Below are 1,069,538 nucleotides of genomic sequence, written 5' to 3'. Positions count from 1 at the left end.
AGGGTGAGGGTTAGGGTTAGGGTGATGTTTAGGCTGAGGGTGAGGGTTAGGGTGAGCGTGAGGGCTAGGATTAGGGTTAGGGTTAAGCTTAGTGTGAGGATCAGGGTGAGGGTGAACGTTAGGCTCAGTGTTAGGGTTAGGGTTAGAGTGAGGGTTACGGTTATTGTGAGTGTTATGGTTAGGGTTAGGGTGAGGCTAAGGGTTAGGGTGAGGGTAAGGGTTAGGGTGAGGGTTAGGGTGAGTGTGAGGGTTTGGATTAGGGTTTGTGTTAGGGTTAGGGTGAGGGTTAGTGTTTGGGTGATGTTTTGAGTGAGGGTGAGGGTTAGGGTGAGGATGAGGGTTTGGGTGAGCGTGAGGGTTCGGTTGACTGTGAGGGTTAGGGTGTGGGTGAGGAATAGGCTTAGGGTGAGGGTAAGCGTTAGGGGTAGGGTTAGGGTTAGGTTTAGGGTTAGGGTTAGGGTGAGGGTTAGTGTTTGGGTGATGTTTTGAGTGAGGGTGAGGGTTAGGGTGAGGATGAGGGTTTGGGTGAGCGTGAGGGTTCGGTTGACTGTGAGGGTTAGGGTGTGGGTGAGGAATAGGCTTAGGGTGAGGGTAAGCGTTAGGGGTAGGGTTAGGGTTAGGCTTAGGGTTAGGGTAAGAGTTAGGGTGAGGGTAAATGTAAGGGTGAGAGTCAGGGGAAGGGTGAGGTTTAGGGTTAGGGTGAGGGTGAGGGTAAGGGTATGGGTAAGTGTTAGGGTAAGGTTTAGGGTGAGGGTGAGTGTTAGCATCAAGGTTAGGTTTAGGGTTCGGGTTAGGGAGAGGGTTAGGTTTTGGGTAATTGTTAGGGTGAGGTTTAGGTTGAGGGTGAGGGTTATGGTTAGGGTGAGGGTAAGTGTTAGGGTGATGGTTAGGGTGAGTCTTAGGGTTAGGGTTAGCATTAGGGTGAGGGTGAGGGTTAGGGTTAGGGTTAGGATTAGAGTTAGTTTGAGGGTAAGGCTTAGGGTGAGGGTTAGGGTGAGGTTGAGGGTTAGGGTTAGGGTGAGGGTGAGGGTAAGTGTTAGGGTGAGGACTATGGTTAGGGTTAGGATTAGGGTGAGTGATAGGGTTAGGGTGAGGGTGTGGGAAAGTGTTAGGGTGAGGGTTAGGGCGAGGTTGAGGGTTAGGGTCAGGGTGAGGATAAGGGTTAGGGTGAGGGTAAGGGTTAGGTTGAGGGTTAGGTTCAGGGTGAGGGTTAGGGTTAGCATTAGGTTTAGGGTGAGGTTGAGGTTTAGGGTGAGGGTTAGGGTTAAGTTTAGGGATAGGGTGAGGATTAGGGTTAGGGTGTGGTTTAGTTTTAGTGTGAGGTTTAGGTTTAGGGTTAGGCTTAGGATGAGTGTTAGGGTTAGGTTGAGGGTGAGGGTGAGGTTGAGGGCTAGGGTTAGTGTTAGTTTGAGGCTTAGTGTTAGGGTGAGCGTTAGGTTTAATGTTAGAGTTAGGGTTAAAGTAAGGGTTAGGGTGAGGGTTAGCGTTTGGGTTAGTTTTAGGGTGAGGGTCAGGGTGAGGGTTAGGTTTAGGTTGAGGGTTAGGTTTAGGGTGAGGGTTAGGGTTAGGGTGAGCGTTAGGGTGGTGTTGAGGGTTAGGGTGAGTGTTAGGGTTAGGGTTAGGGTTAGGGTGAGAGTTAGGGTGAGGTGTCGGGATACGGTTAGGTTGAGGGTTAGGGTTAGTGTGAAGGTTAGGGTTAGGATTAGTGTGAGGATAATGTTTAGGGTGAGGTTTAGTTTTAGGGTGAGAGTTAGAGTGAACGTTCGGGTTAGGTTCAGTGTGAGGGTTAGGGTTAAGGTGATGTTTAGGGTGAGGTTGAGTGTTAGTGTGAGGGTGAGGGTCAGGTTGAGGTTTAGGGTTAGGATTAGGGTTAGGGTGAGTTTTAGGGTTAGGATTAGGTTTAGAGTTATTGTTAGGGTTAGGGTTTGGGTTAGGATGAGGGTGAGGGTTATTGTTAGGGTTAGGGTTAGGGTGAGGGTGGGGTTGAGGGTTAGTGTTAGGATTAGGGTTATTGTTAGGGTAAGGCTGAGGGGGAAGGGGAATTTGAATGTGAGTGTTAGGGTTAAGGTTAGGGTTAGGGTGAGGGCTTGGGTGAGGGTGAGGGTTAGGCTGAGGGTGAGGGTGAGGGTTTCGGTTAGTTAAAGGTTAGGGTTATGGTGAGGATTAGGGCGAGGGTGAGGATTAAGCTGAGGTTAGGTTCAGGGTGAGGTTTCGGGTCAGGGTTAGGGTGAGGGTTAGTGTTAGGATGATAATTAGGGTGAAGGTGAAGGTTAGAGTGAGGGTGAGGGTTAGGGTTAGGGTTAGGTTTAATGTGAGGCTGAGGGTTAGGAATAGGAATAGGATTAGGGTTAGGGTTCAGCTGAGGGTGAGGATCAGGGTGTGGGTGAAGGTCAGGGTCAGGGTTACATTTATGGCTAGAGTGAGGGTTACGGTTATTTTGAGGGTTATGGTTAGGGTTAGGGTGAGGTTAAGGGTTAGGGTGAGGGTAAGGGTTAGGGTGAGTGTTAGGGTGAGTGTGAGGGTTTGGAATAGGGTTTGGGTTAGGGTGAGGGTGAGGGTTAGCTTTTGGGTGATGTTTAGAGTGAGGGTGATGGTTAGGGTGAGGATGAGGGTTCGGTTGAGGGTGAGGGTTCGGTTGAGGGTGAGGGTTAGGGTGTGGGTGAAGATTAGGGTTAGGGTGATGGTTAGGTTGAGGGTGAGGGTGAGGGTTAGGGTTAGGGTTTGGGTTAGAGATAGGGTGAATTTGAGAGTGAGGGTTAGGTTTAGGATTAGGGTGAGGGTTAGGTTTAGGTTGAGGGTTAGGTATATTGTTAGGGTTAAGGTAAGGGTGAGGGCGGGTGTTAGGGTTAGGTTTAGGGTTAGAGTTAGGGTGAGTGTGAGGGTGAGGGTTATGATTAGTTTAGGATTAGGGTTAGGCTGAAGGTGAAGGAGAGGGTGAGGGTGAGGGTTAGGTTTAGGGTGAGGTTTAGGTTTACGGTTAGGGTTAGGGTGAGGGTTAGGATTAGGGTTAGGCTTAGGATGAGGGTTAGGCTGAGGGTTAGGGTTAGGATTAGGGTGAGGTTTAGGGCTAGGTTTAGGGTTAGGATAAGGGTTAGGCTGAAGGTTAGGGTTAGGGTTAGTTTGAGGGATAGGCTTAGGGTTAGGGTGAGGGTAAAGGTTAGGGTGAGAGTTAGAGTGAGGGTGAGGTTTAGGGTTAGGGTGAGGGTTAGGGTAAAATTTAGGTTTAGGGTTAGGGTTAGGGTGAGGGTAAGGGTGTGAGTAAGTGTTAGGGTGAGGTTTAGGGTGAGTATGAGTGTTAGCGTCAAGGTAAGGTTTAGGGTGATATTTAGGGTTTGGGTAAGTGTTAGGGTGAGGTTTAGGGTGAGGGTGAGGGTTAGGGTTAGGGTGAGGGTAAGTGTTAGGGTGAGGGTTAGTGTGAGTCTGAGGGTTAGGGTTAGCATTAGGGTGAGGGTGAGGGTTAGGGTTAGGATTAGAGTTAGTGTGAGGGTTAGGGTGAGGTTGAGGGTTAGTGTTAGGGTGAGTGGGAGGGTAAGTGTTAGGGTGAGGACTAATTTTAGGGTTAAGATTAGGGTGAGTGTTAGGGTTATTTTGAGGGTGAGGGTGAGGGTTACGTTCAGTATTAGGTTTAGGGTTAGTGTGAGGGTTTGTGATAGGGTTAGGGTTAGGGTGAGGTTCATAGTTAGGGTTAAGGTGAGGGTTAGTCTGAGAGGTAGGGTTAGGGTTAGGGTGAGGGTTAGGCTTAGTGTGAGGTTTAGGTTTAGGTTTAGGATTAGGGTGAGGGTGAGTTTGAGGGTGAGGGTTTGGGTTAGGGTGAGGGTTAGTGTTGGGGGAGGGCTAGGTTGAGGGTAAGGGTTTGGCTGATGGTGAGGATTTCGTTTAGGTAATGTTTAGGGTTAGGGTTAGGGTGAGGATTAGGGTGAGGTTGTGGGTTAGGTTTAGGGTGAGGGTGAGGGTCAGTGTTAGTGTTAGGATGAGGGTTACTGTTAGCCTTAGGGTGAGTGTGAGGGTTCGGGTGAGGGTGAGGGTGAGGGTTAGGGTGTGGGTTAAGGTTCGGTTTAGGGTGAGGGTTAGGATGACGGTGAGTGTTAGGGTGAGGTTGAGGTTGAGGATGAGGGTTAGGGTTTGGTTTGGGGATAGGATTAGGGTTAGGTTTAGGGTTAGGGTTAGGGTCATGTTGAGGGTTAGGTTTAGGGTTAGGGTGAGGGTTAGGGTTTGGTTTAGGTTTAGGGTGAGGGTTAGGGTTAGGATTAGGGTAACCGTGAGGGTTATGTTGAGGGGTAGGTTTAGGGATAGGGTAAGGGTTAGGGTTAGGGTGAGGGTTAGGTTTAGGGTTAGGGTTAAGATGAGGGTGAGGGTGAGGATTAGGGTTAGGGCTAGGGTTAGGTTTAGGTTTAGGGTAAGGGTTTGGTTTTTGGTGAGGGTTAGTTTCAGGTTTAGGGTTAGGGTGAGGTTGATGCTGAGGGATAGGGTTAGAGTTAGTGTGAGGATAAGGGTTAGGGTGAGGATTAGGGTGAGGGTGAGTGTTAGGTTTAGCATAAGGTTTAGGGTGAGTGTTAGGGTTAGGGTTAGGGTTAGGGTAAGGGTTAGGGTTAGGCTTATTGTTACGGTTAGTGTTAGTGTTAGGGTTAGGGTTAGGCTTATGGTTATGGTTAGTGTTAGGTTAGGGTGAGGGTTAGATTAGGGTTAGGTTTAGGGTGAGGGTTAGGCTGAGGAGTAGGGTTAGGGATCGAGTGACTGTTAGGTTTAGTGTGAGGATTAGGGTTAGGGTGAGGTTTAGGTTGAGGGTGAGGGTGAGGGTGAGGGCTATTTGTAGGGTTAGTTTGAGCGTTAGTGTTAGGGTGAGCGTTAGGTTTAAGGTGAGTGTTAGGGTTAAAGTAAGGGTTAGGGTGCGGGTTAGCGTTAGGGTTAGGGTTAGGGTGAGGGTCAGGGTGAGGGTTATGTTTAGGTTGAGGGTTAGGTTTAGGGTGAGGGTTAGGGTTATGGTGAGGGTTATGTTTAGGTTGAGGGTTAGGTTTAGGGTGAGGGTTAGGGTTAGGGTGAGGGTTAGGGTGAGCGTTAGGATGATGGTGAGGTTTAGGTTTAGGGTGAGAGTTAGTATTAGGGTTAGGGTTAGGATGAGGGTTAGGCTGAGGCTTAGGGTTAGTGTTTGGGTGAGGTTTAGGGTTAGGATAAGGGTTGAGCTGAGGGTTAGGGTTAGGGTTAGTGTGAGCGTTAGGTTTAGAGTTAGGGTAAGAGTTAGGGTGAGGGTAAATGTTAGGGTGAGAGTTAGGGTGAAGTTGAGGTTTAGGGTTAGGGTGAGGGTTAGGGTCAAGTTTAGGTTTAGGGTTAGGGTTAGCGTGAGTGTAAGGGTGTTGGTAAGTGTTAGGCTGAAGTTTAAAATGAGGGAGAGGGTTAGCGTCAAGGTTGGGTTTAGGGTTAGTGTTAGGGTGAGGGTTAGGGTTTGGGAAAGTGTTAGGGTGAGGTTTAGGTGAGGGTGAGGGTTAGGGTTAGGGTGAGGGTAAGTGTTAGTGTGAGGGTTAGGGTGAGTCTGAGGGATATGGTTAGCATTAGGGTGAGGGTGAGGGTGAGGGTTAGGGTTAGGATTAGAGTTAGGGTGAGGGTATAGCTTAGGGTGAGGGTTAGGGTGAGGTTGAGGGTGAGGGTAAGTGTTAGGGTGAGGACTACGCATAGGGTTTGGATTAGGGTAACTGTTAGGGTTATGGTGAGGGTGAGGGTTAGGTTCAGTATTAGGGTTAGGTTTAGTGTGAGGGTTAGTGATACGGTTAGGGTTAGGGTGAGGGTTAGTCTGAGAGGTAGGTTTAGGGTTAGCATTAGAGTTAGGGTTAGGTTTAGGGTTAGGGTGAGGGTGAGTGTGAGGGTGAGGGTTAGGGTTAGGGTGAGGGTTAGTGTTGGGGGGCTAGGTAGAGGGTTAGGGTTTGGGTGATGGTGAGGTTTTCGGTTAGGTAAGTTTTAGGGTTAGGGTTAGGGTGAGGCTTTGGGTTAGGGTTAGTGTGAGGGTGAGGGTGAGGGTTAGTGTTAGGATGAGGGTTAGGTTTAGGTTTAGAGTGAGGGTGAGGGTGAGGGTGAGGGTGAGGGTTAGGGTGTGGGTTAAAGTTTGGTTTAGGTTGAGGGTTAAGGTGACGGTGATGGTTAGGGTGAGGGTGAGGTTTAGGATAAGGGTTAGGGTGAGGGTTAGGGTTAGGGTGAGGGTTAGGGCGAGGAGTAGGGTTAAGGTTAGGGAGAGGGTTAGGGTTTGTGTGAGGGTTAGGGTTAGGGTTAGAGTTAGGTTTAGTATGAGGATAAAGGTTAGGGTGAGGGTTAGGGTGAGGGTTAGGCTTAGTGTGAGGGTTAGGGTTAGGGTTAGGGTTAGGGTTAGGTTTAGGGTAAGTGTTAGAGTTAGGGTGAAGGTTAGGTTTAGGGTTAGCGTTAGGGTTAAGGTTAGGGATGGGTTTAGGGTGAGTGTCAGTGTTAGGGTTTGGGTGAGTGTGAGGTTTAGGGTGAGGGGTAGGGTTAGGGTTAGGGTAAGGGACAGGGTTAGGGTGAGGGTTATGTTTAGGGTTTGGTTTAGGGTGAGGGTGAGGGTTAGGGTTATGGTTATGGTTAGGGTGAGTGTTAAGGTTAGGTTCAGTCTTAGAGTAAGGGTTACGGTTACAGTGAGGGTTATGTTTATGGTTAGGGTTAGAGTGAGGGTGAGGCCGAGGTTTAGGGTTAGGGTTAGTTTGAGAATAAGGATTAGGGTGAGGTTTAGGGTGAGTTTGGGTTAGCATTAGGGTTAGGGTGATTTTTAGGGTGATGGTGAGGGTTAGGGTGAGGGTGAGATTGAGCATGAGGGTTAGGGTGAGGGTGAGGGTGAGTGTGAGGGTGACGGTTAGGGTTAGGTTTAGGGTGAGGATAAGGTTTAGGGTTAGGATTAGGGTTAGTGTAAGGGTTAGGATGAGGGTGAGGGTGAGGGTTAGGGTGAGGGCTATGGTGAGAATGAGGGTTAGGGAGAGGGTGAGGGTGAGGTTGAGTGTTTCGGTTAGGCAAGATTTAGGGTTAGGGTTAGTGTGAGGATTAGGGTGAGGGTGAGGTTTAGGCTGAGGGTTAGGTTTAGGGTGAGGGTTAGGGTGAGGCTGAGGTTTAGGGTGAGGGTTAGGGTTACAGTGAGGGTTAGGGTTAGGGTTAGGTTGAGGATGAGGTTTAGGTATAGGTTAAGGGTTCGGGTTATGGTGAGGGTTAGTGTTAGGGCAAGTGTTAGGGTGAGGATGAGGGTTAAGTTTAGGGTTAGGGTGAGGTTTAGGGTTAGGCTTAGGGTTTGTGTAAGAGTTAGAGTTAGGGTAAAGGTTAGGGTTAGGGTTAGATTTAGTTTTAGGGTGAGGGTTCGGGTGAGGGTTAGTGTTAAGATTAAGGTTGGGGTTAGGTTGAGGATAAGTGTTAGGGTGAGGGTTAATGTTAGGGTGAGAGTTTGGTTTAGGGTTAGGGTTAGGGTAGGGGTTAGGTTAGCGTGAGGGTTAGGTTTAGAGTGATGTTTAGGGTGACGGTGAGGGTTAGGGTGAGGGTGAGTGTGAAGGTGAGGGTTAGGGTGAGGGTGAGGGTGAGTGGGAGGGTGACGGTGATGATTAGGGTTAGGGTCAGGTTTAGGGTGAGGGTAAGAGTTAGGGTTAGGATTAGGGTTAGGGTAAGGTTTAGGCTGAGGTTGAGGGAGAGGATGAGGTTGTGAGTGAGGGTTTCGGTTAGGTAAGGGTTAGGGTTAGGTTTAGGGTGAGGATTATGGTGGGGGCAGGGTTAGGTTGTGGGTGAGGTTGAGTTTTAGGTTGAGGGTAAGTGTTAGGGTGATGTTTAGGGTGAGGGTGAGTTTTAGGGTGTGAGTTAGGGTTCAGGGAAGGGGAAGGGTTAGGGTGTAGGTGAGGGTTCGGGTTCGGTGGCGAATTAGGGTTAGGGTTAGGGTTCAGGTTAGGGTTAAGGTTAGGGTTAGGGTGAGTGTTAGGGTGAGAGGTAGGGTTAGGGTTAGGATGAGGGTTAGTCTTAGTGTGAGGGTTACGCTTAGGGTTATTGTTAGGGTTAGTGTGAGGATAAGAGTTAGGGTGAGGGTTAGGGTGAGACTGAGGGTTTGGGTTAGCATTAGGGTTAGGGTGAAGGTTAGGGTAGGGGTTAGGGTGAGGGATAGTGTTAGGGTTAGGTTTGGGTGAGGGTTAGGGTGAGTGTAAGGGTTAGGGTGAGGGTTAGGTTGAGGTTGAGGGATAGGGTTATGGTGAGGGTAAGGTTTAGGGCGACGCTTAGGGTGAGGTTGATATTTAGGGTTAGCATTAATGTTAGGGAGAGGGTGAGGGTTAGGGTGAGGGTAAGTGTTAGGCTGAGTGGTAGGATTAGGTTTAGGATTAGAGTTAGGGTTAGGGTGAGTGTTAGTGTTATAGATAGGTTGAGGGTGAGGGTTAGGAGAAGGGTTAGGTTCAGGATTAGAGTTAGGGTGAGGGTTAGGGTTAACATTAGGGTTATGGTTAGGTTGAGTTTGAGTGTTAGGGTTAGGTTTAGGGTGAGGTTGAGGGTTAGGGTTAGCATTAGGGTTAGGGTTATGCTTAGGGTGCAGGTTAGGATTAGGTTTAGAGTGAGGGTGAGGGTCAGGTTTACCGATAGGATTAGGTTTAGCGTTAGGGTTTGGGTTTGGTTTAGGGTTAGGGTGAGGGTGAGGTATAGGGTGCGTGTTAGTGTTAGGGTGAGGGTTAGGTATATGGTTAGGGTGAAGTTGAGGGTTAGGTTTAGAGTTAGGGTGAGGGTGAGTGTTAGGATTAGGGTTAAGGTTAAGGTTAGGGATAGGTGTGAGGATTAGGGTTATGGTTAGGTTTAGGGTGAGTGTTAGGCTGAGGGGTAGGGTTAGGGATAGAGTGACAGTTAGGTTTAGTGTGAGGATTAGGGTTAGGGTGAAGTTTAAGTTTAGTGTGAGGTTTAGGTTTAGGGTTAGGGTTAGGATGAGTGTTAGGTTTAGGTTGAGGGTGAGGGTGAGGGTGAGGGCTAGGGTTAGGGTTAGTGTGAGGGTTATTGTTAGGGTGAGCATTAGGTTTAGGGTGAGGGTTAGGGTTAAAGTAAGGGTTAGGGTGAGGGTTAGCGTTAGGGTTAGGGTTAGGGCGAGGGTCAGGGTGAGGGTTATGTTTAGGTTGAGGGTTAGGTTTAGGGTGAGGGTTAGGGTTAGGGTAAGCGTTAGGGTGATGGTGAGGGTTAGGGTGAGGGTGAGGTTTAGGTTTAGAGTTAGGGTTAGGGTGAGTGTTAGGGTTAGGGTTAGGGTTAGGGTGAGAGTTAGGGTGAGGTGTCGGTATAAGGTTAGCTTGAGGGTTAGGGTTAGTGTGAAGGTTAAGGTTAGGGTTTGGTTTAGTGTGAGGATAATGTTTAGGCTGAGGGTTAGTTTGTGGGTGAGAGTTAGGGTGAACGTTAGGGTTAGGTTCATTGTGAAGGTTAGGGATAAGGTGATATTTAGGGTGAGGTTGAGGGTTAGTGTGAAGGTGAGGTTGAGGTTGAGATTTAGGGTTAGGATTAGGGTTAGGATGAGTTTTAGGGTTAGGGTTAGGGTTAGGGTTAGAGTTATTGTTAGGGTTAGGGTTAGGGTTAGGATGAGGGTGAGGGTTATAGTTAGGTTTAGGGTTAGGGTTAGGGTGAGGTTGGGGTTGAGCGTTAGTGTTACGATTAGGGTTATGTTTAGGGTAAGGCTGAGGGTGTAGGGGAGTTTGAGGGTGAGGGTTAGGGTTAAGGTTAGGGTTAGGGTGAGTTCTTCGGTGAGGGTGAGGGTTAGGCTAAGGGTGAGGTTGATGATTTCGGTTAGGTAAAGGTTAGGGTTAGGTTGAGGATTATGCTGAGTTTAGGTTCAGGGTGAAGCTTCGGGTTAGGGTTAGGGTGAGTGTTAGGATTAGGGTGATGTTTAGGGTGAGGGTTAGGGTTAGGTTGAGGGTGAGGGTGAGGTTTAGGGTTAGGGTTAGGTTTAGGGTTTAGGGTTAGGGTTAGGTTTAGGGTTAGGGTTAAGCTGAGTGTGAGGATCAGGGTGTGGATGAAGGTTAGGGTGAGGGTTAGGGTTAGGGTTAGAGTTAGGGTTACGGTTATTTTGAGGGTTATGGTTAGGGTTAGGGTGAGGGTAAGGGTTAGGGTGAGGGTAAGGGTGAGGATGAGGGTTAGGTTTAGAGTTAGGGTGAGGGTGAGTGTTAGGATTAGGGTTAGGGTTAAGGTTAGGGATAGGGTGAGGATTAGGGTTAGGGTTAGGTTTAGGGTGAGGGTTAGGCTGAGGGGTAGGGTTAGGGATAGAGTGACTGTTAGGTTTAGTGTGAGGATTAGGGTTAGGGTGAAGTTTAAGTTTAGTGTGAGGTTTAGGTTTAGGGTTAGGGTTAGGGTTAGGATGAGTGTTAGGGTTAGGTTGAGGTTGAGGGTGAGGTTGAGGGTGAGGTTGAGGGCTAGGGTTAAGGTTAGTGTGAGGGTTATTGTTAGGGTGAGCATTAGGTTTAGGGTGAGGGTTAGGGTTAAAGTAAGGGTTAGGGTGAGGGTTAGCGTTAGGGTTAGGGTTAGGGCGAGGGTCAGGGTGAGGGTTATGTTTAGGTTGAGGGTTAGGTTTAGGGTGAGGGTTAGGGTTAGGGTAAGCGTTAGGGTGATGGTGAGGGTTAGGGTGAGGGTGAGGGTTAGGTTTAGAGTTAGGGTTAGGGTGAGGGTGAGGGTTAGGTTTAGAGTTAGGGTTAGGGTGAGTGTTAGGGTTAGGGTTAGGGTTGGGGTGAGAGTTAGGGTGAGGTGTCGGGATACGGTTAGCTTGAGGGTTAGGGTTAGTGTGAAGGTTAGGGTTAGGGTTTGGTTTAGTGTGAGGATAATGTTTAGGCTGAGGGTTAGTTTGTGGGTGAGAGTTAGGGTGCCGTTAGGGTTAGGTTCATTGTGAAGGTTAGGGTTAAGGTGATGTTTAGGGTGAGGTTGAGGGTTAGTGTGAGGGTGAGGATGAGGTTGAGATTTAGGGTTAGGATTAGGGTTAGGATGAGTTTTAGGGTTAGGGTTAGGGTTACAGTTATTGTTAGGGTTAGGGTTAGGGTTAGAATGAGGGTGAGGGTTATAGTTAGGGTTAGGGTTAGGGTTAGGGTGAGGTTGGGGTTGAGCGTTAGTGTTACGATTAGGGTTATGTTTAGGGTAAGGCTGAGGGTGTAGGGGAGTTTGAGGGTGAGGGTTAGGGTTAAGGTTAGGGTTAGGGTGAGTTCTTTGGTGAGGGTGAGTGTTAGGCTATGGGTGAGGGTGAGGGTTTCGGTTAGGTAAAGGTTAGGGTTAGGTTGAAGATTATGCTGAGTTTAGGTTCAGGGTGAAGCTTCGGGTTAGGGTTAGGGTGAGTGTTAGGATTAGGGTGATGTTTAGGGTGAGGGTTAGGGTTAGGTTGAGGGTGAGGGTGAGGTTTAGGGTTAGGGTTAGGTTTAGGGTTTAGGGTGAGGGTTAGGTTTAGCGTTAGGGTTAAGCTGAGTGTGAGGATCAGGGTGTGGATGAAGGTTAGGGTGAGGGTTAGGGTTAGGGTTAGAGTGAGGGTTACGGTTATTGTGAGGGTTATGGTTAGGGTTAGGTTGAGGGTAAGGGTTAGGCTCAGGGTAAGGGTGAGGGTGAGGGTTTGGATTAGGGTTTGGGTTAGGTTTAGGTTGAGGATTAGTGTTTGGGTGACATTTAGAGTGAGTGTGAGGGATAGGGTGAGGATGAGTGTTTGGGTGAGGGTGAGGATTCGGTTGAGGGTGAGGGTTAACTTGTGGGTGAGGATTAGGTTAGGGTGAGGGTTAGCGTTAGGGGTAGGGTTAGGGTTAGGTTGTGGGTTAGGGTTAGCGTTAGGGTTAGGATGAGGGGTAGGGAGAGGGGAGGGCTTAGGGTAAGGGTGATGGTGAGTGTTAGGGTTAAGTTTAGGGTTAGAGTTGGGATTAGGGTTAGGCTGACGGTGATGGGAAGGGTGAGGGTGAGGGTTAGGGTTAGGGTGAGGTTTAGGTTTACGGTTAGGTTTAGGATGAGGGTTAGGATTAGGGTTAGGGTTAGGATGAGGGTTAGTCTCAGGGTTAGGGTTAGGGTTAAGGTGAGGTTTAGGGCTAGGTTTAGTGTTAGGATAAGTGTTAGGCTGAGGGTTAGGGTTAGGGTTAGTGTGAGGGTTAGGTTTAGGGTTACAGTAAGAGTTAGGGAGAGGGTAAACATTAGGGTGAGAGTTAGGGTGAGGTTTAGGGTCAAGTTTAGGTTTAGGGTTAGGTTTAGGGTGAGGGTAAGTGTTTGGGTAAGTGTTAGGGTGAGGTTTAGGGTGAGGGTGAGGGTTAGCGTCAAGATTAGGTTTAGGGTTAGGGTTTGGGTGAGTGTTAGGGTTTAGGTAAGTGTTAGGGTGAGGTTTAGGGTGAGAGTGAGAGTTAGGGTTAGGGTGAGGGTAAGTGTTAGGGTGAGGGTTAGGGTGAGTCTGCTGGTTAGGGTTAGCATTAGGGTGAGGGTGAGGGTTAGGGTTAGGATTAGAGTTAGGGTGAGGGTAAGGCTTAGGGTGAGTGTTAGGGTGAGGTTGACGGTTAGGGTTAGGGTGAGTTTGAGGGTAAGTGTTAGCGTGAGGACTACGGTTAGGGTTTGGATTAGGGTGAGTGTTAGTGTTATGGTGAGGGTGAGGGTGAGGGTTAGGTTCAGTATTAGGGTTAGTGTTAGTGTGAGGGTTAGTGATACGGTTAGGCTTAGGGTGAGGGTTAGAGTTAGGGTTAAGGTGAGGGTTAGTCTGAGAGGTAGGGTTAGGGTTAGGGTGAGGGTTAGGCTTAGTGTGAGGGTTAGGGTTAGAGTGAGGGTTAGGGTTAGGTTTAGGGTTAGGGTGAGGGTGAGTGTGAGGGTTAGGGTTAGGGTGAGCATTAGTGTTAGAGGGAGGGCTAGGTTGAGGGTTAGGGTTAGGGTGAGGGTTACTGTTAGGTTTAGGCTTTGTATATGGGTTAGGCTGAGGTTAAGGCTTAGGGTTAGTTTGAGTGTTAGGTTTAGGGTTAGGGTTTGGGTTATGTTGAGGGTAAAGGTTAGGATGAGGGTTAGGGAAAGGGTGAGGATTAGATTTATGGTGAGGGTTCGGGTTATGGTTAGGATTAGGGTTATTTTTAGGGTTAGCGTGAGGGTAAGGGGAAGGTTAGGTTTATTTTTAGGGTTAGCTTGACGGTTAGGGTGTCAGTAAGTGTTAGAGTGAGGGTTAGGGTGAGGTTAGTGTTAGGGGGAGGGGGAGGGTTAGTGTTAGCATTAGGGTTAGGGTGAGGGTGAGGGTTAGGTTGAGGATTAGGGTTGAGTTTAGGGATAGGGTGTGGATTAGGGTTAGGGTTATGTATAGGGTGAGGTCAGGGCTGAGGGTTAGGGTTAGGTTTACGGTGAGGGTTAGGTTTAGTGTGAGGGTTAGGGTTAGGGTTATGGTGAGGGTAAGGGTTATGTAGAGGTTTAGGGTGAGCCTGAGGTTTAGGGTTAGCATTAGGTTTAGGTTTAAGGTTACGATGAGGGTTAGGTTTAGGGTGAGGCTGGGTGTTAGAGTTACAGTGAGGGTGAGGGTGAGGATGAAGGTTAGGATTAGGGTTAGGGTTAGGGATAGGATCAGGTTGAGGATGAGGGATAGGGTGTTTTTGAGGGTTAGGGTTATGGTGAGAGTGAGGGTTAAGATGAGTGTTAGGGAAAGGGGTAGGGTTAGGGTTAGGCTGAATGTTAGGATTAGGGTGAGTGTTAGGGTCAAGGTAAGGGTTAGGTTTAGGGTGAGGTTAAGGATTAGTGTGAGGGTGAGGGTTCGGGTTAGTGTTAGGATTAGGGTGAGGGTTAGGTTGAGGGTGAGGTTGAGGGTGAGGGTGAGGGTGAGGGTGATGTTGAGGGTTAGGGTGTTCTTTAGGGTTCAGTTTAGGGTGAGGGTTAGGGTGAAGGTGAGCGTTAGGTTGAGGGTGAGGGTTAGGATAAGGGTTAGGTTGAGGGTTAGAGTGCGGGGTAGGGTTAAGTTTAGGGAGAGAGTTAGGGTTTGTGTGAGGGTTAGGGTTAGGGTTAGAGTTAGGGTGACTATGAGGATAAAGTTTAGGATGAGGGTTAGGGTGAGGGTTAGGGTTCGGATTAACGTTTGGGTTAGGGTTAGGGTTACGTTTAGGGTAAGTGTTAGGGTTACGGTGAGGGTTAGTTTTAGGGTTAGCATTAGGGTTAGGGTTAGCTTTAGGGTGAGGGTCAGGGTTAGGTTTTGGGTCAGGGTGATGTTTAGGTTGAGGGGTAGGGTTAGGGTTAGGGTAAGGGTTAGGATTAGGGTGAGGGTTATATTTAGGCTTAGGTTTATGGTGAGGGCGAGGGTTATGGTTGGTGTTAGGGTTACGGTTAGGGTGAGGGTTAGGGTTAGGTTTGGGTTAGGGTAAGGGTTAGGGTTAGAGTGAGGTTTAGGTTTAGGGTTAGGGTTAGGATGAGGGTGAGGTTGAGGGTTAGGTTTAGGGTTAGTGTGAGGATAAGGTTTACGGTGAGGTTTAGGTTGAGGTGGAGGGTTAGAGTTAGCATTAGGGTTAGGGTGAGAGTTAGGGTTAGGGTTATGGTAAGGGTTAGGGTTATGGTTAGGGTAAGGGTTAGGGTTAGGGTGAGGGTTAGGGGTATGGTGATTTTTAGGGTGACGGTGAGATTTAGGGTGAGGGTGAGTTTGAGCGTGAGTGTTAGTGTGAGGATGAGGTTGAGTGTGAGTTTGACGGTTAGGGTTAGGTTTAGGGTGAGTATAAGAATTAGGGTTAGGTTTAGGGTTAGTGTTAGGGTTAGGGTTAGGGTTAGGGTGAGGGTGATGGTTAGGGTTAGGCTTAGTTTTATTGTTAATGTTAGGTTTAGGGTGAGAGTGAGGTTGAGGGTTAACATGTGGGTTAGGGTTAGGGTTATGGTTAGAGTGAGGGTGAGGGTGAGGGTTAGGGTTAGGATTAGTGTTAGGGTTAGGTTTAGGATGAGGGTTAGGCTGAGGGTTAGAGTTAGGGTTAGTGTGAGGCTTAGGGTTATGTTTACATTTAGGTTGAGGACAAGGGTTAGGGTAAAGGTTAGGGTCGGTTTGAGGGTTAGGGTTAGGTTGAGGTTTATGGTGAGGGTTTGGGTGAGGGTTAGAGTTAGGGTGAGGGTTAGGGTTAGCGTTAGTGTTAAGATGACAGTTAGGTTGAGAGTTAGGGTTAGGGTGAGGGTGAGGGTTAGGGTTAGGTTTAGGGTTAGGGTGATGTTTAGGTTTAGGGTGTAGGTTAGGGATAGGTTTATGTTTAGGGTGATGGTTAGGTTTATGGTTAGGTTCAAATTAGGGTGAGTGTGAGGGTGAGTGTTAGGTTTACAATTAGGGTTAGGGTTAGTGTTAGGCTGAGATTGAGGGTGAGGGTGAGGGTGGGGGTTAGGGTTAGGGTAATGTTTAGGTTTAGATTTAAGTTGAGGGTTATGTTTAGGGTTAGGATGAGGGATACGGTGAGGAATATGGTTATGGTTCGGGTGAGGGTTAGATTTAGTGTGAGGGTTAGGGTTAGGGTGAGGGTAAGCGTTAGGGTGAGGGTTAGGGTGATGGTGAGCGATAGTGTGATTGTTATGGTTAGGTTGAGGGTATGGATGAGGGCTAGGGTGAGGGTGAGGATTAGGGTTTGGGTTAGGGTTATGGTAAGTGTTATTGTGAGGGGTAGAGTTAGGGTAATGTTTAGGGTGAAGGTTAGGATGAGAGTGAGTGTTAGGGTTAGTGTTAGTGTGCGGTGAGGGTTACGGTGAGGATTCGTGTTTGAGTTAGGATTAGGGTTGGTGTGAGGATGAGGGTTATGTTTAAGGTTAGGGTGCGGGTTAGGGTTAGGGTGATTTTTAGAGAGAGGTGAGTGTTAGGGTGCCTGTGAGGGTTCGGATTTGGGTTCAGATTAGGGTGTGGATGAGGGTTAGGGTGAGGGTGAGGGTTAGGGTTATGTTTAGGGTGTGAGTTAGGGTTAGGGTTAGGATTAGGGTGAGGTTTAGGGTGAGGGGTAGGGTCAGGGTTAGGGTGAGGTTTAGGGTTAGTGTGAGGTTTAGGGTTAGGTTTAGGGTAAGTGTGAGGATAATGGTTAGGGTGAGGGATAGGGTTATTGTTAGGGTTAGGGTGAGAATGAGGGTGAGGGTTATGGTTAGGGTAAGGGTTCGGGTGAGGGTTAAGGTTAGGGTAAGGCTTAGGGTTAAGTTTAGGGTAAGGGTGCGTGTGAGGGTGATGGTTACTGTTAGGTTATGGTGAAGGTGAGGGTTCGGTATAGGATTAGGGTTAGGGTTAGGTTTATGGTGAGGGTGAGGGTTGGATTAGGATTAGGTTTAGGGTTAGGCTTTAGGTGAGGTGAAGGTGAAGGTGAGGGATAGGAAGAGGATTAGGGTTAGGTTTATGGTTAGGGTGAGTGTGAAGATTAGGTTGAGGTGAGGGTTCAAGTTTGAGTGAGGGTTAGGGTGACGGTGACGGTTAGGGTGAGGGCGAGGTTTAGGTTTAGTGTTAGTTTTAGGGTGATGGTTAGGATCAGGTTTAGGATTAGGGGGAGGGTTAAGGTGAGGGTTAGGGTTAGGGTTAGGGTTAGGGTGAGGGTGAGGGTTAGGGTTAGGGTTAGATTTAGGGTGAGGTTGAGGGTGAGGGTTAGGTTTTTGGTTAGGGTTAGGGTAAGTGTTAGGTTTAGGGTAAGGGTGAGGGCTAGGTTTAGGGTGAGGTTTAGGGTTAGGCTGATGTTTAGGGTGAGGGGTAGGGTTAGGGTTTGTGTGAGTGTGAGGGTTAGGTTTAGTGTGAGGATCATGTTTAGTGTTAGGGTTATGGTAAGTTTAAGGGTTAGGGTGAGGTTTAAGGTAATAGTGAGGTTTAGGGTTAGCATGAGTTTGAGAGGGAGGGTTAGGGTTAGGGTTAGTGTTTGGGTGAGGGTGAGAGTTATTTTTAGGGTTAGGGTGAGAGTTATGGTTAGGGTGATGTTTAGGGTGAGGGTGAGGGTTAGGATGAGGGTGAGGTTTCGTGTGAGGGTGAAGGTTAGGGTGAGGGTGAGGTTTAGGGTAGGGTTAGGTTTAGGGTGTGGGTTAGGGTTAGGGTTAGGTTTAGGGTGAGGTTTAGGGTGAGGGTTAGGGTTATAATTAGGGTTAGGGTGAGGGGGAGTTTGAGGGTTAGGGTGAGGGTTAGGGTTAGGCTGAGGGTTAGGTTTGGGTTTAGGGTAAGGGTGAGGGTGAGGGTGAAGCTGAGGTTTAGCGTGTGGGTGAGGGTTAGGTTTAGGGTGAGGGTTAGGGTGACGGTGAGGGTTAGGTGTGGGTGAGGTTTAGGTTTAGTGTTAGAGTTAGGGTGACGGTTAGGGTCAGGGTTAATATTAATGTGAGGGTTAAGTTGACGGTTAGGGTTAGGGTTAGGTTTAGGGTTAGTTTGAGGATTAGGTTTAGTGTGAGGGTAAGCGTTAGTTTGAGGGTTAGACTGAGGGTGAGGGTTAGGTTTAGTGTTAGGGTTAGGGTGAGCATTTGGGGACTGTTAGGTGCATGGTTAGGGTTAGGGTGAGGGTTAGGGTGAGGGCAAGTGTTAGGGTCAGGTTTAGGTTGAGGGTGACGGATAGAGTTATGGTAAGGTGAGGGTGAGAATGAGGTTGAGGGTTAGGGTTAGGGTTAGGGTTAGTTTGAGGGTGAGGTATAGCATGAGGGTTAGGACGAGGATTAGGCTGAGTATGAGGGTGAGGTTTAGGGTGAGGTTTAGGGTTAGAGTGAGGGTTAGGATGAGTGGGAGTCAGAGGGTGAGGGTTAGGTTTAGGGTTAGAGTAAGGGTGAGGTTGAGGGTTAGGATTAGTTTAGGACTAGGTTTAGGCTGATGGTGAGGTTGAGGTTGAGGTTGAGGGTTAGGATTAGGGTGAGGTTTAGGGTTAGGGTTAGGGTTAGGGTTTGTATAGAGTGAAGGTTAGTTTTAGGTTTAGGGTTAGGATAAGGTTTAGGCTGACGGTTAGGGTTAGGGTTAGTGTGAGGGTTATGTTTAGCGTTAGGGTTAGGGTGTGGGCTAGTGTGAGGGTGAAGGTTAGGTTGATTGTTTAGTTTAGGTAAGGGTAAATGTTATGTTAGGGTGAGGATTAGCGTGAGGTTGAGGGTTAAGGTGAGGGTTAGGGTTAGGGTGAGTATTAGGGTTATGATTAGGTTTAGTGTTAGGGTGATGTTTAGGGTGAGGTTGAGTGTGAAGGTTCGGGTGAGAGGGAGGGTTAGGGTTAGGGTTAGAGGTAGGGTGAGCGTGAGGGTTAGGGTGAGGGGTAGGTTTATGGTTAGGGTGAGGGTGAGGGTTAGGTTTAGTGTTTGGGTTAGGGTTAGGGTGAGGGTGAGGGTTAGTGTGAGGATTAGGGTTAGTGTGAGCATGAGCGTGAGATTGAGGGTAATGGTTAGGGTTAGGTTTAGGGTGAGGGTGAGCATTAGGGTGAGAGTGAGGGTTCAGTTGAGGGTGAGGGGTAAGGGAAGGGTTATGGTTTGGGTTCGGGTTAGAGATAGGGTGAGGGTGTGGGTGAGGATTAGGTTTAGGATTAGTGTTAGGGTTAGGGTTAGGCTGAGTGTGAGTGTGAGGGTGAGGGTGAGGTTTAGGGTTAGGTTGAGGGTTATGGTTAATGTCAGGGTTAGGGTTAAGTTGAGGGTTAGGGTTAGGGTTAGGTTTAGGATGAGGGTTAGGCTGTGGGGTAGGGTTAGGGTTAGGGTGTGGGTTAGGTTCAGTGTGAGTTTTAGGGTTAAGGTTAGGGTCAGGGTTAGGATTAGGGTGAGGGTAAGGGTTAGCATGAGGGTTACATTGAGGGTGAGGTTTAGGGTTAGGGGTAGGATTAGGGTGAGGTTAAGGTGAGAGCTAGGTTGAGTGTGAGGGTTAGGGTTAGGGTTAGGGATAGGGTTAGGATTAGTTTTAAGGTTAGGGTTAGGGTTAGGGTGAGTCTTAGGCTGAGGTGTAGGGTTAGGTATAGCGTGAGGGTTAAGTTTAGTGTGATGGTTAGGGTTTGGTGTAGGGTTAGGGTGAGGGCTAGGGTGGGTGTGAGAGTGAGGGTTAGGTTTAGGGATAGGGTGAGGATTAGTGTTATGTTTAGGGTTAGGGTGAGGTTTAGGCTGATGGGTAGGGATACAGTTAGTGTGAGGGATAGATTGAGTGGGAGGGTTCGGTTTAGGTTTAGGGCTAGTATTAGGGTGAGGGTTCGGGTGAGGGTTCGGGTTAAGGTGTGGTTGAGGATTAGGGTTAGTGTGAGGACTAGTTTTAGGGTTAGGGTTACTGTTATGGTTAGGGTTAGGCTGAGGGTAAGGGTTAGGGTTAGCGCTATTTTGAGGGTAAGAGTTAGGGTTAGTGTTATGGTTAGGGTGTGTGTTTGGGTTAGTGTGAGGGTTAGGGTTAGGGTTAGGTGAAGGTGAGGGTAAGGGTTAGGGTGAGGGTTAGGGTGAGGGTGAGGGTTAGGATTAGAATTAGGGTTAGGTTTAGGGTTAGGGTGAACTTGAGGTTTAGTTTTAGGGTGAGGGTTAGGGGTATTGTTATGGTTAGGGTTCGGGTGAGGTTGCGGGTGAGGGTGAGGGTTAGGGTTAGCGTAGGGTTAGGTTTAGGCTGAGGGTGAGGTTGACGGATAGTGTTCGGGTAAGGGTGAGGGCTAGGGTGAGGGTGAGAGTTAGTGTGAGGGTGAGGGTGAGGGTTTCGTTTATGTCAGGTTTCGGGTTAAGGTGAGGATTAGGGTGAGGGTGAGGGTGAGGGTTTCGTTTACATCAGGTTAGGGTTAAGTGAGTTTAGGGTTACAGTGAGGGTTAGGGTTAGGGTTAAGGTGTGGGTTAAGGTTATTGTGATGTTTAGGGTGAGGGTGAGGGTTAGGGTGAGAGTTAGGGTGAGGATTAGGTTTAGTGTTAGGATTAGGGTTAGGGTGAGGGTTAGGTTTAGTGTTAGAGTTAGGGTTATGGGGAGGGTTAAATTGAGTGTCAGGGTTAGGGTTAGTGTTAGGGTTAGGGTTAGAATGAATGTTAGGTTGAGGTTTAGGGTTAGGGTTAGGTTTAGGGTTAGGATGAGCGTTAGGCTGAGGGTTAGGGTTAGGGTTAGTGTGAGGGTTAGGTTTAGGTTAGGGTTAGGGTTAGGGTTTGTTTAGGGTGAAGTTTAGTTTTAGGTTTAGGGTTAGCATAAGGTTTAGGCTGAGGGTTAGGGTACGGGTTAGTGTGAGGGATAGGTTTAGGGTTAGGTTTAGGGTGTGGACTATGGTGAGGGTGAGGGTAAGGGTTAGTGTTAGGGTTATGGTTAGGTTCAGGGGTAGGTTAAGGGTTAGGATTAGGTTAAGGACTAGGGGTTAGGCTGAGGGTGAGGGTGAGGTTGAGGGTGAGGGTTAGGGTTAGAGTGAGGGTTAGATTAAGGGTGAGAAAGAGGGGGAGATTTTGGTTTAGGGTTAGAGTTAGGTTGAGGGTAAGGTTTAGGATTAGGCTTAGCACTAGGTTTAGGCGGAGGGTGAGGGTGATGTTGAGGGTGAGGTTTAGGGTTAGGGTGAGGTTTAGGGTTAGGGTTAGTTTTAGGGTGAGGTTTAGGGTTAGGGTTAGAGTTAGGGTTTGGTTAGGGTGAAGGTTAATTTTAGGTTTAGGCTTAGATTAAGGTTTAGGCTGAGGTTTAGGGTTAGGGTTAGTGTGAGGGTTAGGTTTAGGGTTAGAGTTAGGGTGTGGGCTAGGCTGATGGTGAGGGTTAGGGTGAGGATGAGGGTGAAGGTTTAGTTTAGGTAAGTGTTAAGATTAGGTTAGCGTGAGGATTATGGTGAGGTTGAGGGTTAAGGTGAGGGTTAGGGTTAGGGTGCGGGGTAGGGTTAATATGAGGGTTAGGATTAGGGTTAGGGTGAGGGTGAGGGTAAGGTTTAGTGTGAGGGTTAGGGTGAGGGTGCTGTTTAGGATTAGAATTACGGTTAGGATTAGGGTGAGGTAGAGGATTAGGGTTAGTGTTAGGGTGAGGGTTAGGGTTGGGGTGAAGGTTAGGGTTAGGGTTAGGGTTAGGGTGAGGGTGAGGTTTAGGGTTAGGGTTAGTGTTAGGAATAGGCTGAAGGTGAGGGTGAGGGTGACGTTGAGCATTAGGGTTATGGTTAGTGTGATGGTGAGGGATAGGGTGAGGGTGATGGTTAGTGTGAGGATGAGGGTGAGGTTTTCGTTTATGTCAAGGATAGGGTTAATCTGAGGTTAGGTTTAGGGTGAGTGTTAGGTTTAGAGGTAAGGTGAGGTTTAGTGTTAGGTGATGTTTAGGGTGAGGGTGAGGGTTAGGGTGAGGGTGAGGATTACGGTATGGGTGAGGGTGAGGGTTAAGATTGGGAATACGGTTAGGGTTTTGGTTAGACTGAAGTTGAGAGTGAGGGTGAGGGTGAGGGTTTGGGATAGGTTAGGTTTAGGGTTAGGGTGAGGGTTACGGTTTCTGTGAGGGTTATGGTTAGGGTTAGGGTTAGGGTTAGGGTGAGGGGAAGGGTTCGAGTGAGGTTTAGGGTGAGGGTGAGGTTTAGGGTTAGGGTTAGATTTAGGGTGAGGGCTTGTGTGAGGGTGAGGGTTAGTGTAAAGTTAATGTTGAGGTGTTCTTTTAGCCAGAGTTTAGTGTTATGGTGAGGATTAGGGTGAGGGTGAGGGTTAGGTTGAGGGTTAGGTTTAGGGTGAGGATTAGGGCAAGGGTTAGAGTGAGGGTTATGGTTTGGGTGATGTTTAGCATAAGTGTGAGGGTTATGGTGAGGATGAGTTTTCGGTGAGGGTAAGGGTTCGAGTGAGGGTAAGAGTTAGGGTGTGGTTGAGGATTAGTGTTAGGTTGAGTATTAGCATTAGATTTAGGGTTAGTGTGAGGGTGAGGGTTAGGGCTAGGATTAGGTTTAGGTTGACGGTTAGGATTAGGGTTAGGTTTAGTAGGATTGTTAGGGTGAAGGGTAGGGTTAGGGTTAGTGTTAGGAAGAGTGTTAGGGTGTCGGTGAGTGTTAGAGTGAGGATCAGGGTAAGGGTATGGGTGAGGGTTAGGTTTAGGGTAAGGATTATGGTTAGAGTTAGGTTAATGGTGAGGGTAAGGGTTAGGGTGAGGTTTAGTGTGAGGCTTAGGGTTAGGGTTAGGGTGAGGGTGAGGGTGAGGTATAGGGTTTGGGTTAGGGTTAGGGTGAGGGTTAGCGATAGGTTTACGGTTAGGGTGAGAGTGAGGGTGAGGGTTAGGGTAAGGTTTAGGGTTAGAGTTAGGGTGAGGGTGAGGGTTAGTATTAGGGTTAATATTTGAGTTAGCCTGAGGGTTAGGTTGAGGGTTAGGTTTCGGGTAAGTGTTAGGGTTAGGGGTAAGTTTAGGGTGAGGGTTAGGTATAGGGTTAGGGTTAGGATGAGCGTTTATGTTTAGGGTTAGTTTGAGGGTTAAGAATTAGGGTTAGGGTTAGGGTTAGGGTGAGGGCTGGGGTTAGGTTTAGGATTAGGATAAGGTTTAGTTTGAGGGTTAGGTTTAGTGTTAGTGTGAGTGTTAGGTTTAGGGTTAGAGTTAGGTTTAGGGTCAGGGTAAATGTTTGGGTGAGATTTAGGGTGAGGGTGAGGGTTAGGGTTAGGGTGAGGGTTAGGGTGAGGGTGAGGGGGAGTGTGAGGGTTTGGTTTAGGGTTAGAGTTAGGGTGAGTTTGAGGGTTAGTAGTAGGGTTAGAACTAGGTTTAGGCTGAGGGTGAGGGTGAGGTTGAGTGTGAGGTTTAGGGTTAGGGTGAGGGTTAGGTTTAGGTTTAGGATTAGGGTTAGGGAGAGGTTTAGGATGAGGGTTAGGATGAGCGTTAGGCTGAGGGTTAGGGTTAGGGTTAGTGTGAGGGTTAGGATGAGGGTTAGGGTTAGGATTAGGGTTTAGTTAGGGTGAAGTTTTGTTTTAGGTTTAGGGTTAGGATAAGTTTTATCCTGAGTCTTATGGTTAGGATTATTGTGACGGTTAGGTTTAGGGTTAGCGTTAGGGTGTGGGCTAGTGTGAGGGTGAGGGTGAGGGTGAGGGTTTAGTTTATGTAAGGTTTAAAGTAAGGTTAGGTTGAGGATTAGGGTGAGTTTGAGGGTTAAGGTGAGGGTAAGGGTTAGGGTTAGGGTTAGGTTTACTGTGAGGTTTAGGGTTACCCTAAGCATGAGGGTAAGGGTAACGGTTAGGGTGAGGGTTACAGTGAGGGTGAGGGTTAGGATTAGAGTTAGGGTTAAGATTAGGGTGAGGTTGAGGGTGAGGGTTAGTGTTAGGGTGAAGGTTAGGGTTGGGGTGAGTCATAGGGTTAGGGTTAGGGTTGGGGTGAGGGTGAGGGTGAGGGTGAGGGTGAGGGTGAGGTTTTTGTTTACGTGAGGTTTAGGGTTAAGATGACGTTAGGGTTAGGGTAAGGGTTAGGGTAAGGGTTAACCTGAGGTTTACGGTTAGTGTGATGTTTAGGGTGAGGGTGAAGGTTAGGGTGAGGGTGAGGTTTAGGGTAAGTGTCAGGGTGAGGGTTTGGATTGGGAATAGCTTAGGGTTAGGGTTGGGCTGAAACTGAGGGTGAGGGTGAGGTTGAGGCTGAGGGTTAGGGTTAGGGTTAATGTTAGGTTTAGGGTTAGGGTGAGGGTAATGGTTACTGTGAAGGTTATGGTTATGGTTAGGGTTAGGGTTATTGTTAGGGTTAGGGTGAAGGCTAGGGTGAGGGTGAGTGTTAGTGTGAGTTTTAGGTTGAGGGTTTATTTTAGCCAAGGATTTGGGTTATGGTGAGGAATAGGGTGAGGTTGAGAATTATGTTTTGGGTTAGGGTTAGGATGAGGGTTAGGGCTAGGGTTAGGGTGAGGGTTAGGGTTTGGGTGATGTTTAGCATGGGGGTGAGGGTTAAGGTGAGGGTGAGGGTCAGGGGGTGGGTGAGGATTAGGGTTAGGTTGAGTGTTAGTGTTAGGTTTAGGTTTAGTGTGAGGGTGAGGGTTATGGGTAGCATTAGGGTTAGGTTGAGGGTTTGGATTAGGGTTAGGGTGAGTCTGAGGGTGAGGGTGAATGGTAGGTTTAGGGTTTGGGTGAGGTTTAGGGTGAGGGTCAGGGATAGGGTGAGGTTGTGGGTTAGGGATAATGTTAGGTGTAGGGTTAGGGTGAGTTTAAGAGTGAGGTTTAGCTTTAGGAATAGGGTTAGGGTTAGGGTGCGGGTGAATGTTAGGTTTAGGGTGAAGATTAGGGTTAGAGTTAGGTTTATGTTGAGGGTAAGTGTTAGGGTGAGGTTTAGTGTGAGGGTTAGGGTTAGGGTTAGGGTGAGGGTGAGGTATGGGTTTTGGGTTACAGTTAGGGTGAGGGTTAGGGATAGGTTTAGGGTTAGGTTGAGGGTGAGGGTGAGGGTGAGGGTTAGGGTTAGGTTTAGGGTTAGAGTTAGGTTGAGGGTGAGGGTTAGGGTTAGTATTAGAGTTAGCCTGAGGGTGAGGGTGAGGGTTAAGGTTAGTGTGAGGGTTAGGGTTAGGGTTAGGGCGAGGGTTAGGTTTAAGTTTAGGGTTAGGATCAGGGTTAGGTTGAGGGTTAGGTTTAGGGTTAGTGTGAGGTTTAAGTTAAGGATTAGGGTAGGGTTAGCGTCAGGGTAAAGTTAGGGTGAGGTTTAGGGTGAGGGCGAGGGTAAAGGTTAGTGTGAGGGTTAGGGCGAGGGTGAGGGTTAGGGTTAGGGTGAGGGTTAGGGTGAGGGTTAGGGTGAGGGTAAGGGTTAGGGTGATGGTAAGGTTGAGGGTGAGCGATAGGATTATGTTGTGGGTAAGGGTTAGGGTGTGGGTTAGCATGAGGTTTAGGGTTAGGGTGGGGGTTAGGGTTAGGGTTAGATTGAGGTTAGGGTTAGGGTGATGTTTATTGTGAGAGTATCGTTTAGGGTGAGGGTGTGTTTTTGGGTGAGCATGAGGGTTAGGATGAGGTTGAGGGTTAGGGTTACAGTTAGGATTAGGGAGAGGGGCAGGGTGAGCATTAGGGTTAGGATTAGGGTTAGAGTGAGGATGAGGGTGAGGGTTAGGTTGTGGTTAAGTGTTATGGTTAGGGTTAGGGATAGGGCTAGGTTGAGGGTGAGGGTTAGTGTGAGGGTTATTGTGAGGGTGAGGGTTTCCTTTACATTAGTGTTACGGTTAGGGTGAGGATTAGGTTGAGGGTGAGGGTTAAGCTGAGGTTAGGGTTAGGGTTAGAGTGATGTTGATTGTGAGGGTGAGTGTACGGTGAGGGTGAGGGTGAGGGTGAGGGTTAGTGTTAGGGTTAGGTTTAGGTTGAGTGTGATTGTGAGGGTTAGGATTAGGAATAGGATTAGGGTTAGGGTTAAGCTGATGCTGAGGGTCAGGGTGAGGGTGAAGGTTAGGGTCAGGGTTAGGATTAGGGTTAGAGTGAGGGTTACGGTTAGTGTGAGGGTAATGGTTAGGTTTAGGGTGAGGGTAAGGATTAGGGTGAGAGTAAAGATTAGGGTGAGGGTTAGGGTGAGTGTGAGGGTTTGGATTAGGGTTTGTGTTAGAGTTAGGGTGAGGGTTAGTATTTGGGTGATGTTTAGAATGAGTGTGAGGTTTAGGGTGAGGTTGATGGTTCGGGTGAGGGTGAGGGTTCGGTTGAGGGTGAGGATTAGGGTGTGGGTGAGGATTAGGTTTAGGGTGAGGGTTAGCATTAGGGGTAGTTTTAGGGTTAGGTTGAGGGTTAGGGTTAGGGTTAGGGTGAGGGGTAGTGACAGGGGTAGGGTCAGGTTTAGGGTGAGGTTTAGGGTGAGTGTGAGGGTTAGGTTGAGGGTGAGGGTGAGGGTTAGGGTTCGGGTTTGCGTTAGACTTAGGGTGAGTTTGAGGGTGAGGGTTAGGTTTAGGTTTAGGGTGAGTGTTAGGGTTAGGTTGAGGGTTAGAGATAGTGTTAGGGTTAGGGTAAGGGTGAGGGTGAGTGTTAGGTTTACGTTTAGAGATAGAGTTAGGGTGAGGGTGAGGGTGAGGGTGAGGGTGAGGGGTAAGGTTAGGTTAGATTTAGGGTTAGGCTGAGGTTGATCGAGAGGATGAGGGTGAGGGTTAGGGTTAGGGTGAGGTTTAGGTTTCCGGTTAGGGTTAGGGTGAGGGTTAGGATTAGGGTTATGGTTAGGATGAGGGTTAGGCTAAGGGTTAGGATTAGGTTTAGGGTGAGGTTTAGGGCTAGGTTTAGGGTTAGGATAAGGATTAGGCTGAGGATTAGGGTTCGGGTTAGTGTGAGGGTTAGGTTTAGTGTTAGGGTAAGAGGGTGAGGGTAAAGTTTAGGGTGAGGGTTAGGGTGAGGGTGAGGTTTAGGGTTAGGGTGAGGGTTAGGGTCAATTTTAGGTTTAGGGTTAGGGTTAGAGTGAGGGTAAGGGTGTGGGTAAGTGTTAGGGTGAGGTTTAGAGTGAGGGTGAGGGTTAGCATCAAGGTTAGGATTAGGGTTAAGGTGAGGGTTAGGTTTTGGGTGAGTGTTAGGGTGAGTTTTAGGGTGAGGGTGAGGGTTAGGGTGAGGGTAAAGTGTTAGGGAGAGAGTTACGTTGAGGCTGAGGGTTATGGTTAGCCTTAGGGTGAGGGTGAGGCTTAGGGTGTAGCTTTGGGTTAAGGTTAAGGATACTGTGAGGATTAGGGTTAGGGTTAGGTTGAGGGTGAGGGTTAGGGTTAGGGGTAACATTAGAATTTGGGTGAGGGTTAGGTTTACTGTGAGGGTTAGGGTTGATTTAAGGTGACCGTAAGGGTTAGGGTGACGGTTAGGTTGAGTGTGAGGTAGGATGAGGGTTAGGGTTAGGGTGAGGTTAGGGATAGGGTTAGGGTTAGGGTGAGGATTAGGGTTAGGGTTAGGATTAGAGTTAGGGTGACGGTAAGGCTTCGGGTGAGGGTTAGGGTGAGGATGAGAGTTAGGGTTAGGGTGAGCGTGAGGGTAAGTGTTAGCATGAGGACTAGTGTTTGGTTTAGTATTAGGGTGAGTGTTAGGGTTATGGTGAAGGTGAGGGTGAGGGTTAGGTTCAGTATTAAGGTTAGGGTTAGTGTGAGGGTTAGTGATAGGGTTAGGGTTAGGGTGAGGGTTAGAGTTAGGGTAAAGGTGAGGGTTAATCTGAGAGTTAGGGTTAGGTTTAGGGTGAGAGTTAGGCTCAGTGTAAGGGTTAGGGTTAGGGTGAGGGTTAGTTTTAGGGGGAGGGCTAGGTTGAGGGTAAGGTTGAGGGTGAGAGTGAGTGTGAGGTTTTCGGTTAGGTAAGTTTTAGGGTTAGCGTTAGGGTAAGGATTTGGGTGAGGTTGTGGGTTAGGGTTAGGGTGAGTGTGAGGGTGAGGGTCAGGGTTAGTGTTAGGATGAGGGTTAGGGATAGGGTTAGGGTGAGGTTGCGGTTGAGGGTGAGGGTTAGGCTTAGGGTTATTTTGAGGTTTAGGGTTACGGTGAGGGTTATGGTTAGGTTGAGGGTTAGGGTTAGGGTTAGGTTGAGGGTTAGTGTTAGGTTGATGTTTAGTGTGAGGGTGAGGATTAGGGTGTGGGTGAGTGTTCAGGTAGAGTTAGGGTTAGGGTTAGGGTTAGGGATAGGGTTAGGGTTTAGCTAAAGTTTAGGGTGAGGGTGATGATTAGGGTTAGCTTGAGTTTTAGGGTTAGGTTTAGGGTTAAGATGAGGTTTAGGCTGAGGGTTAGGGTTAGGTTTAGGGTTAGTGTGAGGGTTCAGGTTAGGGTGAGGGTTGGATTTAGGTTTTGGGTTAGTATAAGGGATAGGGTGAGGGTTAGGGTTACGGTTAATATGAGTGTTAGGTTTAGGTTAGTTTGAGGGTAATGGTTAGGGTGAGGGTTAGGGTGAGGCTGAGGGATAGGTTTATGGTGAGGGTTAGGTTGAGTGTTAGGATTATGGTTATGGTTAGGGTAAGGCTGAGGGGGAAGGAGAGGTTGAAGGTGAGCGTTAGGGTTAAGGTTACTGATAGGATGAGGATTCGGGTTAAGGTTAGATTTAGGGTGAGGGTTAGGCTCAGCGGTAGGGTTAGGGTTAGGTTGAGGGTTAGGTTTAGTGCGAGGTTCAGGGTTAGGGTTAGCGTGAGGGTTAGGTTTAGTGTGTTGGTTAGGGTTAGGGTTAGGTTGAGGGTAAGGGTTAGGGTGAGGGTGAGGATTAGGGTTAGCATTAGGTTTAAGGTTAGGGTTAGGATGAGGGTTAGGGTGAGGGAGAGGGTGAGGGTGGGGATAAGGGTTAGGATGAGTGTTAGGTTTAGTGTGAGGGTGAGGATTAGGTTTAGTGTGAGGATGAGGGTTAGGTTTAGGGTGAGTATTAGGGTTAGGGGAAGGGTGAGGGTTAGGGTTAGGGTTAGGATTAGGGTGAGGGTCAGGGTGAGGTATAGGTTTAGGTTGAGGATTAGATATAGGGTGAGGTTTAGGGTTTGGGTTAGGGCGAGATTTTGGGTTAGGGTGATGTTTATTGTGAGGGTGAGTGTTAGGGCGAGTGTGAGTGTTCGGGTGAGGGTGAGTGTTCAGGTGAGGGTGAGGATTAGGGTGTGGTTGAAGGTTAGGGTTAGTATGAGAGTCAGGGTGAAGTGTAGGTATAGGGTTAGAGTGAGGTTTAGGGTTAGTGTGAAGGTTAGAGTTAGGGTTAGGTTTAGCGTTAGTGTGAGGATAAGAGTTAGGGTGTGGGTTAGTGTGAGGGTGAGGGTTAGGGTTAGCGTTAGGGTTAGGGTGAGCATTATGGTGAGGTTTAGGGTTAGGGTGAGGGTTAGGATTAGGGTTAGTCTGAGGGTTAGTGTTAGGGTGATGTTTAGGGTGAGGGGTGAGGTTGAGGGTTAGTGTGAGGGTGCGGGTGCCGGTGAGGGTGAGGGTTAGTGTTAGGTTTAGGGTGAGGGTGAGGGTTAGGGTTAGGATTAGTGTTAGGGTTAGGCTGAGGGTGAGGATGAAATTGAGGGTGAGGGTTAGGGTTAGGGTTAGGGTGAGGATTCGAGTTAGTGGGAGGGTTAGTGTGATGGTGAGGGTCAGGCTGAGGGTGAGTGTTAGAATGAGGTTGAGGTTGAGGGTGAGGGTTAAGGTTAGGATTAGATTAAGGTGAGTTTAGGGTGAGGGTTAGGGTTAGGTTTATTGTTAGGTTTAGGGTTTGGGTTAGGTGTGGGTGAGGGTGAGGGTTAGCGTTAGGGTTAGGGTTAGGGTTAGGGTGAGGGTGTAGTTCAGGGTTAGGGTTAGGATTATGTAAAGGGTAAGGCTGAGGGGGAAGTGGAGGTTGAGTGTGAGGTTTTGGGTTAGGGTTACGGTTAGGGTGAGGGTTACTGTTAGGTTTAGGGTTAGTATAAGGGCTAGGCTGAGGGTAAGGGTTAGGGATAGTGTGAGTGTTAGGTTTAGGGAAAGGGTTTGGGTTAGGTTGAGGGTAAAGTTTAGAGTAATGTTTGTGGAGAGGATGAGGGTTAGGGTTACCTTGAGGGTTCGGGTGAGGGTTAGGGTTAGGGTTATGGTTAGGGGTAGCGTGAGGGTTTGGGCGAAGGTTAGGTTTAGGGTTAGGCTTCGGGTGTGGGTTAGGGTGTGGGTAAGTGTTAGAGTGAGGGTTAGGGTGAGGGTGAGGGTTAGGAGGAGGGTGAGGTTTAGTGTTAGCATTAGGGTTAGGGTGAGGGTGAGTGTTAGGTTTAGGGTTAGTGTTAAGGTGAGGGTTAGGGTTAAGGTTAGGGATAAGGTGAGGATTAGGGTTAGAGTTTGGAATAGGTTGAGGGTTAGGCTGAGGGGTAGTGTTAGGTTTAAGGTGAGGGTTAGGTTTAGTGTGAGGATTAGGGTTAGGTTTAGGGTGAGGTTTAGGTTTAGTGTGAGGGTTAGGGTTAGTGTTAGGGTGAGGGTAAGGGTTAGGGTGAGTTTTAGGGTGAGGGTGAGGTTTAGGGTTAGCGTTAGGTTTAGGTTTAAGGTTAGGATGAGTGTTAGGGTTAGGGTTAGGGTGAGGGTGAGGGTGAGGCTGATGTTTAGGATGAGGGTTAGGGTTAAGGTGAGGGTTCGGGTTAGGTTTAGGGTGATGGTTAGGGTCAGGGTAAGTGTTAGGGTGAGGGTTAGGGTTATGGTTAGGTTTAGTGTGAGGGTCATGGTGAGGTTTAGTGTTAGGTTTAGGGTTAGGGTTAGGGTGACGGTAATTGTTAGGGTGAAGGTTAGGGTGATTGTGTGTTTTATGGTTAGCATTAGGTTTAGAGTTAGGGTTAGGATGAATGTTAGGGTTATGTTTAGGGTTAGGCTTAAGGTGAGGGTGAGTGTTAGGGTTAGGTTTAGGGTTAGGGTTAGTTTTAGGGTGAGGGCAAGGGTGAGGGTGAGGTTAAGGGTGAGGGTGAGGGTTAGGGTGAGGTTTTCATTTAAGTAAGTGTTAGGGTTAGAGTTAGGGTGAGGTGTAGGGTGAGGGTGTGGGTTGGGGTTAGGGTTAGGGTTAGGGTGAGGCTGAGGGTCAAGGTTAGTGTTAGGATGAGGATTAGGGTTAGGGTTAGGGTGAGGGTGAGGGTAAGGTGTAGGGTTAGGGTTAGTGTGAGATTTAGGGTTACGGTGAGGGTTAGGGTTAGGGTGAGGAGTAGGGTTTGGGTTACGGTGAGGGTTAGGGTTGGGTGATGTTTAGTGTGAGGGTGACGGTTAGGGTGAGGGTGAGTGTTCTGTTGAGAATTAGGGTTAGGGTTAGGGATTGGGTTAGTGTGAGGGTAAGTGTTAGGGTGAGGGTTAGGGTGAGGGTAAGGTTTAGGGTTAGAGTGAGTGTTAGGTTTAGGGTTATGATGAGGGTGAGGGTTAGGGTGAGCCGTAGGTTTAGGGTTAGGGTTAGTTTGCGGGTTAGGATGAGGGTAAGGGTTAGGGTGAGGTTAAGGGTGAGGGTGAGTTTTAGGGTTAGGGAGAGATTAAGGTTTAGGGTGAGGGTTAGGGTGAGGGTTAGGGTTAGGGTTAGTGATAGAGTAAGGATTAGTGTTAGTGTGAGAGTTAGGGTGAGGGTTAGGATTAGTGTATGTGTGAGGATAAGTGTTAGGGTGAGGGTTACGGTGAGGGTGAGGGTTAAGGTTAGGATGATGGTTAGGGTTAGGGTTATGCTTAAGGTGAGGGTTAGGGTGAGCTGTAGGTTTACCGTTAGGCTTATTTTGCGAGTTAGGGCGAGGGTAAGGATGAGGGTGAATTTTAGGTTTAGGGTGAGGGTTATGGTTAGGGTGAGGGTAAGGGTTAGGGTGAGGGTTAGGGTGAGGTTTCGGGTCTGCGTTAGGGATAGGGTGAGGATTAGGGTTAGTGTGAGGGTTAGGATTAAGTTTATTGTGAGGATAAGGGTTAGGGTGAGGGTTAGAGTGAGGGTGTGGTGTTGGGTTAGTGTTAGGGATAGGGTGAGCTTAAGGGTGAGGGTTAGGTTTAGGGTGAGGGTTATGGTTAGGTTTAGGGTGAGGGTCAGGGTGAGGTTCAGCATTAGGGTTAGGTTTAGGGTTAGGGTGAGGGTCGGTTTAGGGTTAGGGTTAGGATTAGTGTTAGAGTTAGGGTGAGGGCTAGGGTGAGTGTGAGGTTTGGGTGAGGGTGAGGGTGAGTGTTTCAGTTATGTAAGTGTTAGGGTTAGTGTGAGGATTAGGGTGAGGGTGAGGGTTAACCTGAGGTTAGGTTTAGCCTGATGGTTAGGGTTAGGGTGAGGGTGAGGGTTAGGGTTAGGGTGATGGTTAGGGTGAGGGTGAGGCTGAGAGTCAGGATTAGGAATAGGGTTAGTGTTAGGGTCAGGCTGAGGTGAGGGTCAGGGTGAGGGTGAAGGTTCGAGTTAGGGTTATAGTTAGAGTTAGGGTTAAGCTTAGTGTGTGGGTTAGGGTTAGGTTTATGTTTCGGGTGAGGGTTAGGATTTTATTTAGGGTTAGCATAAGGGTTAGGCTGAGGGTTAAGGTTAGGTGTAGGGTAAGTCTAATGTTTAGGGTGAGGGTTAGGGTGAGTGTGAGGGTTAGGGTTAGGGTGAGGGTTAGGTTTACGGTTAGGGTTAGGGTGAAGGTTAGAGTGTGGGTTAGTGTAAGGGTGAGGGTTAGGGTGAGGGTTAGGATTAGGGTTAGCATTAAGTTTAGGGTGAGGGTGAGGGTTAGGGTGAGGGTTTGGGTTAAGTTTAAAGATAGGGTGAGGATTAGCTTTAGAGTTACGTTTAAGTTGAGGGTTAGGAGGAGGGGTAGGATTAGGGTTAGGGTGAAGGTTAGGTTTAGTGTGAGAGTTAGGGTTAGGGTTAGGGTGATGGTAAGGTTTATTGTGAGGGTTAGGGTGAGTGTGAGGTTTAGGGTTAGCATTAGCTTTAGCTTTAGGTTTAGGATGAGTGTTAGGGTTAGGTTTAGGGTTAGGATGAGGGTTAAGGGGAAGGTTAGATTTAGGATAAGGGTAGGGGTTAGGGGTAGGGTGAGGGTTAGGGTTAGGGTTACTGTGAGGGTTAGGATTATGGTGAGGGTTAGGGTGAGGGTGAGGGTGAAGTTTAGCATTAGGGTGAGGGTTAGCTTTAGGGTGATGTTTAGTGTTCGGGTGAGGGTTAGGATGAGGGTGAGTGTTCTGCTGAGAGTTAGGATTAGGGTTAGGGTCAGGGATAAGTTTAGTGTGAGGGTAAGGGTTAGGGTGAGTGTTAGGGTGAGGGTCAAGTTTAGGGTTAGGGTGATCGTTAGGGTTAGGGTTAGGGTTATGTTTAGGGTGAGGTTTAGGGTGAGCGGTAGGTTTAGGGTTAGGTTTACTTTGCGGGTTATGGTTTGGGTAAGGGTTAGGGTGAGGTTTAGGTTGAGGATGAGGGTTAGGGTTAGGGTAAGTGTAAGGGTTAGGTTGAGAGTGAGTGTGAAGGTGAGGGTTAGGGTTAGCATTGGAGTTAGGGTGAGGGTGAGGGTTAAGGTGAGGTTTAGTTTGAGGATGAGGATTAGGGTTAGTGTGAGGGTTAGGGTGAGTGTTAGGGTGAGGGTTAGGGTTAGGGTTTGGGTTAGGGTGAAGGTGAGGTATAGGGTGAGGGTTAGTGTTAGGGTGAGGGTTAGGGATAGGGTTAGAGTTAGGGTGAGGATGAGGGTGAGTGTTAGGGTTTGGTTTAGTGTGAGTTTGAGGGTGAGAGTTAGGATTAGGAATAGGGTTAGGGTTAGGGTTAGGCTGAGAGTGAGGGTCAGGGTTAGGGTGAGGGTTAGGGTTTGGGTGATGTTTAGAGTGAGGATGAGGGTTAGGGTGAGGATGAGGATTTGGGTGAGGGTGAGGGATCGGGTTAGGGTGTGGGTGGGATTAGGGTTATGGTGAGGGTTAGCATTAAGTTTAGGTTTAGTGCGACAGTGAGGGTGAGGTGTAGGGGTAGGGTTAGATTGAGTGTTAGGGTTAGGTTTAGGGTGATGGTTAGGGAGAGGGATAATGTTAGGTTTAGTGTGAGGTTTAGGATGAGTGTGAGGGTTAGAGTTAGGTTGAGTGTTAGGTTTAGGGTTAGGGTTATGGTGAGGTTTAGGATTAGATTTAGGGGTAAGGTGAGTTTGAGGGTGAGGGTCAGGTTTAGGTTTAGGCTTAGGGTTAAGGTTATGGTGAGGGTAAGTGTTAGGGTGAGGTTTAGTGTGTGGATGAGGGTTAGGGTTATTATTAGGGCTAGGGTGAGGGTTAGGGTGAGGGTTAGGTTTAGGGTTAGCGTTAGGGTGAGGGTGAGGTATAGGGTGAGGTTTAGGGTTAGGGTGAGGGTTAGGAATAGTGTTAGGTTAGGGTGAGGGTTTGGGTGAGTGTTAGGTTTAGGTTTAGGTTTAGAGTTAGGGTGAGGGTGAGGGTGAGGGATAGGATTAGTGTTAGGGTTAGGGTTAGGATGACGGTTAGGCTGAGGGTTAGGGTTAGGGTTAGGGTTAGCATAATGTTTAGGCTGAGGGTTAGGGTTAGGCTTAGGGATAGGGTTAGGGTGAGGGTTACGCTGACGGTAAGTGTTAGGGTGAGGTTTAGGGTGAGGTTGAGTATTAGGCTTAGCATCATTCTTAGGGTGAGGTTTAGGTTTAGGTATAGCATTAGGGTTAGGGTTAGGATTAGGGTGAGGGTAAGGATTAGGGCTAAGTTGAGGGTTAGGTTTAGGGTTAGCATTAGGTTTAGGGTTAGGGTGAAGGTTAGGTTTAGTGTGAGAGTTAGGGTTAGGGTTAGGGTGATGGTAAGGTTTAGTGTGAGGTTTAGGGTGAGTGTGAGGTTTAGGGTTAGCATTAGTTTTAGCGTTAGGTTTAGGATGGGTGTTAGGGTTAGGTTTAGGGTTAGGGTGAGGGTGAGGGTGAAGGTTAGAGTTAGGATGAGGGTAGGGTGAGCGTTAGGGTTAGGGTTACTGTGAGGGTTAGGATTATGGTGAGGTTTAGGGTGAGGTTGAGGTTTAGCATTAGGGTGAGGGTTAGCTTTAGGGTGATATTTAGTGTCCGGGTGAGGGTTAGGATGAGGGAGAGTGTTCTGCTGAGAGTTAGGATTAGGGTTAGGGTCAGGGATAAGTTTAGTGTGAGGGTAAGTGTTAGGATGAGTGTTAGGGTGAGGGTCAAATTTAGGGTTAGGGTGATCGTTAGGGTTAGGGTTAGGGTTATGTTTAGGGTGAGGGTTAGGGTGAGCGGTAGGTTTAGCGTTAGGGTTAGTTTGCGGGTTATGGTGAGAGTAAAGGTTAGGGTGAGGTTTAGGTTGAAGATGAGGGTTAGTGTTAGAGTAAGGGTAAGGGTTAGGTTGAGAGTGAGTGTGAAGGTGAGGGTTAGGGTTAGCATTAGAGTTAGGGTGAGGGTGAGTATTAAGGTGAAGTTTAGTTTGAGGATGAGGATTAGGGTTAGTTTGAGGGTTAGGGTGAGTGTTAGGGTGAGGGTTAGGGTTAGGGTTTGGGTTAGGGTGAGGGTGAGGTATAGGGTAAGGGTTAGTGTTAGGGTGAGGGTTAGAGTTATGGTGAGGATGAGGGTGAGTGTTACGGTTAGGTTTAGGGTGAGTGTGAGGGTGAGAGTTAGGATTAGGAATAGGGTTAGGGTTAGGGTTAGGCTGAGAGTGAGGGTCAGGGTTAGGGTGAGGGTTAGGGTTTGGGTGATGTTTAGGGTGAGGATGAGGGTTAGGGTGAGGATGAGGATTTGGGTGAGGGTGAGGGATCAGGTTAGGGTGTGGGTGGGATTAGGTTATGGTGAGGGTTAGCATTAGGTTTAGGGTTATTGTGACAGTGAGGGTGAGGGGTAGGGGTAGCGTTAGGTTGAATGTTAGGGTTAGGTTTAGGGTGATGGTTAGGGAGAGGGGTAATGTTAGGGTTAGGGTGAGGTTTAGGATGAGTGTGAGGGTTAGGGTTAGGTTGAGGGTTAGGTTTAGGGTTAGGGTTAGGGTGAGGTTTAGGGTTAGAGTTAGGGGTAAGGTGAGTTTGAGGGTGAGGGTTAGGTTTAGGTTTAGGCTTAGGGTTAAGGTTATGGTGAGGGTAAGTGTTAGGGTGAGGTTTAGTGTGTGGATGAGGGTTAGGGTTATTATTAGGGCTAGGGTGAGGGTTAGGGTGAGGGTTAGCATTAGGGTGAGGGTGAGGTTTAGGGTTAGGCTGAGGGTTAGGGATAGTGTTAGGTGAGGGTGAGTGTTAGGTTTAGGTTTAGGTTTAGAGTTAGGGTGAGGGTGAGTGTGAGGGTTAGGATTAGTGTTAGGGTTAGGGTTAGGCTGAGGGTTAGGGTTAGGGTTAGGGTTAGCATAATGTTTAGGCTGAGGGTTAGGTTTAGGCTTAGGGATAGTGTTAGGGTGAGGGTTAGGCTGACGGTAAGTGTTAGGGTGAGGTTTAGGGTGAGGTTGAGTATTAGGCTTAGCATCATTCTTAGGGTGAGGTTTAGGTTTAGTTATAGCATTAGGGTTAGGGTGAGGGTTAGGATTATGGCTAAGGTGAGGGTTAGGTTTAGGGTGAGCATTAGGTTTAGGGTTAGGGTGAGGGTTTGGGTTACGGTGAGGGTTACCTTTCATGTGAGGGTTAGGTTTAGGTTGAGGGTTAGGGTTGGTGAGAGGGTTAGGGTGAGGGTACAGGTTAGGGTTAGCGTCAGCGTTAGGGTGAGGGTGAGGGTTAGGGTTAGGTTAGGATGAGGGTCAGGGTGAGGGTGAGGGTTAGGGCTGGTGTTAGTGTTAGTGTTAAGGTTAGGGTTAGGGTTAGGTTTAGGGTTAGCATTAGGGTTAGGGTTAGGGTTAGGGTGAGCGATCGGGATAGGGTTAGGGTTAGGGTTAGGGTGAGGGTGAGTGTTATGTTTAGGCTGAGGGTGAGCTTGAGGGTTAGTGATAGGGTTAGGGTGAGGGTGATGGTGTGGGTGAGGGTTATGGTTAGGATTAATGTTAGGGTTAGAGTTCCCTGATGGTGAGCTTGAGGGTGAGGGATAGGGTTAGGTTTAGATTTAGGGTGAGGGTTAAGGTTAGTGTGAGTGTTAGGATTAGGGTGAGGGTTAGGTTTATGGTTAGGGTGCTTGTTAGTGTGAGGTTTAGGGTTAGGGTTAGGTTTAGGTGAGGGTTAGGGTGAGGGTTAGGTTTAATGTTAGGGTTAGGTTGAGGGTGAGGGTTAGGGTGATGGTCAGAGTTAAGGTTAGGTTTTAGGGTTAGGGTTAGTTATAGGGTGAGGCTTAGGGTGAGGGGTAGGGTTAGGAAGAGGGTTAGGGTTAGTGTGAGGGTTAGAGTTAGGGTTAGGGTTAGGGTGAGGGTATGGATTAGGGTGAGGTTTAGTGTGAGGGTGAGGGTTAGTGTGAAGGTTTTTGTTAGGTTTAGTGTAAGGTTTATGGTGAGGTCTAATATGAGGTTGCGGGTTAGGGAGAGAGAGAGGGTGAGGGAGAGCGTGTCAGTTAGGTAAGTGTTAGGATTCGGGTCAGGGTGAGGATTAGGGTGAGAGTTAGGGATAGGATGAAATTTAGGGTTAGGCTGATGGTTAGGGTTAGTGTGAGGTTTAGGGTTAGGGTTAGGGTTAGAGTGACGTTTAGGGTTCGGGTTTGCATTAGGGTTAGGGTGAGGGTTAGGCTGTTTTTGAGGGTTAGGGATAGGGTTAGGGTTAGTGTTAGGGTGAGGGTTAGGGTTAGGATTAGGTTTAGGATGAGGGTTAGGGTAAGGGGTAGGTTTAGGGGTAGGGTGAATGTTAGGATTAGGGAGAGGGTTAGGGAAAGGGTAAGGGTTAGGGTTAGGGTGAGGTTAAGGATTAGGGTGAGGGTGAGGGTTAGTGTTAGTTTTAGGGTGATGGTGAGCGTGAGGGTTAGGGTTAGGTTTAGGCTTAGTTTGAGGGATAGGATGAGGGTTTTGTTTAGTGTTAGTGTTAGGGTTAGGGTGAGGTTTAATATTAGTTGTGAGGGTTAGGGTGAGTGTGAGGGTGAGAGTAAGGGTTTGGGTGAGGGTTAGGGTGAGTTTTAACATTCTGGTTAGGGCTAGGGTGAGGCTAACGGTGAGGGTCAGGGTTAATGTTATGTTTAAGGTGAGGTTTAGGGTTAGAGTTAGGGTTAGGGTGAGGATTAGGGTGAGGGTGAGGGTTAGGATGAAGGTTAGGGTTAGAGTGACTATTAGGGTTTGGGTTAGGGTTAGATTAAGGTTTAGGGTGAGGGTTAGGGTAAGGGTTAGGGTTAGGGTAAGGGTGAGTATGAGGGTTAAAGTTAGGGTTAGGGTGAGGGTTAGGGTTGGGGTGAGGGTTAGCGTTAGGTTTAGGGTGAGGCTTAGGGTGAGGTTTCCGGTGAGTGTGAGTGTTAGGTTGTGGGTGACGGTTAGGGTTAGGGTGAGGGTTAAGGTGACGTTGAGTGTTAGGTTGAGGGTGAGGGTTAGGGTTAGGGTGAACGATATCATGAGGGTTAGGGTTAGGGTGAGTGTGAGGATTAGGGTTAGGGTTACCCTTAGGGTTAAGGTTAGGTTATGGGTTAGGGTGAGGTTTAGGGTGAGGGTGAGGTTTAGGGTTAGTGTTACCCTTAGGTTTATGGTGAGGGTATAGGTTAGTTTGAGGTTTAGGGTGAGGGTGAGGGTTAGGATTAGCGTTAGGGTTAAGGTGAGGGTTAGGGTTAGGGTTAGGCTGAGGGTTAGGTTTAGGTTGATGATTAGGGTGAGGGTAAGTGTGAGGGTGAGGGTGAGGGTTAGGGTAGAGGTGAGGGTTAGGTTTAGGGTGAGGGTTAGCGTGACGGTGAGGGTTAGGGTGAGGGTGTGGAAAAAGGTTGGGTTCGGTTCAGGGTGAGGGTTAGGTTTAGGTTTAGGGTGAGGGTTAGAGTTAGTGTACGGGTTAGGTTTAGGGTTAGTGTGAGGAAAAGGGTTAGGGTGAGGATTAGGATGAGAGTAAGATTTAGGGTTAGGTTTAGCTTTAGGGTTAGGGTGAGGTTTAGGTTTAGGTTTCAGGTTAGGGTTAAGTTGAGGGTGAGGGTTAGAGTTAGGGTTCGGATGAGGGTTAGGTTTGGGGTGAGTGTTAGGGCTACGGTTAGGTTGAGGGTGATGGTGAGGGTTGGGTTTCGGGTGAGGGTTAGGGTGTGGGTGACAGTTAGTGTTAGTGTGAGGTTCAAGGTGACAGTGAGGGTTAGGATGAGGGTGATGGTTAGAGTTAGTGTGAGTATTAGCTTTAGGGTTAGGGTTTAGGTTATGGAGAGGGTAAGGATCAGGGTGAGGTTTAGGGTGAGGGTGAGAGTTAGAGTTAGCGTTAGGGTTACGGTGAGGGATAGGGTTAGGGTTAGGGTTAGGGTGAAGTTGAGGTTTAGGATTAGGGTTAGGATGAGGTTTAGGGTTAGGGTGAGGGTTAGGGATAGTGTTAGGGTTATGGTGAGGGTTAGGGTTAGGGTTACGTTTTGAGTTGGGTGAGTATGAGGGTGAGCTTTAGGGTTAGGATTAGGGTTAGGGTTAGTGTTAGGCAGAGGGTGAGGGTGAGGGTGAGGGTGAGGTTTAGGGATAGGGTCAGGTTTAGGGTTAGGGTGAGGGTGAGGGGTAGGGTTAGGGTTAGGGAGAGGAATAGGGTTAGGGTGAGGGATAGGGTGAGGGTTAGGGTCACGGGTAGGTTTAGGATTAGGTTGAGGATTAGGGTTAGTGTAAGGGTTAGGGTTAGTGTTAGGGTGAGGGTAAGGGTTACTGTGAGGTTTAGGGTGAGATTGACAGTTAGGGTTAGCTTTAGGTTGAGGGTGAGGTGAGGTTTCGAGTTTGCATTAGGGTTAGGGTGAGGGTTATGGTGAGGGTTAGGGTTAGGGTTAGGGTGAAGGTGAGGGTGAGGGTTAGGATTAGGGTGAGGGTGAGGGTGAGGGTGAGGTTTAGCATGAGGGTGAGTGTGAGGTTTAGGTTTAGGTTTAGGTTTAGGGTTAGGGTTAGATTTAGGGTGAGCGTGAGGGTGAGAGTTAGGATTAGGGTGAGGGTGAGAGTGAGGATTAGTGTTAGGGTTAGTATCAGATTGAGGGTTAAGGTTAATGTGAGGTTTAGGGTGAGGGTGAGGGTAAGGGTTAGTGTGAAGGTTAGGGTGAGGGTTAAGTTTAGGGTGAGGGGTAGAGGTAGTGTTAGGGTTAGGTTTAGTGTTAGGATTAGGCTGAAGGTGAGAGTGAGTTTTAGGGTGAGGTTAAGGTTGAGGGTGAGAGTGAAGGTTAGGGCTAGGTTTAGGGTGAGGGTCAGGGTGAAAGTAAGGGTTAGGGTGAGGGTGAGGGTTAGGGTTAGGGTTAGTGTTAGTTTGAGGGTTAGGGTTAATGTGAGTTTAGGGTGAGGGTGTGGGTAAGGGTTAGTGTGAGGGTTAGGGTGAGGGTGAGGGTTAGGGTTAGCGTTATGGTTAGCGTTAGGATTAGTTTGAGGATTAGGGTGAGGTTTTGGGTTAGGGTGGCCGTTAGGTATAGGCTGAGTGTTAGGTTTAGGGTTAGGGTGAGGGTTAGGGTTAGTGTGATATTTAGGCTGAGGGTGAGAATTCGGGTTCTCATGAGGGTTAGCTTTTGTGTGACGGTTAGGGTTAGGGTTAGGGTTAGGGTGAGGTTGAAATGGTGAGGGTGAGGGGTAGGGTTAGGGTTAGGGTGATTTTTAGGTTTAGGGTTAGTGTTAAGTGAGGGTTATGGGGAGGGTTAGGGTGAGGGTTAGGGTTAGGTTTAGGGTTAAGTTTAGGGTGAGGGTTACGGTGAGGTTTAGGGTTAGGGTTATGGTGAGGGTAAGGTTTAGAATGAGGGTTAGATTGAGGGTGAGGGTTAGGTTAGGGTTTGGGTGAGGGAAAGGGTGAGGGTTAGGGTTAGGTTGATGGTGAGGTTAGGGTGAGAATTTTGGTTAGTGTTAGGGTTTAGGGTTAGTGTTAGTGTGAGGGTGATGGTTATGGTTAGGGTTAGTATTAGGGTGAGGTCTAGGGTGAAGGTGAGGTTTAGTGTTAGTGTTAGGGTTAGGTATAGGGTGAGTATTAGTGTTATGCTTTGTGTGAGGGTTAGGCTGAGCGGTAGGGTTAGGGTTAGGTTTAGTGTGAGGATTCAGATTAGGGTTAGGATTAGGGTTAAGGTGAGGGTTAGGGTTAGGTTGAGGGTTAGGGTGCGGGTGAAGTTTAGGGTTAGCATTAGGGATAGGGTGAGGGGTAGGGTGTGGGTAAGGGTCTGGGTAAGGGTTAGGGTGAGGGTGAGGTGTAGGGTTAGGGTTAGGTAGAAGGATAGTGTTAGGGTGAGGGTTTGGGTTAGTTTGAGGGTTAGGGTGAAGGTGAGTTTGAGGTTGAGAGTTAGGGTGAGGGTGAGGGTGACGATAAGGTTTAGGGATAGCATACGGATTAGGGTTAGGGTTAGGTTTAGGGTTAGGGTGAGGTTGAGGGTGAGGGTGAGGGTTAGGGTTAGGGTTAGGTTTTGGATTAAGGTGAGGTTTAGGGTAAGGGATAGAGTTAGGGTGAGGGTTAGGTTTAGGGTTACGGTTAGTGTTAGGGTTAGTTTAGGTTTAGGTGAGGGTTAGTGTTAGGATAAGGGTGAGGATGAGGGTTAGGTTGAGGGGCAGGGTTAGGGATAGGGTAAGGGTTAGTGTTAGGGTGAGGGTTAGGGTAAAGATTAGGGTTAGGGTGAGGGTGAGGGTGAGGGTTAGGGAGATTGGTAATGTTAGGGTTCGGGTGAGGTTTAGGGTGAGTGTGAGGGTTAGGGTTAGGTTGAGGGTTAGGGTTAGGGTTAGAGTTAGGGGTGGGTTGAGTTTGAGGGTGAGGGTTAGGTTTAGGTTTAGGCTTAGGGTTAAGGGTATGTTGAGGGTAAGTGTTAGGGTGAGGTTTAGTGTGTGGATGAGTGTTAGGGTTATTGTTAGGGTTAGGGTGAGGGTTAGGTTGAGGGTTAGAGTTAGGGTTAGCGTTAGGGTGAGTGTGAGGTAAAGGGTGAGTTTTAAGGTTAGGGTATGGGTTAGGGATAATTTTAGGATAGGGTGAGGTTGAGGGTGAGTGTTAGGTTTAGGTTTAGGTTTAGAGTTAGGGTGAGGGTGAGGGTGAGGGTTAGGGTTAGAATTAGGATTAGGGTTAGGGTTAGGATGAGGGTTAGGATTAGGGTTAGGATGAGGTTTAGGGTTAGGATGAGGTTTAGGGATAGGGTTAGGGTTATTGTGAGGTTTAGGGTTAGGGTTACGGTTTGAGTTAGGGTGAGTATTAGGGTGAGTTTTAGGGTTAGGATTAGGGTTATGGTTAGTGGTAGGCAGATGGTGAGTGTGAGGGTTAGGCTTAGGGTGAGGTTTAGGGTTAGGTTTAGGGTGAGGGTTAGGGTTAGGTTTAGGGAGAGGGATAGGGTTAGGGTGAGGGATAGGGTGAGGGTTAGGGTCACAGTTAGGTTTAGGGTTAGGTTGAACGTTAGGGTTAGTGTGAGGGTTAGGGTTAGAGTTAGGGTGAGGGTAAGGGTTACTGTGAGGTTTAGGGTGAGGGTGACAGTTTGGGTTAGCTTTTGTTTTAGGGTGAGGTGAGGTTTCGGGTTTGCATTTTGTTAGAGTGAGGGTTATGGTGAGGGTTATGGTTAGGGTTAGGGTGAGGGTGAGGGTGATGGTTAGGTTTAGGGTTATGTTGAGTGTTAGGTTTAGGGTGAGGGTTAGGGTTAGGGTTAGGATTAGGGTGAGGGTGAGGGTGAGGGTGAGGGTGAGGTTTAGGGTGAGGGTGAGGGTGAGGGTGAGGGTTAGGGTTAGGTTTAGGGTGAGGGTGAGAGTGAGGTTTAGGTTTAGGTTTAGGTTTAGGGTTAGGGTAAGGGTTAGGGTTAGGGTTAGGGTGAGGGTGTGGGTGATGGTTAGGGTTAGGGTGAGGGTGAGGGTGAGGGTTAGGGTTAGGGTTAGGGTTAGTTTTTGTGTTAGGATTAATGTGAGGTTTAGGGTGAGTGTGAGGGTAAGAGTTAGTTTGAGGGTTAGGTTCAGAGTTAGGGTTAGGGTGAGGGATAGAGGTAGGGTTAGGGTTAAGTTTAGGGTTAGGTTTAGGCTGAGGGTGAGGGTGAGGGTGAGGGTGAAGATGAGGTTTAGAGTTAGGGTTAGGGTGAGGGTGAGGGTGAGGGTTAGGTTTAGGGTTATGGTGAGTGTTAGGTTTAGGTTGAGGTTTAGGTTTAGGGGTAGGTTTAGGTTGAGTGTGAGGATGAGGGTGAGGGTCAGGGTTAGGGTTAGGGTGAGGGTGAGGTTGAAGTTTAGGGTTAGGGTGAGGGTGAAGGTTATGGTTATCGTTAGGGTTAGGGTTAGGGTTAGTTTGAGTATTAGGGTGAAGTTTTGGGTTAGGGTGACCGTTAGGTATAGGCTGAGTGTTAGGTTTAGGGTTAGGGTGAGGGTTAGGGTTAGTGTGATGTTTAGGGTGAGGGTGAGGCTAAGGGTCAGGGTTCGGTTTCTCATGAGAGTTAACGATTGTGTGACGGTTAGGGTTAGGGTGCGGGTTAGGGTGAGGTTGAAGGTTAGGGTGAGGGTGAGGGGTAGGGTTGGTTGAGGTTTAGGTTTAGGGTTAGTGTTAGGTGAGGGTTATGGGGAGGGTTAGGGTTAGGGTTAGGGTTAAGTTTAGGGTGAGGGTTATGGTGAGGGTTAGGGTTAGGGTTTGGGTGAGGGTAAGGTTTAGAGTGAGGGTTAGAGTGAGGGTGAGGGTTAGGATTAGGGTTTGGGTGAGGGAAAGGGTGACGGTTAGGGTTAGGGTGAGGGTAAGGGTTAGGGTGAGAGTTTAGGTTAGTGTTAGGTTTAGGGTTAGTGTGAGTGTTAGTGTGAGGGTGATGGTTAGGGTTAGGGTTAGTATTAGTGTGAGGTCTAGGGTGAGGGTGAGTGTTAGGGTTAGGGTTAGGGATAGGGTGAGGATTAGTGTTATGATTTGGGTGAGAGTTAGGCTGAGCAGTAGTGTTAGGGTTAGGTTTAGTGTGAGGATTAGGGTTAGGCTTAGGGTTAGGGTTAAGGTGAGGTTAAGGGTTGGGTGAGGGTTAAGGTTAGATTTAGCATTAGGGATAGGGTGAGGGTTAGGGTGTGGATAAGGGTCTGGGTAAGGTTTAGGGTGAGGGTGAGGGGTTGAGTTAGGGTTAGGAAGAAGGTTAGTGTTAGGGTGAGGTTTTGGGTTAGTTTGAGGGTTAGGGTGAAGGTGAGTTTGAGGTTGAGAGTTAAGGTGAGGGTGATGGTGACGGTAAGGTTTAGGGATAACATACGGGTTAGGGTTAGGGTGAGGGTTAGGTTTAGGTTTAGGGTTAGGGTGAGGGTGAGGGTGAGGGTGAGGGTTAGGGTTAGGGTTAGGTTTAGGATTAGAGTTAGGTTTAGGGTAAGGGTTAGGGTTAGGTTGAGGTTTAGGTTTAGGGTTAGGATGAGGGTTAGGGTTAGGGTTAGGTTTAAGGTGAGGGTTAGTGTTAGGATTAGGGTGAGGATGAGGGTTAGTTTGAGGGGCAGGGTTAGAGTTAGGGTAAGGGTTATGGTTAGGGTTAGGGTTAGGGTGAGTGTGAGGGATAATTTTAGGGTGAGGGTTAGTGTGAGGGTTAGTGTGAGGTTTAGGTTTAGGGTTAGGGTAAGGGTTAGGTTTATGGTGAGCGATAGTTTTACGTTTAGGAATAGGTTGAAGTTAATGCTGAAGCTTATGGTTAGGTTTTGTGTGAGGATAAGGGTTAGGGTGAGGATTAGGGTGAGGATGAGGGTTAGGGTTAGCATAAGGTTTAGTGTGAGACTTAGGGTTAGGGTTAAGTTTAGGGTAAGGGTTAGGGTTAAGGTAAGGATTAGGGTTCGGCTTAGGGTAAGGGTTAGGGTTAGGGTTAGTGTGATGTTTAGGCTTAGGGTTAGAGTTAGGTTGAGGTTTAGGGTTAATTTTAGGGTTAGGGTAAGGGTTAGGGTTAGTGTGAGGTTTAGGGTTAGGGTGATGTTTAGGGTGACGGTGAGGTTTAGGGTGAGTGTGAATTTGAGAGTGAGGGTTAGGGTAAGTTTGAGGGTGAGTGGGATGGTGACAGTGAGGGTTAGGGTTAGGTTTAGGTTTAGGGTAAGGGTAAGCGTTAGGGTTAGGATTAGGGTTAGGGTAAGGGTTAGGCTGAGGGTGAGGGAGAGGGTGCGGTTGAGGGTGAGGTTTTTGGATAGGTAAGCGTTAGGATTAGGTTTAGGGTGAGGATTAGGGTGACGTTAGGGTTAGGGTTAGGTTGAGTGTTAGGGTTAGGGTTAGGGTGAGGGTTAGGGTGTGAGGTAGGGTTAGGGTTACGATGAGGATTATGTTGAGGGTGAGGAATAGGGTTTTGGTGAGGGTAAGAATTAGGGTTATGGTGAGAGTGAGGGTGAGGGTAAGAGTAAGGGTTAGGGTCAGGGTTAGCGTGAGGGTGAGGGTTAGGGTTAGCATTAGAGTTAGGGTTAGGGTAAGGTTGAGTGTTAGGATTATGGTTAGGGTTAAGGTTAGGGTCCAGGTTAGGGTTAGGGTTACGCTGAGAGTGAGGTTCAGAGTTAGGGATAGGATTAGGTTTAGGGTTAGCTGGAGGCTGAGTGTGAGGGTGAGAATGAGGATTAAGTTTTGGGTTAGGTTTAGGGTGAGGGCTAGGATGAGGGTGATATTTTTGGTTAGGAAAGGTTTAGGGTTAGGTTTAGGGTGAGGATTAGGGTGAGGGTGAGGTTTAAGGTGAAGTTTAGGGTTAGGGTTAGGGATAGGGTGAGGGTTACGGTGAGGGTTGGGTTGTGGGTAAGTGTTAGCGTGAGGGTTAGAATGAGGGTGAGGGTTAGGGGTAGGGTGAGTTTAAGGGTTATTGTGAGGGTTAGGATGAGGGTGATGGTTAGGGTTAGCTTTCGGGTTAAGGTGAGGGTGAGGTTTAGGGTTTGCATTAGGGTTTAGTTGAGGGTTAGGGTGAGGTTTAGGGTGAGGGTGAGGGTGAGGGTGAGGGTGAGGGTTATGGTTAGGGTTATGGTGAGTGTTAGGGTTAGGGTTAGAGTGAGGGTTAGGGTTATGGTGAGTGTGAGGGTGAGGGTGATGGTGAGGTTGTGGGTTAGGTTTAGGTGTAGGGTGAGGGTGAGTGTTTGGTTTAGGGTGAGGGTGAGGATTGGAGTTAATGTGAGGTTTAGGGTGAGGGTGAGGTAAGGGTGAGGGTGAGGGTGAGGGTTAGGGTTAGGGGTAGGGGTAGATGTAGGTTTAATGTTAGGTTTAGGGTTAGTATTAGGGTTAGGGTTAGAATTAGGCTTAGGGTGAGGGTGAGGGTGAGGGTGAAGGTGAGGTTTAGATTTAGGGTTAGGTTAGAGTTATGGTTAGGTTGAGTGCTAGGATGAGGGTTATGGTTAGGGTGAGGGTGAGGTTGAGGGTATGATTGAGACTCACCCTAGCTTTCATGGCTATGGTTAGGGTGAGGGTTAGGGGGACGGTTAGATTTAGTGTTAGATTTAGGGTGAGGGTTAGGTTTAGTGTGAGAGTTAGGGTTAGGGATAGGGTTAGGGTGATGTTAAGTGTTAGAGTGAGGGTTAGGGTGAGAGTGAGGGTTAGGGTGATGTTTAAGGTGAAGGTGAAATTTCGAGAGAGTGAGAGGTTTCCGGTGACGGTGAGGGTTAGGGTGTGGGTGAGGGTGAGGGTTAGGGTGAGGGTAAGGGTTAGGGTGATGGTTAGAGTGAGGGTGAGGTTTAGGGTGAGAGTTAGGGTTCAGGGTAGAGGAATTGTTAGGGTGTAGGTGAGGGTTAGGGTAAGGGTGAGGCTTAGGGTGACCGTGAGTGTTAGGGTTCAGGTGAGGATTAGGGTTAGGGTTAGGGCTTGGGTTGGGGTTAGGGTTAGGGATAGGGTGAGTGTTAGGGTGAGAGGTAGGGTTAGGTTTAGTATGAGGGTTAGGCTTAGTGTGAGGGTTTCGGGTTAGGGTTAGTATTAGTGTGAGGATAAGTCTTAGGGTGAGGGTTAGGGTGAGACTGAGGGTTAGGGTTACCCTTAGGGTTAGGGTGAAGTTTAGGGTGGGGGTTAGTGTGAGGGTTAGGGTTAGGGTTACGGTTGGGTGAGGGTTAGGGTGAGCGAAAGGGTTAGGGTGAGGGTTAGGTTGAGGTTGAGGGATAGGGTTATGGTGAGGGTAAGGGTTAAGGAAACGGTTAGGGTGAGGTTGAGGATTAGGGTTAGCATTAGTGTTAGGGTGAGGGTGAAGTTTAGGGTGAAGGTGAGGGGTAGGCTGAGGTGTAGGTTTATTGTTAGGCTCAGGGTTAGGGTGAGGGTGAGGGTTAGGGTTAGCATTAGGGTTAGGGTTAGGTTTAGGTTGAGTGTTAGGGTTAGGGTTAGGGTAAGGTTGAGGGTAAGGTTTAGCATTAGGGTTAGGTTTAGGGTTAGGTTGCAGGTTAGGGTTAGGGTTAGAGTGAGGGTAAGGGTCCGGGTTAGGGTTAGGTTTAGGTTTAGGGTTATGGTGAGGCTGAGGGTGAGGGTGAGCGTGAAGGTGAGGGTTAAATTTAGCATTAGGTTAAGGGTGAGGTCTAGGGTTAGGGGGAGGGCTAGGGTGAAAGTTAGGGTGAAGGTGAGGTTTTCGGTTAGGAAAGGGTTAGGGTTAGTTTTAGGGTGAGGAATAGGGTGAGGGTGAGGTTTAAGGTGAGAGTTAGGGTTAGGGTGAGGGTTAGGGTTAGGGTGAGGGTGATGTTTAGGGTGAGGGTGAGGGTTCGTGTGAGCGTTTGGGTTAGGTTGTTGGTGAGGGTTAGGGTGAGGGTGAGGTTGAGAGTGAGGGTTAGGATGTTGGTGAGGTTTCAGGTTAGTGTGAGCTTTAACGTGAGTGTTATGGTTAGAGTTAGGGTGAGGGATAGGGTTAGTGTGAGGGTTACAGTTAGGCTTAGTGTAAGGATAAGTGTTAGGTTGAGGATTAGGGTGAGAGTGAGGGTTAGGGTTAGATTAAGGGTTAGAGTTAGGGTAAGGGTTAAGGATAGGGTTAGGGTTAGGGTGAGTGTGAGGCTTAAAGGTAAGGTTAGGGTGAGGGTTAGGGTTGGGGTGAGTGATAGGGTTAGGGTTAGGGTGAGGGTGAGGGTGAGGTTTCGGGTGAGTGTGAGTGTTAGGGTGTGGGTGAAGGTTAGGGTTAGGGTGACGGTGAGGGTTAGGGTGAGGGTGAGGGTTAGGGTTAAGGTGAGTGATAGGGTGATGGTTAGGGTTAGGGTGAGTGTGAATATTAGGTTTAGGGTTACCCTTAGGGTTATGGTGAGGTTATGGGTTAGGGTGAGTTTTAGCGTGAGGGTGAAGGTTAGGGTTATCGTTAGGGTTAAGGTAAGAGTTAGGGTGAGGGTTATGGTTAGGGTGAGAGTGAGGTTTAGGGTTAGGGTGATGTTTAGGGTTAGGGTGTGGGTTAGGGTTAGTTTTATGGTTAGGGTGTGGGTTAGGTTTACGATTAGAGTTCGAGTTAGGGTGAGTGTGAGGGTGAGTGTTAGGATTAATATTAGGGTTAGGGTTATTGTTAGGCTGAGGGTGAAGGTGAGGGTTAGGGTTAGTGTTAATGTAATGTTTATGGTTAGGGTTAGGTTGAGGGTTAGGGTTAGGCTTAGGATGAGGGTTAAGGTGAGGATTATGGTTAGGTTTACGGTGACGGTTAGGTATAGTGTCATGGTTAGGTTTATTGTGAGAGTAAGTGTTAGGGTGAGGGTTAGGGTGAGGGTGAGGGTCAGGGTTAGGGTTAGGATTAGGTTTAGTGTTATTGTGAGGCTGAGGGTGAGGGTGAGTGTGAGGGTTAAGGTTAGGGTTAGGTTTAGGGTGAAGGCTAGGGTGAGGGTGATATTTTTGGTTAGGGTTAGGTTTAGGGTGAGGATTAGGGTGAGCATGAGGTTTGAGGTGAGGGAAAGTTTTAGGGTGAGGGTTAGGGTTAGGTTTAGGGTGAGGGTTAGGGTTAGGGTGATGTTTAGGGTGAGGGTGCAGGTGAGAGTGAGGGTTCTGGTGAATGTTAGGGTTAGGGTGAGGGTTAGGGTTTGGGTTAGGGTTAGGGTGAGAGTAAGGGTTAGGATGACAGTTGGGGTGAGGGTGAGGGTTAGGGTTAGGTTTAGGCTGAGTATGAGGTTTAGGGTGAGGGTTAGGTTTAGGTTCAGGGTGTGGGTTAGGGTGAGGGTTAGGGTTAGGGTTAAGGTTCGGGTTAGGGTAAAAGTTAGGGTTAGGGTGAGTGTTACGGTGAGTGTTAAGCTTAGGGTTAGGATGAGGGTTTGGCCTATTGTGAAGTTTATGGTTACGGTTAGGGTTAGTGTGAGCATAAGGGTTAGGGTGATGGTTAGGGTGAGACTGAGGGTTAGGGTTAGCCATAGGGTTATGGTGAAGTTTAGGGTGGGGGTTAGGGTGAAGGTTAGGGTTAGGGTTAGGGTTGGATGAGGGTTAGAGTGAGTGTAAGGTTTACGGTGAGGGTTAGGTTGAGGAGGGATAGGGTTATGGTGAGGGTAAGGGTTAGAGCGACGGTTAGGGTGAGTTTGATGGTTAGGGTTAGCATTAATGTTAGTGATAGGGTGAGAATTAGTGTGAGTGTTAGGGTTAGGGATAGAGTGAGGGTGAGGGTAAGGGTAAGGGTTATGGTTAGGGTTATGGTGAGGGTGAGGGTTAGGGTTAGCATTAGGGTTAGGATTAGGTTTAGGTTGAGTGTTATGGTTAGGGTTAGGGTGAGGTTGAGGGTTAAGGTAAGCATTAGGGTTAGGTTTAGGCTTAGGGTGCAGGTTAGGGTTAGGTTTAGAGTGAGGGTGAGGGTCAGGGTTAGGGATAGGATTAGGTTTAGGTTTAGGGTGAGACTGAGAGTGAGGGTGAGTGTGAGGGTGAGCATGAGGGTGAGGGTTAAGTTTAGCATTAGGTTTAGGGTGAGGGCTAGGGTGAGGGTGAGGGATAGGGTGAGGGTTAGGGTGAAGGTGAGGTTTTCGGTTAGGAATGGTTTAGGATTAGGTTTAGGGTGTGGGTGAGGTTTAAGTTGAGGGTTAGGTTTAGGGTGCGGTTTAGGGTTAGGGTTAAGTTGAAGGTTTGGGTTAGGGTGATGTTTAGGGTGAGGGTGAGAGTGAGCATTCGGTTGAGTGTGTGGCTTAGGTTGTTGGTGAGGGTCAGGGTGAGAGTGAAGGTTAGGGTGAGGGTTAGAGTTAGGGTGCTGGTGAGGATTAGGTTTAGGGTGAGAGTTAGGTTGAAGGTGAGGGTTAGGGTGAGGGTGAGGGTTAGGTTTAGGGATAGGATTAGGGTGAGGGTTAGGGTTAGGTTAAGGGTGAGGGTTATGGTTATGGTTAGGGTGAGGATTTGGTTTAGTGTGAGTGTTAGGGTTAGGGTTAGTGTAAGGATAAGGGTTAGGTTGAGGATTAGGGTGAGAGTGAGGGTTAAGGTTAGATTAAGGGTTAGGGTGAGGGTTAGGGTAAGGGTTAGGCTTAGGGTTAGGGTGAGGCTGAGGGTGAGGGTTCGGGTGAGTGTGAGTGTTAGGGTGTGGGTCACGGTTAGGTTTAGGGTGAGGGATAAGGTGACGGTGAGGTTAAGAGTGAGGGTGAGTGTTATGGTTAGGGTGAGGGTGAGGGTTAGGGATAGGTTTAGGGTGATGTTTAGGGTTAGGGTGTAGGTTAGGGATAGGTTTATCGTTAAGTTGAGGGTTAGGTTTACGGTTAGGGTTCTAGTTAGGGTGAGTGTGAGGGTGAGTGTTAGGGTTAGGATTAGTTTTAGGGGTAGTGTTAGGCTTAGGGTGAGGGTAAAGGGTGAGGGTTAGGGTGAGGGTGAGGGATACGGTTAGTGTTGGGGTTAGGGTGAGCGTTTGGATGAGGGTTAGGTTTAGGGTTAGGGTGAGGGTTAGGGTTAGGGTTGAGTTTAGGGTAAGAATTAGGATGATGTGTAGGGTAAGGGTTAGGGTTAGTGTGAGGAAAAGGGATATGGTGAGGGTTAGGGTGAGGGTGAGGAATAGGGTTAGTGTAAGGGTTAGGGTGAGTGTTTGGGTGAGCGTTAGGTTTATGTTTAGGGTTAAGGTGAGGGTTAGGATGAGGGTAAGTGTTAGGGTGAGATTCAGGTTGTGGTTGCGTATTAAGGTCAGCATTAGTCTTAGGGTGAGGGTTAGGTTTAGGTATAGCATTAGGGATAGGATTAGGGTTCGGGTGTGGGTTAGGATTAGTGTTAAGGTGAGGGTGATTTTTAGGGTTAGCATTAGGTTTAGGCTTAGGATTAGTGTGAGGGTGAGGGTGAGGGTTAGGGTTAGGATTAGGTTTAGAGTTAGGGTGAGGCTGCGGTTGAGGATAAGTTTGAAGGTGAGGGTTAGGGTTTGGCTTAGGCTTAGGGTTAGGGTGAGGGCTAGGGTGAGGGCAAGGGTGCGGTTTTCTGTTAGAAAGGGTTAGGGTTAGGTTTAGGGTGAGGATTAGGCTGAGGGTGAGGTTGAAGGTGAGGTTTAGGGTTAAGGTGAGGGTTAGGGTTAGCGTTAGGCTGAGCGTTACGGTTTGGGTGATGTTTAGGGTGATGTTTACGGTGAGGGTGAGGGTGAAGGTGAAGGTTAGGATGTAGGTGAGGGTTAGGGTGAGGGTGAGGGGTTAGGGTGATGGTGAGGTTTAGGTTTAGGGTTAGTGTGAGGAAAAGGCTTAGGGTGAGGATTAGGATGAGATTAAGTGTTAGGGTTACGTTTAGAGTTAGGTTTAGGGTGAGGTATAGGGTTAGAGTTCGGGTTAGGGTTCAGTTGAGGGTGAGGTTTAGAGTTAGGGTTAGGGTGAGGGTTAGGGTTGGGGTGAGGGTTAGCGTAACGTTTAGGGTGAGGGTGAGGGTGAGGGTTCAGGTGAGGGTTAGGGTGTGGGTTAGGATTAAGGTTATGGTGAGAGTAAAGGTTAGGGTGAGGTTTAGGGTGAGGTTTAGGGTTAGGGTTAGGGTTAGGGTTAGGGTTAGGATGAGCAATAGGCTGAGGGTTCGGTTTAGGTTTAGTGTGAGGGTTAGGGTTAAGGTTAATGTTAGGGTTAGGATTTGGTTAGGGTAAAGGTTAGTTTTAGGTTTAGGATAAGGTTTCGGCTGATGGTTAGGTTTAGAGTTAGTGTGAGGGTTACGTTTAGCGTTAAGGTTAGGGTGTGGGCTAGGGTAAGGGTGAGGGTTAGGTTGAGGGTTTAGTTTAGGTAAGAGTTAAGGTTAGGTTAGGGTGAGGATTAGGGTGAGATTGAGGGTTAAGTTGATTGTTAGGGTTAGGGTGAGACTTAGGGTTACGATTAGGGTGAGGGTTAATGTTAGGGTGATGTTTAGGGTGAGGGTGAGGGTGAAGGTTCGGGTGAGGGGGAGGGTTAGGTTTAGGGTTAGTGTGAGGGTTAGGGTTAGGTTTAGGGTTATAGTTAGGGTGAGCATGAGGGTTAGGGTGAGGGGTAGGGTTAGGGTTACGGTGAGGGTGCGGGTTAGGTTTAGTGTGAGGGTTACGGTTAGGGTTAGGGTGAGGGTTAGGGTTAGGTTAAGGGTGAGGATGAGGATGAAGGTGATGGTTAGGGCTACGTTTAGGGTTAGGGTTAGGCTTAGGTTTAGGATGAGGGTTAGGATAAGGGTGAGTGTGAGGGTTACGGTTAGGATTAATTTTAGGGTGAGGGTGAGGGTTAGGGTCAAGGTGAGGGTGAGGGTTAGGGATAGGGTGAGGGTTAGGGTTATGGTTAGGGTTAGGGTGAGGGTTAGGGTTAGGGTTAGGTTTAGGAGGAACGTTAGGCTTAGGATTAGGTTTAGGGTTAGTATGAGGTTAGTTTTGGGGTTGGGTTATGGTGAGGGTGAGGGTTTACCTTAGGTAAGGGTTAGGGTAAGTTTAGGGTGAGGATTAGGATGAGGTTGAGGGCTGAGGTGAAGGTTAGGGTTAGGGTGAGTGTTAGGGTTAGGATTAAGGTGATGGTTATTGTTAGGGTGAGGGTGAGGCTGAAGTTTCAGGTTAGGAGAGGGGTTAGGTTTAGGGTTAGCGTAAGGTTTATAGTTAGGGTTAGGGTGATGGTGAGGGTTAGGGTGAGTGTGAGGTTGATGGTGAGTGTGAGGTTTAAGGTTAGGGTGAGGGTTAGGGATAGGGTTAGGGTTAGGGTGAGGGTGAGCATTAGGGTGAGAGTGAGAGTTCTGGTGAGGGGGAAGGGGAGGGGGAGGGTTATGGTTAGTGTTCGGGATAGAGTTAGGGTGAGTGTGTGGGTGAGGTTTAGGTTTAGGATTAGGGTTAGGGTTAAGTTTAGTCTGAGGGTGTGTGTGAGGGTGAGGGTGAGGGTTAGGGTTAGTGTGAGAGTTAGGCTTAATGTTAGGGTTAGGGTTAGGGTGAGGGATAGGTTTAGGATTAGTTTTAGGATGAGGGTTAGGCTGTGGGGTAGGGTTAGTGTTAGGGTGAGGGTTAGGGTTAGTGTGAGATTTAGGGTTAAGATTTGGGTCAGGGTTAGTATTAGGGTGAGGGTAATGGTTAGTGTGAGGGTTAGGATGAGGGTGAGGTTTATGGTTAGGGATATGTTTAGGCTGAGGTTAGGGTGAGGGCTAGGGTTAGTGTGAGGGTTAGGATTAGGGTTAGGGATAGGGTGAGGGTAAGTGTTTGGGTTACTATTAGAGTTATGGTAAGGGTTAGGTTGATTGTGAGGTTGAGGGTGAGGGTGAGGGTGAGGGTCTCGGTTACGTAAGTGTTAGGGTTACGTTTAGGTTGATACTGAGGTTTAGGGTTAGCGTTAGGGTTAGGGTGAAGGTTAGGATGGGGGTTAAAGTTCGGGTTAGGGTTCGGGTTAGGGTTGGGTGAGGGTAAGGGTGAGCATAAGGTTTAGGGTGAGTGTTAGGTTGAAGGTGAGGGATAGGTTTATCGTGAAGGTAAGGGTTAGGGTTAGGTTGAGAGTGAGAGTGAAGGTAAGGGTAAGTGTTAGGGTCAGAATTAGGGTGAGGGTGAGGGTTAGGGTTAACATTAGGATTAGGTTTAGGATTAGGTTGAGTGTTAGGTTTAGGGTTAGGGTTAGGGTTAGGACTAGGTTGCAGGTTAGGGTTACGGTTAGAGTGAGGGTGAGGTTCATGGTTAGGGTTAGGATTAGGTTTAGGGTTAGGGTGAGGGTGAGGCTGAGGCTGAGGGTGAAGGTGAGGGTGAGGGTGAGGATTAAGGTTAGGGTTAGGTTTAGGGTGAGGACTAATGTGAGGGTGATGTTGTTGTTTAGGAAAAGTTTAGGGTTAGGTTTAGGGTGAGGATTAGGGTGAGGGTGAGGTTTAAGGTGAGGGTTAGGGATAGGGTCAGTGTTAGGATTAGGGTTCGGGTGAGGGTTAGGGTTAAGTTGATGTTTAGGGTGACGGTGAAGGTGAGACTGAGGGTTCGGGTGAGGGTTAGGGTTAGGGTGAGGGTTAGGGTTAGGGTTAGGTTTAGGTTTAGGGTGAGGGTAAGTGTTATGATGATGACAGGTAGGGTGAGGGTGAGGGTTAGGGTTAGGGTTAGGGTTAGGGTGAGGGTTGGGGTGAGGTTTAGGGTTAGGTTTAGGGTGAGGGTTAGGGTGAGGGTTAGGGTGAAGGTTAGGGTTAGGGTTAGGGTTTGGGGTAGGGTAAGGGTTAGGGGGAGGGGAAGGGGTAGGGTGAGGGTTAAGGAGAGGGTGAGGGATAGGGTTATGCTGAGGGTAAGGGTTAATCTAAAGGTTAGGTTGAGAGTGAGCATTTGTGTTAGCATCAGAGTTGGGTTAGGGGTAGGGTTAGTGTTAGGCTGAGGGGTAGTTTTAGGGTTATGTTGAGGGTTAGGTTTAGGGTTAGGGTGAGGGTAAGTGTTAGGATGACAGCTAGGGTGAGGGTCAGGGTTAGGGTTAGGTTTAGGGTTAGGGTGAGGGTTAGGGTGAGGGTTAGTTTTAGGGTTAGGGTGAGGGTTAGGGTGAAGTTTAGGGTTAGGGTTAGGGTTTGGGGTAGGGTGAGGTTTAGGGGGAGCGGCGGGGTAGAGTGAGGGTTAAGGAGAGGGTGAGGGATAGGGTTATGTTGAGGGTAAAGGTTAATCTAAGGGTTAGGTTGAGAGTGAGCATTTGTGTTAGCATTATGATTGGGTTGAGGGTTAGTTTTAGTGTTAGTTTGAGAGGTAGTTTTAGGGTTAGGGTGAGGGTTAGGGTTAGGGTTAAGGTGAGGTTAAGGGTTTTGGTGAGGTTGAGGGTGAGGGTTAGTGTTGGCCTTAGGGTGAGGGTGAATGTTAGGGTTAGGGATAGGGTGAGTGTGAGTGTGAGGATTAGGTTTAGGATTAGGGTTAGGGTTAGTGTTAGGCTGAGGTTTAGGCTGATGGGTAGGGTTACAGTTAGGGTTAGTGTTAGGTTTAGTGGGAGTGTTAGGGTTAGGTTTAGGGTTAGGTTTAGGGTGAGGGTTCGGGTTATGGTGTGGATGAGGGTTAGGGTTAGTGTGAGGACTAGCTTTAGGGTTAGGGTTACTGTTAGGGTTAGGATTAGGGTGAGGGTAAGGGATAGGGTTAGTTTTATGTTTAGGGTGAGGGATCGGGTTAGTGTGCGGATTAGGGTTAGGGTTAGGTGAAGGATCGGGTAAGGGTTAGGGTGAGAGTTAGGGTGAGGGTGAGTATTATGATTAGGTTAAGGAATAGGGTTAGGCTGAGGGTTAGGGTGAGGTTGAGGTTTATGATTAGGGTGAGAGTGAGGGTTAGGTTTAGGGTGATGTTTACGGTGAGGGTTAGGGTGAGGATGAGGGTTCCGGTGAGGGTGAGGATTAGGGTGCGGATGAGGGTTAGCATGAGTGTGAGGGTTACAGTTAGGTTTAGGGTGTGGGTTAGGGTTAGGGTTTGGATTAGGGTGAGGTTTAGGGTTAGTGTAAGGTTTAGGGTTAGGTTTAGGGTAAGTGTGAGGATAAGGGTTAGTGTGAGGGATAGGGTTCTTGTTAGGGTTAGGGTGAGGGTGAGGGTGAGGGTTATGGTTAGGGTTATGGTGAGGGTTAGGGTTAGGCTAAGGCTTAGGGTTGGGGATAGGTTAAGGGTGAGTGTGAGGGTGATGTTTAGAGGTAGGTTTAGGGTGAAGGTGAGGGTTCGGTTTAGGATTAGGGTTAGGGTTAGGGTTAGGGTGAGGGTGAGGGTTAGTTTTAGGATTAGGGTTAGGGTTAGGCTTAAGGTGAGGGTGAGGTTGAGGGTTATGGAGAGGATTAGGGTTAGGTTTACGGTTAGGGTGAGAGTGAGGGTTAGGTTGAGGTGAGGGTTCATGTTTGGGTGAGGGTTAGGGTGATGGTGGGGGTTAGGGTGAGGGTGAGGTTTAGGTTTAGTGTTAGCTTTAGGGTGAGTGTTAGGATCAGGGTTAGGATTAGGGTAGGGGTGAGGGCTAGGTTGAGGGTGAGGGGTAGGGTGAGGGGTAGGGTTAAATTTAGGGTGAGGGTGAGTGTTAGGTTTAGTGTGAGGGTTAGGGTTAGTGTGAGTTTGAGGGTGAGAGTGAGGGTTAGGGTTAGGGTGAGGATTAGGGTTAGGGGTAGGGGTAGGTTGAGGGTTAGCATTACGTTTAGATTGAGGGTTAGGGTGAGGGTAAGGTTACGGTAAGGGTGAGGGTGAGGCTTAGGTTTAGTGTGAGGGTTAGGGTTAGTGTAAGGTTAAGGGTTAGGGTGAGGTTTATGGTAACAGTGAGGCTTAGTGTTAGCGTGAGTTTGAGTTTGAGGGTGAGGTTTAGGGTTAGGTTGAGGGTTAGGGTTAGGGTTAAGGTGAGGGTGAGCCGTAGGGTGAGAGTGAGGGTTCAGGTGAGGGTTTAGGTGAAGGGGGAGGTTTATGGTTAGGGTTGGGTTTAGAGTTAGGGTGAGGCTGTGGGTGAGGGTTAGGTTTAGGATTAGGGTTTGTGTTAGGATTAGGCTGAGGGTGAGTATGAGTGTGAGGGTAAGGGTTAGGTTTTGGGTGAGGGTTCGGGTTAATGTTAGGGTTAGGGTTAGGTTGAGGGATAGGATTAGGGTTAGTATTAGGATGAGTGATAGGCTGTGGGGTAGGGTTAGGGTTAGGGTGAGGGTTAGGGTTAGTGTGAGTTTTAGGGTTAAGGTTAGGGTCAGGGATAGGATTAGGTTAGGGGTAAGGGTTAGGGTGAGGGTTAGGATGAGGGTGAGGTTTAAGTTTAGGGATAGGGTTAGGATGAGGTTAGGGTGAGGGCTAGGGTGAGTGTGTGGGTTAGGTTTAGGGTTAGGGATAGGGTGAGGATTAGGTTTAGGGTTAGGGTTAGGGTTAGGGTCAGTCTTAGGCTGAGGTGAAGGGTTAGGGATAGGGTGAGGGTTAGGTTTAGTGTGAGGATTAGGGTTTGGGGTTGTGTTAGGGTGAGGGCTAAGGTGAGTGTGAGGGTTAGGGTTTTATTTAGGGATAGGGTAAGGATTAGCGTTAGGGTTAGTGTTAGGGTGAGGTTTAGGCTGATGTGTAGGGTTACAGTTAGGGAGAGGGTTAGGTTTAGTGAGAGTGTTAGGATTAGGTTTAGGGTTAGGGTTAGGGTGAGGGTTCGGGTGAGCGTTTGGGTTAATGTGTGGGTGAGGGTTAGGTTTAGTGTGAGGACTAGGTTTAGGTTTAGGGTTACTGTTAGGATTAGGGTTAGGGTGAGGGTAAGGGTTAGGGTTAGTGGTATGGTTAGGGTGAGGGTGAGGGTTAGTGTGAGGGTTAGGGTTTGGGTTAGGTAAAAGTGAGGTTAAGGGTTAGGGTGAGGGTTAGGGTGAGGGTGAGGGTTAGGATTAGAGTTAGGGTTAGGATTAGGGATAGGGTGAGGGTGAGGTTGAGGTTCAGTGTTAGGGTGAGGGTTAGGGTTATTGTTAGTGTTAGGTTGCGGGTGAGGGTGAGGGTGAGGGTGAGGGTTAGGGTTAGGTTAGGGTTAGGTTTGGCTGAGTGTGAGGGTGAGAGTGAGGGTGAGGGTTAAGTTTAGGGTTAGGTTTAGGGTGAGGGCTAGGGTGAGGGTTATATTTTTGGTTAGGAAAGGTTTATTGTTAGGTTTAGGGTGAGGATTTGGGTGAGGGTGAGGTTTAAGATGAGGGTTAGAGTTAGGGTGAGGGTTAGGGTTAGGGTTAGCGTGAGGTTTAGGGTTAGGGTGATGTTTAGGGTGAGGGTGAAGGTGAGAGTGAGGGTTCAGTTGAGGGTTAGGGTTAGGGTGAGGGTTTGGGTTAGGGTTAGGGTGAGGATAAGGGTTAGGATGACAGTTAGGGTGAGGGTGAGGGGTAGGGTTAGGTTTGGGTTAGGGTGATGTTTATGGTGAGGGTGAGGGTGAGAGTGAGGATTCGGTTGAGGGTGTGTCTTAGGGTGTTGGTGAGGGTTAGGTTGAGATTGAGGGTTCGGGTGAGGGTGAGAGTTAGTGTGTTGGTGAGGGTTAGGGTGATGGTGAATGTTAGGGTTAAGGGTAGGATTAGGATGAGGGTTAGGGTTAGGGTTAGGGTGAGGGTTAGGGTGAGGGTTATGGTTAGGGATAGTGTGAGGATTAGGGTTAGTGTGAGTGTTAGGTTAGGGTTGGTGTAAGGATAAGGGTTAGGTTGAGGTTTAGGGTGAGAGTGAGGGTTAGGGTTAGATTAAGGGTTAGGATGAGGGTTAGGGTAAGGGGTTAGGGTTAGGGTTAGGGTGAGTGTGAGGGTTAAAGTTAGGGTTAGGGTGAGGGTTAGGGTTGGGGTGAGGGTTAGGGTTAGGGGTTGGGTGAGGGTTCGGGTGAGTGTGAGTGTTAGGGTGTGTGTCTGTTAGGGTTAGGTTGAGGGATAAGGTGACTGTGAGGGTTAGGGTGAGGGTTAGGTTTAGGGTGAGGGTAGGGTTAGGGTTAGGCTGAGGGTTAGGGTTAGTTTGATATTTATGGTGAAGGTGAGTGTTAGGGTGAGGGTTAGGGTGAAGGTTAGGTTAAGGGTTAGGGTTAAGGTTAGGGTGAGCGTGAGGATGAGGGTTAGGTTTATGATTAGGGTTAGGGTTTTGCTTAGTGTGAATGTTAGGGTCAGGATGTGGGTTCGGGTGATGATGAGGGTTAAGGTGTGTGTGAGGGTTAGGGTTAGGCTGAGGATTAGTGTTAGGGTTAGGATTAAGGTGAAGGTTAGGGTGAGAGGTAGGCTTAGGGTTAGGATGAGGGTTAGGCTTACTGTGAGGGTTACGGTGAAGATGATGGTTAGGGTTAGCATTAGAGGTAGGATGATGGTTAGGGTGAGGGTTAGGTTTAGGGTTAGGGTTAGGGTGAATTTGAAGGTGAGGGTGAGATTTGGTGTTAGGATTAGTGTTAGGGTTATTGTTAGAGTGAGGTTGAGGGTTTTGGTTAGGGTGAGGGTTAGGTTTAGGGTGAGGGTTATGGTTAGGGTGAAGTTTAGCGTTAGGGTGATGTTTATTGTGAGGGTGAGTGTTAGGGTGAGGGTGAGTTTCAGGGTGAGGGTGAGGGTTTGGTTGATCGTGAGGGTTAAGCTGTGGTTGAGAGTTAGGGTTAGAGTGAGGGTAGGGTGACGGTGAGTGTTAGGGTGCGGGTTAGATTTAGTGTTAGGGTTAGTGTGATGCTGAGGGTGAGCGTGAGGGTGACGGTTAGGGTGAGTGTGATTGTGTGGGTTAGGTTTAGGATTAGGGTTAGGGTGAGTTTTATGGTTACGGTTAGGGTTAGGGTGTGGGTGAGGCATTACGGTTAGGGTTAGGGTTATTTTTAGGGTTAGAGTTAGGGTTAGGGTGAGGGTGAGGGTGAGGTTCAGCATTAGCGTTAGTGTTAGGGTTATGGTGAGGATGGGGGTGAGGGTTAGGGTTAGGATTAGGGTTAGGTTTAGGGTTAGGCTGAGTGGGAGGGGGAGATTTAGGGTGAGGGTTAGGGTTATGGTTAGGTTAAGGCCTAGGGTGAGGGTGAGGGTAAGAGTTTCGGTTAGGTAAGGTTTAGGGTTAATTTTAGGGTGAGGATTAGGTTGAGTTTGAGGGTTAGTGTGAGTGTTAGTGTTAGGTTGAGGGTTAGGGTTAGGATTTGGGTGAGTGTTGGTGTTAGGGTTATGTTTAGATTGATGTTTAGAGTTAGGGTGGGGTTAGGGGTCCGGTGACAGTGAGGGTTAGGGTGGGGGTGAGTGTTAGGTTTAAGTTGAGTGTTAAGGTGACGGTGAGGGTTAGGTTGAATGTGAGGGTTAGGGTTAGGTTGAGGGTGAGGTTTAGAGTTAGGGTGAGGGTTAGGGTGAGGGTTAGTGTGAGGGGGTAGGGTTAGGGTTAGGGTGAGCGTTAGGATTAGTGTGAGGGTTAGGGTTTTGGTGAGGGTAAGTGTTAAGGTTGAGGGGTACGGTTAGGGATAGGGTGAGGGCTAGGGTGAGGGTGAGGTTTAGGTTGAGTGTGAGGGTGAGTGTTTCGGTAGGCAAGGGATAGGGTTAGGGTTAGGGTGAGGATTAGGGGAGGGGGAGGGTTAGGTAGAGGGTTAGTGTCAGGGTGAGTGTCAGGGTTAGGGTTAGGGTGAGGGGTAGGGTTAGGGTTAGCGTGAGGTTTAGGTTTAGTGTGAGGGTTAGGGTTAGCGTTAGGGTTAGGGTTAGTGTGAGGATAAGGGTTAGGATGAGGGTTAGGTTGTGGGTGAGGTTTAGGCTTATCGTTTGTTTATGGTTGGGTTAGGGTGAGGTTTAGGGTCAGGGTTAGGGTAAGGGTTAGGGTTAGGGTTAGTGTGAGGGTTAGTTTTAGGGTTAGGGTTTGTGTGAGGATAAGGGTTAGGGTGAGGTTTAGGGTGAGAATGAGGGGTAGGGCTAGCGTTAGGTTTATGGTAATGGTCAGGGTAAGGGTTAGGGTTAGGGTTAGGGTTAGGGTGAGGGTGTGGGTTAGAGTTAGGGTTAGGGTTGGGTGAGGGTACGGGTTAGGCTTAGGGTGAGAGTGAGGGTTCGGGTGAGGGTTCGGGTTCGGGTGAGGGTGAGTGTGTGGGTGATGGTTAGGTTTAGGGTTTAAGTGATGGTAAGGTTTAGGATGAGGGTGAGGATTAGTGTTAGGGTGACGGTGAGGGTGCCGGTTAGTGTTAGGGTTAGTGTTAGATTTAAAGTTAGGGTTAGGGTTATTGTTATGGTGAGGGTAAGTGCTAGGGTAAGGTTTAGGGTGAGTGTGAGTGTTAGTGTTCGAGTTAGGGTGAGGGTTAGGGTTAGGGTTAGGGTTAGTGTTAGGGTGAGGGTGAGGGTAAGGTTTAGGTTTAGGGTTAGTGTGAGTGTTAGGATTAGGGTGAGGGTTAGGGCTAGGGTTAGGGTTAGGGTGAGATTTAGGGCTGGACTTAGGTTTAGAGTCAGGGTATAGGTAAGGCTTAGGGTGAGGGTTAGGTTCAGGTTGAGGGTTAAGGTTAGGTTGAGGGTGAGGGTAAGTTTTAGGGTGAGGGCTAGGGTTAGGTTTAGGGTTAGAGAGAGAATTAAGGTTATGGTGAGCGTGAGGGTGATGGTTAGGTTTAGGATTAGGGATAGGGTTAGGATGAGGTTTAGGGAAAGGCTTAGGGTTAGGGTTAGGGTTAGATTTAGAGTTAGGGTGAGGTTCAGTGTGTGGGTTAGTGTTTGGATTAGAGTTAGAGATAGGGTTAAGGTGAGGCTTGGACTGAGGGGTAGGATTAGTGTTAGAGTGAGGGAAAGGGGGATGGTAAAAGTTACGGTGAGGGTTAGGGTGAGGGTGAGGTTTAGGGATAGCATTAGGTTTAGTGTTAGGGTTAAGGTGAGGGTTAGTGTTAGAGTGAGGTTGAGGGTGACATTTAGAGTTAGCATTAGGGTTACGGTTAGGTTTAGTTAGAGGGTTAGGATTAGGGTAGGGTTAGGATTATGGTTAAGGTTAGGGTTAGGCTGATTATGGGGATGAGGGTGAGGTTTAGGGTTAGGGTTAGGTTTATGGTGTGGGCTAGGGTGAGGGTTAGGGTGAGGGTGAGGTTTTAGGTTAGGAAAGGCTTAGGGTTCGGTTTACGGTGAGGATTAGGGTGAGGGTGAGGTTTAAGGCGAGGATTAGGGTTAGGGTGAGGATTAGGGTTAGGTTTAGGGTGAGGTTTAGGTTTAGGGTGATGTTTAGGGTGAGGGTGAGGGTAGGGGTGAGGGTGAGGGTGAGGGTGAGGTTGTTGCTGAAGATTAGGGTTAGGGTTAGGGGACAGTGAGGTTTAAGGTGAAGGTGAGGATTACGGTTAGGTTTAGGGTGAGGGTTAGGGAAAGAATTAGGGTGAGAGGGAGAGTTAGGGTTAGGGTGAGGGTTAGGTTTAATGTGACGTTAGGGTTAGGGTTAGAGTTATTGTGATGATAAGGGTTCGGGTGAGGGTTAGGGTGAGACTGAAGGTTAGGGTTAGCGTTACGGTTAAGGTGAGATTTAGGGTGAGGGTTAGGGTGAGGGTTAGGGTGAGGGTGAGGGTGAGGGTGAGGGTGTGTTTTACAATGTGGGTGAAGTTTAGGGTTAGGGTGATCGTTAAGGTGATGTTGAGTGTTAGGTTGAGAGTGAGTGTTAGGTGTAGGGTTAGGGTTAGGCGAAATGTGAGGATTAGGGTTAGAGTTATGGTTATGGTGAGGGTACGGGTTAGGGTGAGGTTTATGGTGAGGGTGAGGATTAGGGTTAGCGTTAGGGTTAGGGTGAGGTTTAGGGTGGGGGTTAGGGTTAGGGTGAGGGTGCCTGTTAGGGTTAGGGTTAGGGTGAGGTTTAGGGTTAGGGTGAGGTCTAGGGATAAGGTTAGGGTTTGGGTGAGGGTCAGAGTTAGGGATAGGGTTAGAGTTAGGGAGAGAGTGAGGGTTTGAGTTAGGTTTAGGATTAGGTATATGGTTAGGCTGAGGGTGAGGGTTAGGTTTAGCGTGAGGGTTAGGGTTAGGTTTAGGGTTAGGGTTATGTTGATAGGGTTAGGTTTAGGATGAGGGTTTGGCTGAGGGTTAGGTTTAGGGTTAGGGTGAGGCTTAGTGTTAGTGTGATGGTTAGGGTTAGGGTTTTGTTTATGGTGAGAGTGAGGGTTAGGGTTAGGTTTAGGGTGAGGTGAGCGATTGGTTGAGGGTTTGGGTTAGGTTTAGTATTAGGATGATGTTTACGGTGAGGGTTAGTGTTAGGGTTAGGGTTTGAGTGAGGGTTAGGGTTAGGGTTAGAGTTAGGATGAGGGTGAGGTTGAGGGTTAGCGTTTGAATTAGGGTTAGGTTTATGGTTATGCTGAGGGTGAGGTTGAGGGTGAGGGTGAGTTTTAGGGTTTGGGTGAGGGTTAGGGTTATGGTTAGGGTTAAGGTGAGGGTGAGGGTTAGGGTTAGGGTTAGGGTTAGGATGAGGGGTAGGCTGAGTGTTAGTTTTAGGCTTAGGGTGAGGGTAAGGGTTAGCGTGATGGTGAGGGATAGGTTTAGGCTTCAGTTTAGGGTTAGTGTGATGGTTAGTGTTAGGTTTATGCTGAGGGTGAAGGTTAAGGTGAGGGGTAGGGTTAGGGTTAATGTTAGGGTGAGGATTAGGGTTAGAGTGAGGGTAAGGGTGAGGGGTAGGTTTAGGTTTAGGGTTAGTGGGAGGGTAAGGGTTAGGGAGAAGGTTAAGGTGAGGGTGAGGATGAGGGTGAGGGTTAGTGTGAGGGTGATGGTTAGGGTTAGGTATAGAGTTAAGATGAGAGTGAGGGTGAGTATTAGGTTTTGGATTAGGGTTATGTTTAGGTTTACTCTGAGGGTGAGGATAAGGGTGAGGGTGAGTTTGAGAGTTAGGGGTAGGGTTAGGGTTAATGTTAGGGTGAGGGATAGGGTTAGAGTTAGGGTTTGGTTCAGGATTAGGCTGAGGGTTAGGATTAGTGTTAGGGTGAGGATAAGGGTTAGGGTGAGGGTTATGGTGAGGGTGAGGGTTAGGGTTAGCTTAGGGATAGGGTGAGGGTTAGGTTAGGGATAGGGTTGGGTGAGGGAAAGTGTTAGGGTGAGGGTTAGTGTGGGGATGAAGGATATGGTTATGGTAAGGGTAAGGGATAGGGCTAGGGTTAGGGTGAGGGTTTTGGTTAGGGTTAGGTTTAGAGTGAGGGTGAGGGTGAGGGTAAGGGATAGGTTTTGTATTAGGGTTAGGTTTAGGGTTAGGCTGAGGGTGAGGTTGAGGGTGAGGGTGACGGTTAGGGTGACGGTTAGGTTTAGGGTTAGGATGAGGGTTAGGCTGAGGTTTAGGTTTTGGGTTCGGTAAGGGTAAGGGTTAGGGTGAGAGTGAGGGTTAGGCTTAGGCTTAGGGTTAGGGTGCTGGTTAGGGTGAGGTTTAGTGTTAGTGTTAGGGTTCTGGTTAGAGTGAGGGTTAGGGTTACGGTAAGGGTTAGGGTTAGGGTTAGGTTGATGGTGATGGTTAATATTAAAGTGAGGGTAAGGGTTAGGGCGAGGTTTAGGGTGAGGCTGAGGGTTAATGTTAGCATTAGGGGTATGGTGAGGGTGAGGGTTAGGGTGAGGGTTAGAGTTAGGGTTAGGGATAGGGTGAAGATTAAGGTTAGGAATAGGTTTAGAGTGAGAGATAGGCTGAGGGGTAGGGTTAGGGTTAGTGTTAGGGTGAGTGTTAGGGAGTGGGTTAATGTTAGGGTTAGGGTTAGGGTGAGGTTCAGGGTGAGGGTTAGGGTTAATGTGAGGGTTATTGAGAGGTTGAGGTTTAGGGTTAGCATTAGGGTTAGGCTTAGGATTAGGGTTAGGATGAGGGTGAGGGCTAGTGTTAGTATTAGGGTTAGGGTTTGGTTTAGGGTGAGGATGAGGTTTAGAGTGAATGTAAGGTTTAGGGCGAGGATTAGGGTGAGGTTGTGGAATAATGTTAGCATTAGGGTTACTGGGAGGGTGAGGGTTAGGGTGAGTGTTATGGTTATGCGTAGGGATACAGTTTGGATTAGGGTTAGGGTTAGGTTTAGGGTGAGGGTAAGGCTGAGGTCTAGGGTTAGGTTTAGCGTTACGGTGAGGGTTAGGGTTAGTGTGAGGGTTAGGTTCAGGTTGAGGTTGATAGTGAGGGTAACGGTTATGTTGAGGGTTAGAGTGAGGTTGAGGTTTAGCGTTAGCATCAGGGTTAGGGTGAGGGTTAGGGTTAGGCTTACGGTTAGGGTAAGGGTTAGGGTTAGGGTGAGGGTTAGGGTTAGGGTGATTTTTAGGGTGACGGTGAGGGTTAGGGTGAGGGTGAGGTTGAGCGTGAGGTTTAGGTTGAGGGTGAGGGTGAGTGTGAGGGTGACGGTGAGGGTTACCGCTAGGGTTAGGTTTAGGGTGAGGGTAAGGGTTAGGGTTAGCTTAGGGTTAGTGGAAGTGTTAGGCTGAGGGTGAGGGTGAGGGTGAGGGTTAGGGTTAGGTTTAGGGTGAGGGTTAGGGGTAGTGTGAGGGTTAGGGTGAGGTTGAGGGTCAGCGTGAGGTTGAGAATGACGTTGAGGGTGAGGGTTAGGGTTACGGTTATATTTAGGGTGAGGTGAGGGTGAGGGTTAGGGTTAGGGTGAGGGTTAGGGTGAAGTTTAGGGTTAATGTTTCAGTTAGGGTAAGGGTGAGGGTAAGGATTACAGTGAGAGTTATTTTGAGGGTGAGTGATAGGGTTAGGTTGAGGGTAAGGGTTAGGGTGAGGGTTATTGTGAGAGTTTGGGTTCGGGTTAGCATTAGGGTTAGTTTGAGGGTGAGGGTTTTGGTGAGGGTTAGGGTTACGGTTAGGGATAGGTTGAGGATTAGGATTAGTGTGAGGGTTAGGGTCTGGGTAAGGGTTAGGGTTAGATTTAGGGCGAGGGTGAGGGTGAGCATTAGAATTAAGATTAGGGTTAGGGTTAGAGTAAGGTGAGATTGAGGGTGAGGGTTAGGGTTTGGGATAGAATTAGGGTGAGGGTGAGCGTGAGGTTTAGGTTTAAGATTAGGGTTAGGGTTATGGTGAGGGTTACGGTGAGGGTGAGAGTGAGGCTTAGGCTTAGAGTTAGGATGAAGGTTAGGTTTATGGTGAGGGCTACGGTGCAGGTGAGTTTTAGGGTGAGTGTGCGGGTGAGGTTGAGGGTTTTGGTTAGGTAAGGGTTATGTTTAGGTTTAGGGTGAGGATTAGGGTGAGGGTGAGGGTTAGGGTGAGGCTCAGGGTTAGGGTGAGAGTTAGGGTTACGGTGAGGGTTACGGTTAGGGTTAGGTTGAGGCTGAGGGTTAGGTATAGGGTAAGGGTTAGGGTTAGTTTGAGGCTAAGGGTTAGGTATAGTGTAAGGGTTATGGTTAGTGGAGGCTGAGGGTTAGGTATAGGGTAAGGGTCAGGGTTATGGTGAGGGTTAGGTTTAGGGTAAGTGTTAGGGTGAGGGTGAGGTTTAGGGTTAGGGTTAAGGTTAATGTAAAGGTTAGTGTTACGGTGAAGGTTAGGGTTAGAGTTAGGATTAGGGTTAGGGTGAAGGTGAGGGTTAGGGTTAGGGTTAGGGTGAGGTTGAGGGTGAGGGTTAGGGTGAGTGTGAGTGTGAGGGTTTCGGTTATGTAAGGGTTAGGGTTAGGGTGAGGGTGAGGATTAGGGTGAGGGTGAGGGTTATGGTTAGGGTCAGGTTTAGGGTGAGGTTAAGTGTTAGGGTGAGGGTGAGTGTGAGTGTGAGTGTGAGGGTGAAGGTGAGGGTTTCGGTTAGGTAAGGTTTAGGGTTATGGATAGGGTGAGGATTAGGGTGAGAGTGAGGTTTAGGGTGAGGTTAGTTGAGACTGAGGGTTAGGGTGTGGGTGAGGATTCAGGTGAGGGTGAGGGTTCGGGTGAGGGTGAGAGTTAAAGATAGGTTTAGGGTGAGGGTTAGGGTTGAGGTGAGGGTTAGGGTTAGGGTTAGGGTGAGGATGAAGATTCGGGTTCGGGTGAGTGTGAATGTTAGGGTGTTGGTGACGTTTAGGGTTAGGGTGAGGGTGATGCTGAGGGTTAGGGTTAGGGTTAGTTTGAGGACAAGGGTTAGGGTGAGGATTAGGATGAGTGTGAGGGTTAGGGTTAGCATAAGGTTTAGGGTGAGGGTTAGGTTTAGGGTTAGGGTAAGGATTAGGGTTAGGTAAGGGTTAGGGTTAGGGTTAGGGTTAGTGTTAGGTTGAGTGTTAGTCTTAGGGTTAGGGTTAGGGTGAGGGTTAGGGTTAAGTTTAGGGTTAGGGTAAGGTTAGGGTTAGCATCAGGTTTAGGGTTAGGGTGATGTTTAGGGTGATGGTGAGGGTTAGGGTGATGTTGAGGTTGAGCTTGAGGGTTAGGGTGAGGGTGAGGGTTAGGTGTAGGTTGAGGGTAGGATTTAGGGTTAAGATTAGGGTTAGGGAAAGGGTTAGGCTGAGGGTGAGGGTGAGGTTAGGTAAGTGTTAGGGTTAGCTTTAGGGTGAGGATTAGGGTGAGGGTGAGGGTTAGTGTTAGGTTGAGGTTTAGGGTTAGGGTGAGGGTGAGGGTTAGGGTGAGAGTTAGGGTTAAGGTTAGGATGAGGGTTAGGCTTAGTGTGAGTGTTCTGGTTAGGTTTAGGGTTAGTGTGATGATAAGGGTTAGGGTGAGTGTTAGGTTGAGACTGATTGTTAGGGTTAGCGTTAGGGTTAGTTTGAAGGTTAGAATGGGTGTTAGGGTGAGGGTTAGGGTTTCGGGTTAAGGTTGGGTGAGGTTTAGGATGAGGGTAAGGGTTAGGGTTAGGGTGAGAGTGAGGGTGAGGATAAGGGTTAGGGTTAGGGTCAGGGTTAGGGTGAGGGTGAGGTTTAGGGTTTGCATTAGGGTTAGGGTTAGGGTTAGGTTGAGTGTTAAGTTTAGGGTTAGGGTGCAGGTTAAGGTTAGGGTTAGAGTGAGGGTGAGGGTCAGGGTTAGGGTTTGGATTAGGTTTAGTGTTAGGGTGAGGCTGAAGGTGAGGCTGAGGGTGAGGGTGATGGTGAGGGTTAAGTTTAGGGTTAGATTTAGGGTGAGGGCTAGGGTGAGGGTGATGTTTTTGTTTAGGATAGGTCTAGGGTTAGGTTTAGCGTGAGGATTAGTGTGGGGGTGAGGTTTAAGGTGAGGGTTAGGTTTAGGGTTAGGGTGAGGGTTAGGGTTTGGGTGAGGGTTAGGGTTAGGGTGATGTTTAGGTTGAGGGTGAAGGTGAGAGTGAGGGTTCGGGTGAGGGTTAGGGTTAGGGTGATGGTTAGTGTTAGGGTAACGGTTAGGTTTAGGGGGAGCGTAAGTGTTAGGTTGACAGGGTGAGGGTGAGGGTTAAGTTTAGGTTTAGGATTAGGGTGAGTGTTAGGGTGAGGGTTAGTTTTAAGTTTAGGGTGAGGGTTAGGGTGAAGGTTAGGGTGAAGGTTAGGTTTAGGGTTTGGGTTAGGGTGAGGGTTAGGTGAGAAGGAGTAGGGTGACGGTTAGGGAGAAGGTGAGGGATAGGGTTATGGTGAGGGTAAGATTTAGGCTGAGGCTTAGGTTGAGAATGAGCATTTGTGTTAGCATCAGGGTTGGGTTGAGGGTGAGGGTTAGTGTTAGGCTGAGGGGTAGTTTTAGGGTTAGGGTGAGGGTTAGGGTTAGGGTGAGGGTTAGGGTGAGGTTAAGGGTTAGGGTGTGGGTGAGGGTGAGGGTTAAGGCTAGACTTAGGGTGAGGATGAGGGTTAGGGTGAGTGTGAGTGTGAGGGTTAGGTTTAGGATTAGGGTTAGGGTTAGGGTTAGGCTGAGGTTGAGGTTATGAGTGAGGGTGAGGTCTAGGGTTAGGGGTAGAGGTAAAGTTAGGGTTAGATTTAGGGTTAGGGTTAGGATTAGGCTGAGGTTGAGGGTGAGAGTGAGGGTGAAGGTGATGTTTAGGGTTAGGGTTAGGGGTAGAGTTAGGGTTAGGTTGAGCGGTAGGATGAGGGTGAGGGTTAGGGTTAGCGTTAGTTTTAGGGTGAGGTTTAGGGTGAGAGTTGAGTGTTAGGGTTAGGGTTAGGGTGAGCGTGTGGGTTAGGGTTAGTGTGAGGTTGAGGATCTGTGTTAGGGTAAGGGTTATGCTTAGATTTAGGATGAGGGTGATGGTGAGGGTTAGAATTAGGATTAGGGTTAGGGTTAGTGTTAGGTGAGAGTGAGGATGAGGGTTAGGGTTTGGGTTAGAATTAGGGTGAGGGTGAGCATAAGGGTTAGGGTTAGGATTAGGGTTAGAATTATGGTTAGGGTTAGGGTGAGAGTGAGGGTGAGGCTTAGGGTTAGGATTAGGGTTAGGGTTAGTGTGAGGATCAGGGTTAGGGTGAGAATTAGGGTGAGGGTGAGAAGGAGGTTGAGGGTTAGGGTGAGCTTTAAGGTTAGGGTTAGGGTGAGGGTTAGGGTGAGTTTTAGGGTTACGGTGAGGGTTAGGGTTAGGGTTAGGTTGAGGCTAAGGTTTAGGCTGAGGGTTAGGGTAGGTTTAGGGTGAGGTTTAGGTTTAGGGTGAGGGCTTTGGTGAGGGTGAGTGCTAAGGTGAGTGTGAGGGTGAGGTTGAGGGTTTTGGTTAGGTAAGGGTTACGGTTAGGGTTAGGGTGAGGATTAGGGTGAGGATGAGGTTTAGGTTGAGTGTTAGGTTGAGGGTGAGGGTTAGGGTGAGGGTGAGGGTGAGGGAGAGCATGAGGGTTCGGGTGAGCGTGAGAGTGTGGGTGAGGTTGAGGGTTGGGGTGTGGGTCAGGTTTAGGTTTAGGGTGAGGGATAGGGTGACGGTGAGGGTTAGGGTGAGGGTGAGGTTTAGGATTGGGGTTAGGGTGAGGGATAGATTTAGGGTGAGTGTTAGGGTGAGGGGTAGGGTTAGGGTTAGGAAGAGGGTTAGGGTGAAGGTGAAGGTTAGGGTTAGTTTGAGGGTTAGGTTGAAGGTGAGTTTGAGGTTGAGGTTTAGGGTGAGTGTGATGGTGACGGTGAGGGTTAGGGTTAGGATTCGGGTTAGGGTTAGGTTGAGAGTTAGGGTTAGGGTTAGGTTTAGGATGAGGGTATGGGTGAGGGTGAGGGTTAAGGTTAGGGTTAGGTTTAGGTTTAGGTTTATGTTTAGGGTAAGGGTTAGGGTTAGGGTTAGGGTGAGGGTTAGGTTTAGGGTTAGGGTGAGGGTTAGGGTTAGGGTTATGTTTAGAGCGAGGGTTAGGCTTTGGATTAGGACGAGGGTGAGGGTTAGGTTGAGGGGTAGGGTTAGGGATAGGGTAAGGTTTAGGGTTAGGGTGAGGGTTAGGTTTAGGGTTAGGGTTAGTGTGAGGGTGAGGGTGAGGGTTAGGGTGAGGGTTAGGGTAAGGTTTAGGTTTAGGGTGAGGATTAGTTTTAGGTTTAGGTTTAGGGTGAGGGTGATGCTGAGGGTTAGGGTTAGGGTTAGTGTGAGGATAAGGGTTAGGGTGAGGATTAGGGTGAGGGTGAGGGTTAGATTAGCATAAGGTTTAGGGTGAGGGTTAGGGTTAGTGTTAGGGTTAGGGTTAGGGTAAGGGTTAGTGTTAGGCTTAGGGTTAGGGTTATGGTTAGGGTTAGGGTCAGGGTTAGGCTTAGGGTTAGAGTTAGGGTGAGGGTTAGGGTTAAGTTTAGCTTTAGGGTACGTTTAGGCTTAGCGTTAGGGTTAGTGTTAGGGTGATGTTTAGGATGATGTTTAGGGTTAGGGTGAGGGTGAGGTTGAGCGTGAGAGTTAGGGTGAGGGTGAGTTGGAGGGTGACAGTGAGGGTTAGGGTTAGGTTTAGGGTGAGAATAAGAGTTATTGTTAGGATTAGGTTTAGGGTAAGGGTTAGGCTGAGTGTAGGGTGAGGGTGAGGTTTTCGGTTAGGGAAGGGTTAGGGTTAGGTTTAGGGTGTGGATTAGGGTCAGGGTGAGGGTTAGGGTTAGAGTTAGGGTTAGGGTGAGGGTTAAGCTTAGGGTTAGGATGAGGGTTAGGCTTACTGTGAGAGTTACGGTTAGTGTTAGGGTTAGTGTGAGGGTAAGTGTTAGGATGAGTGTTAGGTTGAGACTGAGGGTTAGGGTTAGAGTTAGGGTTAGGGTGAAGGTTAAGTTGGGGGTTAGGGTTCTGGTTAGGTTTGGGTGAGGGTTAGGGTGAGCGTAAGGGTTAGTGTGAGGGTTAGGTTGAGGGTGAGGGATAGGGTTATGGTGAGGGTAAGGGTTAGGGTTAGGGTGAGAGTGAGGGTGGGGGTAAGGTAAGGGTTAGGGTCAGGGTTAGGGTTAGGCTGAGGCTTATGTTGCAAATGAGGATTTGTGTTAGCATCAGTGTTGGGGTGAGGGTGAGGGTTAGGGTTAGGCTGAGGGGTAGTTTTAGGGTTGGGTGAGGGTTAGGGTTAGGGTTAGGGTTAGGGTGAGATTAATGGTTAGGGTGTGGGTGAGTGTGAGGGTTAGGGTTAGCCTTAGGGTGAGTGTGAGGTTTAAGGTTAGGGTTAGAGTGAGTGTGAGTGTGAGGGTTAGGTTTAGGATTAGGGTTAGGGTTAGGATTAGGCTGAGGTTGAGGGTGAGGGTGAGGGTGAAGTTGAGGTTTAGGGTTAGGGTTAGGGTTAGAGTTAGATTTAGGTTGTGCGCTAGGATGAGGGTGAAGGTTAGGGCTAGTGTTAGGGTGAGGTTTTTGGTGAGGGTTGAGTGTTAGGGTTAGGGTTAGGGTGAGGGTGAGGGTTAGGGTTAGGGTGAGGGTGAGGATTAGGAATAGGGTGGGGGTTAGAGTTACAGTGAGGGTGAGGGTGAGGGTGAAGGTTAGGATTATGTTTAGGGTTAGGGATAGGGTGAGGGTGAGGGTTAGAGTGTTTTTGAGGGTTAGGGATAGGGTTAGGATTAGTTTTAGGGTGAGGGTTAGGGTTAGGATTAGGGTTAGGATGAGGGTTAGGGTAAGGGATAGGGTTAGTGTTAGGCTGAATGTTAGGATTAGGGTGAGGGTTAGGGTAAGGGTAAGGGATAGGGTTAGGGTGAGGTTAAGAATTAGGAAGAGGGTGAGGGTTAGCGTTGGGTTAGGTTGAGGGTTAGGGTGTGGCTTAGGGTTATGGTTAGGGTTAGGGTGAGGGTTAGGGTTAGTGTTAGTGTGAGGTTTAGGTTAAGGGTGAGGGTGAGGATGAGGGTAAAATTTAGGTTGTGGGTTAGGGTTTGGTTTAGGGTGAGGGTTAGTGTTAAGGTGAGGGTTAGTGTGAGGGTGAGATTTAGGTTATGGTTTAGGGTGAGGGTTAGGGTTAGGGTGAGGGTTATGGTAAGGGGTAGGTTTATGGTTAGGGAGAGGGTTAGGGTTTGTGTGAGGGTTAGGGTTTCGGTTAGAGTTAGGTTTAGTATGAGGATAAAATTTAGGGTGAGGTTTAGTGTTAGGGTTAGGGTTAGGGTTAAGGTTAGGGTTAGGGTTAGGGTTAGGGTAAGTGTTAGGGTTAGGGTGAATGTGAGGTTTAGGGTGAGGGATAGGGTTAGGGTTAGGGTAAGGGTTAAGTTTAGGGTGAGTATTAGGTTTAGGGTTAGGGTTAGGGTGAGGGTGAGGATTAGGGTTAGGGTGAGGGTGAGGGTGAGTTTTAGGGTTAGGGTTACAGTTAGGGTGAGGATTAGGTTTAGGTTTATAGTTGGGGTAAGAGTTAGGATTAGGTTGAGGTTTAGGTTTAGGGTTACAGGTAGGGTGAGGGTGAGTCTGGGGGTTAGGGTTAGTGTGAGGATAAGGGTTAGGGTGAGGATTAGTGTGAGGTTGAGGATTAGGGTTAGCATTAGGGTTAGGGTGAAGGTTAGGGTTAGTTTTAGGTTAAGGGTTAGGGTTAGGGTTAGGGTAAGTGTTAGGTTTAGGCTTAGGGTTAGGGTTAGCATTAGGGTGAGGGTGAGGCTTAGGGATAGTGTTAGGTGAGGGTTAGGGTTAGGCTTATGGTTAGGGTAAGGGTTAGGGTTAGGGTGAGGCTGATTTTTAGGGTGACGGTGAGGGTTAGGGTGAGGGTGAGCTTGAGCATGAGGGTTAGGTTGAGTGTGAGTGTGAGTGTGAGGGTGACGATGAGGGTTATGTTTAAGGTTAGGTTTAGGGTGAGGGTAAGGTTTAGGGTTAGGATTAAGGTTAGTGTAAGGGTTAGTCTGAGGGTGAGGGTTAGGGTTAGGGTGATTTTTAGGTTGACGGTGAGGGTTAGGGTGAGGGAGAGCTTGAGCATGAGGGTTAGATTGACTGTGAGTGTTAGGGTGAGGGTGATGATGAGGGTTAGGGTTAAGGTTAAGTTTAGGGTGAGTATAAGGGTTAGGGTTAGTATTAGGGTTAGTTTAAGGGTTAGGCTGAGGGTGAGGCTGAGGGTTAGGGTTAGGGTTAGGGTGAGGGTTAGGGGTAGTGTGAGGGTTAGGTTGAGGGTGAGGTTGAGGGTCAGTGTGAGGTTGAGGTTGACGTTGAGGGTGAGGGATAGGGTTAGGGTTATGGTTAGGGTGAGGGTGAGGGTGAGGTTAAGGGTTAGGGTTAGTGTTATTGTTATGGTTAGGGTTTTAGGGTTAGGATTAGTGTGAGAGCGAGGGTGAGGGTTAAGTTTAGAGTTACGGTTAAGGTGAGGGTTAGGGTTAGGGTTATGGTGAGGGGTAGGGTGAGGGGTAGGATTAGGTTTAGGGTGAGGGTTAGCATTAATGTGAGGATTAGGGTTAGGGTTATGGTTAGTGTGAGGATAAGTGTTAGGGTGAGGTTTAGGGTGGGAGTGAGAGTTAGGGTTAGCTTTAGGGTTAGGGTGAGGGTTAGGGTGAGGTTTAAGGTGAGGGTTTGGGTTAGTATGAGGGTGAGGTTTATAGTTCGGATTAGGGTGAAGGTTAGGGTTAGGGTGAGGTTTAGGGTATGGTTAAGGTGAGGGTTCGGGTTCAGGAGAGGTTGAGTTTTAGGGTGAGAGTGATGGTTCGGGTTCGGGTGAGGGTTAAGGTGACAGTGATGGTTAGGGTGATGTTCAGGCTTAGGGTTACTGTGAGGATTAGGGTGAGTGTTATTGTAGGGTTAGGGTGAATGTAAGTTTTAGGGTGAGGGTTAGGGTGAGGTTGTGGTTTAGGTTTAGGTTGAGGGTTAGGTTGAGCGTTAGCGTGAGGGTTAGGTTTAGGTTTAGGGATAGGGTGAGGGTTAGGTTGAGGTTTAGTGTTAGTGTTAGGGTTAGGGTTAGGGTGAGGGTTAGGGTTATGTTAAGGGTTACAGTGCGGTTTAGGGTGAGAATGAGGGTTACATATAGTATTAGGGTTAAGGTTAGGTTTAGGGTGAGGCTTAAGGTTAGGGTTATGTTGAGGGTGAGTGTTAGGGTTAGCATTAGAGATAGGGTTAATGTGAGGGTGAGGGTTAGGGTTAGGGTTAGGGTTAGGATTAGGTGAGGGCTAGGATTATGGTTTGGGTAAGCTTTAGGTTTAGGGTGAGGGTAAGGGTGAGGGTTAGGTGTAGGATTAGGCTTAGGTATAGGGCTAGGCTTAAGGTGATGGTGAGGGTGAATGTCAGAGGTAGGTTTAGGGTGAGGGTTAAGGTTATGGTTAGGGTTAGGGTGAGGGTGAGGGTGAAGGTTAGGGTGAGGTTGAGGGTGAGGTTGAGGGTGAGAGTTCGGGTTAGGGTTTGGGTGACAGTTAGGGTTAGGTTTAATGTTAGGGTGAGGTTTAGGGTTAGGGTTAGGTTTAGGAAGAGGGTTATCCTGAGGGTTAGGGTTAGGGTTAGAGTGAGCATAAGGTTTATGATGATGGTGAGGGTTAGGTTTAGGATTAGGTTTAGGGTTAGCATGAGGGTTAGGGATAGGGTTAGGATTAGGGTGAGGGTTTTGGTTAGGGTTAGGTTTAGAGCTAAGATGAGGTTGAGGGTGAGGGTTAGGGTTTAAATTAGGGTTAGGGATAAGGTTAGGCTGAGGGTGAGTTTGAGGGTGAGGGTGAGGGTTAGGGTTAATATGAGGGTTAGGTTTATACTTAGTGTTAAGGTTAGGGTGAGGGGTAGGGTTAGGGTTAGTGTCAGGATGAGGGTTAGGCTGAGAGTTAGGGTTCGTGTGAGGGTAAGAGTTAGGGTGAGGGTTAGGGTGAGGGTTAGGATTATTGTTATTGTTAGGTTTAGTGTTATGTTGAGTGTGAGGGTGCGGGTGAGGGTTAGGGTTAGGGTTAGGGTGAGGTTTAGGGTTAGGGTAAGAGTTAGGGTAAGGGTGAGGGTGAGGTTTAGGGTTAGAGTTAGGGTTAGTTTTAGGTTTAGGCTTAGCGTTAGGCTAAGGATGAAGGTGGGGGTGAGGATTAAGGTTAGGTTTAGGGTTAGGATTAGAGTTAGGGTTAGGGTTAGGGTTAGGGTTATTGTTAGTGTTATGGTTAGGGTTAAGTTTGCGGTGAGGGTGACGCTGAGGATGGTTTATGGTTAAGGTTAGGTTTAGGGTTAGGGTTAGGGTTAGTGTTATGTTTAGGGTTAGGTTTAGAGTTACAGTGAGGGTGAGGGTGAGTGTTAGGTTTAGGGTGGGGTTTACAGTGAGGTTTAGGTTTAGGGTTAGGTTGAGGTTGAGGTTGAGGTTTAGGGTTAGAGTAAGGGTTAGTGGGAGGGTTAGGGTGAGGGTTAGGTTTAGGGTTAGTGTTAGACTTAGGGTGAGTTTGAGGTTAGGTTGGGGTTTAGGGATAGGTTTAGGGTTAGGCATAGGCTTAGGGTTAGGCTGAGGGTGAGTGTGGGGGTGAGGGTTAGTGTTACAGTGAGGGTGAGGATTAGGATTAGGGTTAGGGTTAGGATGAGGCTTAGGTATAGGTTTAGGGTTAGGGTTTGGTTTAGGGTGAGTGTTAGTGTTAGGGTTAGGCTTAGGCTTAGGGTTAGGCTGATGGTGAGGGTGGTGATGAGATTAGGTTAGACTGATGGTTAGGGTTATGGTTACATTGAGGATTAGGATGAGGGTTAGGGTTAGGGTTAGGGTTACGGTGTGGGCTAAGGTGAGGATGAGGGTTAGGGTGAGTGTTAGGCTTAGGATTAGGGTTAGGCTGAGGCTGAGGGTGAGGATGAGGGTTAGGGTTAGCATGATGGTTAGGGTTAGGGTTAGGGTGAGGGTTAGGATGAGGGTTAGGGTTAGGGTGAGGGTTACAATAAGGGTGAGGGTTAGGATTAGTGTGAGGATTAGGGTTAGGTTTAGGGTGAGGGTGAGGCTTTGATTGAGGGTTAGGGTTATGTTGAGTGTTATGGTTAGGGTGAGGGTTAGGTTTAGGGTTAGGGTTAGTGTTAGGGTTAAGGTTAGGGTTACAGTTACGGTGAGGGTGAGGGTGAAGGTTAGGGTTAGGGTTAGGTTGAGTTTTAGGTTTAGGGTTAGGGTTAGAGTTAGGCTTAGGGTGAGGGTGAGGTTTAGGGTTAGAGTTAGGGTGATTGTTATGGTTAGGTTTAGGGTGCGGGTTAGGGTGAGGTTTAGACTTTGGGTTAGGTTTAGGGTTAGGAATAGGCTTAGGCCCAGCGTGAGGGTGAGGGTTAGGGTTAGGGTTAGGGTGAGGGTTAGGGGGATGTTTAGGGTGAGGTTTAGGGTTAGGGTTATGTTGAGGACGATGGTTAGAGTTAGAGTGAGTGTTAGTGAGAGGGTTAGGGAGAGGGTTAGGTTTAGGTTTAGTCTTAGTCTTAGGATGTGGGTGAGGTTTAGGTTGAGGTTTAAGGATAGAGTTAGGGTTAGCATTAGGCTTAGGGTGAGGGTTAGTGTGAGGGTTAGGGTTAGGTTTTAGGCTCAGACTAAGGGTTAGGCTGAGGGAAAGGGTGGGTGTGAGGGTTAGTGTTACGGTGAGTGGGAGAATTAGGGTTAGGTTGAGAGTTATGATGAGGGTTAAGGTTAGGGTTAGGGTTTGGTTTAGGGTGAGGGTGAGGGTGAGGATTAGGGTTAGTGTTAGGGTTAGTGTTAGGGTGAGGGCTAGGGTGTGGGTTAGGGTTAGGGTTAGGGTTAGTGTTAGGATGAGGGTAAGTATTAGGGTGAGGGTTAGGGTTAGGGTGAGGGTTATATTTAGGGTGAGGGTTAGGGTTTAGTGTTAGGGTTATTGTTATTGTTAGGTTTAGGTTTACTTTGAGGGTGAGGGTGAGCGTGAGGTTTAGGGTTAGGCTTAGGGTGAGGTTTAGGGTTTGGATTAGGGTAAGATTTAGGGTTAGGTTTAGGGTGAGTGTTAGGGTGAGGGTTTGGGTTAGGTTGAGGGTGAGGGTGAGGATTATGGTTAGGGTTAGTGTTAGGTTTAGGTTTAGTTTTAGGGTTAGTTTTAGAGTTATTGTTAATGTGAGGATTAGGTTTAGGGTTGGGCTTACTTTTAGGCTGAGGTTGAGGTTGAGGGTGAGGTTTAGGGTTAGGGTGAGTGTTAGGTTTAGGGTTAGTTTGAGGAGTAGGATGAGGGTTAGGGTTAGGATAGGGTTTAGGGTAAGAGCTGGGGTGCCAGTTAGTGTGAGTGTTAGGGTTAGGGATAGGGTTAGGTTTAGGATTAGTGTTAGGTTGAGAGTGAGTGTGAAGGTTAGGGTTAGGGTTAGGGTTATGTTTAGGGTTAGGTTTTGGTTTAGGGTGAGGGTGAGGATTAGGGTTAGGGTTAGGTTTAGGGTTACAGTGAGGGTTAGAGTTAGGGTTAGGAATAGGCTTAGGCTTAGGGTTAGGCTGATGGTGAGGGTGGGGATGAGGATTAGGTTTAGAGTGATGGTTAGGGTTATGGTTACATTGAGGGTTAGGATGAGGGTTAGGGTTAGCATTAGGGTTACGGTGAGGGCTAAGATGAGGGTGAATGTTAGGGTTAGGGTTAGGCTTAGGATTAGGTTTAGGTTGAGCCTGGGGCTGAGGGTGAGTGTTAGGGTTAGGCTGATGGTTAGGGTTACGGTTAGGGTGACGGTTAGGATGAGGGTTAGGGTTAGGGTGAGTGTTAGGGTGAGGGTGACGGTAAGTTTGAAGGTGAGGGTTAGGGTTAGGGTGAGAGTTACGGGAAAGGTGAGGGTTAGTGTTAGGGTGAGGTTTAGGGTGAGGGTTAGGGTTAGGGTTAGGGTGAGGGTGAGTGTTAGATTGAGGGATAGGGTTATGTTGAGGGTTATGGTTAGGGTGAGGGTTAGTGTTAGGGTTATTTTTAGTATAAGGGTTAGGGATACGGTTACGGTGAAGGTGAGGTGTAGGGTTAGGGGTAGGGTGAGGTTTAGGTTTAGGGTTAGAGTTAGGGTGAGGGTGTGGTTTAGGGTTAGAGTTAATGTTAGTGTTAGGTTTAGGTTTAGGCTTAGGCTTCGGGTTAGGCTGATGGTGAGGGTGGGGATGAGGTTTATGTTTAGAGTGATGGTTAGGGTTAAGGTTACGTTGAGGGTTAGGATGAGGGTTTGGGTTAGGATTAGGGTTACGGTGTGGGCGAAGGTGAGGGTGAGGGTTAGGGTTATGTTTAGGCTTAGGATTCGGGTTAGGTTGAGGCTGAGGGTGAGGGTGAGGATTAGGGTTAGGTTGATGGTTAGGGTTATCGTTAGGGTGAGGGTTAGGATGAGGGTTAGGGTTAGGGTGAGTGTTTGGTGAGGGTGAAGGTAAGTGTAAAGGTGAGGGTTAGGGTTAGGGTGAGGGTTAGCGTTAGATTGAGGGTCAGGGTTATGTTGAGGTTTATATTTAGGGTGAGGGTTAGGTTTAGGGTTAGAGTTATTGTTAGGGTTATGTTTACGGTGAGGGTGAGGGTTAGGGTTAGGGTTACGGTGAGGTTTAGGATTAGGGTTAGTGTTAGAGTTAGGCTTAGGGTGAGGGTTAGGTGTAGGGTTAGTTAGGTTTAGTGTTAGGGATAGGGTTAGGGTGAGGGTTATGGTGAGTGTTAGAGTTCGATTTAGGCTTAGGCTTAGGGTTAAGCTGAGCATGAGGGTGAGGGATAGGGTTAGGGTTAGGGTGAGGGTTAGGGTTAGGTTTAGGGTGAGGGTTAGGATGAGGTTTAGGGTTAGGGTTAGGGTTAGGGTTAGGTTTATGTTTAGCGTTAGGGTTAGGTTTAGGATTAGGTTAGAGTTAGGGTGAGGATTAAGTTTAGGGTTTGGGTTGGGGTGAGGGTGAGGGTGAGGATTATGGTTGGGGTTAATTTTAGGGTTAGGTTTAGGTTTAGGTTTAGGGTTAGGGTTACATTGAGGGCTAGGGTGAGGGTTATTGTTACTGTTTTGGTTAGGGTTAAGTTTGCGGTGAGGGTGAGGCTGAGGGTGAGGGTTATGGTTAATGTTAGGGTTAGGGTTAGGGTTAGTGTTATTGTTAGGGTTAGGGTTAGAGTTACGGATAGGGTGAGAGTGAGGGTGAGGGTGAGGGTTAGGGTGAGGTTTAGGGTTAGGGTTAGGGTAAGGGTTAGGGTGCTGTTTAGGTTTCAGTTTAGATTTAAGGTTAGGGGGAGGGTTAGGGGGAGGGCTAGGGTTAGGTTTAGTGTTAGCATTAGGGTGAGGGTGAGTGTTAGGTTGAGGTTTAGGGATAGGGTTAGGATTAGGGTTAGGGTGAGGGTGAGTGTTAGGGTTAGGGTTAGGGTTAGGCTTAGGCTTAGGGTTAGGCTGAGGGTGAAGGTGGGGGTGAGTATTAGGGTTAGGGTGATGGTTAGGGTTAAGGTTCGTGTTATTGTTAGGGTTAGGGTTAGATTTACAGTGAGGGTGAGGGTGCGGGTGAGGGTTAGGTTTAGGGTTAGGTTGAGGTTTAGGATTAGGGTTAGACAAAGGGTTAGGGTGAGGGTGAGGTTTAGGATTAGAGTTAGTGTTAGTGTTAGGGTTAGGCTGAGTGTGTGTGAGGGGATGAGGATTAGAGTTTGCGTTTGGTTTTGGGTTAGAGATAGGGTTAGGTTTAGGGTTATTATTAGTGTTATGGTTAGGGTTACGTTTGCAATGAGGGTGAGGCTGAGGGTAAGGTTTATGATTAGGGTTAGGTTTAGGGTCCGTGTTATTGTTAGGGTTAGGGTTAGAGTTACGGTGAGGGTGAGGGTGAGGGTGAGGGTGCAGGTTAGGGTTAGGGTGAGGAATAGGGTTAGGTTAAGTGTTAGGTTTAGGTTGAGGGTGAAGTTTAGGGGTAGAGTGACGGTTTGTGGGAGGGTTAGCTTGAGGGTTAGTTTTAGGGTTTGTGTTTGTCTTAGGGTAAGGCTGAGTGTTAGGTTAAGGTTTAGGAATAGGGTTAGGGTTAGGATTAGGGTTAGGGTGAGGGTGAGTGTGAGGGTTAGTCTTAGGTTTAGGCTTAGGCTTAGGTTTAGGCTGAGGGTGAGGGTGAGGGTTAATATTAGGGTGATGTTTAGGATTATGGTTAGGGTGAGGGTTAAGATGATGGTTAGTGTTAGGGTTATTAGGGTGAGGGTGACGGTAAGTATAAAGGTGAGTGGTAGGGTTAGGTTGAGGGTTACGCCAAGGGTGAGTGTTAGGGTTAGGGTGAGTGTTAGGGTGAGGGTGAGGGTGAGGGTTAGATTTAGGGTTAGGATTATGTTGAGGGTTATGGTTAGGGTGAGGGTTAGGTTTAGGGTTAGGCTCATTGTTAGGGTTAGGATTAGGGTTAGAGTTAGGGTGAGGGTTAGAGTTCGGCTTAGGTTTAGGCTTAGGCTTAGGCCAAGCGTGAGGGTGAGGGTTAGGGTTAGGGTTAGGGTGAGGGTTAGGGTTAGGTTTAGGGTGAGAGTTAGGATAAGTTTTAGGGTTAGGGTTAGGCTTAGGTTTAGGGTTACCGTGAGGGTTAGGGTTAGGATTAGGGATAGGGTTAGGGTTATTGTTATTGTTATTGTTATGGTTAGAGTTAAGTTTGGGGTGAGGTTGAGGATGAGGGTGAGGGTTATGGTTAGTGTTAGGGTTGTGGTGAGGGTTAGGGTTAGTGTTATTTTTAGGGTTAGGGTTAGAGTTATGTTGAGTGTGAGGGTGAGGGTTAGAGTGAGTTTTAGGGTGAGGTTTAGGGTTAGGGTTAGGTTTAGAGTGATGGTGAGGTTTAGGGTTAGATTTAGTGTTAGGAGAACGGTTAGGGTGAGGGTTAGGTTTAGGGTTAGTGTTAGTCTTAGGGTGAGGGTTAGGTTGCGGTTTAGGGATAGGGTTAGGGTGGGATTAGGGTTAGGGTGAGGGTGAGTGTGAGGGTTAGGGTGAGGGTTAGGGTTAGGGTTAGCGTAAGTTTTAGGGTGAGGCTGAGGGTGAGTGTCAGCGTTAGGTTTAGGGTGAGGTTTACGGTAATGGTTAGGGTTAGGTTGAGGGTGAGGGTGAAGGTTAGGGTGAGAGTGAGGGTGAGGTTTTGTGTGAGGGTGAGGGTTAGGTTTTGGGTTAGGTTTAGGGATAAGTTTAGGGTGAGGGTTATTGTAAGTGTTATGGTTAGGATGAGGGTTAGGGTGAGGGTTAGGGTAAGGTTAAGGGTTAGGGTGAGGGTGAGGGTTAGTTTTAGGATTAGGGTACGGTTTAGGATGAGGGTTAGGGATAGGGTTAGGATTAGGGTGAGGGTTTTGGTTAGGGATAGGCTTAGAGTTAGGGTGAGGGTGAGGGTGAGGGTTAGTGTTTAGGTTTAGGGTTAGGGTTAGGCTGAGGGTGAGGTTGAGGCTGAGAGTGAGGGTTAGGATTAATGTGAGTGTTAGCATGATGGTTAGGGTGAGGGTTAGGGTTAGGGTTAGGATGAGGGTTAGGTTGAGGGTTAGCGTTAGGGTTCGGGTGAAGGTAGTTTTAGGGTGAGGTTTAAGGTGAAGGTTAGGCTTATTGTTAGGCTTAGGTTTAGGGTGAGGGTTAAGGAGAGGGTTAGTGTTAGGGTTAGGGTTAGCGTTAGGGTGAGGGTTATGGTGTTGGTAAGGGTTAGAGTGATGGTTAGGGTTAGGGTGAGGGTTAGGAATAGCATTAGGGTTAGCGTTAGGGTGAGGGTTAGGGAGTTGGTAAGGGTTAGAGTGATGGTTAGGGTGAGGGTGTAGGTTAGGGATAGCATTAGGGTTAGGGTTAGGGTTAGGGTGAGGTTTAGGGTTAGGGTTAGGGATAGCATGAGGGTTAGGATTAGGGATAGGGTGAGGGTTAGGCTTAGGGTGAGGGTGAGGGTTAGGGTTAATGTGAGAATTAGGGTTAGACTTAGGGTTAGTGTGAGGATAAGGGTAAGGGTGAGGGTTAGGGTGAGAGTGAGGTTTAGGGTTAGCATTAGTGTTAGGGTTATGGTTAGGGTGAGGTTTAGGATCAGGGTTAAGGTTAGGTTGAGGGTTAGAGTCAGGTTTAGGGTGAGAGTTAGGGTTAGGATGAGGGTTAGGGTAGGGTTAGGGTGAGGGGTAGGTTTCGGGTGAGGGTGAGTTTTAGGGTGTGGTTGACGGTTAGGGTTAGGGTGAGGTTTTAGGTGAGGGTGAGGGTTAGGGTGAGGTTGAGGGTTAGGGTTACGGTGAGGATTAGTGTTAGGGTTAGGGTTAGGGTTATGGTGAGGGTAAGGGTTAGGATGAGGTTTAGGGTGAAGGTGAAGTTTAGGGATAGCGTGATATTTAGGGTTCGGGTTACTGTGAGGGTTAGGATCCAGGTTAGGTCAGGTGAGGGTGAAGATTAGTGTTAGGATTAGGGTTACGTTTAGGATGAAGGTATGTTTTAGGGTGAGCGTTAGGGTGATGGTGAGCGTTAGGGTTAGGTTATGGGTTAGGGTGAGCATTAGGGTGAGGGTTAGGTTTAGGTTTAATGTTAGGGTGAGGGTTAGGGTGAGGTTTAGTGTTAGTGTTAAGATTAGGGTTAGCGTGAGGTTTAGGGTAAGGGTTAGAGTGAGGTTTAGGCTGAGGGTGAGAATTAGGGATAGCATTATGGTTAATGGTAGGTTTAGAGTGAGGGTTAGGGTTAGGCTTAGTGTTACGGTTATGGTGAGGTTTAGGGTTATGGTTATGGTGAGGGTTAGGTTTAGAGTTAGGGTAAGGTTTAAGTTTAGAGTGAGGGTGAGAGTGAGAGTTAGGTTTAGGATTACGCTTTAGTGTAGGGTTAGGCATAGGGTGAGGGTGAGTGTCAGAGTTAGGTTTAGTTTGAGGGTTAGGTTTATGATTATGGTTAGGGTGAGGGTGAGGGTGAGGGTTAGGGTGAGGGTGAGGGTGAGGTTGAGGATGAGGTTGAGGGTTAGGGTATGGTTGAGGGTTAGGTTTAGGGTTAAAGATAGGGTGTGGGTTAGAGTTAGGATTAGTGTTAGGATGAAGATTAGGCTGAGGGTTAGTTTAGGGTTAGGATGAGGGTTAGGGTTAGGGTTAGGGTTAGGGTGAGTCTGAGGGTTAGGGTTAGCATTAGGGTGAGGGTGAGGGTGAGGGTTAAGTTTAGGTTTAGGGTTAGGGTTAGGATTAGGGTGAGGGTGAGGTTTAGGTTTAGAGTTAGGTTTACGGTTAGGTTTACTGGGAGTGTTAGGGTTAGGTTTAGTGTTACAGTTAGGGTTATGGTGAGGGCAAGTGTGAGGGTGAGGTTTAGGGTTAGGGTTAGGCTTAGGTTTCAGCTGAGGGTTAGGGTGAGGGTTAGGGTTAGGTTAAGGATTAGTGTTAAGATTAGAGTTAGTGTGAGGGTTATGTTTAGGGTTAGTTTAGTGTTAGGTTGAGGATTAGGGTTAGGATTAGGTTTAGGGTGAGGACAAGTGTTAGGGTGAGGGTGAGGGTGAGGATGAGGGTTAGGGTTATGGTGAGGGTGAGGGTTAGGGTTAGGGTGAGTATTAGGGGTAGGATGAGTGTTAGGGTGAGCGTGAGGATTAGGATGAGGGTTACGGTTACAATTATTTTTACTGTTATAGTTATGTTTACGTTTGCAGTGAGGGTGAGACTGAGCGTCAGGTTAGGGCTAGGATTAGTGTTAGGGTTAGGTTTAGGGTTAGGATTAGTGTTATTGTTAGGGTTAGGGTTAGAGTAACAGTGAGGGTGTGGGTGAGGGTACAGTTGAGGTTAGGCTTACGGTTAGGGTGAAGTGAGGGTTAGGGTTAGGATGAGTGTGAGGTTTAGGGTTAGAGTTAGTGTTAGTGGGAGCGTTAGGGTTAGGGTTAGTGTTAGGGTTAGGGATAGGGTGAGGGTTAGATTGAGGTTAAGGGTTATGGTTAGGGTTAGGGTTAGGATTAGCGTTAGGGTGACGGTGAGTGTGAGGTTTAGTTTTAGGCTTAGGTTAGGCTGAGGGTGAGGTTGGGTGTGAGGATTAGGGTTTGGGTGATGGTTAGGGTTAGGGTTAGGTTGAGGGTTAGGATGAGGGTTAGGGTTAGGATTAGGGTTAGGGTGAGGTCTAGGGTGATGTTGAGGGTTAGGTTTAGGTTTAGGCTTAGGCTTATTGTTAGTCTGAGGGTGAGGTTGAGGTTGAGGGTTAGGGTTAGTGTGATGGGTAGGGTTAAGTTTAGGGTGAGGTTTAGGATGAGGGTTAGGGTTAGGCTTAGTGTTACGGTGAAGGTGATGTTAAGCGTAAAGGTGAGGTTTAGGCTGTGGGTGAGGGTTAAGATAAGGGTAAGGGTTAGGGTTAAGTGTTTGGGTTAGGGTTAATGTTAGAATTAGGATTAGGGTGAGGGCTAGAGTGAGGGTGAGGGTTAGGGTTAGGGTGAGATTTAGGGTTTGGTTGAGGGTTAAGATTAATGTGAGGGTTAATGTTAGGGTTAGGGTTAGTGTAAGGGTGAGGGTAACTTTTAGGGAGAGCGTTAGGGTTAGGGTGAGTATTTTGATTAGGGTGAGTGTTAGAGTTAGGGTTAGGGTTATTGTTAGGGTTTGGGTTAGGGTTACTCTTACAGTGAATGTGAGGGTTAGTGTTAGAGTTAGGGTTAGTATTAGGGTTAGGGTGATGGTGAGTGTGTGGTTTAGGGTTATGTATATGGTTAGGGTTATGTATAGGGTTAGGCTTAGGGTTAGGCTAAGGGTGAGGTTGAGGGTGAAGGTTAGGGTTAGGGTGAGGGTTAGGTTGAGGGTTAGGTTGAAGGTGAGTGTATGGGTTAGGTTTAGGTTTAGGTTTAGGCTTAGGGTTAGGCTAAGGGTGAGGTTAAGGTTGAGAGTTAGGGTTAGGGTGAGGGTTAGGTTTAGGTTTAGATTGAGGGTTAGGATGTGGGTTAAGGTTAGGATTAGGGTTAGAGTGAGTGCTAGTGTGAGGGTGAGTGTTAGGGTTAGGGTTAGGGCGAGGTTTAGCGTTAGGGTTAGGTTTAGGGATAGGTTGAGGGATAGGGTTAGGGTTATGGTGAGGGTGAGGTTTAGGGTTAGGTTGAGGGTTTGGATTAGGGTTAGGTTGAGGGTGAGGGTTAGTGTTAGGGTTAGGGTGAGGGTTATCATGAGGGTTACAGTTAGGATTAGGGTTAGGATGAGGGCTAGGGTGAGGGTGAGGGTTAGGGTTAGGGTTACGCTGAGGGTTAGGGTTCACGTTAGGTTTAGGGTTAGGGTTAGGGTGAGGGTTAGGGTTCACGTTAGGTTTAGGGTTAGGATTAGGTTTAGGTTGAGGGTGAGTGTGTGGGTTAGGGTTATGTATAGGGTTAGGCTTAGGGTTAGGCTAAGGGTGAGTTTGATGGTGAGGGTTACGGTTAGGGTAAGGGTTAGATTTAGGGTTAGGTTGAGGGAGAGTGTGTGGCTTAGGATTAGTTTTAGGGTTAGGCGAAGGGTGAGGTTAAGGGTGAATGATAGGGTTAGGGTGGGGGTTAGGTTTAAGGTTATGGTGAGGGTTAGGATGAGGGTTAAGTTTAGGATTAGGTTTAGTGTGAGGGCTAAGGTGAGGGTGATGTTTAGGGTTAGGGTTAGGGGGAGGGGGAGGAGGTTTAGCGTTACAGTTATGGTTAGGGTGAGGGATAGGGTGAGGTTTAAGGTTAGGGTTAGTGTTAGGGTTAGGGTTAGGGTGAGGGTTAAGTTTAGGGTGAGGGTTAGGTTTAGGGTTAGGATTAGGATTAGGGTTAGGGTGAGGGTGAGTGTGAGTGTTAGGGTTAGGGTTAGGGTTAGGCTTAGGGATAGGCTGAGGGTGAGGGTGAGGGTGAGTGTTAGGGTGAGGGTGAGGGTGAGGTTTAGGGTTAGAGTTAATGTTAAGGTGAGGGTTAGGGTTAGGGTGAGCTTGAGGGTGAGTGTTAGATTGAGGATTAGTGTTAGGGTTAGTGTGAGGTTTATGGTGAGGATGAGGGTTACGGTTAGGTTGAGGGCTAGGTTGAAGTTGAGGATTAGTGTTAGGGTTAGGGTGAGGTATAGGTATAGGGGGATGGTTAGTGTTAGTGTTAGTGTTAGGGTTAGGATGTGGGTTAGGGTGAGGGTTAGTGTTAGGTATAGGGTTAGGTTTAAGATTAGGGTTTGTGTGAGGGTGAGTGTGAGGGTTATGGTTAGGGTTAGGCTTAGGGTTAGGCTGAGGGTGAAGGTGAGGGTTAGGGTTAGAATGAGGGTTAGGGTTAGGGTTAGGGTGAGGGTTAGGATGAGGGTTAGGTTTAGGATTAGGTTTAGCGTGAGGGCTAGCATGCTGGTGAGGGTTAGGGTTAGGGTTAGGGTGAGGTTTAGGTTTAGCGTTAGGTTGAGATTTAAGATTAGGGCTAGGTATAGAGTAAGGGTTAGGGTTAGGTTGAGGGTTAGCATGAGGGTTAGGGTTAGGATTAGGGTTAGGATGAGGGCAAGTGTGAGGGTGAGTGTTAGGGTTGGGGTTATGGTGAGATTTAGGTTTCGGGTTAGGTTTAGGGTTAGGGTGAGGGTTAGGTTTAGGGTTATAGTGAGGGTCAGGGTTAAGGTTTGGTTGAGGGTTAGAATTAGTTTTAGGGTTAGTGTGAGGGTTAGCGTTAGGATTATGATGAAGGTTAGGATGAGGGTTAGGGTTACAATTTGGATTAGGGTGAGAGCTAGGGTGAGGGGGAGTGTTAGTGTTAGGGTTAGGGTGAGGTTTAGGGTTAGGGGTAGGGGTAGGGTTAGGGTGAGATTTAGGGTTCGGGTTAGAGAGAGGGTGAGGGTTAAGTTGGGGGTGAGGTTTTGGGTGAGGACTAAGGTGAGGTTGAGGGTTAGTGTTAGTGTTAGGGTGAGGGTTAGGTTGAGGTTTAGGTTTAGGTTTAGGGTTAGAGTTAGGATTAGGATTAGGGTGAGGGTTAGTGTGAGGATTAGGGTTAGGGTTAGGCTTAGGCTTAGGTTAGGCTGAGGGTGAGGGTGGGGATGAGGATTAGGTTTAGAGTGATGATTCCGGTTATGGTTAGGTTGAGATTTAGCATGAAGCTTTGGGTTAGGATTAGGTTTAGGCTTGAGGGCTAGGATGAGTGTGAAGTTTAGGGTTAGGTTTAGGCTTAGGATTAGGCTGAGGCTGAAGTTGAGGGTGAGCATTAGGGTTAGGGTGATGGTTAGGATTATGGTTAGGGTGAGGGTTAGGATGTGGGTTAGGATTAGGGTGAGGTTTAGAATGGGTGTGACAATAAGAGTAAAGGTGAGGGTTAGGCTGAGGGTGAGGGTTATGTTAAGGGTGAGGGTTCGGATTAGGGTTAGGGTGAGGGTGAGGGTTAGATTGAGGGTTAGTGTTTGGTTTAGTGTGAGGTTTAGGATGAGGATGAGGGTTAGGGTTTGGGTGAGGGCTAGGGTGAAGTTGAGGGTTAGGGTTAGGGTTACTGTTAGGGTTAGGGTTAGTGTGAGGTTTAGTGTGGGGGTGAGGCTTAGTGTTAGGGTTAGGATTAGGCTTAGGGTTAAGGTGAGGGTTAGTGTGAGGTTTACAGTTAGGGTGAGTGTTGATGTTAGGGTTAGAGTGAAGGTTAGGCTTAGGCTTAGGTTTTGGGTATTGGCTTGGGTGAAGGTGAGGGTTAGGGTTAGGGTTATGGTGAGATTTTGGGTTAGTGTTAGGGTTAGGGTTGGTGTTAGGGTTAGGCTTAATGTTAGTCAGAGGGGGAGGGGGAGGGGGAGGGTTAGGGTTAGGGTGAGGATGAAGTTTAGGCTTAGAGTTAGCATTAGGGTGAGGGTTAGTGTGAGAGTTAGGGTTAGGGTTAGTATTACGGTTAGGGTTAGGGTGAGGGTGAGGGTGAGGGTCAGGATTAGTCTTAGGCTTAGGCTTAGGCTTAGGCCGAGCAAGAGGGTGAGGGTGAGGGTGAGGGTTAGGGTTATGCTTAGGATGAGGCAGATGTTTAGGGTTAGAGTTACGGTTATTGGGAGGGTTAGGGCGAGGGTTAGGGTTAGGGTTAGTGTTAGGGTTAGTGCTAGTATTATGGTGAGGGTGAGGGTTAAGTTGAGGTTTAGGGAAAGCTTAGGGTTAGGATTAGGGTTAGGATGAGGGTAAGTGTGAGGGTTAGGGTTAGGATTAGGTTTAGGGTTAGGGTGAGTATTAGGGTTAGTGTGAGGGTGAGGTTTAGGGTTAGAGTTAGGGTTAGAGGGAGGGTTAGGGGGAGGATTAGGGTTAGGGTGAGTGTTAGGTTGAGGTTTAGGGTTAGGGTTAATGTTAGGTTTAGGATTAGGGTTACGGTGAGGGTGAGTGTGAAGGTTAGGTTTAGGCTTAGGCTTAGGTTCAGGGTTAGGCTGAGGGTGATGGTGGGGGTGAGGATAAGGGTTCGGGTGATGGTTAGGGTTATTATTAGGGTGATGGTTAGGATGAGGGTGAGGTTGAGGGTGAGGGTTAGGGTTTGGGTGATGTTTAGGGTGACGGTTAGGTTGAAGGTTAGCCTGAGGTTTAGGGATAGGCTGAGGGTTAGGGTGAGGATGATGGTAAGGGTAAAGTTGAGGGTTAGGCTAAGTGTGAGGGTTAAGTTAAGGTTGAGGGTTAGGGTTAGGGTGAGGGTTAGGGTAAGGGTGAGGGTTAGGTGTTAGGGTGAGGGTGAGGGTTAGATTGTTTATAAGGGTTAGGGTTAGGGTGAGGGAAAGGGTTAGAATTAAGGTTTAGGGTGAGGGCTAGGATGAGAGTGAGTGTTAGGTTTAGGGTTAGGGTGAGGTTAAGTGTTCGGGTGAGGGTTAGGGTTAGTGTTAGGGTTATTGTTATTGTTAGCTTTAGGTTTACGTTTAGGATGAAGGTGAGGGTGAGGTTTAGGGTTACAGTTAGGCTTAGGTTGAGGGTTAGTGTGAGGGTTAGGTTTAGGGATAGGGTTAGGTTTAGGATTAGGTTTAGCTTGAGAGTGAGTGTGAGGGTTAAAGTTAGGGCTAGGCTTAGGTTTAGGGTTAGGGTTTGGTTTAGGGTGAGGGTGAGGTTTAGGTTTAGGGTTAGTGTTAGTGTTAGGGTTAGGGTTAAAGTGATGGTTAGGGTTAGGGTTAGGTTTAGGCTTAGGCTTAGGTTTAGGCTGATGATGAGGGTGGAGATGAAGATTAGGTTTAAAGAGATGGTTAGTGTTATAGTTAGCTTGAGGGTTAGGATGTGGTTTAGGGTTAGGATTAGGGTTAGGCTGAGGCGGAGGTTGAGGGTGAGGTTTAGGGTTAGGGTGATGGTTAGGGTTACGTTTAGGGTGAGGGTTAGCATGAAGGTTAGGTTTAGGGTGAGGGTGACGGTAAGCGTAAAGGTGAGGGTTAATGTTAGAGTGATGTTTATGGTAAGGGTGAGGATTAGGGTTAGGGTGAGGGTTAGGGTGAGGGTTAGGGTTAGGGTTAGGGTGAGTGTGAGGGTTAGATTGAGGGTTAGGTTTATGTTGAGGGTTATGGTTAGGGTGAGGTTTAGGTTTAGGGTTAGGGTTATTGTCACGGTTATGTTTAGTGTTACGGTTACGGTGAGGGTGAGGGTGAGGGTTAGGCTTAGGGTTAAGGTGAGGTTTAGGTTTAAAGTTAGGGTTAGAGTTAGGCTTAGTGTGAGGGTGAGGTTTAAGGTTAGAGTTAGAGTTAGTGTTATGGTTAGGGTTAGGGTGAGGGTTAGGGTGAGTGTTAGAGTTCTGTAAGGCTTAGGCTTAGGCTTCTGCCGAGATTGAGGGTGAGGGAAAGTGTTAGTTTGAGGTTTATGGATAGGGTTAGAGTTAGGATTAGGGTAGGGTGAGGGTGAGGGTTCGGGTAAGGGTTACGCTTAGGCTCTGGGTAACCTTTGGGTGAAGGTGAGTGTGAGGATTAGGGTTAGGGTGATGGTTAGGGTTAGGGTTAGTGTTATTGTTAGGGTTAGGGTTAGAGTTAAGGTGAGGGTGAGGGTGCGGGTGAGGGTTAGGGTTAGGGTGAGGTTTAGGGTTAGGGTTAGAGATAGGGTTAGGGTGAGGGTGAGATTTAGGGTTAGAGTTAGGGTTAGTGTTAGGGTTAGGCTTAGGTTGAGGCTGAGGGTTAGGCTGAGGGTGAGTGTGGGGATGAGGATTAGGGTTACGATTAGAGTTAGGGTGAGGTTTAGGTTTAGGGTGAGCGTTAGGTTTAGGGTTAGTTTTAGCCTTAGGGTGAGGGTGAGGGTTAGGTTGAGGTTTAGGGATAGAGTTAGGGTTAGGATTAGGGTTAGTGTGACTGTGAATGTGAGGTTTAGGGTTACGGTTTGGCTTAGGCTTAGGGTTAGATTTAGGGTGAGGGTTAGGGTGAGGGTGAGGGTGAGAGTTAGAGTTAGGGTTAAGATGAAGTTTAGGGTTAGAATAAGTGTGAGTGTTGGTGTTAGGGTTAGGGTTAGGGTTAGTGTTAGGGATAGGGGGAGGGTTAGGGTTCGGGTTAAGGTTAGGGTTAGTCTTAGGGTTAGGATTAGGGTGAGGGTTAGTTTGAGGTTCAGGTTTAGGGTTAGGATTAGGTTTATGAATAGTTTTAGTCTGATGGTGAGGTTGAGGGTGAGGGTTAGTTTTAGGGTGATGGTTAGGTTTAGGGTTAGAATGAGGTGTAGGATGATGGTTAGGGTTAGGATTAGGATTAGGGTGAGGGCTAGGGTGAGGGTGAGGGTGAGGGTTAGGTTTAGGGTGATGGTTAGGGTTACGGATAGCTTGAAAGTTAGGATGAGGTTTAGGGATAGGGTGAGGGTTAGGATGAGGGTGATGGTAAGTTTAAAGTTGAGGGTTAGGCTGAGGGTGAGGGTTAAGATAAGGGAGAGTGTTACAGTTTGGGTGAGGGTTAAGGCAAGGGTGTGGGTTAGGGATTAGGGTGAGGCTGAGGGTTAGATTTTGGATTAGGATTAGGGTTAGTGTGAGCTTTAGGTTAAGGATGAGTGTTAGGGTTATGTGAAGTTAAGGGTTAGAATTAGAGTTAGAGTGAGAGCTAGGGTGAGGGTGAGGGTTAGGGTTAGTGTTAGGGTTAGGGTGAGGTTTAGGCTTAGGGTGAGGTTTAGGGTTAGTGTGAGGGTTAGTGTTAGGGTTAGGGTTAGTGTTAGGGTGAGGATTAGGGTTAGGGTGAGATTTATAGTTACAGTGCGGGTTAGGGTTAGGTTTAGGGTGAGGTTCAGGGTTAAGATTAGGGTTAGAGTTAGGTTTAGGGTGAGGATGAGGTTTATGGTTAGATTTAGGCTTAGGGTGAGGGTTACAGTTAGGGTTCGGTTTAGAGCTAGTGTTAGGGTGAGGGTTAGTGTGAGTGTTAGGGTTAGAGTTAGGGTTAGGGTTAGGATTAGGGTAAGGTTGAGGGTGAGCGTGTGGGTTAGGGTTAGGTTTAGGGTTAGGCTTAGTGTTAGGATGAGGGTGAGGTTGAGGGTTAGGTTTAAGGTTAGGGGGAGAGTTAGGATTAGGTTTAGGTTGAGGGTTAGGATGAGGGTTAGGGTTAGTATTAGTGTTAGGGTGGGCCCTAACGTGAGGGTGAAGTATAGGGTTAGGGTTAGGGTGAGCTTTAGGGTTAGGATTAGGGTGAAGGTGAGCTTTAGTGTTAGAGTTAGTGTTAGGGTGAGGGTTAGGGTTAGGGTTAGGGTTAGGGTGAGTGTTAGGGTAAGGGTTAGGGTTATGGTTATGTTTAGGATTAGGATTAGGGTTAGGGTTAGGCTGAGGGTGATGTTTACGGTTAGAGTTAGTGTTACTGTGAGGGTTAGTGTTATGGTGAAGGTGTGTGTGAGGGTTAGAGTTAGGGTGATGCTTAAGGTTATGGTCAGGTTGAGGGTTAGGATGAGGGTTAGGGTTAGTGTGAGGGTTAGCGTGAGGGTGATAGTAAGTGTAAAGTTGAGGGTTAGGCTGAGAATGAGGATTACGGTAAATGTGAGGGTTAGGGTTAGAGTGAGGGTTAGAGTTAGGGTTATGGTGAGGGTGTGGTTTAGATTGAGGATTAGTTTTAGGGTTAGTGTGAGGTTTAGGGTGAGGATGATAGTTAAGGTTGGGTGAGGGCTAGGCTGAGGGTGAGGTTTAGGTTTAGGGTTAGGGTGAGTGTTAGGGTTAGGGTGAGTGTTAGGGTTAGTGTGAGGGTTAGTGTTAGGGTTAGCGTTAGTGTTAGGGTTTGGGTAAGTTTTAGGGTGAGGGTTAGGGTTACAGTTAGGGTTATGGTTAGAATGAGGGTTAGGTTTAGGTTTAGGGTTATTGTTAGGATTGAGTTTAGGGATATGATGAGGGTTAGGGTTAGGATTAGGGTTAGGGTGAGGGCTAGGGTGAGGGTGAGTGTTAGAGTTAGGCTTAGGCTTAGGTTTAGGATGAGGTTGAGGGTGAGATTGAGGGTTAGGGTTAGCGTGATGGTTAGGGTTACGGTTAGGCTGAGGGTTAGGATGAGGTTTTGGGTTAGGGTGAGGGTTAGGGTGAGGGTGACAGTAAGGGTAAATGTGAGGGTTAGGGTTCGGGTGAGGATTAGGGTTAGGGTTAAGGTGAGGGTGAGGGTTAGACTGAGTATTAGTATTAGGGTTAGTGTGAGGTTTAGGGTGAGGATGAGGGGTAGGGTTAGGATGAGGCCTAGGGTGAGGTTGAGGGTTAGGGATAGGGTTAGGTTGAGGTTTAGGGTTAAGGTGATGGTTAGGGTTAGTGTGAGGGTTAGCGTTAGGATTAGGGTAAGTTTTAGGGTGAGGGTAAGTGTTAGGGTGACGGTTAGGGTTAGGGTGAGAGTTATAGTTAGGATTAGGATTAGTATTTGGGTTAGTGTTATTTTTAGGTTTAGGGAGAGGGGGAGGGTTAAGGTTAGGGTTAGCGTGAAGTTTAGTTTTAGGGTTATGGTTAGAGTTAGGGTTAGGTTGAGGGTGAGGTTTAGGTTTAGATTTAGGGTTAGGGGAGGGTTAGGGTGAGGGTTAGTGTTAGAGTTAGGGTTAGTGTTAGGATTAGGGTTAGGGTGAGGGCGAGTGTGAGGGTTAGGGTTAGGGTTAGGCTTAGGCATAGGGTTAGGCAGAGGGTAAGGGTGAGGGTGAGGGTTAGAGTTAGGGTTAGGTTTTGGGTGAGGGTTAGGATGAGGTTTAGAGTTAGGATTAGGGTAAGGATGAGGGCAAGGGTGAGGGTGAGGTTTAGAGTTAGCATAATGGCGAAGTTAAGGATTAGGATTAGGTTTAGGGTTAGGGTGAGGGTCAGCGTTCTGGTTACTGTGAGGATTTGGGTTAGGGTTAGTGTGAGGGTAAGGGTTAGAATTAGGGTTAGGGTTATTTTTAGTGTTAAGGTTAAGGTTAAGTTCACAGTGAGGGTGAGGCTGAGGGTGAGGTATAGGTTTAGGGTTAGGGTGTGGTTTAGTGTTAGGTTTAGGTTTAGGGTAAGGGTGAGGGCTTGGGTTTAGGTTAGGGTTACGGTGAGGGTGAGCGTTAGGGTTAGGGTTAGGGTTAGTGTTATTGTTAGGGTTAGGGTTAGAGTTACGGTGAGTGTGAGGGTGAGGGTGAGGTTTAGGTTTAGGGTGAGGGTGAGGTTTAGGGTTAGAGTTAGGTTCAGGGGGAGGGTTAGGGTGAGGGTTAGGGTTAGTGTTAGTGTTAGGCTTATGGTTAGGGTGAGGGTTAGGTTGTGGTTTAGGGTTGGGGTTAGGTTTAGGATTAGGGTTTTGGTGAGTGTGAGGGTGAGGGTTAGGGTTAGGCTTAGGATTAGGCTTAGGGTTAGGCTGAGGGTGAGTGTGGGGATGAGGATTAGGTTTAGGTTGATGGTTAGGGTTATGGTTAGGTTTAGGGTTAAGATTAAGGTTAGAGTTAGGATTCGGTTTAGGGTGAGGGCTAGGGTGAGGGTGAGGATTAGGGTTAGGGTTAGGCTTAGGGTCAGGGTAAGCGTTAGTTTTAGGGTGAGGTTAAGTGTTAGGGTGAGGGTTAGATTTAGGCTTAGGGTTAGGGCTAGGGTTAGGGTGAGTGTTAGGGTTAGGGTGATGGTTAGGGTTAGTGTGAGGGTTAGTGTTAGGGTTAGCGTTAGGGTTATGGTGAGGGTAAATGTTAGGGTGAGGGTTAAGGTTAGGGTGAGGCTTATGGTTAGAATGAGGGTTAGGGTTAGGGTTAGGGTTATTGTTTGTGTTAGGGTTAGGTTTAGGATGAGGGTTAGGGTTAGGATTAGGATGAGGGTGAGGGCTAGGTTGAGGGTGAGGGTTAGGGTTAGGCCTAGGCTTAGGCTTAGGTTAGGGCTGATGCTGAGGGTGAGGTTGAGGGTTAGGGTTAGCGTGATGGTTCGGTTATGGTTAGGCTGAGGGTTAGGATGAGGGTTAGGGTTAGGGTTAGGGATACTTTGAGGGTGACAGTAAGGTTAAAATTGAGGGTTAGGTTTAGCACTAGGGTTAGGGTGAGGGCTAGGGTTAGGGTGAGGGTTTGGGTTAGGGTTAGAGTTATGGTGAGGGTTAAAGTTTAGGTTTAGGATTATTGTTCTTCTTAGGGTTAGGGTTAAGGTTAAGGTAAGGGTGAGGGTGAGGGTGAGGTTGAGGGTTAGGGTTAGGGTTAGGATGAGGTTTAGAGTTAGGGTTAGTGTTAGGGTGAGGGTGAGGTTTAGGGTTATTGTTAGGGTTAAGGTTAGGGTTAGTGTGAGTGTTAGGGTTAGGTTTAATATTATGGTTTGGTTTATGGTGAGGGCTAGTGTGAGGGTGAGGGTTAGGGTTAGGCTTAGGCTTATGCTTAGTGTTAAGCTGAGGGTGGGGGTGAGGGTTAGGGTTAGGCTTAGTCTTAGGGTTAGGCTGAGGTTGAGGGTGAAGGATAGGTTTAGGGTGAGGGTGAGGTTTAGGGGTAGGGTTAGCGTTAGGGTGCGGGTTAGTGTGAGGGTTAGGGTTAGGGTTAGTGTTACAGTTACAGTGAGGGTGAGGGTGACTGTGATGGTTAAGCGTAGCCTTAGGCTTAGGCTTATGCTTAGGCCGAGCGTGAGGGTGAAGGTGAGGGTAAGGGTTAGGGTGATTGTTAGAGTTTTAGGGTTAGGGTTCGGTTTAGGTTTAAGATTAGGTCTAGGGTCAGTGCTAGGGTGAGGGTGAGGGTTAGGGTTAGAGTTAGGGTGAGGTTTAGGGTTAGGGTTAGGGTGAGTGTTAGGGTGAGGATTACGGTGAGGGTGAGGGTTAGGCTTAGGGTGAGGGTTAGGGTTAGGGTGAGGGTGATGGTGAGGTTTAGATTAGGGTTAGGGTTAGTGTTATTGTTAGTGTTATGGTTAGTTTTAAGTTCACAGTGAGGGTGAGGCTGAGGTGAGGGTTAGGTTTAGGGTTAGGGTGAGGTTTAGATTAAGGTTAGGGTAAAGGTTAGGGTGAGGGTTTGGGTTAGGGTTAGGATTAAGGTGAGGGTGAGTGTTAGGGTTAAGGTGATGGTTAGTGTTATTGTTAATGTTAGGGTTAGAGTTATGGCGAGGGTGAGGGTGAGTGTGAGGGTTAGGGTTAGGGTGAGGTTTAGGGTTAGGTTTAGGTTTAGGTTGAGGGTGAGGGTGAGGTTTATGGTTAGATTTAGGGTGAGGGTGAGGTTTAGGGTGAGGTTTAGGGTTAGGGTTAGTGTTAGGGTTAGGGTTAGGGTGAGGGTTAGGATGAGGGTGAGAATTAGGGTGAGCTTTAGAGTTAGGGTTAGGATTAGGATTAGGGTTAGTGTTAGGGTGAGTGTTTGGGTTAGGCTTAGGGTTAGGGTTAGGCTTAGCGTTAAGCTGAGGGTGAGGGTGAGGGTGAGGTTTAGGGTTAGGGTTTGGGTTAGGGTTAGCGTTTGAGTGAGAGTTAGGGTTAGGGTGAGAGGATGAGGATTAGGGTTAGGATTAGTGTTAGGGTTAGGGATAGGGTGAGGGTTAGGATGAGGTGATGTTTCAGATTAGGGTTAGGTTGAGGGTGAGGGTGAGTTTGAGGGTTAGGGTAAGGGATAGGGAGAGGTTTAGGGTTAGGGTTAGTGTTAGGTTTAGGGTTAGGGTGAGGGTAAGTGTTAGGGTGAGGGTTAGGCTTATGGTGACGGTTATGGTTACAATGAGGGTTAGGGTTAGGTTTAGGGTTATTGTTAGGGTTAGGGTTACGGTTAATGTGAGGGTTAGTGTTAGGTTTAGGGTGAGGTTTATATTAAGGGTTAGGGTTAGAGTTAGTGTTAGGGTGAGGTGAGGTTTAGAATTAAAGTTAACGTTAGTTTTAATGTTAGGGTTAGGGTGAGGGTTAGTTTGTGGGTTAGGGTAAGGGTTAGGGTGAGTGTTAGGATGAGGTGTAGGGTTAGGATTAGGGTTAGGGTGAGCGCTAGAGTGATGGTTAATGTGAGGGTTAGTGTTAGGGATAGGGTTAGGTTTAAGATTAGGTTTAGATTGAGGGTGAGTGTGAGGTTTAGGGTTAGGCTTAGGGTTAGAGTGAGTGTTAGCGTTAAGATTTGGTTTAGGGTTAGGGTGAGGGTTAGGGTTAGGGTTAGGGTGAGGGTGAGGTTTAGGGTTAGGGTTAGGGTTAGTGTGAAAGTTAGGGTTATGGTGAGGGTTATGTTTAGGGTGAGGGTTAGGGTTAGGGTTAGGGTGAGGGCTAGGGGGAGGGCTAGGGTTAGAGTGAGGTTTAGGGTTAGGGTTAGGGTGAGTTTTATGGTGCGGGTGAGGTTTTGGGTTAGGGTTAGGATGAGTTTTAGGGTTATGGTTAGGGTTCCGGTTAATGCGAAGGTGAGGGTAAGGTTTAGATTTAGGGTTAATGTTAGGTTTAGGGTGAGGTTTATCGTTAGCCTTAGGGTCAGGGTTAGGGTTAGGGTGAGGGTTTGGTTTAGGGTTAGAGTTACGGTGAGGGTGAATTTTAACTTTAGGTTTTGGGTCATGGTTATTCTTAGGGTTAGAGTTAAGGTTAAGGTTAAGCTAAGTGTGAGGGTGAGGGTGATGTTGAGGGTTAGGTTTAGGGTTAGGATTAGGTTTAGAGTTAGGGTTAGTGTTAGGGTGAGGGTGAGGTTTAGGGTTATTGTTAGGGTTAGGGTTAGGGATAGTGTGCGTGTTAGGGTTAGGTTTAGTGTTATGGTTTTGGTTATTTTGAGGGCTAGTTTGAGGGTGAGGGTTAGGGTTAGGTTTAGGTTTAGGCTTAGTGTTAAGCTGAGGGTGAGGGTGAGGGTTAAGGTTAACCTTAGGCCTAGGCTTATGCTTAGGCTGAGCTTGAGGGTGAAGGTGAGGGTTAGGGTTAGGGTGATTGTTAGAGTTTTAGGGTTAGGGTGAGGGTTAGGGTTAGGGTTAGGGTGAGGCTTAGGGTGAGGTTTAGTTTTAAGATTAGGGCATGTCAAAACCAGCTTTACAATGTCGGTGTGGGGGGGTAGGGGGTATAATTGGGTGGGGGGAGGAGGGAGGCTGGGAAGGGAGGTGAAGGGTAAACAAAGGAGGAGGCTGCAATGCTTGGTAAGAAATATATGCATTATCCTGCCCATGTAATTGTAGCCCCTCTGTACAGTATGTTCTCAAATAAAATAAAATTAAATTAAAAAAAAAAGAAAAACCAAAAAAAAAAAAAAAGATTAGGGCTAGGGTGAGTGCTAGGGTGAGAGTGAGGGTTAGGGTTGTAGTTAGGGTGTGGTTTAGGGATAGGGTTAGGTTTAGTGTTAGGGTGAGTGTTAGGGTGAGTGTTACATTGAGGGTGAGGGTTAGGGTTAGGGTGAGGGTTAGGGTTAGTGTGAGGGTGAGGGTAAGATTAGGGTAGGGTTATTGTTATTGTTAGTGTTATGGTTAGGTTTAATTTTACAGTGAGGGTGAGGCTGAGGGTGAGGGTTAGATTTAGGGTTAGGGTTAGGTTTAGGTTAGGGTTAGGGTAAGGTTAGGGTGAGGGTTTGGGTCAGGTTTACGATTATGGTGAGGGTGAGTGTTAGGATTGGGGTGAGGGTAGTGTTATTGTTAGGGTTAGGGTTAGAGTTACGGTGAAGGTGAGGGTGAGTGTGAGGGTTAGTGTTAGGGTGAGGTTTAGGGTTAGGGTTAGTGTTAGGGTTAGGGTTAGGGTGAGGGTTAGGATGAGGGTGAGAGTTAGGGTGAGCTTTAGAGTTAGGGTTAGGATTAGGATTAGGGTTAGTGTTAGGGTGAGTGTTTGGGTTAGGCTCAGGTTTAGGGTTAGGCTTAGCGTTAAGCTGAGGGTGAGGGTGAGGGTGAGGATTAGGGTTAGTGTTTGGGTTAGGGTTAGTGTTTGGGTGAGAGTTAGTGTTAGGTTTAGGATGAGGATTAGGGTTTGGATTAGTGTTAGGGTTAGGGTTAGGGTGAGGTTTAGGGTTAGGGTTAGGGTGAGAGTGAGGGTGAGGTTTAGGGTTAGAGTTAGGGTTAGTGTAAGGGATAGGGTGAGGTTTAGGGTTAGGGTTAGTGTTAGGGTTAGGGTTAGGGTGAGGGTTAGTGTTAGGGTGAGGGTTAGGTTTACGGTTAGGATTAGGATTAAAGTTAATGTGAGGGTGAGTATGAGGGTTAGGGTTAGGGTTAGGTTTAGGCTTAGGGATAGGCTGAGGGTGAGGGTGAGGGTGAGGGTTAGCATTAGGGTGAGGATGAGGTTTAGGGTTAGAGTTAGTGTTATGTTGAGGTTTATTGTGAGGGTTAGTGTTAGGGTTAGTGTTAGGGTTAGGGTTAGGGTGAGGTTTAGGGTTAGGGTGAGGGTTAGGGTTAGGGATAGCGTTAGGTTTAGGATTAGGTTTTAGGTGAGGTTGAGTGTGAGGGTTATGATCAGGGTTATGAATATGCTTAGGGTTAGGCTGAGGGTGAGGTTGAGGGTTAGGGTTAGGGTGAGGGTTATTATGAGTGTTAGATTTAGGATTAGGATTAGGGTGAGGGCTAGAATGAGGGTGAGGTTTAGGGTTAGGGTTAGGGAGAGGTTTAGGGTTAGGATTAAGTTTAGGAATAGGGTGAGGGTTAGGGTTAAGGTTATGATGAAGGTGAGGGTTAGGGTAAGGTTGAGGGTTAGGATTAGGTCTAGGTTTAGGGTGAGTGTTAGGGTTAGGGTGAGGGCTAGGGTGAGGGTGAGGTTTAGGGTTAGGGTGAGGTTTAGGGTTAGAGTGATGGATAGGGTTAGTGTGAGGATTAGTGTTAGGGTTGGGGTTAGTGTTAGGGTGAGGTAAGTGTTATGGTGAGATTTAGGGTTATGTTGACATTTATGGTTACAATGAGGGTTAGGGCTAGATTTAGGGTTATTGTTCGGGTTAGGGTTAGGGTTTCGGTTATTTTTAGGGTAAGGGTTAGGTTGAGGTTTATATTAAGGGTTAGGGTTAGAGTTAGGGTTAGGGTGAGGGTGTGGTTTAAGGTTAGAGTTAGCGTTAGTGTTAGTGTTAGAGTTAAGGTGAGGGTTAGAGTGAGGTTTAGGGTTAGGCTTAATCTTAGGGTTAGGCTTAGGCTTAGGCCAAGACTGGGGGTGAGGGTTAGGGTTAGGGTTAGGTTGAGGGTTAGGGTTAGGGTTAGGGTGAGTGTTAGGATGTGGTGTAGTGTTAGGATTAGGGTTAGGGTGAGCGCTAGGGTGATGGTTAATGTGAGGGTTAGGGTTAGGGATAGGGTTAGGTGTAGGATTAGGTTTAGATTGAGGGTGAGTGTGAGGGTTAGGGTGAGGGTTAGGCTCAGGCTTAGGGTTAGAGTGAGTGTTAGGGTTAGGGTTTGGTTTAGGGTGAGGGTGAGGGTTAGGGTTAGGGTTAGGGTGAGGGTGAGGGTGAGGGTTACGTTTAGGTTTAGTGTGAAAGTTAGGGTTATGGTGAGGGTTAGGGTTAGGGTTAGGGTGAGGGTGAGGGTGAGGGTTAGGGTTAGGTTTAGTGTGAAATTTAGGGTTATGGTGAGGGTTAGGGTTAGGTTTAGGTTTAGGGTGAGGGCTAGGGTGAGAGTGAGGTTTAGGGTTAGGGTTAGGGTGAGGTTTAGGTTGAGGGTGAGGTTTAGGGTTAGGTTTAGGGTGAGGTTTAGGGTTATGGTTAGGGTTACGGTTAAGGCGAGGTTGAGGGTTAGGATTAGAATTAGGGTTAGCGTGAGAGTTAGGGTGAGGGTTAGTGTTAGTGTTAGTGTTAGGGGTAGGGTTAGGAAGAGGGTTAGGGTGAGGGTGAGGGTTAGGGTAAGGCTTTGGTTTAGGATTAGGGTTAAGGTGAGGGTGAGTGTGAGGGTTAGTGTTAGTGTTAGGGTTAGGGTTAGCATTAGGGTTAGGGTGAGGGTGAGGTTTAGCTTTAGGTTTAGGTTTAGAGTGAGGGTTAGGGTGAAGGTTATGGTGAGGGTTAGGGATAGGATTAGCGTTAGGGTATGTGCTAGAACCAGCAACACTGTTAGGGTTAGGGTTAGAGTGAGGGTTAGGGTGAGTGTTAGATTTAGGGTTAGTGTTAGTGTTAGGATTAGGATTAGGGTTACTGTGACTGTGAGTGTGACAGTTAAGTTTAGGGTTAGTGTTAGGCTTAGGGTTAGGCTGAGGCTGAGGGTGAGGGTGAGGGTTAGATTTAGGGTGAGGGTTTGGTTTAGGGTTAGAGTGAGGGTTAGGGTGAGGGTTAGGGTTGGATTAGGGTTAGGGTATGTCCTAGGGTGAGGATTAGGATTAGTTTTAGGTTTAGGGTGAGGTTAAGCATTAGGGTTAGGGTCAGGGTTAGGGTTAGGGTGACGGTTTGGATTAGGGTTAGAGTTAAGGTGCGGGTGAGTTTTAAGTTTAGGTTTCGGGTTATGGTTATTCTTAGGGTTAGGGTTAAGTTTAAGTTTAAGGTAAGCGTGAGGGTGAGGGTGATGTTGAGGGTCAGGGTTAGGGTTAGGATGAGGTTTAGAGTTAGTTTTAGTTTAAGGTGAGGGTGAGGTTTAGGTTTATTTTTAGGGTTAGGGTTAGGGATAGTGTGAGTGTTAGGGTTAGGTTTAGTGTTATGATTAGGGTTATGGTGTCGGCTAGTGTGAGTGTGAGGGTTAGGGTTAGGCTTAGGCTTAGGCTTAGTGTTAAGCTGAGGGTGAGGATGAGGGTTAGGTTAAGGCTGAGGGTGAGGTTTAGGGTTAGGGTTAGCGTTAGGGTGCGTGTTAATGTGAGGGTTAGGCATAGGGTTAGTGTTATGGTTACGGTGAGGGTGAGGGTGAGTGTCAGGGTTAGGCTTAGCCTTAGGCTTAGGCTTATGCTTAGGCCGAGCTTGAGGGTGAAGGTGAGGGTTAGGTTTAGGGTGATTTTTAGGGTTTTAGGGTTAGGGTGAGGGTTAGCTTTAGGGTTAGGGTGCGGTTTAGGGTGAGGTTTAGGTTTAAGACTAGGGCTAGGTTGAGTGCTAGGTTGAGGGTGAGGGTTAGGGTTAGAGTTAGGGTGAGGTTCAGGGATAGGGTTAGGTTTAGGGTTAGGGTGAGTGTTATGGTGAGGGTTACAGTGAGGGTGAGTGATAGGTTTAGGGTGAGGGTTAGGGTTAGTGTGAGGTTGAGGGTAAGTTTAGGGTTACGGTTATTGTTAGTGTTAGTGTTATGGTTAGGTTTAAGTTTACAGTGAGGGTGAGGCTGAGGGTGAGGGTTAGGTTTAGGGTTAGGGTTAGGTTTTGGTTAGGGTTAGGGTAAGGGTTAGGGTGAGGTTTTGGTTTAGTTTTATGATTACGGTGAGGGTGAGTGTTAGGTTTAGGGTGAGGGTTAGTGTTATTGTTAGGGTTAGGGTGAGTTACGGTGAAGGTGAGGGTGAGTGTGAGGGTTAGGGTTAGGGTGAGGTTTAGGGTTAGGTTTAGGTTTAGGGTGAGGGTGAGGGTGAGGTTTAGGGTTAGATTTAGGCTTAGGGTGAGTTTTAGATTGAGATTTAGAGTTAGGGTTAGTGTTAGGGTTAGTGTTAGGGTGAGGGTTAGGATGAGGGTGAGGGTTAGGTTGAGGTTTAGAGTTAGGGCTAGGATTAGGGTTAGCATTAGGGTGAGTGTTTGGGTTAGACTTAGGGTTAGGGTTTGGCTTAGCATTAAGCTGAGGGTGAGGGTGAGGGTGAGGATTAGGGTTTGGGTTTAGGTTAGGGTTAGCGTTTGGGTGAGAGTTAGGATTAGGGTTAGGGTGAGAGTTAGGATGAGGATTAGGGTTAGGATTAGTGTTAGGGTTAGGGTTAGGGTGAGGGTTGGGATGATGGTGATGTTTAGGATTAGGATTAGGGTGAGGTTGAGGGTGAGTTCTAGGGTTAGAGTTAGGGTTAGAGTAAGGGATAGGGTGAGGTTTAGGGTTAGGGTTAGTGTTAGGGTTAGGGTTAGGGTGAGGATTAGTGTTAGGGTGAGGGTTAGGTTTAGGGTTAGGATTAGGATTAGGGTTAGTGTGAGGGTGAGTATGAGGGTTAGGGTTAGGGTTAGGTTTAGGCTTAGCTATAGGCTGAGGTTGAGGGTGAGGGTGAGGTTTAGGATTAGGGTGACGGTGAGATTTAGGGTTAGAGTTAGTGTTAAGTTGAGGTTTAGTGTGAGGGTTAGTGTTAGGGTTAGTGTTAGGGATAGGGTTAGGTTTAGGATTAGATTTTGGGTGAGGTTGAGTGTGAGGGTTATGGTTAGGATTATGATTAGGCTTAGGGTTAGGCTGAGGGTGAGGGTGAGGTTTAGGGTTTGGGTGAGTGTTAGGTTTATTGTTAGGGTGAGGGTTAGGATGAGGATTAGGTTTTGGATTAGGATTAGGGTGAGGGCTAGCATGAGGTTGAGGGTTAGGGTTAGTGTTAGGGTGAGGTTTAGGGTTAGGATTAAGTTTAAGCATAGGGTGGGGGTTATGGTTACGGTTATGATGAGGGTGAGGTTTAGGGTAAGTTTGATGGTTAGGATTAGGTCTAGGTTTAGGGTGAGGGTTAGGGTTAGGTTGAGGGCTAGGGTGAGGGTCAGGTTTAGGGTTAGGGTGAGGTTTAGGGTTAGGATGATGGTTAGTGTTAGAGTGAAGATTAGTGTTAGGGTTAGGATTAGTGTTAATGTGAGGGTAAGTGTTAGGGTGAGGGTTAGGTTTATGGTGACGGTTATGGTTACAATGAGGGTTAGATTTAGTTTTAGTGTTATTGTTAGGGTTAGGGTTAGGGTTGCGGTTACTGTGAGTGTGAGGGTTAGGGTTCTGTTTAGGTTGAGGTTTATATTAAAGGTTAGGGTTAGAGTTTGGGTTAGGGTGAGGGTAAGGTTTAGGGTTAGAGTTAGCGTTAGTGTTAGTGTTAGGGTTAGGATGAGGCTTAGTGTGAGGGTTAGGGTTAGGCTTAAGCTTAGGGTTAGGTTTAGGCTTAGGCCGAGTTTCAGGGTTTCGTTTAGGGGTAGGGTGAGGGCTAGGGTGAGAGTGAGGTTTAGGGTTAGGGTTAGGGTGAGGTTTAGGGTGAGGGTGAGGTTTAGGGTTAGGGTTAGGGTGAGTTTTAGGGTTATGGTTAGGGTTACGGTTAAGGCGAGGGTGAGGGTTAGGGTTAGAGTTAGGGTTAGGGTGAGGGTTAGGGGGAGGGTTATTGTTAGTGTTAGTGTTGGGTGTAGGGTTAGGATGAGAGTTAGGGTGAGCGTGAGGGTTAGGGTAAGGGTTAGGATTAGGATTAGGGATAAGGTGAGGGTGAGTGTGAGGGTTAGTGTTAGTGTTAGGGTTAGTGTTAGCATTAGTTTTAGGGTGAGGTTGAGGGTTAACTTTAGGGTTAGGTTTAGAGTGAGGGTACGGGTGAGGGTTATGGTGAGGGTTAGGGATAGGATTAGCGTTAGGGTATGTGCTAGGATGAGCAATAGGGTTCAGGTTAGGGTTAGAGTGAGGGTTAGGTGCAGGTTTAGGTTTAGGTTTAGTGTTAGGTTTAGGGTTGGTGTTAGGTTTAGGAGTAGGGTTACGGTGACTGTGAGTGTGACAGATAGGGTTAGGGTTAGTGTTAGGCTTAGGGTTAAGCTGAGGCTGAGGGTGAGGGTGAGGGTTAGATTTAGGGTGAGGGTTTTGTTTAGGGTTAGATTGAGGGTTAGTGTGAGGGTTAGGGTTAGATTAGGGTTAGGGTATGTCCTAGGTTGAGGATTAGGGTTAGTGTTAGGTTTAGCGTGAGGGTGAGGGTGAGGTTTAGGGTTAGATGTAGGGTTAAGGTGAGGTTGAGGGTGAGGTTTAGGGTTAGGGTTAGTGTTAGGTTTAGGGTTAGGGTGAGGGTTAGGATGAGGGTGAGGATTAGGGTGAGGTTTAGTGTTAGGGCTAGGATTAGGATTAGGGTTAGCATTAGGGTGAGTGTTTGGATTAGGCTTAGGGTTAGGGTTAGGCTTAGCATTAAGCTGAGGGTGAGGGTGAGGGTGAGGGTGAGGATTGGGTTAGGGTTAGTGTTTGGGTGAGAGTTAGTGTTAGGGTTAGGGTGAGAGTTAGGATGAGGATTAGGGTTAGGATTAGTGTTAGGGTTAGGTTTAGTGTGAGGGTTAGGATGAGGGTGATGTTTAGGGTTAGGGTTAGGGTGAGAGTGAGGGTGAGGTTTAGGATTAGAGTTAGGGTTAGGGTGAGGGATAGGTTGAGGTTTAGGGTTAGGGTTAGTGATAGGGTTAGGGTTATGGTGAGGGTTAGTGTTAGGGTGAGGGTTATGTTTAGGGTTAGGATTAGGATTAGGGTTAGTGTGAGCGTGAGTATGAGGTTTAGGGTTAGGGTTAGGTTTAGGCTTAGGCATAGGCTGAGGGTGAGGGTGAGGGTGAGGGTTAGAGTTAGGGTGAGGTTGAGTTTTAGGGTTAGAGTTAGTGTTAAGTTGAGATTTACTGTGAGGGTTAGTGTTAGGTTTAGTGTTAGGGTTAGGGTTAGGGTGAGGTTTAGGCTGAGGGTTAGGGTTAGGGATAGGGTTAGGTTTAGGATGAGGTTTTGGGTGAGTTTGAGTGTGAGGGTTATGTTTAGGGTTATGATTATGCTTAAGGTTAGGCTGAGGGTGAGGGTGAGGTTTAGGTTTAGGGTGAGGTTTAGGTTTAGGGTTACGGTGAGGGTTAGGATGATGGTTAGGTTTAGCATTCGGATTAGGGTGAGGGCTAGCATGAGGGTGAGGTTTAGGGTTAGGGTTAGGGTGAAGTTTAGGGTTAGGATTATTTTTAGGCATAGGGTGGGTGTTAGGGTTAAAGTTATGATGAGGGTGAGGGTTAGGGTAAGTTTGAGGGTTAGGATTAGGTCTAGGTTTAGGGTGAGGGTTAGGTTGAGGGCTAGGGTGAGGGTGAGGTTTAGGGTTAGGTTGAGGTTTAGGGTTAGGGTGATGGTTAGGGTTAGTGTGAGGATTAGTGTTAGGGTTAGGGTTAGTGTTAGGGTGAGGGTAAGTGTTAGGGTGAGGGTTATGTTTATGGTGACGGTTATGGTTACAATGAGGGTTAGGTTTAGGTTTAGTGTTACTGTTAGGGTTAGGGTTAGGGTTACGGTTACTGTGAGAGTGAGGGTTAGTTTTCGGTTTAGGGTGAGGTTTATATTAAGTGTTAGGGTTAGAGTTAGGGTTAGGGTGAGGTTTAGGGCTAGAGTTAGCTTTAGTATTAGTGTTAGAGTTAGAGTGAGGGTTAGTGTGAGGGTTAGGGTTAGGCTTAAGCTTAGGGTTAGGCTTAGGCTTAGGCCAAGAGTGAGGGTGAGGGTTAGGGTTAGGGTTAGGGCAAGGGTTAGGGTTAACGTTAGGCTGAGTGTTAGGATGAGGTGTAGGGTTAGAATTAGGGTTAGGGTGAGCGCTAGGGTGATGGTTAATGTGAGGGTTAGGCTTAGGGATAGGGTTACATTTAGGATTAGGTTTAGATTGAGGGTAAGTGTGAGGGTTAGGGTTAGGGTTAGGCTTAGGGTTAGAGTCAGTGTTAGGGTTAGGGTTTGGTTTAGGGTGAGGGTGAGGGTTAGGGTTAGGGTTAGGTTGAGTTTGAGGGTTAGGGTTAGGGTTAGTGTGAAATTTAGGGTTATGGTGAGGGTTAGGGTTAGGGTTAGGGTGAGGGCTAGGGTGAGAGTGAGGTTTTGGGTTAGGGTTAGGGTGAGGTTTAGGGTGAGGGTGAGGTTTAGGGTTAGGGTTAGCGTTACGGTGAGGGTGAGTGTCAGGGTTAGGGTGAGGGTTAGTGTTATTGTTAGGTTTAGGGTTAGAGTTACTGCGAATGTGAGGGTGACTGTGAGGGTTATGGTTAGGGTGAGGTTTAGGGTTAGTGTTAGATTTCGTGTGAGGGTGAGGGTGAGGTTTAGTGTTCGTTTTAGGGTTAAGGTGACGGTTAGGGTAAGGTTTAGGATTAGGGTTAGAGTTAGGGTTTGGGTTAGTGTGAGGGTTAGGATGAGGGTGAGGGTTTTAGGTGAGGGTTTGGGTTAGGGTTAGGATTAGGATAAAGGTTAGTGTTAGGGTGAGTGTTTCGGTTAGGCTTAGGTTAAGTTTAGGCTTAGGGTTAAGCTGAGGGTGAGGGTGAGGTTGAGGGTTAGGGTTAGGGTTTGTGTTAGGGTTAGCGTTTGAGTGAGAGTTAGGGTTAGGGTTAGGGTGAGAGTTAGGATGAGGATTAGGTTTAGGATTAGTGTTAGGGTTAGTGTTAGGGTGAGGGTTAGGATGAGGGTGATGTTTAGGATTAGGGTTAGGATGAGGTTGAGGGTGAGGTTTAGGGTTAGAGTTAGGGTTAGAGTGAGGGATAGGGTGAGGTTTAGGGTTAGAGTTAGTGTTAAGTTGAGATTTACTGTGAGGGTTAGTGTTAGGTTTAGTGTCAGGGTTAGGTTTAGGGTGAGGGTTAGGGTTAGGGATAGGGTTAGGTTTAGGATTAGGTTTTGGGTGAGGTTGAGTGTGAGGGTTATGGTTAGGGTTATGTTTAGGCTTAGGGTTAGGCTGAGGGTGAGGGTGAGGTTTAGGTTTAGGGTGAGGTTTAGGTTTTGGGTTAGGGTGAGTGTTAGGATGAGGGTTAGGTTTAAGTTTATGGTTAGGGTGTGGGCTATCATGAGGGTGAGGGTTAGGGTTACAGTTCGGGTGAGGTTAATGGTTATGATTAGGTTTAGGCATAGGGTGGGGATTAGGGTTAGGGTTATGATGAGAGTGAGGTTTAGGGTAAGGTTGAGGGTTATGATTAGGTCTAGGTTTAGGGTGAGGTTTATGGTTAGGGTGATGTTTAGGGTTAGTGTGAGAATTAGTGTTAGGGTTAGGGTTAGTGTTAACGTGAGGGGAAGTGTTAGGGTGAGGGTTAGGTTTATGGTGATGCAAAGGGTTACAATGAAGGTTAGGGTTAGGTTTAGAGTTATTGTTAGAGTTATGGTTAGGGTTACGGTTACTGTGAGGGTAAGTGTTAGGGTTCGGTTTAGGGTTAGGTTTATATTAAGGGTTACGGTTAGAATTAGGGTTTGGGTGAGAGTGAAGTTTAGGGTTAGAGTTAGCGTTAGTGTTACTGTTAGTGTTAGGGTGAGGGTTATTGTGAGGGTTAGTTTGAGGGTTAGGGTTAGGATTAAGCTTAGGGTTAGGTTTAGGCTTAGGCTGAGATTGAGGGTTAGGGTTAGGGTTAGGGTGAGGGCTAGGGTGAGAGTGAAGTTTAGGGTTAGGGTTAGGGTGAGGTTTAGGGTGAGAGTGAGGTTGATGGTTAGGGTTAGGGTGAGGTTTAGGGTTAGGGTTAGGGTTACAGTTAAGGCGAGGGTGAGGGATAGGATTGGAGCTACGGTTAGGGTGAGGATTAGTGTTAGTGTTAGGGGTAGGGGTAGGGTTAGGCTGAGAGTTAGGGTGAGGGTGAGGGTTAGGGTAAGGTTTAGGATTAGGATTAGGGATAAGGTGAGGGTGAGTGTGAGGTTAGTGTTTGTGTTAGGGTTAGGGTTAGCATTAGGGTTAGGGTGAAGGTGAGGGTTAGCTTCAGGTTTAGGTTTAGAGCGAGGGTAAGGTTGAGGCTTATGGTGAGGGTTAGGGATAGGATTAGCGTTAGGTTATGTGCTAGGATGAGCAATAGGGTTAGGGTTAGCTTTAGAGTGAGGGTTAGGGTGAGGGTTAGGTTTAGTTTTAGTGTTAGGGTTAGGGTTGGTGCTGGGTTAGGATTAGGGTTACGGTAACTGTGAGTGTGACAGTTGTTGTTAGGGTTAGTGTTTTGCTTAGGGTTAGGCTGAGGCTAAGGGTGAGGGTGAGGGTTTGGTTTAGGGTTAGAGTGAGGGTTAGGATGAGGGTTAGGGTTGGATTAGGGATAGGGTATGTCCTAGGGTGAAGATTAGGGTTAGTGTTAGGTTTATGGTGAGGTTTGTCGTTAGGGCTAGCGTCAGTGTTAGGGTTAGGGTGAGGGTTTGGGTTAGGGTTAGAGTTACGGTGAGGGTGAAATTTAAGTTTAGGTTTAGGGTTATGGTTATTCTTAGGGTTAGGGTTAAGGTTATGATGAACGTGAGGGTTAGGTTAAGGTAGAGGTTTAGGATTAGGTCTAGGTTTAGGGTGAGTGTTAGGGTTAGGGTGAGGGCTAGGGTGACGGTGAGGTTTAGGGTTAGGGTGCGGTTTAGGTTAGGGTGATGGTTAGGGTTAGTGTGAGGATTAGTGTTAGGGTTGGGGTTAGTGTTAGGGTGAGGGTAAGTGTTAGGGTGAGGGTTAGGGTTATGGTGACGGTTATGGTTACAATGAGGGTTAGGTTTACTTTTAGTGTTATTGTTAGGGTTAGGGTTAGGCTTACGGTTACTATGAGGGTGAGGGTTAGGTTTCGGTTTAGGGTGAGGTTTATATTAAGGGTTAGGGTTAGAATTAGGGTTAGGGTGAGGGTGATGTTTAGGGTTAGAGTTAGCGTTAGTGTTACTGTTAGGGTTAGGGTGAGGGTTAGTGTGAGGGTTAGGTTAGGGTTAGGTTGAGTGTTAGGATGAGGTGAAGTGTTAGGATTAGGGTTAGGGTGAGCACTAGGGTGATCGTTCATGTGAGGCTTAGGGATAGGGATAGGTTTAGGATTAGGTTTAGATTGAGGGTGAGTGTGAGGGTTAGGGTTAGGGTTAGGCTTAGGTTTAGAGTCAGTGTTAGGGTTAGCGTTTGGTTTAGAGTGAGGGTGAGGTTTAGGTAAGGTTTAGGGTGATGGTGAGGGTGAGGGTTAGGGTTAGGTTTAGTGTGAAAGTCAGAGTTATGGTGAGTGTTATGGTTAGGGTGAGGGTTAGGGTTAAGGTTAGGGTTAGGGTGAGGGCTAGGGTGAGAGTGAGGTTTAGGGTTAGGGTTAGGGTAAGGTTTAGGGTTATGGTTAGGGTTACAGTTAAGGCGAGGGTGAGGGTTAGGATTAGAATTAGGGTTAGGTTGAGGGTTAGGGTGAGGGTTTGTGTTAGTGTTAGTGTTAGGGGTTGGATTAGGATGAGGGATAGGGTGAGGGTTAGGGTTAGGGATAGGGTTAGTTTTAGGATTAGGTTTAGGGTGAGGGTGAGTGTGAGCCTTAGGGTTAGGGTTAGGCTTAGGCTTAGGGTTAGGGTGTGGGTTAGGGTGAGGGTGCGTCTGATGATTAGTGTTAGGTTTAGGGTTAGGTTTAGGGTTAGGGTTAATGTTGTGTTTAGGGTCACAATCAGGATTAGTGTTACGCCTAGGGTTAGGCTTAGGGTTAGGCTGAGGGTGAGGGTGGGGGTTAGGATTAGGGTTAGGTTTCAGGTTAAAATTAGTGTTATTTTCAGTGTTATGGTTTTGGTTATTTTGCGGTGAGGGTGAGGCTGAGGGTGAGGGTTATGGTTAAGTTTAGGCTTAGGCTTAGGGTTAGGCTGAGGGTGAGATTGGGGGTGAGGAATAGGTTTTGGGTGATGGTTAGTGTGCGGGTTAGGGTGAGGGTTAGGATGAGGGATAGGGTTAGGATTAGGTTTAGGGTGAGGGCTAGGGTGAGGTTGAGTGTTAGGGTTAGGGTTAAGCTTAAACATAGGTTTAGGCTGAGGGTGAGGCTGAGGGTGAGTGTTAGGGTTAGGGTGATGGATAGGGTTAGGGTTAGGGTGAGTATTAGAATGAGGGTTAGGGTTAGGGTGACTGTTAGGGTGAGCGTGAAGGTCAGAGTAAAGATGAGGGTTAGGCTGAGGTTGAATGTTGCCCTAAGGGTAAGGGTTAGGATTAGGGTGATTGTTAGGGTAAGGATTAGGGTTAGGTTGAAGGATAGATTGAGGATTAGGGTTAGGGTTAGTGTGAGGTTTAGGGTGAGGATGAGGGTTAGTGTTAGGGTGAGGGTTAGGGTTAGAATTAAGATTAGGGTGGGGGCTAGGGTGACGCTGAGGGTTAGGGTTAGGGTTAAGGTGAGGTTTAGGGTTAGGGTGAGAGTTAGGGTTACTGTGAGGATTAGTGTGAGAGTTAGGGTTAGTGTTAGGGTGAGGGTAAGTGTTAGGGTGAGGGATAAGGTTAGGTTAAGACTTAGGTTTAGGGTGAGGGTTAGGGTTAGGGTTTGGGTTAGGGTGTGGTTGAGGCTGAGGATTAGGGTTAAGTTTAGGGTTAGGGTTAGGGTTAGGTTTAGGGTTAAGGTTAGTATTATGGTGAGGGTTAGGATTAGGCTAAGGGTTAGACTGAAGGTGAGGGTGAGGGTGGGGTTGCGGATTAGGTTTAGGGTTATGGTTAGGTTTAGGTTTATTGTTAGTGTTATGGTTCGGGTTAAGTTTGCGGTGAGGGTGAGGTTGAGGGTGAGGGTTATGGTTATTGTTAGGGTCAGGGTTAGGGTTAGGGTTAGGGTTAGTTTTATTGTTAGGGTTAGGGTTAGAGGTACGGTGAGGTTGAGGGTGAGAGTGAGGGTTTTGTTTAGGGTCAGGGTGAAGTTTAGGGTTAGAGTTAGGGTGAGGGGGAGGGTGAGGGTGAGGGTTAGGTTTAGGTTTAGTTTTAGGGTTAGGGGAGGGAGGAGGGTTAGGTTGAGGTTTAGGGATAGGGTTAGGTTTAGCTTTAGGGTTAGGGTGAGGGTGAGTATGAGGGTTAGTGTGAGGGTTAGGCTTAGGCTTAGGGTTAGGCTGGGGGTGAGGTTGGGGGTGAGGATTAGGGTTATGGTGATGGTTCAGGTTAGGGTTAGTGTTATTGTTAGGGTTAAGTTTAGAGTTACGGTGAGGGTGTGGGTGCGGGTGAGGGTTAGGGTTAGGGTTAGGGTGAGGGTTAGGATGGTGATTAGGGTTAGGATTAGAGTTAGGGTGAGTGCTAGGGTTTGGGTGAGGGTTAGGGTTAGTGTTAGGGTGAAGTTTAGGGTTAGGATTAGGGTTAGGGTGTGGGTGAGTGTTAGGATTAGAGTTGGGCTTAGGGTTAGGGTTAGGTTTAGGGTTAGGATTAGTGTTATTGTTAGGGTTAGGGTTAGAATTATGGTGATAGTGAGGGTCCGGGTGAGGAATTTGGTTAGGGTTATGGTGGGGTATAGGGTTAGGGTTAGGGTTAGGGTTAAGGTGAGAGTGAAGTTTAGGGTTAGATCCAGTTTTAGTGGGAGGGTTAGGGTGAGGGTTAAGTTTAGGGTTAGTGTTAGGTTTAGTGTGAGGGTGAGAGTTAGGTTGAGGTTTAGGGTTGTGATTAGGGTTAGTGTGAGGCTTAGTGTTAGGGCTAGGGTTAGTGTTAGGTTGAGGGTATTTGTTAGGGTGAGGGTTTGGTTTAGGGTGAGGGTTATGGTTAAGGTGAGGGTTAGGGTTAGGGTTAGGGTTATTGTTAGGGTTAGGGTTAGAGTTACAATTATGGTGAGGGTGAGAGTGAGGGTTATATTTTGGGTTAGGATGAGGTTTAGGTTTAGGGTTAGGGTTAGAGTTAAGGTTAATGTGAGAATGAGGTTTAGGCTTAGAGTTAGCCTTAGTGTTACAGTTAGGGTTATGGTGAGGGTTAGGGTTAGGATTAGGCTTAGGCTAAGGCTTAGGCCGAGCATGAAGTTGAGGGTTAAGGTTAGGGTTAGGGTTAGGATTAGGGTTAGGGTGAGGGTTAGGTGAGGGTTAGGGTTAGAGATAGGGTTAGGGTTAGGAATAGGTTTAAGGTGAGGGTGAGGGTGAGGGTTAGTGTTAGGTTAAGGATTAGGCTTAGGTTTAGGGTGAGGGTTAAGTTTAAGGTTTGGGTTAGGGTGAGGGTGTGGATGAGGATTAGGATAAGTTTTAGGATTAGGGTTAGGGTGAGGTTTAGGTTTAGGTTTAGGGTTAGGGTTAGGTTAGGCTTTCATTGAGAGGGTCAGCTTTAGGATTAGGCTTAGGCTTAGGTTAAGGTTGAGGGTGGGGGTGAAGATTAGTGTTAGGGTTAGATTTCGGGTTATTGTTAATGTTGTGGTTAGGGTCAAATTTGTGGTGAGGGTGAGGCTGAGGGTGAGGGTTATGGTTATGGTTATGGTTAGGGTTAGGGTTATTGTTAGGGTTATGGTTAGAGTTACGGTGAGTTTGAGGGTGAGGTTGAGGATTTTCGTTAGGGTGAGGTTTAGGGTGAAGTTTAGGGTTAGGGTTGGGGTTAACGTTAGGGTGAGTGTTAGGTTTAGGGTTAGAGTTAGGGTTAGGGGGCAGTTTATGTTGAGGGTTAGGGTTAGACTTAGGGTTAGGGTAAGGGCTAGGATGAGGGTGAGTTTTAGGGTTAGGGTTAGGTTGAGGTTTAGGGTTAGGGTTAGGGTGAGGGTGAGGGTGAGGTTTAGGGTTATAGTTAGGGTTAGCATGAGGCAGAGGGTGAGGATTAGGGTTAGGGTGAGTGTTAGGGTTAGGGTTAGGGTGAGGGTTTAGCTGAGGGTGAGGGTTAGGTTTAGGGTTAAGGTGAAGGTTAGGGTTAGATTGAGGATTAGTGTTAAGGTTAGTGTGAGGTTTAGGGTGAGGATGAGAGTTAGAGTTAGTGTGAGGGCTAGGGTGAGGGTGAGGTTTAGGGTTAGTGTTAGGGTGAGGTTTAGGGTTAGGGTGATGGTTAGGGTTAGTGTGAGGTTTAGGTTTAGGGTTAGGCTTAGTGTTAGGTTGAGGGTTAGGTTTAGGGTGAGGGTTATGGTTATGGTTATGGTTAGGGTGAGGGTTAGGGTTAGAGTTAGGGTTATTGTTAGTGTTAGTGTTAGGGTTATGTTTACCGTGAGGGTAAGGGTGGGGGTTAGGGTTGGGGTTAGGATGAGGTTTAGGTTTAGGATTAGGTTTAGAGTTTGGGTTAGGGTGAGGGTGAGGATTAGGGTTAGAGTTAGGGTTAGTGTTAGGGTCAGGGTTAGGGTGAGAGTTAGGGTTAGGATTAGGTTGACGGTTAGGTTTAGGGTTAGGTTTACGCTTAGGCTTAACTTAGGCTTAGGCTTAGCATGAGTGTGAGGGTTAGGGTTAGGGTTAGGATGAGGTTTAGGTTTAGGCTTAGGGTTAGGGTGAGGACTTCTGGTTAGGGTGAGGGTTAGTGTTAGGGATAGGGTTAGTTTTCGGATTAGGGTTAGGGTGAGGTTGAGTGTGAGCATTAGGCTTAGGGTTAGGGTTAGGCTGAGGGTGATCTTGGGAGTGAGGAATAGGTTTTCGGTGATGGTTATGATTAGGGTTAGGGTGAGGGTTAGGGTTAGGATTAGGTTTAGGGTGAGGGCTAGGGTGAGGGTGAGTGTTAGGGTTAGGGTTAGGCTTAGGCTTAGGTTTAGGCTGAGGGTGAGGGTGAGGGTGAGGTTAGGGTTAGGGTGATTGATAGGTTTAGGATTAGGGTGAGTGTTTAGATGAGGGTTAGGGTTAGGGTGAGTGTTAGGGTGAGGGTGAGGGATAGATTGTGGATTACGTTTAGGGTTAGTGTGAGGATTAGGGTGAGGATGAGGGTTAGGGTTTGGGTGAGTGTTAGGGTTAGAATTAAGTTTAGGGTGGGGGCTAGGGTGTAGCCGATGGTTAGGGTTAGGGTGAGGGTGAGGTTTAGGGTTATTGTGAGAGTTAGGGTTACTGTGAGCGTTAGTGTTAGAGTTAGGGTTAGTGTTAGGGTGAGGGTAAGTGTTAGCGTGAGGGTTGAGCGTTATGGTTAGGGTGAGGTTTAGGGTTAGTTTTAGGGTTATTGTGAAGTTTAGGGTTAGGGGTAGGGTGAGGGTGAGGATGAGGGTTAGAGTTAGGGGAGGTTTAGGCTTAGGGTTAGGGTTATAGTTAGGGTTAGGGTGAGTGTGAGGTTTAGGGTTAGAGTTAGGGTTCAGGTGAGGGTTAGGATGAGGATTAGGGTTAGGGTTAGTTTTAGGTTTAGGTTTAGGGTGAGGTTAAGTGTTACGGTTATGGTTAGGATTAGGGTTAGGGTGAGTGTGAGTGTGTGGGTTAGGGTTAGGTTTAGGTTTAGGCTTAGGGTTAGGCTGAGGGTTAGGTTGAGGGGGAGGGTTAGGTGTCGGGTGAGGGTTATGGTTAGGGTTAGTGTGAGGGTTAGGATGAAGTTTAGGTTTAGGATTAGGTTTAGGGTGAGGGCTAGGGTGAAGTTGAAGTTTAGGGTTAGGGTCAGGGTGAGGTTTAGGGTTAGGGTTAGGGTCAGTGTTAATTTGAGGTTTAGGGTTAGAGATTGGTTTAGGGTGAGTGTTAGGGTGAGGGTTTGGCTTAGTGTTAGTGTTATAGTTAGGATTAGGGTGAGGTTTAGGATGAGGGTGTGTGTTAGGGTTACGGTTAGGTTTAGGATTAGTGTTAGGGAGAGGGGGAGTGTGAGGGTTAGAGTTAGCCTTAGGTTTAGGCTGAGGGTGAGGTTGAGGGTGAGTGTTAGGGTTAGTTTGAGGGTTAGTGTTAGGGTTAGGGTGTGGTTTCGTGTTAGGGTTAGTGTTAGAGTTAGGATTAGGTTGAGGGTGAGGTTTAGGGGTAGAGTTAGGGTTAGGATGAGTGTTTTGTTGAGTGTTAGGGTTAGGGTGAGGTTTGGGGTGGGGGTGACGATAAGGGTAAACGTGAGGGTTAGCCTAAGGGTGAGGGTTAGGGTTAGGGTTAGGGTTATGGTTAGGGTGAGATTTAGGGTTCGGGTTAAGTTTACGGTTAGGTTGAGGGTTACGGTAAGGGTTAGGATGAGGGCTAGGGTGAGGGTGAGGTTTAGGTTTAGAGTTAGGGTGAGGTTTAGGGTTAGGGTTAAGGTTAGGGTTAGGATGAGTGTGACTTTTAAGGTTAGATTTAGGTTTAGGTTGAGACTGAGGTTGATTGTTAGTGTTTGGGTTAGTATTAGAGTTAGGGTTAGGGTGAGGGTTAGGTAGAGTGTGAGGGTTAGGCTTAGGGTTAGGATTAGGATTACGGTAAAGGTTATTGTGTGTGTGAGTGTTAAGGTTAGGGTTAGGGTTAGGCTTAGATTTAGGCTGATGGTAAGGGTGAGGCTGAGGGTTAGGGTAAGTGTGAGGGTTAATGTTAGGATTAGGGTGAGAGTTAGGGTTCGGTTACGTTTAGGGTTAGGGTTAGGATGAGGTTTAGGTTTAGATTTAGGGTTGGGGTGAGGGCTAGGGTGAGGCTGAGGGTGAGGGTTAGGGTTAGGGATAGGGTTAGGTTTAGGATTAGGTTTAGGGTGAGGGTGAGTTTGAGCGTTAGGTTTTGGGTTAGGGTTAGGCTTAGGGCTAGGGTGAGGGTTAGGGTTAGTATTTGGGTTAGGGTGAGGGTGCGACTGAGGATTAGGGTTAGGTTTAGGGTTAGGGTTAGGGTTACAGTGAGGATTAGGGTTAGGTTAAAAATGAGGGTTATGCTTAGGGTTTGGGTGAGGGTTAGGGTTAGGATTAGGGTTACAGTTACATTGAGGGTGAGGGTTAGGGTTAGGGTTAGAATGAGGTTTAGTTTTTGGGTTAGGTTTAGAGTTAGGTTTTGGATGAGGGTGAGATTTAGGGTTAGAGTTAGGGTTAGTGTTAGGGTTAGGTTTAGGTTGAGGGTTAATGTTAGGGTTAGGCTTAGGCTTAGGCTTAAGCCGAGCATGAGGGTGAGGGTTAGGCTTCGGGGTATGGTGAGGGTTGGAGTTAGGTTTAGGGTGAGGTTTAGGATGAGATTTAGGGTTTGGATTAGGGTAAGGGTGGGGGCTAGGGTGAGGGTTATGGTGAGACTAGGGATAGGGGTAGGGTTAGGTTTAGGAATAGGGTTAGGGTGAGTGTGAGTGTGAGAGTTAGGGTTAGGTTTAGGATTAGGCTTAGAGTTAGGGTGAGGGTTAGGGTTAGGTTTAGGGTTAGGGTGAGGGTGAGGCTGAGGATTAAGGTTAGGTTTAGGGTTACGTTTAGGGTTATGTTTAGGTTTTGGGTTAGTGTTAGGGTTAGGGTTAGGGTTACGGTGAGGTTTAGGGTTATGGGTAGGGTAAGGGTTAGAATTAGGCTTAGGTTTAGGCTGAGGGTGAGGGTGAGGGTAAGGGTTAGGGTTAGGTTTATTGTGAGGGTTAGGTTTAGTTTTAGGGTTAGGGTGAGGGTTAGGATTAGGGTTAGGGTTAGGGTGAGGTTTAGGGTTTGGGTTAGGGTTAGAGTTAGGTTTAGGGTGAGCGTGAGGTTTAGGGTTAGGGTTAGGGTTAGGGTTAGAGTCACGGTTAGGTTGAGGGTTAGGTTTAGTGCTAGGGTTAGGGTTACAGTGAGAGTTAGGTGGAGGGTTAGTGTTTGGGTTAGGTTTAGGTTTAGGATTAGTTTTAGGGTGAGGGTTCCTGTGTGTGTTAGGGTTAGGTTTACATTTAGGCTTATGGTTAGGCTGAGCGTGAGGTTGAGGTTGAGGGTTAGGTTTAGGGTGAGGGGTAGGGTTTGGGTTCAGTTTAGGGATAGGGTGATGGTTAGGGTAAGGGTTATGGTGAAGTTGAGGGTTAGGGTAAATTTGAGGGTTAGGGTTAAAATTAGGGTGATGGTGAGGGTGAGGTTTAGCGTTAGGTTAAGAGTGAGGGTTAGAATGATTGTTAGGGTTAGGATTAGGTTATGGTGAGGGCTATAGTGAGGGTGAGGTTTAGGGTTAAGGTTAGTGTGTGGTTTAGGTTTAGGGTTAGGGTTAGGGTGAGGGTGAGGTTTAGGGTTAGAATTAGGGTTAGGGTGAGGCTGAGGGTGAGGGTTAGGGTTAGGGTTAGGATTAGGGTAAGGGTTAGGGTGAGTGTGAAGGTTAGGTTTAGGATTAGGGTTAGGCTAGTTTTAGACTGAAGTTGAGGGTGAGGGTGAGGGTTAGGGTTAGCGAGAGGGTTAGGTTTAGTGTTAGGGTGAGACTTAGGGTTCGGGTTAAGTTGAGGGTTAGGGTGAGGATTAGGGTTAATAATAGGGTTAGGGTGAGGGTTAAGGTTTGGCTTAGTGTGAGGGTTAGGATGAGGATTAGGGTTAGGATTAGGGTTAGGGTGAGGGCTAGGGTGAGGGTGAGGGTGAGGGTTAGTGTTAGGATAGGGTTTAGGTTTAGGGTGAGGGTTAGGATGAGAGTTAGGGTTACGGTGATGTGAGTGTTAGGGTTAGGGTGAGGTTTAGGGTTAGTGTTAGGGTTAGGTTGATGGTGAGTGTTAGGATTAAGTTTAGGGTTAGGGTTAGGGTTAGGGTTAGGTTTAGGGTTAGGATTAGTGTTATTTTTAGGTTTATGGTTAGAGTAACAGTGAGGGTGAGGGTGAGGGTGAGGGTGTGGGTTAGGGTGAGGGTTAGGGTAAGGTTTATGGTTAGGGTTAGGATTAGGGTTAGGGTGAGGGTGAGGTTTAGGGTTAGATTTAGGGTTAGGGGCAGTGTTAGGTCGAGGGTTAGCGTTAGGGTTAGTGTTAGGGTTAAGGTTAGGGTGAGGGTTAAGTTGAGGTTTAGGGTTAGGGTTATGGTTAGTGTTAGTATTAGGGTGAGGGTTAGGGTTAGGTTACAACTTAGGCTTAGGGTTAGGCTGAGGGTGAGGGTGGGGGTGAGGATTAGGGTTAGGGTGATTGTTAGGATTAGGGTAAGGGTGAGGGCTCGGGTGAGGGTGAGGGTTAGGGTAAGGCTTAGGCTAAGGCTTAGGTTTAGGCTGAGGGTGAGGGTGAGGGTGAGGGTTAGGGTTAGGATGAAGGTTAGGTTTACCCTTAGGGTGAGGGTTGGGATGAGGTTTAGGGTTAGGTTAAGGTTAGGGTGACATTGATGGTAAGGGTAAAGGTGAGGTTTACGCTGAGGGTGAGTATTAAGATAAGGGTGAGTGTTAGGGTTAGGTTTAGGGTTAGTGTAAGGGTTAGGGTTAGCGATAGGATGAGGGTTAGATTGAGGATTAGTGTTAGGGTTAGTGTGAGGTTTAGTGTGAGGATGAGGGTCAGGTTTAGGGTGAGGGTGAAGGTTAGAATTAGGGTTAGGGTGAGGGCTAGGGTGAGGGTGAGGATTAGGGTTAGTGTGAGGGTTCGTGTTAGGGTTAGGGTTAGTGTTATGGTGATGTAAGTGGTAGGGTGAGGGTTAGGGTTAGGGTGAGGGTTATGGTTAGGGTGAGGGTGAGGGTTTGGTTGTGGGTGAGGGTGAGTGTGAGAGTTAGGGTTAAGGTTAGGCTTAGGGTTATGGTGAGGGTTAGGGTTAGGATTTGGTTTAGGGTAGGGTTCTGCTTAGGGTTCGCGTAAGGGTGAAGGTTAGATTGAGTTTTAGGGTTAGGGTTAGGGTGAGGGCTAGGGTTAGGGATAGGTTTAGGTTTAGGATTAGGGTTAGGGTGAGGGTGTCGGTAAGGTTAAAGGTGAGGGTTAGCCTGAGCGTGAGGGTTAAGGTAAGGGTGAGGGTTAGGCTTAGGGTGAGGGTTAGGTTTAGGGTTGGGGTGAGAGTTAGGGTTCGGGTTCAATTTAGGGTTAGGTTGAGGGTTAGGGTAAGGGTTACAGTGACGGTGAGGGTTAAGGTTAGGTTCAGGGTTAGTGTTAGGATTAGGGTTAGTGTGAGGTGAAGTTTAAGGTTAGTGTTAGGGTGAGGGCTAGGATGAGGGTTAGGGATAGGATTAGGGTTAGGGTGAGGGCTAGTTTGAGGTTGAGGTTTAGGGTTAGCGTTAGGGTGAGCTTTAGGGTTAGGGTTAGGGTTCGGGTTAGGATGAGGTTGAGGTTTACGGTTAGAGTTATGGTTAGGGTGAGGCTGAAATTGAGGGTTAGGGTTAGGGTTAGTGTTAGAGTTAGGGTTAAGTTGAGGGTTAGGTTGAGGCTAAGGGTTAGGCTAAAGGTTAGGATTAGGATTAGCATAAGGGTTAGGGTGAGTATGAGGGTTAGGGTTAGGTTTAGGCTTAGGGTTAGGCTGAGGGTGAGGTTGAGAGTGAGGGTTAGGGTTAGGTTTACGGTGAGAGTTAGGGTTCGGGTAAATTTAGGGTTAGGGTGAGGGTTAGGGTTAGGTTTATGGTGAGCTTGAGTTTTAGGGTAAGGTTGAGGCTTAGGGTTAGGATTATGGTTAGGGTAAGGGTTAAGGTTAGGGTTAGGGTAAAGTTAAGAATGAAGATTAGGGATAGGGTGAGGGCTAGGTTGAGGGTGAGGTTTAGTGTTAGTGTTAGATTAAGGTTTATGGTTAGAGTTAGGGTTAGGGTGAGGGTTAGGTTGAGGGTTAGGTTTATGGTGAGGGTGAGGGTTAGGGTTAGGGTGAGGGTTAGGGTGAGGATGATGGTAAGGGTAAAGGTGAGGTTTAGGCTGAGTTTGAGTGTTAGGTTGAGGGTTAGGGTTAGGTTTAGGGTTAGGGTAAGGGTTAGGGTTAGGTTCAGGGTGAGTGTTAGATTGAGGATTAGGGTTAGGGTTAGTGTGAGGTTTAGGGTGAGGATGAGGGTTAGGGTGAAGGTGAGGGTTAAAATTAGGGTTATGATGAGGGCTAGGGTGAGGGTGAGTGTTAGGGTTCGGGATAGGGTTATGGTGATTTTTCGGATTAGGTTGAGGGTTAGGGTTAGTGTGAGGGTTAGTGTTCGGCTTAGGGTCAGTGTTAGGGTGAGGGTAAGTGTTAGGGTGAGTGTTAGGTTTTGAGTGAGGGTTATGGTTGGGTGAGGTTAGGGTTAGGGTTATTGTTAGGGTTAGGTTTAGAGATACGTTTACAGTGAGTGTGAGGGTGAGAGTTAGGGTTAGGTTTAGGGTGAAGTTTAGTGTTAGTGTTAGGGTTAGGGTTAGGGTTAAAGTGAGGGTGAGGTTTAGGAGTAGAGTTAGGTTTAGGGTGAGGGTTAGGGTAAAGTTTAGGGTTAGGGTGCGGGTTAGGGTGGGGTTGTGGGTAAGGGTAAATTTGAGGGTTTGGCTGAGGGTGAGGTTTACAATAATTGTGAGGGTTAGGGTTAGGGTGAGGGTTAGTGTTAGGGTTAGGATGAGGATGAGGGTTAGATTGAGGATTAGTGTTAGGGTTAGTGTGAGTTTTAGGGTGAGCTTGAGGGTTAGGGTTAGTGTTAGGATGAGGTTTACTGTTAGGGTGATGCTTAGGGTTAGTGTGAGCGTTAGTGTTAGCGTTAGGGTTTATGTTAAGGTGAAGGTAAGTGTTTGGGTGAGGGTTAGTTTTAGGGTTAGAGTTATGGTTAGGGTGAGTGTGAAGGTTAGGGTTAGGGTTATTGTTAGGGTTAGGTTTAGGGTTATGGTTAGTGTTAGTGTTAGGGTTAGGGTTAGGGTTAGGATGAGGTTTAGTTTTAGTCTTAGGATTAGAGTTAAGCTTAGGGTGAAGGTGAGATTTAGGGATAGAGTTAGCTTTAGTGTTAGCGTTAGTGTTAGGGTGAGGGTTAAGGTTAGGTTTAGGCTTAGGCTTAGGCTTAGCCATGGGCTTAGGCCAAGCATGAGGGTGAGGGTTAGGGTTCGGGTTAGGGTTCGGGTTAGTGTGAAGTTTAGATTGAGGTATAGGGTTAGGATTAGGGTAAGGGTGAGGGCTAGGGTTAGGGTTAGGGTTTGGGCTAGGGTTAGGGATAGGGTTAGGTTTAGGATTAGGGTTAGGGTGAGGGTGAGTGTGAAGTTTATGGTTAGGGTTAGGCTTAGAATTAGGGTGAGGGTTACGGTTAGGGTTTGGGTTAGTGTGAGGGTGAGGTGAGGATTAGGGTTAGTTTTAGGGTTAGGTTTAGGGTTAGAGTTATGGTTTGGCTTAGGCTTAGGATGAGGGTGAGGGTGGGGTTGAGGATTAGAGTTAGGGTTTGGGTTAGGCTTAGCGTTAGGTTTATTGTTATTGTTATGATTAGGGTTAAGTTTGCGGTGAGCATGAGGCTGAAGGTGAGGGTTATGGGTAGGGTTAGGGTTAGGGGGAGGGATAGGGGGAGGTTTAGGGTTAGGGTTAGTGTTAGGGTAAGTGTGAGGGTGAGGGTTAGGTCGAGGTTTAGGGATAGGGTTAGGTTTAGGAATAGGGTTAGGGTGAGACTGAGTGTGAGGTTTAGGGTGAGGATTAGGCTTAGGCTTATGGTTAGGCTAAGAGTGAGGGTGGGGGTGAGGATTAGGGTTAGGGCTAGGCTTGGGCTTATGGTTAGGCTGAGTGTGAGGATGGAGGTGAGGATTAGAGTTAGTGTGATCGTTTGGATTAGGGTAAGGGTGAGGGCTCGGGTGAGGGTAAGGGTTAGGGTAAGGCTTAGGCTTAGGCTTCCAGTTAGGCTGAGGGTGAGTTTGAGGGTGAGGGTTAGGGTTAGCGTGATGGCTAGGTTTATTGTTAGGGTGAGGGTTAGGATGAGGTTTAGGGTTCGGGTGAGGTTAGGGTGAGGATGATGGTAAGGGTAAAGAGGTTTACACTGAGGGTAAGGGTTAAGATGAGGGTGAGGGTTAAGGTGAGGGTGAGGGTTAAGTTAAGGGTGAGGGTTAGGTTTAGGGTGAGGCTGAGTGTGAGGTTTAGACTGAGGATTAGGCTTAGGCTTACAGTTAGGCTAAGGGTGAGGGTGGGGTGAGGGTGGGGGTGAGGATTAGGGTTAGGGTGATGGTTAGGGTTAGTGTTATTGTTAGGGTTTGGGTTAGAGTTACGATGAGTGTGAGGGTGCGGGTGAGGGTTAGCATTAGGGTTAGGGTGGGGTTTAGGGTTGGGTTAGGATTATGGTTAGGGTGAGGGTGAGGTTTAGGGTTAGATATAGTGTTAGGGGGATGGTTCGTGTGAGGGTCATGGATAGGGTTATTGTTAGGGTTAGGGTGAGGGTGAGGGTTAGGTTGAGATTTAGGGTTAGGGTTAGGATTATAGGGTTAGTGTGAGGGTTAATGTTATGGTTAGGTTTAGTTTTATGGTGAGGGTTGTTAGGGTTTTGGTTATTGTGAGGGTTATCGTTGGGATGAGGGTTAGGATAAGGGTTAGGGTTATTGTTAGGGTTAGGTTTAGCGTTTCAGTTACGGTGAGAGTGAGGGTTAGGGTTAGGGTTAGGGCGAGGTTTAGGGTTTGGTTTAGGGTTAGAGTGAGGGTTAGGGTGAGTGTGAGGATTAGGGTTAGAGTTAGGGTTAGGGTGAAGGTTACTTTGACGTTTAGGGTTAGGGTTAGTGTTATGGTTAGGGTTAGGCTGAGAGTTAGGGGGAGGGTTAGGATTACAGTTAGGGTTAGGTTTATGGTTAGGGTTAGCCTAAGTGTTAGGGTGAGGGTGAGGTTTAGAGTTAGAATTAGGGTTAGGGTGAGGCTGAGGGTGAGAGTGAGGGTTAGGATTATTGTTAGCATTAGGATTAGGGTTTGGGTTAGGGTGAGATTGAGGGTTAGGGTTAGGGTTAGGGTTAGCCTTAGGTTTAGGCTGAGGGTGACGGTGAGGGTGAGGGTGAGGGTTAGGGTTAGTTTAAGGGTTAGGGTTAGGGTTAGGGTGAGGTTTAGTGCTAGGGTTAATGTTAGAGTTAGGGTTAGAGTGAGGGTGAGGTTTAGGGGTAGAGTTAGGGTTAGGGTAAGGGTTAGGTTGAGAGTTAGGGTTAGCGTTAGGGTTAGGGTTGTTGTGAAGGTAAGGGTAAACGTGACAGTTAGGCTGAGTGTGAGGATTATGGCAAGGGTGAGGATTAGGGTTAGGGTGAGAGTTAGGGTTAGGGTTAGTGTGAGAGTTAGGATTCGGGTTAAGTTTAGGGTTAGGGTTAGGGTTAGGCTAAGAGTTTCGGTGAGGGTGAGGGTTAGTGTGAGTTTGAGAGTTAGGGTTAGGATTAGGGATAGGGTGAGGGTTAGTGTTAAGGTTAGTGTTAGGGTGAAGGTTAGGATGAGGGTTAGGGTTAGGATTATGTTTAGGGTGTGGGCTAGTGGCAGGTGAGGTTTACGGTGAGGGTTAGGGTGAGTTTTACGGTTAGGTTAGGGTTAAGGTTAGGGGGAAGTTGAGTTTAGGGTTAGAGTTAGGGTTAGGGTGAGGCTGAGGTTGAGGGTTAGGGTTAGGGTGAGGTTTAGTGTTAGGATTAGTGTTAGAGTTAGGGTTAGAGCAAGGGTTAGGTTGTGGGTGAGGGTTAGGCTTAGCATTAGGATTAGGTTTAGGCTGAGGGTGAAGGTTAGTTTGAGGGTTAGGGTTAGGTTGAGGGTTAGGGTTAGGTTGAAGGTTAGGTTTAGGATTAGGGTTAGGGTGAGGGTTAAGTTTAGGGTTATGGTGAGGGTAAGGATGAGGATTAGGGTTAGGATTAGGGTTATGGGGAGGGCTAGTATGAGGGTGAGGGTTAGGGTTAGTGTTAGATTGAGGTTTAGGGTTAGGGATAGCTTTAGGTTGAGGGTTAGGTTGAGGTTAGGGTTACAGTGAGTGTGAGGGTTAATGTTAGGGTGAGGGTTAGGGTTAGGATTTTGGTTAGGGTGAGAGTGAGTGTTAGGATTAGGGTTAGGTTAAGGGTTAGGTTTAGGTTTAGGGTTAGGGTGAGGGTTAGGGTGAGGATGATGGTAAGGGTAAAGGTGAGGTTTAGGGTGAGGGTGAGGGTTAAGATAAGGGTGAGGGTTAGGTTTAGGCTTAGGTTTAGAGTAAGGGGTAGTATTAGGGTCAGGGGGATTGTTAGATTGAGGATTAGGATTAGCATTAGTGTGAGGTTTAGAGTGAGGATGAGGGTTAGGGTTAGGGTGAGGGTGAAGGTTAGAATTAGGGTTAGGGTGAGGGCTAGGGTGAAGGTGAGGGTGAGGGTAAGTGTTAGGCTTAGGCTTAGGATTAGGCTGAGCGTGAGATTGAGGGTGAGTGTTAAGGTTAGGGTGATGGTTAGGTTTACAGTTAGGGTGAGGGTTAGGATGAGGTTTAGGGTTAGGGTAAGGGTTAGGTTGAGGTTTAGAGTTAGGGTTAGGGTTAGACTTAGGGTTATGGTGAGGATGATGTTCAGGGGTACAGTTAGGGTTAGGATGAGTGTTAGGGTTAGGGTGCAGGTTAGCCTAGGGGTGACGGTAAGGGTAAAGGTGAGGGTTAGGCTGAGGGTGAGGGTTCCGGTAAGGGTGAAGGTTAAGGTTAGGGTGCGGGTTAGTGTTAACATTAGGGTGAGGGTGAGGGTTAGATTGAGGATTAGTGTTAGGTTTAGAGTGAGATTTAGGGTGAGGATGAGGGTTAGGGTTAGGGTGAAGGCTAGGGTGAGTGTGAGGGTTAGGGTTAGGTTTAGGGTGAGGGTAAGTGTTAGGGTGAGGGTTAAGGTTAGGGTGAGGTTTATGGTTAGGGTGAGGGTTAGGGTTAGGGTTAGGTTTATTGTTAGGTTTCGGGGTAGGGTTACAGTTGCTGTGAGGGTGAGGGTGTGGATTAGGGTTAGGGTTAAGATGAGGTTTAGGTTTAGGTTTAGGTTTAGAGTCAGGGTTAGGGTGAGGGTTAGGCTTAGACTTAGGCTTAGGCTTTGGCCGAGCATGAGGTTGAAGGTTCGGGTTCGGGTTCGGGTGAGGGTTAGGGTTAGGTTTAGGGTTAGGTTGAGAAGTAGGTTGAGGTTTAGGGTTAGGATAAGTTTAAGGGTGAGGGCTAGGCTGAGGTTTAGGGTGAGGGTTAGGGTTAGAGATAGGGTTAGGTTTAGGATTAGGGTTAGGGTGAGGGTGAATGTGAGGGTTAGGATTAGGGTTAGGGTTAGGTTTAGAGTTAGGATGAGTGTTAGGGTTAGGGTTTGGGTTAGGGTGATATTGAGGCTGAGGATTAGTGTTAGGTTTAGTGTTAGGTTTAGGGTGAGGGTGAGGTTTAGATGTAGTGTTAGGGGGTGGGTTAGGGTGAGGGTTAGGTTTAGGGGTAGTGTTAGGTTTAGGTTGAGGGTGAGGTTTAGGTTGAGGTTTAGGGTTAGGGTTAGGGTTAGGGTCATTGTGAGGGTTAGTGTTAGTGTTAGTGTTAGTGTTAGGGAGAGGGTAAGTTTTCGGGTGAGGTTATGAGTTAGGGTGACGGTAATGGATAGGGTTAGGGTTAGGGTTAGTGTTATTGTTAGGTTTAGGTTTAGGTTTACGGTTACGGTGAGGGTGAATGTGAGGGTTAGGGTTAGGGTTAGGTTGAGGTTTAGGGTTTGGGTTAGGGTTATAGTTAGGGTTAGGGTGAGGGTGAGGTTTAGGGTGAGAGTTAAGTTTATGGTGATGGTTATGGTTAGGTAGGGAGAGAGTTAAGTGGAGGGTAAGGCTTAGTGTTATGGTTAGGGATAAGATTACGGTTAAGGTTAGTGTGAGGGTCCGTGTGTTTGTTAGGGTTAGTTCTGGGGTTAGGCTTAGGTTTAGGCTGAAGGTGAGGGTGATGGTTAGGGTTAGGGTTAGGGTTAGTGTTAGGTTTAGGGGGAGTGTTAGGATGACAGTTAAGTGCTAGGGTGAGGTTGAGGTTTATGGTTAGAGTTAGGGTGAGGTTTATGATTAGGGTAAGGATTAAGGTGAGGGTGAGGTTTAGGGTTAGAGTTAGGGTTAGGGTGAGGCTGAGGGTGAGGGTTAGGGTTAGTGTTAGTGTTAGGTTTACGGTTAGGGTTAGGGTGAGGTTTAGGGTCAGGGTTAGGCTTAGGTTTAGGGTTAGGTTTAGGCTGAGGGTGAGGGTGAGGGTGAGGGTTAGGGTGAGGATGAGGGTAAGGGTTAGGGTGAGGGCTAGGGTTGGGTGAGGGTTAAGGATAGGGTTATCGTAAGGTTTAGGGTTAGGGTGATGTTTAGGGTTAGTGTGAGGGTTAGTGTTAGGTTTAGGGTTATTTTTAGGGTTGGGGTAAGTGTTAGGGTGAGGTTTAGGGTTAGGGTGAGGGTTATAGTTAGGGTGAGGGTTAGGGTTATGGTTAAGGTTATTGTTAGGGTTAAGCTTAGGGTTATGGTGAGGGTTACGGTTAGGGTTCGGATGAGGTTTAGGTTTATGGTTAAGGATAGGATTAGGGTTCGGGTGACAGTGAGGTTTAGGGTTAGAGTTAGTGTTTATGATAGGGTTAGGGTTAGAGTGAGGGTTAGGGTTAGTCTTATGCTTAGGCTTAGGCTGAGCATGAGGGTGAGGGTTAGGGTTGGGGTGATGGTTCTGGTTAGGATTAGTGTTATTGTTAGGGTTAGGGTTAGAGTTACAGTGAGGGTGAGGGTGCAGGTGAGGGTTAGGGTTAGGGTTAGGGTGGGGTTTACCGTTAGAGTTAGGGTTAGTGTTAGGTTGAGGGTGAGGTTTAGGGTTAGATTTAGGGTTAGTTTTAGGGTGAAGTTTAGTGTTAGAGTTAGGGTTAGCGTGCGGCTGAGGGTGAGGATTATGGTTCGGATTAGGGGTTGGGTGAGGGTGAAGGTGAGGGTTAAGTTTAGTGTTAGGGTGAGGATTAGGTTGAGGGTTAGGGTTAGGATTAGTGTTAGGGTGAGGGCTAGGGTGAGGGTGAGGTTTAGGGTTAGAGTTATGGTGAGGTTTAGGGTTAGGGTTAGTGTTAGGGTTAGGGTGAGTGTAAGGTTTAGGGTTAGTGTTAGGGTTAGGGGGAGGCTGAGTTTGAGGTTTAGGGTTAGTGTTAGTGTTAGATTTAGGGTTAGGGTGAGGGTTAAGTTGAGTGTGAGGGTTAGGCTTAGGGTTAGGATTAGGTTTAGGGTAAGGGTTAGGGTGAGTGTGAGCGATATGGTTAGGGTTAGGGTTAGGCTTAGGGTTAGACTGAGAGTGAGGGCTGGGGTGAGGGTTAGGTTAAGGGTGAGTGTGAGGGTTAGGGTTAGGGTTAGGGTGAGGGTTAGGGTTAGGGTTACAGTGAGCGTGAGGGTTAGGGTTAGGTTGAGAGTTAGTGTTAGTCTTAGGGTTAGGGTGAGGGTTAAGGTTAGCATTAGGGTGAGGGTAAGGATGAGGATTAGGGTTAGGATGAGGGTTAGGTTGAGGGCTACGGTGAGGTTGAGGGTTAGGGTTCGTGTAAGATTAAGGTTTAGGGTTAGGGTTAGGGTTAGGGTGAGGATTAGGTTGAGGATTAGGGTTACAGTGAGGGTGAGGATTAGGGTTAGGGTTAGGGTTATGATTAAGGTTAGCTTGAGGGTGAGTATTAGCATTAGTTTTAGGGTGAGGGTTAGGTTTAGGTTTAGGGTTAGGATTAGTGTTGTTAGGGTTAGGGTTAGAGTTATTGTGAGTGTGAGGGTGAGGGTGAGGGTTAGGGTTAGGGTTAGGTTTATTGTTAGGTTTAGGGGTAGGGTTACGGTTACTGTGAGGGTGAGGGTGAGAAATAGGGTTAGGGTTAGGATGAGGTTTAGGTTTAGGTTTAGGGTTAGAGTTAGGGTTAGAGTCAGGGTTAGGGTTAGGCTTAGGCTTAGGCTTAGGCTTCGGCCGAGCATGAGGGTGAGGGTTCGTGTTCGTGTTCGGGTGAGGTTAGGGTTAGGTTTAGGGGTAGGTTGGGAGTTAGGTTGAGGTTTACTGTTAGGATAAGTTTAAGGGTTAGGGCTAGGCTGATAGTTAGGGTGAGGGTTTGGGTTAGGGATAGGGTTAGGTTTAGGATTAGGGTTAGGGTGAGGGTGACTGTGAGGGTTAGGATTAGGGTTAGGGTTAGGCTTAGAGTTAGGATGAGGGTTAGGGTTAGGGTTTGGGTTAGGGTGATGTTGAGGCTGAGGATTAGTGTTAGGTTTAGGGTTAGGTTTAGGGTTAGTGTTAGTGTTAGGGTTAGGGTTAGGGTTAGGTTTAGGGTGAGGGAGAGGTTTAGATATAGGGTTAGGGTGAGGGTTAGGGTGAGGTTTAGGTTTAGGGTTAGTGTTAGGTTTAGGTTGAGTGTGAGGGTTAGGTTGAGGTTTAGGTTTAGGGTTAGGGTTAGGGTTAGTGTGAGGGTTATGTTACTGTTCGGGTTAGTGTTAGGGTGAGGGTAAGTGTTAGGGTGAGGTTATGGGTTAGGGTGATGTTTATGTTTAGGGTGAGGGTTAGGGTTAGCGTTAGGTTTATTGTTAGGTTTAAGTTTAGGGTTACGGTTATGGTGAAGGTGAGTGTGAGGGTTAGGGTTAGGGTTAGGTTGAGGTTTAGGGTTTAGGATAGGGTTAGAGTTAGGGTAAGGGTGAGGGTGAGGTTTAGGGTTAGAGTTAGCGTTAGGGTGACGGTTAGGGTTAGGGTTAGGGTGAGAGTTAGGGTGAGGGTAAGGGTTAGTGTTAGGTTTAGGGATAGGATTAGGGTTAGGGTTAGGGTGAGGGTCAGTGTGTTATTTAGGGTTAGGTCTAGGGTTCGGCTTAGATTTAGGCTGAGGGGGAGGATGATGGTTAGGTTAGGGTTTTGTTAGGGGGAGGTTTAGGATGAGGGATAGGGTTAGGATTAGGGTTAGGGCAAGGCCTAGGGTGAGGGTGAAGTTTAGCGTTAGCGTTAAGGTGAGTTTTATGGTTAGGGATAGGGTTAGGGTGAGGGTGAGGTTTAGGGTTAGAGTTAGGGTTAGGGTGAGGCTGAGGGTGAGAGTTAGTGTTAGGGTTAGTGTTAGGTTTAGTGTTAGGGTTAGGGTGAGGGTTAGGGTGAGGGTTATGTGTAGATTTAGGATTAGGTTTAGGCTGAAAGTTAGGGTGAGGCTGAGGGTTAGGATGAGGATGAGGGTTAGGTTTAGGGTGAGGGCTAGTGTTTGGTGAGGGTTAGGGATAGGGTTCGCGTGAGGTTTAGGGTTAGGGTAATGGTTAGGGCTAGTGTGAGGGTTACTGTTAGGGTTAGGATTATTGTTACGGTTAGGCTAAGTGTTAGGGTGAGGGTTAGGGTTAAGGTGACGTTTATGGTTAGGGTGAGGGTTAGGGTTATGGTTAAGTTTATTGTTAGGGTTAGCGTTAGGGTTATGGTTACGGTGAGGGTGAGGGTGGGGTTGACGTTTAGGGTTAGGGTTAGGGTTAGGTTGAAGGTGAGGTTTAGGGTTAGATTTAGGGTTAGTGTTAGGGTGAGGTTTAGTGTTAGAGTTAGGGTTAGGGTGAGGCTGAGGTTGAGGTTTAGCGTTAGTATAAATGTTAGGGTTATGCTTAAGGTGAGGGTTAGGTTGAGGGTGAGGGTTAGGGTTAGTTTTAGGAGTAGGATTAGTGTTAGGTTTATGGTGAGTGTGAGGGTTAGGGTTAGGGATAGGCTTAGGGTTAGGCTGAGGTTGAGGATTAGGGTTGGGGTTAGGGTGAGTTATAGGATTAGGATTAGGGTGAGTGTGAGGGTTTGGTTTAGGGTTAGGATTAGGATTAGGATGAGCATGAGGGTGTGGGTTAGGGTTAGGATGAGGGTTAGGGTTATGTTGAGGGTTAGGATGAGGGTTAGGGTTAGGATTAGGGTTAGGGTGAGGGTGAGTGTGTGTGTTAGTGTTAGGTTTAGGATTAGGGTTAGGGTTAGGCTGAGCGTGAGTTTGAGGGTTAGGGTTAGGGTTAGGGTGAACGTTAGGGTAAGAGTTAGGGGGAGGGTTAGGAAGAGGGTTATGGTTAGGTTTAGGGTTGGGTGAGGGCTAGGGTGAGGGTGAGGTTTAGGTTTAGGTTTGGGGTGAGGGTAGGGTAAGAGTGAGAGTTAGGGTTCAGCTTAAGTTTTGGGTTAGGTTGAGGGTTAGGGTAAGGGTTACGGTGAGGGTGAGGGTTAGCTTTAGGTTGAGGGTTAGGGTTCGGAATAGGTTTAGGGTGAGAGTGACGGTGAGGGTTAGGTTTAGTGTTAGGTTGAGGGTTAGGATGAGGGTTAGGGTTAGGATTAGGGTTAGGTTGAAGGCTAGGGTGAGGGTGAGGTTTAGGGTTAGGGTTAGGTTGAAGTTTAGGGTTAGGGTTAGTGTTAGGGTTAGGGAGAGGGAGAGGTTTAGGGTTAGAGTTAGGGCTAGGGTGAGCCTGAGTTTGAGGGTTAGGTTTAGTGTTAGTGTTAGATTTAGGGATAGGTTGAGGGTAAGTTTGAGTGTGAGGGTTAGGCTTAGGGTTAGGATTAAGTTTAGGGTAAGGGTTAGGGTGAGTGTGAGCGATATGGTTAGGGTTAGGTTTAGGGTTAGGGTTAGACTGAGGGTGAGGGTGGGGGTGAGAGTTAGGTATAGGGTGAGTGTGAGGGTTAGGGTTAGGGTCAGGGTTAGGGTTAGGGTTATGGTGAGCGTGAGGGTTAAGGTTAGGTTGAGAGTTAGGGTTAGTGTTAAGGTTAAGGTGAGGGTTAAGGTTAGGGCTAGGGTGAGGGTAAGTATGAGGATTAGGGTTAGGATTATGGTTAGGTTGAGGGCTAGGGTGAGAGTGAGGGTTAGGGTTAGTATTAGATTAAGGTTTAGGGTTAGGGTTAGGATTAGGGTGAGAATTAGGTTGAGGGTTAGGGTTATAGTGAGGGTGAGGATTAGGGTTAGGATGAGGGTTTGGGTTAGGATTAGGGTTAGTTTGAGGGTGAGTGTTAGCATTAGGGTTAGGAATAGGGTTAGGATTAGGGTTAGGATTAGTGTTATTGTTAGCGTTAGGGTTAGAGTTATGGTGAGGGTGAGGGTTAGGGTTAGGGTTATGGTGAGGTTTATAGTTAGGTTTAGGAGTAGGGTTAGGGGGAGGGTGCGGTTTAGGGTTAGATTTAGGGTTAGTTGGAGGGTTAGGCCTAGGTTGAGGTTTAGGGTTACTTTTAGGGTTAAGGTTAGGGTGAGGGTTAGGTTGAGGTTTAGGCTTTTGGTTAGGGTTAGTGTTAGGATAAAGGTGAGGGTGAGGTTGAGTGTGAGGGATAGGATTAGGGTTAGGCTTAGGCTTAGGGTTAGGCTGAGAGTGAGGGTGGGGTTGAGGATTAGGTTTAGGGTGATGGTTAAGGTTAGGGTTAGGGTGAGGTTTAGGATGATGGTTAGGATTAGGATTAATGTTAGGGTGAGGGCTAGGGTGAGGGTGAGGGTTAGGTAAGGGTTAGGATTAGGCTTAGGATTAGGCTGAGCATGAGGTTGAGAGTGAGGGTTGCGGTTGGGGTGATGGTTAGGTTTACAGTTAGGGTGAGGGTTAGGATGAGCTTTAGGTTTAGGGTGAGGGGTAGGGTGAGGTTTAGTTTTAGGGTTAGGGTTAGACTTAGGCTTATGGTGAGGGTGAGGTTCAGGGGTACATTTAGGGTTAGGATGAGAGTTAGGGTTAGGGGGCAGGTTAGCCTGGGGGTGACGGTAAGGGTAAAGGTGAGGGTTAGACTGAGGGTGAAGTTTCCGGTAAGGGTGAAGGTTAGGGTTCGGGTTAGGGTTAGTGTTAGCGTTAAGGTGAGGTTGAGGGTTAGATTGAGGATTCATGTTAGGGTTAGTATGAGGTTTAGGGTGAGGATGAGGGTTAGGGTTAGGGTGAAAGCTAGGGTGAGTGTGAGGGTTCCTAGGGTTAGGGTTAGGGTGAGGGTAAGTGTTAGGGTGAGAGTTAAGGTTAGGGTGAGGGTTATGGTTAGGGTGAGGGTTAGGGTTAGGGTTAGGTTTATTATTAGGTTTAGGGGTAGGGTTACGGTTACTGTGAGGGTGAGCGCGATGATTAGGGTTAGGGTTAGGATGAGGTTTAGGTTTAGGGTTAGGGTTAGAGTTAGGGTTAGTTTGAGGGTTAGGGTTAGGGTTAGGCTTAGCCTTAGGCCGAGCATGAGGGTGAGGGTGAGGGTGAGGGTTCCGGTGAGGGTTAGGGTTAGGTTTAGGGTGAGGTTGAGAGTTAGGTTGAGGTTTAGGGTTAGGATAAGTCTAAGGGTGAGGGATAGTCTGAGGGTTAGGGTGAGGGTTAGGATTAGGGATAGGGTTAGGTTTAGGATTAGGGTTAGAGTGAGGGTGAGTGTGAGGTTTAGGATTAGGGTTAGCGTTAGGTTTAGGGTGAGGTTTAGGGTTAGGGTTTCGGTTAGGGTGAGGATTAATGTTAAGTGAAGGTTATTTTTAGGGTTAGGCAAAGTGTTAGGGTGAGAGTTAGGGTTAGGTTGAGGGTTATGGTTAGGGTGAGGGTTAGGGTTATGGTATGGTTATTGTTAGGGTTATGGTTAGGCTTAGGGTTAAGGTGAGGGTGAGGGTGAGGGTTACGGTTATGGTTAGGTTGAGGTTAAGGTTTAGGGTTAGGCTTAGAATTAGGGTTAGGGGGACAGTGAGTTTTAGGATTAGAGTTAGGGTTTGTGATAGGGTTAGGGTTAGGGTGAGGTTTAGGGTTAGGTTTAGGCTTAGGCTTAGGCTTAGGCCGAGCATGAGGGTGAGGTTTAGACTTAGGGTGATGGTTCTGGTTAGGATTAGTGTTATTGTTAGGGTTAGGTTTAGAGTTACAGTGAGGTTGAGGGTGCAGGTGAGGGTTAGGGTTAGGGTTAGAGTGGGGTTTACGGTTAGGGTTAGGGTTAGTGTTAGGTTGAGGGTGAGGTTTAGGGTTAGATTTAGGGTTAGTGTTAGGTTGAGGGTTAGTGTTAGCGTTAGGTTTAGTTTTAGGGTGAGGCTAAGGGTTATGGTGAGGGTTTGGGTTAGGGTGAGGGTTATGGTTAAGCTGAGGTTTAGAAATTGGTTTAGAGTTATTGTTAGGGTTCGGTTTAATTTTACGGTTACAGTGAGGGTCAGGATGAGGGTTAGGTTTAGGCTTAGGGTGAGGTTTAGTGTGAGGGTGAGGTTTAGGGTTAGAATCAGTGTGAGGGTTAGGTTGAGGGTTTGGGTTAGGGTTAGTGTTAGTGTTAGGGTTAGGGTGAGAGTTAGGGGGAGGTTTAGGGTTAGGGTTAAGTTTAAGATTAGGTTTAGGATAAGGGTGAGTGTGTGTGTTAGGGTTTGGTTTAGTGTTAGGCTTAGGGTTAGGCTGAGGGTGAGGTTGAGGGTGACGGTTAGGGTTAGGGTTAGGGTTAGGATTAGGTTTAGGGGGAGGGTTAGGATGAGGGTTAAGGTTAGGATTAGGGTTAGGGTGAGGGTAAGGTTTAGGGTTAGGGTAAGGGTGAGGGTTAGGGTTTTGTTTAGGGTGAGCGTTAAGGTTTGGGTTAAGTATAGGGTTAGGGCGAGCGTTACGGTAAGGGTTACACTGAGGGTGAGGTTTAGGATTAGGTTGAGGGTTAGGGTTAGGATTAGGGTTAGTGTGAGGGTGTGGATGAGGGTTAGGGTTAGGTTTACGGTGATGGTTAGGATGAGGTTTAGGGTTAAGATTAGGGTTAGGGTTAGGGCTAGGTTGAGGGTGAGGGTTAGGGTAAGTGTAAGGCTTAGTCTTAGTGTTAGGCTGAGTGTGAGGTTGAGAGTGAGGGTTAGGGTTAGGGTGATGGTTAGGTTTACAGTTAGTGTTAGAGTTAGTATGAGGTTTAGTGTTTGGAGGATTTTAGGGTGAGGATGATGGTAAGGCTAATGGTGAGGTTTAGGCTGAGGGTGAGGGTTAAGATAAGGGTGAGCGTTAGTGTTAGGTTTAGGGTTAGATTAAGGGCTAGAGTTAGGGTTAGGGTGAGGGTTAGATTGAGGATTAGGGTTAGGGTTAGTGTGAGGTTTAGAGTGAGGATGAGGGTTAGGGTGAAGGTGAGGGTTAGGGTGAGAGTTATTGTTAGGTTGAGGGTTAGGCTTAGGGTTAGGGTGAGGTTCAGTGTTAGGGTTAGGGTTAGAGTTAGGGTTAAGGTGAGGTTGAGGTTTAGGGTGGAGTTAGGGTTAGGGTGAGGGTTAGGATGAGGGTTAGTGTTAGTGTTAGGGTAAGGTGAGAGTTAGGGGGAGGGTTAGGGTTAGGGTTAAGTTTAAGATTAGGGTTAGGATGAGGGTGAGTGTGTGTGTTAGGGTTTGGTTTAGGGTTAGGCTTAGGGTTAGGCTGAGGGTCAGGTTGAGGGTGAGGGTTAATGTTAGGATTAGGGTTAGGGGGAGGGTTAGGATGAGGGTTAATTTTAGGATTAGGTTTAGGGTGAGGGTTATGGTGAGGGTAAGATTTAGGGTTAGGGTTAGGGTGAGGGTTAGGGTTTTGTTTAGGGTGAGCGTTAGGGTTCGTGTTAAGTTTAGGGTTAGGGTGAGCGTTAGGGTAAGGGTTACAGTGAGGGTGAGGTTTAGGGTTAATTTGAGGGTTAGGGTTAGAATTAGGGTTAGTGTGAGGTTGTGGGTGAGGGTTAGTGTTAGGGTTAGGTTGAGGGTTTGGATGAGGGTTAGGGTTAAGATTAGGGTTTGGGGGAGGGCTAGGGTGAGGGTTAGGGTAAGTGTAAGGCTTAGTCTTAGTGTTAGGCTGAGTGTGAGGTTGAGGGTGAGTGTTAGGGTTAGGGTGATGGTTAGGTTTACAAGTAATGGTAGAGTTAGTATGAGGTTTAGGGTTAGGGGGATTTTTAGGGTGAGGATGATGGTAAGGGTAATGGTGAAGTTTAGGCTGAGGTGAGGGTTAAGATAAGGGTGAGCGTTAGGGTTAGGTTTAGGGTTAGATTAAGGGCTAGAGTTAGGGTTAGGGTGAGGGTTAGATTGAGGATTAGGGTTAGGGTTAGTGTGAGGTTTAGAGTGAGGATGAGGGTTAGGCTGAGGGTTAGGGTTAGGGTGAGAGTTATTGTTAGGTTGAGGCTTAGGGTTAGGGTTAGGGTGAGGTTCAGTATTAGGGTTAGGGTTAGAGTTAGGGTTAGGGTGAGGGTGAGGTTTAGGGTGGAGTTAGGGTTAGGGTGAGGGTTAGGATGAGGGTTAGTGTTAGAGTTAGGGTTACCGTGAGGTTTAGTGTTAGAGTTAGTGTTAGTGTTAGGTTGAGAGTTAGGGGGAGGTTAGAGTTAGGGTTAGGGTTAGGGTTAGGTTTAGGTTTTCGGTGAGGGTGAGGGTGAGGGTTAGGATTAGGGTTAGGGTGAAGATGAGGTTTAGGGTTAGAATTAGGGTTAGAGTGAGGCTGAGGGTGAGGGTGAGGGTTAGGGTTAGGATTAGGATTAGGATTATGGTTAGGGTTAGGGTGAGTGTGAGGATTAAGTTTAGGTTTAGGGTTAGCATTAGGTTTAGGCTGAGGGTTTGGTTGAGGGTGAAGGTTAGGGTTACTTTGAGGGTTAGAGTTAGGGTTAAGGTGAGGTTTAGTGTTAGGGTTAGGGTTAGAGTTATGGTTTGGGTGAGGGTGAGGTTTAGGCGTAGAGTTAGTTTTAGGGTGAGGGTTAGGGTGAGTGTTTGGGTTAGGGTGAGGGTTAGGGTAGGGGTGACGGTAAGGGTAAAAGTGAGGGTTTGGCTGAAGGTGAGGGTTACGGTAAGGTTGAAGGTTAGGGTTAGGGTGTGGTTTAATGTTAGGGTTAGGGTTAGAGTTAAGGTTCGGGTTAAGTTTAGGGTTAGGGTGAGGGTTAGAGTAAGGGTTACGGTGAGGGTGATGGTTAGGTTTAGGTTGATGGTTAGGGTTAGGATTATGGTTAGGGTGATGGTGAGGTTTAGGATTAGTGTTAGGGTGAGGGCTAGGAAGAGGTTTAGGGTTAGGATTAGGGTTAAGGTGAGGGCTAGGGTGAGGGTGAGGTTTAGGGTTAGGATTAGCGTGAGGTTTAGGGTTAGGGTTAGGGTTAGGGTTAGGGTGAGGGTGAGATTTAGGGTTAGATTTAGGGTTAGGGTTAGGCTGACGTTGAGGGTTAGAGTTAGGGTTAGTGTTAGAATTAGGGTTAGGGTGAAGGTTAGGATGAGTTTTAGGGTTAGGATTAGGGTAAGGGTGAGGGCTAGGGTGAGGGTTAGGGAGAGGGCTAGGGTTATGGATAGGGTTTGTTTTAGGATTAGGGTTATGGTGAGGGTGAGTGTGAGGGTTAGGGTTAGGCTTAGGTTTAGGCTTAGAGTTAGGGTGAGGGTTAGGGTTAGGGTTTGGTATATGGTGAGGCTGAGGCTGCGGATTATGGTTAGGTTTAGGGTTAGGGTTAGTGTTAGGGTTTGGGTTAGGGTTAGGGTGAGGGTTACGATTAGGGTGAGGGTTAGGGTTAGGACTAGGATTAGGGTTAGGGTTAGGCTGAGGGTGAGAGTGAGAGTGAGGGTTAGGGTGAGGATGAGGTTTAGGGTTAGAGTGAGGGCTAGGGTGAAGTTGAGGGTTAGGGATAGGGTTAGCTTGAGGTTTGGCGTTAGGGTGATGATTAGGGTTAGTGTGAGTGTTAGTGTTAGGGTTAGGGTTAGTGTTAGGGTTAGGGTAAGTTTTAGGGTGAGAGTTAGGTTTAGGGTGAGTGTTAGGGTTAGGATGAGGGTTAGGGTTAGGGTGAGGGTGAGGTTTAGATATAGGGTTAGGTGGAGAGTTAGAGTGACGGTTAGGTTTAGGGGTAGTGTTAGGGTTAGGTTGAGGGTGAGGGTTATGTTGAGGTATAGGGTTAGTGTTAGGGTTAGTGTGAGGGTTAGTGTTAGGGTTAGGGTTAGTGTTAGGGTGAGAGTAAGTGTTAGGGTGCGGGTATGGGTTAGGGTGCGAGTTATGTTTAGGGTGAGGGTTAGGGTTAGGAATAGGGTTATTGTTAGGTTTAGGTTTAGGGTTACGGTTACGGTAAAGGTGAGGTTGAGGGTTAGGCTTAGGGTTAGGGTTAGAGTTAGGGTTAGGCTGAGAGTGAGGTTTAGGGTTAGAGTTAGGGTTAGGGTAAGGGATAGGGTTAGTGTTAGTTTGAGAGTTAGGGGGAGGGTTATGGTTATGATTAGGTTTAGGGATAGGATTAGGGTTAGTGTGAAGATGAGTATGTGTGTTAGGGTTAGGTCTAGGGTTAGGCTTAGGGTTAGGCAGAGGGTGAAGTTGAGGGTGAGGTTTAGGGTTAGGGTGAGGGTTAGGGTTAGGATGAGGGATAGGGTTAGCATTAGGGTTAGGGCAAGGGCTAGGTTGAGGGTGAGTTTTAGGGTGAGGTTTAGGGTGAGGTTTATGGTTACGGTTAGGGTGAGAGTGAAGTTTAGGGTTAGATTTAGGGTTAGGGTGAGGCTGAGCTTGAGGGTTATTGTTAGGGTTAGTGTTAGGTTTAGGGTTAGGGTTAGGGTGTGGGTTAGGTTTAGGGTTAGTGTTATGTTAAGGGTTACGGTTAGGGTGAGGTTTAAGGTTATGGTGAGGATTATGCTTAGGATTAGGATTAGGGTTAAGGTTAGGCTGAGGGTGAGGGTGAGGGTGAGGACGAGGTTTAGGGTGAGGGTGATGGCTAGGGTGAGGGTGAGGTTTAGGGATACGGTTAGCGTGAGGTTTGGGTTTAGGGTGATGGTTAGGGTTAGTGTGAGGTTTAGTGTTAGGGTTAGGGTAAGTGTTAGGGTGAGGGTTAGGGTTTGGTTTATGGTTAGGATTAGGGTTAGGGTTTAGGTTTTAGTGAGGATGAGGGTGAAGTTTAGGGTTAGGTTTAGGATGAGGTTTAGGTTTAGGTTTATGGTTCGAATTAGGGTTAGGTTGATAGTGATGTTTAGGGTTAGAGTTAGGGTTTGTGATAGGGTTAGGGTTAGGGTGGGGTTTACAGTTAGGCTTAGGATTAGGGTTAGGTTGAGGGAGAGGTTTAGGGTTAGATTTAAGGTTTGTGTTAGATGAGGGTTAGTGTTAGGGTAAGGGTTAGTGTTAGGGTTAGGTTAAGAGTTAGGGTGAGGGTTTGGGTTAGGGTGAGGGTTATGGTTAGGGTGAGGGTTAGGATGAAGTTTAGGGTTATTGTTAGGGTTCGGGTTAAGGTTAAGTTTACTGTGAGGGTGAGGCTGAGTGTGAGGGTTAGGGTTAGGATTAATGTTGGGGTTAGGCTTAAGGTGAGGGTTAGGTTGAGGGTGAGGGTTAGGGTTAGGCTTAGGAGTAGGATTAGGGTTAATGTTAGGGTAAGCCTGAGTGTTAGGTTTAGGGACAGGCTTAGGGTTAAGCTGAGGTTGAGGGTCAGGGTTAGGGTTAGGGTGAGGTTTAGGCTTAGGGTTAGGGTGAGTGTGAGGGTTGGCATTAGGGTTGGGCTTAGGATTAGGCTGAGAGTTAGGGTGTGGATTAGGGTTAGGGTTAGTGTTAGGGTGAGGTTTAGGGTTTGGGTTAGGGTTAGAGTTAGGGTTAGGGTGAGGGTGAGTTTTAGGGTTAGAGTTAGGGTTAGGGTGAGGTTTAGGTTGAGGGTTATGGTAAGGGTTAATTTTAGGGTTAGGGTTAGGGTGAGAGTTAAGGGAAGAGTTAGGGTTAGGGTTAGGGTTAGGGATAGGATTAGGGTTAGAGTGAGGGGGAGTTGTGTGTTAGGTTTTGGTTTAGGGATAGGCTTAGTGTTAGGCTGAGGGTGAGGTTGAGTGTGAGGGTTAGGGTTAGGGGGAGGGTTAGGATGAGGGTTAGGGTTAGGATTAGGGTTAGGGTAAGGTCTAGGGTGAGTGTGAGGGTGAAGTTTAAGGTTATGGTTATGGTTAGGGTGAGGGTGAGGGTGAGGTTTAGGGTTAGATTTATGGTTAGGGTGAGGCTGAGGGTGAGAGTTAGAGTTAGGGTTAGGATTAGGTTTAGGGTAAGGGTTAGGGTGAGTTTGAGGGTTACGGTTATGCTTTGGGTCAGGCTGAGGGTGAGGGTGATGGTGAGGTTTAGGGTTAGGGTTAGAATGAGAGTTAGGGTTCGTTTATGTTTAGGGTTAGGGTGAGGGTTAGAGTTACGGGGAGCATGAGGTTTAGGGTTTGGTTGAGGGATATTGTTAGGGGTAGGGTGAGGGTTAGGGTTAGAATTAGGGTTAGCAAGAGGGTGAGTGTTAGGATTACAGTTAGAGTTAGTGTTAGGGTTAGGTTTAGGTTTAGGATTAGTGTTATTGTTAGGGTTAGGGTTAGAGTTATGGTGAGGGTGAGGTTGAGGGTGAGGGTGAGGGTTAGGGTTAGGGTTAGGGTGAGGTTTAGGGTTAGGGTTAGGATTAGGGTTAGGGTGAGATTGAGGTTTAGGGTTAGATTTAGTGTTAGTTGGAGGGTTAAGTCGAGGGTTATGGTTAGGGTTAGTTTTAGGCTTAAGGTTAGAATGAGGGTTAGGTTGAGGTTTAGGGTTAGGGTTAGGATTAGGTTTAGGATCAGGGTGAGGTTGAGGGTTAGGGTTAGGCTTAGGCTTAGGCTTAGGGTTAGGCTGAGCATGAGGTTGAGGGTGAGTGTTAGTGTTAGGGTGATGGTTAGGTTTACAGTTAGGGTGAGGGTTAGGATGAGGTTTAGGGTTAGGGTGAGGGTTAGGGTGATGATAATGGTAAGGGTAAAGATGAGGTTTAGGCTGAGGTTGAGGGTTAAGATAAGGGTGAGGGTTAGGGTTAGGTTTAGGGTTAGGGAAAGGAATAGGGTTAGGTTAGGGTTAGGATGAGGGTTAGATTGAGGATTAGGGTTAGGGTTAGTGTGAGGTTTAGGATGAGGATGAGGGTTAGGGTTAGGGTTAGGGTGAGGTTTAGGATTAGGGTGAGGGTTAGGGTTAGTGCGAGGGTTAGTGTTAGGGTTAGGGTTAGTGTTAGGGTGAGGGTAAGTGTTAGGGTGATGGTTAGGGTTAGGGTGAGGGTTATGGTTAGGGTGAGGGTAAGGGTTAGGATTAGGGTTAGAGTGAGGTTTAGTGTTAGGGTTAGGGTTAGAGTTAGGGTTAGGGAGAGGGTGAGGTTTAGGGGTACATTTAGGGTGAGGGTGAGGGTTAGGGTTAGGGTGCGAGTTAGTGTGGGGGTGATGATAAGGGTAAAGGTGAGGGTTAGGCTGAGGGTGAGGGTTAGGATTACGGTTAGTAGTAGGATTAGGGTTAGGGTGACCGTGATGTGAGGATGAGGATTAGGGCTAGATTTAGGATGAGTGTGAGGGTTCAGGTTAGGGTGTGGTTTAGGCTTAGGGTTCGGTTGAGGGTTAGTGTGAGGGTTAGGGTTAAGGTGAGGGTTAGGGTTACCGTTACCATGAGGCTTAGGTTTAGGTTTAGGGTGAGGCTTAGGTTGAGGATTAGGGTTAGAATTAGGGTTAGGGTGAGGGCTAGGGTGAGGGTGACGGTTAGGGTTAGTGTTTGGGTGAGTTTTAGGGTTAGGGTTAGGGTGAGGGTGAGAGTTAGGATGAAGGTTAGGGTTAGGGTGAGGGTGAGGATTAGGGTTAGGGTTAGGATTACGGTTAGGGTGAGGTTGAGTGTTAGCATTAGTGTAAGGGTTACGGTTAGGGTTAGGTTGAGGGTTAGGATTACTGTTATTGTTAGGTTTAGGGTTAGAGTTATGGTGAGGGTGAGTGTTACGGTTAGGGTGAGGTTTAGGGTCAGCGTTAGGATTAGGGTTAGTGTGAGGGTGAGGTTTATGGTCAGATTTAGGTTTAGATGGAGGGTTAAGTCGAGGGTTAGGGTTAGGGTAAGTGTTAGGATTAAGGTTAGGTTGAGGGTTAGGTTGAGGTTTAGGGTTAGGGTTAGCGTTAGGTTTAGGATTAGGGTGAGGGTGAGGGTGAATGTGAGTTTTAGGGGTAGGTTTAGGCTTATGCTTAGGGTTAAGCTGAGGGTGACGTTGGGGGTGAGGATTAGGGTTAGGGTGATGGTTAGGGTTAGGGTTATGGTGAGGGTTAGTGTTAGGGTTAGGGTTAGAGTTAGGGTTAGAGTGAGGGTGAGGTTTAGGGGGAGAGTTAGGGTTAGGGTGAGGTTTAGGGTTAGAGTGAGGGTTAGGGTGGGGGTGACGGTAAGGGTAAAGGTCAGGGTTAGGCTGAGTTTAAGTGTTACAGTAAGGGTGCGGGTTAGGGTTAGGGTTAGGGTGAGGGTGAGTGTTAGATTGAGGATTAGCGTTAGGGTTAGTGTGAAGTTTAAGGTGAGGATGAGGGTTAGGGTTAGGGTGAGGTCTAGCGAGAGATTGAGGTTTAGGGTTAGATTTAGGGTGAGGTTTATGGTTAGGGTGATGGTTAGGTTTAGTGTGAGGTTTAGTGTTAGGGTTAGGGTTAGTGTTAGGGTGAGTGTAAGGGTTAGGGTGAGGGTTAGGGTTAGGGTGAGGGTTATATTTAGGGTGAAGTTTAGGGTTAGTGTTAGGGTTATTGTTAGTGTTATGATTAGGGTTAAGGTTATGGTGAGGGTGAGGATGAGGTTTAGGTTTAGGTCTAGGATGAGGTTTAGGGATAGGGTTAGGGTTAGTGTGAGTTTTAGTGTTAGTGTTAGGTTTAGGTTGAGGCTGAGGGCGAGGGTTAGGGTTAGGATTAATGTTAGGGTTAGGCTTAAGGTGAGGGTTAGGTTGAGAGTGAGGGTTAGGGTTAGGATTACAGTAGGATTAGGATTAGTGTTAGGGTGCAGTTTAGGGTTAGGGTTAGGTTTAGGGTTAAGGACAGGCTTAGGGTCAAGCTGAGGTTGAGGGTGAGGGTTAGGGTTAGGGTGAGGTTTAGGGTTAGATTTAGGGTGAGTGTGAGAGTTAGGGTTAGGGTTAGGCTTAGGATTAGGCTTAGTGTTAGGGTGTGGATTAGGGTTAGGCTTAGTGTTAGGGTGAGGTTTAGCATTTGGATTAGGGTTAGAGTTAGGGTTAGGGTGAGGGTGAGGTTTAGGTTTAGAGTTAGGGTTAGGGTGAGGTTTAGGTTGAGGGTTATGGTAAGGGATAGTTTTAGGGTTAGGGTGAGAGTTAGGGGAAGGGTTAGGCTTAGGGTTAGGGTTAGGTATAGGATTAAGGTTAGAGTGAGGGGGAGTGTGTGTGTTATGTTTAGGTTTAGGGATAGGCTTAGGTTAGGCTGAGGGTGAGGTTGAGGGTGAGGGTTAGGGTTAGGGCGAGGGTTAGGATGAGGGTTAGGGTTAGGATTAGGATTAGGCTAAAGTCTAGGATGAGTGTGAGAGTGAGGTTTAAGGTTATGGTTATGGTTAGGGTTAGGGTGAGAGTGAGGTTTAGGTTAGAGTTAGGGTTTCGGTGAGCCTGAGGGTGAGGGTTAGAGTTAAGGTTAGGATTAGGTTTAGGGTAAGGGTTAGGGTGAGTGTGAGGGTTACAGTTACGCTTAGGGTCAGGCTGAGGGTGAGGGTGAGGGTGAGGGGGAGGGTTAGGTTTAGGGTTAGGGTGAGTGTTAGGGTTCGTTTATGTTTAGGGTTAGGGTGAGGCTTAGAGTTAAGGGGAGCGTGAGGTTTAGCGTTATGGTTAGGGTTAGGGTGAGGGTTAAGTTTAGGGTTAGGGTGAGGGTAAGGATGAGGATTAGGTTTAGCATTAGGGTTAGGATGAGGGCTAGGTTGAGGGTGAGGGTTAGGGTTAGTGTTAGGTTACGTTTTAGGGTTAGGGTTAGGGTTGGGGTGAGGGTTAGGTTGAGGGTTAGGGTTAGAGTGAGGGTGAGGATTAGGGTTAGGGTGAGGGTTACGGTTAGGATTAGGGTTAGCAAGAGGGTGAGTGTAAGGATTACAATTAGGGTTGGGGTTAGGTTGAGGGTTAGGATTTGAGTTATTGTTAGGGTTAGGGTTAGAGTTATGGTGAGGGTGAGGGTGAGGGTGAGGGTGAGGGCTAGGGTTAGGGTGAGGTTTAGGGTTAGGGTTAGGATTAGGGTTAGGGTGAGGGTGAGGGTGAGGTTTAGGGTTAGATTTAGGGTTAGTTATAGGGTTAGGTCGAAGGTTAGGGTTAGGGTTAGTTTTAGGGTTAAGGTTAGAGTGAGGTTTAGGTTGAGTTTTAGGGTTAAGGTTAGGGTTAGGGTTAGGATTAGGGTGAGGGTGAAGGTGAGGTTGAGGGTTAGGTTTAGGCTTAGGCTTAGTCTTAGGGTTAGGCTGAGCATGAGGTTGAGTGTGAGGGTTAGGGTTAGGGTGATGGTTAGGTTTATGGTTAGGGTGAGTGTTAGGATGAGGTATAGCGTTAGGGTGAGGGTTAGGGTAATTATGATGGTAAGGGTAAAGATGAGGTTTAAGCTGAGGTTGAGGGTTAAGATAAGGGTGAGTGTTAGGGTTAGGTTTAGGGTTAGGGTAAGGATTAGTGTTAGGTTAGGATTAGGGTGAGGGTTAGATTGAGGATTAGTGTTAGGGTTAGTGTGAGGTTTAGGGAGAAGATGAGGGTTAGGGATAGGGTTAGGGTGAGGTTTAGGATTAGGGTGAGGGTTAGGGTTAGTGTGAGGGTTAGTGTTAGGGTTAGGGTTAGTGTTAGGGTGAGGGTAAGTGTTAGGTTGATGGTTAGGGTTAGGGTGAGGATTATGGTTAGGGTGAGGGTAAGGGTTAGGATTAGGGTTAGAGTGAGGTTTAGTGTTAGGGTTAGGGTTAGAGTTAAGGTTAGGGAGAGGGTGAGGTTTAGGGGTACATTTAGGGTGAGGGTGAGGGTTAGGGTTATGGTGCGGGTTAACGTGGGTGTGACGGTAAGGGTAAAGATGTGGGTTAGGCTGAGGGTGAGGGTTAGGATTAGGGTTAGGAGTAGGATTAGGGTTAGGGTGAACGTGAGTGTGAGGATGAGGATTAGGGTTAGATTTAGGGTGAGTGTGAGGGTTCGGGTTAGGGTGTGGTTTAGGCTTAGGGTTAGGATGAGGGTGAGGGTGAGGGTTAGGGTTTAGGTGAGGGTTAGGGTTAGGATTACCATGAGGGTTAGATTTAGGGTTAGGGTGAGGGTTAGGTTGAGGATTAGGGTTAGAATTAGGGTTAGGGTGAGGGCTAGGGTGAGGGTGATGGTTAGGGTTAGTGTTTGGGTGAGCTTTAGGGTTAGGGTTAGGGTGAGGGTGAGGGTTAGGATGAAGGTTAGGTTTAAGTTGAGGGTAGGATTAGGGTTAGGGTGAGGATTAGGGTTAGGATTAGAGTTAGGGTGAGGTTGAGGGTTAGCATTAGTGTTAGGGTTATGGTTAGGATTAGGTTGAGGGTTAGGATTACTGTTATTGTTAGGTTTAGGATTAGAGTTATGGTGAGGGTGAAGGTGAGGGTGAGTGTTACGGTTAGGGTGAGGGTAATGTTTAGGTTGAAGTTTAGGGTTAGTGTTAGGGTTATTGTTAGTGTTAGTGTTAGGGTTAAGGTTATGGTGAGGGTGAGGATGAGGGTTAGGTTTAGGTCTAGGATGAGGTTTAAGGATAGGGTTTTGGTTAAGCTTAGGGTTAGGGTGAGGTTTAGTGTTAGTGTTAGGGTTAGGCTGAGGCTGCGGGTGAGGGTTAGGGTTAGGATTAATGTTAGGGTTAGGCTTAAGGTGAGGGTTAGGTTGAGAATGAGGGTTAAGGTTAGGATTAGGAGTAGAATTAGGTTTAGTGTTAGGGTGACGGTTACGGTTAGGGTTAGGTTTAGGCTTAGGGACAGGTCAAGCTGAGTTTGAGGGTGAGGGTTAGGGTTAGGGTGAGGTTTAGGGTTAGGGTTAGGTTGAGTGTGAGTATTAGGGTTAGGGTTAGGCTTAGGATTAGGCTTAGTGTTAGGGTGTGGATTAGGGTTAGGCTTAGTGTTATGGTGAGGTTTAGCATTTGGATTAGGGTTAGAGTTAGGGTTAGGGTGAGGGTGAGTTTTAGGGTTAGAGTTAGGGTTAGGGTGAGGTTTAGGTTGAGGGTTATGGTAAGGGTTAGTTTTAGGGTTAGGGTTAGGGTGAGAGTTAGGGGAAGTGTTAGGACTATTATTAGGGTTAGGTATAGGATTAAGATTAGAGTGACGGGGAGTGTGTGTGTTAGGTTTAGGTTTAGGGATAGGCTTAGTGTTAGGCTGAGGGTGAGGTTGAGGTTGAGGGTTAGGGTTAGGGGGAGGGTTAGGATGAGGGTTAGCGTTAGGAATAGGGTTAGGGTAAAGTCTAGGGTGAGGGTGAGGGTGAGGTTTAAGGTTATGGTTAGGGTTAGGGTTAGGGTGAGGGTGAGGTTTAGGTTAGAGTTAGGGTTACAGTGAGGCTGAGGGTGAGGGTTAGAGTTAGGGTTAGGATCAGGTTTAGGGTAAGGGTTAGGGTGTGAGGGTTACGGTTACACTTAGGGTCAGGCTGAGGGTGAGGGTGAGGGTGAGACTTAGGGTTAGGGGGAGGGTTAGGGTTAGGGTTATGGAGAGAGTTTGGGTTCGTTTATGTTTAGGGTTAGGGTGAGGGTTAGAGTTACGGTGTGGGTGAGGTTTAGGGTTTGGTTGAGGGTCAGGGTTAGGGTTAGGGTTAGGGTGAGGCTTAAGGTTAGGGTTAGGGTGAGCGTAAGGATGAGGAGAAGGTTTAGCATTATGGTTAGGGTGAGGGCTAGGTTGAGGGTGAGGGTTAGGGTTAGTGTTAGGTTAAGGTTTAGGGGTAGGGTTAGGGTTAGGGTGAGGGTTAGGTTGAGGGTTAGGGTTACAGTGAGGGTGAGGATTAGGGTTAGGGTGAGGGTTTGGGTTAGGATTAGGGTAAACATGAGGGTGAGTGTTAGGATTACAGTTATGGTTAGGGTTAGGGTTAGGTTGAGGGTTAGGAGTAGTGTTATTGTTAGGGTTATGGTTAAAGATATGGTGAGGGTGTGGGTGAGGGTGAGGGTTAGGTTTACAGTTAGGGTGAGGTTTATGGTTAGGGTTAGGTTTAGGGTGAGGGTGAAGGTGAGTTAGTTAGTGTGAGGTTGAGTGTTAGCATTAGGGTTACGGTTAGGGATAGGGTTAAGTTTAGGGTTAGGATTATTGTTATTGTTAGGGTTAGGGTTAGAGTTATGGTGAGGGTGAGGGTTGGGGTGAGGGTTAGGGTTAGGGTTAGGGTGAGGTTTAGGGTTAGGGTTAGCATTAGGTTTAGGGTTATGGTTAGGGTTAGGTTTAGGGTTAGGATTACTGTTATTGTTAGGGTTAGGGTTAGAGTTATGGTGAGGGTGAGGGTGAGTGTTAAGGTTAGGGTGAGGTTTAGGGTTAGGGTTAGGATTAGGGTTAGGGTGAGGGTGAGGTTTATGATTAGATTTAGCTTTAGTTGGAGGCTTAGGTGGAGAGTTAGTGTTATGGTAAGTGTTAGGGTTAAGTTTAGGTTGAGGGTTAGGTTGAGGTTTAGGTTTAGGTTTAGAATTAGGTTTAGAATTAGGTTTAGGGTTAGATTTAGGGTTAGTTGGAGGGTTAGATCGAGGGATAGGTTTAGGATTAGTTTTAGGGTTTAGGTTAGAGTGAGGTTGAGGTTGAGGTTTAGGGTTATGGTTAGGGTTAGTGTTAGGATTAGGGTGAGGGTGAGGGTGAGGTTGAGGGTTAGGCTTAGGCTTAGGCTTAGGCTTAGGGTTAGGCTGAGCGTGAGGTTGAGGGTGAGGGTTAGGGTTAGGGTGAGGTTAAATGTTAGGTTGAGTGTTAGGTTTAGGGTGAGGGTTATTGTTAAGGTGAGGGTGAGGGTTAGGATTAGGATTAGAGTGAGGTTTAGTGTTAGGATTAGGGTAAATGTTAGGGTTAGGGAGAGGGTGAGGTATAGGGGTACATTTAGGGTTAGGGTGAGGGTTAGGGTTTGGGTGCCGGTTAACGTGGGGGTGACGGTAAAGGTAAAGGTGAGGGTTAGGCTGATGCTGAGGGTTACGGTAACGGTGAGTGTTAGGGTTAGGGTGAGGGTCAGTGCTAGCGTTAGGGTGAGGTTGGGAGTTCGATTGAGGATTAGTGTTAGGGTTAGTGTGAGATTTATGGAGAGGATGAGGGTTGGGGTTACCCTGAAGTCTAGTGTGAGTGTGAGGGTTAGGTTTAGTGTTAGGGTGCGGTTTAGGTTTAGGGTGATATTTAGGGTTAGCTTGAGAGTTAGTGTTAGGATTAGGGTTAGTGTAAGGGTGAGGGTAAGTGTTAGGGTGAGGTTTAGGGTTAGGGTGAGTTTTATTGTTAGGGTGAGGGTTAGGGTTAGTATAAGGTTAAGGGTGAGGACTAGGCTAAGGGTTAGGCTGATGGTTAGGGTTAGGGATAGGGATAGGTTTAGGATTAGGGTTAGGGTGAGGGTTAGGACTAGGGTTATGGTTAGGCTTAGAGTTAGGGTGAGGTTTAGTGTTAGTGTTTGGGTTAGGGTGAGGGTGAGGCTGAGGATTAGGGTTAGGTTTAGGGTTAGGTTTGGGTTAGGTTTAGCGTCAGTGTTAGTGTTAGGGTTAGTGTTAGGGATCCAGTGAGGGTTGGGATTAGGGTTAGGATTAGGTTTAGGCTTAGAGTTAGGGTGAAGGTTAGAATGAAGATTAGGCTTACGATTAGGGTTAGGGTCAGGGCTAGGGTGAAGGTGAGGATTAGGGTTAGTGTTAGGGTAAGATTTAGGGTTAGTGTTAGAGTTAGGGTGAGGGTTAGGATGAGCGTTAGGGTTACAGTGAGGATGAGGGTTAGGGTGAGGGTGAGGATTAGGGTTAGGTTTAGGGTTAGGGTGAGGTTGAGTGTTAGCATTAGGTTTAGGGTTATGGTTAGGGTTAGGTTTAGGGTTAGGATTACTGTTATTGTTAGGGTTAGGGTTAGAGTTATGGTGAGGGTGAGGGTGAGTGTTAAGGTTAGGGTGAGGTTTAGGGTTAGGGTTAGGATTAGGGTTAGGGTGAGGGTGAGGTTTATGATTAGATTTAGCTTTAGTTGGAGGCTTAGGTGGAGAGTTAGTGTTATGGTAAGTGTTAGGGTTAAGTTTAGGTTGAGGGTTAGGTTGAGGTTTAGGTTTAGGTTTAGAATTAGGTTTAGAATTAGGGTAAGGGTGAGGGTGAGGGTGAGGTTTAGCGTTAGGCTTAGGCTTAGGCTTAGGTTTAGGCTGAGGGTGAGGGTGGGGGTGAGGATTAGGGTTAGGGTGATGGTTAGTGTTAGGGTTAAGTTTAGAGTTAGGGTTAGGGTGAGGGTTAGGGGTAGGATTAGGGTTAGTGTGAGGTTGAGTGTTAGCATTAGGGTTACGGTTAGGGATAGGGTTAAGTTTAGGGTTAGGATTATTGTTATTGTTAGGGTTAGGGTTAGAGTTATGGTGAGGGTGAGGGTTGGGGTGAGGGTTAGGGTTAGGGTTAGGGTGAGGTTTAGGGTTAGGGTTAGGATTAGGGTGAGGGTGAGGGTGAGGTTTAGGTTAGATTTAGGTTTAGTTGGAGGGTTAGGTCGAGGGTTAGGGTTAGGGTTAGTGTTAGGTTTAAAGTTAGGGTCACGGTTAGGTTGAGGTTTAGGGTTAGGGTTAGGTTTAGGGTTAGGATTAGGGTTAGGGTGAGGTTGAGTGTGAGGTTTAGGGTTAGGGTTAGGCTTAGGCTTATGGTTAGGCTGAGGGTGAGGGTTGGTGTGAGGATTATGGTTAGGGTGATTGTTAGGGTTAGGGTTATATTGAGGGTTAGTGTTAGGGTTAGGATTAGAGTTAGTTTTAGGGTGTGGGTGAGGTTTAGGGGTAGAGTTAGGGTTAGGGTGAGGGTTAGCGTTAGAGTGAGGGTTAGGGTGGGGGTGACGGTAAGGGTAAAGGTGAGTGTTAGGCTGAGGGTGAGGGGTACAGTAAGGGTGAGGATGAGGGTTAGGGTGAGCGTTAGGGTGAGGGTTAGGGTTAGCGTTAGGGTGAGGGTTAGGGTGAGGGTGAGGGTTAGATTGAGGATTACTGTTAGGGTTAGTGTGAAGTTTAGGGTGAGTATGAGGGTGAGGGCTAGGGAGAGGGTGACGTTTAGGGTTCAGGTTAGCGTGAGGTTTAGGGTTAGGTTGATGGTTAGGGTTAGTGTTAGGGTTAGGGTTAGTGTAAGGGTGAGGGTAAGTCTTAGGGTGAGGGTTAGCGTTAGGGTGAAGGTAAATGTTAGGGGGAGGGTTAGGGTTAGGGTGAGCGTTATGCTTAGGGTGAGGGTTAGGGTTAGGGTTAGGATTATTGATAGCATTAGGGTTAGGGTTAAGATTATGGTGAGTGTGAGGGTGAAGGTTAGGTTTAGGGCTAGGAAGAAGTTTAGGGATAGGGTTCTGGTTAGGGTTAGGGTCAGGGTGAGGATTAGTGTTAGATTTAGGGGTAGGGTGAGGCTGAGGGTGAGGGTTAGGGTTAGGATTAATGTTAGGGTTAGGCTTAAGGTGAGGGTTAGGTTGAGTGTGAGGGTTAGAGTTAGGGTGAGGAGTAGGATTAGGGTTAGGGTTAGGGTGAGTGTGACGGTTAGGGTTAGGGTTAGGTATAGGCTTAGGTTTAGGCTAAGGTTGAGGGTTAGGTTTAGGGTTAGGGTGAGTTTTAGGGTTAGGTTTAGGGTGAGTGAGAGGGTTAGGGTTAGGCTTAGGTTTAGGATTAGCCTGAGGGTGAGGGTGTGGGTTAGGGTTAGGGTGAGGGTGAGGGTTAGTTTGACAGTTAGGGTTAGGGTTAGGGTGAGGTTTTGGGTTAGGTTTAGGATTAAGTTTAGGGTGAGGGTGAGGTTTATGATTAGATTTAGGTTTAGATGGAGGCTTAGGTCGAGGGTTAGGGTTAGGGTTAATATTAGGGTGAGGTTTATGGTTTGGATTAGGGTTAGAGTTAGGGTTAGGGTGAGGGTGATGTTTAGGGTTAGAGTTAGTGTTAGGGTGAGGTTTAGGTAGAAGGTTATGATAAGGGTTAGTTTTAGGGTTAGTGTTACGGTAAGAGTTAGGGGGACCGTTAGGATTAGGGTTAGGTTTAGGGATAGGATTAGGGCTAGAGTGCTGGGGAGGGTGTGTGTTAGGTTTAGGTTTAGGGTTAGGCTTAGGATTAGTCAGAGGTTGAGGTTGAAGCTGAGCCTTAGGGTTATGGGGAGGGTTAGGATGAGGGTTAGGGTTAGGATTAGGGTTAGGGTAAGGGCTAGGGTGAATGTGAGGGTGAGGTTTAAGGTTATGGTTTTAGTTAGGGTTAGGGAGATTGTGAGGTTTAGGGTTAGAGTTAGGGTTAGGGTGAAGCTGAGGGTGAGGGTTAGGGTTAGGGTTAGGATTAGGATAAGCGTAAGGTTTAGGGTGAGTGTGAGGGTTACAGTTAGGCTTAGGGTTAGGCTGAGTGTGAGGGTGAGGGTGAGGGTTAGGGTTACGGTGAGCGTGAGGATTAGGGTTAGGTTGAGGGTTAGGTTCAGGGTTAGGGTTAGGGTGAGGGTTAAGGTTAGGGATAGGGTGTGGGTAAGCATAAGGATTAGGGTAAGGATTAGGGTTAAGTTGAGGGCAAGGTTGAGGGTGAGGGTTAGGGTTACTGTTAGATTAAGGTTTAGGGTTAGGGTTAGGGTTAGGGTGAGGGTTAGGTTGAGGGTTAGGGTTACGGTGAGGGTGAGGATTAGGGGTAGGGTGAGGGTTAGGGTTAGGATTAGGGTTAGCATGAGCGTGAGTGTTAGCATTACAGTTAGGGTTAGGGTTAGGGTTAGGTTTAGGGTTAGGATTAGTGTTATTGTTAGGGTTAGCGTTAGAGTTATGATGAGGGTGAGGGTGAGGGTGAGGGTTAGGCTTAGGGTTAGGGTGAGGTTTAGGTTAGGATTAGGATTAGGGTTAGGGTGAGGGTGAAGTTTAGGTTAGATTTAGGGTTAGTTGCAGGGTGAGGTTGAGGGTTAGGGTTAGGGTTAGTTTTAGGGTCAAGGTTAGAGTGAGAGTTAGGTTGAGGTTTAGGGTTATGGTTAGGGTTAGGGTTAAGAGTAGGGTGAGGTTGAAGGTGAAGTTGAGTGTGCGGGTTAGGCTTAAGCTTAGGCTTAGGGTTAGGCTGAGGGTGACAGTGGGGTTGAATATTAGGTTTAGGGTGATGGTTAGGGTTGGAGCTAGGGTGAGGGTTAGGATGAGGGTTAGGTTTAGGATTAGTGTGAGGGTGAGGGCTAGGTTGAGGGTCAGGTTTAGGGTAAGGATTAGGCTTAATTTTAGGGTTAGGCTGAGCATGAGGTTGAGGTGAGTGTTAGGGTTAGGGTGATGGTTAGGTTTACAGTTAGGGTGAGGATTAGGATGAGGTTTAGGGTTAGGGTGAGTGTTAGGGTGAGGATGTTGGTAAGGGTAAAGGTTAGGTTTAGGCTGAGGGTGAGGGTTAAGATAAGGGTGAGGGTTAGGGTTAGGGTTAGGGTTAGGGTACGTGTTATGGGTTAGGGTTAGGGTGAGCGTGAGGGTTAGATTGAGTATTAGGGTTAGGGTTAGTTTGAGGCTTAGGGTGAGGATGAGTGTTAGGGTTAGGGTGAGGGTTAGGGTTAGAATTAGGGTTAGGGTGAGGGCTAGTGTGAGGATGAGGATTAGGGTTAGGCTTAGAGTTAGGGTGAGGGTTAGGATGAGGGTTAGGGTTAGGATTAGGGTTAGGGTGAGGGATAGGGTGAGGGTGAGGTTTAGGGTTAGGGTTAGGATTAGGGTTAGGGTGAGGGTCAGGTTTATGGTTACATTTAGGTTTAGTTGGAAAGTTAAGTCGAGGGTTAGGGTTAGGATAAGTGTTATGGTTAAGGTTAGGTTGAGGGTTAGGTTGAGATTTAGGGTTAGGTTTAGGGTTAGGATTAGGGTTAGGGTGAGGGTGAGTGTAAGGTTTAGTGTTAGGGTTAGGCTTAGGCTTAGGCTTAGGCTGAGGGTGAGGGTGGGGGTGAGGATAAGGGTTAAGGTGATGGTTTGGGTTAGGGTTAGGGTGAAGGATAGTGTTAGGGTTAGGTTTAGAGTTAGGGTTAGTGTGAGGGTTAAGTTGAGGATTAGGGTTAGAGTGAGGGTTAGGGTGGGGGTGACAGTAAGGTTAAATGTGAGGGTTAGGCTGAGTGTGAGGGTTACGGTGAGAGTGAGGGTTAGGGTTAGGGTGAGGGTTAGGGTGAGGGTTATGTTTAGGGTGAGGGTTAGGGTTAGGGTTAGCGTTATTGTTAGCGTTAGTGTTAGGGTTAAGGTTATGGTGAGGGTGAGGGTGAGGGTTAGGTTTAGGGCTAGGATGAGGTTTAGGGATAGGGTTAGGGTTAGGGTTAGGGTCAGGGTGAGGTTTAGTGTTAGAGTTAGTGTTAGGGTGAGGCTGAAGGTGAGGGTTAGGGTTAGGATTAATGTTAGGGTTAGGCTTAAGGTGAGGGTTAGTTTGAGGGTGAGGGTTAGGGTAAGGGTTAGGAGTTGGATTAGGGTTAGTGTTAGGGTGAGTGTACGAGTTATTGTTAGGGTTAGGGTTAGGCTTAGTGTTAGGCTGAGGTTGATGGTGAGGGTTAGGGTTAGGGTGAGATTGAGGGTTAGGGTTAGGGTGAGTGTGAGGTTTAGGGTTAGGGTTATGCTTAGGATTAGGCTGAGGGTGAGGGTGTGGTTTAAGTTTAGGGTGACGGTTAGGGTTATGGGGAGGGTTAGGATGAAGGTTCGCGTTAGGATTAGGGTTAGGGTGAGGGTGAGTGTGTGTGTTATGGTTATGTTTAGGGTTAGGCTTAGGTTTAGGCTGAGGGAGAGGTTGAGGATGAAGGCTAGGGTGAGGGTGAGGTTTAGAGTTAGGGTTAGGGTGAGGGTTAGGGTTAGGTTAAGGGTGAGAGTTAGGGTTCGGTTTAAGTTTAGGGTTAGGTTGAGGGTTTGGGTTCAGATTAGGGTTAGGGTGCGGGTGAGGGTGTGGGTTAGGTTTAGTGTTAGGGTGAGCTTTAGGGTTAGGATTAGGGTTCGGGTTAGGGCTATTGTGAGGGTGAGGTTTAGAGTTAGGGTTAGGGTGAGGTTTAGGGTTAGGGTTAGGGTTAGTGTTAGATTTAGGGTTAAGTTGAGGGTGAGAGTTAGGCTTAGTGTAAGGATTAGTTTTAGGGTAAGGTTTAGGGTGGGTGTGAGCGTTAGGATTAGGGTTAGGCTTAGTGTTAGCCTGAGCTTGAGGTTTAGGGTTAGCTTGAGAATTAGAGTTAGGGTTAGGGTTTGGGTGAGGTTTAAGGTTAGGGTTAGGGTGAGGGTAAGGATGATGATTAGGGTTAGGATTACGGTTAGGGTGAGGGCTAGGGTGAGGCTGAGGGTTAGGGTTAGTGTTAGATTAAGGTTTAGGGTTAGGGTTAGTGTTAGGGTGAGGGTTAGGTTGAGGGTTAGGTTTACAGTGAGGGTGAGGATTAGGGTTAGTGTGAGGGTTAGGGTTAGGATTAGGGTTAGCATGAGGTTGTGTGCTAGGATTAGGGTTAGGGTTAGGGTTAGGTTTCCGGTTAGGGTTAGTGTTATTGTTAGGGGTATGGTTAGAGTTATGGTGAGGGTGAGGGTGAGGGTTAGGGTTAGGATTAGGGTGAGGTGTAGTTAGGGTTAAGATTAGGGTTAGGGTGTGGGTAGGATTAGAGTTAGATTCAGGTTAGTTGGATGGTTAGGTCGAGAGTTAGGGTTAGGGTTAGTTTTAGGGTTAAGGATAGGGTGAGGGTTAGGGTTAGGTTTAGGGTTATGGTTAGGATTAGTGTTAGGATTGGGGTGAGGGTGAGTTTGAGGGTTATGGTTAGGATTAGGTTTAGCATGAGGGTGTGTACTAGGATTAGGGGTAGGGTTAGGGTTAGGTTTCGGGTTAGAGTTAGTGTTATTGTTAGTGGTATGGTTAGAGTTATGGTGAGGGTGAGGGTTAGGGTTAGGATTAGGGTGAGGTTTAGGGTTAGGGTTAGGATTAGGGTTAGGGTGTGGGTGAGGATTAGGGTTAGATTTTGGTTAGTTGGATGATTAGGTCGAGGGTTAGGGTTAGTTTTAGGGTTAGGGATAGGGTGAGGGTTAGGGTGAGGTTTAGGGTTATGGTTAGGATTAGGGTTAGGATTGGGGTGAGGGTGAGTTTGAGGGTTATGGTTATGGTTAGGTTTAGGTTTAGGGTAAGGCTGAGGGTGAGGGTGGGAGTGAGGTTTACGTTTAAGGTGATGGTTAGGGTTAGGGTTAGTTTGAGTTTAGGATGAGGTTTAGGATTTGGATTAGGGTTAGGTGAAGGCTAGGGTGAGGGTGATGTTTAGGGTTAGGGTGATGGTTAGGTTTACGTTTGGGGTGAGGGTTAGGATGAGGTTTAGGGTTAGGGTGAGGGTTAGGGTGAGGATGATGGTAAGGGTAATGGTGAGGTTTCGGCTGAGGGTGAGGGTTAAGATAAGGGTGAGTGTTAGAGTTAGGTATAGGGTTAGGGTAAAGGTTAGGGTTAGGATTAGTGTGAGGGTTAGATTGAGGATTAGGGTTAGGGTTAGTCTGAGGTATATGGTGAGGATGAGGGTTAGGATTAGGGTAAGGGTGAGGGTTAGGATGAGGGTGAGGATTAGGGTTAGGGTTAGGTTTAGGGTGACTTTTAGGATTAGTGTGAGGATTAGGGTTAGTTTGAGGGTTAGTGTTAGGGTTAGGGTTAGTGTTAGGGTGAGGGTAAGTGTTAGGGTGAGGGTTAGGTTTAGGGTGAGTGTTATGTTTAGGGTGAGGGTTTGGGTTAGGTTTAGGGTTAGGGTTACGGTTACGGTGAGGGTGAGCGTTAGGTTTAGGGTTACAGTGAGGTTTAGTGTTAGTGTTAGGGTAAGAGTAAGGGTTAGGATGAGGGTGAGGTTTAGGGGTACAGTTTTAGTTAGGGTGAGGGTTAGGGTTAGGGTGCAGGTTATCGTCGGGGTGACTGTAAGGGTAAAGTTGACGGTTAGGCTGATTTTGAGGGTTACGGTAAGGGTGAGGGTTAGGGTTAGGGTGAGGGTTAGTGTTAGCGTTAGGCTGAGTTTGAGGGTTAGATTGAGGATTAGTGTTAGGGTTAGTGGGAGGTTTATGGTGGGGATGAGGGTTAGGGTTAGGCTGAAGGCTAGGGTGAGGTTGAGGTTTAGGGTTAGTGTTAGGGTGAGGTTTAGGGTTAGGGTGATGTTTAGGGTTAGTGTTAGGGTTAATGTTAGGATTAGGGTTAGTGTTAGGTTGAGGGTGTTAGGGTGAGTTTTAGGGTTAGGGTGAGGGTTATGGTTAGGGTGAGGATTAGGGTTAGGATAAGTGTAAGGGTGAGGGCTAGGCTAAGGGTTAGGGTGAGGGTTAGGGTTAGGGATAGGGTGAGGTTTAGGATTAGGTTTAGGGTGAGGGTGAGTGTGAGGGTTAGGATTCGGGTTAGCATTAGGCTTAGAGTTAGGATGAGGGTTAGGGTGAGGGTTTGGGTGAGGGTGAGGCTGAGGCTGAGGATTAGGGTTAGGTTAAGGTTTAGTGTTAGTGTTAGGGTTAGTGTTAGCGTTACAGTGAGGGTTGGGGTTAGGGTTAGGTTTAGGGTTAGGCTTAGAATTAGGGACAGGGTTAGAATGAGGATTAGGTTTATGATTAGGGTTAAGGTGAGGGCTAGGGTGAAGGTGAGGATTAGGGTTAGTGTTAGGGTAAGGTTTAGGGTTAGGGTTAGGGTTAGGGTAAGGGTTAGGATGAGGGATAGGGTTATGGTGAGGGTGATGGTTAGGGTTAGGGTGAGGGTTAGGGTTAGGATTAGGGTTAGGGTGAGGTTGAGTGTTAGCTTTATGGTTAGGGTTAGGGTTAGGTTTAGGGTTAGGATTACTGTTATTGTTAGGGTTAGGGTTATAGTTATGGTGAGGGTGAGGGTGAGGGTGAGTGTTAGGGTTAGGGTGAGGTTTAGGGTTAGGGTGAGGTTTAGGGTTAGGGTTAGGGTGAGGGTGAGGTTTATGGCTAGATTTAGGTTATTTGGAGGTTTAAGTCGAGAGTTAGGGTTAGGGTAAGTGTTATGGTTAAGGTTAGATTGAGGGTTAGGTTGTGGTTTAGGGTTAGGTTAGGCTTAGGGTGAGGGTAAGGTTTATGGTTTAGGGTTAGGATTAGGTTTAGGGTGAGGGTGAGTGTGAGGTTTAGGGTTAGGGTTAGGCTAAGGCTTAGGGTTAGGCTGAGGGTGAGTGTGGGGGTGAGGATTAGGGTTAGGGTGATTGTTAGGTTTAGGGTTAGGTTGAGGGTTAGTGTTAGAGTTAGGGTTAGAGTTAGGGTTAGGCTGAGGTTGAGGTTTCGGGGTAGAGTTAGGGTTAGGGTGAGGGTTAGGGTTAGAGTGAGGGTTATCGTGGAGGTGACGGTAAGGGTAAAGTTGAGGTTTAGGCTGAGGGTGAGGGTTACAGTAAGGGTGAGGGTAAGGGTTAGGGTGAGGGTTAGTGTTAGTGTTAGGGTGAGGTTGACGGTTAGATTGAGGATTAGTGTTAGGGTTAGTGTGAGGTTTATGGTGAGGATGAGAATCAGGGTTAGTGTGAAGGCTATGGTGAGGGTGAGGGTTAGGTTTAGTGTTAGGGTGAGGTTTAGGTTTAGGGTGATGTTTAGGGTTAGTGTGAGTGTTAGTGTTAAGGTTAGTGTTAGTGTTAGGTTGAGGGTAAGCGTTAATGTGAGGGTTAGAGTTAAGGTGAGGTTTATGGTTAGTGTGAGGGTTAGGGTTAGGATAAGTGTAAGGGTGAGGGCTAGGCTGAGGGTTAGGGTGAGTGTTAGGGTTAGGGATAGGCTTAAGTTTAGGATTAGGTTTAGGTTGAGGGTGAGTGTGAGGGTTAGGATTAGGGTTAGAGTTAGGCTTATAGTTAAGAGGAGGGTTAGGGTTAGGGTTTGAGTTAGGGTGAGGGTGAGGCTGAGGATTAGGGTTAGGTTTAGTTTTAGGTTTAGGGTTAGTGTTAGTGTTAGGGTTAGTGTTAGTGTTACAGTGAGGGTTGGGCTTAGGGTTAGGGTTAGGGTTAGGCTTAGAGTTAGGGTGATTGTTAGGATGAGAATTAGGTTACAATTAGGGTTAGGGTGAGGGCTAGGGTGAAGGTGAGGTTTAGGGTAAGTGTTAGGCTAAGGTTTAGGGTTAGGGTTAGGGTGAGGGTGATGGTTAGGGTTAGGATTAGGGTTAGGGTTAGGATTAGGGTTAGGGTGAGGTTGAGTGTTAGCATTAGGTTTAGGGTTAGGGTTACGGTTTGGTTTAGGGTTAGGATTACTGTTATTGTTAGGGTTAGGGTAAGAGTTATGGTGAGGGTGACGGTGAGGGTGAGTGTTTGGGTTAGGATGAGGTTGAGGTTTAGGGTTAGGTTTAGGAGTAGTATTAGGATTAGTGTAAGTGTGAGTGTGAGGGTTAGGGTTAGGTTTAGGAATAGGCATAGGTTTTTGCTGAGGTTGAGGGTGAGGGTTAGGGTTAGGGTGAGGTTTAGGGTTAGGGATTGGGTGAGTGTGAGGGTTAGGTTTAGGGTTAGGCTGAGGAAGAAGGTGTGTGTTAAGTTTAGGGTTAGTGTTAGGGTGAGGTTTAGGTTTTGGGTTAGGGTTAGAGTTAGGGTTAGGGTGAGGTTGAGGTTTAGGGTTAGAGTTAGGGTTAGCGTGAGGTTTAGGTTGAGGGTTAGGGTAAGGGTTAGTTTTAGGGTTGGGGTTGGGGTCAGAGTTAGGGGTAGTGTTAGGGTTAGACTTAGGTTTAGGGACAGGATTATGGTTAGAGTTAGCGTGAGTGTGTGTGTGGGAGGTTTAGGTTTAGGGTTAGGATGAGGGTTAGGCTAAGGGTGAGGTTGAGGGTGAGGGTTAGGGTTAGGGGGAGTGTTAGTGTGAGGGTTAGGTTTAGGGTAAGGGCTAGGTTGAGTGTGAGGGTGAAGTTTAATGTTAGGCTTAGGGTTAGAGTTAGGGTGAGGGTGAGGTTTAGGGTTAGTGTTAGGGTTAGGGGGAGGGTTAGCGTTAGGGTTATTGTTAGGTTTAGGGTTTGGTTTAGGGTGAGGGTTAGGGTGAGGGTGAGGGTTAGGATTAGGATTAGGGTTAGGGTTAGGCTGAGGTTGAGGATGAGGGTGAGGGTTAGGGTTAGGGTGAAGGCTAGGGTGAGGGTGAGGGTTATGGTGAGGGTTAGGGTGAGTGTTAAGGTTAGGGTGACGTTTAGGGTTAGTGTGAGAGTTAGTGTTAGGGTTAGGCTTAGTGATAGTGTGAGGGTAAGTGTTAGGGTGAGGGTTAGGGTTAGGGTGAGGTTTATGGTTATGGTGAGGGTAAGGGTTAGGATAAGTGTAAGGTTGAGGGCTAGCCTGAGGGTTAGGGTGAGGTTTGGGGTTACTTATAGGGTTAGGTTTAGGATTATCGTTAGGGTTCGAGTGAGTGTGAGGGTTAGGATTAGGGTTAGGGTTAATCTTACCATTAGGATGTGGGTTAGGGTTACGGTTTCTATTAGGGTGAGGGTGAGGCTGAGGATTAGGATTAGGTTTAGTGTTAAATTTAAGGTTAGGTTTAGGGTTAGGGTTAGTGTTAGGGTTAGTGTTAGGGTTACAGTGAGGGTTGGGGTTAGTATTAGGGTTAGGCTTAGAGTTAGGGTGAGGGTTAGGATAAGGATTAGGTTTACAACTAGGGTTTTGGGTGAGGGCTATGGTGAAGTTGAGGATTAGGGTTAGTGTTAGGGTAAGGTTTAGCTTTAGGGTTAGGTTTAGGGTGAGGGTTAGGATGTGGGTTAGTGTTACAGTGAGAGTTAGGGTAAGGGTTAGGGTTAGGGTGAGGTTGAGTGTTAGCATTAGGTTTAGGTTAGGTTTAGGTTTAGGATTACTGTTATTGTTAGGGTTAGGGTTAGAGTTATGGTGAGGGTGAGGGTGAGGGTGAGGGTGAGTGTTGGGATTAGGGTGAGGATTAGGGTTAGGGTTAGGATTAGCGTTAGGTTGAGCTTGAGGTTTAGGGTTAGATTTAGGTTTAGTTGGAGGGTTACGTCGAGGGTTAGGGTTAGGTTAAGTCTTAGGGTTAAAGTTAGGTGAGGGTTAGGTTGAGGTTTAGGGTTAGGTTTAGGGTTAGGATTAGGTTAGGATGAGGGTGAGTGTGAGGTTTAGGTTTAGGTTTAGGCTTAGGCTTAGGGTTAGGCTGAGGGTGACGGTGGGGGTGAGGATTAGGGTTAGGGTGATGGTTACAGTTAGGGTTAGGGTTAGGGTTAGTATTAGGCTCAGGGTTAGAGTTAGGGTTAGGGTGAGGGTGAGGTTTAGTGGTAGAGTTAGGGGGAGGGGGAGGGTTAGGGTTAGAGTGAGAGTTATGGTGTGGGTGACAGTATCGGTAAAGGTGAGGGTTAAGCTGAGGTTGAGGGTTACGGGAAAGGTGACGTTTAGGGTTAGGGTGAGGGTTAGGGTTAGGGATAGGGTGAGGGTGATGGTTAGATTGAGGATTAGTGTTAGGGTTAGTGTGAAGTTTAGGGTGAGGATGAGGATTAGGGTTAGGGCGAGGTCTAGCGAGACGGTGAGGTTTAGGGTTAGTGTTAGGATGAAGTTTATGGTTAGGGTAATGTTTAGGGTTAGTGTGAGGTTTAGTGTTAGGGTTAGGGTTAGTATTAGGGTGAGGGTAAGCGTTATGGTGATGGTTAGGGTTAGGGTGAGGGTTAGGGTTAGGGTTAGGGTTATTGTTAGTGTTAGGTTTAGGGTTAAAGTTATGGTGAGGGTGAGGGTTAGGGATAGGGATAGGATGAGGTTTAGGGATAGGGTTAGGTTTAGGGTTAGGGTCAGGGTGAGGTTTAGCGTTAGAGTTAGGGTTAGGTTGAGGCTGAGGGTGAGAGTTCGTGTTAGAATTATTGTTAGGGTCAGGCTTAAGGTGAGGTTTAGGGTTAGGGTTAGTGTTAGGGTGAGGGCTAGGGTGAGGATGAGGTTTAGGTTTAGGTTCAGGGTGAGGTTTAGTGGTATAGTTAGTGTTAGGGTGAGGCTGAAGGCGAGGGCTAGGGTTAGGATTAATGTTAGGCTTAGCCTTAAGTTGAGGTTTAGGTTCAGGGTGAGGTTTAGGATTAGGGTTAGTAGTAGGATTAGGGTTAGGGATAGGGTTAGGGTTAGGCTGAGGTTGAGGGTGAGGATTAGGGTTAGGGTAGGGTTTAGGGTTAGGTTTAGGGTGAGTGTGAGGGTTAGGGTTAGGGTTAGGCTTAGGTTTATGCTGGGGGTGAGGGTGTTGGTTAGTGTTAGGGTTAGGGTTAGGGTTATGGGGAGGGTTAGGATGAGGGTTAGGGTTAGGGTGAGGTTTAGGGTGAGGGTGAGTGTGTGTGTTAGGGTTAGGTTTAGGGTTAGGCTTAGGATTAGGCTGAGGGTGAGGTTAGTGTTAGGGTTAGGCTTAGGCTTAGGCTTAGGGTAATGCTGAGAGTGAGGGTGAGGCTGAGGGTTAGTGTTAAGCTGAGAGTTAGGGTAAGGGTTAGGGGGATGGTAAGGAAAATGGATAGGGTTAGGATTAGGGTTGGGTGGGGCTAGGGTGAGAATGAGTTTTAGGGGTAGGGTTAGCTTGAGGGTTAGGATTATTTTAAAGGTGAGAGTTAGTGTTCGGGTTAAGTTTAGGGTTAGGTTGAGGGTTAAGGTAAGGTTTACAGTGAGGGTGAGGGTTAGGGTTAGACTGAGGGTGAGGGTTCGGATTAGGGTTAGGGTGAGCGTGAGGGTTATGGTTAGTGTTAGGGTGAGGGTTAGGATGAGGGTTAGGGTTAGGATTAGTGTTAGGGTGAGGGCTAGGGTGAGGGTGAGGTTTAGGGTTAGGGTTAGATTTAGGGTGAGGTTTAGGTTTAGAGGTAGGGTTACTGTTAGGATGAGGGTGACGTTTAAGGTTAGAGTTAGGGGTAGGATGAGGCTGAGGTTGAGCGTTAGGGTTAGGGTTAGTGTTAGATTTAGGGATAATGTGAGGGTTAGGTTCAGGGTGAGGGTTAGGCTTAGGGTTAGGATTAGGTTTAGGGTAAGGGTTAGGGTGAGTGTGAGCATTACTGCTAGGGTTAGGGTTTGGCTTAGGGTTAGGCTGAGGGTGAGGGTGAGGGTTAGGGTTTGGTTATGTTTATGTTTAGGGTGAGGGTTAGGGTTAGGGTTAAGGTGAGCATGAGGTTTATGGTTACTTTGAGGATTACCTTTAGGGTTAGGGCTAGGTTGAGGGTTAATTTTAGGGTGATGATGAGGGTAAGGATGAGGATTAGGGTTAGGATTAGGGTTAGGGTGAGGGCTAGGGTGAGGGTGAGGGTGAGGGTTAGGGTTAGTGTTAGATTAAGGTTTAGGGTTAGGGTTCGGGTGAGGGTAAGTTTGAGGGTTAGGGTTCCGGTCAGGGTGATGATTAGGGTTAGGGTGAGGGTTAGGTTTAGGATTAGGTTTAGCCTGAGGATGAGTGTTAGGATTAGTGTTAGGGTTAGGGTTAGGGTTAGGTTTAGGGTTAGGATTAGTGTTATTGTTAGCGTTAGGGTTAGAGTTATGGTGATGGTGAGGGTGAGAGTAAGGGTTAGGTTTAGGGTGAGGTTTAGGGTTAGGGTTAGGATTAGGGTTAGAGTGAGGGTGAGGGTTAGGGTTAGGTTGAGTGTTAGGTTTAGGGTTAGGCTGAGAGTTTGGGTTCGGTTATGTTTAGGGTTAGGGTGAGGGTTAGAGTTAGGGTTATGGTGACCATGAGGTTTAGGGTTATGTTGAGGATTAGGCTTAGGGTTAGGGCTAGGGTGAGGGTTAAGGTTAGGGTGAGGGTAAGGATGAGGATTAGGGTTAGGATTACGGTTATGGTGAGGGCTAGGGTGAGGGTGAGGGTTAGGGTTAGTGTTAGAATAAGGTTTTGGTTTAGGGTTAGGTTTGGGGTGTGGGTTAGTTTGAGGTTTAGGGTTACGGTCAGGGTGATGATTAGGGTTAGGGTGAGGGTTTGGTTTAGGATTAAGGTTAGTGTAAGTGTGAGTATTAGGATTAGGGTTAGGGTTAGGGTTAGGGTTACTGTGAGCATGAGGTTTAGGGTTACATTGAGTATTAGGTTAGGTTTAGGGCTAGGGTGAGGGTTAAGGTTAGGGTTAGGGTGAGGGTAAGGTTGAGGATTAGGGTTAGGATTAGGGTTAGGGTGAGGGCTAGGGTGAGGTTCAGGTTTAGGGTTAGTGTTAGATTAAGGTTTAGGGTTAGGGTTAGAGTTAGGGTGAGGGTTAGTTGGAGGGTTATGGTTATGGTCTTGGTAATGATTAGGGTTAGGTTGAGGGTTTGGTTTAGGATTAGGGTTAGCTTGAGGGTGAGTGTTAGGATTAGGGTTAGGGTTAGTGTTAGGGTATGGATTGGGGTTAGGGTGAGGGTGAGGGTTAGGGTTAGGGTGAGTGTTAGTGTTAGGGTTAGGGTGAGAGTTAGGGTTCGGTTATGTTTAGGGTTAGGGTGAGGGTTAGGGTTAGGGTTACAGTGAGCATGAGGTTTAGGGTTATGTTGAGGATTAGACTTAGGGTTAGGGCTAGGGTGAGGGTTAAGGTTACTGTTAGGGTGAGGGTAAGGATGAGGATTAGGTTTAGGATTAGGGTTAGGGTGAGGGCTAGGCTGAGGGTGAGGGTTAGGGTTAGTGTTAGATTAAGGTTTAGGGTTATGGTTTGGGTTAGTGTGAGGATTAGGTTGAGGGTTAGGTTTATAGTGAGGGTGAGGATTAGGGTTAGGATGAGGGTTAGGGTTAGGATTAGGGTTAGTTTGAGGGTGAGTGTTAGCATTAGGGTTAGGGATAGGGTTAGGTTTAGGGTTAGGATTAGGGTTAGCATGAGAGGGAGTGTTAGGATTACAGTTAAGGTTAGGATTAGGATTAGGATTAGTGTTATTGTTAGGTTTAGGTTTTGAGTTATGGTGAGGGGAAGAGTGAGGGTGAGGTTTAGGGTTAGGTTTAGGGTGAGGTTTAGGGTTAGGGTTAGGATTAGAGTTAGGGTGAGGGTGAGGATGAGGGTTATTGTTAGGGTGAGGGTTAGGGTTAGGGTTAGGGGCAGGGTTAGGATGAGGGTTAGGGTAAGGATTAGGATTAGGGTGATGGCTAGTGTGAGGGTGAGGTTTAGGGTTAGGGTTAGGGTTAGGGTGAGGGTGAGGTTTAGGGTTAGAATTAGGGTTAAGCTGAGGCTGAGGATGAGGGTTAAGTTTAGGTTTAGGATTAGGATTAGGGTAAGGGTTAGGGTGAGTGTGAGGTTAGGTTTAGGATTAGGGTTAGGCTTAGGGTTACACTGAGGATGAGGGTGAGGGTGAGGTTTAGGGTTAGGATTAGGGTTATGGTGAGGTGAGTGTGTGTGTTAGAGTTAGGTTTAGGGTTAGGCTTAGGGTTAGGCTGATGTTGAGGTTGAGGGTAAGGGTTAGGGCTAGGGTGAGGGTTATGGTAAGGGTTGGGGGAGGGTTAGGATGAGGTTTAGTGTTAGGATTAAGGTTATGGTGAGGGCTAGAGTGAGGGTGAGGTTTAGGTTTAGGGTCAGGGTGAGGTTTAGTGTTAGAGTTAGTGTTAGGGTGAGGCTAACGGTGAGGGTTAGGGTTAGGATTAATGTTAGGGTTATGCTTAAGCTGAGGTTTAGGTTGAGGGTTAGGATTAGGGTTAGGAGTAGGGAAAGGCTTAGGGTTAGGCTGAGGTTGAGGGTGAGGGTTAGGGTTAGAGTGAGGTTTAGGGTTAGGGTTAGGGTAAGTGTGAGGGTTAGGGTTAGGCTTAAGCTTAGGATTATGCTGAGGGTGAGGGTGAGGTTTAGTGTTAGGATTAGTGTTAGTTTTATGGGGAGGGTTAGGATGAGGGTTAGGTTTAGGTTGAGGGTGAATGTGTGTGTTAGGCTTACATTTAAGATTATGCTTAGGGTTAGGCTGAAGGTGAGCTTGAGGCTGAGGTTTAGTTTTAGGGTGAGGGTTAGGATAAGGTTTAGGGGGAGGGTTAGGAAAAGGGATAGGGTTAGGATTAGGGTTGGGTGAGGCTAGGGTGAGAATGAGGTTTAGGGTTAGGGTTAGCTTGAGGTTTAGGATTATGGTATGTGTGAGAGTTAGTGTTCGGGTTAAGTTTAGGGTTAGGTTGAGGGTTAAGGTAAGGGTTACGGTGAGTGTGGGGGTTAAGGTTAGGTTGAGGGTGAGGGTTCGGATTAGGGTTAGGGTGATCGTGAGGGTTATGGTTAGAGTTAGGGTGAGGGTTAGGATGAGGGTTAGGGTTAGGATTAGTGTTAGGGTGAGGGCTAGGGTGAGGGTGCGTTTTAGGGTTAGGTTTAGGGTTAGGGTGAGGTTTAGGGTTAGTGTTAGATTTAGGGTTAGGCTGAGGGTTAAGTTGAGGGTAAGGGTTAGGGTAAGTTTAGGATTAAGGTTAGGGTAAGGGTTAGGGTGAGTGTGAGCATTAGCGCTAGGGTTAGGGTTTCGCTTAGGATTAGGCTGAGGGTGATGGTGAGGATGAGAGTTAGGGTTAGTGTTAGATTAAGGTTTAGGGTTAGGGTTAGGGTTAGGGTGAGAGTCAGTGTACTGTTATGTTTTGGGTTAGGGTGAGTGTTAGGGTTAGGGTTAAGGTGAGCATGAGGTTTAGGGTTACGTTGAGGATTAGGCTTAGGGTTAGGGCTAGGGTGAGGGTTAAGTTTAGGTTAGGGTGAGGGTAAGGATGAGGACTAGGGTTAGGATTAGGTTTAGGGTGTGGCCTAGGGTGAGGGTGAGGGTTAGGGTTAGTGTTAGATTAAGGTTTAGGGTTAGAGGTATTGGGTGAGTGTTAGGTTGAGGGTAGGTTTACAGTAAGGGTGAGGATTCGGGTTAGGGTGAGGGTTAGGGTTAGGATTAGGGTTAGCATGAGGGTGAGTGTTAGGATTACAGTTAGGGTTAGGGTTCGGGTTAGGTTTATGGTTAGGATTAGTGTTATTGTTAGGGTTAGGGTTAGAGTAATTGGAAGGGTGAGGGTGAGGTTGAGGGTTAGGTGAAGTTTACGGTTTGGGTTAGGATTAGGGTTAGTGTGAGGGTGAGGTTTAGGGTTAGATTTAGTGTTAGTTGGAGGGTTAGGTCGAGGTTTAGGGTTAGGGTTAGTTTTAGGGTTAAGGTTAGGGTGAGGGTTAGGTTGAGATTTAGGGTTATGGTTAGGGTTAGGGTTAGGATCAGGATGAGGGTGAGGGTGAGTGTGAGGATTAAGATTAGGGTTAGCCTTAGGCTTAGGGTTAGGCTGAGGGGGGGGTGAAGATTAAGTTTAGGGTGATGGTTAGGTTTGGGGATAGGGTGAGTGTTAGGATGAGGGTTAGGATTAGGATTAGGGTTAGGGTGAGGGCTAGGGGGAGGGTGAGGGTTAGGGTAAGGATTTAGCTTAGGCTTAGGGTTATGCTGAGCGAGTGGTTGAGGGTGAGAGTTAGGGTGAGGTTGATGTTTAGGTTTACGGTTATGGTGAAGGTTAGGATGAGGTTTAGGGTTAGGGTGAAGGTTAGGGTGAGGATGATGGTAAGGATAAGGTGAGGTTTAGTCTGAGGGTGAGGGTTAAGGTAAGGGTGAGGGTTAGGTTTTAGTTTAGGGTTATGGTAGGGGTTAGGGTTAGGGTTAGGTTGAGGGTTAGATTGAGGATTAGGGTTAGGGTTAGTGTGAGGCTAGGGTGAGGGTGAGGTTTACAGTTTGGTTTAGGGTGAGGTTTAGGGTTAGGATTAGGTTTAGGGTTGGGGTGAGGGTGAGGTTTAGGGTTAGAGTTAGGTTTAGGGGGATGGTTAGGGTGAGGTTTATGGTTATTGTTATTTTTAGGTTTATGGGATGGTGAGGGTTAGGTTGAGGTTTAGGGAGAGGGTTAGGTTTAGTATTAGGGTTAGGGTGAGGGTGAGGGTGACCGTTAGGGTGAGGGCTAGGCTTAGGCTTAGGCTTAGGCTGAGGGTGAGGGTGGGGGTGAGAATTAGGGTTAGGGTGATGGTTTGGGTTAGGGTTAGTGATATTTTAGGGTTAGGGTTAGAGTTTCGGTGAGGGTGAGGGTGCAGGTGAGGGTTAGGGTTCGGATTAGGGTGTGGTTTACGGTTAGGGTTAGTGTTAGTGTTAGGGTGAGGTTTAGGGTTAGATACAGGGTTAGGGTAAGGGTTAGGGTTAGGGTTAGGGATAGGGTTAGTGTTAGAATTATGGTGAGAGTGAGGGTTAGGTTGAGGTTTAGGGTTAGGTTTATGGTGAGGGTTAGTGTGAGGGTTAGTGTTAAGGTTAGGGTTATTGTTAGGGTGAGGGTAAGTTTTAGGGTGAGAGTTTGGTTTAGGGTGAGGGTTACGGTTATGGTGAGTGTTAGGATTAGCGTTAGGGTTATTTTTAGGGTTAGGTGTAGGGTTTTGGTTACAGTGAGGGTGAATTAGAGGGTTAGTGTTACGGTGAGGTTTAGGGTTTGGGTTAGGGTTAGAATGAGGGTTAGGATGAAGGTGAGGTTTGCTGTTAGAGTTAGGGTGATGGTGAGGGTTAAGGTTAGGATTTGGGTTAGGGTGAGGGTGAGTGTGTGTGTTAGGGTTAGGTTTAGTTTTCGGCTAAGAGTTAAGCAAAGGGTGAGGTTGAGGGTGAAGTTTAGGGTTAGGATTAGGGTTAGTGTGAGAGTGAGGGCGACGGTTTGGTTTAGTGTTAGGGTGAGGGTTAGGGTGTGTGTTAGGATTAGAGTTAGGGTTATGGTGAACGATAGGGTTAGGGTTAGGTTGAGGGTTTGGGTTAGGGTAAGATTTAGGGTTCGGTTAAGTTCAGGGTTAGGGTGAGGGTTTGGGTTAGGGTTATGGTGAGCATTAGGGTTAGGGTTAGGTTGAGGGTTTGAGTTAGGTTAAGGATGAGGGTTAGTTTTAGGGTTAGGGTGAGGGTTAGGATGAGGACTAGGGTTACGGTTAGTGTTAGGGTGAGGGATAGGGATAGGGTGAAAACTAGGGTTTGTGTTAGGTTAAGGTTGAGGTTAAGGGATAGGCTTAAGGTGAGGGTTATTATGAGGGTTAGGGTTACGGTGAGGGTGAGGGTTAGGGTTAAGGTGAGTGTTAGGGTTAGGATTAGGGTTAGGGTTAGGGTGAGGGTGAGGTTTACGGTTAGATTTAGGGTTAGGGTGGAGCTGAGGGTGAGTGTTAGGGTTCCAGTTAGTGTTAGGTTTAGGATTAGTGAAAGGGTCAGGGTTAGAGTGAAGGTAAGTGTAAGGGTTAGGGTTAGGGTGAGGATTAGGGTTAAGGTTAGGGGGAGGGTTAGGATGAGGGTTAGTATTAAGATTAGGGTTAGGGTGAGGCTAGGTTGAGGGTGAGGTTTAGGGTTAAGGTTAGGGTGAGCTTTAGGGTTAGGATTAGTGTTAGGGTTAGGGTAAGGGTTAGGGTGAGTGTGAGAGTTAGGGTTAGGGTTAGGGTTAGGATCAAGCTGAGCTTGAGCTTTAGGGTTACGTTAAGGATTAGGGTTAGGGTTAGGGCTAGGGTGAAGGTTAAGTTTAGGGTTAGGGTGAGGGTAAGGATGAGGATTAGGGTTAGGATTAGGGTTATGGTGAGGGCTAGCATGAGGTTGAGGGTTAGGGTTAGTGTTAGATTAAGGTTTAGGTTTAGGGTTAGGGTTAGGGTGAGGGTTAGGTTGAGGGTTAGGGTTATGGTGAGGGTGATGATTAGGGTTAGGGTGAGGGTTTGGTTTAGGATTAGGGTTAGCATGAGGGTGAGTGTTAGCATTAGCATTAGGGTTAGGGTTAGGGTTAGGTTTCGGGTTAGGATTAGTGTTATTGTTAGGGTTAGGGTTAGAGTTATGGTGAGGGTGAGTGTGAGGGTGAGGTTTACGGTTAGGGTGAGGTTTAGTTTGAGGGTTAAGATTAGGGTTAGTTTCAGGGTGAGGGTTAGGTTTATGGTGAGGGTTAGGGTAAGGGTTAGGGTGAGAGTTAGTGTTCGATTATGTTTAGGGATAGGGTGAGGTTTAGGGTTAAGGTTACGTTGAACATGAGTTTTAGGGTTACGTTGAGGATTAGGGTTAGAATTAGGGCTAGGGTGAGGGTTTAGTTTAGGGTTAGGGTGAGGGTAAGGATGAGGATTAGGGTTAGGGTTAGAGTTAGATTAAGGTTTAGGGTTAGGTTTGCGGTTAGGGTGAGGGTTAGGTTGAGTGTTAGGGTTTCGGTGAGAGTGAGGATTATGGATAGTGTGAGGGTTAGGGTTAGGATTAGGGTTAGCATGAGAGTGAGTGTTTGGATTAGGGTTAGGGTTTGGGTTAGGTTTAGGGTTAGGATTATTGTTATTGTTAGGGTTAGGGTTAGAGTTGTGGTGAGGGTGAGGGTGAGGGTTAGGCTTACGGATAGGGTTAGGGGGAGGTTTAGGATTAGGTTTAGGATTAGGGTTAGGGTGAGGGTGAGGTTTAGGGTTAGATTTAGGGTTATAGGAGGGTTAGGTCGAGGGTTAAGTTTAGGGTTAGTTTTAGGGTTAAGGTTAGGGAGAAGGTTAGGTTGAGGTTTAGGGTTATGGTTAAGGTTAGGGTTAGGATTAGGATGAGGGTGAAGGTGAGTGTGAGGGTTAGGGTTAGGGTTAGTCTTAGGCTTAAGGTTAGGCTGAGTGTGAGGGTGAAGGTGAAGATTAGGTTTAGGGTGATGTTTAGTATTAGGGCTAGGATGAGGTTTAAGATGAGGGTTTGGATTACTATTATGGTTAGGGCGAGGTCTAGGGTTAGGGTGAGGGTTAGGGTAAGGTTTAGGCTTAGGCTTAGGGTTAGGCTGAGCATGAGGTTGAGGGTGAGGTTTAGGGTTAGGGTGATGGTTAGGTTTAAGGTTAGGGTGAGGGTTGGGATGAAGTTTAGGGTTAGGGTGAGAGTTAGGGTGAGGATGATGGTTAGGGTAAGGGTGATGTTTACGTTGAGGTTGAGTGTTAATGTGAGGGTGAGGGTTAGGGTAAAGTTTAGGGTTAGGGGTAGGTTTAAGGTTAGGGTTAGGGTGAGGGTTAGGGTTAGGATTAGGGTTAGGGTGAGGTTGAGTGTTAGCATTAGGGTTAGGGTTAGGGTTAGGGTTAGGATTAGTGTTCTTGTTAGGGTTAGGGTTAGAGTTATGGTGACGGTGAGGGTTAGGGTTAGTGTTAGGGTTAAGGTTAGGGTGAGGATTAGGTTGAGGTTTAGGGTTAGGGTTAGGTTTAGCGTTAGGATTAGGGTTAGGGTGAGGGTGAGTGTGAGTTTTAGGGTTAGGGTTAGGCTGAGGGTGAGGGTGGGGGTGAGGATTAGGGTTAGGGTGATGTTTAGGGTTAGGGTTATAGTGAAGGATAATGTTAGGGTTAGGGTTACAGTTAGGATTAGGGTGACGATGAGGTTTAGGGGTAGAGTTAGGGTTAGGGTGAGCGTTAGCATTAGAGTGAGGGTTAGGGTGGCGTTGACGGTAAGGATAAAGATGAGGGTTAGGCTGAAGTTGAGGGTTAGAGTAAGGGTGAGGGTTAGGGTTAGGGTGAGGGTTAGGGTGAGGGTTCAGGTGATGGTGAGGGTTAGATTGAGGATTAGTGTTAAGGTTAGTGTGAAGTTTAGGGTGAGGATGAGGGTTAGGGTTAGGGTGAGGGCTTGGAGAGGGTCAGGTTTAGGGTTAGTGTTAGGGTGAAGTTTAGGGTTAGGATGATGGTTAGTGTTAGTGTGAGGGTTAGTGTTAGGGTTAGGGTTAGTGTTAGGGTGAGGGTAAGTGTTAGGGTGAGGGTTAGGGTTAGGGTGAGTTTTATGGTTAGGGTGAGGGTTACAGTTAGGGTTAGGATTATTGTTATCTTTAGGGTTAGGGTTTCGGTTATGGTGAGCATGAAGATTACATTTAGGGCAAGGATGAGTTTTAGGGATAGGGTTATGGTTAGGGTTAGGGTCAGGTTGAGGTTTAGTGTTAGAGTTACAGTTTGGGTGAGGCTGAGGGTGAGGGTTAGGGTTAGGATTAATGTTAGGGATAGGCTTAAGGTGAGGGTTAAGTTGAGGGTGAGGGTTAGAGTTAGGGTTAGGAGTAGGATTTGGGTTACGGTTAGGGTGAGTGTGAAGGTTAGGGTTAGGGTTAGGGATAGGCTTAGGGTTAGGCTGAGGTTGAGTGTAAGGTTTAGGGTTAGGGTTAGGGTTAGGATGAGTGTGAGGGTTATTGTTAGGATTAGGGTTAGGGTGAGGGTGAGTGTGTGTGTTACTTTTAGGGTTAGGGTTAGGGTTAGGTTTAGGCTGAGTGTGAGGTTTAGTGTTAAGGTGAGGTTTATGGTTAGGTTTAGGTTGAGGTTTGAGGTTTGGTTTAGGGTTACAGTTAGGTTTATGGTGAGGGTGAGGTTTAGGGTTAGGCTGAGGGTGAGGGTGGGTTTGAAGATTAGAGTTAGGTTTAGGATTAGGCTTAGGGTTAGGGATATTGTTAGTGTTATGTTTAGGGTTAAGTTTGTGGTGAGGGTGAGGCTGAGGGTGCAGGTGAGGGTGAGGGTTAGGGTTAGAGTTAGGGTGAGGTTTAGGGTGAGGGAGATGTTTAGGGTTAGAGTTAGGGTTAGGGTGATGGTTAGGTTGAGGTTTATGGTTAGTGTTAGTGTTAGAGGTAGGGTTAGCGTGAGAGTTAGGGGGAGGTTTAGGGTTAGGGTTAGGGTGAAGGATAGGATTAGGGTTAGGGTGCAGGTGAGTGTGTGTTTTAGGGTCAGGTTTAGGGTTAGGCTTAGGGTTAGGCTGATGGTGAGGTTGAGGGTGAGGGTTAGGGTTCGGTTTGGGGTGAGGGTTAGGGTTAGGGTTAGGGGTAGGTTGAGGGTTAGGATGAGGTTTATGGTTAGGATTTGGATAAGGCTGAGGGCTAGGCTGAGGGTTAGGTTGAGGGTTAGGGTTAGAGATAGGGTTAGGTTTAGGATTAAGGTTAAGGTGAGGTTGAGTGTGAGGGTTAGTGTTAAGGTTAGGGTTAGGCTTATAGTTAGTGTGAGGGTTAGGGTTAGGTTTTGGTTTAGCGTGAGGGTGAGGCTGAGGAATAGGTTTAGGGTTAGGATTAGGGTTAGGGTTAGGGTTAGGGTTAGGGTTAGGGTTAGGGTTAGTGTTAGGGTTATGTTGAGGGTTAGGAATAGGATTAGGGTTAGGGTTAGACTTAGGGTTAGGCTGAGGGTGAGGGTGGGTGTGATGATTAGAGTTAGGGTTAGGTTTAGGCTTAGGGTTACGGTTATTGTTAGTGTTATGGTTAGGGTTAAGTTTGTGGTGAGGGTGAGGCTGAGGGTGAGGGTTATGTTTATGGATAGGGGTAGGGTTACGGTTAGTGTTAGGGTTATTATTATTGTTAGGGTTAGAGTTAGATTTACGGTGAGGGTGAGGATTCGGGTGAGGGTTAGGTTTAGGGTTAGGGTGGGGTTTATGGTTAGGGTTAGGATTAGGGTTCAGGTGAGGTTGATGTTTAGGGTTAGATTTAGGGTTAGTGTTAGTGTGAGGGTTAGTGTTAGCGTTAGGGTTAGTGTTACAGTGAGGGTAAGACTTAGGGTGAGGGTTTGGGTTAAGGTGACGTTTATGTTTAGGGTGAGTTTTAGCATTAGGGTTAGGGTTGTTGTTAGGTTTCGGTTTAAGGTTACTGTTATGGTGCAGGTGAGGGTGAGGCTTAGGGTTAGGGTTAGGGTGAGGTTTAGGGTGAGGGTGAGGTTTAGGGTTAGAGTTAGGGTTAGGGTAAGGGTTAGGTTGAGGGTTAGGGTTAGGGTTAGGGTTAGGGTGAGATTAGGGCTAGGTTTAGGGTTAGGGTTAGGGTGAGGGTTAGGATTAGGGTTAGCATGCGGTTGAGTGTGTGTGTTAGGGTTAGGTTTAGGGTTAGGCTTAGGATTAGTCTGAAGGTGAGGTTGAGGGTGAGGGTTAGGATTAGGGTTAGGGTGAAGGTGAGGTTGAGTGTTAGGATTAGGGTTAGGGTGAGGGTTAGGATGAGGCTTAGTGTTAGGATTAGGGTTAGGGTGAGGGCTAGGTTGAGGTTTAGGATTAGGTTAAGGTTTAGGCTTAGGCTTAGGGTTAGGCTGAGCGTGAGGTAGAGGTTGAGGGTTAGGGTTATGGTGATGATTAGGTTTATGGTAAGGGTGAGGGTTAGGATGAGGTGTAGGTTAGGGGGAGGTTTAGGGTGAGGATGCTGGTAAGGGTAAAGGTGAGGTTTAGGCTGAGGGTGAGGGTTAAGATAATGGTGAGTGTTAGGGTTAGGTTTACGGTTAGGGTGAGGGTTAGGATTAGGCTTAGGGTGAGGTTTAAATTGAGGTTTAGGGTTAGGGTTAGTGTAAGGTTTAGGGTGAGGATGAGGTTTAGGGTTAGGGTTAGGATTATTTTTAGGTTTAGGGTGAGGGTGGGGTTTTCTGTTGGAAAGAGGTTTAGGGTGAGGTTTAGGGTGAAGGTTAAGGTTAGGGTAAGGGTTATCATGGGGGTGATGGTAAGGGTAAACTTGAGGGTTAGGCTGAGGGTGAGGGTTACAGTGGGATGAGGGTTAGGGTTAGGGTGAGGGTTAGGGTTAGGGGAAGGGTGTGGGTTAAGGTTAGATTGAGAATTAGAGTTAGGGTTAGTGTGAGGTTTAGGGTGAGGATGAGGGTTACTGTTAGGGTGATGGCTAGGGTGAGATGAGGGTTAGGTTTAGCTTTAGGGTGAGGTTTCGGTTAGGGTGATGATTAGGGTTAGTTTGAGGGTTAGTGTTAGGCTTAGGGTTAGTGTTACGGTGAGAGTAAGTGTTAGGGTGAGTGTTATGTTTAGGGTGAGTGTTATGGTTAGGTTGAGGGTTAGGGTTAGGGTTAGGGTTATTGTTAGGTTTAGGGTTACAGTTATAGTGAGGGTGAGGGTTAGGGTTAGGGTTAGGATGAGGTTTAGGTTTAGGGTTAGGGTTAGAGTTAGGGTTAGGGTGAGAGTGAGGTTTATGTTTAGAGTTAGGGTTAATGTTAGGGTTAGGGTTATGGTGATTGTTTGGGTTAGAGTTTGGCTTAGGCTTAGGTTTATGCCAAGCATGAGGGTGAGGGTTAGGCTTATGGTTAGGGTTCGGTTTAGGTTTCGGTTTAGGGTGAGTGTTTGGATGAGGTTTAGGGTTAGGATTTGTGTTAGGGTGAGGGTTAGGGTGAGGGTTAGGTTTAGGGAGACGGATAGGTTTAGGAGGGTTAGGGTTAGGCTTAGAATGAGTGTGAAGGTCAGGGTTAGGGTTAGGCTTAGGTTTAGGGTGAGGGTTAGGGTTAGGGGTTTGGTTAGGGTGAGGGTGAGGCTGAGGATTAGGGTTAGGTTTAGGGTTAGGTTTTGGGTTAGGTTTAGGGTTAGGGATTGGGTTACAATTAGGGTTTGCGCTAGGTTTAGGGTTAGGCTTAGGGTTAGGCTGAAGGTGAGGTTGGGGTTGAGGTTTAGAGTTAGGGTTAGGATTACGATTATTGTTAGTGTTATGGTTAGGGTTAAGTTTGCAGTGAGGGTGAGGCTGAGGCTGAGGGTTATGGTTATGGTTATGGTTAGGGTTAGTGTTATTTTTAGGGTTAGGGTTAGAGTTATGGTGAGATTGAGGGTGAGGGTGAGGGTTGGAGTTAGGGTGAGGTTTAGGGTGAGGTTTAGGGTTAGGGTTAGGTTGAGGGTGAGTTTTAGGGTTAGAGTTAGTGTTATGTGGAGCGTCAGGCTGAGGTTTATGGTTAGGGTTAGTGTTAAGGGCAGGGGAGGGGAGGTTTAGGGATAGGGTTAGGTTTAGTATTAGGTTTAGGGTGAGGGTGAGGGTGAGTGTGAGGATTAGGGTGAGGTTTAGGCTTAGGCTTAGGTTTAGGCTGAGGGTGAGGGTGGGGGTGAGGATTAGGGTTTGGGTGATGGTTCGGGTTAGGGTTAGTGTTATTGTTAGGGTTAGGGTTAGAGTTACGGTGAGGGTGAGGGTGCGGGTGAGGGTTAGGCTTAGGGTAAAGGTGGGGTTTAGGGTTAGGGTTAGGGTTAGTGTGAGGGTAAGGTTTAGGTTTAGATTTAGGGTTAGGGGAAGGTTAGGGTTAGGGTTAGGCATAGGGTTAGTATTCGGGTTAGGGTGAGGGTGAGGGTTAGGTTGAGGTTTAGGGTTATGTTTAGGATTAGTGTGAGGGTTAGGGTTAGGGTTAGTGTTAGTGTTAGGGTGAGGGTAAGTTTTAGGGTGAGAGTTTTGGTTAGGGTGAGCGTTATGTTTTGGGTGAGGGATAGGATTAGGTTAGGGTTATTGTTAGGGTTAGGTTTAGGGTTTTGGTTACGGTGAGGGTGAAGTTGAGGTTTAGGGTTTGGGTTAGGTTTAGAGTGAGGATTAGGATGAGGGTGAGGTTTACAGTTGGATTTAGGGTTAAGGTGAGGGTTAGGGTGAGGATTAGGGTTTGGCTTACTGTTATGGTTAAGGTTAGGGTGAAAGTTAGTTGGAGGATTAGGGTAAAGGTTAGCGTTAGGTTTAGGGTTTCAGTTTCGGTGAGTGTGAGGGTTAGGATTAGGGTTAGGGTGAGGGTGAGGTTTAGGGTTAGACTTAGGGATAGGGTGAGGCTGAGGGTGAGGGTGAGGTTTAGTGTTAGGGTTAGGATGAGGTTTAGGGTTAGGTTTAGGTTGAGTGTGAGGGTTATGGTTAGGGTTAGGGTTAGCCGTAAGTTTAGGCTGAGGGTTTGGCTGAGGGTGAGGGTAAGGGTTAGTTTGAGGGTTAGGGTTAGGGTTAGGGTGAGGTTTAGTGTTAGGATTAGGGTTAGAGTTATGCTTAGGGTGAGGGTGAGATTTAGACGTACAGTTAGTTTTAGGGTGAGGGTTAGGGTGAGTGTTAGGGTTAGGGTGAGGGTTAGGGTAGGGGTGATGGTACGGGTAAATGTGAGGGTTAGGCTTGAGGGTGATGGTTACGGTAAGGTTGAGGGTTAGGGTTAGGGTGAGGGTTAGGGTTAGTGTTAGGGTGAGAGTTAGGGTTCGGGTCAAGTTTAGGGTTAGAGTGAGGGTTAGAGTAAGGGTTATGGTGAGGGTGAGGGTTAGGGTTAGGTTGAGGGTTAAGGTTAGGATTAAGGTTAGGGTGAGGGTGAGGGTTAGTGTTAGTGTTAGGGTGAGGGTAAGTGTTAATTTGAGGGTTAGGGTTAGGTTGAGGGTTATGTTTAGGTTGAGCGGTAGAGTTAGGGTTAGGATTATTTTTAGTGTTAGGGTTAGTGTTACCATTACGGTGAGGGTGAGGTTGAGGGTTAGGTTTAGGATTAGGATGAGGTTTAGGTTTAGAGTAAGTGTTAGAGTTAGGGTTAGTGTGAGAGTGAGGTTTAGGGATAGAGTTAGGGTTAGTGTTATGCTTAGTGTTATGGTTAGGGTTAGGGTTAAGGTGAGGGTTTGGGTTAGAGTTAAGCTTAGGCTTAGGCTTAGGCCAAGCATGAGGGTGATGGTTGGGGTTAGGGTTAAGGTGAGGGTTAGTATGAGGTTTAGGTTTTGGATTAGTGTTAGGGTGAGGACTAGGGTGAGGGTTAGGTTTATGGATAGGTTTAGGTTTAGAATTAGGGTTGGGTTGAGCGTCATTGTGAGAGTCAGGGTTATGGTTAGGCTTAGGGTTAGGGTGAGAGTTAGGGTTAGGTTTTTGTTTAGGGTGAGGGTGAGGCTGAGGATTAGGGTTAGGTTTAGGATTAGGTTTTGTGTTAGGTTTAGGCTTAGGCTTAGAGTTAGGGTTAGGGTTAGGGTTAGGGTTAGTCTTAGGATTAGGCTGAGTGTGAGGTTGGGGTTGAGGATTAGGGTAAGGGTTAGGATTAGGGTTATTGTTATTGTTATGGTTAGGGTTAAGTTTGCACTGAGGGTGAGGCTGAAGTTGAGGATTATGGTTAGGGTTAGGGTTAGGGTTAGTGTTATTTTTAGGGTTAGGGTTAGATTTACGGTGAGATTGAGGGTTAGGGTGAGGGTTAGGGTTAGGGTGAGGTTTAGGGTGAGGTTTAGGCTTAGGGTTAGGGTGAGGTTTAGGGTTAGAGTTAGTGTTAAGGGGATGGTTAGGTTGAGGTTTAGGGTTAGGATTATTGTTAGGGTTAACGGGGAGGGTGAGGGTTAGGTTGAGGTTTAGGGATAGGGTAGATTTAGTATTAGGGGTAGGGTGAGGGTGAGTGTGACAGTTAGGGTGAGGATTAGGCATAGGCTTAGGGTTAGGCTGAAGGTGAGGGTGGGGGTGAGGATTAGGGTTATGGTGATGGTTTGGGTTAGGGTTAGTGTTATTGTTAGGGTTAGGGTTAGAGTTATGGTGAGGGTGAGGTTGCGGGTGAGGGTTAGGCTTAGGGTTAGGGTGGGGTTTCGGATTAGGGTTTGGGTTAGTGTGAGGGTGAGGTTTAGGGTTAGAATTAGGGTTATGATTAGGGTAAGGGAGAGGGTTAGGGATAGGGTTAGTGTTAGAGTTAAGGTGAGGGTGAGGGTTAGGTTGAGGTTTAGGGTTATGATTATGGTTAGGTTTAGTGTGAGGGTTAGTGTTAGGGTTAGGGTAAGTGTTAGGGTGAGGGTAAGCTTTAGGGTATGGTTTTGGGTTAGGGTGAGGGTTATGGTTAGGGTGAGGGTTAGGATTAGTGTTAGGGTTATTGTTAGGGTTAGGTTTAGGCTTTTGGTTTCAGTGAGGGTGAGGGTGAGGTTTAGCGTTAGGGTTAGGGTGAGGTTTAGGGTTAGGGTTACTGTTAGGGTTAGGGTTAGGGCGAGAGTTAGGAGTACAGTTAGGGTTAGGGTTAGGCTTAAGTTTAGAGTTAGGTTTAGGGTTTCAGTTACGGTGAGGGTGAGTTTCAGTATTAGGGTTAGGGTGAGTTTGAGGTTTAGGGTGAGAATTAGGGTTAGGGTGAGGCTGAACATGAGGGTGAGGGTTAGGGTTAGGGTTAGGATTAGGATTAGGTTTAGGATTAGGGTGAGTGTGAAGGTTATGGTGAGGGTTAGTGTTAGCCTTAGGTTTAGGCTGAGGGTTTGCGTGAGGGTGAGGGTTATGGTTAGTTTGAGGGGTAGGGTTAAGTTAAGGATGAGGTTTAGTGTTAGGGTTATGGTTAGAGTGATGGTTAGGGTGAGGGTGAGGTTTAGGGCTAGAGTTAGATTTAGGGTGAGGCTTATGGTGAGTGTGAGGGTTATGGTGAGGGTTAGGGTAGGGGTGAAATTAAGGGTAAACGTGAGGGTTAGGCTGAGGGTGACCATTACGGTAAGGTTGAGGGTTAGGGTTAGGGTGACATTTAGGGTTAGGTTTAGTGTGCGAGTTAGGGTACACTTTAAGTGTAGGGTTAGGGTGAGGGTTAGGGTAAGGGTTACAGTGAGGGTGAGTGTTAGGTTTAGGTTGAGGGCTAGGTTGAGTGTGAGTGTTAGGGTTAGAGTTAGGGTGAGCGCTAGGGTGAGGGTTAGGGTTAGGGATAGGGTTAGGTTTAGGATTAGTGTTACGTTGAGGGTGAGTGTGAGGGTTAGGGTTAGGGTTAGAGTTAGGCTTAGAGTTGGGGTGAAGATTAGGGGTAGAGTTTGGGTTAAGGTGAGGCTGAGGCTGAGGATTAGTGTTAGGTTTAGGGTTACGGTTACGCTCAGGGTTAAGCTGAGGGTGAGGGTGGTGGTTAGGATTAGAGTTAGGGTTAGGTTAGGCTTAATTTTAGGGTTATTGTTAGTGTTATGGTTCGGGTTAAGTTTGCAGCGAGGGTGAGGCTGAGGGTGAGGGTTATGATTAGAGTTAGGGTTAGGGTTAGGGTTAGTGTTATTGTTAGGTTTAGGTTTAGGGTTACGGTGAGGGTCAGGGTGAGGGTTAGGGTTAGGGTTAGGGTGAGGTTTAGGGTTAGGGTTAGGATTAGGGTTAGGGTGAGTGTGAAGTTTAGGGTTAGATTTAGACTTAGTTGGAGGGTTAGGTCGAGCGTTAATGTTAGGGTTAGTGTTAGGGTTAAGGTTAGGTTGAGGTTTAGGATGAGGATTAGGGTTAGGGTTAGGGTTAGGATTAGTTTTAGGGTGAGGTGAGTGTGAGAGTTAGGGTTAGGCTTAGGCTTAGGCTGAGGGTTAGGCTGAGGGTGAGGGAGTGGGTGAGGATTAGGGTTAGCGTGATGTTAGGGTTCAGGTTAAGGTGAGGGCTAGGATGAGGGTTAGGGGTAGGCTTAGGGTTAGGGTGAGAGCTAGGGTGATGGTGAGGGTTAGGGTAAGTGTTATGCTCAGGCTTAGGGTTAGGCTGAGCATGAGGTTGAGGGTGAGGGTTAGGGTTAAGGATAGGGTGAGATTTAGTGTTAGGTTTAGTGTTAGAGTTAGGGTTAGGACGAGAGTGAGGTTTAGGAGTAGGTTTAGGGTCAGCGTGAGCATTAGGGTTTGGGTGAGGGCTAGTGTGGGGGTGACGGTAAGGGTAAAGGTGAGAGTTAGGCTGAAGGTGAGGGTTATGGTAAGGGTGGGGGTTAGGTTTAGGATGAGGGTTAGGGTTAGGGTGAGGTTAGTGTTAGATTGAGGTTTAGTGTTAGGGTTAGTGTGAGGTTTAGGGTGACAATGAGGGTCAGGGTTAGGGTGAGGGTGAGGGTTAGGTTTAGGTTTAGGGTTTGGGTGAGGTTTAGGATTAGGGTGATGTTTAGGGTTAGTGTGAGGGTTATGGTTTGTGTTAGGATTAAGATTAGGGATAGGGTTAGGGTGAGTGTGAGGGTTAGTGTTAGGGTTAGGGTTAGGCTTAGTGTTAGGCTGAATGTGAGGGTGAAGTTGAGGGTTACGGTGAGGGTGAGGGTTAGGTTTAGGGTTAGGGTGAGAGTTAGGGTTAGGGTTAGGGTTAGGGTTAGGGTGAAGGTGAGAGTGAGGGTGAGGGTTAGTGTTAGGGTGAGGGTTAGGATGAGGGTTAGGGTTAGGATTAGGGTTAGGGTGAGGGCTAAGGTGAGGGTGAGGTTTAGGGTTAGGTTTAGGGTGAGGATTAGGGTTAGGTTTAGGGTTAGGGTTAGGGTGAAGGTCAGGTTTAGGGTTAGAGTTAAGTTTAGGGTGAGGCTGAGGGTGAGGGTTAGGGTTAGGGTTAGTGTTAGAGTTAGGGTTACAGTGAGGGTGAGGGTGAGTGTGAGGATTAGGCTTAGTGATAAGATTAGGTTTAGGGTACAGGTTAGGTTGAGTGTGAGGGTTAAGGTTAGGGTTAGGGTGAGAGTTAGGTTTAGGGTGAGGGTTAGTGTTAGGGTTATGGTTAGGGTGTGGGTTAGTGTTAGTGTTAGGGTGAGGGTTAGGATGAGGATTAGGGTTAGGATTAGGGTTAGGGTGATGGCTAGGGAGAGTGTGAGGGTTAGGGTTAGTGTTAGGGTGAGGTTTAGGTTTAGGGTTTAGTGTTAGGGTCAGGGATAGGATGAGAGTTAAGGTTACTGTAACTGTGAGGGTTTGCATTAGGGTGAGGGTTAGGGATCGGATTAGGCTTAGAGTGAGAGTGAGTATTAGGATTAGGTTAGGGTTAGGCTTAGGGTTATGTTTAGGCTTAGGATTAGTTTATTGTTTGGGTTAGGGTTAGAGTTACAGTGATGGTGAGCTTGAGGGTGAGGGATAGGCTTAGGCTTATGCTTAGGGATAGGCTGAGCTTGAGGTTGAGGTTGAGGGTTAGGGTTAGGGTGATGGTTAGTTTTATGGTTAGTGTGAGGGTTAGGTTGAGGGTTAAGGTTAGGGTTAGGTTTAGGGTTAGGGTTAAGGTTAGGTTTAGGTTTTGGGTTAGCATGAGGATGATGCTCAGTATTACTGTTAGTTTTAGGGTTAGGGTTAGTTTTAGGGTTAGGGTTAGTTGTAGGGTTACGGTGAGGGTTTGGGTTAAGTTTAGGGTTATGGTTAGGTTTAGGGTGAGGGCTAGGGTGAGGCTTAGGGTGAGGTTTAGGGTTATGGATAGGGTTAGGGTGAGGGTTAGTTTGAGGGTTATGGTTAGGGTTAGTGTTAGGGTTAGGGTTAGGGTGAGAGTTAGGCAGAGTGTTAGGGTTAGGGATAGGGTTAGGATTAGGGTTAGGGTGAAGATGAATATTTGTGTTTAGGTTAGCTTTACGGTTAGGCTTAGGTTTAGGCTGAGGGTGATTTTGAGGATGAGGGTTAGGGTTATGGTGAGGGTTAGGGTTAGGGTAAGTGGGAGGGTTAGGGTGAGGGGTAGTTTTAGTATTAGGGTTAGGGAGAGGGCTAGGTTTTGGGTGAGGTTTAGGGTTAGTGTTAGGGTGAGATTTAGTGTTTGGGTTAAGGTTAGGGTGAGGGTGAGGATTAGGCATAGAGTTAGTGTTATGGTGAGGCTGACCGTGAGGGTTAGGTTTAGGGTTAGTGTTAGATTTAGGGTGAGTGTGATGATTAGTATTAGTGTTAGGGTTAGGCTTAAGGTTAGGCTGAGGTTGAGGGTGAGGGTTAGGGTTAGGGTGAGGGTTAGGGTTAGGGTTAGGGTGAGGGTGAGGGTAAGGGTTAAGGTTAGGGTTAGGCTTAGGGTTAGGCTGAGGGTTAGGGTGAGGGTTAGGTTTAGGTTTAGGGTGAGGGTTAGGGTTAGTGTTAGTGTTATTGTTAGGGTTAGGGTTAAGGTGAGGTTAGGGTGCGGGTGAGGGTTAGGGTTAGGGTTAGGGTGGGGTTAAGGTTTAGGTTTAGGGTGAGCGTGTGGTTTAGATTTAGATATGGTGTTAGTAGGAGGCTTAGGATGAGGGTTATGTTTAGTGTTAGTGTTAATGTTACTGTTCCAGTTATGGTTAGGATGAAGGTTAGGGTTAGGGCTAGGCTTAGGTTTAAGCTTAAGCTTAAGCATGAGTGTGAGGGTTAGGGTTAGGGTTAGGGTGAGGGTTAGATTGAGGTTTAGGGTTAGGGTTAGGGTTAGGGTGAGGGCTAGGGTGAGGCTTAGGGTGAGGTTTAGGGTTAAGGATAGGGTTAGGTTTAGGATTAGGGTTAGGGTGAGAGTGAGTGTGAGGGTTAGGGTGAAGGTTAGGGTTAGGCTTAGGGTTAGGATGGGCGTTAGGATTAATGTTTGGGTTAAGGAGAGGGTAAGTCTGAGGATAAGGTTTAGGTTTAGGGTTAGATTTAAGGTTAGGTTTAAGGTTAGGGTTAGGGTTAGTTTTAGGGTTATGGTGAGGGTTAGGGTTAGGGTTAGGGTTAGGGTTTGCCTTAGGGTTAGGCTAATGGTGAGGGTGGGGGTGAGGATAAGGTTAGGGTTAGGGTTAGGTTGAGGGTTAGGTTTAGGGTGGAGTTTAGGATTAGGGTTAGGTTTATGGTTAAGGTGAGGGTTAGGGTTAGGGTTAGGTTTACGCTGAGAGTGAGGGTTAGGGTTAAGTTGAGGGTTAGGTTTAGGGTGAGCGTGAGGTTTAGGTTCATGTTTAGGGATAGGGTTAGGTTTAGGATTAGGGTTAGTTTTAGGGTGAGTGTGAGGGTTAGGGTGAAGGTTAGGGTTAGGCTGAAGGTGAGGTTGAGGTTTAGGGTTAGGTTTAGGGTGTGGGCTAATTTTAGGGTTATGAGGAGGGTTTGGATCAGTTTTAGAGTTAGGATTATGTTTAGGATTAGGGGTATTGTGAGGGTGAGGTTTAGGGTTAGGTTTAGGGTGAGGTTGAGGGTTAAGGTTAGGTTTAGGTTTAGGTTGAAAGTGAGGTTTATGGTTAGAGTTAGGGTTAGGGTGAGGCTGAATTTGAGGGTTAGGGTTTGGGGTAGTGTTAGAGTTAGGGTTAGGGTGAGGGTTAGAATGATGGTGAGGGTTAGGTTTAGGGTTAGGATTAGAATTAGGGTAAGGGTTAGGGTTAGGCTTAGGGTTAGGGTTAGGGTTATTGTTAGGGTTAGGGTTAGAGTTATGGTGAGGTTGAGGTTGCGGGTGAGGTTTAGGGTTAGGGTTAGGGTGGGGTTAAGTGTTAGGGTTAGTGTTAGTGTGAGGGTGAGGTTTAGGCTTAGATATAGGGTTAGGGGTATGGTTAGGGTGAGGGTTAGGTTGAGGGTTAAGGTTAGGGTTAGGGTTACGTTGAAGGTGAGTTTTAGGGTTAGAGTTAGGGTTAGGGTGAGGCTGAAGGTGAGGGTTAGGGTTAGGGGTAGTGTTAGAGTTAGGGTTAGGGTGAGGGTTAGGATGATGGTGAGGGTTAGGTTTAGGGTTAGGATTAGAATTAGGGTAAGGGTTAAGGTTAGGCTTAGGGTTTTGGTTAGGGTTAGGGTTATTGTTAGGGTTAGGTTTAGAGTTATGGTGAGGGTGAGGTTGCGAGTGAGGTTTAGGGTTAGGGTTAGGGTGGGGTTAAGTGTTAGGGTTAGGGTTAGTGTGAGGGTGAGGTTTATGGTTAGATATAGGGTTAGGGGTATTGTTAGGGTGAGGGTTAGGTTTAGTGTTAGTGTAAGGGTTAGGGTGAGGTTGACGGTTAGGTTGAGGTTTTGGGTTACGGTTAGGTTTAGGTTTAATGTGAGGGTTAGGGTTAGTGTTAAGGTGAGGGTAAGTGTTCGGGTGTGGGTTTTGGTTAGGGTGAGGTTTACGGTTAGGGTTGTTGTTAGTGTTATGGTTAGGGTTAAGTTTGCGGTGAGGGTGAGGCTGATTGTGAGGGTTATGGTTATACTTAGGGTTAGGGTTAGGGTTAGTGTTATTGTTTGGGTTAGGGTTAGAGTTACGATGAGGTTGAGGGTGAGGGTGAGGGTGAGGGGTAGGGTGAGGTTTAGGGTGAGATTCAGGGTTAGGTTTAGGGTTAGAGTGAGGGTGAGGCTTATGGTTAGAGTTAGGGTTAGGAGGTGGGTTAGGGGGTGAGGTTTAGGGTTAGTGTTAGTGTTAGAGTTAGGATGAGGGTGAGGATTAGGATGAGGTTTAGGGATAGGTTTAGGGTTAGGATTAGGGTTAGGGTGAGGATGAGTGTAAGGGTTAGGGTGAGGGTTAGGCTTAGGCTTATGTTTAGGCTGAGGGTGAGGGTGGGGGTGAGGATTAGGGTTAGGGTGATAGTTCGGGTTAGGGTTAGTGTTATTGTTAGGGTTAGGTTTAGAGTTACGGTGAGGGTGAGGGAGCGGTTGAGGGATAGGGTTATTGTGAGATTTAGGGTTTGGGTTAGGGGTAGAGTTAGGTTTATTGTGAGGGTGAGGTTTGGGGTTAGAATTAGTGTTCTGGTGAGGGTTAGTTTGAGGGTTAGGGTTAGTGTTAGTGTTCGGGTTAGGTTTACGGTGAGAGTTAGGGCACGGGTTAGGGTTAGGGTTAGTGTTAGGATTAGATTTAGGGCGAGGGTGAGTGTGATTGTTAGGGTCAGGTTTAGGGTTAGGCATAGGGTTAGGCTGAGGGGGAGGTTGAGGGGGAGAATTAGGGTTAGGGTGAGGGTTAGGGTTCAGGTTACGTTTAGGGTTAGGGTGAGGGTTAGGGTAAGGGTTATGCTGAGGGTGAGGGTTAGGGTTAGTTTGAGGGTTAGGTTTAAGGTTAGGGTGAGGTTGAGTGTGAGGGTTAGACTTATGATGAGGGTTAGGATGAGGGTTTGTTTTAGGATTAGGGTTAGGGTGAGGGCTATAGTGAGGGTAAGGTTTAGGGTTAGGGTCAGGGTGAGGTTTAGGGTTAGGGTTAGTGTTACGGTTAGGGTGAGTATGAGGTTTAGGGTTACAGTTAGGGTTACTGGGAGGCTGAGGGAGAGGGTTAGGGTTAGGGTAAGTGTTAGATTTAAGGTTAGGGTGAGGTTTAGGGTGAGGGTGAGGGTTAGGGTTAGGGTGAGGATTAGGGGGAGAGTTAGTGTTCGCAATAAGTTTAGGGTTAAGGTGAGGGTTACGGTTAGGCTTACAGCGAGCATGAGATTTAGGGTTAGGTTGAGGGTTAGGATTAGGGTTAGGATTAATGTGACAGTTAGTGTTAAGGTTAGTGTGAGGTTTAGGATGAGGATTAGGGTTAGGATTATGGTTAGTGTGAAGGCTAGTGTGAGGTTGCAGGTTAGGGTTAGTGTTAGGGTGAAGTTTAGGTTAGGGTTAGGGTTAGGGTGAGTGTTAGGATGAGGGTTAGGGTTATGGTGATATGAGTGTTAGGGTTAGGTTTGTGGTTAGGGTTAGAATTAGTGTTAGGGTGAGGGTGAGTATTAGGATTAGGGTTAGGGTTAGCGTTAGGGTTAGGTTTAGGATTAGGGTTAGTGTTATTGTTAGTGTTAGTGTTAGAGTTAAGGTGAGGGTGATGGTGAGGGTGAGGTTGAGGGTCAGGGTTAGGGTGAGGTTTAGGGCTAGGGTTAGGATTAGGGTTAGGGTGAGGGTGAGGTCTAGGATTAGATTTAGGGTTAGGGTGAGGGCTAGGGTGAAGCATAGGGTGAGGGTTAGGGCTAGGGATCGGATTAGGTTTAGGATTAGGGTTAGGGTATGGGAGAGTGTGAGGGTTAGGTTTAAGGTTAGGGTTAGGCTTAGGGTTAGGGTGAGGGTTAGGGTTAGGTATTGGGTTTTGGTTGAGTGTGAGGCTGAAGATTAGGTTTAGGCTTACGGTTAGGGTTAAGTTTAGGTTTAGTGTTAGGGTTATGGTGAGATTTAGGGTTAGATTAGGTTTAGGGTTATTGTTAGTTTTTTGGTTAGTGTTAAGTTTGGTGTGAGGTTGAGGCTGAGGGTGAGGGTTATGGTTATGGTTAGGGTTAGGGTTAGTGTTATTGTTAGCTTTAGAGTTAGAGTTACTTTGAGGTTGAGGCTGAGGGTGAGGGTTAGGTTTAGGGTGAAATTTTGGGTGAGGTTTAAGGTTAGTGTTAGGGTTATGGTTAGGATTAGTGTTAGGGTGAGGGTGAGTGTGAGGGTTACTGTTAGGGTTAGGCTTAGGTTTAGGGTTAGGGTGTGGGTGAGGGAGGGGGTGAGGATTAGGTTTAGGGTGATGGTGAGGATTAGGGATAGAGTTTTGGATAGGGTGGGGGTGAAGGTTAGGGTGAGGGATAGGCTTAGTTTTAGTCCCAGCATAAGGGTGAGGATTAGGGTTAGGGTTAGGGTGAGGGTTAGGCTTAGGGTTATGGTGAGGGATAGGATGAGGTTTAGGGTTAGGATTAGTGTTAGGGTTAGGGTTAGGGCTAGGGTGAGGGTTAGGGTGAGGGTTAGGGTTAGGGATAGGTTTAGGTTTACAATTAGGTTTAGGGTGAGGGTGAGTGGGAGGGTTAGGGTTAGGGTTAGGATTAGGTTTAGGGTTAGGGTGAGGGTTAGGATTAGGGTGAGGCTGAGCCTGAGGTTTAGGTTTAGCTTTAGGGTTAGGGTTAGGTTTAGGTTTAGCGTTAGGGTTAGGGTTATGTTTAAGGTTAGGGTTTCGGTGAGGGTTAGGGTTAGGTTTAGGCTTAGGGGTAAGCTGAGGCTGAGGGTGGGGGTGAGGTTTAGAGTGAGGGTTAGGGTTAGTGTTAGGGTTATTGTTAGTGTTATGGTTAGGGTTAAATTTGCGCTGAGGGTGAGGCTGAGTGTGAGGGTTATGTTTATGGTTAGGGTTAGGGATAAGGTTAGTGTTATTGTTAGGGTTAGGATTAGGGTTACAGTGAGTTTGAGGGTGAGGATGAGGGTTTTGTTCAGGTTAAGGTGGGGTTTATGGTTAAGGTTAGGGTTAGGGTTTGGGTTAGGGTGAGGTTTACCGTTAGATATAGGGTTATGGGGAGGGTTAGGAGGAGGGTTAAGGTTAGGGTTAGGATTTGCGTTAGTTTGAGAGTTAGTGTTAGGGTAGGGTTAGTGTTAGGATGAGGGTAAGTGTTAGGGTGAGGGTTTGGGTTAAGGTGAGGGTTAGGGTTAGGTTAGGGTTAGGGTAATGGTTAGGGTTACGGTCAGGTTGAGGGTTACATTGAGGATTAGGGTTAGGTTTAGTGTGAGGTTAGGGTGAGGATGAGGGTTGGGGTTACGGTGAAGGTGAGGGTTAGAATTAGGATTAGGGTGAGGGCTAGGGTGATTGTGAGGGTTAGTGTTAGGGTTAGCATTATGGTGAGGTTTAGGATTCGGGTAAGGGTTAGGGTTAGTGTGAGGATTAGTGTTAGGGTTAGGGTCAGTGTTAGGGTGAGGATAACTGTTAGTTTGAGATTTAGGGTTAGGGTGAGGGTTAAGGTTAGGTTTTTGGTTATTGTTAGGGTTAGGGTTATGGTTACGGTGAGGGTGAGGGTGAGGGTTAGGGTTATGGTTAGGGTGAGGGTTGGGTTAGGTTTAGGGTGATAGTTAGGGTTCGTGTTAAGTTTAGGGTTAGTTTAAGGGTTTGGGAAATGGTTACTGTGAGGTTGAGGGTTAGGGTTAGGTTTAGGGTTAGGGTTAGGATTTGGGTTAGGGTGAGGGTGAGGGTTAGAATGAGGGTTAGGGTTAGGATTAGTGTTAAGGTGAGGGCTAGGGTGAGGGTGAGGGTTAGGGTAAGTGTTAGGCTTAGGATTAGGTTTAGGCTGAGCATGAGGTTGAGGGTGAGGGTTAGGATTAAGGTGATGGTTAGGTTTAAGTGTTGGATGAGGGTTAGAATGAGGTTTATAGTTAGAGTGAGGTTTAGGGTGAGGATGATGGTAAGGTTAAAGTTGAGGTTTAGGCTGAGTGTGAAGGTTAAGATAAGGGTGAGGGATAGGGTCAGGTTTAGGGTTAGGGAAAGGGTTAGGGTTAGGGATAGGGTGAGGGTTAGATTAAGGACTAGGGTTAGGGTTAGTGTGATGTTTATGGTAAGGATGAGTGTTAGGGAGAGGTTTAGGGTTAGTGTGGGGGTTATGATTAGTGTGAGGATTAGGGTAAGGGTGAGGTTTAGTGTTAGGGTTAGGGTTAGTGTTAGGGTTAGGGTGAGGGTGAGGTTTAGAGGCAGAGTTAGGGTTAGGGTGAGGGTTAGGGTGAGGTTTAGGGTAAGGTTTAGGGAGGGGGTTGATGTTAATGTTAAACGTGAGGTTTAGGCTGAGGGTGAGGGTTACAGTGGAGTGAGGGATAGGGTTAGGGTTTGGGGAAGGGTGTGTGTGACTGTTAGGGTTAAGGTGATGGTTAGGGTTAGTGTGAGGGTTAGTGTTAAGGTTAGGGTTAGTGTTAGGGTGAGGGGAAGTGTTAGGGTGAGGGTTAGGGTGTGGGTGAGGGTTATGTTTAGGTTGAGGGTTAGGGTTAGGGTTCGGGTTATTGTTAGGTTTAGGATTAGGGTTAGGGTTACAGTGAGTTTGAGGGTGAGGGTTAGGTTTAGGGTTAGGATGAGGTTTAGATTTAGGGTTAGGGTTAGAGTTAGAGTTAGGGTGAGAGTGACATTTACGGTTAGAGTTAGGGTTAGTGTTAGGGTGAGGGTTAGGGTGAGGGTTGGGTTTAGGGTCAGGCTTAGGCTTAGGCTTAGGCCAAGCATGAATGTGACGGTTAGGGTTAGGGTTAGGGTGACGGTTAGGGTTAGGATTAGGGTGTGGGTTAGGATGAGGTTTAGAGTTAGGATTAGGGTTAGGGTGAAGGTTAGGGTGACGGTTAGGTTTAGGGATAGGGATAGTTTTAGGATTAGGGTTAGATTGAGGGTGAGTGTGAGGGTTAGGTTAAGGTTAGGCTTAGGTTTAGGCTGTGGTTTAAGGTTAGGGTTTGGGTTAGGGTTAAGGTGAGGGTTAGGGTTAGGGTTAGGATTAGGCTTAGGGTTAGGCTGAAGAGGAGGGTGGGAGTGAGGATTAGGGTTAGGGTTAGGGTTAGGTTTATTGTTAGTGTTAGTTTTGCGGTGAGGGTGTGGCTGAGGATGAGGGTTATGTTTAGGGTTAGGGTTAGGGTTAGTGTCATTGTTAGGGTTAGGATTAGATCTATGGTGAGGTTGAGGGTGAAGGTGAGGGTTAGGGCTAGGGTGAGGTTTAGCGTTAGGGTTCGTGTTAGGGTTAGGTTGAGGGTGAAGTTTAGGGTTAGAGTTAGGGTTAGGGGGAGGGTTAGGTTGAGGTTTAGGGTTAGGGTTAGTGTTATGGTTAGGGTAAGGGTGAGGGTTAGGTTGAGGTTTAGGGATAGGGTTAGGTTTAGGATTAGGGTTAGGGTGAGTGTGAGTGTGAGGGTTTGGGTGAGAGTTAGGCTTAGGCTTAGGGTTCGGTTGAGGATGAGGATGGGGTGAGGATGAGGGTTAGGGTGATGGTTCGGTTTAGGTTTAGTGTTATTGTTAGGGTTAGGGTTAGAGTTACCGTGAGGGTGAGTTTGGGGGTGCTTGTTATGTTTAGGGTTAGGGTGTGGATTAGGGTTAGTATTAGGGTTACGTTGAGGGTGAGTTTTAGGGTTAGATATAGGGTTAGGGGGATGGTTAGGGTGAGGGTTAGAGTTAGGGTAAGTGTTATGGTTAGGGTTAGAGTGAGGGTTAGATTGAGGATTAGGTTTAGGGTTAGTGTGATGTTTAAGTTGAGGATGAGGGTTAGGGTTATGATCAGGATGAGGGTTAGAATTAGGGTTAGGGTGAGGGCTAGGGTGAGGGTGAGGGTTAGGTTTAGGGTTAGGGTTAGGGTGAGGTTTAGGATTAGGGTGAGGGTTAGTGTTAGTGTGCGGGTTAGTGTTAGTGTTAGGTTGAGTGTTAGGGTGGGAGTGTTAGGGTGAAAGTTAGGGTTAGGGTGAGGGTTATGGTTAGGGTGAGGGTTAGGGTTAGGTTTAGGGTTAGGGTGAGGGTTTGGGTTATTGTTAGGCTTTGGCTTAGGCTTAGGCTTAGGCCGAGCATGAGGGTGAGGTTTAGGGTTAGTGTTAGGGTTAGGGTGAAGTTTAGGATGAGTTTTATGGTTGGGATTAGGGTTAGGGTGAGGGCTCTAATGAGTGTTAGAGTGAGGGTTAGAGTTAGGGCTAAGGTTAGGTTTAGGATTAGGGTAAGGGTGAGGGTGAGTGTGAGGGTTAGGTTAGGGTCAGGGTTAGGCTTAGATTTAGGGTTATGGTTAGGGCTAGGGTTTGGGTTAGGGTGACGGAGAGGCTGAGGATTAGGGTTAGGTTTTTTGTTATGTTTAGAGTTAGGGTTAGTTTTTGGGTTAGGGTTAGGGATAGGGTTAATTTGTGGGTTAGTGTTAGTGTTAGGGTTAGGCTTAGGCTTAGGCTGAGGGTGAGTTTGGGGGTGAGGTTTAGGGTTATGGTTAGGTTTAGGCTTGGGGTTAGGTTTTTTTTTAGTCTTATGGTTAGGGTTAAGTTTGAGGTGATGGTGAGGCTGAGGATGAGGGTTATGGTTATGGTAAGGGTGAGGGTTAGTGGTATTTTAGGGTTAGGGTGAGAGTTACAGTGAGGTTTAGGGTGAGGGTGAAGGTTAGGTTTAGGGTGGTGTTTAGAGTTAGGGTTAGGGTTAGGGTGAGGGTGAGGTTCAGTGTTAGAATTAGGGTTACGGGGTGGGTTAGGGTGAGGTTTAGGTTTAGGTTTAGGGTTAGGGTTAGTCTTAGAGTGAGGATAAGTGTTAGGGTGAGGGTTTGGGTTTGGGTGAGGGTTATGTTTAGGGTGAGGGTTAGGATTAGGTTTAGTTTTATTGTCAGGGTTAGGTTTAGGGTTATGGTTGCGGTGAGATTGAGGGTGAGATTGAAATTTAGGGTTAGATATAGGGTTAGGGTGAGGGTTAGGGTGAGGGTTAGGGTGAGGGTTAGGATTAGGCTTAGTTTGAGGGTGAGGGTTAGGTTGAGGTTTAGGGTTAGGGTTAGGGTTAGAGTTAGTGTGAGGGGTAGTGTTAGGGTTAGGGTTAGTCTTAGGGTGAGGGTAAGTGTTAGGGTGAGGATATGGGTTAGGGTGAGGGTTAATGTTAGTGTGAGGGTATGGGTTAGGGTGAGGGTCATGGTTAGGGTGAGGGTGAGGATTAGGGTTAGGGTTATTGTTAGGGTTAGATTTAAGGGTATGTTTGCAGTGAGGGTGAGGGTTACGGTTAGGGTGAGGTTTAGGTTTTGGGTTAGGGTTAGAGTTAGGGTTAGAGTGAAGGTGAGGTTTAGGGTTAGGGTTAGGGTTAGGGTGAGGGTTAGGTTGTGGGTTAGGGTTAGGGTTAGTGTTAGGGTTAGGGTTAGGTGAGAGTTAGGGAGAGGGTTAGAATTAGGGTTAGTTTTAGGGATAGGATTAGGGTTAGGGTGAGGGTGAGTGTGTGTGTTAGGGTTAGGTTTAGGTTTAGGCTTAGGGTTAGTCTGAGAGTTAGGTTGAGGTTGAGGGTTAGGGTTATGGGGAGTGTTAGGATGAGGGTTAGGGTTAGGATTAGGGTTAGGGTAAGGGCTAGGGTGAGGGTGAGGTTTAGTGTTAGGGTTAGGTTAGGTTTAGGGTTAGGGTTATGGTTAGGGTGAGGGTGAGGTTTAGGGTTAGAATTAGGGTTAGGGTGAGGCTGAAGGTGAGGGTTAGGGTTATCGTTAGGGTTAGTGTTAGTCTTAGGTTTAGGTTTAGGTTTAGGGTGAGGGTGAGGGTGAGTTTGAGTGTTAGGTTAGGGTTAGGGTTAGGGTTAGGGTGAGTGTGAGGGTTAGGGTTAGGGTTAGGGTGAGGGTTAGGGTTAGTGTTATGAGGAGGGTTAGGATGATGGTTTGGGATAGGATTAGGGTTGGGGTGAGGGCTAGGGTGAGTGTGAGGTTTAGGGTTAGGGTTAGGGTGAGGTTTAGGTTTAGGGTTAGAGTTAGGGTTAAGGTGAGGCTGAGGATGAGGGTTAGGGTTAGGATTAGGATTAGGGTAAGGTTTAGGGTGCTGATGAGGGTTAGGGTTAGTGTTAGGTTTAGTCTTAGGGTTACACTGATTGTGAGGGTGAGGGTGAGGCTTAGGGTTAGGATTAGGGTTAGGGTGAAGGTGAGCATGTGTGTTAGGGTTAGGTTTAGGAGTAGGCTTAGGGTTAGGCTGAGGGTGAGGTTGAGGGTGAAGGTTAGGTTTAGGGTGAGGGTTAGGGTAAGGGTTAGAGGGAGGGTTAGGATGAGTGTTAGGGTTAGGATTAGGGTTAGGGTGAGGGCTAGGGTGAGGGTGAGGTTTAAGATTAGGGTTAGGGTGAGTGTTGGGGTTAGGGTTAGGTTAAGAGTTTTGGTTCTGGATAAGTATAGGGTTAGGGTAAGGGTTACAGTGAGGTTGAGGCTTAGGCTTAGGGTTAGGGTTAGCCTAGGTTTAGGCTGAGGGTGAGGGTGAGGCTGAGGGTTAGGGTTAGGGTGAGTGTTAGATTTGGGTTATGATGAGAGTTAGGGTTCGCTTTAAGTTTAGGGTTAGGTTGAGTGTTAGGGTTAGGGTTATGGTGAGCGTGAGGGTTAGGTTTAGGTTGACCATTAGGGTTAGAGATAGGGTTAAGTTGAGGGTTAGTGTTAGGGTGAGGGTGAGGGTTAAGATGAGGATTAGGGTTCAGATTAGAGTTAGGGTGAGGGCTAGGTTGAGGGTGATGTTTAGTGTTAGATTTAGGTTGAGGTTGAGGTTTAGGGTTAGGGTTAGTGTGAGGGTTTGGATCAGAGTTAGGGTTAGGGTGATGTGAGGGTTAGGGTTAGGTTGAGGGTTAGGGTTAGAATTAGGGTTAGGGTGAGGGTGAGTATTAGGATTAGGGTTAGGGTGAGGGTGAGTATTAGGATTAGGGTTAGGCTTAGGGTTAGGGTTAGGTTTAGGTTTAAGATTAGTATTATTATTAGGGTTAGGGATAGAGTTACAGTGAGGGTGAGTTTGAGGGTTAGGGTTAGGTTTAGGGTGAGGTTTAGGGTTAGTGTTAAGATTAGGGTTAGTGTGAGATTGAGGTTTAGGGTTAGATTTAGGGTTAGGGGGAGGGTTAGGTCTAGGTTTAGGGTTAGGGTTAGTGTTAGGGTTAAGGTTAGGGTGAGGGTGAGGGTGAGGGTTAGGTTTACGGTTAGGCTTATGCTTAGGGTTAGGCTGAGGGTGAGGGTGGGTTTGAGGATTAGGGTTAGGGTGATGGTTAGGATTAGGGTTAGGGTGAGGGCTGGGGAGAGGGTGAGGTTTAGGGTAAGTCTTAGGCTTAGGCTAAGGGTTAGGCTGAGCATGAGGTTGAGTGTGAGGGTTCGTGTTAGCATGATGATTAATTTATGGTTAGGGTGAGGGTTAGGATGAGGTTAGGGTTAGGGTGTGTGTTAGGGTGAGGATGATGGTAAGGGTAAAGGTGACTTTTAGGCTGAGGGTGAGGGTTAAGATAAGGGTGAGGGTTAGGGTTAGGTTTAGGGTTAGGGTAGGTTTAGGTTTAGGTTTAGCGTGTGGGTTATATTGAGGATTAGGTTTAGCGTTAGGGTGAGGGTTATGGTTAGGGTGAGGGATAGGGTTCGGTTTAGGATTATTGTTAGGGTTAGGGTTACGGTTACGGTTATGTTCAGGGTGAGGGTGAAGGTTAGGGTTAGGGTGAGGTTTAGTGTTAGGGTTAGGGTGAGGTTGAGGTTGAGGGGTAGAGTTAGGGTTAGGGTGAGGGTTAGGGTGAGGGTTGGGGTTAGGGTGCGGGTTAGGGTGGGGGTGACTGTTAGAGTAAAGTTGAGGGTTAGGCTGATAGTGAGGGTTACGGTAAGGGTTAGGGTTAGGGTTAGGGTGAGGGTTGGGATTAGGGTTAGGTTTAGGCTTAGGCCCAGCATGAGGGTGAGGGTTAGGGTTCGGGATTGGGTGAGGGTTAGGGTTAGGGTTAGGGTGAGGGTTATGATGAGGTTTAGGGTTAGGATTAGCGTTAGGGTGAGTGCTAAGGTGAGGTTTAGAGTGAGGGTTACTGTTAGGGATAGGGTTAGGGTTACGATTAGGGTTAGGGTAAGGGTGAGTGTCAGGGTTAGGGTTATGGTTAGACTTAGAGTTAGGGTGTGGTTTAGGGTTAGGGTTTGGTTTAGGCTGACGTTGAGGGTGAGGATTAGGGTTAGGTTTAGGGTTAGGTGTAGGGTTGTGTTTAGGTTTAGGGTTAGTATTAGTGTTAGGGTTAGGGTTAGGGATACGGTGAGGGTTAGTGTTAGGGTTAGGCTTAGGACTAGGCTTTGGGTAAGGCTGAGGTTGAGGGTGGAGTTGAGGATTAGGGTTAGGGTGATGGTTAGGATTAGGGTTAGGGTGAGGGCTGGGGAGAGGGTGAGGTTTAGGGTAAGACAGGCTTAGGGTTAGGCTGAGCATGAGGTTGAGTGTGTGGGTTAGGGTTAGCATGATGCTTAGGATTACCGTTAGGTTGAGGGTTAGGATGAGGTTAGGGTTAGGGTTTGGGTTAGGGTTAGGATGATTGTAAGGGTAAAGGGGAGGTTTAGGCTGAGGGTGAGGATTAAGATAAGGGTGAAGTTAGGGTTAGGATTAGGGTTAGGCTAGGGTTAGGTTTAGGGTAAGGGTGAGGGTTACATTGAGGATTAGGTTTAGGGTTAGGGTGAGGGTTATGGTTAGGGTGAAGGTTAGGGTTCAGGTTAGGGTTATTGTTAGAGTTAGGGTTAGAGTTACAGTGAGGTTGAGGGTGAGGGTGAAGGTTAGGTTTAGGGTGGGGTTTAGAGTTAGAGTTAGGGTTGGGTGAGGGTGAGGTTTAGGGTTAGAATTAGGGTTACTGGGTGGATTAGGATGAGGTTCAGGTTTAGGGTTAGTGTTAGAGTTAGGTTGAGGGTGAGGATTAGGTTGAGGTTTTGGGATAGGGTTAGGTTTAGGATTAGGGTTAGTGTTAGGGTGAGTGTGAGGGTTAGGGTGAGGGTTAGGCTTAGGCTTAAGGTTAGGCTCAGGGTGAGGGTGGGATTGAGGATTAGGGTTAGGGTGATGTTTCGGGTTAGGGTTAGTGTTATTGTTAGGGTTAGCGTTATAGTTAAGGTGAGGGTGAGGGTGCGGTTGAGGGTTAGGGTTAGGGTGGGGTTTAGGGTTAGGTTTATGGTGAGGGTGAGGTTTAGGGTTAGATATAGGGTTAGGGTGAGGGTTAAGTTGAGGATTAGGGTGAGGGTTAGGGTTAAGGTTAGTGTTAGGGTTAGGTTGAGGGTGAGGGTTAGGTTGAGGTTTAGGGTTAGGATTAGGGTTAGGCTCAGTATGAGGGTTAGTGTTAGCGTTAGGGTTACTCTAATGGTGAGGGTAAGTGTTAGGGTGAGGGTATGGGTTAGGGTGAGGGTTATGGTTAGGGTGAGGTTTAGGATTAGGGTTAGAGTTATTGTTAGGGTTAAGGTGAGAGTGAGGGTGCAGTTGAGAGTTAGGTTTAGGCTGGGGTTTAGAGTTAGGGTTAGGGTTAGGGTTAGGGTGAGGGTGAGGTTTAGGGTTAGATATAGGGTTAGGATGAGGGTTAGGGTGAGGGTTAGGGTTAGGGTTTGTGTTAGTGTTAGGTGGAGTGTGAGGGTTAAGTTGAGGTTGAGGGTTAGGGTTAGGGTTAGGGTAAGTGTGACGGTTAGTGTTAGGGTTAGGGTTAGTCTTAGGGTGAGGGTTATGGTTAGGGTGAGGGTTAGGATTTGGGTTAGGGTTATTGTTAGGGTTAGGTTTAGGGTTATGGTTGCGGTGAGGGTGAGGGTGATTGTTAGGGTTAGGGTTAGGGTGAGGTTCACGGTTTGGGTTAGGGTTAGAGTTAGGGTTAGAGTGAGGGTGAGGTTTAGTGTTAGGGTTATGGTTAGGGTGCGGGTTAGGTTGAGGGTTAGGGTTAGCGTTATTGTTAGGGTTAGGGTTAGGTGTGAGATTGGGAGAGGATTAGGATTGGAGTTAGTCTTAGGGATAGGATTAGGGTTAGGGTGAGGGTGAGTGTGTGTGTTAGGGTTAGGTTTAGGTTTAGGCTTAGCGTTAGGCTGAGGGATAGGTTGAGGGTGAGGGTTAGGTTTAGGGGGAGGACTCGGATGAGGGTTAGGGTTGGGATTAGGGTTAGGGTAAGGGCTAGGGTGAGGGTGAGGTTTAGTGTTAGGGTTAGGGTGAGGTTTAGGTTTAGGGTTAGGGTTAGTTTGAGGGTGAGGTTTAGGTTTAGAGTTAGGGTTAGGGTGAGGCTGAAGTTGAGGATTAGGGTTATCGTTAGTGTCAGGGTTAGTGTTAGGCTTAGGTTTAGGGTTAGGGTTAGGGTGAGGGTTACGCTTAGGGTTAGGTTTAGGTTTAGGGTGACTGTGAGAGTTAGGGTTAGGTTTAGAGTTAGGCTTAGGGTTAGGCTGATTGTGACGGTGAGGATTAGGGTTAGGGTGAGGGTTAGGGTTAGGGTTATGAGGAGCGTTAGGATGATGGTTGGGTTAGGATTAGGGTTACGTTGAGTTCTAGTGTGAGGGTGAGGTTTACTTTTAGTTTTAGGGTGAGGTTTAGGGTTAAGATTAGAGTTGGGGTTAAGGTGAAGCTGAGGGTGAGCTTTAGGGTTAGGGTTAGGATTAGGGTAAGGGTTAGTGTGAGCATGAAGGTTAGGGTTAGGGTTAGGGTTAGACTTAGGGTTACACTGATGGTGAGGGTGAGGGTGAAGGTTAGGGTTAGGATTAGGGTTAGGGTAAAGGTGAGCATGTGTGTTAGGGTTAGGTTTAGGGGTAGGCTTAGGGTAGGGCTGAGGGTGAGGTTGAGGGTGACGGTTAGGGTTAGGATAATGGTTAGTGTAAGGGTTAGAGGGAGTGTTAGGATGAGGGTTAAGGTTAGGGTTAGGCTAGGTTTAGGCTGAGGGTGAGGGTGAGGGTGAAGTTTAGGGTTAATGTGAGGGTTAGATTTAGGGTTATGGTGAGCGTGAGGGTTAGGTTTAAGTTGACCATTAGGGTTAGGGTAAGGGTTAGGGTGAGGGTGAGTGTGAAGATGAGGATTAGGGTTCGGATTAGAGTTAGGGTGAGGGCTAGGTTGAGGCTGAGGGATAGGGTTTGTGTTAGGTTGAGGTTTAGGGTTAGGGTTAGGGTTAGGGTGAGGGTCTGGATGAGATTTTGGGTTACAGTGATGTGAGGGTTAGGGTTAAGTTGAGGGTTAGGGTTAGAATTAGGGTTAGGTGAGGGTGAGTGTTAGGATTAGGGTTAGGCTTGGGGTTAGGGTTAGGGTTAGGGTTACGATTAGTGTTATTGTTAGGGTTAGGGTTAGAGTTACAGTGAGGGTGAGGGTGAGGGTTAGGGTTAGTTTTAGGGTGAGGTTTAGGGTTAGGGTTAGGATTAGGGTTAGGGTGAGAGTGAGGTTTAGGTTTAGATTTAGGGTTGGGGGAGGGTTAGTTCGAGGGTTAGGGTTAGGGTTAGTGTTAGGTTTAAGTTTAGGGTGAGGGTTAGGTTGAGTTTTAAGGTTAGGGTTAGGGTTAGGGTTAGAATTAAGGTTAGGGTGAGGGTGAGTGTGAGGGTTCGGTTTACGGTTAGGCTTAGGGTTAGGGTTAGGCTGAGCGTGAGTGTGGGGTTGAGGATTAGGGTTAGGGTGATGGTTAGGATTAGGGTTAGGGTGAGGGCTGGGGAGAGGGTGAGGTTTAGGGTAAGTCTTAGGCTTAGGCTTAGGGTTAGGCTGAGCATGACGTTGAGTGTGAGGGTTAGTGTTAGCATGATGGTTAAGTTTAAGGTTAAGGTGAGGGTTAGGATGAGGTTAGGGATAGGGTGTCGGTTAGGGTGAGGATGATGGTAAGGGTAAAGTTGACTTTTAGGCTGAGGGTGAGGGTTAAGATAAGGGTGAGGTTTAGGGTTAGGTTTAGGGTTAGGGTTAATGATAGGGTGAAAGTGAGGGTGAGTTTTAGGATTAGAGTTAGGTTTAAGGAGAGGCTGAGGGTGAGGGATAGGGTTAGGGGTAGGATTAGGATTAGGGTAAGGGTTAGGGTGAGTGTGAGGGTTAGGGTTAGTGTTAGGGTCAGGCTTTTGGTTACACTGAGGGTGAGGGTGAGGGTGAGGGTTAGGGTTAGGATTTGGATTAGTGTGAGGGTGATTGTGTGTGTTAGGGTTAGGTTTAGCATTAGGCTTAGGGTTAGGCTGAGGGTGAGGTTGAGGTTGAGGGTTAGGTTTAGGGTGAGGGTTGGCTTAAGGGTTAGGGATAGGGTTACGATGAGGGTTAAGGTTAGGATTAAGGTTAGGGTGAGGGCTAGGTTGAGGGTGAGGTTTAGCGTTAGGTTTAGGGTGAGGTTTTAGGTTTGGGTTAGTTTTAGGTTGAGAGTTACGTTTCGGGTTATGTTTAGGGTTAGGGTAAGGATTAAGGTGAGGGTTCAGGTTAGGTTTCGGTTGAGGGTTAGGCTTACGATTAGGGTTAGGATGAGGTTTAGGGTGAGGGTGAGGTTTAAGGTTAGGTTTAGGATTAGGATTACGGTTAGGGTTAGGGTGAGTGTGAGGGTTATGGTTAGATTTAGGGTTAGGCTGAGGGTGAGGGTGAGGGTGAGGTTAGGGTTAGGTTGAGGTTTAGGTTTAGGGTTAGGTTTAGGGTTAGGGTGATCATGAGGTTTAGTGTTAGAGGTAGGGTTAAGGTGAAGCTGAGGGTGAGGGTTAGGGTTAGGGTTAGGTTTAGGATTAGGGTTAGGCTGAGGGTGAGGGTCGGGCTGAGGATTAGAGTTAACCTTAGGGTTAGGCTTAGTGTTAGGTTTATTTCTAGTGTTATGGTTAGGGTTAAGTTTGCGGTGAGGCTGAGGCTGAGTGAGAAATTTATGTTTAGGGTTATTGTTAGTGTTAGGGTTTGTGTTATTGTTAGGGTTAGGCTTAGAGTTACGGTTAGGTTGAGGGTTAGGGTGAAGTTTAGGGTTAGGGTGCGGTTTAGGGTTATTGTTAGGGTTAGACTGAAGGTGAGGGTGGGGGTCAGGATTAGGGTTAGGGTGAGGCTGATTGTGTGTGTTAGGGTTAGTTTTAGGGTTAGGCTTAGGGTTAGGCAGAGTGGGAGGTTGAGGGGGAGGGATAGAGTTAGAGGGAGGCTTAGTATGAGGGTTAGGTTTAGGATTAGGTTTATGGTAAGGGCTAGGGTGAGGGTGAGGTTTAGGGTTAGGGTTAGGGTGAGGGTTAGGGTTATGGTTAGGGTTAGGGTGAGGGTGAGGGTGAGGTTTAGGGTTAGAGTTAGTGTTCGGGTGAGGCTGAGGGTGAGGGTTAGGGTTACGGTTAGTGTTAGTGTTAGGGTTAGGATTAGGGTGAGGGTTAGGGTGAGGGTGAGGGTTAGGGTTAGGGTTAGGATTAGGATTACGGTTAGGGTTAGGGTGAGTGTGAGGGTTAGGGTTAGGTTTAAGCTGAGGGTGTGGGTGAGGGTGAGGTTAGGATTAGGGTGAGGTATAGGTTTAGGGTTAGGGTGAGCATGAGGTTTAGTGTTAGAGGTAGGGTTAAGGTTAGGCTGAGGGTGAGGGTTAGGGTTAGGGCTAGGATTAGGATTAGGGTAAGGGTTAGGGTGAGCTTGAGGGTTAGGGTTAGGGTTAGGGTTATGCTTAAGGTTACAGTGTGGATGAGGGTGAGTGCTAGTGTTAGGGTTAGGATTAGGATTAGGGTAAGGTTTAAGGTGAGGTTTAGGGTTAGGCATAGGTTAGAGAGAGGGTGAGGTTTAGGGTTTGAATTAGGGTAAGGTGAGGCTGAGGGTGAGGGTTAGGGTTATGGATAGGATTAGGATTACAGTAAGGGTTAGGGTGAGTGTGAGGGTTAGGGTTAGTGTCAGCTTTAGGGTTAGGTTGAGATTTATGGTTCAGGTTAATCTTAGGATTAGAGTGAGGTTTAGGTTTAGGGTTACCTTGAGCATGAGGTTTAGGGTTAGGTTGAGGTTTAGGGTTAGGTTTAGGGTTCTGGTGAGGTTAGGCTTAGGGTTATTGTTAGGGTTAGGGTTAGTGTTAGGGTGAGGCTAAGTGTTAGGGTGAGGGTTTGGGTTAGGGTGAGGGTTTTGCTTAGGGTGAGGGTTAGGATTAGGGTTAGGGTTATTGTTAGGGTTAGGGTTAGGATTAGGTTAAGTGTTAGGGGGAGGGTTAGGGTTAGGTTTAGGGTTAGGGTTAGGATTAGGGTGAGGGTGTGTGTTTGGTTTAGGTTTAGGGTTAGGGTTAGGGTTAGGTTGAGGGTGAGGTTGAGGGTGAGGGTTAGGGTTAGGGTGAGGGTAATGTTAAGGGTTAGGGGGAGGGTTAGGAGGAGGGTTAGTGTTAGGATTATGGTTAGGGTGAGAGCTCGGTTGAGCATGAGGTTTAGGGTGAGGGTTAGGGTGAGGGTTAGGGTTAGGTTTAGGGTAAGAGTTTTATGTCGGGTTAGTTGAGGGTTAGGGTAAGAGTTACGGTGAGGGTCAGGGTTAGGTTTAGGTTGAGGGTTAGGGTTCAGATTAGCGTTAGGATGAGGGTGAGGCTGAGGGTTAGGGTTAGTGTTTTGATGAAGGTTAGGATGAGGGGTAGGGTTAGGATTAGTGTTAGGGTGAGGGCTTGGGTGAGGGTGAGGTTTAAGGTTAGTGTCAGGTTGAGGTTTAGGGTTAGAGACAGTTTTAGGTTGAGGCTGAGCATGAGGGTTAGGGTTAGGATTAATGTTAGGGTTATGCTTAAGTTGAGGGTTAGGGTGAGGGTGAGGTTTAGGGTTAGGGGGAGGGTTAGGATGAGGGTTAGTGTTAGGATTAGGGTTAGGGTTTGGGCTAGGGAGAGGGTGAAGTTTAGGGTTAGGGTTAGGGTGAGGTTTAGGGTTAGGGTTAGGGTTGGGGTTAGGGTGAGGTTGAGGTTTAGGGTTAGAGTTAAGGTTAGGGTTCACCTGAGGGTGAGGTTTAGGGTTAGGGTTAGGGTTAGGTTGAGGGTGAGGTTTAGTTTGAGGTTTAGGGATAGGATTATGTTTTGGATTAGGGTTAGGGTGAGGCTGAGTGTGAGGTTTAGGGTGAGGGTTAGGCTTAGGCTTAGGGTTAGGCTGAGGGTGAGGGTGGGTGTGAGGATTAGGGTTAGGGTGATGGTTAGGGTTAGTGTTATTGTTAGTGTTAGGGTTTGATTTACCGTGTGAGTGGGGTTGCGGGTGAGGTTTAGGGTTAGGGTTAGTGTGGGGTTCATGGTTAAGGTTAGGTTTAGGGTTAGGTTGAGGATGAGGTTGAGGGTTAGATGTAGGATTAGAGGGAGAGTTATGGTGAGGGTTAGGATTAGGGTTACGGTGAGGCGGAGTGTTAGCATTAGGGTTATGGTTATTGTTTGGGTTAGGTTTAGGGTTAGTATTAGTGTTATTGTTAGGGTTAGTGTTAGAGTTATGGTGAGGGTGAGGGTGAGGGTGTGGGTTAGGGTTAGGGTTAGGCTTAGGCTTAGGCATAGTTTTAGCCTGAGTGTGAGGGTGGGGGTGAGGATTAGGGTTAGGGTGATGTTTAGTGTTAGGGTTAGGGTGAGGGTTAGTGTTAGGGTTAGGGTTAGAGTTAGGGTTAGAGTGAGGGTGTGGTTTAGGGGTACAGTTATGGATAGGGTGAGGGTTAGGTTTAGGGTTAGGGTTAGGGTGGTGTTGACCGTAAGGGTAAAGGTGAGGTTTAGGGTGAGGGTGAGGGTTAAGGTATGGTTGAGAGTTAGGGTTAGGGTGAGGTTTAGCATTAGGGTCAGGGTGAGGGTGAGGGTTAGATTGAGGATTAGTGTTAGAGTTAGTGTGAGGTTTAGGTTGAGGATGAGGGTAAGGGTTAGGGTGAGGGCTAGAGTGAGGGTGAGGTTTAGGGTTAGTGTTACGGTGGGGTTTAGGGCTAGGGTGATGGTTAGTGTTAATTTGAGGGTTAGTTTTAGAGTTAGCGTGAGTGTTAGGGTTAGGGTTAGTGTTAGGGTGAGGGTGAGAGTGAGGGTTAGAGTTAGGGTTAGGATGAGGTTTAGGGATAGGGTTAGGGTTAGGGTTAGGTTTAGGCTGAGCATGAGGGTGAGTTTAGGGTTATGGTGAGGTTTAGGGTTAGGGTTATGGGGAGGGTTAGGAGGAGAGTTAGGGTTAGGATTAGGGTTAGAGTTAGGGTTAAAGTGAGGCTGAGGGTGAGGCTTAGGGTTAGGGTTAGGATAAGGATTAGGGTAAGGGCTAGGTTGAGTGTGAGGGTTAGGGTTAGGGTTAGGTTTAGGCTTAGGGTTATGCTGATGGTGAGGGTGAGGGCGAGGGTTAGGGTTAGGATTAGGGTTAGGGTGAGAGTTAGGGTTCAAGTTAAGTTTAGGTTTATGGTGTGGGTTACGGTTAGGGTTACGTGGAGTGTGAGGTTTATGGTTTGGTTGAGGGTTAGGATTAGGGTTAGGGTTAGGGTGAGATTACGGTTAGGGTTAGTGTGAGGGTTAGTGTTAGGGTTAGGGTTAGTGTTAGGGTAAGGGTAAATGTTAGGGTGAGGGTTTGCGTTAGGGTGAGGGTCATGGTTAGGTTGAGGGTTAGGATTAGGGTTCGGGTTATTGTTTGGGATAGGTTTAGGTTTATGGTTATGTTGAGGGTGAGGTTGAAGGGTTAGGCTTAGGGTTAGGGTGAGGTTTAGGGTTTGGGTTAGGGTTAGAGTTAGGTTTCGGGTGAGGGTGAGGTTTAGGTTTATAGTTAGGGTGAGGGTTAGGTTGAAGTTTAGGTTTAGGGTTAGGGTTAGGATTAGGGTTAGGGTGATGGTGAGTGTGTGTGTTTGGGTTAGGTTTAGGGTTAGGCTTAGGGCTAGGCTGAGGGTGAGGTTTAGGGTTTGGGTTAGGGTTAGAGTTAGGTTTAGGGTGAGGGTGAGGTTTAGGTTTATAGTTAGGGTGAGGGTTAGGTTGAAGTTTAGGTTTAGGGTTAGGGTTAGGATTAGGGTTAGGGTGATGGTGAGTGTGTGTGTTTGGGTTAGGTTTAGGGTTAGGCTTAGGGCTAGGCTGAGGGTGAGGTTTAGGGTTAGAGTTAGGGTAAGGATGAGGCTGATCTTGAGGTTTAGGGTTAGGTTTAGTGTTAGATTTCGGGTTACGGTGAGGGTTAGACTGAGTGTGAGGGTTATGCTTAGTGTTAGGATTAGGTTTAGGGTAAGGGTTAGGGTGAGTGTGAGGGTTAGGGTTAGGTTTAGGCTGAGGCTTAGGATTAGGCTGAGGGTGAGTGTGAGGGTGAGTTTAGGTTTACGGTTAGGGTGAGAGTTAGTTTTCGGTTAAGTTTAGAGTTAGGGTGAGGGTTAGGTTTAGGGTAAGAGTTAAGGTTAAAGTTAGGGTTAGGGTGAGGGTTAGGATGAGGATTAGGGTTATGATTAGGGTAAGGGTGAGGGCGAGGGTGAGGTTGAGGGTTAGGGTTAGTGTTAGGGTAAGGTTTAGTGTTAGGGTAAATTTTAGGGTGAGGGTTAGCATGAGGGTTATGGTTACCTTTAGGGTGAGGATTAGGGTTAGGATGAGGGTAAGGGTTAGGATTTGTGTTAGTGTGAGGGTGAGTTTTACGGTTAGATTTAGCGTTAGGGGGACGCTTAGGTCGAGGCTTAGAGTAAGGGTTATGGTTAAGGTTAGGTGAGGGTTACTTTGAAGTTTAGGGTTATGGTTAGTGTTAGGTTTAGGTTTAGGTTTATTGTAAGTGGGAGTGTGAGGGTTAGGCTTAGGGTGAGGGTTTTGATGAGAGTAAGTGTTAGGATTAGGGTTAGGGTGAGAGTTAGTGTTAGGATTAGGCTTAGGGTGAGGGTGAGTGTTAGCATTAGGATTAGGGTTATGGTTAGGTATAGGGTTAGGACTAGTGTTATTTTTAGGGTTAGGGTTAGAGTTATGGTGAGGGTGAGGGTTTGGGTTAAGGTTTCGGTTTGTTTTAGGGTTATGATTAGGATTAGGGTTAGGGTGAGGGTGAGGTTTAGGGTTATATTTAGGTTTAGTTACAGGGTTAGGTCCAGGGTTAGGGTTATGGTTAGTGTTAGTGTTAAGGTTAGGGTGAGGTTTAGGTTGATGTTTAGGGTTAGGGTTAGAGTTAGGGTTAGGATTAGGATTAGGGTTATGGTGAGGGTGAGTGTGAGGGTTAGGTTTAGTGTTAGGCTTAGGATTAGGCTGAGGGTGACGGTGAGGGTGTGGGTGAGAATTAGGGTTAGGGTGATGGTTAGAGTTAGGGTTAGGGGCAGGTTTAGGGTTAGAGCTAGGGTTAGGATGAGGCTGAGGTTGAGGGTTAGGTTTAAGGTTAGTGTTAGAGTTAGGGTTAGAGTGAGCGTTAGGGTGAGGGTATGGTTTAGGCTTAGTGTTAGGATTAGGATTAGGGGAAAGGTTAGGGTGAGTGTGAGGGTTAGGGTTACGGTTAGGGTTAGGCTTAGGGTTAGGATGCGGGTGAGTGTGAGGATGAGGGTTAGGGTTAGGGTGAGGGTTAGTTGTAGGGTTAGGGTGAGAGTTAGGTTTCAGGTTAAGTTTACGGTTAGGGTTAGGGTTAGGTTTAAGTTTAGGGTTAGGGTTAGGGTTTGGTTTAGGGTTAGTGTTAGTGTTAGGGTTAGTTTTAGGGTTACAGTGGGGGTTAGGATTAGAGTTGGGGTTAGGGTTAGGGTTAGGCTGAGGGTGACGGTGGGGGTGAGGATTAGAGTTAGGGTTAGGGTTAGGGTTAATGTTAGTGTTATGGTTAGGGTCAAGTTTCCAGTGAGGGTGAGGCTGACGATGAGGGTTATGGATATGGTTAGGGTTAGGGTTAGTGTTATTGTTAGGGTTAGGGTTAGACTTATGTTGTGGTTGAGGGTGAGGGTGAGGGTTAGGGTGAGGGTGAGGTTTAGGGTTAGGGTTAAGGTTAGGTTTAGGTTGAGGGTGAGGTTTAGGGTTACAGATAGGTTTAGGGGGAGGTTTAGGTTGAGGTTTGGGTTAGCATTAGTGTTAGGGTTAGGGTGAGGTTCAGGGTTAGGTATAGGTTTAGCTTTAGGATTAGAGTTACAATGAGGGTGAGTGTAAGGGTTAGGGTGAGGGTTAGGCTTAGACTTAGGCTTAGGCAGAGGGTGAGGTTGGGGGTGAGGATTAGGGTTAGGGTGATGGTCCGGGTTAGGGTTAGTGGTATTGTTAGGGTTATTGTTAGAGTTATGGTGAAGCTGAGGGTGCGGTAGAGGTTTAGGTTTAGGTTTAGGGTGGGGTTTAGGGTTATGGTTAGGGTTACTGAGGGTGAGGGTGAGGTTTAGGGTTACATATAGGGTTATGGAGGTGGTTAGGGTAAGGGTTAGGTTTAGGGTTAGTGTTAGGGTTAGGGTAAGGGTGAGGTTTACGGTTAGATATAGGTTTAGGGGGAGGGTTACGGTTAGGATTAGGGTGAGTTTTAGGGTTAGGGTTAGGGTTAGAGTTACAGTGAGAGTGAGGGTGCGAGTGAGTGTGAGGTTTAGTATTAGGTTTAGGGTTAGGCTTAGGGTTAGGCTTAGGGTTAGGCTGAGGGTGAGGGTGAGGGTTAGTGTTAAGGTAAGGGTTATGATTAGGGTTATGAGGAAGGTTAGCATGAGGGTTAGGGATAGGATTAGGGTTAGGGTGAGGGTGAGGTTTAGGGTTAGGATGAGGATGAGTTTTAGTGTTAGGGTTAGCTTTAGGGTTAGGTTGAGGGTGAGGTTTAGGGCTAGAATTAGGGTTAAGGTGAGGCTGAGGGGGAGGGTTAGGGATAGGGTTAGGATTAGGATTAGGGTAAGGTTTAGGGTTTATGTTAGGGTGAGGTTTAGGGTTAGGGGGATGGTTAGGGTTAGTGTGAGCGTTAGTGTTATCCTTAGGGTTAGTGTTAGGGTGAGGGTAAATGTTAGGTGAGGATTAAGGTTAGGGTGAGGTTTATGAGTAGGGTGAGGGTTAGGGTTAGGTTTAGGGTTTTTGTTAGGTTTAGGGTTGCAGTTAGGGTTATGGTGAAGGTGAGGTTGAGGGTTAGGGTTAGTATGAGGGTTAGGTTTGGGTTATGATCAGAGTTAGGGTTAGGGTGAGGGTGAGGTTTAGGGTTAGAGTTAGGGGTAGTGTTAGGGTTAGGGATAGGGTGAGGGTTAGGGTTAGGGTTAGGGTTAGGCTTAGGTTTAGGCTTAGGCTTAGGCCGAGCATGAGGGGGAGGGTTAGGGTTAGAGTTAGGGTGAGGGTTAGGGTTAGGATTAGGTTTAGGGTGAAGGTAAGGATTAGGGTTAGGCTTAGGTTTAGGGTGATGGTTAGGTTTAGGGTTTGGGTTAGGACGAGGGTGAGGCTGATGATTAGGGTTAGGTTTAGTGTTAGGTTTAGAGTTTGGTTTAGGGTTAGGGTTAGTTTCAGTGTTGGGGTTTGTGTTAGGGTTACGGTGAGGGTTAGGTTTAGGGTTAGGGTTAGGTTTAGGCTGAGGGTGAGGGTGGGGGTAAAGATTAGAATTAGGTTTAGGGTTAGGGTTAGGGTTATTGTTAGTGTTATGGTCAGGGTTAAGTTTGTAGTGAGGGTGAGGCTGAGGTTGAGGGTTATGTTTAGGGTTAGGGTTATGGTTATTGTTATTGTTAGGGTTAGGGTTAGACTTATGGTGAGGTTGAGGGTGAAGTTTAGCGTTAGGTTTAGGGTAAGCTTTAGGGTGAGGGTTAGGGTTAGGGTGAGGCTGAGGTTTAGAGTTTGGGTTAAGCTTAAGCTTAGGGTTAGGCTGAGGATGAGGGTGAGGGTGAGGGTTAGGTTTAGGGTGAGGTTTAGGTTTAGAGTTAGGGAGAGAGTTAGGGTTAGGGTTAGGGTTAGGGATAGGGTGAGGTTAAGGCTTATGGTTAGGATCAGGATTAGGATATGGGTTAGTGTGAGTGTGACAGTTAGGGTTAGGGTTAGGCTTAGCCTTAGGTTAGGCTGAGGTTGAGGGTGAGGGTGAGGGTTAGGGTTAGGGTGAGGCTTAGGAATAGGGTTAGGGTGAGAGTTAGGGTTCGGTTAAGTTTAGGGTTAGGGTGAGCATTAGGGTTAGGATTAGGGTTAGAGTGAGGGCTAGGGTGAGGTTGAGGGTTAGGGTTAGTTTTAGGGTAAGGTTTAGGTTTAGGGTCAGGGTTAGGATGAGGGTTAGGATGAGGTTTAGGGTTACAGTGAGGTTGAGGGTTAGGGTTAGGTTTAGGTTTCAGGTTAGGATTAGTGTTAGCGTAAGGGTGATTGTTAGAATTAGGGTTAGGTTTAGCATTAGGGTTCTGTTTCTCGTTAGGATTAGTGATATTGTTCGGGTTAGGGTTAGTATTAGGTTTAGGGTGAGGATGAGGTTTAGGGTTAGATTTAGGGTTACTTGTTGGGTTAGGACGAGGGTTAGGGTTAGGTTTAGTGTTAGGCTTAAGGGTGAGTGTTAGGTTGAGGTTTAGGGTTAGGGTTAGGGTTATGGTTAGGCTTAGGCTTAGGGTGAGGGGGGGTGAGAATTAGGGTTATGGTGATGGTTAGGTTTAGGTTTAGTGTGAGGGTTAGGATGAGGATTAGGGTTAGGATTCAGTTTAGGGTGAGTCTATGGTGAGGGTGAGTGTTAGGTTAAGGGTTAGGCTTAGGCTTAGGTTTAGACTGAGGATGAGTTTGAGGGTGAGGGTTAGGTTTAGGGTTAGGGTGAGGTTTAGTGTTAGGGTTAGGATTAGAGTTAGGGTGAGGTTTAGTGTTAGGGTTAGGATTAGAGTTAGGGTTAGCCTGATGGTGAGGTTTAGGGGTAGAGTTAGGGTTAGGGTTACAGTTAGGGTTTGGGTGAGGGTTAGGGTGGGAGTGAAGGTAAGTTTAAACGTGAGGGTTAAGGCTAAGGATAAGGGTTACTGTAAGGGTGTGGGTTAGGGTTAGGGTGAGGTTAAGGGTTAGGTTTAGTGTGAGGTTGAGGTTTAGATTGAGGATTAGTGTTAGGGTTAGTGTGAGGTTTAGGGTGAGGATGAGGGTTAGTGTTAGGTTGAGGGCTAGGGTGAGGGGGATGGGTAGGGTTAGTGTTAGGGTGAGGTTTAGCGTAAGGGTTTTGGTTACGATTAATATTAGGGTTAGGCTTAAGGTGATGGTTAGGGTGAGGGTGAGGGTTAGGGTTAGGTTTACTATTAGGATTAGGGTTAAGGTTAGGGTGAGTGTGAGGGTTAGGGTTGGGGTTACGGTTAGGCTGAGGGTGAGGTTGAGGCTTAGGGTTAGGGTGAGGTTTAGGGTTAGAGTTAGGGTGAGAGTTAGGGTTCCGGTTAAGTTAAGGGTTAGGGTGAGAGTTAGGGTAAGGGTTACAGTGAGGGTGAGCGTTAGGGTTAGTTTGATGGTTAAGGTTAGGGTTAGGCTTAAGATGAGAGTGAGGTTTATGGTTAGAGTTAGGTTTAGGGTGAGGCTGATGGTGTGGGTTGGGTTTAAGGTTAGTGTTAGAGTTAAGGTTACGGTGAGGATTAAGGTGAGGGTGAGGGTTAGACTTAAGGTTAGGTTTAGGATTAGGGTAATTGTTATGGTGAGTGTGAGTTTAGGGTTAAGGGTTAGGTTAAGGTTTAGGGTTAAGGTGAGGGGGAGGGTTAGAATTAGGGTTAGGGTTAGGGCTAGGGTGAGGGTGAGGGTTAGAGTTAGGGTTAGGGTTAGGTTTTGGGTTAGGATTAGGGTTACTGTGAGGGTATGTTAGGGTTAGGGTTAGGGTTAGGCTTAGGCTTAGGGTTAGGGTGAGGTTGAAGGTGGGGTTGAGGATTAGGGTTAGAGTGATGGTTGGGGTTAGGGTTAGGGTACGAATTAGGATGAGGGTTAGTGTTAGAATTAGGGTTAGGGTGAGGGCTACGGTGAGGGTGAGGGTTAGGGTTAGGGTGAAGGTTAGATTGAGGATTATGGTTAGTGTTAGGTTTAGTGTGAGGTTGAGGGTTAGGATGAGGTTTAGGGTTAGGGTGAGGATGATGGTAAGGTTAAAGGTGAGGTTTAGGCTGAGGGTGAGAGTTTAGAAAAGGGTGAGGATTAGGGTTAGGTTTAGGATTAGGTTAAGGGTTAAGTTTAGGGTTAGGGTGAGAGTTAGATTGAGGATTAGGTTTAGGGTTAGTGTGAGGTTCAGGGTGAGGATGAGGGTTAGGGTGAGGGTGAGGGTTAGGGTGAAGGTTATGATTAGGGTGAGGGTTAGCGTTAGGGATAGGGTTATTGTTAGGTTTGGCGTTAGGATTACGGTTATGGTGAGGGTGAGGGTGAGATTTCTGGTTAGGGTGAGGTTTAGTGTTAGTGTTAGAGTTAGGGTTACAGTGAGGTTGAGGCTTAGGGGTAGAGGTAGGGGAAGGGTGAGGGTTAGGATGAGGGTTCGGTTAGGGTGAGTTTTATGGTGGGGGTAAAGGTAAGGGCAAAGCTGAGGGTTAGGCTGAGGGTGAGGGTTACGGTATGGTGAGGTTTAGGGTTAGGTTGAGGGTTAGGTTTAGTGTTAGGGTGAGGGTAAGGGTTAGATTGAGGATTATTGTTAGGGTTAGTGTGAGGTTTAGGGTGAGGATGAGGTTTAGGGTTAGGGTGAGGGCTAGGGTGAGGTCAGGGTTAGGGTTAGTGTTAGGATGAGGTTTAGGTTTAGAGTGATGGTTAGGGTTAGTGTAAGCGTTAGTGTTAGAGTTAGGGTTAGTGTTAGGGTGAGGGTAAATATTAGGGTGAGGGTTAGGGTTAGGGTGAGGGTTATGCTTACGGTGAGGGTTAGGGTTAGGCTTAGGGTTATTGTTAGGTTTAGGGTTAGGGTTAGGTTTAGGTTTAGGAATAGGGTGAGGGTAAGGGTTAAGGTTAGGCTTAGGCTTAGGCTTAGGCTTAGGCCAACCATGAGGGTTATGGTTAGGGTTAGGTTTAGGATGAGGGTTAGGTTTGGGGTGAGGTTTATAATGAGGTTTAGGGTTAGGATTAGGTTTAGGGTGAGGGCTAGTGTGAGGGTTAGGGTGAGGGTTCGGGTTAGGGATGGGGTTAGGTTTAGGATTTGCGTTAGGGTGAGGGTGAGTGTGAGTTTTAGGGTTATGGTTAGGGTTATTGTTAGTGTTATGTTTAGGGTTAGGTTTGCGGTGAGGGTGAGGCTGAGGGTGAGGTTTATGTTTAGGTTTAGGGTTAGGGTTAGGGTTAGTGTTATTGTTAGGGTTAGGGTTAGTGTTAGGATGAGGGTAAATGTTAGGATGAGGGTTAAGGTTAGGGTGAGGATTATGATTAAGGTGAGGGTTAGGGTTAGGTTTAGGGTTTTTGTTAGGTTTAGTGTTACAGTTAGGTTTACAGTGAAGGTGAGGGTGAGGGATAGGGTTAGGATGAGGCTTAGGTTTAGGGTTAGGGTCAGTTAGGGTTAGGGTGAGGGTGAGGTTTAGGGTTAGAGTTAGGGATAGTGTTAAGGTTAGGGATAGGGTTAGGGTTAGGGTTAGGGTTAGGGTTAGGCTTAGGCTTAGGCTTAGGGAGAGCATGAGGGTGAGGTTTAGGGTTAGGGTTAGGGTGAGGGTTAGGATGAGGTTTAGGGTTAGGATTAGGTTTAGGGTGAGGGCTAGCATTAGGGTTAGGCTTAGAGTTAGGGTGAGGGTTAGGGTTAGGATTTGGGTTAGGGTGAGAGTGAGGCTGAGGGCGAGGGTTAGGGTTAGGTTTAGGCTTAGGCTTAGGGTTAAGCTGAGGGTGAGGGTGGAGGTGAAGAATAGGTTTTGGATGATGGTTAGGGTTAGGGTTATGGTGAGGGTTAGGATGAAGGTTAGGGTTAGGATTAGGTTTAGGGTGAGGTTGAGGGTTAGGGTTAGAGTTATGCTTAGGCTTAGGGTTAGGCTGAGGGTGAGGGTTGGGGTTAGGGTGATGGATACGGATAGGGTTAGGTTGTGTGTTAGGATGATGGTTAGGGTTAGGGTTAGGGTGAGTGTTAGGGTTCGGTTTAAATTTAGGGTTAGGGTTATAGTTAGTGTTAGGGTGAGGGTGAGTGTGTGGGTTACGGTTATGTTTAGGGTTAGTCTTAGGGTTAGCCTGAGGGTTAGGTTGAGTGTGAGGTTTAGGGTTAGGGTGAGGGTTAGGTTTAGGGTTAGGTTGAGGGTTAGGATGTGGGTTAGGTTTAGGATTAGGGTTAGGGTGACGGCTAGGGTGAGGGTGAGGTTTAGGGTTAGGGTTAGGATGAGGTTTAGGGTTAGGGTTAGGGTTAGGGTCACTGTGAGTTTGTAGTTTAGTGTTAGATATAGGGTTAGGGTGAATTTTAGGGTGAGGGTTCGGGTTAGTGTTAGGGTTAGGTTTAGGGTAATGGTTAGGGTTAGGGTGTGTGTTAGGGTTAGGGTTAGGATTAGGATTGGGGTTAGGGAGAAGGTCAGTGTGAGGATTAGGGTTAGGTTTAGGGTTAGGCTTAGGGTTAGGCTGAGGGTGAGGGTGAGGGTTAGGTTTAGGGTTAAGGTGAGGGTTAGGTTTAAGGTTATGGTGAGAGTTAGGTTTCGGTTAAGTTTAAGCTTAGGGTGAGGGTTAGGTTGCGGGTGTCGTTAAGGTTAAAGGTGAGTGTTAGGCTGAGGGTGAGGGTTACTGTAAGGGTGAGGGTTATGATTAGGCTAAGGGTTAGGTTAAGGGTTAGGGTTAGGGTTATTGTGAGGGTGAGGGTTAGATTTAGGATTAGGGTTAGGGTTAGTGTGAGGTTTATGGTGAGGATGAGATTTATGGTTAGGGTGAGGGTTAGGGTTAGAATTAGGGTTAGGGTGAATGTTAGGGTTAGGCTTAGTGTTAGGGTGCGGTTTAGGGTTATGGTTAGGGTTAGGGTTAGTGTGAGGGTTAGTGTTAGTTTGAGGGTATGTTTTAGGGTGAGTTTTAGGGTTAGGGTGAGGGTTATGGTTAGGGTGAGGTTTAGGGTTAGGGTAAGGGTTATTGCTAGGGTTAGGGTTACGGTTACTGTGAGGGTGAAGGTGAAGGTGAGGTTTAGGGTTAGGGTTAGGGTGAGCAATAGGGTTAGCGTTATTGTTAGAGTTAGGGTTAGGGTGAAGGTGAGGATGAGGTTTAGGGTTAGGCTTAGGGTGAGGTTTCGGGTTTGGGTTAGGGTTAGGGTTGAGGGTGAGGTTTATGGTTAGAGCTAGGGTTAGGGTGAGGGTTTGGTTGAGGGTTAGGGTTAGTGATAGGGTTAGCGTTAGGGTGAGAGTTAGGCGGAGGTTTATGGTTACGTTTAGGTTTAGGATTAGGGTTAGGGTGAGGGTAAGTGTGTGAGAGTGTTAGGTTTAGCGTTAGGCTTAGGGTTAGGCTGAGGGTGAGGTTGATAGTGAGGGTTAGGTTTAGGGTTAGTGTTAGGGTTAGGGTTCGGGTGAGTGTTAGTGTGAGGGTGAGGGATAGGGATAGGGTTAGGATTAGGATTAGGGTTAGGGTTAGGGTGAGTGTGAGGGTTAGGGTTAGGATTAGGGTTAGGCTTAAGGTTAGGCTGAGTGTGAGGGTGAGGCTTATGGTGAGGGATAGGGTTAGGGTTAGGTTGAGGTTTAGTTTTAGGGTTAGAGTTAGCGTTAGTGTTAGTGTTAGGGTTAGGGTGAGAGTTAGGGGGAGGGTTTGGGTTAGGGTTTGGGTTAGGGTTAAGGTTTAGCATTAGGGGTAGGGTGAGGATGAGATTTAGGGATAGAATTAGGGTTAGGGTGAGGCTGAGGGAGAGAGTTAGGGTTAGTTTTAGGTATACACTTAGGGTTAGGCTGAGGGTGAGTGTGTGTGTTAGGGTCAGGTTTAGGGTTAGGCTTAGGGTTAGGCTGAGGGTGAGGTTGAGGGTGAGAAAGTTAGGGTTAGGGTGAGGGTTAGTCATAGGGTTAAGGGGAGGTTTAGAATGAGGTTTAGGGTTAGGATTAGGGTTTGGATGAGCGCTAGGGTGAGGGTGAGTGTTAGGGTGAGGGTGAGGGTGAGGTTTAGGTTTAGGGTTAGGGTTAGGGTGAGGCTGAGGGTGTGGTTTAGGGTTAGGGTTAATGTTAGGGTTAGGGTTAAGTTGAGGGTTAGGGTTAAGGTGAGGGTTAGGGTTAGGATGAGGGTTATGTTTAGGGTGATTTTAATGGTTAGGGTGAGGGTAAGAGTTAGGGTTACGGTTATTGTTAGGGTTAGGATTAGGGTTACCCTTACAGTGAGGGTGAGGGTAAGGGTTAGGTTTAGGGTGAGGTTTAGGGTTAGGGTTATGGTTAGAGTTTGAGTTAGGTTTAGGATTCTGTTTAGGGTGAAGGCTAGGGTGAGGGTGAGGGTTAGGGTTAGGGTTAGGATTAACATGAGGGTGAGGGTGAGTGTGTGTGTTAGGTTTAGGTTTAGGGTTAGGCTTAGGGTTAGGCTAAGGGTGAGGTTGAGGATGAGGTTTAGGGTTAGGATGAGGGTTAGGGTTAGGGTAAGGTTGAGGGTGAGTGTCTGGGTTAGGGTTAGGTTTAGGGTTAGGCTTAGGGTTAGACTAAGGGTGAGGTTAGGGGTGAGGTTTAGGGTTAGGTTGATGGTTAGGTTTAGGGTTAGGGTGAGGGTTAGAATGAGGGTTAAGTTTCGGATTAGGGTTAGGGTGAAGGCTAGGGTGAGGGTGAATTTTAGGGTTAGGGTGAGGGTTAGGGCGAGTGTCAGGTATAGGGTTAGAGTTAGGGTTAGGGTGAGGTATAGGGTGAGGTTTAAGGTTAGGATTAGTGTTAGGGTTAGGGTGAGGGTGAGAGTTCGGGTTAGGATGAGGTTTAGGTTTAGGGTGAGAGTTAATGTTAGGGTTACGTTGGGGTCAGTGTTAGGGTTAGGTTGAGGGTTAGAATTAGGTTTAGGGTTAGGTTGAGGGTTAGGGTTAGGGTGAGGTTTTGGATGAGGTTTAAGGTTACAATTAGGTTTAGGGTGAGTGCTAGGGTGACGGTTAGGGTTAGGGTTAGGATTAACATTAGGGTGAGGGTGAGTGTGTGTGTTAGATTTAGGTTTAGGGTTAGGCTTAGGGTTAGGCTAAGGGTGAGGTTGAGGATGAGGGTTAGGTTTAGGATGAGGGTTAGGGTTAGGGTAAGGTTGAGGGTTATTGTTAGGGTTATGGTGAGGTTTAGGGTTTGGGTTAGGGTTACGGTGAGTGTGAGGGTTAGGTTAAGGGTGAGGGTTAGGGTTATGATTAGGGTGAGGGTGAGGGTTAGGAGTAGGTTTAGGGTTAGAGTTACAGTGAGGGTGAGGGTGAGGGTGAGGTTAAGGATCAGGTTTAGGGTGAGGTTTAGGGTTAGGGTTATGGTTAGGGTGAGGGTGACGTTTAGGGTTAGAGTTAGGGTTAGTTTGAGGGTTAGGGTGAGCATGAGGGTTAGGGTTAGGGTTAGGGTGAGTGTTAGACTGAGGTTTAATATTAGGGTTAGGTTTAGGTTTAGGATTAGGTTTTTGGTGAGGGTGAGTGTGAGGGTTAAGGTTAGGGTTCGGCTTAGGGTTAGGGTTAGGCTGAGGGTATGGGTGGGGATGAGGATTAGGTTTAGAAAGATGGTTAGGTTTATGGTTAGGTTAAGGGTTAGGAAGAGGGTTAGAGTTAGGGTGAGGGTGAGGTTTAGGGTTAGGCCAAGGCTTAGGCTTAGGTTTAGGCTGAGGCTGAGGGTGAGGGTGAGGGTTAGGGTTAGGGTGATGGTTGGGGTTACCGTTAGGGTTAGGGTTAGGATGAGGATTAGTTTTATGTTGAGGGTTAGTGTGAGGGCATCACCCTCACACTAAGGGTAAAGGTGAGTGTTAGGCTGAGGGTGAGGTTAACGGTAAGGGTGAGTGTTAGGGTTAGGGTGAGGGTGAGGTTGAGATTGAGGATTACTGTTAGGGTTAGTGTGAGGTTTAGGGTGAGGATGAGGGTGAGGGTTAGGTTGAGGGCTAGGTTGAGGTTGAGGGTTAGGGTTAGGGTGAAGTTTAGGGTTAGGGTGATGGTTAGGGTTAGTGTGAGGTTTAGTGTTAGCGTGAGTGTTAGTGTTAGGGTGAGGGTAAGTGTTAGGGTGAGGGTTAGGGTTACGATGAAGGTTATGCTTAGGATGAGGGTTAGGGTTAGGGTTAGGGTTATTGTTAGAGTTAGGGTTAGGGTTACGGTTACGGTGAGGTTTAGGGTGAGCGTGAGGGGGAGGGTTAGGGTTAGGATGAGGTTTAGGTTTAGGGTTAGGGTTAGAATTAGGGTTAGGGTGAGGGTGAGGTTTAGGGTTAGAGTTAGGTTTAGTTTTATTGTTGGGGTTAGGGTGATGTTTAGGGTTAGTGTTAGGCTTAGTCTTAGGCTTAAGCTTAGGCCAAGCACAAGGGTGATTGTTAGGGTTAGGGTTAATGTGGGGTTTAGGGTTAGGTTTAGGGTGAGTGTGAGGTTGAGGGTTACATATAGCGTTAGGGAGAGGGTTAGGGGGAAGTTTAGGGTTAGTGGTAGGGTGTGGGTAAGTGTTAGGATGAGGGTTAGGAATACGGTTAAGGTTATTCTTATTGTGAGGTTTAGGGTTGCGGTTACGGTGAGGGTGAGGATGAGGGTTAGGTTTACCGTTAGACTGAGGTTTAGGGTTTGGGTTAATGTTAGAGTTGGGTTTAGGGTCAGGGTGAGGTTTAGGTTAGAGTTAGGATTAGGGTGAGGGTTAGTTTGAGGGTTAGGGTTAGTGTTACTGTTAAGGTTAGCGTTAGGGTGAGAGTTAAGGGGAGGGTTAGAGTTAGGGTTAGGGTTAGGTTTAGAGTTAGGGTGAGGGTGAGGGTTATGGTTAAGGTGAGTGTTGGGGTTAGGATTAGAGTGAGGGTTAGGGTGAGGGTTAGGCTTAGGCTTAGGGTTTGGTTATGGGCTATGGTGAGTGTGAGTGTTAGGGTTAGGTTTAGGGTGACGGTTAGGTTGAGGGTTACTCTTCTTGTTAGGGTTAGGGTTAGGGTTAGGTTTAGTTTGAATATTAGGCAGAGGGTGAGGGTGAATGTGAGGGTTAGGGTTAGGGTGAGGGTGAGGTTTAGGTTTAGAATTAGCGTTAGGGCGAGGGTTAGTGTGAGGGTTAGTGTTAGGGTTAGTGTTACGGTTAGGGTTAGGGTTAGGCTGAGGGTCAGGGTCAGGGTTAATCTTTGGCTTAGGTTTAGGTTTACGCCGAGCATGAGGGTGAGGGTGAGGTTTAGGGTTAGTATTAGTGTTAGGATGAGGGTTAGAGTGAGGGTGAGGGTTAGGGTTAGCATTAGGGTGAGGTTTAGGGTTAGGTTTAGGGTTAGCGTTATGGTGAGGGTGAGAGTTAGGGTTAGGGTTAGGGTTAGGGTGAGGGTGAGGGTTAGTATTAGGGATAGGGTTAGAGTTACAGTGAGGGTGAGGGTGACGGTGAGGGTTAGGATCAGGGTTAGGGTGAGGTTTAGTGTAAGGGTTATGGATTGGGTGAGGGTGTGGTTTAGGGTTAGAGTTACGGTTAGGGGGAGGTTTAGGGTTAGGGTTAGGGTTAGGGTGAGGGTTAGGTTGAGGTATAATGTTAGGATTAGGGTTAGTTTTAGGATAAGGTTTACAGTGAGGGTGATTGTGAGGGTTAGGGTTAGGGTTCGGCTTAGGCTTAGGTTAGGCTGAGGGTATGGGTGGGGATGAGGATTAGGTTTAGAAAGATGGTTAGGGTTATAGTTAGGTTAAGTGTTAGGATGAGGGTTAGGTTTAGGATTATTGTTAGGGTGAGGGGTAGGGTGAGGGTGAGGGTTAGGGTTAGGGTTAGGCTTAGGCTTAGGGTTAGGTTGAGGCTGAGGGTTAGGATTAGGGTGATGGTTTGTGTTATCATTAGGGTGAGTGATAGGATGAGGATTAGGGTTAGGGTCAGGGTGAGGTTCAGGGTCACGGTAAGGGTAAAGGTGAGGGTTAGGCTGAGCGTGCGGTTTAGGGCAAAGGTGAGGGTTACGGTTAGGGTGAGTTTGAGGGTTAGATTGAGGATTCGTGTTATGGTTAGTGTGAGTTTTAGGGTGAGGATGAGGGTTAGGGTTTGGTTGAGGGCTAGGTTCAGGGTGAGGTTTAGGGTTAGGGTGAGGTTTTGGGTTATTGTGAGGGTTAGGTTTAGTATGAGGGTTAGTGTTAGGGTTAGGGTTAGTGTTAGGATGAGGGTAAGTGTTAGGGTGAGTGTTAGGGTTAGGGTGAAGGTTATGGTTAGGATGAAGTTTAGGGTTAGTGTTAGGGTTATTGTTAGGTTTTGGGTTAGGGTTACACTTACGGTGAGGGTGAGGGTGAGGGTTAGGGTTAGGATGAGGCTTAGGTTTAAGGTTATGGTTAGTGTTAAGGTTAGGGTGAGGGTGAGGTTTAGGGTTAGAGTTACGGTTTGTGTTAGTGTTTGGGGTTTTGGTGAGGGTTAGGGTTAGGGTTAAGCTTAGGCTTAGGCTTTGGCTGAGCATGAGGGTGAGGGTTAGGGGTAGGGTTAGGGTGGTGTTTAGGTTTAGGGTTAGGGTGAGTGTGAGGGTGAGGTTGAGGATTAGATATAACTTTAAGGGGGGGGTTAGGGTGAGGGTTATTTTTAGGGTTAGGGAGATGGTCTGGGTTAGGTTGAGATTTAGGGTTAGGGTTAGGGCTTGGATTAGTGTGAGGGTTATTGTTCGGGTTAGGGTTAGTGTTTGGGTGAGGGTAAGTAATAGGGTGATGGTTTGTGTTAGGGTGAGAGTTATGGTTAGGGTGAGGGTTCGGAATAGGTTTAGGGTTATTGTTAGGGTTAGGTTTAGGGTTATGGTTACGGTGAGGGTGAGGATGAGGGTTAGGGTTAGGGTTAGGGTGAGGTTTAGGGTTTGGGTTAGGGTTAGAGTTAGGGTTAACATGATGGTGAGGTTTAGGTTTAGAGGTAGGGTTAGGGTGATGGTTAAGTTGAGCGTTAGGTTTACTGTTCGTGTTAAGGTTAGGTTTAGGGTGAGAGTTAGGGGGAGGGTTATGGTTAGGGTTAGCATTAGTGTTAGTGTGAGGGTGAGTGTGTGTTAGGGATAGGTTTAGGGTTAGGCTTAGGGTTAGGCTGAGGGTGATCGTGAGGTTTAGGGTTAGGGTAAGGTTTAGGGTTAGGTTTATTGTGAGGTTTAGTGTTAGGTTTAGAGTTTGGGTTAGGGTGAGGTTGAGGTTTAGGGGTAGATTTAGGGTTAGTTTGAGGTTTAGGGTTAGGATTAGGGTTAGGATGAGGGCTAGGGTGAGGGTTATGGTGAGGGTTAGGTTTAGGAGTAATGGTAGGTTTAGGATTAGATTTAGGGTAGAGTGAGTGTGAAGGTTAGGGTTAAGGTTAGGGTTGGGCTTAGGGTTAGGGTGAGTGTTCGGGTTAGAGTTTAGGGTAGGGTGGGGGTGAAACTTATAATGAGGGTTAGGTTTAGGGTTAGGATAAGGTTTAGGGTTAGGGTTAGTGTTAGGGTTAGGGTTAGTCTGAGAGTTATGGTTAGGCTTAGGGTTAGGCTGAGGCTGAGGTTAGGGGTGAGGATTAGGGTTAAAGTTATGGTTAGGGTTAGGCTTAGTGTTAGTTTTAGGGTTTGGGTTAGAGTTATGGTGAGGTTGAGGGTGCCGGTTAGGGATAGGTTGGGGTTTAGGGTTAGGGTCAGGGTTAGGGTTAGGCTGAGGGTGAGGTTTAGGGTTAGATATAGGCTTAGGGTTAGGGTGAGGTTTAGGGTTAGGGTTTGGGTTATGGTGAGGGTGAGGCTGAGGATTAGGGTTAGATTTAGGGTTAGGGTTAATTCTCTTTAGGGTTAGGGTTAGGGTTACGGTGAGGTTTAGGGTTAGGCTTAGGGTTAGGGTTAGTGTGAGGGTTAGTGTTAGGGTTAGGGTTAGTTTTAGGGTGAGGGTAAGTGTTAGGGTTAGGTTTTGGGTTAGGGTGATCGTTATGGTTAGGGTGAGGGTTAGGATTAGTGTTAGGGTTATTGTTAGGGCCAGGTTTAGTTTTAGGCTGAGGGTGAGGGTGAGGGTTAGTTTTATGGTGAAGTTTAGGGTTTGGGTTTGGGTTAGAGTTAGGTTTAGGGTGAGGGTCAGGTTTAGGGTTAGAGTTAGGGTTAGGGTGAGGGTTTGGTTGAGGGTTAGGGGTAGTGTTAGTGTTAGAGTTAGGGTTAGGGTGAGAATTAGGGGGAGGCTTAGGATTAGGGTAAAGGTGAGGGTGAATATTTGTGTTAGGGTTAGGTTTAGGGTTAGGCTTAGGGTTACGCTGAGGGTGAGGTTGAGTGTGAGCATTAGCATTAGGGTGAGTGTTAGGTTTAGGGTTAGGGTTAGTGCTATTTGAGGGTGAGGTTTAGGTTTAGGGTAGGGGGGAGGTTTAGGTTTAGGGTGAGGATTAGGATGAAGGTGGGGTTTAGGGTTACAGTTATGGTTAGGATGAGAGTGAGGGTGAGGGTTAGTGTTAGGGTGAGTGTTAGGGTGAGGGTGAGGGTTAGGTTTAGGGTTAGGATTAAGATTAAGGTTACGGTTAGAGTGAGGTTTAGTGTTAGGATTAGGATTAGGGTGAGGGCTAGGGTGAGGGTGAGGTTTAGGGTTAGGGTTTGGGTGATGTTTAGGGTTAGGGTTAGGCTTAGGGTGGGGGGAGGAGGAGGTTTAGGGTTAGAGTTAGGGTTAGAGTGTGGCTGAGGGTGAGGGTTAGGGTTAGGGTTAGTGTTAGAGTTAGGTTTAGGGTGAGGGTTAGGGTGAGGGTGAGGGTTAGGCTTAGGGTTAGGATTAGGATTAGGGTGAGTGTTAGGGTGAGTGTGAGGTTTAGGGTTAAGGTGAGGATAAGCTTTAGGGTGTGGGTTAGGGTTAGGGTGAAGGATATGGTTCGGATGAGGTATAGGGTTAGAGTTAGGGTTATTGTAAGGGTTAGGGTTAGGGTTATGGTTACTGTGAAGGTGAGGGTGAGGGTTAGGATTAGGGTTAGGGTCAGGTTTAGGTTTAGGGTTAGGGTTAGGGTTAGGTTTAGGTTTAGGTTTAGGGTTAGGTTGAGGGTGAGGGTTAGGGTTATTGTTAGTGTTATGGTTTGGGTTAAGTTTGCTGTGAATGTGAAGCTGAGGGTGAGGGTTACGTTTAGGCTTAGGGTGAGGTTTTGGGTGAGGGTGAGGGTTAGGGTTAAAGTTAGGATTAGGTCTAGGGTTAAGCTGACTGTGTGTGTGAGGGTTAAGGTTAGGGTTCAGGTTAGGATTAGAGTTAGGCTGAGGGTGAGGTTGAGGGTTAGGTTTCGGTTGAGGTTTGGGGTTAGGGTTAGAGTGAGAGTTAGGGTGAGGGTTAGGCTTAGGCTTAGGTTTAGGGTGTGGACTAGGGTGAGGTTTAGGGGTAGGGGTAGTATTAGGATTAGGGTGAGGGTTAGGGTTATTGTTAGTGTTATGGTTTGGGTTATGTTTGCTGTGAATGTGAGGCTGAGGTTGAGGGTTATGATTATGGTTATGGTTAGGGTTAGTGTTAGGGTAAGGGTGAGGGTTAGGTTATAGGGTGATGGTAAGGGTTAGATTGAGGATTAGTGTTAGGGTTAGTGTGAGGTTTAGGGTGAGGGTTAGTGCTATGGTTAGGATTAGGGTTAGGGTGAGGGTGTGTGGTAGGATTAGGTATAGGATTAGGGTTAGGGTTAGGTTTAGGTTTAGGATTAGTGTTATTGTTAGGGTTCTGTTAGAGTTAAAGTGAGGCTGAAGGTGAGGGTGAGGGTTATGGGTAGGGTTAGGGTGAGGGTTAGGATAAGGTTTAGGGTTAGGATTAGGGTTAGCGTGAGGGCTAGGCTGAGGGTTAATATGAAGCATAGGTTTAGGGTTAGGGTTAGGTATAGGATTATGGTTATGGTGAGGGTTAGTGTGAGGGTTAGGGTTAGGGTTAGATTTAGGGGTAGGGTGAGGGTAAGGGTTAGGGTTTGGGTTAGGGTGAGGGTGAGGCTGAAGATTAGGTTTTGGTTCAGGGTTAGGGTTTGGGTTAGGGTAAGGGTTAAGGTGATGGTTAGGGTTAGGGTTAGGTTTAGGCTTAGGTTTAGGCTGAGGATGAGGGTGTGGGTGAGGATTAGTGTTTGAGTTAGGGTGAGGGTGAGGGTGAGGATTAGGGTGAGGTTTAGTGTTAGGGTAAGGTTTAGAGTTATGGTGAGTGTGATAGTTAGGGTTAGGTTTAGGTTTAGGTTTATTGTTAGGTTAAGGGTTAGAGTTAAGTTGAGAGTAAGGGTGAAGGTGAGGATTCGGTTTAGTGTTAGGGTGAGGTTTAGGTTTAGGGTTAGGGCTAGTGTGAGGGTTAAGGTTAGGGTTAGTGTGAGGTTTAGGATTAGGTTTAGGGTTAGGATTAGGGTCAGTTTGAGGGCTAGGGTGAGGGTTAGGTTTAGGATTAGGGTTAGGGTGAGGGTGAGTGTGAGGGTTAGGGTTAGGGTTAGGCTTAGAATTAGGGTGAGGGTTAGGGTTATTGTTTGGGTTAGGGTGACATTGAGGTTGAGGATTAGGGTTAGGGTTAGGGTAAGCGTTAGGGTTAGGTTTGGGGTTAGTGTTAGTGTTTCGGTTAGGGTTAGGGTTAAGATTAGGGTTTGGGTTACGGTGAGCTTTAGGGTTAGTCTTATGGTTAGGCTTAGGGTTAGGCTGAGGGTGAGGTTGGGGTTAGGATTAGGTAAGGGTTAGGGTTAGGGTTAGGGTTAGTGTTAGGGTTAGGTTGAGTGTGCGGTTTAGGCTTAGGGTTAGAATTAGGATTAGGGTTAGGCTTAGGGTGAGTGTGAGGGTTAGGGTTAAGGTTAGGATTAGGCTTAGGCTTAGGCTGAGGCTGAGGGTGATGGTGAGGATTAGGGTTAGGGTGAGGGTTAGGGTTAGCTTTAGGGTGAGAGTTAGGGTTTGGGTTAAATTTAGGTTTAGCGTGAGGGTTAGGGTAAGGGTTATGGTGAGGGTGAGGGTTAGAGTTAGTTTGAGAGTTTGGGTTAGGCTTAGGGTGATGGTGAGGATGAGGGTTAGGGTTAGTGATAGGGTGAGGTTTAGGATGAGGGTTAGGGTTGGGATTATAGTTAGGGTGAGGGCTAGGGGGAGGGTGAGCTTTAGGGTTAGGGTTGTGGTGAGTTTTAGGGTTAGAGTTATGGTTAGGTTTAGGGTGAGGGTGAGGTTTAGGGTTTGAGTTAGTGTTAGGTTGAAGCTGATTTTGAGGGTTAGGGTTAGGGTTAGTGTTAGGTTTATGTTGAGGGTTAGGAGGAGAATTAGGGTTAAGATTAGGGTTAGGGTGAGGGTTTGGATGAGGGTTAAGGTTATGGTGAGGGTGACGGTTAGGGTAATGGTTAGGATTAGGGTTAGGGTGAGGGTGTGTTTTAGGATTAGGGTTAGGGTTAGGCTTAGGGTTAGATTTAGGTTTAGGATTAGTGTTATTGTTAGGGTTAGAGTTAGAGTTAAATTGAGGGTGAGGGTGAGGGTGAGGCTTAGGGTTAGTGTTAGGGTGAGGTTTAGGGTTAGGGTTAGGATTAGGGTTAGGGTGAGTGTCAGGTTTATGGTTATATTTAGAGTTGGGGGAGGGTTAGTTCGTGGGTTAGGGTTAGGGTTATTGTTAGCGTTAAGGTTAGGGTGAGGATTAGGTTGACGTTAAGGGTTAGGGGTAATTTTAGGTTAATGATTAGTGTTAGGGTGAGGGTGAGGGTTAGGGTTATTTTTAGGCTTAGGTTTTGGGTTACAGTTACGGTGACAGTGAGGGTGAGGGTTAAGGTTAGCTATAGAGTTAGGGTTACGTTGAGGCTTACGTTATGGGTTAGGTTTAGGGTCAGTTTTAGGGTTAGATTTAGGGTGAGAGTTAGGGGGAGGTTTAGGGTCATGGTTTGGGTTAGGGTTAGGATTAGCTTTATGGTGAGGGTGAGTGTGTGTGTTAGGGTTAGGTTTAGGGTTTGGCTTAGGTTTAGACTGAGGGTAAGGTTGAGTGTGAGGGTAAGGGATAGGTTGAGGGTTAGGTTTAAGGTTCGCGTGAGGGTTTGGGTGAGGGTTAGGGTTACAGTGAGGTTGAAGTTTAGGATTAGTGTGAGGGTTAGGGTTAGGATTAGGATTAGGGTGAGTGTAGGTGTTAGGATTAGGCTTAGGTTTAGGGTTAGGGTTAGGTTTAGGGTTAGGATTAGTTTTATTGTTACGGTTAGGATTAGAATTACTGTGAGGGTTAGGGTGAGGGTGAGGGTTAGGGTTAGGTTTAGGGTGAGGTTTAGGTTTAGGGTTAGGATTAGGGATAGGGTAAAGGTGAGGTATATGGTTAGACTTAGAGTTAGGGGGAGGATTAGGATGAGGGTTAGGGTTAGGGTTAGTGTTAGGGTTAGGGTTAAGGTGAAGGTTAGGTTGAGGTTTAGGTTTAGGGTTAGGGGGAGGTTTAAGGTTAGGGTTAGGGTGAGGGTGGGGTTTAACGTTAGAGTTAGGGTTAGGGTGAGTCTGAGGGTGAGGGTTAGGTTTAGGGTTAGTGTTAGGGATAGGGTGAGGATTAGGGTGAGGGTGAGGGTTAGGTTTAGGGATAGGTTTTGGTTTAGGATTAGGATTAGGCTGAGGGTGAGTGTGAGGGTTAGGGCTAGGGTTAGAGTTAGGATTACTGTTAGGATGAGGGTTAGGGTTCGGGTTAGGGTTAGGGTGAGGGTGAGGCTGAGGGTTATGTTTCGGTTTAGGGTTATGGTTATGGTTAGGGTTAGGGTTAGGTTTAGTGTTACAGTGAGGGTTAGGGTTAGGTTTAGGGTTAGGATTAGGCTTAGGTTTAGGCTGTGTGTGACAGTGGAGGTGAGGATTAGGGTTAGGTTTAGGGTTAGTGTTAGTGTTACGGTGAGGGTTAGGGTTAGGTTTAGGGTTAGGATTAGGCTTAAGTTTAGGGTTAGTGTGACAGTGGGGGTGACGATTAAGGTTAGGGTTAGGGTTAGGGTTAGTGATAGGGTTACTTTTAGTGTTATGGTTTGGGTTAAGTTTGCGGTGAGGGTGATGCTGAGGGTGAGGTTTATGGTTAGGGTTAAGGTTAGGGTTAGGATTAGGGTTAGGTTTAGGATTAGGCTGAGTGTGATTGTGGGGGTGAGGATTAGAGTTAGGGTTAGGGTTATTTTTAGTGTTGTGGTTAGGGTTAAGTTTGCAGTGAGGGTGAGGGTTATGGTGAGGGTTAGGGTAAGTTTAGGGTTAGTGTTATTGTTAGGGTAAGGGATAGAGTTATGGTGAGGTTGGGGTTGAGGGTGAGGGTTAGGATTAGGGTTAGGGTGATGGTTAGATTTAGGTTTAGGTTGAGGGTTAGGATGAGGGTTAGGGTTAGGATTAGGGTTTGGGTGACGGCTAGGTTGAGGGTGAGGGTTAGGGTAAGGCTTAGGCTTAGGCTTAGGTTTTGGCTGACTGTGAGTTTGAGGGTGAGGGTTAGGGTTAGGGTGATAGTTAGGTTTACGGTTGGGGTGAGTGTTAAGATGAGGTTTAGTGTTAGGTTGAGGGTTATGGTGAGGATGATGGTAAAGGCAAAGTGAGGTTTAGGCTGAAGGTGAGGGATTCGTTAAGGGTGAGGGTTAGGGTTTGTTTTAGGGTTAGGATAAGGGTTAAGGTTAGGGTTAAGATAAGGGTTAGATGGAGGATTAGGTTTAGGGTTAGTGTGAGGTTTAGGGTGAGGATGAGGGTTAGGGTTAGGGTGAGTGTGAGGGTTAGAATTAGGGTTTGGTTGAGGGCTAGGGTGAGGGTAAGGGTTAGGGAGGTTTAGGATTAGAGTTATGGTGAGGTTGAGGGTGAGGTTTAGGGTTAGATATAGGTTTAGGGGGAGGGTTAGGTTTAGGGTGAGGGTTAGGCTTAGAGTTAGGATTAGGATTAGGATAAGGGTTAAGCTGAGTGTGAAGGTTAGGGTTCGGGTTAAGCTTAGGGTTAGGCTGAGGGTGAGGGTGATGGTTAGGGTTAGGGTTAGGGTTCGGGTTAAGTTTTAGGGTTAGGATAAGGGATAGGGTTAGGTTGAGGATTAGTGTTAGGGTTTGGGTTAAGGTGAGCGTTAGGGTTAGGTTAGTGTTATTGTTAGGGTTATGGTTAGAGTTTCGGTGAGGGTGAGGTTGAGGGTGAGGGTTAGGGTCATGTTTAGGGTGAGGTGTAGGTTTAGGGGTAGGATTAGGGTTAGGATGAGGGTTAGGTTTAGGGTTAGATTTAGGGTTAGGGGGAGGGTTAGTTCATGGGTTACGGTTAGTGTTAGGGTTAAAGTTAGGGTGAGGGTTAGGTTTAGGTTAAGGTGTAGGTTTAGGTTTAGGGTTAGGACTAAGTTTAGGGTGAGGGTGCGGGTGAGGGTTACGGTAAGCTTAGACTTAGGCTTAGGGGTAGGTTGAGGGTGAGGGTGGGGTTGAGGATTAGGATTAGGATGATGGTAGGGTTAGGATTAGGGTAAGGGTAAAGATGAGGGTTAGGGTTAAGATTAGTGTTATGGTGAGGGCGAGGGTGAGGGTGAGGGTTAGGGTAAGGTTTAGGCTTCGCTTAGGGTTGGGCTGAGCATGAGGTTGAGGGTGAGTTTTAGGGTTAGGGTGAAGTTTTGTTTTACGGTTAGGGTGAGGGTTCGAATGAGGTTTAAGGTTAGGGGGAGGGTTAGGGTCGGGATGATGGTAAGGGTAATGATGAGCTTTAGGCTGAGGCTGAGGGTTAAAATAAGGGTGATTGTTAGGGTTATGCTTAGGGTTAGGTAAGGGTTAGGGTTAGGGTTAGGGTGAGGGTTAGATTGAGGATTAGGATTCGGCTTAGTGTGAGGTTTAGGGTGAGGATGAGGGTTAGGGTTAGGGTGAGCATGAGGGTTAGAATTAGGGTTAGGGTGAGGGCTAGGGTGAGGGTGAGGGTTAGGGTTAGTGTTAGGGTTAGGGTGAGGGTTAGGTTGAGGGTGAGGGTTAGGATTAGTGTGAGGCTGAGTGTTTGGTTTATGGTTAGTTTTAGGGTGTGGGGAAGTGTTATGGTGAGGGTTAGGTTTAGGGTGAGGTTTATGGTTAAGGTGAGGCTTAGGGTTAGGGTTATGTTGAGGGTGAGGGTGAGGTTTAGGGTTAGATTTAGGGTTAAGAGGAGGGTTAGGTTGAGGTTTAGTGTTAGTGTTAGTTTTAGGGTTAGTGTTAGGGTGAGGGTAAGTGTTAGGGTGAGGGTTTGGGTTAGGGTGAGGTTTATGGTTAGGGTGAGGGTTAGGATTAGGTTTAGAATTATTGTTTGGTTTAGAGTTTCGGTTATGCTGAGGGTTAGGGTGAGGGTTAGGGTTAGGGTTAGGGTGAGGTTTAGTGTTTGCGTTAGGGTTAGTGTTAGGTTTAGGCTGAGGGTGAGGTTTAGGGTTAGAGTTAGTGCTAGAGTGAGGGTTTGGTGGAGGGTTAGGTTTAGGGTTAGTGTTAGGGTTAGGGTTAGGGTGAGATTTAGGGGGAGTATAAGGGTTAGGGATAGGTTTAGGATTAGGGTTAGGGTGAGGGTGAGTGTGTGTGATAGGGTGAGGTTTAGGTTTAGGGTTAGGTTTAGGCTGAGAGTGAGTTTGAGCGTGAGGGTTAGCGTTAGGGTTTGGGTTAAGCTTAGTGTTAGGGGGAGGGTTATGATGAGTGTTAGGGTTAGGATTAGGGTTAGGGTGAGGGCTATGGTGAGGGTGAGGTTTAGGTTTAGGTTTAGGGTGAGTTTTAGGGTTAGGGTTAGGGTTAGGGTTAGGGTGAGTGTGAGATTTAGGGTTAGAGTTAGGGTTAGGATGAGGCTGAGGGTGAGGGTTAGAGTTAGGGTTAGTGTTAGGGTTAAAGTGAGGGTTAGGGTGCGGTGAGATTTAGGGTTAGAGTTAGGGTTAGGATTAGGGTTAATGTTAGGCAGAGTGTAATGGTTAAGGTTACAGTTAGGCTTAGGCTTAGGGTTAGGTTAGGCTTAGGCTTAGGCTGAGGGTGAGGGTGAGGTTGAAGTTTAGGGTTAGGGTGAGGTTTAGGGTTAGGGTTATGGTGAGAGTTAGGGTTCTGGTTAAGTTTAGGGTTAGGGTGAGGTTTAGGGTAAGGTATATGGTGATGGTGAAGGTTAGGATTAGGTTTAGTAATAGGGTTTGGATTAGGTTGAGGGTTAGGTTAGGATTAGGGTTAGGGTGAGGGCTAGAGTGAGGGTGAGGCTTAGGTTTGGGGTGAGGGTGAGGTTGAGGTTTAGGTTTAGAGTTAAGTTTATGGTGAGGCTGATTGTGATGTTTAGGGTTAGGGTTAGTGTTAGAGTTAGGGTTAGGGTGAGGGTGAGGATAAGGCTTAGGTTTAGGGTTAGGATTAGGGTAAGGTTTAGGGTGAGTGTGAGGGTTAAGGTTATGTTTAAGCTTAGGGTTATGCTGAGGGTGAGGATGAGGGTTAGTGTTAGGGTGAGTGTTAGGGTTAGGTTTAGTTTGAGAGTTAGGGTTCGGGTTAAGTTTAGGGTTAGCCTGAGGGTTACGGTTATAGTTAGGGTGAGCATGAGGGTTAGGGTTAGGTTGAGGTTTAGAGTTAGGTTTAGGGTTAGGGTGAGGGTTTGGGTTAGGGTTAGGTGAGGGTTAGGTTGAGGATTAGGGTTAGGTTTAGGGTTAGGGTGAGGCTAGTGAGAGGGTGAGGGTAAGGTTGAGGGTTTGGATGAGGGTTAGTGTTACAGTGAGGGTGAGGTTTAGGGTTCGGGTGAGGGATAGGGTAAGGTTTAGGCTTAGGTTTAGGCTGAGGGTGAGGATGGGAGTGAGAATTAGGGTTAGGGTTAGGGTGAGAGAGGGTTCGGGTTATGTTTTGGGTTTGGGTGAGGGTTAGGGTTAGGGTTACTGTGAGTGTGAGGGTTAGGTTTAGGTTGAGGGTTAGGGATAGGTTTAGGGTTAGGGTTTGTGTTAGTGTTAGGTTTAGGGTGAGGGTTAGGAGGAGAATTAGTGTTAGGATTAGGGTTAGGGTTAGAGTGAGGGCTAGGGTGAGGGTTAGGGTTAGTGTTAGGGAGAGGTTTAGGGTCAGGGTTAGCGTTAGAATGAGGGTTTGGATGAGGGTTAAAATTATGGTGAGGGTGAGCGTTAGGGTTATGGTTAGGATTAGGGTTAGGGTTAGGTTTAGGGTTAGGATTAGTGTTATTGTTAGGGTTAGAGTTAAAGTGAGGGTTCGGTGAGCGTTAGGGTTAGGATTAGTATTAGGGTGAAGGTGAGTGTTAGGATTAGGGTTAGGGTTAGTGTTAGGTTTAGGATTAGGGTTAGGATTAGTGTTATTGTTAGGGTTATGGTTAGAGTCATGCTGAGGGTAAGGGTGAGGGTGAGGGTTAGGGTTAGGGTTAGGGTGAGGTTAGGGTTAGGGTTAGGATTAGGGTTAGGGTGAGGGTGAGGTTTAGGGTTTGATTTGTGTTAGGGTGAGGGTTAGTTCGTGGGTTAGGGTTAGGGTTAGTGTTAGGGTTAGGGTTATTGTTAGGGTTAAGTTTAGGGTGAGGGTTAGGTTGAGGTTAAGGGTTAGGGTTAGGGTTAGTATTAGGGTAAGGGTGAGGGTGAGTGTGAAGGTTAGAGTTACGGTTAGGTTGAGGCTGACTGTGAGGGTTAGGGTTAGGGTTTGTGTTATAGTTAGGGTTAGGATGAGGGTTAGTTTGAGTGTGAGGGTTAGGATTAGGGTTAAGATTAGTATTAGGATAAGGGTTAGGGTGATTGTGAGGGTTAGGGATAGGGTTAGGTTTAGGCTTAGGCTTAGGCTAAGGGTGAGGATGGGAGTGAAGATTAGGGTTAGGTTTATGGTGAGAGTTAGGGTTCGGGTTATGTTTGGAGTTTGGGTGAGGGTTAGGGTTAGGGTTACTGTGAGTGTGAGGGTTAGGGTTAGGTTGAGGGTTAGGGATAGGTTTAGGGTGAGTGTTTGAGGAGAAATACGGTTAGGATTAGGGTTAGGGTGAGGTCTAGGGTGAGGTTGAGGGTTAGGGTTATGGTTAGGGTGAGGTTTAGGGTTAGGGTTAGGGTTAGAGTGAGGGTTTGGATGAGGGTTAAAATTATGGTGAGGCTGAGGTTTAGGGTTATGGTTAGGATTAGGGTTAGGGTGAGGGTGTATGTTAGGATTAGGGTTATGGTTAGGGTTAGGGTTAGGTTGAGGGTTAGATTGAGGGTTAGGATTAGTATTATTGTTAGGGTTAGAGTTAGAGTTAAAGTGAGGGTGAGGGTGAGGGTTAGGGTTAGGGTTAGGCTGAGGTTTAGGGATAGGGGTAGTATTAGGGTGAGGGTGAGTGCGAGGGTAAAGGTTAAATTTAGGGTCAGGGGGAGGGTCAGTTTGTGGGTTAGGGTTAGGGTTAGTGTTAGGGTTAAGTTTAGGTGAGGGTTAAGTTGAGGTTAAGGGTTAGGTGTAGGGTTAGTGTTAGGGTTAGGGTGAGGTTGAGTGTGAGGGTTAGCTCTAGGGTTAAGCTTAGGCTTAGGGTTAGACTGAGGGTGAGGATGGGGGTGAGGATAATGGTTAGGGTGAGGGAGAGTGTATGTGTTAGGTTTAGGTTTAGGGTTAGGTTTAGAGTAAGGCTGAGGTTGAGGTTGAGGTTGAGGTTTAGGGTTAGGGTGAAGGTAAGGGTTAGTTTTAGGAGGAGGGTGAGGTTGAGGGTTAGAGTTAGGGTTAGGGTGAGGCTGAGGGTGAGGGTTAGGGTTAGGGTTAGTGTTAGGGTTAGACTTAAGTTGAGTGTGAGGGTTAGGGTTAGATTTAGGATTAGGCTTAGGCTTAGGCTGAGAGAGAGGTTGAGTTTGAGGGTAAGGGTTAGGGTGAGGGTTAAGTTTAGGGTTTGGGTGAGAGTTAGGGTTCGGGTTAAATTTAGGGTTAGGGTGAGGGTTAGGGTAAGGGTTACTGTGTGGGTGAGGTTTAGGCTTAGGTTGAGTGTTAGGGTTAAGTTTAGGGTTAGTGTGATGGTGAGGGTGAGGGTTAGATTTAGTGGTAGGGTGAGGGTTAGGATGAGGTTTAGGGTTAGGATTAGGGTTAGTGTGAGGGCAAGGGTGAGGTTGAGGTTTAGGGTTAGGGTTTTGGTGAGGTATATGGTTAGCTTTATTGTTAGGTTTAGGGTAAGGGTGAGCTTTAGGGTTAGAGTTAGTGTTAGGTTAAGGCTGATTGTGAGGGTTAGGGTTAGGATTCATGTTAGATTTAGGTTTAGGATGAGGGTTAGGGTGAGGTTGTGGCTTAGGCTTAGGGTTAGGATTAGAATTAGGATAAGGGTTAGGGTGATTGTGAGGGTTAGTGTTAGGGTTAGGGTTAGACTTTGGGTTAGGCTGAGGGTGAGGGTGAGGGTTACGGTGAGCGTTTGGATTAGGGTTAGGTTGAGAGTTAGGGTTCCGGTTAAGTTTCGGGTTTGGGTGAGGGTTAGTGTTAGGGTTATGTTGAGCGTGCGGGTTAGGGTTAGGTTGAGGTTTAGGGATAGGTTTAGGGTTAGGGAGTGGGTTAGTGTTAGGTTGAGGGTAAGGGTAGGAGAATTAGGGTTAGGGTGAGGGCTAGGGTGAGGGTGAGGTTTAGGGTTAGGGTTAGGGTTACGGTGAGGGTTTTGGTGAGGGTTAAGATTTTGGTGAGGGTGAGGGTTAGGGTTATGGTTAGGATTAGGGTTAGGGTGAGGGTGTGTGTTAGGATTCGGGTTATGTTTAGGGTTAGGGTTAGATTTAGGGTTAGGATTAGTGTTATTGTTAGGGTTTGAGTTAGAGTTAAAGTGAGTGTGAGGGTTATGGTTAGGGTTAGGGTGAGGTTTAGGGATAGGGGTAGGATTAGGGTTAGGGTGAGGGTGAGGTTTATGGTTAGATTTAGGGTTAGGGGGAGGGTTAGTTCGTGGGTTAGGGTTAGGGTTAGTGTTAGGGTTAAGGTTAGGGTGAGGGTTAGGTTGAGGTTAAGGGTTAGGTGTAGGGTTAGTGTTAGGTTTAAGGTGAGGTTGAGTGTGAGGGTTAGGGCTAGGGTTAAGCTTAGGCTTAGGGTTAGACTGAGGGTGAGGATGGGGGTGAGGATTATGGTTAGTGTGAGGGAGAGTATATGTGTTAGGGTTAGGTTTAGGGTTAGGTTTAGAGTTAGGCTGAGGTTGAGGTTGAGGTTGAGGTTTAGGGTTAGGGTGAAGGTAAGGGTTAGGTTTAGGAGGAGGGTGAGGTTTAGGGTTAGAGTTAGGGTTAGGGTGAGGCTGAGGGTGAGGGTTAGGGTTAGGGTTAGTGTAAGGGTTAGTGTTAAGGTGAGGGTTAGTGTGAAGGTGAGGTTTAGGCTTAGGGTTAGGATTAGGATTAGGGTTAGGCTTAGGGTGAGTGTGAGGGTTAGTTTTAGGGTTAGGATTAGGCTTAGACTTAGGCTGAGAGTGAATGTGAATTTGAGGGTTATTGTTAGGGTGAGGGTTAAGTTTAGGGTTTGGGTGAGAGTTAGGGTTCGAGTTAAATTTAGGGTTAGGGTGAGGGTTAGGGTAAGGTTTGCTGTGAGGGTGAGGGTTAGGGTTAGGTTGAGTGTTAGGGTAAAGTTTAGGGTTAGTGTGATGGTGAGGGTGAGGGTTAGATTTAGTGTTAGGGTGAGTGTTAGGATGAGGGTTAGTGTTAGGATTAGGGTTAGTGTGAGGGCAAGGGTGAGGTTGAGGTTTAGGGTTAGGGTTTTGGTGAGGTATATGATTAGCCTTATGGTTAGGTTTAGGGTAAGGGTGAGCTTTAGGGTTAGAGTTAGTGTTAGGTTAAGGCTGATTGTGAGGGTTAGGGTTAGGGTTCATGCTAGATTTAGTTTTAGGATGAGGGTTAGGGTGAGGGTGTGGGTTAGGCTTAGGGTTAGGATTAGGATTAGGATAAGGGTTAGGGTGATTGTGAGGGTTAGTGTTAGGGTTAGGGTTAGACTTAGGGTTAGGCTGAGGGTGAGAGTGAGGGTTACGGTGTGGGTTTGGATTAGGGTTAGGGTGAGAGATAGGGTTCCGGTTAAGTTTAGGGTTTGGGTGAGGGTTAGGATTAGGGTTAGGTTGAGGGTTAGGGAGTGGGTTAGTGTTAGGTTGAGGGTGAGGGTTAGGATGAGAATTAGGGTTAGGATTAGGGTTAGGGTGAGGGCTAGGGTGAGGGTGAGGTTTAGGGTTAGGGTTAGGGTTACAGTGAGGGTTTGGGTGAGGGTTAAGATTATGGTGAGGGTTAGGGTTATGGTTAGGATTAGGATTAGGGTGAGGGTGTGTGTTAGGATTCGAGTTAGGGTTAGGGTTAGGGTTAGATTTAGGGTTAGGATTAGTGTTATTGTTAGAGTTTGAGTTAGAGTTAAAGTGAGGGTGAGGGTTATGGTTAAGGTTAGGGTGAGGTTTAGGGATAGGGGTATGATTAGTGTTAGGGTGAGGTGAGGTTCATGGTTAGATTTAGGGTTAGGGGGAGGGTTATTTCGTGGGTTAGGGTTAGGGTTAGTGTTAGGGTTAAGGTTAGGGTGAGGGTTAGGTTGAGGTTAATGTTTAGGTGTTGGGTTAGGATTAGGGTTAGGGTGAGGGTGAGTGTGAGTGTTAGGGATAGGGTTAGGTTTAGGCTTTGGTTTAGGCTGAGGGTGAGGATGGGGGTGAGGATTAGGGTTAGGGTGATGGTTAGGGTTGGGGTTAGGGTGAGGGTTAGGGTTTGTGTTTGGGTTAGAGTTAGGTTTAGGGTGAGGGTGAGGTTTAGGGTTAGAGTTAGGTTTAGGGTGAGGGTTAGGTTGAGGGTTAGGGTTAGGATTAGTGTTATGGTTAGGGTTAGGGTGAAAATTTGAGGGAGGGTTAGGGTTAGGGAAAGGTTTAGGATTAGTGTTAGTGTGAGGGTGAGTGTGTGTGTTAGCGTTAGGTTTAGGGTTAGGTTTAGGGTTAGGCTGAGGTTGAGGTTGAGGGTGAGGTTAGGCTTAGGTTGAGGGTAAGGGTTAGTGTTAGGGGGAGGGGGAGGTTTAGGGTTAGAGTTAAGGTTAGGGTGAGGATGAGGGTGAGGGTTAGGGTTAGGGTTAGTGTTAGGGTTAGGGTTAAGGTGAGGGTTAGTGTGAGGGTGAGGGTTAGGCTTAGGGTTAGGATTAGGATTAGGGTTAGGCTTAGGGTGAGTGTGAGGGTTAGAGTTAGGGTTAGGATTAGACTTAGGCTTAGGCTGAGGGTTAGGGTGAGTTTGAGGGTTAGGTTTAGGGTGAGGGTTAAGTTTAGGTTTTATGTGAGAGTTAGGGTTCGGGTTAAATTTAGGGTTAGATTGAGGGTTAAGGTAAGGGTTATGGTGAGGTTGAGGGTGAGGGTTAGGTTGAGCATTAGGTTTAGTTTTAGGGTTAGGGTGATGGTGAGGGTGAGGGTTAGGGTTAGTGTTAGGGTGAGGGTTAGGATGAGGGTTAGGGTTAGAATTAGGGTTAGGGTGAGGGCTAGGTTGAGGGTGCGGTTTAGGGTTAGGGTTGTGGTGAGGTTTAGGGTTAGCGTTATGGTTAGGTTTAGGGTGAGGGTGAGATTTAGGGTTAGAGTTAGGGTTAGGTTGAGGCTGATTGTGAGGGTTAGGGTTAGGGTTAGGGTTAGAGTTAGGTTTAGGATGAGGGTTAGGGTGAGGGTGAGGGTTAGGCTTAGGGTTAGAATTAGGATTAGGATAAGGGTTAGGGTGATTGTGAGGGTTAGGGTTAGGGTTAGGTTTAGGCTTAGGGTTAGGCTGAGGGTGAGGTTCAGGGTTAGGGTGAGGGTTAGGATTAGGGTTAGGGTAAGAGTTAGGGTTTGTGTTAAGTTTAGGGTTTGGATGAGCGTTTTAGTTAGGGTTACCTTGAGTTTGAGGGTTAGGGTTAGGTTCAGGGTTAGGGTTAGGTTCAGGGTTAGGGTGTGAATTAGTGTTAGGTTTAGGCTGAGGGTTAAGAGGAGAATTAGGGTTAGGATTAGGGTTAGGGTTAGGTCTAGGTTGAGGGTGAGGTTTAGGGTTAGTGTTAGGGTGAGGTTCAGGGTTAGGTTTAGGGTTAGGGTGACGGTTTGGATGAGGGTAAAGGTTATGGTTAGGGTGAGGGTTAGGGTCATGGTTAGGATTAGGGTTAGGGTGAGGGTGTGTGTTAGGGTTAGTGTTATGGTTAAGGTTAGGGTTAGGTTAAGGGTTAGGATTAGTGTTATTGTTAGGTTTAGAGTTAGGGTTAAAGTGAGGGTGAGTGTGAGGGTTATGGTTAGGGTTAGGGTGAGGTTTAGGGTTAGGGGTAGGACTGGGTTAGGGTGAGGGTGAGGTTATGTTTAGATTTATGGTTAGGGGGAGGGTTAGTTCGTGGGTTAGGGTTAGGTTTTGTGTTAGGGTTAAGGTGAGGTTGAGGGTTAGGTTGAGGTTAAGGGTTAGAGGTAGAGTTAGGTTTAGGATTTGGGTTAGGTTTAGCGTGAGTGTGAGTGTTAGGGTTAGGGTTAGACCTCGGCTTAGGGTTAGGCTGAGGGTGAGTGTGGGCTTGAGGATTATGGTTAGGGTGATGGTTATGTTTAGGGTTCGGGTGATGGTTAGGATGGGGGTTAGGGTTAGGATTAAGGTTTGGGTGAAGGCTAGGGAGAGGGTGAGGTTTAGGGTAAGGGTTAGGCTTAGGCTTAGGGTTAGGCTGAGCTTGAGGTTGAGGGTGAGGGTTAGGGATAGGGTGATGTTTAGGTTTACGGCTATGGTTAGGGTTAGGATGAGGTTTAGGGTTAGGGGGAGTGTAAGGGTGAGCATGATGGTAAGGGTAAATGTGAGGTTTAGGCTGAGGGTGAGGTTTAAGATAAGTGTGTGGGTTAAGGTTAAGTTTAGGGTTATGATAAGGCTTATGGTGAGGGTTGGATTGAGGTTTAGGGTTAGGGTTAGGGTGAGGCTTAGTGTGAGGATGACGGTTTGGGTTAGGGTGAGGGTGAAGATTAGAATTAGGGTTAGGGTGAGGGTGAGGTTTAGGGTTAGGGTGAGGTTTAGTGTTTGGGTTAGGGTTAGAGTGAGGGTTAGGTTGAGGGTGAGGTTTAGGGTTAGATTTAGGTTTAGTGTTAGTGTTAGGGTCAGGGTGAGGGTTAGCGTTAGGGTTATAGGGTGGGTGAGGTTTAGTGTTAGAATTAGGGTTAGGATGAGGCTGAGTGTGAGGGTTAGTTTCAGGGTTAGTTTTAGGGTTAGGGTGAAGTTTGGGGTGAGGGTAAGGTTTAGGGCTAGGGTTAGGATTAGGATTAGGTTTAGGGTTAGGGTGAGTGTGAGGGTTAGGTTTAGGGTTAGGGTTATCCTTAGGTTTAGGCTGAAGCTGAGGGTGAGGGTTAGGTTTAGGGAGAGCTTAAGGTTAGGGTTAGGGTGAGGTTTAGTGTTAGATTTAGGGTTAGGGTGATGGTGAGGTTTAGGGGTAGAGTTAGGTTTAGGGTGAGGGTGAGTGTGAGGGTTAGGATTAGGGTTAATGTTAAGCATAGGTTTAGGTTGAGGGTGAGGGTGAGTCTTAGGGTTAAGGTTAGGATGAGGTTTAGGTTTAGGGTTAGGGTTAGAATTAGTGTTAGGGTGAGAATGAGATTTAGGGTTAGAGTTAGGATTCGGGTTAGGAATAGGGTTAGGTTGAGAGTTAGGTTTAGGGTTAGGCTTAGGCTTAGGCTTAGTCCGAGCATGAGGGTGAGGGTTAGGGTTAGGTTTAGGGTGATGGTTCGGGTTAGGTTTAGTGTTATTGATAGGGTTAGGGTTAGAGTTACGGTGAGTGTGAGGGTGCGGGTGAGGGTTAGGTTTAGGGTTAGGGTGGGGTTTATGGGTAAGGTTAGGGTTAGGGTTAGGGTGAGGGTTAGGGTTAGGATTGTGGTTAGGATGAGGGCTAGGGTGAGGTTGAGGGTTAGGGTTAAGTTTAGGCTTAGGCGTAGGGTTAGTCTGAGGGTGAGGTTGAGGGTGAAGAATAGGGTTAGAGTGATGGTTAGGGTTATGGTTAGGGTGAGGGTAAGGATTAGGGTTAGTATTAGGGTGAGGGTTAGGGTGTGGGTGATGGTAAGCATAAAGGTCAGGTTAGGCTGAGGCTTAGGGTTAAGATAAGGTTGAGGGTAAGTGTTAGGATGAGGGTTAGGTTTAGGGTGATTGTTATGGTTAGGGTGAGGGTAAGAGTTAGGGTTACGGTTATTGTTAGTGTTAGGATTAGGGTTACCCTTACAGTGAGGGTGAGGGTAAGGGTTAGGTTTAGGGTGAGGTTTAGGTTTAGGGTTATGGTTAGAGTTTGAGTTAGGTTTAGGATTAGGGTTAGGGTGAAGGCTAGGGTGAGGGTGAGGGTTAGGGTTAGGGTTAGGATTAGCGTTAGGGTGAGGGTGAGTGTGTGTGTTAGGTTTAGGTTTAGGGTTAGGCTTAGGGTTAGCTAAGGGTGAGGTTGAGGATGAGGGTTAGGGTTAGGATGAGGGTTAGGGTTAGGGTTAGGTTGAGGGTGAGTGTGTGGGTTAGGGTTAGGTTTAGGGTTAGGCTTAGGGTTAGACTAAAGGTGAGGTTAGGGGTGAGGTTTAGGGTTAGGTTGAGGGTTAGGTTTAGGGATAGGGTGAGGGTTAGGATGAGGGTTAAGTTTCGGATTAGGGTTAGGGTGAAGGCTAGGGTGAGGGTGAGTTTTAGGGTTAGGGTGAGGGTTAGGGTGAGGGTCAGGTTTAGGGTTAGAGTTAGGGTTAGGGGGAGGTTTAAGGTTAGGATTAGTGTTAGGGTTAGGGTGAGGGTTAGGGTTAAGATGAGGTTTAGGTTTAGGGTGAGAGTTATTAGGTTTAGCGTTACATTGGGATCAGTGTTAGGGTTAGGTTGAGGGTTAGAATTAGGTTTAGGGTTAGGTTGAGGGTTAAGGTTAGGGTTAGGGCGAGGTTTTGGATGAGGTTTAAGGTTACAATTAGGTTTAGGGTGAGTGCTAGGATGAGGTTGAGGTTTATTGTTAGGGTTATGTTGAGGTTTAGGGTTAGGGTTAGGGTTAGTGTTACGGTGAGGGTGAATGTTAGGTAAGGGTGAGCGTTAGGGTTAAGGTTAGGATGAGGGTGAGGTTAGGATTAGGGTTAGGGTTAGAGTTACAGTGAGGGTGAGGTTGAGGGTAAGGATTAGGTTTAGGTTGAGGTTTAGAGTTAGTGTTAGGGTTAGGGTGAGGGTGACGTTTAGGTTTAGAGTTAGGGTTAGGGGGAGGTTCAGGGTGAGCGTTAGGATTAGGGTTAGGGTTAGGGTGAGTGTTAGACTGAGGTTTAATTTTAGGGTTAGGGTTAGGTTTAGGATTAGGGTTACAGTGAGGGTGAGTGTGAGGGTTAAGGTTAGGGTTCGGCTTAGGGTTAGGGATAGGCTGAGGATATGGGTGGGGATGAGGATTAGGTTAAGAAAGATGGTTAGGTTTATGGTTAGGTTCAGTGTTAGGATGAGGTTTAGGGTTAGGGTGAGGGTGAGGGTTGGGGTTAGGCCAAGGCTTAGGCTTAGGTTTAGGCTGAGGCTGAGGGTGAGTGTGAGGGTTAGGGTTAGGGTGATGGTTGGGGTTACCGTTAGGGTGAGGGTTAGGATGAGGAATAGTTTTATGCTGAGGGTTAGTTTGAGGGTGATGGTAAGGGTAAAGGTGAGTGTAAGGCTGAGGGTGAGGTTAACGGTAAGGGTGAGTGTTAGGGTTAGGGTGAGGGTGAGCGTTAGATTGAGGATTACTGTTAGGGTTAGTGTGAGTTTTAGGGTGAGGATGAGGGTTAGGGTTAGGTTGAGGGCTAGGTTGAGGTTGAGGGTTAGGGTTACTGTGAGGTTTAGGGTAAGGGTGATGGTTAGGGTTAGTGTGAGGGTTAGTGTTAGCGTGAGTGTTAGTGTTAGGGTGAGGGTAAATGTTAGGATGAGGGTTAGGGTTAGGGTGAGGGTTAGTGTTACGGTGAAGGTTATGCTTAGGATGAGGTTTAGGGTTAGGGTTAGGGTTATTGTTAGGGTTAGGGTTAGGGTTAGGGTTACAGTGAGGGTGAGGGTGAGGGTGAGGGTGAGGGTTAGGGTTAGGATGAGGTTTAGGTTTAGGGTTAGGGTTAGAATTAGGGTTAGGGTGAGGGTGAGGTTTAGGGTTAGAGTTAGGTTTAGTGTTATTGTTGGGGTTAGGGTGATGTTTAGGGTTAGTGTTAGGCTTAGGCTTAGGCTTAGGCTTAGGCCGAGCATAAGGATGATGGTTATAGTTAGGGTTAATGTGGGGTTTAAGGTTAGGTTTAGGGTGAGTGTGAGGTTGAGGGTTACATATAGGGTTAGGGAGAGGGTTAGGGTGAGGTTGAGGGCTAGTGGTAGGGTGAGGGTAAGTGTTAGGGTGAGGGTTAGGAATAGGGTTAAGGTTATTCTTATTGTTAGGTTTAGGGTTGCGGTTACGGTGAGGGTGAGGATGAGGGTTAGGGTTAGGGTTAGAGTGAGGTTTAGGGTTTGGGTTAATGTTAGAGTTGGGTTCAGGGTCAGGGTGAGGTTTAGGTTAGAGTTAGGATTAAGGTGAGGGTTAGGTTGAGGGTTAGGGTTAGTGTTCCTTTTAAGGTTAGGGTTAGGGTGAGAGTTAAGGGGAGGGTTAGAGTTAGGGTTAGGGTTAGGATTAGAGTTAGGGTGAGGGTGAGGGTTTGGGTTAAAGTGAGTGTTGGGTTTAGGATTAGAGTGAGGGTTAGGGTGAGGGTTAGGCTTAGGCTTAGGGTTTGGTTATGGGCTATGGTGAGGGTGAGTGTTAGGGTTAGGGTTATGGTGAGGGTTAGGGTGAGGGTTACTCTTATTTTTAGGGTTAGGGTTAGGGTTAGGATTAGGTTTAATATTAGGCAAGGGGTGAGGGTGAGGGTGAGGGTTAGGGTTAGGGTGAGGGTGAGGTTTAGGTTTAGAGTTAGTGTTAGGTTGAGGGTTAGTGTGAGGGTTAGGGTTAGGGTTAGTGTTACGGTTAGGGTTAGGGTGAGGGTCAGGGTCAGGGTTAATCTTTGGCTTAGGCTTAGGCTTAGGCCAAGCATGAGGGTGAGGGTGAGGTTTAGGGTTAGCATTAGTGTTAGGATGAGGGTTAGAGTGAGGGTGAGGGTTAGGGTTAGCATTAGGGTGAGGTTTAGGGTTAGGTTCAGGGTTAACATTATGGTGAGTGTTAGGGTTAGGGTTAGGGTTAGGGTTAGGGTGAGGGTGAGGGTTAATATTAGGGATAGGGTTATAGTTACAGTGAGGGTGAGGGTGATGGTGAGGTTTAGGACCAGGGTTAGGGTGAGGTTTAGGTTTAGGGTTATGGTTAGGGTGAGGGTGTGGTTTAGGGTTAGAGATACTGTTAGGGGGAGATTTAGGCTGAGGGTTAGGGTTAGCGTTAGTGTTAGGGTTAGGGTTATGGTGAGGGCTAGGTTGAGGTATAATGCTAGGATTAGTGTTTGTTTTAGGATAAGTTTTACAGTGAGGGTGAGTGTGAGGGTTAGGGTTAGGGATCGGCTTAGGCTTAGGGTTAGGCTGAGGGTATGGGTGTTGATGAGGATTAGGTTTAGAAAGATGGTTAGGGTTATGGTTACTGTGAGGGTGAGGGTGAGGGTTAGGATTAGGGTTAGGGTCAGGTTTAGGTTTAGGTTTAGGGTTAGGGTTAGGGTTAGGTTTAGGTTTAGGTTTAGGGTTAGGTTGAGGGTGAGGGTTAGGGTTATTGTTAGTGTTATGGTTTGGGTTAAGTTTGCTGTGAATGTGAGGCTGAGGTTGAGGGTTATGGTTAGGGTTAGGTTGAGGTTTAGGTTGAGGGTGAGGGTTAGTGTTAAGGTTAGGATTAGGTATAGGGTTAAGGTGACTGTGAGTGTGAGGGTTAAGTTTAGGATTCAGGTTAGGATTAGAGTTAGGCTAAGGGTGAGGTTGAAGGTTAGGGTTCGGTTGAGGTTTGGGGTTAGGGTTAGAGTGAGAGTTAGGGTGAGGGTTAGGCTTAGGCTTAGGTTTAGGGTGTGGGCTAGGGTGAGGTTTAGGGGTAGGTGTAGGATTAGGATTAGGGTGAGGGTTAGGGTTATTGTTAGTGTTATGGTTTGGGTTATGTTTGCTTTGAATGTGTGGCTGAGGTTGAGGGTTATGATTATGGTTATGGTTAGGGTTAGTGTTAGGGTAATGGTGAGGGTTAGGTTTAGGGTGAGGGTAAGGGTTAGATTGAGGATTAGTGTTAGGGTTAGTGTGAGGTTTAGGGTGAGGGTTAGTGCTATGGTTAGGATTAGGGTTAGGGTGAGGGTGTGTGGTAGGATTAGGTTTAGGGTTAGGGTTAGGGTTAGGTTTAGGTTTAGGATTAGTGTTATTGTTAGGGTTCGAGTTAGAGTTAAAATGAGGCTGAAGGTGATGGTGAGGTTTAGGGGTACGGTTAGGGTGAGGGTTAGGATAAGGTTTAGAGTTAGGATTAGGGTTAGCATTAGGGCTAGGCTGAGGGTTAATGTGAAGCATAGGTTTAGGGATAGGGATTGGTTTAGGATTATGATTATGGTGAGGGTGAGTGTGAGGGTTAGGTTTAGGGTTAGGCTTAGGGTTAGGGTGAGGGTTAGGGTTAGGGTTTCGGTTAGGGTGAGGTTGAAGCTGAGGATTAGGTTTTGGTTCAGGGTTAGGGTTTGGGTTAGGGTTAAGGTTAAGGTGATGGTTAGGGTTAGGGTTTTGTTTAGGCTTAGGGTTAGGCTGAGGGTGAGGGTTTGGGTGCGGATTAGGGTTTGAGTTAGGATGAAGGTGAGGGTAAGGATTAGGGTGAGTTTTAGTGTTAGGCTTAAGTTTAGAGTTACGGTGAGTGTGTTGGTTAGGGTTAGGTTTAGGTTTAGGGTTATTGTTAGGTTTAGGGTTAGAGTTAAGTTGAGAGTAAGGGTGAGGTTGAGGATTCGGTTTAGGGTTAGGGTGAGGTTTAGGTTTAGGGTTAGGTTTAGTGTGAGGGTTAAGGTTAGGGTTAGGGTGAGGTTTAGGATGAGGTTTTGGGTTAGGATTAGGGTCAGTTTGAGGGCTAGGGTGAGGGTTAGGGTGAGGGTTAGGTTTAAGGATAGGTTTAGGTTTAGGATTAGGGTTCGGGTGAGGGTGAGTGTGAGGGTTAGGGTTAGGGTTAGGCTTAGGGTTAGGGTGAGGGTTAGGGTTATTGTTTGTGTTACAGTGACATTGAGGTTGAAGATTATGGTTATGGTTAGGGTAAGGGTTAGGTTTAGGTTTGGGTTTAGGGTTAGTGTTTCGGTTAGGGTTAGGGTTAAGGTTAGGTTTTGGGTTACGATGAGGTTTAGGGTTAGTGTTAGGGTTAGGCTTAGGGTTAGGTTGAGGGTGAGGTTGGGGTTGAGGTTTAGGTAAGGGTTAGGGTTAGGGTTAGGGTTAGTGTTAGGATTAGGTTGAGTGTGTGTTTAGGCTTAGGGTTTGGATTAGGATTAGGGTTAGGCTTAGGGTGAGTGATTAGGCTTAAGGTGAGGGTTTGGATGAGGGTTAAGTTTATGGTGAGGGTGAGGGTTAGGGTTATGGTTAGGATTAGGGTTAGGGTGAGGGTGTGTTTTAGGATTAGGGTTAGGGTTAGGCTCAGGGTTAGATTTAGGTTTAGGATTAGTGTTATTGTTAGGGTTAGAGATAGAGTTAAATTGAGGGTGAGGGTGAGGCTTAGGGTTAGTTTTAGGGTGAGGATTTGGGTTAGGGTTAGGATTAGGGTTAGGGTGAGTGTCAGGTTTATGGTTATATTTAGAGTTGGGGGAGGGTTAGTTCGTGGGTTAGGGTTAGGGTTATTGTTAGCGTTAAGGTTAGGGTGAGGATTAGGTTGACGTTAAGGGTTAGGGGTAGTTTTAGGTTAATGATTAGTGTTAGGGTGAGGGTGAGGGTTAGGGTTATTTTTAGGCTTAGGTTTTGGGTTACAGTTACGGTGACAGTGAGGGTGAGGGTTAAGGTTAGATATAGAATTAGGGTTAGGTTGAGGCTTACGTTGAGGGTTAGGGTTAGGGTGAGGGTTAGGGTTAGGATTAGGCTGAGGGTTAGCATAAGTTTTAGCATTAGGATTAGGGTTAGGGTGAGGGCTAGGCTGAGGGTTAATGTGAGGGTTAGGTTTAGGGATAGGGTTAGGTTGAGGATTAGGTTTAGGTTGAGTGTGAGTGTGAGGGTTAGATTTAGTGTTTGGGTTAGGGTGAGGGGGAGGCTGAGGATTAGGCTTTGGCAAAGGTTTATGGTTAGGGTTAGTGTTAGGTTTAAGGTGATGGTTAGGGTTAGGTTTAGGGTTAGGCTTAGGGTTACGCTGAGGGTGAGGGTGTTGGTTAGGGTTAGGGTTTGGGTTAGGGTAAGGGTGAGGTTGAGTATTAGTGTTACTTTTAGGGTTAGGGTTAGGGTTAGGCTTAGTCTTGGGCTTAGGGTTAGCGTGAGGTTTAGGTTTAGATATAGGTTTGCAGGAGGGCTAGGGTAAGGGTTAGGAATGGGGTTAGTGTTAGGGTTAGGGTGAGGGTGAGGATTATGTTGAGGTTTAGGTTTAGGTTTAGGGTTAGGGTTAGTGTGAGGGTTAGTGTTAGTGTTAGGGTTAGTGTTAGGGTGAGGGTAAATTTAAGGGTGAGGGTTTGGTTTTAGCTGAGGGTTATGGTTAGGGTGAGGGTTAGGATTAGCTTTAGGGTTATTGTTAGGGTTAGGTTTAGGGTTATGATTACTGTGAGGGTGAGTGTGAGGCTTGGGGTTAGGGTTAGGTTGAGGTTTAGTGTTTGGGTTAGGGTTAGAGTGAGGGTTAGGGTGAGGGTGTGATTTAGGGATAGAGTTAGGGTTAGGGTGAGGTTAGGTTGAGGTTTAGGGTTAGGGTTAGTGTTAGGGTTAGGGTGAGAGTTGGGGGTGTTAGGGTTAGGGTTATGTTTAGGGTTAGCATTAGGGTTAGGGTGTGGGTGCGGTTCAGTGTTAGAATTAGGGTTAGGGTGAGGCTCAGTGTGAGGCTTAGTTTTAGGATTATGTTAGGGTTACGGTGAGTGTTAGGGTGAGGATGAGGGTTAGGGCTAGGGTTAGGATTAGGATTAGGGTTAGGGTTAGGATGAGTGTGAGTGTTAGGGTTAGGGTTAGGGTTAGCCTTAGGTTTAAGCTGAGCGTAAGGGTGAGGGTGAGGGTTAGGTTTAGTGTGAGGGTTAGCTTTAGGGTTAGGGTGAGGTTTAGTGTTAGGTTTAGGGTTAGGGTGAGGGTGAGGTTTAGGGGTAGAGTTAGGTTTAGGGTGAGGGTGAGTGTGAGGGTTAGGGTTAGGGTTAATGTTAGGCTTAGGTTTCGGCTGAGGCTGAGGGTGAGTGTTAGGTTAGGGTTAGGATGAGCTTTAGGTTTAGGGTTAGGTTTAGAATTAGTGTTAGGGTGAGAGTGAGGTTTAGGTTTAGAGTTAGGGTTAGTGTAAGGTTGAGGGTTAGGGTGAGGGTTAGGGTTAGGCTTAGGCTTAGGCTTAGGCTTAGTCCGAGCATCAGGGTGAGGGTTAGGGTTAATGTTAGGGTGATGGTTCGGGTTAGGGTTAGTGTTATTGATAGGGTTAGGGTTAGAGTTACGGTGAGGATGAGGGTGTGGGTGAGGGTTAGGTTTAGGGTTAGGGTGAGGGTTAGAGTTAGGACTATGGTTAGGGTGAGGGCTAGGGTGAGGTTGAGGATTAGGTTTAGGTTTAGGCTTATTCTTAGGGTTAGTCTGAGGGTGAGGTTGAGGGTCAGGTATAGGGTTAGGGTGATGGTTAGTGTTACGATTAGGGTGAGGGTTAGGATGAGGGTTAGAGTTAGGGTGAGGGTTAGCGTAAGGGTGATGGTAAGTGTAAAGGTGATGATTAGGCTGAGGCCGAGGTTTAAGTTAAGGGTAAGTGTTAGCTTTAGGGTGAGGGTTAGCGTAAGGGTTACAGTTATTATTACGGTTAGGGTTAGGGTTACCCTTACAGTGAGGGTGAGAGTTAAGGTTAGGTTTAGGGTGAGGTTTAGGGTTAGGGTTATGGTTAGAGTTTGGGTTAGGTTTAGGATTAGTGTTAGGGTGAAGGCTAGGGTGAGGGTGAGTTTTAGGGTTAGGATTAGGGTTAGGGTTAGGATTAGGGTTATGGTGAGGGTGAGTGTGTGGGTTAGGGTTAGGGTTAGGGTTAGGCTTTGGGTTAGGCTCAGGGTGAGGTTGAGGGTGAGGGGTATGGTTAGGGTGAGGGTTAGGGTTAGGGTTAGGTTGAGGGTGAGTGTGTGGGTTAGGGTGAGGTTTAGGATTAGGCTTAGGGTTAGGCTAATGGTGAAGTTAAGAGTGAGGGTTAGAGTTAGGGTGAGGGTTAGGTTTAAAGTTAGGCTGTGGGTTAGGATGAGGGTTAAGGTTAGGATTAGGTTTAGGGTGAAGACTAGGGTTAGGGTTAGGCTTAGGGTTAGGGTGAGGGTTAGGGTTATTGTTTGGTTTAGGGTGACAATGAGGGTGAGGATTAGCGTTAGGGTTAGGGCAATGGTTAGGCTTAAGTTTGGGGTTAGGTATAGTATTTCGATTAGGGTTAGGTTTATGGTTAGGGATTGGGTCAAGGTGAGTGTTAGGGTTATTGTTATGGTTAGGGTTAGGGTTAGGCTGAGGGTGAGGTTGGGGGTGAGTTTTAGGTAAGGGTAAGGGTTAGGGTTAGGGTTAGAGTTATGGTTAGGGTTATTGTTAGTGTTATGGTATGGTTAGGGTTAAGTTTGCGGGAAGTGTGAGGCTCAGGGTTTGGGTTATGGTTATCGTTAGGGTTAGGGTTAGGTTTAGGTTTATTGTGAGTCTTATTTTTAAGGTTTGGTTTAGAGTTACAATGAGGTTGAGGTTGAGGGTGAGGGTGACGTGAGGGTAGGGTGAGGTTTATGGTGAGGTTTATGGTTAGAGTTAGGGTAGGGTGAGGGTAAGTTTTAGGGTTAGAGTTAGGGGTAGGTGGAGGGTTAGGGTGAGGGTTATTGTTAGGTTTAGTATTAGGGTTTGGATGAGGGTGAGGGTTAGGTTGACGTTTAGGGATAGGGTTAGTGTTAGGGTGAGCGTTAGGGTTAGAGTTAGTGTTATTGTTAGTGTTAGGGTTAGAGTTACAGTGAGGGGGAGGGGGAGGGGGAGGGTTAGTGTTAGGTTTAGGGTGAGGTTTGGGGTTAGGGTTAGGATTAGGGTTAGGGTGAGGGTGAGGTTTAGGCTTAGATTTAGGGTTAGGTGGAGGGTTAGTTCATGTTCTAGGGTTAGGGTTAGTGTTAGGGTTAAGGTTAGGGTGAGGGTTAGGTTGAGGTTAAGGGTTAGGTTTAGGGTTAGGGTTAGGATTAGGGTTAGGGTGAGAGTGAGTGTGAGGGTTAGGCTTAGGCTTAGGCTTAGGTTTAGGCTGAGGGTGAGGTTGATGATGAAATTTAAGGTTAGGGTGATATTTTGGTTTACGGTTAGGGTGGGGGTTAGGATGAGGTTTAGGTTTAGGGGGAGGGTTAGGGTGAGGATGATGGTAAAAGTAAAAGTGAGGTTTAGGCTGAGGCTGAGGGTTAAAATAAGGGTGAGTGTTAGGGTTAGGTTTAGGGTTAGGGTAAGGTTTAGGGTTAGGGTTATGGTGAGGGTTAGATTGAGGATTAGGGTTAGGGTTAGTGTGAGGTTTAGGGTGAGGATGAGGGTTAGGGTTAGGGTGAGCATGAGGTTAGAATTAGGGTTAGGTTGAGGGCTAGGGTGAGGGTGAGGGTTAGGGTTAGTGTTAGGATTAGAGTGAGGGTTAGGATGAGGTTGAGGGTTAGGGTTAGTGTGCGGGTGAGTGTTAGGTTTAGGGTTAGTGTTAGGGTGAGCGGAAGTGTTATGTTGAGGGTTATGATTAGGGTGAGGGTTATGGTTAAGGTGAGGTTTAGGTTTAGGGTTATGGTGAAGGTGAGGGTGAGGTTTAGGTTTATATTTAGGGTTAGGGGGAGGGTTAGGGTGAGGTTTAGTGTTAGGGTTAGTGTCAGGGTGAGGGTGAGGTTTAGGTTGAGTTTTAGGGTTAGGGTTATGGTTAGGGTTAGAGTGAGGTTTAGTGTTAGGGTTAGCGTTAGGGTGAGGGTAAGTGTTAGGGTGAGGTTTTGGGTTAGGGTGAGGGTTATGGTGAGGGTGAGGTTTAGGATTACGGTTAGAATTATTGTTAGGGTTAGGTTTAGGTTTTCTGTTATGGTGAGGGTGAGTTTTAAGGTTAGGGTTAGGTTGAGGTTTAGTCTTCGTGTTAGGTTTATTGTTAGGTTTAGGCTGAGGGTGAGGTTTAGGGTAAGAGATAGGGTTAGAATGAGGGTTAGGTTGAAGGTTAGGGTTAAGGTTAGTGTTAGGGTTAGGGATAGGGTGAGATTTAGGGGGAGCGTTTGGGTTAGGGATAGGTTTAGGATTAGGGTTAGGGTGAGGGTTAGTGTGTGTTTTAGGGTTAGGTTTAGGGTTAGGCTTAGGGTTAGGCTGAGGGTGAGGTTGAGGGTGAGGTTTAGGGTTAGGGTGAGAGTTAAGGTTAGGGTTAGGGGGAGGGTTAGGATGAGGGTTAGGGTTAAGATTAGGGTTAGGGTGAGGGCTAGGGTTAGGGTGAGGTTTAGGATTAGGTTTAGGGTGAGGTTTAGGGTTAGGTTTAGGGTTAGGGTTAGGGTGAGGTTGAGATTTAGGGTTAGAGTTAGGGTTAGGATGAGGCTGAGGGTGAGGGTTACGGTTAGGGTTAGGGTTAAGGTGAGAGTTAGGGTGAGGGTGAGGCTTAGGGTTAGGTTTAGGATTAGGATTAGGCTTAACGTTATTCTGAGTGTAAGGGTTAGGGTTACAGTTACTCTTAGGCTTATTCATAGGCTGAGGGTGAGGTTGAAGTTGAGGGTTAGGGTTAAGGTGAGGGTTAGGGTTAGGGTTAGTGTGAGAGATAGGGTTCAGTTAAAGTTTAGGGTCAGGGTGAGCTTTAAGGTAAGGTTTACCCTGAGGGTGAGGGTTAGGCTTAGGTTTATTGTTAGGGTGAGGGTTAGGATGAGGGTTAGGGTTAGGATTAGGGTTAGGGTAAGTGCTAGGGTGAGGGTGAGGTTTAGGGTTAGGGTTACGGTGAGGTTTTGCTTAGGGTTAGGGTTAGTGTTAATGTGAGGTTGAGGTTTAGGGTTAGAGTTAGTGTTAGGGTGAGGCTGATTGTGAGGGTCAGGGTTAGGGTTAGTGTTAGATTTAGGGTGAGGGTGAGAGTGAGGGTTAAGCTTAGGGTTAGGATTAAGATTAGGGTAAGGTTTAGGTTGAGTGTGAGGCTTAGGGTTATGGTTAGGCTTAGGGTTATGCTGAGGGTGAGAGTGAGGGTTAGGGTTAGGATGTGTGTTAGGGTTCGGTTTAGGGTGAGTGTTAGGGTTTGGGTTAAGTTTAGGGTTAGCGTGAGCGTTATTTTAGGGTTACCGTGAACATGAGGGTTAGGGTTAGGTTGAGGGTTTGAGTTAGGTTTAGGTTTAGGGTGAGGGTTAGGGTTAGGGTTAGGGTGAGGGTTAGGATGAGGATTAAGGTTAAGGTGAGGGCTAGGGTGAGGGTGAGGTTTACGATTAGTGTTAGGGTGAGGTTAAGTGTTAGGGTTAGGGTAAGGGTGAGGGTTTGGATGAGGTTTAGTGTTACAGTGAGGGTGAGGGTTAGGGTTCCGGTGATGGTTAGGGTTAGGATTATTTTTAGGGTGAGGGTGAGTTTAGAAATAGGGTTAGGGTTAGGGTTAGCGTTAGGTTTAGGATTAGGTTTAGTGTTATTGTTAGGGTTATGGATAGAGTTACGCTGAGGGTAAGAATGAGGGTTAGGGTTAGGGTTAGGGTTAGGGAGAGGATTACGGTTAGGATTAGGATTAGGGTTAGGGTGAGGGTGAGGCTTAGGTTTAGATTTAGGGTTAGGGGGAGGGTTAGTTCCTGGAAGGGTTAGGGTTAGTGTTAGGGTTAAGTTTAGGGTGAGGGTTCAGTTGAGGTTAAGGGTTAGGGTTAGGTTTAGGATTAGGGTTAGGGTGAGAGTTTGGGGGGAGGGTTAGGTTTAGGGATAGGGATAGGATTAGGGTTAGGGTGAGGGTGAGTGTTTGTGTTAGGTTTAGGTTTAGGGTTAGTCTTAGGCTTAGGCTGAGGTTGAGGTTGAGTGTGAGGTTTAGGGTTAAGGTTAGGTTTAGGGTTAACGTTAGGGTGAGGGTGAGGTTTAGGGTTAGAGTTATGGTTAGGTTGAGGGTGATTGTGAGCGTTGGGCTTAGGGTTAGTCTTAGAGTTAGGGATAGGGTGTGGGTTTGTGTGTGGGTGAGGGTTAGGCTTAGGTTTAAGATTAGGTTTAGGGTTTAGCTTAGGGTGAGTGTGAGGGTTAGGTTTAGGATTAGGGTTAGGCTTATGCTGAAGGTGAGCGTTAGGGTGAGGGTTAGGGTTAGGGTGAGGGTTAGGTTTAGGGTTAGGGTGAGAGTTAGGGTTCGGGTTAAATTTAGGGTTAGAGTGAGGGTTAGGTTAAAGCTTACGGTGAGGGTGAGGGTTAGAGTTAGGTTGAGCGTTAGGGTTAGGGTTACGGTTAGGGTGATGGTGAGGGTGAGGGTTAGGGTTAGTGTTAGGGTGAGGGTTAGGATGAGAGTCAGGGTTAGGATTAGGGTTAGGGTGAGGGCTAGGTAGAGCGTGAGGTTTAGGGTTAGGGTTGTTGTGAGTTTTAGGATTAAGGTTATGGTTAGGTTTAGGGTGAGGGTGAGGTTTAGGGTTAGATTTAGGGTAAGGTTGAGGCTGATTGTGAGGGTTATGGTTAGGGTTAGTGTTAGAGTTAGGGTTAGGGTGAGGATTAGGGTGAGGGTGAGGGTTAGGCTTAGGGTTAGCATTAGGATTAGGGTAAGGGTTAGGACAAATGTGAGGGTTAGGGTTAGGTTTAGGCTTAGGGTTAGGCTGAGGATGAGGTTGAGGTTGAGGGTGAGGGTTAGGGTGAGGGTTAGGGTTAGGGTGAGGGTGAGAGTTAGGGTTCGGTTTAAGTTTAGGGTTTGGGTGAGGGTTAGGTTTAGGGTTATGGTGAGTGTGAGGGTTAGGTTTAGGTTGAGGGTTAGGATTAGGTTTAGGGTTATGGTGTGGGTTAGTGTTAGGTTTATGGATAGGAGGAGACTTAGGGTTAGGGTTAGTGTTCCGGTGAGGGCTAGGGTGAGGCTGAGGGTTAGGGTTAGTGCTAGGGTGAGGTTTAGGATTAGGGTGAGGGTTTTAATGAGGGTTAAGGTTATGTTGAGGGTGAGGGTTAGGGTTATGGTAAGGATTACAGTTTTGGTGAGGGTGTGTGTTAGGATTAGGCTTAGGGTTAGGTTGAGGTTTAGGATTAGTGTTATTGTTAGGCTTAGAGTTAGAGTTAAAGTGAGGGTGAGGGTGAGGGTGAGGGTTAGGGTTAGGGTGAGGTTTAGGGTTAGGGGTAGGATTAGGGTTAGGGTGAGGGTGAGGTTTATGGTTAGATTTAGGGTTAGGGAGAGGCTTAGTTTGTGGTTTAGGTTTAGGGTTAGTGTTAGGGTTAAGGTTAAGGTGAGGGTTAGGTTGAGGTTAAGCATTAGGGGTAGTTTTAGGTTTAGGATTAGGGTTAGGGTGAGGGTGAGTGTGAGTGTTAGGGTTAGGCTTCGGCTTAGGGTTAGGCTGAGGGTGAGTGTGGGCGTGAGGATTAGTGTTAGGGTAATGGTTAGGTTTAGTTTTTGGGTGAGGTTTAGGATGAGGGTTAGGGTTAGGATTAGGGTTAGGGTGAGGGCTAGGGAGAGGGTGAGGTTTAAGGTAAGGGTTAGGCTTAGGCTTAGGTTTAGGCTGAGCTTGAGGTTGAGGGTGAGGTTTAGGGATAGGGTGATGTTTAGGTTTCCAGTTAGGGTGAGGGTTAGGATGAGTTTTAGGGTTAGCGGGAGGGTTAGGTTGAGGATGATTGTAACGTTAAACGTGAGGTTTAGGCTGAGGATGAGGTTTAAGTTAAGGGTGTGGGTTAGGGTTAAGTGTAGGGTTATGGTAAGGGTTAGAGTCAGGGTTAGGGTGAGGGTTAGATTGAGGATTAGAGTTAGGGTTAGGGTGAGGCTGAGGGTGAGAGTGAGGTTTAGGGTTAGTGTTAGGGTTAGGGTTAGGGTGAGGGTTAGCGTTAGGGTTAGGCTTATGCATAGGGGTAGTGTTAGCGTGAGGTTTAGGGTTAGATATAGGGTTAGGGGGAGGGTTAGGTTAACGGTTAGGAATAGGGTTAGTGTTATGGTTAGATTGAGGATGAGGGTTAGACTGAGGGTCAGGATAAGGTTTAGGGTTAGGATTAGGGTTAGCGTGAAGGCTAGGCTGAGGGTTAATGTGAGGGTTAGGGTTAGGGTTAGGCTTAGGTTTAGGGTGAGGGTTAGGGTTTGGGTTAGGGTTAGAGGGAGGATGAGGATTAGGGTTTGGTTCATGGTTAAGGTTAGGGATATGGTTAAGATGATGGTGAGGGTTAGGTTTAAGGTTAGGTTTAGGGTTAGGCTGAGGGTGATGGTGTTGTTTAGGGTTAGGGTTTGGGATAGGGTGAGGGTGAGGCTGAGGATTAGGGTTAGGGCTAGGGTTAGGCTTAGGTTTAAGGTTAGGCTGAGGGTGAGGGTGAGGGTGAGGATTAGATTTAGGGTGTTGGTTAGTGTTAGGGTTAGGGTGAGGGTTAGGGTTTGGGTTAGTGTTAGCGTTAGGTTTAGGGTGAGGGTGAGGTTTCGGGTTACAGTTATGGTAAGGGTGAGTTTTAGGTTGAGGGTTTGGGTTAGGATTATTGTTATTTTTAGGGTTAGGGTGAGATTTTGGGGGAGGGTTAGGGTTAGGGATAGGGTTAGGATTAGGGTTAGGGTGAGGGTGAGTGTGTGTGTTAGGGTTTGTTTTAGGGTTAGGCTTAGGGTTAGGCTGAGGTTGAGGTTGAAGGTGAGGTTTAGGGTTAGCGTAAGGGTAAGGTTTAGGGTTAGGATGAGAGTTAGGGTTTGGGTTAAATTTAGGGTTAGGGTGAGGGTTAGGGTACGGGTTATGTGAGGGTGAGGGTTAAGGTTAGGTTAGGGTTAGGGTTAGGGTTAGAGTTAGGATTAGGTTTAGGTTGAGGGCTAGGGTGAGGGTGAGGCTTTGGGTTAGGGTTGTGTTGAGGTTTAGGGTTAGGTTTATGGTTAGGTTTAGGGTGAGGGTGAGGGTTAAGGTTCGTTTTAGGGTTAGGGTGAAGCTGATTGTGAGGGTTAGGGTTAGGGATAGTGTTAGATTTAGGGTTAGTGTAAGGGTTAGGGTTAGTGTGAGTGTTAGGATTAGGGTTAGGATTAGTATTAGAGTAATGTTTAGGGTGAGGGTTAGGGTTAAGCTTAGGCTTAGGTTTAATGTTAGTGTTAGGGTTAAGTTGATTGTTAGGGTTAGGCTTAGGGTTAGGCTTAGGGTTAGGTTGAGGGTGAGGGTTTGGTTTAGGGTTAGGGTTTGAGTTAGGGTGAGGGTAAGGCTGAGGATTAGGGTTACGTTTAGGGTTAGGGTTAGGGTTATGTTTAGGGTTAGGGTTAGGGTTAGGATTAGGCTTAGGGTTAGGGTTAGCCTGAGGTTTAGGCTTAGATGTAGAGATAGGTGGAGGGTTAAGGTAAGGATTAGGAATAGGGTTAGTGTTAGGGTTAGGGGGAGGGGGAGGGTTAGGTTGAGGTTTAGGATTAGGGTTAGAGTTAGGGTTAGTTTGAGGGTTAGTGTTATGGGTAGGGTAAGTGTTAGGGTGAGGGTAAGTGTTAGGTTTAGGGTTTGGGTTAGGGTGAGGTTTATGGTTAGGGTGAGGGTTAGTATTAGCTTTAGGGTTAATGTTAGGATTAGGTTTAGGGTTATGGTTGCTGTGAGGCTGAGTGTGAGGGTTAGGGTTAGGGTCAGGTTTAGTGTTTTGGTTAGGGTTAGAGTGAGGGTTAGGGTGCGGGTGAGGTTTTGGGATAGAGTTAGGGTTAGTGTGAGGTTATGTTGAGGTTTATGGTTTGGTTAGTGTTAGTGTCAGAGTTAGGGTGAGGGTTAGGGGGAGGGTTATGGTTAGGGTTGGTTTTAGGTTTAGTGTTATGGTGAGGCTTAGGTTACGGTGAAGGTTAGGGCTAGGGTTAAGATTAGGATTAGGGTTAGGCCTAGGGTGAGTGTGAGGTTTCATGTTAGGGTTAGTGTTAGTCTTAGGTTTAGGCTGAGGGTGAGGATGAGGGTGGGGTTTAGGTTTAGGGAGAGGTTTAGGGTTAGGGTTAGGGTGAGTTTTAGTGTTAGGTTTAGGGTTAGAGTTAGGGTTAGGTTGAGGGTGAAGTTTAGAGGTAGAGTTAGATTTAGGGTGAGGGTGAGTGTGAGGGTTAGGGTTAGGGTTAATGTTAGGCTTAGCTTTAGACTAAGGGTGAGGGTGAGTGTTAGGTTTAGGGTTAGGATGAGGTTTAGGTTTAGGGTTAGGTTAGGGTGAGAGTGAGGTTTAGGATTAGAGTTAGGGTTAATGTTAGTGTTAGGGTTGGGTGAGGGTGACGGTTAGGGTTAGTGTAAGTGTGATGGTTCAGGATAGGTTTAGTGTTATTGATAATGTTAGGGTTAGAGTTACAGTGAGGGTGAGGGTGCGCGTGCGGGTTAGGGTTAATTTTAGGTTGGGGTTTACGAGTAGGGTTAGGGTTAGGGTTAGGGTGAGAGTTAGGGTTAGGGTTCGGGTGAGGGTTAGGGTTAGGGTGAGGGTTAGGTTTAGGCTTAGGATTAGGATTAGTCTGAGGGTGAGGTTGAGAGTGAGGGATAGGGTTAGGTTGATGGTTATGGTTAAGCTTAGGGTGAGGATTAGGATGAGGGTTAGGGTTAGGGTGAGGTTTAGCTTGAGGGTGATGGTAAGTGGAAAGGTGAGGATTAGGCTGAGGCTGAGAGTTAAGAAAAGGGTAAGGGTGAAGGTTAGGGTGAGGGTTAGGGCAAGGGTTATGGTTTGGGTTAGGGTGAGGGTGAGGGTTAGATTGAGAATTAAGGTTAGGTTAGTGTGAGGGTTAGGGTGAGGGTTAGGGTTACAATTAGGGTTAGCTTGAGGGCTAGGGTGAGGGTGAGGGTTAGGATTAGGGTTAGTGTGAGGTTTAGGGTTAGGTTGAGTGTTAAGATTAGTGTGAGGGTTAGTGTTAGGGTTAGACTTACTGTAAGGGTGAGGGTAAGTGTTAGGGTGAGGGTTAGGGTTAGGGTGAGTGTTATGGTTAGGGTGAGGGTTAGAGTTAGTTTTAGGGTTAGGTTTACCCTTACAGTGAGGGTGAGGGTTAGGGTTAGGTTTAGGTGAGGTTTAGGGTTAGGGGTATGGTTAGAGTTTGGGTTAGAGTTAGGATAAGGGTTAAGGTGAAGGCTAGGGTGGGGGTGAGGGTTAGGGTTAGGTTTATGGTTAGGGTTAGGATTAGGTTTAGGCTGAGGGTGAGTTTGTGGGTTAGGGTTAGGTTTAGGGTTAGGCTTAGGGTTAGGCTAAGGGTGAGATTGAGGGTGAGGGTTACGGTTAGGTTGAGGGTTAGGGTAATGGTTAGGTTAGGGTGAGTGGGTGGGTTAGGATTAGGTTTAGGGTTAGCTTTAGGGTAGGCTAACGGTGAGGTTAAGGGTGAGGGTTAGGATTAGGGTGAGGGTTAGGCTTAGGGTTAGGGTGAGGGTTAGGATGAGGGTTAAATTTAGCATTAGGGTTAGAGTGAGGGCTAGGGTGAGGGTGAGGTTTAGGGTTAGGGTTAGGGTTAGAGTGAGGATGAGTTTTAGGTTTAGAGTTAGGTTTAGGGTGAGGGATACGGTTTAGTTTTAGGGTTAGGTTTAGTGTTAGGGTTAGGGTTAGGGTGAGGGTTAGGATTATGATGAGGTTAGGTTTAGGGTGAGGGTTAGGTTTAGGGTTAGTGTAGGGTCAGGGTTAGGGTTAAGGTTGAGGGTTAGAATTAGGTTAGGTTGATGGTTAGGGTTAGGGTTAGGGTTAGGGTTTGGATGAGGTTTAGGATTACAATTAGGTTTATGGTGAGGGCTAGGGTGAGAGTGAGGGTTATTGTTAGGGTTAGGGTGAGGTTTAGGGTTAGGGTTAGGGTTACGGTGAGGGTGAGGGTTAGGTTTAGGGTGAGGGTTAGGGTTAGGGTTAGGGTTAGGGTGAGGTTCAGTGTTAGGATTAGGGTTAGGGTTAGAGTTACAGTGAGGGTGAGGGTGAGGGTTAGGATGAGGTTTAGGGTGAGGTTTAGGGTTAGGGTTATGGTTAGGATGAGGGTGAGTTTTAGGGTTAGAGTTAGGGTTATGGGGAGGGTTAGGGTGAGCGTTAGTGTTAGGGTTTGGTTTAGGGTTGGGGTTAGGGTGAGGGTTAGTTTGAGGGTTAATGTTAGGGTTAGGGTTACATTTAGGATTAGGTTTATGATAAGGGTGAGTGTGAGGGTTAGGGATAGGGTTCGGCTTAGGCTTAGGGTTATGCTGAGGGTATGGGTGTATATGAGGATTAGGTTTAGCAAGATGGTTAGGTTTATGTTTAAGTTAAGGGTTAGGATTAGGCTTAGGCTTAGGATTAGAGTTAGGGTGAGGGCTAGGGTGAGGGTGAGGGTTAGGGTTAGTGTTAGGGTGAGGTTTAGGGTTAGGGTTAGGGTGAGGGTGAGGGTTAGGATGAGCGTTAATGTTAGAGTTAGGGTTACATTTATGATTAGGGTTACGTTTAGGATTAGTTTTACAGTAAGGTTGAGTGTGAGGGTTAGGGTTAGGGTTTGGCTTAGGCTTAGGATAATGCTGAGGGTATGGGTGTATATGAGGATTAGGTTTAGATAGATGGTTAGGTTTATGGTTAAGTTAAGGGTTAGGATGAGGCTTAGGGTTAGGATTAGGGTTAGGGTTAGGGTTAGGGTGAGGGTGAGGGTTAGGGTTAGGTTTAGGCTTAGGCTTAGTGTTAGGCTGAGGCTAAGGTTGAGGGTGAGGGTTGGGGTTAGGTTGATGGTTAGGGTTACTGTTAGGGTGAGGGTCAGGAAAAGGATTAGTGTTAGAGTGAGAGTTAGGGTGAGGGTGACAGTAAGGGTAAATTTGAGGGTTAGGCTGAGGGTGAGAGTTAGGGTAAGGGTGAGGGTTAGGTTTAGGCTGAAGGTGAGAGTTAGGTTGAGGATTAGTGTTATGGTTAGTGTGAGGTTTAGGGTGAGGACGAGGGTTAGGGTTAGGGTGAGATTTAGGATTAGGGTTATGGTTAGGTTTAGTGTGAGGGTTAGTGTTAGGGTTAGCATTAGTGTTAGGGTGAGGGTAAGTGTTAGGGTGAGGGTTAGGGTTAGGGTGAAGTTATGTTTAGGATGAGGGTTAGGGTTAGTGTTATTGTTAGTGTTAGTGTTAGGGTTACGGTTACAGTGAGGGTGAGGGTGAGGGTGAGGGTTAGTTTTAGGATGAGGTTTAGGTTTAGGGTTAGGGTTAGAGTTAGGGTTAGGGTGAGGGTGTGGTTTAGGGTTAAAGTTAGTTTTAGTGTTATTGTTGGGGTTTGGGTGAGGTTTAGGGTTAGTTTTTGGCTTAGGCTTAGGCTTAGGACAAGCATGAGTGTGAGGGTTAGGGTTAGAGTGATGGTTAGGTTTAGGGTGAAGGTTAGTGTTATTGTTAGGGTTAGTGTTAGGGTGAGGGTAAGTGTTAGGGTGAGTTTTAGGGTTAGGGTGAGGGTTATGTTTAGGGTGAGTGTTAGGGTTAGGGTTAGGGTTATTGTTAGGGTTAGGGTATCAGTTATGGGAACAGTGAGGCTCAGGTTGAAGGTTAGGGTTAGGGTTAGGGTGAGGTTTAGGTTTAGGGTTAGAGTTAGAGTTAGGATTAGGGTGAGAGTGAGGTTTAGGGTTAGAGTTAGGGTTAGTGTTTGTGTTAGGGTTAGGGTGAGGGTTACGGTTAGGGTTAGGCTTAGGCTTAGGCTTAGGCCTAGCATGAAGGTGAGGATTAGGGTTAGGGTGAGGGTTAGGATGAGGTTTAGGGTTAGGAATAGGGTTAAGGTGAGGGCTAGGGTGAGGGTTAGTGTTACATAGAGGGTGAGGGTTAGGATTCGGGTGAGGGTGAGGTTTAGTGTTAGGGGTAGGTTTAGGGTTAGGTTTTGGGTGAGGTTTATGGTTAGATTTAGGGTTAGTTAAAGGGTTAGTTCGTGGGTTAGGGTTAGGGTTAATATTAGGGTTAAGGGTAGGGTGAGGGTTAGGTTGAGGTTAAGTATTATTGGTAGGGTTAGGTTTCGGATTAGGGTTAGAGTGAGGGTGAGTGTGAGTGTTAGGGTTAGGGTTAGGCTTCCGCTTAGGGTTATGCTGAGGGTGAGTGTGGGCGTGAGTATTAGGGTTATGGTGATGGTTAGGTTTAGGCTTAGGGTGAGTGTTAGGATGAGGGTTAGGGTTTGGATTAGGGTTAGGGTGAGGACTAGGGAGAGGATGAGGGTTAGAGTAAGGGTTAGGATTAGGCTTAGGTTTACGCTGAGCTTGAGGTTGAGGGTGAGGGTTAGGGTTAGGGTTAGGGTGAGGGTTAGGATTAGGGTGAGGGTTATGGTTAGGTGAGGGTTAGGCTTAGGTTTATTGTTAGGGTTAGGGTTAGGGTTACGTTTTCGGTGAGCATGAAGGTTAGGGTTAGGTTGAGGGTTAGGTTTAGGGTGAGGGTGTGGGTTAGGGTTAGGGTGAGGGTTAGGATGAGGATTAGGGTTAGGTTTAGGTTTAGGGTGAGGGCCAGGGCGAGGGTGAGGGTTTGGTTAGTGTTAGGGTGAGGTTTATGGTTAGGGTTAGAGTTAGGGTAAGTGCTTGAATGAGCGTTAGGTTTACAGTGAGGGTGAAGTTTAGGGTTAGGGTGAGGGTTAGGGTTATTATTAGGTTTTGGGTGAGGGTGAGTTTTAGGATTAAGGTTGTTGTTGGGTTAGGTTTAGTGTTAGGATTAGTGATATTGTTAGGGTTATGGTTAGAGTTACGGTGAGGTTGAGGATGAGTGTTAAGGTTAGAGTGAGGTTTAGGGTTAGGGTTAGGATTAGGGTTAGGGTGAGGGTGAGGTTTAGGGTTAGATTCAGTGTTAAGGGGAGGGTTAGTTCCTGGGTTAGTGTTAGGGTTAGTGTTAGGGTTAAGGTTAGGGTAACAGTTAGGTTGAGGTTAAGGGTTAGGTTTATGGTTAGGTTTAGGATTAGGGTTAGGGTGAAGGTGAGTGTGAGGATTAGGGCTAGGGTTAGAATGAGGGTTAGGTTTAGGTTTAGGATTGTTGTTATTGTTAAGGTTATGGTTAGAGTTAAGTTGAGGGTGGGGGTGAGGGTCAGGGTGACTTTTAGAGTTAGGATGAGGTTTCGGGTTAGGGTTAGTGTGAGGGTGAGGTTTAGGGTTAGATTAGGGTTAGGGGGAGGGTTAGATCGTGCGTTAGTTTTAGGGTTAGTGTTAGGGTTATGTTTATGGGTGATAGTTATGTTGAGGTTAAGGGTTAGGTTTATGGTTAGGTTTAGGATTAGGGTTAGGGTGAGGGTGAATGTGAGGATTAGGGTTAGGTTTATGCTTAGGCTTCGGGTTAGGCTGAAGATGAGGGTGGGGTTGAGGTTTAGGGTTATTTTGATGGTTAGGTGTAGGGTTAGGGTGAGGGTTAGGGTTTGCGTTAGGGTTAGAGTTAGGTTTAGGGTGAGGGTGAGGTTTAGGGTTAGAGTTAGGGTTAGGGTGAGTGTTAGGTTGAAGTTTAGGTTTACGGTTAGTGTTAGGGTTAGGGTTCAGGTGAGAGTTAGGGGGAGGGTTAGGGTTAGGGATAGGGTGAGGATTAGAGTTAGCGTGAGGGTGTGTGTGTATGTTAGGGTTAGGTTTAGGGTTAGGGTTAGGCTTAGGGTTAGGCTGAGGTTGAGGGTGAGGGTGAGGTTTAGGGTTAGGTGAGGGTTAGTGTTAGGGTTAGGTGTAGGGGCAGGTTTAGGTTTAAAGTTAGGGTTAGGGTGAGGCTGAGGGTGAGGGTTATGGTTAGGTTTAGTGTTAGGGTTAGGGTTAGAGGGAGGGTTAGGATTAGTTGTAGGGTTACGATTAGGGTTAGGGTGAGAGCCAGGCTGAGGGTTAATATGAGGGTTAGCTTTAGGGGTAGGGTTAGGTTTAGGATTAGGGTTAGGGTGAGGGTGTGTGTGAGGGTTAGGTTTAGCGTTAGGTTTGGTTTACGGTGAGGGTTAGAGTTAGGGTTTGGTTTAGGGTGAGGGTGAGGCTGAGGATTAGGGTTAGGTTTAGTGTTAAGGTTAGGGATAGGGTTAGGGTTAAGGTGATGCTTAGGGTTAGGGTTAGGGTTAAGCTTAGGTTTAGGCTGAGCTTGAGTGTGTGTTTTGGGGATAGGCTTACGGTTAGGGTTAGGGTTAGGGTTAGGTTTAGTTTTAGGCTTAGGCTTAGGGTTAGGGTTAGCGTGAGGTTTAGGGTTAGATATAGGGTTAGGGGGAGTGTTAGGTTAAGGGATAGGAATATGGCTAGTTTTAGGTTTAGGGTGGGGGTGAGGGTTAGATGAGGTTTACAGTTAGAGTTAGGGTTAGGGTTAGTGGGAGGGTAAGTCTTAGGGTTAGAGTTAGTGTTAGGGTGAGGGTAAGTGTTGGGGTGAGGGTTTGGTTTAGGGTGACGGTTATGGTTAGGGTGAGGGTTAGGATTAGCTTTAGGGTGATTGCTTTGGTCAGGTTTAGGGTTACGGTTACTGTGAGGGTGAGTGTGAGGGTTAGGGTTAGTGTTAGGGTGAGGTTTAGTGTTCGGGTTAGTGTTAGAGTGAGGGTTAGGGTGAGGGTGAGGTTTCCGTTAGAGTTAGGGTTAGGGTGAGTGTTAGGTTGAGGGTTAGGTTTAGTGTTCGTGTTAAGGTTAGAGTTAGGGTAAGAGTTAAGGGGAGGGTTAGGGTTAGGGGTAGGGTTAGGATTAGTGTTAGTGTGAGGGTGAGTGTGTGTTAGGGATAAGTTTATGGTGAGGCTTAGGGTTAGGCTGAGGCTAAGGGTGAGGTTGAGGTTTAGGGTTAGAGTGAGGGTTAGGGTTAGGGTTAGGGTGAGGTTTAGTGTTAGGGTTAGGTTTAGAGTTAGGGTTAGGTTGAGGGTGAGGTTTAGGGGTAGAGTTAGGGTCAGGGTGAGAGTTAGGTTTAGCTTTAGGGTTAGGGTTAGGTTTAGGGTTGAGTTGAAGGTAAGGGTAAACATAAGGGTTAGGCTGAGGGTGAGAGTTACGGTAATGTTGAGGGTTAGGTTTAGAGTAAGTTTTAGGGTTAGGGGTAGGTTGAGGGTGAGTGTTAGATTAAGGAATAGTGTTAGGGTTAGGGTGAGGTTTAGAGTGAGGATGAGGGTTAGGGTTAGGTTGAGGGCTGGGGTGAAGGTGAGGGTTAGGGTTAGGGTTAGGCTTAGGGTTAGGCTGAGGATGAGGGTGGGGGTGAGGATTACGGTTAGGGTAAGGGTTAGGGTTATTTTTAGTGTTATGGTTAGGGTTAAGTTTGAGGTTAGGGTGAGGTTGAGGGTGGGGAGAAGATTACGGTTAGAGTGATGGTTAGGGTTAGGGTTAGTGTTATTGTTAGGGTTAGGGTTAGATTTAAGGTGAGGTTGAGGGTGCAGTTGAGGATTAGGGTTAGGGTTAGGGAGGGGTTTAGGGCTAGGGAGAGGGTTAGGGTGAGCGTGAGGTTTACAGTTAGATATAGGGTTAGGGGGAGAGTGACGGTGAGGTTTAGGGTTGGGGTTAGTGTTAGGGTTAGGGTGAAGTTGAGGGTTACGTTGAAGTTTAGGGTTAGAGTTAGGGTTAGGGTTAGTGTGAGGGTTAGTTTTAGGGATACGGTTAGTGTTAGTGTGAGGGTGTTAGGTGAGGGTTTGGGTTAGGGTTAGGATTATGGTTAGAGTGAGGGTTAGGATTATGGTTAGGGTAATTGTTAGGGTTAGGTTTAGGGTTAAGGTTAAGGTGAGGGTGAGGGTGAGGGTTAGGTTTAGGGTTAGGGTGAGGTTTAGGGTTTCTGTTATGGTTAGATTTAGGTTTAGGGTGAGGGTGAGGTTTAGGATTAGGGTTAGGGTTAGTGTGAGGGTTAGGTTGAGGGTTAGGGTTAGGGTTAGTGTTAGGGTTATGGTTAGGGTGATAGTTAGGGGGAGGCTTAGGTTTAGGGTTAGGTTTAGGGTTAGGATTAGGGTAAACTTGAAGGTGATTGTTTGTGTGTTAGGGTTAGGTTTAGGGTTAGGCTTACAGTTAGGCTGAGGGTGAGGTTTAGCGTGAGGAATAGGGTTAGGGTGAGGGTTAGGGTTAGGGTTAGGGGGAGGGTTAGAATGAGGGTTAGGATTAGGATTAGGGTTAGGGTGAGGGCTCGGTTGAGGGTGAGGTTTAGTGTTAGGTTTAGGATGAGGTTTAGGGTTAGGGTTAGGGTTAGGATGAGGGTGAGGTTTAGGGTTAGAGTTATGATTAGGATGAGACTGAGGGTGAGGGTTAGGGTTAGGGTTAGTGTTAGGTTTAGGGTTAAGGTGAGGGTTAGGGTGAGGTTGAGGTTTAGGGTTAGGGTTAGTATTATGTTTAAGTTTAGGGTTAGGGTGAGTTTTAGTGTTAGGTTTAGGGTGAGGGTGAGGGTAACGTTTAGGGTTAGTGTTAGGGTTAGGCTTACGGTTAAGCTGAGGGTGAGGGTGAGGGTGAGGGTTAGGGTGAGGGTTAGGGTTAGGGTTAGGGTGATAGTTCGGGTTCAGGATAAGTTTAGGGTTAGGGTGATGGTTAGGGTAAGGGTTATGGTGAGGATAACAGTTAGGGTGAGTGTTAGGGTTAGGGTCAGGGCTAGGGTGAAGTTTGGAGTTAAGCTCAGGGTTAGGGTGAGGTTTAGGTTTAGGGTCATGGTTAGCGTTGGTGTGCGGGTTATTTTTAGGTTTAATGTTTGTTTTATGGTGAGATTAAGTTTTAGGGTAAGGTTTAGGTTTAGGGTGAGGTTTACGATTAGGGTTAGGGTTAGGGTTAGGGTGAGGGTGATGTTAAGGGTTAGAGTTAGGGTTAGGGTGAGGGTTAGGGTTAGGGTTAGAGTTAGGGTTAGGGTGAGATTTAGGGTGGGGGTGAGGATTGGAGTTAGGGTTAAGATTAGGATTAGGGTTAAGTTGAGGTGAGTGTTATGGTTAGGGTTAGGGTTAGGATTAGTGTTAGAGTGAGGGTGAGGATGAGTGTTATGGTTAGGGTGAGTGTTGGGGTTAGGGTTAGAGTGAGGGTTATGGTGAGGGTTAGGCTTAGGCTTAGTGTTTGGTATGGGCTATGTTGTGGGTGTGGGTTAGGGTTAGGGTTAGGGTGAGCGTTAGGCTGGGGGTTAGGGTTAGTATTAGGGTTTGGGTTGGGGTTAGGTTTAGTCTTAATGTTAGGGAGAGGGTGAGCGTGAGGGTGAGGTTTAGGGTTAGGGTGAGGGTGAAGTTTAGGGTTAGAGTTAGCGTTCAGGTGAGGGTTAGTGTGAGAATTAGGGTTAGGGATAGGGTAAGGGTTAGGGTTAGTTTGAGGGTGATTGTGAGGGTCAGGGTTAGTCTTAGGCTTAGGCTTAGGCTTAGGCCGATCGTGAAGGTGAGGGTGAGGTTTAGGGTTAGAATTAGTGTTATGGTGAAGGCTAGAGTAAGTATGAGGGTTAGGATTAGCGTTTGGGTGAGGTTTAGGGTTAGGGTTACAGTGAGGGTTAGTGTTAGGGTTAGGGTTATGGTGAGAGTTTGGGTTAGGTTTAGGGTTAGGGTGAGGGTCAGGGTTAGGGTTAGGGTTAGTGTAATAGTTAGGGTTAGGGTTAGAGTTACAGTGAGGGTGAGAGTGAGGGTTATGATCAGGTTTGGGTTAAGTTTAGGGTAAGGGTTATGGTTAGGGTGAGGGTGAGGTTTAGGGTTAGAGTTAGGGTTTCGGGGAGGGTTAGGATTAGGGTTAGTGTTAGGCTTGGGGTTAGGGTGAGGGTTAGTTTGAGGATTAATATTAGGGTTAGGGTTAGGTTTAGGATTAGGTTTACGGTGAGGATATCTGTGAGGGTTAGTGTTAGGTTTCATTTAGGCTTAGGGTTAGGCTGAGTGTATGGGTGGGGATGAGGATTAGATTTAGAATGATGGTTAGGTTTCTGGTTAGGTTAAGCGTTAGGATGAGGGTTAGGGTTAGAATTAGGGTTAGGATGAGGGCTAGGGTGAGGGTGAGGGTTAGGGTTAGGGTTAGGCTTATGCTTAGGATTAGGCTGAGGCTGAGGGTGAGGGTGATGGTTAGGTTTAGGGTGATGGTTGGGGTTACCGTTAGGGTGAGGGTTAGAATGAGGATTAGGGTTATGGTGAGGGTTAGTGCGAGGGTGACGGTAAGGGTAAAGTTGAGGGTTAGGCTGAGGGTGAGGGTTACGGTCAGGGTGAGGCTTAGGGTTAGGGTGAGGGTGAAGGTTAGATTGAGGATTAGTGTTGATGTTTGTGTGATGTTTAGGGTGAGGGTGAGGGTTAGGGTTATGTTTAGGGTTAGGGCTAGTGTTAGGGTTAGGTTTAAGGTGAGGTTTAGGGTGAGGGTGAGGCTAGGGTTAAGGTTAGGATTGGTAATAGTGTTAAGGTGAGGGTGAGTGTGAGGTTTAGGGTTAGGGTTAGGGTTAGGATTAGAGTTAGGATGAGGTCTAGCATGAGGGTGAGGGTTAGTGTTAGGGTTAGGTGAGGTTTAGAGTTAGAATTAAGTTTAGGGATAGGGTGAGTGTTAGCGTTAGGGTTATGGTGAGGGTGAGGGTAAGGGTTATGTTGAGGGTTAGGATTAGGGCTAGGTTTAATGTGAGTGTTAGGGTTAGGGTGAGGGTTAGCATGAGTGTTAGGGTTAGGATTAGGTTTAGGATGAGGGATAGGGTGAGGGTGAGGGTTAGGTTTATACTTAGGGTGAGGTTTAGGGTTTGGGTTAGGTTTAGGGTTAGGGTGAGGGTTATGGTTAGGTTATGGTGAGGGTTAGGGTTAGGGTTAGGTTGAGGGTTAGAATTAGGTTTAGACTTAGGTTGAGGGTTAGGGTGACAGTTAGGGTGAGGGTTAGGATGAGGGTTAGGGTTACAATTAGGGTTAGGGTGAGGTCGAGGTTGAGGATGAGGGTTAGTATGAGGGTTAGGGTTAGGGGTAGGGTTAGGGTGAGGGTTAGGGTTCATGTTTCGGTGAGGGTGAGGGTTAGGTTTAGGTTAGTATTAGGTTAATATTAGGTTTAGGGTTAGGGGTAGGGTTAGGGTGAAGGTTAGGTTTCATGTTTCGGTGAGGGTGAGGCTTAGGTTTGGGGTGAGGGTTAGGGTGAGGACTCAGGTGAGGGTGAGGGTTAAGGTTAGGTTTAGCTTTAGGGTGAGGGTTATGTTTAGGTTTAGGGTTAGGTTTAAGGTTAGGATTAAGGTTAAGGTGAGGCTGAGTGTGAGGGTTAGGCTGAGGGTTAGGCATAGGCTTAGGGTTAGGCTGAGGGTGAGTGTAGGGATGAGTGATGGTTCTGGTTAAGGTTAGGTTGAGGGTTAGGATGAGGGTTAGGGTTAGGATTAGTGTTAGGGCGAGGGCTAGGGTGAGTGTTAGTTTCGGGGTTAGGTTTAGGCTTAGGGTTAGGCTGAGGCTGAGGCTGAATTTGAAAGTGAAGGTTAGGTTTAGGTTGATGTTTAGGGTTAAGGTTAGGGTGAGGGATAGGATGAGGGTTATGGTTTAGGGTGAGGTTTGGGATGAGGGTGACTGTAAGAGAAAAGGTGAGGTTAGGCTGAGGGTGAGGGTTATGGTAAGGGTGAGGTTTCGGGTTAGGGTGATGGTGAGGGTTAGATTGAGGATTAGTGTTAGGGTTAGTGTGAGGTTTAGGGTGAGGATGAGGGTTAGGTTTAGGGTGAGGGCAAGGGTGAAGTTGTGGGTTAGGGTTAGGGTTAGGGTGTGGTTTAGTTTTAGGGTGATGGTTAGCGTTAGTGTGAGGGTTAGGAATAGGGTTGGTGTTAGTTTTAAGCTGAGGGTAAGTGTTAAGGTAAGGTTTAGGTTTAGGGTTAGGTTTAGGATTAGGGTTAGGGTTAGGATTAGTTTGAGGGTGAGGGTTAGGGTGGAATTTAGTGTGGGGGTGAGGTTGCGAGTTAGGGTTAGGATTAGGATTAGGGTTAAGGTGAGGGTGAGTGTTAGGGTTAGGGTTAGGGATAGGATTAGATTTAGGGTGAGGGTGAGGGTGAGGTTATGGTTAGTGTGAGCGTTGGGGTTAGTGTTAGAGTGAGGGTTAGGGTGAGGGTTAGGCTTTGGCTTAGGGTTTTGGTATAGGCTATGGTGAGGGTGAGGGTTAGGGTTAGGGTTAGGGTGAGCGTTAGGGTACGGGTTAGGGTTAGTATTAGCGTTAGGGTTGGGGTTAGGGTTAGGCTTAATGTTAGGCAGAGGTTGAGGGTGAGGGTGAGGTTTAGGTTTAGGGTGAGGGTGAGGTTTAGGGTTAGAGTTAGTGTTCGTGTGAGGGTTAGGGTTAGGGTTAGGCTTCCGTTTAGGGTTAGGGTGAGGGTGAGTGTGAAGGTCAGGGTTAGTCTTAGGCTTAGGCTTATGCTTAGGCCGAGCGTGAAGGTGAGGGTGAGGTTTAGTGTTAGCATTAGGTTTAGGGTGAGGGCTAGAGTGAGGATGAGGGTTAAGACTAGCATTAGGATGAGGTTTAGGGTTAGGTTTACGGTGAGGGTGAGGGTTAGGGTTACGGTTAGGGTTAAGGTGAGGGTTTGGGCTAGGGTTAATGTTAGGGTGAGGGTCACGGATAGGGTTAGGGTTAGTGTAATAGTTAGGGTTAGGGTTAGAGGTACAGTGAGGGTGAGGGTGAAGGTGAGGATTAGGATAAGAGTTAGGGTGAGGTTTAGGGATAGGGTTATGGTTAGGGTGAAGGTGAGGTTTAGGGTAAGTTTTAGGCTTTGGGGGAGGGTTAGGGTGAGGGTTAGGATTCGGGTTAGTGTTAGGCTTGGGGTTAGGTTGAGGGTTAAGTTGAGGTTTAAAATTATGGATAGGGTTAGTTTTAGGATTAGGTTTACGGTGAGGGTGAGTGTGAGGGTTAGGGTTAGGGTTCGTTTAGGCTTAGGGTTAGGCTGAATGTATGGGTGGGGATGAGGATTAGGTTTAGAATGATGGTTAGGGTTCTGGTTAGGTTAAGGGTTAGTATGAGGGTTAGGGTTAGAATTAAGGTTAGGGTGAGGGCTAGGGTGAGGGCTAGGGTGAGGGTGAGGTTTAGGGTGAGGATGAGGGTTAGGGTTAAGTTGAGTGTTAGTTTGAGGGTGAGGGTTAGAGTTACGGTTAGGTTTAGGTTTAGGGTGAGGGTGAGGTTTAGGGTTAAAGTTAGGGTAAAGGTGAGGGATAGGGTTTAGGTTTACGGTTAGGACTAGTGTTAGGGTTAGGGTTAGGGTGAGGTTTAGGGTTGGAGTTAGGGTTAGTTTTAGGGTTAGGGTTAGGATGAGGGTTAGTGTTAGGCTTAGGCTTTGTCTTAGACTTAGGCTTACGCCCAGCATGAGGGTGAGGATTAGGGTTAGGATTAGGGTGAGGGTTAGGTTTAGGGTTACAGTGTGGTCAGGTTTAGGGTTAGGTTGAGGGTTAGAATTAGGTTTAGGGTTAGGTTGATGGTTAGGGTTAGGGTTAGGGTGAGAGTTGGGATGAGGGTTAGGGTTACAATTAGGTTTAGTGTGAGGGCTACGGTGAGGGTGAATGTTATTGTTAGGGTTAGGGTGAGGTTTAGGGTTAGGGTTAGGGTTAGGGTTACGGTGAGGGTGAAGGTTAGGGTTAGGGTGAGGGTTAGGTTTAGGTTTAGGGTGAGGGTGAGGGTTAGGATTAGGGTTAGGGTTAGAGTTACAGTGAGGGTGAGGGTGAGGCTGAGGGTTAGGATCAGGTTTAGGGTGAGGTTTAGGTTTAGGGTTATGGTTAGTGTGAGGGTGAGGTTTAGGGTTAGAGTTAGTGTTAGGTTGAGGGTTAGGGTGAAGGTTGGGTTGAGGTTTAATGTTAGGGTTAGGGTTACCTTTAGGATTAGGTTTACGATGAGGGTAAGTGTGAGGGTTAGGGTTCAGCTTAGGCTTAGGATTAGGCTGAGAGTATGGGTGGGGGATGAGGATTAGGTTTAGAATGTTGGTTAGATTTGTGGTTAGGTTAAGGTTAGGATGAGGTTTAGGGTTCGAATTAGGGTTCTGGTGAGGGCTAAGGTGAGGGTGAGGGTTAAGGTTAGGTTTAGGCTTAGGCTTACGGTTAGGCTGAGGCTGAGGGTGAGGGTGAGGGTTAGGGTTAGAGAGAGGTTTAGGGTGAGGGTGACGGTAAGTGTAAAGGTGAGGGTTAGGCTGAGGGTGAGGGTTAGGGTTAGGGTGAGGATGAGGGTTAAATTGAGGATTAGGGTTAGGGTTAGTTTGAGATTTAGAGTGAAGATTAGGGTTAGGGTTAGGGTGAGGTTTAGGGTTAGGGTGATGGTTGGGGTTAGTGTGAGGGTTAGTGTTAGGGTTAGGGTTAGTGTTAGGGTGAGGGTAAGTGTTAGGGTGAGGGTTAGTGTTAGGGTCAAGGTTATGGTTAGGATGAGGGTTAGGTTTAGGGATAGGGTTATTGTTAGGGTTAGGGTTAGGCTTACGGTTACAGTGAGGGTGAGGGTGAGGTGAAGGGTTAGGGTTAGGGTGAGGTTTACCTATAGGGTTAGGGTTAGAGTTAGGGTTAGGGTTGAGGTGAGGTTTAGGGTTAGAGTTAGGTTTAGTGTTAATGTTGGGGTTAGGGTGAGGTTTAGGGTTAATTTTAGGCTTAGGTTTAGGCTAAGCATGAGGGTGTGGGTTAGGGTTAGGGTTAGGGTGGGGTTTAGGGTTAGGGTTAGAGTGAAGGTGAGGTTGAGGGTTAGGGTTAGTGTTTGTGTTAAGGATAGGGTTAGAGTGAGAGTTAAAAAGAGGGTTAGGATTAGGGTTAGGGTTAGGATTAGTGTTAAGGTGAGGGTGAGTGTGTGTGTTAGGGATAGGTTTATGGTTAGGCTTAGGATTAGTGTTACGGTTAAGGTTTAGGGTTAGGGTGAGGGTTAGGGTTAGGGTAAGATTTAGTGTTAGGGTTAGGGTTAGAGTTAGGGTTAGGTTGAGGGTTAGGTTTAGGGGTAGAGTTAGGGTTAGGGTGAGGGTTAGGGTTATGGTTAGGGTGTGGGTTAGGGAGAAGGTTATGGTTACGGTGAGGGGTAGGGTGGGGGTGAAGGTAAGGGTAAACGTGAGGTTTAGGCTGAGGGTGAGAGTTATGGTAATGGTGAGGGTTAGGTTTAGGGTGAGTGTTAGGGGTAGGGGTAGGGTGAGGGTGAGGGTTAGATTGAGGATTAGTGTTAGGGTTAGGGTGAGATTTATGGTGAGGAGGAGGGTTAGGTTTAGGTTGAGGGCTAGGGTGAAGGTGAGGGTTAGAGTTAGGGTTAGGGTCAGGATGGTTAGGGTTATTTTGAGGGTTATCTAGTCTTAGGGTAGGTGTTAGGGTGAGGGTAAGTGTTAGGGTGAGGGTTAGGTTTAGGGTGAGTATTATGTTTATTGTGAGGGTTAGGGTTAAGGTTAGGGTTATTGTTAGGGTTAGGGTATCGGTTATGGTCACGGTGAGGGTCAGGGTGAGGTTTAGGTTTAGGGTTAGGGATAGAGTTAGGGTTAAGGTGAGAGTGAGATTTAGGATTAGAGTTAGGGTTAGTGTTTGGGTTAGAGTTAGGGTGAGGGTTACGGTTATAGTTAGGCTTAGGCTTAGGCTTAGGCTTAGGCCTAGCATGAGGGTGAGGGTTAGGGTTAGGGTTAGGGTGAGGGTTAGGATAAGGTTTAGGGTTAGGAATAGGGTTAGGGTGAGGGCTAGGGTGAGGGTTAGAGTTACAGTGAGGGTGAGGGTTAGGGTGAGGGTGAGGGTGAGGTTTGGTGTTAGGGGTAGGGTTAGGGTTAGGGTTAGGGTGAAGTTTATGGTTAGATTTAGGGTTAGGTAGAGGGTTAGTTCGTGGGTTAGAGTTAGGGTTAATATTAGGGTTCAGGTTAGGGTGAGGGTTAGGTTGAGGTTAAGTGTTAGGGGTAGTGTTAGGATTTGGATTAGGGTTAGGGTGAGGGTGAGTGAGAGTGTTAGGGTTAGGGTTAGGCTTCGGCTTAGGGTTAGGCTGAGGGTGAGTGTGGGCTTGAGGATTAGGGTTGGTGATTGTTAGGTTTAGGCTTAGGGTGAGGGTTAGGATGAGGCTTAGGGTTAGGATTTAGGGTTAGGGTGAGGGCTCGGGAGAGGGTGAGGGTTAGGGTAAGGGTTAGGCTTAGGCTTAGGGTTCGGCTGAGCTTGAGGTTGAGCGTGAGGGTTAGGGTTAGGCTGATGGTTAGGTTTACTGTTAGGGTGAGTTTTAGGATGAGGTTTAGGTTTAGGGGGAGGGTTAGGGTGAGGATGATGTTAAGGGTAAAGGTGAGGTTTCGTCTGAGTGTGAGGGTTAAGATAAGGGTGTGGTTTAGGGTTAAGTTTAGGGTTAGAGTAAGGGTTAGGTTTCAGATTAGGGTGAGGGTTAGATTAAGGATTATTGTTAGGGTTAGTGTGAGGTTTAGGGGGAAGATGAGGGTGAGGGTTAAGGTGTGGGTGAGGGTTAGAATTAGGGTTAGGGTGAGTGTGATGTTAAGACTAAATGTGAGGATTAGGCTAAGGCTGAGGGTTAAGATAAGGGTGAGGGTAAGTGTTAGGGTGAGGGTTAGGGTTAGGGTGAGTGTTAAGTTTAGGGTGAGGGTTAGAGTTAGGGTTACGGTTATTGGTAGAGTTAGGGTTAGGGTTACCCTTACAGTGAGGTTGAGGGCTAGTGTTAGGTTTAGTGTGAGGTTTAGGGTTAGGGTTATGGTTAGAGTTTGGGTTAGGATTAGGATTAGGGTTAGGGTGAAGGCTAAGGTGAGGGTGAGGGTTAGGGTTAGGGTTAGTTTTAGGTTTAGGTTTAGAGTGAGGTTAAGTGTGTGGGTTAGGGTTAGGTTTAGGGTTAGGCTTAGGGTTAGGCTAAGGGTGAGATTGAGGGTTAGGGTTAGGGTGAGGGTGAGGTTTATGGTTAGGGTGAGGGTTAGGATTAGGGTTAAGGTTAGCATTAGGGTTAGGTTGAGGGCTAGGGTGAGGGTGAGGTTTAGGGTTAGGGTTAGAGTGAGGGTGAGGTTTAGGGTTCGAGTTAGGGTTAGGGTGAGGAAGTTTAGGGTTAGGGTTAGATTTAGGGTTAGGGTTAGGGTGAGGGTTAGGGTTTGGATGAGGTTTAAGGTTACAATTAAGTTTTGGGTGAGCTCTAGGGTGAGGGTGAGTGTTATTGTTAGGGTTAGGGTGAGGTTTAGGGTAAGGGTTAGGGTTAGGTTTACGGTGAGGGAGAGGGTTAGGGTTAGGGTGAGTGTTAGTGTTAGGGTTAGGGTGAGGGTGAAGGTTAGGATTAGGGTTTTGGTTAGAGTTACTGTGAGAGTGAGGGTGAGGGTGACGGTGAGGATTAGGATCAGGTTTACGGTGAGGTTTAGGGATAGGGTTATTGTTAGGGTGAGGGTGAGGTTTAGGGTTAGAGTTCTTGTTAGGGGGAGGGTTAATGTGAGCGATAGGGTTAGGATCAGTGTTAGTATTAGGGTTAGGGTGAGGGTTAAGTTGAGGTTTAATGTTAGGGTTAGCGTTACGTTTAGGATTAGGTTTACGGTGAGGGTGAGTGTGATGGCTAGGGTTAGGGTTCGGCTTAGCCTTAGAGTTTTGCTGAAGGTATGGTATGGGGATGAGGACTAGGTATAGAAAGTTGGTTAGGTTTATGGTTAGGTTAAGGGTAAGGATGAGGGTTAGGGTTAAGATTAGTGTTCGGGTGAGGGTGAGTGTTAGGGTTAGGTTTAGGCTTAGGCTTGGTGTTAGGCTGAGGCTGAGGGTGAGGGTGAGGGTTAGGGTTAGGGTGATGTTTGGGGTTACCATTAGGGTGAGGGTTAGGATGAGGATTAGGGTTAGGGTGAGGGTTAGGTTGAGGGTGACGGTAAGTGTAAAGGTGAGGGTTAGGCTGAGGGTGAGGGGTAGGGTAAGGGTGAGGGTTAGGGTTAGAAAGTGGGTTAGGTTTAGGTTGAGGATTAGTGTTAGGGTTAGTGTGAGGTTTAGGGTGAGGATGAGGATTAGCGTTAGGTTGAGGGCTAGGTTGAGGGTGAGGGTTAGGATCAGGGTGAGGTTTAGGATTAGTGTGATGGTGAGGGTTAGTGTGAGGGTTAGTGTTAGGGTTAGGGTTAGTGTTAGGGTAAGGGTAAATGTTAGGGTGAGGGTTATTGTTATGATGAAAGTTATGGTTAGGATGAAGGTTATGGTTATGGTTAAGGTTATTGTTAGGGTTAGGGTTAGGGTTACGTTTACGGTGAGGGTGAGGGTGAGGGTGAGGGTTAGGGTTAGGGTGAGGTTTAGGTTTAGGGTTAGGGTTAGAGTTAGGGTTTAGGTGAGGTTGAAGTTTAGGATTAGAGTTAGGTTTAGTGTTATTGTTGGGGTTAGGGTGAGGTTTAGGTTTAGTTTTAGGCTTAGGCTTAGGGTTAGTCTTAGGCCGAGCAAAGGGTGAGGGTTAGCTTTAGGTTTAGGGTGGGGTTTGGGGTTAGGGTTAGGGTGAGGGTGAGGTTGAGGGTTCAATATAGGGTTAGGGTGAGGGTTAGAGGGAGGGTTAGGGTTAGTGTTAGGGTGACGGTAAGTGTTAATGTAAGGGTTAGGAATAGAGTTAGGGTTATTCTTAGGTTTAGGTTTAGGGTTATGGTTACGGTGAGGGTGAGGATGAGGGTTAGGGTTAGGGTTAGGGTGAGTTTTAGGTTTTGTGTTAGTGTTAGAGTTAGGTTTAGGGTCAGGGTGAGGTTTCGGTTAGAGTTAGGGGTAGGGTGAGGGTTAGGTTGAGGGTTAGGGTTAATGTTCATGTTAAGGTTTGGGTTAGGGTGAGAGTTAAGGGGAGGTTTAGGGTTTGGGTTAGGGTTAGGATTAGTGTTAGGGTGAGGGTGAGTGTGTGTGTTTGGGATATGTTTATGGTGAGGCTTAGGGTTAGGCTGAGGCTGAGGTTTAGGGTTAGGGTGAGGGTTAGGGTTAGGGTTAGGGTGAGTTTTAGTGTTAGGGTTAGGGTTAGGGTTAGGGTTAGGGTGAGGGTTAGGGTTAGAGTTAGGTTTAGGCTTAGGCTTGGTGTTAGGCAGAGGCTGAGGGTGAGGGTGAGGGTTAGGGTTAGGGTGATGTTTGGGGTTACCATTAGGGTGAGGGTTAGGATGAGGATTAGGGTTAGTGTGAGGGTTACGGTGAGGGTTAGGTTGAGGGTGACAGTAAGGGTAAAGGTGAGGGTTAGGCTGAGGGTGAGGGGTAGGGTAAGGGTGAGGGGTAGGGTAAGGGTGAGGGGTAGGGTTAGCGAGTGGGTTAGGTTTAGGTTGAGGATTAGTGTTAGGGTTAGTGTGAGGTTTAGGGTGAGGATGAGGGTTAGCGTTAGGTTGAGGGCTAGGTTGAGGGTGAGGGTTAGGATCAGGGTGAGGTTTAGGATTAGTGTGATGGTGAGGGTTAGTGTGAGGGTTAGTGTTAGTGTTAGGGTTAGTGTTAGGGTTAGGGTAAACGTTAGGGTGAGGGTTATTGTTATGGTGAAAGTTATGGTTAGGATGAAGGTTATGGTTATGGTTAAGGTTATTGTTAGGGTTAGGGTTAGGGTTACGTTTACGGTGAGGGTGAGGGTGAGGGTGAGGGTTAGGGTTAGGGTGAGGTTTAGGTTTAGGGTTGGGGTTAGAGTTAGGGTTTAGGTGAGGTTGAAGTTTAGGATTAGAGTTAGGTTTAGTGTTATTGTTGGGGTTAGGGTGAGGTTTAGGTTTAGTTTTAGGCTTAGGCTTAGGGTTAGTCTTAGGACGAGCAAAGGGTGAGGGTTAGCTTTAGGTTTAGGGTGGGGTTTGGGGTTAGGGTTAGGGTGAGGGTGAGGTTGAGGGTTCGATATAGGGTTAGGGTGAGGGTTAGAGGGAGGGTTAGGGTTAGTGTTAGGGTGACGGTAAGTGTTAATGTAAGGGTTAGGAATAGAGTTAGGGTTATTCTTAGGTTTAGGTTTAGGGTTATGGTTACGGTGAGGGTGAGGATGAGGGTTAGGGTTAGGGTTAGGGTGAGTTTTAGGTTTTGTGTTAGTGTTAGAGTTAGGTTTAGGGTCAGGGTGAGGTTTCGGTTAGAGTTAGGGGTAGGGTGAGGGTTAGGTTGAGGGTTAGGGTTAATGTTCTTGTTAAGGTTTGGGTTAGGGTGAGAGTTAAGGGGATGTTTAGGGTTTGGGTTAGGGTTAGGATTAGTGTTAGGGTGAGGGTGAGTGTGTGTGTTTGGGATATGTTTATGGTGAGGCTTAGGGTTAGGCTGAGGCTGAGGTTTAGGGTTAGGGTGAGGGTTAGGGTTAGGGTTAGGGTGAGTTTTAGTGTTAGGGTTAGGGTTAGAGTTAGGGTTAGGGTGAGGGTGAGGGTTAGGGTTAGGTTTAGGCTTAGGCTTGGTGTTAGGCTGAGGCTGAGGGTGAGGGTGAGGGTTAGGGTTAGGGTGATGTTTGGGGTTACCATTAGGGTGAGGGTTAGGATGAGGATTAGGGTTAGTGTGAGGGTTACGGTGAGGGTTAGGTTGAGGGTGACAGTAAGGGTAAAGGTGAGGGTTAGGCTGAGGGTGAGGGGTAGGGTAAGGGTGAGGGGTAGGGTAAGGGTGAGGGGTAGGGTTAGCGAGTGGGTTAGGTTTAGGTTGAGGATTAGTGTTAGGGTTAGTGTGAGGTTTAGGGTGAGGATGAGGGTTAGCGTTAGGTTGAGGGCTAGGTTGAGGGTGAGGGTTAGGATCAGGGTGAGGTTTAGGATTAGTGTGATGGTGAGGGTTAGTGTGAGGGTTAGTGTTAGTGTTAGGGTTAGTGTTAGGGTTAGGGTAAATGTTAGGGTGAGGGTTATTGTTATGGTGAAAGTTATGGTTAGGATGAAGGTTATGGTTATGGTTAAGGTTATTGATAGGGTTAGGGTTAGGGTTACGTTTACGGTGAGGGTGAGGGTGAGGGTGAGGGTTAGGGTTAGGGTGAGGTTTAGGTTTAGGGTTAGGGTTAGAGTTAGGGTTTAGGTGAGGTTGAAGTTTAGGATTAGAGTTAGGTTTAGTGTTATTGTTGGGGTTAGGGTGAGGTTTAGGTTTAGTTTTAGGCTTAGGCTTAGGGTTAGTCTTAGGCCGAGCAAAGGGTGAGGGTTAGCTTTAGGTTTAGGGTGGGGTTTGGGGTTAGGGTTAGGGTGAGGGTGAGGTTGAGGGTTCAATATAGGGTTAGGGTGAGGGTTAGAGGGAGGGTTAGGGTTAGTGTTAGGGTGACGGTAAGTGTTAGGGTGAAGGTTAGGAATAGAGTTAGGGTTATTCTTAGGTTTAGGTTTAGGGTTATGGTTACCGTGAGGGTGAGGATGAGGGTTAGGGTTAGGGTTAGGGTGAGTTTTAGGTTTTGTGTTAGTGTTAGAGTTAGGTTTAGGGTGAGGGTGAGATTTCGGTTAGAGTTAGGGGTAGGGTGAGGGTTAGGTTGAGGGTTAGGGTTAATGTTCTTGTTAAGGTTAGGGTTAGGGTGAGAGTTAAGGGGAGGTTTAGGGTTTGGGTTAGGGTTAGGATTAGTGTTAGGGTGAGGGTGAGTGTGTGTGTTTGGGATATGTTTATGGTGAGGCTTAGGGTTAGGCTGAGGCTGAGGGTGAGGGAGAGGTTTAGGGTTAGGGTGAGGGTTAGGGTTAGGGTTAGAATGAGTTTTAGTGTTAGGGTTAGGGTTAGAGTTAGGGTTAGGGTGAGGGTGAGGTTGAGGGGTAGAGTTAGGGTTAGGGTGAGGAATAGGGTGAGGGTGAGGCTTAGGGTGAGGGTTAGGGTGGGGGTGACGGTAAGGGTAAACATGAGGTTTAGGCTGAGTGCAAGAGTTACGGTAATGGTGAAGGTTAGGGTTAGGGTGAGTGTTAGGGTTAGGGGTAGGGTGAGGGTGAGGGTTAGATTGAGTATTAGTGTTAGGGTTAGGGTGAGGTTTAGAGTCAGGATGAGTGTTAGGGTTAGGTTGAGGGATGGGGTGAGGGTGAGGATTAGGGTTAGGGTTAGGGTTAGTCTTAGGTTTAGGCTGAGGATGAGTATGGGGGTGAGGATTACGGTTAGGGTTAGGGTTATTGTTAGTGTTATGAATAGGGTTAATTTTGAGGTGAGAGTGAGGCTGAGGGTGGGGGTGAGGATTAGGGTTAGAGTGATGGTTAGGGTTAGGGTTAGTGTTTTTGGTATGGTTAGGGTTAGAGTTAAGGTGAGGTTGAGGGTGCGGGTGAGGATTAGGGTTATGGTTAGGGTGGAGTTTTGGATTAGGGTGAGGGTTAGGTTTACAATTAGATATAGGGTTAAGGGGGGTGACAGTGAGCTTTAAGGTTAGGGATAGTGTTAAAGTTAGGGTAAGGGTGAAGGTTAGGTGGAAGTTTAGGGTTAGGTTTAGAGTTAGGGGTAGTGTCAGGGTTAGATTTAGGGTTAGGGTTAGTGTTAGTGTGAGGGTAAGTGTTAGGGTGAGAGTTTGGGTTAGGATGAGGGTTATGGTTAGAGTGAGGGTTAGCATTATGTTTAGGGTTATTGTTAGGGTTAGGTTTAGGGTTAAGGTTAAGGTGAGGGTGAGGGTGAGGGTTAGGTTTAGGGTTAGGGTGAGGTTTAGTGTTTGTTAGGGTTAGAGTTAGGTTTAGGGTGAGGGTGAGGTTTAGGATTAGAGTTCGGGTTAGGGGAGGGTTAGGTTGAGGATTAGGGTTAGGGTTAGGTTTAGGGTTAGGATAAGGGTAAAGCTGAAGGTGATTGTGTGTGTTAGGGTTAGGTTTAGGGTTAGGCTTGGGCTTAGGCTGATGGTGAGTTTGAGGGTGAGAGCTAGGGTTAGGGTGAGGGTTAGGGTTAGGGTTAGGGGGAGGTTTAGAATGAGGGTTAGGATTAGGATTAGGGTTAGGGTGAGGGCTAGGGTGAGGGTGAGGTTTAGGGTTAGGGTTAGGATGAGGTTTAGGTTTATGGTTAGGGTTAGGATGAGCGTGAGGTTTAGGGTTAGAGTTAGGGTTAGGATGTGGCTGAGGGTGAGGGTTAGGGATAGGGTTAGTGTTAGGGTTAGGGTTAAGGTGAGGGTTAGGGTGAGGTTGAGGCTTTGGGTTATGGTTACTATTAGGATTAAATTTAGGGTTAGGGTGAGGTTTAGGGTTAGGGTGAGTGTAACTTTTAGGGTTAGGGTTAGGGTTAGCTTGAGGGTGAGGGTGATGGTAAGAGTTAGGGTTAGTGTGAGGGTTAGGGTTAGGGTTAGGGTGAGGTTTAGGGTAAGGGTTTTGGTGAGGGTGACAGTTAGGATTAGGTTTAGGGTTAGGGTTAGGTTTAGGGTTGGGGTGAGGGTGAGAGTGAGGGTTAAGGTTAGTGTTAGGGTCAGGGTTAGGATGAGGGTTAGGGTGAGAATTCGGTTTAGGGTTATGGCTAGGGTGAGGGTGAGGATTATGGTTAGTGTTAGGGTGAGCTTTAGAGTTATGGGTAGGGTTACGGTTATGGTGAGGGTGAGGTGTAGGGTAGAGTTACGTTTAGGGTAATGCTGAAGCCTAGCATTAGGTTTCGGGTTAGTGTGAGAATTAGGGTTAGGTTCGGGGTTAGGGTGAGTGTGAGGTTTACGGTTCGGGTTAGGGTGAGGATAAGTGTTAGGATGAGGGTTAAGGTTAGGTTGAAATATATGGTTAGGATGAGGGTTAGGGTTAGGTTAGGGTTATTGTAAGTGTTAGTGTTTGGGTTATGGTTACAGTGAGGGAGAGTGTGAGGATTAGGATTAAGGTTAGGGTGAGTTTTAGATTTAGGGTTAGGGTTAGAGTTAGGGTTAGGTTTAGGGTGAGGGTTAGCATGAGGGTTAGGGTTAGGATTAGGGTTAGGATGAGGGCTAGGGTGAGGGTGAGGTTTAGGGTAAGGCTTAGGGTGAGGTTTAGTGTTCGGTTTAGGTTTAGGGTTAGGGAGAGGGTTAGGGTCAGGTTACGGTGAGGGTTAGGGTTAGGGTTAGGTTGAGGGTTAGAATTAGGTTTAGGGTTAGGTTGAAGATTAGGGTTAGATTTAGGGTGAGGGTTAGGATGAGGGTTAGGGTTAAAATTAGGTTTAGGGTGAGGGCTAGGTTGAGGGTGAGGGTTAGGGTTAGGGTTAAAGTGAGGTTTAGGTTTAGGGTTAGGGGTAGCGTTAGGGTGAGGGTTAGGGTTCGTGTTTTGGTGAGGGTGAGGGTTAGGTTTGGGGTGAGGGTTAGGGTGAGGACCAAGGTGAGGGTGAGTGTTAGAGTTAGGGTTAGCGTTAGGGTGAGGGTTAGGTTTAGGTTTAGGTTTAGGGTTATGTTTAGGGTTAGGATTAAGGTTAGGGTGAGGTTGAGTGTGAGGGTTAGGCTTGGGGTTCGGCTTAGGCTTAGGGTTAGGCTGAGGGTGCGTGTGGGGATGAGGATTAGGTTTGGAGTGATGGTTCTTGTTAAGGTTCGGTTGAGGGTTAGGATGAGGGTTACGGTTAGGATTAGGGTTAGGGTGAGGGCTAGGGTGAGTGTGAGGTTTGCGGTTAGATTTAGGCTGAGGCTGAAGTTGAGTGTGAGGGTTAGGGTTAGGGTGATGGTTAGGGTTACGGTTAGGGTGAGGGATAGGATGAGGATTGTGGTTTAGGGTGATGGTTAGGATGAGGGTGACTGTAAGAGAAAAGGTGAGGGTTAGGCTGAGGGTGAGGTTTATGGTAAGGGTGTGGTTTAGGGTTAGCGTGAGGGTGAGGGTTAGACTGAGGATTAGTGTTAGGGTTAGTGTGAGGTTTAGGGTGAGGATGAGGGTTAGGGTTAGCGTGAGGACTAGGGTGAAGTTGAGGGTTAGGGTTAGGGTTAGTGTTAGTTTTAAGATGAGGGTAAGTGTTAGGGTAAGGTTTAGGTTTAGAGTGAGGTTTAGGATTAGTGTTAGGGTTAGATTGAGGGTGAGGTTTAGGGTTACAGTTAGGGTTAGGGAGAGGGTTAGGGTTAGGGTTACGGTTAGCATTAGTGTTAGGAGTAGGATTAGGGTTAAGGTGAGGATGAGTGTTATGGTTAGGGTTAGGGTTAGGATTAGAGTTACGGTTTGGGTGAGGGTGAGGGTTATGGTTAGCGTGAGCTTTGGGCTTAGGTTTAGAGTGAGGGTTAGGTTGAGGGTTAGGCTTAGGCTTAGGTTTTGGGTATGGGCTATGGTGAGGGTGAGGGTTAGGGTTAGGGTTAGGTTGAGGGTGAGCGTTAGGGTGGGGGTTAGGGTTAGTATTAGGGTTAGTGTTGGGGTTAGGGTTAGGCTTAATGTTAGGCAGAGGGTGAGGGTGAGGGTGAGGTTTAGGGTTAGGGTGAGGGTGAGGTTTAGGGTTAGAGTTAGCATTCAGGTGAGGGTTAGTGTGAGGGTTAGGGTTAGGTTTAAAGTTACGGTTAGGGTTAGGGTGAGGGTGACTGTGAGGGTCAGGGTTAGTCTTAGGCTTAGGCTTAGGCTTAGGCCGAGCGTGAAGGTGGGGGTGAAGTTCAGGGTTAGCATTAGGTTTAGGGTGAGGGCTAGAGTGAGGATGACGGTTAGGGTTAGCGTTAGGCTGAGTTTAGGGTTAGGGTTACCGTGAGGTTGAGGGTTAGAGTTAGGGTTAGGGTTAGGGTTAAGGTGAGGGTTTGGTTTAGGGTTAGGGTGAGAGTCAGCGTTAGGGTTAGTGTTAGGGTTAATGTAATAGTTAGGTTTAGGGTTAGAGTTACAGTGAGGGTGAGGGTGAGGGTTAAGATCAGGTTTGGGTGAGGTTTAGGGTAAGGGTTATGGTTAGGGTGAGGATGAGGTATAGGGTTAGAGTTAGGGTTTCGGGGAGGGTTAGGGTGAGGGTTAGGATTAGGGTTAGGGTCAGGTTTAGGTTTAGGTTTAGGGTTAGGGTTAGAGTTAGGGTTAGGTTTACGGTTAGGGTTATTGTTAGGTTGAGGGTTAGGGTTATTTTTAGTGTTATGTTTAGGGTTAAGTTTGGGGTTCGGGTGAGGCTGAGGGTGAGGGTTATGTTTAGGGTTATGTTTAGGGTTAGGACTAGTGTTAGTGTTAGGGTTAGGGTGAGGTTTAGGGTGAGGGTGAGGGTTAGGGTTAAGGTTAGGATTAGGTTTAGGGTTATGGTGAGGGTGAAGGTGAGGTTTAGGGATAGCGTGAGGGTTGGGGTTAGGGTTAGAGTGAAGAATAGGGTGATGGTTAGGCTTAGGCTTAGGTTTAGGGTGTGGGCTAGGGTGAGGTTGAGGGTTAGGGTGTTAGGATGAGGGTTTGGGTTAGGGTTAGTGTTAAGGTTAGGGTTGGAGTTAGGGTTAGGCTTTGTGTTGGGGGAGTGAGAGGGGGAGGGTTAGGATTAAGTGAGGGTGAAGTTTAGGGTTAGATTTAGCGTTAGGTTGAGGGCTAGTGTTAGTGTTAGGGTTAGTGTTACAGTTAGGTTTAGGGTGAAGGTGAGTGTGAGGGATAGGGTTAGTCTTAGGCTTAGGCTTAGGCTTAGGCCGAGCATGAGGGTGAGGGTGAGGGTTAAGGTTAGTGTGAGGGTTAGGGTTTTAGGGTTAGGGTGAGGGTTAAGATGAGGTTTAGGGTTAGGATTAGGGTTTGGATGAGGGCTAGAGTGAGGGTGAGGCTTATGGTTAGCGTTAGGGTGTGGTTTAGAGTTAGGGTTAGGGTTAGAGTTACAGTGAGTTTGAGGGTTAGGCTTAGGTTTAGAGTTAGGGTTATTGTTATGGTTAGAGTTAAGTTGAGGGTAGGGGTGAGGGTGCAGATTAGGTTTAGGGTTAGGGTGAGGTTTAGATTTAGGGTTTGGGTTAGTTTGAGTGTTAAGATTAGGGTTAGGGTGAGCTTTAGGATGAGGTTTAGGATTAGGATTAGGGTTAGGTTGAGGAGTTGGGTGAGAGTTAGGGTGAGGTTTAGGGTTAGGGATAGGGTTAGGTTTATGATTAGGGTTAGAGTGAGGGTGAGTGTGAGGGTTAGGGTTAGGTTTAGGCTTAGGGTTAGGGTTTGGCTTAGGGTTAGGGTGAGGGTTAGGGTTAGGGTTAGGTTTGTGATTAGGGTTAGTGTTTCGTTTAGGGTTAGGTTTACGGTTAGGGTTAGGGTTACAGTGAAGGTTTGTGTTAGGGTTAGGTTTCGGATTAGGATTAGGCTGAGGGTGAGGTTGGTGGTGAAGAGTAGGTAAGGGTTAGGGTTAGGGTTAGGTTTAGAGTTACGGTTAGGGTTATTGTTAGTGTTATGGTAAGGGTTAAGTTTGCAGTCAGGGTGAAGCTGAGGGTGAGGGTTATGGTTAGTGTTAGGGTTAGGGTTAGGATTAGTATTAGTCTTATTTTTGGGTTTGGGTTATAGTTACAGTGAGATTGACAGTGAGGGTGAGGGTGAGGGTTAGGGTGAGGTTTATGGTGAGGATTAGGGTTAGAGTTAGGGTTAGGTTGAGGGTAAGTTTTAGGGTTAGAGTTAGGGTTAGGGGGAGGGTTAGGATGAGGGTTAAGGTTAGGTTTAGTGTTAGGGTTAGGGTGAGAGTGAGGGTTAGTTTGACGTTTAGGGATAGGGTTAGGCTTAGGGTTAGGTTTAGGGTGACGGTGAGTGTGAGGGTTAGGGTTAGGGTGAGGCTTAGGCTTAGGGTAAGGCTGAGGGTGAGTTTGGGGCTTAGGATTAGGGTTAGGGTGATGGTTAGTGTTAGGGTTAGGGTTAATGTTAAGGTTAGGGTTAGAGTTACAGTGAGCGTGAGGGTGCTGGTGAGGGTTAGGGCTTGGGTGAGGTTTAGGGTTAGGGTTAGGATGAGGGTGAGGTTTAGGTTTAGAGTTAGGTTTAGGGGAGGTTTAGGGTGAGGTTTACGGTTAACTTTAATGTTAGGGTTATGGTGAGGCTAAGGATTAGAGTTAGGGTCATTGTTAGGTTAAGGTTTATGTTTATGGTTACTGTGAGGGTGTGGGTTAAAGTTAGGGTTAGGGTGAGGTTTAGGGTTTGGGTTAGGGTTAGAGTTATGTTTAGGGTGAGCGTGAGATTTAAGGTGAGTGTCAGGGTTAGGTTGAGGGTTAGGGTTAGGGTTAGTGTTAGGTTTAGGGTTAGGGTGAGAGTTAGGGGGAGGGATAGTGTTAGGGTTAGAGTTAGGATTAGGGTTAGGGTGAGAGTGAGTGTGTGGGTTAGGGTTAGATTTAGGTTTAGGCTTAGGTTTAGGCTGAGGGTGAGTGTGTGTGTTAGGGTTATGTTTAGGGTTAGGCTTAGGGTTAGGCTGAGGGTGAGTTTGAGGGTGAGCAAGTTATGGTTAGGGTGAGGGTTAGACTTAGGGTTAGGATGAGGTTTAGAGTTAGGGTTAGGGTTAGTGTGAGGGCTAGGGTGAGGGTAAGGGTTAGTGTTAGGGTTAAGGTGTGGTTTAGGGTTATGGTTAGGGTTAGGGTTCGGGTCAGGGTGACCTTTAGTGTTAGAGTTAGGGTTAGGATGAAGCTGAGGGTGTGGGTTAGGGTTAGGGTTAATGTTAGGGTTAGGGTTAAGGTGAGGGTTAGGGTGTGGTTGAGGGTTATTGTTAGGCTTAGGATTAGGGTTAGTGTTAGGGTCAGTGTGAACGTTAGTGTTAGGGTTAGGCTTAGGCTTAGTCTTAGGCTGAGGGTGAAGTTGAGGGTGAGGGTTAGGGTTAGGGTAAGTGTTAGGGTTAGTTTTAGGGTGAGAGTTAGTGTTAATTAAGTTTAGGTTTAGGGTAAGGGTTAAGGTAAGGGTTACTGTGAGGGTGAGGGTTAGGGTATAGGTTGAGGATTACGGTCAGGCTTAGGGTTAGGGTGAGCATGAGGGTTAGGGTTAGGGTGAGGGTGAGGGTTAGAATTAGATTTAGGTTAAGGGTTACGGTTAGGTTGAGGATTATTGTTAGGGTTAGGGTTAGGGTGAGGATTAGGGTTAGGTTTAGGGTGAGGGTTATGATGAGGATTAGGGTTAGGTTTATGGTTAGGGTTATTGTTAATATTATGGTTAGTGTTAAGTTTGCTGTGAGGGTATGGCTGACAGTGAGGTTTATGTTTAGGTTTAAAGTTAGGGTTAGGGTTAGGCTTAGGCTTAGGGTTAGGCTGAGGGTGATTGTGGGGGTGAGGATTAGGGTTAGGTTTAGGTTTAGGTTTAGGGTTAGGGTTATTGTTAGTGTTATGGTTAGGGTTAAGTTTGCGGTGAGGGTGAGGCTGAGGGTGACGATTATGTTTAGGGTTTGGGTTAGAGTTAGGGTTATTGTTAGGTTTAGGGTTAGATTTACAGTGAGGTTGAAGGTGAGTGTGAGGGTTCGGGTTAGGGTTAGTGTAAGGGTGAGGGTGAGGTTTAGGGTTAGACTTAGTGTTAGGAAGGGGTTAGGGTGAGGTTTAGGGCTAGGGTTAGTGTTAGGGTAAGGGTGAGGGAGAGGGTTAGGTTGAGGTTTAAGGATAGTGTTAGGTTTAGGATTAGGGTTAGGGTGACGATGAGTGTGAGGTTTAGGGTGAGGGTTAGGCTTAGGCTTAGGGGTAGGCTGAGGGTGAGGGTGGGCATTGGGATTAGGGTTAGGGTGATGGTTAGTTTTAGGGTTAGGTTGAGGGTTAGGATGTGGGTTAGTGTTAGGATTAGGGTTAGGGTGAGGGCTAGGGTGAGGGTGAGGGTTAGGGTAAGGCTTAGGCTTAGGCTTATGGTTAGGCTGAGCGTGAGGGTGTGGTTGAGTGTTAGGGTTAGGGTGATGTTTAGGTTTATGGTTAGGGTGAGGGTTATGATGAGGTTTAGGGTTAGGTTGAGGGTTAGGGTGAGGATGATGGTAAGGGTAAAGGAGAGGTTTATGCTGAGGGTGAGGTTTTCGTTAAGGTTGAGGTTTAGGGTTAGTTTTAGGGTTAGGGTAAGTGTTAGGGTTAGGGTGAGTGTGAGGGTTAGATTGAGGATAAGGGTTAGGGTTAGTGTGAGGTTTAGGATGAGGATGAGGGTTAGGATTATGGTGAGGGTGAGGTTTAGAATTACGGTTAGGTTGAGGGCTAGGGTGAGTGTGAGGGTGAGGGTTAGGTTTAGGGTTAGGGTGAGGTTTAGGTTTTGGGTTAGTGTTAGAGTTAGATTTAGGGAGAGGGTGAGGTTTAGGGTTAGAGTTAGGGATAGGGTAAGGGTTAGGGTGAGGATGATGGTAAGGGTAATGGTGAGGTTTAGGCTGAGGGTTAAGATAAGCGTGAGTATTAAGGTTAGGTTTAGGGTTAGGGTAAGGGTTAGGGTTAGGTTAGGGTTAGGGTTAGTGTTAGGTGCTGGTTAGATTGAGGATTAGTGTTAGGGTTAGTGAGAGGCTTAGGGTGAGGATGAGGGTTAGGGTTAGGCTGAGGGTGAGGGTGAGATTTAGGGTTAGGGTGAGGGCTAGGGTGAGGGTGAGGGTTATGGTTAGTGTTAGGGTTAGGGTGAGGTTTAGGATTAGGGTGAGGGTTAGGGTTAGTGTGAGGGTGAGTGTTAGGTTTAGGGTTAGTGCTAGGGCGTTTGTAAGTGTTATGGTGAGGGTTAGGGTTAGGGTGAGGGTTATGTTTAGGGTGAGGGTTAGGGTTAGGTTTAGTGTGAGGGTGAGGTTTAGGGTTAGATATAGGGTTAGGGGGAGGGTTAGTGTTAGGGTTAGTGTTACGGTTAGGGTGAGGGTGAGGTTTAGGTTTAGGTTTAGGGTTAGGGTTGGGGTTATGGTTAGGTTTAAGTTTAGGGTGAGGGGTAAGATGACGTTTAGGCTTAGGGGGGAGGGTTACGGTTAGGGTTAGGTTTAGGTTGAGGGTAAGTGTTATGATGAGCGTTAGGGTGAGGGTGAGGTTTAGGGTTAGAGTTAGGGTTAGGTTGAGGTTTAGATTGAGGGTTACGGTTAGAGTTAGTGTTAGGGATAGTGTTAGGGTGATCGTTAGGGGGTGGGTTAGGGTTAGGGATAGGGTTAGGATTAGGTTTAGGGTGAGTGTGATTGTGTGTGTTAGGGTTAATTTTATGGTTAGGCTTAGGGTTAGGCTGAGGGTGATGTTGAGAGATAAGTGCTAGGGTTAAGGTGCGGGTTATGGTTAGGTTAAGTTGAGGGTTAGGATGAGGATTAGGGTTAGGATTAGGGTTAGGGAGAGGCCTAGGGTGATGGTGAAGTTTAGGGTTAGGGTTAGGTTGATGGTGAGATTTAGGTTTAGAATTAGGGTTATGGTGAGGCTGAGGGTGAGAGTAAAGGTTAGGTTTAGTGGTAGGGTTAGGGTTAAGGTGAGGTTTAGGGTGAGTGTGAGGGTTAGGATTAGGATTAGGCTTAGGTTTAGGATGAAGGTGAGGGATAGTGTAAGGGTTAGTGTTAGGGTTCGAGTTAGGGTTCGAGTTAAGTTTAGGGTTAGGGTGAGGGTTAGGGTAAGGATTACGGTGAGGGTGAGGGTTAGGGTTAGGCTTAGTGTTAGCGTGAGGTTTAGGATGAGGGTTAGGGTTAGGATTAGGGTTAGGGTGAGGGCTAGGGTGAGGGTGAGGTTTAGGTTTAGGGTTAGGGTTAGGGTTAGGGTAAGGGTGAGGTTTAGGGTTAGAGATAGGGTTAGTGTGAGGCTGATTGTGATTGTTAGAGTTAGGGTTAGTGTTTGGGTTAGGGTTAGGGTGAGGAATAGGGTGAGGGTGAGGGTTAGGTTTAGTGTTAGGATTAGGATTAGGGTAATAGTTAGGGTGAGTGTGAGGGTTAGGATGGTGAGGGTGAGGGTGAAAGTTAGGGCTACGTTGAGACTGAGGGTTCAGGTTAGGGTGAGAGTTAGGGTTCCGGGTAAGTTTAGGGTTAGGATGAGGGTTAGGGTTAGTGTTACAGTGAGCTTGAGGGTTAGGGTTAGTTTGAGGGTTAGGGTTAGGGTTAGGTTTAGGGTTAGGGTGAGGATTAGTGTTAGGGTTAGGTTAAGGATTAGGATTAGAATTAGGGTTAGAATTAGGGTGAGGGTGAGGGCTAAGGTGAGGGTGAGTTTACTGTTAGTGTTAGGGTGAGGTTTAGGTTTAGGGTTAGGGTTAGGGTGAGGATTTGGATGAGGTTTAGGGTTACGGTGAGGGTGAGAGTTAGGGTTTGGGTGACGGTAAGGGTAAAGATGAGGGTTAGGCTGAAGGTGAGTGTTAGGATTAGGGTTAGGGTTAGGGTTAGGTTAGGTTTAGGGTTAGGATTAGTGTTATTGTTAAGTTTATGGTTAGACTTACGGTGAGGGTGTGGGTGAGGGTCAGGTTGAAGTTTAGGGTGAGGTTTAGGGTTAGGGTTAGGGTTAGGTTGAAGTTTAGGGTGAGGTTTAGGGTTAGGGTTAGGTTGATGGTGAGGTTTAGGGTTAGATTTAGGGTTAGCGGTAGGGTTAGTTCGTGGGTTAGAGTTAGGGTTAGTGTTAGTGTTAGGGTTAAGGTTATAGTGAAGGTTAGGTTGAGGTTAAGGGTTAGGGTTTGGGATAGGGTATGCTTAGGGTTAGCGTGAGGGTTAGTGTAAGTTTTAGGTTTATTTTTAGGCTTAGGCTTAGGGTTAGGCTGGAGGTGAGCGTGGGGCTGAGGATTAGGTTTAGTGTGATGGTTAGCGTTAGGGTTAGGGTGAGGTTTAGGGTTTGGGTTAGGGTTAGAGTTAGGTTTAGTTTGAGAGTGAGGTTTAGTGTTAGAGTTACGGTTAGGGTGAGGGTTAGGTTGAGGTTTAGGGTTAGGGTTAGTGTTAGGGTTAAGGTTAGGGTGAGAGTTAGTGGGAGGGTTAGGGTTAGGGATAGGGTTAGTATTGGGGTTAGGATGATTGTCAGTGTGTGCGTTAGGGTTAGGTTTAGGTTTAGGCTTAGGGTTAGGCTGAGGTTGAGGTTCATGGTGAGAGTTAGGGTTAGAGTTAGGGTTAGGGGGAGGGGTAGGTTTAGGTTTAGAGTTAGGGTTAGGGTGAGGCTGAGGTTGAGGGTTAGGTTTAGTGTTAGTGTTAGTGTTAGGGTTAGGGTTAAGGTGATGGTTAGGGTAAGGGTGCAAATTAGGGTTAGGTTTAGGATTTGGATTAGGATTAGACTTAGGGTGAGTGGGAGGGTTAGGGTTAGGCTTAGGCTTGGCTTAGGCTGAGGGTGAGGGTGAGCGTGAGGGTTAGGGTTAGCTTGAGGGTTAGGGTTAGGGTTAGGGTGAGGTTTGGGTTAGGGTTAAGTTTAGGGTTAGGGTGAGGGTTAGGGTGAGGGTTTCGGTGAGGGTGAGGGTTAGGGTTAGGTTGAGCGTTAGCATTAGGGTTAGGGTTAGGGTGATGGTTATTTTTAGAGTTAGTGTTAGGGTGAGGGTTAGGACGAGGGTTAGGTTTAGGATTAGAGTTAGGGTGAGGGCTTGGGTGAGGGTGAGGTTTAGGGTTAGGGTTGGGGTGAGGTTTACCGTTAGGGTTAGGGTTAGGTTTAGGGTGAGGGTGAGGGTGAGGTTTAGGGTTAGAGTTAGGGTTAGAGTGAGGCTGATTGTGATTGTTAGGGTTAGGTTTAGTGTTAGACTTACGGTTAGGGTTAGGGTTAGGGATAGGGTGAGGGTGAGGGTTAGCATTAGGTTTAGGATTAGAATTAGGGAAAGGGTTAGGGTGTGTTTGAAGGTTAGGTATAGGTTTAGGGTTAGGGTTAGGGATAGGCTGAGGGTGAGGGTGACGGTGAGGGTTAGGGTTGGGGTGAGTTTTAGGCTTAGGGTTAGGGTGAGAGTTAGGGTTCGAGTTAAGTTTATGGTTAGGGTGAGGTTTAGGGTTAGGGTTACGGTGAGCGTGAGGGTTAGGGTTAGGTTCAGGGTTAGAGTTAGGGTTAGGGTTAGGGTTAGGGTGCTGGTTAGTGTTAGGTTTAGGGTAAGGGTTAGGAGGATAATTAGGTTTAGGATTAGAGTTAGGGTGAGGGTGTATGTTAGGATTAGGTTTAGGGTTAGGGTTAGGGTTAGAGTTAGAATTAAGTTGAGGGTGAGGGTTAGGGTTAGGGTTAGGTTGAGTTTTAGGTTTAGGGGTAGGATTAGGGTTAGGGAGAGGGTGAGGTTTATGGTTAGATTTAGGGTTAGGGGGAGGGTTAGTTCGGGCTTTACCGTTAGTGTTAGTGTTAGGGTTAAGGTTAGTGTGAGTGATAGGTTGAGGTTTAGGGGTAGGGGTAGGGGTAGGGTTAGGATTAGGGTTAGGGTGAGGGTGAGGGTGAGGGTTAGGGTTAGGGTGAGGCTTAGTCTTAGCGTTAGGCTGAGGGCGAGTGTGGGTGTTAGGATTAGGTTTAGGGAGAGGGCTAGGGAGAGAGTGAGGTTTCGTATAAGGGTTAGGCTTTGGCTTAGGGTTAGGCTGAGCGTGGGGTTGAGGGTGAGGTTTAGGGTTAGGGTGATGGTTAGGTTTACAGTTAGGGTGAGGGGAAGGTTGATGTTTAGGATTAGGGGGAAGGTTAGGGTGAGAATGATGGTAAGGGTAAAGGTGAGGTTTAGGCTGAAGGTGAGATTTAAGTTAAGGGTGACGATTAGGGTTAGGTTTAGTGTTAGGGTAAGGGTAAGGGTTAGGAGTAGGTTGAGGGTTAGATTGAGGATTAGGGTTAGGGTTAGGGTGAGGTTTAGGATTAGGGTGAGGGTTAGGGTTAGTGTGAGGGTTAGTGTCAGGTTTAAGGTTAGTGTTCGGGGTAGGGTAAATGTTAGGGTGAGGGTTGGGGTTAGGGTGAGTGTAATGGTTAAGTTGAGGGTTAGGGTTAGGGTTATTGTTAGGGTTAGGGTTAGGGTTATGGTTATGCTGAGGGTGAGGGTGAGGGTTAGGGTTAGGGTTAGGGTGAGGTTTAGTGTTAGGGTTAGGGTGAGAGTTAGATTTAGGGTGAGGATGAGGTTTAGGGATAGTGTTAGGGTTAGGGTGAGGGTTAGTGTGAGTGTTAGGGTTAGAGTAAGGGTTAGGGTGGGGTGACCATAAGGGTAAACGTGAGGGTTAGGCTGAGGATAAGGGTTATGGTCGGATGATTTTTAGGTTTAGGGGGAGGGTTTGGGTTATGGGAAGGATGTGAGTGAGGGTTAGATTGAGGATTAGTGTCATTGTTAGTGTGTGGTTTAGGGTGATGGTGAGGGTTAGGGTTAAGGTGAGGGCTAGGGTGAGGGTGAGGTTTAGGTTTAGGTTTAGGCTGAGGTTTAGGGTTAGGGTGATGGTTCTGGTTAGTGTGAGGTTTAGTGATAGGGTTAGGGTTAGGGTTAGTGTTAGGGTGAGGGTAAGTGTTAGGGTGAGGGTTAGGTTTAGGATGAGAGTTATGGATAGGTTGAGGGTTAGGGTTACGGTTAGGGTTATTTTTAGGCTTAGGGTTAGGTTTACGGTTACAGTAAGGGTGAGGGTAGTAGTTAGGTTTAGGGTTAGGGTGAGGTTTAGGTTTAGGGTTAGGATTAGAGCTAGGGTAAGGTTGAAGTTGAGGTTTACTTTTAGAGTTAGGGTTAGTGTTAGGGTTAAGGTTAGGATGAGGGTTAGGGTTAGGGTTAAGCTTAGGCTTAGGCTTAGGCGTAGGGCGAGTATGAGGGTGAGGGTTAGGGTTAGGGTTAGGGTGAGGGTTAGGATTAGGGTTAGGGTGAGGGTGAGGATAAGGTTTAGCATTAGGATTAGTGTTAGGGTGAGGGCTAGGCTGAGGGTTAGGGAGATGGTTAAGCTTATGGATAGGGTTAGGTTTAGGATTAGGGTTAGGGTGAGGGTGAGTGTGAGTGTTGGGGTTAGGCTTAGGGTTAGGCTTATGGTTCGGTTGAGGGTTAGGGTGTGGTTTAGGGTTAGGGTTTGGGTTAGAGTGAGGGTGAGGCTGAGGATTTATGTTATGTTTAGGGTTATGTTTAGGGTTAAGGTTAGGCTTAGGCTTAGGGTTAGGGTTAGGGTGAGGTTTAGGGTTAGATATAGGATTAGGGGGAGGGTTAGGGTAAGGGTTAGGCACAGGATTAGGGTGAGAGTGAGGGTTAGGTTGAGTTTTAGGGTTAGGGATAAGGTTAGGGTTAGTGTGAGGGTTAGTGTTCGGGTTAGTGTTAGAGTTACAGTGAGGGTGAGGTTGCGGGTCAGGTTTAGGGTTAGAGTTAGGGTGGGGTATACGGTTAGGGTTAGGGTTAAGTTGAGGGTGAAGGTGAGGTTTAGGGTTAGATTTAGGGTTAGTGATAGTTTGAGGGTTAGGTTTAGGGTTAGGGTGAGGTTTATGGTGAGGGTGAGGTTTAGGGTTAGAGTTAGGTTTATGTTGAGGGTTAGGGTTAGGGTTAGTGTTAGGGTTAGTGTTAGGGTGAGAGTTAGGGGGAGGGTTAGTTTTAGGCTTAGGATTAGGTTTAAGGGGAGGGTGAGTGTGTGTGTTAGATTTAGGATTAGGGTTAGGGTAAGGGCTAGGGTGAGGGTGAGAGTTAGGGTAAAGGTTAGGCTCAGGCTTTTAGGGTTAGGCTGAGCGTGAGGTTGAAGTGAGGGTTAGGGTTAGGGTGATGGTTAGGTTTACCGTTAGGTGAGGGTTAGGCTGAGTTTTAGGGTTAGGGGGAGGATTAGGGTGAGAATGATGGTAAGGGTAAATGTGAGGTTTAGGCTGAGGGTGAGGGTTAAGGTAAAGGTGAGGGTTAGGGTTAGGAGAAGTGTGTGGGTGAGGGTTAGATTGAAGATTTGTGTTAGGGTGCATGTGAGGTTTAGGGTGAGGATGAGGATTAGGGTTAGGGTGAGGACTAGCATGAGGGTGAGGTTTAAGTTTAGGTTTAGGTTGAGGTTTAGGGTTAGGATGATGGTAAGGGTTAGTTTGAGCGTTAGTGTTAGGGTTAGGGTTAGTGATAGGGTTAGGTTTAGTGTTAGGGTGAGGGTAAGTGTTAGGGTGAGGGTTAGGGTTAGGGTGAGGGTTATGTTTAGGTTGCGGGTTAGGGTTAGGGTTAGTGTTAGGGTTAGAGTTAGGGTAAGTGTGAGAGTGAGATTTACGGTTAGAGTTAGGGTTAGTGTTAGGGTTAGGGTTAGGGTGAGGGTTAGGGTTAGGATTAGGCTTAGGCTTAGGCTTAGGCCGAGCATGTGGGTGAGGGTTAGGGTTAGGGTTAGGGTGATTGTTAGGGTTAGGTTAAGAGTTACAGGTTGAAGATGAGGTTGAGGGTTAAGGTTAGTGTGACCTTTAGGTTGAGGTTTAGGGTTACGGTTAGGGTTAGGGGTAGGTTGAGAGTGAGGTTTAGGGTTGGGGTTAGTGTTATGGTGAGGGTGAGAGTTAGCTTGAGGTTTAGGGATAGGGATAGGTTTAGGATTAGGGTTAGGGTGAGGGTGAGTGTGAGGGTAAGGGTGAGGGTTAGGGTGAGGGTATGTGTTAGGGTGAGGGTTTGGGTTAGGGTGTGGGTTATGGTTAGGGTTAAGTTTAGGATTAGGTTTAGGGTGAGTTTGAGTATGAGGGTTAGGGTGAGGGTTAGGGTGAGGGTAAGTATTAGGGTTAGAGTGTGGGTTAGGGTGAGGGTGAGGTTTGGGGTTAGAATTAGGGTTAGGATGAGGTTGAGGTTGAGGGTAAGGTTGAGGGTTAGGTTTAGGTTTAGGGTTACGGTGAGAGTTAGGGTGAGGGTTAGGGTTAGAGTTAGGATTATGGTTAGGGTTAGGGTTAGTGTTAGGGTGATGGTGAGGTTTAGGTTTAGAATTAGAGTTGAGGTGAGGTTGAGGGTGAGTGTGAGGGTTAGGGTTAGGGGTAGGATATGGATTCGGGTTAGGGTTACGGTGAGTGTGAGGGTTAGGGTTAGGGTTAAGGTTAGCCTTAGGTTTAGGCTCAGGGAGATTGTGAGGGTGAAGCTTAGGGTTAGTTTGAGGGTTAGGATTAGGGTTAGGTTGAGGTTTATTGTTAGGTTTACTGTTAGATTTAGGGTTAGGTTGAGGGTGAGGTTTAGGGGTAGGGTTATGGTTCGGTTAAGTTTAGGGTTAGGGTGAGGGTTAGGGTAAGGGTTATGGTGAGAGTAAGGATTAGGGTTAGGTTGAGGGTTAGGGTTAGGGTTAGGGTGAGGGTGAGGGTTAGGGTTAGTTTTAGAGTTAGGGTTAGGTTGAGGGTTAGGTTGAGGTTGAGGGTTAGGCTTAGGGTTACGATTAGGATTAAGGTAAGGGTTAGGGTGAGTGACATTAGGGTTAGGGTTAGGGTTAAACTTAGCGTTAGGCTGAGGGTGAAGGTGAGGGTGAGGGTGAGGGTTCAGGCGAGGGTTACGGTTAGGGTTAGGGTGAGAGTTAGTGTTTGGTTAAGTTTAGGGTTAGGGTGAGGGTTAGGGTTAGGGTTATGGTGAGAGTGAGGGTTAGGATTAGTGTTAGGATTAGTGTTATTGTTACTGTTAAGGTTAGAGTTATGGTGAGGGGCAGGGTGAGGGTGAGTGTGAGGGTTAGGGTTAGGGTGAAGTTTACGTTTAGGGTTAGGATTAGGGTTAGGGTGTGGGTGAGGTTTACAGTTAGATTTAGGGTTCATTGGAGGGTTAGGTCGAGGGTTAGGGTTAGGGTGAGTGTTAGGGATATGGTTAGGGTGAGGTTTAGTTTGAGGTTTAGTGTTAGGGTTAGGGTTAGGTTTAGGATTAGGGTTAGGGTGAGGGTGAGTGTGAGGGTTAGGGCAAGGCTTAGGCTTAGGGATAGGCTGAGGGTGAGGGTGGGGGTGAGGATTTGGGTCAGGTGATGGTTAGGGTTAGTGTTCGGGTGCGTGTTAGGATGAGGGTTAGGGTTAGGATTAGGGTTAGGGTGAGGGCTAGGGTGAGGGTGAGGGTTAGGGTAAGTGTTAGGCTTAGGCTTTGGGGTAGGCTGAGCGTGAGGTTGAGGGTAAGGGTTAGGGTTAGGGTAAGGGTGAGGTTTAGTGTTAGGGTTAGTGTGGGGGTGACGGTAAGGGTAAAGGTGAGGGTTAGGCAGAGCGTGAGGGTTACGGTAAGGGTGAGGGTTAATGTTATGGTGAGGGTTAGGATTAGAGTTATGTTGAGGGTGAGGGTTACATTGAGGATTAGTGTTAGGGTTAGTGTGAGGTTTAGGGTGAGGATGAGAGTTAGGGTTAGGGTGAGGGCTAGGGTGAGGGTGAGGTTTAGGGTTAGTGTTAGGGTGAGGTTTAGGGTTAAGATGATGATTAGGGTTAGTGTGAGGGTTAGTGTTAGGGTTAGGTTTAGTGTAAGGGTGAGGGTAAGTGTTAGGGTGAGGGTTAGGGTTAGGGTGAGGTTTATGTATAGGGTGAGTGTTAGGGTTAGGGTTAGGGTTATTTTTAGCGTTAGGGTTAGGATTACGGTTACTGTGAGGGTGAGGGTGAGGGTTAGGGGTAGGGTTCGGATGAGGTTTAGGGATAGGGTTAGAGTTAAGGTTAGGGTCACGGTGAGGTTCAGCGTTAGAGTTAGGGTTAGGGTGAGGCTGAAGTTGAGGGTTAGGGTTAGGATTAATGTTAGGGTTAGGCTTAAGTTGAGGGTTAGTTTGAGGGTGAGGGTTAGGTTTAGGTTTAGGATTCGGATTAGGGTTAGGGTTAGGGTGAGTGTGAGTGTTAGGGTTGGGGTTAGTCTTAGGGTTAGGCTGAGGGTGAGGGTGAGGGGTAGGGTGAGGGTGAGGGTGAGGGTAAGGGTTAGAGTTATGGGGAGGGTTAGGATGAGGGTTAGGGTTAGGATTAGGGTTAGGGTGAGGGCTAGGGTGAGGGTGAGGCTTAGGGTTAGGGTTAGTGTGAGGTTTAGTGTTAGGTTAGGGTTAGGGTGAGGGTGAGGGTGAGGGTTAAGGATAGGGTTAGGATTAGGATTAGGGTAAGGGATAGAGTGAGTGTGAGGGCTAGGCTTAGGGTTAGGTTTAGGCTTAAGTTTATGCTGAGGGTTAGGGTGAGGGTGAGGGCTTGGTTGAGCGTGAGGTTTAGGGTTAGGGTTAAGCTTAGACTTAGGGTTAGGCTGAGGCTGAGGGTGAGTTTGAGGGTTATGGTTAGGGTTATGGTTGGGGTTACACTTAGGATGAGGGTTAGGATGAGGATTAGTTTAAGGGTGAGGGTTAGGTTGAGGGTGACGGTAAGGGTTAAGGTGAGGGTTAGGCTGAGGGTGAGGGTTACGGTCAGGGTGAGTCTTAGGGTTATGGTGAGTGTGAAGTTTAGTTTGAGTATTAGTGTTAGGGTTAACGTGAGGTTTAGGTTGAGGATGAGAGTTAAGGTTAGGTTGAGGGATAAGTTGAGGCTGAGGGTTAGGTTTAGGGTGAGGTTTAGGGTTAGGGTGAGACTTAGGGTTAGTGTGAGGGTTAATGTTAGGGTTAGGGTTAGGGTTAGGGTGAGGGTAATTGTTAGGGTGAGGTTTATGGTTAGGGTGAAGGTTATGTTTAGGATGAGGGTTAGGGTTAGGGTTAGGGTTATTGTTAGGGTTAGGCTTAAAGTTATGCTGAGGGTGAGGGTGAGGGTTAGGGTTAGGGTTTGGGTTAGGTTGAGAGTTAGGGTTCAGGTTAAGTTTAAGGTTAGGGTGAGGTAGGGTTAGGGTTACCTTGAGCGTGAGGGTTAGGGTTAGGTTGAGGGTTATTGTTAGGGTTAGGGTTAGAGTGAGGTTAGGGTTAGAGTTAGGGGTAGTGTTAGGATCAGGGTAGGTGTTAGGGTGAGGGTTTTGGTTAGGGTGAGGGTTATGGTTAGGTTGAGGGTTAGGATTAGGATTAGGGTTATTGTTAGGGTTAGGTTTAGTGTTACGTTTACAGTGAGGGTGTGGGTGAGGTTTAGGGTTAGGGTGATGTTTAATGTTTGGGTTCGGGTTAGAGTTAGGGTTAGGGTGAGGGTGAGGTTTAGAGTTAGATTTAGGGTTAGGGTGAGGGTTAGATTGAGGGTTAGGTTTAGGTTTAGGCTTAATGTTAGGCTGAGGGCGAGGTTGGGAGTGAAGGTTAGGGTTAGGGTGAGGGTTAGGTTAACGGTTAGGGGGAGGGTTAAGATGAGGGTTAGGGTTAGGATTGGGGTTAGGGTGAGAGCTAGGGTGAGGTTGAGGTGTAGGGTTAGGGTTAGGGTGAGGGTTAGGGTTAGGGTGAGAGTTAGGGTTCGGGTTAAGTTTAGGGTTTGGTTGAGGGTTAGGATAAGGGTTACGGTGAGGGTGAGGGTTAGGGTTAGGTTGAGGGTTAGGGTTAGCATTAGGGTTAGGGTGAGGGTGAGGGTGAGGGTTAGGGTTAGTGTTAGGATGAGGATTAGGTTTAGGATTAGGGTTAGGGTGAGGGCTAGTGTGAGAGTGAGGTTTAGGGTTACGGTTAGGGTGAGGTTTAGGGTTAGGGTTATGATTAGGGTTAGGCTGAGGGTGAGGGTTACGGTAAGGGTGAGGTTTAGGGTTAGGGTGAGGGTTAGGTTAAGGGTTAGGGTGAGGGTGAGGGTTAGATTGAGGATTAGTGTTAGGGTTAGCGTGAGGTTTAGGGTGAGGATGAGGGTTAGGCTTAGGTTGAGGGCTAGGGTGAGGGTGAGCTTTAGGGTTAGTGTTAGGGTGAGGTTTAGGGTTAGGGTGATGATTAGGGTTAGTGTGAACGTTAGTGTTAGCGTTAAGGTTAGTGTTAGCGTGAGGGTAAATAGTAGTGTGTGGGTTAGGTTTAGGGTTAGGGTTAGGTTGACCTTTATGTTTAGGGTTAGGGTTAGAGTTATGCTTAGGTTGAGGGTGAGATTTAGGGTTAGAGTTAGGGTTAGTGTTAGGGTTAGGGATACGGTGTGGGTTAGGATTAGGGTTAGGCTTAGGCTTAGGCTTTGGCTTAGGCCAAGCATGAGGGGGAGTGTTAGGGTTGGGGTTAGGGTGAGGGTTAGGGTTAGGTTTAGGGTGTTGGCTAGTGTGAGGATTAGGTTGAGGGTTTGTGTTAGGGATAGGGTTAGGTTTAGGATTTGGGTTAAGGTGAGATTGAGTGTGAGATTTGGGGTTAGGGTTAGGGTTAGGATTAGGGTTAGTGTGAAGATTAGATTTAGGATTTGGGTTAGGGTTATGTTTAGGGTTAGGGTTATTGTTAGGGTTAGGGTTAGGGTTAGGGTTACAGGGAGGTTTAGGGTTAGGGTTAGGGATAGGCTTAGGATTAGACTGAGGGTGAGGGTGGGGGTGAGGATTAGGGTTAGAGTTAGGGTTAGGGTTAGGGTTATTGTTAGTGTTATGGTTAGGGTTAAGTTTGCAGTGAGGGTGAGGCTGAGGATGAGGATTATGGTTATGGTTAGGGTTAGGGTTAGGGTTAGTGTTATTGTTAGGGATAGGGTTAGAGTTACGGTGAGGTTGAGTTTGAGGGTGAGGTTTAGGGTTAGATTGAGATTTAGGGTTAGGGTTAAGGTTAGGGTGAGGGTGACTTTATGATTAAAGTTAGGGTTTGGGGATGGGTTTGGGTGAAGTTTAGAGTTAGGGTTAGTGTTAGGGTTAGAGTGAGGTTGAGGGATAGGTTGAGGTTTAGAGAAAGGGTTAGGTTTAGGATTAGGGTTAGGGTGAGAGTAAGTGTGAGGGTTAGTGTGAGGGTTAGGTTTAGTCTTAGGGTTAGGCTAATGGTGAGGGTGGGGTGAGGATTAACATTAGGGTGATGGTTAGGGTTATGGTTAGTGTTATTTTTAGGGTTAGGGTTAGAGTTCCGGTGAGGGTGAGGTTGTGGTTGAGTGTTAGGATTAGGGTGGGGTTTATGGTGAGGGTTTGGGTTAGGTTGAGGGTGAGATTTAGCGTTACAGATAGGGTTATGGGGAGGGTTAGTGTTAGGTTTAGGGTTTGGGTGAGGGCTAGGGTGAGGGTGAGGTTTAGCTTAGGGTTAGGGTGAGGTTTAGGGTTAGGGTTAGGGTGAGGGTGAGATTTAGAGTTAGGGTTAGCGTGAGGCTGAGGTTGAGGGTTAGGGATAGGTTTAGTGTTAGAGTTAAGTTTAGGTTGAGGGTTATGTTGAGGTTGAGGGTTAGGTTTAGGGTTACAATTAGGATTATGGTAAGGGTTAGGGTGAGTATGACAGTTAGGGTTAGGGTTAGGCTTAGGCTTAGGGTTAGGCTGAGGGTGAGGGTGAGGGTTAGTGTGAGGGTTACGATTATGGTGAGGGTTAGGGTTAGGGTTAGGGTGAGAGTTAGGGTTCGGTTAAGTTCAGGGTTAGGGTCAGGGATAGGGTTAGGGTTACGGTGAGCGTGAGGATTAGGGTTAGTTTGAGGTTTAGGGTTAGGGTTAGGGTGATGGTTAATGTTAGGATTAGGGTGAGGGTTAGGATGAGGATTAGGTTTAGAATTAGTGTTAGAGTGAGGGCTAGGTTGAGGGTCAGTGTTATGGTTAGTGTTAGATTAAGTTTTAGGGTTAGGTTGAGAGTTAGGTTGAGAATTAGGCTTACAGTGAGTGTGAGGGTTAGGGTTAGGGTGAGGGTTAGTGTTAGTGTTAGGGTTAGGGTTAGAATTAAGTTTAGGGTGAGGGTGAGTGTTAGGATTAAGGTTAGTGTTAGGGTTAGGTTTAGGGTTAGGATTAGTGTTATTGTTAGGGTTAGAGTTAGAATTATGGTGATGGTGAAGCTGAGGGTGAGGGTGAGGATTAGGGTTAGGGTTAGGGTGAGGTTTAGGGTTAGATTTAGGATTAGAGTTAGGGTGAGGGTGAAGTTTAGCATTAGATTTAGGGTTAGTTAGAGGTTTAGGTTGAGGATTAGGGTTAGTGTTAGTGTTAGGGTTAAGTTTAGGGTGAGGGTTACGTTGAGGTTTAGGTTTATGTTTAGGGTTATGCTTAGGAATAGGTTTAGTGTGAGTGTGAGTGTTAATCTTAGGCTTAGGCTTAGGGTTAGGCTGAGTTTGAGGTTTTGGGTGAGGATTAGGGTTAGGGTTAATCTTAGGCTTAGGCTTAGGGTTAGGCTGAGCGTGAGGTTGAGGGTGAGGGTTAGGGTTAGTGTGATGGTTAGGTTTACTGTTAGGGTGAGGGTTAGGATGAGATTTAGAATTACGGTGAGGATGATCGTAAAGGTAAAGGTGAGTTTTAGGCTGAGGGTTATGGTAAAGATAAGTGTGAGTGTTAGTGTTAGGTTTAGGGTTAGGGTAAGAGTTAGGGTAAGTGTTAGGGTGAGCGTTAGATTGAGGATTAGGGTTAGGTTAGGTTTATTGTTAGGGTCAGGGTTAGGGTTATGGTTACAGTGAGGGTGAGGGTGAGGGTTAGGGTTAGGGTTAGGGTAAGGTTTAGTTTTAGGGTTAGGGTTAGAGTTACTGTTAGCGTGAATGTGAGTTTTAGGTGTAGAGTTAGAGTGAGGTTGCGGGTTAGGGTTAGGGTTAGGGTTAGGGTGCGGGTTCGTGTGTGGGTAACGGTAAGAGTAAAGGTGAGGGTTAGGCTGAGGATGAGGGTTACGGTAAGAGTGAGTGTTAGGGTTAAGTGGAGGGTTAGTGTTAGGGTTAGGGTGAGGGTGAGGGTTAGATTGAGGATTAGTATCAGGGTTAGTGTGAGGTTTAGGGTGAGGATGAGGGTTAGGGTTAGGGTGAGGTCTACAGTGAGGGTGAGGGTTAGGGTTAGTGTTAGGGTGAGGTTTAGGGTTAGGGTGATGGTTAGGGTTAGTGTGAGCCTTAGTGTTATTGTTAGGGTTAGTGTTAGGATGAGGGTAAGTGGTAGGTTGAGGGTGAGGGTAAGGGTGAGTGTAATGGTTAGGGTGAGGGTTAGGGTTAGGTTTAGGTTTATTGTTAGGGGTAGGGTTAGGGTTAGAGTTAGGGAATGGGTGAATTTGAGATTTAGGGTTAGACTTAGAGTTAGTGTTTGGGTTAGGGTTAGGGTGAGGTTTAGGGATACGGTTATGTTTAGGATTATTCTTAGGCTTAGGCTTAGTCCGAGCATGAGGTTGAAGGTTAGAGTTAGGGTTAGGGTGAGGGTTAGGGTTAGGGTTAGAGTGAGGTTTAGGATGAGGTTTAGTGTTAGGAGTAGGGTTAGGGTGAAGGCTAGGGTGAGGGTAAGAGTGAGGGTTAGGGTTAGGGAATAGGTTAGGTTTAGGATTAGGGTTAGTGTGAGGGTGTTTGTGAGGGTTAGGGTTAGGGTTAGGGTTAGGCTTAGAGGTAGGGTGAGGGTTAGGGTGTGGGTTAGGGTTAGGGTTTGGGTTAGGGTGAGGGTGAGGCTGAGGATTAGGGTTACTTTTAAGGTTAGTGTTAGGGTTAGGTTTAGTGTTATGTTTAGGGTTATGTTTAGGCTTAGGGTTAGGGTTAGGGTGAGGTTTAGGGTTAGTTATAGGGTTAGGGGGAGGGTTAGCGTAAGGCTTAGTCATAGGGTTAGTGTTAGGGTTAGGGTGATGGTGAGGGTTAGGTTGAGGTTTAGGGTTAGGGTTAAGGTTACGGTTAGTTTGAGGGTTAGTGTTAGGGTTACAGTTAGTGTTAGGGTGAGGGTAAGTGTTAAGGTGAGGGTTTGGCTTAGGGTGAGGGTTATGGTTAAGGTGAGGGTTAGGATTAGGGTTAGGGTTATTGTTAGGTTTAGGTTTAGGGTTAGGGTTACTGTGAGGGTGAGGTTGAGGGTTAGAGTTATGGTTAGGGTGAAGTTTAGGGTTTGGGTTAGGGTTAATGTGAGGGTTAGGGTGAGGTTGTGGTTTAGTGATAGATTTAGGTTTAAGGTGAGGGTTAGGTTGAGGTTTAGGGTTAGGGTGTTAATGTTAGGGTTAGGGTGAGCGTTAAGGGGAGGGTTAGGGTTAGGGTGATGTTTAGGGTTAGTGTTAGGGTTAGGGTGTGGGTGAGGTTTAGTGATAGAATTAGGGTTAGGGTGAGGCTGAGGGTGAGAGTTAGTGTTAGTGTTAGCATTAGGGTGAGGGTTAGGTTTAGGGATAGGGTTAGGATTAGGATTAGGGTTAGGGTTACGGTGAGTGTGAGGGTAAGGGTTAGGGTTAGTTTAGGACTTAGGTTTAGACTGAGGGTGAGGGTGAGGGTGAGGGTTAGGTTTAGGGTGAGGGTTAAGTTTAGGGTTAGGGTGAGTTTTAGTGTTAGGGTTAGGGTTAGAGTTAGGGTTAGGGTGAGCATGAGGTTCAGGGGTAGATTTAGGTTTGGGGTTAGGGTTATTTTTAGGGTTAGGGTTAGGGTTAGTATAGAGTTAGGGTTACAGTTAGGGTTAGGGTGAGCGTGAGGTTTACGGTTAGAGTTAGGTTTAGTGTTAGGTTTAGGGGTAGGGTGAGGGTTAGGGTTAGGATTAGGCTTAGGCTTAGGCTTAGGCTTAGGCCGAGCATGAGGGTGAGGGTTAGGTTTAGGATTAGGGTGAGTATTAGGATGAGGTTTAGTGTTAGGATTAGGATTAGGTTGAGGGCTAGGGTGAGGGTTATGGTGAGGGTTAGGTTTAGGCATAGGGTTCGGGTTAGGATTAGGGTTAGGGTTAGGGTTAAGGTGAGGTGTAAGGTTAGGGTTAGGGTTACATTTAGGCTTCGGGTTAGGCTGAGTGTGAGGGTGGAGGTGAGGTTAGAGTTAGTATTAGGATTAGGGTTAGAGTAATTTTTTGTGTTATGGTTAGGGTTAAATTTGCAGTGAGGGTGAGGCTGCGGGTGAGGGTTATGGTTAGAGTTATGGTTAGGTTTAGGGTTAGTGTTATTCTTAGGGTTAGGTTTAGAGTTAAGGTGAGGGTGAGGGTTAGGGTTGGGTTGAGGTTTAGGGTTAGGGTTAGTGTGAGAGATAGGGTTCGGTTAAGTTTAGGGTTAGTGAGAGGGTTAGGGTTAGGGTTAAGGTGAGCGTGAGGGTTAGGATTATGTTTAGCATTAGGGTTATTTTTAATGTTAGGGTTAGAGTTATGGTGAGGGTGAGCGTGAGGGTGAGGGTTAGGCTTAGAGTTGGGGTGAGGTTTCGGATTAGGGTTAGGATTAGGGTTAGGGTGAGAGTGAGGTTTAGGGTTAGATTTAGGGTTAGTTGGAGGATTAGGTCGAGGGTTAGGGTTAGGGTTAGTGTTCGGGATAAGGTTAGGGTGAGGGTTAGGTTGAGGTTTAGTGTTAGGGTTAGGGTTAGGTTTAGGATTAGGGTTAGGGTGAGGGTGAGGGTGAGGGTTAGGGTTAGGTTTAGGATTAGGGTTAGGTTTACTCTTAGGGTTAGGCTGAGGGTGAGGGTGGGGATGAGGAGTAGGGTTAGGGTGATCGTTAGTGTTAGGGTTAGGGTGAGGGTTAGGGTTAGGATTAGGGTTAGGGTGAGGGCTAGGGTGAGGGTGAGGGTTAGGGTAAAGGTTAGGGTTAGGCTTAGGCTTAGCGTTAGGCTGTGCATGAGGTTGAGGGTGAGGGTTATGGTTAGGGTTAGTGTGAGGTTTAGTGTTAGGGTTAGTGTGGAGGAGATGGTAAGGGTAAAGGTGATGTTTAGGTGGAGGGTAAGGGTTACGGAAAGGGTGAGGGTTAATGTTAGAGTGAGGGTTAGGGTTAGGGTTAGGGTTAGGGTTAGGATGAGGTTTAGGTTTAGATTTAGTGTTAGGGTGAGGCAGAAGTTGAGAGTTACGGTTAAGATGAATGTTAGGTTTAGGCTTAAGGTGAGGGTTAGGTTGAGGGTGAGGGTTAGGTTTATGGTTAGGATTAGCATTAGGGTTAGTGTTACGGTGAGTGTGAGGGTTAGGGTTAGGCTTAGGGTTAGGCTGAGGGTGAGGGTGAGGGTGAGGTTGAGAGTTAGTGTGCGGGTTAGGGTTAGGGTTATGGGGAGGATTAGGATTAGGTTTAGGGTTAGGATTAGGGTTATTGTGAGGGCTAGGGTGAGGGTGAGGTTTAGGGTTAGGGTTAGGGTGAGGTTTAGGTTTAGTGTTAGGGTTGGGGTGAGGTTGAGGTTTAGGGTTAGATTTAGGGTTAAGTTGAGGCTGAGGGTGCAGGGTAGGTTTAGGCTTAGTTTTAGGATTAGGGTAAGGGATAGGTTGAGTGTGAGGTTTAAGTTTAGGTTTAGGGTTAGGCTTAGCGTTATGCTGAGGTTGAGGGTTAGGGTGACGGTTAGCTTTAGGGTTAGGGTAAGTGCTAGGATGAGGTTTAGGGTTAAGATTAGGGTTAGGGTGAGGGCTAGTTTGAGAGTTATGGTTAGGGTTAGGTTTAGGCATAGGGTTAGGTTTAGGATTAGGGTTAGGTTGAGGGTGAGTGTGAGGGTTAGGGTTAGGGTTAGGCTTAGGGATAGGGTTAGGTTTAGGATTTGGGTTAGGGTTACAGTGACGGTGAGGGTTATGGTTAGGGTTAAGGCTAAGCTTATTGTTAGTGTTATGGTTAGGGTTAAGTTTGTGGTGAGGGTAAGGCTTAGGGTGAGGGTTATGGTTATGTTTAGGGTTAGGGTTAGGGTTAGAGTTACAGTGAGGTTAAGGGTGAGGGTGAGGTTTAGGGCTAGTGTGACCTTTAGGTTGAGGTTTAGGGTTAGGGTTAGGGGTAGGTTGAAGGTGAGGTTTAGGGTTAGAGTTAGGTTAGGGGGAATGTTAGGGTGAGGTTTAGGGTTAGGGTTAGTGTTAGGGTGAGGGTGAGGGTTAGGTTGAGGTTTAGGGATAGGGTTAGGTTTATGATTAGGTTTAGGGTGAGGGTGAGTGTGAGGTTTAGGGTGAGGGTTAGGGTGACGGTAAGTGTTAGGGTGAGGGTTTGGTTTAGGGTGCGGGTTATTATTAGGGTGAGGGTTTGGATTAGGGTTAGGGTGAGTTTTAGGATTTGAGTAAGTGTTAGAGTGAGGGTGAGGGTTAGGGTGTGGTTTAGGGTTAGAGTTAGGGTTCTGGTGAGGGTTAGGTTGAGGTTTATAGTTAGTGTTAGGGTTAGGGTTACGGTGAGAGTTAGGGGTGGGTTAGGGTTTATGGTTAGGCTTAGCGTTAGGGTTAGGGTGAGGGTGAAGTTTAGGTTTAGCATTAGGGTTAGGGTGAGGCTGAGGGTGAAGGTGAGGAATCAGGTTAGGGTTAGGATTTGGATTAGGGTTAGGGTTAGGGTGAGTGTGAGGGTTAGGGTTAGGGTTAGGTTTAGCCTTAGGTTTAGGCTGAGGGTGAGGGTGAGGTTTAGGGTTAGTTTGAGGGTTAGGGTTATGGTTAGGTGTGGTTTAGTGTTAGGGTTATTGTTAGGGTTAGGGTTATGTTGAGGATGAGGATTAGATTGAGGATTAGTGTTAGGGTTAGTGTGAGGTTTAGGGTGAGGATGAGAGTTAGGTTTAGGGTGAGGGCTAGGGTGAGGGTAAGGATTAGGGTTAGTGTTAGGGTGGGGTTTAGGGTTAAGGTGATGATTAGGGTTAGTGTGAGGGTTAGTGTTAGCATGAGGGTAAGTGTTAGGGTGAGGGTTAGGGTTAGCATTATTGTTAGCGTTAGGGTTAAGGTTACGTTTACTGTGAGGGTGAGGGTGACAGTTAGGGTTATGGTTCAGATGAGGTTTAAGGACAGGGTTAGGGTTAGGTTTAGGGTGAGGGTTAAGGTTAGGATTAGGGTGAGTTTTAGTGTTTGGGTTAGGGTTAGAGTTAGGGTTAGGGTGAGCATGAGGTTCAGGCGTAGATTTAGGGTTGGGGTTAGGGTTATTTTTAGGGTTAGAGTTAGGGTTAGTGTTAGGGTTAGGGGTAGGGTGAGGTTTAGGTTTAGCATTAGGCTTAGGCTTAGGCTTAGGCCAAGCATGAGGGTGAAGGTTAGGTATAGGGTTAGTGTGAGAGTTAGGATGAGGTTTAGGGTTAGGATTAGGGTTAGGTTGAGGGCTAGGGTGAGAGTTATGGTGAGGGTTAGGTTTAGGCATAGGGTTAGGTTTAGGATTAGGGTTAGGGTTAGGGTTGTGGTGAGGTTTAGGGTTAGGGTTAGGGTTAGGGTTACATTTAATCTTCGGGTTATGTTGAGGGTGAGGGTGGGGTTGAGGTTAGAGTTACTATTAGGGTTAGGGTTAGGGTTATTTTTAGTGTTATGGTTAGGGTTAAATTTGCAGTGAGGGGGAGGCTACGGGTGAGGGTTATGGTTAGAGTTATGGTCAGGTTTAGGGTTAGTGTTATTCTTAGGGGTATGTTTAGATTTAAGGTGAGGGTGAGGGTTAGGGTTGGCGTGAGGTTTAGGGTTAGGGTTAGGGTGAGATTTAGGGTTCGGTTAAGTTTAAGGTTAGCGTGAGGATTAGGGTTAGGGTTAAGGTGAGCATGAGGGTTAGGATTATGGTTAGGATTAGTGTTATTGTTACTGTTAGGGTTAGAGTTATGGTGAGGGTGAGGGTGAGGGTTAGGCTTAGAGTTTGGGTAAGGTTTAGGGTTAGGGTTAGGATTAGGGTTAGGCTGAGAGTGAGGTTTAGAGATAGATTTAGGGTTAGTTGGAGGATTAGGTCGAGGGTTAGGGTTAGGGTTAGTGTTTGGGATAAGGTTAGGTTGAGGGTTAGGTTGAGGTTTAGTGTTAGGGTTAGGTTTAGGATTAGGGTTAGCGTGAGGGTGAGTGTGAGTGTTAGGTTTAGGCTTACGCTTAGGGTTGAGGGTGAGGGTGGGGGTAAGAATTAGGGTAGGGTGATCATTAGGGTTAGGGTTAGGGTGAGGGTTAGGGTTAGGATTAGGATTAGGGTGATTGCTAGGGTGAGGGTGAGGGTTAGGGTAAGGGTTAGGCTTAGGGTTAGCGTTAGGCTGAGCATGAGGTTGAGTGTGAGGGTTATGGTTAGGGTTAGGGTGAGCTTTAGTGTTAGGGTTATTGTGGAGGAGATGGTAAGGGTAAAGGTGATGGTTAGGTGGAGGGTGAGGGTTACAGTAAGGGTGAGGGTTAATGTTAGGGTGAGGGTTAGGGTGAGGGTTATTGTGAGGGTGAGGGTTAGATTGAGATTTAGTGTTAGGGTTAGTGTGAGGTTTAGGGTGAGGATGAGAGTTAGGGTTAGGGTGAGGGCTAGGGTGAGGGTAAGGTTTAGGGTAAGTGTTAGGGTGAGGTTTAGGGTTAAGGTGATGATTAGTGTTAGTGTGAGTGTTAGTGTTAGGGTTAGGGTTACTGTTAGGCTGAGGGTAAATGTTAGGGTGAGGGTTAGGGTTAGGGTTAGGTTTATTGTTAGCATTAGGGTTAGGGTTAAGGTTACTGTGAGGGTGAGGGTGAGGGTTAGGGTTATGGTTCGGATGAGGTTTAGGGTTAGGGTAAAGGTTAGGGTTAGGGTGAGGGTGAGGTTTAGGGTTAGATTTAGGGTTAGGGTGAGGCAGAAGTTGAGGGTTATGGTTAGGATTAATGTTAGGGTTAGGCTTAAGTTGAGGGTTAGGTTGAGGGTGAGGGTTAAGTTTAGGGTTAGGATTAGGATTAGGGTTAGGGTTAGGGTTAGTGTGAGGGTTAGGGTTAGTGTTAGGCTTAGGGATAGGCTGAGGGTGAGGGTGAGGGTGAGCGTTAGGGTGAGTGTTATGGTTAGGGTTATGGGGAGGGTTAGAGTTAGGGTTATGTTGAGGCTGAGGGAGCGGGGTAGGGTTAGGGTTAGTTTTAGGATTAGGGTAAGGGATAGGGTGAGTGTGAGGGTTAAGTTTAGGGTTAGGGTTAGGCTTAGGGTTATGCTGAGGTTGAGGGTGAATGTGAGGGTTAGGGTTACGGTGAGGGTGAGGGTTAGGTTTAGGGTTAGGGTGAGTGCTAGGATGAGGTTTAATGTTAGGATTAGGTTTAGGGTGAGGGTTAGTCTGAGGGTTATGGTGAGTTTTAGGTTTATGCATAGGGTTAGGTTTAGGATTAGCGTTAGGTTGAGGGTGAGTGTGAGAGTTAGGGTTAGTGTTAGGCTTAGGGATAGGGTTAGGTTTAGGATTAGGGTTAGGATTAGGGTTACGGTGAGTGTTACAGTTAGGGTTAGGGCTAGGGTTATTGTTAGTGTGATGGTTAGGGTTAAGTTTGTGGTGAGGGTAAGTCTTAGGGTGAGGGTAAGAGTTATGTTTAGGGTTAGGGTTAGGGTTAGGTTTAGTGTTATTGTTAGGTTTTGGGTTAGAGTTACAGTGAGTTTGAGGGTGATGGTGAGGGTTAGGGTTAGTGTGACCTGTAGGTTGAGGTGTAGGGTTAGGGTTAGGGGTATGTTGAGGGTGAGGTTTAGGGTTAGAGTTAGGTTTAGGGGGAGTATTAGGGTGAGGTTTAGGGTTAGGGTTAGTGTTAGGGTGAGGGTGAGGGTTAGGTTGAGGTTTAGGGTTAAGGTTAGATTTAGGATTATGTTTAGGGTGAAGGTGAATGTGAGGTTTAGGGTGAGGGTTAGGGTGATGGTAAGTGTTAGGCTGAGGGTTTGGTTTAAGGTGAGGGTTATGGTTAGGGTGAGGGTTTGGATTAGGGTTAGGGTGAGTTTTAGGATTTGAGTGTTAGAGTGAGGGTGAGGGTGAGGGTGAGGTTTAGGGTTAGAGTTAGGGTTCTGGTGAGGGTTAGGTTGAGGTTTAGGGTTAGTGTTAGGGTTAGGGTCACGGTGAGAGTTAGGGGGAGGGTTAGGTTTATGGTTAGGGTTAGCATTAGTGTTAGGGTGAGGGTGAAGTTTAGGTTTAGAATTAGGGTTAAGGTGAGGCTGAGGGTGAAGGTGAGGATTAGGGTTAGGGTTAGGATTTGGATTATGGTTAGGGTTAGGGTGAGTATGAGGGTTAGTTTTATGGTTAGGTTTAGCCTTAGGTTTAGGCTGAGGGTAAGAGTGGGAGTTAGGGTTAGTTTGACGGTTAGGGTTAGGGTGAGGTTTAGTGTTAGGGTTAGGGTTAGGGTTATGGTGAGGTTGAGGTTTAGATTGAGGATTAGTGTTAGGGTTAGTGTGAGGCTTAGGGTGCGGATGAGATTTAGGCTTATAGTAAGGGCTAGGGTGAGGGTAAGTTTTAGGGTTAGTGTTAGGGTGAGGTTTAGGGTTAAGGTGATGATTAGGGTTAGTGTGAGTGTTAGTGTTAGGGTGAGGGTAAGTGTTTGGGTGAGGGTTAGGTTTAGGGTTATTGATAGCTTTAGGGTTAGGGTTACAGTTACTGTGAGGGTGAGGCTCACCCTCACGGTTAGGGTTATGGTTTGGATGAGGTTTAGGGATAGGTTAAGGGTTAGGGTTAGGGTGAGGTTTAGGTTTAGTGTTAATGTTAGGGTGAGGGTGAGGTTTAGGGTTAGAGTTAGGGTTAAGTTGCGGCTGAGAGTGCCGGGTAGGGTTAGTGTTAGTTTTAGGATTAGGGTAAGGGATAGGGTGAGTGTGAGGGTTAAGTTTAGGGTTAGGGTTAGGCTTAGGGTTATGCAGAGGTTGAGGGTGAATGTGAGGGTTAGGGTTAGGGTGAGGGTGAGGGTTAGGTTCAGGGTTAGCGTGAGTGCTAGGATGAGGTTTAGTGTTAGGATTAGGTTTAGGGTGAGGGTTAGTCTGAGGGTTATGGTGAGTTTTAGGTGTAGGTATAGGGTTAGGTTTAGGATTAGCGTTAGGTTGAGGGTGAGTGTGAGAGTTAGGGTTAGGATTAGGCTTAGGGATAGCGTTAGGTTTTGGATTAGGGTTAGGGTTAGGGTTACGGTGAGGGTTACAGTTAGGGTTAGGGCTAGGGTTATTGTTAGTGTGATGGTTAGGGTTAAGTTTGTGGTGAGGATGAGGCTTAGGGTGAGGTTAAGGTTATGTTTAGGGTTAGGGTTAGGCTTAGGTATAGTGTTATTGTTAGGTTTAGGGTTAGAGTTACAGTGAGTTTGAGGGTGATGGTGAGGGTTAGGGTTAGTGTGACCTTTAGGTTGAGGTGTAGGGTTAGGGGTAAGTTGAGGGTGAGGTTTAGGGTTAGATTTAGGGTTAGGGGGAGTGTTAGGGTGAGGTTTAGGGTTAGGGTTAGTGTTAGGGTGAGGGTGAGGGTTATGTTGAGGTTAGGGATAGGGTTAGATTTAGGATTAGGTTTAGGGTGAGGGTGAGTGTGAGGTTTAGGGTGAGGGTTAGGGTGATGGTAAGTGTTAGGGTGAGGGTTTGGTTTAGGGTGAGGGTTATGGTTAGGGTGATGTTTTGGATTAGGGTTAGGGTGAGTTTTAGGATTTGGGTAAGTGTTAGAGTGAGGGTGAGGGTGAGGGTGAGGTTTAGGGTTAGAGTTAGGGTTCTGGTGAGGGTTAGGTTGAGATTTAGGGTTAGTGTTAGGGTTAGGGTTACAGTGAGAGTTTGAGGGAGGGTAAGGGTTAGGGTTAGGGTTATGGTTAGTGTTAGCGTTAGGGTTAGGGTGAGGGTGAAGTTTAGGTTTAGAATTAGGGTTAGGGTGAGGCTGAGGGTGAAGGTGAGGATTAGGGTTAAGGTTAGGATTTGGATTATGGTTATGGTTAGGGTGAGTGTGAGGGTTAGGATTAGGGTTAGGGTTAGCCTTAGGTTTAGGTTGAGGGTGAGGGTGAGGGTGAGGGTTAGGGTAACTTTGAGGGTTAGGGTTAGGGTTAGGGTGAGGTTTAGTGTTAGGTTTAGGGTTATGGTGAGAGTGAGGATTAGATTGAGGATTATTGTTAGGGTTAGTGTGAGGTTTAGGGTGAGGATGAGAGTTAGGGTTATGGTGAGGGCTAGGGTGAAGGTAAGGTTTATGGATGGTGTTAGGGTGAGGTTTAGGGTTAAGGTGATGATTAGGGTTAGTGTGAGGGTTAGTGTTAGGGTGAGGTTAAGTGTTATAATGAGGGTAAGTGTTAGGGTAAGTTTAGGGTTAGGGTTTCGGTTACTGTGAGGGTGAGGGTTAGGGTTATGGTTCGGATGAGGTTTAGGGATAGTGTTAGTGTTAGGTTTAGGGTGAGGTTTAGGATTAGGGTTAGGGTTAGGGTTAGGGTGAGGGTGAAGTTTAGGTTTAGAATTAGGGTTAGGGTGAGGCTGAGGGTGAAGGTGAGGATTAGGGTTAGGGTTAGGATTTGGATTAGGGTTAGGTTTAGGGTGAGTGTGAGGGTTAGTTTTAGGGTTAGGTTTAGCCTTAGGTTTAGGCTGAGGGTGAGAGTGAGGGTTAGGGTTAGTTTGAGGGTTAGGGTTAGGGTGAGGTTTAGTGTTAGGGTTAGGGTTAGGGTTATGGTGAGGTTGAGGTTTAGATTGAGGATTAGTGTTAGGGTTAGTGTGAGGCTTAGGGTGAGGATGAGAGTTAGGTTTAGGGTGAGGGCTAGAGTGAGGATAAGTTTTAGGGTTAGTGTTAGGGTGAGGTTTAGGGTTAAGGTGATGATTAGGGTTAGTGTGAGGGTTAGTGTTAGGCTGAGGGTAAGTGTTAGGGTGAGGTTTTGGGTTAGGGTTATTGTTAGCGTTAGGGTTGGGGTTACAGTTACTGTAAGGGTGAGTGTGAGGGTTAGGGTTATGGTTTGGATGAGGTTTAGGGATAGGTTTAGGGTTAGGTTTAGGGTGAGGTTTAGGGTTAGGGTTAGGGTTAGGGTGAGGCAGAAGTTGAGGGTTAGGGTTAGGATTAATGTTAGGGTTAGGCTTAAGGTGAGGGTTAGGTTGAGGGTGAGGGTTAGGTTTAGGGTTAGGATTAAGATTAGGGTTAGGGTTAGGGTGAGTGTGAGGGTTAGGGTTAGGGATAGGCTTAGGCTTAGGCTGAGGGTGAGGGTGAGGGTTCGGGTTCGGGTTCGGGTGAGTGTTAGGGTTAGGGTTATGTGGAGACTTAGGATTAGGTTTAGCGTTTTGATTAGGGTTAGGGTGAGGGCTAGGGTGAGGGTGAGGTTTAGGGTTAGGGTTAGGGTGAGGTTTAGGTTTAGTGTTAATGTTAGGGTGAGGGTGAGGTTTAGGGTTAGAGTTAGAGTTAAGTTGAGGCTTAGGGTGCGGGGTAGGGTTAGTTTTAGTTTTAGGATTAGGGTAAGGATAGGGTGAGTGTGAGGGTTAAGTTTAGGGTTAGAGTTAGGCTTAGGTTTATGCTTAAGTTGAGGGTGAATGTGAGGGTTAGGGTTAGGGTCAGGGTGAGGGTTAGGTTTAGGGTTAGCGTGAGTGCTAGGATGAGGTTTAGGGTTAGGATTAGGGTTAGGGTGAGGGTTAGTCTGAGGGTTATGGGGAGTTTTAGGTTAAGGCCTAGGGTTAGGTTTAGGATTAGCGTAAGGTTGAGGGTGAGTGTGAGAGTTAGGGTTAGGATTAGGCTTAGGGATAGGGTTAGGTTTAGGATTAGGGTTAGGGTTAGAGTTATGGTGAGTGTTACAGTTAGGTTTAGGGCTAGGGTTATTGTTAGTGTTATGGTTATGGTTAAGTTTGTGGTGAGGATGAGCCTTAGGTTGAGGGTAAGGGTTATGTTTAAGGTTAGGGTTAGGGTTAGGTTTAGTGTTATTGTTAGGTTTAGGATTAGAGTTACAGTGAGTTTGAGGGTGACGGTGAGGGTTATGGTTAGTGTGACCTTTAGGTTGAGGTGTAGGGTTAGGGTTTGGGGTAGGTTGAGGGTGAGGTTTAGTTTTAGAGTTAGGGTTAGGGGGAGTGTTAGGGTGAGGTTTAGGGTTAGGGTTAGTGTTAGGGTGAGGGTGAGGGTTAGGTTGAGGTTTAGGGATAGGGTTAGATTTAGGATTAGGGTTAGGGTGAGGGTGAGTGTGAAGTTTAGGGTGAGGGTTAGGGTGATGGTAAGTGTTAGGATGAGCGTTTGGTTTAGGGTGAGGGTTATGTTTATGGTGAGGGTTTGGATTAGGGTTAGGGTGAGTTTTAGGATTTGGGTAAGTGTTAGAGTGAGGATGAGGGTGAGGTGAGGTTTAGGGTTAGAGTTAGGGTTCTGGTGAGGGTTAGGTTGAGGTTTAGGGTTAGAGTTAGGGTTAGGGTTACAGTGAGAGTTAGAGGGAGGTTAAGGTTTAGGGTTAGGGTTATGGTTAGTGTTAGCATTAGGGTTAGGGTGAGGGTGAATTTTAGGTTTAGAATTAGGGTTAGGGTGAGGCTGAGGGTGAAGGTGAGGATTAGGGTTAGGGTTAGGATTTGGATTAGGTTTAGGTTTAGGGTGAGTGTGAGGGTTAGGGTTAAGGTTCGGGTTAGCCTTAGGTTTAGGCTGAGGGTGAGGGTGAGGGTGAAGTTTAGGGTTAATTTGAGGGTTAGGGTTAGGGTTAGGGTGAGGTTTAGTGTTAGGGTTAGGGTTAGGTTTAGGGTTATGGTGAGGGTAAGGATTAGATTGAGGATTATTGTTAGGGTTAGTGTGAGGTTTAGGGTGAGGATGAGAGTTAGGGTTAGGGTGAGGCCTAAAGTGAAGGTAAGGTTTAGGGATAGTGTTAGGGTGAGGTTTAGGGTTAAGGTGATGATTAGGGTTAGTGTGAGGGTTAGTGTAAGGGGAGGGTAAGTGTTATGATGAGGGTACCTGTTAGGGTGAGGGTTTAGGTTAGGGTTACAGTTACTGTGAGGGTGAGGTGAGGGTTAGTGTTATGGGTCCGATGAGGTTTAGGGATAGGGTTAGGGTTAGGGTTAGGGTTAGGTTTCGGGTTAGAGTTAGGGTTAGAGTGAGGCAGAAGTTGAGGGTTAGGGTTAGGATTAAGGTGAGCATTAGGTTGAGGGTGAGGGTTAGGTTTAGGGTTAGGATTAGGATTAGCGTTAGGGTTAGGGTGAGTGTGAGGGTTAGGCTTAGGGTTAGGCTGAGGGTGAGGGTGAGGGTGAGGATGAGGGTGAGGATGAGGATTAGGTGAGGTTTAGGGTTAGGGTTATGGGGAGGGTTAGGTTTAGGTTTAGGGTTAGTATTAGGGTTAGGGTGAGGGCTAGTGTGTGGGTAAGGTTTACTGTTAGGGTTAGGGTGAGGTTTAGGTTTAGTGTTAGGGTTAGGGTGAGGGTGAGGTTTTGGGTTAGAGTTAGGGTTAAGTTGAGGCTGAGGGTGCAGGGTAGGGTTAGGGTTAGGTTTAGGATTAGGGTAAAGGATAGGGTGATTGTGAGGGTTAAGTTTAGGTTTAGGGATAGGCTTAGGGTTATGTTGAGGTTGAGGGTGAGGCTGAGGTTTAGGGTTAGGGTGAGGTTGAGGATTAGTTTTAGGGTTAGGGTAAGTGCTAGGATGAGTTTTAAGGTTAGGATTAGGGTTAGGGTGAGGGCCAGTGTAAGGGTTATGGTGAGGGTTAGGTTTAGGCTAGCGTTGGTTTAGAATTAGGGTTAGGTTGAGGGTGAGTGTGAGGGTTAGGGTTAGGGTTAGGCTTAGGGATAGGGTTAGGTTTAGGATTAGGTTTAGGGTTAGGGTTATGGTGAGGGTTATGGTTACAGTTAGGGCTATGGTTATTGTTAGTGTTATGGTTAGGGTTAAGTTTGTGGTGAGGGAAAGGCTTAGGGTGAGTTTTATGGTTATATTTACAGTTAGTTTTAGGGTTAGAGTTACAGTGAGTTTGAGGGTGAAGTTGAGGTTTAGAGTTAGTGTGACCTTTAGGTTGAGGTTTAGGTTTAGGGTTAGGGGTAGGTTGAGGGTGAGGTTTAGGGTTAGGGGGAGTATTAGGGTGAGGTTTAGGGTTAGGGTTAGTGTTAGGGTGAGGGTGAGGGTTAGGTTGAGGTTTAAGGTGAGGGTTAGTGTGATGGTAATTGTTAGGGTGAGGGTTTGGTTTAGGGTGAGGTTTATGGTTAGGGTGATGGTTTAGATTAGGGTTAGGCTGATTTTTACGATTTGGGTAAGTGTTAGAGTGAGGGTTAAGGTGAGGGTGAGGTTTAGGTTTAGAGTTAGGGTTCTGGTGAGGGTTAGGTTGAGGTTTAGGGTTAGTGTTAGTGTTAGTGTTACGGTGAGAGTTAGGGGGAGGGTTAGGGTTATGGTTATGGTTAGTGTTAGCGTTAGGGTTAGGGTGAGGGTGAGGTTTAGGTTTAGATTTAGGGTTAGGGTGAGGCTGAGGGTGAAGGTGAGGAATAGGTTTCGGGTTAGGATTTGGATTAGGGTTAGGGTTAGGGTGAGTGTGAGCGTTAGGGTTAGGTTTAGGGCTAGCCGTAGGTTTAGGCTGAGGGTGAGGGTGAGGGTGAGTGTTAGGGTTCGTTTGAGGGTTAGGGTTAGGTTTAGGGTGAGGTTTAGTGTTAGGGTTAGGGTTAGATTTAGCGTTAGGGTGAGGCTGAGGTTTAGGTGTAGAGTTAGGGTTAGGCTGAGGATTAGGGTGAGTGTTAGGGTTAAGGTGAGTGTGAGGGTTAGGTTTAGGGTGGGAGTTAGGGTTCGGTTAAGTTTAGGGTTAGAGTGAGGGTTAGGGTAAGTGTTACGGTGAGCGTGAGGGTTATTGTTAGGTTGAGGGTTAGGGTTAGGTTTAGGGTGAGGGTTAGTGTTAGGGTTAGTGTTAGAGTTAGGGTTAGGTTGAGTGTTAGGTTGATGTTGAGGGTTAGGCTTATGATTACGATTAGGATTAGGGTAAGGGTTAGGGTGAGTGTGACGTTTAGGGTTACGGTTAGGGTTAGTCTTAGGCTGTGGGTGAGGGTGAGGGTGAGGGTTAGGGTTAGTGTGAGGGTTATGGTTAGTGTTAGGGTTCGGTTAAGTTTAGGGTTAGAGTGAGGGTTAGGTTTAGGGTTAGGGTTAGGGTTAGGGTTAGGGTGATGTTTAGGATTAGGGTTAGAATTAGTGTTCTTATTGAGGTTAGGGTTAGGGTTATGGAGAGGGTGAGGGTGAGGGTGAAGTTGAGGGTTAGGGTTAGGGTTAGGGTGAGTTTAGGGTTAGGATTAGGGTTATGGTGAGGGTGAGGTTTAAAGTTAGATTTAGGGTTAGTTGGAGTGTTAGGTCGAGGGTTAGGGTTAGGGTTATTGTTAGGGATAAGTTTTGGGTGACGGTTAGGTTGAGGTTTAGTGTTAGGGTTAGGGTTAGGTTTAGGATTAGCTTTAGGCTGAGCGTGAGGGTGGGGGTGAGGATTAGGGTTAGGGTGATGGTTAGGGTTAGGGTTAAGGTGAGGGTTAGGATTAGGATTAGGGTTAGGGTGATTGCTAGGGTGAGGGTCAGAGTTAGGTTAAGTGTTAGGCTTAGGGATAGGTTTAGGCTGAGCGTGAGTTTGAGGGTGAGGGTTAGGGTTAGGTTGATGGTTAGGTTTACGGTTTGGGTGAGGGTTAGGATGAGGTTTAGGGTTAGGGTGAGGATGATGGTAAGAGTAAAGTTGAGGGTTAAGCTGAGCGTGACGGTTAAGATAAGGGTGAGGTTTAGGGTTAGGTATAGGGTTAGGGTGAGGGTTAGATTGGGGATTAGGGTTAGAGTTAGGGTTAGTGTGAGGTTTAGGGTGAGGATGAGTGTTAGGGTTAGGGTGAGGTTCTAGGGTTAGAATTAGGTTTAGGGTGAGGTCTAGGGTGAGGGTGAGGGTTAGAGTTAGGGTTTGGGTTAGGATGAGGTTTAGCATTAGGGTGATGGTTAGGTTTAGTGTTAGGGTTAGTGTTAGGGTTAGGGTTAGTGTTATGGTTAGGGTAAGTGTTAGGGTGATGGATAGGGTTAGGGTGAGGGTTATGGTTAGTGTGAGGGTTAGATTGGGGATTAGGCTTAGAGATAGGGTTAGTGTGAGTTTTATGATGAGGATGAGTGTTAGGTTTATGGTGAGGGTTAGGGTTAGGGTTAGGGTTAGGGTTAAGGTTAGGGTGAGGGTTAGGTTGAGGTTTAGGGTTAGGGTTATTGTTAGGGTTAGGATTAGGGTTAGGGTGAGGTGAGTGTGAGGGTTAGGGTTAGGGTTTGGCTTAGGCTTAGGGTTAGGCTGAGGGTGAAGTTGAGTGTGAGGGTTAGGGACAGGGTTAGGGTGAGGTTTAGTGTTAGGGTAAGGGTTAGAGTTAGGGTTAGGGTGATGATGAGGTTTAGGGGTAGATTTAGGGTTAGGGTGAGGGTGAGGGTTAGGGTAAGGGTTGCGGTGCGGGTGACAGTAAGGGTAAAGATGAGGGTTAAGCTGAGGGTGAGGGTTACGGTAAGGGTGAGGGTTAGGGTTAGGGTTAGGGTTTGGGTTAGGGTTAGGGTTAGGGTGAGGGTTAGATTGAGGGTTAGTGTGAGGTTTAGGGTGAGGATGAGGGTTAGGTTTAGGGTGAGGGCTAGGGTGAGGGTGAGGGTTAGGGTTAGTGTTAAGGTGAGTTTAAGGTTTAGGGTGATGGTTAGGGTTAGTGTGAGCGTTAGTGTTAGCGTTAGGGTTAGTGTTAGGGTGAGGGTATATGTTAGGGTGAGGGTTAATTTTAGGGTTAGGTTTAGGTTTAGGGTCAGAGTTAGAGTTGGGCTTAGTGTGAGGGTGACATTTAGGGTTAGAGTTAGTGTTAGTGTTAGGGTTAGGGATAGGGTGACGTTTAGGGTTAGGGTTAGGCTTAGGGTTAGGATTAAGCTTAGGTGGAGCATGAGGAAGAGGGTTAGGGTTTGGGTTAGGGTGAGGGTTAGGGTTAGGTTTAGGGTGAGGGCTAGTATGAGGGTTAGGTTTAGGGTTAGGGTTAGTGATACGGTTAGGTTTAGGATTTGGGTTAGGGTGAGAGTGAGTGTGAGGGTTAGGGTTAAGGATAGGTTTAGGCTTATGGTTGGGGTGAGGATTAGGGTTAGGGTTTGGGTTAGGCTTAGGTTTAGGGTCAGTGTTAGTGTTAGTTTTAGTGTTACTGTTAGGTTTACAGGGAGGGTTAGGGTTAGGGTTAGGCTTAGGGTTAGGCTGAGGGTTAGGGTGGGGGTGAGGATTAGGGATAGGGTTACTGTTAGGGTGAGGATTATTTTTAGTGTTATGGTTAGGGTTAAGTTTGCAGTGAAGGTGAGGCTGAGAGTGAGGGTTAGGGTTAGGATTAGAGTTAGTGTTATTGTTAAGGATAGGGTTAGAGTTATGGTGAAGTTGAGGATGAGCGTGAGGGTTAGGGTTAGGTAAGGTTTAGGGTAGATTTAGGGTTAGGTTTAGGGTGAGGGTGAGGTTTAGGGTTAGAGTTATGGTTTGCTGGAAAGTTAGGGTGAGGTTTAGGGTTTGGGTTATTGTTAGGGATAGGGTGAGGGTGAGGGTTTGGTTGAGGTTTAGGGATAGGGTTATGTTTAGGATTAGGATTAGGGTGAGCGTGAGTGTGAAGGTTAGCGTGAGGGTTAGGTTTAGGCTTAGCATTAGGCTGAGGGTGAGGGTGGGGGTGAGGATTAGTGTTATTGTTATTGTTAGGGTTAGGGTTAGAGTTACGGTGAGGGTAAGGGTGCGGGTGAGGGTTAGGGTAGGGTTAGGGTGGGGTTTAGTGTTAGGGTTAGGGTTAGGGTTAGGGTTAGGGTGAGGGCGAGGTTTAGGGTTAGATATAGGCTTAGGGTTAGTGTGAGGGTTATGGTTAGGGTTTGGTTTAGGGTGAGGTTGAGGCTGAGGATTAGGGTTAGGTTTAGGGTTAGCGTTAGGGTTAGGGTTAGGGTTAGGGTTAGGGTGAGGTTTAGGGTTAGGGTTAGGGTTACGTTTAGGCTTCGGGTTAGGCTGAATGTGAGGGTGTGGGTGAGGTTAGAGTTAGGATTAGGGTTAGGGTTAGGGTTATTGTTAGTGTTATGGTTAGGGTTAAATTTACAGTGAGGGTGATGCTGTGGGTGAGGGTTAATGTTACGGTTATGGTTTGGTTTAGGGTTAGTGTTATTCTTAGGGTTAGGGTTAGAGTTACAGTGAGGTTGAGGGTGAGGGTGAGGGTTAGGGTGAGGTTTAGGGTGAGGTTTAGGATTAGGTTTAGGGTTAGGGTTAGGGTGAGGATGAGGTTTAGGCTTAGAGTTAGGGTTTGGGTGAGGGTTAGGTTGAGTTTTAGGTTTAGTGTTAGGGTTAGGGTTATGGTGAGAATTAGGGGGAGGGCTGGTATAGGGTTAGGGTTATGGTTAGTGTTAGTGTTAGGGTTAGTGTGAGGGTGAAGTTCAGCGTTAGAATTAGGGTTAGGGTGAGGCTGAGGGTGAGGGTTAGAATTTGGATTAGGGTTAGGGTTAGGGTGAGTGTGAGGGTTAGGTTAGGGTTAGGGTTAGCCTTAGGTTTAGGCTGAGGGTGAGGGTGAGCGTGAGGGTTAGGGTTAGTTTGAGGGTTAGGGTTAAGGTTAGGATGAGGTTTAGTGTTATGGTTAGTGTTAGATTTAGGGTTAGGGTGAGGGTGAGGTTTAGGGGTAGAGTTAGGGTTAGGATGAGGGTTAGGGTGAGTGTTAGGTTTAGGGTTAGGTTTAGATTTAGCTTTAGAGTTAGAGTGAGGGTGAAGTTTAGGTTTAGAATTAGGTTTAGGTTGAGGCTGAGGGTGAAGGTGAGGATTAGGTTTAGGGTTATTATTGGGATTAGTTTTAGGGTTAGGGTGAGTGTGAGGGTTAGGTTTAGGGTTAGTGTTAGCCTTAGGTTTAGGCTGACGGTGAGGGTGAGAATGAGGGTTAGGGTTAGTTTGAGGGTTAGGGTATAGGGTTAGGGTGAGGGTTAGTGTTAGGGTTAGGTTGTGCGTTAGGTTGAGGTTGAAGGTTAGGCTTAGGTTTACTATTAGGATTAGGGTAAGTTTTAGTGTGAGTGTAATGGTTAGGGTTAGGGTTATGGTGAGGTTTAGGTTTAGGGTTATGGTTAGGGTGAGGGTGAAGTTTAGGGTTAGAGTTAGGGTTAAGTTGACGCTGAGGGTGCAGGGTAGGGTTAGGCTTAGCATTAGGATTAGGGTAAGGGATAGGGTGAGTGTGAGGTTTAGGGTGACGGTTAGGGTGATAGGGTTTTGCTGATGTTTAGGGTGAGGGTGAGGGTTAGTAATAGGGTGAGGGTGAGGGTTTGTATTAGGGTTAGGTTGAGTGCTAGGATGAGGTTACGGTTAGGATTAGTGTTAGGGTTAGGGTGAGGGCTAGTGTGAGGGTTATGATGAGGATTAGGTTTAGGCATAGGGTTAGGTTTAGGATTAGGGTTAGGTTGAGGGTGAGTGGGAGGGTTAGGGTTAGGCTTAGGCTTAGGGATAGGGTTAGGTTAAGGATCAGGGTTAGGGTTAGGGTTACTTTGAGGGTTACTGTTATGGTTAGGGCTAGGGTTATTGTTAGTGTTATGGTTAGGGTTAAGTTTGTGGTGAGGGTGAGGCTTAGGGTGAGGGTTATGGTTATGTTTAGGTTTATGGTTAGGGTTAGAGTTACAGTGAGGTTGAGGGTGAGGGTGAGGTTTAGGGTTAGTGTGACCTTTTGGTTGCGATTTATGGTTAGGTTTAGGGGCAGGTTGAGGCTGAGGTTTTGGATTAGAGTTAGGGTTAGTGGGAGTATTAGGGTGAGGTTTAGGGTTGGGATTAGTGTTAGGGTGAGGGTGAGGGTTAGGTTGAAGTTTAGGGATAGGGTTATTTTTAGGATTAGGGTTAGGGTGAGGGTGAGTGTGAGGTTTAGGGTGACGATTAAGTTGATGATTAGTGTTAGGGTGAGGGTTTGGTTTAGGGTGAGGGTTATGGTTAGGGTGAGGGTTTGGATTAGGGTTAGGGTGAGTTTTAGGTTTTGGGTAAGTAGGTTTTGGGTTAGGTTTAGGGTTAGGGTTAGGGTGAGGGTTAGATTGGGGATTAGGGTTAGAGTTAGGGTTAGTGTGAGGTTTAGGGTGAGGATGAGTGTTAGGGTTAGGGTGAGGGTTAGCGTTAGAATTATATTTAGGGTGAGGTCTAGGGTGATTGTGAGGGTTAGAGTTAGGGTTAGGGTTAGGATAAGTTTTAGGATTAGGGTGATGGTTAGGGTTAGTGTTAGGGTTAGGGTTAGTGTTAGGGTGAGGGTAAGTGTTAGGGTGATGGGTAGGGTTAGGGTGAGGGTTATGGTTAGTGTGAGGGGTAGATTGGTGATTAGGCTTAGAGTTAGGGTTAGTGTGAGTTTTATGGTGAGGATGAGGGTTAGGGTTATGGTGAGGGTTAGGGTTAGGGTTAGTGTTAGGGTTAAGTTTAGGGTGAGGTTTAGTGTTAGGGTGACGTTTAGGGTTAGGATTAAGGTTAGGATGAGTGTGAGTGTGAGGGTTAGGTTTAGGGTTAGGTTTAGGTTTAGGGTTAGGCTGACAATGAGGGTGAGGGTGAGGGTTAGAGTTCGGGTGAGGGTGAGGGTTAGGGTTTGGTTTAGGGTAAGGGCTAGTGTGAGGTTTAGGTTGAGGGTTAGTGTTAGGGATACGGTTAGGTTTAGGATTTGGGTTAGGGTGAGAGTGAGTGTGAGGTTTATGGTTAGGGGTTAGGGTTAGGCTTAGGTTTAGGGAGAGGATTAGGGTTAGGGTTTGGGTAACGGTTGGGTTTAGGGTCAGGGTGGGGGTGAGGATTAGGGTTAGGTTTAGGGTTAAGGTTAGGGTTATTTTTAGTGTTATGTTTAGGGATAAGTTTGCAGTGAGGGTGAGGATGAGGGTGAGGATTATGGTTAGGGATAGGGTTAGGTTAATATTAGGGTTAGTGTTAATGTTAGGGTTAGGGTTAGACTTATGGTATGGGTGAGGGTGAGGGTGAGGGTTAGGGTTAGGTTTAGGGTGAGGTTTAGAGTTAGGGTTAGGATTAGGGATAGGATGAGGGAGACTTTTAGGGTTAAAGTTAGGTTGAGGGGGAGGGTAAGGGTGAGGGTTAGAGTTAGGGCTAGTGTTAGGGTTAGTGTTAGGTTTAGGGTTAGTGTAAGATTGAGGTTTAGGGTTATGCTTAGGTTTAGGGTTATGATTAGGGTTAGGGTGAGTGTGAGGGTTAGGGTTAGGATTAGGCTAAGGCTAAGGGTTAGGCTGAGGGTGAGGGTGGGTGTGAGGATTAGGCTTAGGGTGATGGTTAGCCTTATGGTTAGGGTGAGAGTTAGGATGAAGGTTAGGGTTAGGATTAGGATTAGGGTGAGGGCTAGCGTGAGGGGAGGTTTAAAGTTAGGGTTAGGCTTAGGCATACTTTTAGGCTGATGGTGATGGTGAGGGTGAGGGTTAGGGTTATGGTGATGGATAGGGTTAGGGTTCCGGTTAGGGTGATCGTGTCAGTAAGAGTAAAGTTGAGGGTTGGGCTAAGGGTGAGGGTTACTTTAAGGGTGAGGGTTAGTGTTACGTTGAGGGTTATGATAAGGGTTAGGGTTAGGGTTAGGGTTAGATTGGGGATTAGGGTTAGGGTAATTGTGAGGCTTAGGGTGTGGATGAGGGTTAGGGTTAGAATTAGGGTTTGGGTGAGTTCTAGCGTGAGAGTAAGGGATAGGGTTAGGGTTAAGTTTATGGTGAGGTTTAGAGTGAGGGGTAAGTTTAGGTTTAGGGTGAGGGTTAGGTTTAGTATGAGGGTTATGGTTAGGGTGAGGGTGAGGGTGAGGGTAAGGGTTATGGTGAGGGTTACAGTGAGGGTTAGGGTTAGGGTTAGGATTTGGGATAGGGTTAGGTATAGGCTGAGGTTGAGGGTGAGGGAGACGGTGAGGTTTAGGGTTAGGGTTATGTTTAGGGTGAGGTCTAGGGTGAGGGTGAGGGTTAGGGTGAAGGTGAGGGTGATGGTGAGGGTATTGGTTAGGTAATGGTTAGGGTTAGGGTGAGGATTAGTTGAGGGTTAGGGTAAGGGTGAGGTTGAGATTTAGGGTGTCGGTGAGAGTTAGGGTTAGGGTGAGGGTTAGGGTGATGGTGATGTTTAGGGTTAGGTAGAAGGTTAGGGTTAGGGTTAGGTGAGGGTTAGTGTTAGGGTTAGGGTTAGGGTGAGGGTTAGGATTAGGTTTAGGGTTAGGGTGAGGTTTAGGGTGAGGGTGAGGGTTAAGTTTAGGGTTAGGTTTGTGGTGTGGGTAAGTGATAGCATGAGGGTTCGGCTGAGTGTTTGACTTAGCATTACGGTTAGGGTGAGGGTTAGGTTGAGGATTAGGATGAGTTTTAGGGTTAGGGTGAGGGTTAGCGTTAGGCTTAGCGTGAAGGCGACAGTGAGAGTGACAGGGTTAGAGTTACGGTGAGGGTTCGGTTAATGTGAGGTTTAGGGTGAGGATGAGGTTAAGTGTTAGGATGAGGGTTAGGATGAGGGTGAGGGTTAGGGTTAGGGTTTGGGTTAGGGTGTGGGTTAGGGTGATGGTTAGGGTTAGGGTTATTCTTAGGGTTAGGGTGAGGGTTAGGCTGAGGGTTAGGTTTAGGATTAGGGTGAGGTTTAGGGTCAGGATTAGGGTGAGGGTGAGGGTTAATGTTCGGGTGAGGGTTAGGGTTGTTATTAGGGTTACGGTCAGATTTAGGGTGATGGTCAGGTTTAGGGTGAGGGTTAGGGTAAGGGTTAGAGTTAGGGTTAAGTTCAGGGTTAGGGTAAGGGGTAGGGTTACGGTTAGGGTGAGTGTTAGGTTTAGTGTGAGTGTTAGGTTAGGGTTAGGGTTAGGATTAGTGTGAGGGTTAGAATTAGCTGACCGTCAGGGTGAGGGTGAGGTTTAGGGTTAGGAATAGTGATAGGATTAGTGTAAAGCTGAGGGTGAGGGTGAGGTTTAGGGTTAGGGTTAGGGTGAGGGCTTGGGTGAGGTTTAGGGTAAAGTTGAGGGTGAGAGTGATGGTAAGGGTAAAGGTGAGGGTTAGGCTGAGGGTGAGGGTTAAGATAAGGTGAGGGTTAGGGTTAGGGTGAGGGTTAGATTGAGGATTAGGTTTAGGGTTAGTGTGAGGTTTATTGTGAGGTTCAGGGTTAGGGTTTGGTTGAGGGTTAGGGTTAGAATTAGGGTTAGGTTGAGGGCCAGTGTGAGAGTGAGGTTTAGGTTAGGTTTAGGGTTAAGGTTAGGGTGAGGTTTAGGGGTACTGTGAGGTTTAGGATTAGTGTGATGGTTAGTGTTAGAGTTAGGGTTACTTTTAGGGTGAGGGTAAGTGTTAAGGTGAGGGTTTGGGTTAGGGTGAGGGTTATGTTTAGGGTGAGGGTTAGCGCTAGGGTTAGGGTTATTGTTAGGGTTAGGATTATGATTAGGGTTAGCATGAGGGTGAGTGTGTGGTTTAGGGTTAGGTTTAGGTTTAGGCTTAAAGTTAAGCTGAGGGTGAGGTTGAGGCTGAGGGTTAGGGTTAGGGTTAGTGTTAGGTTTAGGGTGAGGGTGAGGATTAGGTTTAGGGTGAGGTTTAGGGTTAGGGCTTGGATTAGGATTAGTGTTAGTGTGAGGGTGAGTGTGAGTGTTAGGGTTAGGGTTAGGCTGAGGCTTAGGCTTAGGTTTAGGCTGAGGGTGAGGGTGGGAGTTAAGGTGAGGGTGAGGGTGAGCTTTAAGGTTAGAGTTAGGGTTAGTGTGAGAGTTAGTGTTAGGATTGGTGTTAGGGTAAGAGTTAGGGTGAGGGTTAGGGTGAGGGTTATGGTTAGGGATAGGGTTAGATTTAGGATTAGGGTTAGGGTGAGTGTGAGTGTGAGGGTTAATGTTAGGGTGAGGGTTAGGGTTAGGCTGAGGGTGAGGTTGAGGGTTAGGATTAGGGTGAGGGTTAGAGTTAGGTTTAGGGTGAGGGTTAGGATGAGGTATAGGGTTAGGTTGAGAGCTAGGGTGAGGGTTAAGATTAGAGTTAGGTTTAGGGTGAGGTTTAAGTTTTGGGTTAGGTTTAGGGTTTGGGTCAGGGTTACGGTTAGGGTTACGGTGAGGGTGAGGGTTAGGGTTAGGTTGAGGGTTAGGGTTAGAGTTAGGTTAGGGTGAGGTTTGTGGTTAGGGTTAGGGTGACGGTTACCGATGATGGTTATGGTTAGCATTAGGGTTATGTTGCTTGCTAGGGTGAGGGTGAGGGTTAGGGTTAGTGTTAGGTTTGGGTTAGGGTAGGCTGAGGGTGAGAGTGGGGGTTAGGAATAGGTTTTGGGTGATGGTTAGGGTTAGGGTTAGGGTGAGAGTGAGGATGAGAGTAAGGGTTAGGATTAGGTTTAGGGTGAGGGCTAGGGTGAAGGTGAGGGTTATGGTTAGGCTTAGGCTTAGGCTTAGGTTTAGCTTGAGGGTGAGGGTGAGGGTGAGGGATAGGGTTAGGGTGATGGATAGGGTTAGGTTTAGGCTGAGTGTTAGGATGAGGGTTAGGGTTGGGGTGAGGCTTAGGGTGAGCATGACGGTAACAGTAAAGGTGAGGTTTAGGCTGAGGGTGAGTGTTCCCCTAAGGGTGAGTGTTAGGATTAGGGTGAGGGTTAGTGTAAGGGTTAGGGTGAGGGTTAGGGTGAGGGTGAGGGTTAGATTGAGGAGTAGGGTTATGGTTAGTGTGAGGTTTAGGGTGAGGATCATTGTTAGAGTTAGGGTGAGGGTTATGTTTAGAATTAGGGTTAGGGAGAGGGCTAGTGTGAGGGTTAGAATTAGGATTAGGGTTATTGTGAGGGTGTGGGTTAGGGTTAGGGTGTGGTTTAGGATTAGGGTGAGAGTTACTGTTACTGTGAGTGTTAGTGTTAGAGTTAGGGTTAGGGTAAGGGTGAGGGTAAGTGTTAGGGTGAGGGTTAGGGTTAGGGTGAATGTTATTGTTATGGTGAGGTTTAGGGTTAGGTTTAGGGTTATTGTTAGGTTTAGGGTTAAGTTTACAGTGAGGGTGAGTATGAGGGTTAGGGTTAGGGTGAGGATTAGGGTTAGGGTTAGGGTTTGAGTTAGGGTTAGGGTGAGTGTGAGGTTTAGGGTTAGAGAGGGTTAGGGTGAGGGTTAGGTTGAGGTTTAGGGTTAGGGTTAGTTTTAGGTTTAGGGTTAGGGTGAGGGTTAGTGTGAAGGGAAGGGTTAGGTTTATGTTTAGGACTAGGGTTAGGGTGAGGGTGAGTGTGTGGGTTAGGTTTAGGGTTAGGTTTAGGCTTAGGGTTAGGCTGAGGTAGAGGTTAAGTGTGAGGGTTAGGGTTAGGGTGCTGGTTAGGGTTAGGGTTAGGGTTAGAGTTAGCCTTAAGGTGAGGTTTAGTGTTAGGGTTAGAGTTTGGGTGAGGGATAGGGTTAGAGTTATGGTGAGGCTTACGGTTAGGCTTAGGATTAGGCTTAGGTTTAGGCTGAGTGGGAAGGTGGTGTTAAGGATTAGGGTAAGGGTTAGGTTTAGCGTTATTGTTAGTGTTATGTTTAGGGTAAAGTTTGTGGTGAGGGTGAGGCTGTGGGTGAGGGTTATGGTTATGGTTATGGTTAGGGTTAGGGTAAGTGTTATTGTTACGGTTAGAGTTAGAGTTACGGTGAAGTTGAGGTTGAGGGTGAGGGTAAGGTTTATGGTGAGGTTTAGGGTTAGGTTTAGTGTTAGGGTTAGGGTGAGGGTGTGGTTTAGGGTTAAAGTTAGGGTTAGCTGGAGGGTTAGGGTGAGGTTTAGGGTTAGGTTTAGCGTTGGGGTTAGGGTGAGGGTGAGGGTTAGTATGAGGTTTAGAGATATGTTTAGGGTTAGGATTAGGGTTAGGGTGAGGGTGAGTGTAAGGGTTAGGGTGAGGGTTAGGCTTAGGCTTAGTGTTATGCTGAGGGTGAGTGTGGGTGTGAGGATTAGGGTTAGGGTGATGGTTAGCATTAGGGTTACTGTTTTTGTTAGGGTCAGGGTTAGAATACCGGTGAGGGTGAGGGTGGGATTTAGGGTTAAGGTTAGGGTTAGGTTTAGGGTGAGGGTGAGGTTTAGGGTTAGATATAGGGTTAGGGGGAGGGTTAGGGTGAGTGTTAGTGTGAGGGTTAGTGTTAGGGTTAGGGTGAGAGTGAGGGTTAGTTTGAGTTTTTGGGTTAGGGTTAGGGTAAGTGTGAGGGTTAGTGTTAGGGTTAGGATTAGTGTTAGCGTCAGGGTAAGTGTTAGGGTGAGGGTTTGGGTCAGGGTGCGGGTTATGATTAGGGTAAGGGTTATGGTTAGGGTTAGGGTGAGGTTTAGGTTTTGGGTTAGGGTTAGAGTTAGGTTTAGGGTGAGGGTGAGGTTTTGGGATAGAATTAGGGTTAGGGTGAGGGTTAGGTTGAGGGTTGGTGTTAGGGTTAGGGTTAGGGTGAGGTTTAGGGTTTGGGTTAGGCTTAGAGTTAAGTTTAGGGTGAGGGTGAGGTTTTGGGTTAGAGTTAGTTTTAGGGTGAGGGTTATGTTGAGGGTTAGTGTTAGGGTTCGTGTTAGGGTTAGGTTTACAGTGAGAGTTAGGGGGAGAGTTAGCTTTAGCGTTAGGGTTAGGGTGAGGGTGAGTGTGGGTGTTAGGGTTAGGTTTAGGGTTAGGCTTAGGGTTAGGTTGAGGGTGAGGCTGAGGGTGTGGTTGAAGGATTACGATGAGGGTTATGTTTAGGGTTAAGTTTAGGGTTAGGGTGAGGGTTAGCATAAGGGCTTTGATGAGGCTGAGGGTTAGCATTAGGTTGAGGGTTAGGGTTAGGGTTAGGGTTAGGGAGAGGGTTCTAATGAGGATTAAGGTTGGGAATAGGGTTAGGGTGAGGGCTAGGGAGAGGGTGGGCATTAGGGTTATTGTTAGGTTGATGTTTAGGATTAGTTAGGGTTAGGGTGAGGGTTAGCATTACGGTGAGGGTGTGGGTTAGGGTTAAGGTGAGGGTTGGGGTTAGGACTAGGGTTAGGGTGAGGTTGAGGGCTAGGATTAGGGGTAGGGGTAGGGTTAGGGTTAGAGTTACAGTGAGGGTGAGGGTGAGATTCAGGTTTAGAGTTAGGGTTAGGGTGAGGATTAGTTTGAAGGCAGGTTCAGGGTTAGTGTTAGGGTTAGGGTTAGGGTGAGGGTTAAGTTGAGGTTTATTGTTAGGGTTAGGGTTAGAGTTAGTATTAAGGTTAGGGTCAGGGTGAGTGTGAGGTTTAGGGTTCGAGTTAGGCTTAGGCTGAGGGTGAGGATGGGGGTGAGGATTAGTGTTAGGGTGATGGTTAGGATTAGGGTTAGGTTGAGGGGTAGGATGAGGGTTAGGGTTAGGTTGAGGGTTAGGGTGAGGGTTATAGTAAGTGTAAAGGTGAGGGTTAGGCTGAAGGTGAGGGTTAAGATAAGTGTGAGGGTTAGGGTTAGGGTTAGGCTTAGGGTAAGGGTTCGGGTTAAGGTTAGGGTGAGGGTTAGATTGAGGATTAGGGTTAGGGTTAGTGTGAGGATTAGGGTGAGGATGAGGATTAGGGTGAGGGTGAGGGTGAGGGTTAGAATTAGGGTTAGGGTGAGGGCTAGGGTGAGGGTGAGGTTTAGGGTTAGGTTTAGGGTAAGGGTGAGGTTTAGGATTAGGGTAAGGGTTAGGGTTAGTGTGATGGTTAGCGATAGTGTGAGGGTTAGTGTTAGGGTGAGGGTTAGTGTTAGGGTGTGGGTTATGGTTAGGGTGAGGTTTAGGGTTAGGGTTAGAGTTATTGTTACAGTTAGGGTTAGGGTTATGTTTACGGTGAGGGTAAGGGTGAGGGTTAGGTTTGGGGTTAGGATGAGGTTTAGGTTTAGGGTTAGGGTTAGAGTTAGGGTTAGTGTGACGGTGAGGTTTAGGGTTGGAGTTAGGGTTAGTTTTAGGATTAGGTTTAGGGTGAGCATTAGTGTGAGGGTTAGGGTTAGGCTTAAGCTTAGGCTTAGGTTTAGGCTTAGGCCGAGCATGAGGGTGAGGGTTAGGGTTAGGGTTAGGGTGAGGGTTAGGGTGAGGGTAAGGCTGAGGTTTAGGTTTAGGATTAGAGTTAGGGTGAGTGCTAGTGTGAGCATACTGTGAGGGTTAGGGTTAGGTTTAGGATTAGGTGTAGGTTGAGGGTCAGTGTGAGGGTTAGTGTTAGGGTTAGGCTTAGGCTTAGGCTTAGGGTTAGTGTGAGGGTTAAGGTTAGGCTTTGGTTTTGGGGGAGGGGGAGGTTTAGTGTTAGGGTTAGGGTGAGGGTGAGGGTGAGGGTTAGGGTTAGTGTGAGTGATAGGGTTACGGTGAGGGTTATGGTTAGGGTGAGGTTTAGGGTTAGGATTAGGGTTATTGTTACCATTAGGTTTAGGGTTACGGTTACGGTGAGGGTAAGGGTGAGGGTTAGGGTTGAGGTTAGGATGAGGTTTAGGTTTAGGATTAGAGTTAGGGTGAGTGGTAGTGTGAGCGTTACTGTGAGGGTTAGGGTTAGGTTTAGGATTAGGTGTAGGTTGAGGGTCAGTGTGAGGGTTAGTGTTAGGGTTAGGCTTAGGCTTAGGCTTAGGCTTATGCCAAGCATGAGGGTGAGGATTAGGGTTAGGGTTAGGGTGAGGGTTAAGGTTAGGGTAAGGGTGAGTGTTAGGATGAGGTTTAGGGTAAGGATTAGTTTTAGGGGGAGAGCTAGGATGAGGGTAAGGGTGAAGGTTAGGTTTAGGGATAGGGTTAGGTTTAGGATTAGGGTTAGGTTGAGGGTGAGGCTGAGGATTAGGGTTAGGTTTATGATTAGGTTTAGAGTTAGGGTTAGGCTGAGGGTGAGGTTGGGGGTGAAGATTAGGTTTAGGGTTTGGGTTAAAATCAGGGTTATTTTTAATGTTGTGTTTTGGGTTTAGTTTGTGGTGAGGGTGAGCCTGAGGTTGAGGGTTATGGTTAGGGTTAAGCTTAGTCTTAGGGTTAGGTTGAGGGTGAGGGTGGAGGTGAGGAATAGGTTTTGGGTGATAGTTAGGGTGAGTGTTAGGATAAGGCTTAGCGTTAGGATTAGGTTTAGGGAGAGGGCTAGTGTGAGGGTGAGGGTTAGGGTTAGGCTTAGGCTTAGGCTTAGGGTTAGGCTTAGGGTGAGGGTGAGGGTGAGGTTTTGGGTTAGGGTGATGGATAGCGTTAGGGTTAGGCTGAGTGTTAGGATGAGGGTTAGGGTTAGGGTGAGGGTTAGGGTGAGTGTGACGGTAAGAATAAAGGTGAGGGTTAGGCTGAGGGTGAGTGTTCCCCTAAGGGTGAGAGTTAGGATTAGGGTAAGTGTTAGGGTGAGGGTTAGGGTAAGGGTTAGGGTTAGTGTTAGGGTTAGAGTTAGGGTGAGGGTTAGGAGGAGGGTGAGGGTTAGGGTTAGGTTTAGGATTAGGATTAGGGTTAGTGTTAGGGTGAATGCTTAGGTTGGGCTTAGGGATAGGGTTAGGCTTAGCGTTAACCTGAGGGTGAGGGTTACATTTAGGATTCGAGTTAGGGTTAGCGTTTGGGTGAGAGTTAGGGTTTGTGTTAATTTCAGGGTTAGGGTGAGGGTTAGTGTTAGGGTTACAGTGAGTGTTAGGGTTAGGGTTAGGGTGAGAGTCAGGTTTAGGATTAGGGTTAGGGTTAGGGTTATTGTTAGTGTTATGGTTAAGGTTAAGTTTACGGTTAGGGTGAGGCTCACGGTGAGGGTTAGGGTTAGGGTTAGGGTTAGGGTGAGGTTTAGGGTTAGGGTTAGAGTTACGGTTAGGGTGAGGGTTTAATTTATGGTTAGGTTTAGGGTGAGGGTTTGGGTTAGTGTTATTTTTAGGGTTAGGGTTAGAGTTACGGTGAGGGTGAGGGTTGGGTTTAGATTTACGGTGAGGGTTAGGGTGAGGGTGAGGTTTAGTGTTAGAGTTAGTGTTAGGGGGAGGGTTAGGGGGAGGGTTAGGTTTAGGGTTATTGTTAGGGTTAGGGTGAGGGTTAGGTTGAGGTTTAGGGTTAGTGTTAGGGTTGGATTTAGGATTAGGGTTATGGTGAGGATGAGTGTGAGGTTTAGGGTTAGGATTAGGCTTAGGCTTAGTGTTAGGCTGAGGGTGAGGGTGGGTTTGAGGATTAGGTTAAGGGTGATGGTTAGGCTTAGGTTTAGGTTTAGGGTTAGGGTTAGGGTTAGGGTTAGGATTAGGGTTAGGTTGATGTCTAGGGTGAGGGTGAAGGTTACGGTTAGGGAGAGGGTTAGGCTTATGTTTAGAGTTAGGGTTAGAGTTAGGGTTAGGGTGAGAGTGAGGTTTAGGGTTAGAGTTAACTTTTGTGTTAGGGTTAGGGTTAGTGTGAGCATTACTGTGAGGGTTAAAGTTAGGCTTAAGCTTAGGCTTAGGGTTAGGTTTAGGCCGAGCATGAGGGTGAGGGTTAGGGTTAGGGTTAGGATTAGAGTTAGGGTAAGGGTGAGTGTGTGTGTTAGGGTTAGGATTAGGGTTAGGCTTAGGTTTAGGCTGAGGGTGAGGTTGAAGGTGAGGGTTAGGGTTAGGGTTAGTGTTAGGGTTAGGTTTAGGGTTACGGTGAGGATTAGGGTTAGGGTTAGGATTAGGATTAGGGTTAGGTTTAGGGTTAGTGTGAGGGCTAGGGTTAGGTTTAGGGTTAGGCTTAAGGTTAGGCTGAGGGTGAGGATGAGGGTGAGGTTTAGGGTTAGGGTGAGGCTTAGGGTTAGGGTTAGGGTGAGGTTTAGTGTTAGGGTAAGGGTTAGAGTTAGGGTTCGTGTTAGTGTTTGGGTTAGGGTGATGGGGGAGGGCTAGGGTTAGGGTTAAGTTTAGGGTTAGGTTTAGCGGTAGGGTTAGGGTGAGGGTGAAGTTTAGGGTTAGAATTAGGGTTAAGGTGAGGCTGAGGGTTCGGGTTCGGGTTAGGGTGTGGGTTAGTGTTAGGCTTAGGGTTACTGTGAGGGTGAGAGTGAGGGTGAGGGTTAGGGTTAGGGTTAGGATTAGTATTAGGGTTAGGGTTTGGGTGAGTGTGAGGGTTAGTGTTAGTGTTAGGGTTAGGGTTAGGTTTAGGGTTAGTATTAGGGTTAGGTTTAGGGTTAGGGTGAGGGTTAGGTTGAGGGTTAGGATTAGGATTAGGCTTAGGTTTAGGGTTAGTGTGAGGGTTATGGTTAGGGTTAGGGTTAGGCTTAAGTTTAGGCTGAGGGTGAGGGTGAGGGTGAGGTTTAGGGTTAGGGTGAGGCTTAGGGTTAGGGTTAGGGTGAGGTTTAGTGTTAGGGTAAGAGTTAGAGTTAGGGTTAGTGTTAGTGTTAGGGTTAGGGTGATAGTTAAGGGGAGGGCTAGGGTTAGGGTTAAGGTTAGGGTTAGGTTTAGCGGTAGGATTAGGGTGAGTGTGAAGTTTAGGTTTAGAATTAGGGTTAAGGTGAGGCTGAGGGTGAGGGTTAGGGTTAGGTTTGGGGTTAGTGTTAGGTTTAGGGTTAGGGTGAGGTTTATGGTTAGTGTGAGGGTTAGGTTTAGGGTTAGGATTAGGATTAGGGTTAGGGTTAGTGTGAGTGTGAGGGTTAGTGTTAGGGTTAGGGTTAGCCTTAGGTTTATGCTGAGGGAGTGATTGAGTATGCGGTTTAGGTTTAGAGTTATGGTTAGTGTTAGGTTTAGGGTTAGGGTGAGGGTCAGGTTTACAGTTATGCTTGGGCTTAGGCTTAGGCATAGGCTGAGCATGAGTGTGAGGGTTAGGGTTAGGGTGAGGGTTAGGGTGGGGGTGACCGTAAGGGTCAACGTGAGGGTTAGGCTGAGGTTGAAGGTTACTGTAAGGGTCAGGGTTAGGGTTAGGGTGAGGTTTCGGTTTCGGGGTAGAGTGAGGGTGAGGGTTAGATTGAGGATTAGTGTTAGGGTTATGGTGAGGTTTAGGGGGAAGATGGGGGTTAGGGAGAGGGTGAGGGTGAAGGTTAGGTTTAGGTTTAGGTTTAGGGTTAGTTTGATGGTTAGCTTAGTGTGAGGGTCAGTGTTAGTGTTAGGGTTTGTGTTAGGGTGAGGGCAAGTGTTAGGGTGTGGGTTAGGGTTAGGGTGAGGGTTAAGGTGAGGGTGAGGGTGAAGGTTAGGTTTAGGGTTAGGATGAGGTTTAGGTTTAGGTTTAGGGTTAGAGTTAGGGTTATGGTGAGAGTGAGGTTTAGGTTTAGAGTTAGGGTTAGTGTTAAGGTTAGGTTTAGGGTGAGTGTCAGGTGTAAGGTTAGCCTTAGGCTAAGGCTTAGGCTTAGGCCGAGCATGAATGTGAGGGTTAGGGTTAGGGTTAGGGTGAGTTTTAGGATGAGGTTTAGGGTTCGGATTAGGGTTAGGGTGAGGGCTATTGTGAGGGTTACGGTGAGGGTTATGTTTAGGGATATGGTTAGGTTTAGGATTAGGGTTAGGGTAGATTGAGTGTGAAGGTTAGGGTTAGGGTTAGGGTTAGGCTTAGGGTTAGGGTGAGTGTTCGGGTTAGGGTTTGTGTTAGGGTGAGGGTGAAGCTTAGGATTAGTGTTAGGTTTAGTGTTAGGGTTAGGTTTAGGTTTAGGGTTAGGTATACGGTGAGAGTTAGGCTTAGGGTTAGGCTGAGGATGAGGGTGGGGGTGAGAATTAGGGTTAGGTTTAGGGTTAGGGTTATTGTTAGTGTTATGGTTAGGGTTAAGATTGCGGTGAGGGTGAGGTTGAGGTTGAGGGATATGGTTAGGGTTAGGGTTAGTGTTAGGGTTAGGGTTTGTGTTATAGTTAGGGGTAGGGTTACAGTTAAGGTGAGGTGGAGGTTGAAGGTGAGGGTGAGGATTAGGCTTAGGGTGCGGTTTCGGGTGAGGTTTAAGTTTAGGGTTGGGGTTAGGGTGAGGGTGAGGTTTAGGTTTAGAGTCAGGGTTTGGGGGAGGGTTAGGATGAGGTTTAGGGTTAGGGTTAGTTTTATTGTTAGGGTGAGGGTGAGTTTTAGGTTTAGGGTTAGGGTGAGGCTTAGGGTTAGTGTCAGGGTGATGTTTAGGGTTAGAGTTAGGATTAGGGTAAGGCTGTGGGTGTGGGTTAGGTTTAGGGTTAATGTTAGGGTTATTGTTAAGTTGAGGGTTAGGGTGAGGGTGAGGGTTAGGGTTAGTGTCAGCATTATGATTAGGGTTAGGGTTATGGTGAGTGTGAGGTTTAGGGTTAGGTTTAGGCTTAGGCTGAGGGTGAGGGTTAGTGTTAGGGTGAAAGTTAATGTTAGGGTTAGGGGGAGGGTTAGGATGAGGGTTAGGGTTAGGGGGAGGTCTAGGTTGAGGGTGAGGTTTATGCTTAGGTTTAGGGTGACGTTTAGGGATAGGGTTAGGGTGAGGATGAGATTTAGGGTTAGAGTTAGGTTTAGTGTTAGGGTTAGGGTTAAGGTGAGGGATAGGGTGAGGGTGAGGGTTAGGGTTAAGTTTAGGAATAGAATTAGGGTTAGAGTTAGGGAGAGTGTGAGGGTTAGTGTTAGGGTTAGGCTTAGGCTTAGGCTTCGACTGAGGCTGAGGGTGAGGGTGAGTGTTAGGCTTAGGGTGAGGGTTAGCGTTAGCGTTAGGGTGAGAGTTAGGGTTTGGGTTAAGTTTAGGGTTAGGATGAGGGGTAGGGTAAAGGTTTCAGTGAGGTTGAGTTTTAGGGTTAGGGTGAGGGTTAGGTTGAGGGTTAGGGTTAGGATTAGGGTGAGGGTGAGGGCTAGGTTGAGGATGAGGTTTAGGGTTAGGGTTAGGGTTAAGGTTAGGGTGAGGTTTAGGGTTAGGGTTAGGGTTAGGGTTATGGTGAAAGTGATTTTTATGGTTAGAGTTAGGGTAAGGGTGAGGCTGATTGTGAGGGTTTGGGTTAGGGTTATTGTTAGATTTATTATTAGGGTGAGGGTGAGGGTGAGGCTTAGGATTAGGCTGAGGGTTAGGGTTAGGGTTAGGGTGAGAGTTAGGGTTCCAGTTAAGTTTGGGTTTAGGGTGAGGGTTAGGGTTACGGTGAGAGTGACGGTTATGATTAGGTTGAGGGTTAGGGTTAGGGTTAGGGCTAGGGTTAGGGTGAGGGTTAGATTTAGGGTTAGGGTGAGGTTTAGGATGAGGATTAATGTTAGGATTAGGGTTAGGCTGAGGGCTAGGGTGAGGGTGAGGGTTAGCGTTAGGTTGAGTTTTAGAGTTAGTGTTAGGTTTAGGGTTAGGGTGCGTGTGAGGTTTAGGGTTAGAGTTAAGGTTAGTGTTCGTGTTAGGGTTAGGTGAGTGTTAGGGTTAGGCTTAAGCTTAGGCTTAGGCCTAGGCCTAGCATGAAAGTGAGGCTTAAAGTTAGGGTTAGGGTGAGGGTTTGGGTTAGGGTGAGGGTTAGGTTGAGGTTTAGGGTTAGGATTAGGGTTAGGGTGAGCACTAGGGTGAGGGTTAGTGTGAGGGTTAGGGTTAGGGATAGGGTTAGGTTTAGGATTAATTTAGGTTGAGGGTGAGTGTGAGGTTTAGGGTTTGGTTTAGAGTTAGGCTTAGGGATTGGGTCAGGTTAGGGTTAGGGTTTGATTTAGGGTGAGGGTGAGGGTTACGGTTAGGGTGAGGGTGTTGGTGAGGGTGAGGGTTAGGGTTAGAGTTAGAGTGAGTGTTAGGGTTAGGGTGAGGCTTATGGTTAAGGTGAGGGTTAGGGTTAGGTTTAGGCTTAAGCTTAGTCTTAGGGTAAGGCTGAGGTTTAGGGTGAGGGTGAGTGTGAGGGTTTGGGTTTGGGTTAGGTTTAGGCTTAGGGATAGGTTGAGGGAGAGGGTGAGGGTGAGGGTTAGGGTTAGGGTGGGGGTGAGGTTTAGGGTTAGAGTTTGACTTAAGGTTAGGGTTAGTGTGAGGGTTACTGTTGGATTAGTTTTAGGTTTAGGTTTAGTTTTAGTTTTAGGGTGAGGTTTAGGTTAGGGATAGGGTTCGTTTTAGGTTAGGGTTTGGGTGAGGGTGAGTGTGAGGGTTAGGGTTCGGGTTAGGGTTAGAGGTAGGCTTAGGGTTAGGCTGAGAGTGAGGGTGAGGGTTAGGGTTAGGGTGAGGGTTAGGGTTAGGTTTAGGGTGATGGTTATAATGGGGTTAGGTTTAGGATTAGGGTTAGTGTGAGGGCTATCATGAGGGTGAGGTTTAGGGTTAGGGTTAAGTTTAGGTATAGGTTGAGAGTTAGGAGTAGGGCTTGGTTTAGGGTGAGAGTTAGGGTTAGGGTTAGTGTGAGGGTTAGCACAAGGGTTACGGTTAGGATTAGGGTTAGGATGAGGGCTAGGGTGAGGGTGAGGGTTAGGTTTAGGGTTAGGGTGAGGTTTAGGGTTAGGGTTATGGTGAGGGTTAGGGTTAGGTTTAGTTTGAGGGTGAGAATTAGGTTTAGGTTCAGGGTGAGGGTTAAGGTTAGGTTTAGGGTGAGGGTTAGGATGAGGTTTAGGGTTACAAGTAGGGTTAGGATGAGGGCTAGGGTGATTGTGAGGGTTAGTGTTAGGGTTAGGGTGAGGTTTAGGGTTAATGTTAGGGTTAGGCTTAGGGTGAGGGTTAAGGTTCGGGTTTGGGTGAGGGTGAGGGTTAGGTTTGGGGTGAGGGTTAGGGTGAGGACTAAGGTCAGGGTGAGGGTTAGGTTTAGGGTTAGGTTTACGTTGAGGGTTAGGTTGAGTTTTAGGTTTAGGGTTAGGGTTAGGGTTAGGATTAGGGTTAGGGTGAGGGTGAGTGTGAGGGTTAGGGTTAGGCTTAGGCTTAGGTTTAGGCTGAGGTGTGAGGGTGGGGATGAGGATTAGGTTTAGAGTGCTGGTTTAGTTTATGGTTAGGTTTAGGGTTAGGATGAGGGTTAGGGTTAGGATAAGAGTTAGCGTGAGGGCTACAATGACTGTGAGGTTTAGGGATAGGTTTAGGCTTAGGCTTAGGGTTATGCTGAGGCTGAAGGTGAGCCAAGGGTTAGGGTTAGGGTGATGGTTAGGGTTACGGTTAGGGTGAGGGTTAGGATGAGGGTTAGGGTTAGGGTGAGGGTTAGGATGAGGGTGACTATAAGAGTAAAGGTGAGGGTTCGGCTGAGGTTGAGGGTTATGGTAAGGGTGAGGGTCGGGTAAGAATTTAGGGTGAGGGTGAGGGTTAAATTGAGGATTAGTGTTAGGGTTAGTGTGAGGTTTAGGGTGAGGATGAAGGTTAGGCTTAGGGTGAGGGCTAAGGTGAAGTTGAGGTTTAGGGTTAGGGATAGGGTGAGGTTTAGGTTTAGGGTGATGGTTAGCATTATTGTGAGGGTTAGTGATAGGGTTAGTGTTAGTGTTAGGGTGAGGGTAAGTGTTAGGATAAGGTTTAGGTTTAGGGTGAGGTTTAGGATTAGGGTTAGGTTCAGGGTTAAGGTAAGGGTGAAGTTTAGGTTTAGAGTTAGATTTATGGTGAGGGTTAGGTTAAGGTTAGGGTTACTGTTAGGGTAAGGGTTAGGGTGAGGTTTAGTGTGTGGCTGAGGGTTCGTGATAGGGTTAGGATTAGGATTAGTGTTAAGGTGAGGGTGAGTGTGAGGGTTAAGGTTAGGGTTAGGATTAGAGTTAGGGTGAGTGTTAGGGTTAGGGTGAGGGTTAGGGTTAATGTTAGGATTAGGCTGAGGTTTAGTTTGAGGGTGAGGGTTAGGATTAGTGTTAGGGTTAGGGTTAGGGTTAGGGGAGGGTTAGTATGAGGGTTAGGGTTAGGATTGAGGTTAGGGGGAGGGCTAGGGTGAGGGTGAAGTTTAGGTTTAGGGTTAGGGTGAAGTTCAGGTTTAAGGATAGGATTAGGGTCAGGGTAAGTGTGAAGGTGAGATTTAGGGTTAGAGTTAGGGTTAGGGTGAGGCTGAGGGTGAGGGTTATGGTTAGGGTTAGTGTTAGGGTTAAGGTTAAGGTGAGGGTTAGGGTGAGGGTGAGGGTTAGGGTTAGGTTTAGGATTAGGTTTAAAGTTAGGGTGAGTGTGAGGGTTAGGGTTAGGTTTAGGCTTAGGCTTAGGCTGAGGCTGAGGGTGAGGGTTAGGGTTAGAGTTTTTGTGAGGGGTAGGGTTAGGGTTAGGGTGAGAGTTAGGGGGAGGAATATGGTTAGGATTAGAATTAATGATAGGGTGAGTGTGAGTGTGTAGGTTAGGGTTAGGTTTAGGGTTAGGCTTAGGGTTAGGATGAGGGTGAGTGTGTGTGTTAGGGTTAGGGTTAGGCTGAGGGTCAGGTTGATGGTGAGATAGGGTTAGGGTGAGGGTTAGGCTTAGGATTATGGAGAGGTTTAGGATGAGGTTTATGGTTAGGATTAAGGTTAGGTTGAGGGCTAGGCTGAGAGTGAGTTTGAGTTTTAGGTTTACAGTGAGGTGTAGGGTTAAGGTTAGGGTTAGGGAGAGGGTCAGGATGACGTTTAGGGTTAGCGTTAGGTTTAGGGTGAATCTGAGGGTGTGGGTTAGGTTTGGGGTTAATATTAGGGTTAAGGTTAAGGTGAGGGTTAGGGTGAGGGTGAAGGTTAGGGTTAGGGTTAGGATTAGGTTTAGTGTTAGGGTGAGTGTGAGGGTTAGGGTTAGGGTTAGGCTTAGGCTTAGGCTGAGGCTGAGTGTGAGGGTGGGGGTGAGAGTTAGGGTTAGGTTGAGGGTGAGTGTTTGGATTAGGGTTAGTGTTAGGGTTAAGTTTAGGTTTAGGGTTAGGAATAGTGTTATTGTTAGGGTTAGGTTTAGAGTTAAAGTAAGGGTGAGAGTGAGGGTTCGGGTTAGTGTTCGGGTTAGGGTTAGGGTGAGGGTTATGGATAGGGTGAATGTTAGGGTTAGGGTTAAGGTTATTGGTAGGATTAGGATTAGGTTTAAAGTTACGGTGAGGGTGAGAGTCAGGGTTAGGGTTAGGGTTAGGGTGAGGGTTAGGGTGAGGGTTAGGTTTAGGGTTAGGGTTACGCTTAGGCCGAGCATGAGGGTGAGGGTTAGTGTGAGGGTTAGGGTTAGGGGTAGGGTGAGGGTTAGGATGAGGTTCAGGGTTAGGGTTAGGTTTAGGTTTATGGTTAGGGTTAGGGTAGGTTTAGGGTTAGGGTTAGGGTTAGGGTGAGTGTTAGGGTTAGGGTTTGGGTTAGGGTGAGGGTGAGGGTGATGATTAGGGTTAGGGTTAGGGTTAGGGTAAGGTTTAGGGTTATGGTTAGGGTTAGGGTTAGGTTACAGTGAGTGTTAGGGTTAGGGTTAGTTTTAGGGTTATTGGTATTTTTATGGTTAGGGTTAAGTTTGTGGTGAGGGTGAGGCTGAGGGTGAGGTTTATGGTTAGGGTTAGTGTTAGAGGTAGTGTTAGTGTGAGGTTTAGGGTGAGGGTTAGGGCTAGGGTTAGGATTAGGAATAGGGTTAAGGTGAGGGTGAGTTTGAGGATTAGGTTTAGGGTTAGGCTTAGGATTAGAGTTAGGGTGAGGGTCAGGGTGAGGGTTCGGTTTAGGTTGTGGGTTTGGGTTAGGGTTAGAGTGAGGTTTAGGTTTAGGGTTAGGCTTAGGCTTAGAGTTAGGGTATGGACTAGCGTGAGGGTGAGGGTTAGGGTTAGGATGAGGGTTAGGGTGAGATTTATGGTTAGGGTTAATGTTAGGGTTCGGCTTATTGTTAGGCGGAGGGCTAGGGTGAAGTTGAGTGTTAGGGTTAGGGTGTGGTAGAAGTTACAGTTAGCGTTAGGGTGAGAGTTAGTGTGAGGTTTAGGGTAAGGGTTAGTGTTATGGTTAGGGGTAGGGTGAAGGTGAATGTGAGGCTTAAGTTGTCTTAGGCTAAGGCTTAGGCTTAGGCCGAGCATAAGTGTGAGGGTCAGGGTTAGGGTGTTAGGATTAATGTGAGACTGAGGGTGAGGTTTAGGGTTAAGATTAGGGTTAGGTTGAGGGCTAGAGTGAGGGTGAGGGTTAGTGTTAGCATTAGGGTGAGGTTAGGGTTAGGGTTAGGGTTAGGATTAGGATGAAGGATAGGGTGAGGGTTAGGGTTAATTTTAGGATTAGGGTGATGTTAAGTGTTATTGTGAGTATTAGGGTTAGGTTGAGGTTTAGGGTGACGGTGAGGGTTAGGGTTAGGGTTAGGCTGAAGGTGAAGGTGAGGTTTAGGGTTAGTGTTTGGGTTAGAGTGAGGATGAGGGTTAGGGTGAGGAGTACGGTTAGGGTAAGAGTGAGGGTGAGGGTTAGGTTTAGCTTTAGGGTTGGGTTAGGGTCAGGCTGAGGATGAGTGTGAGGGTTAGTGTTAGTTTTAGGATGATGGTTAGGGTTAGTGTTAGGGTGAGGGTGAGGGTGAGGTTTAGGGTTAGGATATTTGTTAGGCTGAGGGTGAGGGTGAGAGTGAGTGCTAGGGTTGTGGTTAGGGTGAGGATTAGGGTTAGTGTGATTTTTAGGGTGAGGGTGACTGTAACGGTTAGGGTGATGATTAGGGTGAAGTAAGGGTTATGGTTAGTGTTAGTGTTAGGGTTAGGGTTAGGGTTAGGGAGAGGTTTAGGGTTATGATTAGGTTGTGGGTAAGTGTTAGAGTGAGGGTTAGGATGAAGGTTAGGGTTAGTTTTAGGGTTAGAGTCAGGGTTATGGTTATGTTGAGGGTAAGGATTAGGGTGCGGTTTAGGGTGAGGGTGATGGTTAGGGTTAGGATGAGGGTTAGGGTTAGTGTGAGGGTTAGAGTTAGGGTTAGGGTTAGGTTGAGGGTAAGGCTTAGGGTTAGGTTTAGGGTGACCTTGAGGGTTAGTGTGAGGGTTATTGTTTGGTTTAGCGTAAGGTTTATGGTGAGGTCTAATGTGAGGTTGAGGGTTTTGTTGAGGGTGACGGTGAGGGTGAGCGTTTCGGTTAGGTAAGGGTTAAGGTTAGGGTTAGGGGGAGGATTAGGGGGAGGATCAGGGATAGGATGAAGTTTAGGGTTAGAGTGATGGTTAGAGTTAGTGTGAGGTTTAGGGTGAGGGTTAGGATTAGGGTGAGGTTTAGGGTTCGGTTTGCATTAGGGTTAGGGTGAGGGATAGCGTGTTTTTGACGATTAGGTGTAGGTTTAGAGTTAGTGTTAGGGTGATGGTTAGGGTTAGGGTTAGGGTTAGGATGAGGGTTAGGGTAAGGGGTAGGGTTAGGGTTAGGGTGAATAGTAGGATTAGGGTGACGGTTAGAGTAAGGGTAAGGGTTAGGGTTAGGGTGAAGTTAAGAATTAGGGTGAGGGTGAGGGTTAGTGTTAGGTTTAGGATGATGGTGAGGGTGAGGGTTAGGGTTAGGGGAATGGTTAGCTTTTGGTTTAGTTTGAGGATTAGGGTGAGGTTTTGGGTTAGGGTGACCGTTCGGTTTAGGCTGAGTGTTAGGTTTAGGGTTAGGGTAAGGCTTAGGGTTAGTGTGATGTTTAAGGTGAGGGTGAGGCTGAGGGTGAGGGTTCGGGGTCTCGTGAGGGTTAGGGTTTGGGTGAGGGTTAGGGTTAGGGTGAGGGTGATGTTGAGGTTGAAGTTTAGGGTGAGCATGAGGGGTAGGGGTAGGGTTAGGTTGAGTTTTAGGTTTAGGGTTAGTGTTAGGTGAGTGTTACAGGGAGGGATAGGGTTAGGGTGAGAGTTAGGATTACTGTGTGGGTTAGGGTTATGGTTAGGGTGAGGGTAAGGATTAGGGTTAGGTTTAGTGTGAGGGTGAGGATTAGGGTTAGGGTTAGGGATATGGGGAGGGTGAGGGTGAGGGTTAGGGTTAGGTTTAGGGTTAAGTTTAGGGTGAGGGTTTCGGTGAGCGTTAGGTTTAGGGCAAGGGTGAGGGTAAGGTTTAAAGTGAGGGTTAGAGTGAGGGTGAGGGATAGGGTTAGGATTATTGTGAGTAATAGGGTGAGGGTTAGTGTTAGCGTGAGGGTGATTGTTAGGATGAGCGTTTTGGTTAGTGTTAGGGTTAGTGTGAGGGTTAGGGTGAGGGTGATGGTTAGGGTTAGGGTTAGTGGTGAGGGTGAGGGTTAGGGTTACGTTTAGGATTAGGGATAGGGAGAGGATTAGTGTTATGATTTGGGTGAGGGTTAGGCTGAGGGATAGGGTTAAGGTTAGATTTAGTGTGAGGATTCTTGTTAGGGTTAGGGTTAGGGTTAAGGTGAGGGTAAGGGTTAGGGTGAGGGTGAAGTTTAGGGTTAGCATTAGCGATAGGGTGAGGGTTAGGGTGTGGGTAAGGGTTTGGGTAATGGTTAGGGTGAGGGTGAGGGTGAGGTTTAGGGTTATGGTTTTTGTTAGGCTGAGGTTGAGGGTGAGGGTGAGTGTTAGGGTTGGGGTGAGGGTGAGGGTTAGGGTTAGTGTGATTGTTAGGGTGAGGGTGACTGTATCGGTTAGGGTGATGATTCGGGTGAAGTGAGGGTTAGGGTTAGGGATAGGGTTAGGGTGAGGGTTTGGGTTAGGGTGAGGGTTAGGTTTCACGTGAGGGTTAGTGTTAGCTTTAGGTTTAGGATGAGGGTTAGGTTTGGTGAGAGGGTTAGCGTGAGGGTGAGGGTTAGGATTAGCGTTAGGGTTAGGATGAGGGTGAGGGTTAGGGTTAGGTTAGGCTGAGGGTGAGGGTGAGGGTGAGGGTTAGAGTTGGTGTTTGTGTTAGTGCTAGTGTTAGGGTTAGGGTGAGGGTTACGCTGAGGGTTAGATTTTGGGTAAGTGTTAGAGTGAAGTTTAGAATGAGGGTGAGGTTAGGATTAGGGTGAGGGTAAGGGTTAGTGTGAGGGTTAGGGTGAGATTGAGGTTTAGTGTAAGCATAAGGGTTAGGGTGAGAGATAGGGATAGGGTTAGGTTTAGGGTTAGGGTGAGGGTGAGGTTTAGGGTGAGGCTGAGGATGAGGTTGAGGGTTAGGATTAGTGTTAGGGTGAGGGTGTGGGTGAGGGTTAGGGTTAGGATTAGTGTTAGCGTTAGGGTTAGGCTGAGGGTGAGTTTGAGGGTGAAGGTGAGGGTTAGGTTTAGGTTTAAGGTGAGAGTTAGGGTTAGTGTGAGGGTTAGGGTGAGCGGGAAGGTTAGGGTTACGGTTAGGGTGAGTGTTAGTGTGAGGGTTAGTGTTAGGGTTAGAGTTAGGTTAAGGTTAGGTTTAGGTTTAGGGTTAGGGTTAGGGTTATGTTGTGGGTAAGTGTTAGAGTGAGGGTTAAGATGAGGGTTAGGGTTATTTTGAGGGTTAGATTTAGGGTTAGGTTAGGGTGAGGGTAAGGTTTAGGGTGAGATTTAGTGTGAGGCTGAGGGCTAGGGTTAGGATGAGGTTTAGGGTTAGTGTTAGGGTTAGAGTTAGGGTTAGGGTTAGGGTAAGTTTAAGGCTTAGGGTTAGGTTTAGGGTGATGGTGAGGGTTAGTGTGAGGGTTATTGTTAGGTTTAGGGTAAGGTTTATCGTGAGGTCTAATGTGAGGTTGAGGGTTAGGGTGAGGGTGAGGTTGAGGGTGAGGGTTTCGGTTAGGTAAGGTTTAAGGTGAGAATTAGGGGGAGGGTCAGGGATAAGATGAAGTTTAGGTTTAGAGTGATGGTTAGGGTGAGAGTTAGGAGAGGTTTAGGGTTAGGGTTATGGTTAGGGTGAGGTTTAGGGTTGTGGTTTGCATTAGGGTTAGGGTGAGGTTTAGGTTTGAGGGTTGGGGTAGGGTTAGGGTTAGTGTTAGGGTGAGGGTTAGGGTTAGGGTTAGGATGAGGGTTAGGGTAAGGGGTAGCATTAGGATTAGGGTGAATGTTAGGATTAGGGTGATGGTTAGAGTAAGGGTAAGGGTTAGCGTTAGGGTGAGGTTAAGGATTAGGGTGAGGGTGAGGGTTAGTGTTAAGTTTAGGGTGATGGTGAGGGTGAGGGTTAGGGTTAGGGTAATGTTTAGCGTTAGGGTTAGTTTGAGGATTAGGGTGAGGTTTTGGGTTAGGGTGACCGTTCGGTTTAGGCTGAGTGTTAGGTTTAGGGTTAGGGTGAGGCTAAGGGTTCGTGTGATGTTTAGGGTGAGGGTGAGGCTGAGGGTGATGTTTCTGGTTCTCGTGAGGATTAGGGTTTTGGTGAGGGTTAGGGTTAGGGTGAGGGTGATGGTGAGGTTGAAGTTTTGGGTGAGCATGAGGGTTAGGTTTAGGGTTAGGGTGAGGTTTAGGTTTAGGGTTAGTGTTAGGTGAGGGTTACAGGGAGGGATAGGGTTAGGGTTAGGGTGAGAGTTAGGATTACTGTGTGGGTTAGGGTTATGGTTAGGGTGAGGGTAAGGATTAGGGTTAGGTTTAGTGTGAGGGTGAGGATTAGGGTTTGGGTTAGGGTTATGGGGAGGGTTAGGGTGAGTGTTAGGTTTAGGTTTAGGGTTAAGTTTAGGGTGAGGGTTACGGTGAGGTTTACGGTTAGGGCAAGGGTGAGGGTAAGGTTTAAAATGAGGGTTAGAGTGAGGGTGAGGGTTAGGGTTAGGGTTAGGGTGAGGGATAGGGTGAGGTTAGGGTTAGGTTTAGGGTGAGGGTTAGGGTGAGGGTAAGTGTTCGGGGGAGGTTTAGGGTGAGGATGAGTGTTAGGGTTAGGATGAGGGTTAGGGGTAGGGTGAGGGTTGGAGTTAGGGTGAGGGTTACTTTGAGGGTTTTTGTTAGTATTAGGGTTAGGTCTAGGGTGTGGTTTAGGGTGAGTGTGAGGGTTAGTGTTAGGGTAAGTGTTACGGTTTGGGTGAGGGTTAGTGTGAGGTTTAGGGTTAGGGTTAGAGTAAGTATTAGGGTGAGGGTTAGGATGAGAGTTAGGGTGAGGGTTAGGGTGAGGGTAAGAGTTCGGGTGAGGGTTAAGGTTAGGTTGAGGGTTAGTGTTAGGGTTAAGATGAGGTTTAGTGTGAGGGTGAGGATTAGGGTGAGGGTTAGGGTTAGGGTGAGGTTAGGGTGAGGGTTTTGGTTAGTGTTAGGGTTAGGGTTAGGGTGTGGGTTAGGGTGAGGGTGAGGCTTAGTGTTAGGGTAGGGGTTAGGGTTAAATGAGGGTTAGGGTTAGATTGAGGGTTAGAGTGAGGGCTAAGGTGAGGGTGAGGGTGAGGTTAGGGTTAGGGTGGGAATTGGGGTTAGGGATAGGGTTAGGGTTAGGGTAAAATTTACAGTGAAGGTTAGGGTTTGGGTTAGGGTGAATGTTAGGGTTAGGGGTAAAGTGAGGGATAGGTTTAGTGTGAGGCTTAGAGTTAGGTTTAGTGTTAGGGTTAACGTGAGGGTAAGGGTTATTGTGAGTGTTAGGGTGAGGGTGAGGTTTAAGGTAAGTGTGAGGTTTAGGGTGAGGTTTAGTGTTAGAAGTAGGTTTAGGGTTAGGTTGAGGTTTAGTGTGAGGGTTATGGTTAATGTCAGGGTTAGGGTTAGGTTGAGGGTTAGGGTTAGGATTAGGGTGAGGATTAGAATGAGGGTGAGGGTTAGGATAAGGGTGAGGCTTAGGGTGAGTGTGACGGTTAGGGTTAGGCTTAGGGATATTGTGAGGTTTAGGGTTAGGTTTAGGTTTAGGGTTAGGGAAAAGTTTACGGTGAGGGTTAGGGTTAGGTTTAGGGTTAGGGTTAGGGTGAATTTTAGGGTTAGGGGTAGGCTGAGAGATAGGTTTTTTGTGAGGTTTAGGGTCAGGATTAGAGTTAGGATTAAGGTCAGGGTAATTGTTAGGGTGAGGCTTAGGGTGAGGGTGAGGGTTAGGGTTAGCATTAGTGTTAGGGTGAGGGTTATGCTGAGGGTTAGGGTTAGGTTTAGGCTTAGGAGTTGGGTTAGGGTGATGGTGAGGGTTAGGGTTAATGTTAGGGTTAGGTTGAGAATTAGGGTGAAGTTTAGGGTTAATGTTAGGGATGGGGTTAGGGTGAGGGTTAGGGTTAGGGTTAGTGTGAGGGTTAGAGTAGGAGTTAGGGTTTGGTTTAGGGTGAGGTAAGTGTTAAGGTGAGGGTTAGGGTGAGGGTGATTGATAGGGTTAGTATAAGGTTTAGGGTGAGGATGAGCTTTACGATTAGCATTAGGGTTAGGGGAAGGTCTATGGTGAGGATTAGGGTTAGTGTTAAGGTGAGGGTGAGTTTGAGGGTTAGGGTGACAGTGAGAGATAGCGTTAGGGTTAGGGATAGAGTGAGGGTTAGGGTGAGGGTTAGGGTGAGGGTGAGGGTTAGGGTGTGGGTGAGGTTGAGGGTGAGGTTTTCGCTTACATAAATTTGAGGGTTAGGTTTAGGTTTAGGGTTAGGTTTAGGGTTAGGGTGAGGGTCAATATTAGGGTTGGGGATAGGATGAGTATTAGCGTGAGGGTTTGGTTAAGGTTTGGGTGAGGGTTAGGATTTGTGTGAGGGTTAGGTTAAGGGTTAGACTTAGGGTTGGGATGAAGGTAAGTGTGAGGGTGAGGTTTAGGGTGAGGGTGAGGTTTAGGGTTAGGGTTAGGGTTAAGGTGTGAGGGTGAGGGTTGGGGTTCGGGTTAGGGTGAATGTTAGGGTTAGGTTTAGGGTTAGGGTGTGGGTGAGTGTGAGTGTGAGGGTTAGGGTTAGAGTTACGGTGAGGGTTAGGGTTAGGATTATGGTTAGGGTTAGGGTTAGGTTGAGGATGAGGGTGAGGGTGAGAATGAGGATTTGGGTGAGGGTTAGGTTTAGAGTTAGGGATAGGATGAGGATTAGGGTAAGGGGTAGGGTTAGGTTTAGGGTGAGGGTTAGGGATAGTGTGAGGTTTAGGTTAAGGTTTAGGTTTAGAGTTAGGAGGAGGTTAAGGGTTAGGGTGAGAGTTAGGGTGAGGGTAAGGGTTAGGTTTAGGGTTAGGGTTGGAGTGAGGGTTAGGGTGAGGGTTATAGGGTTAAGGTTAGTGTGAGGGTTAGGGTGAGGGCTAGTGTTAGGGATAGGGTGAGGGTTAGGGTGAGTGTAAGAGTTCAGGTGAGGGTTAGGGTGAGGGTGAGAGTTAGGGTTAGGGTTAGGGTGAAGGGTAGGTTGAGGGGTAGGATTAGGGTTAGGGTTAGGGTGAGGTTTAGTCTGAGGGTTTTGTTTAGTGGTATGGTTAGTTTTAGGGTGAGGGTTAGGTTGAGGGTAAGGGTTTGGGTTAGGTTAAGTGTTAGGTTTAGGTTGAGGGTTGGGGTTAGGTTGAGGGTTATGGTGAGGGCTAGGGTGAGGGTGAGGGTTAGGGTTAGCGTTAGGGATAAGGTGATGTTTAGGGTTAGGGATAGGTTTAGGGTTAGGGTAAGGGTTAAGCTGAGGGTTAGGGTGAAGGTTAGTGTTAGGGTAGGGAGAATGTTTAGTGTTAGAGTGAGATGTAGGTTTCGTGTGAGGGGTAGAGTTAGGTTTAGCGTTTGAGATAAGGTAAGGGTAAATGTTAGGGTGAGTGTTAGGGTGAGGGTGAGGATTAGGGTGAGCATTAGGGTTAGGGTCAGAGTTAGGTTTAGCTTTAGGTTTAGGGTGAGTGTTAGGGTTAGTGTGAGAGTTAGGGTGAGGTTGAGGGTAAGGGTTAAGGTGAGGGTTAGGTTGAGGTTGAGAGTTAGTTTATGGGTGAGCTTTAGGTTGAGGGTTATGGTTAGGGTTAGGGTTAGTATTAGGTTGATGGATAGGGTGAGGGATAGGGTTAATACTAGGGTTAAGGTTAGGGTTAGGGTTAGTGTTAGGGTGAGGGTTAGGGTTAGGGTTAGGGTTAGGATGAGGGTTAGGGTAAGGGGTGGGTTTAGGGTTAGGGTGAATGTTAGGATTAGAGTGACGGTTAGGGTTAGGGTAAGGGTTAGGGTTAGCGTGAGGTTAAGGATTAGGGTGAGGGTGAACGTTATTGTTAGGTTTAGGGTGATGGTGAGGGTGAGGGTTAATGTTAGGGTGAGGGTGAGGCTGAGATTGAGGGTTAGGGTTAGTGTAATGGTTAGCGTTAGGGTTAGTTTGAGGTTTAGGATGAGTTTTTGTGTTAGGGTGACCTTTAGGTTTAGGCTGAGTGTTAGGTTTAGGGTGAGGGTGAGGGTTAAGGTTAGTGTGATGTTTAGGGTGAGGGTGAGGCTGAGGGTGAGGGTGAGGGTTCACGTGAGGGTTAGGGTTTAGGTGATGGTTAGGGTTAGGGTTAGGGTGATGTTGAGGTTGAGGGTTAGGTTGAGCATGAGGGGTAGGGTTAGGCTAAGGGTGAGGTTTTATTTTAGGGTTAGTGTTAGGTGAGGGTTACAGGGAGGGATAAGTTTAGGGTTAGGGTGAGAGTTAGGATTACTGTGTGGGTTAGGATTATGGTTAGGGTGAGATTAAGGATTAGGGTTAGGTTTAGGTTGAGGGTGAGGATTAGGGTTAGGGTTATGGGGAGGGTTAGGGTGAGGTTTAGGGTTAGGTTTAGGCTTAAGTTATGGGTGAGGGTTATGGTGACCGTTAGCATTATGGCTAGGGTGAGGGTAAGGTTTAAAATGAGGGTTAGAGTGAGGGTGAGGGTTAGGGTTAGGGTTAGGGTGAGTGATAGGGTAGGGTTAGGGTTATATTTAGGGTGAGGGTTAGGGTGAGGGTAAGTGTTCTGATGAGGTTTAGGGTGAGGATGAGTGTTAGGGTTAGGTTTAGGGGTAGGGGTAGGGTGAAGGTTAGAGTTAGTGTGAGAATTAATGTCAGGATTTTGGTTAGTGTTAGGGTTAGGTCTAGGGTGAGGTTTAGGGTGAGGGTGAGGGTTAGTGTTAGGGTAAGTGTTACGGTTTGGGTGAGGGTTAGGGTGAGGGTTAGGGTTAGGGTTAGGTTTAGGATAAGGATTACGGTGAGGGTTAGGATGAGAGATAGCGTGAGGGTTAGGGTGAGCGTAAGAATTCGGGTGAGGGTTAGTCTTAGGGTTAACGTGAGGTTAAGGATTAGGGTGAGGGTTAGAGTGAGGGTGAGGGTTAGGGTAAGTTTGAGGTTTAGGGTGAAGGTTAGGGACAGGGATATGGTTAGGGTTAGGTTGAGGTTTAGTGTGAGGGTTAGGGTTAATGTTAGGGTTAGGGTTAGGGTGAGGGTTAGATTTGGATTAGGGTGAGGATTAGAGTGAGGGTGAGAGTTAGGATGAGGGTTAGGCTTAGGGTGAGGGTGATGGTTAGGGTTAGGGTTAGGGATATTTTGAGGTTTAGGGTTAGGTTTAGGTTTAGGGTTAGGGAAAAGTTTACGGTGAGGGTTAGGGTGAGGGTTAGGGATAGGGTTAGGGTGAATGTTAGGGTTAGGGGTAGGCTGAGGGATATGTTTTTGAAGTTTAGGGTCAGGATTAGGGTTAGGGTTAAGGTTAGGGTAAGTGTTAGGGTGATGCTTAGGGTGAGGGTGAGGGTTAGGGTTAGCATTAGTGTTAGGGTGAGTGTTATGGTGAGTGCAAGGGTTAGGACTAGGGTGAGGGTAAAGTTTAGAATGAGGGTTAGAGTAAGAGTGAGTGTTAGGGTTAGGGTTAGGGTGAGGGATAGTGTGAAGGTTAGGGTTAAGGTGAGGGTGAGGGTTAGGTTGCGGGTTTTGGTTAGTGTTAGGACTAGTGTGAGGGTTAGGGTGAGGATGATGGTTAAGGTTAGGGTTAGTGTTAGGGTGAGGGTGAGGGTTAGGGTTAGGGTAAGGGTTAGGGATAAGGAGAGGATTAGTGTTATGATTTGGGTGAGGGTTAGGGTTAGGGTGAGGGTGAGGTTTAGGTTTAGGGTTTTTGTTAGGCTGAGGGTGAGGGTGAGGGTGAGTGTTAGGGTTGGGGTTAGGGTGAGGGTTATTGTTAGTGTGATTGTTAGGGTGAGGGTGACTGTAACGGTTAGGGTGATGATTAGGGTAAAGTGAGGATTAGGGTTAGGGATAGGGTTAGTTTGAGGGTTTGGGTTAGGGTGAGGGTTAGGTTTCATGTGAGGGTTAGGGTTAGGTTTAGGATGAGGCTTAGGGTTGGTGAGAGGGTGGGGGTGAGGGTGAGGGTTAGGGTGAGCGTTAGGTTTAGGATGAGGGTGAGGGATAGTGTTAGTTTAGGCTGAGGGTGAGGGTGAGGGTGAGGTTTAGGGTTGGTGTTAGTGTTAGTGTTAGGGTGAGGGTTAGCGTGAGCGTTAGGTTTTGGGTAAGTGTTAGAGTGAGGGTTAGAATGAGGGTGAGGTTAGGGTTAGGGTGAGGGTAAGGGTTAGTGTGAGGGTTAGGGTGAGGGTGAGGGTTAGGGTTAGCATTAGGATTAGGGTGAGCGATAGGGATAGGGTTAGGGTTAGGGTGAGGGTGAAGGTGAAGGTTAGGGTGAGGCTGAGGGTGAGGTTGAGGGTTAGGTTTAGGGTTAGGGTGAGGGTGAGGGTGTGGGTGAGGGTTAGGGTTAGGATTAGTGTTAGCTTTAGGGTTAGGCTGAGGGTGAGCTTGAGGGTGAAGGTGAGGGTTAGGTTTAGGTTTAAGGTGAGGGTTAGGGTTAGTGTGAGGGTTAGGGTGATGGGGAGGTTTAGGGTTAGAGTTAGACTGAGTGTTAGTGTGAGGGTTAGGGTTAGTGTTAGGGTTAGGTTTAGGGTTAGGGTTAGGGTTAGGGTTAAGTTTAGGGTTAGGGCTAGGTTGTGGGTAAGTGTTAGAGTTAGGGTTAGGATGAGGGTAGGGTTAGTTTGAGGGTTAGATTTAGGGTGAGGTTTAGGGTGAGGGTAAGGATTAGGGTGAGGTTTAATGTGAGGGTGAGGGTTATGGTTAGGATGAGGGTTAGGGTTAGTGTGAGGATTAGAGTTAGGGTTAGGGTTAGGGTAAGGTTAAGGCTTAGGGTTAGGTTTAGGGTGACGGTGAGTGTTATTGTTGGGTTTATGGTTAGGTTTATGGTGAGGTCTAATGTGATGTTGAGGGTTAGGGTGAGTTTGAGAGTTTCAGTTAGCTAAGGGTTAAGATTAGGGTTAGGGTGAGGATTAGGGTGATTGTCAGGGATAGGATGAAGTTTAGGGTTAGTGTGATGGTTAGGGTTCATGTGAGGTTTAGGGTTAGGGTTAGGGTGAGGTTTAGGGTTCGGGTTTGCATTAGGGTTAGGATGAGGGTTAGGGTGTTTTTCAGGGTTAGGGTAGGGGTAGGGTTAGTGTTAGGGTGAGGGTTAGGGTTAGGGTTAGGGTTAGGATGAGTGTTAGGGTAAGTGGTAGGGATAGGTTTAGGGTGAATGGTAGGATTAGGGTGACGGTTAGGTAAGGGTAAGTGTTAGGGTTAGGGTGAGGTTAAGGATTAGGGTGAGGGTGAGGGTTAGTGTTATGTTTAGTGTGATGGTGAGGGTGAGGGTTAGGCTTAGTTTGAGGGATAGGATGAGGGTTTTGTTTAGTGTTAGGGTTAGCGTGCGGTTTAGGGTTAGTGTGAGGGTTAGGGTGAGGGTGAGGATGAGGGTAAGGGTTAGGGTGAGGGTGATGGTGAGGGTTAAAGTTCGGGTTAGGGCTAGGGTGAGGGTTAGGGTGAGGGTTAGGGTTAATGTTATGATTAGTGTGAAGGTTAGGTTTATGGTGAGGGCGAGGATGAGGTTGAGGGATAGGGTGAGGATCAGGGAGAGTGTGAGGGTTTCGGTTATGTAAGGGTTAGGGTTAGGGTTAGAGTGAAGATTAGGGTGAGGTTTAGGGTTAGGATGAAGGTTAGGTTTAGGGTGAGCATTAGAGTTAGGGTTATGTATAGGGTGAGGCTTAGGGTGAGGGTGAGGTTTAGGGTTAGGTTGAGGTTTAAGTTTAGTGTGAGGGTTAGGATTAGAGTTAGGGTGAGGGTAAGGTTTAGGGTGAGGTTTAGGGTGAGGGTGATTGTTACGGGTAGCTTTAGCTTTAGGGTGAGGGTGAGGTTTCAGTTTTGCATTAGGTTTAGTTTGAGGGTTATGGTGAGGTTTAGGGTTAAGTTTAGGGTAAGGGTGAGTGTTAGGGTTAGGGTTATGATGAGTGTAACTGTTAGGGTGAGGTTTAGGGTTAGGTTTAGGTTTAGGGTTAGGGTTATGGTTAAGGTTATGGTGAGGGTTAAGGTGAGGGTTTGGGTTAGGGTGAGGGTGAGGGTGAGGGTTAGGGTTAGCCTTAGGTTGAGTGTGAGGGTTGGATTTAATGTGAGGTATAGGTGAGGGTGCAGTTAAGGGTTAATGTGAGGTTGAGGGTGAAGATTAGGTTTGGCGTTAGGGGTAGATGTAGGGTTAGTGTGAGGTTTAGGGTTAGTATTAGGGTTAGGGTTAGGATTAGGCTGAGGGTGAGGGTGAGGTTGAGGGTGCAGGTGAGATTTAGGGTTAGGGTTAGGGTTAGAGTTATGGTTAGGTTGAGCGCTAGGAGGGTTAGGTTTAGCGTTAAGTTTAGGGTGTGGGTTGAGTGTTAGGGTTAGGGTTAATGTGAGGGTGAGGGTTAAGGTTAGGTTGAGGTTTAGGGTTAGGGTGATGTTTAGGGTGAGGGTGAAGGTGAGAGTGAGGGTTCGGGTGAGGGTTAGGGTGAGGGTTATTGTTAGGTTTAAGGATAGGGTGAGCGTAAGGGTAACGATGACAGTTACGGTGAGGGTGAGGGTTAGGGTTACGTTTAGGGTTAGGGTGAGGGTTAGGGTGAGGGTTAGGGTTAGGTTAGGGTGAGAGTTAGGGTGAGGGTTAGGGTAAAGGTTAGGGTTAGGTTTAGGGTTTGGGTTAGGGTTAGGCTTAGGGTGAGGGGAAGGTGTAGGGTGCGGGTTAGAGAGAGGGTAATGGATAGGGTTATGGTGAGGGTAAGAGTTAGGCTGAGGCTTAGGTTGAGAGTGAGCATTTGTGTTAGAAACAGGGTTGAGTTGATGGTGAGGGTTAGCGTTAGGCTGAGGGGTAGTTTTAGGGTTAGGGTGAGGGTTAGGGTTAGGTTTAGGGTTAGGGTTAGTTTTAGGTTTATGGTTAGGATTAGGGTTATGCTGAGGTGAGGTTTAGGGTTAGGTTTAGGGTCAGTTTGAGGGTTAGGTAGAGGGTTAGGGTTAGGGTTAGTTTTAGGTTTAAGGTTAGGGTGAGTGTTAGGTTGAGGTTTAGGGTTAGTGTTAGAGTTAGGGTTAGGATTAGGGTTAGGGGGAGGGGGAGGGTGAGGGTTAGGGTGAGGGTTAGGCTTAGGCTCAGGCTTAGGGTTAGGCTGAGTGTGAGGGTGGGGTTAAGGATTAGAATTAAGGTGATGGTTAGTTTTAGGGTTACAGTGAGGGTTAGGATGAGGGTTATGGTTAGGATTAGGGTTAGGGTGAGGGCTAGGGTGAGGGTGTGGGTTAGGGTACGTTTTAGGCTTAGGCTTAGGTTTAGGCTGAGCCTTTGGTTGAGGATAAGGGTTAGGGTGAGGTTTAGTGTTAGAGTTAGGGTTAGAGTTAGGGTTAGGTTGAGGGTGAGGTTTAGGGGTAGAGTTAGGGTTAGGGTGAGGGTTAGGGTTAAGGTGAGGGTCAGGGTGGGTGTGATGGTAAGCGTAAAGTTGAGGGTTCGGCTGAGGGTGAGGGTTATGGTAAGTGTGAGAGTTAGGGTTAGGGTGAGGTTTAGGGTTAGGGTTAGAGTGAGAGTGAGGGTTAGATTGAGGATAAGTGTTAGGGTTAGTGTGAGGTTTAGGGTGAGGATGAGGGTTAGGGTTAGGCTGAGGGCTAAGGTGAGGTTGAGGTTTAGGGTTAGTGTTAGGGTGAAGTTTAGGGTTAGGGTGATGGTTAGAGTTAGTGTGAGGGTTACTGTTAGGGTTAGGGTTAGTGTTAGGGTGAAAGTGTTAGGGTGAGGGTTAGGTTTAGGGTGAGGGTTATGTTTAGGGTGAGGGTTAGGGTTAGGGTTAGGTTTATTGTTAGTGTTAGGGTTAGGGATAGGGTTACGGTGAGGGTGAGGGTGAGGTTTCGGGTTAGGGTTAGGATTAGGATTAGGTTTAGTGTTATGGTGAGTGTGTAAGGACGAGGGTTAGTGTTAGGGTGAGATTTAAGGTTAAGGTTAGGGTTCCGTTTAGCATGAGGGTTAGGGTTAGGGTGAGGGTTAGGGTTACGGTTAGGGTTAGGGTGAGGTTAAGTTTAGGGCTAGTGTGAGGGTTCGTGTTGGGGTTAGGGTTAGTGTTAGGGTGAGGATATGTGTTAGGGTCAGGTTTATGGTTTGGTTGAGGGTTAAGATTAGGGTTAAGGTAATTGATAGGGTTAGGTTTAGGGTTAAGGTTACGGTGAGGGTGAGGGTGAGGGTTACGGTTATGGTTAGGGTGAGGTTTAGGGTTTGCATTAGGGTTAGAGTTACGTTTTGGGTGGGGATGAGTTTTAGGGTTAGAGTTAGGGTTAGGGTGAGGGTTAGGTTGAGGGTTAGGGTTAGGGTTTGTGTTAGGGTTAGGGTTAGGGTGAGAGTTAGGTTTAGGGTTAGGGTGAGGGTTAGTGTTAGCATTAGGGTTAGGGTTAGGGTTAGGTTTAGGGTTAGGATTAGTGTTATTGTTAGGATTAGGATTAGAGTTATGGTGAGGGTGAGGTTGAGGGTGAGGGTTAGGTCCAGGGTTGGGGTAAGGGTGAGGTATAGGGTTAGGTTTAGGGTTAGTTGGAGGGTTAGGTCAGGGTTAGGGTTAGGGTTAGTTTTAGGGTTAAGGTTAGGGTGAGGGTTAGGTGGAGGTTTAGGGTTAGTGTTAGAGTTAGTGTTAGGATAAGGTTTAGGGTGAGGGTGAGTGTGAGTGTTAGGTTTAGTGTTAGGCTTAGGCTTAGGGTTAGGCTGAGGGTGAGGGTGGGTGTGAGGCTTAGAGTTAGGGTGATGTTTAGGTTTAGGGTTAGGGTGAGTGTTAGGATGAGGGTTATGGTTAGGATTAGTGTTAGGGTGAGGGCTAGGGTGAGGGTGTGGGTTAGGGTAAGTGTTAGGCTTAGGCTTAGGGTTAGGCTGAGCGTTTGGTTGAGGATAAGTGTTAGGGTTAGAGTTAGGGTGAGGTTTAGTGTTAGTGTTAGGGTTAGAGTTAGGAATAGAGTGAGGGTGTGGTTTAGGGTTTAGGGGTAGGGGTAGGGTGAGGGTTAGGGTTAGGGTCAGGTTTAGGGTGGGGGTAACGGTAAGGGTAAATTTGAGGGTTAGACTGAGGGTGAGGGTTATGGTAAGGGTGAAGGTTAGGGTTAGGGTGAGGGTTAGGGTTAGGTTTAGAGTGAGGGTGAGGGTTAGATTGAGGGTAAGTGTTAGGGTGAGTTTGAGGTTCAGTGTGAGGATGAGGGTTAGGATTAGGGTGAGGGCTAAGTTGAGGTTGAGGTTTAGGGTTAGTGATAGGGTGAGGTTTAGGGTTAGGGTGATGGTTAGGGTTAGTGTGAGGGTTAGTGTTAGGGTTAGGGTTAGTGTTAGGGTGAGGGTATTAGGGTGAACTTAGGGTTATGTTGTGGGTTATGGTTAGGGTGAGGGTTAGGGTTAGGATTAGGTTTATTGTTAGCGTAAGGGTTAGTGTTACGGTTATGGTGAGAGTGAGGGTGAGGGTTAGCGTTAGGGTTAGGATTAGGATTAGGATTAGTGTTAGGGTGAGTGTAAGTGTTAGGATGAGGGTTAGGGTTAGGGTGAGGATTATGGTTAGGGGTAGGGTTAAGTTGAGCATGAAGATTAGGCTTAGGTTGAGGGTTCGTGTTAGGGTTCTGGTTAGGGTGAGGTTAGGGTTAGGGCTATTTTAAGGGTTAGTGGTGGGGTTAGGGTAAGTGTTATGTTGAGGTTTAGGGTTAGGGTGAGGATTATGGTTAGGGTGAGGTTTAGGGTTATTGTTAGTGTTAGGGTTAGGGTTAGATTTAGTGTTAGGGTGAGGGTGAGGGTGAGATTTAGGGTTAGAGTTAGGGTTAGGGTTAGGGTTAGGGTCCGGGCTAGGCTTAGGCTTAGGCTTAGGCCGAGCATGAGGGTGAGGGTTATGGTTCAGCTTAAGGTGAGGGTTAGGGTTATGATTAGTGTCAGGTTTAGGATGAGGTTTAGGGTTAGGGTGAGATTTAGGATGAGGGTTAGTGTGAGGCTGAGGGTTAGGGTTAGGGTAAGGGTTAGGTTTAGGGTTATGGGGAGGGTTAGGATGAGGGTTAGGATTAGGATTACGGTTAGGGTGAGGGCTAGGGTGAAGGTCAGGTTTAGGGTTAGGGTGAGGTTTAGGGTTAAGATTAGGGTTAGGGTTAGGGTGAGTGTGAAGTTTAGACTTAGGGTTTGGCTGAGGGTGAGGGTGAGTCCCTGTGTCTCTTACTCCAATTAAGCAGCAAAAAGCCACCAGTGGATCTGTGGCTCAAGTCGTAGAGTACCAGACATGAACACAAAGACTAAAGGACAGTACCCAAGCTTGAAAACCCAGTACTTCCACCACACACAACCATTAAAAAAAAACAACATCCACAAATAGGAGAAGGGAGTTATTATATTCTCCGCTTATGACATGGCAGCTAAGATACAACAAGTCTATGTGATCTCTCCAAGTCACAAGTAGTGTAGTTGGAAATATGACCACCTGATTGGAAATCTGTATCTTTGCTGGTCTGTTCAGTTTGCACTGGACTTTGAGGATTAGGGTTAGGGTGAGGGTTAGGTTTAGGGTTATGGGGAGTGTTAGGATGATTGTTAGAGTTAGGATTAGGGTTAGGGTGAGAGCTAGGGTGAGGGTGAGGTTTAGGGTTAGGGTTAGGGTTAGGTTGAGGGTGAGTTTTAGGGTTAGAGTTAAGCTTAATGTGAGCCTGACGGTGAGGGTGAGGGTTAGGGTTAGGATTAGGATTAGGGTAAGGGTTAGTGTGACTGTTAGGGTTAGGGTTAGGGTTATGGTTTGGATTAGGCTTAGGGTTACACTGAGGGTGAGGGTGAGGTTGAGGGTGAGGGTAAGGGTTAGCGTGAGAGTTAGGGTAAGGGTTAGTGGGAGGGTTAGGATGAGGGTTAGGGTTAGGATTAGGTTTAGGGTGAGGGCTAGGGTGAGGGTGAGGTTTAGGGTTAGGGTTAGGGTGAGGGTGAGGATTAGGGTTAGAATTAGGGTGAGAGTTAGGATTCGGGTTAAGTTTATGTTTAGGGTGAGGGTTAGGGTAAGGGTTACGGTGAGGGTGAGGTTTAGGGTTAGGTTGAGGCTTAGGGTTAGGATTAGTGTTAGGGAGAGGGTGAGGGTGAGGGTTATGTTAGTGTTAGGGTGAGGGTTAGGATGAGGGTTAGGATTAGGATTAGAGTGAGGGCTAGGCTGAGGGTGAGGTTTAGGGTTAGGGTTAGGGTCAGGTTTTGGGTTAGGGTTAGGGTTAGGGTGAGGGTGAGGTTTAGGTTTCGATTTAGTGTAAGGGTGAGGCTGAGGTTGAGGTTTAGGATTAGAGTTAGGGTTAGGGTGAGGGTTAAGGTGAGGGTGAGGGTTAGGCTTAGGTTTAGGATTAGGATTAGGGTAATGGTTATGGTGAGTGTGAGGTTTAGCGTTAGGGTTAGGCTTAGGCTTAGGGTTAGGCTGAGGGAGAGTGTGAGGGTGAGGGTTAGCTTTAGGTTGAGGGTTAGGTTTAAGGTTAGCTTGAGAGTTAGGGCTCAGGTTAAGTTTAGGCTTAGGGTGATGGTTAAGGTTAGGTTGAGTGTTAGGGTTAGGGTTAGGGTTAGGATTAGGTTTAGGGTGAGGGTGAGGGTTAGGATGAGGTTTAGGTTTAGGTTTAGGGTGAGGGCTAGGGTGAGGGTTAGGGTTAGGATAGGGTTAGGTTTAGGATTTGGGTTAGGGTGAGGGTGAGTGTGAGGGTTAGGGTTGGGTTAGGCTTAGGGTTTGGGTGAGGGTTAGGGTTAGGGTTTTGGTTAGGGTGAGGGTGAGACTGAGGATTAGGGTTAGGTTTATGTTTTGGTTTAGGGTTATGGTTTGTGTTAGGGTTAAGGTTAGGTTTAGGGTTTCGGTGAGGGTTGGGGTTACGTTTAGGTTTAGGGTTAAGTTATGGTTAGGGTGAGGGAGATGGTGGGGGTGAGGATTAGGGTTAGGGTTAGGGTTAGGGTCATTGTTAGTGTTATGGTTAGAGTTAAGTTTTCAGTGAGCGTGAGGCTGAGGGTGAGGGTTTTGGTTAGGGTTAGGGTTAGGGTTACTGTTATTGTTAGGGTTTGGGTTAGATTTACAATGAGGTTGAGAGTGAGAGTGAATGTTAGTGTTAGGGTGAGGTTTAGGATTAGGGTTAGGGTTAGGGTTACGGTGAGGGTTAGGTTTAGGGTTAGAGTTAGGGTTTGGGGGAGGGTTAGGGTGATGTTAGGGTTAGGGTTAGGGTTAGGGTAGCGTGAGTGTGAGGATTAGTTTGAGGGGTAGGCTAAGACTTAGGGTTAGGCTGAGCATCTGCGTGGGTGTGAGGATTAGGGTTAGGGTGATGGTTAGGGTTAGGGTTAGTGTTATTGTTAGTGTTAGTGTTAGAGTTATGGTGAGGGTGAGGGTGAGAGTGAGGGTTAGGTTTACGGTTAGGGTAGGGTTTAGGGTTAGGGATAAGGTAAGGTTTAGGATGGGGTTTAGGGTTAGGGTTAAGGTTAGGGTGAGGGTGAGGTTTAGGGTTAGATATAAGGTTAGGTGGAGGGGTAGGGTGAGGGTTAGGTATAGGGTTATTGTTAGGGTGAGGGTGAGGCTGAGAGTTAGGTTTAGGGTTAGGGTTAGGGTTAGGTTTAGAGTTACTGTGTGGGTGAGGGAGCCAGTGAGTGTGAGGGTTAGGGTTAGGTTTAGGGTTAGGCTTAGCATTAGGCTTAGGGTTAGGCTGAAGTTGAGGGTGAGGATGAGTGTTAGGGTTAGGTTGAGGGTTAGGGTTAGGGTTATGAGGAGGGTTAGGATGAGGGTTAGGGTTAGGATTAGGGTTAGGGTGAGGGCTAGGGTGAGTGTGATGTTTAGGGTTAGGGTTAGCGTGACGTTTAGTGTTAGGGTTAGGGTTTGGGTTAGGGTTAGAGTTACTGTGAGTGTGAGGGTGCGGGTTAGTTTGAGGGTGAGGGTGAGGGTGAGGGTTATGGTTAGGGTGAGGTTTAGGGTTAGTGTTAGGGTGAGAGGTAGGGTTCAGTTTAAGTTTAGGATTAGGATGTGGTTTAGGGTTAGGGATAAGTTTAGGTTTAGGATTAGGGTTAGGGTGTGGGTGAGTGTGAGGTTTAGGGTTAGGGTTAGACTTAGAGTTAGGGTGCGGTTAGGGTTAAGGTTTGGATTAGGCTGAGGGTGAGGCTGAGAATTATGTTTAGGTTTAGGGTTAGATTTAGGGCTAGGTTTAGGGTTAGGGTTTGTGTTAAGTTTAGGGTTAGGTTTAGGCTTAGATTTAGGGTGAGGGTTAAGGTTAGAGTTAGGCTTAGGATTAGGCTGAGGGTGAAGGTGGGGGTTAGGATTAGTGTTAGGGTTAGGGTTATTGTTAGTGTTATGGTTAGGGTTAAGTTTGCGGTGCGGGTGAGGCTGTGGGTGAGGGTTAGATTTAGGGTTAGGGTTAGTGTTATTGTTAGGGTTAGGTTTAGAGTTACCGTGAGGTTGAGGGTGAGGGTGAAGTTTAGGGTTAGGGTGAGGTTTAGGTTGAGCTTTAGGGTTAGGCTTAGAGTTAGGCTGAGGTTGAGGGTGTGGGTTCAGGTTAGGGTTAGGGCGATGGTTCGGGTTAGGGTTAGTGTTAAGGTTAGAGTTCCAGTGAGGTTGAGGGTGCTGGTGAGGGTTAGGGTTAGGGTTAGGGTGGGGTTCAGGATTAAGTTTAGGGTTAGTGTTAGGGTGAGGTTTAAGTTTAGAATTAGTGTTAGGGTGAGGGCTAGTGTGAGAGTGAGGGTTGGGGTTAGGGTTAGGGTGAGTTTTAGGATTAGGGCGAGGGTTACGATTAGTGTGAGGGTTAGGGTTAGTGTTAGGGTGAGGGTAAGTGTTAGGGTGAGGGTATGGGTTAGGGTGAGGGCTATGGTTAGGATAAGGTTTAGGATTAGGGTTATTGTCAGGGTTAGGTTTAGGGTTAAGGTTACGGTGAGAGTGAGGGTGAGGGTTAGGGTTAGTGTTAGGGTGAGGTTTAGGGTTTGGGTTAGGGTGAGTGTTAGGGTTAGGATGAGGGTGAGGTTTAGGGTTAGAGTTAAGGTTAGGGTGATGGTTAGGTTGAGAGTTGGGATTAGTGTTAGGGTTGGGGTTAGGATGAGAGTTAATGGGTGTGTTAGGGTTAGGGTTAGGGTTAGGGATAGGATTAGGTTTAGGGTGAGGGTGATTGTGTGTATTAGGGTTAGGTTTAGGGTTAGGCTTAGGGTTAGGCTGAGGGTGAGGATGAGGGTGAGGGTTAGGTTTAGGGGAAGGGTTAGGATGAGGGTTATGGTTAGTTTTCGGGTTAGGGTAAGGGCTAGGGTGAGGGTGATGTTAAGGGTTAGCGTTAGGGTGAAGTTTAGGGTTAGGGTTAGGGTTAGGTTTAGGGTTAGTGTTAGGTTTAGGGTTAGGGTTAGGGTGAGGGTTAGGCTGAGGCTGAGTGTATGATTAGGGTTAGGATTAGGATTAGGGTTATGGTTTGAGTGAGTGTGAGTGTGAGGGTTAGGGTTATGGTTAGGGTTAGGCTGAGGGTTGGGGTGAGGGTGAGGGTTAGGGTTAGGGTGAGGGTTAGGGTGAGGGTTAGGCTTAGGCTTAGGTAGGCTGAGCATGAGGGTGAGGGTTAGGGTTCGGATTAGGATGAGGGTTAGGTTTATGCTTAGTTTCAGGTTTAGGATGAGGTTCAGGGTTAGGGTTAGGGTTAGGGTGAGGGTTAGGGTGAGGGTTAGGGTGAGGGTTAGGGTTAGGGATAGGGTTAGGTTTAGGATTAGGGTTAGGGTGAGGGTGAGTGTGAGGCTTATGGTTAGGTTTAGGTTTAGTCTGAGAGTTATGGTGAGGGATAGGGTTAGGGTTTGGTTTAGGGTGCAGGTGAGGTTGAGCATTAGGGTTAGGTTATGGGTTAAATTTAGGGTTAGGTTTAGGGATAGGGGTAGTGTTAAGGTTAGGGTTAGGTTAGGGTTAGGCTGAGGGTGACTGTGTGAGTGAGGATTAGAGTTAGGGTTAGGGTTAGGCTTAGGGTTAGGGTTAATGTTAGTGTTATGGTTATGGTTAAGTTTGCGGTGAGGGTGAGGCTGAGGGTGAGGGTTAGGGTTAGGGTTAGTGTGAGGGTGAGTTTTAGGGTTATGGGTAGGGTTAGGATGAGGGTTAGGGTTAGGATTAGGGTCAGGGTGAGGGCTAGGGTGAGGGCGAGGTTTAGGGTTAGGGTTAGGGTGAGGTTTAGTGTTAGGTTTAGGGTTAGGGTGAGGGTGAGGTTTAAGGTTAGAGTTAGGTTTAAGGTGCGGGTGAGGGTGAGGGTTAGGTTTAGGGTTAGGATTACGGTGAGGATTAGGCTTAGGGTTAGGGTTAGGGTTATGATTTGTGTTAGGGTGAAGGCTAGGGTGAGGGAGAGGTTTCGGGTAAGGGTTTGGCTTAGGCTTAGGTTTAAGCTGAGCGTGAGGTTGAGCGTGAGGTTTAGGGTTAGTGTTAGTGTGAGGTTTAGTGTTAGGGTTAGATTTAGAGTTAGGATTAGGGTGAGGGTGAGGTTTAGGGGTAGAGTTAGTGTTTTGGTGAGGTTTAGGCATAGGATAAGGGTTAGGGTGGGGGTGACAGTAAGGGTAAGTTGAGGGTTAGGCTGAGGGTGAGGGTTACAGTAAGGGTGAGGTTTAGGGTTAGGTTGAGGGTTAGGGTTAGGGTTAGGTTGAGGGTGAGGTTTAGATTGAGGATTAGTGTTAGGGTTAGTGTGAGGTTTACTGTGAGGATGAGTGTTAGGTTTAGGGTTATGGCTAGGGTTAGGTTGAGGTTTAGGGTTAGTGTTAGGGTGAGGTTTAGGGTTTTGGTGATGTTTATGGTTATTGTGAGGTTTAGTGTTCGGGTTACGGTTAGTGTTAATGTGAGAGTAAGTGTTAGGGTGAGGGTTAGGTTTAGGGTGAGTGTAATGGTTAGGGTGAGGGTTAGGGTTAAGGTTACTGTGAGGGTGAGGGTTAGGGTTAGGGTTAGGTTTAATATTAGGGTTAGTGTTAGGGTGAGGGTAAGTGTTAGGATGAGGGTTAGGGTTAGGGTGAAGATTATGGTTAGGGTTAGGTTAAGTTGAGCATGAGGATTAGGCTTAGGTTGAGGGTTCGGGTTCGGGTTCTGGTTAGGGTGAGGTTAGGGTTAGTGTTATTGTGAGGGTGAGTGTTAGGGTTAGGGTTAGTGGTAGGGTGAGGGAAAGTGTTAGGGTGAGGTTTAGGGTTCGGGTGATGATTATGGTTAGGGTTAGGGTTAGGGTTATTGTTAGGGTTAGGGTTAGGGTTAGATTTAGTGTTAGGGTGACGGTGAGGGTGAGATTTAGGGTTAGAATTAGGGTAGGGTTTAGGGTTAGGGTTAGTGTGAGGGTTAGGGTTAGGCTTAGGCTTAGGCTTAGGCCGAGCATGAGGGTGAGGGTTAGGGTTCGGGTTAGGTTTCGGGTTAGGGTTTTGATTAGTGACAGGTTTAGGATGAGGTTTAGGGTTAGGGTGAGGGTTATGGTGAGGGTTAGGGTAAGGGTTAGGGTGATGGTTAGTGTTAGGGATAGGGTTAGGTTTAGGATTAGTATTAGGGTGAGGGTGAGTGTGATGCTTATGATTAGGTTTAGGTTTAGGCTGAGAGTTAGGGTGAGGGTTAGGGTTAGGGTTTGGTTTAGGGTGCAGTTGAGGTTGAGGATTAGGGTTAGGTTAAGGGTTAAATTTAGGGTTAGGTTTAGGGATAGGGGTAGTGTTAAGGTTAGGGTTAGGGTTACGGTTAGGCTGAGGGTGACTGTGGGGGTGAGGATTAGAGTTAGGGTTAGGCTTAAGGTTAGGGTTATTGTTAGTGTTATGGTTAGGGTGAAGTTTGCAGTGAGGGTGAGGCTGAGGGTAAGGGTTAGGGTTAGGGTTAGAGTGAGGGTGAGGTTTAGGGTTAGAGTTAGGGTTAGAGTTAGGGTGAGGTTTCGGGTTAGGGTTAGAGTTGTGGTTATGGTGAGGGTGAGGTTTAGGGTTAGAGTTAGGATTACGGTGAGGCTGAGGGTGAGTGTTAGGGATAGGGTTAGTGTTAGGTTTAGGGTTAGGGTTAAGGTGAGGGTTAGGGTGAGGGTGAGGGTTAGGGTTAAATTTAGGATTAGGATTAGCGTTAGGGTTAGGGTGAGTGTGAGTGTTAGGTTTAGGGTTAGTATTAGGGTTAGGCTTAGGGTTTGGCTGAGGGTGAGGGTGAGTCCCTGTGTCTCTTACTCCAATTAAGCAGCAAAAAGCCACCAGTGTATCTGTGGCTCAAGTGGTAGAGTACCAGACATGAACACAAAGACTAAAGGACAGTACCCAAGCTTGAAAACCCAGTACTTCCACCACACACAACCATTAAAACAACAACAACGTCAACAAATAGGAGAAGGGAGTTATTATATTCTCCGCTTATGACATGGCAGCTAAGATACAACAAGTCTATATGATCTCTCCAAATCACAAGTAGTGTAGTTGGAAATATGACCACCTGATTGGAAATCTGTATCTTTGCTGGTCTGTTCAGTTTGCACTGGACTTTGAGGATTAGGGTTAGGGTGAGGGTTAGGGTTAGGGTTATGGGAAGGGTTAGGATGATTGTTAGAGTTAGGATTAGGGTTAGGGTGAGGGCTAGGGTGAGGGTGAGGTTTAGGGTTAGGGTTAGGGTTAGGGTGAGGGTCAGTTTTAGGGTTAGAGTTAGGCTTAATGTGAGGCTGAGGGTGAGGGTGAGGGTTAGGGTTAGGATTAAGTTTAAGATAAGGGTTAGGGTGAGTGTGAGTGTTAGGGTTATGGTTAGGATTAGGCTTAGGGTTACACTGAGGGTAAGGGTGAGGGTGAGGGTAAGGGTTAGGATTAGGGTTAGGGTGAGAGTGAGTGTGTGTGTTAGGGTTTGATTTAGAGTTAGGCTTAGGGTGAGGTTGAGGGTGATGGTTAGGGTTAGGGTGAGGGTTAGGGTAAGGGTTAGGGGGAGGGTTAGGATGAGGGTTAGTGTTAGGATTAGGGTTATGGTGAGGGCTAGGGTGAGGGTGAGGTTTAGGGTTAGGGTGAGTGTTAGGGTTAGGGTTATGGTTAGGGTGAGATTTAGAATTCGGGTTAAGTTTAGGTTTAGGGTGTGTGTTAGGTAAGGGTTACGGTGAGAGTGAGGGTGAGGGCTATGTATAGGTTGAGGCTTAAGGTTATTATTAGGGTTAGGGTGAGGGTGAGGATTAGGGTTAGTTTTAGGGTGAGGGTTAGGATGAGGGTTAGGATTAGGGTTAGGGTGAGGGCTACGATGAGCGTGAAGTTTAGGTTTAGGGTTAGGGTGAGGTTTACAGTTAGGGTTAGGGTTAGAATGAGGGTGAGGTTTAAGCTTAGAGTTAGGTAAGGGTGAGGCTGAGGTTGAGGGTTAGGGTTAGGGTTAGTGTTAATGTAAGGGTTAGGGTGAGGGTTAAGGTGAGGGTGAGGGGTCGGCTTAGGTTTAGGGTTAGGCTTAGGCTTATGATTAGGCTGAGGGAGAGGGTGAGTGTGAGGATTAGCTTTTGGTTGAGGGTTAGGGTTAGGGTTAGCTTGAGATTTAGGGTTCAGGTAAAGTTTAGGGTTAGGGTGAGGTTAGCGTTAGGGTTAGGGTGAGGATTAGGATTAGGGTTAGGGTGAGGGTTAGGATGAGGATTAGGGTTACAATTAGGGTTAGGTTGAGGGCTAGGGTGAGGGTGAGGATTAGGGTTAGTGTTAGGGTAAGGTTTAAGTTTAGGGTTAGGTTTAGGATGAGGGTTAGGATGAGGGTTAGGGTTATGGTGAGGTTGAGGATTAGTGTAAGGGTGAGGGTTAGGGTGAGGTTTAGGGTTAGAGTGAGGTTGAGTATTAGCGTTAGGATTAGGGTTAGGGTGAGGGTGAGTGTTAGCATTAGGGTTAGGGTTAGGGTTAGGTTTAGGGTTAGGATTAGTGTTATTGTTAGGGTTAGGGTTAGAGTTATGGTGAGCATGAGGGTGAGGGTGAGGGTGAGGGTTAGGCTTAGGGTTAGGGTGAGTTTTAGGTTTAGGGTTAGGATTAGGGTTACGGTGAGGGTGAGGTTTATGGTTAGGTTTAGTGTTAGTTGGAGGGTTCGGTCAAATGTTCGGGTGAGGGTCAGTTTTAGGGTTAAGGTTAGGGTGAGGTTTAGGTGGAGGTTTAGGTTTTGTGTTAGATTAATGGTTAGGATTAGGGTTAGGGTGAGGGTGAGTGTGAGGGTTAGGGTTAGGCTTAGGCTTAGGATTAGGGTTAGGCTGAGGGTGAGGGTGGGGGTGAGGATTAGGGCTAGGGTGATAGTTAGGGTTAGGGTTAGGGTGAGGGTTAGGATGAGGGTTATGATTAGGATTAGGGTTAGGGTGAGGGCTAGGATGAGGGTGTGGGTTAGGGTAAGTTTTAGGCATAGACTTAGGGTTAGGCTGAGCGTTTGGGTGAGGATAAGGGTTAGGATTAGGGTTAGGGTGAGGTTTTGTGTTAGGGGTAAGTTTAGAGTTAGGGTTAGGGTGTTGGTGAGGTTTAGGGTTAGAGTTAGGGTTAGGTTGAGTGTTATGGTGGGGGTGATGGTAAGGTTAAGGTGAGGGTTAGGCTGAAGTTGAGGTTTATGGTAAGGTTTAGTGTTAGGGTTAGGGTGAGGGTTAGGTTTAGGGTTAGAGTGAGGTTGAGGGTTAGAGTGAGGATAAGTGTTAGGGTTAGTGTGAGGTTTAGGGTGAGAATGACGGTCAGTGTTAGGGTGAGGGCTAAGGTGAGGGATACGTTTAGGGTTAGTTTTAGGTTGAAGTTTAGGGTTACGGTTAGTGTTAGGGTTAGGGTGAGGGTGAGGTTTAGCGTTAGAGTTAGTGTTATGGTGAGGCTGAGGGTGAGGGTTAGGGTTAGTGTTAGTGTTAGGTTTAGGGTTAGGGTTAAGGTGAGGGTTAGGCTGAGGGTGAGGTTTAGGGTTAGGATTAGGATTAGGATTAGGGTTAGGGTTATGGTGAGTGTGAGGGTTAGGGTTAAGGTTAGGGTTTGGCTTTAGGGTTAGGTTGAGGTTTAGGGTGAGAATGAGGGTTAGGGTTCGGTGATGGTAAGTGTTAGGGTTTTGGGGAGGGTTAGGATTTGTTTTAGGTTTAGGATTAGGTTTAGGGTGAGGGCTAGGGTGAGGGTCAGGTTTAGGGTTAGGGTTAGGGTGAGGTTTAGGGTTAGGGTTAGGTTTAGGGATAGGGTGAGGGTGCGGTTTAGGGTTAGAGTTAGGGTTAAGGTGAGGCTGATGGTGAGGGTTAGGGTTAAGGTTAGGATTAGGATTAGGGTAAGGTTTAGGGTGATTGTGAGTGTTAGGGTTAGGGTTCGGGTTTGGGTTAGGGTTACACTGAGGGTGAGGGTGAGGGTTAGGGTTAGGGTTAGTCTGAGGGTTAGTTTAAGGGATAGGGGCAGGGTTAGGATGAGGGATAGGGTTAGGATTAGGGTTAGGGTGAGGGCTAGAGTGAGGGTGAGCTTTAGGGTTAGGGTTAGGGTGAAAGTTTGCGTTATGGTTAGGGGAGATTAGGATTCGGGTTAAGTTTAGGGTTAGGGTGAGGGTTAGGGAAGGGTTACTGTGAGGTTGATGGTTAGGGTTAGGTTGAGGTTTAGGGTTAAAATTAGGGTTAGGGTGAGGTTGAGGGTTAGGGTTAGATTGAGGGTTACGGTTAGGATTTGTTTTAGGGTGAGGGCTAGGGTGAGGGTGAGGGTTAGGGTTAGGGTTTAGCTTAGGCTTAGGGTTAAGCTGAGCGTGATGGTGAGTGTGAGGTTTAGGTTTAGGGTTAGTGTGAGGTTTAGTGTTAGGGTTAGGGTTAGAATTAGGGTTAGGGTGAGGGTGAGGTTTAGGAGTAGAGTTAATGTTAGGCTGAGTGTTAGGCTTAGGGTGAGGGTTGGGGTGGGGGTGACACTAAGGTTAAGGTGAGGTTTAGACTGAGGGTGAGGGTTACGGTAAGGGTGAGGGTTAGGGTTAAGTTGAGGGTTAGGGTTAGGGTTAGAGTTAGGGTTAGCTTGAGGGTGAGGTGTAGATTGAGGATTAGTGTTAGGGTTAGTGTGAGGTTTACCATGAGGATGAGTGTTAAGGTTAGGGTTAGAGCTAAGGTTAGGTTGAGGTTTAGGGTTAGTGTTAGGGTGAGGTATAGGGTTAGGGTGATGGTTAGGGTTAGTGTGAGGCTTAGTGTTTGGGTTACGGTTAGTTTTAAGGTGAGGGTAAGTGTTAGGGTGAGGGTTAGGTTTAGCGTGAGGGTAATGGTTAGGGAGAGGGTTAGGGTTAAGGTTAGGGTTTTTGTTAGGGTTAGGGTTAGGGTTACGGTTACTGTGACGGTGAAGCTTAAGTTTAGGGTTAGGATTAGGATTAGGGTTCATGTTAAGGTGAGGGTAAGTGTTAGGGTGAGGCTTAGGGTTATGCTGAGGGTAATAGTTAGGGTGAGGGTCAGGGTTAGGGTGAGGGTTACGTTGAGCGTGAGGTTAGGGTTAGGTTGAGCGTGAGGGTAGGGTTAGGTTGAGGGTTAAGTTTAGGGTTAGGTTTATGGTGAGTTTAGGGTTAGGGTAAGTGTGAGGGTTAGTTTTACGGTTGGGGTTAGTGATAGGGTGAGGGTTAGTGTTAGGGTTAGGGTTAGGGTTAGAGTTAGTGTTAGGGTCAGGGTGAGCTTTAGGGTTAGAGTTAGGGTTAGTGTTAGGGTGAGGGTTAGGTTGAGGGTTAGGGTTAGGCTTAGGTTTAGGCTTAGGCCGAGCATGAGGGTGAGGGTTAGGTTCGGGTTAGGGTTCGGGTTACGGTTATGGTTACTGTCAGGTTTAGGATGAGGTTTAGGGTTAGGGTTAAGGTTAGGGTAAGGGCTAGGTTGAGGGTTAGGGTGAGGTTTAGGGTGAGGGATAGGGTTAGGTTTAGGATTAGGGTTAGGGTGAGTGTGAGTGTGAGGCTTAGGGTTAGGGTTAGGGTTAGGCTTAGAGTTAGGTTGAGGGTTAGGGTTACGGTTTGTATTAGGGTGCAGTTGAGGCTGATGTTTAGGGTTAGGTTTAGGGTTAGATTTAGGGTTAGGTTTAGGGTTACAGTTAGTGTGAGTGTTATGTTGAGGGTTAGGCTTAGGGTTAGGTTTAGGCTTAGGGTTAGGCTGAGGGTGACTGGGGGTGAGGATTAGAGTTAGGTTTAGGGTTAGGCTTAGGGTTAGGGTTATTGTTAGTGTTATGGTTAGGGTTTCGTTTGCAGTGAGGGTGAGGCTGAGGTTAAGTGTGAGGGTTAGGATTAAGTTTAGTGTTATTGTTAGGGTTAGGGCTAGAGTTACCATAACTTTGAGGGTGAGGTTCAAGATTAGGGTTAGGGTGAGTTTTAGGGTTAGGGATAGGGTTAGGATGAGGGTGAGGTTTAGGGTTAGGGTTAGGGTTAGGGTTAGGGTGAGGTTTCGGGTTAGGGTTAGGGTTGGGGTAATGGTGAGGGTGTGCTTTAGGGTTAGAGTTAGGGTTAGGATGAGGCTGAGGGTGAGGTTTAGGGTTAGGGTTAGTGTTAGGTTTAGTGTTAGGGTTAGGGTGAGGGTTAGGGTTAGGGTGAGGGTTAAGGATAAGTTTAGGATTAGGGTTAGGTTTAGGGTGCTTGTGAGGTTTAGGGTTAGGGTTAGGATTAGGTTTAGGCTTAGGGTTTGGCTGAGTGTGAGTGTGAGTGTTAGGGTTAAGGTTAGGGTGAGGGTTTGGGTTAGGGATATGGGGAGGTTTAGGATGAGGGTTAGGGTTAGGATTAGGGTTAGGGTGAGGGATAGGGTGAGGGTGAGGTTTAGGGTTAGGGTTAGAGTTGGGGTTATGTTGTGGGTGAGGTTTAGGGTTAGAGTTAGGGTTAGATTGAGGCTGAGGGTGAGGGTTAGGGTTAGGGTTAATGTTAGGTTTAGGGTTAGGGTTAGGGTGAGGGTTAGGGTGAGGTGAGGGTTCAGGTTAAGGTTAGGATTAGGGTTAGGGTTAGGGTGAGAGTGAGGTTTAGGGTTCGGGTTAGGATAAGGTTTAGGCTTAGGGTTAGGCTGAGTCATAGGTTGAGTGTGAGTGTTAGGGTTAGGGTGAGGGTTAGGGTAAGGATTAGGGGAAGGGTTAGGATGAGGGTTAGGTTTAGGATTAGGGTTACGGTGAGGGCTAGGATGAGGGTGAGGTTTAGGGTTAGGGTTAAGGTGATTGTTAGGGTTAGGGTTATGTTGAGAATTCTGATTCGGTTTAATTTCATGTTTAGGGTGATGGTTAAGGTAAGGGGTACGCTGAGGTTTAGGGTTAGGTTGAGGGTTAGGGTTAGGATTTGTTTTAGGTTGAGGGTTAGGGTTAGTTTTAGGGTGAGGTTTAGTATGAGGGTAAGGATTAGGGTTACGGTGAGGGCTAGGCTGAGGGTGAGGTTTAGGGTTAGTGTTAGGGTGAGGTTTACGGTTAGGGTTAGGGTTAGGTTTAGGGTGAGTGTGAGGTTCAGGGTTAGAGTTAGGGTAAGGGTGAGGCTGAGGTTGAGGGTTAGGGTTAGGTTTAGTTTTAGAGTTAGGGTTAGAGTGAGGTTAAGGTTGAGCGTGAGGGTTAGGGTTAGGATTAGGATTAGGATTAGGGTAATGGTTAGGGTGAGTGTGAGGTTTAGGGTTAGGGTTAGGCTTAGGCTTATGTTTAGGGTAAGGGAGAGGGTGAAGGTGAGGGTTAGCTTTAGGTTGAGCGTTAGGGTTAGGGTTAGCTTGAGTGTTAGGGTTCAGGTTAAATTTAGGTTTAGTGTGAGGGTTAGGTTTAGGGTTATGGTGAGCGTGAGGGTTAGGGTTAGGTTGAGGGTTAGGGTTAGAGTTAAGATGAGGGTTAGGATTACGGTTAGTGTGAGGGTTAGCATGAGGATTAGGGTTACAATTATGGTTAGGTTGATGGTTAGGTTGAGGGTGAGGATTAGGGTTAGTGTTAGGGTGAGTGTAAGTGTTAGGATGAGGGTTAGATTTAGGGTGATATTTAGGATCAGGGTTAGGGTTACGGTGAGGGTGAAGGTTAGGGTTAGGATGAGGGTTAGGGTTAGGATTAGGGTTAGGTTGAGGGTGAATGTTAGCATTAAGGTTAGGGTTAGGGTTAGGTTTAGGGTTAGGATTAGTATTATTTTTAGGGTTAGGGTTAGAGTTATGGTGAGGGTGAGGGTGAGGATTAGGTTTAGGGTTAGGGTGAGTTTTAGGTTTAGGGTTAGGATTAGAGTTAGGGTGTGGGTGAGGTTTAGGTTTAGGTTTAGGGCTAGTTGGAGGGTTAGGTTGAGGATTCGGTTTAGGGTTAGTTTTAGGGTTAAGGTTAGGGTGAGGGTTAGGTTGAGGTTTAGGGTTAATGTTAGAGTTAGGGTTAGGATTAGGGTTAGGGTGAGGGTGAGTGTGAGGGATAGGCTTAGGCTTAGGCTTAGTGTTAGGCTGAGGGTGAGGGCGGGGGTGATTGTTAGGGTTATGGTAATCGTTAGGGTTAGGGTTAGGATGAGGGTTAGGATAAGGGTTAGGTTTAGGATTAGGGTTAGGTGAGGGTTAGGGTGAGGTTTTGGGTTAGGGTAAGTGTTAGGCTTAGACTTAGGGTTAGGGGGAGTGTTTGGTTGAGGATAAGGGTTAGGGATAGGTTTAGGGTGAGGTTTAGTGTTAGGGTTAGGGTTAGAGTTAGGGTTAGGGTGAGGGTGAGGTTTAGGGGTAGAGTTAGGGGTAGGGTTAGGGTTAGGTTTAGGGTCAGGGTGGGGTGACAGTAAGGGTAAATTTGAGGGTTAGGCTGAGGGTGAGTTGTATAGTAAGGGTGAGGGTTAGGGTTAGGGTGAGGGTTAGGGTTAGGTTTACAGTGAGAGTGAGGGTTAGATTCAGGATAAGTTTTATGGTTAGTGTGAGGTTTAGGGTGAGGATGATGGTTAGGGTTAGGGTGAGGGCTAAGGTGAGGGTGAGGTTTAGGGTTAGTGTTAGGGTGAGGTTTAGTGTTAGGGTGATGGTTAGGGTTAGTGTGAGGGTTAGTGTTAGGGTTAGGCTTAGTGTTAGGGTGAAGGTGTTAGGGTGAGCTTAGGGTTATGGTGAGGGTTATGGTTAGGGTGAGGTTTAGGGTTAGGGTTAGGTTTATTGTTAGCGTTAGGGTTAGGGTTACTGTTACGGTGAGGTTGAGGGTGAGGGTTAGGGTTAGGGTTAGGATTAGGATAGGGTTAGTGTTAGGGTGAGTGTAAGTGTTAGGATGAGCGTTAGGGTTAAGTTCAGGGTTAGGGTCAAGGTTAGGGTGAGGGTTAGGATTACGGTTAGGTTGAGGATTAGGATGAGGTTTAGGTTTTATGAGTAGGGTTAGCTTGAGGGCTAGTTTGAGGGTGAGGATTAGGGTTAGTGTTAGGGTAACGTTTAAGGTTAGGGTTAGGTTTATGGTGAGGGCTAGGATGAGGGTAAGGGTTACGGTGAAGTTGATGGTTTGGGTTAGGTTGAGGGTTAGGATTAGGGTTAGGGTGAGGGTGAGTGTTAGCATTAAGGTTAGGGTTAGGGTTAGGTTTAGGGTTAGGATTAGTGTTATTGTTAGGGTTCGGGTCAGAGTTATTGTTAGGGTGAGGGTGAGGGTTAGGTTTAGGGTTAGGGTGAGGTTTAGTTTTTGGGTTAGGATTAGGGTTAGGGTGAGGGTGAGGTTTAGGGTTAGTTGGACGGTTAGGTCGAGGGTTAGGTTTAGGGTCAGTTTTAGGGTTAAGGTTGGGGTGAGGGTTAGGTTGAGGTTTAGGGTTAGTGTTAGAGTTAGGGTTAGGATTAGGGTTAGGGTGAGGGTGAATTTGAGGTTTAGGGTTAGGCTTAGGCTTAGCTTAGGGTTAGGCTGAGGGTGAGGATGGGGGTGAGGATTAGAGTTACGGTGATGGTTAGTGTTAGGGTTAGTGTGAGTGTTAGGATGAGGGTTAGGGTTTGGATTAGGGTTAGGATAAGGGCCAGGGTGAGGGTGTGGTTTAGGGTAAGTGTTAGGCTTACGCTTAGGGTTAGGCTGAGCCTTTGGTTGAGGATAAGGGTTTAGGGTTAGGGTTAGGGTGAGGTTTAGTTTTAGGGTTAGGGTTAGAGTTAGGGTTAGGGTGAGGGTGAGGTTTAGGGGTAGAGTTAGGGTTAGGGTGAGGGTTAGGGTTAGGGTGAGTGTTAGCGTGGGTGTGACGGTAAGGGTAAAGTTGAGGGTTAGGCTGAGGATGAGGGTTATGATAAGGGTGATGGTTAGGGTTATGTTTAGGGTGAGGGTTAGGGTGAGGTTTAGGTTTAGGGTGAGGGTTAGGGTGAGGTTTAGGTTTAGGGTGAGGGTTAGGGAGAAGGTGACAGTAAGGGTAAAGTTGAGGTTTAGGGTTAGGGTGAGGGTTAGTGTGAGCATTAGGGTTAGGGTTAGGGTGAGTGTGAGGCTTAGATTGAGGATTCATGTTAGGGTTAGTGTGAGGTTTAGGGTGAGGATGAGTGTTAGGTTTAGGTTGAGGGCTAAGCTCAGGGTGAGGGTGTTCCGGTGAGCTTAGAGTTATGGTGAGGGTTATGTTTAGGGTGAGGGTTAGGGTTAGGTTTAGGGTTATTGTTAGCGTTAGGGTTAGGGTTACGGTTATGGTGAGGGTCAGGGTGAGGGTTAGGGTTAGGGTTAGGATTAGGATTAGTGTTAGTGTTAGGGTGAGTGTAAGTGTTAGTATGAGGGTTAGGGTTAGGGTGAGGTTTATGGTTAGGGTTAGGGTTAGGTTGTGCGTGAGGTTTAGGTTTAGGTTGAGGGTTAGGGTTAGGGTTAGGGTTAGGGTGAGGTTAGGGTTAGGGTTAGTGTGAGGGTTAGGGTTGGAGTTAGGGTTAGTGTTAGGGTGAGGATAAGTGTTAAGTCAGGGTTTGGCTTAGGGTGAGGTTTATGGTTAGGTTGAGGGTTAAGATTAGGGTTAGGGTTAATGATAGTGTTAGGTTTAGGGTTAAGGTTATGGTGAGGGTGAGTGTGAGGGTTACGGTTAAGGTTAGCGTGAGGTTTAGGATTTGCATTAGAGTTAAAGTTAGGTTTTGGGTGGTGGTGCGGTTTAGGGTTAGAGTTAGGGTTAGGGTGAGGGTTAGGTTGAGGGTTAGGGTTATGGTTTGTGTTAGGGTTAGGGTTAGGTTGAGAGTTAATGGGCGTTTTAGGTTTAGGGTTAGGGTTAGTATTAGGGTTAGGGTGAGGGTGAGTGTTAGCATTAGGGTTATGGTTAGGGTTGGTTTTAGAGTTAGGATTACTGTTATTGTTAGGGTTAGGGTTAGAGTTATGGTGAGGGTGAGGGTGAGGGTGAGGGTTAGGTTTAGGGTTAGGGTGAGGGTGAGGTTTAGGGTTAGGTTTAGGTTTAGTTGGAGGGTTAGGTCGAGGGTTAGGGTTAGGGTTAGTTTTAGTGTTAAGATTAGGGTGAGGGTTAGGTTGAGGTTTAGGGTTAGTGTTAGAGTTAGGGTTAGGATTTGGGTTAGGGTGAGGGTGAGTGTGAGGGTTAGGGTTAGGCTTAGGCTTAGCCTTAGGGTTAGGCTGAGGGTGAGGGTGGGGGTGAGGATTAGAGTTAGGGTGATGGTTAGGGTTAGGGTTAGGGTGAGGGTTAGGATGAGGGTTAGTTTTAGGATTAGGGTTAGGTTGAGGGCTAGGGTGAGGGTGTGGTTTAGGGTAAGTGTTAGTCTTAGGCTTAGGGTTAGGCTGAGCGTTTGGTTGAGGATAAGGTTTAGGTTTAAGGTGAGGTTTAGTGTTAGGGTTAGGGTTAGATTTAGGTTTCGAGTGAGGGTGAGGTTTAGGGGTAGAGTTAGGGTTAGGGTGAGGGTTAGGGTGGGGGTTACGGTAAGGGTAAAGTTGAGGGTTAGACTGAGGGTGAGGTATGGAAAGGGTGAGGGTTAGGGTTAGGGTGAGGGTTAGGGTTAGGTTTAGAGTGAGAGTGAGGGTTATATTGAGGATAAGTGTTAGGGTTAGTGTGAGGTTTAGGGTGAGGATGAGGGTTAGGGTTAGGGTGAGGGCTAAGGTGAGGGTCAGGTTTAGGGTTAGTGTTAGGGTGAGGTTTAGTGTTAGGGTGATGGTTAGGGTTAGTGTGAGGGTTAGTGGCAGGGATAGGGTTAGTTTTAGGGTGAGGGTGTTAGGGTGAGCTTAGGGTTATGGTGAAGGTTATGGTTAGGGTGAGGGTTAGGGTCCTGCTTAGGGTTATTGTTAGCATTAGGGTTAGGGTTATAGTTACGGTGAGCATGAGGGTGAGGGTTAGGATTGGGGATAGGATTAGGATTAGGGTTAGTGTTAGGGTGAGGGTAAGTGTTAGTATGAGGGTTAGGGGTAGGGTGAGGATTATGGTTAGGGTTAGGGTTAAGTTGAGCGTGAGGATTAGGCTTAGGTTGAGATTTCGGTTTAGGTTTGTGGTTAGGGTGAGTTTAGGGTTAGGGTTTTTGTGAGGGTTAGTGTTCCGATTAGGGTTAGTGGTAGGGTGAGGGCAAGTTTTAGGGTGAGTTTTAGGGTTAGAGTTATGATTATGGTTAGGGTGAGGATTATGGTTAGGGTGAGGGTTAGGGTTATTGTTAGGGTTATGGTAGGTTTAGATTTAGGGTTAGGGTGAGTGTGAGGGTGAGATTTAGGGTTAGAGTTAGGGTTAGTGTTAGGGTTAGGGTTAGGGTGAGGGTTAGGGTTAGGCTTAGGCTGAGGTTAAGGCTTAGGCCGAGCATGAGGGTTCGGGTTAGGGTGAGGGTTAGGGTGATGTTTAGGGTTATGATTACTGTCAGGTTTACGATGAGGTTTTGGGTTAGCGTTAAGGTTAGGGTGAGTGTTAGGATGAGTGTTAGGTTGAGGGTTAGGGTTAGGAATAGGGTTAGGTTTAGGATTAGGGTTAGGGTGAGGTTGAGTGTGAGGCTTAGAGTTAGGTTTAGGTTTAGCCTGAGAGTTAGGGTGAGGGTTAGGGTTAGAGTTTGGTTTAGGGTGCAGTTGAGGTTGAGAATTAGGGTTAGGTTAAGGGTTAAATTTAGCGTTAGGTTTAGGGATAGGGTTAGTGTTAAGGTGAGAGATAGGGTTATGGTTAGGCTGAGGGTGACTGTGGGGGTGAGGATTAGAGTTAAGGTTAGGGTTAGGCTTAGGGTTAGGGTTAATGTTAGTGTTATGGTTAGGGTTAAGTTTGCGGTGAGGGTGAGGCTGAGGTTGAGGTTTAGTTTTAAGGTTAGGGTGAGGGTGAGGCTTAGGTTTAGAGTTAGGGTTAGGGTTAGGATTATTGTGAGGATTAGGGATTGATTTGCGGTGAGGTTGAGGGTGAGGGTGAAGGTTAGGGTTATGGTGAGTTTTAGGGTTATGTTTAGGGTTAGGGTGAGGGTGAGGTTTAGGGTTAGAGTTAGGGTTAGGGTGAGGAATCGGGTTAGTTTTAGGGTTGAGGTTATGGTGAGGTTGAGGTTTACGGTTAGAGTTATGCTTAAGGTGAGGCTGAGGGTGAGGGTGAGAGTTAGGGTTAGGATTAGGATTAGGGTAAGGGTTAAGGTGAGTGTGAGGGTTAGGGTTAGAGTTAGTATTAGGCTTAGGGTTACACTGAGGGCGAGGGTGAGTGTGAGGGTAAGGGTTAGGATTAGGATTATCGTGAGGGCTAGGGTTAGGTTGAGGTTTAATGTTAGGGTTAGGGTGAGAGTAAGGGCTAGGTTTAGAGTGAGAGTAGCGTTCGGGTTAAGTTTAGCGTTAGGTTGAGGGTTAGGGTTATGGTTACAGTGAGGTTGAGGGTTAGGGTTAGGTTGAGGTTTAGTGTTAAGATTAGGCTTAGGGTGAGGGTCAGGGTTAGGGTTAGGGTAAGGGTTAAGGTGAGGGTGAGGATTAGGGTTAGCTTGAGTGTTAGGGTTAGGATTTGTGTTAGGGTGAGGACTAGGGTGAGGGTGAGGGTTAGGTTAAGTTTTTGGCTTAGGCTTAGTGTTAAACTGAGCATGATGGTGAGGGTTAGAATTAGGGTGAGATTTAGGGTTAGGGTTATGGGGAAGGTCAGGATGAGGGTTAGGGTTAGGATTAGGTTTAGGGTGAGGGCTAGGGTGAGGGTGATGTTTAGGGTGAGATTTAAGGTTAGGGTTAGGTTTAGTTCGGGTGAGGGTGAGGTTTAGGGTTAGATTTAGGGTTAAGTTGAGGCTGAGGTTTAGCATTAGGGTTAGGGTTAGGATTAGGATTAGGGTAAGGGTTAGGGTGATTGTGAGGGTTAGGGTTTGGGTGTGTTTTTGGCTTATTGTTACACTGAGGGTGAGGGTGAGGGTGAGGGTTAGGTTTAGGATTAAGGTTAGAGTGAGGGTGAGTGTGTGTGTTAGGGTTAGGTTTAGGGTTAGGCTTAGGTTTAGGCTGACGGTCAGGTTTAGATTGAGGTTTAGGGTTAGTGTGAGTGTTAGGTTAAGGGTTAGGGGGAGGGTTAGGATGAGGGTTAGGGTTAGGATTAGGATTAGGGTGAGGGCTAGGGTGAGGGTGAGTTTTAATGTTAGGGTTAAAGTCAGAGTTAGGGTTAGGGTAAGAGTAAGATTCTGGTTAAGTTTACGGTTAGGGTGAGGGTTAGGGTAAGGGTTACGGTGAGGTTGAGGGTTAGGATTAGGTTCAGGTTTAGGGTTAAGATTAGGGTTAGGGTGAGGGTGAGTGTTCTGCTTAGGGTAAGGTTTACAGTGAGGGTGAGGGTGAGGGTTAGGGTTAGTGTTAGTGTTAGGTTTAGTGTTAGGGCTAGGGTTAGAGTTAGGATTAGGGTGAGGGTGAGGTTTATGTGTAGAGTTAGTGTTAAGGTGAGGGTTAGGCTTAGGGTGAGGGTTAGGTTGGGGGTGACAGTAAGGGTAAGGTGAGGATTAGGCTGAAGGTGAGGGTTACGATATGTGTAAGGTTTAGGGTTAGGGCGAGGGTTAGGTTTAGGGTTAGGGTGAGGGTGAGGGTTAGATTGAGGATTAGTGTTCGGGTTAGTGTGAGGTTTACTGTGAGGATGAGTATTAGGGTTAGGGCTAGGGTTGGGTTGAGGTTTAGAATTAGTGTTAGGGTGAGGTATAGGGTTAGGGTGAGAGTTAGGGTTAGTGTGAGGCTTAGTGTTCGGGTTATGGTTAGTGTTAATGTGAGGGTAAGTGTTAGGGTGAGGGTTAGGTTTAGGGTGAGGGTAATGGTTACGGTTAGGGTTAGGGTTAGGGTTAGGGTTTTTGTTAGGGTTAGGGTTAGGATTATGGTTACTGTGAGGGTGAGGGTTAGGGTTAGGATTAGGGTTAAGGTTAGTGTTAGGGTGAGGGCAAGTTTTAGGGTGAGGGTCAGGGTTAGGTTTAGGGTTACGTTGAGCGTGAGGTTTAGGGTTATGTTGAGGGTTAGTGTTAGGGTTAGGGTTAGGGTGAGGCTAGGGTTAGGGTTATTGTGAGGGTTAGTTTTAGGGTTCAGGTTTGTGTTAGGGTGAGGGTAAGTGTTAGGGTGAGGTTTAGGGTTAGGGTGAGGATTATGTCTAGGGTGAGGGTTAGGGTTATTGTTAGGGTTAGGGTTAGGATTAGAGTTAGGGTTAGGGTGAGGGTGGGGTTTAGGGTTAGAGTTAGGGTTAGTTTTAGGGTTATTGTTAGTGTGAGGGTTAGGATTATGGTTAGGCTTAGGCTTAGGCTTAGGCCGAGCATGAGGGTGAGGTTTAGGGTTCGGGTTAGTGTGAGGATTAGGGTTATGGTTAGTTTCAGGTATACGATGAGGTTTAGCGTTAGGTTGAGGGCTAGGGTGAGAGTTAAGTTGAGGGTAGGATTAGGGATAGAGTTAGGTTTAGGATTAGGGTTAGGGTGAGGTTGAGTGTGAGGCTTAGTTTTAGGGTTAGCCTTAGGCTTAGAGTTAAGGTGAGGGTTAGGGTTACGGTTTGGGTTAGGGTGCAGGTGAGGCTGAGGATTAGGGTTAGGTTTAGGGTTAGATTTAGGGTTAGGTATAGCGTTAGGATTAGTGTTAGGGTTATTGTTAGGGTTAAGGTGAGGTTTAGGGTTAGGGTTAGGCTTAGGGTTAGGGTTAGGCTGAGCAGGAGGTTGAGGGTGAGGGTTAGCGTTAGGGTGATGGTTAGGTTTTAGGTTAGGGTGATGGTTAGGATGAGGTTTAGGGTTAGGGTGAGGGTTAGGCTGAGGATGATGGTAAGGGTAAAGGTGAGGTTTAGGCTGAGGGTGAGGGTTAAGATAAGTTTGAGGATTAGAGTTACGTTTAGGGCTAGGTTAATGTTTAGGTTTAGGGTTAGGGTGAGGGTTAAATTGACGATTAGTTTTAGGTGAGTGTGAGGTTTAGGGTGAGGATGTGGGTTAGGGTTAGGATGAGGGTAAGGTTTAGAATTAGGGTTAGGGTGAGGGCTAGGGTGAGGGTGAGGGTTGGGGTTAGGGTTAGGGTGAGGTTTAGGATTAGGGTGAGGGTTATGGTTAGTGTGAGTGTTAGTGTTAGGGTTAGGGTTAGTGTTAGGGTGAGGGTAAGTGTTAGCGTGAGGTTTTGGGTTAGGGTGAGCGTAATGGTTAGGGTGAGGTTTAGGGTTATTGTTAGGGTTAGTGTTAGAGTTATGGTTAGGGTGATGGTGAGATTTAGGTTTAGATTTAGGGTTAGGGTTAGGGTTAGGGTTTGGGAGAGTTAGGGTTAGGGTTAGGCTTAGGCTTACGCTTAGGCTTAGGCGGAGCTTGAGGGTGAGGATTAGGTTTCGGGTTAAGCTTAGGGTTAAGGTTAGGGTTAGGGCTAGGGTTAGGGTGAGGGCTAGGGTGAGGGTTTGTGTTAGGGTTAGAGTTAGGGTTACTGTGAGGGTTAGGGTTAGGGTTAGGCTTAGGGTTAGGCTGAGGGTTAGGCTGAGGTTGAGGGTGCTGGTTAGGATTAGGGTTAGGTATAGGGTTAGGCTTATGGTTAGGGTTATTGTAAGTGTTATGGTTATGGTTATTGTTGCCCTGAGGGTGAGGCTGAGGGTGAGGGTTAGGGTAAGTGTTAGGGTTAGTGTTATTGTTAGGGTTAGGGTTAGAGTTACGGTGAGGTTGAGGGTGAGAGTGAAGGTTAGGGTAAGGGTAAGGTTTAGGGTTAGGGTCATTGTTAGGGAGAGGTTGAGGTTTAGTGTTAGAGATAGGGTTAGGGGGAGGGTTAGGGTGAGGTTTAGGGTTAGGCTTAGTGATAGGGTGAGGGTGAGGGTGTGGGTGAGAATTAAGTTTAGGGTGATGGTTCACGTTAGGGTTAGGGTGAGGGTTAGGCTGAGGTTGAGGGTGGGGCTTAGGATTAGGGTTAGGTATAGGGTTAGGTTTAGGGTTAAAGTTATTGTAAGTGTTATGATTATGGTTAAGATTGCCGGGAGGGTGAGGCTGAGGGTTAGGGTTAGGGTAAGTGTTAGGGCTAGTGTTATTGTTACGGTTAGGGTTAGAGTTACGGTGAGGTTGAGGTGAGAGTGAAGGTTAGGGTAAGGGTGAGGTTTAGGGTTAGGGTTATTGTTAGGGAGAGGTTGAGGTTTAGGGTTAGAGTTAGGGTTAGGAGGAGGGTTAGTGTGAAGTTTAGGGTTAGGCTTAGGGTTAGGCTGAGGGTGAGGGTGTGGGTGAGAATTAAGGTTAGGATGATAGTTCACGTTAGGGTTAAGGTGAGGGTGAGATTTAGGCTTAGAGTTAGGGTTTGTGTTAGCGTTAGGGTGAGGGTTAGGGTTAGGGTTAGGCTTAGGCTTAGGCTTAGGCTGAGAATGAGGGTTAGGTTTAGGGTTCGGGTTACGGTGAGGGTTAGGGTTGTGTTTAGTGTCAGGTTTTGGATGAGGTTTAGGGTTAGGGTTAGGGTGAGTTTGAGGGCTAGGATGAGGGTGAGGGTTAGGGTTAGGATTAGGATTAGGCTTAGAGTTAGGGTGATGATTAGGGTTAGAGTTTGGGTTAGGGTGCAGGTGAGGCTGAGGATTAGGGTTAGGTTTAGGATTAGATTTAGGGTTAGGTTTAGAGTTAGTGTTAGTGTTAGTGTTAGTATTAGGTTAGGGTTAGGCTGAGGGTGAGGTTTAGGGCTAGGGTTAGGGTGAGGGTTAGGGTTAGGGTTAGGGTGAGATTTAGGATTCGGGTTAATTTTATGTTTAGGGTGAGGGTTAGGGTAAGGGTTACAGTGAGGGTGAGGGTTAGCATTAAGGATAGGGTTAGTTTGAGGATTAGGGTTAGGGTGACGGTGAGTGTGAGGGTTAAGGTTAAAGATATTGTTAGGCTGAGAGTTATGGTGAGGGTTAGGGTTAGGGTAAAGGTGAGGCTGAGTATTAGGTTTAGATGTAGGGTTAGGTTGAGGGTTAGGGTTAGTGTTTGGGTTAGGGTTAGGGTTACAGTGAGGGTTATGGTTAGGGTTAGGCTTAGGCTTTGGGTTAGGCTGAGGGTGAGAGTGGGGTGAGGATTAGAGTTAGGGTTAGGGTTAGGCTTAGGGTTAGGTTTATTGTTAGTGTTATGGTTAGGGATTAGTTTGTGGTGAGGCTGAGGCTGAGGGTGAGGGTTAGGGTTATGGTTATGGTTATGGTTAGTGTTATTGTTAGGGTTAGGTTTAGAGTTATGGGGAGGTTGAGGGCGAGGGTGAGTGTTAGGGTTTGGGTGAGGTTTAGGGTTAGGGTTAAGGTTAGGGTGAGGGTGAGGTTGAGGTTTAGGGTTAGAGTTATGCTTAGGGGAGGGTTAGGGTGAAGTTTAGTGTTAGGGTTAGCGTTAAGGTTAGGATGTGGGTGAGGGTTAGGTTGAGGTTTATGGATAGGGTTAGGTTTAGGACTAGGGTTAGGGTGAGGGTGAGGGTGAGGGTTAGGGTGAGGCTTAGGCTTAGGCTTAGGGTTAGGCTGAGGGTGAGGATGGGGGTGAGGATTAGGGTTATGGTGACAGTTAGAGTTAGGATTAGGGTGAGGGTTCGGATGAGGTTTAGGGTTAGGATTATGGTTAGGCTGAGTGCTAGGGTGAGTGGGAGGGTTAGGGGAAGGTTTAGGCTTAGGCTTAGGGTTAGGCTGAACGTGAGGTTGAGGGTGAAAGTTAGGGATAGTGTGATGGTTAGGTTTACGGTTAAGGTGACGGTTAGGATGAGGTTTAGGATTAGGGTGAGGGTTAGTCTGAGGATGATGGTAAGGGTAAAGGTGAGGTTTAGGCTGAGGGTGAGGCTTAAGATAAGTGTGAGCGTTAGGGTTAGGTTTAGGGCTAGGGTAAGGGTTAGGGTTAGGGTTAGGATGAGGGTTAAATTGAGGATTAGGTTTAGGGTGAGTGTGAGGTTTAGGGTGAGGATGAGGGTTAGGCTTAGGGTGAGGGTAAGGTTTAGAATTAGGGTTAAGGAGAGGGCTAGGGTGAGGGTGAGGGTTGGGGTTAGTGTTAGGGTGAGGTTTAGGATTATGGTGAGGGTTAGGGTTAGTGTGAGGGTTAGTGTTAGGGTTAGGGTTAGTGTTAGGGGGAGGGTAAGTGTTAGGTTGAGTGTTAGGGTTAGGGTGAGCATTATGGTTAGTGTGAGGTTTAGGGTTATTTTTAGGGTTAGGGTTAGGGTTATACTTAGGGTTAGGGTGAGGGTGAGATTTAGGTTTAGAGTTAGGTTTAGGGTTATGTTTAGGGTTAGGGAGGGTTAGGGTTAGGGTTAGGCTTAGGCTTACACTTAGACTTAGGTGGAGCCTGAGGGTGAGGATTAGGTTTAGGGTTAGGCTTAGGGTTTGGGTTAGGGTTAGGGTCAGGGTTAGGATGAGGTTTAGGATTAGGATTAGGGTTAGGGTGATGGCTAGGGTGAGGGTTAGGGTGAGGGTTAGGGTTAGGGATAGGGTTAGGTTTAGGATTAGGGTTAGGGTGTGAGTGAGTGTGAGGATTAGGTTTAGGTTTAGGGTAAGACTGAGAGTTAGCCTGACTGTTAACATTAGGGTTTGGGTTAGGGTGAGTGTGAGTCTGAGGATTAGGTTTGGGTTTAGGGTTACATTTAGGGCTAGGTTTAGGGTTAGGGTTTGTTTTAGGGTTAGGGTTAGGGTTACGGAGAGGGTTAGGGTTAGGTTTAGGCTTAGGCTTAGGGTTAGGCTGAGGGTGAGCGTGGGGGTTAGGATTAGGGATAGGGATAGGGTTAGGCTTAGGGTTAGTGTTATTGTTAGTGTTTGGTTATGGTTTAGTTTGCCGTGAGGGTGAGGCTGAGGGTGACGGTTAGGGTTAGGGTTAGGGCTAGTGTTATTTTTAGGGTTAGGGTTAGAGTTACGGTGAGGTTGAGGGTGAGGGTGAAGTTTATGGTTAGGTTGAGGTTTAGGGTTAGGGTTATTGTTAGGCAGAGGGTGAGGTTTATTGTTAGAGTTAGGGTTAGGGGGAGGGTTAGGGTGAGGTTTAGGGTTAAGCTTAGGTTTAGGCTGAGGGTGAGGGTGTTGGTGAGGATTAGGGTTAGGGTGATGGTTCGGGTTAGGGTTATAGTGAGGGTTACATTGAGCGTGAGTGTTAGGTTTAGGTTGAGGGTTAGGTTTAGTATTAGACTGAGGTTATGGTTAGTGTTAGTATGAGGGTTAGTGTTAGGGTTAGGGTTAGTGGTAGCGTGAGGGTAAGTTTTAGGGTGAGGTTTAGCTTTAGGGTGAGGATTATGGTTAGGGTGAGGGTTAGGGTTATTGTTAGGGTTAGCGTTAGAGTTAGGGTTAGGTTGAGGGTGAGATTTAGGGTTAGGGTTAGGGTTAGTGTTAGGGTTAGGATGAGGGTTAGGGTTAGGCTTACGCTTAGGCTTAGGCTGAGCATGAGGGTGAGGGTTAGGTTTTGGGTTAAGATGAGGGTTACGGATATGGTTAGTGTCAGGTTTAGGATGAGGATTAGGGTTAGGGTTAGGGTGAGGGCTAGGGTGAGGGATAGGGTGAATGTTAGGGTTAGGGATAGGGTTAGGTTTAGGATTAGGGTTAGGGTGAGGGTAAGTGTGAGGCTTAGGGTTAGGGTTAGGATTACGCTTAGAGTTAGGGTGAGGGTTAGGGTTAGAGTTTGGGTTAGGGTGCAGGTGAGGCTGAGGATTAGGGTTAGGTTTAGGGTTAGATTTAGGGTTAGGTTTTGGTTTAGGGTTAGTGTTAGGGTTAGGGTTTGGTTTAGGTTAGGCTGAGGGTGACTGTGGAGGTGAGGATTAGAATTAGGGTTAGGGTTAGGCTTAGGATTAGGGTTATTGTTAGTGTTAGGGTTAGGGATAAGTGTGTTGTGAGGGTTAGGGTTAGGGTTAGGTTTAGGGTTAGTATTATTGTTAGGTTTAGGGCTAGATTTACGGTGAGGTTGAGGGTGAGGATGAAGGTTAGGGTTAGGGTGAGTTTTAGGGTTAGAGTTAGGGTTAGGGTGAGGGTGAGCATTAAGGTTAGAGTTAGGGTTAGGGTGAGGGTTAGTGTGAGGATTTGGGTTAGGGTTAGGGTGAGGGTGAGGCTTAGGTTGAGGTTAAGAATAGTGTTAAGTTTAGGATTAGAGTTAGGGTGAGTGTGAGTGTGAGGGTTCGGGTGAGGGTTAGGCTTAGGCTTAGTGTTAGGCTGAGGTTGAGGGTTAGGGTGAGGGTGAGGGTTAGGGTGAGGGTTAGGGTTAGGGTGAGGTTTAGGGTTAGGGTTAGGGTTAGGATGAGTTAGTTTTAGGGTTAGGGTTATGATGAGGGTGAGGTTTAGAGTGAGGGTGAGGGCTAGGTTTTGGGTTAGGGTGAGGTGTAGGTTTAGTGTGAGGGTTATGGTTAGGGTTAGATTTAGGGTGAAGTTTAGGGTAATGTTTAGGGTGAGGGTTATGGTGAGAGTGAGGGTTAGGGTTAGGGGTTGGGTTAGGCTTACAGTTAGGGTCAGGCTGAGGGTTAGGTTTAGGGTTAGGGTGAGGGTGAGTGTGAGCGTTAGGGTTAGGATTAGGGTGAGGGATAGGTTTAGGGTGAGGGTTAGGTGTAGGGTGAGGGTGAGGGTGTGGGTGAGGTTGAGGGTTAGGGTTAGTAATAGAGTTAGGGTTAGGGTTAGGCTGAATGTGAGGGTGAGAGTGAGGGTGAGGGTTACTGTTAGGTTGAGGGTTAGGGTTAGTCTGAGTGTTTGTTTGAGTGTGAAATTTTGGCTTAGGGTTAGGATAAGATTGAGAGCTAGGGTGATGTTGAGGGTTAGGGTTAGCATTAGGTTTAGGGTGAGTGTTAGGGTTAGGGTTAGGGTGAGGGTTAGTGTGAGTGGTATCGCTAGGTTTAGGGTGAGAGCTAGGTTTAGTGTGAGGGTTAGGGTTAGGGTTAGAGTTAGGGTGAGGGTAATTGTTAGGGTGAGGTTTAGGGTGAGAGTGAGGGTTAGGGTTATCGTGAGTGTTAAGGTGAGGGTGAGGGTAAGGGTGAGGGTGAGGGTGAGGTTAATGTGAGCGTGAGTGTTAGGGTTAGGGTTAGGGTTATTGTTAGGATGAGGGTGAGGGTGTGGTTTAGGGTTAGGATTAGGATTAGGGTTGGGGTTAGACAGGTTGAGCTTGAACCTGAGGGTTAGGGTTAGGGTGAGGGTTAGGGTTAGCGTTAGGGTTAGGGTGAGGATTTGGGTTAGCTTTAGTGTGAGGGGTAGGTTTAGGTTAAGGGTGACGGTTAGGGTTAGTGTGAGGATTAGGTTGAAGGTGAGGGTTAGGGTGAGGGTGAGGATTACTATGAGGGTTAAGATTAGGTGTAGGGTGAGGGTTAAGGTTAGGGTGATATTTAGGGTGAGGGTGAGGGTTGGGTGAGGGTTCGGGTTCGGGTGAGTGTTCGGGTTAATTTGTGGGTGAGGGTTAGGTTTAGGGTGAGGGTTGGGTGCCAGTGAGGATTAGGGTGAGGTTGAGGGTTAGGGTTTGGTTTAAGGTGAGGGTTAGAGTGAGGGTTAGGGTTAGGGTGAGGGTTAAGGTGAGTTGTAGGGTTAGGGTTATAGTGAGGGTTAGGGTTATTGTGAGGGTTAGGGTTAGATTTAGGGTTAGGGTTAGTGTGAGGATAACGGTTAGGGTGAGGGTGACGGTTAAGGTTAGCATTAGATTTAGGGTGAGGTTACGGTTAGGGTGAGTGTGAGGGTTAGGATTAGGGATATGGTGAGGGTTAGGTTTAGGCTAACGTTTAGAGTTTGGGTTAGGGTTAAGGTGAGGATGAGGCTGAGGGTTAGGATTAGGTTTAGGCTTAGGGTGAGGGTGATGGTGAGGCTTAGGTTTAGGATTAGAGTTAGGTTTAGGGTTATGCTTAGGTTGAGTTTGAGGGTAAGGTTGAGTTTTAGATTGAGGGTGAGGGTGAGGGTTAGGGTGAGGTTTAGTGTTAGTGTGAAGATTAGGGTGAGGTTGAGGTTTAGGGTGAGGGTGAGGGTTCGCGTGAGGGTGAAGGTAAGGGTGTGTGTGAGGGTTAGGGTTAGGGTGACGGTTAGGGTGACGGTGAGGGTTAGTGTAAGTGTTAGGTTTAGGGTTAGGTTTAGCATTCCAGTGAGGGTTAGGGTTAGGTTTATTGTTAGGGTGAGGGTGAGGGTTAGGGTTAGGATGAGGGTTACGTTTAGGGTTAGGGTGAGTGTTAGAGTGAGGGTTAGGGGTAGAGTTATGGTGAGAGTAAGGATTAGGGTGAGGGTGAGGGTGAGAGTGAGGGTTAGGGTTAGCGTTCGCCTGAGGGCTAGGGTTGGGTGAGGGTGAGGGTTAGGGTGAGGGTTAGGTTTAGGGTTAGGGTTAGGTTAAGTGTGAGGGTTAGGGTTAGGTTTAGCGTTAGATTTAGGTTGAGGGTAAGGGTTAGGGTGAGGTTTAGGTTGAGGGTGAGGTGTAGGGTTAGCGTTAGTGTTAGGGCGAGGGTTAAGGTGAAAGTTAGGGTTTGGGTTAGGGTGAGGGTTAGTGTTAGGGTTAGGGTGAGGTTTAGGGATAGGGTGAGGGTTAGGGTTAGGGTTATGGTGAGGGTTAGGTTTAGGATTAGGGTGAGGGTGAGGGTTAGGGTTAGGGTGAGGGTGAGGGTTAGGTTGAGGGTTAGGGTGAGAGTGAGTGTTAGGCTTAGCATAAGGTATATGGTGAGTGTGAGTGTAAGAGGTGAGGGTGATGGTAAGAGTTAGCTTTAAGGTTATTCCGAGGGTGAGGGTGAGGCTGAGGATTAGGGTTAGGGTGAGGGTTAGGTTTACTGTGAGGGTTATGGTTAGGGTTAGCGTTAGGGGGAGGGTGAGGGTAAGGTTTGGCATGAGTGTTAGGGTGGGTGTGAGGTTTAGGGTTAGGGTTAGGGTTAGGTTGAGGTTTATGGTTAGCGTTAGGGTTAGGGTGTGTGTTAGGTTTAGGGATAGGGTTAGGATGAGGGTTAGGTTTAGGGTTAGGTGAGGGTTAGGTTTACTGTGAGGGTTATGGTTAGGGTTAGCGTTAGGGGGAGGGTGAGGGTAAGGTTTGGCATGAGTGTTAGGGTGGGTGTGAGGTTTAGGGTTAGGGTTAGGGTTAGGCTTACGGTTAGGGTGAGGCTGAGGGTTAGGTTTAGGCTGAAGGATAGGGTGACAGTGAGTGTTAGCGTGAGGGTGGGGGTTAGGTTTAGGTTTAGGGTGAGGGTTAGGTTTAGGATGAGTGTTAGGTTGAGGGCTAGGTTTAGGGTTATGGTGAGGGTTAGGGTTAGTTTGAGGGTTAGGGTTAGAATTAGGCTTAGGTTGAGGTTGAGGGTAAGGGTCAGGTTAGGGTTAGGGTGAGGGTTAAGGTTAGGTTTACGGTGAGGGGTGATGGTTAGGATGAGGGTTACGGTTAATATTATGGTTAGGTGGAGGGCTTGCATGAGGGCGAGGGTTAGGGTGTGGGTGAGTGTGAGGGTGAGGGTTTAGGAAGTAAGGGTTAGGTAGTTTGGTTAGGGTTAAGGATAGGGTGAGGTTTAGGGTGAAGTTGAGGGTTAGGGTGAAGGTGAGGGATAGGGTGAAGGTTAGGATTAGGGTTAGGGTGAGGGTGAGGTTTAGGGTGAGGGTTAGGGTGAAAGTGAGGATTAGTGTGAGGTTGAGGGTTAGGGATAGGGTTAGGGTGAGGGTTAGGGTTAGGGTGAGTTGTGGGTTTAGGGTTAGGGTTAGGGTTAGGGTTATTGTGAGGGTTAGGGTTAGAATTAGGGTTAGGGTTAGTGTGAGGGTAATGGTTAGGGTGAGGGTTAGGATGAGGGTGAGGGTTAGGGTTAGTATTAGGTTTAGGGTGAGGGTTAGGGTTATAGTTAGGGTTAGGTTAGGGTGAGGTTGAGGGTTAGGGTGAGGGTGAGGATTAGGGTTAGGATGAGTGTTAGGGTGAGGCTGAGGGTTAGGGTTAGAATTAGGGTTAAGGTGAGGTCTAGGGTTAGGGTGAGGGTTAGGGTTACGGTGAGGGTGAGGTTTAGGGTTAGGGTTACTGTTAGTGTGAGGGTTAGGGTTAGGTCTAGGATGAGGGATAGGTTTAGGGTTAGGGTGAGGGTAAGGATTAGGGTGAGGGTTAGGGTGAGGTTGAGGGTCTGGGTCAGGGTTAGTGTTAGGGTTAGGTTTAGGGTGAGGGTTAAAGTGAGGGTTAGGATTAGGGTGAGGGTGAGGGTTAGGTTTGGGGTAAGGGCTTGTGTGAGAGCGACGGTTAAGGTGAGGGTGAGGGTGAGGTTGAGGGTTATGGTCAGGATTAGGGTTAGGGTGAGGGCTTTCATGAGGTCGAGGATTAGGGTGAGGGTGAGGCTGAGGGTTTTGGTAGGTAAGTGTTTGGGTTAGGGATAGGGTGAGGATTAGCGTGAAGTTGAGGATTAGGGTGAGGGTGAGGGTTAGGATGAGGGTGAAGGTTAGGGTGAGGGTGATGGTTAGGGTGAGGGTTATGGTGAGGGCTAGCTTGAGGGTTAGGGTTAGGGTTACGGTGAAGATTACGGTGAGGTTTAGGTTGAGGTTGATGGTTAGGGTTAGTGTGAGCATAAGGATTAGTGTGAGGGTTAGGGTTAGGATTAGGTTTAGGGTGAGTTCTAGGGTGAGGGTTAGGGTTAGGTTTAGGGTTAGTGTGAGGGTTAGAGTGAGGGCTAGGTGTAGGGTTAGGGTAAGTGTAAGGGTTAGGTTGTGGGTTAGGGTGAGCGTGAGGATTATGGTGAGTGTGAGTGTTGTGGTGAGTGTTAGTGTGAGGGTTAGGGTCAGGGTTAGGGTAATGTATTAGGTGAGGCTGACGGTTAGGGTTAGGGTTAGGGTGAGCGTTAATGTGAGGGTGAGGGTTATGGGTAGGATTAGGGTTAGGGTGAGGGCTTGCGTGTGGGCGAGGGTTAGGGTGAGGGTGAGGGTGAGGGTTTCGTTAGGTAAGTGTTAGGGTTAGGGATAGGGTGAGGATTAGGGTCATGTTGAGGGTTAGGGTGAGGGTGAGGGTTAGGGTGAGGGTTAGGAATAGGGTTAGGGTGATTGTTAAGTTTGGGGTGATGTTTAGGTTGAGGGTGAGGGTTGGGTGAGGGTGAGGGTGAAAGTTAGCTGGTGGGTGAGGGTTAGGTTTAGGGTGAGCGTTAGGGTGATAGTGAGTGTTAGGGCGAGGGTGGGGGTTAGGTTTAGGGTTAGGGTGAGGGTTAGTGTTAGGGTGAGTGTTAGGGTGAGCGGTAGGTTTAGGGTTATGGTGTGTGTTAGGGTTAGTGTGATGGTTAGGGTTAGAGTTAGGGTTAGGGTTAGTGTGAGGATAAGGGTTAGGGTGATGGTTAGGGTGAAGGTGAGGGTTAGGGTTAGCGTTAGGTTTAGGGTGAGGGTGAGGGTTAAGGTTAGGGTTAGGGTTAGGGTGAGCTTGAGGGTTACGATTAGGGTTAGGGTGAGGCTTAGGGTTAGGCTAAGTTTTAGGGTTAGGTTTAGGGTTTATGTGAGCATGAGGCTGAGTTTTAGGGTTAGGGTTAGGGTTAGGGTGAGGGTGATGGTGAGGCTTAGGTTTAGGATTAGGGTTAGTTTTAGGGTTAGGCTTAGTGTGAGGGTGAGGGTAAGGGTGAGTTATAGGGTGAGGTTCAGGGCGAGGGTTAGGGTTAGGGTGAGGTTTAGGTTTAGTGTGAAGTTTAGGGTGCGTTTGAAATTTAGGGTGAGGGTTCAGGTTCGGGTGAAGGTGAAGGTGAGGGTGTGGGTGAGGGTTAGGGTTAGTGTGAGGGCAATGGTTAGGGTGAGAGTTAGGATGAGGGTGAGCGTTAGGGTTAGTGTTAGATTTAGGGTGAGGGTTAGGGTTAAGGTTAGGGTTAGGGTTAGGGTGAGTATGAGGGTTAGGATTAGGGATAGGATGAGGGTTAGGTTTAGGCTAAGGTTTAACGTTCGGGTTAGGGTTAAGGTGAGGGTGAGGCTGAGGGTTAAGTTTAGGTTTAGGGTTAGGGTGAGGGTAATGGTGAGGCTTAGTTTTAGGATTAAGGTTAGGTTTAGGGTTAAGCTTGGGGTGAATTTGAGGGTAAGGGTGAGTTTTAGGGTGAAGGTGAGGGTGAGGTTTAAGGTGAGGTTTAGTGTTAGTGTGAAGTTTAGGGTGAGGTTGAGGTTTAGGGTGTGGGTGAGGGTTCGGGTGAGGGTGAAGTTAAGGGTGTGTGTGAGGGTTAGGGTTAGGGTGACGGATAGGATGAGGTGGGGGTTAGTTTAAGTGTTAGGTTTAGGGTTAGGTTTAGCGTTCCAGTGAGGGTTAGGGTTAGTGTTAGCGCTAGGGTGAGGGTTAGGGTTAGGGTTAGGGTGAGGATTAGGTTGAGGGTTAGGGTGAGGGTGAGTGTTAGGTTTAGCATTAGGGATATAGTGAGTGTGAGTGTAAGAGGTGAGGGTGAGGGTAAGTCTTAGCGTTAAGGTTAGTCTGAGGGTGAGGGTGAGGCTGAGGTTTAGGTTTAGGGTGACGGTTAGGGTGAGGGTTAGTGTGAGGTGTATGTTTAGGGTCACGGTGAGCATTAGGGTTAGGGTCAGGTTTAGGGTTAGGGTAAGGTTAGGGTGTGTGTTTGGTTTAGGGTTAGGGTTAGGATGAGGGTGAGTGTTAGGGTTAGGTGAGGGTTAGGTTTAGTGTGAGGGTTATGGTTAGGGTTAGCTTTAGGGTGAGGGTGAGGGTAAATTTTAGGGTGAGTGTTAGTGTGAGAGTGAGGGTTAGGGTTTGGGTTAGGGTTAGGCTTACGTTAAGGTGAGGCTGAGGGTTAGGTTTAGGCTGAAGGATAGGGTGACAGTGAGTGTTAGCGTGAGGGTGGGGGTTAGGTTTAGGGTTATTGTGAGAGTTAGGGTTAGGGTGAGTGTTAGGGTGAGGGGAAGCGTTAGGGTTATTTTGAGGGTTAGGGTTAGTGTGAGGGTTAGGATTAGAATTAGGCTTAGGTTGAGGTTGAGGTTAAGGGTCAGGTTAGGTTGAGGGTGAGGGTTAGGGTTAGGGTTAGGTTTAGAGTGAGGGGTGAGGGTGAGAATGAGGTTTACAGTTAGTATTACGGTTAGGAGGATGGCTTGCTTTAGGGCGAGGGTTATGGTGTGGGTGAGGGTGAGGATGAGGCTTTAGGTAGGTAAGGGTTAGGTAGTTTGCTTAGGGTTAGGGACAGGGTGAGGATTAGGAAGAAGGTGAGGGTTAGGGTGTGGGTGAGGGTTAGGGTGAGGGTTAGAATTAGGGTTAGTGTGAGGGTTAAGGTTATGGTGATGTTTAGGGTGAGGGGGAGGGTTGGGTGAGTGTGAAGGTGAGGGTGAGGGTATGGGTTAGGGTGTTGGTGAGGGTTAGGTTTAGGGTGAGGGTTAGGGTGACAGTGAGAATTAATGTGAGGTTGAGGGTTAGGGTTAGTGTTAGAGTGAGGGTTAGGTTTAGGGTGAGGGTTAGGGTGAGGTGTAGGGTTAGGGTTATGGTGAGGGTTAGGGTTATTGTGAGGGTTAGTGTTAGAGTTAGGGTTAGGGTTAGTGTGAGAGTAATGCTTAGGGTGAGGGTTAGGATGAGGGTGAGGGTTAGGGTTAGTGTTAGGTTTAGGGTGAGGGTGAGGGTTACATTTAGGTTTAGGGTTAGGGTGAGTGTGAGGGTTAGGATTAGGGTTAGGGTGAGTGTTAGGGTTAGGCTAAGGGTTAGGGTTAGGGTTAAGGTGAGGGTGAGGCTGAGGATTAGGATTAGGTTTAAGGTTAGGGTGAGGGTAATGGTGAGGCTTAGGTTTAGGATTAGGGTTAGGTTTAGGGTTAAGCTTAGGGTGAGGGTGAGGATAAGGGTGAGTTTTAGGGTGAGGGTGAGGGTTAGGGTGAGGTTTAGTGTTAGTGTGAAGTTTAGGGTGTCGTTGAGTTTTAGGGTGAGGGTGAGTGTTCAGTTGAGTGTGAAGGTAAGGGTGTGTGTGAGGGTTAGAGTTAGGGTGACGGTTAGGGTGACGGTGAAGTTTAGTGTAAGTGTTAGGTTTAGCATTACTTTTAGCATTCCCGTGAGGGTTAGGGTTAGGGTTAGCGTTAGGGTGAGGTTTAGGTTTAGCGTTAGGGTGAGGGTTACTTTTCGGGTTAGGGTGAGAATTAGAGAGAGGTTTAGGGTTAGGGTTAGGGTGAGAGTAAGGGTTAGGGTGAGGGTAAGGGTGAGATTGAGGGTTAGGGTTAGCGTTCGGGTGAGGGCTAGGGTTGGGTGAGGGTTAGGGTTAGGGTGAGGGTTAGGGTTAGTGTGAGGATTAGGTTGAAGGTGAGAGTTAGGGTGAGGGTGAGGGTTAGGATGAGGTTTAGGCTTAGTGTTAGGGTGAGGGTTAAGGTTAGGGTGATGTTTAGGGTGAGGGTTCGGTTTGGGTGAGGGTGAGGGTTCGGGTGAGGGTTCTAGTTAAGGTGTGGTTGAGGGTTAGGTTTAGGGTGAGGGTTGGGTGCCAGTGAGGATTAGTGTGAGGTTGATGGTTAGGGTGAGGGTTAGGGTTAGGGTGAGGGTTAGGGTGAGGGGTAGGGTTAGAGCTATGGTGAGGGGTAGGGTTATTTTGAGGATTAGGGTTAGAGTTAGGGCTAGGTTTAGTGTGAGGATAATGGTTACGGTGAGGGTGAGGGTTAAGGTTAGCATTAGGTTTAGGGTGAGGGTAAGGGTTACAGTGAAGGTTAGGGTTAGTTGAATGTGAGGGTTAGGATTAGGGATAGGATGAGAGTTAGGTTTAAGCTAAGGTTTAGAGTTTGGGTTAGGGTTAAGGTGATAGTTGTCTGATGGTTAGAATTAGGTTTAGGGTTAGGGTGAGGATGATGGGGAGGCTTAGGTTTAGGATTAGGGATAGGTTTAGAGTGAGTGTTAGGGTAAGGGTGAGTTTTAGGGTGAGGGCGAGGTTTAGTGTTAGTGTGAAGTTTAGGGTGAGGTTGAGGTTTAGGGTGAGGGTGAGGGTTCAAGTGAGAGTGAAGGTAAGTATGTGTGTGAGGTTTAGGGTTAGGGTGACGGTTAGGATGACGGTGAGGGTTAGTGTAAGTGTTAGGTTTAGGGTTAGGTTTAGCGTTCCAGTGAGGGTTAGGGTTAGGGTTAGCGCTAGTGTGAGGGTTAGGGTGAGGTTTAAGTTTAGGGTTAGGGTGAGAGTTAGAGTGAGGGTTAGGGTGAGGGTTAGGGTGAGAGTAAGGATTAGGGTGAGGGTGAGGGTGGGAGTGAGGGTTAGGGTTAGGTGAGGGTGAGGGTTAGGGTGAGGGTTAGGGTTAGGGTTAGGGTTAGGGTAAGTGTGAGAATTAGGGTTAGGTTTAGCGTTAGATTTAGGGTGAGGGTAAGTGTTAGGGTGAGGTTTAGGTTGAGGGTGAGGTTTAGGGTTAGCATTAGTGTTAGGGTGAGGGTTAAGGTGTTTGTGTTAGGGTGAGGTTGACGGTGAGGTTTAATGTTAGGGTTAGGGTGATTTTTAGGGATAGGGTGAGGGTTAGGGTTAGGGTTAGGTTGTGGGTTAGGTTTAGGGTTAGGGTGAGGGTGAGGGTTAGGGTTATGGTGAGGGTGAGGGTTAGGTTGAGGGTTAGGGTGAGGGTGAGTGTTCGGTTTAACATTAGGGATATGGTGAGTGTGAATATAAGAGGTGAGGTTGAGGGTAAGAGTTAGCGTTAAGGTTAGTCTGAGGGTGAGGGTGAGGCTGTGGTTTAGGGTTAGGATGAGGGTTAGGGTGAGGGTTAGTGTGAGGTGTATGTTAAGGGTCAGGGTGAGGGTTATGGTTAGGGTGAGGTTTAGGGTTAGGGTTAGGGTTAGGATGTGTGTTAGGTTTAGGTTTAGTGTTAGGATGAAGTTGAGGTTTAGGGTTAGGTGAGGGTTAGGTTTACTGTGAGGCTTATGGTTAGGGTTTGCTTTAGGGTGAGGGTGAGGGTAAGGTTTAGGTTGAGGGTTTGGGTGAGCATGAGGGTTAGGCTTAGGGTTAGGGTTAGGCTTACGGTTAGGGTGAGGCTGAGGGTTAGGTTTAGGGTGAAGGATAGGGTGACAGTGAGTGTTAGGTTGAGGGTGGGTGTTAGGTTTAGGGTTAGGGTGAGAGGGTTAGGGTGAGTGTTAGGGTGAGGGGTAGGGTTAGGGTTATGTTGAGGGTTAGGGTTAGTGTGAGGGTTAGGGTTAGAATTAGGCTTAGGTTGAGGTTGAGGTTAAGGGTCAGGTTAGGGTGAGGGTGAGGGTTAGGGTTAGGTTTAGAGTGAGGGGTGAGGGTGAGGGTGAGGGTTATGTTTTGTATTACGGCTAGGAGGAGGGCTTGCGTGAGGGCGAGGGTTAGGGTGTGGGTGAGGGTGAGGGTGAGGGTTTATGTAGGTAAGGGTTAGGTAGTTTGTTTAGGGTTAGGGATAGAGTGAGGGTAAGGGTGAGGGTGTCGGTTTGGTAAGGGTTAAGGTTAGGATGAGGGTTAGAGTTAGGGTGATGTTTAGGGTGAGGGTTAAGTTGTGGGTGAGGGTTAGGGTTAGGGAGACTGTTAGGGTGATAGTGAGGGTTACGCTGAGGGTGAGGGTTACGGTTAGTGTTATGTTGATGGTTAGGTTTAGGGTTAGGGTTAGGGTGAGGGTTAGAGTGAGAGGTAGGGTTAGGTTTAGTGTGAGGGTTAGGGTTTGGTTTACTGTGAGGGTTAGGGTCAGGGTTAGTGTTAGGGTTCGAAGTAAGTTTAAGGTTAGTGTTTGGGTTCGAGTTAGGGTTAGTGTGAGAGTTAGGGTCAGGGTTAGGGGTAGGGTTAGGTTGAGGATAATAATTAGTGTGAGGGTTATGGTGAGGGTGAGGGTTAGAGTTAGGGTGAGGGTAAGTGTTAGGATTAGGGGTTGGGTGAGGGCTAGCGTGAGGGTGAGGGTAAGCGTTAGCGTTAATGTTAGGGTTAGGGTGAGGCTTAGGGTCAGGGTTAGTGTTAGGGTTCGGGGTAAGTTTAAGGTTAGAGTTCGTGTTCGAGTTAGGGTTAGTGTGAGAGTTAGGGTCAGGGTTAGGGGTAGGGTTAGGTTGAGGATAATAGTTAGTGTGAGGGTTATGGTGAGGGTGAGGGTTAGAGTTAGGGTGAGGGTAAGTTTTAGGATTAGGGGTTGAGTAAGGGCTAGCGTGAGGGTGAGGGTAAGCGTTAGCGTTAATGTTAGGGTTAGGGTGAGGCTTAGGTTTAGGGTTAGGGTGAGGGATAGGTTTATTGTGAGGTTTATGGGTAGAGTTAGGGTTAGGGTTTGGGTGAGGGTAAGGGTTAGAGTGAGGGTGAGTGTTAGGATTAGGGGTAGTGTGAGGGCCAGGGTCAGGGTGAGGGTTAGGGTTAGGGTTAGGGTGAGGGGTAGGGTTAGGGTTAGGGTGAGGGGTAGGGTTAGGGTTAGGGTGAGGGTTAGGTTTAGGGTTAGGGTGAGGGTTAGGGTTAGGTTAGGATGAGGGTTAGAATGAGGGGTAGGGATAGTGTTAGGGTGTGGTTTAGGGTTAGTGTGAGGGTTAGGGTAAGATTTAGGGTTATGGTGATGATTAGGGTGAGTGTTAAGGTTAGGGTTACGGTTATGGTGAGCATTAGGTTGAGGATTAGGGTTAGGCTTAGGGTTTGGATGAGGGTTAGGGTGAGGCTAAGGCTTAGGCTGAGTGTTAGGGTGAGGCTAAGGGTTAGAGTGAGGTTTATGGTGAGGGTATGTTTAGGGTGAGGGTGAGGGCTAGGTTTAGTGTGATGGTTAGGGTTAGGGTTAGTGTTAGTGTTATGGTGAGGGTAAGGGTTAGGGTGAGGGATAGGGTGAGAGTGAGGATTAGAATTAGCCTTAGGGTGAGTGTGAGGATAAGGGTGAGTGTTAGGTTTAGGGTTGGGTTTAGGATGGGGGTGAGTGTTAGGTTGAGGGTTAGGGTTAGGGTGAGTGTTAGGGTGTGAGTGAGTGTTAGCGTTATCTTGAGTGTTAGGGTGAGGGTTAGCATGAGGGTTAGTATTAGGGTTAGGTTTCAGGTTATGTTTAGGGTGCAGGTAAGCTGGAGGGTAAGGGTTAGGGTGAGGTTTAGGGTTAGGATGAGGTTTAGGGTGAGGGTGAGGGTTAGGATTAGGGTTAGGGTGAGGGTTAGTGTTTGGGTAAGAGTTAGTGTTAGGGTGACAATGAAGGTGAGGTTGAGGGTTAGGGTTAGGATTAGGGTTAGGGTTAAGGTTAGCTTGGGGGATAGTGTTAGGTTTATGGTTAGGGTGAGTGTGAGGGTGAGGCTTAGGGTGAGCATGAGACTGAGGGTATGGTTTAAGTTTAGGGTTAGGGATAGGGTTAGGGTGAGTGTGTGGTTTAGGGTTAGGGTGAGGGTTAAGGTTAGGGTGAGCAAGAATGTTAGGATTAGGGGTAGGGTGAGGGCTAGGTTTAGGGTTACTGTTAGGGTTAGGGTGAGGTTTAGGGTGAGGTGTAGGATTAGGGTTAAGGTGAGTGTTAGTTTTAGCATGATGGTTAGGGTTAGGGTTAGGGCTAGGTTGAGGGTAAGGTTTAGTGTGAGGTTTAGGCTCAGAGTGACGGATAGGTTTTGGGTTAGGGTTAGGGTGAGGGTGAGGGTTAGGGTTAGGGTGAGGGTGAGTGTGAGGGTGAGGTTTAGTGTTAGGTTTAGGTTGAGGGTTAGGGTTCGGGTTAGTGTTAGGATTAGGTTTAGGGTTAGGCTGAGGGTGAGTGTGAGGTTGAGGGTGAGGGTTATAGTGAGGGTAAGTGTTAAGATGAGGGTTAGTTTAAGGGTTAGGGTTAGGCTGAGGGTGAGGGTTCGGGTTCGGATTAGTGTTAGGGTTAGGGTTAGGCTGAGGATGAAGGTGAGGGTGACAGTTAGCATTAGGTTTAGGGTTAGGGTGCGGGTTAGGGTGAGGGTGAGGGTTAGGGTGAGCGTGAGGGTGAGGGTGAGGGTTTCGGTTAGGTAAGGTTAGGGTTAGGCTGAGGGTTAGGGTAAGGGTTAGGGTTAGGGTGATGAGGGCTAGGGTTAGTGTGAGGGTTAAGGTGTGGGTGAGGGTTACGGGTAGGGTAACGGTGAATGTTACGGTGACGGTGAAGGTTAGGGTTAGGTTTAGGGAGAGGGTTAGGATTAGGGTTAGGGTTAGGGTGAGGGGTAGGATTAGGGTTAGGTTTAGATTGAAGTTTAGGGTTAGGGTTAGGGTGAGGGTAAGGTTTAGTGTGAGGGTTAGGGTGAGGGTGAGTGTTATGATTAGTGTTAGGGTGAGGGTGAGGTTTACGGTTAGTGTTAGTGTTAGGGGTTTGGTTAGGCTGAGGGTGAAGGTGAGGGTGAGGATTAGCATTAGGGTGAGGGTTAGGGTTATGGTTAGGGTGAGGGTGAGGGTTATGTTTAGTGTTAGGATTAGAGTTAGGTTTAGGTTTAGGTTGAGGGTGATGGTGAGGGTGAGGGTTAGGGTTAGGGTTAGGGTTAGGGTGAAGGTTAGGTTGAGGCCACGTTTGAGGGTGAAGTTTAGGGTGAGGGTGAGGGCTAGGGTTAGGGTTATTGTTAGCTTGAGGGTTAGCTTGAGGTTTAGGGTTAGGTTTAGGGGAAGGGTTATGGTGAGGGTTATTGTTAGGTTGAGGATTAGGGTGCGGTTGTGGATTAGGGTTAGGGTTAGGTTTAGGGTTAGGTTGAGGGTGAGTGTTAGGATTAGGGTTAGGGTGAAGGCTAGGGTGATGTTTAGGGTTACGGTTAGGATAAGTGTGAGGGGTAGTTTTAGGGTTAGGTTGAGGGTTAGGTTTAGTGTGAGCATTAGGGTTAGGTTTAGGGTGAGGGTGAAGGTTAGGGTTAGGGTTAGGTTTAGGTTTAGGATGAGGTGAGGGTTAGTGTTAGGGTTAGGGTGATGGTTAAGGTGAGGGTTAGGGTGAGGTTTAGGGTTAAGGTTAGGGTTACGGTGAGGGTTAGGCTGAAGCTAAGGTTTAGGGTGATTGTAAGGGTTATAATGAGGGTTAGGGTGAGAATGAGTTTTAGGGTTATCATGAGTGTTAGTGTGAGGGTTAGGGTGAGGGCTAGGGTTAGGGCTAGGGTGAGGTTGAGGTTAGGGTAGGGTGAGGGTGAGGGTGAGGTTGAGTGTGAGGGTTAGGTTTAGGGATAGCCTGAGAGTGAGGTTGAGGGTTAGGATTAGGGTTAGGTTGATATTTAGGGTGAGGGTGAGTGATAGGTTGAGGGTGAGTGTTAGGGTGACAGTGAGGGCTACGGTGTGGGTGAGCGTTAGGGTTAGGCTGAGGGTGATAGTTAGGGTTAGGGTTAGGGTTTCGGTTAGGGTGAGGGTAGGGTTAGAATTAGGGTGAGGGTTAGGGTTTGTGTGAGGGTTAGCGGTAGGCATAATGATAGGGTGAGGGTTAAGTTGAGTGTTAGTTTTAGGGTGAGGGTTAGGGTGAGGGTTAAGGTTAGGGTTACTGTGAGGGTTAGGGTCAGCGTTAGTGTTAGGGTTAGGGGTAGGTTTAAGGTTACATTGAGGGTTCTGGTTAGCGTTAGGTTTAGTGTGAGAGTTACGGTCAGGGTTAGGGTTAGGGTTAGGGTGAGGATAAGAGTTAGGGTGAGGGATAGGGTGAGGGTGAGTGTTAGGGTTAGGGTGAGGGTAAGTGTTAGGATTAGGGGTTGGGTGAGGGCTAGCGTGAGGATGAGGGTAAGGGTTAGGGTTAAGGTGAGGGTTACGGTGAGGGGTAGGTTTAGGGTTATGGTGAGGGTTAGGTTTAGTGTGAGGTTTAGGGTAAGGGTTAGGGGTAGGGTTAGGGTGAGGGTAAGGGTAGAGTGAGGTGATTGTTAGGATTAGGGGTAGTGTGAGGGCCAGGGTGAGGGTGAGGGTTAGGGTTAGGGTGAGGCATAGGGTTAAGGTTAGGGTGAGGGTTAGGGTTAGGGTTAGGGTGAGGGTTAGGGTTAGGTTTAGGATGAGGGTTAGAATGAGGCGTAGCGATAGGGTTAGGGTGAGGTTTAGGGTTAGTGTGAGTGTTAGGGTTAGATTTAGGGTTAGAGTGATGGTTAGTGTGAGGGTTAAAGTTAGGGTTACGGTTAGGGTGAGCATTAGGTTGAGGATGAGGTTTTGGTTTAGTGTTAGGATGAGGGTTAGGGTGTGGGTTAGGGTGAGGTAAGGGTTGGGGTGAGGTTTACAGTGAGGGTAGGTTTAGCGTGAGGGTGAGGTTTAGGTTTATTGTGATGGTTAGGGTTAGGGTTAATGTTAGTGTTATGGTGAGGGTTAGGGTGAGAGTGAGGATTAGGGTTAGCCTTAGGGTGAGTGTGAGGGTAAGGGTGAGGGTTAGGGTTAGGGTTAGGTTTAGGATTAGGATGAGTGTTAGGGTGAGGGTTAGGGTTAGGGTGAGGGTTAGGGTTAAGGTTAGGGTGAGTGTTAGGGTGAGAGTGAGTGTTAGCGTTATCGTAAGGGTTATGGTGAGGGTTAGCGTGAGGGTTAGGGTTAGGGTTAGGTTTCGGGTTAGGGTTAGGGTGAGGTTTAGGGTTAGGATGAGGTTTAGGGAGAGGGTTAGGGTTAGTGTTAGGGTGAGGATTAGGGTGAGGGGTAGGGTTAGGGTGAGGGTGAAGGTTAGGTATAGTGTGAGGGTTAGGGTTAGGGTTAGGGTGAGGGTAAGGTTTAGGGTGAGGGTTAGGGTGAGAGTGAGGGTTAGGGTTAGCCTCAGGGTTAGTGTGAGGGTTAGCATGAGGGTTAGGATTACGGTTAAGGTTAGGTTTAGGATGAGGTTGAGGGTTAGGGTTAGGGTTAGGGTTAGGGTGAGGGTTAGGGTTAGGGTTAGGGTGAGGATGAGGGTTAGGATTAGGGTTAGGGTTAGGGTGAGGGCTAGCGTGAGGGTAATTGTTAGGGTCAGGGTTAGGGTGAGGGTAAGGGTGAGGGTTAGGGTTAGGATTAGCGTGAGGGTGAGATTTAGGGTTAGGGTTAGGGTTAGAGTGAGGGTTAGGGTTGCGATTAGTTTAGGGTTAGGGCTAGGTTCAGGGTGAGGGTTAGTGTTAGGGTTAGGGTGAGGTTTAGGGTTAGGGTGAGGGTGAGGGGTAGTGTTAGGGTTCGGGTTCGGTTAGGATGAGGGTTAGGTTTAGGGTGAGGGTTTGGGTTAGGTTTAGGGTGAGGGTGAGGTATAGGATTAGGGTTAGGTTTAGGGTAATTTTTAGGGTTAGAGTTATGGTTACGGTTACTGCTATGATGATGGTGAGAGTGAGGGTGAGGTTTAGGGTTAGGGTTAGGGTGAGTTTTAGGGTTAGGGTTATTCTTAAGGTTATGTTTAGGGTTAGGATTAGGAAGAGGCATAGGGTGATGGGTAGGGGTAGAGTTAGGGTGAGGTTTACGGTTAGTGTGAGGGTTAGGGGTAGGTTTCGATTTACGTTAGTATTAGTGTTAGGGTGAGGGTTAAGTTTAGGCATAGGGTTAGGTTGTGTGTGAGGGTGATGGTTAGCATTAGGATTAGGGTTAGGGTTAGGTGGAGGGTGAGGGTGAGTGTGAGGGTTAGATTTAGGGTGAGTGTGAGGTTTAGGGATAGGGTGAGTGTTAGGGTGAGGGTGAGGGTTTGGGTTAGGGATAGGGTTACGATGAGGGAGAGGGTTAGGGTTAGGGTTAGGGTTAGGGTTATTGTTAGGGTTATGGTTTTGGTTATGGTGAGGGTGAGGGTGATGGTTAGGCTAAGGCATAGGGAGAGGTTTAGGGTTAGGGTTAGGGTTAGGGTGAGGGTGAGGTTTAAGGTTAGAGATAGTGTTAGGGTGAGGGTTAGGGTTAGGGTTAGTGTTAGTGTTAGAGTTAGGGTGAGGGTTACGGTGAGGTATAGGGTTAGGGTAAAGTTTAAGGTTAGGATTAGGACTAGGGTGACGGTGAGTTTGAGGGTTAGGGTTAGGGTTAGGCTTAGTGTTAGGCTGAGGTTGAGGGTGAGTGTGAGGGTTAGGTTTAGGGTGAGGGTGAGGTTTAGGTTTAGGTTTACAGTGAGAGTGAGGGTTAGGGTTAGGGTTAGGGTTGCGGTGAGGGTGAGCGTTAGGGTTTGGGTTAGGTTTCGGGTTAGGGTTAGGGTTATTGTTAGTGTTAGGTTTAGAGTTACGGTTACCGGGAAGTTGAGAGTGAGGTTTAGGGTTAGGGTTAGGGTGAGATTTAGGGTTAGGGTTAGGGTGAGATTTAGGTTTAGGGTTAGGGTGAGATTTAGGGTTAGGGTTAGGGTAAGGATTAGGGTTAGGGTTACAGTGAGGGTGAGGTTTAGGTTTAGGGTTAGGGTGAGGTTTAGGGTTAAGGTTATGGTTAGGATTAGGATGAGGCTTAGGGTGAGGGGTAGGGTTAGGGTTCTGTTGACGGTTAGGGTTATGGTTAGGGTTAGGGTTACAGTTAGTGTGAAGTTGAATGTTAGGATTAGGGTTAGGGTGAGGCCTAGGGTGAGGGTGAGGGTTAGGGTTAGGATTAGGGTTAGGGTGAGTGGTATGGTGAGGGGTATTGTTAGGGTTTGGGTGAGGGTAAATTTTAGTGTGAGGGTTAGGGTTAGGTTGATTGTAAGGTTAAGGTGTGGTTTAGGGTGACAGTGAGGGTGAGGCTTAGGTTTAGGGTTAGGTTTAGGGTTAGGGTGAGGATGAGGGTTAGGGTTATGATTAGGGTTAGGGTTAGGCTGAGGGTGAGGGTGAGGGTAAGAGTTAGGGTGAGGGTTAGTGTGAGGGTAAGGGTTAGGGTGAAGCTGAGGTTTAGCATTAGGTATAGGGTGAGGGTTAGAATTAGGGTTAGGGTGAGGGTGAGGGTGACGGTTAGTATTAAGGTTAGGGATACTGTTAGGCTGAGTGTGAGTGTGAGGGTTATGGTTATGGTGAGGGTTAGGGTTAGTGTGAGGGTGAGGGTGAGGGTTACGGTTAGGATTAGGGTTACGTTCAGTGTTTAGCTGAGGGTGAGGGTGAGGATGAGGGCTAGGGTTAGGGTGAGGATTAGGCTTAAGGTTACGGTGAGGGTTAGTGTTAGGGTGATGTTTATTGTGAGGGTGAGGGTTAGGGTGAGTGTTAGGGTGAGCGTGAGGTTTAGGGTTAATGTTAGGTTGAGGGTTAGGTTTAGGGTTAGGATGAGGGTTACGAAGAGGGCTAGGTTTAGGGCTAGGGTGAGGGTTAGGCTTTGTGTGAGTGTTAGGGTTAGGTTTAGAGTTAGGGTGATGGTTAAGTGGATGGTTAAGGTGAGGGTTAGGGTGAGGGTTAGCATGAGTGTTAGTGATAGGCTTAGGATTAGGGTGAGGGTGAGGGCAAGGCTAAGGCTTAGGGTGAGGGTTAGGGTGAGGCTAAGGTTTAGGGTGAGGGTTAGGCTGAGGGGTAGGGTTAGGGTTACGGTGAGGGTTAGGTTTAGTGTGATTGTTAGGGTTAGGGTTAGGGTGAGCGTAAGAAAAAGGGTGTGGGTTAGGGTGATAGTGAGGGTTAGGGTTAGCCTTAGTCTTAGAGTGAGGTTTATGGTGAGAGTTAGGGTTAGGGTTAGGGTTACGGTTAGGGTTAGGCTGAGGGTGAGAGTGAGGATGATGGTGAGTGTGAGGGTTAGGGTTTGGGTTAGGCTTAGGCTTAGGATTAGGCCTAGGGTGTGGGTGAGGGTGAGGCTTAGATTTAGGGTGAGTGTTAGGTTTAGGGTTAGGGTGATTGTTAGGGTAAGGATTAGGGTTAGGATTAGGGTTAGGGTGAAGCCTAGGGTGAGGGTGAGTGTTAGGGTTAGGGTTAGGGTGAGGGTTTGGGTTAGCGTTAGGATTACGGTTATTGTTTTGGTTAGGTTTAGGGTTAGTGTTAGGGTTAGGGATATGGTGAGAGTTAAGGTGAGGGTTAGGGTTAGGATTAGTTTTAGGCTGAGGTTGATGTTGAGGGTGAGGGTTAGGGTTAAGGTGAGGTTGAGGTTTAGGGTTAGGTATACAGTGATGGTGAGGGTTAGGGTTTGGATTAGGGTTAGTGTGAGGGTGTGGGTTAGGATTAGGTTTATTGTTAGGGTTATGGTTAGGGTTACCTTTACGGTGAGGGTGAGGCTCAGGGTGAGGTTTAGGGTTAGGGTTACAGTGAGGTTGAGGGTTAGAGTTAGGGTTAGGGTTTCGTTGCGAGTGAGGGTTAGGGTTTGTGTTAGAGTTAGGGTTAGAGTTAATGTTATTCTTAGGGTTAGGGTTAGAGTTAAGGTTACGGTTAGGTTGACGGTGAGGGTTAGGGTTAGGGTTAGGGTTAGGGTGAAGGCTAGGGTGAGGGTGAGGGTCAGGGTTAGGGTTAGTGTTAGGTTTAGGGTTATTGTTAGGGTTAGGGTTAAAGTTATGGTTACGGTGAAGGTGAGAGTGAGGGTTAGGGTTAGGTTTAGGGTTAGGGTTACGGTTAGGATTAGTTTTAGGGTGAGTGTGAGTGTGGGGGTTAGGGTTAGGGTTATGCTTAGGCTTAGGGTTAGGCTGAGGGTTTGGTGAAGGTGAGGGTTAGGGTTAGGGTGAGGGTTAGGGTTACGATTAGGGTTAGGGTGAGGGCTAGGGTGAGGGTGAGGTTTAGGGTTAAGTATAGTGTTAAGGTTATGGTGAGGGTTACGGTTAGGATGAGTGTTAGGGTTAGAGTTAGATTTAGGGTGAGGGTGAGGGTTAGGATTAGGTTAAGGGTTATGGTTATTGTTAGGGTTATTGATATGGTTACGGTCACGTTGAGGTCGTGGATGAGTGTGAGGGTTAGTGTTAGCTTTAGGGTGAGGTTTAGGGTTAGTGTTATTGTTAAGGTTATGGGTAGGTTTAGGATGAGGCTTAGGGTGAGGGGTAGGTTTAGGTTAGGGTGAGGGTTAGGGTTATTGTGAGGGTTAGGGTTACATTTAGGGTTAGGGTGAGGATTAGGTCCAGGGTTAATGTTAGGGTGAGGGTGAGGTATAAGTTGAGGTTTAGGGTTAGGGTTAGGGATAGGGTGATGTTTAGGGTGAGGTAAGAGTTAGGGCGAGGATTAGGGTTAGGGTGAGTTTTAGAGTGAGGTTGACGGTTAGGGTTAGGGTTAACATTAGGGTAAGGTTAAGCGTTAGGATGAGGGTGAGTGTGAGGGGTATTTTTAGGGTTAGGGTAAGTGTAAGTTTTATTGTGAGGGTTAGGGTTCGGGTTAGGTTATGGGTAAGGGTTAAGGTGAGGTTTAGGGTGACAGTGAGGGTGAGGCTTAGGGTTGGGGTTAGGTTTAGTGTGAGGGTGAGGATGAGGTTTAGGTTTAGGATTAGGTTTAGGGTTAAGCTGAGGGTGAGGGTGAGGTTTTGGGTGAGGGTAAGGGTTAGGGTGAGGAGTAGTGTGAGGGTGATGGTTAGGCTGAGGGTGAGGGGTGAGGGTGAGGGTTAGGATCAGGGTTAGGGTTAGGGTTAGGGTTAAGCTAAGGGTGAGGTTGAGGGTGAGTATGAGGTTTAGGGTTAGGGTTGGGGTTTGGGTTAAGGTTAGGCTGAGGGTTAGGATGACGGATAGGGTTAGGGTTAGGGTGAGGATAAGCAATTAGGGTGAGGTTTAGGGTGAGAGTGAGGGTTAGGGTTATCATGAGCGTTAGGGTGAGTTTTAGGGTGAGGGTTAGGTTTTGGGTTAGGGTGATTGTGAGTGTTAGGGTGATTGTGAGTGTTAGGGTGAGGGTTAGGATGAGGGTGAGGGTGAGGGTGAGGGTGAGGGTGAGGCTTAGGTTTAGGGTTTGGTTTAGGGTGACGGTGTGGTTAAGGGTTAGGGTTAGGATTAGGGTTAGGTTTATGGTGAGGGTGAGGGTAAGGGTTAGGGTGAGGGTTAGTGTTAGTGTGAGTATTAGGCTGAGGGTGAGGTGTGAGGGTGAGTGTTAGGGTTAGGATTAGGTTTAGGGATACTGTTAGACTGAAGGTGAGGGTGAGGTTTAGGGTGATAGTGAAGGTTAGGTTTAGCCTTAATCTTAGTGTGAGGTTTATCGGGAGAGTTAGGGTTAGGGTTAGGGTCACGATTAGGCTGAGGGTGAGGGTTAGGATTAGGTTTAGGGATACTGTTAGGCTGAAGGTGAGGGTGAGGGTTAGGGTTAGTGTGAGGGTTCGCATTAGGGTTAGGGTGAGGGTGAGAACGAGGATTACGGTGAGGGTTAAGTTTAGGGTTATTGTTAAGCTGTGGGTGAGTGTGAGGATGAGGACTAGGGTTAGGTTTAGGGTTAGGCTTAAAGTGAGGATGAGGGTTAGTTTTAGGGTGATGATTTGGATGAGGGTAAGGGTTAGGGTAAGGGTTATTGTGCGGGTGAGGTTATTGTTTAGGGTTAGGGTTAGGTTGAGGGTTAGGTTTCGGCTTTGTATGAGGGTTAGGATGAGGGCTAGGGTTAGGGTTAAGGTTAGGGTGAGGGTTAGGCTTAGTGTGAGGTTTAGGGTTAGGTTTATGGTTAGGATGATTGTTAGGGTGAGGGTGAGGGTGAGGGTTAGGGTGAGGGTTAGTGATAGTGTTAGAGTTAGGGTGAGGGTGAGGGCAAGGCTAAGGCTTAGGGTGAGGGTTAGGGTGAGGCTTAGGGTTACGGGGAAGGTTAGGGTGAGGGGTAGGGTGAGGGTTTGTGTCAGGGTTAGGGTTTCTGTGAGGGAGAGTGTTAGGGTTAGGGTTAGGGTTAGAGTTTGGGTTATTGTTAGGGTTAGGGTTAGGGTTACAGTGAGGGTGAGGGTGAGGTTGAGTTTTAGGCTAAGAGTTAGGAAGAGGTTTAAGGTTAGTGTTAGAGTTAGGATGAGGGTGTGATTTAGTTTTAGAGATAGGTTTAGGGTGAGGGTTAAGGTGAGGGTTACGGTTAAGGCTAGTGTTAGGGTTAGGGTTAAGGTGACGGTTAGGGTGACGGTTAGGGTTAGGGTTAGTGTTAGGATTAGGGCTAGCGTGAGGGTGAGTTTGAGGGTTAGGGTTAGGGTTAAGTTTAGGCTTAGTGGTAAGCTGAGGTTGATGTTGAAAGTGAGGGTTAAGGGTAGTGTGAGGGTGAGGTTTAGGCTTAGGGTTACAGTGACGGTGAGGGTTAGGTTTAGGGTGAGGGTGAGGGTTAGGATTAGGGTTATGTTTAAGGTTATTTTCGGGTTAGGGTTAGGGTTACCTTTAAGGCGAGGGCGAGGCTGAGGATGAGGTTGAGGGTTAGGGTTAAGGTTATGGTTAGGGTTAAGGTGAGTTTTAGGTTTAGGGTTACAGTGAGGGTTTCTGTTAGGGTTAGGGATAGGGTTATTGTTAGGGTTAAGGTTAGAGTTACGGTTACAGTGAGGTTGAAGTTGTGGATTAGGGATAGGGATAGGGTGAGGTTTAGGTTTAGGGTTAGGGTTAGGGTGAGGTTTAGGGTTATTGTTAGGGTTAGGGTGAGGTTTTGTGTTAGGGTTACAGTGAGGGTTAGGTTTAGGGTTAGGGTTAGGTTGAGGGTGAAGGTTAGGTTTAGGGTTAGGGTTATGGTTATTGTTAGGGGTAGGTTTAGAGTTACGGTAATGGTGAGGGTGAGGGTGAGGTTTAGGGTGAGGTTTTGGGTGAGGTTTAGGGTGAGGTAAGAGTTAGGGTGAGGGTTAGGGTTAGGGTGAGGTTTAGGGTGAGGTTGAGGGTTGTGGTTAGAGTTAACATAAGGGTGAGGGTAAGTGTTGGGGTGAGGGTTAAGGTAAGGGAGAGGTTTAAGTTTAGGGTTAGTGTTAGGGTGAGGGTTAGGGTTAGGGTTAGGTTGAGGATTGGGGGAAGGTTAGGGTTAAGTTCAGGGTTAGGGTTAGGGCTAGGGTTAGTGTTAAGGTTAGTGTGAGGGTGAGTGTTAGGATTAGGGTTAGGGTGAAGTGTAAGTTGAGGGTGAGGTTGAGAGTTAGGGTTAGGGTTAGGGTTATTGTTAGGATTATGGTTAGAGTTAGAGTTACAGTGAGGTTGAGGGTGAGGGTTAGGGTTAGGGTTAGGTTTATGATTAGGTTGAGGGGTAGTGTTAGGGTTAGGGTGAGGGTAAGTTTTAGTGTGAGGGTTATGGTTAGGGTTAGGGTTAGGTTGAGGGTAAGGATTAGGGTGAGGGTTCGGGTCAGAGTGAGGGTGAGGCTTAGGGTTAAGGTTAGGTTTAGGGTGAGGGTGAGGTTGATGGTTAGGGTTAGGATTAGGGTTAGGGTTACACTGAGGGTGAGGGTGAGGATTAGGGTGAGGGTAAGTGTTAGGTTGAGGGTAGGGTTAGGGTTATTGTTAGGGTTAGGGTTAGGGTTATTGTTAGAGTTAGACTTAGAGTTACAGTTATAGGGAGGTTGAGGGTGAGGTTTAGGGTTAGTTTAAGAGTGAGGTTTAGGGTTAGGCTTAGGGTTAGGGTGAGGTTTAGGATTAGGGTTACAGTGAGGGTTAGGTTTAGGGTTATGGTTAGGCTGATGGTGAGGGTGAGGGTTAGGATTAGGGTTAGGTTTAGGGTTATTATTAGGGTTAGGATTAGGGTTACCTTTATGGTAACGGTGAGGCTGAGGGTGAGGTTAGGATTAATGTTATGTTGAGGTTTAGGTTTTGGTTCAGGGCTAGGGTTAGAGTGAGGGTTTGGGTTAGGGTTAGGGTTAATGTGAGGCTGAGGGTTAGCGTTAGGGTTAGGGTTATTTTTAAGGTTAGGGTTAGAGTTACGGTTACTGTGATGGTGAGGGTGAGGGTTAGGGTTAGGGTTACGATGAGGTTTAGAGTGAGGTAAGAGTTAGGGTGAGGTTTAGGTTGAGGTTGAGGTTTAGGGTTAGGGTTAACGTTAGGGTGAGGTTAAAGGTTAGGGTGAGGGTTAGGGTAAGGGTGAGGTTTAAGTTTAGGGTTAGTGTTAGGGTGAGGGTTTGGGTTAAGGTTAGTGTGAGGGTGAGTGTTAGGATTAGGGTAAGGCTGAGGGTGAGGGTGAGGTTGAGGGTTAGGGTAACGGTGAGGGTTAGGCTTAGGGTGATGTTTAGGGTGAGGGTGAGGGTTAAGGTAAGGTTTAGGGTTAGGGTTAGTGGTAGGGTGAGGTTTATGGTGAGGTAAGAGTTAGGGTGAGGGTTAGGTTTAGGGTTAGGGTGAGGTTTAGGGTGAGGTTGAGGGTTAGGGTTAACATTAGGGTGAGGTTAAGGGTTAGGGTGAGGGTTAGGGTGAGGGTGAGGGTTTAGATTACTGTTAAAGTTAGGGTAAGGGTTAGCGTTAGGGTTAGGTTGAGGTTTAGGGGGAAGTTTAGGTTTAGGTTTAGGGTTGGAGTTAGGGTTAAGATTAGTGTGAGGGTGAGTGTTAGGATTAGGGTTAGGGTGAGTGGTAGGTTGAGGGTGAGGGTTAGGTTTAGGTTTAGGGTTAGGGTGAGGGGTTTGTTGAGGGGTAGGGTTAGGGTTAGGGTTAGGGTAAGTTTTAGTGTGAGGGTTAGGGTTAGGGTTAGGGTTATGTTGAGGATAAGGGTTAGGTTGAGGGTTAGGGTGAGAGTGAGGGTGAGGCTTAGGGTTAGGGTTAGGTTCCAGGAGAGGGTGAGGATGAGGGTTAGGGTTAGGATTAGGGTTTAGGTTACGCTGAGGGTGAGGGTGAGTGTTAGTTTGCGACTAAGGGTTAAGGTGAGCGTTAGTGTGAGGGAGAGGGTTAGGCTGAGGTTGATGGTTGAGTTTGAGGTTTAGGATTAGTGTTACGGTTAGCGTTAGGCTGAGGCTAGGGTGAGGGTGAGGTTGAGGTTTAGGCTTAGGGTGAGGGTTAGGGTTAAGGTTAGGATCAGTGTTAGTATGTGGGGTAGGGTAAGGTGTAGGGTGAGGGTAAGGGTGAGGATAAGCATTAGGGTTGGGTTTATGGTGAGAGTGAGGTTTAGGGTTATCATGAGTGTTAGGGTGAGTGTTAGGGTGAGGGTTAGGGTTAGGGTTAGAGTTAGGGTGAGTGTGAGTGTTAGGGTTAGGGTTAAGATTAGGTTGAGGGTTAGGGTTAGGGATAATGGTAGCGTGAGGTTTAGTGTGAGGGTGAGGGTTAGTCTGAGGGTGATGGTTGAGGGTGAGGTTTAGGATTAAGGTTAAGGTTAGGGTTAGGCTGAGGCTGAGGGTTAGGGAGAGGGTGAGGGTAAGGGTAAGTGTGAGGGTGAGGCTTACTGTTAGGGTTAATTTTAGGGTGAGGGTGAGTGTGAGGGTAAGGGTGAAGGTGAGGGTGAGGATTAGGATTAGGGTGAGTGTTAGGGTTAGGGTTAGGGTGAGAGTTTGGGTTACGTTTAGTTTTAGCATGAGGGTTAGGCTGAGGGTTAAGGCTAGGGTTAGGGTGAGGGATAGTGTTAGTGTGAGGGTTATGGATAAGGTTAAGGATAGTGTGAGTATAAGGTTTAGGGTGAGGGTTAGGGTGAGGGTGAGGTTTAGGTTTAGGATTAGGGTGAGGGCTATGGTGAGGCTGAGGGTTAGATTTAGGGTTAGGGTGAGGTTTAGGGTTAGGGTTAGGGTTAGGGTTAGGTTGATGGTTAGGTTTAGTTTGAGGGTTAGGGTTAGGGTGAGGTTAAGGCTAAGGGTGAGGGTTAGGGTGAGAGTGAGGGTTAGGGTTACTCTTAGGTTTAGTGTGAGTTTTCGGGTGAGGGTTAGGGTTAGGTAAACGGTGAGTGTTAGGATTAGGGGTAGGGTGAGCTCTAGGGTGAGGGTGAGGGTTAGGGTTAGGTTTAGGGTGAGGGTTAGGTTCAGGGGTATTTTAAGGGTTAGAGTGAGGGTTAGGTTTAGTGTGAATGTTAGGGTTAGAGTTGGGTTTATGGTGAGGGTAAGCGTTAGGGTGAGGTTTAGGGTGAGAGTGAGGGTTAGGTTAGACTCAGGGTAAGTGTGAGGGTTAGGGTGAGGGTTAGGGTTAGGTTTAGGGTTAAGTTTAGTGTGAAGGTGAGGGTTAGGTTTAGGGTTAGGGTGAGGTTTAGGGTTAGGGTGAGGTTTGGGGTTAGTGTGAGGGTTAGGTTTTTGGCTAGGGTTATGGTTAGGGTTAGGTTTAGGTTGAAGGTAAGCATTAGCGTGAGGTTTAAGGTGCGGTTTATGGTTAGGGTTAGGGTTACGGTGTGTGAGGATCTGGGTTAAGGTTAGGGTGAGGGTTAGGGACAGAGTGAGGTTTAGGAATAAGTTTAGGATTAGGGTGATGGTGAGGGTGACATTTAGGGTTACGGTTAGGTTTAGAGACAAGGTGAGGGTGAGGGTTAGCATTAGCATTAGTTTTAGGGTAAGGGTTAGGTTGAGGGTGAGGGTAAGGGTGAGGGTGAGGGTTAGGTTTAGGGTGAGTGTTCGTGTTAGGGTTCGGATGAGGGTTTGGGTTAGGTTTAGGGTTCGGATGAGGGTTAGGCTGTGGGGTAGGGTTAGGTTTCGTGTGAGGGTTATGGTTAGGGTGAGGGTTAGGGATAGGGTTAACGTTAGGGTGAGGTTAAGGTTTAGGGTGAGGGTTAGGGTGAGGGTGAGCGTTACGGTTATGGTTAGTGTGAGGCTAGAGTGAGGATGAGGGTTAGGTTTAGATTTAGGGTGAGGTTTAGGTTAGGGTTAGGGTTAAGGATAGGGTAAGGGTGAGGTGTAGCGCTAGGGTTAATGTGAGGGTTAGGTTTAGTTTGAGGGTTAGGGTTAGGGTGAGGGTTGGGGTGAGTTTACGGCTTAGGGTGAGGTTTAGGGTGAGAGTGAGGGTTAGGGTTAGGGTTAGGTTGAGGGTGAGGGTTAGGCTGAAGGTGAGGGGTGAGGGTGAGGGTTAGGATTAGGGTTACTGTTAGGGTAAGGCTGAGGGTGAGGGTGAGGGTTAGCATTAGTGTTAGGGTTAGGGTTAGGTTTGGGGTTAGGGTGAAGCTGAGGACTAGGGTTAGGGTGAGGGTTAGGCTAAAGGTTAGGGTGATGGTTAAGGTGAGGGTGATGTTTAGGGTGAGCAAGAGGGTTAGGGTGAGGGTTAGGAAGCGGGTGAGGTTTAGGGTTAGGGTTAGGTTGAGTATTAGGTTTAGGGATAGGATGAGGGTTAGGATGAGGGCTAGGCTTAGGGTTAGGGTGAGAGTTAGGCTTAGTGTGAGGGTTAGGGTTAGGTTTAGGGTTAGGGTGATGGTTAGGTTGAGGGTTAGGGTGAGGGTTAGTGATAGGGTTAGGGTGAGGGTGAGGGTTTGGGTAAGGCAAAGGCTTAGGGTGAGGGTTAGGGTAAGGCTAAGTGTTAGGGTGAGGTGTAGGGTTAGGGTTAGGGTGATGGTTAGGTTTAGTGTGAGGGTTAGGGTGAGGTTTAGGGATAGGGTTAGGATTAGGGTTAGGTTTAGGGTTGGAGTGAGAGTAAGGTTTAGGGTCAGGGTTAGGTTGAGGGTGAGGGTTAATGTTAAATTACGGTTAGGGTTAGGTTGAGGGTGATGGTGAGGCTGAGGGTGAGGGTGAGGGTTCAGTTGGGTTTGTGTTAGGGTTAGGGTGAGGGTGATGGTGAGGTTTAGGGTTAGGGTTAGGGTTAAGGTTACGGTGAGGATGAGGTGAGGGTGAGGGTTAGGGTTAGGGTTAGGGTTAGGTTTACGTTTAGGGTTAGGATTAGGGTTAGGGTGAGGGTGAGGGAGAGGGTTAGGATGAGGGGTAGGGTGAGGTTTATGGGTAGGGTTAGGGTGAGCATTATGGTTAGTGTGAGTGTTAGGGTTAGGGTTAGGGTTAGGTTGAGGGTTAGGGTTACTGTGGAGGTTAGGGCTAGGGTGAGGGTTAGGGTAAGGCATAGGAATAGGTTGAGGGTGAGAGTGAGGGTTAGCATTAGGATTAGGGTTAGGGTGAGGGTGAGGGTGAGGGTAAGGTTGACGGAGAGTGTGAGGGTTAGGGTTAGGGTTAGGCTTAGGTTTAGGGTGAGGGTGAGTGTTCGGGTTAGGGTTAGGGTTAGGGTTAGGCTTATGGTTAGACTGAGGGTGAGGGTGAAGGTGAGGGTTACATTTAGGGTGAGTGTTAGGTTTAGGGTTAGGGTGAGGGTTAGGGTTAGGATTAGGGTTAGGTTTACGGTTCGGGTTAGGGTTATGGTTAGGGTGAGTGTGAGGGTTTGGGTGAGGGTTAAGGTGAGGATTAGGGATAGGGTTAGGTTTAGTGATAGGTTTAGGATTAGGGTTATGGTGAAGGTGAGAATTAGGGTTATGGTTATATTAAGAGCCAGGGTGAGGGTGAGTGTTAGGGTTAGGTTTAGGTTTAGGGTAAGGGTTAGGTTGAAGGTGAGGGTGAGGATGAGTGTTAGGGTTAGGGTTAGGCTTAGGTTTAGGGTGAGTGTTAGTGTTAGGGTTAGGGCGAGAGTTTGGGTTAGGTTTAGGATTAGGATGAGGGTTAGGCTGAGCAGTAGGGTTAGGGTTATGGTGAGGGTTAGGGTTACTGTTGGGGTTAGTGTTAGTTTTAAGATTAGGGGGAGGGTAAGGTTCAGAGTGAGGGTTAGGGTGAGGGTGAGGGTTAGGGTTAGGGTTAGTGTGAGGGCTAGGGTGAGACTGAGGATTAGGTTTAGGGTTAGGTTGAGGTTTAGGGTTAGGGTCAGGGATAGGTTGAGAGTTAATTTTAGCCTTAGGGTGCGTGTGAGGGTAAAGGTTGGGGTTAGGGTTAGGGTTAGGTTTAGGATGAGGGTGAGCGTTAGGGTTAGGGTGAGGGTTAGTGTTAGTGTGAGGGTTAGGGTTAGGTTTAGGTTTAGGGTTAGGGTGAGGGTAAGGGTTAGGGTGAATGTTAGGGTTATCAGGAGTATTAGGGTGAGGGTTTGGGTGAGGGTTAGGATTAGGGTTAGGTTGAGGGTGAGGGTTAGGCTGAGTGTGAGGGGTGAGGGTGAGTTTTAGGATTAGGGTTACAGTTAGGGATAGGCTGAGGGTGTGGATGAGTGTGAGGGTGAGTGTTAGCATTAGGTTTAGGGTGAAGTTTAGGGTTAGGGTTATTGTGTGGGTGAGTGTGAAGGTTAGGATTAGGGTTAGGGATACTCTTAGGCTGAGGGTGAGGGTGAGGGTTTGGGTTAGGCTGAGGGTTAGGGTGAGGGTGAGGGTTTGGGTGAGGGTTAGCGTTTGGGTGATATTTAGGGTGAGGGTGAGGGTTAGGGTGATGGTTAGGGTGCAGGTGAGGGTTAAGATGAGAACTAGGGTTAGGGTTAGGCTGAGGGTTACGTTTAGTCTGAGGGTTAGGGTTAAGTTTAGGGTTAGGGTGATGGTTAGGGTGAGGGTTATGGTGAGGGTTAGTGATAGGGTTAGGCTGAGGGTGAGGGTTGGAGCAAGGCTAAGGCTTAGGGTGAGGGTTAGGGTAAGGCTAAGGGATAGTGTGAGGGTGAGGGTGAGTGTTAGGGTTAGGGTTAGGGTGAGGTTTGGGGTTAGGGTTAGGGTTAGGGTTAGGAAGAGTGTTAGCATGAGGGGTAGGGTTAGGTTTAGGGTGATGATTAGGTTTAGTATGAGGGTTAGTGTTAGGGTTAAATTTAGGGTTAGGACGAAATTTAGGTTGAGGATTAGGGTTTGGGTTAGGGTTAGGTTGAGGGTGAGGTTTAGGATTAGGGTAAGGGGTAGCATGGAGTTTAGGGTTAGGGTGAGTGTTATGTTTGGGGTAGGGTTAGGTAGAGGTTGAGGGTGAGGGTTAGGGTTAGGGTTAGTGTGAGATTTCGGGTAAGGGTTAGGGTTAGTGTTAGGTTTAGGTTTAAGGTTAGGTTGAGGGATAGGGTTAGGGTGATGGTTAAGGTTAGGGTTAGGGTGAGGGTGAGGGTTAGGATTAGGGTTAGGTTTAGGGTTATTGTTATGGTAACGGTTAAGTTTATGGTTATGATTAGGGTGAGAGTGAGGGTGAGGTTTAGGGTTAGGGTTAGAGTGAAGGTTAGGATTAAGGTTAGGGTCAGGGTTACAATGAGGGGTAGGGTGAGGCGTATGGTTAGGGTTAGGGTTCGGGTTACGTTTAGTGTGAGGGTTATGGTTAGTGTTAGGGTTACGCTTAGGTTGAGGGTTAGGGTTCGGGTGGATGTTAGGGTTAGGGTGAGGGTTAGGGTTAGGCATAGGGTTTGGTTGAGGGTGAGGGTGAGGGTTAGCTTTATCATTAGGGTTAGGGTTAGGCTGAGGGTAAGGGTGAGTTTGAGGGTGAGTATAAGGGTTAGGGTTTGAGTTAGGGTTAGGCTTCGGTTTAGGGTTAGGGTTAGGGTGAGGGGTAGTGTTAGAGTTAGGGTAAGGGTTTGGTTTAGTTTGAGGGTTAGATGTAGGGTGAGGGTTGGGGTGAGTTTAAGGCTTTAGGTGCGGTTTAGGGTGAGAGTGAGGGTTAGGGTTAGCCTTAGGGTGAGTGTGAGGGTAAGGGTGCGGCTTTGGGTTAGGGTTAGATTTAGGATAAGTTTGAGTGTTAGGGTGAGGTTTAGGGTTAGGGTGAGCGTTAGGGTTATTGTCAGGGTTTAGGTTAGGTTTAGGGTTAGGGTTAGGGTGAGGGTAAGGGTTAGGGTGAGTGTTAGTATGAGCGTGAGTCAGGGTTATCGTGAGTGTTAGGGTGAGTGTTAACATGAGGGTTAAGGTTGGGGTTAGGTTCAGGGTGAGGATTAGGTTCAGGGTGCGGCGTGAGTGTGACGGTGAGGGTGAGGCTTAGCATTAGGGTAAGGGTGAGGTTTATGTTTAGGGTTAGTGTGAGGGTGAGTGTGAGGGTTAGGATTAAGGTTAGGGATACTGTTAGGCTGAGGGTGAGGGTGAGGGTGAGTGTTAGGGTTAGGGTTAGGGTGAGGGTGAGGGTTAGGGTTAGGGTTAGGGTTAAGGTGAGGGTAAGGGTGAGAATTACAGTTAGGATTAGGGTTGCGTTTAGTGTAAAGCTGAGGGTCAGGGTTTGGGTGAGCGCTAGGGTTAGGGTGAGGGTTAGGCTTAAGGTTAGGGTGGGGGTTAGGGTTAGGGTTAGGTTTCGGTTTAGGATGAGGGTGTGGGTTAGGGTTAGTGTTCCGGTGAGGGATAAGCTTCGCATTAGGGTTAGGGTGAGGTTTAGGGTTAGTGTTAGGTTTGGCTTTAGGATGAGGGTGAGGATTAGGTTCAGGGTTAGGGTGAGGGTTAGGATTAGTGTGAGGGTTAGGGTTAGGGTTAGGGTTAGGGTGAGGGTAAGGTTTAGGTTGAAGGTTAGAGTGAGAATGAGGGTTGGGGTTATCGTGAGTGTTAGGGTGAGGGTTAGAGTGAGTGTTAGGGTAGGGTTACGGTGAGGTTTAGCGGGAGGGTAAGGATTAGGGTGTGGGTTAGGGTTAGTGTGATGTTCAGGGTGAGGGTTAGGTTGAGGGTTAGTGTAAGCATTAGGTTTAGGGTGACGGTAAGAATAAGAGTGAGGGATAGGTTGATATTGAGGGTTAGGTTTAGGCTTAGTCTTAGTGTGAGGTTTATATGGAGCCTTAGGTTTATCGTTAGCGTTAGGCTGAGGGTGAGTGTGAGGGTTAGGGTTAGGGTTAGACTTAGGATCAGGCGCAGGGTGAGGGTGAGGGTTAGGGTTAGGGTTTTCGTGAGGTTTAGGGTTAGGGTTAGGGGTAGGGTTCGGTGAGGGTTTGGGTAAGGGTTAGGTTTATGGTTATTGTTAGGGTTAGGGTTAGATTTACGGTAATGGTGAGGGTGAGCGTGAGGGTTAGGGTTAGGTTTAGGGTGAGGTTGAGGCTGAGGTAAGAGTTAGGGTGAGGGTTAGGATTAGGGTGAGGTTTAGGGTGAGGTTGAGATTTAGGGTTAGAGTTAAGGTTAGGGTGAGGTTTAGTGTTAGGGTGTGGGTTAGGGTAACGGAGAGGTTTAAATTTAGGGTTAGTGTTAGGATGAGGTTTAGGTTTAGGGTTAGGTTGAAGGTTAGGGGGAAGGTTAGGGTTAGGTTTAGGGTTAGGGTTAGGGCTAGGGTTAGGGTTAAGGTTAGTGTGAGGGTGAGTGTTAGGATTAGGGTTAGGATGACGGGTAGGGTGAGATTTAGGGTTAGGCTTAGGGTTAGGGTTATTGTTAAGGTTAGGGTCAGAGTTAGGGTTAAAGTGAGGTTGAGGGTGAGGGTTAGGGTTAGGGTTAGGGTGAGGTTTAGGGTTATGGTTAGGATTAGGGTTAGGTTGAGGGTAGGGTGAGGGGTAGGTTTAGGGTTAGGGTGAGGGTAAGTTTTAGTGTGAAGGTTAGGGTTAGGGTTAGGTTGAGGGTAAGGGTTAGGGTGAGGGTTAGTGTCAGAGTGAGGGTGAGGATTAGGGTTAAGGTTAGGTTTATTGTGAGGTTAAGGTTGAGGGTTAGGGTAGGATTAGGGTTCGGGTTACAATGAGAGTGAGGGTGAGGGTTAGGGTGAGCGTAAGGGTTATTGTGAGGGTTAGTGTGAGGATGAGGAGTGAGGGTGAGGTTTAGGATTAGGGTTAGGGTTAGAGTTAGGCTGAGGGTGAAGGTGAGGGTGAGGTTGAGGTTTAGGGTTAGCGTTAGGGTTAGGGTGAGGGTTAAGGTTAAGGTTAGGATGAGGGTTAGGATTATGGGTAGGGTTAGGGTTAGGGTGAGTGTTAGGGTGAGGATAAGCATTAGGGTGAGGTTTAGGGTGAGAATGAGGGTTAGGGTTATCATGAGCGTTAGGGTGAATTTTAGTGTGAATGTTAGGTTTTGGGTTAGGGTGATTGTGAGTGTTAGGGTTAGGGTGAGGGTTAGGGTGAGGGTGAGGATGAGGGTGAGTGTGAGGGCGAGGCTTTGGGTTAGGATTAGGTTTAGGGTGAGGTTGAGGTTGAAGGTTAGGGCTAGGACTAGGGTTAGGGTTACACTGAGGATGAGGGTGAGGGTTAGGGTGAGGGTAAGGGTTAGGGTGAGGGTTACAGTGATGGTGAGGGTTAGGCTGATTGTGAGGGGTGAGTTTGAGGGTGAGTGTGAGGGTTAGGATTAGGTTTAGGGATACTTTTAGGCTGAGGGTGAGGGTGAGGTTTAGGGTTAGGGTTAGGGTGAGTGTAAGAGTAATAGTGGGGGTTAGGGTGATAGTGAGAGTTAGGTTTAGCCTTAATCTTAGTGTGAGGTTTATGGTGAGAATGAGGGTTAAGGTTACGGCTAGGCTGAGGCTGAGAGTGAGTATGAGGTTTAGGGTTAGGTTTAGGGATAGGGTTAGGGTGAGGGTTAGGGTGAGGGTGAGGGTGAGGGTTAGCATTAAGCTTAGGGTGAGGTTTAGGGTTAGGGTTAGGGTTAGGGTGAGGGTGAGTGTGAGGGTTAGGATTAGGTTTAGGGATACTCTTAAGCTGAGGGTGAGGGTGAGGGTTAGGGTTAGGTTGAGGGTTAGCATTAGGGTTAGGTTGAGGGTGAGGGTGTGTATTATGGTTAGGATTAAGGTTAGGTTTAGTGTTAAGCTGAGGGTGAGGGTGAGGATGAGGGCTAATGTTAGGGTGAGGGTTAGGCTTAAGGTTAGGTTGAGGGTTAGTGTTAGGGTGATGTTTAGGGTGAGCGGGATTGTTAGGGTGGGGGTTAGGCTGCGGGTGTGGTTTAGGGTTAGGGTTAAGTTGAGGGTTAGGTTTAGGCTTCGGATGAAGGTTAGGATGAGGTGTAGGGTTAGGGTTAGGATGAGGGCTAGGGTTAGGGTTAGGGTGAGGGTTAGGCTTAGTGTGAGGGTTAGGGTTAGGCTTAGTGTGAGGGTTAGGGTTAGGGTGAGGGTTAGTGGTAGTGTTAGAGTTAGGGTGAGGGTGAGGTCAAGCCTAAGGCTTAGGGTGAGGGTTAGGGTGAGGCTAAGGGTTATGGGGAGGGTTTGGGTGAGGGGAAGTATTAGTGTCAGGGTGAGGTTTAGGTTTAGTGTGAGGGTTAGGGTAAGGGTTAGGGTGAGGGTAAGAGTAAGAGTGAGGGTTAGGGTGATAGTGACGGTTAGGTTTAGCCTTAGTCTTAGTGTGAGGTTTATGGTGAGCGTTAGGGTTAGGGTTAGGTTTAGGGTTAGGGTTAGGCTGAGGGTGAGTGTGAGGTTTAGGGTTAGGGTTAGGCTTAGGATTAGGCGGAGGGTGAGGGTGAGGGTGAGGATTAGATTTAGGGTTAGTGTTAGGTTTAGGGTTAGGGTGAGGGTTAGGGTGAGGATTAGGGTGAGTATTAGGTTTAGGGTGAAGGCTAGGGTGAGGGTGATGGAGAGGGTTAGGGTTAGGGTTAGGGTTAGAATTAGGGCTATTGTTAGGGTTAGGGTTAGGGTTACAGTGAGGGTGAGAGTGAGGTTGATTGTTAGGCTAAGGCTTAGGGAAAGGTTTATGGTTAGGTTTAGGGTTAGGGTGAGGGTGAGGTTTAGGTTTGGAGATAGGTTTAGGGTGAGGATTATGGTGAGGGTTACTGTTAAGGCTAGTGTTAGGGTGAGGGTTAGGGTGAAGGTTAGGGTTAGGGTTAGTGTTAGGATTAGGGCTAGCTTGAGTGTGAGTTTGAAGGTTAGGGTCAGGGTTAGCGTTAGGCTTAGTGCTAGGCTGAGGTTGATGTTGAAAGTGATGCTTAAGGTTAGGGTGAGGGTGATGTTTAGGCTTAGGGTACAGTGACAGTGAGGGTTAGGGTTAGGGTTAGGGTGAGGTTGAGTCCTAGGGTTAGGGTGAGGATTAGGTTAAAGGTTGGGGTGAGGGATTAGTTGAGGGTGATGTTTAGGGTGAGGGTTAGGGTGAGGTTTAGGGTGCGGGTGAGGTTTAGGGTTAGGGTTAGTTTGAGGGTTACGTTTAGGGATAGGATGAGGGCTAGGGTTAGGGTTAGGGTGAGGGTTAGGCTGAGTGTGAGGATTAGGGTTAGGTTTAGGGTTAGGGTGATGGTTAGGGTGAGGGTTAGTGATAGGGTTAGGGTTAGGGTGAGGGTTAGGGCAAGGCGAAGGCTTAGGGTGAAGGTTAGTGTAAGGCTAATGGTTAAGGTGAGGGGTAGGGTTAGGGTTAAGGTGAGGGCTAAGTTTAGTGTGAGGTTTAGGGTGAGGGTTAGGGTTATTGTTAGTATGAGGGTTAGGTTTAGGGTTGGAGTGAGAGTAAGGGTCAGGGTCAGGTTTAGGTTGAGGGAGAGGGTTAGGGTTAAATTAGGGTTAGGGTGAGGTTGAGGGTGATGGTGAGGATGAAGGTGAGGGTGAGGGTTCGGTTAAGGTTTCGGGTCAGGGTTAGGGTGAGGGTGATGGTGAGGTTTAGGGTTAGGCTTAGGGTTATGGTGAAGGTGAGGTGAGGGTGAGGGTTAGGGTTAGGGTGAGGTTTAGGGTTAGAGTTAGGGTTAGATTTAGGGTGAGGGTGAGGGTTAGGGTTAGAATGAGGGGTAGCGTGAGGGGTAGGTGTAGGGGTAGGGTGAGGGTTACGGTTAGTGTGAGGGTTAGGGTTAGGGTGAGGGTTACGGTTTAGAATTAGGGTTACAGTTAGGGTTAGGCTGAGGGTGAGGGTGAGGGTTCACATTAGTTTTAGGGTGAGGTTTAGGGTTAGGGTTAGGGTGAGGGTGATTGTTAGGGTTAGGATTAGGGTTAGTGATACTGTTAGGCTGAGGGTGAGGGTGAGGGTTAGGGTTAGGGTGAGGGTTAATGTGCAGGTGAGGTTTATGATGAGAACTAGGGTTAGAGTTAGGGTGAGGGTTAGGCTTAGTGTGAGGGTTAGGGTTAGGTTTAGGGTTAGGTTGATGGTTAGGGTGAGGGTTATGGTGAGGGTTTGTGATAGGGTTAGGGTGAGGGTGAGGCTTAGAACAAGGCTAAGGCTTAGTGTGAGGGTTAGGGTAAGGCTAAGGGTTAGGGTGAGGGTGAGGGATAGGGTGAGGGTTAGGTTTAGTGTGAGGGTTAGTGTGAGGGTTACGGTTAGGGTTAGGATGAGGTTTAGGTTTAGGGTTGGAGTGAGAGTAAGGGTTAGGGTCAGGTTTAGGTTGAGGGTGAGGGTTAGGGTTAAATTAGGGTTAAGGTGAGGTTGAGGGTGATGGTGAGGATGAGGGTGAGTGTTCCAGTTCGGTTGAGGGTTCGGGTCAGGGTTAGGGTGAGGGTGGTGGTGAGGTTTAGGTTTAGGGTAAGGGTTAAAGTGAAGGTGAGGTGAGGGTGAGGGTTATGGTTAGGGTTAGGGTGAGGTTTAGGGTTGGAGTTAGGGTTAGGGTTATGGTGAGGGTGAGAGTTAGGGGTAGAATGAGGGGTAGGGTGAGGGGTAGGTGTAGGGGTAGGGTGTGGGTTATGGTTAGTGTGAGGGTTTGGATTACTGTTACAGTTAGGGTTAGGCTGAGGGTGAGGGTGAGGGTTAGCATTAGGTTTAGGGTGAGGTTTAGGGTTTGGGTTAGGGTGAGGGTGATTGTGAGGTTTAGGATTAGGGTTAAGGATACTGTTAGGCTGAGGGTGAGGGTGAGGGTTAGGGTTAGGGTGAGGGTTAGAGTGAGGGTGAGGGTTAGCGTTTGGGTTATATTTAGGGTGAGGGTGAGGGTTAGGGTGAGGGTTAGTGTGCGGGTGAGGGTTAGGATGAGCACTAGGGTTACAGTTAGTGTGAGTGTTAGGCTTAGTGTGAGGGTTAGGGTTACGTTTAGGGTTAGGGTGATGGTTAGGGTGAGAGTTATGGTGAGGGTTATTGATAGGGTTAGAGTGAGGGTGAGGGTTAGAGCAAGGCTAAGGCTTAGGGTGAGGGTTAGGGTAAGGTTAAGGTTTAGGGTGAGGGTGAGCGTGAGTGTGAGGGTTAGGGTTAGGGTGAGGTTCGGGGTTAGGGTTAAAGTTAGGGTTAGGATGAGTGTTAGCGTGAGGGGTAGGGTTAGGTTTAGGGTGAGGGTTAGGTTTAGCATGAGGGTTAGTGTTAGGGTAAGGGTTAGGGTTAGGCGAAGTTTAGGTTCAGGGTTAGGGTTTGGGTTAGGGTGAGGTTGAGGGTGAGGTTAAGGGTGAGGTTTAGTTTTAGTGTGAGGGTTAGTATTGAGGTTACGGCTAGGGTGAGTGTTAGGGTTACGGGTACTGTTAGGTCGAGGTTGAGGGTGAGGGTGAGGGTTAGGGTTAGAGTCTGATTTCGGGTTAGGGTTAGGGTTAGTGTTAGTGTTAGGTTTAGGGTTACAGTTAGGTTGAGGGATAGGGTTAGGGGGATGGTTAAGGTTAGGGTTAAGGTGAGGGTGAGGGTTCTGATTAGGGTTAGGTTTAGGGTTATTGTTAGGGTTAGGTTTAAGTTTAAGGTTACGATTAGGGTGATAGTGAGCATGAGGTTTAGGTTTAGGGTTAGAGTGAGGGTTAGCCTTAGTGTTAGGATTAAGGTTAGGGTCAGGGTTAGGATGAGGGGTAGGGTGAGGTGTAGGTGTAGGGTTAGGGTGAGGGTTATGGTTAGTGTGAGGGTTATGGTTAGTGTTAGGGTTAGGGTTAGGTTGTGGGTTAGGGTTTGGGTGGATGTTACTGTTAGGGTGTAGGTTAGGGTTAGGCGTAGGGTTTGGTTGGGGGTGAGGGTGAGGTTTAGCTTTAGGATTAGGGTTAGGGTTAGGCTGAGGGTGAGGTTGAGTGTGAGGGTTAGGGTTAGGGTTAGTGTTAGGTTTGGTTTAGGGTGAGGGTGAATGTGAGGGTTAGGGTTAGGGTTAGGGTTAGGCTTATGTTTAGGCTGAGGGTGAGGGTGAGGGTGAGGGTGAGGTTGAGGGTTAGATTTAGGCTGAGCGTTAGGTTTAGGGTTAGGGATTGAGGTTAGGTTGAGGGTTAGGGTTAGGATTAGGGTTAGATTTAGGTTGCGGCTTAGGGTTTTGGTTAGGGTTAGGTTTAAGGTGAGGGTGAGGGTTTGGGTTAGGTTTAGGGTGAGGGTTAGGGATAGGGTGAGGTTTAGGGATAGGTTTAGGTTAGGATTTTGGTGAGAGTGAGAGTTAGGGTTAAGGTTATGTTTAGAGACAGGTTGAGGGTGAGGTTTAGGTTTAGGATTAGGGTTAGGGTACAGGTTAGGTTGAAGTTGAGGGTGAGGATGAGGGTTAGGGTTAGGGTTAGGCTTAGATTTAGGGTGAGTGTTAGTGTTAGGGTTAGGGTGAGAGTTTGGGTTAAGTTTAGGATTAGTATGAGGGTTAGGCTGAGGAGTAGGTTTAGGGTTATGGTGAGGGTTAGGGTTAGTGTTGGGGTTAGTGATACATTTAAGGTTAGGGTGAGGGCAAGGGTTAGGGGGAGGGTGAGGGTTAGGGTGAGGGTTAGCGTTTGTGTGATATTTAGGGTGAGGGTGAGGATTAGGGTGCGGGTGAGGTTTAGGAAGATAACTATGGTTAGGGTTAGGTTGAAGTTTAGGCTTAGTGTGAGGGTTAGGGTTAGGTTTAGGGTTAGGGTGAGGGTTAGTGATAGGGTTAGGGTGAGGGTGAGGGTTAGAGCAAGGCTAAGGCTTAGGGTGAGGTTTATGGTAAGGCTAAGTGTTAGGGTGAGAATGAGGGTGAGGGTTAGGGTTAGGGTGAGGTTCAGGGTTCGGGTTAAGGTTAGGGTTAGGATGAGGGTTAGAGTGAGGTATGGTTAGGTTTAGGTTTAGTATGAGGGTTAGTGTTAGGGTTAGGGTTAGGTTTAGGCGAAGTTTCAGTTGAGGGTTAGGGTTTGGGTTAGGTTTAGGTTGAGGGTGAGGTTTAGGGTGACGTTTAGTGTTAGGGTGAGGGTTAGGATGGAGGTTAGGGTTAGGGTGAGTGTTAGGGTTAAGGGTAGGGTTAGGTCGAGGTTGAGGGTGAGGGTTAGGGTTAGAGTTAGGGTGAGATTTCGGTTTAGGGATAGGGTTAGGATTAGTGTTAGGTTTAGGTTTAAGTTTAGGTTGAGGGCTAGGGTTAGGGTGATGGTTAAGGTTAGGGTGAGGGTGAGGGTGAGGGTTAGGATTAGGGTTAGGTTTAGGGTTATTGTTAGGGTTAGGGTTAAGGTTATGGTTACGATTAGGGTGAGAATGAGGGTGAGGTTTAGGGTTAGGGTTAGAGTGAGGGTTAGGGTTAGGGTTAGGATTAAGGTTAGGGTCAGGGTTACAATGAGGGGTAGGGTTAGGGGTAGGGGTAGGGTTCGGGTGATGGTTACGGTTAGTGTGAGGGTTATGGTTAGTGTTAGGGTTAGGGTTAGGTTGTGGGTTAGGGTTTGGGTGGATGTTACTGTTAGGGTGTGGGTTAGGGTTAGGCATAGGGTTTTTTTGTGGGTGAGGGTGAGGGTTAGCTTTAGGATTAGGGTTAGGGTTAGGCTGAGGGTAAGGGTGAGGTTGAGGGTGAGTATGAGGTTTAGGGTTAGAGTTAGGGCTAGGCTTCGGTTTAGGGTTAGTGTTAGGGTGAGGGGTAGGGTTAGAGTTAGGGAAAGGGTTTGGTTTAGTTTGAGGGTTAGATTTAGGGTGAGGGTTGGTGTGCGGTTAAGGCTTTGGGTGAGGTTTAAGGTGAGAGTGAGGGTTAGGGTTACCTTAGGGTGAGTGTGAGGGTAAGGGTGCGGATTTAGGTTAGGGTTAGCTTTAGGATGAGTGTGAGTGTTAGGGTGAGGGTTAGGGTTAGGGTGAGCATTAGAGTTATTTTCAGGGTTAGGGTTAGGTTCAGGGTTAGGGTTAGGATGAGGGTAAGGGTTAGGGTGAGTGTTAGTATGAGAGTGAGTCAGGGTTATCATGAGTGTTAAGGTGAGGATTAGCATGAGGGATAGTGTATGGGTGTGGTTCAGGGTGAGGATTAGGCTGAGGGTGAGGGGTCAGTGTGAGGGTGAGGGTGAGGTTTAGCATTAGGTTTAGGGTGAGGTTTAGGTTTAGGGTTAGGGTGAGGGTGATTGTGAGGGTTAGGATTAGGGTTAGGGATACTGTTAGGCTGAGGGTGAGGGGGAGGGTTAGGGTTAGGGTGAGGGTGAGGTTTAGTGTTTGGATGATATTTAGGGTGAGGGTGAGGGTTAGGGTGAGGGTTAGTGTGCGGGTGAGGGTTAGGGTGAGAACTAGGGTTAGGGTTAGGGTGAGGGTTAGGCTTAGTGTGAGGGTTAGGTTTAGGTTTAGGGTTAGGGTGATGGTTAGGGTGAGTGTTATGGTGAGGGTTAGTGATAGGGTTAGGGTGAGGGTGAGGGTTAGAGCAAGGCTAAGGCTTAGGGTGAGGGTTAGGTTGAGGTTGAGGGTTAGGGTTAGGGTTAGGATGAGGGTTAGCGTGAGGGGTAGGTTTAGGTTTAGGGTGAGGGTTAGGTTTAGTATGAGGGTTAATGATACGGTTAGGGTTAGGGTTATTGCGAAGTTTAGGTTCAGGGTTAGGGTTTGGGTTAGGGTTAGGTTGAGGTTGAGGTTTAGGGTGAGGTTTAGGGTTAGGGTGAGTGTTAGGATGGAGGTTAGGTTTAGGGTGAGTGTTAGCATTAGGGGTAGGGTTAAGTCGAGGTTGAGGGTGAGGGTTAGGTTTAGGGTTAGTGTGAGATTTCGGGTTAGGGTTAGGGTTAGTGTTAGTGTTAGGTTTAGGGTTATGGTTAGGTTGAGGGATAGGGTTAGGGTGATGGTTAAGGTTAGGGTGAGGGTGAGGGTGAGGGTTAGGATTAGGGTTAGGTTTAGGGTTATTGTTAGGGTTAGGATTAAGTTTAAGGTTACGATTAGGGTGAGAGTGAAGGAGAGGTTTAGGTTTAGGTTTAGAGTTAGGGTTAGGGTTAGGGTTAGGATTAAGGTTAGGGTCAGGGTTAGGATTAGGGGTAGGGTGAGGGGTAGGTGTAGGGTTATGGTGAGGGTTACGGTTAGTGTGAGGGTTATGGTTAATGTTAGGGTTAGGGTTAGGTTGAGGGTTAGGTTTCGGGTGGATGTTAGGGTTAGGGTGAGGGTTATGGTTAGGCATAGGGTTTGGTTGAGGTTGAAGGTGAGGGTTAGCTTTAGGATTAGGGTTAGGGTTAGGCTGAGGGTGAGTGTGAGTGTGAGAGTTAGGGTTAGGGTTAGGGTTAGGCTTTGGTTTAGGGTGAGGATGAGTGTGAGTGTTAGGGTTAGCGTTAGGGTTAGGCTTATGGTTAGTCTGAGGGTGACGGTGAGGGTGAGGATGAGGTTGAGGGTTAGATTTAGGCTGAGTGTTAGGTTTAGGGTTAGGGATTGGGTTAAGTTGAGGGTTAGGGTTAGGATTAGGGTTAGATTTAGGTTGTGGTTTAGGGTTATGGTTATGGTTAGGGGTAGGGTTATGGTGAGGATTAGGGATAGGGTGAGGTTTAGGGATAGGTTTAGGGTTAGGGTTATGGTGAGAGTGAGAATTAGGGTTAAGGTTATGTTTAGAGACAGGTTGAGGTTGAGGTTAGGTTTAGGATTAGGGTTTGGGTAAGGATTAGGTTGAAGTTGAGGGTGAGGGTGAGGGTTAGGTTTAGGGTTAGGCTTAGTTTTAGTGTGAGTGTTAGTGTTAGGGTTAGGGTGAGAGTTTGGTTTAGGTTTAGGATTAGTAGGAGTGTTAGGTTGAGCAGTAGGGTTAGAGTTATGGTGAGGTTTATGGTTAGTGTTGGGGTTAGTGATAGGTTTAAGGTTAGGGTGAGGGCAAGGTTTAGGGTGAGAGTTAGGGTGAGGGTGAGGTTTAGGGTTAGGGTTAGTGTGAGGGCTAGGGTGAATCTGAGGGTTAGGTTTAGGGTTAGGGTGAGGTTTAGGGTTAGAGTGAGGGTTAGGTTGAGTGTTAGTGTTAGCCTTAGGGTGCGTGTGAGGGTATAGGTTGTGCTTAGGGTTAGGGTAAGGTCTAGGATGAGGGTGAGTGTTAGGGTGAGTGTTAGGGTTAAGGTGAGGGTTAGTGTTAGTGTGAGGGTTAGGGTTAGGTTTAGGTTTAGGGTTAGGGTGAGGGTAAGGGTTAGGGTCTGTGTTAGGGTTATCATGAGTGTTAGGGTGAGGGTTTGGGTGAGGGTTAGGATTGGGGATAGGTTGAGGGTGAGGGTTAGGCTGAGGGTGAGGGGTGAGGGTGAGGGTTAGGATTAGGGTTCCGGTTAGGGTTAGGCTGAGGGTGAGGGTGAGGGTGAGGGTTAGCATTAGGTTTAGGGTGAGGTTTTGGGGTTAGGGTTAGGGTGAGGGTGAGTGTGAGGGTTAGGATTAGGGTTAGGGATACTGTTAGGCTGAGGGTGAGGGTGAGGATTAGGGTTAGGGTTATGGTTAGGGTGCGGGTTAGGGTTATTGTCAGGGTTCGGGTTAGGTTTAGGGTTAGGGTTATGGTGAAGGTAAGGGTTAGTGTTAGTATTACTATGAGAGTGAGTCAGGGTTATCGTGAGTGTCAGGGTGAGGGTTAGCGTGAGGGTTAGGGTTAGGGTTAGGTTCAGGGTGAGGAATAGGCTGAGGGTGAGGGGTGAGGGTGACGGTGACGGTTTGGATTAGGGTTAGGGATACTGTTAGGCTGAGGGTGAGGGTGAGTGTTAGGGTTAGGGTGAGGGTTAGGGTTAGGGTTAGGGTGAGGGTGAGGGCGAGAATTACGGTTAGGATTAGGGTTAGGTTTAGTGTTAAGCTGAGGGTTAGGGTTTGGGTGAGCGATAGTGTTAGGGTGAGGGTTAGGCTTAAGGTTAGGGTGAGGGTTAGGGTTAGGGTGATATTTAGGGTGAGGGTGAGGTTTAGGGTGAGGGTTAGGGTTCGGTTTAGGATGAGGGTGTGGGTTAGGGTTAGGGTTACGGTGAGGGTTAAGCTTAGCATTAGGGTTAGGGTGAGGGTTAGGGTTAGTGTTAGAGTTAGTTTTAGGGTGAGGGTGAGGTTGACATTTAGGATTAGGGTTATGTTTACAGTTAGGTTGAGGGTGTGGGTCAGGTTCAGGGTTAGGATTAGGATTAGGATTAGATTTAGGGTTCGGTTTAAGGTGAGGTGAGGGTGAGGGTTAGGGTAAGGGGGAGGGTTAGGCTTAGGGTGATGTTTACGGTGAGGTTGAGGGTTAGGGTGAGGGTATGGGTGAGGGTTAGGATAAGGGGGAGGGTTAGGTTTAGGGGGAGTGTTAGGGTGAGGGTGAGCATTAGGGTTAGGTTTAGGGTGACGGTGAGCTTTAGGGTTTGGGTCTGGGTGAGGTTTATGGTTGTGGTTAGAGTGAGGGTAAGGTTTAGAGTGAGGGTTAGGGTGAGATTGAGGGTTAGGGTTAACGTGAGGATTAGGGTGATGGTTAGGGTGAGGGTTAGGGTTGGGGTTAAGGTTTGGTTTAGTGTGAGGGTGAGTGTTACAGTTAGGGTGAGGGTGAGAGTGAGGGTTAGGGTTAGATTTAGGGTGAGGTTGAGGGTGAGGGTTAGATTTAGGATTAGGGTTACCGTTTGGTTTAGGTTGAGGTTGAGGTTTAGGTTTAGGGTTAGGATGAGGGTAAGGTTTAGGGAGAGGGTTAGGGTGAGGGTGAGGGTTCGGCTGAGGGTGAGGTTGAGGGTGAGGTTTAGGATTAGAGTTAGGCTTAGGGTTAGGATGAGGGTGAGGGTGAGGGTGAGGTTTAGGGTTAGGGTTAGGTTGAGGGCTAGGTTGGTGGTGAGGGTTAGGGTGAGAGTGAGGGTGAGGGTTTCGGTTAGGTAGGGGTGAGGGTTAATGTGAGGATTAGGGTGAGGGTGAGGGTAAGTGTGAGGGTTAGGTTTAGGGTGAGATTGAGGGTTAGGGTTAAGGTGACGTTAGGGTTTGGGTGATATTTAATTTGAGGGTGAGTGTTAGGGTGAGGGTGAGGGTTCGCGTGAGGTTGAGGGTTAAGGTGTGGGTGAGGGTTAGGCTTAGGGTGAGTGTTAGGGTGATGGTGAGGGTTACGGTGAGGGTGAGGGTGAGGGTTAGGTTTAGGGTGAGTGTTAGGTTTAGGGTTAGGGTTAGGGTGAGTTGTAGGTTTATGGTTAGAGTGAGGGTTAGGGTTATTTTGATTGTTAGGGTTAGGGTTATGGTTAGCGTTAGGGTGAGGATATGGGTTAGGGTGAGGGTTAGGGTGAGGGGTAGTGTTAGGTAGCGATTGAGGGTTAGGTTTAAGGTGAGGTTTAGGGTTAGGGTTAGTGTTAGGGTGAGTGTGAGAGTGAGGGTTAGTGTTAGGGGTAGGGATAGGTTTAGGGTGATGGTGATGGAGAGGGTTAGGTTACGGATTAGGGGTATGGTTAGGATTAAGCTTAGGGTGAGGGTTCCGGTGAGGTTGAGGGTTGTGTGGGTGAGGGTTAGGCTTAGTGTGAGTGTTAGGGTGTTGGTGAAGTTAACGGTGAGGAAGAGGGTTAGGGTTAGGCTTAGGTTGAGGTTTAGGTTTATGGTTAGGGTTAGGGTGAGTGTTAGGTTGAGGTGTAGGTTTATGGTTAGAGTGAGGGTTAGGGTTATTGTGATTGTTAAGGTTAGGGTTAGGGTTAGCGTTAGGGTGAGGATAAGGGTGAGGGTGAGTGTTAGGATTAGGTAGTGGTTGAGGGTTAGGTTTAAGGTGAGGATTAGGGTTAGGGTTAGTGTTAGTGTTAGGGTGAGGGTGAGGGTTAGTGTTAGGGGTAGGGAAAGGTTTAGGGTGAGGGTGATGGAGAGTGTTAGGTTAAGGATTAGGGGTAGGGTTAAGGTTAGGTTTCGGGTGAGGGTGAGGGTGAGGGTGAGGTTTAGAGTGAGTGTTAGGGTTAGGGTTAAGGTGAAGGTTAGGGTTAGGGTGATGTTTAGGGTGAGGGTGAGTTTTAGGCTGACGGTGAGGTTTAGGCTGAGGGTGAGGGTTAGGTTTAGTGTTAGTATTAGGGTAAGTTTTAGGGTTAGGGTTGGGTGAAGTTTAGGGTTAGGGTTAGGGTGAGGATTAGTGTGAGGATTAGGGTTAGGGTTAGGGTTAGGATTAGCTTGAGAGTAATCATTAGGGTGAGGTTTAGGGTGAGGGTTAGACTCAGGCTTAGTGTTCGTGTTAGGGTGAGGATGAGGGTTTAGGTGCGGTTTAGGGTGAATTTTAGGGATAGGGTGACGTTTAGGGATAAGTTTAGGGTTAGGGAGACGGTGAGGTTGAGGGTTAGAGTTAGCATTAGGCTTAGGCTTAGTGTTAGGGTGAGGGTTAGGGTTAGAATTAGGGTTGGGGGAAAGTGAGGGTGAGGGGGAGGGTTAGGGTTAGGGTGAGGGTTAGGGTTAAGGTGTGGGTTAGGGTTACTGTTAGGGTGAGGGTTAATGTGTGATTTAGGGTGAGGGTGAGGGTAAGAATGAGGGTTAGGGTTAGGATTAGGGTTGGTTTGAGGGCTAGAGTGAGGCTGAGGGTTAGCGTTAGGGTTATTGTGAGGGTTAGGGTTAAGGTGAGGGTGAGGGTGAGGGTTAGGGTTAGGTTTGTTGTGAGGTTTAGGGTTAGGGTTAGGGTTAAGATTAGTGTTAGGTTTATGGTTAGGTTGAGGGGTAGGGTGTGAGGTAGCATTAGGTTTAGTGTGATGGGTTATTGTGAGGGTTAGGGTTAACCTTAGGGTTTGGGTTAGGGTGAGGGTTAGGTTTAGGGTGGAGGTTAGGGTTGGGGTGAGAGTAAGGGTTAGGGGCAGTGTTAGATTGAGGGTGATGGTGAGGATGAGGGTGAGGGTGAGGTTTCAGTTGAGGGTTTGGATTATGATTAGGGTGAGTGTGAGCATGAAATTTAGGGTTAGGTTTAGGGTTACGGTGAGTGTGAGGTGAGGGTGAGGATTAGGTTTAGGGTTAGGATTTGGATGAGGTTTAGGTTTAGGGTTAGGGTAAGGGTGAGGGTGAGGGTTAGGGTTAGAGTTAAGGTTAGGGTGAGGGATAGGGTTAGGGTTAGTGTTAGTGTTAGGGTTAGGGTGAGGTTTATGATGAGGGTTAGGTTTAGGGTTAAGATTAGGGTTCGGGTGTGAGGGTTACGGTGAGGGTTAGGGTTAGTCTTATGGTTAGTCTGAGGGTTAGGTTTAGGGTGAGGTTTAGGTTTAAGTTTAGGGTGAGTGCTAGGTGATGGTGAGGGTTGAGGTTTAGGGTTAGGCTTAGGTTTAGGCTTAGGGTGAGGATTAGGTTTAGGGTGGAGGTTCGGGTTGGGGTGAGTGTAAGGGTAAGGGGCAGGGTTAGGTTGAGGGTGAGGGTAAGGGTTAGGGTTACATTAGGGTGAGGGTTAGGCTGAGCGTAAGGGTGAGGGTGAGGTCTAGGGCTAGGGTGAGGGTTAGGCTTAAGGTTAGGGTGAGGCTTAGGGTTAGAGTGATGTTTATGATGAGGGTGAGGGTTAGGGTGAGGGCTAGGGTGCGGGTGAGGTTGAGGGTTAGTGTTAGGGTGAGTGTTACGTTTAGGGTTAGGATGAGGGTTAGCATGAGGGCTAGGGTTAGGGTGAGGGTTAGGCTTAGTGTGAGGGTTAGTGTTAGGTTTAGGGTTAGGGTGATGGTTAGGGTGAGGGTTAGGGTTAGGGTTAAGGTGAGGGTTAGGTCAAGGCTAAGGCTTAGAGTGAAGGTTAGGGTAAGGCTAAGGGCTAGGATGAGGTTAGGTTTAGGGTTAGGGTGAGGTTCAGGTTTAGGGTTATAGTTATGGTTAGGGTTAGGATGAGGGTTAGCGTGAGGGGTAGGGTGAGTGGTAGGGTGAGGGTTAGGTTTGGTGTAAGTGTTAGTGTTAGGGGTAGGGTGAGGGTTAGGTTGAGAGTTAGGGTTTGGATTAGGGTTAGGTTGAGGGTGAGGTTTAGGGTGAGGTTTAGGATTAGGGTTAGGGTTAGGGTGAGGGTTAGGATGGAGGTTAGGGTTAGGGTGAGGGTTAGGGTTAGGGGTAGGTTTAGGTTGAGGGTCAGAGTGAGGGTTAGGATTACAATTAGGGTTAGGGTGAGGGCTAGGGTGAAGGTGAGGATTAGGGTTAGGTTTAGGGTGAGGATTAGGGTTATGGTGAGAGTAAGAGTGAGGGTTAGGGTTAGGGTCAGAGTGAGGGTTAAGGTTAGAATTAGTGTTAGGTGACAGCTAGGTTGAGGGTGAGGGTTAGGGTTAGGTTTAGGGTGAGATTTCGGGTTAGGGTTAGGGGGAGGGTTAGTCTTAGGTTTAGGGTTATGGTTAGGTTGAGGGTTAGAGTTAGGGTGAGGTTTAGGGTTAAGGTTAGGGTGAGGTTGAGGGTTAGGATTGGGGTTAGGTTTAGTGTTAAGCAGAGGGTGAGGGTGAGGGTGAGGGCTAGGGTTAGTGTGAGGGTTAGGCTTAAGGTTAGGGTGAGGGTTAGGGTTACGGTGATGTTTAGGGTGAAGGTGAGGTTTAGGGAGAGGGTTAGGTTTAGGGTTAGAATGAGGGTTACGATAAGAGCTAGGGTTAGGGTTAGGTTGAGGCTTAGGCTTAGTGTGAGGGTTAGGGTTAGGTTTAGGGTTAGGGTGATGTTTAGGGTGAGGGTGAGGGTGAGGGTTAGTGATAGGGTTAGGGTTAAGGTGAGGGTGAGGGCAAGGCTAAGGCTTAGGGTGAGGGTTACCTAAGGCTAAGGGTTAGGGTGAGGGGTAGGGTTAGGGTTAGGATGAACGTTAGGTTTAGTTTGAGGGTTAGGGTTAGGGTTAAGTTTAGGGTGAGGGTAAGAGTTAGGGTGAGTATTAGGGTGATAGTGCAGTTTAGGGTTAGCCTTACTCTTAGTGTGAGGGTGATGGTGAGGGATAGGGTTAGGGTTAGGTTTAGGTTTAGGATGAGGGTGAGGGTTAGGTTCAGGGTTAGGGTGAGGGTTAGGGTTAGTGTGGGTGTTAGGGTTAGGGTTAGGGTGAGGGTGAGGGTAAGTTTTAGGGTGAAGGTTAGGGTGAAATTGAGGGTTGGGGTTATCGTGAGTGTTAGGGTGAGGGTTAGGGTGAGGGTTAGGGTTAGGTTTAGGGTGAGGGTTAGCGGCAGGGTAAGGATTAGGGTGTGGGTTAGGGTTAGGGTGAGGTGTAGGGTGAGGCTGAGGGTTAGGTTTAGGGTTAGGTTGAAGTTAAGGGTTAGGGTGAGGGTTAGGGTGAAGGTTAGGCTTGGAATTATGGTTAGCGTGAGGGTTAGAGTGAGTGTTAGGGTTAGGGTTAGAGTTAGGTTTAGGGTGAGGTTGAGGGTGAGGGTTAGGATTAGGGTTACATTTAAGGTTAGGTTGAGGGTGTGGGTGAGGGTGAGGGTAAGGGTTAGGATTAGGGTTAGGTTTAGGTTTAGGCTGAGGGTGAGATTGAGGGTGAGGGTTAGGGTGAGGGTATGAGTGAGGGTGAGACTGAGTGTTAGGATTTGGGTGAGGGCGAGGTTTAAGGTTCGGGTTATGGTGAGGGTGAACATTAGGGTTAGGTTTAGGGTGACGGTGAGAGTTAGTGTTTGGGTCTGGATGAGGTTCAGGGTTATTGTTAGGGTGAGGGTAAAGGTTAGGGTGAGGGTTAGGGTGAGAGTGAGGGTTAGGGTTATCCTGAGGGTTAGGGTGATGGTTAGGTTGAGGGTTAGGGTTGGGTTTAAGGTTTGGTTGAGGGTGAGGGTTAGGTTTAGGGTTAGTGTTAGGGTGAGGGTGAGGTTTAGGGTTAGGTTTAGTGTGAAGGTTAGCTTAAGGGTTACGGATAGGGTGAGGGTGTGTGTGAGGGTTAGGGTTAGGTTTAGGTTTAGGGTGAGGGTGAGGGTGAGGGTTAGGTATAGGATTAGGGTTAGGGTTAGGTTTAGGCTGAGGGTGAGGTTTAGGTTTAGGGTTAATGTTAATGTTAAGATTAGACTGAGTGTGAGGTTGAGGGTAAGAATTAGGGTTAGGGTGAGGATTAGGGTTAGGGTTATGGTGAGCGTGAGGGTTAGGGTTAGGTGATGTTTAGCATGAGGGTGATGGTTAGGATGAGGGTGAGCGTTCCCTTGAGACTGAGGGTTAGATTTTGGGTGAGGGTGAGGGTGAGGTTGAGGGTTAGGGTTAGGGTGAGGGTTAGGGTGAGGGTGAGGGTGAGGGTCAAACTGAGGGTTAGGGTGTGGGTGAGGGTTATGTTTAGGGTGAGGGTTAGGGTGACGGTGAGGTTTAGGGTGCGGGTGAGTGTTAGGATTATGTTTAGGATTAGGGTTAGATTGAGGGTTAGGGTGAGGGTAAGGGTTGGGGTTAGGGTTAGGGTGAGTTTAGGGTCAGAGTGAGAGTGAGGGGTCGGATTAGTTTAAGGGTTAGGCTGAGGGTGAGTGTGAGGGTTAGGGTGAGGGTGAGGGTTAGGCTTAGTTTGAGGGTTATTGTGAGGGTGAGGGTTAGGGTGAGGGTTAATGTTAGGGTTAGGCTTAGCGTGAGGGTTAGGGTGAGAGTAAGGTTTTGGGTGAGGGTTAGGGTGAGGGTGGGTTTTAGAGTTAGGTTTAGAGTTAGGGTGAGGGTTAGGGTTAGGGTTAGGGTGAGGGTTAGTGTGCGGGTTAGGATTAGTCTTAGGATTAGGGATAGGATTAAGTAAAGGTTTAGAGTGAGGGTTAGAGTGAGAATGAGTGTTAGGGTTACCGTGAGTGTTAGGGTCACGGTTAGTGTGAGGGTTAGGGTTAGGGTAATGTTTGGGTTTAGTGTGAGGGTGAGGGTTAGGGTTGGGTTCAGGTGAGGGTTAAAGTTATGGTTAGGGTTAGCGTGTGGGTTAGAATTAGGGTTAGGTTTAAGTTTAGGTTTAGGGTTACGGTTAATATTAGTATTAGGGTGAGGGTGAGGGTGAGGTTTAGGATTAGGGTTAAGTTAGGTTTAGGTTCAGGGTTAGTCTTAGGGTTACGGTTAGGGTTATGGTTACGGTGAGGGTGACGGTTAGGGTTACGTTTGGGGTGAGGTTTAGGGTTAGGGTTAGGGTTAAGATTAGTGTTAGGTTTAGGGTTAGAATGAGGGGTAGGATGAGGGGTAGGGTTAGGTTTAGGGTGAAGGTTAGGTTTATTGTGAGGTTTAGGGATAGCGTTAGGGTTAGGGATAGGGTGAGGGTTAGGTTTAGGGTGGAGGTTAGGGTTGGGGTGAGAGTAAGGGTTAGGGGCAGTTTTAGGTTGAGGGTGATGGTGAGGATGAGGGTGAGTGTGAGATTTCGGATGAAGGTTTGGGTTAGGGTTAGGGTGAGTGTGAGGGTGATATTTAGGGTTAGGTTTAGGGTTATGGTGAGTGTGAGATGAGGGTGAGGGTTAGGGTTAGGGTTAGGGTTTAGGTGAGGTTTGGGTTTAGGGTTAGGGTAAGGGTGAGGGTGAGGGTTAGGGTTAGAGTTAAGGTTAGGGTGAGGGATTGGGTTAGGGTTAGTGTTAGTGTTAGGGTTAGGGTGAGGTTTATGATGAGGGTTAGGGTTAGGGTTACGATTAGGTTTAGGATGAGGGTGAGTGTGAGTGTGAGGGTGTGGGTTAGGGTTAGTCTTAATGTTAATCTGAAGGTTAAGTTTAGGGTGAGGGTTAGAGTTAGGGTGAGGGCGAGGTGATGGTGAGGGTTAGGGTTAGAGTTAGGGTGAAGTTTCGGGTTAGGCTTAGGGTTAGGCTTAGAGTGAGGATTAGGTTTAGGGTGGAGTTTAGGGTTGGGGTGAGTGTAAGGGTAAGGGGCAGGTTTAGGTTGAGGATGAGGGTGAGGGTGAGGGTTAAATTTGGGTAAGTGTTAGGCTGAGAGTAAGGTTGAGGGTGACGTCTAGTTTTAGGGTGAGGGTTAGGCTTAAGGTTAGGGTGAGGGTTAGGGTTAGGGTGATGTTTAGGGTGAGGGTGAGGGTTAGGGTGAGGTTTAGGGTGCAGGTGAGGTTGAGGGTTACTGTTAGGGTGAGGGTTAGGGTTAGGATGAGGATGAGGGTTAGGATGAGGGCTAGGGTTAGGGTGAGGGTTAGGCTTAGTGTGAGGGTTAGGGTTAGGTTTAGGGTTAGGGTGAGGTTTAGTGATAGGGTTAGGGTTAGGGTGAGTGTTAGGGCAAGGCTAAGGCTTAGAGTGAGGGTTAGGGTAAGGCTAAGGGTTAGGGTGAGGGTGAGGGTGACGGTTAGGTTTAGGGTTAGTGTGAGGTTCAGTGTTATGGTTATGGTTAGGGTTAGGGTTAGGATGAGGATTAGCGAGAGGGTTTAGTGTTAGGGTTAGGGTGAGGGTTAGGTTTAGTGTGAGTTTTAGACTTAGGTTCAGGGTTAGGTTGCGGCTTAGGTTGAGGGTTAGGGTTTGGGTTAGGGTTAGGTTGAGGGTGAGGTTTAGGGTGAGGTTTAGGATTAGGGTTAGGGTTAGGGTGAGGGTTAGGATGGAGGTTAGGGTTAGGGTGAGGGTTAGGGTTAGGGGTAGTGTTAGGTTGAGGGTGAGGGGTACGGTTATGTTTAGGGTTAGGGTGAGGGCTAGGGTGAAGGTGAGGATTAGGGTTAGGTTTAGTGTGAGGGTTAGTGTGAGGGTTAGGGATAGGATTAGGGTTATGATGAGAGTAAGGGTGAGGGTTAGGGTTAGGGACTGAGTGAGGGTTAGGGTTAGAATTAGTGTTAGGTGAGGGCTAGGTTGAGGGTGAGGTTTAGGGTTAGGGTTAGGTTGAGATTTCGGGTTAGGTTTAGGGTGAAGTTTAGTGTTAGGTTTAGGGTTACTGTTAGGTTGAGGGTTAGGGTTAGGGTGAGGGTTAGGGTTAGGGTTATGGTGAGGGTGAGTGTTAGGATTAGTGTTAGGTTTAGTGTTAATCGGAGGGTGAGGGTGAGGGTGAGGGCTAGTGTTAGGGTGAGGGTTAGGCTTAAGGTTAAGTTGAGGGTTAGGTTTAGGGTGATGTTTAGGGTGAAGTTGAGGGTTAGCGTGAGGTTTATGGTGCAGGTGAGGTTTAGGGTTAGTGTTAGGGTGAGGGTTAGGTTTAGGGTTAGGATGAGGCTTAGGATGAGTGCTAGGGTTAGGGTGAGGTATAGGCTTAGTGTGAGGGTTAGGGTTAGGTTTAGGGTTAGGGTGAGGCTTAGGGTTTGGGTTAAGGTTAGGGTGAGGGTTGGGCTTAGTGTGAGGATTAGGGTTAGGTTTAGGTTTAGGGTGAGGGTTAGGGTGAGGGTTAGGGTTAATCAGGGTTAATCTGAAGGTTAAGTTTAGTGTGAGGGATAGGGTTAGGTTTAGGGTGAGGTCTAGATGATGGTGAGGTTTATGGTTAGGTTTAGGGTGAAGTTTAAGGTTAGGCTTAGGGTTAGGCTTAGGGTGAGAATTAGGTTTAGGGTAGAGGTTAGGGTTGGGGTGATTGTAAGGGTAAGGGGCAGGGTTAGGTTGAGGATGAGGGTGAGGGTTAGGGTTAAATTAGGTTAAGGGTTAGGCTGAGGGTCAGGGTGAGGGTGAGGTCTAGGGCTAGTGTGAGGGTTAGGGTTAAGGTTAGGGCGAGGGTTAGGGTTAGGGTGATGTTTAGGGTGAGGGTGAGGGTTAGGGTGAGGGTTAGGGTGCGGGTGAGGTTGAGGGTTACTGTTAGGGTGAGGGTTAGGGTTAGGGTTAGAATGAGGGCTAGGGTTAGGGTGAGGTTTAGGCTTAGTGTGAGGGTTAGGGTTAGGTTTAGGGTTAGGGTGAGGGTTAGGGTGAGGGTTAGTAATAGGGTTATGGTTAGGATGAGGGTTAGGGCAAGGCTAAGGCTTAGGGTGAGGGTTAGGGTAAGGCTAAGTGTTAGGGTGAGGGTGAGGGTTAGGTTTAGGGTTAGGGTGAGGTTCAGTGTTATGGTTATGGTTATGGTTAGGGTTAGGGTGAGGGTTAGTGAGAGGGTTTTAGGGTTTTAGTTTTAGGGTGAGGGTTAGGTTTAGTGTGAGTGTTAGTGTTAGGGTTAGGGTTAGGGTGAGCGTTAGGTTGAGAGTTAGGATTTGGGTTAAGGTTAGGTTGAGGGTGAGGTTTCGGGTGAGGTTTAGGATTAGGGTTAGGTTTAGGGTGAGGGTTATGATGGAGGTTAGGGTTAGGGTGAGGGTTAGGGTTAGGGGTAGGGTTAGGTTGAGGGTGAGGGGTATGGTTACGTTTAGGGTTGTGTGAGGGCTAGGGAGAAGATGAGGATTAGGGTTAGGCTTAGGGTGAGGGTTAGTTTGAAGGTTAGGGATAGGATTAGTGTTATGGTGAGAGTAAGGGTGAGGGTTAGGGTTAGGGTCAGAGTGAGGGTTAGGGTTAGAATTAGTGTTAGGTGAGGGCTAGGTTGAGGGTGAGGTTTAGGGTTAGGGTTAGGTTGAGATTTCGGGTTAGGGTTAGGGTGAAGTTTAGTGTTAGGTTTAGGGTTACTGTTAGGTTGAGGTTTAGGGTTAGGGTGAGGTTTAGGGTTAGGGTTAGGGTGAGGTTGAGGGTGAGGGCTAGGGTTAGGGTGAGGGTTAGGCTAAAGGTTAAGTTGAGGGTTAGGGGTGAAGTTGAGGGATAGCGTGAGGGTTAGGGTGCAGGTGAGGTTTAGGGTTAGTGTTAGGGTTAGGGTTAGGTTCAGGGTTAGGATGAGGCTTAGGATGAGGACTAGGGTTAGGGTTAGGGTGAAGGTGGGGCTTAGTGTGAGGGTTAGGGTTAGGTTTAGTGTTAGGCTGAGGGTGAGGTTGAGGGTGAGGTTTAAGTTGAGTGTATGGGTGAGGGCGAGACTGAGGGTTAGGGTTTGGGTGAGGGTGAGGGTTAGGGTGAGGGTGAGTGTTAGGGTTAGGTTTAGGGTGACGGTGAGGGTTAGTTTTTGGGTCTGAGTGAGGTTTAGGGTTAGGGTTAGGGTGAGGGTAATGGTTAGGGTGAGGGTTAGGGTGAGAGTGAGGGTTAGGGTTATTGTGAGGGTTAGGGTGATGGTTAGGTTGAGGGTTAGGGTTGGCTTTAGTGTTTTGTTTAGGGTGAGGGTTAGGGTTAGGGTTAGGTTTAGGGTTATGGTGAGGCTTATGGTTAGGTTTAGGGTGAAGGTTAGCTTAAGTGTTACAGATAGGGTGAAGTTGAGGGTGAGGGTTAGGGTTAAGTTTAGGTTTAGGTTGAGGGTGAGTGTTAGAGTTAGGTTTACTATTAGGGTTATGTGTAGGTTTAGGCTGAGGGTGAGGTTTAGGGTTAGGGTTAGGGTGAGGGTAAGGTTTAGGGAGAGCATTAGGGTGAGGGTGAGTGTTAGGCTGAGGGTGAGTGTGAGGGTGAGGCTTAGGATTAGAGTTAGGCTTAGGGTTAGGATGAGCTTGACGGGTTAGGGTGAGGGTTAGGGTTAGGTTTAGGGTGAGGGCTAGGGTGAGGGTGAGGGTTAGGGTGAGGGTGAGGGTGAGGGTGAGAGTTAGGTTTAGTGTGAGCCTTAGTCTGAGGGTAAGGGTTAGGGTGAGGGTAAGTGTTATGGTGAGGGTTAGGGTGAGAGAGAGGGTTAGGTTTAGCATGCGTGTTAGGGTGATGGTTAGAGTTAGGATTAGGGTTAGGGTTAGGGTTAGCCTGAGGGTGAAGTTGAGGGAGAGGTTGATCTTGAGATTTAGGGTTTGGGTTAGGGTTAGGGATAGTGTAAGGGCTAGCGTGAGTGTGAGTGTTAATGTGAGTGTGAGGGTGAGGGTGAGGGTTAGGGTTAGGGTTAGGCTGAGTGTGAGTGTGAGAGTGAGGGTCAGTTTTAGTGTTAGGGTTAGGGTTAGTCTGTGGGCTAGGGTGAGGTTGAGGAATAGGGTGAGTGTGAGGGTGAGTGTGAGGGTTAGGGTTAGGGTAATCGCTAGAGTTAGGTTTAGGGTAGGGTGAGGTTAGGGTGACGGTGAGGGTTAGGGTGAGAATTAGGGTTAGGGTGAGCGTTAGGGTTAGGGTTAGGGTGAGGGTTAGTTTTCGGGTGATGTTTAGGATGAGGGTGAGTGTTAGGGTTAGGGTGAGGGTGAGGGTGAGGGTTAGGCTTAGGTTTAGGGTTATGGTGAGGGTGAGGGTTATGGTTAGGGTTAAGTTGAGGGAGAGGGTGAGGTTCAGTGGTAGGATTAGGGTTATGGTTAGCCTGAGGGTGAGGGTGAGGCTGAGGGTTAGGTTTAGGGTGAGGTTTAGTGTTCGGGTTATGATGAGGGTGAGGGTTAGGGTCAGGTGATGTTTAGGGTGAGGGTGAGGGTTAGGATGAGGGTGAGAGTGAGGGTGAGACTGAGGGTTAGATTGTGGGTGAGGGTGAGGGTGTGGTTGAGGGTTAGGGTTAGGGTGAGTGTTAGGGTGAGGGTGATGGTTCGGGTGAGACCGAGGGTTAGGGTGTGGATGAGGGTTAGATTTAGGGTGAAGGTTAGGGTGACAGTGAGGTTTAGGGTGCGTGAGAGGGGTAGGATTAGTTTTAGGTTTAGACTGAGTGTGTGGGTGAGGTTTAGGGTGAGGGTGAGGGTTAGGCTTAGGGTGAGGGTTATTGTGATGGTGAGGGTTAGGGTGAGGGTTAGGGTTAGGGTTAGGTTTAGCATGAAGGTTAGGGTGAGAGTAAGGTTTTGGATGAGGTTTAGGGTGAGGGTGGGTTTTAGAGTTAGAGTTAAAGTTAGGATGAGGTTAGGGTTAGGGTTAGGGTTAGGGTTCGGGTGACGGTTAAGGTCATGCTTAGGGTTAGGGTGAGGGTTAGAATTAGGGTTAGGGTTAGGTTTAGGTTTAGGGTTACTGTTATTGTTAGGGTTAGGGTGAGGGGGAGGTTTAGGCTAAGGGTTAGGGATAAGTTTAGGTTTAGGGTTAGTGTTAGGGTTAGGATTAAGGTTATGGTTACTGTGAGAATGAGGTTGAGGGTTAGGGTTAGGTTAGGGATGAGGTTTAGGGTTAGGGTTAGGGTTAAGATTAGGGTTAGGTTTAGGGTTAGGATGAAGTGTAGGGTGAGGGTTAGGGTTAGGTTTAGGATGAGGGTTAGGGTTATTGTGAGGGTTAGGGTTAGCGTTAGGGTTAGGGTTAGGGTGACGGTTAGGTTTAGGGTGGAAGTTAGGGTTGGGGTGAGAGTAAGGTTTAGGGGCAAGGTTTGGTTGAGGGTCAGGGTTAGGGTTAAATTAGGGTTAGGGTGAGGTTGAGGGTGAGGGTGAGTTTTAGGGTTAGGGTTAGGTTTAGGGTGGGGGCTAGTGTGGGGGTGAAGGTTATGGCGAGTGTGAGGGTTAGGATTAGGGTAAGGGCTAGGGTTAGGTTCAGGGTTCGGGTGAGGGTTATCGTTATGGTGAAGTTTAGGGTTAGGATTAGGGTCATGGTTAGCATTAGGTTTAGGATTAGTGTGAGAGTTAGGCTGAGGTTAAGGTTTAGGGTGAGGGTAAGTCTTAGGGTGAGGGTTAGGGTGAGAATGAGGGTTAGGGTTAGCGTGAGTGTTAGGGTGAGTGTTAGGTTTAGGGTGAGGGTGACGGTGAGGGTTAGGGTTAGGGTTAGGTTGAGGGTGAGGGTGAGGTTTAGGGGTAGGATTAGAGTTAGGGTTAGGGTTAGGCTGAGGGTGAGGTTGAGGGTGAGGGTTAGGGTTAGGGTGAGATTTAGGGCTAGTGTTATGATGACGGTGAGGGTTAGGTTTAGGTGATGTTTAGGGTGAGGGTTAGGATGAGGGTGAGGGTTCGGTTGAGACTGTGGTTTAGATTTTGGGTGAGGGTGAGGGTGAGGTTGAGAGTTAGGGTTAGGGTGAGGGTTAGGGTGAGGGTTCGGGTTCGGGTGAGACTGCGGTTTAGGGTGTGAGTGAGGGTTAGCTATAGGGTGAGGGTTAGGTTTAGGATGAGGGTGAGGGTTAGGTTTAGGATAAGGGCTAGGGTGGGGTTAGGGTGAGGTTGCGGGTGATTGGTAGGATTAGTTTCAGGGTTAGGCTGAGGGTGAGGCTGAGGGTTAGGGTGAGGTTGAGGGCTAGGTTTAGGGTGAGGGTTATTGTGACGGTGAGGGTTAGGGTGAGGGTTAGGTTTAGGGTTAGGTTTAGCGTGAGGGTTAGGGTTTGAGTAAGGTTTTGTTTGAAGGTTATGGTGAGGGTGGGTTTTAGAGTTAGGGTTAGCGATAGGGTGAGGGTTACGGCGAAGGTTAGGGTTAGGGTGAGGGTTAGTGTGAGGGTGAGGGTTCGGGTCAGACTGAGGGTTAGGGTGTGGGTGAGGGTTATGTTTAGGGTGAGGGTTAGGGTGACGGTGAGATATAGGTTGCTGGTGAGTATTAGGATTAGGTTTAGGGTTAGGTTGAGGTTTAGGGTGAGGGTGAGGGTGAGGGTTAGGTTGAGGTTAGGGTCAGTGTGCGGGTGAGGGGTAGGATTAGTTTTAGGGTTAGGCTGAGGGTGAGTGTGAGGGTTAGAGTGAGGGTTAGGGTTAGGCTTAGGGTGAGGGTTTTTGTGACGGTGAGGGTTAGGGTGAGGGTTAGGGTTAGGGTTAGGTTTAGCATGAGGGTTAGGTTTTGAGTCAGGTGTTGGGTGAGGGTTATGGTGAGGGTGCGTTTTAGATTTAGGGTTAGCATTAGGGTGAGAGTTACGGTGATGGTTAGGGTTAGGGATAGGGTTAGGGTGAGGGTTAATGTGCTGGTTAGGCTTAGGCTTAGGGTTAGGGTTAGGATTAAGTTAAGGTTTAGGGTGAACCTTAGGGTGAGTGTGAGGGTTAGGGTTACCGTGAGTGGTAGGGTGAGGGTTAGGGTTAGGGTTAGGTTTAGGGTTAGGGTGAGTGTGAGGGTTAGGGTTAGGGTTCAGGTGAGGGTTAAGGTTATGGTTAGGGTTACGGTTATTGTTATTGTTAAGGTGAGGGTGAGGGTGAGGTTTAGGATTAGGGTTAGGTTAGGTTTAGGTTTAGGGATAGTGTTAGGGTTAGGGTTAGCGTTACGGTTAAGGCGAGGATGAGGGTGAGGTTGAGGGTGAGGGTTAGGGTTAGGTTTGGGGTGAGGTTTAGGGTTAGGGTTATGGTTAAGATTAGGGTTAGGTTTAGGGTTAGTATGAGAGGTAGGGTGAGGGATAGGGTTAGGTTTAGGGTGAGGGTTAGGGTTATTGTGAGGGTTAGGGTTAGCGTTAGGGTTAGGGTTACGATGAGGGTTAAGTTTAGGGTGGAGGTTAGGGTTGGGGTTAGAGAAAGGGTTATGGGCAGGGTTAGGTTGAGTGTGATCGTGAGGATGAGCGTGAGGGTTAGGATTACTGTTTGGGTTTGGGCTAGGTTGAGGGTGAGGTTTAGGATTAAGTTTAGAGTTACCGTGAATGTGAGGTGAGTGTGAGGGTTAGGGTTAGGATTAGGGTGAGGTTTAGGGTTAGGGTTAGGGTAAGGGTGAGGGTGAGGGTTAGGGTTAGAGTTAAGTTTAGGGTGAGGGATAGGGTTAGGGTTAGTGTTAGGGTTAGGGTGAGGGTGAGGGTTATGATGAGGGTTAGGGTTAGGGTTAGGGTTAGGGTTAAGATTAGGGTTAGGGTGGGGGTGAGTGTGAGGGTTAGGGTGAGGGTTAGGGTTAGTCTTAGGGTTACGCTGAGGGTTAGGTTTAGGGTGAGGGTTAGGGTTAGGGTTAGGTTGAGGGTCAGGTGATGGTGAGGGTTAGGGTTAGGGTGAAGTTTAGGGTTAGGCTTAGGGTTAGTGTGGAGGTTAGAGTTGGGGGGAGGTTAAGGTTTAGGGGCAGGGTTAGATTGAGGGTGAGCGTGAGTGTTACAGTTAAATTAGGGTTAGGGTTAGGCTGAGGGTGAGGGTGAGGCTTAGTGTTAGGGTGAGGGATAGGGTTAGGGATAGGGTGAAGAAGAGGGTTAGCATTATGGTAAGGTTTAGGTTTATTGTTATGCTTAGGGTTAGGGTTAGGGTGAGGTATAGTGAGGGTGAAGGTTAGGGTAAAGGGTAGGGTGAGGTTTAGGATGAGGGTGAGTGTTAGGGTGAGAGTGAGTGTTAGGGTTAGGTTTAGGGCTAGGGTTAGGGTTAATGTGAGGGTTAGGGTTAGGGTTAGGTTTAGGGTTAGGGTTAGGCAAAGGTTTAGGGTGAGTGTTAGGATGAGAGTGAGTGTTAGAGTTATCGTGAGTGTTAGTGTGAGGGTTAGGGTTAGGGTTAGGTTGAGGGTGAGGGTTAGGCTGAGTGTGAGGGGTGAGGGTGAGGGTTAGGCTGAGGGTGAGGGGTGAGGATGAGGGTTAGGATTAGGGTTACTGTTAGGGTTAGGATGAGGGTGAGTATGAGAGTGATGGTTAGCATTAGGGTTAGGGTGAGGGTGAGGGCTAGGGTGTGGGTGAGCGTTAAGCTAAAGATTAGGGTGAGGGTGAAGTTGAGGGTGATGTTCAGGGTGAGGGTGAGGGTTAAGGTGAGGGTTAGGTTGCGGGTGAGGTTTAGGGTTAGGGTTAGGTTGAGGGTTAGGTTTAGGGATAGGATGAGTGTTAGGATGAGGGCTAGGGTTAGGGTTAGGGTGAGGGTTAGGCTGAGTGTGAGGGTTAGGGTGATGGTTAGGCTGAGGTTTAGGTTGAGCTTTAGTGATAGGTTTCGTGTTAGGGTGAGTGTTAGGGCAAGGCTAAGGCTTAGGGTGAAGGTTAGGGTAAGGGAAAGTGTTAGGGTGAGGGTTAGGGTTAGGAATAGGTTGAGTGTTAGGTTTAGTGTGAGGGTTAGTGTGAAGATTAGGGTTAGGTTTAGGATGAGGGTTTGGTTTAGGGGTGGAGTGAGAGTAAGGGTTAGGGTCAGGGTTAGGTTGAGGGTAAGGTTTACGGTTAAATTAGGGTTAGGTTTAGGTTGAGGGTGGTGGTGAGGATGAGGGTTCGGGTGAGGGTTCGGTTGAGGGTTCGGGTTCGGGTTAGGGTGAGGGTGATGGTGAGGTTTAGGGTTAGGGTTAGGGTTAGCATTACGGTGAGGGTGAGGTGAGGGTGAGGCTTAGGGTTAGGGTTAGGGTGAGGTTTAGGGTTAGGGTTAGGGTTAGAGTTAGGGTGAGGGTGAGGGTTAGGGTAAGGCATAGGTTTAGGTTGAGGCTGAGGGTTAGGGTTAACATTAGGATTAGGGTTAGGGTTACGGTGAGGGTGAGGTTGAGGATGAGGGTGAGTGTGAGGGTTAAGGTTAGTGTTAGGGTTAGACTTAGGTATAGAGTAAGGGTGAGTGTGAGGATTAGGGTTAGGGTTTTGGTTAGGCTTAATGTTAGGCTGAGGGTGAGGGTTAGATTTAGTGTAAGTGTTAGGTTTAGGGTTAGGTTTAGGATTAGGGTGAGGGTTAGGGTTAGGATTAGGGTTGGGTTTAGGGTGCGGGTTAGGGTTATGGTTAGGGTTAGCGTTAGGGTGAGGGTGAGGGTTTCGCTTAGGGTTAGGTTGAGGATTAGCGCTAAGGTGAGGTTTAAGGATAGGGTTAGGGTTAGGGTTACAGTGAGGGTGAGAGTTAGGGTTAAGGTTAAGTTTAGAGACAGGGTGAGGGTGAGGGTTAGGGTTAGGATTAGGTTTAGGGAAAGGGTTACGTTGAAGGTGAGGGTGAGGGTTAGGGTTAAGGTTAGGGTTAGGCTTAGGTTTAGGGTGAGTGTTTGTGTTAGGGTTAGGGTGAGAGTTTGGGTTAGGTTTAGGTTTAGGATGAGGGTTAGGCTGAGGAGTAGGGTTAGGGTTATGGTGAGGGTTAGGGTTAGTGTGAGGGTTAGCGTTAGCTTAGGGTGAGCTTTAGGTTAAGGTAAGGGTGAGGGTTGGGTTTAGGGTGATGGTGAGGCTGAGGCTTAGGTTTAGGGTTAGTGTGAGCTCTAGGGTGAGGATGAGGGTTAGGTTTAAGGTTAGGCTGAGGTTTAGGGTTAGTGTTAGGGTGAGGGGTAGGGTTAGGGTTAGTGTGAGGGTTAGGTTTAGTTTGAGGTTTAGGGTTAGGTTGAGGGTTGTGTGAGTTTAAGGCTTAGGGTGAGGTTTAGGGTGAGAGTGAGGGTTAGGGATAGCTTTAGGGTGAGTGTGAAGGAAAGGGTGCGGCTTAGTGTTAGATTTAGGTTTAGGATTAGGGTGAGTGTCATGGTGAGGTTTAGCGTTCAGTTGAGGGTTAGGTTTAATGTGAGGGTTAGGGTAACGTTTAGGTTTAGGGTTAGGGTGAGGGTAAGGGTTAGGGTGAGTGTTAGCGTTATCGTGAGTGTTAGGGTGAGGGTTTGGCTTTGGGTTAGGATTAGGTTTAGGTTGAGGGTGAGGGTTAGGCTGAGGGAGAGGGGTGAGTGTGAGTGTTAGGATTAGGGTTATGGTTATGGTTAGGCTGATGGTGAGGGAGAGGATTAGCATTAGGTTTAGGGTGAGTGTTAGGGTTAGGGTTAGTGTGAGGGTGAGTGTGAGGGTTAGGATTAGGGTTAGGGTTACTGTTAGGCTGAGGGTGAGTGTGACGGTAAGGTTTAGGGCGAGGGTTAGGGTTAGGTTTAGGGTTCGGGTGAGGGCTAGATTTACGGTTAGGATTAGGTTTAGGTTTAGTTTTAACTGGAGGGTGAGGGTGAGGGTGAGTGTGTAGGGTTAGGGTGAGGGTTAGCATTAACGTTATGGTGAGGTTAGGGTTAGGGTGATGTTTAGGGTGAGGGTGATGGTTAGGGAGAGGGTTAATGTGCGGATGACGCTTAGGGTTAGTGTTAGGGGGATGGTTAGTTTTAGGGATAGGATGATGGTTAGCATGAGAGCTAGGGTTAGGTTTAGGGTGAGGAGTAGCCTTAGTGTGAGGATTAGGGTTAGGTTTAGGGTTAGGGTGATGATTAGGGTGAGGGTTAGGGTGAGGGTTAGTGATAGGGTTATTATTAGCATGAGGGTTAGAACAAGGCTAAGGCTTAGAGTGAGAATTAGGGTAAGGCAAAGGGTTAGGTTGAGGGTGAGGGTTCGGTTTAGTGTTAGGGTGAGGTTCATGGTTAGGTTTAGGGTTAGGGTTAGGATCAGGGTTAGCGTGAGGGTTAGGGTTAGGTTTAGGGTGAGGGTTAGGTTTAGTATCAGGGTTAGAGTTATGATTATGGTTAGGGTGAGGGCTAGGGTGAACTTGAGGATTAGGTTTAGGGGTAGGGTGAGGGTTAAGGTTAGGATTATGGTTATGGTGAGAGATAGGTTTAGGGTTAGGGTTAGGGTCAGAGTGAGGTTTAGGGTTAGGATTAGTGTTAGGTGAGGGCTAGGTAGAGGGTTAGGGTTAGGCTTAGGGTTAGGTTGAGATTTCCAGTTAGGTTGAGGGTAAGGGTTAGTGTTAGGTTTAGGGTTACGGTTAGATTGAGGGTTAGGGTTAGGGTGAGGGTTAGGGTTAGGGTGAGGGTGAGGGTTAGCATTAGGGTTAGGTTTAGGGTTATTGTTAGGGTTAGGGTTAGGTTTAAGGTTATGGTTACCATTAGGTTGAGAGTGAGGGTAAGGTTTAGGTTTAGGGTTAGTGTGAGGTTATGGTTAGGGTTAGGATAAATGTTAGGGTCAGGGTTAGTATGAGGGATAGGGCGAGAGGTAGGGGTAGGGTTAGGGTGAAGGTTACGGTTAGTCTGAGGGTTATGGTTAGTGTTAGGGTTAGGTTTAGGATGAGGGTTAGCGTCAGGGTGCATGTTCGGGTTAGGGTGAGGGTTAGGGTTAGGCATAGGGTTTGGTTTTGTGTGAGAGTGAGGGTTAGCGTTAGGATTAGGGTTAGGGTTAGGCTGAGGGTGAGGGTGAAGATGAGGGTGAGTATGAGGGTTAGAGTTAGAGTTAGGGTTAGGTTTAGGGTTAGGGTAGGGGTTTGGTTTAGTTGGAGGGTTAGGGTTAGGGTGAGGGTTGGGGTGAGGTTAAGGCTTTAGATGAGGTTTATAGTGAGAGTGAGGGTTAGGTTTAGCCTTAGGGCGAGTGTGAGGGTAAGGGTACGGGTTAGGGTTAGGTTTAGGTTTAGGATGAGGGTGATTGTTAGGGTGAGGGTTAGGGTTAGGGTGAGGGTTAGGGTTAATTTGAACGTTAGGGTTAGGTTTAGGGTTAGGGTTAGGGTGAGGGTAAGGGTTAGGGTGATTGTTAGGGTGAGAGTGAGTGTAATGGTTATCATGAGTGTTAGGGTGAGAATTAGCATGAGGGTTAGGTTTAGGGTTAGGTTGAGGGTGAGGGTTAGGCTGAGGGTGAGGGGTGAGGGTGACAGTGAGGGTGAGGGTTAGCATTAGGGTTAGGGTGAGGGTTATGGTTAGGGTTACAGTGAGGGTGAGTGGGAGGGTTAGGATTAGGTTTAGGGATACTGTTTGGCTGAGGGTGATGGTGAGGGTTAGGGTTAGGGTGAGGGTTAGGGTTAGGGTGAGGGTGAGGGTGAGGGCCAGAATTACCGTGAGGATTAGGGTTAGGTTTAGTGTTAAGCTGAGGGTCATGAATTGGGTGAGCACTAGGATTAGGTTGAGGGGTAGGCTTAAGTTTAGTGTGAGGGTTAGGGTTAGGGTGATATTTAGCGTGAGGGTGAGTGTTAGGGTGCTGGTGAGGTTTACGGTTAGTGTGAGTGTGAGAATTAGGTTTAGTGTTATGTTGAGGGTTAAGCTTAGTGTGAGAGTTAGGATTAGGGTTAGGGTGATTGTTACGGAGAGGGTTAGGTTGAGAGTTAGTGATACGGTTAGTGTTACGGTGAGGGTTAGGGCAAGGCTAAGGCTTAGGGTGAGGGTTAGGGTAAGGATAAGAGTTAGGGTGAGGGTTAGGGTTAGGGTTAGGGTGAAGTTTAGGTTTAGTGTGAGGGTTATGGTTAGGGTTAGGGTTAGGTTGAGGGTAAGAGTTCGGGTGAGGTTTAGGGTGATAGTGATGGTTACGGTTAGCTTTATTCTTATTGTGAGGGTTATGGTGAGGGTTAGGGTTATGGTTATGGTTCGATTTAGGATGAGGGTGTGGGTTAGGGTTACTGTTAGGTTGAGGGTTAAGCTTAGCATTAGGGTTAGGGTGAGGTTTAGGGTGAGTGTTAGGGTTAGGGTCTGGGTCTGGGTGACGTTTAGGTTTAGGGTTAGGGTGAGGGTAAAGGTTAGGGTGAGGGTTAGGTTGAGAGTGAGGGTTAGGGTTATCGTGAGATTTAGGGTGATGGTTAGGGTGAGGGTTAAGGTTGGGGTTAGGGTTTGGTTTAGGGTGAGGGTGAGGTTTACAGTTAGGGTGAGGGTGAGGGTTAGGGTTAGGGTTAGGTTTGGGGTGAGGGTGAGGGTGAGGGTTAGGTTTAGGGTTAAGGTTAGGGTTAGGTTTAGGTTGAGGGTGAGGTTTAGGTTTAGGGTTAGGGTGAGGGTAAGATTTAGCGAGAGGGTTAGGGTGAGGGTGAGGGTTAGGCTGAGGATGAGGGTGAGTGTTACGTTGAGGGGTAGGTTTATGGTTAGAGTGAGGGTTAGGGTTATTGTGATTGTTAGGGTTATGGTGAGGGTTAGGATTAGGTTGTGGTTGAGGGTTAGGTTTAAGGTGAGGTTTAGGGTTAGGTTTAGGGTTTGTGTTAGGGTGAGGGTGAGGGTGAGGGTTACTGTTAAGTGTAGGGATAGGTTTAGGGTGAAGGTGATGGAGAAAGTTAGGTTAAGGATTAGGGGTAGTGTTAGGGTTATGCTTAGTGTGAGGGTGAGGGTGAGGGTGAGGTTTAGGGTGAGTGTTATGGTTAGGGTTAGGGTGAACTTTAGGGTTAGGGTGATGTTTAGGGTGAGGGTGAGTGTTAGTCTGAACATGATATTTAGGCTGAGGGTGAGGGTTAGGTTTATGGTTAGTATTAGGGTGAGTGTTAGGGTTAGGGTTAAGGATAGGGTGAGGATTAGGGTGAAGTTTAGGGTTAGGGTTAGGGTGAGGATTAGTGTGAGGGTTAGGGTTAGGTTTAGGTTTAGGGTTAGGGTGAGGGTGAGGGTTAGGGTTAGGGTTCAGGGGAGGGTTAAGGTTATGGTTATGGTTAGGGTGAGGGTTAGAATTAGGTTTAGGGTTAAGCTTAGGTTTAGTGTTACGGTTAATGTTAGTGTTAGGGTGAGGGTGAGGGTTAGGATTAGGGTTATATTTTGGGTGTGGTTTAGGGTTAGGGTTAGGGTTAAGTTTAGTGTTAGGTTTAGGGTTATTATGAGAGGTAGTGTGAGTATTAGGGTTAGGTTTAGGGTGAGCGTTAGGGTTATTGTGAGGGTTAGGGTTAGCGTTAGGGTTAGGGTTAGGGTGAGGGTTAGGTTTAGGGTGGAGGTTAGGGTTGGGGTAAGATTAAGGGTTAGGGGAAGGTTTTGGTTGAGGGTGATGGTGAGGATGAGGGTGAGCGTGAGGTTTCCGTTGAGGGTTTGGGTTAGAATTAGGGTGAGGTTGAGGGTGAAATTTAGTGTATAGGGTTAGGGTTTCGGTGAGTGAGGTCAGGGTAAGGGTTAGTGTTAGGGTTAGGGTTTGGTTGAGGTTTAGGTTTTGGGATAGGGTAAGGGTGAGGGTGAGGGTTAGGGTTAGAGTTAAGGTTAGGGTGAGGGATAGGTTTAGGGTTAGTGTTAGGATTAGGGTTAGGGTGAGGTTTATGATGAGGTTTAGGGTTAAGTTTAGGCTTAGGGTTAAGATTAGGGTTAGGGTGAGGGTGAGTTTGAGGGTTAGGGTGAGGGTTAGGGTTAGTCTTAGGGTTAATCTGAGGGTCAGGTTGAGGGTGAGGATTAGGGTTAGGGTTAGGGCGAGGGTTAGGTGATGGTGAGGGTTAGGGTTAGGGTTAGGGTGAGATTTAGGGTTAGGCTTAGGGTGAGCATGAAGTTTAGGGTGGAGGTTAGGGTTGGGGTGAGGGTAAGGGTTAGGCACAGGGTTAGGTTGAGGGTGAGGGTGAGGGTTACGGTTAAATTATGGTTAGGGTTAGGATGAGGGTAAGGTTGAGATGGAGGGCTAGGGTTAGGGTGAGGGTTAGGCATAAGGTTATTGTGAAGGTTATGGTTGGGTGATGTTTAGGGTGAGGTTTAGGGTTAGGGTGAGGGTTAGGGTGCGGGTGAGGTTTAGGGTTAGTGTTAGGGTGAGGGTTAGGTTTAGGGTTAGGATGAGGTTTAGGATGGAGGCTAAGGTTAGGGTGAGGGTTAGGCTTAGTGTGAGGGTTAGGGTTAGGTTAAGGTTTAGGGTGATGGTTAGGGTGAGGGTTACCGTGAGGGATAGGGTGAGGGTTAGTGATAGGCTTAGGGTTAGGGTGAGGGTTTGGGCAAGGCTAAAGCTTAGGGTGAGGGTTAGGGTAAGGCTAAGGTTTAGGGTGAGGGTGAGGGTGATTTTTAGGTTTAGGGTTAGGGTGAGGTTCAGGGTTAGGGTTATGGTTATGGTTAGGGTTAGGATGAGGCTTAGCGTGAGGGGTAGGGTTAGGGCTAGGTTGAGGTTTAGGTTTAGTGTGAGTGTTAGTGTTAGGGTTAGGGTTAGGGTTAGGGTGAGGGTTAGGTTGAGGGTTAGGGTTTGGGTTAGGGGTATGTTGAGGGTGAGGTTTAAGGTGAGGTTTAGTGTTAGTGTGAGGGTTAGGGTGAGGGCTAGGGTTGGGGGTAGGGTTAAGTTGAGGGTGAGGGTGAGGGTTAGTGTTATGATTAGGGTTAGGGTGAGGGCTAGGGTGAAGGTGAGGATTAGGGTTAGGTTTACAGTGAGTGTTAGGGTGAGGGTTAGGGTTAGGATTAGGGTTATGGTGAGAGTTAGGATTAGGTTTAGTGTTAGGTTCAGAGTGAAGGTTAGGGTTAGAATTAGTTTTAGGTGACGGCTAGGTTAAGGGTGAGGGTTAGGGTTAGGGTTAGGGTGAGATTTCGGGTTAGGGTTAGGGTGAGGGTTTTTGTTCTCTTTAGGGTTACGGTTAGGTAGAGGGATAGGATGAGGACTAGGTTTAGGGTTATTGTTAGGGTTAGGATTAGGTTTAAGTTTACCTTTACAATGTGGGTGAGAGTGAGGGTGAGGTTTAGGGTTAGGGTTAGGATGAGGTTTAGGGTTAGGGTTAGGGTTAAGGTTAGGGTTAGGGTTAGCTTTAGTATGAGGGTTAGGGTGAGGGGCAGCGGTAGGGTTAGGGTGATGGTTAGGGTTATTGTTAGGGTTAGGGTTAGGGTGGAGTTTAGGTTTATGATGAGTGTTAGGTTTAGGCATAGGTTTAGGTTGAGGGTGAGGTTGAGGGTTAGTGGTAGAATTAGGTTTAGGGTTAGGCTGAGGGTGAGGGTGAGAATGAGGGTGTGTGTGAGGGTTAGGGTTAGGTTTAGGCTTAGGCTTAGGGTTAGGCGGAGGGTGAGGGTGAGAGTGAGGGTTAGGTTTAGGGTTGGGGTTGGGGTTAGGTTTAGTATTAGGGTTAGGGTGAGGGTGAGGAAGAGGGTCAGGGTTAGGATTAGGGTTAGGGTGAGGGTGAGTGTGAGGGTTATGGTTAGGGTTAGTATTAGACTTATGTTTAGGCTGAGGGTGAGGGTGAGGGTGAGGGTTAGATTTAGCATGAATTTTAGGTTTAGTGTTAGGTTGAAGTTTAGGGTTAGCTTTAGGGTTAGGGCTAGGGTGAGGGGTAGGGTTAGGGTTAGCATGAGGGTTAGGTTTAGTTTGAGGTTTAGGATTAGGGTGAGGTTTGGGGTGAGGTTAAGGCTAAGGGTGAGGTTTAGTGTGAGAGTGAGGGTTAGGGATATCCTTAGGGTGAGTTTGAGTGTAAGGGTGCGGGTTTGGGTTAGGGTTAGGTTTAGGATGAGGGTGAGTGTTAGGGTGAGGGTGAGTGTTAGGGTGAGGGTTAGGGTTAGTGTGAGGGTTAGGGTTAGGTTTAGGTTTAGGTTACCGGTGAGGGTAAGTGTTAGGGTAAGTGTTAGGGTGAGAGTGAGTGTTTGGGTTTTCGTGAGTGTTAGGGCGAGGGTTTGGTGAGGGTTATGGTTATGGTTTGGTTGAGGGTGAGGGTTAATCTAAGGGTGAAGGGTGAGGGTGAGGGTTAGCATTAGGGTTACTGTTAGGGTTAGGCTGAGGGTGAGGATGAGGGTGATTGTGAGGGTTAGCATTAGGGTTAGGGTAAGGGTTAGGTTTAGGGTTAGGATGAGTTTTAGGATGAGGGCTAAGGTTAGGGTTATGGTGAGGGTTAGGCTTAGGGTGAGGGTTAGGGTTAGGTTAAGGGTTAGGGTGATGGTTAGGGTGAGGGTTACCGTGAGGGTTAGGGTGAGGGTTAGTGATAGTGTTAGGGTTAGGGTGAGAGTGAGGGCAAGGCTAAGGCTTAGGGTGAGGGTTAGGGTAAGGCTAAGGGTTAGGGTGAGCGGTAGGGTTAGGGTTAGGGTGAGGTTTAGATTTAGTGTGAGGGTTAGGGTTAGGGTTAGTTTTAGGGTGAGGGTAATATTTAGGGTCAGGGTTAGGGTGATAGTGAAGTTTAGGGTTAGCCTTAGTCTTAATGTGAGGGTTATGGTGAGGGTTAGGGTTAGGGTTAGGTTTAGGTTTAGGATGAGGTTGAGGGTTAGTTTAGGGTTAGGGTGAGGGTTAGGGTTAGTGTGAGGATTAGGGTTAGGGTTAGGGTAAGGGTGAGGGCAAGGTTTAGGGTGAAGGGTAGTGCAAGATTGAGGGTTGGGGTTATTGTGAGTGTTAGGGTGAGGGTTAGGCTGAGTGTTAGGGTTAGGGTTAGGGTGAGGGTTATCGGGAGGGTAAGGATTATGTTGTGGATTAGGGTTAGGGTGAGGTTCAGGGTGAGGGTGAGGGTTAGGGTTAGGTTGAAGTTAAGGGTTAGGGTGAGAGTTAGGTGAGGGTTAGTCTTAGCATTAGGGTTAGGGTGAGGGTTAGAGTGAGGGTTAGGGTTAGGGTTAGAGTTAGGTTTAGGGTGAGGGTGAGGGTTAGGATTAGGTTTATGTTTCAGGTTATGTTGAGGGTGAGGGTGAGGGTGAGGTTTAGGGTTATGATTAGGGTTAGGTTTAGGGTTAGGCTGAGGGTGAGGTTGAGGGTGAGGGTTAGGGTGAGGGTATGGGTGAGGGTGAGCCTGAGTGTTAGGATTTGGGTGAGGGTGAGGTTTAGGGTGAGGGTTAGGTTGAGGGTGAGTGTTAGGGTTTGGTTTAGGGTGACGGTGAGAGTTAGGGTTTTGGTCTGGTGAGGTTTAGGGTTAGGGTGAGGGTGAGGGTAAGGGTTAGGGTGAGGGTTACGGTGAGAGTGAGGCTTAGGGTTATCGTGAGGGTTCGGGTGATGGATTGGTTGAGGGTTAGGTTGGGTTTTAGGCTTTGGTTTAGGGTGAGGGTGAGGGTTAAGTTTAGGGTTAGGGTTAGGTTGAGGGTTAGGGTTAGCTTAAGGGTTACGGATAGTGTGATGGTGAGGGTGAGGGTTAGGGTTAGGTTTAGGTTCATGTTGAGGGTGACGGTGAGGGTTAGATTTAGGATTAGGGTTAGGGTTAGGTTTAGCCAGAGAGTGAGGGTTAGGGTGAGGGTTAGTGTGAGGGTGAGGGTTAGGGTTAGGGTTATCTTTAGGGTGAGCTTAGGTGAGGGTGCGGGTGAGGAGTAGGATTAGTTTTAGGGTTAGGCTGAGGGTGAGGGTGAGGGTTAGGGTGATTTTGAGGGTTAGGCTTAGGGTGAGGCTTGTTGTGAGTGTGAGGGTTAGGGTGAGAGTTAGGGTTATGGTTAGGTTTAGCGTGAGGGTTATGGGGAGAGTAAGGTTTTGGGTGAGGTTTAGGGTGAGGGTGGGTTTTAGAGTTAGGGTTAGATTTAGGGTGAGGGTTATAGTGAGGGTTAGGGTTAGGTTGGGGTGAGGGGCAGTTTGAGGGGTACGGTTAAGGTTAGGGTGAGCGTTAGGTTTAGAGTGAGGGTTAGGGTTAGGGTTAGGGTGAGGGTAAGGGTTAGGGTGAGGATTAGGGTAAGAGTGAGGGTTAGGGTTAGCCTTAGGTTTAGTGTGAAGGATAGGGTGATGGTTAGGGTTAGGTTTCGGGTGAGGGTGAGTGTGAGGGTTAGGGTTAGGGTTAGGTTTAAGGTACGGTTTAGCGTGAGAGTGAGGTTTAGGGTTAGGATTAGGGTTAGGTTTATGCTGAGGGTGAGTGTGAAGGTTAGGTTGAGGGTAAGGTTTAGGGTGAAGGATCGTGTGAGGGTGAGGGTTAGGCTGAGGGTGAGGATTAGGATTAGGGTTAGGGTTGGGGTTAAGCTGATGGTGAGGGTGAGGGTGAGGGTCAGGTTTAGAATTAGAGTTAGGGTTAGGTTGAAGGTTAGGATTAAAATTAGGATGAGGGTTAGGGTTAGGGTTAAGATTAGTGTGAGGGTGAGTTTTAGGATTAGTGTTAGGGTGAGTGCTAGGGTAAGGGTGAGGTTTAGGTTCATGGTTAGGGTTAGGGTGAGGGGTAGGGTGAGGGGTAGGGTTAGGGTTAGGGTGAGGGTAAGTTTTAGTGTGAGGGTTAGAGTTAGGGTTAGTTTAAGGGTAAGGGTTAGGGTGAGGGTTAGGGCGAGAGTGATGGTGAGGCTTACGGTTAGGGTTAGGTTTAGTGTGAGGTTGAGAATGTGGGTTAGGTTTAGGATTAGGGTTAGGGTTATGCTGAGGGTGAGGGTGAGGGTTAGGGTGAGGGTAAGGGTTAGGTTAAGGGTTAGTGTGAGGGTGAGGTTTACGCTGAGGGTGAGGGGTGAGGGTGAGTGTTAGGATTAGGGTTAGGGTTAGGGTTAAGCTGAGGGTGAGGGTGAGGGTGAGGTTTAGACTTAGAATCAGGGTTAGGGTGATGGTTAGGTTTAAAATTAGGATGAGGGATAGGATGAGGGTTAGGGTTAGGTTTAAGGTGAGGGTTAGGGTGAGGATAAGAATTAGGTTGAAGTTTAGGGTGAGAGTGAGGGTTAGGGTTATCATGAGTATTAGGGTGAGTTTTAGGGTGAGGGTTAGGGTTTTAAGGTTATTGTGAGTGTGAGTGTTAGGGTTAGGGTTAGGGTGAGGGTTAGGTTTAGGGATAGGATTAAGCTGAGGTTAGGGTGAGGGTAAAGGTGAGGGTGAGTGTTAGGTTTAGGGATAGGGTTAGGCTGAGGGTTAGAGTGAGGGTGAAGGTGAGGTTTAGGGTTAGGGTGAGGGTGAGGTTGAGGGTGAGGGTTAGCATTAGGGATAGGGTGAAGGTTAGGATTAGGTTAGGGTGACAGTGAGTTTGAGGGTTAGGATTAGGGTTAGGAATATTTTTAGGCTGAGGGAGAAGGTGAAGGTTATGGTTAGGGTGAGGGTTAGGGTTAGGGTTAGGTTTACTGTGAGGGTGAGGGTTAGGGTTAGGATTAGGGTTAGGTTTAGTGCTAAGCTAAGGGTGAGGGTGAGGGTGAGGTCTAAGGTTAGTGTGACTGTTAGGTTTAGGGTGATGTTTAGGGTGAGGGTGAGGATTAGGGTGAGGGTGAGGGTGAGTATTAGGGTTAGCGTGAGTGTTAGGGTTAGGGTTAGGGTGAGGTTTAGTGTGAGGGTTAGGATTAGGGGTAGGGATACTCTTAGGCTGAGGGTGAGGATGAGGGTTAGGGTTAGGGTGAGGGTGAGGGTGAGGGTTACAATTTAGATTAGGGTTAGGTTTAGTGTTAAGCTGAGGGTGAGGGTGAGGGTGAGGGCTAGGGTTAGGGTGAGGGTTAGGCTTAAGGTTAGGGTGAGGCTTAGGGTTAGGGTGAGGGATAGGGTGCAGGTGAGGCTTAGGGTTCAGGTTAGGATGAGGGTTAGGTTTAGGTTTAGGAAGACTGTTAGTATGAGGGCTAGGCTTAGGGTTAGCGTGAGGGTTAGGCTTAATGTGAGGGTTAGGGTTAGGTTTAGGGTTAGGGTGATGGTTAGGGTGAGGGTTACCGTGAGATTTAGGGTGAGGGTTAATGATAGTGTTAGGGTTAGGGTGAAGGTTGGACCAAGGCTAAGGCTTAGGGTGAGGTTAGGGTGAGGGTTAGGGTGAGGGGTAGCGTTAGTGATAGGGTTACTGTGAGGGGTAGGGTTAGGTTTAGGGTTAGGGTGAGGGTTAGGTTGAGGGTTATGTTTTGGGTTAGGGTTAGGTTGAGGGTGAGGGTTCAGGTGAGGTTTAGGTTTATGGTTAGGGTTAGAGTTACGGTTATGTTGTGGTTGAGGGTGAGGGTAAGGATTACGATAAGGTTGAGGTTTAGGTTAGGGTTAGGGTTAGGATGAGGTTTAGGGTTAGGTTTAGGGTTAGGCTGAGGTTTAGGGTTAGGGTTACATTGAGGATTAGGGTTAAGGTTAGGGATAGGTTTAGGTTTATATTGAGGGTGAGCTTCAGGGTTAGGATTAGGGATAGCTTTAGGGTTATTTTTACAATTAGGTTTAGGGTTACCTTTACGGTGAGGGTGAGTCTGAAGGTGAGGTTAGGCTTAGGGTTTGGGTGAGGTTTAGGGGTAGGGTTAGGGTGAGAGTTTGGGTTAGGGTTAGGGTTATGGTGAGGGTGATGGTTAGGGTTAGCATTAGTGTTAGGGTTAGGGTTAGGATTATTGTTAGGGTTAGGGTTAGACTTAAGGTTACGGTGAGGGTGAGGGTGAGGGTTAGGGTTAGGGTTAGGGTGAGGTTTAGAGTGAGGTAAGAGTTAGGGTGAGGGTTAGGGTTATGGTGAGGTTTAGGGTGACGTTGTGGTTTAGGGTTAGGGTTAACGTTAGGGTGAGATAAGAGTCAGGGTGAAGTTTAGGTTGAGGGTGAGGGTTAAGGTTAACGTTAGTGTTAGGGTGATGGTTAGGGTTAGGGTTAGGTTCAGGGTTAGGGTTAGGATTAGTGTTAGGATTATGCTGAGGGTGAGGGTGAGGGTTAGGGTGAGGGTAAGAGTTAGGTTGAGGGTTATTGTGAGGGTGAGGTTTAGGATTAGAGTTACGGATAGGGTTATGCTGAAGGTTAGGGTGAGGGGTGCGGGTCAGGGTTAGGATTAGCGTTAGGGTTAGGTTTAAGCTGAGGGTGAGGGTGAGGGTGAAGTTTAGAGTTAGAGTTAGGGTTAAGGTTAGGTTTAGGGTGAGGGTTAGGGTGAGGATAAGTATTAGGTTGAGGTTTAGGGTGAGAGTGAGGGTTAGGTTTATCATGAGTTTTAGGGTGAGGGTTAGGGTTTTAGGGTTTTTGTGAGTGTGAGTGTTAGGGTTAGGGTGAGGGTTAGGTTTAGGGATAGGGTTAGGGTGAGGGTTATGGTTAGGGTGAGTGTGAGGGTGAGGGTGAGGCCTTGGGTTAGGTTAGGTTTAGGGTGAGGTTGAGGTTGAGGGTTAGGGTTAGGCTGAGGTTTAGGGTGAGTGTGAAGGTGAGGTTTAGGGTTAGGGTGATGGTGATGGTTAGGGTGAGGTTGAGGGTGAGGGAGATGGTTAGCATTAGGGTTAGGGTGAAGCTTAGGGTTATGGTAGGGTGAGGGTGAGTGTGAGGGTTAGGTTTAGGGTTAGGTATACTGTTAGGCTGAGGGAGAATTTGAAGGTTATGGTTAGGGTGAGTTTTAGGGTTAGGTTTAATGTGAGGGTGAATGTTACGGTTAGGATTATGGTTAGGTTTAGTGATAAGCTGAGGGTGAGGGTGAGGGCTAAGGTTAGGGTGTGGGTTAGGCTTAAGGTTAGGGTGAGGTTTAGGGTTGGGGTGAGGGTGAGGGTTAGGGTGAGGGTGAGGGTTAGGGTGAGAGTGAGGGTTAGTATTAGGGTTAGCGTGAGTGTTAGGGTTAGGGTTAGGGTGAGGTTTAATGTGAGAGTTAGGATTAGGGGTAGGGATACTGTTAGGCTGAGGGTGAGGATGAGGGTTAGGGTTACGGTGAGGATTAGGGTTAGGGTTAGGGTGAGGGTGTGGGTGAGGGTGACAGTTTAGATTAGAGTTAGGTTTAGTGTTAAGCTGAGGGTGAGGGTGAGGGTGAAGGCTACGGTTTGGGTGCGGGTTAGGCTTAAGTTTAGGGTGAGGGTTAGGGTTAGGGTGATATTTAGGGTGAGGGTTAGGGTTAGGGTGAGGGATAGGGTGCAGGTGAGGCTTAGGGTTCGGGTTAGGAAGAGTGTTAGGATGAGTGCTAGGGTTAGGGTTAGGGTGAGGGTTAGGCTTAATGTGAGGGTTAGGGTGAGGCTAAGTGTTAGGGTGAGGCTAAGTGTTAGGGTGAGGGTTAGAGTGAGGGGTAGGGTTAGGTGAGGGGTAGGGTTAGGGTAAGTGTGAAGGTTAGGTTTTGTGTGAGGGTTAAGGTTAAAGTTAGGGTGAGGGTAAAAGTTAGGGTGAGGGTTGGGGAGATAGTGAGGGTTAGGGTTAGCCTTAGTCTTAGTGTGAGGGTTATGGTGAGGCTTAAGGTTAGGGTTCGGGTTAGGGTTAGGCTATGGGTGAGGGTGAAGATGAGGGTAAGTGTTAGGGTTAGGGTTAGGGTTAGGCTTATGGTTAGGCGTTCGGTGAGGATGAGGGTGAGGTTTAAATTTAGGGTGAGTGTTAGGTTTAAGGTTAAGATGAGGGTTACGGTTAGGGTTGGGTTTAGGATTAGGGATAGGATGAAGGCTAGGGTGAGCGTGAGGTTTAGTGTTAGGTTTAAGGTGAGGTTTATGGTTATGGTAAGGTTTAGGATTAGTGTGTGGTTTTGGGTTAGGGTTAGGGTTATGGGGAGGGAGAGGGTTAGGGTTAGGGTTAGGGTTATTGTTAGGGTTAGGGTTAGGGTTAAGGTGAGGGTGAGGGTGAAGGTAATTTTTAGGCTAAGGTTTAGGGAGAGGTTTAGGGTTAGGGTTAGGGTTAGAGTTATGGTGAGGGTTCGGTTTAGAGTGAGGGTTAGGTTTAGGGTTAGGGTTAGGATTAGCGCGACGGAGAGGATGAGTTTGTGGGTTAGGTTTAGGTTTAGGTTTAGGGTTAGGCTTAGTGTTAGGCTGAGGTTGAGGGTGAGGGGGAGGGTTAGGGTTAGGGTGAGGGTGATGTTTAGGGTTACTGTTACAGTGAGGGTGAGGGTTAGGTTTAGGGTTATGGTTAGGGTGAGTGTGAGGGTTAGGATTAGGGTTAGGTTTAGGGTTATTTTTACTGTTAGGGTTAGGGTTACCTTTAGGGTGAGGGTGAGACAGAGGGTTAGGTTTAGTGTTAGGGTTACAGTGAGGGTGAGGGTTATGGTTAGGATTAGTGTTACGGTGAGGTTGAGGGTTAGGGTTAGGTTTAGGGTTAGGGTTAGGGTTATTTTCAATGTTTGAGTTAGAGTTACAGTTACGGTTACGGTGAGGTTGAAGGTGAGTGTTTCAGTTAGGGTTAGGGTTAGGGTGAGTTTTAGGTTAAGGTTAGGGTTAGGGTGAGGTTTAGGTTTAGGGTTAGGGTTAGGGTGAGGTTTAGGGTTAGGGTTAGAGTGAGGGTTAGGGTTAGGGCTAGGGTTATGGTGAGGGTGAGGGTGAGGGTTAGGATTGGGGTTAGTTTTAGGGTTATTGTTAGGGTTAGTGTTAGGGTTACCTTTACGGTGAGGGTGAGGCAGAGGGTGAGGTTAGGGTTTGGGTGAGGTTTAGGGTTAGGGTTGTGGGTAGTGTTAGCGTGAGGGTTTGGGTTAGGGTTACGGTTACGGTGAGGGTGAGGGTTAGGGTTAGTTTTAGGGTTAGGATTAGGGTTATTTTTAGTATTAGGGTTAGAGGTACTGTTTCGGTGAGGGTGCGTGTGAGGGTTAGGGTTAGGGTTAGGGTGAGGTTTAGGATGGGCTTAGAGTTAGGCTGAGGGTTAGGGTTAGGGTGAGGTTGAGGGTTAGGGTTAGGGTTAACGTTAGGGTGAGGTTAAAAGGGTGAGGGTTAGGGTAAGGTTGAGGGTTAAATTTAGTGTTAGTGTTAGTGTGAGTGTTTGGGTTAGGGTTAGGTTGAGGTTTTGGGGGAAGGTTAAGGTTAGGTTTAGGGTTAGGTGAGGGTTACGTTTAAGGTTAATGTGAGGACGAGTGTTAGGTTTAGGGTTAGGGTGAGGGCTAGTGTGAGGGTGAGGGTTAGGGTGAGGGCTAGTGTGAGAGTGAGGGTTAGGGTTAGGGTTAGGGTTAGTGTGAGGGGTAGGGTGAGGGATAGGGTTAGGGTTAGGGTGAGGGTAAGTTTTAGTGTGAGGTTTATGGTTAGGGTTAGGGTTAGCTTGAAGGTAAGGTTTAAGGTGAGGGTTAGGGTGAGAGTGAGGGTGAAGCTTAGGGTTAGAGTTAGGTTTAGGGTGAGGGTGAGGTTGATGTTTAGGGTTAGGATTAGGGTTAGGGTTAAGCTCAGGGAGAGGGGGAGGGTTATGGTGAGGTTAAGGGTTAGGGTGAGGGTTAGTGTGAGGGTGAGGGTTTGGCTGAGGGTGAGGCGTGAGTGTGATGGATAGAATTAGTGTGAGGGTTAATGTTAGGCTGAGGGTGAGGGGGAGGGGGAGCTGGAGGGGGAGGTTTAGTTTTAGGGTTAGGGTTAGGGTGCAGGTTAGTGTTAAGGTTAGGATGAGCGTTAAGTTGAGATTTTGGGTGAGGATTCGGGTGAGGATAAGCATCAGGGTGAGGATTAGGGTGAGAGTGAAGGTTAAGGTTATTATGAGTGTTAGGGTGAGTGTTAGGGTTAGGATTAGGTTTAGGGTGAGTGTGAGTGTTAGGGTTAGGGTTAGGGTGAGTGTTAGGGTTAGGTATAGGGTTAGGATGAGGGTTAGGGTTAGGGTAAGGGTGAGGGTGAGGGTGAGGCTTAGGTTTAAGGTTAGGTTCAGGTTGAGGGTGAGTTTGAGGTTTAGGGTGAGGGTTATGCTGAGTGTGAGGGTGAGGGTTAGGGTGAGGGTTAGGGTTAGGGTGAGGTTTAGTGTGACGGTGAAGGTTAGGTTTAGGTTAGGTTGAGGGTTAGAGGGAAGGCTAGGGTGAGGGTTAGGGTTAGTGTTAGGGTTAACGTTCGTGTGAGTGTAAGTGTTAGGATTAGGATTAGGGTGAGGGCTAGGGTGAGTGTGAAGTTTAGTGTTAGGGTTAGTGTGAGAGGTAGTTAGGGTTAGTGTGAGGGTAAGTTTTAGTGTGAGAGTTAGGGTTAGGCTTAGGGTTAGGTTGAGGGTAATGGTTAGGGTGAGGATTAGGGTGAGTGTGAGGTTGAGGCTTAGGGTTAGGGTTAGGTTAAGGGTGAGGGTGAGGTTGAGGTTTAGGGTTAAGATTAGGGTTAGGGTTATGCTGAGGGTTAGGGTGAGGGATAGGGAGAGTGTAAGGGTTAGGGTGAGGTTTAGGCTGAGTTTCAGTGGTGAGTGTGAGGGTTAGGATTAGGGTTAGGGTTAGGGTTAGGCTGAGGGTGAGAATTAGGTTGAGGGTGAGGTTTAGGTTTAGGGTTAGGGTTATGGTCAAGGTTAGGATGAGGGTTAGGATGAGCGTTAGGGTGAGGGTTAGGGTGAGGATAAGCTTTAGGGTGTGGTTTAGGGTGAGAGTGAAGTTTAAGGTTATCATGAGTGTTAGGGTGAGTGTTAGGGTGAGGGTTAGGATTAGGGTGATGGTGAGTGTGAGAGTTAGGGTTAGAGTTAGGGTTAGGGTGTGGGTTAGGGTTAAGGATAGGGTTAGGGTGAGGGTTAGGATTAGGGTAAGGGTGAGGGGGAGGGGGAGGGGGAGGCTTAGAATTAGGGTTAGGTTTAGGATGAGGGTGAGGTTGAGGGTTAGGGTTAGGGTTATGCTTAGGCTGAGGGTAAGGGTCAGGGTGAGTGTAAGGGTTAGGGTGAGGGTTAGTGTGAGGGTGAGGGTGAGGTTGAGGGTGAGGTTTAGGGTTAGGTTTAGGGTTAGGGTGAGGGTGAGGGTTAGGGTGAGTGTGAGGGTGAGGGTTAGCATTAGGGTTAGGGTGAGGGTTATGGTTAGGTTAAGGAGAGGGTTAGGATTAGGGTTAGGGATACTTTTACACTGAGGGTGTGGGTGAGGTTTACGGTTAGGGTGAGGGTTAGGATTAGGGTTAGGATGAGTGTGAGGGTGAGGGTTAATGTTAGGATTAGGGTTTGGTTTAGTGCTATGCTGAGGCTGAGGGTGAGGGTGAGGGCTAGGGTTAGGGTGAGGGTTAGGCTTAAGGTTAGTGTGAGGGTTAGGGTTAGGGTGATGTTTAGGGTGAGGGTTAGGGTTAATGTGAGGGTTAGGGTGAGGGTGAGGTTTAGGGTTAGGTTTAGGTTGAGGGTTAGGTTTAGGGTTAGGATGAGTTTTAGGATGAGGGCTAGAGTTAGGGTTAGGGTGATGGTTAGGTTGAGGGTTAGCATGAGGGTTAGGGTGAGGGTTAGGGTGAGGGTTAGTGATAGATTTAGGGTTAGGGTGATGGTAAGGGCAAGGCTAAGTCTTACGGTGAGTGTCAGGGTGAGACTAAGGGTTAGGGTGAGGGTTATGGTGAGGGGTATGTTTAGGGTTAGGGTGAGGGTTAGGTTTAATATTAGGGTTAGGGTTAGAGTTAGGGTGAGGGTAAGAGATAGGGTGAGGGTTGGTGTGATAGTGAGGGTTAGGGTTAGCCTTTGTCTTAGTGTGAGGGTTATGGTGAGGATTAAGGTTAGTGTTAGGGTTAGGGTTAGGCTGAGGTTTAGGGTGAGGATGAGGGTGAGTGTGAGGATTAGGGTTAGGGTGAGGGTTAGGTTTAGGTTAGGCGTAGGGTGAGGGTGAGTGTGAGGGTTAGATTAAGGGTGAGTGTTAGGTTTAGATTTAGGGTGAGGTTTAGCGTTACTATTAGGGTTAGGTTGAAGGCTAGGGTGAGGGTGAGGCTGAGGGTTAGGGTTAGTGTTAAGGTTAGTGTTAGGTTTAGGGTTAGGGTGATGGTTAGGTTTAGGGTTAGGGATAGGTTTAGGGGTAGGTTGAGGTTGAGTTTGAGGGTTAGGGTTAGGGTTAGTCTTAGTGTTAGGCTGAGGTTGAGGATGAGGGTGAAGGTTAAGGTTAGGGTGAGGGTTAGGTTTAGGGTGAGGGTTACAATGAAGGTGAGGGTTTGGGTTAGGGTTGAGGTTAGGGTGAGTGTGACGGTTAGGATTAGGTTTAGGTTTAGGGTTATTTTTAGGGTTAGGGTTAGGGTTATGTTTACCTTTGTGGTTAGGTTGAGACTGAGGTTCAGGTTTAGGGTTAGGGTTAGGGTTACAGTGAGGGTTTGGTGTATGGTTAGGGTTAGGGTTACGGTGAGGGTGAGGGTTATGGTTAGGTTTAGGGTTAGGGTTAGGGTTAATTTTAGAATTAGGGTTAGAGTTACAGTTATGGTGAGGTTGAGTTTGAGTGTTAGTGTTAGGGTTAGGGTTAGGGTGAGGTTTAGGGTTAGGGTTAGGGTTAGGGTGAAGTTTAGGTTTAGGGTTAGGGTAAGGGTGAGGTTTAGGGTTAGGGTTACAGTGAGGGTTAGGGTTACGGTTATGGTTATGGTGAGGGTGAGGGTGAGGGTTAGGATTAGGTTTAGGTTTAGGGTTATTGTTAGGGCTAGTGTTATGGTTATCTTTACGGTGAGGGTGAGGCTGAGGGTGAGGTTACGGTTAGGGTTTTGGTGAGGTTTAGAGTTAGGGTTAGAGGTAGGGTTAGGGTGAGGTTTTGAGTTAGTGTTAGGGTGAGGTTTACGGTGAGGGTTAGGGTTAGGGTTACAGTTAAGGTGAGGGACAGATTGACGGTTAGGGAGAGGTTTGGGTTGAGGTTAGAGTTAGGGTTAGGGTTAACGTTAGGGTGAGGTGAAAAGTTAGGGTGAGGGTTAGAGTAAGGGTGAGGTTTAAGTTTAGTGTTAGTGTTAGCGTGAGGGTTAGGGTTAGGGTTAGGTTGAGGGTTTGGGGGAAGGTTAGGTTTAGTGTTAGGTTTAGGATTAGTGTTAGGTTTAAGGTTAGTGTGAGGGTGAGTGTTAGGATTAGGGTTAGGGTGAGGGCTAGTGTGAGGGTTAGGGTTAGGGTTAGGGTTAGCGTGAGGGGTAGGGTGAGGTGTAGGGTTAGGGTAAGGGTAAGTTTTAGTGTGAGTGTTAGGGTCAGTGTTTGGGTTAGGTTGAGGGTAAGGATTAAGGTGAGGGTTAGGGTGAGAATGAGGGTGAGGCTTGGGGTTAGGGTTAGGTTTAGGGTGAGGTTGAGTTTGAGGATTAGGGTTAGGATTAGGGTTATGGTTAAGCTGATGGGGCGGGGGAGGGCTAGTGTGAGGGTAAGGGTTAGTGTGAAGGTTAGTGTGAGGCTGAGGGTTAGGCTGAGTGTGAGGGGTGAGTGTGAGGGTTAGAATTAGGGTGAGGGTTAATGTTAGGCTGAGGGTGAGGGTGAGGGTGAGGGTTAGGTTTAGGGTTAGGGTTAGGGTTAGATTGAGGGTTAGGGTTAAGGTTAGGATGAGGGTTAGGTTGAGGGTTATGGTTAGGGTTAGGGTGAGGATAAGCTTTAGGGTGAGGTTTAGGGTGATAGTGAGGGTTAAGGTTGTCATGAGTGTTGAGGTGAGTTTTAGGGTGAGGGTTAGGTTAGGGTTAGGGTTAGGGTGAGTGTGAGTGTTAGGGTTAGGGTTAGGGTGAGGGTTAGGGTTAGGTATAGCGTTAGAGTGAGGGTTAGGGTGAGGGTGAGTGTGAGCTTGAAGGTGAGGTTGAGGCTTAGGGTAAGGGTTAGGTTTAGGGTGAGGTTGAGTTTGAGGGTTAGGGTTAGGGTTATGCTGAGTGTGAGGGTGAGCGTTAGGGTGAGGTTTAGGGTTTGGGTGAGGTTTAGTGTGAGGGTGAAGGTTAGGCTCAGGGTGAGGGGTGAGGGTTACGGTTAGTGTTAGGGTTAACGTTATGGTGATGTTAAGGGTTAGGGTGAGGGTGAGGGTTAAGGTTATGGTTAGTGTTAGGGTGAGGGTTAGGGTTAGGTTAGGCTGAGGGTTAGAGGGAAGGCTAGGGTTAGGGTTAAGGTTAGGGTTAAGGTTAGTGTGAGGGTGAGTGTTAGGATTAGGATTAGGTTGAAGCCTAGGATGAGGGTGAGGTTTAGGGTTAGAGTTAGGGTTAGGGTGAGGGGTAGGTGGAGCGGTAGTTTTAGTGTTAGGGTGAGTTTTAGTGTGAGAGTTAGGTTTAGGGTTAGTGATAGGTTGAGGGTAAGGATTAGGGTGAGGTTTAGGGTGAGAGCGAGGGTGAGGATTATGTTTAGGTTTAGGTTCAGTGTGAGGGTGAGGTTGAAGGTTAGGGTTAAGATTAGGGTTAGTGTTATGCTGAGGGTGAGTGTGAGGATTAGGATGAGGGTAAGGGTTGGGTCGAGGTTTAGGCTGAGGGTGAGAGGTGAGTGTGAGGGTTAGGATTAGGGTTAGGGTTACGTTTAGGCTGAGGGGGAGGGGGAGGGGGAGGGTGAGTTTTAGGGTAAGGGTTAGGGTTAGGGTGAGGGTTAGGGTTAAGGTTAGGATGACGGTTAGGATGAGGGTTAGGGTGAGGGTTAGGGTTAGGATTAGCATTAGGGTGAGGTTTAGGGTGAGAGTGAGGTTTAGGGTTATCATGAGTGTTAGGGTGAGTGTTAGGGTGAGGGTTAGGATTAGGGAGAGTGTGAGTGTTAGGGTTACGGGTAGGGTGAGGGTTAGGGTTAGGGATAGGGTTAGGGTGAGGTTTAGGGTTAGGGGGAGGGGGAGGGGGAGGGCGAGGGGGAGAGGGAGGGTGAGGCTTAAAATTAGGGTTAGTTTTAGGGTGAGGTTTAGGTTGAGGGTTAGGGTTAGTGATATGCTGAGGATGAAGGTGAGAGTTAGGGTTAGGGTAAGGGTTAGGGTGAGGGTTAGTGTGAGAGTGAGTGTTAGGCTGAGGATGAGGGGTGAGGGTGAGGGTGAAGATTAGGGTTAGGGATAGGGTGAGGTTTACGGTTAAGGTTAGGTTTAGGGTTAGGGTGTGGTTTTGGGTTAGGTTTAGGATTTCGGTGAGCGAGAGGGTTAGCTTTAGGGTTAGGGTTAGGGTTAGGGTTAGGGTTAGGGTTAGGATTAGTGTGAGTGTTAGGGTTAGGGTTAGGGTGAGGTTGAGGCTTAGTTTTAGGGTTAGGTTTAGGGTGAAAGTGAGTTTGAGGGTTAGTGTTAGGATTTAGGGTAACCCTGAGGGTGAGGGTGAGGGTTAGGGTGAGGGTAAGTGTTAGGGTGAGGGTTATTGTGAGGGTGAGGGTTAGGCTGAGGGTTAGGGTTGATGGTGAGGGTTAGGATTAAGGTTCTGGTTAGGGTTAGGCTGAGGGTGAGGGTGAGGGTTAGTGTGAGGGTGAGGGTTAGGCTGAGGGTGAGACTGAGGTTGAGGGTTAGCATTAGGGTTAGGGTGAGGGTTAGGGTTTGCGTTAGTGTGAGGGTGAGTGTGAGGGTTAGGATTAGGATTAGGGATACTTTTAGGCTGAGGATGAGTGTGGGTGTTAGGTTTAGGTTGAGGTTTAGGGTTAGGGTTAGGGTGACGTTGAGGCCGAGGGTTATAGTTAGGATTAGGGTCAGGTTTAGTGTTAAACTGAGGGTGAGGTTGAGGGTGAGGGCTAGGGTTAGGGTGAGGGTTAGTGTGAGGCTTATATTGAGGGTTAGTGTGAGGGTTAGTGATAGGTTTAGGGTTAGGGTGAGGGTTAGGGCAAGGCTAAGGCTTAAGGTGAGGGTTAGGGAGAGTCTAAGTGTTAGGGTGAGGGTGAGCGTGAGGGTGAGGGGTAGGGTTAGTGAGGGTGAGGATTACGTATAGTGTGAGGGTTAGGGTTAGGGTTAGGGTGAGTTTAAGATTAAGGGTAAGGGTTAGGGTGATAGGGAGGGTTAATGTTAGCCTTAGTCCAAGTGTGAGGGTTATGGTGAGGCTTAGGTTTAGGGTTAGGTTTAGGTTTAAGATGAGGGTGAGGGTAAGGTTTAGGTAAGAGTGAGGGTTAGTTTTAGTGTGAGGTTTAGGGTTCGGTTTGGGGTGAGGGTAAGGGTTAGGGTGAAGGTTATGGTGAGAATGAGGGTTAGAGTTATCGTATGTGTTAGGGTGAAGGTTATAGTGATCTTTAGGGTTAGGGTTAGGGTTAGCTTTAGGGTGAGGGTTAGCGGCAGGGTAAGTATTAGGGTGAGGGTTAGGGTGAGCATTAGGCTTAGCATTATGGTTAGGGTGAGGGTTAGTTTTAGGGTTAGAGTTAGGGTTAGTGTGAGGCTGAGGGTTAGGGTTAGGATTAGGGTTAGGGTTATGGTTAGGTTGAGGTTGAGGGTAAGGGTGAGTGTTAGGGTTAGGATTAGGCTTAGGTTTATGTTTAGGCTTAAGTTGAGGGTTAGGGTGAGGGTTAGTGTTAGTGTAAGGGTTAGGCTTAGGGTGAGGTTTAGGGATTGGGCGAGCGTTAGAGTGAGGGTATGCATGAGGGTGAGACTGAGGATTAGGGTGTGGGTGTGGGTTAGGTTTAGGGTGAGGGTTAGGGTGACAGTGAGCGATAGCGTGAAGGTTAGGGTGAGAGCGAGGGTTCAGGTTTTCTTGAGGGATAGGGTGAGGGTTAGGGTTGGGGTTAGGGTTTGGTTTAGGGTGAGGGTGAGGTTTAGGTTTAGGATTAGGGTGAAGTTTAGGATGAGGGTTAAGGTTAGGATTAGGGTTAGGTTGAGGGCTAGGGTGAGGGTGAGCGTTAGGGTTAAGGTGAGGGTTAGGTTTAGGGTTAGGGTGAGGGTTAGGTTGAGGGCTAGGGTTTGGGTTAGGGTTAGGTTGAAGGTGAGGTTTAGCGTGAGGTTTAGGGTTAGGGTTAGGGTGAGAGTTAGGATGGAGGTTAGGGTTAGGGTGAGGTTTAGGGTTAGGAGTAGGTTTAGGTTGAGGGTTAGGGTTAGGATTAGGTTTAGGGTGAGAGCTAAGGTGAGGGTGAGGTTATGGTTAGGGTAGGGTGAGGGTTAGGGTGAGAGTTAGCTTTAGGATTAGTGTTAAGGTGAGAGTTAGGGTTACTGTTAGGGTTAAGGTTAGAGTGAGGGTTAGGGTTAGGATTAGTTTTAGCGTTAGGGCTAGGTTGAGGGTATGGGTTAGTGTTAGGTTTAGGGTGAGGTTTAGGGTTAGGGTTAGGGTTAGTGTTAGGGTTAGGTTTACGGTTATGTTGAGGGTTAGGTTTAGGGTGAGATTTAGGGTTAGGGTTAGGTTTAGTGTTAGGGTTAGGGTTACGGTTATGTTGAGGGTTAGGGTTAGGGTGAGGGTTAGGGTGAGGGTTAGGGTTTGGGTGAGGTTTAGGTTTAGTGTTACAATGAAGGTGAGGGTTAGCGTTAGGGTTAGGGTTAGGGTGAGGGTGAGGGTTAGGGTTAGGGTTAGGGTGAGGGTTAGGTTGAGGGTTAGGGTTTGGGTTAGGGTTAGGTTGAGGGTGAGGTTTAGGTTGAGGTTTAGGGATAGGGTTAGGGTTAGGGTGAGAATTAGGATGGAGGTTAGGTTTAGGGTGAGGGTTAGGGTTAGGTGTAGGTTTAGGTTGAGTGTGAGGTTGAGGGTTAGGGTTAGGATTAGGGTTAGGGTGAGAGCTAGGGTGAGGGTGAGGATTATGTTTAGGGTAGGGTGAGGGTTAGGGTGAATGTTAGCTTTAGGATTAGGGTTAGGGAGAGAGTTAGGGTTAGTGTTAGGGTTAGGGTTAGAGTGAGGGTTTGGGTTAGGATTAGTTTTAGGATTAGGGCTAGGATAAGGGTATGGATTAGTGTTAGGGTTAGGGTGAGTTTTAGGGTTAGGGTTAATGTGATGGTTAGTGTTAGGTTTACGGTTATGTTGAGGGTTAGGGTTAGGGTGAGGGTTCGGGTTAGTGTTAGTCTTAGGGTAAGGGTGAGGGTTAGGAATAGGGTTAGGTTTAGGATTATTGTTAGGGTAAGGGTTATACTTACAGTTACGTTTATGAAGAGAGTGAGAACCTAAACGTCACGTTTAGGGTTAGGTTTAGTGTTTGGGTGAGATTTAGGGTTAGGGTTACAATGAGGTTGAGAGTTAGTATTAGGGTTAGGGTTAGGGTTAGGGTGAGGGTTAGGATTAGGGTTAGGTTTAGGGTTATTGTTAGGGTTAGGTTTAGGGTTAACTTTACGGTGAGTATGAGGCTAAGGCTGAGTTTAGGGTTTGGGTTTGGGTGAGGTTTAGGTTTAGGGTTAGGGGTAGTGTTAGGTTTAGGGTTAGTGTTATTGTTACGCTAGGGTTAGAGTTACGATTATGGTGAGGGTGAGGGTGAGGGTTCGGTTTAGGGTAAGTTTAGGGTGAGGTTTACGTTTAGGGTTAGAGTTAAGGTTAGGTTTAGGCTTAGGGTGACGGTGAGGTTTAGGGTTACAGTTAGGGTTAGTGTTAGGGTTAGGGTGAGGGTTACGGTTAGGATTAGTTTTAGGGTTAGGGTTAGATTGAGTTTGAGTGTGAGGGTTAGAGTTAGGATTAAGCTTAGGGTTAGGTTTAGGCTGAGGGTGAGGGTGAGCATTAGAGTTAGTTTAGGATGAGTGTTAGGGGTACGATTATGGTTAGTGTGAGGGCTAGGTTGATGGTGAGGGTTAGGGTAGGGTTAGGGTGCGGTTTAGGGTTAACTACTATAGGGTTAGGGTTACGGTGAGCGTTAGGGTTAAAGTAAGGTTTACGGTTAGGGTGAGGTGTACGGTTAGGGTTAGTGTTATGGTTATGGTTAGGGTTAGAGTGAGGGTGAGGGTTAGGATTAGGTTAAGGTTTATGGTTATTTTTAGTGTTAGGGTTAGGGTTACAGGTACAGTGAGGGTGAGGATGTGTGTGAGGGTTAGTGTTAGGGTTAGGGTGAGGTTTAGGGTTAGGGTTATTGTTAGGGTTATGGTTAGGGTTAGGATGAGGCTTAGGGTGAGGGGTACGGTTAGGATTAGGGTGAGTGTTAGGGTTACTGTGAGGGTTAGGGTTAGGTTTAGGGTTAGGGTGATGGTTAGGTTGAGGGTTAGGGTTTAGGTGAGTCTTAGGGTGAGAGTGAGGGTTAAGTTGAGGTTTCCCGTTAGGGTTAGCTTACGGTGAAGTTTAGGGTGACGTAAGAGTTAGGGTGAAGGTTAGGTTTCAGGTGAGGTTGAGGGTTAGGGTTAGGGTTAACGTTATGGTGAGATTAAGTGTTAGGTTGAGGGTTAAGGTGAGGGTGAGGGTTAAGGTTTGGGTTCGTGTTAGAGTGAGGGTTTGGGTTAGGGATAGGTTGAGGGTTAAATGGGAAAGTTAAGGTTAAGTTTAGGATTAGGTTGATGGTTAAGGTTAGGGTTAAGGTAAGTGTGAGGGTGAGTGTTACGTTTAGGGTTCGGGTGAGGGCTAGGATGAGGGTGAGGTTTAGGGTTAGGCTGAGGGTAATTTAGTGTGAGGGTTAGGGTTAGCGTTAGGTTTAGGTTGAGGGTAAGAGTTAGGGTGAGAGTTAGGTTGAGAGTGAGGGTGAAGCCTAGGGTTAGGGTTAGGTTTAGAGTGAGGTTGAGGATGAGGGTTAGGGTTAGGATTAGGGTTAGGTTTACGCTGAGGGTGAGGGTGAGGGTTAGGATGAGGGTAAGGTTTAGGGTGAGGTTTAGTATGCGGATGAGGATTAGGCTGAGGGTGAGGGTTGAGGGTGAGGGTTAGGATTAGAGTTAGGGTTAGGGTTAGGGTGAGAGTCAGGGTGAGCGTGAGGTTTAGGTTTAGGGTTAGGTTTAGGGTGAGGGTTAGGGTTAAGGTTAGGATTAGGGTTAGAATGAGGGTTAGGGTTAGGTTTAGGGTGAGGGTTAGGGTGAGGATAAGCATTAGGTTGAGATTTAGGGTGAGAGTGAGGGTTAGGGTTATCATGAGTGTTAGGGTGAGTTTTAGGGTGAGGGTTAGGGTTTTAGTGTTAGGGTGAGTGTGAGTGTTAGGGATAGGGTTAGGGTTAGGGTGAGGGTTAGGTTTAGGATAGTTTTAGGGTGAGGGTTAAGGTTAGGGTGAGTGTGAGAGTGAGTGTGAGTGTGAGGCTTAGTGCTAGGTTTAGGTTTAGGGTGAGTGTGATGTTGAGCGTTAGGGTTAGGATTAGGGTTAGGGTTATGCTGAGGGTGAACGTGACGGTTAGGGTGAGTGTAAGGGTTAGGGTGAGGGTTAATATGAGGGTGAGTTTTAGGCTGAGGGTGAAGGGTGAAGGTGAGGGTAAGGATTAGGGTTACGGTTAGGTTAAGCTGAGGGTGAGTGTGAGGGTGAGGGTGACATTTAGGCTTAGGTTTAGGGTTAGGGTGAGGGTGAGTGTGAAAGTGAGAGTGAGCATAAGGGATTGGGTGAGGGTTAGGGTTAGGGTTAGGTTGAGGGTGTGTTTGACGGTTAGGGTTAGCATTAGGTTTAGTGTTAAGCTGAGGGTGAGGTTGAGGGCAAGGTTTAGGGTAAGGGTTAGGCTTAAAGTTAGTGTGAGGGTTAGGGTTAGGTTGATGTTTAGGGTGAGGCTGAGGGTTAGGGTTAGGGGTAGGGTGAGGGGTAGGGTTAGTGTCTGGGTGAGGGTGAGGTTTAGTGTTAGGGTTAGGGTTAGGGTGAGGGGTATGGTGAGGGGTATGGTTAGGGTCACGTTGAGGGTAAGTTTTAGTGTGCGGGATGGGTTTAGGTTTAGTGTTAGGTTGAGGGTAAATGTTAGGGTGAGGGTTAGGATTAAGTTTAGGGTTAGTGTTAGGCAGAGGGTGACGGTGAGGGTGAGGGTGAGGTTTAGGGTTAGGGTTAGGATTAGGGTGAGGTTTAGGGTTGGGGAGAATGTTAGGGTGAGGGTTAGGTTTAAGGTGAGGGTGAGGGTGAGGGTGAGGCTTAGGGTTAGGGTTAGGTTTAGGGTGAGGGTCAGGTTGACAGTTAGGGTTAGGATTAGGGTAAGGTTTACGCTGAGCGGAAGGGTGAGGGTTGTGGTGAGGGTAAGGGTTAGGGTGAGGGTTAATGTGAGGGTCAAGTTTAGGCTGATGGTGAGAGGTGAGGGTGAGGGTTAGGATTAGGCTTACAGTTAGGGTTAGTCTGAGTGTGAGTGTGAGGGTGAGGGTGAGGTTTAGGGTTAGGTTTAGGGTTAGGGTGAGGGTTAGGGTGAGGGTGAGTTTGAGGGTAAGCATTAGTGTTAGGGTGAGGTTTCGTGTTAGGGTTAGGGTGAGCATGAGTGTGAGGGTTATGATTAGGGGTAGGGATATTGTTATGCTGAGGGTGAGGGTGAGGGTTAGGGTTAGGTGAGGGTTAGGTTTAGGGTTAGGTTGAGGGTGAAGGCGAGGGTTACGGTTAGGATTAGGGTTAGGTTTAGTGTTAAGCTGAGGGTGAGGCTGAGGGTGAGGTCTAGGGTTAGAGTGAGGGTTAGACTTAAGTTTAGGGTGAGGGTTAGGGATAGGGTTATGTTTAGGGTGAGGGTGAGGGTTAGGGTGAGGTTTAGGGTTATGGTTAAGGTTAGACTTAGGGTTAGGGGAAGGGTGAGGGTGAGGGTCAGATTTAGGGTGATTGTTAGGTTTAGGTTTAGGGTGAGGATTAGGGTTAGGATTAGGGTTAGGATGAAGGCTAGGATGAAGGTGAGGTTTAAGGTGAGGGTGAGGTTTAGGGTTAGAGTTAGTGTTAAGGTGAGGGTTAGGGTTAAGATTAGGATGAGGGTTAGGGTTAGGGTTAGGGTGAGGATATGCATTAGGGTGAGTTTTAGGGTGAGAGTGAGGTTTAGGGTTATCATGAGTGTTATGGTGAATTTTAGGGTGAGGGTTAGGGTTTTAGGGTTAGGGTGAGTGTGAGTGTTAAGGTTAGGTTTAGGGTTAGGGTTAGGGTAAGTGTTAGGGATAGGGTTAGGGTGAGAGTGAGGGTTAGGGTTATGGTGAGGGTGAGGGTGAGGGTGAGGCCTAGGGTTAGTTTTAGGTTTAGGGTGAGGGTGAGGTTGAGGGTTAGGGTTAGGGTTAGAATTGGAGTTAGGGTTATGCTGAGGGTAAGGTTGAAGCTAAGGGTTAGGGTGAGGGTGAGGGTGATGTGAGGGTTAGGCTTAGGGTGAGGTGTGAGGTTGAGGTTTAGGATTAGGATTACGGTTATGGTTAGGCTGAGGGTGAGGGTGAGTATGAGGGTGAGGCCTAGGGTTAGGATTAGTTTTAGGGTGCGGGTGAGGGTTAGATGTAGGGTGAGTGTTAGGTTTAGGTTAGGGTGAGGGTTAGGGTGAGGGTTAGGGTTAGGATTGGGGTTAGGGTGAGGGTGAGGGTGAGGGTTAGCATTAGGGTTAGGGTGAGGGTTAGGGTTAGGATGAGGGTGAGGGTGAGGGTTAGGGATAGGTTTAGGTTTAGGTTTAGGGTTATTGTTAGGGTTAGGGTTAGAGTTACGGTTACGGTGGGGGTGAGGGTGAGGTTTAGGGTGAGGGTAAGGTTTAGGGTGAGGTTTAGGGTTAGGGTTAGGGTTAGGGTTAACTTTAGGGATAGGGTGAGTGTGAGGTTTAGGGTTACGGTTAGGGTTCTTTTAGGGATAAGGTTAGGGTTAGGTTTAGGGTTAGTGTTAGTTTTAGGATTAGAAATAGAATTAGTGTGAGTGTGACTATTAGGGTTAGGGTTATGTTTAGGCTTAGGGTTAGGCTGAGGGTGAGGGTGAGGTTTAAGATTAAGGTGAGGGTTAGATTTAGGATGAGGTTTAAGGTTAGGATTAGGGTTAGGGTGAGGGCTAGGGGGATGGTGAGGGTTAGCGTTAGGGTTAGGGTGAGGTTTAGGTTTAAGTATAAGGCTAGGGTTAGGGCGAGGGTTTGGGTTAGGGTAAGGTTTACGGTTAGAGTGAGGGTTAGTTTTAGGATGAGGGTTAGGGTTAGGTTTAGGGTTAGGGTGAGGGTGAGGGTTAGGATTAGGTTAAGGGTTATGTTTATTATTAGGGTTAGGGTTACAGTTAAGATGAGGGTGAGGATGAGTGTGAGGATTAGTGTTAGGGTTAGGGTGAGGTTTAGGGTTAGGGTTATGGTTAGGGTTAGGATTAGGCTTAGGGTGAGGCGTAGGTTTAGGGTTAGGGTGAGGGTTAGGTTTACTGTGAGGGTTAGGGTTAGGTTTAGGGTTAGGGTGAGGGCTAGGTTTTGTGTTTTGTTAGATTATGTGTTAGGGTTAGGGTGAGGGTGAGGGTTAAGGTGAGGTTTAGTGTTAGGGTTAGCATTAGGGTTAGAATTAAGGTTAAGGTGAGGTTGAGGGTGAGGGATAGGGTGAGGTTTAGGATTAGGGTGAGGTTAAGGGTTAGGGTTAGGCTTCGGGTTAGGCTTCGGGTTATGGTGAGGGTGAGCGTGAGGGTTTGGATTAGGGTCAACTTTTGGGTTATTGTTAGGGTTAGGGTTACCTTTACGGTGAGGGTGAGGTTAGGGTTAGGGTTTAGGTGAGGTTTAGGGTTAGGGTTAGGGGTAGGGTTAGGGTGAGGGATTGGGTTAGGTTTAGGGTTTTGGTGAGGGTGACGGTTAGGTTTATGGTTAGGGTTATTGTTAGGGTTAGGGTTAGGCTTACGGTTACAGTGATGGTGAGGGTGAGGGTCAGGTTTAGGTTTAGGGTGAGGTTTGGTGTGAGGTAAGAGTTATTGTGAGGGTGAGGTTTAGGATGAGGTTGAGGGTTAGAGTTAGGGTTAACGTTACGGTGAGGTTAAGAGTTAGGGTGAGGTTTAGGGTGAGGATGAGGATTTAGGTTATGGTTAGTGTTAAGGTGAGGGTTAGGGTTAGGGTTATGTTGAGGATTAGGGGGAAGTTTAGAGTTAGGTTTAGGGTTAAGGTTAGTGTAAGGGTGAGTGTTAGGATTAGGGTTAGGGTGTGGGGTAGGGTTAAGATTAGGATGAGGGATAGGATGAGGGTTAGGGTTAGGGTTAGGGTGAGGGTTAGGGTGAGGATAAGCATTAGGGTGAGGTTTAGGGTGAGAGTGAGGGTTAGGGTTTTCATGAGTGTTACGGTGACTTTTAAGGTGAGGGTTAGGGTTTTAAGGTTAGGGTGAGTGTGAGTGTTAGGGTTAGGGTTAGGGTTACTGTGACGGTTAGGGTTAGGGATAGGGTTAGGGTGAGGGTTAGGGTTACGGTGAGGGTGATTGTGAGGGTGAGGCCTAGGGTTAGGGTTAGGTTTAGGGTGAGGGTGAGGTTGAGGGCTAGGGTTAGGATTAGGGTTATGGTTAAGCTCAGGGTTTGAGTGAGGGTTACAGTGAGGTTAAGGGTTAGGGTGAGGGTGAGTATGAGGGTGAGTGTTAGGCTGAGATTAAGGGGTGAGTGTGAGGGTTAGGATTAGGGTTAAGGTTAGGGTTATACTGAGGGATAGGGTGAGGGTGAGTGTGAGGATTAGTGTGAGGTTTGGGGTTAGGGTGAGGATGAGAGTTAGGGTGAGGGTGAGGGTGAGAGTTAGGGTTTTGGTGAGGGGTAGTATTAGGGTTAGGGTGAGGGTGAGGATGAGAGTTAGTGTTAGGGTTAGGGTGAGGATTAGGGTTAGGTTAGGGTGAGGGTGAGTGTGAGGGTTAGGATTAGGGTTACGGATACTGGTAAGCTGAGGGAGAAGTTGAGGGTTAGTGTTAAGGTGAGGGTTAGTGTTAGGGTTAGGGTGAGTCTGAGGGTTAGGATTAGGATTAGGGTTAGGGTTAAGGTTAGGTTGCAGTTGAGGGTGAGGGTGAGGGTTTGGGTTAGGATTAGGGTTAGGTTTAGGGTTAGGCTGAGGGTGAGGGTGAGGGTGAGAGTTAGGCTAAGGGTGAGGGTTAGGCTTAGGGTGATGTTTAGGGTGAGGGTGATGGTTAGGGTGAGGGAATGGGTGAGGGTGAGACTGAGGTTTAGGGTGCGGGTGTGGGTTAGGTTTTAGGTGAGGGTTAGGGTAATGGTGAGCGTTAGGGTTAGGTTTAGGGTGAAGGTGAGCGTTATGGTTAGGGTTAGGGTGAGGGATAGGGTGAGAATGAGGGTTAGGTTTTTCGTGAGGGTTAGGGTGTGTGATAGGGTGAGGGTTAGGTTAAGGGTTACGCTTAGGGTGACGGTGAGGGTGAGGGTGAGGTTGGGTGTTAGGTTTAGGATTAGAGTTAGGGTTAGGTTTAGGCTGAGGGTGAGGTTTAGGGTTAGGGTTAGGGTGATGTTAAGTTTTAGGGAGAGGTTTAGGGTGAGGGTGAAGTTTAGTTTTAGTGTTAGGTTTCGAGTTAGGGTTCGGGTGATGTTTAGGCTGAGGGTGAGTGTTAGGGTGAGGGTTCGGTTCGGGTGAGGGTTAAGATGTGGGTGAGGGTTAGGCTTAGGGTGAGTGTTAGGGTGACGGTGAGGGTTAAGTTGAGGGTGAGGCTTAAGGTTAGGGCTAAGGTGAGGGTTAGGTTTAGGGTTAGGGTTAGGGTGAGTGTTAGGTTGAGGGGTAGGTTTATGGTTAGAATGAGGGTTAGGGTTATTTTGATTGTTAGGGTTAGCTTTAGGGTGAGGATAAGGGTTAGGGTGAGGGTTAGGGTTAGGTTGCGGTTGAGGGTTAGGTTTAGGGTGAGGGTTAGGGTTAGGGTTAGAGGTAGGGTTAGGGTGAGGGTGAGGGTTAGTGTTAGGGTTAGGGATAGGTTTAGGGTGAGGGTTATCATGAGGGTTAGGGAAAGGTTTAGGGGTAGGGTTAGGGTTAGGTTTAGGGTGAGTGTGAGGGTGATGGTGAGGTTTAGGGTGTGTTAGGGTTAGGGTTAAGGTGAAGGTTAGGGTTAGGTTGATGTTTAGGGTGACTGAGTGTTAGGCTGATGTTGAGGGGTAGGCTGAGGGTGAGGTTTAGGTTGAGGTTTAGCATTAGGGTGAGTGTTAGGGTTAGGGTTAGGCATAGGGTTATTGTGAGGATTAGGGTTAGGGTTAGGTTTAGGGTTAGGTTGAGGGTAAGCATTAGGGTGAGGTTTAGCGTGAGGGTTAGGGTTAGGGTTAGGGTGAGGGTCAGGGTTTGGGTTAGGGTTAAGGTGAGGGTTAGTGATAGGGTGAGGTTTAGCGATAGGTTTAGGGTTAGGGTGACAGGATTAGAGACAGGGTGAAGGTGAGGGTTAGGGTTAGGATTAGGGTTAGGGTAAAAGTTAGGTTGAGGGTGAGGGTTAGGGTGAGTGTGAGGTTTAGGTTAGTTTTAGAGTTTCTTTGAGGGTTAGCGTGAGGGTTTGGGTTAGGTTTAGGGTTAGAATTAGTGTGAGTGTGAGGGTTAGGTTTAGGGTTAGGGTGAGGGTGAGGGTTAGGGTGAGGGTTGGGGTTAGTGGGAGGTTTATTCTTAGGGCTAGGGTTATGGTTAGGGTGAGAGTAAAGGTTAGGGTTAGGGTTAGTTTGAGGGTTAGAGTTACAGTTAGGGTTAGGGTTATTGTTAGCATTAATTTGAGGGTGAGGGTAAGGGTTACGGGTAGGTTAGGTTTTGAGTGATGGTGAGGGTCAGGTTGAGGGTTCGATTTAGGTTTAGGTTTTGGATGAGGGTGAGGTTGCAGGTTATGATTAGGGTTAGGGTGAGGGTTAGGGTGAGGGTGAGGGTTTGAGTGAGGGTGAGGCTTAGAGTTAGCATTAGGATTAGGCTTAGGGTTAGTGTGAGGGTTAGGGTTAAGTTTAGGGCTAGGGTGAGGTTGAGGGTGAGCGTGAGGGGTAGGGTTAGGGTTAGGGTGAGGGTTAGTGTTAGTGTTAGTGTGAGGGTGAGAGTGAGAGTTATGGTTAGGGTGAGGGTAAGGGTGAGGGTTATGGTTAGGATTAGGGTTGGTTTGAGGGCTAGGTTGATGGTGAGGATTAGGTTTAGGGTGAGGTTTAGGTTTAGGCTTAGGGTTAGGGTGATGTTTAGCGTTAGGGTTAGGGTGAGGGTTAGGATTAGTGTGAGTGTTAGGCTTAGGGTAAGGGTTAGGGTGAGGGTAAGTGTTAGGGTGAGGGTTAGATTGAGAGTGAGGGTTAGGGTTATCGTGAGTGTTAGGGTGAGGGTTAGGGTTAGGATTAGGGTTAGGGTTAGCCTGAGGGTGAGGTTGAGGGTGAGGGTGATGTTGAGGTGTAGGGTTTTGTTTGGGTTAGGGTTAGTGTGAGGGCTATGGTGAGGGTGAGGGTTAGGGTGAGTGTGAGGGTGAGCGTGAGGGTTAGGGTTGGGGTTAGTGGGATGGATAGGCTTAGGGCTAGTGTTATGGTTAGGGTGAGGGTAAAGGTTAGGGTGGGGGTTAGAGTGAATGTGAGGGTTACTATCATCGTGTTAGGGTGAGGGTTACGGTTAGGGTTAGGGTTAGGGTTAGGTTGAGGTTTAGAGTTACAGTTAGGTTTAGGGTTATCGTTAGGGTTAAAGTGAGGGTGAGGGTAAGGGTTACGGTTAGAGTTAGGTTTTGAGTGAGGGTGAGGGTGAGGGTGAGGGTTCGGTTTAGGTTTAGGTTTTGGGTTAGGGTGAGGTTGCGGGTTATGATTAGGGTTAGGGTGAGGGTTAGGGTGAGGGTGAGGGTTTGGGTGAGGGCGAGGCTTAGAGTTAGCATTAGGATTAGGCTTAGGCTTAGGGTGAGGGTTAGGGTTAAGTTTAGGGCTAAGGTGAGGATGAGGTTGAGGGTGAAGGTTAGGGTTAGGGTTAGGGTGAGCATTAGGGTTAGCTTGTGGGTTAGGGTTAGTGTTAGGGTGAGGGTGATAGTGAGATTTACGGTTAGGGTGAGGGTAAGTGTGAGGGTTAGGGTTAGGATTAGGGTTGGTTTGAGGGCTAGGGTGATGGTGATGATTAGGTTTAGGGTGAGGTTTAGGGTTAGGCTTAGGGTTTTGGTGATGGTTAGCGTTAGGGTTAGGGTGAGGGTTAGGTTTAGTGTGAGCGTTAGGCTTAGGGTAAGGGTTAGGTTGAGGGTAAGTGTTAGGGTGAGGTTTAGGGTGAGAGTGAGGGTTAGGGTTAGTGTGAGTGTTAGGGTTAGGGTTAGGATTAAGGTTAGGGTTAGGGTTAGCCTGAAGGAGAGGGGGAGGGGGAGGGTGATGTTGATGTTTAGGGTTTGGGTTAGGGTTAGGGTTAGAGTGAGGGCTATGGTGAGGATGAGGTTTAGGGTGAGTGTGAGTGTGAGGGTTAAGGTTAGGATTAGGTTTAGGGTTAGGTTTAGTCTGAGTGTGAGGGTGAGGGTGAGGTTTACGGTTAGTGTTAGGTTTAGTCTGAGGGCTAGTTTGAGGGTGAGGGTTAGGTTGAGTGTGAGGGTGAGTGTGATGGTTAGGGTTAGGGTAAGGGCTAGGTTTAGGGTTATGGTTAAGGTGAGGTTGGGGTGAGGGTGAGGGTTAGGGGGAGAGTTAGGGTTAGGCTGAGGGTTAGGGTTAGAGTTAGGGTGAGGGTTAGTTTAAGATGATGTGGAGAGTGAGGGTGAGGTTTAGGGGTAGGATTAGGGTTAGGGTGAGGCTGAGGGTTAGGTTGAGGGTGAGGGTTAAGGTTAGGGTGAGGTTTAGGTTTAGGGTTATGGTGAGGGTGAAGGTTAGGCTTAGGTGATGTTTAGGGTGAGGGTGAGGTTTAGGATGAGGGTGAGATTTCGGGTGAGACTGAGGATTAGGGTTTGGGTGTGGGTGAGGGTGAGGTTGAGGGTTAGGGTTAGGGTGAGTTTTAGGGTGAGGGTGAGGGTTTGGTTGAGTCTGAGGTTTAGGGTGTGGGTGAGGGTTAGGTTTATGTTTAGGGTTAGACTGACGGTGAGGTTTAGGGTGCGGCTGAGGGTTAGGATTAGTTTTAGGGTTAGGATTAGGGTTAGAGTGAGGGTTAGGGTGAGGGTGAAGTTTAGGTTTAGGGTTAGGGTTCGGTTGAGGTTAGGCTGAGAGTGCGGGTGAGGGATAGGATTCGGTTTAGGGTTAGGCTGAGGGTGAGTGTGAAGGTTAGAGTTAGGGTTAGGGTTAGGCTTAGGGTGAGGGTTATTGTGAGGGCTAGGGTTAGAGTGAGGGTTAGGGTTAGGGTTAGCGTGAGGGTTAGTGTGAGAATGAGGGTTAGGGTTAGCCTTAGAGTTAGTGTGAGGGTTAGGGTGACAGTTAGGGTTAGTTTTAGGTTGAGGCTGAGTGTGAGGATGAGGGTAAGTGTTAGGGTTAGGGTGAGGGTTAGGTTTAGTGTGCGGGTTAGGGTTAGGGTTAGAGTTAGGGTTAGGGTAAGGTTTAGGGTGAGGGTTAGGGTGAAATTGAGGGTTAGGGTTACCGTGAGTGTTAGAGTCAGTGTTAGGGTGAGGGGTAGGGTTAGGGTTAGATTAAGGGTTAGGGTGAGGGTGAGGGTTTTGGTTAGGGTTCGGGTGAGGTTTAAGGTTATGGTTTGGTTAGGCTGAGTGTTAGAATTAGGGTTAGGTTTAGGTTTAGGGTTAGGATTAGGGTCATTGTTAAGGTTAGGGTGAGTTTGAGGGTGAGTTTAAGGACTAGGATTAGGGTTAGGTTTAGGTTTAGGGTTAGTGTTAGGGTTAGGGTTAGGGTTATAGTTATGGTGAGCGTGAGGTTGAGGGTGAGGGTGAGGGTTAGGATTGGGGTGAGGTTTAGGGTTAGGGTTAGGGTTAAGATTAGGGTTAGGTTTAGGGTTAGGGTGAGGTGTAGGGTGATGGGTAGCGTGAGGGGTATGATTACGTTTATGGTGAGGGTTAGGGTTCGTGTGAGGGTTAGGGTTAGCGTTAGGGTTAGGGTTAGGGTGAGGGTTAAGTTTAGGGTGGAGGTTTGGGTTGGGGTGAGAGTAAGTGTTAGGGCTAGGGTTAGGTTGAGGGTGAAGGTTAGGGTTAAATTAGGGTTAGGGTTAGGCTGAGGGTGATGGTGAGGATGAGGGTTAGGTTGAGGGTTCGGTTGATGGTTTGGGTTTGGGTTAGGGTGAGGTTGAGGGTGAAGTTTAGGGTTAGGGTTTCGGTTAGGATTGCGGTGAGGGTGAGGTAAGGGTGAGCGTTAGGGTTAGGGTGAGGGTGGGGTTTAGAGTTAGAGTTAGAGTTTGGGTGAGGGTTTTGGTGAGGGTTAGGGTTAGGGTTACTGTTAGTGTTAGGGTTAGGGTGAAGGTTAGGATGAATGTTTGGGTTAGGGTTAGGAAAAGGTTCAGGTTTAGGGTTAGGGTGAGGGTGAGTGTAAGCATTAAGGTTAGGGTTAGTCTTAGCCTTAGGGTTAGGATGAGGTTGAGGGTGAGTGTGAGGCTTAGGGTTACGATGAGGATGAGGTTTAGGGTTAGAGTTAGTGTTAGGGTGAGGTTTAGGCTGAGGGTTAGTGTTAGGGTAAGTGTTAGGTTTAGGGTTAGGGTGAGGTTTAGGGTGAGGGTTAGGGTTTGGGTTAGGGTTAGGATTAGGGTTAGGGTGAGGGTTAGGGTTAGGGTTAGGGTGAGGCTGAAGTTTAGGGTTAGGATTGGGGTTAGGGTTAAGGTTAGGTTGAGGTTGAGGTTGAGGGTGAGGGTTAGGGTTAGGATTACGTTTAGGATTAGGGTTAGGCTGAGGGTGATGGTGAGGGTGAGAGTTAGGGTAAGGGTGAGGGTTAGGCTTAGGCTGATGTTTAGGGTGAGGGTGAGGATTAGCGTGAGGGTATGGGTGAGGGTGAGACTGAGGTTTAGGGTGTGGGTGTGGGTTAGGTTTTAAGTGAGGGTTAGGGTGATGGTGAGCGTTAGGGTTAGGTTTAGGGTGAAGGTGAGCGTTATGGTTAAGGTTAGGTTGAGGGTAAAGGTTAGGGTGAGGGTTAGGCTGAGAGTGATGGTTAGGGTTTTCGTGATGGTTAGGGTGAGGGATAGGGTGAGAGTGAGGGTTAGGGTTTTCGTGAGGGTTAGGATGAGGGATAGGGTGAGGGTTAGGTTAAGGGTTACGGTTAGGGTGACGGTGAGTGTGAGGGTTATGGTTAGGTTTAAGTTTAGGGTGAGGGTGAGGGTGAGGGTTAGGTTTAGGATTAGGGTTAGGGTTAGGTTTAGGCTGAGGGTGAGGTTGAGGGTGAGGGTTATTGTTACAGTGAGGGTGAGGTATAGGGTTAGATTTAGCGTTAGGGTGAGTCTTACTGTGAGTGTTAGTGTTAGTGTTACAGTTAGGGTTTGGCTGAGGGTGAGTGTGAGGGTTAGGCTTAAGCTTAGGCTTAGGCTTAGGCTTAGGCCAAGCGTGACGTTGAGGGTTAGGGTGAGGGTTACGGTTAGGGTTATGGTGAGGGTGAGGATGAGGTTTAGGGTTAGGATTAGGGTTAGGGTGAGCGCTAGGGTGAGGGTTATTGTGAGGTTTAGAGTTATAGTGAGTTTTAGGGTTAATGTGAGGGTTAGTGTTAGGGTTAGGGTTAGTGTAAGAGTGAGGGTAAGTTTTAGGGTGAGGGTTAGGGATAGGATTAGTGTTAGGGTGAGTGTTAAGGTTAGGGTTAGGGTGAGGGTTACGGTTAGGGTTATGGTGAGGGTGAGGATGAGGTTTAGGGTTAGGATTAGGGTTAGGGTGAGCGCTAGGGTGAGGGTTAGTGTGAGGTTTAGAGTTATGGTGAGTTTTAGGGTTAGTGTAAGGGTTAGTGTTAGGGTTAGGGTTAGTGTAAGAGTGAGGGTAAGTTTTAGGGTGAGGGTTAGGCATAGGATTAGTGTTAGGGTGAGTGTTAAGGTTAGGGTTAGGGTGAGGGTTAGAGTGAGGGTTAGGTTTAGGATTAGGGTTAGGTTGAGGGCTTCGGTGAGGGTGAGGGTTAGGGTTAGGGTTATGGTGAGGTTCAGGGTTAGGGTCAGGGTGAGGGTTAGGGTTAGGTTTAGGTTTAGGGTTAGGGTTAGGGTGAGAGTGAGGTTTAGGTTTAGAGTTAGTGTTAGGGTGAGGGTTAGGGTTAGGGTTATTTTTAGTGTTATTGTTAGGATTAGGGTGAGGGTTAGGGTGAGTGTTAGGTTTAGGGTTAGGGTTTGGATTAGGATTAGGGTATGGGTTAGGGTGAGGGTGAGTGTGAGGGTTTGGGTTAGGCTTAGGCTTAGGCTTAGGGTTAGGTTGAGGGTGAGGGTTAGGGTGAGGGTTAGGGTTAGGGTCAGCATGAGGTTTAGGGTTAGAGTTAGCATTAGGGTGAGGTTTAGTGTAAGGGTTAGTGTTAGGGTTAGTGTTAGGGTGAGGATGAGGTTTGGTGTTAGAGTTAGGCTTAGGGTTAGGGTGAGGGTTAGCTTTAAGGTGAGGGTTAAGTTTAGCGTGGAGGTTGGGTTAGGGTGAGGGTTAGGGTTCGGGGTAGGGTTAGGATGAGGGTGAGGGTGAGGGTTATGGTTAGGATAAGGTTTAGGGTTAGGCTGAGGCTGAGGGTTCGGGTGAGGGTTAGGTTAGGGTGAGGGTTAGGGTTAGGATTAGGGTGAGAGTTTGGGTGAGGGTTAGGGTTAGGATTAGGGTTAGGGTGAGGGCTAGGGTGAGGGTGAGGATTAGGGTTATGGTTAGGGTGAGGGTTATTTTCAGGTTGAGGGTTTGCATTAAGGTGAGGGTTAGGCTTAGGGTGGAGATTAGGGTTAGGATGAGGGTTAGGGTTAGGGGTAGGGTTAGGATGAGGGTGAGAGTGAGGGTTATGCTTAGGATTAGGTTTATGTTTAGTTTGAGGGTGAATGTGAGTGTGAGGGTTAAGGTTAGTGTCAGGATTAGGGTTAGGATTAGTGTGAGAGTTTGGGTGATTGTTAGGGTTAGTATTAGCGTTAGGGTGAGAGCTAGGGTGAGGGTGGGATTAGGGTTATGTTTAGGGTGAGGGTTAAGGTGAAGGTTAGGGATAGGATTAGTGTTAGGGATAGGTGTTATTGTTAGGGGTTAGGCTTCGGGTTAAGGGTATGGTGATGTTGAGGCTGAGGATGAGGTTTAGGGTTAGGGTTAGGGATAGGGTTAGGGTGAGGGTGAGCTTTAGGGTTAGAGTTAGGGTTAGGGTGAGGGTTAGGGTGAGGGTTAGGGTTAGGGTTAGTGTTAGGGTTAGGGTTTGGTGAAGGATAGGGTGAGAGTGAGGGTTAGGGTTAGTGTTAGGCTTAGGCTTAGTGTTAGGGTGAGGTTGAGTGTAAGGTTTAGGGTTAGGGTTAGGGTTAGGGTTAGGCTTAGTGTTAGGCTGAGGGTGAGGGTGAGGGTGAGGGTTAGGATGAGGGTGAGGTTTAGGGTTAGAGTTAGCATTAGCGTGAGGGATAGTATGAGGGTTAGTGTTAGGGTTAGTGTTCCAGTTAGGGTTAGGGTGAGGGTGAGTGTGAGGGTTAGGGTTAGGCTTAGGCTTAGGCTTAGGCTTAGGCTTAGTCCAAGCTTGGGGGTGAGGGTAAGGGTTAGAGTTAGGGTGAGGGTTATTTTAGGGTTAGGGTTACGGTTACGGTTACGGTGAGGGTGAGGCTGAGGGTTAGGATTAGGGTTAGGATGAGGTTTAGGTTTAGGGTTAGGGTTAGAGTTAGGGTAAGGGTGAGAGTGAGCTTTAGAGTTAGGGTTAGGTTTAGTGTTATGGTGAGGGTTAGGGTTAGGGTTAGGGTTAGGGTGAGTGTTTGGGTTGGGTTAGGGTGAGGTTTATATGAGGTTTAGGGTTAGGATTAGGGTTAGGGTGAGGGCAAGGGTGAGGGTGAGGGTTAGGGTTAGGGTTAGGGTTAGGTTTAGTGTTATGGTGAGGGTTAGGGTTAGGGCTCCAGTGAGGGTGAGGGTTAGGGTTAGGATTACTGTGACTGTGAGGTTCAGGGATAGGGGTAGGTTTAGGCGTAGTGTGAGGGTGAGTGTTATCGTGAGTTTGAGAGTTAGGGTTAGGGTGAGCGTTAGAGTTAGGAATAGGGTTAGGGTGATGGCAAGGTTGAGGGTGAGAGTTAGCGTTAGGTTTAGGGTGAGGTTTAGTGTGAGAGTGAGGGTTAGGGTGCCATTTAGATTTAGTGTGAGGGTTAGGGTGAGGGTTGGTTTTAGGGTTAATGTTAGGGTGAGGGTTAGGTTTAGTGTCAGGGTACAGGTTGAGGTTACGGTTAGGGTGAGGGTTAGGGTGAGGTTTAGGGTTAGGGTTAGGGTGAGAGTTAGGGTGAGGGTGACGGTTAGGGTTAGGGTTAGGTTGAGGGTTAGGCTGAGGGTTAGGCTGAGGGTAAGGGTTAGGTTGAAGTTTAGGGTGAGGGTGAGCGTTAGGGTTAGGTTTAGGTTTAGGGTGAAATTTAGGCTGAGTGTTAGGTTTAGGGTGAGGATTAGCGTTAGGATTAGGATAATGGTTAGGGTTAGGGTGACGATTAGGGTTTGGATTAGGGTTAAGGTTAGGGTTAGGCTGAGGTTGAGAGTGAAGGCGAGGGTTAGGTTTAGGGTTAGGTTTAGTTTAGGGTTACGATGAGGGTTAGGGTGAGGAGTAGGGTTATGGTTAGGGTGAGGGTTAGGGTTAGTGTGAGGGTTAGGCTTAGCATTAGGGTGAGTGTAAGGGTTAGTGTGACGGTTAGTTTGAGGTTGAGGGATAGGGTTAGGGTTAGGGTTAGGGTGAGGGTGACTGTTAGCGTGAGGGTTAGGGTTAGGGTGAGGGTAAGGGTTAGGATGGTGGTTAGGGAGAGGGTGAGGGTCAGCGTTACAGTTAGTTTTATGGTTTGGGTGAGGGTTAGGGTGAGACTCAGTGATAGGTATAGGTTGAGGGTTAAGGTTACGGTGAGGGTTAGGGTTAGGTTTGAGGTAGGGTGAGGGTGAGGGTGAGGATTAGGATTAGAGTGAGGTTTAGGGTGAGGATTAGGCTGAGGTTAATGGTTAGGGTGAAGGTAAGGATGAGGGTGAGGTTTAGGGTTAGGGTTAGGGTTAGGGTTAGGGGTAGCGTGAGTGTCAGGGTTAGGGTTGGGGTTAGGTTTCGGTTGAGGATTTCGTTTATGCCAAGGTTTGTGTTAGGTTGAGGATTAGGGTGAGGGTGAGGCTGAGGGTGAGGGTGAGTGTTTGGGTGAGGGTGAGGGTTAGGGTGTGGCTGAGGGTTAGGGGTAGGGTGAGGTTTAGGTAACAGTTAGCATTAGGGTGAGGGTGAGGTTAGGTTTAGGTTTAGGGTGACGGTAAGGGTTAGGGTTAGGGTGAGGGTTAGGGTGAGGGATAGGGTTTGGGTGAGTGTCAGGTTTAGTATGAGGGTTAGGGTGAGGGTGAGCATTAGGGTTAAGGTTAGGGTGAGGGTTAGGGTTAGGGTTAGGGTTAGGGTGAGGGTTAGGGTTAGGGATAGGGTTAGGTTTTGGATGAGGGTTAGGTTTATTGTGAGGGTTAGGTTTACGGTTAGGGTTAGAGTTAGGTTGAGGATAAGGGTTAGGGTGAGGGTTAGTTTGAGGCTTAGGTTCAGGGTTAGCGTTAAAGTTAGGGTGAGGGCTAGTGTTGGGTTCGGGTTAGCGTGAGGTTTACGGTGTGGGTGAGGGTTAGGTTGAGGGTGAGGGTTTGGGTGAGTGTGAAGGTTAGGGTGTGGTTGCGGGTTTGGGTTAGGGTGACGGTTAGGGTTAGGGTGAGGGTGAGTGTTAGGGTTAGGGTTAGGGTATGTGTTAGGATGAGGGATAGCGTAAGGTTAGGTTGAGGCTTAAGTTTAGTGTGAATTTTAGGGTTACAATTAGGGTTAGGGTGAGGTTAAGGTTTAGGGTGAGGGTTAGTTGGAGTGTGAGGGTCAGAGTTAGCTTTAGGGTTAGGGTGAGGGTTAGGGTTACGGTTAGGTTTAAGGTGAGGGTGAGAGTTAGGGTTAGTGTTATGGTGAGGGTTAGGGTGAAGGTTAGGGTTAGGTTTAGGGTTAGGTTGAGGGTGAGGGAAAGGGTTAGGTTTAAGACTAGGGGTAGGGTTAGGATTTGGCTGAGAGTGAGGGATAGGGTAAGGTTAGGGTGAGGGTTAGGTTTCGTGTGCAGGTTAGGGTTAGGTTAAGGGTTAGGGTGAGGGGTAGGGTTAGGGTTATGTTTAGGGTGAGGGTGAGGGTTACGGTGATGTTGAGGGTGAGGGTGAGTGTGAGCATTAGGTTGTGGGTGAGGGTTCTGCTTATGGTTAGCATTAGGGTGACAGTGAAGGTTAGGCATAGGTTTATGGTTTGAGTTATGGTGAGGGTTAGGGTTAGGGTGATGTTTGGGTGAGGGTGAGGGTTAGGGTGAGCGTGAAGGTTTGGGTTATAGTGAGGGTTAGGGTGTGGGTGAGGGTTAGGTTTAGGGTTAGGGTGAGGTTGAGGGAACGTGTTAGGTTTAGGACTAGGGTTAGGGTTAGGGTTTGGCTTAGGGTGAGGGAAGGAGTGAGGGTGAGGGTTAGGGTGAGGGTTAAGGTTAGGATGATGGTTAGGTTTAGTGTGAAGATTAGATTTAGGGTTAGGGTTAGATTTAGGGTGAGGATAAGGGTTAGGGTAAGGGTTAGTTTCAGAGTGAGTGTTAGTTTTAGGATTAGGGTGAGTGTGAGGGTTAATATTAGGGTTAGGATTAGGGTTAAGGTGCGTGTGAGGGTTAGGGATAGGCTAAATGTTAGGGTTAGGGTGAAGGTGAGAGAGAGGGTTAGGTTTTGGATTAGTTTTAGGGTTAGGGTTAGGCTTAGGATGAGGGTGAGGGTGAGGTTGAGGGTCAAGTTGAGGGTTAGGTTTAGGGTTAATGTGAGGGTTAGTGTTAAGGTTATGTTTAGGGTGAGGATGAGGGTTAACTGTTAGGGTTAGGATGAGGGTTCAGGTGAGGGTGAGGGTTAAGGTGTGGGTGAGCTTTAGGGTTTGGGTGAGGGTTAGGGTGACAGTGAGGAATAGTGTTATGGTGAGGCTTCGGTTGAGGTTGAGTGTTAAGGTGTGGGTGAGGGTTAGTGTTAGGGTGAGGGTTAGTGTTACGGTGAGGGTTAAGGTGAGGGTAAGGGTTAGGGTGAGGGTTAGGTTGAGGCTGAAGACTAGGGTTAGCATTAAGGGTAAGGTGAGGGTGAGGGTTATGGTTAGGTTTAAGGTGAGGACTTGGGTGGGGGTGAGCGTTAGGGTTAGGCTTAAAGATAGGGTGAGGATTAGATTTAGGGTAAAGGTTAGGGTGAGCGTTAGGCTGAGGGTAGGATTAGGGTTAGAGTGAAGGTTTGGTTTAGTGTGAGGGATAGGCTTAGGCTTGGGGTTAGTGTTAGGGTGACGGTAAGTGTTAGGGTGAGGGTTAGTGTGAGGGTGAGGGTTAGAGTTAGTACTAGGGTTAGGGTTAGGGTGAGGGTTAGGCTTAGGTTTAGGGTTAGGGTAAGGTTGAGGGTGAGAGTTAGGGTTAGGTTTAGGGTGTGGGTTAGGTTTATGGTTAGGCTGAGGGTGAGGGTGAGGGTTAGGGTTAGGGTTAGGGCTAGGAAGAGGATGATGGTCCGGATTAGGGTTAGGATCATTGTTAGGGTTCGGCTGAGGTTGAGCCTGTGTGTGAGGGTTAGGTTTAGGTTTAGGGTTAGGTTAGGATGAGGGATAGGGTGAGGGGTAGGGTTAGGGTTAGTGTGAGGGTTAGGGTTAGTGTGAGGGTTAGGGTTAGAGTTAGGGTTAGTGTGAGGGTGACGGTTAGGTTTAGGTTTAGGGTTAGGAAGAGGGGTACTGTGAGGATTAGGGTTAGGCTTAGGGTTAGAGTGAGGATCAGGGTTAGGTTAGGGTTCGGGTGAGGGTAAGGCTTAGAGTGAGCTTTAGGGTTAGGGTAAGCGTTAGAGTGATGGTTATGCTTACTGTTAGGTTTTGGGTTAGGGTTAGGGTTAGGGTGAGTGTGAGAGGGAGGGTTAGTGTTAGGATTAGGGTTAGGGTTAAGGTTATGATTAGGGTTAGGGTGAGGGCTAGGTTGAGGGTGAGGGTTAGGGTTAGGTTTAGGATTAGGGTGAGGTTTAGGTTTAGGGTGAGGTGTAAGGTTAGGGTTAGGGTGAGTGTTAGCTTGAGGGTTAGGATTAGGGTTAGGGTGAGGGTTAGGTTTACTGTGAGGGTTAGGGTTAGGGTTAGGTTTAGGAAGAGGGTGAGGTTTAGGTTTAGGGTGAGGTGTAAGGTTAGGGTTAGGGTGAGTGTTAGCTTGAGGTTTAGGATTAGAGTTAGGGTGAGGGTTAAGTTTAGTGTGAGGGTTAGGGTTAGGGTTAGGTTTAGGATGAGGGTAAGCGTTAAGGTGAGGTTTAGGGTGAGAGTGAGGGTTAGGTTTAGCGTGACTGTTAGTGTGAGGGTTAGGGTGAGGGTTAGTGTTAGGGTTAGGTTGAAGGTGAGGGTGATGCTGAGGTTCAGGATTAGGGTTAGGGTTATGATGAGGGTTAGTGTGAGGGTTAGGGTTAGGGTGAAAGTGAGGGTGAGGGTTAGGGTTAGTTTGAGGGTTAGGGTTAGGATTGGGGTTATGGTGACGGCTAGGTTGAGGTTGAGTGTTAGGGTTAGGCTTAGGATTAGGGTGAGGGATAGGTTTAGTTTGAGGGTTAGGGTAGGGTTAGGGTTAGGGTGAGGGTGAGTGTTAGTGTTACGGTTAGTTTTAGGGTGAGGTGTAGGGTGAGGGTTAGGGTTACGGTTAGGTTTAGAGTTCGATTGAGGTTTTCGGTTAGCTAAGGATTTGGGTTAGGGTGAGGATTAGGTTGATGGTGAAGGTTAGGGTTATGGTGAGTGGTAGGGTTGGGGTTAGGGTTAATTTGAGGGTGAGGGTTAGTTTTGGGGTTAGGGTTAGGGTTATTGTAGTGGTTAGGATTTGGGTTAGGTTGAGGGTTAGTGTGAGGTTTAGGGTTAGGTTTAGGGCTAGAGTTTGAGTGAGGTTGAGTATTAGTTTTAGGATTCGGGTTAGGGTTAGGTTTAGGCTGAGGGTGAGGGTGTGGGTGAGGGTTAGGTTTAGTTTTAGGGTTAGGTTAGTGTTAGGATGAGGGTTAGGGTGAGGGGTAGGGTTAGGGTTAGGTTGAGGGTTTTGGTTAGTATGAGGGTTAGGGTTATAGTTAATGTAAGCCTGAGGGTGAGGGTAAGGGTTAGGTTTAGGGTTAGTGTGAGAGTTAATGTGAGACTGCGGTTTAGGGTTTGGGTTAGGGTTAGGGTTAGGGTTAGGGTTAGGGTGAGGGTTTCAGTTAGATAAGTGTTAGTGTTAGGGAGAGGATTAGGGTGAGGGTGAGGGTTAGGGTGAGGGATAGGATTAGTGTGAGGTTTAGGCTTAGTATTAGGGTGAGGGTTTGGATTAGGGTGAGGTTTAGGTTGAGGGTGAGGGTTAGGGTTAGGATGAGCATTGCTGTTAGGTTTAGGGTGGGTGTTAGTGTGAGGGGCAGGGTTAGAGTTAGCGTGAGGGTTAGATTTAGTGTGAGGGTTAGGGTTACAGTGAGGGTTACAGGTTGGGGTGAGGGTTAGGGTTAGCTTTAGTGTGAGGGTAAGGGTTAGGGTGAGGGTGAGGGTTAGGGTGAGGAAGAGGGTTAGGGTTAGTGTGAGGGTTAGGGTTAGTGATAGGGTTATGCTTAGGGTGAGGGTAAGTGTTAGGGTTAGAGTGAGGGTGAAGTTTAGGGTTAGGGTTATGGTTAGGGTTAGGTTGAGGGTTAAGGTGAGGGCTAGGGTTAGGGTTAGGGTGAGGGCTAGGTTTAGTGTGAGGGTTAGGGTTGGGGTTAGGTTGAGGCATAGGGTTAGGGTGAGGGTGAGGGTAAGCGTTAGTGAGAGGGAGAGGATTAGGATGAGGGTGAGCTTTAGGGTTAGTGTGAGCGTTAGGTTCAGGGATAGTGTTTGGTTAGGTTGAGGGTAAGGTTAGGGTGAGGGATAGGGTGATGGTGAGAGTGAGGGTGATGGTTATGGTTAGGGTTAGGCTGAGGCTGAGGGTTCGGGTTCGGATTAGAGTTACGGTTAGATTTAGGCTGAGGCTGAGGGTGAGGGTGAGGGTGACAATTATGTTTAGGGTTAGGGTGAGGGGTAGGTTTAGTTTGAGGGTTAGGGTGAGGCTGAGTTTAAGGGTTAGGGTGAGCGTTAGGGTGAGGGTGAGGGTTATGTTTAGGATTAAGGTTAGGGTGAGGGTTAGGGTGAGGGTTAGGGTTATTGTTAGGGTGAGGGTTAGGGCGAAGATTAGGGTGAGGGTGAGGTTTAGGGTTAGGATTAGGGTTAGTGTGAGGGCTAGGGTGAGGTTGAGGGATAGTCTTAGAATTAAGGTTAGTTTAGGGTGAGAGTAAGGGTTAGAGTTAGGGTGAGGGTTAGGGTAAGATTTAGGGTTAGGGTGATGGTTAGGGTGAGGGTTAGTTTTAGATTTAGGGTTAGCATGCGGGTTAGGGTGAGGGGTAGGGTTAGGGTTAGGGTGAGGGTGAGCTTTAGGGTAAGTGTGACGGTTAGGGATAGGGTTAGGTTTAGGTTGAGTGTTAGGGTTAGTGTTAGGGTGAGGGTTAGGGTGAGGGTTAGAGTTAGGGTGAGGGTGAGGTTTAGGGTTAATGTGAGTATTAGGGTGAGGGTTAGGGTGAGTGTTAGTTTAGGGTTAGGGTGATGGTGAGGGTTAGGGTTAGGGTTAGTGTGAGGGTTAGGTTTAGGGTTAGGGTGAGGGTTAGAGTTAGGCTGAGGGTGAGGGTTAGGGTGAGGGTTACGTTCAGGGTTAGGGTTAGTGTGAGGTGTAGGGTGAGGGCTTTATTTAGGGTGATGATGAGGGTTAGGGTGAGGTTGAGGTTTCAGATGAGGGTGAGGGTTCGGGTGGGGTTGAGGGTTAGAGTTAGGGAGAGGGTTAGGTTTAGGGTTAGGGTAAGGGTTAGCTTGAGTGATAGGGTTAGGTTTAGGGTGAGAGTTAGGGTTAGGGTGAGGTTTAGGGTTAGTGTGAGGGTTAGGGTGAGTGTGCAGGTTAGGGTTAGGGTGAGGGTTAGGTTTAGGGTGAGGGTTAGTGTTAGGGTTAGTGTGAGTGTGAGGGAGAGTGTGAGGGTTAGGTTTAGGATTTGAGTTAGAGTTAGGATGAGGGTGAGGGTTACTGTTAGGATTAGGGTTAGGTTTAGGCTGAGGGTGAGGGTGAGTGTGAGGGTTAGGGTGAGAGTGAGGGTTAGGTTCAGGTTTAGTGTTACGTTTAGAGTGAGGGTTAGGGTTAGGCTTACAGTTAGGATGAGGGTTAGGGTGAGGGATCGTGTTAATGTGAGGGTGAGGTTTAGTGTTCGTGTGAGGGTTATGTTTAGGGATAGGGTTAGGGTTAGGGTGAGTGTACGGGTTCGGGTTAAGGTGAGGTTAAGGGTGAGGCTGAGGGTTAGAGTTAGTGTGAGGGTTAGGTTTTGGGATAGGGTTAGGGTTATGGAGGAAGTAAGGGTTACAGTTAGGTTGAGGGTGAGATTCAGGATTAGGGTTTGGGTTAGGCATAGGGTTAGTGTAAGATGGAGGGTTAGGTTAAGGGTTCGGGTTAAGGTTAGGGTTAGGTTTACTGTGAGGGTAAGGGTTAGGGTGAGGTTTAGGGTTAATGTGAGGATTAGGGCTAGCCTTAGGGTTAGGGTGAGGGTTACGTTTAGGGGTTTAGGGTTAGGTTTAGAGTAAGGCTTAGGGGTAGGGGTAGGGTGAGGGTTAGGTTTAGAGTGAGGGTGAGGGTTAGGGTGAGTGTTAGAGTACGGGTATTGGTTAGGGTTATTGTGAGGGTTATTGTGAGGCTGAGGGTTATGGTTAGGGTGAGGGTAAGGTTTAGAGTGAGGGTTACGGTGAGGATTAGGGTTAGGGTTAGGGTGAGGGTTATGATTAGTGTGAGGGTAAGGGTTTAGTTGAGGGTTAGGATTAGGGTTAGGATGAGGGCTAGATTGAGGATGAGGGTTAGGTTCAGGGTTAGGGTGAGTGATAGGGTTAGGGTTAAGGTTAGGGTGAGGGTGAGGGATAGGGTTCGGGTTAGGGTGAGGGTTAGAGTTAGGCTGAGGGTATGGGTTAGGGTGAGGGTGACGTTTAGCTTTAGGGTTAGGGTGCGGGTTTGGATTAGGTGATGGTTAGGGTGAGGGTGAGGTTAAGGGTTAGGGTGAGGGTTATGGTGAGGTTTAGTGTTAGGGTTGGGGTTAGGGTGAGGGTTAGGTTGAGGGTTTGGGTTAATGTGAGGGTGAGGGCGAAGTTGAGGGTTACGGTGAGGGTGAGTGTTAGGGTTAGGGTTAGGGTGAGGCTGACGGTGAGGCTTCGGATTAGCGTTAGGGTTAGAGTTAGTCTGAGGTTGAGGGTGAGTTTGAGGGTGATGTTTATGCTTAGGGTTAGGTTGAGGGTTAGGGTTAGTGTTAGGGTTTGGGTGATGCTGAGGTTAAGGGTTAGGGTGAGGGTGAGGGTTAGTTTAGTATTAGGGTTAGGGTGAGGTTAGGGTTAGGCTTAAAGTTAGGGTTAGGTTGAGTTTTAGGGTGAGGGAAAGGGTGTTGGTGAGGTTTAGTGTTCGGGTGAGGATTAGAGTTAGGATTAGGTTAGGGTCAAGGTTATGTGAGTGTGAGGGTAACATTTAAGGTGAGGGTTAGGTTTAGGGTGAGGGTTAGGGAGAGAATTAGGGTTAGGGTGAGGGCTAGCTTAAGGGTGAGAGTTACGTTTAGAGTTATGGTGAGTGTTAGGGTAAGGGTTAGGATGAGGGTAATGGTGAGGTGTAGGCTTAGGGTTAGGGTAAGGGTTAGGTTTAGTGTGAAGGTTAGGGTTAAGGTGAGGGTTAGTGTGAGAATGAGCGTTAGGGTTACCGTGAGTGTTAGGGTGAGGGTGAGGTTTAGGGTTAGGGTTAGTGTGATGGTTAGGTTTAGGGTTAGTGTGAGGGTTAGGGTTAGGGATAGTGTTAGGGTTAGGTTGAGGGTAAGGGTTAGGGTTAGGGCGAGGGTGAGCTTTAGGGTGAAGGAGCGGGTTAGGGATAGTGTTAGGGTTAGGGTGAGGGTTAGGGTTAGGGTGAGGGTTAGGGTGAGGGTTAGCGTTAGGGTTAGGGTGACGGATAGGTTGAGTGTGAGGTTTAGGGTTGGGGTTAGGTTTACCGTGATGGTAAGGGTTAGGGTGAGGGTTATGGTGAGGGTTCGGTTTAGGGTTAACTTTAGGGTGAGTTTGAGGGTGAGGGTTACGGTTAGGGTTAGGGTTAGGGTGAGTGTGACATCGAGGCTGAGGATTAGGGTGAGGGTGAGGATGAGGCTTTAGGATTATCGTTAGGCTTAGAGTTAGGCTGAGGGTGAGGGTGAGGGTGAGTTTGACGTTTATGTTTAGGTTTAGGTTGAGGGTTAGGGTGAGGGTGAGGGTTGTGTTTAGGATTAGGGTTAGGGTGAGGGTTAGGGATAGGCTTAGGGTTAGGTTTAGGGTTATGGTTAGGGTGAGGGTTAGGGTTAGGGTGAGGGTGAGTGTTAGGGTGAGGATTAGAGTGAGGGTAATTGTGACGGTGAGGGTTACGGTTAGGGTGAGTGTTAGGCTGAAGATGAGGGTGTGGGTTAGGTTTAGGGTTAGGGTGAGGGCTAGTTTGAGGGTGAGAGTTAGGTTTAGGGTAATGGTAAGTGTTAGGGTAAGGGTTAGGATGAGGGTAATGGTGATGGGTAGGGTTAGGGTTAGAGTAAGTGTTAGGTGTAGTGTGAGGGTTAGGGTTAAGGTGAGGGTTAGAGTGAGAATGAACGTTAGGGTTACCGTGAGTGTTAGGGTGAGGGTGAGGGTTAGGTTTAGGGTTAGTTTGATGGTTAGTTTTCGGGTTAGTGTGAGGGTTAGGGTTAGGGATAGTGTTAGGTTTAGGGTGAGGGTAAGGGTTAGGGTTAGGGTGAGGTTGAGGTTTAGGGTGAAGGAGAGGGTTAGGGATATTGTTAGGGTTAGATTGAGGGTAACGTTTAGTGTTAGGGTGAGGGTTAAGGTTAGGGTTAGGGTGAAAGTTAAGGTGAGGGTAGGGTTATGGTTAGGGTGAGGGCTAGGTTTAGTGTTAGGTTTAGGGCTATGGTTACGTTTAGGGACACGATTAGGGTTAGGGTTAGAGTAAGGGTTAGGGTGAGTGTGAGGGTTAGGGTGAGGGTGAGGGATAGGGTTAGTGTGAGGGTAAGGGTTAGGGATAGGGTTAGGGTTAAGGTTTTGGTAATGATTAGATTTAGGGTGAGGGTGAGGTTTAGGGTTAGGGTGAGGGTAAGGGATAGGGTTAGGGTTAGGTTGAGGGTTAGGTTGAGGGTTACTGTTAGGGTTAGGGTGAGGGTAAGGGATAGGGTTAGGGTTAGGTTGAGGGTTAGGTTGAGGGTTACGGTTAGGGTTATGGTGAGGGTTAGCGTTAGGGTTAGGGTGACAGATAGGGTGAGGGTGAGGTTTAGGGTTGGGGTTAGGTTTATGGTGAGGGTAAGTGTTAGGGTGAGGTTTAGGGTGAGTGTGAGGGTTAGGGTTAGCATTACAGTTAGGGTGAGGGTACGGTTTTGGGTTAGCTTTAGGGTGAGGTTGAGGGTGAGGGTTAGGGTTAGGGTTAGGGTTAGGGTGAGTGTGACTGTGAGGCTGAGTGTTAGGGTGAGGTTGAGGGTGAGGGCTCGGATTAGCGTTAGGCTTAGAGTCAGGCTAAGGGTGAAGGTGAGGGTGAGTGTGACGTTTATGTTTAGGTTTAGGGTGAGGGTTAGGGTGAGGGTGAGCATTGTGTTTAGTATTAGCGTTAGGGTGAGGGTTAGGGTTAGGCTTAGGATTAGGTTTAGGGTTATGGTTAGGGTGAAGGTTAGGGTTATGTTGAGGGTGAGAGTTAGGTTGAGGGTGAGAGTTAGGTTTAGGATTATGATAAGGGTTAGAGTTACGGTTAGGATGAGGGTAATGTTGAGGGGTAGGGATAGGGTTAGATTGAGGGTTAAGTTTAGTGTGAGGGCTATGTTTAGGGTGAGGGTTAGGGTGAGAATGAGTGTTAGGGATACCGTGAGTGTTAGGTTGAGGTTTAGGGAGTGGGTTAGGGTTAGGGTTAGGATAAGGATGAGGTTTAGGGATAGGGTTAGTTTGAGGGTTAGGGTTATGGATAGGGTGAGGGTTAGATTTAGGCTGAGGGTGAGGTTTAGGGTGAGGGTGACGTTTAGTTTTAGGGTTAGGGTTAGGGTTCGGGTTAGTGTGAGGGTTAGGGTGAGGGTGAGGTTAAGGGTTAGGTTAAGGGTTAGGTTGAGGGTTAGTGTTTAGGCTTAGGGTGATGGTTAGGGTGAGGGTTAGGTTGAGGGTTAGGGTTAGGGATAGTGTTTCTGTGAGGGTTAGGGTGAGGTTTAGGGATATGGTTAGGGTGAGGTTTAGGGTGAGGGTGAGGGTTAGGGTGAGTGTTAGTGTTAGGTGAGGGTTAACGTTAGGATTAGGTTTAGGGTGAGTGCTCTGGTGAGGGTGAGGGATAGGCTTAGGGTTAGGTTTATCTATAGGGTTAAGGTGAGGGTTAGGGTTAGGGTTAGGGTGAGGGTTAGGGTTAGGGTTAGGGTTAGGGTGAGGGCTAGGTTGAAGGTGATGGTTAAGTTTAGGATTAGGGTGAGGGTTAGGATTAGTGTAAGGTTTAGGGTGAGGGTGAGTTTAAGGGTTAGGGTGAGGGTTAGGGTGAGGTTTAGTGTTATGGTTAGGGTTAGGGTGAGCGTTAGGATAAGGGTTAGGTTGAGAGTTAGGGTTAGTGTCAGGGATAGGGATAGGGTGAGTGTTAGGGTGAGGTTTAGGGTTAGAGTGTGGGTGAGGGTTAGGGTGAAGTTTAGATTTAGGATTCGAGTTAGGGTTATTTTGAGGGTGATTGTGAGGTTTAGGGTGAGGGTTAGAGTTAGGGTTAGGTTGAGTATGAGAGTTAGGGTTAGTGTTATGGTGAGGGTTATGGATAGGGTTATGGTTAGGGTGAGGGTTAGAGTTAAGCCGAGGGTGTGGGTTAGGGTTAGGATGAAGTTTATATTTAGGGTTAAGGTGAGGGTTAGGATAAGTGTGTGGGTTAGGGTGAGGGTGAGGTTATGCGTTAGGGTGAGGGTTAGGGTGAGGTTTAGTCTTAGTGTTAGGGTGAGGGTGAGGGTTAGCGTGAGGGGTAGGTTGAGGGTTAGGGTTGGTGTCAGGGATAGGGATAGGGTGAGGGTTAGGGTGAGGGTTAGAGTTAGGGTTAGGGTGAGGTTTAGTTTGAGGTTGAGGGTTAGGATTGGGGTGAGGGTTAGGGTTAGTGTGAGGGTTAGTGTTAGGATTAGGGTTAGGGTGAGAGCTAGGGTGAGGATAAGGGTTAGGCTTAGGGTTAGGGTGAGGGTAAGGGTTAGGGTTAGTGTGAGGGTTAGGTTGAGGTTGAGGGTTAGGGTTAGAGTTAGGTTTACGGTGAGGGTAAGGGTTAGGGTGAGTTTTCGGGTGAGTGTGAGGGTTAGGGCTAGCATTAGTGTTAAGCTGAGGGTTAAGTTTAGAGTTAGGTTTAGGGTGAGGTTGAGGGTGAGGGTTAGGGTTAGGGTTAGGGTGAATTTTAGGGTTAGGGTGAGGGCTAGGGATAGGTTTAGGGTGAGGCTGAGGGCGAGGTTGAGGGTTATGGTGAGGGTAAGGGTGAGGGTGAGGTTTAGGATTAGGGTTAGTGTGAGGCTGAGGGTGAGGGTTCGGATTAGAGTTAGGTTTAGAGTTAGGATGAGTATGAGGTTTAGGGTGAGGGTTAGGGTTAGTGTAAGGGTTAGCTTGGGGCTGAGCTTAAGTTTTAGTGTGAGTGTTAGGGTGAGGTTGAGGGTTAGGTTTAGGAATAGGGTGAGCGTGAAGTTTAGGGTGAGGGTTAGAGTTAGGCTTAGGGTTAGGTTTAGGGAGAGGGTTAGGGTGAGGTTTACGGTTAGATTGAGTGTGAGGTTTAGGGTGAGGGTTAGAGTTAGGGTTTGGGTTAGGGTTCTTGTGAAGGTTATTGTGAGGGTGAGGGTTATGGTTTGGGTGAGGGTAAGGGTTAGGGTGAGGGTTAGGGTTAGGATTAGGGTTAGCATGAGGGCTAGGTTGAGGTTGAGGGTTATGTTTAGGGTTAGGGTGAGGTTTAGTGTTAGGTTTAGCATTAGTGTGAGGGTTAGGGTGATGATTAGGTTGAGTGTTAGGGCTTGTGTCAGGGATAGGGATAGGGTGAGGTTTAGAGTGAGGATTAGGTTGAGGTTTAGGGTTAGGGTGAGGGTTAGGGTTAGGATTAGTGTTACGGTGAGGGTTAGGGTGAAGGTCTGGGTTAGGTTTTTGGTTACGGTGAGCATTAGGGTTAGGGTTAGGGTGAGGGTTAATTTGAGGGATAGGGTTAGGTTTACTGTGAGGGTTAGGATTACTGTGAGGTTTACGGTTAGGGTTAGGGTTAGGGTTAGAGTGAGGGTAAGGGTTAGGGTGAGGGTGAGTGTTAGGGTGAGGATGAGGGTTAGGGTTAGTGTGAGTGTTAAGGTTAGGGATAGTGTTAGGGTTAGGGTGAGGGTAAGGGTTAGTGTTAGGGTGATGATGAGGCTTAGGGTGAGCTAGAGGTTTAGGGATAGGTTTAGGGTTAGGGTGAGGGTTAGGATTAAGGTGAGGGTGAGGGTTAGGATTAAGGTGAGGGTTAAGGTGAGTGTAGGTTTATGGTTTGGGTGAGGGCTAGTTTTAGTGTGAGCTTTAGATTTAGAGTTAGGTCTAGGGATAGGATTAGGTTTAGGGTGATGGTAAGGGTTAGGGTGAAGAAGAGGATTAGGGTGAGGGTGAGGGTTAGGGTTAGTGTGAGGATTAGTGTTAGGGAAAGGGTTAGGGTTAGTGGGAGCGTAAGGATTAGGGTTAGGGTGAGTGTGAGGTTTAGGGTTAGTGTGAGCATTAGGGTTAGGGACAGGTTTATGGTTAGGGTGTGGGTAAGATTTAGGGTCAGGGTGAGGGTGAGGTTTAGGGTGAGGTTGAGGGTTAGTGATAGGATTAGGGTTAGGTTGAGAGATAGGTTGAGGGTTATGGTTAGGTTTAGGGTGAGGGTTAGGGTGAGGGTTAGCGTTAGGTTTAGGGTGACCGATAGGGTTAGGGTGAGGGTTATGGTTGGGGTTAGGTTTACGGTTAGGGTAAGGGTTAAGGTGAGGTTTAGGGTGAGTGTGAAGTTTAAGGTTAGTTTTATAGTTACGGTGAGGGTTAGGGTGAGGGTTAGGTTTAGGGTTACCTTTAGGGTGAGGGTGAGGTTTAGGGTTAGGGTTAGGGTTAGGGAGAGGGTGAGGGCGAGGCTGAGGGTTAGGTTGAGGGTGAGGGTGAGGGTGAGGGTTCAGATTAGCTTAGGGTTAGAGTTAGGCTGAGGGTGAGGGTGAGGTTGAGGGTGACGATTATGTTTAGGTTTAGGGAGAGGGTTAGGGTGAGGCTGAGGTTAAGGGTTAGGGTGAGGGTTAGGGTGAGGGTGAGGGTTGTGTTTAGGATTAGGGTTAGGCGGAGTTTTAGGGTTTGGTTTAGGGGTAGGTTTACGGTGAGAGTTAGGGTGAGGGTTAGGGTTATGGTGAGGGTGAGTGTTAGGGTGAGGATTAGTGTTAGGGTTAGGGTTAGTGTTAGGGTGAGCGTTATTGTGATGGTGAGGGTTATGTTTAGGGTGAGGGTTAGGGTGAGGGTGAAGATTAGGGTTATGGTGAGGGCTAGGTTGAGGGTGAGAGTTAGGTTTAGGGTTATGGTGAGGGTTAGGGTTTCGGTTAGGATGAGGGTAATGGTGAGGGGTAGGGTTAGGGTTAGTGTGAGGGTTAGGTTTAGTGTGAGGGTTAGGGTGAGGGTGAGGTTAAGGGTTAGGGTTAGGTTCAGTGTTAGTGCTAGGCTGAGTGTGAAGGTGAGGGGGAGGGTGAGGGTTAGTTTGAGGGTTAGGTTGACATCTAGGTTAATGTGGAGTGTTAGGGTGAGTGTGAGGGTGAGGTTGAGGGTTTCGGTTAGATAAAGGTTAAGGATAGTGTGAGGATTAGGATGATCTTGAGGTTTAGGGTTAGGGTTAGTGTTAGGGTGAGGGATAGGGTTAGGTTTAGGGTGATTGTTAGGGTGAGAGTGCGGGTTAGGTTTAGGGTTAGGGTGAGGGCTAGGGTAAGGGTGAGGGTGAGGGTGAGGTTGTGGGTTTTAGTTAGGTAAGAGTTAAGGTTAGGTTTAGGGTTATTGTGAGGGTTCGGGTTTGGGTGAGGGTCAGGTTTAAGGTTAGGATTAGGGTGAGGTTTAGGATGAATTTTAGGGTTAGGATGAGGGTTAACTTGAGGGGTAGGGGTAAGGTTTTGGTGAGGGTTAGGGTTAGTGTGAGGGTTAGTGTTAGGGATAGGTTTAGGTTAGCGTGAGGGTAAGGATTAAGGTGAGGGTGAGGGTTAGGGTAAGGGTGAGGGTTAGGGATAGGGTTAGGGTTAGGGTGAGGGATAGGTTGAGGTTTAGGGTTAGGGTTAGCATTAAGGTGAGGGTTAGGTTGAGGGTTAGGATTAGGGTTATGGTTAGGGGTACGGTTACTTTTAGGGTGAGGGTGAGGCTTAGGATTAGGTTAACGGTGAGGTTAAGTGTTAGGGTGAGTTTTAGGGTGAGTGTGAGGGTTAGGGTTAGCATTAGGGAGGGGGTGAGGTTTAGGGTGAGGGTTAGGGTTAGGGTTAGTGTGAGGGTGAGGGTGAGAATTAGGGTTAGGTTTCGGGTGAGGTTTCGGGTCATTTTGAGGGTTAGGATTAGGGATAGGTTGAGGTTGAGGGCAAGCGTTAGGGTTAGGGTGAGGGTGAAGGTGAGGGTTAGGGTTAGGGTTAGTGTTAGGGTCAGGGTTAGGGTCAGGGTTAGGATTAACATTAGGTTTAGGGTTAGGCTGAGTGTGAGGCTGAGGGTGAGGGTGATGGTAATGCTTAGGGTTAGGGTGAGGGTTAGGGTTATTGTGAGGATTAGAGTGAGGCTCAGTTTAAGGGTTAGGGTGATGCTGAGGGTTTGGTTTAAGATTAGGGTTAGGGTGAGGGTTAGGATGAGGGTTAGGCTTAGGCTTAAAATTATGGTTAGGATGAGGTTTAGGGTGAGGGTAAGGGTGATGGTGAGGTTTAGGGTTGGGGTGAGGATTAGAGTTAGGGTTAGGGTTAGGGTTAGGGTGAGGGTTATTTTGAGGTTGAGGGTAACGTTTAGGGTTAAAGTAGAGTAATGATTATTGGTAGGGTGAGGGCTAGGTTGAGGGTGAGAGTTATTTTTAGTGTTTTGGTGAGGGTTAAGGTTAGGGTTAGGATGAGGTTTAGGTTTAAAATGAGGGTTAGTGTTAGGGTGAGGGTTGGTGTGAGAATGAGCGTTAAGTTTACCATGAGTGTTAGGGTGAGGGTGAGGGTGAGGGTTAGGGTTAGTGTGAGGGTTAGGTTTAGGGTTAGGGTGAGGGTTAGATTTAGGCTGAGTGTGAGGGTTAGGGTGAGAGTGACATTTAGGGTTAGGGTTAGGATGAGGGTGAGGTTAAGTGTTAAGGTGAGGTTGAGGGTTAGTGTTAGATTGAGGGTTAAGGTTAGTGTCAGGGTTAGGTATAGGGTTAGTTTTAGGGTAAGGGAAAGGGTTAGGGTTAGGGTGAGGGTTAGGGTTAGGGTTAGGGTGAGGGTTAAGTTGAGGGTAGGGTTATAGTTCGGGTGAGGGCAAGGTTTCCTGTGAGGTTTAGGGCTAGGGATAGGTTTAGGGATAGGATTAGGGTTAGGGAGCGGATAAGGGTTAGGGTGAGGGTGAGGGTTAGGGTGAGGGTGAGGGTTAGGGTTAGTGTGAGGGTTTGGGTTAGGGATAGGGTAAAGGTGAGGTTAAGGATCAGGGTTAGGGTGAGGGTGAGGTTTAGGGTGAGGGTGAGTGTTAGAGATAGGTTTAGGGTTAGGTTGAGGGTTACCATTAGGGTTAGGGTGAGGGTTAGCATTAGGGTTAGGCTGCTGGATACTGTGAGTGTGAGGGTTAGGGTTGGGGTTAGGTTTACGTTTAGCTTTAGGGTGAGGGAGAGGGTTAGGGTTAGATTAGGGATAGGGCTAGGGTGAGGGTTAGAGTTAGGCTGAGGGTGAGGGTTAGGGTGAGGGTGACGTTTAGGGTTAGGGTTAGGGTGAGGGTTAGGTTTAGTGTGAGAGTTAGGTTGAGGGTTAGGTTGAGGGTTAGGGTTACGGATAGTGTTTGGGTGAGGGTTAGGGTGAGGGTTAGGGTTATGGTTAGGGTAAGGTTTAGAGTGAGGGTGAGGGTGAGGATTAGGGTGAGTTTTAATGTTAGGGTGAGGGTTCAAGTTAGGATTAGGGTTAGGGTGAGGGCTCTGGTGAGGGTGAGGGTTAGGCTTAGGATTAGGTTTAGATTTAGGGTGAAGGTGAGGGGTAGGGTTAGGGTTAGGGTCAGGGCTAGGTTTAGTGTGAGGGTTAGGGTTAGGTTTAGGGTGAGGGTTAGGGTTAGGGTTACAGTTAAGTTTAGGGTTAGGTTTACAGTTAGGGTTAGGGTTAGGGTTAGGATTATTGTTAGAGTTAGTGTGAGGGTGACGTTGAGGGTGAGGGAGAGGGTGAGGGCTAGGATTAGTGTTAGGGTTAGAGTTAGGCTGAGGATGAGGTTGAGGGTGAGTTTGATGTGTAACGTTAGGGTGAGGGCCAGGATTAGGGTTAGGTTTAGATTAGGCTGTGGGTGAGGGTGAGGGTGACAGTGAGGTTTAGGTTCAGAATGAGGGTGAGGGTTAGGGTGAGGGTTAGGGTAAGTGTGAGGTTTAGGGTGAGGGTGAGTTTAAGAGATAGGTTGAGGGTTAGGATGAGGTTGAGGGTTAGGTGTAGGGTTAGAGTGAGGGTAAGGGTTAGGGTTAGGGTTAGGTTGAGGTTTAGGTTGAGGGTTAGGCTTAGGGTTAGGGATACGATTAGTGTGAGGGTTAGGGTGAGGGTTAGTGTTTGGGTGAGGTTTAGGGTGAGGGTGAGGGTTAGGGTTATTGTGAGGGTTAGGTTTATGTGATGGTTATGGTTAGGATTAGGGTTAGGGTGAGGGCTATGGTGTGGTTGATGGTTAAGGGTAGGGTTAGGGTTAGGGTGAGGTTTAGGTTTAGGTTTAGAGTTAGGGTGAAGGTTAGGGATAGGTTTAGGGTTAAGGTGAGCGTGAGAGTTAGGATGAGGGTGTGGGTTAGTGTGAGGGTGACGTTTAGGTTTAGGGTTAGGGTGAGGGTTAGGCTTAGTGTGAGGGTTAGGGTGAGGCTGAGGTTAAGGGTTAGGTTGAGGTTAGGGTGAGGGTGAGGGTTTTGTTTAGGATTAGGGTTACGGTGAGGGTTAGGGTTAGGCTTAGGGTTAGGTTTAGGGTGAGGGTTAAGGTGAGGGTTAGGGTTATGGTGAGGGTGAGTGTTAGGGTGAGGATTAGTTTTAGGTTTAGGGTTAGGGTTAGGGTGAGGGTTATTGTGACGGTGAGGGTTACGGTTAGGGTGAGGGTTAGAGTGAGGGTGAGGGTTAGGATTAGGGTTAGGGTGAGGGCTAGGTTGAGGGTGAGAGTTAGGTTTAGGGTCATGGTGAGGGTTAGGGCTACGGTTAGGATGAGGGTAATGGTGAGGTGTAGGGTTAGGGTTAAATTGAGGGTTAGGTTTAGTGTGAGGGTTAGGTTTAGGTTGAGGGTTAGGGTGAGAATGAGTGTTAGGGTTACCGTGAGTGTTAGGGTGAGGGTTAGGGTGTGGGTTAGTGTTAGAGTTAGGGTTCGGGTAAAGGTGAGGGATCGGGTTAGGCTTAGTGTGAGGGTTTGGGTTAGGTTTAGGGTTAGGATTAGGGTGAGGGTAAGTGTTAGGGTGAGGGTTAGGGTGAGGGTGAGGGTTAGGATTAGGGTTAGGCTTAAATTGAGGGCTAGGGTGAGGGTGACGTTTAGGGTTAGGGTTAGGGTTATGATTAGGTTTAGTGTTAATTTCAGGGCTAGGGTGAGGATGAGGCTTAGGGTGAGGGTTAAGGTGAGGGTGAGGGGTTCAGTTAATTTATTGTTAGGGTTAGGGTGAGGATTTGTTTGAGGTTGAGGGTTAGTGTGAGGTTTAGGGTTAAGGTGAGGGTTAGAGGTAGGGTTAGGGTGAGGGGTAGGGTGACGGTGAGGGTGGCGGTTAGGGTGAGGGTTAAGGTTAAAATGAGGGTAAGGGTTAGGGTTAGGGGGAGGGTTAGGGTTCGTGTGAGGGTTAGTGTTAGTTTTACTGTTAGGGTTAGGGTGAGAATAAGGGTTAGGGTGAGGGTTAGTGTGAGGGTGAGCGTTAGGGTTAGGGTGAGGGTTAAGTTTAGGATTAGTGTGGGGGTTAGGGTGAGGGTGAGGCTTAGGGTTATGGTGAGGGTTAGGTTTAGTGTGAGGGTTAGGGTTAGGGTTAGGGTTAGGTTGAGGGTAAGGTTTAGGGTGACGGTCAGGGTGAGGTTGAGGTTTAGGGTTAGGATTAGGTTTAGAGTTAAGGTTAGGCTGAGGGTGAGGGTGAGGGTAAGGGTGAGGGTTAGGGTTAGGTTTAGGGTGAGGGTTAGTGTTAGGGTTTTATTTAGGGTGAGGATGAGTGTTAGGATGTGGTTGAGGTTTCAGGTGAGGGTGAGGGTTAGGGTGGGGGTGAGTGTTAGTGTTAGGGTGAGGGTTATGTTTAGGGTTAGGGTAAGGGTTAGCTTGAAGGGTAGGGTTAGGGTTAGGGTGAGAGTTAGGATTAGGGTGAGGGTTAGGTATAGGGTGAGGGTTAGGGTTAGGGTAACAGTGAGGGTGAGGGAGAGTATGAGGGTTAGGATTAGGGTTAGAGTTAGAGTTAGGATGAGGGTGAGGGTTAGGGTTAGGTTTAGTGTTAGGGTTAGGCTGAGGGTGAGGGTGAGTGTGAGGGTTAGGGTTAGGTTTAGGTTTAGGGTTATTGTTAGAGTGAGGGTTAGGGTTAGGCTTAAGGTTAGGATGAGGGTTAGGGTGAGTGGTCGGGTTAATGTGAGGGTGAGGTTAAGTGGTAGTGTGAGGGTTAGATTTAGGGATATGGTTAGGGATAGTGTGAGGGTACGGGTTCGGGTTCTGGTCAGGGTTAGGCTGAGGGTTAGCGTTCTTGTAAGGGTTAGGGTTTGGGATAGGGTTAGGGTTTTAGAAAGGGTAACGGTTAGGGTTAGGGTGAATGTGAGGTTTAGGATGAGGGTGAAGGTTAGGCATAGGGTTAGGGTTAGGTTCAGGGTTAGGTTGAAGGTTAGGGTTAGGGTTAGGTTTACGGTGAGTTTAAGGGTTAGGGCGAGGTTTAGGGTGAGTATGAGGGTTAGGGCTAGCATTAGGGTTAGGGAGAGGGTTACGTTTAAGATTAGGGTTAGGGTGAGGGTGAGGGTGAGGTTTAGGGTAAGGGTTAGGGTGAGGTTTAGGGTTATGTTTAGGGTTACGGTGAGGTTGAGTGCGAGGGTGAAGATTAGGTTGAGGGTCAGTATGAGGGTGAGGTTTAGGGTTAGGGTTAGCGTGAGGCTGAAGGTGAGGGTTCGGATTAGGGTTAGCGTTAGATTTAGGCTGAGGGTGAGGGTTAGGGTGAGGGTTAGGGTTAGTGTAAGGGTTAGGTTGAGGCTGAGATTAAGGGTTAGGATGATGGTGAGGGTTAGGGTTAGGGTTAGGGTGAGCGTGAGGATTAGGGTGAGGGTTAGAGTTAGGCTTAGGTTTAGGTTTAGGGTGAGGGTTAGTGTTAGAGTGAGGGTGAGGGTTAGTGTGAGGGTTAGGGTTAGGGTTCCTGTGAGGGTTATTATGAGGGTTATTGTGAGGATGAGGGTTATGGTAAGGTTGAGGTTAAGGGTTAGTGTGAGGTTTAGGGTTAGGATTAGATATAGGTTGAGGGCTAGGTTGATTGTGAGGGTTAGGTTTAGGGTTAGGGTTAGGGTTAGGGTGAGGGTTAAGTTAAGGGTTAGGCTTAGGGTTAGGGTGAGGGTAAGGGTTAGGGTTAGTGTGAGGGTTAGGTTGAGGTTGAGGGTTAGGGTTAGAGTTAGGTTTACGGTGAGGGTAAGGGTTAGGGTGAGTTTTCGGGTGAGTGTGAGGGTTAGGGCTAGCATTAGTGTTAAGCTGAGGGTTAAGTTTAGAGTTAGGTTTAGGGTGAGGTTGAGGGTGAGGGTTAGGGTTAGGGTTAGGGTGAATTTTAGGGTTAGGGTGAGGGCTAGGGATAGGTTTAGGGTGAGGCTGAGGGCGAGGTTGAGGGTTATGGTGAGGGTAAGGGTGAGGGTGAGGTTTAGGATTAGGGTTAGTGTGAGGCTGAGGGTGAGGGTTCGGATTAGAGTTAGGTTTAGAGTTAGGATGAGTATGAGGTTTAGGGTGAGGGTTAGGGTTAGTGTAAGGGTTAGCTTGGGGCTGAGCTTAAGTTTTAGTGTGAGTGTTAGGGTGAGGTTGAGGGTTAGGTTTAGGAATAGGGTGAGCGTGAAGTTTAGGGTGAGGGTTAGAGTTAGGCTTAGGGTTAGGTTTAGGGAGAGGGTTAGGGTGAGGTTTACGGTTAGATTGAGTGTGAGGTTTAGGGTGAGGGTTAGAGTTAGGGTTTGGGTTAGGGTTCTTGTGAAGGTTATTGTGAGGGTGAGGGTTATGGTTTGGGTGAGGGTAAGGGTTAGGGTGAGGGTTAGGGTTAGGATTAGGGTTAGCATGAGGGCTAGGTTGAGGTTGAGGGTTATGTTTAGGGTTAGGGTGAGGTTTAGTGTTAGGTTTAGCATTAGTGTGAGGGTTAGGGTGATGATTAGGTTGAGTGTTAGGGCTTGTGTCAGGGATAGGGATAGGGTGAGGTTTAGAGTGAGGATTAGGTTGAGGTTTAGGGTTAGGGTGAGGGTTAGGGTTAGGATTAGTGTTACGGTGAGGGTTAGGGTGAAGGTCTGGGTTAGGTTTTTGGTTACGGTGAGCATTAGGGTTAGGGTTAGGGTGAGGGTTAATTTGAGGGATAGGGTTAGGTTTACTGTGAGGGTTAGGATTACTGTGAGGTTTACGGTTAGGGTTAGGGTTAGGGTTAGAGTGAGGGTAAGGGTTAGGGTGAGGGTGAGTGTTAGGGTGAGGATGAGGGTTAGGGTTAGTGTGAGTGTTAAGGTTAGGGATAGTGTTAGGGTTAGGGTGAGGGTAAGGGTTAGTGTTAGGGTGATGATGAGGCTTAGGGTGAGCTAGAGGTTTAGGGATAGGTTTAGGGTTAGGGTGAGGGTTAGGATTAAGGTGAGGGTGAGGGTTAGGATTAAGGTGAGGGTTAAGGTGAGTGTAGGTTTATGGTTTGGGTGAGGGCTAGTTTTAGTGTGAGCTTTAGATTTAGAGTTAGGTCTAGGGATAGGATTAGGTTTAGGGTGATGGTAAGGGTTAGGGTGAAGAAGAGGATTAGGGTGAGGGTGAGGGTTAGGGTTAGTGTGAGGATTAGTGTTAGGGAAAGGGTTAGGGTTAGTGGGAGCGTAAGGATTAGGGTTAGGGTGAGTGTGAGGTTTAGGGTTAGTGTGAGCATTAGGGTTAGGGACAGGTTTATGGTTAGGGTGTGGGTAAGATTTAGGGTCAGGGTGAGGGTGAGGTTTAGGGTGAGGTTGAGGGTTAGTGATAGGATTAGGGTTAGGTTGAGAGATAGGTTGAGGGTTATGGTTAGGTTTAGGGTGAGGGTTAGGGTGAGGGTTAGCGTTAGGTTTAGGGTGACCGATAGGGTTAGGGTGAGGGTTATGGTTGGGGTTAGGTTTACGGTTAGGGTAAGGGTTAAGGTGAGGTTTAGGGTGAGTGTGAAGTTTAGGGTTAGTTTTATAGTTACGGTGAGGGTTAGGGTGAGGGTTAGGTTTAGGGTTACCTTTAGGGTGAGGGTGAGGTTTAGGGTTAGGGTTAGGGTTAGGGAGAGGGTGAGGGCGAGGCTGAGGGTTAGGTTGAGGGTGAGGGTGAGGGTGAGGGTTCAGATTAGCTTAGGGTTAGAGTTAGGCTGAGGGTGAGGGTGAGGTTGAGGGTGACGATTATGTTTAGGTTTAGGGAGAGGGTTAGGGTGAGGCTGAGGTTAAGGGTTAGGGTGAGGGTTAGGGTGAGGGTGAGGGTTGTGTTTAGGATTAGGGTTAGGCGGAGTTTTAGGGTTTGGTTTAGGGGTAGGTTTACGGTGAGAGTTAGGGTGAGGGTTAGGGTTATGGTGAGGGTGAGTGTTAGGGTGAGGATTAGTGTTAGGGTTAGGGTTAGTGTTAGGGTGAGCGTTATTGTGATGGTGAGGGTTATGTTTAGGGTGAGGGTTAGGGTGAGGGTGAAGATTAGGGTTATGGTGAGGGCTAGGTTGAGGGTGAGAGTTAGGTTTAGGGTTATGGTGAGGGTTAGGGTTTCGGTTAGGATGAGGGTAATGGTGAGGGGTAGGGTTAGGGTTAGTGTGAGGGTTAGGTTTAGTGTGAGGGTTAGGGTGAGGGTGAGGTTAAGGGTTAGGGTTAGGTTCAGTGTTAGTGCTAGGCTGAGTGTGAAGGTGAGGGGGAGGGTGAGGGTTAGTTTGAGGGTTAGGTTGACATCTAGGTTAATGTGGAGTGTTAGGGTGAGTGTGAGGGTGAGGTTGAGGGTTTCGGTTAGATAAAGGTTAAGGATAGTGTGAGGATTAGGATGATCTTGAGGTTTAGGGTTAGGGTTAGTGTTAGGGTGAGGGATAGGGTTAGGTTTAGGGTGATTGTTAGGGTGAGAGTGCGGGTTAGGTTTAGGGTTAGGGTGAGGGCTAGGGTAAGGGTGAGGGTGAGGGTGAGGTTGTGGGTTTTAGTTAGGTAAGAGTTAAGGTTAGGTTTAGGGTTATTGTGAGGGTTCGGGTTTGGGTGAGGGTCAGGTTTAAGGTTAGGATTAGGGTGAGGTTTAGGATGAATTTTAGGGTTAGGATGAGGGTTAACTTGAGGGGTAGGGGTAAGGTTTTGGTGAGGGTTAGGGTTAGTGTGAGGGTTAGTGTTAGGGATAGGTTTAGGTTAGCGTGAGGGTAAGGATTAAGGTGAGGGTGAGGGTTAGGGTAAGGGTGAGGGTTAGGGATAGGGTTAGGGTTAGGGTGAGGGATAGGTTGAGGTTTAGGGTTAGGGTTAGCATTAAGGTGAGGGTTAGGTTGAGGGTTAGGATTAGGGTTATGGTTAGGGGTACGGTTACTTTTAGGGTGAGGGTGAGGCTTAGGATTAGGTTAACGGTGAGGTTAAGTGTTAGGGTGAGTTTTAGGGTGAGTGTGAGGGTTAGGGTTAGCATTAGGGAGGGGGTGAGGTTTAGGGTGAGGGTTAGGGTTAGGGTTAGTGTGAGGGTGAGGGTGAGAATTAGGGTTAGGTTTCGGGTGAGGTTTCGGGTCATTTTGAGGGTTAGGATTAGGGATAGGTTGAGGTTGAGGGCAAGCGTTAGGGTTAGGGTGAGGGTGAAGGTGAGGGTTAGGGTTAGGGTTAGTGTTAGGGTCAGGGTTAGGGTCAGGGTTAGGATTAACATTAGGTTTAGGGTTAGGCTGAGTGTGAGGCTGAGGGTGAGGGTGATGGTAATGCTTAGGGTTAGGGTGAGGGTTAGGGTTAGTGTGAGGATTAGAGTGAGGCTCAGTTTAAGGGTTAGGGTGATGCTGAGGGTTTGGTTTAAGATTAGGGTTAGGGTGAGGGTTAGGATGAGGGTTAGGCTTAGGCTTAAAATTATGGTTAGGATGAGGTTTAGGGTGAGGGTAAGGGTGATGGTGAGGTTTAGGGTTGGGGTGAGGATTAGAGTTAGGGTTAGGGTTAGGGTTAGGGTGAGGGTTATTTTGAGGTTGAGGGTAACGTTTAGGGTTAAAGTAGAGTAATGATTATTGGTAGGGTGAGGGCTAGGTTGAGGGTGAGAGTTATTTTTAGTGTTTTGGTGAGGGTTAAGGTTAGGGTTAGGATGAGGTTTAGGTTTAAAATGAGGGTTAGTGTTAGGGTGAGGGTTGGTGTGAGAATGAGCGTTAAGTTTACCATGAGTGTTAGGGTGAGGGTGAGGGTGAGGGTTAGGGTTAGTGTGAGGGTTAGGTTTAGGGTTAGGGTGAGGGTTAGATTTAGGCTGAGTGTGAGGGTTAGGGTGAGAGTGACATTTAGGGTTAGGGTTAGGATGAGGGTGAGGTTAAGTGTTAAGGTGAGGTTGAGGGTTAGTGTTAGATTGAGGGTTAAGGTTAGTGTCAGGGTTAGGTATAGGGTTAGTTTTAGGGTAAGGGAAAGGGTTAGGGTTAGGGTGAGGGTTAGGGTTAGGGTTAGGGTGAGGGTTAAGTTGAGGGTAGGGTTATAGTTCGGGTGAGGGCAAGGTTTCCTGTGAGGTTTAGGGCTAGGGATAGGTTTAGGGATAGGATTAGGGTTAGGGAGCGGATAAGGGTTAGGGTGAGGGTGAGGGTTAGGGTGAGGGTGAGGGTTAGGGTTAGTGTGAGGGTTTGGGTTAGGGATAGGGTAAAGGTGAGGTTAAGGATCAGGGTTAGGGTGAGGGTGAGGTTTAGGGTGAGGGTGAGTGTTAGAGATAGGTTTAGGGTTAGGTTGAGGGTTACCATTAGGGTTAGGGTGAGGGTTAGCATTAGGGTTAGGCTGCTGGATACTGTGAGTGTGAGGGTTAGGGTTGGGGTTAGGTTTACGTTTAGCTTTAGGGTGAGGGAGAGGGTTAGGGTTAGATTAGGGATAGGGCTAGGGTGAGGGTTAGAGTTAGGCTGAGGGTGAGGGTTAGGGTGAGGGTGACGTTTAGGGTTAGGGTTAGGGTGAGGGTTAGGTTTAGTGTGAGAGTTAGGTTGAGGGTTAGGTTGAGGGTTAGGGTTACGGATAGTGTTTGGGTGAGGGTTAGGGTGAGGGTTAGGGTTATGGTTAGGGTAAGGTTTAGAGTGAGGGTGAGGGTGAGGATTAGGGTGAGTTTTAATGTTAGGGTGAGGGTTCAAGTTAGGATTAGGGTTAGGGTGAGGGCTCTGGTGAGGGTGAGGGTTAGGCTTAGGATTAGGTTTAGATTTAGGGTGAAGGTGAGGGGTAGGGTTAGGGTTAGGGTCAGGGCTAGGTTTAGTGTGAGGGTTAGGGTTAGGTTTAGGGTGAGGGTTAGGGTTAGGGTTACAGTTAAGTTTAGGGTTAGGTTTACAGTTAGGGTTAGGGTTAGGGTTAGGATTATTGTTAGAGTTAGTGTGAGGGTGACGTTGAGGGTGAGGGAGAGGGTGAGGGCTAGGATTAGTGTTAGGGTTAGAGTTAGGCTGAGGATGAGGTTGAGGGTGAGTTTGATGTGTAACGTTAGGGTGAGGGCCAGGATTAGGGTTAGGTTTAGATTAGGCTGTGGGTGAGGGTGAGGGTGACAGTGAGGTTTAGGTTCAGAATGAGGGTGAGGGTTAGGGTGAGGGTTAGGGTAAGTGTGAGGTTTAGGGTGAGGGTGAGTTTAAGAGATAGGTTGAGGGTTAGGATGAGGTTGAGGGTTAGGTGTAGGGTTAGAGTGAGGGTAAGGGTTAGGGTTAGGGTTAGGTTGAGGTTTAGGTTGAGGGTTAGGCTTAGGGTTAGGGATACGATTAGTGTGAGGGTTAGGGTGAGGGTTAGTGTTTGGGTGAGGTTTAGGGTGAGGGTGAGGGTTAGGGTTATTGTGAGGGTTAGGTTTATGTGATGGTTATGGTTAGGATTAGGGTTAGGGTGAGGGCTATGGTGTGGTTGATGGTTAAGGGTAGGGTTAGGGTTAGGGTGAGGTTTAGGTTTAGGTTTAGAGTTAGGGTGAAGGTTAGGGATAGGTTTAGGGTTAAGGTGAGCGTGAGAGTTAGGATGAGGGTGTGGGTTAGTGTGAGGGTGACGTTTAGGTTTAGGGTTAGGGTGAGGGTTAGGCTTAGTGTGAGGGTTAGGGTGAGGCTGAGGTTAAGGGTTAGGTTGAGGTTAGGGTGAGGGTGAGGGTTTTGTTTAGGATTAGGGTTACGGTGAGGGTTAGGGTTAGGCTTAGGGTTAGGTTTAGGGTGAGGGTTAAGGTGAGGGTTAGGGTTATGGTGAGGGTGAGTGTTAGGGTGAGGATTAGTTTTAGGTTTAGGGTTAGGGTTAGGGTGAGGGTTATTGTGACGGTGAGGGTTACGGTTAGGGTGAGGGTTAGAGTGAGGGTGAGGGTTAGGATTAGGGTTAGGGTGAGGGCTAGGTTGAGGGTGAGAGTTAGGTTTAGGGTCATGGTGAGGGTTAGGGCTACGGTTAGGATGAGGGTAATGGTGAGGTGTAGGGTTAGGGTTAAATTGAGGGTTAGGTTTAGTGTGAGGGTTAGGTTTAGGTTGAGGGTTAGGGTGAGAATGAGTGTTAGGGTTACCGTGAGTGTTAGGGTGAGGGTTAGGGTGTGGGTTAGTGTTAGAGTTAGGGTTCGGGTAAAGGTGAGGGATCGGGTTAGGCTTAGTGTGAGGGTTTGGGTTAGGTTTAGGGTTAGGATTAGGGTGAGGGTAAGTGTTAGGGTGAGGGTTAGGGTGAGGGTGAGGGTTAGGATTAGGGTTAGGCTTAAATTGAGGGCTAGGGTGAGGGTGACGTTTAGGGTTAGGGTTAGGGTTATGATTAGGTTTAGTGTTAATTTCAGGGCTAGGGTGAGGATGAGGCTTAGGGTGAGGGTTAAGGTGAGGGTGAGGGGTTCAGTTAATTTATTGTTAGGGTTAGGGTGAGGATTTGTTTGAGGTTGAGGGTTAGTGTGAGGTTTAGGGTTAAGGTGAGGGTTAGAGGTAGGGTTAGGGTGAGGGGTAGGGTGACGGTGAGGGTGGCGGTTAGGGTGAGGGTTAAGGTTAAAATGAGGGTAAGGGTTAGGGTTAGGGGGAGGGTTAGGGTTCGTGTGAGGGTTAGTGTTAGTTTTACTGTTAGGGTTAGGGTGAGAATAAGGGTTAGGGTGAGGGTTAGTGTGAGGGTGAGCGTTAGGGTTAGGGTGAGGGTTAAGTTTAGGATTAGTGTGGGGGTTAGGGTGAGGGTGAGGCTTAGGGTTATGGTGAGGGTTAGGTTTAGTGTGAGGGTTAGGGTTAGGGTTAGGGTTAGGTTGAGGGTAAGGTTTAGGGTGACGGTCAGGGTGAGGTTGAGGTTTAGGGTTAGGATTAGGTTTAGAGTTAAGGTTAGGCTGAGGGTGAGGGTGAGGGTAAGGGTGAGGGTTAGGGTTAGGTTTAGGGTGAGGGTTAGTGTTAGGGTTTTATTTAGGGTGAGGATGAGTGTTAGGATGTGGTTGAGGTTTCAGGTGAGGGTGAGGGTTAGGGTGGGGGTGAGTGTTAGTGTTAGGGTGAGGGTTATGTTTAGGGTTAGGGTAAGGGTTAGCTTGAAGGGTAGGGTTAGGGTTAGGGTGAGAGTTAGGATTAGGGTGAGGGTTAGGTATAGGGTGAGGGTTAGGGTTAGGGTAACAGTGAGGGTGAGGGAGAGTATGAGGGTTAGGATTAGGGTTAGAGTTAGAGTTAGGATGAGGGTGAGGGTTAGGGTTAGGTTTAGTGTTAGGGTTAGGCTGAGGGTGAGGGTGAGTGTGAGGGTTAGGGTTAGGTTTAGGTTTAGGGTTATTGTTAGAGTGAGGGTTAGGGTTAGGCTTAAGGTTAGGATGAGGGTTAGGGTGAGTGGTCGGGTTAATGTGAGGGTGAGGTTAAGTGGTAGTGTGAGGGTTAGATTTAGGGATATGGTTAGGGATAGTGTGAGGGTACGGGTTCGGGTTCTGGTCAGGGTTAGGCTGAGGGTTAGCGTTCTTGTAAGGGTTAGGGTTTGGGATAGGGTTAGGGTTTTAGAAAGGGTAACGGTTAGGGTTAGGGTGAATGTGAGGTTTAGGATGAGGGTGAAGGTTAGGCATAGGGTTAGGGTTAGGTTCAGGGTTAGGTTGAAGGTTAGGGTTAGGGTTAGGTTTACGGTGAGTTTAAGGGTTAGGGCGAGGTTTAGGGTGAGTATGAGGGTTAGGGCTAGCATTAGGGTTAGGGAGAGGGTTACGTTTAAGATTAGGGTTAGGGTGAGGGTGAGGGTGAGGTTTAGGGTAAGGGTTAGGGTGAGGTTTAGGGTTATGTTTAGGGTTACGGTGAGGTTGAGTGCGAGGGTGAAGATTAGGTTGAGGGTCAGTATGAGGGTGAGGTTTAGGGTTAGGGTTAGCGTGAGGCTGAAGGTGAGGGTTCGGATTAGGGTTAGCGTTAGATTTAGGCTGAGGGTGAGGGTTAGGGTGAGGGTTAGGGTTAGTGTAAGGGTTAGGTTGAGGCTGAGATTAAGGGTTAGGATGATGGTGAGGGTTAGGGTTAGGGTTAGGGTGAGCGTGAGGATTAGGGTGAGGGTTAGAGTTAGGCTTAGGTTTAGGTTTAGGGTGAGGGTTAGTGTTAGAGTGAGGGTGAGGGTTAGTGTGAGGGTTAGGGTTAGGGTTCCTGTGAGGGTTATTATGAGGGTTATTGTGAGGATGAGGGTTATGGTAAGGTTGAGGTTAAGGGTTAGTGTGAGGTTTAGGGTTAGGATTAGATATAGGTTGAGGGCTAGGTTGATTGTGAGGGTTAGGTTTAGGGTTAGGGTTAGGGTTAGGGTGAGGGTTAAGTTAAGGGTTAGGGTTAGGTTTAGGGTGAGGGCTAAGATTACTCTGAGGGTTAGGGTAAGGGTAAAGTTTAGGGTGAGGGTTAGGGTTAAGTTGAGGGAGAGGGTTAGGGATAGGTTTAGGGTTAGTGTGAGGGTAAGGGTTAGGGTTAGGGTGCGGGTTACTGTTAGGGTTAGGGTGAGGGTTAATTTGAGGGTAGGGTTATGGTTAGGGTGAGGGCTAGGTTTAGTGTGAAGTTTAGGGCTAGGGTTATGTTTACGGAAAAGATTAGTGTTAGGGTGAGGGTAAAGGTTAGGGTAATGGTGAGGGTTAGAGTGAGGGTGAGGGTTAGGGTTAGTGTGAGGGTCAGGGTTAAGGATAGGATTAGGGTTAGGGTGAGGGTAAGGATTATGGTTAGGGTTAAGGTGAGGTTTATGGTGAGGATTAGCCTTAAGGTTAGGGTGACGGATAGAGTGAGGGTGAGGGTTAGGGTTGGGGTTAGGTTTACGGTGAGGGTAAGGGTTAGGGTGAGGTTTAGGCTGTGTGAGGGTTAGGGTTAGCATTACAGTTAGAGTGAGGGTTAGGGTGAGGGTTAGGTTTAGGGTTAGCTTTAGGGTGAGGGTGAGGGTGAAGGTTAGGGTCAAGATGAGGGCGAGGGTGAGGGTTAGGTTGAGGGTGAGGGTGAGGTTGAGGGTTCAGATTAGCATTAGGGTTAGAGTTAGGCTGAGGGTGAGGGTGAGGGTGATGTTTAGGTTTAGGTTTAGGGTGAGGTTTAGGGGTAGAGTGAGGGTGAGGGTGAAGTTGATGGTGACCTTTATGTTTAGGTTTAGGGTGAGGGTTAGGAGTAGTGTGAGGGTTAGTATGAGGCTGAGGTTAAGGGTAAGGGTGAGAGTTCGGGTTAGGGTTTTATTTAGGGTGAGGATGAGGGTTAGGGTGAGGTTGGGGTTTCATTTGAGGGTGAGGGTTAGGGTGGGGTGAGGGTTAGGGTTAGGGTGAGGGTTAGGATGACGGTGAGGGTAATGGTGAGGATGAGAATTAGGGTTAGTGTTCAGGTGAAGGTTAGGTTTAGGGTTACATCTAGAGTAAAGGTTAGGGTTAGGCTTAGGGTAGGATGAGGGTTAGGGTGAGGGGTCGGGTTAGGGTGAGATTGAGGTTTAATGTTAGTGTGAGGGTTAGGTTTAGGGATAGGGTTAAGGTTAGGGTGAGGGTACTGGTTCGGCTTCGGGTGAGGATTAGTGTGAGGATGACTGTTAGCGTTAGTGTGAGTGTTAGGGTTTGGGATAGGGTTAGGGTTATGGAGAGGGTAAGGTTTAGGGTTAGGGTGAGGTTAAGGTTTAGGATGAGGGTGATTGTTAGGCATAGGGTTAGGGTTAGGTTGAGGGTGAGGGTTAGCGTTAGGTTAGGTTTACGGTGAGGGTAAGGGATAGGGTGAGGTTTAGGGTGAGTGTGAGGATTAGGGCTAGCATTAGGGTGAATGTGAGGGTTAGGTTTAGGGTTAGGGTTAGGGTGAGGGTGAGGGTTAGGGTTAGGGTTAGGGTGAGGGTTTGGGTGAGTGTTAGGATTAGGTTTAGGATTAGGTTTAGGGTTAGGATGAGGGTTAGGATGAGGGTGAGGCTGAGGGAGAGGGTTAGGGTTAAGGTGAGGGATAGGGTTAGGGTTAGGGTGAGGTTGAGGGCGAGGGTGAGGTTTAGCGTGAGGGTCAGGGTGAGGGTGAGTTTTAGGGTTATGGTTAGGGTCATGGTTAACGTTAGAGTTAGGGTGAGGGTTAGGGTTAGGGTTAGGATGAGATTTAGGGTGAGGGTTAGGGTGAGGTTTAGGGTGAGAGTTAGGGTTAGGGTGAGGTTTAGGGTTAGGGTTAGGGTAAGGGTGAGGGTTAGAGTGAGGTTGAGGTTTAGGGTTAGGGTTAGTGTGACGGCTAAGTTTTCGGTTAGAGTTATGGTCAGGGTGAGGGTGAGGTTTTGGATTAGGGTTAGGGTTAGAGTGAGGGCTAGGGTGAGGGTTAGGGTGAGGGTGAGGGTGAGGGATAAGCTTAGGGTGAGGGTTAGAGTGAGAGCTAGGGTGAGGGTGAGCGTTAGGTTTAGGGTTAGGCTGAGGTTTAGGGTTAGGGTGATGTTTACGTTGAGGGTGAGTGTTAGGTGGAGGGTGAGGATGAGTGTTTGGTTAAGGGTTTGAGTTAGGTTTAGGGTGAGGGTGAGGGTGATGGTGAGCATTAGGGTTAGGGTTAGGGTTAGGCTTAGGGTTAGGGTGAGGGTGAGGGAGAGGCTTAGGTTTAGGATTAGGCATATGGTTAGGGTTAAGCTTAGGTTGAGGTTGAGGGTGAGGGTTAGGGTGAGGGTTAGGTTTAGGGTGATGGTTAGGGTTAGGGTTAGGGTTAGGGTTATTGTTAGGGTTAGGGTTAGGGTGAGGTTGAGGATGAGGGTGAGGATGAGGGTTAAGATTATGGTTAGCTTTAGCGGGAGGGTGAGGGTGAGGGTTAGGGTTAGGATTAGGGTTAGGTTTAGGCTGAGGGTGAGGATGAGGGTGAGAATGAGGGGTAAGTTTAGGTTTAGAGTTAGGGTTAGGATGAGGGTTAGCATTAGTGTGAGGGTTAGGGTGAGCATGAGGGTGACGGTGAGGCTTAGGGTGAGGGTGAAGGTGAGTGTGAAAGTTAGGCTTAGGGTTCGGTTTAGGGTTAGGTTTAGTGTGAGGATGAGGGTTAGGCTTAGGATTAGAGTTAGGTTTAGAGTTATGCTGAGGGTGAAGTTGAGGACGACGGTGAAGATTAGGGTTAGGGTTAGGGTAAGGGTTAGGATTAGTGTGAGGGTCTGGGTGGTTGAGGTTAAGGTTTAGGGTGAGGGTAAGGGTGAGGGTGAGGGTTTGGGTTAGGGTTATGGTGAGGGTTTGGGTGAGTGTTAGGATTAGGTTTAGGATTAGGTTTAGGTTTAGGACGAGGGTGAGGCTGAGGGTGAGGGTTAGGGTTAGGGTGAGGGTTAGGATTAGGATTAGGGTTAGGATTAGGGTTAGGGTGACGGTGAGGGTTAAAGTTAGGGTTAAGGTGAGGGTTCGGGTGAGGGGTAGGGTTAGGGTTGGAGTTTGGGTTAGGTTTAGTGTGAGCATTAGTGTTAAGGTTAGGGTTAGGATTAGGGTGAGGGTAAGGGTTAGGGTGAGGGTTAGGGTGATAGTGAGGGTTAGGCTTACCGTGAGTGTTAGGGTGAGGATGAGTGTGAGGGTTAGTGTTAGGGTTAGGGTTAGGATTAGGGTTAGGGTGGGGGTAAGGGTTAGGGTTAGGGTTAAGTTTACTGTTAGTGTGAGGGTTAGAGTTAGGTTTAGGGTGAGGGTTAGGTTTAGGTTTAGGGTTAGGCTTTTTGTTAGGGCTAGGGTTAGGGTGAGGGTGAAGGTGAGGGTAAGGGTTGGGGTTAGGATTATGTTTAGGGTGACGGTGAGGTTGAGGTTTAGGGTTAGGGTTAGGCTGAGGGTGAGGGTGAGGGTTAGGGTTAGGATTAGGGTTAGGTTGAGGGTTAGGGTTAGTGTGAGGGTTAGGCTTAGGGTTAGGATGAGGTAAATGTTAAGTTGAGGGTTAGGGTGAGGGTGAGGTCTAGGGTTAGGTCTAGTGTTAGGATTAGGGTGAGGGTGAGCGTGACGGTTAGGGTGAGGGTTAGGGTTAGGGTGATGTTTTGGTTTAGTGTTACAGTGAGGGTGAGGGTGAGTGTGAGGTTTAGGGTAAAGGTTAGAGTTAGGGTGAGGCCTTGGGTGAGGGTGACGGTTCGGGATAAGGTTAGGGAGAGGATTAGGTTTAGGTTTAGGGTGAGGGTTAGGGTGAGGGATAGGGTTAGGTTTAGGGTGAGTATTAGGTTTATTGTGCATATTATGGTTAGGTTTAGAGTTAGGGTTGGGGTAAGGGGAAGGGTTAGGTTGAGGGTTAGGGTGAGGGTGATGGTAATTGTTAGTATTAGGGTTAGGGTTAGGGTTATGGTGAGGATTAGGTTGATGTTTATTGTTGGGGTTAGGGTTAGGGTAAGTGTAAGGGTTAGGGTGAGGTTTAGGGTTAGGGTTAGGGTTAGGGTGAGGGTTAGAATGAGGGTTAGGGTTACGGTGATTATTAAGGTAACAGTCATGGTGAGGGTGATAGTTAGGGTTAGGGTTAGTGAGGGCTAAATTTTGGGTTAGGTTTATGGTCAGGGTGAGGGAGAAGGTTAGGATTAGGGTTAGGGTTAGGGTGAGGGCTAGGGTGCTGGTGAGGGTGAGGGGGAGTGTTAGGCTTAGGGTTAGGGTTATGGTGAGAGCTAGGGTGAGGGTGAGGGCGACGGTGAGGGTGAGTGTTTTGGTTAGATAAGGGTTATGTTTCAGGTGAGGATTAGTTGAGGATTATGGTTTGGGTGAGGGTTAGGGTTAGGTTGAAGTATAGGGATAGGGGTAGGGTGAGGGTTAGTGTTAGGGTGATGTGTTGGATTAGGTTGAGGGTTAGGGTGATGGTAAGGGTGAGGGTTAGGGTATGGGTGAGTGTTAAGGTTAGGGTGAGGCTTATGGTACCGGTGAGGGTTAGGGTGAGGGTGAGGTTAAGGGTTAGGATTAGGGTGAGGGTAAGTGTTAGGGTTAGGGTTAGAGTTAGGGTGAGGGTTAGGGTTAGGGTTAGGTTTAGGGTTAGTGTGAGGGTTAGGGTTAGGGGGAGGATAAGGTAAGAACAAGAACCCTAAACCTAAACCTTACCCTAAATTTAACCATCCCACTAACCCTAACCCTCACCCTAACTCTCACCCTCACCCTCACCCTAAGCCAAAGCCTAAGCCTAACCCTTATAGTAAACCTAACACTCTCACTCACACTCAGCCTAATCCTAAGCCTAACCCTAACCCTCACCCTCACCCTAACACTTACCGTACCTCTAACCCTAACCCTCAACCTAACCCTCACCCAAATCCTAAACCTAACCCTAGCCCTCAATCTAACCCTAACCCTAAACCCTAACACTATCTCTAACCCTCACCCTCACCCTAACCCTCACCCTCACCGAAACCTAAACCTATCCCTAACACTAACCCTCACACTAAACCTAACTCTCACCCTCATCCTAACCCTCACCCTCACCCTAACCCTCACCCTAACCCTTATACCACCCTAACACAATCATAACCCTCACATTAAACATAACCCTCCGCCTAACCCTAACCCTAACCATCACCTGAACAGTAACCCTCACCATAAACCTCACCCTCACCCTCACCCTAACCCTCATTCTAACACTAACCCTAACCCTCACTTTAACCATTACCCTCACCCTAATCTCCACATTAACTCTAATCCTTACCTAACCAAAACCCTCACCCTCAATCTCATCCTCACCCTAACCTTCACTATAACTCTAGCCCTCACTGTAACCCTAAACCTAAACTTAACCCTCACCCTCACCCTCAGCCTCATTCTCAGCCTAACCCTAACCCTAATCCTAATCCTAACCCTAACACTACCCCTCACCCTTACCCTCAACTTAAACCTAAACCTAACCCTCACCCTCACCCTAACCCTAACCCTCACCCTCAACCTGGCCATCAACCAAACCCTAAACCTTAACCTAAACCTCACCCTAACCTTCACCCTAACCCTAACCCTAACCCTATCCCTCACCCTAACCGTAAAGCTCACCCTTACCCTAACCCTCAACTGAGCTCTCACCCTAAGCCTAAGACTAACCCTAAAACACAAATTCATCCTCACCCAAATCCTCAGCCTAAAACTAAGCCTAACAGTAATCCTAACACTAAACCTCATGCTCAACCTAAACCTCAACCTAACCCTTACCCGCACCCTAACCCTATCCTTCACAATAAACCTAACACTCACCCTAACCCTAAACCTACACCTCACGCTAACCCTCACACTAAACCTAACCCCAACAATCACCGTAACCCTAACCGTAATCCTAACCCTCACACTAACCCTCACACTAACCCTAAAACTCACCCTAACCCTAACTCTAACCTTAATACTCACCCTCCCTCAACATCACCCTCAGGCTAACCCTAACCCTAATCCTAACCCTAACCCTCACCATAACTCTCACACTAAAACTAACCCTAACCCTCAACCTCACCCTCACAATCAGCCTAACTCTAACGCTAACTCTAATCTTAACCCAAACCATAACCATCACACTAAACCTAACAAAGAACCTAAACCTAACCCTACCCCTCACCTTAACCCTCACCCTAACCTAACCCTAACCCTCACCCTAACCCTATCCCTAACCCTCACAAACAACCTAGCCCTCACCCTAACCCTAATCCTAACCCTAACCCTCACATAAATCTAACCCTCACCATAACCCTTACCCTCACCCTCACCCTCAATATCACCCTAACCCTAACCCTCACCATAACCCTTACCCTCACCCTCACCCTCAACATCACCCTAACCCTAACCCTCACCCTAACGCTCACCCTAATCCTATCCCTAACCCTAACCCTAAACCTAAACCTAAAACTCAACCTAACCCTAACCCTAACCCTAACCCTCATCTTCACCCTAACCCTACACCTAACCCTCACCCTCACCTTAACCCTCAATCTAACTCTTAACCTCACACTCACCCTAAACCTCACACTAACCCTAACCCTCACCCGAACCCTAACCCTAAAACTCAACATGACCATCACCCTAAACCTCAGCCTAACTCTAACCCTAACCCTAATCCTAGCCCTCACCCTCAACCTCACCCTCAACCTCACCCTCTCACTCACGCTCACCCTAACTCTAACAATGAACCTAACCCTAACCCTAACCCTAACCCTAACTCTAACCCTAACCCTAACCCGAAGCATAACCCTAACCGTAACCCTCACCCTAACCCTAACCCTAACCCTAACCCTCACACTAAACCTATCCCTCAACCTAACCCTAACCGTACCCCTCACAAACCTAAGTGTAAACCTAACCCTAAGCCTAAACCTCACCCTTACCAGAGCCCTAACCCTAACCCTAATCCTAACTTTAACCCTCACCCTAATACTAGCACTCACCCTAACCCTCACCCTCACCCTAACCATAACCCTAACCCTCACCATAACCCTCACCCAAAACCTGTCCCTAACCCTAACCCTAAACCTCTACCTAACCCTCACCCTTATCCTTACCCTAAGCCTAAACCTAACACTAAAACTCAAACTAACCCTTACCCAAACCCTTAAACTCACCACCACCCTAACCCTCACACTAAACCTAACCCTCACCCTAACCCTATCCCTAAATGTCACCCTCACCCTAACCCCAACCCTCAGCCTAACTCTAACACTCACCCTATCCCTAACCCTAATCTTCACACTAACCATAACCCTCACACTTACCCTATCCCTAAACCTAACCCTCACCCTCAAACTCACCCTAAAGCTAACCCTAAACCTAAACCTCACCCTAACCTTCAACCTAACCGTAATGCTAACCCTAACCATCATACTCACCCTAAACCTCACACTAACCCTTAACCTCAACGAAAACCTAACCCCAACCCTAACCCTCACACTCAGCCTATCCGTCACCCTAACCCTAACGATAACCCTCACCCTAACCCTCACCCTAACCCTAACCCTAACCCTCAAACTAACCCTCAACCTAACCCTAAACCTAACCCTCACCCTCACAAAAACCTCACCCTCACCCTAACCCCAATCCTTACCCTCACCCTAACCCTAACCCTATCCTTAAACCTAAACCTCACACTAACCCTAACGCTCACCCTCACCCTAACCCTCACCCTCTCCCTAAAGCTAACCCTATCTATCCTATCCCTAAAGCTAACCCTAGCTCTGAACCTCACACTAAACTTAGCCCTCACCCTCACCATAACCCTACCCTCACCTTAACCCTCACCCTAACCCTAACCCTAAACCTCACCCTAACCCTAAACCTTACACTCACCCTAAGCCTAACCCTATCCCTAACCCTCACCCTCACCCTAAACCTCACCCTCAACCTAACCCTAACCCTTACCCACACCCTAACCCTAACACTATACCTAAACCTAATCCTCACACTAACCCTCACCCTCACCCTCACCATAAACCTCACCCTAACCCTCACCCTAACCCTCACTCTAACCCTAACCCTAACACTAAACCTGACCCTAAACCTCAACCTAACCCTTAACCTCACCCTCACCCTAACCCTCACACTAATCCTAACCCTGACCCTAATCCTAAACCTAAAAGTCTCCCTCACCCTAACCCACACCCTCATCCTAACTCTCACCCTCAACCTAACCCTAATCTTACCCCTAACCCTCACCCTAACCCTAACACTCACCCTCAGCCTAGCCCTCACCATAACCCTAATCCGAACCCTAACCCTAACCCTAACCCTCATCCTAACCCTAATCCTCACACTAACCCTAGCACTAATCTTCAATCTAACCCTCACCTTCAACCTAACCCTAACCCTAACCCTACCCTAACCCTCACCTTAACCCTAACCCTCACCCTTACAGTAACCCTCACCCTCAGCGTAACCCTCAACTTTACCCTTACTGTCACCCTCACCCTAACTCTCACCCTAACACTAATCCTCATCCTAACCCTCACCCTAAACATAACCCTAACTATTACCCTAACCGTAACCCTCACCTTCAGCCTCAGCCTCAGCCTAAACCTAAGCCTAACCCTAATCCTAACCCTAACCCTCATCCTAACCCTCAACTTAACCATAACCCTATCCATCACTCTAAAACTAATCCTCATCCCCACCCTAACCCTAACCCTATCCCTAAAACTTGCCCTAACCCTAACCCTAACCCTCACCCACACCGTAATTCTAACCCTAACCCTAACAATAACACTAACCCTAAATCTAACCCTAACCCTTACCCTCACCGTAACCCTAACCCTAACCCAAATCCTTACCCTAACCCTAACCCTAACCCAAAACCAAATCCTCACCCTAACCCTAAGCCTAACCCTCACCATCAGCCTCACCCTCAACTTAAACTTAACCCTAACCATAACAATCACAATAACCCTAACCCAACCCTAATCCTTACCCTCACCCTCACCCTAACCCTAAAACTAACGCTCACACTACACTTAACCCTCACCCTCAACGTAACCCTAACCATAATCCTAACCCTAAACCTCACCCTAAAGCTAACCCTAACCCTCACACTCACTCTAGCCCTCACCCTAACCCTAATCCTAACTATAAATCACATCCTAACCCTCACCCTAACCCTAAAACCCTACCCCTCACCCTAACCCTAACCCTCACCCTCACCCTCACTCTGGGCCTAAGCCTAAGACTAACCCTAACAATCACATTCACCCTCACCCTCACCCTAACTGTAATATTAACCCTAACCCTAACCCTCAAACTAACCCTCACCCTCACCCTAGCCCATACCCTAACCCTAAGCCTCAGCGTAACCTTCACCCTAACCCTCACTCTAACCCTAACCCCAACCATCACCTTAAACCTCACCCTAACCCTCACCCTAACTCTAATCCTAACCCTAACCCTCACTCTCACCCTCACCTTAACCCTAATCCTAATCCTAACCCTAACCCTAACCCTCACCCTTACCCTAAACATTACCCTAACCCTAACCCTAACACTAACCCTAACTGTAACCCTAACCTTAACCATAATGCTCACCCTCACCCTCACCCTCACCTCAAACTTAACCCTAACCATAACACTAATGATAACCCTAAATCTAACCCTATAAAACTAACCCTAAACCTAATCAAACACCCTCACTCTCTCCCTAACCCAAACCCTAACCCTAACACTCACCCTAACTCTAACCCTAACCCTAACCCTAATCCTAATCTTAACCGAACCCCAACCCTAACCCTCACCCTAAATCTCACTCTAACCCTCACCCTAACCCTACCCCTCAGCCTAACACTAACCCTAACCATCAACCTCATGCTTGGCCTAACCCTAAGCCTAAGCCTAAGCCTAAACTTAACCCTAACCCTAACCCTCACACTAACCCTCACCCTAACCATAACCCTAACACTAACCCTAAATCTAACCCTAAACCTCTCCCTCACCCTCACTGTAACAGTAACCCTAACCCTAACCCTAACAATAACCCTAACCCAAACCCTTACCCTAAACATAATCCTCAACCTAATCCTAACCCTCACCCTAACACTTACCCTCACCCTAACACTAACCCTCACACTAAGCCTAAACATCACCCTAACCCTAAACGTCACCCTCACCATAACCCTAACCCTAACCCTCACCCTAACCCTAACCCTCACCCTTACCATAACCCTCACCCTCAACCTAACACTCCCCTTTACCCTTACTGTCACCCTCACCCTAACCCTCACCCTAACCCTAATACTCAACCCTCACCCTAAACGTAACCCAAACCATCACCCTAGCCCTAACCCTCACCCTCACTCTCAGCCTCAGCGTAAACCTAAGCCTAAGCCTACCTCTAAGCTTAGCCCTCACCCTCACCCTAGCCCATACCCTACCCCTAACCCTAATCTTAACCCTCACCCTAACCCTCACTCTAACCCTAACCCCAACCGTCACCCTAAACCCAACCCTCACCCTCACCCTAACTCTAATCCTAACCCTAACCCTAACCCGAACTCTCACACTCACCCTCACCTTAACCCTAATCCTAATCCTAACCCTAACCCTAACCCTCACCCCCACCTTAAACCTCACCCTAACCCCAACCCTAACACTAACCCTAACCCTAAACCTCACCCTAAACTTAACTCTAACCCTAAATCTCACACTCACAATAACCCTAACCCCAACCCTAAACTTCAACCTAACCCTAAACCTCACCCTAACACTTATCTCAACCCTAACCCTAATCCTCCGCCTATCCCTAACCCTAACCCTCACCCTCACCCTAGCCCTCACACTAAGCCTAACGCTAAACCTACCTCTCACCCGAACCCTAAACCTAAACCTAACCCTAACCTGCACCCTAAGCCTAACCCTAACCCTCACCTAACACTAACCCTCACCCTAACCCTCATCCTAAACCTAACCCTAACCTTCACCCTAACCCTAACCCTAACTCTAACCCTCACACTCACCCTAGCCCTCACACTAACCCAACCCTAACCCTACCCCTCACCCTAACTCTCAACCTAAACCTAACCCTAAACCTCACCCTAAGCCTAAGCCTCACCATCACCCTTACTCTCACCTAACCCTCACCCTAACCCTACCCCTCACCCTAACCCTCAACCTAAACCTAACCCTAAACCTCACCCTAAGCCTAACCCTCACCATCACCCTCACCCTCACCATAACCCTAACCCTAACACTAAATCTCACCCTAAACTTAACCCTCACCCTAACCCTAACCCTCACCCTCACCCTAACCATAACACTCAACCTAAACATCACCCTAACCCTAATGCTAATTCTAACCCTTACACTCATGCTAACTCTCACCCAAACCCTTACCCTCACCCTAACTCTCACCCTCACCCTAACCCTAACCCTAAACCTCACTCTAAACCTAACCCACATCCTCAATCTAACCCTTAGCCTCACCCTAATCCACACCCTATCCCTAAACCTAACGCTACCCCTAACCCTCACCCTAAGCCTAAAACTATCCCTAAACCTACCCTCATGCTATCCCTCACTCTAACCCTTACTCTCACCCTAAACCTAACCCTCACCCTAACCCTAAACGAACCCCTCACCCTAACCATCATCCTAACCCTAACACTAACCCAAACCCTCACCCTCATCCTAACCCTAACCCTAAAGCTCACCCTAAACCTAACCCTCACCAGCATCCTGAGGCTCAACCTCAGTCTATTCCTAACCCTAACCCTAACCCTAACTGTAAACTTCACCATAACACTCACCCAAATCCTTACCCAACACTAACCCTCACATTAGCCCTAACCCTCACCCTAACCCTAACCATACCTCTCAAGCTAACACTCACCCTAACCCTAACCCTCACGCTAACATTATTCCTTACCTAACACAAACCCTCACCCTCACAGTAACCCTCACCCAAACACTCACCCTAAACATAGCTTTCATCCTAACCCTAACCCTAATCCTCACCCTAACCCTAAACCTCACCCGAAAATTTACCCTCACTCTAACCCTCACCCTAACCCTAACCCTCACCCTAAATGTAACCCTCACCCTAACCCGCACCCTCACCTAATCCTCACCCTAACCATAACCCTTACCTAACCGTAAACCTCATCCTCACCCTCACCCTCACCTTAACCCTCACCCTCACCCTAGCCCTCACAATATCCCTAACCCTAACCCTAACCTCACCTTCAACTTCACCCTCACCAATACTCTAAAACAAACCCTAGACCACACTGTAACCCTAACCTCCAACCTAACCCTAACCCTCAACCTCACCCTCACCCTCAGGCTAACCGTAATTCTAATCCTAACCCTAAACCTCACCCTCACTCTAAACCTAACCCTACCACTAACCCTAACCCTCACCCTAACCCTAACCTCCACCCTAACCCTAATCCTGACACTAACCGTAAACCTAACCCTAACCCTCACCCTAACCCTAACCCACACCCTAACCCTTACCCTCACCCTAACACTAACCCTCACACTATACCTAACCCTCACCCTAATCCTAACCCTCACCCTAACCCTAACCCTAACCCTAACTCTCACTTTCACCCTAGCCCTCACCATAACCCTAACCCTAACCCTAACCATCAACTAAACCTAACCCACACTCTAACTCTGTCCCTACCCCTCATTCTAGACCTCACCCTAACCCTAAACCTCACCCTCAGCCTAATCCTAACCCTAACCCTCACATAATACTCACCCTTACAGTAACCCTCACCCTCACTCTAATCCTCACTGTCAACCTTACCCTTACCCTCACCCTAACCCTCACCCTAACCCTAACCCTCAAACTCACCCTAAAACTCACCCTAACCCTAAAGCTCACCCTAAACCTTATTGTCACCCTAACCGCCACCCTCACCCTAACCCTAACCCAAACCCTAACCCACAACCTAACCCTCACCGTAACGCTAACACTAAACCTAAACTTCACCCTCACCATAACCCTAACCCTAACCCTAACCCTCACCCTAACCCTCAGCCTAACCCTTACCCTCACCGTAACCCTAAACCTAGCCCTCAAACTAACTCTAATACACATCCTAAGCCTAAACCTAAACCTAACCGTACCCCTCATCCTCACCTTCACCCTGACCCTCACCCTCAGCCTAACCCAAACCCTAATCGTAACCTTAACCCTCCCCCTCCCCCTTTCCCTAAACCTAACCCTAAACTTAAACCTCACCTTCACCCTCATCCTCAATCTCACCCTAACCCTAAACCTAACAATAACCCTAACCCTAACATTAACCCTAACCTCACCCTAACACTCACCCTCACTTAACCCTAAGCTTAAACCTAACCCTATCCCTAATCCTTTATCTAACCCTCTCCCTCAACCTCACCCTAACCCTAACCCTAACCTTAACCCTAACCCTCACCATAACCCTCACCCTTACCCTAAACCTAACACAAACACTCAACCGAACCATCATCCTCACCCTCCACCTAACCCTCACCCTCACCCTAAACATCAACCTAACCCTAATCAACACCCTAGCCCTAAACCTAACCCTCACCCTTAAACTAACCCTCACCCTCACCCTCACCCTCAGCCTAACCCTAAATCTAATCCTAACCCTAAACCTCACCCACACTCTAAACGTAACCCTACACCTCACCCTAACCCTCACCCTAACCCTAACTTCCACCCTAACCCTAATCCTGACACTAAACCTAAACCTAACCCTCACCCTAACCCTAACCCTCACAATAACCCTTACCCTCACCCAACCACTCACCCTAACCCTCACACTAAACTTAAACCTCACCCTAACCATAAACCTCATCCTATCCCTAACCCTAACCCTAACTCTCACTCGCAACCCAGCCCTCACCATAACCCTATCCCTAACCCTCAACCTCACCCTAAACCTCACCTTAACCCTAACCCTCACCCTAAACCTTACCGACACCCTAACCGTCACCCTAATCCTAACCGTAAACCTCACCCTAACCCTCACCCTCACCATCACTTCCAGCCTAACCCTAACCCGAACACTAATCCTAACCCTAACCCCCACCCTTATTCTCAACCTAACCCTAACCCTAACCCTAACACTCTCCCTAACCCTAACATCCACCCTAACCCTAATCCTGACTATAACCCTAACCCTAACCCTCTCCCTAACCCTAACCCTCACCCTAAACCTTACCCTCACCCTAACACTCATCCTAACCCTAACACTAAACCTAACCATACCCCTCATCCTCACCCTCACCCTCACCCTCAGTCTAACCCTAAACCTAATCCTAATCCTAACCCTCACCCTCACACTAAACCTAACCCTAATCTTAACCCTCACCCTCACCCTCAACCTCATCCTCAACCTCACCCTAACCCTAACAATAAACCTAACCCTAAACCTAACCATCACCCTAAACCTAACCCTAACCCTAATCCTAACCCTCACCCTAATCCTAACCCTTAAACTCACCTTCACCCTAACCCTCACCGGTACCTTAATCCTCACCCTAAACCTAAACCTAACCCTCACCTAAACCCTAACCCTCACCTGTGAAGGCTATGGTGAGGCTGAGTATAAGGGTTTGGGTTAGGGTGAGGGTTAGGTTTAGGTATAGCGTGAGGGTTAGTTTGAGGGGTTGGGTTAGGGTTAGGGAGAGGGTTAGGTTTAGTGTGAGGGTTAGGGTTACAGTTTGGGTTAGGGTGAAGGTGAGGGTAAGGGTTAGTGTGAGGGTTTGGGGGAGGGTGAGGATTAGGGTTAGGATTAGGGTTAAGGTTAGGGTTAGGCTGGGGGTGAAGGTGAGGGTGAAGGTGAGGGTTAGGTTGAGGGTTAGGTTGAGGGCTAGGTTAATGTGGAGGGTTAGGGTGAGTGTGAGGGTGAGGTTGTGGGTTTCGTTTAGGTAAGTGTTAGGTATAGGGTGAGGATTAGGGTGAGATTGAGGGTTAGGGTGAGGGTTAGGGTTTGGGTGAGGGTTAGGGTTAGAGTTTTCTTTAGGGTGAGGATGACGGTTAGGGAGAGGGTGAGTATTAGGGTGAGGGTGCGGGTTAGGTTTAGGGTTAGGGTGAGGGCTAGGGTAAGGTTGAGGATTAGGGTGATGGTTAGGGTGAGGATGATTGTTAGGGTTTGGTTTAGGGTTAGGGTGAGGGTTAGTGTGAGGGTGAGGGTGAGGGTGAGGTTTAGGGTTAGGGTGAGGGTTAGGTTTAGGTTTAGGTTTAGGCTGAGGCTTAGGATGAGTTTTAGGGTTAGGATGAGGGTTAGGGTGAGAGTTAGGGTTAGGGTTAGGGTGAGGGTTAGGGTTAGTGTGAGGTTTAATGTTAGGGATATTTTTAGGATAGGTTGAGCGTAAGGATTAGGTTGAGGGTGAGGGTTAGGGTAAGGGTGAAGGTTAGGTATAGGGTTAGGGTTAGGGTGAGGGTTAGGTTGAGGTGTAGGGTTAGGGTTATGATTAGAGTGAGGGTTAGGTTGAGGGTTAGGGTTATGGTTAGGGGTACATTAAGGGTTAGGGTGAGGGTGAGGGTAAGAGTTAGGGTTAGGTTTACGGTCTGGGTATGGGTTAAGGGTGAGTTTTAGGGTGAATGTGAGGGATAAGGTTAGCATTAGGGTGAGGGTGAGGGTTAGGGTGAGGGTTAGGGTAAGGGTTAGGGTGAGGGTAAGGGTAAGGATTAGGGTTAGGGTGGGGTGAGGTTTAGGGTTATGGTGAGGTTTAGGGTTAGGGATAGGGTGAGGGTGAGGGCGAGCGTTGGGGTTATGGTGAGGGTGAAGTTGAGGGTTATGGTTAGGGTTAGGGTTAGGGTGATGGTTAGGGTGAGGGTTAGGATTAGCATTAGGGTTAGAGTTAGGCTGAGTGGGAGACTGAGGGTGAGGGTGATGTTTATGTTTAGGGTTAGGGTGAGGGTTTTGGTTAGTGTGCGGGTTAGGGTGAGGCTGAGGTTAACGGTTAGGGTGAGGGTGGGGGTTTGGTTTAGGATTAGTGTTAGAGTGAGGTTTAGGGTTAGGCTTAAAGTTAGGGTTAGGGTGAGGTTTAGGGTGAGGGTAAGGGTGATGGTGAGATTTAGGGTTGGTGTGAGGATTAGAGTTAGGGTTAGGGTTAGGGTGAGGGTTATTGTGAGGGTGAGGGTAATGGTTAGGGTGAGGGTTAGGGTTAGGGTGAGGGTTAGGGTAACGATTAGCGTTAGGGTGAGGGCTAGGTTGAGGGTGAGAGTTAGGTTTAGTGTTATGGTGAGGATTAGGGTTAGGGTTAGGATGAGGGTAACGGTGAGGAGTAGGGTTAGGGTTAGGGTGAGGGTTAGGTTTAGTGTGAGGGTTAGGTTTAGGGTGAGGGTTAGTGTGAGAATGAGTATTAGGGTTAACGTGAGTGTTAGGGTGAGTGTGAGGGTTAGGGTTAGAATTAGTGTGAGGGTTAGGTTTAGGGTTAGGTTTGTGAGGTTTAGAGTTAGGCTGAGGGTGACGGTTAGGGTGAGGGTGATATTTAATGTTAGGGTTAGGGTGAGGGTTAGGGTTAATTTGAGGGTTAGGGTGAGGGTGAGATTAAGGGTGAGGGTGAGGGTGAGGGTTAGGGTTAGATTGAGGGTTAGGTTTAGGGTTAGGTTGAGGGTTAGGGTTTGTGTCAGGGATAGTGATAGGGTGAGGGTTAGTGTGAATTTTAGGGTTAGGTATAGTGTTAGGGTTAGGGTGAGGGTAAGGGTTAGGGTTACAGTGAGGGTGAGGGTTAGGGTGACGGAGAGGGTTAGGGATAGGGTTAGGGTTAGGGTGAGGGTAAGGATTAGTTTTAGGGTGAGGGTGAGGTATAGGGTGAGGGTGAGGGTGAGGTTTAGGGATAGGGTTAGGGTTAGGTTGAGGGTTAGGTTGAGGGTTACGGTTAGGGTTAGGGTGACGGATAGGGTGAGGGTGAGGGTGAGGGTTGGGTTAGGTTTATGGTGAGGGTAAGGGTTAGGGTGAGGTTTAGGGTGAGGGTTAGGTTTAGGGTTAGCTTTACGGTGAGGGTGAGAGTTAGGTTTAGTGTTAGGGTAAGGGTAAGGATGAGGGTTAGGGTTCAGGTTAGTGTGAGGATTAGGGTTAGGGATAGGATGAGGGTTAGATTTAGGCTGAGAGTGAGTGTTTGGGGGAGGGTGAAGTTTAGTATTAGGGTAAGGGTGAGGATTATGTTTAGTGTGAGGGTTTGGGTGAGGGTGAGGTTAAGGGTTAGGTAAAGGTTAGGGATAGGGTTTGGGTGAGGTTTAGGGTGAGGATTAAGTTTATGGTTAGTGTGAGGTTTATGGTGAGGGTGAGGGTTAGGGCTAGCTAAAGTGTTAGTGTTAGAGTGAGGGTTAAATTTAGGATTAGGGTTAGGGTGAGGGCTCTGGTGAGGGTGAGGGTAAGGCTAAGGGTTAGGTTTAGATTTAGGGTTAAGGTGAGGTGTAGGTTTAGGGTTAGGGTGAGGGCTAGGATTAGTGTGAGGGTTAGGATTAGGGTTAGGTTGAGTGTTAGGGTTATGGTTAGGGTTAGGTTTAGGGTTAGAGTTAGGGTTAGGTATAGGGTTATTGTTAGAATTAGGGTGAGGGTGAGGGTGATGCTGAGCTTGAGGATGATGGTGAGGGTGAGTGCTAGGATTAGGGTTAGGTTTAGCGTTAGGCTGAGGGTGAGGGTGAGGGTGAGGTTGATGTTAAACATCAAACTTAAAGGTTAGGGTGAGGGCCAGGATTAGGGTTAGGTTTATCTTTAGGCTGAGGGTGAGGGTTAGGGTTAGGATGAGGTTTAGCGTTGGGGTTAGGGTGAGGGTTAGGGTTAGTGTGAGGTTTAGGGTGAGGGTGAGATTAAGAGTTATGGTGAGGGTTAGGGTGAGGGTGATGGTTAGGTGTAGGGTTAGGGTGAGGGTGAGGGTTAGGGTTAGGGTTAGGTTGAGGTTCAGGTGAAGGGTTAGGGTTAGGGATAGGTTTAGGGTGAGGGTTGGGGTGAGGGTTAGGGTGAGGTTTAGGTTGAAGGTGAGGGTTAGGGTGAGGGTGAGGGTGAGGGTTATGGTGAGGGTTATGGTTCAGGTCAGGGTTAGGGTTTGGGTAACGGGGAGTGTTAGGGTTAGTGTGAGTGTTAGTGGTAGGTTTAGGGTGAGGATAAGGGTTAGGGTGAGGGTGAGGATAAGGGAGAGGTTTAGGCTTAGGGTTAGTGCTAAGGTGAGAGTTAGGGGTAGTTTGAGAGTTAGGGTTAAGGTTAGGGTCAGGGTCAGGGTAAGTGTGAGCGTGAGTGTTAGGGTTAGGTTTAGTATTAGAGTGAGGGTGAGGGTTTGGGTTAGATTTAGGGTGAGCATTACGGTTAGGGTGAGTGTTAGGATTAGGTTTACGGTGAACATGAGGTTGAGGGTGAAGTTGAGTGTGAGGGTTAGGTTTAGGGTTAGTGTGAGGGCTATGGTGAGGCTGAGGGTAAGGGTTTGGGTTAGGGTGAGGGTTAGGTTTAGGTATAGGGTGAGCGTTAGTTTGAGGGGTAGGGTTAGGGTTAGGTTGAGGGTTAGGTTTGGTGTGAGGATTAGGGTTACAGTTTGGGTTAGGGTTAGGGTGAGCGTAAGGGTTAGTTTGATGGTTAGGGTGAAGGTGAGGATTATGGTTAGGATTAGCGTTAGGGTTAGGGTTAGGCTGAATGTGAAGGTGAGGGGGAGGGTGAAAGTTAGGGTGAGGGTTTGGTTGAGGGCTAGGTTAATGTGGAGGGTTAGGGTGAGTGTGAGTGTGAGGTTGTGGGTTTCGTTTAGGTAAGTGTTAGGTATAGGGTGAGGATTAGGATGAGCTTGAGGGTTAGGGTTAGGGATAGGGTTAGGGTGAGGGTTAGGGTTACAGTTAGTCTGAGTGTTAGGGTGAGGGTGCGGGTTAGGTTTCGTTTTAGGGTGAGGGCTAGGGTAAGGGTGAGGTTTATGGTCAGGGTGAGGGTGAGGTTCTGGGTTTTGGTTAGGTAAGGGTTAATGTTAGGTTTAGGGTTCTGGTGAGGGTAAGGGTTTGGGTGAGGGTGAGGTTTAGGGTTAGGATTGGTTTGAGGGTTCTGCTGATGATGATTGTTAAGGTTAGTGTTAGGGTTAGGGTGAGGGTTAGGGTGAGGGTGAGGTTTAGGGTTAGGGTGAGGGTTAGGTTTAGGTTTAGGTTTAGGGTGAGTCTTAGGATGAGTTTTAGGGTTAGGATGAGTGTTAGGGTGAGAGGTAAGGTTAGGGTTAGGGTGAGGGTTAGGGTTAGTGTGAGGGTTAGTGTTAGGGATAGGTTTAGGAAAGGGTGAGGTTAAGGATTACGGTGAGGGTGAGGGTTAGGGTAAGGGTGAGGGTTAGGGATAGGGTTAGGGTTAGTGTGAAGGTTAGGTTGAGATTTAGGTTTAGGTTTAGGTTTAGGGTGAGGGTTAGGTTGAGTTTTAGGGTTAAGGATATGGTTAGGGGTAAGCTAAGGTTTAGGGTGAGGGTGAGGGTGAGGGTTAGGGTTAGGTTTATGTTGAGGGTCGGGGTGAAGATGAGTTTTAGGGTGAGTGTGAGGGTTAGGGTTAGCATTAGAGTGAGGGTGAGGCTTAGGGTGAGGGTTAGGTTTAGGGTTAGTTTGAGGGAGAGTGTGAGGATTAGGGTTAGGGTTAGGATGAGTTTTAGGGTTATGGTGAGGGTTAAGGTTAGGGATAGGTTGAGGGTGAGGGCTAGTGTTAGGGTTAGGGTGAGGGTGAAGGTGAGGGTTAGGCTTAGGGTTATGGTTAGGTTGAGGGTTAGGGTCAGGGTTAGGATTAGCATTAGAGTTAGTGTTAGGCTGTGTGTGTGTGAGGGTGAGGGTGATGTTTATGCTTAGGTTTAGGGTGAGGGTTAGGGTTAGTGTGAGGAATAGGGTAAGGCTGAGGTTAAGGGTTAGGGTGAGGCTGAGGGTTTGGTTTTGGATTAGGGTTAGGGTGGGGGTTAACATGTGGGTTAGGGTGAGCGTAAGGGTTAGGCTTAAAGTTAGGTTCTGGGTGAGGTTTAGGGTGAGGGTAAGGGTGATGGTGAGGTTTAGAGTTGGCGTGAGGATTAGAGTTATGGTTAGGGTTAGGGTGAGGGTTATTGTGAGAGTGAAGGTAAAGGTTAGGTTCAGGGTTAGTGTTAGGGTGAGGGTTATGGTAATGATTAGAATTAGGTTGAGGGCTAGGTTGAGGGTGAGAGTTAGGTTTAGTGTTATGGTGAGGGTTAGGGTTAGGGTTAGGATGAGGGTAACAGTGAGGGGTAGGGTTAGGTTAAGCTGAGGGTTAGATTTATTGTCAGTGTTAGGGTGAGGGTGAGGGTTTGAGTTAGGGTTAGTGTGAGGGCTAGGTTTAGGTTTAGGGTGAGTGTTTGAGTTAGGCTGACGGTGAGGGTTAGGGTGAGGGTGACATTTAGGGTTAGGGTTAGGGTGAGGGTTAGGGTTAGTGTGAGGGTTAGGGTAAGAGTGATGTTAAGGGTTAGAGTGAGGGTGAGGTTTAGAGTTAGATTGAGGGTTAGGGTTAGGGTGAGTGTTAGGTTGAGGGTTAGGCTAGTGTCAGGGATAGGGATAGGTTTACGGTTAGTGTGAGGGTTAGGGTTAGGTATCGTGTTCGGGTTAGGGTGAGGCTAAGGGTTAGGTTGAGGGTCAGGGTGAGGTTTAGGGTGAGGTAGAGGGTTAGGGATAGGGTTAGGGTTAGGGTGAGTGTAAGGGTGAGGGTTAGGTTGAAAGATAGGGTTAGGTTTAAGTGTGAGGGTTAAGGTGAGGGTAGGGTTATGGTTAGCGTGAGGGCTAGGTTTAGTGTGAGGTTTATGCCTAGGGTTAGGTTTAGGGACAGGATTAGGGTTATGGAGAAGGTAAGGCTTAGGGTGAGGGTGAGGGTTTGGGTGACGGTGAGGGTTAGGGTTAGTGTGAGGGTTAGGGATAGGGTTAGGGTTAGGGTGTGGGGAAGGATCAGGGTTAGCGTGAGGGTGAGGTTTACGGTGAGGGTGAGAGTTAGGGATAGGGTTAGGGTTAGGTTGAGGGTTAGGTTGAGGTTTACGGTTAGGGTTAGGGTGAGGGTTAGCGTTAGGGTTAAGGTGACGGATAGGGTTAGGGTGTGGGTTAGGATTGGGGTTAGGTTTATGTTGAGGGTAAGGGTTAGGGTGAGGTTTAGGGTGTGTGTGAGGGTTAGGGATAGCATTATGGTTAGGGTGAGGGTTAGGGTGAAGGTTAGGTTTAGGGTTAGCATTAGGGTGAGGGTGAGTGTTAGGGTTAGGGTTAGGGTAAGGGTGAGGGTTAGGGTAAGGTTTAGTGTGAGGATTAGGGTTAGGGATAGAGTGAGGGTTAGAGTTAGGCTGAGGGTGAGGGTTAGGGTGAGGGTGACGTTTAGGGTTAGGGTTAGGGTGAGGGTTAGGTTTAGTGTGAGGGTTAGGGTGAGGGTGAGGTTAAGGGCTAGGTTAAGGGTTAGGTTGAGGGTTAGTTTTAGGGTTAGGCTTAGGGTGAGGATTAGGATGAGTGTGAGGGATAGTGTTTGGGTGAAGGTTAGGGTGAGGCTTAGGGTTATGGTTAGGGTGAGGTTTAGGGTTAGGGTGAGGGTTACAGTTAGGATTAGGGTTAGGGTGAGGGCTCTGTTGAGGTTGAGGGTTAGGCTTATGGTTAGGTTTAGATTTAGGGTTAATGTGAGGGGTAGGGTTAGAGTTAGGGTGAGGGCTAGGTTTAGTGTGAGCGTTAAGGTTAGCGTGAGGGTTAGGGTTAGGGTTACCGTTAGGGTAAGGGTTAGAGTTAGGGTTAGGTTTAGGGTTAGTTTTATTGTTAGAGTTAGGGTGAGGGTGAGGGTGAGGGTGAGATTGAGGGTGAGGGTGAGGGTGAGGGTAAGTCTAAGATTAGGCTTAGTGTTAGAGTTAGGCTGAGGATGAGGGTGATGGTGAAATTGATGTTTAAGGTTAGGGTGAGGGCCACGATTAGGGTTAGGTTTAGATTTAGGCTGAGGGTGAGGGTGAGGGTGAGGTTTAGGGTTAGGGTTAGGGTGAGGGTTAGGGTTAGTGTGAGGTTTAGGGTGAGGGTGAGGTTAAGAGTTATAGTGAGGGTTAGGTTGAGGGTGATGTCTAGGTGTAGGGTTAGGGTGAGGGTGAGGGTTAGGTTTAGGGTTAGGTTGAGGTTTAGGTTGAGGGTTAGGCTTATAGTTATGGATAGGATTAGGGTGAGGTTTAGGGTGAGGGTTAGGGTTAGGGTGAGGTTTAGGGTGAGGGTGATGGTTAGGGTTATGGTGAGGATTAGGTTTATGTGATGGTTAGGGATAGGATTACATTTAGGGTGAGGGCTAGGGTGTGGGTGAGGTTTAGTGGTAGGATTAGGGTGAGTGTGAGGGTTAAGGTTAGGGTTAGGGTGAGGGTTAGGGATAGGGTTAGGGTTAGGGTGAGGGTGAGAGTTAGGATGAGGGTGTGGGTTAGGGTGAGGATGACGTTTAGTTTTAGGGTTAGGGTGAGGGTTAGGGTTAGTGTGAGGGTTAGGGTGAGGCTGAGGTTAAGGGTTAGGGTGAGGGTGAGGGTTGTGTTTAGGATTAGGGTTAGGGTGATGGTTAGGGTTAGGCTTAGGGTTACGTTTAGGGTGAGGGTTAGGGTAACGGTTAGGGTTATGGTTAGGGTGAGTGTTAGGGTGAGGATTAGAGTTAGGGTTAGGGTTAGGGTGAGGGTTATTGTGACAGTGAGGGTTACGGTTAGGGTGAGGGTTAGGGTTAGTGTGAGGGTTTGGGTGAGGCTGAGGTTAAGTGTTAGGTTGAGGGTGAGGGTTGTGTTTAGGATTAGGGTAAGGATGATGGTTAGGGTTAGGCTTAGGGTTAGGTTTAGGGATAGTGTTGGGTTAGGGTTAGGGTTAGGGATATGGTGAGGTTTATGGTTAGGGTTAGGGTTAGGGTTAGGGTTAGACTGAGGTTGAGGGTCTGGATGCTGGTGAGGGTTAGGTTTAGGAGGAGCATTAGGGTTAGGGTTAGGATTAGGGTGAGGGTTTGGGTTAGGGTTAGGGTTAGGATGAGGGTTAGGGTGAGGGGTACGGTTAGGGTTAGGTTGAGGGTTAGGTTTAGGGTGATAGTAAGGGTTAGGATGAGGGTTAGGTTTAGGGATAATTTTAGTGTTAGGGTGGGGGTTAGAGTAAGGTTGAGGTTTAGGGTTAGGGTGAGGTTTAGGGTTAGGGTTGGGGTAAGGGTGAGAGTTAGGGTGAGGGTAAGGTTTAGGGTCAGGGTTATGATGAGTGTAAGGGTTAGAATTAGCATTAGGGTTAGGGTTAGGGTTATTGTTAGAGTGAGGGTGAGGGTGAGGGTTAGGGTTAGGGTGAGGGTTAAGTTTAAGGGGAGGGTTAGGTTTAGGGTTAGGGTTAGGGTGAGTGTGAGGGTGATGGTGAGGGTTAGGCTTAGGGTGAGGTTTAGGGTTAGGTTTAAGTGGAGGGCTAGGGTGAGGGGTAGGGTTAGGGTTGGGTTAGTGTGAGGGCTAGGGTGAATGTGAGGGTTAGGGTAAGGGTTAGGATTAGGGTGAAGTTTACGGTTAGGTTTAGGGTGAGGGTTAGGGTGAGGGTTAGTGTTAGGGTGAGGGGTAGGGTTAGGCTTAGGGTACAGATTAGTGTTAGGTTTAGGTTTAGGGTTCGGGTGAGAGGTAGGGTTAGTGTTAGGCTTAGTGTGAGGGCTAGGGTGAGGGTGAGTGTTAGGGTTAGGGATAGGGTGAGGATTAGGGTTAGGGTAAGTGATAGCATGAGTTTTAGGGTTAGGGTGATGTTTAGGGTTAGGGTTAGGGTTAGTCTGATGGTGAGATTTAGGGTTAGAGTTAGGGTTAGGGTGAGGGTTAGGGTTAGGGTTAGGGTTAGACATTTAGGCTTAGGGTGAGGGTTAGGATGTGGTTTATGGTTAGGATTAGGGTTAGGGTGGGGGCTAGAGTGAGGGTGAGGGTTAGCGTCAGCGTTATGGTGAGGTTTAGTGTTAGGGTTAGGGTTAGGGTTATGTTGAGGGTGAGGGTTAGGTTTAAGGTAAGGGTTAGTGTTAGGGTTAGGGTGAGGGTGAGGGTAAGTATTAGGGTTAAGGTGAGGGTTATTGTTAGTGTTATGTTTAGGGTTCGGTTTAAGTTGAGGGTGAGGCTGAGGGTGAGGTTTAGGGTTTCGGTTAAGGTGAGGTTTAGGGTTAGGGTTAGGGTTAGGGTGAAGGTAAGTATTTGGCTTAGATTTAGGGTTAAGGTGAGTGTGAGGTTGAGGGTGAGGTTTAAGGTTAGGGTTATTGTTAGGGTTAAGGTTAGAATTACGGGGAGGGTGAAGGTGAGTGTGCAGGTTAGGGTTAGGGTTAGGGTTTTGTTTAGGGTGAGTTTGGGGGTGAGGTTTAGGGTTAGGGTTAGGGTTAGTTTTAGGATTAGGGTTATGGTGAGGGTGAGTGTGAGGGTTAGGGTTAGGGTTAGGTTTAGGCTTAGGTTTAGGCTGAGGGTGATGGTGGGGATGCAGATTAGGTTTAGAGTGATGGATAGAGTTATGGTTAGGTTGAGGGTTAGGATGAGGGTTAGGGTTAGGATTAGGGTTAGGCTTAGGTTTAGGCTGAGGCTGAGGGTGAGTGTGAGGGTTAGGGTTAGGGTGATAGTTAGGGTTATGATTAGGGTGAGGGTTAGGATGAGGATTAGGGTTAGGGTGACGGTTAGGCTGAGGGTGACAGTAAGTGTAAATTTTAGGGTTAGGCTGAGGGTGAGGGTTACGGTAAGGGTGAGGGTTAGGGTTATGGTGAGGGTTAGGATGAGGGTTAGGTTTAGGGTTAGGGTGAGGGTGAGGGTTAGATTGAGGAATATTGCTAGGGTTAGTGTGAGGATTAGGGTGAGGATGAGGGTTAGGGTTAGGGTTAGGCTTAGGATTAGGTTTAGGGTGAGGGCTAGGGTGAGGTTGAGTGTTAGGGTTAGGGTGAGGGTTAGGGTTAGTGATAGGGTGAGGAAGAGTGGTAGCATTAATTTATGGGTTAGGTTTATTGTTATTGTTAGGGTTAGGGTTACAATGAGGTTGAAGTTGAAGGTTAGGTTTCGGTTTAGTGTTAGGGTGAGGTTCAGGGTTAGAGTTAGTCTTAGGGTTAGGGTTAGGGTGAGGGTTAGGGTAAGCTTTTGGGTTAGATTGAGGGTGAGGGTTAATGTGAGTGTTAGAGTTAGGGTTCGGGTTATGGTTATTGTGAGGGTTATTTTGAGGGTGAGGGTTACGTTTAGGGTGAGGGTAAGGGTTAGGGTGAGGGTTAGGCTTAGGGTTAGGGTTAGAGCAAGCTTGAGGGGGAGGGCTAGGTTTAGGATTAGGGTGAGGGTTAGGTTTAGGGTTAGAATAAATGTTACGGTGAGGGTTAGAGTGAGGGTTACGGTTAGGGTGAGGGTGAGGGTTAAGGTTAGGATTAGGGTGAGGGTTAGGGATAGGGTTAGGGTTAGGGTGAGGGTGACAGTTAGGATGAGGGTGTTTATTAGGGTGATTGTTAGGGTGAGAGTTACGTTGAGGTTTAGGTTGAGGTTTAGTGTGGGGGTGAGGGTTAGTGTGAGGGTTAGTGTTAGGTCTAGTGTTAGGGTTAGGGTGAGGGTAAGGGTTAGGGTTAAGTTAAGGGTGAGGTTTAGGGTGAGGGAGAGGTTTAGGGATAGGGTTAGGGTTAGGTTGAGGGTAAGGGTTAGGGTTAGGGTGAGGGTTAGGGTTAAGTTGAGGGTTAAGGTGAAGGTTGGGTTATGGTGAGGGTGAGGGCTAGGTTTTGTGAGTTTTAGGGGTAGGGTTAGGTTTAGGGATAAGATTAGGGTTAGGAAGAGGGTAAGGGTTAGGGTGAGTGTGAGGGTTAGGGTGAGGGTGAGGGTTAGGGTTAGTGTGAGGATTAGGGATAGTCTTAGGGTTAGGGTGAGGGAAAGGATTAGGGTTAGGTAAGGGTGAGGTTTAGGGTCAGGCTGATGGTGAGGGTTAGGGTTAGGTTTAGGTTGAGGGTTAGGTTGAGGGTTACGGTTAGTTTTAGGGTGAGGGTTAGCGTTAGGGTTAGGGTGACGGATAGGTTGAGGGTGAGGGTTGTGGTTGGGGTTAGGTTTACGGTGAGGGTAAGGCTAAGGTTCAGGTTTAGGGTGTGTGTGAGGGTTAGGGTTAGCATTACGGTTAGGGTGAGGGTTAAGTTTAGGGTTAGGGTGAGGGTGAGGGTTAGGGTTAGTGTGAGGATTAGGGTAGGGATAGGGTGAGGGTTAGAGTTAGGCTGAGGGTGAGGTTTAGGGTGAAGGTGATATTTAGGGTTAGGTTTAGGATGAGGGTTAGGTTTTTTGTGAAGGTTAGGGTGATGGTGAGGTTAAGGGTTAGGGTAAGGTTTAGGTTGAGGGTTAGTGTTAGGGTTAGGCTTAGGGTGAGGTTTAGGGTGATGGTTAGGTTGAGGGTTAGGGGTAGGGTTAGGAGTAGTGTTTGGGTGAGGGTTATGGTGAGTGTTACGGTTATGGTTAGGGTGAGGTTTAGGGTGAGGTTGAGGGTGAGGGTTAGGTTGAGGGTTAGGGGTAGGGTTAGGAGTAGTGTTTGGGTGAGGGTTATGGTGAGTGTTACGGTTATGGTTAGGGTGAGGTTTAGGGTGAGGTTGAGGGTGAGGGTTAGGGTGAGTGTTAGTATTAGGGTGAGGGTTAAAATTAGGATTAGGGTCATGGTTACGGCTCTGGTAAAGGCTTAGGCTTAGGGTTAGGTTTAGATCTAGGGTTAAGGTGAGGGGTAGGGTTAGGGTTAGGTTGAGGGCTAGGTTTAGTGTGAGGGTTAGGGTTAGGGTTAGGGTTAGGGTTAGTGTTATGGTTACGGTTAGGGTTTAGGGTTAGGTTAGGGTTAGGGTTTGAGTTAGGGTTAGAGTTAGGGTTAGGGATAGGGTTATTGTTAGATTTAGCATGAGGGTGAGTGTGAGGGTTAGGTTAGGGTTAGGGTTAGTGTGAGGGTGAGTGTGAGGATTAGGCTTAGGGTTAGGGTGAGGTTTAGGGATATGGTGAGGTTTAGGGTTAGGGACATGGTGAGGGTGAGGGCGAACGTTGGGATTAGGGTGAGGGTGAGGGTGAGGGCTAGGATGAGGGTTAGGGTTAGAGTTAGTCTGAGGTTGACGGTGAGGGTGAGGTTGATGTTTAAGGTTAGGGTGAGGGCCAGGATTAGGGTTAAGTTTAGATTTAGGCTGTGGGTGAGGGTTAGGGTGACGTTGAGTTTTAGGGTTAGGGTTAGGCTGAGGTTTAGGGTTAGTGTGAGGTTTAGGGTGAGGGTGAGATTAAGAGTTAGGGTGAGGGTGAGGGTTAGGTGTAGGTTTAGGGTGAGGGTGAGTGTTAGGTTGATGTTTAGGTTTAGGTTTAGGGTTAGGGTTAGGGATAGGATTAGGGTATGCGTTAGGGTGAGGGTTAGGGTTAGTGTGATGTTGAGGTTGAGGGTGAGGGTAAGGGTTATGGTGCGGGTTAGTTTTATGTGAGGGTTAGGGTTAGATTTGGGTTATGGTGAGGGCTAGGGTGTGGGTGAGGGTTAGGGATAGGGTTAGGGTGAGGGTTAGGGTTAGGATAATGTGAGGGTTAAGGTGAGGGGTAGGTTTAGGGTTCGGTTCTGAGTTAGGTGAGGGTAATGGTTAAAGTGAGGGTTAAGGTTCAGGTGAGGGTTAGGGTTAGGAGGAGGGTTAGGGTTAGTGTGAGGGTTAAGGTTAGGGTGAGTATAAGGGTTAGGGTGAGGGTTATGGTGAGGGTGAACGTTAGGCTGAGGGTGAGGGTTAGGTTTAGTATGAGGGTTAGTGTTAGAGATAGGGTTAGGTTAGGATGAGGGTGAGGGTTAGGGTATTGGTTAGGTAAAGATTAGGGTTAGTGTGGGGATAATTGTGATGGTGAGGGTTAGGCTCATGGTAATGGTTAAAGTGAGGGTGAGGGTGAGGGTTAAGGTGAGGGATAGAGTTAGGGTTAGGGTTAGGGTGAGGCCTATTGTGACGGTGAGGGTTACGGTTATGGTGAGGGTTAGGGTGTGGGTGAGGGTTAGGATTAGTGTTAGAGTGAGGGCTATGTTGAGGGTGAGACTTAGGTTTAGGGTTATTGTGATAAGGGTTAGAGTTACGGTTAGGATGAGGGTAATGGTGAGGGGTAGGGGTAGGCTTAACTTGAGGGTTAGGTTTAGTGTGAGGAATAGGTTTGGGGTGAGGGCTAGGGTGAGAATGAGTGTTAGGGTAAGGGTGAGTGTTAAGGTTAGGGTTCGTGTGAGGATTAGGGTTAGGGATAGTGTGAGTGTTAGAGTTAGGGTGAGGGTGAGGGTTAGGGTGAGGGTGAGGTTTAGGGTTAGGTTAGGGTGAGGGTTAGGTTTAGTGTTAGGGTTAGGGTGATGGTGAGTTTAAGGGTTTAGGGTTAGGGTTAGGGTTAGGGTTAGGGTTAGTGTTAGAATTAGGGTGAGGGTTAGGGTTAGGGTTAGGGTTAGTGTTAGGCTTAGAGTTAGGGTTAGGGTGAGGGTGAGGTTTAGGGTTAGAGTCAGGATTAGGGTGAGGGTTAGGTTGAGGGTTAGGGTTAGGGTTAGTGTTAAGTTTAGGGTTAGGGTGAGAGTTAGGGGGAGGGATAGGGTAAGGGTTAGGTTTAGGATTAGTGTTAGGGTGAGGGTAAGTGTGTGGGTTAGGGTTAGGTTTAGGTTTAGGCTGAGAGTTAGGCTGAGGGAGAGTGTGTGTGTTAGTGTTAGGTTTAGGCTTAGGCTTAGGGTTAGGCTGAGGGTGAGGGAGGGGATTAGAAATAGGTTTTTTGTGATGGTTAGGGTTAATGTTAGGGTGAGGTTTAGGATGAGGGTTAGGGATAGGATTAGGTGTAGGGTTAGGGCTAGGGTGAGGGTGAGGGTTAGGGTTAGGGATAGGGTTAGATTGAGGATTAAGGCTAGGGTCAGGGTGAGTGTGAGGTTTAGGTTTCAGGTTAGGCTTAGGCTTAGGGTTAGGCTGAGGGTGAGTGTTAGGGTGAGGGTGAGGGTTAGGGTTAGGGTGAGGTTTAGGATGAGGTATAGGGTTAGGATTCGCGTTAGGGTTAGGGCTAGGGTGAGGGTTAAGGTTAGGGTTAGGTTTAGGTTTAGGGTGAGGATTAGGGTTAGGATTACCGTGAGGGTGAGGGTTAGGGTTAGGTTGAGGGTTAGGGTTAGGGATAGGGTGAGGTTTAGGGTTAGGTTTAGGGTGAGGGTTAGGATGAGGGTTATGGTTTGGATTAGGGTTAGGGTGGGGGCGAGGGTGAGCGTGAGGGTTAGGGTTAGGGTTAGTTTTAGGCTTAGGGTTAGGCTGATGGTAAGGGTGGGGGTGAGGAATAGGTCTTGGTTGATGGTTAGGGTTAGGGTGAGGGTGAGGGTTAGGATGAGGGTTAGGGTTAGGATTAGGTTTAGGGTTAGGGTTAGGGTTACTGTGAGAGGTAGGGTTAGGCTTAGGCTTAGGCTTAGTGTTAGGCTGAGGTTCAGGGTTAGGGTGAGGGTTAATGTTAGGGTGATGGATAGGTTTATGGTTAGGGTGAGTGTTAGGATGAGGGTTAGGGATAGGGTGAGGTTTAGGGTTAGGGTTAGGGTGAGGGTTAGGATGAGGGTTATGTTTTGGATTAGGGTTAGGGTGGGGGCGAGGGTGAGTGTGAGGGTTAGGGTTAGGGTTAGTTTTAGGCTTAGGGTTAGGCTGATGGTAAGGGTGGGGGTGAGGAATAGGTCTTGGTTGATGGTTAGGGTTAGGGTGAGGGTGAGGGTTAGGATGAGGGTTAGGGTTAGGATTAGGTTTAGGGTTAGGGTTAGGGTTACTGTGAGAGGTAGGGTTAGGCTTAGGCTTAGGCTTAGTTTTAGGCTGAGGTTCAGGGTTAGGGTGAGGGTTAATGTTAGGGTGATGGATAGGTTTATGGTTAGGGTGAGTGTTAGGATGAGGGTTAGGGTTAGGGTAAGGGTTAGGGTTAGGGTTAGATTGAGCATTAATTTTAGGGTTAGTGTGAGGTTTAGGGTGAGGATGAGGGTTAGGGTTAGTGTAAGGGCTAGGTTGAGGGTGAGGGTTAGGGTTAGTGTTAGGGTGAGGTTTAGGGTTAGGATGAGAGTTAGGGTTATTGTAAGGGCTATGTTGAGGGTGAGGGTTAGGGTTAGTGTTAGGGTGAGGTTTATGGTTCGGATGAGTGTTAGGGTTAGTGTGAGCGTTAGTGTTAGGGTTAGGGTTAGTTTTAGGGTGAGGGTTAGGGTTAGGGTGAGGGTTATGGTTAGGTTGAGTGTTAGGGTTAGGGTGGGGGTTATTGTTAGTGTGAGGGCTAGAGTCAGGGTGAGTGTTAGGGTGAAGTTGAGGGTTAGGCTGAGGGTCTTGGTTAGGCATTGGTTAGGGTTAAGATGAGGATCAGGTGAGGTTTAAGGTGAGGGTTAGCTTGAGCGTTAGGGTGTGTGTGAGCGTTAGGGTTAGGGTGAGGGTTCGGGTGATATGAGGTTTAGGGTGACGTTGAAGGTTAGGGTTAGGGTTAGGTGAGGGTTATGGTTATGGTGAGGGTGAGGGTGAGGGTTAGGATTAGGTTTAGGTTTAGGGTGAGGTTTAGGGTGAGGGTGACGTTTAAGGTTAGGGTTAGGTTTGTGGTGTGGGTAAGTGATAGCATGAGGGTTAGGGTGTGTGTTAGAGTTAGCATTAGGGTTAGGGTGAGGGTTACGGTGACGGTGAGGGTGAGGGTTAGGGTGAGGGTTAGGGTTAGAGTGAGGCTTAGGGTGAGGGGTAGGGTTAGGTTTAGGGTTAGGTTTAGGGTTAGGGTTAGATTGAGGATTAGGTTTAGGGTTCATGTGAGGTTTAGGGTGAGGATGAGGGTTAGGGTTAGGATGAGGATTAGGGTCAGAATTAGGGTTAGGGTGAGGGTTAGGGTAAGGATGAGGGTTAGGGTGAGGGTGATTGTAAGGGTAAAGTTGTGGGTTAGGCTGAGAGTGAGGGTTATGATAAAGGTGAGGGTTAGGGTTAGGGAGAGTGTTTGGTTAAGGGTTCGGGTTAGGGTTAGGGTGAGGGTTAGATTGAGGATTAGGGTTAGGGTTAGTGTGAGGTTTGGGGTGAGGATGAGGGTTATGGTTAGGTTGAGGGTTAGGGTTAGAATTAGTGTTAGAGTGAGGGCTAGGGTGAGGGTGAAGTTTAGGGTTAGGGTTAGGGTGAGGTTTCGGGTTAGTGTGAGTGTTAGTTTTAGAGTTAGGGTTAGTGTTAGGGTGAGGGTAAGTGTTAGGGTTAGGTTTGGGGTGAGGGTTAGTGTTAGGGTTATTGTTAGGGTTAGGATTAGGATTAGGGTTAGGATGAGGGTGAGTGTCTGGGTTAGGGTTAGGTTTAGGTTTAGGCTTAGGGTTTAGGCTGAGCGTGTGTTTGAGCTTGATGGTTAGGGTTAGGGTGATGGTTAGGGTTAGGGTTAGGGAGAGGGTTAGGATGAGGGTTAGGATGAAGGTGAGTTTTAGGGTTATGTTTAGGGTGAGGTTTAGGGTTAGGGTTAGGGTTAGGGTTAGGTTGAGGTTTCAGTATAGATTTAGGGTTAGGGTGAGGGTTAGGGTTAAGTTTAGTGTTAGGTTTAGGGTTAGGGTGAGGGTTATTTTTAGGGTGAGGGTTAGGGTTAGGGCTGGGATTAGGATTAGGGTTAAGGTGAGGGTGAGTGTGAGGGTTAGTGTTAGGGTTAGAGTTAGGCTTAGGTTTAGGCTGAAGGTTAGGGTGAGGGTGAGGGTGAGGTTTAGGGTTAGAGTTAGGGTTAGGGTGAGGGTTAGTGTGAGGGTTAGTGGAAGGATTGGTGTTAGGGTTAGGTTGAGGTTTAGGGTTAGGGATAAGGTTAGATTTAGGACTAGGGTTAGGGTGAAGGTGAGTGTGAGTGTTAGGGTTAGGCTTAGGCTTAGGCTTAGGGTTAGGCTGAGGGTGAGGGTGAGGGTTAGGGTTAGAGTTAGGATGAGGTTTAGGATGAGGTATATGGTTAGGATTCGGGTTAGGGTGAGGGTAGGGTGAGGGTGAGGTTTGCGGTAAGGTTTAGTTTAGGCTTAGGGATAGGATTTGAATGAGGTTGAGGGTGAGGGTTAGGGTTAGGGTTAGTGTGAGGTTTAGTGTTAGGGTTAGGGTTAGAGTTAGGGGTAGATTGAGGTTGAGGTTTAGGGGTAGAGTTAGGGTTAGGGTGAGGGTTTGGTTTAGGGTGAGGGTTCGGGTGGGGGTGACTGTAAATGGAAAGGTGAGTGTTAGGCTGAGGTTGAGGGTTATGGTAAGGGTGAAGGTTAGCGTTAGTGTGAGGGTTAGGGTTAGGGTTAGTGTTAGGGTGGGGGATGGATTGAGTATTAGTGTTAGGGTTAGATTGAGGTTTAGGTTGAGGATGAGGGTTAGGGTTAGGGTGAGGAATAGGGTGAGGGTGAGGTTTAGGGTTAGTGTAAGGGTTAGGTTTAGGGTTAGGGTGATGTTTAGGGTTAGTGTGATGGTTAGTGTTAGGTTTAGGGTTAGTGTTAGGGTGAGGGTAAGTTTTAAGGTGAGGGTTAGGGTTAGGGTTAGGGTGACGTTTATGTTTAGGGTGAGGGTTAGGGTTAGTGTTATTTTTAGAGTTAGGGTTAGGGTTTCGGTTACAGTGAGGGTGAGGGTGACCGTTAGGGTTAGGGTTAGGATGAGGTTTAGGGATAGGTTTAGGGTTAGGGGTAGTGTCAGTGTGAGGTTTACAATTAGATTACGTGTTAGGGTGAGGCTGAGGGTGAGTTTTAGGGTTAGGATTATTGTTAGGTTTAGGCTTAAGGTTATGGTTAGGTTGAGGGTGAGGTTTAGGGTTAGAGTTAGGCTTAAGGTGAGGCTGAGGGTGAGTGTTAGGATTAGGATTAGGATTAGGGTAAATGTTAGGGTGAGTGTGAGGGTTAGGGTTAGGGTTAGGATTATGCTTAGGGTTACACTGAGGGTGAGGGATAGGGTGAGGGTAAGGGTTAGGATTAGGGTTAGGGTTAGGGTGAGGGTGACTGTGTGTGTTAGTGTTAGGTTTAGGTTTAGGCTTAGGGCTAGGGTGAGGGTGAGGTTCAGGGTGTGGTTTAGGGTTAGGATAAGGGTTAGGGTAAGGGTTAGGGGGAGGGTTTGGATGAAGGTTAGTGTTAGGATTAGGGTTAAGGTGAGGGCTAGGGTGAGGGTGAGGTTTAGGTTTAGGTTTAGGCTGAGGTTTAGGGTTAGGGTTAAAGTTAGGGTGAGGTTGAGTTTTAGGGTTAGAGTTCGGGATAAGGTGAGGCTGTGGGTGAGGTTTAGGGTTACGGTTAGCGTTAGGGTTAGGGTTAGTGTGAGGGTTAGGGTGAGGGTGAGGGTTAGGGTAAGGGGTATGATTAGGATTAGGGTTAGGGTGAGGGTGAGGGTATGTGAGTGTTAGGGTTAAGGTTAGGCTTAGGCTTAGGGTTAGGCTGAGGGTGAGGGTGGGGGTGAGGATTAGGGTTAGGGTGATGGTTAGGGTTAGGGTGATGGTTAGGGTTAGGGTTAAGGTGAGGGTTAGGATGAGGGTTAGGATTCATATTAGGGATAGGGTGAGGTCTAGGGTGAGGGTGAGGGTTAGGGTAATGTTTTGGCTTAGGCTTATGGTTAGGCTAAGCATGAGGTTGTGGGTGAGTGTTAGGTTTAGGGTTACGGTGATGGTTAGGTTTATGGTTAGTGTGAGGGTTAGGATGAGGTTTAGTGTTAGGGTTAGGATGATGGTAATGGTAAATGTGAGGTTGAGGCTGAGGGTGAGGGTTAAGATAAGGGTGAAGGTTAGGGTTAGGTTTAGGGTTAGGGTTAGGGTTACGGTGAGGGTTAGATTGAGGATTAGGTTTAGGGTTTGGGTTAGTGTGAGGTTTAGGGTGAGCATGAGGTTTAGGGTTAGGATGAGGGTGAGGGTTAGAATTAGGGTTAGGGTGAGGGCTAAGGTGAGGGTGAGGGTTAGAGTTAGGGTTAGGGTTAGGGTTAGGTTTAGGATTAGGGTGAGGGTTAGGGTTAGTGTGAGGATTATAGTTAGGGTTACGGTTACTGTTAGGGTGAGGGTAAGTGTTAGTGTTAGGGTTAGGGTCACGGTTATTTTTAGGGTAAGGGTTAGGGTTAGGTTTTTGGTTATTGTTAAGGTTACAGGGAGCTTAAATCTTAGTGTGAGGGTGAGAGTTAGGGTTAGGGTGAGGTGAGGTTTAGGGGTAGAGTTAGCGTTAGCGTGAGGGTTAGGGTTAGGGTGAGGGTAAAGGTGAGGGTTAGGCTGAGGGTGAGAGTTTCGGTAAGGGTGAGGGTTATGATTAGTGTTCGGGTGAGGTTTAGGATTAGGGTGAGGGTTAGGATTAGTGTGAGGATTAGTGTTAGGATTAGGGTTAGTGTAAGGGTGAGGGTAAATATTAGGGTGAGGATTAGGTTTAGGTTGAGGGTTATGATTAGGGTGAGGGTTAGGTTTAGGGTTAAGGTTAGGGTTGTTGTTAGAGTTAGGGTTACGGTTATGGTGAGGGTGATGTTGAGGAGGTTTAGGTTTAGGGTTAGGGTTAGATTTAGGATTACGGTGAGGGTGAGGTTTAGGTTTAGTGTTATGGTTAGAGACAGGGCGAGGGTGAGGGTGAGGGTTAGGGTTAGGGTTAGGGTTAGGGTGAGGGTTAGAATGAAGTTTAGGGTTAGGATTAGGTTTAGGGTGATGGCTAGGGTGAGGGTTCAGGTGAGGGTTAGGGTTAAGGATAGGGTTAGGGTTAGGGTTAATGTGAGGGTGAGGCTGAGGAGAAGGGTTAGGGTGAGGTTTAGGTTTAGGGTTTGGTTTAGGGTTAGTGTTAGTGTTAGGGTTAGGGTTAGTGTTAAGGTGAGGGTTAGGGTTAGGATTAAGGTTAGTGTTAGGGTTAGGTTGAGGGTGAGTGTGGGGTGAGGATTAGGGTTAGGGTTATGTTTAGGATTATTGTTACTGTCATGGTTAGGGTTAAGTTTGTGATAAGGGTGAGGCTGACAGTGAGGGTTCTGGTTATGGTTAGGGTTAAGATTATTCTTATTGTTAGGGTTAGGGTTAGAATTATGGTGAGGTTGAGGTTGAGGTTGAGGGTGAGGGTTAGGGTTAGGGTGAGGTTTAGGATTAAGGTTAGGGTTAGGGTTAGGTGAGGGTGAGGTTTGGGGTTAGAGTTAGGGTTAGGGGGAGGGTTAGGGTGAGGTTTAGGGTTAGGGTTAGTGTTAGGGTTAGGTTGAGGGTGAGGGTGAGGGTTAGGCTGAGGGTTAGGATTAGGATGAGTGTAAGGGTTAGGTTGAGTGTGGGGGTTAGGTTTAGGGTAAGGCTTAGTCTTTGGGTTAGGCTGAGGGTGAAGGTGAGGGTGAGGTTAGGGTTAAGGTGAGGGTTAGGGTGTGGGTTAGGGTTAAGGATAGGGTTAGGTTTAGGGTTAATGTTAGTTTGAGGCTGAGGATTAGGGTTAGGTTTAGGTTTAGGTTTAGGGTTTGGTTTAGGGTTAGTGTTATTGTTAGTGTTAAGGTGAGGGTTAGGGCTAGGATTAAGATTAGTGTTAGGGTTAGGCTGAGGGTGATTGTGGGGGTGAGGATTATGGTTAGGGTTAGGGTTAGGATTATTGTTACTGTTATGGTTGGTGTTAAGTTTGTGATGAGGGTGAGGCTGACAGTGAGGGTTCTGGTCATGGTTCGGGTTAAGATTATTCTTATTGTTAGGGTTAGGGTTAGAGTTATGGTGAGGTTGAGGTTGAGGGTGAGGGTTAGGGTTAGGGAGAGGTTTAGTGTTAGGGTTATGGTTAGGGTTAGGGTTAGGTGAGGGTGAGGTTTGGGGTTAGAGTTAGGGTTAAGGGGAGGGTTAGGGTGAGGATTAGGATTAGGGTTAGTGTTAGGGTTAGGGTGAGGGTGAGGGTGAGGGTTAGGCTGAGGGTTAGGATTAGGATTAGTGTAAGGGTTAGGTTGAGTGTGAGGGTTAGGCTTAGGGTTAGGCTTAGTCTTAGGGTTAGGCTGAGGGTAAAGGTGAGGGTGATTTTAGGGTTAGGGTGAGTGGTAGGGTTAGGATTAGGGTTAGGGTGAGGGCTAGGGTGAGGGTGAGGGTTAGGGTTAGTGTTAGGGTAAGGTTTAGAATTAGGGTGAGGTTTAGGGTGAGGGTTAGGATGAGGGTTAGGGTTACAGTGAGGTTGAGGGTTAGGGTTAGGTTGAGGGTTAGGGTTAGGATTAGGATTAGAATGAGGGTGAGTGATAGGATTAGGGTTAGGGTTAGGGTTATGTTTAGGTTTAGGATTAGTATTATGGTTAGGGTTAGGGTTAGAGTTATGGGGAGGGTGAGGGTGAGGGTGAGGGTGAGGGATACGTTTAGGTTTAGGGTTACGGCTAGGATTAGGGTTAGGACGACGGTGAGGTTTAGGGTTAGATTTGGGGTTAGTTGGAGGGTTAATGTTAGGGTTAGAGTTAGGTTTAAGGTTAAGATGAGGGTTAGGTTGAGGTTTAGGGTTAGGGTTAGGGTTAGGGTTAGGATTAGTTTTAAGGTGAGGGTGAGTGTGAGGGTTAGGGTTAGGCTTAGGCTTAGGCTTAGGGTTAGGCTGAGGTTGAGGGTGGGTGTGATGATTAGGGTTAGGGTTATGGTTAGGGTTAGGGTTAGGGTGAGAGTTAGGATGAGGGTTAGGTTTAGGATTAGGGTTAGGGTGAGAGTGAGGGTTAGGTTTAGTGTTAGGGTAAGGTTTAGAATTAGGGTTAGGGTTAGGGTGAGGGTCAGGATGATGGTTAGGGTTACAGTGAGGTTGAGGGTTAGGGTAAGGTTGAGGGTTAGGTTTAGTATTAGGATTGGAAAAAGGGTGAGTGGTAGGATTAGGGTTAGGGTTAGGGTTAGGTTTAGGTTTAGGATTAGTATTATGGTTAGGGTTAGGTTTAGACTTAGGCTGAGGGTGAGGGTGAGGGTTTGGGTTAGTGTTAGGGTGAGGGTTAGGATGATGGTTAGGATTAGGATTAAGATTAGGGTGAGGGCTAGGGTGAGGGTGAGGTTTAGTTTTAGGGTTAGGGTGAGGTTTAGCGTTAGGGTTAGGGTTAGTGTTACGGTTCGAGGTAAGTTAAAGGTTAGGGTGAGGGGAAGGATTAGGGTTAAGGTCAGACTGAGGGTTAAGGTTAGGGTTAGGGTGAGGGTTAGGATGAGGATTAGGGTTAGGATTAGGATTAGGGTGAGGGCTATGGTGAGGGTGAGAGTTAGGGTTAGTGTTTGGGTGAGGTTTAGGCTTAGGGTTACGGTTAGTATTTGGGTTAAGTTGTGGGCTAGTTTTAGGGTTAGATTTAGGTTTAGGGGGAGGGTTAGGTTGAGGTTGAGGGTTAGGGTTAGTGTTAGGGTTAAGGTTAGGGTAAGGGTGAGTGTGAGGGTTAGGGTTAGGGTTAGGCTTAGGCTTAGGGTTAGACTGAGGGTGAGTGTAGGGGTGAGGATTAGGGTTAGGGTTATGTTTATGCTTAGGGTTAGGGTGAGGGTTAGGTTTCGGATTAGGGTTAGGGTGAGGGCTAGGGTGAGGGTGAAGATTAGGATAAGGTTTAAGCTTAAGCTTAGGGATAGGATGAGCATGAGGTTGAGGGTGAGTGTTAGGTTTAGGGTGATGGTTAGGTTTATTGTTAGGGTAAGTGTTAGGATGAGGTTTAGGTTTAGGGTGAGGGTTAGGGTGAGGATGATGGTAAGGGTAAAGGTGAGGTTTAGGCTGAGGGTGAGGGTTAAGATAAGGGTGAGGGTTAGGATTAGGTTTAGGGTGAGGGCTAGGGTGAGGGTTAGGGTGAGGGTTAGGGTTAAGGATAGGGTAAGGTTTAGGATTTGGGTTAGGGTGAGTGAGTGTGAGTGTTAGGGTTAGGGTTAGGGTTAGTCTTAGGGTTAGGTGAGGGTTAGGGTTAGGGATTGGGTTAGAGTGAGTGTGAGGGTGAGGATTAGGGTTATGTTTAGTGTTAGGTTTAGGGTTTGGTTTAGGGTTAGGTTTAGGGTTAGGTTTAGGGTTAGGGTTACAGTGAGGGTTAGGGTTAGGGATAGGGTTAGTGATAGGGTAAGGCTGAGGGTGATGGTGGGGGTGAGGATTAGGGTTAGGGTTAGGGTTAGGGTTATTGTTAGTGTTATGGTTAGTGTTAAGTTTGTGGTGAGGGTGTGGCTAACGGCGAGGGTTATGGTTATGGTTATGGTCATGGTAGAGTGTTAGTCTTATTGTTAGGGTTAGGGTTATAGTTACTGTGAGGTTGAGGGTGAGGGTGAGGGTTAGGGTTAGTGTTAGGGTTAGATTTAGGGTGAGATTTAGGGATAGGCTTAGGTTTGCGATTAGGTTTAGGATTAGGGTGAGTGTGAAGGTTAGGGTGAGGGTTAGGCTTAGACTTAGGGTTCGGCTGAGGATGAGGGTGGGGGTGAGGATTAGGGATAAGGTTAGTGTTATTGTTAGTTTTAGGGTTAGAATTCCCTTGAGGTTGAGGGTGAGGGTTAGGCTTACGTTTAGGGTGGGGATTAGGGTTAGTTTAGGGTTAGGGTGAGGGTGAGGTTTAGGGTTAGACATAGGTTTAGGGGGAGGGCTAGTGTGAGGGTTATGGTTGGTGTTAGGATTAGGGTTAGGTTTAAGGTTAGCATTAGGGTTAAATTTAGAGTTATGGTGAGGGTGAGTGTGCAGGTGAGTGTGAGGGTGAGGGTTAGGATTAGGATTACGGTTGGGGTGAGGGCTAGGGTGAGGGTGAGTGTTAGGGTTAGGTTTAGAATTAGGGTTAGGGTTAGGGTGAGGGTTAGTATGAGGGTTAGGGTTTCAGTGAGTTAGAGGGTTAGGGTTAGGTTGAGGGTTAGGGTTAGGATTAGGAATAGAGTGAGGGTGAATTGTAGGATTAGGGTTAAGGTTAGGTTTAAATTTAGGATTAGTATTATAGTTAGGGTTAGGATTAGCGTTATGGTGAGGGTGAGGGTGAGGGTGAGGGTGAGGGTGAGGGTGAGGGTGAGGGATACGGTTAGGTTTAGGGTGTGGTTTAGGGTTAGGGTAGGATTAGGTTTAGGATGACGGTGAGGTTTAGGGTTAGATTTAGGGTTACTTGGAGGGTTAATGTTAGGGTTGGTGTTAGGTTTAAGGTTAGGGTGAGGGTTAGGTTGAGGTTTAGGGTTAGGGTTAGGGTTAGGATTAGTTTTAAGGTGAGGGTGAGTGTTAGGGTTAGGGTTAGGGTTAGGCTTAGGCTTAGGGTTAGGCTGAGGGTGAGGGTGTGGGTGAGGATTAGGGTTAGGGTTAGGGTTAGGTTTAGGGTTAGAGTGAGAGTTAGGATGAGGGTTATTGTTAAGATAAGTGTTTGGGTGAAGGCTAGGGTGAGGGTGAGGGTTAGGGTAAGGGTTAAGCTTAGGCTTAGGGTTAGGCTGAGCATGAGGTTGAGGCGGAGGTTTAGGGTTAGGGTTAGGGTGAGGTTTAGTGTTAGGGTTAGTGTTAGAGTTAGGGTTAGGTTGAGGGTGAAGTTTAGGGGTAGAGTTAGGGTTAGGGTCAGGGTTAGGGTTAGGGTGAGTGTTAGGGTGGGCATGATGGTAAGGGTAAAGATGATGATTAGGCTGAGTGTGAGGTTTACGGTAAGGGTGAGGGTTAGGGTTAGGGTGATTGATAGGGTTAGGGTTAGGGTGAGGGTGAGGGTTAGATTGAGGATTAGTGTTAGGGTTAGTGTGAGGTCTTGGGTAAGGTTGAGGGTTAGGGTTAGGGTGAGGGCTAGGGTGAGGTTGAGGTTTAGGATTAGTATTAGGGTGAGGTTTAGGCTTAGGGGGATGGTTAGATTTAGTGTTATGGTGAGGTTTAGTGTTAGGGTTAGGGTTAGGATTAATTTTACAGTTAGGCTTAAGGTGAGTGTTAGGGTGAGGGTGAGGGTTAGGGTTAGGGTTAGGATTAGGTTTAGGATTAGTGTTAGGGTGAGTGTGAGGGTTAGGGTTAGGCTTAGGCTTAGGGTTATGGTGAGGGCTAAGGTGAGGGTGAGGGTTAGGGTTAGTGTTTGGGTGAGGTTTAGGGTTAGGGTTAGGGATTGGGTGAGGGTTTGAATTAGGGTTAGTGTTAGGGTGAGTGTGAGGGTTAGGGTTAGGCTTAGGCTTAGGGTTAGGCTGAGGGTGAGGATGAGGGCGAGGGTTAGGGTTAGGGTGAGGTTTAGGGTTAGGGTTAGGGTGAGAATTAGGTTTCCGGTTAAGTTTTGGGTTAGGGTGAGGTTTATGGTAAGGGGTACTGTGAGGGTGAGGGTTAGGGGTAGGTTGAGGGTTAGGGTTAGGTTTAGAGTTAGGGTGAGGGTGAGGGTTAGGGTTAGTGTTACGGTGGGGGTTAGGATGAGTGTTAGGGTTAGGATTCGGATTAGGGTGAGTGCTAGTGTGAGGGTGAGGGTTAGGGTTAGGGTTAGGTTGAGGTTTAGGGTTAGTCTTAGGGTTAGTGTTACTGTTCGGGTTACGTTTCGGGTTAGGGTGAGGGTTAGGGTTAGTGTTACGGTCAGCCTGTGGGTTAAGGTTAGGGTTAGGGTGAGGGTTAGGATGAGGATTAGGGTTAGGATTATGATTAGGGTGAGGGCTTGGGTGAGGGTGAGGGTTAGGGTTAGTATTTGGGTGAGGTTTAGGTTTAGGTTTAAGGTTTGAGTGAGGGTTAGGATGAGGGATAGAGTTACGGTGAGGGTGAGTCATAGGGTTAGGTTGAGGTTTAGGGTTAGTATTTGGGTTAGGGTGAGGGTTAGTTTTAGGGTTAGATTTAGGGTTAGGGGGAGGGTGAAGTTGAGGTTTAGGGTTAGGGTTAGGATTAGTGTTAGGGTTAAGATTAGGGTGAGGGTGAGTGTGAGGGTTAGGTTTAGGGTTAGGCTTAGGCTTACGGTTAGGCTGAGGGTGAGGATTAGGGTTAGGGTTATGGTTAGGGTTAGGGTTAGGGTGAGGGTTAGGGTTAGGATTAGGGTTAGGGTGAGGGCTAGGGTGAGGGTGAGGGTTAGGATAAGGTTTAAGCTTAGGCTTAGGGTTAGGCTGAACGTGAGGGTGAGGGTGAGTGTTAGGGTTAGGGTGATGGTTAAGTTTACGGTTAGGGTGAGTGTTAGGATGAGGTTTAGGTTTAGGGTGAAGGTTAGGGTGAGGATGATGGTAAGTGTAAAGGTGAGGTTTAGGCTGAGGTTGAGGGTTAAGATAATGATGAAGGTTAGGATTAGGTTTAGGGTGAGGGCTAGGGTGAGGTTTAGGGTTAGGGACCGAGTAAGGTTTAGGATTTGGGTTAGGGTGAGTGAGTGTGAGTGTTAGGCTGAAGGTTAGGGTTAGGCTTAGGTTTAGGTGAGGGTTAGGTTTAGGATTTGGGTTAGAGTGAGGGTGAGGGTGAGGATTAGAGTTAGGTTTAGGGTTAGGTTTAGGGTTAGGATGAGGTTTAGGTTTAGGGTGAAGGTTAGGGTGAGGATGATGGTAAGTGTAAAGGTGAGGTTTAGGCTGAGGTTGAGGGTTAAGATAATGATGAAGGTTAGGATTAGGTTTAGGGTGAGGGCTAGGGTGAGGTTTAGGGTTAGGGACAGAGTAAGGTTTAGGATTTGGGTTAGGGTGAGTGAGTGTGAGTGTTAGGCTGAAGGTTAGGGTTAGGCTTAGGTTTAGGTGAGAGTTAGGTTTAGGATTTGGGTTAGAGTGAGGGTGAGGGTGAGGATTAGAGTTAGGTTTAGGGTTAGGTTTAGGGTTAGGGTTAGTGTTAGTGTTAGGGTTAGGGTTAGGTTTACAGTGAGGGTTAGGGTTAGGGATAGGGTTAGTGTTAGGGTTAGGCTGAGGGTGATGGTTGGGGTGAGATTAGGGTTAGGGTTAGGGTTAGGGTTATTGTTAGTGTTATGGTTAGTGTTAAGTTTGTGGTGAGCGTGAGGCTAACGGTGAGGGTTATGGTTATGGTTATGGTTATGGTTAGTGTTAGTCTTATTGTAAGGGTTAGGGTTAGAGTTACTGTGAGGTTGAGGGTGAGGGTGAGGGTTAGTGTTAGTGTTAAGGATAGATTTAGGGTGAGGTTTAGGGATAGGTTTACGTTTAGGATTAGGGTTAGGAATAGGGTCAATGTGAGGGTTAGGGTGAGGGTTAGGCTTAGGCTTAGGGTTGGGCTGAGGATGAGGGTGGGGATGAGGATTAGGGTTAGGGATAGTGTTATTGTTAGGGTTAGGGTTAGAGTTACCTTGAGGTTGAGGGTGAGGGTTTGGTTTAGGGTTAGGGTGGGGATTAGGTTTAGGGTTAGGGTTAGGGAAAGGTTGAGGGTGAGGTTTAGGGTTAGATATAGGTTTAGGGGGAGGGTTAGGGGGAGGGTTAGGGTTAGGTTTAGTGTTAGGGGTTGGGTGAGGTTTAGGGTTAGGGTTAGGATTAAGTTTAGAGTTACGGTGAGGGTGAGTGTGCGGGTGAGTGTGAGGATTAGGGTTAGGTTTAGGGTTAGGCTTAGGGTTGGGCTTAGGGTTAGGCTGAGGGTGAGGTTTAGGGTTAGGGTGAGGGTTAGTGTGAGGGTTATGGTGAGGGTTAGATTGAGGGTAGGGTTAGGTTTAGGGTTAGGGTGAGGGCTAGGGTGAGGGTGAGGTTTAGGTTTAGGTTAAGGGTTATGTTTTGGGTTAGGGTTAGGGTTAGGGTTAGGGTGTGGATGAGGTTTAGGGTAAGAGTTAGGGTTAAGGTGAGGCTGAAGGTGAGGGTTAGGGTTAGGGTTAGGAATAGGATTATGATAAGGTTTGGGTGAGTGTGAGGTTTAGGGTTAAGCTTAGTGTTAGGCTTAGGGTTACACTGAGTGTTAGGGTGAGGGTGAGCGTTAGGGTTAGGGTGAGGTTTAGGGTTAGGGTTAGGTTGAGTGTTAGTGTTCAGGTTATGTTTAGGGTTAGGGTGAGGGTTAGGGTTACGGTTAAGTTTTGCGTGAGGCTTAGGGTTAGGTTGAGGGTTAGGGTTAGTGTTAGGGTTAGGGTGAGGTTTAGGGTTAGGGTTAGGGAGAGGTTTAGGATGAGGATTAGGATTAGGATTAGGGTTAGGGTGATGGCTATGGTGAGGGTGAGGGTTAGAGTTAGTGTTAGGGTGAATTTTAGGGTTAGGATGAGTGTTAGGATGAGGGTTAGTGTTACGATAAGGGTGAGGGTTAGGGTTAGGGTGAGGGTTACGGTTAGGATTAGGTTTAGGGTGAGGGTGAGGGTTAGGATTAGGGTTAGGGTTAGGGTTATTGTTACAGTTAGGGTTAGGTTTATGGTTACTGAGAGGGTGAAGGTGAGGGTTAGGGTTAGGGTTAGGCTGAGGTTTTTAGTGTTAGGGTTAGGGTTAGACTTAGGGTTAGGGTGAGGTTAGGGTTAGGGTTAGTGTGAGGTTTAGTGTTAGTGTTAGGGTTAGGGTGAGGCTGAGGATGAGGGTTAGGGTTAGGGTTGGTGTTAGAGTTAGGGTTACAATGAGGGTTAGAGTGAGGGTGAGGGTTAGGCTTAGTGTTAGGATTAGGATTAGGGTAAGGGTTAGTGTGAGTTTGAGGATTAGGGTTAGGTTTATGCTGAGTGTGAGGATGAGGGGGAGGGTTAGGGTTAGAGTGAGGGTTAGGGTTAGGGTTTGGGTGAGAGTTAGGGTTCGGGTTAAGTTTAGTGTTAGAGTGAGGGTTAGGGTTATGTTGAGGTTTAGGGTTAGGCGTAGGATTAGGGTGAGGTTTAGGGTTAGGGTTAGGGTTAGGGTGAGTGTTAGGATGAGGATTAGGGTTAGGATTAGGGTTAGGGTGAGGGCTAGGGTGAGGGTGAGGTTTAGGGTTAGTGTTTGGGTGAGGTTTAGGGTTAGGTTTAGGGTTTGGGTGAGGGTTATTATGAGGGTTAGAGTTACAGTGAGGGTGAGGGTTAGGGTTAGGTTGAGGGTTAGGGTTAGGATTTTGGTTAGAGTGAGGGTTAGTTTAAGGGTTAGATTTAGGGTTAGGGGGAGTGTTAAGTCCAGGGTTAGGGTTACTGTTAGGGTTAGTGTTAGGGTTAAGTTTAGGGTGAGGGTTAGGTTGAGGTTTAGGGTTAGGGTTAGGGTTAGAGTTAGGATTAGGGTTAGGGTGAGGGTGAGTCTGAGGGTTAGGGTTAGGGTTAGGGTTAGGCTTAGGGTTAGGCTGAGGGTGAGGGTGGGGTTGAGAATTAGGGTTAGGTTTATGGTTATGGTTAGGGTTAGGGTGAGGGTTAGGATGAGGGTTAGGGTTAGGATTAGAGTTAGGGTGAGAGCTAAGATGAGGGTGAGGGTTAGGATAAGGTTTAAGCTTAGGCTTAGGGTTAGGCTGAGCGTGAGTTTGAGGGTGTGGGTTAGGGTTAGGGTGATGTTTAGGTTTATAGTTAGGGTGAGTGTTAGCATGAGGTTTAGGTTTAGGGTGAGGGTAAGGGTGAGGATGATGTTAAGGGTAAAGGTGAAGTTTATACTGAGGGTGAGGGTTAAGATAAGGGTGAGTGTTAGAGTTAGGTTTAGGGGTAAGGTAAAATTTAGTGTTAGATTTAGGTTGAGGGTTAGATTGAGCATTAGGGTTAGGGTTAAGGTTTGTGTGAGGTTTAGGGTGAGGATGACAGTTAGGGTTACGGTGGGGTTGAGGGTTAGAATTAGGGTTAGGGTGAGGTTTATTGTGAGGGTTAGGGTTAGAGTTAGGGTTAGGGTTAGGGTTTGGTTTAGGATTAGGGTGTGGGTTAGGATTAGTGTGAGGGTTAGGGTTAGGGTTAGTGTTAGAGTGAGGATAAGGGTTAGGGTGAGGGTTAGGTTTATGGTGAGGGTTATGGTAAGGATGAGGGTTAGGTTTAGGGTTAGGGTGAGGTTTAGTGTTAGGTTTAGGGTTAGAGTTAGGGTTAGGGTGAGGGTGAAGTTTATTGGTAGAGTTAGGTTTAGGGTGAGGTTTAGGGTTAGGGTGAGGGTTAGGGTGAGGGTTAGAGTGGGGGTAACGTTAAGGGTAAAGTTGAGGGTTAGGCTGAGGGTGAGGGTTACGGTAAGGGTGAGGGTTAGGATTAGGGTTAGGCTGAGGTTGAGAGTTAGATTGAGTATTAGTATTAGGGTTAGTGTGAGGTTTATGGTGAGGTTGAGGGTTAGGGTTCGGGTGAGGGCTAGGGTTCAGGTGAGGGTTAGGGTTGGTTTTAGAGTCAGGTTTAGGGTTAGGGTGATGTTTGGGTTAGTGTGAGCGTTAGTGTTAGCTTTACCGTTAGTGTTAGGGTGAGGTAAATTGTTAGGGTGAGAGTTAGGGTTAGGGTGAGGTTTATGGTTAGGGTGACTTTGAGTGTTAGGGTTATCTTTAGGATGAGGTTAAGTTTATTGTTAGGGTTACAGTTAGGGTTATGGTGTGGGTGAGGTTTAATGTTAGAGTTACGGTAGTGTTAGGGTTTGGGTTAGGGTGAGAGATAGGGTTAGGCATAGGCTTAGGCTTAGGCTTAGGCTTAGGCCGAGCATGAGGGTAATGGTTAGGGTTCGGGTTAGGGTTTGGGTTCGGGTTCGGGTTAGGTTGAGAGTTAGGATGAGGTTTAGGGTTAGGATTAGGTTTAGGGTGAGGTCTAGGGTGAGGGTTAGGGTGAGGGTTAGTGTTAGGGATAGGGTTAGGTTTAGGATTTGAGTTAGGGTGAGGGTTAGTTGAGGGTTAGGGTTAGGTTTAGTGTTAGGGTGATGTTTAGGATTAGGGTTAGAGTTAGTGTTATGGTTACGGTTAAGTTTGTGGTGAGGTTGAGGCTTAGGGTGAGGGTTATGGTTCTGGTTAGGGTTAGGGTTAGTGTTAGGGCTAGTGTTATTGTTAGGGTTAGGGTTAGAGTTACGGTGAGGTTGAGGGTGAGGGTGAGAATTAGGGTTAGGGTGAGGTTTATGGTTAGGGTTAGGGTTAGGGTTAGAGTGAGGGTGAGGTTTAGTGTTAGAGTTAGGGTTAGAGTGGAGGGTTAGGGTGAGGTTGAAGGCTAGGTTTAGTGTTAGGTTTAGGGTGAGGGTGAGGTTTAGGTTGAGGTTTAGGGATAGGGTTAGGTTTAGGATTATGGTTAGGGTGAGGGTGAGTGTGAGGGTTAGGGTGAGGGTTAGGATTAGGCTTAGGTTTAGGCTGAGCGTGAGGGTGGGGGTAAAGATTAAGGTTAGGGTGATGATTAGGGATAGGGTTAGTGTTATTGTTAGGGTTAGGGTTAGAGTTACAGAGAGGGTGAGGGTGGAGGTGAGGGTTAGCGTTAGGGTTAGGGTGGGGTTTAAGGTTAGGGTTAGGGTTAGGGTGAGTGTGATGTTTAGGGTTAGATATAGGGTTAGGGGGAGGGTAAGGATGATGGTTAGGGTTTGGGTTAGTGTTAGTGTTAGGGTGAGGGTGAGGGTTAGGTTTAGGTTCAGGGTTATTCTTAGGGTTAGGCTGAGGGTGATGGTGAGGGTGATTGTTAGGGTTAGGGTGAGTTTTAGGGTTAGGTTTATGGGGAGGATTATGATGAGGGTTAGGCTTAGGTTTAGGGTTAGGGTGAGGATTAGGGTTACAGAAGGGTGAGAGTTAGCTTAGATTGAGGGTTAGGGTTAGGATTAGGGTTAGGGTGAGGGTGAGTTTTAGGATTAGGGTTGGGGTTAGGGTTATTATTAGGGTTATGGTTATGGTTATGGTTATGTTGAGGGTAAGGCTTAGGGTTAAGGTTAGGGTGCGGTTTTTAGTGCTAGGGTTAGGTTTAGAGTTAGGGTTAGGGTGAGGGTGAGGTTTAGGGGTAGAGTTAGGGTTAGGGTGAGGGTTAGGTTGAGGGTTAGGGTTAGGGTGAGGGTTAAGTTGGGGGTGACGATGAGGGTAAAGATGAGTGTTAGGCCTAGGGTGAGGGTTATGTTAAGAGTGTTGGTTAGGGTTAGGGTGAGGGTGAGGGTTAGATTGAGGATTAGTGTTAGGGGTAGTATGAGGTTTAGGGTGAGGATGAGGGTTAGTGTTAGGGTGAGGGCTAGGTTGAGGGTGAGGTTTAGGGTTAGTGTTAGGTCGAGGTTAGGGTTAGGGTGAGAGTTCTTGTTAGGTTTAGGGTTAGGGTTAGGATTAGGGTTAGGTTTAGTGTTAAGATTAGGGGTAGGGTTAGGGTAGGGTTAAGGTTAGGGTTAGGGTTATTGTTAGGGTTAGGGTTAGGATGAGGTTTAGATTTAGGGTTAGGATTAAAATTATGCTTAGGGTAAGGGTGAGGTTTAGGGTTAGAGTTAGGGTTAGTATTAGGGTAAGGGTTATGGTGAGGTTTTGGGTTAGGGTTAGGCTTAGGCTTTGGTTTAGGCTTAGGCCCAGTATATGGGTGAGTGTTCGGGTTAGTGTTAGGGTGAGGGTGAAGGTTAGGGTTAGGGTGAGGGTTAGTGTTAGAGTTAGGAATAAGGTGAGTGTTAGGGTGAGGGTGAGGGTAGGCTTAGGGTTAGGGTTAGAAATAGGGTAAGGGTTAGAGTTAATGTGAGGGTTAGGGTAAGGGTTCGGGTTAGGATTAGGGTTTCGCTGAGGGAGAGGGTGAGCATGAGGGTTAGGGTTAGGGTCAGGTTTAGTGTTAGATTTAGGGTTAGGCTTAGGGTTTCGCTGAGGGAGAGGGTGAACATGAGGGTTAGAGTTAGGGTGAGGTTTAGGAGTAGAGTTAGGGTAGGGTGAGGGTTAGGGTTAGGGTGAGGGTGAGGTTTAGGGGTAGAGTTAGGGTTAGGGTGAGGTTGAGGGTGAGGGTTAGCTTTATAGTGAGGGTTACGGTTAGGTTTAGGGTGAGTGTGATGGTTAGATTGAGGATTAGTGTTCAGTTAGTGTGATGTTTAGGGTGAGGATGAGGGTTAGGGTTAGGGTGAGGGTTAGGGTTAGGATTAGGGTGAGGTTTAGGGTTAGGGTGATGGTTAGGTTTAGTGTGAGTGTTTGTGTTAGGTTTAGGTTTAGTGTTAGGGTGAGGATTAGTGTTAGGGCGGGGGTTAGTGTTATGGTGAGGCTTATGGAAATGGTGAGAGTTAGGGTTAGGGTTATTGTTAGGGTTAGGTTTAGGGTTACAGTTACGGTGAGGGTGAAGGAGAGGGCTAGGGTAGGGTTAGGATGAGATTTTGGTTTAGACTTAGGGTTAAAGTTAGGGTTAGGGTAAGAGTGAGGTTTACAGTTAGTGTTAGGCTTAGTGTTAGGGTTAGGGTTAGGGTGAGGGTAAGGGTTCGGGTTAGGCTTAGGCTTAGGCTTAGGCTTAGGACGAGCATGAAGGTTAGGGTTAGGGTTAGGGTGAGGGTTAGGGTTACGGTTAGGGTGAGGGTTACCATGAGGTTTAGGGTTAGGATTAGGGTTAGGGTGAAGGCTAGGGTGAGGCTTAGGGTGAGGGTTAAGGTTAAGGATATTGTTAGGTTTAGGATTAGTGTTAGGGTGAGGGTGAGTGTGAGGGTTAGGGTTAGGGTTAGGTTAGGCTTAGGGTTAGGGGGACCGTTAAAGTTAGGGTTAGGGTTAGGGTGTAGGTAAGGCTGAGGATTAGGGTTAGGTTTAGGGTTTGGGTTAGGGTTATTGTTATTGTTAGGGTTAGGGTTAGAGTTAAGCTGAGGGTGAGGGTGAGGGTGAGGGTTAAGATTAGGGTTAGATTGGGGTTTAGGGTTAGGGTTAGGGTTAGGGTTAGTTTGAGGGTGAGTTTTAGGTTTAGATATAGGTTTAGAGGGAGGGTTAGGGGGAGGGTTAGGGTGAGGGTCAGTGTTAGGGTTAGAGTGAGGGTGAGGGTTAGGTTGAGGTTTAGGGTTATGGTTAGGGTTAGGATTAGTGTGATGGTTAGTTTTAGGGTTAGGGTTAGTGTTAGGGTGAGGGTAAGTGTTAGGGTGAGGGTTTGTGTTAGGGTGAGGTTTATGGTTAGGGTGAGGGTTAGGATTAGGGTTAGGTTTTCTGTTAGGGTTAGGTTTAGTGTTTGGGTTGCTGTGAGGGTGAGGGTGAGGGTTAGGTTTAGGTTTAGTGTAAGGTTTAGGGTTTGGGTTAGGGTTAGAGTTAGGTTTAGGTTGAGTGTGATGTTTGGGGTTAGACTTAGGGTTAGGGTGAGGTTTAGGTTGAGGTTTAGGGTTAGGGATATTTTTAGGGTTAGGTTTAGGTTGAGTGTTAGGTAGAGGGTTAGGGTTAGGGATAGGGTTAGGAATAGGGTTAGCGTGAGGGTGAGTGCAAGGGTTAGGATGAGGTTTAGGTTTAGGTTTAGGGTTAGGCTGAGGGTGAGGTTGAGGGAGAGGGTTAGGGTTAGGTTGAGCATGAGGGTTAGAGTTAGTGGGAGGGTTAGGATGAGGGTTATGGTTAGGATAAGGGTTAGGGTGAGGGCTAGGTTGTGGGTGAGGTTTAGAGTTAGATTTAGAGTTAGGATTAGGGTCAGGATTAGGGTGAGGGTGAGGGCGAGGTTTAGGGTTATTGTTAGGGTTAGGGTGAGGCTAAGGGTGAGGGTTAGGGTTAGGGTTAGTGTTAGGTTTAGGGTTAATGTGAGGGATAGGTTTAGGGTGGGGGTTACGATGAGGATTAGGGTTAGCATTAGGGTTAGGGTGAGAGTGAGTGTTAAGATTAGGGTTAGGCTTAGGGTTAGGGTTAGGTTTAGAGTTAGGATTAGTGTTATTGTTATGGTTAGGGTTAGATTTATGGTGAGGGTGAGGGTGAGGGTGAGGGTTAGGGTGGGTTTATGGTTAGGGTTAGGATTAGGGTTAGGTTGAGGGTGAGGTTTTGGTTTAGATTTAGAGTTAGGGGTAGGTTAGGTCAAGGTTTAGAGTTAGGGTTAGTGTTAGGGTTAATGTTCGGGTGAGGGTTAGGTTACGGTTTAGGGTTAGGATTAGTGTTAGATTTCGGATTAGGGTTTAGCTCATGGCTAGGGTGAGGGTGAGGGTTAGGGTAAGGCTTAGGCTTAGGGTTAGGCTGAGCATGAGGTTGAGGGTGAGGATTAGGGTTAGGGTCCTCGGTAGTTTTACGCTTTGGGTGAGGATTAGGATGAGATTTAGTGTTAGGTTGAGGGTTAGTTTGATTATGATGGTAAGGGTAAAGGTGAGGTTTAGGCTGAGGGTGAGGGTTAAGATAAGGGTGAGGTTTAGTGTTAAGTTTAGAGTTAGGGTAAGGTTTAGGGTTAGGGTTAGGGTGAGGGTTAGATTGAGGATTCGGTTTAGGGTTAGCGGGAGGTTTAGGGTGAGGATGAGGGTTAGTGATAGGGTGAGGGTGAGGGTTAGAATTAGGGTTATGGTGAGGGCTAGAGTGAGGTTGAGGGTTAGGGTTAGGTTTAGGGTGAGTGTAGGGTGAGGGTTAGGGTTAGGTTTAAGATTAGTGATAGGGACAGGTTTAGGATTAGGTTTAGGTTGAGGGTGAGTGTGAGGGTAAGGGTTAGCGTTAGGATTAGCCTTATGGTTAGGGTGAGGATTAGGGTTAGGGTTTGGGTTAGGGTGAGGTTGAGGCTTGGGATTAGGGTGAGGTTTAGGGTTAGAGTTAGGGTTAGGTTTAGGGTTAGGTTTAGGGTTAGGGTTAAGGTTAGGGTTAGGGTTAAAATGAGGGTTAGGTTTAGGGTTAGGGTTAGGCTTAGGGTTAGGCTGAGGGTGATGGTGGGGGTGAGGATTAGGGTTACGGTTAGTTTTAGGGTTATCGTTAGTGCTATGGTTAGGGTTAAGTTTGCCGAGAGGGTGAGGCTGAGGGTGAGGGTTATGGTTAGGGTTAGGTTTAGGGTTAGTGTTATTGTTAGGGTTAGGGTTAGAGTTACGGTTAGGTTGAGCGTGAGAGTGAGGGTTAGGGTTACGGTGAGGTTTAGAGTTAGGGATAGGGTTAGGGTTAGGGTATGGGGGAGGTTTAGGTTTAGAGTTAGGGTTACTTTTAGTGTGATTGTTAGTGTTAGGGTTAGGGTTAGTGTTAGGGTGAGGGTAAGTGTTAGGGTGAGGTTTTGGGTTACGGTGAGGGTTATCGTTAGGGTGAGGGTTAGGGTTATGGTTATTGTTAGCGTTAGGGATATGTTTACGGTGAGGGTGAGGGTGAGGTTTAGGGTTAGGGTTAGTGTTAAGGTCAGGGTGAGGGTGAGGGTTAGGTTGAGGTTTAGGGATAGTGTTAGGTTTAGGGTTAGGTTTTGGGTGAGGGTGAATGTGAGGGTTAGGGTGAGGGTTAGGCTTATATTTCGAGTTAGGCTGAGGGTGAGGGTTGTGGTGAGGATTGGGGTTAGGTTGATGATTAGGGTTAGGATTAGTGTTATTGTTAGGTGTAGGGTGAGGTTGAGCATTAGGTTGAGGTTTAGGTTTAGGGTTAGGGTTAGGATTAGTGTGAGGGTTAGTGTTAGTGTTAGGGTTAGTGTTGGGGTGAGGGTAAGTGTTAGGGTGAGATTTTGGTTTACAGTGAGGGTTATTATTAGGGTGAGGGTTAGGGTTATGGTTATTGTTAGGGATAGGGATACGGTTACAGTGAGGGTGAGGGTGAAGTTAGGGTTAGGTTTGGGACGAGGTTTAGGTTTAGGGTTAGGTTAGATTTAGGGTTAGGGTTTGGGTTACGGTTAGGGTGAGGTTTACGGTAAGGGTTCGGGTAATGGTTAGGGTGAGCGTTAGATTGAGGATTAGGGTTAGGGTTAGTGTGAGGTTTAGGGTGTGGATGAGGATTAGGGTTATGCTGAGGGTGAGGGTTAAGATAAGGGTGAGGGTTAGGGTTACGGTGAGGGTTAGGGTAAGGGTTCGGTTTATGGTTAGTGTGAGGGTTAGATTGAGGATTAGGGTTAGTGTTAGTGTGAGGTTTAGGGTGTGGATGAGGATTAGGGATAGGGTGATGGTGAGGGTTAGAATTAGGGTTAGTGTGAGGGCTAGGTTGAGGGTTAGGGTTAGGGTGAGGTTTAGAATTAGGGTGAGGTTTAGGGTTAGTGTGAGGGTTAGTGTTAGGGTTAGGATTAGTGTTAGGGTGAGGGTAAGTAGTAGGTTGAGAGTCAGGGTTAGGGTGAGGGTTATTTTTAGGGTTAGGGTTAGGGTTACGTTTACTGTGAGGGTGAGTGTGAGGGTTAGGGTTAGGGTGAGCTTTAGTGTTAGGGTTATGGTTAGAATTAGGGTTAATGTGAGGGTGAGGTTTAGGGGCAGAGTTATGTTTAGGGTCGGGGTTAGGGTGAGGATGAGGGTTAGGGTGAAGTTTAGGGTGGGGTTGACGGTAAGGGTAAAGGTGAAGGTTAGGCCATGTGTAAGGGTTACAGTAAGGGAGAGGGTTAGGTTTAGGGTGAGGATTAGGGTAAGGGTTACGGTGAGGGTGTGGGTTAGATTGAGGATTAGTGTTAGGGTTAGTGTGAGGTTTAGGGTGAGGATGAGGCTGAGAGTTAGGGTGAGGGCTAGGGTGAGGGTGAGGGTTAGGGTTAGTGTTAGGGTGAGGTTTAAGTTTAGGGTGATGGTTAGGGTTAATGTGAGGGTTAGGGTGAGTGTTAGGGTTAGGGTGAGTGTTAGGGTTAGGGTTAGGGTTATGGTTACAGTGAAGGTAAGGGTGAGGGTTAGGGTTGGGCCTAGGATGAGGTTTAGGTTTAAGGTTTGGGTTAGAGTTAGGGTTAGGGTTAGGATGAGGTTTAGGGTTAGGATTAGGGTACAGGTGAGGGCTAGGGTGAGGGTTAGGGTCAGGGCTAGGAATAGTGATAGGGTTAGGTTTAGGATGAGGGTTAGGGTGAGTGTGAGTGTGAGAGTTAGGGTTAGGGTTAAGCTTAGGCTTAGGCTTAGGGTGAGGGTGAGGGTTAGGGCTAGGGTTTGGGTTAGGGTGAGGATGTGGCTGTTTATTAGGATTAGTTTGAGGATTAGGGTTAGGGTTAGGTTTAGGGTTACGGTGAGGGTTAGGGTTAGGCCTAGGTTAGGCTTAGGGTTAGGCTGAGGGTGAGGGTGGGCGTGAGGATTAGGGTTAGGCCTAGGGTTAAAATTCTGGTTATTGTTAGTGTTTTGGTTTGGGTTAAGTTTGAGTTGAGGGTGAGGCTGAGGGTGAGGGTTATTGCTAAGGTTAGGATTAGGCTTAGGGTTAGGCTGAGGGTGAGGTTGGGAGTGAGGAATAGGTTTTGGGTGATGGTTAGTTTTAGGGTTAGGGTGAGGGTTAGGATGAGGGTTAGGGTTAGGATTAGGTTTAGGGTGAGGGCTACGGTGAGGGTGAGGGTTAGGGTTAGGCTTAGGCTTAGGCTTCGGGTTAGGCTGAGGGTGAGGTTGAGGGTGAGGTTTAGGGTTAGGGTGATGGACTGGGTTAGGGTTAGGGTGAGTTTTAGGATGAGGGTTACGGTTAGGATGAGGATTAGGGTGAGCGTGACGGTAAGAGTAAACGTGAGGGTTAGGCTGAGTGTGAGTGTTCCCCAAACGGTGAGAGTTAGGATTAGGGTGAGGGTTAGGGATAGGGTTAGGGTGAGAGTTAGGATGAGGGTGAGGTTTAAGGTTAGGTTTAGGGTGAGGGCTAGGGTTAGGGTGATGTTTAGGTTTAGTGTTAGGGTGAGGTTTAGGGTTAGGGTTAGGGTTAGGATCAGTGTGAGTTTGAGGTTTAGGGTTAGAGATAGGGTTAGGGTGAGGGTTAGGGTGAGGGTTAGGGTTAGGGTTAGGTTTAGGGTTGGGTTTTGGGTGAAGGTTAGGGTGAGGGTGTGTGTTAGGGTTAGGGTTGGGGTGAGGGTTTGGGTTAGGATTAGGGTTAGGGTGAGGGCTGGGGTGAGGGTGAGGTTTAGGATTCGGTTTAGGGAGAGGGTGAGTGTGAGGGTTAGGTTTAGGGTTAGGGTGAGGTTGAGGATGAGGATGAGGGTTAGGGTTTGGGTGAGTGTTAGGGTTAGGGTTAGGGTGAGAGTTAGGTTTTGGGTTAAGTTTAGGGTTAGGCTCTGTGTTAGGTTGAAGGTGTCGGTAAGGTTAACGGTGAGGGTAAGTCTGAGGGTGAGGGTTATGGTAAGGATGAGGGTTAGGGTGAGGGTGAGGGTTATGGTTAGGGTTAGAGTTAGGTTTCACCTGAGGGTGAGGGTGAGGATTAGGCTTAGGGTTAGGGTGAGGTTTAAGGTTAGAGTTATGGTTAGGGTGAGGTTTAGTGTGCAGGTTAGAGTTAGGATTGGTGTTAGGGTTGGGTTAGGGTTAAGGTTAGGGTGAAGGTTAGGGTTAGGGATAGGGTTTCATTTAGGATTATGGTTAGGGTGTGGGTGAGGGTGAGGTTTAGGGTTAGGGTTAGGCTTAGGCTTAGAGTTAGGCTGAGGGTGAGGGTGAGGGTTAGGTTTAGGGTGAGGGTTAGGGTTAGGCTTAGGGTGAGAGTTCGGATAAGGTATAGGGTTAGGATTCGGGTTAGGTTGAGGGCTAGGGTGAGGGTTAAATTTAGGGTTAGGTTTAGTGTGAGGTTTAGGGTTTGGGTTAGGTTTAGGGTTATGGTGAGGGTTCTGGTTAGGGTTACTGTAAGGGTGAGGGTTAGGGTTAGGTTGAGGTTTAGGGTTAGGGTTAGGCTGAGGGTTAGGTTGGGGGTGAGGAATAGGTTTTGGGTGATGGTTAGCGTTTGGGTTAGGGTGAGGGTTAGGATGAGAGTTAGGGTTAGGATTAGGTTTAGGGTGAGGGCTAGGGTGAGGGTGAGGATTAGGGTTAGGGTGAGGTATAGGCTTAGGGTTATGCTGAGGGTGAGGTTGAGGTTGAGGGTTAGTGTTAGGTTGATGGATAGGTTTAGGTTTAGGGCGAGTGTTAGGATGAGGGTTAGGGTTAGGGTGAGGGTTAGGGTGAGCGTGATGGTAAGAGTAAAGGTGAGGGTTAGGCTGAGGGTGAGTGTTCCTCTAACGTTGACGGTTAGGATTAGGATGAGGGTTAGGATAAGGGTTAGGGTGAGGGTTAGGGTGAGTGTGAGGGTTAGATTGAAGATTAGGTTTAGGGTAAGTGTGAGGTTTAGGGTGAGGATGAGGGTTAGGATTAGGGTGAGGGTTAGGGTTAAAATTAGGGTGAGGGCTACGGTGAGGTTGAGGTTAGGGTGAGGTTTAGGGTTAGGGTGAGTGTTAGGGTTACTGTTAGGGTTAGGTTTAGAGTTAGGGTTAGGGTAAGGGTGAGGGTAATTGTTAGGGTGAGGGTTAGGTTTAGGGTGAGGTTTATGGTTAGGGTTTTTGTTAGGTTTAGGGTTAGGGTTACAGTGAGGGTGAGGGTGAGGGTTAGGGTTAGTGTGAGGTTTAGGTTTAGAGTTAGGGTTTAAATTATGTTTAGGTTGAAGGTGAGGTTTAGGGTTAGAGTTAGGGTTAGGGTGAGGGTTAGGATGAGGGTTAGGGTTAAGGTTAATTTTAGTTTTGTGGTTAGGGTGAAGGTTAGGGTGAAGTGTAGGGTTAGGTTTATGATTATGATTTGGGTTAGGGTGAGGGTGAGTGTGTGGGTTAGGGTTAGGTTTAGGGTTAGGATTAGGGTTAGGCTGAGGGTTAGGTTGAGGGTGAGGGTTATTGTTAGAATGAGGATTAGAGTTAGGTTTAGTTTGAGGGTTAGGATGAGGGATAGGTTTAGGATTAGGGTTAGTGTGAGGGCTAGGGTGAGGTTGAGATTTAGGGTTCGGGTTAAGTTGAGGTTTAGGGTTAGGGTTAGGGTTAGGGTCAGGGTGAGTTTGAGGTTTAGGTTTAGAGATAGGGTTAGGGTGAGAGTTCGGATTAGTGTTAGTGTTAGGGTTAGGTTTAAGTTGAGGGTTAGTGTTAGGGTGTGTGTTAGGGTTAGAGTTAGGTTTAGGATTAGGGTTAGGGAGGAGGTGAGTTTGAGGTTTAGGGTTAGGGTTAGGTTTAGGGTTAGGCTTAGGGTTAGGCTGAGGTTTAGGATGAGGGTGAGTGTTAGGGTTAGGGTGAGGGTTAGGGTTAGGGTGAGGGATAGGATAAGGGTTAGGGTTAGATTAAGGGTGAGGGTGAGGGTTACGGTTAGTGTTATGGTTAGGGTTAGTGTGAGGTGTAGGGTGAGGATGAGGGTTAGGGTTAGGGTGAGGGTTAGGATTAGAATGAGGGTTATGGTGAGCATTAGGTTTAGGGCTAGGTTTCGGATGAGGTTTACGGTTATGGTGAGGGTTAGAGTTAGTGGGAGGTTTAGTGTTAGTGTGAGGGTAAGTGTTAGGTTTAGGGTTAGGGTTAGGGTGAGGGTTATGTTTAGGGTGAGGTTTAGGGTTATGGTAAGGGTGAGGGTGAGGGTTAGGGTTAGGGTGAGGTTTAGGGTTAGGTTTAGGGTTAGAGTTAGGGTTAGGGTGAGGGTGAGGTTTAGTGTTAAATTTAGGGTTCAGTTGAGGTTTAGGATGAGGGTTAGGGTTAGGGTTAGTTTTAGGTTTAGGGATAGGTTGAGGTTTAGGGTTAGGTTTATGATTAGTATTAGGGTTAGGGTGATGGTGAGTTTGTGGGTCAGGGTTAGGTTTAGGGTTAGGCTTAGGGTTAGGCTGAGGGTTATGTTGAGGTTGAGGATTAGTGTTAGGGTTAGGGTTAGGGTTAGGGTGAGGGTTAGGATGATGGTTAGGTTTAGGATTAGGGTTAGGGTGAGGGCTAGGGTGAGGGTGAGGTTTATAGTTAGTGTTTGGGTGAGGTTTAGGGTTAGGGTTAGGGTTAGGATCAGTGTGAGTTTGAGGTTTAGGTTTAGAGATAGGGTTAGGTTGAGGTTTACAGTGAGGGTTAGGGTTAGGGTTAGGGTTAGGGTGAAGGTTAGGATGAGGGTGTGTGTTAGGTTTAGGGTTAGGGTGAGGGTTAGGTTTTGGATTAGGGTTAGGGTGAGGGCTGTGGTGAGGGTGAAGTTTAGGAATAGGGTTAGCGAGAGGGTGTGTGTTAGGTTTAGGGGTAGGGTGAGGGTTAGGTTTTGGATTAGGTTTAGGGTGAGGGCTGGGGTGAGGGTGAGGTTTAGGAATAGGGTTAGGGAGAGGGTGAGTGTGAGGGTTAGGGTTTGGGTGAGTGTTAGTGTTAGGGTTAGTTTGAGAGTTAGGTTTCGGGTTAAGTTTAGGGTTAGGGTGAGTGTTAGGTTGAGGGTGTCGGTAAGGTTAAAGGTTAGACTTAGTCTGAGGGTCAGGGTTACCGTAAGGGTGAGTGTTATGGTTAGGGTGAGTGTTATGGTTAGGGTTAGAGTTAGGGTTCAGCTGAGAGTGAGGGTGAGGTTTAGGATTAGGGTGTGGATGAGGTTTAGGTTTAGAGTTAGGGTTGGGGTGAGGGTTACGGTGAGGGTTAGGGTTATGGATAGGGTTACATTTTGGATTATGGTTAGGGTGTGCGTGAGGGTGAGGGTTAGGGTTAGGCTTAGGCTTAGGCTTAGGGTTAGGCTGAGGATAAGGGTGAGCGTTAGGGTTAGGGTGAGGGTTGGGTTTAGGGTTAGGGTGAGGGTTAGGATGAGGTATAGGGTTAGGATTCGGGTTAGGTTGAGGGCTAGGTTGAGGGTTAAGGTTAAGATTAGGTTTAGTGTGAGGTTTAGGGTTTGGGTTAGGTTTAGGGTTAAGGTGCGGTTTAGGGTTAGGGTTACTGTATGGGTGAGGGTTAGGGTTAGGTTGAGGGTTAGGGTTAGGGTTAGGCTGAGGGTTAGGTTGGGGGTGAGGAATAGGTTTTGGGTGTTTAGCGTTTGGGTTAGGGTGAGGGTTAGGATGAGGGTTAGGGTTAGGATTAGGTTTAGGTTGATAGCTAGGGTGAGGGTGATGATTAGGGTTAGGTTTAGGCTTAGGCTTAGGGTTAGGCTGAGGGTGAGGGTAAGTGTGAGGGTTAGTGTTAGTTGGATGAATAGGGTTAGGGTTAGGGTGAGTGTTAGGATGACAGTTAGGGTTAGGGTGAGGGTTAGAGTGAGAGTGATGGTAAGAGTAAAGGTGAAGGTTAGGCTGAGGGTGAGTGTTCCCCTAAGGTTGAGGGTTAGGATTAGGGTGAGTGTTAGGTTAAGGGTTAAGGTGAGGGTTAGGGTGAGGGTGAGGGTTAGGGTTAGGGTTAGGGTGAGGGCTACGGTGAGGGTTAGGGTTAGTGTGAGGTTTAGGGTGAGGGTGAGGATGACGGTAAGTGTAAAGGTGAGGGTTAGGATAGGCTGAGGCTGAGGGTTAAGATAAGGGTGAGTGTTAGGCTTAGAGTGAGGGTTAGGGTAAGGGTTCGGGTTAGGGTTAGGGTGAGGGTTAGATTGAGGATTAGGGTTAGGGTTAATGTGAGGTTTAGGGTGAGGATGAGGGTTAGGGTTAGGTTGAGGGTTAGGGTTAGAATTATGGTTAGGGTGAGGGCTAGGGTGAGGTTTAGGTTTAGAGTTAGGGTTAAGGTGAGGTTTAGGGTTAGGGTGAGGGTGAGGTTAAGGTTCAGGTTGAGGGTTAGGCTGAGGGTAAGGGTTAGGGTTAGAGTTAGGTTTAGGGTGAGGGTTAGGGTGACGGTGAGGGTGACGGTAAGGGTGAGGTTTAGGTTTGGGATTAGGGTTAGGGTGAGTGTTAGGGTGAGGAGTAGTGTTAGGGTTAGGGTGAGGATTAGGGATAGTGTGAGGGTTAGGGTTAGAGTGACAGTAAGGCTTAGGGTGAGGGTTAGGGTTAGGGTGAGGGTTATCATTAGGGTTAGGTTGAGGGTTAGTGTTAGGTTGGAGGTTAGGGTTAGGGTGAGGGTTAGGGTGAGTGTTAGGGTTAGGGTGAGTGATAGGATTAGGGTTAGGGTGAGGGTTAGGCTTAGGGTGATGTGTAGAATGAGGGTAAGGCCTAGGGGGAGGGTGAGAGTAAGGGTTAGGTTATGAATGAGGGTTAAACTTAGGGTTAAGGTTAAGGTAATGCTGAGGGTTAGGGTGAAGGTGAAGTTAAGGGTTAGGATTAGGGTGAGGGTTAGGGGTAGTTTTAGGGTTCTAGTTAGGGTGAGAGGTAGGATGAGGGGTAGGTTTAGAGTTAAGGTTAGAGTTAGTGTGAGGGTTAGGGTTAGGGTGAGGATAAGGTAAGGGTGAGGTTTGGGGTGAGGGTGAGGGTTCGGGTTACTGAATGTGAGCGTTAGGGTTATGGTTATGGTGAGGGTTAGTGTTAGGGTTATGTTTTGGGTGAGGGTGAGTATTTGAGGATGAGGGTTCTGGAGAGTGTGAGGGTTAGGGTTTCAGTGAAGGTTAGGGTTAAGGTGAGTGTTAGGGTGACGGTTTGTGCGAGGTTTAGGGTTGGGGTTAGGGTTAGAGTTAGGGGTAAGGTGAGGGGTAGGGTTATGCTTAGGGTTAGGTTTAGGGTTACTGTGAGGGTTAGGGTTAGGGTGAGGTTTTGGGTTACTGTGAGGGTTCAAGTTAGGGTTAGGCTTAGTGTTAGGGTGAAGTAAGGGTTTGGTTGAGGGTTAGGGTTAGGGTGAGGGTTAGGGTTAATGTGAGGGTCAGGGTTAGGGTGAGAGTTAGGGTTAGGTTGAGGGTTAGGGTGAGGTTGAGGGTGACGGTAAGGCTTAGGGTTAGGGTTAGGGTGAGGGTGAGTGTGAGGGTTAAAGTTAGGCTTAGGGTTAGGCTGAGGTTGAGGGTGAGGGTGAGACTGTGGGTTAGGGTGTGGGTGAGGGTTAGGTTTAATGTAAGTTTAAGGGTGAAAGTGAGTGTTAGGGTGCAGGTGAGGGTTAGAGTTAGGGTTAGGGTTAGTATCAGGGTTAGGTTTAGGGTTAGGTTGTGAGTTAGGATGAGGGGTAGGGTTAGGGTTAGGGTTAGGGTTAGGGATAGGCTGAGGGTGAGGTTGAGGGTGAGGGTTGTGTTAGTTTGAGCGTTAGGGTTGGGAATAGGGTGAGGGTTAGGATGAAGGTTAGGGTGAGGGTAAGGTTTAGCTTGAGGGTTAGGGTGAGTGTGAGGGTTAGGGTTAGTGTTAGTGTTAGGGTGAGGGTAAGTGTTAGTGTTAGGTTTAGGTTTACGGTGAGGGTGAGGGTTAGGTTTAGGTTGAGGGTTAGGGTTAGGGTTAGGGTGAGGGTGAGGGTGAGGTTTAGGATAAAGGTTAGGGTTAGTGTTATTTTTAGGGTTATGGTTAGGTTTATGGTTACGTTGAGGATGAGGGTTAGGGTTAGGGTGAGGTTTAGGTTTAGGTTTAGGTTTAGGGTTAGGGTTAGGATGAGGATTAAGGTGAGTGTTAGGGTTAAAGTTTGAGTGAGGGTTAGGGTTATTGTGAAGGTTAGGGTTAGGGTTAGGGCTAAGGTGAGGGTTAGGGTGAGGGTAATGTAAAGGTAAGGGTGAGGTTTTTGATGAGGGTGAGGGTTACGGTAAGGGTGACGGTTAGTGTTAGGGTGAGGGTTAGGGTTAGCAATAGGGTTAGTGTGAGGGCTAAGGTGAGGGTGAGGGTTAGGGTTAGGGTTAGATTTAGGGTGAGGGTTAGGCTTAGGCTGAGGGTTAGGGTTAGTGGGAGGGTTGGTGTTAGGGTTAGGCTTAGTGTTAGGGTGAGCGTAAGGGTTAAGGTGAAGGTTAAGGTTAGGGTGAGGGTTAGGGTAAGGGTGAGGGTCAGGGTTAGGGTTAGGGTTAGGCTGAGGGTTAGGTGAGGGTTAGGGTTAGTGTTAGGGTAAGGGTTAGTGTTAGGGTGGGGGTTAGTGTTAGTGTTAGAGTTAGGGTTAGTTATGGTTAGGGTTAGGGTTAGGTTGAGGGTGACGGTGAGGGTGAGGGTTAGGGTTAGATTTAGGTTTATCGTGTGGGTAAGTGATAGCGTTAGGGTTAGGGTGAGTGTTAGAATTAGCATTAGGGTTGGAGTGAAGGTTAGAGTGAGGGTTAGGTTCAGGGTTAAGGTGAGCTTGAGGGTGAGGTTTAGGGTTAGGCTGAGTTTTAGGGTTAGGGTGAGGGTTAGGGTTAGTGTTAGCGTGACGGTAATGGTGAGGGTGATGGTTAGGGTTAGAGTTAGGGTGAGGGTTAGGTTTAGTGTGAGATTTAGGGTGAGGATGAGGTTAAGGCTTAGGGTGAGTTTTAGGTTAAGGGTGAGGGTTAGGGTTAGGGTTAGGGTTAGTGTGAGAGTTAGGCTTGGGGTTATGTTTAGGATTAATGTGAGGGTAAGAATTAGGGTGAAGGTTAGGGTGAGGGTGAATTTTAGGGTTAGGAATAGTGATAGGATTAGTGTCACGCTGAGCATGAGGGTGAGGGTGAGGGTTAGGGTTAGGGTTAGCGTGAGGATGATGGTAAGGGTAAAGGTCAGGGTTAGGCTGAGGGTGAGAGTTAAGATAAGGGTGAGTGTTAGGGTTAGAGTGATGGTTAGGGTAAGGATTCGGGTTAGGGTTAGGGTGAGGGTTAGATTGAGGATTAGGGTTAGGGTTAATGTGAGGTTTAGGGTGAGGATGAAGGTTAGGGTTAGGTTAAGTGTTAGGGTTAGAATTATGGTTAAGGTGAGGGCTAGGGTGAGGTTTAGGGTTAGGGTTAGGTTTAGGGTGAGGTTTAGGGTTAGCGTGAGGGTGAGGTGAAGGTTCAGGTTGAGGGTTAGGCTGAAGGTAAGGGTTAGGGTTAGAGTTAGGTTTAGGGTGAGGTTAAGGGTGAGGGTTAGGGTGACGGTAAGGGTGAGGGTTAGGTTTGGGGTTAGGGTTAGGGTGAGGGTTAGGGTGAGGGGTAGTGTTAGGGTTAGGGTGAGGATTAGGGATAGTGTGAGGGTTAGGGTTAGAGTGACAGTAAGGCTTAGGGTGAGGGTTAGGGTTAGGGTGAGGGTTAACGTTAGGTTTAATTTGAGGGTTAGTGTTAGGTTGGAGGTTAGGGTTAGGGTGAGTGTTAGGGTGAGTGTTAGGGTTAGGCTGAGTGATAGTACTAGGGTTAGTGTGAGGATTAGGGTTAGGGTGATGTGTAGAATGAGGGTGAGGTTTAGGGTGAGGGTGACAGTTAGGATTAGGGTATGGGTTAAGTTTAGGGTGAGGGTTAAGGTAATGCTGAGGGTTAGGGTGAGGGTGAGGTTAAGGGTTAAGATTAGGGTGATGGTGAGTGTTAGGGTTAGGGTTATAGTTAGGGTGAGGGGTAGGGTGAGGGGTAGGGTTAGAGTTAAGTTTAGAGTTAGTGTGAGGGTTAGGGTTAGGGTGAGGATAAGGTAAGGGTGAGGGTTGGGGTGAAGGTGAGGGTTAGGGTTACTCTTAGTGTGAGGGTTAGGTTTACGGTTATGGTGAGGGTTAGGGTTAGGCTTATGTTTAGGGTGAGGGTGGGCCTTAGAGTGAGGATGAGGGTTCTGGAGAGTGTGACGGTTAGGGTTTCGTTGAGGGTTAGGGTTAGGGTGAGGATGAGGTTGAGGTTTAGGGTTAGGGTTAGTGTCAGAGTTAGGGTTAGGGTGAGGGTTAGGGTGAGTGTGAGGGTTAGGCCGAGGTTTAGGTTTAGGGTAAGGGTTAGGGTGAGTGTGAGGGTTAGGGTTAGGGTTAGGCTTAGTCTTAGGGTTAGGCTGAGGGTGAAGCTGAGGGTGAGGGTTAGTGTCAGCGATAGGGTTAGGATTAGGGTTAGGATTAGGGTTAGCTTGACGGCTTGGGTGAGGGTGAGGGTTAGGGTTAGTGTTATGGTAAGGTTTAGGATTAGGGTTAGGGTTAGGGTGAGGGTTAGGATGAGGGTTAGGTTTACAGTGAGGGTGAGGTTAGGTTTAGGTTTAGGGTTAGTGTTATTGTTACGGTTAGCGTTAGAGTTATGGTGAGGGTGAGTGTGAGGGTGAGGTATAGGGTTAGGTTTAGGGTGAGGATTAGGGTTAGGGCTAGGATTAGGCTTAGGACGACGATGAGGTTTAGGGTTAGATTTAGGGTTAGGTGGAGGGTTAATGTTTGGGTTAGTGTTCATTTTAAGGTTAGGGTGAGGGTTAGGTTGAGGTTTAGGGTCAGGGTTAGGGTTAGGATTAAGTTTAAGGTGAGGGTGAGGGTGAGGGTCAGGGTTAGGCTTAGGCTTAAGGATAGGCTCAGGGTGAGGGTGGGGGTGAGGATTAGGGTTAGTGTTATGGTTATGGTTAGGTTTAGGGGGAGAGTTAGGATGAGGGTTAGAGTTAGGATTAGGGTTAGGTTAAGGGCTAGGGTGAGGTTTAGGGTTAGGGTTAGGGTTAGGATTAATTTTAGGTTTGGGCTTAAGGTGAGTGTTATGGTGAGGGTGAGGGTTAAGTTAGGGTTAGGGTTAGGATTAGGGTTAGTGTTAGGGTGAGTGTGAGGTTTAGGGTTAGGGTTAGGCTTAGGGTTAGGTTGAGGGCTAGGGTGAGGGGGAGGTTTAGGGTTAGTGTTTGGATGAGGTTTAGGGTTAGGGTTAGGGTTTGGGTGAGGGTTAGGATTATGGTTATTGTTAGGGTTAGTGTGAGGGTTAGGGTTAGGCTTAGGCTTAGGTTTAGGCTGAGCGTGAGGGTGATGGTGAGGGTTAGGTTTAGGTTGAGGGTTAGGGTTAGGGTTAGCTTTAGAGCTAGGGTTCGGTTTAAGTTTAGGGTTAGCGTGAGGGTTAGAGTAAGGTTTACAGTGAGGGTGTTGTTTAGGGTTAGGTTGAGGGTTAGGGTTAGGTTTAGAGTTAGGGTGAGGGTGATGGTGAGTGTTAGGGTTAGTGTTAGGGTGAGGGTTAGGATGAGGGTTAGGGTTAGGATTAGGATTAGTGTGAGGGCTAGGGTGAGGTTGAGGTTTAGGGTTAGGGTTAGGGTGAGGTTTAGGGTTAGGGTTAGGGTTAGTGTTAGGGTTTGTGTTACGTTTCGGTTTAGCGTGAGGTTTAGGGTTAGGGTTACGGTCAGCCTGAGGGTTAAGGTAAGGGTTAGAATGAGGTTTTGGATGATTATTAGGGTTAGGATTAGGGTTAGGTTGAGGGCTAGTGTGAGGGTGAGGGTTAGGGTTAGTGTTTGGATGAGGTTTAGGTTTAGGGTTAGGGTTTGGGTGAGGGTTAGGATGTGGGTTAGAGTTACGGTGAGGGTGAGGGTTTGGGTTAGGTTGAGGGTTAGGGTTAGGATTTGGGTTAGGGTGAGGCGTTAGTTTTAGGGTTAGATTTACGGTTAGGGGGAGGGTTAGGTTGAGGTTTAGGCTTAGGGTTATGGTTAGTGTTAGGGTTAAGGTTAGGGTGAGGGTGAGTGTGAGGGTTAGGGTTAGGGTTAGGATTAGGCTTACGGTTAGGCTCAGGGTGAGGGTGGGGGTGAGTATTAGGGTTAGGGTTATGGTTAGGGTTATGGTTAGTGTGAGGGTTAGGGTTAGGGGTAGGTTGAGGGTGAGGTTTAGGGGTAGAGTTAGGGTTAGAATCAGGGTTTGGGTCAGGCTGAGGGTTAGGGTGGGGGTGATGGTAATGGTAAAGTTGAGGTTAAGGATATAGGTGAGGATTAAGGTAAGGGTTAGTGTTAGGGTGATGGTTAGGGTTAGGGTTAGGGTGAGGGTGAGGTTTAGACTGAGGATTAGTGTTAGGGTTATTGTGAGGTTTAGGGTGAGTGTGAGTTTTAGGGTTAGGGATAGGGATAGGGTGAGGTTGAGGTTTGGGGTTAGTTTTAGGGTGAGGTTTAGGGTTAGGGTGATGGTTAGGGTTAATGTTAGGGTGAGGTTTAGGTTTAGGGTTAAGGTTAGGGTGATGGCTAGGGTGAGGGTGAGGGTTAGGATTAGGGTGATGGTTAGGTTTATGGTTAGGGTGAGTGTTAAGATGAGGCTTAGGTTTAGGGTGAGGGTTAGGTTGAGAATGATGGTAAGAGTAAATGTGAGGTTTAGGCGGAGGGTGAGGGTTAAGATAAGGGTGAGAGTTAGGATTAGGTTTAGTGTGAGGGCTAGGTTGAGGGTTATGCTGAGTTTTAAGCTTAGGGATAGGGTTAGGTTTAGGATTTGGGTTAGGGTGAGTGAGTGTGAGCATTAGGGTTAGTGTTAGGGTTAGGCTTAGGGATAGGGGAGGGTTAGGGTTAGGGTTTGGGTTAGAGTGAGGGTGAGGGTGAGGATTAGGGTTAGGTTTAGGGTTTGGTTTAGGGTTAGGGTTAGTGTTAGGGTTTGGGTTAGGGTTAGGGTTACGGTGAGGGTTAGGGTTAGTGTTAGGGTTAGGCTGAGGGTGATGGTGGGGGTGAGGATTAGGGTTAAGATTAGTGTTATTGTTTGGGTTAGGGTTAGAGTTACCTTGAGGTTGAGGGTGAGGGTTAGGGTTAGGGTTAGGGTGGGGTTTGGGTTAGGGTTAGGGTTAGGGTTAGGGTGAGGTTGAGGTTTAGGGGTAGATATAGGTTTAGGGGGAGGTTTAAGGTGAGGGTTAGGGTTAGGGTGAGAGTTACGGTTAGGGTGAAGTTTAGGGTTAGGGTTATGTTTAAGTTTAGACTTATGGTGAGGGTGAGTGTGCGGATGAGTGTGAGGGTTAGGGATAGGTTAGGGTTAGGCTTAGGGTTAGGCTTAGGTTTAGGTTGAGGGTGAGGTTTAGGGTTAGGGTGAGTGTTAGTGTTAGGATTACGGTGAGGGTTAGATTGAGGGTAGGGATAGGATTAGGGTTAGGGTGAGGTCTAGGGTGAGGGTGATGTTTAGGATTAGGGTTAGGGTGATGGCTATGGTGAGGGTGTGTTTTAGGGTTAGGGTTTGGCTGAGGTTTAGTGTTAGGATTAGGGTTAGGGTTGGGGTGTGGGTGAGGTTTCGGTTAAGGTTAGGGTTAAGTTGAGGCTGAGGGTGAGGGTTAGTGTTAGGGTTAGGCATATTATTAGTTTAAGGTTTAGGGTGAGTGTGAGTGTTAGGGTTAGGTTTAGTGTTAGTCTTAGGGTTACACTGAGGGTGAGGGTGAGAGTTAGGGTGAGAGTTAGTGTTCATGTTAAGTTTAGGGTGAGGGTGAGGGTGAGGGTTAGGGTTACATTGAGCGTGAGGTTTAGGGTTAGATTGAGGGTTAGGGTTTGGGTTAGGGTTAGTGTTAGGGTGAGGTTTAGCATGAGGATTAGCGTTAGGATTAGGGTTAGGGTGAGGGCTAGGGTGAGGGTGAGGGTTAGGGTTAGTGTTAGGGTGAGGTTTAGGTTTAGGGTGAGGATTAGGATGAGGGTTAGGGTTACGGTAAGGGTGAGGGTTAGGGTTAGGGTGAGGGTTAGGGTTAGGATTTGCCTTAGGGTGAGGGTTAGTTTTAGGGTTAAATTTAGGGTTAGGGTGAGGGTTAAGTTGAGGTTAAGGTTTAGGGTTAGGGTTAGTGTTAGGGCTAAGGTTAGGGTGAGACTTAGTGTTCTGGTTAAGTTTAGGGTGAGGGTGAGGGTTAGGTTGAGGGTTAGGGTTAGGGTGAGGGTTAGGGTGAGGTTTAGGGTGAGGATTAGGGTGAGGATTAGGGTTAGGGTGAGGGCTAGGTTGAGGGATAGTGTGAGGTTGTGTTTTAGGGTTAGTGTTAGGGTGAGTTTTAGGGTTAGGGTGAGGGTTAGGATGAGGGTTAGTGTTACGGTAAGGGTGAGGGTTAGGGTTAGGGTGAGGGTTAGGGTTAAGATTAGGTTAAGGGTCAGGGTGAGGGCTAGGATTAGGGTTAGGGTTAGGGTTATTGTTAGGTTTAGGGTTGGGGTTACGGTTACTGAGAGGGTGAGGGTGAGGGTGAGGGTTAGGGGTAAAGTGAGGTTTTTAATTTTAGGGTTAGGGTTAGACTTAGGGTTAGGTTGAGGTTAGGGTTAGGGTTAGTGTGAGGTTTAGTATTAGGGTTAGGGTTAGGGTGAGGCTGAGGAGGAGTGTTAGGGTTAGGGTTAGTGTTAGAGTTAGGGTTACATTGAGGGTTAGAGTGAGGTTGAGGTTTAGGCTTAGTGTTAGGATTAATATTAGGGTAAGGGTTAGGGTGAGTTTGAGGGTCAGGGTTAGGTTTAGGCTTAGGGTTAGGCTGATGGTGAGGATGAGGGTGAGGGTGAGGGTTAGGGTTAGGGTTTGGGTGATAGTTAGTGTTCGGGTTAAATTTATGGTTAGGGTGAATGTTAGGGTTAGGGTTATGGTGAGCGTGAGGGTTAGGGTTAGGTTGAGGATTAGGGTTAGGCTTAGGATTAGGGTGAGGGTTATGGTTAGGGTTAGGGTGAGGGTTAGGATGAGGATTAGGGTTAGGATTAGGGTTAGGGTGAGGACTAGGGTGAGGGTGAGGTTTAGGGTTAGATTTTGGGTGAGGTTTAGGGTTAGGGTTAGAGTTTGGCTGAGGGTTATGATGAGGGTTAGAGTTATGGTGAGGTTGATGATTAGGGTTAGGTTGAGGGTTAGGGTTAGGATTTGGGTTAGAGTGAGGGTTAGTTTCAGGGTTATATTTAGGGTTAGTGGGAGGGTTAGGTCCAGGGTTAGGGTTAGGGTTAGGGTTAGTGTTAGGGTATAGTTTAGGGTGAGGGTTAGGTTGAGGTTTAGGGTTAGGGTTAAGGTTAGAGTTAGGATTAGGGTTAGGGTGAGGGTTAGTTTGAGGGTTAGGGTTAGCGTTAGGGTTAGGGTGAGGGTTAGGGTTAGGGTTAGGGTTATTGTTAGTGTTATGGTTATGGTTAAATTTGAAGTGAGGGTGAGGCGGAGGGTGAGGGTTATGGTTCGGGTTTGGGTTAGGGTTAGTGTTAGGGTTAGTGTTATTGTTAGGGTTAGGGTTAGCGTTAGGGTGAGGTTGAGGGTGAAGGAGAGGATTAGGGTTAAGGTGAGGTTTAAGTTTAGGGTTAGGGATAGGGTTAGGGTGAGGGTGAGGGTTAGATTGTGGATTAGTGTTAGGGTTAGTGTGAGGTTTAGAGTGAGGATGAGGGTTAGGGTTAGGGTGAGGGCTAGGGTGAGGTTGAGGATTAGGGTTAGTGTTAGGGTAATGTTAGGGTTAAGGTGAGGGTTATGGTTATGGTTAGGGTTAGGGTTAGGTTTAGTGTTAGTGTTAGGGGTAGGGTTGGGGTATGTTTAAGGTTAGGGTTAGGGTTATTATTAGGGTTAGGTATAGGATGAGGTCTAGGTTTAGGGTTAGGGTTAGGCTTAGGGTTTCGCTGAGGGAGAGGATGAGCATGAGGGTTAGGGTTAGGGTTTTTTTTAGGGTTAGGGTTTGGTCGAGGGTTAGTGTTATTGTTATTTTTAGTGTTAGAGTTGCGGTGAGGTTGTGGGTGAGGGTGAGGGTTAGGGTTCGGGTGAGGTTTAGCGTTAGGGTTAGGGTGAGGGTGAGGTTTAGTGTTAGAGTTAGGGTTAGGGCGACGGTTAGGGTGAGGTTTTGGGTGAGGGTTAGTGTTAGAGTTAGGGATAGGGTGAGTGTTATGGTGAGGGTGAGGCTTAGGCTTAGGGTTTGGATTAGGAGTAGGGTAAGGTTTAGAGTTAGTGTGAGGGTTAGGGTTAGGGTTCTGGTTAGGCTTAGGGTTCCGCTGAGGGAGATGGTGAGAATGAGGGTTAGGGTTAGGGTCAGGTTTAGGTTTAGGGTTAGGGTTAGGCTTAGGGTTTCGCTGAGGGAGAGGGTGAGCATGAGGGTTAGGGTTAGGGTGAGGTTTAGGAGTAGAGTTAAGGTAGTGTGAGGATTAGGGTGAGGGTTAGGTTTAAGGTGAGTGTGAGGCTTTGGGTTAGAGTTAGGGTTGGGGTGAGTTTTAGGGTGAGGGTTAGGTTTAGAGTGAGGGTTAGGGTTAGGGTTAGGATGAGAGTGATGGTTAGATTGAGGATTAGTGTTCGGTTAGTGTGAGGTTTATGGTGAGGATGAGGGTTAGGGTTAGGATGAGGGTTAGTGTTAGGATTAGGGTGAGGTTAAGGGTTAGCGTGTTGGTTAGGGTTAGTGTGAGTGTTTGTGTTATGTGTAGGTTTAGTGTTAGGGTGAAGGTAAGTGTTAGGGTGAGGGTTAGTGTTATGGTGAGGGTTATGTTAAGGGTGAGGATTAGGGTTAGGCTTATTCTTAGGGTTAGGTTTAGGGTTACGGTTACGGTGAGGGTGAGTGTTAGGGTTAGGAAGAGGTTTTGGTTTAGAGTTAGGGTTAAAGTTAGGGTTAGGGTGAGAGTGAGGTTTACGGATAATGTTAGGGTTAGTGTTAGGGTTAGGGTTAAGGTGAGGGTTAGGGTTCGGGTTAGGCTTAGGATTAGGCTTAGGCTTAGGATGAGCATGAGGGTGAGGGTTAGGGTTAGGGTTAAGGTGACAGTTAGGGTTAGGGTTAGGGTGAGAGTTACCATGAGGTTTAGGGTTACGATTAGGGTTAGGCTAAAGGCTAGGGTGAGGCTTAGGGTGAGGGTTAGGGTTAGGGATAGTGTTAGGTTTAGGATTAGGGTTAGGGTGAGGGTGAGTGTGAGGGTTAGGGTTAGGTTAGGCTTAAGGTTAGGGTGAACATTAGAGTTAGGGTTAGTTTTCGGGTGAGGGTATGGCTGAGGATTAGGGTTAGGGTTAGGGTTATTGTTATTGTTAGGGTTAGTGTTAGAGTTAAGGTGAGGGTGAGGGTGAGGTTGAGTGTTAGGATTAGGGTTAGATTGGGGTTTAGGGTTAGGGTTAAGGTTAATGTTAGTGTGAGGGTGAGTTTTAGGATTAGATATAGGTTTAGGGGGAGGGCTAGGGGGAGGGTTAGTGTGAGGGTCAGTGTTAGGATTAGAGTGAGGGTGATGGTTAGGTTGAGGTTTAGGGTTAAGTTAGGGTTAGGATTAGTGTGATGGTTAGTGTTAGGGTTAGGGTTAGTTTTAGGGTGAGTGTAAGTGTTAGGGTGATGGTTTGGGTTAGGGTGAGGTTTATGGTTAGGGTGAGGGTTAGGATTAGTGTTAGGGTTACTGTTAGGTTTAGGTTTAGGGTTTGGGTTGCGGTGAGGGTGAGGGTGAAGGTCAGGTTTACGGTTAGTGTGAGGTTTAGGGTTTGGGTGTGGGTCAGAGTTAGGTTTTGGGTGAGGGTGTGGTTTAGTGTTAGACTTAGGGTTAGCGGGAGGTTTAGATTGAGGATTAGGGTTAGTGTTAGATTTAGGGTTAGGTTTAGGTTGAGAGTTAGGGAAAGTGTTAGGGTTATGGATAGGGTTAGGAATAGGGTTAGGGTGAGGTTTAGGTTTAGATTTAGGTTTAGGGGTAGGGTTATTTCAAGGGTTAGGATTAGGGTTAGTGTTAGGGTTAAGGTTAGGGTGAGGGTTAGGTTGAGGGTTAGGTTTAGGGTTAGTGTTAGGGTTGGGATAAGGCTTAGGGTGAGGGTGAGTGTGAGGGTTAGGGTTAGGGTTAGGCTTAGGCTTAGGGTTAGGCTGAGGGTGAGTTTGGGTGATGATTAGGGTGAGGGTGATGGTTAGGGTTTGGGTTACGGTGAGGAATAGAATATGGTTTATGGTTCGGATTAGGGTTAGGGTGAGGGCTAGGGTGAGGGTGAGGGTTAGGCTACGGCTTAGGCTTAGGTTTAGGCTGAGCGTGAGTTTGAGGGTGAGGGTTAGGGTTATGGTCCTGGGTAGGTTTACGGTTAGGGTGAGGGTTAACATGAGATTTAGTGTTAGGGTGAGGGTTAGGGTGATTATGATGGTAAGGGTAAAGGTGAGATTTAGGCTGAGGGTGAGGGTTAAGATAAGTGTGAGGGTTTGGTTAAGTTTAGGGTTAGGTTAAGGTTTAGGGTTAGGGTTAGGGTTTGGGTTAGATTGAGGATTCAGTTTAGGGTTAGTGTGAGGTTTAGGGTGAGGATGAGGGTTAGTGTTAGGGTGACTGTGAGGGTTAGAATTAGGGTTAGGGTGACGGCTAGGGTTAGGGTGAGGGTTAGGGTTAGGGTTAGGATGAGGGCTAGGGTGAGGGTTAGGTTGAGGTTTAGGGTTAGTGATAGGGATAGGTTAAGGATTAGGGTTAGGGTGAGGGTGAGGGTGAGGGTGAGGGTTAGGTTTAGGTTTAGGCTTACGGTAAGGGTGAGAATTAGGTTTATAGTTTGGGTTACGGTGAGGGTGAGGCTGAGGAATAGGGTTAGGTTTAGCGTTAGGGTTAGGGTTAGGGTTAGGGTTAGGGTTACCGTGAGGGTTAGGGTTAGGGTTAGGCTTAGGGTAAGGCTGAGGGTGAGGGTGGGGGTGAGGATTAGGGTTAGGTTTAGTTTTAGGTTTGTCGTTAGTGCTATGGTTAGGGTTAAGTTTGCCGAGAAGGTGAGGCTGAGGATGAGGGTTATGGTTAGGTTTAGGGTTAGGGTTTGTGTTATTGTTAGGGTTAGGGTTAGAATTACGGTTAGGTTGAGGGTGAGGGTGAGGGTTAGGGTAGGGTGAGGTTTAGGGTTAGGTTTAGGGTTAGGGTTAGGATTAGGGTTAGGGTATGGGTGAGGTTTAGGGTTAGAGTTAGGGTTAGGGGGAGGGTTAAGGTGAGGTTTAGAGTTAGGGTTAGTGTTACTGTCAGGGTGAGGGTGAGGGTTAGGTTGAGGTTTAGGGATAGAGTTAGGTTTAGGTTTAGGGTTTGGGTGAGGGTGAGGGTGAGGGATAGGGTCAGGGTTAGGTTTAGACTTAGGGTTACGCTGAGACTTAGGGTTAGGCTGAGGGTGAGGGTTAGGTTTAGGATTGGGGTTAGGTTGATGGTTAGGGTTATGGTTAGTGTTATTGTTAGGGTAAGGGTGAGAGTGAGGGTTAGGTTGAGGTTTAGGGTTAGGGTTAGGGTTAGGGTTAGTGTGAGGGTTAGTGTTAGGTTTAGGGTTAGTGTTAGTGTGAGGGTCAGCATTATGGTGAGGCTTTGGGTTACGGTGAGGGTTATGGTTAGGCTGAGGGTTAGGGATATGTTTATTGTTAGGGTTATGGTTACACTTTCGGTGAGGTTGAGGGTTAGGGTTAGGTTTAGGATGAGGTTTAGGGTTAGGGTTAGGGTTAGAGTTAGGGATAGTGTTAGGGTTAGGGTTAGGGTGAGGTTTAGGGTAAAGATTCGGTTTATGGTTAGGGTGAGGCTTATATTGAGGATTAATGTTAGGCTTAGTGTGAGGTTTAGGGTGAGGATTAGTATTAGGGTTAGGCTGAGGGTGAGTGTTAAGATAAGGGTGAGGGTTCGGGTTAGGGTGAGGGTTAGGGTAAGGTTTTGGGTTATGGTTAGGGTGAGGGTTAGATTGAGGATTAGGGTTATGGTTAGTGTGAGGTTTAGGGTGAGGATGAGGATTAGGGTTAAGGTTAGGGTGAGGGTTAGAATTAGCGTTAGGGTGAGGGTCAGGGTTAGGGTTAGGGTTAGGGTTAGAGTGAGGTTTAGGGTTAGTGTGAGGGCTAGGGTCAGTGTGAGGGTTAGTGTTAGGGTTAGGGTTAGTGTTAGGGTGAGGGTAAGTTTTAGGTTCAGGGTTAGGTTTAGGGTGAGGGTTATTGTTAGGGTTAGGGTTAGGGTTTCGGTTACTGTGAGGGTGAGGGGGATGGTTAGGGTTAGGGTGAGCTTAAGTGTTAGGGTTATGGTTAGAATTAGGATTAGTGTGAGGGTGAGGTTTAGCGGTAGAATTATGTTTAGCGTGAGGTTTAGGGTGAGGTTTAGGGTTAGGGTGAAGTTTAGGGTGGGGGTGATGGTAAGGGTAAAGGTGAGTGTTAGGCCAAGGGTGAGGGTTACGGTAAGGGTGAGGGTTAGTGTTAGGGTGAGGGTTAGGGTAAGTGTTATGGTGAGGGTCAGGGTTAGATTGAGGATTAGTGTTAGGGTTAGTGTGAGGTTTAGGGTGAGGATGAGGGTTAGGCTTAGGGTGAGGGCTAGGAAGAGGGTGAGGGTTAAGGTTAGTGTTAGGGTGAGGTTTAGGGTTAGGGTGATGGTTAGGGTTAGTGTGAGGGTTAGTGTTAGGGTTAGGGTGAGTGTTAGGGTTAGGGTTATTGTTAGGGTTAGGGTTAGGGTTACAGTTCGGTGAAGGTAAGTGTGAGCTTTAGGGTTGGGGTTAGGATGAGGTTTAGGTTTAGGTTTTGGGTTAGAGTTAGGGTTAGGGCTAGGGTGAGGGTGAGGTTTAGGGTTGGGGTTAGGATGAGGTTTAGTTTTAGGGTTTGGTTTAGAGTTACGGTTAGGGTTAGGGTGAGGGTGAGCTTTAGGGTTAGAGTTAGGATTAGTGTTAGGGTTAGGTTTAGGGTGAGGGTTAGGTTTAGGCTTAGAGTGAGGGTTAGGATGAGGTTTAGGGTTAGGATTAGTGTTAGGGTGAGGGCTATGGTGAGTGTTAGTGTGAGGGTTAGGGTTAAGGATAGGGTTATGTTTAGGATTAGGGTTAGGGTGAGTGTGAGTGTGAGCATTAGGTTTAGACTTTTGGTTAGGGTGACGGTTAGGGCTAGGGTTTGGGTTAGGGTGAGGGTGTGGCTGATTATTAGGGTTAGGTTTAGGATTAGGGTTAGGGTTAGGGTTAGGTTTACGGTGAGGGTTAGGGTTAAGCCTAGGTTAGGCTTAGTGTTAGGCTGAGGGTGAGGGTGGGGGTGAGGATTACTTTTAGGGATAGTGTTAAAATTCGGGTTATTGTTAGTGTTTTGGTTTGGGTTAAGTTTGTGGTGAGGGTGAGGCTGAGGTTGAGGGTCAAGTTTAGGGTTAGGTTTAGTGTGAGGTTTAGGGTTTGGTTTAGTTTTAGGGTTAGGGTGAGGGTTAGTGTTAGGGTTACTGTATGGGTGAGGGTTAGGGTTAGGTTGAGGGTTAGGGGTAGGGTTAGGCTGAGGGTTAGTTTGGGGGTGAGGAATAGGTTTTGGGTTATGGTTAGTGTTTGGGTTAGGATGAGGGTTAGGATGAGGATTAGGGTTAGGATTAGGTTTAGGGTGAGGGCTAGGGTGAGGGTGAGGTTTAGGGTTAGGCTCAGGCTTAGGCTTAGGGTTAGGCTGAGTGTGAGGGTGAGGGTGAGGGTTAGTGTTAGGTTGATGGATACGATTAGGGTTAGGGTGAGTGTTAGGATGAGGGTTAGGGTTAGGGTGAGGGTTAGGGTGAGCGAGATGGTAAGGGTTAAGTTGAGGGTTAGGCTGAGTGTGAGTGTTCCCCTCAGGGTGAGGGTTACTATTAGTGTGAGGGTTAGGATAAGGGTTATGCTGAGGGCTAGGGTGAGGGTGAGAGTTAGGGGTAGGGTGACGTTTAGGGTTAGGGTGAGAGTTAGGGTTACTGTTAGGGTTAGTGTTAGAGTTAGGTTTAGGGTAAGCTTGAGGGTAAGTGTTAGGGTGAGTGTTAGGTTTAGGTTGAGGGTCATGTTTAGGGTGAGGGTTAGGTTTAGTTTTAGGGTTATTGTTAGGTTTCGGGTTAGGGTTACAGTGAGGGTGAGGGTGAGGGTTATGGTTAGGGTGAGGTTTAGGGTTAGGGTTAGGGTTTGAATTAGGGTTAGGTTGAGTATGAGGTTTAGGTTTAGAGTAAGGGTTAGGGTGAGGCTGAGGGTGAGGGTGTGGGTTAGGGTAAGGATTATGTTTAGGATTAGGCTTAGTTTTATTGTAAGGGTTAGGGTTATGGTTACAGTTAAGGTAAGGGTTAGGGTTAAGGTGAAGGTTAGGGTGAGGGTTAGGTTTAGGTTTAGGGTGAGGGTTAGGTGAGGGTGAGGGTTAGGGTTAGGTTGAGGGTTAGGTTTCGGGTTAGGGTTAGGGTTAGGATTAGGGTTAGGCTGAGGGCTAGGGTGAGGTTTAGGTTTAGTGTGAGGTTTAGTGTTAGGGTTAGGCTTAGTGTTAGGTTGAGGGTAAAGATTAGGTTGAGGGTTAGGGATAGGTTTAGGTTTAGGGTGATGTTAAGGGTTAGAGTGAGGGTTAGGGTCAGGGTGAGTGTTATGGTTAGCATTATCATTAGTGGGAGGGTTATTGTGCGGGTTAGGGTAAGGTTAGGGTGAGAATTAGGGTTAGGGTGAGGGTTAGGTAGAGTGTGAGGGTAAGGGTAAGTGTGAGGGTTAGGGTGAGTGTAAGGATTATGGTAAGGGTGTGGGTTAGGGTGAGGGTTAGGTTTAGGTTTACATTAAGGGTGAGGGTTAGGGTGAGTGTTAGGTTTGGGGTTAGGGTTAGGGTGACGGTGAGATTGAGGTTTGGAATCAGGGTGAGGGTTAGGTTTAGGGTGAGGTTAAGGATTAGGATTAGGGTTAGGGTGAGGGCTAGGGTGAGGGTGAGGGTTAGGGTTAGGGATAGGGTTAGGGTGAGGGTTAGGGTTAGGCTGAGGATTAAGGTTAGTGTAACGCTTAGTTTTAGTGTTAGGGTTAGTGGTAAGGTGAGCATAAATTTTAGGGTTAGCATTAGGGTTAAGTTGAGGGTGAGGGTTAGGTTAAGGGTGAGGGCTAGGTTTAGGGTGTGGGTGAAGGTGAGGGTTAGGATAAGGGTTAGGATTAGGGTTATTTTTTGGTGTAGGGTTAGGTTTATGGTTACGTTGATGGTGAGGGTGAGGGTGAGGGTTAGGGTTAGGGTGATGTTTAGGGTTTGGGTTAGGTTTAGGTTTAGGGTTAGGATGAGATTTATGGTGAGGGGTAGGGTTAAGTTTAGGTTTAGGGTAAGGATTTGTGTGAAAGTTAGGGTTAGGGTGAGGGTTAGGTTGAGGATTAAGGTTTGGATTAGGGTTAGGGTGAGAGTGAGTGTTAGGGTGAGTTTAAGGGTTAGCTTAGGGTTAGGGTTATGGTGAGGGTTAGTGTGAGGGTAAGGGTTAGGTTGAGGGTTAGGCTTAGTGTGAGGTTTAGGGTGAGGTTGAGGGTTAGGGTTAGGATTAGGGTGAGGTTAAGGTTTAGGGTGAGGTTTAGGGTGAGGGTGAGTGTTAGGGTTAGCATTAGGGTTAGGGTGAGTTTTAGTGTGAGTGTTTTGGTTAGTTAGGGGAGGTTTTGGGTTAGTGTGAGGGTTAAGATCAGGGTAAGGTCAGGGTAAGGGTGAGGTTTTTGGTGAGGGTTACGGAAAGGGAGATGTTTAGGGTTAGGTTGAGGATTAGGGTTAGGGTTAGGAAAAGGGTTAGTGTGAGGGGTAAGGTGAGGGTGAGGATTAGGATTAGGGTTAGGTTTATTTTAAGGGTGACATTTAGACTGAGGGTTAGGGTTAGTGTGAGGGTTGGTATTAGGGTTAGGCTTAGTGTTAGGGTGAGGTTAAGGATTACAGTGAGGGTTAGGTTTAGGGTGTGCGTTAGGTTTAGGGTGAGGGTTAGGGTTAGGGTAAGTGTAAGGGTTAGGTTTAGGGCTAGTTTTAGGGTTATTCAGGGTTTTGGTGAGGTTTAGGGTTAGGGATAGTGTAAGGGTTAGGGTTAGGGTTAGTTTGAGGATTAGGTTGAGGGTTAGCGTGAGGGTTAGGGTTAGTGTGAGGGTTAGGGTTAGGCTGAGGGTGAGGGTAAGGGTGAGAGATAGGGTTAGGGTTAGTGTTAGCGTTACAGTTATGATGAGGGTGAGGGTTAGGGTTAGGATTAGGGTTAGGGAGAGGCTTTGGGTTAGGTTTACGGTTAGGATGAGTTTTAGGGTGAGGGGTAAGTTTAGGTTTAGGGTTAAGTTTAGGTTAAGGTGAGGGTGAGGATAAGGTTTAGGCTGAGGGTTAGGGTGAGGGTTAGGGTTAGGAATAGGGTTAGGGATAGGGTGACTGTTAGCTTGAGGGTTAGGTTTAGGGTTAGGGTTAAGGTTTCGTTTGAGGGTTAGGGTTCAGTTTAGGGGTAGGTTAAGGGTTTCGTGTTTAGGTTAGGGTTAGGGTTAGGGTGAGGATCAAGGTGAGGGTGAGGGTTAGGGTTAGGTTTAGGTTTATGGTGTGTTTAAGTGATATCATGAGGTTTAGGGTGAGTGTTAGAGTTATTACTAGGTTTTGGGTGAGGGTGAGGGCGAGGGTTAGGGTTAGGGTTAGGGTGAGTTTTAGGGTTAGGGTGAGGGTTAGGGTTAGGGTTAGCATGAGGGTGAGGGTGACGGTGAGGGTTAGGGTTAGTGTTAGGTTGAGGGTTAGGTTTAGTGTGAGGTTTAGGGTGAGGATGAGGTTAAGGGTTAGGGTGAGGGTTAAAGTAAAGGTGAGGGTTAGGTTTAGGGTTAGTATTCGGATGAGGGTTAGGCTGAGGGTTAGGTTTAGGTTTAGGGTTAGGGTGAGGGTGAGGGTTAGGGTTAGGGTTAGGGTGAGGGGGAGGGTTAGGGTAAGGGTTAGGGTGAGGGCTAGGGTGCGTATTAGGGTTAGGGTGAGGTTTAGGGTTAGGGTGAGGCTTAGGGTTAGGGTTACTTTGAGGTTGGTATGAAGGTGAAGTTTAGGATGAGGGATAGGATTAGGTTGAGGGTTAGGGTTAGCCTTAGGGTGAGGGTTAGGGTTAGGTTTAGGTTGAGGTTTGGGGTGAGGGGTAGGTTTAGGTTTAGGGTTAGGGTTAGGTTTAGTGAGAGGGTTACAGTTAGGGTTAGGGTGAGTGTGAGGTTAAGGGTAATGGTGAGGGTTATGATGAGGTTGATCGTTAGGGTTAGGATTAGGGGTAGGGTTAGGGTAAGTCTGAGCATGAGGGTGTGGGTGTGGTCAGGTTTACGGTTAGGGTTACGTTTAGGGTGAGGGCTAGGGTGAGGGTGAGGGTTAATGTGAAGGTGAGGGTGAGGGTGAGGGTCTTTGTTAGATAATCATTAGGGTTAGGGTGAGGATTAGGTGAGGGTGAGGGTGAGGGTGAGAGTGAGCTTTCTGGTTAGGGTGTGGGTGAGTGAGGGTTAGGGTGAGGGTTCAGGTGATGGTGAGAGTTAGGGTAGGGTTGAGAGTTAGGGTTAGGTTAAGCGTTAGAGTTAGGTTTAGGGTTAGAGTTAAGGTGAGGGTTCGGGTGAGGGGTACTGTTAAGGTTAGGGTGATCATTAGGGTTAATGTGATGGTTAGGGTTAGGGAGAGGATAAAGTAAGGGTGACGGTTAGGGTGAAGGTGAGGGTTAGGGTTACTGTTAGGATGAGGGTTAGGCTTAGCTTTAGTGTTAATGTGAGGGTGAGGGTGAGGGTTAGTGTTAGGCTTAGGGTTAAGGTGAGGGTGAGGGTGAGGATGAGGTTTAGCTTGAGGGTTAGGGTTAGGGTGAGGGTTAGTTTTAGGTTTAGGGTTATTGTTAGGGTTAGGTTTAGGGTCAGGGTGAGGATGAGGGTGAGGGTGAGGGTGTGGGTTAGTGTTAGGGTTAGGTTTAGGGTGAGGGTGAGGGTTAGAGTTAGGGTGAGGGGTAGGGATAAAGTTAGGGTGAGGGTTAGGGTTAGTGTGAAATTTAGGGTTAGGGTTAGGGTTAGGGTTAGGGTGAGGGATAGGTTGAGGGTTAGGGTTTGGATTAGGGTTAGGGTGATACTGTGGGTTAGGGTGAGGTTAAGGGTTAGCTTAGGTTTAGGGTTAGGGTGAGGGTTAGGGTGTGGGTAAGGGTTAGGTTGAGAGTTAGGCTTAGGGTGGGGTTTAGGGTGAGATTGAGGGTTAGGGTTAGGGTTAGGGTTAGGGTGAGGTTAAGGTTTAGGGTGAGTTTTAGTGTGAGGGTGAATGTTAGGGTTAGCTTTAGGGTTAGGGTGAGGTTTAGTGTGAGTGTTTTGGTTAGGTTAGGGTGAGGTTTTGGGTTAGTGTGAGGGTAAGGGTGAGGGAAAGGTAAGGGTAAGGGTGAGGTTTTTGGTGAAGGTGAGGGTTACAGAAAGGGAGAGGGTTAGGGTTAGGGTGAGGGTTAGGTTTAGGGTTAGGAAAAGAGTTAGTGTGAGGGATAAGTGAGGGTGAGGATTAGGGTTAGGGTTAGGTTTAGGTTGAGGGTTAGGTTTAGGCTGAGCGTTAGGGTTAGTGTGAGGGTTCGTGATAGGGTTAGGCTCAGTGATAGGGTCAGGGTAAGGTTTAGGGTGAGGGTTAGATTTAGGGTGAGGTTTAGGGTTAGGGTGAGGGTTAGGGTTAGCGTTAGGGTAAGGGTAAGGGTTAGGGTGAGGTCTAGGTTTAGGGTTATTGAGAGTTTTGGTGAGGTTTAGCGTTAGTTTTAGTTTAAGGGTTAGGGTTATGGTTAGTGTGAGGATTAGGTTGAGGGTTATCATGAGGGTTAGTTTTAGTGTGAGGGTTAGGGTAAGGCTGAGGGTGAGGGTGAGGTTGAGAGTTAGGGTTAGGGTTAGGGTTAGAGTTATGATGAGGGTGAGGGTTAGGTTTAGGATTAGGGTTAGTGAGAGGTTTTGGGTTAGGTTAAGGATTAGGATGAGGGTTAGGGTGAGGGCTAAGGTTAGGTTTAGGGTGAGGTTAGATTTATTGTGAGGTTTAGCATTAGGTTTAGGGTTAGGGTGACGGTGAGGATATTAAGGTTTAGGTTGAGGGTTAGGGTGAGGATTAGGGTTAGTGATAGGGTTAGGGTTAGGGTGACTGTTTGCTTGAGGGTTAGGTTTAGGGTTAGGGTTAAGGTTTCTGGTGAGGGTTAGGGTTCAGTTTAGGTTTAGGTTAAGGGTTTCGTGTTTGGGTTAGGGTTAGGGTTAGGGTGAGGTTTAGGGTGAGGGTGAGGGTTAGGTTTAGGTTTATGGTGTGGGTAAGTGATAGTGTGAAGGTTAGGGTGAGTGTTAGAGTTAGCAGTAGGGTTGGGGTGAGGATGAGGGTTAGGGTTAGGGTTAGCGTGTTTTAGGTTTAGGGTGAGGGTTAGGGTTAGGGTGAGCATTAAGGTTAATGTGAGGGTTATGTTTAGGGTGAGGATAAAGTAAGGGTGAGGGTTAGGGTGAGGGTGAGGGTTAGTGTTACTGTTAGGCTGAGGTTTAGTTTTCGGTTTAGTGTTAAGGTGAGGGTAAGTGTGAGGGTTAGGGTTAGGGTTAGGGTTAAGTTGAGGTTGAGGGTGAGGGGCAGGGCTAGCCGTGAGGGTTAGGGTTAGGGTGAGGGTTAGGTTTAAGTTTAAGGTTAGGGTTATTGTTAGGGTAAGGGTTAGGGAGAAGATGAGGATAAGGGTGAGTGTGAAGTTTAGGGTTAGGATTAGGGTTAGAGTGAGCCTCTGGGTGAGGGTGAGGGTGAGGGTTAGGGTCAGGGTTAGGCTAATGGTTGGGGTGAGGCTTAGGTTTAGGGTGATGTTTAAGGTGAGGGTGAGGGTAAGGGTGAGGGTGAGGGTTTGGTTGAGCGTTTGGATTAGGGTTAGGGTGAGTTTGAGTGTTAGGTTGAGTGTTAGGGTTAGGTTTAGGGTGAGGGTGAGTGTGAGGGTTAGGGTTAGGGTTAATGTTAGGCTTAGGTTAAACTGAGGGTGAGGGAGAGTGTGAGGGTTAGGGTTAAGGTGAGTGTGAGGTTTAGGTTTAGGGTTAGTGTGAGGTGTAAGGTGAGGGTTAGGGTTAGAATTAGGGTTAGGGTTAGAATTAGAATTCGGGTTAGGCTGAGTGTGAGTGTGAGGGTTAGGGTTAGGGTTAGGCTTATGCTTAGGTTTAGGCTGAAGTTGAGGGTGAGGGTAAGACTGAGAGTTAAGGTGTGTGCTAGGGTTAGGTTTAATGTAAGGGTTAGGGTGAAAGTGAGTGGTAGGGTGCGGTTGAGGGTTAATGTTATGGTTAGAGTTAGGGTCAAGTTTAGATTAAGGGTTAGGTTGAGACTTAGGATGATGGGTAGGGTTAGGGTTAGGGTGAGGTTTAGGGTTAGTTTGAGGGTTAGGGTTAGGGATAGGGTGAGGGTTAGGATGAGGGTTAGGGTGAGGGTAAGGTTTAGGGTGAGGGTTAGTGTGAGTGTCAGGGTTAGGGTTAAGGTTAGTGTTAGGGTGAGGGTGAGGTTTAGGTTTACTGTTAGGGTTTGGGATAGGGTTAGGTTTAGGGTTCGGGAGACGGTTATGAAGAGGGTTAGGATGAGGGTTAGGGTTAGGGTGAAGGTTAGGTTTAGGGTGAGGATAAGTGTGAGGTTGAGGTTTAGGGTTAGGGTTAGGGCTAGTGGTAGGATGAGGGTTATTGTTAGTGTTAGGATTAGGTTTAGAGAGAGGGTTAGGATGAGGGTTAGGGTAAAGGTTAGGGTTAGGGTTAAAGTTTAGGGTGAGGGTTAGGGTCAGGGTGAGGGTTAGGGAGAGTGTGAGGGTTAGAGTTAGCATTAGGTTTAGGGTTAGGTTTAGGGTGAGGTATAGGGTTAGGATTAGGTTTAGGGTGAATGCTAGGGTGTCGGTGAGGGTTAGGGTTAGGGTGAAGGTGAGGGTTAGGTTTAGGGTTAAGCTGAGGGTTTGGGTGAGGTATAGGGTTAGGAGTAGTGTTAGGTTTAGAGTTAGGTGACTGATAGGGTTAGATTTAGGGTGAGGGTTATTGTGAGGATGAGGGTGAGTGTTAGGGTGAGGGTGAGGATTTGGGAAAGTATGAGGTTTAGGGTTTGGGTGAGGGTTAGGGTTGGGTGAGTGTTAGGGTGACAGTGAGGGTTAGGGTTAGGGTTGGGTTTAGGGTTAGGGTGAGGGGTAGGGTGAGGGGTAGGGTTAGGGTTAGGGTGAGGGATAGGGTTAGTGTGAGGGTTAGGGTTAGGGTGAGGTTTAGGGTTACATTGAGGGTTCATGTTAGGTTTAGGCTCAGTGTTAGGGTGAGGGTAAGTTTTAGGTTGAGGATTAGGTTTAGGGTGAGGTTTAGGGTTAGTATGAGGGTTAGGGCTAGATTGAGGTTAAGGGTGGGGGTTAGGGTTAGGGTGATGTTTAGGGTGAGGGTGAGTGTTAGGGTGAGGGTGAGGGTTCACTTGAGGGTTTTGGTTAGGGTTAGGGTGAGGTTGAGGGTGAGGGTGAGACTTTGGGTTAGGTTTAGCGTGACAGTGAGTGTGAGGATTAGGGATAGTGTTAGGCTTAGGTTTAGGGTTAGGCTGAGGGTGACTGTGAGCATGATGGTTAGGGTTAGGGTAAGGCTTAGGGTTAGGGTGAGGGTTAGCGTTAAGGTTAGGGTTAGGTTTAGTTTGGAGGTTAGGTTTAGGGTGAGAGTTAGCATTAGGGGTAGGGTTAGGTTGAGGGGGAGGGTGAGGTTTAGATTTAGGATGAGCCTGTGGGTGAGGGTGAGGTTTAGGGTTAGGGTGAGGGTTAGGCTAAGGTTTAGGGTGAGGGTTAGTTTTAGGTGATGTTTAGGTTGAGGGTTGGGGTTAGGGTTAGGGTGAGTGAGAGGGTTAGGATTAGTGTTTGGGTTAAGTTTAAGGTGAGGGTGAGTGTGAGCGTTAGGTTTAGGGTTATTGGTAGGCTTAGGTTTAAGCTGAGGGTGAGGGTGAGTGTGAGGGTTAGGGTTATGTTGAGTGTGAGCATTAGGGTTAGGTTTTGTGTGAGGTTGAGAATGAGAGTTAGGGTGAGGGTTAGGGTTTGGGTTAGGGTGAGGGTTAGATGAGGTTGAGGGTTAGGGTTAGGGTGTGGGTTAGGGTTAGGGTGTGGGTGAGTGTTAGCGTTAGGGTGAGCGTTAGGGTTTGAATGCGGATTAGGGTGAGGGTTAGGGTTAGGGTGATGTTTAGGGTGAGGTTGAGGGTTGGTTTTAGGATTTGCGTTAGGTTTAGGGTGAGGTTGAGGGTGAGGATGAGGCTTAGGGTTAGAGTTAGGGTGAGGGTGACTGTGAGGGTTAGGGTTAGGGTTAGGCTTTAGGCTCAGTGTTAGGCTGAGGTTGAGGTTGAGGGTGATGGTTAGGGTTATGGTGAGAGTTAGGGTTAGAGTTAGGGTGAGGGATAGGGATAGTGTGAGGGTTAAGGTTAGGGTGGCCCTTAGGGTTACTGTGAGGGTTCATGTTAGGTTTAGGCTTAGTGTTAGGGTGAGGGTAAGTGTTAGGTTGAGTGTTAGGTTTAGGGTGAGGTTTAGGGTTAGTATGAGGGTTAGGGATAGTGTGAGGGTAAGGTTCAGGGTTAGGGTTAGGGTGATGTTTAGGGTGAGGGTGAGGGTTAGGGTGAGGGTGAGGGTGAGGATTCAGTTGAGGGTTTAGGTTAGGGTTAGGGTTTGGTTGAGACTTAGGGTTAGGTTTAGGGTCAGGGTGAGTGTGAGGTTTAGGGTTAGGGTTAGGCTTAGGTTTAGGGTTATGCTGAGTCTGACTGTGAGCTTCAGGGTAAGGGTTACAGTGAGCATTAGTGTTAGGCTTAGGGTGCGGGTAAGGGTTGGGGTGAGTGTTAGGGTTTGGGTGAGTTTTAGCATTAGGTTTAGGGTTTGGGTTAGGTTGGAGGTTAGTGTTAGAGTGAGGGTTAGCATTAGGGGTAGGGTTAGGTTGAGGGTAAGGGTGAGGGTTTGGGTTAGGATTAGGTTTAAAGTGAGCCTGAGGGTGAGGGTGAGGGTGAGGGTTAGGGTTAGGGTGAGGGTTAGGCTAAGGGTTCGGGTGAGTGTTAGGTTTAGGGTGATGTTTAGGTTGAGGGTGAGGGTTAGAGTTAGGGTGAGGGTGAGGCTTCGGTTGAGGGTTTGGGTTAGGGTTAGGTTGAGGTTGAGGGTGAGTGAGAGGGTTAAGTTAAGGGTTAGGATTAGGTTTAGGGTGAGGGTGAGTGTGGGAGTTAGGGTTAGTTTTATTGTTAGGCTTAGGTTTAAGCTGAGGGTAAGGGTGATTGTCAGGGTTAGGGTTATGTTGAGTGAGAGCATTAGGGTTAGTTTTAGGGTGAGGTTGTGGTTGAGGGTTAGGGCGAGGCTTAGGGTTTGAGTCAGGGTGAGGGTTAGATGAGGGTGAGGGTTAGAGTTAGGGTGAGGGTTAGGGTTAGGGTGAGGGTGAGGTTTAGCTTTAGGGTGAGGGTAGGGTTATCATGTGGATTAGGGTTAGTGTTAGGGTTATGGTGATGTTTATGGTGAGGGCAAGGGTTGATTTGAGGGTTTGCGTTAGGTTTAGAGTGAGGTTGAGTGTGAGGGTGAGGCTTAGGGTTAGGGTTAGGTTGAGGGTGACACTGAGGGTTTGGGTTAGGGTTAGGCTTTAGGCTGAGGGTTAGGCTGAGGGTGAGGGTGAGGGTTAGGGTTAGGGTGAGGGTTAGGGTTAGGGTTAATGATAGGGTGATATTTAGGGTGAGGGTTAGTGTGAGAGTTAGTGTTGGGTTTAGGCTTAGTGTTAGAGTGAGTGTAAGGGTTAGGTTGAGGGTTAGGGTTAGCGATAGGTTGAGGGTTGGGATGAGGGGTAGGGTGAGGGTAAGGTTTACTGTGAGGGTTATGGTGAGTGTGAGGGTTAGGGTTAGGGATAGGGTTAGAGTGAGGGTGAGGTTTAGGGTTACGGTAAGGGTTACGGTTAGGGTTAGGTTGAGGGTTAGGGAAAGGGTGAGGATGAGTGTTAGGGTGAGGGTTCGGGTTAGGGTTCGTGTTAGGGTTATGGTGAGGGTGGGGGTGAGGGTGAGAATGAAGGTTAGGGTTAGATTTAGGATGAGGGTGAGGATTAGGGTTAGGAGTAGGGTTAGGGTTATGTTTAGGCTGAGGATGAGTCTGAGGGTGTGGGTGAGGATTAGGGTTAGGTTGAGTGTTAGAGTTAGGGTTAGGGTGAGGGTTTGGGTAAGTGTTCAGTTTAGGATGAGAATTAGTTTGAGGGGTACAGTTAAGGTTAGGATGAGCGTTAGGTTTAGCGTTAGGGTTAGGGATAGGGTTGGTTTACGGTGAGGTTTAGGATGAACGTTAGGGTTAGGTTTAGGTTTTTAGTGAGGGTTAGGGTGCAGGTTATGGTTAGAGTTAGGGTTAGGGTGAGGGTTAGGGTCAGGGTGAGGGTTATTGTTAGGGTTAGATTTCCGGTGAGAGTAAGAGTTAGCGTGAGGTTAAGGGTGAGTGTGAGGGTTGGAGTTAGCATTAGGGTTAGGGTGAGGTTTAGGGTGAGGGTTAGGGTTAGGTTTAGGGTTAGGGTGAGGTGAGGGTGAGGGTGATTGTGAGGTTTATGGTTAGGGTGAGAGATAGGTTTAGCGTGAGGATTAGGGTTAGGGTTTGGGTGAGGGTTAGCATGAGGGTGACAGTGAGGCTTAGGTTTTGGGTGAGGGTGAGTGTGAGGGTTAGGCTAAGGGTTAGGGTTAGGGTTAGTGTGAGGGTGAAGTTGAGGGTTAGTGTTAGGAATCGCGTTAGGTTTAAAGTTAGGCTGAGGGTGAGCGTGACGGTGAGAGTGACGGTTAGAGTTAGGGTTAGCGTGAGGGTTAGGGTTAGTGTGAGGGTTAGGGTGAGGGTAAGGCTAAAGGTTAGGGAGAGGGTCAGGGTTAGGTTTAGGGTTTGGGTGAGGGTTAGGGTGAGGTTTAGGGTTAGGGTTATGGTTAGGGTTAAGGTGAGGGTGAGGGTGAGGGTTAGTGTGAGGGTTAGTGTTAGGGTGAGGGTTATTGTGAGTGTTATGGTTAAGGTGAGGTTGCGGGTTAGGTGAGGTTTAGCATTAGGGTCAGGGTTAGGATATGAGTTAGGCTGAGGGTAAGTGTTGGGGGGAGGGTTAGGGTTAGGGTGAGGTTTAGGATGAGGTTTAGGGGTAGTGTTAGGGTTAGAGTTAGGGAGAGTTTAAGGGTTAGGTTGAGGGTTAGTGTGAGGGTGAGTGTTAGTGTTAGCATTAGGGTTAGTGTGAGGGTTAGGGTGAGTGTTAGGGTTAGGTTAGGGTCAGGGATAGGTTTAGGGTGAGGGTTAGGGTTGGGTTAGCGTGAGGGTTAGATGAGGGTTAGGGTTAGGGTTAGGTTGAGGGTTAGGTTTAGGGTGAGGTTTATGGTTAGGATTAGGGTTAGGGTGAGGGCTAGGGTGAGGGTGAGGGTTAGGGTTAGGGTGAGGCTTAGGGTTAGGTTGAGGGTTAGGTTTAGTGTGAGGGTTAGGGTGAGGGTAAGGTTAGAGGTTAGGGTGAGGTTGAGTGTTAGAGTTACGGTTAGGGTGAGGGTTAGGGTGAGGTTTAGGTTTATGTTTATGGTTAGGGTTAGCATGAGGGTGAGCGTGAGGGTGACAGTGAGGCTTAGGGTGAGTGTGAGGGTGAGTGTGAGTGTTAGGCTTAGGGTTAATGTGAGGGTGAAGGTGAAGGTTAATGTTAGGAGTAGGGTTAGGTTTACATTTAGGCTGAGGGTGGTCGTCAGGGTGAGGGTGACTGTTAGGGTTAGGGTTAGGTTGAGGTTTAGGGTTACTGTGAGGGTTAGGGTGAGGGTAAGGTTAAAGGTTAGGGTGGGTTAGGCTTAGGGTTAGGGTGAGGGTTAGGTTGAGGATGAGGGTGAGTGTTAGGGTGAGTGGTAGGGTGAGGTGTAGGGTTAGGGTTAGGGTTAGGGTGAGGGTTAGGGTTAGTGTGAGGCTTAGGGTTAAGGTGAGGTTTAGGGTTATTGTGAGGGTTCATATTAGGTTTAGGCTTAGTGTTAGGGTGAGGGTACGGGTTAGGTTGAGGGTTAGGTTTAGGATGAGGTTTAGGGTTAGAATGAGGGTTAGGGCTAGGGTGAGGGTTAGGGTGAGCGTTCGGGTTGGGTGATGTTTAGGGTGTGGGTGAGGGTTAGGGTGAGTGTGAGAGTGAGGGTGAGTGTTCAGTTGAGGGTTTGAGTTAGGGTTAGGGCGAGGTTGATGATGAGGGTGAGACTTAGGGTTAGGTTTAGTGTGAGGGTGAGTGTGAGGGTTAGCGATAGGGTTAGGCTTAGGTTTAGAGTTATGCTGAGGGTGACTGTGAGCGTGAGGGTTATGGTTAGGATGAGGGTTAGTGTTAGGGTGAAGGTAAGGGTTGGGGTGAGTGTTAGGGGTAGGGTGAGGGTTATCGTTAGGTTTAGGGTGAGGGTTAGGGTTAGGTTGGAGGTTAGGGTTAGGGTGAGGGTTAGCGTTAGGGTTAGGGTTAGGGTTAGGTTGGAGGTTAGGGATAGGATGTGGGTTAGCATTAGGGGTAGGGGTAGGGGTTGGTTGAGGGTGAGGTTGAGGGTTAGGGTTAGGGTTTGGGTTAGGATTAGGATGAGGGTTAGCGTGAGGAGTATGGTTAGGGTTAGAGTGAGGGTGAGGGTTAGGTTTAGCTTTAGGGTTAGGGTTAGGGTTAGGCTGAGGGTGAGGGTGAGGGTTAGGGTTAGGGTTAGGATGAGGGTTAGGGTTAGGGTTAGGGTGAGGGTGAGGGTGAGGTTTAGGGTTATGGTTTTTTTTTTAGGCTGAGGGTGATGGTGAGGATAAGGGTTAAGGTGAGGGTTAGGTTGAGGTTGAGGGTGAGGGTAAGGGTGAGCTTTAGGGTGAGTGTTAGGGTTAGGGTTAGGGTTAGGATTAGGTTGTGGGATAGGGTGAGGGTTAGGGTTAATATTAGGGTTAGGGTTAGGTTTAGTGTTAGGGTTAGGTTTAGGGTTAGGGTTAGGGTTAGGGTTAGGTTGTGGGTAAGTGTTGGAGTGAGGGTTAGGATGAGGGTTAAGGTTAGTTTGAGGGTTAGAGTTAGGGTTAGGTTAGGGTGAGGGTAAGGATTAGGGTGAGCTTTAGGGTGAGGGTGAGGGTTAGTGTTAGGATGAGGGTTACGGATAGTGTGAGGGTTAGAGTTAGGGTTAGGGTTAGGGTGAGGCTAAAGCTTAGGGTTAGGTTTAGGTTGACGGTGAGGGTTAGTGTGAGGTTATTGTTAGGTTTAAGGTTTAAGGTGTAAGGTTTATGGTGAGGTCTAATGTGAGGTTGAGGGTTAGGGTGAGGGTGAGGGTGAGGTTGAGTGTTCCGGTTAGGTAAGGGTTAAGATTAGGGTTAGGGTGAGGATTAGGGTGAGATTCAGGGATAGGATGAAGTTTAGGGTTAGAGTGATGGTTAGGGTTAGTGTGAGGTTTAGGGATAGGGTTAGGGTTAGGGTGAGGTTTAGGGTTCAGGTTTCCATTAGGGTTAGGGTCAGGGTTAGGGTGTTTTTGAGGGTTAGCGGTAGGGTTAGGGTTAGTGTTAGGGTGAGGGTTAGGGTTAGGGTTAGGATGAGGGTTAGGGTAAGCGGTAGAGTTAGGGTTAATGTTAGGATTAGGGTGAGGGTTAGGGTGAGGTTAAGGATTAGGGTGAGGGTGATGGTTAGTGTTATGTTTAGGGTGATGGTGAGGGTGAGGGTTAGGGTTAGGGTGAGGGTGAGGCTGAGGGTGAGGGTTAGGGTTAGGGTAATGGTTAGTGTTAGGGTTAGTTTGAGGTTTTGGGTTAAGGTGACCATTAGGTTTAGACTGAGTGTTAAGTTTAGGGTTATGGTGAGGGTTAGGGTTAGTGGGATGTTTAGGGTGAGGGTGAGGCTGAGGGTGAGAGTTCGGGTTTTCGTGAGGGTTAGGGTTTGGGTGAGGGTTAGGGTTAGGCTGAGGGTTAGTGTGAGGTTGAAGGTTAGGGTGAGCATGAGGGGTAGTGATAGGGTTAGGGTGAGGTTTAGGTTTAGGGTTAGTGTTAGGTGAGGGTTACAGGAAGGGATAGGGTTAGGGTTAGGGTAAGAGTTAGGATTACTGTGTGGGTTAGGGTTATGGTTAGAGTGAGGGTAAGGTTTAGGGTTAGGTGTAGGGTGAGGGTGAGGATTAGGGTTAGGTTTAGGGTTATGGGGAGAGTTAGGGTGAATGTTAGGGTTAGGTTTAGGGTTAAGTTTAAGGTGAGGGTTTCGGTGAGGGTTAGGGTTAGGGCTAGGGTGAGGGTAAGGTTTAGAGTGAGGGTGAGGGTTAGGGTGAAGGTTAGGGTGTGGGATAGGGTGAAGGTTACGGTTATGTTTAGGGTGAGGGTAAGTGTTAAGGTGAGGGTTAGGGTGAGGTTGAGTGTTAGGGTTAGGGTTAGGGGAAGGGTGAGGGTTAGAGTTATGGTGAGGGTTAGTGTGAGGGTTTTGGTTAGTGTTAGAGTTAGGTCTAGGGTAAGTTTTAGGGTAAGGTTGAGGGTTAGTGTTAGGGTAAGTGTTACGGTAAGGGTAAGGGTTAGGGTTAGGGTAAGGTTTAGGGTGAGGGTTAGGGTGAGTGATAGGGTGAGGGTTAGTTTGAGGGTATGAGTTATGGTGAGGTTTAGGGTGAGGGTGCGGTTTAGTGTTAGGGTTAAGATGAGGTTTAGTGTGAGGGTGAGGATTAGTGTTAGGGTTAGGGTTAGGGTGAGGTTAGGGTGAGGGTTTTGGTTAGTGTTAGGGATAGGGTGTGGGTTAGGGTGAGGGTGAGGGTAAGTATTAGGGTAGGGTTTAGGGTTACGGTGAGGCTTAGGGTATGATTGAGGGTTAGAGCGAGCGCTAGGGTGAAGTTGAGGGTTAGCGTTAGGGTTAGGGTGAGAATTAGGGTTAGGGATAGGATTAGGGTTAGGGTAAAATTTACAGTGAGGGCTAGGGTGAGGGTTAGGCTTAGGGTTAGGGTGAATGTTAGGGTTAGGGGGAAGGTGAGGGATAGGTTTAGTGTGAGGTTTAGGTTTAGGTTTAGTTTTAGGGTTAACCTGAGGGTAAGGGTCAGGGTGAGGGTTAGGGTGACGGTTATAGTTAGGGTTAGGGATAGGATGAGGTTTAGGGTTAGGGAAAAGTTTACGGTGAGGGTTAGGGTGAGGGTTATGGTTAGGGTTAGGGTGAATGTTAGGGTTAGGGGTAGGCTGAGTGATAGGTTTTTTTGTGAGGTTTAGGGTCAGGATTAGGGTTAGGGTTAAGGTGAGTATAAGGGTTAGGGTGAGGCTTAGGGTGAGGGTGATGGTTAGGATTAGCATTAGTGTTAGGGTGAGGGTTAGGGTTAGGTTTAGTGTTAGGGATTGGGTTAGGGTGATGGTGAGGGTTAGGTTTAATATTAGGGTTAGGGAAAGGGTGAGGGTTAGGGTTAGGGTTAGTGTGAGGTTTAAAGTTAGAGTTAGGGTTAGATTTAGGGTGAGGGTAAGTGTTAAGGTGAGGGTTAGGGTGAGGGTGATAGATAGGGTTAGAATAAGGTTTAGGGTGAGGTTGAGGTTTATGATTAGCATTAGAGTTAGGGTGAGGGTTCGGGTGACTATTAGGGTTAGGGTTAGGGTGAGTGTGAGTGTGAGGGTTAGGGTGAGAGTGAGGGATAGGGTTGGGTTAGGGATAGAGTGAGGGTTAGGGTGAGGGCTAGGCTGAGGGTGAGGGTTAGGGTGTGGGTTAGGTTGAGGGTGAGGTTTTCTCTTACATAATTTTTAGGGTTAGGTTTAGGGTTAGGGTTAGGTTTAGGGTTAGGGTGAGGGTTAATATTAGGGTTAGGGATAGGATGAGTATTAGCGTGAGGGTTCAGTTAGGGGTTGGGTGAGTGTTAGGATTAGTGTGAGGGTTAGGGTAAGGGTTAGGCTTAGGGTTGGGGTGAGGGTAAGTGTTAGGGTGATGTTTAGGGTGAGGGTGAGGATTAGGGTTAGGGTTAGGGTTAAAGTGTGAGTTAGGGTGAGGGTTAGGGTTAGGGTTCGGGTGAATGTTAGCGTTAGGGTTAGTGTTAGGGTGTGGGTGAGTGTGAGGTTGAGGGTTAGGGTTAGGGTTAGGGTTAGGGTGATGGTTAGGGTTAGGATTATGGTTAGGGTTAGGGTTAGGTTGAGAATGAGGGTGAGGGTGAGGGTTAGTATTTGGGTGAGGGTTAGGTTTAGATTTAGGGATAGGATGAGGTTTAGGGTAAGGGGTGGGGTTAGGTTTACGGTGAGGGTTAGGTTTAGTGTGAGGTTTAGGTTAATGGTTAGGTTTAGAGTTAGAATTGGGTTAAGGGTTAGGGTGAGAGTTAGGGTGAGGGTAAGGGTTAGGTTTAGGGTTAGAGTTGGGGTGAGGGTTAAGGTGAGGCTTATAGGGTTTGGGTTTGGGTTAGGGTGAGGGTGAGTGTTAGGGTCAGGGATAGGGTGAGGGTTAGGTTGAGGGTTAGTGTAAGGGGTAGGGTTAGGGTTAGGGTGAATGTTAGGATTAGGGTGACGGTTAGGGCAAGGGTAAGGCTTAGGGTTATGGTGAGGGTTAGGTTTAGGTTTAAGGTTAGGGTGAGAGTGAGGGTTAGGGTTAGGGTTAGGGTTAGGGTGAGGTTTAGGGTTAGGGTTAGGGTTAGTGTAAGGGATAGATTTAGGGTGAAGGTTAGGGTTAGGGTTAGGATTAGGGTTAGGGTGAGGCTTAGGGTTAGGTTTAGGATGAAGGTTAGGGTTAGTTTTAGGGTGAGGTTTAGGTTTAGGGTGAGGTCTACGATGAGGATGGGGTTAGGATGAGTGTGAGGGTGAGGTTGAGGGTTTTGGTTAGGTAAGGGTTAGGGTTAGGGTTAGGGTGAGGATTAGGGTGAGGGTGAGGTTTAGCTTGAGGGTTATGGTTAGGGTGAGGGTTAGCATGAGGCTGAGGTTTAGGTTGAGGTTTAGGGTCAGGGTGAGCGTGAGGGTTCAGCTGAGGTTCAGGGTTCGGGTGTCGGCTAGGGTTAAGTTTAGGCTGAGGATTAGGGTGACGGTGAGAGTTAGGATTAAGGTTAGGGTGAGGGTTAGGTTTAGGGTGAGGCTTAGGATGAGGTGTAGGTTTAGGGTTAGGGTTAGGGTTAGGGTTAGGGTTAGGTTTAGGGTGAAGGTTAGTGTTAGTTTGAGGGTTAGGGTGAAGGTGAGTTTGAGGTTGATGGTTAGGGTGAGGGTGATGGTGATGGTGAGGGTTAGGGTTAGGATTCGGGTTAGGTTTAGGGTGAGAGTTAGGGTTAGGTTTTGGGTTAGGGTGAGGGTGAGGGTGAGGGTGAGGGTTAGTGTTAGGGTTAGGGTGAGGGTTAGTGTGAGTGTTAGTTTTAGGGTTAGGGTAAGGGTTAGGTTTAGGTTGAGCGTTAGTTTTAGGTTTAGGTTTAGGGTGAGGGTGATGCTGAGGATTAAGGTTAGGGTTAGTGTTAGGATAAGGGTTAGGGTGAGGATTAGGGTGAGGGTTTAGGTTAGAATAAGGTTTAGGGTGAGGGTTAGGATTAGGGTTAGGGTTATGGTAAGGGTTAGGGTTAGGGTAAGGGTTAGGGTGAGGCTTAGGGTTAGCGTTAGGGTTAGGGTGAGGGTTAAGCTTAGGGTTAGGGTTAGGGGAAGGGTTAGGGTTAAGTTTAAGGTTAGGTTATGTTTAGGGTTAGTGTGAGGGTTAGGGTTAGGTTGGTGTTTAGGGAGACGGTGAGGGTTAGGGTGAGGGTGAGATTGAGCGTGAGGTTTAGTGTGAGGGTGAGGGTGAGTGGCAGCATGACGGTGAGGGTTAGGGTTAGGGTTAGGTTTAGGGTGAGGATTATGGTGAGGGTGAGGGTTAGGGTTAGGTTTAGGGTTAGGGTGAAGGTTAGGGTGAGAGTTAGGTTTAGGGTTAGGATGAGGGTTAGGCTTACTGTGAGGGTTACGATTAGGGTTTGGGTTAGTGTGAGGATAACGTTTAGGGTGAGTGTTAGGTTGAGACTGAGGGTTAGGGTTAGCGTTAGGGTTAGGGTGAGGGTTAGGGTGGGGGTTAGGGTTCTTGTTAGGGTTGGGTGAGGGTTAGGTTGAGCGTAAGGATTAGGGTGAGGGTTAGTTTGATGGGGAGGGATAGGGTAATGGTGAGGGTAAGGGTTAGGGTTAGGGTGAGAGTGAGGCTTAGGTTAAGTGTAAGGGTTAGGGTCAGGGTTAGGTTAAGGGTGAGCGTTAGGGTTAGCATTGGGGTTAGCGTTAGGATGATTGTTAGGTTTGGGGTTAGGGTGCAGGTTAGTGTTAGGGTTAGAGTGAGGGTAAGGGTCAGGTTTAGGGTTAGGATTAGGTTTAGTGTTAGGGTGAGGCTGAGGGTGAGGGTGAGTGTGAGTGTGAAGTTTAAGGTTAGGGTTAGGTTTAGGGTGAGGGTGATGTTTTTGTTTAGGAAAGGTTAAGGTTAGGTTTAGGGTGAGGATTAGGGTGGGGTGAGGTTTAATTTGAGGGTTATGGTTAGGGTGAGGGTTAGGGTTAGGTTTAGGCTGAGGGTTAGGGTTACGGTGATGTTTAGTGTGACGGTGAAGGTGAGAGTGAGGGTTCGGGTGAGGGTTAGGGTTACGGTAAGGGTTAGGGTTAGGGTTACGGTTAGGATTAGGGTGAGGGTAAGGGTTTTATTGACATTTAGGTTGAGGGTGAGTGTTAGGGTTAGGTTTAGGCTTAGGGTGAGGGTTAGGTTGAGGGTTAGGGTTAGGGTTAGGGTGAGGGTTAGGGTGAGGATTAGGGTGAAGTTTAGGGTTAGGATTAGGGTTTGGCTTAGGGTGAGAAGGGGTTGGGTGAGGGTTAGGGAGAGGGTGAGGGATAGGTTATTGTGAGGGTAAGGTTTATGCTGAGGCTTAGGTTAAGAATGAGCATTTGTGTTAGCACAGGGTTGGGTTGAGCATGAGGGTTAGGGTTAGCCTGAGGGGTAATTTTAGGGTTAGGGTTAGGGTTAGGGTGAGGTTAAGGTTTAGGGTGTGGGTGAGGTGAGGGTTAGGGTTAGCCTTAGGGCGAGGGTGAGTGTTTGGGTTAGGGTTAGGGTGAATGTGAGTGTGAGGGTTAGGTTTAGGATTAGGGTTAGGGTTACAGTTAGCTGAGGTTGAGGGTATGAGTGAGAGTGAGGGCTAGGTTTAGGGTTAGAGAAAGGGTTAGGGTTAGGTTTAGGGTTAGTATTAGAGTTAGGGTTAGGATTAGGCTGAGGTTGAGTGTGAGGGTGAGGGTGAAGGTGAAGTTTTAGTTTTAGGGTTAGAGTTACGGTAAGGTTGAGCACTAGGATGAGGGTGAATGTTAGGATTAGCATTAGGGTGAGGGTGAGGCTTAGGGTGAGGGTTGAGTGTTAGGTTTAGTGTTAGGGTGAGGGAGAGGGTTAGGGTTAGTGTGAGGATGAGGGTCTGGGTTAGGTTTAGGGTTAGGGTTACATTTAGGGTTAGGGTGATGGTGAGGGTTAGAATTAAGTTTAGGGTTAGGGTTAGAGTTAGGTGAGAGTGAGGGTGAGGCTTAGGGTTTGGGTTAGAATTATAGTGAGGGTGAGCAGGAGGGTTAGAGTTAGGATTAGGAATATAATTATGGTTAAGGATAGGGTGAGGGTGAGGGTGAGGCTTAGGGTTAGGATTAGGGTTAGTTTTAGTGTGAAGATCAGGGTGAGGGTGAGGGTTAGGGTGAGGGTGAGAAGGAGGGTGAGGTTTAGGGTGAGCTTTAGGGTTAGGGTTAGGGTGAGGGTTAGGGTTAGGGTTAAGTTATGGCTGAGGTTTAGGTATAGGGCAAGTGTTAGTGTTACGGTGAGGGTGAGGGTTAGGGTTAGGGTGAGGTTTAGGGTTAGAGTTAGGGTTAGTGTAAGGTTTAGAGTTAGGGTGAAGGGTAGGATTAGGGTTAGGATTAGGGTTAGGATGAGGGTGAGGGTGAGGGTTATGGTTAGGGTTAGGTTTAGGGTGAGGGTTAGGGTTAGGGTAAGGCTTAGGGTTGGGGTTAGCATAAGGGTGAGTGTGAGGGTGATGATTAGGGTTAGGTTTAGGGTGAAGGTGAGGGTTAGGGTTAGGGTTAGGGTTAGGGTGAGGGTGAGGGTTAGGGTTAGGATTAGGTTTAGGGTTAGGTTTAGGATGAGGGATAGGATGAGGGTTAGAGGTAGGGTTAGTGTGAGGGTTACGGTTACGGTTAGGGTGAGGGTAAGGTTTAGGGTGAGGGTTAGATTGAGTTTGAGGGTTAGGGTTAAGGTGAGGTTTAGGGTGAGTTTTAGGATTAATGTAAGGTTTAGGGTTAGGGTGAGGGTAAGGGTTATAGTGAGAGTTATTGTGAGGGTGAGCGTTAGGGTTAGGGTTAGGGTAAGGGTTAGGGTGAGCGTTAGGGTGAGGGTTTGCGTTCGGGTTAACATTAGGGTTAGGTGGAGGGTGAGGGTAAGGGTGTAGGTTAGGGTTAGGGTTAGGGATAGGGTGAGGATTAGGTTTAGTGTGAGGGTGAGGTTCTGGGTTAGGGTTAGGTTTATGGTTAGATTTAGGATGAGGGTGATGTTGAGGGTTAGATTTAGGATTAGCGTTAGGGTTATGTTTAGGGTTAGGGTGAGGGTGAGGGTGAGGCTTAGGGTTATGGTTAGGGTGAGGTTTAGGTTTAGGGTGAAGGCTATGGTGAGTGTGAGGGTTAAAGTGAGTGTGACGGTGAGGGTGAGGGTTTTGGTTAGGTAAGGGTTAGGGTTAGGTTTAGGGTGAGGATTAGGGTGAGAGTGAGGTTTAGGTTGATTGTTAGGATTAGGGTGAGGGTTAGGGTGAGGCTAAGGGTAAAGGTGATTATTCGGGTTCGGGTGAGGGTGAGGGTTTGGGTGAGGTTGAGGGTTCTTGTGTGGGTTAGGGTTAGGTTTAGGGTGAGGGATAGGGTGACATTGAGGGTTAGGGAGAGGGTGAGGTTTAGGATTAGGGTTAGGGTGAGGGTTAGGATTAGGGTTCGGGTTAGGGTGAGGGGTAGGGTTATGTTTAGGGAGAAGTTTAGGGTTATGGTGAGGGTTTGGGTTAGTTTGAGGGTTAGGGTGAAGGTGAGTTTGAGGTTGAGGGTTAGGTTGAAGGTGATGGTGACAGTGAGGGTTAGATTTAGGATTCGGGTTAAGGTTAAGGTGAGGGTTAGGGTTATGGTTAGGGTTAGGGTGAGGGTGAGTGTGAGGCTTAGTGTTTGGGTTAAGGTTAGGTTTATGTTTAGGGTGAGGGCTACGGTGAGGGTGAGTGTTAGGGTGAGTGTGAAGGTGATGTTGAGGGTTATGGTTAGGGTGAGTATTAGGGTTAGGTTTAGGGTGAGGCTTATTGTTAGGGTGATGTTTAGGGTGAGGGTGAATGTGAGAGTGAGGCGGGTGAGGGTTAGGGTTAGGGTGAAGGTTAAGGTTAGGGTTAGCATTAGGGTTAGGGTGAGACTTAGGGTGAGGGTTTAGTGTTAGGGTTAGGGTGAGGGTGAGGGTGAGGTTTTCGGTTAGGGTGGGGGTTAGAGTTACAGTGAGGGTGAGGGTGAGGGTGAAGGTTAGGATTAGGGTTAGCGTTAGCAATAGTATGAGGATGAGGTTCAGGATTAGTGTGTTTTTGAGGGTTAGGGATACCGTTAGGGTTAGTGTTAGGGTGAGGGTTAGGGTTAGGGTTAGGGTTAGGATGATGGTTAGGGTAAGGGGTAGGGTTAGGGTTAGGCTGAATGTTAGGATTAGGGTGAGAGTTATGGTAAGGGAAAGGGTTAGGGTTAGGGTGAGGTTAAGGATTAGAATGAGTGTGAGGGTTAGGTTTAGTGTTAGGGTTAGGGTGGGGTTTAGGGTTATGGTTAGGTTTAGGGTGAGGGTTAGGGTGACGGTGAGCTTTAGGGTGAGGGTGATGGTTAGGATAAGGGTTTGGGTGAGGTTTAGGGTTAGAGTGAGAATTAGGGTGAGGGGTAGGTTTAAGGTTAGGGAGAGGGTTAGGGTTTGTGTGAGGTTTAGGGGTAGGGTTAGAGTTAGGTTTAGTATGAGGATAAAAGTTAGGGTTAGCGTTAGGGTAAGGGTTAGGTTTAGGGTGAGGGTCAGGGTTAGGGTTTGGGTGAGGGTGAGTTTTAGGGTGAGCGGTAGGTTTAGAGTTAGGGTAAGGTTTAGTGTTAGGTTGAGGGTTACGTTTAGGGTTAGGGTGAGGGTTTGGCTGAGGGTTAGGTTTAGTGTGAGGATAAGGGTTAGGGTGAGGATTAGGGTTAGGGTTAGAGTTAGGGTAAGGGTTAGGTTTAGGCTTAGGGTTAGGGTTAAGGTTAGGGTGAGTGTGAGGCTTAGGGATAGGGTTAGGGTGAAGGTTAGGGTTAGGTTGATTTTTAGGGTGTCAGTGAGTGTTAGGGTGAGAGTGAGGTTCAGCGTGAGGGTTAGGGTTAGGGTGAGGGTGAGTGTGAGGGTGACGGTTAGGGTTAAGTTTAGGGTGAGGGTAAGGTTTAGGGTTAGGATTAGGGTTAGTGTAAGGGTTAGGCTGAGCGAGAGGGTGAGGTTGAGGGTGAGGGTGAGGGTTAGGGTGAGTGTTAGGGTTAGACTGAGGGTTAGGGTGAGGGTGAGTTTGAGGGTCAGGGTGAGGTTGAGGGTGAGGTTGAGGGTGAGAGTTAGGATTAGGGTTCCGGTTAGGGTGAGGGTGAGGGTGAGGGTGAGGTTTAGGGTTAGGTTTAGGGTTAGTGTTATTGTCAGGGTTATTGTTATGGTTTGGATTAGGGTGAGAATGAGGGTGAGTGTTAGCATGAGGATTAGAGTTAGGGTTATGGTTAGGGTGAGGGTGAGGGTGAGGGTTAGGTTTAGGGTTAGGGTTAGGGTTAGGATGAGGGTTAGGCTGAGGGTTAGAGTTAGGGTTAGTGTGAGGCTTAGGGTTAGGGTTACGGTTAGGGTGAGGGCAAGGGTTAGGCTGAGGTTTAGGTTGAGTTTGAGGGTTGATGTTAGGGTGAGGTTTAGGGTGAGTTTTAGTGTTAATGTTAGGCTTAGGGTTAGGGTGAGGGTAAGGGTTATAGTGAGAGTTATTTTGAGGGTGAGGGTTAGGGTTAGGGTGAGGGTTAGGGTAAGGGTTTGGGTTCGGGTTAGCATTAGTGTTAGGTTGAGGGTGAGTGTTAGGGTGAGGCTTAGGGTTAGGGTGAGGGATAGGGTTAGTTTAAGGGTTAGTGTGAGTGTTTGGGTGAGGGTTTGGTTTAGGTTTAGGGTTAGGGTGAGGGATAGGATGAGGGTAAGATTTAGGGTGAGGATTAGGGTGAGGTTGAGTATTAGGGTTAGCATTAGCCTTAGTGTGATGGTTAGGGTTAGGTGTGGCATTAGGGTTAGTGTTAGGATTAGGTTGAGTTTTAGGATTAGGGTTAAGGTGAGGGTGATGTTTAGGGTTAGCATTAGGTTTATGGTTAGGGTTAGAGTGAGGGTGAGGGTGATGGTTAAGTTTAGGATTAGGTTTAGTGTTAAGGTGAAGCTGAGGTTGAGGATGAGGTTGATGATGAGGGTTGGGTTACGGTTAGGCTTAGGGTGAGGGCTAGGCTGAGGGAGAGGGTTAGGGTGAGGGTTAGGGTGAGGGTGGTGTTTTAAGTTAGGAAAGTGTTACGGTTAGGTTTAGGGTGAGGATTAGGCTGAGGGTGAGGTTGAAGGTGAGGTTTAGGGTTAAGGTGAGGGTTAGGGTTAGAGTTAGGCTGAGGGTTAGGGTTAGGATTAGGGTTAGGGTTAGGCTGAGGGTGAGAGTGAGGGTGAGGGTGAGGGTTAGGTTGTAGGTGAGGGTTAGGCTTAGGGTGAGGGTTAGGGTGACGGTGTGGGTTAGGTTGAGGGTTAGGATTAGTGTGAGGGTTAGGATTAGGGTTAGTGTGAGGAAAAGGGTTAGGGTGAGGATTAGGATGAGTGTAAGAGTTAGTGTAAGGTTTAGCCTTAGGGTTAGGGTGAGGTATAGGGTTAGAGTTCCGGTTAGGGTTAGGATGAGGTTTATGGTTTGGGTGAGTGTTAGGGTTACAGTTAGGGTGAGTGTGAGGGTGAGGTTTCGGGTTCGGGTTCGGGTTAGGGTATGGATTAGGGTTAATTTTATGGTGAGGGTAAGGGTTAGGGTGAGGTTTAGGGTGAGGTTTAGGATTACGGTGAGGGTTAGGGTGACGTTGAGGGTTAGGGTGACAGTGAGGGTTAGAGAGGGTGAGGTTTAGGTTTAGTGTTAGCGTTAGGGCGATGGTTAGGGTCAAGGTTTGGATTTGGGTGACGGTTAAAGTGAGGATTAGTGTTAGGTTTAGGTTTAGGGTTAGTGTCAGGATTTGGGTTACTGTTAGGTTTATACTGAGATTAAGGTTTAAGGTGAGTGTTTGGCTGATGGGTAGGTTTAAGGTAAGGGTGAGGGAGAGGGTGAGGGTAAGGATTAGGGTGAGGGTTAGGGTGAGGGTGAGGCTCAGGGTTAGCATTAGTGTTAGGGTTTGTGTTAGAGTGAGGGGTAGGGTTAGGGTTCAGGTGAGGATGAGGGTTAGGGTTAGCATTAAGTTTAGGGTTAGGGTGAGGATGAGGGATAGGGCTAGTTTTAGGGTGAGTGTGAGGGTGAGGGTTAGGGTTAGGGGTAGGGTGAGGGTTAAGGTTAAGGTGTGGGTTCCAGTTAGGATGAGGGTGAGGCTAAGGATTAGGGTGAGGTTTAGGGTGTGAGTGAGGGTTAGGGTTTGAATTAGAGTTAGTGTTAGGGTTAGGGTGAGGGTGAGGGTGAGGTTTAGGGTTAGGGTTAGGATTAGGGTTTGGATGAGGGTCAAGATGAGGGTGAGGGTTAGTTTTAAGGATAGGGTTAGGGTTAGGGATAGGATTAGTGTAAGGGTGAGTGCTAGCGTGAGGGTGAGGGTTAGGGTTTGGTTAGGGTGAGGGTAATTGTTAGGGTGAGGGAGAGTGTGAGGGTTAGGTTTAGGATGAGGGTGAGGGTTAGGTTTAGTGTGAGGGAGGGGGTTAGGGTTACGGTTAGTGTTAGGGTAAAGTTAAGGGTTACAGTGAGGGTTAGAGTGAGAGTGAGGTTTAGGTTTAGCGTGAGTGTGAGGGTGAGGGTCAGAGTGAGGGTTCGTATTAGAGTTAGGATTACAGTTGGGGTGAGGGTGAGGGTTATGTTTAGCGTTAGGGTGAGGGTTAGGTTTAGGGTGATGTTTAGGGTGAGGGTGAGTGTAAGGCTGAGGGTGATGGTTCGGGTGAGGTTGAGGATTAGGGTGTGGATGAGGGTTAGGGTGAGGGTGAGGGTTAGGGTTAGGTTTAGGCTGTGGGTTAGGGTTAGGATTAGGGTGAGAGATAGGGTCAGGGTTAGGGTGAGGTTTAGGGTTAGTGTGAGGTTTAGGGTTAGGTTTAGGGTAAGTGTGAGGATAAGTGTTATGGTGAGGGATAGGGTTATTGTTAGGGTTAGGGTTAGGGTGAGGGTTATTGTTAGGGTTAGGGTTAGGGTTAGGATGAGGGTTAGGGTTAGGGTAAGGGTTAGGGTTGGTGTTAGGGTAATGGTGAGTGTGAGGGTGATGGTTAGGGTTAGGTTTAGGGTGAAGTTGAGGGTTCGGTTTAGGATTAGATTTAGGGTTAGGCTTAAGGTGAGGGTGAGCGTGAGGGTGAGGGTTAGGGAGAGGTTTAGCGTTAGGTTTAGGGTTAGGGTGAGAGTGAAGATTAGGTTGAGGTGAGGGTTCGGGTTTGGGTGAGGGTTAGGGTGATGGTGAGGGTCAGGGTGAGGGTGAGGTTTAGGTTTAGTGTTAGCTTTAGAGTGAGGGTTAGGATCAGGGATAGGATTAGAGTGAGTGTTAAGGTGAGGGTTAGGGTTAGGGTTAGGGTGAGCGTGAGGAGTAGGTTTAGGTTTAGGGTGAGGGTGAGGGTGAGGGTGAGGGTTAGGGTTTATGGTTCGGGTTAGGGTAAGGGTTAGGATTATGGTAAGTGTGAGGGCTATGGTGAGGATGAGGGTTAGGGTTAAGTTTAGGGTGATGGTTAGGGTTACGGTGAGGGATAGGGTTAGGGTTAGTGTGAGGGTGAGGGTTAGTTTTCGTGTGAGGGTTAGGGTTTGTGTTAGGTTTAGGGTAAGATTAAGTTTTAGGATGAGGTTTAGGGTAAGAGTGAGGGTTAGGGTTAGCGTGAGTTTAAGGGTGAGGGTTAGGGTTATTGTTAGGGTTAGGGTGAAGGTGAGGGTTATGTTTAGGGTTAGGGTGAGGATTAGGGTTAGGGTGATGTTTAGGGTGAGGGTGAGGGTTAGGGTGAGATTGAGGTTTCATGTGAGAGTGAAGGTTAGGGTGAGAGTGAGGTTTAGGGTTAGGGTTAGATTTAGGGTGTAGGTTAGGGTTAGGGTTAGGGTTAGGATGATGGTTAAGTTTGCATTTAGGGTAAGGGTGAGGGTGACGGTTAGGATGAGGGTTAGGTTTAGGGTGAGTGTGAGGGTTAGGTTTAGGATTAGTGTTAGTATGATGGTGAGGGTGAAGTTTACAGTTAGTGTTAGCTTTCGGGCGAGGGTGAGGTTTAGGTTTAGGATTAGGGTTAGGGTTAGGTTTCGGCTTAGGGTGAGAGTAAGGGTGAGGGTGAGATTTAGGGTGTTGTTGAGGATTAGGTTTAGGGTGAGGTTTAGTGTGACGGTGAGCATTAGGTGAGAGTGAGATTTAGGTTTAGTGTTAGAGATAGGCTGAGGGTTAAGATCAGGGTCAGGATTAAGGTGAGGGTTAGGGTTAGGGTTATGTTTAGGTTTAGAGTTAGTGTGAGGATTAGGTTTAGGGTGAGAGTAAGCGTTAGGGTGAGGGTTAGACTGAGGGTGAGGGATAGTTTTAGTGTTAGTGTTAGGGTGAGCATGTGGGTGAGGGTTAGGTTTAGGGTTAAGGTTAGGGTGAGGATTAGGGTGAGGGCAAGTGTTAGGGTTAGGTTTAGGTTGAGGGTGAGGGATAGGGTTGTGGTGAGGTGAGGGTGAGGGTGAGTGTGAGGGTTAGGGTTAGGGTTAGCTTTAGGGTGAGGGTGAGGTTTAGGTTTAGGGTGAGGGTGAGGGTTTAGTTTAGGTAAGGGTTAGGGTAAGATTACGGTGAGAATTTGGATGAGGTTGAGGGTTAAGGTGAGCGTTAGGGTTAGGGTGAGCGTTAGGGTTAGGATTAGGGTGAGGGTTATTGTTAGGGTGATGTTTAGGGTGAGGGTGAGGGTGAAGGTTCGGGGGAGGGGGAGGGTTAGGTTTAGGGTTAGTGTGAGTGTTATAGTTAGGGTTAGGGTTAGGGTTATGGTGAGGGTTAGGGTTAGGGTGAGTGTGAGGTTGAGGGTGAGGGTGAGGCTTAGGGTTAGGGTGAGGGTTAGTGTTAGGGTTAGGGTTAGGGTGAGGGTGAGCGTTAGGGTGAGAGTGAGGGTTCGGGTGAGGTGGAGGGGGAGTGGGAGCGTTATGGTTAGGGTTCTGGTTGGAGTTATGGTGAGAGTGTGGATGAGGGTTAGGTTTAGGATAAGGGTTAGGGTTAGACTGAGGGTGAGTGTGAGTGTGAGGGTGAGGGTGAGGGTTAGCGTTAGGGTGAGGGTTAGGTTTAATGTTAGGGTAGGGTTAGCATGAGCGATAGGGTTAGTGTTAGGTTTAGGATGAGGGTTAGGCTGTGGGGTAGGGTTAGCGTTAGGGTGAGGGTTAGGGTTAGTGTGACTTTTAGGGTTAAGTTTAGGGTCAGGGTTAGGATTAGGGTTAGGGTGAAGGTTAGGGTTTGGGTTAGGGTGAGGGTGAGGTTTAGGGTTAGGGATAGGGTTAGGGTGAGGTTCGGGTGAGGGCTAGGGTGAGTGGGAGGGTTAGGATTAGGGTTAGGGATAGGGTGAGAATTAGGTTTAGAATTAGGGTTAGGGTTTGGGGTAGGGTTAGGGTGAGGGCTAGGGTGAGTGTGAGGGTTAAGGATAGGTTTAGGGATAGGGTGAGGATTAGGGTTAGGGTTTGGGTTAGGGTGAGGTTTAGGCTGATGTGTAGGGTTATAGTTAGGATGAGGGTTAGGTTTAGTGGGAGTGTTAGGGTTAGTTTTAGGGTTAGGGTTAGTGTGAGGTTTCGGGTGAGGGTTCGGGATAAGGTGTGGGTGACAGTTAGGGTTAGTGTGAGGACTAGGTTTAGGTTTAGGGGTACTGTTAGGGTTAGGGTTAGGGTGAGGGTAAGGTTTAGATTTAGGGTGATTGTGAGGGTAAGGGTTAGGGTTAGTGTTAAAGTTAGGGTGAGGGTTCGGGTTAGTGTGAGGGTTAGGGTTAGGGTTAGGGTGAGGGTGAGGGTTAGGATTAGAGTTAGGGTTAGGATTAGGTTTAGGGTGAGGTTGAGGTTTAGTGTTAGGGTGAGGGTTAGATTTATTGTTAGGGTTAGGGTTCGGTTGAGGATGAGGGTGAGGTTGAGGGGTAGGGTTAGGTTAGAGTGAGGATGAGGTTGATGTTTAGTGTTAGGGTTAGGGTGAGTGTGAGGGCTAGGGTGAGGGTGAGGGCTAGGGTGAGGTTGAGGTTGAGGGTGTCGTTTACTTCAGGGTTAGGGTTAAGCTGAGATTATCGTTAGGGTGAGGGTTATGGTTAGGGTTAGGGTGTGGGTTAAGGTTAAGGTGATGTTTAGGGTGAGGGTTAGGGTGAGAGTTAGGGTGAGGTTTACGGTTTGTGTTAGGATTTGGGTTAATGTGAGGGTGAGGTTTAGGGTTAGAGTTAGGGTTATGGGGAGGGTGAAATTGAAGGTCAGGTTTAGGGTTAGTGTTAGTGCTAGGGTTAGCGTGAGGGTTAGGTTGAGATTTAGGGTTAGGGTTAGGGTTAGGGATAGGATGAGCATTAGGCTGAGGGTTAGGATAAGGTTTAGGGTGAGGGTTAGGGTTAGGGTTAGTGTGAGGGTTAGGTTTAGGGTTAGGGTTAGGGTGTGGACTATGGTGAGTGTGAGGGTTAGGGTGAGGGTTAGGATTAGGGTCAGGTGTAGGTTGAGTGTTAGGATTAGGGTAAGGACTAGGGTTATGCTGAGGGTGAGAGTGAGGTTGAGGGTGAGGGTTAGGGTTAGAGTGAGAATTAGAGTGAGGGGAAGGGGGAGGGGGAGAGTTTGGTTTAGGGTTAGATTTAGTTTTAGAGTGAGGGTTAGGATTAGGGTAGCACTAGCTTTAGGCTGAGGGTGAGGGTGAGCTTGAGGTTGAGGTTGAGGTTTAGGGTTAGAGTGAGGGTTAGGTTTAGTGGTAGGTTTAGGGTGACAGTTAGGGTTAGGGTTAGGGTTAGGATGAGTGTTAGGCTTAGGGTAAGGTTTAGGGGTAGTGTGAGGTTTAGTGTGAGGGTTAGGTTTAGGGTTAGGGTTAGGGTGTGGGCTAGGGTGAGGGTGAGGTTTAGGGTGAGAGTGAGGTTGAGGGTTTAGTTTAGGTAAGGCTTAAGGTAAGGTTAGGTTGAGGATTAGGGTGAGGTTGAGGGTTAAGTTGAGGTTTAGGGTTAGGGTGGATGTTAGGGTTACTGTGTGGTTTAGGGTTACGCTTAGGGTGAGGTTGAGGGTAAGTTTTTCGGTGAGGGTTATGGTGAGCTTGAGGGTTAGTATTAGAGTTAAGGTTAGGATTAGGGTGAGGGTGAGGGTGAGAGTTAGTGATAGGGTGAGGGTTAGGGATGGGGTGAGGGTTAGGGTTAGGTTTAGGGTTGGGGTGAGGATGAGGGTGAGGGTGAGGGTTAGGGTTATGGTTAGGGGTAGGGTGAGGTTTAGGCTGAGGTTTAGGGTGAGGGTGAGGGTGAGGTTGTGGGTTAGAGTTAGGGTTAGGGTGAGGTTGAGGGTGAGAGTTAGGGTGAATGTGAGAGTGAGGTTAGTTTAGGATTACTGTTAGAGTTAGGGTGAGGCTGACGGTGAGAGGGAAAGTGAGGGTGAAAGTTAGGGTTAGGGCTAGGGTTAGGGTTAAGTTTAGTGTGAGGGTTAGTGTGATGGTGAGGGTCAGCGTGAGGGTGAGGGTTAGAATGAGGGTGAGGGTGTGCTTGAGGGTTAGGGTGAGGATTAGGCTTAGGGTGAGTTTAAGGGTTAGGGTTAGGGTTAGAGTTATTGTTACGGTTAGTGTTAGGGTTAGGATGAGGGTAAGGGTTATTGTTAGGGTTAGGGTTAGGTGTAGGGTGAGGGTGGGGTTAAGGGTTAGGGTTAGGATTAGGGTTAATGTTAGGGTAAGCCTGAGGGGGAAAAGGAGGTTGAGGTTGAGGGTTATGGTTAAGTTTAGGGTTAGGGTGAGGGCTTGGGTGAGGGTGAGGGTTAGGCTGAGGTTGACGGTGAGGGTTTTGATTAGGTAAAGTTTAGGGTTAGGGTGAGGATTAGGGTGAGGGTGAGGATTAAGCTGAGGTTAGGTTCAGGGTGAGGGTTATTGTTAGGGTTAGGGTGAGGGTTAAGGTTTGGGTGAGGTTTAGGGTTAGGGTGATGTTTAGGGTGAGGGTTAGGTTTAGGTTGAGGGTGAGGTTTAGGATTAGGAATAGGATTAGGGTTATGGATAAACTGAGGGTGAGGGTCAGGGTGACGGTGAAGGCATTGGTCAGGTTAAGCTTTAGGGTTAGAGTGAGGGTTATGGTTAGTGTGCGGGTTATGGTTATGGTTAGGGTGAGGTTAAATTTTAGGGTGAGGGTAAGGTTAGGGTGAGGGTTAGGGTCAGTGTGAGGGTTTGGATTAGGTTTGTGTTAGGGTTAGGGTGAGGGTTAGGTTTTGCGTGATGTTTAGAGTGAGGGTGAGGGTTAGGGTGAGGGTTAGTGTTAGGGGTAGGGTTAGGGATACGTTGAGGGTTAGGGTTAGCATTAGGGTTAGGGTGAGGAGTAGGGAGAGGGGTAGGGTTAGGTTTAGGGTGAGGTTTAGGGTGAGTGTGAAGGTTAGGTTGAGGGTGAGGGTGAGGGTTAGGGTTAGGGTGTGGGTTAGATTTAGGGTGAGTTTGAGGGTGAGGGTTAGGTTTAGGATTAGGGTGAGGGTTAGGGTTAAGTTGAGGATTAGGGATAGTGTTAGGGTTAGGGTGAGGGTGAGTGTTAGGGTTAGGTTTAGGGTTAGAGTTAGGGTTAGGGTGAGCAGTAGGATTAGGTTAGGATTAGGGTTAGGCTGAGGGTGATGGGGAGGGTGAGGGTGAGGGTTAGGTTTAGGGTGAGGTTTAGGTTAGTGTTAGGGTTAGGGTTATGGTGAGGGTTAAGATTAGGGTAAGGGTTAGGATGAGGGTTATGCTGAGGGTTAGGGTTAGGGTTAGGGTGAGATTTAGGGCTAGGTTTAGGGTTAGGATAAGGGTTAGCCTGAGGGTTAGTGTTAGGGTTAGTGTGAGGGTTAGGAGTAGGGTTAGGGTGAGGGTAAAGTTTAGGGTGACGGTTAGGGTGAATGTGAGGGTTAGGGTTAGGGTGACTGTTAGGGTGAAGGTTAGGTTTAGGGTTAGGCTTAGGGTGAAGGTTAGGGTGTGGGTAGGTTTTAGGGTGATGGTTAGGGTGAGGGTGAGGGTTAGGGTTATCATTAAGGTTATGGTGAGGGTGAGGGTTAGGGTGAGGGTTTGGGTTAAGTTTTAAGACAGGGTGCGGACTAGGTTTAGGGTTAGGTTTAGTGTGAGTGTTAGGAGGAAGGGTAGCCTTAGGGTTAGGGTGAGGGTTAGGTTTAGTGTGAGGGTTAGGGTTAGGGTTAGGGTGATGGTAAGGGTTAGGGTGAGGGATAGGGTGAGGGTGAGTTTTACGGTTAGCATTAGATTTAGCTTTAGGGTTAGGAAGAGTGTTAGGGTTAGGTTTAGGGTTAGGGTGAAAGTGAGGGTGAAGGTTAGTGTTAGGGTGAGGCTTAGGGTTAGGGTTAGGGTGAGGGTGAGGGTTAGGGTGAGAGTAAGTATCAGGGTGAGGGTTAGGTTGAGTCTGAGGTTTAGGGTTAGCATTAGGGTGAGGGTGAGGGTGAGGGTTAGGGTGAAGTTTTGGGTTAAGTTTAAGGATAGGGTGAGGATAAGTGTTAGGGTTAGGTTGAGGGTTAGGGTTAGGGTGAGGGGTAACATTAGAATTTGGGTGAGGGTTAGGTTTAGTCCGAGGGTTAGGGTTAGGGTTAGGGTGATGGTAAGAGTTAGTGTTACGGTTAGGGTGAGTGTGAGGTAGGGTGAGGGTTAGGGTTAGGGTGAGGGTTAGGGATAGGTTTAGGGTTAGGGTGAGGGTTAGGGTTATGTTTAGAATTAGAGTTAGGGTGTGGGTAAGGCTTAGGGTGAGGGTTAGGGTGAGGTTGAGGGTTAGGGTTAGGTTCAGTATTAGGGTTAGGGTTAGTGTGAGGGTTCGTGATAGGGTTAGGGTTATTGTGAGGTTTAGAGTTAGGGCTAAGGTGAGGGTTAGTCTGACAGGTAGGGTTACGGTTAGGGTGAGGGTTAGGCTTAGTGTGAGGATTAGGGTTAGGGTGAGCGTTAGGGTTAGGTTGAGGGTTAGGGTGAGTATGATTGTGAGGGGGAGGGTTAGGTTGAGGATTAGGGTTAGGGTGAGGGTGAGGGTGAGGGTTAGTGTTAGGATGAGGGTTAGGGTTAGGGTTAGGGTGAGGATGAGGGTGAAGGTTAGGCTTAAGGTTATTGTGAGGGTTAGGGTTACGGTGACGGTTATGGTTAGGGTGAGGGATAGGGTTAGGTTTAGGGTGATGTTTAGTGTGAGGGTGAGGGTTAGGGAGAGGGAGAGAATTAGGGTTAGGGTAAGCTTTAGGAATTGGGTTAGGGTGAGGGTAAGGTTTAGGGTGAGTGTGAGAGTGAGGGTGAGATTTAGGGTTAGCGAGAGGTTTAGGGTTAGGGTTAGGTTTAGGTTTAGTTTGAGGGTTTAGGTTAGGATGAGGGTTAGGGTTAGGTTAAGGTTAGTATAAAGTATAGGGTGAGGGTTAGGGTTACAGTTAGTGTGATTGTTAGGTTTAGGGTTAGGGTTTGGGTTAGGTTGAGGGTAAAGTTTAGGGTGAGGGTTAGGGTGAGGCTGAGAGCTAGGGTTAGGGTGAGGGTTAGGTTGAGGGTTAGGATTAGGGTTATGGTTAGGGTAAGGCTGAGGGGGAAGGTTGAGGGTGAGGGTTAGGGTTAAAGTTAGGGATAGGGTAAGGATTTGGGTTACAGTTAGATTTAGGGTTAGGGTTAGGCTGAGGGGTAAGGTTAGGGTTAGGGTTGAGTGTTAGGTTTAGTGGGAGGTTTAGGTTTAGGGTTAGTGTGAGGATTAGGTTTAGTGTGTTGGTTAGGGTTAGGCTGAGGGTAAGGGTTACTGTGAGGGTGAGGTTTAGGGTTAGCATTAGGTTTAAGATTAGGGTTAAGATGAGTGTTAGGGTTAGGGAGAGGGTGAGGGTGAGAGTTAGGGTTAGGATGAGGGTTAGGGTTAGTGTGAGGGTTAAGGTTAGGTTTAGGGTGAGGGTTAGGGTTAGGGTAAGGGTTAGGGTGAGGGTTAGAGTGTGGTTTAGGGTTAGGGTTAGGGTATTATTTATTGTGAGGGTGAGTGTTAGGGTGAGGGTGGGTGTTCGGGTGAGGGTGAGGGTTCTTGTGAGGGTGAGGATTAGGGTATGGTTGAGGGATAGGGTTAGGTGAGAGTCAGGGTGAGGTGTAGGGATAGAGTTAGGGTGAGGATTAGGGTTAGTGTGAAGGTTAGGGTTACGGTTAAGGTTAGTGTGAGGATAAGATTTAGTTTGTGGGTTAGTGTGAGGGTGAGCGTTAGGGTTAGCGTTAGGGTTAGGGTGAGGGTTAGTATGAGGTTTAGGGTTAGGGTGAGGGTTAGGATTAGGTTTAGTGTGAGGGTGAGGGATAGGGTGATGTTTAGGGTGAGATTGAGGATTAATGTGAGGCAGAGGGTGAGGGTGAGGGTTAGGGTGCGGGTTCAGGTGAGGGTGAGGGTGAGGGTGAGGGTTAGGTTTAGGTTTAGGGTGAGGGTGAGGGTTAGGGTTAGGATTAGGGTTATGGTTGCTGAGGGTGATAATGAAATTGAGGGTGAGGGTTAGGTTTAGGGTTAGGGTGAGGTTTCAGGTTAGTGTGAGGGTTAGTGTGATGGTGAGCATCAGGGTGAGGGTGAGTGTTAGAATGAGGGTGAGGGTGAGGGTGAGGGTTAGGGTTAGGATTAGGTTAGGGTGAGTTTTAGGGTTAGGGTTAGGGTTATTGTTAGGTTTAGGGTTAGGGTAAGGTGAGAGTGAGTGTGAGTGTTAGCATTTGGGTTAGGGTTAGGGTTAGGGTGAAGGTGTGGTTGAGGGTTAGGATTAGGATTACGGTTAGGGTTAGGTGAAGGCGGAAGGGGCGGTTGAGTGTGAGGTTTAGGGTTAGGGTTTGGGTGAGGGTTACTGTTAGGTTTAGTGTTAGTATAAGGGTTAGCCTGAGGGTAAGGGTTAGGGTTAGTGTGAGTGTTAGGTTTAGGGTTAGGGTTTGGGTTAGGTTGAGAGTAAAGGTTAAGGTGAAGGTTAGGGAGAGGGTGAGGTTTATTGTTATGGTGAGTGTTCAGGTGAGGGTTAGGGTTATGGTTAGGTTTAGCGTGAGGTGTAGAGTGAATGTTAGGTTTAGGTTTAGGGTGAGGGTGAGGTTTAGGGAGAGGGTGAGGTTTAGGGTGAGGGTGAGGCTTAGGTTTAGGATGAGGGTTAGGGTTAGGGTGAGGGTTCGGGTTAGGTTTAGGGTGAGGGTTAGGGTCAGGGTAATTGTTAGGGTGAGGGTTAGGGTTATGGTTAGGTTTAGTGTGAGGGTCAGGGTGAGGGTTAAAGGGAGGTTGAAGATTAGTGTTAGCATTAGGTTTAGGATGAGGGTGAGGGTTAGGGTTAAGGTTAGGGATAGGGTGAGGATTAGGGTTAGGTATACAGAGAGGGTTAGGCTGAGGATTAGGGTTAGGTTTAGGGTGAGGGTTGGTTTAGTGTGAGGATTAGTTTTAGATTTAGGGTGAGGGTAAGTGTTTGGGTGAGGGTTAGGGAGAGGGTTAGGGTGAGTTTTAGGTTTAGGGTTTGGGTTAGGTTAATTCTTAGGTTTAGGGTTAGGGTTAGGGTGAGGCTGATGGTGAGGGTTAGCGTTAGGGTTAGGGTTAGGGTGAGGGTGGGATTGAAGGTTAGGGTTAGGATTAGGGTTAGGGTTAGTGTAATGCTGAGGGGGAAGGGGAGGTTGAGGGTGAGGGTAAGGGTCTGGTTTAGGGTTAAGGTGAGAGCTAGGTTGAGGGTCAGGTTTAGGGTGAGGGTGAGGGTGAGGGTTTCGTTTAGGTAAGTGTTAGGGTTAGAGTGAGGATTAGGGTGAGGGTGAAGGTCAAACTGAGGTTAGGTTTAGGGTGAGGGTTTGGGTTAGGGTTAGGGTGAGGGTTAGGGTTAGGGTGATGGTTTGTGTCAGGGTGAAGTTTAGGGTAAAGGTGAGAGCTAGGGAGAGGGTGAGGGTGAGGGTGAGCTTTAGGGTTAGGGTTAGGTTTAGGGTGAGTGTGAGGGTGAGATTTAGGATTAGGAATAGGGTTAGGGTTAGGGTTAGGCTGAGGGGGAGCGTCAGGGTGAGGGTGAAGGTTAAGTTTAGTGTTAGGGTTAGGGTTAGGGTGAGGGTAAGTTTTAGGGTGAGTTTAAGGGTGAGAGTTAGGGTTAGTGTCAGGGTTAGGGTGAGGGTTAGGGTTTGGGTGATGTTTAGGGTGAGGTGGAGGGTTAGGGTGAGGATGAGGGTTCGTTTGAGAGTGAGGGTTCGCGTGAGGTGTCGGGTTAGGTTGTGGGTGAGGATTAGGGTTAGGCTGAAGGTTAGCATTGGGTTTAGGGTTAGTGTGACTGTGAGGGTGAGGGGTAGGGTAAGAGTTAGGTTGAGGGTTAGGGTTAGGGTTAGGGTGATGGTTAGGAGGAGGGGTAATGTTAGGTTTAGGTTGAAGTTTAGGGTGAGTGTGAGGGTTAGTGTTGGGGTAGGTTTAGGTTGAGGGTTAGGGTTAGGTTAGCATTAGGGTGAAGTTTAGGGTTAGGGTGAGAGTTTTGGTTAGGGTGAGTTTGAGGGTGAGGGTTAGGTTTAGGATTAGGATTAGGGTTAGGGTTAGGGTGAGTGTTAGGATGAGGGTGAGGGTTAGTATGTGGGTGAGGGTTAGGTTTAGGGTGAGTATTAGTTTTAGGCTTAGGGTTAAGGTTATGATGAGGGTAAGGGTTAGGGTGATGTTTAGTGTGAGGATGAGGGTTAGGGTTATTGTTAGGGTTAGTGTGAGGTTTAGGGATAGGGTTAGTGTTAGGGTAAGGGTGAGGTTTAGGGTCAGGTTTAGGGTTAGGGTGAGGGTTAGGGATAGTTTTAGGTTAGGGTGAGGCTGAGGCTGAGTGTTAGGTTTAGGTTTAGGTTTACAGTTAGTGTGAGTGTTAGTTTGAGGGTTAGGATTAGGGTTAGGGTTAGGCTTAGATTGAGGGTTAGGCTGAGGGTTAGGGTTAGGGTAAAGGTTAGGTTTAGGTTTAGGGTTAGGGTGAGGGTTAGGGTGTGGGTAAGTGTTAGAGTGAGGGTTAGGGTGAGGGAGAGGAATAGGGGGAGGGGGAGGGTTAGTGTTAGCATTAGGGTTAGGGTGAGTGTAAGGGTTAGGGTTAATGTTAGGGATAGGGTGAGGATTTGGGTTAGGGTTAGGCAGAGGGTGAGGGTTAGGGTGAGCAGCAGGGTTAGGTTTAGGGTGAGGGTTATGTTTAGTGTGAGGATTAGGCTTAGGGTTAGGGTGAGGTTTAGGTTTAGTGTGAGGGTAAGGGTTAGGGTTAGGGTGAGGGTAAGGGTTAGGGTGAGGTTTAGGGTGAGGGTGAGGTTTAGGGTTAGCATTAGTTTTAGATTTAAGGTTAGGATGAGGGTTACGGTTAGGGTGAGGGTGAGGATTAGGTTTAGGGTCAGGTTTAGGGTTAGGGTGAGGGTTAGGGTCAGGTTAAGTGTTAGGGTGATGGTTAGGGTTATGGTAAGGTTTAGTGTGAAGGTCAGTGTGAGGGTTAGGGTTAGGTTGAGGGTTAAGCTTAGGGTGAGGTTTAGGGTTAGGGTTAGGGTTAGGTTTACGGTGAGGGTGATGGTGAGGGTTAAGTTTAGGGTTAGGGTTAGGGTGAGGGTTAGGGTTAGTGTGAGTGTTAGTGTGATGGTGAGGGTCAGGGTGAAAGTGAGGGTTAGAATGAAGCTGAAGGTGAGGGTGAATGTTATGGTTAGGATTAGGATTAGGGTGAGTTTTAGGGTAAGGTTTAGGGTTAGGGTTATTGTTAGGTTCAGGGTTAGGGTTAGGGTGAGAGTGAAGGTGAGGTTTTGCATTAGGATTAGGTTTAGGGTTAGAGTGAGGGTGGGGTTGGGGGTTAGGGTTAGGATTAGGGTTAGGGTTTGGGTAAGGCTGAAGGGGAAGATGAGGTTGAGGGTGAGGGTTAGGATTAGGTTTAGGGTTAGGGTGAGGGCTAGGGTCAGTGTGAGGGTTTGGGTGAGGGTTTGGTTTAGGTTTAGGGTTAAGGTTAGGTTTAGGGTGAGGGTGATGGTGAGGGATAGGTTTAGGGTTAGGGTTAGGGTGAGTGTTAGGGTTCGTGTCAGGGTTAGTGTGATGGTTAGGGTCAGGGTGAGGGTGAGGATTTGAATGAGGCCTAAGTTGAGGGTGAGGGTTAGGGTTAGGATTAGGGTTAGGGTGAGTTTTAGGTTTAGGGTTAGGGTTAGGGTTATTGTTAGGGTTAGGGTTAGGGTTAGGGTTAGGGTGAGGTTTAGGGTTAGCATTAGTTTTAGATTTAAGGTTAGGATGAGGGTTACGGTTAGGGTGAGGGTGAGGATTAGGTTTAGGGTCAGGTTTAGGGTTAGGGTGAGGGTTAGGGTCAGGTTAAGTGTTAGGGTGATGGTTAGGGTTATGGTAAGGTTTAGTGTGAAGGTCAGTGTGAGGGTTAGGGTTAGGTTGAGGGTTAAGCTTAGGGTGAGGTTTAGGGTTAGGGCTAGGGTTAGGTTTACGGTGAGGGTGATGGTGAGGGTGAAGTTTAGGGTTAGGGTTAGGGTGAGGGTTAGGGTTAGTGTGAGTGTTAGTGTGATGGTGAGGGTCAGGGTGAAAGTGAGGGTTAGAATGAAGCTGAAGGTGAGGGTGAATGTTATGGTTAGGATTAGGATTAGGGTGAGTTTTAGGGTAAGGTTTAGGGTTAGGGTTATTGTTAGGTTCAGGGTTAGGGTTAGGGTGAGAGTGAAGGTGAGGTTTTGCATTAGGATTAGGTTTAGGGTTAGAGTGAGGGTGGGGTTGGGGGTTAGGGTTAGGATTAGGGTTAGGGTTTGGGTAAGGCTGAAGGGGAAGATGAGGTTGAGGGTGAGGGTTAGGATTAGGTTTAGGGTTAGGGTGAGGGCTAGGGTCAGTGTGAGGGTTTGGGTGAGGGTTTGGTTTAGGTTTAGGGTTAAGGTTAGGTTTAGGGTGAGGGTGATGGTGAGGGATAGGTTTAGGGTTAGGGTTAGGGTGAGTGTTAGGGTTCGTGTCAGGGTTAGTGTGATGGTTAGGGTCAGGGTGAGGGTGAGGATTTGAATGAGGCCTAAGTTGAGGGTGAGGGTTAGGGTTAGGATTAGGGTTAGGGTGAGTTTTAGGTTTAGGGTTAGGGTTAGGGTTATTGTTAGGTTTAGGGTTAGGGTTAGGGTTAGGGTGAGATTGAGGGTTAGGTTTAGCATTAGGGTTAGGTTTAGTGTTAGGGTGATGGTGAGGTTGAGGGTTAGGGTTAGGAATAGGGTTAGGGTTAGGGTAAGGCTGAGGGGGAAGGGGAGGTTGAGGGTGAATGTTAGGGTTAGGGTGAGGACTAGGGTGAGTGTGAGGGTTTGGGTGAGGGTGAGGGTGAGGGTTTCAGTTATGTAAGTGTTAGGGTGAGGGTGACGATTAAGCTGAGGTTAGGTTTAGCATGATGGTTAGGGTTAGGGTTAGGGTGAGGGTTAGTTTTAGGGTGATGCTTAGGGTGAGGGTGAGGGTGAGACTTAGGATTAGGAATAGGGTTAGTGTTAGGGTTAGGCTGAGGTGAGGGTCAGGGTGAGGGTGAAGGATAGGGTTAGGATTATGGTTAGGGTGAGGGTTAAGGTTAGTGTGAGGATTATGGTTATGGTTATGGTTAGGGTTATGGTGAGGGTAAGGGTTATGGTGAGGGTGAGGGTTGGGGTGAAAGTTAGGGTTAGGGTTAAGTTAGGGGAGGGTTCGGGTTAGGGTGATGTTTAGGGTGAGGGTGAGGTTTAGTGTGAGGATGAGAATTTGGGTGTGGCTGTGGGTCCAGGTGAGGTTTCGGGTTAGGGTGTGGGTGAGGATTAGGGTTAGGGTGAGGGTTATCATTAGAATTAGGTTTAGTGTGAGGGTGAGGGTGAGGGGTAGGTTTAGGGTTCAGTTGAGGGTTAGTGTTAGGGTAACGGTTAGGGTGAGGGTCAGGGAGAGGGGTAGGTTTAGGGTTAGTGTGAGGTTTAGGGTGAGTGTGAGGGTTAGGGGTAGGGTTAGGGTTAGGGTTAGGATGAGCGTTAGGCTGCGGGTTAGGGTTAGGGTGAGGTTTAGGGTTAGCATTAAGGTTAGGGTGAGGGTGAGGGTTAGGGTGACGGTTTGGGTTAAGTTTAAGCATAGGTTGAGGATTAGGTTTAGGGTTAGGTTTAGGGTGAGTGTTAGGCGAAAGGGTAGGCTTAGGGTTAGGGTCAGGGTTAGGTTTAGTGTGAGGGATAGGGTTGAGTTTAGGGTGATGGCAAGGGTTAGGGTTAGGGATAGGGTGAGGGTGAGTTTTAGGGTTAGCATTTGGTTTAGCTTTAGGGTTAGGATGAGAGTTAGGGTTAGGCTTAGCGTTAGGGTGCGGGTGAGGGTGAAGGTTAGTGTTAGGATGAGGGTTATGGTTAAGGTTAGGGTGAGCGTGAGGGTGAGGTTTAGGGTTAGGGTTAGTGTGAGGGTGAGAGTTAGGATTAGGAATAGTGTTAGGGTTTGGGTTAGGCTGAGGCTGAGGGTCAGGTTGAGGGAAAAGGTTAGCGTTAAGTGAGGGTGAGGGTAAGGGTGAGGGTTAGGGTTAGAGTCAGGTTTAAGGTGAGGGTTAGGGTTTAGGAGATGTTTAGGGTGAGGCTGAGGGTGAGGATGAGGTTTCGGGTGAGGGTTCGGGATCAGGTACAGGTTCGGTTTTGGGTGTGGCTGAGGATTAGGGTTAGGGTGAGGGTTAGCATTAGGTTTAGGGTTAGTGTGATAGTGAGGGTGAGGGGTAGGGTTAGGGTTTGGTTGAGGGTTAGGGTTAGGGTTAGGGTTTGGATAATTTTTGGGGAGAGGGATAATGTTAGGGTTAGTGTGAGGTTTAGGGTGTGTGTGAGGGTTAGGGTTAGGTTGAGGGTTAGGGTTAGGGTGAGGGTGAGGGTTAGGGTTAGAGTTAGGTTTAGGGTGAGTTTGAGGGTGAGAGTTAGGTTTAGGTTTAGGATTAGGGTTAGTTTCAGCGTGAGTTTTAGGGTGAGAGTGAGGTTTCGGTTGAGACTGAGGGTTAGTGTATGGGTGATGGTTAGGGTTCGGGTCAGGATTACGTTTAGTCTTAGGATCAAGTTTATGGTGAGGCTAAGGGTTAGGGTGAGGTTTAGTGTGAGGATGAGGGTTAGGGTTAGTGTTAGGGTTAGGGTGACGTTTAGGGTGAGGGTTATAGTTAGGGTTAGGGTTAGGGTGAGCGTGAGGGTGAGGTATAGGGTGAGGTTTAGGGTTAGGGTGAGGGTTAGGGATAGTGTTAGTTTAGGGTGAGGATGAGCGGGAGTGTTAGATTTAGGTTTAGAGTTAGGGTGAGGGTGAGGTTGAGGGTTAGGATTAGGGTTAGGCTGAGGGTTAGGTTTAGGTTAGGGTTAGGGTGAGGGTGAGGGTGTGGGTAAGTGTTAGGGTGAGGGTTAGGGTGAGGGTTAGGCTGAGGGTGAGGGTTAGGGTTAGAGTGAGCGTTAGGGTGAAGGTTAAGTTTAGGGTTAGGGTTAGGGTGAGTGTGAGGGTGTGGGTCAGTGTTAGGGTGAGAGTTAGGATGAGGGTGAGGTTTAGGTTTAGGGTGAGTGTTAGGGTGAGGATGAGGGTTAGGCTGCGGGTTAGAGTTAGGGTTAGTGTTAGTGTTAGGGTTAGGGTTAGTGTGAGCGTTAGGGTTAGGGTTAGGTTTATGGTTAGGGTGAGGGTTATTGTTAGATTTAGGGTTAGCATAAGGGTTAGGCTGAGGGTTAGGTTTAGTGTTAGTTTGAGGGTTAGGTGTAGGGTTATGGTTAGGGTTAAGGTGAGGGTAAAGTTTAGGGTGAGGTTTAGGGTGAGGGTGAGGGTTAGGGTTAACATTAAGGTTAGGGTGAGGTTTTGTAAAGGTTAAGGATAGGGTGAGGAGTAGGTTTAGGGTTAGTTTTAGGGTGAGCGTTAGGCGGAGGGGTAGGCTTAAGGTCAGGGTGAGGGTTAGGTTTTGTGAGAGGGTTAGGGTTAGGGTTAGGGTGATGGTAAGGGTTAGGGTGAGGTTGAGGGTGAGGGTGAGGTTTAGGGTTAGCATTAGGTTTAGCGTTAGGGTTAGGAGGAGTGTTAGGGTTATGGTGAGGGTGAGGGTGAAGGTTAGTGTTAGGATAAGGTTTAGGGTTAGGGTTAGGGTGAGGGTGAGTGTGAGTGTGGGGGTTAGGGTTAGGGTTAGTGTGAAGTTTAGGATTACAGTGAGGTTTAGTGTTAGGGTGAGGCTTAGGGTTAGCCTTAGGGTGATGGTTAGGGTTAGGGTTATGTTTAGTGTCCGGGTGAAGGTTAGGATGAGGGTGAGTGTTCTGATGAGAGTTAGGCTTAGGGTTAGGGTAAGGGATATGTTTAATGTGAGGGTAAGGGTTAGGGTGAGTGTTATGGTGAGGGTGAGGTTTAGGGTTAGGTTGAGCGTTAGGGTTATGGTTAGGGTGAGGTTTAGGTTGAGGGTGAGGGTTAGGGTTAGGGTGAGGGTGGGTGTTAGGTGGAGGGTTAAGGTGAAGGTGAGGGTTAGAGTTAGCATTAGAGTTATGGTGAGGGTGAGGGTTAGGGTTCGGGTTCGGGTTAGGGTGAGGTTTAGGGTTAGGTTTAGGGTTAGTATAATGGTTAGGGTGCACGTTAGTGTTAGCGTTAGTGTGAGTGTTAGGTTTAGGGTTAGGGTTTGGGTTAGGTGGAGTGTAAAGGTTAGGGTGAGGGTTAGGGTGAGGGTGAGTGTTAGGGTTAGGGTGAGGGTGAGCGTGAGGGTTGGGGTTAGGGTTAGAGTGAGGGTGAGGGTGAGGTTTAGGTTTAAATTTAGGTTTAGGGTTAAGGTGAGTGTTAGGGTGTGGGTAAGTGTTAGGGTGAGGGTTAGGGTGATGGTAAGGGTTAGGGTGAGTGTTAGGGTGAGGGTGAGGGTTAGGGTGAGTGTGATGGTAAGGGTTAGGCTGAGTGTTAGGGTGAGGGTGAGGGTTAGGGTGAGGGTTAGGGTGAGTGTTAGGGTTAGGGTTAGGGTTAGTGTGTGGGTGAGGTATAGGGTGAGGGTTATTAGGGTTAGGATTAGGGTTAGGCTGAGGGTGATGGGGAAGGTGAGGGTTAGAGTTACGTTTAGGGTTAGGATGAGGGTTAGGTTTAGGGTTAGGGTCAGCGTAAGGGTTAGGGTGAGGGTTAGTGTGAGGGACAGGGTTAGGGTTAGGGTGACGGTAAGGGTTAAGGAGAGTGTTAGGGTGAGGGTGAGGGAGAATTTTAGTGTTAGGATTACGGTGAGGGTTAGGGTTAGGGCGAAGTTTAGGGTTAGGTTTAGGTTTAGGGTGATGTTTAGTGTCAGGGTGAGGGTTAGGATGAGGTTGAGTGTTCTGGTGAGAGTTAGGGTTAGGGTTAGGGTTAGGGATACGGTTAGTGTGAGGCTAATGGTTAGAGTGAATGAAAGGGTGAGGGTTAGGCTCAGGGTAAGGATGAGCATTAAGGTTAGGGTTAGGTTTATGGTTAGGATGAGGGTTAGGGTGAGCGGTAGGTTTAGGGTTAGGGTTAGTTTGCAGGTTAGGGTGAGGTTAGGAGTTAGGGTGATGTTAGGGTGAGGGTGAAGGTTAGGGTTAGCATTAGAGTTAGGGTGAGGTTGAGGGTTAGGTTTTGGGTTAGGGATAGCGTAAGGATTAGCGTTATTGTGAGGGTTAGGTTTAGGGTTAGTTGAGGATAAAGTAAGGGTGAGGGTTAGGGTGAGGGTGAGGTGTTACATTAGCATTAGGGATAGGTTTAGCTTTAGGGTGAGGGTTAGATTTAGGGTGAGGGTTAGTTTTAGTTTGAGGTTGAGGGTTAGGGTTGGGGTGATGTTTAGTGTGAGGGTTAGGGTTAGGGTGAGGTTGAGTGTTCAGGTGAGAGTTAGAGTTAGGGATAGGGTTAGGGTGAGGGTATTGGTTAGGGTGAGTGTTAGGGTAAGGGTGAGTGTTAGGCATAGGGTGAGGGTTAGGGTTAAGGTTAATTTTAGGGTTAGGTTGAGGGTGAGCATTAGGATTAGGGTTAGGATGAGGGTGAGGCTGAGGATTAGGGTTAGGGTTAGTGTGAGGGTTAGGGTTAGGATTAGGTTTAGGGTAAGGGTTAGGGTTATATTTAGGTTTAGTTTAAGGGTTAGGGTGAGGCTTAGGGTTAGAGTTAGTGTGATTGTTAGGTTTAGGGTTAGGGTTTGGGTTAGGTTGTGTTTAAAGGTTAGGGTGAGGTTTAGGGTGAGGGTGAGGGTAGGGGTTAGGGTGAGGGTTAGTGTGAGGGTTAGGGTTAGGTTTATGGTTAGTGTGAGGGTGAGGGTTAGGGTGAGGGTTATGTTTAGGTTTAGGTTTAGGGTGAAAGTTAGGGTGTGGATAATTGTTAGGGTGAGGGTTATGGTGAGTGTGAGGGTTAGGGTTAGCATTAGGGTTAGGGTGAGGGTGAGGGTTAGGGTGAGGGTGAGGGTTAGTTTTAGGGTCAGGATTAGGGTTAGAATGAGGGTTAGGGGTAGGGTTTGTGTGAGGGTAAGGGTTAGGGTGAGGGTTAGGGTGAGGCTGAGGTTTAGTGTTAGCCTTAGGGTTAGGGTGAGTGTTAGGGTTAGGGTGATGTTTAGGGTGAGGTTGAGGGTTATTGTGAGGGTGAGGGTGAGGCTAAGGGTTAGTGTTAGGATTAGGGTTAGGCTGAGGATGAGGGTGAAATTGAGGTTTACGGTTATGGTTAGGTTTAGGATGAGGCTTCTGGTTAGTGTGAGGGTTAGTGTGATGCTGAGGGTCAGGGTGAGGGTGAGTGTTAGAATGAGGGTGATGGTGAGGGTTAGGCTTGGGATTTGGGTTAGGGTGAATTTTAGGGTTAGGATTATGTTAGGTTTAGGGTTATTGCTAGGCTTAGGGTGAGGGTGAGGGTTAGGGTGAGGGTTAGCGTTAGGGTTAGGGTTAGGGTGAGGGTGGGGTTGAGGGTTAGGGTTAGGATTAGGGTGAGGGTTAGGGTAAGGCTGAGGGGGAAGGGGAGATTGAGGGTGAGGGTTAGGTTTAGGTTTAGGGTTAGTGTGAGTGTTAGGTTTAGGGTTAGGGTTTGGGTTCGGTTGAGGGTAAAGTTTAGGGTGAGGTTTAGGCTTAGGGTGAGGTTTAGGATTAGGGTGAGGGTTAGGGTGAAGTTTATGTTTAGTTTTAGGGTTAGGGTGAGGGTTAGGTTTATTGTGAGTTTTAGGCTTAAGGTTAGGGTGACGGTAAGGGTTAAGTTGAGGGTTAGGGTGAGGGTGAGGTTTAGTGTTAGCATTAGGTTTAGCTTTAGGGTTAGGATGAGAGTTAGGGTTAGGTTTAGGGTTAGGGTGATGGTGAGGGTGAAGCTTAGTGTTAGGATGAGGGTTAGGGTTAGGGTTAGGGTAAGGGTGAGGATGAGGTTTAGGGTTAGGATTAGTGTGAGCGTGAGAGTTAGGATTAGGAATAGTGTTAGGGTTAGGGTTAGGCTGAGGGTGAGGTTCAGGGTGAGGGAAAAGTTTAGGGTTAGGTTGAGGGTAAGGGTAAGTGTTAGGGTGAGGGTAAGTGTGAGGGTTAGGGTTAGAGTCTGGGTTAAGGTGAAGTTTAGGGTTTGGGTGATGTTTATGTTGAGGGTGAGGGTTAGGCTGAGGATGAGGTTTCGGGTGAGGGTTCGGGTTCGGGTTCGAGTTCGGGTTAGGGTGTGGCTGAGGATTAGGGTTAGGGTGAGGTTTAGCATTAGGTTTAGGGTTAGTGTGACGGTGAGGGTGAGGGGAAGTGTTAGGGTTTGGTTCATGGTTAGGGTTAGAGTTAGGGTTTGGATGATTGTTAGGGAGAGGGTTAATGTTATGTTTAGGGTGAGGTTTATGGTGAGTGTGAAGGTTAGGGTTAGGTTGAGGGTTAGGGTTAGGGTTAGAGTGAGGGTTAGGTTTAGGTTTAGGGTAAGGTTTAGGGTGAGGGTAATGGTGAGGGTGAGGGTTAGGCTGAGGTTGAGGGTTAGGGTTAGAGTGAGTGTTAGGGTGAAGGTTAGGTTTAGGGTTAGGGTTAGGGTGAGGGTGAGGGTGTGGGTACGTGTTATGGTCAGGGTTAGGGTGAGGGTGAGGTTAAGGTTTAGGGTGAGGGTTAGTGTTAGGGTGCGTGTTAGGGTGAGGGTGAGGTTTACGGTTAGCATTAGGGTTAGGGTTAGGGTGAGGGTTAGAGTGAGGTTTTGCGTTAAGGTTAAGGATAGTGTGAGTATTGGAATTAGGTTTACTGTGTGGGTTAGGCTGAGGGGAAGGGTTAGGGTTAGGGTGAGGGTTGGGTTTAGTGTGAGGGTTAGGGTTAGGGTTAGGGTAAGGTAAGGGTGAGGGTGAAGTTTAGGGTGAGTGTGAGGTTTAGGGTTAGCATTAGGTTTAGAGTTAGGGTTAGAATGAGTGTTAGGGTTTGGTTTAGGGTGAGGGTTAGGATGAGGGTGAGTGTTAAGTTTAGGCTTAGGGTGAGGGTTAGTTTTAGGGTGAGGGCTAGGGTGAGGGTGAGGATTAGGTTGAGGGTGAGGTTTTCATTTAGGTAAGGGTTATGGTTAGGGTTATGGTGAGGTTTAGTAATGAGGGTGTGTGTTGGGGTTAAGTTTAGGATTAGGGTGAGGGTGAGGGTGAAGTTTAGTGTTAGGATGAGGGTTAGGGTTAGGGTTAGGGTGAGAGTGAGGGTGAAGGTGAGGGTTCGGGATAGGGTTAGGGTGTGGTTTAGGTTTACGGGGAGGGTTAGAGTTAGGGTGAGGTTTAGGGTTAGGCTTACGGTGAGGGTTAGGGTTAGGCTGATGTTAGTGTGAGGGTGAGGGTTAGGGTGAGGGTGAGTGTTCTGTTGAGAATTAGGGTTAGGGTTAGGGTTAGGGAATGGGTTAGTGTGAGGGAAAGGGTTAGGGTGAGGGTTTGGGTGAGGGTGAGGTTTAGGGTGAGGATGAGGGTTAGGTTTAGGGTTAGGGTTATGATGAGGGTGAGGGTTAGGGTGAGCCCTAGTTATAGGGTTAGGTTTAGATTGCGGGTAAGGGTGAGGGTAAGGGTTTGGGTGAGGTTTAGGGTGAGGGTGAGTTTTAGATTTAGGGTGAGGGTAAGGGTTAGTTTGAGGGTTAGGGTTAGGGTTAGGGATCGGCTGAGGATTAGGGTTAGGGTGAGGGTTAGGGTGAGGGTTAGGATTAGGGTTAGTGTGAGGATAAGGGTTAGGGTGAGGGTTAGGGTGAGGGTGAGGTTTAGGGTTAGGTTTAGGGTGAAGGTTAGGGTGTGGGTAAGTGTTAGGTTTAGGGTTAGGGTGACGGTAGAGGTTAAGTTTAAGTATAGGGTGAGGATTAGGTTTAGGGTTAGGTTTAGGGTGAGTGTTAGGCGGAAGGGTAGGCTTAGGGTAAGGGTGAGTGTTAGGTTTATTGTGAGGGTTAGGGTTAAGGTTAGGGTGATGGTAAGGGTTAGGGTGAGGGATAGGGTGAGGGTGAGTTTTAGGGTTAGCATTAGGTTTAGCTTTAGGGTTAGGATGAGAGTTAGGGTTAGGCTTAGGGTTAGGGTGAGGGTGAGGGTGAAGGTTAGTGTTAGGATGAGGGTTAGGGTTAGGGTTAGGGTGAGGGTGAGGGTGAGGTTTAGGGTTAGGGTTAGTGTGAGTTTGAGTGTTAGGATTAGGAATAATGTTAGGGTTAGGGTTAGGCTGAGGGTGAGTGTCAGGGTGAGGGAAAAGGTTAGTGTTAGGGTTAGGGTGTGGGTAAATGTTGGGGTGAGCGTAAGGGTGAGGGTTAGGGTTAGAGTCAAGTTTAAGGTGAGGGTTAAGGTTTGGGTGATGTTTAGGGTGAGGGTGAGGGTTAGGTTTTGGATTAGGGTTAGAGATTGGGTTAGGTTGAGGGTGAGGTTGACGGTGAGGGTTAGGATTAATGTGAGTGTTAGGGTTAGGGTTAGTGTTATAGTTAGGGTGAGGGTTAGGGTTAGGGTTAGGATGAGGTTTAGGCTGAGGGTTAGCGTTAGGGTTCGGGTGAGGGTAAGCGTTAGGGTGAGGGTTAGGCTTAGGGTTAGTATGAAGGTTAGAATGAGAGTTAGTGTTTCTGTGAGGGTTAGGCTGTGGGTAAGGGTTAGAGTCAGGGTTTGGGTGATGGTGAGGGTTAGGGATAGCATTAGGTTTAAGGTTAGGTTTAGTGTGAGGGTTAGAGTTAGGTTTAGGGTTACGGTGAGGGTGAGGGTTATGGTAAGCATTAGGATCAGGGTTAGGTTTAGGGTGAGATTTAGGGTTAGGGTTAGAATTATAGTGAAGTTGAGTGTGAGGGTTACTGTGAACGTGAGTGTTAGGTTGAGGGTGAGGGTGAGGGTTAGGGTTTAGGTGAGGGTCAGGTTTAGGGTTAGGGTTAAGGTTAGGGTGAGGGTTAGAGTTAGGGTTAGGGTTACGATGAGGATGAGGGTGAGGGTTAAGTTTAAGGTTAGGGTGAGGGTAAGGGTTAGGGTGAGGGTCAGGGTTAGGTTTTGTATTAGGGTTAGGGTTAGGGTGAGGGTTAGGGATAGGGTTAGGATTAGGGTGAGGGTTTTGTTAGGGTTAGGTTTTGACTTAGGGTGAGTTTTAGGGTTCGTGTTTGCATTAGGGTTAGGGTTAGGGTTAGGCTGAGGGTGAGGTTGAGGGTGAGGGTGAGGGTTAGGGTTAATATGAGTGTTAGAGTTAGCGTTAGCGTTAGGATGAGGGTTAGGCTGAGGGTTAGGGTTAGGGTTCGGGTAAGAGTAAGGGTTAGGCAGAAATGAACCTACAGACCTATAGCCATCTAATCTTCGATAAGGAAGCTAAAACAATAGAATGGACGAAAGACAGCCTCTTCAGTAAATGGTGCTGGCAAAATTGGTTAACTACATGTAGAAAACTAAAGCTAGATCCTTATATATCACCCTGCACCAGAATCAACTCCAAATGGATCAAAGACCTTGAACTCAAAGCAGACACTCTGAAAATATTACAGGATGGAATAGGAGAAACCCTTGGCTCAGGCCGAAATTTTCTGAATAGAGACCCGGAAGCACAACAAATCAAAGAAAGGTTGGACAAATGGGATTGCATAAGGTTGCAGAGCTTCTGCAGGGCAAATGACATAGCTAGCAAGATCAATAGAAAGCCCACCGATTGGGAGAAGATCTTTACTAGCCATACAACGGACAAGGGTCTCATATCTAAAATATACTTGGAACTCAAAAAATTAAACCCCCCAACAACAAATCCTCAAAGAAACAACTGCCCAATAAATAAGTGGGCGAAAGACTTAAAGAGAAGCTTCTCTGAAGAAGAAAGAAGGATGGCCAATAGACACATGAAGAAATGTTCAACATCCCTAGCCATAAAAGAAATGCAAATCAAAACAACATTGAGATATCACCTCACTCCAGTTAGAACAGCAAAAATCAAGAACTCTAACAACAACAGATGCTGGAGGGGATGTGGACAGAAAGGAACCTTACTTCATTGTTGGTGGGAATGTAAACTTGTTCAACCACTTTGGAAAGCAGTATGGAGGTTCCTCAAAAGACTTCACATAGATCTCCCCTATGATCCAGCAATCCCACTTTTGGGCATTTACCCAAATGTTTACAAACAAGACCACAATAAAGCTACCAGCACAACTATGTTTATTGCAGCATTATTTACCATAGCTAAGATATGGAACCAACCCAGATGCCCCTCAGTAGATGAATGGATCAAGAAAATGTGGTATATATACACAAAGGAATTCTATGCCTCCATCAGAAAGAATGACATTTCTCCATTTGTTAGGAAATGGAAAGGTTTGGAAAAAATTATATTAAGTGAAGTAAGCCAAGCCCAAAGAAGCATAGGTCCCATGGTTTCCCTTATTTGCAATATCTAGTATAGGTATGAGTCAAGCGGAAAAGGTCAGATAATGTGATGTTAGGAAAATGAACCCTTAAATATGTATTTTAATGTTTTCGTTTCTTTCATGCATGTGTTTCTAACGCATTTATAAGATTATTTCTTTGTTGCTTTGTATGTCCCTCCCCCACAGTGTAACCCCCGCTTTCACTATATTTGATGTCAGTATAACATGTGGAGGAGATGGGGACAAACAAGTCGTTTAAGGATTCAGGTGGACCTGTTGCAACAATGAGAAGTACAAAATGTCATGTCAAAACCAACTTTACAATGTCGGTGTGGGGGGGGAGGGGGGTATAATTGGGTGGGGGGAGGGGGGAGGATGGGAAGGGAGGTGAAGGGTAAACAAAGGAGGAGGCTGCAATGCTTGGTAAGACATGTATGCATTATCCTGCCCATGTAATTGTAGCCCCTCTGTACAGTATGTTCTCAAATAAAATAAAATAAAATAAAATAAAAAAGAAAACAAAAAAAAAGAGTAAGGGTTAGGGTGAGGTTTAGGTTGAGGGTGAGGGTTAAGTTTATGCTTAGGGTTAGGGTGAGGTTTATGGTTAGGGTGAGGGTGAGGGTTAGGGTTAGGGTTTGGGTGAGGGTTAGGGTTAGGTGAGGGTTAGGGATAGGGTTGGGGTTAGGGTGAGTGTGTGGGTTAGGGTTAGGTTTAGGTTTAGGGTTAGGCTGAGGGTGAGGGTTAGGTTTAGGGTTAGGGTTAGGATTAGGGTTGGATTGAAGTTTTCTTTTAGGGTTAGGAAGAGGTTTTGGCTGAGGATTAGGGTTGTGGTTAGGGTGAGGTTTAGGGTTAGTGTGAGTGTTGGGATGAAGGTTAGATTGAGGGTTAGGTTTAGGGTTAGGTTGAGGGTAAAGGTTAGGGTGAGGGTGAGGGTTAGGTTTAGGATTAGGGTTAGGGTTTGGGTGAGGATTAAGGATAGGGTGAGGGTTAGTGTGAGGGTTAGGGTGAGGGTTAGGGTTAGGTTTAGGGTGAAGATTAGGGTGAGAGTGACGTTTAAGGTGAGGGTTAGAGTTAGGGTGAGGATTAGGGTTAAGGTTAGGATTAGGATGATGTTTAGGGTGAGCCTGATGTTTTGGGTTAGGATGAGGGTGAGCGTGAGGGTGTAGGTGAGGGTTAGGTTTAGGGTGAGTGTTAGGGTGATGGTGACGGTGATTGTTAGGGTGAAGTTGAGGGTTAGGGATAGGGTTAGGGTGAGGGTTAGGGTTAGGGTTAGGGTGAGGGGTAGGGTGAGGGTAGGGTTAGGGTTAGGGTTAGGGTAAGGGCTAGGGGAGGGTGAGTTTTAGGGTTAGGTTTAGGTTGCGGTTTATGGTTAGGTTTAGTGTTAGGGTGAGGGTGAGGTTTAGGGATAGAGTTAGGGTTAGCATGAGGCTGAGGGTGAGGGTTAGGGTTAGAGTGCGTGTTAGGGTTAAAGTTATTGTGAGGGTTAAGCTCAGGGTGAGGTTGCGGGTTAGGGTTAGGATTAGGATTAGGGTTAGGGTTTCGGTGATTGTGTGGGTTAGGAATAGTATTAGGTTGAGGGTTAGGATTAGGGTGAGGTTTATGTTTAGTGCTAGGATTACGGTTTCAGTGAGGGTGAGTGTGAGGGTTAGTGTTAGGGTGAAGTTTAGTGTTAGGGTTAGGGTTAGAGTTAGGCTTAGGTTGAGGGTGAGGTTTAGGGGTAGAGTTAGGGTTAGGGAAGAGGGTTAGGGCAAGGGTTATGGTTAGGGTGAGGATTAGGATGGGGGTGACGGTAAGGCTAAAAATGAGGGTTATGCTGAGGGTGAGGGTTACGGTAAGGGTTAGGGTTAGGGTTAAGGTGAGTGTTAGGTTTAGTGTTAGGGTGCAGCTGAGGGTTAGATTGAGGATTAGTGTTAGGGTTAGTGTGAGCTTTAGGGTGAGGATGGGCGTTAGGGTTAGGGTGAGGGCTAGGGTGAGGGTGAGGGTTAGGGTTAGTGTTAGGTTGAGCGTTAGGATTAGGCTTAGCCATAAGCTTAGGCTTAGGCTGAGCATGAGTGTGAGGGTTAGGGTTAGGGGTAGGGTGAGTGTTAGGGTTAGGGTTAGGATGAGGTTTAGGTTTAGGTTTAGGCTTAGGGTGAGGGTTAGGGTTAGGTTTAGGGTTAGGGTGAGGTTTAGGGTTTGGGTTAGGGTTAGAGTTCGTTTTAGGCCGAGCAGGAGTTTTAGGGTTAGAGTTAGGGTTAGGGTGACGGTTAGGTTGAGGGTTAGGGTTAGTGTTAGGTTTAGGATTACGTTGAGAGTTAGGGGGAGGGTTAGGGTTAGGGTTAGGCTTAGGCTTAGGCTTAGGTCGAGCATGAGTGTGAGGGTTAGGGTTCGGGTTAGCTTGAGGGTTAGGGTAACCGTTAGGGTGAAGGTTAAGATGAGGTTTATTATTAGGATTAGGGGAAGGGTGAGGGCTAGGGTGAGGGTTAGGGTGAGGGCTAGTTTTAGGGATAGGGTTAGGTTTAGGATTACGGTTAGAGTGAGGGTGAGTGTGAGGGTTAGGTTTAGGCTTAGGGTTAGGCTTAGAGTTAGGGTGAGGGTTAGGATTAGGGCTTGGGTTATGGTGAGGTTGAGGCTGGGGATTAGGGTTAGGTTTAGGGTTAGGTTTAGGTTTAGGTTTAGTGTTAGTGTTAGAGTTAGGGTTATGGTGAGGATTAGGGTTAGGATTAGGGTTAGGTTTAGGCTTAGGTTTAGGCTGAGGGTGAGTTTGGGTGTGAGGATTAGAGTTAAGGTTAGGGTTAGGCTCAAGGTTAGGCTTATTGTTAGTGTTATGGTTAGGATTAAGTTTGCAATGAGGGTGAGGCTGAGGGTAAAGTTTATGGTTAATGTTATGTTTAGGGTTAGGATTAGTGTTTTATTTAGGGTTTGAGGTTGAGGTTGAGGGTGAGGGTTAGGGTTTGGGTGAGGTTTAGGGTTAGGTTGAGGGTTAGGGTTAGGGTGATTGTGAGGGTTAGGGTTAGGGTTAGGTTTAGGCTTATATTTGGGCTGAGCATGAGGGTGAGGATAAGGGTGAGGGTTAGGGTGAAGTTGAGGGTTCGTGTTAGGGTGAGAGTTAGGGTTAGGTTAAGTTTAGGTTTAGGGTGAGGGTTAGAGTTAGGTTTAGGGTGAGCATTATGGTTAGGGTTAGGTTGAGGCTTAGGGTTAGGGTAAGGATGAGGTTAAGGGTTAGGGTAAGGGTGAGGGTTTGGATGAGGATTAGGGTTAAGATTAGGGTTAGGGTTAGGGCTCAGGTGAGGGTGAGGATTAGGCTTAGTGTTAGGTTAAGGTTTAGGTTTAGGGTTAGGGTTAGGGTGAGGGTTAGGCTGAGGGTTAGGGTTTCGGTGAGGGTGAGGGTTAGGGTTAGGTTGAGGGTGAGGGTTAGGATTATTGTTAGGGTGAGGTTGAATGTTAGCATTAGTGTTAGGGTTAGGTTTAGGGTTAGGATTAGTGTTATTGTTAGGGTTAGGGTTAGAGTTATGGTGAGGTTGAGGTTTAGCGTGGGCGTAAGGGTCAGGTTTAGGGTGAGGTTTAGTGTTAGAGTTAGGATTAGGGTTAGGGTGAGGGTGAGGTATATGGTTAGATTTAGGTTTAGTTGGAGGCTTAGGTCGAGGGTTAGGGTCAGGGTTAGTGTTAGGGTTAAGGTTAGGGTGAGGGTTAGGTTGAGGTTTAGGGTTAGGGTTAGGTTTATTGTTAGGATTAGTGTTAGGGTGAGGGTGAGTGTGAGGTTTAGGGTTAGAGTTAGGCTTTGGCTTAGGATTAGGCTGAGGGTGAGGGTGGGAGTGAGGATTAGGGTTAGGGTGAGGGTGGGAGTGAGGATTAGGGTTAGGGTGAGGGTTAGGATTATGGTTATATTGAGGGTTAGTGTTAGAGTTAGGTTTAGAGTTACAGTTAGGGTGAGGGTGAGGTTTAGGGGTAGAGTTAGGGTTAGGGTGAGGGTTAGCGTTAGAGTCAGGGTTAGTGTTAGAGTTAGTGTGAAGTTTAGGGTGAGGATGAGGGTTTGGGTTAGGGTGAGGGCTAGTGACAGGGTGAGGTTTAGGGTTAGTGTTAGGGTGTGGGTAAGTGTTAGGGTGAGGGTTAGGATTATGGGTAGGGTTAGGATGAGGGATAGAGTTCGGATTAGGGTTAGGGTGAGGGTGAGTGTGGGTGTTAGGTTTAGGTTTAGGGTTAGGCTTAGGTTTCAGTTGAGGGTGAGTTTGAGGTTGAGGGTTAGGGTTAGGTTGAGGGTTAGGGTAAAGTTTATGGGGAGGGTTAGGAAGAGGGTTAGGGTTAGGATTAGGGTTGGGTGAGGGCTAGGTTGAGGGTGAGGTTTAGGTTAGGGTTATGGTGAGGTTTATGGTTAGGGTAAGGGTGAGAGTTAGGGTTCAGGTTAACTTTAGGGTTAGGTTGAGGGTTAGGGTAAGGGTTACAGTGAGGGTGAGGGTTACGTTTAGGTTGAGGGTTAGGGTTAGGATTATGGTTAGGGTGAGGGTGAGGTATAGGGTTAGTTTTTGGGTGAGGTTTAGCAAGAGGTTTAGGGTTAGGATTAGGGTTACGGTGAGGTCTAGGGTGAGGGTGAGTTTTAGGATTAGGGTTAGGATGAGGGATAGGGTTAGGGTTAGGGTTAGGGTTAAGGTGAGGTTGAGGTTTAGTGTTAGATTTAGGGTTAGGGTGAGGCTGAGTTTGATGGTTAGGATTAGGGTTAGTGTTAGAATTAGGGTTAGGGTGAGGGTTAGGATGAGGTTTAGGGTTAGGATTTGGGTAAGGGTGAGCGCTAGGGTGAGGGCTAGGGTTATGGATAGGGTTAGGTTTAGGATTAGGGTTAGGGTGAGGGTGAGTGTGAGGGTTAGGGTTAGGCTTAGGCTTAGGCTTAGAGTTCGGGTGAGGGTGAGGGTTAGGGTTTGGGTTTTGGTGAGGCTGTGGCTGAGTATTAGGGTTATTTTTAGGGTTAGGTTTAGTGTTAGGGTTAGGGTTAGGGTTATGGTCAGGGTTAGGTTAGGCTTAGGATTAGGCTTAGGTTGAGGGTGTGGGTGACGATTAGAGTTAGGGTTATGCTTAGGCTTAGGGTTAGGGTTATTGTTATTGTTATTGTTAGGGTTAAGATTGCAGTGAGGGTGAGGCTGAGGGTGAGGGTTATGGTTAGGGTTAGGGTTAGTGTTATTCTTAGGGTTAGAGTTTGAGATATGGTGAGGGTGAGGGTGAGGGTGAGGGTTAGGGTTTGGGTGAGGTTTAGGGTTAGGTTTAGGGTTAGGGTTTGGGTGAGGGTGAGGTTTCGGGCTAGAGTTAGGTTTAGGGGATGGTTAGGGTGAGGTTTAGGGTTAGGGTTAGTGTTATGGTTAGTGTGAGGTTGAGGGTTAGGTTGAGGTTTAGGGATAGGGTTAGGTTTAGGATGAGGGTTAGGGTGAGGATGAGTGTGAGGGTTAGGTTGATGGTTAGGATTAGGCTTAGGGTTAGGCTGAGGGTGAGTGTGGGGGTGAGGATTAGGGATAGGGTGATGGTTCGTGTTTGGGTTAGGGTTATTGTTAGGGTTAGGGTTAGAATTACGGTGAGGGTGAGGGTGCGGGTGAGTGTTTGGGTTGGGGTTAGGGTGGGGTTTAGGGTTAAGGTTAGGATTAGGGTGAGGGTGAGGTTTCGGGTTAGAGTTATGGTTAGGGTGAGGGTGAGGTTTAGATATAGGGTTAAGGGGAGGGTTAGGGTGAGGGTTAGGGTTAGGGTTAGTGTTAGGGTTAGGTTGAGTGTGAGGGTTAGGTTGAGGTTTTGGGTTAGGCTTAGTGTGATGTTTAGTGTTAGTGTTAGGATTAGTGTTAGGGTGAGGGTAAGTGTTAGGGGGAGGGTATGGGTTAGGGTGAGTGTTATGGTTAGGTTGAGGGTTAGGGTTAGGATTAGAGTTATTGTTAGGTTTAAGTTTAGGGTTACGGTTACATTGAGGGTGAGGGTGAGGGTTAGGGTTAAGGTTAGGTTGAGGTTTAGGGTTTGGGTTAGGGTTCGATTTAGGGTTAGGGTGAGGTTGAGGTTTAGGGTTAGAGTTAGGGTTAGGGTGAGTGTTAGGGTTAGTATTAGTTTGAGAGGTAGGGGGAAGGTTAGGGTTAGGGTTAGGTTTATGGATAGGATTAGGTTTAGGGTGAGGGTGAGTGTGTGTGTTAGGGTTAGGTCTAGGGTTAGGCTTAGGTTTAGGCTGAGGGTGAGGATTAGGGTGAGGGTTACGGTTACTGTGAGGGTTAGGGTGAGGTTGATGTTTAGGGTTAGGATTAGGATTAGGGTTAGGGTTAGTCTGAGGGTGAGGGTGAGGGAGAGTGTTAAGGCGAGGATGAGGGTGAGGGTGTGGGTGAGGGCCAGGGTGAATGTGAGGGTTAGGGGTAGGTTTAGCGTGAGGTTTGGGGTTAGGGTGATGGTTAGGGTTAGTGTGAGTGTTAATGTTAGGGATAGGGTTAGTGTTAGGTTTAGGGTAAGTGTTAGGGTGAGGTTTATGGTTAGGGTGAGGTTTATGGTTAGGGTAAGGTTTAGGGTTAGGGTTAGGGTTATTGATAGGGTTAGGTTTAGGTTTACGGTTATGGTGAGGGTGAGGGTGAGGGTTAGGTTTAGGGTTAGGATGAGGTTTAGGTTTAGGGTTAGGTTTAGCATAAGGGTTAGGGTGATAGTGAGGTTTAGGGTTAGAATTAGGGTTTGTGACAGGGTTAGGGTTAGGGTGGGTTTTTGGTTAGGGTTAGGGTTAGGGTTAGGGTGAGGGAGAGGTTTAGGGTTAGATTTAGGGTTAGTGTTATGGTGAGGTTTAGTGTTAAGGTTAGGGTTAGTTTTAGGGTGAGTGTAAGTGTTAGGGTGAGCGTTTGGGTTAGGTTGAGGGTTATCGTTAGGGTGAGGGTTAAGATTAGGTTTAGGGTTATTGTTAGGGTTCAGTTTAAGGTTAAGGTTACGGTGAGGGTGATGGTGAGGGTTAGGCTTAGGTTTAGGGTGAGGTTTAGGGTGAGGTTTAGGGTTAGATTTAGGGTTAGCATGAGGGTTACATTGAGGGTTCGGGGTATGGTTAGTGTTAGGGTTAGGGTCAGGGTGAGAGTTAGGGGGTGGGTTAGGGTTAAAGTTAGGTTTAGTATTAGGGTTAGGTTGAGGGTATGTGTGTTAGGGATCGGTTTAGGGTTAGTCTTAGGGTTAGTCTGAGGGTGAGGTTGAGGGTGAGTGTTAGGGTTAGGGTAAGGGTTAGGGTTAGGGTTAGGTGAGGACTAGGGTGAGGGTTAGGTTTAGGGAAAGGGTTAGGTTTAGGGTTAGGCTTAGGGTGAGGGTTAGGGTTAGATTTCGAGTGAGAGTTAGGGTTTGGGTTAAGTTTAGGGTTAGGCTTAGGGTTAGGGTGAGGTTTAGGGTTAGGTTTTGGGTTAGGGTGAGGGTGAGACTTAGGATTAGTGTTAGCTTTAGGGTTAGGGTTAGGGTTAGGTTTAGTGTCAGGGTTAGGGTTAGGGTTACAGTGAGGGTTAGGTTTAGGGTTAGGGTAGTTTAGGCTTAGGGTTAGGCTGAGGGTGAGGGTGGGGGTGAGGATTAGGGTTAAGGGTTAGGGTTAGGGTTAAGTTTGCAGTGGGGGTGAGGCTGAGGGTGAGGGTTATGGTTAGGGTTAGTATTAGGTTTAGGGATAGGGTTAGTCTTATTGTTATGGTTAGGTTTAGAGTTATGGTGAGGTTGCGTGTAAGGGTGAGGTTTAGGGTTACGGTGAGGTTTACTGTGAGGTTTAGGTTTAGGGTTAGGATTAGAGTTAGGGTTAGTGTTAGGGTTAGGATTAGAGTAATGGTGAGGTTGAAGGTGAGGGTCAGGTTTAGGGTGGTTTTAGGGTGCGGTTTAGTGTTAAGGTTAGGGTTAGGGTGAGGATCAGGTTTAGGATTAGGGTTAGGGTCAGGCGGAGGTTTAGGGTGAGGTTTAGGGTTAGGTTTAGTGTTAGCGTTAGGGTGAGGATGAGGGTTAGGTTGAAGTTTAGGGATAGCGTTAGGTTTTGGAATAGGGTTAGGGTGAGAGTGAGTATGCGGGTTAGTGTGAGGATTAGGTTTAGGCTTAGGTTTAGGCTGAGGGTGAGGGTGGGGGTGAGGATTAGGGTTAGGGTGATGGTTTGGGTTTGGTTTAGTGTTCTTGTTAGGGTTAGCGTTAGAGTTACAGTGAGGGTGAGGGTGCAGGTGAGGGTAAGGCATAGGATTAGAGTGGGGTTTAGGGTTAGGATTAGAGTAAGGGTGAGGGTGAGGGTGAGGATTATGGTTAGATAAGGTTTAAGGGGAGGGTTAGGGGGAGGGTTAGGATTAAGGTTAGTGTTAGGGTTAGGTTGAGTGTGAGGGTTAGGTTGAGGGTGAGGGTTAGGTTGAGGTTTAGGTTTAGGGTTAGTGTGAGGGTTAGTGTTAGGGTTAGGGTTAGTGTTAGGGTGAGGGTAAGTGTTAGGGTGAGGGTATGGGTTAAGGTGAGGTTTATGTTTAGGGTGAGGTTTAGGATTAGTTTAGGATGAGGGCTAGGGTGAGGGTGAGGTTTAGTGTTAGGGGTAGGGTGAGGTTTGGGGCTAGGGTTAGGGTTAGGGTGAGGTTTAGTGTGAGTGTGAGGTATAGGGTTAGAGTTAGGGTTAATGTGAGGCTAAGGGTAAGTTTTAGGGTTAGGGTTAGGATTAATATTAGGGTAAGGGTTAGGTTTAGGGTGAGGGTTAGGGTGAGGGTGAGGGTTAGGGTTAGGATTAGTATTAGGGTTAGGGTTAGGTTGAGTGTGGGGGTTAGGGTTTAGGGTTAGCCTTAGGGTTAGGCTGAGGGTGAGGGTGAGGGTTATGGTTAGGGTGAGGTTTAGGGTTAGGGTTACGGTTAGGATTAGTGTTAGGGTTAGTTTGAGGGTTTGGGTTAGGGTAAGGATGAGGGTTAAGGTTAGGGTTAGGGTGAGGGTTAGGATGAGGATTAGGGTTATGATTAGGGTTAGGGTGAGGTCTAGGGTGAGGGTGAGGACTAGGGTTAGTGTTAGGGTAAGGTTTAGGGTTCGGGTTAGGGTTAGGGTTCGGGTTAAGCTGAGGGTTAGTGTTACAGTGATGTTGAGGTTAAGGGTTATTGTGAGGGTTAGGTTTAGGATTAGGGTTAGGGTGATGGTGAGGTTTAGGGTTAGATTTAGGGTTCGGGTGAAGCTGAGGGTGAGTGATAGGTTTACAGTTAGTGTTAGGTTTAGGGTTAGGGTAAGGTTGAGTGTTAGGGTGAAGGTTAGGTTGAGGGTTAGGTTTAGGGTGAGGGTTAGGGTTAGGGTTAGGGTGAGGTTTTGGGTTAAGATTAGGTTTAGGCTGAGGTTGAGTATTAGCATTAGGGTTAGGGTTAGTGTTAGGCTTAGGTTTATGGTTAGGATTACTGTTATTGTTAGGGTTAGGTTTAGAGTTATGGTGAGGGTGAGGGTGAGGGTGAATGTTAGGGTTATAGTTAGGGTAAGGGTGAGGCTGTGGTTGAGGTTTATATTTAGTTTTAGTGTTAGAGTTACGGTTAGCATGAGGTTTAGGGTGAGGGTGAGGATTAGGGTTAGGTTTAGGATTAGGATTAGAGTCATGGTTAGGGTGAGTGTGAGGGTTAGGATTAGGGTTAGGTTCAGGATTAGGGTTAGGCTGAGGATGAGGGTGAGTGTGAGGGTTAGGGTTAAGGTGAGGGTTAGGGTTAGGGTTAGGGTGAGTGTAAGGCTTAGGATTGGGTATAGGGTTAGGCTTAGGTTTAGGCTGAGGGTGAGGGTGAGTGTGAGGGTTAGGGTTAGTGTGAGAGTTAGGGTTAGGTTTATGGGGAGGGTTAGGATGAGAGTTAGGGTTAGGATTAGGGTTAGGGTGAGGGCTAGGGTGAGGTTGAGGTTTAGGGTTAGTGTTAGGGTGAGGTTTAGGGTTAGGAAAAGGTTTAGGGTTAGGGTGAATGTGAGGTATAGGGTTAGAGTTAGGGTTAAGGTGAGTTTGAGGATGAGGCTTAGGATTAGGGTTAGGATTAGGATTAGGGTAAAGGTTAGGGTGAGTGTGAGTGTTAGGGTTAGGGTTAGGCTTAGGTTTAGACTGAAGGTGAGCGTGAGGGTGAGTTTTAGGGTTAGGATGTGGGTTAGGGTGAGGGTGAGTGAGTGTGTTAGGGTTAGGTTTCGGTTTAGGCTAAGGGTTAGTCTAAGGGTGAGGTTGAGTTTGAGGTTTAGGTTTAGGGTGAGGTTTGGGGTAAGGATTAGGGGGAGGGTTAGAATGAGGGTTAGGGTTAGGATTAGGGTTATGGTGAGAGTGAGGGTGAGGGTTAGGGTTAGTGTTAGGTTGAGGGTTAGGATGACGGTTAGGATTAGGGTTAGGGTTAGGGTGAGGTTTAGGGTTAGAGTTAGCGTAAGGGTGAGGCTGAGGTTGAGGGTTATATTTAGGGTTAGTGTTAGATTTAGTGTTAGGGTGAGGATTAGTGTGAGGGTGAGGATTAGGTTTAGGGTTAGGATTAGGATTAGAGTAAGGGTTAGGGTGAGTGTGAGGGATAGGTTTAGGGTTAGGTTTAGGCTTAGGGTTAGGCGGAGGATGACGGTGAGGTTGAGAGTTAGGGATAGGATGAGGGTTAGGGTTAGGGTTAGGGTAAGAGTTAGGTTTCTGTTAAGTTTAGGTTTAGAGTGAGGGTTAGGGTTAGGGTTAGAGTGAGGGTTAGTGTTATTGTTAGGTTGAGGATTAGGGTTAGGGTGAGGATGAGGGTTAGGGTTAGGGTTAGTGTGAGGGTTAGCATGAGGATTAGGGTTACGATTAGGATTAGGGTGAGGGCTAGGGTGAGGGTTAGGTTTAGGATAAGGGTTAGGGTGAGGTTGAGTGTTAGCATTAGGGTTAGGGTTAGGGATAGGTTTAGTGTTTGGATTAGTGTTATTGATAGGTTTAGGTTTAGAGTTATGGTGAGGGTGAGGTTTAGGGTTAGGTTTAGGGTGAGGTTAAGGTTTAGGGTTAGGATTAGGGTTAGGGTGAGGGTGAGGTTTACGGTTAGGTTTAGGTTTAGTTGGAAGGTTAGGTCGAGGGTTAGGGTTAGGGTTAGTGTTAGGTTTAACGTTCGGGTCAGGGATAGGTTGAGGTTTAGGGTTGAGGTTAGGTTTAGGTTTAGGGTGAGGGTGAATGTGAGGTTTAGGGGTAGGGTTAGGTATAGGCTTAGGGTTATGCTGAGGGTGAGGTGGGGGTCAGGATTAGGGTTAGGGTGATGGTTAGGGTTAGGGTTATGGTGAGGGTTAGTGTTAGGGTTAGGGTTAGAGTTAGGGTTAAGGTGAGGGTGAGGTTTTGGGGGTAGAGATAGGGTTAGGGTGAGGGTTCGCCTTAGAGTGAGGGTTAGGGTGGAGTTGATGTTAAGGGTAAAGGTGAGGTTTAGGCTGAGGGTGAGCGTTACATTAAGGGTGAGAGTTAGGGCTAGGGTGAGGGTTAGGGTGAGGGTGAGGGTTAGGTTGAGGATTAGTGTTAGGTTTAGTGTGAAGTTTAGGGTGAGGATGAGGGTTAGGGTTAGGGTGAGGGCTAGAGAGAGGGTGAGGTTTAGGGTTAGGGTTAGGGTGAGGTTTAGGGTTAGGGTGATGGTTAGGGTTAAGTGTTATGGTTAGTGTAAGTGTTAGGTTGAGGGTAAGTGTTAGGGTGAGGGTTAGGTTTAGGGTGCGGGTAAGTTTTAAGGTGAGGGTTAGGGTTAGGGTGAGGGTTATCTTTAGGGTGAGGGTGAGGGTTAGGGTTAGGGCTAGGTTGAGGTTTAGGGATAGGGTTAGGTTTAGGGTTAGGGTCAGGGTGAGATTTAGTGTTAGAGTTAGGGTTAGGTTGAAGCTGAGGGTGAGGATTAGCGTTAAGATTAATGTTAGGGTTAGGCTTAAGGTGAGGGTTAGATTGAGGGTGAGGGTTAGGGTTAGGTTTAGAAGTAGGATTAGGGTTAGTGTTATTGTGAGTGTGAGGGTTAGGGTTAGGGTTAGGGTTAGGGTAAGGGCTAGGGTGAGTGTGAGGGTGAGTTTTAAGGTTAGGGTTAGGGTTAGGGTTAGGATGAGGGTAAGGTTTAGGGTTAGAGTTAGTTTTAGGGTGAAGCTGAGGGTGAGGGTTAGGGTTAATGTTAGTGTTAGGTTTAGGGTGAGGTTTAGGGTGAGGATTAGGGTGAGGTTGAGGCTTAGGTTTAGGGTTAGGATTAGGATTAGGTTTAGGGTTTGAGTGTGTATGAGGGTTAGGGTTAGGTTTAGGGCTAGGCTTAGGTTTAGGCTGAGGGAGATGGTGGGTGTGAGGATTAAGGTTAGGGTGATGGTTTGGGTTAGGGTTAGTGTTATTATTAGGGTTCGGTTTGAATTAGGGTGAGGGTGAGTGTGTCGGTGAGGGTTAGGATTAGGGTTAGGGTGGGTTTTAGGGTTAGGGTTAGGGCTAGTGTGAGGGTGAGGTTTAGGGTTAGATATTGGGTTAGAGGGAGGGTTAGGGTGAGAGTTAGGCATAGGGTTAGTGTTAGGGTGTGGGTGAGGGTTAGGGTTAGGGTGAGGGTTATGGTTAGGGTGAGGGTTAGGGTTAGAATTAGGGTTATTGTTAGGTTTAGGGTTAGGGTTACAGTTAAGGTGAGGGGGAGTGTTAGGGTTAGGGTGAGGGTGAGGTTTATTGTTAGGTTTAGGGTTAGAGTTAAGGTTAGGGTGAGGGTGAGGTTTAGGGGTACATTTAGGGTTAGGGTGATCGTTAGGATTAAGGTGCGGGTTAGCGTGGGTGTGATGGTAAGGTTAAAGTTGCGGGTAAGGCTGAGGGTGAGGGTTACGGTAAGGGTGAGGGTTAGGGTTAGAGTGAGGGTTAGGGTTAGCATTAGGGTGAGGAGGAGGGTTAGATTGAGGATTAGTGTTAGGGTTAGTGTGAGGTTTATGGTGAGGATGAGGGTTAGGGTTAGGGTGAAGGCTAGGGTGAGGGTGAGGGTTAGGATTAGTGTTAGGGTGAAGTTTAGGTTTAGGGTGATGTTTAGGGTTAGTGTGAGGGTTAGTTTTAGTGTTACGGTTTGTGTTAGGTTGAGGGTATGTGTTAGGGTGAGGGTTAGGGTTAGGCTGAGGGTTATGGTTAGGGTGAGTGTTAGTGTTAGGATAAGTGTAAGGGTGAGGGCTAGGCTGAGGGTTAGGGTTAGGGTTAGGCTTAGGGATAGGGTTAGGTTTAGGATTAGGGTTAGGGTGAGGGTGAATGTGAGGGTTAGGATCAGGGTTAGGGTTAGGCTTAGAGTTAGGATGAGGTTTAGGGTTAGGGTTTGGGATAGGGTGAGGGTGAGTCTGAGGATTAGGGTTAGGTTTAGCTTTAGTTTTATGGTTAGTTTTAGTGTTAGGGTTAGTGTTAGGGTTACAGTGAGTGCTGGGGTTAGGGTTAAAGTTAGGGTTAGGCTTAGAGTTAGGGTGAGGGTTAGGATGAGGATTAGGTTTACTATTAGGGTTAGGGTGAGGGCTAGGGTGAAGGTTAGGATTAGCTTAATGTTTGGGTAAGGTTTAGGGTTAGGGTTAGGGTGAGGGTGAGGTTTAGGATGAGGGTTAGGTTTATGGTGAGGGTGAGGGTTAGGTTTAGGGTGAGGGTGAGGGTTAGGGTTAGGATTGGGGTGTGGGTGAGTGTGTGTGTTAGGGTGAGGGTGAGGTTTAGTGTTAGGGCTAGGATTAGGGTTAGGGTGAGGGTTTATGTTTAGATTTAGTTTAAGATTTATGTTTAGATTTAGATTTAGATTTATGTGAGGTTTATGTTTAGATTTAGTTTTAGTTGGAGGGTTAGGTCGAGGGTTAGGGTTAGGCTAAGTATTCGGGTTAAGGTTAGGTTGAGGGTTAGGTTGAGGTTTAGGGTTAGGGTTATGGTTAGAGTTAGGATTAGGGTTAGGGTGAGGGTCAGGATGAGGGTTAGTGTTATGGTGAGGGTGAGGGTTAGGGTTAGCATGAGTGTTAGGGTTAGGATTAGGGTTACTGTTATTGTTAGGGTTAGGGTTAGAGTTATGGTGAGGGTGAGGGTGAGGGTGAGTGTTAGGTTTAGGGTTAGGGTTAGTATTAGGGTTAGGGTGAGGGTGAAGTTTATGGTTAGATTTAGTTTTAGTTGGAGGGTTAGGTCGAGGGTTAGGGTTAGGCTAAGTGTTAGGGTTAAGGTTAGGTTGAGGGTTAGGTTGAGGTTTAGGGTTAGGGTTAGGGATATGTTTAGGATTAGGGTTAGGGCGAGTGTGAGGTTTAGGGTTAGGGTTAGGCTTAGGCTTAGGTTTAGGCTGAGGGTGAGGGTGGGGGTGAGGATTAGGGTTACAGTGATGGTTAAGGTTAGGTTTAGGGTAAGGGTTAGTGTTAGGGTTAGTGTTAGAGTTAGGGTTAGGGTGAGGGTGAGGTTTAGGGCTAGAGTTAGGGGTAGGGTGAGGGTTAGCGTTAGAGTAAGGGTTAGGTTGGGGGTGACTGTAAGGGTAAATGTGAGGGTTAGGCTGAGCGTGAGGGTTAAGGTAAGGGTGAGAGTTAGGGTTAGGGTGAGATTTAGGGTTAGGTTTAGTGTGAGGGTGAGGGTTAGATTGAGGATTAGGGTAAGAGTTAGGGTGAAGTTTAGAGTGAGGATGAGGGTTAGGGTTAGGGCGAGGTCTAGGGACAGGGTGAGGTTTAGGGTTAGTGTTAAGGTGAGGTTTAGGGTTACGTTGATGGTTAGGGTTAGTGTGAGGTTTAGTGATAGTGTTAGGGTTAGTGTTAAGGTGAGGGTAAGTGTTAGGGTGAGGGTTAGGGTTAGGGTGAGGGTTATGTTTAGGGTGAGGTTTAGGGTTAGAGTTAGGGTTATTCTTAGCGTTAGGGTTAGGGTTAAGTTCATGGTGAGGGTGAGGATGAGGTTTAGGGTTAGGTCTAGGATGAGGTTTAAGGATAGGGTGAGGGTTAGGGTTAGGGTCAGGGTGAGGTTTAGTGTTAGAGTTAGGGTTAGGGTGAGGCTGAGGGTGAGGGTTAGGGTTAGTATTAATGTTAGGGTTAGGCTTAAGGTGAGGGTTAGGTTGAGGGTGTTGGTTAGGGTTTGGTTAGTTGTACATTAGGGTTAGTGTTAGGGTGAGTGTGAGGGTTAGGGTTAAGGTTAGGGATAGGCTTAGGATTGGGCTGAGGTTGAGGGTGAGGTTTAGGTTGAGGGTGAGGTTTAGGGTTAGGGTTAGGTTGAGTGTGAGTGTTAGGGTTAGGGTTAGGCTTAGGATTAGGCTGAGGGTGAGGGTGTGGTTCAGGGTTAGGTTTAGTGTTAGGGTGTGGTTTAGGGTTTGGGTTAGGGTTAGAGTTAGGTTTAGGATGAGGGTGAGGTTTAGGGATAGAGTTAGGGTTAGGGTCAGGTTTAGGTTGAGGGTTAATGTTTGGGTTAGTGTTATGGTGAGAGTTAGAGGGAGGGTTAGGCTTAGGGTTAGGGTAGGGACAGCATCAGGGTTAGAGTGAGGGTGAGTGTGTGTGTTAGGTTTAGGTTTAGGGTTAGGCTTAGGGTTAGGCTGAGGGTGAGGTTGAGGGTGAGGTTTAGGTTTAGGGGAAGGGTTAGGATGAGAGTTAGGGTTAGGATTAGGCTTAGGGTAAGGGCTAGGGTGAGTTTGAGGGTGAGATTTAAGGTTAGGGTTAGCTTCAGGTTTAGGGTGAGGTTTAGGGTTAGAGTTAGGTTTAGGGTGAGGCTGAGGGTGAGGGTTAGGTTTAGGGTTAGTGTAAGGTTTAGGGTTAAATTTAGGGGGAGGGTTAGGGTGAGGGTTAGGTTTAGGATTAGGATTAGGGTTTTGGTTAGTGTGAGTGTGAGGGTTAGGGTTAGGTTTAGGGTTAGGCTTAGGGTTAGGCTGAGGGTGAGGGTGAGTTTTAGACTGAGGATTAGGGTTAGGGTTAGTGTGAGGTTTATGGTGAGGATGAGGGTTAAGGTTAGGGTGAAGGCTAGGGTGAGGTGAGGGTTAGGGATAGTGTTAGGGTGAGGTTTAGGGTTAGGGTGAGGTTTAGGGTTAGTGTGAGGGTTATTATTAGGTTTAGGATTAGTGTTAGGGTGAGGGTAAATTTTAGGGTGAGGTTTAGGTTTAGGGTGAGGGTTATGGTTAGGGTGAGAGTTAGGGTTAGGATAAGTGTAAGGGTGATGGCTAGGCAGAGGGTTAGGGTGAGGGTTAGGGTTAGGTATGGGGTCAGGTTTAGGATTATGGTTAGGGTGAGGGTGAATATGAGGGTTACGATTAAGGTTAGGGTTAGGCTTAGAGTTAGGATGAGGCTTAGGGTTAGGGTTTGTGTTAGGGTGAGGGTGAGGCTGAAGATTAGGTTTAGGTTTAGGGTTAGGTTTATGGTGAGAGTTAGTGTTAGGGTCAGTGCTAGGGTTACAATGAGGGTTAGGGTTAGGGTTAGGTTTAGGCTTAGATTTAGGGTGAGGGTTAGGATGAGGATTAGGTTTACGATTAGGGTTAGGGTGAGGGCTAGGGTGAAGGTGATGGTTAGTGTTAGTGTTAGGGTAAGGTTTAGGGTTAGGGTGAGGGTTACGGTGAGGGTAAGGATGAGGGTGAGGGTTACTGTGAGGGTGAGGGTTAGGGTTAGGGTGAGGGTTAGGGTTAGGATTAGAGTTAGGGTGAGGTTGAGTGTGAGCATTAGGGTTAGGGTTAGGGTTAGGGTTAGTTTTAGGGTGTGGATTACTCTTTTTGTTGGGGTTAGGGTTAGAGTTATGTTGAGGGTGAGGGTGAGTGTTAGGGTTAGGGTGAGGTTTAGGGTTACGGTTAGGATTAGGGGGAGGGGGAGGGGGAGGTTTATGGATAGATTTAGGTTTAGTTGGAGGGTTAGGTCAAGGGTTAGTTTAGGTTAAGTGTTAGGGTTCAGGTTAGGTTGAGGGTTAGATTGAGGTTTAGGGTTACGGTTTAGGGTTAGTTTTAAGATTAGGGTTAGGGTGAGGGTCAGTGTGAGGTTTCGTGTTAGGGTTAGGTTTAGGCTTAGTGTTATGCTAATGGTGAGCATAGGCGTGAGGATTAGGTTTAGAGTGATCGTTAGGGTTAGGGTTAGGGTGAGGGTTAGTGTTAGGGTTAGGGTTAGAGTTAGTGTGAGGGTTATGGCTAGGTTTTGGGTTAGGGTGAGGTTGAGGCTGAGGATTAGGGTTAGGTTTAGGGTTAGGTTTAGGTTTTGGGTTAGTGTTAGGTACAGTGTTAGGGTTAGGGTAATGGTGAGGTTTAGGGTTAGGGTTAGGGTTAGGCTGAGGTTGAGCTTGGGGGTGAAGAATAGATTTAGAGTTAGGGTAAGGCTTAGGGTTATGGTTATTGTTAGTGTTATGGTTAGGGTTAAGTTGGCGGTGAGGGTGAGGCTTAGGGTTAATTTTAGGGTTAGTGTTAGCGTGAGGTTTAGATTTAGGGTTATAGGGAGGGTTAGGATGAGGTTTACGGTTAGGAATAGGGTTAGGGTGATTGCTAGGGTGAGGGTGAGGTTTAGGGTTAGGTTTAGGGTTATGGTTAGTGTTAGGGTTAAGATTAGGGTTAGGGTTTTGGTGAGGATTAGGGTTAGGGTAGGTTTAGGACTAGGCTGAAGGTGAGGTTGGGGGTGAGGATTAGAGTTAGGTTTAGGGTTAGGGTTAGGGTTAGCGTTATTGTTAGTGTTATGGTTAGGATTAAGTTTGCTGTGAGGGTGAGGCTGAGGATGAGGGTTATCGTTAGGGTTAGGGTTAGGGTTAGGGTTAGTGTTATTGTTAGTGTTATGGTTACAGTAATGGTGAGGTTGAATGTGAGGGTCAGGTTTAAGGTGAGGTTTAGGTTGAGGTTTAAAGTTAGGGTTAGGGTTAGTGTGAGGGTGAGGTTTAGGGTTAGGGTTAGGGTTAGGCGGAGGATTAGGCTGAGCTTTAGGGATAGGTTTAGTGTTAGGGTTAGGGTGAGGGTTAGGGTTAGGTTGAGGTTTAGGGATAAGGTTAGGTTTAGGATTAGGGTTAGGGTGAGGGTGAGTATGAGGGTTAGTGTGAGGGTTAGGCTTAGGCTTAGGGTATGGCTAAGGGTGAGGGTGGTGGTGAGGATTAGGCTTAGGGGAATGGTTTGAGTTAGGTTTAGTGTTCTTGTTAGGCTTAGGGTTATAGTTACGGTGAGGGTGAGGGTGCGGGTGAGGGTTATTGTTATGGTTAGGGTGGGGTTTAGGGTTACGGTTAGGGTTAGGGTGAGGGTGAGGGTGAGTTTTAGGGTTAGATATAGGGTTAGGGGGAGGGTTAGGGGGAGGGTTAGGGTTAGGGTTAGTGTTAGGCTTAGGTTGAGGATGAGGGTGAGGCTGAGCGTGAGGCTTAGGGTTAGGGTTAGGGTTAGTGTTATTGTTAGGGTTACGGTTAGAGTAATGGTGAGGTTGAATGTGAGGGTCAGGTTTAGGGTGAGGTTTAGGTTGAGGTTTAGTGTTAGAGTTAGGGTGTGGGTGAGGTTTAGGGTTAGGTTTAGGGTTATGCGGAGTATTAGGCTGAGGTTTAGGGATAGGTTTAGTGTTAGTGTTAGTGTGAGGGTGAGGGTTAGGTTGAGGATAAGGGATAGGGTTAGGTTTAGGATTAAGGTTAGGGTGAGGGTGAGTATGAGGGTTAGTGTGAGGGTTAGGCTTAGGCTTAGGTTTAGGCTGAGGGTGTGTGTGGGGGTGAGGATTAGGCTTGGGGTAATGGTTCGAGTTAGGTTTAGTGTTCTTGTTAGGCTTAAGGTTAGAGTTACAGTGAGGGTGAGGGTGCGGGTGAGGGTTATGGTTATGGTTAGGGTGGGGTTTAGGGTTAGGGTTAGGGTTAGGGTGAGGGTGAGGGTGAGGTTTAGTGTTACATATAGAGTTAGGGGGAGGGTTATGGTTGGGGTTAGGGTCAGTGTGAGGGTCAGTGTTAGGGTTAGTGTTAGTGTTAGGGTGAGGGTTATGGTTACTGTGAGGGTGAGGGTGAGTGTTAGGGTTAGGGTTAGGTATAGGGTGAGGTTTAGGTTTTGGGTTAGGGTCAGAGTTAGGGTTAGGGTGAGGGTTAGGTTGAGGGTTAGGGTAAGGGTTACTTTTAGGGATAGGGGTAGGGTGAGAGTTAGGGGGAGGGTTAGGTTTAGGATTAGGATTAGGGATAGAATGAGGGTGAGTGTGTGTGTTAGGTTTAGGTTTAGGGTTAGGCTGAGGGTGAGGTTAGGGTGAGAGTTAGGGTTAGGGGGAGGGTTAGAATGAAGATTAGGTTTAGGTTTAGGGTGAGGATTAAGGTTAGGGTTAGAGTTAGGATTAGGGTGAGGGTGAGGTTTAGGGTTAGAATTAGGGTTAGGGTGAGGTTGATGGTGAGGGTCAGGGTTAAGGTTAGTGTTAGGTTTAGGGTTAGGTGTAGGGTGAGGGTTAGTGTGAGGCTGAAGGTTAGGGTTAGTGGTAGGATTAGGATTAGGTTTAGCGTTACAGTGAATTTGAGAGTTAGGGTTAGGCTTAGGGTTAGGCTGAGGGTGAAGGTGAGAATGAGGGTTAGGGCCAGGGTGAGGGTTAGGGTTAGGGTTATGGGGAGGGTTAGGATGAGGGTTAGGGTTAGGATTAGGGTTAGGATGAGGGCAAGGGTGAGGGTGAGGTTTAGGGTTCGGGTCCGGGTGAGGTTTAGGGTTAGGTTTAGTGTTAGGGTTATGGTGATTGTGAGGTTTAGGGTTAGAGTTAGGCTTAAGGTGAGGCTGAGGGTTAGACTAAGGGTTAGTGTTAAGATTAAGATTAGGGTAAGTATTAGGGTGAGTGTGAGGGTTAGGGTTAGGGTTATGGTTACACTGAGGGTGAGGGTGAGGTTGAGGGTTAGGGTTAGGATTAGGGTTAGGGTGAGGGTGACTGTGTTTGTTAAGGTTAGGTTTAGGTTTAGGTTAAGGGTTAGGCTAAAGGTCAGGTTGAGGTGAAGATTTGGTTTAGGGTGAGGGTTAGGGTAAGGGTTAGGGTGAGGGTTAGGATGAGGGTTAGGGTTAGGATTAGGGTTAGGGTAAGAGTGAGGTTGAGGGTTAGGGGTAGTGTTAGGGTGAGGGTTAGGATGAGGGTTAGGATTAGGGTTAGGGTGAGGGCTAGGGTGAGGGTGAGGTTTAGGGTTAGGGTTAGGGTGAGCTTTAGGGTTGGGGTGATGGTTAGGGTTAGTGTGAGGGTTAGTGTTAGGGTTAGGGTTAGGTTAGGGTGAGGGTAAATGTTAGGGTGAGGGTTAGAGTTAGGGTGAGGGTTATGGTTACTTTGAGGGTTAGGGTTAGGTTTAGTGTTATTGTTAGGGTTAGGGTTACGGTTACGGTGAGGGTGAGGGTGAGGTTTAGAGATAGGGTTAGGATGAGGTTTAGGGTTAGGGTTAGAGTTTGGGTTAGGGTGAGAGTGAGGTTTCCGTTTAGAGTTAGGGTTAGTGTTAGTGTTAGGGTTAGAGTCATGGTTAGGGTAAGGGTTAGGCTTAGGCTAAGGCTCAGGCTTAGGCTGAGCATGAGGGTGAGGGTTAGGGTTAGGGTTAGGATTAGGATTCGGGTAAGGGTTAGGGTGAGTGTGAGGGTTAGGGTTAGGGTTAGGGTTAGGCTTAGGGTTACACTGAGTTTGAGGGTGAAGGTGAGGGTTAGGGTTAGGATTAAGGTTAGGGTAAGGGTGAGTGTGTGTGTTAGGGATAGGTTTAGGGATAGGTTTAGGGTTATGCTGAGGTTGAGGTTGAGGGTGAGGGTTAGGGTTAGGGTGAGGGTTAGGGTAAGGGTTAGGGGGAGGTTTAGGAAGAGGGTTAGGTTTAGGATTAGTGTTAGGACAAGGGCTCGGTTGAGGGTGAGGTTTAGGGTTAGGATTAGGGTGAGGGTTAGGGTTAGGTTTAGGGTGAGAGTTAGGGTTTGGGTTAAGTTTAGGGTTAGGGTGTGTGTTAGGGTAAGGGTTACGGTGAGGGTGAGGGTTTGGGTTAGGTTGAGGGTTAGGTTTCGTATTGGGTTAGGGTTAGGGTGTGGGTTAGGGTTAGTGTTATATTGAGGGTTAGGATGAGGGTTATGATTAGGGTTAGGGTGAGGGCTAGGGTGAGGTGATGTTTACGGTTAGGTTTAGGGTGAGGTTTAGCTTTTGGGTTAGGGTTATTGTTAGGGTGAGATTTAGGGTTAGAGTTAGGGTTAGTGTTAGCGTTAGGGTTAGGGTGAGGGTTAGGGTTAGGGTTAGGCTTAGGCTTAGGCTTAGGCTTAGGCCGAGTATGCCTGTGAGTGTTAGGGATAGGGTTAGGGTGAGGTTAGGCTTAGATTTAGGCTTAGGCTTATGCTTAGGCCAAACAAGCATGTGAGTGTTAGGGTTAGGCTTAGGGTGAGGGTTAGGATGAGCTTTAGGGTTAGGATTAGTGTTAGTGTGAGGGCTAGGATGAGGGTTATGGTGAGGGGTAAGGTTAGGGATAGGGTGAGGTTTAGGATTAGGTTTAAGGTGAGGGTGAGTGTGAATTTTAGGGTTAGTGTTAGGCTTAGAGTTAGGGTGAGGGTTAGGGTTAGGGTTTGGGTTAAGGTGAGGGTGAGGCTGAGGTTTAGGGTTAGTTTTAGGGTTAAGTTTAGGGTTAGTTTTAGTGTTAGGGTTAGGGTTAGGTTTAGGGTGAGGGTGAGGGTGAGTGTGAGGTTTAGGGTTAGGCTTAGGCTTAGGCTTAGGGTTAGGCTAAAGGTGAGGGTGGGGGTGAGGATTAGGGATCGGGTGGTGTTTTGGGTTAGGGTTAGGGTGAGGGTTAGTGTTAGGGTTAAGGTTAGGGTTAGGGTGAGGGTGAGGTTGAGGGTAAGCGTTATGGTTAGGCGGAGGATTAGGCTGAGATTTAGGGATAGGTTTAGTGTTAGGGTTAAGGTGAGGGTGAGGGTTAGGTTGAGGTTTAGGGATAGGGTTAGGTTTAGGATTAGGGTTAGGGTGAGGGTGAGTATGAGGTTTAGTGTGAGAGTTAGGCTTAGGCTTAGGGTAAGGCTGAGGGTGAGCGTGGGTGTGAGGATTAGGCTTAGGGTAATGGTTCGAGTTAGGTTTAGTGTTCTTGTTAGGGTTAGGGTTAGAGTTACGGTGAGGGTGAGGGTGTGGGTGAGGGTTATGGTTATTGTTAGGGTGGGTTTTAGGGTTAGGGTTAGGATTAGGGTGAGGGTGAGGGTGAGGTTTAGGGTTAGATATAGGGTTAGGGTTAGGGTTAGGGTTAGTGTTATTGTTAGGGTTACGGTTAGAGTAATGGTGAGGTTGAATGTGAGGGTCAGGTTTAGGGTGAGGTTTAGGTTGAGGTTAGGTGTAAGGGTTAGGGTTAGGGTGAGGGTGAGGTTTAGTGTTAGGTTTAGGGTTAGGCGGAGTATTAGGCTGAGGTTTAGATATAGGTTTAGTGTTAGGGTTAGGGTGAGGGTGAGAGTTAGGTTGAGGTTTAGGGATAGGGTTAGGTTTAGGATTAGGGTTAGGGTGAGGGTGAGATTGAGGGTTAGTGTGAGGGTTAGGCTTAGGCTTAAGTTTAGGCTGAGGGTGAGGGTGGGGGTGAGGATTAGGCTTAGGTTAATTGTTCGAGTTAGGTTTAGTGTTCTTGTTAGGCTTAGGGTTAGATTTACAGTGAGGGTGAGGGTGCGGGTGAGGGTTATGGTTATGGTTAGGGTGGGGTTTAGGGTTAGGGTTAGGGTTAGGGTGAGTGTGAGGGTGAGGTTTAGGGTTAGATATAGAGTTAGGGGGAGGGTTATGGTTGGGATTAGGGTCAGTGTGAGGGTCAGTGTTAGGGTTAGTGTTAGTGTTAGGGTGAGGGTTATGGTTACTGTGAGGGTGAGGTTGAGGGTTAGTGTTAGGTTTAGGGATAGGGTGAGGTTTAGGGTTTGGGTTAGTGTCAGAGTTAGGGTTAGGGTGAGGGTGAGTTTTAGGTTTAGAGTTAGGGTTAGGGTGAGAATTAGGTTGAGGGTTAGGGTAAGGGTTACTTTTAGGGGTAGGGATAGGGTGAGAGTTAGGGGGAGGGTTCGGTTTAGGGATAGGATTAGGGTTAGAATGAGGGTGAGTGTGTGTGTTAGGTTTAAGTTTAGGGTTAGGCTTAGGGTTAGGCTGAGTTTGAGGTTAGGGTGATGGTTAGGATTAGGGGGAGGGTTAGCATGAGGATTATGTTTAGGTTTAGTGTGAGATTTAATGTTGGGGTTAGGGTTAGAATTAGGGTGAGGGTGAGGTTTAGGGATAGATTTAGGGTTAGGGTGAGGCTGAGGATGAGGATTAGGGTTAGGGTTATTGTTAGGCTTAGGTTTACACTGAGGGTGAGGGTGAGATTGAGGGTTAGGGTTAGGATTAGGGTTAGGGTGAGGGTGAGTTTGTGTGTTAGGGTTAAGTTTAGGTTTAGCTTAAGTGTTAGGCTAAAGGTGAGGTTGAGGTGAAAGTTTGGTTTAGGGTGAGGGTTAAGGTAAGGGTTATGGTGAGGGCTAGGATGAGGGTTAGGGTTAGGATTAGGGTTCGGGTAAGAGTGAGGGTGAGGGTTAGGGGTAGTGTTAGGGTGAGGGTTAGGATGAGGGTTAGGATTAGGGTTTGGGTGAGGGCTAGGGTGAGGGTGAGGTTTAGGGTTAGGGTGATGGTTAGGGTTAGTGGTAGGGTTAGCGTTAGGTTTGGGTGAGGGTAAATGTTAGGGTGAGGGTTAGAGGTAGGGTAAGGGTTATGGTTAGGTTGAGGGTTAGGGTTAGGTTTAGGGTTATTGTTAGGCTTAGGGTTAGGGTTACGGTTACGGTGAGGGTGAGGGTGAGGGTTAGGATTAGGGTTAGGATGAGGTTTAGGGTTAGGGTTAGATTTAATGTTAGGGTGAGAATGAGGTTTTCGTTTAGAGTTAGGATTAGTGTTAATGTTAGGGTTATGGTGATGGTTAGGGTTAGGCTTAGTCTTATGCTTAGGCTTAGGCTGAGCATGAGGGTGAGGGTTAGGGTTAGGGTTAGGGTGAGGGTATGGGTTAGCGTTAGGGTGAGGGTTAGAATGAGGTTTTGGGTTAGTATTAGGGTTAGGGTGAGGACTACGGTGTGGGATAGGGTGAGGGTTAGGTTTAGGGAAAACGTTAGGTTTAGTATTAGGGTTAGGGAGAGGGTGAGTGTGAGGGTTAGATTTGGGGTTAGGCTTAGGGTTAGGGTGAGGGTTAGAGTTAGGGTTTGGTTTAGGGTGAGGGTGAGGCTGAGGATTAGTGTTAGCTTTAGGTTTAATGTTGGGGTTAGATTTAGGGTTATGATTAGGGTTACAGTGAGGGTTAGGGTTAGGGTTAGGTTTAGGTATAGGCTTCGGGTTAGGCTGAGGGTGAGGGTGGGGATGAGGATTGGGGTTAGGTTTAGGGTCATATTTGCGTTGAGTGTGAGGCTGAGGGTGACATTTATTGTTAGGGTTAGGATTAGGGTTAGGGTTAGGGTTAGTGTTATTGTTAGTGTTAGGGTTAGAGTTATGCTGAGGTTGAGGGTAATGGTGAGGTTTATGGTTAGGGTGAGGTTTACTGTGAGATTTAGGGTTAGATTTAGGTTTAGTGTGAGAGAGAGTTTTAGGGTTGGAGTTAGGGTTAGGGAGAGGTTGAGAGTTAGGGTTATTGGTAAGGTTAGGGTGAGGGTGAGGGTTAGGTTGAGGTTTAGGGATAGGGTTATGTTTAGGATTAGGGTTAGGTTGAGGGTGAGTATGAAATTTAGGGTGAGGGTTAGGCTTAGGGTTAGGCTGAGGGTGACTGTGGGGGTGAGGATTAGGGTGAGGGTGATGGTTCAGTTTAGGGTTAGTGTTATTTTTAGGGTTAGGGTTAGATTTACGGTGAGGGTGAGGGTGCAGGTGAAGGTTACGGTTACAGTTAGGGTGGGCTTTAGGGTTAGGGTTAGGGTTAGGTTGAGGGTGAGTTTTAGGGTTAGAAATAGGCTTAGGGTGAGGGTTAGGGATAGGGTTAGTGTTAGGGTTAGGGTGAGGGTAAGGGTTAAGTTGAGGTTTAGGTTTAGGGTTAGGGTAAGTGTTAGTGTGAGGGTTTGTGTTAGGGTTAGGGTTAGGGTTTGGGTGAGGGTAAGTGTTAGGGTGAGGGTTTGGGTTAGGGTGAGGGTTACGGTTAGGGTCAGGGTTAGGATTAGGGTTAGGTTTATTGATAGGGTTAGGTTTACGGTTACAGTTTTGGTGAGGGTGAGGGTGAGTGTTAGTGTTAGGTTTAGGTTTTGGGTTAGGTTGAGTGTTAGGTTTAGGGTTAGTGTAAGGGTTAGGGTTAGGTTGAGAGTTAAGCGGAGGGTTAGGGTTAGGGTTAGGTTTAAGGATAGGATTAGGGTTAGGTTGAGGGTGAGTGTGTGTGTTAGGGTTAGGTTTAGGGTTAGGCTTAGGGTTAGGCTGAGGGTTCGGTTTAGGGGGAGGGTTAGAATGAGGGTTCGGTTTAGGGGGAGGGTTAGAATGAGGGTTAGGATTAGGGTTCGGGTAAGGGCTAGGGTGAGGGTGAGGTTTAGGGTTAGGGTTAGGCTGAGGTTAAGGGTTAGGGTTAGGGTTCGGGTGAGGGTGAGGTTTAGGGTTAGAGGAAAAGTTAGGGTGAAGCTGAGGGTGAGTGTTAGGGTAACAGTTAGTGTTGGGTTTAAGGTTGGGGTAAAGGTGAGGGTTAGGGTGAGGGTGAGGGTTTCGTTTAGGATTAGGATTGGAATTAGTTTTAGGGTTAGGGTGAGTGTGAGGGTTAGGGTTAGGTTTACGCTTAGGGTTAGGCTGAGGTTGAGGGTGAAGTTGAGGGTTAGGGTTAGGGTGAGGGTTAGGCTTAGGGTTATGGGGAGTGTTAAGCTGACGGTTAGGGTTACGATTAGTGTTAGGGTGAGGGCTAGGATGAGAGTGATGTTTAGCCTTAGGGTTAGGGTGAGGTTTAGGGTTTGGGTTAGGGTGAGGTTGAGTTTTAGAGTTAGAGTTAGGGTTAAGGTGAGTCTGAGGGTGAGGGTTAGGGTTAGGGTTAGGATTAGGATTCGGGTAAGTGTTAGGGTGAGTGTGAGGGTTAGGTTTAGGGTTAGGGTTGGGCTTAGGGTTACACTGAGTTTGAGGGTGAAGTTGAGGGTTAGGGTTAGGATTAAGGTTAGGGTAAGGGTGAGTGTGTGTGTTAGGGATAGGTTTAGGGTTAGGTTTAGGTTTATGCTGAGGGTGAGGTTGAAGGTGAGGGTTAGGGTTAGGGTGAGGGTTAGGGTAAGGGTTAGGGGTGGTTTAGGAACAGGGTTAGGTTTAGGATTAGGGTTAGAGAAAGGGCTCGTATGAGGGTGAGGTTTAGAGTTAGGATTAGGGTGAGGGCTAGGGTTACGGTTAGGGTGAGAGTCAGGGATTGGGTTAAGTTTAGGCTTAGGGTCAGTTTTTATGTAAGGGTTATGGTGAGGGTGAGGGTTAGGGTTAGGTTGAGGGTTAGGTTTCGTATTAGTTTTAGGGTGAGGGTGAGGATGAGGGTTATGGTTAGTGTTATGTTGTGGGTTAGGATGAGGGTTATGATTAGTGTTAGGGTGAGGGCTAGGGTGAGGTGAGGTTTAGGGTTAGGTTTAGGGTGAGGTTTAGCCTTAGGGTTAGGGTTAGGGTTAGGGTGAGATTTATGGTTAGAGTTAGCGTTAGTGTTAACGTTAGGGTTAGGGTGAGGGTTAGGGTTAGGCTTAGGCTTAGGCTTAGGCCAAGCATGCGTGTGAGGGGTAGGGTTAGGGTTAGGGTGAGGGTTAGGATGAGGTTTAGGGTTAGGATTAGTGTTAGGGTGAGGTCTAGGATGAGGGTTATGGTGAGGGGTAGGGTTAGGGATAGGGTAAGGTTTAGGATTAGGGTTAGGGTGAGGGTGAGTGTGAAGGTTAGGGATAGGGTTAGGCTTAGTGTTAGGGTGAGGGTTAGGGGCAGGGTTTGGGTTAAGGTGAGGTTGAGGCTGAGGATTAGGGTTAGGTTTAGGGTTAGATTTAGGGTTAGTTTTAGTGTTAGTGTTAGGGTTAGGGTTAGAGTGAGGGTGATGGTGAATGAGAGATTTAGGGTTAGGGTTAGGCTTAGGCTTAGGGTTAGGCTAAGGGCGAGGTTGGGGGTGAGGATTAGGGTTCGGGTGGTGGTTAGGGTTAGGGTTAGGGTGACGGTTAGTGTTAGGGTTAGGGTTAGAGTTAGGGTGAGTTTTAGGGTTAGGTTTTCGGTTAGTGTGAAGTTGAGGCTGAGGATTAGGGTTAGGTTTAGGGTTAGGTTTAGGTTTAGGGATAGTGTTAGGATTAGGGTTAGCGTTAGGGTTATGGTGAGGTTTAGGGTTACGGTTAGGGTTAGGCTGAGCGTGAGCTTGGGGGTGAGGGTTAGAGTTAGGGTTAGGGTTAGGCTTAGGGTTATGGTTATTGTTCGTGTTATGGTTAGTGTTAAGTTTGCGGTGAGGGTGAGGCTGAGGCTTAGGGTTATGTTTAGTGTTGGGTTAGGGTGAGGTTTAGGTTTAGGATTCTGGGGAGGGTTAGGATGAGGTTTAGGGTTAGGAATAGGGTTAGAGTGATTTGTAGGGTAAGGGTGAGGTTTAGGATTAGGTTTAGGGTTATCGTTAGTGTTAGTGTTAGGGTTAAGGTTATGCTGAGGGTTAGGGTTAGGGTTAGGCTTAGGGTTAGGCTGAGGGTGAGGGTGGGGGTGAGGATTAGAGTTAGGGTTAGGGTTAGGCTTAGGGTTAGGGTTGTTGTTAGTGTTATGGTTAGGATTAAGTTTGCTGTGAGGTTGAGGCTGAGGGTGAGGGTTATGGTTAGGGTTAAGGATAGGGTTAGTGTTATTGTTAGGGTAAGGTTTAGAGTAATAGTGAGGTTGAAGGTGAGGTTCAGGTTTACGTTGAGGTTTAGGGTGAGGTTTAGGGTTAGGGTTAGAGTTAGGTTGAGGGTGAGGTTTAGGGTTAGGGTTAGGGTTAGGTGGAGGATTAGGCTGAGGTTTAGGGACAGGTTTTGTGTTAGGGTTAGTGTGAGGATGATTGTTAGGTTGAGGTTTAGGGATAGGGTTTGGTTTAGGATTAGGGTTAGGGTGAGGGTGAGTATGAGGGTTAGTGTGAGGGTTAGGCTTAGGCTTAGGGTTAGGCTGAGGGTGAGGGTGGTGGTGAGGATTAGGCTTAGGGTAATGGTTCGAGTTAGGTTTAGTGTTCTTGTTAGGGTTAGGGTTATAGTTACGGTGAGGGTGAGGGTGTGGGTGAGGGTTATGGTTATGGTTAGGGTGGGGTTTAGGGTTATTGTTTGGGTGAGGGTGAGGGTGAGGTTTAGGGTTAGATATAGAGTTAGGGGGAGGGTTAGGTTTAGGGATAGGATTAGGGTTAGAATGAGGGTGAGTGTGTGTGTTAGTTTTAGGTTTAGGGTTAGGCTTAGGGTTAGGCTGAGGGTGATGTTCGGGGTGAGGATTAGGGTTAGGGTGATGGTTACGGTTAGGGTAAGTGTAAGGGTTAGTGTTAGGATTAGGGTTAGAGTTAGTGTTAGGGTGGGGTTGACGTTAAGAGTAAATGTGAGGGTTAGGCTGAGCATGAGGGTTAAGGTAAGGGTGAGGGTTAGGGTTAGGGTGAGGTTTAGGGTTATGTTTAAGGTGAGGGTGAGGGTTAAATTGAGGATTAGTTTTATTGTTCATGTGAAGTTTAGGGTGAGGATGAGGGTTAGGTTTAGGGCGAGGTCTAGGGATAGGGTCAGGTTTAGGGTTAGTGTTAGGGTGAGGTTTAGGATTACATTGATGCTTAGGGTTAGTGTGAGGTTTAGTGTTAGGGTTAGGGTTAGTGTTAAGGTGAGGGTAAGTGTTAGGGTGAGGGTTAGGGTTAGGGTGATGGTTATGTTTAGTGTGAGGGTTAGGGTTAGGGTTAGGGTTTTTGTTAGCATTGGGGTTAGGGTTGTTTATTTTGACGGTGAGGGTGAGATTTAGGGTTAGGTCTAGGATGAGGTTTAGGATAGGGTTGGGGTTAGGGTTAGGTTCAGGGTGAGGTTTAATGTTAGAGTTAGGGTTAGGGTGAGGCTGAGGGTGAGGGTTAGTGTTAGTATTAATGTTAGGGTTATAATTAAGTTGAGGGTTAGGTTGAGGGTGAGGGTTAGGGTTTGAGTTAGGAGTACATTAGGGTTAGTGTTAGGGTAAGTGTGAGGTTTAGAGTTAAGGTTAGGGATACAATTAGGGTTAGGCTGAGGTTGAGGGTGAGGGTTAGGTTTAGGGTTAGGGTTAGGGTGAGTGTGAGAGGTAGGGTTAGGGTTAGGCTTAGCATTAGGCTGAGGGTGAGTGTGAGGTTTAGGTTTAGGGTTAGGCTTAGGATTAGGCGGAGGGTGAGTGTGTGGGTTAGGGTTAGGGCTAGTGTTATGGTGAGGTTTAGGGTTTGGGTTAGGGTTAGATTTAGGTTTAGGGTGAGGGTGAGGTTTAGGGTTAGATTTAGGGTTATGGTGAGCTTTAGGTTGAGGGTTATGGTAATGGTTAGGGTTTGGGTTATTGTTAGGGTGAGAGTTAGAGGGAAGGTTAGGGTTAGGGTTAGGGTTAGGGACAGGAGTAGGGTTGGACTGAGGGTGAGTGTGTTTGTTAGGTTTAGGTTTAGGGTTAGGCTTAGGGTTAGGCTTAGGGTGAGTTTGAGGGTGAGGGTTAGGGTTAGGGGGAGGGTTAGGATGAGGGTTAGGGTTCGGGTTAGTGTTAGGGTAAGGGCTAGGCTGAGTTTGAGGGTGAGGTTTAAGGTTAGGGTTAGGGTTAGGGTTAGGGTGAGGTTTAGGGTTAGAGTTAGGTTTAGGGTGAGGCTGAGCGTGAAGGTTAGGGTTAGGGTTAGTGTTAGGTTTAGGGTTTGGTTTAGGGTGAGGTTTATTGTTAGGGTGAGGGTTAGGGTTAGGTTTAGGATTAGGATTAGGGTTAGGGTTAGGGTGAGGTGAGTGTGAGGGTTAGGTTTAGGTTTAGGGTTAGGCTTAGGTTTAGGCTGAGGGTGAGTGTGAGGGTTAGGGTGAGTGTTAGGTTTAGGGATATGGGGAGGGTTAGGATGAGGGTTAGGGTTAGGGTGAGGGCAAGGGAGAGGTTGAGGTTTAGGTTTAGTGTTAGGGTGAGGTTTAGGGTTAGGGTTATGGTTAGGGTTAGGTTGAGTGTGAGGTATAAGGTTACAGTTAGGGTTAAGGTGAGGGTGAGGATGAGGGTTAGGGTTAGGTTTTGGGTTATGGTGAGGGTGAGTGAGTGTGTTAGGGTGAGGTTTAGGTTTAGGCAATGGGTTAGGCTAATGGTGAGGTTGAAGTTGAGGGTTAGGGTTAGTGTGAGGTTTAGGGTAAGGGTTAGGGGGAGGGTTAGGATGAGGATTAGGGTTAGGACTAGGTTAGTGTGAGAGTGAGGGTGAGGGTTAGGGTTAGTGTTAGGGTGAGGGTTAGGATTTGGGTTAGGATTAGTGTTTGGGTGAGGGCTAGGGTGAGGGTGAGGTTTAGGGTTAGGATTAGGGTTAGGTTTAGGGTTAGGTTTAGGGTGAGGGTGAGTTTTAGGTTTAGAGTTAGGGTAAGGGTGAGGCTGAGTTTGAGGGTTAGGTTTAGGGTTAGTGTTAGATTTAGTGTTAGGGTGAGGGTTAGGGTGAGGTTGAGGATTAGGGTTAGGGTTAGGATTAGTATTAGAGTCAGGGTTAGGGTGAGTGTGAGGGTTAGGGTTAGGGTTAGGTTTAGCATTAGGGTTAGGCTGAGGATGAGGGTGAGATTGGGGGTTAGGGTTAGGGTGAGGGGTAGGGTTAATGTTAGGGTGAGAGTTAGGGTTCTGTTAAGTTTAGGGTTAGGGTGAGGGTTAAGGTTAGGTTTAGGGTGAGCTTTAGGGTTAGGGTTAGGTTGAGGGTTAGGGTTAAGGTAAGGATGAGGGTTAGGGTTATTGTTAGTGTGAGGGTTAGGATGAGGATTAGGGTTATGATTAGGGTTAGGGTGAGGGCTAGGGTGAGGGTGAGGATTAGGGTTAGTGTTAGTGTAAGGTTTAGTTTTACAGTTAGGGTTAGGGTGAGGGTTAGGATGAGGAATAGGTTTATGGTGAGGGTGAGGGTTAGGGTTGGGATTAGGGTTAGGGTGAGGTTGAGTTTTAGAATTAGGTTAGGTTTAGGGTTAGGATTAGTGTTATTGTTAGGGTTAGGGTTAGAGTTATGGTGAAGGTGAGGTTTGGGGTCATGGTTAGGTTTAGGGTAGGGTGAGGTTTAGGGTTAGGGTTAGGATTAGGGTTTGGGTGAGTTTGTGGTTAAGTGTTAGATTTAAGGTTAGGGTGAGGCTGAGTTTGAGGGTGAGGGTTAGGGTTAGGTTTAGGGTTATTGTTAGTATTAGGGTTAGGGTTACAGTTATTGTGAGGGCGAGGGTGAGTTTTAGGGTTAGGGCTAGGATGAGGTTTAGGGATAGGGTTAGGGTTAGGGTTAGGGTCAGGGTGAGGTTTAGTGTTAGAGTTAGGGTTAGGGTGAAGCTGAGGGTTAGGGTTAGGGTTCGGATTAATGTTAGGGTTAGGCTTAAGCAGAGGGTCAGGTTGAGGTTAGGGTAAGTAGTAGGATTAGTGATAGTATTAGTTTGAGTTTGAGGGTTAGGGTTAGGGATAGGCTTAGGGTTAGGCTGACTTTCAGGGTGATGGATAGGGTTAGGGTGAGTTTTAGGCCTAAGGTTAGGGTGAGTGTGAGGGTTAGGTTTATTGTTAGGGTCCGGATAAGGTTGAGGGTGAGGGTGTGGGTTAGGGTTAGGGTAAGGGTTAGGGTTAGGGTGAAGGTCAGGGTTAGGGTGACAGGGTTAGTGTTAGGGTTAGGTTTAGGGTTAGGGTTATGATTAGTGTTAGGGTAAAAGTGATATTCATGGTTAGATTTAGGTTTAGTTGGAGGGTAAATTCGGAGTTTAGGGTTAGGCTTAGTGTTAGGGTGAGTTTTAGGGTTTGGGTTAGGTCTAGAGTCAAGGTTAGGGTGACGGTGAGTTTTAGGGTTAGAGTTAGGTTTAGGGTGAGGTTTAGGTTGAGGGTTATGGTAAGTGTTAGTTTTATGGTTAGGGTGAGAGTCAGGAGGGGGTTTAGGTTTAGGGTCAGGGTTAGGGATAGTATTAGGTTTAGAGTGAGGGTGTGTGTGTTAGGTTTAGGTTTAGGTTTAGGCTAATGGTCAGGCTGAGAATGGGGTTGAGGGTGAGGGTTATTGTTAGTGGGAGGGTTAGGGTTAGGGTTAGGTTGAGAGTTAGGGTTCGGTTAAGTTTAGGGTTTGGGTGAGGTTTAGGGTTAGGGTTAGGGTGAGGGTTAGGTTTCTTGTTAGGTTGAGGATTAGGTTTCGGGTAAGGATGAGGGTTAGGGTTAGGGTTAGTGTGAGGTTTAGGATGAGGCTTAGGGTTATAAATAGGGTTAGGATGAGGGCTAGGGTAAGGGTAAGGATTAGGGTTAGTGTTAGGGTAAAGCTTAGGTTTGGGTTAGGTTTAGGGTGAGTTTTAGGTTGAGGGTTAGGGTAAGGGTTAGTTTTAGGGTTAGGGTGAGAGTTAGGGGAAGGTTTAGTGTTAGGGTTAGGGTTAGCGATAGTATTAGGGTTAGAGTGAGGGTGAGTGTGTGTGTTAGGTTTAGGTTTAGGTATAGGCTAATGGTTCGGCTGAGGGTGAGGTTGAGGGTGAGGGTTAGGGTTAGGGGGAGGGTTAGGATGAGGGTTAGGGTTAGGATTAGAGTTAGTTAAGGGCTAGGGTGAGTGTGAGGGTTAGGGTGAGGATGATGGTAAGGGTAAAGGTAAGGTTTAGGCTGAGGGTTAGGGTTAAGATAAGGGTGAGGGTTAGGGTTAGGTTTAGGGTTAAGCTAAGGGATAGGGTTAGGGTTAGGGTGAGGGTTAGATTGAGGATTAGAGTTAGGGTTAGTGTGAGGTTTAGGGTGAGGATGAGGGTTAGGGATAGGGTGAGGGTAAGGGTTAGAATTAGGGTTAGAGTGAGGGCTAGGGTGAGGGTGAGGATTAGGGTTAGGGTTAGGGTTAGGGTGAGGTTTAGGATTAGGGTGAGGGTTTGGGTTAATGTGAGTGTTAGTGTTAAGGTTAGGGTTAGTGTTGGGGTGAGGGTAAGCGTTACGTTGTGGGTTAGGGTTAGTGTGAGGTTTATGGTTAGGGTGAGGGTGAGGGTTAGGGTTAAGGTTAGGGTGAGGTTTACTGTTAGGGTTAGGGTTAGAGTTAGGGTTAGGGAGAGGGTGAGGTTTCGGGGTACATTTAGGGTTATCGTGAGGGTTAGGGTTAGTGTGCGGGTTTGCGTGGGGCTGATTGTAAGGGTAAAGGTGAGGGTTAGGCTGAGGGTGAGGGTTATGGTAAGGGTGAGTGTTAGGGTTATGGTGAGGGTTAGTTTTAGCGCTAGGGTGAGGTTGAGGGTTAGATTGAGGATTAGTGTTAGGGTTAGTGTGAGGTTTATGGTGAGGATGAGGGTTAGGGTTAGGGTGAAGGCTAGGGTGAGGGTGAGGGTTAGGGTTAGTGTTAGGGTGAGGTTTAGGGTTAGAGTGATGTTTGGGGTTAGTGTGAGGGTTAGTATTACGGTTATTGTTAGGGTGAGGGTAAGTTTTAGTGTGAGGGTTAGGTTTAGGGCGAGGGTTATGGTTAGGGTGAGGGTGAGGGTTAGGATAAGTGCAAGAGTGAGGGCTAGACTGAGGGTTAGGGTGAGGGTTAGGGTTAGGTATGGGGTTAGGTTTAGGATTAGGGTTAGGGTGAGGGTGAATATGAGGGTTAGGATTAGGGTTCTGGTTAGGCTTAGAGTTAGGATGAGGGTTAGGTTTAGGGTTTGGCTTAGGGTGAGGGTGAGGCTGAGGTTTAGGGTTAGGTTTAGGGTTAGGTTTATGGTTAGTGTTAGTGTTAGTGTCAGTGTTATGGTTAGAGTGAGGGTTGGGGTTAGGGTTAAGTTTAGACTTAGAGTTAGGGTGAGGGTTATGATAAGGATTAGGTTTTCGATTAGGGTTAGGGTGAAGGCTAGGGTGAAGGTGAGGTTTAGTGTTAGTGTTAGGGTAAGGTTTAGGGTTAGGGTTAGGGTTAGGGTGAGGGTTAGGATGAGGGTGAGGGTTACGGTGAGGGTGAGGTTTAGGGTTTGGGTGAGGTTTAGGGTTAGGGTTAGGGTTAGGGTTAGGTTGAGTTTTAGCATTAGGGTTAGGGTAAATTTTAGGGTTAGGATTATTCTTATTGTTGGTCTTAGAGTTAGAGTTATGGTGAGGTTGAGGGTGAGGATGAGTGTTAGGGTTAGGGTGACGTTTAGGGTTAGGGTTATCATTAGGTTAGGGTGAGGGTGAGGTTTACGGTTAGATTTAGGTTCAGTTGAAGTGTTAGGTCGAGGGTTAGGCTTAGGTTAAGTGTTAGGGTTAAGGTTAGGTTGAGGGTTAGATTGAGGTTTAGGGTTACGGTTAGGGTTAGTTTTAAGATTAGGGTTAGGGTGAGGGTCAGTGTGAGGTTTCGTGTTAGGGTTAGGTTTAGGCTTAGTGTTATGCTAATGGTGAGCATAGGCGTGAGGATTAGGTTTAGAGTGATCGTTAGGGTTAGGGTTAGGGTGAGGGTTAGTGTTAGGGTTAGGGTTAGAGTTAGTGTGAGGGTTATGGCTAGGTTTTGGGTTAGGGTGAGGTTGAGGCTGAGGATTAGGGTTAGGTTTAGGGTTAGGTTTAGATTTTGGGTTAGTGTTAGGTACAGTGTTAGGGTTAGGGTAATGGTGAGTTTTAGGGTTAGGGTTAGGGTTAGGGTTAGGATTAGGGTTAGGGTGAGGGTAAGTGTGAGGTTTAGGGTTAGGGTTAGGCTTAGGCTTAGGGTTAGGCTAAGGGTGAGGTTGGGGGCGAGGATTAGGGTTAGGGTGAGGGTTAGTGTTAGGGTTAGGGTGAGTTGAGGGTTAGATTGAGGATTAGTGTTAGGTTTAGTGTGAAGTTTCGGGTGAGGATGAGGGTTAGGGTTACGGCGCGGTCTAGGGATACTGTGAGGTTTAGGGTTAGTGTTAGGGTGAGGTTTAGGCTAAAGGTGATGGTAAGGGTTAGTGTGAGGTTTAGTGTCAGGGTTAGTGTTAGGGTAAGGGTAAGTGTTAGGGTGAGGGTTAGGGTTAGGGTGAGGGTTATGTTTAGGGTGAGGTTCAGGTTGGGGTTAGGGTTATTATTAGCGTTAGGGTTAGGGTTAAGTTTATGGTGAGGGTGAGGGTGAGGGTTAGGGTTAGGGCTAGGATGAGGTTTAGGCATAGGGTTAGGGTTAGGGTTAGGTTCAGGGTGAGGTTTAGTGTTAGAGTTAGTGTTAGGGTGAGGCTGAGGGTGATGGTTAGGGTTAGGATTAATGTTAGGTTTAAGCTTAAGATGAGGGTTAGGTTGAGGGTGAGGGTTAGGGTTAGGGTTATGAGTAGGATTAGGTTGGTGTTAGGGTGAGTGTGAGGGTTAGGTTTAGGGTTAGGGATAGGCTTAGGGTTAGGCTGTGTTTGAGGGTTAGGGTTACGGTTAGGGTGAGGTTTAGGTTTAGGGTTAGGGTGAGTGTGAGCGTTAGGGTTAGGGTTAGGCTTAGGATTCAGCCGAGGGTGAGGGTATGGGTTAGGGTTAGGGTTAGGGTTAGGGTTTGGGTTAGGGTTAGATTTAGGGTTAGGGTGAGGGTGAGGTTTAGGGTTAGATTTAGGGTTAGGGTGTGGTTTAGGTTGAGGGTTAGTTTAAGGGTTAGTGTTAGGGTTAGGGTTAGGGTGAGAGTTAGGGGGAGGGTTAGGATTAGGGTTAGGGTTAAGGATAGGATTAGGGTTAGAGTCTGGGTGAGTTTGTGTGTTAGGTTTAGGTTTAGGGTTAGGCTTAGTGTTAGGCTGAGTGTGAGGTTGAGGTTAAGGGTTTGGCTTAGGGTTAGGGTTAGGATGAGTGTTAGGTATAGGATTAGGGTAAGAGTAAGGTCTAGGGTGAGTGTGAAGGTGAGCTTCAACGTTAGGGTTAGGGTTAAGGGTATTGTGAGGGTGAGGTTTAGTGTTAGAGTTAGGGTTAGGGTGAGGCTGAAGGTGAGTTTTAGGGTTAGGGTTAGTGTTAGGTTTAGGGTGAGGGTTAGGGTGAGGGTGAGGGTTAGGGTTTGGATTAGGATTAGGGTAAGGGTTTGGGTGAGTGTGAGGGTTAGGGTTAGGTTTAGGGTTAGGCTTAGGGTTAGGCTGAGGTTGAGGGTGGGGGTGAGGATTAGGGTTAGGGTGATGGCTTGGGTTAGTGTTAATGTTATTGTTAGGGTTAGGGTTTGAATTACTGTGAGGGTGATGGTTCGGGTGAGGGTTAGGATTAGGGTTAGGGTTAGGGTTTAGGTTAGGTTGAGGGTTCGGTTTAGGTTTAGTGTAAGGGTTAGGGTTAGGGTGAGAGTTAGGGGGAGGGTTAGTGTTAGGGTTAGGTTTAGGGATAAGATTAGGGTTAGGTTGAGGGTGAGTGTGTGTGTTAGGGTTAGGTTTATTGTTAGGCTTAGGTTTAGGCTGAGGATTCAGTTTAGGGGGAGGGTTTGAATGAAGTATAGGTTTAGGATTAGGGTTAGGGTAAGGGCTAGGGTGAGGGTTAGGTTTAGGGTTAGGGTTAGGGTGAGGTTTAGGGTTAAGGTTAGGGTGAGGGTGAGGGTGAGGTTTAGGGTTAGATTTAGGGTAAGGTTGAAGCAGAGAGTGATTGTTAGTGTTACAGTTAGTGTTAGGTTTAGGGTTGGGGTAAGGGTGAGGGTTAGGGTGAGGGTGAGGGTTAGGATAAGGATTAGGGTTAGGGTTAGGGTGAGTGTGAGGGTTAGGGTTAGAGTTAGGGTTCGGCTTAGGTTTAGGCTGAGGGTGAGGGTGAGGATTAGGGTTTGGGTGAGGTTGAGGGTTAGGTTTAGGGTTATGGGGAGGTTTAGGTTGAGGGTTAGGTTTACGATCAAGGTTAGGGTGAGGGCTAGGGTGAGAGTGATGTTTAGAGTTAGAGTTAGGGTGAGGTTTAGGTTTAGGGTTAGGGTGAGGGTGAGTTGTGAGGTTTAGGGTTAGAGTTAGGGTTAAGGTGAGGCTGAGGGTGAGGATTAGTGTTAGGGTTAAGATTAGGATTAGGGTAAGGGTTAGGGTGAGTAGGAGGGTTAAGGTTAGGGTTAGGCTTAGGCTTAGAGTTACACTGAGTGTGAGGGTGAGGGTGAGGTTAGGGTTAGGATTAGAGTTAGGGTAAGGGTGAGTGTGTGTGTTAAGGTTAGGTTTAGGGTTAGAATTAGGTTTAGGCTGAGGGTGAGGTTGAGGGTGAGGGTTATGGTGTGGGTGACTTTAGGGTAAGGGTTAGGAGGAGGTTTAGGAAGAGGGTGAGGTTTAGGATTAGAATTAGAGTGAGGTTTAGGGTTAGGTTTAGGGTGAGAGTTAAGGTTCGGGTTAAGTTTAGGGTTAGGGTGAGTGTTAGGGTAACGGTTACGGTGAGGGTGCGGGTTTGGTTTAGGTTGAGGGTTAGGTTCCAGATTAGGGTTAGGGTGAGTGGTAGGGTGAGGGTTATGGTTAATGTTATGGTGAGGGTTAGGATGAGGGTTATGATTAGTGTTAGTGTGAGGGCTGGTGTGATGGTGAGGTTTAGGGTTAGATTTAGGGTTAGGGTGAGATTTAGGCTTCGGGTTAAATTTAGGGTTAGGGTTAGTGTTAGCGTTAGGGTTAGGGTGAGGGTTAGGGTTAGGCTTAGGCTTAGGCTTAGGCCGAGCATGAATGTGAGGGTTAGGGTTAGGGTTAGGATGAGGTTTAGGGTTAGGATTAGGGTTAGGGTGAGGGCTAGGATGAGGGTTATGGTGAGTGGTAGGGTTAAGGATACTGTTAGGTTTAGGATTAGGGTTAGGGTGATGATCAGTGTGAAGGTTAGTTTTAGGTTTAGGCTTAGAGTTAGGGTGAGGTTTTGGGTTAGGGTTTGGGTTAAGGTGAGGGTGAGTCTGAAGATTAGGGTTAGGTTTAGGGTCAAGTTTAGCATTAGGGTTAGGGTTAGGGTTAGGTTTATTACAGTGTGGGATAGGTTTAGGGTTAGGCTTAGGGTTAAGCTGAGGGTGAGGGTGAGTGTGAGGATTAGAGTTAGGTTTAGGGTTAGGCTTAGGGTTTCAGTTTTTGTTAATGTTATGGTTAGGGTTAAGTTTGCGTTGAGGGTGAGGGTGAGGGTTAGGGTTAGGATTAGGGTGGGGTTTAGGGTTAGGGTTAGGGTGAGGGTGAGGGTGAGGGTGATGTTTAGGGTTAGATACAGGGTTGGGGGGAGTGTTAGGGGGAGGATCAGAATTCGGGTTAGTGTTAGGGTTAAGTTGAGGGTGAGGGTTAGGTTGAGGTATAGGGTTAGGGTTAGGTTTAGGGTTTGTGTGAGGGTTAATGTTAGGGTTAGGGTTAGTGTTAGGGTGAAGGTAAGTGTTACGGTGAGGGTATGGGTTAGGGTGTGGGTTATGGTTAGGGTGAAGGTTAGGATTAGGGTTAGGGTTATTGTTAGGGTTAGGGCGAGTGTGAGGTTTAGGGTTAGGGTAAGGGTTAGTGTTAGTGTTAGGGTTAGCATGAGATTTAGGGGGAGGGTTAGGGTTAGGATTAGGGATAGGATTAGGGTTAGAGTGAGGGTGAGTTTGTGTGTTAGGGTTAGCTTTAGGGTTAGGCTGAGGGTTAGGCTGACGGTGAGGTTGAGGGTGCGGGTTAGGGTTAAGGGGAGGTTTAGGATGAGGTTTAGGGTTAGGATTAGGGTCAGGGTAAGGGCTAGGTTGTGGGTGAGGTTTAGGTTTAGGGTTAGGGTGAGGTTTAAGGTTAGGGATAGGGTTAGGATTAGTGTGATTGTGAAGTTTAGGTTTAGAGTTATTGTTAGGGTTTGGCTGAGGGTGAGGGTTAGGGTTAGGGTTAGTGTTAGGTTTAGGGTGAGGGTTATGGTGAGGGTGAGGGTTAGGGTTAGGTTTAGGTTTAGTGTTAGTGTGAGTGTGAGGGTTAGGTTTAGGGTTAGGGTTAGGCTTAGGGTTAGGCTGAGGGTGAGGGTGAGGGTGAGAGTTAGTGTTAGGGTTATAGGGAGGTTCAGGACGTGGTTTTGTGTTAGGATTAGGGTTAGGATGAGGGCTAGGGTGAGATTTAGGTGTAGGGTTAGGGTTAGGGTGAGGTTTAGGGTTAGGTTTAGGGTTAGGGTGAGTGTGAGGTATAGGGTTAGATTTAGGTTTAATAAGAGGCTGCGGGTGAGGCTTACGGTTAGGGTTAGAATTAATATTAGGGTAAGGGTTAGTTTTAGGGTGAGGGTTAGGGTGAGGGTTAGGGTTAGGCTTAGGGTTAGATTTAGTGTTAGGGTGAAGCTGAGGATGAGGGTTAGTGTTACAGCTAGTATTAGCTTTAAGGTTAGGGTAAGGGTGAGGTTTAGGGTGAGGGTGAGGGTGAGGGTGCGGGTTAGGGTTAGGGTTAGGGGGAGGGTTAAGATGAGGGATAGGGTTAGGTTTAGAGTTAGGGTGAGACCTAGGGTGAGGGTAAGTTTTCGGGTTAGGGTTAGGGAGAGGTTTAGGGTTATGGTTACTGTTAGGGTTAGGGTGAGGTTTAGGTTTAGGTTTAGAGTTAGGGTTAAGGTGAGGCTGAGGTTGAGGGGTAGGGTTAGGGTTAGGATTAGGATTAGTGTAAGGATTAGTTTGAGTGTGAGGGTTAAGGTTAGGTTAGGCTTAAGGTTACACAGAGGGTGAGGGTGAGCGTGAGGGTTAGGGTTAGTCTTTGGGTTATGGTGAGGGTGAATGTGTGTGTTAGAGTTAGTTTTAGGGTTAGGCTTAGGGTTAGGCTTAGGGTAAGGTTGATGGTTAGGTTTAGCGTTAGGATGAGGCTTAGGGTAAGGGTCAGGGGGAGGGTTTGGATGAGGGATAGGGTTAGTATTAGGGTTAGGGTGAGGGCTAGGGTGAGGGTGAGGTTTAGGTTGAGGGTCAGGGTGAGGTTTAGTGTTAGAGTTAGGTTTAGGGTGAGGCTGAGGGTGAGGGTTATGTTTAGGATTAATGTTAGGCTTAGGCTTAAGGTGAGGGTTAGGATTAGGGTTAGGAGTAGGATTAGGGTTAGGGTGAGGATGAGGGTTAGTGTTAGGGTTAGGAAAAGGGATAGGCTTAGGGTTAGGCTGAGGTTGAGGGTGAGGGTTAGGGTTAGGGTGAGGTTTAGGGATATGGGGAGGGTTAGGATGAGGGTTAGGGTTAGGGTGAGGTTTAGGGTGAGGGTGAGTGTGTGTGTTATTGTTAGTTTTATGGTTAGGCTTAGGGTTAGGCTGAGGGTGAGGTTGAGGGTGAGGGTTAGGGTTAGGGTGAGGGTTAGGGTAAGGGTTAGGGGGAGAGTTAGGAAGAGGGTAAGGATTAGGGTTAGGGTTGGGTATGCTAGGGTGAGGATGAGGTTTAGTGTTAGGGTTAGGTTGAGGGTAACGTTTAGGGTAAGGGTAAGAGTTAGGGTTCTGGGTTTGTTTAGGGGTAGGTTGTGGATTATTGTAAGGGTTAGTGTGAGGGTGAGGGTTATGGTTAGGTTGAGTGTGAGGGTTCAGATTAGGGTTAGGGTGAGGTTGTGGGTTATGGTTAGTGTTAGGGTGAGGTTTAGGGTTAGGGTTAGGGTTAGGGTAAAGATTAGGTTTAGGGTAAGGTTATGGTGAGTGTGAGAGTTAGGGTTAGGATTAGGGTTAGGCTTAGGGTTAGGCTGAGGGTGAGGGTGAGGGTTAGGGTTAGGGTTAGGGTAAGGGTTAGGTTTAGGGTTAGGGTGACAGATAGGGTTCGGTTATGTTTAGGGTTAGGGTGAGGGTTAGTGTTAGGTTATGGTGAGCGTGAGGTTTAGGGTTAGGGTTAGGTTTAGGGTTAGGGTGGGGGTTAAGTTTAGGGTTAGGGTGAGGGTAAGGATGAGGATTAGGGTTAGGATTAGGGTTAGGGTGAGGGTTAGTGTGAGGGTGAGAGTTAGTGTTAGTGTCAGATTAAGGTTTAGGGTTAGGGTTAGGGTGAGGGTGAGGGTAAGGTTATGGGTTAGGGTTACAGTGAGGGTGAGGATTAGGGTTAGGGCTAAGGATAGACTTAGGATTAGGGTTAGATTGAGGGTGAGTGTCAGGATTAGTGTTAGGGTTCAGGTTAGGTTTATTGTTAGAATTAATGTTAGGGTTAGGGTTAGGGTTAGAGTTATGGTAAGGGTGATGGTGAGGGTTAGGGTTAGGGTTAGTGTGAGGTTTAAGGTTAGGATTAGGATTAGGGTTAGTGTGAGGGTGAGGATTAGGGTAAGATTTATGGTTGGTTGGAGGGTTAGGTCGAGAATTAGGTTTAGGGTAAGTTTTAGGTTTAAGGTTAGGGTGGGGGTTAGGTTGAGGTTTAGGGTTTGGGTTAGGGTTAGGGTTAGGATTATGGTGAGGGTTAAGGTTAGTGTTGGGGTGAGGGTTAGGATGAGAGGTTTATGGTTGTGGTGAGGGTTAAGGTTAGGGTGAGGGTTAGGGATAGTGTTAGATTAAGGTTTAGGTTTAGGGTTAGGGTTGGGTGAGGGTAAGGTTGAGGGTTAGGGTTACAGTGAGGGTGAGGATTAGGGTTAGGGTGAAGTTTAGGGTTAGGATTAGGGTTAGCGTGAGGGTGAATGTTAGGATTAGGGTTAGGGTTAGGGTTAGGTTTATTGTTAGAATTAATTTTATTGTTAGAGTTAGGGTTAGAGTTATGGTGAGGGTGAGGGTGAGGGTGATGGTTAGGGTTAGGGTTAGGGTGAGGTTTAGGGTTAGGGTTAGGATTAGGGTTAGTGAGAGGGTGAGGATTAGGGTAACAATTAGGGTTATTTGGAGGGTTAGGTCGAGAGTTAGGGTTAGGGTATGTTTTTGGGTTAAGGTTAGGGTGAGGGTTAGGTTGAGGTTTAGGGTTATGGTTAGGGTTAGGGTTAGGATTATGGTGAGGGTGAGGGTTAGGGTGAGGGTTAGGGTGAGGGTTAGGATGAGGGTTAGGTTTACGGTTGCGGTGAAGGTTAGTGTTAGGTTGAGTGTTAGGGTTAGGATTAGGGTTAAGGTGAGGTTTAGTGTTAGCATTAGGGTTAGGGTTTTTGTTAGGTTTAGGATTAGGTTTTGGATTACTGTTATTGTTAGGGTGAGGGTTAGATTTATGGTGAGGGTGAGGGTGAGGGTGAGTATTAGGGTTAGGATGAGGTTTAGGGTTAGATTTAGGTTTGGTTGGAGGATTAGGTCGAGGGTTAGGGTTAGGGTAAGTGTTAGGGTTAAGGTTCTGTTGAGGGTTAGGTTGAGGTTTAGGGTTATGGTTATGGTTAGGATTAGGGTTAAGTTGAGGATGAGTGTGAGCATTAGGTTTAGGGTTAGGCTTAGGCTTAGGGTTCAGCTGAGGGTGAGGCTGGGGGTGAGGATTAGTGTTAAGGTGATGGTTAGGGTTAGGGTTAGTGTGAGTGTTAGTGTTAGGGTTAGGGTTAGAATTAGGGTTAGGGTTAGAATTAGGGTTAGGGTGAGGGTTAGGGTGGGGGTGACGGTAATGGTAAAGGTGAGAGTTAGGCTGAGGGTGATGGTTACGTTAAGGCTGAGGGTTAGGGTTAGGGTGAGGGTGAGGATGAGGGTTAGATTGAGGATTAGTGTTAGTGTTAGTGTGAAGTTTAGGGTGAGAATGAGGGTTAGGTTTAGGGCGAGGTCTAGGGTGAGGGTGAGGTTTAGGGTTATTGTTAGGGTGATGTTTAGGGTTAGGGTGATGGTTAGGGTTAATGTGAGGTTTAGTGTTAGGTTTAGGGTTATTGTTGGGGTGAGAGTAAGTGTTAGGGTGAGGGTTATGGTTAGGGTGAGGGTTATGGTTAGGGTGAGGGTTAGGGTTAGGTTTAGGATTATTGTTAGCATTATGGTTAGTGTTACAGTTATCGTGAGGGTGAGGGTGTGGATTATGGTTAGGGATAGGATGAGGTTTAGGGATAGGGTTAGGGTTAGGGTTTGGGTCAGGGTGAGGTTTAGTGTTAGATTTAGGGTTAGGGTGGTGCTGAGGGTGAAGGTTACGTTTAGGATTAAAATTAGGTTTAGGCTTAAGGTGAGTGTTAGTTTGAGGGTGAGGGTTAGAGTTAGGGTTAGGAGTAGGGTTAGGGTTTTTGTTAGGATGGGTGTGAGGGTTAGGGTTAGGGTTATGTATAGGCTTAGTGTTAGGCTGAGGTTGATAGTGAGGGTTAAGGTTAGGGTGAGGTTTAAGTTTCGGGTTAGGGTTAGTGTTAGGCTTATGATTAGGCTGATGGTGAAGGTTGTGGGTAATGATTAGTGTGGTGGTTAGGGTTATGGAGAGGGTTAGGATGAGGACTAGGGTTAGGATTAGGGTTAGTTTGAGGGTGAGTGTGAAGTTTAGGGTTAGAGTTAGGGTTAGGGTGAGGCTGAGGTTGTTGGTTAGGGTTAGGGTTAGTGTTAGATTTAGGGTTAGGTTGAGGGTGAAGTGTAGGCTTAGGGTTAGGATTAGTTTTAGGGTAAGGTTTAGGGTGATTGTGAGCATTAGGGTTAGTGTTAGGCTTAGGGTTAGGCTGAGAGTGAGAGTGAGGGTGAAGGTTAGGGTTAGGGTGAGGGCTAGGGTTAGGTTTAGGTTGAGAGTTAGTGTTAGGGTTTGGGTGAGGGTTAAGTTTAGGTTTAGGGTGAGAGTAAAGATGTGGATTAGGGTTATGATTAGGGTTAGGATGAGGTCTAGGGTGAGGGTGAGGGTTAGGGTTAGTGTGAGGGTGAGGTTTAGGTTTTGGGTTAGGGTTAGGGTGAGGGTTAGGTTGAGGCTTAGGGTTACAGTGAGGGTGAGGATTAGGTTTAGGGTGAGGGTTAGTGTTAGGATTAGGGTTAGCATGAGGGTGAGTGTTAGGATTAAGGTTAGGGTTAGGGTTATGGTTAGGGTTAGGGTTAGGATTAATGTTATTGTTAGGGTTGGGGTTAGAGTTATGATGAGTGTGATGGTGAGGTGAGAGTTCGGGTTAGAGTTAGAGTTAGGGTGAGGTTTAGGGTTAGGGTTAGGGTGAGGGTGAGGTTTAGGGATATATTTAGGGTTAGTTGGAGGGTTAGGTCGAGAGTTAGGGTTCGGGTTACTTTTAGGTTTAAGGTTACGGTTAGGTTGAGGTTGAGGTTTAGGGTTATGGTTAGGGTTAGGGTTAGGATTAGAGTGAGGGTGAGTGTGAGCGTTAGGGTTAGGGTTAGTCAGGCATAGGGTTAGGCTGAGGGTGGGGGTGGGGGTGAGGATTAGGTTTAGGGTGATGGTTAGTGATTGGGTTAGGGTGAGGGTTAGGATGAGGGTTAGGATTAGGATTAGTTTTAGGGTGAGGTTTAGGGTGAGGGTGAGTGTTAGGGTTAGGGTGATGGTTAGTTTTACGAATAGGGTAAGGCTTAGGATGAGGTTTAGGGTTACGGTGAGGGTTAGGGAGGGGATTGTGGTAAAGGTAAAGTTGAGGTTTAGGCTGAGGGTGAGGGTTAAGATAAGGGTGAGTGTTAGGGTTAGGTTTAGGTTTAGGGTAAGGGTTAGGGTTAGGTTTAGAGTGAGGGTTAGATTGAGGATTAGTGTTAGGGTTAGTGTGAGGTTTAGGGTGAGGATGAGGGTTAGGGTTAGTGTTAAGGTGAGAGTAAGTGTTAGGGTGTGGGATAGGTTTCGAGTGAGGTTTTTGGTTAGGGTGAGACTGAGGGTTAGTGTTAGGGTTATTGTTAGGGTTAAGGTTAGGTTTACCGTTATGGGGAGGGTTAGGGTTGGGGTTAGAGTGAGGTTTAGGCTAAGAGTTAGGGTGAGGGTTAGGATGAGGATTAGGGTTAGGGTTAGCGTGAGGTTTAGGGTTAGGGTTAGGATTAGGGTTAGGGTGAGTTTGAGGTTTATGGTTAGATTTAGGTTTAGTTGGAGGGTTAGGTTGAGGTTTAGGGTTAGTTTTAGTGTTAGGGTGAGTTTAGGTTTTGGGTTAGGGTTAGAGTTAGGGTTAGGGTTAGGGTGAGGTTTAGGGTTAGAGTTAGTGTTAGGGTGAGGTTTAGGTTAAGGTTTATGGTAAGGGTTAGGTTTAGGGTTAAGATTAGGGTGAGATTTAGGGGGAGGTTTAGGGTTAGGGTTAGGGATAGCATTAAGGTGAGAGTGAGGGTGAGTGTGTGTGTTAGGTTTATTTTTCTGGTTAGGCTTAGGGTTATGCTGAGGGTGAGGTTGAGGGTGAGATTTAGGGTTAGGGGGAGGGTTAGGATAAGGGTTAGGGTTAGGATTAGGGTTAGGGTAAGGGCTAGGGTGAGTGTGAGGGTGAGGTTTAAGGTTATGGTTATGGTTAGAGTTAGGGAGAGGGTGAGGTTTAGGGTTCGATTTAGGGTTTGGGTGAGGCTGAAGGTGAGGGTTAGGGTTAGGGTTAGGATTAGGATTAGGGTAAGTGTTAGGGTGAGTGTGAGGATTTTAGTTAGGCTTAGGGTTAGGCTGAGGGTGAGGGTGAGGGTGAGGGTTAGGGTTAGGTGGAGGGTTAGGGATAGGGTTAGGGTGAGAGTTAAGTTTCGGTTATGTTTAGGGTTAGGGTGAGGTTTAGGGTTATGGCGAGCGTGAGGTTTAGGGTTAGGTTGAGGTTTAGGTTTAGCATTAGTGTTAGGGTGAGGGTTACGGTTAGGGTTACAGTGAGGGCTAGGTTGAGGGTGATTGGTAGGGTTAGTGTTAGATTAAGGTTTCGGGTTAGGGTTAGGGTTTAGGTGAAAGTTAGGTTGAGGGTTAGGGTTACAGTGAGGGTGAGGATTAGGGTTAGGATGAGGGTTAGGATTAGGATTAGGGTTAGGGTGAGGGTGAGTGTTAGGATTACGGTTAGGGTTAAGGTTAGGTTTAGAGTTAGGATTAGTGTTATTGTTAGGGTTAGGGTTAGAGTTATGGTGAGGGTGAGGTTGAGGGTGAGGGTTAGGTTTTGGGTTAGGGTGAGGTTGAGGGTTAGGGTTAGGAATAGGGTTAGGGTGAGGTTGAGGTTGAGGTTTAGGGTTAGATTTAGGGTTAGTTGGAGGATTAGGTCGAGGGTTAGAGTTAGGGTTATTTTTAGGGTTAAGGTTAGGGTGAGGGTTATGTTGAGGTTTAGGGTTATGGTTAGGGTTAGGGTTAGTAGTAGGGTGAAGTTGAGGGTGAGTGTGAGGGTTCAGCTTAGGCTTAGGCTTAGGGTTAGGCTGAAGGCAAGAGTGGGGGTGAAGATAAGGTTTAGGGTGATGGTTAGGGATAGGGCTAGGGTGAGTGCTAGGATGAGGGTTAGCATTAGGATTAGGGTTAGGGTGAGGGCTAGGGTGAGGGTGAGGGTTAGATTAAGGGTTAGGCTTAGGTTTATGTTTAGGCTGAGTGTGAAGCTGAGGGTGAGGGTTAGAATTAGTGTGATGGTTAGATTTATGGTTACGGTGAGGGTTAGGATGAGGTTTAGGATTACAGTGAGGTTAGGGTGAGGATGATGTTAAGGGCAAAGGTGAGGTTTAGGCTGAGGGTGAGGGTTAAGGTAAGGGTGAGTGTTAGATTTAGGTTTAGGTTTAGGGTAAGGGTTAGTGTTAGGTTTAGGGTTAGGGTGAGGGTTAGATTTAGGATTAGGTTTAGGGTTAGTGTGAGGTTTAGGGTGAGGATGAGGGTTAGGGTTAGGGTGAAGGTGAGGGTTAGAATTAGGGTTAGGGTGAGGGCTAGGCTGAGGGTTAGGATTAGGGATAGGGATAGGGTTAGGGAGAGGTTTAGGATTAGGGTGAGGGTTAGGGTTAGTGTGAGAGTTAGTGTTAGGTTTAGGGTTAGTGTTAGGGTGAGGGTAACTGTTAGCGTGAGGGTTAGGGTTAGGCTGAGGGTTATGGTTAGGATGAGGGTGAGGTTTAGGGTTAGGGTTAGGGTGAGGTTTAGTGTTAGGGTTAGGGTTAGAGTTAGGGTTAGGGAGAGGGTGAGGTTTAGGGTTACATTAAGGGTTAGTGTGAGGCTTAGGGTTAGGGTCCGTGTTAGCGTGGGGGTGAAGGTAAGGGTAAAGGTGAGGGTTAGGCTGAGGGTGAGGTTTTCGGTAAGGGAGAGGGTTAGGGTTAGGGTGAGGTTTAGTGTCAGTGTTAGGGTGAGGTGGAGTGTTAGATTGAGTATTATTGTTAGGGTTAGTGTGTGGTTTATGGTGAGGATGAGTTTTAGGGTTAGGATGAAGTCTAGGGTGAGGGTGAGGGTTAGGGTTAGTGTTAGGGTGAGGTTTGGGGTTAGGGTGATGTTTAGGGTTAGTGTGAGGGTTACTGTTATGGTTAGGGTTAGTGTTAGGGTGAGTGTAAATGTTAAGGTGAGGGCTAGGGTTATGATGAGGGTTATGGTTAGTGTGAGGGTTAGAGTTAGGATAAGTGTAAGGGTGAGGGCTAGGCTTAGGGTTAGGGTGAGGGTTAGGGTTAGTGATAGGGTTAGGTTTAGGATTAGGGTTAGGGTGAGGGTGAATGTGAGGGATAGGATTAGGTTAGGTTTAAGCTTGGTGTTAGGATGAGGGTTAGGGTTAGGGTTTGGGTTAGGGTGAGGGTGAGGCTGAAGGTTAGGGTTAGGTTTATATTTAGGTTTAGTGTTAGGTTTAGGGTTAGTGTTAGGGTTAGTGTTAGGGTTACATTGAGGGTTGGGGTTAGGTTTAGGGTTAGGTTTAGGCTTAGCGTTAGGGTGAGGGTTAGGATAAGGATTAGGTTTATGATTAGGGTTAGGGTGAGGGCTAGGGTGAAGGTGAGGATGACGGTTAGTGAGATGATAATGTTTAGGGTTAGGGTTAGGGTTAGGGTGAGCGTTAGGATGAGGGTTAATGTTATGATGAGGGTGCGGATTAGGCTTAGGGTGAGGCTTAGGGTTAGGATTAGGGTTAGGGTGAGGTTGAGTGTTAGCATTAGGGTTAGGGTTAGGGTTAGGGTTAGGTTTAGAGTTTGGATTACTGTTATTGTTACGGTTTGGATTAGAGTTATGGTGAGGGTGAGGGTGAGAGTGAGTGTTAGGTTTAGGATGAGGTTTAGGGTTAGAGTTAGGATAAGGGTTAGGGTGAGGGTGAGGTTTATGGTTAGATTTATGTTTAGTTGGAGGTTTAGGTCGAAGGTTAGGGTTAGCTTAAGTGTTACGGTTAAGGTTAGGTTGAGGGTTAGGTTGATGTTTAGGGTTAGGGTAAGGTTTAGGGTTAGGATTATGGTTAGGGTGAGGGTGAGTTTGAGGTTTAGGGTTAGGGTTAGGCTTAGGCTTAGGTTTAGGCTGAGGGTAAGTGTGGGGGTGAGAATTAGGGTTAGGGTGATGGTCAGGGTTAGGGTTAGTGTGAGGTTTAGTGTTAGGGGTAGTGTTAGTGTTAGGGTGAGGGTAAGTGTTAGGGTGAGGGTTAGGGTTAGGGTGAGGGTTATGTTTAGGGTGAGGTTTAGGGTTAGGGTTAGGTTTATTGTTATTGTTAGGTTTAGGGTTAAGGTTATGGTGAGGGTGAGGGTGAGGTTTAGGTTTAGGGCTAGGATGAGGTTTAGGGATAGGGTTAGGGTTAGTAACCCTAGTGTTAGATTTAGGGTTCGGGTGAGGCAGAGGGTGAGGGTTAGGCTTAGGATTAATGTTAGGGTTAGGCTTAAGGTGAGGGGTAAGTTGAGGATGAGGGTTACAGTTAGGGTTAGGAGTAGAATTAGGGTTAGTGTTAGGGTGAGAGTGAGGGTTAGGGTTAGGATTAGGGATAGGCTTAGGCTTAGGCTGAGGTTGAGGGTGAGGGTTAGGGTTAGGGTGAGGTTTAGGGTTAGGGTTAGGTTGAGTGTGAGTGTTGGGGTTTGGGATAGGCTTAGGATTAGTCTGAGGGTGAGGATGTGGGTTAGGGTTAGTGTTAGTGTTAGGGTGAGATTTAGGGTTTGGGTTAGGGTTAGAGTTAGGTTTAGGGTGAGGGTGAGGTTTAGTGTTAGTTTGGGTTAGGGTGAGGTTTAGGTTTAGGGTTAAGGTAAGGGTTAGTGTTAGGGTTAGGGTTAGGTTGAGAGTTGGGGGAGGTTTAAGTTTAGGGTTAGGGTTAGTGATAGGATTAGGGTTAGAGTGAGGGTGAGTGTGTGTCTTAGGTTTAGGTTTAGGGTTTGGCTTACGGTTAGGCTGAGGGTGAGTTTGACAGTGAGGGTTAGGGTTAGGGGGAGTGTTAGGATGAGGGTTAGGGTTAGGATATGTGTTAGGGTAAGGGCTAAGGTGAGTGTGAGGGTGAGGTTTAAGGTTAGGGTTAGAGTTAGGGTTAGGGTTAGGGTGAGGGAGAGGTTTACGTTTAGAGTTAGGTTTAGGGTGAAGCTGAGTGTGAGGGTTAGTGTTAGCATTAGTGTTAGGTTTAGGGTTAGGTTTAGGGGGAGGGTTAGTGTGAGGGTGAGGGTTAAGATTGGGATTAGGGTTAGGGTTAGGGTGAGTGTGAGGGTTAGGGTTAGGTTTAGGGTTAGGCTTAGGGTTAAGCTGAGGCTGAGGGCGAGGGTGAGGTTTAGGGTTAGGGTTAGGGTTAGGGTTAGGGTTATGGGGAGGGTTAGGATGAGGGTTAGGGTTAGGTTTAGGGTTAGGGTGAGGGCTAGGGTGAGGTTGAGTTTTAGGGTTAGGGTTAGGGTGAGGTTTAGGGTTAGGGATAGGGTTAGGATCAGGGTGAGTGTGAAGTATAGGGTTAGAGTTAAGGTTAAGGTGCTTTTGAGGATGAGGCTTAGGATTAGGGTTAGGATTAGGGTTAGGTGGAGGGTGAGTGTGAGGATTAGGTTTAGGGTTAGGCTTAGGCTTAGGTTTAGGCTGAGGGTGAGGGTGGGGTGAGGATTAGGGTTAGGGTGAGGGTAAGGGTTAGGTTTAGAGTGAGGGTTAGTGTTAGGGTTAGAGTTAGGGTTAGGGTGAGGGTGAGGTTTAGGGGTAGAGTTAGGGTTAGTGTGAGAGTTAGTGTTAGAATGAGGGTTATGGTGCGGGTCACGGTAAGGGTAAAGGTGAGGTTTAGGCTGAGGTTGAGGTTTACAGTAAGGGTGAGGGTTATGGTTAGGGTGAGGTTAGGGTTAGGGTTAGGAGTAGGATTAGGATTAGTGTTAGGGTCAATGTGAGGGTTAAGGTTAGGGTGAGGTTTAGGGTTAGGATTAGGGTGAGTGTGAGGGTTAGGGTTAGGGTTAGGCTTAGAATTAGGCTGAGGGTGAAGGTATGGGTTAGGGTTAAGGTTAGTGTTAGGGTGAAGTTTAGGGTTTGGGTTAGGGTTAGAGTTTGGGTTAGGGTGAGGGTGAGGTTTAGGGTTAGTGTTAGGGTTAGGGTGAGGCTGAGAATGAGGGTTAGGGTTAGGGTTAGTGTTATGTTTAGGGTTAAGTTTAGGGGGAGGATAAGGGTGAGGGTGAGGGTTAAGATTAGGATTACGGTTAAGGTTAGAGTGAGTGTGACGGTTAGGGTTAGGTTTAGGGTTAGGCTTAGGTTTAGGCTGAGGGTGAGGGTGAGGGTGAGGTTTAGGGTTAGGGTGAGGGTTAGGGTTAGGGTTATGGGGAGGGTTGGGATGAGTTTTAGGGTTAGGATTTGCATTACGGTGAGGGCTAGGGTGAGGTTGAGGTTTAGGGTTAGTGTTAGGGTGAGGTTCCGGGTTAGGGTTAGGGTTAGTGTGAGTGTGAGGTACAGGGTTAGAGTGAAAGTTAAGCTGAGGCTGAGGGTGAGGCTTAGGTTTAGGGTTAGGATTAGGATTAGGTTAAGGGTTAGGGTGAGTGTGAGTGTTTGGGTTAGGTTTAGGCTTAGGGTTACACTGAGGGTGAGGGTTAGGATGAGGGTTAGGGTTAGGATAAGGATTAGAGTGAGGGTTAGGATTAGTGTGAGGGTTTGTTTTAGGGTTAGGTTTAGTGTTTGGATTAGTGTTAGGGTGAGGGTGTTGTTTATGGTTACATTTAGGTTTAGCTGGAGGGTTACGTCGAGGGTTAGGGTTAGGGTTAATGTTAGATTTAAGGTTAGGGTTAGGTTTAGGTTGAGGTTTTGGGTTTAGGTTAGGTTTAGGGTTAGGATTAGGATTAGGCTGAGGGTGAGTGTGAGGTTTAGGGTTTTGGTTAGGCTTAGGCTTAGGATTAGGCTGAGGGTGAGGGTGGGGGTGAGGATTAGGGTTAGGGTGATGGTTATGGTGAGGGTAGTGTTAGGATTAGGGTTAGAGTTAGGGTTAGGCTGAGGGTGAGGTTTAGGGGTAGAGTTATGGTTAGGGTGAGGGTTAGCGTTAGAGTGAGGGTTAGGGTGAGGGTGACGGTAAGGGTAAAGTTGAGGGTTAGGCTGAGGGTGAGGGTTACAGTAAGGGTAAGGGTTAGGGTTAGGGTGAGGGTTAGGGTGAGGGTTAGGGTGAGGGTGAGAGTTAGATTGAGTATTAGTGTTAGGGTTAGTGTGAAGTTAGGGTGAGGATGAGGGTTAGCGTTAGGGTCAGTTCTAGGGCGAGGTTGAGGTTTAGGGTTAGGGTTAGGGTGAGGTTTAGGTATAGTTTGATGTTTAGGGTTAGTGTTAGGGTTAGGGTTAGTGTTAAGGTGAGGGTCAGTGTTAGTGTGAGGGTTAGGTTTAGGGTTAGGGTAAATGTTAGGGTGAGGGTTTGGGTTAGGGTGAGGGTTATGGTTAGGGTGAGGATTGGGGATAGGTTTAGGATTATTGTTAGCATTAGGGTTAGGGTTCCGTTTATTGTGAGGGTGAGGGTGAGGGTTAGGTTTAGGGCTAGGATGAGGTTTAGGGATAGGGTTAGTTTGAGTGTGCGGTTTAGGGTTAGGGTTAGGCTTACGATTAGGCTGAGGGTGAGGGTTAGGTTTAGGTTGAGGGTTAGGGTAATTGGGAGGGTTAGGATGAGAGTTAGGGTTAGGATTAGGTTTAGGGTGAGGGTGAGTGTGTGTGTTAGCGTAATGTTTAGTTTTAGGGTTAGGATTAGGCTGAGGGTGAGGTTGAGAGTAAGGGCTAGGGTGAGGGTGAAATTTAGGCTTAGGGTTAGGGTGAGGGTTATCGTTAGGGTAAGGGTGAGAGTTAGGGTTTGGTTTAAGTTTAGGGTTAGGTTGAGTATTAGGGTAAGGGTTATGGTGAGGGTGATGGTTAGGGTGAGATTGAGGGTTAGGGTTCGGATTAAGGTTAGGGTGAGGGTGAGGTTGAGGGTTAGGTTTAGTGTTTGGGTGAGGGATAGGTTGAGGGTTAGGGTAAGGATTAGGGTGAGGGTGAGGGCTAGGGTGAGGGTGAGGTTTAGGGTTAGTTTTAGGGTTAGGCTTAGGCTTAGGGTTAGGCTGAGGGTGAGGGTGGGGGTGAGGATTATGTTTAGGTTTGATCGTTATGGTTAGGGTTAAGGTGAGGTTTAGGATGAGGGTTAGGATTAGGATTAGGGTTAGGTTGAGGGCTAGGGTGAGGGTGATGGTTAGGTTTAGGATGATGGTTAGGTTTATGCTTAGGGCGAGGGTTAGGATGAGGTATAGGGTTAGGGTGAGGATGAAAGTAAGGGTAAAGGTGAGGTTTAGGCTGACGGTGAGGGTTAAGATAAGGGTGAGGGTTAGGGTTAGTTTTAGGGTGAGGGTTAAGGTTAGGGTACGTGTTATGTTTAGGGTGAGGGTTAGGGTTAGGGTTAGGGTTATTGTTAGGTTTAGGGTTAGGGTTACGTTTAAAGTGTGGGTAAGGGTTCCGTTTAGGGTTCCAACGAGGTTTAGTGTTAGGGTTAGGGTTACAGTTAGGGTTAGGGTGAGGGTGAGGTTTAGGGGTACATTTAGGGTTAGGGTGAGGGTTCGGGTTAGGGAGAGGTTGAATGGTAGCATTAGGGTTAGGGTTCGGGTTAGGTTTAGGGTTAGGATTAGTGTTATTGTTAGGGGTAGAGTTAGGGTTAGTGTGAGGGTTAGGTTTAGAGTGAGGTTTATGGTGAGGATGAGGGTTAGGTTTAGGGTGAAGGATAGGGTGAGGGTGAGGGTTAGGGTTAGACTTAGGGTGAGTGTTAGTTTTAGGGTGATGTTTAGGGTTAGTGTGAGGGTTAGTATTAGGGTTAGGGTTAGGGTTAGGGTGAGGGTAAGTCTTAGGGAGAGGGTTAGGGTTAGGGTGAGGGTTATGGTTAGGGTGAGGATTAGGGTTAGGATAAGTGTAAAAGTGAGGGCTAGGCTGAGGGTTAGGCTGAGGGTTAGGGTTAGGGATAGGGTTAGGTTTAGGATTAGGGTTAGGGTGAGGGTGAGTGTGAGGGTTAGGATTAGGGTTATGGTTAGGCTTTGTGTTAGGATGAGGGTTAGGGTTAGGGTTTGGGTTAGGGTGTCGGTGAGGCTGAGGATTAGGGTTAGGTTTAGGGTTAGGTTTACGGTTAGGTTTAGGGTTAGTGTTAGTGGTAGGGTTAGTGTTAGGGTTAGAGTGAGTTTTGGGGTTAGGGTTAGGGTTAGAGTTAGGCTTAGAGTTACGGTGAGGGTTAGGATGAGTATTAGGTTTACGAGTAGGGTTAGGGTGAGGGCTAGGGTGAAGGTGAAGATTAGGGTTAGTTTTATGGTAATGTTTAGGGTTAGGTTTAGGGTGAGGGTTAGGGTTACGGTGAGTTTGAGGGTAAGGTTTAGGGTGAGGGTTAGGGTTAGGATTAGGGTGAGGTGAGGGTGAGTGTTAGGGTTAGGGTGAGGTTTAGGTTTAGGCCTAGGATTAGTGTTATGGTGAGGGTTAGGTTTATGGTTAGACAGGTTTAGTTGGAGGGTTTGGTGGAGGGTTAGGTTTAGGGTAAGTGTTAGGGTTAAGGTTAGGTTGAGGGTGAGGTTGAGGTTTAGGATTAGGGTTAGGGTTAGGGTGAGGGTGAGGGTGAGTGTGAGGTTTAGGGTTAGGGTTAAGCTTAGGCTTAGGCTTAGGCTGAGGGTGAGGGTGGTGGTGAGGATTAGGGTTAGGGTGATGGTTAGTGTTAGGGTTAGGGTGAGGGTTAGTGTTAGAGTTAGGGTTAGAGTTAGGGTTAGGGTGAGTGTGAGGTTTCGGGGTAGAGTTAGGGTTAGGGTGAGTGTTAGAGTTAGAGTGAGGGTTAGGGTGGGATTGACGATAAGTGTAAAGTTCAGCGTTAGGCTGAGGTTGAGGGTAATGGTAAGGGTGAGGGTTAGGTTGAGGGTGAGATTTAGGCTTAGTTTTAGATTTACGGTTAGGTTGAAGGTGAGGGTTAGGCTTAGGGTTAGGCTTAGGTTGAGGGTAAGGGTTAGGGTTAGTGTGAGCGTTAGGGTTAGGGTTAGGCTTAGGGTAAGGCTGAGGGTGAGGGTGAGGTTGAGGTTTAGTGTTAGGGTTAGATTTAGGGTTAGGTTGAAGGTGAGGGTTAGGCTTAGGGTTAGGCTTAGGTTTAGGGTAAGGGTTAGGGTTAGTGTGAGCGTTAGGGTTAGGGTTAGGCTTAGGGTAAGGCTGAGGGTGAAGTTGAGGTTGAGGGTTAGGGTTAGGGTGAGGGTTAAGTTTAGGGTTAGGGTTATTTTAGCTTTATGGTTAGGGTTAAGGTTATGGTGAGGGTGAGGGTTAGGGTTAGGCCTGGATGAGGTTTAGGGATAGGGTTAGGGTTAGGGTTAGGGTTAGGGTCAGGGTGAGGTTTAGTGTTAGAGTTAGATTTAGGGTGAGGCTGAGGGTGAGGGTTAGGGTTAGGATTAATGTTAGGGTTAGGCTTCAGGTGATTGTTAAGTTGAGGGTGAGGCTTGGGGTTAGGGTTAGGAGTAGGATTAGTGTTAGGCAGAGGTTGAGGGTGAGGGTGAGGGTTAGTTTGAGGTTTAGGGTTAGGTTTAGGGTGAGTGTGAGGGATAGGGTTAGGGTTAGGCTTGAATTAGAATGAGGGAGAGGGTGTGTGTTAGTGTTAGGGTTAGTGTTAGGGTGAGGTTTAGGGTTTGGGTTAGGGTTAGAGTTAGGGTTAGAATGAGGGTGAGATTTAGGGTTAGGGTGAGGTTTAGGTTGAGGGTTAGGGTAAGGGTTAGTTTTAGTGTTAGGTTTAGGGTGATAGTTAGGGGGAGGGTTAGGGTTAGGGTTAGAGTTAGGGACAGGATCAGGGTTAGAGTGAGGGTGAGTGTGTGTGTTAGGTTTAGGTTTAGGGTTAGGCTTAGGGTTAGGCTGAGGGTGACGTTGAGGGTGAGGGATAGATTTTGGAGGAGGGTTAGGATGAGGTTTAGGGTTAGGATTAGGGTTACGGTAAGGGCAAGGGTGAGTGTGAGTGTGAGGTTTAAGGTTAGGGTTAGGGTTAGGGTTACTGTGAGTTTGAGGTTTAGGGTTAGAGTTAGGTTTAGGGTGAGACTGAGGGTGCGGTTTAGGGTTAGGGTTATTGTTAGGTTTAGGGTTAGGTTTAGGGTGAGGGTTAGGGTGAGTGTGAGGGATACGGTTAGGATTAGGGTTATGGTTAGGGTTAGTGTGAGGGTTAGTGTTAGGTATAGTGTTAGGCTTAGGTTTAGGCCGAGGTTCAGGGTGAGTTTGAGGGTTAGGGTTAGGGTTAGGGTTATGGGAGGGTTAGGATGAGGGTTAGGGTTATGATTAGGGTTAGGATGAGGGCTAGGATCAGGTTGAGATTTCGGGTTAGTGTTAGGGTGAGGTTTAGGGTAGGGTTGGCGTTATGGTTATGGTGAGTGTGAGGTATAGAGTTAGAGTTAGGGTAAAGGTGAGGCTGAGGGTGAGGCTTAGGGTTAGGGTTAGGATTAGGATTAAGGTACTGGTTAGGTTGAGTGTGATGGTTAGGGTTAGGGTTAGACTTCGGTTTATACTGATGGTGAGGGTGAATGTTAGGGTTAGGATTAGGGTTAGGTTGAGGGTGAGTGAGTGTGTTAGGTTTAGTTTTAGGTTTAGACTTAGGTTTAGGCTGAGGTTGAGGGTGAGTTTGAGGGTTAGGGTTAGGTTGAGGGTTAGGGTTAGGTTTATGGGGAGGGTTAGGATGAGGTTTAGGGTTAGGGTTAGGGTTAATGTGAGTGTGAAATATAGAGTTAGAGTTAGGGTAAAGGTGAGGCTGAGGGTGAGGCTTAGTGTTAGGGTTAGGATTAGGATTTGGGTAAGGGTTAGGTTTGTGTTATGTTTAGGGTTAGGGTTAGGCTTAGGTTTACACTGACGGTGAGGGTGAGAGGGAAGGTTAGGGTTAGGATTAGGGTTAGGGTGAGGTTGAGTGTGTGTGTTAGGTTTAGTTTTAGGTTTAGGCTAATGTTTATGCTAAGGGTGAGGTTGAGTTTGAGGGTTAGGGTTAGGGTGAGGTTTAGTGTAAGGGTTAGGGGGAGGGTTAGGATGAGGGTTAGGGATAGGATTAGGGTTAGGGTGAGAGTGAGGCTGAGGGTTAAGGTTAGTGTTAGGGTTAGGGTTAGGGTGAGAGTTACGGGGAGTGTAAGGGTTAGGGTTAGGGTTACGATTAGGTTCAGGGTGAGGGTGCGTTTGTGTGTTAGGGTTAGGTTTAGGGTTAGGCTTAGTGTTAGGCTGAGGGTGAGGTTGAGGTTGAGGGTTATGGTTATGGTGAGGGTTATTTTTACTGTTAGGATGAGGTTTAGGGTTAGGGTGAGAGTTAAGGTGAGGATGATGGTAAGGGTAAAGCTGAGGTTTAGGCTGAGGTTGAGGGTTAAGATAAGGGTGAGGGTTAGGGTTAGTTTTAGGTTTAGGGTGAGGGTAGATTGAGGATTAGGGTTAGCGTTAGTGTGAGGTTTAGGGTGAGGGTGAGGGTTAGAGTTAGGGTTAGGTTGAGGTTTAGGTTTTGGGTTAGGGTTAGAGTTAGGTTTAGGATTAGGATGAGGTTGAGGGTTAGGGTTAGGTTTAGTGTTAGGGTGAGAGTTACCAGGAGGGTTAGGGTTAGAGTTAGGGTTAGGATTAGTGTCAAGGTGATTGTGCGTGTATGTGTTAGGGTTAGGTTTATGTTTAGGCTTAGGTTTATGCTGAGGGTGTGGTTGAGTGTGAGGATTAGGGTTATGGTGAGGGTTAGAGTAAGGGTTAAGGGGAGGGTTAGGATGAGTGTTAGGGTTAGGATTAGGGTTAGGGTGAGAGCTAGGGTGAGGGTGAGGTTTAGGTTTAGGGTTAGGGTGAGGGTTATGGTTAGGGTGAGGGTTAAGATTAGGGTTAGGGTTATTGTTAGGGTTCGGTTTAAGGTTACGTTTATGGTGCGGGTGAGGGTGAGGGTTAGGGTTAGGGTTAGGGTGAGGTTTAGGGTGAGGGTGAGGTTTAGAGTTAGAGTTAGGGTTAGGGTGAGGGTTAGGTGGAGGGTTAGGGTTAGGGTTAGTGTTAGTGTTAGGGTGAGAGTTAGGGGGAGGTTTAGGGTTAGGGTTAGGGTGAGGATTAGGATTAGTGTTAGGGTGAGGGTGAAGTTTTGGGTAAGGGATAAGCTTAGGCTTAGGTTTAGATTTAGGTTTGGGATAAGTGTCTGTGTTAGGGTTAGGTTTAGGGTTAGGCTTAGGGTTAGGCTGAGGGTGAGGTTGAGGGTGAGTGTTAGGGTTAGGGTGAGGGTTAGGTTTAGGGTTAGGAGGATGGTTAGGATGAGGGTTAGGTTTAGGATTATGGTTAGGGTGAGTGGTAGGGTGAGGATGAAGTTTAGGGTTAGGGTTAGGGTGAGGGTTAGTGTTTGGTTTAGGGTGAGAATTAGGTTTCGGGTTAAGTTTAGGGTTACAGTGAGTGTCAGGAAAAGAGTTACTGTGAGGGTGAGGGTTAGGATTAGGTTGAGGCTTAGGGTTAGGATGAGGGTAAGGGTGAGGGTGATGATGAGGGTTAGGATTAGGTTTAGGGTGAGGGTTAGGATGAGGGTTAGGGTTTGGATTAGGGTTAGAGTGAGGGCTAGGGTGAGGGTGACGATTATGGTAAGGTTTAGGCTTAGGCTTAGGGTTAGGCTGAGGGTGAGGTTGAGGTTGAGGGTTAGCGTTAGGGTGATGGTTAGTTTTATGGTTAGGGTGAGGGTTACGATGAGGTTTAGGGTAGGGGGAGGTTTAGGGTGAGGATGATAGTAAGGGTAAAGGTGAGGTTTAGGCTGAGGGTGAGGATTAAGATAATGGTGAGTGTTAGGGTTAGGTTTAGGGTTAGGGTTAGGGTTAGGATTAGGGTCAGTGTGAGAGTTAAATTGAGGTTTAGGGTTAGGGTTAGTGTGAGGTTTAGGGTTAGGATGAGGGTTAGGGTTAGGGTTAGGTTTAGGGTTAGAATTAGGGTGAGCATGAGGTTTTGGGGTGGAATTAGGGTTATGGTGAGGATTAGGTTGAGGGTTAGGTTTAGGGTAAGTGTTAGCATGGGGGTGATGGTAAGGGTAAACTTGAGGTTTAGGCTGAGGGTGAGGGTTACAGTGGGGTGAGGGTTAGGGTTAGAGTGACGGTTAGGGTTAGGGGAAGGGTGTGGGTGAGGGTTAGCTTGAGGATTAGTGTTAGAGTTAGTGTGAGGTTTAGGGTGAGGATGAGGATTAGGGATATTGTGAGGGCTAGGATGAAGGTGAGGGTTAGGTTTAGGTTTAGGGTGAGGTTTAGAGTCAGGGTGATGGTTAGGGTTAGTGTGAGGGTTAGTGTTAGAGTTAGTGTTACTGTTAGGGTGAGGGTAAGTGTTAGGGTGAGGGTTAGGGTTAGGGTTAGGGTTAGGTTGAGGGTTAGGGTTAGGATTAGGGTTATTGGTAGAGTTAGGGTTTGGGTTACGGTTACGGTGAGGGTGAGGGTGAGGTTTAGGATTAGTGTTAGGATGAGGTTTAGGTTTAGGGTAAGGGTTAGAGTTAGGGTTAGTGTGAGAGTGAGGTTTAGGCTTAGAGTTAGGGTTAGCGTTATGTTGAATATTTGGGTTAGATTTAGGCTTAGGCTTAGGCTTAGGCCAAGCATGAGGTTGAGGGTTAGGTTTAGGATAAGGGTGAGGGTTAGGGTTAGGCTTAGGGTGAGGGTTAGGATGAGGTTTAGGGTTAGGATTAGTGTTAGGGTGAGGGTTAGGGTGAGGGTTAAGTTTAGGGATATGGTTAGGATTAGGGTTAGGGCTAAGTTGAGGGTGAGTGTGAGGGTCAGGGTTATGGTTAGGCTTGGGGTTAGGGTGAGGGATAGGGTTAGGGTTTTGGTTAGGGTGAGGGTGAGGCTGAGGATTAGGGTTAGGTTTAGGGTTAGGTTTAGGGTTACAGTTAGGGTTAGGGTTAGGTTTAGGCTTAGGGTTAGGCTTAGGATTTGGCTGAGGTTGAGGGTGGGGTTGAGGATTAGTGTTAGGTTTAGGATTAAGGTTATTGTTAGTGTTATGGTTAGGGTTAAGTTGGAGCTGAGAGTGATTCTGAAGGTGAGGTTTATGGTTATGTTTATGGTTAGGGTTAGGGTTAGGGTTAGATTTAGGGTTAGGTTTAGAGTTATGGTGAGATTGAAGGTGAGGGTGAGGGTTAGGGTTAGGGTGAGATTTAGGTTGAGGTTTAGTGTTAGGGTTACGGGGAGGGTGAGGGTTAGGTTGAGGTTTAGGGATAAGGTTAGATTTAGTATTAGGGGTAGGGTGAGGGTGAGTGTGACAGTTACGGTGAGGGTGAGGCTTAGACTTAGGGTTAGGCTGAGGGTGAGGGTGGAGGTGAGGATTAGGGTTAGGGTGATGGTTTGGGTTAGGGTTAGTGTTACTGTTAAGGTTAGGGTTAGAGTTACGGTGAGGGTGAGGGTGCGGGTGAGGGGTAGGGTTGGGTTAGGGTATGGTTTAGGGTTAGGGTTAGGGTTAGTGTGAGGGTGAAGTTTAGGGTTAGATATAGGGTTAGGAGGAGGGTTAGGGATAGGGTTAATGTTAGAGTTAGGCTGAGGGTGAGGGTTACTTTGAGGTTTATGTTTAGGGTTATGGTTGGGGTTAGTGTGAGGGTTAGTTTTAGGATTAGGGTTAGTGTTAGGGTGAGGGTAAGTTTTAGGGTGAGTGTTTGGGTTAGGATGAGGGTTATGGTTATGGGGAGGGTTAGGATTAGGGTTAGGGTTATTGTTAGGGTTAGGTTTAGGGTTTTGGTTACGGTGAGGTGAGGGTGACTTTTAGGGTTAGGGTTAGGGTAAGGTTTAGTGTTTGGGTTAGGGTTAGAGTGATGGTTAGGATGATGGTGAGGTTTAGGGTTAGTGTTAGAGTTAGGGTGAGGTTTAGGGTTAGGGTTAGTGTTAGGGTTAGGGTTAGGGTGAGATTTAGGGGTAGGGTTAGGGCTAGGGTTAGGGATAAGTTTAGGGTTAGGTTTAGGGTTTCGGTTACAGTGAGGGTCAGTTTTAGGATTAGGGTTAGGGTCAGTGTGAGGTTTAGGGTTAGAATTAGGGTTAGGGTGAGGTTGAGCTTGAGGGTTCGGGTTAGGTTTAGGGTTAGGATTAGGATTATGGTTCTGGTTAGGGTGAGTTTGAGGCTTAATGTTATGGTTAGGGTTAGCCTTAGGTTTAGGCTGAGGGTTTGCGTGAGGTTGAGGGTTAGGGTTATTCTGAGGTGTAGGGTTACGGTTAGGGTGAGGTTTAGTGTTAGGGTTAGGGTTAGAGTTATGGTTAGGGTGAACGTGAGGTTTAGGTGTAGAGTTAGTTTTAGGTTGAGGGTTAGGGTGAGTGTGTGGGTTATGGTGAGGGTTAAGATAGGGGTGACGGTAAGGGCAAACATGAGGGTTAGGCAGAGGGTGAGGGTTACGGTAAGGTTGATGGTTAGGGTTAGGTTTAGTGTTAGGGTTAGGGTTAGGGTGAGAGTTAGGGTTTGAGTTAAGTTTAGGGTTAGAGTGAGGGTTAGGGTAAGGGTTAAGGTGAGTGTGAGGTTTAGGGTTAGGTTGAGGGCTAGGTTGAGGGTGAGTGTTAGGGTTAGGGTTAGGGTGAGCGCTAGGGTGAGGGTTAGGGTGAGGGTTAGGGTTAGGGATTGGGTTAGGTTTAGGATTAGGGTTAGTTTGAGGGTGAGTGTGAGGATTAGGGTTAGGTTTAGGCATAGAGTTAGGGTGAGTGTTAGGTTTAGGGTTTGGGTTAGGTTGAGGCTGAGGCTGAAGATTAGGGTTAGGTTTAGGGTTAGGTTTAGGCTTAGTGTTAGGCTGAGGCTGAGGGTGGGGGTTAGGATTAGATTTAGAGTTAGGTTAGGCTTAGGGTTAGGGTAATTTTTAGTGTTATAGTTAGGGTTAAGTTTGCAGTGAGGGTGAGGCTGAATGTGAGGGTTATGGTTAGAGTTAGGGTTAGGGTTAGGGTTAGTGTTATTGTTAGGGTTAGGGTTAGAGTTACGGTGAGTTTGAGGGTGAGGGTGAGGTTAGGATTAGGGTGAGGTTTAGGCTGAGGGTTTTGGTTAGGGTTAGGGTGAGGATGATATTTAGGGTTAGAGGTAGGGTTAGGGGGAGGGTTAGGGTGAGGTTTAGTGTTAGGGTTAGTGTTAGGGTTAGGGTGAGGTTGAGGGTTAGTTTGAGGTTTAGGGACAGGGTTAGGTTTAGGATTAGGGTTAGGGTGAGGGGGAGTGTGAGGGATTGGGTGAGGGTTTGGCTTAGGCTTATGGTTAGGCTTAGGGTGAGGGTGGGGGTGAGGATTAGAGTTAGGGTGACTGTTCGGGTTATTGTTAGGTGGAGGGTTCGGGTGAGGGTTAGGGTTAGGTTTAGGGTTAGGGTTAGGGTAAGGATGAGGGTTAGGGTTTGGGATAGGGTTAGGGTTAGGGTAGGGGTGAGGTTTAGGGTTTAGGTTAGGGTTAGGGTTAGAGTTACGGTGAGGTTGAGGGTGCAGATGAGTGTGAGGTTTCGGGTTAGGTTTAGGGTTAGGCTTACGTTTAGGCATAGGGTTAGGCTAAGGGTGAGGTTGAGGTTTATGGTTAGGGTGACTGTTAGAGTTAGGTTTATGTGGAGGGATAGGATGAGGGTTAATATTTGGATTAGGGTTAGGGTGATGGCTAGTGTGAGGGTGAGGTTTAGGGTTAGGTTAGGGTGAGGTTTAGGGTTAGGGTTAGGGTTATGATTAAGGTGAGGTTAAGGTTTAGGGTTAGAGTTAGGGTTAAGGTGAGGCTGAGGGTGAGGGTTAGGGTTAGGGTTAGGATTAGGATTAGGGTAAGTGTTAGGGTTAGTGTGAGTGTTAGGGTTAGGGTTAGGATTAGGCTTAGGGATACACTGAGGGTGAGGGTGAGGGTGAGGTTTAGATTTAGGATGAGAGTTAGGGTTCAGGTTAAGTTTAGGGTTAGGTTGAGGGTTAGGATTAGGTTTACGTTGAGTGTGAGGGTTAGAGTTAGGTTGAGGCTGAGGGTTAGGGTGAGGTTTAGGGCTAGGGTTAGGGTGAGGGTTAGGATGAGGATTAGGGTTAGAGTTAGGGTGAGGGTTAGGATGAGGGTAAGGGTTAAAGTAAGGGTGAGGGTTAGGGTTAGGGTCAGGGTTAGGGTTATGTTTAGGGTTAGGATGATGGTTATGGTCAAGGTTAGGGTGAGGGTTAGGATTAGGATTAGGGTTACGATTAGGGTCAGGGTGAGGGCCAGTGTGAGGGTGAGGTTTAGGGTTAGTGTTAGGGTGAGGTTTAGGGTTAGGGTTACATTTAGGTTGAGGGTTAGGATGAGGGTTAGGTTTACTGTAAGGGTGAGGGTTAGGGTTAGGGTGAGGGTTAGGGTTAGGTTTAGGGTTAGGGTGAGGGTGAGGGTTAGGATTAGGGTTAGGGTTAGGGTTATTTTTAGGGTTACAGTTACGGTGAGGGTGAGGGTGAGGGTTAGGGTTAGGGTTAGATTGAGGTTTTTTGTGTTAGGGTTATGGTTAGAGTTAGGTTTAGGGTGAGGTTAGGGTTAGTGTTACTGTGAGGGTTAGTGTTTGGGTTAGGGTATGGGATACGGTGAGTGCTGTGGTTAGGGTGAGGGTTAGGATTAGGGTTAGGGTTATTGTTAGGGTTAGGTTTTGGGTTAAGGTAACGTTGAGAGTAAGGGTGAGCATTAGGGTTTAGGGTTAGGGTCAGGTTTAGATTTTGTGTTAGGGTTAGAGTTAGGGTTAGGGTTAGGGTGAGGTTTAGAGTTAGAGTTAGGGTTAGGGTGAGAGTTAGGTTGAGGGTGAGGTTTAGGGTTAGGGTTATGGGAAGGTTTAGTGTGAGGGTTAGGGTTAGGGTTTGGGTAAGTTTGAGGTTTAGGTTTAGAGTTAGGTTAAGGGTGAGGCTGAGGTTGAGGGTTAGGGTTAGTGTTAGAGTTAGGTTTAGGGTGAGGGTTAGGATTAGGGTGAGCGTGAGGGTGAGGGTTAGGCTTAGGTTTAGGATTCGGTTTAGGGTAAGGGTTAGGGTCAGTGTGATCGTTAGTGTTAGGGTTAGGCTTAGGCTTAGGGTTAAGCTGAGAGTGAGGGTGAGGGTAAGGGTTAGGGTTAGGGTGAAAGTTAGGGTTAGGGTTAGGGTGAGAGTTAGGGTTCGATTATGTTTAGGGTTAGGGTGAGGGTTAGGGTTAGGATTAATGTTAGAGTGAGGGCTAGGGTGAGGGTGATGGTTAGGGTTAGTGTTAGGGTAAGGTTTAGGTTTAGGGTTAGGATTTGTGTTAGGGTTAGGATGAGGGTTAGGGTTACTGTGAGGGTGAGGGTTAGGGTTAGGTTGAGGGTTAGGGTTAAGATTATGTTTAGGGTGAGGGTGAGTGTTAGGTTTAGGGTTAGGGTTAGGGTTAGCTTTAGGGTTAGGATTAGTGTTATTGTTAGGGTTAGGGTTAGAGTTAGGTGAGGGTGAGGGTTTGGTTGAGGGTAAGGTTTAGGGTTAGAGTGATTTTTAGGGCTGGGGTTAGGATTAGGGTTAGGATGAGGGGGCGGTTTAGGGTTAGATTTCGGGTTGGTTGTAGGGTTAGGTCGAGTGTTAATGTTAGGGTTAGTGTTAGGGTTAAGTTTAGGGTGAGGGTTCAGTTGAGGATTAGTGTGAGGGTTAGTGTGAGGTTTAGGGTTTAGGATGAGATTTAGGGTTAGGGTTAGGGTTAGGATTAATGTTAGTGTTAGGCTTAAGTTGAGGGTTAGGGTGAGGGTGAGGTTTAGGGTTAGGGTTAGGATTAGGATTAGGGTTAGGGTTAGGGTGAGGGATAGGATGAGGGTTAGGGTTAAGGATAGGTTTAGGCTTAGGTTTAGGCTGAGGGTGATGGTGAGGTTGAGGGTTAGGGTTAGGGTGACGTTAGGGTCAGGGTTAGGGTGAGAGTTAGAGCTCGGGTTATGTTTAGGGTTAGCGTGAGGGTTAGGGTAATGGTTACAGTGAGACTGAGGGTTAGGGTTAGGTTGAGGGTTAGGGTTATGGTTAGTGTGAGGGTGAGAGTGAGAGTTAGGGTTAGGGTTAGTCTGAGGGTTTGGATGAGTATTAGGTTTAGGATTAGGGTTAGGGTAGGGCTAGGTTGAAGTTGAGGTTTAGGGTTAAGGTTATGGGGAGGGTTAGGATGAGGGTTAGTGTTAGGATTAGGGTTAGGGTAATGGCTAGGGTGTGGGTGAGGTTTAGGGTTAGGTTAGGGTGAGGTTTAGGGTTAGGTTTAGGGTTAGGGTTAGGGTGAGGTTGAGGTTTAGGGTTAGAGTTAGGGTTAAGGTGAGGCTGAGGGTGAGGTTGAGGGTTAGGGTTAGGATTGGCATTAGGGTAAGGGTTAGGGTGAGTGTGAGTGTTAGGGTTAGTGTTAGGGTTAGGCTTAGGGTTACACTGAGGGTGAGGGTGAGGGTTAGGGTTATGGAGAGATTTAGGGTTCAGGTTAAGTTTAGGGTTAAGTTGAGGGTTAGGGTTAGGTTTACATTGAGTGTGAGGGTTAGACTTAGCTTGAGGGTTAGTGTTAGGGTTAGGCTTAGGGTGAGGTTTAGGGTTAGGGTTAGGGTGAGGGTTAGGATGAGGATTAGGGTTAGGATTAGGGTTAGGTTGAGGGCTAGGTTGAGAGTGAGGGTTAGGGTTAGTGTTAGGGTGAGGTTTAGGTTTATGGTTAGAGTTAGAGTGAGGGTTAGGGTGAGGGTAAGGGTTACGGTAAGGGTGAGGGTTAGTGTTAGGGTGAGGGTTAGGGTTAGGTTTAAGGTTAGGATGAGGGTGAGTGTTAGGATTAGGGATAGGGTTAGGGTTATTGTTAGGGTTATGGTTATGTTGAGGGTGAGGGTGAGGGAGAGGGTTAGGGTTACGTTGAGGTTTTTAATGTTAGCGTTACGGTTAGAGTTAAGATTAGGGTGAGGTTAGTGTTAGGATTAGTGTGAGGGTTAGTTTTGGGGTTAGGTTATGGGTTACGGTGAGGGTTATGGTTAGGGTGAGGGTTAGCATGAGGGTTAGGGTTACAGTAAGTGTGAGGGTTAAGTTAGTGTGAGGGTTAAGTTTCGGTTTAGGGTTAGGGGTACGGTGAGGGTTAGTTTTAGGTTTAGGGTTAGGGTTATTGTTAGGGTTACGGTTATGGTGAGGTTGAGGGTGAGGATTAGGGTTAGGGTTAGGTTGAGTTTTTAGTGTTAGGGTTAAGGTTAGAACTATGGTTAGGGTGAGGTTAGGGTTAGGGTTAGTGTGAGGGTTAGTGTTTGGGTTAGGGTATAGGTTACGGTGAGGTTTGTTGTTAGGGTGAGGGTTAGGATTAGGGTTATCGTTATTGTTAGGGTTAGGTTTAGGGTTACGGTTATAGTGAAGGTAAGGGTGAGGGTTAGGGTTTAGGGTTAAAGTGAGGTTTAGGGTTTGGGTAAGGGTTAGAGTTAGGGTTAGGGTGAGGGTGAGGTTTAGGGTTAGAGTTAGGGTTAGGGTGATGGTTAGGTTGAGGGTTAGGATTACGGTTAGTGTTAGGGTTAGGGTTAGGGTTAGGGTGAGGGTTAGGTTGAGGATGAGGGTTAGGTTTAGGTTATGGGGAGGGTTAGGATGAGGGTTAGGGTTAGGATTAGGGTTAGGGTGAGGGCTAGGTTGAGGGTGAGGTTTATGGTTACGGTTAGGGTGAGGTTTAGGTTTAGGGTTAGTGTTAGTGTTAGTGTTAGGGTTAGGGTTAGGCTTATGGTGAGGGGTAGGGTTAGGGTTAGGTTTAGGCTGAGGGTGCGTGTGGGGTTGAGGATTAGGGCTAGGGTTAGGTTTAGCGTTAGGGTTAGTTTTTTGTTAGGGTTAGGGTTAGAGTTACGGTGAGGTTGAGGTTGTGGGTTTGGGTTAGGGTTAGGGTGAGGTTTAGAGTAAGGGTTAGGGTTAGGTTTATGGTGAGGTTGAGCTTTAGGGTTAGAGTTATGGTTAGCGGGAGGGTTAGGGTGAGGTTTAGTTTTAGGGTTAGTGTTAGTTTTAGGGTGAGGGTGAGGGTTAGGTTGAGGTTTAGGGATAGGGATAGGTTTAGGATTAGGGTTAGGGTGAGCATGAGTGTGAGGGTTAGGGTAAAGGTTAGGCTTAGGCTTAGGGATAGGCTGAGGGTGAGGGTGGGGTGAGGATTAGGGTTAGGGTGATGGTTAGGGTTAGGGGTAGTGTTATTTATAGGGTTAGCATTAGAGTTACGGTGAGGGTGAGGGTGCGGGTGAGGTTTAGGGTTATGGTTAGGGTGGGGTTTAGGGTTAGGGTTAGGGTTAGGATGAGGGTGAGGGTGAGGTTTAGGGTTAGATATAAGGTTAGGTTGACGGTTAGGGTGAGGGTTAGGGTTAGGTTTAGTTTTAGTGTTAGGGTGAGGATGAGGGTTAGGATTAGGGTTAGGTATAGGGTAAGGGTGTGTTTTAGGGTTAGGGTTAGGGTTCGGGTTAGAGTAACGGTGAGGGTTAGGGTGCAGAATGAGTGTGAGTGTTGTGGTTAGGTTTAGGGTTATGCTTAGGCTTAGGCTTAGGTTTGGGCTAAGGGTGAGCTTGAGCTTTAGGGTTATTGTTTGGGTTAAGGTGAGGGTTATGGAGTGGGTTAGGATGAGGGTTAATGTTAGGATTAGGGTTAGGGTAATGGCTAGTGTGCGGGTGATGTTTAGGGTTAGGTTAAGGTGATGTTTATGGTTAGGGTTAAGGTTAGGGTTAGGGTGAGTGTGAGGGTTATGGTTAGGGTTAGCATTAGGCTTAAGGTTACATTGAGTGTGAGCGTGACGGTGAGGGTTAGGGTGGGAGTTAGGGTTCAGGATAAGTTTCGAGTTAGGGTGAGGGTTAGGGTTAGGTTTACGTTGAGTGTGAGGATTAGGGTTAGGTTGAGGGTTAGGGGTAGGTTTAGGGTTAGGGTGAGATTTAGGGTTAGGGTTCGGGTGAGTGTTAAAATGTGGGTTAGGGTTACGGTAAGGGTGAGGGCTAGGGTTAGGGTGAGTGTTAGGTTTAGGTTTAGGTTTAGGGTGAGGGTGAGGGTTAGGATTAGGGTTAGGGTTAGGTTTATTTTTAGGTTTACGATTATATTGAAGGTGAGGGTGAGGGTTAGGGTTAGGGTTAGGTTGAGGTTTTTAGTGTTAGGGTTAGGGTTAGAGTTAGGGATAGGGTGAGGTTAGGGTTAGGGTTACTGTGAGGGTTAGTGTTTGGGTTAGGGTATGGGTTACGGTGAGGTTTTTGGTTAGGGTGAGGGTTAGGATTAGGGTTAGGGTTATTGTTAGGGTTAGGTTTTGGGTTAAGGTAACGTTGAGAGTAAGGGTGAGCATTAGGGTTTAGGGTTAGGGTCAGGTTTAGGTTTTGGGTTAGGGTTAGAGTTAGGGTTAGGGTGAGTGTGAGGTTTAGAGTTAGGGTTAGGGTGAGGGTTATGTGGAGGGTTAGGGTTAGGGTTAGGGTTAGTGTTAGGGTTAGGGTGAAGTTTAGGGTGAGGGTTAGGATTAGGGTTATGGGGAGGGTTAGGATGAGGGTTAGTGTTAGGATTAGGGTTAGGGTGAGTGCTAGGTTGAGGGTGAGGTTTAGTGTTAGGGTTAGGGTCAAGTTTAGGGTTAGGGTTAGAGTTAGGGTGAGGGTGAGGTTTAGGTTTAGAGTTAGGGTAAGGGTGGGGCTGAGTTTGAGGGTTAGGGTTAGGGTTAGTGTTTGAGTTAAAGTTAGGGTGAGGGTTAGGATTAGGGTGAGTTTGAGCATGAAGGTTAGGCTTAGGCTTAGTGTTAGGATTCGGATTAGGGTAAGGGTTAGGTTGAGTGTGATGTTTATGGTTAGGGTTAGGCTTAGGATTAGGGTTAGACTGAGAGTGAGGGTGAGGGTGAGGGTTAGGGTTACGGTGAAGGTTAGGGTTAGTGTTAGGGTGAGAGTTAAGGTTTTATTATGTTTAGTGTTAGGGTGAGGTTTAGGGTTTGGATTAGTGTTAGAGTGAGGGCTAGGGTGAGGTTGAGGGTTAGGGTTAGTGTTAGGGTAAGGTTTATCGTTAGGGTTAGGGTTTGGGTTAGGGTTAGGATGAGGGTTAGGGTTATGGTGAGAGTGAGGTTTAGGGTTAGGTTGAGGGTTAGGGTTAAGATTATCGTTAGGGTGAGGGTGAGTGTTAGGATTAGGGTTAGGGTAAGGGTTAGGTTTAGGGTTAGGATTTGTGTTATTGTTAGGGTTAGGGTTAGAGTTATGGTGAGGGTGAGGGTGAGGGTGAGGTTTAGGGTTAGGGTGAGTTTTAGTGTTAAGTTTAGGATTAGGGTTAGTGTGAGGGGGAGGTTTAGGGTTACAAATGTTAGTTGTAGGGTTAGTTGTAGGGTTAGGTCGAGCGTTAATGTTAGGGTTAGTGTTAGGGTTAATGTTAGGTTGAGGGTTAGGTTGAGGAATAGTGTGAGGGTTAGTGTGATTTTTAGGGTTTAGGCTGAAGTTTAGGGTTAGGGTTAGGGTTAGGATTAATGTTAGGATTAGGCTTAAGTTGAGGGTTAGGTGAGTGTGAGGTTTAGGGTTAGGGTTAGCATTAGGATTAGGGTTAGGGGTAGGGTGAGCGATATGATGAGGGTTAGGGTTAGGGATTGAGTTAGGCTTAGTGTTAGGCTGAGGGTGAGGGTTAGGGTGAGGATTAGGTTCAGGCTTAGGGTGAGAGTTAGGTTTCGGGTTAAGTTTTGGGTTAGGGTTAGGTTTAGGGTAACTGTTATAGTGAGGGTGAGGGTTAGGGTTAGGTTGAGGTTTAGTGTTAGGTTTAAGGTTAGTGTGAGGGTGACGGTGAGGGTTAGGGTTAGAGTTAGTGTTAGGGTGAGGGTTTGGATAAGGGTTAGGATTAGGATTAGGGTTAGGGAGAGGGCTAGGGTGAGGATGAGTTTTAGGGTTAGGGTTTGGGTGAGGTTTAGGGTTAGGTTTTGGGTTAGGGTAAGGCTTAGGGTGAGGGTTAGATTGATGATTAGGTTTAGGGTTAGGGTTTATGTGAGGTATAGGGTGAGGATGAGGGTTAGGGTTAGGGTGAGACTGAGGGTTAGAATTAGGTTTAGGGTGAAGGCTAGGGTCAGGGTGAGGGTTAGAGTTAGGTTTAGTATTAGGGTGAGGTTTAGGATTAGGGTGAGGGTTAGGGTTAGTGGGAGATTTAGTGTTAGAGTTAGGGTTAGTGTTAGGTTGAGGGTAAGTGTTAGGGTGAGGGTTAATGTTAGGGTGAGGGCTATGGTTAGGGTGAGGGTTAGTATTAGGGTTAGGGTTACTCTTATGGTTAGGGTTAGGGTTACCGTTAGTGTGAGGGTGATGGTTAGGGTTAGGGTTAGGGTGAGGTTGAGTGTTAGGGTTAGGGTTAGAGTTAGGGTTAGGGTGAGGGTGAGGTTTAGGGTTAGAGTTAGGGTAAGGGTGAGGCTGAGGTTGAGGGTTAAGTTTAGGGTTAGTGTTAGAGTTAGGGTTTGGGTGAGGGTTGGAGTGAGGGTGAGAGTGAGGTTGAGGGTTAGGCTTAGGGTTAGGATTAGGATTAGTGTAATTTTTCGGGTGAGTGTGAGGGTTAGGTTTAGGGTTAGCCTTAGGCTTAGGGTTATTCTGAGAGTGAGGGTGAGTGTGAGGGTTAGGGTTAAGGTGAGGGTTAGGTTTAGTTTTAGGTTGAGATTTAGGGTTCGGTTATGTTTATGGTTAGGGTGAGGTTTAGGGTTAGGATTAGGGTTAGGGTGAGGGCTAGGGTGATGGTGAGGATTAGAGTTAGTGTTAGGGTAAGGTTTAGGGTTAGGGTTAGGGTTTCGGTTTGGGTTAGGTTGAGGGTTAGGGTAACAGTGAGGCTGATGGTTAGCGTTAGCTTTAGGATTTGGGTTACGGTGAGGGTGAGTTTTAGGGTTAGGTTTAGGGTTAGGGGGAGGGTTAGGTCGAGGGTTAGTGTTAGGTTCAGTGTTAGGTTTAAGGTTAGGGTGAGGGTTAGGTTGAGGTTTAGGGTTAGGCTTAGGCTTAGGGTTAGGCTGAGGGTGAGGTTGGGGGTGAGGATTAAGGTTAGGGTGATGGTTAGGGTTAGGGTTAGGGTAAGGGTTAGGATGAGGAAAAGGTTTAGGATTAGGTTTACGGTGAGGGCTATGGTGAGGTTGAGGGTTAGAGTAAGGGTTAGGCTTAGGTTTAGGTTGAGCGTGAGTGTGAGGGTTGGGGTTAGGATTAGGGTGAGGTTTAGTGTTAGGGTCACGGTTAGAGTTAGGGATAGGGTAAAAGTGAAGTTTAGGGTTAGAATTAGGGTAAGGTTGAGGCTGAGGTTGAGGGGTAGGTTTAGGGTTAGTCTTAGAGTTAGGGTTAGGGTGAGTGTTAGAGTGAGGGTGAGGGTGTGGGTGAGGTTTAGGCTTAGGTTTGGGATTAGGATTAGTGTAAGGTTTTGGGTGAGTGTGAGGGTTGCGTTATGGTTAGGCTTAGGCTTAGGGTTAGGCTGAGAGTGAGGGTAAGGGTGAGGGTTAGGGTTAGGGTTAGGGTTAGTGTGAGAGTTAGGGTTCGGGTTAAGTTTAGGGTTACTGTGAGGGTTAGGGTAACGGTTACAGTGAGGGTGAGGGTTAGGGTTAGGTGGAGTGTTAGGGTTAGGTTTAGGGATAGGGTGAGGGTGAGGATGAGTGTTATGGTTAGTGTTAGGGTGAGGGTTAGGATGAGGGTTAGGTTTAGCATTAGGTTTAGTGTGAGGGCTAGGGTGAGGGTGAGGTTTGGGTTTGGGTTAGGTTGAGGTTTAGGGTTAGGTTTAGGGTTGGGGTTAGGATGAGGGTGAGGTTTAGGGTTAGAGTTAGGGTTAGGTTGAGGCTGAGGGTGAGGGTTAGGGTTAGGGTTAGTGTTAGAGTTAGGGTTACGGTGAGGGTTAGTGTGAGGGTGAGGGTTATGCTTAGTGTTAGGATTAGGATTCGAGTAAGGGTTAGGGTGAGTGTGAGGGTTAGGGTTAGGGCCAGGCTTAGGCTTAGGGTTAGGCTGAGCAAGAGGTTGAGTGTGAGTTTTAGGGTTAGGGTGATGGTTAGGATTACGTTTAGGGTGAGGGTTAGGATGAGGTTTAGGGTTAAGGTGAGGGTTAGGGGGAGGGTGTTGGTAAGGGTAAAGTTGAGGTTTAGGATGAGGGTGAGGGTTAAGATAAGGGTGAGGGTTAGGGTTAGGTTTAGGGTTAGGTTTAGGGTTAGGGTGAGGGTTAGATTGAGGATTAGGGTTAGGGTTAGGGTTAGTGTGAGGTTAAGGCTGAGGATGAGGGTTAGGGTTAGGGTGAGGGTGAGGGTTAGTGTTAGCTCAGTATTACCGTAAGGTTTAAGGTGTGGGTAAGGGTTAGCCTTAGTGTTAGGATTACGTTTAGGGTAAGGGTTAGGGTGAGTGTGAGGTTAGGTTTAGGTTTAGGCTTAGGATTATGGTTAGGCTGAGGGTGAGGGTGAGTGTGAGTGTTAGTGTTAGGGTGAGAGTTTGGGGTAGGGTTAGGGTGAGGGTTAGGGTTCAGGTTATGTTTAAGGTTATGATGAGGGTTACGGTTAGGGTTACGGTGAGCGTGAGGTTAGGGTTAGGTTGAGGGTTAGGGTTAGGCTTAAGATTAGGGTGAAGGTTAGGGTTAGGGTTAGGGTGAGGGTTAGGATGAGGATTAGGGTCAGAATTAGGGTTAGCGTGAGGGCTAGGGTGAGGGTGAGGGTTAGGGTTGGTGTTTGGGTGAGATTTAGGTCTAAGGTTAGGGTTAGGGTGAGGGTTAGGATAAGGGTTAGGTTTAGAGTGAGGGTGAGGGTTAGGGTGAGCGTTAGGATTAGGATTAGGGTTAAGGTGATGGTGAGTTTAGGATGAGATTTAGGGTTGGGGGAGGGTTAGGTCGAGGGTTAGGGTTAGGATTAGTGTTAGGGTTAGGGTTAGGGTGAGGGTTAGGTTGATGTTTAGCGTTAGGGTTAAGTTTAGGATTAGGATTAAGGTTATGGTGATGGTATGTTAGAATTAGGGTTTCGGGTTAGGCTTAGGGTTAGGGTTATGCTGAGGGTGAGATTGGGGGTGAGGATTAGGGTTAAGTGATTGTTAGGGTTAGGGTTAGGGGAGGGTTAGGATGAGGGATCGGGTTAGGATTAGGGTTAGGGTGAGGGCTAGGGTGAGGATGAGTGTTAGAATGAGCGTTAGGCTTAGGCTTAGGGTTAGGCTGAGCATGAGGTTGACGGTGAGGGTTAGGGTTAGGGTGATGGTTAGGTTTAAGTTTAAGTTGAGGGTTAGGATGAGGTTTAGGGTTAGGGTGACGTTTAGGGTGAGGATGATGGTACGGGTAAAGGTGAGTTTTGGGCTGAGGTTGAGGTTTAAGATAAGGGTGAGAGTGAGGGTTAGAATTAGGGTTAGGGTGAGGGCTAGGGTGAGGGTGAGGGTTAGAGTTAAGGTTAGGGTTATTGTTAGGGTTAGGTTACAGTTACTGTGATGGTGAGGGATAGGGTTAGGGTTAGGGTGAGTTTTAATGTTAGGGTTAGTGTTAGAGTTAGGGTAAGGTTGAGGGTTACGTTTAGGGTTAGTGCTAGAGTTAGGGTTACGGTGAGGGTTAGGGTGAGGGTGAGGTTTAGAATAAGGGTTAGGATTAGGATTAGTGTAAGGGTTCGGATGAGTGTGAAGGTTAGGGTTAGGGTTAGGCTTAGGCTTAGGGTTAGGCTGAGCGTGAGGATGAGGGTGAGGGTTAGGGTTAGGGTGACGGTTAGGGTTAGGGTTAGGGTGAGATTTAAGGTTCGGTTAAGTATGGTGTTAGGGTGAGGGTGAGGGTTAGGATTAGGGTGAGGGTGAGGGCTAGGGTGAGTGTGAGGTTTAGTGTTAGGGTGAGGGTGAGGTTTAGGGTTAGGGATAGGGTTAGGTTTAGGATGAGGCTGAGGTTTAGTGTTAGAGTTAGGGTTAGGGTGAGGCTGAGGATGAAGGTTAGGGTTAGGGATAATCTTAGAGTTAGGGTTATGGTGAGGGTTAGGGTGAGGGTGAGGGTAAGGCTTAGTGTTAGGATTAGATATAGGGAACGGGTTAGGGTGAGTGTGAGGGTTAGGGTTAGGTTTAGGGTTAGGCTTAGGTTTAGGCTTACTGTGAGGGTGAGGGTGATCGTTAGGGTTAGGGTGAGAGTTAGGGGTAGAGAGTTAGGGGTGAGATTTAGGGTTCGGGTAAGTTTAGGGTTAGGGAGAGGGTTAGGGTTAGGGTTACAGTGTGGGTTAGGGTTAGGGTTAGGTTGAGGGTTAGGATGAGGATTAGGGTTAGTATTAGTGTTACGGTGAGGACTAGGGTGAGGGTGAGAGTTAGGGTTAGGGTTAAGGTGAGGTTTAGGGTTAGGGTTAGGGTGAGGTTTAGGATGAGGGTTACGGTTACAGTTAGGGTGAGAATTAGGGTTAGGGTGAGGGTTAGGATTAGGTTTAGGGTTAGGGTTAGGATTAGAGTTAGGGTGAGAGTGAGGTTTAGGGTTATATTTAGGGTTAGTTGGAGGGTTAGGTCGAGCGTTAATGTTAGGTTTAGTGTTAGGGTTAAGGTTAAGGTGAGGTTTAGGTTGATGTTTAGGATTAGGGTTAGGATTAGGGTTAGGATTAGGGTGAGGGTGAGGGTGAGTGTGAGGGTTAGGTTTAGGGTTAGGCTTAGGCTTAGGTTTAGGCTGAGGGTGAGGGTGGAAGTGAGGATTAGGGTTAGGTTGATGGTTAGGTTTAGGGTTAGGGTGAAGTTTAGGATGGGGGTTAGGGTTAGGATTAGGGTTAGGGTGAGGGCTAGGGTGAGTGTGAGGGTTAGAGTAAGGGTTAGGCTAGGCTTAGGGTTAGGCTGAGCATGAGGTTGAGGGTGAGGGTTAGGGTTAGGGATAGGGTGAGTTTTAGTGTTAGGGTTATGGTTAGGGTTTGGATTAGGGTGAGGGTGAGGTTTAGGAGTAGGTTTAGGGTCAGGGTGAGGGGTAGGTTTAGGGTGAGTGTTAGGGTAGGGTTGAGTGTAAGGGTAAAGGTGAGGGTTAGGCTGAGGGTGAGGGTTATGGTAAGGGTGAGAGTTAGGTTTAGGGTGAGGGTTCGAGTTAGGGTTATGGTGAGAGTGAGGGTTAGATTGAGGATTAGTGTTAGGGTTAGTGTGAGGTTTAGGGTGAGGATGAGGGTTAGGGTTAGGGTGATTGCTAGGGTGAGGGTGAGGTTGAGGGTTAGATTGAGGATTTGTTTTAGGGTTAGTGTGAGTTTTAGGGTGAGGATGAGGTTTAGGGTTAAGGTTTTTGTTAGGTTTAGGGTTAGGGTTAGGTTTAGGGTTAGGGTTACGGTGAGGTTTAGGGTTACTGTTAGGTTTAGGGTTTGGCTTTGGTTTAGGCTGAGGGTGAGGGTGGGGGTGAGGATTAGGGTTAGTGTTAGGTTTAGGGTTATTGTTAGTGTTATGGTTAGGGTTAAGTTTGCGGTGTGGGTGAGGCTGAGAGTGAGGTTTATGGTTAGGGTTAGGGTTAGAGTTAGTGTTATTGTTAGGTTTAGCGTTAGAGTTACTTTGAGGTTTTGGGTGAGGGTGAGGGTTAGGGTTAGGGTGAGGTTTAGGGTTAGGGTTAGGATTAGGGTGAGGGTGAGTTTTAGGGTTAGAGTTAGGGTTAGGGGGACAGTTAGGATGAGGTTCATGGTTAGGGTTAGGGTTAGGTTTAGGGCGAGGGGGAGGTTTAGGTTGAGGTTTAGGGATAGGGTTAGCTTTAGGATTAGGGTTAGGGAGAGGTTGAGTGTGAGGGTTATGGTGAGGGTTAGGTTTAGGCTTAGGGTTAGGCTGAGGGTGAGGGAGATTTTGAGGTTTAGGGTTAGGGCTAGGGTTAGGGTTAATGGGAGGGTTTGGATGAGTGTTAGGGTTAGGATTAGGGTTAGGGTGAGGGCTAGGGTGAGGGTGAGTTTTATGGTTAGGGTTAGGGTGAGGTTTAGCGTTAGGTTTAGGGTTAGAGTTTTAGGGTTAGTGTTAGGGTGAGGTTTAGCGTTAGGTTTAGGGTTAGGGATAGGATGAGGTTGAGGTTTACGGTTAGAGTTAGGGTTAGGGTGAATCTGAGGGTGAGGGTTAGGGTTAGGGTTAGTGTTAGAGTTAGGGTTAGTGTGAGGTTTAGGGTGTGGGTGAGGGTTAGGCTTAGTGAAAGTATTAGGATTAGGGTAAGGGTTAGGGTGTGTGTGAGGGTTAGGTTTAGGATGAGGTTTAGTTTCAGGGTTAGGGTTAGAGTTAGGTTTAGGGTGAGAGTGAGGTTAAGGGTTAGAGTTAGGTTTAAGGTTAGGGTTATGGTGAAGGTGAGGGTTCGGGTTAGGGTTAGGCTTAGCTTTAGGCTTAGGAGTAGGCTTTGGCTGAGCATGAGGGTGAGGGTTATGGTTAGGGTTAGGGTGAGGGTTAGGGTTAGGGTTATTGTGAAGGTTATGATGAGGTTTAGGGTTAGGATTAGGGTTAGGGTGAGGGGTAGGTTGAGGCTGAATTTGAGGGTTGGGGTAAGGGATAGGTTTAGGTTTATGATTAGGGTTAGGGTGAGGGTGAGTGTGAGGTTTAGGGTTAGGGTTAGGGTATGGGTTAGGGTGAGGGTGAGGCTGAGGATTAGGGTTAGGTTTAGGCTTAAGGTTAGAGTTAGGGTTAGAGTTACAGTGAGGGCTATGGTTAGGGTTAGGGTTAGGATTAGGGTTAGGTTTAGGGTTAGGGTTAGGGATAGGGTTAGAGTTACAATGAGGGTTATGATTACGGTTATGGTTAGGTTTAGGTTTAGGGTTAGGTTGGGGGTTAGGGTTAGGGTTTGGTTTAAGTTGAGGGTGAGGCTAAGGATTAGGTTTAGGTTTAGGGTTAGGTTTTGGGTTAGGTTTAGGGTTAGGTTTATGTTTAGTGTTAGGGTTAGGGTGAGGGTTAGGTTTAGGATAATGGGTAGGGAGAGGGTGAGTGTGACGGTTAAGTTTAGGGTTAGGTTTAGGATTAGGTTTATGGTGACGGTTAGGTTTAGGTTTTGGGGTAGGGTGAGGGTGAGGCTGAGGATTAGGGTTAGGTTTAGTGTTAGTGTTAGGGTTAGCGTTAGAGTTACAATGAGGGCTAGGGTTAGGTTTAGGGTTAGGGTTAGAGTTAGGGTTAGGGTTAGGTTTAGGGTTAGGGTTAGAGTTAGGGTTAGAGTTACAATGAGGGTTATGATTATGGTTATGGTTAGGTTTAGGTTTAGGGTTAGGGTGGGGGTTAGGGTTAGGGTTTGGTTGAAGTTGAGGGTGAGGCTGAGGATTAGGGTTAGGTTTAGGGTTAGGGTTTGGGTAGGGTTAGAGTTACAGTGAGGGTTATGGTTAGGTTTAGGGTTAGGTTTAGGGTTAGGCTGAGGGTGAGTTTGGGTGTGTGTATTAGGCTTAGGGTTAGGGTTAGGGTTATTGTTTGTGGTATGGTTAGCGTTAAGTTAGTGGTGAGGGTGAGGCTGAGTGTGAGGGTTATGGTTATGGTTTGGGTTAGGATTAGTGTTATTGTTAGGGTTAGGGTTAGAGTTACGGTGAGTTTGAGGATGGGTGTGAGGGTTACGGTTAGGGTGAGGTTTAGGGAGAGGTTTAGCGTTAGGGTTAGGGTCAGGATGAGGGTCAGTGTGACGTTTATGGTTAGAGTTAGCTTTAAGGGGAGAGTTAGGGTGAGGTTTAGGGTTAAGGTTAGTGTTAGGGTTAGGGTGAGAGTGAAGTTTAGGTTGAGGTTTCTGGATAGGGCTAGGTTTAGGATTAGAGTTAGGGTGAGTGTGAATGTGGGGGTGAGCATTAGGGTTAGGGTGATGGTTGGGGTAGGGTTAGTGTTATTGTTAGTGTTAGGGTTAGAGTTACGGTGAGGGTGAGGGTGCGGGTGAGGTTTAAATTTAGGGTTAGGATGGGGTTTAGTGTTAGGTTTAGGGTTAGGATGAGGGTGAGGTTTAGGGTTAGATATATGGTTAGGGGGAGTGTAGGGGGAGGGTGAATGTGAGGGTTAGGGTTAGGGTTACGGTTAGGCTTAGGGTTAGGCTGAGGGTTAGGGTTAGTGTGAGGGTTAGGGTTAGGGTTAGGGTGAGAGTTAGGATTCGGGTTAAGTTTATGGTTAGTGTGAGGGATAGGGTTAGGGTTAGTGGGTGGGTGAGAGTTAGGCTTAGGGTTAGGGTTAGGGTTAGGGTTAGGGTTATTGTTAGTGTTATGGTTATGGTTAAGTTTGTGGTGAGGGTGAGGATGATGGTGAGGTTTATGGATTTAGAGTTAGAGTTACTTTGAGGTTGAGGGTGAGGGTGAGGTTTAGGGTTAGAGTTAGGTTTAGGAGGACTGTTAGGGTGAGGTTAAGGGTTAGGGTTAGTGTTAGGTTTAGGGTGAGGGTGTGGTTTAGGTTGAGATTTAGGGACAGGGTTAGGTTTAGGATTAGGTTTACTGTTAGGGTGAATGTGAGGGTTAGGGCGAAGGTTAATGTTAGGCTCACGGTGAGATTGTTGGTGAGGGTTAGGTTTATGGTGAGGGTTAGTGTTAGGGTTATGGGGAGGTTTTGGATGAGCTTTAAGTTTAGGATTAGTTTTAGGGTGAGGGCTAGGGTGAGGGTGAGGTTTAGGGTTAGGTTTAGGGTGAGGGTTAGGATGAGGGTTAGGGTTAGGATTAGGGTTAGGATTAGGGCTAGTGTGAGGGTTAGGGTGAGGGTTAGGGTTAGAGTTAGGGTGAGGGTGAGTGTGAGGCTTAGGGTGAGGATTAGGCTTAGGGTTAGGGTGAGGTTTAAGTTTAGGGATTGTGCTAGGGTGAGTGTGAGGATGAGGATTAGGGTTAGGTTAAGGGTTAGGGTTATGTTTAGGTTTAAGTTTAGGTTTAGGGTTAGGGTTAGGGTGAGAGTGAGTGTAAGGGTTAGGTTGAGGGTTAAGCTTAGGCTTATAGTTAGGCTGAGGGTGAGGGTGGGGGTGAGGATTAGGGGTAGTGTGATTGTTCTGGTTAGGGTTAGTGTTATTGTTATGGTTAGGTTTAGAGTTACAGTGAGGGTGCAGGTGCGGGTGAGGGTTAGTGTTAGGGTGAGGTTTAGGTTTGGGTTAGGGTTAGAGTTAGGTTTAGGGTGAGGGTGAGGTTTAGGGTTAGAATTACGGTTCAGGTGAGGGTTAGGTTGAGGTTTAGGGTTAGTGTTAGTGTTAAGGTTAGGTTTAAGGTGAGAGTTAGGGGGAGGGTTAGGGTTAGGATTAGAGTTAGGGTGAGGGTGAGGGTGTGTGTTAGGGTTAGCTTTAGGGTTAGGCTTAGGGTTAGGCTGAGGGTGAGGTTGAGGGTGAGGGTTAGGATTAGGTTGAGGGTTAGGGTTCGGGTTAAGTTTAGGGTTAGGGTGTGGGTTAGGGTAAGGGTTATGTTGAGGGTGAGGGTTAGGATTATGTTGACGGTTAGGTTTAGGTTTAGGGTGAGGGTGAGGATGAGTGTTAGGCTTATGGTGAGGGTTAGGATGAGGGTTAGTTTTAGGATTAGGGTTAGGGTGAGGGCGATAGTGAGGGTGAGGTTTAGGGTTAGGGTTAGGGTTAGGGTTAGGATGAGTGTGAGGTTTAGGGTTAGAGTTAGGGTTAGGGTGAGGTTGAGGATGAGGGTTAGGTTTAGGGTTAGTGTTAGATTAAGGGTTAGGGTGAGGGTGAGGGTTAGGCTAAGGGTTAGGATTAGGATTAGGGTAAGTGTTAGGGTGAGTCTGAGGGTTAGGGTTAGGCTTAGGTTTAGGCTTAGGTTTAGGCCGAGGGTGAGGGTGAGTGTGAAGGTTAGGGTTAGGTTGAGGTTTAGGGTTAGGGTTAGGGTGAGATTTAGGGTTCAGCTTAAGTTTAGGGTTAGGGTGAGAGTTACGGTTAGTCTTACAATGAGCATGAGAGTTAGGGTTAGTTTGAGGGTTAGGATTAGGGCTAGGTTTATTGTGACGGTTAGGGTTAGAGTTAGGGTGAGGGTTAGGATGAGGATTAGGGTTAGGATTAGTGTTAGGGTGAGGATTAGGGTTAGGGTTAGGTTTAGGGTGAGGGTTAGGATGAGGGTTAGGGTTATGGTGACATGAGGGTTAGGGTTAGGGTTTAGGTTAGGGTTAGAATTAGTGTTAGGGTGAGGGTGAGTGTTAGGATTAAGGTTAAGGTTAGGGTTAGGTTTAGGTTTAGGGTTAGGATTAGTGTTAATTTTAGTGTTAGAGTTACAGTTAGGGTGAGGCTGAGGGTGAGATTGAGGGATAGGTTTGGGGTGACGTTTATGGTTATGGTTAGGATTATGGTTATGTTGAGGGTGAGGTTTAGGGTTAGATTTAGGGTTAGGGTGCGGGTTATATGGAGGGTTAGGATTAGGGTTAGTGTGAGGGTTAAGGTTAGGGTGAGGGTTAGGTTGAGTTTTAGGGTTAGGGTTATTTTTAGGGTTTGGATTTGGGTTAGGGTGAGGGTGGGTGTGAGGGTTACGGTTAGGTTTAGGCTTAGGCTGAGGGTGAGGGTGGGGTGAAGTATTAGGTTTAGGGTGATGGTTAGGATTAGGGTTAGTGTTGGATAGGGTGAGGGTGAGGATTAGGGTAAGGCTTAAGATTAGGCTTAGGGTTAGACTGAGTGTGAGGTTGAGTGTGAGGGTTAGGGTTAGGGTGATGTTTAGGTTTACGGTTAGGGTGAGGGTTAGGATGAGTTTTAGGGTTACAGTAAGGGTTAGGGTGAGGATGACAGTAAGGGTTAAGGTGAGGTTGAGACTGAGGGTGAGGGTTAAGATAAGGGTGAGCGTTTGTGTTAGGATTAGGGTGGGGTTTAGGGTTAGGTTTAAGGATAGGGTTAGGTGGAGGGGGAAGTTTAGGGTTAGATACAGGGTTAGGGGGAGGGTTAGGGTTAGGGTTTGTTTTAGGGTTAGGGTGAGGGTGAGGGTTAGGGTGAGGTTTAGGGTTAGGGTTAGGGTTTGGTTTAGAGTTATGGTGAGGGTGAGGGTGCGGGTGAGTGTGAGGGTTAAGGTTAGGTTTCAGGTAAGGCTTGTGGTTAGGCTTAGGGTTAGGCTGGGTGTGAGGGTGGGTTTGAGGGTTAGGGTTAGGTTGAGATTTTCATATAGGTTTATAGGGAGGGTTAGGATGAGGGTTAGGGTTAGGATTAGGGTTAGGGTGAGGGCTAAGGTGAAGGTGAGGTTTAGGGTTATGGTTAGGTTGAGGTTTAGGTTTAGGGTTAGGGTTAGGGTTAGGGTGAGCATGGGGTTTAGGGTTAGAGTTAGGGTTAAGGTGAGGCGGTGGTTGAGGGTTAGGGTTAGGGTTAGGATTAGGATTAGGGTAAGGGTAGGGTGAGTGTGAGGGTTAGGGTTAGGGTGAGGGTTAGGGTTAGGGTTAAGTTGAAAGTTAGGGTTCAGGTAAAGTTTAGGGTTAGGGTGAGGGTTAGGGTTAGCTTTAAGTTGAGCGTGAGGATTAGGGTTAGGTTGAGGTTTAGGTTTAGGGTTAGGGTTAGGGTGAGGTTTAGGATGAGAAGTACGGTTAGAATTAGGGTTAGGATGAGGGCTAGGTTGAGGGTGAGGGTTAGGTTTAGTGTTAGGGTGACTTTTAGTGTTAGGGTTAGGGTTAGGGTGAGGGTGAGCGTTAGGATGAGGGATAGGGTTAGAGTATGTGTGAGTGTTAGGGTTAGGTTGAGGGTTAGGTTTAAGATTAGGGTTAGTGTGAGGTTGAGGATTAGGGTTAGGGTTAGGATTATTGTTAGGGATAGGGTTTGGGTTACGATTATGGTGAGGTTGAGGTTTAGAATTAGGGTTAGGGTGAGGTTTTTAGTGTTACGGTTAGGGTTAGAGTTAGGGTTAGCGTGAGGTTCGGGTTATTGTGAGGGTTAGTGTTAGGGTTAAGTTTTGGGTTGCGGTGAGGGTTATGGTTAGGGTAAGGGTTAGAATTAGGGTTTGGGTTATTGTTATGGTTAGGTTTAGGGTTACGGTTAGGGTGAGGATAAGTGTGAGGTTTAGGCTTAGTGTTAGGGTTAGGCCTATGGTTAGGGTTCGGGTTAGGATTACGGTTGGGGTTAGGGTGAGGTTTAGGTTTTGGTTTACTTTATAGTTAGGTTTAGGGTGAAGGTGGGATTTAGGGTTAGAGTTAGGGTTAGGGTGAGGGTTAGAGTAGGGGTTAGGGTTAGGGTTCGGATTAGGCTGAGGGTTAAGGTGGGGGTCACGGTAAGGTTAAAGGTGAGGGTTAGGCCTAGGGTGAGGGTTATGGTAAGGGTCAGGGTTAGGGTTAGGTTGAGGGTTAGGCTGAGGGTTAGGCTGAGGCTGAGGGTTAGACTGAGGATTAGTGTTAGTGTTAGTGTGAAATTTATGGTGAGGGTGAGGGTTAGGGTTAGGATGTGGGCTAGGGTGAGGGTGAGGATTAGGGTTAGTGTTAGGATTAGGCTGAGGGTGAGGTTGAGGGTAAGGGTTAGGGTTAGGGTGAGTGTTAGGGTTAGGGTTAGGGGGACGGTTCGGATGAGGATTAGGGTTAGGATTAGGGTTAGGGTAATTGCTAGGGTAAGGGTAGGTTTAGAGTTAGGGTTAGGGTCAGGTTTAGGGTTAGGGTTAGGCTAAGGGTTATGGTGAGGGTGAGGTTTAGGGTTTGAGTTAGGGTTAAGGTGAGGCTGAGGGTGAGGTTTAGGGTTAGGCTTAGTATTAGGGTTAGGGTTAGGGTAAGGGTGAGGGTTAAGGTGAGATTGAGGGTTAAGGTTAGTGTTAGGGTTAGGCTTAGGATTAAGCTGAGTGTGAGGTTGAAGCTGAGTGTTAGGGTTAGGGTGAGGGTTAGGGTTAGGGTTATGAGGATGGTTAGGATCAGGGTTAGGGTTAGGATTAGGGCTAGGGTGAAGGTTAAGGTGAGGGTGTGGTTTAGTGTTAGGTTTAGTTTGAAGTTTAGTGTTAGGGATAGAGGGAGGGTTAGGATGAGTGTTAGGTTTAGGATTAGGGTTAGCCTGAGGGCTAGGGTGAGTTTCATGGTTAGGGTAAGCGTTAGGCTTAGGCTTAGGTTTAGGCTGAGCATGTGGTTGAGGGTGAGGATTAGCTTTAGGGTTGGGTTGAGGTTTAGTGTTAGGGTTAGGGATAGAGTTCAGGTTAGGGTGAGGGTGAGGTTTAGGGGTAGAGTTAGGGTTAGGATGAGGGTTAGGTTTAGGGTGAGGGTTAGTGTGGGGGTCAAGATAAGGGTAAATGTGAAGTTTAGGCTGAGGATGAGGGTTACGGTAAGGGTGAGGGTTAGGTTTAGGGTGAGGGTTAGGGTTAGGTTTAGGGTGAGGTTTAGGGTTAAGGTGATGGTTAGGGTTAGTGTTAGTGTGAGGTTAAGGGTTAGGGTTAGGGTTAGGATTAATGTTAGGTTTAGGCTTAAGGTGAGGCTTAGGGTGAGGGTGAGAGTCAGGGTTAGGGTTTGATTGGGATTTGGGTTAGGATGAATGTGAGGGTTAGGGTTAGGGATAGGGATAGGCTTAGGTTTAGGTTGAGGGTGAGGGTGAGTGTGAGGATTAGAGTTAGGGTGAGGGATAGGGTTAGGGTGAGAGTTAGGGTTTGGGTTAAGTTTAGGGTTAGGGTGAGTGTTAGGGTAGGGGTTACAGTGAGGGTGAGGGTTAGGTATAAGCTTGGGTTTAGGCTGAGGGTGAGTGTGAGGATTAGTGTTAGGGTGAGGGATAAGGTTAGGGTGAGAGTTAGGGTTTGGGTTAAGTTTAGGTTTAGGGTGAGTGTTAGGGTAGGGGTTACAGTGAGGGTGAGGGTTAGGTTTAGGTTGAGGTTTAGGGTTAGGTTTAGGGTTAGGGTGAAGGTGAGGGTTAGGATTAGGGTTATTTTTAGGATGAGGTTTAGGATGAGTGTTAGGGTTAGGATTAGGGTTAGGGTGAGGGCTAGCTTGAGGGTGAGTTTTAGGGTTAAGGGTAGGGTGAGGTTTAGGGTTAGGATTAGGGTTAGGGTTAGGGTGAGGGTGAGGTTTAGGGTTAGAGGTAGGGTTAGGGTGAGACTGAGGGTGAGGGTTGGGTTAGGGTTAGGGTTTGGTTGACCGTGAGTGTTAGGATTAGGGTTAGGTTTAGGGTTAGGATTACTGTTATTGTTAGGGTTAGAGTTAAGGTGAGGTTGAGGGTGAGGGTGAGGGTGAGGGGTAGGTTTATTGTTAGGGTGAGTTTTAGGGTTAGGGTTAGTGTTAGGGTGAGGGTTAGGATGAGGGTTAGGGTTATGGTAAGTGTGAGGGTTAGGGTTAGAGTGAGGATTAGGGTAAGGATTAGGGTTAATGTGAGGTTGAGGGTTAGGATTAGGGTTAGGGTTAGGGTTATTGTTAGGGTTAGGGTTACGGTTTCAATGAGGTTGAGGGTTAGAGTTAGAGTTGGGGTGAGGTTTTTAGTGTTAGGGTTAGGGTTAGAGACAGGGTTAGGGTGAGTGTGAGGTTTAGGGGTAGAGTTAGGGTTAGGGAGAAGGTTAAGGTGAGGGTTAGGTTTAGGGTGATGGTTAAGGTGGGTGTGACGGTAAGGGTAAAGTTGAGGGTTAGGCTTAGGGTGAGGGTTACAGTAGGGTGAGGGTTAGGTTTACGGTGAGGGTTAGGGTTAGGGTGAGGGTGAGGGTGACGGTTAGATTGAGGATTTGTGTTAGGGTTTTTGTGAGTTTGAGGGTGAGGATGAGGGTTAGGCTTAAGGTGAGGGCTAGGGTGAGGGTGAGGATTAGGTTTAGTGTTAGAGTGAATTTAGGGTTAGGGTGAGGGTTATGGTTAGCGTTAGGGTTAGGTTTAGGTGTAGGTTTAGTGTTAGGGTTAGGGATTGGGTTAGGGTAGGGTTAGGGTAAGTGTTTTTGTTAGGGTTATTATTAGGGTTAGGGTTAGGATGAGGTTTAAGTTTAGGTTTCGGTTTAGAGTTAGGGTTAGTGTGAGGGTGAGGTTTAGGGTTAGAGTTAGGGTGAGTGTTAGGGTTGGAGTTAGGGTGAGCGTTAGGGTTAGGGTTAGGCTTAGGCTTTGGCTTAGACTTAGGCCCAGCATGTGGGTGAGTGTTAGGGTTAGGATTAGGGTGAGGGTTTAGGTTAGGGTTAGGGTGAGGATTAGGATGAGGTTTAGGGTTAGGATTAGGGTTAGGCTGAGGGCTAGGGTGAGGGTTATGGTGAGGATTAGGCTTAGGGATAGGTTTAGGATTAGGATTAGGTTTAGGGTGAGGGTGAATGTGAGGGTTAGAATTAGGGTTAGGTTTAGGCTTACCGTTAGGGTGAAGGTTAGGGTTAGGGTTTTGTTAGGGTGAGGGTGAGGCTGAGAATTAGGGTTAGGTTGAGGGTTAGGTTTAGGTTTAGGGCTAGTGTTAGGGTTAGGGTTAGGGTTACAGTGATGGTTAGGGTTAGGGTTAGGGTTATTGTTAAGGTTAGGGTTAGGGTTACAGTTACAATGAGGGCGAGCGTGAGGATTAGCGTTAGCATTATGGTTAGATTTAGTGTTAGGGTTAGGGTTAGAGTTAGGGTTAGGGTGAGGGTGAGGTTTAGGGGTAGAGTCAGGGTTAGGGTGAGTTTTAGGTTGAGGGTTAGGGTTAGGGTGAGGGTTACGGAGGGAGTGATGGTACGGGTAAACGTGAGGGTTAGGCTGAGGGTGTGGGTTATTTTAAGTGTGAGGGTTAGTGTTAGCGTGAGAGTTAGGGTTAGGGGTAGTGTGAGGGTGAGGGTTAGATTGAGGATTATTGTTATGGTTAGTGTGAGGTTTAGGGTGAGGATGGGTGTTAGGGTTAGGGTGAGGGCTAGGGTGAGGGTGAGGGCTAGAGTTAGGTTTAGGGTGAGGTTTAGAGTTAGGGTGATTGTTAGATTTAGTGTGAGGGTTAGTGTTAGGGTTAGGGTGAGTGTTCGGTTGAGGGTAAATGTTAGGGTGAGGCTTAAGGTAAGGGTGAGGGTTAGGGTTAGGGTTATTGTTAGGGTTAGGTTTAGGGTTATGATTAAGTTGAGGGTGAGAGTGAAGTGTAGGTTTAGGGTTGAGGATGAGGTTTAGGTTTAGGGTTAGGTTTAGAGTTAGGGTTAGGGTGAGAGTGAGGTTTAGGGTTAGAGTTAGTGTTAGGGTTAGGTTTAGGGTCAGGGTGAGGGTTAGGGTTAGGGCTAGGCTTAGGCTTAGGCTTAGGCTTAGGCCGAGCATGAGGGTGAGGGTTAGGGTTAGGGTTAGAGTGAGGGTTAGGGTGAGGGTTAGGATGAGGTTTAGGGTTAGGACTAGGGTGAGGGTTAGGGTAAGGTATAGGGTTACATTTAGGATTAGGGTTAGGTTGAGGGTGAGGGTGAATGTGAGGGTTAGGGTTAGGGTTAGTGTTATTGTTAGGGTTAGGGTTAGCGCTATGGAGAGGGTGAGGGTGCAGGTGAGGGTTAGGTTTAGTTTTAGGGTGGGGTTTAGGGTTAGGGTTAGGGTTAGGGTTAGTGTGAGGTTGAGGTTTAGGGTTAGATATAGTGTTAGGGGGAGGGTTAGGGTGAGGGTTAGGGTGAGGCTTAGTGTTAGGGTTAGGGTGAGGGTGACGGTTAGGGTAAGTTTTAGGGTTAGGCTTAGGGTTAGTGTGAGGGTTAGTGTTAAGTTTAGGGTTAGTGTTTGAGTAAGGTTAAATTTTAGGGTGAGGGTTTGGGTTAGGGTGAGGTTTATGCTTTTGGTGAGGTTTAGTGTTAGTTTTAGGGTTAGGGTTAGGGTGAGGCTGAGGGTGAGGGTGAGGGTTAGGGTTAGGGTTATTGTTAGGGTTAAGGTTAATGTGATGGTTAGGTTGACGGTTAGGTTTAGTGTTAGGGTTAGGATTAGGATTAGGCTTAGGGTTAGAATGAGTGTGAGGTTTAGGGTTAGGGTTAGAGTTAGGCTTAGGGTTAGGCTGAGGGTGAGGGTGAGGGTTAGGGTTAGGGTGAGGTTTAGGATTAGGGTTAGGGTGAGAGTTAGGGTTCGGGTTAAGTTTAGGTTTAGGGTTAGGGATAGGGTACGGGTTAAGGTGAGGGTGAGCGTTAGGTTTAGGTTGAGCTTTAGGGTTAGGTTAGGATTAGGGTGAGGGTGAGGGAGAGGGTTAGGGTTAGTGTTAGGGTGAGGGTTAGGATGAGGGTTAGGGTTAAGATTAGGGTGATGGTGAGGTTTAGGTTTAGGTTGAGTTTTAGGGTTAGGGTTAGGGATAGGGTGAGGGTGAGGTTTAGGATTAGAGTTAGGGTTAGGGTGAGGCTGAGGGTGAGGGTTGGGGTTTTGGTTAGTGTTAGAGTTAGGGTTAGGGTGAGGGTTAGGGTGAGATTGAAGTTTGGGCTTAGAGTTAGGATTAGGATTAGGGTAAGGGTTAGGGTGAGTGTGAGGGTTATGGTTAGGGTTAGGCTTCAGCTTAGGGTTAGGCTGAGGGTGAGGGTTAGGTTTAGCGTGAGTGTTAGGGTTAGGGTTAGGCTGAGGGTTAGTCTGAGGGTGAGGGTTAGGCTTAGGGTTAGGATTAGGATTAGGTTAAGCGTTAGGGTAAGTGTGAGGGTTAGGTTTAGGGTTAGGCTTTGGCTTAGGGTTAGGCTGAGGTTGAGGGTGAGGGTGAGGGTTAGGGTTAGGGTGATGATTAGTTTTAGGTTTAGGGTGAGAGTATGGGTTAAGCTAAAGTTTAGGGTTAGGGTGAGGGTTAGGGTTAGGTTTAGGGTTAGGTTTATGGATAGTGTGATGGTTAGGGTTAGGGTTAGGTTTAGGGTTAGGATGAGGATTAGGGTTAAGCTTAAGTTTAGGGTGAGGACTAGGGTGAGGTTGAGGGTTAGTGTTAGTGTTAGGGTTTGGTTTAGGGTTAGGGTTAGGGTTAGGGTGAGGGTTTGGATGAGGGTTAGGTTTACAGTGAGGTTGAGGATTAGAGTTAGGTGTACGGTTAGGGTTAGGATTAGGGTTAGGGTGAGGGTGAGTGTTAGGATTAGGGTTAGGCTTAGGTTTAGGGTTAGGTTTAGGGTTTGGATTAGTGTTATTGTTAGGGTTAGGCTTAGATTTATGGTAACGGTGAGGGTGAGGGTGAGGGTGAAGTTTAGGGTTAGGGTTAGGGTGAGGTTTATGATTAGTGTTAGGATTATGGTTAGGGTGAGTGTGAGGTTTAGGGTTAGATTTAGGTTTAGGGTGAGGATTAGGGTTAGGATTAGGGTGAGAGTTTGGGTTCTGCTTAAGTTTAGGGTTAGTGTGAGGGTTAGGGTTAGGTTGAGGGTTAGGTTTAAGGATAGTGTGATGTTTAGGGTTAGGGTTAAGATGAAGATTAGGGTTAGGATTAAGGTTAGGGTGATGACTAGGGTGAAGTTGAGGGTTAGGGTTAGGGTTAGGGTGAGGGTTTGGATGAGGGTTAGGGTTACAGTGAGTGTGAGGATTAGGGTTAGGTTGAGGGTGAGTGTTAGGTTTAGGGTTAGGCTTAGGGTTAGGTTTAGGTTTAGGGTTAGGAATAGTGTTATTGTTAGGGTTAGGGTTAGATTTATGGTAAGGTGAGCGTGAGGGTGAAGGTTAGGGTTAGGGTGAGGGTGAGGTTTAGGGTTAGATTTTGGGTTAGGGGGAGTGTTAGTTCGAGGGTTAGGGTTAGGGTTAAGTGTAGGTTGATGGTTATGTTGAGGTTTTTTGTTAGGATTAGGGTTAGGGTTAGGATTAGGGTTAGGGTGAGGGTGAGTGTGAGGGTTAGGGTTAGGGTTAGGCTTAGGCTTATGTTTAGGCTGAGGGTGAGGGTGGGGGTGAGGATTAAAGTTACGGTGATGGTTAGGGTTAGGCTTAGGTTGAGGGTTAGAATGAGGGTTAGTGTTAGGATTAAGATTAGGGTGAGGGCTCCGGTGAGGGTGAGGATTAGGGTAAGGCTTATGCTTAGGGTTAGGCTGAGCTTGAGTTTGAGGGTGAGGATTTTGGTTAGGGTGATGGTTAGGTTTACGGTTAGGGTGAGGGTTAGTATGAGGTTTAGGGTTAGGGTGTGGGTTAGGGTGATTATGATGCTAAGGATAAAGGAGAGGTTTTGGCTGAGGGTGAGTGTTAAGATAAGGGTGAGAGTTAGGGTTATTTTTAGGGTTAGGGTAAGGGTTAGTGTTAGGGTTAGGGTGAGGGTAAGATTGAGGATTCGGTTTAGTGTTAGTGTGAGGTTTAGGGTGAGGATGAGGGTTAGGGTTAAGGTGAGGGTGAGGGATAGAATTAGGGTTAGTGTGAGGGCTAGGGTTTGGATGAGGTTTAGGTTTCGGGTTAGGGTGAGGGCTAGGGTGAAGGTTAGGTTAAGGTTTAGTGTTTGGGATAGGGTTAGGTTTAGGATTAGGGTTAGGGTGAGGGTGAGTGTGATGGTTTGGGATAGGGTTAGGTTTAGGCTTAGGGTTAGGGTGAGGATTAGTGTTAGGATTTGGGTTAGGGGGAGCGTGAGGCTGAGGATTAGGGTTAGGTTTAGGGTTAGGGTTATGTTTAGGGTTAGGGTTATGTTTAGGGTTAGGGTTAGGGTTAAGGTGAGGGTTATGTTTAGGATAGGGTTAGGCTTAGTGTTAGGCTGAGGGTGAGGGTGGGGGTGAGGATTAGGGTTAAGGTTAGGGTTTGGGTTAGGTTATTGTTAGTGTTAGGGTTAGGGTTAAGTTTGCGGTGAGGATGAGGCTGTGGGTGAGGGTTATGGTTTGGGTTAGGGTTAATGTTATTGTTAGGGTTAGGGTTAAAGTTACGGTGAGGTTGAGGGTAAGGGTGAGGGTTAGGGTTAAGGTGAGGTTTACGGTGAGGTTTAGGGTTAGGTTTAGGGTTTGGGTTAGGGTGAGGGTGAGATTTAGGGTTAGATATAGAGTTAGGGGTAAGGTTAGGGTGAGGGTTATGGTTAGGGTTAGTGTTAGGCTTAGGGTAAGGGTGAGGTTTAGGTTGAGTTTAAGGGTAAGGGTTAGGGTTAGTGTTAGTGTGAGGGTTAGTGTTAGGGTTTGCGTTAGTGTTATGGTTAGCGTAAGTGTTAGGGTGAGGGTTTGGGTTACGGTGAGGGTTATGGTTAGGGTGAGGTTTAGGGTTAGGTTTAGGGTTATTGTTAGGGTTATGGTTAGGGTTACTGTTACAGTGAGGGAGAGAGTGAGGGTTAGGGTTAGGTTTAGGATGAGGTTTAGGTTTATGTTAGGGTTAGAATTAGGGTTAGGGTGAGAGTGAGGTTTAGGTTGAGAGTTAGGCTTAGTGTTAGTTTTACGGTTCGGGTGAGGGTTAGGCTTAGGCTTAGGCTTAGGCTTAGGCTTAGGCTTAGGTTTAGGCCGAGCATGAGTTTGCGGGTGAGGGTTAGGATGAGGTTTAGGGTTAGGATTAGTTTTAGGGTTAGGGCTAGGATGAGGGTTAGATTGAGGGTTAGGTTTAGGTTTAGAGTTAGGTTTAGGATTAAGGTTAGCGTGAGGTTGAGTGTGAGGGTTAGGGTTAGGGTTAAGTTTAAGCTTAGGGTTAGGGTGAGGGTTAAGATTAGGGTTTGGGTTATGGTGAGGGTGAGGCTAAGGATTAGGGTTTGGTTTAGGGTTAGATTTAGGGTTAGGATTAGGGTTAGGGTTAGGGTTATGGTGAGGGTTAGTGTTAGGGTTAGGGTTAGGCTGAGGGTGAGGGTGAGGGTGAGGGTAGGATTGAGGATTAGGGTTAGGGTTAGGGTTAGGTTTAGGGTTATTGTTAGTGTTATGGTTAGGGTTAAGTTTGCGGTGAGGGTGAGGCTGAGGTTGAGGGTTATGGTTAGGGTTAGGGTTAGTGTTACTGTGAGGTTGAGAGTGAGGGTGAGGGTTTAGGCTTTGGGTGAGGTTTAGGGTGAGGTTGAGGTTTAGGTTTAGGGTTAGGTTTAGGGTGAGGGTGAGGTTTAGGGTTAGAGTTAGGGTTAGGGGGAGGCTTAGGGTGAGGTTTAGGGTTAGGTTTAGGGTTAGGTTTAGGGTGAGGGTGAGGTTTAGGGTTAGAGTTAGGGTTAGGGGGAGGCTTAGGTTGAGGTTTAGGGTTAGGGTTAGTGTTAGGGTTAGGGTGAGGGTTAGGCTTAGGCTTAGAGTTAGGATGAGGCTGAAGGTGGGGGTGAGGATTAGGGTTAGGGTGATGGTTAGGGTTAGGATTAGTGTTATTGTTAGAGTTAGTGTTAGAGTTCCGGTAAGGGTGAGGGTGCGGGTGAGGGTTAGGTTTAGGGTTAGTGTGAGGGTTAGTGTTTGGGTTAGGATTAGTGTTAGGGTCATGGTAAGTGTTAGGGTGAGAGTTTGGGTTAGTGTGAGGGTTATGGTTAGGGTTAGGGTGAGGTTTAGGGTTTGGTTTAGAGTTAGGTTTAGGGTGAGTGGTAGGGGTAGGTTTAGGGTTAGGGTTAGGGTTAGGATTAGGATTAGGGTGAGGGTGAGTGTGTGTGTTAGTGTTAGGATTAGGATTAGGCTTAGGTTTAGGCTCAGGGTGAGGTTGAGGTTGAGGGTTAGGGTTAGGGTGAGCGTTAAGGTTCGGGTTACGTTTAGGTTAGGGTGAGGGTTAGGGTAAAGGTTATGTTGAGGGTGAGGGTTAGGGTTAGTTTGAAGGTTAGAGTTAGGGTGAGGGTGAGGATTAGCGTTAGGGTTAGGATGAGAGTTAGGATGAGGGTTAGTTTTAGGATTAGGGTTAGAGTGAGGGCTTTTTTGAGTGTGAGGTTTAGGCTTAGGGTTAGGGTTAGTTTTAGGGTTAGGGTAAGGGTTAGGGTTAGGGTGAGGGTGAGGTTTAGTGGTAGAGTTAGTGTTAGGGTGAGGCTGAGGGTGAGCATTAGGGTTAGGGTTAGAGTTAGATTTAGGGTTATGGTGAGGTTGAGGTTTAGATTTAGGGTTAGGCTTAGGGTTAGGATTAGGATTAAGGTAAGCTTTCGGGTAAGTCTCAGGGTTAGGGTTAGGGTTAGGGTTAGGTTTAGGGTTAGACTGAGGGTTAGGGTTAGGCTTAGGGTGAGGGTTAGATTGAGGATTAGGGTTAGGGTTAGTGTGAGGTTTAGGGTGAGGATGAGGGTCTGGGTTAGGGTAAGGGTGAGTGTTAGAATTTGGGTTAGGTTGAGGTCTAGGGTGAGGGTGAGGGTTAGGGTGAGGGTGAGGTTTAGGGTTAGATATTGGGTTAGGGGAAGGGTTAGGGGGAGGGTTAGGGTTAGGGTCAGTGTTAGGGTTAGGTGAGGGTGAGGGTTAGGTTGAGGTTAAGGTTTAGGGTTACAGTTAGGGTTAGTGTGAGAGTTAGTGTTAGGGTTAGAGTTAGTGTTAGGGTTAGAGTTAGTGTTAGGGTTAGAGTTAGTGTTAAGGTGAGGGTAAGTGTTTGGGTGTGGGTTTGGTTTAGGATGAGGCTTATTCTTAGTGTGAGGGTTAGGGTTAGGGTTAGGGTTATTGTTAGGGTTAGGGTTAGGGTTAAGGTTACATTGAGGGTGAGAGTGAGGTTTAGGGTTACGGTTAGGATAAGGTTTAGGGTTTCGGTTAGGGTTAGAATTAGTTTTAGTGTGAGAGTGAGGTTTAGGTTTAGAGTTAGGGTTAGTGCTAGTTTTAGGGTTAGGGTGAGGGTTAGGGTTAGGCTTAGGCTTAGGTTTAGGCTTAGGCCGAGCATGAGGTTGAGGGTGAGGGTTAGGATGAGGTTTAGGGTTAGGATTAGGGTTAGGGTTAGGGCTAGGGTGAGGGTTAGGTTAAGGGTTAGGTTTAGGGATAGTTTTAGGTTTAGGCTTAAGATTAGGTTGAGGTTGAATGTGAGGATTAGGGTTAGATTTAGGATTAGGCTTAGGGTTAGGGTGAGGGTAAAGTTTAGGATTTGTGTTATGGTGAGGGTGAGGCTGAGGATTACGGTTTGGTTTAGAGTTAGGTTTAGGGTTAGGTTTAGGTTTAGGGTTAGGGTTGGGGTTACGGTGACGGTTAGGGTTAGGGTTAGGCTTAGGGTTAGGGTTAGAGTTATGGTTAGGGGGACTGATATGTTGCAGTTTAGGGTTAGGTTTAGTGTTAGGGTTAGGGTGATTGTGAGGGTTAGGTTGAAGTTTAGGGATAGGATTAGGTTTAGGATTAGGGTTAGGGTGAGGGTGAGTGTGAGGGTTAGGTTGAGGCTCAGGCTTAGGCTGAGGGTTAGGCTGAGGGTGAGGGTGGGGGTGAGGATTAGGGTTAGGGTGATGGTTTTGTTTAGGGTTAGTTGTATTGTTAGGGTTAGGGTTAGGGTTAGAGTTACTGTGAAGTTGAGGGTGAGGGTGAGGGTTTAGGCTTTGTGTGAGTTTTAGGGTGAGGTTAAGGGTTAGGTTTAGGGTTAGGTTTAGGGTGAGGGTTAGGTTTAGGCTTAGGGTTAGGGATAGAGTTATGGTTAGGGGGACTGTTAGGTTGCGGTTTAGGGTTAGGTTTAGTGTTAGGGTTAGGGTGATTGTGAGTGTTAGGTTGAGGTTTAGGGATAGGATTAGGTTTAGAATTAGTGTTAGGGTGAGGGTGAGTGTGACGGTTAGTTTGAGGGCTAGTCTTAGGCTTCAGGTTAGGCTGAGGGTGAGGGTGGGGGTGAGGATTAGGGTTAGGGTGATGGTTTTGTTTAGGGTTCGTGGTATTGTTAGTGTTAGGGTTAGATTTCCGGTGAAGGTTAGGGTGCGGGTCAGGGTTAGGGTTAGGGTTAGGGTGGGGATTAGGGTTAGGTTTAGGGTAAGGATTTGGGTGAGGGTGAGGTTTAGGGTGAGACATAGGTTTAGGGGGAGTGTTAGGGTGAGGGTTAGGGTTAGGGTTAGTGTTAGGGTTAGGGTGAGGGTGCGGGTTAGTTTGAGGTTTAGGGTTAGTTTGAGGGTTAGTGTTAGGGTCAGGGTTAGTGTTAGTGGGTGGGTAAGTGTTAGGGTGAAGGTTTGGGTTGGGGTGAGGGTTATGGTTAGGGTGAGGGTTAGGATTAAGGTTAAGGTTATTGTTAGGGTTAGGATTAGGTTTAGGCTTAGGGTTAGCCTGAGGGTGATGTTGAGGTTGAGGTTTATGGTTAGGTTGAGGGTTAGGCTTAGGGTTAGGGTGATGGTTAGGGTCAGTATGAGGGTTAGTGTTAGGGTTAGGGTGAGTGATAGGTTGAGGGTAAATGTTAGGGTGAGGCTTATGGTAAGTGTGATGGTTAGGGTTATGGTTAGAGTTATTGTTAGTGTTAAGTTTATGGTTATGGTTAATGTGAGGGTGAGGGTGAGTGTTAGGTTTAGTGTTAGGATGAGGTTTAGTTTTAGGGTTAGGGTTAGAGTTAGGGTTAGGGTGAGAGTGAGGTTTAAGGTTAGAGTTAAGGTTAGTGTTAGGGTTAGTGTTTAGGTGAGGGTTAGGCTTAGGACTAGGCTTAGGCTTAGGCTTAGACTTAGGCCCAGCTTGAGGGTGAGGAGGAGGTTTAGGTTAGGCTTAGTGTTAGGATTAGGGTGAGGTTAAGGGTTAGGGTGAGGGTTAAGGTTAGGTTAGGGTGAGGGTTAAGATGAGGTTTAGGGTTTCAGTGAGAGTGAGGGTTAAGGTTAGGGCGAGGGTTAGGGTTAGGATTATGGTTAGGGTGAGGGTGATGGTTAGGATTAGGGTTAGGGTTATTGTAAATGTTATGGTTAGGGTTACATTTCCAGTGAGGGTGAGGCTGAGAGTGAAGATTAGGGTTAGGTTAAGGGTTAGTTTTTGGGTTAGGATTAGTGGTAATGTTAAGGTTAGGGTTAGACTTACGATTTGGGTGAGGGTGAGGGTGAGGGTGAGGGTGAGGGTTAGTGTTAGGGTGAGGGTTTGTGTAAGGGTTAGGGTTAGGGTTAGATTGGGGATTAGGTTTAGGTTTAGTGTGAGGTTTAGGGTGAGGATGAGGATTAGGGTGAGGGTTAGGGTTAGAATTAGGATTAGGTTGAGGGCTAGCGTGAGGGTGAGGGTTAGGGTTAGGGTTAAGTTTATGGTGAGGTTTAGCGTGAGGGATAGGTTTAGGTTTAGGGTGAAGGTTAGGATTAGTGTGAGGGTTACGGTTAGGGTGAGGCTAAGGGTTATGGTGAGGGTTAGGGTGAGGTTGAGGATTAGGGTTTGGATTAGGGATAGGTTTAGGGATAAGCTGAGGGAGAGGGTGAGGGTGAGGGTGAGGTTTAGGGTTAGGGATATGGTTAGGGTGAGGGTGAGGACTAGGGTGAAAGTGAGGGTGAGGGTGAGGTTCTTGGTTAGGTAATGGTTAGGGTTAGTGTGAGGATTAGTTGAGGTTTAGGGTAAGGTTGAGCTTGAGATTTAGGGTGTGGGTGAGCATTAGGGTTAGGGTGAGGGTTCGGGTGAGGTAGAAGGTTAGGGTTAGGGTTAGGTGAGTGTTAGTGTTAGTGTTAGGGTTAGGGAGAGGGTTAGGGTTAGGCTTAGCGTGAGGGTGACGGTGTGGGTGACGGTTAGGGTTAGAGTTACGGTGAGGATTCGGTTAAGTGTGAGGTTTAGGGTGAGGATGAGGGTAAGTGTTACGATGAGGGTTAGGGTGAGGGTTAGGGTTAGGGTTATGCTTAGGGTTAGGGTGAGGGTTAGGCTGAGGGTTAGGGTTATGATTAGGGTGAAGGTTAGGGTGAGGTTTAGGGTGAGGGTTAAGGTGAGGGTGAGGGTGAGGGTTAGGGTTGTTATAAGGGTTAAGGTCAGATTTAGGGTGACCGTGAGGTTTTGGTGAGGGTTAGGTTGAGGGTTAGAGTTAGGGTTAAGGTGAGGGTTAGGGTAAGGGGTAGGGTTACGGTTAGGGTGAGGGTTAGGTTTATTGTGAGAGTTAGGTTTAGGGTTAAGGTTAGGATTAGTGTGAGGGTAAGAATTAGTTGACTGTTAGGGTGAGGGTGAGGTTTAGGGTTAGGAATAGTGATAGGATTAGTGTAAAGCTGAGGGTGATGGTGAGGTTTAGGGTTAGTGTTAGGGTGAGGGCTTGGATGAGAGTTAGGTTAAGGTTGAGGGTTAGGGTGAGAGTGATGGTAAGGGTAAAGGTGAGGGTTAGGCTCAGGGTGAGGGTTAAGATAAGGGTGAGGGTTAGGGTTAAGGTGAGCATTAGGTTAAGTGTTCGGGATACGGTTAGGGTGAGGGTTAGATTGAGGATTAGGGTTAGGGTTAGTGTGAGGTTTAGTGTGAGGTTGAGGGTTAGGTTTAGGTTGAGGGTTAGGGTTAGAATTAGGTTTAGGGTGAGGGCTAGGGTGAGGGTGAGGTTTAAGTTAGGGTTAGGGTTAATGTTAGGGTGAGGGTTAGGGTTAGGGTTAGGTTTAGGATGAGGGTTAAGATGAGGGTTAGTTTTAGGATTATGGTTATGGTGAGGGCTAGGGTGAGGGTAAGGTTTAGGGTTAGGTTTAGGGTGAGGTTTAGGGTTAGGGTTAAATTTAGGGTCAGTGTGAGTTTGACGTTTAGTGTTAGAGATAGGGTTAGGGTGACGGTTAGGGTGAGGGTTAGGGTTAGGGTTAGTGTTACTGGTAGGGTGAGGGTTAGGGTGAGGGGTAGGGTGATGGTGTGTGTTAGGGTTAGGGTTAGGATTCGGATTAGGGTTAGGGAGAGGGTGAGTGTGAGGGTTAGAATTAGGGTTAGGGTTAGGCTTAGGGTTAGGCTGAGGGTGAGGGTGAGGGTGAGTGTTAGGGTTAGGGTGAATATTAGGGTTAGGATGAGGCTTAGGGTTAGAGTTAGTGTGAGAATTAAGGTTCGGCTTTAGGGTTATGGTGAGGGTTAGGTTGAGGGTGTCTGTAAGGTTCAAGGTGAGGGTTAGGCTGATGGTGAGGTTTTCGTTAAGGGGGAGGGCTAGGGTTAGGGTGAGGTATAGAGTAAGGGTAAGGGTTAGGGTTAGGGTGAGGGTGAGGGTAACGGTAAGGGTTAGGGTTAGGGTGAGGGTGTGGATTAGATTGAGGATTAGGGTTAGGGTTAGTGTGAGGTTTAAGGTATCGTTGAGGGGTAGGCTTAGTGTGAGGGTTAGTGTTAGGGTGAAGTTATGTGTTAGGTTGAGGTTGAGGGTTAGGGTGAGGGTTATGTTTATGGTGAGGCTTAGGATTAAGGTTAGTGTTATTGTTAGGGTTAGGGTTATGGTTACGGTGAGGGTGAGAGTGAGGGTGAGGTGTAATGCTAGGGTTAGGGTGAGATTTAGGGTTAGGGTTAGGGTTAGAGTTAGGGTTAGGGTGAAGGTCAGTTTTAGGGTTAGTGTTAGGGTTAGGGTGAGGTTTAGGTTGAGGGTTAGGGTTAGGGTTAGTGTTAGGGTTAGGGTTAGGGTGAGGGTTAGGTTGAGGGTAAGTGTTAGGGCTTGGGTTAGGTTTAGGTTTATGGTTAGGGTGAGGGTGAGTGTGAGGGTTAGGCTTACTGTTAGGCTTAGGGTTAGGCTGAGCGTGAGGGTTTAGGTTAGGATTAGGGTTAGGGTGCCGGTTAGGGTTAGGGTTGGGGTTAGAATTAGCCTTAAGGTGAGGTTTAGGGTTAGGGTTAGGTTTAGGGTTCTGGTGAGGGTGAGGGTTAGAGTTAGCTTGAGGGTCAGGATGAGGGGTAGGGTTTGGGTTAGGGTTAATGTGAGGTTTAGGGTTAGGGTTAGGGTTAGGGTTAGGTTGAGTTTTAGGTTGAGGGTTAGGGTTTTTGTTAGGGTTAGGGTTAGGACTAGGCTTAGGCTTAGGCTTAGGCTTAGGCCCAGCTTGAGGGTGAGGAGGAGGTTTAGGTCAGGCTTAGTGTTAGGATTAGGGTGAGGTAAAGTGTTAGGGTGAGTGTTAAGGTTAGGTTAGGTTGAGGGTTAAGATGAGGGTTAGGGTTTCAGTGAGAGTGATGGTTAAGGTTAGGGCGAGGGTTAGGGTTAGGATTATGGTTATGGTGAGGGTGATGGTTAGGATTAGGTTTAGGGTTATTGTAAATGTTATGGTTAGGGTTACATTTCCCATGAGGGTGAGGCTGAGAGTGAAGCTTTGGGTTAGAGTAAGGCTTAGTTTTAGGGTTAGGATTAGGGATAGGGTGAGGGTGATGTTTAGGGTTAGACGTAGTCTGAGGGGGAGGTTTAGGGTGAGGGTTAGGGTTAGGGTTAGTGTTACGGTTAGCTTTAGGTTTAGAGTGAGGGTAAGGTTGAGGTTTAGGGTTTGGGCAAGGTTTAGGGTTAGGATTAGGGTTAGGGTGAGGCAGAGTGTGAGGGTTAGGGTTAGGATTAGGCTTAGTCTTAGGGTTTGGCTGAGGGTGAGGGTGGGTGTGAGGATTAGGCTTAGGGTGATGGATAACCTTAGGGTTAGGTGAAGGTTAGGATGAGGGTTAGGGTTAGGATTAGGGTTAGGGTGAGGGCTATGGTGAGGGGAGGGTTAAGGTTAGGTTTAGGCTTAGGCATAGGTTTAAGCTGAGGGTGATGGTGAGTGTGAGGGTTAGGGTTATGGTGATGGATAGGGTTAGGGTTAGGGTGAGGGTTAGGATGAGGGTTCTGGTTAGGGTGAGGGTTACGATGAGCGTGATGGTAAGAGTGAAGTTGAGGGTAAGGCTAAGTGTGAGAGTTACGGTAAGGGTGAGGGTTAGGGTTAGGGTGAAGGTTAGGGTTAGGATTATGGTTAGGGTTAGATTGGGGATTAGCTTTAGGGTTAGTGTGAGGTTTACGGTGAGGATGAGGGTTAGGGTGAGGGTTAGGGTTAGAATTAAGGTTAGGGTGAGGGCTAGCGTGAGGGTGAGGGTTAGGGTTAGCGTGAAGTTTATGGTGAGGTTTAGGGTGAGGGGTAGGTTTAGGTTTAGGGTGAGGTTTAGGTTTAGTGTGAGGGTTACAGTTAGGGTGAGAGTGAGGGTGAGGGTAAGTGTTATGGTGAGGGTTAGGATGAGGGTGAGGGTTAGGGTTAGAATTAGGGATATGATTAGGGATAGGCTGAGGTTGAGGGTGAGGGTGAGGGTGAGGTTTAGGGTTATGGTTATGGTTAGGGTGAGGTCTAGGGTGAGGGTGAGGGTAAGGGTGAAGATGAGGGTGAGGGTGAGAGTTTTGGTTAGGTAATGGTTAGGGTTAGGGTGAGGATTAGTTGAGGGTTAGGGTAAGGGTGAGCTTGAGGTTTAGGGTGTGGGAGAGCGTTAGGATTAGGGTGAGGATTCGGATGATGGTGAGGGTTAGGGTGAGGTAGAGGAATAGGTTTAGGGTTAGGTGAGGGTTAATGTTAGGGTTTGGATTAGGGTGAGGATTAGGATTAGGTTTAGGTTTTGGTTGAGGTTTAGGGTGAGGGTGAGGGTTAAGGTTTGGGTTAGGTTTGTGGTGTGGATAAGTGATAGCATGAGGGTTAGGGTGAATGTTAGACTTAGCATTAGGGTTAGGGTGAGGATTAGGGTGAGGATTAGGGTGAGTTTTAGGGTTAGGGTGAGGGTTACGGTTAGGCTTAGCGTGAGGGTGACGGTGAGGTTGACGGTTAGGTTTAGAGTTACGTTGAGGATTCGGTTAAGTGTGAGGTTTAGGGTGAGGATGAGGTTAAGTGTTAGGATGAGGGTTAGGGTGAGGGTGAGGGTTAGGGTTAAGGTTCGGGTTAGGGTGAGGTTTAGGGTGAGGGTTAGGGTTATGATTAGGGTGAGGGTTAGGGTGAGGGTGAGTGTGAGGGTTGTTATAAGGGTTAGGGTCAGAATTAGCGTGACGTTGAGGTTTTGGGTGAGGGTTAGGTTGAGGGTTAGAGTTAGGGTTAAGGTGAGGGTTATGGTAAGGGGTAGGGTTACGGTTAGGGTGAGGGTTCGGTTTATTGTGAGCCTTAGGGTTAGGGTTAGGGTTAGGATTAGTTTGAGAGTAAGAATTAGCTGACTGTTAGGGTGAGGGTGAGGTTTAGGGTTAGGAATAGTGATAGGATTATTGTAAATCTGAGGGTGAGGGTGAGGTTTAGGGTTACAGTTAGGGTGAGGGCTTGGATGAGGGTTAGGGTAAGGTTGAGGGTTAGGGTGAGAGTGATGGTAAGGGTAAAGGTGAGGGTTAGGCTGAGGGTGAGGTTTAAGTTAAGGGTGAGGGTTAGGGTTAGGGTGAGGGTTAGGTTAAGGGTTTGGGTTACGGTTAGGGTGAGTGTTAGATTGAGGATTAGGGTTAGGGTTAGTGTGAGGTTTAGGGTGAGGTTGAGGGTTAGGGTTAGGGTTAGGTTTAGGGACAGAATTAGGGTTAGGCTGAGGACTAGGATGAGGGTTAGGTTTAGGTTAGGGATAGGGTTAAGGTTAGGGTAAAGTTTATGGTTACTGTGAGGGTTAGGATTAGTGTGAGGGTTAGGGTTAGAGTTAAGGTTAGTGTTAGCGTGAGGGTAAGTGTTAGGGTGAGGTTTATGTTTCGTTTGAGGGTTAGGTTTAGGGTTAGGATTATTGTTAGGGCGAGGATTAGGATTAGGGTTAGGGTGAGGGTGAGTGTGTGGGTTAGGGTTAGGTTTAGGTTTAGGCTTAAGGTTAGGCTGAGGGTGTGGTTGAGGCTGAGGATTAGGGTTAGGGTGATGGTTAGGATTTGGGTTAGGGCGAGGGTTAGGATGAGGGTTAGAGTTAGGATTAGGTTTTGGGTGAGGGGTAGGGTGAAGGTGAGGTTTAGGGTTATATTTAGCGTGAGGTTTAGGGTTAGGGTTAGGGTTAGGGTTAAGGTGAGGCTGAGGTTTAGGTTTAGAGTTAGGGTTACGGTGAGTGTTAGGTTTAGGGTTAATGTTCGGTTTTGGTTTAGGGTGAGGGTTAGGGTTAGGGTGAGGTATAGGGTTAGGGCTGGGAGTAGGATTAGTGTTAGGGTGAGGGTGAGGGTGAGTGTAAGTGTTAGGGTTAGGGTTAGGGTGAGCCTGAGGTTTAGGCTGAGGTTGAGGGTGAGGCTTAAAGTGAGGGTGAGGGTGAGGTTTAGGGTTAGAGTTAGGGTCAGTGTGAGGTTTAGTGTAAGGATTGCTGTTAGGATTAGGGTTAGGATGAGGGTTAGGTTGAGGGTTATGTTTTGGGATCGGGTTAGATTTAGGATTAGGTTTAGCGTGAGTGTGAGTGTGAGGATTAGGGTTAGGGTTGGGCTGTGGGTGAGGGTGAGGGTTAGGGTTAGGGTGAGGGTTAGGGTTAGGTTTAGGGTGAGGGTTAGGATGAGGTTTAGGGTTAGGATTATGGTTACGGTGAGGGCTAGGGTGAGGGTTAAGGATAGGTTTAGGTTTAGGATTAGGGTTCGGGTTAGGTTAAGGTTAGGGTTAGGGTGCGGGCTAGGGTGAGGGTGAGGGTTAAGGTTAGGGTTAGTCTTAGACTTAGGGTTAGGCTGAGGGTGGGGTGAGGAATAGGTTTTGGGTGATGGTTAGGGTTAGGGTTATGGTGAGGTTTAGGATGAAGGTTCGGGTTAGGATTAGGTTTAGGGTGAGGGCTAGGGTGAATGTGAGGGTTATGGTTAGGCTTAGGCTTAGGGTTGGGCTGAGGATAAGGGTGGGGGTGAGGAATAGGTTTTGGGTGATGGTTAAGGTTAGGGTTAGGGTGAGGATTAGGATGAGGGTTGGGGTTAGGATAAGTTTTAGGGTGAGGGCTTGGGTGAGGGTGAGGTTTAGGGTTAGGGTTCGGCTTAGGCATAGGTTTAGGCTGAGGGTGAGGGTGAGTGTGATTGATAGGGTTAGGGTGATGGATAGGGTTAGGGTTAGGGTGAGTGTTAGGATGAGTGTAAGTTTTAGGGTGAGGTTTAGGGTGAGCATGACGGTAACAGTAAAGGTGAGGTTTAGGCTGAGGGTGAGTGTTCCATTAAGGGTGAGGGTAAGGATTAATGTGAGGGTTAGCATAAGGGATAGGGTGAGGGTTAGGGTGAGGGTGAGGGTAAGATTGAGGATTAGGGTTAGGGTTAGTGTGAGGTTTACGGTGAGGATGATGGTTAGGGTTAGGGTGAGGGTTATGGTTAGAAGTAGGGTGAGAGTGAGGGCTAGGGTTTGGGTGAGGGTTAGGGTTAGGGTTAGGGTTAGGGTGAGGTTTAGGATTAGGGTGAGAGTTAGGGTTACTGTGAGGGTTAGTGTTAGAGTTAGGGTTAGGGTAAGGGTTAGGGTAAGTGTTAGGGTGAGGGTTAGGGTTAGGATGAGTGTTATGTTTAGGGTGAGGTTTAGGGTTAGGTTTAGGGTTATTGTTAAGTTTAGGGTTAAGGTTACAGTGAGGTTGAGGGTGAGGGTTAGGGTTAGGGTGAGGTTTAGTGTTAGGGTTAGGCTTTTAGTTAGGGTTAGGGTTAGGGTGAGTTTTAGGGTTAGAATTAGGGTTTGGGTGAGGGTTTGGATGAGGATTAGGGTTATTATTAGGGTTAGGGTGATTGCTTGGGTGACGGTGAGTGTTAGGGTTAATGTTAGGGTGAGTTTTAGGGTTAAGGTTAGGTTTAGGGTGAGCATTTGGATGAGGTTTAGGGTTACAGTGAGGGTGAGGGTTAGGGTTAGGTTGAGGGTTAGGGTTAGGATTAGGATTAGGGTGAGGGTGAGTGTTAGCATTAGGGTTAGGCTTAGGTTTAGGGTCAGTTTTAGGGTTAGGATTAGTGTTAATGTTAGGGTTAGGGTTAGACTTACGGTTTGGGTGAGGGTGAGGGTTAGGGTTATGGTGAGGTTTAGAGTTAGGGTTAGTATTAGGGATAAGGTGAGGGAGAGGTTTAGGGTTAGAGTTAGGTTGAGGGGGAGGGTAAGGGTGAGTGTTAGGGTTAGGGTTAGTGTTAGGGTTAGCATTAGGTTTAAGGTGAGGGTAAGGTTGATGTTTAGGGTTAGGGTTAGGTTTTGGGTTAGGATTAGTGTTAGAGTGAGGGTGAGTGTGAGGGTTAGGGTTAAGATTAGGCTTAGGCTTAGGGTTAGGCTGAGGGTGAGGGTGTGTGTGAGGATTAGGCTTAGGGTTATGTTTAACCTTAGGGTTAGGGTGAGGGTTAGGATGAGGGTTAGGGTTAGGATTAGGTTTAGGGTGAGTTTGAGGGTTAAGGTTAGGGTTAGGTTTGTGCTGTGGATAAGTGATAGCATGAGGGTTAGGGTGAGTGTTAAACTTAGCATTAGATTTAGGGTGAGGTTTAGGGTGAGGATTAGGGTGGGTTTTAGGATTAGGGTGAGGGTTAGGGTTAGGCTTAGTATGGGGGTGACGGTGAGGGTGACTGTTAGGGTTAGAGTTACGGTGAGGATTCGGTTAAGTGTGAGGTTTAGGGCGAGTTTGAGGTTAAGTGTTAGGATGAGGGTTAGGGTGAGGGTGAGGGTTAGGGTTAAGGTTTGGGTTAGCGTGAGGGTTAGGGTGAGGGTTAGGGTTAGGTTTATGCTTAGGTTTAGGATGAGGGTTAGGCTGATTTTTAGGGTTATGATTAGGGTGACGGTTAGGGTGAGGGTTAGGTTCAGGGTGAGGGTTAGGGTTCGGGTGAGGTTTAGGGTTGTTATTAGTGTTAGGGTCAGATTTAGGGTGATGTTGAGGATTTGGGTTAGGGTTAGGGTGAGGGTTAGAGTTAGGGTTAAGATGAGGTTTAGGGTAAGGTGTAGGGTTACGGTTAGGTTAAGGTTTAGGTTTAGTGTGAGAGTTAGGGTTAGGGTTAGGGTTAGGATTAGTGTGAGGTTAAGAATTAGCTGACTGTTAGTGTGAAGGTGAGGTTTAGGGTTAGGAATAGTGATAGGATTAGTGTAAAGCTGAGGGTGAGGGTAGGTTTAGGGTTAGGGTTAGGGTTAGGGATTGGGTGAGCGTTAGGGTAAGGTTGAGGATTAGGGTGAGAGTGATGGTAAGGGTTAAGGTGAGGGTTAGGCTGAGGGTGAGTGTTAAGGGTGAGGGTTAGGGTTAGGGTGAGGTTTAGGGTTATGGTTAGGGTGAGGGTTAGATTGAGGATTAAAGTTCGGGTTAGTGTGAGGTTTACGGTGAGGTTGAGGGTTAGGGTTAGGGTTAGAATTAGGGTTAGGGTGAGGGCTATGATGAGGTTGAGGTTTAGGTTAGGGTTAGGGTTAAGTTTAGGATGAGGTTTAGGGTTACTGTGAGGATTAGGGTTAGTGTGAACGTTGGGGTGATGCTTACAGCTAGTGTTAGGGTCAGGGTAAGTGTTAGGGTGAGGGTTTGGGTTAGGGTGAGGGTTATATTTAAGGTGAGGGATAGCTTTAGGGTTAGGGTTATTGTTAGGTTTAGGATTAGGATTAGGGTTAGGGTGAGGGTGAGTGTGTGGGTTAGGGTTAGGTTTAAGTTTAGGCTTAATGTTAGGCTGCGGGTGAGGGTAAGGTTGAGGCTGAGTGTTAGGGTTAGGGTGATGGTTAGGGTTAGGGTTAGGGTTAGGGTTCGGATGAGTGTTAGAGTTTGGATTAGGGTTTGAGTGAGGGCTAGGGTGAAGGTGAGGTTTAGGGTTATGTTTAGGGTGAGGTTTAGGGTTAGGGTTAGGGTTAGGGTTAGGGTTAAGTTGAGGGTGAGGTTTAGGTTTAGGGTTAGGGTGAGCGTTAGCGTTAGGGTTAGTTTTAGGTTTAGGGTTATTGTGAGGGTTAGGGTTAGGTTGTCGGTTAGGGTTAGGGCTGGGATTAGCATTAGTGTTAGGGTGAGGGTGAGTGTGAGTGTGAGGATTCAGGTTAGGGTCGGGCTTAGGTTTAGGCTGAGTTTGAAGGTCAGGATTAAAGTGAGGGTGAGGTTGAGGTTTATCGTTAGAGTTAGGGTTAGTGTGAAGGTTAGTGTTAGGATTGGTGTTAGGGTTAGGGTTAGGGTGAGGTTTAGGGTGAGGGTTATGGTTAGGGAGCGGGTTAGATTTAGGATTAGGGTTAGCTTAAGTGTGAGTGTGAGGGTTAGTGTTAGGGTTAGGTTTAGGTTTAGGCTGAGTGTGAGGGTGAGGGTTAGGGTTAGGTTGAGGTTTAGGTTTAGGGTTAGGGTGAGGGTTAGGATGAGGTACAGGGTTAGGATTAGGGTTGGGGATAGGGTTAAGGTGAGGGTTAATGTTAGGGTTAGGGTGATGGTTAGGGTTATTGTTAGTGTTATGGTTAGGGTTAAGTTTGTTGTGAGGGTGAGACTGAGGGTGGGTATTAGGGTTAGGATTAGGATAAGGGTTAGTGTTAGGGTTAGGATTAGTGTTATTGTTAAGTTTAGGGTTAGAGATATGGTGAGGGTGAGGGTGAGGGGAGAGTGAGGGTGAGGTTAGGGTTAGGTTTAGGGAGAGGTTTAGGGTTAGGGTTAGGGTAGGGTGAGGGTTAGGGTTAGTGTGAGGTTTAGTGTTTGGGTTAGGGTTAGTGTTAGGATAAGGTAAGTGTTAGGTTGAGGGTAAGGGTTAGGGTGAGGGTTAGGGTTAGAATGAGGGTTAGGCTTAGGGTTAGGGTTATTGTTAGCGTAAGGTGTTTGGGTGAGGATCAGGGTTAGGGTGAGGTTTAGGGTTAGAATGAGGGTTAGGGTTAGGGTTAGTGTTATTTTTAGCGTTAGGGTTAGGATTATGGTTAGGGTGAGGACTAGGGTGAAGGTGAGGTTTAGGGTTAGGTTTAGGCTTATGCTTAGGTTTAGACTGAGGCTGAGTGTGAGGTTGAGGGTTACGGTTAGCGTGATGGTTAGGGTTATGTTTAGGGTGAGGGTTAGAATGAGGGTTATGGTTAGCGTGAGGGTTAGGGTGAGTGTGACAGTAAGGGTAAAAGTGAGGGTTAAGATTAGGGTGAGAGTTAGGGTGAGGATTAGGGTTAAGGTTAGGGTGAGGGTGAGGTTAAATTGAGTATTAGTTTTAGGTTTAGTGTGAGGTTTAGGGTGAGGATGAGGGTTAGGGTTAGTGTGAGGGCTATGGTGAGGGTGAGGGTTAGGTTTAGGGTTATTTTGAAGTTTAGGGTTAAGGTGATTGTTAGGGTTAGTGTGACGGTTAGTGTTAGTATTAGGGTTAGTTTTAGGGTGAGGGTTAGCATTAGGGTGTGGTTTATATTTAGGGTTAGTGTTAGCGTTAGGGTTATTGTTAAGGTTAGGGTTACTGTTACGGTGAGGGTGAGGGTTAGGGTTAGGGTTAGGGTGAGGTTTAGGTTTAGGTTCAGTGTTAGAGTTAGGGTTAGGGTGAGGGTGAGGTTTACGTTTAGTGTTAGGATTAGTGAGAGGGTTAGGTTGAGGTTTAGGGTGAGGGTTAGTGTTTGGATTAGGGTTAAGGTGAGGGTGAGTGTTAGGGTTAGGGTTAGGCTTAGGTTTAGGGTTAGGCTGATGCTGAGTGTGAGGGTGAGGGTGAGTGTTAGGGTTAGCTTCAAGGTTAGGGGTAGGGTTAGGTTGAGGGTTAGGGTTATGGTTAGAGTCAGGGTTAGGATGAGGTTTAGGGTTAGGATTACGGTCAGTATGAGGGCAAGGGTGAGGGTGAGGGTTAGGGTTACCATTATGGCGAGGTTTAGTTTGAGGGTTACTGTGAGGGTTAGGGTTAGGTTTAGGATTAGGTGTAGGTTGAGGTTGAGTGTGAGGGTTAGGTTTAGGGTTAGGGTTAGGTTAGGGTTAGTGTTAGGGTGAGTGTTAGGGTTAGGGTTTGGTTTAGGGTGAGGGGGAGGGTTAGGGTTAGAGTTAGGGTGAGGGTGAGGGAGAGGTTTAGATTTAGGGTTAGTCTGAGTGTTAGGGTTATGGTGAGGGTTATGGTTAGGGTGAGTGTTAGGGTTAGTGTTAGGTTTAGGGTGAGCACTAGGGTGAGGGTGAGGTTTAGGGTTAGGGTGAGGGTGAGGTTTAGGGTGAGGGTGAGGTTTAGGGTTAGTGTGAGGGTTATGGGTTGGGGTAGGGTGAGGGTTAGCATTAGGGTGAGGGTTAGTGTTAAGGTGAGGGTTAGGTTTAGGGTTAGGTTTAGAGTGACGGTTAGGGTGAGCTTTAGGGTTAGGATTAGTGTTAGGGTATGTGCCAGGGTGAGTGTTAGGGTTAGGGTTAGGTTGATGTTGAGGGTTAGTGTTAGGGTGGTTTAGGGTTGGGGTTAGGGTTAGGATTACGGTTAAGGTGATGGTGAGTGTTAGGGTTAGAGTTAGTGTTAGCATTTGGGTTAGGCTGAGTCTGAGGCTGAGGGTGAGGGTTAGATTAAGGGTGAGGGTTAGGTTTAGGGTTAGAGTGTGGGTTAGTGTGAGTGATAGGTTTAGGATTTGGGTTAGGATATATGCTAGGGTGAGGGTTCGGATTAGGGTTAGGGTGAGGTTTAGGGTTAGGGTTAGGGTCAGTGTTAGGGTTAAGGTGAAGGTTTGGGTTAGGGTTAGAGTTATGCTGAGGGTGAGGTTTAGGGTTAGGTTTGTGGTTAGTGTTATTCTTAGGTTTAGGGTTAGGGTTAAGGTTAAGGTAAGGGTGAGGGTGAGGGTGATGTTGACGGTCAGGTTTAGGGTTAGGATGAAGTTTAGAGGTAGTGTTAGGGTTAGGGTTAGGGTGATTGTGAAGGTTAGTGTTAGGGTTAGGGTGAGGTTTAGGATTAGGGTTAGGGGTAGCGTTAGGATGAGTGTGAGGGTTAGGGTTCGGGTTTGGGTGAGGGTGAGGGTTAGGTTTGGGGTGAGGGTTAAGGTGAGGACTAAGGTGAGGGTGAGGGTTAGGGTTAAGGTTAGGCTTAGGATGAGGGTTAGGTTGAGGTTTAGGTTAAGGGTTAGGGTTAGGATTAGGGTTAAGTTGAGGGTGAGTGTGAGGGTTAGGGTTAGGGTTAGTCTTTGGCTGAGGGTTAGGCTGAGGGTGAGGGTGGGGTTGAGGTTTAGGTTTAGAGTGATGGTTCAGGTTATCGTTAGGTTGAGGGTTAGGATGTGGGTTAGGGTTAGGATTTGTGTTAGGGTGAGGGCTAGGGTGAGTGTGAGGTTTAGGGTTAGAGATAGGGTGAAGTTTAGGGTTAGGGTTAGGGTGAGGTTGAGGTTTTTGGTTAAGGTGAGGCTGAGGCTGAGGGTTAGATTTAGGGTTAGGATTAGGATTAGGGCAAGGGTTAGGGTGAGTGTGAGGGTTAGCGTTAGGGTTAGGGTTCGGCTTAGGGTTACACTGAGGGTGAGGGTGAGGGTGAGGTTTAGGGTTTGAGAGACGGTTAGGGTTATGTTTAGGGTGAGAGTCAGGGTTCAGGTTAAGTTTAGGATTAGGGTGAGGGTTTGGATTATGGTTACCTTGAGCTTGAGGTTTAGGGTTAGGTTGAGCGTTAGGGTTAGCTTTACCTTTAGGCTTGGGACTAGGGTGAGGGTGAGGGTTAGGGTTAGTGTTAGGGTAAGGTTTCGGGTTACGGTTAGGTTTAGGATGAGGATTAGGATGAGGGTTAGGGTTACGGTAAGGGTGATGGTTAGGGTTAAGGGGAGGGTTATTGTTAGTGTTAGTGTTAGTTTGAGGGTAAGTGTTAGGGTAAGGTTTAGGTTTAGGGTGACGTTTAGCATCAGGCTTAGGGTTAGGATTAGGGGGAGGGGGAGGTTTAGGGTTAGAGTTAAGGTTAGGGTGAATATTAGGTTTAGGTTTAGGGTTAGGGATAGGGTGAGGTTTAGGGTTTGGTTGAGGTTAGAGTTAGGGTTAGGGTGAGGGTGAGATTTAGGGTTAGAGTTAGGGTTAGGGTGAGGGTTAGCTTGAGGGTTAGGGTTAGGCTTAGTGTTAGGGTTAGTGTGAGGGTGAGAGTTAGGGGGAGGGTTAGGATTAGGGTTACGGTTAGGGTGAGGATTAGTGTTAGGTTAAGGGTGAGTGTGTGTGTTAGGTTAGGTTTAGGGTTAGGCTTAAGTTTAGGCTGAGGGTGAGGTTGAAGGTGAGGGTTAGGGTTAGGGTTAGTGTTAGGGTTAGGTTAGGGTGAGGGTGAGGTTTAGTGTTAGGGTTAGGGTTTGAGTTAGGGTTAGTGATTAGTGTTATGGTTAGGTTGAGTGTTAGGGGGAGTGTTAGGGTTAGGGTTAGGTTTAGCGTTAGGGTTAGGGTGAGGGTGAGGTTTAGGGTTATAATTAGGGTTAGGGTGAGGCTGAGGGTGAGGCTTAGGGGTTAGGGTTAGTGTTAGGGTTAGGGTTAGGGTGAGTGTTAGGATGAGTGTGAGGGTTAATGTTAGGGTTAGGGTTAGCCTTAGGTTCAGGCTGAGGGTGAGGGTGAGGGTGAGGTTTAGGTTTAGAGTTAGGGTTAGTGTTAGGGTTAGGGTTAGCATGAGAGTGAGGTTAATGGTTAGGGTGAGGTTTAGTGTGGGGTTGACAGTAAGGGTAAACGTGAGGGTTAGGCTGATGGTGAGGGTTACTGAAAGCGTGAGGGTTAGGGTTAGGATGAGGTTTATGGTTAGTGGTAGACTGAGGCTGAGGGTTAGTTTGAGGATTAGTGTTAGGGTTAGGGTGAGGTTTTGGGGGAGGATGAGTGTTAGGGTTAGGGTGAGGACTAGGCTGAGGGTGAGGGTTAGGGTTAGGCTTAGTTTTAGGGTTAGGTTGATGGTTAGGGTTAGTGTGAGGATCAGTGTTAGTGTTAGGGTTTGTTTTAGGGTGAGGGTAAGTGTTAGGGTGAGGGATAGGGTTAGGTTGAGGGTTATGGTGAGGGTGAGGTTTAGGTTTAGAGTTAGGGTTAGTGTTAGGGTTAGTGTTAGGGTGAGGGTCAGGTGTACCGTTAGGCTTAGGCTTAGGCTAAGGCTTAGTCCGAGCATGAGGGTGAGGGTTAGCTCGAGGGTGAAGCTGAGGATTAGGGTTAGGTTTAGTGTTAGGGTTAAGTTTAGGTTTAGGTTTAGGTATAGGTTTAGGGTTAGGGTTCGGGTTACGGTGAGGGTTAGGGTTAGGGTTAGGGTCAGGCTTAGGGTTAGGCTGAGGATGAGGGTGGGGGTGAGAATTAGGGTTAGGGTTAGGGTTATTGTTAGTGTTATGGTTAGGGTTAAGATTGCGGTTAGGGGGGCTGGGAAGGTGGCTCAGTGGTAGAGCGCTTCTCGAGTCCCTGGGTTCGATTCCTCAGCCCCACATAAGCAAAAAGAAAAAAGCCGGAAGTGGCGCTGTGGCTCAAGTGGTAGAGTGCTAGCCTTGAGCTGAAGAGCTGAAGGAAAGCGCCCAGGCCCAGAGTTCAGGCCCCACGACCGGACCCAAAAAAAAAAAATTGCTGTTAGGTTGAGGCTGAAGATGAGGGTTATGGTTAGGGTTAGGGTTAGTGTTAGGGTTATGGTTAGTGTTAGGGTTAGTTTTATTGTTAGGGTTAGGGTTAGAGTTACGGTGAGGTGGAGGGTGAGGGTGAGGGTGAGGTTTAGGGTGAGGTTTAGGGTTAGGGTTAGGTTTAGGGTGAGGGTGAGGTTTAGGGTTAGAGTTATGGTTAGGGGGAGAGTTAGGGTAAGGTTTAGGGTTAGGGTTAGTGTTCGGGTTAGGGTGAGGGTCAGGGTTAGGTTGAGGTTTAGGGATAGGGTTAGGGTTAGGTTTAGGCTTAGGGTGAGGTTGAGTGTGAGGCTTAGTGTGAAGGTTAGGCTTAGGACTAGGGTTAGGCTGAGTGTGAGGGTGGAGGTGAGGATTAGGTTTAGGGTGATGGTTAGGGTTAGGGTTAGGGTTATTGTTAGGGTTAGGGTTATAGTTATGGTGAAGTTGAGGGTGCGGATGAGGATAAGGGTTAGGGTTAGGCTGGTGTTTAGGGTTAAGTTTAGGGTTAGTGTGAGGGTGAAGTTTACGTTTAGATATATGGTTACGGGAAGAGGGAGGGTGAGGTTTAGGGGTACGGTTAGTGATAGGGTTAGGGTGATGGTGAGGGTTAGGTTGAGGTTTAGGGTTAGGGTTAGGGTTAGGGTTAGTGTGAGGGTTAGCTTTAGGGTTAGGGTTAGTGTTAGGTTGAGGGTAAGATTTAGGGTGAGGGTTTGGGATAGGGTGAGGTTGATGGTTAGGGTGAGGGTTAGGATTAGGTTAGGGTTATTGTTAGGGTTAGGTTTAGGGTTACAGTTACGGTGAGGGTGAGGGTGAGTGTTAGAGTTAGGGTTAGGGTGAGGTTGAGGTTGAGGGTTAGGGTTAGGGTTAGGGTTAGAGTTAGGTTTAGGGTGAGGGTGAGGTTTAGGGTTAGATTTAAGGTTAGGGTGAGGGTTGGGGTGAGGGTTAGGGTTAGGTTTAGGGTTAGTGTTAGGCTTAGGGTGAGGGCTAGGGTGAGGGTTAGGGTTAGGGTGAGGGTTACGGTTATGGTTAGGGTGAGAGTTAGTGTTCAGGTTAAGTTTAGGGTTAGGTTGAGGATTAGGGTAAGGATCATGGTGAGTGTGAAGGTTAGGGCAAGGTTGAGGGATAGGGGTTAGCTTTAGGGTTAGGGTGAGTGTGAGTGTAAGGGTTAGGCTTAGTGTTAGGGTGAGGGTTAGTGTGAGGATTATTGTTAGTGTTAGGGTTATTGTTAGGTTTAGGGTTAGGGTGAGGGTGAGGTTAATTTTAGAGTTAGGGTTAGGGTGGGGCTGATGTGAGGGTTAGGTTTAGGGTTAGTGTTGGAGTTAGGGTTAGGGTGAGGGTTAGGGTGAGGGTGAGGGTTAGGTTTAGGGTTAGGATTAGGTTTAGGGTAAAGGTTAGGGTGAGTGTGAGGGTTAGGGTTAGGGTTGGGGTGAGGGTAAGTGTTAGGGTGAGGGTTAGGATTAGGGTGAAGGATATGGTTAGGATGAGGGTTAGGTTTTGGTTTATTGTTAGGGTTATATTTACGGTTACTGTGAGGGTGAGGGTTAGGGGTAGGGTTAGGCTGAGGTTTAGGGTTTGGATTAGGGTTAGAGTTAGGGTTAGGGTGATTGTAAGGTTTAGGTTTAGAGTCAGGGTTAGAGTGAGAGTTAGGTTGAGGGTTAGGGTTAGGTTTAGGATTAGGGTTAGGGTGAGGGTGAGTGTGTGGGTTAGGGTTAGCTTGAGGGTTAGACTTAGGGTTAGGCTTAGGGTGAGTTTGTGTGTTAACGTTAGGTTTAGGGTTAGGCTTCGGGTTAGGCTGAGGGTGAAGTTGAGGGTGAGAACGTTACGGTTAAGGTGAGGGTTATGCTTAGGTTTATGGGGAGGGTTAGGATGAGGATTAGGGTTAGGATTAGGGTTAGGGTGAGGGCTAGGGTGGGGGTGAGGTTTAGGTTTAGGTTTAGGGTGAAGTTTATTATTAGGTTTAGGGTTAGGGTCAGGGTGACGTTTAGGGTTAGAGTAAGGGTTAGGGTGAGGCTGTGGGTGTGGGTTAGGTTTAGGGTTAATATTAGGGTTAGGGTTATGGTGAGGGTTAGGGTGAGGGTGAGGGTTAGGGTTAGTGTCAGCATTAGGATTAGTTTTAAAGTTAGTGTGAGTGTGAGGGTTAGGGTTAAGGTTAGGCTTAGGCTTAGGCTGAGTGTGAGGGTGAGGGTGAGGGTTAGGGTTAGGGTGAGGGTTAAGATTAGGGTTAGGGGTAGTGTTAGGATGAGGGTTAGGCTTAGTATTAGGGTTAGGGGGAGGGTTAGGCTGAGGGTGAGGTTTATGTTTAGGGTTAGGGTGAGGTATAGGGTTAGGTTTAGGTTGAGGGTGAGATTATGGTTACTGTTAGGGTTAGGTTGAGGCTGAGGGTGAGGTTTAGGGTTAGGGTTAGTGTTAGGGTTAGGGTTAAGGTGAGAGATAGTGTGAGGGTGAGGGTTAGGGTTATGGTTAGGATTAGGATTAGGGTAAGCGTTAGGGTGAGTGTGAGGGTTATTGTTACGGTTAGGCTTAGGCTTAGACTGAGGCTGAGGGTGAGGGTGAGGTTTAGGCATAGGGTGAGAGTTAGGGTTAGGGTTAGGGTTAGGGTGAGTGTTAGGATGAGGGTTAGGCTTAGGATTAGGGTGAGGGTGAGGGCTAGGGTGAGGATGAGGTTTAGGGTTAAGGTTAGGGTTAGGGTGAGGTTTAGGTTTAGAGTTAGGGTGAGAGGGAGGTTTAGGTTTAGAGTTAGGGTTAGGGTGAGGCTGAGGGTTTGGGTGAGTGTTAGTGTTAGATTTAGGGTTAGGGTAAGGGTTAGGGTGATGGTGAGGGTTAGGCTTAATGTTAGGATTAGGGTTAGGGTAAGGTTTAGGTTGAGTCTGAGAATTAGGATTAGGTTTAGGGTTAGGCTGAGGATGATGGTGAGGGTGAGGGTTAGGGTTATGATGAGGGTTAGGTTTAGGGCTAGGGTGAGAGTTAGGGTTCCAGTTAAGTTTAGGGTTAGGGTGAGGGTTAGGGTTAGGTTTATGGTGAGAGTGAGGGTTAGGATTAGTTTGAGGGTTAGGGTTAGGGTTAGGGCTAGGGTTAGGGTGAGGGTTAGGGTTAGGGTGAGGGTGAGGGTTAGGATGAGATTTAATGTTAAGATTAGGGTTAGGGTGAGGGCTAGGGTGAGGGTGAGGGTTAGGGTTAGGATGAGTTTTAGAGTTAGGCTTAAGGTTAGGGTTAGGTTGAGGGTGAGGTTTAGGGTTAGAGTTAGGGCTAATGTTCGGGTTAGGGTTAGGTGAGCGTTTGGGTTAGGCTTAGGCTTAGGCTTAGGCAGAGCATGAGGTTGAGGCTTAGAGTTAGGGTCAGGGTTAGGGTTAGGGTTAGGGTGAGTATGTGGGTGACGGTGAGGGTTAGTGTTAGGCTTAGTGTGAGTGTTAGGGTTAGGGTGAGGGTTATGGTTAGGGTGAGGGTTAGTGTTAGGGTTGGGCTTAAGCTTAGTCTTAGTGTAAGGCTGAGTGTTAGGGTGAGGGTGAGTGTGAGGGTTAGGGTTAGTGTTAGGGTTAGGCTTAATGATAGTCTGAGGGAGAGGGTGAGGGTGAGGTTTATGGTTAGGGTGAGGGTGAGGTTTAGGGTTAGAGTTTGTGTTAAGGTGAGGGTTAGTGTGAGGGTTAGTGTTAGGGTTAATTTTCGGGTTAGGTTTAGAGTGAGTTTTAGGGTGAGGTTTAGGGTTAGGGATAGGGTTAGTTGTAGGATTAGGGTTTGGGTGAGGGTGAGTGTGAGGGTTAGGTTTCGGTTAATGTTAGGGTTAGGCTTAGGTTTAGGCTAATTGTGAGGGTGAGGGTTAGGGTTAGGGTTAGGGTGAGGGTAAGGGTTAGGGTTAGGGTGAGGGTTAGGATGAGGGTTAGGTTTAGGATTAGGGTTAATATGAGGGCTATTGTGAGGGTGAGGATTAGGGTTACGGTTAAGTTTAGGGCTAGGGTGAGGGATAGGATTAGGGCTTGGTTTAAGGTGAGGGTTCGGGTTAGGGTTAGGGTGAGGGTTAGCATGAGGGTTCCGGTTAGGATTAGGTTTAGGATGAGGGCTAGGGTGAGCGTGAGGATTAGGGTTAGGGTTAGGTTGAGGTTTATTGATCAGGTTAGGTTTAAAGTTAGGGTGAGGATTAGGGTTAGGGTTATGGTGAGGCTCAGGGTTAGGTCTAGTTTGAGGGTTAGAATCAGGTTTATGGTTAGGGTGAGTGTTAGGGTTAGGGTTAGGGTGAGGGTTAGGATGAGGTTTAGGGTTACAATTAGGGTTAGGGTGAGGGCTAGGGAGATTGTGAGTGTTAGTGTTAGGGTTAGGGTGAGGTTTAGGGTTAATATTAAGGGTAGGGTTAGGGTGAGGGTTAAGGTTCAGGTTTGGGTGAGGGTGAGGCTTAGGTTTGGGGTGAGGGTTAGGGTGAGGACTAAAGTAAGGGTGAGGTTTAGGTTTAGGGTTAGTTTTAGGGTGAGGGTTGTGGTTGAGGTTTAGGTTTAGGGTTAGGGTTAGGGTTAGGATTAGGGTTAGGGTGAGGGTGAGTGTGAGGGTTAGGGTTAGGGTTAGGCTTAGGTTTAGGCTTAGTGTTAGACTGAGGGTGAGGGTGGGGATGAGGATTAGGTTTAGAGTGCTGGTTTAGTTTATGGTTAGATTTAGTGTTAGGATGAGGGATAGGGTTAGGATTAGAGTTAGGGTGAGGGCTAGGGTGAATGTGAGGTTTAGGAATAGTTTTAGGCTTAGGCTTAGGGTTAGGCTGAGGTTGAAGGTTAGGGTGAGTGTTACGGTTAGGGTGATGGTTAGGGTTAAGGTTAGGGTGAGGGTTAGGATGAGGGTTAGGATTAGGGTGAGGGTTAGGATGAGGGTGACAATTAGAATAACGGTGAGGGTTAGGCTGAGGGTGAAGTTCAAGGTAAGGGTGAGGTTTCGGGTTATGGTTAATCTGAGGGACAGGGTTAGATTGAGGATTAGTGTTAGGGTTAGTGTGAGGTTTAGTGTGAGGATGAGGGTTATTGTTAGGGTGAGGGCTAAGTTGAAGTTGAGGGTTAGAGTTAGGGTTAGGGTGAGGTTTATGTTTAGGGTGATGGTTAGCATTAGTGTGAGGGTTAGTGTTAGGGTTAGTGTATGTGTTAGGGTGAGGGTAAGTGTTAGGTTAAGGTTTAGGTTTAGGGTGAGGTTTAGGATTATGGTTAGGGTTAGGGTTACGGTGAGGGTGAGGTTAAAAGTTAGAGTTAGGGTTAGGGTGACGGTTAGGATTAGGGTTAGGGTTAGTGTTAGGGTAAGGGTTAGGGTGAGGTTTAGTGTGGGGGTGAGGGTTAGTGATAGGGTTAGGATTAGGATTAGGGTTAAAGTGAGGGTGCGTGTGAAGGTAAGGGTTAGGGTTAGGGTTAGGTTTAGAGTTAGGGTGAGAGTGAGGATGAGGGTTAGTGTTAGGGTGAGGGTTAGGGTTAGAGTTAGGTTTAGGCTGAGGGTGAGGTTGAGGGTGAGGGTTAGGATTAGGGTTAGGCTTAGGGTTAGGCTGAGGGTGAGGTTGAGGGTGAGAAAGTTAGGGTTAGGGTGAGGGTTAGGCTTAGGATTATGGGGAGGTTTAGGATGAAGTTTAGGGTTAGGATTAGGGTTAAGATGAGGGCTAGGCTCAGGGTGAGTTTGAGTTTTAGGGTTAGGGTGAGGTTTAGGTTTAGGGTTAGGGTTAGGGTGAGGGTCAAGGTGACGTTTATTGTTAGAGTTAGGATTAGGTTGAGTCTGAGGGTGTGGGTTAGGTTTAGGGTTAATGTTAGGGTTAGTGTTAAGGTGAGGGTTCAGGTGAGGGTTCGGGTTAGGGTTAGGATTAGGGTTAGTTTTAGGTTGAGTGTGAGGGTTAGGGTTAGGGTTAGGCTTAGGCTTAGGCTGAGGGTGAGGGTGAGGGTGAGGGTTAGGTTTAGGTTGAAGGTTAGAGCTATGTTTAGGGTGAGAGTTAGGGTTCAGGTTAAGTTTAAGGTTAGGGTGTAAGTTGGGGTAAGGGCTACGGTGAGGGTGAGGGTTGGGGTTATGTTGAGTGTTAGGGTTAGGGTGAGGGTGAGGGTGAGGGTTAGGGTGAGGGTGAGTTTTTGGATTAGGATTAGGTTTAAGGTTAGGGTTAGGTTTAGGGTTAGGATTAGTGTTATTTTTAGGGTTAGGGTTAGAGTTACCTTGAGGGTGAGGGTGAGGTTGAGGGTTAGGGTTAACGTTAGGGTGAGGTTTAGGGTAAGGGTGAGGGTGAGGTTTATAGTTAGATTTAGGGTTAGGGGGAGGGTTAGGTCGAAGGCTAGGGTTAGGATTAGTGTTAGGTTTAAGGTTAGGGTGAGGGTCCTGTTGAGGTTTAGGGATAGGCTTAGGGTTAGGTTTAGGATTAGTGTTAGGTTTAGAGTTACGGTGAGGTTGAAGTTGAGGGTGAGTGTGAAGGTTAGTGTGAGGTTTAGGGTTAGGGTTAGGATTAGGGTTAGGGTGAGGGTGAGGTTGATGTTTAGGGTTAGGGTTAGGGTTAGGGTTAGGATTAGGGTTAAGGTGAGGGTGAGTGTGAGGGTTAGTGATAGGGTTAGGCTGAGGGTGAGGTTGGGGGTGAGGATTAGGGCTAGGGTGATGATTACGGTTAGCGTTAAGGTGAGGGTTAGTTTGTGGGTTAGGGTTAGGGTTAGGGTTACGGTGAGGGCTAGGGTGAGGATTAGGGTAAGTCTTAGGATTTGGCTTAGGCTTATTCTGAGTGTGTGTTTGAGGTTGAGGGTTAGGTTTAGGGTGATGCTTAGGTTGACGGTTAGAATGAGGTTTAGGTTTAGGGTGAGGGTTAGGGTGAGGTTTATGTTAAGGGTAATGGTTAGGTTAAGGCTTATGGTGAGGGTTAAGATAAAGGTGAGGGTTAGGGTTAGGTTTAGGGTTCTGGTAAGGTTTAGGGTTAGGGTTAGGGTCTGGGTTAAAATTAGGGTGAGGTCTAGGGTTAGGGTTAGGGTTAGGGTGAGGTTTAGGGTTAGGGTGAGGCTTTTGGTTAGTGTGAGGGTTAGAGTTTGGGTTAGGTTTATTGTTAGGGTTAGGGTTACGGTTACGGTTACAGTGAAGGTGAGGGTGAGGTTTAGGGTTAGGGTTAGAGTTATGGTTAGGGTGAGGGTTAGGTTGAAAGTTAGGGTTAGGGTTAGTGTTAGGGTTAGGGTTAGTGTGAGAGTTAGGGGGACATTCAAGGTTATAGGGTTAGGGTTTGGATTAGAGTTAGGGTGAGGGTGAGTGTGTGTGTTAGGGTTTGGTTTTGGGTTAGGTTTAGGGTTAGGGTGAGGTTTTGGATGAAGGTTAGGGTTACAAGGAGGGTGAGGGTGAGGTTTAGTGTGAGGGTTAGGGTTAGGATTAGGGTTAGGGTGAGAGTGAGTGTTAGGATTAGGGTTAGGGTTAGGGTTAAGTTTAGGTTTATGGTTAGGATTAGTGTTAATGTTAGTGTTAGGGTTAGAGTTACGGAGAGCATGAGGATGAGGGTTACGTTTAGGGTTAGGGTGAGGTTTAGGGTTGGGGTTATGGTGAACATGAGGGTTAGGGTAAGATTGAAGGCTATTGTTAAGGTTAGGGTGAGGGTTAGGGTTAGGTTTAGGGTGATGGTTAGGATGAGGATTAGGGTTAGGATTAAGATTAGGGTGAAGCCTACGGTGACGGTGAGGGTTAGGGTTAGTGTTAGGGTGAGGTTTAGGGTTAGGGTTATGGTTAGGGTGAGGGTTAGGATGAGGGTTAGGGTTACGGTAAGTGTGAGGGTTAGGGTTAGGGTAGGTTTGAGGTTAGGGTTAGGTTTAGGTTTAGGATTAGTGTTATTGTTAGGGTTAGGGTTAGATTTAAGTTGAGGGTGACGTTGAGGTTCAGGCTTAGGCTTACGCTTAGGGATAGGCTGAGTGTGAGGTTGAGGGTGAGGTTTAGGGTTAGGGTGATGGTTAGGTTTACGTTTAGTGTTAGCATTAGGATGAGGTTTATGGTAAGGGTAAATGTGAGGTTTAGTCTGTGGGTGAGGATTCAGATTAGGATGAAGGTAAGGGTTAGGTTTAGGTTTAGGGTAAGGATGAGGGTTAGGGTTAGGGTGAGGGTTAGATTGAGGATTAGGGTTAGGGTTAGTGTGAGGTTTAGGGTGAGTATGAGGGTTAGGGTTAGAGTGAGGGTGAGGGTTAGATTTAGTGTTAGGGTGAGGGCTAGGGTCAGGGTGAGGGTTAGGGTTAGTGTTAGGGTGAGGTTTAGGATTAGGGTGAGGGTTAGGGTTAGTGTGAGTGTTAGAGTTAGGTTTAGGGTTAGTGTTAGGGTGAGGGTAATTGTTAGGGTGAGGGTAATTGTTATGGTGAGGGTGAGGGTTTGTGTTAGGGTTATTGTTAGGTTTAGGGTTAGGGTTATGGTTACAGTGAAGGTGAGGGTGAGGGTTAGGGTTAGGGTGAGAGTTAGGGTTAGGGTGAGGATTAGGTTAAGGTTAAGGGTTAGGATTAGTGTTAGGGTTAGGGTTAGTGTGAGAGTTAGGGGGACGTTCAGGGGTAGGGTTAGGGTCAGGATTAGAGTTAGGGTGAGGGTGAGTGTGTGTGTTAGGGTTCGGTTTTGGGTTAGGGTTAGGTTTAGGATTAAGGTTACGATTAGGGTTATGGTGAGGGTGAGGTTCATGGTTAGACTTAGGGTTAGGGGGAGGGTTAGGTCGAGGGTTATGGTTAGGGTTATTGTTAGGGTTTTGGTTAGTTTGAGGGTTAGGTTCAGGTTTACCGTTAGGGTTAGGGTTAGGGTGAGGGTGGGTTTTAGGGTTAGAGTTAGGGTTAGGGTGAGGCTGAGGGTGAGGGTTAGGGTTATGGTTAGTGTTAGAGTTAGGGATAGGGTGAGGGTTAGGGTGAGGGTGATGGTTAAGCTTAGGGTTAGGATTAGGATTAGGATAAGGGTGAGTGTGAGGGTTAGGTTTAGGGATAGGGTTAGGCTTAGTGTTTTGCTGAGGGCGAGGGTGAGGGTGAGGATTTGGTTTAGGTTGAGTGATAGGATTAGGGATAGGGTGAGAGTTAGGGTTCGGGTTAAGTTTAGGGTTAGGCTGAGGGTTAGGGTTGGGGTTATGGTGAACGTATTGGTTAGGGTAAGGTTGAGGGCTATTGTTAAGGTTAGGGTGAGGGTTAGGGTTAGGTTTAGGGTGATGGTTAGGATGAGGATTAGGGTTAGGATTAAGATTAGGGTGAAGGCTACAGTGAGGGTGAGGGTTAGGGTTAGTGTTAGGCTGAGGTTTAGGGTTAGGGTTAGGGATAGGGTGAGGGTTAGGATGAGTGTTAGGGTTACGGTAAGGGTGAGGGTTAGGGTTAGGGTGAGGGTTAGGGTTAGGTTTAGGATTAGGTTTAGGGTGAGGGTGAGGTTTATTATTAAGGTAGGTTTGGGGTTAGGGTTAGGTTTAGGTTTAGGATTAGTGTTATTGTTAGGGTTAGGGTTAGATTTAAGGTGAGGGTGACGGTGAGGTTCAGGTTTAGGCTTACGCTTAGGGATAGGCTGAGTGTGAGGTTGAGGGTGAGGGTTAGGGTTAGGGCGATGGTTAGGTTTATGTTTAGGGTTAGCATTAGGATGAGGTTTATGTTAAGGGTAAATGTGAGGTTTAGGCTGTGGGTGAGGATTACGATTAGGATGAGTGTAAGGGTTAGGTTTAGGTTTAGGGTAAGGATGAGAGTTAGGGTTAGGGTGAGGGTTAGATTGAGGATTAGGGTTAGGGTTAGTGTGAGGTTTAGGGTGAGTATGAGGGTTAGGGTTAGGGTAAGGGTGAGGGTTAGAATTAGTGTTAGGGTGAGGGCTAGGGTCAGGGTGAGGGTTAGGGTTAGGGTTAGGGTGAGGTTTAGGATTAGGGTGAGGGTTAGGGTTAGTGTGAGTGTTAAAGGTAGGGTTGGGGTTAGTGTTATCGTGAGGGTAATTGTTAGGATGAGGGTTAGGGTTAGGGTGAGGGTTATGGTGGGGGTGACAGTTAGGGTAAACGTGAGGGTTAGACTGAGGGTGAGGGTTACGGTTAGGGTGAGGGTTAGGGTTATGGTGCGGGTTAGGGTTAGTGGTGGGGTGAGGGTGAGGTTTAGATTGAGGATTTGTGTTAGGGTTAGTGTGAGGTTTAGGGTGAGGATTAGGGTAAGGTTTAGGGTGAGGGCTAGGGTGAGGGTGAGGGTTAGGGTTAGGGTTAGGATGAGGTTTAGGTTTAGGTTTAGGGTTAGAGTTAGGGTTAGGGTTAGAGTGAGGTTTAGGGTTAGTGTTAGAGTTAGTGTTAGGGTTAGTTTTAGGGTGAGGGATAGGTTTAGGCTTAGGCTTAGGCTGAGCATGAGGGTGAGGGTTAGGGTTAGGATTAGGGTGAGGGTTAGGTTTAGAATTAGGGTGAGGTTTATGATGAGGTTTCGGGTCAGGTTACGGGTTAAGTTGACGGCTAGGGTGAGGGTTAAGGTAAGGGTTAGGGTTAGTGATACGGTTAGGTTTAGGATTAGGTTTAGGGTGAGGGTGAGTGTGAGGGTTAGGGTTAGTGTTAGGCCTAGGCTTAGGGTTAGGGTGAGGGTTAAGTTTAGGGTTTGGGTTAGGGTGAATGTGAGGCTGAGGATTAAGGTTAGGTATAGGCTTAGTGTTATGGTTAGGCTTAGGGTTAGTCTGAGGGTGACAGTGGGGTTGAGGATTAGGGTTAGGGTTAGGGTTCGGGATTGGGTTATTGTTAGTGTTATGGTTAGGGTTCAGTTTGCGGTGAGGGTGAGGCTAAGGGTGAGGGTTAAGATTAGGGTTAGGGTTAGGCTTAGGCTTAGGGTTAGGCTAAGGGTGACAGTGGGGGTGAGGATTTGGTTTAGGGTTAGGGTTAGTTTTATTGTTAGTGTTATGGTTAGGGTTATGTTTGTGGTGAGGTTTATGGTTAGGGTTAGGGTTAGGGTTAGGTTTAGGGTTATTGTTAGGGTTAGGGTTAGAGTTACGGTGAGGTTGAGGGTGAGGGTGAGGGTAAGTGTTAGGGTGAGGTTTAGGGTGAGGTTTAGGGATAGGGTTAGGTTTAGGTTGAGGGGAGGTTTAGGGTTAGACTTAGGGTTAGGGTGAGGTTTAGCGTGAGGGTTAGGGTTAGGGTTATGGTGAGGGTTAGGTTGAGGGTTAGGGTAAGGCTTTGGCTTAGGCTTAGGCTTAGGCTGAGCGTGAGGTTGACGGTGAGTGTTAGGTTTAGGGTGATGTTTAGGTTTACAGTTAGGGTGAGGTTTAGGATGAGTTTTAGGTTTAGGTGATGGTTAGGGTGTGGATGAGGTTAAGGTTAAAGGTTAGGATTAGGCTGAGGATGAGGGTTAAGATAAGGGTGAGTGTTAGGGTTAGGTTTAGGAGTAGTGTAAGGGTTAGGGTTAGGTTAGGGTTAGGGTTAATGTTTAGTGAGGGTTAGATTGAGGATTAGGTTTAGGGTTAATGTGATGCTTAGAGTAAGGATGAGGGTTAGGGTTAGGATGAGGGTGAGGGTTAGAATTAGGGTTAGGGTGAGGGCTAGAGTGAGTGTGAGAGTTAGGGTTAGTGTTAGGGTTTAGGTGAGGTTTAGGATTAGGGTGAGGGTTAGGGTTAGTGTGAGGGTGAGTGTTAGGGTTAGGGTTAGTGTTAGGGTGAGTGTGTTATGGTGAGGGTTAGGGTTAGGGTGAGGGTTATGGTTAGGGTGAGGGTTAGTGTTAGTGTGAGTGTGAGGGTGAGGTTTATGGTTAGATATAGAGTTAGGGGGAGGGTTAGGGTGAGGGTTAGGTTTAGGGTCAATGTTATGTTTAGGGAGAGGGTGAGGTTTAGGTTTAGGTTTAGTGTTAGGATTAGGGTTATCGTTAGTGTGAGGGTTAGTGTTAGGTTTAGGTTTAGTGTTAGGGTGAGGGTAAGTGTGAAAGTGAGGGTTTGGGTTAGGGTGAGGGTTATGTTTAGGGTGAGGGTTGGGATTAGGTTTAAGTTTATTGTTAGGGTGAGGTTTAGGTTTACGGTGAGGGTGAGGGTGAGGTTGAGTTTTAGGGATAGGGTGAGGTTTAGGGTTTGGGTTAGGGTTAGAGTTAGGTTTAGGGTGAGGGTGAACTTTAGGGTTAGATTTAGTGTTAGGGTGAGGGTGAGGTTGAGGTTTAGGGTTAGTGTTAGTGTTAGGATTAGTGTTAGGGTGAGAGTTAGGAGGAGTGTTAGGGTTGGGGATAGGGTTAGGATTAGGGTTAGGGTGAGGGTGAGTGTGTGTGTTAGCGTTAGCTTTAGGGTTAGGCTTAGGGTTAGGCTGCGGGTGAGGTTGAGGGTGAGGCTCAGGATTAGGGTGAGGGTTAAGGTTAGGGTTAGGGGAGGGTTAGTGTGAGGGTTAGGATTAAGGTTAGGGGGAGGGGCTAGGGTTATGGTTATGTTTAGGGTTAGGGTTAGGGTTAGGTTTCGGTTTAGGGTTAGGGTTAGAGTAAGGGTGAGGGTGAGATTTAGGGTTAGAGTTCGGCTTAGGTTTAGGCTGAGGGTTTGTGTTAGGGTTAGGGTTAGTGATGGGGTTAGGGTGAAGGTGAGGGTTAGGGTGAGGGTGAATATTAGGGTTAGGTTTAGGATTAGGATTAGGTTTAGTGTTAGGGTGAGTGTGAGGGTTAGGATTAGGGTTAGGCTTAGGCTTAGGCTGAGGCTGAAGTTGAGGGTGGAGGTGAGGGTTAGGGTGAGGGTTAGGTTTAGTGTTAGGGTGAGAGTTGGCGTTCAGGTTAAGATTAGGTTTAGGGTGAGCATTAGGGTAAGGCGTACAGTGAGGATGAGGTTTAGGTTTAGGGTTAGATTTAGGGTTAGGGGAGGGTTAGTTCGTGAGTTAATGTTAGGGTTAGGGTTAGGGTTAAGGTTAGGTTGAGGGTTAGGTTGAGGTTAAGGGTTAGGGTCAGAGTTAGGGTTAGGATTAGGCTTAGGGTGAGGGTGATTGTGAGGGTAAGGGCTAGGGTTATGCTTAGGCTTAGGGTTAGGCTGAGTGTGAGGGTGGGTGTGAGGATTAGGGTTAGGGTTTGGTTTAGGGTTTGGGTTAGGGTTAGAGTTAGGTTTAGGGTTAGGGTGAGGTTTAGGGTTAGAGTTAGGGTTAGGGTGAGTGTTAGGTTGAGGGTTAGGGTTAGGGTTAGGGTGCGACTTTGGGGGAGGTTTAGGGTTAGGGATAGGTTTAGGATTCGGGTTACGGTGAGTGTTAGTGTGTGGGTTTGGGTTAGGTTTAGGGTTAGGCTTAGGGTTAGGCTGAGGGTGAGGTTTAGGGTTAGGGTTAGGGTGAGGTTTAGGGTTAAGGTTAGGGTTAGGGTGAGGGTTAGGGTGCAGATGAGGGTTAGGGTTAGCATGAGTGTAAGGGTTAGAATTAAGGTTAGGGTGTGGGTTCTGTTAAGTTTAGTGTTAGGGTGAAGTTTAGGGTTATGGTGAGGTTTGGGTTTAGTGTGAGGTTTAGTGTTAAGGTGAGGGTAATTGTTAGGGTGAGGTTTAGGGTTAGGGTGAGGGTTATCATTAGGGTGAGGTTTAGGGTTAGGGTTAGGTTTATTGTTAGGGTTAGGGTTAGGGTTACGGTTACGGTGAGGGTTAGGGTGATGATAAGGTTTAGGGTTAGGGTTAGTGTGAGATTTAAGGTTACGGTTAGGGTTAGATTTAGGGTTAGGTTGAAGTTGAGGTTTAGGGTTACAGTTAGGGTTAGGATGAGGGTTATGGTGAGGGTTAGGGTTAGTGTTAGTGTTAGGGTGAGGGTGAGGGTTAGGGTTAGTGATAGGGTTAGGATTAGGTTTAGGGTTTAGATGAGGGTGAGTGTGAGGGCTAGGGTTAGTGTTAGGTTTAGGCTTAGGTTTAGGCTGAGGGTGAGCCTGAAGGTGAGGGATAGGTTTAGGGTGCGGGTTACGGTTAGGGTTAGGGTTAGAGTTAGGCTTAAGGTGAGGTTTAGGGTTAGGGTTAGGGTTAAGTTTCTGGTAATGGTGAGGGTTAGAGTTAGCATTAGGGTAAGGGTGAGGGGTAGGGTTAGGTTTAGGGTGAGTGTTAGCGTTAATGTGAGGTTTAGGGTTAGGGTTAGGGTTAGTTTGAAGGTTAGGTTGAGGGTTAGGGTTTGGATTAGGGTTAGGGTGAGTATGAAGTTTAGGGTGAAGTTTAGGTTAGGCTTAGTGTTAGGATTAGGGTGAGGTTAAGGGTTAGGGTGAGGGTTAGTCTTAGGGTTACGGTGAGGGTTAAGATGAGCTTTAGGGTTTCAGTGAGGGTGAGGGTTAATGTTAGGGTGAGGGTTAGGTTTAGGATTATGGTTAGGGTGATGGTGATGTTTAAGATTAGGGTTAGGGTTATTGTAAGTGTTATTTTTAGGGTTACATTTGCAATGAGGTTGAAGGTTAGGGTTAGGTTTAGGGTTAGTTTTAGGGTTAGGATTAGTTTTAATGTTAGGATTAGGTTTAGACTTATGGTTTGTGTGAGGGTGGGGGTGAGGATGAGGGTTAGCGTTAGGGATAGGGTGAGGTTTAGGGTTAGGGTTAGGATTAGGGATAGGGTCAGGGTGAGGTTTAGGGTTAGACTTAGGTTGAGGGGGAGGGTTAGGGTGAGGGTTAGGGTTAGGGTTCGGGATAGGATTAGGGTTAGGGTGAGGGTGAGTGTGAGGGTTAGGGTTAGGATTAGGCTTAGGCTTAGGGTTAGGCTGAGGGTGAGGGTGGGTTTGAGTTTTAGGCTTAGGGTGATGGTGAGCCTTAGGGTTAGGGTGAGGGTTAGGATGAGGTTTATGGTTAGGATTAGTGTTAGGTTAAGGGCTAGGGTGAGGGTGAGGGTTAGGGTTATGGTTAGGTTTAGGCTGAGGGTAATGGTGAGGGTGAACTTTAGGGTTATGGTGATGAATAAGGTTAGTGTAAGGGTCAGGGTTAGGATGTGGGTTCGGGTTAGGGTGAGGGTTAGTAGGAGTGTGACGGTAAGAGTAAAAGTGAGGGTTACAGTAAGGGTGAGGGTTAGGGTAAGGGTTAGGGTTAGGGTTAGATTGAGGATTAGGGTTAGGGATAATGTGAGGTTTAGGGTGAGGATGAGGGTTGGGGTGAGGTTTATGGTTAGAATTAGGGTTAGGGTGAGTTCTAGCGTTAGGGTGATGGTTAGGGTCAAGTTTAAGTTTAGGGTGAGGTTTAGGGTGAGGGGTAGGGTTAGGTTTAGGGTGAGGGTTAGTTTTAGTTTGAGGGTTATGGTTAGGGTGAGTGTGAGGGTGAGGTTAAGGTTTATGGAGAGGGTTATGGTGAGGGTGAGGGTTAGGGTTAGTGTTAGGGTGAGGGTGAGGGTTAGGATTAGTTTTAGGTTTAGGGTGAGGTTTAGGGTGAGGGTGAGGGTTAAAGTTAGGGTTAGGTTTGTGGTGTGGGTAAGTGATAGCATGAGGGTTAGGGTTAGTGTTAGAGTTAGCATTAGGTTTAGGGTGAGGGTTAGGTTTAGGGTTAGGGTGAGGGTGCGGGTGAGAGTGAGGGTTAAGGTGAGGATTAGGATGAGTTTTAGGGTTAAGGTGAGAGTTAGGGTTACGTTAGCTTGAGGGTGAGGGTGAGGGTTAGGGTTAGGGTGAGGGTTAGGTTTACGATCAGAATTAGTTTTATGGTTAGGGTGAAGGTTAGGGTTAGGGGTGGGATTAGGATTAGGGTTAGGTGTAGGGTGAGTGTGAGGCTTAGTTTTAGAGTTAGGGTTTGGCTTAGGTTTAGGCTTAGGGTGAGGTTGAGGGTTAGGGTTAGGGTGGGGTTAAGGTTTATTGTTTGGATTAGGGTTAGGGTGCAGGCTAGGGTGAGGGTGAGAGTTAGGGTTAGGGTTAGGCTTAGGCTTAGGGTTAGGCTGAGGGTGAGTGTGGGTGTGAGAAATAGGTTTTGGGTGATGGTTAGCGTTAGGGTTAGGGTGAGGGTTAGGATGGGGGTTAGGGTTAGGATTTGGTTTAGGTTTACGGCTAGGGTGAGGGTGAGGGTTAGGGTTAAAGATAGGGTTAGATTTAGGATTAAGGGTAGGATGAGGGTGAGTGTGAGGGTTAGGGTTAGAGTTAGGCCTAGGCTTAGCTTTAGGCTGAGGGTGAAGGTGAGGGTTAGGGTTAAGGTGAGGGTTAGGGTTAGGGTTAGGGGGAGGGTTAGGATGTGGTATAGGGTTAGGATTCGGGTTAGGGTGAGGTCTAGGGTGAGGGTTATGTTTAGGGTTAGGTTTAGGGTGAGGTTTAGGGTTCGGGTTAGGTTTTGTTTTAGAGTGAGTCTTAGGGTTAGGGTTACAGTGAGGGTGAGGGTTAGGTTAGGTTGAGGGTTAGGGTTAGCGTTAGGTTGAGGTTTAGGGTTAGGTTTAGGATGAGGGTTAGGATGAGGCTTATGGTTTGGATTAGGGTTAGGGTGCGGTCTAGGGTGAGTATGAGGTTTAGGGTTAGGGTTAGGCTTAGGCTTAGGGTTCGGGTGAGGGTGAGGGTGGAGGTGAAAATAGGTTTTGGGTGGTGGTTAGGGTTAGCTTTAGGGTGAGGGTTAAGATGAGCGTTAGAGTTAGGATGAGTTTTAGGGTTAGGGCTAGGGTGAGGTTGAGGGTTAGGGTTAGGCTTAGACTTAGGCTTAGGGTTAGGCTGATGGTTAGGGTAAGGGTGAGGGTTAATGTTTGGGTGATGGATAGGGTTAGGGTTAGGGTGAGTGTTAGGATGAGGTTTAGGGTAAGGGTGAGGGTTAGGATGAGCATGACAGTAAGAGAAAATGTGAGGGTTAGGCTGAGGGTGAGTGTTCCCCTAAGGGTGATGGTTAGGATTAGGGTGAAGGTTAGGATAAGGGTTAGGTTGAGGGGTAGGGTGAGGGTGAGGGTTAGGATGAGGTTTAGGGTTAGGATTAGGGTGAGTTTTAGGGTTATGGTGAGGGTTAGTGTTAGGGTGAGTGTTAGGGTGAGGGTTAGCGTTAGTGTTATCCTTAGGGTTAGGGTGAGGGTTAGGCTGAGGGTTAGGCTTAGGATTAGGGTGAGGGTTAGGGTTAGGGTTAGGGTGAGGGTGAAGGTTAGGGTTCTGGTGAGGGTTGGTGTTATTATTAGGGTTAGGGTCAGGTTTAGGGTGACGGTGAGGTTTAGGGTGAGGTTTGGGGTGAGGGTTAGGGTTAGGGTTAAGGTGAGGGTTAGGATAAGGGGTAGGGTTAGGGTTAGGGTGAGGGTTAGTTTGAGGATTAGGTTTAGGGTTAATATGAGGTTTAGGGTGAGGATGAGGTTTAGGGTTAGGTTGAGGATTAGGGTTAGAATTAGGGTTAGGGTGAGGGCTAGGGTGAGGTTTAGGGTTAGGGTAGGGTTTAAGGTTAGGGTGAGGGTGAGGTTAAGGTTTAGGGTGAGGGTTAGTGTGGGGGTGAGGGTTAGGGTTGGGGTTAGGGTTAGAGTGAAGTTTAGGTTGAGGGGTAGTGTTAGGTTTAGTGTGAGGATTAGGGATATTGTGAGGGTTAGGGTTTGAGTGAGGGTAAGGGTCAGGTGAGGTTTAGGGTTAAGGTGAGGGTTAGCATTAGGGTTAGGGTCAGGTTTAATGTTAGGTTGGAAGTCAGGGTTAGGGTGAGTGTTAGGGTGAGTGTTAGGGTTAAGATAAGTGATTGGGTTAGGGTTAGGGTGAGGGTTATGTTTAGGGTGATGTGTAGAATGAGGTTGAGGGTTAGGGTAAGGGTGACAATGAAGGTTAAGGTATGGATGCGGGTTAGTGTTAGGGCAAGGGTTAATGTTACGGTGAGGGTTAGGGTGACGGTGAGGGTAAGGGTTAGGTTTATGGTGAGGGTTAAGGTTAGAGTTAAGGTGAGGGGTAGGGTGAGGGGTAGAGTTAGAGTTAAGGTTACGGTTAGTGTGAGGGTTAGGGTTAGGGTGAGGATAAGATAAGCGTGAGGGTTGGAGTGAGGGTGAGGTTTACGGTTACTGTTACGGAAAGGGTTAGGCTTAGGGTTATGTTTATTTTGAGGGTGAGTGTTTGAGTTAGGATGAGTGTTCTTGAGAGTGTGAGAGCTAGGGTTTGGGTGAGGGTTAGGGTTAGGGTGAGTGTTAGGGTGATGGTGAGGGTGAGGGTTAGGGTTTGGGTTAGGTTTAGAGTGAGAAGTAGGGTGAGGTGTAGGGTTAGGGTTAGGGTGAGAGTTAGGTTTAATGTGAGGGTTAGGGTTAGGGTGAGGTTTAGGTTTACTGTGAGTGTTCAAGTTAGGATTAGGCTTAGTGTTAGGGTGAGGGTAAGGGTTAGGTTGAGGGTTAGGGTTAGGGTTAATGTGAGGGTTAGGGTTAGGGTTAGGCTTAGGCATAGGTTTAGGCTGAGGGTGATGGTGAGGGTGAGTGTTAGTGTTATGGGGATAGATATGGTTAGGTTTAGGCTGAGGGTTAGAATGAGGGTTCGTGTTAGGGTGAGGGTTAGTATGAGCCTGAGGGTTACAGTAAGGGTGAGGGTTAGGTTTAGGTTGAGGGTTAGTGTAAGGGTTAGGGTTAGGGTTAGATTGAGGATTAGGTTTAGGGTTAGTGTGAGGTTTACGGTGACGATGAGGGTTAGGGTGAGGTTTAGGGTTAGAATTAGGGTTAGGGTGAGAGCTAGCATGAGGCTGAGGGTTAGGGTTAGGGTTAAGTTTAGTTTGAGGGTTAGGGTGAGGGGTAGGGTTAGGTTTAGGGTGAGGGTTAGGTTTCGGGTGAGGGTTACGGTTAGGGTGAGGGTGAGGGTGAGGGTAAGGGTTATTGTGAGGGTTAGGGTGAAGGTGAGGTTTAGGGTGAGATTGAGCTTTAGGATTAGGTTTAGGGTCAGGGTGAAGTTTAGGGTAAGGTTGAGGGTTAAGGTTAGGGTTAGGTTTATGGTGTCATTAAGTGATAGCCTGAGGGTGAGGGTGAGTGTTACAGTTAGCATTAGGGTTAGGGTGAGGATTAGGTTTAGGTTTAGGGTGAGGTTGCAGGTGAGAGTGAGGTTTAAGGTCAGGATTAGGGTGTGGTTTAGGGTTAGGGTGAGGGTTAGTGTTAGGGTTAGTGTGAGGGTGGCGGTGAGGGTGACGATAAGGGTTAGAGTTACGGTGAGGGTTCAGTTAAGTTTGAGGTTTAGGTTGAGAATGAGGTTAAGGGTTAGGGTGAGGTGTTATTGCTAGGGTTAGGGTTAGGGTTACGTTTACTGTGAGGGTGAGTGTGGGGGTTAGGGCTAGGGTGACGTTTAGTGTTAGGGTTATGGTTAGAGTTAGGGTTAGTGTGAGGATGATGTTTAGGGGTAGAGTTATGTTTAGGGTGGGGATTAGTGTGAGGGTTAGGTTTAGGGTAAGGTTTAGGGTGGGGGTGATGGTAAGGATAAAGGTGAGAGTTAGGCCGAGGGTGAGGGTTATGGTAAGGGTGAGGGTTAGGGTTATGGTGAGGGTTAGGGAAAGTGTTATGGTGAGGGTGAGGGTTAGATTGAGTATTAGTGTTAGGGTTAGTGTGAGGTTTAGGGTGAGGATGAGGGTTAGGGTTAGGGTGAGGGCGAGGTTGAGGGTGAGGGTTAGGGTTAGTGTTAAGGTGTGGTTTAGGGTTAGGGTGATGGTTAGGGTTAGTGTGAGGTTTAGTGTTAGGGTTAGGGTTAGTGTTAGGTTGGAAGTTAGGGTTAGAGTGAGGATTAGGGTGAGTGTTAGGGTTAAGGTAAGTGATAGGTTTAGGGTTAGGGTGAGGGTTATCTTTAGGGTGATGTGTAGAATGAGGGTGAGGCTTAGGGTTAGGGTGACAGTGAAGGTTAAGGTATTGATGAGGGTTAGTGTTAGGGTGAGGGTTAATGCTACGGTGAGTGTTAGGGTGAGGGTGAGGGTAAGGGTTAGGTTTATGGTGAGGGTGAGGGTTAGAGGTATGGTGAGGGGTAGGGAAAGAGTTAAGGTTAGGGTTAGTGTGAGGGTTAGGGTTAGGGTGAGGAGAAGGTAAGCGTGAGGGTTGGAGTAAGGGTGAGGTTTAGGGTTACTGTTAGTGTGAGGGTTAGGGATACGGTTAGGGTGAGGGTTAGGCTTAGGGTTATGTTTATTTTGAGCGTGAGTGTTTGAGTTAGGATGAGTGTTCTAGAGAGTGTGAGAGTTAGGGTTTGGGTGAGGGTTAGGGTTAGGGTGAGTGTTAGGATGACGGTGAGGGTGAGGGTTAGGGTTGGGGTTAGGGTCAGAGTGAGGGGTAGGGTGAGGTGTAGGTTTAGGGTTAGGGTGAGTGTTACGTTTACTGTGAGGGTTAGGGTTAGGGTGAGGTTTAGGGTTACTGTGAGGGTTCCAGTTAGGATTAGGCTTAGTGTTAGGGTGAGGGTAAGGGTTAGGTTGAGGGTTAGGGTTAGAGTGAGGGTTAGGGTTAATGTGAGGGTTAGGGTTAGGGTGAGGGTTAGGGTTAGGGTGATGTTTAGGGTGAGGTTGAAGGTTAGTGTGAGTGTGAGTGTGATGGTTCAGATGAGTGTTTGGGTTAGGTTTAGGTTGAGGTTGAGGGTGAGGGTGAGGCTTAGGGTTAGTTTTAGGGTAAGGCTGAGTGTGAGGGTTAGGGATAAGCTTAGGCTTAGGCTGAGGGTGAGGTTGAGGGTTAGGGTTAGTGTAAGGTTTAGGGTTAGTGTTAGGGTTATGTTGAGGCTTAGGGTTAGGTTAGAGGTTACGGTTAGGGTGAGGGTTAGGGATAGGTTTAGGTTGAGGATGAGGGTGAGGGTTAGGGTTAGGATTAGGGTTAGGGTGAGCCTGAGGGTGAGGGTGAGGTTGAGGTTTAGGGTTAGGGTGAGGGTTAGGCTAAGGGTTAAGGTGAGCATTAGGTTTAGGGTGATGTTTAGTTTGAGGGTGAGGGTTAGGGTGAGGTTGAGGGTGAGGTTTCGGTTGAGGGTTTGGGTTAGGGTTAAGGTGAGGGTGAAGGTGAGGGTGAGGGTTAGGTTTAGGGTTACGGTTAGGCTTAGGGTGAGGGTGATTGTAAGTTTTAGGGTTAGGGTTATGGTTAGGCTTAGGTTTAAGCTGAGTTTGAGGTGAGTTTGAGGGTTAGGGTTAGGGTGACTGTGAGCATTAGGGTTAAGGTTAGGGATAGGATGAGGGTTAGATGAGGGTGAGGGTTAGGGTTAGGGTGAGTGTTAGGCTTAGGGTTATGGTGAGGGTGAGGGTGGGGGTAAGTATTAGGCTTAGGGTGATGGTTAGCATTAAGGTTAATGTGAGGGTTAGGATGAGGGTTAGCGGTAGGATTAGGGTTTGGGTGAGGGCTAGGGTGACAGTGAGTCTTAGGGTTAGGGTTAGGCTTAGGCATAGGTTTAGGCTGAGGGTGATGTTGAGGGTGAGGGTTAGTGTTATGGTGATGGATATGGTTAGGTTTAGGGTGAGGGTTAGGATGTGGGTTCGTGTTTGGGTGAGGGTTAGTATGAGCCTGAGGGTTACAGTAAGAGTGATGGTTAGGTTTAGGTTGAGGGTTAGTGTAAGGGTTAGGGTTAGGGTTAGATTGAGGATGAGGGTTAGGGTTAGGGTGAGGGTTAGTGTTAAAATTAGGGTTAGGGTGAGGGTTAGGGTTAGGGTTAGGGTGATGTTTATGTTTATGGTGAGGGTTAGGTTTAGTGTGAGGTTTAGTGTTAGGGTGAGGGTAAATGTTAGGGTGAGGTTTAGCGTTAGGGTGAGGGTTATGGTTAGGGTGAGGTTTAGGGTTAGGGTTAGGTTTATTGTTAGGGTTAGGGTTAGGTTTATATTTATGGTGAGGTTGAGGGTGAGGGTGAGGTTTAGGGTTAGGTTTAGGGTGAGATTTAGGGTTAGGGTTAGGGTTAGATTTAGGGTTAGGGTGAAGTTGAGGTTTAGGGTTAGAGTTAGGGTTAGGGTGAGGGTTAGGGTGAGTGTTAGGGTTAGGGTTAGTGTTAGGGTTAGGCTTAGGGTGAAGGTTAGGGTGAGGGTTAGGTGTACGGATAGGGTAAGTTTAGGATTAGGGTTAAGGTGAGGGTGAGTGTGAGGGTTAGGGTTATTGTTAAGGTTAGGCTTAGGATTAAGCTGAGGGTGAGGGTGAAGGTGAGAGTTAGGGTTAGGGTGCGGGTTAGGGTTAGGTTTATGGTTAGAGTTAGCCTTAAGGTGAGGTTTATGGTTAGGTTTAGGGTTCTGGTAATGGTGATGGTTAGAGTTAGCGTCAGGGTTAGGGTGAGGGTTTGGGTAATGGTTAGGGTGAGTGTTAGGGTTAATGTGAGGTTTAGGGTTAGGGTTAGGGTGAGGGTGAGGGTTAGGTTGAGGGTTGGGGTTTGGGTTAGGATTAGGCTGAGGGTGAGGATTAGGGTGAGATTTAGGTTAGGCTTAGTGTTAGGATTAAGGTGAGGTTAAGGGTTAGGGTGAGGGTTAGGCTTAGGGTTAGGTTGAGAGTTAAGATGGGGGTTAGGGTTTCAGTGAGGGTGAGGGTTAATGTTAGCGTGATGGTTAGGGTTAGGATTAGGGTTAGGGAGTGGGTGATGGTTAGGATTACGGTTAGGGTTGTTGTAAGTGTTATGGTTACTGTTACATTTCCAGTGAGGGTGAGGATGAGGGTGAAGTTTAGGGTTAGGGTTAGGTTTAGTTTTAGGGTTAGGATTAGTGTTAATGTTAGGGTTAGGGTTTGACTTTCGGTTTGGGTGAGGGTGAGGGTGAGGGTGAGGGTTAATTTTAGGGTTAGGGTGAGGTTTAGACTTAAGGTTAGGATTAGGGATAGGGTCAGGGTGAGGTTTAGGGTTAGAGTTAGGTTGAGGGGGAGGGTTAGGTTGAGGGTCAGGGTTAGGGTTAGTGTTAGGGTTAGCATTAGGTATAGGGTGAGGGTTAGGTTGAGGTTTAGGGTTAGGTTTGGGATTAGGTTAGGGTGAGGGTGAGTGTGAGGTTTAGGGTTAGGATTAGGCTTAGGCTTAGGGTTAGGCTGAGGGTGAGGTTGGATATGAGTATTAGGCTTTTTGTGATGTTTATCCTTAGGGTTAGTGTGAGGGTTAGCATGAGGGTTAGGGATAGGATTAGGGTTAGGGTGAGGGCTAGGGTGAGGGTGAGGGTTAGGGTTAGGGTTAGCTTTAGGCATAGGTTTAGGCTGAGGGTGATGGTGAGGTTGAGGGTTAGGGTTATGGTGATGGATATTGTTATTGTTAGGGGGAGGTTTAGGATGAGGGTTCGGGTTAGGGTGAGGGTTAGTATGAGCGTGATTGTAAGAGTAAAGTTGAGGGTTAGGCTGAACGTGAGGGTTACAGTAAGGGTGAGGGTTAGGGTTAGGGTGAGGGTTAGGGTACGTGTTAAGGTTAGGGTTAGATTGAGGATTAGGGTTAGGGTTAGTGTGAGGTTTAGGGTGAGGATGAGAGTTAGGATTAGAATTAGGGTAAGGGTGAGGGCTAGCATGAGGGTGAGGGTTAGGGTTAGGGCTAAGTTTAGAGTGAAGGTTAGGGTGAGGTGTAGGGTTAGGTTTAGGGTGAGGGTTAGGTTTAGTATGAGGGTTATGGTTAGGGTGAGGGTGAGGGTGAGGGTAAGGGTTATGGTGAGGGTTAGTTTGAGGGTGGGGGGTAGGGTTATGATTAGGTTTAGGGTTAGGGTGAGGTTTAGGGTGAGGGTGAGGGTTCAGGTTAGGGTTAGGTTTGTGGTGTGGGTGATAGCATGAGGGTTAGGGTGAGTGTTAGAATTAGCATTAGGGTTAGGGTGAGGGTTAAGTTCAGGGTTTGCGTGAGGGTGAGGGTGAGAGTTTGGTTTAAGGTGAGGATTAGGGTGAGTTTTAGGGTTAGGGTGATGGTTAGGGTTAGGGTTAGCATGAGGGTGACGGTGAGGGTGACGGTTAGGGTTAGAGTTATGTTGAGGGTTCGATTAAGTGTGAGGTTTAGGGTGAGGATGAGGTTAAGGGTTAGTGTAAGGGTTAGGCTGCGTGTGAGGGTTAGGGTTAGGGTTTGGTTTAGGGTGAGGGTTAGTGTGAGGGTGAGGTTTAGGGTAATGCTTAGGGTTAGTTTGAGGGTTAGGCTGAGGGTTAGGATTAGGATTAGGGTGAGGGTTAGGTTGAGGGTTAGGGTGAGGTTGAGGGTTAGTATTAGGGTGAGGGTTACTGTTATTATTAGGGTTAGGGTTAGGTTTAGGGTGACTGTGAGGTTTAGGGTAAGGGTTAGAATTAGGATTAATGTGAGGGTTAGGATAAGGGGTAGGGTTATGGATAGGTTTAGGTTTAGGATTAATGTGAGGTTAAGAATTAGGGTGAGGGTGAGGTTTAGTGTTAGGAATAGTGATAGGGTTAATGTTAGGCTGAGGGTGAGGGTGAGGGTGAGAGTTGGGTTTAGGGTTGGGTGAGGGCTATGGTGAGGGTTAGGGTATGGGTGAGGGTTAGTGTGAGGGTGATTGTAAGGATAAAAGTGAGGGTTAGGCTGAGGGTGAGAGTTAAGTTAAGGGTGAGGGATAGGGTTAGGGTGAGGGTTAGGTTAAGGGTTAGGGATAGGGTGAGGGTTAGATTGAGGATTAGGTTAGGGTTAGTGTGAGGTTTGGGGTGAGGATGAGGGTTATGATTAGGTTGAGGGTTAGGTTTAGAATTAAGGTTACAGTGAGGTCTAGGGTGAGGGTGAAGTTTAGCTTTAGGGTTAGGGTGAGGTTTAGGGTTAAGATGAGAGTTAGGGTTAGTGTGAGGGTTAGTGTTAGAGTTAGGGTTAGTGTTAGGGTGAGGGGAAGTGTTAGGGTGAGGGTTAGTGTTAGGGATAGGTTATGCTTAGGGTTAATGTTAGGGTGAGGGTGATTGTGTGGGTTAGGGTTAGGTTTAGGTTTAGGGTTAGGGTTATGCTGAGGGTGAGGTTGAGCTTGAGGATTAGGGTTAGGGTGATGGTTAGGATTAGGGTTAGGGTGAGGGTTAGGATGAGGGTTAGGATGAAGGTGAGGTTTAGGGTTAGGTTTAGGGTGAGGTTTAGGGTTAGGGTTAGGGTTAGGTTGAGGTTGAGGTTTAGGTTTAGAGTTAGGGTTAGGGTGATGGATAGTGTTAGGGTTAGTGTTAGGTTTAGGGTTAGGGTGAGTGTTACTGTTAGAGTTAGGGTTAAGGTTATGGTGAGGGTGAGGTTTATGGTTATGGTGAGGCTTAGGGTTAGTATGAGGGTTAGTGTTAGGGTGAGGGTAAGTGTTAGGGTGAGGGTTAGGATTAGGTTTAGGGTTACGGTGAGGTTTAGGGTGAGGGTGAGTTTTAAGGTTAGGGATAGGTTTGTGGTGTGGGTAAGTGATAGCATGAGGTTTAGGGTGAGGGTTAGAGTTAGCAGTAGGGCTAGGGTGAGGGTGAGGATGCAGGTGAGAGTGAGGGTTAGGATGAGGATTAGGGTGAGGTTTAGGGTTAGGGTGAAGGTTCGGGTTAGGATGAGTGTTAGGATTAGGGTTATCCTTAGGGTTAAGGTGAGGGTTAGGCTGAGGTTTAGGCTGAGGGTTAGGCTTAGGTTTAGGGTGAGGGTTAGGGTGAGGGTGAAGGCTAGAGTTCTGGTGAGGTTTAGGATTATTATTAGGGTTAGAGTCAGCTTTAGGGTGATGGGGAGGTTTACGCTGAGGGTTGGGGTGAGGTTTAGGGTTAGGGTTAAGGTGAGTGTTAGGATAAGGGTTAGGGTTAAGGTTATGGTGAGGGTTAGGTTTAGTGTGAGAGTTAGATTTAGGGTTAGGGTTAGGATTAGTGTGAGGGTAAGAATTAGGGTGATGGTTAGGGTGAGGGTGAGGTTTAGGGTTATGAATAGTGATAGGGTTAGTGTTAGGCTGTGGGTGAGGGTGAAGGTGAGGGTGAGGGTTAGGGTTAGGTTTAGGGTGAGGTCTAGGGTGAGGGTTAGGGATAGGGTGAGTGTTAGGGTGAGGGTGATGGTAAGGGTAAAGGTGAGGGTTAGGCTGAGGGTGAGGTTTAATATAAGCGTGAGTGTTAGTGTTAGGGTGAGGGTTAGGGTAAGGGTTCGGGTTAGGGTTAGGGTGAGGGTTAGACTGATTATTAAGGTTAGGGTTAATGTGAGGATGAGGGTTAGGGTGAGGGCTAGGGTGAGGGTGAGGGTTAGAGATAGGGTAAGGGTTAGGGCTAGGTTTAGGATTAGGTTGAGGGTTAGGGTTAGAATTAGGGTTAGTGTGAGGGCTAGGGTGAGGTTTAGGGTTAGGTTTAGGGTTAGGGTGAGGTTTAGGTTTAGGGTGAGTGTGAGGTTAAGGTTTAGGGTGAGGGTTAGGGTCAGCGTTAGGCTTAGGGTTAGGGTTAGGGTGAGGATAAGGCTGAGGATTAGGCTGAGTGTTAGGGTGACGGTGAGGGTGAGGGTGAGGGTTGGGGTTAGGGTTAGAGTGAATGTTAGGGTGAGGGGTAGAGTTAGGGTTAGGGTGTGGATTAGGGTTAATGTGAGGGATAGGTTTATAGTGAGGATAAAGTTTAGGTCGAGGGTTAGGGATAGGGTGAGGGTTAGCGTTAGGGTTAGGGTGAGGGTTAATGTTAGGTTGGAGGTTAGGGTTAGGTTGAGGGTTAGGGTGAGTGTCAGGTTTCATGTGAGTAATAGGGTTAGGGTTAGAGTGAGGGTTATGGTTAGGGTGATGTGTAGAATGAGGGTTAGGGTTAGGGTGAGATTTAAGGTAAGGGTAAGGTTTAGGGTGAGGGTGAGGGTAAGGGTTAGGATTAGGGTGAGGGTTAGTGTTAGGGTTACGGTTAGAGTTAGGGAGAGGGGTAGGGTTAGGAGTAGGGTTAAAGTTAAGTTTAGGGTTAGTGTGAGGGTTAGGGTTAGGGTGAGGATTAGGTAAGGGTGAGGGTTGGGGTGAGGGTGAGTGTTAGAGTGAGGATGAGTGTTCTGGAGAGTGTGAGGGTTAGGGTTTGGGTGATGGTTAGGGTTAGTGTGAGTGTTAGGGTGACGGTGAGAGTGAGTATTAGGGTTGGGATTAGAGTTACAATGAGGGGTAGGGTGAGGGGTAGGGTAAGGTTTAGGGTGAGGGTTAGGGTTACTGTGAGGGTTAGCGTTAAGGTGAGGTTTAGGGTTACTGTGAGGGTTCAAGTTAGGGTTAGGCTTAGTGTTAGGGTGAGGGTAAGGGTTAGGTTGAGGGTTAGGGTTAGGGTGAAGGTTAGGGTTAATGTGAGTGTTAGGTTTAGGGTGAGGGTTAGGGTGAGGGTTAGGGTTAGGGTGATGTTTAGGGTGAGGGTGAGGGTTAGGGTGAGGGTGAAGGTGAAGGTTGGGTTGAGTGTTGGGGTTAGGGTTAGGATGGGGTTGAGGTTGAGGGTGAGGCTTAGGGTTAGTTTTAGGGTAAGGTTAGGTGTGAGGGTTAGGGATAAGGTTAGTCTTAGGCTGAGGGTGAGGGTGAGGCTGAGGTTTAGGGTTAGGGTTAGGGTTAGCGTTAGGGTTATGGTGAAGGTTAGGGTTAGGTTGGAGGTTACGGTTAGGCTAAGGGTTAGGGTTAGGTATAGGTTTAGGTTGAGGGTGACGATGAGGGTTAGGGTTAGGATTAGGGTTAGGTGAGCCTGAGGTTGAGGGTTAATTTGAGGGTTAGTGTTACGGTAGGGTTAGGCTAAGGGTTAGAGTGAGGTTTAGGTTTAGGTTGATGTTTAGGTTTAGGGTGAGGGTTAGGGTGAGGTTGAGGGTGAGGTTTCGGTTGAGGGTTTGGGTTAGGGTGGTGAGGGTGAAGGTGAGCGTGAGGGTTAGGTTTAGAGTTAGGGTTAGGCTTAGGGTGAGGGTGATTGTGAGGATTAGGGTTAGGGTTATTTTTAGGCTTAGGTTAAAGCTGAGGGTGTGTGTGAGGGTTAGGGTTAGGGTGAGTGTGAGCGTTAGGATTAGGGTTAGGGATAGGCTGAGGGTTAGATGAGGGTGAGGCTTAGGGTTAGGGCGAGTGTTAGGCTTAGGTTTAGTGTGAGGGTTAGGGATAGTTTGATGGTTAGGGTGAGGTTTAGCGTTAGGGTGAGGGTGAGGGTGAGCGTGACTGTTAGGGTGCTGGTGAGGTTTAGGGTTAGGTTTAGGGTTAGGGTGAGGGTTTAGTGTTAGGGTTAGGATGATGGTTAGGATGAGGGGTAGGGTTAGGGTTAGGGTGAGGTTCAGGGTTAGATTAAGTGTTACCGTTAGGGTTAGGGTTAGGGGGAGGTTTAAGGTGAGGGTTAGGGTTAGGTTTAGGGTTAAGGTGAGGGATAGGGTGAGGGAAAGTTTTAGGGTGAGTGATAGGGTGAGTGTGAGGTTAGGGTTAGGTTATGGAGTGGTTTAGGGTTAGATTTAGGATGAAGTTGAGGGTGAGAGTGTGGGTTAGGGATTAGTTTTAGGGTTAGGGTTAGTGTTATTGTTAGGGTTAGTGTTACGATTACAGTGAGGTTGCTGGTGAGGTGAGGTTTAGCGTTAAGGTTAGCATTAGGGTGAGGGTTAGGGTGAGGGTAAGTGTTGGGGTGTGGGTTAGGGTTAGGGGGAGGTTAAGGTTTAGGGTTAGGGTTAGGTTGAGGGTTAGGGTTAGCATTAGGGTTAGGTTGAGGACTAGGGTGAGGGATAGGGTTAGGTTAGGGTGAGGGTTAGGGTTAGGGTGAGGATTAGGGTGAGGGTAAGAATAATGGTAAGGGTGAGGGTTAGGGTGAGTTTGAGGGTTACGGTAAGAGTGAAGGTTATGATGACGGTGAGGTTTAGGGTGAGGGTTAGGATTAGGGTGAGGGTGAGATTGAGGGTTAGGGTGAGGGTAAGGGTTAGGGTTAGGGTGAGGTTAAGATAAGGTTGAGGGTTAGTGTTAGGTTTAGAGTGAGGTTTAGAGTGAGTGTGAGGTTTAGGGTTAGGGTTAGTGTTAGGGTGAGGGTAAGTGTTAGGGTTTTGTATAGGTTTACGGTGAGGGCGAAGGATAGGTATAGGGTGAGGGTTAGGGTGAGGGTGAGGGTGAGGGTTAGTATAAAGGTTAGGGTTAGGGTTATTTTTAGGTTTATGTTTAGGTTTATGATTACGTTGACGGTGAGGGTTATGGTTAGGGTGAGGTTTAGGATTAGGGTTAGTTTTAGGGTTAGGGTTAGCATGAGGTTCAGGGTAAGTGGTAGGGTTAAGGTTAGGGTGAGGGTTAGGGTTAGTTTGAGGGTTACGGTTAGAGATAGGGTAAGGGTTAGGATGAGGGTTAGGGTGAGGGTAAGGTTTAGGGTAAGGGTTAGAGTGAGTGTGAGGTTTAGGGTTAGAGTTAGTGTTAGGGTGAGGGTAAGTGTTACTGTTAGGTTTAGGTTTACGGTGAGGGTGAGGGTTAGGTTTAGTGTGAGGGTTAGGGTTAGGTTAGGGTTAAGGTGAGGGTGAGGGTTAGGATAAAGTTTAGGGTTAGGGTTATTTTTAGAGTTATGTTTATGTTTATGGTTATGTTGAGGGTGAGGGTTAAGGTTATGGTGAGGTTTAGGATTAGGGTTAGGTTTAGGGTTAGGGTTAGGATGAGTTTTAGGATGAGTGGTAGGGTTAAGGTTAGGGGGAGGGTTAGGGTTAGGGTGAGGGTGAGGGTTAGGATTAGTGTTAGAGTTAGGGTTAGGGTAAGGATGAGGGTTTCGGGTTAGGGTTAGGGTTAGGGTTAGTTTGAGGATTTCAGTGAGGGTTATGATTAGGGTTAGGGTAAGGGTTAGCGTTAGGGTGAGGGTTATGGTTAGGATTAGTGTTAGAGTTAGTGTTAAGGTTAGGGTGAGGGTTATGGTGAGGGTGAGGTTTAGGGTTAGGTTTAGGTTTATCATGTGGGTGAGTGACAGTGTGAGGTTTAGGGTGAGTGTTAGAGTTAGCATTAGGGTTAGGGTGAAGGTTATGGTGCGGGTTAGGTTTAGTGTGAGTGTTAGGTTTAGGGTTAGGTTTAGCATTAGTGTGAAGGTAAGAATTCGGGTGATGGTTAAGGTGAGGGTGAGGTTTAGTGTTAGGATTTGGGTTATCGTTAGTGTTACGCTGAGGGTGATGGTGAGGGTGAGGGTGAGGGTGAGTTTTAAGGTTATGGTTAGGGTGAGGGCTAGGATGAGTGTTAGGGTTAGGGTGAGGTATAGGGTTAGGGTGAGGGTTAGGATTAGAGTTAGGGTTAGGGTTAGGGTTAGTTTGAGGGTGGTATGAGGGTGAGGTTTAGGGTGAGGTTTAGGGTTAGGGTTAAAATTAGGGTGAGGTTTAGGGTTACTGGTAGTGTTACGGTTATGGTTAGTATTAGGGTTAATGTGTGGGTTAGGGTTAGGGTGAGGATAAAGTAAGGGTTAGGGTTAGGGTGAGGGTGAGGTTTATGGTTACTGTTTAAGTGAGGGTTAGGGTTTGGTTTAGTGTTAAGGTAAGGTTGAGGGTGAGGGTTAGGGTTAGGCTTATGGTTAAGGAGAGGGTGAGGGTGAGTGTGAGGCTTAAAGTTAGGTTTAGGGTTAGGGTGAATGTAAGGGTTAGAGTGGAGGTTAGGGTTAGGGTTTGGGTGAGGGTTAGGTTTTGGGTTAGGCTGAGGGTTAAGTTTAAGATTAGGGTGAGATTTAGGGTGAGGGTTAGGGGGAGGGGGAGGGTTAGGTTTAGAGTGAGACTTAGGGTTAGGATTAGGCTTAGGGTCAGGGTTAGGGTGACTGTGAGGTTTATGGTGAAGTTTAGAGTGAGGGTTATGTTTAGGGTTAAGGTGAGGGTTAGGGTAAGGGGTCAGGTTACGGTTAGGGTGAGGTTTAGGTTTAGTGTGAGAGTAAAGGTTAGGGTTAGGGTTAGGATTAGTGTGAGGGAAAGAATTAGGGTGATGGTTAGGGTGAGGGTGAGATTTAGGTTTAGGAATAGGGATAGGGTTAGTGTTACACTGAGGGTGAGGATGAGGGTGAGGGTGAGCGTTATGTTTCGGGTTAGGGTGAATGCTAGGGTGAGGGTTATTAACGGTTAGGGTGAGGGCTAGGGTTAGGGTGAGGGTAAAAGGGTTAGGTTTAGTTTGAGGGTGGTGTGAGGGTGAGGTTTAGGGTGAGGGTTTGGGTTAGGGTGAGGGCTAGGTTGAGGGTGAACTTTAGGGTTATGATGAGGGTTAGCGTTAGGTTTAGGGTGAGGGTTAGGTTTAGTGTGAGGTTTACGGTTAAGGTTAGGTTGAGGTTGCGGGTAAGGGTTATGGTGAGGGTTTGGGTGAGGGTGAAGGTTAGGGTTATGATTACAGATAGGGTTAGGTTTAGGCTGAGGGTGAGAGTGAGGGTGCGGGTGAGGTTTAGGGTTAGGGTTATGGTTAGGGTGAGGGTGAGGGCTAGGGTGAGGGTCAGGGTTAGGGTGAAGGTGAGGTTGAGGGTGAGGCTGAGTGTTAGGGTGAGGGTGAGGGTTTGGTTTAGGGTTAGGGTTAGGGTGAGGTTGAAGTTTAAGATTAGGTTTAGGGTTATTGTTAGGGTTAGAGTGAGGGTTACAGTTCAGTTTAGGGTGAGTGTGAAAGTTAGGGTTAAGGTTAGGGTTAGGGTGAGGTTGAGGGTTAGGGTTAGGGTTAGTGTTAGATGAAGTTTATGGTGAGTGCTAGGGTTAGGGTTAAGGTGAGGGTTAGGGTTAGTGTGAAGGTTAGAATGAGGATTAGGGTTAGGATTAAGGTGAGGGTTAGGTTGAGCGTTAGGGTTTTGGTTAGGGTTAAGGTGAGGGTGAGGGTTAGGGTGAGGTTTAGGGTAAGGGTGAGGGTTAGGGTTAGGGTGGAGTTTAGGATTAAGGTTAGGGTTATGGTTAGGTTGAGAGTTAGGTTTAGGGTTAGGGTTAGGTTTACGCTGAGGGTGAGGGTTAGGGTTATGTTGAGGGTTTGGTTTAGGGTAAGGGTTAAGGTGAGGGTGAGTTTTAGGATTAGGATTAGGGTTAGGATTAGGGTGAGGGTGAGGGTTAGGGTTACGTTTAGGGTTACAGTGAGGGTGAGGGTTAGGTTTAGGGTGAGGTTTAGGGTTAGGGTTAGGTTTAAGTTGTGGGTTTGTGTTAGGATTAGAGTTAGGGTCAGGCTTATTGTTAGGGTTAGGGTTAGTGTTAGGGTTAGGTTTAGGGTGAGGGTGAGGGTTACCGTTAGGTTTAGGTATAGTGTTAGGGTTAGGATTAGCGTGAGGGTGAGTGTGTCGGTTAGGGTTAGGGTTAATGTGAGGGTGAGGGTTAGTTTGAGGGTTAGGGTTAGGGTGAGGGTGAGGGTGAGGTTGAGGGTGAGTGTTAGGGTTAGTATGAGGTTTAGGGTTAGGGTTAAGGTTAGGCTTAGGTTGAGGGTTTGGCTTAGGTTTAGGGTTAGGATGAGGGTTAGGCTGAGGGGTATGGTTACGTTTAGGGTGAGGATGAGGTTTAGTGTGAAGGTTAGGCTTAGGGTTAGGGTGAGGTTAAGGATTAGGGTGAGTGTTAGGGTGAGGGTTAACGTTAGGTTTAGGTTTAGGGTGAGGCTTAGGGTTAGGGTTAGGGTTACTGTGATGGTGAGGGTTAGGTTTAGGGTGAAGGTTAGGGTTAGGGTTAGGCTTAGGCATATGGTAAGGATTAGGGTGATGCTGAGGGTGGGGCTTAAGGTTATGGTGATGGATAGGGTTAGGGTTAGGGTGAGGTTTAGGATGAGGGTTCGAGTTAGGGTGAGGGTTAGGATGAGATTGACGGTAAGAGCAAAGGTGAGGGTGAGACTGAGGGTGAGGGTTATGGTAAGGGTTAGGCTTAGGGCTAGGCTGAGTGTTAGGTAAGGGTTAGGGTTAGGGTTAGATTGAGGATTAGGTTTAGGGATAGTGTGAGGTTTAGGTTGAGAATGAGGGTTAGGGTTAGAATTAGGGTTAGGGTGAGGGCTAGCGTGAGGGTGAGGGTTAGGGTTAGGGTTAAGTTTAAGGTGAGTGTTAGGGTGAAGAATAGGGTTAGGATTAGGGTTAGGGTTAGTGTTATTGTTTGGGTTAGGGTTACGGTTACGGTGAGGGTGAGGGTTAGGGTTAGGGTAAGGGTTAATGTTATTGTTAAGGTTAGGGTTACGGTTACGGTGAGGGTGAGGATGAGGGTTAGGGTTAGGGTTAGGGTGAGGTTTTTAATGTTAGGGATAGGGTTAGAATTAGGGTTAGGGTGAGGGTTAGGGTTAAGGTTAGGGGGAGGGATAGGATGAGGATTAGGAATAGGGTTAGGGTAAGGGCTAGGGTGAGGGTGAGGTTTAGGGTTAGGGTTAGGGTGAGGTTTAGGGTTACGTTTAGGGTTTGGGTTAGGGTGAGGGTAAGGTTTAGTGTTAGAGTTAGTTTTAGCGTGAGGCTGAGGGTGAGGGTTAAGGTTAAGGTTAGTGTTAGGGTTAGGGTGAGGGTGAGGTTTAGGGTGAGGTTGAGTTTTAGGCTTAGGGTTAGGATTAGGATTACGGTAAAGGTTACGGTGAGTGTGAGGGTTAGGGTTAGGGTTGGGCTTAGGCTTAGGATTAGACTGAGGTTGAAGGTGAGGTTGTAGTTTGGGGTTAGGATGAGTGTTAGGGTTAGGCTTAGGGTTAGGGTTAGGATTAGGGAAAGGGTTATGGTGAGCGTGAGGTTTAGTTTTAGAATTAAGTTAAGGGGGAGGCTAAGGTTGGAGGTGAGGTTTAGGGTTAGTGTTAGGGTAAGGTTTAGGGTTAGGTTTAGGGTGAGGGTTAGGATGAGGGTTAGGATTACGGTCAGGGTGAGGGTTATGGGTAGAGTGAATGATAGGGTTAAGATTAGGGTTAGGGTGAGGGTTAGGGTTAGTGTTAGGGTGAGGTTTAGGATGAGGGTTAGGATTAGGGTTAGGGTGAGGTCTAGGGTGAGGGTGAGGTTTAGGGTTAGGGTTATTGTGAGGTTTAGGGTTAGGGTTAGGGTTAGGGTGAGGGTGAGATTTAGGCTTAGAGTTAGGGTAAGGGTGAGGCTGAGGTTGAGAGTTAGGGTTAAGGTTAGTGTTATTGTAAGGGTTAGGGTGAGATTTAGGGTGATGGTGAGGGTTAGGCTTAGGGTTAGGATTAGGATTAGGGTAAGGGTTAGGGTGAGTGTGAGGGTTAGGGTTAGGGTTAGGGATCTGCTTACGGTTAGGCTGAGGGTGAGGGTTAGGGTTAGGGTGAGGGTAAGTGATAGGATTAGTGTGAGAGTTAGGGTTCTGTTAAGTTTAGGGTTTGGGTGAAAGTTACGGTTAGGGTCACGGTGAGCGTGAGGGTGAGGGTTAGGTTGAGGTTTAGCATTAGGGTTAGGGTGAGAGTTAGGATGAGGATTTGGTTTAGGGTTAGGGTAAGGTTTAGGGTTAGGTTTAGGTTTAGGGTGAGGGTTAGGATGAGGGTTAGGGTTATGGTGAGGTTGAGGGTTACATTAAGGTGAGGGTTAGGGTTAGGATTAGGGTTAGGGTGAGGGTGAGTGTTAGCATTAGGGTTAGGGTTAGGTTTAGGGTTAGGTTTAGGGTTAGGATTAGTGGTATTTTTAGGGTTAGCTTTTGAGTTATGGTGAGGGTGACGGTGAGGGTGAGGGTTAGGGTTAGGGTTAGGGTGAGGTTTAGGGTTAGGGTTAGGGTTATGGTTAGGGTGAGGGTGAGGTTTAAGGTTATATTTAGGGTTTGTTGGAGGGTTAGGTCGAGGGTTGGGGTTAGGATTAAAGTTGGTGTTAGGCTTAAGGTGAGGGTTAGGTTGAGGGTGAGGGTTAGGGTTAGGGTTAGGATTAGAGTTAGGTTGACGGTGAGGTTTAGGATGTGGGTTAGGGTTAATGTTATTGTTAGGGTTAGGGTAACGGTTAAGGTGAGGGTGAGTGTGAGTGTTAGGATTAGGGTTAGGGTTAATGTTATTGTTAGAGTTAGGGTTACAGTTATGGTGAGGGTGAGGATGAGGGTTAAGGTTAGGGTTAGGGTGAGGTTTTTAGTGTTAGGTTTAGTGTTAGAATTAGGGTTAGAGTGAGGGTTAGCGTTAGGGTTAGGGGGAGGTTAAGGATGAGGATTAGGGATAGGATTAGTGTTAGGGTAAGGGCTAGGGTGAGGGTGAGGTTTAGGGATAGGGTTAGGGTGAGGTTTAGGGTTATGTTTAGGGTTTGGGATACGGTGAGGTTAAGGTTTAGTGTTAGAGTTAGGGTTAGGGTGAGGCTGAGGGTGAGGGTTATGGTTAGTGTTAGTGTTAGGGTTAGGGTGAGAGTGAGGGTGAGGGAGAGGGTTAGGGTGAGGGTGAGGGTTAGGCTTAGGATTAGGATTAGGATTACGGTAAAGGTTAGGGTGAGTGTGAGGGTTAGTGTTAGGGTTAGGCTTAGGCTTAGGATTAGACTGATGGTGAAGGTGAGGGTGAAGTTTAGGGTTAGGGTGAATGTTATGCTTAGGCTTAAGGTTAGGATTAGGATTAGGGTAAGGCTTATTGTTAGCGTGAGGTTTAGTTTTAGAATTAGGGTAAGGGTGAGGCTGAGGTTTAAGGTGAGGGTTAGGGTTAGTGTTAGGGTAAGGTTTAGGGTTAGGGTTAGGGTTATGGTTAGGGTTAGGCTTAGGGTGAGTGTGAGGGTTAGGGTTTGAGTAAGGATTAGGCTTAGAGTTCGGCTGAGGGTGAAGGTGAGTGTGAGGTTTAGGGTTAGAGTGAGGTTTAGGTTTATTGTTAGTGTGAATGTTATGGTTAGGGATAGAATTAGAGTTAGTCTGAGGGTAATGGTGTGGGTGAGGATTAGGTTTAGGGTGAGGGTTAGGGTTAGGGTTATGGGGAGGGTTAAGATGAGGGTTAGTGTTAGGATTAGGGTTAGGGTGAGGGCTAGGGTGAGAGTGAGGTTTAGGCTTAGGGTTAGGGTGAGGTTTAGGGTTAGGGTTAGGGTGAGGTTGAGGTATAGGTTTATAGTTAGGGTTAAGGTGAGGCTGAGGGTGAGGGTTAGAGTTAGGGTTAGGATTAGGATTAGGGTAAGGGTTAGGTTGAGTGTGAGGGTTAGGGTTAAGATTAGGGCTTGGCTTAGGGTTACACTGAAGGTGAGGGTGAGGGTGTGAGTTAGGGTTTGGGTGAGGGTTAGGGTTAGTTTTAGGGTGAGAGTTAGGGTTCAGTTTAAGTTTAGTGTTAGGGTGAGGTATAGGGTTAGGTTTAGGGTGAGGTTTAGGGTTAGGGTTAGGTTGAGGGTTAGGGTTAGGTTTAGGGTTAGGGTGAGGTTTAGGATTAGGGTTAGGGTGAGGGTTAGGGTTAGGGTGAGGGTTAAGATTGGAGTTAGGGTGAGGGCTAGGGTGAGGGTGAGGGTTAGGGTTAGTGATAGGGTGAGGTTTCAGGTTAGGGTTAGGTTTAGCATGAGGGTTCAGATGAGGGTTAGGGTTACGGTAAGGGTTATGGTTAGGGTTAAGTTGAGGGTTAGGGTTATGATTAGGTTTAGGGTGAGAGTGAGGTTTAGGATTAGGATTCGGGTTAATGTTATTGTTAGGGTTAGGGTTATGGTTACGGTGAGGGTGAGGGAGAGTGATAGGATTAGGGTTAGTGTTAATGTTATTGTTAGGGTTAGGGTTAGGGTTACAGTGAGGGTGAGGATGATGGTTAGGGTTAGGGTGAGGTTTTTAGTGTTATGGTTAGGGTTAGAATTAGGGTTAGGGTGAGTGTTAGGGTTAGGGTTAGGGGAAGGGTTAGGATGAGTATTAGGAATAGGATTAGGGTTAGGGTAAGGGCTAGGTTGAGGGTGAGGTTTAGGGTTAGTGTTAGGGTGAGGTTTAGGTTTACGTTTAAGGTTTGGGTTAGGGAGAGGTTAAGGTTTAGTGTTAGAGTTAGTTTTAGGGTGAGGCTGAGGATGAGGATTAGGGTTAGGATTAGTGTTAGGGTTAGGGTTAGGGTGAGGGTGAGGGTGAGGGTTAGGGTGTGGGTGAGGGTTAGGCTTTGGTTTAGGCTTAGGATTACTGTAAAGGTTAGGGTGAGTGTGAGGGTTAGGGTAAGGGATAGGTTTAGGATTAGGATTACACTGAGCATGAAAGTGAGGGTGAAGTTTAGGGTTAGGGTGAATGTTAGGGTTAGGCTTAGAGTTAGGATTAGGATTAGGGTAAGGTTTAGGGTGAGGGTGAGGTTTAGTTTTAGAGTTAGGGTAAGGGTGAGGCTGAGGTTGAAGTTGAGGATTAGGGTTAGTGTTAGGGTAAGGTTTAGGGTTAGGGTTAGGGTGAGGGTTAGGATGAGGGTTAGGGTTATGGTCACGGTGAGGGTTAGTGGTAGAGTGAGGGTGAGGGTTAGGGTTAGTGTTAGGGTGAGGGTGAGTGCTAGCATTAGTTTTAGGGTTAGGGTTAGGGTTAAGTTTAAGGTTAGGATTAGCGTTATTTTTAGGGTTAGGTTTAGAGTTATGGTGAGGGTGAGTGTGAGGGTTAGGATTAGGGTTATGGTGAAATTTAGGGTTCAGGTTAGGATTAGGGTTAGGGTGAGGGTGAGGTTTAGGGTTCGATTTAGTGTTATTTAGAGGGTTAGGTAGAGGGTTAGGTTTAGAGTTAGTGTTAGGGTTAAGGTTAGGATGACGTTTAGGTTGAGGTTTAAGGTTAGGGTTAGGCTTAGGATTAGGATTAGGGTTAGGAGAGGGTGAGTGTGAGGGTTATGGTTAGGCTGATGGTTAGGGTTAGGGTTACAGAGAGGTATAGGATGAGGTTTAGGGTTAGGATTAGTGTTAGGGTGAGGGCTAGGGTGAGGGTGAGGGGTGGGGTAAGTGTTAGGCTTAGGCTTAGGCTTAGGCTGAGCATGAGGTTCAGGGTGAGGGTTAGGGTTAGGTTTAGGGTGAGGTTCAGTGTTAGGTTTAGGGTTAGAGTTAGGGGTAGACTGAGGGTGAGGTTTAGGAGTAGAGTTAAGGTTAGGGTGAGGGTTAGGTTTAGGGTGAGGCTTAGGGTTAGTGTTAGTGTTAGGTTGAGAGTGAGGTTTAGGTTGAGGTTTAGGGTTAGGGTTAGGGTTAGTGTGAGGGTTAGGGTTAGGGTTAGTGTTAGTGTGAGGGTAATTGTTAGGGTGAGGGAATGGTTTAGGTTGAATGTTATGATTAGGGTGAGGGTTTGGATTAGTGTTAGGCTTATTTTTACGGTTAGGTTCAGGGTTAAGGTTACTGTTAGTGTGAGGGTGAGGGTTAGGGTTAGGGTTAGGGTGAGGTTTAGGGTTTGTGTTAGGGTTAGTGTTAGGGTTAAGGTGAGGGTGAGTGTGAGGGTTAGTGTTAGGGTTAGGCTTAGGCTTAGGGTTAGGCTGAGGGTGAGGGTGGGGTGAGGATTAGGTTTAGGGTGATGGTTAGGGTTAGGGTCAGGGTTAGGGTTAGGGTGGGGTTTAGGGTTACGGTTAGGGTTTGGTTTAGGGTGAGGGTGAGGTTTAGGGTTAGATATAGGGTTAGGGGGAGCTTTAGGGTGAGGGTTAGGGTTAGGGTTAAGTTTAGATTTAGGGTGAGTGTGCGGGTGAGTGTGAGGGTTAGGTTTAGGTTTAGGGTTAGGCTTAGGTTTAGGCTGAGGGTGAGGGTTAGGGTTAGGGTGAGGTTTAGTGTTAGGGTTATGGTGAGGGTTAGATTGAGTTTAGGGTTAGGATTAGGGTTAGGGTGAGGGCTAGGTTGAGGGTTATGTTTAGGGTGAGGTTTAGGGTGTGGTTTACGGTTAGGGTTAGGTTTAGTGTTAGGGTGTGGGTGAGGTTTAGGGTAAGAGTTAGGGTTAATTTGAGGCTGAGGGTGAGGGTTAGGGTTATCTTTAGAAATAGTATTAGGGTAAGGTTTAGGGTGAGTGTGATGATTAGCGTAAGGTTTAGGGTTAGGCTTAGGGTTACACTGAGGTGAGTTTTAGGGTTAGGGTGAGGGTTAGGGTTAGGATTAGGGTGAGAGTTAGTGTTCAGGTTAAATTTAGGGTTAGGGTTAGGGTTAAGTTGAGCTGAGGGTTAGGGTTAGGTTGAGGGTTAGGGTTAGGCTTAGGATTAGGGTGAGGTTTAGGGTTAGGGTTAGGGTGAGGGTTAGGGTGAGGGCTAGGCTTAGGTTGAAGGTCAGGGTTAGTGTTAGGGTGAGGTTTAGGTTTAGGGTGAGGGTTAGGATAAGGGTCAGTGTTATGGTAAGGGTGAGGATTAGGGTTAGGGTGAGGGTTAGTGTTAGGATTAGGTTTAGGGTGAGGGTGAGAGTTAGGAATAGGGTTAGGGTTAAGGTTATGGTTAGGGTTAGGGTTACGGTTACTGAGAGGGTGAGGGTGAGGGTTAGTGTTAGATTTAGGGTGAGGTTTTTAGTGTTAGGGTTATGGTGAGACGTAGGGTTAGGGTTAGTGTAAGAGTTAGTGTTAGGGTTAGTTTTATGGTGAGGCTGAAGATGAGGGTTAAGGTTAGGGTTAGTGTTAGGGTTAGGGTTAGGGTTAGGATTAGGGTTAGGTTTAGGGTTAGGTTTAGGGTTAGGGTTAGGGTATGGGTGGGAATTAGGGTTCGGGTTAGGTTTAGGGTTAAGGTGAGTTTTAGGGTTAGGGTTATGGTGAGCATGAGTGTTAGGTTTTGGTTGAGGGTTAGGGTCAGGCTTAGGATTAGGGTGAGGGTTAGGTTTAGGATTAGGGTCAGGGTTAGGATGAGGATTAATGTTAGGATTAGTGTTATTGTGAGAGCTAGGGTGAGGGTGAGGGGTATTGTTAGTGTTTGGGTGAGGTTTAGGGTTACAGTTAGGGTTTGGGTGAGGGTTAGGATGAGTGTTATATTTACAGTGAGGGTGAGGGTTAGGGTTAGGTTGAGGGTTAGGCTTAGGATTTGGGTTAGGGTGACGGTTAGTTTTAGGGTTAGATTTAGGGTTTGGGGGAGATTTATGTCCAGGGTTAGGGTTAGGGTTAGGGTTAGTGTTAGGGTTAAGATTAGGGTGCAGATTAGTTTGAGGTTTATGATTAGGGTTAGGGTAAGAGTTAGGATTAGGTTTAGGGTGAGGGTGAGTGTGAGGGTTAGGGTTAGTGTTAAGCGTAGGCTTAGGTTTAGGTTGAAAGTGAGGGTGGGGGTGAGGATTAGGGTTAGGGTTATGGTTAGGGTTAGGGTTAGGGTGAGGGTTCGGATGAAGGTTAGGGTTAGGATTAGGGTTAGGGTGAGGGCTAGGGTGAGGGTGAGATTTAGGGTGAGGTTTCAGCTTAGGCTTAGGGTTTTGGCTGACTGTGAGGTTGAGGGTGAGGGTTAGGGTTAGTGTGATCGTTAGGTTTTCGGTTAGGGTGAGTGTTAGGATGAGGTTTATGTTTAGGGAGAGGGTTTGGGTGAGGATGATGGTAAGTGTATAGGTGAGGTTTAGGCTGAGGGTGAGGGTTAAGATAAGGGTGAGGGTTATGTTTAGGTTTAGGGTTAGGGTATGTGTTAGTGTTAGATTTAGGTTTAGGGTTAGATTGAGGATTAGGGTTTGGGTTAGAGTTAGTGTGAGGTTTATGGTGAGGATGAGGTTTATGGTTATGGTGAGGGTGAGGGTTAGAATTAGGGTTAGGGTGAGGGCTAGTGTGAAGTTGAGGGTTAGAGTAATGGTTAGGGTGAGGTTTAGGATTAGGGTGAGGGTTTGGATTAGTGTGAGGGTTAGGGTTAGGGTGAGGGTAAGTGTTAGGGTGAGGGTTAAGTTTAGGGTGAGGGTTCTGTTTAGGGGGAAGGTGAGGGTTAGGTTTAGCGTTAGGGTTAGGGTTGGAATTAGGATTAAGGTGAGGGTGAGGTTTAGGGGTTGAGTTAGGGTTAGGATGAGGGTTAAGTTTAGGGTGAGGGTTAGGTTGAGGGTTATGGTGGGTGTGATGCTAAGGGTAAAGGTGAGGATTAGGCTGAGGGTGAGGGTTACGGTAAGGGTGAGGTTTAGGATTAGGGTTAGGTTGAGGGTGAGAGTTAGATTGAGTATTAGAGTTAGGGTTAGTGTGAGGTTTAAGGTGAGAATTAGGGTTAGGGTCCGGGTGAGGGCTAGGGTGAGGTTGAGGGTTAGGGTTAGTGTTAGGGTGAGGTTTAGGATTAGGGTGATGTTTGGGTTAGTGTGAGCGTTAGTGTTAGCGTTTCCTTTAGTGTTAGGGTGAGGTTAAGTGTTAGGGTGAGAGTTAGGGTTAGGGTGATTTTTATGGTTAGTGTGAGGTTGAGTGTTAGGGTTATGGTTAGGATGAGGTTCAGTTTAGGGTTAGGGTTTGAGTTAGGGTTATGTTGAGGGTGAGATTAGGGGTAATGTTAGGGTTTGGGTTAGGGTGAGGGTTAGGTTTAGGGGTAGGATTAGGCTTAGGCTTGGGCTTAGGCCGAGCATGAGGGTCAGTGTTAGGGTTCAGGTTAGGGTTCGGATTAGGGTTAGGGTTTGTGTGAGTGTTAGGATGAGGTTTAGGGTTAGGATTAGGTTTAGGGTGAGGGCTAGGCTGAGGGTTAGGTTGAGGTTTAGTGTTAGGGATAGGGTTAGGTTTAGGATTTGGGTTACGGTGAGGGTGAGTTGAGGGTTAGGGTTAGGGTTAGGGTTAGGGTCAGGGTGATTGTTAGTGTTATGGTTACAGTTAAGTTATGGTTAGGGTTAGGATTAGGGTTAGTGTTGGGGTTAGTGTTATTGTTAGGGTTAGGGTTAGGGGGGATGGTTAGTGTGAGGTTTAGGGTTAGGGTTAGTGTTAGCGTTAGGGTGAAGGTGAGGTTTAGGTTGAGGTTTAGGGTTAGGTTTAGGGAGAGGGTTAGGTTTAGAGTTATGGTGAGGGTGAGGGTGCGGGTGATTATGAGGGTTAGGGTTAGGGTTAGCATTAGGCTGAGGGTTAGGCAGAGGGTGATGGTGAGGGTGAGTGTTAGGGTTAGGGTTAGGATGAGGTTTAGATTTAGGGTTAGGTTTAGAGTTAGAGTTAGGGTTAGGGTTAGGGTTAGGGTGAGGTTTAGGGTAAGGTTTCGGGTTATGGTCAGGGTGAGGGTTAGATTGAAGATTAGCATTAGGGTTAGTGTGAGATTTAGGGTGAGGATGAGGATTAGGGTTAGGCTGAGGGTGAGGGTTAAGATAAGTGTCAGGGTTAGGGTTAGGGTGAGGGTTAGGATAATGGTTAGGGATATGGTTAGGGTGAGGGTTAAATTGAGAATTAGGGTTAGGGTTAATGTGAGTTTTAGGGTGAGAATGAGGATTAAGATTATGGTGAGGGTGAGGGTTAGAATTAGGATTAGGGTGAGGGCTAGGGTGAGGGAGAGGGTTAGGGTTAGGGTTAGGGTTAGGATGAGGTTTAGGATTAGGGTGAGGGTTAGGGTGAGTGTGAGGGTTAGTTTTAGGGTTAGGGTTAGTGTTAGGGTGAGGGTAAGTGTTAGGTTGAGGGTTAGGGTTAGGGTTATTGTTAGGGTTAGAGTTAGGGTTACGGTTACTGTGAGGGTGAGTGTGAGGGTAAGGGTTAGGTTGAGGTTTAGTGTTAGGGTTGTGGTTAGAGTTAGGGTCAGTGTGAGGGTCAGGTTTAGCGGTAGAGTTATGTTTAGGGTGTGGGTTAGGGTGAGGGTTAGTGTTAGAGTTAGGATGAGGGTTAGGGTGAGGTTTAGGGTTAGGGTTAGTGTTAGTGTTAGGGTTAGGGTGAGGGTTTGGGTTAGGGTGAGGGTTATGGTTAGGGTGAGTGTTAGGGTTAGGGATAGGGTGAGTGTTAGGGTTAGGGTTAGGGTTATTGTTAGGGTTAGGGTTAGGTTTACGGTTGAGGTGAGGGTAAGGGTGAGGGTTAGGTTTGGGGTTAGGATGAGGTTTAGGTTTAGGGTTAGGGTTAGATTTAGGGTTAGGGTTAGGGTGAGGGTGAGGTTTAGGGTTAGATTTAGGGTAAGTGTTATGTTTAGAGTTAGGGTGAGGGTTAGGGTTAGGCTTAGGCTTAGGCTTTGGCCTAGCAAGAGAGTGAGTGTTAGGGTTATGGTTATGGTGAGGGTTAGGGTTAGGGTTAGGTTGAGGGTCAGGATGAGGTTTAGGGTTAGGATAAAGGTTAGGGTGAGGGCTAGGGTGAGTGTTAGGGTGAGGGTTAGGTTTAGTGTGAGGTTTAGCGTTCGGGTTAGGGTTAGGGTTAGGGTGAGGGATAGGGTTAGAGTTACTGTATGGATGAGTGTTATGTTTAGGTTGAGGGTTAGGGTTAGGTTTAGTGTGAGGTTTAGTGTTAGGTTTAGGGTGATGGTTAGGTTGAGGGTTATCGTTTGGATTAGGGTTAGGGTGGGGGCTAGGTTGAGGGTGAGGTTTATGGTTAGGGTTAAGCTTAGGCTTAGGGTTAGGCTGAGGGGTAGGGTGGGGTGAGGAATAGGTTTTTTGTGATGGTTAGGGTTAGGATTAGGGTGAAGATTAGGATGAGGGTTAGGGTTAGGATTAGGTTTATGGTTAGGGCTAAGGTGAGGGTCAGGGTTAGGGTTAGGGTTAGGGTTAGGCTGAGGGAGAGGGTTTAGGTAAGGTTTAAGGTTAGGGAAAGTGTTAGACTTAGGGTTAGGGTACGGGTTAGGCTTAGGGATAGTTTTGGAGTTAGTCTTAATGTGAGGTTTATGGTTAGGGATAGGGTTAGGGTCCTGGTAAAGGTGAGGTTTAGAGTTAGCATGAGGGTTAGGATGAGGGGTAGGTTTAGGGTTAGGGTGAGAGTTAGGGTTAATGTGAGGTTTAGGGTTAGGTTTAGGGTTAGGGTTAGGGTGAGGGTCAGGTTGATCGTTAGGTTTTGGTTTACAGTTAAGTTGAGGGTGAGGGTTAGGGTGAGTTTTTGTTTAGGCTTAGTGTTAGGGTGAGGTAAAGGGTTAGGGTGAGGGTTAGGGTTAGGGTGAGGGTGAGGCTTAAGATGATGGTGAGGGTTACAGTGAGGGTCAGGGTTAGGGTTAGGGTCTGGGTTAGTGTGAGGATTAGGGTTATGGTGAGGGTGATGGTTAGGATTAGGGTTAGGATCATTGTAAGTGTTATGGTTAGGTTACATTTGCAATTAGGGTGAGGCTCAGGGTGAAGTTTAGCGTTAGGGTTAGGGTTAGTTTTAGGGTTAGGATTAGTGTTAATGTTAGGGTTAGGGTTAGAGTTACGGTTTGGGTGAGGGTGAGGGTGAGATTTAGGGTTAGGGTTAGTGTGAGGTTTAAGGATAAGGTTAGGATTAGGGATAGGGTGAGGGTGAGCTTTAGAGTTAGAGTTAGGTTGAGGCTGAGGGATATGGTGACTGTTAGGGTTAGTGCCAGTGTTAGGGTTAGCGTTAGGTTTAGGGTGAGGGTTAGGTTGAGGTTTAGGGTTAGGGTTAGGGTTAGGATTAGGTTTAGGGTGAGGGTGAGTGTGAGGGTTAGGATTAGTATTAGGCTTAGGCTTAGGGTAAGGTTGAGGGTGATGGTTGGGGAAAGGATTAGGCTTAGGGTGATGTTTAGCCTTAGGGTTAGGGTGAGAGTTAGGGTTAAGGTTAGGGTTAGGATTAGGTTTAGGGTGAGGGCTAGGGTGAGGGTGAGGGAAAGGGTTAGTGTTAGGCTTAGGCATAGGGTTACAATGAGGGTGATGGTGAGGGTGGGGGTTAGGGTTATAGTGATGGATTAGGTTAGGTTTAGGGTGAGGGTTAGGATGAGCATGATGGTAAGAGTAACGGTGAGGGTTAGCCTGAAGTTGAGGGTTATGGTAATGGTTAGGGTTAGGGTTAGACTGAGGATTTGGGTTAGGGCTAGTGTGAGGTTTAGGGTGAGGATAAGGGTTAGGGTTAGAATTAGGGTTAGGGTGAGGGCTAGCGTGAGGGTGAGCTTTAGGGTTAGGGTTATGTTTAGGGGGAGGGGGAGGGTTAAGTTTAGGATGAGGGTTAGGTTTAGTTTGAGGGTTACGTTTAGGGTGAGGGTGAGGGTGGGGTAAAGGTTATGGTGAGGCTTAGATTGAGGGTGAGGGTAGGGATACGATTAGGGATAGGGTTAGGTTTAAGCTGAGTGTGAGCCTGAGGGTGAGGGTAAGGTTTAGGGTTAGGGTTATGTTTATGGTTAGGGTGAGGTCTAGGGCGAGGGTGAGGGTTAGGGTGAAGTTGAGGGTTAGGCTGAGGGTCTTGGTTGAGGTAATGGTTAGGGTTAGGGTGACGATTAGTTGAGGTTTAGGGTGAGGGTGAGCTTAAGCGTTAGGGTGTGGGTGAGAGTTAGAGTTAGGGTGAGGGTTCGGGTAATGGTGAGGGTTAGGGTGACGTTGAAGTTTAGGGTTAGGTTTATGTGAGGGTTAGGGTTAGCGTTAGGGATAGGGTGAGGGTGACGGTTAGGATTAGGTTAAGGGTTAGGGTGAGGTTTAGTGTGAGGGTGAGGTTTAAGGTTAGGCTTAGGTTTGGGGTGTGGGTAAGTGATAGCATGAGGGTTAGGGTGAGTGTTATAGTTAGCATTAGGGTTAGGGTGAGGGTTAGGGTGAGGGTGAGTGTGAGAGTGAGGGTTAGGGTGAGGATTAGGGTGACTTTTAGGGTTAGGGAGAGGTTTAGGTTTAGGGTGAGTGTTAGGGTGAGGGTTAGGTTTATGGTTATGCTTAGGGTTATGGTGAGGTTTAGGGTTAGGATTAGGGTGAGGGTTAGTGTGATGATTAGTTGAGGTTTAGGGTGAGGGTGAGCTTGAGCGTTAGGGTGTGGGTGAGGGTTAGGGTTAGGGTGAGGGTTCGGGTAATGGTGAGGGTTAGGATGACGTTGAAGGTTAGGGTTAGGGTTATGTGAGGGTTAGGGTTAGGGTTAGGGATAGGAGGAGGGTGAGGGTTAGAAATAGGTTTAGGTTGAGGGTGAGGGTGAGGGTTAGGGTTAGGGTTAGGATTAGGGTTAGGGTGAGCCTGAGGGTGAGGTTGAGTGTGAGGGTTAAGGTTAGATTGAGGGTTAAGGTAAAGGTTAGTTTGAGGGTTAGGTTTAGGTTGATGTTTAGGTTGAGGGTGAGCGTTCGGTTGAGGGTTTGGGTTAGGGTTAGGGTGAGGGTGAGTTTGAGTGTTACGTTTAGGGTTAGGCTTAGGCTTAGGATGAGGGTGATTGTGAGGGTTATGGTTAGGGTTATTGTTAGGCTTAGGTTTAAGCTGAGGGTGAGGGTGAGTTTGAGGGTTAGGGTTAGGGTGAGTGTGAGCGTTAGGGTTAGGGTTAGGGATAGGCTGAGGATTAGATGCGGGTGAGGGTTAGGGTTAGGATGAGTTTTAGGCTTAGGGTTAGGGTGAGGGTTAGGTTTAGGTTGATGTTTAGGGGAGATTGAGGGTTAGGGTGAGGGTGACGGTGAGCGTGACTCTTAGGGTGCAGGTGAGGTTTAGGATTAGGTTTAGGGTCAGGGTGAGGGTTTAGAGTTAGGGTTAGGATGATGGTTAGGATGAGGGGCAGGGTTAGGGTTAGGGTGAAATTCAGGGTTAGTTTAAGTGTTACGGTTAGTGTTTGGGTTAGGGTGAGGTTTAGGGTTAGGTTTAGAGTTAGGGTGAGGGTTAGGGTGAAGATAGGTTTTAGGGTGAGGGTTAGGGTGAGTGTGAGGTTAGGGTTAGGGTGAGGGTTAGTGTTATTGTTAGGGTTAGGTTTAGGGTTACGGTTACGGTGAGGTTGCGGGTGAGGTGAGGTTTAGCATCAGGGTTACTGTTAGGGTGAGGGTAAGTGTTTGGGTGAGGGTTAGGCTTAGGGTGAGGTTTAGGGTGAGAGTGAGGGTTAGTTTTAGGGTTAGGTTTAGGGTGAGGTTAAGGGTTAGGGTTAGGGTGAGTGTTAGGGTTAGCATTAGCTTTAGGTTGAGGGCTAAGGTGAGAGTTCAGGTTAGGTTAGGGTGAGGGTTAGGGTTAGGGTGAGGGTTAGGGTGAGAGGAAGAATAAGGGTAAGGGCGAGTGTTAGGGTGAGATTGAGGGTTACGGTAAGAGTGAAGGTTATGGTGATGGTGAGGGTTAGGGTGAGGGTTAGGGTTAGATTGAGGGTGAGGTTGAGTTTTTGGGTGAGTGTTAGGGTTAGGTTTAGGGTGAGGGTTAGGATTAGGGTAAGGGTGAGGTTTAGGGTGAGGGTTAGGTTTAGGGTTAGTGTTAGGGTTTGGGATAAGCTGAGGGATAGTGTTAGGATTAGGATGAGGTTTAGGGTGAGGGTTAGGGTCAGAGTGAGGGTTAGGGTTAGGGTGAGGGTTAGCGTTAGGATTAGGGTTAGGGTCAGGTTTAGGGTGACTGTGAGGTTTAGGGTGAGGATTAGCTTTAGGGTTAAGGTGAGGGTTAGGGTAAGGGGTAGGGTTACAGTTAGGGTGAGGGTTAGGTTTAGTGTGGGAGTTATGGTTAGGGTTAGGGTTAGGATTAGTGTGAGGGTAAGAATTAGGGTGATGTTTAGGGTGAGGGTGAGGTTTAGGTTTAGGAATATGGATAGGATTAGAGTTACCCTGAGGGTGAGGATGAGGGTGAGGGTGAGAGTTAGGTTTAGGGTTAGGGTTAGGGTGAGGGTTAGGGTTAGGTTTAGTTTGGGGCTGGTGTGAGGGTGAGGTTTAGGGTGAGGCTTGTGGTTAGGGTGAGGGCTAGGTTGAGGGTGAACTTTAGGGTTATGATGAGGGTTAGGGTTATGTTTAGGGTGAGGGTTAGGGTGAGGGTTAGCTTTAGTGTAAGGTTTACGGTTAAGGTTAGGGTGAGTGTTAGGGTAATTGTTATGGTGAGGGTTACGGTGAGGGTGAGGGTTAGGGTTATGATTAGAGATAGGGTTAGGTTTAGGCTGAGGGTAAGGGTGAGGGTGCAGGTGAGGTTTAGTGTTAGGGTTAGGGTTAGGATGAGCGCTAGTGTGAGGGTGAGGTTTAGGTTGAAGGTGAGTTTGAGGGTGAGGCTGAGGGTTAGGGTGAGGGTGAGGGTTTGGGTTAGGGTTAGTGTTAGGGTGAGGGTGAGGGTTAAGATTAGGGTTAGGGTTAGAGTTATTGTTAGGGTTAGAGTGAGGGTTACAGTTCAGTTTAGGGTGAGGGTGTAGGTGAGGGCTATGGTTACGGTTAGGGTGAGGTTCAGGGCTAGGGTTAGGTTAGTGTTAGGAGGAAGTTTAGGGTGAGGGGTAGGGTTAGGGATAAGGTGAGGGTTAGGGTTTTGGTTAGGGTTAAGGTGAGGGTTCGGCTTAGGGTGAGGTTTAGGGTTAAGGTTAGTGTTAGGGTGAGGGTTAGGTTTAGCAACAGGATTAGTGTGAGGGCTAAGGTGAGGGTGAGGGTTAGGGTTAGGGTTAGGTTTAGGGTGAGGTTTAGGCTTAGGCTGAGGGTTAGGGTTAGTGGGAGGGTTGGTGTTCGGGTTAGGCTTAGTGTTAGGTTGAGGATAAGGGTTAGAGTGAGGGTTAGGTTTCAGGTGAGGGTTAGGGTTAGGGTGAGGGTCAGGGTTAGGGTTATGGTTAGGCTGAGGGTTAGGTGAGAGTTAGGGTTAGGGTTAGGGTAAGGGTTAGCGTTAGGGTGAGGGTTAGGTTTAGGATTAGTGTAAGAGTTATGGTTAGGGTTAGGGTGAGGCTTTCGGGTTAGGGTTAGGGTTAGGGTTAGGTTGAAGGTTAAGGTGAGAGTGACGTTTAGGGTTAGTTTTAGGTTTATCGTGTGGGTAAGTGATAGTGTGAGGGTTAGGTTGAGTGTTAGAGTTAGCATTAGGGTTAGAGTGAAGTTTAGGGTGAGGAATATGGTTAGGGTTAAGGTGAGCTTGAGGTTGAGGGTTAGGGTTAGGGTTAGGGTTGGTTTTAGGGTTTGGGTGAGTGTTAGGGTTTTGGTTAGGGTTAAGGTGAGGGTGAGGGTTAGGGTGAGGTTTAGGGTTAGGGTTAGGGTTAGAGTGAGGGTTAGGGTTAGGGTGGAGTTTAGGATTAGTGTTAGGGTTATGGTTAGAATGAGGCTTAGTGTTAGGGTTAGGGTTAGTGTTAGGAGGAAGTATAGGGTGAGGGTTAGTGTTAGGGTGAGGGTTAGTGTTAGCAATAGGGTTAGTGTGAGGGCTAAGGTGAAGGTGAGGTTTAGGGGTAGGGTTAGGTTTAGGGTGAGGCTTAGGATTAGGCTGAGGGTAGGGTTATTGGGAGGGTTGGTGTTAGGGTTAGGCTTAGTGTTAGGGTGAGGGTAAGGCTTAGGGTGAGGGTTAGGGTTAGGGTGAAGATTAGGGTTAGGGTGAGGGTCAGGGTTAGATTTAGGGGTAGGCTGAGGGTTAGGTGAGGGTTAGGGTTAGGGTTAAGGTAAGGGTATGCGTTAGGGTTAGGGTTAGGATTAGTGTTAGAGTTAGGGTGAGGGTTAGGGTGAGGGTTTCGGGTTAGGGTTAGGGTTAGGTTGAGGGTTACGGTTTGGGTGAGGGTTAGGATTAGGTTTAGGTTTATCGTGTTGGTAAGAGATAGTGTGAGTGTTAGGGTGAGTGTTAGATTTAGCATTAGGGTTAGAGTGAAGTTTAGGGTGAAGTTTAGGGTTACGTTTAAGGTGATCTTGAGGGTGAGGTTTAGGGTTAGGGTTAGGGTTGGTTTTAGGGTTAGGGTGAGGGTTAGGGTTAGTGTTCGTGTGAGGGTAAGTCTGAGGGTAACTGTTAGGGTTAGAGTAAGGGTGAGGGTTTGGTTTTGTGTGAGGTTTAGGGTGAGGATGAGGTTAAGGCTTAGGGTGAGCTTTAGGGTAAGGTTGAGTGTTAGGGTTAGGGTTAGCGTCAGGGTGAGGGTTAGGGTGAAGGTTAGGGTTAGGGATAGGGTTAGGTTTAGGGTGAGGGTTAGGGTAAGGGATAGGGTTATGATTAGGGTGAGGGTTAGGTTTAGTGTGAGTGTTAGGGTTAGGGTTAGGTTTAGGATTAGTGTGAAGGTAAGAATTAGGGTGACTTTTAGGGTGAGGGTGAGGTTTAGGTTTAGGATTAGGGTTATGGTTAGTGTTATGCTGAGGGTGATGGTGAGGGTGAGGGTGAGTGAGAGTTTTAGTGTTAGGGTTAGGGTGAGGATTAGGGTGAGGATTAGGTTAAGGGTGAGGGAGAGGGTTAGGCTGAGGGGTAAGTGTAGGGTTAGGTGAGGGTTAGGGTTAGTGTGAGGGTTAGGTTTAGGGTTAGGGTGAGGGTAAGGATTAGTGTGAGGGTTAGGGTGAGGGTGAGTGTTAGGGTTAGGCGGACAGTAAGGGTCAGGGTGAGGGTTAGATTGATGGTGAGGTTTATGGTTAGCATTAGTGTTAGGGTTATGGTGAGGGTTAGGTTTGGGGTTAGGGTCAGGTCTAGGGTGAAGGTGAGGGTTACGGTTAGGGTTAGGGAAAGGGTGAGTATTAGAGTTAGGATTAGGGTTAGGGTGAGCATTAGGCTGAGGGGTAGGGTTAGGGTTAGTCTTAGTCTTAGGGTTAGGCTTAGGGTGAGGGTGGGGTTGAGGATTATGGTTAGGGTGATGATTAGGGTTAGGGTTAGGGTGAGGGTTAAGATGAGGGTTAGGGAGAGGGAAAGTGTTAAGGTGAGGGTTAGGGTGAGGGTGAGGGTTATGGTTACCATTAGGTTTAGGGTTAGATTTAGCGTGAGCATTAGGTTTAGGTTTAGGGTTAGGGTGAGTGTGAGGGTGAGGGTTAGGTTTAGGGTTCGGGTGAGGGTTAGGTTTAGTGTTAGGGTTAGGGTGTGGGTTAGGGTTAGGGTTCGTGTGAGGGTGAGGGTGAGGTTTAGGGTGTGGGTGAGGGTGAGGTTTAGGGTTAGGAATAGGGTGGGGGTGAGTGTGAGTGTGAGGGTTAGGGTGAGGAATAGGGATAGGGTGAAGGTGAGTGTTAGGGTGAGGTGTAGGAGTAGGTTAAGGTGAGGGTTAGAGTTAGGGTGATGGTTTGTATGAGGGTTAGTTTAAGGTTAAGGGTGAGGGCTAGGGTGAGGGTTAGGGTTAGGATTAGTTTAGGGTGAGGGTTATGGTGAGCATTAGGTTTAGCGTTAGGGTTAGGGATAGGTTTAGGTTTAGGGTGAGGTTTAGGATGTGGGTTAGGATTAGGGTTAGGGTTAGGGTTAGGGTGAGGGGTAGGGTCAGGGTTAGATTTACGGTGAGCGTAAGGGTTAGCATGAGGTTTAGGGTAAGTGTGAGGGTTAGAGTTAGCATTAGGGTTAGGGTGAGGTTTAGGGTGAGTGTTAGGGTTAGGTTTATGGTTAGGGTGAGATGAGGGTGAGGGTCATTGTGAGGTTTATGGTTAGGGTGAGAGATGGGTTTAGGGTGAGGGTTAGGCTTTGGTTTAGGGTGTGGGTGAGCGTGAGGGTGACATTGAGGCTTAGGGTGAGGGTGAGGGTGATTGTGAGGGTTAGGCTTAGAGTTAGCTTTAGGGTTAGGTTTAGTGTGAGGGTGAAGGTGAGGGTTAGGGTTAAAAGTAGGGTTAGGTTTAAATTTAGGCTGAGGGTGAGCCTGAGGGAGAGGGTAACGATTAGTCTTAGGGTTAGGGTTGTTGTGAGGATTAGGGTGAGGGTAAGGTAAAAGGTTAGGGTGAGGGTGAGGGTTAGGGTTAGTGTTAGGGTGAGGGTTAGGGTTAGGGTGAGGTTAGAGTTAGGGTGAGGTTTATTGTTAGTGTGAGGCTTAGTTTTAGTGTTAGGTTGATTGTAAAGGTTAGGTTGAGGGTTAGGGATAGGGATAGGTTTAGGGTGAGGTTTCGGGTTATGGTGAGGTTTAGGGTCAGGGTGAGAGTTAGGGTTAGCATTATGGTTAGTGTGAGGGTTAGCGTAAGGTTAGTGTGAGGGTTAGGGTTAGGGTGAGGGTTAGGTTGAGGGTGAGAGTAAAGTTAAGTGTGAGGGTTAGGATTATGGTAAGCTTGTGGGTTAGGGTGAGGGTTAGGTTTAGGTTTACAGTAAGGGTGAGGGTTAGGGTGAGTGTTTGGTTTGGGGTTAGGGTTAGGGTGAGGGTGAGATTGAGGGTTGGGAATAGAGTTAGGTTGAGGGTTAGGGTTAGGCTGAGGATTAGGGTTAGTGTAATGGCTAGTTTTAGGTTTAGGTTTAGTGTTAGGGTGAGACTAAATTTTAGGGTTAGGTTTAGGGTTAAAGTGAGGTTGATGGTTAGGTTAAGTGTGAGGGTTAGGGTTATGGTGAGGGTGAAGGTGAGGGTTAGGATAAGGGTGAAGGTGAGGGTTAGGATAAGGGTTAGGATTAGGGTTATTTTTAGGTTTAGGGTTAGGTTTATGGTTACGTTGAGGGTGAGGGTTAGGGTTAGTGTGAGGTTTAGGGTTAGGGTTAGGGTTAGGATGAGGTTTAGGGTGAGGGGTAGGGTTAAGGTTAGGGTGAGGGATAGGATTAGTGTGAAGGTTAGGGATAGGGTTAGGATGAGGGTTAGGTTGAGGGTTAGGGTTTAGATTAGGGTTAGGGTGAGAGTGGGGGTTAGGGTGACGTTAAAGGTTAGCTTAGGTTTACTGTTAGGGTGAGGGTAAGGGTTAGGTTTAGGGTTAGGCTTAGGGTGAGGTTTAGGGTGAGGTTGAGGGTTAGGGTTAGTGTTTGGTTGAGGTGAAGGTTTAGGTTGAGGTTTAGGGTGAGGGTGAGTGTTAGGGTTAGCATTAGGGTTAGGGTGAGGTTTAGTGTGAGTGTTTTGGTTAGTTCAGGGTGAGGTTTTGGGTTAGTGTGAGGGTTAGGGTGAGGGTAAGGTAAGGGTAAGGATGAGGTTTTTGGTGAGGGTGAGGGTTACGGAACGGGAGAAGGTTAGGGTTAGTGTGAGGGTTAGAGTTAGGGTTAGGAAAAGGGTTAGTGTGAGGGATAAGGTGAGGGTGAGGATTAGGGTTAGGTTTAGGTTTAGGTTGAGGGTTAGGTTTAGGCTGAGGGTTAGGATTAGTGTGAGTGTTGGTGTTAGGTTTAGGTTTAGTATTAAGGTGAGGGTAAGGTTTAGGTTGAGGGTTAGGTTTAGGGTGATGGTTAGGGTTAGGTTTAGGGTGAGGGTAAGGGTTAAGGTTAGGTCTAGGTTTAGGGTAATTGTGGGTTTTGTTGAGGTTTAGGTTTAGGGTTAGTGTACGGGTTAGGGTTAGGGTTAGTGTGAGGATTAGGTTGACGGTTGGCTTGACGGTTAGGGTTAGTGTGAGGGTTAGGGTTAGGCTGAGGGTGAGGATGAAGTTGAGAGTTAGGGTTAGGATTAGGGTTAGGGAGAGGTTTTGGGTTTGGTTTAGGGTTAGGATGAGGGTTAGGGTGAGGGGAAAGTTTAGGTTTAGAGTGAGGTTAGATTTATTGTGAGGGTTAGCATTACGGTTAGGGTCAGGGTGAGGGTGAGGATATGGTTTAGGGTGCGGGTTAGAGTGAGGGTTAGGGTTAGGGATAGGGTTAGGTTTAGGGTGACTGTTAGCTTGAGGGTTTGGTTTAGGTTTAGGGTTAAGGTTTCTGGTGAGGGTTCGGGTTCAGTTTAGGGTTAGGTTAAGGGTTTCGTGTTTGGGTTACTGTTAGGGTTAAGGTGAGGTTTATGGTGAGGGTGAGGTTTAGGGTTAGGTTTATGTTTATGGTGTGTTTAAGTGATAGCATGAGGGTTAGGGTGAGTGTTAGAGTTATTAGTAGGGTTTGGGTGATGGTGAGGGCGAGGGTTAGGGTTAGGGTTAGCGATAGGGTGAGGGTGAGGGTGATGGTTTGGGTTAGAATTAGGGTGAGGGTTAGGTTTAGTGTGAAGTTTAGGGTGAGGATGAAGTTAAGGATTAGGGTGAGGGTTAAGGTAAAGGTGAGGGTTAGGGTTAGGGTTAGTGTTAGGGTGAGGGTTAGGGTGAGGGTTAGGGTTAGGTTTAGGGTTAGGGTGACGGGGATGGTTAGGGTTAGGGTTAGGGTGAGTGCTAGGGTGCGGGTTAGGGTTAGGGTGAGGGTTAGGCTTAAGGTTAGGGTTAGTTTGTGGGTGGTGTGAGCGTGAGGTTTAGGATGATGGTTAGGATTAGGGTGAGGGCTAAGGTGAGGGTTAGGGTTAGCATTAGGGTGAGGGTCAGGGTTAGGTTTAGGTTGAGGTTTGGGGTGAGGGGTAGGGTTAGGTTTAGAGTGAGGTTTAGTTTTAGTGAGAGCGTTACAGTTAGGAATAGTGTGAGGGTGGGGGTAAGGGTTATGGTGAGGGTTATGATGGGTTGATGGTTAGGGTTAGGATTAGGGGTAGGGTTAAGGGTAAGGCTGAGCAAGAAGGTGAGAATGCGGGTGAGGTTTACGGTAGGGTTACGTTTAGGGTGAGTGCTAGGGTGAGGGTGAGGGTTAGGGTGAAGGTGAGGGTGAGGGTCTTTTTAGATAATGGTTAGGGTTAGGGTAAGGATTAGGTGAGGGTGAGGGTGAGGGTGAGCTTTAGGGTTAGGGTGTGAGTGAGTGTTAGGTTTAGGGTGAGGGTTCAGGTGATGGTGAGTGTTAGGGTAAGGTTGAGATTTAGCATTAGGTGAGGATTAGGTTTAGGGTTAGGGTTAGATTTAGGATGAGGGTTTGAGTGAGGGGTACTATTAAGGTTAGGGTGAGAATTAGGGTTAATGTGAGGGTTATGGATAGGGTGAGGATAATGTTATGGTGACGGTTAGGGTGAGAGTGAGGGTTAGGGTTACTGTTAGGGTGAGGGTTAGGGTTAGCTTTAGTGTTAAGTTGAGGGTGAGGGTGAGGGTTAGGGTTACGCTTACGGTTAAGGTGAGGGTGATGTTGAGGGTGAGGATGAGGGTTAGCTTGAGGTTTAGGGTTAAGGTGAGGGTTAGGTTTACGATTAGGGTTATTGTTAGGATTAGGTTTAGGGTGAGGGTGAGGATGAGGGTGAGGTTGAGGGTGTGGGATAGGGTTAGGGTTAGGTTTAGGGTGAGCATGAGGGTTAGGGTTAGGGTGAGCGGTAAGGTTAAGTTTAGGGTGAGGGTTAGGGTTAGTTTGAAGGTTAAGGTTAGGGTTAGGGTGAGGTTTAGGCTGAGGGTTAGGGTGTGGATTAGGGATAGGTTGAGGGTGAGGGTTAGGATGAGGTTTATGGTTAGCTTAGGGTTAGGTTTAGGGTGAGGGTTAGGGTGAGGGTAAGCATTAGGGTGAGGGTTAGGGTTAGGTTGAGGTTTAGGGTGAAGTTGTGGGTTTGGCGTTAGGGTTAGAGTGAGTTTCAGGTTTAGGGTGAGGGTTAGGGTGAGGGTGAGTGTTAGGGTTAGTATTAGGGTTAGGGGGAGGTTTAGTGTGAGTGTTTTTATTAGGTTAGGTTGAGGTTTTGTGTAAGTGTGAGGGTTAGGGTGAGGTTAAGGTAAGGGTAAGGGTCAGGTTTTTGGTGATGGTGAGATTTACGGAAAGGGTGAGGGTTAGGGTTAGGGTTAGGGATAGAAAAAGGGTTAGTGTGAGGGATAAGTTGAGGGTGAGGATTTGGGTTAGGGTTAGGTTTAGGTTGAGGGTTAGGTTTAGGCTGAGGGTTAGGGTTAGTGTGAGGGTTTGTGTTAGGGTTAGGCTTAGTGTTAGGGTGAAGGTTAGGGTTGGGTGAGTGTTAGGGTTAGGGTGAGGGTAAGGGTTAGGGTTAGGACTAATTTTAGGGTTATTGAGGATTTTGGTGATGTTTAGGGTTAGGGTTAATGTAAGGGTTACGGTTAGGGTTAGTTTTGAGGATTAGGTTGAGGGTTAGCGTGATGGTTAGGGTTAGTGTGAGGGTCAGGGTTAGGGTGAGGGTGAGAGTTAATGTTAGGGTTAGGGTTAGTTATGATGAGGGTGAGGTTTAGGGTTAGGATTAGGGTTAGGGATAGATTTTGGGTAGGTTTAGGGTTAGGATGAGGGTTAGGGTGAGGGGTAAGAGGTTTAGGGTGAGGGTTAGAATTATTGTAAGCGTCAGCGTTAGGGTTAGGGTTAGGGTTAGGGTGAGGGTGAGTATAAGGTTTAGGGTGAGGGTTAGGGTGAGGGTTAGGGTTTGGGATAGGGTTAGGGATAGGGTGACACTTAGCTTGAGGGTTAGGTTTAGGGTTAGGGTTAAGGTTTCGGGTGAGGGTTAGGGTTTAGGTTAGGGTTAGGGTTTCGTATTTCGGTTAGGGTTAATTTTAGGGTGAGATTTAGGGTGAGGGTGAGGGTGAGGGTTATGTTTAGGTTTATGGTGTGGGTAAGTGATAGCGTGAGGGTTAGGGTGAGTGTTAGAGGTAGCAGTAGGTTTGGGTGAGGGTGAGGGTTAGGCTTAGGGTTAGGGTGAGTTTTAGGGTTAGGGTGAGGGTTAGGGTTAGGGTTAGCATGAGGGTGAGGGTCAGGGTGACGGTTGGGGTTAGAGTTTGGGTGAGGTTTAGGTTTAGTGTGAGGTTTAGTGTGAGGATGAGGTTAAGGGTTAGGGTGAGGGTTAAGGTAAGGGTGAGGGTTAGGGTTAGGGTTAGTGTTAGGGTGAGGGTTAGGGTTAGGATTAAGGTTAGGGTTAGGGTGAGGGGGAGGGTTAGGGTTAGGTTTAAGGTGAGGGCTAGTGTGCGAGTTAGGGTTAGGGTTAGGGAGAGGGTTAGGGTTACGGTTAGTTTGAGGGTGGTGTGAGGGTGAAGTTTAAGATGAGGGTTAGGATTAGGGTGAGGGCTAGGGTGAGGGTGAGGGTTAGCATTAGGGTAAGGGTTAGGGTTAGGTTTAGGTTGAGGTTTGGGGTGAGGGGTAGGTTTAGGTTTAGGGTGAGGGTTAGGTTTAGTGTGAGGGTTAAGGTTAGGGATATTGTGGGGGTGAGGGTAAGGGTAATGGTGAGTGTTATGATCAGGTTGAGGGTTTGGTTTAGGATTACGGGTAGGGTTAGTGTAAGGCTGAGCATGAGGGTGAGGTTTAGAGTTAAGGTTACATTTAGGGTGAGGGATAGGGTGAGGGTGAGGCTTAGGGTGAAGGTTAGGGTGAGGGTGAGGGTGAGGGTCTTTGTTAGATAATGGTTAAGGTTAGGGTGAGGATTAGGTGAGGGTTAGGGTTAGGGTGAGCTTGACGGTTAGGGTATGGGTGAGTGTTAGGGTTAGGGTGAAAGTTCGGGTGATGGTGAGGGTTAGGGTAACGTTGACAATTAGGGTTAAGTTTAAATGAGTGTTAGGTTTAGGGTTAGGATTAGAGTTAGGGTGAGGGTTCGCGTGAGGTGTACTGTTAAGGTTAGGGTGAGCATTAGGATTAATTTGAAGGTTAGGGATAGGGTGAGGATAAAGGTCGGGTGACGGTTAGGGTTTGGGTGAGGGTTAGGGTTATTGTTAGGGTGAGGGTTAGAGTTAGCTTTAGTGTTAAGGTGAGGGTGAGGGTGAGGGTTAGTGTTAGGCTTATGGTTAAGGTTAGGGTGATGATGAGGATGAGGGTTAGAGTGAGGGTGAGGGTTAGGGTGAGGGTTAGGTTTAGGGTTAGGGTTAGGGTTATTGTTAGGGTCAGATATAGGGTGAGGGTGAGGATGATGGTGAGGGTGAGGGTGTGGGTTAGGGTTAGGGTTAGGTTTCGGGTGAGGTTGAGGGTTAGGGTCAGGGTTAATGTTAGGCTTAGGGTAATTGTTAGGGTTACTGTGAGGCTTAGTGTTAGGGTTAGGGTTACTGTTAGAGTGATTGTAACTTTTAGGGTGAGGGTTAGGGTTAGGGTGAGGGTTAGGTTTAGGTTGAGGGTTAGGATTAGGGTTCTGGTTAAGGTGAGAGTGAGGGTGATGCTTAGGGTTAGGGTTAGGTTGAGGGATAGGGTGAGGGTTAATTTTAGGGTAAGAGTTAGGGTTAGGGTGAGAGTTAGCCTTAGTGTTAATTTGAGGGTGGGGTGAGGGTCAGGTTTAGGGTGTGGGTGAGGGTTAGGGTGATGGCTAGATTAGGATGATGATTAGGGTTAGGGTGAGGGTTAGGGTTAGGTTTAGGGTGAGGGATACGGTGAGGGTTAGGGTTAGGTTTAGGGTGAGGGTTAGGTTTAGTGTGAGGTTTATAGTTAGGGTTAGGGTGAGGGTGAGGGTAAGGGTTTAGGGTGATGGTTAGGGTTATGCTGAGGGTTATGTTTAGGATTAGCTTTAGAGTTAGGGTTAGGCTGAGGGTGAGGGTGAGGGTGAGTTTGAGGTTTAGGATTAGGGGTAGGGTTAGGGTGAGGGGTAGTGTGAGGGTGAGTGTTAGGTTAAAGTTGAGGGCGAGGTTGAGGGTGAGGGTCTCGGTTAGGTAGAGTTTAGGGTTAGGGTGAGGATTAGGTGAGAGTTAGGGTGAGGGTGAGGGTTAGGGTTAGGGTTTGAGAGAGGGTTAGGTTTGTGGTTAAGGTTAGAATTAGGGTGAGGGTTAGGGTGAAGGGTAGGGTTAGGGTTAGGGTGAGCATAAAGGTTAATGTGAGGGTTAGGTTTAGGTTGAGGATAAAGAAAGGGTGAGGGTTAGGGTTACTGTTAGGGTGAGGTTTAGGGTTAGGACTTGTGTTAAGGTGACTGTAAGGGTGAGGGTTAGGGTTAGGCTTAGGTTTAAGATGAGGGTGAGGGTGAGGGCAAGGGTTAGCGTGAGGTTTAGGGTTAGGTTGAGGGTTAGGTTCAGGGTTAGGGTTAGGGTTATTGTTAGGGTTAAAGTTAGGGTGAGGGTGAGGATAAGGTTGAGTGTGAGGGTTAGGATTAGGATTGGGGTTAGGGTGAGCCTGAGGGTGAGGGTGAGGGTTAGGGTGAGGGTTAGGCTAAGGCTTACGGTGAGGCTTAGTTTTAGTGTGATGTTTAGGGTGAGGGTGATGTTTAGGGTGAGAGTGAGGGTGAGGTTTTGGTTGAGGGTTTGGTTTAGGTTCAGGGTGAGGGTGAGTGTGAGGGTTATTGTTAGTGTTAATATTAGGCTTAGGTTTAGGCTGAGGGTAAGGATGAGTGTGAGAGTTAGGGTTAGGGTGAGTGTGAGTTTTAGGATTAGAGTTAGGGTGAGGGTTAAGGTGAGGGTTAGGGTTAGGATTAGGGTTCGGGTTAGGCTGAGCGTGAGGGTGAGGGTGAGGGTTAGGGTTACTGTGAGGCTTAGACTTAGGGTGAGGGTGACCGTTAGGGATAGGTTGATGGTTAGGGTGAGGGTGAGTGTTAGGTTGAGGGTTAGGGTGAGTGTTATGGTGGGGGTGAGGTTAAGGGTTAGGTTTAGGGTTAGGATTAGGTTTAGGGTGAGGGTGAGTGTAAGGGTTAGGGTTAGCTTTATTGTTAGGCTTAGGTTTAAGCTGAGGGTGAGGGTGAGTATGAGGCTTAGCGTTATGTTGAGTGTGAGCATAAGGGTTAGGGTTAGGGTGATTGTTAGGGTAAGTGTTAGGGTGAGAGTTAGAGTTAGAGTTAGGATTAGGGTTAGGTTTAGGCTGAGGGTGAGGGTGAGGGTGAGGGTTATGATTAGGGTGAGTGTTAATCTTAGGGTTAGGGTGAGGGTTAGGGATAGGGTGATGGTTAGGGTGGGTGTGAGGGTGAGGCTTAGGGTGAGTGTGAGGGTGAGTGTTAGGGTGCAGGTAAGTTTTAGGGTTAGATTTAGGGTTAGGGTGAGGGTTAGGATGATGGTTACGATGAGGGACAGGGTTAGGGTTATGGTGAGGTTCAGGGTTAGTTTGAGGGTTAAAGTTACGTTTGGGTTTAGGTTGAAGGTTAAGGTGAGGGTTAGAGTTAGGTTTAGGGTTAGGCTGAGGGTTAGGGTGAGGGTAAGTTTTAGGGTGAGGGTTAGGGTGAGTGTGAGGGTTAGGTTTAGGGAGAGGTTTAGGTTTATGGAGAGGATTAGGGTTCGGTTTAGGGTGAAGGTGAGGGTGATGGTGTGGGTTAGGGTAAGGATTAGGTTTACGGTTAGGGTTAGGTTTATTGTTAGGGTTAGGGTTAGGTTTACGGTTAAGGTGAGGTTGCGGGTGAGGTGAGGTTTAGCGTTACGGTTAGCATTAGAGTGAGGGTTTTGGTGACGGTAAGTGTTGGGGTGAGGGTTAGGGTTAGGTTGAGGTTGAGGGTGAGGTTGAGAGTTAGTGTTAGGGTTAGGGTTAAGGTGAGGTTTAGGGTGAGGTTGAGGGTTAGTGTTAGGGTTAGGTTTAGGGTGCGATTAAGGGATAGGTTGAGGGTTAGGTTGAGTGTTAGGGTTAAGTTAGGGTGAGGGTTAGGGTTAGGGTGAGGTTTAGGGTTAGTGAGGGTTAGTGTTAGGGTTAGGCTTAGTGTTAGGTTGAGGGTAATGTTTACATTGAGGTTTAGGTTTAGGGTGAGGGTTAGTGTTAGGGTTAGGATGAGGGTTAGGGAGAAGGTTAGGATGAGGGTTAGGGTGAGGGTTCGGTTTAGGGTTCGGGTTAGGGTTATGGTGAGGGTGGCGGTGAGGGTGAGAGTGAAGGTTAGGGTTAGAGTTAGGATGCGGGTGAGGATTAAGGTTAGGGTTAGGGTTAGGGTTAGGTTTAGGCTGAGGATGTGGCTGAGGGTGTGGGTGAGGATTAGGGTTAGGTTGAGTGTTAGGGTTAGTGTTAATGTAAGGGTTTGGGTTAGGGTTAAGTTTAAGATGAGAGTTAGGCCGGGCGCTGGTGGCTCACGCCTGTAATCCTAGCTAATCAGGAGGCTGAGATCTGAGGATCGCGGTTCAAAGCCAGCCCGGGCAGGAGAGACCGTGAGACTCCTATCTCCAATAAACCACCAGAAAACCGGAAGTGGCGCTGTAGCTCAAGTGGTAGAGCGCTCGCCTTGAGCTGAAGAGCAGAGGGACAGCGCCCAGGCCCAGAGTTCAAGCCCCACGACCGACAAAAAAAAAAAAAATGAGAGTTAGTTTGAGGGGTACGGTTACAGTTAGATTGAGCATTAGGGTTAGCTTTAGGGTTAGGGATAGATTTAGGGTTAGGGTGAGGTTTAGGATGAGGTTTAGGGTTAGGGTGAGGGTTAGGGTGAGGGTTAGGGTGAAGGTTATGGTTAGGGTTAGGGTTAGGTTAAGGGATAGGGTCAGTGCGAGGGTTAGGGGTAGGGTTAGAATTATGCTGAGAGTAAGTGTTAGCGTGAGGTTTAGCGTGAGAGGGTTAGAGTTACATAAGGTTTAGGGTAGGTTTAGGGTGAGGGTTAGGGTTAGGTTTAGGGTTAGGGTGAGGTGAGAGTGAGGGTGATTGTGAGGTTTATTGTTAGGGTGAGGGATAGGTTTTAGGTGAGGGTTAGGTTTAGGGTGAAGGTGAGCGTGAGGGTGACAGTGAGGCTTAGGGTGAGGGAGAGTGTGAGTGTGAGGGTTAGGATTAGGTTTAGGTTTAGGGTGAGGGTTAGTGTGAGGGTAAAGGTGAAGGTTAGTGTTAGGAGTAGGGTTATGTTTAAAGTTAGACTGAGGGTGAGCATGAGGGTGATGGTTAGGGTTAGGGTTAGGTTGAGGGTTAGAGTTAATGTGAGGGTTAGGGTGGGGGTAAGGTTAAAGTTTAGGGTGAGGGTTAGGGTTAGGGTTAGGGTGAGGATTAGGGGTAGGGTTACGGTTAGGGTTAGGGTGAGGGTGAGGGTTAGGGTGAGGGTAAGGGTGAGTGTTAGGGTGAGGGTTAGGGTTTGGACTAGGTTTAGGGTGAATGCTAGGTTGTCAGTGAGGGTTAAGGTTAGGGTGAAGGTGAGGGTTAGGTTTAGGGTTAAGTTGAGGGTTTGGGTGAGGTATATGTTTAGAGTTAGGCTGAGTGTGAGGGTGAGGGTGAGCGTGACTGATAGGGTTAGGGTTAGGGTGAGGGTTAGGGTGAGGATGAGGGTAACTGTTAGAGTGAGGCTGAGGGTTCGGTAGAGTATGAGGGTTAGGGCTGGGGTGAGGGTTAGGGTTGGGTGAGTGTTAGGATGATGGTGAGGTTTAGGGTTAGGGTTGGGTTTAGGGTCAGAGTGAGGGTTAGGGTGAGGGGTAGTGTTAGGTTTAGGGTGAGGGTTAGGGTTAGGGTGAGGTTTACTGTTACTGTGAGGTTTCATGTTAGGTTTAGGCTTAGTGTTAGAGTAAGATTAAGGGTTAGGTTGAGGGTTAGGTTTATGGTGAGGTTTAGAGGTAGTATGTGGTTTAGGGCTAGGGTGAGGGCAATGGTGAGGGTTAGGGTTAGGGTGATGTTTAGGGTGAGAGTGAGTATTAGGGTGAGGGTGAAGGTGAGGGTTCAGTTGTGGGTTTGGGTTAGGGTTAGGGTGAGGTTGAGGGTGAAGGTGAGACTTAGGGTTAGGTTTAGGGTGATGGTGAATGTGAGGATTAGGGATAGGGTTAGGCTTAGGTTTAAGGTTAGGCTGAGGGTGACTGTGAGCGTGAGGGTTAGGTTTAGGGTGAGGGTTAGAGTTAGGGTGAGGGTTAGGTTGAGGGTGAGGGTTAGGGTTAGGATTACGTTGAGGGTGAGCCTGTGGGTGAGGGTGAGGTTGAGGGTTAGGGTTAGGGTGATGGTGAGGCTAAGGTTTAGGGTTAGGTTTAGGTTTAGGGTGATGTTTAGGTTGAGGGTTTTTGTTAAGGTTAGGGTGAGATTGAGGCTTAGGGTTAGGTTTAGGGTGAGGGTGAGTGTGAGGTTTAGGGATAGGGTTAGGCTTAGGTTTAGGGTTAGGCTGAGGGTGACTATAAGCCTGAGGTTTAGGGTTATGGTGAGCATTAGGGTTGGGGTTTGGGTGAGGGTAAGTGTTCGGGTGAGTATTAGGGTTTGGGTGAGTGTTAGCGTTAGGTTTAGGGTTAGGGTTAGGTTGGAGGTTAGGGTTAGGGTGAGGGTTAGCGTTAGGATAAGGGTTAGGTTGAGCGTGAGGGTGAGGGTTAGGATTAGGTTTAAGGTGAGCCTGAGGGTGAGGGTGAGGGTGAGGGTTAGGGTTAGGGTGAGGGTTAAGCTAAGGGTTAGGGTGAGGGTTAAGTTTAGTGTGATGTTTAGGTTGAGGGTTTGGGTTAGGGTTAGGGTGAGTGTGAGGGTGAGTGAGAGGGTTAGGATTAGTGCCAGGGATAGGTTTAGGGTGAGGGTGAGTGTGAGGGTTAGGTTTCAGGTTATTGTTAGGCTTAGGTTTAAGCTGAGGGTGAGGGTGAGTGTGAGGGTTAGTGTTATGTTGAGTGTGAGCATTAGGGTTAGGTTTAGGGTGAGGGTGAGGTTGAGGGTTAGGGTGAGGGTTAGGGTTTGGGTTAGGGTGAGGGTTAGATGAGGGTGAGGGTTAGGGTTAGGGTGAGGGTTAGGGTTAGGGTGAGGGTGAGGATTAGCGTTATGGTGAGGGTTAGGGTTCTGGTGCGGATTAGGGTGAGGGTTAAGGTGAGGGTGATGTTTAGGGTAAGCGTGAGGTTGGTTTGAGGGTTTGCATTAGGTTTAGGGTGAGGTTGAGGGTGAGGGTGAGGCTTAGAGTTAGGGTTAGGGTGAGGGTGATTGTGAGGGTTAGGGTTAGGGTTAGGCTTTAGGCTGAGGGTTAGGCTGAGTGTGAGGGTGAGGGTGATGTTTAGAGTTCGGGTCAGGGTTAGGATTAGGGTTAGGGTGAGGGTTAGGGATAGTGTGAGGGTTAGGTTTAGGGTGAGGTTTAGGGTTACTGTGAGGGTTCATGTTAGGTTTACACTTAGTGTTAGGGTGGGGGTAAGGGTTAGGTTGAAGGTCAGGTTTAGGGTGAGGTTTAGGGTTAGTATGAGGTTTAGAGCTAAGGTGAGGATAAGGGTGAGGGTTAGGTTTAGGGTGATGTTTAGGGTGAGGGTGAGGCTTATGGTGAGGGTGAGGGTGAGGGTTCAGTTGAGGGTTTGTGTTAGTGTTAGGGTGAGGTTGAGTGTGAGGTTTAGGGATAGGGTTAGGCTTAGTTTTCGGGTTAGGCTGAGGGTGACTGTGAGCTTGAGGGTTAGTATTAGGGTTGGGGTTAGGGTGAGGTAAGTGTTGGGGTGAGTCTTAGGGTTTAGGTGAGGGTTAGCGTTAGGTTTAGGGTGAGGGTGTGTTTGAGGGTTAGGGTTTGGGTTAGGGTGAAGCTTAGATGAGGGTGAGAGTTAGGGTTAGGGTGACTGTTCGGGTTAGGGTGACGGTGAGGGTTAGCGTTAGGGTGAGGGTTAGGGTTATGGTGCAGATTAGGGTGAGTGTTAGGGTTACCCTGATGTTTATGGTGAGGGTGAGGGTTGGTTTGAGGGTTTGCATTAGTTTTAGGTTGAGGTTGGGGGTGAGGGTGAGGCTTAGGGTTAAGGTTAGGGTGAGGGTGACGCTGAGGGTTAAGGTTAGGGTTAGGCTTAAGCTGTTGGTTAGGTTGAGGGTGAGGGTGAGGGTTAGTTTTAGGATTAGGGTTAATGATAGTGTGATATTTAGGGTGAGGATTAGTGTGAGAGTTAGTGTTAGGGTTAGGCTTAGTGTTAGAGTGAGTGTAAGGGTTAGGTTGAGGGTTAGGGTTAGGGATTGGGTGAAGGTTGTGATTACGGTTAGGGTGAGGGTAAGGTTTAGGGTGAGGGTTATGGTGAGTGTGAGGGTTAGGGTTAGGGTTAGGGTGAGGGTGAGGGTGAGGGTGAGGATTCAGTTGAGGGTTTGTGTTAGTGTTAGGGTGAGGTTGAGGGTGAGGGTGAGACTCAGGGTTAGGTTTAGGGTGATGGTGAGTGTGAGGATTAGGGATAGGGTTAGGCTTAGGTTTAGAATTAGGCTGAAGGTGACTGTGAGCGTGAGGGTTAGGGTTAGGGTTAGGTTGAGGGTTAGCGTTAGGGTTAGGGTTAGGGTTAGGTTGGAGGTTAGGTTTAGGGTGAGGGTTAGCGTTAGGGGTAGGGTTATGTTGAGGGGGAGAGGGAGGGCTAGGGTTAGGATTAGGTTTAGGGTGAGCCTGTGGGTGAGGGTGAGGATGAGGGTTAGGGTTAAGTTGAGGATTAGGCTAAGGGTTAGGGTGAAGGTTAGGTTTAGGGTGATGTTTAGGTTGAGAGTTTGGGTTAGGGTTAGCGTGAGTGTGAGGGTGAGTGAGAGGGTTAGGATTAGGGTTAGGGTTAGCTTTAGGGTGAGGGTGAGTGTGAGGGTTAGGGTTTGGGTTATTGTTAGGCTTAGGTTTAAGCTGATGGTGAGGGTGAGAGTGAGGGTTAGGGTTATGTTGAGTGTGAGCATTAGGGTTAGGTTTAGGGTGAGGGTGAGGTTGAGGGTTAGTTTGAGGGTTAGTGTTAGGGTGAAGGTGACGGTTAGCGTTAGGGTGAGGGTGAGGTTTATGGTGCGGATTAGGGTGAGTGTTAGGGTTACGGTGATGTTTATGGTGAGGGTGAGGGTTGGTTTGAGGGTTTGCGTTAGGTTTAGGGTGAGGTTTAGGGTGAGGGTGAGGCTTAGGGTTAGGGTTAGGGTGAGGGTGACTCTGAGGGTCAGGGTTAGGGATAGGCTTTCGGCTGAGGGTTAGGCTGAGGGTGAGGGTGAGGGTTAGGGATAGGGTTAGGGTTAATGATAGGGTGATATTTAGGGTGAGGGTTAGTGTGAGAGTTAGTGTTAGGGTTAGGCTTAGTGTTAGAGTGAGTGTAAGTTTTAGGTTGAGGGTTAGGATTAGGGATAGGGTGAGGGTTGGGATCAGGGTTAGGGTGAGGGTAAGGTTTAATTTGAGGGTTATGGTGAGTGTGAGAGTTAGGGTTAGGGTGAGTGTTAGGATGAGGGTGAGGGTTCAGTTGAGGGATTGGGTTAGGTTTAGGGTGAGGTTGAGGGTGAGGGTGAGACTTAGGGTTAGGTTTAGGGTGATGGTGAGTGTGAGGATTAGGGATAGGGTTAGGCTTAGCTTTAGGGTTAGGCTGACGGTGACTGTGAGGTTGAGGGTTAGGGTTAGGATGAGGGTTAGGTTTAGGGTGAGGCTTAGTGGTAGGGTTAGGGTTAGGGTTAGGTTGGAGTTTAGGTTTAGGGTGAGGGTTAGCGTTAGGGGTAGGGTTAGGTTGAGGTTGAGGGTGAGGGCTAGGGTTAGGATTATGTTTAGGGTGAGGGTTACGGTCAGAGTGAGGGTTAGGGTTAGGTTTAGATTTACGGTGAGAGTAAGGGTTAGCGTGAGGTTTAGGGTGAGTGTGAGGGTTAGAGTTAGCATTAGGGTTAGGGTGACGTTTAGGGTAAGGGTTAGGTTTAGGTTTAGGGTTAGGGTGAGGTGAGGGTGAGGGTAATTGTGAGGTTTATGGTTAGGGTGAGAGATAGGCTTAGCGTGAGGGTTAGGGTTAGGGTTAGGGTGAGGGTGAGCGTGAGGGTGACAGTGAGGCTTAGGTTGTGTGTGAGGGTGAGTGTGAGGGTTAGGCTTAGGGTTAGGGTTAGGGTTAGTGTGAGGGTGAAGTTGAGGGTTAGTGTTAGGAGTAGCTTTAGGTTTAAAGTTAGGCTGAGGTTGAGCGTGAGGATGAGGGTGACGGTTAGGGTTAGGGTTAGGGTGAGGGTTAGGTTTAGTGTGAGGTTTAGGGTGAGGATAAGGCTAAAGGTTAGAGAGAGGGTGAGGGTTAGGTTTAGGGTTAGGGTGAGGGTTAGGGTGAGATTCAGGGTTAGGGTTATGGTTAGCGTTAAGATGAGGGTGAGGGTTAGGGTGAGGTTGAGGGTGAAGGTTAGTGTCAGGGTTATGGTTAGTGTGAGGTATTGTTAGGGTTAGTGTTAGGGTTACGTTTAAGGTGAGGATGCGGGTGCAGTGAGATTTAGCATTAGGGTTAGCGTTAGGATGAGAGTTAGGGTGAGGGTAAGTGTTGGGGTGAGGGTTAGGGTTTGGCTGAGGTTTAGGTTGAGGTTGAGGGTTAGTGTTAGGGTTAGGGTTAGTGTGAGTTTAAGGGTTAGTTTGATGGGTTAGTGTGAGGGTGAGGGTTAGGGTTAGCATTAGGGCTAGTGTGAGGGTTAGGGTGAGTGTTAGGGTTAGGTTAGGGTGAGGGTTAGGGTTAGGGTGAGGGTTAGGGTGAGGGTTAGGGTTGGGTTAGGGTGAGGGTTAGATGAGTGTGAGGGTTAGGGTTAGGTTGAGGTTTAGGTTTAGGGTGAGGGTTATGGTTAGGATTAGGGTTAGCATTAGGGTTAGTGTGAGGGTTAGGGTGAGTGTTAGGGTTTGTTTAGTGTTAGGGTTAGGGTTAAGGTGAGGGTTAGAGTGAGGGTTAGGGTTGGGTTAGGGTGAGGTTTAGATGAGGGTGAAGGTTAGGGTTAAGTTGAGGGTTAGGTTTAGGGTGAGGGTTAGGGTTAGGATTAGGGTTAGGGTGAGGTGTATGGTGAGCATGAGGGTTAGGGTGAGGGTTAGGGTTAGGGTGAGGGTTAGGGTTAGGGTGAGGGTTAGGGTGAAGGTAAGGTTAAAGGTTAGATTGAGGGTGAGTGTTAGGTTTAGGGTTAGGGTGAGGTTTAGGGTTAGAGTTATGGTTAGTGTTAGGGTGAGGGTGAGTGTGAGTGTGACAGTGAGGCTTAGGGTCAGGGTGACGGTGAGGGTGAGTGTGAGGCTTAGACTTAGGGTTAGGTTTAGGATTAGGGTTAGTGTGAGGGTGAAGGTGAATGTTAGTGTTAGGAGTAGGGTTAGGTTTACAGTTAGGCTGAGGGTGAGGGTGACGGTTAGAGTTAGGGTTAGGTTGAGGGTTAGGGTTTGTGTGAGGGTTAGGCTGAGGGTAATGTTAAAGGTTAGCGTGATGGTGAGGGTTAGGCATAGTGTTAGGGTGAGGATTAGGGGGAGGTTTAGGGTTACGGTTATGGTTTGTGTTAGGTTGAGGGTGAGGGTTAGGTTGAGGGTAAGGGTGAGGTTAGGGTGAGGGTTAGGGTTAGGGTGTGGTTTAGGTTGAGGATGAGTGTGAGTGATAGTGTGAGGCTTAGGGATCGGGAGAGTATGAGGGTTAGGGTTTGGTTGAGTGTTAGGGTTGGGTGAGTGTTAGGGTGACGGTGAGTGTGAGGGTTAGGGTTGGGTTTAGGGTTAGAGTGAGGGTAGGGTGAAGGGTAGGTTTAGTGTTAGGGTTAGGGTTAGGTTTAGGGTTAGTGTGAGGGTTAGGGTTACGGTGAGTTTTAGGGTTACTTTGAGGGTTTATGTTAGGTTTAGTCTTAGTGTTAGGGTTAGGGATCGGATTAGGTTGGAGATTAGGGTTAGGATGTGTGTTAGCATTAAGGGTAGGGTTAGATTGAGGGTTAGGGTGAGGGTTAGGGTTAGGTTGAGGGTGAGGGTGAGGGTTCGGTTGAGGGTTTCGGTTAGGGTTAGAGTGAGGGTGAGGGTGAGTGTGAGGGTTAAGTTTATGGTTAGGTTTAGGTTTAGGGTGAGGGTGAGTGTGAGGTTTAGGGTTAGGGTTATTTTTAGGCTTATGTTTAAGCTGAGGGTGAGTGTGAGTGTGACCGTTATGGTTATGTTGAGTGTGAGAATTAGGGTTAGGTTTAGGGTGAGGTTGAGGTTGAGGGTTAGGGTGAGGTTTAGTTTGAGGGTTAGTGTGAGAGTTAGGTTTAGGGTTAGTGTTAGTGTTAGGGCTGGGGTTAGGGATAGGCTTAGTGTTAGGCAGAAGGTGAAGGTGAGGGTGAGGGTTAGGTTTTGGGTGAGGATGAGGTTTAGGTTTAGAGTTAGCATTAGGGTGAGGGTTAGTGTTAGGGTTAGGGTTAGTGTTACAATTAGGTTTAGGAAGAGGGTGAGTGTGAGGGTTAGGGTTAGGATTAGACTTACGGTGAGGGTGAGAGTGAGGGTAAGGGTGAGGGTTAGGTTTAGGCTTAGGGTTCGAGTATGGGCTAAGGTGAGGGTGAGGGTTAGTGTTAGGGTTGGGGTGAGGGTTAGGGTGAGTGTGAGGGTTACGGTTAGTCTTAGTCTTAGGCTTAGGCTTAGGCCGAACATGAGTGTGAGGGGGAGAGTGTTAGGGTTAGGATGAGGGTTAGGGTTTTAGGGTTAGGGTGGGGGTTAGGATGAGGTTTAGGGTTAGGATTAGGGTTAAGTGAGGGCTACAATGAGGGTGAGGGTTAGGGTTAGCGTTAGGATGGGGTTTAGGGTTAGGGTTACTTTGAGGGTGAGGGTTAGGGTTAGGGTGAGCATTAGGGTTAGGGTTAGGGTGAGGGTGAGGTTTAGGATTAGGTTTAGGGTTAGGGTTAGGTTTAGGATTAGGGTTACAGTGAGGGTGAGTGTGTGGATTAGGGTTAGGGTTAGGCTTAGGCTTAGGATTAGGCTGAGGGTGATAATGGGGATGAGAATTCGCTTTTGAATGATGGTTAAGGTTATGGTTAGGTTGAGGGTTATGATGAGGGTTAGGGTTAGGATTAGGGTTAGGGTGAGGGCTAGGATGAGGGTGATGTTTAGGTTAGGGTTAGGCTTAGGCTTAGGGATAGTCTGAGGCTGAAGTTGAGGGTGAGGGTTACGGTTAAGGTGATGGTTAGGGTTACAGTTAGGGTGAGTGTTAGAATGATGATTATGGTTAGGGTGAGGGTTAGGGTGAGGGTGACAGTAAGGGTAAAGGTGAGGGTTAGTCTGAGGGTGAGTGTTATGGTAATGGTGAAGGTTAAGGGTTAGGGTGAGGGTTAGGTGAGGGTTAGGGATAGGGTTAGTGTTAGCGTTAGGGTGAGGGTTAGTGTGAGGGTTACGGTTAGGGTTACGGTTACGATTAGGGTTAGGGTGAGGGTGAGTGTGAGGGTTCCGGTTAGTCTTAGGCTTATGCTTAGGCTTAGGCCCAGCTTGAGGTTGAGGGTGGGGGTTACGGTTAAGGTGAGTGATAGGGTTAGGGTAATGGTTAGGGTTAGGGCAAGGTTGAAGTTTAGGGTTAGGGTTAGGGTGAGTTTTAAGTTTAGGGTGATGGTTAGGTTTAGTGTGAGGGTTAGTGTTCGGGTTAAGGTGAGTTTTAGTGTGAAGGTAAGTGTTAGGGTGAGGTTTAGGGTTAAGGTGAGGTTTAGGATTAGAGTTAGTGTAGGGTGAGGGTTAGGGTTATGGTTAGTGTTAGGGTTAGGGTTAGCGTGAGGTTTAGGGTGGGGGTGAGTGTTAGGGTTAGGGTTAGGATTAGGATTAGGGTTAAGGTGAGGGTGAGTGTGAGGGTTAGGGTTAGGGTTAAGGTTAGGATTAGAGTTATGGTGAGGGTGAAGTTAGGGTTAGGGTTATGGTGAGGGTTGGGTTTAGGGTTAGGGTTAGGGTATTGGCTAAGGTGAGGGTGAGGGTTACGGTCAGGGTTAGAGTGAGGGTTAGGGTGAGGGTTAGGTTTAGGGTTAGTTTTAGGGTTAGGGTTGGGGTTAGGGATAGTCTTAGTGTTAGGCGGAGGGTGAGGGTGAGGGTGAGGGTTAGGTTTGGAGTTTGGGTGAGGTTTATGGTTAGTGTTAGTGTTACGGTGAGGGTTAGTGTGAGGGTTAGGGTTAGGGTGACTGTTACTTTTAGGGATAGGGTGAGGGTCAGTGTGAGTGTAAGGGTTAGTTTTAGTCTTAGGCTTAGGCTTAGTCCGAGCCTAAGGGAGAGGGTGAGGGTTAGGGTTAGGGTCAGGGTTAGGGTTAGGATGAGGGTTATGGACAGGGTGAGGGTTAGGGTCAGGGTTAGGGTTAGAGTGAGGGTTAGGGTGAGGGATAGGGTTAGGGTTAGGGTGAGGGTTAGGGTTAATATGAGGTTTAGGGTTAGGGTGAGTTTTAGGGATAGTGTGAGGGTTCATGTTAAGTTTAGGCTTAGTGTTAGGGTGAGGGTAAGTGTTAGGTTGAGTGTTAGGTTTAGGGTGAGGTTTAGGGTTAGTATGAGGGTTAGGGCTAGGGTGAGGGTATGGGTGAGGGTTAGGGTTAGGGTGATGTTAGGGTGAGGGTGAGGGTTAGGGTGAGTGTGAGGGTGAGGGTTAAGTTGAGGGTTTGCGTTAGGGTTAGGGTGAGGTTGAGGGTGAGGGTGAGACTTAGGGTTGGGTTCAGGGTGAGGGTGAGTGTGAGGATTAGGGATAGGTTTAGGCTTAGGTTTAGTGTTAGTCGGAGGGTGACTGTGAGCATGAGGTTTAGGGTTAGGGTGAGGTTTAGGGTTAGGTTGAGGGTTAGGTTAAGGGTGAGGTTTAGGGTTAGGTTGGAGGTTAGGTTTAGAGTGAGGGTTAGCATTAGGGGTAGGGTTAGGTTGAGGATGAGAGTGAGTTTTAGAGTTAGGAATAGGTTTAGTATGAGCCTGTTGGTGAGGGTGAGGGTGAGGGTTAGGGTTAGGGTGAGGGTTAGGCTAAGGGTTAGGGTGAGGGTTAGGTTTAGGGTGATGTTTTGGCTGAGGGTTTGGGTTTGGGTTAGGGTGAGTCTGATGGTGAGTGAGAGGGTTAGGATTAGGGTTAGGGTTAGGTTTAGGGTGTGGGTGAGTGTGAGGGTTAGGGTTAGGGTTATTGTTTGGCTTAGGTTTAAGCTTAGCGTTAGGGTGAGTGTGAGGGTTAGGGTTATGTTGAGTGTGAGCATTACGGTTAGTTTTATGGTGAGGTTGAGGTTGAGGGTTAGGGAGAGGTTTAGGGTTTGGGTTAGGGTGAGGATTAGATGACGGTGAGGGTTAGGATTAGGGTGAGGGTTAGGGTTAGGGTGAGGGTGAGGGTTTTCGTTAGGGTGAGGGTTAGGGTTTTGGTGCCGATTAGGGTGAGTGTTAGGTTTACGGTGATGTTTATGGTGAGGGTGAGGGTTGGTTTGAGGGTTTGTGTTAGGTTTAGGGTGAGGTTGAGAGTGAGGGTGACGCTTAGGGTTAGGGTTAGGGTGAGGGTGATGATTAGGGTTAGGGTGAGGGTTAGGTTAGGGTTAGGGTGAGGGTTAGGCATAGTGTGATGGTTAAGGTTAGGGTGAGGTTTAGGGTTACTTTAAGGGTTCATGTTAGGTTTAGGCTTAGTGTTAGGGTGAGGGTAAGGGTTAGGTTGAGGGTTACGTTAGGGTGAGGTTTAGGGTTAGTATGAGGGTTAGGGCTAGGGTGAGGGTAAGGTTGAGGTTTAGGGTTAGGGTGATGTTTACGGTGAGCGTGAGGGTTAGGGTTAGGGAGAAGGTGAGGGTGAGGGTTTAGTTGAATATTTGGGTTAGGGTTAGGGTGAGGTTGAGGCTTATGGTTAGGTTGAGGGTGAGGGTGAAGGTTAGGGTTATGGTTAGGGTTAGTGTTATCGTTAGGGTTAGGGTTAGAATAACGTTGAGGGTGAGGATTAGGGTTAGGGTTAGGGTGAGGTTTAGGCTTAATGTTAGTGATTGTGTTAGGGTTAGGGTTAGGGTGAGAGTTAGGAGGAGGGTTAGGGTTAGGGTTAGGATTAGGTTTAGGATGAGGGTGAGTGTGAGGTTTAGGGATAGGCTTAGGTTTAGGGTTATGCTGAGGGTGACTGAGCTTGAGTGTTAGGGTTATGGTGAGCATTAGGTTTGGGATTAGGGTGAGGGTAAGGGTTGGTGTGAGTGTTAGGGTTTGGGTGAGGGTTAGCGTTAGGTTTAGGGTTAGGGTTAGTTTGGTGGTTAGTGTTAGGGTGAGGGTTAGCGTTAGGGGTAGGTTTAAGTTGAGGGTGAGGGTGAAGGTTAGGGTTAGGATTAGGTTTAAGGTGAGCCTGAGGGTGAGGGTGAGGGTGAGGGTTAGGGTTAGGGTGAGGGTTAGGCTAAGGTTTAGGGTGAGGGTTAGGTTTAGGGTGATGTTTAGGTTGAGCGTGAGGGTTAGGGTTAGGGTTAGGGTGAAGTTTCAGTTGATGGTTTGGGTTAGGGTTAGGTTGAGGGTGAGGGTGAGTGAGTGGGATAGGTTTAGGGTTAGGATTCGGTTTAGGGTGAGGTTGAGTGTGAGTGTTAGGGTTAGGTTTATTGTTAGGCTTAGGTTTAACCTGAGGGTGAGGGTGAGTGTGAGGTTTAGGGTTATGTTGAGTGTGAGAATTAGGGTTAGGATTATGGTGAGGGTGTGGTTGAGGGTAAGGGTGAGGGTAGGGTTTGGGTTAGGGTGAGGGTTAGATGAGGGTGAGGGTTAGGGTTAGGGTAAGGGTTAGAGTTAGGGTCAGGTTGAGGGTTAGCGTTAGGGTGAGGGTTCGGGTTATGGTGCGGATTAGGGTGAGTGTTAGGGTTACGGTGATGTTTATGGTGAGGGTGAGGGTTGGTTTGAGGGTTTGCGTTAGGTTTAGGGTGAGGTTGAGGGTGAGGGTGAGGCTTAGGGTTAGGGTTAGGGTGAGGGTGACTCTGAGGGTTAGGGTTAGGGTTAGGCTTTAGGCTGAGGGTTAGGCTGAGGGTGAGGGTGAGGGTTAGGGTTAGGGTGAGTTTTAGGGTTAGGGTTAATGATAGGGTGATATTTAGGGTGAGGGTTGGTGTGAGAGTTATTGTTAGGGTTAGGCTTAGTGTTAGAGTGAGTGTAAGGGTTAGCTTGAGGGTTAGGGTTAGGGATAGTGTGAGGGTTGGGATGAGGGTTAGGGTGAGGGTAAGGTTTAGGGTGAGGATTATGGTGAGTGTGAGGGTTAGGGTTAGGGTTAGGGTGAGGGTGAGGTTTAGGGTCATGTAAGGGCTAAGGTTAGGGTTAGGATGAGGGTTAGGGAGAGGGTTAGGATGAGAGTTAGCGTGAGGGTGAAGATTAGGGTTAGGTTGAAAGTTAGGGTTAGGGTTAGGGTGAGGGTTTGGGTTAGGGTTAAGTTTAGGATGAGAGTTAGTTTGAGGGGTATGGTTATGGTTAAGGTGAACGTTAGGGTTAGCGTTAGGGTTATGGTTAGGTTTAGGTTTTGGGTGAGGCTTAGGGTCAGTGTGAGGGTTGGCGTTAGTGTTAGCTTTATTGTGAGAGTAAGGGTTAGCGTGAGGTTCAGGGAGAGTGTGAGGGTTAGAGTTAGCATTAGGCTTAATGTGAGGTTTAGGGTGAGGGTTAGGGTGAGGTTTAGGGTTAGGGTGAGGTGAAGTTGAGGGTGATTGTTAGGTTTATGGTTAGGGTGAGAGATAGGTTTAGCGTGAGGGTTAGGGTTAGGGTTACAGTGAGAGTGAGCGTGAGGGTGACAGTGAGGCTTAGGGTGTGGGTGAGGGTGAGTGTGAGGGTTAGGGTTAGGGTTAGGGTTAGTGTGAGCGTGAACTTGAGTGTTAGTTTTAGGAGTAGCGTTAGGTTTAAATTTAGGCTGAGGTTGGGCGTGAGGGTGAGGGTGACGGTTAGGGTTAGGGTTCGGGCTAGGTTGAGGGTTAGGGTTAGTGTGAGGGTTATGGTGAGGGTAAGGCTAAAGGTTAAGGTTAGGGTTACAGTGAGGGTTAGGGTTAGGGTTAGGGTTATTGTTAGTGTTACTTTTTCGTTGAGGGTGAGGCTGAGGGTGAAGTTTATGGTTAGGTTTAGGGTTAGGGTTATTGTTAGGGTTAAGGTTATGGTGAGGTTTAGGGTTAGGGTTAAGATTAGTGTTATGGTGCGGGTGAGGGTGAGGGTTAATTTTAGGGTGAGTGTTGGGGTTAGGGTTAGAGTTAGCGTTAGGGTGAGGGTTAGGATTAGGCTTAGGGTTAGGGTATGGGCTAGGGTGAGGGTGAGGGTTAGGATGAGGGTTAGGTTTAGGGTTAGTGTTAGGTTTAGGTTTGGTGTGAGGGATAGGCTGAGTGTTAAGCGGTGGGTGAGGTTGAAGGTGAGGGTTAGGGTTAGGGTGCGGATGAGGTTTAGGGTTAGTGTTAGCATTAGGGTGAGGGTTAGTGTAAGGGTTAGGGTTAGGGTGAGTGTTACTCTTAGGGTTAGGGTGAGGGTGAGTGTAAGGGTAAGGGTTAGTTTTAGGCTAAAGCTTAGGTTTAAGCTGAGCCTAAGAGTGAGGGTGAGGGTTAGGGTTAGGGTGAGGGATATAGACAAGGTGAGGGTTAGCGTTAGGGTTAGGGTTATTGGTAGGATTAGGTTTAGGTTTAAAGTTACTGTGACAGTGAGGGTTAGGGATAGGGATAGTGTGAGGTTTAGGTTTAGGGATAGGGTTAGAGTTAGGGTTAGGGTAAGGGTGAGGTTTGGGGTTAGATTTAGGGTTAGTGTTAGGGTTAGGTTTAGGGTGAGGGTTAGTGTGAGTTTTAGGGTTAGGCTTAGGCTTAGGCTTAGGCTTAGGCTTAGGCCTAGCATGAGGGAGAATTTTAGGGTTAGGGTTAGTGTGAGGGTTATGGTTAGGGTGAAATTGAGTGTGAGGGTTAGGGTCAGTCTTAGGCTTAGGCTTAGGCCGAGCATATGGGTGAGGGTGAGGGTTAGGGTTAGGGTCAGGGTTAGGGTGAGGTTTAGGTTTAAGGTTAGTGTTAGGGTTAAGGTTGGGGTTAGGGATAGTCTTAGTGTTAAGCGGAGGGTGAGGGTGAGGGTGAGAGTTAGGGTTAGGGTTAGGGTTTGGGTGTTAGGATTTGGGTGAGGGTTAGGATGAGGTTAAGGGTTAGGATTAGGGTTCGGGTGAGGGCTAGTGTGAGGATGAGGATTAGGGTTAGCACTAGGGTGAAGTTAGGGTTAGGGTTAGGGTTACATTGAGGATGAGTTTTAGGGTTAGGGTGAGGGTTAGTTTTAGGGTTAGGGTGATGGTGAGGGTTAGAATTAGGGATATGGTTAGGGTTATTGTTAGTGTTATGGTTAGGGTTAAGCTTATGCTGAGGGTGAGGCTGAGGGTGAGCGTTAGGGTTAGGGTTAGGGTGACGTTTAGGGTTAGGGTTAGGGTTAGGGTTAGGAGGAGAGTTTGGTTTAAGGTGAGGGTGAGGGTTAGGGTTAGGGTTAGGGTTAGGGTTAGTGTTATCGTTAGGATTAGGGTTAGAATAACAGTGAGGGTGAGGATTAGGGTTAGGATTAGGATGAGGTTAAGGGTTAGTGTTAGTGTTAGGGTTAGGGTTAGGGTTAGGGTGAGAGTTAGGAGGAGGGTTAGGGTTAGGATTAGGGTTAGGGTGAGGGTGAGGGTGTGGTTTAGGGTTAGGATTGGGGTTAGGCTTAGGGTTAGGCTGAGGGTGAGGTTGAGGGTGACGGTTAGGGTTAGGTTGAGGCTGAGGGTGAGGGATAGGGTTAGGCTTAGTGTTAGAGTTAGAGTTAGGGTGAGGGTGAGGGTTAAGATTAGGGTTAGGATAAGGGTTAGGGTGAGTTGACGTTTAGGGTTAGTGTTAGGGTTAGGCTTAAGTTTAGGCTGAGGGTGAGGGTTAGGGTGAGGTTTAGGATTAGGTTTAGGTTTAAGGTATGGGCTAGGGTGAGGGTGAGGGTTAGGGTCAGGTTTAGGGTGAGGGTTAGTGTGAGGCTTAGGTTTAGGGTTAGTGTTAAGGTTAGGGTTGGGATTAGGGATAGTCTTAGTGTTAGGCGGAGGGTGAGGTTGAGGGTGAGGGTTAGGGTTAGGGTGAGGTTTAGGGTTAATGTGAGGGTTCATGTTAGGTTTACGCTTAAAGTTAGGGTGAGGGTAGGGGTTACGTTGAGGGTTAGGTTACGGTGAGGTTTAGGGTTAGTATGAGGGTTAGGGTTAGGTTGAGGGTAAGGGTGAGGGTCATGGTTATGGTGATGTTTAGGGTGAGGGTGAGGGTTAGGGTGACGGTGAGGGTGAGGGTTCAGTTGTGGGTTTGGGTTAGGGTTAGGGTGAGCTTGAGACTTAGGGTTAGGTTTAGGGTGAGGTTGAGGTTTAGGGTTAGGGTTAGGGTGAGGGTTCAGTTGTGGGTTTGGGTTAGGGTTAGGGTGAGGTTGAGACTTAGCATTAGGGTTAGGGTGAGGGTGAGGGTTAGGGTAAAGGTTAGGGTTAGTGTTATCGTTAGGGTTAGGGTTAGAATAATGGTGAGGTTGAGGATTAGGGTTAGGGTTAGGGTGAGGTTTAGGCTTAATGTTAGTGATTGTGTTAGGGTTAGGGTTAGGGTGAGAGTTAGGAGGAGGTTTAGGGTTAGGGTTAGGGTTACGATTAGGGTTAGGGTGAGGGTGAGTGTGAGTTTTAGGGATAGGGTTAGGATTAGGTTTAGGGTTAGGCTTAGGGTGACTGTGAGCTTGAGTGTTAGGCTTATGGTGAGCATTAAGTTTGGGGTTAGGGTGAGGGTAAGGGTTGGGGTGAGTGTTAGGGTTTGGGTGAGGGTTAGCGTTAGGTTTAGGGTTAGGTTTAGGTAGGAGGTTAGTGTTAGGGTGAGGGTTAGCATTAGGGGTATGGTTAGGTTGAGGGTGAGGTTGAGGTTAGGGTTAGGATTAGGTTTAAGGTGAGCCTGAGGGTGAGGCTGAGGGTGATGGTTAGGTTTAGGGGGTGGGTTAGGCTAAGGGTTAGGGTGAGTGTTAGGTATAGGGTGATGTTTAGGTTGAGGGTGAGGGTTAGGGTTAGGGTGAGGTTGAAGGTTCGGTTGAGGGTTTGGGTTAGGTTTAGGTTGAGGGTGAGGGTGAGTGAGAGGGTTAGGTTTAGGGTCAGGATTAGGTTTAGAGTGAGGGTGAGTGTGAGAGTTAGGTTTAGGTTTATTGTTAGGCTTAGGTTTAAGCTGAGGGTGAGGGTGAGTGTGAGGTTTAGGGTTATGTTGAGTGTGAGCCTTAGGTTTAGGGTGAGGGTGTGGTTGAGGGTTAGGGTGAGGGTTAGGGTGAGGGTTAGGGTGAGGGTTAGAAGAGGGTGAGAGTTAGGGTTAGGGTGAGTTTTAGGTTTACTCTGAGGGTTCATGTTATGTTTAGCCTTAGTGTTAGAGTGAGGGTAAGCGTTAGGTTGAGGATTAGGTTAGGGTGAGGTTTAGGGTTAGTATGAGGGTTAGGGCTAGGGTGAGGGTAAGGGTGAGGGTTAGGGTTAGGGTGATGTTTAGTGTGAGGGTGAGCGTTAGGGTGACGGTGAGTGTGAGGGTTCAGTTGAGGGTTTGGTTTAGGGTTAGGGTGAGCTTGAAACTTAGGGATAGGTTTAGGGTGAGGGTGAGGTTTAGGGTTAGGGTGAGGGTTAGTGTTATCGTTAGGGTTAGAGTTAGAATCAGGGTGAGGGTGAGGATTAGGTTAGGGTTAGGGTGAGTTGTAGGATAATGTTAGTGATAGTATTAGGGTTAGAGTTAGGGTGAGAGTTAGGAGGAGGGTTAGGGTTAGGGTTAGGTTTACGATTAGGGTTAGGCTGAGGGTGACTGTGAGGTTTAGGGATAGGGTTAGGCTTAGGTTTAGGGTAAGGCTGAGGGTGACTGTGAGCTTGAGGTTTAGGGTTATGGTGAGAATTAGGTTTGAGGTAAGGGTGAGCGTAAGGGTTGGGGTGAGTGTTAGGGTTTGGGTTAGGGTTAGGTTTCGGTTTAGGGTTAGCGTTAGTTTGGAGGTTAGTGTTAGGGTGAGGGTTAGCGTTAGGGGTAGGGTTAGGTTGAGGGTGAGGGTGAGGGTTAGGGTTAGGATTAGGATTAAGGTGAACCTGAGAGTGAGGGTGAGTGTGAGGGTTAGGTTTACGGTGAGGGTTAAGCTAAGGGTTAGGGTGAGTGTTAGGTTTAGGGTGATGTTTATGGTGAGGGTGAGGGTTAGGGTTAGGGTGAGGGTGAAGTTTCGGTTGAGGGTTTGCGTTAGGGTTAGGTTGAGGGTGAGGGTGAGTGAGAGTGTTAGGTTTAGGGTTAGTATTAGGTTTAGGGTGAGCGTGAGTGTGAGGGTTAGGATTAGGTTTATTGTTCGGCTTAGATTTAAGCTGAGGGTGGGGGTGAGTGTGAGGTTTAGGGTTATGTTGAGTGTGAGCATTAGGGTTAGGTTTAGGGTGAGGGTGTGGTTGACGGTTAGGGTGAGTGTTAGGGTTTGGTTTAGGGTGAGTGTTAGATGAGGGTTAGGATTAGGTTTAGAGTGAGGGTTAGGGTTAGGGTGAGGGTGAGGGTTAGCGTTCGGGTGAGGGTTCGGGTTATGGTGCAGATTAGGGTGAGTGTTAGGTTTACGGTGATGTTTATGGTGAGGGTGAGGGTTAGTTTGAGTGTTTGTGTTAGGTTTAGGGTGAGGTTGAGGGTGAGGGTGAGGCTTAGGGTTAGGGTTAGGGTGAGGGTGACTCTGAGGCTTAGGGTTAGGGTTATGCTTTAGGCTGAGTTTTAGGCTGAGGGTGAGGGTGAGGGTTAGGGTTAGGGTGAGTGTTAGAATTAGGCTTAATGATAAGGTGATATTTAAGGTGAGGGTTAGTGTGAGAGTTAGTGGTAGGGTTAGGCTTATTGTTAGAGTGAGTGTAAGGGTTAGGTTGAGGGTTAGGGTTAGGGATATGTTGAGGGTTGGGATGAGGGTTAGGGTGAGAGTAAGTTTTATGATGAGGGTTATGGTGAGTGTGAGAGTTAGGGTTAGGGTTAGGTTTAGGGTGAGTGTGAGTTTTAGGGTTATGGTAAGGGTTAGGTTTAGGGTAAGGATGAGTGTTTGGGAGAGGGTTAGGATGAGGGTTAGGGTGAGGGTTCGGGTTAGGGTGAGGGTTATGGTTCGGGTGAGGGTGAGGGTGAGGTTGAGAGTGAAGGTTAGGGTTAGAGTTAGGATGAGGGTGAGGATTAGTTTAAGATTAGGGTTAGGGTTAGGTTTAGGCTGAGGATGAGTCTGAGGATTTGGGTGAGGATTAGGGTTAGTTTGAGTTTTATGGTTAGGGTTAGGGTGAGGGTTTTTGTTAGGGTTAACTTTAGGATGAGTGTTAGTTTGAGGGGTATGGTATGGTTAAGATGAGCGTTAGGGTTAACGTTAGGGAAAGGGATAGGGTTAGGGTTAGGGTGAGGTTTAGGATGAGGGTTAGGGTTAGGGTTAGGGTTAGGTTCAGGGTTCAGGTGAAGGTTATGGTTAGAGTTAGGGTTAGGGTGAGGTTTAGGGTCAGGGTGAGGGTTAGGGTTAGTGTTAGATTTATGGTGAGAGTAAGGATTAACATGAGATTTAAGATGAGTGTGAGGTTTACAGTTAGCATTAGGGTTAGGGTGAGGTTCAGGGTGAGGGTTAGGGTTAGGTTTATGGTTAGGGTGAGGTGAGGGTGAGGGTGATTGTGAGGTTTATGGTTAGGGTGAGAGATAGGTTTAAGGTGAGGGTGAGGGTTAGGGTTAGGGTTAGGGTGAGTGTGAGGGTTAGGGTTAGGGTTAGGTTTAGGGTTAGTGTGAGGGTGAAGTTGAGGGTTAGTGTTTGGAGTAGCGTTAGGTTTAAATTTAGACTGAGGGTGAGCATGAGGGTGAGGGTGACGGTTAGGGTTAGGGTTAGGTTGAGGGTTAGTGTTATTATGAGGGTTATGGTGAGGGTAAGTCTAAAGGTTAAGGTTAGGGTTACAGTGAGGGTTAGGTTTAGGGTTAGGGTTATTGTTAGTGTTAGGTTAGTGTTAATTTTGCGGTGAGGGTGAGGCTAAGGGTGAGGTTTATGGTTAGGTTTAGGGTTAGGGTTAGGGTTAGGGTTAGGATTAGGCTTAGGGTTAAGTTATGGGCTAGGGTGAAGGTGAGGGTTAGGGTGAGGGTTAGGTTTCGGGTTAGTGTTAAGTTTAGGGTTGGGGTTAGGGATAGGCTTAGTGTTAGACGGAGGGTGAAGGTGATGGTGAGGGTTAGGGTTAGGGATAGTGTTACTGTTAGGGTTAGGGTGAGGGTGAGTGTGAGGGTAAGGTTTAGTCTTAGGCTTAGGCTTAGGTTTAGGCTGAGCCTAAGGGTGAGCGTGAGGGTTAGGGTGAGGGGTATGGACAGGGTGAGGTTTAGCGTTAGGGTTAGGGTTATTGGTAGGATTAGGGTTAGGTTGAAAGTTACTGTGAGGGTGAGGGTTAGGGTTAGGGTTAGGGTGAAGTTTAGGTTTAGGGATAGGGTTAGAGTTAGGGTTAGGGTAAGGGTGAGGTTTAGGGTTAGAGTTAGGTTTAGTGTTAGGGTTAGGGTTAGGGTGAGGATGAGTGTGAGGGTGACAGTGAGGCTTAGGGTGTGGGTGAGGGTGAATGTGAGGGTTAGGCTTAGGTTTAGGGTTAGGGTTAGTGTGAGGGTGAAGTTGAGGGTTAGTGTTAGGAGTAGCGTTAGGTTTAAAGTTAGGCTGAGGGTGAGCGTCAGGGTGAGAGTTACGGTTAGGGTTAGGGTTAAGTTGAGGGTTACGGTTATTGTGAGGGTTATGGTGAGGTTAAGACTAAAGGTTAAGGTTAGGGTTACAGTGAGGGTTAGGGTTAGGGTTTAGGTTATTGTTAGTGTTAGGTTAGTGTTAAGTTTACAGTGAGGGTGAGGCTGAGGGTGAGGTTTATGGTTAGGTTTAGGGTTAGGTTTAGTGTTAGGGTTAGGGTTAGGGTTAGGATTAGGCTTAGGGTTAGGGTATGGGCTAGGGTGAGGTTGAGCGTTAGGATGAGGGTTAGGTTTCGGGTTAGTGTTATGTTTAGGGTTGGGGTTAGGGATAGGATTAGTGTTAGGCGGAGGGTGAGGGTGAGGGTTACGGTTAGGGTTAGGGATGCGGGTGAGGGTTATTGTTAGGGTGTGGGTTAGGTTTAGGGTTAGTGTTAGCATTAGGGTGAGGGTTAGTGTGAGGGTTAGGTTTAGGGTGAGTGTTACTCTTAGGGTTAGGGTGAGGGTGAGTGTGAGGGTAAGCGTTAGTCTTAGGCTTAGGCTTAGGTTTAGGGTGAGCCTAAGTGTGAGGTTTAGGATTAGGGTTAGGTTTAGGGTTATGGACAGGGTGAAGGTTAGCGTTAGGGTTAGGGTTAAGGATTAGGGTTAGGTTGAAAGTTACTGTGAGGGTGAGGGTTAGGGTTAGGGATAGGGTGAGGCTTAGCGTTAGGAATAGGGTTAGAGTTAGTGTTAGGGTAAGGGTGAGGTTTAGGGTTAGAGTTAGGGTTAGTGTTAGGGTTAGGGTGAGGGTTAGTGTGAGGGTTAGGGTTAGACTTAGTCTTAGGCTTAGGCTTAGGCCGAGCATGAGGGTGAGTTTTACGGTTAGGGTTAGTGTGAGTGTTAGAGTTAGGGTTAGTGTTATGGTTAGGGTTAGGGTGAAGGTGAGTGTGAGGGTTAGGTTTAGTCTTAGGTTTAGGCTTAGGCTTAGGCCGAGCTTAAGGGAGTGGGTGAGGGTTAGGGTAAGGGTGAGGGTTAGGGTGTTAGGGTTTGGGTGAGGGTTAGGATGAGGTTTATGGTTAGGATTAGGGTTACTGTGAGGGCTAGAGTGAGGGTGAGGGTTAGGGTTAGCATTAGGGTGAAGTTAGGGTTAGGGTTAGTGTTACATTGAAGGTGAGGTTTAGGGTTAGGTTGAGGGTTAGGGTTAGGGTTAGGGTGATGGTGAGGGTTAGGATTAAGGATATGGTTAGGGTTATTGTTAGTGTTATGTTTAGCGTTAATCTTATGTTGAGGGTGAGGCTGCGGGTGAGGGTTAGGCTTATTCTTAGGGTGACGTTTAGGGTTAGGGTTAGGGTTAGGAAGAGGGTTTGGGTTAGGGTTAGGGTTAGGGTTAGGGTTAGGGTGAGAGTTAGGAGGAGGGTTAGGGTTAGGGTTAGGGTTAGGATTAGGGTTAGGGTGAGTGTGAGGGTGTGGTTAAGGGTTAGGTTTGAGTTTAGGCTTAGGGTTAGGCTGAGGGTGAGGTTGAGGGTGAGGGTTAGGGTTAGTTTGAAGCTGAGGGTGAGGGTTAGGGTTAGTGTTATCATTAGGGTTAGGGTTAGAATAACGGTGAGCGTGAGGAGTACGGTTAGGTTTAGGATGAGGTTAAGGGTTAGTGTTCCTATTAGTGTTAGGGTTATGGTTATGCTGAGAGTTAGGAGGAGGGTTAGGGTTAGGGTTAGTGTTAGTTTTAGGGTTAGGGTGAGGGTGAGGGTGTGGTTTAGGGTTAGGTTTGGAGTTAGGCTTAGAGTTAGGCTGAGGGTGAGGTTGAGGGTGAGGGTTAGGGTTAGGCTTAGTGTTAGAGATAGGGTTAGGGTGAGGGTGAGTGTTAAGTTTAGGGTTAGGATTAGGGTTAGGGTGAGTGTGATGTTTAGGGTTAGGGTTAGGGTTGGGCTTAGGTTAAGGTTGAGGGTGAGGGTCAGGGTGAGGGTTAGGGTTAGGGTGAGCGTTGTGGTTAGGGTTAGAGAGGGTCAGGGTGAGGGTTAGGATTAGGCTTATGGTTAAGTTATGCGCTAGGGTGAGGGTTAGTGTGAGGGTTAGGTTATGGGCTAGGGTGAGGGTTAGTGTGAGGGTTAGGTTTAGGGTTAGTGTTAGGGTTAGGTTTGGGTTTAGGGATAGTCTTAGTGTTAGGTGGAGGGTGAGGGTGAGGGTGAGGGTTACGGTTAGGGTGAGGATGAGGTTTAGGGTTAGAGTTAGAATTACGGTGAGGGTTAGTTTTAGGGTTAGGGTTAGTGTTACAGTTAGGGTTATGGTGAGGGTGAGTGTGAGGGTTAGGTTTATGTTTAGACTTAGAGTGAGGGTTAGGCTTAGACTTAGGGTTAGATTATAGGCTAGGGTGAGGGTGAGGGTTAGTGTTAGGGTTAGGGTGAGGGTTAAGGTGAGTGTGAAGTTTAAGGTTAGACTTAGTCTTAGGCTTACGCTTAGGCCGAGCATGAGTTTGAGGGAGAGGGTTAGGTTTAGGATGAGGATTAGGGTTTTAGGGTTAGGGTGTGGGTTAGGATGAGGGTGAGTGTTAGGGTTAGCGTTAGGTTGAGGTTTACGGTTAGGGTTAGAGTTACTTTGAGGGTGAGGGTTACGATTAGTGTGAGGGTTAGTTTTAGGGTTAGGGTGAGGGTGAGGGTTAGGATTAGTTTTAGGGTTAGGGTTATTGTTAGTTTTATGGTTAGGGTTAAGTTTACAGTGAGGGTGAGGCTGAGGGTGAGGGTTAGGATTAGGGTTAGGTTTAGGGTGTGGGTTAGGCTGAGGGTTAGAGTTAGGCTGAGGGTGAGTTTGGGGATGAGGATTAGCTTTTGAGTGATGGTTAGGGTTATGGTTAGGTTGAGGGTTAGGATGAGGGTTAGGGTTGGGATTAGGGTTAGGGTGAGGGCTAGGATGAGGGTGAATGTCAGGGTTAGGGTGAGGTTTAGGGTTAGGGTTAGGGTGAGGGTTAGGGATAGTGTGAGGTTTAGGGTTAGGGTGAGGTTTAGGGTTACTCTGAGGTTTCATGTTAGGTTTAGGCTTAGTGTTATGGTGAGGGTAAGGGTTAGGTTGAGGGTTAGGTTAGGGTGAGGTTTAGGGTTAGTTTGAGGGTTAGGGCTAGTGTGAGGGTAAGTGTGAGTGTTAGGGTTAGGGTGATGTTTAGGGTGAGGGTGAGTGTTATGGTGAGTGTGAGGGTGAGGGTTCAGTTGAGGGTTTGGGTTAGAGTTAGGGTGAGGTTGAGACAGTGTTAAGTTGAGGGTTAGGATGAGGGTTAGGGTTAGGATTAGGGTTAGGGTGAGGGCTAGGATGAGGTTGATGTTTAGGGTTAAGGTTAGGCTTAGGCTTAGGGTTAGGCTGAGGCTGAAGGTGAGGGTGAGGGTTAGGGTTAGGGTGATGGTTAGGGTTACAGTTAGGGTGAGGGTTAGGGTGAGGGGGACAGTAAGGGTTAAGATGAGGGTTATGCTGAGGGTGAGTGTTATGGTAATGTTGAACGTTAGGGTTAGGGTGACGGTAAGGGTGAGGGTTTGGTTTAGGTTTAGGGTTAGGTTTAGGGTTAGCGTTAGGGTGCGGGTTAGTGTGAGGGTTAGGGTTAGGGTTAGGGTTACGGTTAGGGTTAGGGTGAGGGTGATTGTGAGGGTTAGGGTTAGTCTTAGGCTTATGCTTAGACTAAGGCCCAGCTTGATGATGAGGGTGGGGGTTACGGTTAGGGTGAAGGTTAGGGTTAGGGTAATAGAGTTAGAGCAAGGTTTAGGGTTAGGGTTAGGCTTAGGGTGAGTTTTAAGTTTAGGGTGTTGGTTAGGGTTAGTGTGAGGGTTAGTGTTCGGGTTAACTTTAGTTTTAGTGTGAAGGTAAGTGTTAGGGTGAAGTTTAGGGTTAGGGTGACATTTAGGTTTAGAGTTAGTGTTAGGGTGCGTGTTAGGGTTAGGGTTAGGGTTAGGTTTAGGGTGAGGTTTAGGCTGGGGGTGAGTGTTAGGGTTAAGGTTAGGATTAGGATTAGGGTTAAGGTGAGGGTGAGTGTGAGGGTTAGGTTTAGGGTTAGGTTTAGGATTAGAGTTATGGTGAGGGTGAACTGAGGGTTAGGGTTAGGGTGAGGGTTGGGGTTAGGGTTAGAGTGAGGGTTAAGGTGAGGGTTAGAATTAGGCTTAGGGTTAGGGTATGGGCTAGGGTGAGGGTGATGGTTAGGGTCATGGTTAGAGTGAGGGTTAGGGTGAGGTTTAGGTTTAGGGTTAGTTTTAGGGTTAGGGTTGGGGTTAGGTATATTCTTTGTGTTAGGCGAAGGGTGAGGGTTAGGGTGAGGTTTAGGGTTAGGGTTTGGGAGAGGTTTATGGTTAGTGTTAGTGTAAGGGTGAGGGTTAGTGTGAGGGTTAGGGTTAAGGTGAGTGTTACTTTTAGGGTTAGGGTGAGGGTGCGTGGTAGGGTAAGGTTTAGTCTTAGTCTTTGTCTTAGGCTTAGACCGAGCCTAAGGGTGAGGGTGAGGGTTAGGGTGATTGTTAGGTTTAGGGTGAGGGTTATGCAGAGGGTGAGGGTTAGGGTTAGCGTTAGGGTTATTGTTAGGATTAGGTTTAGGTGTAAGTTACTATGAGGGTGAGGGTTTGGGTTACGGTTAGGGTTAGAGTGAGAGTTAGGGTTAGCGTGAGGGTTAAGGTTAGGGTGAGGTTTAGGGTTACTGTGAGGGTTCATGTTAGGTTTAGGCTTAGTGTTAGGGTGAGGGTAAGGGTTAGGTTGAGGGTTAGGTTTAGGGTAGGTTTAGGGTTAGTATGAGGTTTAGGGATATGGTGAGGTTAAGGGTGAGAGTTAGGGTTAGGGTGATGTTTAGGGTGAGGGTGAGGGTTAGGGTGAGATCGAGGGTGAGAGTTCAGTTGAAGGTTTGGGTTAGGGTTAGGGTGAGGTTGAGGGTGAGGATGAGACTTAGGGTTAGGTTTAGGGTGATGGTTAGTGTGAGGATTAGGTATAGGGTTAGGCTTAGGTTTAGGTTTAGGCTGAGGGTGACTGTGAGCATGAGGGTTAGGGTTAGGGTGAGGGTTATTGTTAGGTTGAGGATTAGGTTTATGGTGAGGTTTAGTGTTAGGTTGGAGTTTAGGTTTAGGGTGAGGGTTAGCGTTAGGGGTAGGGTTATGTTGAGGGTGAAGGTGAGGGTTATTGTTAGGATTAGGTTTAGGGTGAGCCTGTTGGTGAGGGTGAGGATGAGGGTTAGGTTTAGGGTGAGGTTTAGGCTAAGGGTTAGGGTGAGGGTTAGGTTTAGGGTGATGTTTAGGTTGAGGGTTTGGGTTAGGGTTAGGGGGAGTGTGAGGGTGAGTGAGAGGGTTAGGATTAGGTTAGGGTTAGTTTTAGGATGAGGGTGAGTGTGAGGTATAGGGTTAGGGTTATTGTTAGGCTTAGGTTTAAGCTGAGGGAGAGGGTGAGTGTGAGGGTTAGGGTTAGGTTGTGTGTGAGCATTAGGATTAGGTTTAGGTTGAGGGTGAGGTTGAGGGTTAGGGTGAGGTTTAGGATGTGGGTTAGGCTGAGGGTTAGATGAGGGTTAGGGTTAGGATTAGGGTGAGGGTTAGGGTTAGGGTGAGGTTGAGGGTTAGTGTTAGGGTGAGGGTTAGGGTTTTGGTATGGATTAGGGTGAGAGTTAGGGTAAGGGTGATGTTTAGGGTGAGGCTGAAGGTTGGTTTGAGGGTTTGCTTTAGGTTTAGGGTGAGGTTGAGTGTGAGGGTGAGGCTTAGGTTTAGGGTTAGGGTGAGGGTGACTGTGAGGGTTAGGGTTAGGGTTAGGCTTTAGGCTGAGGGTTAGGCTGAGGGTGAGGGTGAGGGTGATGATTAGGGTTAGGGTGAGGTTTAGGGTTAGGTTTAGGTTGAGGGTTAGGGATAGTGTGAGGGTTAGGGTTAAGGTGAGGTTTAGGGTTACTGTGAGGGTTCATGTTAGGTTTAGGCTTAGTGTTAGGGTGAGGGTAAGGGTTAGGTTGAGGGTTAGGTTAGCTGAGGTTTAGGGTTATTATGAGGGTTAGGGATAAGATGACGGTAAGGGTGAGGGTTAGGTTTAGGGTGATGTTTAGGGTGAGAGTGAGGATTAGAGTGAGGGTGAGTGTCAAGGTTCAGTAGAGGGTTTGGGTTATGGTTAGGGTAAGGTTGAGACTTGGGGTTAGGTTTAGAGTGAGGGTGAGGGTTAGGTTTAGGTTGATGTTTAGGTTGAGGGTGAGGGTTAGGGTTAGGGTGAGGGTGAAGTTTCGGTTGATGGTTTGGGTTAGTGTTAGGTTGAGGGTGAGGGTGAGTGAGAGGGTTAGGTTAAGGGTTAGGATTAGATTTAGGTTGAGGGTGAGTGTGAGGTTTAGGATTTGCTTTATTGTTAGGCTTGGGTTTAAGCTGAGGTTGAGGGTGAGTGTGAGGTTTAGGGTTATGTTGAGTGTGAGCATTAGGGTTAGATTTAGGGTGAGGCTGTGGTTGAGGGTTAGTGTGAGGGTTAGGGTTTGGGTTAGAGTGAGGGTTAGATGAGGGTGAGGGTTAGGTTTACGTTTAGGGTTAGGGTTAGGGTGAGGGTGAGGTTTAGCTTTAGTGTGAGGCTTAGGGTTAGGGTTATGGTGCGGATTAGGGTGAGTGTTAGGGTTATGGTGATATTTATGATATTTATTTATTTATGATATTTATGACATTTATGAGGGTGAGGGTTGGTTTAAGGGTTTGTGTTAGGTTTAGGGTGAGGTTTAGGGTGAGGGTGAGGCTTTGGGTTAGGGTTAGGGTGAGGGTGACTCTGAGGGTTATGGTTAGGGTTAGGCTTTTGGCTGAGGGTTAGGCTGAGGGTGAGGGTGAGGGTTAGGGTTAGGGTGAGGGTTAGGGTTTGGGTTAATGGTAGGGTGATATTTAGGGTGAGGTTTAGTGTGAGAGTTAGTGTTAGGGTTAGACTTAGTGGTAGATTGAGTGTAAGGGTTCGGTTGAGGGTTAGGTTTAGGGGTAGGGTGAGGGTTGGGATGAGGTTTAGGGTGAGTGTAAGGTTGAGGGTGAGGGTTATGGTGAGTGTGAGGGTGAGGGTTAGGGTTAGGGTTAGGGTGAGGTTGAGGTTTAGGGTTATGATAAGGTTTAGGTTTAGGTTTAGGATTAGGGTTAGGGAGAGGTTTAGGATGAGGGTGAGGGTGAGGATTCGGGTTATGGTTCGGGTTAGGGTTAGGGTGAGGGTGGGGTTGAGGGTGAGATTGAAGTTTAGGGTTAGAGGTAGGATGACGGTGAGGATTAGTTTTAGGATTAGGGTTAGGTTTAGGCTGAGGATGAGGCTGAGGGTGTGGGTGAGGATTAGGGTTAGGTTGAGTGTTAGGGTTAGGCTTAGGGTGAGGGTTTGGGTTAGGGTTAAGTTTAGGATGAGAGTTACTTTAAGGGGTACGGTTACGGTTAGGATGAGCGTTAGGGTTAGTGTTAGGGTTAGGGATAGGGTTAAGGTTGGGTGAGGTTTAGGATGAGGGTTAGGGTTAGGGTTAGGGTTAGAGTCAGGGTTCGGGTGAAGGTTATTTTTAGATTTAGGGTTAGGGTGAGGGTTAGGGTCAGGTTGAGGGTTAGGGTTAGAGGTAGCTTTATGTTGAGAGTAAGGTTTAGCGTGAGGTTTAAGGTAAGTGTGAGGGTTAGAGTTAGCATTAGGGTTAGGGTGAGATTTAGGGTGAGGGTTAGGGTTAGATTTAGGGTTAGGGTTACGGTGAGGGTGAGCGTGAGGGTGACAGTGAGGCTTAGGTTGTGGGTGAGAGTGAGTGTGAGGCTTAGTTTGAGGGTTAGGGTTAGGGTTAGTGTTACTTTTTGGGTTAGGGTGAGGTTGATTGTGAGGGTAAGGGTTAATCTTAGTCTTAGGTTAGGCTTAGTCCGAGCCTAAGTGTGAGGGTGATAGTTAGGGTTAGGGTGAGGTTTAGGGTTAGAGTGAGGGTTATGGACAGGGTGAGGGTTAGTGTTAGGCTTAGGGTGATTGTTAGGATTAGGGTTAAATTTAAAGTTAATGTGAGGGTGATGGTTAGGGTTAGGGTTAGTTGAGGTTTAGGTTTAGGTTTAGGGTTAGAGTTAGGGTTATGGAAATGGTGAGGTTTAGGGTTAGAGATAGGGTTATTGTTAGTGTTAGGGTTAGGGTGAGGGTTAGGGTTAGGCTTAGGATTAGGCTTAGGCTTAGGGTGAGCATGAGGGTGAGGGTTAGGGTTAGGGTTAGTGTGAGTGTTAGGGTTAGGGTTAGGGTGAGGGTTAGGCTGAGGTTTAGGTTTAGGGTAGGCATAGGGTTAGGGTTAAGGTTAGGGTTAAGATAAGGTTTAGATTTAGGTTTATGGTGAGGATTAGTGTTAGGGTTTGGGTTAAGGTGAGGGTAAGGGTGAGAATTAGGGTTAGGGTTAGGGTTAAGGTTAGTGTAAGTTTTAGGTTTACAGTTAGGGTTAGGGTTAAGATTAGGGTTACAGTGTAGGTTAGGTTTAGGTTTAGGGTTAGGGTTATTGTCAGTGTTATTTTCAGGGTTAAGTTTGCGGTGAGGGTGAGGCTGAGGGTTAGGTTTATGGTTAGGTTTACTGTTAGGTTTAGTGTTAGGGTTAGGGTTAGGGTGAGGTTTAAGGTGATGTTTAGAGTTAGGGTTAGGATTAGAGTTATGGTGTTGGTGAGGGTGAGGGTTAGGGTTAGGGTGAGGGTTGGGGTTAGGGTTAGAATGAGGGTTAGGGTGAGTGTTAGGATTAGGTTTATAGTTAGTGTATGGGCTAGGGTGAGGGTGAGGGTTAGGGTGAGAGTTAGGGTGAGGGTTAGGTTTAGGGTTAGGGTTAGGGTTGGGGTTAGGGATAGTCTTAGTGTTAGGCAGAGGGTGAGGGTGAGGGTTAGGGTTAGAGTTAGAGTATGGGCTAGGGTGAGGGTGAGGGTTAGTGTTAGGTGTAGGGTGGGGGTTAGGGTGAGTGTGAGGGTTATGGTTAGTCTTAGGCTTAGGCTTAGGCTTAGGCCAAGCATGAGTGTGAGGGAGAGGGTTAGGGTTAGGATGACGTTTAGGGTTTTAGGGTGAGGGTGAGGGTTAGGATGAGGTTTAGGTTTAGGATTAGGGTTAGGGTGAGGCCAAGAGTGAGGGTGAGGGTTAGGGTTAGCGTTAGGATGAGGTTTAGGGTTAGGGTTAGGGTTACATTGAGGGTGAGGGTTAGTGTTAGGGTTACGGTTAGGGTGGGGTTGAGGGTTAGGATTAGGTTTTGGGTTAGGGTTATTGTTAGTTTTATGGTTAGGGTTAAGTTTACAGTGAAGGTGAGGCTGAGGGTGAACGTTATGGTTAGGGTTAGGTTGAGGTTTAGGGTTAGGCTTAGGGTTAGGGTGAGGGTGAGGGTTTGGATTAAGGTTAGGGTCACGGTGAGGGTGAGGGTTAGGGTTAGGGTTAGGCTGAGGTTTAGGGTTAGGGTTAGGGTTAGGGTGAGGCTGAGTTTTAGGGTTAGAATTAGGGTTAGAGTAAGGGTTAGGGTTTGGTTTAGGATTAGGTTTAGAGTGAGGGTGAGTGTGTGGATTAGGTTTAGGATTAGGCGTAAGTTTAGGATTAGGCTGAGAGTGATAGTGGGGATGAGGATTAGCTTTTGATTGATGGTTAGGTTTATGGTTAGGTTGAGGGTTAGGAGGAGGGTTAGGGTTAGGATTAGGGTTAGGGTGAGGGCTAGGATGAGGGTGATGTTTAGGTTAGGGTTAGGCTTAGGCTTAGGGTTAGGCTGAGGCTGAAGGTGAGGGTGAGGGTTAGGGTTAGGGTGATAGTTAGAGTTACAGTTAGGGTGAGCTTTAGGATGTGGATTAGGGTAAGGGTGAGGGTTAGGGTGAGGGGGACAGTAAGAGTAAGGGTGAGAGTTAGGCTGAGGGTGAGTGTTATGGTAATGGTGAAGGTTAGGGTTAGAGTGAGGGTTAGGGTGAGGTTTAGGGTTAGGTTTAGGGTGAGGGTGAGGCTTACATTGAGGATTAGTGTTAGGGTTAGTTTGAGGTTTAGGGTGAGGATGAGAGTTAGGATTAGGTTGAGGCCTAGGGTGAGGGTGAGGTTTAGGGTTAGGGTTAGGGTGAGGTTTAGGGTTAGTGTGAGGGTTAGGATGAAGGTTAGGCTGAGTGTTAGTGTTAGGGTTAGGGTGAGGATTAGGGTGAGGGTGAGGTTTAAGGTGAGGGTTAGGGTTAGGATGATGACTAGGGTTATTGTTAGGGTGAGGTTTATGATTAGGGTGATACTTAGGGTGAGGGTGAGGTTTAGTGTGAGGGTGATGGTGGAGGTGTAGTTGAGGGTTAGGGTTAGGGTGAGGGTTAGGGTGATGGTGACTGTGAGGGTTAGGGTGAAGTTGAGGGTTTGGGATAGGGTTAGTGTGCGGGTTAGGATTAGGGTTAGGGGTAGGGTGAGGGGTAGGGTGAGGTGTAGGGTTAGGGTTAGGGTGAGGGATAGGGTTAATGTGAGGATTAGGGTTACGGTTAGGGTTAGTGTGAGGATAAGGATAAGCGTGAGGTTTAGGGTGAGAGTGAGGTTTAAGGGTTAGCGTTAGGGTTAGGGAGAGGGTTAGTGTGAAAGGTAAGGTGAGGGTTAGTTTTAGTATGAGGGTGAGGGTTAGAGTTAGGTTTAGATTGCGGGGTAGGGTTAGGGTGAGGTTTAGGTTCTGGTTAGGGTTTGGGTTCGGGTTCGGGTTCAGGTGAGTTTTAGGGTTTGGTTGACGGTTAGGGTTAGGGTGAGGGTTAGGGTTACGGTGAGGATTAGTGTTAGGGTTAGGGTTAGGGTTATAGTGAGGGTAAGGGTTAGGATGAGGTTTAGGGTGAGGGTGAGTTTTAGGAATAGCGTTAGTGTTAGGGTGAGGGTTAGGGTGAGGGTTAGTATCCAGGTTAGGTTAGGTGAGGGTGAGGGTTATCGTTAGGTTTAGGGTTAGGTTTAGGGTGAGCGTTAGGGTGAGGGTGAGGGATAGGGTTAAATTGAGGGTTAGGGTGAGCGTTAGGGTGAGATTTCAGTTGAGGGTTTGGGTTAGGGTTAGGGTGAGGTTGAGGGTGAGGGTGAGACTTAGGGTTAGATTTAGGGTGAGGATGAGGTTTAGGTTGAGGTTTAGTGTTTCTGTTAGGGTTAGGGTGAGGGTGAGGGTTAGGGTGATGGTAAGGGTTAGAGTGAGGTATTCAGGGAAGGTGAGGGTTAGGGATAGCATTAGGGTTAAGGATAGGTTTAGGGTGAGGGTTAGGGTTAGTGTTAGGGTTACGGTGAGGGTGAGGGTTAGGGTTAGTGTTAGGGTGAGGGTTAGGGTTAGGGTTAGGGTGACGGTGAGGGTAAGGGATAGGGTGAGGACTAGGGTTAGTGTTAGGGTTATGGTAAGGTTTAGGGTGAGGGTGAGAGTGAGAGTTAGGTTTAGGATTAGGCTTAGATGTAGGGTTCAGCTTAAGGTGAGGGTGAGGGTGAGTGTCAGAGTTAGGTTTAGGGTGAGGGTTAGGGTTAGTGTTAGGATTACGGTGAGGGTGAGAGTTAGGGTTAGGGTGAGGGTGAGGGTAAAGTTCAGGGTGAGGGCTAGGTTAAGGTTTAGGGTTAGGTTCATGTTTAGGTTTAGGGTGAGTGTGAGTTTGAGGGTTTGGTTTAGGATGAGGCTTATGTGTAGGGTTCGGCTTAGGGTGAGGGAGAGGGTGAGTGTGAGAGTTAGGTTTAGGGTGAGGGTTAGGGTTATGGTTATTTTTAGGGTGAAGGTGAAGGTGAGGGTTAGTGTTTGGGTGAGGGTTAGGGTTAGGGTTAAGTTTAGGGTGAGGGTTTGGGTTAGTGTTAGTGTTAGGATGAGGATTAGGCTGTGGGTTAGGTTTAGGTTTAGGGTGAGGGTAAGTGTTAGGGTGAGGGTGAGGGTTAGGTTTAGGATTAGGGTTAGGTTTAGGGTGAGTGTTAGGGATAGGGTTAGGATTAGGGTGAAGGTTTTGTTTAGGGTTAGGTTTAGAGTTAGGGTGAATTTGAGGGTGACTGTTAGCGTTTGGATTAGGGTTAGGGTTAGGCTGAGGTTGATGTTGAGCGTGAGGGTTAGGGTTAATGTGAGGCTTAGAGTTAGGGTTATCTTTAAGGTTAGGGTTAGGGTTAGGATGAGGGTAAGGGTTAGGGTAAGGGTGAGGGTGAGGGTTAGGGTTAGGCTTAGGGTTAGGGTGAGGTTTAGGGTGAGGGTTAGTGTTAGGGTTAGGGTTAGGGTGAGGGATAGGGTGAGGGTAAGTGTTAGGGTGAAGTTTTGGGTGAGGGTGAGGTATAGGCTTAAGGTCAGGGGAAGTGTTAGGATCGAGGTTTCGGGTGAGGTTGAGGGTTAATGTTAGAATTAGGGTTATGGTGAGTGTGAGGGTTAGGGTGAGAGTTAGGGTTATGGTTAGGGATATGGTGAGGATTAGGGTTAGGGTTAGGTTTCCGGTGAGGGGTAGGGTTAGGGTTACATTTAGGGTGAGGTTTAGAGTGAGGGTGACAGTAAGGGTAAAGGAGAGGGTTAATATGAGGATTAGGGTTAGGGTTAAGGTGAGGGTGAGGATTAGATTGAGGATTAGTTTTAAGTTTAGAGTGAGGTTTAGGGTGAGGATGAGGGTTAGGGTTAGGGTGAGGGCTAGGGTGAGGGTGAGGGATAGGTATAGGGTTAGGTTGAGGTTGAGGGTTAAGATGAAGGTTAGGGTTAGTGTGAGGGTTAGTGTTAGGACTAGGTTTATTTTTAGGGTGAGTGTAAATGTTAGGGTGAGGGTTAGCGTTAGGGTGAGGGTTATAGATAGGGTTAGTGTTAGTGTTAGGTTCAGGGTTATTGTTAGGGTTAGGGTTAGGGTTACAGTTACGGTGAGAGTGAGGGTGAGGGTTAGGGTTTATGTGAGGGTTAGTGTTAGGGTGAGGGCTAAGGTTATGTTTAGGGTTAGGGTGAGGTTTAGATTTAGTGTGAGGGTGAGGCTGAGGGTCAGAGTGAGTTTAGGGTGAGGGTTAGGTTTATGGATAGGGTTAGGGTGAGAATGAGGTTTAGGGTGAGGGTGAGTGTGAGGGTGAGGGTGAGGGTTAGGTTTACGGTGAGGGATAGGGTTATGGTTACGGATAGGGTGAGTGTGAGTGTGTGGGTTATGGTGAGCGTGATGGTGAAGTTGAGGGTGAGGGTGAGGGTTAGGATTTGGGTGAAGGTTAAGTTTAGGGTTTGGGTTAATGTTAGGTTGAGGGTTAGGGTTAGGGTTAGGATGAGGGTTATCCTGAGGGTTAGGTTTAGGGTTAGGGTGTGGGTAAGGGTTAGGGTGAGGGTGAGGGTTAGGATTAGGATAAGGGTTAGTTTTAGGGTGAGGGTTAGGCAGAGGGTTTTGGTTAGGGTGAGGTTTAGAGTTAGGGTGAGGTTGAAAATTAGGGTTTGGTTTTGGATTAGGTTTAGGGTTAGGCTGAGTGTGAGGTTGAGGGTGAGGGTGAAGGTTAGGGTGAATGTTAGGGTTAGGGTTAATGTTAGGATGAGGGTTAGGCTGAGGGTTAGGTTAGGTTTCGGGTAAGGCTAAGGGTTCGGGTGAGAGTGAGGGTTAGGGCTAGGTTTAGGGTTAGGGTGACGTTTAGGGTGAGGTTTAGTTTTAGGGTTAGCGTTAGGGTTAGATTGAGCGTGAGGGTGTGGGTAAGGGTAAGGGTGAGTTTTAGGATGATGGTGAGGGATAGGATTAAGGTGAGGTTAAGGGTTACGGCGAGGCATAAAGTGAGGCTGAGTGTTAATGTAGCATTAGGGGTACGGTGAGGGTGAGGGTTAGGGTGAAGGTAAGGGTTAGGGTTAGGGATAGGGTGAGGATTAGGGTTAGGGTTAGGTTTAGGATTACGGTGAGGCTTAGGGGTTAGGGTTAGGGTGAGGTTGAGGGTGAGGGTAAGGGTTAGGGTGAGGGTTATGGTGAGGTTGAGGTTGAGTGTTAGCATTAGGGTTAGGGTCAGGGTTTGGGTTAGGGTTAGGATTAGGGTTAGGGTGAGGGTGAGGGTAAGGATGAGGGTGAGTTTTAGGGTGGATGTTATGGTTAGGGTTAGGGTGAGGCTTAAGGTAATGGTGAGGGTTAGAGTGAGGGTGAGGGTTAGGGTGAGGGTGAGGGTTAAGTTTAGGGTGATGTTTAGGGTGAGGGTGAGGTTTAGGGTGAGGATTAGTGTAAGGGGGAGGATTAGGGTTAGGGTTAGGGTGAGCTTTAGGTTTATGTTTAGGGTGAGGGTGAGGGTTAGGATGAGGATGAGGGTGAGAGTGAAGGTGGAGGTTTAGGTGAGGATTAGGGTTAGGGTTAATGTTAGGGTGAGGGTGAGGGTTAGAGTTAGGGTTAGGGACAGGGTTAGGGTTAGGGTGAGGTTTAGGGTTAGGGTTAGGGTGAGGGTGAGGGTGAGGGTTACGGTTACGGTGAGCTTTAGTGTTATGGTTAGGGTGAGTTTATCTGTGAGGATTAGTGTTAGGGTTAGGGTTATGTTGAGGGCAAGTGTTAGGGTGAGGTTTAGGGTGAGAGTGAGTGTTAGGGTTAGCGTTAGGGTTAGGGTGAGGGTTAGAGTTAGGGTGATGTTTAGGCTGACGGTGAGGTTTCGGCTGAGGATTAGGGTTAGGGTGAGTATTACGGTTAGGGTGAGTGTGAGGGTTAGGATTAGGATTATGTTTAGTGTGAGGGTAAGGGTTATGGTGAGGTTGAGGTTTAAGGTTAGCATTAGGGTTAGGTTTAGGATTAGGGTTAGGGTTATTATTAGGGTTAGGGTGAGGGTGAGGGCTAGTGTTAGCATTAGGGTTAGGGTTACGGTTAGGGTGAGGGTGAGGGATTTGGTTAGGAAAGGATTAGGGTTAGGGTTAGGGTGAGGATTAGGGTGAGGGTGAGGTTTAATTTGAGGATTAGGGTTAGGGTGAGGATTAGGGTTAACGTTTGTGTTTGGGTTAGGGTTAGGGTGATGTTTAGGGTGAGGGTGATGGTTAGGGTGGGGGTGAGGCTGAGAGTGAGGGTGAGGGTGTAGGTGAGTGTTAGGGTGGTGCTGATGGTTGGGGTGACGGTGAGGGTTAGGGTAAAGTTGACGGTGAGGGTTCGCTTAGGGTTAGGGTGAGGGTTAGGGTTAGGGTTAGGGTTACTGTGAGGATAAGGGTTAGGGTGAGAGTGAGGATTAGGGTTAGCATTAGGGTTAGGGGTAGGTTTAGGATGAGGGTTAAGGTGAGGTTTAGGGTTAATATGAGGGTGAGGGTTAGAGTTAGGTTTAGGGTGAGGGTTAGGGTTAGGGTTAGTGTTAGAGTGAAGGTTAGTGTGAGGGTTAGTGTGAGCATGAGGGTGAGGTTAAGGGTGAGGGTGAGGGTTAGGTTTTAGGAGAGGGTCAGGTTTACGGTTAGGGTTAAGGTTAGGGTGATGGTTAGGGTTAGGTTTAGGGTTAGGATGTGGGTTAGACTGAGGGTTAAGTTTAGGTTTAGGGTGAGGGTAAGGTTTAGAGTGAGGGTAAGGGTTACAGTGAGGGTGAGGGTTAGGTTTTGGATTAGGGTTAGGGTTAGGTTGAGGGTTTAGGGTTAGTGTTTGGATTAGAGTGAGGGTTAGGGTTAGGCTTAGAGTGAGGTTGAGGGTGAGGTTGAGGGTTAGGGTTTATGTGAGGGTTAGGGTTAGGATTAGCGTTAAGGTTATTGTGAGGGTTAGGTTTAGGGTTAGGGTTAGGATGAGGGTTAGGCTGAGGGTTAGGTTTAGGGTTCGGGTGAGGGTAAGGGTTAGGTTGAGGTTTAGGGTGAGGGTGAGGGTTAGGTTAAGGCTTAGGTTTAGGGTGAGGGTTAGGGTTAGGGTTAGAGTGAGAATGAGGTTTAGGGTTAGGGTGAGGTTGAGGGTTAGTGATAGGGTTGGGGTTAGTGTCAGGGTCAAGGTTAGGGTTAGCGTTAGAGTTAGGGTGACGATGAGTGTGAGGGTTAGGGTTAGGTTTAGGTTTAGGGTTAGGCTTAGGCTGAGGGTGAAGGTGAGGGTGAGTTTTAGGTTTAGGATGAGGGTTAGAGTTAGCGTTAGGGTTAGGGTTGGGTTGAGGGTTAGTGTTAGGGTTAGGAAGTGGGTTTGGCTGAGAGTTAAGGTTATGGTTAGGGTGAGGTTTAGGTTTAGTGTGAGGGTTAGGATGATGGTTAGGCTGATTGTTAGGGTTAGTGTAAGGGTGAGGGTAAGGGTTTGGGTGAGGGTGAGGGTTAGGTTTAGGGTTAGGTTTAGGGTTAGGGTGAGGGTTAGGAATAGGGTTAGGATTAGGGTGAGGGTTAGGGTTAGGGTTAGCGTTAGGGTGAGGTGTAGTTGAGGGTTAGGGTTAGAGTGAGGTTTAGGGTGATGGTGACGGTAAGGGTTAGGGTGAAGTTTAGAGTTTGGGATAGGGTTACTGTCAGAGTTAGGCTTAGGGTTAGGGTTAGTGTGAAGTTCAAGTTGAGGGGTAGGGTTAGAGTTAGGTTGAGGTATAATGTTAATGTGAGGATTAGGGTTAGAGTTAAGGTTAGTGTGAGGGTAAGGATAAGAGTGAGGGTTAGGGTGAGAGTGAGGTTTAGGGTTAGTGTTAGGGTTAGGGTGAGGGTTAGTGTGAAGGTTAAGGTGAGGGTTTGGGCTAGTATGAGGGTGAGGGTTAGAGTTAGGTTTAGATTGAGGGTTAGGGTTAGGGTGAGGTTTAGGGTCGGGTTAGGGTAAGGGTTCGGGTTCGGGTTCGGGTGAGTTTTAGAGTGTGGGTGACGGTTTAGGTTAGGGTGAGGGTTAGGGTTACGGTGATGATTAGGGTTAGGGTTAGGGTTATAGTGAGGGTAAGGGTTAGGATGAGTTTTAGGGTGAGGGTGAGGTTTAGGGATAGCATTAGAGTTAGGGTGATGTTTAGGGCTAGGGTTAGGGTTAGGGTGAGGGGTAGGGTGAGGTGTAGGGTTAGGGTTAGTGTGAGGGTTAGGGTTAATGTGAGGATTAGGGTTAGGGTTAGGGTTAGTGTCAGGATAAGGATAAGTGTGAGGCTTAGGATGAGATTGAGGTTTAGTGTTAGGGTTAGGGTTACGGTGAGATTTAGGATGAGGGTTAAGGTGAGGTATAGTGTTAGTATGAGGGTGAGGGTTATAGTTATGTTTACGGTGAGGGTTAGGTTTAGGGTGAGGTTTAGGGTCGGGTTAGGTTTCTGGTTCGGGTTCAGGAGAGTTTTAGGGTGTGGGTGAGTGTTAGGGTTCCTGTGAGGGTTAGGGTTATGGTGAGGATTAGGGTTAGGGTTAGGGTTATAGTCAGGGTAAGGGTTAGGATGAGGTTTAGGGTGAGGGTGAGGTTTAGGGATAGCGTTAGAGTTAGGTTGAGGTTTAAGGTAACGGTTAGGATCCAGGTTAGGTTAGGTGAGGGTGAGGGTTATCGTTAGGTTTAGGGTTAGGTTTAGGGTGAGGGTAAGGTTTAAGGTGAGCGTTAGGGTGAGGGTGAGGGTTAAGGTTAAGTTGCGTGTTAGGGTGAGTGTCAGGGTGAGGGTTCAGTTGAGGGTTTGGGTTAGGGTTAGGGTGAGGTTGAGGGAGAGGGTGAGACTTAGGGTTAGGTTTAGGGTGAGGATAGGGTTTAGGTTTAGTGTTTGGGTGAGGGTTAGGGTGAAGGATAGGGTGAGGGTAAGGGTTAGAGGGAGGTTTAGGGGAAGGGTGAGGGTTAGGGATAGCATTAAGGTTAAGGATAGGTTTAGGGTGAGGGTTAGGGTTAGTGTTAGGGTTATGGTGATGGTGAGGGTTAGGGTTAGGGTTAGGGTTAGGGTGAGGGTTAGGTTTAGGGTTAGGGTGACGGTGAGGGTAAAGGTTAGGGTGAGTACTAGGGTTACGGTTAGGGTTAGGGTAAGGTTTAGGTTTAGGGTGAGGGTGAGAGTGAGAGTTAGGTTTAGGATTAGGCTTAGGTGTAGGGTTAGGCTTAGGGTGAAGCTGAGGTTGAGTGTCAGAGTTAGGTTTAGTGTGAGGTTTATGGTTATGGTTATTTTTAGGGTGAGTGTGAGGGTGAGGGTTAGGGTGAGGGTGAGGTTGAGGTTGAGAGTGAGGTGCAGGGTTAAGGTTTGTGTGAGGGATAGGGTTAGTTAAGGTTAGGGTGAGGGTTAGGGTTATGGTTAGTGTTAGGATGAGGGTTAGGCTTAGGGTTAGTGTGAGGGTAAGTTTTACGGTGAGCGTAGGTTAGGGTTAGGGTTAGGTTTAGGGTTTGGGTTAGGGTGAAGGTCAGGGATAGGGTTTGGATTAGAGTGAGGGTTTTGTTTAGGGTTAGGTTTAGAGTTAGGGTGAGGGTGACGGTGAGGGTTAGCGTTTGGATTAGGGTTAGGGTTAGGGTTAAGCTGATGTTGATGTTGAGGATGAGGGTTAAGGTTAATTTGAGGTTTAGCGTTAAGGTTAGTGTGAGGGTTAGGTTTAGGTTTAGGATGACGATAAGGGTTAGGGTGAGGGCTAGGGGGAGGGTGAGAGTTAGGGATAGGGTTAGGTTGAGGTTTAGTGTTAAGGTGATGGTTAGGGTTAGTGTGAGGGTTTGTGTTAGGACTAGGGTTAGTTTTAGGGTGAGGGTTAGTGTTAGGGTGAGTTATAGGGTTAGGGTGAGGGTTATGGTTAGGGCTAGGGTTAGTGTTAGCTTTAGGGTTATTGTTTGGGTTAGGGTTAAGCTTACGTTGATGGTGAGGGTGAGGGTAAATGTTAGGGTGAGGGTTACCGTTAGGGTGAGTGTTATGGTTAGGGTTAGGTTTAGTGTTAGGTTTGGGGTTATTGTTAGGGTTAGGGTTAGGGTTAAGGTTACGGTGATGGTGAGGTTGAGGGTAAGGTTTAGGGTTAGGTTGAGGTTTAGGTTTAGGGTTAGGGTTAGAGTTAGGGTTAGAGTGAGTGTGAGGTTTAGGTTTACAGTTAGTGTTAGGGGGAGGGTTATGGTGAGGGTGAGGGTTAGAGTTAGGGTTAGGGTTAGTGTTAGGATTAGGATTAGGGTGAGGTTGAGTGTGAGGGTTAAGGTTAGGGTTAGTCTGAAGGTGAGGGTGAGGGTTAGGTTTAGGATTAGGGTGAGGTTTAGGATGAGGTTAAGGTTAGGATTAGGGTTAGGATGAGGGCAAGTATGAGGGTGAGGGTTAGGGTTAGCATTATGGTGAGGTTTAGGATTACTGTGAGGTTTATGGTTAGGGTGAGGTTTAGGGTTAAGGTTACAGTGAGGGTAGGTTTAGGGTTAGGGTGAGGGTTAGTGTTAGGGTTAGGGTGAGGGTGAGGTTTAGGGTTAGAGTGAGGTTTAGTGTTAGGGTTAGGGTTAGGGTGAGGGTTAGAGTTCGGGTTAGGCTTAGGCTTAGGCCGATTGTGGTGGTGAGGGTTAATGTTAGGGTTAGGGTGATGGTTAGGGTTAGGTTTAGGGTGAGGTTTAGGATGAGGTTTGTGGTTATGGTTATGGTTAGGGTTAGTTTTAGGGTTAAAATTAGGGTTAGGTTTACGTTTAGGTTTAGGTTGAGGGTTTGGGTTAGGGTTAGGGTTAAGTTTAGGATTAGGGTTAGGGTTAGGGTTATTGTTAGTGTTATGGTTAGTGTTAAGTTTGCGGTGAGGGTGAAGCTCAGGGTGAGGGTTATGGTTAGTGTTAGGGTTTGGGTTAGGGTTAGTATTATTGTTAGGGTTAGGGTTAGAGTTACGGTCATGGTGAGAGTGAGGGTGAGGGTTAGGTTGAGGTTTAGGGTGAGGTTTAGGGTTAGGGTTAGGGTTAGGTTTAGGGTGCTGGTGAGGTTTAGGGTTAGAGTTAGGGTGAGTGGGAGGGTTAGGGTGAGGGTTAGGGTTAGGTTTAGTGTTACCATTAGGATGAGGGTGAGGGTTAGGTTGAGGTTTAGGGATAAGGTTAGGGTTAGGATTAGGGTTAGGGTGAGGGTGAGGGTTAGGGTTAGGCTTAGGATTAGGGCTAGGCTGAGGGTGAGGATTAGAGTTAGGGTGATGGTTAGGGTTAGGTTTAGTGTTATTGTTAGGGTTAGCGTTAGAGTTAACCTGAGGGTGAGGTTGCGGGTAGTGTTTGGGTTAGGGTTAAGCTGAGGTTTAGGGTTAGGTTTAGAGATAGGGTTAGGGTGAGGGTGAGGTTTAGGTTTAAAATTAGGGTTAATGTTAAGGTTAGGCTTAGGGTTAGAATGAGGCTGAGTTGGGGATGAGCATTAGGGTTAGGGTTAGGGTTAGAGTTAGGGTTAGGGTTATGGTTAGGGTTAGGCTAAGGGTTAATATTAGTGTTATGATTAGTGTTAGGTTTAAGTTTGCAGTGAGGGTGAGGCTGAGGGTGAGGTTTATGGTTAGGGTTAGGGTTATGGTTAGTGTTATTGTTAGGTTTAGGGTTAGAGTTACGGTTAGGGTGAGGGTGAGGGTTAGGATTAGGTGAGATTTATGGTGAGGTTTGGTGTTGGCGTTAGGTTGAGGGTGAGGGTTATGTTTAGAGTTAGGGTTAGTGGGAGGGTTAGGGTGAAGGTTAGGGTTAGTTTGATTTTTAGGGATAGGTTTAGGGTTAGGATTATGGTTAGGGTGAGTGTGAGTGTGAGTGTTAGGGATAGGGTTAGGCTTAGGTTTAGGGTTAGGCTGAGGGTGAGGGTGAGAGCGAGCATTTGAGTTACAGTGAGGGTGAGGATTAGAGTTAGGGTGAGGGTTAGGATGAGGGTTAGGGTTACAGTGAGGGTGAAGCTTAGGGTTAGGGTGAGGGTTAGGGTTACGATTAGGTTTAGGGTGAGGGTGAGGGTTAGGATTAGGGTTAGAGTTAAGTTTATTGTTAATGTTATGGTTAAGGTTACTTCTGGAGTGAGGGTGAGGCTTAGTGTGAGGGTTAGGGTTAGGATTAGGGTTAGGGTTAGTATTAGGGTTAGGGTGAGGGTGAGTTTGAGGGTGAAAGTTAGGGTTAGGGTGATGGTTAGTGTTACGGTTAGCTTGAAGTTTAGGATGAGGGTTAGGGATAGATTGAGTGTTAGGGTGAGGGTGAAGGTAAGGGTAAATTGAGGGTTAGGCTATGGGTGAGGGTTAAGATAAGGGTGAGTGTTAAGGTTAGGGTGAGGGTTAGGGTAAGTGTGAGGGTTAGGGGTTAGGGTGAGGGTGAGGGTTAGATTGAGGATTAGGGTTAGGGTTAGTGTGAGGTTTAGGGTGAGGATAAGGGTTTAGGTTTAGGTGAGGATAAGAGTTAGAATTAGGGTTAGGATGAGGGCTAGGGTGAGGCTGGGCTTAGGGTTAGGGTTAGGGTTAGGGTGCGGTTTAGGTTTAGGATGAATATTAGGGTTAGTGTGAGGGTTAGTGTTAGGGTTATGGTTAGTGTTAGGGTGGGGGTAAGTGTTAGGGTGATGGTTAAGTTTAGGGTGAGGGTTACAGTTAGGTTGAGGGTTAGGGTTCGTGTTAGGGTTATTTTTAATTTTAGGTTTAGGGTTATGTTCAGGGTGAGGGTGAGGGTGAGGGTTAGGGTTATTGTGAGGTTTATGGTTAGGATTTATGTTAGAGTTAGGGTTAGGTTTAGGGTGAGGTTTAGGGTTAGAGTTAGGCTTAGGGTGAGGGTTAGGTTGACGGTTCGGGTTAGGGTTAGTGTTAGTTTAGGGTTAGGGTGAGGGTTAGTTTGAGGGTTAGGGTTAGAGTTAGGGTTAGGTTTAGGATTTGGGTTAGGGTGAGGGTGAGTGTGTGGGTTAGGGTTAGGTTTAGGGTAAGGCTTAGGGTTAGGGTGAGGGTGAGTTTGAAGGTGAGGGTTAGGTTTAGGGTGAGTGTTAGGATTACGGTTAGGGTGAGGGTAAATGTGAGGGTTAGGGTTAGGATTAGGGTTAGTCTGAGGGCTAGGGTGAGGGTGAGGTTTAGGTTTATGGTTAGGGGGAGGTTTAAGGTTAGGGTTAGGTTGAGGATGAGGTTTAATTTTAGAGTTAGTGTTAGGGTGAGTGTGAGTGTTAGGGTTAGTGTTAGAGTTAATGTTAGGGTTATTGTTAGGGTTAGGTTGAGGGTTAGTTTTATGGTTAGGATTAGGATTAGGGTTACTGTGAGGGTGAGTGTGAGGGTTAGGGTGAGGGTTAGGTTGGGCTTAGGGTTAGGCTGAGGGTGATGGTGAGGGTTAGGGTTAGGGTTAGGGTGAGGGTGAGGTTTAAGGTTAGAGTTAGTGTTAGTGTGAGGGTTAGTGTGAGAGTGAGTGTTAGGGTTAGGTTGTGGGTGAGGGTTAGGATTAGGTTGATGTTAAGGGTTATGGTCAGGGTGACGGTTAGGATGAGGGTTAGGGTTAGTGTGAGGGTTAGGGTGAGGGTGACAGTAAGGGTAAAGTTGAGGGTTAGGCTGAGAGTGAGGATTACTGTAAGGGTGAGGGTTAGGGCTAGGGTGAGGGTTAGGTTTAGGGTTAGGGTTAGGGTGTGGTTTAGATTGAGGATTCATTTTTGGGGTTAGTGTGAGATTTAGGGTGAGGATGAGGTTTAGGGTTGGGTTGAGCGCTAGGGTGAGGATGAGGGTTAGGGTTAGGGTTAGGGTGAGTGTTAGGTTTTGTGTGATCATTAGGGTTAATGTGATGGTTAGTGTTAGGGTTAGGGTTAGTGTTGGGGTGAGGGTAAGTGTTAGGGTGAGGTTTAGGGTTAGGGTGAGAATTATGGTTAGAATGAGTGTTAGGGTTAAGTTTAGGGTTATTTTTAGGGTTATTGTTAGGGTTAGGATGAGGGTCAGGTTTAGGATTAGGGTTAGGGTGAGGGCTAGGGTGAGGGTGAGAATTAGGGTTAGGGTTAGGCTTAGGCTTAGGGTTAGGCTGAGGCTGAGTGTGAGGTTGAGGGTGAGGGTTAGCATGATGGTTAGGGTCATGGTTAGAGTGAGGGTTAAAATGAGGGTTAGGTTTAGGGTGAGGTTTAGGGTGAGGGTGACAGTAAGGGTCAAGATGAGGGTTAGCGTGAGGACTAGGGTTAGGATGAGGGTGAGGATAAGATTGAGGATAGTGTTAAGGTTACAGTGACTTTTACGGTGATAATGAGGGTTAGGGTTAGAGTGAGGGCTAGGGAGAGGTTGAGGATTAGGGATAGGGTTAGGTTGAGGTTTAGGGTTAAGGTGATGGTTAGAGGGTTAGTGTGAGGGTTAGTGTTAGGACTAGGGTTAGTTTTAGGGTGAGGGTTAGTGTTAGGGTGAGTTATAGGGTTAGGGTGAGGGTTATGGTTAGGGTTAGGGTTAGTGTTAGCTTTAGGGTTATTGTTTGGGTTAGGGTTAAGCTTACGTTGAGGGTGAGGGTGAGGGTAAGTATTAGGGTGAGGGTTAACGTTAGGGTGAGGGTTATGGTTAGGGTTAGGGTTAAGTGTTAGGTTTAGGGTTATTTTTAGGGTTAGGGATAGGGTTAAGGTTACGGTGAGGGTGAGGGTGAAGGTAAGGTTTAGGTTTAGGTTGAGGTTTAGGGTTAGGGTTAGGGTTAGAGTTTGGGTTAGGGTGAGGGTGAGGTTTAGGTTTAGAGTTAGTGTTAGGGGGAGGGTTATGGTGACGGTTAGGGTTAGGGTTAGGGTTAGGGTTAGTGTTAGGATTAGGGTTAGGGTGAGGTTGAGTGTGAGGGTTAGGGTTAGGGTTAGTCTGAGGGTGAGGGTAAGGGTTCGGTTTAGGATTAGGGTGAGGTTTAGGATGAGGTGAAGGTTAGGATTAGGATTAGGATGAGGGCAAGTGTGAGGGTGAGGGTTAGGGTTAGCATTATGGTGAGGTTTAGGATTAGGGTTAGGTTTATGGTTAGGGTGAGGGTTAGGGTTAGGGTTACAGTGAGGGTGAGATTTAGGGTTAGAGTTAGGGTTATTGTTAGGGTTAGGGTTAGGGTGAGTGTTAGGGTGAGGGTTAGGGTGAGGTTTAGATTTAGGGTTAGGCTTAGGCTTAGGCCGAGCGTGGTAGTGATGTTTAGGGTTAGGGTTAGAGTGAGGGTTAGGGTTAGGTTTAGGGTGACTGTTAGGATGAGGTTTGTTGTTATGGTTAGGGTTATGGTTAGTTTTAGGGTTATGATTAGGGTTAGGTTTAGGGTAAGGGTTAGGGTTAGGGTTTGGTTTAGGGTTAGGGTTAAGTTTAGGATTAGGGTTAGGGTAAGGGTTATTGTTAGTGTTATGGTTAGTGTTAAGTTTGAGGTGAGGGTGAGGCTCAGGGTGAGGGTTATGGTTAGTGTTAGGGTTTGGGTTAGGGTTAGTTTTATTGTTAGGGTTAGGGTTAGAGTTGCGGTCATGGTGAGAGTGAGGGTGAGGGTTAGGGTGAGGTTTAGGGTGAGGTTTAGGGTTAGGGTTAGGGTTAGGGTGCTGGTGAGGTTTAGGGTTAGAGTTAGGGTGAGTGGGAGGGTTAGGGTGAGGGTTAGGGTTAGGTTTAGTGTTAGCATTAGGGTGTGGGTGAGGGTTAGGTTGAGGTTTAGGGATAGGTTTAGGGTTAGGATTAGGGTGAGTGTGAAGGTGAGGGTTAGGGGTTAGGGTTAGGCTTAGGCTTAGGGTTAGGCTGAGGGTGAGGCTGGGGGTGAGTATTAGTGTTAAGGTGATGGTTAGGGTTAGGGTTAGTGTTATTGTTAGGGTTAGGGTTACAGTTAAGGTGAGGGTGAGGTTGTACGTAGGGTTAGGGTTAGGGTTAAGCTGAGGTTTTGGGTTAGTTTTAGAGATAGGTTTAGTGTGAGTGTGAGGTTTAGAGTTAAAGTTAGGGTTAATGTTAGGGTTAGGCTTAGGGTTAGAATGAGGCTGAGCTTGGGCCTGAGGATTAGGTTTAGGGTTAGGGTTCTGGTTAGAGTTAGGGTTAGGTTTAGGGTTAGGGTTAGGCTAAGGGTTAATGTTAGTGTTATGGTTAGTGTTAGGTTTAAGTTTGCAGTGAAGGTGAGGCTGAGGGTGAGGTTTATGGTTAGGGTTAGGTTTATGGTTAGTGTTATTGTTAGGGTTAGGGTTAGAGTTACGGTTAGGGTGAGGGTGAGGGTAAGGCTTAGGTGAGATGGGTCAGGTGTAGGGTTAGGGTTAGGTTGAGGGTGAGGATTATGTTTAGAGTTAGCGTTAGTGGGAGGGTTAGGGTGAGGGTTAGGTTTAGGTTGTTTTTTAGGGATAGGGTTAGGGTTAGGATTAGGGTTAGGGTGAGGGTGAGGGTGAGGGTTAGTGTTAGGTTTAGGCTTAGGCTTAGGGTTAGGCTGAGGATGAGGGTGGGAGTGAGCGTTTGTATTACAGTGAGGGTGAGGATTAGAGTTAGGGTGAGGGTTAGGATTAGGGTTAGAGTTAGGTTTATTGTTAGTGTTATGGTTAAGGTTACTTTAGGAGTGAGGGTGAGGCTTAGTGTGAGGGTTAGGGTTAGGATTAGGGTTAGGGTTAGGATTAGGGTTAGGGTGAGGGTGAGATTGAGGATGAGGTTGAGGGTTAGGGTTAGGTTTAGGGTGAGATTTAGGTTTAGGATTAGGGTTAGAGTTAGGGTTAGGGTTAGGGTGAGGGTAAGTGTTAGGGTGAGGGTTAGGTTTAGGGTTAAGTTTACAGATAGGTTGAGGGTTAGGTTTCCTGCTAGTGTTAATTTTAATTTTAAGTTTATTGTTACCTTGAGGTTGAGGGTGAGGGTGAAGTTTAGGGTTAGGGTTAGGGTGAGGTTTAAGGTTAGGATTAGGGTTAGAGTTAGGGTTAGGGTTAGGTTGAGGTTTAGGTTTAGAGTTAGGCTTAGGGTGAGGGTTAGTGTGAGGGTTAGGGTTAGGGTTAGTGTTAGGTTAGGGTTAGGGTGAGGTTTAGTTTGAGGGTTTAGGTTAGGTTTAGGTTGAGGTTTAGGTATAGGGTTAGGGTTAGAGTTAGGGTTAAGCTGATCGTGAGGTTTAGGGTTAGAGTTAGAGTTAGTGTTAGGGTTAGGTTTAGGGTGAGGGTTAGGGTGAGTTTTAGATTTCGGGTTAGGCTTAGGCGGATTGTGAGTGTGAGGGTTAGGGTTAGGGTGAGGGTTAGCGTTAGGTTTAGGGTGAGGGTTTGGATGAGGTATTTGGTTATGGTTAGGGTTAGTGTTACTTTTAGGGTTAGGGTTAGGGTTAAGTTTAGGTTTATGGTTAGGGTTAAGGTGAGGGTTAGGTTTAGGGTTAGGCTTAGGGTTAAGGTTATGGTTATTGTTAGTGTTATGGTCAGTGTTAAGTTTGCAGTGAGGGTGAAGCTCAGGTTGAGGGTTATGGTTAGTGTTAGTGTTAGGGTTAGGGTTAAGGGTAGTGTTATTGTTAGGGTTAGGGTTAGAGTTATGGTCACGGTGAGAGTGAGGGTGAGGGTGAGGGTTAGGGTGAGGTTTAGGGTGAGGTTTAGGTTTAAGGTTAGGGTTAGGGTGCTGGTGAGCTTTAGGTTTATATTTAGGGTTAAGGGGAAGGATAGGGTGAGGGTTAGATTTAGGGTTAGTTTTATAGATAGGTTGAGGGTTAGGGTTCCTGCTAGGGTTATTTTCAATTTTAAATTTAGGGTTACGTTGAGGGTGAGGGTGAGGGTGAGGGTTAGGGTTAGGGTTAGGGTGAGGGTTAAGGTTAGGATTAGGGTTAGAGTTAGGGTTAGGGTTAGGGTGAGGTTTAGGGTTAGAGTTAGGCTTAGGGTGAGGGTTAGTGTGAGGGTTAGGGTTAGGATTAGTGTTAGGTTAGGGTTAGGGTGAGGGTTAGTGTGAGGGTTGAGGTATAGGTATAGGGTTAGGGTTAGAGTTAGGGTTAGGTTGATCGTGAGGTTTAGGGTTAGAGTTAGGGTTAGTGTTAGGGTTAGGTTTAAGGTGAGGGTTAGGGTGAGAGTTAGAGTTCGGGTTAGGCTTAGGCGGATTTTGAGGGTGAGGTTTAGGGTTAGGGTGAGGGTTAGCGTTAGTTTTAGGGTGAGGGTTTGGATGAGGTTTTTGGTTATGGTTAGGGTTAGTGTTACTTTTAGAGTTCGGGTTAGGGTTAGGTTTATGGTTAGGGTTAAGGTGAGGGTTAGGTTTAGGGTTAGGCTTAGGCTTAATGTTAGTGTTATTGTTAGTGTTATGGTTAGTGTTAAGTTTGCAGTGAGGGTGAGGCTCAGGTTGGCAGTGATGGTTAGTGTTAGGGTAAGGGTTAGTGTTAAGGTTAGTGTTATTGTTAGGGTTAGGGTTAGAGTTACGGTCACGGTGAGAGTGAGGGTGAGGGTAAGGATTAGGGTGAGGTTTAGGGTGAGGTTTAGGTTTAAGGTTAGGGTTAGGGTGCTGGTGAGGTTTAGGTTTAGAGTTAGGGTTAAGGGGAGGGTTAGGGTGAGGGTTAGGTTTAGGTTTAGTGTTAGCATTAGGGTGTGGGTGAGGGTTAGGTTGAGGTTCAGGGATAGGGTTAGGGTTAGGGTTAGGTTAGAGTCAGTGTGAGGGTGAGGGTTAGGGTTAGGGTTAGGCTTAGGCTTCAGCTTAGGCTATGGGTGAGGATGGGAGTGATTATTAGGCTTAGGGTGATGGTTAGGCTTAGGTTAGTGTTATTGTTAGGGTTAGGGTTAGAGTTACGGTGAGGGTGAGGGTGCGTGTGAAGTTTAGGGTTAGGGTTAAGGTAAGGTTTAGGGTTAGGTTAAACGATAGAGTTAGGGTGAGGGTGAGGTTTAGGGTTAGAATTAGTGTTAGTGTTAGGGTTAGGCTTAGGGTTAGGCTGAGCCTGAGGGTGGGGGTGAGGATTAGGGTTAGGGTTAGGGTTAGATTTAGGGTTAGGGTTAGGTTTAGGTTTAGGGTTTGGGTTATTTTTAGAGTTATGGTTAGGGTTAAGTTTGCAGTGAGAGTGATGCTGAGTGTGAGGTTTATGGTTCGGGGTAGGGTTAGGATTAGGGTTAGGGTAAGGGTGAGTGTGAGGGTTAGGGTTAGGCTTAGGCTTAGGTTTAGGGTTAGGCTGAGGGTGAGGGTGGGGGTGAGGGTTAGTGTTATGTTGAGGGTGAGGATTAGGGTTTGGGTGTTGGTTAGGATGAGGGTTAGTGTTATGGTGAGGGTAAGGTTTAGATTTAGGGTGAGGGTTTGGGTTAGGATTAGGGTGAGGGTGAGGGTGATAGGGTTAGGGTTAGGATTAGGGTTATTTTTAGTGTTATGGTTAAGTTTACCTTTGCAGTGATGGTGAGGCTGAGGGTGAGGTTTAGGGTGAGGATTAGGGTTAGGGTGAGGTTGAGGGTTAGGGTTAGGGTTAGGGTGAGGTTTAGGGTTAGGGTGAGGGTTAGGGTTAGTGTGAGGGTTAGTGTTAGGGTTATGGTTAGGTTTAGGGTCAGGGTTAGTGTTAGGTTCAGGGTTAGGGTTAGGGTTAGTGTTAGGGTTAGGGTTAGGGTGAGGGTTAGTTTGAGGTTTAGGGTTAGGCTTAGGTTTAGGATTAGGTTTGGGTGAGGGTCAGTGTGAGGGTTAGGGTTACGCTTTGGCTTAGGCTGAGGGTGAGGGTGGGGGTGAGGATTAGTGTTTGGTGATAGTTAGGTTTAGAATTAGAGTGACGGTTAGGATGAGGTTTAGGGTTACGATTAGGGTGAGGGCTAGGGTGAGGGTGAGGGTTAGTGTTGGGGTTAGGGTTAGGCTGAGGGTGAGATTGAGGGTGAGGGTTAGGGTTAGGTTGATGGTTAGGGTTACGGTTAGCTTGAAGGTTAGAATGAGGTTTAGGGATAGGGTGAGTGTTAGGGTGAGGGTGATGGTAAGGGGAAAGTTGAGGGTTAGGCTGTGGGTGAGGGTTAAGATAAGGGTGAGGGTTAGGGTTAGGGTGAGTGTTGGGATTAGGTTTAGAGTGAGGGTTAGTGTGAGTGTTAGGCCTAGGCTTAGGGTTTGGGTATGGGCTACGGTGAGGGTGAGGGTTAGGGTTAGGTTTAGGGTGAGCGGTAGGGTGAGGGTTAGGGTTAGTGTTAGGGTTAGGGTTGCAGTTAGGGTTAGGCTTAATGTTAGGCGGAGGGTGAGGGTGAGGGTGAGGTTTAGGGTTGGGTGAGGGTGAGGATTAGGGTAAGAATTAGGGTTAGGGGGAGGGTTAGTGTGAACGTTAGGGTTAGGTTTAGTGTTACGGTTAGGGTTAGGGTGAGGTTGAGTGTATGGTTCAGGATTAGTCTTAGGCTGAGGCGGAGGCTTAGGCGGAGCGTGAGGGTGAGGGTGAGTGTTAGGGTTAGGGTTTTAGGGTTAGGGTGAGTGTTAGGATGAGGTTTAGGGTTAGCATTAGGGTTAGGGGGAGGGCTAGATTTAGGGTGAGGGTTAGGGTTAGCGTTAGGGTAAGGTTTAGGGTTAGGGTTAGGGTTATGGTGAGGGTGAAGGTTAGGGTTAGGGTTAGGGTTAGGGTGAGGCTGAGGGTTAGGATTAGGATTATGGTGAGGGTTTGTTTTAGGGTTAGAGTTACCGTGAGGGTCAGGGTTTGGGTTAGGTTTAAGGTTAGTGTTATAAGTTAAGTTTAGGCTTAGAATTACTTTAAGTGAGAGGGTGAGGGTGAGGGTTAGGATCAGGGTTAGGGTGAGGTTTAGTGTTAGGATTATGGTTAGAGTGAGGGTGAGGTTTAGGGTTAGAGTTAGGGTTAGGGGGAGGGTTAGGTTGAGTGTTAGGGTTAGGGTTAGTGTTAGGGTTAGGGTGAGGGTTAGGTTGAGGTTTAATGTTAGGGTTAGTGTTAGGTTTAGGATTAGGGTGAAAGTCAGGGTGAGTTTGTGGGTTAGGGTTAGGGTTTGGCTTAGGCTTAGTGTTAGGCTAAGGTATGGGTGGGGATGAGGATTAGGTTTAGAATGATGGTTAGGGTTATCGTTAGGTTAAGGGTTAGGATAAGTGTTAGTGTTAGGATTAGGGTTAGCGTGAGGGCTAGGGTGATGGTGAGGGTTAGGGTTAGGGTTAGGCTTAGGCTTAAGTTTAGGCTGAGGCTGAGGGTGAGGGTGAGGGTTAGGGTTAGGTTGATGGTTGAGGTTGCCGTTAGGGTGAGGGTTAGGATGAGGATTTATGTTACGGTGAGGGTTAGGGTGAGGGTGATCGTTACGGTAAGGTGAGGGTTAGGATTAGGGTGAGGTTGAGGTTTAGATTCAGGATTAGTGTTAATGTTAGTGTGAGGTTAAGGGTGAGGATGAGGTTTAGGGTTAGGTTGAAGGCTAGGTTGAGGGTGAGAGTTAGGGTTAGGGTGAAGTTTAGGGTTAGGGTGATGGTTAGGGTTAGTGTGACGGTTAGTCTTATGGTTAGGGTTAGGGTTAGGGTGAGGGAAAGTGTTAGGGTGATGGTTAGGGTTAGGGTGAAGGTTATGGTTAGGATGAGGGTTAGGGTTAGGGTTAGGTTTATTGTTAGGGTTAGGGTTAGGGTTAGGGTTATGTTGAGAGTGAGTGTGAGAGTGAGGGTTAGGGTTAGGATGAGGTTTAGGTTTCAGATTAGGGTTAGAGTTAGGGTTAGGGTGAGGGTGAAGTTTAGGGTTAGAGTAAGGGTTAGTGTTAGTGTTACGATTAGGGTGAGGCTAAGTTTGAGGGTTAAGGTTAGGGTTCGGTTTAGGCTTAGGGTTAGGCTCAGGGTGAGGGTGGGGATGAGGAATAGGTGTAACTTGATGGTTAGGGTTAGGGTTAGGTTTAGGGTTAGGGTTAGGGTTACGGTTAGGGTTAGGGTTAGGTTGAGGTTGAGGGTTAGATTGAGGGTTAGGGTTATGTTGAGCGTTATGGTTAGGGTGAGGGTTAGGTTTAGTGTTAGGGTTGTTGTTAGGGTTAGGGTTAGGGTTACAGTGAAGTTGAGGGTGAGGGTTAGGTTTAGAGTTAGGGTGAGGTTTAGTTTTAGGGTTAGGGTTAGAGTTAGGTTTAGGGTGATGGTGAGGTTTAGGTTTAGTGTTAGAGTTATTGTTAGGGTCAGGGTTAAGGTGTGGGTTAGGGTGAGGGTTAGGGTGAGGGTTAGGGTTAGGTTTAGCGTGAGTGTTAGGATGAGGTTTAGGTTTAGGTTTAGGGTTAGTGTTAGGTTTAGTGTTAGGGTTAGGATTAGGTTTAGGGTTAGGGTTAGGGTTTAGGTGAGTGTTAGGGTTAGTGTTAGGGTTAGGCTTAGGCTTAGGGTTAGGTTTAGGATTATTGTTAATGTTATATTTAGTGTTAATTTTGCGGTGAGGGTGAGGCACAGGGTGAGGTTTATGGTTATTGTTAGGGTTAGGGTTAGGGTTACTGTTATTGTTAGGGTTAGGGTTAGAGTTACGGTCACTGTGAGAGTGAGGTTGAGGGTGAGGGTTGGGGTGAGGTTTACGGTGAGGTTTAGGGTTAGGGTTAGTTTTAGGGTGCTGGTGAAGTTTAGGGTTAGAGTTCAGGTTAGGGTGATGGTTTAGGGTGAGGGTTAGGTTTAGGTTTAGTGTTAGCATTACAGTGAGGGTGAGGGTTAGGTTGAGGTTTAGGGATAGGTTTAGGGTTAGGATTAGGGTTAGGGTGAGAGTGAGGGTGAGGGTTAGTGTTAGGGTTAGGTTTAGGCTAAGGGTTAGGCTGAGGGTGAGGGTGGAGGTGAGGATTATTGTTAAGGTGATCGTTAGGTTTAGGGTTAGTGTCATTGTTAGGGTTAGGGTTAGACTTATGGTGATGCTGAGAGTGCGGTTGAGGGTAAGTGTTAGGGTTAATGTGAGTGTTAGGGTGAGGATTAGGGTTAGGATTAGTGTTAGGGTGAGGGCTAGGATGACTGTGAGTGTTAGGGTTAGGGTTAGGCTGAGGTTTAGGGTTAGGGTTAGGGTGAGGGTGACGTTTCATTTTAGAGTTAGGGTTAGGGTGAGGGTTAGGGTTAGGGTTAGTATTTGGGTTAGGGTTAGGGTTAGTGTTAGGGTTAGGTTGAGGGTTAGGGTTAGGTTTAGGATTAGTTTTAGGGTGAGGGTGAGGGTGAGTGTGAGGGTTAGGTTTAGGGTTAGATTTAGTGTTAGGCTGAGGGTGAGGGTGATGGTGAGGCTTAAGGTGAGGGTGAGGTTTAAGGTTAGAGTAGGTGTTAGTGTGAGGGTTAATGTTAGGCTTAGGTTGAGGGTGAGGGTTAGGATTAGGGTGAAGCTTAGGGTTACGGTCAGGGTCAGGTTAGGATGAGGGTTAGGGTTAGTATGAGGGTTAGGGTGAGGTTGACAGGACAGTAAGGGTAAAGTGGAGGGTTATCTGAGAGTGAGGATTACGGTAAAGGTGAGGGTTAGTGTTAGGGTGAGTGTTAGGTTTAGGTTTAGGGTGAGGGTTTGGTTTAGATTGAGGATTAGTCTTAGGGTTAGTGTGAGGTTTAGGGTGAGGATGAGGGTTAGGGTTAGGTTGAGGGCTAGGTTGAAGGTGACGATTAGGGTTAGGGTTAGGGTGAGTGTTAGGTTTTGTGTGATCGTTAGGGTTAATGTGAGGGTTAGTGTTAGGGTTAGGGTTAGTGTTGGGGTGAGGGTAAGTGTTAGGGTGAGGTTTAGGGTTAGGGTTAGGATGAGGGTCACGGTTAGGATTAGGGTTAGGGTGAGGGCTAGGTTGAGGGTGAGGATTAGGGTTAGGGTTAGGCTTAGGTTTAGGCTGAGGCTTAGGGTGAGGTTGAGGGTTAGGGTTAGCATGATGGTTAGAGTCATGGTTACGGTGAGGGTTAGGATAAGGGTTAGGGTTAGGGTGAAGTTTATGGTGAGGGTGACAGTAAGTGTCATGGTGAGGGTTAGGGTGAGGATTAGGGTTAGGGTTAGGGTGAGGGTGAGGTTAAGATTGAGGATTAGTGTTAAGGTTAGAGTGAGTTTTAGGGTGATAATGAGGGTTAGGGTTAGTGTGAGAGCTAGGGTGAGGGTGAGGGTTAGGGATAGGGATAGGTTTAGTTTCAGGGTTAAGCTGATGGTTAGGGTTAATGTGAGGGTTAGTGTTAAGACTAGGGTTAGTTTTAAGGTGAGGGTTAGTGTTAGGGTGAGTTATAGCGTTAGGGTGAGGGTTATGGTTAGGGTTAGGGTTAGTGTTAGGTTTAGGTAATTGTTAGGGTTAGGGTTAGCGTTAAGGTTATGGTGAAGGTGAGGGTGAGGCTAAGGGTTAGGTTTAGGGTGAGGCTTAGGTTTAGGGTTAGGGTTAGAGTTAGGGTTAGGTTGAGGGTGAGGTTTAGGTTTAGAGTTAGGGTTAGGGTGAGGGTTAGGGTGATTGTAAGGGTTAGGGTTAGGGTTAGGTTTAGTGTTAGGATTAGGGTTAGGGTGAGTTTAAGTGTGAGGGTTAGCGTTAGGGTTAGGCTGAGTTTGAGGTTGAGTGTTAGGGTTAGGGTGAGGGATTGGGTTAGGGTTAGGATTAAGGTGAGGGTTAGGATGAGGTTTAGTGTAAGGATTAGGGTTAGGATGAGGGCAAGGTTTAGGGGGACGGTTAGGGTTAGAATTATGGCGAGATTTAGGATTAGGGTTAGGTTTAGGGTTAGGGTGAATTTTAGGGTTGGGGTTAGTGTTAGGTTGAGGGTGAGGGTTAGGATTAGGTTTAGGGTTAGGGTTATTGTTAGTGTTATGATTAATGTTAAATTTAAGGTGAGGGTGAGGCTGAGGGTGAGTTTTAGGTTTAGGGTTATGGTGAGGTTTAGGGTTAGTGTTAAGGTTAGGTTTAGGGTGAGGGCTTGGGTTAGGGTTAGGGTTAGGGTGAGGGTGAGGGTTAGGGTTAGGGTTTGGGTTAGGGTTATTCTAGGGTTTGGGTAACGGTTAAGCTGAGGGTGAGGGTGAGGGTTAGGTTAGTGTTAGGGTGAGGTTTAGATTTAGGGTTAGGTTTAGAGTTAGGTTTAGGGTGATGGTGAGATTTAGGGTTAGAGTTAGGGTTAGTGTTAGGTTTAAGGTTATTGTGAGGGTTAGGGTGAGGGTTAGAGTTAGGTTTAGGGTTAGGTTTAGGATGAGGGTTAGGGCTATGTTTAGGGTGAGGTTTAGGATGAGGTTTAGGGTTAGGTTGAGGGTTAGGGTTAGTTTTACGGTTAGGATTAGGGTTAGGGTTAGGGTTAGGGTAAGAGTTAGGGTTTGGCTTAGGGTTAGGGTTAGGGTTATTGTTAGTGTTATGGTTAGTGTTAAGTTTGCGGTGAGGGTGAGGCTCAGGGTGAGGGTTATGGTTAGTGTTAGTGTTTGGGTTAGGTTTAGTATTATTATTAGGGTTAGGGTTAGAGTTTCGGTCATGGTGAGTGTGAGGGTGAAGGTTAGGGTGAGGTTTAGGGTGAGGTTTAGGGTTAGGGTTAGGGTTAGGTTTAGGGTACTGGTGAGGTTTAGGTTTAGAGTTAGGGTGAGGGGAGGGTTAGGGTGAGGGTTGTTAGGTTTAGTGTTAGTATTAGTGTGAGGGTGAGGGTTAGGTTGTGGTTTAGGGATAGGGTTAGGGTTAGGACTAGGGTTAGGGTGAGGGTGAGGGTGAGGGTTATGGTTAGGCTTAGGCTTAGGGTGAAGCTGAGGGTGAGGCTGGGGGTGAGGATTAGGGTTAGGGTTAGGGTTATTTTTAGGGTTAGGGTTAGAGTTACTGTGACGGTGAGGGTGCGGGTAGGGTTAGGGTTAGGGTTAGGCTGAGGTTTAGGGTTAGGTTTAGAGATAGTGTTAGGGTGAGGGTGAGGTTTAGGGTTAAAGTTAGGGTTAATGTTAGGGTTAGGCTTAGGATTAGGATGAGGGTGAGGGTGGGGGTGAGGACTAGGGTTAGTGTTAGGGTTAGAGTTAGGGTTAGGGTTAGGGTAAGGGTTAATGGTAGTGTTACATTTAGGTTTAAGTTTGCAGTCAGAGTGAGGCTTAGGGTAAGGTTTATGGTTAGGGTTAGGGTTAGGGTTAGTGTTATTGTTAAGGTTATGTTTAGAGTTTCGTTGAGGGTGAGGGTGAGGGTTAGGGTTACGGTGAGATTTAGGGTAAGGTTTAGTTTTAATGTTAGGTTGAGGGTGAGGATTAGGTTTAGAGTTAGGGTTATTTGGAGGGTTAGGGTTAGGGTTAGGGTTAGGTTGATTTTTAGGGATAGGGTTAGGTTTAGGATTAGGGTTAGGTTGAGGGTGAGTGTGAGGGTTATGTTTAGGGTTAGGCTTAGGCTTAGGGTTAGGCTGAGGGTGATGTTGGGGGTGAGGGTTAGTTTTACAGTGAGGGTGAGGATTAGGGTTAGGGTGAGGGTTAGGATGAGGGTTAGGGTTACAGTGAGGGTGAGGGTTAGGGTTAGGGTGAGGGTTAGGGTTAGGATTAGGGTTATGGTGTGGTTGAGGGTTAGGATTGGGGTTAGGGTTAGGTTTATTGTTAGTGTTATGGTTAAGGTTACTTTTGGAGTGAGGGTGAGGCTGAGGGTGAGGGTTAGGGTTAGGATTAGGGTTTGGGTGAAGTTGAGGGTTAGGATTGGGGTTAGGGTTAGGTTTATTGTTAGTGTTATGGTTAAGGTTACTTTTGGAGTGAGGGTGAGGCTGAGGTTGAGGGTTAGGGTTAGGATTAGGGTTAGGGTGAGGTGGCGGGTTAGGATTGAGGTTAGGGTTAGGTTTATTGTTAGTGTTATGGTTAAGGTTACGTTTGGAGTGAGCATGAGGCTGAGGGTGAGGGTTAGTGTTAGGATTAGGGTTAGGGTGAGGGTTAGGGTTAGGGTGATGGTTAGTGTTTTGGTTAGCTTGAAGTTTAGGATGAGGTTTAGGGATAGACTGAGTGTTAAGGTGAGGGTGAAGGTAAGGGTAAATTAGAGGGTTAGGCTGTAGGTGAGGGTTAAGATAAGGGTGAGGGTTAGGGTTACAGTGAGGGTTAGGGTAAGTGTGACGGTTAGGGGTTAGGGGGAGGGGGAGGGTTAGATTGAGGATTAGGGTTAGGGTTAGTGTGAGGTTTAGGGTGAGGATAAGGGTTGAGGGTTAGGTAATGGTAAGAGTTAGAATTAGGGTTAGGGTGAGGGCTAGGGTGAGGTTGATGGTTAGGGTTAGGGTTAGGGTTAGGTTGAGGTTTAGGGTTAGTGTGAGGGTTAGTGTTAGGGTTACGGTTAGTGTTAGGGTGATGGTTAGGGTTAGGGTGAGGTTTATATTTAGGTTGAGGGTTAGGGTTCGTGTAAGGGTTATTTTTAATTTTAGGTTTAGGGTTACGTTGAGGATGAGGGTGAGGGTGAGGGTTAGGGTTAGGGTTAGGGTGAGGTTTAGGGTTAGGATTAGAGTTAGAGTTAGGGTTAGGGGTAGGGTGAGGTTTAGGGTTCGATAGGCTTAGTGTGAGGGTTAGGTTGACGGTTAGGGTTAAGGTTAGTGTTAGGGTAGGATTAGGATGAGGGTTAGTGTGAGGGTTAGGGTTAGGGTTAGGTTTAGTATTAGGGTTAGGGTGAGGGTGAGTGTGTGTGTTAGGGTTAGGTTAAGGGTTAGGCTTAGGGTTAGGCTGAGGGTGTGGTTGAGGGTGAGGGTTAGGTTTAGGGTGAGTGTTAGGATTAGGGTTAGGGTGAAGGTTAGGTTGAGGGTTAGTGTTAGGATTAAGGTTAGTCTGAAGGCTAGGGTGAGGGTGACTTTTAGGGTTAGGTTTAGGGTGAGGTTTATGGTTAAGGTTACTTTGAGGGTGAGGTTTAATTTTAGAGTTAGGGTTTTGGTGAGTGTTAGGGTTAGGGTTAGTGTTAGGGTTAATGTTAGGGTTAGTGTTAGGGTTAGGGTGAGGGTTAGGGTGAGGGTTAGGATTAGGATTAGGGTTACTGTGAGGTTGAGTGTGAGGGTTAGGGTGAGGGTTAGGGTTAGGCTTAGGGTTAGGCTGAGGTTTAGGGTGAGGTTGAGGGTTAGGGTTAGGGTGAGGGTGAGGTTTAGGGATAGAGTTAGTGTTAATGTGAGGGTTAGTGTGAGAGTGAGTGTTAGGGTTAGGTTGTGGGTGAGGGTTAGGATTAGGGTTATGCTTGCTTAGGTTTATGGTCACGGTGAGGGTTAGGATGAGGGTTAGGGTTAGTGTGAGGGTTAGGTTGAGGGTGACAGTAAAGGTAATGTTGAGGGTTAGGCTGAGAATTAGGATTACAGTAAGTGTGAGGGTTAGGGTTAGGGTGAGGTTTAGGGTTAGGGTTAGGGTGTGGTTTAGATTGAGGATTAGTTTTTGGGGTTAGTGTGAGGTTTAGAGTGAGGATGAGGATTAGGATTAGGTTGAGGTGTAGGGTGAGGATAAGGGTTAGATTTAGGGTTAGGGTGAGTGTTAGGGTTAGGGTGATCGTTAGGGTTAGTGTGAGGGTTAGTTTTAGGCTTAGGGTTAGTGTTAGGGTGAGGGTAATTGTTAGGGTGAGGTTTAAGGTTAGGGTTAGTGTTATGGTGAGAATGAGGGTTAGGGTTAGGTTTAGGGTTATTTTTAGGGTTAGGGTTAGGGTTAGGATGAAGGTCAGGGTTAGGATTAGGGTTAGGGTGAGGTCTAGGGTGAGGGTGAGGGTTAGGGTAGAGTTAGGCATAGGCTTAGGGTTAGGCTGAGGCTGAGGGTGAGGTTGAGGGTTAGGGTTAGCATGATGGTTAGGGTCATGGTTAGGGTGAGGGTTAGGATGAGGATTAGTTTTAGGGTGAGGGTTAGGGTAAGGGTGACAGTAAGGGTCAAGTTGAGGGTTAAGGTGAGTATTAGGGTTAGGGTTAAGGTGAGGGTGAGAATTAGATTGAGGATTAGTGTTAAGGTTAGTGTGAGGGTTAGTGTTAGGACTAGGGTTAGTTTTAGGGTGAGGGTTAGCTTTAGGGTGAGGGTTATGTTTATGGTTAAGGTTAGTGTTAGGTTTAGGGTTTTTGTTAGGTTTAGGGTTAGGGTTAATGTTGCGGTGAGGGTGAGGGTAAGTGTAAGTTTTAGGGTTAGGGTGAGGTTTAGGTTTAGGGTTAGGGTTAGGGTTATTGTTAGTGTTATGGTTAGTGTTAAGTTTGCGGTGAGGGTGAGGCTCTGGGTGAGGTTTATGGTTAGTATTATGGTTAGGGTTAGGGTTAGGGTTAGTATTATTGTTAGGGTGAGGGTTTGAGTTATCGTCATGTTGAGAGTGAGGGTGAGGGTTAGGGTGAGTTTTAGGGTGAGGTTTAGGGTTAGGGTTAGGTTTAGGGTTAGGGTGCTGGTGAGGTTTAGGGTTAGAATTTGGGTGAGGGTGAGGGGGAGGGTGAGGGTTAGGGATAGATTTAGGGTTACGATTAGGGTTAGGGTGAGGGTGAGGGTGAGGGTTATGGTTAGGCTTAGGCTTACAGTTAGGCTGAGGTTGAGACTGGGGGTGAGGATTAGGTTTAGGGTGATGGTTAGGGTTAGGGTTAGTGTTATTGTTAGGGTTAGGGTTAGAGTTACCATGAGGGTGAGTGTGCGGGTAGGGTTAGGGTTAGGGTTAGGCTGAGGTTTACGGTTAGGTTTAGAGATAGGGTTAGGGTGAGGGTGAGGTTTAGGGTTAAAGTTAGGGTTAGGGTTAGGGTTAGGCTTAGGGTTAGGCTGAGGGTGAGGGTGGGGTGAGGATTAGGGATAGGGTTAGGGTAAGGGTTAGGGTTAGGGTTAGGGTAAGGGTTAATATTAGTGTTATGGATAGGTTTAAGTTTGCAGTGAGGGTGAGGATGAGGGTGAGATTTATGTTTAGGGTTAGGGTTATGGTTAGTGTTATTGTGAGGGTTAGGGTTAGAGTTACGGTGAGGGTGAGGGTGAGGGTGCGGGTTAGGCTTACGGTGAGATTTAGGGTGAGGTTTAGGTTTAGGGTTAGGTTGAGGGTGTGGATTAGGTTTAGAGTTAGGGTTAGTGGGTGGGTTAGGGTGAGGGCTAGGGTGAGGGTTAGGGTTAGGCTTAGGGTTAGGCTGAGGGTGAGGGTGATGGTGAGGGTTAGGGTTAGGGTGAGGGTGAGGTTTAGGTTTAGAGTTAGGGTTGGGGGAGGGTTAGGTTGAGGGTTAGTGTTAAGGTTAGTGTTAGTGTTAGGATTAGGATTAGGGTTAGGATGGGGTTGGGTGTGAGGGTTAGGGTTCGGGTTAGGCTTAGGCTTAGGGTTAGGCTGAGGATGAGGGTGAGGGTTAGGGTTAGGGTCAGGTTTAGGGTTAGGATTAGGGTGAGGGATTGGATAAGGTTTAGGGTTAGGATGAGGGCAAGGTTGAGTGTGAGGTTTAGGGTTAACATTATGGCAAAGTTTAGGATTAGGGTTAGTTTTAGGGTTAGGGTGAGTGTTAGGGTTAGGGTTACGATGAGGTTGAGGTTTAGGATTAGGGTGAAGTTTATGGTTAGTTTTAGGGTGAGGGTGATGGTTAGGATTAGGGTTAGGATTAGGTTTATTGTTAGTGTTATGGTTAAGTTTTCGGTGATGGTGAGGCTGAGGGTGAGAGTTAGGGTTAGGGTTAGGGTTAGGGTGAGGGCTTGGGTTAGGTTTAGGGTTACGGTGAGGATGAGCGTTAAGGTTAATGTTAGGGTTAGGGTTATTGTTAGGGTTAGGGTTAGAGTTATGGAGAGGGTGAGGGTGAGGCTGAGGTTTAGGGTTAGGGTTAGCGTGAGGTTTAGGGTTACAGTAAGGGTTAGGGAGATACTTAGGGTGAGGGTTAGGGTTAGGTTTAGTGTTAGGGTTAGGGTTAGGGTGAGGGTTACGTTGAGGTTTAGGGTTAGGGTTAGGGTTAGGTTTAGGATTAGGGTTATGGTGAGGGTGAGTGTGAGGGTTAGGGTTAGGTTTAGGCTTAGACTTAGGGTTAGGCTGTGGGTGAGAGTGGGGATGAGGATTAGGTTTTGGGTGATGGTTAGGGTTAGTGTTAGGTTTAGGGTTATGATTAAGGTTAGGGTTAGCATTAGGGTTAGGGTGAGGGCTAGGGTGAGGGTGAGGGTTAGTGTTAGGATTACGCTTAGGCTTTAGGGTTAGGCTGATGGTGAGGTTGAGGGTCAGTGTTAGGGTTAGGGTGATGCTTAGGATTATGGTTAGGGTGAAGGTTTGGAAGAGGGTTATGGTTAGGGTGAGGGATTTGGGTGAGGGTGACGGTAAGGGAAAATCTGAGGGTTAGGCTGAGAGTGAGGATTAAGGTAAGGTCTAGGGTTAGGGTTAGGGTTAGGGTGAGGGTGAGGTTAAGATTGATGATTAGGTTTAGGGTTAGTGTGAGGTTTAGAGTGAGGATGAGGGTTAGGGTTAGGGTGAGGGCTAGGTTGAGGGTGAGCGTTAGGGTTAGGCTTAGGGTGAGGTTTGATGTTAGGGTGATGGTTAGGGTTAGTGTGAGTGTTAGTGTTAGGGTTAGGGTTAGTGTTAGGGTGAGGGTAAGTGTTAGTTTGAGGGTTAGGTTTAGGGTGAAGGTTATGGTTAGAATGAGGGTTAGGGTTAGGGGTAGGGTTATTGTTAGGTTAGGGTTAGTGTTACATTTACGGTGAGGGTGAGTGTTAGGGTTAGGTTTAGGGTGTGGTTTATGTTTAGGGTTAGGGTTAGAGTTAGGGTTAGGGTGAGGGTGAAGTTTAGGGTTAGAGTTAGCGTTAGTGATAGTGTTAGGTTTAGGGTGAGTGTCAGTGTGAGGGTTAGGGTTAGGCTTAAGCTTAGGGTTAGGCTTAGGCTTAGACTGAGCGTGAGTATGAGGGTTAGGATTAGGGTTAGAGTGAGGTTTAGGTTTAGGGTTACGGTGAAGGTTAGGGTTAGGGTTAGTGATAGTGTTAGAGGTAGGGTTAGGGTGAGGGTGACAGTAAGGGTAAAGGTGAGGCTTAGGTTTAGGGTCAGGATTAGATTGAATTTGAGTGTGAGGGTTACAGTTAGGGGTAGGGTTAGGCTTAGGGTTAGGGTGAGAGTTAGGGTTAGGGTTAGGGTTAGTGTTGCTGTTAGGGGTAGGGTTAGGGTGAGGGTTAGGGTGAAGGTGAGGATTAGGGTTAGGATTAGGATTAGGATTAAATTGAGGGTGAGTGTGAAGGTTAGTGTTAGGGTTAGGGTTAGGGTGAGCTTGAGGGTTAGGGTTAGGGTTAGGGTGAGGTGTAGGGTTAGGGTTAATGTTAGTGTTAGGGTTAGGGTGAGGGTTAGGGTTAGGGTTAGGGTTAGTGTTAGGGTTGGGGTTAGGGTGAGGGTTAAGGTTAGGGTTAGTGTTAGGGTTGGGGTTAGGATGAGGGTTAGGATGAGGGTGAGGGTTAGGGTTAGGTTTAGGATTACGATTAGGGGTAGTGTTAGGGTGAGTGCTTGGGTTAGGCTTAGGGTTAGGATTAGTCTTAGCATTAAGCTGAGAGTGAGGTTGAGGGTTAGGGTTAGGGTTCAGGTTAGCGTTAGCATTTGGGTGACAGTAATGGTTCGGGTTATGTTTAGGGTTAGGGTGAAGTTTTTGAGTTAGGTTTTCAGTTAAGGATTAGGGGGAGAGTTAGGATGAGGATTAGGTTTAGGATTAGGGTTAGGGCGAGGGCTAGGTTGAGGGTGAGGGTTAGGGTTATTTTTAGGGTGAGGTTAAGGGTTAGTGTTAGGGTAAGGGTGAGGGTTAGAATGAGGGTTAGGGTTATGGTGAGGGAGAGGGTTAGGGTTAGGGTTAGAGTTAGGGTGAGGATGAGGGTTAGGGTGAGTGTGAGGGTTAGGATTAGGGTTAGGGTTAGGATTATTGTTAGTGGTATGGTTCTGGTTACCTTGGCAGTGATGGTGAGGCTGAGGGTGAGGGTTAGGTATAGGATTAGGGTTAGGTTAAGTTTCAAGTTAGGATTGGTGTTATTGTTAGGGTTAGGGTTAGAGTTAAGGTGAAGGTGAGGGTGAGGGTAAGCGTTAGGGTTAGGGTTAGGGTTAGGGTGAGGTTTAGTGTCAGGGTTAGGATTAGGGTTAGGGTGAGGCTGAGTATGAGGGTTAGGGTTAGGGTTAGGTTTAGGCTTTGGTTTAGGCTGAGGGCGATTGTGAGTGTGAGGGTTGGTGTTCGTTTGAGGTTTAGGGTTAGTATTACATTGAGTGTCAGGTTTAGCATTAGTTTGAGGGTTACAATTAGGTTTAGGATTAGGGTGAGGTTTAGGGATAGGGTTAGGGTTTGGGTTACAATGAGGTTTTGGGTTACAATTAGGGTTAGGGTGAGGGCTAGGGTGAGGGTGAAGTTTAGTGTTAGGGTTAGTGTGAGGTTTAGATTTAGGCGTAGGGTTAGGGGGAGGGTTAAGTTTCGGTTTACATTGAGGGTGAGGGTTAGGTTTGAGGTGAGGGTTATGTTGAGGACTAATGTGAGGGTGAGGGTTAGGGTTAGGGTGAGGGTGAGGGTTAGATTGAGGTTTAGGTTTAGGGTTAGGGTTAGGGTTAGGATTAGGGTTATGCTGAGGGTGAGTGTGAGGGTTACTGTTTGGGTTAAGCTTAGGCTTAGGGTTAGGCTGAGGGTGATGGTTGGGATGAGGATTAGGTTTAGATTGATGGTTCCGGTAATGGTTAGGTTGAGAGTTAGGATGAGGGTTAGGGTTAGGCTTAGGCTTAGGTTTAGGCTGAGGCTGAAGTCGAGGGTGAGGGTTAGGGTTAGGGTGATGGTTAGGGTTACGGTTAGTGTGAGGGTTAGGATGAGGGTTAGCTTTGGGGTGAGGGTTAGGATGAGGGTGACAGAGTAAAGGTGAGGGTTAGGCTGAGGGTGAGGGTTATTGTAAGGGTGAGGGTTCTGGTTAGGGTTAGGGTGAGGGTGAGGGTTAGATTGCGGATTAGTGTTAGGGTTAGTGTGAGGTTTAGGGTGAGGATGCGTGTTAGGTTTAGGGTGAGGGTAGGGTGAAGTTGAGGGTTAGCGTTTGGGTTAGGGTGAGGTTTAGGTTTAGGGTGATTTTTAGCGTTAGTGTGAGTGTTAGTGTTAAGGTTAGTGTAAGTGTTAGGGTGAGGGTAAGTGTTAGGGTAAAGTTTAGGTTTAGGGTGAGGTTTAGGATTAGGGTTAGGGTTAGGGTTAGGGTGAGGGTGAGGTTTAGGGTTAGAGTTAGGGTTGGTTTGAGGCTGAGGTTTAAGGTTAGGGTTAGGGTTAGTGTTAGGGTTAGAGTTAGGGGGAGGTTTAGTGTGGGTGTGAGGGTTAGTGTTAGGGTTAGGTTTAAAGTGTGGTTGAGTGTGAGGGTTAGGGTTAAGGTTAGGGTTAGGTTTAGAATTTGGGTGAGTGTGAGGGTGAGGGTTACGGTTAGGGTGAATGTTGGGGTTAGGGTTAGAATGAGGGTTAGGCTTAGGCTTAGGGTTTGGGTATGGGCTAGGTTGGGGTGAGGGTTAGGGTTTGGGTTAGTGTGAGGGGTATGGTGAGGGTTAGGGTTAGTGTTAGGGTTAAGGTTGGGGATAGGGTGAGTTTTAGTGTGGGTTTGAGGGTTGGTGTTAGTTTGGATTAGGGTTAGGGTTAAGGTGAGGGTGAGTGTGAGGGTTAGGGTTAGGGTTAAGGTTAGGTTTAGAGTTAGGGTGAGGGTGAGGGTGAGGGTTACAGTTAGGGTGAGTGTTGGGGTTAGGGTTAAAGTGAGGGTTAGGATGAGGGTTAGGCTTAGGCTTAGGGTTTAGGTATGGCCTAGGGTGAGGGTGAGGGTTAGGGTTGGGGTGAGGGGTAGGTTGAGGGGTAGGGTTAGTGTTAGGGTTAGGGTTGGGGTTAGGGTTAGGCTTAATGTTAGGCAGATGGGGAGGGTGTGGGTGAGGTTTAGGGTTAGGGTGAGGGTGAGGTTTAGGGTTAGAGTTAGCATTAGGGTAAGGGTTAGAGTGAGGGTTAGGATTAGGGTTAGTGTTACTGTTAGGGTTAGGATGAGGGTGAGTGAGAGGGTCAGGGTTAGTCTTAGACTGAGGCGGAGGCTTAGGCAGAGCGTGAGGGTGAGGGTGAGGGTTAGGGTTAGGGTTTTAGGGTTACGGTGAGTGTTAGGATGAGGTTTAGGTTTAGCATTAGAGTTAGGGTGAGGGCTAGAGTTAGGGTGAGGGTTAGGGTTAGCTTTAGGGTGAGATTTAGGGTTAGGGTTATGGTAAGGGTTAAGGTGAGGCTGAGGGTTAGGATTAGGGTTTGAGATATGATGAGGGTAAGGGTTTGGGTTAGGGTTAGCGTTAGGGTGAGAGTTAGGGTTCGGGTTTAGTTTAGGGTTGGATGAGGTTTAGGGTTCAGGTTACAGTGAGGGTGAGGGTTAGGGTTAGGTTGAGGGTTAGGGTTTGCATTAGGGTTAGGGTGAGGTTTAGGGTTAGGGTTAGGGTGAGGTTTAGGATGAGGATTAGGGTTAGGATTAGGTTTAGGGTGAGGGCTAGGGTGAGGGTGAGGGTTAGGGTTATTGTTAGAGTGAGGTTTAGGTTTAGGTTTAGGGTTAGGTTTAGGTTTAGGATGAGGGTTAGGTTTATAGTGAGGGTGAGGGTTAGTGTTACGGTGCGGGTTAGTGTGAGGATGAGGGTTAGGGTGAGTGTGAGGGTTATGGTGAGGGTTAGGGTTAGGGTTAGAGTGAGGGTTAGGGTTAGGATGAGGGTTAGGGTTACGGTGAGGTTAGGGTTAGGGTGAGTGAGGATTAGGGTTAGGATTAGGGTTAGGGTGAGGGTGATTGTTAGGATTAGTGTTAGCGTTAGGAGTATTAGTGTTATGGTTCTGGTGACTTTTGCAGTGATGGTGAGGCTGAGGGTGATGGTTATGGATAGGATTAGGGTTAGGTTTAGGTTTCGAGTTAAGATTAGTGTTATTGTTAAGGTTAGGGTTAGAGTTACAGTGAGGGTGAGGGTGAGGGTAAGGCTGAGGTTTAGGGTTAGGGTTAGGGTGAGATTTAGTGTCAGGTTTAGGATTAGGGTTAGGGTGAGTGTGAGGTTTAGGGTTAGAGTTAGGGTTAGGGGGAGGGTTAGTGTGAAGGTTAAGGTTAGGGTTAGTGTTATGGTTAGGGTTAGGGTGAGGGTGTGTGAGGGTCAGGGTTAGTCTTAGGCTGAGGCGGAGGCTTAGGCGGAGCATGAGGGTGAGGGTGAGTGTTAGTGTTAGGGTTTTAGAGTTAGGGTGAGTATTAGGATGATGTTTAGGGTTAGCATTAGGATTAGGGGGAGGGCTAGAGTTAGCGTGAGGGTTAGGGTTAGCGTTAGTGTGATGTTTAGGGTTAAGGTTAGGGTTATGGTGAGGGTGAGTGTTAGGGTTACGGTGAGGGTTAGGGTTAAGGTGAGGCTGAGGGTTAGGATTAGGATTAGGGTGAGGGTTTGTGTTAGGGTTAAAGTTACGATGAGGTTCAGGGTTTGGGTTAGGTTTAGGGTTAGTGTTATAGTTAAGGTTAGGGTTAGAGTTACAGTAAGGGTGAGGGTGAGGGTGAGGGTTAGGATCAGGGTTAGGGTGAGGTTTAGTTTTAGGATTATGGTTATGGTGAGGGTGAGGTTTAGGGTTAGAGTTAGGTTTAGGGGGAGGGTTAGGTTGAGTGTTAGGGTTAGTGTTCGGGTTAGGGTGAGGGTTAGGTTGAGGTTTAATGTTAGGGTTAGGGTTAGGTTTAGGATTAGGTTGACGGTAGGGTGAGTGTGAGGGTTAGGGTTAGGGTTTGGCCTAGGCTTACGGTTAGGCTGAGGGTATGGGTGTTGAAGAGGATTAGGTTTAGAATGATGGTTAGGGTTATGGTAGGTTATGGGTTAGGATGAGGGTTAGGGTTAGGATTAGGGTGAGGGTGAGGGTTAGGGTTAGGGTTAGGCTTAGGCTTAGGCTTAGGGTTAGGCTGAGGCTGAGGGTGAGGGTGAGGGTTAGTGTTAGGGTGACTGTAAGTGTAAAGGTGAGGGTTAGGAAGAGGGTGAGGCTTATGGTAAGGTGAAGGTTAGGGTTAGGGTGAGGTTGAGGGTTAGACTCAGGATTAGTGTTATGGTTAGTGTGAGGTTAAGGGTGAGGATGAGGGTTATGGTTAGGTTGAAGGATAGGTTGAGGTTGAGAGTTAGGGTTAGGGTGAGGTTTAGGGTTAGGTTGATGATTAGGGTTAGTGTGAGGTTTAGTGTTATGGTTAGGGTTAGTGTTAGGGTGAGGGTAAGTGTTAGAGTGAGTGTTAGGGTTAGGGTGAAGGCTATGGTTATGATGAGGGTTAGGGTTAGGTTTAGGGTTATTGTTAGGGTTAGGGTTAGGGTTATGTTGAGGGTGAGGGTGAGCGTTAGGGTTAGGATGAGGTTTAGGTTTCAGGTTAGGGTTAGAGTTAGGGTTAGGGTGAGGGTGAGGTTTAGGGTTAGAGTTAGGGTTAGTGTTAGTGTTAGGTTTAGGTTTAGAATTAGGTTTAGGGTTAGGATTAGGGTTAGGTTGAGGGTTACGGTGAGGGTTAGGGTTACGTTTAGGGTTAGGGTGAGAGGGAGGGTTAGGGTTAGGGTTAGGGTGAGGGTGAGGGTTAGATTGAGGTTTAGGGTTATGTTGAGGGTTATGGTTAGGGTGAGGGTTAGGTTTAGTTTTAGGGTTATTGTTAGGGTTAGGGTTAGGGTTACGGTGAGGTTGAGGATGAGGGTTAGGTTTAGGGTTAGGGTGAGGTTTAGTTTTAGTGTTAGGGTTAGAGTTAAGGTTAGGGTGAGGGTGAGGTTTAGGGTTAGATTTAGGGTTAGTGTTAGGGTTAGGTTAAGGTGATGGTTAGGGTGAGGTTTAGAGTTCGGGTTAGGCTTAAGCTTAGGCTTAGGCTTAGGCCGAGAGTGAGGGTTAGGGTTAGGGTTAGGTTTAGGATGAGTCCTAGGATGAGGTTTATGGTTAGGGTTAAGGTTAGGTTTAGGTTTAGTGTTAGGGTTAGGGTTAGGGATAGGGTGTGGGTTAGGGTTAGGGTTAGGTTTAGGGTGAGGGTTAGGGTTAGGGTTAGGGTTAGGCTTAGGCTTAGGCTTAGTGTTATGTTTAGGGTTATTGTTAGTGTTATGTTTAGTGTTACGTTTGCGGTGAGGGTGAGGCACAGGGTGAGGTTTATGGTTATTGTTAGGGTTAGGGTTAGGTTTAATGTTATTGTTAGGGATAGGGTTAGAGTTACGGTCACTGTGAGAGTGAGGGTGAGGGTGAAGATTAGGGTGAGGTTTCCCGTGAGGTTTAGGGTTAGGGTTAGGGTTAGGGTGAGAGTGAAGGTGAGGGTTAGTGTTAGGGTTAGGCTTAGGCTGAGGGTGAGGGTTGGAGTGAGGGTTAGGGTTAGGATGATCCTTAGGTTTAGGGTTAGTGTTATTGTTAGGGTTAGGGTTAGAGTTACAGTGAGGCCGAGTTTGGGGGTGAGGGTTAGGATTAGGGTCAGGGTGAGGTTTAGGGTTAGGTTTAGAGATAGGGTTAGGGTGAGGGTGAGGTTTAGGGTTAGAATTAGGGTTAATGTTAGGGATAGGCTTAGGGTTAGGCTGACGGTGAGGGTGGGGTTGAGGATTGGGGTTAGGTTTAGGGTTCGGGTTAGGGTTAGAGTTAGGGTTATGGTAAGGGTTAGGGTTAGGATTAGGATTAAGGTTAAGTTGAGGGTGAGTGTGAGGGTTAGAGTTAGGGTTAGGGTTAGGATTAGGGTTAGGGTATGTGCTAGCATGAGGGTTAGGGTTAGGTTTAGGGTTAGGGTGATGTTTAGCGTTAGTTTTAGTGTCAGAGTTAGGGTTAGGGTTATGGTTAGAGTTACGGTGAGGGTGAGGTTTAGGTTTAGGTTTAGGGTTAGGGTTATTCTTAGGGTTAGGGTTAGGGTTAAGGTTAAGGTAAGGGTGAGGTTGAGGGTAATGTTGAGGGTTAGGGTTAGGGTTAGGATGAGATTTTCAGTTAGGGTTAGGGTTAGGGTTAGGTTCAGGGTGAGGTTTAGGGTTAGAGTTAGTGTTAGGGTTAGGTTAGTGTTACAGTTAGGGTTATGGTGAGGGCTAGTGTGTGGGTGAGGGTTAAGGTTAGTGTTAGGCTTTGGCTTTGGGTTAAGATGAGGGTGAGGGTGAGGGTGAGGGATAGGGTGAGGGTGAGGGTGAGATTTAGGGTTAGAGTTAGTGTAGGGTGAGGGTTAGGGTTAGGGTTAGGGTGAGGGTCATGGTTATGGTAAGGGTGAGGCTTAGGTTTAGGGTGAGGGTTAGGGTTAGGATGAAGGTTAGGGTGAGGGTGAGGGTTAGGATTAGGGTTAGAGTTAGGATTATTGTAAGTTTTTTTGTTCTGGCTACCTTGGCAGAGACGGTGAGACTGAGGGTGAGGGTTAGGTATAGGATTAGGGTTAGGGTTTGGTTTAGGGTTAGGATTAGTGTTAATGTGAGGTTTAAGGTTAGAGTTACGGTGAGGGTGAAGGTGAGGGTAAGGGTTAGGGTTAGGATTAGGGTTAGGGTGAGGTTTAGGGTCAGGGTTAGGATTTGGGTTAGGGTGAGTGTGAGGTTTAGGGTTAGAGTTAGTGTTAGGTGGAGGGTTCGCGTGAGGGTTAGGGTTAGGGTTAGTTTTAGGCTTAGGGTTAGGGTGAGGGTTAGGGTTAGGATTAGTGTTAGGGTGAGGGTGAGTGTGAGGGTTAGGGTTAGGGTTTGGGTTAGGCTTAGTTTTAGGCTGAGGGTGAGATTGAGGTGAGGGTTATGGTTAGGGTGATGATCGGGGTTAGGTTTAGGGTAAGGGTGAGGTTTAGGTTGAGGATTAGTATTTGGGTTAGTGTGAGGTTTAGGTGAGGATGAGTGTTAGGGTTAGGTTGAGGGCTAGGGTGAAGGTGAGGGTTAGCTTTAGGGATAGGGTGAGGTTTAGGTTTAGGGTGATTGTTAGCGTTAGTGTGAGGGTTAGTGTTAGGGTTAGTGTTAATGTTACGGTGAAGATAAATGTTAGGGTAAGGTTTAGGTTTTAGGGTGAGGTTTAGGATTAGGGTTAGGGTTAGGGTTAGGGTGAGTGTGAGGGTTAGGATGAGGGTTAGGTTTAGGTTTAGAGTTAGGGTGAGGTTGAGGGTGAGGGTTACAGTTAGGGTGAGTGTTGGGGTTAGGGTTAGAATGAGGGTTAGTGTGATGGTTAGGCTTATGCTTAGGGTTTGTGTATGGGCTATGGTGAGTGTGAGGTTTAGGGTTAGGTTTAGGGTGAGGTGTAGGGTGAGGATTAGGTTTAGTGTTAGGGTTAGAGTTGGGGTTAGGGTTAGGCTTAATGTTAGGCAGAGGGTGAGGGTCAGGGTGAGATTTAGGGTTAGGGTGAGGGTGAGGTTTAGGGTTATAGTTAGGGTGAGGGTTAGTGTGAGGGTTAGGGTTAGGGTTAGTGTTAGGTTTAGGGTTAGGGTGAGGGTGAGTGTGAGGGTCAGGGTTAGTCTTAGGCTGAGGTGGAGGCTTAGGCAGAGCATGAGGGTGAGGGTGAGTGTTAGTGTTAGTGTTTTAGGGTTACGGTGAGTGTTAGGATGAGTTTTAGGGTTAGCATTAGGGTTAGGGGGAGGACTAGAGTTAGGGTGAGTTTTAGGGTTAGGTTTAGAGTGAGGTTTAGGGTTAAGGTTAAGGTGAGGCTGAGGGTTAGGATTAGGATTAGGGTGAGGGTTTATATTAGGTTTAGAGTTAGGGTGAGGTTCAGGGTTTGGGTTAGGTTTAGGGTTAGAGTTATAGTTAAGGTTAGGGTTAGAATTACAGTAAGAGTGAGGGTGAGGGTGAGGGTTAGGATCAGGGTTAGGGTGAGGTTTAAGATTAGGATTATGGTTAGGGTGAGGGTGAGGTTTAGGGTTAAATTTAAGGTGGGGGGAGGGTTAGGTTGAGTGTTATGGTTAGGGTTAGTGATAGGGTTAGGGTGAGGGTTAGGTTGAGGTTTAATGTTAGGGTTAGGGTTAGGTTTAGGATTACGTTGAAGGTGAGGGTGAATGTGAGGGTTAGGGTTAGGGTTTGGCTTAGGCTTACGGTTAGGCTGAGGGTATGGGTGGGGATGAGGATTAGGTTTAGTATGATGGTTAGGGCTATGGTTAGGTTAAGGGTTAGGATGAGGGTTAGGGTTAGGATTAGGGTTAGGGTGAGGGCAAGGTTGAGGGTGAGGGTTAGGTTTAGGTTTAGGCTTAGGCTTAGCGTTAGGCTTAGGCTGAGGGTGAGGGTAAGGGTTAGGGTTAGGGTGGTGGTTGGGGTTGCCGTTAGGGTGAGGGTTAGGATGAGGATTTATTCTATGGTGAGGGTTAGGGTGAGGGTGACCTTAAGGGTAAAAGTGAGGTTTCTGCTGAGGGTGAGGGTTATGGTACTGGTGAGGGTTAGGATTAAGGTGAGGGTGAGGGTTAGATTCAGGATTAGTGTTAGGGTTAGTGTGAGGTTAAGGGTGAGGATTAGGGTTAGGGTTAGGTTGAGGGCTAGGGTGAGGGTGAGAGTTAGGGTTAGGGTTTGGTTTAGGGTTAGGGTGATTGTTAGGGTGAGTGTGAGGGTTAGTGTTATGGTTAGGGTTAGTGTTAGGGTGAGGGTTAGGGTTAGGGTGAAGGTTATGGATAGGATGAGGGTTAGGGTTAGGGTTAGGGTTAGGGTTATTTTTAGGGTTAGGGTTAGGGTTAGGGTTATGTTGAGGGTGAGGGTGAGGGTGAGGGTTAGGGTTACGTTGAGGTTTAGGTTTCAGTTTAGGGTTAGAGTTAGGGTTAGGGTGAGGGTGAGGTTTAGGGTTAGAGTTAGGGTTAGGTTTAGGATGAGATTTAGGTTGAGGGTGAGGGTTAGGGTTAGTGTGAGGGTTAGTGTTAGGGTTAGGGTTAGTGTTAGGGTGAGGGTAAGTGTTAGCTTGAGGGTTAGGATTAGCGTGAGGGTTATGGTTATGCTGAGGGTTAGGGTTAGGGTTATGGTTATTGTTAGGTTTAGGGTTAGGTTTACGGTTACGGTGAGGTTGAAGGTGAGGGTTAGGGTTAGTTTAGGGTGTGGTTTAGTGTTAGGGTTAGAGTTAGAGTTAGGGTTAGAGTGAGGGTGAGGTTTAGGGGTAGAATTAGGGTTAGGGTGAGGTTTAGGGTGATTTTTAGGGTTAGAGTGAGCGGTAGTGTTAGCGTTAGGGTTAGTGTTAGGGTGAGGGTAAATATTGGGCTGAGGGATAGGGTTAGGGTGAGGGTTAGGGTTAGGGTTTTGGTTATTGTTAGGGTTAGGTTTATACGGGTCCGTTGAGGGTGAGGGTGTGGGTTAGAATTAGGGTTAGGATGAGGTTTAGGTTTCGGTTCCTGTTAGAGTTAGGCTTAGGATGAGGGTGAGGTTTAGGGTTAGAGTTAAGGTTAGTGTTAGGGTTAGGGATAGGGTGAGGTTTAGGGTTAGGCTTTGGCTTAGGCTTAGGCTTAGGCCGAGCATGAGGGGGAGGGTTAGGTTTCGGGTTAGGGTGAGGTTTTGGGTTAGGATTAGCGTGAGTGTTAGGATGAGGTTTAGGGTTAAGATTAGGTTTAGGGTGAGGGCTAGGATGAGGGTTAGGGTCAGGGTTAGGGTTAGGATAGGGTTATGTATAGGATTTGGGTTAGGGTGAGGGTGAGTGTGAGGGTTAGGTTTGGGTTAGGCTTAGGGGTAGGGTGAGGGTTAGGGTTATGTTTTGGGTTAGGGTGAGGTTGAGGCTGAGGATTAGGTTTAGGTTTAGGGTTTGGTTTAGGGTTAGGGTTTGTGTTAGTGTTAGGGTTACGGTTATGGTTACACTGAGGTTAGGTTTTGTGTTAGGGTTAGGGTTAGGGTTATGGTGAACGTTAGGTTTAGGGTTAGGGTTAGGGTTAAGTTAGGGTTAGGCTGAGGGTGATGGTGGGGCTGAGGATTAGGGTATGGTTAGGGTTATTGTTAGGGTTATGGTTAGGGTGAAATTTGCAGTGAGGGTGAGGCTGAGGGTGAGGGTGAGGGTTATGGTTAGTGTGTGGGTTAGGGTTAGGGTTACTGTTATTGTTAGGGTTAGGGTTAGAGTTACAGTGAGGTTGAGGGATAGTGTTAGGGTTAGTTTTAGGATTAAGGTTAGGGTTAGGGTTAGGGTGAGGGTGAGGTTTAGGGTTAGAGTTAGGTTTGTGGGAGGGTTACGGTGAGGTTTAGGGTTAGGGTTAGTGTTAGGGTTAGTTTGAGGGTGAGGGTTAGGTTGAGGTTTAGAGATAGGGTTAACTTTAGGACTAGGGTTAGGGTGAGGGTGAGTGTGAGGGTTAGGTTGAGGGTTAGGCTGAGACTTAGGTTTAGGCTGAGGGTGAGGATGGGGGTGAGTATTAGGGTTAGAGTGATGGTTAGGTTTAGGGTTAGGGTTATTGTTAGGGTTAGGGTTAGAGTTATGGTGAGGGTGAGGGTGTGGGTGAGGGTTAGGTTTAGGGTTAGGGTGGGGTTTAGGGTTAGGGTTAGGGTGAGGGTGAGGTTTAGGGTTAGATATAGGTTTAGGGGGAGGGTTACGGTGAGGGTTAAGTTTAGGGTTAGTGTTAGGGATAGGGTGAGGGTTAGGGTTCGGTCGAGGTTTAGGGTTAGGGTTAGGGTTTGGGTTAGGGTTAGTGTTAGGATGAGGGTAAGTGTTAGGGTGAGGGTTTGTGTTTGGGTGAGGGTTAAGTTTTGGGTGAGGGTGAGGGTTAGTATTCGGGTTGGTGTTAGGGTAATTGTTAGTGTTATGATTAAGGTAAAATTTACGGTTAGGGTGAGTTTGAGGTTGAGGGTTAGGTTTAGGGTTAGGGTAATGTTTAGGGTTCGGGTTCGGGTTAGGGTTAGGGTTAGGGGTAGGGTGAGGGTTTGGGTTATGTTTAGGGTTACGGTGAAGGTGAGGGTTAGGGTGAGGTTTAGGGTTAGTGTGAGGGTTAGGGTGAGGGTGAGGTTTAGAGTTCGACTTAGGGTAAGGGGGAGGGTTAGGTTGAAGGTTAGGGCTAGGGTTATTGTTAGGGTTAGGATTAGGGTGAGGGTTAGGTTGAGGTTTATGGTTAGGGTTATGCTTAGGATTAGGATTACTGTTATGATGAGGATGAGTGTGAGGTTTAGGGTTAGGTTTAGGCTTAGAGTTAGGCTGAGGGTTAAGGTGAGGGTAAGTTTTACGTTTAGGGTTAGGGTTAGGGTGAGGGTTAGGGTTAGGGTTAGGGTGAGGGTGAGGGTTCGATTGAGGATTAGGGTTATGTTCAGGGTTATGGTTAGGGTGAGGGTTAGGTTTAGTGTTAGGGTTATTGTTAGGGTTAGGGTTAGGTTTAAGGTGAGTTTGAGGGTGAGGGTTAGGTTTAGGTTTAGGGTGAGGTTTAGTTTTAGGTTTAGGTTTAGAGTTAGGGTTAGGGTGATGGTGAGGTTTAGGGTTAGAGTTAGGGTTAGGGTGATGGTGAGGTTTAGGGTTAGAGTTAGGGTTAGTGTTAGGGTTAGGTATAAGGTGAGGGTTAGGGTGAGGTTTAGAGTTCGGGTTAGGCTTAGGCTTAGGCTTTGGCCGAGAGTCAGGGTGAGGGTTAGGGTTAGGGTTAGGGTGAGGATTAGGGTTAGGTTTAGGGTGAGGGTTAGGATGAGGTTTAGGGTTAGGGTTAGGGCTAGGGTTAGGTTTTGTGTTAGTGTTAGGGTTAGTTTTAGGGTTAGGGTTAGGGTTAGGGTTAGGGTTAGGCTTAGGCTTAGGCTTAGGCTTAGGCTTAGGGTTAGGTTTACTGTTATTTTTAGTGTTATGGTTAGTGTTAAGTTTGCGGTGAGGATGAGGCACAGGGTGAGGGTTATGGTTATTGTTAGGGTTAGGGTTACTGTTATTGTTAGTTTTAGGGTTAGAGTTACGTTCACATTGAGAGTGAGGGTGAGGGTGACATTAGGGTGAGGTTTACGGTGAGGTTTAGTGTTAGGGTTAGGTTTAGTGTAAGGGTGCTGGTGAGGTTTAGGGTTTGAGTTCAGGTTAGGGGTAGGGTTAGGGTGAGGGTTAGGGTTAGGTTTAGTGCTAGCATTAGGGTGAGGGTGAGGGTTAGGTTGAGGTTTAGGGATAGGGTTAGGGTTAGGATTAGGTTTAGGTTGAGAGTGAGGGTGAGGGTTAATGTTAGGGTTAGGCTTAGGCTTAGGGTTAGGCTGAGGGTGAGGGTGGGGGTGAGGATTTGGTTTAGGGTGATCGTTAGGTTTAGGCTTAGTGTTATTGTTAGGGTTAATGTTCGAGTTACGGTGAGGCTGAGGGTGCAGGTGAGGTTTAGGGTTAGGGTCAGGGTGAGGTTTTGGGTTAGGTTTAGAGATAGGGTTAGGGTGAGGGTGAGGTTTAGCGTTAGAATTAGGGTTAGTGATAGGGACAGGCTTAGGGTTAGGCTGAGGGTGAGGGTGGGGTTGAGGATTAGGGTTAGTGTTAGTGTTAGGGTTAGGGTTATAGTTAGGGTTACAGTTAGGTCTAGGGTTAGGATTAGTATTAAGTTTAAGGTGAGGGTGAGTGTGAGGGTTAGTGTTATTGTTAGGGTTAGGATTAGGGTTAGAGTGAGGGTGAGTTTTAGGGTTAGGGTTAGGTTTAGAGTGAGGTTTAGGGTGAGGGTTAGGGTTAGGGTTAGTTTTAGGGTTAGGTTTGGGGTTCGTGTTAGGATTCGGGTTACTGTGACTGTGAGTGTGAAGCTTAGGGTTAGGGTTAGTGTTAGGCTGAGGCTGAGGGTGAAGTTCAGCGTTAGATTTAGGGTTAGGGTATGGTTTATGTTTAGAGTGAGGGTTAGAGTGAGGGTTAGGGTTAAGATTAGGGTTAGGGTATGTGCTAGGGTTAGGGATAGGGTTAGGGTTCGGGTTAGGGTGACGTTTAGTGTTAGGTTTAGTGTCAGAGTTTGGATTGGTGTGAGGGTTTGGGTTAGGGTTAGAGTTACCGTTTGGGTGAGGTTTAGGCTTACGTTTAGGGTTAGGGTTATTCTTAGGGTTAGGGTTAGGGTTAAGGTTAAGGTAAGGGTAAGAGTGAGGGTGATGTTGGGGGTTATGGTTAGGGTTAGGATGAGGTTTAGAGTTAGGGTTAGGGTTAGGGTCAGGGTGAGGTTTAGGGTTAGAGTTAGGGTTACGGTTAGGGTTAGGGTTAGTGTGAGTGTTAGGGTTAGGGTGAGAGTGAGGTTTAGGGTTAGAGTTAGGGTTTGGGAGATGGATAAGGTGAGGTTTAGGGTTAGGGTTACTGTTAGGGTTAGGGTGAGTGTGAGGGTTAGTTTGAGGTTTTGGGATAGGGTTACGTTTAGGTTTAGGTTTAGGGTGAGCGTGAGTGTGTGGGTTACGTTGAGGGTTAGACTTAGGCTTAGGTTTATGCTAAGGGTCAGGGTGGTGGTGAGGATTAGGGTTAGGGAGATGGTTAGGGTTAGGGTTAGTGTTATTGTTAGGGTAAGGGTTAGAGTTACGATGAGGGTGAGGGTGCTGGTGAGAGTTAGGGTTAGGGTTAGTGTGGGGTTTACGGTTAGGGTGTGAGTTAGGGTTAGAGTTACTGTGAGGGTGAGGGTGCGGTTGAGTGTGAGGGTTAGGGTTAGTTTTAGTGTTAGGATTAGGGTGAGGGCTAGGGAGGCGTTTAGGGTTAGGTTTGTAGTGAGATTTAGGGGTAGGGTTAGATTTAGGGTTAGGGTGATGTGAGGTTTAGGGTTAGATTTAGGGTTAGGGTGAGGCTGAGGGTGAGGGTTAGGGTTAGGGTTAGTGTTAGGGTTAGGTTAGGGTTAGGGTGAGGTTAGGGGGAGGGTGAGGTTTAGGGTTAGGGTTAGGATTAGTGTGAGGGTTTGGGTGAGTGTGAGGGATAGGGTTAGGGATAGGGTTAGGGTTAGGGTTAGGGTGAGGGTTAGGGTTAGGGTTAGGGTGAGAATTAGGGTTCTGATAAGTTTAGGGTTATGGTGAGGATTAGGGTTAGGATTACGTTTAGGTTTGGGGCTAGGCTGATGGTGAGGGTGAGCGTTAGTTTAAGGGTAAGGTTTAGGGTTAGGGTTAGGGTTTGGGTGAGGGTTAGGATGAGGGTTAGTGTTACGGTGAGGGTGAGGGTTAGGGGTAGGTTGAGGGTTAGGTTTAGGATTAGGGTTAGGGTGAGGGTGAGTGTTAGGATTATTGTTAGGATTAGGATTTGGTTTAGGGTTAGGGTGAGTGTGAGGTTTAGGGTTAGGTTTAGGGTTAGGCTTAGGTTTAGTCTGAGGGTGATGTGGAGGGTGAGGGTTATTGTTAGGGTGAGGGTTAGGGTTAGGGTTAGGGGGAGAGATAGGGTTCGGGTTAAGTTTAGGGTTAGAGTGAGGTTTAGGGTAAGTGTTACAGTGTGGCTTAGGGTTAATGTTAGTGTGAGGAGTAGGATGAGGGTTAGGGTTAGGATTAGTCTTAGAATGAGGACTAGGATGAGGGTGAGGTTTAGGGTTAGGGTTAGGGTGACGTTTAGGTTTAGGGTTAGGGTTAGGGTAAGGGTGAGGGTGAGGTTTAAGGTTAGAGATAGGGTTAGGGTGAGGCTGAGAGTGAAGGTTAGGGTTAGTGTTAGTGTTAGATTTAGGGTTTCGGTGAGGGTTAGGATGAGGGTGAGTGTTAGCCTTGGTGTTAGGAATAAGATTAGGGTAAGTGTTAGGGTGAGTGTAAGGGTTAGTTTCACGGTGAGCGTGAGTGTTAGGGTTAGGTTGTGGGTTAGGGTTAGGCTTACGATTACGGTGATGGTGAGAGTGAGGATTAGGTTTAGGGTAAGGGTTAGGGGTAGGGTTAGAGTGAGAGTTAGGGTTCGAGTTTAGGGTTAGGGTGTGATTTAGGGTTAGGATTACGTTGAGTTTGAAGGTTAGGCTTAGTTTGAGGGTTAGGGTTAGGCTTAGGATTAGGGTGAGGGTTAGGGTTAGGCTTAGGCTGAGGTTTAGGGTGAGGTTTTGGATTACGGTTAGGATTAGTGTTAGGGTGAGGGTGAGGTTTTGGGTTAGAGTTAGGTTTAGGGGCAGGGTTAGGGAGAGTTTTTGGGTTAGAGTTAGTGTTATGGTTAGGGTGAGTGTTAGGGTTTGGGGTAGGGTTATTGTTAGTGTTATGGTTAGGGTTAAGTTTGTGGTGAGGGCGAGGCTGAGGGTGGGAGTTATGTTTAGTGTTAGGTTTAGGGTGAGGTTTAGGGTTAGGGTTAGGGTAAGGGTTAGGGTGAGTGTGAGGTTTAGGGTTAGATTTAGGGTTAGGGTGAGGGTTAGGGTGAAGGCTAGGGTGTCGTTGAGGGTTATGGTAAGTGTTAGGGTTACGTTTAGGGTGAGGGTTAGCTTGAGGTTTAGGGTTAGGGTTAGGATTAGGGTTAGGGTGAGGATTAGGGTGAGTGTGAGGGTTAGGTTTAGGGTTAAGCTTAGGTGTAGGCTGAGGGTTAGGTTGAGCGTGAGGTTAGGGTTAGGGGTTAGCGTTAGGGTGAGAGTTAGGGGTAGTGTTAGGGTGAAAGATAGGGTACAAGTTAAGTTTTGGGTTAGCGTTAGGTTTACGGTGATGGTTAGGATGAGGATTAGGGTTAGGATTAGGTTTAGTGTGAGGGCTAGGGTGAAGGTGAGGGTTAGGGTTAGTGTTTGGGTGAGGTTTAGGTTAGGGTTAGTGTTAGGATGAGGGTTAGGGTTACGGTGAGGGTTAGGGTTAGGGTTAGGGTAAGGGTTAGGGTAAGGATTTGGGTTAGGGTTAGGGTGAGTTTTAGGGTTACATTTAGGGTTAGGGGGAGGTTTAGGTCGAGCGGTAGGGTTAAGTTTAGTGTTAGGGTTAAGGTTTGGGTGAGTGTTAGCTTGAGGTTTAGGGTTATTTTTAGGGTTAGGTTTAGGATTAGAGTTAAGGTGAGGGTGAGTGTGAGGGTTAAGTTTAGGGTTAGTGTTAGCTTGAGGTTTTGGGTTAGGCTGAGGGTGAGGGTAGGGTGAAGATTAGGGGTAGGGTGAGGGTGAGTGTGAGGGTTAGGGTTAGGGTTAGGCTTAGGCTTAGGGTTAGGCTGAGGGTGAGGGTGGGGGTGAGGATTAGGGTTAGGGTGATGGTTATGGTTAGGGTTAGGGTGAGGGTTGGGATGAGGGTTAGGTTTAGGATTAGGGTTAGGGAGAGGACTAGGGTGAGGTTTAGGGTAAGGGTTAGGCTTAGGCTTACGGTTAAGCTGAGCGTGAGGTTGAGGGTAAGTTTTAGGTTTAGGGTGATGGTTAGGTTTACGGTTAGGGTGAGGGTTAGGATGAGGTTTAGGGTTAGGGTGAGGATGATGGTAAGTGTAAAGGTGAGGTTTAGGCTGAGGGTGAGGGTTAAGATAAAGGTGAGTGTTAGGGTTAGGGTTAGGATTAGAGTGAGTGATAGACTGAGGTTTAGGTTTAGGGTTAGTGTTAGTGTGAGGTTTAGGTTGAGGATGAGGGTTCGGGTTAGGGTGAGGGTGAGGATTAGACATCGGGTTAGGGTGAGGGCTTGGATGAGGGTTAGGGTTGGAGTTTGGGTTATGGTTAGGGTGAGGTTTAGGATTAGGGTTAGGATTAGGGTTAGTGTGAGGGTTAGTGTTAGGGTTAGGGTTAGTGTTGGGGTGAGGGTAACTGTTAGGGAGAGGGTTAGGGTTAGGGTGAGGCTTATGGTTAGGGTGAGGGTTAGGGTTAGGGTTAGAGTAATTTTTAGGGTTAGGATTACGGTTACAGTGAGGCTGAGAATTAAGGTTAGTGTTAGGGTGAAGTTTAGTGTTAGGGTTAGTGTTAGAGTTAGGGTTAGGGTGAAGTTGCGGTTTAGTGGTAGGATTAGGGTTAAGGTGAGGGTTAGGGTGAGGGTTAGGGTTGGGGTGAGGGTTAGGGTGGGGGTGACGGTAGGGGTAAAGATGAGGGTTAGGCTGAGGGTGAGCATTACGGTAAAGGTGAGGGTTAGGTTTAGGGTGAGGGTTAGGTTTAGATTTAGGGTGAGGCTGAGGGTTAGATTGAGATTTAGTGTTAGGGTTAGTGTGAGGTTTATGGTGAGGATGAGTGTTAGGGTTAGGGTGAGTGCTAGGGTGAGGTTGACGGTTAAGTTTAGTGTTAGGATGGGGTTTAGGGTTAGGGTGATTTTTAGGGTTAATGTGAGCATTAGTGTTAGCATTAGGTTTAGTGTTAGTGTGAGGGTAAGTATTAGGATGAGGGTTAGGGTTAGGGTGAGGGATATGGTTAGGGTGAGGGTTAGGGTAAGGGTTAGGGTTATTGTTAGGGTTAGGGTTAGGGTTATATGGTTACGGTGAGGGTGAGGTTGTGGGTTATTTTTAGGGTTAGGATGAGGTTTAGGTTTCAGGTAAGGGTTAGAGTTAGGGTTAGGGTGAGGGTGAGGTTTAGGGTTAGAGTTAGCGTTAGTGTTAGGGTTAGGGATAGGGTGAGGGTTAGAGTTAGGCTTAGGCTTAGGCTTGGGCCAAGCATGAGGAGGAGGGTTAGGGTTCGGGTTAGGGTGAGGTTTAGGGTTAGGGTTAGGCTGAGGGTTAGGTTTAGGTTTAGGGTTAGGATTAGGTTTGGGGTGAGGGCTAGGGTGAGGGTTAGGGTGAGGGTTAGGTTTAGGATAGGGTTAGGTTTAGGATTTGGGTTAGGATGAGTGTGAGTGTGAAGGTTAGGTTTGGATTAGGCTTAGGGTTAGTGTGAAGGTTAGGGTTAGGGTTTGGCTTAGGTTGAGGGTGAGGCTGAGGATTAGTGTTAGGTTTAAGGTTTGGTTTAGGGTTAGGGTTTCTGTTAGTTTTAGGGTTAGGGTTAGGGTTACAGGGAGGGTTAGGTTTAGGGTTAGGGTTAGTGTTTGGGGGAGGGTTAGCGTGAGGTTTAGGGTTAGGGTTAGTGTTAGGGTTAGGCTGAGGGTGAGGTTTAGGTTGAGGATTAGGGATAGGGTTAAGTTTAGTTTTAGCATTAGGTTGAGCGTGAATGTGAGGGTTAGGTTGAGGGTTAGGCTTAAGCTTAGGGTTAGGCTGAGGGTGAGGGTGGGGGTGAATATTAGGGTTAGGGTGATTGTTAGGTTTACGTTTAGTGTTATTGTTAGGGTTAGGGTTAGAGTTAAGGTGAGGGTAAGGGTGCGGGTGAGACTTAGCTTTAGGGTTAGGGTGTGTTTTAGGGTTAGGATTAGGGTTAGGGTGAGGGTGAGGGTTAGGGTTAGGGTTAGGGTTAGGGTTTGGGTTAGGGTTAGAGTTACTGTGAGGGTTAGGGTACGGGTGAATGTGAGGGTTAGGGTTAGGTTTAGGGTTAGGGTAAGGGTTAGGGTGAGGGCTGGGGTGAGGGTGAGTTTTAGGGTTAGGGTTAGGGTTTGGTTTAGGGATAGGGTTAGGGTTAGGTTTAGGGTGAGTGTGAGGTTTAGTGTGAAAGTTCGGGTTAGGGTGAGGCTGAGGGTGAGGGTTAGGGTGAGGGTTAGCATTAGGGTTAGGGTGAGAGTTAGGTTTCAGTTTAGTTTAGGGTTAGGGTGAGGATTAGGGTTAGGATTAGGGTTAGGCTGAGGGCTAGGGTGAGGATGAGGGTTAGGCTTAGTGTTAGGGTAAGGTTTAGGGTTAGGGTTAGGGTTCGGGTTTGGGATAGGATGAGGGTTAGGGTTTCGGTGAGCATGAGCATTAGGATTAGGTTGAGGGTTAGGGTTAGGATTAGTGTTAGGCTGAGGGTGACTGTTACGATTAGGGTTAGGATTAGGAGTAGGGTTAGGTTTAGGGTTAGGATTAGTGTTATTTTTAGGGTTTGGTTTATAGTTATGGTGAGGGTGAGGGGAGGGTGAGGATTAGGGTTAGGGTTATTGTCAGGTTCAGGATTAGGCTTAGGATTAGTGTTAGGGTGAGGGTGAGGTTTAGTTTTAGATTTAGGGTTAGTTGGAGGTTTAGGTGGGGGTTAATGTTAGGGTTAGTTTTATGTTTAAGGTTAGGGTGAGGGTTAGGTTGAGGTTAAGGGTTAGGGTTAGGGTTAGTGTTAGGATTAGGGTTAGGGTGAGGGTTAGTGTGAGGGTTAGGCTTAGGATTAGGCTTAGGCTTAGGGTAAGGCTGAGAGTGAGTGTGGGGCTGTGGATTAGGGTTAGGGTGATTGTTAGGTTTAGGCTTAGTGTGAGGGTTAGGATGAGAGTTAGGGTTAGGATTAGGGTTAAGGTGAGGGCTTGGGTGAGGGTGAGGGTTAGGGTAAGTGTTAGGCTTAGGCTTAGGGTTAGGCTGAGAATGAGGTTGAGGGTGAGTGTTAGGGTTAAGGTGAGATTTAGTGTTAGGGTTACGGTTAGAGTTAGGATTCGGGTGAGTGTGAGGTTTAGGGGTAGAGTTAGGGTTAGGGTGAGTGTTAGGCTTAGGGTGACGATTAAGGTGGGAGTGATGGTAAGGTAAAGGTGAGGGTTAGGCTGAGTGTGAGGGTTATTGAATGGGTTAGCGTTTGTGTTAGGGGGAGGGATAGGATTAGGCTGAGTGTGAGGGTGAGGGTTAGATTGAGGATTAGTGTTAGGGTTTGTGTGAGGTTTAAGGTGAGGATGAGGGTTAGGGTTAGGGTAAGGCCTAAGGTGAGGATGAGGGTTAGGGTTAGTGTTAGGGTGAAGTTTAGGGTTAGGGTTAGGGTTAGGGTTAGGATTAATTTTAGAGTTAGGCTTAAGGTGAGGGTTAGGGTGAGGGTGAGGTTTAGGGTTAGGGTTAGGATTAGGATTAGGTTTAGGGTTAGGGTAAGTGTGACTTTTAGGGTTAGGGTTAGGGTTAGGCTTAGGGTTAGGCTTAGGGTGATGGTGGGGGTGAGGGTTATTGTTAGGGTGAGGGTTAGGCTTAGGCTTAGGGTGAGAGATAGGGTTCCGGTTATGTTTAGGTTTAGAATGAGTATTGGGTAAGGGTTACAGTGAGGGTGAGGGTTAGGGTTAGGTTGAGGTTTCGGGTTAGGGTTTGGTTTAGGGTGAGGGTGAGGGTGAGGGTAAGGGTTAGGGTTAGTGTTAGGGTAAGGGTTAGGATGAGGGTTAGGGTTAGGATTAGGGTTAGGGTTAGGGTTAGGGTTAGAGTTCAGGTTAAGTTGAGGGTGAGGGTGAGGGTTAGGGTTAGGGTGGGGGTTAGGGTTAAAGTTATTATTAGGTTTAGGGTTAGAGTTAAGGTTAGGTTGAGGGTGAGGGTGAGGGTTAGGTTTAGGGTTAGGTGTAGGGGGAGGTTTAGGGTTAGGGTTAGGGTTAGAGTTAGTGTGAGGGTGAGGTTTAGGGGTAGAGTTAGGGTTAGGGGGAGGGTTAGAGTCAGGTTTAGGTTTAGGGTTTGGGTGAGGATGAGGGTTAGGTTGAGTTTTAGGGATATGGTTAGGTTTAGGATTTGGTATCGTTTGAGGGTGAGTGTGAGGGTTAGGGTGATGGTTAGGCTTACGGTGAGGGTTAGGCTGAGGGTGAGGGTGGGGGTGACGATTTGGGTTAGGGGGATAGTAAGGGTTAGGGTTAGTGTTATTGTTAGGGTTAGAATTAGAGTTACTGTGAGGGTGAGGTTGGCGGTGAGGGTTAGGTTTAGGGTTAGGGTGGGGTTTAGGTTTAGGGTTAGTGTTAGGGTTAGTGTGAGGTTGAGGGTTAGGTTGAGGTTTAGTGTTAGGGTTAGGGTTATTGTGAGGGTTAGGGTTAGGGTTAGAGTTAGTGTTTGGGTTACGGTAAGTGTTAGTGTGAGGGTTTGGGTTAGGGTGAGGGTTCTGTTTAGGGTGAGGGTTAGAGTTAGGTTTATTGTTAGGGTTAGGGTTAGGGTTAAGGTTACGTTGAGGGTGAGGATTAGGGTTGGGGTTAGGATGAGGTTTAGGTTTAGGGTTAGTGTTACAATTAGGGTTAGGGTGAGAGAGAGGTTTAAGGTTAGAGTTAGGGTTAGTGTTAGGGTTAGAGTGAGGGCTAGGGTGAGGCTTAGGTTTAGGGTTAGGGTGAGGGTTAGGATGAGGTTTAGGGTTAGGATTAGGGTTAGGGTTAGGGCTAGGGTAAGGGTTAGGGTTAGGGTTATGGATAGGGTTAGGTTTGGGATTTGGATTAGGGTGAGGGTGAGTGTGAGGGTTAGGGTTAGGTTTATTGTTAGGATTAGGCTTAGGGTTAGGGTGAGGGTTAGGGTTAGGGTTTGGGTTAGGGTGAGGTTGATGCTGAGGATTAGGGTTTGGTTTAGGGTTAGGGTTAGTGTTAGTTTTAGGCGTAGGGTTAGGTTTAGCGTTAGGTTTTGGCTGAGGTTGAGGGTGGTGGTGAGGATTAGGGTTAGGTTTACGGTTCTGGTTATTGTTAGTGTTATGGTTAGGGTTAATTTTGCAGTGAGGTTGAGTTTGAGTTTGAGTGTTATGGTTAGACATTGGGTTATGGTTAGGGTTAGTGTTATTGTTAGGGTTAGGTTTAGAGTTACGGTGAGCTTGAGGGTGAGGGTGAGAGTTAGGGTTAGGATGAGGTTTAGGGTGAGATTTGGGGTTAGGTTTAGGGTTAGGGTTAGGTTGAGTGTGAGGTTTAGGGTTAGAGTTAGTTTTAGGGGGAGGGTTAGGGTGAAGTTTAAGGTTAGGGTTAGTGTTAGGGTTAGGGAGAGCGGCAGGGTTAGGATGTGGATTAGGGATAGGTTTAGGGTTAGGATTAGGGTTAGGGTGTGGGTGAGTGTAAGGGTTAGTGTGTAAGGGTTAGGCTTAGGCTTAGGGTTAGGCTGAGAGTGAGGATGAGGGTGAGATTTAGGGTTAAAATTAGGGTGGGGTTTAGGGTTAGGTTTAGGGTAAGGGTTTGGGTGAGGGTGAGGTTTAAGTTTAGATATAGGGTTAGGGGGGTGGTTAGGGTGAGGGTTATGGTTAGGGTTAGTTTTAGCGTTAGGGTGAGGGTGAGGGTTAGGTTTAGGGTTAGGATTAGGTTTAGAGTGAGGGTGAACGTGTGTGTTAGGGTTAGGTTTAGGGTTAGGCTTAGGATTAGGCTGAGGGTGAGTTTGAGGTTGAGGGTTAGGGTTAGGGTGAGGGTTAGGATTTGGGTTAAGTTTAGGGTTAGGGTGAGGGTTTGGGTAAGGGTTATGGTGAGGGCGAGGTTTAGCGTTAGATTGAATGTTAGGGTTAGGTTTAGGGTGCGTGTGAGGGTGAGGGTTAGAGTTAGGGTGAGGGTTAGGGTTAGGGTGAGGGTTAGGATGAGTGTTAGGGTTAGAGTTAGATTTAGGGTGAGTCTGAGGGTGAGGGTTAGGGTGAGGGTTAGTGTTAGATTTAGGGTTAGGGTGAGGGTGAAGCTGAGGTGAGGTTGAGGGTTAAGGTTAGCATGAGTGTTAGGGTGAGGGTGAAGGTTAGGGTTAGTTGGAGGGTTAGGTCGAGGGTTAGGGTTAGGGTTACTTTTAGGGTTAAGGTTAGAGTGAGGGTTAGGTTGAGGTTTAGGGTTCGTGTTACAGTTAGGATTAGGATTAGGGTAAGGGTTAGGCTGAGTGTGAGATTTAGGGTTAGGGTTAGGTTTAGACTTAGGTTTAGGCTGAGGGTGAGGGTGAGGGTGAAGGTTAGGGTTAGGGTGAGGGTTAGGGTTAGGTTTAGGGAGAAAGATAGGGTTTGGGTTATGTTTAGGGTTAGGTTTAGTTTGAGATTTAGGGTTAGGGTTAGGGTTCGGGTGAGGGTTAGGGTTAGGATGAGGGTTAGGATGAGGATTAGGGTTATGATTAGTGTTAGGGTGTGGGCTAGGGTGATGGTGATTTTTAGGGTTAGTGTTTGGGTGAGGTTTAGTGTTAGTGTTAGGGTTAGGGTTAGGGTGAGTGTTAAGATGAGAGTTAGTGTTACCATGACGTTAGGGTTAGGGTTATGGTGAGGGTGAGGGTTAGAATTAGGTGTAGGGTGAGGGTGAGTGTTAGGATTAGGGTTAGTGTTAATTTAGGTTTAGGATTAGTGTTATTGTTAGGGTTAGGATTAGACTTACAGTAAGTTTGAGGGTGAGGGTGAGGGTTAGGGTTAGGGTGAGGGTTAGGATTGGGGTTATGGGGAGGGTTATGATGAGGGTTAGGTTTAGGATTAGGTTTAGGGTGAGGGTTACACTTACGGAAGGGTGAGGGTTAGGGTTAGGGTTAGGATTAGGGTTAGGGTTAGGGTTATTGTTAGGGTTAGGGTTAGGGTTATGGTTACGGTGAGGGTGAGGGTTAGGGTTAAGTTTAGGGTGAGGTTTTTAGTGTTAGGGTTAGGGTTAGAGTTAGGGTTAGGGTGAGGGTGATGTTTAGGGGTAGAGTTAGGGTTACGGTGAGGGTCAACATGAGGGTTAGGGTTACGGTGAGGGTTAAGTTGGGGGTGATGGTAAGGGTAAAGATGAGGATTAGGCCTAGGATGAGGGTTATGGTAAGGGTGAGGGTGACGGTTAGGGTGAGGATGAGAGTTAGGGTTAGGGTGAGTGCTAGGGTGAGGGTGAGGACTAGGTTTAGTGTTAGGGTGAGGTTAGGGTTAGTGAGGGGTATGGTTAGGGTTAAGGATAGGGTTAGGTTTAGGTTTAGTGTTAGGGTTAGGTTTAGGGTTAGGGTACGGTTAAGGTTAGGGTTAGGGTTATTGTTAGGGTTAGGGTTAAGATGAGGTTTCGGTTTAGGGTTCGGGTTAGAGTTAGGCTTAGGGTAAGAGTGAGGTTTAGGGTTAGAGTTAGGGTTAGTGTTAGGGTTAGGGTTAGCATGAGGGCTCGGTTTAGGGTTAGGCTTAGGCTTTGGTTTAGGCTTAGGCCCAGCATGTGGGTGAGGGTTAGGGTTAGGGTTAGGGTGAGGGTAATCGATACGGAAGGGTGAGGGTTTGGGTTAGGGTGAGGGTTAGGGTTAGAATCAGGTTTAGGGTGAGGGGGAGGGTTAGGATTAAGGTTAGGGTTAGGGTTATTGTTAGGGTTAGGGTTAGGGTTATGGTGAGGGTGACGGTTAGGGTTAAGTTTATGGTGAGGTTTTTAGTGTTAGTGTTAGTGTTAGGGTTAGGGTTAGGGTGAGGTTTAGGGGTAGAGTTAGGGTTAGGGTTATGGTTAGGGTGAGGGTGAGGGTTAGGGTGAAGGTTAAGGTGGGGTGACGGTAAGGGTAAAGATGAGGTTTAGGCCTAGGGTGAGGGTTATGGTAAGGGTGAGGGTTAGGGTTAGGGTTAGGGTTAGGGTGACAGTCAGTGTTCAGGTTAAGTTTAGGGTTAGGGTGAGGTTTAGGGTGAGGATGCGGGTTAGGGTTAGGGTGAGGACTAGGGTGAGAGGGAGGATTAGGATTAGTGTTAAGGTGATGTTAGGGTTAGGGTGAGGGTTATGGTTAGGGTTAGGGTTAGGGTTAGGGTTAGGTTTAGTTTTAGGGTTAGGGGTAGGTTTAGGGTAGGGTTAAGGTTAGGGTTAGGGTTATTGTTAGGGTTAGGGTGAGGGTTATGGTTAGGGTTAGGGTTAGGGTTAGGGTTAGGGTTAGGTTTAGTTTTAGGGTTAGGGGTAGGATTAGGATAGGGTTAAGGTTAGGGTTAGGGTTATTGTTAGGGTTAGGGTTAGGATGAGGTTTAAGTTTAGAGTTAGGGTTAGTGTTAGGGTTAGGGTAAGGGTGAGGTTTAGGGTTAGAGTTAGGTTTAGTGTTAGGGTTAGGGTTAGGGTGAGGTTTAGGGTCAGGGTTAGGCTTCGGCTTTGGTTTAAGCTTAGGCCCAGCATGTGTGTGAGGGTTAGGTTGAGGTTTAGGGTGAGGGTTAAGGTTAGGGTTCGGGTGAGGTTTAGGATGATTTTTAGGGTTAGGATTAGTGTTAGGGTGAGGGCAAGGGATAGGGTTAGGATGATTATTCGGGTTAGGTATAGGGTTAGATTTAGGATTAGGGTTAGTGTGAGGGTTAGTGTGAGGGTTAGGTTTAGCATTAGGGTTAGGCTTAGGGTTAAGGTGAGGGTTAGGGTTAGGGTTTGTTTAGGGTGAGGGTGAGGCTGAGGAGTAGGGTTAGGTTGAGGTTTAGGTTTAGGGTTAGGTTTATGGTTTGGTTAGTGTTAGTCTTAGGCTTAGGACGAGCATGTGGGTGAGGGTTAGGGTTAGGGTTAGGGTGAAGGTTAGGTTTAGGGTTATGGTGAGTGTTAGGATGATGTTTATCGTTAGGATTATGTTTAGGGTGAAGGCTAGGGTGAGGCTTTGGGTAAGGGTTAGGGTTAGGTGTAGTGTTAGGTTTAGGATTAGGGTTAGGGTGAGTGTGAGTGGGAGAGTTAGGGTTAGGGTTTGGCTTAGGTTTAGGGTGACCGTTATGGTTATGGTTATGGTTAGGGTGAGGGTAAGGCTGAGGATTAGGGTGAGGTTTAGGGTTACGGTTAGGGTTAGTGTTATTGTTAGGGTTAGGGTTAGAGTTACGGTGAGGGTGAGGGTGAGGGTTAGGATTAGGATTAGATTGGGGTTTAGGGTTAGGGTTAGGGTTAGTGTTAGTGTGAGGGTGAGGTTTAGGGTTAGATATAGGGTTAGGTGGAGGGTTAGCGTGAGGGTTATGGTGAGGGTCAGTGTTAGGGTTTGGGTTAGGGGGAGGGGGAGGCTGAGGATTAGTGTTAGGTTTAGGGTTTGGTTTAGGGTTACAGTTTGTGTTAGGTTTAGGGTTAGGGTTAGGGTTACGGTGAGGTTTAGGGTTTGGGTTAGGGTTAAGTTAGGGTCAGGCTGAGGTTGAAGGTGTGGGTGAGGATTAGGTTTATGGTTATGGTTAGGGTTAGGGTTATTGTTAGTGTTATGTTTAGGGTTAAGTTTGCAGAGATGGTGAGGCTGAGGGTGAGGGATTGGTTAGGGTTAGGGTGAGGGTTAGAGTTACTGTTATTTTTAGGGTTACGGTTAGAATTACAGTCTGGTTAAGTTTGAGGGTGAGGGTTATGGTTATGGTTAGAATGAGGTTTAGGTTAGGGTTAGGGTGAGGGTGAGGGTGAGGTTTAGGGTTAGATTTAGGGTTTGGGGTTGGGTTATGGTGAGGTTTAGCGTTAGGGTTAGAGTTAGGGTGAGGGTGAGGTTTAGGTTGAGGTTTAGGGAGAGGGCTACATTTAGGTTTAGGCTTTGGGTGAGCGTGAGTATGTGGGTTAGGTGGAGAGTTAGGCTTAGTCTTAAGGTTAGGCTGAGGGTCAGGGTGGGGTTGAGGATTAGGGTTAGGGTGATGTTTAGGATTAGGGTTAGTGTTATTGTTAGGGTAAGGGTTAGAGTTACAGTGAGGGTGAGGGTTCTGGTGAGAGTTAGGGTTAGGGTGGGGTTTAGGGTTAGGGTTAGAGTTAAGGTGAGGGTGAGGGTTAGGGTTAGTACTAGCGTTAGTGTTAGAGTGAGTTGTAGGCTTAGGTTTTGAGTTAGGGTTAGAGTTACTGTGAGGGTGAGGGTGCGGTTGAGTGTGAGGGTTAGGGTTAGGTTTAGATTTATGGTTAGGGTTAGGGTGAGGGCTAGGGAGAGGTTTAGGGTTAGAGTTAGGGTGAGGTTTTGGGGTAGGGTTAGATTTAGGGTTAGGGTGAGTGTGAGGTTTAGGGTTAGATTTAGTGTTAGGGTGAGGATGAGGGTGAGGTTTAGGGTTAGGGTTAGTGTGAGGCTGAGGTTTAGGATTAGGATTAGGGTGAGGTTTAGGGTGAGGGTGAGGTTTAGGGTTAGGGTTAGGCTTAGGGTTAGGGTTAAGGTGAGTGGAGGGTTAGATTTAGGGTTAGGGTTAGGGTTAGTGTTAGGGTTAGGGTTAGGATTATGTTTAGGGTTAGCCTGAGTGTGAGGGTTAGGGATAGGGTTAGGGTGAGGGTTAGGGTTAGGGTTAGGGTGAGAGTTATGGTTCAGTTAACTTTAGGTTTAGGGTGAGGATTAGGGTTAGGATTAGGTTTAGGGTGGGGGCTAGGGGGATGGTGAGGTTTAGGGTTAGTTTTAGGGTAAGGTTTATGGTTAGGATTAGGGTTCGGGTGAGGGTTAGGATGAGGGTTAGAGTTACGGTGAGGGTGAGGGTTAGGCATAGGTTGAGGTTTAGGGTAAGGCTTAGGCTTAGGGTTAGGCTGAGCATGAGGTTGAGAGTGAGGGTTAGTGTTAGGGTGCTGTGTAGGTTTTAGGTTAGGGTGATTGTAAGGATGAGATTTAGGGTTAGGGTGAGGTTTAGGGTAATTATGATGGTAAGAGTAATGGTGAGGTTTGGGCTGAGTTTGAGGTTTAACAGAAGGGTGAGGGTTAGGGTAAAGTTTAGGGTTAGGTTAAGGTTTAGGGTTAGGCTTAGGGTGAGGGTTAGATTGAGGATTCGGTTTAGGGTTAGTTTGAGGTTTAGGGTGAGGATGAGGGTTAGGGTTAGGGTGACGGTGAGCATTAGAATTAATTTTAGGGTGAGGGCTAGGGTGAGGGTGAGGGTTAGGGTTAGGGTTAAGCTGAGGGCTAGGGTGATTGTTAGGGTGAGTTTTAGGGTTAGTGGTAGGGTTAGGTTTAGGGTTAGGGTTGGGGATAGGGTCAGGGTTACGGTGAGGCTTAGTGTTAGGGATATGGTTAGGCTTAGGGTTAGGCTGAAGGTGAGGGTGGGGGTGAGAATTAGGGTTAGGGTTAGTTTTAGGGTTATCGTTAGTGCTATGGTTAGGGTTAAGTTTGCCGTGAGGTTGAGGCTGAGGGTGAGAGTTATGGTTATGGTTAGGGTTAGGTTTTAATATTATTGTTAGGGTTAGGGTTAGAGTTATGTTTAGGTTGAGGGTGAGGGTGAGCGTTAGGGTTAAGGTGAGGTTTAGGGTTAGGGTTAGGTTTAGGGTGAGGGTAAGGGTAAGGGTTAGGGTATGGATGAGGTTTAGGTTTGAGTTAGGGTTAGGTGGAGTGTTAGGGTGAGGTTTAAGTTTTGGGGTAGTGTTAAGGTTAGGGTGAGGGTGAGGGTGAGGGTTAGGCTTAGACTTAGGGTTAGGCTGAGGGTGAGGGTTGGGGTGAGGATAGGGGTTAGGTTGATGGTTAGGGTTAGTGTTAGTGTTATTATTAGGGTCAGGGTTAGGGTTATGGTGAAGGTGAGGGTGCGGGTGAGGTTTCGTGTTAGGGTTAATGTGGGCTTTAATGTTAGTGTTAGGGTGAGGGTGAGGGTTAGATTGAGGATTAGTGTTAGGGTTAGTTTGCGTTTTACCGTGAGGATTAGTGTTGGGGTTAGGGTTAGTGCTAGGGTTAGGTTGAGGTTTAGGGTTAGTGTTAGGGTGAGATTTAGGGTTAGGGTGATGGTTAGTGTTAGTGTGAGGCTTAGTGTTCGGGTTACGGTTAGAGTTAAGGTGAGGGTAAGTGTTAGGGTGAGGGTTAGGTTTAGGGTGAGGTTAATGGTTTGGATGAGGGTTAGGGTTAGGGTTTTTGTTAGGTTTATGGTTAGGGTTACGGTTACTGTGAGGGTGAGTGTTAGGGATAGGGTTAGGATTAGTATTAGGGTTAGTGTTAGGGTAAGGGTAAGTGTTAGGGTGAGGGTTAGGGTTAGGGTGAGGTTTATGATTAGGGTGAGGGTCAGGGTTAGGGTTAGGGTTACATTGAGGGTTAGGGTTAGGGTTAGTGTGAGGGTTATTGTTAGGGTCAGGGTTACTGGTAGGGTGAGGGTAAGTGTTAGTGTGAGGTTTAGGGTTATGCTGAGGATTATGGTAAGGGTGAGAGTTAGGGTTATTGTTAGGGGTAGGTTTAGGGTTAGAGTTAGTTAGGGTGAGGGTGATATTAAGGGTTAGAGTTAGGGTGAGTGTTAGGGTTAGAGTGAGGTTTAGGGTTAGGGTTAGGCTTAGGCTTAGGCTTAGGCCGAGCATGAGGGTGAGGGTTAGGGTGCGGGTTAGGGTTAGGGTTAGGCTTATGGTTAGTGTCAGGTTTGGATGAGGTTTAGGGTTAGGGTTAGGGTTAGGGTGAGGGCTAGGTTGAGGGTTAGGGTGAGGGTTAAGGTTAGGGATAGGGTTAGGTTTAGGATTAGGGTTAGGGTGAGGGTGATTGTGAGGCATAGGCTTAGGGTTACGATTAGGCTTAGAGTTAGGGTGAGGGTTAGGGTTAGCGTTTGGGTTAGGGTGCAGGCGAGGCCGAGGATTAGGTTTAGGTTTAGGGTTAGATTTAGGGTTAGGTTTAGGGTTAGTGTTAGTGTTAGGTTTAGGGTTACGGTGAGGGTTAGGGTAAGGGTTAAGGTTAGGCTTAGGGTTAGGCTGAGGGTGTCTGTGGGGGAGAGAATTAGAGCTAGGGTTAGGGTTATGCTTAGGGTTAGGTTTATTGTTAGTGCTATGGTTAGGTTTAAGTTTGCAGTGAGGGTGAGGCTGAGGGAATGGGTGAGGGTTAGGGTTAGGGCTAGGGTTCGTGTTATTGTTAGGGTTAGGGTTAGAGTTACGTTGAGGTTGAGGGTGAGGGTGAATGTTAGGGTTAGGGTGAGTTTTAGGGTTACGGTTAGGGTTAGGGCAAGGGTGAGTTTTAGGGTGAGGGTGAGGTTTAATGTTAGGAATAGGGTGAGAGTTAGGGTAGGGTTAGGGTGAGAGAAGGATTCAAGTTAAGTTTAGGGTTAGAGTGTGGGTTATGGTAAGGGTTACGGTGAGGTTGAGGGTTACGGTTAGGTTGAGATTTAGGGTTAAGATTAGATTTAGTGTTAGGGTGAGGGTTAGGGTAAGGTTTACGGTGAGGTTGAGGGTTAGAGTTAGGGTTAGAGTTAGGATTTGTGTTAGGGTGAGGGCTAGGGTGAGGCTGAGGGTTAGGATAAAAGTTTGGCTTAGGCTTAGGTTTAAGCTGAGCGTGAGGTTGAGGGTGAGTGTTAGTGTTAGTGTAAGTGTGAGGTTTAGTGTTAGGGTTAGGGTTAGAGTTAGCATTAGGGTGAGGTTTAGGGGTAGAGTTAGTGTTAGGGTGAGGTTAGGCTTAGGGTGAGGGTTGGGTTGTGGGTGACTGTAAGGGTAAGGTGAGGGTTAGGCTGAGGGCGAGGGTCACGGTAAGGGTGAGAGTTAGGGTTAGAGCGAGGGTTAGGGTTAGGGTTAGGGTGAGGGTGAGGGTTATATTGATGATTAGTGTTAGCTTTAGTGTGAGGTTTACCGTGAGGATGAATATTAGGTTTAGGGCTAGGGTTAGGTTGAGGTTTAGGGTTAGTGTTAGCATGAGGTTTAGGGTTAGGGTGATTGTTAGATTTAGTGTGAGGCTTAGTGTTCGGGTTAAGTTTAGTGTTAAGGTGAGAGTAAGTGTTAGGATGAGGGTTAGGTTTAGGGTGAGGGTCATGATTAGGGTGAGGTTTAGGGTTAGGGTTAGGGTTTTTGTTAGGTTTAGGGTTAGGGTTGTTGTTAGTGTGAGGGTTAGGGTTCAGGTTAAGGTAAGGGTGAGGTTTAGGGTTAGGGTTAGGATTAGGGTTAGTGTTAGGGTGAGGGTAAGTTTTAGGGTGAGTGATAGGGTTAGGGTGAGGGTTATGGTTAGGGTGACGGTCAAGGTTAGGTTTAGGGTTACTTTGAGCGTGAGGGTTAGGGTTATGTTGAGGGTTAGTGTTAGGGTAGGGTTAGGGTGAGTTTAGGGTTAGGGTTATTGTGAGTGCTAGTCTTAGGGTTAAGGTTAGGGGTAGGGTGAGGGTAAGTGTTAGGGTGAGGTTTAGGGTTAGGGTGAGGATTATGTTTAGGGTGAGGGTTAGGGTTATTGTTAGGGTTAGGTTTAGATTTAGGGTTAGGGTGAGGGTGAGATTTAGGGTTAGAGTGAGGATTAGTTTTAGGGTTATTGTTAGGGTTATTGTTAGGGTGAGGGTTAGGGTTAGGTTTAGGCTTAGGCTTAGGCTTAGGCTGAGCATGAGGGTGAGGGTTAGGGTTCGCGTTAGGGTTATGGTTAGTGTCAGGTTTAGGATGAGGTTTAGGGTTAAGATTAGGGTTAGGGTGAGGGCTAGGCTGAGGGTTAGGGTTAGGGATTGGGTTAGGTTTAGGATTAAGGTTAGGGTGAGGGTGAGGGTGAGGCTTAGGGTTAGAGTTAGGGTTAGGCTTAGAGTTAGGGTGAGGGTTTTGGTTACGGTTTGGGTTAGGGTTAGGGTTAGGGTTACCGTGAGGGTCAGGGTTAGGTTAGGGTTTGTCTTAGGATTAGGCTTATTGTTAGTGTTATGGTTAGGGTTAAGTTTGCAGTGAGGGTGAGGCTGAGGGTGAGGGTGAGGTTTAGGGTTAGGGTTAGGGTTAGGGTTAGGGTTAGGGTTATTGTTAGGGTTAGGGCTAGAGTTACGGTGAGGTTGAGGGTGAGGTTGAAGGTTAGGGTTAGGGTGAGTTTTAGGGTTAGGGTTAGTGTTAGGGTGAGGGTGAGGTTTAGGGTTAGAGTTATTCTTAGTGTTAGGGTTAGGGTGAGGTTTCGGGTTAAGGTTAGGTTTGGGGTTATGGTAAAGGCGAGGTTTAGGGTTAGAATTAGGGTTAGGGTGAGGCTGAGGGTGAGGGTTAGGGTTAGGGTTAGTGTTAGCTTTAGGGTTAGGGTTAGGGTGAGGGTTATGGTGAGGGTGAGGTTTAGAGTTAAGGTTAGGATTAGGATTAGTGTCAGGGTTAGGGTGAGTGTGAGGTCTAGGGTTATTGTTAGGATTAGGGTTAGGCTTAGGGTTAGCCTGAGGGTGGGGGTGAGTGTGAGGGTTAAGGTTAGGGTGAGGGTTAAGGTTAGGATTATGGGGAGGGTTAGGATGACTGTTAGGGTTAGTATTAGGGTTAGGATGAGGGGTAGCGTGAGGGTGAGGTTTAGGGATAGGGTTAGGGTTAAGGTAAGGGTGAGGGTGAGGTTTAGGGTTAGAGTTAGGCTTGAGTTAAGCCTGAGTGTGAGGGTGAGGGTTAGGGTGAGGATTAGGATTAGGGTAAGGGTTAGGGTGAGTGTGAGTGTTAGGGTTAGGGTAGGATTAGGTTTATGGTTACACTGATGTTTAGGGTGAGGGTGAGGGTAAGGGTTAGGATTAGGGTTAGGGTGAGCGTGACTGTGTGTGTTTGGGTTAGTTTTAGGGTTAGGCTTAGGGTTAGGGTGACGATGAGGTTCAGGGTGAGGGTTAGGGTTAGGGTGAGGTTTAGGCTAAGGGTTAGGGGTAGGGTTAGAATGAGGGTTAGGGTTAGGATTAGGGTGAGAGTTAGGATTTGGGTTAGGTTAATGTTTAGGGTGAGGGTTAGGATAAGGGTTACGGTGAGGTTGAGGGTTAGGGTTAGGTTGAGAGTTAGGGTTAGGATTAGGGTTAGGGTGAGTGTGAGGGTTAGGGTTAGTGTTAGGGTGAGGGTTAAGATGAGGTTTAGGATTAGGGTTAGTGTGAGGGTAGGCTGAGGTTGAGGTTTAGGATTAGGGGTTTTTGAGGTTTAGGGTTAGGGTTATGGTTAGGGGTAGGGTGAGGGTGAGGTTTAGGGTGAGAATTAGGTTAAATGTGAGGCTGAGGTTGAGGGTTAGGTTTAGGGTTAGTGTTAGAGTAAGGGTTAGGTTGAGGATTAAGGTGAGGGTGAGGGTTAGGCTTAGGGTTATAATTAGGATTAGGGTAATGGTTAGGGTGAGTGTGAGGGTTAGGGATAGGCTTAGGCTTAGGGTTAGGCTGAGGGAGAGGGTGAGTGTGAGGGTTGGCTTTAGGTTGAGGGTTAGGGTTAGGGTTAGCTTGAGAGTTAGGGTTCAAGTTATGTTTAGGGTTAGGGTTAGGGTTACAGTGAGGGTTATGTTTAGGGTTAGGTTGAGGGTTAGGTTTAGGGTTAGGGTGAGGGTTAGGATTAGAGTTAGTGTGAGGGTTAGGATTAGGATTAGGGTTACAATTAGGGTTAGGATGAGGGCTAGGGTGAGGGTGAGGATTAGGGTTAGTGTTAGGCTAAGGTTTAAGGTTAAGTTGAGGTTTACAGTGAGGGTTAGTATAAGGGTTAAGGTTACGGTGAGGGTGAAGGTTAGGGTTAGGGTGAGGGTTAGGGTTAGGTTTAGGGTTATGGTGAGGGTGAGTTTTAGCATTAGGGTTAGGGTTAGGGTTAGTTTTAGGGTTAGGATTAGTGTTATTGTTAGGGTTAGGGTTAGAGTTAAGGTGAGGGTGAGGGTGGGGTGAGGGTGAGGGTTAGGTTTAGGGTTAGGGTGAGGTTTCAGTTTAGGGTTTGGATTAGGGTTAGGGTGAGTGTGAGGTTTAGGGTTAGGTTTCAGGTTAGTTGGAGCGTTAGGTAGAGGGTTAAGGTTAGTTTTAGGGTTAAGGTTAGGGTGAGGCTTAGGTTGAGTTTTAGGGTAAATTTTAGATTTAGGGTTAAGATTAGGGTTAGGCTGAGGGTGAGTGTTAGGGTTAGGGTTAGGCTTAGGCTTAGGCTTAGGGTTAGGGTGAGGGTGAGGGTGGGGGTGAGGATTAGAGTTAGGGTGATGGTTAGGGCTAGGGTTAGGGTGAGGGTTAGGTTTAGGGTTAGGGTTAGGCTTAGGGTTAGGCTGAGGGTGAGGGTGAGGGTGAGGGTTAGGGTTATGTTGAGAGTTAGGGTTAGGGTTAGGGTGAGGTTTAGTTTTAGGGTTAGGGTTAGAGTTAAGGTTAGTGTTAGTGTTAGGGTTAGGGTGAGAGTTAGGGGGAGGGTTAGGGTTTGGGTTAGGTTTAGGGTTAGGTTTAGCATTAGGGTTAGGGTGAGGGTGAGGTTTAGGGTTAGAATTAGGGTTAGTGTGAGACTGAGGGTGAGGGTTAGGGTTAGGGTTAGTTTTAGGTTTAGGGTTAGGGTGAGTTTTAGGGTGAGGGTGAGGGTTAGGGTTAGGGTTAGGATTAGGATTAGGGTTAGGGTTATGGTGAGTGTGAGGGTTAGTTTTAGGGTTAGGGTTAGCCTTAGGTTTATGGTGAGGGTGAGGGTTAGGGTGCGGTTTAGGTTTGAATTAGGGTTAGTGTTAGGGTTAGGGTAATGTTTAGCTTAGTGTGAGGGTCAGTGTTAGTTTTAGGTTTTTGTTTAGGGTGAGGGTAAGTGTTAGGTTGAGGGTTAGGTTTAGGGTGAGGGTTACGGTGAGGGTGAGGGTGAATGTTATGGTTAGGGTAGGATGAGGTTTAGGTTTAGGTTTAGGGTAGAGTCAGGCTTAGGGTGAGTGTGAGGTTTAGGTTTAGAGTTCGGGTTAGTGTTAGGGTTAGGTTAGGGTGAGGGTCAGGTGTACGGTTAGGCTTAGGCTTGGGCTTAGGCTTAGGCCGAGCATGAGGGTGAGGGTTAGGTTTAGGGTTAGGGTGAGTGTTAGGATGAGGTTTAGGGTAAGGATTAAGGTTAGGGTGAGGGCTATGGTGAGGTTTACGGTTAGGGTGATGTTTAGAGATATGGTTAGGTTTAGGATTAGGGTTAGGGTAGAGTCAGTGTGAAGGTTAGGGTTAGGCTTAGGCTTAGGCTTAGGGTTAGGTTGAGGGTTTGGGTTTGGGTTTGGATTAGGGTGAGGGTAAAGCTTAGGATTAGTGTTAGGTTTAGGTTTAAGTTTAGATTTAGGTATAGGGTTAGGGTTAGGGTTAGGCTTACTGTGAGCGTTAGGGTTAGGGTTATAGTTAGGCTTAGGGTTAGGCTGAAGATGAGGGTGGTGGTGACGATAAGGGTGAGGCTTAGGGTTATGGTTATTGTTAGTGTTATTGTTAGGGTTAAGATTGCGGTGATGGTGAGGCTGAGAGTGAGGGTTATGGTTAGGTTTAGGGTTAGTGTAAGGGTTATGGTTAGTGTTATTATTAGGGTGATGGTTAGAGTTACTTTGAGGTGGTGGGTAAGGGTGAGGGTTATGGTTAGGGTGAGGTTTAAAGTTAGGGTTAGTGTTAGGGTGAGGGTGAGATTTATGGTTAGAGTTAGGGTTAGGGGGATGTTAGGGTGAGGTTTAGCGTTAGGGTTAGTGTTAGGGTTAGGGCGAGGGTTAGGGTTAGGGTGAGGTTGAGGTTTAGGGATAGAGATAGAGTTAGGGTGAGGGTTAGGTTGAGATTTAGGGTTAAGGTTAGGGTTAGGGTTAGGGTGAGGGTTAGGTTGAGCTTTAGGGATATGGTAAAGGTTACTTTTAGGTTTAGGGTGAGGTTAAGTGTGATGGTTATGGTGAGGGTTAGGCTTAGGCTTAGGGTTAGGCTGAGGGTGAGGGTGGAGGTGAGGATTATGTTTAAGGTGATGGTTAGGATTAGGGTTAGGGTTACTGTTAGGGTTAGGGTTATAGATATGGTGAAGTTGAGAGTACGGGTGAGGATTAGGGTTAGGGTTAGGGTGGTGTTTAGGGTTAAGGTTAGGGTTAGGGTGAGGGTGAGGTTTATGGTTAGATATAGGGTTATGGGAAGAGGGAGGGTGAGGTTTAGGCTTAGGGTTAGTGTTAGGCTTAGGGTGAGGGTGAGGGCTAGGTTGAGGTTTAGGTTTAGCGTTAGGGTTAGGGTTAGTGTGAGGGTTAGCTTTAGGGTTAGGGTTTGTGTTTGGGTGAGGGTAAGTGTTAGGGTGAGGGTTTGGGTTAGGGTGAGGGTTATGGTTAGCGTGAGGGTTAGGATTAGGGTTAGGGTTATTGTTAGGTTTAGGTTTAGGGTTACAGTAACTGTGAGGTTGAGTGTAAGGGTTAGGGTTATCGTTAGGGTGAGGTTTAGGGTTTGGGTTAGGGGTAGCGTTAGGTTTAGGGTGAAGGTGAGGTTTAAGGTTAGAGTTAGGGTTAGGGTGAGAGTTAGGTTGAGGGTTAGGGTTAGGGTTAGTGTTAGGGTTAGGTTGAGGGTGTGGTGAGGGTTAGGGTTAGGGTGAGTGTTAGGGTTAGGGTTAGGTTGAGAGTTAGGATTCAGGTTTAGTTTAGAATTAGGTTGAGGGTTAGGGTAAGGGTTATGGTGAGGGTGAAGTTTAGGGTTAGGTTGAGGGTTATGGTTAGGGTTAGGGTTAGGGTGAGTGTGAGTGTGAGGGTTAGGCTTAGGATTAGCATTAGGATTAGGGTAAAGTTTAGGGTGAGTGTGAGGGTTAGGGTTAGGGTTAGGTTGAGGGTAAGTGTTAGGGTGAGGGTTAGGTTTAAGGTGATGGTTAAGGTTACGGTTAGGTTGAAGTTTAGCATGAGGTTTAGGGATAGGGTGAGGGTTAGTGTGAGGGTGATGGTAAGGGTAAAGTTGAGGGTTATGCTGAGGGTCAGGGTACAGATAAGGGTGAGGGTTAGGGTTAGGGTGAGGGTTAGGGTAAGTGTGAGGGTTAGGGGTAAGGCTGAGGGTGAGGGTTAGATTGAGGATTAGGGTTAGGATTAGTGTGAGGTTTAAGGTGAGGATGAGGGTTAGCGTTAGGGTGAGGGTTAGGGTTAGAATTAGGGTTAAGATGAGGGCTACGGTGAGGGTGAAGGTCAGGGTTAGGTTAGGGTTAGGGTGAGTTTTAAGGTTACGGTGAGGGTTAGGGTTAGTGTGAGGGTTAGTGTTAGGGTTAGGTTTAGTGTTAGGGTGAGGGTAAGTGTTAGGGTGAAGGTTAGGGTTAGGGTGAGGGTTATAGTTAGGTTGAGGGTTAGTGTTAGCGTTATTGTAATTGTTAGGATTAGGATTACATTGCGGGTGAGTGTGAGGGTTAGGGTTAGAGTTAGGATGAAATTTAGGTTTAGGATTAGGGGTAGAGTTAGGGTTAGGGTGAGGGTGAGGTTTAGGGTTAGGGTTAGGCTTAGGGTGAGGGTTAGTGTTAGGATTAGGGTTAGGGTTAGTGTTAAGTTAGAATTACGGTGTGGGTTAGTGTAAGGGTTAGGGTTAGAGGGAGGGTTAGGTTTAGGCTGAGGCTGAGGTTGAAGGTGAGGGTTAGGGTTAGGTGAGGGTTAGGTTTAGGGTTAGGATGAGGGTTAGGTTGAGGTTTAGGTTTAGGATTAGGGTTAGGGTGAGTGTGAGTGTGTGGGTTAGGGTTAGGTTTAGAGTTAGGCTTAGGGTTAGGCTGAGGCTGAGGTTGAGTGTGAGGGTTAGGGTTAGGCTGAGGTTTAGAGTTAGGTTTGGAGATAGGGTTAGGGTGAGGGTGATGTTTATAATTAGAGTTAGGTTTAGTGTGGGCTTTGGGTTAGGCTGAGTGTGAGAGTGGGGGTGAGGATTAGGGTTAGGGTTAAGGGTAGAGTTAGGGTTTGGGTTAGGGTTAGGGTTATTGTTAGTGTTATGTTTAGGGTTAAGTTTGCAGTGAGAGTGAGGCTGAGGGTGAGGTATATGGTTAGGGTTAGGGTTAGTGTTAGTGTTAGTGTTTGTTATTGTTAGTGTTAGAGTTATGGTGAGGTGAGCGTGAGGGTGAGGGTTAGGGTTAGGGTGAGGTTTGGGGTGACGTTTAGGGTTAGGGTTAGGTTGATGGTGAGGTTTAGGTTTAGAGTGAGTGTTAGTGGGAGGGTTAGGGTGATGGTTAGGTTTAGGTTTAATGTTAGTCTTAGGGTGAGGGTGAGGGTTAGGTTGAGGTTTAGGGATAGGGTTAGGGTTAGGATTAGGCTTACAATGTTGGTGAATGTGAGGGTTAGGGTTAGGTTAAGGCTTAGGCTTAGGCTTAGGGTTAGGATTAGGATGAGGGTGAGATTTAGGGTTAGGGTTAGATTGAGGTTTATGGTTAGGGTGAGTATTAGGGTTAGTGTGAATGTTAGTGTTAGGGTTAGGTTTAGTGTTAGGGTTAGGGGGAGGGTTAGGGTCAGGTTTAGAGTAAGGGTTAGTGTTAGGGTTAGGGGGAGGGTTAGGGTTAGTTTGAGGTTTCAGGTTAGGGTTATGTTAAGGATTAGGGTTATGGTGAGGATGAGGGTTAGTGTTAGGGTGAGGGTAAATGTTAGGGTGAGGGTGAGGGTTAGGGTGAGGTTTATGGGTAGGGTGAGGTTTAGGTTTAAGGTTAGGTTTATTGTTAGTGTTAGGGTTAAAGTTACACTGAGGGTGAGGGTTAGGGTAAGGGTTAGGGTTAGGATGAGGTTTAGGTTTAGGGTTAGGGTCAGAGTTAGGGTTAGGTTGAGGATGAGGTTTAGGGTTAGAGTTAGGGATAGTGTTAGGGTTAGGCTTAGTCTTAGGCTTAGGCTTAGGCTGAGGCGGAGCATGAGGGTGAGGGTTAGGGTTAGGGTGAGGGTTAGGGTTAGGGTTAGTGTGAGATTTAGGATGAGGTTTAGGGTTAGGATTAGGTTTAGGGTGAGGACTAGGGTGAGGTTTAGAGTGAGGTTTAGGGATAGGTATAGGTTTAGGATTTGGTTTATGGTGAGGGTGAGTGTGAGGTTTAGGGTTAGGGTTAGGGTTACCTTGAGGGTTAGGGTTAGGGTTAGGGTTAGGCTGAAGGTGAGGGTGGGTGTGAGGATTAGGTTTCGGTTTAGGGTTAGGGTTATTTTTAGTGTTATGGTTAGGGTTAAGATTGCAGTGAGGGTGAGGCTCAGGGTGAGGGTTATGGTTAGGGTTAGGATTAGGGTTAGGGTTAGTGTTATTGTTAGGGTTAGGTTTAGAGTTACAGTGAGGTTGAGGTTGAGGGTGAAGGTTAGGTTTAGGGTGAGGTTTAGGGTTAGGGTTAGGATTTGGGTTAGGGTTCGGGTGAGGTTTATGGTTAGAGTTAGGGGGAGGGTTAGGTTGAGGTTTAGGGTAAAGGTTAGTGTTAGGGTTAGGGTGTGGGTGAGGTTTAGGCTGAGGTTTAGGGATAGGGTTAGGGTTAGAATTAGGGTTAGGGTGAGCATAAGTATGATGATAAGGGTGAGGCTTAGGCTTAGGCTTATGGTTAGCCTGAGGGTGAGGGTGGGGGTGAGGATTAGGGATAGGGTGATGGGTAAGGTTAGGTTTAGTGTTATTGTTAGGGTTAGGGTTCGAGTTACAGTGAAGGTGAGGGTGCGGGTGAGGGTTAGGTTTAGGTTTAGGGTTAGGTTTAGGGTCAGTGTGAGGTTTAGGGTTAGATATAGGGTTAGGGGGAGGATTACGGTTAGGTTTAGAGTTAGGGTCACGGTGAGGGTGAGGTTTAGGTTCAGATATAGGATTTGGGGGAGGGTTAGGGTTAGCTTAGGGTTAGGTTTATAGTTAGGGTGAGGTTTAAAGTTAGGGTTAGGGTTAGGGTTAGAGTTACTGTGATGGTGAGGCTTAGGGTTATGGTTAGGGTTAGGGTGAGGTTTAGGGTTAGGGTGAGGGTTAGAGTTAGAATTACGGTGAGGGTGATGGTGCGGGTGAGTGTGAGGTTTAGGGCTAGAGTTAGGGTTAGGGTGTGGATGAGGGTTAGGGTTAGGGTTAGTGTTAGATTTAGGGTTATGGTGAGGGTTAGGTTGAGGGTGAGGGTAAGGCTTAGTGTTAGAATTAGGATTAGGGTAAGGGTTAGGGTGAGTGTGAGGGTTAGGTTTAGGGTTAGGCTTAGGGTTAGGCTGAGTATGAAGTTGAGGGTGAGGGTTAGGGCTAGGGTTAGAGTTGGGGTTTGGTTGAGGGTGAGGTTTAGGCGATAGGGTTAGGGTCCGGGTGAGGGGTAGGGTAAGGGTGAGGGTTAGGGTGGGGGTGACGGCAAGGGTAAAGGTGAGGGTTAGGCTGAGGGTGAGGGTTATGGTAAAGGTGAGGGTTAGGTTTAGGTTTAGGGTTAGGGTTAGTATGAGGTTTAGGATGAGAATGAGTGTTAGGGTTAGGGTGAGGGCTAGGGTGAGGGTGAGGGTGAGGGTTAGATTGAGGATTAGTGTTAGGGTTAGTGTGAGGTTTAGGGTGAGGATGAGGTTTAGGGTTAGGTTTAGGGTTATGATTAATGTTAGGGTTAGGCTTAAGGTGAGGGTTAGGGTGAGGGTGAGGTTTAGGATTAGTGTTAGGATTAGGATTAGGGTTAGTGTTAGGGTGAGTGTGAGGGTTAGGGTTAGGGTTAGGTTTAGGCTTAGTTTTAGGCTGAAAGTGAGGGTGAGTGTGAGGGTTAGGGTTAGGGTGAGTGTTAGGTTTAGGGTTAGGGTGAGAGTTAGGGTTCAGGTTAAGTTTAGGGTTAGGTTGAGGGTTAGGGTAAGGGTTACAGTGAGGGTGAGGTTTAGTGTTAGGTTGATAGTTAGGGTTAGGGTTAGTGTTAGGCTGAGGGTTAGGATGAGGATTAGGGTTAGGATTAGGGTTAGGGTGAGGGCTAGGGTGAGTGGGAGGTTTAGGGTTAGGGGTCGGGTGAGGGTGAGGTTTAGGGTTAGAGTTAGGCTTAGGGTGAGGCTTAGGGTGAGCGTTAGGGTTAGGGTTAGGGTTAGAGTTAGGGTTACAGTGAGGGTTAAGGTGAGGGTGAGGGTAAGGCTTAGTGTTAGGGTTAGGATTAGGGTGTTAGGGTGAGTGTGAAGGTTAGGGTTAGGCTTAGGGCTAGGCTGTGGGTGAGGGTGGGGGTGAGGATTAAGGTTAGGGTGATGGTTAGGGTTAGGGTTAGGGTGAGGTTTAGGATGAGGGTTAGGGTTAGGATTAGGCTTAGGGTGAGGGCTAGGGTAAGGTTGAGGTTTAGGGTAAGGATTAGGCTTAGGCTTAGGATTAGGCTGAGCATGAGGTTGAGGGTGAGTATTAGGCTTAGTGTTAGGCTGAAGGTGAGGGAGAGGGTGAGGGTTAGGGTTATGGTGAGTTTTAGGGTTAGGGATAGGGTGAGGTTTAGTGCTAGGCTTAGGGTTAGAGTTAGGGTTAGGTCGAGGGTGAGGTTTAGGGGTAGGGTTAGGGTCAGAGTGAGGGGTAGGGTTAGGTTGAGGTTTAGGGTGGGGGTGACAGTAAGGGTAAAGGTGAGGGTTAGGCTGAGTTTGAGGGTTATGGTAAGGGTGAGGGTTATGTTTAGGCTGAGGATTAGGGTTAGGGTTAAGGTGAGTGTGAGGATTAGTTTGAGGATTAGTTTTAGGGTTAGTGTGAGATTTAGGGTGAGCATGAGTGTTAGGGTAGGGTGAGGGCTAAGGTGAAGGTGAGGGTAAGGGGTAGATTGAGGATTAGTGTTAGGGTTAGTGTGAGGTTTAGGGTGAGGTTGATGTTTAGGGTTAGGGTTAGGGTTAGGATTAATGTTAGGGTTAGGCTTAAGGTGAGGGTTAGGGTGAGGCTGAGGTTTAGGGTTAGTGCTAGGATTAGGATTAGGGTTAGGGTTAGGGTGAATGTGAGGATTACGGTTAGGGTTAGTGTTAGGCTTAATGTTAGGCTGAAGGTGAGGGTGAAGGTGAGGGTTAGATTGAGGATTAGTGCTAGGGTTAGTGTGAGGTTTAGTGTGAGGATGAGTTTTAGGCTTAGGGTTAGTGTTAGGATTAATGTTAGGGTTAGGTTTCAAGTGAGGGTTAGGGTGAGGGTGAGATTTAGGGTTAGTGTTAGGATTAGGATTAGGGGTAGGGTTAGGGTAAGTGTGAGGTTTAGGGTTAGGCTTATTGTTAGGCTGAAGTTGAGGGTGAGGGTGAGGGTTAGGGTTTTGGTGAGTTTTAGGCTTAGGGTTAGGGTGAGAGTTAGGGTTCGGGTTAAGTTTAGGGTTAGGTTGAGGGTTAGGATAAGGGTTACAGTGAGGGTGAGGGTTAGGGTTAGGTCGAGGGTTAGGGTTAGGGTTAGTGTTAGGGTGAGGGTTAGGATGAAGGTTAGCGTTAGGATTAGGGTTAGGGTGAGGGCTAGGGTGAGGGTGAGGTTAGGGTTAGGGGTAGTTTGAGGTTTAGGGTAGGTTTAGGGTTAGGATTAGGGTGAGGCTGAGGTTTGGGGTTAGATTTAGGGTTAGGGTGAGACTGAGGGTGAGGGTTAGGGTTAGGGTTAATCTTAGAGTTAGCATTACGGTGAGGGTTAGGGTGAGGGTGAGGGTAAGGCTTAGTGTTAGATTAGGATTACGGAAAGGGTTAGGGTTAGTGTGAGTGTTAGGATACAGGTTAGGGTTAGGCTTAGGGTTAGGCTTAGGGTGAGGGTGAGGGTGATGATTTGGGTTAGAGTGAGAGTTAGGTGTAGGGTTAGGGTATGAGTTAGGGTTCATGTTAAGTTTATGGTTAGGGTGAAGGTTATGTTAGGGTTACAGTGAGGGTGAGGGTTAGGGTTAGTTTGAGGGTTTCGGTTGGGTTTAGGATTAGGGTTAGTGTTAGTGTTAGGGTTAGGGTGAGGGTTAGATGAGGATTAGGGTTAGGATTAGGGTTAAGGTGAGGGCTAGGGTGAGAGTGAGAGTTAGGGTTAGGGTTAGGGTGAGGTTTAGGGTTAGAGTTAGCGTGAGGTTTAGGGTGAGGGTTAGGGTTTGGATTAGGGTTATGGTTAGGGTGAAGGTTATTGTTAGGGTTAGGGTTAGGATTATGATTACAGTGTGGGTGAGGGTTAGGGTTAGGGTTAGGGTGAGGTTTAGTGTTAGAGTTAGGGTTAGGGTGAGGGTGAGGTTTAAGTTTAGATTTAGGGTAAGTGTGAGGCTGAGGTTGAGGGTTGGGTTTAGGGTTAGTGTTAGAGTTAGGTTTAGAGTGAGGGTTAGGGTGGGAGTGAGGGTGAGGGTTAGGCTTAAGTTTAGGATTAGGATTAGGGTAAGTGTTAGGGTGAGTGTGAGGGTTAGGGTTAGGCTTAGGCTTAGACTTAGGGTTAGGCTGAGAGTGATGGTAAGGGTGAGGGTTAGGGTTAAGTTGAGGGTTAGGGTTAGGGTTATGGTGAGTGTTAGGTTTCGCTTAAGTTTAGGGTTAGGGTTAGGGTTAGGGTAAGGGTGAGGGCTAGGGTGAGGGTGAGGTTCAGGGTTAGTGTTAGGGTAAAGTTTAGGGTTAGGGTTAGGGTTTGGGTTAGGGATTAGGATGAGGGTTAGGGTTAAGATTATGGTTACGGTGTGGGTGAATGTTAGGATTAGGGTTAGGGTTAGGGTTATGTTCACGGTTAGGATTAGTGTTATTGTTAGGGTTAGAGTTAGAGTTATGGTGAGGATGAGGGTGAGGGTGAGGGTGAGCTTTAGGGTTAGCTTTAGGGTGAGGTTTAGGGTTAGGGTTAGCATTAGAGTTAGGGTGAGGGTTAAGTTTAAGGTTAGATTTAGGGTTAGTTGAAGGGTTAGGTCGAGCGTTAATGTTAGGGTTAGTGTTAGGGTTAAGGTTAAGGTGAGGTTTAGGTTGATGTTTAGGGTTAGGTGTAGGGTTAGGATGCCAGTTAGGGTGAGGGTGAGTGAGGGTTAAGGTTAGGCTTAGGCTTAGGTTTAGGCTGAGGGTGAGGGTGGGTGTGAGGATTAGGGTTAGGGTGATGGTTAGGGTTAGGGTTAGGGTGAGGGTTAGGATGAGGGTTAGGGTGGGGGTGAGGATTAGGGTTAGGTTGATGGTTAGGTTTAGGGTTAGGGTGAGGGTTAGGATGAGGTTTAGGTTTAGGATTAGGGTTAGGGTGAGGGCTAGGGTGAGGGTGAGGGTTAGGGAAAGGTTTAGGCTTAGGCTTAGGGTTAGGTTGAGCATGAGGTTGAGGGTGAGGGTTAGGGTTATGGATAGGGTGAGGTTTAGTGTTAGGGGTAGGGTTAGAGTTAGGGTTAAGGTGACGGTGAGGTTTAGGGGTTGGGTTAGGGTCAGGGTGAGGTGTAGGGTTAGGGTGAGGGTAAGTGTGGGGGTGACGGTAAGGGTAAAGGTGAGGTTTAGGCTGAGGGTGAGGGTTATGATAAGGGTGAGGGTTTGTTTAAGGGTGAGGTTTAGTGTTAGGTTTAGGATGAGGGTGAAGGTTAGATTGAGGATTAGTGTTAGGGTTAGTGTGAGGTTTAGGGTGAGAATGAGGGTTAGGGTTAGGGTGAGGGTTAGGTTGAGATTGAGGGTGAGTGTTAGATGGAGGATTAGTGTTACGGTTAGTGTGAGGTTTAGGGTGAGGTTAAGATTTAGGTTTAGGTTTAGGGTTAGGTTTAATGTTAGGGTTAGGCGTTAGGTGAGGGTTAAGGTAAGGGTGAGGTTTAGGTTTAGTGTTAGTACTAGGATTAGAGTTAGGTTTATGGTGAGTGTGAGGGTTATGTTTAGGGTTAGGCTTAGTGTTAGGCTGAAGGTGAGGGTGAGGTTGAGGTTTATGGTTTGGGTGAGTGTTAGGGTTAGGGTTAGGGTGATAGTTAGAGTTCAGGTTAAGTTTAGGGTTAGGGTGATGGTTAGGGTAAGGGTTACAGTGAGGGTGAGGGTTAGGGTTAGTTTGAGGGTTAGGGTTAGAGTTAGTGTTAGTCTTAAGGTGAGGGTGAGGGTGATGGTTAGTGTTATTGTTAGGGTAAGGTTTAGGATGAGGTTTAGGGTTAGGATTAGGGTTAGGGTGAGGGCTAGGTTGAGGGTGAGGTTTAGGGTTAGGGTTAGGGTGAGGGTTAGGGTTAGGGTTAGGGTGAGGTTTTTGGTTAGGTTTATGGTTAGGGTTAGGGTGAGGTTGAGGTTTAGGGTTAGAGTTAGTGTTAGGGTGAGGCTGAGGGTTAGGGTGATGGTTAGGGTTAGTGTTAGAGAGGGTTACAGTGAGGATTAGTGTGAGGGTGAGGGGAAGGTTTTGTGTTAGGATTAGGATTAGGGTAAGTGTTGGGGTGAGTGTGAGGTTTAGGGTTAGGATTAGGTTTAGGCTTAGGTTTACGCTTAGGGTGAGGGTGAGGGTGAGGGTTAGGGTTAGGTTGAGAGTTAGGAGTAGGTTTAGGGTGAGAGTTTGGGTTCAGGTTAAGTTTAGGGTTAGGGTGAGGGTTAGGTTTAGGGTTACAGTGAGGGTTCAGGTTAGGCTTAGGATTAGGATGAGGGTTAGGGTTAGTGTTAGGGTCAGGGTTAGGGTTAGGATTAGGTTTCGGGTGAGGGCTAGGTTGAGGGTGAGGGTTGGGATTAGTGTTTTGGTGAGGTTTAGGGTTAGGGTTAGGATGAGGGTTAGGACATGGGTTAGGCTTACAGTGAGCATGAGTGTTAGGGTTAGGGTGAGGTTTAGGGTTAGTATTTGGGTTAGGGTGAGGGTGAGTTTTAGGATTATATTTAGGGTTAGGGGGAGGATTAGGTCAAGTGTTAGGGTTAGGGTTAGTATTAGGGTTAAGGTTACGGTGAGGGTTAGGTTGAGGTTTAGGGTTAGGGTTAGGTTTAGGATTAGTATTAGCGATAGGGTATGTGAGGGTTAGGGTTAGGCTTAGGCCTAGGGTTAGGGTTATGCTGAGGGTGAGGTTGGGTGTGAGTGTTAGAGTTAGGGTGATGGTTAGCGTTAGCGTTAGGGTGAGGATTATAATGAGGGATAGGGTTAGGATTATTGTTAGGGGGAGGGTTAAGATGAGGGTGAGGGTAAGGATAAGGGTTAGGCTTAGGCTTAGGTTTTGGCTGAGCATGAGGTTGAGGGTGAGGGTTAGGGTTAGGGTGATGCTTAGGTTTACGGTTAGGGTGAGGGTTAGGATGAGGTTTAGGGTTAGGGTGAGGATGATGGTAAGGGTAAAGCTGAGGTTTATGCTGAGGGTGTGGATTAAGATAAAGGTGAGGGTTAGCATTAGATTTAGGATTAGGGTTAGGGTTAGGGTGAGATTTGATTGAACATTAGGGTTAGGTTTAGGGTTAGTGTGAGGTTTAGGGTGAGGATGAGGGTTAGGGTTAGGATGAGGGTGAGGGTTAGAATTAGGGGTAGGGTGAGGGCTAGGGTGAGGGTGAGGGTTAGAGATAGGGTTAGGGTTAGGGTGAGGTTTAGGATTAGGGTGAGGGTTAGGGTTAGTGTGAGGGTCAGGGTTGGGTTAGGGTTAGTGTTAGGTGAGGGTAAGTGTTAGGGTGACGGTTAATGTTAGGGTGAGGGTTATGGTTAGGGCGAGGTTTAGAGATAGGTTTAGGTTTATTGTTAGGGTTAGTGTTAGGGTTACGTTTACGGTGAGGGTGAGGGTGAGGTTTAGGCTTAGGGTTAAGGTGAGGTTTAGTGTTTGGTTTAAGGTTAGAGTTAGGATTAGGGTGAGGGTGAGGTTTAGGGGTAGAGTTAGGGCTAGGGTGAATGTTAGGGTTAGGGTGAGTTTTAGCGTGGGGGTGATGGTAAGGGTAAAGTTGAGGGTTAGGCTGAGGGTGAGGGTTACGTGAAGAGTGAGGGTTAGGGTTAGGGTGAGGGTTAGGTTTAGGGTCAAGGTGAGGGTGAGGGTTAGATTGAGGATTAGTGTTAGGGTTAGTGTGAGGTTTAGGGTGAGGATGAGGATTAGGTTTAGGATGAGGGCTAGGGTGAGGATGAGGGATAGGGTTAGTGTCAGGGTAAGGTTTAGTGTTAGGGTGATGGTTAGGGTTAGTGTGAGCATTAGTGTTACGTTAGGGTTAGAGTTAGGGTGAGGGTAAATGTTAGGGTGAGGGTGAGGGTTAGGGTGTGGGTAATGGTTGAGGTGAGGTTTAGGGTTAGGGTTATTGTTAGGGTAAGGGTTAGGGTTACTGTTACAGTGAGGGTGAGGGTTAGGGTTAGGTTTAGGATGAGGTTTAGTTTTAGGGTTAGGGTTAGAGTTAGGGTTAGGGTGAGGGTTAGATTTAGGGTTAGAGTTAGGGATAGTGTTAGGGTTAGGAATAGGATGAGGGTTAGGGTTAGGCTTAGGCTTAGGCTTAGGCTGAGGCCGAGCAGGAGGGTGAGGGTTAGGGTTAGGTTTAGGTTTAGGGTTAGGGTTAGGGTTAGGGTGAGGTTTAGGATGAGGTTTAGGGTTAGGATTAGGTTTAGGGTGAGGACTAGGGTGATGGTTAGGGTGAGGTTTAGGGATAGGTTAAGGTTTAGGATTTGGGTTAGGGTGAGGGTGAGTGTGAGTGTTAGGGTTAGGGTTAGGGTGAGACTAAGGGTTAGAGTGAGGGTTATTGTTAGGGTTTGGATTAGGGTTAGGGTGAGGCTGAGGATTAGGGTTAGGTTTAGGTTTAGGTTTAGTGTTTAAATTAGGTTTAGGATTAGTGTTAGTGTTAATGTTATGGTTAGGGTTACTTTGAGGGTTAGGTTTAGGGTTAGGGTTAGGGTTACACTAAGGATGAGGTGGGAGTGAGGATTAGGGTTAGGGTTAGGGTTAGGGTTATTGTTAGTGTTATGGTTAGTGTTAAGTTTGGGGTGAGGGTGAGGCTGAGGTTGAGGGTTATGGTTAGGTTTAGGATTAGGGTTAGGGTTAGTGTTATTGTTAGTGTTAGGGTTAGAGTTACAGTGAGGTTGAGGTTGAGGGTCAGGGTTAGGTTTAGGGTGAAGTTTAAGATTATAGTTAGGGTTAGGGTTAGGGTGAGAGTGAGGGTGTGGTTTAGGGTTAGAGTTAGTTTAGGGGGAGGGTTAGGGTCACGTTTAGGGTTAGGGTTAGTGTTAAGGTTAGGGTGAGGGTGAGGGTTAGGTTGAGGTTTAGGGATAGGTTTAGGGTTAGGATTAGAGTTAGGGTGAGCATGAGTATGAGGGTTAGGGTGAGGCTTAGGCTTAGGATTAGGCTGAGGGTGAGGGTGGGGTTGAGGATTAGGGTGAGGGTGATGGTTAGAGTTAGGGTTAGTGTTATTGTTAGGGTTAGGGTTCGAATTTCAGTGAAGGTGTGAGTGCTGGTGTGGGTTAGTTTTAGGGTTAGTGTTAGCCTTAGGGTTAGGCTGAGCATAAAGTTGAGTGTGAGGATTATTGTTAGGGATAGGGTGAGGTTTAGTGTTATGGTTAGGGTTAGAGTTAGGGTTAGGTTGAGGGTGAGGTTTAAGCGTAGGCTTAGGTTCAGGGTGAGGGTTAGGGTTAGGGTTAGGGTGAGGGTTAGATTGAGGATTAGTGTTAGGGTTAGTGTGAGGTTTAGGGTGAGGATGAGGTTTAGGGTTAGGGTTAGGTTTAGGATTAATGTTAGGGTTAGGTTTAAGGTGACGGTTAGGGTGAGGGGGAGGTTTAGGGTTAGAGTTATGGTTAGGATTAGGGTTAGGGTTAGTGTGAGTGTGAGGGTTAGATTTAGGGTTAGGGTGAGGGTTAGTGTTAGGCTGAAGGTGAGGGTGAGTGTTAGGGTAAGAGTGAGTGTTAGGGTTAGGTTTAGGGTGAGGGTTAGTGTTCGGGTTAAGTTCAGTGTGAGGATGAGGGTTAGGGTTAGGTTGAGGGTTAGGGTGAGGTTTAGGGTTAGGATTAGGGTGAGGTTTAGGGTTAGGTTTAGGGTTAGGGTTAACGATAGGGTGAGGGTTCGATTGAGGTTTAGGTTTCTGGTTAGGGTTTGTGTTACGTTTAGTGTGAAGATGGATAGGGTTAGGGTGAGGATGAGGGTTAGAATTAGGGTTAGGGTGAGGGCTAGGTTGAGGGTTAGGATTAGGGTGAGGCTGGGGGTGAGGATTAGGGTTAGGGTTAGGGTTATTGTTAGGGTGAGGGTGAGTTTTAGGGTTAGAGTTAGGTTTTGGGGGAGGGTTAGGGTGAGGTTTAAGGTTAGGGTTAGTGTCAGTGTTAGGGTCAGGGTGAGGGTTAGTTTGAGGTTTAGGGATAGGTTTAGGGTTAGGATTAGAGTTAGGGTGAGCATGAGTATGAGGGTTAGGGTGAGGCTTAGGCTTAGTTTTAGGCTGAGGGTGATGGTGGTTGTGAGGATTAAGGTTAAGGTGATGGTTAGGTTTAGGGTTAGTGTTATTGTTAGGGTTAGGGTGTGAGTTTCGGTGAGGGTGAGGGTTCGGGTGAGAGTTAGTTTTAGGGTTAGGGTGGGGTTTAGGGTTAGGGTTAGGTTTAGGGTGAGGGTGAGGTTTAGTGTTAAATATAGGGTTAGGGGTAGGGTTAGGGTGAGGGTAAGGGTTAGGGTTAGTGTTAGGGTGAGGGTGAGGTTTAGGGTTAGACTTAGGGTTAAGGTGAGGCTTAGAGTGAGGTTTAGGATTAGGGTTAGGATTAGGATTACTGTAAGGATTAGGTTGAGTGTGAGTGTTAGGGTTTTGGTTAGGGTTAGGCTTAGGGATACACTGAGGGTGATGGTGAGTGTTAGGGTTAGGGTGAGGGTTAGGTTTAGGCTTAGGGTGAGAGTTAGGGTTCAGGTTAAGTTTTGGGTTAGGGTGAAGGTTAGGGTTACATTGAGAGTGAGGTTTAGGGTTAGGTTGTTGGTTAGGGTTAAGGTTAGGATGAGGTTTAGGTTTAGGGTTAGTGTGAGGCTTATGATGAGTATTAGGGTTAGGATTAGGGTTAGGGTTAGGGCTAGGGTGAGTGTTTGGGTTACATTAAGGGTGAGAGTTAGGGTTAGGGTGAGGATTAGTGTTAGGATTAGGGTTAGGGTGAGGGTGAGGGTTCAGATTAGGGTTAGGGTTAGGTTTAGTGTTTGAGTTAGGGTTAGGGTTACGGTGAGGGTGAAGGTGAGGATTAGGGTTACGGTTATGTTGAAGTTTAGGGTTAGAGTTAGTGTTAGGGTGAGGGTGAGGTTTAGTGTTAGAGCTAGGTTTAGGGTGAGGGTTAGGTTTAGGTTTAGTGTTAGGGTTAGTGTTATGGTTAGGTTTAGAGTGAGTGTTAGGGGAAGGGTATGGTTTAGGGTTTGGGTTACGGATAGAATTATTGTTAGGGTGAGGGTGAGTGTGTGTTTTAGGGTTAGGTTTAGGGTTAGGCTTAGGGTGAGGCTGAGGGTGAGGTTGAGGGTGAGGGTTAGGGTTAGGGTGAGGGTTAGGGTTAGGTTTACTGGCAGGGTTAGGATGAGTGTCAGGTTTAGGATTAGGGTTAAGGTAAGGGCTAGGGTGAGGATGAGGTTTAGGGTTAGGTTTAGGCTTAGGTTTAGCTTTAGGGTTAGGGTGAGGGATAGGGTGAGTTTGAGGTTTAGGGTTAGAGTTAGGGTTAGGGTGAGGCTGAGGGTGAGGGTTAGGTTTAGGGTTTGAGTTAGTGTTAGAGTCAGGGTTATCGTGAGGGTTAGGGTCAGGGTTAGGGTGAGGGTGAGGGTTAGGGTTATGGTTAGGATTACGTTTAGTGTTAGGGTAGTGTGAGGGTTAGGTTTAAGTTTAGGTTTAGGCTTAAGGTTAAGCTGAGGGTGAGGGTGAGGGTTAGGGTTAGGGTGAGGGTTAGGTTTAAGGTTATGTGGATGTTTAGGATGAGGTTTAGGGTTAGGATTAGGGTTAAGGTGAGGGTGAGGTTTAGGGTTAGGGTTAGGGTGAGGTTTATGGTTAGGGTTAGGGTGAGGGTGAGGGTGAGGTTTAGGGTTAGATTCATGGTAAGGTTGAGGCTGAAGTTCAGGGTTAGTGTTAGGGTTAGTGTTACAGTTAGAATTAGGGTGAGGGTTAGGGTGAGGGTGAGGGTTAGGCCTAGAGTTCGGATTAGGATTAGGGTAAGGTAAGGGTGAATGTAAAGGTTAGGTTTAGGGTTAGGCTTAGGCTTAGGGTTAGGCTGAGAGTGAGGGTCAGGGTGAGGGTTAGGGTTACAGTAAGGGTGAGGGTTAGGGTGAGGGTGAGGGTTAGGATTAGGGGTAGGGTTAGGGTTATTGTTAGGGTTAGGGTTAGGGTTACGGTGAGGGCTAGGGTTAACGTTAGGGTTAGGGTTAGGCTTAGGTGAGGTTGGGGTGAGGGTGAGGATTAGGATTAGGGTTAGGGTTAGGGTTATTGTGAGTGTTATGGTTAGGGATAAGTTTGCGGTGAGGGTGAGGCTGAGGGTGAGGGTTATGGTTATGGTTAGTGTTAGGGTTAGTGTTATTGTTAGGGTTAGGGTTATAGTTACGGTGAGATTGAGGGTGAGGGTGAGGGTTCGATTTAGGGTGAAGTTTAGGGTTTGGGTTAGGGTTAGAGTTAGTGTTAGTGTGAGGGTGAAGTTTAGGGTTAGAATTAAGCTTAGGGTGAGGGTTAGGGTTAGGGTTAGGGTTAGCTTTAGAGTGAGAGTTAGGGGGAGGGTTTGGGTTAGGGTTTGGTTTAGGGATAGGATTAGGGATAGGTCGAGGGTTAGGGTTAGGGTTAAGTTTTGTGTTAGTGTTAGTGTTAGGGGGAGTGTTAGGATGAGGGTTAGGGTTAGGATTAGGGTTAAGGTAAGGGCTAGGGTGAGGGTGAGGTTTAGGGTTAGGTTTCGGTTGAGGTTTAGGGTTAGGGTTAGGGTTAGGGTTAGGGTGAGGGTGAATTTTAGGGTTAAAGTTAGTGTTAGGGTGAGGCTGAGGGTGAGGGTTAGGTTTAGGGTTAGTGTTAGGGTTAGGGTTAGGGTTAGTTGAGGGTTAGAGTGAGGGTGAGGGTTAGGGTTAGGGTTAGGTTTAAGATTAGGTTTAGGGTTAGGGTGAATCTGAGGGTTAGGGTTAGGTTTAGGGTTAGGATTAAGTTTAGGCTGAGAGTCAGGGTTAGGTTGAGGGTTAGGGTTAGGGTGAGAGTTAGGTTTAGGGTTATGGGGAGGTTTAGGATGAATGTTAGGGTTAAGATTAGTGTTAGGGTGAGGGCTAGGGTGAGGGTGAGGTTTAGTGTTAGGGATACGGTGAGGTTGAAGGTTAGGGTTAGGGTTAGGTTTAGGGTGAGGGTGAGGTTTAGGGTTAGAGTTAGGGTAAGGTTGAGGCTGAGGGTGAGGGTTAGGTTTAGGGTTAGTGTTAGAGTTAGGGTTAAGGTGAGCTTTAGGATGAGGGTGAGGGTTAGGCTTAGGGTTAGGATTAAGATTAGGGTAAGTGTTAGGGTGAGTGTGAGGGTTAGAGTTAGGGTTAGGCTTAGGCTTAGGGTTAGGCTGAGAGTGAGGGTGAGTGTGAGGGTAAGGGTTAGGGTGAGGGTTAGGGTTAGGTTGAGGGGGAGAGTTAGGGTTCGATTAATTTTAGGGTTAGGTTGAGGGTTAGGGTTAGGATTAGTATTAGGGTGAGTGCTAGGGTGAAGGTGAGGGTTAGGGTTAGGGTTAGGATGAGGGTTAGGTTTACGGTGAGGGTGAGGGTTAGGGTTAGGTTGAGGGTTAGGGTTAGGTTGAGGGTTAGAGTTACGATTATGGTTAGGGTGATGGTGAGTGTTAGGATTAGGGTTAGGGTGAGGGCTAGGGTGAGGGTGAGTGTTAGAGTTAGTGTTAGGTTTAGGGTGGGGTTTAGGATTAGAGTGAGTGTTAGGGTTAGTGCGAGGGTTAGTGTTAGGTTTAGGGTTAGTGTTAGGATGAATGTAAGTGTTAGGGTGAGGGTTAATGTTAGGGTGAGGGTTATTGTTAGGGTTAGGGTTAGGGTTACGATTACGGTGAGGGTGAGGGTTAGGTTTAAGTTTAGGGTGAGGTTTAGTGTTAGGGTTAGGGTTAGAGTTAGGGTTAGGGTGAGGGTGAGGTTTAGGGGTAGGGATAGGGTTAGGGTGATGGTTAGGGTTAGGGTTAGTGTTATTGTTAGGGTTAAGGTTCGAGTTATGGTTAAGGTGATGGTGTGGTTGAGGTTTAGGGTTAGGTTTAGGGTGGGGTTAAGGGTTAGGGTAAGGTTTAGGGTGAGGGTGAGGTTTAGGTTTAGATATAGGGTTAGGGGGAGGCTTAGGGTGAGGGTTCGTGTTAGGGTTAGTGTTAGGGATAGGGTGAGGGTGAGGGTTAGGTTTAGGGTTAGGGTGAGCGTGACGTTTAGGGTTAGCTTAGGGTTAGGGTTAGAATTATGGAGAGGGTGAGGGTGCGGGTGAGTGTGAGGGAAAGGGTTAAGTTTAGGGTTAGGCTTAGGGTTAGGCTGAAGGGAGGGTGATGGTGCGGGTTAGGGTTAGGGTGAGGGTTAGGGTTAGGGTTATGGGGAGGGTTAGGATGAGCGTTAGGTTTAGGATTAGGGTTAGGGTGATGGCTAGTGTGAGGGTGATTGTTAGTGTTAGGGTTAGGGTTAAGTTGAGGCTTAGGGTGAGGTTTAGGATTAGGGTTAGGATTAGGATTAGAGATTTAGGGTTACTCTTAGGGTTAAGGTTAGGGTGAGGGTTAGGTTGAGGTTTAGGTTTAGGATTAGTTTTAGGGTTAGGATTAGGGTTCAGGTTAGCCTTAGGCTTAGGGTTAGGCTGAGGGTGAGGGTGGAGGTGAGGATTAGGGTTAGGGTGATGGTTAGGGTTAGGGTTAGGTTGAGGGTTAGCATTAGGATTAGGGTTAGGGTGAGGGCTAGGGTGAGGATGAGGGTTATTGTAAGGGTTAGGCTTAGTCTTAGGGTTATGCTTAGCATGAGGTTGAGGGTGAGGGTTAGGGTTAGGGTGAGGGTTATGGTTAGGGTGAGTGTTAGGGTTATGGTTACGGTTATTGTTAGGGTTAGGGTTAGGGTTACGATTACAGTGAGGGTGAGTGTGAGGGTTAGGGTTAGGTTTAGGTTGAGGTTTAGTGTTAGGGTTAGGGTTAGAGTTAGGGTTAGGGTGAGGGTGAGGTTTACGGGTAGGATTAAGGTCAGGGTGAGGGGTAGGGTTAGGGTGAGTTTTAGGGTGGGGGTGACGGTAAGGATAAAGCTGAGGGTTAGGCTGAATGTGAGAGTTATGGTAAGGGTGAGGGTTAGGTTTGGGGTGATATTTCGGGTTAGGGTTAGGGTGAAGGTGTGGGTTAGATTGAGGATTAGTGTTAGGGTTAGTGTGAGGTTTAGGGTGATGATGAGGTTTAGGGTTAGGGTTAGTGTTAGGCTTAATGTTAGGGTTAGGCTTAAGGTGAGGGTTAGGTGAGGGTGGGGTTTAGGGTTAGTGTTAGGATTAGGATTACGGTTATGGTGAGGGTTAGTGTGAGGTTTAGGGTTAGGGTTAGGGTTAGGCCTAGTTTTTGGCTGAAAGTGAGAGTGAGGGAGGAGAGTTAGGGTTTGGGTGAGGGTTAGGGTTACAGTTAGGGTGAGAGTTAAGGTTCGGGTTAAGGGTTAGGGTGAGGGTTAGAGTAAGGTTTACAGTGAGGCTGAGGGTTAGGGTTAGCTTGAGGGTTAGGATTAGGGTTAGGGTGAGGGCTGTGGTGAGGGTGAGGTTTACTGTTAGGTTTAAGTTGAGGTTTAAGTTTAGGTTTAAGGGTAAGGTTAGGGTAAGGGTGAGGGTGATATTTAGGGATAGAGTTAGGGTTATGGTGAGGTTTAGGTTGAGGGTTAGGTTTAGGGTTAGTGTTAGATTAAGGTTTAGGTTTAGGGTTATGGTTAGGGTGAGGGTTAGCTTTAGGGTTAGGGTTACAGTGAGGGTGAGGGTTAGGGTTAGGGTGAGGGTTAGGTTTAGATTTAGGGTTAGGGTGAGGGGGAGTGTTAGGAATAGGGTTAGGGTGAGAGTTAGGCTTAGGTTTCGGTTGAGGGTGAGGATGAGGGTTAGGGTTAAGTTTAGGGTGAGGGTTAGGATGAGGATTAGGGTTAGGATTAGGGTTAGGGTGAGGGTGAGGGTTAGGGTTAGTGTTTGGGTGAGGTTTAGGGTTAGGGTTAGGGTGAGGGTTAGGATGAGGGTTAGAGTTATGGTGAGTGTGAGTTTTAGGGTTAGGGTTAGGGTTAGGGTTATGATTAGTGTTACGGTGAGGGTGAGGGTTATTGTTAGGGTTAGGCTTAGGGTTAAGGTTAAGGTGAGGGTGAGGGTTAGGTTTAGGGTCAATTTGAGGTTTAGTGTTAGGGTTAGGGTTAGAATTATGGTTAGGGTTCGGGTGAGGTTTAGGATTAAAGTTAGGGTAATTGTGAGGCTTAGGTTGAGGTTTAGGTTTAGGGTTAGTGTTAGAATTAGGTTTAGGGTGAGGGTGAGGGTGAGGGTGAGGGTGAGGCTTAGGCTTAGGGTTAGGTTTAAGATTAGGGTAAGGGTTAGGGTGAGTGTGAGAGTTAAGTTTAGGATTAGGCTTAGGGTTAGGCTGAGAGTGAGGGTGAGGGTGAATGTTAGGGTTTTGGTGAGGGTTAGGGTTAGTGTTAGCGTGAGAGTTAGGGTTTGGTTAAGTTTAGGGTTAGGGTGAGGGTTACGGTTAAAATTAGGATTAGGGTGAGGGTTAGGGTTAGGGTTTGGGTGAGGGTGAGTGTTAGGGTTAGGCTTAGGGTGTGGTTTAGTATTAGGGTGAGTGTTAGGGTTAGTGTGAGTGTTAGGGTTAGTGTTAGGGTTAGGGTTTGGGTTAAGGTTAGGGTTAGGGTTAGGGTTAGTTTTAGGGTTAGATTTAGGGTAGGGTTAGGGTTAGGGTTACGGTTATTTTTAGTTTTAGGGTTAGGATGAGGTTTAGGTTTAGGGTTAGGATTAGAGTTAGGGTTTGGATGAGGGTGAGGTTTAGGTTTAGAGTTAGAGTTAATGTTAGGTTTAGGGTTAGGCCGAGGCTTAGGGTTAGGGTTAGGATTAGGCTTTGGCTTAGGCTTAGGCCCAGCATGTGGGTGAGCGATAGGTTTAGGTTTAGGGTGAGGGTTAAGGTTAGGGTTAGGCTGAGGGTTAGGATGAGATTTACGGTTAGGAATAAGGTTAGGGTAGGGGCTAGGTTGAGGGTTAGGTTAAGGGTTAAGCTTAGGGATAGGGTTAGGTTTAGGATAAGATTTAGGATGAGGGTGAGTGTGAGGATTAGGGTTAGGGTTAGGGTGAGGTTTAGGGTTAGGGTTTGGTTAGGGTGAGGGTGAGGCTGAGGATTAGTTTTAGGTTTCGGTTTAGGTTTAGGGTTAGGGTTAGGGTTAGTGTTAGGGTTAGGCTTACAATGAGGTTTAGGGTTATGGATAGGGTTATGGTTGGGGTTAGGGTTAGTGTTATTGTTAGGGTTAGAGTTACGGTGAATTTGAGGGTGAGGGTGAGGGTTAGGGTTAGGGTGAGTTTTAGGGATAGGGTTAACGTTAGGGTGAGGGTAAGGGTGAGGTTTAGGTTTAGAGTTAGGGTTAGGTTTTGGGTTAGGGTGAGGATTAGATTGAGGATTAGGGTTATGGTTAGTGTGAGGTTTAGTTTGAGGATGAGGGTTAGGGTTAGGGTGAGGGTTAGGGTTAGAATTAGTGTTAGGGTGAGGGCTTGGGTGAGGGTGAGTGTTAGGGTTAGGCTTAGGGTGTGGTTTAGTATTAGGGTGAGGGTCAGGGTGAGTGTTAGGATGAGGGTTAGGTTTATTGTAAGGGTGAGGTTTAGCATTAGGGTGAGGGTTGGGTTAGGATTAGGGTTAGGGTGAGGGTGAGGGTGAGTGTGAGGATTAGGGTAGGCTTAGGGTTAGGGTTAGGTTTATGCTTAGGATTAGTTTTATTGTTTGGTTTAGGGTTAGAGTTACAGTGAGGGTGAGGGTTAGGCTTAGGCTTAGGCTTATGCTTAGGGATAGGCTGAGCTTGAGGTTGAGGGTGAGGGCTAGGTTTAGGGGGATGGTTAGGTTTATGGTTAGGGTGAGGTTTAGGATGAGGTTTAGGGTTAGGGTGAGGTTTAGGGTGAGGAAGATGCTAAGGGTAAAGGTATGGTTTAGGCTGAGGGTGAAGGTTAAGATAAGGGTGAGGGTTAAAGTTCAGTTTAGGGTTATGGTAAGGGTTAGGGTTAGAGATAGGGTGAGTGTTAGATTGAGGATTACGGTTAGGGTCAGTGTGAGGTTTAGTGTGAGGATGCGGTTAGGTTTAGGGTGAGGGTGAGGGTTAGGATAAGGTTTAGGGTTAGGGTGAGGTTTAGGGTGAGGAAGATGCTAAGGGTAAAGGTATGGTTTAGGCTGAGGGTGAAGGTTAAGATAAGGGTGAGGGTTAAAGTTCAGTTTAGGGTTAGGGTAAGGGTTGGGCTTAGAGGTAGGGTGAGGGTTAGATTGAGGATTACGGTTAGGGTCAGTGTGAGGTTTAGTGTGAGGATGAGGGTTAGGTTTAGGGTGAGGATGAGGGTTAGAATCAGGGTTAGGGTGAGGGCTAAGGTGAGGGTGAGGGTTTGGGTTAGGGTTTGGGTGAGGTTTAGGATTAGGTTGAGGGTTAGGTTTAGTGTGAGGGTTAGTGTTAGGGTTAGGGTTAGTGTTAGAGTGAGGGTAAGTGTTATGGTGAGGGTTAGCCTTACGGTGAGGGTTATGGTTAGGGTGAGGGATAGGGATAGGGTTAGGGTTATTTTTAGGGTTAGGGTTAGGGTTACGGTTACGGTGAGGGTGAGGGTGAGGGTTAGAGTTAGGCTTAGGCTTAGGGTGAGGTTTAGTGTTAGGGTTAGGAATAGAGTTAGGGTTAGGGTGAGGCTGAGGGTGAGGGTTAGGTTTAGGGTTAATGTTAGAGTTAGGGCTAGGGTGAGGTTTAGTTTTAGGGTTAAGTTAGGCTTAGGGTTAGGGTTAGGGTGAGGGTTAGTGTGAGGGTTATGGTTATGTTAGGCTTAGGCTTAGGGTTAGGGTGAGGGTTAGGTTTAGGGTTTGGGTTAGGGTGAGGGTGATGCTGAGGATTAGGGTTAGGTTTAGGTTTAGGTTTAGGTTTAGGGTTAGCGTTAGGGATAGGGTTAGGTTTACGGTGAGGGTTAGGGTTAGCATTAGGGATAGGGTTAGGCTTAGGGTTAGGCTGAGTGTGAGGGTGTGGTTGAGGATTAGGGTGGGGGTTAGGGTTAGGGTTAGGGGAGGGTTAGGATGAGCATTACGGTAAGGATTAAGGTTAGGTTGAGGGCTAGGATGAGCGTGAGATTTAGGGTTAGGCTTAGGGTTAGAGTTAGGGTGAGGGTGAGGTTTAGGGTTAGAGTTAGGGTTAGGGTGAGGCTGAGGATGAGGGTTAGGTTTAGTGTTAGAGTTAGGGTTAGGGTGAGTGTTAGGGTGAGGGTGAGGGTTAGGGTTAGGGTTGGGCTTAAGCTTAGGGTTAAGCTGAGTGTGCGTGTGATGGTGAAGGTTAGGGTTAGGGTGAGGGTAAGTGCTGGGTTACAGTGAGCGTGAGGGCTAGGGTTAGGTTGAGGGTTAGGGTGAGGGTAAGGGTTAGAATTAGTGTGAGGGTTAGGGTTAGGGTTAGGTTTAGGCTTAGGGTTACACTGAGGGAGAGGGTGAGCGTGAGGGAGAGGGTTAGGGTGAGGTTTAGGTGTAGAGTTAGGGTTAAGGTGAGGGTTAGGGTGAGGGTTAGGGTGAGGGTTCGGTTTAGGGGTAGGTTGAGGGTGTGGGTTAGATTGAGGATTAGTGTTAGAGTTATTGTGAAGTTTAGGGTGAGGATGAGGGTTAGGTTTATAGGTTTATTGTGAGTGTTAGGTTGAGGGTGAGGGTTAGGGTTAGGGTTAGGGTGAGGATGAGGTTTAGGGGTAGAGTCAGGGTTAGGGTGAGGTTTAAGTTGAGGGTTTGGGTTAGGGTAAGGGTTAGGGTGGGAGTGACGGTACGGGTAAACGTGAGGATTAGGCTGAGGTTGTGGGTTATCTTAAGGGTGAGGGTTAGGGTTAGGGTGAGAATTAGGGTTAGGGGTAGGGTGAGGGTGAGGGTTTGATTGAGTATTAGTGTTAGGGTTAGTGTGAGGTTTAGGGTGAGGATGAGTGTTAGGGTTAGGGTGAGGGCTAGGGTGAGGGTGAGGGTTAGGGTTAGGGTTAAGGTGAGGTTTAGGGTTAGGGTGATGGTTAGGGTTAGTGTGAGGGTTAGTGTTAGGATTAGTGTGAGTGTTCGGTTGAGGGTAAATGTTAGGGTAAGGCTTAAGATAAGGGTTAGTTTTAGAGTTAAGGTTAGGGTTATTGTTAGGGTTAGGTTTAGGGTTATGGTTAAGTTAAGGGTGAGGTTTAGATTTAGTGTTAGGATGAGGTTTAGGTTTAGGGTTAGGGTTAGAGTTAGGGTTAGGGTGAGAGTGAGGTTTAGGATTAGAGTTAGGGTTAGTGTAAGGGTTAGGGTTAGGGTGAGGGTTAGGGTTAGGGCTAGGCTTAGGCTTAGGCTTAGGCCGAGCATGAGGGTGAGGGTTAGGGTTAGGTTTAGGGTGAGGGTTAGGGTTAGGGTTAGGGTGAGGGTTAGGATGAGGTTTAGGATTAGGATTAGGGTTAGGTTGAGGGCTAGGGTGAGGCTTATAGTGAGGGTTTGGGTAAGGTTAGGGTTATGTTTAGGATTAGGTTTAGGGTGAGGGTGAGTGTGAGGGTTAGGGTTAGGGTTAGGGTAAGGGTTACAGTGAGGGTTAGGATTAGGGGTAGGTTTAGGCTTAGGGTTAGGCTGAGTGTGAGGGTGGGGGTGAGGATTAGTGTTAGGGTTAGGGTTTGGGGTAGGGTTAAGTTTAGGGTTAGGGTTAGTGTTAGAGCTAGGGTTAGGGTTAGAGTTACAGGGAGGGTTAGGTTAGGGTTAGGGATAGGCTTAGGTTTAGACTGAGGGTGAGGGTGGGAGTGAGGATTAGGGTAGAGTTAGTGTTAGGGTTAGGGTTATTTTTAGTGTTATGGTTAGGGTTAAGTTTTAGGTGAGGGTGAGGCTGAGGGTGAGGTTTATATTTAGGGTTAGTGTTAGGGTTAGGTTTAGTGGTATTGTTATATTTAGTGTTAGAGTTATGGTGAAGTTGAGGGTGCGGTTGAGAGTTAGGGTAAGGGTGAGTTTTAGGGTGAGGTTTAGGGTGAGGGTTAGGGTTAGGGTAAGGGTGAGGATTAGGGTTAGAGTTACGGTTATGGGGATGGTTAGATTGAGGTTTAGGGTTAGGGTTAGTGTTAGGGTTAGGGTGATTGTGAGGGTTAGTTTGAGGTTTAGGGTTAGGATTAAGTTTAGGATTAGGGTTAGGGTAAGGGTAAGTGTGAGGGTTAGGGTGAGGGTTAGGCTTAGACTTAAGGTTAGGCTGAGGGTGAGGGTGGGGGTGAGGATTAGGGTTAGGGTTAGGGTTTGTGTTATTGTTAGTATTAGTGTTAGAGCTACAGAGAGGGTGAGGGTGCGGGTGAGGGTTAGGTTTAGGGTTAGGGTGGGGTTTAGGGTTTGGGTTAGGGTTAGGTTGATGGTGAGGGTGAGGGTTAGGGTTAGTTATAGGGTTAGGGGGAGGGTTAGGGTGAGCGTTAGGGTGAGGCTTAGTGTTAGGGTTAGGGTGAGGGTGAGGCTTAGGTTGAGGTTTAGGGTTAGGGTTAGGGTAAGTGTGAGGTTTTGTGTAAAGGTTAGGGTTAGTGTTTGAGTGAGGGTAAGTGTTAGGGTGAGGGTTTGGGTTAGGGTCAGTGTTATGGTTTTGGTGAGGTTTCGTGTTAGGTTTAGGGGTTGGGTTAGGGTTAGGGTGAGGCTTAGGGTCAGAGTGAGGCTGAAGGTGAGGGTTAGGGCTAGGGTTATTTTTAGGGTTAGGGTTAATGTGATGATTAGGGTGAGGGTTTGGGTTAGGATTAGGAATAGGCTTAGGGTTAGGGTGAGTGTGAGGTTTAGGGTTAGGGTTAGGGTGAGAGTTAGAGTTCCGGTTAAGTTTAGGGTTAGGGTGAGTGTTAGGGTACGGGTTAAGGTGAGGTTTAATGTTAGGGATAGTTTGAGCATTAGGGTTAGGTTAGGGTTAGGGTGAAGTTGAGTGTGAGGGTTAGGGTTATTGTTAGGGTGAGGGTTAGGATGACTGTTAGGGTTAGGATTAGGTTTAGAGTGATGGCTAGCATGAGGGTGAGGTTTAGGGTTAAGGTTACGGTGAAGTTTAGTGTTAGGGTAAGGTTTAGGGTTAGGGTGAGGGTGAGCTTTAGGGTTAGAGTTAGGGTTAGGGTGAGGCTGAAGGTGAGGGTTGGGTTAGGTTTAAGGTTAGGTTTAGGCTTAGGGTTAGGCTTAGGCCGAGCATAAGGGGGAGGGTAAGTGTTAGGGTTAGAGTGAGGTTTAGGATGAGGTTTATGGTTAGGATTAGGTTTAGAGTGAGTTCTCGGGTGAGGGTTAGGGTGAGGGTTGGGGTTAGGGATAGGATTAGGTTTAGGATTTGGGGTACGGTGAGTGTGAGTGTGAGGGTTAGGCTAAGGGTTAGGATTAGGCTTAGGGTTAGGGTGAGGGTTAAGGTTAAGGTTTGTGTTAGGGTGAGTGTGAGGCTGAGGATTAGATTTAGGTTTAAGGTTAGGTTTAAGGTTTGTTTTAGCGTAAGGGTTAGGGTTAGGTTTAGGGTTAGAGTTAGGGTTAAAGGGAGGGTTAGGGTTAGGGTTAGGCTGAGGGTGAGGTTGGGGGTGAGGATTAGGGTTAGAGTTAAGTTTAGGGTTAGTCCTATTGTTAGTGCTATGGTTAGGGTTAAGTTTTCAGTGAGGGTGAGGCTGAGGGTGAGGGTTATGTTTAGCGTTAGGGTTAGGGTTAATGTTGTTAGGGACAGGATTAGAGTTAGGGTGATTTAGAGGGTGAGGGTGAGGGTTAGGGTTAGGGTGAGTTTTAGGGTTAGGGTGAGGGTGAGGTTTAGCGTTAGAGTTAGGGTTTGGGGGAGGTTTTGGGGTAGGTTTATGGTTAGGGTTAGTGTAAGGGCTAGGGTGAGGGTGAGAGTTAAGTTGAGGTTTAGGGATAGGGTTAGGTTTAAGATTAGGGTTAGGGTGAGCATGAGGGTGAGGGTTAGGGTGAGGGTTAGGCTTAGGCTTAGTGTTAGGCTGATGGTGAGGGTGGGGGTGAGGATTAGGGTTAGGGTGATGGTTAGGGTTAGGCTTAGTGTTATTTTTAGAGTTAGCATTAGAGTTTTGGTGAGGGTGAGGATGCGGTTGAGGGTTAGTGTTAAGGTTAGGGTGGGTTTTAGGGTTAGGGTTAGGGTTATGGTTAGGTGGAGGGTGAAGTTTACGGTTAGATACAGGGTTAGGGGGAGGGGTAGGTTGAGGGTTAGGGTTAGGGTTTGTGTTAGGGTTAGGGTGAGGGTGAGGATTAGGGTTAGGGTTAGGGTTAGGGTGAGGTTTAGGGTTAGGGTTTGGTTTAGAGTTATGGTGAGGGTGAGGGTGCGGGTGAGTTTGAGGGTTAAGTTTAGGTTTCAGGTAAGGCTTGTGGTTAGGCTTAGGGTTAGGCTGAGGGTGAGGGTGAGTGTGAGGGTTAGGGATAGGGTGAGGGTTTCGGATAGGGTTATAGGGAGGGTTAGGATGAGGGTTAGGGTTAGGAGTAGGGTTAGGATGAGGGCTAGGGTGAGGATGAGGTTTAGGGTTATGGTTAGGGTGAGGTTTAGGTTTAGGGTTAGGCTTAGGGTTAGGGTGAGAGTAGGGTTTAGGGTTAGAGTTAGGGATAAGGTGAGGCGGAGGTTGAGGGTTAGGGTTAGGGTTAGGATTAGGATTAAGGTAAGCGTAAGGTGAGTGTGAGGGTTAGGGTTAGGGTGAGGGTTAGGGTTAAGGTGAAAGTTAAGGTTCAGGTAAAGTTTAGGGTTAGGGTGAGGGTTAGAGTTAGTGTTAAGTTGAGCGTGAGGATTAGGGTTAGGTTGAGTGTTAGGTTTAGGGTTAGGTTTAGGGTGAGGTTTAGGGTTTGGGTTAGGGTGAGTTTTAGGATGAGAAGTAGGGTTAGGATTAGGGTTAGGATGAGGTATAGGTTGAGGGTGAGGGTTAGGTTTAGTGTTAGGGTGACTTTTAGTGTTAGGTTTAGGCCTTAGGGTGAGGGTTAGGATGAGGTTTAGGGTTAGAGTAAGTGTGAGGGTTAGGGTTAGGTTGAGGGTTAGGATTAGGATTAGCGTTAGTGTGAGTTTGAGGATTAGGATTAGGGTTAGGTTTAGGGTTATTGTTAGGGATAGGGTTAGGGTTACGATTATGGTGAGGTTGAGGTTTAGGGTTAGGGTTAGGGTGAGGTTTTTAGTGTTATGGTTAGGGTTAGAGTTAGATTTAGCGTGAGGTTCGGGTTACTGTGAGGGTTATTGTTATGATTAAGTTTTGGGTTACGGTGAGGATTATGGTTATGGTTATGGTTAGGGTTAGGGTTATGATTAGGGTTGGGGTTAGGGTGAGATTTAGTAGTTTAGGGTGAGGGTGGGATTTATGGTTAGAGTTAGGGTTAGGGTGAGGGTTAGGGTGGGGTTTAGGGTTAGGGTTCAGATTAGGCTGAGGGTTAAGGTGGGGGTCATGATAAGGTTAAATGTCAGGGTTAGGCCTAGGGTGAGGGTTAGGGTTAGGGTGAGGGCTAGGGTGAGGGTGAGGATTAGGGTTAGTGTTAGGATTAGGCTGAGGGTGAAGTTGAGGGTAAGGGTTAGTGTTAGGGTGAGTGTTAGGGTTAGGATTAGTGGGAATTGTTAGGATGAGGGTTAGGGTTAGGATTAGGGTTAGTGTAAGGGCTAGGATAAGGGTAGGTTTAGAGTTAGGGTTAGGGTCATGTTTAGGGTTAGGGTTAGGCTAAGGGTTATGGTGAGGGTGAGGTTTAGGGTTAGAGTTAGGGTTAGGATGAGGCTGAGGGTGAGGGTTAGGGTTAGGCTTAGTGTTAGTGTTAGGGTTAGGGTGAGGGTTAAGGTGAGATTGAGGGTTAAGGTTAGGGTTAGTTTTAGGCTTAGGATTAGGCTGAGTGTGAGGGTGAAGCTGAGTGTTAGGGTTAGGGTGAGGTTTAGGGTTAGGGTTATGGGGAGGGTTAGTATGAGGGTTAGGGTTAGGATTAGGGCTAGGATGTGGGCTAGGGTGAGGGTGAGGTTTAGGGTTAGGTTTAGGTTGAGGTTTAGTGTTAGGGATAGAGTGAGTGTTATGATGAGGGTTAGGTTTAGGATTAGGGTTAGCATTAGGGCTAGTGTGAGGTTGATTGTTAGGGTAAGCGTTAGGCTTAGGCTTAGGTTTAGGCTGAGCATGTGGTTGAGGGCGAGGATTAGCTTTAGGGTTCTGTTGAGGTTTAGTGTTAGGGTTAGGGATAGAGTTCGGGTTAGGGTGAGGGTGAGGTTTAGGGGTAGAGTTAGGGTTAGGATGAGGGTTAGGTTTAGGGTGAGGATTAGGGTGGGGGTGATGGTAAGGGTAAATGTGAAGTTTAGGCTGAGGGTGAGGGTTACGGTAAGGGTGAGGGTTAGGGTTAGGTTGAGGGTTAGGGTTAGGGTTAGGGTGAGGGTGAGGCTTAGATTGAGAATTAGTGTTAGGCTTAGTGTCAGGTTTAGGGTGAGGATGAGGCTTAGGGTTAGGGTGAGGGTAGGGTGAGTGTGAGGGTTAGGGTTAGTGTTAGGGTGAGGGTTAGTGTTAGGGTTATGGTTAGGGTTAGTGTTAGTGTGAGGTTTAGGGATGGGGTTAGGGTTAGGATTAATGTTAGGGTTAGGCTTAAGGTGAGGCTTAGGGTGAGGGTGAGCGTCAGGGTTAGGGTTTGATTGGGATTTGGGTTAGGGTGAGTGTGAGGGTTAGGGTTAGGGATAGGGATAGGCTTAGGTTTAGGCTGAGGGTGAGGGTGAGTGTGAGGCGTAGAGTTAGGGTGAGGGTTAGGGTTTGGGTTAAGTTTAGGGTTAGGGTGAGGGTTAGGGTAGGGGTTACAGTGAGGCTGAGGGTTAGGGTTAGGTTGAGGGTTAGGATTAGGTTTAGGGTTAGGGTGAGGGTGAGGATTAGTGTTAAGGTTATTTTTAGGATGAGGTTTAGGATGAGTGTCAGGGTTAGGATTAGGGTTAGGGTGAGGGCTAGCATTAGGGTGAGGTTTATTGTTAAGGTTAGGGTGAGGTTTAGGTTTAGAGGTTAGGTTAGGGTGAGGCTGAGTGTGAGGGTTGGGTTAGGGTTAGGTTTAGGTTGATGGTGAGTGTTAGGATTAGGGTTAGGGTTAGGGTTAGGGTTAGGTTCAAGGTAAGGATTAGTGTTATTGTTAGGGTTAGGGTTAGAGTTAAGGTGAGGTTGAGAGTGAGGGTGAGGGTGAGGGGTATGTTTATTGTTAGGGTGAGTTTTAGGTTTAGGGTTAGTGTTAGGGTGAGTGTTAGGATGAGGGTTAGGGTTACGGTAAGGGTGAGGGTTATGGTTAGGCTGAGGGTTAGGGTCAGGATTAGGGTTAATGTGAGGTTGAGGGTTAGGGTAAGGGTTAGGGTTAGGGTTATTGTTAGGGTTAGGGTTACGGTTACAGTGAGGTTGAGGGTTAGGGTTAGAGTTAGGGTGAGGTTTTTAGTGTTAGGGTTAGGGTTAGAGATAGGATTAGGGTGAGGGTGAGGTTTAGGGGTAGAGTTAGGGTTAGGGTGAAGGTTAGTGTGAGGGTTAGGGTTAGGGTGAGTGTGAGGGTGATGGTTAGATTGAGGATTAGTGTTAGGGTTAGTGTGAGTTTGAGGTTGAGGATGAGGTCTAGGCTTAGGGTGAGGGCTAGGGTGAGGGTGAGGATTAGGTTTAGTGTTAGGGTTAGGGTGAGGGTTATGGTTAGGGTTTGGGCTAGGTTTAGGTTTAGGTTTAGTGTTACGGTTAGGGTTTGGTTTAGGGTAAGTTTAGGGTAAGTGTTTTTTTTAGGGTTATTATTAGGGCTAGGGTTAGGATGAGGTTTAAGTTTACATTTCGGTTTAGAGTTAGGATTAGTTTTAGGGTGAGGTTTAGAGTTAGAGTTAGCGTGATTGTTAGGGTTAGAGTTAGGGTTAGCGTTAGGTTTAGGGTTAGGCTTAGGCTTTGGCTTAGACTTAGGCCCAGCATGTGGGTGAGGGTTAGGGTAAGGGTTAGGGTGAGTGTTAAGGTTAGGGTTAGGGTGAGGATTAGGATGAGGTTTAGGGTTAGGATTAGGGTTAGGCTGAGGAGTAGGGTGAGGGTTAGGGTGAGGGTTAGGCTTAGGGTGAGGGTGAGGTTTAGGGTTTGATTTAGGGTTAGGGGGAGTGTTAGTTCGAGGTTAGGGTTAGGGTTAGTGTTAAGGTAAAGGTTAGGTTGATGGATACGTTGAGGTTTTGGGTTAGGGTTATGGTTAGGGTTAGGATTAGGGTTAGGCTGAGGGTTTGTGTGAGGTTTAGGGTTAGGCTTAGGTTTAGGTTTAGGTTTAGGGTTAGGATTAGTGTTATTGTTAGGGTTAGGGTTAGATTTATGGTAAGGTGAGGGTGAGGGTGAGGGTGAAGTTTAGGGTTAGGGTTAGGGTGAGGTTTATGGTTAGGGTTAGGATCAGGGTTATGGTGAGGGTGAGGTTTAGGGTTAGATTTTGGGTTAGGGGCAGTATTAGTTCGAGGGTTAGGGTTAGGGTTAGGGTTAAGGGTAGGTTGATGGTTATGTTGAGGTTTTGGTTTAGGATTAGGGTTAGGGTTAGGGTTAGGGTGAGGGTGAGGGTGAATGTGAGGGTTAGGGTTAGGCTTACGCTTAGGCGTAGGGTTAGGCTGAGGGTGAGGGCGGGGGTGAGGATTAGGGTTATGGTGATGGTTAGGGTTAGGGTTAGGGTTAGGTTGAGGGTTAGAATGAGGGTTAGGTTTAGGATTAAGGTTAGGGTGAGGGCTTGGGTGAGGGTGAGGATTAGGGTAAGGCTTAGGCTTAGGGTTAGGCTGAGCTTGAGGTTGAGGGTGAGGGTTTCCGTTAGGGTGATAGTTAGGTTTACGGTTAGGGTGAGTGTTTGTATGAGGTTTAGGGTTAGGGTGTGGGTTAGGGTGTGGGTTAGGGTGATTATGATGGTAAGGGTAAAGGAGAGATTTTGGCTGAGCGTGAGTGTTAAGATAAGGGTTAGGGTTAGGGTTATTTTTCGGGTTAGGGTAAGGGTTAGTGTTAGGGTTTTGGTGAGGGTTAGATTTAGGATTCAGTTTAGGGTTAGTGTGAGGTTTAGGGGGAGGATAAGGGTTAGGGTTAGCGTAGGGTGAGGGATAGAATTAGGGTTAGGGTGGGGGCTAGGGTGAGGGTGAGGTTTAGGTTTAGGGTTAGGGTGAGGGCTAGGGTGAGTGTTAGGTTGAGGTTTAGTGTTAGGGATATGGTTAGGTTTAGGATTAGGTTTAGGGTGAGGGTGAGTGTGAGGGTTAGGGTGAGGGTTAGGATTAGGCTTAGGGTTAGGGTGCGAACTAGGTGTAGGGTTTGGGTTAGGGTTACAGTGAGGGTAAGGGTTAGGGACAGTGTCAGGCTTTGGGTTAAGCTGAGGGTGAGGGTGGGGTTTGGTTTAGGTTATTGTTAGTGTTATGGTTAGGGTTAAGTTTGCAGTGAGGGTGAGGCTGAGGGTGAGGGTTATGGTTAGGGTTAGTGTTTGGGTTAATGTTATTATTAGGTTTAGGGTTAGAGTTACGGTGAGGTTGAGAGTTAGGGTGAGGGTTAGTGTTAGGGTGATGTTTAGGGTGAAGTTTAGGTTTAGGGTTAGGTTTAGCGTTAGGGTGAGGGTGAGTTTTAGGGTTTGATATAGGGTTAGGGGGAGGGTTAGGGGGAGGGTTAGGTTTAGGGTTAATGTTAGGCTTAGGGTTAGGGTGAGGGTTAGGTTGAGGTTAAGGGTTAGGGTTAGTGTGAGGTTTAGTATTAGGGTTAGGGTTAGTGTTAGGGTTAGGTTGAGCGTTTGGGTTAGGGTGAGGTTATGTTTAGGGTGAGGGTTAGGGGTAGTGTTAGGGTTATTGTTAGGGTTAGGCTTAGGGTTATGGTTACAGTGAGGGTGAGAGTGAGGGTTAGGGTTAGGGTTAGGATGAAGTTTAGTGTTATGTTAGGGTTAGAATTAGGGTTAGGGTGAGACTGAGGTTTATGTGTATAGTTAGGCTTAGTGTTAATTTTAGGTTTAGGGTGAGGGTTAGGGTTAGGCTTAGGCTTCGGCTTAGGCTTAGGCTTAGGCCGAGCATGAGGGTGAGGTTTAGGGTTAGGGTTAGAATGAGGGTTAGGGTTAGGGTTAGGGTGAGCGTTAGGATGAGGTTTAGGGTTAGGATTAGGGTTAGGATGAGGGCTAGGGTGAGGGTTAGGGTAAGGTATAGGGTTACGTTTAGGATTAGGGTTAGGTTGAGATTGAGGGTGAGTGTGAGGATTAGGGTTAGGGTTAGGATTAGGCTTCGGGTTAGGGTGCGGACTAGGGGTAGGGTTTGGGTTAGGGTTTCGGTGAGGGTTAGGGTTAAGGATAGGGTTAGGCTTTGGGTTAAGCTGAGGGTGAGGGTGGGTTTGGTTTAGGTTATTGTTTGTGTTATGGTTAGGGTTAAGTTTGCAGTGAGGGTGAGGCTGAGGGTGAGGGTTATGGTTATGGTTAGGGTTTGGGTTAATGTTTTTATTAGGGTTAGCGTTAAAGTTACGGTGAGATTGAGGGTGAGGGTGAGGGTTAGGGTTAGGGTCAGAGCTACGGAGAGGGTGAGGGTGCGGGTGAGGGTTAGTTTTAGGGTTAGGGTGGGGTTTAGGGATAGGGTTAGGGTTAGTGTTAGTGTGAAGGTGAGGTTTAGGGTTAGATATAGGGTTAGGGGGAGGGTTTGGTGGAGGGTTAAGGTGAGGCTTAGTGTTAGTTTTAGGGTGAGGTTGAGGGTTAGGTTAAGGTTTAGGGTTAGGGTTAGGGTTAGGGTTAGGGTTAGTGTGAGGGTTAGTGTTAAGGTTAGGGTTAATGTTTGGGTGAGGTTAAGTGTTAAGGTGAGGGTTTGGGTTAGGGTGAGGTTATGGTTTTGGTGAGGTTTAGTGTTATTTTAGGGTTAGGGTTAGGATGAGGGTGAGGCTTAGGGTTAAAGTTAAGGTTAGAGTGAGGCTGAGGGTGAGGGTGAGGGTTAGGGTTAGGGTTATTGTTAGGGTTAGGGTTAATGTGATGGTTAGGTTGAGGGTTAGGTTTAGTGTTAGGGTTAGGATTAGGATTAGGCTTAGGGTTAGAATGAGTGTGAGGTTTTGTGTTAGGGCAAGTGTTAGGCTTAGGGTTAGTCTGAGGGTGAGGCTGAGAGTTAGGGTTAGGGTGAGGTTTAGGGTTAGGGTTAGGGTGAGAGATAGGGTTCCAGTTAAGTTTAGGTTTAGGGTGAGGGTTAGGGTACGGGTTAATTTGAGGGTGAGCGTTAGGTTTAGGTTGAGCTTTAAGATTAGATTAGGGTTAGGGTTAGGATTAGGGTGAGGGTGAGGTTTAGGTTTAGGGTGAGATTTAGGGTAGGGTTAGGGTGAGGGTGAGGTTTAGGATTAGAGTTAGGTTTAGGGTGAGGCTGAGGGTGAGGGTTAGGGTTAGGGTTAGTGTTAGAGTTAGGGCTAGGGTGAGGGTTAGTGTTAGGATTAGGATTAAGATTAGGTTTAGGGTTAGGATGAGGGCTAGGGTGAGGTTGAGGAGTAGGGTTAGTGTTAGGGTGAGGTTTATGGGTAGCATTAGGGTTAGGGTGAGGGTTTGGATGAGAGTTAGGATTACAGTGAGGATGAGGGTTAGGGTTAGTTTGAGGGTTAGGGTTAGGATTAGGGTTAGGGTGAGGGTGAGTGTTAGGATTAGGGTTAGGCTTAGGTTTTGGGTTAGGGTTAGAGTTATTGTTAGCTTTAGGTTTAGATTTATGGTAAGGGTGAAGGTGAGGGTGAGGGTGAACGTTAGGGTTAGGGTTAGGGTGAGGTTTATGGTTAGGGTTAGGATTAGGTTTAGGGTGAGGGTGAGGTTTAGGGTTAGATTTAGGGTTAGGGGGAGTGTTAGTTCGAAGTTAGGGTTAGGATTCGGGTTAGCGTGAGGGTGAGGGTAAGGGTTAGGGTTAGGTTTAGGCTTAGGCTTAGGGTTAGGCCGAGGATGAGGGCAGTTGTAAGGATTAGGGTTAGGGTGATGGTTAGGGTTAGGGTTAGGTTGAGGGTTATAATGAGCGTTAGGGTTAGGATTAAGGTTAGGGTGAGGGCTTGGGTGAGGGTGAGGATAAGGGTAAGGCTTAGGCTTAGGGTTAGGCTGATCTTGAGGTTGAGGGTGAGATTTTGGTTAGGGTGATGGTTAGGTTTACGGTTAGGGTGTGGGTTTGTATGACTTTTAGGGTTACGGTGATTATGATGGTAAGGGTAAAGGAGAGGTTTTGGCTGAGCATGAGTGTTAAGATAAGAATGACGGTGAGGGTTAGGTTTAGGGTTAACGTAAGGGTTAGTGTGAGGGTGAGATTGAGGTTTCAGTTTAGGGTTAGTGTGAGGTTTAGGGTGAGGATGAGGGTTAGGGTTAGGGTGAGGGTGAGGGATAGAATTAGGGTTTGGCTTAGGTTTAGGGTTAGGATTAGTGTTATTGTTAGGGTTAGGTTTAGATTTATGGTAAGTGTGAAGGTGAGGGTGAGGGTGAAGTTTAGGGTTAGGGTTAGGGTGAGGTTTATGGTTAGGGTTAGGATTAGGTTTAGGGTGAGGGTGAGGTTTAGGGTTAGATTTAGGGTTAGGGGGAGTGGTAGTTCGAGGTTAGGGTTACGGTTAGTTTTAAGGTTAAGGTTAGGTTGATGGTTACGTTGAGGTTTTGGGTTAGGTTTATGGTTAGGGTTAGGATTAGGGTTAGGGTGAGGGTGAGTGTGAGCGTTAGGTTTAGGCTTAGGCTTAGGCTTAGGGTTAGGCTGAGGGTGAGGGTGGGGGTGAGGATTAGGGTTAGGGTGATTGTTAGGGTTAGGGTTAGGGTGAGGGTTAGAATGAGGGTTAGGATTAGGATTAGGGTTAGGGTGAGGGCTAGGGTGAGGGTGAGGATTAGGGTAAGGCTTAGGCTTAGGTTTAGGTTGAGCTTGAGGTTGAGGGTGAGGGTTTCGGTTAGGGTGAGGGGCAATATGAGTTTTAGGGTTAGGGTGTGTGTTAGGGTGATTGTTTGGATGAGCGTTAGGGTTACAGTGAGGTTGAGGATTAGGGTTAGGTTGAGGGTTAGCGTTAGGATTAGGGTTAGGGTGAGGGTGAGTGTTAGGATTAGGGTTAGGTTTAGGGTTAGGATTAGTGTTATTGTTAGGGTTAGTGTTAGGATTAGGGTTAGGGTGAGGGTGAGGTTTAGGGTTAGATTTAGGCTTAGGGTGAGGATTAGGGTTAGGATTAGGGTGAGATTTTGGGTTCCGCTTATGTTTAGGGTTAGGGTTAGGTTGAGGGTTAGGTTTAGGGATAGCGTGATGTTTAGTGTTAGGGTTAGGGTTAGGGTTAGGATGAGGATTAAAGTTAGGATTAAGGTTAGGGTGAGGACTAGGGTGAGGTTGAGGGTTAGTGTTAGGGTTAGGGTGAGGATTTGGATGAGGGTTAGGGTTACAGTAAGGGTGAGGTTTAGGGTTAGGTTGAGGGTTAGCGTTAGGATTAGGGTTAGGTTGAGGGTGAGTGTTAGGATTAGGGTTAGGCTTAGGGTTAGGTTTAGGTTTAGGGTTAGCATTAGTGTTATTGTTCGGGTTAGGGTTAGATTTATGGTAAGGTGAGTGTGAGGGTGAGGGTGAAGTTTAGGGTTAGGGTTAGGGTGAGGTTTATTGTTAGGGTTAGGATTAGGGTTAGGGTGAGGGTGAGGTTTAGGGTTAGATTTTGGGTTAGGGGGAGTGTTTGTTCGAGGTTTAGGGTTAGGGTTAGGGTTAAGGTTAGGTTGATGGTTATGTTGAGGTTTATGGTTAGGATTAGGGTTAGTGTTAGGATTAGGTTTATTGTGAGGGTTAGTGTGAAGGTTAGGGTTGGGTTAGGTTTAGGCTTAGGGTTAGGCTGAGGGTGAGGGCGGGGTTGAGGATTAGGGTTACGGTGATGGTTATGGTTAGGGTTAGGTTGAGGGTTAGAATGAGGGTTAGGTTTAGGATTAAGGTTAGGGTGAGGGCTTGGGTGAGGGTGAGGATTAGGGTAAGGCTTAGGCTTAGGGTTAGGCTGAGCTTGAGGTTGAAGGTGAGGGTTTAGGTTAGGGTGATAGTTAGGTTTACGGTTAGAGTGAGGGTTTGTATGAGGTTTAGGGTTAGGGTGTGGGTTAGGGTGATTATGATGGTAAGGGTAAAGGAGAGGTTTTGGCTGAGGGTGAGTATTAAGATAAGGGTGAGGGTTAGGGTTATTTTTCGGGTTAGGGTAAGGGTTAGTGTTAGGGTTATGGTGAGGGTTAGATTTAGGATTCAGTTTAGGGTTAATGTGAGGTTTAGGGTGAGTATAAGGGTTAGGGTTAGGGTGAGGTTGAGGGATAGAATTAGGTTTAGGGTGGGGGCTAGGGTGAGGGTGAGGTTTAGGTTTAGGGTTAGGGTGAGGGCTATGGTGAGTGTTAGGGTGAGGTTTAGTGCTAGGGATAGGGTTAGTTTTAGGATTAGGTTTAGGGTGAGGGTGAGTGTGAGGGTTATTGTTAGGGTTAGGGTTAGGCTTAGGGTTAGCGTACGGTTTGGGTTACGGTGAGGGTTAGGGTTAGGGATAGGGTTAGGCTTTGAGTGAAGGTGAGGGTGAGGGTGGAGTTTGGTTTTGTTTTTTGTTAGTGTTTTGGTTAGGGTTAAGTTTGCAGTGAGGGTTAGGCTGAGGGTGAGGGTTATGGTTAGGGTTAAGGTTTGGGTTAATGTTATTATTAGGGTTAGGGTTAGAGTTACGGTGAGGTTGAGGGTGAGGGTGAGGGTTAGGATTAGGGTGATGTTTAGGGTGAGGTTTAGGTTTAGGTTGAGGTTTAGTGTTAGGGTGAGGGTGAGTTTTAGGGTTTGATATAGGGTTAGGGGGAGGGTTAGGGTGAGGGTTAGGGTTAGGGTTAATGTTAGGTTTGGGGTGAGGGTGAGGGTTAGGTTGAGGTTAAGGGTTAGGGTTAGTGTGAGGATTAGTATTAGGGTTAGGTTTAGTGTTAGGGTTAGGGTAAGTGTTAGAGTGAGCGTTTGGGTTAGGGTGAGGGTTATGTTTAGAGTGATGGTTAGGGGTCGGGTTAGGGTTATTGTTAGGGTTAGGGTTAGGGTTACGGTTACAGTGAGGGTGAGAGTGAGGGTTAGGGTTAGGGTTAGGATGAGTTTTAGTGTTATGTTAGGTTTAGAATTAGGGTTAGGTTGAGACTGAGTTTTATGTTTACAGTTAGGCTTAGTGTTAGTTTTAGGTTTAGGGTGAGGGTTAGGGTTAGGCTTAGGCTTTGGCTTAGGCTTAGGCTGAGCATGAGGTTGAGGATGAGGGTTAGGATGATGTTTAGGGTTAATATTAGGGTTAGGGTTAGGTCTAGGGTGAGGGTTAGGTTGAGGGTTAGGTTTAGGGATAGAGTCAGGTTTAGGATTAAGGTTAAGGTGAGGTTGAGTGTGAGGGTTAGGGTTAGTGTTAGGATTAGGCTTAGGGTTAGGGTGAGGGTTAAGATTAGGGTTTGTGTTGTGGTGAGGGTGAGGCTGAGGATTAGGGTTTGATTTAGGATTAGATTTAAGGTAAGGTTTAGGGTTAGGGTTAGGGTTCCCTTGCGGGTTTTGGTTAGGCTTAGGGTTAGGCTTAGGGTTAGGCTGAGTGTGAGGGTGAGGGTGAGGGTGAGGGTTAGGGTTAGTGTAAGGGTGAGGGTTAGGATGAGGGTTAGGGTTAGGATTAGGGTGAGGGTGAGGTTTAGGGTTAGGGTGAGTTTTAGGGTTAGGGTTAGCGTTAGGGTTAGGGTGAGGTTTAGGATTAGAGTTAGGTCTCGGATGAGGCTGAGGTTGAGGGTTAGGTTTAGGGTTAGTGTTAGAGTTAGCATTAGGCTGAGGGTTAATGGGAGGGTGAGGGTTAGGCTTAGGGTTAAGAGTAGGATTAGGGTAAGGGTTAGTGTGAGTTTAAGGGTTAGGGTGAGTGTGAGGGTTAGCTTTGGGTTAGGCTTCGGCTTAGATTTAGGCTGAGGGTGAGGGTTACGTTTAGGGTGAGTGTTAAGTTTAGGGTTAGGGTGAGGGTTAGTCTGAGGTGATGGTTAAGCTCAGGTTTAGGATTAGGATTAGGTTAAGATTTATGGTGAGTGTGAGGGTTAGGATTAGGGGTAGGCTTCGGCTTAGGGTTAGGCTGAGGGTGAGGGTGAGGGTGAGGGTGAGGATTTGGGTGAGTGTTTGGGTTAGGGTTAGGGTGAGATTTTGGGTTCGGATTAATTGTAGGGTTAGGGTGAGAGTTAGGGATAGGTTGAGGCTTAGGGTAAATGATAGTGTGATGGTTAGGGTGAGGGTTAGGGTTAGGATGAGGATTAGGGTTAGGTTTAGGGTTAGGATGAGGGCTAGGGTGAGGTTGAGGGTTATAGTGTTAGTGTTAGGGTGAGGTTTATGGTTAGCTTTAGGGTTAGGGTGAGGGTTTGGATGAGAGTTAGGATTACAGTGAGGGTGAGGTTTAGGGTTAGTTTGAGGGTTAGGGTTAGGATTAGGGTTAGAGTGAGGGTGAGTGTTAGGATTACGGTTAGGATTAGGTTTAGGGTTAGGATTAGTGTTATTGTTAGGGTTAGGTTTAGATTTATGGTAAGGGTGAGGTTGAGGGTGAGGGTGAAGGTTAGGGTTAGGGTTAGGGTGAGGTTTATGTTTAGGGTTAGGATTAGGTTTAGGGTGAGGGTGAGTGTGAGAGTTAGGGTTAGGCTTAGGCTTAGGCTTAGGGTTAGGCTGAGGGTGAGGGTGGGGGTGAGGATTAGGGTTAGGGTGATGGTTAGGTTTAGGGTTAGTGTGAGGGTTAGAGTGAGGGTTAGGATTAGGATTAGGGTTAGGGTGAGGGCTAGGGTGAGGGTGAGGATTAGGGTAAGGCTTAGGATTAGGGTTAGGCTGAGCTTGAGTTTGAGGGTGAGGGTTTCGGTTAGGGTGAGGGTTAGTTTGAGCTTTAAGGTTAGGGTGTGGGTTAGGGTGAGGGTTTCGATGAGGGTTAGAGTTACAGTGAGGTTGAGGATTAGGGTTAGGTATAGGGTTAGGGTTAGGATTAGGGTTAGGGTGAGTGTGAGTGTTAGGATTAGGGTTAGGCTTAGGTTTAGGGTTAGGTTTAGGGTTAGGATTAGTTTTATTGTTAGGGTTAGGGTTAGGTTTATGGTGAGGGTGAGGGTGAAGTTTAGGGTTAGAGTTAGGGTGAGGTTTATGTTTAGTGTTAGGATTAGGGTTAGAGTGAGGGTGAGGTTTAGGGTTAGATTTAGGCTTAGGGTGAGGATTAGGGTTAGGATTATGGTGAGAGTTTGGGTTCTGCTTATGTTTAGTGTCAGGGTGAGGGTTAGGGTTAGGTTGAGAGTTAGGTTTAGGGATAGTGTGATGGTTAGAATTAGGGTTAGGGTTAGGGTTAGGATGAGGATTAGAGTTAGGATTAAGGTTAGGGTGAGGACTAGGGTGAGTTTGAGGGTTAGTATTAGGGTTAGGGTGAGGGTTTGGATGAGGGTTAGGGTTACAGTGAGGGTGAGGATTAGGGTTAGGTTGAGGGTTAGTGTTAGGATTAGGGTTAGGTTGAGGGTGAGTGTTAGGATTAGGGTTAGGCTTAGGGTTAGGTTTAGGTTTAGGCTTAGCATTCGTGTTATTGTTAGAGTTAGGGTTAGATTCATGGTAAGGTGAGGGTGAGGTTGAGGGTGATCTTTAGGGTTAGGGTTAGGGTGAGGTTTATGGTTAATGTTAGGATTAGGGTTAGGGTGAGGGTGAGGTTTAGGGTTAGATTTAGGGTTAGGGTGAGGATTAGGGTTAAGATTAGGTGAGAGTTTGTGTTCCGCTTATGTTTAGGGTTAGGGTGAGGGTTAGGGTTAGGTTGAGGGTTAGGTTTAGGGATAGTTTGATGGTGACAGTTAGGGTTAGAGTTAGGGTTAGGATGAGGATTAGAGTTAGGATTAAGGTTAGGGTGAGGACTACGGTGAGGTTGACGGTTAGTATTAGGGTTAGGGTGAGGGTTTGGATGAGGGTTAGGGTTACAGTAAGGGTGAGGATTAGGGTTAGGTTGAGGGTTAGCGTTAGGATTAGGGTTAGGTTGAGGGTTAGTGTTATAATTAGGGTTAGGTGTAGGGTTAGGTTTAGGATTAGGGTTAGGATTAGTGTTATTGTTCGGGTTAGAGTTAGATTTATGTTAAGGTGAGGGTTAGGGTGAGAGTGAAGGTTAGGGTTAGGGTTAGGGTGAGGTTTATGGTTAGGGTTAGGAGTAGGGTTAGGGTGAGGGTGAGGTTTAGGGTTAGATTTTGGGTTAGGGGGTGTGTTAGTTTGAGGGTTAAGGTTAGGGTTAGGGTTAAGGGTAGGTTGATGGTTATGTGGAGGTTTTGGGTTAGGATTAGGGTTAGGGTCAAGATTAGGGTGTGGGTTAGGGTGATTATGATGGTAAGGTTAAAGGAGAGGTTTTGGCTGAGGGTGAGTGTTAAGATAAGGGTGAGGGTTTGTGTTATTTTTCGGGTTCGGGTAAGGATTAGTGTTAGGGTTAGGGTGAGGGTAAAATTGAGGATTCGGTTTAGGGTTAGTGTGAGGTTTAGGGTGAGGATGAGGGTTAGGGTTAGGGTGAGGTGAGGGATAGAATTAGGTTTAGGGTGAGGGCTAGGTTGAGGATGAGGTTTAGTTTTCAGGTTAGGGTGACGGCAAGGGTGAGTGTTAGGTTGAGGTTTAGTGTTAGGGATAGGGTTAGGTTTAGGATTAGGGTTAGGGTGAGGGTGAGTGTGAGGGTTTGGGTTAGGGTTAGGATTAGGCTTAGGGTTAGGGTGAGGATTAGTGTTAGGGTTTGGATCAGGGTGAGGTTTAGGTTAGGTTTAGGGTTAGGATTATGGTGACGGTGAGATTTAGGGTTAGATATAGAGTTAGGGGTAAGGTTAGGGTGAGGGTTATGGTTAGGGTTAGTGTTAGGCTTAGGGTAAGGGTGACGGTTAGGTTGAGGTTAAGGGTAAAGGTTAGGGTTAGTGTTAGTGTGAGGGTTAGTGTTATGGTTAGCGTAAGTGTTAGGGTGTGGGTTTGGGTTAGGGTGAGGGTAATGGTTAGGGTGAGGGTCAGGGTTAGGGTTAGGGTTATTGTTAGGGTTAGGGTTAGGGTTACGGTTACAGTGAGGAAGAGAGTGAGGGTTAGGTTTAGGGTTAGGATGAGGTTTAGGGTTATGTTAGGGTTAGAATTAGGGTTAGGGTGAGAGTTTGGTTTAGGTTTAGATTTAGGCTTAGTGTTCGTTTTACGGTTAGTGTGAGAGTTAGGGTTAGGCTTAGGCTTAGGCTTAGGCTTAGGCGGAGCATGAGGTTGAGGGTGAGGGTTAGGATGAGGTTTAGGGTTAGTATTAGGTTTAGGGTTAGGGCTAGGGTGAGGGTTAGGTTGAGGGTTAGGGTTAGGGTTAGGGTTAGTGTTAGTGTTAGTGTTTAGTATTAAGGTTAGGGTGAGGTTGAGTGTGAGGGTTAGGGTTAGGGTTAGGATTAGGCTTAGGGTTAGGGTGAGGGTTAAGATTAGGTTTTGGGTTATGATGAGGGTGAGGCTGAGGATTAGGGTTTGGTTTAGGGTTAGATTTGGCGTTAGGTTTAGGGTTAGGTTTAGGGTTATAGTGAGGGTTAGTGTTAGGGTTACGGTTAGGCTGAGGGTGAGGGTGCGGGTGAGGGTGGGAGTGAGGGTTAGGGTTAGGGTTAGGGTTAGATTTAGGGTTATTGTTAGTGTTATGGTAAGGGTTAAGTTTGCAGTGAGGGTGAGGCTGAGGTTGAGGGTTATGGTTAGGGTTAGGGTTAGTGTTAGTGTTAGTGTTGTTACTGTGAGGTTGAGGGTGATGGTGATAGTTTAGAGTTAGGGTGAGGTTTAGGGTGAGGTTTAGGGTTAGGTTTAGGGTTAGGTTTATTCTGAGGGTGAGGTTTAGGGTTAGAGTTAGGGTTAGGGGGAAGCGTAGGGTGAGGTTTAGCGTTATGGTTAGTGTTAAGGTTAGGGTGAGGGTGAGGGTTATGATGAGGTTTAGGAATAGGATTAGGGTTAGGATTAGGGTTAGGGTGAGGGTGAGTGTAAAGGTTAGGGTGATAGTTAGGCTTAGGCTTAGGGTTAGGATGAGGCTAAAGGTGGGGGTGAGGATTAGGGTTAGGGTGATGGTTAGGGTTAGGATTAGTGTTATTGTTAGAGTTAGGGTTAGAGTTCCGGTGAGGGTGAGGGTGCGGGTGAGGGTTAGGTTTAGGGTTAGTGTGAGGGTTAGTGATTGGGTTAGGATTAGTTTTAGGGTCATGGTATGTTTTAGGGTGAGGGTTTGGGTTAGTGTGAGGGTTATGGTTAGGGTTAGGGTGAGGTTTAGGGTTTGGGTTAGAGTTAGGTTTAGGGTGAGAGGTAGGGGGAGGTTTAGGGTTAGGGTTAGGGTTAGGATTAGGGTTAGGTTGAGGGTGAGTGTGTGTGTTAGGGTTAGGTTTAGGATTAGGCTTAGGTTTAGGCTCAGGGTGAGGTTGACGATGAAGGTTAGGGTTGGGGTGAGCATTAAGGTTCGGGTTACGATTAAGTTTAGGGTAAGGGTTAGGGTAAACGTTATGGTGAGGGAGAGGGTTAGGATTAGTTTGAAGGTTAGGGTTAGGGTGAGGGTGAAGATTAGCATTAGGGTTAGGGTGAGAGTTAGGATGAGGGTTACTTTTAGGATTAGGGTTAGAGTGAGGTCTATTTTGAGTGTGAGGTTTAGGCTTAGGGTTAGGGTGACGTTTAGGGTTAGGGTAAGGGTTAGGGTTAGGGTGAGGGTGAGGTTTAGCGTTAGAGTTGGTGTTACGGTGAGGCTGAGGTTGAGCATTAGGTTTAGGGTTAGAGTTAGATTTAGGGTTAGGGTGAGGGTGAGGTTTAGGCTTAGGGTTAGGCTTAGGGTTAGGATTAGGATTAGGGTAAGCTTTCGGGTAAGTCTGAGGGTTAGGGTTAGGGTTAGGGTTAGGTTTAGGGTTAGGCTGAGTGTGAGCATGAAGGTGAGAGTTAGGGTTAGGGTGAGGTTTAGGGTTAGGGTTAGGGTGAGTGTTAGGGTTAGGTTGAAGGTTAGGGTTAGGGTTATGGCGAGGGTTAGGGTTAGGGTTAGCGTGAGGGTTAGGTTGAGGATTAGGGTTAGGATTAGAGTTAGGGTGAGGGCTAGGGTGAGGGTGAGTATTGGGGTTAGTGTTAGTGTGAGGTTTAGGGTTAGGGTTAGGGAAAGGGTGAGGGTTAGGTTGAGGGTTAGGGTTATCGTGACATGAGGGTTAGTGTTAGGGTGGGGCTCAGGGTTAGAATTAGGGTTAGGGTGATCCTGAGGTTTAGGATTAGTGTTATGGTTAGGGTTAGGTGTAGGGTTAGGATTAGTGTTATTTTTAGGGTTAGGGTTAGATTTACTGTGAGAGTGAGGGTGAGGGTGAGGGTGAGAGTTAGGTTTAGTGTGAGGTTTAGGTTTAGGGTTAGGATTAGTGTTAAGGTGAGGGTGAGGTTTAAGGTTAGATGTAGGTTTAGGGGGAAGGTTAGATCGAGGATTAGGGTTAGGGTTAGGCTTAGGCTTAGGGTTAGGCTGAGGTTGAGGGTGGGGGTGAAGATTAGGGTTATGGTGATGGTTAGGATTAGGGTTAGGGTGAGGGCTAGAGTGAGGGTGAGGGTTAGTGTAAGGCTTAGGCTTAGGGTTAGGCTGAGCGTGAGGTTTTGGGTGAGGGTTAGGGTTAGGGTGATGGTTAAATTTACGGTTAGGGTGAGGGTTAGGGTGAAGTTTAGGGTAAGGTTGAGGGTAAGGGTGAGGATGATGGTAAGGGTAAAAGTGAAGTTTACACTGAGGGTTAGGGTTAAAATAAGTCTGAGAGTTAGGGTTAGGTTTAGGTTTAGGATAAGGGTGAGGTTTAGGCTTAGGGTGAGGGTTAGATTGAGGATTACGGTTAGGGTTAGTGTGAGGTTTAGGGTGAGGATGAGCGTATGGGTTAGGGTGAGGGTGAGGGTTAGAATTAGGGTTAGGGTGAAGGCTAGGGTGAGGGTGAGGGTTAGGGTGAGGGTGAGGTTTAGGGTTAGATATAGGGTTAGCGGGATGGTTAGGCTTAGGGTCAGTGTTAGGGTTAGGGTGAGGGTGAGGGTTAGGTTGAGGTTAAGGTTTAGGGTTACAGTTAGGGTTAGTGTGAGTGTTAGTGTTAGGGTTAGAGTTAGTGTTAAGGTGAGGGTAAGTGTTTGGGTGTGGGTTTGGTTTAGGGTGAGGGTTATTGTTAGGGTGAGGGTTAGGGTTAGGGTTAGGGTTATTGTTAGAGTTAGGTTTACGGTTACGGTTACAGTGAGGGTCAGAGTGAACTTTAGGGTTACGGTTAGGATAAGGTTTAGGGTTAGGGTCAGGGTTAGAATAAGGGTTAGGCTGAGAGTGAGGTTTAGGTTTAGACTTAGGGTTAGTGTTAGTTTTAGGGTTAGGGTGAGGGTTAGGGTTAGGATTAGGCTTAGGCTTAGGCTTAGGCGGAGCATGAGGTTGAGGGTGAGGGTTAGGATGAGGTTTAGGGTTAGGATTAGGGTTAGTGTTAGGGCTAGGATGAGGGTTAGGTTAAGGTTAGAGTTAGGGATAGGGTTCGTTTTAGGATTAAGGTTAGGTTGAGGTTGAATGTGAGGATTAGGGTTAGGTTTAGGATTAGGCTTAGGGTTAGGGTGAGGGTTAAGGTTAGGGTTTGGGTTAGGGTGAGGGTGAGACTGAGAATTAGGGTTTGGTTTAAGGTTAGGTTTAGGGTTAGGTTTAGGTTTAGGGTTAGGGTTGCGGTGACGGTTAGGTTTAGGCTTAGGCTTAGGGTTAGGGTTAGAGGTATGGATAGGGGGACTGTTAGGTTGCGGTTTAGGGTTAGGGTTAAGGTTAGGGTTAGGGTGATTTGTGAGGGTTAGGTTGAGGTTTAGGGATAGGGTTAGGTTTAGGATTAGGGTTAGGGTGAGGGTGAGTTGAGGGTTAGGTTGAGGGTTAGGCTTAGGCTTCGGGTTAGGCTGAGGGTGAGGGTGGGCGTGAGGATTAGGTTTAGGGTGATGGTTTTGTTTAGGGTTAGTGGTATTGTTAGGGTTAGGGTTACATTTCCGGTGAGGGTGAGGGTGCGGGTTAGGGATAAGGTTAGGGTTATTGTTAGGGTTAGGTTTAGGGTTAGCCTGAGGGTTAGCCTGAGGGTGATGTTGAGGGTGAGGTTTATGGTTAGGGTGAGAGTTAGGCTTAGGGTTAGGGTGATGTTTAGGGTTAGTGTGTGGGTTAGTGTTAGTGTTAGGGTGAGTGATAGGTTGAGGGTAAATGGTAGGCTGAGGCTTATGGTAAGGGTGAGGGTTAGGGTTAGGTTTAGAGTTATTGTTAGGGTTAAGTTTAAGGTTATGTTTAAAGTGAGGGTGAGGATGAGGGTTAGGTTTAGTGTTAGGATGAGGTTTAGGGTTAGGGTTAGGGTTAGAGTTAGGGTTAGGGTGAGAGTGAGGTTTAGGGTTCGAGTTAGGGTTAGTGTTAGCGTTAGGGTTTGGGTGAGGGTTAGTGTTAGGACTAGGCTTAGGCTTAGGCTTAGGCTTAGGCCCAGCTTGAGGGTGAGGGATAGTGTTAGGGTGAGGGGGATGTTTAGTTTAGGCTTAGTGTTAGGATTAGGGTGAGGTTAAGGGTTAGGGTGAGGTTTAAGGTTAGGTTAGGGTGAGGGTTAAGATGAGGGTTAGGGTTTCAGTGAGAGTGAGGATTAAGGTTAGGGCGAGGCTTAGAGTTAGGGTTATGGTTAGGGTGAGGGTGATGGTTAGGATTAGGGTTAGGGTTATTGTAAATGTTATGGTTAGGGTTACAATTCCAGTGAGGGTGAGGCTGAGAGTGAAGTTTAGGGTTAGGTTAAGGGTTACTTTTTGGGTTAGGATTAGTGGTAATGTTAGGGTTAGGGTTAGACTTACGATTTGGGTGAGGGTGAGGGTTAGGGTTAGGGTTAGGGTGGGGTAAGGGTTAGGGTTAGGGTTAGATTGGGGATTAGGGTTAGGGTTAGTGTGAGGTTTAGGGTGAGGATGAGGGTTAGGGTGAGGGTTAGGGTTAGAGTTAGGATTAGGTTGAGGGCTAGCGTGAGGGTGAGTTTTAGTGTTAGGGTTAAGTTTATGGTGAGGTTTAGATTGAGGGTTAGGTTTAGGTTTAGGGGTAGGGTTAGGTTTAGTGTGAGGGTTTCGGTTAGGGCGAGAGTGAGGTTGAGGGTAAGGGTTATGGTGAGGGTTAGGGTAATGGTGAGGGTTAGGGTTAGGATTAGGGTTAGGTTTAGGGATAGGTTGAGTTTGAGGGTGAGGATGAGGGTCAGGGTTAGGGATAGGGTTATGGTTAGGGTGAGGTCTAGGGTGAGGGTGAGGGTTAGGGTGAAGGTGAGGGTGAGGGTGAGGGTCTTGGTTAGGTAATGGTTAGGGTTAGGGTGAGGATTAGTTGAGGGTTATGGTAAGGGTGAGCTTGAGGTTTAGGGTGTGGGTGAGCGTTAGGTTTAGGGTGAAGGTTCGGGTGATGGTGAGGGTTAGGGTGAGGTAGAAGGTTAGGGTTAGGGCTAGGTGAGGGTTAGTGTTAGGGTTAGGATTAGGGTGAGGGTTAGGATTAGGTTTACGGTTAGGGTGAGGTTTAAGGTGAGGGTGAGGGTTAAGGTTAGGGTTAGGTTTGTGGTGTGGATAAATGATAGCATGAGGGTTAGTGTGAATGTTAGACTTAGCATTAGGGTTAGGGTGAGGGTGAGGGTGAGGATTAGGGTGAGTTTTAGGGTTAGGGTGAGGGTTAGGGTTAGGCTTAGCGTGAGGGTGACGGTTAGAGTTAGATTTACGGTGAGGATTCAGTTAAGTGTGAGGTTTATTGTGAGGATGATGTTAAGTGTTAGGATGAGGGTTAGGGTGAGGGTGAGGGTTAGGGTTAAGGTTTGGGTTAGGGTGAGGGTTAAGGTTAAGGTTATGCTTAGGGTTAGGGTGAGGGTTAGGCTGAGGATTAGGGTTATGTATAGGGTGAGGGTTAGGGTGAAGGTGAGGGTTAGGTTTCGGGTGAGGGTTAGGGTTGTTATTAGGGTTAGGGTCAGATTTAGGGTGACAGTGAGGTTTTGGGTGAGGGTTAGGTTGAGGGTTTGTGGTAGGGTTAAGTTGAGGGTTAGGGTAAGGGGTAGGGTTACACTTAGGCTGAGGGTTAGGTTTATTGTGAGAGTTAGGGTTGGGGTTAGGGTTAGGATTAGTGTGAGGGTAAGAATTAGGTTCATGGCAAGGGTGAGGGTGAGGTTTAGGGTTAGGAATAGTGATAGGATTAGTGTAAAGCTGAGGGTGAGGGTGAGGTTTAGGGTTAGGGTTAGGGTGAGGGCTTGGGTGAGGGTTAAGGTAAGGTTAAGGGTTAGGGTGAGAGTGATGGTAAGGGTAAAGGTGAGGGTTAGCCTGAGGGTGAGGTTTAAGATAAGGGTGAGGGGTAGGGTTAGGGTGAGGGTTAGGTTAAGGGTTCGGGTTACGGTTAGGGTGAGGGTTAGGATGAGGTATAGGGTTAGGATTAGGGTTACAGTGAGGGCTAGGGTGAGGGTTAAGGTTAGGATTAGCTTTAGGGTGAGGTTTACGGTTAGAGTTAGGGTTAGGGTGAGGGTTAGGATGAGGTTTAGGGTTAGGGTTAATTTTAGGTTTAGGGTTAGGGTGAGGGTAAGGGTTAGGTTTATAGTTAGGATTAGGGTTAGAGTGAGGGTGAGTGTGTGGGTTAGGGTTAGGTTTAGTATTAGGCTTAGGGTTAGGCACAGGGTTAGGGTGAGGGTTTAGGTTAGGGTGAGGGTTTGGTTTAGGGTTATGGTGAGGGTTAGGGTGAGGGTTAGGTTTGGTTAGGGTTATGGTGAGGGTTAGGGTGAGGGTTAGGTTTAGGATTGAGGTTAGGATGAGGGCTAGGGTGAGGTTGAGGTTTAGGGTTAGGGTGTGGTTTAGGGTTAGGTTTAGCGTTAGGGTCAGGGTGAGTTTGAGGTTTAGGGTTAGAGATAGGTTTAGGGTGAGGGTTAGGGTGAGGGTTAGATTTAAGGTTAGTGTTAGGGTTAATGGTAGGGTGAGCGTTAGGGTGAGGGTTAGGGTTAGGGATAGTGTTAGGTTTAGTATTAGGTTTAGGGTTAGGGTGAGTGTGAGGGTTAGGGTTTGGATAAGATTTAGGCTTAGTGTTAGGCTGAGGTAGAGTGTAAGTGTGAGGGTTAGGGTTAGGGTGCGGGTTAGGGTTAGGTTTAGGTTTAGAGTTAGCCTTCAATTGAGGTTTCGTGTTAGGGTTAGGGTTAGTGCGAGGGTTAGTTTTAGGGTTACGGTGAGGCTTAGGGTTAGGCTTAGGATTAGGCTTATGAATAGGCTGAGGGTGAGGGTGGGGGTGAGGATTAGGTTTAGGATTAGGGTTAGGGTTAGGTTTATTGGTAGTTTTATGGTTAGTGTAAATTTTGTGGTGAGGTTGAAGTTGAGGGTGAGGGTTAGGTTTAGGTTGAGGTTTAGGGTGAGGTTTAGGGTTAGGTTTAATTTTAGGTTGAAGGTGAGTGTGAGAGTTAGGGTTAGGGTTAGGGTTAGTCTTAGGGTTAGGGTGAGGATTAATGTTAGGGTTTCGTTTAGGGTAAGGTTGAGGCTGAGGATAGGGTGAGTTTTAGGGTTAGGTTTAGGTTTAGGGTTAGGGTTAGGCTGAGGGTGAGAGTCGGGGTGAGGATTAGGGTTATGGTTAGGGTTAAAATTAGGGTTATTGTTAGTGTTATGATTTGGGTTTAGTTTGCGGTGAGGGGGAGCCTGAGGTCGAGGGTTATGGTTAGGGTTAGGCTTAGTCTTGGGGTTAGGCTGAGGGTGAGTATGGTGGTGAGGATTAGGTTTTGGGTGATGGATAGTGTTAGGGTTAGGTTGAGGGTGAGGATGAGGCTTAGCATTAGGATTAGGTTTAGGGTGAGAGCTAGGGTGAGGGTGAAGGTTAGGGTTAGGGTTAGGCTTAGGCTTAGGGTTAGGCTTAGGGTGAGGGTGAGGGTGAGAGTTTGGGTTAGTGTGATGGATAGGGTTAGGTTTAGGGTGAGTTTTGGGATCTGGGTTAGGGTTAGGGTGAGGGTTAGCATGAATGTGACGGTAAGAATAAAGTTGAGGGTTAGGCTGAGGGTGAGTGTTCCCCTAAGGGTGAGGGTTAGGATTAGGTTGAGGTTAGGGTAAGGGTTAGGATGAGGGTTAGGGTGAGGGTGAGGGTTAGATTGAGGATCAGGGTTGGGGTTTGTGTGAGGTTTAGGGTGAATGATGAGGGTTTGGGTTAGGGTGAGGGTTAGGGTTAGAATTAGGGTTAGAGTGAGGGCTAGGGTGAGGCTGAGGGTTAGGGTTAGGGTTAAGGTGAGGTTTAGGTTTCGGGTGAGAGTTAGGGTTACTGTGAATGTTTGTGTTAGAGTTAGGATTAGTGTTAGGGTGAGTGTAAGTGTTAGGGTGAGGGTTAGGGTTAGGGTGATGGTTAGGGTGAGGGTTAGGGTTAGGTTTAGGGTGATTGTTAAGTTTCGAGTTAGGGTTACGTTGAGGGTGAGGGTGAGGGTTAGGGTTAGGGTGAGGTTTAGGTTTAGGTTTAGGGTTAGAGTTAGGGTGAGGGTGTGGATGAGTTTTATGGTTACAGTTAGGATTCAAGTGAGGGTGAGGATGAGGGTTAGGGTTAAGGTTAGTTTTAGGTTTAGGGTTAGGCTGAGGTTTAGGGTTAGGGTTATGGTTAGGATTAGGGTTAGGGTGAGGGTTAGGGTTAGGGTTAGGATGAGGGTTAAGAAGAGGTTTAGTTTTAGGATTATGGTTATGTTGAGGGCAAGGGTGAGGGTGAGGTTTAGGGTTAGGTTTAGGGTGAGGTTTAGGGTTAAGGTTAAGTTTAGGGTCAGTGTGAGTTTGAGGTTTAGTGTTAGAGATAGGGTTAGGTTGAGGGTTAGGATGATTGTTAGTGTTAGGGTTAGCGTTAGGGTTAGGGTGAGGGTTAGGGTGAGGTTGTGTGTTTGGGTTTGGGTTAGGATTAGGATTAGGGTCAGGGAGAGGGTGAGTGTGAGGGTTAGGGTTAGGGTTAGGCTTAGGGTTAGTCTCAGGGTGAGGGTGAGGGTGAGTGTTAGGGTTAGGGTGAGGCTTATGGTTAGGGTTAGGGTGAGAGTTATTGTTCGAGTTTGGTGTTACGGTGCGGGTTAGGTTGAGGGTGTGAGTAATGTTAAAGTGAGGTTTAGGCTGAGGGTGAGGGCTACGGTAAGGGGGAGGGTTAGAGTTAGGGTGAGGGATAGGGTAAGGGTTAGGGTTAGGTTTAGGGTGAGGGTGAGGGTTAGATTGAGGATTAGTGTTAGGTTTAGTGTGAGGTTTAGGGTTTCGCTGAGGGGTAGGATTAGTGTGAGCGTTAGTGTTAGGGTGAGGGTAAGTGTTAGGGCGAGGTTTAGGTTTAGGGTGAGGGTTATGGTTAGGGTGAGGCTTACGATTAGGGTTAGGGTTGTTGTTAGGTTTAGGGTTACAGTTACGTTGAGGGTGATCGTGAGGGTGAGGGTGAGGTTTAATGCTAGGGTTAGGGTGAGATTTTGGGTTAGGGTGTTAGAGTTAGGGTTAGGGTGAAGGTCAGGTTTAGGGTTAGTGTTAGTGTTAGGGTGATGGTTAGGGTGAGGGTTAGGGTCAGGGTTAGGGTCAGGGTTAGGGTTAGGGTGAGTGTTAGGTTGATGGTAAGGGTTAGGGCTTGGGTTTGTTTTAGAATAAAGGTTAGTGTGAGGGTGAGTTTGACCGTTAGGGATAGGGTTAGGGTTAGGCTTAGGGTTAGGCTGAGGGTGAGTGTGAAGGTGAGGACTAGGGTTAGGGTGCCGGTTAGGTTTAGGGTTAGGGTTAGAATTAGCCTTAAGGTGAGGTTTATGGTTAGGGTTAGGATTAGGATTCTGGTGAGTGTGAGGGTTACAGTTAGCTTGAGTGTTAGGGTGAGGGGTAGGGTTAGGGTTAGGGTGAGGGTTAGGGTTAATGTGAGTTTTAGGGTTATGGTTAGGGCTAGGGTTAAGTTGAGGGTTAGGTTGAGGGTTAGGTTGAGGGTTAGGGTTTGTGTTAGGGTTAGGGGGAGGGGGAGGTTTACTGGGAGCTTTAGGTCAGGCTTAGTGTTAGGATTAGGGTGAGGTAAAGGGTTAGGGTGAGGGTTAAGGTTAGGTTAGGGTGAGGGTTAAAATGAGGGTTAGGGCGAGTGTTAGGGTTAGGATTATGGTTAGGGTAGGGTGATGGTTAGGATTAGGGTTAGGGTTATTGTAAATATTATGGTTAGGGTTATATTTCCAGAGAGGGTGAGGCTGAGAGTGAAGGTTAGGGTTAGGGTAAGGGTTAGTTTTAGGGTTAGGATTAGTGGTAATGTTAGGGTTAGGGTTAGACTTACGATTTGGGTGAGGGTGAGGGTGAGGGTGAGGGTTAGGGTGAGGTTGAGGGTGAGGGTAAGGGTTAGGGTTAGGATGAGGTTTAGGGTTAGGGTTATGGTTAGGGTGAGGTCTAGGGTGAGGGTGAGGGTTAGGGTGAAGGTAAGGGTGAGGGTAAGGCTCTTGGTTAGGTAATGGTTAGGTTTAGGGTGAGAATTACTTGAGGGTTAGGGTAAGGGTGAGCTTGAAGTTTAGGGTGTGTGTGAGCGTTAGGGTTAGGGTGAGGGTTCGGGTGATGGTGATGGTTAGGGTGAGGTAGAAGGTTAGGGTTAGGGTTAGGTGAGGATTAGTGTTAGGGTTAGGTTTAGGGTGAGGGTTAGGATTAGGTTTAGGGTTAGGGTGAGGTAAAGGGTGAGGGTGAGGGGTAAGGTTATGGTTAGGTTTGTGGTATGGATAAGTGATAGCATGAGGGTTAGGGTGAGTGTTAGACTTAGCATTAGGGTTAGGGTGAGGGTTAGGGTGAGGATTAGGGTGAGTTTTAGGGTTACGGTGAGGGTTAGGGTTATGCTTAGCGTGAGGGTGACGGTGAGGGTGACGGTTAGGGTTAGAGTTACGGTGAGGATTTGGTTAAGTGTGAGGTTTAGGGTAGGATGAGGTTAAGGGTTAGGATGAGCGTTAGGGTGAGGGTGAGGATTAGCGTTAAGGTTTGGGTTAGGGTGAGGGTTAGGGTGAGGGTTAGGGTTAGGGTTATGCTTAGGGTTAGGGTGAGGGTTATGCTGAGGGTTAGGGTTATGATTAGGGTGAGGTTTACGGTGAGGGTGAGGGTTAGGGTTGTTATTAGTGTTAGGGTCAGATTTAGGGTTACGGTGAATTTTTGAGTGAGGGTTAGGCTGAGGGTTAGAGTTATGGTTAAGATGAGGGTTAGGGTAAGGGGTAGGGTTATGGTTAGAGTGAGGGTTAGGTTTATTGTGAGAGTTTGGGTTAGGGTTAGAGTTAGGATTAGTGTGAGGGTAAGAATTAGGTGACTGTTAGGGTGAGGGTGAGGTTTAGCATTAGGAATAGTGATAGGATTAGTGTAAATCTGAGGGTGAGGGTGAGGTTTAGGGTTAGGGTTAGGGTGAGGGCTTGGGTGAGGGTTAGGGTAAGGTTGAGGGTTACGGTGAGAGTTATGGTAATGGTAAAGTTGAGGGTTAGCCTGAGGGTGAGGGTTAAGATAAGGGTAAGGTTTAGGGTTACGGTGAGGGTTAGGTTAAGGGTTCGGGTTACGGTTATGGTGAGGGTTAGATTGAGGATTAGGGTTAGGGTTAGTGTGAGGTTTAGGGTGAGGTTGAGGGTTTGGGTTAGGGTGAGGGTGAGGGTTAGAATTAGGATTAGGGTGAGGGCTAGGATGAGGGTGAGGTTTAGGTTAGGGTTAGGGTTAAGGTTTAGGGTTACTGTGAGGGTTAGGGTTAGTGTGCGGGTTAGTGTTAGAGTTAGGGTTAGTGTTAGGGTGAGGGTAAGTGTTAGGGTGAGTGTTTGGGTTAGGGTGAGGATTATATTTAGGTTGAGGGTTAGGTTTAGGGTTAGGGTTATTGTTAGGGTTAGGATTAGGAATAGGGTTAGGGTGAGGTTGAGTGTGTGGGTTAGGGTTAGGTTTAGGTTTAGGCTTAAGGTTAGGCTGAGGGTGAGGTTGAGGATGAGGGTTAGCTTTAGGTTGATGGTTAGGGTTAGGGTTAGGGTGAGGGTTAGGATGAGGGTTAGAGTTAGGATTAGTGTTTGGGTGAGGGCTAGGGTGAAGCTGAGGTTTAGGGTTATGTTTAGGGTGAGGTTTAGTTTTAGGGTTAGGGTTAGGGTTAGGGTTAAGGTGAGGCTGAGGTTTAGGTTTAGAGATTGGGTTAGGGTGAGGGTTAGGCTTAGGGTTAATGTTCGGTTTAGGTTTAGGGTGAGGGTTAGGGTTAGGATGAGGGTTAGGGTTAGGGCTTGGAGTAGGATTAGTGTTAGGGTGAAGGTGAGTGTGAGTGTGAGGGTTAGGGTTAGGCTAAGGGTTAGGCTTAGGTTTAGGCTGAGGTTGAGGGTGAGTGTTAAGGTGAGGGTGAGGGTGAGGTTTAGGGTTAGATTTAGGGTTAGTGTGAGGGTTAGTGTTAGGATTGGTGTTAGGGTTAGGGTTAGGGTGAGGGTTAGTGTGAGGGTTATGGTTAGGGATCAGGTTAGGTTTAGGATTAGGGTTAGTGTGAGTATGAGTGTGAGGATTAGTGTTAGGGTTAGGCTGAGGGTGAGGGTGAGGGTTAGGGTTAGGGTGAGGGTTAGGGTTAGGGTTAGGGTGAGGGTTAGGATGAGGGTTAGAGTTAGGATTAGGGTTTGGGTGAGGGCTAGGGTGAAGATGAGGTTTAGGGTTATGTTTAGGGTGAGTTTTAGGGTTAGGGTTAGGATTAGGTTTAGGGTTAAGGTGAGGGCGAGGTTTAGGTTTAGAGTTAGGGTTAGGGTGAGGGTAAGGGTTAGGGTTAATGTTCAGTTTAGGGTTAGGGTGAGGGTTAGGGTTAGGGTGAGGGTTAGGGTTAAGGCTGGGAGTAGGATTAGTGTTAAAGTGTGGGTGAGTGTGAGTGTGAGGTTTTGGGTTCGGGTTAGGTTTAGGCTTAGGTTTAGGCTGAGGTTGAGGGTGACGGTTAAGGTGAAGGTGAGGGTGAGGTTTAGGATTAGAATTACGGTTAGTATGAGGGTTAGTGTTAGGATTGGTGTTAGGGTTAAGTTTAGGGTGAAGGTTAGGGTGAGCATTATGTTTAGGGATCGGGTTAGATTTAGGATTAGTTTAGCTTGAGTGTGAGTGTGAGGATTATTGTTAGGGTAGGTTTAGGGTTAGGCTGAGGGTGAGGGTGATGGTTAGGGTTAGGGTGAGGGTTAGGGTTAAGGTTAGGGTGAGGGTTAGGATGAGGTATATGGTTAGGATTAAGGTTACCGGGAGGGCTATTGTGAGGGTTAAGGTTAGGGTTAGGTTTAAGGTGAGGATTAGGGTTCGGGTTAGGTTTAGGACTTGTGTTAGGGTGTGGGCTAGGGTGAGGGTGAGGGTTAGGGTTAGGGTTAGTCTTAGTCTTAGGGTTAGGCTGAGGGTGAGGGTGGGGGTGAGGAATAGGTTTTGGGTGATTGTTAGGGTTAGGGATAGGGTGAGGATTAGGATGAGGGTTAGGGTTAGGATTATGTTTAGCGTGAGGGCTAGGGTGAGGGTGAGGGTTAGAGTTAGGGTTAGTCTTAGTCTTAGGGTTAGGCTGAGGATGAGGGTGTGGGGGTGAGGAATAGGTTTGGGGTGATGGATAGAGTTAGGGTTAGGGTGAGGGTTAGGATGAGGGTTAGGGTTAGAATAATTTTAGGGTGAGGGCTAGGGTGAGGGTGAGGGTGAGGGTGAGTGATAGGGTTAGGCTGATGGATAGTGTTAGGTTTAGGGCAAGTGTTAGGATGAGTGTTAGGGTAAGGGTGAGGATTAGGGTGAGCATGACGGTAACAGTAAAGGTGAGGTTTAGGTGGAGGGTGAGTGTTCCCCTAAGGGTGAGTGGTAGGATTAGGGTGAGGGTTAGCATCAGGTTTAGGGTGAGGGTTAGGCTGAGGGTGAGTGTTAGATTGAGGATTAGGGTAAGGGTTAGGGTGAGGTTTAGGCTGAGGATGAAGTTGAGGGTTAGGGTGAGGGTTATGGTTAGAATTAGGATTAGAGTGAGTGCTCGGGTGAGGGTGAGGGTTAGGGTTAGGGTTAGGGTGACTGTGAGGTTTCGGGTTAGGGTGAGAGTTAGGGTTACTGTGAGGGTTAGTGTTTGAGTTAGGGTTAGGGTAAGGGTTAGGGTAAGTGTTAGGTTGAGAGTTAGGGTTAGGGTGAGTGTTATGTTTAGTGTGAGGGTTAGGGTTAGGTTTAGGGTTATTGTTAGGTTTAGGGTTAGTGTTACAGGGAGGGTGAGGGTGAGGGTTAGGGTTAGGGTGAGGTTTAGGATTAGGGTTAGGGTTTTAGTTAGGGTTAGGGTGAGGGTGAGTTTTAGGGTTAGGGTTAGGGTTAGGGTGAGCTTTTGGACGAGGGTTAGGGTTTCAGTGAGGGTGAGTGTTAGGGTTAGTTTGAGTGTTAGGGTTAGGATTAGGATTAGGGTGAGGGTGAGTGTTAGCATTAGGGTTAGGCTTAGAGTTAGGGTTAGGTTTAGGGTTAGGATTAGTGTTAATGTTTGGGTTAGGGTTAGAGTTACGGTGAGGGTGAGGGTGAGTTTTAGGGTGATGGTTAAGATGAGGTTTAGGGTTTCAGTGTGGGTGAGGGTTAAAGTTAGGGTGAGGGTTAGGGTTAGGATTAAGGTTAGGGTGAAGGTGATGGTTAGGATTAGGGTTAGGGTTATTGTAAATGTTATGTTTAGGGTTACATTTGCAGTGAGGGTGAAGCTGAGGGTGAAGGTTAGGGTTAGGGTAAGGGTTAGTTTTAGGGTTAGGATTAGTGTCAATATTAGGGTTAGGGTTAGATTTACGGTTTGGGTGAGGGTGAGGGTGAGGGTTAGGGTTAGGGTTAGGGTGAGGTTTAGAGTTAGGGTTAGGATTAGGGATAGGGTGAGGGAGAGGTTTAGGACAAGAGTTAGGTTGAGGGGGAGGGTAAGGGTGAGTGTTAGGTTTAGGGTTAGTGTTAGGGTTAGCGTTAGGTTTAGGGTGAGGGTAGGGTTGAGGTTTAGGGTTAGGGTTAGGTTTATGGTTAGGATTAGGGTTAGGGTGAGGGTGAGGGTGGGGGTCAGGATTAGGGTTACAGTGATTGTTAGTTTTAGCGTTAGGTTGAGGGTTAGAATGAGGGTTAGGGTTTGGATTAAGTTTAGGGTGAGGGCTCGGTTGAGAGTGATGTTAGTTCGAGGTTTAGGGTTAAGGTTAGTGTTAGGGTCAAGGGTAGGTTGATGGTTATGTTGAGGTTTTGGGTAGGGTTAGGGTTAAGGTTAGGCTTAGGCTTAGGTTTAGGCTGAGGGTGAGGGCGGGGGTGAGGATTAGGGTTACGGTCCTGGTTAGGGTTAGGGTTAGGTTGAGGGTTAGAATGAGGGTTAGGGTTGGATTAAGGTTAGGGTGAGGGCTCGGGTGAGGGTGAGGATTAAGGTAAGGCTTAGGCTTAGGATTAGGCTGAACTTGAGGTTGAGGTTGAGGGTTTCGGTTAGGGTGATGGTTAGGTTTATGGTTAGGGTGAGGGTTTGTATGAGGTTTAGGGTTAGGGTTTGGGTTAGGGTGATTATGATGGTAAGGGTAAAGGAGAGGTTTTGGCTGAGGGTGAGTGTTAAGGGTAAGGGTTAGGGTTAGGTTTAGGGTTAGGGTAAGGGTTAGTGTTAGGGTTACGGTGAGGGTTAGATTGAGGATTCAGTTTAGGGTTAGTGTGAGGTTTAGGGTGAGGATGAGGGTTAGGGTTAGGGTGAGGGTGAGGGATAGAATTAGGGTTAGGGTGAGGGCTAGGTTAAGGATGAGGTTTAGCTTTTGGGTTAGGTTGAGAGCTAGGGTGAGTGTTAGGGTGAGGTTTAGTGTTAGGGATAAGGTTAGGTTTAGGATTAGGTTTAGGGTTACGGTTAGGATTAGGCTTAGGGTTAGGGTTAGGATTAGGCTTAGGGTTAGGCTGAGTACTCAGGGTTAGGATTAGGGTGATGGTGAGATTTAGGGTTAGAGTGAGGTTTAGGGTTAGGGTTAGGTTTAGGGTGAGAGTTAGTTTTAGGATTAGAGTTAGGTCTCGGGTGAGGCTGAAGGTGAGGGTTAGGGTTAAGGTTAGTGTTAGATTTAGGGTTTGGGTGAGGGTTAGGGTGAGTGTGAGGGTTAGGCTTAGGGTTAGGCTTCGGCTTGGGGTTAGGCTGAGGGTGAGGGGTAGGTTTAGGGTGAGTGTTTCGGTTAGGGTTAGGGTGAACATTAGGCTGACGGTGAGGGTGAGGGTGAGGACTGTGGTTAGGGTGAGGGTTAGGTTTAGGGTTAGGGTGAGAGTTTGGGTTTGGGTTAAGTTTAGGGTTAGGGTGAGGGTTAGGGTTAGGTTGAGGGTTAGAGTTAGAGATAGTGTGATGGTTAGGGTTAGGGTTAGGATGAGGTTTAGGGGTAGGATTATGGTTAGGGTGAGGTCTAGGGTGAGGTTGAGGGTTAGGGTTAGTGTTATGGTGAGGTTTAGGTTTTGGGTTAGGGTTAGCGTGAGGGTTTGAATGAGGGTTAGGATTACTGTGAGTGTGAGGGTTAGGGTTAGGTTGAGGGTTAGGGTTAGGATTAGGGTTAGGGTGAGGGTGAGTGTTAGGATTAGGGTTAGGCTTATGTTTAGGGTTGAGATTAGTGTTATTGTTAGGGTTAGGGTTAGATTTATGGTAAGGGTGAGGGTGAGGGTGAGGGTGAATGTTAGGGTTAGGGTTAGGTTGAGGTTTATGGTTAGGGTTAGGATTAGGTTTAGGGTGAGGGTGAGGTTTAGTGTTAGATTTAGGGTTAGGGGGAGTGTTAGTTCGAGGTTAGGGTTAGGTTTAGTGTTAGGGTTAAGGTTAGGTTGATGGTTACGTTGAGGTTTTGGGTTAGGGTTAGGGTTAGTGTTATGATTAGGGTTAGGTGAGTGTGAGTGTGAGGTTTAGGGTTAGGGTTAGGCTTAGACTTAGGGTTAGGCTGAGGGTGAGGGTGGGGGTGAGGATTAGGGTTAGGGTAATGTTTAGGGTTAGGGTTGGGGTGAGGGTTAGAATGAGGGTTAGGGTTAGGATTAGGGTTAGGGTGAGGGCTAGGATGAGGGTTTCGGTTAGGGTGAGGCTTAGTATGAGGTTTAGGGTTAGGCTGTGGGTTAGGGAGATTATGATGGTAAGGGTAAAGGAGAGTTTTTGGCTGAGGGTAAGTGTTAAGATAAGGGTGAGTTTTAGGGTTAATTTTCGTGTTAGGTTAGGGTTACTGTTAGGGTTAGGGTGAGGGTTAGATTGAGGATTTGGTTTAGGGTTAGTGTGAGGTTTAGGGTGAGGATGAGGGTTAGGGTTAGGGTGAGGGTGAGGGATAGATTTAGGGTTAGGGTGAGGGCTAGGGTGAGGATGAGGTTTAGGTTTAGGGTTAGGGTGAGGGCTATGGTGAGTGTTAGGGTGAGGTTTAGTGTTTGGGATAGGGTTAGGTTTAGGATTAGGTTTAGGTTGAGGGTGAGTGTGAGCATTAGGGCTAGGGTTAGGATTAGGCTTAGGGTTAGGGTAAGGATTAGTGTTAGGGTTTGGGTTAGGGTGAGGGTGAGGCTGAGGATTAGGGTTAGGTTTAGGATTAGGGTTAGGTTTAGGGTTAGGGTTAGGTTTAGACTTAGGGTTAGGGTTAGGGTTAGGGTTATGTTGAGGGTTATGTTTAGGGATAGGGTTAGGCTTAGGGTTAGGCTGAGGGTGAGGATTAGGGTTAGGGTTAGGGTTTGGTTTAGGTTATTGTTAGTGTTATGGTTAGGGTTAAGTTTGCAGTGAGGGTGAGGCTGCGGGTGAGGGTTATGGTTATGGTTAGGGTTAATGTTATTGTTAGGGTTAGGGTTAAAGTTACGGTGCGGTTGAGGGTAAGGGTGAGGATTGGTGTTAGGGTGAGGTTTACGGTGAGGTTTTGGGTTAGGTTTAGGGTTAGGGTTAGGGTGAGGGTGGGATTTAGTGTTAGATGTAGGGTTAGGGGAAAGGTTAGGGTGATGGTTATGGTTAGGGTTAGTATTAGGCTTAGGGTAAGGGTGAGGGTTAGGTTGAGGTTAAGGGTTAGGGTTAGGGTTAGTGTTAGTGTGAGGGTTAGTGTTAGGGTTAGGGTTAGTATTAAGGTTAGCATAAGTGTTAGGTTGAGGGTTTGGGATAGGGTGAGGTTATGGTTAGGGTGAGGGTTAGGGTTAGGTTTAGGGTTATTGTTAGGGTTAGAGTTAGAGTTACGGTTACAGTGAGGGAGAGAGTGAGGGTTAGGGTTAGGGTAAGGATGAGGTTTAGGGTTATGTTAGGGTTAGAATTAGGGTTAGGGTGAGAGTGAGGTTTAAGTTTAGAGTTAGGCTTTGTGTTAGTTTTAGGCTTAGGGTGAGGGTTAGGGTTAGGCTTAGGCTTAGGCCGAGCATGAGCTTGAGGGTGAGGTTTAGGATGAGGTTTAGGCTGAGGATTAGGTTTAGGGTTAGGGCTAGGTTGAGGGTTGGGTTGAGGGTTAGGGTTAGGGTGAGAGTTAGGTTTAGTACTAAGGTTAGGGTGAGGTTGAGTGTGAGGTTTAGGGTTAGAGTTAGGATTAGGCTTAGGGTTAGGATGAGGGTTAAGATTAGGGTTTGTGTTATGGTGAGGGTGAGGCTGAGGATTAGGGTTTGGTTTAGGGTTAGATTTAGGCTTAGGTTTAGGTTTAGGGTTAGGGTTATGGTGAGGGTTAGGGTTAGTGTTAGGCTTAGGCTTAGGGTTAGGCTGAGGGTGAGGGTGGGGGTGAGGATTAGGGTTAGGGTTAGGTTTAGGGTTATTGTTAGCGTCATGGTTAGGGTTAAGTTTTCAGTGAGGGTGAGGCTGAGGTTGAGGGTTATGGTTATGGTTAGGGTTAGGGTTATTGTTAGTGTTATTGTTAGGGTTAGAGTTACTGTGAGGTTGAGGGTGAGGGTGAGGCTTTACGGTTATGGTGAGGTTTAGGGTGAGGTTTAGGGTTAGGTTTAGGGTTAGGGTGAGGGTGAGTTTTAGGGTTAGAGTTAGGGTTGCGGGAGGGTTAGGGTGAGTGTTAGGGTTCGGGTGAGCGTGAGGGTTAGGATGAGGTTTAGAGATAGGTTTAGGGTTAGGATTAGGTTAGCGTGAGGGTGAGTGTAAGGGATAGGGTGAGGGTTAGGCTTAGGCTTAGGGTTAGGATGAGGGTGAGGGTGGGGTTGAGGATTAGGGTTAGGGTGACGGTTAGGGTTAGGATTAGTGTTATTGTTAGAGATAGGGTTAGAGTTCCAATGAGGGTGAGGTTGCGGGTGAGGGTTAGGTTTAGAGTTAGTGTGAGGGTTAGTGTTAGGGTTAGGATTAGTGTTAGGGTCAAGGTAAGTGCTAGGGTGAGGATTTGGGTTAGTGTGAGGGTTATGGTTAGGGTTAGGGTGAGGTTTAGGGTTTGGGTTAGAGTTAGGTTTAGGGTGAGAGGTAGGGGGAGGTTTAGGGTTAGGGTTAGGTATAGGATTAGGGTTAGGGTGAGGGTGAGTGTGTGTGTTAGGGTTAGATTTAGGATTAGGCTTAGGTTTAGGCTGAGGGTGAGGGTGAGGGTGAGAGTTAGGGTTAGGGTGAGGTTTAGGGTTAGGGTTAGGGTGAGTGTTAGGGTTAGGTTGAGGGTTAGGTTTAGGATTATGGTGAGGGTTAGTGTTAGGGTTAGGGTGAGGGTTAGAATGAGGGTTAGGGTTAGGGATAGGGTTAGATTTAGGATTAAGATTAGGTTGAGGTTGAATGTGAGGGTTAGGGTTAGGTTTAGGATTAAGCTTAGGGTTAGGGTGAGGGTTAAGGTTAGGGTTTGGATTAGGGTGAGGGTGAGGCTGAGGATTAGGGTTTGGTTTAGGGTTAGGTTTAGGGTTAGGTTTAGGTTGAGGGTCAGGGTTAGGGTTACGGTGACGGTTAGGCTTAGGTTTAGGCTTAGGATTAGGGTTAGAGTTATGGTTAGGGTGACTGTTAGGTTGAGGTTTAGGGTTAGGGTTAGTGTTAGGGTTAGTGTGATTGTGAGGGTTAGGTTGAGGTTTAGTGATAGGGTTAGGTTTAGGATTAGGTTTAGGGTGAGGGTGAGTGTGAGGGTTAGTTTGAGGGTTAGGCTTAGGCTTCGGGTTAGGCTGAGGGTAAGTGTGGGGGTGAGGATTAGGGTTAGGGTGATGGTTTTGTTTAGGTTTAGTTATATTGTTAGGGTTAGGGTTAGATTTCCGGTGAGGGTGAGGGTGCGGGTCAGGGTTAGGGTTAGGGTTAGGGTGGGGTTTAGGGTTAGGGTTAGGGTAAGGATTTGGGTGAGGGTGAGATTTAGTGTGAGATATAGGGTTAGGGGGAGGGTTAGGGTGAGGGTTAGGGTTAGGGTTAGTGTTAGGGTTAGGGTTAGGGTGAGGGTTAGGTTGAGGTTTAGGGTTCGGTTAGGGTTAGTTTGAGGGTTATTGTTAGGGTTAGGGTTATTGTTAGTGGGAGGGTAAGTGTTAGGGTAAGGGTTTAGGTTGGGGTGAGGCGTATGGTTAGGGTGAGTGTTAGGATTAACGTTAGAGTTATTGTTAGGGTTAGGTTTAGGGTTAGGCTTAGGGTTAGCCTGAGGGTGATGTTGAGGGTGAGGTTTATGGTTAGGGTGAGGGTTAGGCTTAGGGTTAGGGTGATGGTTAGGGTTAGTTTGAGGGTTAGTGTTAGGATTAGGGTGTTAGGTTAAGGGTAAATGTTAGGGTGAGGCTTATAGTAAGTGTGAGGATTATGGTTAGGGTTAGAGTTATTGTTAGGATTCAGTTTAAGGTTCTGTTTAATGTGAGGGTGAAGGTGAAGGTTAGGTTTAGTGTTAAGATGAGGTTTAGGGTTAGGGTTAGGGTTAGAGTTAGGGTTAGGGTGAGAGTGAGGTTTAGGGTTAGAGTTATGGTTAGTGTTAGGGTTAGGGTTAGGGTGAGGGTTAGGGTTAATACTAGACTTAGGCTTAGGCCTAGGCCCAGCTTGTCGGTTAGGGTTAGGGTGAGGGTGAGGGTTAGGGTGAAGGTTAGGATGAGGTTTAGGGTTAGGATTAGGGTTAGAGTTTGGGTTAGGGTGAAGGTCAGGTTTAGGATTAGTGTTAAGGTTAGGGTGATGTTTAGGGTGAGGGTTAGGGTTAGGGTTAGTGTTAGGTTTAGGTTTAGGGTGAGGGTTAGGTTGAGGGTAAGGATTAGGGATAGGGTTAGGTTTAGGATTATGGTTAGTGTGAGGGTGAGTGTGAGGGTTAGGGTTAGGGTTAGGTTTAGGCTTAGGGTTAGGCTGAGGGTGAGGGTGAAGGTGAGGATTAGGGTTAGGGTGCTGGTTAGGGTTAGGGTTAGGGTTAGAATTAGCCTTAAGGTGAGGTTTAGGGTTAGGGTTAGGTTTAGGGTTCTGGTGAGGTTGAGGGTTAGTGGTAGCTTGAAGGTTAGGGTAAGAGGTAGGTTTAGGGTTAGGGTGAGTGTTTGGGTTAATGTGAGGTTTAGGGTTAGGTTTAGGGTTAGGGTTAGTTTCAAGGTTAGTTTGAGGGTTAGGGTTTGTCTTAGGGTTTGTCTTACGTTTAGGGGGAGAGGGAGGTTTAGGTTAGGCTTAGTGTTAGGATTAGGGTGAGGTTAAGGGTTAGGGTGAGGGTTAAGGTTAGGTTAGGGTGAGGGTTAAGATGAAGGTTAGGGTTTCAGTGAGAGTGAGGGTTAAGGCTAGGGCGAGGGTTAGGGTTAGGGTTATGGTTAGGGTGAGGGTGATGGTTAGGATTAGGGTTAGGGTTATTGTAAATGTTATTTTTAGGGTTACGTTTCCAGTGAGGGTGAGGCTGAGAGTAAAGTTTAGGGTTAGGGTAAGGGTTAGTTTTAGGGTTAGGATTAGAGGTAATGTTAGGGTTAGGGTTAGACTTACGATTTGGGTGAGGGTGAGTGTGAGGGTTAGGGTTAGGGTTAGGGTAAGGGTTAGGGTTAGGGTTAGATTGAGGATTAGGGTTAGGGTTAGTGTGAGGTTTAGGGTGAGGATGAGGGTAAGGGTGAGGGTTAGGTTTAGAATTAGGATTAGGTTGAGGGCTAGCGTGAGGGTGAGTGTTAGGGTTAGGGTTAAGTTTATGGTGAGGGGTAGGTTTAGGTTTAGGGTGAGGGTTAGGATTAGTGTGAGGGTTACTGTTAGGGTGAGAGTGAGGGTGAGGCTAAGGGTTATGGTGAGGGTTAGGGTGAGGGTGAGGGTTAGGGTTAGGTTGAGGTTTAGGGTGTTTGTTAGTGTTAGGTTTAGGGTTAGTGTTAGGTTTAGGGTTAGGGTGAGGGTTAGGTTGAGGGTAAGGGTTAGGGCTTGGGTTAGTTTTAGATTTATGGTTAGGGTGAGGATGAGTGTGAGGGTTAGGGTTAGGGTTAGGCTTAGGCTTAGGGTTAGGCTGAGGGTGAGGGTGAAGGTGAGGATTAGTGTTAGGTTGCCGGTTAGGGTTAGGGTTAGGGTTAGAATTAGCCTTAAGGTGAGGTTTAGGGTTAGGGTTAGGTTTAGGGTTCTGGTGAGGGTGAGGGTTAGAGATAGCTTGAGGGTTAGAGTGAGGGGTAGGGTTTGGGTTAGGGTGAGGGTTAGGGTTAATGTGAGGTTTAGGGTTAGGGTTAGGTTTAGGGTTAGGTTGAGTGTTAGTTTGAGGGTTAGGGTTTGAGTTAGGGTTAGGGTGAGGGGGAGGTTTAGGGGGAGGTTTAGGTCAGGCTTAGTGTTAGGATTAGGGTGAGGTAAAGGGTTAGGGTGAGGGTTAAGGTTAGGTTAGGGTGAGGGTTAGGGTTTCAGTGAGAGTGAGGCTTAAGTTAAGGGCGAGGGTTAGGGTTAGGATTATGGTTAGCGTGAGGGTGATGGTTAGGATTAGGGTTAGGGTTATTGTAAATGTAATGGTTAGGGTTTCATTTGCAGTGAGGGTGAGGCTGAGAGTGAAGGTTTGGGTTAGGGTAAGGGTTAGTTTTAGGGTTAGGATTAGTGGTAATGTTAGGGTTAGGGTTAGACTTACGATTTGGGTGAGGGTGAGGTTGAAGGTTAGTGTTAGGGTTAGGATGAGGTTTAGGGTTAGAGTTAGGATTAGGGATAGGGTGAGGTTGAGGATTAGGGTTAGACTTAGGTTGAGGGGGAGGTTTATGGTGAGGGTTAGGGTTAGGATTAGTGTTAGGGTTAGGGTTAGGATTAGGCTTAGGCTTAGGGTTTGGCTGAGGTGAGGGTGGGTGTGAGGATTAAGTTTAGGGTGATGGTTAACCTTAGGGTTATGGTGAGGGTTAGGATGAGGGTTAGGTTTAGGATTAGGGTTAGGGTGAGGGCTATGGTGAGGGGAGGGTTGAGGTTAGGGTTAGGCTTAGGCATAGGTTTAGAATGAGGATGATGGTGAGGGTGAGGGTTAGGGTCATGGTGATGGATAGGGTTAGGGTTAGGGTGAGGGTTAGGATGAGGGTTCGGGTTAGGGTGAGGGTTACGATGAGCGTGATGGTAAGAGTAAAGTTGAGGGTTAGGCTAAGGGTGAGAGTTAGGGTAAGGGTGAGGGTTAGGGTTAGGGTGAGGGTTAGTGTAAGTGTTAGGGTTAGGGTTAGATTGGGGATTAGGGTTAGGGTTAGTGTGAGGTTTTGGGGGAGGATGTGGGTTAGGTTGAGGGTTAGGGTTAGAATTAGGGTTAGGGTGAGGGCTAGCGTGAGGGTGAGGGTTAGGGTTAGCCTTAGGTTTATGGTGAGGTTTAGGGTGAGTGGTAGGTTTAGGTTTAGGGTGAGGGTTAGGTTTAGTGTGAGGGTTACGGTTAGGGTGAGAGTGAGGGTGAGGTTAAGGGTTAGGGTTAGGATTAGGGATAGGGTTAGGGATAGACTGAGGTTGAGGGTGATGGTGAGGGTCAGGTTTAGGGTTAGGGTTATGTTTAGGGTTGAGGTCTAGGGTGAGGGTGAGTGTTAGATGAAGGTGAGGGTGAGGGTGAGGGTCTTGGTTAGGTAATGGTTAGGGTTAGGGTGAGGATTAGTTGAGGGTTATGGTAAGGGTGAGCTTGAGGTTTAGGGTGTGGGTGAGCGTTAGGATTGGCGTGAAGGTTTGGGTGATGGTGAGGGTTAGGTTGAGGTAGAATGTTAGGGTTAGGGTTAGGTGAGGGTTAGTGTTAGGGATAGGATTAGGGTGAGGGTTAGGATTAGGTTTAGGGTTAGGGTGAGGTTTAGGGTGAGGGTGAGGGTTAAGGTTAGGGTTAGGTTTGTGGTGTGGGTAAGTGATAGCATGAGGGTTAGGGTGAATGTTAGACTTAGCATTAGGGTTAGGGTGAGGGTGAGGGTGAGGATTAGGGTGAGTTTTAGGGTTAGGGTGAGGGTTACGGTTAGGCTTAGCGTGAGGGTGACGGTTAGGGTTAGAGTTACGGTGAGGATTCGGTTAAGTGTGAGGTTTCGGGTGAGGATGAGGTTAACTGTTAGAATGAGGGTTAGGGTGAGGGTGAGGGTTAGGGTTAAGGTTTGGGTTAGGCTGAGGTTTAGGGTTATGTTTAGGGTGAGTGTTAGGGTGAGGGTTAGAGTTAGGGTTGTTATAAGGCTTAGGGTCAGATTTAGGGTGACGGTGAGGTTTTAGGTGACGGTTAGGTTGAGGGTTAGAGTTAGGGTTAAGGTGAGGTTTAGGGTAAGGGGTAGGGTTACGGTTAGGGTGAGGGTTAGGTTTAGTGTGAGAGTTAGGGTTAGGGTTAGGGTTACGATTAGTTTGAGAGTAAGAATTAGGGTGAGGTTGAGGTTTAGGGATAGTAATAGTGATAGGATTAGTGTAAATCTGAGGGTGAGGGTGAGGTTTAGGGTTAGGGTTAGGGTGAGGGCTTGGGTGAGGGTTAGGGTAAGGTTGAGGGTTAGGGTGAGTGTGATGGTAAGGGTAAAGGTGAGGGTTAGGCTGAGGGTGAGGCTTAACATAAGGGTGAGGGTAAGGGTTAGGGTGAGGGTTAGGATAAGGGTTCGGGTTACGGTTAGGGTGAGGGTTAGATTGAGGATTATGGTTAGGGTTAGTGTGAGGTTTAGGGTGAGATTGAGGGTTACCGTTAGGTTTAGGGTTAGGTTTAGAAATAGGGTATGGGTGAGGACTAAGATGAGGGTGAGGTTTAGGTTAGGGTTAGGGTTAAGGTTAAGGTGAGTTTTAGGGTTACTGTGAGGGTTAGGGTTAGTGTGAGGATTAGGGTTAGAGTTAGGGTTAGTGTTAGGTTGAGGGTAAGTGTTAGGGTGAGGTTTTGGTTTAGGGTGAGGGTTATGTTTCGGTTGAGGGTTAGGTTTAGTGTTAGGGTTATTGTTAGGGTTAGGATTAGGATTAGGGATAGGGTGAGGATGAGGGTGGGGATGAGGAATAGGTTTTGGGTGGTGGTTAAGGTTAGGGTTAGGGTGAGGGTTAAGATGAGGGTTGGGGTCAGGATAAGTTTTAGGGTGAGGGCTTGGGTGAGGGTGAGGGTTAGGGTTAGGGTTCAGCTTAGGCATAGGTTTAGGCTGAGGGTGAGGGTGAGTGTGAATGATAGGGTTAGGGTGATGGATAGGGTTAGGGTTAGGGTGAGTGTTAGGATGAGTGTAAGGGTTAGGGTGAGGGTTAGGGTGAGCATGACAGTAACAGTAAAGGTGAGGTTTAGGCTGAGGGTGAGTATTCCTTTAAGGGTGAGGGTAAGGATTAATGTGAGGGTTAGCATAAGGGTTAGGGTGAGGGTGAGGGTTAGGGTGAGGGTCAGGGTTAGATTGAGAATTATGGTTAGGGTTAGGGTGATGTTTATGGTGAGGATGATGGTTAGGGTTAGGGTGAGGGTTATGGTTAGAATTAGGGTGAGAGTGAGGGCTACGGTTTGGGTGAGGGTTAGGGTTAGGGTTAGGGTTAGGGTGAGGTTTAGGATTAGGGTGAGAGTTAGGGTTACTCTGAGGGTTAGTGTTAGAGTTAGGGTTAGGTTAAGGTTTAGGGTAAGTGTTAGGGTGAGGGTTAGGGTTAGGGTGAGTGTTATGTTTAGGGTGAGAGTTAGGGTTAGGTTTAGGGATATTGTTAGGTTTAGGGTTAGGGTTACAGTGAGGGTGAGGGTGAGTGTTAGGGTTAGGGTGAGGTTTAGCGTTAGGGTTAGGGTTTTAGTTAGGGTTAGGGTTAGTGTGAGTTTTAGGGTTAGAGTTAGGGTTAGGGTGAGGGTTAGGATGAGGATTAGGGTTATGCTTAGGGTTAGGGTGAGGGCTAGGGTGAAGGTGAGGGTTAGGGTTAGTGTTAAGGTGAGTTTTAGGGTTAGGGTTAGGGTTAGGGTGAGCTTTTGGATGAGGGTTAGGGTTACAGTGAGGTTGAGGGTTAGGGTTAGTTTGAGTGTTAGGGTTAGGATTAGGATTAGGGTGAGGGTGAGTGTTAGCATTAGGGTTAGGCTTAGGGTTAGGTTTAGTTTTAGGGTTAGGATTAGTGTTAATGTTAGGGTTAGGGTTAGAAATACGGTTTGGGTGAGGGGGAGGGGGAGGGTTAGGGTTAGGGTTAGGCTGAGGTTTAGAGTTAGGGTTAGGATTAGGGATAGTGTGAGTGAGAGGTTTAGGGTTAGAGTTAAGTTGAGGGGGAGGGTAAGGCTGAGTGTTAGGGTTAGGGTTAGTGTTAGGGTTAACGTTAGGTTTAGGGTGAGGGTAAGGTTGAGGTTTAGGGTTAGGGTTAGGTTTTGGGTTAGGATTAGGTTTAGGTTGAGGGTGAGTGTGAGGGTTAGGGTTAGGATTAGTCTTAGGCTTAGGGTTAGTCTGAGGGTGAGGGTGAGTGTGAGGATTAGGCTTAGGGTGATGGTTAACCTTAGGATTAGGGTGAGGGTTAGGATGAGGGTTAGGGTTAGGGTTAGGATTAGGGTTAGGGTGAGGGTGAGGGTTAAGGTTAGGGTTAGGTTTGTTCTGTGGATAAGTGATAGCATGAGGGTTAGGGTGAGTGTTAGACTTAGCATTAGAGTTATAGTGAGGATTAGGGTGAGTTTTAGGTTTAGGGTGAGGGTTAGGGTTAGGCTTAGCGTGAGAGTGACGGTGAGGGTGACGGTTAGGTTTAGAGTTACGGTGAGGATTCGGTTAAGTGTGAGGTTTAAGGTGAGGATGAGGTTAAGTGTTAGGATGAGGGTTAGGGTGAGGGTGAGGCTTAGGGTTAAGGTTTCGGTTAGGGTGAGGGTTAGGCTGAGGGTTAGGGTTATGATTAGGGTGAGGGTTTGGGTGAGGGTTAGGGTGAGGGTGAGGGTTAGGGTTCGGGTGAGGGTTAGGGTTGTTATTAGGGTTAGGGTCAGATTTACGGTGACAGTGAGGTTTTGGGTGAGGGTTAGGGTGAGGGTTAGAGTTAGGGTTAAGATGAGGTTTAGGGTAAGGGGTAGGGTTACGGTTAGGGTGAGGGTTAGGTTTAGTGTGAGAGTTAGGGTTAGGGTTAGGATTAGTGTGAGGGTAAGAATTAGCTGACTGTTAGGTGAGGGTGACGTTAAGGGTTAGGAATAGTGATAAGATTAGTGTAAATCTGAGGGTGAGGGTGAGGTTTAGGGTTAGGGTTAGGGTGAGGGCTTGGGTGAGGGTTAGCGTAAGGTTGAGGGTTAGGGTGAGAGTGATGGTAAGGGTAAAGGTGAGGGTTAGGCTGAGGGTGAGGCTTAAGATAAGGGTGAGGGTTAGGGTTAGGGTGAGGGTTAGGTTAAGAGTTCGGGTTACAGTTAGGGTGAGGGTAAGATTGAGGATTAGCGTTAGGGCTAGTGTGAGGTTTAGGGTGAGGTTGAGGCTGAGTGTTAGGGTTAGAATTAGGGTTAGGGTGAGGGCTAGGATGAGGGTGAGGTTTAAGTTAGGGTTAGGGTTAAGGTTAGGATGAGGTTTAGGGTTACTGTGAGGGTTAGGGTAAGTGTGAACATTAGGGTGATGGTTAGGGTTAGTGTTAGGGTCAGAGTAAATGTTAGGGTTAGGGTTAGGGTTAGGGTTAGGGTTAGGGTTAGGGTTAGGGTTAGGGTTAGGTTTAGGATTATTGTGAGGGTTAGGGTTAGGGTTAGGGTTAGGCTTAGGGTTAAGTTGAGGGTGAGGTTTAGGTTTAGAGTTACAGTTAGGGTGAGTGTTAGGGTTAGGGTTAGTGTTAGGTTTAGGATTATTGTGAGGGTTAGGGTTAGGGTGATGGTTAGGGTTAGGGCTGGGATTAGGATTAGTGTTAGGGTGAGTGTGAGTGTAAGTGTGAGCGTTAGGGTTAGGGTCAGGCTTAGGTTTAGGCTGAGGTTGACGGTCACGGTTAAGGTGAGGGTGAGGGTAAGGTTTAGGGTTAGAGTTAGGGTTATTGTGAGGGTTAGTGTTAGGATTGGTGTTAGGGTTAGGGTTAGGTGAGGTTTAGGGTGAGGGTTATGTTTAGGGAGCGGGTTAGATCTATGATTAAGGTTAGCTTGAGTGTGAGTGTGAGGGTTAGTGTTAGGGTTAGGTTTAGGGTTAGGCTGAGTGTGGGGGTGAGGGTTACGGTTAGGTTGAGGTTTAGGGTTAGGGTTAGGGTGAGGGTTAGGATGAGGTATAGCGTTAGGATTTGGATTAGGGTTAGGGTTAAGGTGAGGGTTAATGTTAGGGTTAGGGTGAGGGTTAGGGTTATTGTTAGTGTTATGGTTAGGGTTAAGTTTGTGGTTAGGTTGAGGCTGAAGGTGGGTATTAGGGTTAGGATTAGGATTAGGGTTAAATTTAGGGTTAGGATTAGTGTTATTGTTAAGGTTAGGGTTAGAGTTATGGTGAGGGTGAGGGTGAGGGTTTGGGTTAGGGTTAGGATGAGGTTTAGGTTTAGGGTTAGGGTAGGGTGATGGTTAGGGTTAGTGTGAGGGTTAGTGTTTGGGTTAGGGTTATTGTTAGGGTAAGGTAAGTGTTATGGTGAGTGTAAGGGTTAGGGTGAGGGTTAGGGTTAGAATGAGTGTTAGGGTTAGGGTTAGGCTTATTGTTAGGGTAAGGTAAGTGTTAGGGTGAGGGTAAGGGTTAGGGTGAGGGTTAGGGTTAGAATGAGGGTTAGGGTTAGGGTTAGTGTTATTTTTAGGGTTAGGGTTAGGATTAGGGTTAGGGTGAGGGGTAGGCTGAGGAAGAGGTTTAGAGTTAGGGTTAGGGTTAGGCTTAGGATTAGAATGAGGCTGAGTATGAGGTTGAGGATTAGGGTTAGCGTGATGGTTAGGGTATGTTTTGGGTGAGGGTTAGAATGATTGTTAGGGGTAGGGTGAGGGTTAGGGTGAGGGTGACAGTAAGGGTGAAGGTGAGGGTTAGGGTTAGGGTGCGAGTTAGGGTGAGGATTAGGGTTAGGGTTAGGGTGAGGGTGAGGTTTAGATTGAGTATCAGTGTTAGGGTTAGTGTGAGGTTTAGGGTGAGGATGAGGGTTAGGGTTAGTGTGAGGGCTATGGTGAGGGTGAGGGTTAGGTTTAGGGTTATGTTGAGGTTTAGGGTTAAGGTGATGTTTAGGGTTAGTGTGACAGTTAGCGTTAGTATTAGGGTTAGTTTCAGGGTGAGGGTTAGCATTAGGTTGAGGTTTATGTTTAGGGTTAGTGTTAGCGTTAGGGTTGGGTTATTGTTAGGGTTAGGGTTACTGTTACGGTGAGGGTGAGGGTTAGGGTTAGGGTTAGGGTTAGGGTAAGGGTTAGGGTTAGGGTTAGATTGGGGATTAGGGTTAGGGTTAGTGTGTGGTTTAGGATGAGGATGAGGGTTAGGGTGAGGGTTAGGGTTAGAATTAGTATTAGGTTGAGGGCTAGCGTGAGGGTGAGGGTTAGGGTTATGGTTAAGTTTATGGTGAGGTTTTGGGTGAGGGGTAGGTTTAGGTTTAGTGTGAGGGTTAGGATTAGTGTGAGGGTTAAGGTTAGGGTGAGAGTGAGGGTGAGGCTAAGGGTTATGGTGAGGGTTTGGGTGAAGGTGAGGGTTAGGGTTAGGATTAGGGATAGGGTTAGGGATAGGCTGAGGTAGAGGGTGTGGGTGAGGGTGAGGTTTAGGGTTAGGGATATGGTTATGGTGAAAGTGAGGGTTAGGCTCTCAGTTAGGTAATGGTTAGGGTTAGGGTGAGGATTAGTTGAGGGTTAGGGTAAGGGTGAGCTTGAGGTTTAGGGTGTGGGTGAGCGTTAGTGTTAGGGTGAGGGTTCAGGTGAGGTAGAAGGTTAGGATTAGGGTTAGGTGAGTGTTATTGTTAGGGTTAAGGTGAGGGTGAGGGTTAAGATTAGGTTTAGGGTTAGGGTGAGGTTTAGGGTGAGGGTGAGGGTTAAGGTTAGGGTTAGGTTTGTGGTGTGGATAAGTGATAGCATTAGGGTTAGTGTGAGTGTTAGACTTAGCATTATGGTTAGGGAGAGGGTTAGGGTTAGGCTTAGCGTCAGGGTGACGGTGAGGGTGAAGGTTAGGGTTAGAGTTACGGTGAGGATTCGGTTAAGTGAGAGGTTTAGGGTGAGGATGAGGCTAAGTGTTAGGATGAGGTTTAGGGTGAGGGTGAGGGTTAGGGTTAAGATTTGGGTTAGGGTGAGGGTTAGGGTGAGGGTTAGGGTTAGGGTTATGCTTAGGGTTAGAGTGAGGGTTAGGCTAAGGTTTAGGGTTATGATTAGGGTGAGGTGTAGGGTCAGGGTTAGGGTGAGGGTTAGTGTGAGAGTGAGGGTTAGGGTTGTTATTAGGGTTAAGGTCAGATTTAGGGTGACAGTGAGGTTTTGGGTGAGGGTTAGGTTGAGTGTTAGTGGTAGGATTAAGGTGAGGGTTAGGGTAAGGGGTAGGGTTACGGTTAGGGTGAGGGTTAGGTTTATTGTGAGAGTTAGGTTTAGGGTTAGGGTTAGGATTAGTGTGAGGGTAAGAATTAGGGTCATGGCTAGGGTGAGGGTGAGGTTTAGGGTAAGGAATAGTGATAGGATTAGTGTAAATCTGAGGGTGAGGGTGAGGTTTAGGGTTAGGGTTAGGGTGAGGGCTTTGGTTAGGGTTAGGTTAAGATTGAGGGTTAGGGTGAGAGTGATGTTAAGGGTAAATGTGAGGTTTAGGCTGAGGGTGAGGGTTAAGATAAGGGTGAGGGTTAGGGTTAGGGTGAGCGTTAGGTTAAGGGTTCGGGTTACGGTTAGGGTGAGGGTTAGATTGAGGATTAGGTTAGGGTTAGTGTGAGGTTTAGGGTGAGGTTGAGGGATAGGGTTAGGTTGAGGGTTAGGGTTAGAATTAGGGTTAAGGTGAGGGCTAGGGTGAGGGTGAGGTTTAGGTTAGGGTTAGGGTTAAGGTTTGGGAGAGGTTTAGGGTTAGTGTGAGCTTCAGTGTTAGTGTGAGGGTTACTGTTAGAGTGAGGGTAAGTGTTAGAGTGAGAGTTTGGGTTATGGTGAGGGTTATGTTTAGTTTGAGGGTTAGGTTTAGGGTTAGGGTTATTTTTAGGTTTAGGATTAGATTAGGGTTAGGGTGAGGGTGAGTGTGTGGGTTAGGTTTAGGTTTAGGGTTAAATTTAGGCTGAGGGTGAGGTTGAGGCTGAGGGTTAGGGTTAGGGTGATGGTTATGGTTAGGGTTAGGGTTAGGGTTAGGATGAGGGTTAGAGTTAGGATTAGGGTTTGGGTGAGGGCTAGGGTGAAGGTGAGTTTTGGGGTTATGTTTTGGGTGAGGTATAGGGTTAGGGTTAAGGTTAGGGTTACGGTTAAGGTGAGGGTGAGGTTTAGGTTTAGAATTAGGGTTAGGGTGACGGTTAGGGTTAGGGTTAGTCTTAGGTTTAGGGTTAGGGTGAGGGCTAGGATTAGGGTGAGTTTTAGGGTCAGGCCTGGGATTAGGATAAGTGTTTTTGTGAGGGTGAGTGTGATTTTGAGGGTTAGGGTTAGTGTTAGGCTTAGGTTTAGGCTGAGGTTGGGGGTGAGGGTTAAGGTGAGGGTGAGGGTGAGGTTTAGGGTTAGAGTTCGGTTAGTGTGAGGGTTAGCGTTAGGGTTGGTGTTAAGGTTAGTGTTAGGGTGAGGGTTTGGGTGAATGTTATGGTTATTGATCGGATTAGATTTAGGATTAGGGTTAGCGTGAGTGTGAGTGTGAGGGTTTGTGTTAGGGTTAGGTTTAGGGTTAGGCTTAGTGTTAGGCTGAGGGTTAGGGTGAGGGTGTAGGTTAAGGTGAGGGTTTGGTTTAGGGTTAAGGTGAGGGTTAGAATGAGGGTTAGGTTTAGGATTGGGGTTAGGGTGAGGGCTAGGGTGAGGTTGAGGTTTAGGGTTAGGGTGTGGTTTAGGGTTAGGTTTAGGTTTAGGGTCAGGGTGAGTTTGAGGTTCAGGTTTAGAGATAGGTTTAGGAGGAGGGTTAGGGTGAGGGTTAGGTTTAGGGTTAGTGTTAGGGTTAGGGTTAGGGTGAGCGTTAGGGTGAGGGTTAGGGTTAGGGATAGTGTTAGATTTAGGATTAGGGTTAGGGTGAGGGTGAGTGTGAGGGCTAGGGTTAGGGTTAGGTTTAGGCTTAGGGTTAGGCTGAGGTAGAGTGTAAGTGTGAGAGTTAGGGTGTGGGTTAGGGTTAGGGTTAGGTTTAGAGTTAGCCTTAAGGTGAGGTTTAGTGTTAGGGTTAGGGTTAGGGTGAGGGTTAGGTTTGGGGTTATGGTGAGGCTTAGGGTTAGGCTTAGGATTAGGCTTATGATTAGGCTGAGGGTGAGGGTGGGGGTGAGGTTTAGGGTTAAGTTTAGGGTTAGAGTTAGGTTTATTGGTATTTTTATGGTTAGGGTAAAGTTTGCGGTGAGGTTAAGGTTGAGGGTGAGTGTTAGGTTTAGGTTGAGGTTTAGGGTGAGTTTTAGGGTTAGGTTTAAGGTTAGATTGAGGGTGAGTTTGAGAGTTAGTGTAAGGCTTAGGGTTAGGCTTAGGGTTAGGGTGAGGTTTTATATTAGGGTTTGGGTTAGGGTGAGGGTGAGGCTGAGGATTAGGGTGAGGTTTAGTGTTAGGTTTAGGTTTAGGTTTAGGATTAGGGTTAGGCTGAGGGTGAGGGTGGGGGTGAGGATTAGGGTTTGGGTTTCGGTTTAAATTCAGGTTATTGTTAGTGTTATGGTTTGGGTTTAGTTTGCGGTGAGGGCGAGCCTGAGGTTGAGGGTTATGGTTAGGGTTAGGCTTAGTCTTAGGGTTAGGCTGAGGGTGAGTATTGGGGTGAGGAATAGGTTTTGGGTGATGGTTAGGGTTAGGGTTGGGTTGAGGGTGAGGATGAGGCTTAGCGTTAGGATTAAGTTTAGGGTGAGGGCTAGGGTGACGTGAGGTTTAGGGTTAGGGTTAGGCTTAGGCTTAGGGTTAGGCTTAGGGTGAGGGTGAGTTTGAGGGTTTGGGTTAGGGTGATGGATAGGTTTAGGGTTAGGGTGAGTGTTAGGATGAGGGTTAGGGTTAGGGTGAGGGTTAGCATGCATGTGGCGGTAAGAGTAAAGGTGAGGGTTAGGCTGAGGGTGAGTGTTCCCCTAAGGGTGAGGATTAGGATTAGGTTGAGGTTTAGGGTAAGGGGTAGGATGAGGGTTAGGGTGAGGGTGAGGGTTAGATTGAGAATCAGGGTTGGGGTTTGTGTGAGTTTAAGGTGAGGATGAGGGTTAGGGTTAGAGTGAGGGTTAGGGTTATAATTAGGGTTAGGGTGAGGGCTAGGGTGAGGCTTATGGTTAGGGTTAGGGTTAAGGTGAGGTTTAGGGTTCGGGTGAGAGTTAGGGTTACTGTGAGGGTTAGTGTTAGAGTTAGGGTTAGTGTTAGGGTGAGGGTAAGTGTTAGGGTGGGGGTTAGGGTTAGGGTTAGTTTTATGGTTAGGGTGACTGTTAGGGTTAGGTTTAGGGTGATTGTTAAGTTTCGAGTTAGGGTTACGTTGAGGGTGAGGGTGAGGTTTAGGGTTAGGGTGAGGTTTAGGTTTAGGGTTAGGGTTAGAGTTAGGGTGAGGGTGAGGGTGAGGTTTAGGGTTACAGTTAGGGTTCAAGTGAGGGTTAGGATGAGGGTTAGGGTTAGGGTTAGTTTTAGGTTTAGGGTTAGGGTGAGGTATAGGGTTAGGGTTATGGTTAGGATTAGGTTAGGGTGAGAGTTAGGGTTAGGGTTAGGATGAGGGTTAAGAAGAGGGTTAGTTTTAGGATTATGGTTATGGTGAGGGCTAGAGTTTGAGGTTTAGTGTTAGAGATAGGGTTAGGGTGAGGGTTAGGGTTATTGTTATTGTTATGTTTCAGGTTAAGTTTGTGGTTAGGGTGAGGCTGAAGGTGGGTATTAGGGTTAGGATTAGGATTAGGGTTATATTTAGGGTTAGGATTAGTGTTATTGTTAAGGTTAGGGTTAGAGTTATGGTGTGGGTGAGGGTGAGGGTGAGGGTTAGGGTTAGGGTTTGGGTGAGGTTTAGCGTTAGGGTTAGGGTAGGGTGATGGTTAGGGTTAGTGTGAGGGTTAGTGTTTGGGTTAGGGTTATTGTTAGGGTAAGGTAAGTGTTAGGGTGAGGGTAAGGGTTAGGGTGAGGGTTAGGGTTAGAATGAGGGTTCGGGTTAGGGTTAGGGTTATTGTTAGGGTAAGGTATGTGTTAGGGTGAGGGTAAGGTTTAGGGTGAGGGTTAGGGTTAGAATGAGGGTTAGGGTTAGGGTTACTGTTATTTTTAGGGTTAGGGTTAGGATTAGGTTTAGGGTGAGGGGTAGGGTGAGGATGAGGTTTAGGGTTAGGTTTAGGGTTAGGCTTAGGTTTAGAATGAGGCTGAGTTTGAGGTTGAGAGTTAGGGTTAGCTTGGTGGTTAGGGTTATGTTTAGGGTGAGGGTTAGAATGATTGTTAGGGGTAGGGTGAGGGTTAGGGTGAGGGTGACAGTAAGGGTAAAGGTGAGGGTTAGGGTTAGTGTGATGGCTATGGTGAGGGTGAGGTTTAGGTTTAGGGTTATGTTGAGGTTTAGGGTGAAGGTGATGTTTTGGGTTAGTGTGACGGTTAGTGTTAGTATTAGGGTTAGTTTTAGGGTGTGGGTTAGCATTAGCGTGAGGTTTATGTTTAGAGTTAGTGTTAGCGTTAAGGTTGGGTTATTGTTAGGGTTAGGGTAACTGTTAGGTTAGGATGAGGGTTAGGGTTAGGTTTAGGGTGAGGTTTAGGTTTAGGGTCAGGGTTAGAGTTAGGGTTAGGGTGAGGGTGAGGTTTAGGTTTAGGGTTAGGATTAGCTGGACGGTTAGGTTGCGGGTTAGGGTGAGGGTTAGTGTTAGGATTAGGGTTAAGGTGAGGGTGAGTGTGAGGGTTAGGGTTAGACTTAGGTTTATGTTTAGGCTGAGGCTGAGTGTGAGGGTGAGTGTTAGGGTTAGATTCAAGGTTAGGGTTAAGGTTAGGTTGATGGTTAGGGTTATTGTAAGAGTGAGGGTTAGGATGAGGTTTAGGGTTAGGTTTAGGGTTAGTATGAGGGCAAGGGTGAGCGTGAGCTTAGGGTTATCATTATGGCGAGGTTTAGGATTAGGGTTAGGTTTAGTGTTAGGGTGAGGGTTAGGGTTAGGGTTACTGTGAGAGGGAGGTTTAGTGTTAGGGTGAGGGTGAGGGTTAGTATTGGTGTTATGGTTAGGGTTATTGTTAGTGTTATCATTAAGGTTAAGTTTACAGTGAGGTTGAGGCTGAGGGTGAAGTTTAGGGTTAGGGTCAGGATGCGATTTATGGTTAGGATTATTGTTAGTGTTAGGGTGAGGGCTTGGTTTAGGTTGAGGTTTACTGTTAGGGTGAGGGTTAGGATTAGGTTTAAGGTTAGGGTTAGTGTTATTGTTAGGTTTAAGGTTAGAGTTACTGTGAGGATGAGGGTGAGGGTGAGTGTGAAGTTAGGGTTAGGGTTAGCCTTAGTCTTAGGTTTAGCCCGAGCGTGAGGGTGAGGTTAAGGGTTAGGATTACAGTGATTGTTAGAGTTTAAGGGTTAGGGTGAGGGTTAGGGTGAGGTTTAGGTTTAGGATTAGGGCTAAGGTGAGGGCTAGGGTGAGGGTGAGGGTTAGGGTTAGCGTTAGGGTGACGTTTAGGGTTAGTGTTAAGTTTAGGGTTAGGGTGAGTGTTAGTGTGAAGGTTACGGTTAGGGTGAGGGTTAGGGTTAGGGTGAGGATTAGGGTTAGGGTTAGGGTGAGAGTGAGGGTTAGATTAGGGTTAGGGTTAGGGTTATTGTTAGTGTTATGGTTAAGTTTAAGTTTATGGTGAGGGTGAGGCTCAGGGTGACGGTTAGGGTTAGGGTTAGGGTGAGGTTTAGGTTAGGGTTAAGGTTAGGGTTAGGGTGAGGGTTTGGGTTAGGGTTAGGGTTACGGTGAGGGTGAGGGTGAGGGTTAGTGTTAGGGTTAGTGTCATTGTTAGGTTTAGGGTTAGAGTTACAGTGAGGGTGAGGGTAAGGGTGACGTTTAGGGTTAGGGTGAAGGTGAGGGTGAGGTTTAGGGTTAGGTTGAGTGTTAGGGTTAGGGTTAGTGTTAGGGTTAGGGTTAGGGTGAGGGTTTTAGGGTTAGGGTTAAGTTTAGGATTAGGGTTAATGTTAGGGTGAGTGATTGTGTTAGGTTTAGGGATAGGGTTAAGGCTTAGCGTTAACCTGGGGGTGAGGGTTAGGGTGAGGTTTAGGGTTAGATTACGGTGAGTGTGAGGGTTAGGGTTAGGGTGAGTTTCAGGGTTAGGTTTAGGGTTAGGGTTATTGTTAGTGTTATGGTTAAGGTTAAGTTTACGGTTAGGGTGAGGCTGACGTTTAGGGTTTGGTTTAGGGTTAGGGTGACGTTTAGAGTTACGGTTAGGGTTAGGGTGATGGTTAGGGTTAGTGTTATTGTTAGGGTTAAGGTTAGAGTTACGGTGAGGGTGAGGGTTAGATTTAGGTTTAGGGTGAGGGTTAGGGTGAGGGTGAGGGTGAAGTTTAGGGTTAGAGTTAGAGTTAGAGGGAGGGTTAGGGGCAGGGTTAGGTTGAGGTTTAGGGTTAGTGTTCGGGTTGGGTTTAGGATTAGGGTTATGATGAGGCTGAGTGTGAGGGTTAGGGTTAGGATTAGGCTTAGGCTTAGGGTTAGGCTGAGGGTGAGGGTGGGGTTGAGGATTAGGTTAAGGTTGATGGTGAGGGTTAGGGTTAGGTTTAGGGTTAGGATTAGGATTAGGATGATGTCTAGGGTTAGGGTGAGGGTTAGGGTTAGGGTTAGGCTTAGGGTTACGGTCAAGGTTATGGTTAGGATGAGGGTTAGGCTTAGGGTGAGGGTTAGGGTGAGGGTGCAGGTAAGGGTAAAGGTGAGAGTTAGGCTGAGAGTGAGGATTAAGTTAAGGGTGAGGGTTAGGGTTAGGGTGTGGGTTAGGGTTATGGTTAAGTTGAGGGTGAGGTTTATATTGAGGATTAGGTTTAGGGTTAGTGTGAGTTTAGGATGAGGATGAGGGTTAGGGTTAGGGTGAGCGCTAGGGTGAGGGTGAGGGTTAGGGTTAGTGTGAGTGCTAGTGTTAGGGTTAGATTTAGTGTTAGGGTGAATTTAAGTGTTAGGGTGAGGGTTAGTGTTACCGTGAGTGTTATGTTTAGAATGAGGGTTAGGTTTAGGGTTAGGGTTACTGTTAGGGTTAGGATTAGTTTTACTGTTGAGTGTGAGGTTTAGTGTTAGGTTGAGGATTAGGTTTATGTTTACTGTTAGGGTTAGTGTTAGGGTTAGGGTGATGGTGAGGTTTATGGTTAGAGTTAGCTTTTGTGTTAAGGTTAGGGTTAGTTTGAGGGTTAGTGTGAGGGTTAGGTTTAGGCTTAAGCTTAGGCTTAGGGTTAGACTTAGGCCAAGCATGAGGGTGAGGGTTAGGGTTAGGGTTAGGGTGAGGGTTAGGATGAGGTTTAGGGTTAGGACTAGGGTTAGGGTGAGCGCTAGGTTGAGGGTTACTGTGAGGGTTAGGGTTAGGTTTAGGATTAGGTGTAGGTTGAGAGTGAGTGTGAGGGTTAGGTTTAGGGTTAGGCTTAGGTTTAGGGTGAGGGTTAGGGTTAGGACTTGGTTTATTGTGAGGGGGAGTGTTAGGGTTAGTGTGAGTGCTAGTGTTATGGTTAGGTTTAGTGTTAGGGTGAATTTATGTGTTAGGGTGAGGGTTAGGTTTTGGGTGAGTGTTATGGTTAGAATGAGGGTTAGGGTTAGGGTTACTGTTAGGATTAGGATTAGGTTTACTGTTAAGTTGAGTGTTAGGTTTAGGGTTAGGGTGAGGGTTAGGTTTATGTTTAGGGTTAGGGTTAGAGTTAGGGTTAGGGTGAGGGTGTGGTTTAGGGTTAGAGTTAGCTTTTGTGTTAGGGTTAGTGTTAGGTTGAGGGTTAGTGTGAAGGTTAGGTTTAGGCTTAAGCTTAGGCTTAGGGTTAGGCATAGGCCCGAGCATGAGGGTTAGGGTTAGGGTTAGGGTTAGGGTGAGGGTTAGGGTTAGGGTCAGGGTGAGGGTTAGGATGAGTTTTAGGGTTAGGATTAGGGTTAGTGTGAACGCTAGTTTGAGGGTTACTGTGAGGGTTAGGTTTAGGTTTAGGATTAGGTGTAGGTTGAGGGTGAGTGTGAGGGTTAGGGTTAGTGTTAGGGTTAGTCTTAGGGTTAGGGTGAGAGTTAGGGTTAGGGTTTGGTTTAGGGTGAGGGGGAGGGTTAGGGTTAGGGTTAGGGTGAGGGTGAGGGTGAGGGTTAGGGTTAGGGTTAGTGTGAGTGTTAGGGTTATGTTGAGGGTTATGGTTAGGGTGAGTGTTAGGGCTAGGGTTAGGTTTAGGGTCAGGAATAGGGTGAGGGTGAGGTTTAGAATTAGGGTGAGGGTGAGGTTTAGGGTGAGGGTGAGGTTTAGGGTTAGTGTTAGTTTGAGGTTTAGGGTTATGGTTAGGGTTAGGGAGAGTGTGAGTTTTAGGTTTAGATTTAGGGTTAGGGTGAGGTTAGGGTGAGGTTTAGGGTTAGTATGAGGGTAGGGGTAGGGGTAGGTTGAGGGTTAGCGTTAGGGTGAGTGTTAGGGTTAGGATTATGGTTAAGCTATGTGCTAGGGTGAGTGTTAGGTTTAGGGTTAGGTTGATGTTGGGGGTTAGTGTTAGTGTTAGATTTAGGTTTAGGGTTGGGGTTAGGGTTAGGATTAGGGTTAAGGTAATGGTGAGTGTGAGGGTTAGAGTTAGTGTTACCCTTAGGTTTAGGCTGAGTCTGAGGCTGAGTGTGAGGTTTCGGATTAGAGTGAGGGTTAGTGTGAGTGTTAGTGTTAGGATTAGGGTTAGGATATATGCTAGGGTGAGGGTTAGGTTTAGGGTTAGGATGAGGTTTAGGGTTAGGGTTAGAGTCAGTGTTAGGGTTAGGGTGAAGGTTTGGGTTAGGGTTAGAGTTACGGTTAGGGTGACGTTTAGGGTTAGGTTTATGGTTAGGGTTATTCTTAGGTTTAGGGTTAGGGTTAAGGTGAAGGTAAGGCTGAGCATGAGCGTGATGTTGAGGGTCAGGTTTAGGGTTAGGATGAATTTTAGAGGTAGGGTTAGGGTTAGGGTTAGGGTGATTGTGAGGGTTAGTTTTAGGGTTGGGTGAGGTTTAGGATTAGGGATAGGGGTAGGGTTAGGATGAGTGTGAGGGTTAGGGGTAGGGTTTGGGTGAGGGTGAGGGTTAGGTTTGGAGTCAGGGTTAAGGTGAGGACTAAGGTGAGCGTGAGGGTTAGGGTTAGGCTTAGGGTGAGGGTTAGGTTGAGGTTTAGGGTAAGGATTAGGGTTAGGGTTAGGATTAGGGTTAGGGTGAGGGTGAGTGTGAGGGTTAGGGTTAGGGTTAGTCTTTGGCTGAGGGTTAGGCTGAGGGTGAGGGTGGGGTTGAGGATTAGGTTTAGAGTGATGGTTCAGGTTATCATTAGTTTGAGGGTAAGGATGCGGGTTAGGGTTAGGATTAGGGTTAGGGTGAGGGCTAGATTGAGGGTGAGGTTTAGGGTTTGGGATAGGGTGAGGTTTAGGGTTAGGGTTAGGGTGAGGTTGAGGTTTAGGGTTAGAGTTAGGGTTAGGATTAGGATTAGGGTAAGGGTTAGGTTGAGTGTGAGGGTTAGGGTTAGGGTTAGGGTTCGGCTTAGGGTTACACTGAGGGTGAGGTTGAGGGTGAGGTTTAGGTTTTGAGTGAGGGTTAGGGTTATGTTTAGGGTGAGAGTTAGTGTTCAGGTTAAGTTTAGGGTTAGGGTGAGGGTTAGGGTTATGTTTACGTTGAGCTTGAGGGTTAGGTTTAGTTTGAGCGTTAGGGTTAGGTATAGGGTTAGGGTGAGAGCTAGGTTGAGGGTGAGCGTTAGGGTTAGTGTTAGGGTGAGGTTTCGGTTTAGGGTTAGGTTTAGGGTGAGGGTGAGAATGACGGTTAGGGTTACGGTAAGGGTGATGGTTAGGGTTAAGTGGAGGGTTATTGTTACTGTTAGTGTTAGGGTGAGGGTAAGTGTTAGGGTAAGGTTTAGGTTTTGGGTGACGTTTACATCAGGCTTAGGGTTAGGGTTAGGGGGAGGGGGAGGTTTAGAATTAGAGATACGGTTAGGGTGAATGTTAGGGTTAGGGTTAGGTTTAGGGATAGGGTGAGGTTTAGGGTTTGGTTTAGGGTTAGAGTTAGGCTTAGGGAGAGGGTGAGATTTAGGGTTAGAGTTAGGGTTAGGGTGAGGGTTAGGTTTAGGCTTAGTGTTAGGGTTAGGGTGAGGGTGAGAGTTAGGGGGAGGGTTAGGGTTAGGGTTAGGTTTAGGGTGAGGATTAGGGTTAGGGTAAGGGTGAGTGTGTGTGTTAGGGTTAGGTTTAGGGTTAGGCTTAAAGTTAGGCTGAGGGTGAGGTTGAAGGTGAGGGTTCGGGTTAGGTTTAGTGTTAGGGTTAGGGTTAGGGTGAGGGTGAAGGATAGGGTTAGAGTTAGGGTGAGGGTGAGGGATAGGGTTAGAGTTAGGATTAGGATTAGGTTTATTGTTAGGATTAGTGTGAGGGTTAGTGTTAGGGTAATTGTTAGGCTTAGGGTTAGGCTGAGGGTGAGGGTGAGGTTGAGGGTTAGGGTTTGGGTGAGGGTTAGGATTAGGATTAGGGTGAGGTTTAGTGTTAGGGTTAAGTTGAGTGTTAGGGGGAGGGTTAGGGTTAGGTTTAGGGTTAGGTTTAGGGTTAGGGTTAGGGTGATGGTGAGGTTTACGGTTATAATTAGGGTTAGGGTGAGGCTGAGGGTGAGGCTTAGGGGGTTAGTGTTAGTGTTAGGGTTAGGGTTAGGGTGAGGGTTAGGGTGAGTGTGAGGGTTAATGTTAGGGTTAGGGTTTGCCTTAGGTTCAGGCTGAGGGTGAGGGTGAGGGTGAGTTTTAGGTTTAGAGTTAGAGTTAGTGTTAGGGTTAGGGTTAGAATTAGGGTCAGGTTTACGTTTAGGCTTAGGCTTAGGCTGAGCATGAGGGTGAGGTTAAGGGTTAGGGTGAGGTTTAGGGTGGGGTTGACGGTCAGGGTAAACGTGAGAGTTAGGCTGAGCGTGAGGGTTACTGAAAGGGTGAGGGTTAGGGTTAGGGTGAGGTTTAGGGTTAGGGGAAGAGTGAGGGTGAGGTTTATGTTTAGGGTTAGGTTCAGGTGTAGAATTAGGTTTAGGTTGAGGGTGAGATTATGGTTAGTGTTAGCGTTAGGTTGAGGCTGAGGGTGAGGTTTAGGTTTAGGGTTAGTGTTAGTGTTAGGGTTAAGGTGAGGGATAGGGTGAGGGTGAGGGTTAGGGTTAGGGTTAGGATTAGGATTAGAGTAAGTGTTAGGTTGAGTGTGAGGGTTACTTTTAGGCTTAGGCTTAGGCTTAGGCTTAGGCTGAGGCTGAGGGTGATGGTGAGGGATAGGCATAGGATGAGGGTTTGGGTTAGGGTTAGGGTTAGGGTGAGTGTTAGTATGAGGGTTAGGATTAGGATTAGGGTGAGGTTGAGGGCTAGGGTGAAGATGAGGTTTAGGGTCAGGGTTAGGGTTAGGGTGAGGTTTAGGGTTAGAATTAGGGTGAGAGTGAGGTTTAGGTTTAGATTTAGGGTTAGGGTGAGGCTGATTGTGAGGTTTTGGGTTAGGGTTAGCGTTAGATTTAGGGTTAGGGTGAGGGTTAGTGTGAGCGTTAGGCTTAGGGTTAGGATTAGGATTAGGGCAAGGGTTAGGGTGAGTGTGAGGATTAGGATTAGGTTTAGGGTTAGGCTGAGGATGATGTTGAGGGTGAGGGTTAGGGTTATGCTGAGGGTTAGGTTTAGGGCTAGGGTGAGAGTTAGCTTTCCAGTTAAGTTTAGGGTTAGGGTGAGGGTTAGGGTTACGTTTACGGTGAGAGTGAGGGTTAGGATTAAGTTGAGGGTTAGGGTTAGGGTTAGGGCTATGGTTAGGGTGAGGGTTAGGGTTAGGGTTAGTGTCAAGGTTAGGATGAGATTTAATGTTAGGATTAGGGTTTTGGTGAAGGCTAGGGTGAGGGTGAGGGTTAGGGTTAGGATGAGGTTTACAGTTAGGGTTAGGGTTAGGGTTAGGCTGAGGGTGAGGTTTAGGGTTAGAGTTAGGATTAGTGTTCAGGTTAGGGTTAGGTGAGGGTTCGGGTTAGGCTTAGGCTTAGACTTAAACTAAGGCAGAACATGAGGTTGAGGCTTAGAGTTAGGGTCAGGGTGCGGGTTAGGGTTTGTGTGAGGGTGTGTGTGAGGGTGAGGGTTAGTGTTAGGCTTAGAGTGAGTGTTAGGGTTAGGGTGAGGTTTATGGTTAGGCTGAGGGTTAGTGTAAGCGTTATGCTTAAGCTTAGTCTTAGGGTAAGGCTGAGGGTTAGGGTGAGGGTGAGTGTAAGTGTTAGGGTTAGGGTTCGGGTTAGGCATAGTGATAGGCTGAGGGAGAGGTTAAGGGTGAGGTTTAGGTTTAGGGTGAGGGTGAGGTTTAGGCTTAGAGTTTGTGTTAAGGTGAGGGTTAGTGTGAGGGTTAGTGTTAGGGTTAGTGTTTGGGTTAGGTTGAGCGTGAGTTTTAGGGTGAGGTTTAGGGTTAGGGATAGGGTTAGGTGTAGGATTAAGGTTTGGGTGAGGATGAGTTTGATGGTTAGGGTTCGGTTAATGTTAGGGTTAGGCTTAAGTGTTAGGCTGAGGGTGAGGGTGAGGGTTAGGGTTAAGGTGAGGGTGAGGGTTAGGATGAGGGTTAGGTTTAGGATTAGGGTTAGTGTGAGGGCTATTGTGAGGGTGAGGATTAGGGTTAGGGTTAAGTTTAGGAATAGGGTGAGGGATAGGATTAGGGCTTGGTTTAAAGTTAGGGTTAGTGTTAGGGTTAGGGTGAGGGTTAGCTTGAGGGTTCCGGTTAGGATTAGGTTTAGGATGAGGGCTAGGGTGAGCGTGAGGATTAGGGATAGGGTTAGGGTGAGGTTTATTGTTCGGGTTAGGTTTAGATTTAGGCTGAGGATTAGGGTTAGGGTTATGGTGAGGGTCAGGGTTAGGTCTAGTTTGAGGGTTAGAATTAGGTTTAGGGTTAGGGTGAGGGTTAGGGTTAGGGTTAGGCTGAGGGTTAGGATGAGGTTTAGGGTTATAATTAGGGTTAGGGTGAGGGCTAGGGTGATTGTGAGGGTTATTGTTAGGGTTAGGGTGAGGTTTAGGGTTAATGTTAAGCATAGGGTTAGGGTGAGGTTTAAGGTTCGGGTTTGGGTGAGGGTGAGGCTTAGGTTTGGGGTGAGGGTTAGGGTGAGGACTAAGGTAAGGGTGAGGTTTACGGTTAGTGTTAGGTTTAGGGTGAGGGTTAGGTTGAGGTTTGGGTTTAGGGTTAGGATTAGGTTTAGGATGTGGGTGAGTGTGAGGGTTAGGGATAGGGTTAGGCTTATGCTTAGGCTTAGGGTTAGACTGAGGGTGACGGTGAGGATTAGGATGAGGATTAGGTTTAGAGTCCTGGTTTAGTTTATGGTTAGGTTTAGTGTTAGGATGAGGGTTCGGGTTAGGATTAGGGTTAGGGTGAGGGCTAGGGTGAGTGTGAGGTTTAGGGATAGGTTTAGGCTTAGACTTAGGGTTAGGCTGAGGTTGAAGGTGAGGGTGAGGGTTAGGGTTAGGGTTAGGGTGATGGTTAGGGTTATGGTTAGGGTGAGGGTTAGGATAAGTGTTAGGGTAAGTGTGAGGGTTAGGATGAGGGTGACAATAAGAATAAAGGTGAGTGTTAGGCTGAGGGTGAAGTTTATGGTAGGGGTGAGGTTTTGGGTTATGGTTAATGTGAGGGACAGGGTTAGATTGAGGATTATTGTTAGAGTTAGTGTGAGTTTTATTGTGAGGATGAGGGTTAGGGTTAGGGTGATGGCTAAGTTGAAGTTGAGGGTTAGAGTTAGGGTTAGGGTGAGGTTTAGGTTTAAGGTGATGGTTAGCATTAGTGTGAGTGTTAGTGTTACGGTTAGTGTTAGTGTTAGGGTGAGGGTAAGTGTTAGGGTAAGGTTTAGGCTTAGGGTGAGGTTTAGGATTATGGTTAGGGTTAGGGTTAGGGTGAGGGTGAGGTTAAGGGTTAGAGTTAGGGTTAGGGTGACCGTTAGGATTAGGGTTAGGGTTAGTGTTAGGGTAAGGGTTAGGGTGAGGTTTAGTGTGGGGGTGAGGGTTAGTGATAGGGTTAGGATTAGGATTAGGGTTAAAGTGAGGGTGCGTGTGAAGGTAAGGGTTAGGGTTAGGGTTAGGTTTAGAGTTAGGGTGAGAGTGAGGATGAGGGTTAGTGTTAGGGTGAGGGTTAGGGTTAGAGTTAGGTTTAGGCTGAGGGTGAGTTTGAGGGTGAGGGTTAGGATTAGGATTAGGCTTAGGGTTAGGCTGAGGGTGAGGTGGAGGGTGAGAAATTTAGGGTTAGGGTGAGGGTTAGGCTTAGGATTATAGGGAGGTTTAGGATGAGGTTTAGGGTTAGGATTAGGGTTAAGGTGAGGGCTAGGCTGAGGGTGAGGTTGAATTTTAGGGTTAGGGTGAGGTTTAGGTTTAAGTTTAGGGTTAGGGTGAGGGTCAGGGTGACGTTTATTGTTAGGGTTAGGGTGAATCTGAGGGTGTGGGTTAGGTTTAGGTTTAATGTTAGGGTTAGGGTTAAGGTGAGGGTTCGGGTGAGGGATCATCGGATTAGGGTTAGGATTAGGGTTAGGGTTAGGGTGAGTGTGAGGGTTAGGGTTAGGCTTAGGCTTAGGTTGAGGGTGAGGGTGATGGTGAGGGTTAGGGTTAGGTTGAGTGTTAGAGCTATGTTTAGGGTGAGAGTTAGGGTTCGGGTTAAGTTTAGGGTTAGGTTGTAATTTAGGGTTAGGGCTACGGTGAGGGTGACGGTTGGGGTTATGTTTAGGGTTAGGGTTAGGGTTTGGGTGAGGGTGAGGGTTAGTGTTAGGATTAGAGTTAGGGTGAGGGTTAGCAGGAGGGTTAGTGTTAGGATTCGGGTTAGGATGAGGGCTAGGGTGAGGGTGAGGTTTAGGGTTAGTGTGAGGGTGAGGTTTAGGGATAGAATTGGGGTAAGGGTGAGGTTGAGGTGAGGGTTAGGGTTAGAGTTAGCATTAGAGTTAGCGTTAGGTTGAGGGTTAGGTTGAGGGTGAGGGTTAGGCTTAGGGTTAGGATTAGGATTAGGGAAAGGGTTAGGGTGAGTGTGAGGGTTAGTGTTAGGGATAGGTTTAGGCTTAGGTTTAGGCTGAGGGTGAGGTTTAGGGTTAGGGTGAGGGTTAGAGCTAGGGTTAGGGTGTGTGGTAGGGTTCGGGTTACATTTAGTGTGACGATGAGTGTTATGGTTAGGTTGAGGGTTAGGGTTAGTTTAGAGTTAGGATGAGAGTTAGAGTTAGGGTTAAGGTGAGGGGTAGGATGAGGATTAGGGTTAAAATTAGGGTTAGGGTGAGGGCTAGGGTGAGGGAGAGGGTTAGGGTTAGTGTTAGCAAGAGGTTTAAGGTTCGGGTTAGGGTTAGGGTGAGGGTTACGATTAGGGTTACGGTCACGGTGAGGGCGAGGGTTAGGGTTATGGTGAGGGTGAGGGTTAGGGTTAGGGTGAGGTTTAGGGTGAGGGTGAGTTTTTTGATTAGGGTTAGGGTTAAGGTTAGGGTTAGGTTTAGGGTTAGGATTAGTGTTATTGTTAGGGTTAGGGTTAGAGTTACCGTGAGGGTGATGGTGAGGGTGAGGGTTAGGGTTAGGGTTAGGGTGATGTTTAGGGTAAGGTGAGGTGAGGTTTATAGTTAGATTTAGGGTTAGGGGGAGGGTTAGGTCGAAGGTTAAGGTTAGGCTTAGTGTTAGGATTAAGCTTAGGGTGAGGGTTATGTTGAGGTTTAGGGTTAGTCTTAGGGTTAGGTTTAGGATTAGGGTTAGGTTTAGAGTTACGGTGAGGTTGAAGTTGAGGGTGAGTGTTAGGGTTAGGGTGAGGTTTAGGGTTAGGGTTAGGATTAGGGTTAGGGTGAGGGTGAGGTTGAGGTTTAGGGTTAGGGTTAGGGTTAGGGTTAGGATTAGGGTTAAGGTGAGAGTGAGTGTTAGGGTTAGTGATAGGTTTAGGCTTAGGCCTAGGGTTAGGCTGAGGGTGAGGGTTGGGGTGAGGATTAGGGCTAGGGTGATGGTTAAGGTTAGGGTTAACCTTAAGGTTAAGGTTAAGGTTAACCACAAACTAACGTTTGTGGGTTAGGGTTAGTGTTAGTGTTACGGTGAAAGCTAGGGTGAGGGTTAGGGTAAGGCTTAGTATTAGGCTTAGGCTTAGTCTGAGTGTGTGTTTGAGGTTGAGGGTTAGGTTTAGGGTGATGCTTAGGTTGACGGTTAGAATGAGGTTTAGGGTTACTGTGAGGGTTAGGGTGAGGATTATGTTAATGTTAAAGGTGAGGTTTAGGCTAAGGGTGATGGTTAAGATAAGGGTTTGGGTTAGGGTTAGGTTTAGGGTTCAGGTAAGGGTTAGGGTTAGGGTGAGGGTGAGGGTTAGAATTAGGGTTAGGTCTAGGGTGAGGTTGAGGGTTAGGTTTAGGGTTAGGGTTAGGGTGAGTTTTAGGGCTAGGGTGAGGGTTATGGTTAGGGTGAGGGTTAGGGTTTGGGTTACGTTTATTGTAGGGTTAGGGTTACTGTTAAAGTTACAGTGAAGGTGAGGGTGAGGGTTAGGGTTAGGGTTAGAGTTAGGGTTAGGGTGAGGGTTAGGTTGAGGGTTGGGATTAGGGTTAATGTTAGGGTTAGGGTTAGTGTGAGAGTTAGGGGGACGTTCAGGGTTATAGGGTTAGGGTTAGGATTAGAGTTAGGGCGAGGGTGAGTTTGTGTGTTAGGGTTTGGTTTTGGTTTAGGGTTAGGTTTAGGGTTAGGGTGAGGTTTTGGATGAAGGTTAGGGTTACAATGAGGGTGAGGGTGAGGGTTAGTGTGAGGGTTAGGGTTAGATTAGGGTTAGGGTGAGGGTGAGTCTTAGGATTAGGATTAGGGTTAGGGTTAAGGTTAGGTTTAGGGTTAGAATTAGTGTTATTGTTAGGGTTAGGGTTAGAGTTATGGTGAGGGTGACGGTAAGGTTGAGGGTTAGGTTTAGGTTTAGGCTTAGGATTAGGCTGAGGCTGAGGGTGAGGGTGAAGGTGAGGGTTAGGGTGAGGGTTAGGTTTAGGGTTAGGGTGATAGTTGGGTTTCGGGTTAAGTTTAGGTTTAGGGTGAGCGTTAGGGTAAGGGTTACAGTGAGGGTAAGGGTTAGGTTTATGGTTAGTGTTATGGTGAGGTTTAGGATGAGGGTTAGGTTTATGATTAGGGTTAGGGTGAGGATTAGGGTTAGGGTGAGGTTTAGGGTTAGGGTTAGGGTGAGGTTTAGGGTTAGGGTTAGGGTGAGGGTGAGCTATATGTTTAGAGTTAGGATTAGGGTGAGGCTGTTTGTGAGGTTTACGGTTAGGGTTAATGTTCGAGTTAGGATTAGGGTGAAGGTTAGAATGAGGGTGAGGGTTAGGCTTAGGGTTAGGATTAGGATTAGGGTAAGGGATAGGGTGAGTGTGAGGGTTAGGGTTAGGCTTAGGCTTAGGGTTAGGCTGAGGTTGAGGATGAGGTGTAGGGTTAGGGTTAGGTTGAGGTTTAAGGTTACGTTTAGGGTGAGAGTTAGGGTTTGGGTTAAGTTTAGGCTTAGGGTGAGGGTTACAGTTAGGTTTAGTGTTAGGCTGAGGTTTAGGGTTAGGGTTAAGGTTAGGGTGAGTGTTTGGATGAGGGTTAGAGTTATGGTGAGGGCGAGGGTTAGGGTTAGGCTGAGTGTTAGGGTTAGGATTAGGGTTAGGGTTAGGGTTAGGTTTAGGTTTAGCTTTAGGATTAGTGTTATTGTTAGGGTAATGGTTAGAGTTACGGTGAGGGTGATGGTGAGGGTGAGGGTTAGGTTTAGGGTGAGTGTTAGGGTTAGGGTTAGGATAAGGGTTAGGGGTAGGGTGAGGTTTAGGGTTAGCTTTAGGGTTACGGGGAGGGTTAGTTCGTAGTTTAGGGTTAGGGTGAGTGTTAGGGTTAAGGTTAGGGTGAGGGTTAGGTTGAGGTTAAGGGTTAGGGTTAGGGTTAGGATTAGGCTTAGGTTGAGAGTGACTGTGAGGGTAAGGTTTAGGGTTAAGCTTAGTCTTAGGGTTAGGCTGAGTGTGAGGATGGGTGTGAGGATTAGGGTTAGGGTGATGGATAGGGTGTGGTTTAGGGTTTGGGTTAGGGTTAGAATTAGGTTTAGGGTTAGGGTGAAGTTTAGGGTTAGAGTTATGGTTAGGGTGATGGTAAGGTTGAGGGTTAGGTTTAGGGTTAGGGTGAGACTTAGGGGGAGGGTTAGGGTTAGGGATAGGTTTAGGATTAGGCTTAGGGTGAGGGTGAGTTTGTGGGTTAGGGTTAGGTTTAGGGTTAGGCTGAGGGTGAGGGTTAGGGTTAGGGTGAGGTTTAGGGTTAAGTTTAGGGTTAGGGTGAGAGTTAGGGTGCAGATGAGGGTTAGGGTTAGCGTGAGTGTTAGGGTTAGAATTAGGGTTAGGGGGAGGGTTCTGTTAAGTTTAGGGTTAGGGTGAGGTTTAGGGTTATGGTGAGGTTTAGGTTTAGTGCGAGGTTTAGTGTTAAGGTGACGGTAAGTTTTAGGGTGAGGTTTAGGGTTAGGGTGAGGGTTATGGTTAGGGTGATTTTTAGGGTTAGGGTTAGGTTTATTGTTAGGGTTAGGGTTAGGGATACGGTTATGGTGAGGGTTAGGGTCAGGGTAATGTTTAGGGTTAGGATTAGTGTGAGATTTAGGGTTACGGTTAGGGTTAGATTTAGGGTTAGGTTGAAGTTGAGGTTTAGGGTTACAGTTAGGGTTAGGATGAGGGTTATGATGAAGGTTAGGGTTAGTGTTAATGTTAGGGTTAGGGTGAGGTTTAGGGTTAGGGTTAGGGTTAGTGATAGGGTTAGGATTAAGTTTAGGGTTAGGATGAGGGTGAGTGTGAAGGCTAGGTTTAGGCTTTGGGTTAGGCTGAGGTTGAGGGTGAAGGTGAGGTTTAAGGTTAGGGTGCGGTTTAGGGTTAGGTTTAGGTTTAGAGTTAGCCTTAAGGTGAGGTTTATGGTTAGGTTTAGGGTTCTGGTAATGGTGAGGGTTAGGGTTAGCATCAGGGTTAGGGTGAGGGTTTGGGTTAGGGTTAGGGTGAGTGTTAGGGTTAATGTGAGGTTTAGGGTTAGGGTTACGGTTAGGGTGAGGGTAAGGTTGAGGGTTAAGGTGAGTGTTAGGTTGACGGTGAGTGTGAGGTTTAGGGTTGGGGTTAGGTTTAGAGTGAGGGTTAGGGTGAGGGGTAGTGTTAGGTTTAGGGTGAGGATTAAGGATATTGTGAGGGTTAGGGTTTGAGTGAGGGTAAGGGTCAGGTGAGGTTTAGGGTTAGGGTGAGGGTTAGCATTAGGGTTAGGGTCAGGGTTAATATTAGGTTGGAAGTTAGGGTTAGGGTGAGAGTTAGGGTGAGTGTTAGGGTTAAGGTAAGTGATACGGTTAGGGTTAGGGTGAGGGTTATGTTTAGGGTGATGTGTAGAATGAGGTTGAGGGTTAGGGTGAGGGTGACAGTGAAGGTTAAGTTATGGATGAGGGTTAGTGTTAGGGTGAAGGTTAATGTTACGGTGAGGGTTATGGTGAGGGTGAAGATAAGGGTTAGGTTTATGGTGAGGGTTAGGGTTAGAGTTAGGGTGAGGGTAGGGGGAGGGGTAGGGTTAGAGTTAATGTTAGGTTTAGTGTGAGGGTTAGGGTTAGGGTGAGGATAAGGTAAGTGTGAGGGTTGGAGTGAGGGTGAGGGTTAGGGTTACTGTTAGTGTGAGGGTTAGGGTTACGGTTATGGTGAAGTTTAGGGTTAGGGTTATGTTTATTTTGACAGTGAGTGTTTGAGTTAGGATGAGTGTTCTTGAGAGTGTGAGAGTTAGGGTTTGGGTGAGGGTTAGGGTTAGCGTGAGTGTTAGGGTGATGGTGAGGTTCAGGGTTAGGGTTGGGGTTAGGGTTAGAGTGAGGGGTAGGGTGAGGTGTAGGGTTAGGGTTAGGGTGAGGGTTAGGTTTACTGTGAGGGTTAGGGTTAGGGTGAGGTTTAGGGTTACTGTGAGGGTTCAAGTTAGGATTAGGCTTAGTGTTGGGATGAGGGTAAGGGTTAGGTTGAAGGTTTGGGTTAGAGTGAGGGTTAGGGTTAATGTGAGGGTTAGGGTGATGTTTAGGGTGAGGTTGAGGGTTAGTGTGAGTGTGAGGGTGACGGTTCGGATGAGTGTTTGGGTTAGGTTTAGGTTGAGGTTGAGGTTGAGGGTGAGGCTTAGGGTTAATTTTAGGGTAAGGGTTAGTGTGAGGGTTTGGGATATGCTTAGTCTTAGGCTTAGGGTGAGGGTGAGTTTTAGGGTTAGGGTTAGGGTTAGGGATAGGTTTAGGTTGAGGATGAGGGTGATGGTTAGGGTTAGGATTAGTGTTAGGATGAGCCTGAGGGTGAGGGTGAGGGTGAGGTTTAGGGTTAGGGTGAGGGTTAGGCTAAGGGTTAGGGTGAGCGTTAGGTTTAGGGTGATGTTTAGGTTGAGGGTGAGGGTTAGGGTGAGGTTGAGGGTGAGGTTTCGGTTGAGGGTTTGGGTTAGGGTTAAGGTTAGGGTGAATGTGAGTGTGAGGGTTAGGTTTAGGGTTAGGGTCAGGCTTAGGGTGAGGGTGATTGTGAGGGTTAGGGTTAGGGTTATGGTTAGGCTTAGGTTTAAGCTGAGGTTGAGGTGAGTTTGATGGTTAGGGTTAGGGTGACTGTGAGCAGTAGGGTTAGGGTTAGGGATAGGATGAGGGTTAGATGAGGGTGAGGGTTAGGGTTAGGGTGAGTGTTAGGCTTAGGGTTAGGGTGAGGGTGAGGGTGGGGGTGAGTATTAGGCTTAGAGTGATGGTTAGCCTTAGGGTTAGGGTGAGGGTTAGGATGAGGGTTAGGTTTAGGAGGAGGGTTAGGGTGAGGACTAGGGTGAAAGTGAGGGTTAGGTTTAGGGTTAGGCTTAGGCATAGGTTTAGGCTGAGGTTGATGGTGAGGGTAAGGGTTAGTGTTATGGTGATAGATATGTTTAGGTTTAGGGTGAGTGTTAGGATGAGGGTTCGGGTTAGGCTGACGGTTAGTAAAAGCCTGAGGGTTACAGTAAGGGTGAGGGTAAGGTTTAGGTTGAGGGTTAGTGTAAGGGTTAGGGTTAGGGTTAGATTGAGGATTAGGGTTAGGGGTAGTGTGAGGTTTAGGGTGATGATGAGGGTTAGGGTGATGGTTAGGGTTAGAATTAGGGTAAGGTTGAGGGCTAGCGTGAGGTTGAGGGTTAGGGTTAGGGTTAAGTTCAGGTTGAGGGTTAGGGTGAGCTGTAGGTTTAGGTTTAGGGTGAGGGTTAGGGTTAGTGTGAGGGTTACGGTTAGGGTGAGGGTGAGGGTGAGGGTAAGGGTTATGGTGAGTGTTAGGATGAGGGTGAGGGTTAGGGCGAGGGTGAGCGTTAGGATTAGGTTTAGGGTTAGGGTGAGGTATAGGGTGAGGGTGAGGGTTAAGTTTAGGGTTAGGTTTGTGGTGTGGGTAAGTGATAGCGTGAGGGTTAGGGTGTGTGTTACAGTTAGCACTAGGGTTAGGCTGAGGGTTAGGTTTAGGGTTAGGGTGAGGGTGCAGGTGAGAGTGAGGTTTAAGGTCAGGTTTAGGGTGAGGTTTAGGGTTAGGGTGAGGGTTAAGGTTAGGGTTAGCGTGAGGGTGACGGTGAGGGTGACGATTAGGGTTAGAGTTAGGGTTAGAGTTAGGGCTAGGGTGAGGGTTAGTTTTAGGGTTAGAGTTAGGGTTAGTGTTATTGTTATGGTAAGTGTGAGGGTTAGGGTTAGGGTTAGGCTTAGGCTTAGGCTTAGGCGGAGCATGAGGGTGAGGGTTAGTGTTAGGATTAGGGTTAGGGTGAGGGCTATGGTTAGTGTTAGGGTGAGGGTTAGTGTTAGGGATAAGGTTAGGTTTAGGATCAGGGTTAGGGTGAGGGAGAGTGTGAGCTTTAGGGTTAGGGTTAGGCTTAGACTTAGGGTTAGGGTGAGGGTTAGGGTTAGGATTTGGGTTAGGATGAGGGTGTGGCTGAGGATTAGGGTTAGGTTTAGGATTAGGTTTAGGGTTAGGATTTAGGGTTAGGGTTAGGATTTGGGTTAGGATGAGGGTGTGGCTGAGCATTAGGGTTAGGTTTAGGATTAGGGTTAGGGTTAGGGTTAGGTTGAGGGTTAGGGTTTAGGCCTATTGTTAAGCTTAGGTTTAGGCTGAGGGTGAGGGTGGGGGTGAGGATTAGGGTTAGGGTTAGGGTTAAAATTAGGGTTATTGTTAGTGTTTTGGTTTGGGTTGTTTGCGGTGAGGGTGAGAATGAGGGTGAGGGTTATGGTTAGGGTTAGGCTGAGGGTGAGGGTGGGGGTGAGGAAGAGGTTTTGGGTGATGGTTAGGGTTAGGGTTAGGGTGAGGGTTAGGATGAGGGTTAGGGTTTCGATTAGGTTTAGGCTGAGGGCTAGGGTAAGGGTGAGGGTTAGGTTTAGGGTTAGGCTTAGTCCTAGGGTTAGGCTGAGGGTGAGGGTGAGGGTTAGGGTTAAGGTGATGGACAGGGTTAGGTTTAGGGTGAGTGTTAGGATGAGTGTTAGGGTTAGGATTAGGGTTAGGATGAGCGTGACGGTAAGAGTAAAGGTGAGGGTTAGGCTGAGGGTGAGTGTTCCCCTAAGGGTGAGGGTTAGGATTAGGGTGAGAGTTATGGTAAGGGTTAGGGTGAGGGTTAGGGTAATGGTGAGGGTTTGATTGAGGATTACGGTTAGGGTTAGTGTGAGTTTAGGGTGAGGATGAGGTTTAGGATTAGGGTGAGGGTTAGGGTTAGAATAGGGTTAGAGTGAGGGCTATGGTGAGGCTGACGGTTAGGGTTAGGGTGAGGTTTAAGGTTAGGGTGAGAGTTAGGGTTAGTGTGATGGTTAGTGTTATAATGAGCAATAGTGTTAGGGTGATGGTAAGTGTTAGGGAGAGGGTTAGGATTAGGATGAGGGTTTTGGTTAGGTTGAGGGTTAGGGTTAGGTTGAGGGTTATGTTTAGGGTCAGGGTAAGGGTTAGGTTGAGGGTTAGGGTTAGAGTGAGGGTTAAGGTTAGGGTGAGGGTCAGGGTTACGGTGAGGGTTTGAGTGAGGGTTAGGGTTAGGGAGAGTTTTAGGGTTACCGTTAGAGTTAGGGTTAGAGTAAGGTTGAGGTTTAGGGTTAGAGTTAGGGTTCTGGTGAGGGTTAGGATGAGGGTTAGGGTTAGGGTTAATCTTATGTTTAGGGTTAGTGTGAGATTTAGGGTTAGGGTTATGGTTAGGATTAGGGTTAGGTTGACGGTGAGTGAGTGGGTTAGGGTTAGGTTTAGGTTTAGGCTTAGGGTTAGTCTGAGACTTAGGTTGAGGGTAAGGGTTAGGATTAGGGTGAGGGTTAGGGTTAGGGTGAGGGTGAGGTTTAGGATGAGGGTTAGGTTTAGGATTAGATTTAGGGTGAGGGTGAGGTTTAGGGTTAGTGTTAGGGTGAGGTTTAGGGTTAGGGTTAGGGTCAGTGTGAGTTTGAGGTTTAGCGTTAGAGATAGAGTTAGGGTGAGGGTTAGGCTGAGGGTTACTGTTAGGGCTGGTGTTAGGGTTAGAGTTAATGTGAGGGTTAGGCTGCGGATGTGTGTTAGGGTTAGGGTGAGGGTTAGGTTTAGGATTAGGGTTAGGGTGAGGGCTAGGTTGAGGGTGAGGTTTAGGATTAGGGTTAGGGAGAGGGTGAGTGTGACGGTTAGGGTTAGGGTTAGGTTTAGGCTTAGGGTTAGGCTGAGGGTGAGGATGAAGATGAGGGTTAGTGTTAGGTGAGTGTTAGGGTTAGGGTCAGGGTGAGAGTTAGGGTTCGGGTTAAGTTTATGGTTAGTGTGTGGGTTAGTTTGAGGGTGTCGTTAAGGTTAAAGGTGAGGGTTAGTCTGAGGGCGAGTGTTACGGTAAGGGTGAGGCTTAGGGTTAGGGTGAGTGTTAGGGTGAGGATGAGGTTTAGGGTTAGGGTGAGGGTTAGAGTTAGAATTAGGGTTAGGGTGAGGGTTAGGGTTAGGGTTAGGGTTAGGGTGATGTTTAGGGTTATGGTGAGAGTTAGGTTTAGTGTGAGGGTTAGTGTTAGGGTGAGGGTAAATGTTAGGGTGAGGTTTAGCGTTAGGGTGAGGGTTATGGTTAGGGTGTGGTTTAGGTTTAGGGTTAGGGTTATTGTTAGGGTTAGGGTTAGGTTTATGTTTATGATGATGTTGAGGGTGAGGGTGAAGTTTAGAGTTGGGGTTAGGGTATGATTTAGGGTTAGGGTTAGGGTTAGATTTAGGGTTAGGGTGAAGTTGAGGTTTAGGTTTAGAGTTAGGGTTAGGGTGAGGGTTAAGGTGAGGGTTAGGGTTAGGGTTACTGTTAGGGTTAGGCTTAGGGTGAGGGTTAGGTTTACGGATAGGGTAAGTTTAGGATTAGGGTTATGGTGAGGGTGAGTCTGAGGGTTAGGGTTAGTGTTAGGGTTAGGCTTAGGGTTAGCCTGAGGGTGAGGGTGAAGGTGAGGGTTAGGGTTAGGGTGCGGGTTAGGGTTAGGTTTAGGGTTAGAGTTAGCCTTAAGGTGAGGTTTATGGTTAGGTTTAGGGTTCTGGTAATGATGAGGGTTAGAGTTAGCATCAGGGTTAGTGTGAGGGTTTGGGTTAGGGTTAGGGTGAGTGTTAGGGTTAATGTGAGGTTTACGGTTAGGGTTAGGGTTAGAGTGAGGGTTAGGTTGAGGGTTAGGGTTTGGGTTAGGATTAGGCTGAGGGTGAGGGTTAGGGTAAGGTTTAGGTTAGGCTTAGTGTTAGGATTAGGGTGAGGTTAAGGTTTATGGTGAGAGTTAGGCTTAGGGTTAGGGTGAGAGTTAAGATGAGGGTTAGGGTTTCAGTGAGGGTGACGGTTAATGTTAGCGTGATGGTTAGGGTTAGGATTAGGGTTAGGGAGTGGGTGATGGTTAGGATTATGGTTAGGGTTGTTGTAAGTGTTATAATTACTGTTACATTTGCAGTGAGGGTGAGGCTGTGGTTGAAGGTTAGGGTTAGGGTTAGGGTTAGTTTTAGGGTTAGGATTACAGTTAGGGTTAGAATTAGGGTTAGGGTGAGGGCTAGCATGAGGGTGAGGGTTAGGGTTAGGGCTAAGTTTAGGGTGAGGGTTAGGGTGAGGGGTAGGGTTAGGTTTAGGGTGAGGGTTAGGTTTAGTGTAAGGGTTATGGTTAGGGTGAGGGTGAGGGTGACGGTAAGGGTTATGGTGAGTTTTAGGTTGAGGGTGGGGGTTAGGGTTATGATTAGTTTTAGGGTTAGGGTGAAGTTTTGGTGGACGGTGAGGGTTCAGGTTACGGTTAGTTTGTGGTGTGGGTAAGTGATAGTATGAGGGTTAGGGTGAGTGCTAGAGTTAGCATTAGGGTTAGGGTGAGGGTTAGGATGAGTGTTGGGTTTAGGGTTTGGGTGAGGGTGAGGGTGAGAGTGCAGTTTAAGGTGAGGATTAGGGTGAGATTTAGGGTTAGGGTGAGGGTTAGGGTTATGGTTAGTGTGAGGGTGATGGTGAGGGTGACGGTTAAGGTTAGAGTTATCGGTGAGGGTTCGATTAAGTGTGAGGTTGGGGAGAGGATGAGGTTAAGTGTTAGTGTGAGGGTTAGGGTGCGTGTGAGGGTTAGGGTTAGGGTTTGGGTTAGGGTGAGGGTTAGTGTGAGGGTTAGGGTTAGGGTTATGCTTAGGGTTAATTTGAGGGTTAGGCAGAGGGTTAGGATTAGGATTCGGTTGAGGGTTAGGTTGAGGGTTAGGATGAGGGTGAGGGTTAGTGTTAGGGTGAGGGTTACAGTTATTATTAGGGTTAGGGATAGGTTTAGGGTGACGGTGAGGTTTAGGGTGAGGGTTAGGGTGAGGGTTAGTGTTAGGGTTAATGTGAGTGTTAGTATAAGGGGTAGGGTTATGGATAGGGTTAGGGTTAGGATTAGTGTGAGGTTAAGAATTAGGGTGACGGTTAGGGTGAGGGTGAGGTTTATGGTTAGGAATAGTGATAGGGTTAGTGTTACGCTGAGGGTGAGCGTGAGGGTGAGGGTTGGGTTTAGGGTTGGGTGAGGGCTATGGTGAGGGTTAGGGTATGGGGGAGGGTTAGTGTGAGGGTGATTGTAAGGGTAAAATGAGGGTTAGGCTGAGGGTGAGAGTTAAGATAAGGGTGAGGGTTAGGGTTAGGGTGAGGGTTAGGTTAAGGGTTAGGGATAGGGTGAGGGTTAGATTGAGGATTAGGGTTAGGGTTAGTGTGAGGTTTGGGGTGAGGATGAGGGTTATGATTAGGTTGAGGGTTAGGTTTAGAATTAAGGTTACAGTGAGGGCTAGGGTGAGGGTGAAGTTTAGCTTTAGGGTTAGGGTGAGGTTTAGGGTTAAGGTGAGTATAGGGGTTAGTGTGAGGGTTAGTGTTAGAGTTAGGGTTAGTGTTAGGGTGAGGGGAAGTGTTAGGGTGAGGGTTATGTTTGGGGTGAGGGTTAGTGTTAGGGTTAGGTTATGATTAGGGTTAGGGTTAGGGTGAGGGTGAGTGTGTGGGTTAGGGTTAGGTTTAGGTTTAGGTTTAGGGTTAGGCTGAGGGTGAGGTTGAGCTTGAGGATTAGGTTTAGGGTGATGGTTAGGGTTAGGGTTAGGGTGAGGGTTAGGATGAGGGTTAGGATGAAGGTGAGGTTTAGGGTTATGTTTAGGGTGAGGTTTAGGATTAGGGTTAGGGTTAGGGTTAGGTTGAGGTTGAGGTTTAGGTTTAGAGTTAGGGTTAGGGTGACAGTTAGTGTTAGGGTTAGTGTTAGGTTTAGGGTTAGGGTGAGTGTTAGGGTTAGGTTTAGGTTTATGGTGAGGGTGAGTTTTAGGGTTATGATGAGGCTTAGGGTTAGTATGAGTGTTAGTGTTAGGGTGAGGGTAAGTTTTAGGTGAGGGTTAGGATTAGGTTTAGGTTTAGGTTGAGGTTTAGGGTGAGGGTGAGTTTTAAGGTTAGGGATAGCTTTGTGGTGTGGGTAAGTGATAGCATGAGGGTTAGTGTGAGGGTTAGAGTTAGCATTAGGGTTAGGGTGAGGGTGCAGGTGAGAGTGAGGGTTAGGGTGAGGATTAGGGTGAGATTTAAGGTTAAGGTGAGGGTTAGGGTTAGGGTGAGTGTTATGATTAGGGTTATCCTTAGGGTTAGGGTGAGGGTTAGACTGAGGGTTAGGCTTAGGATTAGGGTGTAGGTTAGGGTGAGGTTTAGGGTGAGGGTGAGAGTTAGGGTGAGGGTGAGGGTTAGGATTATTATTAGGGTTAGAGTCAGGTTTCGGGTGACGGTGAGGTTTAGGATGAGGTTTGGGGTGAGGTTTAGGGTTAGGGTTAAGGTGAGTGTTAGGATAAGGGTTAGGGTTATGGTTATGGTGAGGGTTAGGTTTAGTGTGATAGTTAGGTTTAGGGTTAGGGTTAGGATTAGTGTGAGGGTAAGAATTAGAGTGATGGTTAGGGTGAGGGTGAGGTTTAGGGTTAGGAATAGTGATAGGGTTAGTGTTACGCTGAGGGTGAGTGTGAGGGTTAGGGTTAGGTTTAGGGTTTGGGCTAGGGTGAGGGTTCCGGATAGGGTGAGGTTAGGGTGAGGGTGATGGTAAGGGTAAAGGTGAGGGTTAGGCTGAGGGTGAGGTTTAATATAAGCGTGAGGTTTAGTGTTAGGGTGAGGGTTAGGGTAAGGTTTCGGGTTAGGGTTAGGGTAAGGGTTAGATTGATTATTAGGGTTAGGGTTAATGTGAGGTTTAGGGTGAGGATGAGGGTTAGGGTTAGGGTGAAGGTGAGTGTTAGAATTATGGTTAGGGTGAGGGCTAGGGTGATGGTGAGGGTTAGAGATAGGGTTAGGTTTAGGGTGAGGTTTAGGATTAGGGTGAGGGTTAGGGTTAGAATTAGGGTTAGCGTGAGGGCTAGGGTGAGGTTTAGGGTTAGGTTTAGGGTTAGGGTGAGGTTTAGGTTTAGGGTGAGGGTGAGGTTAAGGTTTAGGGTGAGGGTTAGGGTTAGGGTTAGGGTGAGGATAAGGTTGAGGGTTAGGCTGAGTGTTAGGGTGACGGTCAGGGTGAGGTTTAGGGTTGGGGTTAGGGTTAGAGTGAGGGTTAGGGTGAATGGTAGATTAGGGTTAGGGTGAGGATTAGGGTTACTGTGATGGTTAGGGTTAGAGTGAGGATAAGGGTTAGGGTGAGGGTTAGGGATAGGGTGAGGGATAGCATTAGGGTTAGGGTGAGGGTTAGTGTTAGGTTGGAGGTTAGGGTTAGGTTGAGGGTTAGAGTGAGTGTTAGGTTTCGTGTGAGTGATAGGGTTAGGGTTAGAGTGAGGGTTATTGTTAAGGTGATGTGTAGAATGAGGGTTAGCGTTAGGGTGAGATTTAAGGTAAGGGTAAGGTTTAGGGTGAGGGTGAGGGTGAGTGTAAGGGTTAGGATTAGGGTGAGGGTTAGTGTTAGGGTTAGGGTTAGAGTTAGGGAGAGGGGTAAGTTCAGGGGTAGGGTTAAAGTTAAGTTTAGGGTTAGTCTGCGGGTTAGGGTTAGGGTGAAGATAAGGTAAGGGTGAGGGTTGGTGTGAGGGTGAGTGTTAGAGTGAGGATGAGGGTTCTGGAGAGTGTGAGGGTTAGTGTTTGGGTGATGGTTAGGGTTAGTGTGAGTGTTAGGGTGACGGTGAGGGTGAGTGTTAGGGTTGGGATTAGAGTTAGAATGAGGTGTAGGTTGAGGGGTAGGGTTAAGTTTAGGGTGAGGGTTAGGGTTACTGTGAGGGTTAGCGTTAAGGTGAGGTTTAGGGTTACTGTGAGGGTTCAAGTTAGGGTTAGGCTTAGTGTTAGGGTGAGGGTAAGGGTTAGGTTGAGGATTAGGGTTAGGGTGAAGGTTAGGGTTAATGTGAGGGTTAAGTTTAGGGTGAGGGTTAGGGTGAGGGTTAGGGTTAGGTTGATGTTTAGGGTGAGGGTGCGGGTTAGGGTGAGGGTGAAGGTGAAGTTTGGGTTGAGTGTTTGGGTTAGGGTTAGGATGAGGTTGAGGGTGAGGGTGAGGCTTAGGGTTAGTTTTAGGGTAAGGTTGAGTGTGAGGGTTAGGGATAGAGTTAGTCTTAGCCTGAGGGTGAGGGTGAGGGTGAGGTTTAGGGTTAGGGTTAGGGTTAGCGTTAGGGTTATGGTGAAGGTTAGGGTTAGGTTGGAGGTTACGGTTAGAGTGAGGGTGAGGGTTATAATTAGGTCTAGGGTGAGATCTAGGGTGAGGGAGAGGGTTAGGGTTAGGCTTAGGGTTAGGTTGAGGGTGAGGTTGGGGGTGAGGAATAGATTTTGGGTGATGGTTAGGGTTAGGGTTAGGGTGAGGGTTAGGATGAGGGTTAAGGTTAATATTAGGCTTAGGAATAGGGTTAGGGTAAGGGCTAGGGTGAGGGTGAGGTTTAGGGTGACGTTTAGGGTTTGGGTTAGGGTGAGGGTAAGGTTTAGTGTTAGAATTAGTTTTAGGGTGAGGCTGAGGGTGAGGGTTAGGGTTAAGGTTAGGGTAAGGAATAGGGTTATGGTGAGCCTGAGGGTGAGGGTTAGGGTGAAGATTATGGTTACGGTAGGGTTAGGCTAAGGGTTAGAGTGAGGGTTAGGTTTAGGGTGATGTTTAGGTTGAGGGTGAGGGTTTGGGTGAGGTTGAGGGTGAGGTTTCGGTTGAGGGTTTGGGTTAGGGTGAGGGTGAGGGTGAGGGTGAGGGTTAGGTTTAGAGTTAGGGTTAGGCTTAGGGTGAGGGTGATTGTGAGGGTTAGGGTTAGGGTTATTTTTAGGATTAGGTTTAAGCTGAGGGTGAGTGTGAGCATTAGGGTTAGGGTTAGGGATAGGCTGAGGGTTAGATGAGGGTGAGGCTTAGGGTTAGGGCGAGTGTTAGGCGTAGGGTTAGTGTGAGGGTTAGGGATAGTTTGATGGTTAGGGTGAGGTTTTGAGTTAGGGTAAGGGTGAGGGTGAGCGTGACTGTTAGGGTGCAGGTGAGGTTTAGGGTTAGGTTTAGGCTTAGGGTGAGGGTTTAGTGTTAGGTTTAGGATGATGATTAGGATGAGGGGTAGGGTTAGGGTTAGTGTGAGGTTTAGGGTAAGATTAAGGGTTAACGTTAGGGTTAGGGTTAGGGTGAGGTTTAAGGTGAGGGTTAGGGTTAGGTTTAGGGTTAAGGTGAGGGTTAGGGTGAGGGTAAGTTTTAAGGTGAGGGTTAGGGTGAGTGTGAGTATAGGGTTAGGCTTATGGAGTGGTTTAGGGTTAGATTTAGGATGAAGGTGAGGGTGAGAGTGTGGGTTAGGGATTAGTTTTAGGGTTAGGGTTAGTGTTATTGTTAGGGTTAGTGTTACGATTACAGTGAGGTTGTTGGTGAGGTGAGGTGTAGCCTTAGGGTTAGCGTTAGGGTGAGGGTTAGGGTGAGGGTAAATGTTGGAGTGAGGGTTAGGGTTAGGGTGAGGTTAAGGGTTAGGGTTAGGGTGAGGGTTAGGGTTAGCATTAGGGTTGGGTTGAGGACTAGGGTGAGGGATAAGTTTAGGTTAGCGTGAGGGTTAGGGTTAGAGTGAGGATTAGTTTGAGGGTAAGAATAAGGGTAAAGGGGAGGGTTAGGGTGAGTTTGAGAGTTACGGTAAGAGTGAAGGTTATGATGAGGGTGAGGTTTAGGGTGAGGTTTACGATTAGGGTGAGGGTGAGATTGAGGTTTAGGGTGAGGGTAAGGGTTAGGGTTAGGGTGAGGGTAAGATAAGGTTGAGGGTTCGGATTAGGTTTAGGGTGAGGTTTAGAGTGAGTGTGAGGTTTAGGGTTAGGGTTAGTGTTAGGGTGAGGGTAAGTGTTAGGGTTTTGTATACGTTTACGGTGAGGGTGAGGTTTAGGTTTAGGGCGAGGGTTAGGGTTAGGGTTATGGTTAGGGTGAGGGTGAGGGTTAGGATAAAGGTTAGGGTTAGGGTTATTTTTAGGGTTATGTTTAGGCTTATGATTATGTTGAGGGTGAGGGTTAGGGTTAGGGTGAGGTTTAGGATTAGGGTTAGTTTTAGGGTTAGGGTTAGCATGAGGTTTAGGGTGAGTGGTATGGTTAAGGTTAGGGTGAGGGTTAGGGTTAGTTTGAGGGTTACGGTTAGGGATAGGGTGAGGGTTAGGATGACGTTTAGGATGAGGGTAAGGTTTAGGGTGAGGGTTAGAGTGAGTGTGAGGTTTAGGGTTAGGGTTACTGTTAGGGTGAGGGTAAGTGTTAGGGTTAGGTTTAGGTTTACGGTGAGGGAGAGGGTTAGGTTTAGGGTGAGGGTTAGAGTTAGGGTTAGGTTTAGGGTGAGTGTGAGGGTTAGGATAAAGTTTAGGGTTAGGGTTATTTTTAGAGTTATGTTTAGGTTTATGGTTATGTTGAGGGTGAGGGTTAAGGTTATGGTGAGGTTTAGGATTAGGGTTAGGTTTAGGGTTAGGGATAGGATGAGGTTTAGGATGAGTGGTAGGGTTAAGGTTAGGGTGAGGGTTAGGGTTAGGGTTAGGGTTAGGGTGAGGGTTAGGGTTAGTGTTACAGTTAGGGTTAGGGTTAGGATGAGGGTTTCGGGTTAGGATTATGGTTAGGGTTAGTTTGAGGATTTCGGTGAGGGTTATGATTAGGGTTAGGGTAAGGGTTAGCGTTAGGGTGAGGGTTATGGTTAGGATTAGTGTTAGAGTTAGGGTTAAGGCTAGGGTGAGGGTTATGGTGAGGGTGAGGTTTAGGTTTAGGATTAGGTTTATCATGTGGGTGAGTGATAGCGTGAGGGTTAGGGTGAGTGTTAGAGTTAGCATTAGGGTTAGGGTGAAGGTTATGGTGAGGGTTAGGTTTAGTGTGAGTGGTTTAGGGTTAGGTTTAGGATTAGTGTGAAGTTAAGAATTAGGGTGACGGTTAGGGTGAGGGTGAGGTTTAGGGTTAGGATTTGGGTTATCGTTAGTGTTACGCTGAGGGTAATGGTGAGGGTGAGGGTGAGGGTGAGTTTTAGGGTTAGGGTTAGGGTGAGGGCTATGATGAGGGTTAGGGTTAGGGTGAGGGTGAGGGTTAGGCTGAGGGTTAGGGTTAGGGTTAGGGTTAGGATTAGGGTTAGTTTGAGGGTGGTATGAGGGTGAGGTTTGGGTGAGGGTTAGGGTTAGTGTTAAAATTAGGGTTAGGGTTAGGGTTAGGGGTAGGGTTTCGGTTATGGTGAGTATTAGGGTTAATGTGTGGGTTAGGGTTAGGGTGAGGATAAAGTAAGGGTTAGGGTTAGGGTGAGGGTGAGGTTTATGGTTACTGTTAGAGTGAGGGTTCGGGTTAGGTTTAGTGTTAAGGTAAGGGTGAGGGTGAGGGTTAGGTTTAGGCTTAGGGTTAAGGAGAGGGTGAGGGTGAGTGTGAGGTTTTAGGTTAGGTTTAAGGTTAGGCTGAATATTAGGGTTAGATTGGAGGTTAGGATTAGGGTTAGGGTGAGGGTTAGGTTTTGGGTTAGGCTGAGGGTTAGGGTTAGTATTAGGGTGAGGTTTAGGGTGAGGGTTAGGGGGAGAGGGAGGGTTAGGTTTAGAGTGAGGCTTAGGGTTAGGATTAGGGTTAGGGTCAGGGTTAGGGTGACTGTGATGTTTAGGGTGAGGTTTAGAGTGAGGGTTATGTTTAGGGTTAAGGTGAGGGTTAGGGTAAGGGGTCAGGTTACGGTTAGGGTGAGGGTTACGTTTAGTGTGAGAGTAAAGGTTAGGGTTAGGGTTAGGATTAGTGTGAGGGAAAGAATTAGGGTGATGGTTATGGTGAGGGTGAGGTTTAGGTTTAGGAATAGGGATAGGGTTAGTGTTACGCTGAGGATGAGGATGAGGGTGAGGGTGAGCGTTAGGTTTAGGGTTAGGGTGAGGGCTAGGGTGAGGGTTAGGGTTAGGGTGAGGGCTAGGGTTAGGGTGAGGGTAAGGGTTAGGTTTAGTTTGAGGGTGGTGTGAGGGTGAGGTTTAGGGTGAGGCTTTGGGTTAGGGTGAGGGCTAGGTTGAGGGTGAACATTAGGGTTATGATGAGGGTTAGCGTTAGGTTTAGGGTGAGGGTTAGGTTTAGTGTGAGGTTTACGGTTAAGGTTAGGTTGAGGTTGAGGGTAAGGGATATGGTGAGGGTTCAGGTGAGGGTGAAGGTTAGGGTTATGATTAGAGATAGGGTTAGGTTTAGGCTGAGGGTGAGAGTGAGGGTGCGGGTGAGGTTTAGGTTTAGGGTTAGGGTGTGGGTGAGGGCTAGGGTGAGGGTCAGGGTTAGGGTGAAGTTGAGGTTGAGGGTGAGGCTGAGGGTTAGGGTGAGGTTGAGGTTTAAGATTAGGTTTAGGGTTATTGTTAGGGTTAGAGTGAGGGTTACAGTTCAGTTTAGGGTGAGGGTGAAAGTGAGGGTTATGGTTAGGGTTAGGGTGAGGTTTAGGGTTAGAGTTAGGGTTAGTGTTAATATGAAGTTTATGGTGAGGGTTAGGGTTAGGGTTAGGGTCAGGGTTAGGGTTAGTGTGACGGTTAGAATGAGTGTTAGGGTTATGGTGAGGGTTAGGGTGAGTGTTAGGGTTTTGATTAGGGTTAAGTTGAGGGTGAGGGTTAGGGTGAGCTTTAGGGTTAGGGTTAGGGTTAGGGTGAGGGCTAGGGCTAGGGTGGAATTTAGGATTAAGGTTAGGGTTATGGTTAGGTTGAGAGTTAGGTTTAGGGTTAGGGTTAGGTTTACGCTGACGGTGAGAGTTAGGGTTATGGTGAGGGTTTGGTTTAGGGTAAGGGTTAAGGTGAGGGTGAGTTTTAGGGTTAGGTTTAGGGTTAGGGTTAGGGTGAGGGTGAGGCTGAGGGTTAGGGTTAGGGTTACAGTGAGGTCGAGGGTTAGGTTTAGGGTGAGGTTTAGGGTTAGGGTTAGGGTTAAGGTGTGGGTTTGAATTAGGATTAGAGTTAGGGATAGGGTTATTTTTAGGGTTAAGGTTAGGGTTAGGGTTAGGTTTAGGGTGAGGGTGAGGGTTACCGTTAGGTTTAGGTTTAGGGTTATGGTTAGGATTAGCGTGAGGGTGAGGGTGTGGGTTAGGGTTAGGTTTAATGTGAGGGTGAGGGTTCGTGTGAGGGTTAGGGTTAGGGTGAGGGTGAGGGTGAGGTTGAGGGTGAGTGTTAGTGTTAGTATGAGGTTTAGGGTTAGAGTAAAGGTTAGGGTTAGGTTGAGGGTTTGGCTAACGTTTAGGGTTAGGATGAGGGTTAGGCTGAGGGGTATGGTTAGGTTTAGGGTGAGGATTAGGGTTAGTGTGAAGGTTAGGTTTAGGGTTAGGGTGAGGTTAAGGATTAGGGTGAGGGTTAGCGAAAGGTTTAGGTTTAGGGTAACGGTTAGTGTTAGGGTTACTGTGAGGGTGAGGTTTAGGTTTAGGGTGAGGGTTACGGTGAGATCTAGTGTGAGGGTGAGGGTTAGGGTTAGGTTTAGGCTTAGGCATAGGGTTAGGATGAGGGTGATGGTGATGGTGGGGCTTAAGGTTATGGTGATGGATAGGGTTAGGGTTAGGGTGAGGGTTAGGATGAGGGTTCGGGTTAGGGTGAGGGTTAGGATGAGATTGAGGGTAAGAGCAAAGGTGAGGGTGAGGCTTAGGGTGAGGGTTACGGTAAGGGTGAGGTTTAGGGCTAGGGTGAGGGTTAGGGTAAGGGTTAGGGTTAGGATTAGATAGAGGATTAGGGTTAGGGATACTGTGAGGTTTAGGTTGAGGATGAGGGTTAGGGTTAGAATTAGGGTTAGGGTGAGGGCTAGCGTGAGGGTGAGGGTTAGGGATAGGGTTAAGTTTAAGGTGAGGGTTAGGGTGAAGAGTAGGGTTAGGATTAGGGTTAGGGTTAATGTTAGTGTTAGGGTTAGGGTTAGGGTTAGGGTGAGGGTTAGGGTTAGGGTTAGGGTAAGGGCTAGGGTGAGGGTGAGGTTTAGGGTTAGGGTTAGGGTGAGTTTTAGGGTTACGTTTAGGGTTTGGGTTAGGGTGAGGGTAAGGTTTAGTGTTAGAGTTAGTTTTAGGGTGAGGCTGAGGGTGAGGGTTAGGGTTAAGGTTAGTGTTAGGGTTAGGGTGAGGGTGAGGGTGAGGGTGAGGTTTAGGGTGAGGGTGAGGTTTAGGCTTAGGCTTAGGATTAGGATTACGGTAAAGGTTAGGGTGAGTGTGAGGGTTAGGGTTAGGGTTAGGCTTAGGCTTAGGATTATACTGAGTGTGAATGTGAGGGTATTGTTTAGGGTTAGGGTGAGTGTTAGGGTTAGGCTTAGGGTTAGGATTAGGATTAGGGTAAGGTTTAGGGTGAGGGTGAGGTTTAGTTTTAGAGTTAAGTTAAGGGTGAGGCTGAGGTTGAAGATGAGGTTTAGGGTTAGTGTTAGGGTAAGGTTTAGGTTTAGGTTTAGGGTGAGGGTTAGGATGAGGGTTAGGATTACAGTCAAGGTGAGGGTTAGGGGTAGAGCGAAGGTTAGGGTTAGGATTAGGGTTAGGGTGAGGGTTAGGGTTAGTGTTAGGGTGAGGTTTAGGATAAGGGTTAGGATTAGGGTTAGGGTAAGGCCTAGTATGAGGGTGAGGTTTAGGGTTAGGGTTAGTGTGAGGTTTAGGGTTATGGTTAGGTTTAGGGTGAGGGTGAGATTTAGGGTTAGAGTTAGCGTAAAGGTGAGGCTGAGGTTGAGGGTTAGGGTTAAGGTTAGTGTTATTGTTAGGGTTAGGGTGAGGTTTAGGGTGATGATGAGGGTTAGTCTTAAGGTTAGGATTAGGATTAGGGTAAGGGTTAGGGTGAGGGTGAGGGTTAGGATGAGGATTAGGTTTTCGATTAGGGTTAGGGTGAGGGCTAGGGTGATGACTAGGTTTAGTGTTAGGGTAAGGTTTAGGGCTAGGTTTAGGGTTAGGGTGAGGGTTAGGATGAGGGTTAGTGTTATGGTGAGGGTGAGGATTACATTAGGGTGAGGGTTAGGGTTAGGGTGAGGGTGAGTGTTAGCATTAGGTTTGGGGTTAGGGCTAGGTTTAGGTTTAGGGTTAGGATTAGTGTTATTTTTAGGGTTAGCATTTGAGTTATTGTGAGGATAACGTTGAGGGTGAAGGGGTAGGGTTAGGGTTAGGGTGAGGTTGAGGGTTAGGGTTAGGATTAGGTTTAGGGTGAGGGTAAGGTTTAGGGTTATATTTAGGGTTAGTTGGAGGGTTAGGTCGAGAGTTGGGGTTAGGATTAATGTTAGGGTTAGGCTTAAGGTGAGGGTTAGGTTGAGGGTGAGGGTTAGGGTAATGATTAGGATTAGGATTAGGGTTAGGTTTAGGGTGAGTGTGAGGGTTAAGGTTAGGATTAGGATTAGGTTTAGGGTTCGGCTGAGGGTGAGGGTGAGGGTGAGTTTTAGGGTTAGAGTGAGGTTTAGGTTTAGGGTTAGGGTTAGGGTGTGGTTGAGGTTTAGGTTTAGAGTTCTGGTTAAGGTCAGGCTGAGGGTGAGGGTTAGAGTTGGGGTTAGGATTAGGATTAGGGTAAGGGTTAGGGTGAGTGTGAGGGTTAGGGTTAGGTTTAGGGTTCAGCATAGGGTTACACTGAGGTTGTGGATGAGGGTGAGGGTTTGGGTTTGAGTGAGGGTTAGGGTTACGTTTAGGGTGAGAGTTAGGGTTCAGGATAAGTTTAGGGTTAGGGTGAGGGTTAGGTTTAGGGTTACATTTGCTTGAGGGTTAGGGTTAGGTTGAGGGTGAGGTTTAGGGTTAGGGTTATGGTGAGGGTTAGGATGAGGATTAGGGTTAGGATTAGGGTTAGTATGAGGGCTAGGGTGAGGGTGAGGTTTAGGGTTAGTGTTAGGGTGAGGTTTAGGGTTAGGGTTAGGTTTAGGGTGAGGGTTAGGATGAGGGTTAGGGTTACGATAAGGGTTATGGTTAGGGTTAAGGTGAGGGTTAGGGTTAGTATTAGAGTTAGGGTGAGGGTGAGGCTGAGGGTGAGGGTTAGGGTTAGTGTTAGTGTTAGGGTTAGGTTGAGAGTGAGGGTGAGGGTGAGGGTTAGGTTTAGGCTTAGGATTAGGATTATGGTAAAGGTTAGGGTGAGTGTGAGGGTTAGTGTTAGGGTTAGGCTTAGGCTTACGATTAGACTGATGGTGAAGGTGAGGGTGAAGTTTAGGGTTAGGGTGAATGTTAAGGTTAGGCTTAGGGTTAGGATTAGGATTAGGGTAAGTGTTATGGTGAGCATGAGGTTTAGTTTTAGAGTTAGGGTAAGGGTGAGGCTGAGGTTGAATTTGAGGGTTAGGGTTAGTGTTAGGGTAAGGTTTAGGGTTAGGGTTAGGATGAGGGTTAGGGTTAAGGTCAGGGTGTGGGTTAGGGGTAGAGTGAGGGTTAGGGTTAGGATTAGGGTTAGGGTGAGGGTTAGGGTGAGTGTTAGGGTTAGGGCTAGGATGAGGGTTAGGATTAGGGTTAGGGTGAGGCCTAGGGTGAGCGTGAGGTTTAGGGTTAGGGTTATTGTGAGGTTTAGGGTTAGGGCTAGGTTTAGGTTGAGGGTGAGATTTAGGGTTAGAGTTAGGGTAAGGGTGAGGCTCAGATTGAGGGTTAGGGTTAAGTTTAGTGTTATTGTTAGGGTTAGGGTGGGTTTTAGGGTGATGGTGAGGGTTAGGATTAGCGTTAGGATTAGGATTAGGTTAAGGGTTAGGGTGAGTGTGAGGGTTAAGTTTAGGGTTAGGGTTTGGCTTAGGGTTAGGCTGAGGGTGGGGTTAGGGTTAGGCTGAGGGTAAGGGTTAGGTTTAGGGTGAGGGTTAGGCTAAGGTTTAGGGTGAGGGTTAGGATGAGGATTAGGGTTATGATTAGGGTTAGGGTGAGGGCTAGGTTGAGGATTAGGTTTAGTGTTAGGGTAAGTTTTAGGGTTAGGTTTAGGGTTAGGGTGAGGGTTAGGATGAGGGTTAGGATTATGTTGAGGTTGAGGGTTACATTAAAGTGAGGGTTAGGGTTAGGATTAGGGTTAGGGTGAGGGTGAGTTTTAGCATTAGGGTTAGGGTTAGGGTTAGGTTTAGGTTTAGGGTTAGGATTAGTGTTATTTTTAGAGTTAGCATTTGAGTTATGGTGAGGGTGACGGTGAGGGTGAGGGTTAGGGTTAGGTTTAGGGTGAGGTTTAGGGTTAGGGTTAGGGTTAGGGTTAGGGTTAGGGTTAGGGTGAGGGTGAGGTTTAGGGTTATATTTAGGGTTTGTTGGAGGGTTAGGTCGAGGGTTGGGGTTAGGATTAATGTTAGGGTTAGGCTTAAGGTGAGGGTTAGGTTGAGGGTGAGGGTTAGGATTAGGGTTAGGATTAGGATTAGGGTTAGGGTTAGGGTGAGTGTGAGGGTTAGGGTTAGGGTAAGGATTAGGCTTAGAGTTCGGCTGAAGGTAAGGGTGAGGGTGAGCTTTAGGGTTAGAGTGAGGTTTTGGTTTAGGGTTAGGGTTAGTGTGAGTGTTAGCGTTAGGGATAGGATTAGAGTTAGGCTGAGGGTGATGGTGTGGGTGAGGATTAGGTTTAGGGTGAGGGTTAGGGTTAGGGGTATGGGGAGGGTTAAGATGAGGGTTAGTGTTAGGATTAGGGTTAGGTTGAGGACTAGGGTGAGGGTGAGGTTTAGGGTTAGGGTTAGGGTGAGGTTTCGGGTTAGGGTTAGGGTGAGGATGAGGTTTAGAGTTAGAGTTTGGGTTAAGGTGAGGCTGAGGGTGAGGGTTAGAGTTAGGGTTAGGATTAGGTTTAGGGTAAGTGTTAGGGTGAGTGTGAGGGTTAGGGTTAGGATTAGGGCTCTGCTTAGGGTTACACTGAAGTTGAGGGTGAGGGTGAGGTTTAGGGTTTGGGTGAGGGTTAGGGTTAGTTTTAGGGTGAGAGTTAGGGTTCAGGTTAAGTTTAGGGTTAGGGTGAGGTATACGGTTTGGGTTCTGGTGAGGTTTAGGGTTAGGGTTAGTTTGAGGGTTACGGTTAGGTTTAGGGTTAGGGTGAGGTTTAGGATTAGGGTTAGGGTGAGGGTTAGGATGAGGATTAGGGTTAGGATTGGGGTTAGCTTGAGGGCTAGGGTGAGGGTGAAGGTTAGGGTTAGTGTTAGGGTGAGGTTTTGGGTTAGGGTTAGGTTTAGGGTGAGGGTTAGGATGAGGGTTGGGTTACGGTAAAGGTGATGGTTAGGGTTAAGTTGAGGGTTAGGGTTAGGATTAGGGTTAGAGTAAGGGTTAGTATTAGGGTTAGGGTTAATGTTATTGTTAGGGTTAGGGTTATGGTTATGGTGAGGATGACGGAGAGGGATAGGATTAGTGTTAGGGTTAATGTTATTGTTGGGGTTAGGGTTATGGTTACGGTGAGGGTGAGGATGATGGTTAGGTTTAGGGTGAGGTTTTTAGTGTTATGGTTAGGATTAGAATTAGGGTTAGGGTGAGGGTTAGGTTTAGGGTTAGGGGGAGGGTTAGGATGAGGATTAGGGATAGGATTAGGGTTAGGGTAAGGGTTAGGGTGAGGGTGAGGTTTAGGGTTAGGGTTAGGGTGAGGTTTAGGTTACGTTTAAGTTTTGGGTTAGGGTGAGGGTAAGGTTTAGTGTTAGAGTTAGTTTTAGGGTGAGGCTGAGGGTGAGAATTAGGGTTAGGGTTAGTGTTAGGGATAGGGTGAAGGTGAGGGTGAGGGTGAGGGTTAGGCTTAGGTTTAGGATTAGGATTATTGTAAAGTTTAGGGTGAATGTGAGCATTAGGGTTAGGGTTATGCTTAGGTTTAGGGTTACACTGAGGATGAAGGTGAGTGTGAAGTTTAGGGTTAGGGTGAATGTTAGGGTTAGGCTTAGGGTTAGGATCAGGATTAGGGTAAAGGTTAGGGTGAGGGTGAGTTTTGGGGTAAGGGTTAGGCTTAGGCTTAGGCTTAGGCTGAGCATGAGTCTGAGGGTGAGGGTTAGGGTTAGGTTTACGGTGAGGTTCAGTGTTAGGGTTAGGGTTAGAGTTAGGGGTAGAGGGTGAGGTTTAGGGGTAGAGTTAAGGTTAGGGTGAGGGTTAGGGTTAGGGTGAGGCTTAGGGTTAATGTTAGGGTTAGGTTGAGGGTGAGGTTTAGGGTTAGGGTTAGGGTTAGTCTGAGGGTTAGGGTTAGGGTTAAGGTTAGTGTTAGTGTGAGGGTAAGTGTTAGGGTGAGGGAATGGTTTAGGTTGAGGGTTATGGTTAGGGTGAGGGTTTGGATTAGGGTTAGGGTTATTTTTACGGTTAGGTTCAGGTTTAAGGTTACTGTGAGGGTGAGGGTCAGGGTTAGTGTTAGGGTTAGGGTGAGGTTTAGGGTTTGTGTTAGGGTTAGAGTTAGGGTTAAGGTGAGGGTGAGTGTGAGGGTTAGGGTTAGGGTTAGGCTTAGGCTTAGGGTTAGGGTTAGGCTGAGTGTGAGGGTGTGGGTGAGGATTAGGTTTAGGTGATGGTTAGGGTTAAGGTTAGGGTGGGGTTTAGGGTTACAGTTAGGGTTTGGGTTAGGGTGAGGGTGAGGTTTAGGGTTAGATATAGAGTTAGGGGGAGCGTTAGGGTATGGGTTAGGGTTAGGGTTAAGTTTAGAGTTAGGGTGAGTGTGCGGGTGAGTGTGAGGGTTAGGTTTAGGTTTAGGGTTATGCTTAGGGTTATGCTTAGGGTTAGGCTGAGTGTGAGGGTTAGGTTTAGGGTGAGAGTTAGTTTTAGGGTTATGGTGAGGGTTAGATTGAGGGTAGGGTTAGGATTAGGGTTAGTGTGAGGGCTAGGGAGAGGGTTACGTTTAGGGTGAGGGTTAAGGTGAGGTTTATGGTTATTGTTAAGTTTAGGGTCAGTTTCTGGGTGAGGTTTAGGGTAAGAGTTAGGGTTAATTTGAGGCTGAGGGTGAGGGTTAGTGTTAGGGTTAGGAAAAGGATTAGAGTAAGGTTTAGGGTGAGTGTGATGGTTAGCGTAAGGTTTAGGGTTAGGCTTAGGGTTACACTGAGGGTGAGTTTTAGTGTTAGGGTGAGGTTTAGGGTTAGGATTAGGGTGAGAGTTAGTGTTCAGGTTATGTTTTGGGTTAGGGTGAGGGTTAGGGTTAGGGTTAAGTTGAGCTGAGTGTTAGGGTTAGGTTGAGGTTTAGAGTTAGGCTTAGGATTAGGGTGAGGTTTAGGGTTAGGGTTAGGGTGAGGTTTAGAATGAGGATTAGGGTTAGGATTAGGGTTAGGATGAGGGCTAGGTTGAGGGTGAGGGTTAGGGTTAGTGTTAAGGTGAGGTTTAGGTTTAGGGTGAGGGTTAGGATGAGGGTTAGTGTTATGGTAAGGGTGAGGATTAGGTTTAGGGTGAGGGTGAGAGTTAGGATTAAGGTTAGGGTTAGGGTTATTGTTAGGGTTAGGGTTAGGGTTACGGTTACTGAGAGGGTGAGGTTGAGGGTTAGTGTTAGATTTAGGGTGAGGTTTTTAGTGTTAAGGTTAGGGTGTGTCTTAGGGTTAGGGTTAATGTGAGAGTTAGTGTTAGGGTTAGGTTTAGGGTGAGGCTGAGGATGAGGGTTAAGGTTAGGGTTAGTGTTAGAGTTAGAGTTAGAGTCTGGGTGAGAATTAGGGTTCGGGTTAGGTTTAGGTTTAAGGTGAGGTTTAGGGTTAGGGTTACGGTTAGCGTGAGTGTTAGGTTTAGGTTGAGGGTTAGGGTTAGGCTTAGGATTAGGGTGAGGGTTAGTGTTAGGATTAGGGTGAGTGTTAGGATGAGGATTAGGGTTAGGATTAGTGTTATGGTGAGGGCTAGGGTGAGGGTGAGGGTTAATGTTAGTGATTGAGTAAGGTTTAGGGTTAGGGTTATGGTTTGGGTGAGGGTTAGGATGAGTGTTAGATTTACAGTGAGGGGGAGGGTTAGGGTTAGGTTGAGGGTTAGGGTTAGGATTTGGGTTAGGGTGAGGGTTAGTTTTAGGTTTACATTTAGGGTTTGGGGGAGATTTATGTCCAGGGTTAAGTTTAGGGTTAGGGTTAGTGTTAGGGTTAAGGTTAGGTTGCAGGTTAGGTTGAGGTTTAGGATTGGGGTTAGGTTTAGAGTTAAGATTAGGTTTAGGTTGAGGGTGAGTGTGAGGGTTATGGTTAGGGTTAAGCTTAGGCTTAGGGTTAGGTTGAGCGTGAGGTTTGGGGTGAGGATTAGGGTTAGTGTTATGTTTAGGGTTAGGGTTAGGGTGAGGGTTAGGATGAGGGTTAGGGTTAGGATTAGGGTTAGGTTGAGTGCTAGGGTGAAGGTGAGGTTTAGGGTAAGGTTTAAGCTTAGGCTTAGGGTTAGGCCGACTGTGAGATTGAGGGTGAGGGTTAGGGTTAGTGTGATCGTTAGATTTACGGTTATGGTGAGTGTTAGGATGAGGTTTAGGTTTAGGGTGAGGTTTAGGGTGAGGATGATGTTAAGTGTAAAGATGAGGTTTAGGCTGAGGGTGAGGGTTAATATAATGTTGAGGGTTATGGTTAGGTTTATGGTTAGGGTAAGGGTTAGTGTTATATTTACGTTTAGGGTTAGATTGAGGATTAGGGTTAGGGTTAGGGTTAGTGTGAGGTTTATGGTGAGGATGAGGGTTAGGGTTATGGTGAGGGTGAGGGTTAGAATTAGCGTTAGGGTGAGGGCTAGTGTGAGGGTGAGGGTTAGAGTTAGGGTTAAGGTGAGGTTTAGGATTAGGGTGAGGGTTTGGATTAATGTGAGGGTTAGGGTTAGGGTTAGGGTGAGGGTAAGTGTTAGTGTGAGGGTTAGGTTTAGGGTCAGGGTTATGTTTAGGGGGAAGGTTAGGGTTAGGTTTAGCGTTAGGGTGAGGTTTAGTGTTAGCGTTAGGGTTGGAATTAGGATTAAGGTGAGGGTGAGGTTTAGGGGTTGAGTTAGGATTAGGGTGAGGGTTAAGTTTAGAGTGATGGTAAGGTTGAGGGTTAGGGTGAGTGTGATGCTAAGCGTAAAGGTGAGGATTAGGCTGAGGGTGAGGGTTATGGTAAGGGTGAGGGTTAGGATTAGGGTTAGGTTGAGGGTGAGAGTTAGATTGAGTATTAGAGTTAGGGTTAGTGTGAGGTTTAGGGTGAGGATGAGGGTTAGGGTCCGGGTGAAGGCTAGGGTGAGGTTGAGGGTTAGGGTTAGTATTAGGGTGAGGTTTAGGGTTAGGGTGATGTTTGGGTTAGGGTGAGCGTTAGTGTTAGCATTGCCGTTAGTGTTAGGGTGAGGTTAAGTTTTAGGGTGAGAGTTAGGATTAGGGTGAGGTTTATGGTTTGTGTGAGGATGAGAGTTCGGGTCAGGGTTAGGATGAGGTTCAGTTTAGGGTTAGGGTTTGAGTTAGGGTTATGGTGAGGGTGAGATTTAGGGTTAGAATTAGGGGTAGTGTTAGGGTTTGGGTTAGGGAGAGGGTTAGGATTAGGGGTAGGATTAGGCTTAGGCTTAGGCTTAGGCCGAGCATGAGGGTAAGTGTTAGGGTTCAGGTTAGGGTTCGGATTAGGTTTAGGGTTAGGGTGAGTGTTGGGATGAGGTTTAAGGTTAGGATTAGGTTTAGGGTGAGGGCTAGGGTGAGGGTTAGGGTGAGGTTTAGTGTTAGGGATAGGGTTAGGTTTAGGATTTGCGTTACGGTGAGGGTGAGTTGAGGGTTAGGGTTAGGGTTAGGGTTAGGGGCAGGTTGATTGTTAGTGTTATGGTTACGGTTAAGTTGTGGTGAGGGTGAGGCTGAGGGTGAGGGTTATAGTTAGGGTTAGGGTTAGGGTTAGTGTTAGGGTTAGTGTTATTGTTAGGGTTAGGGTTAGGGGGGATGGTTAATGTGAGGTTTAGGGTTAGGGTTAGTGTTAGGGTTAGGGTGAGGGTGAGGTTTAGGTTAAGGTTTAGGGTTAGGGTTAGGGAGAGGTTTAGGGTTAGAGATATGGTGAGGGTGAGGGTGCGGGTGAGTGTGAGGGTTAGGGTTCGGGTTAGCATTAGGCTGAGGGTTAGGCAGAGGGTGATGGTGAGGGTGAGGTTTAGGGTAGGGATAGGATGAGGTTTAGGGTTAGTTTTAGAGTTAGAGTTACTGTTAGGGTTAGTGTTAGGGTGAGGTTTAGGGTAAGGTTTCGGGTTATGGTTAGGGTGAGGGTTAGATTGAGGATTAGTGTTAGGGTTAGTGTGAGGTTTAGCGTGAGGATGAGGATTAGGGTTAGGCTGAGGGTGAGGGTTAAGATAAGGGTGAGTGTTAGGGTTAGGGTGAGGGTTAGGCTAATGTTTCGGGATATGGTTAGGGTGAGGGTTAAATTGAGGATTAGGGTTAGGGTTAATGTGAGTTTTAAGGTGAGAATGAGGATTAAGGTTAGGGTGAGGGTGAGGGTTATAATTAGGGCTAGGGTGAGAGCTAGGGTGAGGGAGAGGGTTAGGGTTAGGCTTAGGGTTAGGCTGAGGGTGAGGTTGGGGGTGAGGAATAGGTTTTGGGTGATGGTTAGGGTTAGGGTTAGGGTGAGGGTTAGGATGAGGGTTAAGGTTAATATTAGGCTTAGGCTTAGGTTTAGGCTGAGGTTGAGGGTGAGGGTGAGAGTTATGGTTAGGGTGATGTACTGGGTCTGGGTTAGGGTGAGTGTTAGGTTGACGGTTAGGGTTAGAATGAGGATTAGGGTGAACGTTTCGGTAAGAATAATGGTGAGGCTTAGGCTGAGGTTCAGTGTTCCCCTAAGGGTGAGGGTTTGGTTTAGGGTAAGGGTTAGGGTAAGGGTTAGGGTGAGGGTTAGGATGAGGGTGAGGGTTAGGTTGAGCATTATTGTTAGGGTTAGTTTAAGGTTTAGGGCGAGGATGAGGGTTAGGGTTAGGTTGAGGGTTAGGATTAGAATTAGGGTTAGGGTGAGGGCTAGGGCGAGGCTGAGGTTTAGGGTTCGGTTTAGGGTTCAGTTTAGGGTTAGGTTGAGAGTTAGGGTTACTGTGAGGGTTAGTGTTAGATTTAGGGTTATTGTTAGTGTGAGGGTAATTGTTAGGGTGAGGGTTAGGGTTAGGGTGAGGGTTGTGGTTAGGGTGAGGGTTAGGGTTAGAATGAAGGTTTTGGTTAGGGTGAGGATTAGGGTTATGGTGAGGGTGAGGTTGAGGGTTAGGGTTAGTGTGAAGTTTAGGGTAAGGGTTAGGGATAGAGTTAGGTTTAGGGTTAGAGTTAGGGTTAGGGTGAAGGTGAGGTTTAGGGTTAGAGTTAGGGATCAGGTGAGGGTTAGGATGAGGGTTAGGTTTAGGGTTAGTTTTAGGTTTAAGGTTAGGGTGAGGTTTATTGTTAGGGTTATGGTTAAGATTAGGGTTAGGGTGAGGGTGAGTGTATGGGTTAGGGTTAGGTTTAGGGTTAAGCTTATGGTTAGGCTGAGGGTTAGGTTGACAGTGAGGTTTAGGGTTAGGGTGAGGGTTAGGGTTAGGATTAGGTTTAGGGTGAGGGCTAGGGTGAGGGTGAGGTTTAGGGTTAGTGTTAGGGTGAGGTTTAGGGTTAGGGTTAGGGTTAGGATCAGTTTGAGTTTGAGGTTTAGGTTTAGAATTTAGTGTTAGGTTGAGGTTTACGGTGAGAGTTAGGTTTAGGGTTAGTGTTAGGGTTAGGGTGAGGGTGAGGGTTCGGGTGAGGGTGTGTGTTAGGGTTAGTGTTAGGGTGAGGTTTAGGTTTAGGATTAGGGTTAGGGTGTGGGATAGTGTGAGTGTGACGTTTAGGATTATGGCTAGGGTGAGGTTTAGGGTGAGGGTTTGTGTTAGGGTTAGGTTTAGGGTTAGAATTAGGGTTAGGGTGAGGGTTAGGATTAGGGATAGGTTTAGGTTTAGGGTTATGTTGAGGTTCAGGGATAGTGTGAGGGTTAGTGTTAGGGTGAGGTAAGTGTTAGGTTGAGGTTTAGTGTTAGGTTGATGGTTTTGTTTAGGGTGAGGTTTAGGGGTAGGTTTAGGGTAATTGTTAGTGTTAGGGTTATGGTTACGGTGAGAATGAGGATGACGTTGAGGTTGAGGGTTAGGGTTAGAATTACGGTTAGGTTGAGTGCTAGGGTGAGGGTGAAGTTTAGGGTTAGGGTTAGGGTAAGGTTTAGGGTTAGGGTGAAGGTTAGGGTTTGTGTGAGGGTTAGTGTTAGGGTGAGGTTAAGTGTTAGCTTGAGGGTAAGTGTTAGGGTGAGGGTTAGGATTAGGGTGAGGTTTATGTTTGGGGTGAGGGTTAGTGTTAGGTTTAGGGTTATTGTTAGGTTTAGGATTAGGATTAGGGTTAGTGTGAGGGTGACGTTTAGGGTTAGGGTGAGGTTTAGGTTTAGGGTTAGGGTTAGGGTGAGGTTGAGGTTTAGGTTTAGATTTAGTGTTAGTGTGAGGGTTAGGGTTAGCGTTAGTGTTAGGTTTAGGGTTAGGGTTAGAGTTAGGCTTAGGTTTAAGCTGAGGGTGAGGGTGCGGTTTAGGGTTAGGGTGAGGGTGAGGTTTAGGGTTAGAGTTAGGGTTAGGGTGAGGGTTAGGGTTAGTGCTGGGATTAAGATTAGGGTTAGGGTGAGGGTGAGTGTGAGGATTAGTGTTAGGGTTAGAGTTAGGCTTAGGTTTAAGCTGAGGGTGAGGGTGAGGTTTAGGGTTAGGTTGAGGGTGAGGATTAGGGTTAGAGTTAGGGTTAGGGTGAGGGTTACTGTGAAGTTCGTGTTAGGTTTAGGGTTAGGATTAGGTTTAGGGTGAGGGTGAGTGTGAGGGTTAGGATAAGGATTAGGCTTAGGCTTAGGGTAAGGTTGAGGGTGATGGTTGGGGAGAGGAATAAGCTTAGGGTGATGTTTAGCCTTAGGGTGAGGGTGAGGGTTAGGGTTAGGGTTAGGGTTAGGATTAGGGTTAGGGTGAGGGCTAGGGTGAGGGTGAGGGTCAGGGTTAGGGTTAGGGTTAGGCTTAGGCTTAGGGTTAGGCTGAGGGTGAGGGTGAGGGTTAGGGTTAGTATGAGGTTTAGGGTTAGGTTTAGGGTGAGGGTTAGGATGAGGTATAGGGTTAGGATTCGGGTTAGGTTGTGGGCTAGCTTGAGGGTTAAGTTTAGGGTTAGGTTTAGTGTGAGGTTTAGGGTTCGGGTTAGGTTTAGTGTTAGGGTGAGGGTTAGGGTTAGAGTTACTGTATGGATGAGGGTTAGGTTTAGGTTGAGGGTTAGGGTTAGGTTTAGTGTGAGGTTTAGGGTTAGGTTTAGGGTGAGGGTTAGGTTGAGGGTTATCGTTTGGATTAGGGTTAGGGTGCAGGCTAGGTTGAGGGTGAGGTTTAGGGTTAGGGTTAGGCTTAGACTTAGGTTTAGGCTGAAGGGTAGGGTGGGGGTGAGGAATAGGTTTTGGGTGATGGTTAGGGTTAGGGTTAGGGTGAGGATTAAGATGAGGGTTATTGTTAGGATTAGGTTTAGTGGGAGGGCTAGGGTGAGGGTGAGGGTTAGGGTTAGGTTTAGGGTTAGGCTGAGGGAGAGGGTGAAGGTAAGGTTTAAGTTTAGGGAAAGGGTTAGACTTAGGGTTAGGGTACGGGTTAGGTTAGGTTTAGGGTTGGAGTTAGCCTTAAGGTGAGGTTTATGGTTAGGGATATGGTTAGGTTTCTGCTAAGGTTGAGGTTTAGAGTTAGCATGAGGGTTAGGGTGAAGGGTAGGGTTAGGGTTAGGGTGACAGTTAGGGTTAATGTGAGGTTTAGGGTTAGGTTTAGATTTAAGGTTAGGGTGAGGGTTAGGTTGATCGTTAGGTTTTGGGTTACAGTTAGGGTGAGGGTGAGGGTTATTGTGAGTTTTAATTTAGGCTTAGTGTTAGGATTAGGGTGAGGTTAAGGGTTAGGGTGAGGGTTAGGTTTAGGGTGAGGGTGAGGGTGAGCTTTAGCGTTAGGGTGTGGGTGAGGGTTAGGGTTAGGGTTCGGGTTCGGGTAATGGTTAGGGTTAGGGTGACGTTGAAGGTTAGGGTTAGGGGTAGGTGAGTGTTAGGTTTAGGGTTAGGGATAGGGTGAGGGTGAGGGTTAGGATTAGGTTTAGGGTTAGGGTGAGGTTTAATGTGAGGGTGTGGTTTAAGGTTAGGCTTAGGTTTGGGGTGTGGGCAAGTGATAGCATGAGGGTTAGGGTGAGTGTTAGAGTTAGCATTAGGGTTAGGGTGAGGGTTAGGGTGAGGGTTAGGGTGAGGGTGAGTGTGAGAGTGAGCGTTAGGGTGAGGATTAGGGTGAGTTTTAGGGTTAGGGTGAGGGTTAGGTTAAGGGTGAGTGTTAGGGTGAGGGTTAGGTTTACAGTTATGCTTAGGGTTAGGGTGAGGTTTAGGGTTAGGATTAGGGTGAGGGTTAGGGTGATGGTTAGGGTGAGGGTGAGGGCTATGTGTAGGGTGAGGGTTATGTTTATTATTTTGTTTAGGGTCAGGTTTAAGATGACGGTGAGGTTTAGGGTGAGGGTTGGGGTGAGGGTTAGGGTTAGGGTTAAGATGAGGGTTATGATAAGGGGTAGGGTTACGGTTAGGGTGAGGGTTAGGTTTAGTGTGAGAGTTAGGGTTAGGTTTAGGATTAGTGTGAGGGTAAGAATTACAGTGATGATTAGGGTGAGGGTGAAGTTTAGGTTTAGGAATAGTGATAGGGTTAGTTTTACACTGAGGGTGAGCGTGAGGGTGAGAGTTAGGGTTAGGGTTAGTGTTAGGGTGAGGGCTAGGGTGAGAGTTAGGGTTAGGGTGAGGATTAGGTTGTGGGTGATGGTAATTGTAAATGTGAGGGTTAGGCGGAGGGTGAGGGTTAAGATAAGGGTGAAGTTTAGGGTTAGGGTGAGGGTTAGGGTAAGGTTTCGGGTTAGGGTTAGGGTGAGGATTAGATTGAGGATTAGGTTTAGGGTTAATGTGAGGTTTAGGGTGAGGATGAGGGTTAGGGTTTGGTGGAGGGTTAGGGTTACAATTAGGGTTAGGGTGAGGACTAGGGTGAGGTTTAGGGTAAGGGTTAGGGTTAGGGTGAGGTTTAGGGTGAGGATGAGGGTTAGGGTTTGGTGGAGGGTTAGGGTTACAATTAGGGTTAGGGTGAGGACTAGGGTGAGGTTTAGGGTAAGGGTTAGGGTTAGGGTGAGGTTTAGGGTTAGGGTGACGGTGAGGTTATGGTTCAGGGTGAGGGTTAGGCTGAGAGTGAGTTTTAGGGTTAGGGTTAGGGTTAGGGTGAGGGGAAGGGTGAGGGTTAGGATGAGTGTTAGGGTGACGGTGAGGGTTAGGTTTAGGATTGGGGTCAGGGTTCCGCTGAGGGTTAGGGTGAGGGGTAGGGTTAGGGTAAGGGTGAAGATTAGGGACAGTGTGAGTGTTAGGGTTAGAGTGAGGGTAAGGGTTAGTTTCAGGGTTAGGGTTAGGGTGAGGGTTAGCGTTAGGGTTAGGGTGAGGGTTAGTGTTAGGTTGGAGGTTAGGGTGAGGGTTAGGGTGTGTGTTAGGGTTCTGGTGAGAGAGAGGATTAGGGTTAGGGTGAGGGTTATGGTTAGGGTGATGTGTAGAATGAGGCTGAGGGTTAGGGTGAGGGTGAGTGTGAGGGTTAGGGTATGGGTGATGGTTAAGGTTAGGGTGAGGGTTACAGTAACAGTGAGGGTTAGGGTGAGGGTGAGGTTAAGTGTTAGGATTAGGGTGAAGGTTAGGGTTACGGTTATGGTGAGGGTTAGGGTTACGGTTATGTTTAGGGTGAGGGTGAGTGTTAGAGTGAGGATGAGGGATTTGGAAAGTATGAGGGTTAGGTTTTCGGTGAGGGTTAGGGTTAGGGTGAGTGTTAGCTTTAGGGTGAGGATAAGGTAAGGGTGAGGGTGAGGGTTAGGGTTACTCTTAGTGTGAGGTTTAGGGTTACGGTTTTGGTGAGGGTTAGGGTTAGGGTTATGTTTAGAGTGAGGGTGAGTGTTAGAGTGAGGATGAGGTTTTTGGAGAGTGTGAGGTTTAGGGTTGCGGTGAGGGTTAGGGTTAGGGTGAGTGTTAGGGTGACGGTGAGGGTGAGGTTTAGGGTTGATGTTAGGGTTAGAGTGAGCGGTAGGGTTAGGGGTAGAGTTATGGTTAGGGTGAGGGTTAGGGTTACTGTGAGGGTTATGGTTAGGGTGAGGTTTAGGGTTACTGTGAGGGTTAAAGTTAGGGTTAGCCTTAGTGTTAGGGTGAGGGTAAGGGTTAGGTTGAGGGTTAGGGTTAGAGTGAGGGTTAGGGTTAATGTCAGGGTTAAGGTTAGGGTTAGTGTTAGGGTGAGGGTGAGGGTTAAGATTAGGTTTAGGGTTAGGGTTATTGTTAGGGTTAGAGTGAGGGTTACAGTTCAGTTTAGGGTGAGGGTGAAGGTGAGGGATATGGTTACGGTTAGGGTGAGGTTTAGGGTTAGGGTTAGGGTTAGTGTTAGGAGGAAGTTTAGGGTGAGGATTAGGGTTAGGGATAGGGTGAGGGGTAGGGTTTTGGTTAGGATTAAGGTGAGGGTTCGGCTTAGGGTGAGGTTTAGGGTTAGGGTTAGGGTTAGGGTGAGGGATGGGTTAGCAATAGGATTAGTGTGAGGGCTAAGGTGAGGGTGAGGGTTAGGGTTAGGGTTAGGTTTAGGGTGAGGGTTAGACTTAGGCTGAGGGTTAGGGTTAGTGGGAGGGTTGGTGTTAGGGTTAGGCTTAGTGTTAGGGTGAGGATAAGGGTTAGAGTGAGGGTTAGGTTTAGGGTGAGGGTTAGGGTTAGGGTGAGGGTCATGGTTAGGGTTAGGGTTAGGCTAAGGGTTAGGTCAGAGTTAGAGTTAGGGTTAGGGTAAGGGTTAGCGTTAGGGTGAGGGTTAGGTTTAGGATTAGTGTTAGAGTTATGGTTAGGTTTAGGGTGAGGCTTTCGGATTAGGGTTAGGGTTAGGTAGAATGTTAAGGTGAGGGTGACGGTTAGGGTTAGTTTTAGGTTTATCGTGTGGGTAAGTGATAGTGTGAGAGTTAGGGTGAGTGTTAGAGTTAGCATTAGGGTTAGAGTGAAGTTTAGGGTGAGGGATATGGGTAGGCTTAAGGTGAGCTTGAGGGTGAGGGTTAGGGTTAGGATTAGGGTGGGTTTTAGGGTTAGGGTGAGGGTTAGGGTTAGTGTTAGCGTAAGGGTAAGGGTAAGGGTGAGGGTGACGGTTAGGGTTAGAGTTAGGCTGAGGGTTAGGTTTAGTGTGAGGTTTAGGGTGAGGATGAGGTTAAGGCTTATTGTGAGGTAAGGGTGAGGGTTAGGGTTAGTGTTAGGGTGAGGGTTAGGGTTAGGGTTAGGGTTAGGGATAGGGATAGTGTTAGGGTGAGTGTTAGGGTAATGGGTATGTTTATGTTAGGGTGAGGGTTAGGTTTAGTGTAAGTATTAGGGTTAGGGTTAGGGTTAGGATTAGTGTGAAGGTAAGAATTAGGGTGACGGTTAGGGTGAGGGTGAGGTTTACGGTTAGTATTAGGTTTATGGTTAGTGTTACGCTGAGGGTGATGGTGAGGGTGAGGGTGAATGTGAGTTTTAGTGTTAGGGTTAGGTTGAGGGTTATGGTTAGGATTAATTGGAGGGTGGAATGAGGGTGAGGTTTAGGGTGAGGGAAAGGGTTATGGTGAGGGCCTGGGTGAGTGTGAGGTTTAGGGTTAGGGTGAGGGTTTGAGTTAGGTTTAGTGTGAGGGTTATGGTGAGGGGTAGGGTTATGTTTAGGGTGAGGTTAGGTTTAGTGTGAGGGTTATGGTTAGGGTTAGGGTGAGGGTGAGGTAAGGGTTATGGTGAGGGTTAGGGTGAGTGCAAGGGTTAGGGATAGGAATAGGGATAGTGTTAGGGTTAGCCTGAGGGTGAGGATGAGGGTGCGGGTGAATTTTAGGGTTAGGGTTACGGTTAGGGTGAGGGCTAGGGTGAGGGTGAGGGTTAGGGTGAAGGTGAGTGTAAGGGTGAGGGTCTTGGTTAGGTAATGTTAGGGTTGGGGTAAGGATTAGGTGAGGGTTAGGGTGAGGGTGCAGGTTCAGGTGATGGTGAGGGTTAGGATGAGGTTGAACTTTAGTAACCCTAACCGGGTTAGGTGAGGGTTAGGGTTAGAGTTAGGGTTAGGGTTAGGTGAGGGTTAGGGTTAGGCTTAAAGTTAGGGTAAGAGTTAGGGTTAGGGGTAGGGTTATGGTTAGGGTGAGTATTAGGTTTAATGTGAGGGTTAGGGATAGGGTGAGGATAAAGTAAGGGTGAGAGTTAGGGTGAGGGTGAGGTTTAGGGTTACTATTAGAGTGAGGGTTAGGCTTAGGTTTAGTGTTAAGGGGAGGGTTAGGATGACGGTTAGGGTTAGGCTTGGGGTTAAGGAGATGGTGAGTGTGAGCGTGAGGCTTAGTGTGAACGTTAGGGTTAGGGTGGAGGTTAGTATTAGGGTTAGGGTGAGGGTTTGGGTTAGGCTTAGGGTTACGTAGAGAGAGTGAGGGTGACCGTGAGGGTTAGGGTTAGGGTTAGGGTTAGGGTGAACGTTAGGGTTAGGGTGGAGGTTAGTATTAGGGTTAGTGTGAGGTTTAGGGTGAGGGTTAGGGTGAGGGTGAGGGTTAGGGTTAGGGTTAGCATTAGGGTTAGGGTCAGGTTTAGGGTGACTGTGAGGTTTAGGGTGAGGTTTAGGGTTAGGGTTAAGGTGACAGTTAGATTAAGGGGTAGGGTTACAGTTAGGTTGAGGGTTAGGTTTAGTGTGAGAGTTAGGGTTAGGGATAGGGTTAGGTTTAGGGTGAGGGTTAGGGTAAGGGGTAGGGTTATGATTAGGGTGAGGGTTAGGTTTAGTGTGAGTGTTAGGGTTAGGGTTAGCGTTAGGATTAGTGTGAAGGTAAGAATTAGGGTGACGGTTAGTGTGAGGGTGAGCTTTAGGGTTAGGATTAGGGTTATGGTTAGTGTTATGCTGAGGGTGATTGTGAGGGTGAGGGTGAGTGTGAGATTTAGGGTTAGGGTTAGGGTGAGGGTTAGGTTTACGGTGAGGGAGAGGGTGAGGTTGAGAGTGAGTGTTAGGGTTAGGAGAAGGTTTAGTGTTAGGGTTAAGCTTAGGGTTATGGTTAGGTTTTGGGTTAGGTTTAGGTGTAGGATGAGGGTTAGGCTGAGGGGTAGGTGTAGGGTTAGGTGAGGGTTAGGGTTAGTGTGAGGGTTAGGTTTAGGGTTAGGGTGAGGGTAAGGATTAGTGTGAGGGTTAGGGTGAGGGTGATTGTTAGTGATAGGCGTAGGGTAGGGGTTAGGGTGAGGGTTAGATTGATGGTGAGGTTTATGTTTAGCATTAGTGTTAGTGTTAGGGTGAGGGTTAGGGTTAGGGTTAGGGATAGGGTGAGTATTAGGGTTAGGATTAGTGTTAGGGTGAGCATTAGGCTGAGGGGGAGGGTTAGGGTTAGGCTTAGTCTTAGGGTTAGTCTTAGAGTGAGGGTGGGGTTGAGGATTAAGGTTAGGATGATGGTTAGGGTTAGGGTTAGGGTGAGGGTTAAGATGAGGGTTAGGGTGAGGGTAAGGTTTAAGGTGAGGGTTAGGGTGAAGGTGAGGGTTATGTTTACCATTAGGTTTAGGGTTAGAGTTAGCGTGAGGGTTAGGTTTAGGTTTAGGTTTAGGGTGAGTGTGAGGGTGAGGTTTAGGGTTAGGGTTCGGGTGAGGGTTAGGTTTAGGTTTAGGTTTAGGGTGAGTGTGAGGGTTAGGGTTAGTGTGAGGGTGAGGGTGAGGGTTAGGGTGTGGGTGAGGGTGAGATTTAGGGTTAGGAATAGGGTGGGGTGAGTGTGAGTGTGAGGTTTAGGGTGAGGAATAGGGATAGGGTGAGGGTGAGTGTTAGGGTGAGGTTTAGTGGTAGGTTAGTTTGAGGGTTAGAGTTAGGGTGATGGTTAGTATGAGGGTTAGTTTAAGGTTAAGGGTGAGGGTTAGGGTGAGGGTTAGGGTTAGGATTAGGTTAGGGTGAGGGTGAGGGTGAGCGTTTGGTTTAGCGTTAGGGTTAGGGATAGGTTTAGGGTTAGGTGAGGTTTAGGATTAGGGTTAGGTTTAGTGTTAGGGTTAGGGTTTACGTGAGGGTTAGGGTCAGGGTGAGGGTTAGGGTTAGGGTTAGATTACGGTGAGAGTAATGGTTAGCATGAGGTTTACGGTGAGTGTGAGGGTTAACGTTAGCATTAGGGTTAGGGTGAGGTTTAGGGTGAGGGTTAGGGTTAGGTTTATTGTTAGGGTGAGGTGAGGGTGAGGGTGATTGTGAGGTTTATGGTTAGGGTGAGAGATACGTTTAGTGTGAGGGTTAGGCTTTGGGTTAGGGTACAGATGAGCGTGAGGGTGACAGTGAGGCTTAGGGTGAGGGTGAGTGTGAGTGTGGGGGTTATGCTTAGAGTTAGGTTTAGGGTTAGGGTTAGTGTGAGGGTGAAGGTGAGGGTTAGGGTTAAGAGTAGGGTTAGGTTTAAATTTAGGCTGAGGGTGAGCATGACGGAGAGGGTAATGGTTAGGCTTAGGGTTAGGGTTGGTTTGAGGGTTAGGGTGAGGGTAAGGTTAAAGTTTAGGGTGAGGGTGAGGGTTAGGGTTAGGGTTAGGGTGAAGATTAGGGTTAGGGTGAGGTTAGAGTTAGGGTGAGGTTTATTGTTAGTGTGAGGGTTAGTGCTAGTGTTAGGTTGAGGGTAAAGGTTAGGTTGAGGGTTAGGGATAGGGTTAGGTTTAGGGTGAGGTTTCGGGTTAGGGTGAAGGTTAGGGTCAGGGTGAGTGTTAGGGTTAGCATTATGGTTAGGGTGAGGGTTAGTGTGAGGGTTACCGTAAGGTGAGTGTGAGGGTTAGGTTTAGGGTGAGGGTTAGGTTGAGGGTGAGAGTAATGTTAAGTGTGAGGGTTAGGGTTATGGTGAGGATTATGGTAAGCTTGTGGGTTAGGGTGAGGGTTAGGTTTAGGTTTACAGTAAGGGTGAGGGTTAGGGTGAATGTTAGGTTTGGGGTTAGGGTGAGGAGAGGGTGAGATTGAGGGTTGGGAATAGGGTGAGGGTTAGGTTTAGGGTGAGGGTTAGGATTAGGATTAGGTTTAGGGTGAGGCCTAGGGTGAGGGTGAGGGTTAGGGTTAGGGTTAGGGTTAGGTTGAGGGTTAGGTTTAGGCTGAGGATTAGGGATAGTATAATGGCTAGTTTTAGGGTTAGGGTTAGTGTTAGGGTGAACGTAAATTTTAGGGTTAGGTTTAGGGTTACAGTGAGGTTGAGGGTTAGGTTAAGGGTGAGGGTTAGGGTTAGGGTGAGGGTGAAGGTGAGGGTTAGGATAAGGGTTAGGGTTAGGGTTATTTTTAGGTTTGTGGTTAGGTTTATGGTTATGTTGAGAGTGAGGGTGAGGGTGAGGGTTAGGGTTAGTGTGAGGTTTAGGGTTAGGGTTAGGATTAGGGTTAGGGTTAGGATGAGGTTTAGGGTGAGGGGTAGGGTTAAGGTTAGGGTGAGGGTTTGGGTTAGTGTGAAGGTTAGGGTTAGGGTTAGGATTAGGTTAGGTTGAGAGTTAGGTTTTAGATTAGGGTTAGGGTGAGAGTGAGGGTTAGGGTGAGGTTAAGGGTTAGATTAGGTTTAGGGTTATGGTAAGGGTAAGGGTTAGGATGAGGGTTAGGCTTAGGGTCAGGTTTAGGTTGAGGTTGAGGTTTATGGTTAGTGTTAGGTTGAGGTGAAGGTTTAGGGTGAGGTTTATGGTGAGGGTGAGTGTTAGGGTTACCATTAGGGTTAGGGTGTGGTTTAGTGTGAGTGTTTTGGTTAGTTTAGGGTGAGGTTTTGGGTTAGTGTGAGGGTTAGGGTGAGGGTAAGGTAAGGGTAAGGGTGAGGTGTTTGGTGAGGGTGAGGGTTACGGAAAGGGAGAGGGTTATGGTTAGGGTGAGGGTTAGAGTTAGGGTTAGGAAAAGGGTTAGTGTGAGGGATAAGGTGAGGGTGAGGATTAGGGTTAGGGTTAGGTTTAGGTTGAGGGTTAGGTTTAGGCTGAAGGTTAGGGTTAGTGTGAGTGTTGGTGTCAGGTTTAGGCTTAGTATTAGGGTGAGGGTAAGGTTTAGGTTGAGGGTTAGGTTTAGGGTGAGGGTTAGGGTTAGGGTGAGGGTGAGGGTTAGGTTTAGGGTGAGGGTAAGTTTTAAGGTAAGGTCTAGGTTTAGGGTTACTGAGGGTTTTGTTGAGGTTTAGTATTAGGGTTAGTGTAAGGGTTAGGGTTAGGGTTAGTGTGAGGATTAGGTTGAGGGTTAGCTTGACGGTTAGGGTGTGTGAGGGTTAGGGTTAGGCTGAGGGTGAGGGTGAAGGTGAGAGTTAGGGTTAGGATTAGTGTTAGGGAGAGGTTTTGGGTTTGGTTTATGGTTAGGATGATGGTTAGGGTGAGGGGTAAATTTAGGTTTAGAGTGAGGTTAGATTTATTGTGAGGGTTAGCGTTAGGTTTAGGGTTAGGTTGAGGGTGAGGATATGGTTTAGGGTGCGGGTAAGGGTGAGGGTTAGGGTTAGGGATAGGGTTAGGTTTAGGGTGACCGTTAGCTTGAGGGTTTGGTTTAGGTTTAGGGTTAAGGTTTCGGATGAGGGTTCGGGCTCAGTTTAGGGTTAGGTTAAGGGTTTCGTGTTTGGGTTACTGTTAGGGTTAGGGTGAGGTTTATGGTGAGGGTGAGGGTTAGGGTTATGTTTAGGTTTATGGTGTGTTTAAGTGATAGTGTGAGGGTTAGAGTGAGTGTTACAGTTAATAGTAGGGTTTGGGTGAGGGTGAGGGAGAGGGTTAGGGTTTGGGTTAGCGTGAGGGTGAGGGTGAGGGTGACGGTTAGGGTTAGAGTTAGGGTGAGGGTTAGTTTAGTGTGAGGTTTAGAGTGAGGATGAGGTTAAGGGTTAGGGTGAGGGTTAAGGTAAAGGTGAGGGTTAGGGTTAGGTTTACTGTTAGGGTGAGGGTTAGGGTGAAGGTTAGGGTTAGGTTTAGGGTTAGGGTGACGGGGAGGTTTAGGGTTAGGGTTAGGGTGAGTGCTAGGGTGCGGGTTAGGGTTAGGGTGAGGGTTAAGCTTAGGGTGAGGTTTAGGGTTAGGGTTAGTTTGTGGGTGGTGTAAGGGTGAGGTATAGGATGATGGTTAGGATTAGGATGAGGGCTAGGGTGAGGGTTAGGGTTAGCGTTAGGGTGAGGGTTAGGGTTAGGTTTAGGTTGATGTTTGGGGTTAGGGGTAGGGTTAGATTTAGGGTGAGGGTTAGGTTTAGTGAGAGTGTTATGGTTAGGGTTAGGGTGAGGGTGGCGGTAAGGTTTATGGTGAGGGTTATGATGGGGTTGATTGTTAGGTTTAGTATTAGGGGTAGGGTTAGGGTAAGGCTGAGCATGAAGGTGAGAGTGCGGGTGAGGTTTAAGGGTAGGGTTACGTTTAGGGTGTGGGCTGTGGTGAGGGTGAGGGTTAGGGTGAAGTTTAGGGTGAGGGTGAGGGTGAGGGCCTTTGTTAGATAATGGTTAGAGTTAGGGTGAGGATTAGGTGAGGGTGAGGGAGAGGGTGAGCTTTAGGGATAGGTTGTGGGTGCGTGGTAGGTTTAGGGTGGGGGTTCAGGTGATGTTGAGTGTTAGGGTAAGGTTGAGATTTAGGGTTAGGTGAGGGTTAGGTTTAGGGTTAGGGTTAGAGTTAGGATGAGGGTTTGGGTGAGGGATACTGTTAAGGTTAGGGTGAACATTAGGGTTAATGTGAGGGTTAGGGTTAGGGTGAGGTTAATGTTAGAGTGACGGTTCGGGTGAGAGTTAGGGTTAGGGTTACTGTTAGTGTGAAGGTTAGGGTTAGCTTTAGAGTTAAGTTGAGGGTGAGGGTGAGGGTTAGGGTTAGGCTTAGGGTTAAGGTGAGGGTGAGGGTGAGGATGAGGGTTAGCTTGAGGGTTAGGGTTAAGGTGAGGGTTAGGTTTACGATTAGGGTTATTGTTAGGATTAGGTTTAGGGTGAGGGTGAGGATGAGGGTGAGGGTGAGGGTGTGGGATAGGGTTAGGGTTAGGTTTAGGGTGAGCATGAGGGTTAGGGTTAGGGTGAGGGGTAGGGTTAAGCTTAGGGTGAGGGTTAGGTTTAGTGTGAAGGTTAAGGTTAGGGTTTGGGTGAGGTTTAGGCTGAGGGTTAGGGTTTGGATTAGGGTTAGGATGAGGGTGAGGGTTAGGGTGAGGTTTATGGTTAGCTTAAGGTTGGGTTTATGGTGAGGGTTAGGGTAAAGGTAAGGATTAGTTTGAGGGTTAGGGTTAGGGTGAGGTTTAGGCTGAGATTGTGGGTTAGGGTTAGGGTAAGAGTGAAATTCAGGTTTAGGGTGAGGGTTAGGGTGAGGGTGAGTGTTGGGGTTAGCATTAGGGTTAGGGTGAGGTTTAGTGTGAATGTTTTGATTAGGTGAGGTTGAGGTTTTGGCTTAGGGTGGGGGTTAGTGTGAGGGTAAGGTAAGGGTAAGGGTGAGGTTTTTGGTGAGGGTGAGGGTTACAGAAAGTGTGAGGGTTAGGGTTAGGGTTAGGGTTAGGGATAGGAAAAGGGTTAGTGTGAGGGATAAGATGAGGGTAAGGATTTGGGTTAGGGTTAGGTTTAGGTTGAGGGTTAGGTTTAGGCTGAGGTTTAGGGTTAGTGTGAGGGTTTGTGTTAGGGTTAGGCTTAGTGTTAGGGTGAAGGTTAGGGTTAGGGTGAGGGTGAGGGTTAGGGTGAGGTTTAGGGTTAGCTTAGGGTTAGGTGTAGAGTGAGGGTTAGGGTGACGGTAAGGATTAGGGTGAGGGTTAGGGTTAGGGTGAGGTTTAGGGTGAGGTTGTGGGTTAGGGTTAGGGTTAGAGTGAGGTTCAGGTTTAGGATGAGGGTTAGGTTGAGGGTGAGTGTTAGGGTTAGCATTAGGTTTAAGGTGAGGTTTAGTGTGAGTGTTTTGATTAGGTTAGGTTGAGGTTTTGGGTTAGAGTGAGGGTTAGGGTGATGGTAAGGTAAGGGTAAGGGTGAGGTTTTTGGTGAGGGTTAGGGTTACTTAAAGGGTGAGGTTTAGGGTTAGTGATAGGAAAAGGGTTAGTGTGAGGGAAAAGTTGAGGGTGAGGATTTGGGTTAGGGTTAGGTTTAGGTTGAGGGTTAGGTTTAGGCTGAGGGTTAGGTTTAGTGTGAGGGTTTGTGTTAGGGTTAGGCTTAGTGTTAGGGTGATGGTTAGGGTTAGGGTGAGTGTTAGGGTAAGGGTGAGGGTAAGGGTTAGGGTTAGGACTAGATTTAGGGTTATTGAGGATTTTGGTGATGTTTAGGGTTAGGGTTAGTGTAAGGGTTATGGTTAGGTTAGTGTAGAGGATTAGGTTAAGGGTTAGCGTGATGGTTAGGGTTAGTGTGAGGGTAAGGGTTAGGCTGAGGTTGAAAGTGAGGTTGAGAGTGTTAGGGTTAGGGTGAGTTATGATGAGGGTGAGGGTTAGGGTTAGGATTAGTGTTAGGGATAGGTTTTGAGTTAGATTTAGGGTTAGGATGAGGGTTAGGGTGAGGGGTAAGTTTAGGTTTAGGGTGAGGATTAGAGTTATTGTAAGCGTCAGCGTTAGGGTTAGGGTTAGGGTGAGGGTGAGTATAAGGTTTAGGGTGTGGGTTAGGGTTTGGGATAGGGTTAGGGATAGGGTGACACTTAGCTTGAGGGTTAGGTTTAGGGTTAGGTTTAAGGTTTCGGGTGAGGGTTAGGGTTCAGGTTAGGGTTAGGGTTTCGTGTTTGGGTTAGGGTTAAGTTTAGGGTGAGATTTAGGGTGAGTGTCAGGGTGAGGGTTAGGTTTAGGTTTATGGTGTGGGTAAGTGATAGCGTGAGGGTTAGGGTGAGTGTTAGAGTTAGCAGCAGGGTTGGAGTGAAGGTTAGGGTAAGGGTTAGGGTTAGGGATAAGGTGAGCTTGAGGGTGATTGTTAGGGTTGGGGTTAGGGTTAAGGTTAGTGTTAGGGTGAGGGTTAGGGTTAGGGTTAAGGTTAGGGTTTGGGTGAGGGGGAGGGTTAGGGTTTGGTTTAAGGTGAGGGCTAGTGTGCGGGTTAGGGTTAGGGTTAGGGTGAGTGTTAGGGTTAGGGTTAGTTTGAGGGTGGTGTGAGGGTGAAGTTTAAGATGAGGGTTAGGATTAGGGTGAGGGCTATGGTGAGGGTGAGGGTTAGCGTTAGGGTGAGGATTAGGTTTAGGTTTAGGTTGAGTTTTGGGGTGAGGGATAGGGTTAGGTTTAGGGTGAGGGTTAGGTTTAGTGTGAGGGTTAAGGTTAGGGATATTGTGAGGGTGAGGGTAAGGGTTATGGTGAGTGTTATGATCAGGTTGAGGGTTAGGGTTAGGATTAGGGGTAGGGTAAGGTAAGGCTGAGCATGAGGGTGAGGGTGCGGGTGTGGTTTAGAGTAAGGGTTACGTTTAGGGTGAGGGCTAGGGTGAGGGTGAGGGTTAGGGTGAAGTTTAGGGTGAGGTTGAGGGTGAGGGTCTTTGTTAGATAATGGTTAAGGTTAGTGTGAGGATTAGGTGAGGGTTAGGGTTAGGGTGAGCTTGAGGATTAGGGTGAAGTTTAGGGTGAGGTTGAGGGTGAGGGTCTTTGTTAGATAATGGTTAAGGTTAGTGTGAGGATTAGGTGAGGGTTAGGGTTAGGGTGAGCTTGAGGATTAGGGTGTGGGTGAGTGTTAGGGTTAGTGTGAGGGTTCGGGTGATGGTAAAGGTTAGGGTAACGTTGAAAATTAGGGTTAGGTTTAGATGAGTGTTAGGTTTAGGGTTAGGATTAGAGTTAGGGTGAGGGTTCGGGTGAGGTGTACTGTTAAGGTTAGGGTAAGCATTAGGGTTAATTTGAGGGGTAGGGATAGGGTGAGGATAAAGTTGGAGTGACGGTTAGGGTGAGGGTGAGGGTTAGGGTTACTGTTAGGGTGAGGGTTAGAGTTAGCTTTTGTTTTAAGGTGAGGATGAGGGTTTGGGTTAGTGTTAGGCTTAGGGTTAAGGTGAGGGTGATGGTGAGGATGAGGGTTAGAGTGAGGGTTAGCATTAGGGTGAGGGTTAGGTTTAGGGTTAGGTTTAGCGTTATTGTTAGGGTTAGATTTAGGGTGAGGGTGAGGATGAGGGTGAGGGTGAGGGTGTGGGTTAGGGTTAGGGATAGGTTTAGGGTGAGGGTGAGGGTTAGGGTTAGGGTTAATGTTAGGCTTAGGGTGATTGTTACGGTTAGTGTGAGGCTTAGTGTTAGGGTTAGGGTTGGTGTTAGGGTGAGGGAAAGTGTTAGGGTGAGGATTAGGGTTAGGGTGAGGGTTAGGAATAGGTTGAGGGTTAGGATTAGGGTTGTGGTTAAGGTGAGGGTGAGGGTGATGCTTAGGGTTAGGGTTAGGTTGAGGGATAGGGTGAGGGTTAGGTTTAGGGTGAGGGTTAGGGTTAGGGTGAGAGTTAACCTTAGTGTTAATTTGAGGGTGGGGTGAGGGTCAGGTTTAGGGTGTGGGTTAGGGTTATGGGGGATGGCTAGATTAGTGTGATGATTAGGGTTAGGGTGAGAGTTAGGGTTAGGTTTAGGGTGAGGGATACGGTGAGGTTTAGGTTTAGGTTTACAGTGAGGGTTAGGTTTAGTGTGAGGGTTACGGTTAGGGTTAGGGTGAGGGTGAGGTTTAGGGTTAAGGGTGAGGGTTAGAGTAATGCTGAGGGTTATGTTTAGGATTAGCTTTAGAGTTAGGTTTAGGCTGAAGGTGAGAGTGAGGGTGAGTGTGAGGTTTAGGATTTGGGTTAGGTTTAGCGTGCGGGGTAGTGTGAGGGTGAGTGTTAGGGTAAAGATGAGGGCGAGGTTGAGGGTGAGGGTCTCGGTTAGGTAGAGGTTAGGGTTAGGGTGAGGATTAGGTGAGAGTTAGGGTGAGGGTGAGGGTTAGGGTTAGGGTTAGAGAGAGGGTTATGTTAGGGGTTAAGGTTAGAATTAGGGTGAGGGTTAGGGTGAGGGTGAGGGTGAGGGTTAGGGTTAGAGAGAGGATTAGGTTAGGGTTTAAGGTTAGAATTAGGGTGAGGGTTAGGGTGAAGGGTAGGGTTAGGGTTAGGGTGAGCATAAAGGTTACTGTGAGGGTTAGGGTTAGGGTGAGGATAAAGTAATGGTGAGGGTTAGGGTTACTGTTAGGGTGAGGTTTAGGGTTAGGATTAGTGTTAAGGTGAGTGTAAGGGTGAGGGTTAGGGTTAGGCTTAGGGTTAAGATGAGGGTGAGGGTGAGGGCGAGGGTTAGCGTGAGGTTTAGGGTTAGGGTGAGGGTTAGGTTTAGGGTTAGGGTTTGGGTTATTGTTAGGGTTAAGGTTAGGGTGCGGGTGAGGATAAGGATTATTGTGATGTTTAGGGTGAGTGTGATGGTTAGGGTGAGGGTGAGGGTGAGGTTTTGGTTGAGTGTTTGGCTTAGGTTTAGGGTGAGAGTGAGTGTGAGGGTTAGGGTTAGGGTTAATATTAAGCTTAGGATTACGCTGAGGGTGAGGTTGAGTGTGAGAGTTAGGGTTAGGGTTAGTGTGAGGCTTAGGCTTAGGGTGAGGGTGAGGGTGAGGGATAGGGTCATGGTTAGGGTGGGGGTGAGGGTGAGGCTTAGGGTGAGGGTGAGGGTGAGTGTTAGGGTGCAGGTAAGTTTTAGGTTTAGATTTAGGGTTAGGGTGAGGGTTAGGATGATGGTTAGGATGAGGGGCGGGTTTAGGGTTATGGTGAGGTTCAGGGTTAGTTTGAGAGTGACCGTTATGGTTGGGTTTAGGGTGAAGGTTAAGGTGAGGGTTAGGGATAAGTTTAGGGTCAGGCTGAGGGTTAGGGTGAGGGTAAGTTTTAGGGTGAGGTTTAGGGTGAGTGTGAGGGTTACGTTTAGGTAGAGATTTAGGTTTATGGAGAGGATTAGGGTTCCGTTTAGGGTGAAGGTGAGGGTGATGGTGTGGGTTAGGGTAAGGATTAGGTTTAGGGTTAGGGTTAGGATTATTGTTAGGGTTAGGGTTAGGGTTACGGTTAAGGTGAGGTTGCGGGTGAGGTGAGGTTTAGCATTAGGGTTAGCGTTAGGGTGAGGGTTTTGGTGAAGGTAAGTGTTGGGGTGATGGTTAGTGTTAGGGTGAGGTTGAGGGTGAGGTTGAGAGTTACTGTTAGGGTTAGGGTTAGGGTGAGGTTTAGGGTGAGGTTGAGGTTTAGTGTTAGGGTTAGTGTTAGGGTGAGATTAAGGGTTAGGTTGAGGGTTAGGGTGAGTGTTAGGGTTAAGTTAGGGTGAGGGTTAGGGTTAGGGTGAGGTTTAGGGTTAGTGAAGGTTAGTGTTAGGGATAGGCTTAGTGTTAGGTTGAGGGTAATGTTTAGATTGAGGTTTAGGTTGAGGGTGAGAGTTAGGGTCAGCGTGAGGGTTAGCGATAGGGTGAGGATTAGGGTGAGGTTTAGGGTTAGGGTGATCTTAAGGGTGAGGGTTAGGGTGAGGTTGAGGGTGAGGGTGAGGATTAGGCTTACGGTTAGGGTGAGGATGAGTGTGAGGGTTAGGGTTAGGCTTAGGCTTAGGCTTTGGGTTAGGCTGAGGCTGGTGTTGAGTGTGAATGTTAGGGTTAGGGTGAAGGTTAGGGTTAGGGTTAGGGGTAGGGTGATGTTTAGGGTGAAGGTTGTTGTGATAGTAGGTGTTAGGGTTACACTTAGTGTTAGAGTGAGTGTAAGGGTTAGGTTGAGGATTAGCATTAGGGTGAAGGTTAGGGTTAATGTGAGGGTTAGGGTTTCGGTAAGGGTGAGGTTGAGGGTGATTGTGAGGCTTAGGGTTAGGGTGAGTGTGAGGGTGAGTGTGAGTGTTAGGGTTAGGTTTAGGCTTAGGCTGAGGGTTAGGCTGAGTGTGATGGTGAGGGTGTGGGTGAGGATTAGAGTTAGGGTGAGTTTTAGGGTTAAGGTTAGCGTGAGGGTTTGGGTTAGGCTTAAGCTTAGGATGACGGTTAGGTTGAAGATTACGGTTATGGTTAGTGTGAGCGTTAGGGTTAGCGTTAGGGTTAGGGATAGGTTTAGGGTTAGGGTGAGGTTTAGGATGAGGTTTAGGGTTACAGTAAGGGTTAGGGTTAGGGTTAGGATGAGGGTTAGGGAGAAGGTTAGGATAAGGGTTAGGGTGAGGGTTCGGTTTAGGGTTCGGTTTAGGGTTATGGTGAGAGTGGAGGTGAGGGTGAGAGTGAAGGTTAGGGTTAGAGTTAGGATGAGGGTGAGGATTAGGGTTAGGGTTAGGGTTAGGTTTAGGCTGAGGATAAGGCTGAGGGTGTGGGTGAGGATTACGGTTAGGTTGAGTGTTAGGGTTAGTGTTAACATAAGGGTTTGGGTTAGGGTTAAGTTTAGGATGAGAGTTAGTTTGAGGGGTATGGTTACAGTTCGATTGAGCATTAGGGTTAGCGTTAGGGTTAGGGATAGATTTAGGGTTAGGGTGAGGTTTAGGATGAGGGTTAGGTTTAGGATGAGGGTTAGGGTGAGCGTTAGGGTGAAGGTTATGGTTAGGGTTAGGGTTAGGGTAAGGGATAGGGACAGTGCGAGGGTTAGGGTTAGGGTTAGATTTATGCTGAGAGTAAGGGTTAGCGTGAGGTTTAGCGTGAGTGTGAGGGTTAGAGTTACATTAGGGTTAGGGTAGGTTTAGCTTGAGGGTTAGGGTTAGGTTTAGGGTTAGGGTGAGGTGAGCGTGAGGGTGATTGTGAGGTTTATTTTTAGGGTGAGGAATAGGTTTAGGGTGAGGGTTAGGTTTAGGGTGAGGGTGAGGGTGAGGGTGACAGTGAGGCTTAGGGTGAGGGTGAGGGTGAGTGTGAGGGTTAGGATTAGGTTTAGTTTTAGGGTTAGGGTTAGTGTGAGGGTGAAGGTGAAGGTTAGTGTTAGGAGTAGGGTTAGGTTTAAAGTTAGGCTGAGGGTGAGTGTGAGGGTGAGGGTGATGGTTAGGGTTAGGGTTATGTTTAGGGTTAGAGTTAGTGTGAGGGTTAGGGTGAGGGTAAGGTTAAAAGTTAGTGTGAGGGTTAGGGTTAGGGTTAGGGTGAGGTTTATGGTTAGGGTGAGGGTGAGGGTTAGGGTGAGGGTAAGGTTGAGTGTTAAGATGAGGGTTAGGGTTAGGGTGAGGGTTAGGGTTAGGATTAGGGTTATTGTGAATACTAGCTTGTCAGTGAGGGTTAGGGTTAGGGTGAAGGTGAGGGTTAGGTTTGGGGTTAAGTTGAGAGTTTGGGTGACGTATAGGTTTAGGAGCAGTGTTAGGTTTAGAGTTAGACTAAGGTTGAGGGTGAGGGTGAGGGTGACTGATAGGGTTAGGGTTAGGGTGAGGGTTAGGGTGAAGATGAGGGTGAGTGTTAGAGTGAGGGTGAGGGTTCGGGAGAGTATGAGGGTTAGGGTTTGGGTGAGGGTTAGGGTTGCGTGAGTGTTAGGATGATGGTGAGGGTGAGGGTTAGGGTTGGGTTTAGGGTCAGATTGAGGGTTAGGGTGAGGGGTATGGTTAGGGTTAGGGTGAAGGTTAGGGTTAGTGTGAGTGTTAGGGTTGGGGTGAGGTTTACAGTTACTGTGAAGGTTCATGTTAGGTTTAGGCTTAGTGTTAGGGTGAGAGTAAGGGTTAGGTTGACGGTGAGGTTTATGGTGAGGTTTAGGGTTAGTATGAGGGTTAGGGCTAGGGTGAGGGTAATGGTGAGGGTTAGGGTTAGGGTGATGTTTATGGTGAGGGTGAGGGTTAGGATGAGGGTGAGGGTGAGGGTTCAGTTGTGGGTTTGGGTTAGGGTTAGGGTGAGGTTGAGGGTGAGGGTGAGACTTAGGGTTAGGTTTAGGGTGACGGTGAATGTGAGGATTAGTGATAGGGTTAGGCTTAGGTTTAGGGTTAGGCTGAGGGTGACTGTGAGCGTGAGGGTTAGGGTTAGGGTGAGGGTTAGGTTTAGGGTGAGGGTTAGGTTGAGGGTGAGGGTGAGGGTTAGGTTTAGGATTGCGTTTAGGGTGAGCCTGTGGGTGAGGGTTATAGTTAGGGTGAGGGCTAGGATAAGGGTTAGGGTGAGGGTTAGGTTTAGGGTGATGTTTAGGTTGAGGGTTTGGGTTAGGGTTAGGTTGAGTGTGAGGGTCAGTGAGAGGGTTAGGATTAAGTTTAGGGTTAGGTTTAGGGTGAGGGTGAATGTGAGGTTTAGGGTTAGGGTGATTGTTAGGCTTAGGTTTAAGCTGAGGGTGAGGGTGAGTGTGAGGGTTAGGGTTATGTTGAGTGTGAGCATTAGGGTTAGGTTTAGGGTGAGGGTGAGGTTGAGGGTTAGGGTGAGGGTTAGGGCTTGATTTAGGGTGAGGGTTAAATGAGGGTGAGGGTTAGGGTTAGGGTGAGGGTTAGGGTTAGGTTGAGGGTGAGGAATAGCGATAGGGTGAGGGTTAGGGTTAGGGTGATGTTTAGGGTGAGTGTGAGGGTTGGTTTGTGGGTTTGCGTTAGGTTTAAGGTGAGGTTGAGGGTGAGGGTGAGGCTTAGATTTAGGGTTAGGGTGAGGTTGACTGTGAGGGTTAGGTTTAGGGTTAGGCTTTAGGCTGAGGGTTAGGCTCAGGGTGAGAGTGAGGGTGATGTTAGTGTTATGGTCAGGTTTAGGGTTAGGGTTCGGGTGAGGGTTAGGGATAGTTTGAGGGTTCATGTTAGGTTTAGGCTTAGTGTTAGCTTGAGGGTAAGGGTTTGGTTGAGGGTGAGGTTTAGGGTGAGGTTTAGGGTTAGTATGAGGGTTAGGGCTTGGGTGAGGTTAAGGGTGATGGTTAGGGTTAGGGTGATGTTTAGGGTGAGGGTGAGGGTTAGGTGAGTGTGAGGGTGAGGGTTCAGTTGAGGGTTTGGTTAGGTTTAGGGTGAGGTTGACACTTATGTTTAGGTTTAGGGTGAGGGTGAGTGTGAGGTTTAGGGATAGGGTTAGGGTTAGGTTTAGGGTTAGGCTGAGGGTGACTATGAGCTTGAGGTTTATTGTTATGGTGAGCATTAGGGTTGGGGTTAGGGTGAGGTTATTGTTCGGGTGAGTGTTAGGGTTTGGGTGAGGGTTAGCGTTAAGTTTAGGGTTAGGTTTAGGTTGGAGGTTAGGGTTAGGGTGAGGGTTAGCGTTAGTGGTAGGGTTAGGTTGAGCGTGAGGGTGAGGGTTAGGGTTAGGATTAGGTTTAAGGTGAGCCTGAGGGTGAGGGTGAGGGTTAGGGTTAGGGTGAGGGTTAGGCTAAGGGTTAGGGTGAGGGTTATGTTTAGGGTGATGTTTAGGTGGAGGGTTTGGTTTAGGGTTAGGGTGAGTGTGAGAGTGAGTGAGAGGGTTAGGATTAGTGTTAGGGTTAGGTTTAGGGTGAGGGTGAGTGTGAGGGTTAAGGTTCGGGTTATTGTTAGGCTTAGGTTTAAGCTGAATATGAGGGTGAGAATGAGGGTTAGGGTTATGTTTAGGGTGAGGGTGAGGTTTAGAGTTAGGGTGAGATTTAGGGTTTGGGTTAGGGTGAGGGTTAGATGAGGGTGAGGGTTAGGGTTAGGGTGAGGGTTAGGGTAAGGGTGAGGGTGAGGATTAGCGTTAGGGTGAGGGTTAGGGTTCTCGTGCAGATTAGGGTGAGGGTTAGGGTGAGGGTGATGTTTAAGGTGAGTTTGAGGGTTGGTTTGCGGTTTTGCGTTAGGTTTAGGGTGAGGTTGAGGGTGAGGGTGAGTGTGAGGATTAGGGTTAGGGTTAGTCTTAGGCTTTGGCTTAGGCTGAGGGTAGGGGTTAGTGTGAGGGTTAGGGTTAGGGTGAGGGTTAGGGTTAGGGTTAGGGATAGGGTGATGTTTAGGGTGACGGTTATTGTGAGATTAAGTTTTAGGGTTACACTTAGTGTTAGGGTGAGTGTAATGGTTAGGTTGAGGCTTAGCATTAGGGTGAGTGTTAGGGGTAATGTGAGGGTTAGGTTTTCGGTAAGGGTGAGGTTGAGGGTGATGGTGAGGCTTATGTTTAGGGTGAGTGTGAGGGTTAGTGTGAGTGTTAGGGTTAGGTTTAGGCTTAGGCTGAGTGTTAGGCTGAGTGTGATGGTGAGGGTGTGGGTGAGGATTAGAGTTAGGGTGAGTTTTAGGGGTAAGGTTAGCGTGAGCGTTTGGGTTAGGCTTAAGTTTAGGATGAGGGTTAGATGGGGGGTACGGTTATGGTTAGTGTGAGCATTAGGGTTAGCGTTAGGGTTAGGGATAGGTTTAGGGTTAGGGTGAGGTTTAGGATGAGGTTTAGTGTTACGGTAAGGGTTAGGGTTAGTGTTAGGATGAGGGTTAGGGAGAAGGTTATGATGAGGGTTAGGGTGAGGTTTCAGTTTAGGGTTCGGGTTAGGGTTATGGTGAGGGTGGGTGTGAGGGTGAGAGTGAAGGTTAGGGTTAGAGTTAGGATGAGGGTGAGGACTAGGGTTAGGGTTAGGTTTAGGCTGAGGATAAGCCTGAGGGTGTGGGTGAGGATTAGGGTTAGGTTGAGTGTTAGGGTTAGTGTTAACGTAAGGGTTTGGGTTAGGGTTAAGTTTAGGATGAAAGTTAGTTTGAGGCGTATGGTTACAGTTAGATTGAGCATTAGGGTTAGCGTTAGGGTTAGGGATAAGGTTAGGGTTAGGGTGAGGTTTAGGATGAGGGTTAGGGTTAGCGTGAGGTTTAGGGTGAGGGTTAGGGTGAAGGTAATGATTAGGGTTAGGGTTAGGGTAAGGGATAGGGTCAGTGCGAGGGTTAGGGTTAGGGTTAGATTTATGCTGAGAGTAAGGGTTAGCATGAGGTTTAGCGTGAGTGTGAGAGTTAGAGTTACATTAGGGTTAGGGTAGGTTTAGCTTGAGGGTTAGGGTTAGCTTTAGGGTTAGGGTGAGGTGAGCGTGAGGGTGATTGTGAGGTTTATTGTTAGGGTGAGGAATAGGTTTAGGGTAAGGGTTAGGTTTAGGGTGAGGGTGAGCGTGAGGGTGACAGTGAGGCTTAGGGTGAGGGTGAGGGTGAGGGTGATGGTTAGGGTTAGCATTAAGTTGAGGGTTAGAGTTAGTGTGAGGGTAAAGTTAAAGGTTAGTTTGAGGGTTAGGGTTAGGGTTAGGGTGAGGTCTAGGGTTAGGGTGAGGGTGAGGGTTAGGGTGAGGGTAAGGGTGAGTGTTAGGGTGAGGGTTAGGGTTAGGGTGAGGGTTAGGGTTAGGATTAGGGTTTTGGTGAATACTAGCTTGTCAGTGAGGGTTAGGGTTAGGGTGAAGTTGAGGGTTAGGTTTAGGGTTAAGTTGAGGGTTTGGGTGAGGTATAGGTTTAGGAGTAGTGTTAGGTTTAGAGTTAGGCTGAGGGTGAGGGTGAGAGTGAGGGTGATTGATAGGGTTAGGATTAGGGTGAGGGTTAGGGTGAGGATGAGGGTGAGAGTTAGAGTGAGGGTGAGGGTTCGGGAGAGTATGAAGGTTAGGGTTTGGGTGAGGGTTAGGGTTGGGTGAGTGTTAGGATGATGGTGAGGGTGAGGGTTAGGGTTGGGTTTAGGGTCAGAGTGAGGGTTAGGGTGAGGGGTATGGTTAGGGTTAGGGTGAGGGTTAGGGTTAGTGTGAGTGTTAGGGTTAGGGTGAGGTTTACATTTACTGTGAGGGTTCATGTTAGGTTTAGGATTAGTGTTAGGGTGAGAGTAAGGGTTAGGTTGAGGGTTAGGATTATGGTGAGGTTTAGGGTTAGTATGAGGGTTAGGGCTAGGGTGAGGGTAATGGTGAGGGTTAGGGTTAGGGTGATGTTTATGGTGAGGGTGAGGGTTAGGGTTAGGGTGAGGTTGAGGGTGAGGGTGAGACTTAGGGTTAGGTTTAGGGTGACTGTGAATGTTAGGATTAGGGATAGGGTTATGCTTAGGTTTAGGGTTAGGCTGAGGGTGACTGTGAGCATGAGGGTTAGGGTTAGGGTGAGGTTTAGGGTTAGGGTGAGGGTTAGGTTGAGGGTTAGATGAGTGTGAGGGTTAGGGTTAGGGTGAGGGTGAAGTTTCGGTTGAGTGTTTGGGTTAGGTTTAGGTTGAGGGTGAGGGTGAGTGAGAGGGTTAAGTTTAGGGTTAGGATTAGGGTTACGGTGAGGTTGAGTGTGAGGGTTAGGGTTCGGTTTATTTTTAGACTTAGGTTTAAGGTGAGGGTGCGGGTGAGTGTGAGGTTTAGGGTTATGTTGAGTGTGAGCATTAGGGTTAGGTTTGGGGTGAGGTTGTGGTGGAGTGTTAGGGTGAGGGTTAGGGTGCGGGTTAGGGTGAGGGTTAGATGAGGGTGAGGGTTAGGGTTAGGGTGAGGGTTCGGGATAGTGTGAGGGTTAGGGTTAGGGTGAGTTTTATGATTACTGTGTGGGTTCATGTTAGGTTTAGCCTTAGTGTTAGGGTGAGGGTAAGGGTTAGGTTGAGGGTCAGGTTTAGGGTTAGGTTTAGGGTTAGTATTAGGGTTAGGGGTAGGGTGAGGGTGAGGGTGAGGGTTAGGGTGAGGGTGAGGGTGAGGGTTCAGTTGAGTGTTTGGGTTGGGGTTAGGGTTAGGTTTAGGGTGAGGTTGAGTGTGAGGTTTAGGGATAGGTTTAGGCTTAGGTTTAGGGTTAGGCTGAGGGTGACTATGAGTTTGAGGGTTAGGGTTATGGTGAGCATTAGGGTTGGGGTTAGGGTGAGGGTAAGTCTTGGGGTGAGTGTTAGGGTTTGGGTGAGGGTTAGCATTAGGTTTAGGATTAGGGTTAGGTTGGAGGTTAGGGTTATGGTGAGCGTTAGTGTTAGGGGTAGGGCTAGGTTGAGGGTGAGGGTGAGAGTTAGGGTTAGGATTAGATTTAAGGTGAGCCTGAGGGTGAGGGTGAGGGTTAGGGTTAGGGTGACGGTTAGGCTAAGGATTAGGGTGAGGGTTAGGTTTACTGTGATGTTTAGGTTGAGGGTTAGGGTTAGGGTTAGGGTGCGTGTGAAGGTGAGTGAGAGGGTTAGGATTAGTGTTAGGGTTAGGTTAAGGGTGAGGGTGAGTGTGAGGGTTAGGTTTCAGGTTATTGTTAGGCTTAGGTTTAAGCTGAGGGTTAGGGTGAGTGTGAGGGTTTGGGTTATGTTGAGTATGAGCATTAGGGTTAGGTTTAGGATGATGGTGAGGGTGAGTTTGAGGGTTAGGGTGAGGGTTAGGGTTTGGGTTAGGTGAGGGTTAAATGAGGGTGAGGGTTAGGGTTAGGGTGAGGGTTAGGGTGAGGGTGAGGATTAGCGTTAGGGTGAGGGTTAGGGTTCTCGTGCAGATTAGGGTGAGGGTTAGGGTGAGGGTGATATTTAGGGTGAGGGTGAGGGTTGGTTTGAGGATTTGCATTTGGTTTAGTGTCAGGTTGAGCGTGAGGGTGAGGCTTAGAATTAGGGTTAGTGTGAGGGTGAATGTGAGGGTTAGGGTTAGGGTTAGGCTTTAGGCTGAGGGTTAGGCTCAGGGTGAGGGTGAGGGTGATGGTTAGGGTTAGGGTGAGGGTTAGGGTTAGGGTTAATTTGAGGGTTAGTTATAGTGTGAGGGTTAGGGTTAGGGTGAGGTTTAGGATTACTGTGAGGGTTCATGTTAGGTTTAGGCTTAGTGTTAGGGTGAGGGTAAGGATTAGGTTGATGGTCAGGTTTAGGGTGAGGTTTAGGGTTAGTATGAGGGTTAGGGATAAGGTGAGGGTAAGGGTGAGGGTTAGGGTAAGGGAGATGTTTAGAGTGAGGGTGAGGGTTAGAGTGAGGGTGAGGGTGAGGGTTCAGTTGAGGGTTTGGGTTAGGGTTAGGGTGAGGTTGAGACTTAGTGTTAGGTTTAGGGTGAGGTTGAGTGTGAGGTTTAGGGATAGGGTTAGGCTTAGGTTTAGGGTTAGGCTGAGGGTGACTGTGAGCGTGAGGATTAGGGTTAGAGTGAGGGTTAGGTTTAGGGTGAGGGTTAGCATTAGGGTTAGGGTTATCGTTAGGTTGGAGGTTAGGTTTAGGGTGAGGGTTAGCGTTAGGGGTAGGGTTAGGTTGGGGGTGAGCGTGACGGCTAGGGTTAGGATTAAGTTTAGGTTGAGCCTGTGGGTGAGGGTGAGGGTGAGGGTTAAGATTATGGTGAGGGTTAGTCTAAGGGTTAGTATGAGGGTTAGGTTTAGGGTGATGTTTTGGTTGAGGGTTTGGTTTAGGGTTAGGGTGAGTGTGAGGGTGAGTAAGAGGGTTAGGATTAGTGTTAGGGTTAGATTTAGGGTGAGGGTGAGTGTGAGGGTTAGGGTTCGCGTTATTGTTAGGCTTAGGTTTAAGCTGAGGGTGAGGGTGAGTGTGAGGGTTAGTGTTATGTTGAGTGTGAGCATTAGTGTTAGGTTTAGGGTGAGGGAGTGTTTGAGGGTTAGGGTGAGGGTTATGGTTTGGTTTAGGGGGAGGGTTAGATGAGGGTGAGGGTTAGGGTTAGGGTGAGGGTTAGATGAGGGTGAGGGTTAGGGTGAGGTTGAGGGTTAGATGAGGGTGAGGGTTAGGTTGAGGGTGAGGATTAGCGTTAGGGTGAGGGTTAGTGTTTTGGTGCGGATTAGGGTGAGGGTTAATGTTAGGGTGATGTTTAGGGTGAGGGTGAGCGTTGATTTGACGGTTTGCGTTAGGTTTAGGGTGAGGTTGAGGGTGAGGGTGAGGCTTAGATTTAGGGTTAGTTTTAAGGTGACTCTGATGGTTAGTGTTAGGTTTAGGCTTTAGACTGAGGGTTAGGCTGAGGGTGAGGGTGAGGTTTAATGTTAGGGTTAGGGTTAATGAAAGGGTGATATTTAGGGTGAGGGTTAGTGTGAGAGTTAGTGTTAGGGTTAGGCTTAGTGGTACGGTGAGTGTAAGTGTTAGGTTGAGGGTTTGGGTTAGGGATAGGGTGAGGGTTGGGATGAGGATTAGGGTGAGGGTAAGGTTTAGGGTGAGGGTTATGGTGAGTGTGAGAGTTAGGGTTAGGGTGAGGGTGAGAGTGAGGGTGATGGTTCAGTTGAGGGTTTGGGTTAGGGTTAGGGTGAGGTTGAGGGTGAGGGTGAGACAGGGTTAGGTTTAGGGTGATGGTGAGTGTGAGGTTTAGGGATAGGGTTAGGCTTAGTTTTACGGTTAGGCTGAGGGTGACTGTGAGCGTGAGGGTTAGGGTTAGGGTGAGGGTTAGGTTTAGGGTGAGGGTTAGCGTTAGGGTTAGTATTAGCGTTAGGTTGGAGGTTAGGTTTAGGGTGAGGGTTAGCGTTAGGGGTAGGGTAAGGTTGAGCGTGAGGTTGAGGGCTAGGGTTAGGATAAGGTTTAGGTTGAGCCTGTCAATGAGGGTGAGGGTGAGGTTTAATGTTATGGTGAGGGTTAGGTTAAGATATATGGTGAGGGATAAGTTTAGGGTGATGTTTAGGTTTAGAGTTGGGGTTAGGGTTAGGGTGAGTGTGAGGGTGAGTGAGAGGGTTAGTATTAGGGTTAGTGTTAGGTTTAGGGTGAGGGTGAGTGTGAAGATTAGGGTTCCGGTTATTGTTAGGCTTAAGTTTTAAGCTGAGGGTGAGAGAGTGAGTTTGAGGGTTAGGGTTATGTTGAGTGTGAGCATTAGGGTTAGGTTTAGGGTGAGGGTGGGGTTGAGGGTAAGGGTGAGGTTTAGGGTTTGGGTTAGGGTGAGGGTTAGATGAGTGTGAGGGTTAGGGTTAGGGTGAGGGTTAGGCTTAGGGTGATGTTGAGGATTAGCGTTAGGGTGAGGGTTAGGGTTTTGGTGCGGAGTAGGGTGAGGGTTAATGTTAGGGTGATGTTTAGGGTGAGGGTGAGGGTTGGTTTGAGGGTTTGCGTTAGGTTTAGGGTGAGGTTGAGGGTGAGGGTGAGGCTTAGATTTAGGGTTAGGGTGAGGGTGACTCTGAGGGTCAGGGTTAGGGTTAGGCTTTAGGCTGAGGGTTAGGCTGAGGGTGAGGGTGAGGGTGATGGTGAGGGTTAGGGTGAGAGTTAGGGTTAGGGTTAGGGTGATGATTAGGTATAGTGTGAGGTTTAGGGTTAGGGTGAGGTCTAGGGTTACTGTGAGAGTTCATGTTAGGTTTCGGCTAAGTGTTAGGGTGAGGGTAAGGGTTAGGTTGAGGGTCAGGTTTAGGGTCAGGTTTAGGGTTAGTATGAGGCTTAGGGCTAAGTTGAGGGTAAGGGTGAGGGTTAGGGTAATGTTTAGGGTGAGGGTGAGGGTTAGGGTGAGGTTGAGGGTGAGGGTTCAGTTGAGGCTCTGGGTTAGGTTTAGGGTGAGGTTGAGACTTAGGTTTAGGTTTAGGGTGAGGGTGAGTGTGAGGTTTAGGGATAGGGTTAGGCTTAGTTTTAGGTTTAGGCTGAGGGTGACTGTGATTTGAGGGTTAGTGTTATGGTGAGCATTAGGGTTGGGGTTAGGGTGATGGTAAGTGTTGGGGTGAGTGTTAAGGTTTGGGTGAGGGGTAGCGTTAGGTTTAGGGTTAGGGTTAGATTGGAGGTTAGGTTAGGGTGAGGGTTAGCGCTTGAGGTAGGGTAAGGTTGATTGTGAGAGTGAGGGTTAGGGTTAGGATTAGGTTTAATGTGAGCTTAAGGGTGAGGGTGAGGGTGAGGGTTAGGGTTAGGGTGAGGGTTAGGGTGAGGGTTAGGTTTAGGGTGATGTTTAGGTTGAGGGTTAAGGTTAAGGTGAGGGTGAGGTTGAGTGAGAGAGTTAGCTTTAGGTTTAGGATTAGGTTTAGGGTGAGGGTGAGTGTGAGGGTTAGGGTTAGGGTTATTGTTAGGCTTAGGTTTAAGCTGAGGGTGAGGGTGAGTGTGAGGGTTAGGGTTATGTTGAATGTGAGCATTAGGGTTAGGTTTAGGGTGAGGGTGTGTTTGAGGGTTAGGGTTTGAGTTAGGGTGAGGGTTAGATGAGGGTGAGGGTTAGGGTTAGGGTGAGGGTTTGGATTAGGGTGACGGTGAGGGTTAGCATTAGGGTGAGGGTTAGGCTTATGGTGCAGATTTGGGTGAGTGTTAGGGTTACCCTGATGTTTATGATGAGGGTGAGGTTTGGTTTGAAGGTTTGCGTTAGTTTTAGGTTGAGGTTGGGGGTGAGGGTGAGGCTTAGGGTTAGTTTTAGGGTGAGGGTGACTCTGAGGGTTAGTGTTAGGGCTACGCTTTAGGCTGTTGGTTATGCTGAGGGTGAGGGTGAGGGTTAGTGTTAGGGTTAGGTTTAATTATAGAGTGATATTTAGGGTGAGGGTTAGTGTGAGAGTTAGTGTTAGGATTAGGCTTAGTGTTAGAGTGAGTGTAAGGGTTAGGTTGAGGGTTAGGGTTAGGGATAAGGTGAGGGTTGGGATGAGGGTTAGGGTGAGGGTAAGGTTTAGGGTGAGGGTTATGGTGAGTGTGAGGGTTAGTTTTAGGGTTAGGGTTAGGGTGAGGGTCAGTGTGAGGGTGAGACTCAGGGTTAGGTTTAGGTTGATGGTGTGAGGATTAGGGATAGGGTTAAGCTTAGGTTTAGGGTTAAGCTGAAGGGGACTGTGAGCGTGAGGGTTAGGGTTAGGGTAAGGTTTAGGTTTAGGGTGAGGGTTAGAGATAGGGTTAGGGGTAGGTTTAGGTTGGAGGTTAGGTTTAGGGTGAGGGTTAGCATTAGGGGAAGGGTTAGTTTGAGGGGCAGGTGGAGAGCTAGGGTTAGGATGAGGTTTAGGGTGAGCCTGTGGGTGAGGGTGCGGGTGAGGTTTAGGGTTAGGGTGAGGGTTAGGCTAAGGTTTAGGGTGAGGGTTAGGTTTGAGGTGATGTTTAGGTTGAGAGTTTGGGTTAGGGTTAGGATGAGTGTGAGGGTGAGTGAGAGGGTTAGGATTAGGGTTAGGGTTAGGTTTAGGGTGAGGGTGAGTGTGAGGGTTAGGGTTAGGGTTATTGTTAGGCTTAGGTTTAAGCTGAGCGTGAGGGTGAGTGTGAGGGTTAGTGTTATGTTGAGTGTGAGCATTAGGGTTAGGTTTAGGGTGAGGGTGAGGTTGAGGGTTAGGGTGAGGGTTAGGGTTTGTGTTAGGTTGAGGGTTAGATGAGGGTGAGGGTTAGGGTTAGGGTGAGGGTTAGTGTTAGGGTGAGGGTTAGGGTTAGGGTGACAGTGAGGGTTAGCATTACGATGAGGGTTAGGTTTATGGTGCGGATTAGGGTGAGTGTTAGGGTTACGATGATGTTTATGGTGAGGGTGAGGGTTTGTTTGAGGGTTTGTGTTAGTTTTAGGGTGAGGTTGAGGGTGAGGGTGAGGCTTAGGGTTAGGTTTAGGGTGAGGGTGTCTCTGAGGGTTAGGGTTAGGGTTAGGCTTTAGGCTGTTGCTTAGGCTGAGGGTGAGGTTGAGGGATAGCGTTAGGGTTAGGGTTAATGATAGGGTGATATTTAGGGTGAGGGTTAGTGTGAGTGTTAGTGTTAGGGTTAGGCTCAGTGTTAGAGTGAGTGTAAGTGTTAGGTTGAGGGTTAGGTTTAGGGATAGGGTGAGGGTTGGGTCAGGGTTAGGGTGAGGGTAAGGTTTAATTTGAGGGTTATGGTGAGTGTGAGGGTTAGGGTTAGGGTGAGTGTTAGGGTGAGGGTGAGGGTTTAGTTGAGGGTTTGGGTTAGGTTTAGGGTGAGGTTGAGGGTGAGGGTGAGACTTAGGGTTAGGTTTAGGGTGACGGTGAGTGTGAGGATTAGGGATAGGGTTAGGCTTAGGTTTAGGGTTAGGCTGAGGGTGACTGTGAGGCTGAGGGTTAGGGTTAGGGTGAGGGTTAGGTTTAGGGTGAGGGTTAGCGATAGGGATAGGGTTAGGGTTAGGTTGGAGGTTACGTTTAGGGTGAGGGTTAGCGTTATGTGTAGGGTTAGTTTGAGGGTGAGTGTGAGGGCTAGGGTTAGGATTAGGTTTTGGGTGAGGGTTATGGTCAGAGTGAGGGTTAGGGTTAGGTTTAGATTTACGGTGAGAGTAAGGGTTAGCGTGAGGTTTAGGGTGAGTGTGAGGGTTAGAGTTAGCATTAGGATTAGGGTGAGGTTTAGGGTGAGGGTTAGGTTTAGGTTTAGTGTGAGGTTGAGGGTTAGGGTGAGGGTTAGGGTTTGATTTAGGGTGAGGGTTAAATGAGGGTGATGGTTAGGGTTAGGGTGAGGGTTAGGAATAGCGTTAGGGTGAGGGTTAGGTTTAGGGTGATGTTTAGGGTGAGTGTGAGGGTTGGATTGAGAGTTTGCGTTAGGTTTAGGGTGAGGTTGAGGGTGAGGGTGAGGCTTAGAGTTAGGGTTAGGGTGAGGTTGTCTGTGAGGGTTAGGGTTAGGGTTAGGCTTTAGGCTGAGGTTTAGGCTCAGGGTGAGAGTGAGGGTGATGGTTAGGGTTAGGGTGAGGTTTAGGGTTAGGGTTAGGGTGAGTGTTAGGGATAGTGTGAGGGTTAGGGTTCAGGTGAGGGTTAGGGTAACTGTGAGGGTTCATGTTAGGTTTAGGCTCTGTGTTAGGGTGAGGGTAAGTGTTAGGTTGAGGGTCAGGTTTAGGGTGAGGTTTAGGGTTAGTATGAGGGTTAGGCCTTGGGTGGGGTTAAGGGTGAGGGTTAGGGTTAGGGTGATGTTTAGGGTGAGGGTGAGGGTTCAGTTGAGGGTTTGGGTTAGGTTTAGGGTGAGGTTGAGACTTAGGGTTAGGTTTAGGGTGAGGGTGAGGGTGAGGTTTAGGGATAGGGTTAGGGTTAGGTTTAGGGTTAGGCTGAGGGTGACTATGAGCTTGAGGTTTAGTGTTATGGTGAGCATTAGGGTTGGGGTTAGGGTGAGCGTAAGTGTTCGGGTGAGTGTTAGGTTTGGGTGAGGGTTAGCATTAGGTTTAGGGTTAGGGTTAGGTTGGAGGTTAGGGTTGGGGTGAGGGTTAGTGTTAGGGGTAGTGTTAGCTTGAGAGTGAGAGTGAGGGTTATGGTTAGGATTAGGTTTAAGGTGAGCCTGAGGGTGAGGGTGAGGGTTAGGGTTAGGGTGAGGGTTAGGCTAAGGTTTAGGGTGAGGGTTAGGTTTAGGGTGATGTTTAGGTTGAGGGTTTGGGTTAGGTTTAGGGTGAGTGTAAGGGTGAGTGAGAGGGTTAGGATTAGTGTTAGGGTTAGGTTTAGGGTGAGGGTGAGTGTGAGGGTTAGGGTTCGGGTTATTGTTAGGCTTAGGTATAAGCTGAGGGTGAGGGTGAGAGTGAGGGTTAGGGTTATGTTGAGTGTGAGCATTAGGGTTAGGTTTAGGGTGAGGGTGAGGTTTAGGGTTAGGGTGAGGGTTAGGGTTTGGGTTAGGGTGAGGGTGAGATGGGGTGAGGGTTAGGGTTAGGGTGAGGGTTAGGGTTAGGGTGAGGGTGACGATTAGCGTTATGGTGAGGGTTAGGGTTCTGGTGCGGATTAGGGTGAGGTTAGGGTGAGGGTGATGTTTAGGGTGAGGGTGAGGGTTGGTTTGAGGTTTTGAGTTGGGTTTAGGGTGAGGTTGAGGGTGAGGGTGAGGCTTAGAGTTAGGGTTAGGGTGAGGGTAACTGTGAGGGTTAGGGTTAGATTTAGGCTTTAGGCTGAGGGTGAGGTTGAGGGTGATGGTTAGGGTTAGGGTGAGGGTTAGGGTTAGGGTTAGGGTGATAGTTAGGCATAGTGTGAGAGTTAGGGTTAGGGTCAGGTTTAGGGTTACTGTGAGGGTTCATGTTAGGTTTAGGCTTAGTGTTAGGTTGAGGGTAATGGTTAGGTTGAGGGCCAGGTTTAGGGTGAGGTTTAGGGTTAGTATGAGGGTTAGGGCTAATGTGAGGGTAAGGGTGATGGTTAGGGTTAGGGTGATGTTTAGGGTGAGGGTGAGGGTTAGGTTGAGGATGAGGGTGAGGGTTCAGTTCAAGGTGTGTGTTAGGTTTAGCTTGAGGTTGAGACTTAGGTTTAGGTTTAGGGTGAGGGTGAGTGTGAGGTTTAGGGGTAGGGTTAGGCTTAGTTTTAGGGTTAGGCTGAGGGTGACTGTGATTTGAGGGTTAGTGTTATGGTGAGCATTAGGGTTGGGGTTAGGGTGATGGTAAGTGTTGGGGTGAGTGTTAAGGTTTGGGTGAGGGGTAGCGTTAGGTTTAGGGTTAGGGTTAGATTGGAGGTTAGGTTAGGGTGAGGGTTAGCGCTTGAGGTAGGGTAAGGTAGATTGTGAGAGTGAGGGTTAAGGTTAGGATTAGGTTTAATGTGAGCCTGAGGGTGAGGGTGAGGGTGAGGGTAAGGGTTAGGGTGAGGGTTAGGCTAAGGGTTAGATTGAGGGTTAGGTTTAGGCTGATGTTTAGGTTGAGGGTTAGGGTTAGGTTGAGAGTGAGGGTGAGTGAAAAGGTTAGGTTTAGGGTTAGGATTAGGTTTAGGGTGAGGTTGAGTGTGAGGGTTAGGGTTAGGGTTATTGTTAGGCTTAGGTTTAAGCTGAGGGTGAGGGCTGAGTGTGAAGGTTAGGGTTATGTTGAATGTGAGCATTAGGGTTAGGTTTATGGTGAGGGTGTATTTGAGGGTTAGGGTGAGGGTTAGTGTTTGTGTTAGGGTGAGGATTAGATGAGGGTGAGGGTTAGGGTTAGGGTGAGGGTGAGGGTTAGCGTTAGGGTGAGGGTTAGGGATAGTGTGAGGGTTAGGGGTAGGGTGAGGTTTAGGGTTACTGTGAGGGTTCATGTTAGGTTTAGCCTTAGTGTTAGGGTGAGGGTCAGGGTTAGTTTGAGGGTCAGGTTTAAGGTTAGGGTTAGGTTTAGTTTTAGGGTTAGGGCTAGGGTGAGGGTGAGGGTTAGGGTGTGGGTGAGGGTTCAGTTGAGGGTTTGGGTTGTGGTTAAAGTTAGGTTTAGGGTGAGGTTGAGTGTGACGTTTAGGGATACGGTTAGGCTTAGGTTTAGGGTTAGGCTGAGGGTGACTATGAGTTTGAGGGTTAGGGTTATGGTGAGCATTAGGGTTGGGGTTAGGGTGGGAGTAAGTGTTGCGGTGAGTGTTAGGGTTTGGTTGAGGGTTAGCATTAGGTTTAGGGTTAGGGTTAATTAGGAGGTTAGGGTTAGGGTGAGGTTTAGCGTTAGGGCTAGGGTTAGCTTGAGGGTGAGGGTTAGGGTTAGTATTAGGTTTAAGGTGAGCCTGAGGGTGAGGGTGAGGGTTAGTGTTAGGGTGAGGGTTAGGCTAAGGGTTAGGGTGAGGGTTAGGTTTACGGTGATGTTTAGGTTGAGGGTTAGGGTTCGGGTTAGGGTGAGTTTGAGGGTTAGTGAGAGGGTTAGGATTAGTGTTAGGGTTAGGTTTAGGGTGAGGGTGAGTGTGATGGTTAGGGTCCAGGTTATTGTTAGGCTTAGGTTTAAGCTGAGGGTTAGGTTGAGTGTGTGGTTTAGGGTTATGTTGAGTGTGAGCATTAGGCTTAGGTTTAGGATGAGGGGGAGGTTGAGGGTTAGAGTGAGGGTTAGGGTTTGGGTTAGTTGAGGGTTAGATGAGGGTGAGGGTTAGGGTTAGGGTGAGGGTTAAGGTTAGGGTGAGGGTGAGGATTAGCGTTAGGGTGAGGGTTAGGGTTCTGGTGCGGATTAGGGTGAGGGTTAGGGTTAGGGTGATGTTTAGGGTGAGTGTGAGGGTTGGTTTGAGGATTTGCATTAGGTTTAGGGTGAGGTTGAGCGGGAGGGTGAGGCTTAGAGTTAGGGTTAGGGTGAGGGTGACTGTGAGGGTTAGGGTTAGGGTTAGGCTTTAGTCTGAGTGTTAGGCTGAGGGTGAGGATGAGGGTGATGGTTAGGATTAGGGTGAGGGTTAGGGTTAGATTTAATTTGAGGGTTAGGTATAGTGTGAGGGTTAGGGTTAGGGTGAGGTTTAGGATTACTGTGAGGGTTCATGTTAGGTTTATGCTTAGTGTTAGTGTGAGGGTAAGGGTTAGGTTGAGGGTCTGGTTTAGGGTAAGGTTTAGGGTTAGTATGAGGTTTAGGGATAAAGTGAGGGTAAGGGAGAGGGTTATGGTAAGGGAGATGTTTAGGGTGAGGGTGAGGGTTAGGGTGAGGGTGAAGGTGAGGGTTCAGTTGAGGGTTTGGGTTAGGGTTAGGGTGAGGTTGAGACTTAGTGTTAGGTTTAGGGTGAGGGTGAGTGTGAGGTTTAGATATAGGGTTAGGGTTAGGTTTAGGGTTAGGCTGAGGGTGACTGTGAGCGTGAGGGTTAGGGTTAGGGTGATGTTTAGGTTTAGGGCGAGTGTTAGCATTAGGGTTAGGGTTATCGTTAGGTTGGAGTTTAGGATTAGGGTGAGGGTTAGCGTTAGGGGCAGGGTTAGGTTGAGGGTGAGGGTGAAGGCTAGGGTTAGGATTAAGTTTAGGTTGAGCCTGTTGGTGAGGGTGAGGGTGAGGGTTATGGTTATGGTGAGGGTTAGGCTAAGGTTTAGGGTGAGGGTTAGGTTTAGGGTGATGTTTTGGTTGAGGGTTTGGGTTAGGGTTAGGGTGAGTGTGAGGGTGAGTAAGAGGGTTAGGATTAGTGTTAGGGTTAGATTTAGGGTGAGGGTGAGTGTGAGGCTTAGGGTTCGGTTTATGGTTAGGCTTAGGTTTAAGCTGAGGGTGAGGGTGAGTGTGAGGGTTAGTGTTATGTTGAGTGTGAGCATTAGGGTTAGGTTTAGGGTGAGGGTGTGTTTGAGGGTTACGGTGAGGTTTAGGGTTTGGTTTAGGGTGAGGGTTAGATGAGGGTGTGGGTTAGGGTTAGGGTGAGGGTGAGGGTTAGGGTGACGGTGAGAGTTAGCGTTAGGGTGAGGGTTAGGCTTATGGTGCAAATTTGGGTGAGTGTTTTTACCCTGATATTTATGGTGAGGGTGAGGGTTGGTTTGAGGGTTTGCGTTAGTTTTAGGTTGAGGTTGGGGGTGAGGGTGAGGCTTAGGGTTAGTTTTAGGGTGAGGGTGACTCTGAGGGTTAGTGCTAGGGTTAGGCTTTAGGCTGTTGGTTAGGCTGAGGTTGAGGGTGAGAGTTAGTGTTAGGGTTAGGGTTAATTATAGAGTGATATTTAGGGTGAGGGTTAGTGTGAGAGTTAGTGTTAGGATTAGGCTTAGTGTTAGAGTGAGTGTAAGGGTTAGGTTGAGGGTTAGGTTTAGGGATAGGGTGAGGGTGCGGATGAGGGTTAGGGTTAGGGTAAGGTTTAGGTTGAGGGTTATGGAGAGAGTGAGGGTTAGGTTTAGGGTTAGGGTGAGGGTGAGGGTAAGGGTGAGGGTTCAGTTGAGGGTTTGTGTTAGGGTTAGGGTGAGGTTGAGGGTGAGGGTGAGACTCAGGGTTAGGTTTAGGGTGATGGTGTGAGGATTAGGGATAGGGTTAAGCTTAGGTTTAGGGTTAGGCTGAAGGTGACTGTGAGCGTGAGGGTTAGGGTTAGGGTGAGGGTTAGGTTTAGGGTGAGGGTTAGCTGTAGGGTTAGGGTTAGGTTTAGATTGGAGGTTAGGTTTAGGGTGAGGGTTAGCGTTAGGGGTAGGGTTAGGTTGAGGGGGAGGGGGAGGGCTAGGGTTAGGATTAGGTTTAGGGTGAGCCTGTGGGTGAGGGTGAGGGTGAGGTTTAGGGTTAGGGTGAGGTATAGGCTAAGGTTTAGTGTGAGGGTTAGGTTTAAGGTGATGTTTAGGTTGAGAGTTTGGGTTAGGCTTAGGGTGAGTGTGAGGGTGAGTGAGAGGGTTAGGATTAGGGTTAGGGTTAGGTTTAGGGTGAGGGTGAGTGTGAGGTTTAGGGTTCGTGTCATTGTTAGGCTTAGGTTTAAGCTGAGGGTGAGGGTGAGTGTGAGGTTTAGGGTTATGTTGAGTGTGAGCATTAGGGTTAGGTTTAGGGTGACGGTGAGGTTGAGGGTTAGGGTGAGGGTTAGGGTTTGTGTTAGGTTGAGGGTTAGATGAGGGTTAGGGTTAGGGTGAGGGTTAGGGTGACGGTGACGGTGAGGGTTAGCGTTACGGTGAGGGTTAGGTTTATGGTGCGGATTAGGGTGAGTGTTACGGTTACGGTCCTGTTTATGGTGAGGGTGAGGGTTGGTTTGCGGTTTTGCGTTAGGTTTAGGTTGAGGTTGAGGGTGAGGGTGAGGCTTAGGATTAGGGTTAGGGTGAGGGTGACTCTGAGGGTTAGGTTTAGGGTTTGGCTTTAGGCTGAGGGTTAGGCTGAGGGTGAGGTTGAAGGATAGGGTTAGGGTTAGGGTTAATGATAGGGTGATATTTAGGGTGAGGGTTAGTGTGAGAGTTAGTGTTAGGGTTAGGCTCAGTGTTAGAGTGAGTGTAAGTGTTAGGTTGAGGGTTAGGGTTAGGGATAGGGTGAGGGTTGTGTCAGGCTTAGGGTGAGGTTAAGTTTTAATTTGAAGGTTATGGTGAGTGTGAGGGTTAGGGTTAGGGTGAGTGTTAGGGTGAGGGTGAGGGTTCAGTTGAGGGTTTGGGTTAGGGTTAGGGTGATGTTGAGGGTGAGGGTGAGACTTAGGGTTAGGTTTAGGGTGACGGTGAATGTGAGTATTAGGGATAGGGTTAGGCTTAGGTTTAGGGTTAGGCTGAGGGTGACTGTGAGGGTGAGGGTTAGGGTTAGGATGAGGGTTAGGTTTAGGGTGAGGGTTAGAGATTTTGTTAGTGTTAGGTTTAGTTTGGAGATTAGGTTTAGGGTGAGGGTTAGCGTTAGGGTTAGGGTTAGGTTGAGGGTGAGGGTGAGGGCTAGGGTTAGGATTAGGTTTCAGGTGAGGGTTATGGTCAGAGTGAGGGTTAGGGTTCGGTTTAGATTTACGGTGAGAGTAAGGGTTAGCGTGAGGTTTAGGGTCAGTGTGAGGTTTAGAGTTAGCATTAGGATTAGGGTGACGTTTAGGGTGAGGGTTAGGTCTAGGTTTAGGGTTAGGTTGAGGGGAGGATGAGGGTGATTGTGAGGTTTATGGTTAGGGTGAGAGATAGGTTTAGCGTGAGGGTTAGGGTTAGGGTTAGGGTTATTGTGAGGGTGAGCGTGAGGTGACAGTGAGGCTTATGTTGTGGGTGAGGATGAGTGTGAGGGTTAGGCTTAGGGTTAGGGTTAGGGTTAGTTTGAGGGTGAAGTTGAGGGTTAGTGTTAGGAGTAGTGTTAGGTTTAAAGTTAGACTGAGTGTGAGCGTGAGGGTGAGGGTGACGTTTAGGGTTAGGCTGAGGGTTGGGTTTAGTGTGAGTGTTAGGGTGAGGGTAAGGCTAAAGTTTAGCTAGAGGGTGAGGGTTAGGTTTAGGGTTAGGGTGAGGGTTAGGGTGAGGTTTAGGGTTAGGTTGAGGGTTAGTGTGAGGGTGAGGGTTATGGTTAGCATTAGGGCTAGTGTGAGGGTTAGGGTGAGTGTTAGGGTTAGGTTAGGGTGAGGGTTAGGGTTAGGGTGAGGGTTAGGCTGAGGGTTAGGGGAGGGTTAGGGTGAGGGTTAGATGAGTGTGAGGGTTAGTGTTAGGTGGAGGGTGAGGTTTAGGGTGAGAGTTATGGTTAGGATTAGGGTTAGCATTAGGGTTAGTGTGAGGGTTAGGGTGAGTGTTAGGGTTAGGTTAGTGTGAGGCTTAGGGTTAAGGTGAGGGTTAGGGTGAGGGTTAGGTTTGGGTTAGGGTGAGGGTTTGATGAGGGTGAGGGTTAGGGTTAGGTTGAGTTTTAGATTTAGGGTGAGGGTTATGGTTAGGATTAGGGTTAGGGTGAAGGCTATGGTGAGGGTGAGAGTTAGGGTGAGGGTTAGGGTTAGGGTGAGAGTTAGGGTTAGTGTGAGGGTTAGGATGAGGGTAAGGTTAAAGGTTAGAGTGAGGGTGAGTGTTAGGGTTAGGGTTAGTGTGAGGTTTAGGGTTAGAGTTATGTTTAGGGTTAGGGTGAGGGTGAGCGTGAGTGTGACAGTGAGGCTTAGGTTCAGGGTGAGGGTGAGGGTGAGTGTGAAGCTTAGACTTATGGTTGGTTTAGGATTAGGTTTAGTGTGAGGGTGAAGGTGAAGGTTAGTGTTAGGAATATGGTTAGGTTTACAGTTAGACTGAGGGTGAGGGTGACGGTTAGAGTTAGGGTTAGGTTGAGGGTTAGGGTTTGTGTGAGGGTTAGGGTGAGCGTAATGTTAAAGGGTAGGGTGAAGGTGAGGGTTAGGCTTAGGGTTAGGGTGAGGTTTAGGGTTAGGGTTACAGTTAGGTTTAGGTTTAGGGTGAGGGTTAGGTTGAGGGTAAAGTTGAGGTTAGGGTGAGGGTTAGGGTTAGGGTGAGGTTTAGGGTGAGGATGAGTGTGAGTGTTAGAGTGAGGGTTAGGGTTCGGGAGAGTATGAGGTTTAGGGTTTGGTTGAGAGTTAGGGTTGGGTGAGTGTTAGGGTGACGGTGAGGATGAGGGTTCAGGTTGGGTTAAGGGTTAGAGTGAGGGGTAGGGTGAAGGGTAAGTTTAGTATTAGGGTTAGGGTGAGGGTTAGGGTTAGTGTGAGAGTTAGGGTTAGGGTGAGATTTAGGGTTACTTTGAGGGTTTATGTTAGGTTTAGGCTTAGTGTTAGGGTTAGGGTTACGGTTAGGTTGAGGGTTAGGTTTACGGTGAGGTTTAGGGTTAGTTTGAGGGTGAGGGTAAGGGTGAGGGTTAGGGTTAGGGTGATGTTTAGGGTGAGGGTGAGGGTTAGAGTTAGGGTGACTGTGAGGGTTAAGTTGAGAGTTTGGGTTAGCGTTAGGGTGAGGTTGAGGTTGAGGGTGAGTCGTAGGGTTAGGTTTAGTGTGAGGATGTGTGTGAGGGTTTGGTATGGGGTTAGTCTTAAGTTTAGGGTTAGGCTGAGGGTGACTGTGAGCGTGAGGGTTAGGGTTAGGGTGAGGTTTAGGGTTAGGGTGAAGGTAAGGGTTGGGGTGAGTGTTAGGGTTAGGGTGAGGGTTAGCATTAGGGTTAGGGTGAGGGTTAGGTTTAGGTTGGAGTTTAGGGTTAGGTTGAGTGTTATTGTTAGGGATAGGATTAGGTTGGAGTTTAGGGTTAGGATGTGTGTTAGCGTTAGGGGTAGGGTTAGGTTGAGGGTTAGGGTGAGTGTTAGGGTTAGGTTGAGGGTGAGGTTGAGGGTGAGGTTGAGGGTGAGAGTTCGGTTAAGGGTTTCGGTTAGGGTTAGAGTGAGGTTGAGGATGAGTGAGAGGGTTAAGTTTATGGTTAGGATTAGGTTTAGGGTGAGGGTGAGGGTGAGGGTTAGGGTTAGGGTTATTTTTAGGCTTAGGTTTAAGCTGAGGGTGAGTGTGAGTGTGACCTTTATGGTTATGTTGAGTGTGAGAATTAGGGTTAGGTTTAGGGTGAGGGTGAGGTTGAGGGTTAAGGTCAGGTTTAGGATGAGGGGTAGTGTGAGAGTTAGGTTTAGTGTTACTGTTAGGGTTAGGGTTGGGGTTAGGGATAGGCTTAGTGTTAGGCAGAGGGTGAAGGTGAGGGTGAGGGGTAGGGTTTGGGTGAGGATGCGGTTTAGGTTTAGAGTTAGCATTAGGGTGAGGGTTAGTGTTAGGGTTAGGGTTAGTGTTACAATTAGGTTTAGGATGAGGGTGAGTGTGAGGGTAAGGGTGAGGGTTAGGCTTAGGCTTATGGATAGAGTATGGGCTAAGATGAGGGTGAGGGTTAGTGTTAGGGTTGGGGTGAGGGTTAGGGTGTGTGTGAGGGTTACGGTGAGTCTTCGTCTTAGGCTTAGGCTTAGGCCGAGCATGAGTGTGAGGGAGAGGGTTAGGGTTAGGATGAGGGTTAGGGTTTTAGTGTTAGGGTGAGGGTTAGGATGAGGTTTAGGGTTAGGAATAGGGTTAAGTGAGGGCTAGAGTGAGGGTGAGGTTTCGGGTTAGCGTTAGGGTGAGTTTTAGGTTTAGGGTTAAGTTGAGGGTGAGGGTTAGGGTTAGGGTGAAGGTTAGGGTTAGGGTTAGAGTGAGGGTGAGGTTTAGGATTAGGTTTAGGGTTAGGGTTAGGTTTAGGATAAGGGTTACAGTGAGGTTGAGTGTGTGGATTAGGGTTAGGCTTAGGATTAGGCTGAGGGTGATAATGGGGATGAGAATTCGCTTATGAGTGATGGTTAGGTTTATAGTTAGGTTGAGGGTTATGATGAGGGTTAGGGTTAGGATTAGGTTTAGGGTGAGGGCTAGGATGAGGGTGATGTTTAGGGTTAGGGTTAGGCTTAGGCTCAGGGATAGGCTGAGGCTGAAGGTGAGGGTGAGGGTTAGGGTTAGGGTGATGGTTAGGGGTACAGTTAGGGTGAGTGCTAGGATGAGGATTACGGTTAGGGTGAGGGTTAGGGTAAGGGTGACAGTAAGGGTAAAGGTGAGGAATAGTCTGAGGGTGAGTGTTATGGTAATGGTGAAGGTTCAGGGTTAGGGTGAGGGTTAGGGTGAGGGTGAGGGTTAGGGTTAGCGTTAGGGTGAGGGTTAGTGTGATGGTTAGGGTTAGGGTTAGGGTTACGATTAGGGTTAGGGTGAGGGTGAGTGTGAGAGTTAGGGTTAGTGTTAGGCTTATGCTTAGGCTTAGGCCCAGCTTGAGGTTATGGGTGGGGGTTACGGTTAGGGTGAGTGTTAGGGTTAGGGTAATGGTTAGGGTTAGGGCATGGTTGAGGGTTAGGGTTAGGGTTAGGGTGAGTTTTAAGTTTAGGGTGATGGTTAGGGTTAGTGTGAGGGTTAGTGTTCGGGTTAAGGTCAGTTTTAGTGTGAAGGTAAGTGTTAGGGTGAGGTTTAGGGTGAGGTTTAGGGTTATATTTAGTGTAGGGTCAGGGTTAGGGTAATGGTTATTGTTAGGGTTAGTGTTAGGATTAGGATTAGGGTTAAAGTGAGGGTGAGTGTGAGGGTTAGGTTTAGGTTTAGGGTTAGGATTAGAGTTATGGTGAGGGTGAGGTGAGGGTTAGGGTTAGGGTGAGGGTTGGGGTTAGGGTTAGAGTGAGGTTTAGGGTGAGAGTTAGGTTTAGGCTTAGGGTTAGGGTATGGGCTTAGGTGAGGGTGAGGGTTACCTTCAGGGTTAGAGGGAGTGTTAGGGTGAGGGTCACGTTTAGGGTTAGTTTTAGGGTTAGGTTTGGGTTTAGGGATAGTCTTAGTGTTAGGCGGAGGGTGAGGCTGAGGGTGAGGGTTAGGGTAGGGGTTTGGGTGAGGTTTATGGTTAGTGTTAGTGTTACGGTGAGGGTTAGTGTGAGGGTTAGGGTTAGGGTTACTGTTACTTTTAGGGATAGGGTGAGGGTGAGTTTGAGGTTAAGGGTTAGTCTTAGGCTTAGGCTTAGGCTTAGTCCGAGCCTAAGGGAGAGGGTGAGGGTTAGGGTTAGGGTGTGGGTTAGGGTTAGGGTGAGGGTTATGGAAAGGTGAGGGTTAGGGTCAGGGTTAGGGTTATTGTTAGGATTAGGGTTAGGTTTAAAGTTACTGAGAGGGTGAGGGTTTGGGTTACGGTTAGGGTTAGAGTGAGGGTTAGGATGAGGGATAGGGTTAGGGTTAGGATGAGGGTTAGGGTTAATGTGAGGGTTAGGGTTAGGGTGAGTTTTAGGGATACTGTGAGGTTTCATGTTAGGTTTAGGCTTAGTTTTAGGGTGAGTGTAAAGTTTAGGTTGAGTGTTAGGTTTAGGGTTAGTATGAGGGTTAGGGCTAGGGTGAGGGTAAGGGTGAGGGTTAGGGTTAGGGTGATGTTTAGGGTGAGGGTGAAGGTTAGGGTGAGTGTGATGGTGAGGGATAAGTTGAGGGTTTGGTTTAGGGTTAGGGTGAGGTTGAGGGTGAGGGTGAAACTTAAGGTTGGATTCAGGGTGACGGTGAGTGTGAGGATTAGGGTTAGGGTTAGGTTTAGTTTTAGGGTTAGGCTGAGGGTGACTGTGAGCATGAGGGTTAGGGTTAGGGTTAGGTTGAGGGTTAGGTTTAGGGTGAGGTTTAGGGTTAGATTGGAGGTTAGGTTTAGAGTGAGGGTTAGCATTAGGGGTAGGGTTAGGTTGAGGGTGAGAGTGAGTGTTAGGGTTAGGAATAGGTTTAGTGTGAGCCTGTTGGTGACGGTGAGGGTGAGGGTTAGGGTTAGGGTGAGGGTTAGGCTAAGGGTCAGGTTTAGGGTGATGTTTAGGTAGAGGGCTTGGGTTAGGGTTAGGGTGAGTCTGAGGGTGAGAGAGAGGGTTAGGATTAGGGTTAGCGTTAGGTTTAGGGTGTTGGTGAGTGTGAGGGTTAGGGTTACGGTTCATGTTTGGCTTAGGTTTAAGCTGAGGGTGAGGGTGAGTGTGAGGGTTAGGGCTATGTTGAATGTGAGCATTACTGTTAGTTTTAGGGTGAGGTTGAGGTTGAGGGTTAGGGAGAGGTTTAGGGTTTGGTTTAGGGTGAGGGTTAGATGACGGTGAGGGTTAAGATTAGGGTGAGGGTTAGGGTTAGGGTGATGGTGAGGGTTAGCGTTAGGGTGAGGGTTAGGGATATGTTGCCGATTAGGGTGAGTGTTAGGGTTACGGTGATGTTTATGGTGAGGATGAGGGTTGGTTTGAGGGTTTGCGTTAGGTTTAGGGTGAGGTTGAGAGTGAGTGTGACGCTTAGGTTTAGGTTTAGGGTGAGGGTGATTGTGAGGGTTAGGGTTAGGCTTTAGGCTGAGGGTTAGGCTGAGGGTGAGGGTGAGGGTGATGATTAGGTTTAGGGTGAGGGTTAGGGTTAGGGTTAGGGTGAGGGATAGTCATAGTGTGAGGGTTAAGTTTAGGGTGAGGTTTAGGGTTACTGTAAGTGCTCATGTTAGGTTTAGCCTTAGTGTTAGGGTAAGGGTAAGGGTTAGGTTGAGGGTTAGGTTAGGGTGAGGTTTAGGGTTAGTATGAGGGTTAGGGCTAGGGTGAGGGTAATGGTGAGGGTTAGGGTTAGGGTGAGGGTGAGGGTTAGGGTGAGGGAGAAGGTGAGGATGAGGGTTCAGTTGAATATTTGGGTTAGGGTTAGGGTGAGGTTGAGACTTAGGTTTAGGTTTAGAGTGAGGGTGAGGGTTAGGGTTAGGGTTAGTGTTATCGTTAGGGTTAGGGTTAGAATAACGGTGAGCTTGAGGATTAGGGTTAGGGTTAGGGTGAGTTTTAGGCTTAATGTTATTGATTGTGTTAGGGTTAGGTTTAGGGTGAGAGTTAGGAGGAGGGTTAGGGTTAGGGTTAGGTTTAGGATTAGGTTTAGGGTGAGGGTGAGGGTGAGGTTTAGGGATAGGGTTAGGCTTAGGTTTAGGGTTAGGCTGAGGGTGACTGTGAGCTTGAGGGTTAGGGTTATGGTGAGCATTAGGTTTGGGGTTAGGGTGAGGGTAACGGTTGGGGTGAGTGTTAGGGTTTGGGTGAGTGTTAGCGTTAGGTTTAGGGTTAGGGTTAGGTTGGAGGTTAGTGTTAGGGTGAGGGTTAGCGTTAGTGGTATGTTTAAGTTGAGGGTGAGGATGAAGTTTAGGGTTAGGATTAGGTTTAAGGTGAGCCTGAGGATGAGGATGAGGGTGAGGGTTAGGGTTAGGGTGAGGGTTAGGCTAAGGTTTAGAGTGAAGGTTAGGTTTAGGGTGATGTTTAGGTTGAGCGTGAGGGTTGGGGTTAGGGTGAGGGTGAAGTTTCAGTTGAGGGTTTGTGTTAGGGTTAGGTTGAGGGTGAGCGTGTGTGAGTGGGTTAGGTTTAGGGTTAGGATTCGGTTTAGGGTGTGGTTGAGTGTGAGTGTTAGGGTTAGGTTTATTGTTAGGCTTAGGTTTAAGCTGATGGTGAGGGTGAGTGTGAGGTTTAGGGTTATGTTGAATGTGAGAATTAGGGTTAGGATTAGGGTGAGGGTGTGGTTGAGGGTTAGGGTGAGGGTTAGGGTTTGGGTTAGGGTGAGGGTTAGATGAGGGTGAGGGTTAGGGTTAGGGTCAGGGTTAGGGTTAGGGTGAGGGTGAGGGTTAGCGTTAGGGTGAGGGTTCGGTTTATGGTGCGGATTAGGGTGAGTGTTAGAGTTACGGTGATGTTTATGTTGAGGGTGAGGGTTGGTTTGAGGGTTTGCGTTGGGTTTAGGGTGAGGTTGAGGGTGTGGGTGACGCTCAGTGTTTGGCTTAGGGTGAGGGTGTCTCTGAGGGTTAGGGTTAGGCTTAGGGTTTTGGCTGAGGGTTAGGCTGAGGGTGAGGGTGAGGGTTAGGGTTAGGGTGAGGGTTAGGTTTAGGGTTAATGATAGGGTGATATTTAGGGTGAGGGTTGGTGTGAGAGTTAGTGTTAGGGTTAGGTTTATCGTTAGAGTGAGTGTAAGGGTTAGGTTGAGGGTTAGGGTTAGTGATAGTGTGAGGGTTGGGATGAGGGTTAGGGTGAGGGTAAGGTTTAGGGTGAGGGTTATGGTGGGTGTGAGGGTTAGGGTTAGGGTTAGGGTTAGGGTGAGAGTGAGGTTTAGGGTCATGGTAAGGGCTAGGGTTAGGGTTACGATGAGGGTTAGGGACAGGGTTAGGATGAAGGTTAGGGTGAGGGTTCGGGTTAGGGTTCAGGCTACTGTTAGGGTGAGGGTTGGGGTTAGGGTTAGGATTAGGTTGAGGGTGATGTTTAGGGTTATGGTAAGGGCTAGGGTTAGGGTTAGGATGAGGGTTAGGGAAAGGGTTAGGATGAGGGTTAGGTTGAGGGTTCGGGTTAGGGTTCGGGTTAGGGTTAGGGTGAGGGTGGGGGTGAGGATGAGAGTGAAGTTTATGTTTAGAGTTAGGATGAGGGTGAAGTTTAGGGTTAGGATTAGGGTTAGGGTAAGTTTTAGGCTGAGGATGAGGCTGAGGGTGTGGGTGAGAATTAGCGTTAGGTTGAGAGTTAGGTTTAGGGTTATGGTGAGTGTTTGGGATAGGGTTAAGTTTAGGATGAGAGTTAGTTTGAGGTATGGTTACGGTTAAGATGAGCGTTAGGGTGATGGTTAGGGTTAGGGTTAGGGTGAGGGTTAGTGTCAGGGTGAGGGGTGGGGTTAGTGATAGCTATATGGTGAGAGTAAGGGTTAGCGTGAGGTTTAGGGTGAGTGTGAGGGTTAGAGTTAGCATTAGGTTTAGGGTGAGGTTTAGGGTGAGGGTTAGGGTGAGGTTTAGGGTTAGGGTGAGGTGAGGGTGAGGGTGATTGTGAGGTTTATGGTTAGGGTGAGAGATAGGTTTAGCGTGAGGGTTAGGGTTAGGGTTACGGTGAGGATGAGCCTGAGGGCTTAGGGTGTGGGTGAGGGTGAGTGTGAGGGTTAGGGTTAGGGTTAGGGTTAGTGTGAGGGTGAAGTTGAGGGTTAGTTTTAGGAGTAGCGTTAGGTTTAAAGTTAGGCTGAGGGTGAGCTTGAGTGTGAGGGTGACGGTTAGGGTTAGGGTTAGGTATAGGTTGAGGGTTAGGGTTAGTGTGAGGGTTATGGTGAGGGTCAGGGTTAAGTTTAAGGTTAGGGTTACAGTGAGGGTTAGGGTTAGGGTTAGGGTTATTTTTAGTGTTAGGTTAGTGTTAAGTTTGCGGTGAGGGTGAGGCTGAGGGTGAAGTTTGTGGTTAGGTTTAGGGTTAGGGTTTTTGTTAGGGTTAAGGTTAGTGTGAGGTTTATGGTGAGGGTTAGGGTTAGGGTTAGGATTAGAGTTATAGTGAGGGTGAGAGTGAGGGTTAGTGTTAGGGTGAGGGTTGGGGTTAGGGTTAGAGTGAGGCTAAGGGTTACGGTTAGGATTAGGCTTAGGGTTAGGGTATGGGCTAGGGTGAGGGTGAGGGTTAGGTTTAGGGTTAGTTTTAGGTTTAGGGTTGGGATTAGAGATAGGCTTAGTGTTAGGCGGAAGGTGAGGGTGAGGGTGAGGGTTAGGGTTAGGGTGCGGATGAGGTTTAGGGTTAGTTTTAGCATTAGGGTGAGGTTTAGTGTAAGGGTTGGGTTAGGGTGAGTGTTACTTTTAGGGTTAGGGTGAGGGTGAGTGTGAGGGTAAGGGTTAGTCTTAGGCTTAGGCTTAGGTTTAGGCTGAGCCTAAGGGTGAGGGTGAGGGTTAGGATTAGAGTGAGGGTTATGGACAAGTTGAGGGTTAGCGTTAGGGTTAGGGTTATTGGTAGGATTAGGTTTAGGTTGAAAGTTACTGTGAGGGTGAGTGTTAGGGTTAGGGATAGGGTGAGATTTAGGTTTAGGGACAGGGTTAGAGTTAGGGTTAGGGTAAGGGTGAGATTTGGGGTTAGAGTTAGAGTTAGTGTTAGGGTTAGGGTGAGGGTTAGGGTGAGGGTTAAGTTTAGGGTTAGGCTTAGGCTTAGGCTTAGGCTTAGGCCTAGTATGAGGGTGAGTTTTAGGTTTAGGTTTAGTGTGAGGGTTAGTGTTAGGGTGAAATTGAGTGTGAGGTTTAGGGCTAGTCTTAGTCTTAGGCTTAGGCCGAGCATATGGGTGAAGGTGAGGGTTAGGGTTAAGGTCAGGGTTAGGGTGAGGGTTAGTTTGAGTGTTAGGTTTAAGGTTAGTGTTAGGGTTAAGGTTGGGGTTAGGGATAGTCTTAGTGTTAAGTGGAGGGTGAGGGAGAGGGTGAGAGTTAGGGTTATGGTTAGGGTTAGGGTGTTAGGATTTGTGTGAGGGTTAGGATGAGGTTCAGGGTTAGGATTAGGGTTAGGGTGAGGGCTAGTGTGAGGGTGAGGATTAGCGTTAGCATTAGGGTGAATTTAGGGTTAGGGTTAGGGTTAGGATTACATTGAGGATGAGTTTTAGGGTTAGGGTGAGGGTTAGGGTTAGGGTTAGGGTGATGGTGAGGGTTAGAATTAGGGATATTGTTAGGGTTATTGTTAGTGTTATGGTTAAGGTTAAGCTTATTTTGAGGGTGAAGCTGAGGGTGAACTTTAAGGTTAGGGTTAGGGTGACGTTTAGGGTTAGGGTTAGGGTTAGGGTTGGGAGGAGGGTTTGGTTTAAGGTGAGTGTGAGGGTAAGGGTTAGGGTTAGGGTTAGTGTTATCATTATGGTTAGGGTTAGAATAACAGTGAGGGTGAGGATTAGGGTTAGGGTTAGGATGAGGTTAAGGGTTAGTTTTAGTGTTAGGGTTAGGGTTAGGGTTAGGGTTAGGGTGAGAGTTAGGAGGAGGGTTAGGGTTAGGCTTAGGGTTAGGATTAGGGTTAGGGTGAAGGTGAGGGTGTCGTTTAGGGTTAAAGTTGGGGTTAGGCTTAGGTTTAGGCTGAGGGTGAGGCTGAGTTTGAGGGTTAGGGTTAGGCTTAGTGTTAGAGTTAGGGTTAGGGTTAGGGTGAGGGTTAAGTTTAGGGTTAGTATTAGCGTTAGGGTGAGTGTGAGTTTTAGGGTTAGTGTTAGGGTTAGGCCTAGGTTTAGGCTGAGGGTGAGCGTTAGGTTGAGGGTTAGGATTAGGTTTAGGGTTAAGGTATGGGCTAGGGTGAGGGTGAGTGTAAGGGTCAGTGTTAGGGTGAGGGTTAGTGTGAGGGTTAGGTTTAGGGTTAGTGTTAGGGTTAGGGTTGGGATTAGGGATAGTCTTAGTGTTAGGCGGAGGGTGAGGTTGAGGGTGAGGGTTAGGGTAAGGGTTAGGGTGAGGATGAGGTTTAGGGTTAGAGTTAGCATTAGGGTGAGGGTTAGTGTTAGAGTTAGGGTTAGTGTTAGAGTTAGGGTTAGGGTGAGGGTGAGTGTGAGGGTTAGGGTTATGTTTAGACTTAGGGTGAGGGTGAGGGTTAGAGTTATGTTTAGACTTAGGGTGAGGGTTAGGCTTAGGCTAAGGGTTAGAGTATGGGCTAGGGTGAGGGTGAGGGTTAGTGTTAGGGTTAGGGTGAGGGTTAGGGTGAGTGTGAGGTTTACAGGTAGTCTTAGTCTTAGGCTTAGGCTTAGGCTGAGCATGAGTATGAGGTAGAGGGTTAGGGTTAGGAAGAGGGTTAGGGTTTTAGGGTTAGGGTGAGGGTTAGGATGAGGTTTAGGGTTAGGATTATTGTTAGTTTGAAGGCTAGAGTGAGGGTGAGGATCAGGGTTAGCATTAGGGTGAAGTTTAGTGTTAGGGTTAGGATTACATTGAGGGTGAGGGTTAGGGTTAAGGTGAGGGTTAAGTTTAGGGATAAGGTGAGGGTGAGCGTTAGGATTAGGTTTAGGGTTAGGCTTATTTTTAGTATTATGGTTAGGGTTAAGTTCACAGTGAGGGTGAGGCTGAGGGTGAGGGTTAGGATTAGGGTTAGGTTTAGGGTGTGGGTTAGGCTGAGTGTTAGGGTTAGGCTGAGGGTGAGTGTGGGGATGAGGATTAGCTTTTGAGTGATGGTTAGGGTTATGGTTAGGTTGAAGTTTGGGATGAGGATTAGGGTTAGGATTAGGGTTAGGGTGAGGGCTAGGATGAGGGTGAGGGTTAGGGTTAGGGTGAGTGTGAAGTTTCGGTTGAGTGTTTGGGTTAGGTTTAGGTTGAGGGTGAGGGTGAGTGAGAGGGTTAAGTTTAGGGTTAGGATTAGGGTTAGGTTGAGGGTGAGTGTGAGGGTTAGGGTTTGGTTTATTGTTAGCCTTAGGTTTAAGCTGAGGGTGAGGGTGAGTGTGAGGTTTAGGGTTATGTTGAGTGTGAGCATTAGGGTTAGGTTTGGGGTGAGGTTGTGGGTGAGTGTTAAGGTGAGGGTTAGGGTGAGGTTTAGGGTGAGGGTTAGATGAGGGTGAGGGTTAGGGTTAGGGTGAGGGTGAGGGTTAGCGTTAGGGTGAGGGTTAGGGATAGTGTGAAGGTTAGGGTTAGGCTGAGGTTTAGGGTTACTGTGAGGGTTCATGTTAGGTTTAGCCTTAGTGTTAGGGTGAGGGTAAGCATTAGGTTGAGGGTTAGGTTAGGGTGAGGTTTAGGGTTAGTATGAGGGTTAGGGCTAGGGTGAGGGTAAGGGTGAGGGTTAGGGTTAGGGTGATGTTTAGGGTGAGGGTGAGGGTTAGGGTGAGGCTAATGGTGAGTGTTCAGTTGAGGGTTTGTGTTAGGGTTACGGTGAGTTTGAGACTTAGGGTTAGGTTTAGGGTGAGGATGAGTTTTAGGGTTAGGGTCAGGTTTAGTGTTATCATTAGGGTTAGAGTTAGAATAAGGGTGAGGGTGAGGATTAGGTTAGGGTTAGGGTGAGTTTTAGGATAATGTTAGTGTTAGGGTTAGGGTTAGGGTGAGAGTTGGGAGGAGCGTTAGGGTTAGGGATAGGTTTACGATTAGGGTTAGGGTGAGGGTGAGTGTGAGGTTTAGGGATAGGGTTAGGCTTAGTTTTAGGGTTAGGCTGAGGGGGATTGTGAGCTTGAGGGTTAGGGTTATGGTGAGAATTAGGTTTGGGGTTAGGGTGAGCGTAAGGGTTGGGGTGAGTGTTAGGGTTTGGTGAGGGTTAGGGTTCGGGTTAAGGTTAGGGTTAGGTTGGAGGTTAGTGTTAGGGTGAGGGTTAGCGTTAGGGGTAGGGTTAGGTTGAGGGTGAGGGTGAGGGTTAGGGTTAGGATTAGGATTAAGGTGAGCCTGAGGGTTAGGGTGAGGGTGAGGGTTAGGTTTAGGTTGAGGGTTAAGCTAAGGGTTAGGGTGAGTGTTAGGTTTAGGGTGATGTTTAGGTTGAGGGTGAGGGTTAGGGTTAGGGTGAGGGTGAAGGTTCGGTTGAGGGTTTGGGTTAGGTTTAGGTTGAGCGTGACGGTGAGTGAGAGTGTTAGGTTTAGGGTTAGGACTAGGTTTAGGGTGAGGGTGAGTGTGAGGGTTAGGGTTAGGTTTATTGTTAGGCTTAGATTTAAGCTGAGGGTGATGGTGAGTGTGAGGTTTAGGGTTATGTTGAGTGTGAACATTAGGGTTAGGTTTAGGGTGAGGGTGTGGTTGACGGTTAGGGTGAGGGTTAGGGTTTGGTTTAGGGTGAGGGATAGATGAGGGTCAGGGTTAGGGTTAGGGTGAGGGTTAGGTTTAGGGTGAGGGTGAGGGTTAGCGTTAGGGTGAGGGTTCGGGTTATGGTTTGGATTAGGGTGAGTGTTAGAGTTACGGTGATGTTTATGGTGAGGGTGAGGGTTAGTTTGAGTGTTTGCTTTAGGTTTAGGGTGAGGTTGAGGGTGAGGGTGAGGCTTAGGGTTAGGGTGAGGGTGAGGGTGACTCTTAGGGTTAGTGTTAGGGTTAGGCTTTAGGCTGAGTTTTAGGCTGAGGGTGAGGGTGAGCTTTAGGTTTAGGGTGAGTGTTATGATTAGGGTTAATGATAGGGTGATATTTACGGTGAGGGTTAGTGTGAGAGTTAGTGTTAGGGTTAAGCTTAGTGTTAGAGTGAGTGTAAGGGTTAGGTTGAGGGTTAGGTTTAGGGATATGTTGAGGGTTGGGATGAGGGTTAGGGTGAGTGTAAGGTTTAGGGTGAGGGTTATGGTGAGTGTGAGAGTTAGTGTTAGGGTTAGGGTTAGGGTGAAGTTGAGGTTTAGGGTTATGATAAGGGTTAGGGTTAGGGTAAGGATGAGGGTTTGGGAGAGGGTTAGGATGAGGGTTAGGGTGAGGTTTCGTGTTAGGGTTCGGGTTAGGGTTCGGGTGAGGGTGGGGGTAAGGTTGAGGGTGAAGTTTAGGGTTACAGTTAGGATGAGGGTGAGGATTAGTTTAAGATTAGGGTTAGGGTTAGGTTTAGGCTGAAGATGAGTCTGAGGGTGTGGGTGAGGATTAGGGTTAGGTTGAGTGTATGGTTACGGTTAGGGTGAGGGTTAGTGTTAGGGTTAAGTTTAGGATGAGAGTTAGTTTGAGGGGTACGGTTATGGTTAGGATGAGCATTAGGGTTAACGTTAGGGTTGGGGATAGGGTTAGGGTTAGGGTGAGGTTTAGGGTTAGGGTTAGGGTTAGGGTCAGCGTTCTGGTGAAGGTTATGGTTAGGGTTAGGGTTAGGGTGAGAGTTAGGGTCAGGGTGAGTGTTAGGGTTAGGGTTAGATTTATGGTGAGAGTTAGGTTTAACGTGAGGTTTAGGATGAGTGTGAGGGTTACAGTTAGCATTAGGGTTAGGGTGAGGTTTAGGGTGAGGATTAGGATTAGGTTTAGGTTTTGGGTGAGGTGAGGGTGAGGGTGATTGTGAGGTTTATGGTTAGGGTGAGAGATAGGTTTAGTGTGAGGGTGAGGGTTAGGGTTAGGGTGAAGGTGAGCGTGATGGTGACAGTGAGGCTTAGGGTGTGGGTGAGGGTGAGTGTGAGGGTTAGGTTTAGGGTTTGGGTTAGGGTTAGGGTGAGGGTGAAGTTGAGGGTTAGTTTTAGGAGTAGCATTAGGTTTCAATTTAGACAGGTTGAGCGTGAGGGTGAGGGTGACGGTTAGGTTTAGCGTTAGGTTGAGGGTTAGGGTTATTTTGAGGGTTATGGTGAGGGTAAGGCTAAAGGTTAAGGTTAGGGTTACAGTGAGGGTTAGGCTTAGGGTTAGGGTTATTGTTAGTGTTAGGTTAGTGTTAATTTTGCGGTGAGGGTGAGGCTCAGGGTGAGGTTTATGGTTAGGTTTAGGGTTAGGGTTAGGGTTAGGGTTAGGATTAGGCTTATGGTTAAGGTATGGGCTAGGGTGAGGGTGAGGGTTAGGGTGAGGGTTAGGTTTCAGGTTAGTTTTAAGTTTAGGGTTGGGGTTAGGGATAGGCTTAGTGTTAGGCGGAGGGTGAGGTTGAGGGTGAGGGTTAGGGTTAGGGAGAGTGTTACTGTTAGAGTTAGGGTGAGGGTGAGTGTGAGGGTAAGATTTGTCTTAGGCTTAGGCTTAGGTTTAGGCTGAGCCTAAGGGTGAGGGTGAGGGTTAGGGTTAGGTTGAGGGTTATGGACAGGGTGAGGGTTAGCGTTAGTGTTAGGGTTATTGGTAGGATTAGGTTAGGTTGTAAGTTACTGTGAGGGTGAGTGTAAGGGTTAGGGTTAGGGTGAAGTTTAGGTTTAGGGATAGGGTTAGAGTTAGGGTTAGGGTAAGGGTGAGGTTTAGGGTTAGAGTTAGGTTTAGTGTTAGGGTTAGGTTTAGGGTGAGGATGAGTGTGAGGGTGACAGTGAGGCTTAGGGTGTGGGTGAGGGTGAGTGTGAGTGTTAGGCTTAGGTTTTGGGTTAGGTTTAGTGTGAGGGTGAAGTTGAGGGTTAGTGTTAGGAGTAGCGTTAGGTTTAAAGTTAGGCTGAGTGTGAGCGTGATTGTGAGAGTGACGGTTAGGGTTAGGGTTAGGTTGAAGGTTAGGGTTATTGTGAGGGTTATGGTGAGGGTAAGTCTAAAGGTTAAGGTTAGGGTTACAGTAAGGGTGAGGGTTAGGATTAGGGTTAGTGTTAGTGTTAGGTTAGTGTTAATTTTGGGGTGAGGGTGAGGCTGAGGGTGAGGTTTATGGTTAGGTTTAGGGTTAGGGTTAGGATTAGGCTTAGGGTTAGAATTAGGCTTAGGGTTAAGATATGGGCTAGGGGAGGGTGAGGTTTAGGGTGAGGGTTAGGTTTCGGGTTATTGTTAAGTTTAGGGTTGGGGTTAGGGATAGGCTTAGTGTTAGGCAGAGTGGGAGGGTGATTGTGAGGATTAGGGTTAGGGAGAGTGTTACTGTTAGGGTTAGGGTGAGGGTGAGTGTGATGGTAAGTTTTAGTCTTAGGCTTAGGCTTAGGTTTAGGCTGAGCCTAAGGGTGAGGGTGAGGGTTAGGGTTAGGGTGAGGGTTATGGACAGGGTGAGGGTTAGCGTTAGGGTTAGGGTTATTGGTAGGATTAAGGTTAGGTTGAAAGTTACTGTGAGGGTGAGGGTTAGGGTTAGGGTTAGGGTGAAGTTTAGGTTTAGGGATAGGGTTAGAGTTAGGGTTAGGGTAAGGGTGAGGTTTAGGGTTAGAGTTAGGTTTAGTGTTAGGGTTAGGGTTACTGTGAGGATGAGTGTGAGGGTGACAGTGAGGCTTAGGTGTGGGTGAGGGTGAGTGTGAGGGTTAGGCTTAGGGTTAGGTTTAGTGTTAGTGTGAGGTTGAACTTGAGGGTTAGTGTTAGGAGCAGCGTTAGTTTTAAAGTTAGGCTGAGGGTGAGCGTGAGGGTGAGAGTGACGGTTAGGGTTAGGGTTAGGTTGAGGGTTAGGGTTATTGTGAGGGTTATGGTGAGGGTAAGGCTAAAGGTTAAGGTTAGGAATACAATGAGGGTTAGGGTTAGGGTTAGGGTTATTGTTAGTGTTAGGTTAGTGTTATGTTTACAGTGAGGGTGAGGCTGAGGGTGAGGTTTATGGTTAGGTTTAGGTTTAGGTTTAGTGTTAGGGTTAGGGTTAGGCTTAGGGTTAGGTTATCGGCTAGGGTGAGGTTGAGGGTTATGATGAGGGTTAGGTTTAGCGTTAGTGTTAAGTTTAGGGTTGGGGTTAGGGATAGGATTAGTGTTAGGCGGAGGGTGAGGGTGAGGGTGAGGGTTAGGGTTAGGGTGTGGGTGAGGGTTAGGGTTAGGGTGCGGGTGAGGTTTAGGGTCAGTGTTAGCATTAGGGTGAGGGTTAGTGTGAGGGTTATGGTTAGGGTGAGTGTTACTGTTAGGGTTAGGGTGAGGGTGAGTGTGAGGGTAAGGGTTAGTCTTTGGCTTAGGCTTAGGTTTAGGCTGAGCCTAAGGGTGAGGTTTAGGGTTAGGTTTAGGGGTAAGGTTATGGACAAGTTGAGGGTTAGCGTTAGGGTTAGGGTTATTGGTAAGATTAGGGTTAGGTTGAATGTTACTCTGAGGGTGAGGGTTAGCGTTAGGGATAGGGTGAGGTTTAGGTTTAGGAATAGGGTTAGAGTTAGGGTTAGGGTAAGGGTGAGGTTTAGGGTTAGAGTTAGGGTTAGTGTTAGGGTTAGGGTGAGGGTTAGGCTTAGGCTTAGGCTTAGGCTTAGGCTTAGGCTGAGCATAAGGGTGAGTTTTACGGTTAGGGTTAGTGTGAGGGTTAGGTTTAGGGTTAGTGTTATGGTTAGGGTTAGGGTGAAGTTGAGTGTGAGGGTTAGGGTTAGTCTTAGTCTTAGGCTTAGGCTTAGGCCGAGCTTAAGGGTGAGGTTGAGGGTTAGGGTTAGGGTGAGGTTTAGGGTGTTAAGATTTGGGTGAGGATTAGGATGAGGTTTAGGGTTAGGATTAGGGTTACAGTGAGGGTTAGAGTGAGGGTGAGTGTTAGGGTTAGCATTAGGGTGAAGTTAGGGTTAGGGTCAGGGTTACATTGAGGGTGAGGTTTAGGGTTAGGGTGAGGGTTAGGGTTAGTGTTTGGGTGATGGTGAGGGTTAGGATTAGGGATATGGCTAGGGTTATTGTTAGTGTTATGATTAGGGTTAAACTTATGTTGAGGGTGAGGCTGAGGGTGAGGGTTTGGCTTATTGTTAGGGTGACGTTTAGGGTTAGGGTTAGGGTTAGGGTTAGGAGGAGGGTTTGGGTTAGGTTGAAGGTGATGGTTAGGGTTAGGGTTAGGGTTAGAATAACCATGAGGGTGAGGTTTAGGTTTAGGGTTAGGATGAGGTTAAGGGTTAGTATTAGTGTTAGTGTTAGGGTGAGAGTTAGGAGGAGGGTTAGTGTTAGGGTTAGGATTAGGATTAGCGTTAGGGTGAGTGTGAGGGTGTGGTTTAGGGTTATGGTTGAGGTTCTGCTTAGGGTTAGGCTGAGGGTGTGGTTGAGGGTGAGGGTTAGGGTTAGGGTGAGGCTGAGGGTGAGGGTTAGGGTTAGTGTTATCATTAGGTTTAGGGTTAGAATAACGGTGAGGGTGAGGATTAGGGTTAGGGTTACGATGAGGTTAAGGGTTAGTGTTCGTTTTAGTGTTAGGGTTACTGTTATGGTGAGAGTTAGGAGGAGGGTTAGGGTTAGGGTTAGGGTTAGGATTAGTGTTAGGGTGAATGTGAGGGTGTGGTTTATGGTTAGGTTTGGAGTTAGGCTTAGAGTTAGGCTGAGGGTGAGGTTGAGGGTGAGGGTTAGGGTTAGGCTTAGTGTTAGAGTTAGGGTTAGGGTGAGGGTGAGTGTTAAGTTTAGGGTTAGGATTAAGGTTAGGGTGAGTGTGATGTTTAGGTTAGGGTTAGGCTTAGGTTAAGGCTGAGGGTGAGGGTGAGGGTGAGGGTTAGGGTTAGGGTGAGGGTTGGGGTTAGGGTTAGAGAGGGTCGGGGTGAGGGTTATGATTAGGCTTAGGGTTAAGTTATGGGCTAGGGTGAGGGTGAGGTTTAGGCTCAGGGTTAAGGTGAGGGTTAGTGTGAGGGTTAGGTTTAGGGTTAGTGTTAGGGTTAGGTTTGGGGTTAGGGATAGTCTTAGTGTTAGGCGGAGGGTGAGGGTGAGGGTGAGGGTTATGGTTAGGGTGAGGATGAGGTTTAGGGTTAGAGTTAGCATTAGGGTAAGGGTTAGTCTTAGGGTTAGGGTTAGTGTTACAATTAGGGTTAGGGTGAGGGTGAGTGTGAGGGATAGGTTTAGGATTAGACTTAGGGTGAGGGTGAGTGTTAGGGTTAGGGTTAGGCTTAGGCTTAGGGTTAGAATATGGGCTAGGGTGAGGGTGAGGGTTAGTGTTAGGGTTAGGGTGAGTGTGAGGTTTACAGTTAGTCTTAGACTTAGGCTTAGGCTTCGGCTGAGCATGAGTGTGAGGGAGAGGTTTAGGGTTAGGATGAGGGTTAGGGTTTTAGGGTTAGGGTGTGGGTTAGGATGAGGGTGAGTGTTAGGATTAGCCTTAGGGTGAGGTTTAGGGTTAGGGTTAGGGTTACGTTGAGGGTGAGGGTTACAGTTAGGGTGAATGTTAGGGTTAGGGTTAGGCTGAGGGTGATGGTTTGGATTAGGTTTAGGGTTAGGGTTATTGTTAGTTTTATGATTAGGGTTAAGTTTACAGTGAGGGTGAAGCTGAGGGTGAGGGTTACGATTAGGGTTAGGGTTAGTGTGTGGGTTAGGCTGAGGGTTAGAGTTAGGCTGAGGGTGAGTGTGGGGATGAGGATTACTTTTTGAGTGATGGTTAGGGTTATGGTTAGGTTGAGGGTTAGGATGAGGGTTAGGGTTAGGATTAGGGTTAGGGTGACGGCTAGGATGAGGGTGAGTGTTAGGGTTAGGGTGAGGGTTAGGGTTAGGGTTATGGTGAGGGTTAGGGATAGTGTGAGGGTTACGGTTAGGGTGAGGTTTAGTGTTACTGTGAGGGTTCATGTTAGGTTTAGGCTTAGTGTTATGGTGAGGGTAAGGGTTAGGTTGAGGGTTAGGTTAGGGTGAGGTTAGGGTTAGTTTGAGGGTTAGGGCTAGGCTAATGCTAAGGGTGAGTGTTAGGGTTTGGGTAATTTTTAGGGTGAGGGTGAGGGTTATGGTGAGGGTGAGGGTGAGGGTTCAGTTGAGGGTTTGGGTTAGGGTTAGGTTGAGGTTGAGGGTTAGTGTTATGTTGGGGATTAGGATGAGGGTTAGGGATAGGATTAGGGTTAGGGTGAGGGCTAGGATGAGGGTGAGGGTTAGGGTTAAGATTAGGCTTAGGCTTAGGGTTAGGCTGAGGCTGAAGGTGAGTTTGAGGATTAGGATTTGGGTGATGGTTAGGGTTACAGTTAGGGTGAGGGTTAGGATGAGTATTAAGGTTAGAGTGAGGGTTAGGGTGAGGGGGACATTAAGGGTTAAGGTGAGGGATAGGCTGAGTGTGAGTGTTAAGGTAATGTTGAAGTTTAGGGTTAGGGTGAGGTTTAGGGTGAGGGTTAGGTTTAGCGTTAGGGTTAGGGTTAGCGTTAGGGTGAGGGTTAGTGTGAGGGTTAGGGTTAGGGTTACGGTTACGGTTAGGGTTAGGGTGAGGTTGATTTTGAGGGTTAGGGTTAGTCTTAAGCTTATGCTTAGGCTAAGGCCCAGCTTCAGGTTGAGGGTGGGGGTTACGTTTAGGGTGAGGGTTAGGGTTAGGGTCATGGTTAGGGTTAGGGCGAGGTTGAAGGTTAGGGTTAGGGTTAGGGTGGATTTTAAGTTTAGGGTGATGGTTAGGGTTAGTGTGAGGGTTAGTGTTCGGGTTAAGTTTAGTTTTAGTGTGAAGGTAAGTGTTAGGATGAGGTTTAGGGTTAGGGTGACGTTTAGGTTTAGAGTTAGTGTTAGGGTGAGGGTTAAGGTTAGGGTTAGGTTTAGGGTTAGAGTGAGGGTTAGGGTGAGGTTTAGTGTTACTGTTAGGTTTAGGGTTAGGTCTTGGGTTAGGTTGAGGGTAAGGGTTAGAGTGAGGTTTAGGGTTAGGGTTAGTGTTAGGGTGAGTGTTAGGGTTAGGGTGATGGTGAGGGTAAGTTTTGGGGTGAGAACTAAGGTTAGGGTTAGGGTTAGGGTAAGGTTTAGGTTTAGGGTAAGTGTGAGTGTGAGAGTTAGGTTTAGGATTTGGCTTAGCTGTAGGGTTAGTCTTAGGGTGAGCGTGAGGGTGAGTGCCAGAGTTAGGTATAGGGTGTGGGTGAGCATTAGGGTGAGGGTGAGTGTGAATTTGAAGGTGAGGTTGAGGGTTAGGGTTTGGTTGAGTGTTAGGTTTAGGGTTAAGGTTAGGGTGAGGGTTAGGGTTAGGGTTAGGGTAAGGATGAGGGTTAGGCTTGGGTTAGGTTTAGGGTTAGGGTGAGGGTAAGTTTTGGGGTCAGTGTGAGGGTTAGGTTTAGGATTAGGTTTAGGGTTAGGGTGAGGGTTATGGATAGGGTTAGTTTTAGGGTGAACGTTTTGGTTAGGGTTAGGCTTAGGATTATGTTGAGGGTGAGGGTGAGGGTTAGGGTTAATGGGAGGGTGAGGGTTAGTGTTAGGGTTAGGATGAGGGTTAGACTGAGAGTTAGGGTTAGGTTTGGGTGAGGGTAAGAGTTAGGGTGAGGGTTAGGGTGAGGGTGAGGTTTAGGTTTAGGCTTGGGTTAGGGTGTGGGTTAGTGTTAGGGTTAGGGTTGGGGTTAGGGTGAGGTTTAGGGTGTGGGTAAGGGTTAGGGTGTGGGTAAGGGTTAGGGTGTGGGGAAGGTTTAGAGTGAGGGTTAGGGTGAGGGTGAGTGTTAGGGATAGCATTCGGGTTAAGGTTAGTTTTAGGGTGAGGGTTAGGGTTAGGGTTACAGTGAGAGTGAGGGTTAAGGTTAGCATTAGGGTTAGGGTTAGCGTAAGGGTGAGGTTTAGGGTTAGGTTGAGGGTGAGGGTGAGGCTTAGGGTTAGGTTTACGGTGAGGGTTACGCTTAGGGTGAGGGTTTTGGTTAACTTTAGGGTGAGGGTTAGGTTTAGGTTTAGGCTTAGATGTTGGGTTAGGCTTAGGGTGCTGGTGAGGGTGAGGTTCAGAGTTAGGTTTAGGATTAGGGTTATGGTATGGTTAGGGATAGGTTGAGGATGAGGGTGAGGGTTAGGGTGAGGGTTCTGGTGAGGGTGAGGGTGAGGGTAAGGGTTAGGTTCAGGGTGAGGGATAGGGTTATGATTAGGGTAAGAGTGAGGGTGAGTGTGAGGGTGAGGTTGAGGGTGAGAGTGAGTGTTAAGTTTTAGGAATAGGGTTAGAGTTAGGGTTAGGGTAAGGGTGAGGTTTAGGGTTAGGGTTCGGGTTAGGATGAGGGTTAGGCTGAGAGTTAAGTTTGGGGTTAGGATAAGGATGAGGGTTTTGGTTAGGGTTAGGTTTAGAGTTAGGGTTAGTGTTTGGATGAGGATTAGGGATAGGCTGAGGGTGAGGTTGAGGGTGAGGGTGAGGTTAGGGTTAAAGTGAGGGCTAGGGTTAGGGTTAGCGTTTAGGTTAGGGTGAGGGTTAGGTTTAGGGTTAGGGTTAGGATGAGGGTTAGTCTGAGGCTTGGGGTTAGGATTTGGGTGAGGGTAAGGGTTAGGGTGAGGTTTAGGGTGAGGGTGAGGGTTAGGTTTAGGCTTAGGGTTAAAGTGAGGGTTATGGTTAGGGTGAGAGTGAGGGTTAGGGTTAGGGTTAGTGTGAGTGTTAGGGTTAGGTGAGGGTTAGGGATAGGGTGGGGATTAGGGTTAGTGTCAGGGTTAGGGTTAGGGTTAGAGTTACGGTGAGGGTGAATGTGAGGGTTAGGGTTAGGTTTAGGGTTAGGTTTAGGGATAGGCTGAGGGTGAGGGTGAGTGTGAGGGTGAGTTTTAGGGTTAGGGTGAGGGTTAAGTTTAGGTTTAGGGTTAGGGTTGGGTTAAGGGTTAGGGTTAGCGTTAGGAAGAGGGTTTGGCTGAGGGTTAGTTTTATGGTTAGGGTGAGGTTTAGGGTTATTGTGAGGGTTAGGATGAGAGTTAGGCTGATGGTTAGGGTTAGGATTAGGGTGAGGTTAAGGGTTAGGGTGAGGGTGAGGGATAGTTTTAGGATTAGGGTTAGGGTTAGGGTATAGTTTAGGAATAGGTTTAAGATTAGGGTGAGGGTTAGGGTGAGGGTTAGGGTTAGGGTGAGGATTAGGGTTAGGGTGAGGTTTAAGGTGATGGTTAGGGTTAGGGTGAGGCTGAGGGTTAGGGTTAGGTTGAGGTTTAGGATTAGGGTGATGTTAAGGGTGAGGGTGAGGTTTAGGGTGAGGATGAGTGTGAGGTTTGGGTTAGGGTTTAGGTGAGTTTTAGGGTTAGGGTGAGGGCTAGGGTTAGGTTTAGGGTTAGGGTGAGGTTTAGGTTTAGTGTGACGGAGAGGGTGAGTGTTAGCTTTAGGTTTAGGCTTAAGTGTAGGGTTAGGCTTAGGGTGAGGGTGAGGGTGAGGGTCAGAATTAGGTTTAGGGTGAGGGTTAGGTTTATGGATAGGGTTAGTGTGAGGGTGAGGGTTAGGGTGAGGGTGTTGTTGAGGGTGACGGTGAGTGTTAGGTTTAGAGTGAGTGATAGGGTTATCGTTACTGTTAGGGTGAGGGTGAGGGTGTGGGTTTCGGTGAAGGTGATTGTGAAGTTGAGGGTGAGCATGAGGGTTAGGGTTTTGGTGAAGGTTAATTTTAGGGTTTGGGTTAAGGTTAGGTTGAGGGTTAGGGTTAGGGTTAGGATGATTGTTAGGGTGAATGTTAGGTTTAGGGTTAGGGTGAGGGTAAGGTTTCGGGTGAGGGTGAGTGTTAGGATTAGGATTAGGGTTAGTTTTAGGGTGAGGGTAAGGGATAAGATTAGGGTGAGGGTGAGGGTTTTGATTAGGGTTAGGTTTAGAGTTAGGGTGAAGGTGAGGTTTAGGGTTAGGTTTTGGATTAGGGTTAGGGTTAGGCTGAGTGTGAGGTTGAGGGTGAGGGTGACGGTTAGGGTGAGGGTTAGGGTGAGGGTTAGTCTTAGGATGAGGGTTAGGCTTAGGGTTAGGGTGAAGGATAGGGTGAGCTTCAGTGTTAGATTTAGGGTTAGGGTTGGGATTAGATTGAACGTTACGGTGTGGGTAAGGGTTAGGGTGAGGTTTAGGATGATGGTGATGGATAGGTTTAAGGAGAGGGTAAGGGTTACTGCGAGGCTTAGGGTGAGGCTGAGGGTTAATGTAGCATTAGGGGTATGGTGAGGGTGAGGGTTAGGGTGAAGGATAGGGTTAGGGTTAGGGATAGGGTGAGGATTAAGTTTAGGGTTAGGTTTAGGGTGATGGTTAGGCTGAGGGGTAGGGTTAGTGTTAGTGTTAGGGTGTGGGTTAATGTTAGGGTTAGGGTTAGGGTGAGGTTGAGGGTGAGGGTAAGGGTTAGGGTGAGGGTGATGGTGAAGTTGAGGTTTAGTGTTAGCATTAGGGTTAGGTTTAGGGTTAGGGTTAGGATTAGGGTTAGGGTGAGGGTGAGGGTTAGGATGAGGGTGAGTTTTAGGGTGTTATGTGATGGTTAGGGTTAGGGTGAGGATTAAGGTGATGGTGAGGGTTAGGGTGAGGGTTACGGTTAGGGTGAGGGTTAGGTTTAGGGTGATATTTAGGGTGAGGGTGAGGTTTAGGGTGAGGATTAGTGTAAGGAGGAGGATTACAGTTAGGGTTAGGATGAGGGTTAGGTTTAGGTTTATGTTTAGGGTGAGGGTGAGGGTTAGGGTTAGCGTTAGGGTTAGGGTGAGGGTTAGGGTTAAGGTTAGGTTGAGGGTTAGGGTTAGGGTGATATTTAGGCTGACAGTGAGGTTTCGGCTGAGTATTAGTGTTAAGGTGAGGATTACGGTTAGGGTGAGGGTGAGGGTGAGGATTAGGGTTAGGTTTAGGGTGAGGGTAAGGGTTAGGGTGAGGGTGAGGATGAGCGTAATTGTGAAGGTGTAGGTGAGGTTTAGGGTTACGGTGAGGGTAACGGTGATTGTGAGGTTTAGGGTGAAGGTGATGGTTAGGGTTAGGTTTAGGGTGAGGGTTAGGGTTAGGTTTAGGCTGAGGGGTAGGGTGAGGGGTAGGGTTAGGGTTAGGGTGAGGATAAGGGTTAGGGTGTGGCTTAGGGTGAGACTGAGGATTAGGGTTAGCTTTAGTGTTAGGGTGAGGGTTAGGGTGAGGGTTAGGATGAGGGTGAGGCTTAGGTTGAGGATGAGGGTTAGAGTTAGGGTTAAGTGAGGGTTAGGGTTATGGTGAGGTTTAGGATTAGGTTTAGGGTGAGGGTTAGAGTTCAGGTGAGCTTGAGTGTTAGGGTGTGGGTGATGGTTAGTGTTAGGTTGAGGGTTAAGTTGACGGTTAGGGTTAGGGTGAGGGTGAGAGTTACGGTTAAGGTGAGCATTAGGGTGAGGGTTAGGATTAGGGTATGTGTGAGGATTAGGGTTAGGGTTAGGGTTATGGTGATGGTAATGGTTAGGGTGAGGTTTAGGGTGAGGTTGAGGGTGAGGTTTAGGGTTAGTTTTATTGTTAGGGTGATGTTACGGTGAGGTTTAGGGTTATGGTGAGGGTGAGGATTAGGGTTAGGGTTAGGGTGAGGGTTGGAGTTAGTGTGAGTGTTCGGGATAGGTTTGGGTTTAGGGTGAGGGTCAGAGTTATGGTGAGGGTTAGAGTTAGGTTGAGTGTGAGGGTGAGGTTTAGGGTTAGGATTAGGGTTAGGGTTAGGGTTAGGCTGAGGGTGAGTCTGAGGGTGAGGGATAGGGATAGGTTGAGGATTAGGGTTAGTGTAAGGGTCAGGTTGAGGGTTAGGGTTAGAATTAGGAAGAGGGTTTGGTTGAGGGTTAGGGTTAGGGTGAGGGTGAGGGTTAGGGTTAGTGTGGGGGTTAGGGTGAGGTTTAGTTTGAGAGGTAGGTTTAGGGATAGGGTTAGGGTGAGGTTTAGGTTTAGGGTGAGGGTTTAGGTTAGGGTTAGGGTGAGGGTTAGGTTGAGCATTACAGTGAGGGTTAGGGTTAGGTTTAGGGTTAGAGTGAGGGTTAGGGTGAGGTTTAGTGTTAGTGTTAGGGTTAGGGTTAGTGTGAGCGTTAGGGGGAGATTCAGGGTTAGAGTGAGGGTTAGGGAGAGGTTGAGGGTTAGGGATAGTGTAAGGGTTAGGATTAGGTTTACAGTTAAGGTTAGGCTTAGATTTGGGATTAGGTTGAGGGTGAGTGTTATGGTTATCCTTACGGTTAGGGTTAGGTTTAGGGTCAGGTTTAGGGATAGGGTTAGGGTTAGGATGAGGGTGAGGGTGAGTGTTAGGGTTAGGTTTAGGGTGAGGGTTAGGTTTAAGGTGAGGGTTAGGGTTAGGGTGATGGTGAGGGTAAGGGTTGGGGGAGGGCTAGGTTTAGGGTTAGGGTTAGGTTGAGGTTAATGTTTAGGGTGAGTATGAGGTTGAGGGTTTGGTTTAGGATGAGGCTTAGGTTTAGGGTTAGGCTTTGGGTGAGGGTGAGGTTGAGGGGAAGAGTTAGGTTTAGCGTGAGGGTTAGTGTTATGGTTAGGGTTATGGTGAGGGTGAGGGTTTGGGTGATGATAAGGGTGAGGGTGAGGTTGAGGGTTAGGTATAGGGTGAGGGTTAGGGTTATGGTTAAAGTGAGGGTGAGGTTTAGGGTGAGTGTTAGGGTGAGTTTGAGGTTTAGGGTTTGCATTAGGATAAGGGTTAGGGTTAGGCTGAGTTTTAGCGTTAGGATTAGGGTGAGGGTGAGGTTGAGGATGAGTGTGAGGTTTAGGCTGAAGTGTAGGGTTAGGGTTAGGGATAGGGTCAGGATTAGGGTTAGGGTTAAGTTTAGGGTGAGTGTTATGCTGAAGGGTAGGTTTCGGGTTAGGGTGAGGGTTAGGGTAAGGGTTAGGGTTAGCGTTAGGGTGAGGTTGAGGGTGAGGGTAAGGTTTAGGGTGATGGTTAGGGTGAGGTTGAGGTTTAGGGTTAGCATTAGGTTTAGAGTTAGCCTTAGGCTAAGTTTTAGGGTTAGGATTAGGGTTGGGGTGTGGGTGAGGGCTAGTGTTAGCAATAGGGTTATTTTAGGATTAGGTTTAGTGTGAGGGTTAGGGATAGGCTTATGGTAAGGATGAGGTTAAAGGTTAGGGTTAGGGTGAGGGTGAGGGTGAGGGTTAGGGTTAGGGTTAGTTTTAGCGTGAGGGCTAGGGTGAGGGTGAGGGTTTGGGTGAGGGATATTGTGAGGGTATTGGTTTCGGTTAGGAAAGGATTAGAGTTAGGGTTAGGGTGAGGATTTGGGTGAGGCTGAGGTTTAAGTTGAGGATTAGGGTTAGGGTGAGGATTAGGGTTAGGGTTAGGTTAAGGGTGAGAATTAGGGTGATGTTTAGGGTGAGGGTAAGGTTTAGGGTGTGGGTGAGGGTGAGGGTGAGGGTTAGGGGGTAGGTGAGGGTTAGGTTTAGGGTGAGGGCTAGGGTTAGGGTTATGGTTAGAGTGAGGTTAAGGTTTAGCTTGAGGGTGAGGGTGAAGTTTAGGTATAGGATTAGGCTTAGGTGTAGGGTTAGGCTTAGTGTGAGGGTCAGAGTTAGGGTTTAGGGTGAGGTTTAAGGTTATGGTTCGGGTTAGGGTGAGGGTGAGGGTTAGGGTTAAGGTTTGGGTTAGGGTGAGGTTTAGGGTGAGGGTGAGGGTTAGGATTGGGATTACGGTTAGTTTTAGGGTGAGGGTAAGTGATAGGGTTAGGGTTAGGCTGAGGGTGAGCGTTAGCGGTAGGTTTAGAGTTAGGGTGAGGGTGAGGGTGAGGGTTAGGGTTAGGTTTTGTATTAGGTTTAGAGTTAGTGTAAGGCTGAGGGTGAGGTTGAGGGTGAGGGTGACGGTTAGGGTGAGGGTTAGGTTTAGGGTTAGGTTTAGGATGAGGGTTAGGCTGAGTGTTAGGGTTATTGTTCGGGAAAGGATAAGTGTTAGGGTGGGAGTGAGGTTTAGAGTTAGGCTTAGGGTTAGGGTGACAGTTAGTGTGAGGTTTAGTGTTAGGTTTAGGTTTAGGGTTAGTGTGAGTGTTAGCGTTAGGGTAAGGGTTAGGATGAGTGTTAGGGTGATGGTGAGGGATAGGGTTAAGATGAGGGTAAGGGTTAGGGCGAGTTTTAGGGTGAGGCTGAGGGTTAATGTAGCATTAGGTGTACGGTGAGGGTGAGGGTTTTGGTGAGGCTTAGCATAAGTGTTAGGGATTGGGTGACTATTAGGGTTAGGGTTAGGTTTAGGGTGACGGTTATGCTAAGGGTTAGGGTTAGGGTTAGTGTTAGGGTGAGGGTTAGGGTGTGGGTTAATGTTAGGTTTAGGGTTAGGGTGAGGTTGAGGGTGAGGGTAAGGGTTAGGGTGAGGGTTATGGTGAGGTTGAGGTTAAGGGTTAGCATTAGGGTTAGGGTTAGGGTTAGGGTTAAGATTAGGGTTAGGGTGAGGTTGAGGGCTAGTGTTACCATTAGGGTTAGGATTAGGGTTAAGGTGAGGGTGAGGTTTAGGGTGAGGGAGAGGGTAGTTTGAGGGTTAGGGTGAGGGTGAGGTATTTGGTTAGGAAAGGCTTAGGGTTAGGGTTAGGGTGAGGATTAGGGAGAGGGTGAGGTTTAAGTTGAGGATTAGGGTTAGGGTGAGGATTGGGGTTAACTTTACGGTTTGGGTTAGGGTTAGGGTGATGTTTAGGGTGAGGGTGATGGTTAAGGTGAGGGTGAGGCTGAGAGTGCGGGTGAGGGTGTAGGTGAGGGTTAGGGTGATGTTGATGGTTGGGGTGATGGTGAGGGTTGGGGTAAAGGTGAGGGTGAGGGTTCGGTTAGGGTTAGGGTGAGGGTTAGGGTTAGGGTTAGTGTGAGGATATGGGTTAGGGCGAGGGTTAGGGTGAGAGTGAGGGTTAGGGTTAGCGTTAGGGTTAGGGTTAGGTTTAGGATGAGGGTTAAGGTGAGGTTTAGGGTTAGTATGAGGTTGATGGTTAGAGTTAGGTTTAGGGTGAGGGTTAGGGTTAGGGTTAGAGTGAGAGTTAGTGTGAGGGTTAGGGTTAGGATGAGGGTTAGGCTGAGAGTTAAGTTTTGGGTTAGGGTGAGGGTGAGGGTTAGGTTTTGGATTAGGGTTAGGGTTAGGGATAGGGTTATGATTAGTGTGAAGGTTTTGGTTAGGTTTAGGTTTAGAGTTAGGGTGAGGGTTAGGGTTAGTGTTTGGATTAGTGTTAGCATTAGGGTTAGGCTGAGGGTGAGGTTGAGGGTGAGGGTGAGGGTTGGGTTAATGTGAGGTTTAGGGTTAGGATTAGCTTTAAGGTTAGGGTGAGGGTTAGGTTTAGGTTTAGGGTTAGAATGAGGGTTAGGCTGAGGGTTAGGTTTACGTTTCAGGTGAGGGTAAGGTTTAGGGTGAGTTTTAGGGTGAAGGTGAGGGTTAGGTTAAGGCTTAGGGTTAGGGTGAGGTTTAGGGTTAGGGTTAGGGTGAGGGTGAGGTTTAGGGTGACGGTGAGGGTGAGGGTTAGGTTTAGGTGAGGGTTAGGGGTAGGGTTGGGTTTTGGTTGAAGTTTAGGGTTAGAGTTAGGGTTAGTTAGGGTGAGGGTGAGTGTGAGGTTTGGGTTAGGTTTAGGGTTAGGTTATGGTTAGGCTGAGGGTGAGGGTGAGGGTGAGGGTGAGGTTTAGGGTTAGGATGAGGGTTAGATTTTGGGTTAGGGTTAGGGTTGGGTTGAGGGTTAGGTTTAGGGTTAGGAAGTGGGTTTGGCTGAGGGTTATGTTTATGGTTAGGGTGAGGTTTAGGTTTAGTGTGAGGGTTAGGATGAAGGTTAGTCTGAGTGTTAGTGTTAGGGTTAGGGTGAGGGTAAGGGTTAGGGTGAGACTGAAGTTTAGGTTTAGGATTAGGTTTATGATTAGGGTGAGGGTTAGGGATAGGGTTAGGATTAGGGTGAGGGTTAGGGTGAGTGTTAGGGTTAGGGTTAAGTTTAGGGTGAGGGTTTGGGTTAGTGTTAGTGTTAGGATTATGATTAGGCTGAGGGTTAGGTTTAGGGTTAGGGTGAGGGTAAGTGTTAGGGTGAGGGTGAGGGTTAGGTTAAGATTAGAGTTAGGGTTAGGGCCAGGGTTAGGGATAGGGTTAGGATTAGGGTGAGGGTTTTATTTAGGGTTAGGTTTAGAGTTAGGGTGAAGGTGAGGGTGAGGGTTAGCGTTTGGATTAGGGTTAGGGTTAGGCTGAGGTTGATGTTGAGCGTGAGGGTTAGGGTTAATGTGAGGGTTAGAGTTAGGGTTAGCTTTAAGGTTAGGGTGAGGGTTAGGGTTAGGGTTAGGATGAGCGTAAGTGTTAGGGTGAGGGTTAGGATGAGGGTGAGGGTTAGGGTTAGGCTTAGGGTTAGGGTGAGGGTTAGTGTTAGGGTTAGAGTTAGGGTTGGGGTGAGGGTAAGGGTTAGGGTGTAGTTTTGGGTGAGGGTGAGGGATAGGCTTAAGGTCAGGGGAAGGTTAGGGGCGAGGTTTCGGGTGAGGTTGAGGGCTAATGTTAGCATTAGGGTTATGGTGAGTGTGAGGTTTAGGGTGAGAGTTAGAGTTATGTTTTGGGATATGGTGAGGATTAGGGTTAGGATTAGGTTTCTGGTGAGGGGTAGTTTGAGGGGTAGGGTTAGGGTTACAGTTAGGGTGAGGGTTAGAGTTAGGGTGACAGTAAGGGTAAAGGAGAGGTTTAGGATGAGGATTAGGGTTAGGGTTAAGTTGAGGATGAGGATTAGATTGAGGATTAGTGTTAAGTTTAGAGTGAGCTTTAGGGTGAGGATGAGGGTTAGGGTTAGAGTGAGGGCTAGGGTGAGGGTGAGGGTTAGGGATAGGGTTAGGTTGAGGTTTAGGGTTAAGGTGAAGGTTAGGGTTAGTGTGAGGGTTAGTGTTAGGACTAGGTTTAGACTTAGGGTGAGGGTAAATGTTAGGGTGAGGGTTAGCGTTAGGGTGAGGGTTATAGATAGGGTTAGTGTTAGTATTAGGTTCAGGGTTATTGTTAGGGTTAGGGTTAGGGTTACAGTTACGGTGAGGGTGAGGGTGAGGGTTAGGGTTTATGTGAGGGTTAGGGTTAGGGTGAGGGCTAAGGTTAGGTTTAGGGTTAGGGTGAGGTTTAGATTTAGTGTGAGAGTGAGGGTGAGGGTCAGAGTTAGTTTAGGGTGAGGGTTAGGTTTATGGATAGTGTTAGGGTGAGGATGAGGGTTACGGTGAGGGTGATGGTGAGGGTGAGGGTGAGGGTTAGATTTAGGGGGAGGGATAGGCTTATGGTTATGGTTAGGGTGAGTGTGAGGGTGTGGGTTACGGTGAGCTTGACGGTGAGGTTGAGGGTGAGGGTGAGGTTTTGGATTTGGGTGAAGGTTAAGTTTAGGGTTTGGGTTAATGTTAGGTTGAGGGTTAGGGTTAGGGTTAGGATGAGGGTTAGGCTGAGGGTTAGGTTTAGGGTTAGGGTGTGAGTAAGGGTTAGGGTGACGGTGAGGGTTAGGATTAGGGTTAGGGTTAATTTTAGGGTGAGGGTAAGGGTGAGGGTTTTGGTTAGGGTTAGGTTTAGAGTTAGGGTGAGGTTGAAAATTAGGTTTAGGTTTTTGATTAGGGTTAGGGTTAGGCTGAGTGTGAGGTTGAGGGTGAGGGTGAGGGTGACGGTTAGGGTGAAGGTTAGGGTTAGTGTTAGTGTTAGGATGAGGGTTAGGCTGAGGGTTAGGGTTAGGTTTCGGGTAAGGGTAAGGGTTCGGGTGAGAGTGAGGGTTAGGGTTAGGCTTAGGGTTAGGGTGACGTTTAGGGTGAGGTTTAGTTTTAGGGTTAGCGTTATGGTTAGATTGAGCGTTAGGGTGTGGGTAAGGCTAAGGGTGAGGTTTAGGATGATGGTGAGGGATAGGGTTAAGGTGAGGGTAAGGGTTACAGCGAGGCTTAGGGTGAGGCTGAGTGTTAATGTAGCATTAGGGGTACGGTGAGGGCGAGTGTTAGGTTGAAGGTTAGGGTTAGGGTTAGGGATAGGGTGAGGATTAGGGTTAGGGTTAGGGTTAGAGTGACAGTGAGGCTGAGGGGTAAGGGTTAGGGTTAGTGTTAGGGTGAGGATTAGGGTGTGGGTTAATGTTAGGGTTAGGTTTAGGGTGAGGTTGTGGGTGAGGGTAAGGATTAGGGTGAGGGTTATGGTGAGGTTGAGGTTTAGTGTTAGCATTAGGGTTAGGTTTAGTGTTAGGGTTAGGGTTAGGATTAGGGTTAGGGTGAAGGTGAGGGTTATGATGAGGGTGAGTTTTAGGGTATATGTGATGGTTATTTTTAGGGTGAGGGTTAAGGTGACGGTGAGGGTTAGGGTGAGGGTGAGGGTTAGGGTTAGGGTGAGGGTTAGGGTTAGGGTGATGTTTAGGGTGAGGGTGAGGTTTAGGGTGAGGATTAGTGTAAGGGGAAGGATTAGGTTTAGGGTTAGGGTGAGGGTTAGGTTTACGTTTAGAGTGAGGGTGAGGTTAGGATGAGGGTGAAGGTTTAGGTGAGGATTAGTGTTAGGGTTAATGTTAGGGTGAGGGTGAGGGTTAGAGTTAGGGTTAGGGACAGTGTTAGGGTTAGGTTGAGGGGGAGGGGGAGGGTTACGGTTACGGTGAGCTTTAGGGTTATGGTTAGGGTGAGTTTGTGTGTGAGGATTAGTGTTAGGGTTAGGGTTATGTTGAGGGTACGGGTTAGGGTGAGGTTTAGGGTGAGAGTGAGGGTTAGGGTTAGGGTGAGGGTTAAGGTTAGGGTAAGGGTTAGGATGATGTTTAGGCTGAGGGTTAGGGTTAGGGTTAGGGTGAGGTTTAGGGCTAGGTTTAGGGTTAGAATAAGTGTTAGGCTGAGGGTTAGGGTTAGGCTTAGTGTGAGGGTTAGGTTTAGGGTTAGGGTGAGGGTAAAGTTTAGGGTGACGCTTAGGGTGAGTGTGAGGGTTATGGTTAGGGTGACGGTTAGGGTGAAGGTTAGGTTTAGGGTTCGGCTTAGCGTGAAGGTTAGGGTGTGGGTAAGTGTTTGGGTGAGGGTTAGGGTGAGGGTGAGGGTTAGGGTTAGCATTAAGGTTAGGGTGAGGGTGAGGGTTAATGTGAGGGTTTGTGTTAAGGTTAAAGATAGGGTGAGGATTAGGTTTAGGTTTAGGTTTAGGGTGAGTGTTAGGCAGAATGGTATCCTTTGGGTTAGGGTGAGGGTTAGGTTTAGTGTTAGTGTTAGGGTTAGGGTTAGAGTGACGGTAAAGGTTAGGGTGAGGTTTAGGGTTAGTGTGAGGATTAGGGTTAGCATTAGGTTTAGCCTTAGGGTTAGGATGAGTGTTAGGGTTAGGGTGAAGGAGAGGGTGAAGGTTAGTATTAGGGTGAGGTTTAGGGTTAGGGTTAGGCTGAGGGTGAGGTTTAGGATGAAGGTAAGTGTTACGGTGAGGGTTATGGTGAGGCTGAGGTTTAGGGTTAGCATTAGGGTGAGGGTGAGGTTGAGGGTTAGTGTGAAGTTTTGGGTTAAGGTTATGGATAGGGTGAGGAATAGGGTTAGTGTTAGGTCGAGGGTGAGTGTTAGGTTGAGGGGTAACATTAGAATTTGGGTGAGGGTTAGGTTTAGTGTGAGGGTTAGGGTTAGGGTTAGGGTGACGGTAAGGGGTAGGGTGATGGTTAGGGTGAGTGTGAAGTAGGGTGAGGGTTAGGGTTAGGGTGAAAGTTAGGGATAGGTTTAGGGTTAGGTTGAGGGTTAGGGTTATGGTTAGGATTAGAGTTAGGGTGAGGGTAAGGCTTAGGGTGAGGGTTAGGGTGAGGTTGAGGTTTAGGGTTAGGGTGAGGGTGAGGGTAAGTGTTATTGTGAGGACTAGGGTTAGGGTTAGGGTTAGGGTGAGTGTTAGGGTTATGGTGAGGGAGAGGGTGACGGTTAGGTTCAATATTAGGGTTAGGGTTAATGTGAGGGTTAGTGATAGGGTTATGGTTATTGTGAGGGTTAGAGTTAGGGTTAAGGTGAGGGTTAGTCTGAGAGGTATGGTTAGGGTTAGTGTGAGGGTTAGGCTTAGTGTGAGGATTATGGTTAGGGTGAGCGTTAGGGATAGGTTCAGGGTTAGGGTGAGGGTGAGTGTGAGGGGGAGGGCTAGGTTGAGGGTTTGTGTAACGGTGAGGGTGAGGTTTTCCAT

Source organism: Dipodomys merriami, unplaced genomic scaffold (genome assembly GCF_024711535.1).
Source record: "Dipodomys merriami isolate MVZ:Mamm:240054 unplaced genomic scaffold, mDipMer1.0.p SCAF_67, whole genome shotgun sequence".
Lineage (NCBI taxonomy): Eukaryota > Metazoa > Chordata > Mammalia > Rodentia > Heteromyidae > Dipodomys > Dipodomys merriami.
The sequence above is the reverse complement of the archived record's forward strand: the minus strand, read 5'-3'. Positions refer to the sequence as shown.